The following is a 1,153,433-nucleotide window of genomic DNA, read 5'->3' as shown; positions in this document are numbered from 1 at the left end:
TTTCAGCTTGAGAAAGATAGCCCACCCTGTTCTAGTTCCAATGTTTAACTATACAATGCCCCAAGGACATTTGCTCCAGATAATCTCTAAGCTTCCTTAAGGCATAAACTATTGCCTGATTTCCTCATTCTGTACTTCCCCATTCCGTGCATGTTTTGTCCTCCACCCTTTGCCTTGGGAATTGTGTCCTCCAACCTTTGTCTTGTGATTTTTCCCCTTTAAATACCCCTGATTTCAGTTTCACGGGGTCCCACAGTCCTCTACCCATGTGCGGTGTACGGTTGTGGACCCCAGAGCTCTGGAATAAAAGAAATCCTCATGTTATTGCATCAAGACCATTTCTCGCAAGTGGTATGGGTGTCACCTTCTGAGGCGTGGGGTGCTGGGGCACCCTCGGTTTTTGGGGGTCTTACAATATCTGCCTCTGACACTGAGATTTTCATTTAGTCACTGATATGTTTTGGGGGCAATATTGTTTAAATTTGTCTATCTGTCTATCTATCTATCTATCTATCTATCTATCTATCTATCTATCTATCTATCATCTATCTATCTATTATCTGTCTATCTATCTAGATCTTTCTATGTATCTATGTATCTATCTATGTATCTATGTATCTATGTATTTTATCTATGCATCTATGTATCTATGTATCTATGTATTTATGTATCTATGTATCTATGTATCTATATATGTTTGTATGTATGTATGTATGTATGTATGTATGTATGTATGTATGTATCTATCTATCTATCTATCTATCTATCTATCATCTATCCAGGTGTTTGCAGCTGTAGGTCAGATGACATCTTGAGGAGTCAGTTTTGTCCTCCCACCATGTGGTTCCCAGTGATGAAACTCAGGTCATCAAGATTTGCAGCAGGTGTTTTACTCACTCAGTGAATCTCACCTCACTGGCCATATTTACCTTTGAAAACTCATTTTTCATCCTATGTAGTCACTGGCTGAAAGTGAAGGTTATTATAAATGATAATTAATTAAAAATGTAGAGAAAAAGAGAATTGATCAGTGTAACTCAGACATGGTGAGGTATGCCTGTAATACTGGTTGGTACTCGAGAAGCTGAGCGGGGAGTGTTGACCATAAGGTGAGCTTAGGCTGCAGAGTGAACCTCTGCCTCACAAAATCAAAAGTTAGGGATGAAGCATTAGGTTTATTCTTCAGCACTGAAAAAAAAAGCAACATAGCTAAGCTTCAATACTTAGACACATACATGTATGCATATATTCATATGTGTGAATGTGTGTATGAGAGAAAGAGAGAAAAAGGTGGTATTGTTGCTAAATGTATAATTCAGTGAGTTGGCTAAATTTCATCAATATCAAAGAAAGGATGAGGAGGTGGCTATGCCAAACCCATAGAGTTGATATGACTATTTTGGATTTTTTAGTAGTTATATAAAATCAACATTCAAGTCATTGGTTTAGAAAATAGCAAATTAAAATAATAGTGGTGCATTTGCTTCTGGCAGCTATGAGCTTCCCAGCCATGGGTGACTGGACAGATATCTAGTGCCAGGCATGTGTTTTCCCCTATAGAATGGGTTTTTAATCCAGTTAAAGAGTGGATGGGTATGCCAACATAGCACCTTTGTGCTGTTGCTACTTACACTCATGCTGTCCTGGTTTTTCTGTGACTCCAAATAACCTAATAACTAACTGTTGACTTCACACAATGGTGTTTTAAAAATCTTACTTATGAGCATTAACCCTGATCCCCATGGCAAAGCCCTTTCTTCTCTAGCTCCCCATCCTTTACAGGGGCATTTTATTTATAGAGGAGAGGATAGAATCGTTGAAGTGGCATTCTTTCTCTATAAGACTTGTTCTGTGTTTTTCCTTCTACACTATCTCAGGCAAGTGAGGCTAGCAAGTCCCATCAACCACTGTCTTGTAGGTCTTGGAATCATGGATGAAGAGCTTACAGGAGACAATCAATATTCTAGATTTCTCCCCCTCTCCTGTCATTGTCACAGCTAGAGACAATATCTACCTCTCTCCACAAGTATTTTTGAACAATCTTTGCAGAAATTTTACTTCTGGTTGTTTCAATACTTGATTTGGGTAAGCAAAATCCCACTGCTACTGAGATTGTCACATGAACTTGGAGCAGTGTTAAAACAGGTGTCAGATAGACCTCTCAGCAAATGCTGGTTTGGCTGGGATGCGGGCAAGTGGCTGGACTAGCATAGATTGTCATGGATCAGCAAGGATCATGGGCTGGCAAAGGACATGGAAATGGAGTAGGGATGATGAAGCCATCAGGCTACAAAGGAAGTACTAAGGACGCTCAGGCTGCACAGAGAAGCCCTCTGAGCTATTCTTGGCTGAATTTCATCGATACCAGAGAAAGGATGAGGGGGTGGCTTGTACCACACCCACATGGTTGCTGTGGCTTTTTAGTATCTGTATTTTCTTACATAAATCTATATTTGAGTTATGACTTTAGAACATGCTAAATTAAAGGCTCCCTTGAGAATATAGTTCTAAGGAGACAGTTGAGGAATCTTGATGTTTTATAGTCACAACATTGGTTGCTAGAGTGGGCAGAGAAAGGACTCATCTGCCTTGCAGAAGAATAATGATGCTTCATTCCTTTGAATGCTATGTGCTTGCTCCAACATCCATTACTCCACCAAAGCACTTATCACTATGGTTACCTCAGTACCATCTGATAGACCCTTGAAGATTACTCAATGTTTGAAATCCTCTTTTTCCGAACAAGCAGTCTCCATTTTCGTCCATAGCTCTTAGTATCATTGTCCTTGGATGGATATCCTTGAAGCACTCTCTTTCTTTATCTTCTGTGGCCATCTTATCTTTGGACTCTCTGCCCTCTACTGTGGCAGGGGATCATCTTCCTCTACTGAGCAGTTAAACATTAGGATGATTAAAAATAGGCATCATTTTCTGCAGCTGGTATTTGTTGACTGTCATAAAGTAAGTTTGTGAGTCTGTGGTATTTAAAGAGTCAGACAACTTTTAAAGAAATCTCTGAGACCTCAGATAAAGTGGAACATTTGTACCAAAGGTCAAAGTGCTCAGTAGCTGCCAGGATGCACTCCTGAGACTAAAACTCCTGTTGACCACCACTTGCTTGATCTTGGCAAAAGGGATTCCGACATCTGTGTGGAAACAGACCATAGCACTGAAAGCAGACGTAATTCAGCTACACCAGAGATTGATGAAAAAATGCAGAGGGGTCCTGCTATACCACTCCTGGGCATATACCCAGAGGATTCCCCACCATGTAATAAGAATACATGCTCTACTATGTTCATAGCAACCCTATTTATAATTGCCAGATGCTGGAAAGAAGCCAGGTATCCCTCAACAGAAGAGTGGATGCAAAAAATGTGCTATATCTACACAATGGAGTACTATTCAGCCATTAGAAACAATGAATTCATGAAATTCTTAGGCAGATGGATGGAGCTAGAGAACATTATACTAAGTGAGGTAACCCAGACTCAAAAGGTGAATCATGGTATGCACTCACTAATAAGTGGATATTAACCTAGAAAACTGGAATATCCAAAACATAATCCACACATCAAATGAGGTACAAGAAGAAAGGAGGAGTGGCCCCCTGTTCTGGAAAGACTCAGTGAAGCAGTATTCGGCAAAACCAGAACAGGGAGGAGGGAAGGGGTGGGTGGGAGGACAGGGGGAGAGAAGGGGGCTTGCGGGACTTTCGGGGAGTGGGGGGCTAGAAAAGGGGAAATCATTTGAAATGTAAATAAAAAATATATCTAATAAAAAAAGATACATTTCCTATAAAAAATGCAGAGGGGGTTAGCTGCATAGAGATCATTCAGAAAGGGAGACTTTAAGAGAAAGCCCACCACTTATTCTTGCTAATTGTCCCATTATTAACCTTCCAGTGACCTCACTAGATTGCCACTGTAATATCCCAGTTAGTTCTTGGAAAAATTTCAACATGAATATGCAGTTTTAATTTTTTTGATAAGCAACTTTATTTCTTTTTCAAAAATTTTAACATAGCCACCCCTTCCTTGACTCCTCCCATTATCATCCTCTCTACCATCCCATCCCTTCTCGTGCAAATTTGAGACTAATTCCTTTTTTTTTTCTTCTTTTCTCATCAAATCCAGACAGCATTGCCCAGTTATTCTTTGAAAAGTGGTCTGCCCTGGTTGTCACCAACCTACCAGGGGTCACATGGTTAAAGAGAACTGCCTCTGCCTTTGCCCCTCCTGGCAAGCATAGCTCCTTAGCTTAATGTTTTAAAAACTAGGCTGAAGGACCAAGCAGGAAATGGGTTGCTCACAATTTCAAGCTCCTCATCATACATGTTTATGATGGTAAATAAAAGTTGCCTTCATTACTTGTTGTAGAATATAAACAAGTGTCAGCCATCTTAGCAAAGAGGTATCATTTGATTTAATTGCAAATTAAAACCATAAACCACCTTAAACATGGATCTGCAGCTATATCAAATCACTATAATAATTGCAGGAAGGCAACTGAGAGGTGAGGGAAATTTCCAAACGTTGCATATCAACAGAAGGCAGCCCCTAAGAGAGGTGGTAAGCTTACTAAATGGCAGACGATTATGGTAAATTGCACTACTGACTAGCTCTTTCTTTGAGGATGGATCAGATAGGCCGAGTTCTTCATTGTCAGTAGCAACACAAAGAATGGCCTCTGTCCCTGCAAGGAGGTTAGTCATTCTGTATGTGGATTGGACAAGTTCTTGAATTTTCATAATCAGAAGAAAGAGAATGCTCCTAGGCCTACTTGTAATGCCTGATGGGTACTCTTGGGATCCAGCAAGTCTTAACAGCCATGACATAATTGTGGCAGCTAAATTATGTCAGTGGAATTGATCTGATTGACAGACTCTGAGTCAAGTGTGTTTTGCTGAGTCATTGAGAAGATGCTGGCCTTTTATTTAGCCCTGGTGCACAGAGCAGGCATTGGTGGGTTCTGTTGATATGACTTTTAATGTGGCCCTTACTTTTATTTCAGGATGGCCTTAGGGGAAAGGAGAAGAGCAATCCGCATAATTCCTGCTGTCATGGGATTTGACAGGCACAAGGGATATCTTTGGTCCCAGACAGTTTGCCTCTATCATCCACAGAAGTCCTGACATAATTTCCTATAGACATGTACTCCTTTGAGTGTCTGAAGCTATGGTTAAAATGCGATTGCCTTTGGGGAGAAAGAACAGATTAAGCAATTAAGAGCTATTAATACTGCAAGGTCAAGTTGGCTCAGGAAGAATCCCCCTTTGTGCCCCTTTGAAATAATACCTGATAGTGAGTCTTGATTAGTTTATCAAATTAGCCAGCTCCCTGGAGTGGAGGGCATTCCCTGGGTAGGCTTGGATGAGCAAAGGAAGAGAACAGTCTTGGAGTCTCTGTGGGGCTGGCTCCTATTTTCCTCCTTTCCTAGCTTTATTTGTAGAGAGAGGGCAAGGCTTCTCTGCTTGGTGCTCCGGTGTATGTTTGGAACCTTAGCCTGCTCCCCGAGGATACTTGTGCTATGTGGCTTCGGTGTGAGAGGCTCCTGTCTGATCCTCCTGTCTCTGTCTCTCTTCCCCTTCTAGAATACTGACTGCACCACTGCACCACTGAGCCCCTTTCAGTGTTCTAGCTGTGGTGGTGGTGGGTTTGTCTACCTACAATTTTTTTTGTTTATTTACAAACTTATGATTAGCATTAGAAGACGAGTTTCATTTTGACGTTTTCACACATGCATGTGCTTTCCTCATATTTCTGTCTTGTGATTTGAATGTGAATGTCTCCCATAGGCATAAGTGTTTGAACACTTAGTCTTCAGTTGGTGGTACTGTTTGGGGAGGTTTAAGAGGCATGGCCCCACTGAAGAAAATACATTACTGGAGGCAGGCTTTGAATATATATATGTACATATATATTCATATATATGTGTGTGTGTATGCACATGTATTATATCTAATATATATTTCAAATCAAGATTTGGATATGAGAGAATATGTGATAATTGCCTTTCTGAAATCTGGCTCATTTTGCTTAGCGTGATCTCAGTTCTATCCACATTCCTAAAAATGATATGATTTTGTATAAAACTATACTATGCATAAATGCTGCGTTTTCTTTTTCCATTCATCTATTGATGGACCCATAGACTGATTCTTTTATTTTGGCTGTTGTGAATAATGAAGTAAACATGGATGTTCACCTCTGTGCTGTTCTGACTTAGGTTCCCCTTGGTATGTATGTACCCAGGAATCACATATCTGGATCATACGCTGATTCTGTTTTTCGAAGGCCGTCTATACTGACTTCCACCACTAATTTACATTCTTACTACAGTGCATAAGAATTCCTTTCCCCAGCACCTTTGCAAGCATTTTGTTGTTGCTGTTTTTCATTATTTTGATGATAGCTAGACTGACTGGGGGGAGATGGAGTTTCATTTTGATTTGCATTTCAGATGTTTAACATTTATTGACAGTTAATGGATATTAATATTTTTCTTTCAAAAATTTATTTGTTCATTTATTGATGACATAGATGATTTGAGTGTTTTGTTTGTTTTTTTTTACTTTGAATTCTTTCTATATTATCAATGTTCCTTCAGGAAGGTCAAATCTAGCTTCTTTTATTCTCAGGTATGTTTAACATCTGATTCTGAATGGAAAGTACCTGATAGTATATATTCAAGTTTCTTAGCCAGCTTCCCTGACCCCACAAGACAAGACATCTCCTTGGTGCTCTCCATGAGTTTTGATGACAACTGCCTAGTCACCAATCTCTGAAACATGTTACTATCCCTTTAATGTATTTATTATTCATTGAGTAATTTGTGCATGGAGCTCATAATTCAGTAGGCACAGAATGTATGCAGTGAAAACTGTGTCTCTTTTAGTCTTTTCTACTCTACACATCTGATTTCTTTTGTTTTAAAGCAAGTGCTACTATTAATTTAAATATGTATTTCTAGAAATATTACATGCATGTATGTGCACTCAGGTAAACATATGTCTACATCTAATTGCTGTCTCTCTTCCTCCCATGATGGTGTATACAACCTGTCCCTCCTGTCTTCATAGGTGTGAAGCTCCTTAATATCCTTCTTTCCTACTAGAGTGGAGTATTTGTTACACTTGATGCCCACACCGATGTCCCTATCAACCCAGGTCTATACATTATACCAGGTTTTACTCTTGATGTTGTACATTCTTTGGGCTTCAACAAATGAACAAAGACATGAATCTCCTATTGAAGTTAGTTTAGAGTAGTTTCATTGTCCTACAGAGCCTTGGCTTTGATTCATCCTTCCCCCTCATACTTGTATTGTAGTGAGCATTTTATATCATTAGAGGCCTAGCTCATCGTTTTTAATGACAACATTGTATTTCTTTATACAAATGTGCCATTAAATTATGACTGTTTCTAATTTGTTCCTTTGCTAAACAATGCTGTAGTGCATGTCTTTTCCATGTACATAGCTCAGATGTTCAGGATAAATAACCAGAGGCCAACTTCCTGTCCAAAGAGCATAGACACTGTAACTTTTAATTGAACTATTTCCAACTGTCTTCCAAATGACACTATTTGTGGTGTGTGTGTGTGTGTGTGTATGTGTGTTGAAACTTGCTTTGTTTTCAATATCTGAGCGTATTATCTTAGTTAGAAACAGCAGATGAAAATGCAATTAGCAAAATGAGTATGGGAGACTGGATATGTAGCACTCATTTAGCAGAGTGCCTCCCTAGCATGCAGAGAGTCCTCTCTTTATGCCCAGTACTGTATATAGTGGGCAGAATGGCCCATGACTAATCCTAGCACCCAGGAGAGGTAGAAGTTCAAAAATTCAAGGTCTTCTTAAATTACAAAGTGAATCTGAGCCCAGTTTAAGCTACACGGGACCTTGTCTAAAAATAGGGAAAAAATCATACTGGAGTTGATAGGTCCTAAATCTAACATGGTTGATTTTCTCATAAAATGGGGGTTAGGAGGGTGATGCAGACAAGAATGACACACCGAAGGAAATCAGATGGAGACAAAGGTGGAAGTTGGAGTTTTTCCTTCACATGCCAAGTATCATCTGGAAGGAGCATGGCAAGATCCTCCTGCAAAGATTTCTTGACTGCTAGCCTCCAGAACTGAAGGTTTCCCTTCCAAGTCATCCCATTTGCGACAGAATATTATTCAGTTATAATAGCCCCTGCCAATGAATACAGCAAAGCAGAAATGCAATCCGAGTTAGCCTGTACTACAACCCTGACAAGTTCAACGTTTACACAATTGCAGCTACCCACAAAGCACCAGTGGATGAAGAGACTAGGACTTTCCTTATAGCTGTGGCCTCTGGTAGGCAGTGGCCCAGATGTGGGTGCAGTGTTTAGAAGCTGAGTGCCAGGTGTGGGCAACTATTAGGTAGTCACTCAGTTACCATGGTGGGTGTATTTCTTAAACACTGGAATTGTTCCAGATTCCCAACTGTCAGGACTTCTCCCTCTGCAAGCAAACCCACCTGCTGTGTGGTGGTGTGAGGATTATTAAGCCTAAGCTAGGCTTTGCTAATGTAATGAGAGGAAAAAATGTGTCCTAATTCCCATCCATGTCTAGTCTATCCATGAAGGGTAGGCTGTGCCCTTAGAAAATTAGCTTCTCACCTTAAGAAATGCTCAACATCATTAGTCATTAGGGAAATGCAAATCAAAACAACCCTGAGATTTCACCTCACACCAGTCAGAATGGCTAAGGTTAAAAACTCAGGAGACAGCAGGTGTTGGTGAGGATGTGGAGAAAGAGGAACACTCGTCCACTGCTGGTGGGATTATAAGATGGTACAACCACTATGGAAATCAGTCTGGCGGTTCTTCAGAAAACTGGACATGATACTTCAAGAGGACCCTCTATACCTCTCCTGGGCATATACCGAGAGGATTCCCCAGCATGTAATAAGGACACAAGCTCTATTATGTTCATAGCAGCCTTATTTATAATGGCCAGAAGCTGGAAAGAACCCAGATGTCCCTCAATGGAGGAATGGATACAGAAAATGTGGTATATTTACACAATGGAATACTACAGCAAACAGGTAGCCAGCATCAAACTAAATGGAGAGAAACTTGAAGCAATCCCACTAAAATCAGGGACTAGACAGGGCTGCCCCCTCTCTCCTTATCTTTTCAATATTGTACTTGAGGTACTAGCTCGGGCAATTCGACAGCATAAGGAGGTCAAAGGGATACAAATTGGAAAGGAAGAAGTCAAACTATCATTATTTGCAGATGACATGATAGTCTACCTAAGTGACCCAAAAAACTCCACTAGAGAACTCCTACAGCTGATAAACAACTTCAGCAAAGTGGTAGGTTATAAAATCAACACAAGCAAATCAGTGGCCTTCCTATACTCAAAGGATAAGCAGGCTGAGAAAGAAATTAGGGAAATGACCCCCTTCACAATAGCCACAAACAGAATAAAGTATCTTGGGGTGACTCTTACCAAACATGCGAAAGATCTGTATGACAAGAACTTCAAGACTCTGAAGAAGGAAATGGAAGAAGACCTCAAAAAATGGGAAAACCTCCCATGCTCATGGATCGGTAGAATCAATATGGTTAAAATGGCCATTTTGCCAAAAGCAATATACAGATTCAATGTAATACCCATCAAAATCCCAACTCAATTCTTCACAGAGTTAGAAAGTGCAATTAACAAATTCATCTGGAATAACAAAAAACCCAGGATAGCTAAAACTATTCTCAGCAACAAAAGAAATTCTGGGGGAATCAGTATCCCTGACCTCAAGCAATACTACAGAGCAATAGTGTTAAAAACTGCATGGTATTGGTACAGTGACAGGCAGGCAGATCAATGGAACAGGATTGAAGATCCAGAAATGAACCCACACACCTATGGCCACTTGATCCTCGACAAAGAGGCTGAAAACATCCAATGGAAAAAGCCTTTTCAACAAATGGTGCTGGTTCAACTGGAGGTCAGCATGCAGAAGAATGCGAATTGATCCATCCTTGTCTCCTTGTACTAAGCTCAAATCCAAATGGATCAAGGACCTCCACATAAAGCCAGACACTCTGAAGCTAATAGAAAAGAAACTGGGGAAGACCCTTGAGGACATTGGTACAGGGAGAAAATTTCTGAACAGAACACCAATAGTGTATGCTCTAAGATCAAGAATTGACAAATGGGACCTCATAAAATTACAAAGTTTCTGTACAGCAAAGGACTCCATCAAAAGGACAAATCGGCAACCAACAAATTGGGAAAAGATCTTCACCAATCCTACATCAGATAGAGGGCTAATATCCAACATATATAAAGAACTCAAGAAGTTAGACTCCAGAAAACCAAACAACCCTATTAAAAAATGGGGTACAGAGTTAAACAAAGAATTCTCACCTGAAGAACTTCGGATGGCTGAGAAGCATCTTAAAAAATGCTCAACTTCATTAGTCATTAGGGAAATGCAAATCAAAACAACCCTGAGATTTCACCTTACACCAGTCAGAATGGCTAAGATTAAAAATTCAGGAGACAGCAGGTGTTGGAGAGGGTGTGGAGAAAAAGGAACACTCCTCCACTGCTGGTGGGGTTGCAAATTGGTACAACCACTCTGGAAATCAGTCTGGCGGTTCCTCCGAAAACTGGGCACCTCACTTCCAGAAGATCCTGCTATACCACTCCTGGGCATATACCCAGAGGATTCCCCACCATGTAATAAGGATACATGCTCTACTATGTTCATAGCAGCCCTATTTATAATTGCCAGATGCTGGAAAGAACCCAGGTATCCCTCAACAGAAGAGTGGATGCAAAAAATGTGGTATATCTACACAATGGAGTACTATTCAGCCATTAGAAACAATGAATTCATGAAATTCTTAGGCAAATGGATGGAGCTAGAGAACATCATACTAAGTGAGGTAACCCAGACTCAAAAGGTGAATCATGGTATGCACTCACTAATAAGTGGATATTAACCTAGAAAACTGGAATACCCAAAACATAATCCACACATCAAATGAGGTACAAGAAGAAAGGAGGAGTGGCCCCTGGTTCTGGAAAGACTCAGTGAAGCAGTATTCGGCAAAACCAGAACGGGGAAGTGGGAAGGGGTGGGTGGGAGGACAGGGGGAGAGAAGGGGGCTTATGGGACTTTCGGGAAGTGGGGGGCTAGAAAAGGGGAAATCATTTGAAATGTAAATAAAAACATATCGAATTAAAAAAATAAAAAAAAACAAAAACAAAAAAACAAAAACCAAAAAACAATGAATTCATGAAATTTTTAGGCAAATGGTTGGAACTGGAAAATAACATCCTAAGTGAGGTAACCCAATCACAAAAGAATACACATGGAATGCAATCTCTGATAAGTAGATATTAATTAGCCCAGAAGCTCTGAATACCAAAGGCACAATTAGCATAACAAATGACTCCCATGAAGAAGTAAGGAGAGGGCCCTGATCCTGGAAAGGCTTGATCTAGCATTGTAGAGGAGTACCAGGACAGAGAAAAAGGAGGGAGGTGATTGGAGAATGGGTGGAGAGAAGAAGGCTTATGGGACATATGGGGAGGGGGGAACTGGGAAAGAGGAAATCATTTGGAATGTAAACAAAGAATATAGAAAATAAAAAAAAAAGAAAAAAGAAAAAACAAAAAAAAAAAGAAAAAGAAAAAAAAAAGAAAAAAAAGAAAATTAACTTCTGGCATGGCAAGGCTGTTTGGTTACTGTTTACAGGGTTCCTCACAGGAGGAAAAAAACCTGTACAGGTTTCCTGTTTCTATGGCAACTTGGAAGATGTGCCTTGACTTCTGGAAACCTTATCTGGGTTGCAGGAACCAGCAGAAGGCCTTTCCTGAGTGTGGACAAGGTTGCAGCTCAGGAGGGTGTGGGAGGAGGAAGGATAGGGCAGACAGGCCAGCCAAAGAAACTGGCTTCCTGGGCGCTGGCTCTTAGTATGAGCTGACATTGATTTTATGAACAAGTCAGAGCACTTAGTGTTTGAAGGCAGAAAAGTCGTGATTCTCAAAGGGAAGCCCTTAACCTGGATAGCATCAAGTAGTGTTTATAAGGCAGTTCCCTCAAGGCCAAGAAGAAAATCATGGAACTTTGAATTCAATTTGTGTCTTATCTCTTTAAAATACTTGTTTTTGTATGTGCTTCATGAAATTTATAATATATTAATGTACTTAAACATGTAGAAAAGAAGTACGTGCATGTACTTAACATATTAGAGGGTGCATTGTGATTTGGAACATGAAAAAACGCCTATCTGAAAGATGGAGACCTTGGTCTGGCAGATCTCGCCATCAGTTTATAGCCTGGTACTTGGGGCTCTTCCCCGTTAGCTCCATCTCTCCTCTACATGTTTCCCATCCATGGTACTCCAGGCTTTGCCTTCAATTCATGCTCTGCTCTTTAGCCCTGAGTGTTGCACATACACATGCACAATAAGGAGCTGGGCTCTGGAATCAAAGTTTACAAGGATGATTCCCACATCTTCCAGTTTTCAGCTGTGAGAGTTGCAGAGCATTATTGACTAATGGTCACATGCACAAGCTTCAGGGTTTTGTTGTTTTGTTTTGTTTTGTTTTTTGCTACATACAATGGAAATATCAGCCTCTTCCTGATAATGTTGCTAGGTGGCTTAAATTACATCCATGTGAAATGCTCAGGGTAAGTGATAGTCATTTTATTATCATAATAATCATTTTCCTGGTTATTTAGTGCTGCCAGCTTTTCATGTTCTTCCATGACCAACTCAGATTCTCTTCAGACTTGGATCTCTGAAGGAAACAATATATTTATAGTTAATTCAACACTTAACTGTATATTTCTTTATGTTCTGATTCTGATTTGTGATGTTTGCATTATTAACTTATAGGTTAAGCCTCAATTGTTAGTTACACTAGGTTTGGGTACTGCTTGGTTCATATTGTTGTTCCTCCTGTGGGACTGCAAACCCCTTCAGCTCCTTTGGTCCTTTATATAGCTCCTCCACTGGAGACCCTTCAAACAGGTACATATTATTTCTAATTTATGATTGGTGATAATGTTCAGTTCTAGGAGGTTGAGGTAATTCTCCTCTAGCTGCCCACGATCACTGTCGACCTTCATGGATCCCATTTCTTATTGCATGGTACCTCCCTTCCATGTCCTTCTTTTCTGCATCTATAATGTTCTGAGGGCTCTCATTGTTACACCTATAGAATATTCCCCAAATGCTTCTATTCTAGTAAAATGGGTCATGGTGCTTTGCTAGTTTACATTATTTTGTTAAGACTATTAATTTAGAAAATAGTGTATACTTCAAAATTGTCTTTTTTTTTTAAATCAACGAACTCCCATGGGTATTTGGTTTCCCGTTCCAAGAAGGACCAAAGAATCCACACTTTGTTCGTCCTTCTTCTTGAGCTTCATTTGGTCTGTGAATTGTATCTTGGGTATTCCAAGCTTCTGGGCTAATATCCACTTATCAGTGAGTGCATACTATCTGTGTTCTTTTGTGATTGTGTTACCTCATTTAAGATGATATTTTCTAGTTCCATCCATTTGCATGAGAATTTCATGAATCCATTATTTTTAATAGTTGAGTAGTACTCCATTGTGTAAATGTACCACATTTTATGTATCCATTCCTTTGTTGAAGAACATCTTGGTTCTTTCCAGATTCTGGCTATTATAAATATGGCTGCTATGAACATAGTGGAGCATGTGTCCTTATTTCACATTGGAGAATTTCTGGGTATATGCTATGGAGTGGTATAGCTGGGTCCTCAGGTAGTACTATGTCCAATTTTCTGAGGAAGCACCAAACTGATTTCCAGAGTGGTTGTACCAGCTTGCAATCCCCCCAACAATGGAGGAACGTTCTTCTTTCTCCACATCCTTGCCAGCATTTGCTGTCATCTGAGTTTTTGATCTTAGTCATTCTGACTGATGTTAGGTGGAATCTCAGAGTTGTTTTGATGTGCATTTCCCTGATGGTTAAGAATGTTGAAAATTTCTTTAGGTGCTTCTCAGCCATTCTCTGCTACATAAGCTGCTAGAACCATGGGTCCCTCCATGTGTACTCTTAGGTTGGTGGTTTAGTCCCTGGGAGCTCTGGGGGTACTAGTTGGTTCATATTGTTATTCTTCCTATGGGGATGCAAGCTCCTTCAGCTCCTTGGGTCCTTTCTCAATCACGAAAGAATACATACGGTATGCACTCACTAATAAGTGGATATTAGCCTAGAAGCTTGGAATACCCAAGATATAATTCACAGACCAATTGAAGCCCAAGAAGAAGGAAGACCAAAGTATGGATACTTTGGTCCTTCTTAGAAAGGGGGAACAAAATACCCTTAGGAGGATATACAGAGACAAAGTTTTGAGCAGAGACTGAAGGAAAGGCCATCCAGAGGCTGCCCTACTGAGGATCCATCCTATATACAATTACCAAACCCAGACACTATTGTGGATGTTAACAAATGCTTGCTGACAGGAGCCTGATATAGCTGTCTCCTGAGAGGCTTAGCCAGTGCCTGATAAATACTGAGGTGGATGCTCACAGTCAACCATTGGACTGAGCACAGGATCCCTAATGGAGGAGCTAGATAAAGGACTGACTGAGATGAAGGGGTTTGTAGCCACATAGTAGGAAGAACAATATGAACCACCCAGTACCCCCAAAGCTCCCAGGGACTAAACCACCAACCAAAGAGTACACATGGAAGGATCCATGGTTCCAGCTGCATATGTAGCAGAGGATGGCCTTGTTGGACATCAATGGGAGGGGAGACCCTTGGTCCTGTGAAGTCTCCAGGCCATAGTGTAGGGAATGACTGGACAGGGAAGAGGGAGTGGGTGGGTTGGTGAACAGGGGTAGAGGGAAGAGGAGGGGATAGGGGGTTTTTGGAGAGGAAACCAGGAAAGGGGATAACATCTGAAATGTAAATAAAGAAAATGTTGGCCATTTACACCAGGGAGCCGGGAGACTCCACAACCTTCTGTTCACAGCCTGCAGTGAGGGAGTGATCTCCCAGCAGGCTTTCACTTTTGAGCATAGAGGTGAGATCTCCACCTTCTCTCTGGAGGGGACCAGCTAGGAGCACACAGGACCTAAGGAAGGAAGTCTTCCTACCCACTGCCATTTGCACTGGGGAGAAACTCCACTGTCTTCTGTGCATAGCCTGCCAGGAGAGAGATTTCCTAGCAGTGCTTTCACTTTTGAGCTCAGAGGAGTAAGGACACAGGCTTACAGGCCCACAGGAGGAACAAACTCCAGTCAGAGACAACAAAACCAACTAGTACCAGATGGCTAAAGGCAAGCACAAGAACCCTACCAACAGAAACCAAGGCCACATGGCAACATCAGAACACAGTTCTCCCACCACAGCAAGTCCTGGATACCCCAACACACCTGAAAAGCAAGAGTTGTATTTAAAATTGATCTCATGATGCTGATAGAGGGCTTCAAAAAGACTTAAATAACTCCCTTAAAGAAATACAGGAGAACATTGGTCAACAGGGAAAAGCCCTTAAAGAAGAAACACAAAAATCCCTTAAAGAATTGCAGGAAAACACAATCAAGTGAAGGAACTGAATAAAACCATCCAGGATCTAAAAGTGGAAGTGGAAACAATAACGAAATCACAAAGTGATACAACTCTGGAGATTGAAAACCTTGGAAAGAATCCAGGAGTCATAGTCTCAGGTGCTCAAGATACCATAGAAAACATTGACTCAACAGTCAAAGAAAATGTAAAGTGTATAAAGCTGGTAACTCAAAACATCCAGGAACTCCAGGACCCAATGAGAAGACCAAACCTAAGGATTATAGGTATAGACGAGAGCAAGGATTTACATCTTAAGGGCCCAGTAAATATCTTCAACAAAATTGTAGAAGAAAACTTCCCTAACCTAGAGAAAGAGATGCCCATGAACATACACAAAACCTTCAGAACTCCAAACATTCTGAACCAGAACAGAAAATCCTCCCAGCACATAGCAATCAAAACACCAAATTCATTAAACAAAGAAAGAATATTAAAAGCAGTAAGGGAAAAAGGGCAAGTAACTTATAAAGGCAGACCTATCAGAATCACACCAGACTTCTCACCAGAGACGATGAAACCTAGAAGATACTGGGCAGACCTCATACAGACTCTAAGAGAACACAAATGCCCGTCCAGGCTACTATACCCAGCAAAACTCTCCATCATCATAGACGAAGAAACCAAGATATTTGCACAATATCTGTCCACAAATCCAGCCCTACAAAGGATAATTAATGGATAATGCCAACACAATGAAGGAAACTACACCTTAGAAAAAGGAAGAAAGTAATCTTCTTCCAACAAACCCAAAAGAAGATACTCACACAAACATAAAAATAACATCAAAAATAACAGGAAGCAACAATCACTATTCTCTAATATCTATTAATAACAAAGGTGTCAACTCCCTAATAAAAAGACATAGACTAATGAAATATTTCTCATGTAAATCTTCAATTTTATCAGAAAATGTTTGCAATTCCCTTTTTAATTAATTTAGTAATTTCTTTTATGTCTACTAGTTTATCTGCAGTATTTTTCACGATAATCTTCAATTTTAATGTCCTTCTATATACTTCCTCTATTTTATCAGAAATGTTTCCAATGTAAATCTTTGATTTTAATCACAAATGTTTCTAATTCTACCTCCAATTAATTTAGGAGTTTCTACATCAACCATTTTTACATAAAATTTTCCATGAAATAGTCAATCTTAACATGTTTGTCTATTTCTTGAATTTTACCAGAAGTGTTTTCCATGTAAATCTTCAGTGTTATCTGAAAATGTTTATAATTCCACCTTTAATCAACTTAGAATTATCTTTATGCCTATCATTTTATCTATATAATTTCCATGATAATCTTTAATTTTAACATGTTTTTCTATATATTTCTATAATTTTATCAGAAATATTTTCCATGTAAATCTTCAAGTTTATCAGAAAATGTTTATAATTCTACTTTTAATCAACTTAGGAATACTTTTATGCCTACAATTATTATATCTATATAAAATTTTCCATGATAATCTTCAATTCTAACATATTTTTCTACAATTTTATCAGAAATATTTTCCATGTAAATCTTCAATTCTATCATAAAATGTTTCTATCCTATATTTCAATTAATTTATCAATGTTTTACATTTCTATCACTTTACTCCTTAATTTTCCATGAAAATTGTCAATTATCTGAAATATTTTCCATGTAAATTTTTAATTTTATCATAAAGTGTTTTTACTTCCCTTTACTTCACTTTTCAATAAATAAAAAAATTAATTAGAAATATAGAAATTAAGGGCAGTGAGTATTGAAAGACTGGACACCTTCACCCACAACAGTTACAGTCCAGCATGTAGCACAGGATCCCATTTACATAGAGGACATCTCCACACTCACATGCATGCCCTTGGAAGGGTGTATGCAGCAGAGGGAGAGTTACAAAACATGGGATTTCAAATACATTTTGTTTTCTGTCCTCACTTTTTCTGTATTAAATATAATTATTTTTTAAAAAGAAAAAAAGAAAATGTCTAAGAGAAAAAGAAAACTGTTAAGATATGTGAAAATGAGATATATTTGTGATAATGATAAAATAAATATGGTTAGTCACATTAAATGAAAAGCTATGATAGGATAATCACAATAAGGAGTCACAAATCATTTTGATATTATTTCAGAAATTAAATTAAAATTATAAAATATTCTGAAGTTCCTCACAAAGCAATTGACTTGTTGGGGATGTATGTTATGGGAGATGTGGATATTTTAAGTGTTATAATTAAAATATAACTGCTCAATTAAAAAAATAAACAAACTGTGTTTTCCATTCATTTAATGCTATGTCTTTAGGCCCTATGTATGCTTCTAAAAGTATAGCTATTGGATGTTTCTAAGGGTCATGGGTAGGTTTGTTTGCTTGTTTATTTTTTTCTAAATATGAAGTCACTATAGTTTATGCATTGAATCCCTTGTTGATGCGCAACAATTTTCTTCTCATTCTTTGCTTCCCCTGTGCTGTGATGCTTTTTTTTTCTTTTATGGACAAAGATGTATGTGATTATTAAGGATAAAACCTATCTCTTGAGAATTTCATTATACTGCACTACCTAAACTACATATAAATGCACCTTTAAAAGATGGTTGTTTCTCATGGTTACCAAAACCATGTGCACTTGACTTGTAGGGGTGATTGACTCTTACCAAGACCATGAACCAACCCTTCGGTGAGGGTTAATCTTTGTTGTCAATTTGGCAACCTCAGCCGAGGAATTGCTTCCATCAGACTGGTCTTTGGTCATGTCTGCAGAAAGTTTTCTTGATTGCTGATTGATGAGTGCTATAGGCAGTGGCATCACTTGGCAGGGGATGTGGACTCTGTAAGAAAGGCAATAGAGCAAGCAAGGGGAAGCAATCCAGTAAGCATCATTCTTTCACTTCTTCTGCTTAAAGCTCCTGCTTTGAGTTCATATGTTGCTTTTTTGAACTGACCTGGAAATGTAAGCTGAAATAAAGCCTCTGTCTCATGTTGTTCTTGGTCCTGGTGTTCATCACAAAAGCAGAAATCAAACTAGGACACCATTGATAGAACTTTTATTTTTATGAGTCAGGTTTTTTTTCACTAGACATTTAAAATATCTCAACTATTTTTCTGATTGTGACCTTTTTTTCAAGTATCACAATGTTTATTGATAGATACAAGTATATAAAATCAGGGCACGAACATGACTTGATAAATTAAGTAGTCTTAATTTCAATAGTATAATAGGAGGGGCCAATTCAAATTCTCATCATTTGCTTCACACCCACAAAAACCACTTCACGGGTATTAATGATATGACTGTGACTTTTTTTTAAAGAAAAATAAGGTATATTCTGATTACAGATCTTATTTTTCACCGAAGGAAGTTTAATTACAGAATGAGTTTAAAACTTTCCCAATATCATGATCATAAAATTTGAAATGATATATTTGGGAATATTTTAAGTCACTTATCAAGTTGTTCACTGAACTGAGAAGTATCTAAATATCTAGAAAAAATTTAGAATTTTAGTTTCTGAGTGGGATGAGTTATCTAAGTTTGTGAATGCCTTGACTAGTTAGTTCCTTTGTAGCAAAAGTCATACCAACCATAGATACAAGAGGTACAGCTTAATAATAATGTCTTGTTCTCTTGGTATGGACCCAGCATTCCCTTAGCCCTTTAATTTCTGTCTCTCCAGACTTACCAACAGATTATAAGACATGGAAGAAATTATTTTAGGTCCTTAAGACAAGGTAGAAGAAGTGGAAACTTCAAAGAAAATGTTAAATATAAATGAAAAAAAATCTAGGCACAAAACTTCCAGGAAATCTGGTAAACTATGAAAAGATTAAATCTATCAATATTAAGTTTAAAGAGAAAAGAAACAAGTCAAAGGCACAAAAATATTTTGAATAAAGTTGTAGAAAAGTAAAAATTCTTAATCTAAAGAAAGCGGTACCCATCATGATACAAGAAGCATAAATACCAAATAGACTTTACCAGAAAAGATACTCTCTATGATACACAATAATTGAAACACTAAATTAAAACAAAGAAAAGATACTAAATGGAGAAAAGCCCAATTACATATAAAGACAGGAATAATTACTATTATACTTGATTTCTTAATGGATAGCCTAAAGGTCAGAAGGGCCTGGATAGATGTCTTACAAACTACGGACTACTACATCCAGAAAAACTACCAAGCACAATCAGTAGGGAAAAAAACCTAAATAATGAAACCAAATTTAACCAGTATCTATCTACAAATCAAGCTCTACAGAAGTTAATTAGAAAGAAAACTTGAGTCTGAAGACGTAAACCGCATCCCAGAAAGCATAAGGAATAAACAATTCCAGAATAATAAATTAAAAGAGAAGGAAAAAAACCCATGTTATAACAATAAAATAGCATAAATCAATAAAACTACATATTGACCACTCCTAATATTAATGTCCTAACAAAAAGATACAGACTAACAGATGGAATCAGAAAACATGCTCTATTTTTCTGTTGCATCCAAGAAATATTATTTATCACCAAGACTAGGCATCACTTTATGATAAAATGGTGAAAAAACCTATTCCAAGCAATTGAACCTGAAAATCAAGGAGATATAACCATGTGAGTAATAAATACACTTTAACCCCAAACTAATCAGAAGATATACGGAAGGGCACTACACACTTAGCATAGGAGAAATCCACCAAGAGGATCTAATTCTAAACATTATTAACTACACGCAACAGCGCCCAAATTTGTAAAAGAAACACTGAAGCACCCAAAGGCACATATTGACTCTCATACACTTATAGTGGGAGACTTTAATACCATGCTCTCACCAATAGACAGGGCATCCAGAAAAAAAAAAAACTAACAGAGAAATATGGAAGGTAAATAATGCCATAAATCAAATGTGCTAGCAGATATTTATAGAACATTCCACCAAAACACTAAAGATGTACTGTTTTTCTCAGCAGCTCATGAACTTTCTCTAAGATTGACTACATGCTTAGACACAAAGGAAAACTCAACAGGAGTAAGACAGACACCCTTACCTTCTATCTAAACCACCCTGGGTTAAAGCTGAATATCAGGAACAAAAGAAGCAACAGAAAGCGTACAAACTCATAGAATCAGAACAACTCACTACTAAATGAAAAATGGGTCAAGACGGTAATCAAGAGAAAAAATAAGAAATTATAATGATTGAATGGAATTATAAAAAATGAATGAAAATGAAGATAGAACACATCCAAACTTAATGACAGTTCTAAGAAGTCACAGTTATTACTTCTAAGTGAAACATCAAAAAAAAACAAAACAAAACAAAACAAAAAAAACCAAAAAACCCAGAAAAACCAAAAAAAAAAAAAACCAAAAAAAACCAAAAAAAAACCAAAAACAAAAACCCAAACCTGAAGAGATCTCATATTACTAATGTAGTGTCACACCTGAAAGCTCTAGAACAACAAGAAATAATATCCCAAAGGCACAGATGGGAAGAAAACAATCAAACTCAGGGATGAAATTAATGAAATAGGAACAACAACCACAAAAGAGAGAACGAATTAATGTAACTAATAATTGATTCTTGGAGAAAATCAACAAGATTGATAAACCTTTAATCAAATTAATTAAAAGATGGAGAAACTAGCAAAATTAGAGATGCAAATTAGGATATTACAACAGACAGACCCTGAGAAAATTCAGAGTCATAAGAACATACTTTAAAATTCTGTATTTTATCAAACTAGATAGCTTGAAAGAAATGGATAAATTCCTTGACACATATGACTTATCAAAGTGAAATCAAGATCAAATAGTCAATTTTAAACAGATCTGTATTCCCCTTGTGAAATAGAAGCAGTAATTAAAAGTATCTCAGCATAAAAGCCCAGGCCAGATGGATTCAGTCAGACCTTCAAATAGGAGTTAATGTCAACACTTTTTAAAATTATTCCATAAAAATAGGAACCGAAAAGGAACACTTCCTAATTATTTTTATAAATCTAGTGTCACCATGACACAGAAACAACACAAAGACCCAACACAAAAGAAAATTGTAGACCAATTTTCCTTATGCACATAGATGGAAAAATTCTCAACAAAATACCTGTAAACCAAATTCAAAAAGACATCAAAAGGATTACCCATAATGATTAAGTTGAATTCATCCTAGAAATTCAGGGATCGTTTAACACACACAAATTTGTAAACATAATCTACCACAGAAGCAGACTGAAAGACAAAACTACATGATCATCTCACTGGATGAAGAAAAGGCCTTTAGAAAATCCAGCATCCTTTCTTGAAAAAATTTTGGAGAGGCCAGGGTTACAAGAGATGTTCCTAAACAAGATAAATCAATGTAAAGTAACCTCACAGACAACATAAACCTAAATGGAGAGAAACTCAAAGCCTTTCCATGAAAATCAGGAGCAAGACAAAAAATGTCCACACTTTCCATACTTAATGCAGTACGTGAAGTCTTAGCTAGAACACTAAGACAACCAAAGAAGTCAAATGTATACAAATAAGAAAGGTAGAAGTTAAAGTATGTTTGTTTGCAGATGATATCATTTTATACATAAAAGACCTTAGAGTTTCCCCTAAGAAACTTCTACAGCTGACAATCACTTGCAGAGAAATAGGATACATATTTAACACTCAAAAATCAGTAGATTTCCTATGAACAGTTGAAAAACGGACTGAGAAAGATATCAGGGAAATAGTACTTTTTAACCATAGCCTCAAAAAAGTAAAAATATCTTGGGATTACTTTAACCAAATGAGAAAACAAGATATTCCATGATAAAACCAAATTTACACAATATCTTTCCACAAACCCAGCCCTACAAAGGATAATAGGTGGAAAACACCAATACAAGGACAGAAACTGCACCCTGGAAAAAGCAAGATAGTAAACTTCTTTCATCAAGCCCAGAAGAAGATAACCATACAAATAAAAAATAACATCAAAAATAACAGGAAGTAATAATCACTACTCCTTAATATCTCTTAACTTCAATGGACTCAATTCCCCAATAAAAAGACATAGACTAACAGACTGGATACATAAACAGGATCCTACATTTTGCTGCATACAGGAAACACACCTCAGTGTCAAAGACAAACACTACCTTAGAGTAAAAGGCTGGAAGACAATTTTACAAGCCAATGGTCTCAGGAAACTGAGCCAGAGTAGCCATTCTAATATGAGATAAAATTGACTTTCACCCTAAAGTCATCAAAAGAGACATGGAAGGACACTTCTTATTGGTCAAAGGAAAAATCCACCAAGAAGAACTCTCCATTCTGAACATCTATGCTCCAAATGCAAGGGCACCCTCATTTGTAAAAGAAACTTTACTAAAGCTCAAAGCACACATTGCACCTAACACAATAATTGTGGGTGACTTCAACACTCCACTCTCCTCAATGGACAGATCAAGAAAACAGAAACTAAACAGGGACACAGTGAAACTAATGGAAGCATTGGACCAATTGGATTTAACAGATACATTAATAGAATATTTAATAGAACATTTTATCCTAAAGCAAAGAATATACCTTTTTCTCAGCACCTCATGGTACCTTCTCCAAAATCGACCATATAATTGGTTACAAGACAGACCTCAACAAATATGAGAAGATCGAACGAATCCCATGCCTCCTATCAGATCACTATGGAATAAGAGTGGTCTTCAGTAGTAACAAAAACAACAGAAAGCCCACATACACATGGAGGCTGAACAACACTCTACTCAATGATACCTTGGCCAAAGAAGAAATAAAGAAAGAAATCAAAGACTTTAGAATTTAATGAAAATGAAGGCACAACAGACACAAATCTATGGAACACAATGAAAACAGTGCTAAGAGGAAAACTCATAGCCCTGAGTGCCTCCAAAAAGAAAATGGAGAGAGCATACACTAGCAGCTTAACAGCACAACTGAAAGCCCTGGAACAAAAAGAAGCTAATTCACCCAGGAGGAGAAGAAGACAGGAAATCATCAAACTCAGGCCTGAAATCAATCAAGTAGAAACAAAAAGAACCATACAAAGAATCAATAAAACCAGGAGCTGTTTTTTTGAAAAAAATCAAGATAGATAAACCCATAGCCAGACTAACCAGGCACAGAGACAGTATCCAAATTAACAAAACCTTTAAGATGTTAAAGAAATATGTTGAAGAAAACACCAGAAGATGGGGAAAAATCCCACGCTCATGGGTCATTAAGATTAATATTATGAAATGGCCATCCTACCAAAAGCAATCTATAAATTTGATGCAATCCCCATCAAAACTCTAAGTTGCATACCTTGAAATGATAGTTTTTAGCTTTAGTAAAGACACAACAAACTCAGGAGAGCTACAAAACAATCCTAAATAATAAAAGAACTGCTAGATGTCTTACTATCCCACATTTTAGGTTGTATTACAGACCTATAGTAATAAAAAGGATGGTGTTGGTATAAAAACAGACATGTTGGTCAATGGAATTGAATCTAAGTCATAAGTCCATACATCTATGGACATCTGATTTTTACAAAGAAGCAAAAAAAATACACACTGGAGAAAATATATTATCTTCAACAAATGGTGCTGGTTAAACTAGATAGTTATATGTAGAAGAATCCAAGGAGTTCCATATTATCACCCTTCACAAAACTCAACATCAAATGGATCAAGAACCTTGACATAAAACCAAATATCATGAATCTGATCAGAGAGGAAGTGGGAAATAGACTTGAACTCATTAGCAAAAGAAAAAACTTTCTGAATAAAACACTAAAAGCACTAAGGCCAACAATTAGTAAATGCACCACAATGCTGGCCTTACAGTGTTTCATACTTTAGAAAATTTACATTAATCTGTATTTATAATTGTGTTATTTTATTTTATTTTGTTATTAACGCAGGATCGCCTATAGCCCAGGATGGTTTTAAACATCCAATATAGTAAAAGATAACTCCCAACTTCTGATCCATCTGCTTCTAGGAGCTGAGGGGTTTTGTGGTATTGGAGATCAAACCCAGAGCTTCATTCACATCAAAGAATAAGTCTACAAAATGAACTCCATATCAAGTCCGTACTGTGATTTTTCAAGGAGTATTTTCTTGACCTGAGCCCTCTCTTCCCCAATTGTCTGGGACTGGTGTTTTTCTTCTTTTCCTCAACTATATTATTCTAGGTTACATCATTTGAAAATAAAAAATTCTTCCCACATTTAATTAACTGGAAATGTTTCGTATTGGCATGACATTATCCACGCATAGCTGGGGATCATCTAAAATTCTTTCCTTTCAGGCCTTCAGGGCTACTGTGCTGAATAGTTTTATGTCAACTTGACACAAGCTAAAGTCATCTTAGAGGAGGGAACCTTAATTAAGAAAATGCCTCCATAAAATTGGGCTCTTGGCGAGCAGAAGGGCATTTTCTTAATTAGTGATTGATGAGGGAGGACACAGCCCACTGTGAGGATACCACCCTGGACTGGTGGTTCTGGCTTCTATAAGAAAGCAGGTTGATCAATATGGGGCAGAGAGAGTGAGTCAGTGAGCAGCACTCCTCTATGGCCTCTGTGTCAACTCCTGTTTCCAGGTTTCTGCCCTGCTTGAGTTCCTGGTCTGACTTCTTTCAATGATGGACTATGATGTTGAAGTGTATGTCAAATAAAGCTTTTCCTCCCAAACTGCTTTTGCTCTTGGTATTTCATCCCAGCAAGAGAAACCTAAGTCAGCTACACAGACATTTCCCAAACGAATGATAGTGTTGCCATAATAATTGGTTCTTGATAATATCTATTTATGGATTGTTTTTAAGGGAGGAAAGTTTTATTTTTGGCACTCAGTGCATCATGGCGTGATGACATGGTAATGGGGATGTCTAGTAGATGTGCCCACAGGAACTTGCTCATATCTAAGTAGACCAGAACAGCTCTTAATGAATTTTCTTTCTGACACAAGATATCTCATGACGTGGGTTGGCTACTGTCTTCTCCATCTGGTCTGGACTGAGAACTGGTTGAATAGGGTGGTGGTTCTCCTACGTGGGAGGGAAGAAAGTCTGATATCTGGATCATTGCATATTTAATTGCAGCACAGATCAACAAAAGTTGGAATCATTCTTTTTTGTTTTTTTTTTATATTTTTATTTTCTATATTCTTTGTTTACATTCCAAATGATTTCCCCTTTCCCAGATCCCCCTCCCCATATGTCCCATAAACATTCTTCTCTCCACCCATTCTCCAATCACCTCTCTCCTTTTTCTCTCTCCTGATACTCCCCTTCAACGCTAGATCAATCCTTTCCAGGATCAGGACTCTCTCCATACTTCTTCATGGGAGTCATTTGTTATGCTATTTGTGCCTTGGTTATTCAGAGCTTCTGGGCTAATTAATATCCACTTATCAGAGATTGCATTCCATGTGTATTCTTTTGTAATTGGGTTACCTCACTTAGGATGATATTTTCCAGATCAAACCATTTGCCTAAAAATTTTGTGAATTCATTGTTTCTGATTGCTGAGTAGTATTCCATTGTGTAAATAGACCACATTTTCTGTATCCATTCCTCCTTTGAGGGACATCTGGGTTCTTTCCAGCTTCTGGCTATTATAAATAAGGCTGCTATGAACATAATGGAGCATGTGTCTTTATTGCATGCTGGAGAATCCTTTGGGTATACGCCCAGGAGAGGTATAGCAGGGTCCTCTGGAAGTGTCATGTCCAGTTTTCTGAGGAACCACCAGACTGATTTCCAAAGTGGTTGTACCATCATACAGCCCCACCAGCAGTGGAGGAGTGTTCCTCTTTCTCCACATCCTTGCCAACACCTGCTATCTCCTGAGTTTTTAATCTTAGCCATTCTGACTGGTGTAAGGTGAAATCTCAGGGTTGTTTTGATTTGCATTTCCCTAATGACTAATGATATTGAGCACTTCTTAAGGTGCCTTGCGGCTATCTGAATTTCTTCAGGTGAAAATTCTTTGTTTAGATCTGTACCCCATTTTTTAATAGGGTTATTTGGTTCCCTGGGGTCTAACTTCTTGAGTTCTTTGTATATATTGGATATTAGTCTTCTATCAGATGTAGGGTTGGTGAATATCCTTTCCCAATTTGTTGGTTGCCGTTTTGTCCTTTTAACAGTGTCCTTTGCCTTACAGAAACTTTGTAATTTTATGAGGTTCCATTTGTCAATTCTTGATCTTAGAGCATAAGCTATTGGTGTTCTGTTCAGGAACTTTTCCCCTGTGCCCATGTCCTCAAGGGTTTTCCCCAGTTTCTTTTCTATTAGTTTCAGTGTGTCTGGTTTTATGTGGAGGTCCTTGATTCACTTGGAGTGGAGTTTAGTACATGGGTACAGAGCTAAACAAAGAATTTTCACATGAAGAACTTCGGAGAGCTGAGAAACACCTTAAGAAATATTCAACATTATTAATCATTAGGGAAATGCAAGTCAAAACAACCCTGAGATTTCACCTCACACCAGTCAGAATGGCTAAGGTCAAAAACTCAGGAGACAGCAGGTGTTGGCGAGGATGTGGAGAAAGAGGAACACTCCTCCACTGCTGGTGGGATTGCAAGATGGTACAACCACTTTGGAAATCAGTATGGTGGTTCCTCAGAAAACTGGGCATGTCACTTCCTGAGGATCCTGCTATACCACTCCTGGGCATATATCCAGAGGATTCTTCAGTGTGTAATAAGGACACATGCTCCACTATGTTCATAGCAGCCCTATTTGTAGTAGCCAGAAGCTGGAAAGAACCTAGGTGTCCTTCAACGGAGGAATGGATACAAAAAATGTGGTATATTTACACAATGGAGTACTATTCAGCCATTAGAAACAATGAATTCATGAAATTCTTAGACAAATGGATGGAGCTGGAGAACATCATAATAAATGAGGTAACCCAGTCTCAAAAGATCAATCATGGTATGCACTCGCTGATAAGTGGATATTAGCCTAGAAACTTTGAATACCTAGGACATAATCCACAAATTAAATGATGTCCAAAAAGAATGGAGGAGTGGTCCCTGGTTTTGGAAAGACTCAGTGCAAGAGTATAGGGGAATTCCAGAACAGGGAAATGGGAAGGGGTGGATGGAAGAACAGGGGGACGGAAGAGGGCTTATGGGACTTGCGGGGAGTGGGGACCCAGAAAAGGGGAAATTATTTGAAATGTATATAAAAATATATCAATAAAAAAAATCTACAGCAGAAAAAAAAAAGAATGGATCAATTCGCATTCTTCTGCTTGCTGACCTCCAATTGAACCAACACCATTTGTTGAAAAGGCTGTCTTTTTCCCACTGGATGTTTTCAGCTCCTTTGTCGAAGATCAAGTGACCATAGGTGTGTGGATTCATTTCTGGGTCTTCAATTCTATTCCATTGGTCCACTTGTCTGTCACTGTGCCAATACCATGCAGTTTTTTAACACTATTGCTCTGTAGTATTGCTTGAAGTCAGGGATACTGATTCCCCCACAATTTCTTTTGTTGTTGAGAATAGTTTTAGCTATCCTGGGTTTTTGTTATTCTAGATGAATTTGAGAATTGCTTTTTCTAACTCTGAAGAACTGAGTTGGGATTTTGATAGGGATTGCGTTGAATCTGTAGATTGCTTTTGGCAAGATGGTCATTTTAACTATATTAATCCTGCCAATCCACGAGCATGGCAGATTTTTCCATTTTCTGAGGTCTTCTTCGATTTCCTTCTTCAGAGACCTGAAGTTCTTGTCATATAGATCTTTCACTTGTTTGGTTAGAGTCACACCAAGATACTTTATATTGTTTGTGGCTATTGTGAAGGGTGTCATTTTCCTAACTTCTTTCTCAGCCTGCTTATCCTTTTGAGTATAGGAAGGCAACTGATTTGCTTGTGTTGATTTTATAACCAGCCACTTTGCTGAAGTTATCAGCTGTAGGAGTTCTCTGGTGGAGGTTTTTGGGTCACTTAAGTAGACTATCTTGTCATCTGCAAATAGTGATAATTTGACTTCTTCCTTTCCAGTTTGTATCCCCTTGACCTCCTTATGTTGTCTAATTGCTCTAGCTAGAACTTCAAGTACTATATTGAAAAGATATGGAGAGAGAGGACAGCCTTGTCTAGTCTCTGATTTTAGTGGGATTGCTTCAAGTTTCTCTCCATTTAGTTTGGTGTTGGCTACCGGTTTGCTGTATATTGCTTTAACAATGTTTAGGTATGGGCCTTGAATTCCTGTTCTTTCCAAGACTTTTAGCATGAAAGGATGCTGGATTTTGTCAAATGCTTTTTCTGCATCTAATGAGATGATCATATGGTTTTTTTCTTTGATTTTGTTTATGTAGTGGATATCATTTTTTTATTTTATTTTATTTTTTATTTGATATATTTTTTATTTACATTTCAAATGATTTCCCCTTTTCTAACCTCCCACTCCCCGAAAGTCCCGAAAGCCCCCTTCTCTCCCCCTGTCCTCCCACCCACCCCTTCCCACCTCCCCATTCTGGTTTTGCCGAATACTGCTTCACTGAGTCTTTCCAGAACAGGGGGCCACTCTTCCTTTCTTGTACCTCATTTGATGTGTGGATTATGTTTTGGGTATTCCAGTTTTCTAGGTTAATATCCACTTATTAGTGAGTGCATACCATGATTCACCTTTTGAGTCAGGGTTACCTCACTTAGTATGATGTTCTCTAGCTCCATCCATTTGCCTAAGAATTTCATGAATTCATTGTTTCTAATGGCTGAATAGTACTCCATTGTGTAGATATACCACATTTTTTGCATCCACTCTTCTGTTGAGGGATACCTGGGTTCTTTCCAGCATCTGGCAATTATAAATAGGGCTGCTATGAACATAGTAGAGCATGTATCCTTATTACATGGTGGGGAATCCTCTGGGTATATGCCCAGGAGTGGTATAGCAGGATCTTCTGGAAGTGAGGTGCCCAGTTTTCGAAGGAACCGCCAGACTGATTTCCAGAGTGGTTGTATATAGTGGATATCATTGATGGATTTCCTTATATTGAACCATCCCTGCATCCCTGGGATGAAGCCTACTTGATCATGGTAGATGAATGTTTTGATGTGTTCTTGGATTCGGTTGGCAAGAATTATATTAAGTATTTTTGCATCAATATTCATAAGAGAAATTGGCCTGAAGTTCTCTTTCTTTGTTGGATCTTTGTGTGGTTTTGGTATCAGCGTAATTGTGGCTTCATAGAACGAGTTGGGTAGAGTTCCTTCTGTTTCTATTTTGTGGAATAGTTTGAAGAGTATTGGTGTTAGGTCTTCTATGAAGGTCTGATAGAATTCTGCACTGAAGCCATCTGGTCCTGTGCTTTTTTTGGTTTGGAGACTTTCTATGACCAGAAGCCTCAGGACTGGAACCTAAGCTCTGTGCTGCCAGAGGAAGCTGTTCACTCCCAGTCTGCTTCCGGGTGCACACCAGGTCTCTTGCACTTCCTGGAGACCTAGTGCAGGTGGCTCAGGCTTTTCAGATCCTGAAGCAGAGACCTGAAGGCTCCCGCCTGGGGCCTACTGGACTCACCAGAGCACACTGACTCCTCCCAGCCGGCCTCCTGGGTGCTCCTCTGGCCTCTTGCAGGGCCTGGAGATGTGGTGTTGTAGCTCAGGCTGTTCTGGATCCCGAAGCGGAGATCTGAAGGCTCCCGCTAGAGGCCTCAGGACTGGAACCTAAGCTCTGTGGGGCTGGACCCACCGGAGCAAGCTGTGTCCTCCCAGCCTGCCTCAGGGTACACCGGAATCATTCTTTATTTTGGGCTTTTTACTTAGAAATTATTACATTGGTTTCCAAATTTCATTCTTACAAGCATCTCTTCTTTCCCCCTCCTCCCAAATATCTGCTTCATTGTCTCTTCCTTTTGAGAAAATTGACTTTGAATTCACAGTTGTCAGGTTAATGTGTGGTTTTCTAAGTAAAAGTTAAAGGTGCCAAGTGTGTTCTTTCTTCAGATTTCTATATTTCATTTACTAAATGTCGATTTCTTTACTTTAGTGGGAAAAGTTGAAGTTTACTTTTGTGGGAACTTCAGAAGTGAGCAAGATATGCCCTTTTCCATATACCCAGAGGATTCCCCAGCATGTAATAAGGATACATGCTCCACTATGTTCATAGCAGCACTATTTATAATAGCCAGAAGCTGGAAAGAACCCATATGTCCCTCAACAGAGGAATGGATACAGAAAATGTGTTATACATACACAATGGAGTACTATTCAGCCATTAGAAACAATGAATTCATGAAATTCTTAGACAAATGGATGGAACTGGAGAACATCACCCTAAGTGAGGTAACCCAGTCTCAAAAGAACACTCATGGTATGCACTCACTGATAAATGGATATTAGCCTAGAAGCTTGGAATACCCAAGACATAATTCACATATCAAATAATGCCCAAGAAGAAGGAAGGAGTGGCCCCTGGTCCTGAAAAGGCTCAGTGCAGCAGTGTAGGAGAGTACCAGAACAGAGAAGTAGGAGGGGGTTGATAGGAGAATGAGCGGAGGGAAGAGGGCTTAGGGAACTTATGGGGAGGGGGGAACCGGGAAAGGGAAAATCACTTGAAGTGTAAATAAATAATATATCGAATAAAAAAAAAGATATTCCCTTTCCCCCCAATATACTCACTACTAGAGGAAGAGAAGAAATATACAGAAGAAATATACAGAAAGATAGGAGTGCTGCTGACTCTGTGGTGCACAAAGACGTGGCTAAAGAGGCTGGAGTCAGGCGCATCCTTTCCACCTGGGCAGAATCAGGCACTGTGTCTCCAAATACTGATACATGCCGTTACATCAGAGACAGGGCTCTCACCTTTGGATAAGGTATTCCTTTATTCATCGTAATAGGCCAACAAGGTAGGTTCCGAAAAAAAGGCATAGAGATTAAATAATTTGTCCAAGGACATAGACCTTGTAAGGGGTCTAGGGCTTGTGAGAATCTTTGCTAGGGTCAGACTACATTTTTCTTTTCTTTTCTTTTTTAATTTTAATGTTTTTAATTTAATTTAAAATTTTAATTTTTCTTTTTATTTTGTTTTTTACATTTAGTTTGTATGTGTGCATGCGTGTGTGTGTGTGTGTGTGTGTGTGTGTGTGTGTGTGTATGTACATGCCTGCCATAGTGTGTATATCAGAGGACAGCTTGTGGGAGTCAGTTCTCTCCTTCCATCCTGTTAGTCCCAGGGACTGAACTCAGGCTGCTGTAGTTGGTGGCAGGTTTTTTTTAATTATATTTTTTATTTTTTATATTCTATGTTTACATTCCAAATGATTTTTCCTTTCCCAGTTCCCTCCTCCCCATATGTTCCCTAAGCCCTCTTCCCTCTGTCCATTCTCCTATCGACCCCCTCCTACTTCTTTGTCCTGGTATTCCCCTACAATGCTAGAACAAGTATTTTCAGGACCAGGGACCTCTCTTTCCTCCTCTTGGGAGTCATTTGATATATGAATTGTGTCTTGAGTATTCAGAGTTTCTGAGCTAATTTCTACTTATCAGTGACTGTATTCCATGTTTGTTCTTTTGTGATTGGGTTACCTCACTTAGGATGATATTTTCCAGATCCAACCATTGGTGGCAGGGGTTTTTATCCATTGAGTCATTTGTTACCACATTCTTAAAAAAACCCAAACCCTCCTAATAATATTCTTTCCCACTCGAAATAGAGCAAAAAGTCCTTTCTCTGCCCTGTTATATCTTCGCCCCTTCCTTACTCTAAAGCCTCACTTGCAGCAGGTCCTTCTAAACCTGTTTGCTCCAGCTTCCTCTTGCTCTCCCAGCTGCTCACATTCACCAGGCCTGTCTGTGTCTTGAGCCATTGCATTGGCTGGCTTCTTATGTGACTCACCTTAAATCTCCCTTTCAGAGAGGTCACCATGGGTCATCTGAGTCACACTGTTTTTTTTTTTTCTATATTCTTTGTTTACATTCCAAATGCTTTCCCCTTTCCCAGTTCCCCCCTCCCCATCAGTCTCATAAGCCCACTTCCCTCCACCCATTTCCCAATCACCCCCTCCCATTTCTCTGTCCTGGTACTCCCCTACAATGTTGAATCAAGTCTTTTCAGAAGCAGGGCCCTCTCCTTCCTTCTTCTTGGGAATCATTTGATATGCTAATTGTGTTTTGAGAATTCAGAGCTTCTGGGCTAATTAATATCCACTTATCAGTGATTGCATTCCATGCGTATTCTTTTGTGATTGGGTTACCTCACTTAGGATGATATTTTCCAGTTCCAACCATTCGCCTAAAAATTTCATGAATTCATTGTTTTTAATTGCTGAGTAGTATTCCATTGTGTAAATATACCACATTTTCTGTATCCATTCCTCCATTGAGGGACATCTGGATTCTTTCCAGCTTCTGGCTATTATAAATAAGGCTGCTATGAACATAGTGGAGCATATGTCCTTATTGCATGCCGGGGAATCCTCTGGGTATATGCCCAGGAGTGGAATAGCAGGGTCCTCCGGAAGTGTCATGTCCAGTTTTCTGAGGAACCACCAGACTGATTTCCAAAGTTGTTATACCATCTTGCAATCCCACCAGCAGTGGAGGAGTGTTCCTCTTTCACCACATCCTCGCCAACACCTGCTGTCTCCAGAGTTTTTAACCTTAGCCATTCTGACTGGTGTGAGGTAAAATCTCAGGGTTGTTTTGACTTGTATTTCCCTAATGATTAATGATGTTGAACATTTCTTAAAGTGCTTCTTAGCCATCCGAATTTCTTCAGGTGAAAATTCTTTGTTTAGCTCTGTACCCCATTTTTTAATAGGGTTATTTGGTTCCCTGGGGTCTAACTTCTTGAGTTCTTTGTATATATTGGATATTAGCTCTCTGTCAGATTTAGGGTTGGTGAAGATCCTTTCCCAATTTGTTGGTTGCCGTTTTGTCCTTTTGAAAGTGTCCTTTGCCTTACAGAAACTTTGTAATTTTATGAGGTCCCATTTGTCAGTTCTTGATCTTATAGCATAAGCTATTGGTGTTTTGTTTAGGAACTTTCCCACTGTGCCCATGTCTTCAAGGGTCTTCCCCAGTTTTCTTTCTATTAGTTTCAATGTGTCAGGTTTTATGTGGAGGTCCTTGATCCACTTGGAGTTGAGCTTAGTACTAGGAGATAAGAATGGATCAATTCGAATTCTTCTGCATGCGACCTCCACTTGAACCTGCACCATTTGTTGAAAAGGCTGTTTTTTTCCCACTGGATGTTTTCAGCTCCTTTGTCAGCTCCCAGAGATCTTAAACTCGGGATATCTCAGTACCTGATGATGCCCGTCTGCTCGTCAGGGAGCAAAGATGGCAGCCAGCTGAGTCACACTGTTATGTAGGCTGTGTTTTCCTTTTGTTCCTGCAGGTCTCATCTCCAGATGCTTGTGTTATGTCCTGGTGGGTTGAGTGTCCAGGGAACAGCATGGCCTGTCTCACAAACTGTACTTAGAACAGTTCTGGTTCATTGCCCTTCATGATGGAAGTCTATTGAGTGAAGGAACAGGTACCACTTATTAGAACTGGCTGTGGAGAGCATTTTTAATGGAAAAGCAGAAGTAGCAGGGAGAGGTATGCTTTTGGACAGGAGGCCATCTCTACTTCTTTTGAGTTTTAACCTCAAGTATCAGTCAGAAAGCTTGACCTTGATTTTCAGAAGAGTAATTTTGGCAATGGTATTATTCCTTCAAGAGTGTAAAGAAAGCTTTTGATTGGGGGTAATTTTACTAGTGTTTCACATATATCCTGTGAATCTCAGTAGAAAGGACTCTTGCTTTCTCAGACATTTTAAAGAGATTTTGCATAATTCTTGAAATAATCTTTGTGCATGCATGTGCATGTGCACAAGTGTGTGTATGTGTATGCATGTGCATGTGTACATGTGTGTGTATGTATGTGTGTATGCATTTGTATGTGGTCACACACACATGTGCATGTGAGCATTTGGTTTATATGCACATGTATGTACAAAGGCCAGATGAGTGCATTGGGTATCATTCCAATGTTCTCCACTTTGTTTCTTTAAGGCGCCCCCCCCCCCATCAATGAACTCAGCCCCTGCATTTCTCTAGTGTAGCATCCAGCAAGCTCAGTGATTCTCTTGTTTCTAACCTTCTTCAGGTTAGGGTTACAGAAAAAGGAAAGAAAAAAGAAAAAAAGAAAAAAAAATGAAGTGGAGCACCATGGTACACACTTTTAATTCTAGCACTCTGGAAGAAGAGGCAGGCAGATTCTCCTATGGACACATCTATGAAGCCCTTCTTCTTTCCTTCCTTCCTCCCTCCCTCCCCATCTCTTTCTTTTCTTTCCTTTTCTTTTTATTTCTAATTGGTGGAACCTATTATATTGCCCAGGTTTTGTGCACCAACTTAACACAAGCTAGAGTTATCAGAGAGGAAGGAGCCTCAGTTGAGAAATGCCTCCAAGAGATCCAGCTGTAAGGCATTTTTTTCTCAGTTGGTGATCAATGGGAGGTGGGGAGGGCCTGGGCTATTGTGGGTGGTGCCTGGATTCTATAAGTAAGCAGGCTGAGCAAGCCTTAGGAAACAGACCTGTAAGCAGCACCCCTCCATGTCCTATGCATCAGTTCCTGCCTTGACTTCCTCCAATGATAAGAGTATGATTTGGAAATATAGGCAGAATAAATCCTTTCCTCTCCAGCTTGCTTTTTGGTCATGGTGTTTCTATTGCAGCAATAGAAACTCTAACTAAGACACCTATTGTGAGTGGTGCACCCCTGGATAGGCGGGCCGGGTTGTTTAAGGAAGGTAGCTGATCAAGCCAGTAAGCAGTGCTTCTCTGTGGTCGCTGCTTTAATTCCTACCTCTTGATTTCTGCCTTGGTTTCCCTTGAGATTGACTATAATCTGTAAGCCAAATAAACCCTTCCCTCCTCAAGTTGCTTTTAATCATAGTGTTTATCACAGCAACAGAAAGCAAATAAGAAGAGCCCTTAACCTCTGAATTATCTCTCCAGGCCTATCATGTACATTTTTCTCCCTTTCTCTTGATGGAGGAGGCAGGACAAGGCGAAGGGCCAAGAGTGATGAGTATTACATTGCTAATCATTGTGCTAGTCAGAAGTGGAGTGTGCAAAACCAGGCTGCAGAGTGTGCCAGAGTTTGATTTCATCCCTCCAATGAGGGAGGGGAGACCCAGGGTATGATGGATGAAAAGAAGAAATGGGGAGTCAGGACTGGCTATAAAAAATGTATTCATTACTTTTCTCTTTGCTATGACCAAATACCTGACAATTAACTCACGGGAAGATAAGATAGTTTGGTTCACAATGTAACTGTACACAGTCTGTGATGATGGAGAAGGGAAAGTAACAGGGGTGGCTCATAGTGTTAGCAGTGAAAGCTTGCACAAATCTGGGCATATCAGGAAGCAGAGAAGTTGAATGCTGGCAACCATCTAGTTTTCCTGTTTTCTCCCCTTTTATTCAGTTTGGGCTCTTAGTATGTGAGAAGTACCATCCACGTCGGGTGGCTTTTCCCTTCTCAGTAATTCTCTCTGGTGACACCCTCAGACAAGTGTGTCTCCTAGATGATTTCCAAATCTAGTGATGTTGACAGTGAAGATTAATTATCACAAGAAGAGAGCAGGCTCAAGGACTGGAAAGTAGAGATGTGGTGTTGACTCTGGGGTACAGGTCAATTATGTTATCACCTCATTTCCCTCAAAAGGTAGAGGGGGCTTCCTAAGGACTGCTGCAGATGTTACCACTACAGAGTCTCTCCTTTGTGCAAGATTTCTACTGTGGCAAAACTATGGCTGTCTTGCCTTGGAATGATCTTCGACTTCCCATGATATGTATTTGGAAAGACCTAGCTCTCTTGGCCCCAAAGAAAATTTCTCAGAATTTTGATGTTTTATTTGAAAACAATGTAAGCTTTGAATATGCATGTTTTAATATTAAACACTGCCTTAAGTAGTTACCAGGTAAAATGCAATTTTAAAAGAAATCTTATATTCAAATGGACTATTCCAGAAAATGTGTTTGATAAAGCCCTACGGCTTTCTACAGCTCTATGCTCCTCTGGAAAGAGTTGAGTTGAGACAGCAAGAAGATCTCTGGCTAGTACTTGGCTCTGGAGAATTCTGTACTGGCAGGTTGTGATTTGAATGTGCTCCCAAAGATGCAGGTTCTGGAAGCCTAATCCTCATATGCAATTTTTGTGTGGATGTACATGCATGTGGTATATGGGTATATGCTGATGCATACACATATGCATGTGAGTACATTAACATCTCTATATGAATGTGAATGGAAACCAGAGGTAGATATCACGTTTCTTCCTTGGTTGCTCTCCTTACTTTTTGAGATAAGATATCTCAGTCTACCAGGAGCACACCAATTTGTCTAGACTGGAGGGATGGTGAGCTCTGGGGATGTACCTCCCTAGTGCTGGGATTATAGACATGATCCACAGTGCCTATCTTTTACATGGGTGCTAGGGACCCTAACTCTCATCTTCATGCTTGTGTGGCAAGCACTTTCCCCACTGCACCATTTCCCAGCATCCTATGTGCAGTTTTTGAATGAAAATTATAAGTATGTGCAAATTTGATGAAGGCATAGCGTCTTGATGGTGGTGTTCACAACCTCACTAAAAGAGGACAGCACATTGCACACTTGCTCTGCCACACCAGGTGATTCCTTTTATTATGTCAGGGTTTTACACAAGCGCCCCACCTCACAATGGTGTCATGCTGGCTTTCCAGCCTGCAAAATCATAAGCTAAACACACCCCTCTCTGTTATAAAACTCAGTGTGTGCTATTCCACTGACCAGACAGAACAGCCCCTAGAGGTATTAGCCTCTATTCTGTGAGTGGAGAGCTGTGAAAGGGTCATGGGAGGTATATTGAAGCAGGTTGACTCTCATCAGCATCTTTGTTTATGAGTCTAGATGGGGTGGCAGATGCCTCACATTAGCATTATTTAGACATTAAGAGATTCTAATTGGAGACTAACATGTGTCCTCATCACAGTTGACCTTATTTATGGAGTGGTTGACATCTGAATGTCAAATTTGCATCAGTGAATTCTCTTCTCTAATAACCACTTTAATATGTAAATAACAGATTTGCAGCGGGGAAAGATATACATGATGTGATGATGATTGCCTGGAAGATATGACTTTCTTCCGTACACAGAGATGAGAGAGCTGGCAGGTTCCTCTAATTAGGAGATACTGGCTAAAAGATTGAGCTGGAAAGAAAGGACACATTTCCCCTCAGATCAGCAGACAGGTACAGCGTTCTTGCTTTGTTAACATGCTTGGCTCAGTAAGAGAGGAGATCCTGAAATTTAATACAGATGGGCTCGTCCCTAGAAAACTTGAAGCTGTGGAAAAATGGGATGTGATAGGTTTGTAAATCACCATACATCATAGCACTGTGTGAGGATGTCTTAATGGGAGATATCATGAACACTGTTTTGTGGATGTCTTATTTGGGAAGATTTTGTACAGAACAAGGATGTGAATATCTCCAAATTTCAGTCAATGCCATGACTAGCCTGTAATGAACAGGCTGCACTGTCTCCTACCATGAGAATTCTTGGGTAGGACATCTAGCCTAACCACAGTAGCTTACAGGAATCCAAACTCCTTCTATCATGCCTATATTACCACCCTTAGTGCTGTATGTGTTGCCTTATGAGTTTTCAGGGTCTGTTTCACTTTCAGGTCTCAGATAAATATTTTATGCCAGAAGAGGAAGAAGAAAGGGTAATGGGAGGGCAGAAGGCTTTCTCTTCAAGTGGTTGATCATATCCCATTGGCTATAAGAATGTCATAGACAAGGCTAAGGTGGAAAGTACCCAGTGGGGAGAGGATTATACACAGGAGTTGGGCATATGAGGCTATGATACCACACAGGGTATTTTGAAAGGTATGAATGAGTATGCCTTAGTCAATTTAGGCAGTTATAACAGATTGTCACAGATTAAGTGGCTTAAATAAGATAAATTCATTCCTAATCGTTCTGTAGGTTGGGGATCCAGAATCATGGCTTGTCCACTGAAGGCTCTCTCATCTTCTGTTTTCTCATCATTGTGCCCTTACAGGGGGAGGAAGGACACATACAGACACACACAGACACAGACACACACATACACACACACACACACACACTCATACACACACCCTCTCTGGTGTCTTTTTATAGAAGAGCATTAATCGATGACCAGGGCTTCACCTTCATGACCTAATCAATTCCCCAAGGCTCATCTTCTGATCCCATCACACTGGGGACTGGGTTTGAACACTCTGGCATAAATGTGTATATATGAGAGATGAACATGGGGAAGGTAGAACAATTGAGAAAATGGGAGAATCAGAGATGGAATGGATGTTAGAGCCAAAGCCAGATGACTTTGTAGTGCAGTTTGGGAAATCAAAGAAATAGATGCCGGACACAGCAGGACTACACACTACTGCTTTTACCCAGAAGTGGGAAAGGCTATAGCACTGGATCTAAGGGCTATTCTTTCCTAGACACTTTGGGGATTCAAGAACCTTCCAATCTGGGGGATCAACTTATGTCATTTAACCTGTGCATGGAATCCGGGTTCCCATGGAATTGTCAACTTGACAAGGGATAATGGTATTAATGAATTTCCTCTTAAACATATATATATGTATATGTATATGTATATGTATATGTATATGTATATGTATATGTATATGTATATGTATAATCTGGAGAAGTAAAACAGAACCAAACAAGCAGTATTAAGTTAATGTCACATCGTTAATACTGTTAATTAGGGCAAGCTGACTGCTTTCATCTTCATATGTGTGTTCAGAAATGGTCTGGAGTGCCTGCTGCAGCACAGCACTTGGCTTCATGATAAATGTGAGAGGCGGAGCATCTGACTTCTAAAGGTTGTCATTGTTATAGTGAAGATGCGACAGGATTAGTAATCATGTCAGTCAGCTCAAGGTGATGTCCTTAAATTAATAGTTCAGAAAGGATATGAATTCATAGGAGTTCAGAAAAATTGCTTAGTCATGTCAGTTGAAGTAGTTGAGAAAAAGACCCCAGGGAACAGATGGTGCTTAATTTGAGGATCTAGAAACAGAAGTCGAATTTGGATGCAAAATGGGAAGAGTGGGAAGTCCATTGTAGGTCAGGAAAAACACAGGGGAAGGAGGTGATGAGGGTCAAGGCCATAACCTGCATAGAAAAGGGGAGGATCAGGTCCAGGGATTGCTGGGGATGTGTTTGATGCGTCAAGACTCAGGATATCTAGAACCAGAGGGTAGAGTCTGCAAGTGAATTACCCAGAGATTAAGTCCTGGTTCACTAGCAAGCAATCAGGCATATTCCCTTGAGAAAGAAGCTCAACTTGTCTGAGGCTCACAAGTAGCTTCCAATAACATTCATGATGGAGGTGGGATGGAAGTAGTGATATGGATAAGGTTAGAGATGGAGGAGGGATGGAGGTGTGGTGTGGTACACTATAGCAGCATCTTAAAACAAAAGTTTCATTTTGGGATCCAGGAAATAATTATGTGAACCTGGACAAATGACCTAGCATGTCTGAATCTTCAAAAAAGGATATTGATAGTCTGCTGCTACACGTGACAAAATTTTTACCTACAAGTCTAAAAGAGGATTTGAAATTCTTAAGACTGACAGAAATTTATTCTGGAGCTTAGATTTAGCAGTTTGAGATAAGATTCTTGTATGCTTAGAATTTTTTTTTTTTTTGGTTTTTTGGATTTGGCTTTTTGGAGACAGGGTTTCTCTGTATAGCCCTGGCTGTCTTGGAACTCACTCTGTAGACCAGGCTGGCCTCAAACTCAGAAATCTGCTTGCCTCTGCCTCCCAGAGTGCTGGGATTACAGCATGTGCCACCACAACCCGGCTAAAAGCCTATTTTTTTTAATTCAATATATTTTTATTTACATTTCAAATGATTTCCCCTTTTCTAGACACCCAGTCCTCAAAAGTCCCAAAGCCTATTTTTAATAAGGGTTCTCAAATGCTTCTACCCTACTTCTATCCCACCATCCAAAGATAGGGGAGAAAAGATGGTAAATAGGATAAGGGGATGTGGACTTGTTTAAAGTAGGTCTTTAGGGCAGTTCCAGTCTCCATTTGTCAGGATACCAGTAGTCCAGTTCGAAAGTGTGGTGTTTGAATATGCTTGGCTGATGGGAAGTGGTACTATTAGGAGGTGTAGCCTTGTTGAAGTAGGTGTAACCTTGTTGGGAGAAGCTCATTACTGTGGGGGCTGGCTTTGAGGTTCTATATCTGAGTTCCACTATGCATAAGAACTCCTCCTGGCTTCCTGTGGAAGACAATCTCCTTCTGGATGCCTTTGGATAAGATGTTGAACTCTTGGCTTCTCCAGCACCATATCTGAATGCATGCTTCCATGCTTTCTGCCATGATGATAATGGACTAAACCTCTAAAACTGTATGCTTGCACTAATTTAATGCTTGTCTTTGTAAGAGTTGTTTTTGTCATGTGTCTCTTCACAGGAGTAGAAACCCTAACTAAGACAGTGTTTAATTGGCCAAGAATGAGTGAGGGAAGTCATGTTCTAGTACTCCCTCTTAGAAGGGAGATATGGCTCTGAAGAAAGGATAGGTGTTCAAAGATGTCAAGTGCTAAGAACTTGACACATTTCTGTGTAATGTGGTGTAAGAGGTTCTTGGATGATATAACATATGCCAAGCACTGAGCAGATGCTGTTATCAATATTAATAAGTAAAGTGGACATGCCAAGAAGGAACATGGTAGTGTGAGTACGAAGTCAGAGGCTGACAGTTGACACAGGAGCCTCTTTCAGAGAGGAAGCTACACAGCCATGAATCTCTCTTAGCAACAACTATGAACACTGACTCAACAGCTTGTAGAACCTGGGTTTGTCTTAGGCATATCATATTTAGAGATGTTAATTTATTATTATTAAATTATTGTTACTAGTAAATATAAACATTAAATGACAATGTAATATGCACCCACTTGGATCTATACATACTAAGGATTGCACCTATAGGAAAGAATCACAGAAGCTCTTTGAGCTCAGATAGCTTGGTGGATAGAAACTCAGAACCTGGAAACTCTAGGATAGAGTCAGGTGATTGAAGGTTATGTTTCACTGTTGCCAAGAAAGGCTTCAGAGACATTCTGGAGCTGGACAGGACTGGTTCTGGGCTATTCAAATCCCCAGACCTCTGTGCCAGTGTGCTGGGAAATAGGTTCATATTTGTAGCATCTATAAAGTTCTGTGGTGTAAACTTTACTACCATGTCTTCTAACAAGCTCCAAATATGATGTGATGTCAACCACTCCGGATAATGGAGAATTGGGATAATCCCAGGATGCTCCTGTAAGCAGTCTACAGTTGCTCTAGCACATTGCTTTCTGGAACTGATTTATCATGGCCTCTAGAAATTTTCACTGAAAAATAAAAAAAACTACTCCCCAGTGCAAAAGGCTTGCCAGAAAGCATTGCTATAAAAAATGAACAAATAAAAGAAAACTAAAACTCAACAGAATAAATCATAACATTTTTGTATTTTCTGTTTATAATAACTATTTTATCTTTCTTGATTTGTATCATAGAAGATGTCTAACATTCAACCATCTCGACCTATTAAAAAAGCAATTTTCAATATGATTCAACATTACACAATTCACATTATATATGAAGTTTTATGGTCTACTATGCATATATTGCAAAGTCATAAACATTTCCCATGCTATTAAATTTCTTTTGAAGGTATGGTTTTTAATGGCTGTCTTCTAGTAAGTTGGGTGCGCGGCTATAATTCACTTAGCCAATTCTTTGTAGGATATTTGAATTTCTTTCCCATCTCTCCATTTATTCTTTTGATTTCTATCTTTTTTCCTATTATAAATAAGGCTGAAGTAAACATTTTTGTGATATTAATAATTTTGTGTTTATTTCTGATTATTTTCTTAGGCCACAGACTTAGAAGATGAATTATACAGATTCGGATAGCCAAAGAATTTCAACAATTTAAAAAGTCTTGATGTATTATTGCCAACATGCTCTCCCCAAACTGTATTAATTTACCTTCTAAATAGCAATTTATGAAAGTGAAGATTTCTTGTAAAGCTGTCACCTTTAAATATTGCCTTTTGTTTTATTTATTTATTTTTGTTGTTTTTCTCCCCTAATACATTGGCAAAAAGCGGTCACCTTGGATTGAGTTGGTTTTGTAATGGAAAGAGTACAAAGTGAACATAGAGACAGACAGGGGGAAGGGGACCGACTCCGAATCCTTCTTATGACCCAGTAGTTCAGCTTCCATGCTTATTTCCAATAGATAGAACCAATACAAGCCCATGGCCTATAGCCACTTAGTGCCATCCCTCTGTCTGTAGCCTCTCATTTACCCACCTACCTTCTGTGACCTTTTATGCCAGCAGTAAGTCAATGGGTGTCCCTAATAGGTGAGTAAGCCTGTGGCCAGATGGCTGCACAATTTCGATTTTTGACATGATTGAGCTGAATTACTATCATTTGGGCTAGGTGACTCAGCTATGCAATCATAACACATTGTTGGGAGCAGGCAGAACTGGTGTGGGTGGCTTGTCAAGCCTTGGGCACAGGGCCCTGTTATGTTGCTGCAGCTTGCTCATTTCAATTTATTTCTAGCTTCAATATATGACTTCCAGCACTGCCAAACCTGGCTTTTAATTTCCACCTGTGTGTTGGGGGAGTGGGAGAGGGAGGGAAGGCAGGCAGAACAAGAGGAACAGGACAGCAATGCCATTATGGGTTGGCAGGAACAGAGTGAGACTATGATTGAGGGTGGAGGGAGGAATGTGTGACGAGTTGAAAATGCCTCCAGTTGGGTTCCAATTGTCAAAGGCCCAAACTCCAATGTGGGGGAGAATGGTGTTGTCTTTGTTCTAGAACCGATGAAGAGTGCCAATAGCTGATTGTGCATTCAAGCCAAAATTGGGTAGGACTGTCGGCTGTTAGAGAAGAAAATAGTCATTCCAACCAGATTTCTCAACCCAGAGTGGTTCATGGACCAGGAGAGCAATGCTTCTCTCTTGGTCATGGTCACAGTAGCTTATCATCTCTTCCTTCCTCCTCTGCAGTCTCCTCTAGGAATGGCGAGTGCTTGCTGTTTCGTGTCATGCTGTAGACCGGTACTGCCTTTGGAGACTATCCTTTTGTCAAGTGTGCACAAGCTGGCAGAGTTTATCATATCTGGTGGCACCAGAGGCTATAGATAGTAAATGTCCCTATAACCTTAGCATGGCAGCTACCCTTTCTCTTCTTTTATTCTAAGTTATTTATTCACTTTATGTCCCCATCGCAGCTTCTCCTCCCTTCTTTCCTTCCAGTCTCTCCTTCTCATGAACATCAACCAGCCCAGACATATCAAGTCACAGCAAAACTAAGTGCATCCTCTTCCACTGAGGCTAAGACAAGGCAGCTCAGTCAGGAGAAAGGGATTCAATGGCAGGCACGATAGCCTCTATTCTTGTTTTAGGAGTTCCACAGGAAGACCCAGCTGCACAGCTGTTACATATGTGCCGAGAGCCTAGGTCTATTTCATTCATGCTCTATGACTGGCAGTTCCGTCTGCCACAAGCCCAACAGGCACAGGTTAGTTGATTCTTTAGGTTTTCTTGTGGTGTCCCTAGCCCCCTGGATCACTCAACCTTTCCTCCTCTTCTTCCACAGGATTCTTCAAGCTCCACTCAATGTTTGGCTGTGGGTCTCTTTATCAGCTTCCAACAGGTACTGGGTAAAGTCCTTCTGTTGACTTATGCTAGGCGTTTGTTTTAAGTGCAGCAGAATATCACCAATAGTGTCAGGGGTGGGCTCCCTCTCATGGCATGGGTCTCAAGCTGGGTCAGTCATCGATTGGCCTTTCCCTCAAATTATGCTCCACCCTCCACCCCACATATCTTGTAGGAAGAACAAATTGTTGGTCAAATGTTTTGTGGCTGGCTTGGTGTTCCAATCTCTCCATTTGGAAATTTTGCCTAGTTACAGGGGATGCCTGGTTCAGGCTCCATATCCTCCATTGCTAAGAATTTTAGCTAGGGTTATCCTCATAGATTCCTGCCAGTTTCCATTGTCCTAGGTTTCTAGCTTATCCCAGAGATGCCCCCAAGTCCCTGAATCCATTTGTCTTTCCCAGTACTCCCTCCCTCCTCCTTCCCCCATCTCACCCATCTTGTTCTTATCCCCACCCCCTCCCTCATGTGGTAGTTTTCTTATGTAGCCTCTATGAGAACTAATATGCTTCTTTCTCACCAGAAAGAACTGATAAATAAATGAGGTGGCAGATAAGTTAGATACCTTGACTTGATTATCAGACAACTGTGTATGTTGAAATAGCACATGTATATAATTATTACACATAAGCTATATGAATTTTAAAAAGAAAGCAAATAAAAATATTTTCATTTTGGAAATTAGACTATGGTATGTGTAACACAAAATTTACCAATGTAACTAGTTTTTTTTGTAGGTGGGTTTGTTTATGTTTTTATGTGTGCATATGTATTTACGTGTGTATGTATGTGTGTGTATATGCCAGAGGACCACCTCAGATGTAATTTTTCTGATTCACCCACTTTGTATTTTTTAGACATGTATCACATTGGCTTAGGACTTGCAAAATGAGCTATGCTTTCTAGCCAGTGAGTCTCAGGGATCTGTTCATTTCCACCACCCCAGGGCTGAGCCAGGATTACAAGCACGCCCCACTGCTCTCATCTTCTCCGCCCCCCTTTTTTGGTTCTGGTGGATCAAATTCAGGTCCTCATGTTTATGTGGCAAACTCTATACTGACTGAACTATTAGATCAGTCCCAGGATAACCATGTTAAAGCACATATCGCTATAGCATTAGATAATTCATGTTGTAGTCAATCATCACCAACATCCACCTATAAAGCTTTCTCATTTTTTTGTTTTTGTTTTTGTTTTGAGAGGGTTTCTCTGTGTAGCCCTGGTTGTCCTGTAACTCACTCTGTAGGCCAGGCTGGCTTCAAAGAACTCAGAAATCCGCCTGCCTCTGCCTCCCAAGTGCTGGGATTAAAGGCGTGCGCCACCACTGCCTGGCCCTTGTTTTATTTTTTTTTAAATTAGATATTTTCTTTATTTACATTTCAAATGTTATTCCCTTTCCTGGTTTCCCCTCTGAAAACCCCCATACTCTCCCCCTCCCCCTGCTCACCAACCCACCCACTCCTTCTTCCTTGTCCTGGCATTCCCCTATACTGAGCCATCAAGCCTTCTCAGGACCAAGGGCTTCTCTTCCCTTTGATGTCCAAAAAAGTCATCCTTTGCTACATATACAGCTGGAGCCATGGGTCCCTCCATGTGAACTTGTAACCTCTAATCTAATTTTTGTCTGTATTAATTTCCCCATTTTAGGTACTTCATGTACATGAACTTATCATATATGTGGTAGTTTCTGACTGCTTTATTCCACTTAGCCTAATGTCCATGTTATAGCATGGCTGAGTAGTGCTCCATGGTGTATACATATCATATTCAATCACGTGTATACATACATGTGATTTCTGTTAATCCTAACATGCACTGATAGATACTCAATTGTTTTCATACTTGGACTGCTGGTAATAATGCTGGCATGAACACGGATATTCCGATACTTCATATTACCATTTTCATCTCTCAGACCACAAACATGACAGAAGCAACTTCAGAGAGGTTTGGCTCACAGGTCAAGGGGGACACAGTTTGTGGTGATAGAAAAAAAGGAGAGCTGGGATTGGCTTGGCCTGGAGAAATGAAACATTTTCTTATCTTCATGGGTCAAGAAATGGAGAAAGTTGGGACAGAGGTTGAGCTGAGCTATAAACTCCAAGACTCGACGTTTACAGAGTTGATTCCTTTACTTAGGCCACATCTTCTCCAGGTTCTATACAGTGCCACCAGCCGGGGACCAAGTATTCAGAAGCCGTAACATATCTTCTTCCAATTGTTTTGAATAGTTCCACAAGGATAGAAATACAGTGTTTAGAGATGTATATTTTAAAAGTGAGTGTTTCAGTGGGAGTATTCTGTATGGTACTGTCATTGTAATGGAGAGTAAATGTAATCAAACTTTTGTCAAAACCCATTGAAATATGGCATGAGTAGTGAAACTAGATGTAAACCACAGACCTTAGGCAAGCATTGCATCTTAAAATTCATTCGTCAGCTGTAACGATGTGTCACAGCCATTGAGACATTAATAACAGAGGAGGGAAATGCATACTTCAGGCTCAACTTTTCTATAAACCAAAAACTGTTATAAAATAATAAAAACATGGGGGGGGGATGGCTCAGTCGGTGCTTCCTACATAAGCACAAAAACCTGAGGTTTGATCCTCAGCACCTATGCAGAATCCACATGTAATGGTGCACATCTGTAATCACAGTTCTGTGGAGGCAGAGACCATCTGATCCCTAGGGCTCACAGCAGCCTCACTGAGTCGGCAAGCTCCAGGTTCAGTGAGAGACCTTGTCTCAGAGAATGAGGTGGGGAGTGAGTGTAGAAGAAACCCAGCTTCAGTTGCTGACCTCTACAGGCATGGGCACATGTGTACATGCATAACTGCACATACATGTACACATATGAACACACATGCACTAGGACAAGCAGAGCATTATAGTAGACTTATGCAATATAAAAGTTTAGGAGGCCAAGACAGGAGGATTGTTATGATTTTAAGATCACCCATGGCTACTAGTGAATCCAAGGGGGCTATAGAGTGAGACCCTACCTCTCCCTATCATAAAAAGGAGAAGAAGGATGAGGAGAAGGAGAAGGAGAAAGAAAGAAAGATACAAACAAAGTTAAAAAGAAGTTTTAATGTGATATAGAAAAGATCAGTCCTTCAAGGAGACATCCCCAGAGTCACTCTCAGCCATTCACCATTCCTTCGCCTTGACAATCAGTAGACGGCATAGGTTGGGCAAGGCAGGGTTAATATTCATTTGTTATGCTTGTACCCTGTATCCTGTGAGGGGTGAGAATTCCTTCCCAGTGGGCTACTCCAGCACACTGCATTCTTGTCACTCAGACTGTCTCCTAACCTCACTTCAAGTGATTCAAATGCTATCCTTTCCATTAAACAGGCATTTGCAGACCCAGGGCTGAGCCCCTTCTCTATCAGCCGAGTCTCTCCTCTGCCAGATGCTCACATCTACTCTATTTCTAGCTCTGCTCATGATCATCGTCCCCACCCGGTCTTCCCAGCTGCCATTTTATTTTAAATATGGGCGAGCCGATATCCAAGGTTAATTTCAAAGCCAATCAGCATGGCACATGAGACACACATCTGTGAAAACACGCAGCTTAGGAAAGTTAAATAAAGCTTAGAGAAGGACTTTCTAATATCAGATTTAGAAGCAATGCATTTAGAAAGAGACAGATAATGAAGCAAAGCAGGACAAAAAAGAAATAAAGGAAAAAAGAAAAGTCTTGAATCGTCTGTTCCTCGTTTTTTTTTTTTATGCGTAAGACATATTACTGGAAGTGGAAGGAAACTCTAAAATAATGAAGATGTGGTCCTTACCAGAAAGATACTGGAGTCTATTTTAGTGATAAGAGTGAGTGCGCATACACACACACACACACACACACACACACACACACACACACACAAATAGCACACACCAAATAGCCAACATTTTAGACATTTCATTGAGCCTTTTCTCGTGTGCTGGATTTTATAACAGATTTTTTTCTTCAACCTCAGCACAGGGCCTTGTTCAGGGAGCAGCAATGGTTTATCAGATGGATGTAACTCAGGAATCAGCAGATGAGAAAGATGAACATGTGAGGTGTTGTGTAAGATGTGATGAAATAAAGGGCAAACCTCAATAAAGTAACATTTAAGGCCCCCTTTGCAGCAGAGCTGGATGGTACCATGTCCATCTCAAGGTGATGCTCAGGAATATAGACTTTGGCTACCTTTGCCTTTTGTCTCAGGACATTTGAAACAGCTAGAATTACGGAACGATTACAGTGTGCCAGAAAGCTCTTGACTCCTACAGAAAGCCTCTGCATATTGTGAACATTTTTACTAAGTATATTATTTATCTTCTATTATGTAACTTTGGTCCTTATTTAAATAGATTAAATGATACACAAAAACTTCCGTTTCCTCATCTTCCTTAGAGCATTTATTGGGAGCTGTCTGGCCCATGTCTTCCACACTGTAATTCTTCAGAAGCAACTGTCCAATGACAGTTGTTTTCATTTTTGACACAATCCGCATTAGAATTCATCAGTAACACAGAGCATCTATGTGCTCTCTGAGTGTGCTGTTCCCTAAAACTTTTGTGTTTTCTTCATCCCCAAAGCTCCCTGAGTCTTTTTGTTCAAAGGTTTTATGCAGCACTTTTTAGGTGGTGATCTCAGGACTTTGTACATGCTAAACAAGCCCACTACTGCTGAGCTCTACTGCCAGCAGTGCTTGAGTTTTACAGAACTTGTTTTCCATTAATTAATTTATTCATTTTACACCCTGATCACTGCCCCTCCTTCCTCCTTGTTCCTCCTCCCATAATCCCTCCCCCATCCTCCCGCCCCCTTTTCCTCTGATAGGTCAGAGGCCCCTCCTGGGTATTCCCCCACCCTGGTGCATTCTCTTCCACTGAGGCCAGACAAGGAACCCAGTTAGGGTAATGAGATCTACAGGCAGGCAACAACTTTAGTTGTTGGGGTACCTGTGTACTTGCATGAAGTCCAAGCTACAAGTCTACAACATATTTGCAGGGGTTTCTGTCTAGCCCATGTATGCTCTTTGGGTGGTGACTTAGTCTCTGAGAGGCCCTAAGCTAGGTCCAGGTTAATTGACTCTGTTGGTCTTCTTGTAGAGTTCCTTTCCCCTCTGCATCCCTCAGTCCTTCCGGCAACTCTTCCATAAACTCCATGAGAGCTCTTTCCAGTGTTTGGCTGTGGGTCTCTATATCTGTTTCAGTCAGTTGCTGGGTAGAACCTCTCAGAGGACAGTTTTACTAGACTCTTGTCTGCAAGCATAACAGAGTATCAATTGTGTCAGACATTGGTGCTTGCCCCTGGGATGGGTCTCAAGTTGGACTTGTTATTGATTGGCCATTCCCTCAGTCTCTGCTCTATCTTTGTCCCTGAATTTCTTATAGACAGAATAAATTTTGGGTCAAAAGTTTTGTGGATGGATTGGTGTCCCTTTTCTGTCACAAAAGAACACACATGTATGCACTGACTGATAAGTGGATATTAGCCCAGAAGCTCGGAATATCCAAGACACAATTCACATATCAAATGATGCCCAAGAAGAAGAAAGGAGAGGCCCCTGGTCCTGGAAAGACTCAATGCAGCATTGTAGGGGAATACCAGGACAGGGAAGCGGGAGGGGGTTGATTGGGGAGCAGGGGGAGGGAAGAGGGCTTAAGGGACTTTTGGGGAGGGGGGAATCAGGAAAGGGGGAATCATTTAGAATGTAAATAAAGAATATATCTAATTAAAAAATAAAAGCAGTAAGGGAAAGGGGGCAAGTAACGTATAAAGGCAGACCTATCAGAATTACACCAGACTTCTCACCAGAGACGATGAAAGCTAGAAGATCCTGGGCAGATCACATGCAGACCCTAAGAGAACACAAATGCCACCCCAGACTACTATACCCAGCAAAACTCTCAATCACCATAGATGGAAAAACCAAGATATTCTGTGATAAAACCAACTTTACACAGTATCTTCCCACAAATTCAGCCCTACAAAGATAATAGATGGAAAATGCCAACACAAGGAGGGAAACTGCACCCTAGAAAAAGCAAGGAAGTAATCTTCTTCCAACAAACCCAAAAGAAATTAACCACACAAACATAAAAATAACACCAAAAATAACAGGAAGCAACAATCACTATTCCTTAATGTCTCTTAACATTAATGTATTCAGTTCCCCAATAAAAAGACATAGACTAACAGAAATATTTTTCATGTAAACCTTCAATTTTATAAAAAATGTCTGTAATTGCTTTTCCAATTAATTTAGTAATGTTTTTATGTCTACCATTTTATCTGTATTATTTTCCATGATAATCTTCAATTTTAACTTGTTTTTCTATATATTTCTTCGATTTTATCAGAAATACTTTCCACATAAATCTTTATAATTTTATCAGAAAATGTTTATAATTCCACTTTCAATTGACTTAGAAATATTTTATGCCTACCATTTTATCTGTATAATTTTCCATGAAATAGTCAATTTTAACTTGTTTTTCTACATATTTCTTGCATTTTATGAGAAATATTTTTCATGTAAATCTTCAATTTTATCAGAAAAAGTTTATAATTCCACTTTCCATCAACTTAGAAATATTTTTATGCCTATTGTTTTATTTGTATAAATTTCCATGATAATCTTCAATTTTAACATGTTATTCTATATTTTTCTACAATTTTATTAGAAATAATTTCCAGGTAAATCTTCAATTCTATCATAAAATGTTTCTACATCATTTTTCTATTAATTTAGCAATGCCCTTTATGTCTACCATTTTGCTCTTTAATTTTCTATGAAAATTGTCAATTTTAACATGTTTTTCTTTATAGTTTTTCAATTTTGTCAAAATATTTTCTACGTAAATCTTCAATTTTATCATAAAATATTTTTACTTCCTTTTTCAATAAAAACATTACTAAATTAATTGAAAAAGTAATTATAAACATTTTCTGATAACATTGAAGATTTGCATGAAAAATATTTCTGTTAGTCTATGTCTTTTTATTGGGGAATTGAATCCATTAATGTTAAGAGATATTAAGGAATAGTGATTGCTACTTCCTGTTATTTTTATGTTTGTGTGGTTAATTTCTTTTGGGTTTGTTGGAAGAAGATTCCTTTCTTGCTTTTTCTAGGGTGTAGTTTCCCTTCTTGTGTTGGCGTTTTCCATCTATTATCTTTGTAGGGCTGGATTTGTGGGAAGAGATACTATGTAAATTTGGTTTTATCACAGAATATCTTGGTTTCTCCATCTATGGTGATTGAGATTTTTGCTGCATATAGTAGTCTGGGGTGGCATTTGTGTTCTCTTAGGGTCTGTATGTGATCTTCCCAGGATCTTCTAGCTTTCATTGTCTCTGGTGAGAAGTCTGGTGTAATTCTGATAGGTCTGCCTTTATAAGTTACTTGCCTTTTCCCCCTTACTGCTTTTAATATTCTTTCTTTGTTTAGTGCATTTGCTGTTCTGATTATTATGTGCTGGGAAGGCTTTCTGTTCTGGTCAGAGTTCTGCAGGCTTCATTTATGTTCATGGGCATCTCTTTCTTTAGGTTAGGGAAGTTTTCTTCTATAATTTTGTTGAAGATTTTTATTGGCCCTGTAAGTTATAAATTTTCACTCTTTTCTATACCTATAATCCTTAGGTTTGGTCTTCTCATTGTGTCCTGGATTTTCTTGATGTTTTGGGTTATAAGCTTTTTGCATTTTGCATTTTCTTTGACTGTAGAGTCAATGTTTTCTATGGTATCTTCAGCACCTGAGATTCTTTCTTCTCTTTTATTCTGTTATTGATGCTTACATCTACAACTCCTGATTTCTTCCCAAGGTTTTTCTATCTCCAGAGTTGTCTCCCTTTGTGATTTTTTTTTTATTGTTTCTACTTCCACTTGTAGATCCTGATGGTTTTGTTCAGTTCCTTCACTTGATTGTTTGTGTTTTCCTGTAATTCTTTAAGGGGTTTTTGTGTTTCTTCTTTAAGGTCTTCTACTTGTTGACCCATGTTCTCCTGTATTTCTTTAAGGAAATGATTTATGTCCTTCTTGAAGTACTCTATCAGCATTATGAGATGTGATTTTAAATCAAACGCTTGCTTTTCCAGTGTGTTGGGGTATCTGAGACTTGCTGTTGTGGGAGACCTGGGTTCTGATGTTGCCAAGTAGCCTTTGTTTCTGTTGGTAGGGTTCTTACACTTGCCTTTCACCATCTGGTTATCTCTGATGTTAGTTGGTCTTCCTATCTCTGACTGAAGTTTGTCCCTTCTGTGGGCCTGTAAGCCAAGTCTGTACTCCTAGGAGACCAACTCTTTTCTGGCAGGGTCCGTGCACTGAAGGGGATGCTTCTGCCTGCCTCCATGGTGCAAAGGACAGCTGGAAGACCTCTGTCCCAGCTGCTCCACTAATCGTCAGCCCTGTGCACTCCCAGTCAGCTGGTCCCCTCCAGAGAGAGAGTGGAGCTCTCACCTCTGTGCTCAGAAGTGAAAGTGCTGCTGGGGGATCACTCTCTTCTGGCTGGCAGTGCACAGAAGGCTGTCAAGCTGCCTGGCTTCCGGGTGCAAATGGTGGCTGGAAGACCTCTGTCCTGTACAACAATTTTTAATTGGGTTATTTGGGTTGTTGGTATCTAACTTCTTGAGTTCTTTATATATTTTGGATTTTAGCCCTTTGTTGGATATAGGGTTGGTGAGGCTACGTTCCCACTCTGTAGGCTGTTGTTTTGTCTTATTGACACTGTCCTTTGCCTTATAGAAACTTTTCAGTTTATGTGGTTTCATTTATCAATTGGTGACTTTAGAGCCTGAGCCACTGGTGTTCTGCTCAGGAAGTTGTCTTCTATACCAATGCATGCAAGGCTATTGAAAAGAAAATAATAAGAAACCTTCCTCCCTCCCTCCTTCCCTCCTTCCCTCCCTCCCTCCCTCCCCTCCCTCCCTCCCTTCCTATTGTGAAAATCAGTATTTTGAGAGTTTGGTATGTGTTTTGATCATATTCATACTCCTCCCCCAATTCCAATTCTTTCTTTCTTTTTTTCTATTTTTTTTATTGAGTATCTTCTTCATTTACATTGCCAATGGTAAAACCTTTCCCAATTCCCCCCTCCCAAAAGCCCCCTCCCCAACAATTCCCTACTCCTCCTCCCATCCCCTGCCTCCATGTATATGCCCCTCTACCCGACACAGTCCCACCTCCCCACATCGTCCCCCCATCTGTTTCCCTTTGTTGTGGCCTCTATTGAGCCTTTACCTGACCAAAGACCACTCCTCCTACTGATGCCCAAAAAGGCACTCCTCTGCCACATTTTGGCTGAAACCATGTATACCCCTTGGTTGATGGTTCAGTCCCTGGTAGACTTGGGGTGTCATTGTTCTTCCCATGGGGCTATATACTCCTTCAGCTCCCCCAGACCACCCTCCAGATCCTCCGTTGGGGACCCCAAGCTCAGTCCAATTGTTGGTTGCTAGTTTCTGCCTCTGAACTTATAAGGCTCTTGCAGGGCCCCTCTGGAGACAGCCATGGCATGCTCCTTTTGGTACACACTTCTCATCGCAGTGTTGGGGGTTTGCTGACTATTTATAGGATGAATCCCCAGGTAGGGCACTCACTGGGTGGCCTTTACTTCAGACTCTGCTCCATACATTGCCTCCTTTGCTGCTCCTGTGAGCATTTTGTTCCCTTTCTCAGAGGAACCATAGCACCCTCACTTAAGTTCTCATTCTTCTTGTGCTTCCTGTGCTGGGTGAATTGTAACTTTTTATTTTGAGCTTTTGAACTAGCATCCACTTATTAATGACTGCATATCATGTGCATTCTTTTGTGACTGGGTTACCTTGCTCAGGATGATACTTTCCAGTTCCATCCATTTGCCAAAGAATTTCATGAATTCATAGTTTTTAATTGCTGAATAGAACTCCATTGTGTATATATACCACAGTTTCTGTATCCATTCCTCTGTTGAGGGACATCTGGGTTCTTTCCAGCTTCTGGCTATTATAAATAAGGCAGCTATGAACATAGTGGAGCATGTGTCCTTATTACATGTAGGAGCACCTTCTGGGTATATGCCCAGGAGTGGTATAGCTGGGTCCACAGGTAGTACTATGTCTAATTTTCTGAGGAATTGCCAAACTGATTTCCAGAGTGGTTTTACCACTTACAATTCAACCAACAATGGAGAAGTGTTCCTCTTTCCCCACATCCTCTCCAGCATCTGCTGTCCCCCGAGGTTTTCATCTTAGTCATTCTGACTGGTGTAAGGTGGAATCTCAGTGTTGTTTTGATTTGCATTTCCCTGATAACTAAGGATGCTGAACATTTCTTTAGGTGCTTTAGAGCCATTTGAGTTTCCTCAGTTGAGAATTCCCTATTTAGCTCTGTACCCCATTTTGTAATAGGGTTATTTAATTCTCTGGAGACTAACTTCTTGAGTTCTTTGTGTACGTTGGATATTAACCCTCTATCGGATGTAGGGTTAGTAAAGATCTTTTCCCAGCTTGTTGGTTGCTGTTTTGCCCTATCGACTATGTCCTTTGCCTTACAGAAGCTTTGCAGTTTTATGAGGTCCCATTTGTCATTCTTGTTCTTAGAGAATAAGCCATTGGTGTTCTGTTCAGAAACTTTTCCCCTGTGCCCATGTGTTCAAGGTTTGTCCCCACTTTCTCCTCTATAAGCTTCAGTGTGTCTGATTTTATGTGTAGATCTTTGATCCACTTGGACTTGAGCTTTGTACAAGGAGATAAGAATGGGTCGATTTGCATTTTTCTGCATGCAGACCTCCAGTTTATCCAGCACCATTTGTTAAAAATGCTGTCTTTTTTCCACTGGATTTTTTTAGCTCCTTTGTCAAATATCAAATGACCGTACGTGTGTGGGTTTTTTTCTGGGTCTTCAATTCTATTCCATTGATCTTCCTGCCTGTATGCATACCAGTACCAAATAGTTTTTATCACTATTGCTCAGTAGTAGAGCTTGAGGTCAGGGATGGTGATTCCCCCAGAATATCTTTTGTTGTGGAGAATAGTTTTTGATATCGTGGGTTTTTTGTTATTCCAGATGAATTTGAGAATTGCTCTTTCTAGATCTATGAAGAATTGATTTGGAATTTTGATGGGGATTGCATTGAATATATAGATTGCTTTCAGCAAGATGGCCATTTTTACTATATTGATCCTGCCAATCCATGAACACAGGAGATCTTTCCATATTTTTGAGACTTTCTTCTATTTCTTTCTTCAGAGGCTTAAAGTTCTTATATATAGACCCTTCACTTGCTTTGTCAGGGTCACACCTAGGTATGAAATATTATTTGGGACTATTGTAAAGGGTATCATTTCCCTAATTTCTTTCTCTCTTGTTTATCCTTTGAGTGGAGGAAGGCTACTGATTTGCTTGAGTTAATTTTATATTCAGCCACTTTGCTGAAGTTGTTTATCAGCTTTAGGAGTTCTTTGGTGGAAGTCTTGGGGTTGCTTAAGTATACTATCATATCATCTGCAAATAGTGATAGTTTGACTTCTTCCTTTCCAATTTGTATTCCTTTGACCTCTTTTTGCTGCCTGATTGCTATGGCTAGGACTTCATGTACTATATTGAATAGATAGGGAGAGAGTGGGCAGCCTTGTCTGGTCCCTGATTTTAGTGAGATTGCCTCAAATTTCTTTCCATTTAGTTTGATGTTGGTTACCGGTTTGCAGTATATTGCTTTCACTCAATTCTTTCTTTATTCACTCCTCCTTCTTTACCTATTGTCTTAGAGTTTCCATTGCTGTTAAGAGATGCCATGACCAAGACAAGTCTTACAGAGAACAACATTTAATTGGGGCTGGCTTACCAGGTTCTGAGGTTCAGTTCATTAGCATCATGGCAGAAAGCATCTAGGCAGACATGACACTGAAGGAGCTGAAAGTTCTACATCTTGTTCAGAAGGCAGACAGGAGAAGGCTGGCCTTCAGGCAGCTAGAAGAAGGGTCTTAAAGTCCACTTCCTGTGCTCAGTTCAATGATTGGCTGGGAGTTTCCCCAATAGCGGAGCTAAAATAAGGAGGTGAAGGGGTTTGCAGCACCATAGGAGAAAAAACAATATAAGCCATCCACTACCCCCAGAGCTCTCAGGGACTAAACCATCAAGCAAAGAGTACACATGGAGGGATCCATGGATCCAGATGCATATGCAACAGAGGGTGGCCTTGTTGGAAATCAAAAGGAGGGGAGGCCCTTGGTCCTGAGAAGGCTAGATGCCCCAGTATAGGAGAATACTAGGACAGGGAAGCAGGAGTGTGTGGATTGGTGAGCAGGGGTATGGGGTATGGTTTAGAGGATTTGGGGGGGGGGGATCCAGGAAAGGGGACACCATTTGAAATGTAAATAAAAAATATATCAAATAAAAAGGGTGAAAAAAAGCCCACACCCACAGTGACACACTTCCTCCAACAAAGCCACACCTTCCAACAGTACCATTCCCCATGGACCAAATATATTCAAACCACACCTACCCAACTTTGGTATTTTTTAAAAATCCTTCATGACCTATTTATTCTGTCCAAATAATCTTGGGAATGTGGTCTTGTACCACAGAGTGATCAACTTACCAGAGACTATATTCTTAGAGAAATTTGTTTCTTCCTTTCACAGCAGGCAAATAATTGTCAATTTTCCCACAGCTTGGGGGTAGACTTGTATGTACAATTTTTTTTCTCTATGCTTGTAGTTGGTCTGGCATGGCCTTACATAGGTTTTGGGCATGCTGTTGTGATTGCTATGAATTCATATGTATAACTGTCTTGCTCTTTGTCTAGAAGATAATTTTTCCTGGTAGTTAGCTACCACTTCAGGATCGCAATCTCTTCTTTGGGGCTGAACATTCCCTAGTCTCTTGTTCTCTGCACCTTGTCCAGTTGTGTATCTCTGTGATAGCCATCATTTACAGCAAATAGAAGCAGAGAGGTAGGAGAGGCATTAATTGATAAAGTAGTAAGTCAATAAAAGTTGTTTCAATACTATTATGATGGTTGGTTTTTGTCAGTTTGACACATATAGATCTAGACATATCTGGGAAGAGGGAATCTTAGTTGAAGAAATGCCTCCATAAGATTGGATTGTGGGCAAGTATGTGGGGTGTTAGTTTGATTAATGATTGGGAGGGTCCAGCTCACTGTGCTTGATGCCATCCATGGGTAGGTGGTCCTGGGTAGTCTAATAAAACAAGATGAGGAAGTTATGAAGAGGAAGTCAGTAAGCAGCGTATCTCAATGGCCTCTGCTGCATTTTTGGCATCCAGGTACCTGCCCTGACTTCTCTCAGTGATGGGCTATGATATATAAGTATAAGCTGAAAAGAAGTTTCTTCTGTACAAGTTAATTTTGGTTATGGTATTTTATCACTGCAATAGGAACCCTCATGTGTGTGTGTGTGTGTGTGTGTGTGTGTGTGTGTGTGTGTGTGTATTTTTAACAAAAAAGCACTAGTAAGCCATTCCCTTGGGCTTATGACCCATCTAGTCATAGGTTCTTAGCCCATCTAAGTCAGGTATGGTGTCAGGTATGGTTTTATCCTGTGGAGAGACACTTAAATTCAATCATAAAGTAGTTGGTTACTCATTACATTTGTGCCACTATTACACCAGTGAGCATTCCAGGCCAGTCATTAGTATAGATCGCAAGGTTTGTAATTGGATAAGGTAATTATTTTTCTACTATGGTAATATGCCTAGCAACTTCTAGCATTATTAAAGCTATCCAGTAGAGATGAAGCTTGCAAGTCTGTACTTTTTCATGTTTTATATGAAGAAGCATGTGCTATCTTCAATAAAAGGTTCTATCAAGTTCTAGAGGGTAACCAAGAGCAACAGCAATAGCTTGTAATGTCTGGGGGGATCAGTCACTGGGACTTCACTGCCTGCAACTCCAAAAGAAGTAGCTCATACTCGGCAGTTAACTTCTGGTATCTAGTAAGAATATTGTTGCCCTCTTATAGGGCAACTCTCTCTCTCTCTCTCTCTCTCTCTCTCTCTCTCTCTCTCTCTCTCTCTCTCTCTCTCTCTCTCTCTGGGTATATACTTTTGGATACTTCTGCTGTATTGGTATATCTAATTTCCAGCCAACTTCTTCTTCCAGGGGCCAGGGCTAAAAGTTCTAATTCTCTAATACTTGATCTATCTGGTGACCATCCCCATTCTGAAGTTATCTAGGGGTCAAGTCTGAGTTAGTTGTGATCTAAATGAATTAACCATAAATCACAAGACACCTTTATAAATCAGGACTTGCAAGGGTTTGATTCACTTTATACCTGAGAGACAGAGGGCAAATAATTTCCTATTATATTGCAGTTTATTTTCACAAGGAGCTTGAGGAACTTGGAGCTCATGTAGTTGAAGTACCCTGTAGCACTTCTATCTAGAGACTAACTACTTTTGTATCATTTCGTCCTGTTTCTCAGCTCCAGCCTCCTTTGTGTTGCCTGAATACTTTGGCAATTTCTCTACAAAAGAGCAAAAACTGATTACTTTTAGCTATATATGGTGAATGTGTTCTATGGTGGATAGATTATTTTTTATCAATGGTTTATTAAAAAAAAAATCTGAAAATTTTTCTTTTGTTTGGGGTAGACAACCTGTTTATCCCTGATCTATTCACATAGCCATAGGATGGAACTTTCTGTTTGGCTACATTTAAATCATGCACTAATCCTTGGATTACAAACCAGGAACACCCAATGGGGGATGTGAGAAAGTCCTCAAAGGAGAATGAAATTTTCTCTAGAAGGAGGAGAAATGGTTGCTGTCAGTAATTATTTTCTTATTTGTAAGATGGAGATGACTGTGTCTCTTCTAGTCCTACCAGTTTTCTTCAGCTCATCATCCTCCACGGTAAGGACATTTAGCCATTGTTGATGGTCTGAGCTACAAGTCTTTGTTAAACTATATGTGATAGAACCAGCAGCAATGGGCCATAAAACTAGACTTTCATGATGTCCTTGTTTTTAAATGAGGGAGATGGGGGAAGAACTCTCCAAGGGGGAACTGTGGGGGGCAACATTTGGAACATAAATAAATATTATAACAACAATAACAACAATAATAAATAATTCCTTAAAAAGCAAATGAACAAAAAGCCAACCCTTTCCCAAGACTTTTACAATTTCCTGTTGGAAGATAACCCCATTCTTTCCTAGGTTTATGCTTATGTTGCCATTCTGGATATACCCGGGGACTTTCCAAAGTACAATACTCCAATCCGGCCCATGTCATCTCAATACTTTGTGTTTTTCATTTGAGCCCACATTTCATTTGAAAATGTCAAAACACTGCCCACACATGGCTAGATCCCAGTGAGAAGACAGAGTCATTTTATGAGACCTGCCAAATGGGTTCAGTGCTTATCTGGTAGTGAATCACAAAAGCTTTTTAGGACAGATGGTGTAATCATATCCAAGAATCAAATGCCCTTTCAAGAGTGATGCTAATTGGATCACGTGGTATCAGAGTTTCACATCTGTCACATGGCAGATACTGAGTTTCCCTCAACTGTAGTTTGTTTCCATTTCCAGGAGTGGTTAGAACTGAGTTTAGTGTGTTCAGTAAATACTTGCATGGTGCTAAGTGTGTGGATTCATTCCTTTGCTCAGCCAGCACATATGTTCTTAGTTCCTTCCACATGCAGATACTGTTCTGCATGTTTTCACTTCCATGAAACTTTCCTTCTAGTTGGAAAAAGGTGTCCAAAAATATAAGTGAGTCAAAAAAATAAGTGATAAATAAATAATACATAATAAAGATAATAGAGTCAAACAGTAGGTGAGGGGTAGAGGAAGAATCCAGTGTGATATAGGGGATATTTCTACTTGAAATTGATTGAGGACAGGAAGAGCCATGGGAACACAATAGTATCTGAAAGAGAAACAGCCTTAAATGCATGTGGCCTTAGTACATCTAAAGATCAACAGATCATCTTAACTATCACCTCCTGAGTGAGGGTCAAGGTAGATCAGAAACAAATCTTAGATATAGGCAGGGACCATGGCCAAGAAACTGGATCTTAGTTTAGTAAAAATGTAATGTCAGCAACTATTCCTTAGAGTAATTGATTAAATCTTCTCTAGATAGTATGGGATATGCTCTTTGGATAATGTCTAAAGGCTCAGTGTGTTAAAGGCTTGGCACTATTTGGAGGTGGTGGAATCTTGAAGAGGCAGAGTTTGGTGGGAAGGCTATCTCAGGTATTTAGGGCATACCATAGAAGGTGACATTGGGAGTTTAGCTTCTTCTGATACCCACCTACTTTGCTTGTCCATGCAGCAAGCAGGATGGTTCACTCCAAGCTTTTGCTATGGAATGGACATTGTGTCACCACATGCCGAGGCAATAGGGCCATAGACAGGAACATTGGAAACCATGGGTCAAAATAGCTCCTTCCTGCTTCCAAGTTAATTTAGCACAGATATTTGCTCTATCAGTTGAAAACTAAAACTAATACAGATTTTATAATTATCATCTCTATTTTATAGCACAGGAGCCTGAGGCACAGGGTGCTTGAGACTAGAAGTCAGGGATGTCCCCAGGACTTGGTTCTAGAGTTTGGCTTTTCAGGTACTGTGGATAAAATGTAATTCCTTGAGTATTTTAACACTGGGCTAAGATGATCTGCCTTCTATTTTACTAAGGTACCTGTAAGATACCTGTAAGGTATCTGACTGGAAGATAGGAGAGCTAGAGTAGAATCAAGTGACTGCCGCAGTCCAGGTGAGAGCACACATTGGACCTGGTGTGGATGCAAGTATAAGATCTGGGGAACAGAAGGACTTGGGGCATTTCTGTGGTGTCACCAGTCTGATCATGTTGACATTTTGGTGAAACCAGAAGAAATCAAGTATAAGGTAGATTTGAGCAGATTTGGGTATCTCCTGCTGTCACAGAGTTCAAACAGAGCAGACAAATGCATACTTTATTTATTTGCATGTTTGCATACGGTTATGAGTATGGTGTGTGTATGTGTGTGTGTTTGTGTGTACATGTGTATGTGTGTGCATATATGTGCATGTATGTTGGGTTCAGGTGAATTTTAGGTGTCATTCATCAGCCATTGTCCATCTTATTTTTATAGACAGGTTCTTTTATTGAGATTGGGGTCCACTGATTAGGCTGGCATCTCTGACTAGTGAATTCCAGGGAACTGTCTGTTTCTATCTCCACACTGCTGGGATTACATATTACATACTTAGGCTTTTTTTCTACATGTGTTCTGTGGCGATCAAACTCAGTTCCCAATGCTTGTAAGGCAAGGAAGCATTTTATAAATTGAGATATCAACTCACCCCCTCATTCTTTGTTCATTCTGCTGATGTACTTGGTTTATTCATTCACATCATAGTCATAAGAATGGCTTTATGCGTGGAGAGAAGGCTATATCCTTACCAAGGTTGGCTTGGTATAGAGATGCATTTGTTTCATTTGCTCTTCTGCTCCTTGGATCCTGAACCACCCAAATGTATAGGAAGTTAGATTGTATTTCCTTTCTCTAAGACCCAATGACCCATTGTAATTCCCTGGGGCTTTCTGGAGTCCTTGTTGAGAGAAGCTTCTTTCTCTAGCAGTCACACAAATATCTTGGTTTCTAAATTATTGGCCTCTTTGTGTCTCTTCAGCTCTCTTTAGAGAATATCTGTCTGTCTACCAAAGTGCTGCCCCTCCATTTGTCTACCACCATCTTCACCCTTTAGATTTCATCTTAGCACCTAAGTCCTCTGAAAAACCCTCCATGTCTTTCCCTAGGGGATCAGCCCACTCATTCTGTGCCATACTTGCACTTGGCTTGCATTTCACTACATGGTAGCAATTACTTTCATTCTGACAGTCTTTTAGATCACAGACTTCTCAGGAGAAGAACATGTATGTGACTATATGAACACATGGCTACATTTGAGAATTGGTATCTGTGCATGTGATTGTGTTTATGTTCACATGAAAGTATTTGTGTGTTCATAGTGTACACATTGATGTGTCTGTGTATATATTTGGCACTCCATAGTTATGAATTCTGCATCTGTAGAATCAATAAATTATAGACCGAAAGTCTTATGGTTCTCTCACACATTATAGTATGACTGCAGTTTCCCATCCATGTCCTCCATGCCCTCCCCCCCAGCATTTTCCCCAATGTACCTCCCCTCTTCCTCAGTCCCATCCATCTTCTCCCCTCAGAGAAGATCAGACTGCCAGGGACATTAACCAAACACAGCATAACAAGATGCAACAAGACTAGGCACACACCATTACATCAAGATTGGACAAGGCAACCCAATAGAAGGTAAAGGTTCCCATAAGCAGGCAAAAGAGTCGGGGGAAGACCCTGCTCCCACTGTTAGGATTTCTACAAGAGCACCAAACTACTCTGCCATAACAGATATGCAGAGAACCTAGATCAGAACCCTCTAGAGTCCCTCATCTCTGAGACCCCACTTGGCCCACAATCAGTTGATTCTGTGGGCTATATTTCCTGGTGTGTCCCTGACCCCTCTGGTTCTTCCAATGTTTCTTCCCTTTCATCTATGGAACTCTGGGACATCTACCTAATGTTTGGCTGGGATACTGTGCATCTATCCCTACAGTTGCTAGATGGAGTCTCTCTGGTCTCTTTGATGATGATTTTGCTAGGCTCCAATCTAAGCATACTCTGATGTTAGGATAAATTGTAGGTTTAGGGTGATAGGATGGAACATTTTTTTTCTGGGATATGCTTGAAGCGATAAAGCTGGCTCTTGAGGTATAGCAATTCCCCACACCACCATATTGATTTCCAAAATGTCTGTAGCCCATGAGCAGTAGAGGAGTGTTTCCCTTGCTCCACATTCTCTCTAGTATAAGCTGCTACTTGAGTGTGAGATGGAATCTCAACGTTGTTTTGATTTGCATTTTCCTGATGGCTAAGAATGTTGAACATTTTTTTCTGGGCCATTTGAGAATTGTTTGTCTCTGAATCCTATTTTAAAATGGATTATTTAGTTTGTTGATGTCTAGTTTCTTGAGTTCTTTAAATATTTGGAAAAATTTCCCTTCTGTCAGATGTGGAGTTGATGAGGAGCTTTTCCCATTCTGTGGGCTGCCATTTTGTCTGATTCATGGTGCCCTCTACCTTACAGAAGCTTTTTAGTTTCATGAGGTTACATGTATTAATTGTTGATCTCAGTTCATTGCTATTGGAGTTCTGTTCAGGGAGTTCTCTTCTTTGTCTGTTTTGTACCAAATACTATGTGGCATTTGTTACTACAGCTCTGGAGTACAGCTAGGGATAAGGGATGGTGATACCTCCAAAAGTTCTTTTATTGTATAGGATTGTTTTATCTATCCTAGGTTTTTTTTTTTTTATATGAAATTGAGAATTGCTCTTTCCATGTCTGTAAAAAATTATGTTAGAATTTTGATAGGGATTGCATTGAATCTGAAGTTTGCTTTTGGTAAGATGGCCAGTTTTACTAGGTTAATCCCACTGATCCTTGAGCATGGTAGATCTTTCCATTTTCTGATATTTTCTTCAATTCCTTTCTTTACAGACTTGAATTTTTTATAATATAGGTCTTTCACTAGCTTGGTTAGAGTTACACCAACATATTATATATATTTTTTGGCTATTGAGAAGAGTGTTGTTTCCTTGATTTCTTTCTCAGCCTATTTGCCATTTGTATAAAGAAGGGATATCCACCTCCCTCTATCTGTGATACGAATTACTTGTATCCAGTAATTTGGCTGAAAGAATTTATCAGTAGTAGGAATAGTCCTGGTAGATTTTTTGGGCTCGGGGCTGGCTTTAAAGCTTCTAAGGAGTCTCCTTCTCCATCTACCTCACCATCACAGTAGTGCCAGGGTTTCAGATGTATGCTACTATGTTTTACACAATGCAAACCCTATGTTCTACAAGGGTTGTGAGGACTTGAACTCAGATTATTATGCTGACCCACGAGGCATCTCCTTAGTTCCACTCCATTCCCCTTTTCCTACAACACTGTGTTTCACTACTCTCATGGGTGTCGACAAATAGCAATACTTGGATTTCTTCCTTTCTAATTTTTATACCCCTTATCTCCTTTGTCTTTCTTGTTGCTATAGATAGAACTTCATGTACTATATTGAATAGATATGGATAGAAATGGCAGCTTTGTCTTGTTCCTGATTTTAGTTGAATTGCTTTGAGTTTCTTGACATTTAATTTGCTGATCTATAGACTTACAGTAAATTGCCTTTATTATGTTTAGGTGTGTCCCTTGAATCTTTGATCTCTGCAAGATTTTTATCATGAAAAAGCATTGGATTTTGTCAAAGGCTTTTTCTGATTTTGACAAAAATGATAATGTGGATTTTGTCTTTTAGTTTGTTTATGCAGTTGATTGATAGATTTTCATAAGTTGAACCATCCCTGCATCTCTGGAATGAAGCTTATTGATCATAGTGGATGATATTTTTGATATATTCTTGATTCAGTTTACAAGTATTTTATTGAGTATTTTTGTGTCAGTCTTCACGAGGGAAATTGATCTGTAATTCTCTTTGTTGAATCTGTGTGGTTTGGGTGTCAGGGTGACTGTGGTCTCATAAAATGAATTTGGTAATGTTCATTCTGTTTCTATTCTGTGGAATAATTTGAGAAACATTGATATTATGTCTTCTTTGAAAAATCTGGTTAAACTCTGTGCTAAAACTGTGTCTATTGATAAAATTGCCCATTTCTTTTACATTTTCCAATTTTGTGTAGTATAAGTTTTTGAAATATGATTATTTGAATTTCTTTAGTGTCTTTTCCTATCTTTCCCTTCCTTTTCATTCTCATTCCTTTCCTTTCCTTTCCTTTCCTTTCCTTTCCTTTCTTTCTGATTTTGGTACTTTGGACATTTGCTATCTGTCTTGTAGTTAGTTTATTTAAAGGTTTTTTTATCGTGTTGATTTTCTCAAAGAACGCAGTGTTTCATCAGTTCTTTGTATTATTCTATTTTATTGATTTCAGCTCTGATTTTTATTATTTCCTGCCATTCATTCCTCTTAAATGACTTTGCTTCTTTTTGTTCTAGAGCTTTCAGTTCTGCTGTTGACAGTAAGAGATCTCACTAATTTCTTTATGAGGGCACATAGTGCTATGAAATCTTCCTTTTGTTTCACTTTCATTGTGTCCCACAAGTTTGGGTGTGTTGTGAATTCTTTGAATTCTAGGAAGTTCTTAATTTATTTCTCCCTTAACCTTCCTTATTTTGTCCTTGAGTAGAGAGTTGTTCAGTTTCCATGAGTTTTTACGCTTTCTGTTCAAGTCCAGCTTTAAGTCATGGTAGTCTGACAGGATATAGGGGGTTATTTCAATTTTCTTGTATCTGTTGAGGCTTGCTTTGTGAGTATGTGGTCAATTTTTGATGAGGTTCCATGAGATATTCATGGAATATCCCATATTTCTATAACTGAAAATCTTAAGAAAGGGTCTGTCTATCTATATTGTACTATCAGTTATTTTAGAGTTCTTTCTTTGTTATTATTCCATGGATAATATTCTATAGCTACTGTTTGCATAGCATTTACATAGCAATTACAATACTTGGAATTATGAATGATCTAGAGATTGCTTGAAAGTATATGAGAGGGAGCTATGGAGGCTCTAGGCATGTAATCATTTTATGTAAGCTTGAGTATTGGTGGGAATCTGGGAACAATACTCTGTGGATACTGAGAGATCATATTTCATCTCAATATCCATAGTGTCTCGTAGAATACCTGTTATACAGGAGGAATGACTACAGAAAGAGCTTTTGGCTTTTTAATAAAATGTCTTGGAAGAGCAGTGAAGGAATGGAAGGAGAAAGATGGAGAGAGGTCTGCCACTGGGGCTCAGATGTCTTCCTGTGGCCTTTGTTCTCTCAAGTGTGTGGAAAATCAAGCTGAAGACATTAAGCCTGATGACTCCGGCTCTACCTAAGGGTGAAAATTCCAGAGCCTGCTGGCTAGTCAACTCATTCTGGCTTTCCTTCCACAGGAACTCAGGGTGAACAGGATTTTCCATAGAAATCATTATTCATTTCTCTTCCATTATTTTTACTCCCCTGGCAAATTTACCTTCATACAATAATTACCTTCTTCAGATTTCCCTAAAATGTCATTGAGTTTGATAGCTCCTTGGATTGAATTTGTATTTCTTCTTATGGGCATCACCAAGCTCTTTCACATGGGCAAACTCAGGGACTGTGACAACATTTACCTTCCATTATGAGTGGTAAGAGTAAAGGGTAGGAAAAAAGAAAACTTGGGGAAATATTGAAGCACTGAAAGAGGGACATTAACTATGCATTTTTCTTTCCAAACACTTTTCTGCTTTTAGCCTTGGTTCATTTGTTCATTCACTTGTCCTTCATTGTCTCCCTAGAGATTTATCATGCACTGCTGATAGGAGAAAAGATCAGAGATTCAGAATTCAGTCTTTTCTAGGGGGTTGTGCTAGCAAGTTCACAACTTCATGTCCTCAAATGTCAGGCTTCCTTGCACACCTTGGTAGAACATCTAAGGTTACTTCTAAGACTTGTCTGGAAATTTACCCAGGAAGAGGGGGCCATGACCCTCATGTAGAAAAGATGGGGTGTAAAGATGCCCACCAGATGAGTTGGAGAACTCAGAGCCCAGCTTCACAGAGGTAATTTGAAAGAGGCAACAATATTTGCACTAAAATAAAAAATATTTAAATTTATGCTTATAATTGTTTTTGCCTCCCTCTGAATCCATGTACATCTTGTGTGCCTGGTGATTGTGGAGTTCAGAAAAGGGTGTTGGCTCCCTTAGAGCTGGAACTGAACCTGGGACTCTTAACTACTGAGCCATTTCTCCAAACCCTGCTTTATGACATTATTTTGGTATCACAACAGGTGGTAGCATTTGTGTCAAAGAATACAGAGAAGAGAATACAAAGGGGTTTTAGTGATTATCCAGAGGACTCCAATTAGGACTTTCTGGGTCTACTTGATGGGTGCGATTAAAAATACATCTTTTAGAATCATTTACAGTAGGACTTATTTCTGTATCACATGAGCTAGGTAGCATGATGTGCTGGAGATGAACTCAATGTGGTCTCAGTTCTCCAGCTCCAGTTATGTAATTACACAGAGAGTCTAGAGGAGGAGAGAGAGCAAGAAAGATGGAAGAACAATGTTGAATGTTGTATTTAAGTAACCACCTAGCCACACAGGGGAATTTTCAAAAACACTCCATAACTAGCTTAGAGCTCCAATCCTCTTCTCTAGGTCGATAGCTGCATGCTGCTCTAGAAGTTTTTGTGATTGCCTTTGCATCTGCTGTGATGTTACTGGCAATTGACTAAAGGAGTTCTTGAGAAAAGGGTAAAGTGGGTATTTCTTTAACATTCCAAAGTAGACTAGTGAGAGAATGCTGTGGGTTTTCCTTCTACTGTATTGACAATTGATCTGTGGTTATGGACTTCTAACAATGGGACCAGACAGGCAAGGCTCTCAGTTAGAGAAGCTAATAAGGCAGGTTTTTGAAGGCAAATATCACATTAGAACAACTGTATATACCCCTTGAAATCTGAGCTACTTTCAAGAAGAGGTAGAAAATACTCAAAAATACCACGGGTTGGGGAATAGAGCTCAGACTTCATGCTCCTACCCCATCTTAAGGTGAGTGTGCACCCAAGTGGCCTTTCAAGGCTGACAAGAGCTGAATGAGGATGTTTGGGATGCATAAAAGGGCCTGTCCTGCTGATCCAAAGCTACAGGATGACATGGGGCAACAGCAGGATAACCAAGAAGAGGCCTTGTAAAGATCCAATATTGATTGCGCCACAGAAACCAGAGATCTTGAACCAGACCAATGACTCATTGCAATGAACATTTGCAAGTGAAGATGTGTGGACAGAGGGATGTACTGTGGGCCACACTGTAACATACTGCAGCTTCCACTACCAAATGTTTTGCTATGCTTTGTGTGTGTGTGTGTTTATGTTTTATTGGGGGGGGGGTTGCAAGAGTGAAGGGCAGATATGAGGAAACAGAGCAATGAGTACATGATGTGACACTCACAAAGAATCAATAAAAAGTTAAAAAAAATCCTAACCATTGGTAAGAAAGCTGTCTCAGTGAGTAAGGGCCATCGTAGCCAAGTCTGATGACCTGAATTTGGTCCCTACACACAACAGAAGGAGAGAAGCAGCTTTTCCAAGTTGTCCTTGAACCTCTACATGTGTGCTATAACATATATACATGTGTGTATGTATGCATGTATGTGTGTATGTGTGTATGTGTGAATGTGTGTATGTGTGTGTATGTATGTATGTATGTATGTGAGTGTGTGATACAAATGATTAAAAGTTTCTCAAGGTATCTATTATTATGTTCTCTGGCTTACTAATAAAATCCAAGTGTAATAGAACATGCCTGTAGTTGTAGAATTTGTGAGATGGAATCTTTGGGATCAGGAGTTCAGGACTGTATCTAGTGAAAGGACAACCGTGTGGATGAGAGCCTTTCTTTAAAAAAGAACTAATGAAAAGCTGGGGGGAAATGTGTATGATTGCACTTATATAAAACTCTAGAAAATGTAAAATCTAGCGATCAAAGCCATTAATAATTGAGAGGAGTCAAGAAGGCATGCACAGGGACAAAGGAAACAATGGCGCTGAAGGGTATGCTCTTCAGCTGCGGTGATGAGGTCATGAAAAATAGTAAAATGGCAATGTTTAGCAAACTGCGTACTTTAAATATGTTCAGTTTCTTATGTGTCTATAAATTTGACTTTTAAAAACACAGTACATTTGATTCTATAACCAGAGAGCCCTCCAATAAAAATATTTCATCAAATAAAATTAATCATTTCAACACTAGAAAAAAATGCCTTGGGTTAAAAATATAGGGGAGAGGAGGGGTGGGAGCTGGGGGATAGAGCATTGACTAATGTTTGGAATCTGGAAGTTAGGTGCTCTTATTACTGGCTGTAAAGGCAATTTACTCCCATCCCTGATCCCTAGAGAATCTATCGTACTGTGAGTGGCCTTTTAAGGTCCCAGGTGGCTCCGACTTCTCATGAAATAATGAGGTAATTTAATATCTATATGATATTGACCTCCTGGAGTTTCATTTTGTTGCCACCAGAAGAGCGGACCGAGATTTAGATGGCACCACAGCCACTGAACTGGATGAACACAATACAAAAGGCAGGCTTTCTTCTTGCTTCACAAAACTGGAGTGAGTAGCCTACTTTCCTCGCATATCTGGATGAGGCTCAGGGGACAAGCCTGGCAATGCAGAGCAGCAGCAGAGAGTTCACACAGCACTTCCACCCCCATACCCACAAGGCTTCTCCTTGGCTGGCTCGCTTTGCACCACAGAGTGCAGAGTAGCACGGTCCTAACTTTCGTTGTCTGATGTGAAAAAGAAAAAAAAAAAAACGATCAAATGAGACTATAAAGGAGCCATTTATCAAAATCCTCAGTGAACTGTGCCACAGAGCATTTGTTCTTATTAAGCATTGAAATGTCAGAAACTAGAGATTGTCACTGTATCAGCCCCCGACACCCAGCCGCAACATGATGGAAATACAGTTCAGTTTCCTTTATGGGAAGCGCTCTCTGCTTAGTAGTGTGGAGTGCATGTCAAGCCTACTCTCTGGGTTAAGGCACTCTCTTCTTGGTGGCAGATTTCACACTGGCGCTTTAGGGAGCTGGAGACTGGGGCTTTAATTCCACAAGAATAGTGTTGCTTCTCTAAAATGCGCCTCTGGTAAGTCTCCATGAAAAAGCAGAGTTAGATGTAGGGTTCTAGCTGTGATGCTTTATGGAATGTCAAGTTACGTTTCAAAGAATAGACTTCTAAGAAAGTAGATTGCACTCTGCTCTAATGTGAATGTGTCTCAATTAGTTGAATGCCTAAAGACTAAAACTGAGAACGTGCCTGTAAGAGTGAATATTTAGACTGGACCATGGAGAATAGCCTGAGTTTTGAGACTCCTTGTTGGACTTCAAACACAAGGCTGAAACATCAACTTCCACCCAAATTTCTGGGCAGCCCCTGCAGAGTTTGTATCACTGGCCCCCGCAGTCATATGAGTCAAATTCTTTCAAATAAATAGGTCTGTTCTCCATCTCATTTGTTCATCTCTGTCTTTTCCTATGTGTCTACATCCATTTGTTCTTTGGTTTTATTCCTCTGCAAAGACCTAATATGCTTTCCCTTTCCCCGTCCTTCTTTGGCATCTTTTTGTTGTTGTTGTTGTTGTTGAGAGGTTTTCTGCCTATAAAGTGGGGATAGAATAATATCCTTACTAAATCCATTAAGGGCTTGATAATATGGGAGCTGGGGAGATGGCTCAGTGGACAAGAGCATTTGGTACTCTTAGAGGATGCCAGTTCCGTTCCAAGTACCTACATGGTGATTCATAACCATCTCTAACTTCAGGGACTCTGGCACTCTCTCTGACATCTGCAGGCATCAGATATGCACATATGTGCACACAGGCAAATATTCATATAAACAAACAAACAAACCAAAAGAATAGTTTGACATTATGCTTCTATCATTTTCTGAGTTAAGTCTTTTGCCAGACTGCATCAGGAGCCAGTTCTGCAACCATCCAGCAGTATTAGTGCCTGGGCACCAGCTGAGATACTGACTGAGCATACTCATGACATTTAAAGACAATGAGCATGTTCTTTAGAGCAATCTTTTAAATATATGCCTGATAAGTCTCAAATTTAAAAAAATTAAGCATCATAAGCTTTGGAAATGCATTCAGCTCCCTTAGAATCTAAACAGTACAATGACCATGACCTGGCATTGCCCATGTTCCACTCCAGTCCTTAAACATTGAATCTTCACACCTTTCTACTTTGCCGATGAGTGAAATCCACCACTCATTCTCCACCACAACTTAACAACCTCCTATTAAACCTTCAAGATCCAGTAGAAAGGCACTACTTTCCCAAATCTCTAGGGCACTATATGTAGTCCATATGTTTAATTATTTTTCTCTTTCCCTCCTTTCTTTCCTTTTCTTTTTTCTTGTTCTAGGGATGAAATATGGAATCCAAGGTCTTGTGCATGCTAGAACAACTATATCACTGAGCTACAGCAATAGCCTTCTCTCTAATATTGCTTTTATATTGATAACCACATCAAACTACCACCTAGCCACACCTCTCTGGATGCAAGCTCTTCAAAGTTGGGATCACATTTTTGTTTTTAGTATAATGCCTGACATAAAAAGCTCAGTGCATTTTTTTTCTGAATTTAAATTACTGAACAAGCTCCTCTTATACTGATTCCATGCTCACTAAACAACCTTTTGATAATTTGAATTCCCCAGGAGCTGCCACTGATGTAGTGAATGCGTGTTCTATCAGACAGATGTGAATGTCTGGGCCACATGGCAGTACATTTATTTCTAGCCGTAAATTAATAAATCGGAGTCCTGGTTTACACACACAGAGTTTGTGGAATAAATGACTTGCCTATGGTCATAGCTCAATTATCCAAATACATGTGATCCTCCTAGCCTATTATTTGAAGACAGTTTTTTATTTATTACCTCGAATTTGTTTTCCACATTGGCCCTGCTAAGTCTTTCCCTCCCATTGTGGATAATTGAAAGTTGGCATCAAGTGTGTCTCCATCAAAAAGGCAGTACTGTGGTGTGGAGCATAGGTACTGTGTTGTTCATGTCTTTAATGGTTTGGCCACATATCTAGAGCAGAGGCCAGTATGCTGCAAACTTTCCACTTCTGATATACCACAACTTGTTGTAAACAGATCTAGTTCAGGACAGTGCTTTGTAAGTTCTGTCTGAAAGCCATGGGACCTGGTTTCTTGGCTGCAAGATAGGGATGGAGAAAATGATGCTAGCTTGTAAGGAGCTCTGTTGTAATCAGATAGAGGAGGAACACAACAAATTCCCAACAATAGGAGCAGAGGCATAGCTTCTGGCTTCTCCAACTGGCTCATAGTGGGGCAGAAACTAAAGCAGAGGCCACGGAGGAGTGTTGCTTAGGGGATTGCCCTCTGGCTTGCTCAGTTTACTTACCTACTTTCTTAAGGACAGCATTTACTTGGGGTGGGTGTATAGGTTCAGAGGTTTAGTCCATTATTTTCAAGGTGGTAGCATGAAAGCATCTAGGCAGGCATGATTCAGGCAGAGTTGAGATATCTAGATCTTCATCTGAAGGCTACCAGTGGAAAACTGACTTCCAAGCACCTAGGGTGAAGATCTTAAAGGCCATGCCCACAGTGACACACCTACTCCAACAAGGCCACACCTCCAAATAGTGCTACTCCTTGGGGTGAGCATATTAAAACCATGACATCCCACTCCCTGGACCCCATAGTCTTGTTCAAACACATGCACATATGGGGTCCATACATAGCCATAGCATAATCAAAAAATACATTTAGTCCAACTTCCCAAGTCCCTATATTCTACAGCAGTCTCCCAGGGATGCAGGGTTGTTTCAATATACCGAAATCCATCAATGTAATCCACTACATAAACAAACTCAAAGAAAAAAACCACATGGTCATTTCATTGGATGCTGAAAAAGCATTTGACAAAATTCAGCATCCTTTCATGCTTAAAGTCTTGGAAAGAACAGGAATTCAAGGCCCATACCTAAACATAGTAAAAGCAATATACAGCAAACCGGTAGCCAACATCAAACTAAATGGAGAGAAACTTGAAGCAATCCCACTAAAATCAGGGACTAAACAGGGCTTCCCCCTTTCTCCTTAACTTTTCAATATTGTACTTGAGGTACTAGCTCGGGCAATTAGACAACATAAGGAGGTCGAAGGGATACAAATTGGAAAGGAAGAAGTCAAACTATCATTATTTGCAGACGCCATGATAGTCTACCTAAGTGACCCCAAAAACTCCACTAGAGAGCTCCTACAGCTGATAAACAACTTCAGCAAAGTGGCAGGTTATAAAATCAACTCAAGCAAATCAGTGGCCTTCCTATACTCAAAGGATAAGCAGACTGAGAAAGAAATTAGGGAAATGACACCCTTCACAATAGCCACAAACAGTATAAAGTACCTTGGGGTGACTCTTACCGAACATGTGAAAGATCTATATGACAAGAACTTCAAGACTCTGAAGAAGGAAATAGAGGAAGACCTCAAAAAAAATGGAAAAACCTCCCATGCTCATGGATCGGCAGGATTAATATAGTTAAAATGGCCATTTTGCCAAAAGCAATATACAGATTCAACGCAATACCCATCAAAATCCCAACTCAATTCTTTTTTTTTTCCAGTGGAATGATAAATTTTATTTTAAATTTTTTCTTATTCCTAGAAAGAGAATCAAGAATCTCTGTTAGTGTAATTTGCATTGTAGTTGGTAATGCTTTTTTTTTGTTTTTTGTTTTTTTTGTTTTTTTTTAACTTTTTTTTTTATTCGATATAATTTATTTACATTTCAAATGATTTCCCCTTTTCTAGCCCCCCCACTCCCCGATAGTCCCGTAAGCCGCCTTCTCTTCCCCTGTCCTCCCTCCCACCCCTTCCCACTTCCCCGTTCTGGTTTTGCTGAATACTGTTTCACTGAGTCTTTCCAGAACCAGGGGCCACTCCTCCTTTCTTCTTGTATCTCATTTGATGTGTGGATTATGTTTTGGGTATTCCAGTTTTCTAGGTTAATAACCACTTATTAGTGAGTGCATACCATGATTCACCTTTTGAGTCTGGGTTACCTCACTTAGTATGATGTTCTCTAGCTCCATCCATTTGCCTAAGAATTTCATGAATTCATTGTTTCTAATGGCTGAATAGTACTCCATTGTGTAGATATACCACATTTTTTGCATCCACTCTTCTGGTGAGGGATACCTGGGTTCTTTCCAGCATCTGGCAATTATAAATAGGGCTGCTATGAACATAGTAGAGCATGTATCCTTATTACATGGTGGGGAATCCTCTGGATATATGCCCAGGAGTGGTATAGCAGGATCTTCTGGAAGTGAGGTGCCCAGTTTTCGGAGGAACCACCAGACTGATTTCCAGAGTGGTTGTACCAATTTGCAACCCCACCAGCAATGGAGGAGTGTTCCTCTTTCTCCACACCCTCTCCAACACCTGCTGTCTCCTGAATTTTTAATCTTAGCCATTCTGACTGGTGTAAGATGAAATCTTAGGGTTGTTTTGATTTGCATTTCCCTAATGACTAATGAAGTTGAGCATTTTTTAAGATGCTTCTCTGCCATCCGAAGTTCTTCAGGTGAGAATTCTTTGTTTAACTCTGTACCCCATTTTTTAATAGGGTTGTTCGGTTTTCTGGAGACTAACTTCTTGAGTTTTTTATATATATTGGATATTAGCCCTCTATCTGATGTAGGATTGGTGAAGATCTTTTCCCAATTTGTTGGTTGCCGATCTGTCCTCTTGATGGTGTCCTTTGCCTTACAGAAACTCTGTAACCTTGTGAGGTCCCATTTGTCAATTCTTGCTCTTAGAGCATACGCTATTGGTGTTCTGTTCAGAAACTTTCTCCCTGTACCGATGTCCTCAAGGGTCTTCCCCAGTTTATTTTCTATTAGCTTCAGAGTATCTGGCTTTATGTGGAGGTCCTTGATCCATTTGGATTTGATCTTAGTACAAGGAGACAAGGATGGATCAATTCACATTCTTCTGCATGCTGACCTCCAGTTGAACCAGCACCATTTGTTGAAAAGGCTATCTTTTTTCCATTGGATGTTTTCAGCCTCTTTGTTGAGGATCAAGTGGCCATAGGTGTGTGGGTTCATTTCTGGATCTTCAATCCTGTTCCATTGATCCTCCTGCCTGTCACTGTACCAATACCATGCAGTTTTTAACACTATTGCTCTGTAGTATTGCTTGAGGTCAGGGATACTGATTCCCCCAGATTTTCTTTTGTTGCTGAGAATAGTTTTAGCTATCCTGGGTTTTTTGTTGTTCCAGATGAATTTGATAATTGCTCTTTCTAACTCTGTGAAGAATTGAGTTGGGATTTTGATGGGTATTGCATTGAATCTGTATAGTGCTTTAGGCAAAATGGCCATTTTAACTATATTGATTCTACCGATCCATGAGCATGGGAGGTTTTCCCATTTTTTGAGGTCTTCTTCCATTTCCTTCTTCAGAGTCTTGAAGTTCTTGTCATACAGATCTTTCACATGTTTGGTAAGAGTCACCCCAAGATACTTTATACTGTTTGTGGCTATTGTGAAGGGGGTCATTTCCCTAATTTCTTTCTCAGCCTGCTTATCCTTTGAGTATAGGAAGGCCACTGATTTGTTTGAGTTGATTTTATAACCTGCCACTTTGCTGAAGTTGTTTATCAGCTGTAGGAGCTCTCTAGTGGAGTTCTTTGGGTCACTTAGGTAGACGATCATGTCGTCTGCAAATAATGATAGTTTGACTTCTTCCTTTCCAATTTGTATCCCTTTGACCTCCTTATGTTGTCGAATTGCCCGAGCTAGTACCTCAAGTACAATATTGAAAAGATAAGGAGAAAGGGGGCAGCCTTGTCTGGTCCCTGATTTCAGTGGGATTGCTTCAAGTTTCTCTCCATTTAGTTTGATGCTGGCTACCGGTTTGCTGTATATTGCTTTTACTATGTTTAGGTATGGGCCTTGAATTCCTGTCCTCTCCAAGACTTTAAGCATGAAGGGATGCTGAATTTTGTCAAATGCTTTTTCAGCATCCAATGAAATGACCATGTGGTTTTGTTCTTTGAGTTTGTTTATGTAGTGGATTGTATTGATGGATTTCCGTATATTGAACCAACCCTGCATTCCCGGGATAAAGCCTACTTAATCATGGTGGATGATCGTTTTGATGTGTTCTTGGATTCGGTTGGCAAGAATTTTATTGAGTATTTTTGCATCGATGTTCATAAGGGAAATTGGTCTGAAGTTCTCTTTCTTTGTTGGATCTTTGTGTGGCTTTGGTATCAGCGTAATTGTGGCTTCGTAGAAGGAATTGGGTAGTGTTCCTTCTGTTTCTATTTTGTGGAATAGTTTGAAGAGTATTGGTGTTAACTCTTCTTTGAAGGTCTGGTAGAATTCTGCACTGAAGCCATCTGGTCCTGTGCTTTTTTTGGTTGGAAGACTTTCTATGACTCCTTCTATTTCTTTAGGCATTATGGGACTGTTTAGATGGTCTAGTTGGTCCTGATTTAATTTTGGTATTTGGTATCTGTCAAGGAAATTGTCCATTTCCTCCAGATTCTCCAGTTGTGTTGAGTTCAGGCTCTTGTAGTAGGATCTGATGATTTTTTGGATTTCCTCAGTTTCTGTTGTTATATCTCCCTTTTCATTTCTAAGTTTGTTAATTTGGATACTTTCTCTGTGTCCTTTGGTCAGTCTGGCTAAGGGTTTATCTATCTTGTTGATTTTCTCAAAGAACCAGCTCCTGGTTTTGTTGATTTTTTGTATGGTTCTCTTTGTTTCTACTTGATTGATTTCAGCCCTGAGTTTGATGATTTCCTGCCTTCTACTCCTCCTGGGCGAAATAGCTTCTTTTTGTTCTAGGGCTTTCAGGTGTGTCATTAAGCTGGTAATGTATGCTCTCTCCATTTTCTTTTTGGAGGCACTCAGGGCTATGAGTTTTCCTCTTAGCACTGCTTTCATTGTGTCCCATAGACTTGGGTATGTTGTGTTTTCATTTTCATTATGTTCTAAAAAGTCTTTAATTTCTTTCTTTATTTCTTCCTTGACCAAGGTATCACTGAGTAGAGTATTGTTCAGTTTCCACGTGTATGTGGGTTTTGTGTTGTTTCTGTTGCTATTGAAGACCACTTTTACTCCATAGTGATCAGATAGGAGGCATGGGATTAGTTCTATCTTCTTATATTTGTTGAGGTCTGTCTTGTGACCAATTATATGGTCGATTTTGGAGAAGGTACCATGAGGTGCTGAGAAAAAGGTATATTCTTTTGTTTTAGGATAGAATGTTCTATATATATCTGTTAAATCTAATTGGTCCAAAGCTTCAATTAGTTTCATTGTGTCCCTGTTTAGTTTCTGTTTTCCTGATCGGTCCATTGAGGAAAGTGCATGTTGAAGTCACCCACAATTATTGTGTTAGGTGCAATGTATGCTTTTAGTTTTAAGAAAGTTTCTTTTACGAAAGAGGGTGCCCTTGCATTTGGGGCATAGATGTTCAGGATTGACAGTTCTTCTTTTTGTATTTTTCCTTTGACCAGCAAGAAGTGTCCCTCAGGGTCCCTTTTGATGACTTTGGGTTGAAAGTCAATTTTATCTGATATTAAAATGGCTACTCCAGCTTGTTTCCTGAGACCATTTGCTTGTAAAATTGTCTTCCAGCCTTTTACTCTAAGGTAGTGTTTGTCTTTGGCCCTGAGGTGTGTTTCCTGTAAGCAGCAAAATGTAGGGTCCTGTTTACGTATCCAGTCAGTTAGTCTGTGTCTTTTTATTGGGGCATTAAGTCCATTGATGTTAAGAGATATTAAGGAATAGTGATTGTTACTTCCTATCATTTTTGCCGTTATTTTTTAAATTTGAATGCTTATCTTCTTTTGGGTTTGATGAAAGGTTACTATCTTGCTTTTTCCAGGGTGAAGTTTCCCTCCTTGTATTGGTGTTGTCCTCCTATTATCCTTTTCAGGGCCGGGTTTGTGGATAGATATTGGGTAAACTTGGTTTTGTCATGAAATATCTTAGTTTCTCCATCTATGGTGATTGAGAGTTTTGCTGGATATAGTAGTTTTGGTTGGCATTTGTGTTCTCTTAGAGTCTGCATGAGATCTGCCCAGGACCTTCTAGCCTTCATAGTCTCAGGTGAAAATCTGCTGTGATTCTGATAGGTCTTCCTTTATATGTTACTTGGCCTTTTTCTCTTACTGCCTTTAGTATTCTTTCTTTGTTTAGAACATTTGGTGTTTTGATTATTATGTGACAGGAAGTATTTCTGTTCTGGTCCAGTCTGTTTGGAGTTCTGTAGGCTTCTTGTATATTCATGGGCATCTCTCTCTTTAGGTTAGGGAAGTTTTCTTCCATAATTTTATTGAAGATATTTGCTGGCCCTTTAAGTTGTAAATCTTCACTCTCATCTATGCCTATAATCCTTAGGTTTGGTCTTCTCATTGTGTCCTGGATTTCCTGGATATTTTGGGTTACAAGCTTTTTGCATTTTGCATTTTCTTTAACTGTTGAGTCCATGGTTTCTATGGAATATTCAGCATCTGAGATTCTTTCTTCTATCTCTTGTATTCTGTTGTTGATATTTGCATCTCTGTCCCCTGATTTCTTCCCCAGGCTTTCTATCTCCAAAGTTGTCTCCCTTTGAGTTTTCTTAGTTGTTTCTACTTCTGATTTTAGATCCTGGATGGTTTTGCTTAGCTCCTTCACTTGCATGTTTGTGTTTTCCTGTAATTCTTTAAGAGATTTTTGTGTTTCCTCTTTCATGAGCTCAGCCTGTTGACCAAAGTTCTCCTGTATTTCTTTAAGAGATTTTTGTGTTTCCTCTTTCATGACCTCAGCCTGTTGACCAAAGTTCTCCTGTATTTTTTAAGTGTTTTTTGCATTTCCTCCTTGTTGGCTTTTGTATTCTCCTGGATTTCTTTCAACGATTTTTGTGTTTCCCTTGCAAGGGCTTCTAACTTTTGATCCATTTTCTCCTGAATTTCTTTAAGTATGTCCTTCATGTGTTCCTGTACCAGCATCATGACCAGTGATTTTAAATCCAAATCTTGTTTTACTGGTGTGATGGGGTATCCAGGACATGTTGGTAGAGGAGAATTGGGTTCAGATGTTGCCATATTGCCTTGATTTCTGTTAGTGATGTTCCTGCGTTTGCCTTTTGCCATCTAGTTCTCACTGATGTTAGTTTGTCTTGTCAGTGCTGGACTCACCAGTGTAATCTGCCCCTTCCCAGTTGGCCTCTGGTGCACAGCTTACCTCCTGCACTGCTTGTAGACAGGGTGCTGCTGCCCAGGCTGTTCAGATCCCAAAGCAGGCACCCGAAGGCTCCCGCTGGGGCCCGCTGGATTCACTGGAGCACACTGACTTCTCCCAGCTGGCCTCCCGGAAGCCCAGCTAGCCACTTGCAGGACTTGGAGATGTGGTGCTGCCGCCCAGGCTGATCTGGATCCGGAAGTGGAGGGAGTAGAGCTGAGGGCTTCAGCCTGAGGCCTTGCCCCAGATTGTGTCTGTGGAGCAGATGTGATCTTCCCTGTGTTCCGCTCACTCCGCTGGGCAGCCGATCCGCCAACCGGGCTATTGCACACAAGGTTATCCTGGCCGCCCAGTCCCTGAGTCCAGGCAAAAGCCTGGGAGGCCAAGGTCCGAGCAAAGTTCCCCTAGGGCTATGACTGTTAATTGGGTCTGCCAGGTGACTAGGATGGCGGGCGTGCGCGCCCGTGCTCCCTGAAAGCGCTGGGAGAGTCTGCTGTGCTAACAATCCCCTGGGCGGACTGACTCACAGATGGCCCACCAAGCCGCCCAGTCCTTGGGGTCAGTCTTGTGCCTTTTGGAGCCTAGACCCTCGCTTTGTTAGCCTCAGGCTATGCCTGTTACAGGTCTGCCTGCCAGAGCTCTCTGTTGTCCTGCAGGCAAAATGGCGGCGGCGCACGCGCAGGCCTGGGCAAAAAAACCCCTGGCTGGATTGGCACCCCGATGGCCCCCGACAAGCCCAGGGCCTGGGTGCAGGCCAACGCCCGTCGGGCTCAGACCACCGCAGTGTTGGCCTCGGATTATGTTTGTGTACCTCAGTCTGTCCGATCCCCGGAGTCCAGAACCAAGATGGATGCACCTCTCCTGACTGGTGGGAGGCCGAGTTCTGAAGTGGCCTCCGTGCAGGAAAGGCGCAGCACAACTGCAGCTGCTTGCCACCCGGCTGGTCAGCGAAGGTCAGTGGTCGTGGGCGCAGGGCCTAACTGGTCCCTGTGTCGCCCTGGCTCCACTGCTGATGGCCCTTCAGCTGGACCAGCTACTGCTGCACTGCTGCTGCCGCCGCCACCACCACCCGGTAATCAACTCAATTCTTCATAGAGTTAGAAAGAGCAATTCTCAAATTCATCTGGAATAACAAAAAACCCAGGATAGCTAAAACTATTCTCAACAACAAAAGAAATTCTGGGGGAATCAGTATCCCTGACCTCAAGCAATATTACCAAGCAATAGTGTTAAAAACTGCATGGTATTGGTACAGTGACAGACAGGCAGATCAATGGAACAGGATTGAAGATCCAGAAATGAACCCACACACCTATGGCCACTTGATCCTGGAGAAAGGGGCTGAAAACATCCAATGGAAAAAAGATAGCCTTTTCAACAAATGGTGCTGGTTCAACTGGAGGTCAGCATGCAGAAGAATGCAAATTTATCCATCCTTGTCTCCTTGTACTAAGCTCAAATCCAAATGGATCAAGGACCTCCACATAAAGCCAGACACTCTGAAACTAATAGAAAAGAAACTGGGGAAGACCCTTAAGGTCATCGGTACAGGGAGAAAGTTCCTGAACAGAACACCAATAGCGTACGCTCTAAGATCAAGAATTGACAAATGGGACCTCATAAAATTACAAAGTTTCTGTAAGGCACAGGATACCATCAAAAGGATGAATTGGCAACCAACAAATTGGGAAAAGATCTTCACCAACCCTACATCAGATAGAGGGCTAATATCCAATATATACAATGAACTCAAGAAGTTAGACCCCAGAAAACCAAATAACCCTATTAAAAATGGGGTACAGAGTTAAAGAATTCTCACCTGAAGAACTTCGGATGGTGGAGAAGCATCTTAAAAATTGCTCAACTTCATTAGTCATCAGGGAAATGCAAATCAAAACAACCCTGAGATTTCACCTTACACCAGTCAGAATGGCTAAGATTAAAACTCCGAAGACCGCAGATGTTGGTGAGGATGTGGAGAAAGAGGAACACTCCTCCACTGCTGGTGGGGTTGCAAATTAGTACAACCACTCTGGAAATCAGTCTGGCAGTCCTTCAGAAAACTGGGCATGTCACTTCCAAAAGATCCTGCTATACCACTCCTGGGCATATACCCAGAGGATTCCCCAGCATGTAATAAGGATACATGTTCCACTATGTTCATAGCAGCCCTATTTATAATAGCCAAAAGCTGGAAAGAACACAGGTATCCCTCAACAGAAGAATGGATGCAAAAAATGTGGTATATCTATACAATGGAATACTATTCAGCCATTAGAAACAATGAATTCATGAAATTCTTAGGGAAATGGATGGAGCTGGAGAACATCATACTAAGTGAGGTAACCCAGTCTCAAAAGATCACTCAGGGTATGCACTCACTAATAAGTGGCTATTAGCTTGGAAAACTGGAATACCCAAAACATAATCCACACTTCAAATGAGGTACAAGAAGAACGGAGGAGTGGCCCCTAGTTCTGGAAAGACCCAGTGTAGCAGTATAAGACAAAACCAGAACAGGGAAGTGGGAAGGGATGGGTGGGAGAACAGAGGGAGGGAAGGGGGGCTTATGTGACTTTTTGGGAGTGGGGAATCAGAAAAGGGGAAATCATTTGAAATGTAAATAAAAAATATATCGAATAAAATTAAAAAAAAAGAAAGTCCAAAGTTCAAAGTCTCTTCTGAAATTTATCTAATCACTTGACTGTAATCACTAAAGCAAGACAGGAGGAAACCAGCTGGACAAAGTCCAAACTCTGCATTTCCATGTTTGATGTCAAAGCACTCTTCAGATCTCCAACTCTTCTTTCATCTTTTTTGACTGCAATGAACATCTTTCTCCTGGGCTGGTTCCACTCCCCATAAGCAGCTTTCCTCATCTCGAACATCTTGAGGTCTCCAAGGCAGCTTCAATGTTACAGCTTCTTGTTCCAATATCTGGGATCCATACATGATCTTCTGGGCTCCTCATAAGGGCTGGCATCACTTCTTCAGCTCTGCCCTCTGTAGCACTCTAAGCTCAGGTTGATCTAGTCCACTGTCACTGCTGTTCTTGGTGACCATCTCATGCTACTGGCATCTACAATGCACTGGAGGCTTCTACTGCAACTAGGCTGCACCAATAGTGTTTCATAGGCTTTCTTCATGGTGCCAAGCCTCAAATCCTTTGCATGGCACCTTCAGTCCTGGGCCATCAACTGCAACTGAGGCTGTGCCTTCACCCTCAGCTTACTTTCTAATATCATTCAGGATCACCTGCTCAGCTATGACACCACCCACAGTGGGCTGGACTCTCCTACGCCAATCAATGTAGAAAAGGCCCCAGTCTGATAGAGGTATTGTCTTTGTATTTTTCGTTGTGAGCCTGACCATTCATAGCTGAGCCATGTCTGCATCCCTAGAGATATTTTCTCAGTTGAACTTTCCTTGTTGAAGGGAGAACTATAGCACACCATGGGGGATAGCATCTGGAGGCAAGCACTATGATAGGCCATTTTACAAAAACAAGATCTTCCCTACTATGGCCTACTGTGCCACTGTCCTTTCTCTATTCTCCAGTTTTGATATTTGTTGATTTGTTCCGATATAAACTTTGTGGCACACAACAGGAAACTCTGTGCAGTCACCATTTATTTCACATAAGAGTTAGAGCTCATCATTTTGCTGTTTTCTAGCTGTGTGTGTGTGTGTGTGTGTGTGTGTGTGTGTGTGTGTGAGAGAGAGAGAGAGAGAGAGAGAGAGAGAGAGAGAAGAGAGAAGAGAGAAAGAACCAGAAGGTGTTGGTTACAATATAGTAGGTAGATGGCATTGCCTGTTTAAGAGAACAGAAGGAACATAGAAGGGATGGGTATAGCATGAGCTGTAGATCATTGCTCTGTAGGAATTCAGGTGCTAAATATTGGCTTCAGGATGAGTCTAACTTGGACCCAAGAAAATGCTTAAGGGAGACCCTATCTCATTTCACTCATTTCACTGCTGTTTGATCAGGCTTGCTGTCAAAAGTAGGTCCTTGGGAAATACCTCTGGTTACTTCCTGTCATGCTCCCTGTTCCCTGATCAGCCATGAAGTGAATGAATAGCTCTCTGCCACCACACACTTCTGCTGTCATGATGTGTCTGAGTGCATGGAGCTAAGTGATCATGACCTAAACCCTGGAAGTCACAGCTTTCTTCTTGATCCTTGGTAGGAGAGTTGAGACACATAAAGAAAACCATAAATCCTTTTTGCCTTGTTTCTGTCAAATACTTGGCCTCAGTGAAGAGACAACTCATTGACATAGGTTCTTAGGGTTAACTGCTCTCTTCTGTTTTTGCCAAGGGTGGAGTTAGTCAGAGTCCATAGTTAGATTATGGTCAAATCTCTCTACCCAGCATGTGCCAGCATAACCATGTAAGGAAAGAATTATATTCAGCACCGATCTTTAAAGAGGGCAATCATATGTCCACAGAGCTGAAAAGTGGCAGTGGTTTATCTGAGGACAGCAGTTCCTTACCCCAGCACCTGTTAGCTGAGGCCTCCAGGCGATACTTTTCTGGTGTAAATGAAAGTTAATGGGAATGTTTATCATGGAAACATGGTGAAGCCATGCGACATATGTTCACAGACCCAGCCTAGGATGTGGACCACAGTAGGGCTTGGGAAGAGCCTGTTGGACAAAGAAAGAAAAGAAGGCAAGAACTCAGGCAGAATGTTTCTGTCGTCAATTGATGTCCTCCCAGCTATGAGGAGGACATCAGACATTTCATTTTCAAAATAAGTTCCTGCTTGAGTGTTCAAGCTGGAATTAGATGAGATTAAAGAGCATTCATCTGAGCCATGGATCGTATAATTTAATTGGTCTGGGAAGAAACTTGGCAATGGTGTTTTCTAAAACATTCCCCTGGTGACCCTTATATGCTGTCATGGCTCAGAATCATCTGTATGCATTCTAGATTGGACTTTCTCCGTTTACAGGTGAGGAGACTGAGACCCGGAGACAGACTATAGCATGGAAGCTTTGCCATGAAATCAGAGGCAATAAAGAAAACCCAAAGCATGTCTGGTCTCTCTAGAAGATCTTCCACACCCCGTCCCTCACTTTTCTTCCCTCCACACAAGTGGGGGAGCAATGAGACTGAACGTGTGTCCTTTGCCATGACCATGCACCCCTACTTCACTTTCTATCTTTCTTTTTTGGGCCCTTTACAACTCTGTGGCCATCCCCTGCTCACTTCCCCCACTCCAAGTGACTTGGGTTCAATTTTTGTTTTAACTGATAAAATGTCCCCTCTGGAATGTCACACCTATTTTCTTATTCTTTCTCCTGGAAGCAAATGGAAGAGATTTATAGCTCCTTGTAAAATCCCAGCCTTGTTTAGAAATTGCTTGTGATTGATTAAGTAATAAAAATGCTTTTAAGACAGGGAGGTAAATCTCCCTGCTAATTGCTCTGTGCTTTACATTAGAACCTTGTTATACCGCCTGATCTTCTCCAGGGCTGGACATCTTTGTAATTTCCATCACCCCGGAAAGTCACATTGGAATCATTGTCTGCAGCTTTCTTCCAGGACTGAGACTGTTAAAAGATGCAGAGAGATAGTTAATGGGACAATAAACAGAACCAGCAAGGCATTTGAAACAGGATGGCAAATCCTATCTCCTTTCTGAGTGAGAGTTCTGGCGCTCATCTGGATATGTGGATAGGAGCCAAATTCTGGTGGAAGGGTGGTCCAGATGAGATATAGAGGGAGTTTCTCAGCATTCAGTGACTCCATCCCTCTTTCTAGCACATTGGTCTGGGTACTCTAAAAGATGATGGATTATAAATTGGACTCACAGATATTTCGAGCTAGAAGGACATAGGATGTGTATCTCAATAGGAAGGGTATATTTACTCATAGGAGTGTCAGAAAAACTGGTGGGCAGAACGTAGAATGTGTCTGGTATTTAATCTAGTAGCCTGGGTTAGCTACATGGTTGACCGTTTGGCTATGACGATATGAAATAATAAAGCATATATCAAATTCAGTTTCAGTATCCATCAATAGTTACTGTACTTGGATACAACCCTTTTGAATTTCTAAACCTTTTTAGGCCTAGAAGTCAGTGGCATGCAGTAGTTAAACACTGTCCTTATGTTCCCAATAGAGCTTGGCCCTGATAGATAGGGAAATTTTTAATCAGTCTGTGAGGCCAGGGAAATGTCCCATAGACAAAGAGAAAAGGCAGGACACAGGCCTGAGAGGCACTTCTGGTGCTAGGGATGAACAATGCAAGAACTTCATAGCTCAGGAGACATTCAGGGTCTCATAATGAGTCTCTTCCTCTTGTATGGAAACTATTGAGGTGTATTTGCCTTGAAGGAAAGCTGATTATCCAGAATACTCTGCCTGGTATTAATGTTAGTGATAGAAAAGTAACATTAAAAGGATATCAGAATAAACAAGAATTTATAATCAGTGTTCAGATGATCTCAGGAAATTCTTCCATGTTCCTACATTATGGATAGTTGTAAACCTTTTCCTGATATGGGTCTACTTTGTCATAAAATTGTAAGGGATTCATTTATAATTGATGATGATTCTATAAAAAAAATCTGAACAGCATTAAAAACATTAGGATGGTGGTAGGAGAGTAAACTCTGATAAAGGATGGTCCTAATGGAGAAAAGAGTGTTTAGACTTGGACTTGAAGGGAAATGGCTCTTCAGGAGGAGAATGCGGAGGAAGATTTCAGGAGAAAAATCTCATTGAACAAGTTTAGAGTTCTGGAAAAGTGTGTTGTTCCTTTAGACCAGTGGAGAGAAGGGCTAAAGCAGAGGCCATAGAGTTGAAAGTGCCTGAGCAGGGGAGTTTGGATCCTATTAGTTGTGTGTTTGGATGCAAACTATGGAATTTGTGCTTTAGCCTCAAGTCAGTCCTCAGATACTAACTCCCTTCTGTGTCCATCGTATCAGGATTCTCTGGAGAATGTTCATAACCATCTCAGAGGAGGACAGCAGGGCATAGATTTAATAAAGTTGTCATGGTAGCAAAGCAGCTTGGTGGTCAGTAAAAGAGGAGGAATAAGTGTGATCAGGCAGGGGAATCCCAGCCTCAAGCAGAGGCTTTTTCCTACCACACCCAGAACTTCCCTAGACTTTTGGTCATTCAGAGTTTTGGGGCCAGTTTCTGTGGCTAGGCATTCTATGTTCATTAGTTAACATGGGGATGGTTTGCTTTCCTGTGAAGGCTTTTGGATTTTGATTATGGTCAACTGGGAACTTTTAAGCTTGTCTTAACAAGTTAAGACCCGCTGTCCTGCACAGGGAAAGTGTCAGGGCATTGTCGCTGGTATAAAGATTTCATTAAGTTCTTAACATAACATTATTTTTACATTACAAATAATTCCATCTCACAGTGTTTCAGAGACACTTCCTTTATTTTTGCTTTCTATTGCTATAATAAACACCATGACAAACAAAAACAAAACCACAAAAACCAGCAAAAAAAAAACCAAAAAAAACCCAAAAAAACAAAAAAACAAAACAAACAAACAAAAAAAAAAAAAAACAGGGGCAAGGGCTGTCTTTGGGTTATAGGATACCGTCTATCCTCAAGGCAGGAAACCCAAGGTAGAAACTAGAGCAAAGACCATGTATGGAAGCTGATACTACCTTGTGCCACCTGGCTTACTCATCTACTGCCCGCACATGGCTCTGGGCCCTAATCGATCAGCAATCAAGTAAAAGCCCACAGACATACTCACAGAGCAGTCTGATGGAGAAAGTTCCTCTATGAGGTTTCCCCTTCCCAGGTGACTCTAGCTTGTATCAAGCTGACAAAAACTGACCCAAACAGTACCCAAAATTTAAATAATAGAGAAAAGTTTTTCACTTGGGAGAAGAGATTCCGTCCTTAGCATTCTGAGAAACCACCGCTCTTCCATTGCTCAATGTGATAAAAAGACAACATTGAGAAGGCTTCTTCAGTACAGGCTTCATTTAGGTCATCTCATGGAGAAACCACAAAGATTTAAGTCTTGGGGTGAGAGCATAAGACCCCCATTTCAGTGGCAGTTGGTATAAGGCAGGAGCTCTGCCACTTTTTGCTAGCCCATTATCTTGTCTTAGTTTTCTTTAGTCTTAGCGAATGTCAGTTCTTTCTGGAGAGTCAATCAGATGTAACTATGTCCTGAAGAAGGTAAAAATTAACAGAACATCCCTGGCCTCCACAACCTGGCCTACCTGGTCTCTATTGCCAAGAAACTCCAGTAAGAAAATAAGGAAGCAATGGATTAAGTATGGAGCAAGAACCAGGCTGTATGCTAAATGTTGGGATTATTGTCTGGATTTTCTTAGTTAATCCTCCCAATAGCTTTATAGACTGGGTACTATAATATCTCCAATTTGCTGGTGAAAAAAAATGAAGGTTTTAGAGAAAGGGGATAAATATGTTCCATAGTGGTTGATGGATGACTCATGGTTCAAACCCAAGCTGTTTAGTTTCAGGCTCCTGAGAGTGGGGCAATTTTTAACAATTATGAGGTTTGGTACTGCCATAGCCCATTGCAAGCTGGCCTTGGTCCCTTGGGGGTTTTTAATCCATTGGGTAAGGGGTTGTAAATTATCATCTAAATCTAAATAAATACAGAATAGGTGCATCCAAGCGTTCTGAGTTGATGCAAAGGATGTTGGGAGTGTACCATAACCTATAGAGGGATGATTTGGGCAGGGATTTTCATCATCTTCTGTTCATATGATTTGAAACATGGGACTTCCTATCAAGTTATTTCTAGACACTGTGTATTCTAACCATATGTACCCACCAAAGGCATTCATTTCATAGACTTGGAAGAAGTAGGAAATGCTTGATTTCTCCTGAGGTGGGCAAAATGCAGATTGATACAGATGGATGAGTGGAGCTGGAGTCAACAAAGCCTGGTTTTATCAAGGTTGTGGTTATCTGAAAAGAGGCTACTGTCATTCTTAATGCCAAAGAGAGTCACTACTCACACAGACGTAAAATAGTAACTGCCACTACTGTCATCGTAGCAAAGAACTCATTAAGAAGGAACTTTCACTTGTTGGCCTGAGTGGTCTTGCTTCTTTCTCTACCGTCTCCTGAGGCAATTAGTTGAGAGTAGTCAGTGTTAGGCTGGAACCCCTGCTCATCCCATGCATGAGCTGGGAAACCCTATCAGTCCTTCTTCTCCCACCACACCCCCGACCCGCCCACACAGAGAAAACTCCCCCATGTGCTTGGAGAAAACTCCAGGCTAACATGTCATCACTCCCCATCTCTCTGTTTCTGACAGCCTTCCCAAATGTGCTCGGTCAGGCACTCAGTTTTTAACAAGTATGGACACCATCCCAGCATCTTGCTGGCAGATCAGCACTCCTCTCCTAAACTCTATAAAACTCCTTTGCTATAACCTGGATGTGTGACGTCACTGACCTCCACCTGTGGGATCCGTGAACCCTCCCAAGAGCTGCCTCCTAATAAACCTGCCTTTATCTACTTTTTGATCTGCTCTCATCTGGCCTATATCTACATCATGGAGGGGGAGAAAATGCTTGTCAGTCAGCATGGTATAAATGAATAGCAGAGATTTACAACCTCAAAGGTCTTCTAGGTGCTCCGTGCATAAAAGACTTTCACAAAGTGGCACAAGCGTTTAGCATACTCTAATGCCCCAAGACCTATGGGTAGAGAGCCTCATAATTCATTCCAAATTATGCCCTTTGTTATCAAATTGTTTACAAGGGGCAGATGCATTTCTCAAGAGCATTAACTTGTAAGAGTTTAAAATAAGTGATATTAATCTTACAATAAAGGAAAGTGTATAAGAGATACTGTATTATTCCTCATTTCTGAAGTATAGAAATATATTTACCATATTTAGAATAATTTATAGCAAATATGTTTAACATTTCCATTGGAAAACATGGCCCTGTTGAAGGTGCTTAAGAAAGAAGCAAAATGTTTGACTTGTGAATTCTTGTTCAACAACCAAGTGTTGTGATTAGTGCTCATTGCTTGAATGATTTTGATGTCCTTGAGAATAAGGAATGGAGCCTTCTTTGCCTTTGCACCCCTAGCATTGAGGAAGCAAGTGCCACACACCTACTCAAGTGAATGGATGGGAGTGAAGGAAAGAAGAGACCAGCACAAGCAAGAATGGAATGGGGGTTGGGACTTGAAAGCTTGAAGCTGGAAAATAGCTAATCCAGGGAAAGAGGAGAGGAATTCAAACATAAGGTCAGAAAGATGAACTGGCATAGTACAATCGGTATATGCAGTTATTCCTAAGTTCTTGAAGGGGCCAATGGTCTATAGTAATGTAGTTGAATATAATTTTTTGCAAAGATGAAAATAGTCTATTTTTTTCCCACTGTCTAATACATGGTGCGGGCATGTGTGTTTTTGATACCGTAGGTTGCCTGTAGACATGTGTGTCTCTTGATAGAGTAGATATCAGACATGTGTCTTTGATACAGTAGACCAAGACTTGTATGTCTCTTGAGCATTTTAAACATAGATATCTTACATGAGAAACAGAATTTTTAACTATATATTTTTAAATTAAATTTAAATAGCCTCATATGCCTGTGGCTTCTCTCTGTGTCTCTGTCTCTGTCTCTCTCTTTACTTCTCCCTCCCTCTCTCCCTCCCTCTCCCTCCCTCTCTGTCCCCTTCTCCCTTTCTCTCTCTCTCCCTCTCTGTACCCCTCTACCTCTCTCTCCCTCTTTCTCCACCCTCTCTACCTTTCCCTTTCTCTCCCTTTCTGTATCCCTCTCTTTCCCTTTCTCTCCCTCTTTCCTTCTCTATCTTTTCCACCTTCTCTCTCCCCCCCTCTCTCAAAAACAATAACGATAAAACTTGGTATTCTTATGTAGTTCAGGCTAGTTTCAAATTCAAGCCCCTTCAGCTTCTTGAGTAAAGACATGAATTAAAGAACATGGACCAATGTTTAGGTCTTTCAGGAAAGGTTTTGTGTGTCCAGGAAAAGGGCGGGGAAGAGATTGGAAGCAAGAGTATCTGATATGCCAAATGGTGGCTATGAAGATCATCTGTAAGAGAGTCAGTCCCAGGTGAAAGCTGTTCATGGGGATGAGAAGTGAAGTACAAATATAATTCAGTATCTAATAGACTGCCTCTCATGCTCATGACATATTAGCTGACACAGAGCTGAAGTCATTTATTCATTAGTCTTTATGGTCAAAACTGAAGTAAAACATCACAAATTCTATTTATTTCCTTGGCATTCACTCTGTTCCAGGTGAACTCGATCTGTCTTTCCTTCCGATCACTCATGCGAGAGGTGTGTGGGTGAGCGCTGCCACTGGGGAAGCATAATCCAGGCCAGCCAAAGTGTGCTTGGTTTTCTATATCACTTACAGCGAACAAACCCAGCTTTGCTCTTGGGCTTTATGGGGGAGATTTTTCTGGCATAGTGTACTTAGAATAAAAGTGCCCCCTTTAATAAAAGTCAATGACAACTTAAAAATATACAATAAATGTTGCAGCATTCATAAAACATGCTATGCATTAGATCCAGCTTTATTATGTAATGCACACTATTTACAACTTGCATTTCAGGCACGATCATGCTTCCAATGATGAGTGAAATGGCCTAAAACAGCTGTCAGATGGTGTGAAGTGAATATAGACACGGGGTAAATGAAACACAAATGAACCCTGAGAGCTCCTTCTCAGCACTGAGACCATTCCTGTGTGGTTGAGGATGGGTGGATTGCCTGCAGCCATGTGTACTATATCATCCCTCCTCTCCCTTTCTCCACCACCCCATCTTTCTTCCTTTCTTCTTACCATGGGTACATAAAGATGCAAAAGAAAGTGACAGCATCTCTGGCTCCCTAGGTGCTTACAGAATCATTATGGAGATTAAAGCTCAGTGGTATATATGATATGGCTCTTCATTGGTCCCCTGATGTTTAAAGGATAAGTATTTTTGGTCCACTGCATGTGCTATTTTTCTCTACCTGAATTGCCCTTCCTGTCCTTCACCATGTAGAGAACTCCTATTCATCATTCAGAGACCAAATCGGATGCCATCTCCTCTTTGAACGCTGCTTTGAGCACTAGGCAGAGCCCATGAATACATTTTTTAAAATTCTCATTCTATTTTTCCGTTCTCCATTTATAGTCATCATGACACATACTCTGCACTGACATTCCTTGTCTGCAAGAGAGTCTGGGAAACAAAGTTTACTCTGCTGTGCTCAGAGGGAAAAAGTTTAGTGCTCATATATCCAGCTTGGAGAGCTTGGCAGGACCTCAGATTCTTGTCCATACATTCTCTTATGATGCCAGAACACAGCAGCTTTCTTATGTCAAACAACTTTTTGCTCTGTTCAGAGTAGCTTCCTTGACTTATCTTAAGTGAAACATACTATTCTTCTCCCAACCAGTTACATATCACTCACTGTTTTATTGTAGCACCCTCTGTCAATGTAGCCATATTGGCACTTTCACTAGGTGGTAACTTATATCGGGACACAGCCTTTCCTTTTCATCAGCACGTGGTACCTACCTATGTTCTATACATACTTCTTAAGGGAATGAGTCAAAGATAGAGGTAAAATGTTGGTCCCTTGATAATGTGGCCTTTCTTGAGCAAACCAGTGGCCTAGTTGCATCCTGAACTTCACCTCCTCGGACTATACTGCTCAGGTTCTAGGAGACAGCCTAAGAACACCATCCTCTCTGAATCAGTGAATCCTATATTAGTTATCATTTTTTCCTCATTAGTGTGATCAGATACCTGATATGAAGTAATTTAGCAGAGAAAAATTATTTTATTTTTGCTTATAGAGCCTACCATAACAGGAAAGGCATGGCCATAGGAGAGTGAAGGGACTGGTCACATAGTGTTTGCAGTCAGGAAGGAGAGTAGAAGAAGTGGGGATGAATTAATTAAACCTTAAGGTCACCCATTACCCTCAGTGATGCTCCATCTTCTAAAGGTTTGACAACCTTCAAAATTAGCACTATTATATGATGACCAAGTACTCAGAAATATGGGCCTTCTGGGGTAGGGTGGGTGTGGGAGGTATTTTACATTCAAACCACCACACAGCTCAGAAAGAATTCTTCCATCTTTTTTTTTAAATGACTTTTAAGGAACAATCAGTGTGGGGTGGAACAGTTTAGATGTCTGAGAATTAAGCTAGTCTGTATAGAAGAATGACTTGTCAAGTTCTTTAAGACTTCCTTTAATAATCTCTTCCTCTGGATGGCCAAGCTGAGAAGACTATGGAGTCCTGTTATTTCCTAGTATATGTTGTGGGAAATTACTTAACTTCATCAGGTTCAGCTACATTAATATAGTTGTAATAATAGAAAAGGTGTGCTGACTTGGATGAGAATATGAACTATAGGCTCAGATGTTTGAGTACCTGGTCCTCAGTTGGTTATTTAGGAGGTGTGGCCTGACTAGAGGAAGTATAAATTTAGGGAATGGGTGTAGTAAGAATTCTGGAGTTTCATTTTCTTTAAAAAACAGAAATATTATAAGAGTATATTTTCATTTTAATCCCAGCTGTGAAGATGTGGGATTGCTTGTCCAAAGCGGCTGACTTATGATTTGTCCCATGCTCTAGCAGAGGGGTCGTTTTGCCAGCTGTGGATAGTTTCTGTGATTGTGTGATGCTTGGAATTGTGGGAACTTTTCAGAGGGTTTATAAAATGCTATGGATGTTTTTGGTTATTCAGGGGACTTGGATGCAGTTTATTAGTAGTTGTGCTCAAGAAAGAAACTAGAAGAAATAAATTAGATTCAAGGATCTCTATCGTATCGCTCCCTTCTATTCTTCTATGAAACCAGGGAGGTAAAGTTTGGGGGCAAAAAGAACCCACACAATAGCACAATTCAGCTACAGGTGGAGTTTTACATTTTAAATCTATGTGATATTCTCAGTCTCCTATTTCTTCTTTTCATTTGTAGTGCAAGATGATCCCCCAGCTTCTGCTCTTCCTGCTCTGCCTGCTGGTGTGCTGCTTGCTGCCTGCTGCCTCTGCTCTGCCACCATGGACTTTAATCCTCTGGAACTATAAACCTAAAGAAATCCAATCTTCTATAAGATGCTTTGGTCATGGTGTTTTATCACATCAATAGAAAAGTAACTAATACAGATGGTATTAAATATCTTAAGCAACAAGACACATGGCACTCAGTAATACATTTTCTCTTCCACCTTCTCTCTCTCTCTCTCTTCCCCCTTCCCCTTCTTATTTTCTTATATTTAGGCTTTCACATAGATATATGAACAATTGCTTTTATTTGCTTTGATTCTCACATTTACCAACATATACAAACATTTTCTACTTACAGGGCTCATAGTATGATCCCAACTGTGCTATTTCCTTTCTTGACTTCCACTGTAGAATAATTTACTGAAAGACTATATGATAGCAAACTTCTAGTAAATGTAGTTAATAGGTTAATAGGTTTCAGGGGACCTAACTTGGCCCATATTTAGAATACAATAATGAATTGTGCTTTAATTGTTTTTTTATCATTTAAGAGCCATATGAATATAATTTCCTCAAATTCTCAGTGGGGCCTGTGGTTGAAGTAATCATTCTTTGCTTCAGCAAAACTTTGCTCCAGATTGAACATGGAAAGCACTTCTAGGATAAAGCAAATGAAGTTTTTTCCTCACAAATGAAGGTGAAATGGGGCTGCGAATATTGTTCAGTTAATACAGTGATTTATTATCTTGCAAGAAACCCTAGGTTTACCCCCATGCTCCATAAAACTGGGGCTCATGGTACACACCTGTAATCCCAGCACTTGAGAGGTAAAGGAAAGAGAATCAGAATTCTCAAGGCCATCCTTGGCTGCACAATGTGTTCAAGGCTGCACTGAGCTACTTGAGACCTTATCTTGGTGGAGTTGGGTGGGAAGGTGAGGTGCTTTCTACTTGTCTACTACAGTGTTGAATCTATTTTATGAAAGAATTCACTCGACTGATTGAATAGTTGACCAAATTTGCTCCTGGTCCAGGTGGCTCTTTAAAAAAATTTATACATTAAGTGTATAATACTCTAAGCTTTGTTAGGATGCTGTTGTGCATAGATCAGGTACTTTGATTGTATTAACCACCTCCAATTATCAACACTTATACCCCCTGTCACAAATGCCTTTTTCAATACTGTATTGACTGCAAGATCAAAAAATATTTTAAAAATCCATTTCACTTGGTTCTTATGAATAATAAGATGGAAATATACAGCTCTGGGGGAGGGGAGGATATGTACATGAAAGATCTGATGTAAAGTTCCATTGAGTGAGTAAAAAGGCCATAAGCGTTAAGTATCAGTTCTTGCCTGAACATCTCAGGAGCCTGGCTGGTATTACTTTTCAATCTTTATGTCCCATGGATCATTATCTACTAGGTTCTTGATTGATATTTGTTGAAATAAAGTTTAAAAATTCCCATGGCTTATTGACGTGGGTATGACTTGGGTGATATGGTTTCTCTATGCTTCACTGTGGTTTATGTTCCCATCTCTCCTTTGTCTTGAGCTCATTATGTTTAGATTTGTTTGTTTGCGAGAGACAGAGAGGGAGAGATGGAAAGAACGGGAAGGTTCTTGTCTGCTTTATAGGCATTTTTTTTAAGTGCTGCTTTTATTATTTTCATTTACAGATGCAAATAATTAAGCAATTAGGAAACAGTTCTGAGATCATATGGTTGTGAGCCAGCGTTTTAACTGTGATTTCTTTTTACAGCTTTAAAAATGAACCCTTGACTCTATAACACATCAAGGTAGGGATGGCAGGAAGTGAGAGATAAGCAATGAGAGATAAGTGGGGTACCTCCTACACTGATCGTGTGGTTAGCTGGCCTGAAGATGTTTGGAAACCCCTTAGGGGCTGTCTTAAAATAGACTCTTATCTTTTCACTAGTTGCCATCTTTTGTCAGAGGATGACGCATGTGTAAGTTATTTTAGAGATATCTAGGTGGACTTTAGTTCTTCAAATCTCCTAAGAAACTTTGATAACAAAGACTTTTATAACAGCTGGTAGAGCTGGGTCTGGGGATCTGCTGCTCATAGAAACCCAGGTCTTAGGGCTCCAGTGCACTTTTTGCACAGAGGCGAATACAACTCCATTTGATAAATGGGGTGAGAGACTTAAATTTCTCTCTTCTGAGATGACTGTTCAAGGGTGGTGATGATGATGAATGAAAGATGAGCCCCAGTTGCTTGCAGCTTTCCCTTTGCTGCTTTACTTAGGTGATTTGAGTGTGCTCTTTTGTCTTTGTGGGTTCCTTCTAACCATCTAGGCCAATGGTTGTGTTGGCTCAGATCCCAGGAGCACCATAACCTGCATGGACTTTCCATCCTCACATCTCTGTCCTTTCTTTTTTCATTCTTTCCTTCCTTGTTAGAGCCTCATGTGTCCAGGCTGCCTCTGCCTCACTGCTGCTGGGACTGTGTGTGAGAAAAACACTACTGCAATCAATTTTTATTTCCCCATAATTCTCTTGGAGGCCTCTGGTAACATTAGGCTGTATTGTGCACAGTCTCTGCCTTTAGATCTGGAATTAAGTCATCTTAGAAGAGGCAGTGTGGCTCTCAGAGGAGTGCAAGGACTTTGGCATCTGATACTTCTGAGTCTGAGTGCAATCTAGATCATGCTTTACAATGACCTGAAATGTATGAGCCTGGATTCCTCACCTAGGAAACAGGAGAATGAAATGCTATATAGCAAATGGCATTCTCAGAATACCTCTGGGTAGAGCCCATCACTACATGGTAGGTTTTGGGCAAATATGACCATTTTTGAAAGGCTAGACTCTTAAGCACTGAGGTCTAATGCACCTTTTTAAAATTCCAAATCTTTTTCTGAGAAGAAAGAAAACTAGAATGATGTTTTAGCTGTGCCTTAACATTTTCCCATTTATAGTTTAGAGAGGAGAGTTATCTTTTAAGGCCACTGTGAAGATGAAACGAAATCCTGAATGAGGGGTTAGCAGAACACTTGTTCTAGAAGAGGCAGCCAGGAAATGCTGATTCATCATATTATCAATCACTGTCATTATTTCTATTATAAGTATTGGTGAGGTCATGTAACCTCCAACAATGATGCGGTGTCACACTGCCCAGACTCCTATTCAGGAAGGATGAGCTCAGTCCCCAGCTGCCAGGAATATCAGCTACCATGGCTCATAGCTGAGTCCTGTGGCTCAGATGCCCAAGGTTATACTTTTTGCACAGAGAGCTGAGTATAGTGACTTGTCCATAGGTGCACATAAGAGGCTGGCTTTCCTGCTGTGACTGAGGCAATTTTCTAGGTCTTCCTAGCTCCAGGGCTTTCTGTGCTCAGGCGTAGTCCTTCCTTGCAACTGCAGCAACTCAACAGTTGTGGCTCAATGCTGTGCCCTTCTAGATCCTTCATGGCTTCCAGATACTGTTCATGGTGCCCTCTAACAATCTTGACCAAATCTGATAACCTTAGGCTCCTTAAACCAGAAAACACAGTGCTTATCCCACTCCATATTTAAATGGTCATCGCAGTAGAGGAACAAACCCTTAGTTCTAATTAGATAGATAACTCTCAATTAATACCTCACCTCTTAAAAAGAAAACCCGCTTATCAATTGTAAAGTTGTTTCGAATGATATCCAGCATTTATAGCTCTTTATTTGCTACACACAGTCTTTCTTTCCATATATCTTTAATTTACTGATTGAGCCCTGCAGAAACTTGCTGAAGCAAGCCATATCAATATCTCAGTGTCACAGAACAACTTCAGGAAAAACAAACAAATTCAGTAACTTGATTGAGATTAATTTAAGGAATTGCCATTAGAGGTTCGTGAGCCAAACTGGCCTGATTGATTTTTTTTTGCTATTATGTGTTTAAAAAATTGAATTGAAATAATTTAATATGTTTGCATTGCTATAACATGTTTCTTGAGATTGAATCATTTACAAACAACAGAAATTTGATTCTTATAGTTTTGGAGGCTGCAGATCCAAAGGTCAAGGTGCCCACACCTGTGAGCCCTTCCTGTTTTGTCATCATAAGGCAGAGTTACAAGCAAGCTAGCTAGACCTAGTTATTCAAACTCAGGTCTTCATGCTTGGTCAGCAAGTAATCTTATCTACCAAGGCATCTCCTCAGACTCTTCTTATCATTGTGACAGATGATTTAAAACAGTCATATGTCCTGCCTAGTCTTGGGATTCTAACTGAATTCAGATCCTTATATTTATAGAGAGTAGAAACAAAATAAAACCTTATTCTATCCCATGAATCCTCACTTTGGGGCTTCTAGGTACTTTAGTATACCAAGCCATTTGAGTCTTCTCATATATGACCAATTTCTTAGTCACCATAGAAAAGTACAAAACCATATCTTTGTGTGACAACCTCTTAAAAATTTGTTTTAATTAAAATTTTTATTTTTAAATATGTGTATATGTGTGTGGTAGCTTGACTGAGAATGGCCCCTATAGGCCCATATATTTGAATGCTTAGTCCCCAGATGATAGAACTGTACAGGAAAAAATTAGAGGTGTGACCTTGTTGGAAGAGGTGTATCACTGGGCATGGGCTTTGAGGTTTTGAAAGCCCATAGCATTATCAGTTAGCTTTCTGTTTCAGTGTGTGGAACAAGATGTAATCTCTCAGCTACTACTCCAGCACCATGCTTGCCTGCCAGCTGCTATTCTGCCCACCATGGCAATCATGGACTCTAATTCTGTGGAACCATGGGACCCAATAAATTCTTTTATAAGTTACCTTAGGATACATGCTCTACTATGTTCATAGCAGCCCTATTTATAATTGCCAGATGCTGGAAAGAACCCAGGTATCCCTCAACAGAAGAGTGGATGTAAAAAATGTGGTATATCTACACAATGGAGTACTATTCAGCCATTAGAAACAATGAATTCATGAAATTCCTAGGCAAATGGATGGAGCTAGAGAACATCATACTAAGTGAGGTAACCCAGACTCAAAAGGTGAATCATGGTATGCACTCATTAATAAGTGGTTATTAACCTAGAAAACTGGAATACCCAAAACATAATCCACACATCAAATGAGGTACAAGAAGAAAGGAGGAGTGGCCCCTGGTTCTGGAAAGACTCAGTGAAACAGTATTCGGCAAAACCAGAACGGGGAAGTGGGAAGGAGTGGGTGGGAGGACAGGGGAAGAGAAGGGGACTTACAGGACTTTCGGGGAGTGGGGGGGCTAGAAAAGGGGAAATCATTTGAAATGTAAATAAATTATATCGAATAAAAAAAATAAAATAAAAAAAAATTATGTTACCTTAGTCATGTTATCTCTTCACAGCAATAGAAAAGTAACTAAGGTAACTTGTATGTCTGAGTGTGGGCTTATGCCTGTGCATGTAGTGACAGGAGGCTAGAAAGGAGTGTCAGATATTCTGCTTCTGCAGTTACATGCTCTTTGGGAGCCACTGAGCATAGGCACTGGGAGTTGACTTAGAGTCCTCTGTAGGAGGAGCAAAAATTCTTACCTGCTGTGCTATCTCTTCAGCCCTGACAACCTTTTACTATCCCTTTCTAATTAAAAAATTAGGTCTTTAAAAATTATATGTATATGTGCAGTTTCATTGCATATGTGTCTGAGTACCATGTATGTACATTAACTTTAGAGGCCAGAAAAGAGTAGTCATATTCTCTGGAACTGGAATTACAGGTGGTTGTTAGCCACCATGTGAGTGCTAAGAAACCAAACTGCTGTCCTCTGAAGAGCAGTCAGTATGCCTAACTACTGAGCCATCTCTCTGGGCCAGATCCTACAAATCCTATGTCTTGATTCATATTTCTTATGTTAAACCCTCTGCTTCATCTATCTATCTATCTATCTATCTATCTATCTATCTATCTATCTATCATCTATCTCTCTGTCTATTATGGGCTACAGTAGTGTACCTGCAAAATACATTGATTCCACTTTCTCAGATTGACTCTAGTAAGGACACTCTTTTATTCTTCCCACTGGTTGGCATAGAAGTTGTTATGTAGACCAGGATGGCCTCAAACTTACAAACATCAGCCTGCTTCTGCCTCTAAGAGCTGGTGTTCAAGTTGTCCACTACTCTAGACTGGTAATGACATTCTTAATAACAGCCCTAGAACTTGGCAGAGTTTGAGACAGTCCAAATATGTTTGGATTTGTGCAGAGGAGCTCAGCCAGAGCCCGGTGACCTCTAAATCACAATACAGGTTTTCTTTCAGGTCATATAACTTCATAGATTTTTAAAAAGTGTTTAAGTATTCCACTCCACCAGGAGAAATGAGACTTTTTTTTTTTAATATCTCACTTGAAGTTTATGTGTTCAAATATGGTTTGGTTATGAGTTAACAATACAAGAACAATCAATACCAGACTCTGAAAAGCAGAACTCACATCATGTCTATAAAAGTGAAATTAGTATCATAAAAACAATTATAGATTCCAATTTTTCTTTTCTCTTTTTTGGGGGGAAAGGGGGATGCTTTGGCAAGCAATTGGCTACCTCTATATTTCTAAATTAGAATTTGAATATTTTCAAAAAATCCATGTGACTTTTTAGAGATATATGTACAAAATTCTACTGCTTTTTTGAGGAGGGGTGGCAATGGTGGTCCAGAAGCACTATTTTAATTGACTCCATTTGCAATAAGATAATACTAGGATCTAAGATGTGTGCAGCGCTAGCTACTGTGTAAAGCACATCACAGATATTTTGTTAGTCTTTCCTCATATCTTTGGGGAGAAAGGCAGAGCGTTAGATGAGTTTCCCTGGGGAGTCATGAGCAAATATCTGTTTACCCCAGGTAGGGTATGGATGACAGACCAGAGAAACAATTTTATAAAAGTCCAACTGGGCCAAACAATTTTATTGGGGTTGCTTAAAATAATAACATGAAGTACTCTAAGACAGCTGTACCATTGTAAAGTCTACCCTAGAATGACCCCAAAAATCTACAGTCACAGAGCTGTTGGCAAAACTCAACAGTCCAGAGAATCCTTTCCAGGTATCTTGGCTAGTTGGCCAGTCTCTTCTTCCATCAGGTGCTTACTGCTTTCATAATCTTTCTGTGGGAACCTCACTTGTGAATTTTGTTAGTTTCAGAAATTTCCTGAGACTTGTGAGTTGTTTATTTTCTAAGTCATGTGTGCTTTAGTCCCCTCCCTTCCTGGAGGGATGTTTCAATATGATGGAACTTTCTATAGACCAGATGGTCATCAAGTAGCTTATACAGGGCCACACAGCTTAGTGTGTGGTTTGCATGTGTTTGTGTGTGTACATGTGTGGTTGCTGATATGCATTTGCCTAACATATATGTGAAAGTTAGAGGGTAGTCTCCAGTATCAACAACCAAGACATCTTTCACTCACCCCCCACCCCCCATTATAAGGTCCTTTATTGGCTTGGAACTTTGCTCCATATACCAGACTAGAAGGCCCATGTGCTTTTCAGGAGTCCTCCCATCCCTGCCTTACTTTTCAAAGTTCTGAGATAAGTACATGTTGCTATGCCTTTTTTTTTTGTGGGTCTTAGGGATTCAAACACAAGTCTTCACATTTGTAGGGTATATAACCAACCAAAGGAGTCATCTTCTCATCACACAACCCTTATGAGGGAATGAGTATGGGAGCCCTGGAAATTATAGTAAATGGCTGGTGAAATTTTCATTTCCTCTGCCTATTGGCTGATGCCCTCACGAAGCTCTTCTAATTCCAGCAAGGAACATGGAGAGATGTTTTAGGATGCTGCAAATGTACTCTTTCATTGGAAGAGCCTTGGGGAGAGACCTGCCTCAGAAATCTAATGCTGTCACCTTTACCACACCCTTATGCTTCTCACCCAAGTCCTGTTGTGGGTCCCAAAGAATTACAAAGCCCTGTGTATCTAAATCTTAGGTATTTTACTATTAAATATATAAAAATATTGAAAACGAAGCAGGAGAGGGAGGCAAACTGAGGAAACTATGTGCAACCAATGTTACAAAGATTATTTTGTTGTTTTATTTAAAAAATCACTTAAAGGCCCAAATTCAATCAACCTAGACAATTACCCTATCTTTCACAAATGCCCATGTCTGTATCATTGGGTTTGAAATATTCTGAGTATATTGCCTAAAGAAGAAAATGCCTGATTTTGAAAGCTTCCATACATGTTGTGGTGAACTTAGTCAAGCGCAGTGTAATTGTTTGTGAAGTCTATTTAAAAAGTAAAATCCCCCCAGTTGTTTCAAGGGGGCTTGTCAACTATATATTCTTGCAGTGCCATGGTGAGCTATGCCTTTCACTGCTCTGTCATCCTAATGCAGACCACTTTTGCAGGTGTCTTTTCCATAGTGCTGTTAGGGTCAAAGTCTCCATAGAACCTCCTTGGTCTCTGGTGTATTGACCTAGGATTCAGTTACTATCCAGAGTGGTTAGAGAGCTGTCTATTGGTTACTTCCCTTGTAAAGTCTGAGTAGGGGGAGGTATGATTGCCATCCGTGGGCCAGAACAACTCTGAACTTCATTGCAATCTTCTTCCTTGTAGGGACTGGTGTTCCTTGCAGGAAAGCAGAACATGTCCTTGTCCCCCAAGGAGATTTGGAATTAGAGGTGGTGGAGAGAAATGGAAGCGTGTTCCCAAAATACTGATTGGGTCTCATTATGACTCTGCAGGAAAAGCATGACATCCTGTTTCTCTACCGAGATGCTGATTTCTCCCTTGACATCCGCTGCTGATTTCTATAGTGAAAATAATTGAGAACAAATAGCCTATGGATCTCCTTCCAGCAGTGTGGATATGAGGAAAGTGCTTGATTGCCTACCCTCAAATTGGTGCAGGGAGCATGCACTTGGATTCTGGATCTTAGTTATTTTGACTTTAATTCTACTTCCTTCTTAAGCATTGTGGGAAAGGTGACCTCTCTATGCATGAGTCCATGAAATCAATGTGAGAATTAATAACAAGAGTATGAATTCCCAAAAAAATCTCTCAATAGGCTAGGTGTGGTGAGCACACAATTGTAATCCCAGTGTTTGAGAAGCTGAGGCAGAAGGTTTGAGGAATTGGAGGGCTATCTGAGCTGCATAGCAAGTAAACAGGTTAGCCTGAGCTACGTAGTAAGACTTTGTCACAAAAGCAAAGTAAAGCAAAAACAAAGCAAAGCAAAGCAAACCAATCCAAACAAAACTGCAAACAAAAATGTAAATTATCCAGAAACACAGAATTTAGACTCTGTCCTTGACAGTTACTAATTTTCTATTCTTAAACATTATTTCTGTAATATAGTAATAATAATGTCTTTTTCATAGGGTCTGATAAAGATAACTATGACTGTTCTTGGAATAGTGTGTATATATCAGATAAGACAGAACACATTCAGGGTAGTATTGTTAGAGAACTAACATCAGTACTGGTCATTAATATCATTGTAGTTTTTCTCCTTTGTATCTTTAAAGTCTAAAAGCATGTTAGTGGCACCCAGCATTGATATCAAGAGGTGACTACAAGAGCCAGGAGCATAATAAGAGGAGATTGTCCTTAGCCCAAGCCAATTCAAAGAGCGGTTACAGGCCAGGAGTGAGAAATGGGGACACTTTCAGAAGAGGAGGGCATTCGCTGTGGAGATCCAGCCATCTATGCTGGATGCTGTTCCCTGGATGAGTGAAAATGAGTTGTCACAGGTGCCACTTGACCTGAGTGTCTTATTATGGCTTCCACCATCAAATTTTATCGTGGAATGAGGACATGGTATTGATTAGGTAATGTCCATTAACTCCCACAGGTTACAGCTGTGACCAGTTTTAAGTCAACTTGATACAAGATAGAGTTAACCGAAAGGAGGGGGGATCCTCAATTAGGAAAATACCTCTGTAATATTGGGCTGTAGGAAATTTTCTTAATTAGTGATTGATGGGGGAGGACCCAGTCCATTGTTAATGGTACCATCCCTGGGATGGTGGTCCTGGGTTCTATAAGAAAGTAGGCTGAACAAGCCGCGGGGAGCATGTCAGAAAGCAGCACCCCTTCATGATTTCTATATCAGCTTCTGCCTCCAGGTCCTGCCCTGTTTGGGTGTTTGCTCTGACATCTTCCAATCATGCAGTGATATCTGGAAATTTAAGATGGAAGAAGCCCTTTCCTCCCCAAGTTGCTTTGGTCATGGAGTTTCATCATAGCAATAGGAACCCTAACTTGGGCAGTGATAAAACTGTTCTTTGTCAAAGTTCAATGAGGCTCCAAAGTTCTCTTTTGTGTGCTTAGTTCATTTTTAGTGAGAATCTTATTTAGAGAGTGTCCTGCAATTACTCCATCTTGGATGCCTAGTTAACCTGGTTAAATTCTTCACTCTAACTTTTCTAGAATGCTCTTCACATGGGCTACCAAGATTCCTACTAGCCTTGATGGTTCCTCTGAGTAGTTTCTCATCCACTGGCCTCCACTTTGCTTATTGGAACACATTTCCTGCATGTCCTGGGTTTAGGGGTGAGCCCAATCTGTTTTCCCTGCTGCAAAGCTCTAATCACAATGTGTCTTAGAGCTCTACTGCTGTGAAGAGATGTCATGACTAAATCAACTCTTATTAAGGAACGCTTTTAATTAAGGGGCCTTGCTTATAGCTTCAGAGGCTTAGTCCATGATCATTGTGATGGGGAACATGGTGGCATTCAGGAGGGCAAGCTTTTGTAACAGTAGCTGAAAGCTATATGCTGATCCATAGACAACTAGCAGAGAGACATTGGGCCTGGCTTGGGCTTTTGAAACTTCAAAGCCCACCTCCAATAACACAGCTCCTACAACAAGGCCACACCTCCTCCAACAAAGTCCCACTCCACCAACAAGAACACATCTCCTCTAACAAGGCCACACCTCCTATTCTCTCCAAGTAGCTCACCCAGTGGAGACTAAGCATACAAACCAGTGCCTATGGGGGCCATTCTCATTCAAACCACCACAAAGTGGTTCTGCTTAAATAAATATTTAGCTCCCTGTTGTAACTGTCTTGGCATGGGTAAAGATACTCTGAGGAGAGACACTTGTATCCTCCTTTTGTCTTTAAGACTATTGAGAAACTGGGGAAGACGCTTGAGGACATGGGCACAGGGGAAAAGTTCCTGAATAGAACACCAATAGCTTATGCTCTAAGATCAAGAATTGACAAATGGGCCCTCATAAAACTACAAAGTTTCTGTAAGGCAAAGGACACTGTCAAAAGGACAAAACGTCAACTAACAGATTGAGAAAGGATCTTCACCAACCCTAAATCCGACAGAGGGCTAATATCTAATATATACAAAGAACTCAAGAAGGTAGAACCCAGAGAACCAAATAACCCCATTAAAAAGTGGGGTACAGAGCTAAACATAGAATTTTCACATGAAGAACTTCGGAGGGCTGAGAAACACCTTAAGAAATGTTCAACATCATTAATCATTAGGGAAATGCAAATCAAAACAACCCTGAGATTTCACCTCACACCAGTCAGAATGGCTAAGGTCAAAAAATCAGTAGACAGCAGGTGTCGGAGAGGATGTGGAGAAAGAGGAACACTCCTCCACTGCTGGTGGGATTGCAAGATGGTGCAACCACTTTGGAAATCAGGCTGGTGGTTCCTCAGAAAATCTGGGCATGACACTTCTGAAGGACCCTGCTATACCACTCCTGGGCATATACCCAGAGGATTCCCCGGCATGCAATAAGGACACATTCTCCACTACATTCATAGCAGCCCTATTTGTAGTAGCCAGAAGCTGGAAAGAACCCAGGTGTCCCTCAACAGAGGAATGGATACAGAAAATGTGGTATATTTACACAATGGAGTACCATTCATCCATTAGAAACAATGAATTAATGAAATTCTTAGACAAATGGATGGAGCTTGAGAATATCATACTAAGTGAGGTAACCCAGTCTCAAAAGATTAATCATGGTATGCACTCACTGATAAGTAGATATTAGCCTAGAAACTTTGAATACCCAAGACATAATCCATATATTAAATGATTTCCAAGAAGAATGGAGGAGTGGCCCCTGGTTCTGGAAAGACTCAGTGCAAGAGTATAGGGGAATTCCAGAACAAGGAAGTAGGAAGGAGTAGATGGGGGAACATGGGGAAGGAAGAGGGCTTATGGGACTTTCGGGGAGTGGGGAGCCAGAAAAGGGGAAATCATTTGAAATGCAAATAAAGAATATATCGAGTAAAAAAAAAAAGACTATTGAAACAATGGTTCCCTAAGAAACTGGAATTTCCTCAGGCATCTCATGCTGGAAGAAGGAAGGGGCTAAAGCCTAGTATCAGCTGAAGGAGAAATTAGTCTCCCAGGAAGAGATTTCACACAGTTCTGACTTGTCAGATCACTCTGCAGGAGAGATTGGTGAACAGACATTGATGGGCTGGTGATGGGCAGGACCACATCTTGATCAGGACTGCTTAGTTATGCATACCTCTTATCTTCTATCTGACTCTAACACTCACTCAAGAGCCGCTAAGATAGACTTGAAGGTCATTGGATCTCCTTGTTTCTCTATCCTGTGTGGCTATTCCACACAAATCTCCTCTCTTTGCTTTTCACTGTGACTTTTCTCTAATTAGCTTATTGACCAAGCTAGCTTGTTAGGGCTGTCAGGGCTCCGGCTCTGACCCCTTCCCCCCAGGTTATATTGATGGTCAGTCTTGGGCAGGAATGCTGTTGAGTTAGTGAAAATCTCTCTGGCTATTTCCACTAAGTGATTTTCTATCTACTAACTTCACCATGCTCCTTGTGTGTAAATTCCTACTTCCTCATGCTTGTATTGGCGTCTACCTACACCGATCACAGTGTACCCAAGTAAAGTGTTCATTATTGTGTTTTTTAGCTCATTGGTAGAGTATTTGCCTAGCATATGTAGGACCTGCATCCTAGAACTGTGATTAATATATCCTGGGCTCCCTCTCAGGTAGTGGTTGGTACAAAGATGCCTTTTTTGGGTCTGGTGTGTGTGTGTGTGTGTGTGTGTGTGTGCATGCTTACAAATTTGGATACACTGGCTTATCTCATGTTTATAATATGCCATTGTCTATCTTTGCAAGAGGAATAGATTAATAATCTGCATAAGGCATTTAATTAAAACCATGTCATCACTCCATTAATATTCTCTGTCTGGCACAGAAGTGATGTGCCAGTGGGGCCATGCTTGCCTGCAGTTGCAGGTGCAGAAGGAGGGTGATATGGAAAGAGGGTGTTGCAGGCAAGCAGAGAGTCTTGAGAGCATCACTGGAGAGCATCACCTTCCAGCTCTTGTGTCCCTGCTGTGTTCAGTCCCCAGGCAGGAAGGTATATATATATATATATCCTGCAGCAAAGAAAGCACCCAAAGGTGTGGCTGCTTCCCAAGGCCTCCAGCCCCCCTGGGGATAGCTCTTCTTTTTAGAGATCAAGAGAGAATGTGGTGCTCAAAGCATGACAGTCCCCAGCCTACATTTCCTTTCAAGTGTAAGCACAGATAGCAGAAGGGCACACAGAGAGACCTAGAAGAAGGGCCATGAATTATTCATCTCTCACTCTGGGCTCCAGGCTCACCATGCCTCCTCCTTCCCATCCCAAAGGCAGCCAATGAGAAAAGACCCTTCTTCACCGGGTGAATTACTGCTCATGAATGGCTAGAGGATCCATTTCAAAGCTGCACTTAGAATTAGCCTATTAAAAACAGCAGCCCGATTTGTTTCAGGAGCTGCAGTGGAAATGAATGAGGGCTCTCCCCTCTCCTCTGGCTATTAAAAAAGCTTTGCTTCTCACACAGCAGCTATTTTAATTAAATCAATAATTATGTTTTATTGAATTGAATGCTCTTCAGAAAAAAAAATCAGCACAGAGCCTTTCGAAAACTTAATTTAGGCCAACAGTGGGTGTGGGGAGGAAGGGAAACCCAGAGGGAGATGGGGAGGCAAAGCAGAATGATGTGACTATTTAATAACACCAGTTATAATGTCTGCGGCTTCATCACCGCAGAGTGAAGCTGCATTTGGAATCCAGTGTCAGTTTCCTGGAAAGCACGGAGAGTTTGGTTTTTGTGCAGTGGTTGGAAGACACTGTTCAGACTCAACCTTTTCACTTGTGAGTTTCTACCCACTGTGCCATAGTGGGTTTTTTTTTTTTTTTGCCTCAAAGCAACTGTCAGACATGTCTGTACATTGTTCCTTGCTGGCTGCCTGTGTACAGTGTCTTCAGTTGTTCCCTGGTTGAAGAATAACGGGCATAGCCTTTTCCTTCTATTTTTGTAAATCGTATGCATGTGCTGGGATTATGGCCGTGACCTTGCCACTGGGGTTCTGGCTCTGTCCTGTGCTCCTGTTCTACTTCAGACTTTCAGATTCAAGCAGAATAGATACACATAAAGGGAACAAAAGCCAAAAACAAACAAACAAACAAACAAACAAACAAACAAACAACAAACAAAACAAGAAAGACGAGAATGATCGTTGATGTAACCACATAGTTGTTTCATGGTAGGACATCCTACAACTGCTCAAACAGGAGATCATTCCAAGCAAGCTGGGACCCACATGGCTGGTCTGAATGACTGCTGAATGCCTGTTATTCGATTTTAATCCCATTTGCTTGGTATTATCCATGCAAATCTGTTTGTTTGCGGCATGCATCGGATGCCATATCTACCCTTCAAACCACAGGAGGGCAGGAAAGGGGAATAAAGCCCTAGAGTAAAGCTGTTGGAGAAACACAGACCTGTTCCCAAACTCTGTTCCCATAGGAAGAATGCTTCCCCTATGAAGGGGGTGGGGGAAGATTTTCCTCACAAGAATTGTTATCCAGTCCGATGTGGTGTTGGATGTCTGTATTGCTGTCTCACTGGAGGCTGAAGCAGGGGACTGCCATGAATTTGATCTACCCTGAGACACATAGTGATGAACAGACCAACCAGCAATAAATAAGACCCCGCTGAATCAAGAACAACAAACACAAAACTTCAGACCTCAAGTCAAACCAGACAAAACCAAAAACTGCCCCCAAACAAAACAAAACTTCTATCATAATCACAATCTAGGCACAACAGCATCCAAATCCTGGGGGTGCACCTCTGTGTTGGAGGGCTCTCTTCTCTGGGCGCTTTTGCTTTGGAATAAATGTCCTCCCAATCTTCTCTTTTGTCTTCTCTTCCTCTATTCCCCCTTGATGGTAACAAGAACCTGGGAACAGTGGGCAGATGTCTCAATTTGGTCTCTCAATTTTTGAGACCTCCTCCACCTTTGCCACTGGCAACAAGATGAATCCAGCTGCTCTCCTCCCTCATCTCTGAAATGACTGCTCATTGCTTCAGGAGCAGAGGCTCGCGGAATCTTAAACATCATAGCAGAGTGGGCAGGTGGGGTGGAGCCAGGGGCAAACTAGGAAGAAAAGGCTTTAATCTAAAAGGCATGGCTGAAGGCCAAGGCCATCGACTGTTGTCACACAGAAAGAGAACACCATGATGCCAACACCTATTTTCTTTTTCAGGAAAACCCAGAATCCCTTGCTTCCTGCAAGTATTGGGATGTAAAATACTGAGTACTCTGTAGATGAAGTAATCTGTTTCAAATATTTACTCTTTCTCCTTACTGTGCCCTATGTTCTGTAGGGTTTATATTACCCAGCCCATTGGCGTGGCCACACATGCCATGCTCTGGTCAGTGAAGCGCCAATAGCATTGATGTGCCCTGTTTCCCTCTGCTGCAAATATGTATTAAAAGGAAAGAGTTTCTCTTCTTCATCTTTGGGAATAAAATGCTCAGAGGGCTGACAAATGTACTGCTGTCAAAACTATAAATCTTTAAAAAAAAAAAAAAACTATCAGGAACAAAGATACAGTTGGTTTTCACAGGGACAAAGAGGTCCCACCCATGGAAGACCTTGAGAAAGAATCTCATGAAAAAGAATGAAAAGGAGCTGGTTAGTGCTGTGATGGGAATGGAGAGTTTATTGGGAGCTTTGCCATCGTATGGGATTTGGACAAAGCATGGTGGACAGCAGTGAATATTGGTGTGCAGGTATCTCTATAGTAAGCTGACTTCAGTTTTCGGGGAATAAGTCCAGATGCTGAGGATATGGTAGATTTCTCTTAACTTCTTTGTGAATATCCACACTGCTTTAGCTGGGCTAATTTGCATTCCCACCAGCAGTGTCTAAGGGTTTATTTTTTTTCTCCTATAGCCTTTCCATTGTTTTTATGGTTTTTTTATTTTTATTTATTTATTTATTTATTTATTTTTGATGATAGCCATTCTGCCTGGGGTAAAGTGGAATCTCAACGTGGTGGTTTTGATTTGTAAAGATATTGAACATTTTTTCAATTTTTTATAGACCAACTGTACTCCTTTGAAAACAGTGTGTTCAGCTCATTTACCCATTTATTGATTGGATTATTTACTTTTTTATTGTATCAGGTTTTGAGTTTTTTAAAATATTGTCTGGAAATTAATACCCTGTTGGATTGATCGTTGGTATGTTTCTTCCCCCAATGTGTGGGCTCTGTCTTCGCTCAGTTGATGATTTTGTTCGCTGAGCAGATTCTTTTTAATTTAGGGCAATCCTTTTGGGCTTTTGATTCTAGTCTGTCTCCTTCCTGGCTGGAAGTTTTCCTGTAGGGCGGGTTTATGGCAGCTAAATTCATACTCACTGGTGCTAAGGGGCAGCCTTTTTCAAGGAGGAAAATCCCAGGGATGATTCAACAGTAACTGAAATATTGGGAGATACTTCTCAAGTTTGGAAGACAGTTCTGCCTGTGGCTGTATTCTTCTCAACCGCTGCTAGTTTAAAAGGATCTCCATACCATGCTGAAGGCTCCTGATACCTTAGGATGTACATTTCAATCGCTGCTTGCTCCCTCTGCCGTCATCTTAGAATAGACTGTGGAGCAAAGTTGGGCTCAACTCACACTGGATGTGAGCGAGCAAGAAGATCACAAGCGGTGTTGTGTGATTCCACTGAGGTGTAACTCAGCTTAAGTGGACTGGCATCCACCAGTTTAAAACCGGAGTTTGAAATGTGGTGGAAACTAAAACTCATGAGCTATCAATTGTCTACCTATACGTATTACAGGATAAGTCTAACTGTCAAGTTCCCTCTTGGGTACTAAGGCTCAACCATACTGGCTATATACTCCTTGTAGTCCCTCCACACAATAGACATTTTTGGATGTCTGTCTATATTTTTGCCTCTGTCTGGATTGCACTAGACAGGTGTTTGAAAGCAAACTAATACACTTCTGTGGGTAAAGCTGTTGCCCATCTAAAAGCCGATTATATCTTCAAAGTTGCCTTTTCTTTGTTTATTTCAGGCAATGTCTTTGAGAGAAATTTACAAAGAACTTGTCAAAATCTTCTAGTCACTCTGATTCATCCCTTTTAGATGAGCTAAAGTACGTGCTGCTTATTAAAATTCTAAATCCAACCCAGGTGTTCCTCTCTGCCATTCTTTGTAGCATTTGGCTGTGACCTCAAACTAAGCATGCGCAGGAGTATGCTCATTGGCACATATGCAGATGAGTCTTCCTTGCATGATTATTTCCCTGGTTAAGCCTTTAGTTTCTTAGTGGGAAGGACTACAGCTTTGAATACTGATCTTGAGTGCTCTCCTTACTAACTGTAAATAATAAGAGTTTCTGCTTCTTCACTCTTCTTTTTGCCTTTGTACTCACCAGGAGATGTACTCATTGTGTTTGGTTGTACTTTCCTCTTGGGCTAACTCCTTTGTCATGTTAGCCCATTATATAACCTATCCTCTCTGAATCAAAGTTTCTGTCCTCTGTCCTTCCCACTGGCAAGGAGAATTTTCAGTACACTTTATTGGGATTTTGTCATTGCATTATCTTTCCCTACTAGAACTATGTCTTCCTGAGCAACAGTTCAGAGTTTATATTACTGATTGTAGGTACTCAACAGTGTTAAGTGAATGAATGAAAACTTTCTCAAGAAGCAGAGAATGGATCAGTGTGGTGGTTTTGAATAATATTGTCTCCCATTGGCTGGTATATTTAAATATGTGACCCCCATGATTAGGACATGGCTCACTGAAGGTGTGTCTCTGGGGCTTTGAGGTTTCCAAAGACTCTGAGCTTTCTGCCTCTTGCTTGCTGACGAAGATGTGAGCTCTTAGCAATTCCTCTTACCATGTCTTTGCGCTACCATAATGGAATCCAAAAGCCCAGTTATATGATTTCTTTTATAAGTTGCCTTGGTCATAGGTTTTTTTTGAAGGGGGGGTGTTCTAAACATAATTGTATGTTTTGTGATTGTGGAGAAGATATTGGAAGGTCAAAAGCAAAAATATCTTGAGCTATTTTTTAGTCCATTTTCAATAGCCACTTACTATCTATCTACCTCTCTATCTGACTTGACATCTTTTAACTTTTATAAAGTCTTCCTAAGCTTGACATATTTAGCTACCATCAATGCTAAAGCTAAGATTTTGACAAGGGTAATACCTAAATCCTATAGATTTTCACACACTGCTCTATCCTTCTGTCAGATTATCCTCCTGAATTTTAGAAGCACATACATTCATGACTAGTTTTCCTCTGTGACTGTAAATTTTATATAAACTTTTTATGATTAAACATGTCATTCATGGTAACTTGAATATGTGTCCCCACGGCATGGAAGCCCATCTATGATTCAGGATAAATTATTTCATCATTTTGTTAAATCAGAGTTGATATTTAAATCCAACATAGGTAGGTAGGTAAGCATATACATATATATATACATATATATTCCTGAATAAGGAAGTTGACACAACATGCTCAAAAGAAACTTCAGATGTTCTTAGATACCTCAAGAATATAACTTTATGCCAACTTCAGACACATTTGAGTAGGATGAACCATTAAATTGAGTTGTTGACTGTAAATAGGGACACAGGTAGTACTTGGACTTAAGTGGATTGATATGATAGAGTCTTGTGACTCTGGAAGTTCACACAATGATTTTTCAAAGGTAAAGATAGATTAAAATTATGTGTACATATGTGTCTCTGCACAGGTATGTGCATTTGAGCTCCTAGAATTGACAAAGCAGTACTGGGTCTCCTGGAGGATAGTTCTGATTACTTGTGAGCTGTTCCACAGAGGTTTTAGAAATAAGACTTGGGTCTTTTGTAAGAGCAACACATGCTCTTAACTAACCACTAAACCATCATCTCTCCAGCCTTGCACAAGATTTTTTTTTTTTTTTTTTTTGGAGGGGTGTTCGGAGAAATATCCCAATCCCATGAAAATGCATTACTTTTCAGAAGAGAAATAAAAGTAATTAATAGCCAACGAGGCAGAAGTAAAAATAATTTAGAATGAGGAAGCAGATATGCTCCCAAGAACAATTTAAACCACTTCTCTAATTTGGTGTCTGTCTTTGGCTTTCAATCTGAATTCTTAAGTAGCCTTGCAAGACTTGGCACATGAGAGCAGTATGTGTTCTGATAAAGGTTTCTTTTGCTAACACGTTTAGTAGTCCTGGTGGGGGAGGACCAGATGTGCATAGAATCTTGGGCTCTGTTGGAAGAACAGGGGAAAAGAAAGAAATACATGACTCTCTTGAAGTTTAAGCACTAGGAGATTCCTACTGCTCTGAGAGTATCTCTGAGAGGAATTATTGGGGAAATGAGACTCCAGAGAGCCCAGAATACAATGTCTTATCAGGGATAAGTATCTCAGTAATTTGTGATCACCAGAAGGGTGTATTACTGAGACTTAAACCTCCTTTGCCCTTTACAACCCTGATAGATTATGTTTTGAATCTAATTGGTGAGCATATATTTTTAAAAATAACCTGAAAATCTGTAACCATAGACTGAAAAGTCTGGGACTACCACAGAATCTCTGTTCTCTCTCTTTTTTATGATATAAAATATGATATTTCTGTGTGTATATAGATGTGTATATTTGTAGGTGCATATACCAGTGTGTGTATGCAGAGACCAGAAGGGGGCAATGCTCTCTTCTATTACCCTGCCTCTTCCTTTGAGCCAGGGTCTCTCCCTGAATATGAGGCTAATGTTTTCTCAACTAGAGTGGAACTTAGCAGGCTACAATGATATTCCTGCCTCTGTTCTGCTTGGAACTGGATTCACAGTTATGTGCTAGACTGTGGGTATTGGTGTCTGAAATGTGTTTCTCATGATTTATAGCAAGTACTCTTTAATCACTGAAGCATCTCTTGAATGAATTGACTAACCTTAATATTACTGTGACAATGGCTAAGATCCCATACAGAATCAATTTTCAGTGTAGATCTTATCAAAAGTCATAGGGGGAAAATCACTAACCAAACAGGTACATATAGTGCAGTAGTGATAGATGTAATAGTGGCTACTTCTTTGGGAAGTGTCCATTGCAAAGTTACTTCCCCTGCCCTTGTCAGGAATCCCAGTTCATAAAGAAAAACATATGTCATGGGTCCATTTTTTTTAAAGATTTATAGAATACCTGGTTATTCTAATAGGCTCAGAATGTGTAAGCTCCTCCTTATTCTTCAATTCTATCCATATACTAACAAAGTATGTAAATACTTCAAAGAGGTTTAGCTTGCAGCAATGTCATACTTTGTTTAAAGCAGCAGCTCAATCTGATGATCTCAATCATCAAGGGGGTTGCTACCCCCTTGGGTTGAAAGTCCCTTTCAAATGGGTCACATATCAGATGTTAGGCATTTCATATATTTACATTACAGTTCATAGCAGTATCAAAATTACAGTTTTGAAGTAGCAACAAAAATAATTATATGGTCACTATATAACTGGGGAGTCACTATAACATGAAGAACTATAATGCAGCATTAGAAGGTTGAGAACCATTGTCTTAAAGAATGGCTGGAAATAGCCCATGGAGGTCAAAATCAATTGTATTGTTTAGGAGGAGCAGAGGAACAGCTCTATGAGCACGACAGCCAGCATGTAGTCCTCCTGACTATAGTCTTCCTTACATTGCTTTTTCTACCAAAACCTTTTGTGAATCTGAATCTTAGTTCCCTAGGATTTTTAAAAACTATTTGTGGAGTGGAACAATAGCTCTCTCTCTTTCTCTCATTTTCCCCAGGACATAGCATTTGAAGAAGCTAGTCTTACTTCCCACTGAGACAGGAATCTTAAGGTTGGGGCCCACGGTGAGTCATTGGCTAGTCATGTAACACACATGACTGATCCCTAGACTGGATTAATAACTAATGGTCACTGTCTGAGTTAGGGTTTTACTGCTGTGAACAGACACCATGACCGAGGTCACTCTTTTTTCTTTTTTTTTTTTTATTGTTTTTTTTTTATTCGATATACTTTTTATTTACATTTCAAATGATTTCCCCTTTTCTGGCCCCCCACTCCCCAAAAGTCACAAAAGCCCCTTCCCTCCCCCTGTTCTCCCACCCACCCCTTCCCACTTCCCTGTTCTGGTTTTGCCTTATACTGCTATACTGAGTCTTTCCAGAACCAGGGGCCACTCCTCCGTTCTTCTTGTACCTCATTTGATGTGTGGATTATGCTTTGGGTATTCCAGTTTTCCAGGCTAATATCCACTTATTAGTGAGTGCATACCATGATTGATCTTTTGAGACTGGGTTACTTCACTTAGTATGATGTTCTCCATCCATTTGCCTAAGAATTTCATGAATTCATTGTTTCTAATGGCTGAATAGTACTCCATTGTATAGATATACCACATTTTTTGCATTCTTTCTTCTGTTGAGGGATACCTGGGTTCTTTCCAGCTTCTGGCTATTATAAATAGAGCTGCTATGAACATAGTGGAGCATATATCCTTATTACATGCTGGGGAATCCTCTGGGTATATGCCCAGGAGTGGTATAGCAGGATCTTTTGGAAGTGACGTGCCTAGTTTTCTGAGGAACTACCAGACTGATTTCCAGAATGGTTGTACCAATTTGCACCCCCACCAGCAGTGGAGGAGTGTTCCTCTTTCTCCATATCCTTGCCAACACTTGCTGTCTCCTGAGTTTTTAAACTTAGTCATTCTGACTGGTGTAAGGTGAAATCTCAGGGTTGTTTTGATTTGCATTTCCCTGATGACTAATGAAGTTGAGCATTTTTTTAAGATGTTTCTCCACCATCCAAAGTTCTTTAGATGAGAATTCTTTGTTTAACTCTGTACCCCATTTTTAATAGAGTTATTTGGTTTTCTGGGGGGGGGAGTCTAACTTCTTGAGTTCCTTGTATATATTGGATATTAGCCCTCTATCTGATGTAGGGTTGGTGAAGATCTTTTCCCAATTTGTTGGTTGCCGATTTGTCCTTTTGATGGTGTCCATTGCTTTACAGAAACTTTGTAATTTTATGAGGTCCCATTTGTCAATTCTTGATCTTAGAGCATATGCTATTAGTGTTCTGTTCAGGAACTTTCTCCCTGTACCAAGGTCACTCTTATAAGGACAACATTTAATTGGGGCCGGCTTATAGGTTCAGTCCATTATCATCAAGGTGGGAACATGGCAGCATCCTGGCAGGCATGGTGTAGGAGGAGCTGAGAGTTCTACATCTTCATCTGAAGGCTGCTAGCAGAAAACTCAATCCCAGACAGCTAGGAGGGTCTTAAAGCCCACACCCACAGTGCCATGCCTACTCCAAAAAGGCCACACCTATTTGAACAGGGCTACACCTTCTAATAGTGCTACTCCCTGGGCTGAGTATATACAAACCATCACAATCACCTCTGTAGGTTTATAATTTTCAAAAACCTACTTTAATTAGGGTTCTTTAATGCTTCAACCTCCTTTCTAAAATGACCATTCCTGATGAAGAGTATCTTCCTCCCAGTCAAATGTCTTTATGTTTAAGGTATTCTATATGAAATCCCACCATGATTTTAAAAACCACAATTCTTATTTCTCTTTAACAGCTTAGAAAGTAGATTTGCTGAAAGTTAATCAACTAGTACAAGTTCATGGCAATCATAAAGTTTTGTACTAGCATGCAAAGCTATTAAGACTGGAGTTAAAGATTATATGAAGCATTCATCAAGAGAGTAGAAGGAGGCAGCATTCAGTCCTGGAGGCTGAAAGGGGTTAGGCAGGCTGCATTAGGCATGAAATAACTCGATCCAACAAACAAACCTGTACTGACCATCTACTCTGTTTACTAATATAATAATTGCTTGAATTCAAGAGACTCAGGTCAAGCCTTCCCCTTCCCCAAGGAGCCTTTGGTGTGGAATGATTCCTTGCCTTCCACCTCATCTTCTTGTTCAGAGTGAGACTGACAGGAGACTTTCTTTTTAACAGAAACAGCTTTGAAAAAAAAAAGAGCAGTCTTTGTGGAAGCCTAATGTTTAGGAAAACAAATGAAACCATTGATGTTGATAAGCACCTGCATGAAAGGCAGGAAGCAGCTGACAGGACCAACCCAGGAGCCCCTGAGAAGAGGTGGGCACTCTCTGCAAAGGATGCTTAAAAGCTTGAGTCATTAAGGTGTTTTCAAACTATGACCACTGGTGAGAGCTCTCCTGCAGTTTAGACACTTTCCTTGATGCTAAGTGGGTTCTTAGGCAAATTACTTTGTTTTGCCCACTCTACAGAGCACTATGTATGCATGGGTGGGTGAGAGAGGGCAAGGAAAGAATGAACACACAGGTGTTTATTCTGGACAGCTGGACAGCGTTCTGTCATTTGGAGAAGCAAGAGGTCAGTTTCATAGAGTAACGCCTCACTGGGGAAGGAGTTTTCATATACGGAGCAGGGAAGAGCGAACTTTTTCCGTGAGAGATTGGAAAGCGAATGTTTTAGTTTATGGCCTGGCTAGTTTTATGACAACTAGACACAAACTATAGTGATTGGAGAGAGAAGGAAGCCTTGACTGAGGAAATACCTCCATAAGATCAGGCTTTGGGCTAGCCAGTAGAACAATTTCTTAATTAGTAATTGATGGGGGAAGGTAAAACCCATTATGCATAGTGCCATTCCTACCTGGACTAGTGGTCCTGGGTTCTATAAGAAGTCAGGCTGAGTAGGACATGGGGAACAAGGTAGTAAACAGCACTCCCCCAGGGCCTCTGCATCAGCTCCTGCCTCCAGGCTTCTGCCATGTTTAAGTTCCTGTCCTGACTTCTTTCAATAAAGGACTGCAATGTGGAAATGTAAGACCAATAACCTCCTCCATCCCCTATTTGCTTTTTGGTTCTGGTGTTTTGTCATGGCAATAGAAACCCTAACTAGAACAGGCTATAAATACATATCATTAGAGGGTTGTTTTTCACTAAATGGGAGAGGAGTAGAGCCAGGAATCAGTCACCAATTGTTACTGGTTTAACTAATCATGGTTAGATAATTAAATTTCCACACAAACTTTTGGAAAAAATTCAGAGGGTTTCCAGGTGAGTGTGTTGGATGGGGAGGTATACCCAGAGAGGACACAGAAGGTCCGTGCTCCCCTTTCCCACCCCACTCCTCTCTCCTCTGCCTTATGCAGGTTTTCTTGGTTTTTCTCTATATGTATACTTTGAAATAAACCGTGCACCTATATAAAATTTTTCCTGAGTTCTGGAAATCAGTTTTGTGAATGAATTATCAAACCTGTGGAGGGACCATAAAGGTCCCTGAGCAGAAGTGTATAGGTGACCTGGACATCCCCACTGTCATTGAAACTCTAGAGCTGGACCTGCTATTCATTTGGTGTTTCTGAATGTTAGGCCACTCTCATTGAGTAGCTTTGCCGTCACAGTGGGAGGCTGCCATGTTCCCTGTGGAGGGAACATGGAAGGTGAGAATTACTGAGATGCCTTTTCCTGCCTAAGTCTAGAGACTGCATGTCACTTGTCACTTCAACTTGATCACAATTAGCCCCGCTGCTTTGCCTCATGGCAAGGACTACATGATATGAGCACTGTGCACTGAGGAACAGACGTGTGAACCTATTAATGACTCTTGCCTTTGACTTCTTCCTGCCCAGGCTACGCTGCCATGGCTACAAGACAAAGAACAGCTCCAAATGTGCAGCAAGCTTTAGGAGTAGGGACTGATAGGCATCAGTGATAGGAGTTTACACAAAATAAAAACCTTGGGCACTTCCCTGAGACTCCAAGTTCACATGGGTCCTGCTGTATAACAGAATCCTTTAATTCTCGATCCCACTGATGAATCTCCAACAGTTTTTCCTGGTCATTTCCCATCATCTGCCTTAGTCAAGTTTATAATACACATGTCTCCTTGTCCTATTGCAGTGAAAAAGCTCACTATGTGGGGATCAGCCCAAAGAGTAATTCTGATCTCATTTGTGTCCCTCTGAGTCACCAAAGGACAGTCAACCACATAGTCTATAGCAATTCCTGGGGTAGTGTTCCATTGTTCCTCTTCTTTGAGATGCTAGAAATCACAGGAGGCATGCAGTGCTCACACGGAAGGATTCTCCATCTACTTTCTTGTCTCCATTGTTGGAGCTTTGGACCACCTCCCTCTTCCGGTCCATTTGTTAAGTACCAGTGTGTGGGACACAATTCCAGGCTTCATGTGCTCCCACTCTATCCGATTCTAAGATGATCTTCTACCTTTGCTTTTTTTTTTTTTGAAAAAGAGATAAATCTTTGTGTGTCTGCCTGTGTGCTCTATGTTTATGTGTGTGTTCACATGTATGTATGCAACATGGTATGCATGCAGAGGTCAAGGAACCATCTCAGGTGCTAGTTCTCTCTTCTGCCTTGTGTGATTTAGCTGCCTTATTTATTGCAGCTAATGACCTTGTTTGTGGCTTGCTCCTCAGTAAAAGGTAGAGGAAACCAAGCTGGTGTGCATGTGCAAAGGTGTCAAGTGCCTGTGGGTAGCAATTTACTTGAGAGTGCATGCATAGCAAATCAGGGCTTGGATTGACTCACTCTTACTGGTCCCCAACCTGTCTTCAACTTGAATTTGGAATTCTGCAAGCCATCACCTAGAATGTGGACTCAGGCCTTGGCTTACTACCCAGATTACCTACCCACAGAGGCTGTAACCACATTCTCAAGAGGTTACCACTATGGAAAAGGATCCTAGAGACATGTGCCACAGGTGTGGGGGGCATGGCATCGTTAGGTACATTAGAAGAAGGTTGGGTTGAGTGAAACAGTGATCATTCTGTAGCATCCCCTGGAACAGGTAATAGAGGAGAAATGCCAAGTGTCGATATGGAAAACAATGTTCACTCCTGTTGGGCATGGGACTGAGAGGTAGGGAATTACCAGCGTGTGTCACACACCTATACACACACACACACACACACACACACACACACCAAACCCCAGCACACACATGCACTCATATATGCATTATCACATATACTCACAAAACAAGTTTCAACATTTGCCTGACAGCTCATGTCATTTTCTTTTACAGTATCTTGGAGATTAGTTCCTACTTTTGAAAAATGCTGACCTGGTAAATATTAAGCAACCACAAAATAATTGTTTAAAAAAAATATCCGATTCTATTACAGCAGGCTTTAGAAAAAATGTTTTCTCTCTTCTATTGATTTATTTTCTTTTTTCTTTTTGCTTTTTTGTTTCATTTTCTTATCACTGTGTCCAAATGTCCAACAAGATTCAACTTAAGGAGGAAGGGTTTATGTGACTTCTAATTTGAAGAAATTTCGTCCATTATGGCAAGGAACACATGGTCATACTGAATCTCATCAGAAAACAAGGAGCTGATGGGTTGTGAGCCAGCTTGTAAAGTTTGAAAGCCCAGTCACAGTGAGCCACTTTCTGTAGCAAAGCTTACCTTCCAAAGGTTCTACAGCTTCCCCAAAGAGCATTACCAGCTTGGAGTCAAGTGTTCAAACATAGAAGCCTATGGTGATTATTCACATTCAGACCACAGTATCCTAAAAGTAATTAATAACCTTTGCATAGGAGCTTATACCAAGCTTTCCCCAGTCATTAGGCAATTAAATGTTAAATGTTCACGTGGAAAAAATTTGTTTTTGAATTGTTATTATATTTTCCTGGTTAAAAAAAAATTAAAAAGGCGTTGGAAAGATAGCTCAATTAGTAAAATGCTTACCTTGCAAGTGTGAGGGACTAAGTTTGATTCACAGAACTCATGTAAAAAAAAATCTAAGTGTGCTAATGGAACTTTATAATCCCAGCACCATGGAGGTGGAGACAGGGTAATGCTTGGGACTGCTGGCCAGCCAGCCTAGTTGAATCAGCAAGTTCCAGGTGTGTGAGACTGGAAGTGTTTCGTAGAACAAGCAGCACAATGCCTAAGGAATGCCAACACATATAACCACACACACACACACACACACACAAACACACAGAGAGAGAGAGAGCGAGTGAGCATATACATATGCATACACTTAAAGAAAAAATATGTGCATATTGAGTAAAATGTTTCTCTCATCTCCTTATTTGTCCTGCATATATTCAGATCTCATTGTCTTCCAGGTTCTCCTGCAGCTACTGTTAGAATACTCAGTTTCCATATAGACCTTATTTACATATTTGCAAGAAATTCAACATATCCTCTCAACCTCTAATTGCTTTTAACAGAAAAGAAATGTCTTACAGTGTTTTTTTTTTTTTAAATGAGCTTGATTGAGGTATAATTTACACAAAATAAAGTATGCCCTTTACTGGAGTGCAACTCAGTGAATTTTTAACAGGTAATCATGGCCACACCCATTAAGCAGTCCCTTGCTCGAACTGTGGATAAACTTCCCTCTCCACTCCCAGCATCTGGGGACTGTTGGTTTGTTTCTCAGTTCTGCCTTTTCTGCATTGGCATACACACTGAACACATACTAAGTCATCTATTTGGCCTTGCTGCTTTGACTTGCCATAGTGCTTCTACGATGTGTATACGGAGTTTATTTATTTTTCTTGCTTTACGTTTTGCTTCTTTGGGGGAAAAGCCTTTTCTTCTACCTACTTAAGTCCATGTGGTCAAGGATATGTGCATCAATCGACAAACAGATTAACAGAAGAAAAAATTTACTCTATTTGCACGAGAGAACCCTTTATAAGAAATGGCTCTATCAGTAGTGGCACATAAGTCTTAGTATTGGCTTAATAAGGTGGGGGAGTAGGACTTTTAAGTTAGGAGATGGAATGTTCTAATTAGGTTTGTTTATCTAATTCCTTAAAGTACCCTAATGGCAAAAGGCAGTTTTCTTCCTTAAAGCTTCTGCTGTAACAAAACACTATGGGTAATATATCCTATAGATAACAGACATTTATTTCTCAAAAATTTAGGGCCTGGAGAGCCCAAGATCAAGGCATTGGAAGGTTTGATAGTTGATTGAGGGTCACTTATGGTCTTGTACCATCTTCCTGTGTTGTTATGTGGCAGGAGGAGAGAGAAATTCCCTAGACTTCTTGTAAAATGGCTGAGACCCGGGGAGAAAGCACTCTGTCGGTAAAGTGCTTGCCCTGTGAGGCCAGAGGCCAGAGTTCAATCCATGTTAGAGGTTGGACATGGTGGCACTTGCTTATAACCCCAATGGTAGGAAGACAAAAATAGGCAGATCATTGGCTCTGCTTATTGTAGGTAAATAGGCAGCTCCCTGACTAGTCAGTTTGGCCTACTTGGTGAAGTCTGGGTCAGAGAGACGCCTTGTCCCAGATACACAAGGTGGACAGTGTTCCCAAGGGAAATAACAACCTAGTTGAACATCATGTACACAGTCAGCCTCCCACACCCATGAACTTACATATACATAAACATACCTGCATGCACATACATGAGAACTAAACTACAAGGTATCTATACTTGTGACCTAATCACTCTCAATGGGCCTACCATCTAACAATATTGACTTGGAGGTGAAGATTTCAATATATGATTTTTTTTTGGGGGGGGGAAGAAACTGATTTTAGTATCTTTAAAGAAAGATTTATTTATTTAATGTATATGAGTACACTGTAGCTGTCTTCAGATACATCAGAAGAGAGCATTAGATTCCTTTATAGATGGACCCATCATGTGGTTGCTGGGGATTGAACTCAGGATCAGTCAGTTCTCTTAATTGCTGAGTCATCTCTTCAGCCCCTGATTCTAGCACCTTAGTACTTCAGGATATAACAGTATGTGGAGATAGGACCTTTCCAGATGTAATTTTCATAACAATATATGGGTGGGTCTTATCTCATATGACTGGTGCCCTTTTAAAAAGAGAGTAAGATTCAGATAGCCTGGGCAGCTGCATATTCTGTGAGGATACCTGGAGAAGCTGGCCATTTTGTAGACGGGGAGAAAAGCAGTAGAACTGACTGAACCTGCTGACACCCTGCTCTTGGACTTTTAGCCTCTGTAAATGAAGAAATGAATGTCTGCAGGCTAAGCCACCCACTCTCGCGGCACTTGCTGATGCTTAAATGCAAGTGAATATGTATAGTGAATAGCATCTCACTTTCCCCCCATTTTAAGCAATGTATTTTGAAGATGATTTCAAAGTATATAAAATCCTTCCATGTATTTTTTGAACTATGAAGAATTCTGAATTTAATTCTTTTTTTTTCTTTTATTAAATACAATCTTCATTACATTTCAAGTGGTAAAACCTTTCCCAGTTTTCCCCCTCCCCCAAAACCTCCAACCCCTCCTTCCACACCCTGCCTCCAAGTATATGCCCCTCCACCCGACCCATTCCCACCTCCCCCACCCCTTTGATTAGAGATGTCCCTTTGTTGGGGCATTTCTAGAGCTTTCACCTGACCAAGGACCATTCCTCCCACTGAGGCCCAACAAGGCATTCCTCTGCCACATTTTTGGCTGGAACCATGTGTACCCCTTGGCTGATGGTTTAGTCCCTGGGAGTCCTGAGGCATCTGGGACTGAAATCATTGTTCTTCCCATGGGACTGAAAACCCCTTCAGCTCCTCCAGACCACCCTCCAATTCCTCCATTGGGAACCCCACGCCCAGACCAATGGTTGGCTGCTAGCATCTGCTTCTGTATGTGTAAGGCTCTGGCAGGGCCCCTTCAGAGACAATCATGACATGCTCCTTTTGGTATGGACGTCTTGTTGTCCATAAAGTAATCATAATTATACCCAGAGTAAAGCTGAATGACTCACTAAAGTAAGTGGCTTCTCCCATCTACTCAGTAGAAAAAAAAATTGCTCCCAAGTCTGTTCAAGTCTGCATTAGGCACTGGTCTTGTTGCTGTGACAAAAAGATAACAAAAACCAACATCAGAAATGAGTTTGTTTGGGTTCCCAGCTTGAGTGGGTAGTCCATCGTTGCCAGGAAAGCCTGGTGACAGAAAAGTGAGGTCAATGATTACATCATTCCCGGATGCAGGGATGAACGCTGGTACCCAGCTCGGTGGCTCCTTTTTGCTTAGTCCAGGACCATCCAAAGACATGGTTTGGTTAAGGTTTAACAGGGATGCTTGACTTACCATGAGGGGTAAGTTCATGGAACAGCAGAAGGCAATAAGGCTCTTTAGGTTCTTCATTGCTCTCCTGATGGAGTCAATGGCAGTTTAAACAAAGGTGGTGGTAGTGGGTGGGAAGGAAAAAAATTGGGCTTGTGTCTTTTGAGATGCAGAAGAAGGATTTGTGAGTGGATTTGAACTACTTGTGAGTGAGAGAGAATGACCAGTGTATCCCAGTAACTGCGTGAATGGAATTTCCTGGGATGGCAATGACTGTGGGGAGATGCAGTTTCTGGTTGAGAACTGAGCATTTTACTTTGTTCAGGGAAGGCTGGAGCTGCCAACCTGACATCTCAGCGGAATGATGACAAAGCAATTGATCCGTGGGATTAATGAGGATAGAGTATCCTTGTTCTAGTCTCAGGCCTTACATGTGACTCTGAAAGCCTGCCTAAAACCCAGTGGTGACATCTTCCTCACAGTAAGTCAGTCTTGCTTCCTAAGGGTCTTCTCCATTCTCGGCTCTGGCTAACCCTGGCTCCTGGCTAACCTGGTTGACTTCTTTGCAGGAACAGCTTCCTCTTCCTGCCTCCTTTCCCCTAAGGCATTCAGAAAAGCAAATCCTTTCCTCCTTTGCAAGTATTGCAACATTACAGTCTGGACATTTAAAAAAAATCACAGTTGTATTCAAAATCACTATTTTGCTAATTTCCATTCCTCTTTCCAATCTCTTCTCTTCCTTTTCCTCTTGTTATCCTCAAACTGAATGCATACCTGATTCATGCTGTTTATTCGCTGTTTCTTTTGCCACAATAACAACTCTAAGAAGGCAGAGAACTTTGTCCACATAGTTCATGGCTTTATCACCAGGGCTTGTCATATATTAACTCCACAATAAATGTTTGTTGAGTGAGAGAGTACGTGGAACTCTTCCTGTAGTTGGTGCTTGTGAGATACTTCAGTGTTTTCATGGCAAATTCCTATTAACTCAAGTTAAAGGAGTAGATTTCCATTGCTTACTTGGGACTAGGTCATGCTCCAGATATCTTCTCTTTCTTTTGGGTACCCATGATACCTGGGATCCTGGCATCCTTTGCATCAGTGTCATTTTGTCCTGTGTCTGCTTCCCCAACAAGGCTGGAAACAACAAGGCTGAGTAGAATTTATTTACATGCCTACCACAGTGCATAAGTCATTAACATGAACAGCAGTCATTTGCAGAATGAAATGATTTTAAGCTAAATTAATTTCCCTCTCATTATAAAGGTGAGACAAATTGTAAGAGCAAAACTCACTTGTGTCTTAGGAAAGCTTTGCGTTGCAGAAATCTAATTTACTCTTAAAGGCAATTGCCTCAGAGGATAAGTGTTTAGCTATATGTGACATAGTTAACTAAAATTTGGCCAAAGGAGGGGAGCAAGCTTTTGCTTGTATATGTTAGGAACAACTTGAAAGACTTTAAGTATAAGATCTCATTGAATTTTTATACCAACCTTTAAGTGTGGACATAACCATGTCCATTCTGCACACAAGGAAACCAAGTGTCACGGAGGGAACAAAGAAATACAACTTAAGATTATAAGGCTAGTGGAGGCAAAGCCAGGTTAGAGTTAAGCAGCCTGCCTCCATGATATGCCTTCTAGGTGAACAGAAGCATAACCTTAAACAGCCCCCAAGGAATCAGAATAACGGTAAGATGAGCAGGGAACAAGAATGGGAAGAGTCTCTATTCTTTGCATTGTTTTCTTTACATAAAGCTCAAAAAATCAGATTATTGTAAGCACAGCTTGTCACCTGAAGTGGGAATGCACAAGCAGCTTGGGCTATGGTTCACAGCTGATGCCTGAACTAGTTAGACACAGGTTCAGTCACTTCTTATAGGTTGGTTCTGGGCCTAATCTGCTACTCTGTCACCTGCCACGATCCCTGGGTGGCAACTGGCTCATTCCTTCTTAGTCCTTTGTTTTCACATCCAGAGCATGGCCTGAGCGGCGTGGACAATAGGATATGCTCAGTCTTTGTGGGGTCCAGTCTGGCACCTCTCTTGGCTGGATTCTGAAATGGCTAGCTTGACTCGTCTGCTAGCCATCCAGGGAGTGATCACATTCCGATCAAGGTGGGTCTTCCTTGAACATGAGCAGCATATGCGTTCTCAGATTTTGTCAAGATAGCCTCTGTTTCCTCATGCTTTTGTTGCTCTTCAGAGGAGAAACAAAAAGCATTAACTTTGGTTCATGCCCTTAAGCAGTTATATATTTATTAGAGAAATGATTTTGTCTATAGGAAGCAGTGACAGGAAAGGTAACTATGTGTAATGAACAACCAAATTACACAGTAGTGTTGTGAAGAATGGGAGGTCAGAAACTGTATAAATCAGTGCCTCAAAGAAAAGCACCAAATGTCACAGTGAGGGGATACAAATGCCACCCTAGTTAAGAGAACGGAAGCCACAGTAGAGATGCTAAGGATAGAAGATGGCAATGGGAAGTTACAGGAGAAAAGGATACCGAGAGGAATGGAGCAACAGTGACAAAGACAATGAGAAAACAGACAAACTCCACCCAGGAGGACATGAGCCAAACAACCTAGTCTGCACCAAGCTCAGCGGCTGCAAGTTAATTCTACTTGGAGCTCAAGTACTGTCATTAACTAAATGAGTACCTGATCTCCTCAGAGGGACTTCTTAAGCCATTTCAAAAATGCTGACAGAGAGCAGTTCTCAGAAGAGGATGGAGAGACGCCCATGGACAAGAAAGTTACTGAGGTGTGAAGACTCATGCATCAGAGACATCTGATGAATGATTTTTTTTTTCAAGCAAAGCAATGCAAAGTCCTGTTACTGGCCTCAAGGACTCCTTGTTATTGATGGGTCTACAGAACTTTCTGGAGTGTTCCTGCTGCCTCCAGGCGTAGACCAGTCTCAGGGAACACACGGAGCCTCATGGCGTCTGTATTTTCTAGTTCCATGTATGAACTTGTAGTTGCTCTGAAAGATAGACAGTGGTAACTTTCTTTCCAAAACATTTTTGCACATTTTGTTAAGGAATTGATTTCGTAGGGTAATGTCATACTTGGTTACAGCTATTGGGAGAGAGTGAGGATAATGCTGGAAGTTGGGAGAAATGAATTCTTGGTTTTCCCATGCACCAGCCAGGTGACCGGAAGCAAGTGGCTTAATCTCTCTGGGCCTCAAACAGTTCAGGTAAGATAATTGCTAATGTCCATTTTGATCCAAATGTTTTATGAGCCTAAGAAGACATCTTGTAAGAGAAAACACTACAATGTATAAGAGGTTAGAATTTCCAGCTCCAAATCCTAACAGTTGTGCAGCTCTGGAAAAGTTATTTAGTGGCCCTGAGCCACACTGTTTGCCTTATTTTCCCTTTTGTCTCTGGTGACCAAAAACCCAACTGACCATGCAAAGCAAGTCTCTTCTTTTTCCCTCTTCTTCTATCTAATGCCAAATCCTAAGCATCTCTGGAAGTCCAGGTCCAGAGGAAGGCGCTGGACCACTGGTGAAAGTGGTTTATCAGGGACATGCTTGGTCCCAGACTTCTCTAGGATGCTCTCTCTCTCTCTCTCTCTCTCTCTCTCTCTGTGTGTGTGTGTGTGTGTGCAAGAGAGACAGACAGACAGAAGACATACATCCAGACATTACGTACATACATACAGACATTACGTACATACAGACAGAAGACAGACAGACAGGCAGATAGATAGATAGATAGATAGATAGATAGATAGATAGATAGATAGATAGATGGGACAGACTTAGAAACACTACTTACTTCCTTTGAGACAAGGTCTCTCACTAGCCCAGAGCTCACCAGCTAGGCCAGGCTGACTGTCCAGAAAACCCAATGATGCCTCTGTCTCTGGCCTCTGTGCTAGGATTATGAGCATAAGCCACACACCTGGCCTTTTCACATGGATGCTTGGGATCAAATACAGGTCCTTTTGCTTGCACAGCCAGCACTTTACCCCCCCCCCCCCCATCCCCCCAGTACTCCTCTTAGCTCCAAGATTAATACCCTTAATACCCAACTAACTTGTGTGTGTTCCCCAAGGGCTTTGGCGGCTACAGTATCTTAACTACTTTTCCAGCCTGGTAAATCTGGGAACTATACAGCTAAAGCAGACACAGCACCCATGGAACTCTATCTCACTTGGAAAGTACCCATTGTTCCCAGAAGGGTAATTCACAGTGCTCCCCTCTGGACTTCACAGCTCTGTCTCTGTCTCTGTCTGACCCAGCCTACCAGGTATAGCCTTGACCTCTTGGAAAGGTGAACTGATGGATGTTTGTCCCTACCAGAAGTTGACAGGCATCACAGCAAACTTGTAACCCTACCCGAGCTGAGCCACAGAACCGGAGCCACAGGCTGAGCTAGCCGTTTCACTCGGGTCTGACATCTGAGCCACTGGCAGTCGCTAGCTCACCTCTGAGGGACAGTGACCTATGGAGCTACCTGGACTAAGCCTGGGAGTCTTTGCTTTTCTCTGGAGGCAGCCTGGACCATCAACCCTTCCTCAGGTCAACTGCTGGGAGCTGTTCCTTTCCCTCGCTTTAACTTCATCCATAATGATTTATGCTAGGGTCATCAGGCCTTATTTTCAGAGAGAAGGATTAAGTATAAGGGTTACAGATTTTGTTTCCTTTCTAAATTAATACTTTACGATCTTCATTGATGCAAAAGGGTTGAATGATGCGGTGTGAAGCAATCATGTCAATGAAACCACTGATCGGCGTTCAGGTGTTTTAATCATTTCTTGTCTGCATATGTGGGCATTGCAAGTAGTGCCCTCTGAGGCATGTGAGTGTATGCATGATTGTTTGCTCAGTTTAGAGGTCAGAGTCGAGTGTATTCTTTTATTGCTTTCTGGCTTCTGTTTTGTGACAAGATCTTTTGATGAAATTGGAGTGCACTTATTTTGCTAGACTGACAGATCAGCAAACCCCAGGAATCCTCCTGTCTCTTCCTCCCCAGATCTAGGATTATAGGTCCTTGCCGTTGAGCCTGCCTTTTATGTGGCTGCTGGGAATCAAACTTGGCTCCTCATGCTTTTATAGTGAGCACGTCACTGACCTCACGGTCTCTTTAGCTCTGTTTGTTGTCTTAAACTGGAAAATAACTTTTATCTAGGATGAAGGAGTTTTTTGTCTTCTCCTTTTTCTGACCTTCCTTCTCTTCTTTCTCCTCCTTTCCCCCTTCCTTCTTCCTCGTGATCCATGCTTTACCTCTAGGATGGAGTGCACGTGGCTTGCTTGAATTTAGATGTGAAGGTTCTTTTCCTCTCTTATTGCAGAGCAGAAAGAAGCAGGGAGGAGGAGAAGAGGCCAGCCCAGCAGACAGCCCCTGGAGCTGGAAATCTCTGAACCAGCAGCAAAGTCCCCATTTTGGCATGGAAGCCACTGGCTGTAAGGGCCTCATTTGAGTGTGGAGATTTTCACCATGAGGACAGTTGCTTTTTTCCCAGGGCAATGATTCTTGTTTTCTTGTGGAAACTCATGCTGCCAAAAATTGATAGTTTCTCACAGCTTGCCTGACAGGTACAATTGTCGCCTGGAACAGAATAAAGAGACAATGCAAAGTAGCTCCTCTAAGCTGCCTTTAATTGGCTCTTCAAGTCACTTTTCTGAGATGGATTAATCACACTGAGACACAGTATGTCAGCACAGCTCATAAAACCTGCTTTCTCCCAATCATTTTCCAGGGCCCAGAGATATGTGGTGTCAAGTTGGTCCTTATGTAAAGACCTGTTGTAAGATTTTACAGAGACTAGCCAGTCTGATGGGCCACATCCACCCAGGTCTTGGCACACTAAGTCCAGTGGACAGGAGTGAATCTCAGAGGCAGGTCTAAGTGCACATGAAATTCTTCCCACTTGTGAAAAGAAGGCAGAGCCCCTCCCTTTTCCCAATCCACCATTCGGTTGGCAGGAGGTTGTATTATCCAAACTCTTGCCTGGAGCTCTGCAGAGATTCCTATTAAAATTCTATTTCCTATTTAAGGACACTTCTGTGTGAGTATTGATCACTGGACCAGGGCCATTTCAGTGCTGAAGAGACTTCCAAGTGCAGCCGGCTGTCCTTCCCCAAAGTGAATACTCGCATTTGAAGAAAGTCTTTGGCTGCGGCAGTTTTAATTTTGGGTGTAAAGCTCAGTTACTTGGAAGGAGCAAAACCACGGAGGCTCGGCATCCATGAAGAATTTAAGGCCAAAATCAAATCAAATCAAATCAAATGTGCACAAGTTAATCTTAAACACTTGATGGTATGCAGATTTGCATCCCTGTTCATGTAAATCACTATAATGAGAATTGGTTTCAAACAGCCAGATGAGAGCATCGCTTCTCCATTTACTTCCTAGTCTGAGGGTGTGTGTGTGTGTGTGTGTGTGTGTGAGAGAGAGAGAGAGAGAAAGAGAGAGAGAGAGAGACGGAGGGAGGGAGGTACTTGGATGACTTTCCTAGGCCTTCTTCAGGGTGGCTGGGTGGCTATTGGGTGGGGAATGATGAGGGAGGGGGCATCTAGGCTGGCCGGTCTGCTCATGGCTGAGGCTTCTCCTATACGGCTTCAGTTTAATCCTTCTCTGGCTGAGACATCATGGCAAGAACTTGTTGTCTGGAGGCAGGCTGAGGCCCCATGTTGGAGGGTGGCAGCTCTTTGCTGGCTGTCATTTGCCGGTCACCTCTATCTTCTTGATGAATGGATCTTTTCAACGTGGCTGTTTCCTTTTAGACAGCGAGGACAGTCTCTACGGTGACGCTCACAATAGGGTAGAGTCTAATACAATGTAGTGTAGTCACTCATGGACATGTTTTGTTAGCTAGAGGCAGGTCCTTCCCACACTCAAGAAGTCATACAGAGTCATGCATAGATGTGAAGACTGGGAAGTGAAGATGCAGAGCAGGAAGCTATTTATCATTCTCTCTCTGTCTCTGTTTCTGTCTCTGTCTCTCTGTCTTTCTGTCTCTCTGTCTCTCTGTCTCTGTCTGTCTGTCTCTCTCTCTGTGTGTGTGTATGGAAGTTAGAGATCAAACTTGGGTTGTGTTCTTCAGCTGTTGTCCATTTCCTTGCTGTGACAAAGTTTATGACTAGATTCTGGGGCTCACTGAGCAGGTTAAGATGGTTGCCCAGTGAGCTCTTTGGCTCTGCCTGTCTCTGCCTCCCCAGTGCTGGGATTACACATATACACATACATGCTACCATGCTGAGTGCATTCAATAGTCAAACTCAGGTCATCCTGCAAGTCCTTTTCTACCTTCTCTGTCTCCCAACCCTATCACACCATTTCATTTGCACCAAAGTGTCCGGAAAGGGTTAAGCAATGCCAGCTCTCATGTCACTTAGATAGCATACCCTAAGGTTATGGAACACTGGCCTTTTTTTTTTTTTTAACCTTTTGACTATCCCCACTTGTTTTCAGCTAATTTGTACCCTTCTAACTGAAGTGGCGACTTTTGTTAAGCTCTGTTGATTGAAGACAGAAGATTTTAATTTTAAATGCTCCTCCGATGTTATTCTTAATCAAATTTAGTTGTCTGGATGGGTTATCACTGCTCAGGGTTCATACTGGATCACCTTGTGTTTGTTGAGAAAGGACTGGGGCTGGGGTAGAGAGCAGAAGAAATCCCACTTGAATTATGTGTGTGGCACAGACTAAGCAGGGGCTGAAAAATTCTATTTCTTAACTATTGGTCTTGGACAAAATCAGGTTATTTGCTAGTGTGGGGGTCTTGATTCTGAACTACTGTAAAGACGGACAACTCTGTGTTAGCTGTCATACTGTCGAAAGGAAATCCAGAACAGCAGATATGGCCTTCAAGTCATCATGGGCTTCCGAAGACAGCTCTATCAGTTAATCAGTTAATAAATTAGAGCAGGGGAATTGTAAATGTGGGGACTGAAATTTTCATCTTGACTATTAGATGCCAGTCTGATGCTTGAGGATGGTAACTACTAATTTGTCTGTGCTTGGCCTGGGGATACACATTTTTAATGCACTGCCCATTCACATCTGTACAACCCCCCCCTTTTTTTTTCTGTGCTTACTTTAGCACAGAGAAACCAAGGCATAGAGAATGTATATAACTTGTTAAGTTAAGCAACTAGAATTGGAAGTACCTGGAAGTGAACTGAGGTTGCGATCCTAGAGATCTTATTTGTGGCTGTTGGGCTGCAGACCCACTCATACTTCCTGCTATAGAACAGTGATTAATACATGTATGTGGGGTAAGTGACAGAATGGGGCCTGCCACAAGGCAAAGTGTGGCCTCAGCCTCATAGCTCTTTCCCACTGAATCCATACCCCTGTCCAGGCTGGTGTTAGGTTCCTGTTATTCCGGCTAGCAATCCCTCAGCCTTTCCCGAGGAAGAAGGAAACATCTGAACGGATGACCCTGATGGCTGATATCTCTATTTCTCCTCCATTGCACTCTGGGAATGCTGGCCTGAGAAGCCCTTGTTTCCAACGTGTTTGTGATCTGATACCTCATCTTGGGGGCTCAAAAGCTGTGAGCCCCTGGGCTGGCTAAGCTGCAAGATCTGATGCGCATTCCACAGCTGTCAGCGCTGTAGGCCTGGCTCCTGACTAGACTGGCGTGGAGGGAGGTTTTTCTTGGCTTTCCTTGAAGATGTCTGTCAGGTGTCCATGAAGTCCTGAGTAGATGCTGAGTAGAGCTGGCCTTCTGCCTCATAGGGCCAAGGGTATGGTAACCTTTGAGCTGCCTCTTGCTGACAAGGCTGTGAACATTGGCATATATACTACCCAGCCCAGAGGAGGGACTTTGGATTTTTCATTGGTGGCCACTGGAACCCAATATATGTGACACATTACACATTATGAATGCAGAAGGCTCCAATGGCAGTTAAAAGACTTAGGGTCTAGTGATAAAGTACTCACACTGGCTAAGTATTATAACACATAATTACTATTTTGTTATTTGTATGTGCTCTGGGGACATGTGAAAAGGAACAGTCACTTCTTCCATTTAATACAGCAATAATAGGGTAAGATGCCAAAGAAAGAAGGCATGGCTTAGTGAGGGATAAAAATCATTTCACCTCCTGCATGGTAGCATCATAAAGTCGTCTAAAAATAGCAGTGGGCATGCACTAGGTGTTCAGTGATATGGTTGTGGTGGAGATGGCAATGTTTGCCTCTGCTCCCTTGCTGTTAAATTCCGAGTTTGTTTTCTTCCCAAAGGGCAAAGTCCTCCGTGTCCGTCCTCTCTTAACCCCTTCAGGTGAGTTCCCCTTCAGCTCCTCACAGTGGCCTCCAGACACATAAGACCACCCTGGAAAGGCTGAGCGTGTTTGCCTTGTATGCAATCTGCAACTACGCACATGCCTGTTGTGGGCACAGGAGGTCATCCCAGAGATGTTCTGAAGTGACCAGAGTGTCAGTGATGTGCCTCTCCATGTTGGGCAGGAAAAGGGATGTTGTGTCACTTCCTCCACACAATACCCTTTGCATCCTGAGGAGTCCTGGATAAAACTGTTCAGAAAATTTCTATTCACTCATCACCTTCCATGAATGAATCCCTTCCATGTGTGGAACTGAGTCTGTTCCAGTGTTCTGCATTTGTGCATTCAACTGAACACAGTTTGAAAACCTTTCAAAAATTATATATATATATTGAGCATGTATAGCCTCTCCATTTCATCACCCTCTAAACAATACACAGTAACTATTTTTATTGTGTTAGCAGATATAAGTAATCTAGATCTGATTTAAAGTCTATGTGAAGATGTGCACAGGGCACACCGCACACCATGTCAGTTCCGAAGGTCTTGAGAATCATTGGCTTGGAATCTGAACAGTGTCTTGGAAAATTTCTGTCTATAATTTGTAATCCTCTCATCAGTAATTTGAGATGGGTTTTATTGACTCCATAGCAGTAGCAATAACATTAGCAACACCCACATTTGTCAAGCACTGTGCTGAGAACATTGTGGGTGTTTCTTCCCAGAGTACTCTCAGACCATTGTGAGCTAGGCACTATTACCTTCCCATTTAAAAGATGAGAAAATTGGGTCACAGAACACTTGAGATGTTTCTTAAAGTTATACAGCTAGTGAACAAGGGAACAGGGTTTGAACACAGACATTCTGTACTTAGAGAAGAAAGACTAGCCCAGTGGGAACTCCATCTTCATCCTCTCCTTCCACAAAAGAGACTTGCATCCATGAGCACTGAAGTCACCATTGAATTGTCTCTATTTCTGGCTTCAGTGTCGGCATCTTCTCCTGTGACCCATGCTGTGTGATAATCCCAGGAAAGCAAACCACGTTTGCCATCTGAGAATTCAAATCCACTGAGAATTTTCTGCCCGAGGCTTCTACACATTGAGCCTTTCTGTTCAATAAAAAACTGGAAAGGATTTTGGGAAGCTGTCTACCTCAGAGGGCTTTTACAAAGACTAAATGAGATAGTGCACAGATAACACTCTTGCAAAGAGATTGCCTTTTAACTGTCTGCTCCACTCATAGCAGGATTGGGATCTTGAGTGGTCTCTTTCCCCAAACTCATGTGTTGTAGGTTTGATCCCTAAAGTAGCCATGTTCATAGGTGAGGCCTTTGAGAGGTGATTATTTCTTGAGGATTCTGCCATCAAGAATGTATTAGTCCCACTATGGAGTCAGCTTTTGGGGCTACTGGAAGGTGGTGGAAGGAAATATCAGGAGGTGGAGCATAGTTATGAGTAGGTCACTGATGTCATTGTGCTTTATCTTCATTAAATTCTTTTTACTTTCTGTGTATGGATATTTTGTCTGAATGTACATTTCTGTGCTACATGCATGCAGTGCCCAAGGAGGACAGAGAATTCCAGATTCTAGGGCGACTGGGGTTTCAGATAGTTTCACTCCTCCATGTGGGTGCTGTTGATCAAACCTTGGTCCTATGGAAGTGTGTTCTTAAACATTAAACCATCTTTCCAGGTCTGATTGACAATCCTTAAGAAGACATATTTTATTTCTAACCTTCTCCTTCTCCCTACCTCCTCTTTGGCTTCCATGAGGAATACAGCTTTGTTTAACTATCTACTTGCTGCCACAACATGATGTTCTACTTTGCCTCAGGCTCTTCATGGTAGGGTCAAGAAATCACACTAAAACATACCTTTCTTCTTTATAAAGTTGAGCATCTCAGGGATTTTGTTACAGTGATACAAAGCTGAATAATACTGCTGCCTCACAACCCGGAACTTCACACATAAAGAAAAGGCAGAGGAAGGCTTTTGAGGGGCAAGATGACCTTTGATACATATTTCAAGGAATCCTTATAATAACTGGTGAAAGTCAGGGAGCATGTGTATATCAATATACATACAAGATGAATCTGAGCAAGAGAGATGTTGGGTACTATTTGAGTGAGGTTTAGTCTTGCTTTTTTAAACTATAGATAAAATTGTGTATGTTAAGTACCGTGGAACTCAGAGTAACATGAGATTTTCAAAAATTCAGCTGTTAACCACCTTCCCTGTTTTGATTTGTTTTGTTTTTCTGTGAACGAGTATCATGTATACCATTGTTCACTTAATATTCTCTTACCCATTGACTCCTTTCTAATCCTTCACTATTACATTTACTTTCTCTCTCTCTCTCTCTCTCTCTCTCTCTCTCCTCTGTGTGTTTGTGCATACATGTGCAAGCAGGCACACCTGCACTCATATGTGTGTATATGTTTGATCAGAGAACAATTTGCAGGGTTCTGTTCTCTCTTTACCACATGGGGGCAGGCACACATGCACTCATATGTGTGTATATGTTTGATCAGAGAACAATTTGCAGGGTTCTGTTCTCTCTTTACCACATGGGTCTTAAGGATCAAATTCAGGTTGTAAGGCTTGGTGACAAGTGTCTCTACCCATTTGGCCATTTCACCAGTCCTCATTCTAATCTTTAACATTTAACATAGGAATTAATATCTCAGAAAATATGTTTGCTGTGGAAATTATAGATAGATTAAAATAAAACCTACCCAAATTTCAAGAATTCATTGAAGTTACACTGAAATTTTCTCTATGGGAGGTTGTTTTGAGAGAACATAAAAAATGGAGACCACATTCCATTTGTCATGCCTTGACTGTGTGGCCACGTCATTAAACTGAACTTGGGGCTTTGGTCACTCTGTCTTGGAATGATCCTTACTACATTTGCAACAGATATTTTCCAGGCCATGCTAGGCATTATTGTTGCTGGGAAATAGTTGTCTGATGAATGTGTGGGAAGGATCAACACACTTCTTCCCTTGTGTCTCTGGCTTTACCCACTGGCCTTGCTTCTAGCAATTAGGATGCACCTCTCTTCTTTGCTTTATTTTTATGGGTACTGATGTTTTTCAATTGAGAACAGCGATTCTCAACCTGTAGTTCATGACCCCTTTGGTCATGAAAAGGCAACTTTTCACAACAGTTATCTAAGACCATGGGAAACAGATAATTCACACTACAATTTGTAACAGTTGCAAAATTACAGTTACCAAGTGGTAATGAAAATAATTTTATTGGTGTGGATTACCATAGAATGGGAAACTTTGTTAAAGGGTTGCAACATTAAGAACCCTGAGAACCACTAAAATAGAAGCTGGGCACGTTTGAGGAGTCTGGGACTCTCCTTTGTCGTAGGATAGTCTTTTTGCTGCTGTCCTGAACTCTGACACACCTCCTCAGTGCTGGGTACTACACCGGTCCTCTCCAGATGAGATCTCCATTCAACTTCTTTTCTTCTTGGTAACGGATACATTTATCCCCTTTTCAAATGTGATGATTTTGGATTGGAGTAACACATTGGAAATATAGGGCCGTGCTGACAACCCAGTCTCACCTCTGGCTAACCCCCAAGACTTTACCACATTCCATACCAGTTCACTGAGTTGTCCAACTTTAGTTTTACACCACTGGTGTTGAGGACCCAGGGGAGGAGCTGCCACCTGACTCTGTTCTGTTTCATCTTGTAGGACCTGCTTCATCACTCAAAGCTGCTGACATCTCTTTGGAGCCCAACTGTATCATCTGATGTATTTCTACCTTTCTCAACTGGTGTCATCAGAAAACTGATAAGCATATAACATTTATTTTCATGAAAGTCATTGATAAAAATGATGAATGGAGAAACCATGGGATTCTGATGATATTAGGAAACACACTCTACCCCAGTGAAATTTATTAGTTACCACATTTGAGCATTAGCCTGCTGCCAGCTATTGAACAACACAGGCCTATACTTAATTCTCCATTTTATTAACAAGATACAAGAATCTAAAGCTTGATATTGTGGGACAGGAAAGTATGTGTTCAGTAAGGGATTTATTTTGTTCAAATAAAGTTTTGAACCTGTTTCCAGTTCCTAGGAGATAAGCTCTGATCTCTGGGAATGTTCTGTCTATAAGAAGGTCTGTTTACCTGGGATCCTGTGCCAGGCCAGACTGTTTATGCAAACAGTAGAATTTATGCTAGGGGCTTAGCCTGGAAAGTATCAACCATTTTGGAATTGTTAGAGGCTAAGTGTCTTAGTTAGTGTTTCTATTGTTGCAAAGAGACACTATGACTGTGGCAACTCTGATAAAAGAAAGCATTTAATTGAGGCTGGCTTACAGTTTCAGAGGTTTAGTCCATTCTTGTTATAGTGGGAAGCAGGACAGTGTGCAGGCAGACATGGTGCTAGAGAAGGAGCTGAGAGTTCTACACCTGGATCAGCAGGTATTAAGAAGTAAATGGGACACACTTCCTCCAACAAGGCCACACCTCCTAATAGTGCCACACTTTGTGATCCTATGGGACTCATCTGTCAGTTAGGGTAGTCCTTTTGCTGCTATCCTGAACCCTAACACACCTCCTCTGTGCTGGGTACCACACTGCCAACCCACCACCCCACACACTATAATCAATGCCAAGGAAAACCCTAGCCCCTGAATCTTGGGCAAGCTTTCCTGGTGAGCTAGACTCTCTCTCTCTCTCTCTCTCTCTCTCTCTCTCTCTCTCTCTCTCTCTCTCTCTCTCTCTCTCTCTCTCTCTCTCTCTCTCTTCTCTCTCTCTCTCTCTCTCTGTGTGTGTGTGTGTGTTTGTGTTGCACACATTGCTGTGGGAGATATGTTGACTGCATGCCTCCACCAATAGACACTAATCTTCTGTCTGTCTTTCTTTACTTCCTTAAGAATGCAGGCAAGCAGGCACCCTCCTCAGAGGCCCAGGGGAAGTGAGGTCCTTCTCTTCCCAGCTGCCCCATGTGTTTTACTGGCACCCATTTCATTCTGCTTCTGGGTAAGATGCCATGTCCAGGAGGATTCCAAGCTCTAGTTTAGTTCCTGCCCTTAGGAAAATCCATAGTCAGACGCAGTAGAGCATCCTACCCCACTATTAGGCATTTACACTTTAACCTAAATGGATGCCTCCCATCTTAAAAAATACACTAAAAATGCTCCCTTCCCTTCCCTCCTTTCCCCTTCCCTCCTTTCTCCTCTCCCTGTCTCCCCTCTTCTCCCTTCTCTTCTGCTTCCCTTTCCTTCCCTTTTCTTCTTGTCATGGAAACTTCTTAGAAGCAAGACCTACAAGAATTCACCCTTGAATTTAGACTTTGGCCACGCCTGACCTCTGACTCAGAGCTGACACTCAGGCCAAGTACAGTCTCCAAACTTAAACTCTTCTTCCTCAGTTGGGCTACAGGTCACTCTGGCAGCCACAAGCTAGGTGTCTGGGATGCTCTGGAGAGCTTCCAGCTCTGTGGGAAGTGTCACCTGGAAGGTGGGTCTTTCTGCTGTTATTCCCCACTTGCCTCCTTCCCTCTCTTCACAGCAATGTCTTTTTGGTCTCTGTTGCTGTGAAGAAGGGCTTGCTGCAGGAATTCAAATTAGTGTTCAGTTTCCTGCAAGCTTGGCTGTTTGTGGTCAGATGTGAGCTCCTGAACTCTATGCTCCTAACCTTTCTTCCTTCCCTGATCCCTCTTTCCATGACTTCCTCTTCTGTAGAACAAAGATAGTTATAATAAAACTTACCTCTCTACCACCACAGTGAAAATGATAGGGTTATATAAAGGACTTGTTTTATAAAAACTGTTCAGGGCAGTTATTTTTCTTCTCTGCTAGAGCTTCTATCCCTAAGCCTGGGACCTTAGAGAGCCCTGGGCTCCTGTGCCCTGAACAGCCACAGTTGTGCAAGCACTCTTGGGTCTCCTGTTACAACCAGGAGTCGGCAACAGACCAAAATAAGTGTATTCGTGGGGGGGGTGGGGACAGGCGGGGGAACCTCTGCAGGGAGTCTGACCAGGTCAGCTGGGAATGCTTGTCAACCATCCAGGGTGACTTTTCCTCTAGGCTCCTGTATGGGTCTGGAGGTTGGTGAGTGACTCATGAGGGTGCCCTCCCTATCCCTACATCCAAATGCTCAGCCCTTCCCAGAGCCAGGGCTCACCTAATCCCCACAGTGGGAGTCAGGGGGTATCCACGCCTGTGCTGAAGGCTAAGGTTGCACAGTGGTAACTTCACACTCTGCAGCATGTGTAGCTGAGGCCTCTGCAGAGCAGTCTCCTGCAAGGCAGGCAGCGAGGAGGAGGTCATCTTGGCAGGCATCGTCTCTCTTCTTCAGAGATCCAGCCTCAGGCAGTGGTGCCCCAGGACCTGAGCAGAGATGGCTGAACAAGAAGGCAGTGGCCTGCAGATGTTGCTGCACACGCTTCAGGTAGGAAATGCACAAGCCAGTGGGCTTTGCTTTTGCCCAGCTGGCCTGTGATGCTGAGTGAACACTCAGTCCTCTCTGACAGCCAGTAGCCTGGTTTGCTAAGCAAGCAGTAGCACAGGCCCCAGCTCTCACCTTGCAGCTGCCCTAAGTGATGCTCTGGTGTTTAAATATTAAACATGACAATGCTGATGATTGTTCTGCTTAAATTATTGAACCTGGTGGGATCAAAGGCTCTGGCTAAAAGATACAGATTTTCCTGATATGGGAAACGAGAGAGAGAGAGAGAGAGAGAGAGAGAGAGAGAGAGAGAGAGAGAGAGAGAGAGAGAGAGCTGTCCGGCAGATGAAGGATGTGTAGTAAAGCTATTGAACGAGGCTAAAAACCTTGATAGGGGCTTGGAGAACTGTGGAGGAGGAATGGGTAGCTAGGGAAAGAACTTCTCTTGCTAAATGGTTCCTTCAATAAGCTTCCAAATTGCATTCTGCATCAGACAGGCCCAGGATGCTAACTGTGTATTTTCTCAGGTTAGATGTGGCCAGAAGTCATTGGAACCAATCAGGGGCTGGAGCCTCAGAATTGGCTTTCTCCCTGGCGATGTTATTCACTGGTAATTTTGAGAAGCCTTTTTCTGGGGCAGTGTTTTGCAAAAGTGTTTGTACTGTGGAGTCACCTAGAGAATGATGGAAATACTGAAGTCTGGGATACCAGTCCCAAAGAAGACCTGAGTTCTCTTTTGGGGGGTTGAGGGGAGAAATCCTCATTGAAAGTTTGGAAACTCCTGGTTCTTAATACACAGCTAAAATTGCAACTGCTTGAGAAGATACTAACGTTTGGTGGGATTCAGAGGATGTTAGTGCTCAAGGAAGTTTGAGGGGTTTTCTCACCTGGGAGGCTTGGACCTGGATGTTATGAACAGAAGTCACAAGGCAACAGCCTTCTGGGGCAGGGGCAATGGGGACTAGATTTTTGTCAGCATTCTGTGTTTGCTCCTTTCTTCCTACTGTGAAATGTTTGCTTATTGTTCCTACAACCTGAAGGGAATCTGCATTCCTAAAATGTTTAAGAAACCCGTTTTTCAGGTATTCAGAAGAGAATAAGTCCTAGCAGTGAATGGAGTAAGTTTTCAATATCACACAGCTATTGAAAAGGAGAACCTGGGTCAGCACTCAAGAACTTCAAATTCACTTGTGTGAATATGTTTATGTCCCCCCATATGTTTGCATGTGCATAAGTCCATGGGTGCATGTATATGTGGATATCAGAGGACAAGCTTGGCTATTTATCATTCTTCCCCTTGATCTTCCGAGGTGGGGTCTCTCACAAAACCTAGAGCTTGCTAATTCAGCAAGGCTGGTTGGCTACAAATCCAACAACCTGCCTGCCCCCATCTCCCAGTGTTGGGGTTACAAGCACATGATACCATGCCTAGCTTTTGTGTACGGATTCTGGCAATCACACTCAGGCCCTTATGCTTATAAAGGTAAGTACTTTACTGACCAGGCCATCTCTCAAGACCCAAGGTCCAGTTATTTAGTTTCATTTGTCTCATTGTATGTGATGTGTGCAAGACAAGGACATATCTGGGTCAGGGGTGTGGAGCAAACCTCAAAACAAGCTGGTGAAGTATATCTAAAAGCATTTGTGTGGCTAGATGCTTTGTTAGTCAGTTACCACAACTTAACATTTTGTTGTAATTTCTGAAGTCATATAGAATTCTTGATTAGCTTCTGTTCACCGAGGTGAAAGACTTGGCTGATTAGAATTTTCTTGCTCTAGCTGTTTGAGATAGAAAGATGCTGGTGGATTGGTATCAAGAGCTCAGTGGAAATGAATGTCCTGCAGTTGGCTGGAAGTCACTGCAGGTTCAGCTTAATCTTCTGTCTTCCTACTAGAGGGGACTTATAATTGATATTTAGAATGAGCACTCTAGGGCACTGCAAGATTCTCAATTATCAAAGAAAGATTTAATTATTTTCACTAGGCCCTACTTAGTTTCCAATTAACTAGAACATTAAAATAACACCGGTGTGTTTTGTGCTGGTTAGTTTGGTTGTAGTGTACTTGACTTGAGCCAGTTTGACCCCTACTGAGTGCTTCTAGGACCCCTGTGTCTATACCTGTTGTAAAGTTAGAACTATAAAATTCTTTTAAATGGTGAACCCAGAGAGAGCCTGTAGTCATTATGAATGATGGATTTCAGGTACTGTCCCAATACCTGTTCCCTGTTGGCTTAATCTAAAGCAGTGGTCTTCAACCTTCCTAATACTATGACACTTTAATATAGGGTCCTCATTTTGTGGTGACCCCCAACCATAAAGTCACATCTTTGCTACTTCATAACTAATTTTATTACTGTTATGAATTGTAATACGAATAATCAATATGTAGGATGTCTGATGTGTGATTCCCCAAAGAAGATACAATCCACAGGTGAGAATCACTGAACGAGAGGCTCCGAAAGACTTCTGAAAGGAGTTAAGGCAAAATACTCCTAATTAGGAATTTCCAAGATTTTGGCAATTTAAACCAACCCTTTCTCACTATGTGCAAACATGGCAGAAAAAAGGCTTTCCAAATCTCTAGAGAAGATGAACAGAAGGTGAACTTAGATTTTGAGTTTTAATAGTGCCTCAGAACCTAACTCGGGGAAACCCAAAGAGAACAGGGCGAGAAAGAGCACAGCCATTGAGGCAGATGTCCCTGTTACACCCTCATAATCCTAGAAGCCTCCTTCCTTGAGAACATCTCCACTTTGGAATCACAACATAAGCCTGTGCAAATGAGGAGGGGACTATTGTTGTTTTTTTCTTTCCTTTAGTTGCAACCCATCTTGATTTCTGTCCAGAGTACAAGAATCCATTTTCTACTGCGATATTTTCCAAATATCCATCAAGCTTTTATGGCTTGAGTTTTGGGTAAAAAATTAGATAGACTGATGGGAATATTCAGGGTGAAAGAGAGTCATCTACAGCTCGGGTCACAGAGGCAGAGAAGACTGTGGTCCAGCCCCAGCTCTAGCGTTTACTGGCTCTTTATTCTTATGTAAGTTCCTTGACCTCCCTGACCTTCCCTCGATGGATCTATGCAGGCGAAGCACTAAAAAATGACTTCTAAGCATTTAGTGTGAGGCTTAAAAGAACATCTCATATATTTCTATCATATTTTAGAAAGCACCTGTAAAGCACACATGTTGTCCAATGACTGTGGTTTTGATGATTTCCCTAGAGGAATACACAATTCTGAGATGCTGAGAACACTTCTCTATACCCTTCATAAACCTGCCCTTTCCTGGGTTGACTCCAATATACTTAAAGAGAAAAGGCAGGTGTCTCATTCTGAGCTGCTCTTGTCTCCTCCTGTGGTTTGAGTTAATGGGGAAGATGGGGAGCTGCCAGGGTCACAGGATATGGACTCTGTGCCAGCCCTGATGTCACAAGCCCTCATGTAGCAGTGTCCCATGGAATGCCAGTTAAGAACCTTATTGGATCATGAAAAATGTATAATGATTCGGTCAGCTTTGGCACACTCCGTGCTGTGACGTGGGCACGTGCTTGCTATTTGCATTCATGCTTTATTATTTTATGATATAGCTGTTCAATCTGGATCCCAGGTCTGCAGCTCTGCCAAAATGTGTATAGCTGACTGCTTTCTCAAATGAGGTTCCAAGAACATCCTTTGTTATGGACTGTGAATAAAGTAGGTTTCAGGATGTGGGGTTTACTGTCTTGAGTAAACATTGACTTTTGCGAGTAGGAAACCTGGACTGGGAGATCCAGTTTAGCTTTTTCTTTGAACTTGATCCTCCAAGGATTATTTTCAAGGTAACAGGTGACTCAGTGCCTTGGCTGTAATGAGGGGGGGGGGTGGAAAAATGATTAGTGATTTGTCTCATTCACAGATTTTAGTCATTTTTCCTTCCACATGCGCTTGATAATTTCCCTTATAGACTTTTCCATGGAGGATGAGGAACTATCCATATCTATGGGACCAGGTTGGGACAAAAACAGAGTTTTCTCCTTCCAAGAAACAGAAAGACTTGGACAGATCTAGCCAAGCATTTCCTACTTGGATAGAGAACACTGTGAATCAACTTCCCAGAACTTGCTAAGATTGTTTTCTTTGGTTGTTTGAGGGAGCTGAGTATGTTGGAGACTTTTACCTCAATTATGACATAAACATGGACGTAGAATGAACTGTCTTAATTTTGATCACCAGTAAAGAAAAGAGAAAAAAAAATCACCCTAATCTCATGCACAATGGAAAGAAGGTAAAAACATCAGGATGTAAGCTCTGTCAACCCCTAACGGACAACCATACCAGTCAAACTGGATCTCAAAGGGAATGGTGGCTGCATACAGGTGTAACATCTTGGAAGTAGAACAAAACCTTCACTTGGTGTTTTTCTCTAAGACACTACTGGTTTTGTAGATTATCCTAAAGTCTTTTGAGGTCAGAGAAAATGGGCATGTGTTCTTTTGGGCATGATGGGTACCTTCATCACTTCATATCACTCTGCCACCTGTGAAGGAGGTGTGTCTGTCTGCCTTTGAGGTAAGACCATCACTGCCCAAATGAAAGTTGAAGCTACCCAAGGCTCAGTAACATAAATTTTGTAACTACTACGAAAGAGGATGTGAAGCAGATCTTGTCACTACAGAGTTTGTCTGAGTCTATTTTGAGTGATGTTGGAGAGACCTACTTATTCGTTGCTTTGAGGGAATTACTTTGGCCTGATGAAATTGAAGGTTGAAGGAATGTGAGTTTCTCATAAGAGAGGGAGGTTTACTAAACATCTTAACAGCATGGTGGAAAAATAGCTTCTGATAAAGGAGGGTAGTGCTTTTGATATGGGCCAGTTACATATTTTCAATACTGTCTACCTGCCACTCATTGTCCATCTCCTCCCACCCCCTAATTTGTCTATCACCTTATCTGTGATATAAGAGATTCAGAGGATCATTGCGTGGGTGGTATGTGTGTGAGAGTCAGAGAGAGAAAGAGAGAAGAGAGAAGAGAGAGGAGAGAGAGAGAGAGAGAGAGAGAGAGAGAGAGAGAGACAGAGAGAGAGGGAGAGAGAGACCTTTTGTTTTAACACCCTGTGTCTCTGGATAAGCAACTGCGGCTCATTTGCTGAAATTTCTTCATCTTCAAAATGAGATTTACAATACCTACTAATAGGCTGCCCATAAATTAAGGAAAAATGTATGCAAAGGCATAAACACAGTGGCCTCTGTTCAGTAGCGGCAATCATACTTAAAAGCAGTTCCTGTCTTCACGAAAATCTGATTCAGATGAGAAAGTAGGAAGACATATTTGAAAAATAAATTCACATGGGATGACAGTTGTAGTAAAACTGAACACAGTTTTATTGTGAGGAAAATTGAAGACAATTCCATGGAATTTGGAATGGAAACAACTCCTGGGTATGCCTTAGAAGGTGACCCCAGTTTCATCTGTGCTGACTGGAATAAGCAGATAACATGAGATCATCCATACCCAGCAAAAATATACAGGGGATTTGGTATGATATTCAATTTGATTATAATAAAATACATAATGGAAAAGAGAGATGGAGACAGGTTTGCTTAGATTATGAAGGGTCTTGAGTTATAAACTTCAGGCCTGAAGCACTCAAGGAAATTCCTGTTAATTCCTGAATGTGGCTACAACCAAGGTGACATCTATAGAGCTGTTTGACCTTGGTTTGATGCAACACTGTTTCGTGTTGTTGTCAAATTGGATATCCTTGCCCTACTTTTCTCTACCATTTAAATTTATTTATTATTTTTAATATTTATTTATGTGGTATATGTAAGTGTTCATGTGGGTGTGTGACCATGTGCTATGAATGTAGGATGTGTTCAAGGATGGATGTGTTTATGTATGGAGGACAGAGACTTATGTCCAGTTTGTTACAGTGTGTGTGTGTGTGTGTGTGTGTGTGTGTGTGAGAGAGAGAGAGAGAGAGAGAGAATAAGAGAGAGTAAGAGAGAAAGAGAGAGAGTGAATAAGAGAGAAAGAGAGAGTAAGAGAGTGAATAAGAGAGAGAGTGTAAGAGAGAAAGAGAGAGAGTGAATAAGAGAGAGAGTAAGAGAGAGAGTAAGAGAGAGAGTGAATAAGAAAGAGAGAGTAAGAGAGAGAGAGAGAGAGAGAGAGAGAGAGAGAGAGAGAGAGAGAGAGAGAGAAGATGACTTGCGTTTGCATAGACACAAGGTAGCTTACCAGTGACTAGGCATGAGGGAAAATGATCACCCTCTGTTCTTGAACTAACTTGTGTCCCCAGTCCCATTCTTAGATCTTCTCTGATTGGCCACAGACTGGAACTCTTCTTCACTTTCCCTCATCTCGTATCTCACCTATTTTTGAGCCTCTTCCCAATTCTAAGCCCACTTTACCGGGAAGCGATAGATTAAGTCTAAGTGTAGGCTTGATTACATTGAGGGAGGAGAATGTTGTAACTACATGGTGTATTTATTTTATAGGTAGTATTTAAATGTTCTGGCATCAATGCAGCTCTGAGTGCATGGCTAGATTAAAGTAGCCAGAGCTAACTCAAGAAGTCCTATGCACACTTTAGAACCAGGGATAGGTAACATTTTCACCTTAGAGCCCTGTTTCTGGTTCTTCCATGACCCTGATTATCTACCTCCAGCAAAGGGTAAAATATGGAGGCTAACATGGCTTTGAGGTATAATTGGAAATTGGTGAGAGGCTGAGGCAAATGGCCAACAAAGAATCCCATGCCTACGGCAGAGATTACAAACTGGCAGCATTTTCTCTACAATTTACAGTTTCTAAAGCTGGAGTTGGTCTTAAGAGAGCCAATCACAGTTTCTGTCTGAACCCTGGCTTAGGGCTCTCTAGAGGAAATGTTGGTTACTTGTTGCTGTATGTATAATCATTGGACAGACAGCAATGAATCAAACAGACTGGGCGCCTCTTCATATTTCAGAAATAGGTGAATGGAAATGCATCCTCCTGGGTGTGACCTTCATATCCTTCTGCCAGACCTGGACTGAAGGAAGTAGAGGCTTTATTGGATCTGTGCCTTTATGCTGCATGGTTTCTTCAAAAGAGATCTGCAGACTGGTTCCTCATCAGTAGAAAGCAGGTATAAGACAAGTGAGGCAAGAACAGTTATGCCAGTCATGAAGGAGGGACAACAGGGATGAATGGAACAGAGGAATGGCCCAGAGTCTTTCCTGAGTGCATTCCATCCCCCTCCTTTCTCCTTTTTTTCTTTTTGTTTTTGTTTCATGTGTTTTTATTTAAAAAAATTTAACTAGACAAGACACCATGACACACACTTGTGATCCTAGCACTCAGAAGCCTGAGGCAGGAGGATTACAAATGAGGTCTGATGGGGTTATATAAAGAGATTTGTGTAGGCTTAGATTCATTTAAAACCTACTTTTAGTAAGAGTTCTTAAATGTTTTAACCTCCCCTTGCACCAGAAGTAGTGGAAGGGAAAGGTTAATAGAGAAAAGGAAGTTGTGGACCTGTTTAGACATATTTCTTTGGATTAAATCTAATCTGTATTGTTAGGATATCAATAGTTTAGGTCACATGAATTAGCAGTGGCAGCTTGATCCACTTGCAAACACCATTTACAAATCAGCAGTGGTAGGTCTGTGTAGAAGAAACCGCAAGGCTTTGCCAATTGGCCCTAGACGGAGGAAGTGGTAAGAAGGCACCAGAACATCATTAGAAATTTTTGGAGTGTTTTTCTTTATGAAATCACAACAAACGATGACCAGCAAAGAATGATAAGGCATACCAATACCACCCAGAGTCATCAGTGAAGACCAGCATCAGCAAAGCCCAACGATGATCAATAAACAATGGCAAGGTGTACCAATATCATCCATTGTTGTCTACTATCTATTGGGATTTATTTATATCCTTTTTAAACATCACATGTTCTTTCAAGCTTCTGCTCTAGCAAAACGTCACATGCCCTCATTTCAGGCTGCCTACAGAAAACCACCACATGTCTGCTTTTAGCAAAACATCCTCCCACATGTCTGCTTTAGCAAAAACATCCTCTCATAAGATGGTTTCCAGAAAAAACATCACGTGACACAATTGAGTCTCCAAAAATAAATAAATAAATAAAACCCCAAATTTCGACTTCGATTTTTGTCTCATTAATTAAAAACTGAAATGAAATACACATAACACATAATGTATCATCTAGGCCAGTTTTAAGTATTCAGTTCATTAGGACGTGTACAGGCTCACCCACGCAATCTCCAAGTCACTTCACCTACAACAGCCTCTCATGCTTTCCCACTGGACCCCGGAGACCTTGATTCTACTTCTCTCTTATAATACTGACTATTTTAGGAATCTTGTGTGAGCAGAATCATACATTTGCCAGTTTGAGATTGGTTTAATATACAATGTGTTAACTATTAATAATTGACATTTATTGGCAATAATTGGCAGAAATTATTCTAAAGGAATATTTCTAAACAGGCCCACATATTCCTTTGCTCCATTAACCTTTCCTTTATTTAATATTATTTCCTTGGTGTAATATTCTTAAGGCTCATTCTTTTTGTTTAAGTGAATAAATGTATTTTATTATTTATTGAGAATTTCATACATGCATAGAATACATTTTGCTCAAATACATTACTCATTCCTTCCCCTCCATTCTTCCCCTATCCTACCCACCACCTTCCTCCAACTCTGGGTTCACTTAATGTTGTCTGCATAACAGCTTCTGTGGAAAATCTAATACTACTATTACTCTGCTAAATGGACATGGTAATAAACTGCTTCCTAAGTTCTTATCTTTGTATCCATGAATCATAGGTTGCATAAATAACTACCATTTTCCCCCTTCTGTAGGCTGTTTCTTCAGTCAGTCAACAGGTTTTTTTTTCAGTACAGAAATGTTTTAGTATCTTTTGTCATACAGGTGGTTGGTCTTGGAAGACTGGTATCCTATTTAAAACATCTTTACCTGAGCCTATAAAAAATAATTAATAAAAATTTAATTATTGAAAAAAACTAAAAAAAATCAATTTCAAAGAACGCAAACTCTAAAATTGTAATAAAAGCCGAGTTGTACACAAACAAGCCAATTAAACTATTATAAACACACATAGAGTAACACTTTTGTAGTGAGCACCTAGATGAAGCAACAGTGAATTCCCAGTATCCCAGGGGGACCTTGTCATGCCAACCGTACCCCAGATTCACCTCTATTCTGATTCCTAACAGCACAGATTACTTCTGAAGATTTTACATTTCATATGAGTAGGACCCTACAGCAAATCTTCCCTTGTGTCTGACTCTGTTTACTTAATGCTGTAAGATCCCTCCAAGTTTTACGTATAGCTGAAGATGCTGATTCTCTTGTCCAATAGAATATCATTGTGTGATTATAGTATGATTTATTTTTACATATTATGGTTGATGAAAGTTATGGTAATCCTCAGTTTGGGGCCAGAACTAAATAATGCTTTTATGAACATTCTAGTAAAGGCTTGGTGAGCATATGCGTACATGTCTGTTGGATATATGCTCATTACTGAAGCAGTGTTTTTAGGGTATCCATATGTTTAGCTTTCGTAGATAACAGTGATTAATTTTCAAAATGGGTTTCTAGAGGAAAAACACTTATTATTTACATAGATACCACTACTTTGAGAAAGCTTTGGCTAATGCCTACTTTTGCTGGAAATTGTTTCATATGTCTGTCATCTGAAAGTGATTTAAGATACTTTTTCTTGAACTCTGTAGGAGTCTTTGTTTTCTTTTCTCCCTCCCTCCCTCCCTCCGTCCCCCCTCCCTCCCTCCCTTCTTCCTTTCCTCCCTTCCTCTCATTCCTTCCCTCCTTTCCTCCCTCCTTCCCTCCCTCCTTCCCTCCCTCCTTCCCCCTCCTTCCCTTCCTCCTTCCTTCCCTCCTTTCCTCCCTCCTTCCTCCCTTTCCCCCTCCTTCCCTCCCTTCTTCCCTCCCTCCTTCCTCTCTTTCCCCTCCTTCCCTCCTTCCTCCCTCCCTCCTTCCCTCCCTCCTTCCCCCTCCTTCCCTTCCTCCTTCCTTCCCTCCTTTCCTCCCTCCTTCCTCCCTTTCCCCCTCCTTCCCTCCCTTCTTCCCTCCCTCCTTCCTCTCTTTCCCCTCCTTCCCTCCTTCCTCCCTCCCTCCTTCCCTCCCTTCTTCCCTCCTTCCCACCATCCCTCCTTCCCTCCCTTCTTCCCTCCTTCCCTCCCTCACTCCCTCCTTCCCTCCCTCTCCCTCCCTCTTTCCCTCCCCCCTCCCTCCCTCCCTCCTTTCTTCCTTCCTTCCTTCCTCCCTCCCTCTTTCCCTCCCTCCCTCCCTCCCTCCTTCCTTCTTTTCTTCCTTCCTTCTTTCTTTCTGCATGCACTGGCACATCTGTCTTTCACTGGGTGCTGAGGATCTGAACTCAGATTTTACACTTAGATGGCAAGCACTTAACTGACTCAACCACAACCTGAACGCTTTCATCCTTTCATAGTAATAATTAAAGAGCAACTCGCCTCGATTTAACAGTTTTTATGAGTCAGAAGCTGTGCAAAGTAATTAGTGGGTGTTGTCTCATTTAGTCTTTGGAGCAAGTCTTTGAGGAAGGGAACATTACTTTTCTCTCTTTAAAAGCCTAAAATGGAAGACTGGATTGATTAACAAATTTCCTACCATCTCAAAGCTAGCACATGCCATTGCTGGAATTTGAGTGAAGGGAAAGTTATTCCAGCAGAGGCACCATTGCCATGTGTACTAAATCTTTTAAGGAAAAGGTGAATGTTTACAAATGCTCCAAATAGAGACTTCTTTGTGTAGATCGCCCAAGGGGGTGATATATATTCCTGCTTCCAAATCTGAGAAGAGTGTTAGTTGTGCATATGACTTGAATCACTGGTATAAAAGGAAGAGAAAAGGTGCCCAAAGTTGGACTCTTCAAACTATGTCACAGGATGGGTATAAAACATCTCCCACAGTCCTTGATCTTCATCTAGTGGCCCTATTTTAGAAGGTTCTAGAAATGTATGGATTTTGATAGTTGTGCCTGGTTCCTGGTGTGTTCCTTATGTCTATCATGAGGTCATAAAATTCTTCTATCACACACTTCTGCCATCACAATGTTCTACCCAACTGTATGGGACCAAGCAACCATAGTTGGAATCTCCTGGAACTGCAAGCACAAGCAAACATTTCCTTCCATGAGCTCTTTTACACTAGCCATTCTGTCACAATAATGAGAATTTTGACTAGCATTATCTATGTGGGGTGACAATACAAGTCTTAGATCTCCTTTTCTCTAGCATCAATGTGCTAGAGCACCCCCTTCTAATGCTCTAAGTCGTTCCCTAGACTTAGAATGTCATTCTTACGAAGTCTGGTCACTATATGCTGTAGATGATCATAGTAAACTATGACTCTGTATCAGTAAAAACAGATATTGAGGTTGGATTTGGTTCATGGTTTGCAGTTTGCTGATTCTGGCCTGCAGTTGTAGGCCAGGAACAAAGGTGGCAGCTGAGATTGCAGATAGTGAAACAGGGAGCTGTGAGTCACTTGCTGCTGCAACTGCCTGGTGGGACCTGTGGGGAGTGTATACCCTCTTCACTCTCAGCCTGCCCCTCTTACAAAATGACAAACAACACTACAACCCTTCAGGTGTGGGTGGTCCTGGGGGATTCTTACAGAACCTGAAATGTACAGCTTAGAGAGTATCTTCAGAGGCTGCTGCTGTCCTCCTGTTCTGGGTATTGGTAGAAACAGCACATGGACTTCTTAGATCTCTGAGATGTGCTTCCAGCATCATGGGTGAGTGTGGTGGGTGCTGTAGTGTAGATGGTATCTACATTCCCCATCCTGACCTACATGAGGTCTACATTCAAACCAGAACTTCCCAAATTGAGTTCTGAGGAACATTTGTGTTTACTAAATGGCAATATTGACTTAATAAAGGAATGAAAGGATGTATGGATTTGAACTGTTAGTACAAGCTCATTTCTTTTTTGTTTTATTTTTATTTTATTTTATTTTTTATTTTCTATATGCTTTGTTTGCATTCCAAATGCTTTCCCCTTTCCTGGTCCCCCTCCCCCCCCATATGTCCCATAAACCCTCTTCTCTCCACCCATTCCCCAATCACCCCTCTCCCATTTCTCTGTCCTGGTACTCCCAGGACAAGCCTTTCCAGGACTAGGGCCCTCTCCTTCCTTCTTCTTGGGAATCATTTGATATGCTAATTGTGTACAAGTACATTTCTTAGATAGCATTACTAAAGACCTTTTAAATGTATTTTCAGTTCAAATGTATTTTTCCCTAAGTAAGCGTTTCTGAGAGCATCATTCATTGGCTTCCCTGTCACTGTATGTCTCCCTTCTCATTCACCAAAAATTTTCTGACATTTTCTTTGGTGTCCTCTCTCTTCTTCCACCAGGATTAGGATCTTTTCTGTTGTGTTTAATCTTAATACCACTATTACAAAAATATTATCTGGTAACACAGTGGATATTCAGGGAATGTGTGCTGATGGATTCATAAGCTATGCATGGTATATTGACAAATTTACAATTTATAGCATCTCTATGCTATAAATATGGCATATGTGGTCATCTTGCAACTGGATTACTAAAGACCTTTTAAATGTATTTTCAGTTTAAAGGTAAAGTTTGAGGGGCAAAAATCTTACAGTTTTTAAAAGGAATACATGAATACATTTGGAAACCAATAATTTTAGACCAATTTGTATTTCATCTCTGCTGTTTTTTGGGGTTGACTTTCTTTGGTGTGGGAACTGATCTTAGAATGTTGAAAGGATTCTGATGGAAGTGGATTGTAAATCAAATCTATTGGAAGCCTGGTGCAATTTCTTTGCTTTGAGAAATTTCAAACAGTTTCAACAGCAGGAAAACCATAAGGTTCAGAGTTGGAGTTGATAAAGATGCTTCTTGAGGCTCAGGAGGCTCGGGAAGCCATAGAGATCCCACAACCCTGGCCAAGGTTTCAGATAAAAAGCAGGTCATGTTTCAGAGTCAGGCTATCTGATGAAGTTCTTCCCAGAGGACTTGGAGGAGAGCAGCATTGTCAATAAAGGGTCAGTAACGAATTCTTGCTCACCATTCCCTACCCCCACCTCAAGCAATGTGTGTCAACATCTTTGATTTTCCAGTCCCTTCAAATTGCATAAGCCCAGTGTCTTACACTCCCTATCCTGGAGCAACTTTATCCTAGTCCATTAAAGACACCATCAAGTCCAAGCATCTCCTAGGACGATGTAGATATCTTTTACCCTTCATAATGATTACATAGAAACTATAAGCAAATTTTATTTTATCCTTGATATATCATTATTGAATCATAAAAATTATATACTATATGTCCTGAAGGAAAATAAAAATGTTCCAAATGCCAGCTAAGACTTCGGAGAGAAGAGGCTAAGATGATAATATTTGGAGGAAGATAGCTATTAAAATTCAGGATGTGTTTTATTCTTTTACTGTGAGCCTCTTACATTTGCTGAGCACTTACGAAGTGTTAAGAAATAGTATAAGCATCCTCTGTATTCCTGCCTGTGTGGTCGCTGCTCTGAGGCCCATTTAACAGGTGAGAAACACAGACCTCTTGATTAAGGTCACAAGGTCCATTAAGGTGGCAAAGTGAATATCTGAACTCTGCTGGATTCTGACTCCACATTTTACTGCTTTCTACTCATTGGGCTATATCATCTCCTTCCCAGTTACCCATTTCTTCTCTAGTATAAATATAAAAGCAATATGAGTGCACTATTCTAAAAATTTCATCAATATGTAATTAAAATTAAAAGAAATAAAAATCTCCCATAACAAATCCTATTCTCTAAAACAATCACATAAATGTCTACTTAATATTTTTAGATGTTTGCACATATATTTCTACAATTATGCATTTAAATTTCTATCTTTTTTACACATCATTTTCAATACATCAATATAATTGAACACTTTTCAATCTAGAGCTATAGACAGTTCATTATTTTATGTTACAGTATATATATATATATATATTTTAATATACATGATATGCAATAATTTAAATAAATACAAGGTTTTTTTAGTACTTCATTTAAGTCTGACTTTATGGTCATTATTTTTGATGATAGATGCTATATTTAAGCAGCTATATTTATTAAACATTTCTTTTAAGTATTATTTTTGACTGTAAGACTTTCTCTCTATATTCTAACTCTTGTGCTATTGATACTTGAAATTTTAAATTTTATACTGCATCACTCCTCTCTTGCCTTGTTGTTCTCATGGAGCTTTATGCCGCATTATACTTTATTTGTGCCAGCAGTGATGAATTTTTGCACTTGGTATTTCTTTTACTGGAAGACTTGTCCCTAGATCACCCACTAGAGCTCTGCTCATTAGCATATGGAAGATCTCCGTTTTATCTAAAATGAGCACATGCAGGTTTCCTGGCTGAGTTCAGGTTGATTTTGGACACTGTCATTATCTTTCTGTTTGACCTGAATTTCTGGATCAGTTCTCTCCATGAACTGATAACTTCCAGACTTCAGTGCTAGAGTTGTCCAGCAATGACGGTAGAGTGATACCTACTTCCTCTATAGTTTAAAAAATTCTCCTTTTAATTCTTTCATATATTGAGTGGTTCACTTGGCCAGATAGTAGTAGACCAGATACTAGGTAGTGTATGACAAGGCTCTCAGAATGTTACCAGCCATACACAAATAGGATGCAACTACCTCATGTAAGAAGGAAAGAGCTCAGGAATATGGCAGTCACTCCCAGTGCCTTTGATTCACAGGCCACTGTACACAGTTTGACTCAGCTGAAAACATAGTGACACTGTTATTCCTGGGGAGGGGAAGAGCTGAGATCCCAAGAGCTGCACATTGTTACACCCATGGACCTATGCCAGTTGATATAGATCTTTTAATCTTTTGACTCTTCCCCCTGGGGTGCAATATTACAAATATTCTTTGAAAGGTAAAGACACTTTTTTTCAGTTATAAGCACACACACACACAATGTGAAAAACTTGATTGCTTTCTCCAAGTCTATCTATAGCTTTTTCTAATGGAGGTTTTTAAGGATAGAGATACTCTAATCAAATAACAGCTAGCTTAACTTTTGATACAATCATGGTAAATCTCTCATGCTTCTAGACTTGACACAATATTCCTTTGAACAGATTTTCTCTATTCTTGAGAATTCCATACATGTCTATGATGAAATATGATCATATCTACGTTCCAACACCCCACCTCCTCCAGGAATATCTTCCTTCAAACTTCTTGTCTTCTTTGCTTCTTTTGACATTTGTGTAGTCCAGTTAGTCATGCCCATATATACATGGGAATGAGGCCATCCACTGAGCATAGGAAATTTACCAGTGGCCACACTCCCATAAAAACAATATTTCTCTCTTCCTCAGCAACTATTAACTACCAGTAGCTCCTCAGCAAAAAAATGAGACAGGCATAGGAATTATCAGCCCTATCTGTGTTAGAGTTTTGGCTAGCTTAGTCTAGTGTTGGTAACCCAGCTTCTTTGAGTTCATGATTGTCATAGTTATGCCATGTCCAGAAACCAGCATTTAACAGCTCTCCTCCCATTTACTGTCTCTGATGATCTAATATTTTTATGTCTGCATCCTAATTTAGACTTGAACATCTTTCATATCTATCTATATGAAAATCAAACCTTTGATTTTTCTTATTTGTGGATCCTAGATTTTAAATGGATACACAAAAGTCACACATGTATACAACATAAAAATAGAAATAAAAATTGTACAGGAAAATGTAGGAGAGCAACATTAGTGGGCAGGAGAAGGAGGTGGAGAAGGAAGAATGAAAGCGCTCAGTGTGTTTTACTTATTTGTACGAAAATGTCCTTGTGAAACCAAGTCCTATGCACAATCAGTATAAACCAATAAAAATAAAAAGTAAACATAAAATAAATTTAGTTGAAGTGTCACTTAAAAAAAGCCCAGCGTTTTCCAGTTACTCAGCTATACAATATTTCCTGTTCTTCAAACAGCACGCAGGCATTTGCACCTGGACTCACCTGTGCTTTTCTTGGTGAAAAGTACAGTCATTCCTGATTGACTCAAACCTCCTTCCAGAAGAATCTCAAAATACAAATGACATTGTCTTTGCCTTTTCAGAGACGTAGAACCAGATTTACCTTTGAAATTGTAAGGAAACCATCAGATCTCCTCTTCCCTAAGCACATATGTCACAGCATTGAGGCCTCACAAGGTTTATAGTTTGATGAAGAATCGTTGCCTTGAGACTGCTTGTGATGATACAGGACTATATAGCTACTAAGCATTATGAATGAAGAAGGAATAGCAAGCTCAGGTTCTTTTTGATGACGAGGACCTTAATCAGAATTCAACCTTGTGTGAACCTCTGCTTCTGAGTAATGGTACATAGGTAATTCAGTTCAACTTTTGTGCAGGAGATAAGTTTGAAATATGGTTGAATGTAAGAACCCTTTCTGAAAAGCATCAGTGTTCTAATGAGATAATGATCATACAGTAGACTGAGGTCAGGAGATAGGAGGGACCCAGAGGAAAGAGCAAAATCCTGGTATTTGTGTCTTTGTCACTGGCTGTTTGGGGCAGCTATGACAGAATATCAAGGTTTGGGTGTTTTATAATGAACAAAAATTGATGGGTTTCAGTACTGGAAGGTGGACAGTACAAGACTGAGGGACCAGTACCTGGTATGAGTTTTTTTTGCTATTTCATAACATGGCAGAAGGCATCATTTGGTAAGGATGGAAAGAAAAGGGGAGAAAGGGTGGAAAAAGGGAAGGGAGAAAGGGAAAGTAGAGAGGAGACAGGGAAGGGAGAAATGGAGAGAGAGTGAGACAGAGAGGGGGAGAGGGGGGAAAGGGAGAGGAAGAGGGAAAGAGGGAGAGGGAGAGGGAAAGAGGGAGAGGGAGAGGGAGAGGGAAAGAGGGAGAGGAAAAGAGGGAGAGGGAGAGGGAGAGGGAAAGAGGGAAAGAGGGAGAGGGAGAGGGAGATGTATCCAGACCATATCAACTATGGAGAAGTTTACAGTTGGGAGAGGTTAGCTGGAAAGGGTGATAAGACATACTTTGGCTTTGTACAATCTATGAAAATAGGGATGGAATGCAGGTTTGCTAAGTGTGGGACACTGTTCCCTACACCAGGCTGAAGCTGACACTCTCTTCTAGATGTTAAGTGAATTGTACACAAACTATATTCTTCACAAAGAGCCATTCTTAAACTCACCTGAGTGGTCTAGATATCTTTTTCCTCATTAAATCTTTTGTTCACTTTACATCCTGAACACTGTCCCCCTCCTGTTGCCTACCTCATACAGACCGACCCCTCCCCTTCTCCTCTGAGAGCTCAGAGGCCTGCCCTGAGTATCCACCCCTTTCCCCCAGGACATTAGTCATTGTAGGGCTCAGCAAATCTACCATTGATGCCAGACAGGGCAACCTAGTTAGGGGAATAGGATCCACAGGCAGGCAACAGATTCAGGGACAACCCCCGGCCAGTTGTTGGAGGACCCACAGGAAGAACGAGCAGCACATCTCTTACATATGTGTGTGTATGTGTGTGTGGGGAACCAAGTTCAGCCTGTGTATGTTCTTTGTCTAATGGTTCAGTCTCTGAGAAACCCCAATGGTCCAGGTTAGTTGACTCTTGGTCTTCCTGTAGAGTTCCTATCCTCTTTAGGGACCTTAACCCTTCCCCTAACTCTTAAATAAGAGTCCTCAAGCACCATCCAATGTTTGACTGTGGGTCTCTGCATCTGTCTGAATCAGCTGCTGGGTGGAGTGTCTCAGAAGAAAGCCACTCTAGACTTCTATCTGAAAGCATAACAGAGTATTATTAATAGTGTCAGGGATTGGTGCTTGCCCATAGGATGGGCCTCAAGTTGGGCCTGTTATTAGTTAGCCATTTCCTCAGTTTCTACTCTATCTTTGTCCCTGCATTTCTTGTAGGCAGGAAAAATTCCAGGTCAAAAGTTTTGTGGGTTGATTGGTATTCTTATTCTTCCTCTGTGGTTCTTGCTTGAGTATAGGAAGTGGCCTCTTCAGGTTCTATATCCTCACTGCTATCTCCAGAAAATTGGTCTCAACTTCCCAAGTCTCTATTACTAGCAATTTATTTATTTATTTATTTATTTATTTATTTATTTATTTATTTATCTTTAAATTTCTTTTTACTTATTCACTTTACATCCTGCTCACTGCCCCACTCCCAGTCACCCCTTCCCACAAACCGTCCCCCTCCCCGCTCCATTTCTCCTTTGATTAGGTGGGGTCTTCCTGAGTATCCTCTCACCCTGGTTCTTTAAGGCTAGGTACTTCCTCTCCCACTCAGACCAGACAAGGCTGGCCGTCTAGAAGAACATATCTTATAGACAGGTAACAGCTTTCAGAATAACCCCTGTTCCAGTTGTTCAGGACCCACATGAAAACCAAGGTGCACTTCTGCTACATATGTGCAAGGAGGCTTAGCTCCAGCCTGTGTATGTTCTTTGGCTGGTGATTCAAAATCTGAGAGCCCCAAGGGGCCAGGATAGTGGTTCCTGTGGAGTTCATATTCCCTTTGGGGCCTGAAATCCTTTCTTCTAATCCTTGTAGAATATAAAGGTATTTGCCCACTTGGATGTTCTTTGAATGCTATTGTTTAGAAATACTTTTTGTAGGCTGCATTATGTAGGGATGGCTATTGGTAATGAACTCAATTCTTGATCCATTCCCTCTTTCCAGGAATTAGAAGATGGGAATGAAAATGTCAACCCTTTAATCCTGCCTTAGCCTTGTTGGCAACCAGCACCCATTTTGAATCTATTTGTGGAATTCTAATTGCCAGTCATCCCATAGATATATATTGAAACACTCACTCTGAATATCCCAAGGGTTTAAGAAGCTCTCATGTCAAGAACCAAGGAAGAAAATCAAACATAATAAAAGGTTCTCCCATTGCTTTGATCTCTCAGGAAGGTCTTAGGCTCTGTGTACCAAGATCTTGGATGATAAGCAAGTACACCAATTGTATTATAATATCATATGACATTGGAGACAAGATAAAGAAGGAGACATTATCAAGAGCTATCAGTCACTGTCTTCCCTCTGATGGAAGACCTTGAAAGCCCACTAGAGCATATACTTCATGTTGGCTGATAAGTATGGACATTGTGACCTCACTTTAAGTCCTGGATTTTCTACAAACTGGCATTGAATAAAGCATTGGTCATGATTTATCTACAAAGTAAAGGATGAAATTTTTTTTTTCCTAAATATTGGTCATTTGCATGCTATGATCACAGTTTTTCAAGTTTAAGCTGTACTATGCTATTGTTTATTTATCATCTTTCTAGTAAGTTTATAATTATAACTTATTTAAGGTGAAACTATATACAGCCATAAGCACTGCAGTAGCACCTCACACAAATAGGAAGTAGTCACAAAAATAAATGCAATACAAACAACATAATGTTATTAAAGTCCAACTGAATAGTGTTTCTCTGGAGTTTGAGCATTGGGTTTGCTATTTGTTTTCTAAAGAGATCAGCCAATATTAGAGAGGTATGAAAATGTACTAATAACCTGGACTTGAGTGATATTTCCCCAAAGAAGAATAAACACTTTACTGAGAATAAACATTTTTCTCCATGTGATTCCATGATATTTAATGTGATGTCTCCAGTGGCATCTAAATTCAAGTCAGATACTCTCTGTAGGAGGTTTGTGACCTTTCAAGAACATACTGGATTAGAAAGTCTATAGGGTAAAATTATATTATTCCATGATTCTCTCCTTGTGAGAGAGGAGTATTGGGGAGTAGGAGTCATATTATTTTTGAGTTCATACATCTATTAGATTGAATACTTATTGGTCAGCAGCTTGAAGAATTAAAGTGATTGGATAGAGCTCCATATCTGAAATGTAGCCATGACAACCAGCTGGGAGCAGTCAGCACTTTAATTCTCCCAATATTCCTGGAAGAAGGAGACCTTCATAGCAGACACTTCTGGTCCTTGAGATCTGTGCTGTGGCCCTGTACTTTGTCTGGCTTTCTCTCCACTGATTTGAACTAGTATGTTCTGATTTCCCTCATGGCAAGACTATCAGTTTGTATCTGTTAAACTCACTTTCCATGATGACCAGAGGCTAGCCAATACTAAGTTTTCCTTTCCTAATATCTTACTGGAAGATATAAGATCCTGAAATGAGCTATTCAGAACTGCTGGCTGGCTTCCAGAATTCTGTCACTTCTGCGTAGGTGGGTCACAACCAGGAGTAGAGCTCTTTTGTTTGCCATTACACTTCTTTTAATATTAAAAATCAAAGCTAACATTATATAAAATGATGCTTTGAAATATGAGAATATTGTGGGATGCTTAAATCTAGCTAATTAACAGATGAGTCACCTCATTTTTTTTTGCGACAAGAACACAGAAGATCCGCTCTCCACATTTTTCAAGAATATACTTTGTTATTATTATAAATAGACACTTGCTGCACAGTAGATCTTTGGATATGTATTGCTCTTAATTGTAATTATGTATTCTCTGGCCAGCTTCTCCCCTTCCTCCATTTTTGCCAGTCTTTGACAGCCATCATTATCCTCAATGCTTCTATGAGATCTACTCTTTAAAATTTTTATCTATCTAGTATTTATTTACTTATTTATTTTCTATAATCCCATGCATGAGTAAGAGGAAAATTTGGTTTTTCTCTTTTACCCTGTGGGTTGCGAGCAGTAACTACATTCTAGGTCCTTTGTAGCTTTTCATGGGGGCAGGGCTGACAGTCTTTATATTCATCTTAGATATCTCCATTCACCAATTTTAAGGCTCCTTTTAGATTGAATCACCTTGTTGTGTTTTCTTCCAGAACAATCCGATTTCAGCTCTTTTAGGATGCTTTGCATCTTTTCAATGTGTGTCAGCTTTGAGACCAATTCAACCAAGTCTGAGCAAGGGAGTTGGTATTATATGTTTAGTTTTTCTTGGTGTGCCTTAGAGGCACATGGGCTATCTGCAATTACACGAGCGTTTATAGAATGACCTTCTATCTCATCAAGCCTCAATTGGGAACCACTTTTGTCCCTGTATCCAAATGTCCTACTTCCTACATTATTATTCAGTTCTCTGTGGCACAGGGACAGATGTTATGTGAACAATAATGTGCAAATAAATGTGTTAGGCCTGATGTGTGCTTAGCTCTTCTGGTTCATTATAATCTGTTGTTCTATTGTATTTATCAAGAGCTTGGAAGAGAATAGGGTAGTTCAACCACTAATGCATGTGTTGCTTACAGTATAAGTGCTGAGTCTTTGTTAAGAATTGATAATCGATCCATGAAATTGTTTAAGGAAAGCTAAATTCTTCATTATCTGGAGTATAAACACATTTTCATGTCCCAGGTACCTATGGTCAATTCAGTGTTCATGTATGGTTTGCAGACAGTCCATGGAAAATAAAAGACACAATGTAGAAGATCTTTGAAGCAAGTCTAAGTCATAGTAAGAGACAGGAATCCTCCATGGAGTTTTGAGATAACACATGATATTTTCTCTTGATTCCAGTGGTTGTCAGCCAGGGGCATTTTTTTCCCCATGAGGACATCTGAGATGTCTAGAGATAATTCAGGTAATATAGTTGTGGAAGCTACTGGCCAAACATTCCTTTGCTTATCACTATAGTGATGCTAGAAGGGCTATGGTGCACAGTTTTCTCCCCAGCAATGAGCTCTCTATTACAAAGTTTCAAAAGTACCCAGACTGAGAAGCCTGGTGCTCTTGCATTTGTCCCTGAAAATCCATGTGCTAGAAGTTTGTTCCCTGAAATGATAGTGTTGAATGGTGGTAGGACCTTTAAAAGGTGGGACCAGGTGGAAAAAGGATGGATCATGACCACACCCACCCACACTGACACCATGCCATTTTATTTCTAGAATTGTGAATCAAATAAGCATTTCTCTTTATATAGCCTTGGGTATTTCGTAAAGATACCACAAGATGGATTAAGACATGTGTTCTGTTCAATCAACCTTTTACTTACTTTATTAACCTAGGCTAAAAATTCAATATGAGACTATGTGATAGCAGAGTGTAATTTGTCTGTCCAAACAATGCTTTTAGAGAGAGGGACGGAGGGAGGAGGAGAGGGAGAGGGAGGGAGGGAGGGAGAAAGGGAGGGAGGAAGACTATTTGCTAATTCTTGTTGCTGCTCAGGGAAGGATCAGACTAGTGGCTCTCTGGACAGCATTTTCTCCCCAGAGCCTCCTCCTCCCCCTCCTCCCTCTCCCCATCCTTGTCCTTACTTCCTGCTGGTGGTGTGCTGTTGAGTCCTGAGAGCCAACTGGCAGTGATCAATGCAATTTGCTTTGATGCATTCCTGAGGCTAGAGGAATTTTGAACTCTGTGAGTGACACATGCCCTGAGGCAAGGGATATTATAATTCACAAAGGGGAGAAGGAAACCAATTAGAGTTGATTAAAAACCAAACACATGGTGGGATGCATTTAGGCCCCAAATCATAGGCACACTAAGATCCAGGCATGCTAAAAATAAAGATGGATATGACTCCCTGTGGTTTATAAGTACACAGGAGAACACAGGGCAAGGTGAAATAGGAGATTTTTTTCTTTTACAAACTCTGCTCCTCTGTGATTTCTATCCTGCTCTTGTTTTCCCCCCTCTGTAACATAGTTGAAGACAGTGGAGCTTAATTTTGATCTGTAGTGGCTAGACATTGCTTTAGCCCCAGAGAAAGCTCAATTCCAATCCTAGCTGTACCACACACAAGCTATGTGCTCTTAGTTATGCTCCTAGCTTCTTTCAATTTCAGGATCTTCATATGACAAAAAAGGGGTGGGGGAATGATACCTACCTATTGTAGAGGCAGGAGGTATGATTCTGAATATGTTAGTGTAGTCACAGAACATTAGATGTTTGGTGGATACTCACTGGCCCTATTCTCTGTAGCTGAGGCACAAACTCTCATGGGACTTAGTTACTTTTCTAATCCTGTAAAAGGACACCATGACCAAGACAATTGATAAAAGAAAGCATTTCACTTGGGAATCATGGTTTCTGATGGTGAGAGTCCATGGCCATTATGGTAGGAAGCAGGGCAGCAGGCTGGCTGTCATGGCACTGGAACATCTGATTTAAAAGCACTAGGCAGAGCCAGAGGGTGAGAAGAGGCGGGAGGGAGAGAGACAGAGACAGAGACAGAGAGATGGAGGGAGACAGAAAGACAGACACAGAAAGCAAGAGAGAGAGAGACAGAGACAAAGACACAGACAGAGAGGGACATATAGAGAAACAGAGAGAAATGAAGGGAGACAGCGAGACAGAGAGACAAACATCCCCCCACAGAGACAGAGAGAGAGACAGACAGAGAGACAGAGAGCTGGGGATGGTGTGAAATTTTGGAACCTCAAATCCCAACCCAAGGGAAGCTTCCTCCAAGGAGAAAATGTCTTTTACTATTTCTCAAACAGTTCTACCAACTGGGATTCAAACATACACATAAGTGAGCCCCACGAGGCTCATTTTCATTCAATCCATCACACCATCCTACCAAAATAGGGAGATTCTTAGAAGCACTCTTTCCCAAACATTTAGGATGATCACCAGAATGCAAGGCATACTCTAGAATTCCACAGCATGGGCAGGAGGATGAACCATTCACGATTTCACTACACACATTCAACAGTATCATCCCCCTCCTTCAAGATACAGGGAAGTGATGGAGAGGAAGGAAGGAGAGGAACAAACACTGGTTCCAAGTCTTCTTGAGAAACAGGGGTCTCTAGGATCAGATCAATGTTTTTGTGCCTTTCCACACTCTCCTTCTCTTTCCTTGCTTCCGAAAGCCTTGTGTTCAAATGGGCTCTAATCCCACCATCTCATAGAATGGTACCTCACTTTCTATAACTCAATTTTCCAGGAGGATCAGCTCTCTTGAAACAGAATTGAGAACCAAGAAAATGACCAAGTGGTGGACGGAACTGATGGTGTGATGAAAATCTTCATCAGTGTGAGGACAGGACTATGTGCTACCACCCCATAAGCTGCGCCATCCTTATTGCAAGGCAGTTAAGCAAGCTCTGGGGACTAGTTTGCAAGCTAGTTACCTCACCAAGACCGGCTGATTATAGCAGAAGGCATTACAGATAACACCTTTTGCAAAAATAGAGGTTCTGAAGGGAGACTGAAGTTTATACCATGGAACAATAATACATTGGAGTCCATTGTAATTTTCACAATAGTAATAATTCATTATTACCAAGAATGATGAGACACTTTTGAGTTTCTTCTGTTTAAATGGATGAAGAATTTCTAACACACACACACACACACACACACACACACACACACACAGAAAGAGAGAGAGAGAGAGAGAGAGAGAGAGAGGGAGGGAGAGAGATGTGATAACCAAGTCGTCATATATTCTCATCTTTGAGGAATGACTTATTGCTCCAGGGTATAGGAGATTAGAATAGATCCTATAAATACTCCCTGCCATCTTAAGATATGGATATATCTTTAATATATGAAATTAGGGGCTCTGAAACTCATGATTAATTTGCTTTATGAGGAACCATTTCTGGGCTTCAGTTTATCTTCTGGCACAGAAATTCATGGGAGTTAAAAAAAAGATGGTTGCAAACTGATTTGAGATCCTTCCACAGCAAGGAGTAGGGCACATTGTAGTGAGACGTCTATAGAGGAGATTCTCCTTTTGCATGGATATATGTGTGTTATGTGTGCATGTGCACATGCATGTTCACATATGTATGTACATGTGTGTGTGTGTAGAGGCCAGTGGCTGACAGTGGATGTCTTTCTTAGCCACTCCTCATCCTGTACATTGAGGCAGAACCCTCATTTGAACCCTCAGTTAGCTAGCCAGTTTGCTCTGGGTGTCCTTTAGAATCCCATAGAAGGATAGTATGGGCTTTGGGGAATTCCAAAAGGATGCCTGTCACGTGCTGAGATTACAGGTGGGATGCTATGCCCATCTAATATTTAGGTGGGTGCTGGGGATCTAAACTTAGGTCTTTACACTTGCATGGCAAACACACTACCTACTGAGGCACCTCTCAAACCCTCTTATTTCTTTTGAGTAAAGACCTTTTAGTTGTAAAATGGGCATTTGTTCCCCGAGAGAAGAAAATAAAACGAGAAGGGAGAGTTTATATGTTGCAGCCCCTGGGTTTACTTAGTATGTACACAGAAAATATTATAAAAATGATAATCAGATTTTGTAGAGATTGAAGCTTATACAACTTTGGATCCTTCTTTAAGGAAAGGGATACAAAACAAATATACAATTAGGCATGAATAAGGATGTTTATCTAGACTATGAAGCCTTTAGAAAGTAATGGTTTCTTAAAAGCTGATAAATGCCACAAGCTTCACAAAATCAGAAAAATAACATTTTTAAATTGACTTCTTGGCATTTCCTTATAATGCCTTTTCATATCTTCTTTTTTTGGCTGAATATACTTTGATTGCCTTATTCATGTGACATTTTATAATACCATTTTCTATAGAGAATATAAAGAGAATTCAAACCTCTTCCCCAGTATGGCTGATCAAAATTTATTTATTTATTTTTTTACTATTGATAATTAAAGACAAATTTCTTTTGGGCTCACAACTTGTTTTCAGGCAGTATCAGGTAAACATCTAGGATCATTCTCAAATTTGAGGAAAAAAGACCTTAGGTTTCTTTCAAAGAACTTTGAAGAATATTACTTTTTTATTGCTGTAACCAAATCTTTGACAAGAAGCATCTTAAAGAAGACAGGTTTATTTGGTTCACAGTTAGAGGAGGATGTGGCCTGCTATGGAGGGGGTAAGTATGGACCATGAAGCCTCTGCTCACATTGTGCATTCAGGGAGCAGAGAGCAGGCAAGAAGTTCTGACAAGTTATAAAACCCCAACCCTGTCCTGAGTGACCTCCTAGTATGGTTCTACTTCCAAAAGTTTCACAACTTGCAATTCTGCCCCACCGGCTGAGGACACATGAGTCTGTCTAGGGTGCATTTCATATTGAAGCCACAATCATACCTCTTAGCTCCTGTCTCTTTTCACTGAATGTCTCATTTCTTCTCTTCTACTAACATTCCACGCTGGGCACTGTAGACAACATGTTCATCAGATACGGCATACACACTGAATCTGGTGGTTCTGCAAAGCAGATATGTTCCTGGAAGCCACAGTTATAAGGGACTTAATTGTATCAAAAGCTCGTGCAATAAATAAAATAAATAAATCCAGTTATACGCAGGGCTAAATAGATCCTCAATACAAGGTGAATGTCACTTAAAGATGGATTTAACTTGTGCTTAAAATACCTTCTTGTAAGTTACATTAAAAAAAAAAAAGCTGTTTAAGATTCATGAGAAATCTACTTCCCTCTGATGATGACAAAGAACCCCAAGATGAGAATTTGGAAATGCTGCCCACATTTGTCTTGGTAACCCAAAGTTAGTAATTTCATCTTTATGGAGCTAGATTTCTTTTTTCTTTTCTTTTCTTTTTAGTGGATATTTTCTTTATTTACATTTCAAATGTTATGCCCTTTCCCCTTTCCCCATCCCAGTAATCCCCTATCCCATCCCCTCCCCCTGCTTCAATGAGGGTAATCCCCTACCCACCCACTTAATCCTGCCTCCTGCCCTCAAATTTCCCTACACTGGGGAATTGACCTTCTCAGGACCAAGGGCCTCTCCTGCCATTGATGCCCAACAAGGACATCCTCTGCTACATATGTGGCTGGAGACATGGGTTTAATCCCTGTGAGCTATGGGGGGGGGGGTCTGGTTGGTTGATATTATTGTTCTTATGGGGTTGCAAACCCCTTCAGCTCCTTCAGTCCTTTCTCTTAACTCCTCCACTGGGGACCCTGTGCTCAGTCCAATGGTTCTTCTCCTGAGCAAGTCCAGCAGGGTCAGTGTGGATGGGGAAGAGAGAGAAGACATGATTACTGTATTTAGGACTACCTTCCTGTCTTTCACCTCTAGCAGAGACTCCCTTAGTAAACTAATCCCAGGGCTTCCCAACAGAACCAAGATGTGTAACTAAATCAAATCATATACCTACAATTACACATCACAGCTCCTCCCTGCCAAGTAGGGAGATGAGGAGTGTGAGCTGAACCGCTGGGAAAACATATTCAGGCATTTCTTTTTTGAAAACCATCAGCCCCTTGAAGGCATCAGGGCTTAGGCAAATCCTGCACTTGATTATAGCCAAAAGGCAGAGAATCAATCAGACAAATTGTGGATTGGTCCACGGTTGCTCTAGTTTTTGTTTAGGGGAGGGGAGTTTATTGCCTTTTCCATTCATCCCTTGGTGTTTAATTCTCTTCTTTTGATGGGTAGTGAAAGTGCTAATATGTATTTGAGTGCTGTGCGTATATGAATACAATTGTACCAACATATATAACCAAGAACAACTTTATCTTCTCAGGACAGTCTTCAGAGAAGAAAGTCTTCTTTTGAATACCTGAATCTATTTTAGAACTTGAGTGTCAAGGAAGTGGTGAGATTATTTATTTATTTACTTACTTACTTATTTGCCTTTCCAAGCTTAGCGGTTAAGCATGAAGATTCATGGCTGTTCTTGGCCTGCTAATGACAGCCTTTTATGTGGGCGAGTGAGAGATATTCAAGGCAGAAGTGACATGTAAGTTACATTTGGAAGACCTAGTTGAGGTTTGCTGTGGGATCAGATGTGGTGAGGTACATGCGTAAGAGCAAAATCACATAGTAGGTTGTCTCTATCAAACTGCATGCCAACAGAAACTGCTTCCTGTCAAAGAGGATCATGTGATGATGGGTATTCACCATGCCCAGGTTCTGTTCTTTATATATATATATATACACACACACACACACACACACACACACACACACACACGCACACACACATATATTTAAACAAACACACAAATACCAAGACACGTTATAAATATCTTTTATATACCTAATAACATAAAATGAATATTCACATTAATAAAAATGTCTTACAACATCATTATCTTTGATGATTGAGCATCATTCTATTGTACTCTAGCAATTTATTTAATGTTAGACATTTAGAGTGCTTTCAATTTCTTGGGATTAGCAACAGAGACGAAGTGATGAAGACCCTTGCAAACAGATATTTGTCTCCATCTCTTGGAAATAATTGCCGTGGAACTGTTGGGTCAGAGGCTCTGTACATTTTAAAGGCTTTTGATTAAGTATTTCTTAATTGCCTATCTAAAAAAGTTGCAGCAATTTATGCTGTCTTCAGCATTGTAGGAGAGTGCCTGGTTCCTCACCCTCACCATGGGCTGAATTTTATCATGCTTTTAAATCTTTGCCCATCTGAGAGGGGGAAAGATAGCAATTCGTTGTAATTTGCATTTCTTTGATTACTAATGTGATTGAACATTTTTATGAGCATGTTATCACTTGCATTCTGTTTTTGTAAATTGCCTGTTTTATTTCTTCTGGACAACGGAATCTTTTACCTTGGAGATTTTTCTCTGAAGACATCAGGATCAGATTGAAAAACAAAAATCTTGAATTTTAGAAACATGGGTAAATGAAAGACATGGTCTGAAAGGAAGAAATCCACTTCCTGTTATCGAGTGCTGAGTCACTGAGCAATCGGGTCAGGGGCAGATTTGGGGACGTTTACTCTGTTCCTAAATCAGACCCCAGAATGCCTTTCAGGATCCTCTAATTCTGTTTATGGCCCTCAGGACTTACTTCTACTATTTTTAGGGAGCTTGCCAACAGCTGCCTCTTTGTCCAGAGCATTTGAGGGCCTGCATTTCTGCATCTTGTTCTAGGTTTTAATCTCCTGAGAGGCAAAGACAGTTCCTTCTTTATCCTTGAAAGCTGCCTGTGATGGCTGCTCAGTAACTTGAGTGAAAGGTTGTTTCATTTCCTCATTAACATTGTTTTCTTACTTTTTATCAGACTTGCTGGGTAGTTTTAGATAAATGACCAGACTTGTGTTTCCTTCTCATTCTCCAAGCTCCAAAGGAAAAAAAAATCAGATATTTGTTTATAAGGTGTGCAATGTTAAATAAGTAGTATTTGAAGATATTGAGAATTATTCCAGAGCCAAACAACAAACAACAGCAGCAGCAACAAAAGAAAAACAGCTAAGAACATCCTACACACAACTCATTAACCTCATCTGAAATAAAACGTGGGCTACCATTGACATTTCAAGGGCCAGGTCTCCTAATACCCCATCCTTAACAAATTGTAATTATTTACATACTTGGCTGCAATGGGAATCCAATAACTACTTCTAGCCTTGTTCAACAATCCAATTAAGGAACTCTTTATACATAACATGTATGCCATGTTTCCCTCTGAAATACTAAGATGATGTTATGTTTTGAACCTACAACTGGTTATTGGGTTGTAATTCTGTCTTTAGCCTTAGACTCTCTGGGGGAAGTGCCTGTGCACTCTGCTTTGTCAAAGCTCCAGAAGAATGAACTAGAAAGCCTCATTTTCATGCAACTTGTGGGCCGTGGTCTTAATTTAGTCAAGTTTCTTTCAGTGTACCTGCCTGCAGGAGATGTTTTCTGTGGCGCCTCACATTTGTGAAAAGCAGTAGGAACTTAGTTCACTATGACCCAAATGATGACTCAACTCCAACATGTTTGGACATCTTATTTCATGTGGATATTTCATTCAAAGAACTTCATCTCTGAAGCAGAGACAGACATGGACAGATCTTTTTGCTGATGTTACCATCAGCCTCTTGCATCTCAAGATTGCTGGAGCTCTAGCCCTTGTTTTGCTGGCTTGGGGATTCTGTATACTGCTACAACGCAGTCAGCAAAGCAACTGTGTGCTTGCTGAGCTTGGTGCACATTGCAGTTCACACCAAGCTTAGTCACTTCTGAATATTTCAAGTGTGTGATGACTGGTGTTTAGTCACCTGTGCATAGCCATGCTGAAGAAGCTTGAACGAGTCTGTTCAAGTGAATTCCTTTGGAACCTAGTTCTGCCAGAAGCCCAGTTCTGAGTGAACTAAGCTCTGGGTCTCCTCAGGAATGACTGTATTGGATTTGGGTCTTTTCTGGGGTGTCTTTATTGAGCTCCGTGTTATACTTTAAGGTAAAGAAGCAGGGAAATTGTGACTGTATCAGAGCAACTTCACCACTGAACAATAGATAAACACCTGCCTAGCATATCAGATAAGGAAGACTCCAGGCTATATCTTAACTGCTTAAAGAAAAAAAAAAAAGAGAGGGAGAAGAAAAAGCTACTGCTAGTGCACAATGACACAGTATGACACAGTGAGAATCCTAAAAATATCCTTCTTGGGGAATGTTTATGCTGTTCTCTAGGTGGTGTTGTGACATCCATCATACTGCTAATCCCATGATCCAGGTGAGCACTGTGAAGTCACAGTGGTGGATTGAAACTGCAAAGATATAATTTTAACAGTGGCATTTTCTTCATTCTTGTCTAGACCTGTCTGTAAAGTGCAGGACCACTAGGTTGTGCTAGAGTATAAACCCAGTATGCATGCTTTCCTGCTAAATCTTCTCATTGTTGACTGTTTCTTTTATTCTTTCATATTTTTAAGAAACTAGATTTTTCTATTCTCTGTGGCTTGGAAGAACATACCAAACACCCCTGTGTTTTCTGATGTGAAGGACATTTGAGTGATACAGTTTGATTTTGGAAAAAGTCAGGGGAAGTGATATATTGAGAATTATTTACAGGTCTGCTAAGATAGACAGTACCTAGTCATCTCCCATACCTGGTGTCCTGGTGTGAGAATCAGACCATGGCTTTGCTTCAGTGGGCCCATTCTATGCCTAACTTACAGGATCTGGAAAGCTAGAAGCTGTATCTTGGGTTCTTCTGTGTTCCTCTCCCCTCTCCTCCTCTCCTGTCACTTATCCTCTCCTCCTCTCCCTTCTCTCTTTCCTCTCTCTTCCCTTTTTCTCCCTTGTACTTTTCTCTTCCCCACCCTTCTCACCACTCCTTCTCCTCTTCCTTTTCTCCCGCTGCCCACTTTTCTTCTCTTCTTTTCTCCCTTCCTAAAGCGTCATTCTCTATCTCATAGGCCTCTGATAGTTTGGTGTCTTCACTTGAATATTTGATAGGTATAACAATTATGCTGAAAACTAACTACTCCCCAAATTTTATTTTTATTGAAAACACTTTTTTATACAACACATGGTATCTCTTCCTTCATCTCTTCCCTGATCTTTGCCATCTCCTTAACCACACAACCTCATGGCTTCCTTTTCCCTCTCTTAGAAAACAAGCAGGTGAATAAAAAAACATAAACTAGAATTTTTTAAAAAAAAGTACAGGAATCTTTCTGTCTCTCTCTCTGTCTCTGTCTTTTTCTCTCTGTCTCTCTGTCTCTCTGTCTCTCTCTGTCTCTGTCTCTGTCTCTCTCTCAAACACACACACCCCACACAAAGTCAGAAATAGTAAAACACAAGCAAAAGATGAGGAAGGTAAAAAGATGCTCAAACTGAGACAAAATATTTTCAAAAAATACAGTTGAGTTCATTTTGTTCTGGCCATCCACCGCTGGACATGGGGGCCTGCTCTTAAGCACAACTCATTGAGATTGCACTGGAGAAAACGAATCTTGCCTCTGCAAGCCGTTGCCAATGAAGGGCAGCTTATTGATTTGGGATGAAGGTTTGTGCTCAATTCCTCCTCTCAGCAATGGGGCCCTAACTGGCTCGAATCTGTGCAAACCCTGTGCATGCTGCCACAGTATCTGTGAGTTCAGACATGCAGCAGGCTTCTTGTGTTTGAAAGACACTGGTTCCTTGGTGCTATTATCCCCATTGGCTCTTAAATCTTTCCTAAGGCACAGATTTTATACCTAGTATCCTTATCTCTTCTCAATACATAGAATGAGCATGTACAAGTTGCACATGCCAGCTATCTAAGACATTTTTAATCATTTTTTCTTAACCAATCATGACATCCTGTAGACCCTGACATCAAATATCCCAGATATACCCACTTTTCCATAGTCACTACAATTCTACTTCAAGCTCCGGTCATCTCTTGCTTAGAGAGACCTTGAAATATGTTCTTCCCATGGAAATCAAGTCAACATTTAAGTCAGATCATGTTTCCTTCTTACCTAAAATCCTAAGAGTGTTGAGGCTGGGTTTGAAGGTTAGTTCTGTCTAGTGCCAAAACCCACATTCATCTTTTCCAATTACTTGTTGGCGTGGTGTTTATCAACTTACCCTGGTTATAGGTAGTTAGTCCATTGGGAAAGCATGACTTCTGAATGTGGCCTTCGTAGTGGGTCTGGACAATTACATTTGAATAATTAGCCTAAAGAAGATCCACTTGGGTGCCTGGTCATAATCTAACCTTCTGATGGCCTGATTCAATGAGAGAAGTCTGAGGAAGAGTGAATCCACTCTTCATGAGCTGGGGCTTGCATTTGAGTAACAATCCCACACTTCAAGTTCTTAGGCCTTCAGATACAACAGGGAGTTAGAACCTCTTTTGCTCTACTTCATAGGCCTTTATACTTGGATGGGATTAGACTAGTGAAGTTATTAGCTATCCAGCTCAAAGAAATCATGAGACTTCCCAGATTCCATAGCCTTATAGCAAATTTCTATAGTAAATCTTTTCATCTCTCTCTTTCCTTTTCTATGGACTTCTCCTTTGCCCTCTTTCTATCTTACTGGTTCCTTGCTTCTACTTCTCTGGAATATAGTTGACAGCTAGTCATTTTTCTTCATTTGGCCTCAAGAATGCCTTCTTATAGGTTTCTGAGTTACTTGGGCCATTTGCTTAATGATTTATTAATTGTCATCATCATAGTCTTGCTGAAGATTTCCTCTTGTAACTGTATTGATTAGAATTAGTGGTGGCTGTGGATAATGGAGACTGAAATGTCATTGCTTTCTGTTTCCCACATATGGAAATACATAGGTAAACCATCCCAGGGACCTATGCTCCTTGTTCCAGCTCCTCTTCATACGAAATGTTGTCCTATATTGTGGTCTACTCAAAGTCCATTCTGCATACCAATGTGGCTCTTAGAATTTCCTACTAAAGTTGATCTTTCACTGTGGAAGGAGAGAAATAATCTTTTGCTCACACAGTAGCTGTTTTTGCTCCCTCTTGCTTTCCTCCTGCACGAAGTTCCAATTTATCTGACAAAGGAGTCTGGGTATGGAAGGGATAAAGTCCACAATGTGAGGACTGTTTATGTTTTACAGATGGGCTAACCTATGCTTGGAATGTTTTACTGCATGTCAAATTATGTAAAATGTGCACAGTCAACACTTTTCGTGGCCCACAGGAGGTCATCAAAATTTACATAATTTGAATGAGAACTTTTCTTTCTGACCGTCACATGGGATACCTTTGTTTTTTTCCTTTATCGAGCTTTTGGTGGAAAAGACAAATTTAATGCAGTTAGGGATGACAGGAGGATGTCACAGGGCTTTTAAGAGCCAAACACAAGATTTAAATCTCTCTAAAATCTCTCCTACATACAGGGGGTTGAATGATTGGGGGGATTTGTAGTTTAGAGAGTTGATATGCATCTCCGTGGGTGAGCTTCTGGTATAAGAAGTAGACTTTTCCTGAAACACTCTGTGGCTCTTAATTTGGCATCATCTTCTCAGACTGTGAAATCTATGTTTGTTGCAATGTTTGTGCTTGCCTACTTCTCTGAGTTGGGTGTCATGCTGACATTTTCTCCCCCTCCTACGGAGTGTCAGTACATTCTTCTCAAGAAGTCTCCTGAACACACTTTCTCACAGGTGGGTCCTACCTCTCCCTGAGTGAGTTTGGTTGCAGTTTTGAGCTTGTTGTTTGGTTTCTGTTGAAATTCTGTCCTTAGAGATACCAGGCTGAGGCTGGCAGGGGACACATGTACCAAAGTATAGAGTCCCAACCAGCAGGTTGGATTTCAAAACACAGAAATAATATTCGAGGCATAACTTTCCTGTTTATGCTCACAAAGGCTGTCTCTGCAAGAATGCGACAGTTCTCTGTACACTGTTGGCCCTCGGCAAATCAGCACCAGTGACAACATTATAATTATGCTTCAAAAACAAAGGCAGCCAGAAGTTGCATCTTAAGTATTCGTTATTTGGTTGTTCTAGGAGCATGTGTATATGCTTAGCAGAAATAGCTTAAACACACACTCCTTAGAAACCTAGCACTTGGGGTTTAGTTTACTGTCATGTCCATCTTAGATAATAACATGTTTCTAGAGGGAAAACATTCAAGCATTTTAGGAGGTATGGGGCAGAAAACACTAATTCTCTGCTTGGTTTCTGTTCACAATAAAGTTAAACAAATTTAGGTGAAAGCCTTTGTTAAGGAATGTCAATGAGGTAGGGTGGGGACAAGAATTTAATCTTACACTAGTTACTGTGGTCATCTCAATTTCTTATGTATTCAGTATTAATCAACTATATTAAAAAGGGGGGTCTTTTAGTATATAGGCATGATAATGATTACCATTTATTCAAGGATGTTACCAGGAACTTTGTAGTCATGATGGTTTCTACAAGGAGATTTGAGATTGTGGGATGGGGTCATGTAATACTCTGTGTGTGAGGGTGTACATAAATGGCAGTTAGGTGGAACAAGTGAGATTCATACCTGTATGTTCTGGAGTCCTTGCACCTCCCCTCCCCAAAGCTGTCCTGTCATCTTTAGCTTGATTGCAAACAAACAAACAAACAAAAAATGCCACCTCTGGAGTCCAGTCATGCTAATTGAAACCACACTTTTGGATTAGGAAAAAAGTCAGAGAAGATGCACCTAACCATCCAAAGACTTGAGGCCCTAGGGAGTAGGAAGGTCTGGTGGGGTCAGGGGCATGAGATGTGGAACAGTCAGAGGGTGGGCTGGGAGGGAAATATAAAGTCTAGAGTGTAAAAAAAAGATTAAAGAATAAGTTTAAGATTAAAATAAAAATTAAACTTTAACAATTGTTTGAAAAACAGAAAAAATTTAGCATAGCTCTAGTTTGTATGTGAAAGAGAATTAATTGTAGAGATATGAATGTTTCAGACCATCAGAGTCTAAAGTGGCCCTGTATCTCCTATTTTAAGCCAGTGGACTCATATACACTTGTTTATTAATATATACTTAATTTTGGTTGCTCCTTCTTACTCCTCCCTCCTTATCTCCTTGCCCTGCATCCTTATTCTTCTAGCCCTAGTACTACCATTTCTACTTTTATGTCACATGTGCCCATTAATCCCTCCATTAAAGCTTCCTTCTCTTAATGGGCTTCTGTCTACATTTTGGCCCCTACTCACAAGTAGCTCTGTGATATTATTCAATTTTTATGTTCCTATTTATTCAGTCATTAATCTTTCTATTCATTCAAAACCAATGATCTTTTAACTGACTGAGCATAGGACATCAGGTCAGAAGTACAGCAGCCTTGCCATTGCTTACAGGATAAAGGGTTAAGTTTCCCATCTGCTTGTCTCTTCTTAGGTCATCTTTTGCTTTTTCTGGCATGTACTTGAGGTTACTGGACAACTCTCAAAGTCTTTTCACTTTCGTTACTTGATGACCAACTATCTCTTAGTTGTAAGGCAAATGTCCACCATCCTCTCCCAGACGTATTTTCTGTAATTCCCTCACTGATCCCAGACCTAAACTAAGAGAATCCTTTCTGATGTCCACAGAGTAGTCAGCAAGTCCATCTTCAGAATGGCTATTAAGCTGTCATTTGTGTGATAATGAGAAAAAGGTGTCCTTTTCTGGAAACATGCTGTCAAACGTTGAAAATTTGGTGGAAACATGTAAACCCTTGCTGGTTTTGATGACTGACATTCCTCTTAGATCTAGTGCTATTGAATAGAGAAAAAGCTAACTCACTGGCTTCAGAGTCCAGAAACTATCTCCCTTCTTGCTTAGTCTAATTACATGACTGTTACTGTATTCTAAGTTCAAATTAGTCTCACTGATGGTATATAAATAGCACCTAGCAAATTTCTTGTATATTATACAATAGATGTATGCTGATTTGATGCAAAAATGTTTACAACTAGTATAAGAATATTATTGCTGTAGGTTTCTCTTTAATAAGCATATCTCTAGATCAAGGATATTATAAACTTTTGGCTTCATGTATCTTGTGCGAACTACTCCCCCTCAGCTTTGATTTTCATTTGCTTCTTTCGTTTTCATCTTTTAAATATTTATTTATTTAATTAATTGTGTGTGTGTGTGTGTGTGTGTGTGTAGTGTGTGTATGTGTGCTTTTGTGAGTTTGTGTATACCACTATTTTCAGGAACCCCTGGAGCCCAGAGACCATTGGGTCTCTCTGGAATTGGAGTTATAGGTGGTTGTGCGTCACTTGATGTGATTGTTTTGCATAAATAGTAAGTGTTTCTAGGCTCTGAAGCCATTTCTCCAGATCACTTTTCTCGGCTTCTATTACAAGCAAGGTCTATGGTCATTTTAGATAATTCTAAATTTGAATAAGCAAAAATTATTTGTGATCCTACTACTTAGAATCATTAATGTATATTTTCCTAGGTATTTTTCCATGCAAGAACACATTGATGTAGACTAGTTTTTAAAACAAAGTTATCATTATCCTCTCATAAAGAATAGGCTAATGTGTAAATCTATAAACCATAAATAGCCAAGACTCAGGGGGAACTTCTTTAAAATTAGTTTAAAACAGGTTGCAAGCTACTTTAGAAAGTGCCCAAATTTCTACTCCTGAAAGTATAAGAACAAGAAGAGGAAGAAGAAGAGGAGGAGAAGGAGGAGGAGGAGGAGGAGGAAGAGGAGGAAAAGGAGGAGGACAAGGACGAGGATGAGGATGAAGAGGAGGACGAGGAGGACAAGAACGAGGAGGAGGTGAAGGAGGAGGAGGAGGAAGAAGAGGAAGAGGAAGTCAAATATGGTGAGCGGTACATGTTTGCAATTCCGACACTTGGAAGAGCAAAGTAGGAAGATCATGAGTTCTAGGCCAGCTTGGATTATATCCTGAATAGACAAAGAAAACAACGAACTCAAACAAACATTTCCCCCAAATTAAAAAAAAAAACAAAACAAAAAACGTATTTTTATACCATTAGGGTTATCTGTGAAATAGACTATAAAAATAATGTCTGAGATTCTTCTCTACCTGGAGAGGTCTGAAGGACACTGAGGATCACCCATGTTTTTAGAAGTGTCATCTGTGTCAAAAGCCAGAGACATATACACTCTGCAGCCCTGTCTCAGGCAGCATAAAGCGTAAAGGCAGCTCTCTGAGATTAGTCTTCTAACAGTCTCTTAGGTTTACTTACATTTTTTAGGATGACAGACGATTTTTCCTACCACAATGTGCTACAGTCCAACAATGCCTAGTGTAGTCATTGTGCAATTAGCATTAAATTAGTTATAGGATAAAATGAAACAAATTTGGCTTTTGAAAATGAGGACTTTCATAAAAGGCCAAACTTGAGTGAAAGAAAGCCAGAGAACATTTCAACTCAAAAGGCAATTTGCTTTGCAAAAGGAAGTCAAGAAAATTACAGCCCATCATACCTAATTAGTGCACACATTTGCGTTTAAATGTATGCTCTTCCTCTAAGGAACCTTCTCCAAGTTCCTTCCCCGTCACCTCTCAGCAGTCAGAAGTCACTGTTGATGCTGATGGTGAAAGAGGCATCAGAGCAACATGATATTGGCCATTTCCTGACAGGGTTGTGAGAGGTATTGACAGATTGAGCATTACAGAAAGTCCTGTTCAAGCAGAGTTAACAGATACCTGATTATGAAGGATTATATGGAAATTCCCAGGAAAACTCAACACACTAAACAAATTTCTCCCTTACACTTCAAGGATTTATTAAAGACTTTACCTAGATGTTTGTGTAATCTCTGTATAATGGAGCTGAATTCTACCCTATATTTCCAATAGTAGGCTAGTTTTAATGAGCCTATGGTTAAAATGGCTATAAGGGGGAAAAAAGAATAATTTCATAGTAGGGAAACATAACTAACTTTACTCGAATGATTAACTGAGTTATGACATCATCCTCCATGTCACCTGGCTACCATGTGGTCCTTCGCATGGGATGGGTGGAAATTCTCACCACTGAAGACCAGTTTCCCAGTGTGGTAATAGGAAAAGAGTCAGAAAAATCCAGATTGAGGACCATTCTATAGGTATCTTTGGCTTATCTCAATATTGCAAAGGTCATGAAAAGAAAGAAGTGACTGATAATTCCACACCAGAGGTATCTGAGAAGACTTGGCCTTTAAATGAGATGCAGTTGCTTGGATGGGACAGTGGAACAGCAAGAACAAGGCTGGAAATGCTCATGAATTCAGGGAAGTCTTGAGTTCACTTAACAACATGAGTATTAATTTGTTTTTCTTCCTCTTCCAACTTATCCCTCTGGTGCTGAGGATCAAATACAGAATCTCATGTATACATTAGGCTGTGATTCATCATTGGCCTATCGACTCTGCTTTTTTCATTTTGGCAAATATAACATGCCATTAGATATGCTTAACAAGGAAGAATTGGGGGCCTTCTGTACTGTTGTTGAAACTTTCTATCAACCTAAGTCATTCAAAAATATTAAAATTCTGGATTTTTGTTTACTTTACAAGAAGCTCTCAATATATCTCTTATTTATTTATTTGTAATGGATATTTTATTTTTTTATATTTCAAGTGTTATCCCCTTTCCCAGTTTCCCCTGTGGAAGCCCCTATCCCATTTCCCTCCCTCTGCTTCTATGAGGGTGCTCACCCACCTGTCCACCTACTCTCCCCCACCCCCTGACATTCCCCTTCACTAGGGCAATGAAGCTTCATGGGATCAAGGGCTTCTCCTCTCATTGATGCCTAGAAAGGCCATCCTCTGCTACATATGTGGCTGGAGCCATGTGTTGCTCTATGTGTACTCTTTGGTTTGCGGTTTAATCTCTAGGAGCTCTGGGAGTTCTGGTTGGTTGATATTGTTGTTCTTCCTATGGGTTTGCAAACTCCTTCAACTCCCACAGTCCTTTCTCTAGCTCCTCCATTGGGGACCCCATACTCAGTCCAATGGTTGGCTGAGAGCATCTGCCTCTGTATTTGTCAGGCTCTGGCAGAACCTTCCAGGAGACAGTTAAATCAGGTTCCTGTCAGCAAGAACTTCTTGGTGTCTGCAATAGTGTCTGGGTTTGGTGTCTGTCTACAGGATGGATCCCTAGATGGTACAGTCTCTAGATGGCCTTTCCTTCTGTTTCTGCTCCACACTCCATACTTCCTCCTGTGAGTATTTTGTTTCCCTTTCTAAGAAGGACTGAAGCATCTACACTTTGGTCTTCCTTCTTGTGCTTCATGTGGTCTATGAATTGTATCTTGGGTATTTCTGAGCTTTTGGGCTAATATCCATTTATCAGTGAGTGTATACCATGCGTGTTCTTTTGTGACTGGGTTATGTCATTCAGGACGATACTTTCTAGTTCCATCCATTTCTAATTCAGCCTTTTCCTCTTTCATTTTTAACCCCATGTTGTCCTTGAGCTTCATACATCACCAAGGTTGACATTGAACTTCTGACTTCCTGTCTTTATCCTGTAGAGTGCTGTGATTATAGGCATGTACCACTGCAATGGTGTAAGTGGTGGTGGAACTTAAACCCAGGGCCTCGTGCATGCCAGGCAAGCATTCCATCAACCGAAATACATCCCTATCTTACTCCCATTTTCTTCACAGACTTAGCCATGACTCTTATATTGACCTATATGGTTTCATAGAAATTGATGTGTTCTTCACTGAGTGTCTATGATTCTAATGTTATGGCTCAGATACAAAGTTTCAGAATGTTATTTCCTAAGAGGAAATGGTTTTGACGGTAATTCATCATTAAATTTTTGACAATTGACTATGGAGAATGAAAATTAGAAGAGGGTCAAAATGTCTAACCTATGTTTAATTATGAGCAAAGTAACTTACAAGAGTTCGTAATGGCAAGTCAGCATTATTATGATTACAAATGGTCACAAAACAGAAGAGTGTTAAAACAGAAGATTTGATTTTATGAAGGAATGAATAAAAAGGGACTTTAGAAGAAGTATTTTTACTAAACATTCCTCAAAGTGAGGCAGTGTCTTTGTAGTGTCTCTGGGAGACTGAAAGCTGTCTGCTCTTGCTTATGCAGCTGACTCTCTTTGCCTTGCTGGGAGAAGGGAACTGTAGTTTTCAATCCTGGTTGATCTGTGCTCATTTTGCACAGTTGACTCCCTAAAAACTTTAAGACAAGGAATGTGCAGCTTTGGTTGTCTAGGCCTGGGTTACCTTACTTGTTGTAGTACAGTGATTCTTAACCTCCCTAAGGCTGAGACCTTTTAATACAGTTCCTCATGTTGTGGAGACCTGGAACAACAAAATTATTTTTCATTGCTACTTCATAACTATAATTTTCATAATGTTGTGAATTATAATGTAAGCATCTGTGTTTTTTGGTGGGTTTAGTCCCTGAATGGTCATGCATTAGCCCCTCCCATACACTGACTTCAGTTTAGACATGAGCGTGATAACTCGTCAGAATTTTGAGTCTGTGGGGGTTTGTTTTGAATCAGTGTTGAGAATCCTCACACTGATTATGTCCCTGATGTCACCTTCTACTCTGGTTCAATATATTAAAGAATATCCAATAGTCTCAAGTAAATAATTGATTGAATGGGTCGATAAAAAGAGGTAAATGGGCATTTTGTGATTGTCATGACTCCATAATGGATGTAGTGGCTTTCTAATCTCTTCCTTCTTTTGGATAGGCAAAAAAAGATGCTGCTGATTCCTAGGTGCTCCCAACCCAGCTGTGCTTTCACATTTATTGAAAGGATAGGGAGAAACAATTTCTGTTCATGAGACTTGTTCAGTAATTCAACACAAAAGAGAAATGAATGCAAAACAGGCAGGAGAAGTGAAACAAATTTGTCTTCCGTAAGCGAGACTACTGAGCCTGGCGCCTATGGAGGGTCTTCCTGGTTTTTGGAGTTTAGCTCTGAAAACTAGATGGAAGAATTTCCTGGTGTCTTCAATGACATTTGTGATCTTAGAGACCTGTACTTATGTTTCTAGATTATCAAAAATGTGACTTTATTCACTGATTGTCATATAGGCACACCATTTTCCCCAGTGTCTTGTGGCAATTTTTGACTTTGAAGTCTTGGTCCAGAGTGAAAGTATAATGCTATCTCCACCTTTTTTCTTTTTCTTTTCTTTTTCTTAGATATTTTCTTTATTTACATGTTAAATGTTATCCCCTTTCCTGGTTTCCCCTCCATACTGCCCCTAACCCCTCCTCCCTCTGCTCACCAATCCACATACTTATGCTTCCCTGTCCTGCCATTCCCCTGTACTGGGGCATCGAGCCTTCTCAGGACCAAGGGCCTCTCCTCCCTTTGATGTCCAACAAAACCTCCACCTTTTGATGCTCTTCTCTCTATCATAATTCTTATTGATTTTAACCATGCATTCTTATTAGTTTTATAGCCCCTAGGGTTGACAGTGATTTTGGGGGAGTACTCAGGTTTTCTTGGGTGTGCTCTATAAAGTAGGCAAAATACTATACTACTCGGGAAACTGTAAGTGGGATATGTATTCAGCATTATCATATGAAAAGCATTTGTTCTTGTCTGAGCCATCATGAAGCACTTCCTAGATGCATGAGACCTTGGGTGATATTATCAACCATCAAGCAGTATTCCTGGCGTAGTTCTAATGTGGAATCTGTGGTTTCTAGTAGCTCTAGGGTGGGATGTTTACACTTTCAAAGAGATATCTAGCATATTTATAGATTGATGGCAAGATCTATGTGACCTTTTAATAAAGGGATGAGACTTCTCTGGAAGAATAAATTTTTTAACCATACTTACCTTACATAGTCATGATTAACACTGGCCATCTTATTCAGCAAAGGAACCCACAGATGAAATATATGTTAAGTACTTTAGTCTTGGGATGATCTGAAAATGAAATGTTTGGGCATTTGCAAAGAAATGTGTTGCTTAATTTATTTCCCAAACTGCTTTCTATTTAGCTGCTTAATTGTAGTTATGCTTATCATAACAAATCTTATAATAAACTCTCGCATTTGTATTTGACAACATAGCCATCGTGGATATTCTAGTTAAGGATGGATTTACTTTAAAGATGCTTCCACATTGTTTGGGTGGAAATCACAGTTGAGGTTCTTCAGAGGCACTTGGAATGAGCCAGTTATTTCCAGGAGCTCATGATGTGGTTTAAAATATTTCCAAGATGAACATCCTCAAATGAGGCGGTTAAGCTATCCATGCAGGTTGTGTAATATCTTTCTTAAGGAAACTTCAGACATCATCTGTTTTTATGCCAGTACCGTGTTGTTTTTATTACTATAGCTTTGTAGTATAACTTGAATTTGTGGTGATGATACTTCCAGCAGTATTGCTTGGGGTTTGTTTTGGCTATCTTGACTCTTTTGTGTAAACCACAAAACATTTATTCTTTTCATTTGTGTCATTATCTTCATTAACTACATTGACAGGGACATCATATTATACAGCTATTTTTGGTTTGTTTGTTTGTTTTGGAAAAGCATTATCATAGTGTTTTCCAGCTGGAGTTAAGTTGCGCTTTGCAGTACTTATGTATGCTTTGCAGTCATAGATGGGGCTGGAAATGGGAGATGGCGTTACCTCCTGGAGTAGAAGCCAGGGACATTGTTAAATATCTTATCTTCCACTCTTCCACTCCAACGTATTCTCATTTGCTTCAAATATAAACATTAGATTATGAAATCCTGTATTAGTGCAAGCTAATTGGTTGAAATTGTATTTTAAAGGATAATCAGCAGAGTAGGTATTTTTAAGAGAATGTGTGCAGTTTAAAGAGAAAGAGATAAATAAAAAATTATGAATGTTGGTGAGGATGTGGAGAAAGAGGAACACTCCTTCACTGTTGGTGGGGCTTTAAGATGGTACAACCACTTTGGAAATCAGTCTGGATGTTCCTCAGAAAACTGGACATGACACTTCCGGAGGACTCTGCTATACCTCTCCTGGGCATATACCAAAAGGATTCCCCGGCATGCAATAAAAACACATGCTCCATTATGTTCATAGCAGCCTTATTTATAATAGCCAGAAGCTGGAAAGAACCTAGATGTCCCTCAAAGGAGGAATGGATAAAGAAAATGTGGTCTATTTACACAATGGAATACTACTCAGCAAATAGAAAGAATGAATTCACAAAATTTTTAGGCAAATGGTTTGATCTGGAAAATATCATCCTAAGTGAGGTAACCCAATCACAAAAGAGTACACATGGAATGCAATCTCTGATAAGTGGATATTAATTAGCTCAGAAGCTCTGAATACCCAAGGCACAAATTGCATAACAAGTAACTCCCATGAAGAAGTATGGAGAGGGTCCTGATCCTGGAAAGGATTGATCTAGCATTGGAGGGGAATGTAAGGACAGAGAAAAAGGAGGGAGGTGATTGGAGAATGGATAGAGAGAAGGTTTATGGGACATATGGGGAGGGGGGATCTGGGAAACGGGAAATCATTTGGAATGTAAACAAAGAATATAGAAAATAAAAATATTAAAAAAATTCAAAAATATATGAAGCTTGAAGGGGAATGCTAGCCTATTTTAATGGACCAGAGCCAGCAGACCAACAAACATGGACTGAAGAAAAAAAATTATCCCGTCTCAGGAATATGACAATTGTTCAGCTATGCCTTTGACATGTCTTAATATTGTCTTAAATTAATTAAGGCCACAGGAGATTGTGATGGGGAGAGGTCAGGAGCCATTATATTGAGGTTGGAAATGGTCTCCTTCTAATGAGGCCTCTGTCTCTAAAAGCTGTGTGGGGAAGTGCTTTAACAGTGCTTTACACCCTCCCTGAGCATATCCTCTCCTCTGAGGTCCTTGGCACACTTTTAGCAGATGGACACAGTGCTACTTTCTTTCTGACTTCTTATTTTCAGTGTGTGGGACTAAAATGCAACTGATGGTCCCCAATGCCAAAGCAACAGGAAGTGTGCCTTTTAGCATGAAGACCTTAGCACAGTCTGACATCATAGAATGGTCCTGGCTTGTCAGTGGCTTCTGAAACTGGAAGGGTCCAACTGTGTTCTCTTTCATTATAGCAAAAGTGATGGAAGAGGGCAGGATGTGGGGTCCAGAGATGGTGCATGATTAATCTGAAGTCATAATGGAAAAATCAGGGTCAGGAGTAGGTTTACCTTCTCCAATTCTGATGTGTTTCAGTATACTAACATAGTAGCACTTTAAAAAAAGAACTGAATAGGGCTGGAGAGATGGCTCAGTGGTTAAGAGCACTGACTGCTCTACCAGAGGTCCTGAGTTCAATTCCCAGTAACCACATGGTGGCTCACAACCATCTGTGATGGGATCTGATGCCCTGTTCTGGTGTCGCTAAAGAGTGTGACAGTGTACTCATATACATAAAATAATAAATAAAAAGGAAATCAATGATTCAGAGCAAAGCTCAGTAAAATCTGTGTTTGATTTTCAGTTTAAATACCAATCTAGCTGGTTCTGCCTTGCTTTCTCCGCAGCCCCTCTGTTATGTTTGTGTGTGTCTCTCTCTCTGCACATGAGACTATGGTATGGGTGTGTGTGTGTGTGTGTGTGTGTATGTTAATGCTTGTGCCTCTATGACAGGATCTCTCTCTGAACCTGTTGCTTAACTGGAGGTTACCAAGTGTTAGCAATCCTATTTTCCTTATCTCCCACAAGCTTGAGATTACAGGCATGTCTGAGATCACACATGGCCTCTTATATAGGTGCTGGGATCTAAACTCATGTCCACTTGCATTTGCCCTCTGACCATCTACAGAATTCATCTATAGAAAATGCCTATTTTGGAACTCTAAATTGTATATGTCTCTGAAAATAGCTCCTGATATTGGGGTTTAAGGATGACCATTCTCTATAAGTTTATATAAAATTCATGTTGGTTCAATATCCATGGAAGAACAGGTATCTCTGTCTACTACTACTACTAAGTGTATGCTTGTATTGGTTATTTTCTTGTTGCTGTGACAAAGTGCCTGAGGGTTGGTGAGCAGGGGATGAATTAGAAACCCTGGGTTCTGTGAAGGCTCAATGCCTTAGTATAAGGGAATGCCAAGGTGGGGAAGTAGGGAGTGGGTGGACAGGTGAATGAACACCCTTATAGAAGCAGGGGGAGGGAGGATGGGATAGAGGGTTTCCAGAGGGGAAACCAGGAAAGGGGATAACATTTGAAATATAAATAAAGTATCTAATAAAAAGAACTTGGAGGAAAAAAAGAATGGGGGCATCTTCTTAATGCCTTTGTTATGAAGGTTCCTGAGATGTGATTGATACAATGGCTTTTTAGGAAAGTGGTTGAGTGTCCTGTCTTGGATGTTTTTAGTATGTGTTTTATAGGTAGTGGAGCCAGGAGGAATCAAAGCAAAAAAATGGCAGCTTCTGGCTGAAGCAAGGTGATGCTGACTCCCTTCCTCATGTTGGTGTTGAAGCCTGGGCTGCAGGCACCGGGAGACATTATTTACTTGCTGTGTTTAGAATCTGTCTAAAAGAGCTGGAAATTGTTTGACACTATTTTTCAGTCATCTTGAATTGTAACCTGCACACTTCGTGCTATAATTTGTCAACTGTGTCTTGAAGAGACACCACTGCTTGCCTAGAATAGAGACAGAGCTGGCATTCCGGTGAATGCCATTTAAAAGAAATCAGAGAACCTTTCAGGGATATGATGCTGTTGATTACTGCCATGATTAGCATTGGGGCTGGGAGACTTCACCCTCCACCAAGTGGCAACAAGTGTGCTGGGCATTGTTGACAAAACTCAGGATTCCTGATTGCTTTTGCCAGAGGAGGTAACCCCACTCTCTCCAGATGCACATTTATTTCCCCTCCACTCTCCTTATGAGCATTTTGCTAAGTAGGGAACATCATGACCCAGATGGAAAACTGACTCAGGAGCCTGTATCCCCAATGACCTTCCAACCTATTTTTAGATCATTCACCTTCTCTCCCCTGTGTCTGCCCACGCACGTGTGCATTGACTCATGATTTTTTGAGTATTTATTGTAACCAGATTCTTTTCCATCTGATATGCTGTATCTAACCCTGTAACACCAACAGGCTAGGAAAAATTGTTAGGGAAATACTGTGAATATGGAATTGCATTTTACAGAGGTAACAGAAACTGGGCTAAAGTGAACCTGCACCGTAAGGACATCTTTGGTCTGGGGAGAGGGGCGCTGTAACTCAGTGGTAGAAAACTCTTCTACCAGGTTCAAGCTGCATACTGGGTATAGTGAGGTAACAAAGCACCTGCTGCAACCTACATTCAGGAAAATTGTAGGATGGAAGAAAAGAGGGCAGCAAGGCCATGGCGGATTTCAATTTGTGTTTCTAAGTTGTCCTGCACAATCCCATGGTATCCATTTCATTCCGCCTCTCTCTAACCCATCTTGTTTCACTTCAGACCACCCTGCCCATTTTTGTATCTTCTCATTTCATCCAGTTCCATACCTTCTATCTGATCCCATTCCATAGCTTTCCAAATGCTTCTCTGTACAAGACCCCATTATAAGTCCTATGGATGCCAAAAGGAATGATTCAGAATTTTTAGTCTAGAGTTGTTCACCACCCAGATGAAGTGTGGATGATTGAAAGCGTCTGAAAATGTTCCACTCTCTTGCTTGAAGAGTCAACCAGAACCTTCCATTTAAATAAGGGACCACATCCTAGCCCAATTAATTGATAGAATGTAGTGAATTTGAGACATTTGGTTGCTGAGACGATGCCAAAAGAAACCTTGGGACTTCAAGCTAGTTCTCCTTCAAGGCTATCCCTGGGGGGAAATCAGATGCCATGTCAGACATTCAAGATACTTAAGATTCTGATGCTAAAAAGAACATCTACAGTCGATAGTCCCATGTGAGTCCAGATCTCCAGATTACTTCACCACATTTGACCAGCATATCTGTTGACCTCTTCCTAAACCCACTTACCATCAAACAGAGCAGAAGAAACTGCCAACAAAGTCCTGTCCCAGTTTCAAGCCCCAAATCTAAAGATCTGGTAAAAGACCATTGTCTGAAGCCATTGAGCTTCAGAGTAGTTTATTATGCCAGCATATGTAACTAGAGAGGAGATAAAAAGATAACTGTTTAACTAAGCATTCTAAGGAAGGGTAGCTATAAAATACTGTTGAGAAAACAAACACACAGAAATGTTTGTTTCCTCTGAGGCCAAGCATTGCACCAATTAGGTGGGTACCAATTGTACTATAATCCTTGTCAATAGTGTCTGCTGAATTCCTTGACTTGTACAGTACCCAGTGTGTTCAGATTTTTGACAATTGTGGATAATGAGTGCTGAGAAGGCAAGATAGCAGAGGGAACTATACAGAAGGGGGCCTAGAGCTGGAAACTGAAATATGATTGGAAGAGGGAGGATAAATGATGCCAACCAACAGCATCAGAATCTACAAAGCCCTGAAGGCACAAGTACTCACTGTGCTCTTGGGCACAATCACTGGTTCTGTGTCATTGATGTGTTCTGACTCAGTCAGGGTCATAGAAAAGACTGAAATGTTCTTTCATGGCAGGAATGTGAAGGATCTTATTTTCATACCATGATTCTGAGGCAGGAAGAAGAAGGTAAGAGAGAGATATAGAGAATTTGAAGGCAAAGAGGTGACAAATTTAAAACAGGCTATGAGAAAATTGCAATTCAAATCTGCAGTCTCTGAAAGACACTGTGTGTTCTTCTAACTGTTTGTCTCTCCCTGAAAGCTTGGCAGATCCATTTTTTATTGGAAAGTCTCAACAGACAGGGGATTACTCAGTGATTCATTTAAAAGGAATCATTAAAGGAAAATCAGGGCACATCACATCCTGCCTTCTTTAATTGCTCATTTATTATTACTGTGGGTGAGATAACGGCTTTGTGCTATTCTTCTAAATAGTGTAAAATATTTATTGGTAAATATAGCAATGCATAAATTAATGTCAGTTGAGGGTTTGTGGGGGCATTTTTCCCTCCACTGATAGCCATAATTTTTACTTAAAGAAAAACAACATGATGTATTCTGGTTGAGCATTGAGTGAGAGAGTTGTGAACTCAATATCTGTAGGAAGGAATTGTCTTCATTGTTTCTTTGTCAAAGTGGGAGTCTCTGGGTGGACCTATAGCATGTCTGTAAAATCAATTTCTTTTCTATTAAGAACACAGTGCTTGGGAAGGAGGCATATAGAGGTGTAAACTTTTTTCTTTAGGGGTCACAGCTGAATTCAGAAGCAAACCCTCCAACTTTAAGAGACTTTTATAAGTGAGGGTATTTGTTATATTTCTTATCTCAAAGTCCACAGGTAAGTGGTTCTGTAGAGTTGATTTGCTGGCTTAACAATGTCACCTAGGATTCAAGATAATGTCTTCATACAGCAACATCCAAAAATAGGAAGTTTATTTTTTTTTGTCCTGCAGAAAATCATTTTTAGAATCTTCTAGCAGACTTCTACTCAGATTTTCTTTTCCCCCAACCCAGGATTGATATACATTTCTAAACTAATCATGCTAACTTCAAAAAGGCTTGGAAGGTTGGCCAAAGTTCCATCTCTGTGCTGGAGAAGAGGGTATAAGTATCCTTCATTAGTACTAGATTGTTCTTTGAAGCAATTAAAAATAGTTATTTGTGCATTTTTATGTGTATAGTGTTTTATCTGCATAGATGTAGTTCATGACATTCTTGCAGTGCCCATGGAGATCAGAAAAGAGTATTAGATTCCCTGGGACTGGAATTATAAATGATTGTGAACCATTATGTGAGTACTAGGAATCAAACCTGGGTCCTCTGACAAGAATAGTACTTTTAACTACCATGACACCTCTGTAGTCCCGTGAATAGTGTTTTCATTAAGGGATCTATAGAGGGATGGCTCATTTGTGTATAGCCTGCATTGTTGGCCATGCCAAAGTAACTTGGGTCTGGTGATTTAATATATAACATATGGCCAGCTAGTTATATCCTAGCTGGAAAATGCAGTAGGAGCATGTGAGACAAGGATAGTCTCAGGGAGTATTCATGGGCCCTGTAAGAGAGCAGGCAATTCTTTATGGGGAGAAATTAATTTAATAAAATGTTAAAAACAATAAAACAGGTTGCTTATTACAGTTCAGGAGGGGGAATAGAGAGGCAAGATGTTTGCTCACAAGGTATTTAAAATTCCCTGTACCATCTGTTCCATTCAATTGGTCACACAGAATGTAGATTCACATGTCAATGTCACCATGTTGCCATGCTTCCCTCTGGGAACAAGAGCTTACAGCATGGCAATGGTACATTGTCACCTTTTCATTTGGTTTCTGTGACTTTTCATTCATGGACATGACTGGGTTAAATGTCCCTTCCCTTGAGTCTTCCAGCACCAGGGTTTACCTTTACCACAGCCTGTAGCACTCCCAGGTCTGACTGTCTGCCAGCTGTTGTCTCAGCCAGGCCCAGAGTCTGTGATGGCAGATTGCATTTCGATCAATAAGTATCCTTACTTCCTAGTTGGTGACTAGAACATAGATGACAACCCATGAATGTCTGCAGGATGAATGTATGAATACTTGAATGGAAGGAAATGAAAGTGGGACCCTTTATTTCCCCTCTGTCAGCTTCTATCTTATTAGTTTTTCTTTTTCTTTGTCCTCACCTCCTCCTTTCCTCTTTTATTTTCCCTTTCCTCCCAATCAAGTCATGAGTCTGGCATTTTAAGTTATACAGCATTTGCACAGTCTCTCTTCATGGAAAACTTGAGGTTGATTCACAATTTTCAATATTAAACATAGAAAGAATCCCATGCACACCTTTTATTCTACTGCAAACAATCTTTTGGTCTAGTTTGCAAAGGTATGAAGTTCTTCAACTCCCCTAAATGATAGACTTATGTCAGAAAAGATCATTGCTTTTGTTTCCAGCTTTGAGGAGAGGAAGGTGCTGACAGTGTGTATATATATAACTGGCAGTTGTTAGAGGGTGATATGGACTTGAGATTTGGGTGCAATCCATTTAATTAATATGATGAGAGCCATGTTTTTATAGGTCAAAGCTCCAAGAAAAAATATCAGAGTATACCTAGTGTATTTTTCTGATGGGTATGTGTGTTAAGTACTGCAAGGTTCCAGAGGCTTTATCTATCTGGAAGATAAAGGAGTTACTATAATTCCATTGTGATATTTTGTCCATCCTTGTTTTGGGGGTATTAGTTTTGATTTGTAAAAATATAGCATTAAGATAGCTACCTAAAGATTCTTAATATTCTCTGGAATTTTCTTTTTTTCTTTTTTTAATATTTTTATTTTATATATTCTTTGTTTACATTTCAAATGATTTCCCCTTTCCCGGATCCCCCCTCCCCATATGTCCCATAAACCTTCTTTTCTCTGTCCATTCTCCAATCACCTCCCTCCTTTTTCTCTGTCCTTATATTCCCTTCCAATGCTAGATCAATCCTTTCCAGGATCAGGACCCTCTCCATACTTCTTCATGAGAGTCATTTGTTATGCAATTTGTGCCTTGGGTATTCAGAGCTTCTGGGCTAATTAATATCCACTTATCAGAGATTGCATTCCATGTGTATTCTTTTGTGATTGGGTTACCTCACTTAGGATGATATTTTCCAGATCAAACCATTTGCCTAAAAATTTTGTGAATTCATTGTTTCTAATTGCTGAGTAGTATTCCATTGTGTAAATATACCACATTTTCTGTATCCATACCTCCTTTGAGGGGCATCTGGGTTCTTTCCAGCTTCTGGCTATTATATATAAGGCTGCTATGAACATAATGGAGCATGTGTCTTTATTGCATGCCGGGGAATCCTTTGGGTATATGCCCAGGAGAGGTATAGCAGGGTCCTCTGGAAGTCTCATGTCCAGTTTTCTGAGGAACCTTCAGACTGATTTCCACAGTGGTTGTACCATCTTGCAGCCCCACCAGCAGTGGAGGAATGTTCCTCTTTCTCTCTGGAATTTTCTGCTGAAGAAAAATATTCTTGTTATATGTTCTGAAATATGACTTTCAGGAAGGTATTGGGTGGTAGTGGACTTGGTGGACCCCCTGCAGTTCTTTTGGATCCCACTAAAACTATTTATTTCTCTTTTTTCTCGGGAGCAGCCCTCTGATGGGTGCTGATTTTAAAGATTTTAATACCTAGTGAAGGAGAGATAAGAAGGAAGATTAGACATCCGTGGCAGAGTGAGTGCTTTGTCAAGAGCTGAGCTGAGTGATAGAGAGGTAGAAGGCATTCCAGACATGGTTTGTGTGAGGGGTGAAGATATCATAGGGCCAAGCATGCACTAGAAGGATGAATCAATCAGCACTGACCAGCCTAAAATGCAGGCAAAGAGCTGCCAAAGAGGGAACAGTGTGGTCAGATTTGCAGACCAAGCCATAACATTTCTTGGGGAGGAATCTACAACTGAGTGGTTCCATACCATGGAAATACCTATTTTGCATAGTAGTACTGAAATTAATAATGAAGTTGGAGATATCAGGAGAAGAAGATCTTGAAGATTTTTGGTTTCCTGCATTTGTCCAATGTACAATGGAGAGTTCTTGAGGTCATCGAAGTGGAGAAGGAGCACAAGTCTTACTTATGGGAGTGTTAAGACTCATAAATGATGCACTTATCCAAATAATGATAAAAATGACCTCTTCTTAATGTTACAGTGCAAAGGCATAAGCTTGACTTTTGGGAACCTGGAGTGTGTTGCATTTCTGGAATTATGATATAGGTTACCTCAGGGAATTCTGTATGTCTTCCCAACTTCTGAATGAAGACTTCTCTTCTGAAGAAGAAGCAAAAATGTTTATACTTAGAAGGATTTCTAAAAATCATTCTCACAATCTGATCTAATTTTTTTTTAGAAAATTAAAGCTTATCCTTGTTTGCCCAGGCAATATTTGCATCAGAACATTTTGATGACTTCTGTTTTTGTTTTTTGTTTGTTTATTTGTTTGCTAAATAACTCAAGGCTACTTAAATATATGATGTCTGTGACTGAAGCTCACTAAGCTCCTTTAGTTTGTTGTCTCTAGGTCAATCAGTGCTTGTGTTTGTGTGTACCTTAATAATATTATTAGACTGGTCCCCAAAGAGAGGTCTCTAGTGCTTTAGAGATACCACATCTGAAACTCCTATCTCAATGAGTTCATTCATTGCTACTTAAGGAGAACTCCTCTGTCCACTCTTTCACCTTATGGACTTGATTTCAGCACAGCAAAGCTTAACTCTGCCAGTTCTTTGCATCTCTAACCAGGCTGCTTCTAACCTGTTGCATGTGTTGTCAAGATACCTACCTGTCTGTTATCATTGCAGAACTCCTCTGATAAAGCGTCCATCCTGGCCATCCTCCAAGTCCTCGGCGATCTTCTTTCTGTTGGTGAGTAGGCTATGCTCACACCAAATCATATTGTAGATTGAAAACAGTGCTGGCTATTTTGTAGCTTAACTTTCCTATGTGGGAGAGAACCACCAGCCAATGCTTTCCCCTTGATGTGATTTGATAAAGCTTATGTAGACTGGAATAATTGTACTTGGGCTCTTCAGCCTTCTCACCTACCTTACAGTGCCCAAACTTTGGAGGCATTGAGATGCTGGGTGGTTATGATATGGTTTTTCATTTGTAAGGCCAAATGTCTTCATCTGGGACAGCTGCTCCACAGCAACCATATCTCTTTCTCCCTAGACTCCTTTCCTCTGTGTCTCACAGGAGGAGATAGGTAGTGGAGCTTTCTTACATATATCTTGTGAAGATGGAACTATGGGGTGGGTGAACTTCAAAGGTTGTCAGGTCCTTTACTTTTTCAGAAATGGGATGTCAGGATTGAGTAGCTATGTGCCACCTGAGTTAACCTGATTAAAAAATATTAGCACAAACAGACAAAATTAAGGATGTGTGACACCAGAGATAAATTTTCAAGGCTCTCACTACACTGTGGACTTTAAAAAAAAAGAATCAACTTTCATGTCTTCCTGTGGAAGGGCCACTTCTATGTAAAAGAATTAAAAAAAAAAAAACAAAAAACCGAGTTTCCTTTTTGTAGATCATCACTTGTCTTTTGAGATGAAACTATCTTCAGGAGGTAGGTAGAAATGAAGCCTTGGAATTTCTTTTCTATATGGATGATATTTTTTGTTTGTTGTTGAAACAGAGTATCTCTGTGTGGCCCTGGCTGTCCTAGAACTCACTCTGCAGGCTGTGAATATTTTTATTTTAAAGTCAAGGTCTCACTCTATAATCCAGGATGCCTGGAACCAACAATCCTTCTGCTTAAACTTTCTATGTGCTGAGACTATAAGTGTGCACCACTACTCCTGGATATATGTGCCCCCCCATCCTATTTCCCATCTCTATTTTATTCTTCCTCCTTTATCTTATCTTTATTTTTCTTCCCTCATTTATTTTATTCTCTTTTTTTATGGGCAGGCAATCTTTTTAGTAGGATGGAAAACTCAGAATTTCTCTGTTGATATTTTTATGCCTGTTGGTTCCCTTGGTTAGGTCATACAGGGCCTTCTTCATGCTAATATGTAATCACTGCTTTTGGGCTGTCCCTGAGGACAGAGAGGTCTTACTCAAGTCTATGCCTTGGTAGAAAAACAAATACTTCACTCTTGCTCAGGCCTCTGACCAAGAGTCTTCGGATGCTGTGTCTGGGCATCTTGTTTCTTAGGAGGTCCCTTCAGGGGTTTCTCTATTTCCCTTCTATTAATTGCTAAAGAACAAAATTAGAAAATCATTACAACCCCAATAAAATGACTCTAGATCAGATAGTAACCTTTTCCTGCTACCAACGACTCATGTTTATTACAGAAGAATATATATTTAGTATATAATGATGTGTCAATTTATATACATCTACATACTGTGTACACAAAATGAAAGACTTAATGGGTCCCCAGAACTTGTAGTATCATTCAATTTACCATAGCTTCAGGAAGTGAATATATTAAAATTCCTAAATATCTTTCAGTTACCATATTGCACATTCTTCTTCCATCAGATGGCAGCACAACTCGAAGACAGGTCATGTCTTTCTGTGGTGAAATGAATGGACTTGTTCATTGTCTCTAGCTGTTAAGCCTGAGGTTTCTTCTGGGGAGGAGGGTTACCATTCGTGTCTCATGTTTTCTCTGGTTTCCTCCCAGGCACAGACAAGAGGATTTATTATATGATCAGCAAAGGTGGCAGCGAAGCCCTTCTGCAGACTCTGGTAGACACAGCAAGGTCAGCTTCTCCTGACTGGGACATCCTCCTGCCTCTCTTCAGGCTGCTGGCTAAAGTTGGCTTAAGAGGTACCTACACTTCAAAACCTACTGGAGTTGTCCCCTGAGAACAGTTGAGGTAGCCCTTGTGCAGAGGCAGACGGGGGGTGTCTTAGGCGCCCTGGTGATAACAGGCCCAGCCTTATAGGAGAGGTAATTTTCCTTTATTGTTATTTTAAGGCCCAGAGTATTACATATTTTTGAGACTGGCTTAAAGCCATGCTGTACAGTGTGGCCTCAGATTTACTGCAGTTCTTTTGCCTCAGCTTCCTGTATACTGGAATTAGAGGTATGCACCATAATATTTGGCAAGTTAAATAAAAAGAAAACCCCTCTAGATTTCAGAAATACAAGATGTGGTGCTGAGGAATGAATGAATGACACAGAGAAGTTGTAGTCACACCTGGTATGGGCTGCAAAAGTATGGATCATAAATCAGAAAAGAGGGGAGTGACTCCAGCACATTTTAAATCCTTATGCAGAATGAGACCATTTTATGAAATGGATCTCATATGAAAGTACATTTTCTGTATTAACTTTTCTCTCTTGCTTTGGAGGCAGAGTCTCATATAGCCTAAGCTAGCCTGGAACTCACTATGTAGGAAAGGATGATCTTGAACTCCAGAGTGCGATTATGGGTAATACACCATCATGCCTGACCATACTTGTGCATTCAATTTTTAGATCTATCATAGCAAATTGTCACAGACTGTTTGCCATAAATATAGTCTCTGATAGTTCTGGATTCCGTAAGTCACAAATCAAGTCCTGGCAGTGTAGGTTCCTTTGGAAAGTCCCAAGGGAGAGTCCATCTTTTGCTACTGTCCTGGTGTTCCAGAACTCTCTCTCTCTCTCTCTCTCTCTCTCTCTCATCTCTCTCTCTCTCTCTCTCTCATTTATGGACTGATTTCTTTTCTCTGTGTTTACAGAGTTCTCTATGTGTTCACTTCTTTCTCTCTCTCTCATTTTTGGACTGATTTATTTTCTCTGTGTTTATATAGTGTTCTCTATGTGTATACCACCATGTGAAGACATGGTGGTATCAGTTATTAGGTTTAGGACCCAGTATGTCCTGTCTGATCCCATTCAATGTACAAAACCTTCGTTTTAAATAAGATGGCATCTTGGATATCTAGTTGGAAATGGATTTTTGGGGCAATACTGTTAATTCAAACCACTGTGATAAGTCACCTAGGAAGAAATAGAACTTCTGCCTATTTTTCTTCACTCCTGGAGGATACTGCCTTTTTAGGCCTCTGGAACTTCCTGGAGGAGGGTTGAATAATCTAAACATTCAGAGTTTATGCACACTTTGAAAAAAATTTCTTTAACATTTACGCTTCAACTGTGTATTGAACATCACGGCACATATCATGCCACAGTGGAAAAGCTCAGGGCCCTTCGATATTCTCTGTTAGGAGCTGAAGCCATATGCTCCAGCACTCAATGTTTAGATCTCTACTTCAGCTCATAGGCATTCTACAGATGGAATGGCATTAGCTAGACCCTGTGAAATATGTCCCAACATAGCTAACATTTCATTTAGTGATCCTTCAGCCAGGGTAACTGCATGAGTGTTCTCTGCAGTGCAAACATCTCTGTGACCAAGACAGTTGAGGAGTTTACTCACACAGAGCTCCTGTTCCAAGTGGGGCAGGTTAGCTGGTCAGCAAATAACTAACGGGATGGTAGCAGACTATGATGAGTGCCGCAAGGAGGAGAAAGAGCGATGCTACCCTAAGGTGGCACAGTCTGGGAGAGGTGACATTTGAGCTGAAACTTGAAGAAGAGGGGAAGTCAGCAAAGCTGAGTGGACTGAGTGAACTCTAAGAAAAGATAGTAGAGACCTGATATATCCCCCAGTCATACAGTACAGGCTAGTTTGAAGGCTGTCCCTGACACTGACTAGCTGTGTGACCCTGGTCAAATTACTTAAGGTTTATGAACTATGGTGCCCTTATGTCTAACATGGAAGTACAGAATTTAATTCTAGAGTTTCTAGGAAGAATAAAGTAAGTATTAGGTCACATCTATCTCTGCACTGTCTCTGATCCACCAACTCCTGAATAATAACACGGAGACTTATTTATTATAGCTTAGGCCTTAGCTGGCTGCCTCCCAGCTGGCTCTCTAACATGAATTAGGCTGAATATTCTATTCCACATCTGCCATGTGGCCCATTACCTTTCAGTCAGACAGTCCCAGCATCTGTCTTCATGGTGAATCTCAGGCCCCTGAATTCTTCCCACAGTTCCTATCTCTGCCTGGAAGTCTTGACTTTCCTCTCCTGCCTAGCTATTGGCTGTCAGACCCTTATTAAACCAAGCAAAAGGTGATGGAGATGTATGTTTATAATACACTAAGGCAGGTGATGATCCATAAAAATAACAATACCAAAATCCAGACGGTACTCAGCTCTCTGCCAGTACAGAAATCAACATTTGAATAATACAACGACAACCTTCACATGAAGCACAAAAATATACCAGCATACATCCTTAGCATATGGATCCAGGGATCTGACAGTCAAGTGTTAAGTGATATACAAGGGCAGTGGTTTTGACATTACTATTTTTTGTGTATGTGTGTTATATGTATGTATCCATGCATTCACATGTATGTATGCACATGTAGAAGGCAGAGGGTGATGTTGGGTATCTTTCTCAATTTCTTGCTGCCTTAATTTTTGAGACCAGGTTTCTCATTGAACCCAGAGCTCACTGTGTTAGATTTCTTTGTCAATGAGCCCCTGGGGGATCCTCTTCCTATTACCTGGATCAGTGCTGGCCTTACAGGTATATGTATAACCACACACTGCTATTCTCATTGCTTAGGGGATCGGAACTAAGTTCCTCATGTTTATACAGCAAGAATTCTTACCTACTGAGTCATCTTCCCAGCTTCAATCTTTTTATTTTTTACAGCAAATCTTATTGTGTATACTTGGGATTTTTAACTTGACATTATGAGATAGAAGTATCAGTATTATTATCACAGCTAAACGGATGAACATATCTACCGACTCATATAGGGTTACTTTATTTTGGTGACAGGAACAGCTAAAGTCTACATATTTAGATTGGTACAATTGTGAGAACTCTATCTTCATGTTGAGTACAAGAGCTGTAGATTCGTCTCTCCTGCTTATTTACAGTTTTGTATCTTTTAACCCTTCCTTCTTCCCTGCTTGGCCCTCAAAATCAGCAGAAAGCACTGTTTCCTTCTCTACCACTATGAACTTGTTCCCTCATGCTAGTGAGGATGGCTTATCAACAAGACAAGGGAGACCAAGTGCCAGGGAGGTGTGAAGAAAGGGAACCTTTGCAGACTTTGTAGTACTGAAGATCAGCATGGCTGTTATTGAAGTGGCATAGAGAATTGAAAAAAAATAAAAGAGCTACCACATGGGCATGCTGATATACACCTGGAGTCCTGACACTTGAAAGGTGAAGATGGGGGTGGGGATGGTGGTGGAAAGAAATTCAGAATGAGTTCCAGGCCATACTGGGCCACAGGAGACCATGCTCAAAACAAACAAACAAACAAACCATGAAATTACCATATTACTCAGCAATTTCTATAATCTCTGATTTGAACATATACCCTAGGAAAGGAAAGAACTATCTTATAAAGATATCTGCCTTCCCATGTTCCTTGAAGAACTAGCCACAAGAGCCATGATATGGAAATGGTGTCTAGGGACCAATAAAGTGTGATATACACATGCAATGCAGTATTATTTAGTCTCATGGGTTATACCCAGAGGCTATTATGCTACACAAAATAATAAAACAAATATAGAATATATTTCTATGAATCTTATAATAATCATGAAGATTTGGACATCACACTTAGGGAAGGACACAAATTAATGCAACTAGACATAGTCACCTGATAGTGGGATCAACGGGCATAAATGAGAAGTGTTTTCCTCTTGTTTTCAGTGCTTATTTTGTAACTATTGAGATGAAGATGATGGACGGAGGGCGGGGTGTTGTTCCCTAGCGCAGTGCTGTGAGAGGTATCAGTAGGAACTATGCTGACTCCAGGGTGTGAAGCCGACCAGTCTGACTTTTCATCCCTGCCGAACCTGCTCAAACCACAGCCATGTCCAGGGATGAGATAATTTTTGATCCTACTATGAGCAAAAAGAAAAAGAAGAAGAAGCATTTTATATTAGATGAAGAAGGTGATGCCCAGACAGAAGAAAGCCAGTCCTCAGAGACAAAAGAAGTGGAGCCAGAACCAACTGAAGAGAAAGATGTGGAAGCTGATGAAGAAGACAGTAGGAAAAAAGATGCTTCTAATGACTTAGATGACTTGAATTTCTTTAATCAAAAGAAAAAGAAGAAAAAGACAAAAAAGATATTTGATATTGATGAAGTTGAAGAAGTTATGAAGGATGTTAAGATTGACAGTGATGCTCAGGAGCCAGCTGAGCTAGAAGATGACCTTGATACTATGTTTGGCAATAATAATAATAAGAATATTAAATTCCCAGAAGATGAGATACTAGAAAAAGATGAAGCTTTAGAAGATGAAGACACCAAAAAAGATGATGGTATTTCATTCAGTAACCAAACTGGGCCTGCTTGGGCAGGCTCAGAAAGAGAATACACATATGAGGAGTTGCTGAACCGAGTGTTCAACATCATGAGAGAAAAGAACCCAGATATAGTTGCTGGAGAGAAGAGGAAATTTGTTAGGAAACCTCCACAGGTCATCCGAGTAGGAACCAAGAAAACTTCTTTTGTCAATTTTACAGATATCTGTAAACTATTACATCGTCAACCCAAACATCTCCTTGCATTTTTATTGGCAGAATTGGGTACAAGTAGTTCTATAGATGGTAATGACCAACTTGTAATCAAAGGAAGATTCCAAGAAACAGAAAATGTCTTGAGAAGATATATCAAGGAATATGTCACTTGTCACACATGCCGGTCACCGGACACAATCTTACAGAAGGACACCTGACTCTATTTCTTACAGTGTGAAACCTGTCATTCTCGATGTTCTGTTGCCAGGATCAAAACTGGCTTCCAGGCTGTCACAGGCAAGCGAGCACAGCTCCGTGCCAAAGCTAACTAATTTGCTAATCACCATTGATTTTTCCAAAATGTGTTGGAGATTTGGCTGAACAGGTTACCATCAGAGTGGATGTACCATTGAGTTAAAAACAAGATAGAAAAACTGCCAAGTTCTTTGGCAAGTGATTGATTGTTCTGAAATCCTTGCAAGATACTGATATTCAAGCTGTTGACATAGTCATTGCCTACTTTAACAACTGTCAGAAGCGTGGTGGGGTAAGGAGTTGCTTTTTAAAATTGTTCATAAACTTTTGTAAAATGCAAGATAAATTAAAGTTATTATAACAGTAAAAAAAAGAGATGAAGATGATGAACGGCTTACTCACAACACAAGACGTCATGTTATTAGAACATCATACCTTTTAACTTTAATTTTCTTTTCTTAAAAGCTTTTCGCTTTTTGTTATGAAAATTCTTTGTTAAATGGAAATATTACCATCATCTACCTTAGCTTTGATCTAACATCTCCAAAAGTTCTACACTATCGTTTGCATATTCAAAACAATATCCAATCAAAAGAACAAGATACATGATTGACATGCATCCCAGCACTGCTCGGGAAGCAGTGGTGGAGGCAGGTGAATCTTGGTGAGTTCTAGGTTAGTCTAGTCTCCATGGTGAGTTCCAAGACAGTTGTGGATGTGTAGAAAAAAATCCATTTCAAAAACCAAAGCAAAGCAAAGCAAAGCAAAGCAAGCAAGCCAACCTACCCAAAAAACAAACAGCAAAAGGATCCAATCAAAGTTCATGCACTGCATTCAATGTATTTCTTCTAATTTTTTGATCCATTCCAGATTTGTCTTAAAGACATTGATATATATGCAGATGATTAGGAGTGTTGGTAGATTTAAAGTCTTGCAGTCTTAGAACCCATAGCTTTCATGTAAATAAATAATCCAGACTCCACTCTTCTGATGTATTTGGCTCCAACGAGGGCATATTTAGAGTACTTTTAATTAGGCTAAAAAGTGTCTTTGGCTATAATTATCCTCTGTCATTTTTCCTTCTCTCCTGAAACCTTCAGAATGAATGTGAGACATATTAAGAGAAATGAATTTGTGTTCCTAGATAAGAAGTTTGGACAGAAGGCACTAGACTTAGAAGCACTTGATGTGACCTTGATTCTGGCCAGGAAAAACCTGTCTCATAGCCAGAACCTCCTGCATTGTCTCTGGGTATTGCGTGTCTTCGCCTCCAGTGGTAAGTTGGGCTGGGAAATGAGGAAACCATGTGGTCGTGTGGGGGAGAGCGGATTTGGGTGAGGATGCATGTGGTCCCATTCAGACACATGAAGGAACCTGACAATCCAGAGGATGTGGAGGGCAGACATTCATTTATTGATTTGGTCAGGTACAGCTTTAGAGGTAGTACCTAAGTATTGTCTTTGGATTTTCCTCTGAGTTGTGTATACAACATTCCATGTTTTTCTATGAGTAATACCAGGTACAGAAATCCTGTGGCAGGAGAAAAGCAGATTTTCCTTAGGTCTTGACATAGTCATAACAGTATATGTTACATCTGTTAAAGACAACGACATTGTGATGGCTGGAGAGAGAACTCATCGTAAGGTGTTTGACTTGCCTGAGAACCCACTAGTATCAAAATACTAGCTTGGTGATATGGAATTGTAATGCCAGGGTTGGGGACGCAGAGACAGGAGGATGCCTGGAACTTGCTAGCCAGCTGGTGTAGCCTAATTGGTGAGATCTAGGCCAATGAGAAATCCTGTGTCAAAGGAAGTAGACACTATTCTTGTGGATGAAACATGACCTCCTCAGACAGGTGCATGTGAACTCTCTCTCTCTCTCTCTCTCTCTCTCTCTCTCTCTCTCTCACACACACACACACACACACATTAGCCAGGAAAGGGAAAATCATTTTTAAATTTAAATAAAAAATATATCGAATAGAAAAAAACAAAACTGGAAAAACAAACAAACAAAGAATAGTTCTTATTAATTCCATGAAGCTACTCACAGATATAACAAAATCCTTACTGATTTTTTTCTAACCTTGTGCTTTTTCCTAGCAGACCTTCTCTCTGGGTGATCACATCTGAACCTGTCAGAGGATAGTTACTAAGGATCTACTTACCTCAGCTGTTTTTAATTATCACAACTATGTATTTAGATCTACATTTTTATATCTCAGAAAAGAAAAAGCCAGCTGCTTCGAAGAGTGAAGTAATTTCTTAAGTTTATACAGATAAAGTCCTGAAGGCTGGCTTTAGAATTCCAAAATTCATGTTAATTCTACTCCATGTGGAGGCACTTTTCATTAATAGATTAGATTCTATACCTCCTATCTCACATGTAATGAGCACAGACTTTCATTTCTCCTTTCTAAGCTCCCTTCCTGGGGAATAAAAGTGACAATTATTTAGATGTAATATACTCTGTAGGGGAAAGACTGTGGGCTTAGTGCCAGGGAGCCCTCAGTTTGACTCTAATGCTATTTCTCATGAGTTGTGGAACGTGGGCACTTGGCCTGGTTAACCTCATGTTTTTTCCCCTTTATAAAATTACAGCAGCAATAATTATTACTATTAATCTGCTAGGTTTTTGTCTTATTAAAACAACAGAAATTAATTTTCTTACAGTACTAAGGGCTGGAGGTCTGAGACCAAGACTTTGGCAGATTTTGCTTTCTTCTATAGCCTGTCTCCTTGGACAAAAGAAGATTCTGTCATCTTCCCATGTCCCTGTCTGGTTTTCCCATGGGCTTGTGCATCTTTGGTCTCTTTCCATGTTTAAATATTCTCAATGACAGACACAAAACAGGTTAGATTATATCCCTTCTCCAGTGGTGTCTTTTTAACTTAATTATGCCTTTAGGTCATAGGGATTATAGCTTTCAAATGGATTTGGGGGAATGCATTCACTCCTCTGCCAATCTCATAGACCTGTTAGATGGGACAAACAAGATCATGTTCATAGGTAATGCCATGATATTGTAGCTGCCTTATCCTACCCCAATCTTTGTCTAATATTTTGCAATCGCATCAAAAGTACACGTGTAAGTGTAGTGACTAGGTAACCCCTCCAGGTATCCTAAGAACTACTGAAATATTCCATTTTTACTATTTTTATCCTTACTTAAAATACAGGGTCTCATGAAGCACAGACTGGCCTCAAACTTACCATGTAGCCAAAGATCACCTTAAATTACTTATCCTTCTGTCTCCACCTCACAACTGCTGAGATTACAGTCATGGGCCACTATACCTGGCTCAGTATCTCAATTTTCACTGTTGCAATCTCTTGATAAAGATGGGATCTACATAAAGAGACAGTTTTCCTCCACAATAATAATATCAATTATTGGCTTTTTGTTCACAATGTCTCCTCTCTCTTACACACACACACACACACACACACACACACACACACACACACACACGAGAGAGAGAGAGAGAGAGAGAGAGAGAGAGAGAGAACTAAGAATATCAAAGAGCATTTGAAAATATGTGAATGAATCTGTACAAATCCATCTCTAGAACAATAAGGAGAAACTGTAACATTTTATGAATGACAACTGTTATCAATGAGTAGCTTAAAAGCATAACAGCCTATTTGCAGTGTGCCAGCTGCACAGGGCTTAACGTATCTTTTGGTTTCCTAAAGGCTTTGCTTTCTTTAATATGTGCATATATAATGATAATGAATGTAGAGCAATATAACATCAGCTTAGCCCTGACAAAGCCAGCAATTTGTCTGTGAGTGTGAGAATGTTACCAGTTGGCTCATATGCTAGCCTACATTTATTACATCAACTAGTTGTTTCATCAAGTCATGGTACCTCTCTGCATTGCATTTACCCATGAAAGGCTGTCGGAGTTCAAGAAGCCTGTGGGATCTGTTTCTTTGGTGAATTGTGATCCACTCTTCACTGTTTCAGCAAGTTTTCTGAACAGCTATTTTCATCTGATTAGTTGGACGTATCCATAATGGGTTTATGATAGCCAATGAGCTTGTTGGCAGTACCACGATGGCCACCTTGGGCAACCATCTGTTAAAGGTGAGCCCAGTGAGGTTTCTTTTTGTATCCACTCTGATTTCAAGTCCAGTCTTCCATGTTAGAATCAGAGGTATTAAGACTGCACTTTCACTAATTCCACTTAATGTGGTAACTCTAATTGAATCGCCTGCCAATTTTTTTTATTCTAGTGTTATTTTCCATGTTAGAAGTAAAGACTATATTAATCCTGCCAATCCATGAGCATGGAAGATTTTTCCATTTTCTGAGGTCTTCTTCAATTTCCTTCTTCAGAGACCTGAAGTTCTTGTCATACAGATCTTTCACTTGTTTGGTTAGAGTCACACCAAGATACTTTATATTGTTTGTGGCTATTGTGAAGGGTGTCAGTTCCCTAATTTGAGGTTTCACCTCACACTAGTCAGAATGGCTAAGATTAAAAACTCAGGAGACAGCAGGTGTTGGCGAGGATGTGGAGAAAGAGGAACACTCCTCCACTGTTGGTGGGATTGCAAGATGATGCAACTACTCTGGAAATCAGTCTGGTGGTTCCTCAGAAAACAGGGCATGACACTTTGGAGGACCCTGTTATACCACTTCTGGGCATATACCCAGAGAATTCCCAGACATGCAATAAGTACACATGCTCCACTATGTTCATAGTAGCCTTATTTATAATAGCCAGAAGCTGGAAAGAACCCAGATGTCCCTCAATGGAAGAATATATACAGAAAATGTGGTATATTTACACAATAGAATACTACTCAGCAATTAAACACAATGAATTAATGAAATTCTTAGGCAAATGGTTAGAACTGAAAAATATTATCCTAAGTGAGGTAACCCAATCACAGAAAACACATGGAATGCAATCACTGATAAGTGGATTTTATCCCAGAAGCTCTGAATAACCAAGATACAATTAACATATCAACTGATTCCCAAGAAGAAGGAAGGAGAGGACCCTGGTCCTGGAAAGGCTTGATGCAGCAATGCAGGAGATTACTGGGACAGAGAAGTGGGAGGGGTTTGATCTGGGAACGGGCAGAGGGAAGAGGGCTTATGGGACTTATAGGGAGGGTAGAACCGGGTAGAACCGGGAAAGGGAACATCATTTAGAATGTGACAAAGAATGTAGAAAATTAAAAAAAAGAAGTAAAGACTAAATTAATATCTGTGAGAGTGGAAAGACTGGTGGGCACAATTGAGCTGTCAAATCCAACCAGTTAATATGGGTGGTGATGGTTTGTATTCTCCTTAACAGGGGAGTAGGTATAGAGGATTCTCCCAAAACATGTACTCCTTGTAACAGACAAGACTTTGTTCTCAGTCTCCACCTGGTAGACAGTACTGTGGATTTACTACCTTCAGTTTGCATTCCTCTTCTGAGGCCTGAACTAAGTCAGTCTAAGACACATTGCATCTTTAAAATGCCCTGTTTCCACTTATTTTCCTGCAATAAATGTGGCCCCAAAATACCAGCCAGTTTTATGTCTTCCTTCCCAGAAGAACAAGGACCATGGAGGAAAGAGAGAAGTTACCTTATCAGAGAATCTTTTTTCTCTCTCTACCTCCTTGTCCCCTCCTATGGTTCTGTAGCCCATGGATTCCTGTCCTTTTCAGGGTCATCTGTGCTCTTCCCAAATTCAACTGAGCTGAGAAGGGTATGGATCATATTGAAAAGTGGCTGGGGTATCCTTGGAGATGGCAATGACATCTGGAGGATTTTATTTATCAAGTGTTCTCTTGACTTTCTAGCATTCAGATCTCTGATCATGTTTTAATACACTCTCCCCAAACTGGGTGAAAAGGGAAACATTCCCAGGCTAGTTTATCTTGGAACACAAGACTCATTCTTCTACTGGTATTCTGATTGCAGTACAGACAACTCACTGTCTCAGTCTTAGGGGAGTTAAGTGTTAAAACTGAAGAGAGGTTAAAACTGAGGGAGAAAGAGCTACCCCACTCACTAGGCTATTAAGAGAGGATTTTAATCTCTTTGTTGTTTCAATTTTTATTGTTGTGCGTTGACCCCCTTAAAATTGTCAATGATTAAATCCAAGTTGTATTGCTACATCTTCTTGTGATGATTGCTACTCACTACTGTGCATTTTGTCTTTAGTAACCACAGGAGCCATGCTGGGAATTAATGGAGCGATGGAACTGCTCTTCAAGGTCATTTCTCCTTACACCCGAAAGCACACCCGGACAATCAGGTACAGAGCACATTCATGGTGCCCTGGGCTCTGTGTGATGGATAAAAGATGAAGGTAGTTGCCCTTTGATCTTCTTGACACTTCCTGTCCAATCTGTTGATGCCTTCTTCCTTATAGATGTATAGTGGCTTTATCCCATGCCAAACTGCATCTCTATCCAACCGCAAGTTTCTCATTTCCTCTCATCCTCATGATAATCCCAAATGAGCATATAGCTCTCAAGCTAAAATGCAGAGAGCTTTATCTAAGGTTACAATGCTGTGGGACGGCAGAGGTGAGGTTTAAATCCTTATCTTTCCGACGTCATGTTTTTGTTGTTGTTGTTGATTTTGGTCTGGTGCTTTCAGATAAATCCTTTTATACCTGCAGTGATAAATGAGCATAACCCTCAAAAGACAGCCCAGGAGTGACACGGTCTCAAAAAAATCAGCCAGTTAAACTCCTCAGATGAGTCCTGAGCCTTCTAATAGTTCATCATGGTTGTGTGCTGGTCTTGTTCCATGGTTTTATGGCTGGAGAATGAAACCCGTCCCATTCTCTCGGCCTCTGCATCCCAGAGTGGAGTGAATCACTAAGTTAAAAAGGGAGATGGTTTCACATAAAGGCTTTAGAGATATTCGGAACCATTAAGATCCATCATTTATGGGAGTGACTCAGCGAGGACCTTGAGAGAATATTAGAAGAAATTCAGCCAATTTCTAAGATATATGGGGTCATTTGGCAAGTAGCATTTCCATGCCCAGCCATGATATTTTCTGCATCCTAGCATCAATCTCAGGCTCGTGTTTCACCTGATTATTTTTCTCCTGGGTCACCACAGTTATGCCACCACCATCCATTCTCACCTACAGCTCTCTACCCCAGCATTTCCTAAAATGAAATACATTGCATAGCAGCCAAAAAAAAAAATGGCCTCATCAGATGAATTGAGAAGTTCTGGGCTAAACTAAGTAAGATAGGTTTCTTTATGCTAAGACTTCAGAGAGCCTTTTGTAAAACTTATACTTATACATACTTGGCCTAAGACAGCTTTGTAGTGTGCTCCATTGTAAGACAGATCTGGCCAGGAAACTCCACTTTTTACATAGCACCTTTTAAAGGGGGCTACAACAGTATGCGTTTCATTTTGGAAATTTCTCCTCTCAAGTGGAAACTTATTGCAAAGTTGTAGTTATCCCAACTCTACCAGGGGGTCCTCATGTAACAGATGAAACATTTCAGAGTCAAAAAACAGGGGTGAGAGCAACTCGTAGTTTTGCTTTACTTTGTCCTTAAATGTCCACTTCGTCAGATGACAAAAATTCTCACCGGGAATCAAAATCAGTTAATGATCCTTTAGCTCATGGTGCTTTCCAGTCTACTGTGGCCCTCTTCTGGGAATACATTCTAGATTGAAAGAAGCTGTGGGTGGCAGTGAGGAACACTGATGGAAAACACAGCTTGTCCTTGATCATCCGTGCCCATTGGGATGTTCAAGACTTGGGTGTGTCACCAATGTTGTCACTGTGCACTGCTTTGGCTTCCTGAGATCTTCAGTCTCAACATGTCTTTTGGCCTGAGCTTGACTAATGCCTGAGCTTTATCCATCCAATTCATAACAGTATTTCTAATATGCTGTCTCTATAGCATGCAGTTGTCTGTTTTTTTCTCATTCATTATGTGAAAATCAATGTAGTGTTCATTGGGCTCTTGCACATTTTGAGTCTCCCTTCTTTGCCATGGGTACCATGCTTTTTTGAATGGTTTCCTAAGAAGTCCTTATCAGTTAACCTTGATTATCAAGGTACTGGGTCCTATTGTTTTCCCATCCTGATGGCTTCAGTTGTCTCTGTTATGAATGCCAAGATTGGGAGAACAAAGCAATACAAATAGCACATGTAGGACAGTAACTAGCAATTAAAGCATCCAAGTTCCCTTCTCAGGGATACCTCTTGTTGCTGTCTGTATTGCTTTCCTTTGCTGCCATAAAATATCAAGTTCAGGTACAAATCTGATCAAGGTGCCACAGAACAATGGGCAAATATCAGAAATGAACAGGGGTGGGACAGAAAAATTGCCAGGAATCCCAGGAGTATTTTCTTAAGCACCATACCCACCATTTCTTCATGTCTGGTCTGCCTTAGAAATATTCTGCCAGACATTGCTCCTTCATAAGCAAAATGCCAAACAAAAAAACCAAATGTTCATGGAGGAGAGGCCTCTTCACAAGCCTTTACAACATAGCTGGCATTGCCATGGTGTTGATTAGGTACCTAGCACCACACTTGGCTCCTAGCATGCGTTCTCTCTTTTGAGCCTCTTTTCTTCTTTGAGGCAGGTGCTATTACTGTGCCTAAATTTACAGGAGAAAAAAAATTGAAATTGAAAGAAGTTAAGTAACCTGCTAGGGATTTAGGTGAAAGAGGCAGGATTTAAGCCTGCCTGATCCCTGAGCCCCAGCATTGAAAACACCATTGGAGTATTTTGCAGTCTATTTCCAGTGTTATATTTCTAAAACCACCACATGTAATACAAAGACAATCACAAGTAGATAAAGTTTGCTTAAATTTCTTTTATCATCTAAACGGTTCATAGCCATGAAACAATTTGCTTAATGATAGGGAATCTTTCTCCTCAACTGAATGGCCATTTCCTCTCAAAGGCTAAATAGCTATTCTCCCTGGCTTTTGAATTCTTTCCCAAAGTTTCTTTGTTTTCTGACCCCTTTCTCTTTACAACTAGATAAGGAATGTAGGCATCCAAATTGGAAGATGCCCCGCAGCAGCTCTAACTGATTCCTTGGTGAGGCTCTATACCTTTCTTAACTCTCTCTGGCATTTCTCAAAGTGTGAATCTCAAGCCTTAACTTATAGACTTGTTGTAGGTCTCAGAAATAATGGCTAGAAAAGACTGAGATTTGACATGCTAGGATATGTCACTCACCAGTAAGAGAAATAGAGCTGGGCAATAGGCTGCCTGCCTACAGCTAGACAGCTCCTGGAATCTCCATTCCCCAAATCTTGACTAAGACCAACCCAAAGAAACTGTGCTTAATTGCATGTACTTACATGCCAGATTTATGTGGCATATAAACCCACATGTGGGTTCTTCCATGGGAAGATATGATAACCTGCCTGTAGGACTGAATATTGTCCTCCAAGGCCTTGCAAACTGTGGGGGAATTATTGCAGGGTGCCTTTTTTTGAGAGCTGGTGCCCAGTGTGGTGCCACTATGACTCCTTCCTCTTGTGAGGATTAAACCTGCTCTACTTCTCCCATGTGCACCTAAAATAGACATGCAGCTGTTCTCCGATCTCCAGCAGTACTCAGGGGAAGATTTATGGCTGTAGCTCCAACCTTAGTAGGGAAAGAAAGGGCCTGTATAGACATATCCCAAGCCTCCAGTGGCCTCATGCCAGCCACCATGCCTTGGAAGGCAGCTGCTCTAGACTTCCTTCATTTGCTAGACGGCCAACATATTGTTATTCTTCACCAATGCGCGGGTCTCTTGGCTTGTGCCTTCTTACTTCCTTTTGCTCCCCACATCTGCCATTTTGGTCTGAACAGTCATGGGCCGACTTAGAAAGCCATTCCCATCCTCTAAGTGGTCTTCCCAGCCTTCAAGGCTCCAAGAATGTGCTTCGGTTTATCTCCCACTCTTCAGTGCTTTATCTCTCCAGCTGTCTCTAAGTGTGGCTTGCTCCAGGAATGGTGCTGCTATTCTATCAGAGGGGAAAACAGCTACTTAATCTCCATGTCGGAGTGTGGGGGAGAGGGAGTCCTTGTCATTAGTGCTGCTCTGGATTCTTTTTCATCCTTCCCTTCAACACACTTTGTTCTTAACTTTGTACACTGTTGCCCCAGGGTCTTCTCTCCCCTCTAAACTTTGCTTATCAAGGTAGAAACTGAGCCATGTTTACCTTGTCTCCCTCTCCCCAACAGGGTCTAGCTCTGTGTATAGTCTATGGTCATTCTCAATTAAATTAAAAAAGAAATGTATTTTAAAAGATTTATATGTAATCATTCTTACTTGTAAGGTACTGGGTGATAATTTGATGCAAGTATATAATATGTAATGGGTAAATTAGGGTGGTTAGTGTTTCCACTGACTAATGTATGAAACACTTCACAAATTTTGCTTCATGTGTTATTTTGAGCAGAGACTAATTATCTGTGTAACACCTCAATGTTAGTATGTATAATGTCATAACATGCACCAAAAGAAATACTTTAAGTAAAAAATATTGGTGATTTCTGAATGTATCGATAAGTACAATGCAGCATCTACCAAGTGAGTCACTTCACGGTGGTTGCCATCTTTGTCCTTGATCCTACCCTGGGTCCCACACAGAGTCCATGTGTAGGTGTCTAAATATACCTGAAAATTCATGTGGCTCCTCTACCAAGAACTGTGTGGAATGAGGGACTAATCTGGAGAGAAGTCAGCCAAGAGAAGAGAAACTGGAACATTGAGGAGAGGGCCCTGATCCTAGAAAGGCTTGATCCAGCATTGTAGGGGAGTACCAGGACAGAGAAAAAGGAGGGAGGTGATTGGAGAATGGGTGGAGAAAAGAGGACTTATGGGACATATGGGGAGGTGGGGACTGGGAAAGGGGAAAGCATTTGGAATGTAAATAAAGAATTTAGAAAAAAAAGGAGAAAGATTTTGATCACTACAGGAAAGGGAAGTGATAGAGCCCTATGTGTTATTTAGAGTTGTTTCAGGATCTGACAGGTTGGCTGAAGGAAAGGCTCTAATGTTGAAGGATTTTTCAGAAGGTAGGAGCAGCACTTGTCTGAAAACTTTGCTTCTCTTTGAAGTAGGTAGCTAGTGTTGGTCTGTTAACAGATTCAGGAGGAGGTTTAGAATCTGTGGGGGTGGTCTAGAAAAATCAGGAGATCAAAATGACCCTAGGTCAGAGAGTTTGGCCCTTTGCTACCAGTTTGTTCATCCACACAGTTTTCCTGGATCAGTCCAAACTTACTAAGTATGACAATTTCCTGAGGCAAAAGTGATCATGTGCAGATTCTTGACTGGTCTTGTGACTTAGAAGAGCTTATGTTGTTCAATGTCTCAACACTCTCTACCTCAAATTTCCCTCTTCTTCCTTTACTTATAGGACTTCAGGTTTTTAATAGTGATGATATCCATTTCCACTGGATGTTCCCATGACATTTCCCACAGCATCTACATCCTCTCTGATCCTGCTGGATCCTTAGAGCATAATATTTAACCAGTGGTTGAAGCTAGATTATCAGATAGGAAAGTATACAGTAGCTCTCAAGATTTTAAACTCTGCTAGCTTGCCATGCCTCACAGAGTACCAATTGCCAAAGCTAATTGCATTTTTTTAAACAGTAGCTACTTCTTCAACCCCATTGTGTTCTCTAATCATTGGACTGCATGTTGGGAAAGAAGATTCAAAATTAACCATGGGCTAAGATTGTCTCTGAAGCTTTCCTAAGAATTGGGAAGTTGAGAATTGTATTCACGATCATACTGGCTCCATCTTTATACAAGAGGTCTTCAATATCATCACACCTTCTATCTCAGACTTTCAGCAGATCTATTATGTTAAGATTTATCTTTTAAGATCAGGGGTCTTTGGGCCATCTTGGCACAATTGTGATAATATGTGCTCTAGAGGTCCTGGGATTAAGTACCTTGGCAACAGAAGGCGGTGTTGTGTTTGGGTCTTAAACAAGCCACATAAGCAAATTCTTCAGTTTAGTGTCCTGTTGGCTGTCCTAGTTGCTCCCTGTACTTAGAATAGTGTTAGTGATCTTCTCCCTTTTGAGCTCTTGTCTGCCAGGGCTCTTTGGCATTTGAGCTTCGCCTGAGTGCAGGATTACTGGGCATTGCTTCATTGGCAGCTATTTATGGCGATTTCATCTTCAGTTTATGAGCTAGAAAAATGTCCTGTGCTTCTTTTTATCCAGAACCAGCGTCTTTCCAGAGTCAAGCCTTGTGAGCTTTCTCTAGCCAGCATACCATCCCATTTTACTTGAGCATAGTAGCTGATAAATGAATGGAAATTCAGCCAAAGCTAATGGTATCCTTGTTATCATGAGCAACGTAGGTGACACGGCTTTGTCACTGAGAGAGTGGGGGGTTCAAGTTACAGGGAACAGAATTTTCTGTTTCTTGAAATAGATATCATAATTCTCCTGGGTGTTCTTTGCTTCTATTCTCATTAAAAAACATTATAACTTTCCATTCAATGTAAGTAGCATCTGAGTTTTTCAGGCATGGGCTCATAATGTGATTCAGAAGCTCTGTGTTTCAGCGTACTTGGACTCAAATATTTTGGAACGGGAACAAAAAAATTCCAACCCAACTTCACAAGTGATGATGTTGGGATGTGCACCATGGGCTCAACTTACTGACAAAGTGATTATGGCCTCTGCAACCTGACTCCAAGCCTGCAGTTGATAGTGGAATGAATAGTTTCCTACACGAATTAAACCCTGGCAATGAGGCATATGGTTGAAATCCCTTTCATCTTCTTAAGAAGCCACTGACCTCGCTCTGTTAGGGATAGTCATAGATATTCAAGTCACAGGATTGAAAGTTGGACGCTTCCAAGGAACTTTCCTTCTCATTCACCTCTTTCATCTAAGGTGAGGTCAGTGAAACCCAGAGAAGCTCATCAAACTCCTGATGAATTTCAAGGCATATTCCATCACTGAAGGATGTCCTACTGAATAATACAAAACAGATGTGCTTTAAGACTTTTATGTGACATTTGGTACATTTGTCTTGGTAGCAGGCAGTGAAGATTTACAAACAACAGAAGATGGATTTTTGTCCTCAAGCGTCTGAATCTGTGCGGAAAAACTATAATGCAGCATGTGAGACAGTGATTCAGTGATCCATACAGAACAGAGCCCATATCCTGGGTCCTGTGTATGCTAGAGGGACTTGGCTTGCTCTATCTGTGTCTTGTAACTAGCTTTCAATTTCCATTGGTATCTGTTAAATGTGTATACTGTTTTATCTCTACATAGTTACTTGTCCCTGTTTCCATCTTGATAGGAGGAAGACTCTTGGCTTGCAAAGTGGATGGGTTTTTCTATCCCCTGAAGATGTTCTTACATGATTTTGTCAGTCAGAACATCTGCTTGAGTCTTCCTTGAAATCAGCAGAGCATCCGTTTGGGGCCTAGAAAGGCTTAGTGTAGTGGCATTGTGAGCTTGAGGCTCTAGGCTTTTCCTTTTCCTCCATCTGAGGAGCTCTCTGATCTTTGGTCACCCAAATGAGGTAGTCTAGATAGCGTGGAAAGGGGTGGCTCTGGAGACTTACGGATGACTGAAGTATGCAGAGATTCTAAGAGCATTCTTTGACTTGTGAACAATGATCGACAAGTAGATGATTTCCACTGTTATGTGGCATTTATTCCCCAGGATGACATGATGAGTCAGAATTGGTTTGATATACTGATAATAGAAACAGGACACACATCCTGGATCCTGTGTATACTAGAGGGACTTGACATGTTCTATATGTTTCTTGTAACTATCCTCCTATTTCCATATGTATCTGCTAAAAGTTATACTGTTCAAACTCTACATAGTTACATGCCCCAGTTTCCATCTTAATAGGAGGCAGCCTCTGCTTGCTATAAGTCTTTGAGCCCAGTGCTATATTCTATATGTAAATTTTTTACATAAGTTTGTATCTTTCTACAGATCACAGATTCTTTACAAAATTACTTGTGAATATAAGGGGAGAGCATTTGGAGAACTGGAGAAAAAGAGAGAGAGAGGGAGGGAGGGAGAGAAGGAGAGAGAGAAAGAGAGAAAGAGAGAGAGAGAGAGGGAGGGAGAGAGGGAGAGAGAGGGAGAGAGGAGAGAGAGAGGAGAGAGAGAGAGAGAGAGAGAGAGAGAGAGAGAGAGAGAGAGAGAGAGAGAGAGAGAGAGAGAGATATCCTCTTAGCAGGAAACACTCTCGTGTCTGCCAGTCTTTGTTCAGAGGGAGCCATGGCCACAGTCTACAGGGAATGATTCCACAGTTACATACCACAGTCATAAAATCATAAAGCAAATTGGAGAAGTTCTCTTCTTGTGAAGTTGAGAGCGTTATGATATGGTATCTTGAAGATAAGTACATTTAACATATAAAAGCCACCTAGTCAGGCGGAAAGGAAAAAGCCCAGAAGAGGGCAATGTGCATAGCTATTGAATGCTAATTGTTTGAAGAGTTCAGGCAGAGGTTTCTGGATGAGGGCAGTTTGGAGGCTTTCTGATTAGTTCAATTACAGTGCTATTTTGTTGTTGGATCTTGGTGTGATCATCAGCTATATTCAACAGAGCTGATAAGAGAAATAGAGAACAATAGATGGCTATTTAAAAGAAGTGAATTATTATAGATTAAGTTTGAATTTCGTTCAGAGAGTACATCACAGGTATTCAGTAAATGCCAGTAAATTTAATGAACGTTGATGCTTCCGTTTACCTGAGGTTCATCCTTTCAACCATTAATTGATTCACTCAATCGTATTTGAAGATTTTATTTTTAGCAGATATGTGTGGGATTTGAGATGAAAAGAAATGGCTCTTGCCCTCAAGGAGCTTGCAGATGATCCATACTACATCAGCATTTTAATGAGGGAGACAAATGCCAAAATGATGGAGAATTCATGAAGGCAGTCTTAGTGTACCCAGAAACTGGCAGAGAAGAATTTCCAAGGAAAGAAGCTTTGGGTATGGAGTATGGAAGGTAGTTTCCAGATGCTAAAGTTATACTAAATAGGCTCTTCTAGGCAGAGGCAGAAGAGAAAGTAAAAAAACAAAAGTGCACACATTTATGTATAGATGTGAAGGGGCACATGTGTGTTCACATACACACACACATACAATTTAATGCATAGTTGTTTATAATGAATGCATGAGTATGAAGCAGGAAGCTCACGTAAGTTGATCTAAAAAACTAGTGTCTTAGTAGAACATAATAAAATGTATAATTCACAAGAAAAGGAGAAAATGGATAAATCATATGACTTCAACTCTTTAGTAATCTATTCATATAATTAGATGAAGACCAATATTGTATAAATCAGAGCAGAAAAGATTTTGAAATATGATAAAATTTATTATTGGTGAGGATTCACTTTTACACTGGTGTGAATGTAGACTAATAACACATTCATGATAACAATTGGCGATGTCTTCCAAGGGTAGAAGAAAGTTCCCATTACTCAACTCACATTTTTCACTTCTCAAAATCTGTCTTAAATAATTACTATGAAAGCTGGATGAAGACTCATGCTTACAAACATCAGTAACAGTGTTATTTATAATCAGAAATGATATAAACAGAAAAATTCAATAACAGAATTCTTGGTGGATGTGATATGTTTATATATTATGGTGTTATGTAGCAAAACACAAAAACAGACTCTCAAAAGAGATTTGTCTTGAAAACTTGCTTTCAATACAAGTATGGAATAGAAAAATGTTAGTTTCAACCTTTATGTAAATATATGAACAAAATGACCTGGGTAAAGACAGGAAAATTAGGGTTAGAATTTCTTTCCACAATAAATAAAAATATAAAGCAATGCATTTAAACATATAAACATCTGGCAGTAATGGGTAGTGAATCCTGAAAAATGAGTTCCTGTATTGCCCCTGATGACTGAATTTCCAAGAGACATTGGTAGGGGTGGACCCAAGTGTAGCCCAAAAGAAGCCTAGAGTTAAGGAGATAGAGGCAAGAAGCCAGTATGAAGCTTGGAGTATCTCAGGTGCCTAGAACTTAAAGGACAGACTACTGGAGCTAAGAGAACTGAGGAGAGAGGACAAGGAGAGAGGGATGAATGTGAGAAAGGGAGGGAGAATATGAGTAAGAAAATGAATGAATCTTCTCCCAGTTCATACTTGATGTAACTGAGTAATAGAATTTGTGCACAAGACCCCTGCAGAAACCTCTAAAATTAGGACTAGTCTCAGTTCATCTAGCATTGTGCTGACTCTGATAGCAGACTTGGGGAGACAAAAACAAAATAACAAAACCCAACCAATATTTCTTATGAATAGATGCAATATTCCCTAACTTAAGTTTAGCATGTTGTTGAAAAGAAAATCAAGAAAAGGCTATTACCATTCCATTGTGGACATCCAGAATGGCTTCATTTCCTACCTGTTGTCATTAGAACAGCGTTCAATCAGGATCTGCACGTGTCTCTGTAATGTACATAGCTAATCTCATAGCAAAGCTGTGAGATCAGTAGACAAAAATAAACCATACCTCTAAATGGTTCAAATACTTCTACTGGGAAGTAAAACAAAATTAAATGCAAATAAGGAAAATGCATTTTCATTAATTGTTTTACTTATCTGTAATACATTATGATCATGACCACCTCCTATCATCCTCTCTCATTTCTTTTCCACTCCAGTTTATCCCTCCTTCCTCTCCTCTTCTCCATCCTTCTTTCTTTGTATTATTTTAAGCAAGCAGCTACCGCTATAGCATGTCCATGAATGTCATGGCCATGTCAGATCCAGAAAATAGCATTTCACAGTACTTCTCCACATTCTGTGGCTCTTACAGTCTTTGTGACTCCATGATGTGCCCCAGGTCTTGTGGAGGGTATTATAGTTATCCTAGTTAGAACTGATGACCCAAAAGTCAGTTATTACCAGAACTTTGACCAGTTATGAGTCACATTAACCATCACCTGGTATAATGAGAGGCTTCTCTCATCAAGGTTGAAAGCAGCATGAATTTATGGGATTACATGTAGATGTTTAGAGTGCAGTTTGATGCCATGACAGTAATATGAAAACATCAGTAATAAATTACCTTCTAGGGCCAGTGACCTCCCCAGGCATAATATTTTATTATTAATTATTTATTATTATTACTGACTTTATTATTATTTTTGATGATATTGGTTAATATGATACTTCATTTCATTTCAGTTTTATTCTTTATTTTTGAGATTGTAATGCAATTACAACAATTTCCCCTTCTCTTTCCTCCCTACAAACCCTTTCATGTACCTTTCTTAGCTCTCATTCAACTTAATGAATGCAACTATTTTTTCACTAATTGCTATTGCATGGATATACATATATATATATATATATGTATATATATATATATGTTGTATATATATATATAAAACAACATATATATATACTTGTACATATAAACATAACCTGATCAGTTCATATAATGTTACTTGGATGGGTATTTTCAGGACTGACCATTTGATACTAGACAACTAATTGGTGTGCTCTTCCCCAGGGAAGATCACCTCTTCTACTCCCATCTTGGCTTAGTTGCCTATAGTTCTTTGTGTAGGGTTGAGGTCTTATGGCAGCAGGTTGGGGGGTCTGTTTTCCCCATCTAGTTTGCCATGTCCACTGGTATCATCCTTGTTCAGCTCGCATTTGGGCAGTCATAATCTTTTGAGTAGATTTATAGTATCAAGCTTATATTCCCTCCTGTGAACATGCCTTAGATGCAGTCAGGAAATGATTGGTTACCAGTCATGTCATGATTACATTTGTGGACACACCCTGTGTGCATATTTGTAGGGTGACATACTGGTTTTATAGCTGTCTAAGGCCACTGATAAATTTTCTCTTTGATCTTTTAGCACCATGTATGAGGGCCCCCAGGGAAGAAGATTGTATCTCAGCCCATCTTAACTTTTCTGTATCCAAAGTCTGTGGGGGTGCTTTTAGCAATAGGGATTCACTAACTTGTTCTGGTCAGCAACCAAGAGCAATGGTGATATTCTCTATTGTTTGTGGAGTGTCTGGGGGGGCAGGTTTCATGTCTCTCAAGGCATAGGAAGCTTTCCTACAGCCAGCACCTGGATTTCTGTTTCAAGGTTATGGCTTCTCAAAGCAGCATTGTCTACTGCTACAGAGTAACTCCATTTGCAATTCTTTCTAAAAAGTATTATTATAATATATATCCAGTTAGCTTATAAAGGAGTAGGTTTCTACATGGCATAGTTATAAATCACAAGTAGGAGTTTTTTTTTTTTTGAGGGGGGAGTTGTTTGGGGGAAGTTGATTTTGGAATAATGCCTTTATTTAGCATAGTTATTTGAGCATTACAGATATTTTTGCATTAAATTTAATTTTTAAAATGTATTCTTCTCTCATACAAAACATCCTGACCACAGTTTCCCCTCCCTCCACTCTCCCCACAACCCCATCTAAGTCCTTACTTAGTATATAACTTCTCCTTTCATATCATTTGAGCCTCACTTTCTCCCAAAAACCTTCCCTGCATATACAATGGCCCCTTTGATATTTTCAGGCCCTTAGAGCCACCCCTCCCAACTAAAGGAAAGACATCTAAATATTCACCTATGAATGAGAATTAATCAATTCTCATTCAATTAATGCAATTAATGGAATTACATTGTGTATATGTACTGCATTTCCATTCATTAACAAATGATGGACAGCTAGCCTTCACACACCTATTGTGAACAGAGCGTGATGAACATTGGTGTGCAGGTATTTTTTGTGGTAGGGTATTCTTTGCATAGATGCCCAGGAGTATTATTTCTGAGTCATACAACACTTGTGCTTTTAGCTTTCTGAGAACCTTCCACATTGATTTCCACAGTGGCTGCAACAGTTTATACCTCCTCCACAGTGAATGAGGCTTTGTTTTTCTTTGCCCACATTCTCACCAGCACTTGTTGTCCTGTTTGGTGGGGTTTCTTTTTATTTGTTTGTTTGTTTGTTTTTGTTTGTTTTTGTTTTCCATTCTAATTCTAGTGAGAAGAAACTTCAGAGAAGTTTTAAATTGCATTTCCAGGATGGCTAATTATATTGAACATTATGAAAATGTTTATTAGACACTTGTATTTATTCTTTTAGGAATACCATCTTCAGAAGTGCGCTGAAATTTTTATAGGAATAGTGATAAATCTGAAGATTGCTTTTGATTTTCAGTTGCATTAAATGATTCAATGTTTAGGGATAAACCTGAGAATAGATGAGAAAGATATATATACTGCAAAGTTCACAACCCCACAGAGACAAAATAAACAGCATCCAAGCAAATAGAACTAACTAGGCTCAGAAGACCTGAGAGTTAAAAATGTCGATTTTCCTTCAGTTGAGCTATAGAGCCAATACAATCCTAGTACGAGTTATCACACTCTTTTTTTTTAAAATTATAAACTAACAAATTGATCAAAAATTTCACTTGGGAATGCAGAGGGTCTAGTATAACCTAGTAAGATTTTGAAACAGAAGTGCAAAGTTGGAAGAGAAAGAGCACTTTATTTCAAGTGTTGTAATAAAACGTCAGTAATCAGGACTGTGGTAGTGATGCCAAAGTTGGCAGTTAAGAGAACAGAACAGGCAGGTCAGAAATCAACCTACACATATTTGGACATTGGATTTTTTTTTTTTGTTCCATAGGTAAATTACATGGAGAAAAAAAACACTGCTTAACAAATGGTGCTTGGAAAATAAGAAATTCATGTGAAGAAGACAAATTTCAGCTTATATTTCATACCTAAAAGGGCTTATCACAAAATTACTACTACTACTACTACTGCTGCTGCTGCTGCTACTACTACTACTACTACTACTACTACTACTACTACTACTACTAGATGTAACTATCTAACTAATATCTATAAGATGTATACAAGAAAAGAGATGTAAGTTTTTGTGATTGTTGGCTAGGTAAAAATTATTTAGCTAAATTAGATTCATCAGTATTGAAAACCCATGAATCTCAAAGGCTTTAGTAAGATCACAGTAGTATATGGCACAGGATGAGAGTTATTTGCCATGAATGTATCATATAAAAATGTCTTATCTTGTCTATACAGTGTTTAAAATTAAAAATAAAATGAAATACTCAACTGAAAATGGACATAAGATTTGAACATATATTACAAAAAGATACACATAAAACATGCATATAAGCATGCTCAGCATATGTTTCATCAGGAAAATACATATTATAGCACAATATGACAACAAATAGAGAACCTTTAAAATTATTATGATTAAAAGATTAGTAAGTGATGACGCCCATGAAACACCTAAATGACCAGCATCCTATAATAACCCTAATGGTGTAGTAGTGGCACACATACTTTAGTGGTAACCAAAAGCTCTCTAATTACACAAAAGACCCACCAAATAAGAGGGAAATTATTCCTAATACAGGAAACCTACCTAACTACTCAGTGCTAGTGAAGTCATAATGGAGGAGAATCTACATCCACTACATTAATAAACCATATTACCCCCTAAAAACAGACTATAAACAGTTGTTTTCATATACCCAGATAAGTGTAGTCTTTACCCCTCATCAAGGAAACTTGTCTTGGAATGAATGGTGATCATTACAGAAAATCACAACCAATCAAAATGCAGAGTTGTGGAGCCCAGTGTCAATGGTACATCTGTAAAACATTACCACAACTCAGGCTCTGGAACATTGTGGAACAGGGTGAAGAAAATTTGTAAGAGGCAGGGGATTTAGGGATTTGTTGCGAGATTGTGTCTCCTAGTCTTATCAGAAGCTACACCTATAACATCTCACCAACATAATGGCACAGGCTTGAGCTGAAGAAAGATGACGCCATAGGGCATGCCAACCCGGAGAAGGGAAAAGCCAATAAGTTCTCAACCCTACACAAAGAACTATTGGCAACAGAAAAAAGCTGGGAGTAGAAACACACTAACTGGTTGCCCAGTGCCAAACAGTCAGCCCTGAAAACAAGCATACAAGTAACACAATACAGACTGAGCAGGTTATATTTATTAACACACACACACACACACACACACACACACACACACACACACACATAAATGCAAGAAAAAAAGTGGCCAAGAATTTGAAGGAGAGGGGAAGAGGTATATGGGTAGGTTTGGAGGGAGAAAAGGAAAGGGAAGAATGTTGTAATTAAATTATAATATCAAAAAATACAAAGAACAGTATTAGAGGAGTTAGCTAAGCTGGAGAAAAACCAGAGCTCTCCTTCTCTGCTAGTGAGAACACAGAAAATGAAACCATTGTGGAAGGTGCTTTATTATAATTAAAGATGATACCTACTATGTGATCTAGGCTTTCCTTTTCTGTAGCTATGCGGTAGAAATGAGGACACATATCCTTATACAGATGTAGCTCCAGTGTTCATAGTAACTCTATAGTGCAAAATAGGAGACAACCCTAACATCTTTACTGGCTGATCCACAGATAAACTTTAATGTTTTCATACAATGAGAGATTGATCAGCAGCAAAATAAAAGAAATTATTGGTATAGACATAACTAAACCTCAAAATAACTGTGCTGAAGTCTGTGTTTATTGCTGTACTTCTTACAACAGCCAGAAAGTGGAACCAGCCTGCTGCTCATCAAAAAGTGAATGGATTGAAAAAGCATAGTATGTGTACTGAAAGGATTTTATGTATTAGAAAAAAACCTGACATCACGACATTTACAGGAAGATGGTTGCAACTGGAAATCATTATGTTAAGTGAAGTAAGACAGACTCAGAAAAATACCATATGTTTTCTCTTATATCAGGAAGCAACATTAAAAATTATATAAGTATATATATAATATATGTATATGTATAAATAAAGTTACATATATTTGGGTGATTTGTATGTGTGTGTATGAGTAGGTCATGGCACTAGCAGAGTTCATGTGAGGAAAGACAGAGATCTAAAGGGGTATAGGAAGAATAAATGTGATAAAAGAGCAGAAAGGGAGACTGGCTGGGGAAAGGAGGGGCTGATGGGGGGAGGAGCTTACGGAAACAACATCATAACCCAAATGTATGAAGACGCCATAGATATGAATGGAAAGCCCGTTAGTTTGTGTGTTAACCTAAAAATCAATAATAAAAATGGCACTGAGAGAGACAATCCAGACAAAAATGTATGCTGTGTGTTTCTATGCTTGCTAAATTTTAGAATAAGCTATGGTGAGAGAAAGCAGATGGGGCTCTGTCTGGAGATGGAGAGTCAGGTCAGCATGAAGGCCGGCTGAAAATCATGACGGAACCTGAGGAGGACATATTTGTGGATTGTCCCTCATGTTACTTTTGGTCAAGGCTTTATGCATTGTCAAATCTTATCAAATTTTACATAAATGTGTCCAAAGAATTGTAAGTCAATTATATCTTAATATATCACATATAAAATCTACATGGAAGACCTGGACAATTCAAAGAAGGATGGCAGCATTTCTGGGTCATGGGATTCTAAGTTATTAACATTTTCTGTAATTATTAGGCATTGCTTTTGTAATTACAAAAATTTAAGCTAAGTGGGAGTTATTGAGTACTATCTATTCTAAAATATATTTTAGTACAATGTCTGGCTTGTCTGGAAACTAACTGCACCACCGTCAATAATTAAGGCATACCTTTTATTCATTCAAAGAGGACTTGAAAAGAAGTTTTGACAGGTAAGCCTAACTTTAGCACTCAATATTAGGGATAAGGAATGGAGGATGGAACACAGAAATGTTTCCTAGGCAGAGAAACAAGCATTAGAATATGTGTAGCAACATTTGGGTGAAGCGAAGAAATGGTTGGTTATTCCCAGCAACACTAGAGATAGGTAGAGACAGAAGATAGGCAGGTATTGCACAGTATATGGTCTTTTCTCGATATAGTGCCATTATTTTCTTCCTTCTCTTCTCTTCTTCCCCTTCTCTTCCTCTCCTTTCCCTAGAAAGCTTTTGTCACTTAAAAAAAATCTATTTTTATTGCATTCTAGGTAAATTCTCTATTTTTGTTTCAATTTAAATAATTCAATTTCTGCTGAATCCTGCCTGCTGTTGGTAACTGCCAAGTTTCATATCTATTACTATGCATTTCATATATTTTCCATTTTTTATGGTCTTAGATTTACAGCCTTGTGTCAACTTGCTCTTGTGTCTTAGACACAAACGTCCTCTAGAATATTCCCCAGAGTGAAAAATCAGATATTTGCTCCTTTTTTCTCATTACATTTGTTGTGCTTCAGATTTATCCTTTGACTATTCAGAAAACTGACTCCTTCTATCTTGGAATTGAAGAGTAGTTTTCTCTCTTCTGTTATCTTTAAAGAGTCATGCATATTAGTTTAAAATCAATCTGGTATTAGTTTATTATCATAAGGCAATCCTACTGGTTGCCACTTAAATATATTATAGCAGGAACTCCAGAGTCAGATTGATGGAATCAAGATAGAAACAGAAATAATTGCTATTTGAGCACTTTACTTTGGGGTCTTGGAGAAGGAGCACAGAGAGGGTTTGCAGTGGTGGCATTGTAGTCATGGCTTTTCTCATGGCTGTGACCTTGCTTGATAAGGAAAGAAGGGTTTGCATCAAATTCTCAGTTTGTCGGCATAGTCCTGAGAGGCAGGAACTTGAGGGAACTTGTCACATTTCTTTTGCAATCTTTGTGCATGACAAGGAACTAACCTGGAGGATCTCTCGAGTGCAGAGTGGGAGGTACTCCAACCTAATTCTTAATTAGGATGGAGCTCACAATTCGGATGTTTCTCACGTTTTCATATGAGTTCTCATTCTTTTGGGGGTAGAGGGATTTTTCAAATGTTCACCAGTCCCTCCATCATATATCTGGCTATCAGAGACTCCTAAATGTTCTGCTTCAGGATGTTGTATGTCTGTTTCTCCGTCCTGCTAACAGTTTTGCAATGTGAATTTTCTTTCATGCAGTTGGGGGAGTGGAATTTACTCGATTTAATAATCTCACTTGATAAGATGGTGGATCAGAATCAGGTGATGTCCTGTAACTGTGCAAGTAGTGGGAGAAGCTGCTGTTCTCCCACACACGCGGCTGTAGTGTGATGGCTTTTCTCTCTGTACGATTTTCAAACAGAAATGATTAAATGGCTAGAATACATTAATAAAACATGTGCAGTGGACAGTTTTACTATAGCATAAGGGCTCTAAAGAGGAAAGAAGCAGCTTCCGTCTTCGGCTTCCGGGAGGTTGAAATAATTTGTCTTTGAAAATGTCCACCCTAATCATAGTAATCATCATCACACAAAATATAATCCCATCTTATGTTGCTTGATTCAGGCCAAATGAGTTCCCCCAAAAGGATTTTCAGAGTTAATATCAAGGTCCCCCCAATTATGGGATGCTGTTACGGGGTTATATAATAGAGTTGCAAGATTAAAATATAAAAGAGAAAGAGATAAAGCAGAAAATAATCAGGCAATAGCAATGGAAGAAGGCAATATTTCTGAAACACAACCAATGGTCGGTCTGTCATTGAAGCAAAGACTCATGAATGGAGGTTCCAGATGGCACAAACCCATGAATCCTGAGCATGTGTGACCCAGTGACATCTATTGGTAGCTGTTGGTATTACGAATCCATTTTGTCATGGTCACAAACTGGTCTTATTTGGATATAAACCTGTCATTTCAAAGCAATTCGAAGAAAGTAGCTCTTAAAAATTCAGTTCGATATTATTTCCTCCCTCTTGTTTGAAGGACTCAAATATTGACTTCTTCAATTTTATTTCTGATTAGGATACATGCTCACTCCAAAGTAGCATTTATTATTATGATTCTTTCTGCTCATAGCAGCTGGTGAAGGCTGAAGTGAGTTCCTTAAACAATTAGTCACTGGGTCAATAATTATCCTTCTTTTAAAAGCATGAATAGAAGAGCATATTCTGGAAGGTAACTGTTAAAAAGACTTTAATTCTCAATGGTGTTTTGTACACATTCTTATCTTGTCATTATTATTATTATTATTATTATTATTCCTTGAAGTTTCAAAGCGAAAACAACTCTAACACAGTTCTAAAATAATTTATTTCTTAGAAAGCGAATTCCAAAATATAAATATATTTCCGACCAAGAAAATTATTAACATATATTTAATTTGTCTGTTGAGAATTTAATAGATGTATATAAGATATTTTGATCATATCTACTCCCTCTGCATTTTCATTCCCTTTAGACTCCTACCCAACATGTCCCTTTTCTTATTTCATGGCCTATTCTTTGTCTTTCCTCTTTGAAATCAAACCACTGTGGCCACTTAGTGCTGTCCAAATGTTACCAAGTCATCTACTGGAGTATGGCAACTTATCAGGGATCACACCCTTGAATTAAACAGACTCTCCCTTACCCAGAAACCTTCAATTGTCAAACCTTCAATAGCTACTTGGAAAGGGTTGAGGAGTGGGGACTTGTGAGCTATCTGCCATCTTTGCTGGACTTTTGACTGTGTTGAACTTCTACAGGTCTTGGGCAGGTAACCACAGCTGTTGGGGGTCCCCTGAGGACAGTGCTGTCCTGTCCAGAGGAAACTGTTTCACAACAGTCCTCCCCAGCTCCTAGTTCTTTCTCCACATCTTCTAGGATGGTCCTCAAACCTTGGGTGAATGTGTGTGTGTGTGTGTGTGTGTGTGTGTGTTTGTGTGTGTGTGTGCATGCACATGCATGGATGTGTATGTGTAAGTGTAATACTGAAATAGGGAAATTATCTTTTAGTGAATTTCCAGAAAGTGGTATGTCAAAGCAAGCACTAATTTATGAGTGTCGCAGCCTTGTAGAATTAGACTTGCTCAGATCTATGATGGCTGCGACATGGCCCTGTACCATGATAGAATGGAAAAGTCATTCATCCCACTGTATATCTTTGAACCTTGTTTTCTCCTTAGTTAAAAGGAAAATGGGGCAATTAATAAACAATACAGATTTATCCTTTTGTTTTGTGAACCCTAGGCTTTCAGTTGTTGGGATATTGACATAAAACACAACTCTCATCTCAAAGGAGATAAGAGATAGTTTATTCTCCAGCTGAGTAGTAGTGACGTTGCCTTGGGAACATAGATTCAGGCTATCACAAATTCCATGTTCTAACATGGAAACAGTTCAGGAAAGTTTTATACTAACATAAAAAAGTCCTAAAACAGGAGAAACATTAGTCGGACTTGTTAAATTATGCTGGGAAGTCACTGCTATAAGCTTCAGATGCTAGTGGATCAACAACGCTCTTTGCCTGTTGGTTGGTTGAAGCTAGTGGTCTGCTAAGTTAATTTATCCCGAAAGTTTTAGCTGTTAGTCACAAGGATATTAGATGAGGCAGAGAGGTGGGCAAGGAATATTGTTAAGGAGGCTAACAAGAACACAAGATCCATTGTAATTAAGCTCTGGATCTGGGACATTCCAGCCCTCTATGAACAACAGGATGGCCATCGATTAATCACCCTTGCAGGTGGCTTGGTAACCAGAGCTGTTCTTCCCAGGGATTTGGTTCACAGCCTTAAGTTACAGAGCACACCTGTCACAAGTCTGTCAAAACGTTTCTTGCATGTTGTTGCTGTTTTTTTTTTCTTCAGGAGGTGATTTGTCTTGAACCCCCCAGGCCATTATATATAATGGTCTCTAATAAATGAGTTTCATAGAGGATTGTCATTATCATAGATTTTTAAAGCATTAACAAAAATGAAACATCAATTGTGCACCCAAGGCATGAGAGAAGTTTTCAAATGGCTATTTTAATTTTTACGCTACTGCTGTGAATGTGGCATTTGTGTTGCCAACTTAAAAACATGGAAACCGAATCTGAAAGTCAGAAGATCCAATCCTAAATCCTACACTATTTTTCCTTCTGATACAATATACCATCTTTTCAGTTTTTGCACTCCAAGGCTGTGTTACGCCCATCTAAGGTTTGGATCACTCACCTGCTGTTAATGCCAATTTATATGAAATCAAGCAACTTCCTCTTTGCTTTTAAGCAAAAACATCCAAACTGTGCAGTGAAACTCACACTCTGATGAAAACCAACACCACACCTTCAAATCAGATGACAAGATCTAACATGGGATCAGCAAATAGGAAAGATGTGGGGGAAAGAAAGGCATTGCTCCGTGTGGTCAATGTCTCATTTCTTTGCAAGATTTTCTTCTTAAAGTGGAAGGTCCTTGTTTATTATTATTTTTTTAAATGAATCCTTACACAAGACTTCAAAAGAATACAGATAAGCAGCTTTCCTCCTACATTAGGAAATAGGAGTTGTTTAGAAATTGAAATGGCAAGATGGGCCTTGCCTCCTTCACTCAATCTGGACCCTGCAGTACTGTAACTTGGAAGCAGTAATTGAAAACTCAAGAGTGTGTTTACCCTACTCCTGAAATGTTCCTACCCCATCACTCTGTCTGTGACTCTAGGACTTCAAAAATATGTCTTGAAAAGGTCTCAAAAGTTGTTCTGTAGAATTTCCAAGCCTATATGCAGACTGCATATAATAAGAATCCTAGACTGTACCATCTCCCTATGTCTGCAAGCATTCAGGGCTTGGAATTAAAGGTCAGTCTATTCTAGAAGACTTAAGGCACGTCTTGTAGTTACAGTACTGCAGGGTCCAGATTGAGTGAAGGAGGCAAGGCCCATCTTGCCATTTCAATTTCTAAACAACTCCTATTTCCTAATGTAGGAGGAAAGCTGCTAAAATGAAGGGGGGTAGAGGACAGATGGACATGAAATAGCTTATAAAAATTGTTAATATTAAATTTTAAAAATCACGCAGAGCAAAAGAGAAAACAGATATATAACTGGGTTAAAAGCTGTTTACTCCTCTTATGTGTAGGAGGAATCTATAATTACATTGTAAAATTTTGTTACATGTTTTATATTTTCTTTGAACATATATAATGGATATCTCCTATAATTTTGTCTCCATAGCTAACTTCTTCAAATAGTTCCTTGTAATGCTTGGAATTATTTTATATATTCACTAGATTGTGTGTATTTATAATATGCATTCTAACTTTTATTATTTTACAAAATGGCACTGTCCTAAAGCTATTTGCTTTCTATTGCATTTTTAATTTAAAGATACATTTTGAATACTTTATTAGTTAGGCCATAAACATATCTTATATCTTTTTTTTTGCATTTGAGGTAAAAGTCACCTAACAGAAGATTATCAAATTTTTAAAATTAAGATTTATATTTTTATGTGCATCAGTATTTTGCCTCCGTGTTTGTATGAGTTCCATATGCTTGCCTGGTACCGAGAAGGTCAAAAGAGGGTTTCTTGGGACAGGAGTTACTGATGGCTGTGGATCATCGTGTGGGCGATGGAGTCAAACCGGGCTCTTCTACAAGAGTAGTACCTGCTCTCAACTACTGAGCCATTTCTCTAGTACCCAAGATTAACCACTTTGAAGTTTGCAGCTCAGTTGCATTTTGTACATTCTTAATGCTGTGCCATGACCAACTCAATCTGGCTATATAAGATGTTTCATTACCCTCTCTAAGAAAAAAAGGTACATCCATTAAGCAGTGACCCTTACTCCCGCCTCTCCTCCCACCTTTTCTGGCCCTCCACAATTACTAATTTATTTTCTGTCTCTCTCCATTTATTTATTCTAGATGTTTCATATCGATGCCCAACTTATGGCCTTTCCTGTCTTGCCTTTTGTTTCATGCAACATACTGTTTGTTTTCAAGGACTATTGCTATTGTATCAGGCACCAGTACCCCGTTTCTTTGACAACTTAATCCTATTCCTTTGAACAGATATAACCCATTTTGTGAATCCATTAATGATGAGTTGATGAGCATTTTTTATACCTTTTGCCTGCTGTGGTTGGAGATGCTAAGAACATATGTGTGCATGTATTTGAGTACCTGAATTTAATACTGCTGGTATTATAGCTAAGAGTACAATGGCTAATTTATACAAAATGAACTTTTTTGAGGATGTACTGGATCCTTTCCTACAGCATTTGTGCCATTTTATATTCCCAAGATTAAGGAGTGAAGATTCCCAGTTTCCAACCTCTGTGCCAGCCGGTTATTCTCCCTTTTATTTTTATTTTATTCACATTGGGCTTCAGTGAAGTGGTGTCTCCTTTAATACACCTTTCCATGAAGACTAGTGCTGGCAAATGTCTTTTTTATTGCTCTCTGGCTGTTGTAGTTTGCTTTCCTGTTGCTGTGGTAAAATACTCTGAGAAAAAGCAACGTGGGGAGAAAAGGACACTTTTGGCTTATAGGTACACCACTGAGGAAAGCCAGGGCAAGAATGCCAGGCAGGAGCTTGAAGCAAATCGTAGAAGAATATTTACTGGCTGGCTCCCAGGCTTACATTCAATTGGTTTTCTTAGAAAGGTAAGGCTCTATGTAGAGGTCCTTGATCCATTTGGAGTTGAGCTTAGTACAAGGAGACAAGGATGGATAAATTCCCATTCTTCTGCATGCTGACCTCCAGTTGAACCAGCACCATTTGTTGAAAAGGCTATCTTTTTTCCACTGGATGCTTTCAGCCCCTTTGTCGAGGATCAAGTGACCATAGGTGTGTGGGTTCATTTCTGGATCTTCAATCCTGTTCCATTGATCCTCCTGCCTGTCACTGTGCCAATACCATGCAGTTTTTAACACCATTGCTCTATAGTATTGCTTGAGGTCAGGGATACTGATTTCCTCAGAATTTCTTTTGTTGTTGAGAATAGTTTTAGCTATCCTGGGTTTTTTGTTATTCCAGATGATTTTGAGAATTGCTCTTTCTAACTGTATGAAGAACTGAGTTGGGATTTTGATGGGTATTGCATTGAATCTGTAAAAGCCAGAAACTCTGAAGCTAATAGAAAAGAAACTGGGGAAGACCCTTGATGACATCGGTACAGGGGGAAAGTTCCTGAACAGAACACCAATAACGCATGCTTTAAGATCAAGAATTGACAAATGGGACCTCATTAAATTACAAAGTTTCTGTAAGGCAAAGGACACCGTCAAAAGGACAAATCGGCAACCAATAAATTGGGAAAAGATCTACACCAACCCTACATCAGATAGAGGGCAAATATTCAATATATACAAAGAACTCAAGAAGTTAGACCCCAGAAAACCAAATAACCCTATTAAAAAATGGGGTACAGAGCTAAACAAAGAATTTTCACCTGAAGAACTTCACATGGTTGAGAAGCATCTTAAAAAATGCTCAACTTCATTAGTCATTAGGGAAATGCAAAACAACCCTGAGATTTCACTTTATACCAGTCAGAATGGCTAAGATTAAAAATTCAGGAGACAGCAGGTGTGGAGAAAGAGGAACACTCCCCCCACTGCTGGTGGGGTTGCAAACTGGTACAACCACTCTGGAAATCATTCTGGCAGTTCCTCAGAAAACTGGGCATGTCACTTCGGGAGGATCCTGCTATACCACTCCTGGGCATATTCCCAGAGGATTCCCCAGCATGTAATAAGGATACATGCTCCACTATGTTCATAGCAGCCCTATTTATAATAGCCTGAAGCTGGAAAGAACCCAAGTATCCCTCAACAGAAGAATGGATGCAAAAAATGTGGTGTATATACACAATGGAGTACTATTCAGCCATTAGAAACAATGAATTCATGAAATTCTTAGACAAATGGATGGAGTTGGAGAACATCATACTAAGTGAGGTAACACAGTCTCAAAAGATCAATCATGCACTCACTAATAAGTGGAAATTAGCCTAGAAAATTGGAATACCCAAGACATAATCCACACATCAAATGACATACAAGAAGAACGAAGGAGTGGCCCCTGGTTCTGGAAAGACTCAGTGTAGCAGTATAGGGCAAAACCAGAACAGGGAAGTGGGAAGGGGTGGGTGGGAGAACAGGGGGAGGGACGGGGGCTTATGGGACTTTTGGGGAGTGGGGGGGCCTGAAAAGGGGAAATAATTTGAAATGTAAATAAAAAATATATCGAATTAAAAAAAGAGAAAAAAAAAAAAGAAAGGTAAGGCTCTTTGCAGGTGGTTTAGTCTCTGCGAGTCCCCAGGTGCCCAGGTTACTTGGCTCTGTAGGCATTCTTGTCCTTAATCCTTCCAGCTCTCTCAATCCCAGTCCCTACTCTTCCACAAGTCTCCCTGAGCACCTGATGTTTGGTTGTAGGTCTCTGCATCTGTTTTCATCTGTTTCTTGATGACGCCTTTCAGGGGACAGTTATGCTAGCAATTAGAGCAGGTGAGGGGGACTGTCTCTGACTCTGTTGTCTGCCTTTGGACCCCTTTCCCCCTGCTGGGCTACCTTGCCTGTCTTTAGAGGGAGAGGATGCACTTAGTCCTACTACAACTTGATGTACCATGGGGAGGGGCGTGGCTCCTCTTCTCTGAGGAAAAGAGAATGGTGATATGGGTGTAAGGGTGGGAAGGGTGGGTGGGAAGAAGAGGGAAGGGGCTGCGATCTGGTTGTCAAGTGAATGAATAAATTAATCAATGAGGAAAGAAAAAAAGAAATGTAAGGCTCACCTGCCTAGGAATGGTACTGACTGCTCCCTGTGAGCTAGTCCCTGCTATATTAATTATCAGTCAAGAAAATGCTTCACAGTCTACAGGCTAATCTGATGGAAGGAAATTCAGACTGTAAGCAGTGTGAAGTTGCCAACCAAGGTTGGCTGTCACGCTAGCTCTTTGTGTATCTTCTTTACACAAATGCCAAATCAATGGCTTTACTCTGTATTTTAATGAGTTTTCTTGTTGATCTTGACAAAGTCCTCAAATGTTTACACAATATTAAATGGGTAGGCACCACCTTATTTCTGTGTGAAAATCAAGGCACAGCGTTCTTAGAAAAAGAGGATAACTGCTGGGTACAGCAAACAACAAATATTCACAAATTTAGGCAAATCCACAAAGCAATTATTTTCTGATGAGCCCCAGGACAAGTTTCTCTTGACCTTGTAGAGAAGGAATTCTATACTCCAAGCTCTGAGTTTTATTCAGAACTTTGCTTCCCCCATATACAATGTCATTGTACATAGCTACTGGAGGGAAGTCTCTCCCAAACCCTCTGTTTGTGAACTGCTGGAGCTGATGATTTCTGTCGTGGTCCAAGCTCTATAGGAGGCATGATCAGTAAAGCTCATGTGAATAGTATATTTTGTTGCCCCTATAATTTGAACTTCAACATTAAATTTATTTATTTATTTTTCATATATTTGATCACATTCTTTTTCTCCCCTCACCTACTCCCAGATCTTTTCCATTCCCTCTATCTACCCCAACCTCATGTTTTTTCTTGTTGTCTCCCCTACTTCCTCTCAAAATAATAATAAAACAAAAAGCAAAGATCAAAACAAACAAAAGCCAATATGTTTTAAGATATAGTGTGACCAATCATTTCCGCCAGACAGTAATGATTCCACTGAAAATCTTGTGGTATAGAAAAACCCCTCAAAAAGAAATTAAAAAAATCTTTGTATCTCATTATGGGGGTAGGAAGTTTGGAGAAATGCAAAAGCCATTTGGACACTTCTAAAATAATGGATGGATACAATGTTGCAGATATGTCAATAGGTAGGTAGATAATTAGATTCTGTTACATTGCTATCATTTAGGCTGATGTTGGCCACGTGATTTGCAGCCTACAGAGATGGACTCTCCATTACTCTGAGTAATGCCATTTAAATGTACAATTTAAGTATATAGTACCTGGGAATGCTTGAAACTCTGTCTTTAAAGGGGGATATTGTGACCAGGTTTTTAAAGAGTCCAGTTAATAAAAATGATAGCCATTGCAGAGGAAGGCTATATACTGTATAATTTTCATGACAGATGGAATGATGCTCACACCCAGATTGAAGAGATACAACAAGAAAAGCCAAACATATTGTATAAGATGTCAAAAATAATTTGAGATTGGGAAGGCTCGAGACAGCATGTGGAGGGAAATGTGAAGACAGAATCGCAAAATCTTGGCACAAGATGAGCAAAAATTTCTCCAATTTAACTCTTTCATTTTTAAAAAATCTTTTTGACAATGGAAGTCTCAGCTGAAAGTATTAAACACACAATTTACATATTTGTCCTACTCTTTTATTGAATGTTCTAGGAAACAGGGGGATGTTATATTTCTTATCCTATGGGTTCCAATTAAATTACCCACCCAAGAATTGAAAAAACAAAGAAGAATGAGAAGACAGGGCAATTGGTATGCTGGTTTCGCACCATGTGGAGATGTTCTGTTGGTCCTTACTAATGATCATGAACTCTACAGGACTGAGTCATGTGTTAGCCCTAACTTTTGGACAAGAATAATGGAGCTTCAAATGACTTTCTTGTTTACTTGGGAGATGTTAATGAAGATACAAAAGATTGCTGGTGATCCCATCCAAATGTTCATTAGATTTTCCTCACCCATGTGCATGTTCCTAGAACATTTAACTAGAGTCAATTATAACAATTCTAACCGCTTGATGAAACTTTTACTAAAGAAAATGCAAAACTTTACCTGCTAAAGGACTCACACAGCATCAGTGTTGTTTCTTCAAAGATGTGTGGCTTGTTGCCCTGCTGTATTGATATTTCCTAATACAGTAACTTACTTATAGTTCTCCTTACAGCATATAGGCATTATTAATAACATGCTTGAGTTTGTATTAATGGAAGAGTATACACTTTTGGACTCTAGCCTATAAGATTATAGAATGTTAGAGTTGCTGCAGCCTACAGAAAACATGACATGGACCTGCAGTAGCATACCTTCAAAGTGTGAGTTACTAGAATATCCTCCAATTTGTAAACACACTGAGGATCAAAATGAGGAAAGAGTTTGCTGTAAAGCAGAGATTTATATGCTCTGCCTTCAGACATGGTCCACGATCTCTGAGAAATTAAGGGGTTGTATTTCAGTTGCTTTAGGTTTTGACACCTAAGTATAACAAAACAACAATTATACAACAAGAAAAGAACTATAACAGTAGCTGGGCAGTGGTGGTGCACACCTTTAATCCCAGCACTCTGGGAGGCAGAGGCAGGTGAATTTCTGAGTTCTAGGCCAGCCTGGTCTACAGAGTGAGTTCCAGGACAGTCAGGGCTACACAGAGAAACCGTGTCTCGAAACAAAACAAAACAAAACAAAACAAAACAAAACAAAACAAAACAAAACAAAACAAAAGAACCATAACAGTAATAACAACAACAACCACAACAATACCTCTCAAATAATGGATACAGAGCTGCTTCAGAATTTAAAAATAAAGTGTCAATAGAAGAAGGCTGCTAATTAAAGTTTTCTCAATTTCTCCATCAAAATTGTTATGTGTCTGGATTCGATTCTGATTTTAGAAGTTCAAATTAAGTTTGTGCTTCAAAAGCATTTTCCCTGAGTGAAGTTTGACTTTGGAACATTCAAATCATAGCTATTTTAGACATGTAGAACATAAAATGATAAAAATGCAAAATGCCCAATGAACAGACTTCTCACAAGTCTAACTAGCCTGTGGGTACAAGGTAGACAGTCTTTTTTTTTTTTTTTTTTTTTTTTTTTTTTAGTGAAAATGAATTTGTCTGTCAAAAAACCTACTTTTTTGAGTAGCTACCATGTTAAAAGCTCCTTGATTAAATGCTTTGGTTACTAGAACCTGCTTGACCTTGACATCCCCAGGTCTGTGAAACAACAAAAGCCAGCACAGTGAAGGAAGCATGGGAGGATGGGAGCAAAGCTGCAAGACAACAGGAGCTTCGCCATGTCAGTTTGGTCCCAGTGCACTAGAAAGCAAGGCTGTTCTCATGCTGACAGACAATGCACAGAATCATCACTTGGGAAGTGAATGGAAAGGTCAGACAGTCTGACTGTACAGGAGATGGGAACTCTGTTACATATAGTTAATAATGTGTTTAGCGTTGTCATATTGATGCTCTTAGTTTAGAAATTCCTCTTCTACATTTCCTACGAACACATATTAACATAGCCCGAGGCATATACAGCATACCTACACTGTCCAAAAGAGAGTTGTAAGACCTTAAAGGAAGTGACTCTATCAGAGAGGGGAAAGAAATAAAAAATACGATTGTAATTTCTCTTTACACATGTGTTTTGGCCCACTATTAATTTCTACTAGTCATTTATTTTAGCCTTATTTTAAAAATAAATATCACATATGTAACAGAAAATAAATAACAAAGGATAACATGCTTCTAAATAAATATTTTTAAATATAAAGTAATAACATTTTTATATTATTATTTTTACTCATCTGGTATTTCTATTTAGGAAAATGTATCAGAAAATGTATCATTCTTTCTCTTCCTATGAGCTCATAGAGCAGAAGGATGTGTGTACCTCCACGGTATATCTGAGGGGAAATGAACCAGGAATCAGATGATGGGAAGATGAACTAATACGTACTTGAACAAAGTTCATGTACTGTGATTAAAATAGACAGTATGAACTGTCCTTATCAGTATAGGAAGTATCAATATGCACATGCCAGCCTTCTAAACACATAAGCAAGGAGGGATCCAAAAGGCAGATGGATAATCTAAATGAGGAAACTATTACTCTCGAGACAAATGATTGTTTCTTACAACTGCTTCACAGCATAGGATAATTTAAGATCATGAATTCAGTGACTCAAGAGCACAAAGACAGATGAGCTGAGAGAGATGACGGAGGAAGGAGAAGTGAGAACACAAATTCTGTTTTTAAACGCAATTAATAGGATGGAGACAGAACAGACACAGAGGGAAAACTAATTCATGACTAAGAGACTTGTAATGATCGAATACAAACAGTAATAAAGATTAACATAATTAGAATGTCAACATTCATATGGAAGCCAGAGATTATAGTATCTAAGAATAACTTGTCTTTCTTCAATACAAACTGAAGGAAATACAACAGTAATAAAGGAAACAAGATCCTACTACAGTGGTCTGAAATCCTGGGCCAGGCATCATGGACTAGAAACATGGCCAATGAGCCATCCATTGAGATCTTCCTATTCTCTTCCTCCAACATCCTTGACGTATTGGAATTGTGCCTTCCTCTGTTGATGGGAACATGGACAAAATTGCTTTCCACTAGTGTAATTTTATCTTTCTGGGAAGGAAGCAATAAGTGCCCCAGAGAGCCTTGCATTTTTCACTGGTCAGAGATGTGTCACGTGGCCACACTTAGATTCATGGAGTCAAGACTGGTGTTGTAGAGTTATATCCTGGGCAAAAGCAAGACAATAGGTTATGTATTGATATGGAGAGCCCAATGCAGTATCATCTACCAGAACAAAATTCCATAGGAGTTGTCTAATGCCAATAAGTAGTAGTATCAGTATATCATTTATAAAATAAAGATAAATACTAAGAGATATATTTAAAGCATGTGCAACAAAAGTGTGTGTGTGTAAATATGGGCATAGGCATGATGCATGTGTGGAGGTCAAAGGCACCTCCCACCTTTCTTTGATAGAAGATTTATTATTGGCCTGGAACTTCAATGTGTAGGAGAGGACGTCTGGGCTGTGTGCTTCCATAGAGTTCCCTGTCTCTGATTCCATCATGATGCACAAGAATTACAGATGTCTGCTACTGGGTCCAGCTTTATATACTGGCTTTGGGAAACTGCATTCAAGACCTCACGACTGCAAGCTGAGTACTTTACCAATTGTGTCATGTCCCTAGCCAGCAAGTGTGATTTAAATACAGAGAAAAGTGAGGTAGTATTTTGTGGTTTCCTACATCAATCTGGATTTTATTTGAATCAAGAATCGCACAGTTGTAGTTTTATCTTTATAAATTGCAAACATTATTAGACATGTAGGAAAAAGAGAAAAAAGTAAAGATTGTTAGCTGACTTCTGTGTTCAACTCTTTGCACCTCAACCTAATAAAAAGCAACTATTAACTGGGACAAAAGCTATGGGTTGCTAGGTCATTAGTCCTAGGAGAGGCACCAATCCTACATGGGCTTATTAATAAACTGCCCTTAGATTTCATCTTTCTACCTACAGATAAGGGTATCTATTGAGCCTCATTAGAGAACTTCCTTTTGTCATAGCTAGTGATTAGTAAAGAGACACACAATGGGTCAATGTGCAGAAAGCAAGAATATAGAGTACTCAGCTCTCAATGAGTCATCTATACCACATTCTCCACCATCATGGCTAGTTCTGGGAGAGTCATGGAATGATTCTATACACTAAAATAGCTTTTGCTCGACATGACAGGGCCTTTACATACACAAACTCACACTAGCTGTGACTTCATGCACAAGAGTCACACATATCAAGCCAGTCAAATCCCAGCATGGAGGGGAGGGGTTTATGACTTCTCACCTCTCTCTGTAGAGTTAAGGCAACTGATGGCTGCTAGGGCGATGAAGATCAGCGCTCTGCAGGAACTTGGCCTCTGATAGGCCAATTCGCTCCAGAAGGTGGTTCTGCATCTATGCACATATTGGCAACACTACGTGGGCTCAGGGACTTTTAAAAATAGACTGCATGAAGCTGGGAGGGGGAAAGTGAGGGGTGATCAGAGAGGAACTGGGGGGAGATGGTGAAGGGATTTGATGAAAAACAGATTATATGTATGTATAAAATTCTCAAACAACAAAAACAAAATTAAAAAGAGTAAAATAAGATGACCCCCTCCAAACTTCCAAGTTTACAAAGGTTGAAAAGAGGGAAAAGTGCTCTTTTGCTAAGTAAAAATCTAACTGAATCTAACTTTTAAGAGTTTATTATATGTGCTTAAAATTCCAAATAATTGCTGGAAAATAATTTTTCAAAACCTCGACTTTCAATACTGTAGAGTGGGATAAAGAAAACTAAGGTAAAGAGAGTGAAAGGGGAGAGTAGGAAGAATGCCTCAGCAGTGAAAATCACAAAGGATGCCGGACATCCAGGCACACCCCCGCAATCATGGACCGTCTGAGCTCAGCATTTGTGTCTGACTCTGGCTTCCACAGGCTGGCCGTGAACATTCAATAGAGACATTTCATTAAATAAGGGCAAGGAGACAGGCAGACGAATGAAGACAACAGTAGCAGTAATGGCAGCAGCAATCACATAAAAGGAACTGGAAGTGATATTACAGCAGAGAAAACAGCAGGCAACAGAAGCTGTAATGAGGACAAGAAACAGTACAGTGAAAGCAAAACAAAATGCAACAAATAAGTGTAATGTTATTAAAATGCCAAGATCTCCAAAGACAGCAGCATTGCTTGTCATGCCAAGTGACTGGACATACCAGGGGCGGGGTGGGGGGGGGGGCTACAATTGTCCTCTGCATCTCTCTTCCAATGCAGCAGATCAGAGAGAGACAAAGCTTTACAAAGACACAGAGATGTAAAGAATGCAACAAATAATCCTAGAATAAAATGCAGACACGTTTTTGTTCAAGAAACAGAAATGATGTATTATTTTACAGGGATTTTGAGGAATCATATACACTAATTTGCCACTACCGGGAAACTCCTTGCCTGTATTTACAATTGGATATAGGGGGGAGTTGAGAATTTAAAAAGGATACAACAAGTTTTCATGGTAATATGTCATAAAATAATTTAATCTGGGTAGCTTTAAGATATTTGATTAGCTTATACACAATCAGGCTTAACTGTGGATGTTTTAAAGCAAAATTGTTGCTCATTTCCCACTATTTCCTCCATCCACCCCTCAGTCTTGTGGGCTCTCTCCACCCCAATTTCGACTTTTCTACATTTATGTGGTCCTTTGGCATCTCCCCCACTTTCCCAATCCCTAATTACCTCTTGTGGTCTTCTGTCTGGTTTCACAGTCTATTCCTACTCTCCATAATCCTTATTTACATAGATACAAATATTTAAACTATTTTGTTATCATATATTAATAATATATAATAATTTGCTTCATTGTGATATTTTTGAACATGTACATAGTGAATTTGTTCATATTCACCCCTTTATTGTCTCTAATGTGCATGCATGTTTAGAAATACCCACTTACATACTTTATGTAAGATTTGGGCCATTCTGATGAGTTGCAGCATTAGTTTTGGGCAGAATGTAGTGAAGCAGATTTGTTCACATATCACAGTTGTCAATGCAGATTAAAAACCATAAAGGGGCTTAATTCTTTCCACCTAGAAATTTCATGTTGAAAAGTCTTTTAAATGATCTGATATTTATGAACACGGCAATCTTCAACAATCTTTTTAACAGTAAAAGAAAAGTGATATATTTAAAACAGAAACACAGAACACTGATGAAGTTAATAATAGTATGTTCATAATATCTCAAGTATTAGACAGTCACAAAGTAATCATATTTAGGACAATATTTTTAATGTATAGAATAATCCTCAGACAGTCAATAAGGTGGAAAATGCAGATAAAGTTTCAAGAACACCCTATACAGTGTGATCAATTAGTATTCACGTACCTATATCTGTGCACATCATCTAGTTTAGACCTCTCTCAATTATACATCTATTGCATTCATCTATTTTAAACTGCCCTCATCTATTCTAAAGTCAGACTTTAACTTTACTATTTTTTCACATTTTTTTTAAGTTCAACATATTTTCAATCTTTAATCTAATACAAACGCTTTTAGAAAGCTACATGATGAAAAATAGTATCTCGATCCAATACTTACCCTGGTCACGCCAACCACTGTGGTGTGTGTGGAAGGGACCTTGGGACCTTTCTCCCCAGAAGGGATGCTTCCCTGGCTCTTTAGAGATGTCACTGAGAGCAGCAGATTTGTCCCTTGTGATTGCCCAGATTCCTCCAGCATTCTTTGCCAAGACAGGAAATGGAAGGATAGGATGCCAAGGATAGGATGTGGCAGAGTGTGAACACAAAAATAGAGGCCAAAGAACATGCTTATAGAAATGGGGAACTGTGGTCTGCCAGGTCGAGAATTTGTCATTTTGCAAGAGATCAGAAGGATGCACAAGAGCCTGGCCGACATTTCCCCAAATGAGCAGAAGTCACCTGTGGGTGCCCAACAGCTCCGTTACACCCTTTCTTATCTGCCTCCTGCTGCCCATTTGAGAACACTCTTTCTCTTCATTCTGAGTGAGTTCTGCTTTTTCTCAAACTTAGGGTGACTGAAGCCTACTCGGAGATACAGAGTGGGGGGCAGGCTTTATGGGTCTCTCCTTCAGGAATCTGAGGTATCCTGGCATGGAGAAATGATTAGACATTTGAATAAGAAATCCTGTTTCTTGACACAGTAGAGGACACCAAGATACAGACTGTAGAACCCGAGTATCTCAGATTTCCCTAGCATGCCAGTTTTAGCCACACTCCAAAGGAGGTTCAAAATCCCTTTAGTTTTGGAGTATTTTCTAAGCTTATTTTAACCAAGTTCCTATTGGAAATACAAAGGATGCTTGTATTAAACAGTCTTACTGATTACAAGTGATTTTTTTTTCTGGCCAGCCCAGTGTGCCAAGGAGAAGGAATCAGAAGGAGAAGCTGGAGTCAGACTCCATGCTCTTTATCTGGGAATGAGACTGCCAGGCATGCGTAGAAGCCTTTGAGCCACACATCCTCCTGTGAGAATCTGGCCCCGGTCTGGCCCTTGACTTCCACATTTCTTATTTCTTCCTTTCACTCCCACTCACATCCTTTTTGGATAAGGCGTTTTCATCTTATCCTGCTCTGGGCTTTGCTCACAAGTGCAAACCAGAAGTACGTCTGCATTTTCTCAACAAGCGCATTGTTTGGCTGGGTATCTTCACAATTAGATTTTCCAAAATTCTCTCTCCTCATATATATCAATTACTTCACTCCCTTAATCATCTTCCTCAGCATTCTCCATGATCCTAGTCATTTGTCAAGCTGTCTGGGTCTTGCTAAGTAGTGGTGATACATACGGATGAAGTTCCCTGTCTACTTGACTCTAGCTGGGAATCTTTGCTCCTCTGGTTCTCCCTCTGCTTCCGGATTGCTTTCTCGGATCACAACATCACCTTCAGTGTCTGATTCTGAAAATCATTCTGTTTGATGTGCTTTTGGATTTCTTTGATGATGGTGCCTTTCAAAGCAGGGGAACTCAGGAAATTGATGCAGCTCTGTCTGTGTCCTTGTACCAGGACAGGTAACTTCCTGGTTCACAAGCCAGTTTAACAACTAGTTAGCCTGTAACCTTAGCAGTGCCCCACAAAGATGCTTAATCATGGAATGGATTCCTGATTCCATGGTAAGAGATAAGACAGGAAATGGATGTGCCAGCATCCAGAGACACAACAGGCAGCTCTCTATTCTAACGGGAATGTCACAGCCTGAAAATTTACACTGTGGTGATTAAATCATGGTCCAAAACCCATCAAACTCGACACAAAAGGAATAAGCTACCAAGGCCTTAAGTAAAAGACATCTATAAGGAAAGACACATATTTCTACAATTTGTCATTTATCTCTTTCTGTAGAACTTGATTCAAATATACTGTCTTTGACACAGTCTTGTCTTCTTGTAGACATTATTTTACGATGAGCATAAATTTTTTTCTTTTATTATAGTTGCTCAGACTGAGTGATTTACTTCTTCAATTGATCTATGACGGGTTTTTAAATGCCTCATTCACTCATATATTCATTCTTCCATCATGCATTTATTGACAGCTCACTGTAGGGAGGTTATTACATGGACACGAGGGATGGAATGCTGTGAGGTAGTCTGTTCTCAAGGACTTTCTTTATTAAGAGAAAAGGCAGATGTCAATCAAGCACCCCATAGATTCCTATAGAAGCACCGTGACCATTGGTGCCCCATGAAAATTGCGTTCGCGAGGGTCATGTAGGTAGGGTAGTTTGTAGTTCTGTTTGATTAAATGTACTGGTGTTTCTTTGAGACCAAAGGAGACACACATACACAGGGGTGCCTTTGTAGCTGCTATGAAAGTGAGGTCATTTGGAAGTGTCTCTTGTTCAGAGGTGGGTGTGGCAATTTTATTTGCACAGAATATGTTTGTTTTAATGTTGTTTAGATCACCAGATTTAAGACCATATTGGTTGGCTTAGTAATATTTTAAAGCAACACACAAAGTACTATCTTAAAAGCAAAAATATTTATTTAGTTCTTAGCTCAGAAGTTCAGTGGTATGTTGTGTGTGTCTGTGCATGTGGAAGTCAGAGGCCAATCTTGGGGGTGTTTTTCACAGACCAAAACTATCGCATTTTTTTAGTGGGGTATCTTACTGGTCTGAAACTCTCCTGAAACTGGACGAGCTAGCCTACCAGGCCCAGAGATCTACCTGTCTCTATCTCACTGCTAGGATTTCAAGCATGCCATGTCATACCTGGCTTTTATATGTGTGTTCTGGGATCAAGCTCAGGTTCTTGTGACAAGCATTTCACAGCCTGAGATATCTCCCTAGGACCTAACTAAAATTTTTTTAAGCATTAACATTTTATTGTCTGTTATGCAAGCTACATTCTTTCTCTCAATGAGGTGTTAAATCCTACCTTACTCCTTGTGCACAGACACACTGCCTGTATGGAATATTTCTCCAGTCATTTCTATGTGGAAATGTTACCAGAACCAGTACTTATCTGAATTAAAAAAATCTGGGACTTTTGTTTTCCAGAATACTTCTTGGAACTGCTAATCAAGAAGGGTGGGCCCTATGCTATGTAAATCAGTCTGGTGGTTCCTCAGAAAACTGGGCACGTCACTCCCGGAAGATCTGGCTATACCACTCCTGGGCATATACCCAGAGGACTCCCCAGCATGTAATAAGGATACATGCTCCACTATGTTCATAGAAGCCCTATTTATAATAGCCAGAAGCTGGAAAGAACCCAGGTATTCCTCAACAGAAGAATGGATGCAAAAAATGTGGTATATCTACACAATGGCGTACTATTCAGGCATTAGAAACAATGAATTCATGAAATTCTTAGGCAAATGGATGGAGCTGGAGAACATCATACTAAGTGAGGTAACCCAGTCTCAAAAGATCAATCATGGTATGCACTCAGTAATAAGTGGATATTAACCTAGAAAACTGGAATACCCAAAACATAATCCACACATCAAATGAGGTACAAGAAGAACGGAGGAGTGGTCCCTGGTTCTGGAAAGACTCAGGGTAGCAGTATAGGGCAAAAAACAGAACAGGGAAGTGGGAAGGGGTGGATGGGAGAACATGGGGAGGGAAGGGGGCTTATGTGACTTTCGGGGAGTTGGGGGGGCAGAAAAGGGGAAATTATTTTGAAATGTAAATAAAAAATATATCGAATAAAAAAAAACATGGAAAAAAGACACAGAAAAAAATTTGTCCTAAAAAACAATTTCCTATTTCAAAGTTCCCCTGACAATTGACTTCTTGGCCATAGCAAGACACATCTGGATGACATTTCCCAAAGGGCATGGTCAGATCAGGTCCTTGCTAATAACTACATGCTTCACCAGTATTGTTTTGCTTCTCTGCGTCTAAACTCCCGAGGTCTCATTCTGAGGGGACCACGCTCTGTGATGTCATGAATGACACTCTACTGTTATGGAAATTATGACATTACTCAACAGCTGACTTGCTTCAGTTTGAATTGATTCTCTTTTTAGCTACATGCATGCTTTGAATAGAGTGAATCTGACTAATGAATTTGTAGGCAGAATTTTGGCAGCATGAAAGACTCTCTGGCCTCCCTAGAAAAGTTTTCAAAATTTGCCTAGTGTTTACAAGGAAAACTGTGTCTCGTAATTTACACCATTTGAATCTAATTTTATTTATCAACAAACATTCTACATATGTACAAAATCCAGTTCTTGTAAAGCCATTTAATCTTTAAACCCATTTAATCCTATCAGTGGGGTTGTTAAAATAAACATGGATGATTCTAACATGCCTGGGAGTTTACACACTGTCCCTTTTGCAAGAGCCAAGATATTGCTGTGTTTATCCTAGACAAGGCCTGGCCTTCATTTGAGGATTGTATTGATCTCCAAAGCAAAGATAACTCCACATGCCCAAATCCCACATGAATGTTAACTGTCACTCACGTATCTCAATTTGTTGATCCAGATGTTTGCAGGTCCCCAGATCTGTCACTTCAATATTTAAAAGAATGAAAAGAATTAACTATTTTACTTCTTCATTTTAATGCCTTGCGTTGGCTTGGATGTATTTTAGGAGGGTATACATATACAGAGAGTCAAAGAAAAGACACCAGCATCATTAAATTGATGGATCCGACACTTAACAATTTTAATGAACTTTCTGTTCTGTTTTAAAAAATTATAAGAAAAAATTTTCTCAAGCGCACTAAATTTTTAGCACCTAATTTATCTCATCTATGGCTCATATATGCGGAGTTTACAAATTATTAGATTTTAGACACTAAGCCTGAGACACTTTCCACGTTTCATTATTTAAAGGTGTTCATGTTATAGCATTTTTAAAACTTATTTTATTGTTTTTTGACTAATAGCCACCAAGTTTTTCACTTGTTCCTATAATGGAGTTGCTTCAAGAACAAAATGGAGTCATTAAATTAAAAATCTTATTTAAATTTTTACCCAAACATCTTTATGCAGTAAAAACATGTGATAATGATATAATAAATATAACTATACTAATACATACTGTGTTTGTCAAAGCTGATATTCAATAATGCAACACGCATGAATACTTATATTGAAATACTTCCTATATTAGCACTATTATACTCTATCTATTGGGTTAAGGTAATTTTAATAATTCATAATAATAGTTTAGAGTTTCTATGTCTAGGATACTAGGCTTGTCTAGGGATCTTTCAAAACCTGGGGAAGATATTGAAGTTATTTGTAATGCACATCATGACAGATTTCAAATACTCCCTCTTCTCCCTCAGCTACTTACAGAGTAAGAAGTTCTTATGTTCACATATCCAGAAAAATGACCTGAGTTTATATGCTAATGGAGATGTTATTTGAGTACTATCAAGAAGACGAGAAGGTCTTTTAACCTAGATGTCACTATCAAGCACAACCCTAGATGATACTGTTTGAGCCATGTTGAGAACCTAAGTCAATCTTTCAACTGGTAAAAATCACAATTGGGTGGTGCCTTGATCATTTAGTTCTATAGTATAAGATACTTCGATAGCATGCATAAGGTCAGAAGTGTTAGATGCTCCTTATTTTTTGAGAGTCTTTAGGACAATTTATACAACATAAGTGGAGGCTGGACATGTAGAGTATGATTCAACCACATTGCCTGAGAAAGACAGTCCCATAAAACCTAAGCCCTGCCTTAAGTGGAGGAAAGACTCTGTCATGTGACTTTATTTTCTAGCCTCTTCCATTTTCATAGTTTTTTTCTTCTTGTAACCAATTATTTTAAGGATGTAATTGAATCATAGAAATATCTTTGTCTGGGAAACAGAACATTCAGATTGAGAATCAGAAAAAGCATACTGGATGAGTCAACTGTGCTCCCTGTGCTGCTTCTTTCTTCATCATCAGATAGTATAATCTCAGATCTGCTGCAAAAAGAATTATTTAAAAGGAGGCTGGTAAACATGTGTTACATTGGGAGTTCTTTGTGAATTCTAATGACTGCCAGTCTATGGTAAAAACAGCACAGACCCATTATGCTGAAGGTTATATGTTGTAATTTTTAAAATGACAAAATTAAATGTTCCTACTTCCTACTCCATTTCTGGGAATGCAAGTAGAAAAAAGCCAGCCCATCATATTGGAAATTTTATCTTCATCTGGCACACCTGAAAGTTGTGAAAATTTCAACTCAGATAAGATTTATAGAGATGCCATGAGGAATCTTCATGTTGAATTGGGGAAAGGTGATCCAACTGTATCTCTGTCCTGGACCAACTTAAGCCTGCATACAGGGTTTAGGAAAAGTGCACTTAATGATCAATCACCATGAAACTGATTAAAAGGATGCTGAGAAAAATAAAAAATGTAGGAAATCATACTTGGATTAGAACATATTTTTGGGTCAAACATTCTCAGGATTGTGAAGGTCCCAACTGGTTTTGACAAAATTTAAAGACTTTTATGATTGTACTTTCAAAACAGTCACAATGTGCTCTCCCAAAGGTACATACACACACTTACCTTTTGACATATAACTTACAACTTACAGTTTAGAATATTTTCACAAGATTGACAATTAAAGTAATTATTCCTGAAACAGGCAACCTATGTACATTTTCTATTAACAGTAGAGCAGTGTGTCTCTCAAGTAGAATAAACTGTTATTTCAGGTGAAGGTGGGTGGTCATAGAAGACAAAAATTCTATAACGTTGACATTTGCACATTTTTTACCTTCTTTGTAGCCCTCCCCCACAACCTTTTTTGCAATTAGCTTCCTCTCCTCTGTTATATATGTCAACAAATCTCATATAATATTTTTATTTTCAAAAATCTTGTTGAGCTAATGATTATTCTTCTTACCAGGCACAATTTCCCTCTTGCTGAGTGGGTCTTAAGTCCAGTTAGAGAGTCATTGGCTACTGCCAAGGTATGTGCCACTACTGCACCCTTAGGGTTATTATTCCATGTTGGTCATTATTGTGGTTTATAGACATGGCTGGGTAAGACTTCTGGTTGCTTTTCTTCTTTGGAAACTTGATTGGCGCCTTCTAGTATCATGAAAGCTAGTCCTTGGGGAAGAGGTATTTCAGTTCATCTCAGGGCGCTCTGGGCCCTGTGAGGGTGAATGTTGCTTTTAGCAATAGGGACTTTTTTCTTATTTACTTATTCAATCTCTTTTTTATTTACATTTCAAATGATTTCCCCTTTTCTTGCTCCCTACTCCCTGAAAGTCCCATAAGCCCTCTTCCATCCCCATATTCCCCCATCCACCCATTCCCACTTCCCTGTTCTGGCATTCCCCAAGACATAATCCACATATTAAATGATGTCCAAGAAGAATGGAGGAGTGGCCCCTGGTTCTGGAAAGACTCAGTGCAGCAGTATAGAGCAATAGGAACTTACCTTCGACCTCTCAGGGATAACCATGGTACTGGAGAGGAATCTGAGAATTCTACATCTGGATTGGCAGGCAGCAGGAAAAGAAAGAGATATTGGGCCTGGCTTGAGCATTTAAAAACTCAAAGCCCATCCCCTGTGACACACTCCTACAACAAGGCCACACCTACTCCAACCAAGTCACACCTCAATAATTCTATATCCTATGAGTAGTATAACGGCCATTTTCTTTCCAAACACCACCACAATAAGGTGATGTGAAGCTCCATACTGAGGTTCCTTTGAGTTAGAAAAAGATTATTGTATGTTGTTCAATTACTTATTGATTAACCAAAGCATTTATTGAAGAATGTCCATGTAGTACATGTTATGATAACTGCTTACCTGGAAAAGATTGTAATACAGCTGCTGTCCTCAGAGAACTCACAGACCAGTGTGGAGAATGATACACAAATACATAATCCTCATGTTACCAAAATAAGGGAAGTTGGAAAGTGGATGAGAACTCAGCAGCATGTGGCAAAGGCTTACGTGCAGGCCTGTAGAAGCTGGAGTTTGATCTGGATGTTGTAAGGTATGTAGATGAGGAAAGAGGATTTTGGTGGTTAGATAGAAAGATGAAAATGAGGACCACTTCCCTGGGCCCTGCAGGACTTCTTGTTCAAACCTGTGAGGCAGTGCAAAGGCCATGGTGTGTGCAGAGAATCTACCGTTCTCTGAAGGACTATGGCCACAGTTATACTTTCTTAGTAATAAACCCCATGTTTTAAACAAGTAAGGTTGATATTTTCCCCCTAAAGTTTCTCCTGTTACCTGGTTTATGGAAACGTTGATTCCCAAAAGGGAAAGAATAGTCACAGAACATAGAGGTGGAGGTTTCTCTTGCTTGATTCGAATAGACATTATTAAAAGGCAAAGGGGGGCGGCGGCGGCGGCGGCAGCGGCAGCGGCAGCAGTGGCTGCTCCAGCTGAAGGGCCATCAGCAGTGGAACCAAGGCGTCACAGGGACCAGTTAGGCCCTGCGCCCACGACCACTGACCTTCGCTGACCAGCCGGGCAGCAAGCAGCTGCAGTTGTGCGGTGCCTTTCCTGCACGGAGGCCACTTCAGAACTCGGCCTCCCACCAGTCAGGAGAGGAGCATCCATCTTGGATCCGTACTCCAGGAATCGGACAGACTGAGGTACACAAACATAATCCGAGGCCAACACCGCGGTGGTCTGAGCCCGACGGGCGTTGGCCTGCACCCAGGCCCTGGGCGGGTCGGGGGGCCATCGGGGTGCCAACCCAACCAGGAGGTTTTTTGCCCAGGCCTGCAAGCGCGCCGCCGCCATTTTGCCTGCAGGACGACAGAGAGCTCAGGCGGGCAGACCTGTAACAGGCATAGCCTAAGGCTAACAAAGCGGGGGTCCAGGCCCCAAAAGGCACAGGACTGACCCCAAGAACTGGGCGGCTTGGTGGGCCATCTGTGAGTCAACCCGCCCAGGTGATTGTTAGCAAAGCAGACTCTCCCGGCGCTTTCAGGGAGCGCGGGCGCGCACGCCCGCCATCCTAGTCACCTGGCAAACCCAATTATCAGTCATAGCCCCAGGGGAACTTTGCTCGGACCTTGGCCTCCCAGGCTTTTGCCTGGACTCAGGGACTGGGCGGCCAGGCTAACCTTGTGTGCGACAGCCCGGTTGGCAGATCGGCTGCCCAGCTGAGTGAGCAGAACACAGGGGAGGTCACAGTAGCATACACGGTCGGCACTCCCTGGGAGTGCACACGGGCTCCATCTGCTCCACAGACACAATCTGGGGCAAGGCCTCAGGCAGAAGCCCCTAGCTCTACTCTCTCCGCTTCCGGATCCAGATCAGTCTGGGCAGCAGCATTACATCTCCAAGTCCTGCAAGTGGCTAGCTGGGCTTCCGGGCGGCCAGCTGGGAGAAGTCAGTGTGCTCCAGTGAATCCAGCGGGCCCCAGCGGGAGCCTTCGGGTGCCTGCTTTGGGATCGGAACAGCCTGGGCAGCAGCACACTGTCTACAAGCAGTGCAGGAGGTAAGCTGTGCACCAGAGGCCAACTGGGAAGGGGCAGCTTGCACTGGTGAGTCCAGCACTGACAAGATAAACTAACACCAGTGAGATCTAGATGGCAAAAGGCAAACGCAGGAACGTCACTAACAGAAATCAAGGCAATATGGCAACATCTGAACCCAATTCTCCTCTACCAACATGTCCTGGATACCCCATCACACCAGTAAAACAAGATTTGGATTTAAAATCACTGGTCATGATGCTGGTACAGGAACACATGAAGGTCATACATAAAGAAATTCAGGAGAAAATGGATCAAAAGTTAGAAGCCCTTGCAAGGGAAACACAAAAATCATTGAAAGAAATCCAGGAGAATACAAAAGCCAACAAGGAGGAAATGCAAAAAACACTTAAAGAAATACAGGAGAACTTTGCTCAACAGGCTGAGGTCATGAAAGACGAAACACAAAAATCTCTTAAAGAAATACAGGAGAACTTTGGTCAACAGGCTGAGCTCATGAAAGAGGAAACACAAAAATCTCTTAAAGAATTACAGGAAAACACAAACATGCAAGTGAAGGAGCTAAGCAAAACCATCCAGGATCTAAAATCAGAAGTAGAAACAACTAAGAAAACTCAAAGGGAGACAACTTTGGAGATAGAAAGCCTTGGGAAGAAATCAGGGGACAGAGATACAAATATCAACAACAGAATACAAGAGATAGAAGAAAGAATCTCAGATGCTGAAGATTCCATAGAAACCATGGACTCAACAGTTAAAGAAAATGCAAAATGCAAAAAGCTTGTAACCCAAAATATCCAGGAAATCCAGGACACAATGAGAAGACCAAACCTAAGGATTATAGGCATAGATGAAAGTGAAGATTTACAACTTAAAGGGCCAGCAAATATCTTCAATAAAATTATGGAAGAAAACTTCCCTAACCTAAAGAGAGAGATGCCCATGAATATACAAGAAGCCTACAGAACTCCAAACAGACTGGACCAGAACAGAAATACTTCCCGTCACATAATAATCAAAACACCAAATGTTCTAAACAAAGAAAGAATACTAAAGGCAGTAAGAGAAAAAGGCCAAGTAACATATAAAGGAAGACCTATCAGAATCACAGCAGACTTTTCACCTGAGACTATGAAGGCTAGAAGGTCCTGGGCAGATCTCATGCAGACTCTAAGAGAACACAAATGCCAACCAAAACTACTATATCCAGCAAAACTCTCAATCACCATAGATGGAGAAACTAAGATATTTCATGACAAAACCAAGTTTACCCAATATCTATCCACAAACCCGGCCCTAAAAAGGATAATAGGAGGACAACACCAATACAAGGAGGGAAACTTCACCCTGGAAAAAGCAAGATAGTAACCTTTCATCAAACCCAAAAGAAGTTAAGCATTCAAATTTAAAAAATAACGTCAAAAATGATAGGAAGTAACAATCACTATTCCTTAATATCTCTTAACATCAATGGACTCAATGCCCCAATAAAAAGACACAGACTAACTGAATGGATACGTAAACAGGACCCTACATTTTGCTGCTTACAGGAAACACACCTCAGGGTCAAAGACAAACACTACCTTAGAGTAAAAGGCTGGAAGACAATTTTACAAGCAAATGGTCTCAGGAAACAAGCTGGAGTAGCCATTTTAATATCAGATAAAATTGACTTTCAACCCAAAGTCATCAAAAGAGACCCTGAGGGACACTTCTTGCTGGTCAAAGGAAAAATACAAAAAGAAGAACTGTCAATCCTGAACATCTATGCCCCAAATGCAAGGGCACCCTCTTTCGTAAAAGAAACTTTATTAAAACTCAAAGCACACATTGCACCTAACACAATAATTGTGGGTGACTTCAACACTGCACTTTCCTCAATGGACCGATCAGGAAAACAGAAACTAAACAGGGACACAATGAAACTAATTGAAGCTTTGGACCAATTAGATTTAACAGATATATATAGAACATTCTATCCTAAAACAAAAGAATATACCTTTTTCTCAGCACCTCATGGTACCTTCTCCAAAATCGACCATATAATTGGTCACAAGACAGACCTCAACAAATATAAGAAGATAGAACTAATCCCATGCCTCCTATCTGATCACTATGGAGTAAAAGTGGTCTTCAATAGCAACAGAAACAACAGAAAGCCCACATACACGTGGAAACTGAACAATACTCTACTCAATGATACCTTGGTCAAGGAAGAAATAAAGAAAGAAATTAAAGACTTTTTAGAACACAATGAAAATGAAAACACAACATACCCAAATCTATGGGACACAATGAAAGCAGTGCTAAGAGGAAAACTCATAGCCCTGAGTGCCTCCAAAAAGAAAATGGAGAGAGCATACATTACCAGCTTAATGACACACCTGAAAGCCCTGGAACAAAAAGAAGCTATTTCGCCCAGGAGGAGTAGAAGGCAGGAAATCATCAAACTCAGGGCCGAAATCAATCAAGTAGAAACAAAGAGAACCATACAAAAAATCAACAATACCAGGAGCTGGTTCTTTGAGAAAATCAACAAGATAGATAAACCCTTAGCCAGAATGACCAAAGGGCACAGAGAAAGTATCCAAATTAACAAACTTAGAAATGAAAAGGGAGATATAACAACGGAAACTGAGGAAATCCAAAAAATCATCAGATCCTACTACAAGAGCCTATACTCAACACAACTGGAGAATCTGGAGGAAATGGACAATTTCCTTGACAGATACCAAATACCAAAATTAAATCAGGACCAACTAGACCATCTAAACAGTCCCATAATGCCTAAAGAAATAGAAGGAGTCATAGAAAGTCTTCCAACCAAAAAAAGCACAGGACCAGATGGCTTCAGTGCAGAATTCTACCAGACCTTCAAAGAAGAGTTAACACCAATACTCTTCAAACTATTCCACAAAATAGAAACAGAAGGAACACTACCCAATTCCTTCTACGAAGCCACAATTACGCTGATACCAAAGCCACACAAAGATCCAACAAAGAAAGAGAACTTCAGACCAATTTCCCTTATGAACATCGATGCAAAAATACTCAATAAAATTCTTGCCAACCGAATCCAAGAACACATCAAAACGATCATCCACCATGATCAAGTAGGCTTTATCCCGGGAATGCAGGGTTGGTTCAATATACGGAAATCCATCAATACAATCCACTACATAAACAAACTCAAAGAACAAAACCACATGGTCATTTCATTGGATGCTGAAAAAGCATTTGACAAAATTCAGCATCCCTTCATGCTTAAAGTCTTGGAGAGAACAGGAATTCAAGGCCCATACCTAAACATAGTAAAAGCAATATACAGCAAACCGGTAGCCAGCATCAAACTAAATGGAGAGAAACTTGAAGCAATCCCACTGAAATCAGGGACCAGACAAGGCTGCCCCCTTTCTCCTTATCTTTTCAATATTGTACTTGAGGTACTAGCTCGGGCAATTCGACAACATAAGGAGGTCAAAGGGATACAAATTGGAAAGGAAGAAGTCAAACTATCATTATTTGCAGACGACATGATCGTCTACCTAAGTGACCCAAAGAACTCCACTAGAGAGCTCCTACAGCTGATAAACAACTTCAGCAAAGTGGCAGGTTATAAAGTCAACTCAAGCAAATCAGTGGCCTTCCTATACTCAAAGGATAAGCAGGCTGAGAAAGAAATTAGGGAAATGACCCCCTTCACAATAGCCACAAACAGTATAAAGTATCTTGGGGTGACTCTTACCAAACATGTGAAAGATCTGTATGACAAGAACTTCAAGACTCTGAAGAAGGAAATGGAAGAAGACCTCAAAAAATGGGAAAACCTCCCATGCTCATGGATCGGTAGAATCAATATAGTTAAAATGGCCATTTTGCCTAAAGCACTATACAGATTCAATGCAATACCCATCAAAATCCCAACTCAATTCTTCACAGAGTTAGAAAGAGCAATTATCAAATTCATCTGGAACAACAAAAAACCCAGGATAGCTAAAACTATTCTCAGCAACAAAAGGAAATCTGGGGGAATCAGTATCCCTGACCTCAAGCAATACTACAGAGCAATAGTGTTAAAAACTGCATGGTATTGGTACAGTGACAGGCAGGAGGATCAATGGAACAGGATTGAAGATCCAGAAATGAACCCACACACCTATGGCCACTTGATCCTCGACAAAGAGGCTGAAAACATCCAATGGAAAAAAGATAGCCTTTTCAACAAATGGTGCTGGTTCAACTGGAGGTCAGCATGCAGAAGAATGCGAATTGATCCATCCTTGTCTCCTTGTACTAAGCTCAAATCCAAATGGATCAAGGACCTCCACATAAAGCCAGACACTCTGAAGCTAATAGAAAAGAAATTGGGGAAGACCCTTGAGGACATCGGTACAGGGAGAAAGTTTCTGAACAGAACACCAATAGCGTATGCTCTAAGAGCAAGAATTGACAAATGGGACCTCATAAAATTACAAAGTTTCTGTAAGGCAAAGGACACCATCAAGAGGACAAATCGGCAACCAACAAATTGGGAAAAGATCTTCACCAATCCTACATCAGATAGAGGGCTAATATCCAATATATATAAAGAACTCAAGAAGTTAGACTCCAGAAAACCAAACAACCCTATTAAAAAATGGGGTACAGAGTTAAACAAAGAATTCTCACCTGAAGAACTTCGGATGGCGGAGAAGCATCTTAAAAAATGCTCAACTTCATTAGTCATTAGGGAAATGCAAATCAAAACAACCCTAAGATTTCATCTTACACCAGTCAGAATGGCTAAGATTAAAAATTCAGGAGACAGCAGGTGTTGGAGAGGGTGTGGAGAAAGAGGAACACTCCTCCACTGCTGGTGGGATTGCAAATTGGTACAACCACTCTGGAAATCAGTCTGGCGGTTCCTCCGAAAACTGGGCACCTTACTTCCAGAAGATCCTGCTATACCACTCCTGGGCATATACCCAGAAGACTCCCCACCATGTAATAAGGATACATGTTCTACTATGTTCATAGCAGCCCTATTTGTAATTGCCAGATGCTGGAAAGAACTCAGGTATCCCTCAACAGAAGAGTGGATGCAAAAAATGTGGTATATCTACACAATGGAGTACTATTCAGCCATTAGAAACAATGAATTCATGAAATTCTTAGGCAAATGGATGGAGCTAGAGAATATCATACTAAGTGAGGTAACCCAGACTCAAAAGGTGAATCATGGTATGCACTCACTAATAAGTGGATATTAACCTAGAAAGCTGGAATACCCAAAACATAATCCACACATCAAATGAGGTACAAGAAGAAAGGAGGAGTGACCCCTGGTTCTGGAAAGACTCAGTGAAACAGTATTCGGCAAAACCAGAACGGGGAAGTGGGAAGGGGTGGGTGGGAGGACAGGGGAAGAGAAGGGGGCTTGCGGGACTTTCGGGGAGTGGGGTGGCTAGAAGAGGGGAAATCATTTGAAATGTAAATAAATTATATCGAATAATAAAAAAAAATGTTAAAAAAAAAAAAAGGCAAAGGGAAGTTCCTTCAGAACTAACTCTGAGCTTTATATTCCTGTAAGAGTGGTTAGTATAATACTGATTCTACCATAGTCATTTAGCAACCCGCTGTAAAAGTTTATTTTGCATTTATATGCTTACTTATAGACTTTGCACATTATACATATATATAGACATATTATGTATAGGATTAAAGTTGCACATTAATATATAACTTTCTTTATGAACAATTTAAGGTAATTGAAGTTTTTTACCTTAAGTGCTAAATTGGAGTCACCTTTCCAAGTAGAAAAAGACTCTTCTGTATTGGGGAGCCCGTGGCAAATCCCAGCCTATTCATTTCTTCTTACTTATTAGATTTTTACTTCTGGTGCTGGGAATTCTCACAAACCTTTGGCATCCACTACACTGCTGCTGCCTGCAGACTTGGAAGAAGTTTTAAACCATCTCTCCTTTGCAGAGCCTCTGCATATGACAGACCTGGTATGGTGGGGCTCATTCGCCGTAGAGCTGCATCCCAGATCTCTGTATCAGACAGTAGCCATCCTCTGTCTGTTTCCCTGGTGTCTGTTACGAACCAAATCAGCCAGGGTTTTACAATTTATAATGATTGATGATGATTCCTACAAGTAGCCTTTGACAGCACCTGGATAGAGTTGGGTATATGAGTGTGTTTCTTCTTCTTTTCCATTCCACAGAGAAATGGAAAAGCTCCATGCTGGGCACAGGCTTTGATTTAGCCTTGATACCATATGCTCATGGTTTTTCTTTTCTCCCACCATTCAGGATCCATCTCAATTTTCAAGTCTGGGTTCTTCTTTTTCCTGAAATTGACAATCAGTTGAAGCCAGCTGTTGCACATTTTTCTTGGTCACCTGGCTTGTGTGTGTGTGTGTGTGTGTGTGTGTTTGTGTGTCTGTCGGTTTGTCTGCATGTCTGTCTGTTTATGTGCCTGTGTGTGCACTTATGGATAGTATGTTTTTCTAGTCTTCTATTTCCTCTCAAGCGAGGCAGGGGGCTAAAGGGGTGGGAATTCACCAGATGGCATTCTGGGTGTCTGTACTCATGGCAATGTGTTTAATTCCTGTAAAGGACCTCCTGTTTTATCCAACTGTTATTTAACTTATTTCTATTTTCACTTTATCCTTAGTTATAATACCCTTGCTTCTGTCTGCTGGTTTAGCTTGGGTTTCTGTTTGTTTTGCAGGTTATCCTTTCATGTTGACACAGGCTTCTTCCTGATGTTTATGAGATTACTGTTTTACCCTTCTATTCTATTTGAGTCACTTTCTCATGAAACTGCCCTAGTGCCCCTCTTCAAACTTCCAGATCACTCTTGCCCCTTTCTTACCTTTATTTTTTACATTTATTTATTTTTATGTTTATGAGTATTTTGATCGAGTGTATGTATGTATGTATGTATGCATGTGCACCATGTGTGTGCCTGGTGCCTTCAGTGATCAGAAGAGGTGTCAGATCCCTTGGAACTGGAATTATGGATGGTTGTAAGACACTCTGGGTGTGGGAAGAACATCTGAGTCCTCTGCAAGAGCAGCAAGTGCTCTTAACTGATGAGTCCTTAACTCCCCAGCTTTTGTCTTACTTTTAAAAAATACCATTCATAACATTCGAGAGTCTGAAGTTCGTTCACTTTACAAAAACACTACTGTTTATTATTTCTTTAACCATATTCTCCAAGACTATAAACTCTTTGAATACAGTAATTGTTTTGTCAATTTGTTACTGTATGTAGTTGATGCTCAGTAAACACTTATGAAAACAAATGGCATATTCAAGACCTGCCCCAATGACATTCTGTCTTTATCTCCATGACTACCACTGAATATCTAAATCTTAAGTGTCAACATGTAGTGTGATTGTTCCATACAGAGCTGAGTCAATCAGCAAACTTAGCTGAACGTGTTTGTTTTGTAGTTATGTGTTGACCCCAGGATCTTGCTTCTGTTTTCTGACTATAAACTGTATCCCATACCTTAAAGATAAAGAAGTTACACTGAATAATATTTTGAACACCTAGAAGTATGTTGGAAGTATAAGAAAAATTGATAACTAGCTTTACAGTGAGGGAGAAGGAGGCTTGAACCTCAGTGTGCTGCCTGTTAACTAGCTGCTGGGCCTTGGGTGGCCTGTTTATCCTACACTGAATAATTTCATTATCTGTCATTCCCATGAAGTTCCAAAGCAATGTACACTGATAAATATAGGGCTTGTAGCATTTGACACTTATAGAGGCACCCTAAATAGTGGTGACAATTACTAAGAAGACTTTCCCAATGGTTCTTAAAATTTATTTCAACCTGAAGAAGTGACTTGTATTGTTACAACGCTGTGGCTTTTTTGTAAATGCTTGGCAAGAAGATACTTACACATTTGACAACAGTTTAGCCTTAGCCTTTGCTGAAGAGAGTTGGAGCATCCCCGGTGTCTCAAATCATGACTGGAGTGCCCTGCTTTGAAGAATGGGTGGAACAAAAGTTGTTCCTCTTTGTTTTGGGGTGTCACTATAGTTCTTCGGATCAATTTGTTCATTGGAAAAAAGTTTCCCAATGACCCATTCATTGATAGGAACACAAAGAAAGTTAGATGGAAGATGTTTCTTTCAGTTCTACTTTCCATTTCGTAGGACAGAGCACTCAGCACCCAAACCATATGACATGGTGATAAGGAATGGCCAAATTAAGGGTGGGACAAACTTAAGGGAAAAATGTTTTCCCTGTCCCTTCATAGAATCAGAGGGTCTGCCAGAATGGTAGCTTCTAGATGTCCACATACAGGGGAGGGAGCATAATATTCCCAAAGCCACAAAGTGTTGCTCCAGTTCATTTGCTATGGGCTTGGTTTCTTCAGGTAACTGAGCTTTCTTACTTGTTTAAGCCTGTAGCCGCCAGCAGCCACATGTAAACCGGTTTACCTGTTGAGAGAATTTTGGGGTTATAGGGAAGAGGGGCGAAAAGGAAGTGCGGCTAAGACAATGTTCACTGATCAAAGCCGTAAACTTTAATGGCGCCAGACCTTTTAACAGTTTGGGCAAACCCTTCCCCCCAGACTCTAGGCTGAGTTCCCGTGGAAGTTGTCTAGCTTCTCTTGGAGGTCCTCGTCTTGACTGCTCCGGCAACTGGGTGGGCCACCTGCTTAATTCAGGAATTCCTAGACCTGGAGGAACAATGAACTTAACCTTTACTTCGAGCGCTCCACCCTGGGTGGAGAAGGATCCTGGCTAACTGGGAGAAGTTAACCTTGACCAAAGTCAAACTCTGACCAAGTGCAAGACTGCCCCAATATGGCTCTGTACATGTCCTCCCTTTTTTTATTAATTAGAACACGAGGAGGTAGAAAACAAGTGGATAAATATCCTTCATAAGAAGGCGGGCCTTAACCAGGAGGGGAAGCATTGACCGTAATTCCTCTTAAATATTGTATAACGTCTTTTTCAGAGGAGGGGTAATAGGCTCTCTTATTATTTTAAGGACAGCCTCTCGACGTTAACCCCTATGCAATTAGGTGTACTTCTTGGGGACTCAGAAGCAGAAATTCACCTCCCCATGTAGTGCTTTGCCTCGCACGTCTCGCTGGTACCCATGCTTGTTCATAAACAAACACACATAGATCTGAGTTCTATGTGGCTCCCTCTTTGGAGATCCACTTGTGTAAGTTTTGAAGCCAGGGGGGTCTGCAAGTGTCTTTAACAGACATGCAATCTCTCCATCTAGGTGAGCCTGGGTGGAGACAGCCAGTCTGCTTAACAGACAAGGTCAAGAGTTAAAGGTGGAATAGGATTAACTTGTCCCAGAAGTATCCAATTCAGTTGTAAATTAACAACTTTAAGGACCCAAAGCTTGGCCTCTGAGGTGGGAGAGGTAGCCTTGTGTATCAAGAGATATGCTGTTACTTCTCAGGAAAAGTGGAGACTATATGTCAAATTAACACAGCTGGCTGAAGATTGTTAGCCATCTTCAAAATTGGAATCTTTAATAATGGAATTATTTCTAGACCAGTCTATGGTTGAGTCAGCTGAACACAATAAGGAGAAGAGTCATTTTAACTCTTCTTTAGATTAATTTTTCCTAAGCTAGCTTAACAGTCTCTATGTTTTGTCCCACAAAGTCTAAAAGCTTGAAGCTAGGCAATTTATCTAACCTGGGACATTTGACAATTGAGGTAAGTCAAGAACATATACCCAATATAGCTCTTATGTTACCATGGTCTGGGCATTCAGCAAGCACAGTCAGCATATCTTCTGTAGCATTCTGTGGAAAAAACAGAGGACATGCCTTCTCCCCCAATATTAAATCAGGATCATGGCATATGTTAGTAAGTGAATTCCTTCATTTCACCTAGACATCAATATGCCTAATTACAAGATGTCATATACATTTAGCAAGGAGTTTCTTGGCATCTAAATTTTAAAATTTTCTTAAAAACATGTAAGCATAATTTAAATTATATGTACAGGGACACGATTTCCCCTCTCTTCTCTCTACCAAGAAGATATTGTTTTATTAATTTAAGTTGGAACACAAAGTATAACCCATAACATAGGCAATAACTATGTAATTATATAAAATAAACATAGCATTTTTAGTTGTTTTTTCTGTTAGAGCAGTTGTAACTAGACAGTCTAAAAATGAATCATTAGTCACATGTACATATTTTTTAATCTTCTAAATTAGAAATGAGTATCATTTATCTGTAATAACTAAGTCCTCTAGGATTAACACCATTACGTGGTAGAGGTAGAAATTGAGGACATAAAGAACAAATCTTTACACTTTGATGTGCACAAAATATAAAATTATTTTAAATACCTAAAGGACAGTCATTTAGAGAACATATCCTTTGTTCTTAGAATTTTGAATCACATTTGCATAAACTGTAGAAATTAAGAATTAGCAGTATTAAAAATGGACCAATTTTAAGCAATTATAAACCATGAGCTATATATATATCTACTATTATTAAAAGCTTGACTTTTAACATCTTAAAAATAGCTGCTATAGCACCCAATTTAGGTATCTGTGTTGAAGCAGGGAGAAACTTAAAGGAATAAACATGTGATCTGATAGTACAAATTATCTTTTGGATAACAATTATTAATTTTGTCTAAAAATGTTTGTCATGTAATAGATCAACCATTAATAATAAATTTGATTGTTGCTTGAAGCAAGGAACAAATGTTTCCTACCTTGAAAACAGAGGTTTAAGACCTTCTGTGGCAAGCTTAAAATGAGGTAAATAAGATAAAGCCAATTAATATATCCTATCAACTTTTGAAAGCCATTTACCTAAAAATTCTAAAAGTCTATAGGAGCAAGGACCTGTAACAAACATTCTATGAACATTATACACTGAAAATTTTAAGATCTTAACTTCTAGTATTGAAACAGAGACAAAACACATTTTTTTTTTATCCGCCCTAGGATCCACCTTTAGTCCTTGGCAAGGACTAGATCTGAGCCTTTTAACTAAGACCAGACCCAAACCTGCTAGGACGTTTTCAGGATTAAACAAAAGAAACCTGTAATTCCATGGTCAAAGGAACCTACTTGATATCAAATACATTTCCACAGAGATCTCCTTTTTAATCTTGGAGGGTTAAATTTTGCTCTTACCATTGTAGCCTATAAACTTGTGGAAAAGTGGCAATGGGCCTCTAAAACCCATAGCTGCATCACTCTCAAAATTATCATAATTACAAAATGTTAACAATTATGAGGCTGCAAACTGAAAACTGTAGCCAATGACACACTGATTTTTATTGTAACTCAATGTTTTCTTGTAATATTAGAGCACAATTGTAATTTTGGAAGCAAATCCCAATTTTAAACAATCTATTTTCTTTAAAATCAATGGCAAACACATATTTACAGCACAAGGTTTGTCTGTCAGTTCTTATGTTCAAGTGTATAACAGTGTAACTTATTAAAGAGACAATATTTTAAATCTTAATCTTCATTAAGTCCAATCTCCAGGCCAAGATTCACATGAAACACCATGCCAATTTAGGAGCGTCTCAAAGGCCTGTATTTCCTGGATTGCGTCATGCCACGTGTTGTTCAAAATGGCGACTACCCTAAACTACCAGCCTTAACCTAACTTTTGTTAATAACATTATACCTTTTAAATCATGTCCAGTGACTTAAGCCAATACTCTATAGTCAAGACATGTAAAATATACCTTTAAATCCAATTATAAACAAGAGCAAAGCATGAGTGGCGTTAGGCCACATGTAGTTAGTTAAGATAGCTCTAACACTGAATCACCAGTTTTAAACTAACCTTTTCTTAATAACACTATACCTATTACATAATACCCAGTTAATTTATAACTCTTAAGTCAAGAAATGTAAAGCCTTATACCATTAAAACCAATTAGAAACAAGTATAAAGCGACTACATGAATTTCACAAGCCAAACCAAAGTCTTTAAATCAATCTCCACACAAACTGTGGCTGGCTCAAGAGGTTGCCAGCAGATGAAATCCTTACCAATTTTTCTTTTTAACATGAAACAGTCATTCACACAAAGACACAGAGAGGACATAAACATACACATAGACAGTCGGTGCACCGGGACAAACACGGAAAGATACACAGAAAGTTAAGCGTGCTTGTTAAGCAATTGTATCTATTTTTCTCTTTAAACAGCTCTTAGAAGCTGTGGAGATATGCCTATTTTTAAAAACCCCTTTCTTTTCGCCGAAATCAGCTCTTACGAGCTTTGGGCAAATGCCTACCAAATTCCTTCCCCATATTTCCCTATCTTTTCAACCCAAGCAGCCACTGTGCCGGATCCACACAGTTTGCTTGAAAAACCGTATCCTTCCTACACTCACAACAATAGACACGAATTCACTAGCGCTAGTTTTGACCTCTATGTTGCTTACCTTGTGGATACTACTTCTTACCACCTTTTCTGCGAAGCTTCGCTGGATAGGGCTACCTCAGGAAATTCTCTCGTACCAGGTCTTCCCACGTTCAGGTGCCAATTATGTAGCCGCCAGCAGCCACATGTAAACCGGGTTACCTGTTGAGAGAATTTTGGGGTTATAGGGAAGAGGGGCGAAAAGGAAGTGCGGCTAAGACAATGTTCACTGATCAAAGCCGTAAACTTTAATGGCGCCAGACCTTTTAACAGTTTGGGCAAACCCTTCCCCCCAGACTCTAGGCTGAGTTCCGGTGGAAGTTGTCTAGCTTCTCTTGGAGGTCCTCGTCTTGACTGCTCCGGCAGCTGGGTGGGTCACCTGCTTAATTCAGGAATTCCTAGACCTAGAAGAACAATGAACTTAACCTTTACTTCGAGCGCTCCACCCTGGGTGGAGAAGGATCCTGGCTAACTGGGAGAAGTTAACCTTGACCAAAGTCAAACTCTGACCAAGTGCAAGACTGCCCCAATATGGCTCTGTACATAAGCCCCCATGCCTTATATTTGACTTCTGCTGCTTTTGAAGCAGGGCCTCACTATGTCACTTAGTCTACCCTAGAGCTCGTGGTCATCCTATCTCAGCCTCTCAAGTGTGGTCATTTCAAGGCTCTGCTATCACACCCAACTGAGTGCTGCTTTTCGTTGGCATAGGCATTGGCTGACTAAAGTAGTAGTCTCATTTCTGCTGAGCAGAATTGTTTTTCATGTTGTCCTGAAACAGGTTAGAAGAGTCTTGCTTAGACAGTAGACCACTACTGCACACTTGCAAGTGACTAGACCCCAAACAAAGAGCTTCTTGGTCACATTCCAGGAGCCTCTAGAATAGTATTTTCTGTTACTCATTAGTTCATTCTAGATATTTTTTCTTATTTAAATCTTACATTGGCATAAAACCACAAAGAACATCTTTACTACTGGTTTTTTTAAAGGCAAAGCACTTGTAACACAATCCTTATAAACACACACACACACACACACACACACACACACACACACACACACACACACACACACATAAACCAACAGGTATTGAGATAAAAGTTTCTTGGATCACTAATATATTACATTCTGCTCCAATATATTTTATTACAAATCTAGTAAAGTTAAAAACCTATAACACTGATTTTTAAAACCTATCACATGTCACAGATTAAAGTTTGAAAAAGCTCCGGACCTAGGCAATTTAGGAATTTTTATTTTCGAAGCCAAATATGCTCCCCTGTTCCCTGCCAAGTACCCACTGCCATTCTTGACAGCACATTCTCTCTTCTCTCTAGTAGTCTCCTTTCTTTGGTGACCATGACGTGTATGTGTGTGTGTGTGTGTGTGTGAATCCTTTGCTTTGTTTTTGTTGACTTTTCTTGAAGGTACTATCTGTTCCTATGGTTACAAACTATTGTTGCTATTATAGAAATTACTAAACAAATATTTCCATGTTTGAGTGCCCTCCAACATTGTAGGTGGATGCCTGAAGCAGTATTCTGACCAGTTTCAGGCAGTTTTCACATAGTTTCTCTTAAATTCAGCATGTCCTAAATGAAAGCCATTATTTTCTGTAAAGATATAGCTTCCCTTCTTAGTCAGTTAGTGGCTTTCTTGTGCTTAGATTTATCTAGCCTAAGTGTTTCAGGTTGTCACCCAGTTCCTCTCTTTTTTTTTCTTTTCTACTCTATAACTACATTTTCTGAATAATAATGACCATCTCAATTTTCCATCACTGACATGATACACAAGAATTAAAAACAACTGAGTGATGTCTCGTTGTGTAAAAACTTGAATTTGAATTCTTTAGACCACCAGACTTTGGCCTTAACTATGGTCTCTATCATCTCCCTTAGTGTGCTCTTCATCATAAATGTTCATTCCCAAATTACGCTCTTCAGAGTCACTGGTAAGTCCTGGTAACTCAGGACTCAGCTTCAATTTGGCTGTAACCTTGACCATGTCATATAATATTACAATTAGGATCATAATTTTATCTTTTTTTAAAAATTTTTTTATTTGTTGAAAAGGGAAGTAAAGGGAAGTAAAAACACTTTATGACAAAATTAAAGATTTACATGGAAAATATTTCAGATAAACACGTTAAAACTGACAATTTTCCTGGAAAATTAAAGGGTAAAGTGGAAGACATGTAAAACATTGCTAAATTACTTGAAATATGGGAGAGAAACATTTTATGATAGAATTGAAGATTTATGTGGAAAATATTTCTCATAAAATTGTAGAAAAACATGTTAGAATCGAAGAATATCATGGAAATTTTTATATAGATATAATAATGGTAGGCATAAAAGTATTCCTAAGTTGATTGAAAGTGGAATTATAAAAATTTTCTGATAAACTTGAAGATTTACATGGAAAATATTTCTGATAAAATTGAAGAAATATATAGAAAAACAGGTTAAAATTAAAGATTATCATGGAAATTATATAGGTACAATGGTAGGCATAAAGATAATTCTTAGGTGATTGAAGGTGGAATTATAAACATTTTCAGATAACATTTAAGATTTACATGGAAAATATTTCCAGTAAAATTCAAGAAATAAATAGACAAACAGGTTAAAATTGACTATTTCATGGAAAATTTTACATAAAAAATGTAGATATAAAAACTCTTTCTAAATTAATTGAAGGTAGAATTAGAAACATTTGTGATAAAATCAAAGATTTACATTGAAAACATTTCTGATAAAATAGAGGAAATATATAGAAAGACATTAAAATTTCAGATTATCATAAAAAATAATGCAGATAAAATGGTAGACATAAAAACATTACTAAATTAATTAAAAGGGGAATTACAAACATTTTCTGATAAAATTGAAGTTTTACATGAGAAATATTTCTGTTAATCTATGTCTTTTTATTGGGGAGTTGAGTCCATTGTTGTTAAGAGATATTAGGGAATAGTGATTGTTACTTACTGTTATTTTTGATGTTATTTTTATGTTTGTGTGATTATCTTCTTTTGGGTTTGTTGGAAGAAGATTACTTTCTTGCTTTTTCTAGGGTGTAGTTTCCCTTCTTGTGTTGGCATTTTCCATCAATTATCCTTTGTAGGGCAGTATTTGTGGACAGATATTGTGTAAATTTGGTTTTATCATGGAAGATCTTGTTTTCTCCACCTATAATGATTGAGAGTTTTGCTGGATATAGTACCCTGGGCTGGCATTTGTGCTCTCTTAGGGTCTGTATGAGGTCTTCCCAGGATCTTCTAGCTTTTCATGGTCTCTTGTGAGAAGTCTGGTATTATGCTGATAGGTCTGCTTTATAAATTACTTGCCCTTTTTCCCTTACTGCTTTTAACATTCTTTTTTTGTTTAGTGAATTTGGTATTTTGATTATTATGTGCCGGGAGAAGTTTCTGTTCTGGTCCAGTCTGTTTGGAGTTCTGAAGGATTCTTGTATGTTTATGAGCATCTTTTTCTCTAGGTTAAGGAAGTTTTCTTCTATAATTTTGTTGAAGATATTTACTGAGCATTTAAGATGTGAATCCTTGCTCTCCTCTATACCTATAATCCTTAGGTTTGGTCTTTTCATTGTGTCCTGGAATTCCTGGATGTTTTGGGTTACCAGCTTTATGCATTTTGCATTTTCTTTGACTATTGAGTCAATGTTTTCAATGGTATCTTCAGCACATGAGGTTCTTTTTTCTTCTATTTTTTATTAAATTTATTCGATATATTTTTATTTACATTTCAAATGATTTCCCCTTTTCTGGCTCCCCACTCCCTGAAAGTCCCATAAGCCCTCTTCCCTCCCCATATTTCCCCATCCATCCCTTCCCACTTCCCTTTTCTGGTATTCCCCTATACTGCTGCACTGAGTCTTTCCAGAACCAGGGGCCACTCCTCCTTTGCTCTTGGACATCATTTAATATGTGGATTATGTCTTGGGTATTCTAGTTTCTAGGTTAATATCCACTTATCAGTGAGTGCATACCATGATTGATCTTTTGAGACTGGGTTGCCTCACTTAGTATGATATTCTCCAGCTCCATCCATTTGTCCAAGAATTTCATTAATTCATTGTTTCTAATGGCTGAATAGTACTCCATTGTGTAAATATGCCACATTTTTTTTGTATCCATTCCTCTGTTGAGGGACACCTGGGTTCTTTCCAGCTTCTGGCTATTACAAATAGGGCTGCTATGAACATAGTGGAGCATGTGTCCTTATTGCATGCCGGGGAATCCTCTGGGTATATGCCCAGGAGTAGTATAGCAGAGTCCTCTGGAAGTGTCATGGCCAGATTCCTGAGGAACCGCCAGACTAATTTCCAAAGTGGTTGTACCATCTTGCAATCCCACCAGCAGTGGAGGAGTATTCCTTTTTCTCCACATCCTCGCCAACACCTGCTGTCTCCTGAGTTTTTAACCTTAGCCATTCTGACTGGTGTGAGGTGAAATTTCAGGGTTGTTTTGATTTACATTTCCCTAATGACTAATGATGTTGAACATTTCTTTTTTTTAATATTTTTTATTTTCTATATTCTTTGTTTTTTCTTGATATATTTTTTATTTACATTTCAAATGATTTCCCCTTATCTGGGTCCCCACTCCCCGCAAGTCCAATAAGCCCTCTTCCCTCCCCCCCCTCCCCCACCCCCCGTTCCTCCATCTACCCCTTCCCACTTCCCTGTTCTGGAATTCCCTGACACTCTTGCACTGAGTCTTTCCAGCACCAGGGGCCACTCCATTCTTTTTGGACATCATTTAATTTGTGGTTTATGTCTTGGGTATTCAAAGTTTCTAGGCTAATATCCGCTTATCAGTGAGTGCATACCATGATTGATCTTTTGAGACTGGGTTACCTCACTTAGTATGATGTTCTTCAGCTCCATCCATTTGTCTAAGAATTTCATGAATTCATTGTTTCTAATGGCTGAATAGTACTCCATTGTGTATATATACCACATTTTTTTGTATCCATTCCTCCGTTGAAGGACACCTAGATTCTTTCCAGCTTCTGGCTACTACAAAAAGGGTGCTATGAACATAGTGGAGCATGTGTCCTTACTGCATGCTGAAGAATCCTCTGGATATATGCCCAGGAGTGGTATAACAGGGTCCTCAGAAAATGTCATGCCGAGTTTCCTGAGGAACCGCCAGACTGATTTCCAAAGTGGTTGCACCATCTTGCAATCCCACCAGCAGTGGAGGAGTGTTCCTCTTTCTCCACATCCTTGCCAACACCTGCTGTCTCCTGAGTTTTCGACCTTAGTCGTTCTGACTGGTGTGAGGTGAAATCTCAGGGTTGTTTTGATTTGCATTTCCCTAATGATTAATGATATTGAACATTTCTTAAGGTGTTTCTCAGCTCTCTGAAGTTCTTCATGTGAAAATTCTTTGTTTAGCTCCGTACCCCACTTTTTAATGGGGTTATTTGGTTCTCTGGGTTCTACTTTCTTGAGTTCTTTGTATATATTAGATATTAGCCCTCTGTCGGATTTAGGGTTGGTGAAGATCCTTTCCCAATCTGTTGGTTGCTGCTTTGTCCTTTTGACAGTGTCCTTTGCCTTACAGAAACTTTGTAGTTTTATGAGGTCCCATTTGTCAATTCTTGATCTTAGCGCATAAGCTATTGGTGTTCTATTCAGGAACTTTTACCCTGTGCCCATGTCCTCCAGGGTCTTCCCCAGTTTCTTTTCAATTAGTTTCAGTGTGTCAGGTTTTATGTGGAGGTTCTTGATCCGTTTGGAGTTGGGCTTGGTACAAGAATATTAGAATGGATCGATGCACATTCTTCTGCATGCTGACCTCCAATTGAACCAGCACCATTTGTTGAAAAGACTATCTTTTTTCCACTGGATGCTTTCAGCTCCTTTGTCGAAATTCAAGTGACCATAGGTGTGTTGTTTCATTTCTGGGTCTTCAATCCAATTACATTGATCCGCTTGCCTGATATTGTACCAATGCCATGCCATTTTTTATCACTATTGCTCTGTAGTGAAGTTTAAAGTCTGGGATAATGAATCCCCCTGAAGTTCTTTTACTGTTGAGAATAGTTTTAGCTATCCTGGGCTTTTTGTTATTCCAGATGAATTTGAGAATTGCTCTTTCTAGCTCTATGAAGAACTGGGTTGGGATTTTGATGGGGATTGCATTGAATCTGTAGATTGCCTTTGGCAAGATGGCCATTTTAACTATATTAAACCTGCCAATCCACGCACATAGAAGATTTTTCCATTTTCTGAGATCTTCTTCAATATCCTTCTTCAGAGATCTGAAGTTCTTGTCATATAGGTCTTTCACTTGTTTAGTTAGAGTCACCCCAAGATACTTTATGCTGTTTGTAGCTATTGTGAAGGGAGTCATTTCCCTAATTTCTTTCTCAGTCTGCTTATCCTTTGAATATATAAAGGCTACTGATTTGCTTGCATTGATTTTGTAACCAGCCACTTTGCTGAAGTTGTTTATCAGCTGTAGGAGTTCTCTGGTAGAGTTTTTTGGGTCACTTTAGTATACTATAATATCATCTGCAAATAGTGATAGTTTGACTTCTTCCTTTCCAATTTGTATCCCTTTGACCTCCTTATGTTGTCTAATTGTTCTAGCTAGGACTTCAAGAACTATATTGAAAAAATATGGAGAGAGGGGGCAGCCTTGTCTAGTCCCTGATTTTAGTGGGATTGCTTCAAGTTTCTCTCCATTTAGTTTGATGTTGGCTACCGATTTGCTGTATATTGCTTTTACTATGTTTAGATATGGGCCTTGAATTCCTGTCCTTTCCAAGACTTTTAGCATGAAAGGATGCTGAATTTTGTCAAATGCTTTTTCAGCATCTAATGAAATGATCATGTGGTTTTGTTTTCTTTGAGTTTATTTATGTAGTGGATTGCATTGAAGGACCTGACAACTTTTGAAGTTCACCCACCCCGTAGTTCCATCTTAATAAGATATATGTAAGAAAGCTCCACTACCTATCTCCTCCTTTGAGATACAGAGGAAAGGAGTCTAGGGAGAAAGAGATATGGTTGCTGAGGAGCAGCTGTCCCATTTGAAGACATTTGGCCTTACAAATGAAGCCCATACCATAACCACCCAACATCTTAATGCCTTCAAAGTTTGGGCACTGTAAGGTAGGTGAGAAGGCTGAAGAGCCCAAGTACAATTATTCCAGTCTACACAAGCTTTATCAAATCACATCAAGGGGAAAGCATTGGCTGGTGGTTCTCTCCCAACTAGGAAAGATAAACTACAAAAGTACTCAGCTATGGAGGTCAGCATGCAGAAGAATGCAAATTGATCCATTCTTATCTCCATGTACTAAACTTCATTCCAAGTGGATCAAGGATGTCCATGTAAAACCAGACACACTGAAACTAATAGAAGAGAAACTGGGGAAGACTCTAGAGGACATGGGCACGGGGAAAACGTTCCTGAACAGATCACCAATAGCTTATGCTCTAAGATCAAGAATTGACAAATGGGACCTCATAAAATTACAAAGTTTCTGTAAGGCAAAGGGCACTGTTAAAAGAACAAAATGGCAACCATCAAATTAGGAAAGGATATTCACCAACCCTACATCTGATAGTGGGCTAATATCCAATATATACAAGGAACTCAAGAAGTTAGACGCCAGGGAACCAAATAACCCTATTAAAAAATGGGGCACAGAACTAAACAAAGAATTTTCACCTGAAGAAATTCGGATGGCCGAGAGGCACCTTAAGAAGTGCTCAACATCATTAGTCATTAGGGAAATACAAATCAAAACAACCCTGATATTGCACCTTAAGTCAGAATGGGTAAGGTCAAAACTCAGGAGACAGCAGGTGTTGGCAAAGATGTGAAGAAAGAGGAACACTCCTCCACTGTTGGTGGGGCTGTAAGATGGTACAGCCACTTTGGAAATCAGTCTGATGATTCCTCAGAAAACTGGACATGACACTTCGGGAGGACCCCGCTATACCTCTCCTAGGCATATACCCAAAGGATTCCCCGGCATGCAATAAAGACACATGCTCCATTATATTCATAGCAACCTTATTTATAATAGCCAGAAGCTGGAAAGAACCCAGATGCCCCTCAAAGGAGGAATGGATACAGAAAATGTGTTATATTTACACAATGGAATACTACTCAGCAACTAGAAACAATGAATTCACAAAATTTTTAGGCAAATGGTTTGACCTGGAAAATATCATCCTAAGTGAGGTAACCCAGTCACAAAAGAATACACATGGAATGCAATCTCTGAGAAGTGGTTATTAATTAGCCCAGAAGCCCTGAATACCCAAGGCACAAATCACATAACAAATGACTCCCATGAAGAAGTATGGAGAAGGTCCTGATCCTGGAAATGATTGATCAAGCATTGGAGGGGAATATAAGGACAGAGAAAAAAAGGAAGGAGGTGATTGGAGAATGGATGGAGAGAAGAAGGTTTATGGGACACATGGGGAGGGGGGGATCCGGGAAAGGGGAAATCATTTGGAATGTAAACAAAGAATATAGAAAATAAAAATATATATAAAAAAGAAAATGCAAATTAACTTAAATGGATCTTTGTTTTTGTCATTTTTAAAAATAAATCAAAACTTAAGAATAGTTGATTTAGAAATTGTTAAGAAAACCAGGACTGTCTTAATTATTTATGATATAGCAAATTTATGAAAGCAAAAAGATATCCTAAAAAGTCAGTGTTATTATATCATGGCTTAAAAGAACGTACCCCCTTTAAATATACATTCTACTTCTCATATATACATTATTATATATACATACTACACATATACTCGGCATATTGTCTCATATTTTTATGACTGCATTTTCAACTTTATATGTGACAAATAATAATTATATATGTATATATATGCATAAATATGCACAGAAAAAATGGGGGTACAGATCTAAACAAAAAATTTTCACATGAAGAAATTCGGATGGCAGAGAAGCACCTTAAGAAATGCTCAATATCATTAGTCATTAGGGAAATGCAAATCAAAACAACCCTGAGATTTCACCTTACACCGGTCAGAATGGCTAAGGTTAAAAACTCAGGAGACAGCAGGTGTTGGTGAGGATGTGGAGAAAGAGGAACACTCCTCCACTGCTGGTGGGATTGTAAGATGGTACAACTACTCTGGAAATCAGTCTGGTGGTTCCTAAGATAACTGGACATGATACATCCGGAGGACCCTGCTATACCTCTCCTGGGCATATACCCAGAGGATTCCCCAGCATGCAATAAGGACACATGCTCCACTATGTTCATAGCAGCCTTATTATAATAGTCAGAAGCTGTAAAGAATCCAGATATCCCTCAATGGAGGAATGGATACAGAAAATGTTGTATATATACACAATGGAGTACTATTCAGCAAGTAAAAACAATAAATTCATGAATTTTTTAGGCAAATGGTTGGAACTGGAAAATATCATCCTAAGTGAGGTAATGCAATCACAAAAGAATACACATGGAATGCAATCATTGGTAAGTGGATATTAATTACCCCTGAAGCTCTGAATAATGAAGACACAATTAGCATATCAAATGATTCTCATGAAGAAGGAAGAAGAGGGCCCTAATCCTGGACAGACTTGATCCAGCATTGTAGGGGAGTACCAGGACAGAGAAAAGGGAGGGGGAAAGATAGGAGAATGGATGGAGAGAAGAGGACTTATGGGACATGTGGAGGGGGGACTGGGAAAGGGGAAATCTTTTGGATTGTAAACAAAGAATATAGAAAAAAACTAAAAAAAAAAAAAAAAAAGAAGAAGAAAATTGGAGAGAGCATACACTAGAAGCTTAATGGCACAACTGAAAGCCCTGGAACAAAAAGAAGCTAATTCACCCTCGAGGAGAAGACAGGAAATCATTAAACTCAGGACTGAAATCAACCAAGTAGTAACTCAGAGAACCATACAAAGAATCAACAAAACCAGGAGCTGGTTCTTTGAAAAACTAAAAAAGATAGATAAACCCTTAGCCAGATTAACCCAAGGGCACAGAGACAGAATCCAAATTAACAAAATTAGAAATGGAAAGGGAGATATAACAACAGAAACTGAGGAAATTCAAAAAATTATCAGATCCTACTACAAAAGCCTGTACTCAACACAACTGGAGAATCTGGAGGAAATGGACAATTTCCTTGACAGATATCAAATACCCAAATCAAATCAGTATCAAATAGATCATCTAAACAGTCCCATAACCCATAAAGAAATAGAAGGGGTCATAGAAAGCCTTCCAACCAAAAAAAGCAGAGGACCAGATGGTTTTAGTGCAGAATTTTATCAGACCTTCAAAGAAGACTTAACACCAATTCCCTTCAAACTATTCCACCAAATAGAAACAGAACGAACACTACCCAACTTGTTCTATGAAGCCACAATTATGCTGATACCAAAACCACACAAAGATCCAACAAAGAAAGAGAATTTCAGGCCAATATCCCTTATGAATATCGATGCAAAAATACTCAATAAAATCCTTGCCCACCGAATCCATGAACACATCAAAATGATCATCCACCACGATCAAGTAGGCTTCATTCCAGGGATGCAGGGTTGGTTCAATATACAGAAATCCATCAATGCTATCCACTACATAAACACACTCAAAGAAGAAAACCACATGATCATTTCATTAGATGCTGAAAAAGCATTTGACAAAATTCAGCATCCTTTCATGCTAAAAGTTTTGGAAAGAACAGGAATTCAAGGCCCATATCTAAACATAGTAAAAGCAATATACAGCAAACTGGTAGCCAACATCAAACTAAATGGAGAGAAACTTGAAGCAATCCCACTAAAATCAGGAACTAGACAAGGCTGCCCCCTCTCGCCATATCTTTTCAATATAGTTCTTGAAGTATTAGCTAGAGCAATTAGACAACTTAAGGAGGTCAAAGGGATACAAATTGGAAAGGAAGAAGTCAAACTATCACTATTTGCAGATGATATTATAGTATACTAAAGTGACCCAAAAAACTCTACCAGAGAACTCCTACAGCTGATAAACAACTTTAGCAAAGTGGCTGGTTACAAAATCAACTCAAGCAAATCAGTAGCCTTTCTATACTCAAAGGATAAGCAGACTGAGAAAGAAATTAGGGAAATGACCCCCTTCACAATAGCCACAAACAGCATAAAGTATCTTGGGGTGACTCTAACCAAACAAGTGAAAGACCTATATGACAAGAACTTCAGATCTCTGAAGAAGGAGATCAAAAGAAGGCCTCAGAAAGTGGAAAAATCTTCTATGTGCATGGATTGGCAGGATTAATATAGTTAAAATGGCCATCTTGCCAAAAGTAATATACAGATTCAATGCAATCCCTATCAAAATCCCAACTCAATTCTTCATAGACTTAGAAAGAGCAATTCTCAAATTCATCTGGAATAACAAAAAAATCCCGGATAGCTAAAACTATTCTCAACAGTAAGAGTTTCTTTCTTCTATCTCATGTTTTCTGTTGTAGATGCTTGCATCTATGAGTCCTGTATTCTTTCCAAGGTTTTCTATCTCCAGAGATGTCTCACTTTGTGATTTCTTTATTGTTTCTACTTCCACTTTCAGATCCTGGATGGTTTTGTTGAGTTCCTTAACTTGATTGCTTGTGTTTTTCTGTAATTATTTAAGGGATTTTTGTGTTTCTTTTGTAAGGGCTTCTGTCTGTTTACCCCTGATCTCCTGTATTTCTTTAAGGGATTTTTGTGTTTCCTCTTTCAGGGCTTTTACCTGTTGACCGATGTTCTCCTGTATTTCTTTAAGGGAGTTGTTTAAGTCTTTCTTGAAGCCCTCTATCAGCATCATGAGATAGAATTTTAAATCCAACTCTTGCTTTTCCCATGTGTTGGGGTATCTGGGACTTGCTGTGATGGGAGTACTGTGTTCTCATATTGCCATTTGGTCTGGGTTTCTGTCGGTAGGGTTCTTGTGCTTGCCTTTTGCCATCTGGTGCTAGTTGGTATTCTTGTCTTTGGCAGGAATTTATTTCTTCTGTGGGCCTGTAAGCCTGTGTCCTTACTCCTCTGACCTCAAAAGTGAAAGCACTGCTGGGAGATCTCTCTCTCTCCTGGTAGACTATGCACAGAAAACTGTGGTGTTTCCCTGCTCCCTGTTGCAAATGGCAGCAGGAAGACTTCTGTCCTAGCTGCTCCACTGATCTTACGCCCTGTGTGCTCCTAGCTGGGACCCCTCCAGAGATAAGGTGGAAATCTCACCTCTGCACTCCATATTTATTCTTATATCATCATGCTATTCAGTATAATCTAGAGATTATAGCTCTTAACAAACGCTAGGCTGCTGGTAAAGACTCACATTCTGAGCAGCAAGATTCTAAGTTTTCTTTAGCGCATCCTTTCTCCTCACCACTACTCTGTTCTCTGAACCTATTATCTTGTTTCTTGTCCCATGGTGAAAGTGTTCTTTAGATCAGTCAAACCAGGCCACTTGTCTCTGTAGTGACAACAGGGCTAGTGATCTAGAATAGGTTAAGCACCTACTTTGAGTATTCCTTATTTTTGCTGTTTTTCGCACTTTTTCTAACTTTTTTGGCTTTGCTGCATTGCTATGTAATATTCTTTACTGTGTTATGCAACAAGAAGGCATAACCTAATAACAGGAACATGTTAGGTCCAATGCTTTAAGATTTACTAGACTTCAAAAAATGAGCTAAATAAACCTGTGTTCTTTTTAAATTACTCAGTCTTAGGTATTTGTCTTAGTAATAGGAAGTAAATTAAAATCCCTACAGAGGGAAACACTGGCTTAGAAAGAACTGCAACATGGAAGAATGCTGTTTGTTCTTTTTGAGAACATATTAAATATGATTCTAGTAACTTAGGCTTAAGGCAAGCACTGATGTGTTCTCACCACCTCTGAAGCCTAGGGAAATAGGCCAGAGGGCCTAGATTGTCCCTTCTAGGCTACACACACATGTGAGTAGACATGTGCCCCGAACCAGGAGTCCTTTTTTCCTAATGTCATACAGATTTTCTCATCAGACAATTCCTTAACTCAGAGTACTCTTTGCAGTATGCTGCCTGATATTGAGACAGAGCCAGCATCATGAAGAAGACAAATGAATGTGAAAAAGTAAGAGTAGATAAAACAGAAACAAAGTATTTTAGATGTAATTCCTAGCCTCCAGAATTCCTATGATGGCAAAACCCACAGTGCAGAATGAACAGCAGAGATAATCACTCATGTCAGGGAAACCAGCACTGGAAAGTCTCAAGTAAGTGGGTCTAGATTCCACTGAGAGACTCCCCACTAGTCACTCATAGCCATTCTTTTCTCCTTCTAATTAAAGAATTTTGGCTTCTGCAACCCTACTCTTCTAACTCCATAGAGATTGACACAATCCAGATGCCACAGTATATAGGACCCATGGTGTGATGGGACAAAAAAGAATCAGAACTTATGGAAGTAGCCCAGCATCTAGAGGAAAGAGCCTAATGGATTAGGAGAGAAGGAAAGTGTGGAGTTAGAAGACAGAAAAGGTTTTCAAATGGTCCAGCAAGGCTCCTACCCCCTGAACCACCAGCCCAGTATATAGGGATCACATTGATGCATCCTCTAAACCCATTAGTAATGCGCCCCAGTGTGCATGTGAGGATTTGTTAGAATAGGATTCTAACTCATTAGTTGAGGAGTAGCCTGGAGATTTTACATTTCTCTTTGGGTGTCAGTAAATGTGAGGTTTCAGGTAGAGTAGCAAGGCTAATAAAACCACAAGTGGCTTCGTGGCGCCCTATTCTCATTGTTTCATGTAATTTCAATCACATCCCCCAAAGCCTCACATTGAAATACTATGGGCATATGAATGAAGTCCCCAATAAATAAGCTCTGGAGGATACATTTAAAGGATAACACTGGGGCTTTGTGTTTTGTCAGATATCAGGAACAAATTGAAGGGTCATTAAAAACTGGAACAAGAGATGTTTTTTATTCTCCTCTACTTCATTTTGCAGCCAAAGTTGTGAAATTCTTCTGTGGGAGAAAGCAATGTGCTTGGAGAAAAGTCTCCATCCTAAGGAAACAGCTTCTCCTCCCAGTGTACTTGTTCTCCAGTGTGTCTGAGGCCGGAGTGGGTCGGGAAGTTGGCACTAAACTGCTGTGTTCCCTGTGCATTCTCACCCGTCCCTCCCAGTTATCTTTCAGAGTTGCCACATGTTTTCCAGTACAAATCAAGAAACTTAACACTGGCTTGTAAGGGCAGCACCTAAAAAGAAAAAAAAGAAATGGTGTGCAAAGAAGTTGGTGGAAGGTGGGAAGTGATGGGGGAAGGGAGGGTATTTTCAGCAGCAGAGGGGACCTCCGAGACCCATTTGGAAGACAGACACCTCAGTTAATGTGATTTCTACAGTTATGCTTCTTTAATGGTCAAAGGAGATCAATAGAATGCCTTCTATGCATGGTTAGTAATGAATCTGATAGGTGGCAGCAATGAACAAGCTACCTATGGGATCCACGGGCTAACAAAAAAAGACCATTGAACATTGACTCTTCCTTTTTTTTTGTTTTTCTCCCAGGGCAGCCACTGAAGTTCTGGCAGCATTGCTGAAATCCAGTAAGCATCTCTTTAAAAGAGGGGGTTATCTCTTCCCGTTCTTAATTTTATAATAGGTACTCTTTTGTTCTCATGGCTCCATTCTGACCTATGAAGAAATAAAGAAACATGACTCAAGTCTGTGTGCAAAAGAGAATTTGGTGACTGTAGGAAGGAGAGTGAATATATCTCCATATGGACACTTATAATCTGTGATCATTAGTGTTGATTGTCGAGTGGACCGACTCCAGAGTCACCTGAGAGAATGGTCTATTGGCATGCATATGAGGGATTATCATGATTGGGTTCACTCAAGTGGGAAGATCTGGCCAAAGTGGGTGCCACCATTACTGGTAGGGTCCATAGTTTGTTGTTCTCTGCTTCATGGCTGTGTATGTAATCGGGCCTGCTACTTCAAGCTCCTGGTGCCTTAATTTCTCTGCCATGATGAACTATATCTTCAAAGAATGAGCCAAGATAAACATTTTCTCCCTTGGGTTGATTTTTGTCAGAGTATTTTATCACAGTAACAAAAGTAGATAAGACAAAGACAACTGTCCCGACAAGGAAAGTGAGTGGTCTATTGCAGACCCAGGGACTCTTCAATTCTTTTGGACAGAGGAAACAGTCATTAAGCATTACTAGAATAAATCCCAGCCCATGGGACTGTCCAGTGAAACAAAAGTTTAGTATGAGTGGGTAGGAAGATGATGATACTTGCATTTGGTGTTTAACTTAGCTCATGGCTCTCTCTATATGCTTGGGCAGGCAGGGTGTTGGGAATTACTTGGACAATGTAGAGGTTGCCAAGTTTTTTTTTTTTTTTTTATTAAAAAGTTATTTCTTTTCTCAACAATGTGAGTGATTACAAAAGAATAGCTTGGAGGTTCTAAATTATTGTGAGGATTGTTTTTTTTTTTTTTTTTTTTTTTTGCCTCGTGGCCTTAGCCTAATTACATTGGGAGTCGATTTCATGTGTGCAATATAATAGACAGCACGATGCACTTGGGAGTGAAGTCTTGCCTTAATGTTTTTATTCTTCCCCTCCTTACTGCTTCATCTGTTTTAATTTGATACCTTGGAAACCACCTTTTTCAATGGTGATATTTGTTTCTCTATAGGGAGCCTGGGGCCTGTGTGTAATAGGTGAACTTTAATAAAACTTATAAATAAATAAATAAAAATAAGAAACTCTTTCTCCACCACCCATACATCTCTGTCAACCAGAAGCTTGAAGAAAAAGTCAAAGTACATGATGTTTCCTTTTATAGACTGGAGAGGAAAATGAATCTTGAATTCATTTCATTGGTTGGGACCTCATACAGTGTGGAAGTCTGTCCACAAACACAGCTTTCAAACATGGGTCAGGTGGAAGGCATGGGATCAGACTAGGAAGGGAAGAGAGGGAGTCTATGGATTACTTAACATGGAAAGATGTTACTTATGTTTTCTGGGGGAGGAGCTGCTGATTCTTCAGAATCAACTAATGATAGGTTTAAGCTCTCGATTCTTATTGCCACAGATAGTGTCTTTCTCCATTCAAATGCTTGGCATTGGATGAAGGGCAAGGAATAAGAAGGAAATGAGCTTTGCTCACAGGGACACTTAGTGAGTGCGGTGCCTTGGCACAGGAGTTTTCTCTTGAGTCCTCCCAGCCCAGTTCTGGCAATAGAAAACATCACTCTTCCTGGGAAGGGAACCTTGAGGGCTAAGAAGGACCATCTTACCTCCAACACACACACACACACACACACACATTTATCCCTTAAAGTTGAGGTTAAGTAACCTCTCATAAAATGTATCTATGTTGTGAAAAATCTGAAAGTAGTCTCATATTCCTTAAATTTAGTGACAAGGATCATGGGATCTTGCTCTGGAAGACCAGTAGTATAGAAAGCCAGTAGGGTGTGCAAATCTGAGCAGACTCAGTCACACACTGTTTGGCTGGGTGTTCCACACATTGACCATGCTTAATAAGCTGAGCCTGTAGTGGTAGAGGGCTCAGCTCTGAGTTTTCTAACTTATATTCTTTTAGGGCAGTGGTTCTCAACCTTCTTAAGGCTTAACCCTTTTATACAGTTCCCATGTTGTGGTGACCTTCAGCTATAAAATTATTTTTGTTGCTACCTCATGACTGTCATTTTGTTACTGTTATTAATTGTAATATAAATATGTGATATATAGGGTATCTGCTATGCTGCGACCCCTGTGAAAGTGTTGGTTGCCCCCCACCCCCACCGCTGCTGAAAGGGGTCTTGGCACATAGGTTGTGGAAGCACTGTTTTAGAGGCTGACTTTTGACTCTCCTCTGTAGAATATTCTTTGGATCATTTGGTTAGGTGCTCCTGCTTTCTGTTTCCACAGGCTTTCCTACCTCAGTGCCTTGATGTCACTGAACTGAAGGTTCTTTTTCTTCTTCGTCTTGTCTTTATCTTTCAGTTGGAGCTTTTAAGGGACAGGGCTTATCTCTATTGATCCGTATGTTTCTTGTATCAGCACAACAAGGCTGAAAGCACATATTTGTTGATTACAATTAAATGATTGATTTGTGATATTTACCCACACGAAATAGCAAGATTGCTTCCTACAACCTAAATCTAACAATACATGCTTGGAACCAATGGTCTTAACATTTGTAGTTCTAATCTCTATTTACTTTACTAATAGGCTGCTAGGGAACTGAACGCCTGCTGTCTTCTACATATAAAGCAGACTTTACCATCCCATTAGGAAGATATATGGGGTTATCTGCTAATTCTGCTGAGCTGTCCATATGGGTCTTTGCCTGGGTCTTTGGTTATTTATATCACAAAACAGTTGGATCAGAGGTTCTCTAATAATCTTTCTCTGACTAAATACAAGACCTTCATTTATATCAGAGTATCTCATCCTTGGCACCATTGACATTTTGAATAGGGTAATTCTTTCTTGCTGGGATCTTTTCTGTGTGTTGTGGAATATTTAGTGACACCCCAGATCTCTATGTACTAGCATTTGGCATTGTGTTTAGATGTAACAACCCACCCCACCCTATGGAATTAAAGCTGCTTCCTTTTTAGAACTGCCAAAAACTATTTGGGCACACACATGGGCTAAAATCCACCCAAAGTTTTAAAATTTCCTTCCCAAGATACCTTTTTAGGTATTTTCATGTTTCATGATTGATCTACGATTTCCCAGAATCAAGAATCACTTATATGCATCTGTAAGCAGGAAGAACACAGGAAGGAGACCAGTATTATAAACACCCACAAATTACTTAGAGGGACCCTGCTGGGGCAGGGAGGTTCTATTACAGGAGACAACTCTAACACATAGGTAGAAGGGTTCTGAGGTCATCCGTGAGCTCAGTACAGAAGAAGGCTTCATTTAGATGGCTGAGTTAGACCATGGGCTTGAAGAGCAATCACAGCCTACCAGACAGCTGCCACTGTTGTTCCGCAGGCCTAACTAAAGTATACATGGCATGGAGTATCTGGACATATATGACACCAATCCACCTAGGCTGGAGTGTTTCGGAAATTTCTAGTCATTTTATAATGTCTAAAGTTACATGTAGCTAAACTTTAACATAGAATGCCTTTTGACTTGAAGAAGAGTTTTGAATCCATCAGTTGAACTTAAATGCAGGATGTTAGATTATGTCTAAAATTCAAAACCGCGTGCGGCCCAGCTCTCCTGGAATGTTTATGCAGACTTCTATCTATAAAAGGCATGCTTCCTTTAGGTGGCAGCTATTCTGGCTTGATGTTTACTTGTCGGCGAGTATAAAAGTTGGCAGCTCTAGCAGATCTCAGTAACCACATCACAAACAGAGGACATTGCCCTGTCTAAATAAAACTAGAACAAAATATTTACTGGTTGAGGTTAGTCACTCAGTGAGCCCGTCAGGATGAGGGCGGGCTTGGGGATCTGAGGTCACTAAGATCCTATTTATTTGTGGTTGTCTGGAGTCGATCTCCACTAGTGGCAGAAAAACCCAGACTCAGGTCTTGGAGGAGTGGGACCTGCCCACGGCAGCAGCACAGGGAAAGGAAAGAACTGGGGAATCACATTTCGGGGAGTTTATTATTTTCTTTGGCTCTCGCTCCTTTATCAAACAGGAGTAATGTAGCTGGAACAGGAGATGGGGGCGGTAAGAAGAGAGGGGAGGCAAAGGCATCTCAAATCTCCATTTCTTCTTTTTTTTTCAGTCATTCATTTAATTATTTATTCAGCAGACTGTTCTAGATAGCACATGCTAGGCTAGTTGTTTAGCCACCCCCATACCTGTTTCAGTTCTTTTTTATTATATATTGTCTTTACATTTCAAATGTTATCCCCTTTCCTGGATTCCCCTCCAAAAACATCCTATCCCATCCTCCCCCTCCCCCTGCTCACCAACCCACCCACTCCCGCTTCCCTGTTCTGGCATTCCCCTCTACTGGGCCTTCTCAGGACCAAAGCCCTCTCCTCCCTTTAATGTTCAACAAGGCCATCCTCTGCTACATATGCAGTTGGAGCCATGAGTCCCTCTGTATGTGCTCTTTGGTTGGTGGTTTAGTCCCTGGGAGCTCTGCGGGGTCCTGGTTGGTTGATATTGTTTCAGCTCCTCCAGACCTTTCTCTAGCTCCTCCATTAGGGACTCCGTGCTCAGTCCAATGGTTGGCTGAGAGCATCCACCTCTGTATTTGTCAGGTACTGGCAGAGTCTTTTGGGAGATAGCTACATTTCTGATCAGGCAGATTTTGCACAAAAATATGAGGCCTCAGGTCCAATTGTCTCAGCCATGGGATACTACAAAGAATAAAGTCATTGTGCATCCCAGTGTCCCTCTGCTTCTGTCTTTTAGATTGGGATAGCCTGCACTAAATTACACATCGTCCCTCAAATCAGTTCATTCCTCTCTCTGCCCATGCATGCACACTCTCCACTAAATGTTCTGTACTGAGAGCTTGCCTTTTTGTGTTTTGTTCTATCCAAAAGCACTTATCTTCTTAGCTTCTTATTATCAAAATTTAATACTGCTTTGATTAAGAAATCACATTACTTCAATTGCTTGTGTTGTTTTTCTCTAACAAGCCAAAGTAACTCTCCTCCCTCTCTCTCCTCTCTCTCCTCCCTCCTTTCTCTCCTCTCACTCTCTCTCTCTCTCAGTTTGCTTTCTGTCCTTCTCTCTCACTTTCATACTCCTCTCCTGTTCTCATTGTGCCCACCATCTCTCCCTCTTTCCTTTTCTTTCTTAACCTCCTTTCCATAAGCATTACCCATAAATGTACTTATGAGAAATTGTGACCATGGAAGCAGCCTTTGAATGAGGTACAGCAATGGGATTATAGTTGATTTGTGCTGGCCCTAGGGATGAATCTTCCAATAATGGCCTGGCATTAACCTTGCTGCCCAGATTTAAAGGTCATAATCTTGCAACAAGGAAACACCTTTTGGTTCAGGCTCTAAATCCTACTGAGGGAAGAGGAGTCTACTTCATACTTCTTTTCTATTTGAGGAATAGCATTGGGTGACTCAGGAAATGTGCAGACGTTACGGACTGGGAGGAAGCCGAGAGAAGTCAGCAGAGCAAGAGACACAGAGAAGACAAAATGGGGTAGACAAGAGGGCTAATGGAAAGTTTGGCAGGCAGGCGAGACTTCTCACAGCCCCTCCTAGTTAATGTTCTGTCTGTCTGCTTCCCAGGAACAGCCCGCAGCAGTGTTACTGCAGAGAACAGGAAGGAAGGACAAACCCAGTCCACATAGAGCAGCCTGATGTGGATAAGCAGCCTCATGCTTGGAGCAAACATCTGCAGTTGTCTAATGGTTGGCAGTGTAGATGCTGGAGCACATGGTGGCCAGATGATCACTCTGCTTTGAGATGCCAAAGATGGGCCAATTTCAAGATTCGCTGAAAATGCTAGGAGCGCTGGCTTCCATCCTCAGAATGGATGTGTGTGTGTTGGAAGACGGTTGCTATTGTGGCCACTTTGCTCTGATGGCCATATACAAGTACCAGCAGATTAGTACAACCTTCTTTGGGCTCATGTGCATGTTTCTATAGAGCCCGTGACCTCCCCTCCAGGAGAAATGGCCTGACTTGACAAGTCTGGTACTCTAGGGTTCTCTGATGCAATGTTTCCCGCCTCAGTTTCCCAATGAAATTAAAGAAGGGTCAGACTGTCAGGACTGAAAGACCTTCAGTTTTCCTTGTATTTCTTCATTCTCTCTCTCTGTGCATGTGTGCATGAGTGAGTGTGTGTGTGCGTGTGCGTGCGTGTGTGTGTGTGTGTGTGTGTGTGTGTGTGTGTGTGTGTGTGTACATATAGGTGCACATGTGTGAGTTCAACTTGTATGGAGGCTAGGGATCAACTTCAGAAGTTGTTTTTCCGCTGTGATCTATCTTGTTTTTGAAAGAGTCACTCACTCAACCTGGAGCTAACAGGCAGGCTAGAGAGCTGGCCAGTGAACCCCAGAGATCTGTTCATCTCACCCTTCCCCATATTGGGATTACAAGCATGTTCATGGTCATACCTGATGTCTTTGTGTGGATTCTGGGATTTGAATTGGATTTGTGTCTTCGTGCCCACGCAAAACCAACCACTGGCCTATCTTCCCATCCAAATTATTATTTATTTTTGATAATTTATTGTAGTGTTTATATTTATCATGTACAATATGATGTGGAATGTGGCACACCCTGAAATGGCTACGTCTTTTCAATTTTCTTTATTTTTTAAACTTAGTCTTACTCCTGTAGACTAGGCTGGTCTACCACTTACTGTATCTGGACTGGACTTGAACTCTGGATCCTCAGACCCCAGCCTCTTGAGTGTTGAAATAGGAGGGATGGGCCATCAGGCTTTGTCAAACATGTGCCTTTCATTTGCTGAGCAGAGAGCATAGCCTTATCCACTTAGTTCCCCCGGATGCCCAGAAAGGTAATCAAGGGATATTGTCAGGAGCACATGCGCCCAGAACGCCCTGGACACTACTGACCTTACTTGTCCCTCTCATTCCCAGAGGAGAAAACCGAGGAGAAGGTAGAAGAGGTGAAGCTGAGGGCTCTGACAGCGGCTCCTCTCAGCACACGCGCCTCCATTAGGGCACGTCTGAGCACCCGCCACTGTCACCCTGACCCAGCATAAGGTTCCTTGCTAACAATCTTTTACAGTGCAGAGTGGTTCTCAGCCTTCCTAATGCTGTGACCCTTTAATACAGTGCCTCATGTTGTGGTGACCTTCTCCCAACCATAAAATTACACCGTTGCTACTTCATAACTGCAATTTTGCTACCATTATGAATAATGTACACACCTGTTAAGCAGGGTATCTGATATGCATCCCCTATCCCCCAAAGGGGGACACAACCTATGGGTTGAGAATCACTGCATTACACAGAACGGAAGCAGCCCTGGTGTAATGTGTACACAAATACGTGTGACTGTTTTATTTCTTGCACACCCACACAGGGGTTGGTCATCTTACTGCAGCCTCATACCTCATCTCAGGCCTCATTAGAGGCTCTCCTAATCATTTAATGTTGGGTAAGGACGGAGTCCAGTTTCCTAGAATCTTTTTCCACCGTGCCTTAGCTATTGTGGTATGTTCACAAACCGGCTATCACTTTTTTCTAGTATGATTTTTGGAGAAGCGTACGATATGCATTTCACTGATGAGCCAAGCATCTCCTTCAAATAATATTGATTTTTCTTTGTATTTGTCACACTGCTGCAGTTGGCTTCATTTGAAGGCAGCATGGCAAGCTACATCCATCACCATCCTGGTTTAAAATGACAACGCCTATATCCACTATTTATTGAGTTCTTAGTATGTCAGACACTCTGTATGTTTAGCCCGAAAAGGAGATTTCGCAATCCCCATCTCATAAGTGGGGTAACTGAAGTCTGGAAGGCTTAAATAATTTATTCAATCAGCAGGCTTCAGGGTTTACCTGGCAGTCTCTTCCTCCCAGTGAGCTAAGCCCTATGCTTCACCAGGAAGAGATTAAAGAGGCCAGGTTTACTTAACCCAAAGAAGGAACGACCAAATGTTGAGAGGAATCTAAGTAAATATTGTCTAAGTATCAGGAGGATTATTTTGGAAGACCATGTGTTACTTAAGTCAGAAGCATTACACAGTCCACTCCACATAACGTTTGAATGGGACCCGGTGAGAGATGCGGGAACTCCAGCGTGTGGGTGAGGAGCCTGTGTCTGTTGCTTCGAGGGTGAGCATCAGGCAAGGCTGATGAATGCAGGCATGAGATCCCGGAGCGAGCAGGAACTGCACGGATTACAGGCTCCTATTACGTCATGCCACATTCAATTTGGCATATTCCTCTTTACTTTCTTGGCTCCGAGTCCAGTCTTGTCTGCCAAATACTTACGTATTTTGCATAAGTACATAAGTGATTTTAAAAAGTTTAAGTTAAAAGCTTGCAACTGTACCGGTTGTCTCTTTTCCTTCCATTGCTCACGGCGACTCCCTCAGTCTGACACTGGGCTGAGTTGCAGACAGTTGCTCCCGTAGTTCCTCTTCCTGCCATGTGGTGGTGCTGTTCTTTTAGTTATCTCGACAGTGGCTAGTCCAATATTTATTTTCGGTGAGTAATTTGTTTATCAGGAGGTTATTTTAATCTAATTTTGGCCATATTTGCTAGCGCACACTATCTGTGCTTCCCAGCGTTAGCAGCTTGCATGTCTTGAAGGAAATTAGCTGAAGATGGTCTCAGAGGCATTTGCGCAGCCGTTATTTAAGGGAGGTGGGAGGAGGCAGGGTGAGTACAGCCTGGGGTTAGAAGAGCCGATGGAATTTGTTGCCTTCCAAGTGGTGTTAGCATGACTGGGCGGGATTTACCAAGGGCGGGGTCATCCGAGTAGCTTTTCACAGGCTGTCTCTGCTTGACAGCAGCGACTCTTGTCCTTAGGGTTGCTAGTCTCCCAGAACCTTGTGACAACTTATAAAGGTCCTAGATTGGTTTGGAAGGACAAGAGTCTTCTAGTTCTGTACCCTCTGTCAGAGGCCCTTCTCCCAACTTGATGGCATCTTTAATTAACTGCTGCTGCAAGCTGTCTGTAAGCTGGGGCGTGGGGGGAGGCTGGAAAGAGAGCGACTCTATACCAGAACAACCACAGCAGCACCCACAGCGTGACTGTGGTGATTAATAACTGGCCGGACACTCTGCTCACATTTCATTGAACTCTGTCCTCATTTACATAATAATCATAGTACTTACTATACCTGCTTTATGCTCCAAGAAGATGAAGTTAGCAGAAAATAAAGACTTACTGAGATCCCACAAATAGCACAAGGAATGCTAAACTTTACCTCGGTTGTGACTGCTTCCAAAGCATCAAATTTTCCTATTTCTGTCAACCTTCAGTAGGTGCTAGGATCCCTGGACTATGTGTTGAGCCACAGATTGACTAAGCAATCTTAAACTTGGCCTTTGACATTGCACTTGAGTTCAGGTTGGCTTTCTGTAAGTGGAGGGTTAGAGGCAGGGCCTGATGCTTCTTTGCAACAGAATCTTACATTTTAATGAGGCACATGCGGCAGGCACAATGGACGCCAGTTAATAGCAGCTCATCTTTCCCCTTGCTTCTGACTCCTGATAGACACCAAGAAGCTTCCAGGGACGGTCCTGAGCGTCTGGAAGAAATCAGCACTGAAAACTTCCGAGTGAATGTCTGCATGGGGTGTTTGGGAGTTTGACCTGTTGTTTGGGATTATAGCTTTCATCTTTTACCACCTCTGTCTCCAGGGCTTTCTTTCTATTCTAAACATTTGCCTGCAAGTTTGGGTCAAAGTCCTCCTTCGAAAAGACTGTAAAAGTGTTCAAGTTTCCAAGTCCTGATGAAGATAGCACATGTGTGATATAATTGCATAACTCAGTCATCATAACAGCAAGAGACAGAGGAGGGGTTGTGGGGGGAGAACAGTGTTTATGTAATGGTCACGATGTCTGATCTCATGGTACTGTGGGGTCAGCTACAGAGACATAGGTATTGAGGCAGGCTGGTCTGTGCCCTCTAGAAATAACTGGCAACAGAGAAGCAGGTGTTGAACCAGGAGCTGGAGCAGAACTCTGGATCTTAGTAAATGCTGGTGAAAGTCAATGCTAGTTTATTATTAGAGGCTGAAGGAGTTGATGCCATCTAGGGACAGGGCTTGTTCAAATTTAAATCAAGCTTGTTTAAATTTAAATTTGTCTCCCAAGATCTGTCCATTGCATTAGATCAACTCCTGGTTGTTTTTAGTGCCTAATTCCCCACCCCAGAACCCTCTTCTGTGAAATGACTTGAGAAAATAGTTGAAAATAGTTGAGAGTTTGTGGACCACACTCTTTCTATTATAACTATTTCCCTTTGCCCTGAGAGGGCAGAAGCAGCTATAGGCAACACATAAAGGAATAGCTATGGCTATGTTCCCATAAAACTTTATAAAAATAGGCTGTGCGCAGTGTGCTGACCCCTGCTTTGGACTGAGTGAGCCTCTGCCCTGGGGACTGTATTCCATTAATTCTTATTTCTTAAGCCATTAACTCTAATGTATTTTATACAGCAGGCACTCAGAGCAAGTTATTTGAGTAAGCAAAGGAATGGATAAACAGATGCGTGCAAATCCGGTCCCCCTTGGTGCATTATACACAACACGCACTTACTTTCTTTTCATTTTGGGCACTTGGGGGTTAACACCCAGGGTTGTGGAGTTGTAAACCCTTTATGTTTTAGAACTTGTATCATTCTGGCATAATTGATGGCCGCCTGTCAGTTGACAAAGATAAAGTATCACGAAGATTTAAAGGGATAGGCATAAAGATAAACACTCCCCGGCTCCAGAGGCACATGGCTGCTTCCTCATCCCATCCAGAATTGACTGTACAATCATTTATTTATGTCAAGATGCACATCAGCTGGTTCACAGAGATCTTAGAACTAGCAGGTTACGAAGCAACTTTCATATATTATCTCACTTAATGCCCACAATAATCCTATAAGACAGGTAAATATTTAACAATTCCACAGCAGTGACTTTCGATGCGATTGATTTGCCCCCGGAGGAACATCTATTGAGGCTAAGGACAACATGACTGTCACATCTGTGGGAGGACTACTCCTGGAAGCCATGGAATCCAGACCAATCTGCTGTTAACATCCTACAGTGCTCAGGATGACCTCCCACAATAAGTAATATCCAGCCCCAGAGGTTGAGAAAATCTTGCTCTCTGGAGACTCATAGCTGTGTAATAGACATTGGATGTGTTAGGAATAAAATACACCCATTAATTTCATTCCAGAAGGCTTCAGATCTATGTTTTCAAAAGCAAATGATTTGGAATGACATCCGGGCAGAGATGGGTATATGAATGGGTAACAGTGAAGGTTAGAGAAGCCACTCAACTTTGGACCTCTGCTGCACCCTGAGTCCTTTCCACATTTCCTGGAGTCATTATTGTCTATTTCTGGTATGTGAAAATGTATGTGTGTGTGTGTGTGTGGGGGGGGGTTGTGAGGTTTCCATGTTGTGCTTGTGCAGGATGAGAGAAAGTCGACACAGGGGTCATGGAGGAGGTCATGGTCATTATAGTCCAGGTGATAGAAGGGGGGTGGTATTGATCGTGTTTGGAGCTGGGTTCAAAGGAATATGCAGAAGGCTCAGGGACTTAGGAGTTCACAGAGAAGTGCACTGGAGAACAGGGTGGAAGGCAGCATGTTGATGCCTCTGTTCTTGTGTCGTCTTCACCTACTGAGTCTGGAGGCACTGTGAAATATGAGCTGAATTACACATCTGTAAAGCCATACAATTTGCTCCGTTGCAGTGCACAGTGCTCAACTGCATTGTGGCCAGAGTAGGAGATGCTACATCACGCAGGTGCCTCATGTATCAGCGGTCCAAGAGGGCAGGTGGGGGAAGCTTCTAGTTTCTTCCTTCCAAGTGTAGATCCTGCCTTCCTCAGGTGTCATCCTCTGAGGTGCTTACAGTGGAAACAGCCAAGTGAAATGAGGGGCGGGGTCTCAGCAGGGGTAACAAGGGCAACAGTTATCCTTGGGCTTTGTGAGTGTTTTCTCACCCCCTGAGAGGATAGGCTCAGTGGGAAACTCTGTATGCATGGGACCGTCCCTTGCATACAAGGCAAAGCTGCTCATTCCTTGGGTTTTTTGTTTTTAATTATTATTATTATTATTATTATTATTATTTTTATTTTTCAGAGATGTCGTAGAAAAATAATGATGAAAGAGGGTAAGGAAACCCTTGTTTGATAGGAACCTTCATGTTTGCACACCTCCCTGCAATGGATCTCAGAGAGAGAGAGAGAGAGAGAGAGAGAGAGAGAGAGAGAGAGAGAGAGGGAGAGGGAGAGGGAGAGGGAGAGGGAGAGGGAGAGGGAGAGGGAGAGGGAGAGGGAGGGGGAGAGAGAGGGAGAGGGAGAGAGAGGGAGAGGGAGAGAGGTTGAGGATTCAGAGACCAGAGACACGGAGAGACACAGACACATAGAAACAGACAGTCAGAGGGAGAGACAGACAGAAATGCACACATGCACACACACACACACACAGAGAAACAGAAAGAGACAAAGAGAGACAGAAAAAAATTCAAAGAGAAACACACACAAAGAGACAGACAGAGAGACATAGACACAGAGACAGACACATACATACATAGGCACAGAGAGGTAGAAACAGAGATTGAGACACAGAGAGACAGACAGAGACACAGAGACACAGGTGTACATACATACACACACACACACACACACAGAAATAGAGAGACAGAGGGATACAAAGACATACACACAGTTTCAGATACACTGACACACAGAGAGACAGAGATAGGGAGACAGAGACAGACAGACAGACTGACAGACAGACAGACAAAGGGGGGCAGACACATAAGACCCTCACCGACTTTTTCATGCATTTCTTATAACTTCTCCCCTCACTTTCCCTCCTGGCCTTTGCTCTTCCACTTTTTCTTATTTTCACTCACCAAGTTTTGGCAGTTTCCATTTGCTGCACTCTCTAGATTTCAGGAATCTTCTAGTTGCAGGTTCTGCCTCATAACTCCTTCCTACCACGTGGGTCTCAGCCCTGGTGTTCCATCTGCAAAGTCTTCCTTGACCACACAGTCTACCATATCCACCTCACCCAGTCACCAGAGAGTCACTCTTCTATTCCCCTTGCCACTACACGAAGTTCCATGTGTTTTGGCACCCGCATTCCTCCACTGCCTCACACGCGCACGCCCCATGAGGCCTGGGACTTCAGCTTCTTTGCTGCTGTGCCCCTGGTGATAGCAATAGTGCCTGGAATATATTGGCATATCACTGACCAACCAATGTTTGTCTAGTGGAGTAATAGAGCACCCTAGGTGCATAAGTATGATTTTAGTTGGTAATTCATTACCTAAAGCAGCAGCAAGATTTGGTTTGGAGGGAACGGTCTCTGTTTATGTGTATATGCACAGTGAACCATCCAGGTTGCTGCTCATTGCTGAGAATTAACTGATTTTAGATATTTTTAAAGCATCGATATAACAATATGATCGTATTTCTTGCACTGACAGAGAGGTGCGCCAATATTCACATACTACCAAGAATGAAATAAATGCCACCGGTGGCCAAAGATGCACTCTCACTGGTAACATCTTACCTTTTGAAAAAACTTTGAAAATATGGTTTAGAACTAATAAAAGCATAAACTAGGCCTGGTGAGCCTGCCAGCCCAACTATTCAGGAAGCTACTTGAAGAATGTAAATTATCATAGCTCAGAAATTAGTGAGACCCTGACTCCTAGATAGATAGAAAAATAGATAGATAGATAGATAGATAGATAGATAGATAGATAGATAATTTCATAAAGTGATAAACACAGCTCACTGGTACAACTTGGGTCTGTCTTATATCCAAACCACTGAACCCCACACAAAGAAGAAAAAAGTAAATTATGGTATGAGACTATTGATTTGCTTAAATATGTGATGCAGAATTTTGAATCAGAGGATCCCTGTCCTAATGGGATTTCTGACATGGACTGTGGCATAGCTACTAATCTTCCTGTGTCAGGTAGTTGAGCACAGAGCACAGGAGAAATGGTAGAACCTCTTTTTATGCAGGAAGAGGAAGATACAGATCCCAAGACTCCACTGAGAGGGGGAAGGGCCCCTCTGGTTTGGAAGTATGTCATGGGAAGATAGTTTCTAAGTGTAGTTTAAAAGAGAAACATCTAGATTCAAAATCATTTGGAAAAACCATGAGTGGCCTCCTCTCCAAGCCACTATTCCTGGAACTAAGAGCAAGTGCCTTTATTTCTTATAAAAGCAGGTGATGGGAAAACACAATTTACTTGAAACTAACACTCGTCTTATAGTTAAGTTTTGAAATGTATCTACATCACTGAAGGAAGCACGTGTAACTGTACACCTCTCCTCAAAATCAATGCACTCACATTATCTTCTGAATCTGACTTCAGGATTGGCCTTGCTTAGCTTCTGGGTACCGGAAAGCCACCCAGACATTGTCTTGAGTGACCTAAATAGTTATTGGCTCCCTATTTGTGCCCATAAATAGAATTTGCTTCTCACTAGGAGGTCTTAGGGATCTGGGAAGAATCAGGGCAAATGGAAGATGTGGGAAGGAACCCTTTTCCTCTAGGACCCTTATGCTTTATCTCTAGCCTTCCAGGAACATTTTGCAAGAAGCTATTTGTATTGGTAAGAGTTAAATGTCATGCTGGATACAAAACTGGAGGCTAACTGGGGCATCCAGGGTTTGGGAACAATTTAATATGTCGGCTCTTTGGTCAGATGGGGGATTCCATTAGAACCCTAGAGATACCGTTTATAAGCTTGGTGGACTTAAATAAGCCTTTCAGCAAGTCTCTGACTCTGCATCTTCATTTGTAAAGCTAGAAATATAATGCTTGCTCTACAGCACTTCCATAAGACGAATGAGATGATCTGTGTGAAATGATTAGCCGACTCTGAGCTCATAGGAAACAACAAATAAATAGTTCCCCTTGTACCTGGTAGTAGAGTGGGAAAACAGGCAGCTCACTGTTTTATAATGTGATTTGGAAGCCACAGGAAAGGCTATTTTGTCCAGAAATACTTTCTAAATTGGCTCACTGAGAGGATCACCATAAGCAATCTATTGCGAAGGTGTACATAGTACGTGTTATAGGTGGGGGCAGCCTTAGCTTGAGCCTCCTAACGCTGCAGATGGACAGTTCCAGGTGAGATATTGCAGGGATTGAGTGCTGTGGGTCACAGTGCATGTTTTAGTGTGAAGTCTTGATTAGGAATGAGGAAATTTTGTGATATAATTGTTCCTGGTTGGTAGACAGTGCGGAGAAAGCTTGTGAGAAGATCTCAGATGGTACAGGGAAATTTTGGGGCCTTGCTAAGTGATTGTGCACTCTTTGTTTTCTTTCCTGAGAAGGAAGAGCTTACACGTGCTCAGAAAATGGACTTTCAGGAAGTTTCTGAACAAAGCATAGAGCTCTTTGATCTTTAAAGGCAAGAATTTCTCAAGGTAGCGAGTTAAAGAATGCAATATAGCTGAGCATCATTTCTCTCCCTAGAAGGGTTACAAGGGCTCAAATCCTCGCATGTATTCTTTTTTTTTTTTTAAATTTTTTTATTTATTGAAAAGGCAAGTAAAGGGAAGTAAGAACACTTTATAATAAAATTAAAGATTTATATGGAAAATATTTCAGACAAACACGTTAAAATTGACAATTTTCATGGAAAATTAAGGAGCAAAGTGGTAGACATGTAAATATTTGCTAAATTATTTGAAATATGGGATAGAAACACTTTATGATAGAATTGAAGATTTACATGAAAACTATTTCTGATAAAATTGTAGAAAAATGTAGAAAAATGTCTGCATTATTGTTCATGATAATCTTCAATTTTTATATGTCTTTCTATATACTTACTCTATTTTATCAGAAATGTTTTCAATGTAAATCTTTGATTTTATCACAAATGTTTCTAATTCCACCTTCAATTAATTTAGAAGAGTTTCATATCTACAATTTTTTATGTAAAATTTTCCATGAGATAGTCAATTTTAACATGTTTGTCTATTTATTTCTTGAATTTTACCAGAAATATTTTCCATGTAAATCTTCAAGTTTATCAGAAAATGTTTATAATTTCACCTTCAATCACCTACGAATTATCTTTATACCTACCATTATTATATCTATATAAAATTTTCCATGATAACCTTGTATGTATTCTTATATACACATATCTTATTACACCCAAGAGTGGCTTATGGTTTGACTGTGAAATATCCTCATGAAATTGAAGATTGGAACCCTTGTACCCAGCTGGTAGTACTGTGTTCAAGTGGGAAATTTTAGGAGGGAGGCCTAGCTTGATGAAGTAGTTAATGGGATCGTGTCCTTGGTAGTTATCGTGCCCTGGCCCTTGCTGAATCCCTCTGCTTGCCGTATTTTATGGTGAGCTGACTTGCACTGCCACGTAGTCCCTGTGGTGATTATTGGTTTTGCTTTGGTACTACTCCTGCTGTCTTCGTCCCACTTCTTTCTGGAATGGAACTTTAAACAATGTGTCAGTGTGTTTTTGGAAATTGTAACTAGTTCTTGGTCTTATATAGGGACTCACATCTATGGATTTGCCTTGATTCACATGGGCTGCTCCTGGCTTAGCAGCAGAGGCAGGGTAGGGGGGGGACACATTTAAACTACATTTAAATTATAGTACTGAATAATGTAATGACATAATGTAGTGTATGTGATGATGTAATTACATAGCTAGTAAATGGTAGAGCCAGCGTTTACCCTCAAAAGCTATGTAACGCTCATGCTTCTGTTCTTGAATGGAGTTTTCAAAAGAAACAAGTCATAGTGGAACATTTGACTCTCTGTGCATAAGAACAGAGAGGTTGTTAGAATCATAAACAGTGCCGACTGTGTTGAGGATTGTAATCTCAGTCAGCAGGCCTTGAGCGGTCCGTGCATCTGTGGCATTGGATGGCTTACTTTCTGATATTATCTCAATTAATTCTCTCACACTAAGAGGAAAGACGCTATTGTTTGTTTTGTCTTTAAGATAAAAAGACTAGACAGTGGAGATGTGAAATAACATGCTCACTTGTGTACAGCAAGACTGTGGTGGAGCCCAGCCTTTTTCAGGCCTTCGGGTAGACAGTTGTCAGAATGTAGAGGTTCTCCCCAGGGGTCAGGACTGGCAAAGCAAGGACATGAGTACACATGGATAGCAACGATGAGTTCAGAGCCTTACACTGATCCGTGTGCCTTATTCCAGGATGTAGCTGTTAGCGTCTCATGTGGTCCTCTGCTGCAGAGTCCTACATTTCCTTTGATGAAGAACCTTACTCTACCTTTAAAGAAATGAGATAATCCTAAAATAAGGGATTAAAGAACAGCAATGAAAGACAACTTCCTTTTTCCTTTGCCAAGTAAGAGGGCAGAGTAGCTGGATGCTTGTAGATGTACTAATCTGAGACCCGAAACATTTCTCACAAACAGCTGCCATGAGGCTCCAGATTCTCCAGGAGAAAGTCAATCCTTTGAGGCTTATAGGTCTCTGGGCTTTTCTGTTTAGAAGACAAATATCTTTGTAAGGATGGTTCTGCTCACCAATGCCTTCAGGGGCTAGGGAGATAATTCACTTTTAAAGGAGATGGGTTAAGACAAAAGGTGAGGTGGTTGCTATGGTAACCTGCAGGCCTGCTTGCCCTGTGATTAAACATTGACAACATGGCATACACCAAAAGTCTACAGGCTACTTGACTGTAGCTCCGATCACAGGATTATCCTTCCCTTCTACTCTTAATTATTTAAATGTATTGTAACGTACTTGGAGTAGAAATGTTAGAAGAATCTGAACAGACAATCAGGACCACCAATTACCCCTCTTTGTAGTTAACAGCTATCATTGATACCTTAGCATAATTCCTTCTGGTTTATTTATTTTTCTTACCTGGGTGTCAAAAGTACACCAATTGGTGTCTCTACCAAAGTAAAATTTTTAACTTCAATTAAGATACTTTGAGTAAAAATAAGAATTCCTGTAAACCATGTTTCAGATTGAGAATCAGTTAAAAGTGAGGCCCTGAGAGGGTATCACCCAGAGAGATGAGTAGATTATAGAGAGGGAAACGGGAGTGAGGATACTAATGAAGGAATTCTCTGCTGTTCAAGGATTCCACAATGGAAAATGGGCCAAAGATCTTTAGCGATGGCTGGAGTGGCCAACAAAACAATGGATACCCAGGAGAGGAGGCAGGGTGTTCAAGTCCCCAGGACTTTTCACACTATTTCCATATTCCCGTCTATTTACCTTGCCTCATTTTTTCCTAGGAAATGAAAATGTGTGTGTGCACATGCACACACACACACACACACACACACACACACACACAGGAATTGACTTTTCTAAAAACAATTTTAGGAAGAAACCATTTATATAGTCAGTCTACAGAAGAGCTGGTCTGCTTGGAGAAGGTTGGAAAGCTTAGAGTCCCTCAGACTCTGAGCTCACGCAGAGCTATATCAGAAAACTCACATTTTCTTCTGAATATTTTCTATGCCGAGAAGTGGTGTTTTTCTCTCAGATCTCCCAGGAACTCTTCTGAGCCGCTGATCTCAGCGACCCTCATTTCATTCTTTGGCTCTTCTCCACTTTTGCTCTTCCAAAGTTTGATGAATCTCCACTTGTCAGCTGGTAGATGCGTATTGACTTTTACAAAACTTCCCAAACTATTCTCAGAGAAAGATTGACTGATGTAGGGTCAGTAAAGAAGGGAGCTTAGCTTCTTCAGGTGTTAGTAAACATGGCAGCTTGTTGGGGATTAACAGGAAAACCATGAATAAAATCATTGCTATTTGATAAGGGATTTTTCTTTTAGACAATTAAAGATTTTTTTCTCCATTGCCCACTTTTCACCCAAAGAGAATAATGAATGAAGGTCATTTGGATAATGTATTATTGGTCGCATTGCCTTAGAATAGATAAAAAAGAAATATCATCCACTCTCCACTGAGAACAGGGCCCCAGTGTCCCATATTTGCCATTCTGACACTTTGCATCAAGAAATACTGTCCTTTAATGCCTCCTGGTTAGTCCCCAATTTTCTTTTAAACATTGGATATAAGATAGGCTGGAACCCTTTTTCAGGCAGCTAAGTACTCTAGCCAAGACCAGTCAAGGCAAGACATATTTTTGTTACAAAGGAATAATCCGTTAAAGGATGCTTTGAAAGAGCTTTAAGCCTTTCACAAACATATCACTGGGCATAAGTCTCATCACTCTCAGTTCAGGGTCATGGCTGCCCTGAATGTTGTAAAAGGAAAAGCCAAAATAAAATCAACTTTGCACATGGGTCAAAATTCTCAGGGGTGTTGAGTGAAGTTCTGCGATTTAAAATGTTATAAATAAGCAAAATAAAAGGTCTGTTAATATTATGAGGTAAACCTCAGTGGAATACAACATTAAATTACCATGCTGTTTTTTTTAACACTTGTATGCACTTACAAGGTCTTGTGGAAAAATAATACTTGAAACTGTAATTCTGCTCTTCTGACTACAGCTCAGGGAGTTCCTTCACACACATTTGGCTAGAAGCACATATTGTCTCATAAACCAGCATGGGTAGATCTTATAATGGAGTCATGGAGCCTCAAGAGAAGGGCAAGATTTGAACATCTGTGGTGGAGTCACAGAGTCAGCCATCTAGAGCCCCACAGTATGCCTCACTTGTTGAAGCTGGAAGACCACAGCCCTCTAGTTGGGTTGACATGTCCACACTCATTCACTCATCCATTAGTGCAGGGAAGTTAATTTGACAGAGGTATCTTGGAGCTATCATTGGCTTTGTGTTTCTTCAGAGACAATTGGCAAGATATCTTAATAAACAGATCCATACAATAGTCTTAGTGGATGTAACCAGGAAAACAGACAGAGAAATCATGGTATGGAAGAGTGGAAGGCAGCACTCTTAAATCTCTCTTAGCTATAGGGATAGCTGATTTAGTAATCCTTCATGGTAAACTGTTTACCTGGGCCTGAACATAAGCAGTATATCTTGCTTTCTTCCCTCAGTCCACATTGGTGTTTAATAGTCTTTTTTTGGAGTGTTTAATAGTCTTTTTGAGAAGATTTCCCTTCTTTTACTGAGCCCTACATTCTGCTATAATTTCTTTGTAGTTTGGTCTCAAGAGGAGCCATAAGCTCAGACAGCCATTCCTGAGAACAGTGTTGACCAGGTTGAAGTTTGGCTTGCTGTGCCCAACAAGAGGATAAAACAGAACCTAACACAAGTTGTTACCAAAGTGGTTATTGGTTTCAGACACAGAGAAAAGAGGGATGAACCATTTGTCCTGAGAAGGAATCTGGTTGTGTCTGGGAGTTCAGTGTATGATGGGAAGAGAGGATGTGTAGGGACCAACCTTCACTTAAGGTTGTGGTCCATTTAAGGACTTGCTCACAGAGGTGGTTGCCTCTCTCCTTCAGTGGATAATGGCATAAGGGGGACTTGCTTGTATGACTTTGATGCAGTGCATTTGATTTGGCTGACTGTAGAATGAAGTACTACTTTAGGGTTCATGAGTTGAGGATACATCATGTTGTAAGCATGCCTGGAGAGGAGACGGTTTCACTAGACCAGGGGAAGCAAATGTTGATGTGGTAACCATATAAACATGTGACCCAGTGGTTGTTCATTAAGTGGCTTCTCTACTGTGGGAAAGCACATAACATGTCTCTAACACATAACAACCTTGGAAGCATGGTATCTTACTTGATCCTTTTCTCTACCAAAACTTGTAGAGACACAGAGAAGAATAGAAATATGATAAAGATGTCCCCTCCTTTCTTTCTTCCTTCGATTATTCTTGTCTTTCCTCTTTTTCTTTCTGTCCTTCCCTCATCTGTTTCTCTTCCCAACCCAATACTATTTTCTTTTTTCTTTCTGAGAATAACTTACAGACACATTTTCCAATAGTGAATTTATTAAAAAGTAGGAAATTTTTCTTATATAACCTCTATTTAACAAAATCTAAAAATAAACTGTTGTGTAACTTTTCCCAGGGAGTTACAAACAAATGCCTGTTCTTCTCAGATAGGGAATGACAGACCAAAGAACTGATTCTATAGAAAGTCTATCTTGGGGAGCCAATTAATTTTGGGACGTGACTTACAGGAGCTTGAATAATGGGTTACTTGAAAGAACAAAAGAAAGTCAGGTGGCTACATCACTCAAACACTGCATCCCTGCATGGGTCATGACTCACAGACCTGCGTGGCTGACACTCCCTTCTCAGCTTTCGAGGAGGTGCTCTACTAAACGGTCTTTGGTCCACAATTATTGACTGTTTACCTAACTTTGGAGATGGGTATCTTGTCAATATTGTGAGCTTTGTGAATTTCCTGGCCCTTGAGAAAAAGTGTTCTCTGAACCTTGGAGAAGGTGATGTGGATGTCTGCTTATTTTCTCCCATTTATGGAAGCATTGAGCTACTATGTCATAGTAACAGTCACTTATTCTCAGCAGCATAACAGGTTATGAGTCTCTGAAGTAAGCACTGCCTGTTGCTAAGAAAGGGGACACTTCTCTCCATAACCGAGGCTGACAGCAGAGATGATCTATAGGTATTTGGAAGGCAATTTGAAAGCTGGCTTCCTGGGTCTGACAGGCTCCAGGCCAGCACACTTTGCTTCTCTCTCAGCCACACCTAGCTGCTGAAAGGATCTATCATAGGGAAACCACTCCCCCATGTATACCTCCTCAAAAGGTGAAATATGTGGCATGTGCCTCATGAACATGACTTACATGCCAGGTTGAAGCATGAAAATTTGTCAGAGTTGCTCCAACCTTAAATTGTGCCTTACTGTGGGGCTCTGCAGAACCACTAAAGCTCCAAACTAGTCTTGAAGTCCCTGCTGAATCAACTTCTTTTTTAACTCTTTAGTGAACACAAAGTTGTCTCGTCCAGTGAAATGGGTATCGGCTAGAACCCGTCACCTAATTCCTTTAGTAATACCTGTCCATCCTCTTTCTAGTCTTGGTATTCCTGAGGACTTCACTCAGTAATCGTCAAGTATCCTGACTGGTGTGTATGAGCCTGTCCATGAGGGACCCTTGTATCACCATATATAAAGTCCTTGTCTCTAGGAGAGATGGGCAGTTACATTGATCAGTTACTCCACTTAGTAGTCATACTAATCTATCTGCATCCATGTCTCTCAGCTTCACAAGCATGGCTGTGAGGGACTAGTCCATTGCTTGCTTAAAATTATTTCCGAATCCCAGCAGTTCAGAGAGAGAATGCTTCCTGATTATGGAAGCTTCCATTATTAAAGCCCCCATCTGCATGTATAGTCAAGGATTCTGTTTTCTCTCTATCAAGGGTTGGGCTGAAATAGTATCCTCTATCTCTTTGACCTCACTCTTTCTTCTTGATGTTTGATTCTTCCCATGGATTCTATGTTTGGGGATACCAGGATGAGCTCATTTAGCAAGATCTAATGTGTGCTTCTCTCCCTTGTATCCCGTCAGCCATAATAAATGACAAGCAAATACCCCAATCTCATCTTAGCCTTTTCCACTCTTCATGCTAGTGCTAGGGGAAGCTCTACGTGTCTTTCTCCCATTGTAAGTCCATTTCAGGAGTGAAGGTCACACTGAAGGCAGAAAGTTCATCCACAGATGCTACCACAGCCCTCCCTGGAGCTCTTTCAGTATTGAAGTATCATCTTTGCTCTAGCAGTCATCTGGGTACATCTTCAAACCCATGCCTGACTCAAGATGAAGCATCTTGTATCACCTGGAGAAAGACAACTACCCTATGATTTCCTCCAAGGGCTCTCACCCCTCAGATGACTTAGCATCAGTTACATGTTTTATCAATCCACAGCAGGGACCACAACAGCAACCACACTATTAGCAAGGAGCCACACTACATGGGGGAAAGTAGCTGCACTACATTGGGACTGTCCCCAAGGCTGCCCCACTGTCAGATATATCAGACTCCTCCGTTGCGTGTCTTAATGCCAATAGCACGATCCATTCAACAGCTTCTTTCAGTATTATCTATGGCTCTGTCAAGCCGTCTTTGGGTGCCAATTGTGTTATGTGACTTTCCCTGTGGAGACATGAATAAACATATATTCATCACAGAAAAGGGTACTGATGACAGACCAAAGAAAAGATTCTATTTAAGTGTAGCTTAGTGATACAACGGAGGTTATTGTGTTTCCTTTGGAGGAGCATGGTGAAAGGTTAGTTATCGGGATATGGGTGACTCAGACAGCTGCATCAAGTGGTATGAGCAATGACTCATGAAAATTACAGCCCTTCCCTTCAGAACGTGCAGGCAGCAGCTCCCACAGAATCTCCTCTGTCACCACAGTTACTGTTTTGTAGCCTCAGGAAAGGGTCTTGTGAATCTTGTGAGTTTCAGGAACTTAGAGTTTTGTGGGCCTCCCTCCAGGAGGGAGAGGGAGTGTTTCAGTTAGAAAGATAGAGCTATATAGCATAAACACTGACACAGCCTTATGAAGTGAGCTAGACCTTACCCAAATTTTAACTCTTGCTTCTCTGATGCTTTTTCTAGCAAAGGGAGAAAATGGCCTATTATTTGAATTATAATTACATATTGTTCTTAGGTGTCATGCCTTCTTAGTCTTTTTCTATCACCATTACATGTCTTTTGTTTTCTCTTTTTATGATCTTGACATTTGTGAACAATATCGGTCACATGTCTTGTAGCATTTACCTCATGAGTTTGCTGACTTTCCTAATGCTTAGATTAAGGTCATGTGTCCTTACAGGAGACTACAGAAATGACGCTGTGTCCTTCTCAGTACATCATATAAGGGGGCTTATTACAACCCCATATCTTATTACCACACATGTTGATTTTGGTCATTTGATATAAATAACACCTGCCAGTTTTCTATGCTGAAAATTTATTATTGTCATTGTAAGTATTACATGGGAGACACAGTGTGGCATTCTCCTGCAACTGTTTTCTGAGAACCTGTGATTGACATGACCTTTTCCCTTTGTCTCCAGAGTCTAACAGCCGCCGGGCAGTGAACAGAGGCTATGTCAGCAGCCTGCTCAGGCTGCATCAGGACTGGCACAGCCGCGACGTGACCAACACCTATGTGATGATCCGCCACAGGCTTCTGCTCTGCCTCAGGCACATTGTCATCCTCCGGTCCGGCAGGGAGGCCTTCTTGGCAGCCCAAGGCATGGAGACTCTTTTCTGCATTGCACAGGTAGCCAGCATGGGGATTGACACAGCAGGTGGATGACTTCTGGGTGATCCTCCAAGGCTTGGAAACTGTCCTGAACAGAGCAGGGGAAACAGAAAAACAACTTCAACATGGTTCTTGTTTCAATATGACAGGTGTTCTGGATTCAAATCCTCATTCCTTTACTCATTCTTATTCTCATTCAATCAGTGTGTGTTCATTCATTCATTCATTCATTCATTCATTCATTATGTGTTTATTGACTGCACATTACTAGAAATGACAAAGAGCATAGTGATTGGGGATGGGCTCCAGAAGAACAGATCCTAGCCTAAAGCTGTGAAACTTTTAAACCATCATCTTATGTTGCAAACCATCAACTTGATTTTTAAAAAAGAAACATATGGCCCAGTATAAGCATATGCACATGCCTTTAAACATAGCACTCAGGAGGCAGAGGCAGGCAGGTCTCTGAGTTTGAGGCCAGCTTAATCTACAGAGTAAGTTCCAGGATAGCCAAAGCTACACTGAGAAACCTTGTTTTAAACAACACCAACAACAAAAGAAATAAAAGGAACATACACATACACACTAAAAAGAAGTAGAATATGAGAACTCGGCCTCCCACCAGTCAGGAGAGGAGGATCCATCTTGGTTCCGTACTCCAGGAATCGGACAGACTGAGGTACACAAACATAATCCGAGGCCAACACCGCGGTGGTCTGAGCCCGCGGTGGTCTGAGCCCGACGGGCGTTGGCCTGCACCCAGGCCCTGGGCGGGTCGGGGGGCCATCGGGGTGCCAACCCAACCAGGAGGTTTTTTGCCCAGGCCTGCGAGCGCGCCGCCGCCATTTTGCCTGCAGGACGACAGAGAGCTCAGGCGGGCAGACCTGTAACAGGCATAGCCTAAGGCTAACAAAGCGGGGGTCCAGGCCCCAAAAGGCACAGGACTGACCCCAAGAACTGGGCGGCTTGGTGGGCCATCTGTGAGTCAACCCGCCCAGGTGATTGTTAGCAAAGCAGACTCTCCCGGCGCTTTCAGGGAGCGCGGGCGCACACGCCCGCCATCCTAGTCACCTGGCAAACCCAATTAACAGTCAAAGCCGTAGGGGAACTTTGCTCGGACCTTGGCCTCCCAGGCTTTTGCCTGGACTCAGGGACTGGGCGGCCAGGCTAACCTTGTGTGCGACAGCCCGGTTGGCAGATCGGCTGCCCAGCGGAGTGAGCGGAACACAGGGGAGGTCACAGTAGCATACACCGTCGGCACTCCCTGGGAGTGCACACGGCCTCCATCTGCTCCACAGACACAATCTGGGGCAAGGCTTCAGGCAGAAGCCCTTAGCTCTACTCTCTCCGCTTCCGGATCCAGATCAGTCTGGGCGGCAGCATTACATCTCCAAGTCCTGCAAGTGGCTAGCTGGGCTTCCGGGTGGCCAGCTGGGAGAAGTCAGTGTGCTCCAGCGAATCCAGCGGGCCCCAGCGGGAGCCTTCGGGTGCCTGCTTTGGGATCTGAACAGCCTGGGCAGCAGCACACTGTCTACAAGCAGTGCAGGAGGTAAGCTGTGCACCAGAGGCAAACTGGGAAGGGGCAGCTTGCACTGGTGAGTCCAGCACTGACAAGATAAACTAACACCAGTGAGATCTAGATGGCAAAAGGCAAACGCAGGAACGTCACTAACAGAAATCAAGGCAATATGGCAACATCTGAACCCAATTCTCCTCTACCAACATGTCCTGGATACCCCATCACACCAGTAAAACAAGATTTGGATTTAAAATCACTGGTCATGATGCTGGTACAGGAACACATGAAGGTCATACATAAAGAAATTCAGGAGACAATGGATCAAAAGTTAGAAGCCCTTGCAAGGGAAACACAAAAATCATTGAAAGAAATCCAGGAGAATACAAAAGCCAACAAGGAGGAAATGCAAAAAACACTTAAAGAAATACGGGAGAACTTTGCTCAACAGGCTGAGGTCATGAAAGACGAAACACAAAAATCTCTTAAAGAAATACAGGAGAACTTTGGTCAACAGGCTGAGCTCATGAAAGAGGAAACACAAAAATCTCTTAAAGAAGTACAGGAAAACACAAACATGCAAGTGAAGGAGCTAAGCAAAACCATCCAGGATCTAAAATCAGAAGTAGAAACAACTAAGAAAACTCAAAAGGAGACAACTTTGGAGATAGAAAGCCTTGGGAAGAAATCAGGGGACAGAGATACAAATATCAACAACAGAATACAAGAGATAGAAGAAACAATCTCAGATGCTGAAGATTCCATAGAAACCATGGACTCAACAGTTAAAGAAAATGCAAAATGCAAAAAGCTTGTAACCCAAAATATCCAGGAAATCCAGGACACAATGAGAAGACCAAACCTAAGGATTATAGGCATAGATGAGAGTGAAGATTTACAACTTAAAGGGCCAGCAAATATCTTCAATAAAATTATGGAAGAAAACTTCCCTAACCTAAAGAGAGAGATGCCCATGAATATACAAGAAGCCTACAGAACTCCAAACAGACTGGACCAGAACAGAAATACTTCCCGTCACATAATAATCAAAACACCAAATGTTCTAAACAAAGAAAGAATACTAAAGGCAGTAAGAGAAAAAGGCCAAGTAACATATAAAGGAAGACCTATCAGAATCACAGCAGACTTTTCACCTGAGACTATGAAGGCTAGAAGGTCCTGGGCAGATCTCATGCAGACTCTAAGAGAACACAAATGCCAACCAAAACTACTATATCCAGCAAAACTCTCAATCACCATAGATGGAGAAACTAAGATATTTCATGACAAAACCAAGTTTACCCAATATCTATCCACAAACCCGGCCCTAAAAAGGATAATAGGAGGACAACACCAATACAAGGAGGGAAACTTCACCCTAGAAAAAGCAAGATAGTAACCTTTCATCAAACCCAAAAGAAGTTAAGCATTCAAATTTAAAAAATAACGTCAAAAATGATAGGAAGTAACAATCACTATTCCTTAATATCTCTTAACATCAATGGACTTAATGCCCCAATAAAAAGACACAGACTAACTGAATGGATACGTAAACAGGACCCTACATTTTGCTGCTTACAGGAAACACACCTCAGGGTCAAAGACAAACACTACCTTAGAGTAAAAGGCTGGAAGACAATTTTACAAGCAAATGGTCTCAGGAAACAAGCTGGAGTAGCCATTTTAATATCAGATAAAATTGACTTTCAACCCAAAGTCATCAAAAGAGACCCTGAGGGACACTTCTTGCTGGTCAAAGGAAAAATACAAAAAGAAGAACTGACAATCCTGAACATCTATGCCCCAAATGTAAGGGCACCCTCTTTTGTAAAAGAAACTTTATTAAAACTAAAAGCACACATTGCACCTAACACAATAATTGTGGGTGACTTCAACACTGCACTTTCCTCAATGGACCGATCAGGAAAACAGAAACTAAACAGGGACACAATGAAACTAATTGAAGCTTTGGACCAATTAGATTTAACAGATATATATAGAACATTCTATCCTAAAACAAAAGAATATACCTTTTTCTCAGCACCTCATGGTACCTTCTCCAAAATCGACCATATAATTGGTCACAAGACAGACCTCAACAAATATAAGAAGATCGAACTAATCCCATGCCTCCTATCTGATCACTATGGAGTAAAAGTGGTCTTCAATAGCAACAGAAACAACAGAAAGCCCACATACACGTGGAAACTGAACAATACTCTACTCAATGATACCTTGGTCAAGGAAGAAATAAAGAAAGAAATTAAAGACTTTTTAGAACACAATGAAAATGAAAACACAACATACCCAAATCTATGGGACACAATGAAAGCAGTGCTAAGAGGAAAACTCATAGCCCTGAGTGCCTCCAAAAAGAAAATGGAGAGAGCATACACTACCAGCTTAATGACACACCTGAAAGCCCTGGAACAAAAAGAAGCTATTTCGCCCAGGAGGAGTAGAAGGCAGGAAATCATCAAACTCAGGGCCGAAATCAATCAAGTAGAAACAAAGAGAACCATACAAAAAATCAACAAAACCAGGAGCTGGTTCTTTGAGAAAATCAACAAGATAGATAAACCCTTAGCCAGAATGACCAAAGGGCACAGAGAAAGTATCCAAATTAACAAACTTAGAAATGAAAAGGGAGATATAACAACGGAAACTGAGGAAATCCAAAAAATCATCAGATCCTACTACAAGAGCCTATACTCAACACAACTGGAGAATCTGGAGGAAATGGACAATTTCCTTGACAGATACCAAATACCAAAATTACAGCAGGACCAACTAGACCATCTAAACAGTCCCATAATGCCTAAAGAAATAGAAGGAGTCATAGAAAGTCTTCCAACCAAAAAAAGCACAGGACCAGATGGCTTCAGTGCAGAATTCTACCAGACCTTCAAAGAAGAGTTAACACCAATACTCTTCAAACTATTCCACAAAATAGAAACAGAAGGAACACTACCCAATTCCTTCTACGAAGCCACAATTACGCTGATACCAAAGCCACACAAAGATCCAACAAAGAAAGAGAACTTCAGACCAATTTCCCTTATGAACATCGATGCAAAAATACTCAATAAAATTCTTGCCAACCGAATCCAAGAACACATCAAAACGATCATCCACCATGATCAAGTAGGCTTTATCCCAGGAATGCAGGGTTGGTTCAATATACGGAAATCCATCAATACAATCCACTACATAAACAAACTCAAAGAACAAAACCACATGGTCATTTCATTGGATGCTGAAAAAGCATTTGACAAAATTCAGCATCCCTTCATGCTTAAAGTCTTGGAGAGAACAGGAATTCAAGGCCCATACCTAAACATAGTAAAAGCAATATACAGCAAACCGGTAGCCAGCATCAAACTAAATGGAGAGAAACTTGAAGCAATCCCACTGAAATCAGGGACCAGACAAGGCTGCCCCCTTTCTCCTTATCTTTTCAATATTGTACTTGAGGTACTAGCTCGGGCAATTCGACAACATAAGGAGGTCAAAGGGATACAAATTGGAAAGGAAGAAGTCAAACTATCATTATTTGCAGACGACATGATCGTCTACCTAAGTGACCCAAAGAACTCCACTAGAGAGCTCCTACAGCTGATAAACAACTTCAGCAAAGTGGCAGGTTATAAAGTCAACTCAAGCAAATCAGTGGCCTTCCTATACTCAAAGGATAAGCAGGCTGAGAAAGAAATTAGGGAAATGACCCCCTTCACAATAGCCACAAACAGTATAAAGTATCTTGGGGTGACTCTTACCAAACATGTGAAAGATCTGTATGACAAGAACTTCAAGACTCTGAAGAAGGAAATGGAAGAAGACCTCAAAAAATGGGAAAACCTCCCATGCTCATGGATCGGCAGAATCAATATAGTTAAAATGGCCATTTTGCCTAAAGCACTATACAGATTCAATGCAATACCCATCAAAATCCCAACTCAATTCTTCACAGAGCTAGAAAGAGCAATTATCAAATTCATCTGGAACAACAAAAAACCCAGGATAGCTAAAACTATTCTCAGCAACAAAAGGAAATCTGGGGGAATCAGTATCCCTGACCTCAAGCAATACTACAGAGCAATAGTGTTAAAAACTGCATGGTATTGGTACAGTGACAGACAGGAGGATCAATGGAACAGGATTGAAGATCCAGAAATGAACCCACACACCTATGGCCACTTGATCCTCGACAAAGAGGCTGAAAACATCCAATGGAAAAAAGATAGCCTTTTCAACAAATGGTGCTGGTTCAACTGGAGGTCAGCATGCAGAAGAATGCGAATTGATCCATCCTTGTCTCCTTGTACTAAGCTCAAATCCAAATGGATCAAGGACCTCCACATAAAGCCAGACACTCTGAAGCTAATAGAAAAAAAACTGGGGAAGACCCTTGAGGACATCGGTACAGGGAGAAAGTTTCTGAACAGAACACCAATAGCGTATGCTCTAAGAGCAAGAATTGACAAATGGGACCTCATAAAATTACAAAGTTTCTGTAAGGCAAAGGACACCATCAAGAGGACAAATCGGCAACCAACAAATTGGGAAAAGATCTTCACCAATCCTACATCAGATAGAGGGCTAATATCCAATATATATAAAGAACTCAAGAAGTTAGACTCCAGAAAACCAAACAACCCTATTAAAAAATGGGGTACAGAGTTAAACAAAGAATTCTCACCTGAAGAACTTCGGATGGCGGAGAAGCATCTTAAAAAATGCTCAACTTCATTAGTCATTAGGGAAATGCAAATCAAAACAACCCTAAGATTTCATCTTACACCAGTCAGAATGGCTAAGATTAAAAATTCAGGAGACAGCAGGTGTTGGAGAGGGTGTGGAGAAAGAGGAACACTCCTCCACTGCTGGTGGGGTTGCAAATTGGTACAACCACTCTGGAAATCAGTCTGGCGGTTCCTCCGAAAACTGGGCACCTTACTTCCAGAAGATCCTGCTATACCACTCCTGGGCATATACCCAGAAGACTCCCCACCATGTAATAAGGATACATGTTCTACTATGTTCATAGCAGCCCTATTTGTAATTGCCAGATGCTGGAAAGAACCCAGGTATCCCTCAACAGAAGAGTGGATGCAAAAAATGTGGTATATCTACACAATGGAGTACTATTCAGCCATTAGAAACAATGAATTCATGAAATTCTTAGGCAAATGGATGGAGCTAGAGAATATCATACTAAGTGAGGTAACCCAGACTCAAAAGGTGAATCATGGTATGCACTCACTAATAAGTGGATATTAACCTAGAAAACTGGAATACCCAAAACATAATCCACACATCAAATGAGGTACAAGAAGAAAGGAGGAGTGGCCCCTGGTTCTGGAAAGACTCAGTGAAACAGTATTCAGCAAAACCAGAACGGGGAAGTGGGAAGGGGTGGGTGGGAGGACAGGGGAAGAGAAGGGGGCTTGCGGGACTTTCGGGGAGTGGGGGGGCTAGAAAAGGGGAAATCATTTGAAATGTAAATAAATTATATCGAATAATAAAAAAAAAAAAAGAAGTAGAATATAAATAGAAACAGTTAGCTTTTTTTTAAAGTTCACGTGATTCATATGTTCAGGCAAATACATATCGTATTTTAATAATTTCTTTATCTTTTGAGTGTGAGTTGTCATTGGACTAAATATTACTTGGAATCTGTGAGGAACATGGCAAATTAGACTTCTGATCCTATGGGACACACATCCTAGAAGAAGGCAGGTATTAAATAAATGAACCATTTAATGAGAAGATTTTTTTAGGTGATCTGTGAGACCAACAAAAGAAGAGTGACGCCTATAGGTGAAGGGAGAAGAAAATCTTTAAAGCCATTAAATCCTCTCTAAGAGGGTGATGCCCAAATGTAACTTATTAGACAGCTCATCATACCATGTTTAGGGGTGTGTGTGTGGAAATTTCCCAGGCAAAGGGAATAGTGACTCCCTTGTCTGTCACTTATCTGCACCAAGTGGGGTGTGTGAGGTTATCTGGGTTACCAATCAAGTAACACACTCCTCAGCTACACTTGACTGGGGCTGATTTAAATACCATCCTTCTGGTATTTAAATATCTGGTGTTAGTATCTTAGATACCCATGATCTGCTCATGTTCATATGCCTCATGTTCCCCAATACCCACCGAAATGCCAGTCTGGTGCCCATTGCTCCTCTCTGGAAACCTTCCAAATTTACTCTACGCAAGTACATGCAGAGGCAATGAAGCGGCCGATGAGAGTGCTGTCTCCCCTCATCGCGTCACTAGACATTTCCTATTCTTTTTAAAAATAGCGTTCTCTTCTAAACACTAACATGATCCTGTGCTGCAAACCAATATCTAATTTTCTGTCTGCTTTCACCTCTGGGGTTTTCTCTGTCATTACTGAGTTCAGAGCTTCTCAGTCATGAAATAGCTGCATTTTGCATTCTGCCTTTTCGGGATCAAGCAGTGCTTTCAATATCTTCCTTGTGCTCTGTAGGCCCACAGTCCCGCAAGTCTCTAATCTCACTCAGTCCTTGTGAAATTCCCCCCTTGGTAGCTGGTACCAGGCACCCCCATTCTGGGTGACATGCTAGCCCAGTCCATCCTGTATATTATTGCCTGTTTTTCCATTCTGTACTAAAAATATCTAAAAGGTCAGTAGAGGGAAAAGATAGTGATTTTTACAGTTGTATATTGCAGAGAGGGACACAGTGAAAAAAATATCACAGCAAATGAAGCCCAAGTATATCAGGGGCTGCAAGTACCTATGCAGAACTTTAGAAGCAGTTCCTTGACTGCCCAGTAATGTCTTTAGTCCCTCCATAAAGCAAACCACCAGGTGCTGTTGTAAAAGGGAGTTAAATGCTAGTAGAGGCAGAACCTACATTTTATAAAGAGGTTTATCCAGCCCATGTTGTAACGTCTTATTGGTATTATATGAAAAAGTAGCCAGAGATGGGTTATGAAACAATGCTGCATAAATTGGTCATGATGTGCTAAGCCTGTCACATGTAAACATGTGCATATTACATGTGTGGAAACTCCCATGAGTTGGCCTCCACCCATGTACTGATGCCCCACTTAGCTTTCAGACTTTAAAATAATATGTTCTCCTACAGGAACTTTTATCAGCTTCACCTTTTAACCTAATGATATCTTCTGGTATTGCCCTCTTGCTTACTGCCTGGCCCATGATTAAGGGACATGGTACATGTGAATCTAGGAATTTGTATTTCCTTGGCATTAATTATCCATTTTTAATTCACAATCATTTCCCTCTATTTAGAAGCTACCCCATATGGCATTATTTTTAATGCCCTGGTCTCCACCTGTCCTTGATACCCTCTGTGTAGTGTGCTTATTGCATGAGCCACACCACACTGTTTAGATGCACGAGGTTGCTTCTCTCTCATCTCTTCTGTCTACTCTGTCTCACCTGGACCATCTCACAGAAAGCAAAAAAGCCGTGGCCATCAATCATCATCAGTGGCTGTGCCAATGGCCATTACAGGTAGAGCTGTGATCTCAAATGTTGGCAATTTGGACATTCTTGCTTAGGACTTAGCTCTGTCTTTCCTAAGGCTATAGCTCAGAACGTCATCTCCAATCTGCATCTATTTACCTTTCTTCTTTCTCTTCCACACTTCATTTTCTCCTTTTCAATACTAATAACTTTACAACAAATACTTGGGGCCATTTGACCAGGCTAAAGGGATGAAATATCTTCAAATAATTCATTTTCTACTGGGAGTGCTTCCTGCTGTGGCCTCAGAGACACTTGATTGGTACCATTTGAGCACACTAAAGATAAAGTGGCATTTTTGATTGCATTAAGACATTTCTGTTTTGAAAGTTGCCTCACTTATACTTTACTGTCTGTCTTTTGTGTTTACAGGACTGGCTGGGGGATTGAATGCAGGCCTTGCACATTCTAGGCAAGGGCTCTAACCCTGCGCAGTATCCAGAGACCTCATTGCTAATTCTTGTGCATGCTTGTGTGGCACATGTGGGTAGATGTATATGTGTGCATGTGTGCTTGCATGTGTATGTGTGTAGAAGCCAGAGCTTGATGTGTAGTGTCTTACTCACTTCCTTTCCACATTATTTTTGGAGAAGGGATCTCTCACTTAACCTGGAGTCCACCAATTTGGTTATGCTGGCTGGCCAGCAAGGTCTCTGGGTCCTTCTAACTCTGTTTTTCCATATCATATATATACTGCTTTGTGCTTTCCTGGAGTACCAATGTTACAGCCTTATGCTTCCATTGCTAACACTTCACCCGTGGAAGCATTTCCCCAGCTACATTTTTATTGATATTTTTCTCTCCTTACTTCCATGAGCCATCTGTAGTGTGAGTGTCGAGGTACCGCAGTAGGACAGCACCAGAACACAGGCCTTAAGGAGGATGCTCCCCAGCTAATTATTATGGCTGCTTGGTCTAGTTTCTGTACCCTTTAAGATTCTCAGACTGGAGGCTAATCCTGAACACATTTCTACACAAAGTTCAGTGCACAACACCTTTTCTAAGCTACTGGGGAAAACAGTGTTTTGGCTAGAGCTACATCGACTCTGTCTCAATTGGTAAACTTGTTTGTACATTTTCACAGTGTCTGTAAAGGCAGGTAATGTCATGTTCCATTGCCATCAAAATGTTATGTCTGCAAATCCAAGGTTCCTTTGCTTTGGGTTAAGTATCAAGCAGGATCTGCACAGTGGGCTTTGAGACAAACAAGTTGGCTAATATAGGCATATGGAACTTGCTTAATTTATCCTTTTTCCTTTATGTCTTTCTGTTCAGATAATAACCCAAAGAGAAAAGCAAGACTTCCATTAATTAACCCACTCATTCCCTAACTGAGGCAATAATTCCCAGGGACTCAGGAGTGCCTGAAGGATTAGGTCACTCCTCTTACCTCAGACATTCTGGATAAGGACTTGTCTCAGGTGAGACCTCCCTTGAAATAAGTTCAAGTCTGCTTTCAGACTAAATTCATCACAAGACCAACCCGAGCAGCAAAATAGAAATAAAAAGGCACATTATGACTAGACAACATTCTCCCTTAGAATGCTCCAACTACTAAACATCATGCAGTAAGGCTGTTTACTGGCCACTTAGGCTGTATGCATTTTATTATCTGAAATGATGTCCCAGCATGGGAGCTGCACATGGGGTCTATTATAATATTCTTTCTGCTCAGACCTGCCTGGAGAACAAGAACATGGAACTTGTGATTTCTGCTGTGATTCAGCTCCTGCGGCAGTGTTACCCTGCGAGTCAGCTTCCCCTGGTCTCAGCCAGCAGTGCCTACACCTTCCCAGCCCCTGGGAGCACCAGCTCAGAGCTTCCACACCATCTACCTGAAGGTAAAGTAGTAGGTAGCTCAGCTTTAAGATGAGTGTTTGCATTTTACAGCATGTCAAAGAGATGGGGATTAAAGCAGAAGCAGTCATTGTACGGGTCCACCGGTGATCTTTTGATAAGCTCATTAGGGACGTGTATGAAAGAGTAGATTTCTCATAAACAGGGGGAATAAGCATCAAGCTCTCTCACGCTGTCCCTAATTATTAGCTGTTGCCACGTTGCTTGGTGGCTACCGAATGCCTGCACCGTCATCTCATCTAATTAAGAAAAATAATCTTTCCGCCAATTTTGTGACCCAAACTCTTTGCTGTATTGTCTATTGGTGGAATTAACTCATTGTTTGGAAAAAACTAAAACTTTCACCGTGTAAAACCCTGTGATACACATTTTAGAATATCTGAAAGTGTCATGATGCAACCTCCAGGAAGACCTTAAAGTCAAAGATTCTAGTGTTTTGTTTTGTTTTTGTTTGTTTGTTTTGTTTTTAATCTCATCTTCCTTCAGGGAGCAGATTTTCCACAGTTGGAATTTTATCACATGGCATCTGATCCTTTCTGAAGTTATTGGGTAACTCTCAAATAAGCTCCTCCATTTTAAAACTAGGGTCCTGATCAAGGCACTATCTAAATTACAGTGAATTTAGAGTACATGTGCTCTGTAAACTTTGACAGTGTCAGTTCCACCAATACTTTGATGCAAGTGGGAGTGGAACTCTACTGTCATTCGTGTGTTATTTCTCTCCAGATTCATCATGCAGCAGCAGTTTAGGCATCTTGGCATCTTCCTCCGACACGCTCATGTGCACATCATGTACACAAATCACTGGGCACCTGAGTGTGCTGGGGTACAGTGCTCTTGCTTAGTCACAGATCCTCCATTTACAAGAAATGTAAGCCATAGTGCAGTATAGAATAAATACCAGACAATAAGGACCCCCATTCTCTTGCCTTGTTTTTCCAATCCAGAAGATTTTGACGATGATGGTGATGAAGAAATGGATAAAGACTCAGATGTGGAAGCGGTTAAAGAAGTAGGTAAACCTGCCCTTGGTTGCAATAATATTCATACTGACACTCTGCAGAAGAAAGGACGACTTCCTTATGTTTACTGAACTTACTCCAGTGTTGTCACCACAATGATAGTGATGTCTGGAAAGTACAGATACTGTTGTTAATTTTCCAGATGTCATTTTCATCTTGATCTGTCTAGTACATGATCTCTTTGTAAAGTCAAGTCTATTGATTATGATTCAAATATTCTATCAGGATGAACCTGACAGACTCGTGTTTAGGGTTGGTGTATTTAATACGTGCATAGAAAGATGTTTTAGGGAACGTTTTGCTAGACCTCGCCTGTCTTCATAAATTGATTTTCTTATTCCCTGCCCATTCTGCATGGGAATGTAGCCCTGTGCATCCCCACTCAAATCTGTGTGAATCAGTTTTCAAGGATTTGCAAAGTGTGCACCTCTGCCCCCCATAGTACTGATGTTCCTGTTTCTTATCTCACAATGATCCATGAAAGAAAGGCCAGCAAGCTTTTCTGTTTTAAATCAAAGTTCAAATCGTAATTATCTCACACTCTGAGCCACGTATTCTTTGTTTTAATGACTCAATTTACCATTATAACTAAAATCCCGTGATCCATAAAACATGAATGAGTTGATATGGCTCTTTGTTGAACTGAAGAACATAGCTTATTGACTGCCTTTTTTTGTAATAGGTGTTTTTTTAATTATTTAATTTATTTTTTTACACTCCATATTTTATCTACCTTTTCCCACCCTGTCCACCCTCCGACTCTTCCACATCCCTTACCGCCTCTCTAACACCCTGTCTCTGCCTGGATGTCCCCACCCACCACCCCATCTGACCTCTAAACTCTCTGGGGCCTTCAGTCTCTTGAGGGTTAGTTGCATCATCTCTGAAGGAACACAGATCCAGCAGTTCTCTACTGTATGTGTGTTGGGGGCCTCATATCAGCTGGTGTATGCTGCCTGTTTGGTGGTCCAGTGTTTGAGGGATCTCATGGGTCCAGATTAATTGAGACTGCTGGTCCTCATACAGGGTCGCCCTTCTCCTGAGCTTCTTTCAGCCTTCTCTAATTTAACAACAGGGGTTAGCTGCTTCTGTCCATTGTTTGGGTGCAAATATCTGTATCTGACTCTTTCAGCTGCTTGTTGGGTCTTCCAGAGTGTGGTCATACTAGGTCCCTTTTGCATTGTTTTAATAATGACTGGATATTTCTTTTTCAAATGAGGTTTCTTGTATATTATGGGATGCTTAGCAACATCCTTGATTTCTACTCACTATCCACCCACAGCATTCATTATTTCATCCCTCATACATGAACCAAAAATACCTCCAGGAACTGCCAAATCATTCTTAATTGACAACTATTTTCCTGGAAAAATGATAGTCAGTTTATAAGTTATAATTCTGTCTCCATTTCTCCTGCCATATGCAGTTCTGGATAAGTTTCTCCTTTTATAGTCCCTTATTTTTGTCATCTGTAGCATAAGTTCTGAGCTACAGTCCTAGAGGTGAATTTCAAATTTAAAAATGATTCTGTGCCAGCACAATGACTCAGCAGGTAAAGGCAATTGCTGCAAAGTTTAATGATCTGAGTTCAAGCCCCAGAACCCACACAGTAGAGAGAACACCTTTGCCAAGTTGTACTCTGACCTCTGTGCACACAGACACAGAGATACACAGATAGTCACACACACACACACACACACACACACACTACACACACACAGCACACATATACATATATACATACCACATACATGTAACTTAAAATATTATACACCATATATATATATATATATAAAATATATATAATATATAAAAGAAATAAGTCCCCCCTCTTCTTCTCTCCTTCTCCCCTTCCCTTTCCTTCTTTCTCTGTCCTTTTCCCTATTCCCTTCCTTTCTTTTCTGGAAAGGAAAAGGTTCTGGTGTTTTCACTCTGAGCAGATTCTCACCTTGCTGATGACAGTGCCAGATATCTAAGGACTATCTCTCAGCCCCATCTTTGAGCTTAGACTGCTATTGACAGTCCGATGTTCCCAGGGTTTTGTTGATAAATAGAATCATTTCTGAAGTCATCAGTAGCAAATTGGTTCTTTGCTCTGGCTTGGCCACGCAGGCCTATAGAGTACGTGCAGAATCATTTGAATAATACTGGGCTGCTGCAGTCATTCATCAATGCCACCTTCCACTCCCCTCTTGCTCGCACTTTGATAACTGGATGTCTGATGCACTGTCAGTTGTTTCTTGTATCTGATGCAGGGGGACACAGCATATGACAGTGCTTGACTCCACACAGCTAGCTAGAATGCTAGGGAGCACTGATCATTTCTCTGATTCCATTCTGGGGAGGATTGTAGGCTGGGGGGGGGGCTGTAGAAACTAAACAAATATAAAAATCCAGCCGGGAAAGAAGCGAAAGATAAATTAGCGAGGGCTGAGAAACTATTTATCAAAGCCTATGGCCGAGGAGATGGTGAGACCTGGGTATGAATCTGACCCACAGGGTAATGAGGTAGCATAAGAATGAGGCTTGACTCTGGGGAACAGCACGCATCGGAGAGCTGCCCATCCAGCAAGCAGCTTTTCCTTGGTAAACACTGTAGCATTTGCTGCCCATGATGTGGATGAGGAACTGGGCCTGTCTCTTTTCTACTCACTGGGCTGACCCAGGCCTTTAGCATGTAGCATTCTCATTTGAAAATTACAGATAGATGTGACCTACATCTGAGTAAATATGTTCAAAGAAACTCTTGTGAGAAGAAAGTCTGAGGAGTTGAATGTTGTGATTTGATTGGAAACTGTCAGAGTCGACATAGGAAAAGAGGAAAGGCGAAGGAAGAGAGGATGTTGGCTGTGTTTTCTTCACGCATGCACTGGATTGGAGCAAACTGTGGGGAGAGGAGCACGCATAGAGTACATTTGCATTCTCCCCCGACCCCCACAACCTCTTCCTTTTTAAATTTCTTTTCTTCCTTTCTGGTGCTTTTTTGTTGTTGTTGTTATGACCCATGTACATCAGGCTCAGTTCAAACAGGACATTGATTTTTGTTTTCAGTGTCAACATAAATTAAAAAGCAAATTAGCACTCTATGATTTAAACAAGCAGGTGCAAATTAGGTCCAGTTTAAGGAGGAAGGGTCAGACACTATACCACTCCTGGGCATATACCCAGAGGATTCCCCAGCATGTAATAAGGACACATGTTCCACTATGTTCATAGCAGTCCTATTTATAATAGCCAGAAGCTGGAAAGAACCCAGATGTCCCTCAACAGAGGAATGGATACAGAAAATGTGGCATACATACACAATGGAGTACTATTCAGCCATTAGAAACAATTCATGAAATTCTTAGACAAATGGATGGAACTGGAGAACATCATTCTAAGTGAGGTAACACAGTCTCAAAAGAACACTCATGGTATGCACTCACTGATAAACAGATATTAGCCTAGAAGCTTGGAATACCCAAGACACAATTCACATATCGAATTATGCCCAAGAAGAAAGAAGGAGTGGCCCCTGGTCCTGGAAAGGCTCAGTGCAGCAGTTTAGGGGAATACCAGGACAGGTAAGTGGGAAGGGGCGGATTGGGGAACAGAGGGAGGGAAGAGGGCTTATGGGACTTTTGGGGAGGGGGGATCCAGGAAAGGGAAAATCACTTGAAATTATATTAATAAAGAATATATCGAAAAACTTACAATGTAAAAAAACCACCACTTATTAGGTCTTTGTTGAATGAATACTTGAAATAGTATGAAGTTTTAAAGTATATCAGAAGAACTTTGATGGCACACATCATTTTCTTTTCAGTTTCCAACCTCTCACAACTACTCCATCTCAAATCATCAAGTAAATCAACTTTCCTCCACATAGACCTGCAATCTGGGGTATGCTAAATTAAAGAAAGGCAGAAAGCTACAACAACAGAAGCTTTGGAAAGCAGTGGTTAGTGAGAATGTGTTTTGTTCCATACCACGGACACACCAATGTAATGAATTGGTGTTTTGTAATATTTCTGGATTTTAACCAAAAGGAATAGAATTCGTTCAAGGCACTAATATGTAAAACAAAATTCATGCAACTTGCTTAAACAAACAATCTAAAATGTGAGCACTTTTTAATTAATACGTGGGATTTAAGATAAGGTGATTTGTATTTTTGTTTTTTAAAAGGAGGAAGGGTCAGAACACATTATCTAGATGAAGGGGCTATCAGTACCCTAGGTAATATGAGGATGCAGTAGCAGGTCCATCCCTAGATGAGCATAGTCATATAAGATGTGATGAAGGTGCCGGGAGATACAAAGACCAAGCCACAGGGTCTTTGTATGTTTGTGTTGTGTGTTTGCATGCATGTGTTTAAGTGGTTTATGCATACACACACACATGCATGCAAGTGTGAGGTTGCATGTGCCTTTGGAGACTAGCGGAGAATCTTGGGTGCACTGATTCTTTGCCATATTCCATTCAGGCATTGTTTCATACTGTCTGGAGCTGAGATGGCAGACAGCAAGCCCCAGGGATTCTTCTGTCTCTGCCCCCTACAGCATTGGGTTACAGGCACATGTGACCCTGTCCAGCCTTTTACATGGGTGTTAAGACCTGAACCCAGGTCCTCATACTTACATAGTGTTATGAGTCTCTGAGTCATACTTTCAGCCTCAGATTCATGTCTTTTTAGGACAGAAATAGTTTTCCCACATCAATCCAACTTTGCTGTTATATAAAGAAATCAGTCGCTGATCACATGTAGACAAACTAGACAACCGTGACCTAATAAAGTCTTATTTACAAAGAAAAGCAGTGGACCACAGTTTGCTAACACCTACTGTATAGCTGCATGGGTCAATGACAACATGTGGAATAAATGATGCTGCCACCTATGGGCTACATGACACTCTACACTCAAGAAACAGCTGTATTCATTGGTAGGGACAGTCTTCCCAATGGCTAGCTGTCTTAGTCAGGGTTTCTATTCCTGCACAACATCATGACCAAGAAGCAAGTTGGGGAGGAAAGGGTTTATTCAGCTTACACTTCTGCATTGCTGTTCATCACAAAAGGAAGTCAGGACTGGAACTCAAGCAGGTCAGGAAGCAGGAGCTGATGCAGAGACCATGGAGAGATGTTTTTTACTGGCTTGCTTCCCCTGACTTGCTCAGCCTGCTCTCTTATAGAACCCAAGAATACCAGCCCAGGGATGGCACCACCCACAAGGGGCCCTTCCCACTTGATCACTAATTGAGAAAATGCCTCACAGTTGGATCTTATGGAGGCACTTCCCCAACTGAAACTCCTTTCTCTGTGATAACTCCAGCCTATGTCAAGTTGACACACAAAACCAGCCAGTACAATTGACCCCTTGTCAACTTGACACACAAACACTATTGACAAATGGGACCTCATAAAATTACAAAGTTTCTGTAAGGCAAGGGACACCATCAAAAGGGCAAATCGACAACCAACAAATTGGGAAAAGATCTTCACCAACCCTACATCAGATAGAGGGCTAATATCCAAGATATATAAAGAACTCAAGAAGTTAGACTCCAGAAAACCAAATAACCCTATTAAAAAATGGAGTACAGAGTTAAACAAAGAATTCTCACCTGAAGAACATCGGATGGCAGAGAAGCATCTTAAAAAATGCTCAACTTCATTAGTCACTAGGGAAATGCAAATCAAAATAACCCTGAGATTTCACCTTACACCAGTCAGAATGGCTAAGATTAAAAATTCAGGAGACAGCAGATGTTGGCAAGGATGTGTAGAAAGAGGAACACTCCTCCACTGCTGGTGGGGCTGCAAATTGGTACAACCACTCTGGAAATCAGTCTGGCGGTTCCTCCGAAAACTGGGCACCTTACTTCCATAAGATCCTGCTATACCACTCCTGGGCATATACCCAGAAGATTCCCCAGCATGTAATAAGGATACATGTTCCACTATGTTCATAGCAGCCCTATTTATAATTGCCAGAAGCTGGAAAGAACCCAGGTATCCCTCAACAGAAGAGTGGATGCAAAAAATGTGGTATATCTACACAATGGAGTACTATTCAGCCATTAGAAACAATGAATTCATGAAATTCTTAGGCAAATGGATGGAGCATGGAGAACATCATACTAAGTGAGGTAACCCAGACTCAAAAGATGAATCATGGTATGCACTCACTAATAAGTGGATGTTAACTTAGAAAACTGGAATACCAAAAACATAATCCACACATCAAATGAGGTACAAGAAGAGTGGAGGAGTGGCCCCTTGTTCTGGAAAGACTCAGTGAAGCAGTATAGGGCAAAACCAGAACAGGGAAATGGGAAGGGTTGGATGAGAAAACGGGGAGGGAAGGGGGCTGATGGGACTTTCGGGGAGTGGGGTTCTAGAAAAGGGGAAATCATTTGAAATGTAAATAAAAAAATAAATAAATAAAATAAGAATAAAAATTCGAATAAAAAAAGAAAAAGAAAAAAAAGCCTCAACCCTTACTTTCTTATTCATCACCAAGATCTAAATTACTTTAGAAAGTCCCACAGTCTTTATACATTAAAAGTTGAATCACTTTAAAATGTCCAATATCTTTAAAATTCAAAGTCTTTTAAAAATTCAAAGTCTCTCAACTGTGGGCTCCACTAAAATACTTTCTTCCTTCAAGAGGGAAACACATCAGGGCACAGTCACAACCAAAAGCAAAACTCAAACTCCAATGGTTCAATGTTTGGGATCCAACTCACGATCTTCTGGGTTCCTCCAAGGGCTTGGGTCACTTCTCCAGCTCTGCCCTTTGTAGCACACAGCTTGTCTTCTAGGCTCCAGTTGCCTGTACTCCACTGCTGCTGCTGTTCTTGGTGGTCATCGCATGGTACTGGCATCTCCAAAACCCTGCTATCTTTCACTGTAATTAGGCTTCACCAATAGCCTCTCATAGGCTCTCTTCATGGTGACAAGCCTCTGCTCCTATGCATGACCCCTTCAAGTCCTGGGCCATTAATTGCAGCTGAGGCTGCACCTTCACCAATGGCCTTCTGTGGCTTCTCACTGTGACAAGAGCCTCAGCAGCTCTTCATGACCCCTTCATGCCTTCAAAACCAGAACCATCTGGGTGACTCTTACACAGTACTAAGTCCAGCCACAGCACAAAATACAACTGTGGCTATCTCTGGAACACAGCTTCTGTGCTCTCAGAAAACACTTCTCAGAAGATTTCACCGCAGTGATGCTGGTCTCTTCTTAATCACCGCTAATTTCTTAGCTCCAGCTAACCAGCATCAATAGTCCCAGTAAAGGTTTGCTTTAGTAGTTCTTGTATCTTGTTAATCACAGCTGATTCTTCAGCCCCAACTAACCAAAATCACAGAATCTTCACAATCAAAACCTGGCCCCTTTAAGAGTCTTTAATCTTCCCTCGGAAATTTCACAAGCCAGGCCTCCATCTTTTGCACTGTTCTTAACATTGTCTTCCAAGCGCCTACAGAACTTTCCACCGAGCTCTTAATATTATAATGGCTTTTCTAGCTCCAAAGTCCTTCCACAGTCCTCCCCAAAACATGGTCAGGTTGTCACAGGAATACCCCACTATGCTGGTACCAATTTATCTTACTCAGGGTTTCTATTCCTGCACAAACATCATGACCAAGAAGCAAATTGGGGAGGAAAGGGTCTATTGAGCTTACACTTCCACGTTGCAGTTCATCATTAAAGGAAGTTAGGACTGGAACTCAAGCAGGTCAGGAAGCAGGAGCTGATGCAGAGGCCATGGAGAGATGTTTCTTGCTTCCCCTGGCTTGCTCAGCCTGCTCTCTTATAGAACCCAAGAATACCAGCCCAGGGATGGTACCACTCACAAGGGGCCCTTCCCTCTTGATCACTAATTGAGAAAATGCCTTACAGCTGGATTTCATGGAGGCACTTCCCCAACTGAAACTCCTTTCTTTGTGATAACTCCAGCCTGTGTCAAGTTGACACACAAAACCAGCCAGTACACTAGCCATGTTGTGTTCTTGATGGAACCATCTTGGGCCATGGCTCAGGGTGGGGAGACTTACAGAAAAAGCCTGTAGTGACAAGAGTAGTGGGTAGGAAGGCTTGCCCGAATGATGCCTGAATGTATCATGAAACCAAACTCAGAGGATTCACTTTTCTTTTTTTTTTCCTTTTTTTTATTCGATATAATTTATTTACATTTCAAATGATTTCCCCTTTTCTAGCCCCCCCCCCAGTCCCCGAAAGTCCCGTAAGCCCCCTTCTCTTCCCCTGTCCTCCCTCCCACCCCTTCCCAGTTCCCCGTTCTGGCTTTGCCGAATACTGTTTCACTGAGTCTTTCCAGAACCAGGGACCACTCCTGCTTTCTTCTTGTATCTCATTTGATGTGTGGATTATGTTTTGGGTATTCCAGTTTTCTAGGTTAATAACCACTTATTAGTGAGTGCATACCATGATTCACCTTTTGAGTCTGGGTTACCTCACTTAGTATGATATTCTCTAGCTCCATCCATTTGCCTAAGAATTTCATGAATTCATTGTTTCTAATGGCTGAATAGTACTCCATTGTGTAGATATACCACATTTTTTTGCATCCACTCTTCTGTTGAGGGATACCTGGGTTCTTTCCAGCATCTGGCAATTATAAATAGGGCTGCTATGAACATAGTAGAGCATGTATCCTTATTACATGGTGGGGAATCCTCTGGGTATATGCCCAGGAGTGGTATAGCAGGATCTTCTGGAAGTGAGGTGCCCAGTTTTCAGAGGAACCGCCAGACTGCTTTCCAGAGTGGTTGTACCAATTTGCAACCCCACCAGCAGTGGAGGAGTGTTCCTCTTTCTCCGCACCCTCTCCAACACCCGCTGTCTCCTGAATTTTTAATCTTAGCCATTCTGACTGGTGTAAGATGAAATCTTAGGGTTGTTTTGATTTGCATTTCCCTAATGACTAATGAAGTTGAGCATTTTTTAAGATGCTTCTCCGCCATCCGAAGTTCTTCAGGTGAGAATTCTTTGTTTAACTCTGTACCCCATTTTTTAATAGGGTTGTTCGGTTTTCTGGAGTCTAACTTCTTGAGTTCTTTATATATATTGGATATTAGCCCTCTATCTGATGTAGGATTGGTGAAGATCTTTTCCCAATTTGTTGGTTGCCGATCTGTCCTCTTGATGGTATCCTTTGCCTTACAGAAACTCTGTAACCTTATGAGGTCCCATTTGTCAATTCTTGCTCTTAGAGCATACGCTATTGGTGTTCTGTTCAGAAACTTTCTCCCTGTACCGATGTCCTCAAGGGTCTTCCCCAGTTTCTTTTCTATTAGCTTCAGAGTGTCTGGCTTTATGTGGAGGTCCTTGATCCATGTGGATTTGAGCTTAGTACAAGGAGACAAGGATGGATCAATTCGCATTCTTCTGCATACTGACCTCCAGTTGAACCAGCACCATTTGTTGAAAAGGCTATCTTTTTTCCATTGGATGTTTTCAGCCTCTTTGTCGAGGATCAAGTGGCCATAGGTGTGTGGGTTCATTTCTGGATCTTCAATCCTGTTCCATTGATCCTCCTGCCTGTCACTGTACCAATACCATGCAGTTTTTAACACTATTGCTCTGTAGTATTGCTTGAGGTTAGGGATACTGATTCCCCCAGATTTTCTTTTGTTGCTGAGAATAGTTTTAGCTATCCTGGGTTTTTTGTTGTTCCAGATGAATTTGATAATTGCTCTTTCTAACTCTGTGAAGAATTGAGTTGTGATTTTGATGGGTATTGCATTGAATCTGTATATTGCTTTTGGCAAAATGGCCATTTTAACTATATTGATTCTACCGATCCATGAGCATGGGAGGTTTTCCCATTTTTTGAGGTCTTCTTCCATTTCCATCTTCAGAGTCTTGAAGTTCTTGTCATACAGATCTTTCACATGTTTGGTAAGAGTCACCCCAAGATACTTTATACTGTTTGTGGCTATTGTGAAGGGGGTCATTTCCCTAATTTCTTTCTCAGCCTGCTTATCCTTTGAGTATAGGAAGGCCACTGATTTGCTTGAGTTGATTTTATAACCTGCCACTTTGCTGAAGTTATCAGCTGTAGGAGCTCTCTAGTGGAGTTTTTTGGGTCACTTAGGTAGACTATCATGTCGTCTGCAAATAATGATAGTTTGACTTCTTCCTTTCCAATTTGTATCCCTTTGACCTCCTTATGTTGTCGAATTGCCCGAGCTAGTACCTCAAATACAATATTGAAAAGATAAGGAGAAAGGGGGGCAGCCTTGTCTGGTCCCTGATTTCAGTGGGATTGCTTCAAGTTTCTCTCCATTTAGTTTGATGCTGGCTACCGGTTTGCTGTATATTGCTTTTACTATGTTTAGGTATGGGCCTTGAATTCCTGTTCTCTCCAAGACTTTAAGCATGAAAGGATGCTGAATTTTGTCAAATGCTTTTTCAGCATCCAATGAAATGACCATGTGGTTTTTTTCTTTGAGTTTGTTTATGTAGTGGATTGCATTGATGGATTTCTGTATATTGAACCAACCCTGCATTCCTGGGATAAAGCCTACTTGATCATGGTGGATGATCGTTTTGATGTGTTCTTGGATTCAGTTGGCAAGAATTTTATTGAGTATTTTTGCATCGATGTTCATAAGGGAAATTGGTCTGAAGTTCTCTTTCTTTGTTGGATCTTTGTGTGGCTTTGGTATCAGCGTAATTGTGGCTTCGTAGAAGGAATTGGGTAGTGTTCCTTCTGTTTCTATTTTGTGGAATAGTTTGAAGAGTATTGGTGTTAACTCTTCTTTGAAGGTCTGGTAGAATTCTGCACTGAAACCATCTGGTCCTGTGCTTTTTTTGGTTGGAAGACTTTCTATGACTCCTTCTATTTCTTTAGGCATTATGGGACTGTTCAGATGGTCTAGTTGGTCCTGATTTAATTTTGGTATTTGGTATCTGTCAAGGAAATTGTCCATTTCCTCCAGATTCTCCAGTTGTGTTGAGTACAGGCTCTTGTAGTAGGATCTGATCATTTTTTGGATTTCCTCAGTTTCCGTTGTTATATCTCCCTTTTCATTTCTAAGTTTGTTAATTTGGATACTTTCTCTGTGCCCTTTGGTCAGTCTGGCTAAGGGTTTATCTATCTTGTTGATTTTCTCAAAGAACCAGCTCCTGGTTTTGTTGATTTTTTGTATGGTTCTCTTTGTTTCTACTTGATTGATTTCGGCCCTGAGTTTGATGATTTCCTGCCTTCTACTCCTCCTGGGTGAAATAGCTTCTTTTTGTTCTAGGGCTTTCAGGTGTGTCATTAAGCTGGTAATGTATGCTCTCTCCATTTTCTTTTTGGAGGCACTCAGGGCTATGAGTTTTCCTCTTAGCACTGCTTTCATTGTGTCCCATAGATTTGGGTATGTTGTGTTTTCATTTTCATTGTGTTCTAAAAAGTCTTTAATTTCTTTCTTTATTTCTTCCTTGACCAAGGTATCATTAAGTAGAGTATTGTTCAATTTCCATGTGTATGTGGGTTTTCTGTTGTTTCTGTTGCTATTGAAGACCACTTTTACTCCATAGTGATCAGATAGGAGGCATGGGATTAGATCTATCTTCTTATATTTGTTGAGGTCTGTCTTGTGACCAATTATATGGTCGATTTTGGAGAAGGTACCATGAGGTGCTGAAAAAAAGGTATATTCTTTTGTTTTAGGATAGAATGTTCTATATATATCAGTTAAATCTAATTGGTCCAAAGCTTCAATTAGTTTCATTGTGTCCTTGTTTAGTTTCTGTTTTCCTGATCGGTCCATTGAGGAAAGTGCAGTGTTGAAGTCACCCACAATTATTGTGTTAGTTGCAATGTGTGCTTTGAGTTTTAATAAAGTTTCTTTTATGAAAGAGGGTGCCCTTGCATTTGGAGCATAGATGTTCAGGATTGAGAGTTCTTCTTGTTGTATTTTTCCTTTGACCAGCAAGAAGTGTCCCTCAGAGTCTCTTTTGATGACTTTGGGTTGAAAGTCAATTTTATCTGATATTAAAATGGCTACTCCAGCTTGTTTCCTGAGACCATTTGCTTGTAAAATTGTCTTCCAGCCTTTTACTCTAAGGTAGTGTTTGTCTTTGACCCTGAGGTGTGTTTCCTGTAAGCAGCAAAATGTAGGGTCCTGTTTACGTATCCATTCAGTTAGTCTGTGTCTTTTTATTGGGGCATTGAGTCCATTGATGTTAAGAGATATTAAGGAATAGTGATTGTTACTTCCTATCATTTTTGATGTTATTTTTTAAATTTGATTGCTTAACTTCTTTTGGGTTTGATGAAAGGTTACTATCTTGCTTTTTCCAGGGTGAAGTTTCCCTCCTTGTATTGGTGTTGTCCTCCTATTATCCTTTTTAGGGCTGGGTTTGTGGATAGATATTGGGTAAACTTGGTTTTGTCATGAAATATCTTATTTTCTCCATCTATGGTGATTGAGAGTTTTGCTGGATATAGTAGTTTTGGTTGGCATTTGTGTTCTCTTAGAGTCTGCATGAGATCTGCCCAGGACCTTCTAGCCTTCATAGTCTCAGGTGAAAAGTCTGCTGTGATTCTGATAGGTCTTCTTTTATATGTTACTTGGCCTTTTTCTCTTACTGCCTTTAATATTCTTTCTTTGTTTAGAACATTTGGTGTTTTGATTATTATGTGACGGGAAGTATTTCTGTTCTGGTCCAGTCTGTTTGGAGTTCCGTAGGCTTCTTGTATATTCATGGGCATCTCTCTCTTTAGGTTAGGGAAGTTTTCTTCCATAATTTTATTGAAGATATTTGCTGGCCCTTTAAGTTGTAAATCTTCACTCTCATCTATGCCTATAATCCTTAGGTTTGGTCTTCTCATTGTGTCCTGGATTTCCTGGATATTTTGGGTTACAAGCTTTTTGCATTTTGCATTTTCTTTAACTGTTGAGTCCATGGTTTCTATGGAATCTTCAGCATCTGAGATTCTTCTATCTCTTGTATTCTGTTGTTGATATTTGCATCTCTGTCCCCTGATTTCTTCCCAAGGCTTTCTATCTCCAAAGTTGTCTCCTTTTGAGTTTTCTTAGTTGTTTCTACTTCTGATTTTAGATCCTGGATGGTTTTGCTTAGCTCCTTCACTTGCTTGTTTGTGCTTTCCTGTAATTCTTTAAGAGATTTTTGTGTTTTTTCTTTCATGACCTCAGCCTGTTGACCAAAGTTCTTCTGTATTTCTTTAAGAGATTTTTGTGTTTCGTCTTTCATGACCTCAGCCTGTTGACCAAAGTTCTCCTGTATTTCTTTAAGTGTTTTTTGCATTTCCTCCTTGTTGGCTTTTGTATTCTCCTGGATTTCTTTCAATGATTTTTGTGTTTCCCTTGCAAGGGCTTCTAACTTTTGATCCATTTTCTCCTGAATTTCTTTAAGTATGTCCTTCATGTGTTCCTGTACCAGCATCATGACCAGTGATTTTAAATCCAAATCTTGTTTTACTGGTGTGATGGGGTATCCAGGACATGCTGGTAGAGGAGAATTGGGTTCAGATGTTGCCATATTGCCTTGATTTCTGTTAGTGACGTTCCTGTGTTTGCCTTTTGCCATCTAGCTCTCACTGGTGTTACTTGATCTTGTCAGTGCTGGACTCACCAGTGCAAGCTGCCCCTTCCCCGTTGGCCTCTGGTGCACAGCTTACACCCTGCACTGCCTGTAGACAGGGTGCTGCTGTCCAGGCTGTTCAGATCCCGAAGCAGGCACCTGAAGGCTCCCGCTGGGGCCGGCAGGATTTATCGGAGCACACCGACTTCTCCCAGCTGGCCGCCCGGAAGCCCCCGCTAGCCTCTTGAGGGACCTGGAGATGTGGTGCGGCTGCCCGGGCTGATCTGAAGCGGAGAGAGTTGAGTTGAGGGCTTCTGCCTGAGGCCTTGCCCCAGATTGTGTCTGTGGACCAGATGGAACCCGTGTGCACCCCCAGGGAGCGCCGAACGTGTATGCTGCTGTGACCTCCCCTGTGTTCCGCTCACTCCGCTGGGCAGCCGATTTCCCCAACCATGCTGGCACACACTAGGTTAGCCTTGTCGCCCAGGCCCTGAGTCCAGGCAAAAGCCTGGGAGGCCAAGGTCTGAGCAAAGTTCCCCTAGGGCTGTGACCTGGATGGCCGGCGTTCGCGTCCGCGCTCCCTGAAAGCACTGGGAGAGTCTGTTGTGCTAACAACCTCCTGGGCGGGTTGACACACAGATGGCCCACCAAGCCGCCCAGTTCTTGGGGTCAGTCCTGTGCCTTTTGGGGCCTAGACCCCCGTTTTGTTAGCCTCAGGCTACGCTTGTTAGCCGTCTCTGCCCTCCCGAGCACTCTGGGTCCTGTAGGCAAAATGGCGGCGCGTGCGCCAGCCTGGGCAAAAAAAACCTCCTGGCTGGGTTGGCACCCCGATGGCCACCTGAACAGCCCAGGGCCTGGGTGCAGGCCAACGCCCATCAGGCTCAGACCCCTGCGGTGTTGGGCCTAGGATTATGTTTGTGTACCTCAGTCTGTCCGATCTCTAGAGTCAGAAATCTAGATGGAGGTGAGTCTCTCCTGACTGGCGGGAAGCCGAGTTCTGAAGTGGCTTCCGTGCAGCGAAAGGCTCCTCAGAACCGCAGCTGCTTGCTGCCCGGCTGGTCAGCGAAGGTCAGTGGTCGTGGGCGCAGGGCCTAACTGGACCCTGTGTCGCCTTGGTTCCACCGCTGATGGCCCTTCAGCTGGACCAGCCACTGCTGCCGCCCCCTCACTTTTCTTTTGATCTGAGTTTGTAGGAAAATTATGTAAGATGGATGCAGTGTCATACTTTGTTCTTTTCCACTGATTCAGAAATATAAGCATTTGTTTCCAATAATTCCTTGAGTTAGGCCTTTTCCTTATCTCTCCAAATGTGTTTTAGAGCTTCTGGTAGGTTCCTGCTCCTTATTTTCGTAAGGAAATTTGATGTATCCAGAGTGTGGAAAGAGAGTTTGGACAGTATCATCCCGAGTATAGTGTATCTGGAAGACTCCATCACCCTTGGAAAATACAAATGTTTTCAGAGTGGAACAAGCCTCATCTTGAAGCTATCACAGGATGCTGATCTAGAAAAAAAGTGTGATTACTGATATGATTTGCTCCATGAAGAGAAACATAGGAGCGTTTGTGAACTTTTAACTCCACATAGAGACATAGGCACAGCAGAAAAGACTGTTCCTAGAAACTGCACACATCTGCCACACTCCTCTGCTATCTTGTCTCCCATTTCATGATCTTTCCTCTTCTGCTCCATGCCCCTGGCATCTTCTTTCTGTAAGCAAATTCAAGCAGGTTCTTTTGCAAGAATCATTTTCTTAATATGCTGCCCACTGTGTCTTCTATATCTCCTTACATCACAGTAACTTCCTTTGTGTGCCTTCTCAGGTGACTCAGTCCCAACAACCTCCCACACTCCATCCAGTCTTAATGTCATCTGACAGCACTTCCTGGACATTTACCACTGCTAGAAATAACTGTGTTCCATACACTTCATTTCTGTCTCAGTTCTCCTACTAGAAGACCATGGACCTGTGTTGCAACATCAATAAATCTTTGAGTATCTGCAAAAGCATTGAACATGCTCATTAAATGTTTGTGTAGGTGAATCATCCAGACAGCAAAGGTAGCCAGGCAAAAGGGATGATAACAGCAATGATGTTATTTATGAACAAGACAAAGAATTTTTCTTATACCATGTTTTATTACTTACATAGTTTATTGCATATTTATTTCTGATGAGGGTTAATGAACATTGACATTCTGACATTCATTATTTAATAAAATCTTTATATACTTTTCCTTTAAATTAAGAAATGTAACCTAGTATATTAAGATCCTTTCTAGCTAGACTAGCATTATAATCTAAAGATAAGGAACTAATGACCTCACCTGATAAAGAAGCAGATATGTGCCTTGTCTCGACACCCTCAGGGTGGATTTCTTGATTGTGATCTGTTCTGTTCCTTCTTCTGTTATAGGATGATGACTTGGAAACTGATATGAGCAAACTTAGTTCTAAGCCTGGTCTTGACTTTCCTGAGGAGGAACTTGCACAGTATGGTGCGATGTGTCCTGAGCTCTCCTGTAACTTTGAGGTAAGCACAGGTTGTAATCTACTTCTTGGAAACACATAGTATGGTCTTTGTAGAACCTGGGAAGCCAAACAGAGGTGTCCAGATGAATAACATTGTTCATCACCACCATTGTTCCAAGTTCTTTCTGAGAGAAAAACAGAAGAGAAAAGGGTAGGCAGACCAGAATGCTCTCAAGGACCATAAGGTCTGATACTCTACACCAAGGATAGAATCAGAACGAAATTACACATTACTAACTACGGCCTGCTGGGTGGGCCATAGTTCTGACTCCACATGGAGAAGCAAATGAAAATTCTGGATGATTTGGTGATCTTTTGCCAAATTGGGAAGGTCATCATGATAGAAGGATTGTTAAAGGTCATCATCCAGAATCCAGGTTTCGGCATTAGTAAAGGCAAATGAATGCCTTCGGTCTGGATGCTAACCCAGGATGCTGCTGGTGCTAATATTGAGACTCAGACCTGCCCTTTGATCTCTATTATTCTCTTATTGCTTTTTAACAAATTATGAGCCCAGCCATATCAAAGGACATAGAGAGGCACATGTAGAGAGGAGTTGCTATATCCTATTTAATTCTAGAAGGCCGAAAAGGATCAGTGGTCAAAATTTCAGAGAAGAAGATTTCAGTTCAGTGTATATACTAAGAAAAAAAATGTCTTCAAATCAAAGGCACTGCCTGGGGCACAGTAAAAGCCTTTTCTTTGCATCTCACTGAGGTCCCTATAAATGAAGTTGTTCAGTCAGACTGTAATTGGATGGGGGTTAGGGAGTGGAGGTTGCAAAAATTTTACTCACTGTGTAGAATTATTCTAGACTCATCCAAAGCCTATTCTGAGAGTGCCTTTTGTGGGATTCTGGCATTTGTGTAGTCTTAAGGTTTAATTTATTTCCATTGGCTGACTCTTTGAAAAAGCTCCTAAATCACAAGGGTCACACTTAGCTTTGGTTCCAGTCAACTGGTATAGAAAGAGGATTTTATTCTCTCTTGGAAGGAAATATTAATATGTACATTTTTCTACTTTGAATTTGAAGGAACTAGAACCCAAATATGGAGACGATTTGAGCATCAAAGACACCCTGCATGCCAATCACCACCACATTCCAAGTGTTACCTCTCTAAGACAACACTGTTTCAACAGGGAGCACAGCTCCCGGCAACAAGAAAGGGAAGGCACGGTCCACATCTCCATTCTGAACATGGTGAAGACAGGGAAGTCTCAAGTACAGTCATCCTCAAAACAAAGATCTGCAACAAATGTGAACCAAAGGATACAACAAAATGGTTTGGAGACTGATTCTTCTGGGCATGATACCTCTGACATTCAGGCTTCCTTAGAACAGGCTGCTTGGGATATAGAAGCAATTTCTTGCCCAAGGATAACTTCCTCATTTCCCAACTCTACTAAGCCAGAAGAAAGCAACGAAGCAGCAGAGAGGCTTCTGCACACATATGCCAAGCACATACCTTTCCATGATCCTCATCTTTATATAGCCAAAGCTATGTGCACAAGATCTGCTGTGGGATTCAAGACGATGGCATTTCCTGATCTCTGGGGGCACTGTCCACGCCCCACTGCTCAACCAATGCTGGATCGCAAACTGGGGGTACAGAGGTGAGGGGTTTACTGACGTGGAAATTGTAAATTGTTCTCTTCTAAATACTTCTATAGTTGGAGTGGTTTATACAGATAATCTACTGTTTGTAGGAAAATGAGAACTAGCCTAGAGTAATTTAAATACCTTTGGAGTCATATAATCTTGTCTCTACTTTGGAGATTTTATAATGAGATAGTGGTAGGCATGTCATTCTGGGCAAAGGATTCCTTGGATGATTCTAATAAAAACCCTGGAATCATATTCATGGCAAACTATCACAACAGGGGGCACCATCTAGTGTCTATACATTCTGGAACCTTTCCTAAAAGAAATATTTTCAGAAAAAATAATAAGGTGATTATATGAGATCTCTTTCAAATTGGTGTTTTGTTTCTAGTTGATAATGAAAAGTAGCATGCTTTTATTTCATAGCCCTAGCTAGTATTTGGAGAGTGATTTTGCTATATCCCCAAGGACGGAATGGAAAAACATCTCACATATTCTCTAGGGCAGAAATCCTAAGTGATGTATTATTCCCATATTTTATGAAAAACTGCATTGTCCTTGGATCAGCATAGTGAGATTAAAAAGAAATCTGTTAAAAGGTATTTCTCCTGAGGATGGGGATTGCTATATATATATCTTATAGTATCGGCCAGTAGAGTCAAATATGCAGACCAGAATGTTTCTTTATTTTAAACTTCATGTCTTCCGCAAATTATTCTTTGATAGTAGGTCCCAAGAACTGTTCCTACTTTGGATTCTTGTATGATCTCATGACATGACTGCTATGCTATCATATGTCCAACCTCATGGGTGGTCTGTCCCTGTTTTACTTTCATATACCACCTCTCAAGCTTAAAGTCCACCTCACCATCACCATTCTCTTACCTGATGTCAACAAAATTCATTGGAAATGCAGAGATGATAAATCCCTCGCATGTTTTCTTCCTGTCTCTTATTTAAATCTCACAGACACTTTTCTCCTCACTTAGACAGAAGACTGACCTCAGCTTTCGACATCAGGCAGAATCCAAGGAATACAAATACACAGAATAAATACATAGTAGAAAGCCTTTCTGGAGACATCCAAGCTACAAAGCTGCAAATAGTCAATAGTGGTAATTTCTACCCCAAAGCTCTCTCGGTGCATAAGAAATTTATTTTATTTATACAGACAGAAAAGCCATAGTACCCTAGCTCAAGATATTTTGATAACTGTCTTTGATATGACTACTTTAAAGAAAACCTATCACTTCCCCTTCTGTTTTATGCTCATGTTTTTTTTTTTTATGCTTTAATAAAGAGGAGAAAGAAGAAGGGCAGTACTGCTTGTACCCTTTGAATCTAAGATGTAGGCACTGTTAAGTGCCTATCTTCTGTGTTTCGCTAATAATTTCTGAGCTTAGGTAAAGTGAAGACACCAAAACTTATATTGTTTCCAATTTTCTTTACAAGGATCAAGATACTTGAGGATGTCCGGAGGCTCCTCCAGCCAAGTGATGTTATAAACAAAGTTGTCTTCAGTTTAGACGAGCCTGGGTAGGTGGCCTTGAACATCCATGGAATGGGAAGTAAGGATGATTTTGTTAGTTATGTTGATGTTCCCTGTTGATGATGAGTGTTCCCTATTAGGAATCTACTTCTGCTTCTAAAACCAGCACGATGACTATTCTGTTTCAAATACTATAAGAGATATCTCACCCTTAAGGAATGTAAATCTGTGTCCAAGTACAGAAATATGAAATGTTCATACATTCCCTCTTTTCTTATAGACTTTTGCAGGATAGCATTTCCAATTGCTTAAGGTTCTACTCCGAGTTTGAATCAGGAAATCTTCGTAAAGCCATCCAAGTGCGTGAGTAAGTAAGAACAGCTACGAATGTGGCTCCTGGCAGTATAGAAGAGCAGGTGCTAGCCATTTCTTGCCATTGCCTGTTCACTGACCTCATATTGGTAGCTCACAACCAAAACCAGTCATTTAAAGAGTATCTTTACCAAGAAAATTGGCAAAAAATACCTACCAATAAGTTTCCCTCTCTGAGTCATTTGTCAAAAGACAATGAGGGAACCTGTTGGTTGATGCCCTAGTAAGGTGAACTGTTCACTACATCCATAAATATACATTATTTCTATTTTCCTTACTTCCATAGTTCAGTTAAGAGACTTCTCTTAGTGCATATGTATGCTTCTATTATTCCAAGGCTAGACCTGTGGACATAGAAGAGTACATGACATTTCCTATTTCTTCTCCTCCCTATAACTATTTTTGCCACAGGACTGTATTTTAGGAGGCAACAATTTTGCATCTCCATCTTTCATTCCAGGGACCATCTATGTATCCCTGGCAAAAGCTACCAATGAGCTTTCATTACTAGAAAATGATTTCACCGGCAAGGACAGACTAGGGATGCATAAAACCAAAATGAAAGAGATGATCCCTTTCCAGTTGCAGCAACAGAATAATATTTCATAGTCTCTCGATGTAACACAATTTTACCACAGAGGAGAGGATTAGACTTACTAGTTACATAATTCTTCTACAACCGGCTTCTGACAAATCATGGGGTCAGTAACCGTTAATGGTATAGTAGCCACACATGTTGGAATGAAACAACCAGGGCTACCTCCACCTCCTTCTAGGTGGCCTAGGCGTGGCCTACCTTGCTTCATGCATTTCTTGTTTCACCTGCAAAATGAAGATAGCAGTAACACCTACTTTGTCAGACTTCATTCATATTCATAAAACTCTTTGAGTAGTGCCCAGCACATGGTAAACACTAGTGGCCACGATTTTATCTAGGGACACATGCTTACCATGACAAGCTTAGAACTTAGTGTAGCTCTGATTGACAATGCTATTTTTGAAGATAATTTTTTTGAGGGAAGGGTTATATATGATCTTTTTATTTTGGTTTTATTTTTTTGTACATGAACTACTTCAACAAAGCCTGACACATAATACAGAGAAAAGTTGAGCTACATGGACTAAAGAAAGAAAGGACATGTCACAGTTCTTTCCAGTCTACTTCTCCACTATCAGCTCAACTTCTGCTTTGACCTATGGCTTCTGTTTGTTTTTTCTTTCTTTTCTCATAGCAACAATGAAGATTGTTAGAAAAAATCATGTAGATTTAAATATGTGAGAATACATCTATGTCTGTCTATGTATGTATGTATATATGTATGTATGTATCTATCTATCTATCTATCTATCTATCTATCTATCTATCTATCTATCTATCTATCTATCTATCTAACTATCTATATCTATAGAGAGAACCCAAATGAGAAATTAGGGTTCTAACCAAAGGGAATCACACACTGTTTACATAATTTCTTATTTCTAAAGTCAAATTCAAAGGATCTAGGAAATAAGAATTCCTGAAGACTTTACTAGGTGTTTTTAGTCCAGAATCTGTCTAGGTTACTGCCATGCCTAAGTTTCTTTATCTATAGCTTTACCTTTGATCAAAGACCAGAATCATAAATGAATCAGCTGTAGTCAGAGCAGAATAAATAGGAAGAAAATAAACATCCTAATAAGACTTTTAATGACCACATTTTTGAGCAAGTACTGTGGGCACGGTGGACGATATAGACCATAGAATTGCTTATAGGCCTGATTTGCCCACCCAGTGGAGTGTGCTTCATTGCATGGTAAGCTCATTAGCATATTCTTGCCAGCAACAGGGTGAGAGGCAAGATTCTGTCAGTTAGCTCTGCCCTATTCTTAAATCTTGAATCAAGTTCTATCCTTTCATAATTATCCCTAAGCAATGTTGTGCTGGCTTGGTTTTTTGCCAACTTGATACAATCTGGAGTTATCTGAAAGGCAGAAATCTCAGTTGAGAGAATTCCTCCATAAATTCTGGCTGTAGGACATTTTCTTAATTAGTGATTGGCAAGGGAGGGTACAGCCACTGTTGGTGGTGCCATCCCTGGGCAGGCAGTCCTGGGTTCTATAAAAAGCCATGCTGAGAAAGTTAGGATAAACAATTCAGTAAGCAGCACCCCTCCATGCCCCCTACATCAGCTTCTGCCTCCATATTTTACATTGTTGAGTTCTGGTCCTGACTTCCTTTAATGATGGACTACAATGTAAAAATGTAAGACAAAAAGCCCTTTCTTCCTGAACTTGTATTGGTCATGGTGTTTCACCACACAATAGAAATCTGAAGTAAGACATGTCTTTTATCTGGGTCAGGAATTGGAGTGTGTACATGAAGTGACAAAAATATCACTTTGGAAGAGGGACTCCACCCATTATCTCATTTCTGACTCTGCAGGTTTGAGTATGACTTGTTGGTCAATGCTGATGTGAATAGCTCCCAGCACCAGCAGTGGTTCTACTTCAAGGTGAGCGGCATGAGGGCCGCTGTCCCTTATCGGTTCAACCTCATCAATTGTGAGAAACCCAACAGCCAGTTCAACTATGGTATGAGCTCTTTGGGATCAGGGGATTTCTGTCTGTATCATGAATGGGTCACTTCCTGGTTGTATTATTATCATAAGTCTCCTTGAAGTCCCAGAAGGTTGAGAATGGCCTAATGTGCTTGGTTTGCCAGTCTGGCAAGACAATGGCCAATTGAAGGCATAGTGCAAATATGGAAGGGTGGTGAGGGATTCTTACTCTGTCACAGAATGTGAAGTACGCACACAATATTGTGGTACATTCTGAGGTATAAGACACATTGAACTTTGGAGTCTGGAAGGTGACTGTTTCTGCTTTCCACCTTCTGAATATTACAAGAGTAAACAAAGATAGTGGCCTGTTTGCCATAAGACAGGAGAGCTGCAAAATCTACCTGAGCACTCCTTTGTGTACTCAGAAAACTCTGGAAAACGCTTAAATCACCACAATCTAGTTGGGATAGCTCATGTGCTAATGTATTTGGTGGTTGTGAATGAAGAATGACTATGGGCGCTACTTTTATTTCAAACTACTTCCGGCCTTGCCTCTATTCCATACTGCCTAGAACAGACACTCGTTCCCATAGAGAGACAAAATGTGAGCCTTAATTCTTTTACAAATCTTTTAATTCCTTTTACAAAAATGAGGGTTCAAGTGCATGCTGTGTTCTCTGTGGAGATTTTGTGGGAGAATGGATGTTGTTCTCCTAATTCAAGAGCCATTTTCCTTGTGTTACTTGACCTAGCATCTTCCTTTGTAAAATCAGCATACCTTTAATGTCTTCAGTGCTTCTCTTTAGTCAAACCTCCTTTTGCCTCCTCGTCATAAGGACATCGATGGTTGCATTCAAGACCCACAGGTGGATAATCACCCTGGCTTGATATCTAAGTTTAATTACATTTGCAAAGTCTCTCAAAGTTTTTTAGTGAAGATTCTCAGCATAGCCTTGAGGGATCAAGAATTGGGTATCTTTAGGGGTCACCATCCAGCCTACCTCTGTATTCTTCACTTGGCTCTGTTTTAATTTCTTGTGGATTAAGCGTCACTTTCATTTCACAGGGATGCAGCCAACCCTGTACTCTGTGAAAGAGGCTCTTCTCGGCCGACCTGCCTGGATACGGACAGGTTCTGAAATTTGTTACTACAAGTATGTCATATTGCACTTGGCTTTGTTTGATTTGTGTGGAAATTTATCCTTAATTTTAAATTTTCTGCTGTTATTCTTATAAATATGCACAACCTGTTTGTCTGCTACCCTTGCTGTCAATGCTTGTCTTGAGACAGTTTAGGTTAAATGGAATTCTCATTAGTCCTCTGAATATTATTGGAAGTATTGAAATATGATTGGTTTCTCTTAACACACTACTGTGAAAACTGGGGAACATTTTTTTTTTGCCAGGTTTTAAAAGTTGTAGAGGCTGAAGTTGTTGTTAGTTCTTCAAATCTTAATTTTTCATCTGGACCCAGTGAACAGGAAGTCTAAGGTTCTGTGTCCTGCCCCTGTGCATACAGGCTTCCCTTTTCAAAGGCTCAGAGGCATGACTGTGTGACAAATGTACTATGGAAACCTTCTTTCATAGCAAGATAGTTTTGTATACAAAACAGAGGGAAGGATTGAATTATTCATATTTATTCCTCAATAGACAGTTTTATTAATTTACACTGAAAAACTTAAAATTCCTATATTTTTAATGAAATAAATGGGCTTATTTACACACACATCCATATCTATCTTATATGGAAAATAAAATTCAAATACATAAACGAGTGCTAAGGCATGGTAGGACGGGCAGATTTTGCATGATACCTTGCTCATTCACTGCTAGATCTTAAAAAAATCAACAGGCTCCTACTTTTTTTCTTTGCTAAAGACTCACCTTTCTAAGATTATAACATGTCTCTAACATACTACTAGCAGATAATCTAGAATTTGGGATGATTATCACAGACTCAGAGAAGGAAGGTATACACTAATGTCTTTCTGCCTTGAGGCTCTGGGGATGGTATTGACAGGTTGGTCAGGGGCCCTGTTTGGATAAAAGCAGAAATCACCATAGAGTAAGAGCAGCTCAGAAAGCACAGAGGGGAGCTGATTAACACTGTGCAGTAAGGCAGGCGGCAGCTTCAGTCCTTGATGCATCAAGATTAAATCCAAGTAGCATTTTCATATATTCTTTAGAAGAATAACAAAACCTTACAGCATTGTTGGATTTCCATTCATCTAAGTGGCAATTACTTCCTGGCCCACTTACCTTAGGACTCCTGGGACTCTCTTTCTGGTACATCAAGATGTAGGCTAAACATCACCTCAGGGTTGTAGAGTTCACAATTGCAGGAGACAAATACTAAATCTAATTTTTATTGTACCAGGAATACCTTTTAATTTCCTTTGAAAACAGGGTCAATAGATGTACAAGACTTAATGGAAAGCTTGCTTGGGTCTGGGACATGAGGTTTGCACAAACATAAGGTCTTGTGTTATCAAATCAGTGAAGTTGAGATCACCAGTGGGCTGTTCTTTTTTGGAACTGGGGAGTAAGAGTGAAGTTCAAGGGGGTGTAGGTATCTCCTCAGAGGAGAAAGATGAAGACACACATCCAAACTCACTGCCCTGGCCTGAGGAAAGCCACTATTAATAGCTTTTAGATTCATTAATACGACAATTGTTATGTGAATTAATGAGTAACAGAGGGGTAACACTCAAACCATGCATGTATAATGTAATTCATTTTCATATTCCAGCCGTGAATATAACAGAGATGAATGGATAAGGCTGCTACATTGTGATGCAGTTTGTTTTACAATTATTCACATTGTGTTAACACATTACCAATAATATAATGTAACAACAGGGCAGATATGTGTAATCTCTCTTCACCCACAGATTACAAGACCTCTTTCTATTATGGAATACTTTACTGTACCATATCTTTTACCCCGTTTCCCATCACAATCTGTGAATATTGATATAGATCCTCTGATATAGAGGATTTCTTCATTCCATCTCTCTCCATTATTCTCCAATAATGTTCCACTATTCTCTTTGGAGTGGTAGTCAGGGGGAGCCTCACCTCCTTGTTTCCTACTCTTCTCTATGCTAGTATAAACTCAGATGTTCTGTTATCCTTGTGGTATTGTCAGGATACTCAATGTAAGGAGAAATAAGAATGTGGTATCTGGGTAGTTAATACAAACGTGAAAGAAAAGAACTCCTGGAAGGAATGGGGCCTCATATACTTCTGGGTCCTTAAATACTTTGCCAGAAGTTGATAGAAAAAACAGAGGGAGGAGCAAGTCATTCCTGCCCCCAGACCCCTGTAAACCCTTGCTGAAGTTCTGATGGTGAGCTCCATGTTAGGAAACAGCTGATATAGAGTACAGTGTGATTTTTATAATCTCTCCCTGGAATAAAAGAGAGAAGAGGGTTTGATTTCCCTGACCTCAAATCATGCTTGTTTTGCATGATTGTTATTCATGATATACGGTTGACATATACTGCAGAAACCAGTCGGTCAATCCCCACCTTAAACGTTAGGTATTTTAATATCTTCATTACCTAGATAAATAATATGTTCACGAAGAAGTCTTTAATACTGTCTCTGTGTGCACAATCCTGTCCTTTCCCCCGCTTATATACTATTCTTTCTATTCTGGAGACTGAAGAACAAAACGGGTGAACTCATTTTTGTGTGCCCATCATAAAGTAAGCAAGGACACATTGGCTCGTTTCACTTACTTTCCTGTGGCCTCCCGCCTCTCCTTTGCCTCTTCACACCTTTCCCAGTGCTCTCCCAGCTCTGGTCTAAAGCAATCTCTGTGTTGAAGGGCAGCGGGAGGGAAGCTGCAGGTGCTGAGTGGCCATGTAATACACTGCAGCTGCTCTCTTCTGACATTTATCTCCGCTCATGAGAGGAGATGGAACAGCTCAGTCATGAAGATGAATGCCCTACAAGAGCGCTGCCATCATCCATCCTTCCAAGGAATCTCAGGGGAGAGATTTGGTGCTCTATAGAATATTAGGGATGCTGCAGGCACGGGGAAGCCCGGCAGGTCGGCTGCTGGGCCTTATTAGATTCCATTAAGTAAAATGATGTATCCTTGTTAAAGAGCCATCGTCAGTGTGAGATTACCTAATACACACGTGGCTTTAGTGTTGGCTAATGTCATACACACAGAGAACAGCAGTAATGACACGCAACTTCCTGGACTATTTCTGAGCACAAGTAGAGATGGATGTAATTTGTAACTGCCTTGTGTACTTGGCTTCCTGCTTCAATGAAGGCTTTATGGTTACAAAAGCCTGAATCCCTCTGAAGATGAATGGTCCAGGAAGGGTAAGCTTTTAACTCTAGAACAGCTGGGTCTGTGTAGCTCAGGTCATCTTTGTCCCAAGATGACCCGTCTAGGATTTCCAGCTGATCTAAGATCACATTTGTTGGCCAGGCTTCTTCTTTTTCCACCCAGAAGAGATGTTTCAAAGAGAAAATTGTTCTTGTGAGTAAATTTCCACTGTCTCTGCACCACCAAGACATCTGACAAATTACTCCAACTTTTCTCAATCCGTGTTTCTTTGTCTCTAAAATAAGAATAAAAGTGGCATCTATCCCCACAGAGCAGCTCTGAAGATTAAAGGACGTGCGATAAAGCACGCAGTAAGACAGACTTCGAATGCTGTAGGTATTCAATTCATGTTAGTGCTTTTTAGTAATAATTACTAGAACCATGCTAAATAAGCAGTATTGGTAGTGGTCATAGTATATAGCTCACCTTTTCTAGTAGTTCTCATCTGGACTGTTTGATATTCCTTCTTTGTTTTAGACTCTAAGTTTGTAGCAGTCCTGGTGTATACTTGGATTCTTACTTGGTGAACTGAACAAAATTTCTCTTGTCACTATGTACATTTCTAAGAGGGAAGTGATACAATGTTAACAATCTTAGTTTCAGAGCTAAATCCACATTGAGTACTGCTTGTGTGGAATGGTTCAAGACACTTCACAATAGTGAGCCCCAATGTTTCCACCTATAGAGTGTATACAAGATATTCTCCCTGGAAAGGTAATATTAAGATTGTCACAAAATAGGTGAAGCATCTTCATTACTGCTCAGGGAATCTTAGCTCCATTTATTCTGTAAACTCCAACTGAACAGTTGCCAGCATCCAGGCACACAAATGCCAAGCACAGAGACACACAAAGGAGCATACTTGCTCCTTTTGATAGGTATTAGCAGTGAGGAAGACACAAGTGTCAAAGAGCTGTGTGTGATATTGTCCAACATGTCTTGGAAGGGCAAACATTTAAGCTGAGAGAAGAGAACCAGGTAACTGAAGATGATGACAAAGATTTTCTATGTCCCTGTAACAGGAAGGAAGCATCTAATGTAGGAGGAATGAGTGTTACTGCCCTAAAGATGTCCTTCAGCATGTTCACAGTGCAACTGAGAAAACAAACACAACTAATTAAATGATTGTATTCTGCCTTGAACAAATCAAATCAGAAATCCATATTTCAATTTAGAGACTTACTAGAAATTTGTCAAAGGCCTCTGTAAATCATTGTCTGTGGGCATTGCCACCTCCTCTATTTATATTAGTATATATATATTATACTATATTAGTGTATTTACCAGAAAAATATCCAGTGATGAAGTCTGACATTTATTTTAGAGTCCTCTAGAAATTTATACCCATCACTAGAGGTTGCAACACAACTTTCTCCAGCTGAATTTCACTCTACAAGCTAATGTTTAGTTTCCAATGTTCTTAACTCCTAGTAGGACACAACCATCTTGGGAAAGGCCAGCTTGCAGGGAGGGATCTGACACCTTCAGGCTATGAGGTATATTATGAGAGATGTGTATTTTTTTTTTTTGTGTGTGTGTGTGTGTGTTTACATACATACATGTGTGAGAAAATTTCATGCATAATCAAAACTACTATTTGGATACATTCTCCTCTATCACAGGGACCATGGAATCTTAAAATTATGGGTCCATGCTATTTCTCTTACCATTTCCCTAGAACTGGTCTTTTCTTGGAGCCCAGGGTGGTTTAAGTGGGGAAGAACATAAGAATAGATGTCATTACCCCCCTCTTTCTAGCTTTCTGTAGCAGAGTAGAGCAAGGCCGAGTTTGTGATGGGTAAGCACCCTTGTTATAGGACTTCAGTTTACAGTGGGAAACCTAAAGAGTACCAATATTTAATGATACATGCAACTATTACTCTCCAGGATTCATGGGAAGACCTATAAAAAGCAAGGCCATTACCAAATAAGACCACTACAACTGGCTCTTATTTCAAGTCAAGATGCTGACTCTGTCTCCACTGTTCATAGGATCTGGTGGCAGCACACATTTGATGATGTTTCTACTTGTCTTCATATTCATGAATGTGTGTGCATGTGTGTATTTACATGTGTGTTGATAATAGATTGCACACTCTTTCATACTATAATACAGTGTCCCTGGCTCATTTCCCTTGGTTAGGAGCTATAACTGACCAGTACTTATTTGCTATTCAGCAAGGTAAAAAGAAAATGCACACTTTCATTGGAACCTTTTCAAGTGCAATCAGAAAGCAAATAAAGACAGAACACATGTGCCTCCCATGCCTTCTGTGTGGCCATCTGCTCTTAGCATACTTTCTAATAACAAGAGTCTTAGCTTTCGGAGATTCTTTAAAACTTTGGGGAAATCTTAAAAAAATAGATACAGCTAGATATGAAGATGCAAATAACAGCATGGGAGAAGATATTCTTTTGAAGCTATTTCTATAAGCACATGGGAAATAGATTCTATTAGTATGATTCAAAAGTTGTGTGGGACAGTTGCTTTGGCCCAGGGCTGCTATGGGGTTGGTCTCTCCCCCCCCCCCAAAAAAAAAAAGTGAATGGGTCCAGGTTGCTATGTGAACAGAAGCTGAAGCAAGCAAAGTGAATTGGGTGGTAGTAGTTGGAATTACTGACAACCTCTCATACACCTACCCCTAGTTTTATAAACATTGAAACATTACAAGAAGCAAGGGAATTATGATGCCATGCTATTAGTTCCTTTCTCACACAACTGCCTTTTTTGGTTAGTGGTGGTAAGGGGAGCAAGAAGGAAGCTAACATAAGAAAAGAATATCTATTTTTATGTTTTACAAGAATATTTAAATAATAATCTATTTCTTCTTTCTCTTTTCCTTCTCCCTTACCCAAATCTCCAAACCTCACAATGAGCCAGCAAGCTAATGTCATGCCAAAGGTAGAATTACCTCTGGTGTTATGTGCATTTTACATTATCATGCAGACTGGATGATAACATTTCTCAGGAAAGCCTGTACAGCTGTTTCAACATCAACAGGCAAAATGAGAGTGTAACTGGCAGTGTATATGGAAAACATTGCATGGAATGTACTTCTGGGTACAATCTACTTTGATACCATTTTCTGAAGTATCAGAATTGGTTCTTCATCTTTGACAAAGGAAAATGTGTACTCTCAAGCTTTAGCAAGCAAAGTCACCTCTGGGATGACAAAGTCATTCCTTTGGAAAGAAGTTATTGCTCAGTGAAAGAACAGTCATTTCAGCTAGAGAAATCTAGGTTCAAATCCTGTATCCAGCATTTCCTTGCTTTATGGTAACTATTCCTTATAAGCTTCCATGTTTTTTTTCATTCACAGGATGAGTTATTACAGCAGTGACAAAAGAGGACATATGTGAATCTTGAGATGGAACTCAGTGCTTAGAAGCGATAGCAAATAAATCCATTTGTCGGAAGCGAAGGGTGTGAGCTGCATGCTGATATCCATAGATTAGTGCTGTATTATACCTTCATCAGTGAATCTTCTTATAGCAGGAGGCAGTTAATACAGAGACTCATAAGTAATCAAAGTGCCAAGACTAAATTGTGGTGTGTTCGGTTCTGAATGAGCTATTAATATCACCACCTCCAAAACATAGGAAACAACAGAGAAGAGGGGTCAGGAAGAACATCAGAGGTAAAGCATGGGTGATGTGCAGCAAAAATACAGTTTCTGGAATTAACATATCAAAATACAACAAAATGGAAGGGATCAGCTGCACTTTCTATGGTTGTGCTGAGTGATAAGGATAGGGGAACACAATTTGGATGTATGTCTGCAATAGGACAGTATGAAACAGAATCAGCTTTATATCATCCTCTTTCCCAGTGCAATGGTAGGGAGTGCTCATCTGTGGTGGCAGTTACAGCAAGGGAAGTCACAAAATGTATACCACAAACAGGATCTCCCTGGGTCAAGCTTATATGTGGCTGGCAATGAATTCAATTGTGCTTCTTCACTTTCTAAGTCTTACCCACAAAAGTGTTTTGGATCACTGAGCTATGGTTCTTTTGCCAATATGTAGCACAGGAGGGTTCTGACCTTTAGAACTCTGGGGCCTCCCACTTCCACTGCAGCCTCCCCCTTCCTCAACTTCATTCATTCTCATCCTGTCTTTTTCTTTTCTTTATAGAAATCACTACCGTCAGAATGCAGCTCCCATGGATGGAGCATCCGGGAAGCGCTACTACACCCTCACCTTTGCTGTTACCTTCCCACACAATGAGGATGCTTGCTATCTGGCCTATCACTATCCCTACACCTACTCCACCCTCATGGTAATGTCCTACAGCATTGCTATCCTAGCAAGAGAGCAAGGGTGAGAGGTTTTTCTGGGAACATTACAGAGATTCCAGAATAAGGGGTGAGCAGGGAGCAGGGAGAGCACTGTCCTAAGACAGTGAGGTGTGTTGTTATTGACTTGGCTGGTGTTCTAGGTCCTTCTCTGATTGGAGCACATGGATGGGTCATGGCAAGTGTCCTAAAGACCCAAGTTGTCTACTGGTTGAGAGTGGGAGCTGGAATTATGTCTTGTGGCCTCTGTTTTTAGTAAGTCCACAAGTAAACGATGAAGTTGTTAGATAGGCGATGAATTAGGGTCAACCCCTGAAAGTAGGCAGCGATGCAGAAAAGGATTACTTAGTAGAAGAGAGAAGTAGAAGGCAGGAGAGAGATTTGGAGTCTGTGGGTCTGAGGAAGTCTATGAGTGAGCATTCAGGTCAGCTTCTCCAGTGGATTCCATGTCTGTGTTTGATCATAGTATCAAACAGTAGAAGAAGAAAACAATGAATCCAGTGGCCATTGTTATTTATGTAGAACTTGCAGCATAAGCAGCAAGATTCACAGTTATTCCTGTGTTTGAAGTCTCTGCATAATTAATGATGGGATAACTTTGAGGAAACTTATGCCTAGACCATACAGTTTCCTATCATTTCCAAAAGTTAGCAAACCATCCCTTTCCTCTATTTTGTGACTATCCTGTAGAATAATGAGCTACAAAATCTTCTACAAAATGTTTTTATCCTCTGTGTTAATACAAAATGTTACTGCCATATTCATAATATTATGTATATGCTTGCAATATAGCATTTAGCTTGAAGGTTGAACATTTTAATTTTAAGACTGTGATAAAGAATAGGACAAGATAACAACTGTTCAAAGGGAATGCTTTGGTATAAATAAAAATCTCTTGGAGCAGGCACACTTAAACCACTTGGCTAAGCCCTTTATGAAAGTGCAGCTGTCTTTTTTTCCATATGTTGTCTTGCCTACAGAGATATTTTTACTGTTTTCCAGATTGCAGAAGAAACACAACTAGTATTATTTGTGTATCACCCTGAGAGAACACATGAAGTTAATCTAAGGCATGCACATCTCACAATATGCTAAAACAAGCTATGCCTGTTGTAAGACATACTTGCTGCCGTTGGGGACATACAACAGGCAGGATTCATGAATGTCTTGCACTGTACTTATGACCTTGACAGTGAAGCACTGTGTGTGGAATGTCTATTGGGAAAGGAGGTGCACTTTCGCATACATGTTGTCTCTTTTGCATTGGAGAAAGAAACATAGGACACCCACATATACACATTTGTTAGACTACCTTGGACCCTGAGGAGATTCTTGGTAGAGGTGAATATAAGGAATTCAAAGGAGTCCAGGAGCTTGTCTGATTCACCTATAACATTTATAGATGCATGAACCGAGACAGAAATCCCATATCTGGCTAGTGGCAAAGTGTGGAACAGAGCTCTGGTCTTTCATGTTAATCCCTGTGGCCTTTCTATTCTACTGTAGAAGTATAGAATGTGTTCAGTGGAATTTTATGCTCTGGGATCAGCTTTGTATTCTTGCTTGCTATTACATGCTGTAGGTACTAAAAATTCAGCTTGATAAATTTTATAAGTATGTGTAGTCACTGGGTTTGTGAGGAGATAGATATATAGATAGCAGAGTTTAAATCACCAACTCAAGGATTTTATCTGAAGGCCTTAGTACTGTGGATGTGGTTCAGCTGAATACTAACAGGTTTTATCAAACACGGTACAGCTCTGATCTCAGGAGAGTTTGATAGACTCTTGGTGTCTACAAGCTGATTCAAAGACAGGAATCAGGCTTCCATCTTGCTCTGGGGCTCCAGGCTGCCTCCTTCCTAGAGGCTTGTCTGAGCAGAGTGCAGGATCTAATGCTTATGAGTTACAAACACCTGAAGAGTGATGGGGACCTAGGGAAAAGAATTTCATTTTCGAGGGTGACAAAAACACCAGCAATGAAGACCCTTATTAGGGGGAAGAGATAGAGCTGACTTGCGAGGTGAGATAAGATTGCTAACTCAAGTTTGATGTTTGCTTGTTTTCCTACTGACTGTAGGCACTTGAAAAGAATTAATAAGAAAAGTCACAGGAGAGGTGTGTGAGGCTTCTTCCTCTTAAATGAGCAGAATGAGTGTATAGAAGATAATCTATTATCTGGAAAGTGACAGTGATACTCTCAATTTCAGGCATCACATTTCCAATGACTGATGGCCTTTGTCCTCTCTGGGTTAGGAGTGTAATTGACTCTGGCTTCACTTGTTAAACCCTTCCTCCCACTTGGACAGAAGGAGTTGCTTCTGGGACACACACTGGTAATTTTTATTTTTAGAAGTGTCCTAAAACAGTTCTTTTCTAACTGATCAATGACAAACCAATGTGAATGATGTCCCCAGAGTAGAATTAACTACATGTGACTTGAGGTTTATGTTGAGGGGTGAAAAATAAATTTTCATATGGGATCCACAATTTGTAAATCTCTTACAATAAGAAAATGTTTAAGCCATTCAAACATGTTTTTATAGCAGAGGATTGTATGCTGGCTATCTTTGCTGTGAATATAATTTTGAAAATTTAAGAACATTATTATTTTCTTATAAGAGAATTAGTATTTGGTCCTTTCAAATTGTTATCTTCCAGAAATTCCAAGGGTTCAGAATTGCTGGCAATTCTGTTGGGTAATTACCCAAATTACAGCATTAAAATAAAGCTTAGACAAAGAAATAGAATATCATAATTCTGAAGCAAACCAAGGGGTTTAGGTTTCAATCAGCCATATCAAGATAGAAGTAACTGAAAAGACTGCTTGGCTGATAAATTCCTGAGATGCTGCTATGGAAGGCTTAGAATTTCACTGAGAACTTCTACCTCCACAAGACAGCAAGAGATAAGGAAGGAGGTCATAAGTGGGATTCCTATGTTGGGAGAACTTAATAAAGTTTGTGTGTAGTAGATCCATGGGGCAGAGATTTTTGTTCTGATATTTATACTTAGTGGAGAAAATGTTCCTACCATCTTCAGAGATGAGAAACAGAGTGGGAAAAGGAAAAGGAGGTGGAGGAACACAGGAGGGAGAAAAGAGAAGAATTCTGTATGAATGATGTCTTCCACTTTACAAAGGGTTCAGAATAGGTGGAGAGTTTCTGAGACATGACAAGGGAAATGTCTACCATCCATGTGGTAGATCAAAGATGCAACCAGTGAGCTATAAATCAGTGTTGTCACATAATCAATAGACAGAGACCCAGCCTTGTATGGTCCAAAACAAAATACCCATGATGATGCAGGGTCTTGATATGAAGGAGGTAAACATAAAGGATCCAAGATATGTTTGAAGGGCAAGCTTTAGCCAAGCGAGCTGGAAAATTCCAGATGTCTGGAGCTGTTGTGGTAGAACTGTGCCCTCCCAGTGGGGCATTAATTTAGATGGTTATGAAACATAGTTGCTGTGGCGACTGTGGAATACCTTGGCTAAAGAGTCAAAGCAAGAAAATATGCAGAACACCATGGGGACATTGGGTCTATGGTATACTAGTAGGAAGGCTGTTAATTACCTAATGAAAGAGGGAGAACAACCTTAGCGCTTTCCTGAGCCTTGTCTTCACTGCAGCACCCACTTGCTACATGTGGTCTTGGGGGTGCTAGTGTATAAGAAGTAGAAGGCTGACTGAGACTGGGGACACTTCAGTGGCATCACTTCATTGAGTCACCAATATACCTGTTAGTAGCCCCAATAAACTCATTAGTTCACCAAGCTGGCCTTGAGCAAGAATCGCTTCTTTGCTCTGTCAGTGCCTTCTATTCTTCTGGGGAGTAGATGTGTCTTGTGATATCTTCCCAGGAAAGCTCACACCATGAGAGTCACAATGTAAGAACAAATTTTGGAAGTCAGATAACAATGATGAGTCTAGGCCTTTGTTTCCTTAGCTTGTAGCTATGTGCAAAGCTTTACACTTCTCCCCTTACTTTTTATACCTGTAAAATGGAAGCAAAATGTCATTGCTCTATAGGCTGATATAAATATAAAAAAATTAAGAGATGAAAGTTTAAAAGTGCCTACCTTGGGCTGGAGAGATGGCTCAGCGATTAGGAATACTAACTACTCTTCCAGAGGTGCTGAGTTCAATTCCCAGAAACCACATAGTGGCTCACAACTGCCTATAATGGGATCCGATGCCCTCTCCTGGTGTGTCTGAAGACAGGTACAGCATACTTAAATGCATAAATTAAATAAATAAATCTTAAAAAAAAGTATCTACCTCAGTAATCAACTCTAGTTGGTAGCCATTAGAGCATGGGTGGTGTTTCTAGGATAATCCTTTTCTTTGCTAGAGTCATAGCTGTCCATTCCACAATCTATACTAGTGTGGAAAGTATTTAAAGATTAAAGAGAAGAGTACAAGGAAATAAATACAAGACTTGTCATAGTGGTTACTTTTATTTTTTAACCTTTTAATGGATAAAAGACATCAAAATGTTCTTCTCTTTATACATGGCAAATATTCCTCTTGTTCTTAAAGTAAGTTCCCGGAGGAAGGGTGAGGGTACCTCTCATTGGTAGGGTGTTTCCCAGGTGTTTACAAGGCACTTGGAGCATAAAAGGAAGAGAACACAGGTAAGTTCCTTTAAGTTAGGGTGGTTGGTGTTATCAGACAGGGGGCGCTCGGATAAAGCTTGACTGGAACTTCCAGTGTGCTCTCTAGCTTCTGTTTTTACTTACGGGTGTTATTTGTTCTTGTGATAAGACACTCTGATTATCTGCTGAGTGTATGGAAGTGTCAAGGGAATAAGCAGAGCAAAAATAAAATAGGCCTTGTGCTTGGGGGTGGGCTCCCCCCCCCAAATTAGGGCACCAGAAAGTGCAGTTCTAAGAGAATCACAACAAGAAAAGATGATTTTGTGAAACTTGGTGCTTTGTAAGTGGCCATCAGCAGAGTAACCTGCTGAGGTCAGGGAATGGCTTTTGTGGAAGTATTAAGAAAGCCCAAGACTCTGTGAAGAAGCTTTGAATGTGGCCCCAGGCTAAGGTTATCAGCTTGATCTTCCTGCAGACAGGGCTTTCTCTTTAAGAAGTCAACCCCTCTGGGTGTTGCAGCAATCTCTTTGAACTCAGTGCCACTTTCACAAAGAAACCCACCCCTGTGACTTCCACAGAGCGGTAATTAGCTTCACTTGGCACTTATATTCACAGGCCCTGCTTCTCCCATCAAGGATCCCAACAATATCCAATTAAGAGAGCCTTTCTGGACCTGAGGTGGGAACATTCAGCTGGAGATCAAGACAAAGCCATTTGAGCAAAAGGAAATCTGGCAGAAGCTTTTTATTGGTTGACTGCTAGCCACTGCCTGTGTGACTAGAGCCAAAATACTCCCCTTGGAGTTGGAGGTGTTAGATATTTGGTACACAATAGATGATAATTCCAAGGGGACATGTATTTCTTTAAGAGGTGAATGGGGGCTACGGGAAAACAATCAGTTTATGGGAACGAACTTAAGTTATGCACACTAGGTATTGAAGAGTGGTAATGCCAGTGATAATTACACATGTAATACAAATGGACAGAACTCAAGCACGTCGTGCCTGCATTTGCTGTCTGGAAGCAGGTTGAGGCACACTGTGAAGGACAATTTCTCTGGCGTGGTGACATTTTTGTCAGCGTTGACTTTCTCACAAGCAACTCCATAGACAAATGAAAAGCTGAGTCTGCTTCCATATCTGAGTTCTAAAACCCAGATTTGATTATTAATGTCTTCATTATTATTATGATACTCGGTAGTGCCAAATATCAAAGTCAGGTTCTCAGACAGACTTGCCAAGTTGGTGTCCTACCACTGAACTGCACTGCCATCCTATCCTGTCATTTATGTTTTGTTGTTTGGTATCAGGGACTAAACACAAAATGATAATCACAGCTTTTCCTTGACAGGCTGTCAATCATCCCAGTCCATCCTAGTGAGGACCCCTGTAGCCATAATGAAATGAGAGACAGATGGAAGAGAGAATCTGACTCACAGAACAATTTGGCACAATAACATTTCCCAAAGTATATTCTGTAACACTCTAATTGCCTAAATCTTTAAATTTCAATTTATTTATTTATTTATTTATTTATTTATTTATTTATTTATTTATTGTGGTGTGTGTGTGTGTGTGTGTGTGTGTGTGTGTGTGGTGTGTCTGTGTCTGTGTGTGTATATGTGTGTGTGTGGTGTGTCTGTGTGTGTGTATGTGTGTGTGTGTGGTATGTCTGTGTCTGTGTGTATATACATGTACTCCCATGGATCACTGTGCACATGTGGAAATCATAGGACAGTTTGGAAGACTTGGTTTTTCCATACTATCAGGTGGGTCTTTGGGATTGAATACAAGTCTTCAGGCTTGGCAGCAAACATCCTTATCCACTGAGTCATTTTGCAAGTCCTCCTGTAACTTTTATGGACAAAAAAGAGAGAATCTACTGGCCATTTAGATTCATGAGACACGGAATGCCAGTCTTCAGTCGCAGCAATTATGGTGCATGTGTCGTGTCCATAGTAAAGGAGCTGAGAAAGCCTATGTCATGAAGTTACTTTCATATTATTTAATTCACCAGAGTTAAAAACTTTCCAGTGTTTTGGCTAAGAATGGCTCACCTCCTCCAGCTCCTTAGATAATCCAGCATTTGTTAACATCCCACTGCAGGCACTTTAGGGAAGGCTGCAGGGTAGGGAACTCAAGTTCCTTGAGTTTGCAAATGCTAAGCAAACACCCAAATATTAATCTGCACCCCCACAGCTAACTCTTACAACAGGGCTTGAACTAGTAACCTAAGATTGATTTTTTTTTCTTTTGGAATATAAATGACTTCTTTGGGGAAAAGGTTTTTCTATTTTTTCAAAACGATTGTTTTGTTTTTGCTATTTTAAAATCATTTTTTTTTTTTACCTCCAATTTTTTTTTAATAATGATCAGAAAATGTGGTTTATATAATTTTCTTTTTTGTTGAATTTTAATAACCTCATATATGACTAATTATTATTCTGATCTCACGGATGTTTGACAATAATTAAATGCTAAGACATGCTAAGACAACTCTGTAAACGGCAACAAGGTGCGGCGGCTCTGTTTGGCTGCTCTCGCCACACCTGTTTACCCGCGTCTGTGCTGCCATTTTACCATTTCCCTCTCCCGGTGTCGTTTTTCTGCTTCTGCTGTTATATATTTCAAAGCCATGTTATTTGATTCTTAAGATTTATGAGTTTTATATGTTTGTTGCGAATAGTGCCCTTTATCAAAATAAGATTTTAAAATCCCATTTAATGCACTTGATCTGGAATATGACTTTGCCATATATTACTGTTGCCTTGCCGGCTTTAATTTATGTTTACGTTTCCTTTTAGATTCAATATTTCTCCCTTAAAATGTTAGCGTACAGGCAAGCAAAATAAAGAGATAATTTAGGAGTGTTTCTCAGACTCACTGGGCTGCTCTCAAAAGTACCTCTTATATACAACATGCATTAGAATGTTTAAAACAGAAATCTGAATGTTCTGTCATTTAATAAGACTGATTAACCTGTTTACACTTACAACATATTTGGTTATAGCTGTCATTTGAGTAAATGTTCTTTTCTGTGTTTCACTCCACTCATTGCTTTGTTTTCCTGTGCAACAGGGACCATATTTTCGTTGAGTTGTTTTCCCCACTCCTGAGTGTTTGCATACTACTAGTGGTTCATTTTTGTTTCTTAAATACAACAGAGTTGAAATTAATATTGCGTAACTAACAATAACAGGCAGCATTTAGTGTTTCTACATGACACATAAAAACTGGCATATTTGCATGTGTGTCTGTATAGGTGTAGATGCACACGAGTGAAGTTATTCATAGAGTGGGGAGTGTTAGACCTGTGAATCATTTGACATGGGAGCTAAGCTGGAACTTGGGTTCTCTGAAAGACCTGCACACCCTCTTAACCATGAAGCCATCTCGCCAGACCTCGTTTTTATTTTTCATTTAATTTTAGGTAACTAATCTTTGATGCTCAGCTCGAGGGGCATTGTCCAGGGCATTGCACATCATAGGCGAATGCTCTACAAAAGTGCTGCTACCTATGTAGGCAAAAATATAAAAAATTTAAATAATATTAAAACCCCCCCTCATTCAACTCTGTACCCAGCCAGATCCTGCACACCCACCCATCTCCAAGGTCTAGCCCAATAACTGTAATCCTCACACCACATCAAGGAAAATTCTCTTTCCATAGACAGAGACCATTAAAGAAAACCACAACCAACCAAAGCACAGAGTCATGGAACCAAGTCCTAAATGATATATATATAATACATTTCCCATACCTAAGGCTTGAAGATCATTGAGGGGTGAGGTCAAGGAATTTTTTGTAAGATAATATCTCCTAATAATCTCAGAAACTATACCTTTCCTTTTTTTTCTTTTTTCCTTGTTTTTATTTATTAGTTATTTTCTTTTCCTTTTTCTTTTTGTAAGTTTTTATATAATATTTTTTCTACATTCTTTGTTTACATTCCAAATGATTTCCCCTTTCCCGGTTCCCCCCTCCCCATAAGTCCCATAAACCCTCTTCCCTCCACCCATTCCCCAGTCAACCCCTCCCACTTCTCTGTGCTGGCAATCCCCTACATTGCTGCATTAAGCCTTTCCAGGACCATGGCCCTCTCCTTCCTTCTTCTTGGGAATCATTTGATATGATAACTGTGTCTTGAGTATTCAGAGCTTCTGGGTTAATATCCACTTATCAGTGATTGCATTCCATGTGTGTTCTTTTGTGATTGGGTTACCATACTTAGAATGATATTTTTCAGTTCCAACCATTTGCCTAAGAATTTCATGAGGTCATTGTTTTTAATTGCTGAGTAGTATTCTATTGTGTAAATATACCATATTTATGTATCCATTCCTCCATTGAGGGACATCTGGGTTCTTTCCAGCTTCTGGCTATTATAAGTAAGGCTCCTATGAACATAGTGGAGCATGTTTCCTTATTGCATGCCAGGGAATTCTCTGGGTATATGCCCAGAAGTGGTATAACAGGGTCCTCTGGAAGTGTCATGCCCAGTTTTCTGAGGAACTGCCAGACTGATTTCCAGAGTGGATGTACCAGCTTGCAATCCCACCAGCAATGGAGGAGTGTTCCTCTTTCTCCACATCCTCGCTAACACCTGTTGTCTCCTGAGTTTTTTTTTTTTTTTTTGTTTTTGTTTTGCTTTTTTTAAATTTTTTTTATTCGATATAATTTATTTACATTTCAAATGTTTTCCCCTTTTCTAGCCCCCCCACTCCCAGAAAGTCCCATAAGCCCCCTTCTCTTCCCCTGTCCTCCCACCCACCCCTTCCCACTTCCCCATTCTGGTTTTGCCGAAAACTGTTTCACTGAGTCTTTCCAGAACCAGGGGCCACTCCTCCTTTCTTCTTGTACCTCAGTTGATGTGTGGATTATGTTTTGGGTATTCCAGTTTTCTAGGTTAATAACCACTTATTAGTGAGTGCATACCATGATTCAACTTTTGAGTCTGGGTTACCTCACTTAGTATGATGTTCTCTAGCTCCATCCATTTGCCTAAGAATTTCATGAATTCATTGTTTCTAATGGTTGAATAGTTCTCCATTGTGTAGATATACCACATTTTTTGCATCCACTATTCTGTTGAGGGATACCTGGGTTCTTTCCAGCATCTGGCAATTATAAATAGGGCTGCTATGAACATAGTAGAGCGTGTATCCTTATTACATGGTGGGGAATCCTCTGGGTATATGCCCAGGAGTGGTATAGCAGGATCTTCTGGAAGTGAGGTGCCCAGTTTTCGGAGGAACCGCCAGACTGATTTCCAGAGTGGTTGTACCAATTTGCAACCCCACCAGCAGTGGAGGAGTGTTCCTCTTTCTCCACACCCTCTCCAACACCTGCTGTCTCCTGAATTTTTAATCTTAGCCATTCTCACTGGTGTAAGGTGAAATCTCAGGGTTGTTTGATTTGCATTTCCCTAATGACTAATGAAGTTGAGCATTTTTTAAGATGCTTCTCCGCCATCCGAAGTTCTTCAGGTGAGAATTCTTTGTTTAACTCTGTACCCTATTTTTTAATAGGGTTGTTCTGTTTTCTGGAGTCTAACTTCTTGAGTTCTTTATATATATTGGATATTAGCCCTCTATCTGATGTAGGATTGGTGAAGATCTTTTCCCAATTTGTTGGTTGCCGATCTGTCCTCTTGATGGTGTCCTTTGCCTTACAGAAACTCTGTAACCTTATGAGGTCCCATTTGTCAATTCTTGCTCTTAGAGCATACGCTATTGGTGTTCTGTTCAGAAACTTTCTCCCTGTACCGATGTCCTCAAGGGTCTTCCCCAGTTTCTTTTCTATTAGCTTCAGAATGTCTGGGTTTATGTGGAGGTCCTTGATCCATTTGGATTTGAGCTTAGTACAAGGAGACAAGGATGGATCAATTCGTATTCTTCTGCATGCTGACCTCCAGTTGAACCAGCACCATTTGTTGAAAAGGCTATCTTTTTTCCATTGGATATTTTCAGCCTCTTTGTCGAGGATCAAGTGGCCATAGGTGTGTGGGTTCATTTCTGGATCTTAAATCCTGTTCCATTGATCCTCCTGCCTGTCACTGTACCAATACCATGCCGTTTTTAACACTATTGCTCTGTAGTATTGCTTGAGGTCAGGGATACTGATTCCCCCAGACTTTCTTTTGTTTCTGAGAATAGTTTTAGCTATCCTGGGTTTTTTGTTGTTCCAGATGAATTTGATAATTGCTCTTTCTAACTCTGTGAAGAATTGAGTTGGGATTTTGATGGGTATTGTATTGAATCTGTATATTGCTTTTGGCAAAATGGCCATTTTAACTATATTGATTCTACCGATCCATGAGCATGGGAGGTTTTCCCATTTTTTGAGGTCTTCTTCCATTTCCTTCTTCAGAGTCTTGATGTTCTTGTCATACAGATTTTTCACATGTTTGGTAAGAGTCACCCCAAGATACTTTATACTGTTTGTGGCTATTGTGAAGGGGGTCATTTCCCTAATTTCTTTCCCAGCCTGCTTATCCTTTGAGTATAGGAAGGGCACTGATTTGCTTGAGTTGACTTTATAACCTGCCACTTTGCTGAAGTTGTTTATCAGCTGTAGGAGCTCTCTAGTGGAGTTTTTTGGGTCACTTAGGTAGACTATCATGTTGTCTGCAAATAATGATAGTTTGACTTCTTCCTTTCCAATTTGTATCCCTTTGACCTCCTTATGTTGTCGAATTGCCCGAGCTAGTACCTCAAGTACAATATTGAAAAGATAAGGAGAAAGGGGGCAGCCTTGTCTGGTCCCTGATTTCAGTGGGATTGCTTCAAGTTTCTCTCCATTTAGTTTGATGCTGGCTACCGGTTTGCTGTATATTGCTTTTACTATGTTTAGGTATGGGCCTTGAATTCCTGTTCTCTCCAAGACTTTAAGCATGAAAGGATGCTGTATTTTGTCAAATGCTTTTTCAGCATCCAATGAAATGACCATGTGGTTTTTTTCTTTGAGTTTGTTTATGTAGTGGATTGTATTGATGGATTTCCGTATATTGAACCAAACCTGCATTCCCGGGATAAAGCCTACTTGATCATGGTGGATGATCGTTTTGATGTGTTCTTGGATTCGGTTGGCAAGAATTTTATTGAGTATTTTTGCATCGATGTTCATAAGGGAAATTGGTCTGAAGTTCTCTTTCTTTGTTGGATCTTTGTGTGGCTTTGGTATCAGCGTAATTGTGGCTTCGTAGAAGGAATTGGGTAGTGTTCCTTCTGTTTCTATTTTGTGGAATAGTTTAAGAGTATTGGTGTTAACTCTTCTTTGAAGGTCTGGTAGAATTCTGCACTGAAACCATCTGGTCCTGTGCTTTTTTTGGTTGGAAGACTTTCTATGACTCCTTCTATTTCTTTAGGCTTTATGGGACTGTTCAGATGGTCTAGTTGGTCCTGATTTAATTTTGGTATTTGGTATCTGTCAAGGAAATTGTCCATTTCCTCCAGATTCTCCAGTTGTGTTGAGTACAGGCTCTTGTAGTAGGATCTGATGATTTTTTGGATTTCCTCAGTTTCCGTTGTTATATCTCCCTTTTCATTTCTAAGTTTGTTAATTTGGATACTTTCTCTGTGCCCTTTGGTCAGTCTGGCTAAGGGTTTATCTATCTTGTTGATTTTCTCAAAGAACCAGCTCCTGGTTTTGTTGATTTTTTGTATGGTTCTCTTTGTTTCTACTTGATTCAGCCCTGAGTTTGATGATTTCCTGCCTTCTACTCCTCCTGGGTGAAATAGCTTCTTTTTGTTCTAGGGCTTTCAGGTGTGTCATTAAGCTGGTAATGTATGCTCTCTCCATTTTCTTTTTGGAGGCACTCAGGGCAATGAGTTTTCCTCTTAGCACTGCTTTCATTGTGTCCCATAGATTTGGGTATGTTGTGTTTTCATTTTCATTGTGTTCTAAAAAGTCTTTAATTTCTTTCTTTATTTCTTCCTTGACCAAGGTATCATTGAGTAGAGTATTGTTCAGTTTCCACATGTATGTGGGTTTTCTGTTGTTTCTGTTGCTATTGAAGACCACTTTTACTCCATAGTGATCAGATAGGAGGCATGGGATTAGTTTGATCTTCTTATATTTGTTGAGGTCTGTCTTGTGACCAATTATATGGTCGATTTTGGAGAAGGTACCATGAGGTGCTGAGAAAAAGGTATATTCTTTCGTTTTAGGATAGAATGTTCTATATATATATATATGTTAAATCTAATTGGTCCAAAGCTTCAATTCGTTTCATTGTGCCCCTGTTTAGTTTCTGTTTTCCTGATCGGTCCATTGAGGAAAGTGCAGTGTTGAAGTCACCCACAATTATTGTGTTAGGTGCAATGTGTGCTTTGAGTTTTAATAAAGTTTCTTTTACAAAAGAGGGTGCCCTTGCATTTGGAGCATAGATGTTCAGGATTGTGAGTTCTTCTTGTTTTATTTTTCCTTTGACCAGCAAGAAGTGTCCCTCAGGGTCTCTTTTGATGCCTTTGGGTTGAAAGTCAATTTTATCTGATATTAAAATGGCTACTCCAGCTTGTTTCCTGAGACCATTTGCTTGTGAAATTGTCTTCCAGCCTTTTACTCTAAGGTAGTGTTTGTCTTTGACCCTGAGGTGTGTTTCCTGTAAGCAGCAAAATGTAGGGTCCTGTTTACGTATCCAGTCCTTTAGTCTGTGTCTTTTTATTGGGGCATTAAGTCCATTGATGTTAAGAGATATTAAGGAATAGTGATTGTTACTTCCTATCATTTTTGACGTTATTTTTTAAATTTGATTGCTTAACTTCTTTTGGGTTTGATGAAAGGTTACTATCTTGCTTTTTCCAGGGTGAAGTTTCCCTCCTTGTATTGGTGTTGTCCTCCTATTATCCTTTTTAGGACTGGGTTTGTGGATAAATATTTGGTAAACTTGGTTTTGTCATGAAATATCTTAGTTTCTCCATCTATGCTGATTGAGAGTTTTGCTGGATATAGTAGTTTTGGTTGGCATTTGTGTTCTCTTAGAGTCTGCATGAGATCTGCCCAGGACCTTCTAGCCTTCATAGTCTCAGGTGAAAAGTCTACTGTGATTCTGATAGGTCTTCCTTTATATGTTACTTGGCCTTTTTCTCTTACTGCCTTTAATATTCTTTCTTTGTTTAGAACATTTGGTGTTTTGATTATTATGTGACGGGAAGTATTTCTGTTCTGGTCCAGTCCATTATTTGTTTGTTTGTTTTCTGTTGTATTCATTTTCCATTTCTGCCGTAGCAAATTATCAAAAACATAGTGGTTTAAATGAGTTTTAAAGACGAAAAATCAAAACAACCCTGAGATTTCACCTCATACCAGTCAGAATGCTTAAGATTAAAAACTCAGGAATCAGCAGGTGTTGGCAAGTATGTGGAGAAAGAGGAACACTCCTCCACTGCTGGTGGGATTGCAAGATTGTACAACCACTCTGGAAATTAGTCTGGCAGTTCCTCAGAAATCTGGGCATGACACTTCCGGAGGACCCTGTTATACCTCTCCTGGGTATATACCTAGAGGATTCCCCGGCATGCAATAAGGACACATGCTCCACTATGTTCATAGCAGCCTTATTTATAATAGCCAGAAGCTGGAAAGAACCCAGATGTCCCTCAATGGAGGAATGGATACATAAATATGGTATATTTACACAATGGAATACTACTCAGTAATTAAAAACAATGACTTCATGAAATTCTTAGGCAAATGGTTGGAACTGGAAAATAACATCCTACGTGAGGTAACCCAATCAAAAAAGAACACTCATGGAATGCAGTCACTGATAAGTGGTTATTAGTCCAGAAGCTCTGAATACTCAAGACGCAATTATCATATCAAATGATTCCCAAGAAGAAGGAAGGAGAGGGCCCTGGTCCTGGAAAGGCTTGATGCAGCAATGTTGGGGATTATCAGGACAGAGAAATGGAAGGTTGTTGACTGGGGAATGGGTGGAGGGAAGAGGGCTTATGGGACTTATGGGAAGGGGACAACCGGTAAAGGGGAAATCATTTGAAATGTAAACAAAGAATATAGAAAATAAAAAAATAAAGAAAAAATATTTTCAGTAAATAATTTACATAAAAAAAGAAAACCCTCAAATGAGAAGCTTGGCGAGGATCTCTTTGGCCAAAGGCCAAAGTGTTGGAATGTGCTCCTTCTGAAGCCTAAGGGGGTTCATTTCTTGGCCTCTTTAGCTTCTAGAAGCTTCTTGAACTCTTCTGTTGATTGTGCCACCCTTTATCCTCCATGCCAGGTTAGCAGGCTGAGTTCTCTATGGTTCTCAGCAACTAGGAAAATGTCTTTGCTTTTAACCACTTATAATTCCATGGAATCCAACTGGATAAGGCAGAATAAACTCCTTGTCTCCTGGAAATTATCATCTTAAAGTCTCTGTGCCCATTTAAAGTAAGTGCATATGTTTATAGACACATGTTTGGGGCACATAATTCTGCCTATGTATAAAATATTTTCTCTATACTCCACACTACCATAATATATTCACAAATATCTTCTCATGATTAGTTTTGTGTGTGTGTGTGTGTGTGTGATCTTAAGCTGGATAATATTTATCCACCAGTACTCTGTGCTGCAGAGGGGCTGGCTATGCCCTCTCTGGTTCTTGAAGTCATTGTAACCAGATGGGGTTCACAGGGCATCTCTAGCACTTTTCTAGTCTCCCCCTTGTTATGATTAGTGAAAATATTACCAGAGGTCTCAAAGGTTGTTAACTAGATGTTCTTGTTTCAATGGCTTTTCTATAGTTTGGGTAATTCTGTGTTTTCATCTAGTGTTTAAATCTGGAAGCATAGTAGGAAAAGCCAGTTGTTACTGGTCAGTTTTCTGTTAACTTAGGATCCCATGGATAAACTCTTCTTTATTTTCCTTCAGGACTTTCCATTGATGCCTTGATCTGCTTTACCCTATTCTTCTGGTGCTCTTAGTCTCCAAGGCTCTGGGTATAGACTGCCATCATGGTTACTGCACTATGGTGATAGGAAGAATATTTTACGTCATTGCCTTCTTATAGTGCAACGTGCAAACACATCTCTGATGTAGGTGTGTGCAAAAGCGATGCTGTCTGTCCCACTAAACCTCTTCTAAGCACAGTCTTTCATTACTCAATTCTCTGTACACACCAGGCAGGTTCTAAAAGCACTTCTATTAATTATGAAATTTAGTGAATGAAAGGTATTTCCTGTTTGAGCTATTAGATAAATATTAACTGTATGTATGTTTATTTTGTTTCTGTTCTAGACTCATCTTGAAATTCTAGAAAGAAGCATCGACCACAGGGAAGTCTACTTCCGACATGATGTTCTCTGCCAAACGTTGGGAGGGAATCCATGTCCTCTGGTGACAGTCACTGCCTTTCCTGAATCTAACAGCACTGAGCATCTGGAGCAGTTCCGTGAGTAAAATGATGACACTTTTCTTGCAAATCTGGCTGAGAGGCCCCTCTGCAGTCTTGGGAATGCACCTTCCCTTTTAGAACAGAAGGTCTATAATTGAGTGGGGACTTGTATTTCTGGATAGAAATATATCACTGAATCTTCTTGATATGACATGAAGAGCAAATGTTAATATCATTCTATTGTTAAAGAATGGGGAAAATGAATTGCTAACTGTTATGTAGAGGAAATGACCTGCTAGGATACAGAGCTGACCATCAGTGGTGATGACTTCCTTCCTCGTTAAAAACAGACCCAGGCCTCTGAATCACATTTTCTAGCTCTTAGCCAGGCTCTTCCCACTCCATCCTTACTGTTCTGTTTCTCTCAGCCAGTATGGCAAGGAAGAAAACAGAGTCTTTGAGCCCTGCCTTATAAACCCTCTTGGTCACTAAAGTACTTTCATCTGAAAATCTGAGGATGTAACAGTATATAGGCAGTATTTCTAACATCAAAACAAAGTGAAATGGAGAGTACAGATAAGCACACAGGCATCGAGACAGGAGTATGCATATGCAGTCATACAGATACACGGGTGCACACAGACACCCCAATACACCTCCCCGATGTACCTTTTTCCTACAAGAGTCCTGAGTGTATGTTTGACTGACTTGTTACCAATGAGCTTCAGTCCTCTGTGAGGCAAGACAACAAAAGTGAATGAGGAAACAAAAAGAAATTTGGAAGATGAAAGAAAAGACTGGAGAATAAAAGCCGAACTAATTTATACCCAGAAAATACCATTTTTACCTGATGAAGTGCTAATGGTGTTCAGGTGACTCTTTGGTAGATACAAAATGTAATTTCTCACACCCTATCAACATTTGACAATGGATGCTTAACAGCCTGGCTAATCAACAACTGATTATCCCATCTGCATTGACAAGGCCCTAAAATGCCTTAATGAATAGAAAGGGGTTTTAAAAAAGTCTCTTATGTGTTTTATGCATTTAAGAGCAATTTCTCGGCAGCAATAGGGACCTCTACTTGGCGGATGAGCAGAGCCTGGGAGTTGAAGGTAGTAATCCAAAGCAATCTTCAGTGAATAATTATTTTAGAAAGTCAATACATAGAATTCTGTTTTCCAACTTGTGTTTCTAAAGAAGAGAACACAAAAGATACATAAGAATATATATTTATTTTAACTAATCATAAAAATACCAAGCAGAAATCAGCCCCCAATGATTCATAGTTGATCTCCCCCCCCCCACCTTTTTCTGTTTTCAACTGAATTGTTTCTTGGAGTTTGGGTTTTAGGGAATTCTATTTCTCTGGTAAAATAAGAATAAAATTTTCATGCTATTTATGTAGCTCCTTAAACTCTGTATTTTCACATGCCTTCCTGCTTAGAAGAATCTTGGGTTCATATGATATCTATCTTGCACCTTCACCATCTTGGAATTCTTAAATAGTTTCTACCAGGTATTTGTAACAACACAGAAGGAAACGAAAGTCTTTGACTAAGTAAGTGAAGTTAGGCACAGAAAGACAAATAAACTCATTTATATGTGAAAACTAAAATTGTAATTTCCAGAGTTAGATGCTCTGCTGGTAACTTATCTTTTTCCATTACTTATTTATTCACTTTACTTCTTGATTGAAGCCCTCCTCTCTCCTCCCAGTCTCACTGTTATAAATTCTGACCTGCATTATCCCCTATCCTTGTCTGGGGCGGAGAGAAACTCCTATACAGTCCCAGGATATCATGTTGTAGCAAGAATAAGTACATTGAAGCCAAACCATGCAGTTTATCTAGGAGAAGAGGACCCAATGGCAGGCAACAGAGTAAGAGAAGCATCTACTCCAATTTTTAGGGGACCCCCATGAAGACTAAGCTGCACATCTGTGTAGGGGCCTAGGTGCAGCCCCCGAATGTTCTTTGATTGGTGATTCAGTCTCTGTGAGCTCCCATGTGCCCAGGTTAGTTGACTCTGAAGGTCTTTTTTGTGGCTTGACTCCTCTTGCTTGATTAATAGTATCCCCCACTCTTCCTCTAACAACTTGAGCTCTGCCTGATGTTTGGCTGTGAGTCTTTGCATCAGTTTGCATCTGCTGCTGGATGAAGTTATGCTAGGCTCCTGTCTGCAAGCATAGGAGAGTATCATTAGTGGTGTCAGGGGTTGGATCTCTCACAGCGGATGGGTCTCAAGTTAGGCCAGCCATTAGTTGGCATTCCCTGAGCCTCTGCTCCATTTTTATCCCTGCGTGCCTTGCAGGGAGAACACATTTTGAGTGAAAGTTTTTGTGGGTGGATCAATGTCCCCATTCCTCCACTGAAGACCTACTTGGCTACAGGAGTTGGCTACTTCAGTCTCCATATCCTCAGCAGCTAGGAGTTTCAGATAGGGTCACCCCCATAGATTCCCAGGAGCTTCCACAGTCTCAGGTCCTTGGCTAATCCCAGAGATGCCCCCTCCACACCATTTCTGTTCTCATTTCCAACCCTCCTTTGCCTGCCAATTCGATCCCAGTTCCCCTCCTCAGCCCTTCCCCACCCAATTCTCTCCCTTCACCCATCTCCAATATCTATTTTATTTCTCACTGTGAGTGAGATTCTCACATCATCCCTTACTTTGGGTCTGTGGATTATAGCATGGTTATCCTGTACTATATGGCTGATGCCCACTTATAAGTGAGTACATACCATGCGTGTCTTTCTGAGTCTGGTTACCTCATTCAGGATGATATTTTCTAGTTCCATCCATATGCCTGCAAATTTCATGATGTCTTTATTTTTAATAGCTGAATAGTATTCCATTGTGTAGATGTATCACATTTTGTTAATTCATTCTTCAATTGAGGGGCATCTAGATTATTTTCAGTTTTTGGCTATTATAAATAAAGCTGCTATGAATAGTTGAGCTAGCATCTTTATGGAATGGTAGAGCACCTTTTGGGTATAGGCCCGGTCTTGGGATAGAACAGTTTCCAATTTTCAGAGAAACTGCCGAATTGATTTACAAAGTGGTTGTCCACATTTAAACTCCCACCAGCAATGAGGGAGTATCCCCTTTTTACATTCACATCTTATCTATTCTGGCAGGTGTAAGATAGAATGTCATGGTACATTTTCTCCTTTGCTTTTTTTTTTTTTTAATTTATTTTTTTTTTGCATTTCTCTGATGACTAAGCGCAATGATTTCTTTAAGTGCTTCTCAGCCACTAGAGATACTTTGTTGAAAGTTCTCTGTTCAGCTCTGCACCCCATTTTCAATTGGATTGTTTGGTTTATTGGTGATTAATTTCTTGAGTTCGTTACATATTTTGGACCTTAGTTCTGTGTCAGATGTAGAGTTGCTGAAGACCTGGGCCCATTTTGTCCTATTGGTGGTGTCTTTAGCCTTGTAAAATCTTTTTAGTTTCATGAGATCCCATTTATTAACTGTTGATCTTAGTGACTGAGTAATTGGTGTTCTGTTCAGGAATTGAACAGTAATGCAAAAATACTCAATAAAATATTCAGAAACTGGATCCAAGGGCACATCAAAAACATGGTCACTTAAGCTTCATCCCAGGGATGGAGGGGTGGTTCAGTATGTGAAAATACATTAATGTAATCCACCATATTAACAAACTGAAAGAAAAAAAAACACATGATCATCTCATTAGATGATAAAAAAAGCCTTTGACAAAATTCAACATCCTTTCAGGTTAAAAATCTAGGAGAGATCTGGCATACAAGGCCTATACCTAAATGTAATAAAAACAAAAGAAAGCAAGCCAATAGCTAACATTAAATTAAGTGGAAAGTTAAGACAATTCCACTAAAATCAGGGACATTCTCTTTGTATTTATTCAACATAATATTTGAAGTTCTAGCTAGATCAATAAGACAACTAAAGGAGCTCAAGAGGATGCAATTTGGAAAGGAAGAAGTCAAAGTTTTTCTATTTTCAGATGATACTATATTATACATAAGTTGCCTCAAATAGTCTACCAGAGAACTCCTACTGCTGCTAAACACCTTCAGCAATGTGGCAGGATACAAAACTAACTTGAAGAAATCAGTAGCTCTTCTTTACACAAACAATAGAAAGGTTGAGAAAGAAATTGAAGAAATAATTTCTTTACAATATCCAGATATTTCTGGATATTTCTTGATTTAACTCTAACCAAGGAAATGAAAGACATGTGTGACAAGAACTCCAATTCTCTAAAGAAAGAAATTGAGGAATATATTAGAAAATGAAATGATCACCCATGCTCAGGGATTGGTAGGATTAACATAGTAAAAATGGCCATCTTACCCAAAGGAATCTACAAATTCAATGCAATTCCTATTACAATTCCAACACAATTCTTCTGAAAGAACAATTCTGAACTTCATATGAAAAAAACAAAAACCCACTATAGCTAAAACAATTCTGAACAATAAAAAACTTCTAGGGGAATGACAATCCCTGACCTCAAGCCATACAATAAAACAATAGCAATGAAAACTTCGAGAGGCCTTCTGGTTTCTGTCTCAGGATTGGGACTGTCTTCTGCCACAGCCTGCCATCTCCAAGTGGCGCAGAAAACTAGCTATCCACCCAGGAGTGCAGAGGGGTCTGCCTGCACAGTTAGAACCACCCTTCCCAGAGGATCACACCCAGAACCTTCTGGTGGGAACCTTATGGCAGAAACCCTCTGGTTTCTTTCTCCAGCATGGGACCACCCTCTGCCACTGTGTAGCATATCCAATTGACACATGGAGATAGCTAACCACTCAGGACTGCAGAGGGACTGAGCAGCACAGGTAGGACCATCCCTGCTGCTCAGAGGAAACAGCTGGAAACCCTGAGGACACAAGAGCCTAGGAACTGTCTGGGACAGGAGTCTTCCGATTACTGCCTGCACCCAAAGTTGATTGGGGCCACAGAGCTACATACACAAATACAACCACAAGAGAGTGGGTCTTGTAGGAATACCTACATACCAGTATAAACAGAGAGAATGGGTCTCCGGGGAGCACAGATAAGCCAAAGTCAGAGACAGCAACACTGGCTAACACCAGAGATAACCAGATGGCAAAAGGCAAATGCAAGAACATCACCAACAGAAACCAAGCCAACATGGCACCATCTGAACCAAGTTCAAAACAGCAAGTCCTGGATACCCTAACACACCAGAAAAGCAAGACCTGGATTTAAATTACATCTCATGATGGTGATAGAGGATTTCAAGAAGGACATAAATAACTCCCTTAAAGAAGAACAGAAGAACATGAGTTAACAGGTAGCAGCCATTAAAAAGGAAATATAAAAATCACTTGAAGAAAGATGGGAGAACATGGATCAACAGATAGAAGCCCATAAAGAAGAAACACAAAAACCACTTAAAGAAATACAGGAGAACCTGGGTCAACAGACAAAAATTCTGAAAGAGGAAACTCAAAAATCCCTTAAAATATTACAGGAAAACACAAACAAACAAGCAAAGGAACTGAGCAAAACAATCCAGGATCTAAAATTGGAAGGAAGTAGAAACAACTAAGAAATCACAAAGGGAGACAACTTTGGAGGTAGAAAATCTTGGGAAGAAATCAGGAGTCATAGATGCAAACATCAACAACAGAATATAAGAGATAGAAGAAAATCTCAGGTGCTGAAGATACCATAGAAAACATTGATTCAACAGTCAAACAAAATGCAAAATGCAAAAAGCTTGTAACTCAAAACATCCAGGAAATCCATGACATAATAAGAAGACCAAATCTAAGGATTATAGGCATAGAAGAGAGTGAAGATTGACAACTTAAAGGGCCAGTAAATATCTTCAACAAAATTATAGAAGAAAACTTCACTAATCTAAAGAGAGAGATGCCCATAAACATACAAGAAAACTACAGAACTCCAAACAGACTGGACTAGAACAGAAATACTTCCTGTCACATAATGATCAAAACACCAAATATACTAAACAAGAAAAGAATATTAAAAGCAGTAAGAGAAAAAGGCCAAGTAACATATAAAGGAAGAAGACCTAGCAAAATTATACCAGACTTCTCACCAGAGACCATGAAAACTAGAAGATCCTGGGCAGATCTCATATAGACTCTAAGAGAACACAAATGCCAGCCCAGACTACTATACCCAGCAAAACTCTTAATCACCATAGATGGAGAAACCAAGATATTCCATGATTAAACCAAATTTACACAGTATCTTTCCACAAACCCAGCCCTACAAAGGATAATACATGGAAAACACCAATACAAGGAGGGAAACTACACCCTGGAAAAAGCAAGATAGTAAACTTATTTCATCAAGCCTAAAAGAAGATAACCACTCAAATATAAAAATACATAAGAATGTCAGAAAGATACAATCACTATTCCTTAATATCTCTTAACATCAATGGACTCAATTCCCCAGTAAAAAGACATAGACTAACAGAGTGGATATGTAAACAAAACCAATATTTTGCTGTATACAGGAAACATACCTCAGTGTCAAAGACAAACACTACCTCAGAGTAAAAGGCTGGAAAACAATTTTCCAAGCAAAGGATCCCAGAAAACAAGTTGGAGTAGCCATTCTAATATTGGATAAAATTGGCTTTCAACCTAAAGTCATCAAAAAAGACACAGAAGGACACTTCATACTCATCAAAGGAAAAATCCACCAAAAAGAACTCTCAATTCTGAACATCTATGCTCCAAATGCAAGGGCGCCCTCTTTTGTAAAAGAAACTTTACTAAAGCCCAAAGTACATATTGTAGCTCACACAATAATTGTTGGTGACTTCAAACTCCACTCTTTTCAATGGACAGATCAGGGAAACACAAACTAAACAGAGCCACAGTGAAACTGATTAAAGTTTTGGACCAAATGGATTTAACAGATATACATAGAACAATTCATTCCAAATGAAAAGAATATACCTTCTTCTTAGCACATCATGGTACCTTCTCCAAAATCTACCATAGAATTGGTCACAAAACAGACCTCAACAGATATAAGAAGAATGAAACAATCCCTTGCCTCCTATCATATCACTATGGAATAAAGGTGCTCTTCAATAGCAACAAAAACAACAGAGAGCCCACATACACATGGAAACTGAACAATGCTCTACTCAATGATACCTTGATCAAGGAAGAAATAAGGAAAGAAATCAAAGACTTTTTAGAATTTAATGAAAATTAAGGCACAACATACCCAAACTTATAGGAAAACTCATAGCACTGAGGGCCTCCAAAAAGATACTGGAGGGAGCATACACTAGCATCTTAACAGGACACCTGAAAGCTCTGGAACAGAAAGAAGCTAATACACCTAAGAGGAGTAGAAGGCAGGAAATTATCAAACTCAGGACTGAAATCAACCAAGTAGAAACAAAAAGAACCATACAAAGAATCATCAAAACCAGGAGCTAGTTCTTTGAGAAAATCAACAAGATAGATAAACTCTTAGTCAAACTAACCAGAGGCAGTATCCAAATTAACAAAATCAGGAATGAAAATGAGATATAACAACAGAAATTGAGTAAATTAAAAAAATCATCAGATCCTACTACAAAAGCCTATACTCATCACAGCTGGAAAATCTGGATGAAATGGACAATTTCCTAGACATATACCAAATAGCAAAATTAGATCAGGATCAGACAGACCATCTAAAAAGTCCCAGAACACCTAAAGAAATAGAAGTGGTCATTGAAAGTCTCCCAACCAAAAAAAGTATAGTACCAGATTGTTTTAGTGCAAAATTCTATCAGACCTTCAAAGAAGACCTAACACCAATACTCTTCAAACTATTCCACAATATAGGAACAGAAGGAACACCATCCAACTGGTTCTATGAAGCCACAATCATGCTGATACCAAAACCAAACAAAGATCCAACAAACTTCAGACCAATTTCCCTTATGAATATCAATGCAAAAATACTCAATAAAATTCTTGCCAACCAAATCCAAGAACACATCAAAACGATCATTCACCATAATCAAGTTGGCTTCATCCCAGGGATGCAGGGATGGTTCAATATAGGGAAATACATCAATGTAATCCACTACATAAACAAACTCAAAGAAAAAAAAAACCCATGGTCATTTCATTGGATGCTGAAAAAGCATTTGACAAAATTCAGCATCTTTTCATGCTAAAAGTCTTGCAAAGATCAGGAATTCAAGGCCCATATCTAAACATAGTAAAAGCAGTATACAGCAGACCCGTAGCCAACATCAAGTTAAATGGAGAGAAACTTGAAGCAATCCCACAAAAATTAGGGACTAAACAAGGCTGCCCTCTCTCTCCGTATCTATTCATTATAGTATTTGATGTTCTAGCTAGAGCAATTAGACAACAAAAGGAGGTCAAAGAGATACAAATTGGAAAGGAATGGCACTATTTGCAGATGATATGTTCATATACTTAAGTGACCCCATAAAAACTCCACCAGAGAACTCCTACAGCTGATCAACAACTTCAGCAAAATGGCCGGATATAAAATTAACTCAAACAAATCAGTAGCCTTCCTATACTCAAAGGATAAACTGGCTCAGAAAGAAATTAGGGAAACATCCTTCACAATAGTCACAAAAAAGATAAAATATCTTGGGGTGACTCTAACCAAACAAGTGAAAGATCTATATGACAAGAACTTCAAGTCTCTGAAGAAATAAATTGAAGAAGACCTCAGAAAATGGAAAGATCTCCCATGCTCATGGAATGGCAGGATCAATATACTAAAAATGGCAGTCTTGCCAAAAGCAATATACAAATTCAATGCGATCCCCATCAAAATCCCAACTCAATTATTCATAGAGTTAGAAAGAGCATTACACAAATTCGTCTGGAATAACAAAACCCCAAGATAGCTAAAACTATTCTCAACAGTAAAAGAACTGGGGGGCGGGGGGGGGGTTGGGAGGGGGAACAGTATTCCAGACCTCAAGAAGTACTACGGAGAAATAATGTTAAAAACTGAATAGTGTTGGTACAGTCACAGGCAGGTAGTTCAATGGAATAGAATTGAAGACCCAGAAGTGAACCCACACATCTATGGTCACTTGATCTTTGACAAAGGAGCTAAATCCATCCAGTGGAAAAAAGATAGCCTTTACAACAAATGGTGCTGGCTAAACTTGTAGCTGGCATGCAGAAGAATGGAAATCGATACATTCTAATCTTCTTGTACTAAGCTCAATCCAAGTGGATCAAGTACCTCCACATAAAACCAGACACACTGGAAAATATAGGGGCGGCGGCGGCGGCGGCGGTAGCAGTGGCTGCTCCAGCTGAAGGGCCATCAGCGGTGGAACCAAGGCGACACAGGGTCCAGTTAGGCCCTGCGCCCACGACCACTGACCTTCGCTGACCAGCCGGGCGGCAAGCAACTGCGGTTCTGCGGAGCCTTTCGCTGCACGGAAGCCACTTCAGAACTCGGCTGCCCGCCAGTCAGGAGAGACTCACCGCCATCTTGATCCCGGGCTCCAGAGATCCGTCAGACTGAGGTACACAAACATAATCCTAGGCCCAACACCGCAGGGGTCGGAGCCAGACGGGCGTTGGCCTGCACCCAGGCCCTGGGCTGTTTGAGTGGCCATCGGGGCGCCAACCCAGCCAGGAGTTTTTTTTTTTTTTGCCCCGGCCGGTGCACGCGCCGCCATTTTGCCTACAGGAGCCAGAGTGCTCGGGAGGGCAGAGACTGCTAACAAGCGTAGCCTGAGGCTAACAAAACGGGGGTCTAGGCCCCAAAAGGCACAGGACTGACCCCAAGAACTGGGCGGCTTGGTGGGCCATCTGTGTGTCAACCAGCCCAGGAGGTTATTAGCACAACAGACTCTCCCGGTGCTTTCGCGGAGCGCGGACGCGCACGCCCACCATCCGGGTCACCTGGCGGACCCAAATAACAGACATAGCCCTAGGGGAACTTTGCTCGGACCTTGGCCTCCCAGGCGTTTGCCTGGACTCAGGGCCCAGGCGACAAGGCTAACCTAGTGTGCGCCAGCCCGGTTGGGGAAATCGGCTGCCCAGCGGAGTGAGCGGAGCACAGGGGAGGTCACAGCAACATTCACCTTCGGAGCTCCCTGGGGGTGCACACGGGTTCCACCTGGTCCACAGACACAATCTGGGGCAAGGCCTCAGGCAGAAGCCCCCAGCTCAACTCTCTCCGCTTCAGATCAGCCTGGGTGGCCGCCACATCTCCAGGTCCCTCAAGAGGCTAGTGGGGGCTTCCGGGCGGCCAGCTGGGAGAAGTCGGTGTGCTCCAATAAATCCTGCGGGCCCCAGCGGGAGCCTTCGGGTGCCTGCTTCGGGATCTGAACAGCCTGGACAACAGCACCCTGTCTATAGGCAGTGCAGAGTGTAAGCTGTGCACCAGAGGCCAACGGGGAAAGGGCAGCTTGCACTGGTGAGTCCAGCACTGACAAGACCAAGTAACACCAGTGAGAGCTAGATGGCAAAAGGCAAACGCAGAAACGTCACTAACAGAAATCAAGGCAATATGGCAACATCTGAACCAAATTCTCCTCTACCAGCAAGTCCTGGATACCCCATCACACCAGTAAAACAAGATTTGGATTTAAAATCACTGGTCATGATGCTGGTACAGGAACACATGAAGGGCATTGAGGAGAAAATGGATCAAAAGTTAGAAGCCCTTGCAAGGGAAACACAAAAATCATTGAAAGAAATCCAGGAGAATACAAAAGCCAACAAGGAGGAAATGCAAAAAACACTTAAAGAAATACAGGAGAACTTTGCTCAACAGGCTGAGGTCATGAAAGACGAAACACAAAAATCTCTTAAAGAAATACAGGAGAACTTTGGTCAACAGGCTGAGCTCATGAAAGAGGAAACACAAAAATCTCTTAAAGAATTACAGGAAAACACAAACATGCAAGGGAAGGAGCTAAGCAAAACCATCCAGGATCTAAAATCAGAAGTAGAAACAACTAAGAAAACTCAAAGGGAGACAACTTTGGAGATAGAAAGCCTTGGGAAGAAATCAGGGGACAGAGATGCAAATATCAACAACAGAATACAAGAGATAGAAGAAAGAATCTCAGATGCTGAAGATTCCATAGAAACCATGGACTCAACAGTTAAAGAAAATGCAAAGTGCAAAAAGCTTGTAACCCAAAATATCCAGGAAATCCAGGACACAATGAGAAGACCAAACCTAAGGATTATAGGCATAGATGAGAGTGAAGATTTACAACTTAAAGGGCCAGCAAATATCTTCAATAAAATTATGGAAGAAAACTTCCCTAACCTAAAGAGAGAGATGCCCATGAATATACAAGAAGCCTACAGAACTCCAAACAGACTGGACCAGAACAGAAATACTTCCCGTCACATAATAATCAAAACACCAAATGTTCTAAACAAAGAAAGAATACTAAAGGCAGTAAGAGAAAAAGGCCAAGTAACATATAAAGGAAGACCTATCAGAATCACAGCAGACTTTTCACCTGAGACTATGAAGGCTAGAAGGTCCTGGGCAGATCTCATGCAGACTCTAAGGGAACACAAATGCCAACCAAAACTACTATATCCAGCAAAACTCTCAATCACCATAGATGGAGAAACTAAGATATTTCACGACAAAACCAAGTTCACCCAATATCTATCCACAAACCCAGCCCTAAAAAGGATAATAGGAGGACAACACCAATACAAGGAGGGAAACTCCACCCTGAAAAAAGCAAGATAGTAACCTTTCATCAAACCCAAACGAAGTTAAGCAATCAAATTTAAAAAATAACGTCAAAAATGATAGGAAGTAACAATCACTATTCCTTAATATCTCTTAACATCAATGGACTCAATGCCCCAATAAAAAGACACAGACTAACTGACTGGATACGTAAACAGGACCCTACATTTTGCTGCTTACAGGAAACACACCTCAGGGTCAAAGACAAACACTACCTTAGAGTAAAAGGCTGGAAGACAATTTTACAAGCAAATGGTCTCAGGAAACAAGCTGGAGTAGCCATTTTAATATCAGATAAAATTGACTTTCAACCCAAAGTCATCAAAAGAGACTCTGAGGGACACTTCTTGCTGGTCAAAGGAAAAATACAACAAGAAGAACTCTCAATCCTGAACATCTATGCTCCAAATGCAAGGGCACCCTCTTTCATAAAAGAAACTCTATTAAAACTCAAAGCACACATTACACCTAACACAATAATTGTGGGTGACTTCAACACTGCACTTTCCTCAATGGACCGATCAGGAAAACAGAAACTAAACAAGGACACAATGAAACTAATTGAAGCTTTGGACCAATTAGACTTAACTGATATATATAGAACATTCTATCCTAAAACAAAAGAATATACCTTTTTTTCAGCACCTCATGGTACCTTCTCCAAAATCGACCATATAATTGGTCACAAGACAGACCTCAACAAATATAAAAAGATAGAACTAATCCCATGCCTCCTATCTGATCACTATGGAATAAAAGTGGTCTTCAATAGCAACAGAAACAACAGAAAACCCACATACACGTGGAAATTGAACAATACTCTACTCAATGACACCTTGGTCAAGGAAGAAATAAAGAAAGAAATTAAAGACTTTTTAGAACACAATGAAAATGAAAACACAACATACCCAAATCTATGGGACACAATGAAAGCAGTGCTAAGAGGAAAACTCATAGCCCTGAGTGCCTCCAAAAAGAAAATGGAGAGAGCATACATTACCAACTTAATGACACACCTGAAAGCCCTAGACCAAAAAGAAGCTATTTCACCCAGGAGGAGTAGAAGGCAGGAAATCATCAAACTCAGGGCCGAAATCAATCAAGTAGAAACAAAGAGAACCATACAAAAAATCAACAAAACTAGGAGCTGGTTCTTTGAGAAAATCAACAAGATAGATAAACCCTTAGCCAGACTGACCAAAGGGCGCAGAGAAAGTATCCAAATTAACAAACTTAGAAATGAAAAGGGAGACATAACAACGGAAACTGAGGAAATCCAAAAAATCATCAGATCCTACTACAAGAGCCTGTACTCAACACAACTGGAGAATCTGGAGGAAATGGACAATTTCCTTGACAGATACCAAATACCAAAATTAAATCAGGACCAACTAGACCATCTAAACAGTCCCATAAAGCCTAAAGAAATAGAAGGAGTCATAGAAAGTCTTCCAACCAAAAAAAGCACAGGACCAGATGGTTTCAGTGCAGAATTCTACCAGACCTTCAAAGAAGAGTTAACACCAATACTCTTCAAACTATTCCACAAAATAGAAACAGAAGGAACACTACCCAATTCCTTCTACGAAGCCACAATTACGCTGATACCAAAGCCACACAAAGATCCAACAAAGAAAGAGAACTTCAGACCAATTTCCCTTATGAACATCGATGCAAAAATACTCAACAAAATTCTTGCCAACCGAATCCAAGAACACATCAAAACAATCATCCACCATGATCAAGTAGGCTTTATCCCGGGAATGCAGGGTTGGTTCAATATACGGAAATCCATCAATACAATCCACTACATAAACAAACTCAAAGAACAAAACCACATGGTCATTTCATTGGATGCTGAAAAAGCATTTGACAAAATTCAGCATCCTTTCATGCTTAAAGTCTTGGAGCGAACAGGAATTCAAGGCCCATACCTAAACATAGTAAAAGCAATATACAGCAAACCGGTAGCCAGCATCAAACTAAACGGAGAGAAACTTGAAGCAATCCCACTGAAATCAGGGACCAGACAAGGCTGCCCCCTTTCTCCTTATCTTTTCAATATTGTACTTGAGGTACTAGCTCGGGCAATTCGACAGCATAAGGAGGTCAAAGGGATACAAATTGGAAAGGAGGAAGTCAAACTATCATTATTTGCAGACGACATGATCGTCTACCTAAGTGACCCAAAGAACTCCACTAGAGAGCTCCTACAGCTGATAAACAACTTCAGCAAAGTGGCAGGTTACAAAATCAACTCAAGCAAATCAGTGGCCTTCCTATACTCAAAGGATAAACAGGCTGAGAAAGAAATTAGGGAAATGACCCCCTTCACAATAGCCACAAACAGTATAAAGTATCTTGGGGTGACTCTTACCAAACATGCGAAAGATCTGTATGGCAAGAACTTCAAGACTCTGAAGAAGGAAATGGAAGAAGACCTCAAAAAATGGGAAAACCTCCCATGCTCATGGATCGGTAGAATCAATATAGTTAAAATGGCCATTTTGCCTAAAGCACTATACAGATTCAATGCAATACCCATCAAAATCCCAACTCAATTCTTCACAGAGTTAGAAAGAGCAATTATCAAATTCATCTGGAACAACAAAAAACCCAGGATAGCTAAAACTATTCTCAGCAACAAAAGAAAATCTGGGGGAATCAGTATCCCTGACCTCAAGCAATACTACAGAGCAATAGTGTTAAAAACTGCATGGTATTGGTACAGTGACAGGCAGGAGGATCAATGGAACAGGATTGAAGATCCAGAAATGAACCCACACACCTATGGCCACTTGATCCTCGACAAAGAGGCTGAAAACATCCAATGGAAAAAAGATAGCCTTTTCAACAAATGGTGCTGGTTCAACTGGAGGTCAGCATGCAGAAGAATGCGAATTGATCCATCCTTGTCTCCTTGTACTAAGCTCAAATCCAAATGGATCAAGGACCTCCACATAAAGCCAGACACTCTGAAGCTAATAGAAAAGAAACTGGGGAAGACCCTTGAGGACATCGGTACAGGGAGAAAGTTTCTGAACAGAACACCAATAGCGTATGCTCTAAGAGCAAGAATTGACAAATGGGACCTCATAAGGTTACAGAGTTTCTGTAAGGCAAAGGACACCATCAAGAGGACAGATCGGCAACCAACAAATTGGGAAAAGATCTTCACCAATCCTACATCAGATAGAGGGCTAATATCCAATATATATAAAGAACTCAAGAAGTTAGACTCCAGAAAACCGAACAACCCTATTAAAAAATGGGGTACAGAGTTAAACAAAGAATTCTCACCTGAAGAACTTCGGATGGCGGAGAAGCATCTTAAAAAATGCTCCACTTCATTAGTCATTAGGGAAATGCAAATCAAAACAACCCTAAGATTTCATCTTACACCAGTCAGAATGGCTAAGATTAAAAATTCAGGAGACAGCAGGTGTTGGAGAGGGTGCGGAGAAAGAGGAACACTCCTCCACTGCTGGTGGGGTTGCAAATTGGTACAACCACTCTGGAAAGCAGTCTGGCGGTTCCTCCGAAAACTGGGCACCTCACTTCCAGAAGATCCTGCTATACCACTCCTGGGCATATACCCAGAGGATTCCCCACCATGTAATAAGGATACATGCTCTACTATGTTCATAGCAGCCCTATTTATAATTGCCAGATGCTGGAAAGAACCCAGGTATCCCTCAACAGAAGAGTGGATACAAAAAATGTGGTATATCTACACAATGGAGTACTATTCAGCCATTAGAAACAATGAATTCATGAAATTCTTAGGCAAATGGATGGAGCTAGAGAACATCATACTAAGTGAGGTAACCCAGACTCAAAAGGTGAATCATGGTATGCACTCACTAATAAGTGGTTATTAACCTAGAAAACTGGAATACCCAAAACATAATCCACACATCAAATGAGATACAAGAAGAAAGCAGGAGTGGTCCCTGGTTCTGGAAAGACTCAGTGAAACAGTATTTGGCAAAACCAGAACGGGGAATTGGGAAGGGGTGGGAGGGAGGACAGGGGAAGAGAAGGGGGCTTACGGGACTTTCGGGGAGTGGGGAGGGGGGCTAGAAAAGGGGAAATCATTTGAAATGTAAATAAATTATATCAAATAAAAAAAAATAAAACACAAAAAAAAAAAAAAAAAAAAAAAACCAGACACACTGAAACTAATAGAAAAGAAACTGGGAAGAGCCTTGAACACATGGGCACAGGGGAAAATTTCCTGAGCAGAAGACCAATAGTCTATGACATAAGATCAAGAATTGATAGATCGGACCTCATAAAATTACAAAGTGTCTGTAAGGCAAAGAACACTGTCAAGAGGGAAAAAATGGCAACCAACAAATTGGGAAAAGATCTTCACCAACCCTACTTCTGACAGAGGGCTAATATCCAATATATACAATGAACTCAAGAAGTTATACTCCAGAAAACCAAATAACCCTGTTAAAAATGGGGTACAGAGCTAAACAAAGAATTTTCACCTAAGGAATATCAAATGGCTGAAAAGCACCTAAAAGAATGTTCAACATACTTAGTCATCAGGGAATTGAAAATCAAAACAGCCCTGAGACTTCACCTCAAACTGTTCAGAATGGCTAAGTTAAAAAACTCAGGAGACAGCAGGTGCTGGAGAGGTTGTGGAGAAAAAGGAACACTCCTCCACTGCTGGTGGGATTGCAAGCTGGTACAACCACTCTGGAAATCAGTCTGGCAGTTCCTCAGAAAACTTGGCATAATATTACTAGAGGACCCTGCTATACCACTCCAGGGCATATATCTAGAGGACTCTCCCACATGTAATTACCAAGGACTGACCCAGCCCGGGGAGTCACGATCGAGGGAAAATCCAGGGCTTTGGTATTCAGGAAGGCACAGGTATGGCGAGTTAATGACAGGCAGACACACCAGAGAGTGGTTTGAATCTGCTGCAACTTTACTTTTTAGTCAGGCATATTTATAATATATTAAGGAACAGATCGAGGTTGGCACACCTCCAGAAACACTCAAACAATTGCTAAACAAGGTACATTTCCATCTTAATTAGAACAGCAAGTAGACATGAGATGATGCCCACAGGAACTCTTACTCTGTGAACCGTGATCAAAAGCAAACTATGATCATGAACCTCAGACATACAGTGTTCGATTCTAACTTGTGGTTACGTATTAAAGTTGTGTTAATAATCAACAGGAGAACTTGGGTCTTCAGACCAATTTGTATGCTTAAAGCCTTCTTCTATCATTAAAAGTCAAAATGCTTTAAAAATGAACATATACATTTCAAGAGCCTTCTCTACTGCCTTGGACAGCAAACACCATGGTGGTCTAGCTCAAGCTAATCTATGTCCATAATCTCAAGAAAATTATAGGACCTTCTAATCTTCTATGTTTTTTAGCCATCCATTACCTTCTTATCATAAGTACCTGTATAAAGCAATAGCTCATCAGTAGTCCTATACTTTTTTATATTGTTTTCTTCCTGTTACAAACTATTCATCATTACCTTTGCTAAGGCTAATGATAAAGATGGACCCCGTTGAAAAGCATTCCAAGACTTTCTTTCACTAAGGTTCAACATGAGTTCATTGAGTTTAGGACTGGAAGCAGTAGGCATAATCGTCATATCCTCCTTTTCCTTCCACTGGAATATCAAGTTCTCTTTTATCAATTAACCAGCTTGTAGGCTGGGATTGTGCTGTATACAGAATTAAGAATGGGAAGAAGAAAGACACAGTGCAGAACCCATAACCCAGGAAGCGCATCCTTAGAGAACATCAAGGCCCTTTCTAAGGCCAGAGATGGGCACACTGCCAGGAACCTCCAGGGAGCCTAGCCCCGAGGGGCATTGTTCTCCTGTCTGCCTTAATGTCATACTGTCATGTCACACAGATGACACTGGAGTTGGTGTGGCATGTAATAAAGACACATGCTCTACTATGTTCATAATAGCCCTATTTATAATAGCCAGGAGCTCTAAAGACCCCAGATGTCCCTCAATGGAGGAATGGGTATAGAAAATGTGGTATATATACACAATGCAGTACTATTCAGCCATTAAAAGCAATGAATTCATGAAACTCTTAGATAAATGGATGGAACTGGAAAGTATCATCCTGAGCAAGGTAACCCAATCATAAGAGAACACTCATGGTATGCACTTACTGATAAGTGGATATTAGCCCAGAACCTTGGAATACCTAAGACACAATTCACATATCAAATGATGCCCATGAAGGAGGAAGAACAAAGTATGGATACTCTAGTCCTTCTTAGAAGGAGGAGCAAAATACCCACAGAAGGAGATACAGAGACAAAAGGTGGAACAGAGTTTGAGGGAAAGACCATCCAGAGACTACCCCACCCAGGCATCCATCCTATATACAGTTACAAAATCCAGACACTATTGTGGATGTCCACAAGTGCTGGCTGACCAGAGCTGGATATTGCTGTCACCTGGGAGGCTCTGCTAGTGCATGACAAATCCAGAGGGGGGTCACTCTCAGCCAGCCATTTAACTGAGCACAGGGTCCCCAATGGGGAAGCTAGAGAAAGGAACCAAGGAACTGAAGAGGTTTGTAGTATCACAGGAGGAACAACAATATGAGTCACCCAGTACTCTCAGAGCTCTGAGGGACAAAAGCATCAACCAAAGAGTACACATGAAGTTACCCATGGCTCCAGACACATCAGCAGCAGAGGATGGTCTTATTAGATACCAAAGGGAGGAGAGGCCCTTGTTCTTGGAAAGACTTGATGCCATAGTGTAGAGGAATACCAGGACAGGGAAGAGGGGGAGGAGTGATTGGGGAAGGGGAGATGGCTTATGGGATTTTCAGGGGAGGGGGAACCAGGAAAAGGGACAACATTTGAAATGTAAATAAAGAATCTATCTAAAAAAAAGGAAAGAAAACTTCATAAATTTGGCATGAATACAGACAAGTTGATCAACAGAATAGAATCAAAGACCCAGAAGCAAACCATCACACCTATGGACATTTGATTTTTGACAAATAAACCAAAATATACAATAGAAAATGAAAGCATCTTCAACAAATGTTGCTGGTAAAAGAATGCAAATAAGCCCTTATCTATTACCCTACACAAACTCCAGTCCAAAGTGGGTTAAAGATCTCAATATAAAATCAGGCCCACTAAATGTAATAGAAGAGAAAATGGAGAACTTCCTTGAACACAGTCAAACCGACCCAAACTGTAGTCATATGACAAGTGGGCATCTCAGTTGCCTTCATCCAATTGACCTGTGGACTATGGGGACACTTTTTTAAATTTATAATTGATGTGGAAGGGTCCATTTCACTGTAGATTATGTCAAGATTGTCCTGTGTTTTATAAGAAAGTAAGTTGAGCAAGTCATTGAGAACATCCAAGCAAGAAGTGTTCTCCTGTGATTTCTGCTTAGTTCCTGTCGCTGGTTCCTGTACTGTTTGAGTTCCTGTTCTACTTTCCCTAGTGATGATCTGTGACATGGAACAGTAAACCACCATTAAACCTTTCTCCTCTGATTAGTTTTGGTTAGTGTTTGTGAGAGCAATAGAGAATCAAACTAACACAGGCTAAAGTGGTATTTTCCAGATATTGGAAAGATCAATGGGGGAAGAAATGAGAGAGGAGATGGACAATAGTTACGGCAAGACTGTTGGATAGGTAGAAAACTAGCAATGCTTCATGATGCAGAAAAATAATTATAACTGGTAGTAATTAAGTATAAGAGTTGAAAGTAGCCAGTACAGTATATTTTTTGAAGCTGCTAAATATTTGAAGTGATTTATATATCAAAAACTTTGATCAGATCATTGCTCAGTTTAAACATACAAAACCCTCGTACTACCTCATAAATATGTACATGTTGTGTATCTATTAAAAAATTTCAAAAGTAAAAATTAATGGCCTCAAGAAAGAATAAACAAATACAGAAATTTTGACAGGGGGACCTTCATTTACATTTTGCAATGGGTTTGGAAATTGTATATTTGATTCTGAGTGGTTCAAGGTTAATTAAAACATAGGCTTAGCTGATACTTTTGAATATTATCATCTTATTTCTCCAGATCATGCAAGAAAAGTCACAGCCTGTTTTGCTTATTACTCACTGAACATACTTACACACACACACACACATACACACACACATACACACCCCACACACACATACACGCACATATACATGCACACACCATACCTCACTTTAACTGTGTAGATTCTGTGGCTATCTTAGTTTGGATTTCTATTTCTGTGATAAAACACCACAAACCAAAGCAATTTGGGGAAGAATAAAGGCTTGATTTATTTCAGCTTCCAGTTTCACATCATGGCCCGTTACCGAGGGAAACCAGAGCAACAACTCAGGGCAGGAATCTGGATGTGAAGCCTTGGAGGCTTGTTGCTTAGTGGCTTGCTCCTATGGCTTGCTCATTCTACTCTCTTATAAACTCAAGACCACCAGGCCAGGGTTGAATCACCCCTTTGTGGACTGAGCCCTTCCACATTCATCATTAATCAAAATAACACCTTACAGACGTGCCTATGAGCCAATCTTATGGAGACAAATTCTTAATTGTGGATCTCCTCAGCTGTTCCTGTGGCTTGTGTCAAGTTGATATAAAATGAACCAGCAGAGTAAATGACTGTTACCTTGCATTATAGGGATTAATATCAATAAACCCCATTTTACAGGAATGTCAAATGGGACTCATGACCAATGGTGGTGCCAGATTTCCAACCTTGTTATTTTTGCTCCAGAGTCTATGAGCAAAGCAAATGTGTTGAGTCCATCTTTATGCTTCACATCTGTATCCTGGCTTCACTCTGGGTAGGACCTTCCTCTATTCCCTTTTGTATTTTGTCTGTAATTTAATAGGAAGTGGTGTAGTTCTGGCAACTCACATTAAATAATCCCCAGATATACGACTCTCTAGCTGCTTATGATGAGCTTTATTTAGTTCTCTCTTCCTAATGGTAAATGTAAATGTTCTAGGTAAAGGAGCAGAAAGGCCCAGAGAATATTCTTTTGACTTAAGATCTTTCCTTAGATCCTTTACATTGCACCATAGAACTCAGGTTATGGGGTTTAGACTTAAATGTGTGTGTGTGTGGGGGGGCATATACTCTGAACAGTCATATAATAAAACTTTTTTGTTATATTTTACTTCTTTAAAAGCTTATGTGTGTATACTATATATCCTGATCATATCCACCTTCCACCCCCTTTCAACTTCTCCTGGGATCTCCCCAACACATCTCCCTGCTAACTTCATTATTATTTTTAGCATCATCATTATATTTAACCTACTGAATTCAATTAGTGCTTCCCATATGCACATGGCTGTAAGCATGTTTTGCAGTGCATAAATGCCATCTCTGGGTCTGTAAAATAACAACAACCCAAGACAATATAAACACCATCTACTCCAAAGTGCAATTAACCATGCCTGTAATTCAGAAGTAAAACCACTTAAGTTCCGCTGAACCATAGAATGTGATATATTGATTTAGAACACAGTAAATGAGCCAGAGGCTCAGGGTTCTTTGCCTTCAGGCCTCCCTCCAGGTGAGCTTAAATTGTCTTGCTTGTTTCTTTCCCCAGGAGAGACTGTGTCAGCCTCAGTCAGGTGTGTGCTGTTTAACTTTGATATAGCCTGTTTCTGGTTCAAGGGCCACCACTCAACTTTCATAAGGGAGGATTTGTGCGCTGAAGGGTTTTCCCCACCGTGTAACATTATCACTTGAGTTTTACTTTAGAATTTAAAAACCCAAGAAATAGGAGCATGGCTGTGGTGCCCAAGGAAGATTTCTTTCTTCAAGGCTGGTTCCCTTGGGCCATTTGTTCTAAAGGCCTAGAATTGGAAATATTTTAAGGACAATTTATTGATTACCTTTACTTCTTGCTTGGGTGTAGACTCCCAAGAGTCTCCCAGAAGAATTTATTTGGTTTGATTTATTTTTCAAAACTATTTTCATCTTAAAAAAATATTATTTTCCTGGAGTGGTTTTGCTTTACTTTATTGATGAATGTACTTTCAGTTCAGTTATTACCAGATCTACTAGCTCTACATTTCATCTCTGCTTGGAGACTTGAGGATGATGTTCTCTAAAATGTTCCTAAGAGAAGACTCAAGGCTTCGTACCAGAGACTTACACCCTCAGAAGCAAAATACTGGCAGATCCTCAAGAATTTCATTCATATCTGCACTTTTCTGTAGTATAATGGCTAGGAAGACTGGGAAAGTGCTAATCAAGTCATTATGGAGGAGCTAAGTTCAGAAGAAATTAGGGATGTGTAAGGAATACTTCTGGAGTAAACTTTGACTGATGTCTTGCTTGTCATTAATCATGAATGAGTCTGCCAATATGTGTTTTTGTTTTTAGTTAAGACCTGCTTTATACCCTGCCAAATTCCTCTGCTTTCATACATCATTGACTGTTCTAGCCTGAAGGAAATGGCCTTAGTCAAACATAGATATTGAATCCCATAAACTTGCCATGTAAGGATTTGTGGTCATTGTTTATCTTCCTAGAATTGGTCATGCTTTGAGCTGCTTGCCTTTAAAAGACACTGAGAAAATACACTTGTATGGTATTGCCTATAGCCCTCCCATCTCTGTCTCTTGCATATTCTTTCTGCCTTTTCTATAATCATCCTCATTCCCCAGTCATGGTTCCCATGTTGACTGACTGACTGACTCACTCCAGCAAAGATGAAAGGAGCCCTCTAGAAGACAATGAAGAGCTCAGTTTAGAATCAAGGTTCAATGCAATACCCATCAAAATCCCAACTAAATTCTTCATAGATTAAAAACTCAGGAGACAGCAGGTGTTGGCGAGGATGTGGAGAAAGAGGATATTTATTTCCCTACATCAGATAGAGGGCTAATAACCAATATATACAAAGAACTCAAGAAGTTAGACCCCAGAAAACCAAATAACCCTATTAAAAATAGGGTACAGACTTAAAGAATTTTCACCTGAAGAACTTCGGATGGTGGAGAAGCATCTTAAAAAATGCTCAACAACTTTAGTCATTAGGGAAATGCATATCAAAACAACCCTGAGATTTCACCTTATACCAGTCAGAATGGCTAAGATTAAAAATTCAGGAGACAGCAGGTGTTGGTGAGGATGTGGAGAAAGAGGAACACTCCTCCACTGCTGGTGGGGTTGCAAATTGATACAACCACTCTGGAGATCAGTCTGGCGGTTCCTCCGAAAACTGGGCACCTCACTTCCAGAAGATCCTGCTATACCACTCCTGGGCATATACCCAGAGGATTCCCCACCATGTAATAAGGATACATGCTCCACTATGTTCGTAGCAGCCCTATTTATAATTGCCAGAAGCTGGAAAGAACCCAGGTATCCCTCAACAGAAGAATGGATGCAAAAAATGTGGTGTATATACACAATGGAGTACTATTCAGCCATTAGAAACAATGAATTCATGAAATTCTTAGGCAAATGGATGGATCTGGAGAACATCAGTGTAGCAGTATAAGGCAAAACCAGAACAGGGAAGTGGGAAGGGGTGTGTGGGAGAACAGGGGTAGGGAAGGGGGCTTATGTGACTTTCAGGGAGTGGAGGGCCAGAAAAGGGGAAATCATTTGAAATATAAATAAAAAAATGTATCGAATAAAAAAAAGAATCAAGGTTCAAGAGGGATGTGTGAGGCCCTGGAGAGTTAGGGGATCTAGGTGCTCCCTGACTGACAAAGTGTGGGTTCTCTCAGGAGCTTGGGATATTGGTTTATCTTAGGTTCCTCCAAACTGATAAAGTCTGTGCTACCTAAGGAGTGCAAGGCATGTAAGACATGCACAGCAGACAGGGAAGAATGAGGAGTGAATAGAATGTAATAGGATGAAACAGATGCTCCAGCAGGATAGAACAGAAGACAGCTAGCTCATGAGCGGCTTACAGATAGTTTTGGTTAGCAAGAGCAATCCAGAAAACTCTCTTGCTTTCTGAGGCTACAGCCCATTGGTTAATGCTTTTTTAGCACAATTACACCCAGTCTAATCAAGGTTATTTTAGTTTTTTAATTTAATTAATTAATTTTTTACACTTCATATGTTATTCTACACCCACCCCTGTCCAGTCCACCCTCCAACTGTTCCACATCCCATACCTCCTCCTCACCCTCTGTCTTCATGTGTATGCCCCCATCCCCCACTCAAGCTGACCTCTAAACTCCCTGGGGCCTCCAGGCCTTTGAAGGTTAGATGCATCATCTCTGAGTGAACACAGACCCAGAAGTCTTCTACTGTATGTGTGTTGGTGGTCTCATATCAGCTGGTATATGCTGTCTGTTTGGTGGTCCAGTGTTTGAGAGATCTCATGGGTTCAGTTTAATTGAGACTGCTAGTCCTCCTTCAGGATTTCCCTTCTCCTCAGCCTCTTCTATCCTTTTCTAATTCAACAACAGGGGCCAGCTGATTCTGTCCATTGGTTGGACACAAACATCTGCATCTGACTCTTTCAGCTACCTGATGGGTCTTCCGGAGTGCAGCCATGCTAGGTCCCTCCAAGAACACATCAAAACCATCATTCACCAGGATCAAGTAGGCTTCATTCCAGGGATGCAAGGTTGGTTTAATAAAAGAAAATTTATTAACATGATCCATTGTGTAAACAAACACAAAGAAAATCACATGATCATCTCCTTAGATGCAGAAAAAGCATTTGACAAAATATAACACCCCTTCATGTTAAAAGTATTGAGGAGATCAGGAATTAAAAGCCCATACCTATACACGTTACTAGCAATATACAGCAAACCAACAGCCAATATCTAATTAAATGGAGACATACTTAAAGCAATTCCAATGAATTTGGGGACAAGACAAGGATGACCACTTTCCCCATATCTATTTAACACAGTACTTGAAGTGCTAGCTAGAAAAATAAGACAACAAAAAGAGATCAAGGAAATCCAAATTGGTAAAGAAGAAATAAGGGTATCACTATTTGCACATGATATGATAGAATATATGTGAGCCCAAAAATTCTACCAGAGAATGTCTCCAGCTGATAAACAACTTCAACAAAGAAGCTGGGTATAAAATTAACTCAAATAAATCAGTAACCTTCCTTTATACAAACCATAAACAGGCTGAGAAAGAAATTAGGGAAACAACTCCTTTCACAATAGCCAGAAATAATATAAAATATCTTGGGGTAACTCTAACTAAACAAGTGAAAGACCTGTATGACAATAGCTTCATGAGCTTTCTCTCAAGAAAGAAATCAAAGATCTCAGAAAATGGAGAGCTCTCCCATATTCATTTATTGGCAGAATTAACATAGTAAAAATGGCCATCCTACCAAAGGCAATCTATAGATTCCATGCAATCCCCATCAAAATCCCAACATACCAACATGGAAAGAACAATTCTCAAATTCATCTGGAAAGGCAAAAAACCCAGAATAGCAAAAGCAATTCTTAACAATAAAAGAACTTGAGGGGGAATCACCATCCCTGACTTCAAGCTTTAGTACAGATCAATAGTGATACAAACTTCATGGTATTGGTACAAAGACAGACACGTTGATCAATGGGATAGAATTGAAGACCAAGAAATAAGACCACACACTTATGGACACTTGATCTTTGACAAAGAAGCAAAAAAAATATACAGTGGAAAAAAAGCATCTTCAATAAATGATGCTGGTATAATTGGCTATCTTATGTAGAAAAATGAAAATAGACCTATATTTGTCACCTTGCACAATGCTCGAGTCCAAGTGGATCAAACTCCTCAACGAAAAACCTGATACACTGAATCTATTAGAAGAGAAAGTGGGAAAGAGCCCTGAACTCATTGGCACAGGGAGAAATTCCCTAAATAGAACTCCAGTAGCTCCTGCTCTAAGATCAAGAACTGAGAAATGGGACCTCATGAAACGGGAAAGCTTCTGTAAGTCAAAGGACATAGTCAATAAGACAAATAGGCAACCTATGGATTGCGGGGGAAAAAAAAAACTTCACTGACCCAACATCCAATAGAGGGCTAATATTCAAAATATATAAAGAACTCAAGAAACAAATCAACCCAATCAAATTATGGTGTATAGAACTAAACTGAGATTGCACAACTGAGGAATCTTGAATGGCTGAGAAGCACCAAAAGAAATGTTCCAATTCCTTAGTGATCAGGATAACGCAAATCAAAATGACCCTGAGATTCCACCTTACACCAATCAGAATGGCTAAGATCAAAACCTCAGGTTACAACCTGTGTTGGAGAGGATGTGGAGAAAGAGGAACACTCCTCCATTGCTGGTAGGACTGCAAACTGGTTCAACCACTCTGGAAATCAGCCTGGAGGTTCCTCAGAAAATAGATATTTCCTTAATTGAAAATAATTAAGGATAACCTTAATTATTAAACTTTTTAATGCGTATGTTAGTAAGCATTCTGTCCTTTGAACAGAAAAGGTTTTATCTTTAGTCTGTACTTGTCAGAAGTTGATATGTGTGTTTGTGTTTATCTGTCTGTCAGCATTCTTGGATATGAACTGAGAGAAGGTGCTGAAGTTTAGCCTAAAGTGAGAGCACTTTAAAGTAAAGAAAGTCTCATGTGGTCATTATTCACACAGACTTTAGTGGAAGTGGAGAGGAGTCTTGGGTCTCATTACTTATCCAAACCTGGCGAGGAGAGCAGTTCTGTATTTTTCTTGACTCAGCCATTTCTCCAATCATTCCTGTTTTTTATCTTTTTTTTTAACATATAATATGCTGGCTATGTGAGCATATTACTCTTCTTCCTGCACCTCCTCCTCCCCACACTTCTAAGAATTGAGCTTATGGCCTTACCATGGTAGACAAACCCTCTACTGCTGTATTGCCAAGTGATTCCCCAAATAATTTCCACTTTAAAACATAAATATAACATTTTAAATTCATTCTTTAAAAATTTTAGACATGTACAGAATCTGTTTTGATCATGTCTACTCCTCTCTCTCTCTCTCTCTCTCTCCCTCTCTCTGAACTCAAGTACAACTCCATCCCCCACATTCCTTTCTCTACTTCATATTCAGCTTCTTACAAAAAAGGAGTTAAATTAGTTCTACTCATACCTATATCTTATTTGCATAGCTATATAGCGCCAACTATTGCTGCAAACACTTCTGAAGAAAATAGACTCTCCCCCAGTAGCTATAAATATTAGTGATGTTCCCTGAGGGGTGTGTGTGTGTGTGTGTGTGTGTGTGTGTGTGTGTGAGAGAGAGAGAGAGAGAGAGAGAGAGAGAGAGAGAACCCTATTTATAGATGGAAACTCCATAGACAATCTCTGTACTTTGACCAGTTTTGAGGCTCTGTATGAACCACTATCCACTGTGAAAATATTTTCTGAGGAGGATGAAAAGCATCACCAATCTATGGGCATATGAAGTATTTAAAAGGCAATTGGATGTTGTGTCTATTTAGCAAAATAATATTAGTAGGCTCTTTCTTAGGACCCATGACTTCCCCAGCTACATACATGGTCATGGTCAGACTTGTAGAACAAGGTATGGGTTTCTTCTTGTGTAATAAGCTCTAAATCCAATCAGAAAGCAGCTGGTTACTCTTAAAACATCAAAACATCTATCTTACCCATAGGCATATTTTGTCAAGTCAATCATTTTAGATCACAGGGTTCATGGTTTATAATTGTGTTGATGGTTTTTCTCCTGAATCAAGCTACACAGAACCTTCCAGCATGATGAAATCTAGCCAGCAGAAAGGAAGCTTCCCTTTCAGTGTCAACATGATTTCTCCATGCCCTGTGATCAAAGTATGTAGCATATTCAACAGTAGTTTTACTATCAAATTCCAGAGGCAACCAAGAGCAGTGCCAATAGCCTGCATTGTTTTAGGGGTTTCTCAGATTTCCCTTACCAATAGCTCACAGGAAGATATATCATGTCTGATAGTGAGCTTTGTACTTAGCACCTATGGCTACGAGGACTGGCAGGAGACATATCTCACCTCACACCCTATTTTGTTAGGGTAACTCCATTTAAACATACATTTTCTCTCATATGGGAGATCATAAAATACTTATAAAAGATCGTGTTTCCATATGAATTCTTCAAGTATTCTTAATGTTAGTATCTCTCCTCCTACCTTCTCCTCTAACCTATCTTCCTATCCACTTTACCACCTAACACTTCTGAGGCATTATTCCCCTTTTTCCATTCAAACAAAAGGGTATCACACCTTCACCCTGAAGATCTTATTTGGCTTCCTAATGACCCTTTCTAGTTTTCTGAATTTTACAACTACAGCATGTTAAGCATACAATTTTATAGATTTGAAGCTAGGATCCACATTTGTGAGATAAATGAGGCAATTGTCTCTCTGAGCTTGGGGTCTCTCACCCAGTAGCATTTTCTAGTTATTTTTTTTATTCGATATAATTTATTTACATTTCAAATGATTTCCCCTTTTCTAGCCTCCCCACTCCCCGAAAGTCCTGTAAGCCCCCTTCTCTTCCCCTGTCCTCCCTCCCACCTCTTCCCACTTCCCCGTTCTTGTTTTGCCGAATACTGTTTCACTGAGTCTTTCCAGAACCAGGGGCCACTCCTCCTTTCTTCTTGTATCTCATTTGATGTGTGGATTATGTTTTGGGTATTCCAGTTTTCTAGGTTAATAACCACTTATTAGTGAGTGCATACCATGATTCACCTTTTGAGTCTGGGTTACCTCACTTAGTATGATGTTCTCTAGCTCCATCCATTTGCCTAAGAATTTCATGAATTCATTGTTTCTAATGGCTGAATAGTACTCCATTGTGTAGATATACCACATTTTTTGCATCCACTCTTCTGTTGAGGGATACCTGGGTTCTTTCCAGCATCTGGCAATTATAAATAGGGCTGCTATGAACATAGTAGAGCATGTATCCTTATTACATGGTGGGGAATCCTCTGGATATATGCCCAGGAGTGGTATAGCAGGATCTTCTGGAAGTGAGGTGCCCAGTTTTCGGAGGAACCGCCAGACTGATTTCCAGAGTGGTTGTACCAATTTGCAACCCCACCAGCAGTGGAGGAGTGTTCCTCTTTCTCCACACCCTCTCCAACATCTGCTGTCTCCTGAATTTTTAATCTTAGCTATTCTGACTGGTGTAAGATGAAATCTTAGGGTTGTTTTGATTTGCATTTCCCTAATGACTAATGAAGTTGAGCATTTTTTAAGATGCTTCTCCGCCACCCGAAGTTCTTCAGGTGAGAATTCTTTGTTTAACTCTGTACCCCATTTTTTAATAGGGTTGTTCGGTTTTCTGGAGTCTAACTTCTTGAGTTCTTTATATATATTGGATATTAGCCCTCTATCTGATGTAGGATTGGTGAAGATCTTTTCCCAATTTGTTGGTTGCTGATCTGTCCTCTTGATGGTGTCCTTTGCCTTACAGAAACTCTGTAACCTTATGAGGTCCCATTTGTCAATTCTTGCTCTTAGAGCATATGCTATTGGTGTTCTGTTCAGAAACTTTCTCCCTGTACCGATGTCCTCAAGGGTCTTCCCCAGTTTCTTTTCTATTAGCTTCAGAGTGTCTGGCTTTATGTGGAGGTCCTTGATCCATTTGGATTTGAGCTTAGTACAAGGAGACAAGGGTGGCACATGGAAGCTGAACAAAATTCTACTCAATGATAACTTGGTCAAGGAAGAAATAAAGAAAAAAAGCAAAGACATTTTAGAATTTAATGAAAATGAAAATAAATTTGGGTACAACATACCCAAATTTATGGGACACAATGAAAACAGTGCTAAGAGGAAAATTAATAGCATTGAGTGCCTCTAAAGAAACTGAAGAGAACATACACTAGCAGCTTAATGGCACACCTGAAAGCCCTGGAACACCAAGAAGCTAATTCACCCAGGAGGAGTAGAAGACAGCAAATCATCAAACTCAGGGCTGAAATCAATCAAGTAGAAACTAAGAGAACCATACAAAGAATCAACAAAACCAGGAGCTGGTTCTTTGAGAAAATCAACAAGATAGACAAACCCTTAGGCAGACTAACCAGAGGGCACAGAGACAGTATCCAAATTAACAAAATAAAAATGAAAAGGGAGATATAACAACAGAAATTGCGTAAATTCAAAAAAATCATCAGATCCTACTACAAAAGCCTATATTCAACACAAATGGAAAATCTGGATGAAATGGGCAATTTCCTAGACAGATTCCAAATACCAAAGTTAATTCAGGATCAGATAAATCATCTAAACAGTCCCATAACCCTAAAAAATTAGAAGTGATCATTGAAAATCTCCCAATTAAAAAAAAAAAAAAGCACAGAACCAGACGGTTTTAATGCAGAATTCTATCAGACCTTCAAAGAAGACCTAACACCAATACTCTTCAAACTATTCCACAAAATAGAAACAGAAGGAACACTACTCAACTCACTTTATGAAGCGACAATTATACTGATACCAAAACCACAAAAAGATCCAACAAAGAAAAAGAACTTCAGACCAATTTCCCTTACAAGTATCAAGGCAAAAATACTCAATAAAATTCTTGCCAACCGAATCCAAGAACACATCAAAATGATCATTCACCACAGTCAAGTAGGCTTCATCCTAGGGATGCAGGGATGGTTCAATATATGGAAATCCATCAATGTAATCTACTATATAAACTAACTCAAAGGAAAAAAAACACATGGTTATCCATTTTCCTTAAGAATTTTAAGCTAATTGAAGCTTTGGACCAATTAGATTTAACATATATATATATATATATATATATATATATATATATATATATATATATATATATATAACATTCTATCCTAAAGCAAAAGAATATGCCTTTTTCTCAGCACCTCATGGTACCTTCTCTAAAATTGACCATATAATTGGTCACAAGACAGACCTCAACAAATATAAGAAGATCGAACTAATCCCATGCCTCGTATCAAATCACTATGGAGTAAAAGTTGTCTTCAATAGCAACAAAAACAACAGAAAACCCACATACACGTGGAAATTGAACAGTATTCTACTCAATGATATCTTGGTCAAGGAAGAAATAAAGAAAGAAATTAAAGACTTTTTAGAACTTAATGAAAATGAAGACACAGCATACCCAAATCTATGGGACACAATGAAAGCAGTGCTAAGAGGAAAACTCATAGCCCTGAGTGCCTCCAAAACGAAAATGGAGAGAGCATATACTAACAGCTTAATGACAGACCTGAAAGCCCTGGAACAAAAAGAAGCTATTTCACCCAGGAGGAGTAGAAGGCAGGAAATCATCAAACTCAGGGCCTAAATCAATCAAGTAGAAACAAAGAGAACCATACAAAGAATCAACAAAACCAGGAGCTGGTTCTTTGAGAAAATCAACAAGATAGATAAACCCTTAGCCAGACTAACCAAAGGACACAGAGACAGTATCCAGATTAACAAACTTAGAAATGAAAAGGGAGATATAACAACAGAAACTGACGAAATTCAAAAAATCATTAGATCCTACTACAAAAGCCTATACTCAATGCAACTGGAGAATCTGGAGGAAATGGACAGTTTTCTAGACAGATATCCGACACCAAAACTAAATCAGGATCAAATAGATCATCTAAACAGTCCCATAACACCCGAAGAAATAAAAAGGGTCATAGAAAGTCTCCCAACCAAAAAAAGTATGGGACCAGATGGCTTCAGTGCAGAAGACCTTCATAGAAGACCTAACACCAGTACTCTTCAAACTAGTCCACAAAATAGAAACAGAAGGAATTCAACCCAACTCATTCTATGAAGCCACAATTACGCTGATACTAAAACCACACAAAGATCCAACAAAGAAAGAGAACTTCAGGCCAATTTCTCTTATAAATATTGATACAAAAATACTTAATAAAATTCTTGCCAACCGAATCCAATAACACATAAAAACAATCATACACCATGATCAAGTAGGCTTCATCCCAGGGATGCAGGGATGGTTCAATATAAGGAAATCCATCAATGCTATCCACTACATAAAAAAAACTCAAAGAAAAAAATCATATGATCATCTCATTAGATGCAGAAAAAGCATTTGACAAAATTCAGCATCCTTTCATGTTAAAAGTCTTGGAAAGAACAGGAATTCAAGGCCCATACCTAAATATCATTAAAGCAATATACAGCAAACCAGTAGCCAACATCAAACTAAATAGAGAGAAACTTGAAGCAATCCCACTAAAATCAGGGACTAGAAAAGGCTGTCTTCTGTCTCCATATCTTTTCTATATAGTACTTGAAGTTCTAGCTAGAGCAATTAGACAACATAAGGAGGTCAAGGGGATACAAATTGGAAAGGAAGAAGTCAAATTATCACTATTTGCAGATGACATGATAGTCTACTTAAGTGACCCGAAAACCTCCACCAGAGAACTCCTATAGCTGATAAACAACTTCAGCAAAGTGGCCGGTTATAAAACTAACTCAAGCAAATCAGTTGCCTTCCTATACTCAAAGGATAAGCAGGCTGAGAAAGAAGTTAGGGAACACCCTTCACAATAGCCACAAACAATATAAAGTATCTTGGTGTGACTCTAACCAAACAAGTGAAAGATCTCTATGACAAGAACTTCAGGTTTCTGAAGAAGGAAATTGAAGAAGACCTCAGAAAATGGAAAAATCTGCCATGCTCGTGGATCAGCAGGATTAATATAGTTAAAATGGCCATCTTGCAAAAGCAATGTACAGATTCAATGCAATCCCCATCAAAATCCCAACTCAGTTCTTCACAGAGTTAGAAAAGGCAATTCTCAGATTCATCTGGAATAACAAAAATCCCAGGATAGCTAAAACTATTCTCAACAACAAAAGAAATTCTGGGGGAATCAGTATCCCTGACTTCAAGCAATACTACAGAGCAATAGTATTAAAAACTGCATGGTATTGGCACAGTGACAGACAAGTGGACCAATGGAATAGAATTGAAGATCCAGAAATGAACCCACACACCTATGGTCACTTGATCTTCGACAAAGGAGCCAAAAACATCCAGTGGAAAAAAGATAGCCTTTTCAACAAACGGTGCTGGATCAATTGGAGGTCAGCATGCAGAAGAATGGGAATTGATCCATTCTTATCTCCATGTACTAAACTTCACTCCAAGTGGATCAAGGACCTCCATGTAAAACCAGACACACTGAAACTAATAGAAAAGAAACTGGGGAAGACCCTAGAGGACGTGGCCATGGGGTGGGGTGGGGAAGTTCCTGAACAGATCACCAATAGCTTATGCTCTAAGATCAAGAATTGGCAAATGGGACCTCATAAAATTGCAAAGTTTCTATAAGGCAAAGGACACTGTTAAAAGGACAAAACGGCAACCATCAAATTGGGAAAGGATATTCACCAACCATACATCTGATAGAGGGCTAATATCCAATATATACAAAGAACTCAAGAAGTTAGACCCCAGGGAACCAAATAACGCTATTAAAAAATGGGGTACAGATCTTAACAAAGAATTTTCACCTGAAGAAATTCCGATGGCCGAGAGGCACCTTAAGAAGTGCTCAACATCATTAGTCATTAGGGAAATGCAAATCAAAATAACCCTGAGATTTCACCTTACACCAGTCAGAATGGCTAAGGTCAAAAACTCAGGAAACAGCATGTGTTGGCGAGGATGTGGAGAGAGAGGAACACTCCTCCACTGCTGGTGGGGCTGTAAGATGGTCACTTTGGAAATCAGTCTCACTGTTCCTCAGAGAACTGGACATGACACTTCCGGAGGACCCAGCTATGCCTCTCCTGGGCATATACCCAAAGGATTCTCCGGCATGCAATAAAGACACATGCTCCATTATATTCATAGCAGCCTTATTTATAATAGCCAGAAGTTGGAAAGAACCCAGATGCCCCTCAAAGGTGGAATGGCTACCGAAAATGTGTTATATTTACACAATGGAATACTACTCAGCAATTAGAAACAATGAATTCACAAAATTTTTAGGCAAATGGTTTGATCTGGAAAATATCATCCTATGTGAGGTAACCCAGTCACAAAAGAATGGAATGCAATCTATGATAAGTGGATATTAATTAGCCCAGAAGCCCTGACTACTCAAGGCACAAATCGCATAACAAATGACTCCCATGAAGAAGTATGGAGAAGGTCCTTATCCTGGAAAGGATTGATCTAGCATTTGAGGGGAATATAAGGACAGAGGGAAAAAAAGGAGGGAGGTGATTGAAGAATGGATGGAGAGAAGAAAGTTTATGGGACATATGGGGAGGGGGATCCGGGAAAGGGGAAATCATTTGGAATGTAAACAAAGAATATAGAAAATAAAAATATATATAAAAAAGAATTTTCTTTTTAGTTTTTATTTCAGGTATATGGGTGTTGTATAAGTTAGGGTTCTCTAGAGAAACAGAACTGACTGAATGAATACATGTTGATATATACATCACAAAAGAATGGAATGCAATCTCTGATAAGTGGATATTAATTAGCCCAGAAGCCCTGACTACCCAAGGCACAAATCGCATAACAAATGACTCCCATGAAGAAGTATGGAGAAGGTCCTCATCCTGGAAAGGATTGATCTAGCATTTGAGGGTAATATAAGGGAATATACACACAATATACACATACCACACATAATATATGCCTAATATACATATAATATATATATACATACATATACACATACATATACATATACACATACACTTACACATATTCATGTACATATTATATATATATATATATATATATATATTTATGACTATGAATTAAAGTATTAGAGTGACTGAGGGGCTGCAGTTTGACTATTCCAACAAAGGCTGTCTCCAAACAGAAAGTCTAAGAATGCAGTAGTTGTTTCTGAAGCTGGGTGTATCAGCTTGTCTTTAATATAAACCAGAATCTTAAAGAAGTAGGCTCTATTGCCAGTGAAGAAATGAACTTACCAGCCAAAGTGAAGGCCAGCAGGTAAAGAGCAAGAACCTTCTTTTTCCATACCTTGTATATAGGCTACCACCAGAAGATATAGTTCAGATATAAGGTAGATTTTTTTCCACCTCAAAAGACTGGATTTGGGATGGGACTTTCTACCTGAAATGATTCATTCATGAAACATTCTTCACAGGTGTAACCCAGATATTTGGTGTTTAGTTAATTTCAGACATGGTCAAGCTGACAACTAAAAATAACTATCATATGTGTTTTTTCTGCATGTATGGGTGTGCACCATGTACATGACTGGTGTTTGCAAAGCCCAGAGGATGAATCAGAGCACCTGGAACTGGAGATAGAGATGATTATGAACCACCATGTGAGTGCTAGGCATGGAACTCAGGCCTGTCTTTAGGAGCTGCTAGAGCTCTTAATTAGCTAGTCATTTCTTTAGTTCCAATAAAATTCTATTGCACGTATGTATCAAATTATCAGTATACAGTCATTAGTTGATGGAAATGAAGACTGATTTCATTTACTAAATACTATGACTAGAACTGCAGTGCACACAATGTGCAAACAATTGTATCGTAGAATAAAAAGACTTTGAAGATGTGACATAGAGTCATACATTTTCTATTACATAGAGTCATACATTTACTATATACTCAATAAAATTCTTGCCAACCGAATCCAAGAACACATCAAAATGATCATTCACCACGGTCAAGTAGGCCCCATCCTAGGGATGCAGGAATGGTTCAATATATGGAAATCCATCAATGTAATCTACTACATAAACTAACTCAAAGGAGTTTACTTTACTTTTACTTTAGCCTTCTGAGGAATGTAAAGTAAAATACATTTACGTTAGCCTTCTGAGGAAACTCTACACTGAGTGCCACAGTGGATACTTTCTCTTCTTCCCACATTTTTGTCAGTATTGGTTGTCATCTTTTCTTAACCTTAGCCATTCTGACTGGGGTAGCATAAAAAATTTGAAGTATTTTAAATTCACCTTTACTTGTGGGCTAAGGTTGTTGAACACTTAAAAATATATTTCTTAGCCACTTGTATTTCATTCTTTCAGAACTGCCTTTCCCTTCCATAATCCACTTGTTATTTTTTATTTTATTAGATATTTGCTTTATTTATATTTCAAAGGGTATCCCCTTTCTTCATTACCCCTCTGAAAACACCCTATCCCATCACCCCTCCCCCTGCTTACAAACACACCCCCTCCCACTTTCCTGACCTGGCATTCCCCTACACTGGGGTATCTAGCCTTCACAGGACCGATTGCCTCTCCTCTCATTGATGTCTGAAAAGGCCATCCTCTGATACATATGTAGCTAGAGCCATGGGTCCCTCCATGTATACTCTTTGGTTAGTAGTTTAGTACCTGGGAGCTCTGGGGGTACTGGTTGGTACATATTATTGTTCCTCCTATGGGACTGCAAACCTCTTCAGCTCCTTGCATCCTTTTTCTAGCTGCTCCATTGGGGACCCTATGCTCAGTCTATTGGTTGGCTGTGAGCCATGAGTATTTTGATCTACCTTCTATGAAGGATCAATGTGTCCACACTTTGGTCTTCCTTCTTCTTGAGCTTCATGTGGTCTGTGAATTGTATCTTGGGTATTCCAAGCTTTTGGGCTAATATTCATTTATCAGCGAGTGCATACCATGAGCTATGCTACAGAGCAATAGTGATGAAACCTGCATGGCATTGGTGCAATGACAGGCAGGTAGATAAATGTAATATAATTGAAGACCCAGAAATGAATCCACACACCTATGGTCACTTGATCTTTGACAAAGGAGATAAAACCATCCAGTGGAAAAAAGACAGCATTTTCAACAAATGCTGCTGGTTCAACTGGCAGTCAACATGTAGAAAGATGCGAATTGATCCATTCTTATCTCCTTGTACAAAGCTCAAGTCCAAGTGGACTAAGAACATCCACATAAAACCAGATACACTGACTCTAATAGAAGCAAAAGTGGGGAAGAACCTGGAGCACATGGGCACAGGGGAAAATTTCCTGAACAGAATACCAATGGTTTATGCTATAAGATCAAGTATTAACAAATGGGACCTCATAAAATTGCAGAGATTTTGTAAGGCAAAGGACACTGTCAATAGGACAAAATGGCAACCAACAGATTGGGAAAAGATCTTTACCTATGCTTTCTGTTAGAAATTTCAGGAGTTTTTCATTAATTTGTAATTGTTTTTTGTACAGAGTGAAAGATAAGAGTCAATATTTATTCTTCTACATGTGGAAATGCAGTTTTCCCAGCATCATTTCTTAAAAATTATCTTTTCTCCAATGAGTACCTTAGGCTTCATTTGTCCCCATGGAGGTTCTAGAGAAAGGGCCCAGGGAACTGAAGGAGCTTGCAGCCCCATAGGAGGAACAACAATATCAACCAACCAACCCCCCCTTCCCCCAGAGCTCTCAGGGACTAAACCACCAACCAAAGAGTACACATGGAGGGACCCATGGATCCAGATGCATACAAGGCAGAGGTTGACCTTGTTGGACATCAAAGTAAGGAGAGACCCTTTGTCCTGAGAAGGCTTAATGCCCCAGTATAGAGGAATGCCAGGACAGGGAAGCAAGAATGGGTGGGTTGGTGAGCATGAGTGGTGGGGGATGTGATAGGGTGTTTTCAGAGGGCAAACTAGGAATGGGGATAACATTTGAAATAGAAATAAAGAAAACACCTAATAAAAAATTCAAACCAAAAACAAAACAAAAAAAATCTAAGCAAAACAAAACAAAATAACCAGGCAAGGGTTGGTATATGAGCTTGTGCCTAGGTTCATAATCATACTCATCAATACATGTGTCTTTTGTTGTTCCAGTGTAAGACCCCAAAAACCGAGGATGCCCCAGCACCCCACACCCCGGAAGGCGACACCCAAATCACTCGCGAGAAACGGTCTCGATGCAATGGCATGAGGATTTCTTTATTTCCAGAATTCTGGGTTCCATAGCCATGCTTAGGGGTAATGGCGTAAGTTTACAGAAGCAAGATAAGCTTAGCCCATTTCCAGTTACCCTACAGGGCCAGGATCACCTATTCAAGGCCTTTCTGCTAGGTCTAAACAAAGGGTGGGCTCTGGAATGTGACCTTTTACCTAGTTTCTAACAAAGCAAGATAGCATTTTATTTTTATTTTATTTTTTTATTTTTTTTAATTTTTTTATTCGATATAATTTATTTACATTTCAAATGATTTCCCCTTTTCTAGCCCCCCCCCACTCCCCGAAAGTCCCGCAAGCCCCCTTCTCTTCCCCTGTCCTCCCACCCACCCCTTCCCACTTCCCCGTTCTGGTTTTGCTGAATACTGTTTCACTGAGTCTTTCCAGAACCAGGGGCCACTCCTCCTTTCTTCTTGTACCTCATTTGATGTGTGGATTATGTTTTGGGTATTCCAGTTTTCTAGGTTAATATCCACTTATTAGTGAGTGCATACCATGATTCACCTTTTGAGTCTGGGTTACCTCACTGAGTATGATATTCTCTAGCTCCATCCATTTGCCTAAGAATTTCATGATTTTAAACTACTGACTTCTTGGGGTCATTAGAATTAGGCTGTGTTATTTTTTTATCCTTTCACCAGTACCATACTGTTTTTATTGCTATGCCTTTGTAGTATTGCTTGAAATCATGAATGGTAATACCTCGAGGAATATTTTCATTGTTTTGGATTGTCTTGTCTATACATCCTCAGTCCAAGCTTGGTTGCTAGTTTCTGCTTCTGAATTCGTAAGACTCTGGCAGGGCCCCTCTGGAGACAGCCTGGCATGCTCCTCTTGGTACATGCTTCTTATCATAGTATCGGGGTTTGCTGACTATTTATAGGATGAATCCCCAAGTAGGGCACTCACTGAGTGGCCTTTACTTCAGACTCTGCTCCACACATTGCCTCCCTTGTTGCTCCTGTGAGCATTTTGTTCCGTTTCTCAGAGGAACCATAGCTCCCTCACTTAAGTCATTCGTCTGTAGTTTCCTGTGCTGGGTGAATGGCAACTTGTTTATTTTGAGCTTTTGAACTAGCATCCACTTATTAGTGAGTACATACCATGTGCTTTCTTTGGTGATTGGGATACCTCACTCAGGATGACATTTTCTTTTCTTTTTTTTTTTAAATTTTAAATTGGTTTATTCTATGTGCTATGCTAACTTTTTTTAAAAATATTTTTATTTTTTATATTCTTTGTTTACATTCCAAATGATTTCCCCTTTCCCGGATCCCCCCTCCCCATAGGTCCCATAAACCTTCTTCTCTCCATCCATTCTCCAATCACCTCCCTCCTTTTTCTCTGTCCTTATATTCCCTTCCAATGCTAGATCGATCCTTTCCAGGATCAGGACCCTCTCCATACTTCTTCATGGGAGTCATTTGTTATGCAATTTGTGCCTTGGTTATTCAGGGCTTCTGGGCTAATTAATATCCATTTATGAGAGATTGCATTCCATGTGTATTCTTTTGTGATTGGGTTACCTCACTTAGGATGATATTTTCCAGATCAAACCATTTGCCTAAAAATTTTGTGAATTCATTGTTTCTAATTGCTGAATATTATTCCATTGTGTAAATATACCACATTTTCTGAATCCATTCCTCCTTTGAGGGGCATCTGGGTTCTTTCCAGCTTCTGGCTATTATAAATAAGGCAGCTATGAACATAAGGGAGCATGTGTCTTTATTGCATGCCGGGGAATCCTTTGGGTATATGCCCAGGAGAGGTATAGCAGGGTCCTCTGGAAGTCTCATGTCCAGTTTTCTGAGGAACCTCCAGACTGATTTCCACAGTGGTTGTACCATCTTACAGCCCCACCAGCAGCTGAGGAGTGTTCCTCTTTCCCCACATCCTCTCCAGTATCTGCTGTCCCCTGAGTTTTTGAACTTAGCCATTCTGACTGGTGTGAGGTGAAATCTTAGGGTTGTTTTGATTTGCATTTCCCTAATGGCTAATGATGTTGAGCATTTCTTAAGGTGCTTCTGGGCCATCCAAATTTCATCAGGTGAAAATTCTTTGTTTAGGGTCTGTACCCCATTTTTTAATAGGGTTATTTGGTTCCCTGGGGTCTAACTTCTTGAGTTCTTTGTATATATTGGATATTAGCCCTCTATCGGACGTAGGGTTAGTAAAGATCTTTTCCCAATTTGTTGGTTGCCGTTTTGTCCTATTGACTATATCCTTTGCCTTAGAGAAGCTTTGTAGTTTTATGAGGTCCCATTTTTCGATTCTTGTTCTTAGAGCATAAGCCATTGGTATTCTGTTCAGAAACTTTTTCCCTGTGCCCATGTGTTCAAGGTTTGTCCCCACCTTCTCCTCTATAAGCTTCAGAGTGTCTGATTTTATGTGTAAATCTTTGATCCACTTGGAGTTGATCTTTGTACAAGGAGATAAGAATGGATTGATTTGCATTTTTCTGCATGCAGACCTCCAGTTGATCCAGCACCATTTGTTAAAAATGCTGTCTTTTTTCCACTGGATTTTTTTTAGCTCCTTTGTCAAATATCAAGTGACTGTTCATGTGTGGGTTTTTCTCCGGGTGTTCAATTCTATTCCATTGATCTTCCTGCCTGTCTGCATACCGATACCAAACAGTTTTTATCACTATTGCTTTAGGTCAGGGATGGTGATTCCCCTAGAATATCTTTTGTTGTGGAGAATAGTTTTTGCTATCCTGGGTTTTTTTTTTTTTTTTTTTGTTATTCCAGATGAATTTGAAAATTGCTCTTTCTAGATCTATGAAGAATTGATTTGGGATTTTGATGGGCATTTCATTGAAGCTGTAGATTGTTTTCGGCAAGATGGCCATTTTTACTATATTGATCCTGCCAATTCATGAACATGGGAGATCTTTCCATCTTCTGAGACTTTCTTCAATTTCTTTCTTCAGAGGCTTAAAGGTCATGTCATATAGACCCTTCACTTGCTTTGTTAGGGTCATGCCTAGGTATGAAATATTATTTGGGACTATTGTAAAGGGTGTCATTTCTCTAATTTCTTTCTCATCTTGTTTATCATTTGAGTAGAGGAAGGCTACTAATTTGCTTGAGTTAATTTTTTATCCAGCCACTTTGCTGAAGTTGTTTATCAGCTTTAGGAGTTCCTTGGTCGAAGTCTTGGGGTTGCTTAAGTATACTATCATATCATCTGCAAATAGTGATAGTTTGACTTCTTCCTTTCCAATTTGTATTCCTTTTACCTCTTTTTGCTGACTGATTGCTCTGGCTAGGACTTGAGTACTATATTGAATAGATAGGGAGAAAGTGGGCAGCCTTGTCTGATTGTAGTGGAATTGCCTCAAGTTTCTCTCTATTTAGTTTGATGTTGGCTACCGGTTTGCAGTATATTACTTTCACTATGTTTAGGTATGGGCCTTGGACTCCCCATCTCTCCAAGACTTTTATCATGAAGGGATGCTGGATTTTGTCAAAAACCTTTTCAGCATCTAATGAAATGACCATGTGGTTTTTTTCCTTTAGTTTATGTAGTGTATTACATTGACAGATTTTCTTATGTTGAACCATCACTGCATCCCTGGGATGAAGCCTACCTGATCGTGGTGAATTATAGTTCAGATGCATTCTTGGATTCAGTTGGCCAGGATTTTGTTCAGTATTTTTGCATCAATGTTCATGAGGGAGATTGGTCTGAAGTTCTCCTTCCTTGTTTGGTCTTTGTTTGGTTTAGGTATAAGTGTGATTGTGGCTTCATAGAATGAGTTGGGTAGTGTTCCTTGAGTTTCTATTTCATGGAAAAGTTTGAAGAGTATCGGTATTAACTCTTCTTTGAAGATCTGATAGAATTTCGCGCTAAACCCATATGGTCCTGGGCTTTTTTCTGAAGGGAGACTATTAATGACTGCTTCTATTTCCTCATGGCTTATGGGACTATTTAGATGGTTTATCTGATCCTGTTTTAACATTGGCACCTGGTATGTATCTAGAAAGTTGTCCATTTCATCCAGGTTTTCCAACTTTGTTGAGTATAAACTCTTGTATTAAGATCTGATGATTTTTTGAATTTCCACAGTTTCTGTTGTCATGTCTTCCTTTTCATTTCTGATTTTATTAATTTGGATACTGTCTCTGTGTCCCCTGGTTAGTCTGGCTAAGGGTTTATCTATCTTGTTGATTTTTTCAAAGAACCAGCTCCTTGTTTTGTTGATTCTTTGTATAGCTCTTTTTGTTTCTGCTTGGTTGATTTTGGATCTAAGTTTTATTATTTCCTGCCATCTACTCCTCTTGGAGTTATTGGCTTCCTTTTGTTCTAGGGCCTTCAAGTGTACTGTCAAGCTGTTGGTGTAAGCTCTTTCCATTCTCTTTTTTGAGGCACACAGAGCTTTGCGTTTTCCTCTTAGCACTGCTTTCATTGTGTCCCATAAATTTTGGTATGATGTGTCTTCATTTTCATTGAATTCTAAAAAGTCTTTAATTTCTTTATTTCTTCCTTGACCAAGCTATCATTGAGAGCATTGTTCAAAGTCCATGTGTATGTGTGTTTTCCATTGCTTTTGTTTGAGCTTAAGACCAGCCTTAGGTCGTGGTGATCTGATAAGATACATGGGATAATTTTAATATTTTTATATCTGTTGAGGCCTGTTTTGTGACCAGTTATATGGTCAGTTTTGTAGAAGGTACTATGAGGTGCTGAGAAGAAGGTATATTCTCTTGCTTTAGGGCGGAATGTTCTATAAATATCTGTTAGATCCAGTTGGCCCATAACTTCAGTTAGTTTCACTGTATCTCTGTTTAGTTTCTTGTTCCATGACTTGTCCATTTTTGACTGTGGGGTATTGAAGTCTCACACTATTATTGTGTGGGGTGCAATGTGTGCTTTGAGCTTTAGTAAAGTTTCTTTGATGAATGTGGGTGCCCTTACGTTAGGAGTATAGATGTTCAGAATTGAGAGTTCCTCTTGGCAGACTTTTCCTTTGAGCAGTATGAAGTGTTCCCCTTTATCTTTTTTGACAACTTTTGGTTGAACGTTGATTTTATCTGATATAAGAATGTCTACTCCAGCTTGTTTCTTGGGACCATTTGCTTGGAAAATTGTTTTCCATCCTTTGACTCTTAAATAGTGCCTGTCTTTGTCACTGAGGTGGGTTTCTTGTATGCGGCAAAACGTTGGGTCCTGTTTACGTATCCAGTCCATTATTCTATGTCTCTTTATAGGGGAGTTGAGACCATTGATACTAAGAGATATTAAGGAAAAGTGATTGTTGCTTACTGTTATCTTCTTTGTTGAAGTTGACATTCTGGTTGTGTAGCTATCTTCTATTGGGTTTGATGAAAGATTACCTTATTGATTTTTCTACAATGTGGTTTGCTGTCTTGTGTTGGTATTTTCCACCCATTATCCTTTTCAGAGCTGGATTTGTGGAAAGATACTGTGTAAATTTGCTTTTGTCATGGAATGTCTTATTTTCACCATCTATGGTAACTGAAAGTTTTGCTGGGTATAGTAGTCTGGGATGACATTTATGTTCTCTTAGGATCTGTATGATATCTGCCCAGGTTCTTCTGGCTTTCATAGTCTCTGGTGAGAAGTCTGGTGTAATTCTGATAGGTCTGCCTTTATATGTTACTTGACCTTTTTCTCTGACTGCTTTCAATATTCTTTCTTTGTTTAGAGCATTTGGTGTTTTGATTATTATGTGATGGGAGGAGTTTCTGCTCTGGTCCAATCTGTTTGGAGTTCTGTATGTTCATGGGCATCTCTTTCTTTAGGTTAGGGAAGTTTTCTTCAATAATTTTGTTGAAGATATTTATTGGGCTTTAAAGATGTAAATCACTTTCTTCTATTCCTATAATCCTTAGGTTTGGTCTTCTCATTGTGTCCTGGAGCTCTTGATGTTTTGGGTTACAAGCTTTTTGCATTTTGTATTTTCTTTGACTGTTGAGCCAATGATTTCTATAGAATCTTCAGCATCCAAAATTCTTTCTTCTATCTCTTGTATTCTGTTGTTGATGCCAGCATCTATGACTCCTGAATTCTTCCCAAGGTTTTCTATTTTCAAAGATGTCTCACTTTGTGATGTCTTTGTTGATTCTATTTCCAGATTTAGATCCTGGATATTTTTGTTCAGCTCCTTCACTTGTTTGTTTGTTTTCCCTGAAATTCTTTAAGGAATTTTTGTGTTACCTCTTTAAGGACTTCTACCTGTTGATCCATGTTCTTCTGTGTTTCTTTTAGGAATTTTTGTGATTCCTCTTTATGGGTTTCTGCATGTTGACCCATGTTCTCCTGTAATTCCTTATGGGATTTTTGTATTGCCTCTTTAAAGGCTTCAACCTGTTGACCCGTATTCTCCCATATTTAAGAGCTTTTTGTGTTTCCTCTTTAAGGCCTTCTACCTTTTAATCAATATTCTATTGGCTTTCTTTAAGGGATTTTTGTGCTTCTACCTGTTGACCCATGTTCTCTTGTATTTCTTTAAAGGACTTATTCATGTCCTTCTTGAAGTCCTCCATCTGCGATATGAGATGTGATTTCAAATCTGGTTTCTGCTTTTCTGATGTTTTGGGGTATACAGAATTTGCTGTTGTGGGAGAGCCAGGTTCCCACAACATGTTGCCTTGTTGCCTTGGTTTCTGGTGGTAATGATCTTAGGTTTGCCTTTGGCCATCTTGTTATTTCTGGTGTTAGCTAGTCTTGCTGACACTATCTTCTCTGTCCTGTGGGTCTGTGTTTCTGTGCTCCTAGGATTCTCTTTCTTTCTAATGCCCCTGCTCCTGTCGGTTCTCTAGACGGCCTCAGGAAGTGGTATCCTCTTTACCAGGTGTGGCACAGGTCTCCCACTAATACCCTGCTCCTGTCAGTTCTCTGGAGAGCCTTAGGAAGTGGTGTCCTCTCTATACCAGGTGTGGCACAGGTCTCCCACTCCTGACAGCGACAGCAAGGGGCAGCAACAGGGGAGGAGGGAGGGGTAGCAGGGGCAGAAGGGGATAGGCAAACTAATACTCTGCTCCTATCGCTTCTCTAGAGGGCCTCAGCAAGCAGTGTCCTCTCCATGCCAGACATGGTGCAGAGCTCCCACATCCGATGGCAAGGGGCAGCGATGGGGGAGGAGGGAGGGATAGAACTGTACCCCACATTTTAATGGGGTTATTTGGTTCTCTTGGTTCTACCTTCTTGAGTTCTTTGTATATATTAGATATTAGCCCTCTGTCAGATTTAGGATTGGTGAAGACCCTTTCCCAATCTGTTGGTTGACATTTTGTCCTTTTAACAGTGTCCTTTGCCTTACAGAATCTTTGTAGTTTTATGAGGTCCTATTTGTCTATTCTTGATCTTAGACCATAAGCTATTGGTGTTCTATTCAGGAACTTTCCCCCTCTGCCCATATCCTCAAGGGTCTTCCCAGTTTCTTTTCAATTAGTTTCAGTGTGTCAGGTTTTATGTGGAGGTCCTTGATCCATTTGGTGTTGAGATTAGTACAAGGAGATAAGAATGGATCTATTCACATTTTTCTGCATGCTGATGTACAATTGAACCAGCACCATTTGTTGAAAAGGCTATCTTTTTTTCCACTAGATGCTTTCAGATCCTTTGTCGAAAATCAAGTGAACATAGGTGTGTGGGTTCATTTCTGGGTCTTCAATCCTATTCCATTGATTTGCTTGCCTGACATTGTACCAATACCATGCAGTTTTTATCATTATTGTTCTGTAGTAAAGTTTGAGGTCTGGGATACTGAATGCCCCAGAAGTTCTTTTACTGTTGAGAATAGTTTTAGCTATCCTGGGTTTTTTGTTATTCCAGATGAAATTGAGATTTGCTCTTTCTAGCTCTATGAAGAACTGGGTTGGGATTTTGATGGGGATTGCACTGAATCTGTAGATTGCCTTTGGCAAGATGGCCATTTTAACTATATTAATCCTGCCAATCCATAAGCATGGAAGATTTTTCCATATTCTGAGAATTTCTTCGATTTCCTTCTTCAGAGATCTGAAGTTCTTGTAATATAGGTCTTTCACTTGTTTGATTAGAGTGACACCAAGATACTTTATGCTGTTTGTGGCTATTGTGAAGGGTGTCATTTCCCTAATTTCTTTCTCAGTCTGCTTATCCTTTGAGTATATGAAGCCTACTGATTTGCTAGAGTTGATTTTGTAGCCAGCCACTTTGCTGAAGTTGTTTATCAGCTGTAGGAGTTCTCTAGTAGAGTTTTTTTGGGTCACTTAAGTATACTATCATATCATCTGCAAATAGTGATAGTTTGATTCTTCCTTTCCAATTTTTATTCCTTTGACCTCCTTATATTGTCTAATTGCTCTAGCTAGGACTTCAAGAACTATATTGAAAAGATATGGAGAGAAGAGACAGCCTTGTCTAGTCCCTGATTTTAGTGGGATTGCTTCAAGTTTCTCTCCATTTAGTTTGATGTTGGCTACCAGTTTGCTGTATATTGCTTTTACTATGTTTAGATATGGGCCTTGAATTCCTGTCCTTTCCAAGACTTTTAGCATGAAAGGATGCTGAATTTTGTCAAATGCTTTTTCAGCATCTAATGAGATGATCATATGGTTTTTTTCTTTGGGATCGTTTATGTAGTGGATAGTATTGATGGATTTCAATATATTGAACCATCCCTGCATCCCTGGATGAAGCCTACTTGATCATGGTGGATGATCATTTTGATGTGTTCTTGGATTCAGTGGGCAAGAATTTTATTTAGTATTTTTGCATCGATATTCATAATGGAAATTGGCCTGAAATTTTCTTTCTTAGTTGGATCTTTGTGTGGTTTTGCTATCAGTGTAATTGTGGCTTCGTAGAAGGAGTTGGGCAGTGTTCCTTCTGTTTCTATTTGGTGGAATAGTTTGAAGAGTATTGGTGTTAAGTCTTCTTTGAAAGCCTGATCGAATTCTGCACTGAAACCATCTGGTCCTGTGCTGTTTTTGGTCAGAAGGCTATCTATGACCCCTTCTATTTCTTTAGGGGTTATGGGTCTGTTTAGATGATCTATTTGATCCTAATTTAATTTTGGTATTTGGTATCTGTCTAAGAAATTGTCCATTTCCTCCTGATTCTCAGGTTGTGTTGAGTATAGGCTTTTGTATTAGGATCTGATGATTTCTTGAATTTCCTCAATTTCTGTTGTAATATTCATTTCCAATTTCATTTCTAATTTTGTTAATTTGGATACTGTCTCTGTGCCCTTTGGTTAGTCTGGCTAAGGATTTATTTATCATGTTGATTTTTTTCAAAGAACCAGCTCCTGGTTTTGATTCTTTGTATGGTTCTCTTAGTTTCTACTTGATTGATTTCAGCTCTGAGTTTGATGATTTCCTGACTTCTACTCTTCCTGGGTGAATTAGCTTCTTTTTGTTCCAGGGCTTTCAGTTGTTCCATTAAGCTTCTAGAGTATGCTCTCTCCAATTTCTTTTTGGAGGCACTCAAAGCTATGAGTTTTCCTCTTAGCACTGCTTTCATTGTGTCCCATAGATTTGGGTATGATGTGCCTTCATTTTCATTAAATTCTAAAAAATCTTTGATTTCTTACTTTATTTCTTCCTTGACCAAGGTATCATTAAGTAGAGTATTGTTCAGTTTCCATGTGTATGTGGGCTTTCTGTTGTTTTTGTTGCTATTGATACCACTTTTACTGCATAGTGATCTGATAGGAGGCATGGGATTACTTCAGTCTTCTTATATTTGTTGAGGTCTGTCTTGTGACCAACTATATGATCGATTTTGGAGAAGGTACCGTGAAATGCTGAGAAAAATGTATATTCTTTTGCTTTGGGATGAAAAGTTATATATATATATATATATATATATATATATATATATATATATATATATATATATATACACACACACATATGTGTGTGTGTGTGTGTGTGTTAGATCCAACTGGTCCAAAGCTTCAATTAGTTTCACTGTCTCCCTGTTTAGTTTCTGTTTTTCTGATTGGTCCATTGATGAGAGTGGAGTGTTGAAGTCACCCACAATTATTGTGTTAGGTGCAATGTGTACTTTGAGTTTTAGTAAAGTTTCTTTTATGAATGAGGGTGCCCTTCTATTTGGAGCATAGATGTTCATGATTGAGAGTTCTTCTTGTTGGATTTTCCTTTGACCAGCAAGAAGTATCCTTCTATGTCTCTTTTGACAACATTAGGTTGAAAGTCAATTTTATCTGATACTAGAATGGCAACTCCGGCATGTTTCCTGAGACCATTTGCTTGTAGAATTGTCTTCCAGCCTTTTATTCTAAGGTAGTGTTTGTCTTTGACACTGAGATGTGTTTCCTGTATTCAGCAAAATGTAGGGTCCTGTTTACGTAACCAGTCTGTTAGTCTATGTCTTTTTATTGGGGAACTGAGTCCATTGATGTTAAGAGATATTAAGGAGTAGTGGTTATTGCTTCCTATCATTTTTTATGTTAATTTTATACTTGTGTGGTTATCTCCTTTTGGGTTTGATGAAACAAGTTTAATATCCTGCTTTTTCCAGAGTATAGTTGCCCTCGTTGTAATGGTGTTTTCCCCCTATTATCCTTTGTAGGGCTGGGTTTGTGGAAAGATACTGTGTAAATTTGGTTTTTTCATGGAATATCTTGGTTTCTCCATCTATAGTGATTCAAAGTTTCGCTGGGTATAGTAGTCTTGGCTGGAATTTGTGTTCTCTTAGAGTCTGCATGAGCTCTGCCCAGGATCTTCTAGTTTTCATGGTCTCTGGTGAGAAGTCTGGTGTAATTCTGATAGGTCTTCCTTTATATGTTACTTGCCCTTGTTCTCTTACTGCCCTAAGTATTCTCTCTTTGTTTAGTACATTTGGGGTTTTGATTATTATGTGACGGGATGTAGTTCTGTTCTGGTCCAGTCTATTTGGAGTTCTGTAGGCCCATTGTATATTCATGGGTATCCCTCTCTTTAGGTTAGGGAAGATTTCTTCCATAATTTTGTTGAAGATATTTGCTGGCCCTTTCAGTTGTAAATCTTCACTCTCATTAATGTCTATAATCCTTAGATTTGGCTTTCTCATTGTGTCCTCGATTTCCTGGATGTTTTGGGTTACAAGCTTTTTGCATTTTGCATTTTCTTTGACTGTTGAGTCCAGGGTTTCTATGGTATCTTAGGCATCTGAGATTCTTTCTTCTATCTCTTGTATTCTGTTGTTGATATTTGCATCTATGGCCCCTGATTTCTTCCCAAGGTTTTCTATCTCCAAACTTGTTTCCCTTTGTGCTTTCTTAGTTGTTTCTACTTCTGTTTTTAGATCCTGGAAGTTTTTGCTCAGTTCCTTCACTTGCTTCTTTGTGTTTTCCTGTAATTCTTTGAGAGCTTTTTGTGTTTCCTCTTTCATGACTTCTGCCTGTTGATCCAAGTTCTCCTATATTTCTTTAAATGATTTTTGCATTTCCTCCTTATTGTCTACTAACTTCTGACCCATATTCTCCTGAATTTCTTTAAGCGATTTTTATGTTTCCCTTGTAAGGCCTTTTAGCTTTTGATCATTTTTCTCCTGGATTTCTTTAAGAGATTTATTTATGTCCTTCATGTGTTCCTCTAACAGCATCCTCACCAGTGATTTTAAATCCAACTCTTGTTTTTCTGGTGTGTTGGGGTATCCAGGACTTGTTTTTGTTGGAGAATTGGGTTCAGATACTGCCATAATGCCTTGGTTTCTGTTATTAACGTTCCTATGTTTGCCTTTGTTATGTAGTTCTTACTTGTGTTAGGTGGTCTTATTGTCACTGACTGGTGCTTCTACCTACTGGCTGGTGTGGACCTTTAAGGCTATTTCTGCAATACTGGATGAGTGGGTTTCCTCTGGCACAGATTGCTGATATGCTGCCTTCATCTTTTGTGCATTTGGAGCCCTGCTCAGTCTTGCCTCAAGCAATGTTATACTTGGGTTATCAAGGTGAACCCGGTGTTCCTGGACTGCTCTGTCATGGAGCAAAGATGGTGGCGGGCAGGGGGTGGGGTGTCACTCCCTCTGTTGATTCTCATGTAGGACACAGGCCTCACTACTGGCTGGCAGATGCACTGCCTATGTGCTCAGGTCCTGGTCGCAGGCAGACCCCTGGTGGTTTGCACCCCCAGAGATTTTAAGCTTGGGGTAATACAGTACCTAGTTATGCTTTTCTGCCCTGGCAGGCAGCGAATATGGCCATGGGGAGTCTCTCCTTCTGCTGCTCTCCACACAGGTCCACGTGTGCTCTATTTTAAAGAAAGGTCCATGGGTTCTCTGAAAGATATGTCCTCTTTGGTGTTTACATGCTATATTTTCTAGATGTCTGTTGATGTCACTTAACTTATATATTTATTCATTTTTTTTGTCACTCAGTCCAGTGGTGAGAATCAGGTATTAAATTTGTTTACTCTGTCTGTGATGGGAATTATTTTGTAGTTTTAAATCTAGAAATATTTGCTTTATGAAATTGAATGAGCCCATGCTTTGTGTGTGTGTTTGTGTGTGTGTATCTGTGATTTCTTCATTTAGAAGCCTCCATTATTAATGTGAAATGATCCTCTATCTTTTTTGATTAGAATTAGTCTGAAGTCTATTTTATCATGTATTAAAGTAGCAATGCCTACTTTTTTCTTGGTACCATTTGCTTACAGTGTTCTATCGATCCTTTTCCCTAAGATTAAGTTTATCTTTGATGGTGAGGCATCAAAAAGGATTCTTTTTCTTCATTCTGAAGTTAAAAAAAAAGAGTTGAGACATTAATATTCAGAGTTATTATGAAAGGTGCACATCATCATTGGTTTCTGTCAACTGGGCACAAGCTGGAGTCTCTTGGATAAAAGGAACCTCAATTAGACAATGCCTCCATTAGACATTGGGAACTCTATTTGGCATTTTCTTGCTTAATGATTGGTGTGGGAGGGTCCAGGCAACTGTTGGTGGTGCCACTCCTGTACAGGTGCTCCTGAGTTCTAAAAGAAAGCTGAAGCAAACCAGTGAGCACTGGGATGGGTCTCAAGTTGTTCTCGTTATTGGGTAGCCGGTCTCACAGTCTCTGCTTCCCACCTCCCTGTCCCGGCATTCTTGTCAACAGTACAAATTTTGGGTCAAAAGTTCCATGGGTGAGTTGGTGTTGTCTGTATCACTTTTAAGCCATTGTCTTAGATTCATTTTCTCTCTCTCAGTCTTTTGAATGTGTTCATATTTCTTTTGAAGTCTAAATTATTCTGTCTAGTATAATTTTCAGGAGCGATTGATTGTCGTAAGCTCTTTTAGATTTCATAGAATGTTTCTCTTTCAACTTCAGTCCTGACAGCTTTGTTGGGTATGCCAGATGGGTTTGGTAATTGTGATCTTTATTAATTTGAAATACATAATTTCAAACTGTTGCTTTTAAATTTTTGATTAAATCTCAAGGTTGCCATTTTGTCCTGTTGATAATGTCCTCTGCCTTACAGAAGCTTTGCAATTTTATGAGGTCCCATTTGTCAATTCTTGATCTTAGAGCATAAGCTATTGGTGTTCTACTCAGGAACTTTCCCCCGTGCCCATGTGCTCCAGGTTCTTCCCCACTTTCTCTTCTATTAGACTCAGTGTATCTGGTTTTATGTGGAGGTCCTTTGCTCACTTGGACTTGAGCTTTGTACAGGGAGATAAGAATGGATCAATTTGCATCCTACATGTTGACTGCCAGTTGAACCAGCACCATTTGTGGAAAATGCTGTTTTTTTCCACCACTGGATTGTTTTAGCTCCTTTGTCAAAGATCAAGTGACCATAGGTGTGTGGATTCATTTCTGGGTCTTTAATTCTATTCCATTTATCTACCTGCCTGTCTCTGTACCAATACCATACAGTTTTTATCACTATTGCTCTGTAATAGAGCTTGAGGTCAGGGATGGTGATTGTGCCAGAAGTTCTTTTATTGTTGAGAATAGTTTTTGCTATCCTGGGTTTTTTGTTATTCCAGATAAATTTGGAAATTGCTCTTTCTATCTCTATGAAGAATTGAGTTGAAAGTCTGATGGGGATTGCATTGAATCTGTAGATTGCTTTAGGTAAGATGGCCATTTTTACTATATTAACCCCGCCTATCCATGAACATGGGAGATCTTTCCATCTTCTGAGATCTTCTTCAATTTCTATCTTCAGAGACTTGAAGTTCTTGTCATACAGATCTTTCCCTTCCTTGGTTAAGGTCACACCAAGGTATTTTATATTGCTTGTGGCTATTGTGAAGGTGTCATTTCCCTAATTTCTTTCCCAGCCTCCTTATCCTTTGAGTATAGGAAGGCTACTGATTTGCTTGAGTTAATTTTTATATCTAGCCACTTTGACAAAGGTGTTTATCAGGTTTAAAAACTCTCTGGTGGAATTTTTGGGGTCACTTAAGTATACTATCATATCATTTGCAAATAGTGATACTTTGACTTCTTTTCCAATTTGAATCCCTTTGACCTCCTTTTGTTGTCTAATTGCTCTGGCTAGGACATTGAGAACTATACTGAACAGGTTGGGAGAGAGTGGACAGCCTTGTCTAGTCCCTGATTTCAGTGGGATTGCTTCAAGTTTCTCTCCATTTAGTTTGATGTTGGCTACTGGTTTGCTGTATATCAGAAACCTACTGATTGGGAAAAGATCTTTACCAATCCTACATCCAATAGAGGGCTAATATCCAATATATACAAAGAACTCAAAATTTAGACTCCAGAGTACCAAATAACCCTATTAAAAATGGGGTACAGAACTAAACAAAGGATTCTCAACTGAGGAATACCAGATGACTGAGAAACACCTAAAGAAATGTTCAACATCCTTAATCATCAGGGAAATGCAAATCAAAACAACCCTGAGATTCCACCTCACACCAGTCAGAATGGCCAGGAGTATTATGTGACAGGAGGTATTTCTGCTCAGGTCCAGTCTTTTTGGAGTTCTGTAGGCTTCTTGTATATTCATGGGCATCTCTCTCTTTAAGTTAGGGAAGTTTTCTTCCATAATTTTGTTCAAGATATTTGATGGCCCTTTCAGTTGTAAATCTTCACTCTCATCTATACCTATAATCCTTAGGTTTGGTCTTCTCATTGTGTCCTGGATTTCCTGGATGTTCTGGGATACAAGCTTTTTGCATTTTGCATTTTCTTTGACTGTTGAGTTAATGGTTTCTATGGTATCTTTAGCATCTGAGACTCTTTCTTCCATCTCTTGTATTCTGTTGTTGATATTTGCATCTATGGCCCCTGATTTCTTCCCAAGGTTTTCTATCTCCAAAGTTGTCTCCCTTTGTGATTTTTTAGTTGTTTCTATTTCTGTTTTTAGATCCAGGATGGTTTTTCTCAGTTCTTTTATTTGCTTCTTTGTGTTTTCCTTTAATTCTTTAAGAAATGTTTGTGTTTCCTCTTTCATGACATCTGCCATTTGACTCACTTTCTTTAAGTTTATTTATTTATTTATTTATTTATTTATTTATTTATTTATTTATTTATTTGTGTTTCTTCTTTATTGGCTTTTAACTCTTAAGCCTTATTCTCCTGAATTTCTTTAAGTGATTTTTGTGTTTCCATTATATGGGTTTCTAGCTTATTCATGTTCCCCTGTATTTCTTTAAGAGATTCATTTATGTCCTTTTTGTGTTCTTCTAGCAGCATCATGACCAGTGATTTTAAATCCAAATCTTGTTTTTCTGGAGTGTTGGTGTATCCAGGACTTGCTGGTGTTGGAGAGTTTGGTTCAGATGCTGCCATATTGCCTAGATTTCTGTTAGTAGCGTTTCTATGTTTGCCCTTTGCCATCTTAGCTCTGAAGTTTGTTGGTCTTATCTCTGGCTGATGTTTGAGCCTCCTGTGAGGCTGTAGGGCTATTTCTACAACACTGAATGGCTGGGTTTCCCCTGTTGCAGATTGCTGATGTGCTGTCCTCCTCTTGATGTGCCCTTGGAGCCCTAGTGTGCCTTGCCCCAGATTGTCTCTGTGAACCAGGTGTTGCCTGTTTGCTCCTTCAGGGAGTGCTAATGGTGTATGCTGTGGGGACCTTTGCTGCAGGGGACCTTTTCTGCAAGGATCAGCAGAGTGCTCATCACTCTTATAGGCAGCCGCTCCCCCATCCGGGATGGTGCACACAAGGCTAGCCTAGCTGCTTAGGCCCTGCATCTAGGCAAAAGTCTGGCAGGCTTAGGCCCAAACGATGTTCACCTCGGGCTATGACTGTTAACTGGTTCTGTCAGGCAGCCAAGATGGTGGTGGGTGTGCATATGCTCCCTGAAAAGAGAGTCTGCCAGACTAGCAACCTCCTGGCTGGGTTGGCACACAGATGGCCCACCGGACAGCCCAAGGCCTGGGTGCAATCCAACGCCTGTCGGGCTTAGACCCCCGCTATGTTAGCCTTGGGCTATGACTCTTAGCTGGATTTGCCTGCTAGAACTCTCTGGCATCCCCTAGCCATAAAGGCGGTGTGTGCACAGTGGGACAGACTGCTGGGCAAATAACCTCCTGGCCAGGTTGGCACACCAATGCCCCCCCCCCCAACAGCCCAGGGCCTAGGTGCAGACCAAAGCCTGTCGGGCTTAGACTCCCGTGATGTTGGCCTCGGGCTAAGTCTGCATACCTTGGGCTGTCAGTTCTCTCTGGTGAGAGCCAAGATGGTAGAGAATCTCTCGTAACTGACTGGCGGGAGGCAAAGTTCTGATGTGGCTTCTGTGCGGTGAAAGGTGCTGTAAATCCGCCGCAGCTTGCAGCCCGACTGGCCAGCGATGGTCAGTGGTGTAGTGGGTTCAGGGCCTGCCAGAACCCTGTTGCCTTGGTTCCACTGCTGATGGTCCTTCAGCTAGATGAGCTGCTGCTGCCGCTGCTGCCACTGCTGCCCGCAATTTTCTTTTTAATTTAATTTTTTTTCTTATTCACTTTACATCCTGCTCACTGTCCCCGCTCCCAGTCACCCCTACCCTGGAATGCCAGAATGGCCAGGATTAAAAGCTAAGGAGATATGGATGTGGAGAAAGATGAACACTCCTCCATTGCTGGAGGGATTGCAAGCTGATAACATCACTCTGGAAATCAGTTTGTTAGTTCCTTAGAAAATTGGACATAGCACTACCTGATGACCCAGCTATACCACTCCTGAGCATATATCCAGAAGATGCTCCAACGTGTAATAAGGACACATGCTCCGCTATGTTCACAGCAGCCTTATTTATAATAGCCAGAAGCTGGAAAGAACCCAGATGTCCCTCAACAGAGGAATGGATATAGGAAATGTGGTATATTTACACAATGGAGTACTACTCAGCTATTAAAAATAATGAATTCATGGAATTCTTAGGCAAATGGATAGCACTAGAAACTATCATCCTGAGTGAGGTAACCCAGTCACAAAAGAACACATATGGTATGCATTCAATGATAAGTGAATATTAACCCAAAAGCTTGTAATTCCCATGATACAACTCACAGATCACATGAAGCTCAAGATGAAAGAAGACCAAAGTGTGGATACTTTGATCCTTATTGGAAAGTGGATCAAAACACCCATGGCTCACAGCCAACCAGTTGAATGAGAATAGGGTTCCTAATGGAGCAGGTTGAGAGAGGACCCAAGGAGCTGAAGAGGTTTGTAACTCTACAGGAGGAACAATATTATGTACCAACCAGTGCCTCCAAAGCTCCCAGGGACTAAAGCAGAGCCAAAGAGTACATGTGGAAGGTCCCACAGCTCCAGCTGCATATGTAGCAGGAGGTGACCTTTTCAGACATCAAGGAGAGGCGAGTCCATTGGTATTGTGAAGGCTCAATTCCCCAGAATGGGTGAATGCAAGCCAGGAAATTAGGGGGGTGGGGTGACCGGGGGAGGTAGGATGGGATAGGGGGTTTTCAGTGGGGTAATGTGGAAATGTAGATAAAGAATAATGTAATAAAAAAGAAAAATTTTGATTAAAAATCAGCAATTATTTTGATTGGCTTACTTGTGTATGTGATTTGACCTTTCTCTTTTGCAGCTTTCAATATGCAGGCTTCTTTTTGGTCTGCATATTCTGTGTTTTAACTATAATAAGTAAATTTTTTACCTATGGTTTTGCTAATATATTTTCCATGCTTATTGAATTGAATGATTCTCTTTTTCATATATCTATGTTTCCCCCAAACTATTGTATTACATGTTACATAAAGTCTGTTATACATGCAGCAAGCTCTCCAATAAGATTTTTATCTGACTTGTCATTCGTTTTTCACTAATTTGGTTAGGTTTTTCTCCAGTATTTCTTCTTTATTGGATTTCATTTCATATGATGAGTTGATTTCTCTTTTTCCATTAATTTCTTTGTGTTTGGTTTTTGGAAAATGTTCCTTGCACTTCGAGTTATTTGACTGTATTTATTATAGTCACTTATTTGAGTTCTGCATCTGCAATTTTATGTAAGACATTTTCATCAGTGACTTTTGCTATGGGATCCATAATTTTTGGAGGTAATACTTTGTCCTGGTTTTTATATTTTGTGTGTGTGTGTGTTGTGAGACTGTTTGTGTGTGTTTCCTGGGAACTGCTCATCTGGGTTAAATCATTGGTTAAGATTGTTATCATTTGGGGTTTGTTTATTCTTTCTTTATTTGTTCATTTATTTATTTATTGAGATAGAGTCTCACTATGTAGCCTTGGCTGTCCAAGAACTCACTGGATACACTAGACATACCCCAATTTCACAGAGATCTTCCCTTCTCTTCCTCTTCTGTGCTAGAACTAAAGGCACGTGCCGATACTATGCCTGGCTGTGTTGCTTCAGATCTATTTGAAGTTACCCAACTTTACTCAGTGGAGGTATTCATGAAAGCCCAGATTGTAGTACAGTTGTGTTTTCCTCTATTATAGGTGTTCCAGGGGTCAGGTTGAATTTCCACTACTCCTGGGGGTTGAGTGTTATCTGTAAAAGAAGGTACTATCCAGCAGTTAACCCACTCTTATAACAGGATAGCAGGTAACTACAGAGTAGACATTTGGTTTAGGGAGTAAAGGGACCCAATAGTACTATGTATGCCAATACTTTAGTTAGTGTGGCATGAATGGAAAGGAAAAGACATAAGCAGCCACGAGGTTACCAGTGTTGAGTATTAGATTATTCGATGGGAAGTTGTGGAAAGGTGCATACACAGGAGTGAGATTAATAGAAGCAAAGGAAAAAAATATGGTGAAGACTGTGGGTGTTTGGCTAATAATATACCATAAAGGGAGGTGGTAAAGCCATATACTGTGTATCATTAATCAGGCCAGCATATCATAAATCATAAATCTGGCCTTTGGGAAGTATAACAATAAGAGGCATGCATATGGGAAAAGAAAAAAAGGAAAAAACAAACAAAAAAAGAGGGGAGGGCAGAAAGACCCACAGACACAAGTAAATGGTAAGAGATGAGAATTCTGGGAGGTAAAGTGAACCTGCTACATTGACCTAGGGTGTTCTATGGGTGAGGAACCCTTGCATTTGGAAGGACAGCAGAGAGGAGAAATGAGATACTTGAGTCGTTGACTTAGGTGTGGATTTCATTTCCTTGGTGGGTTTGTTGTATCTTCCTGGTCCTGGTCTGGGCTATCCTGGATACTGATTTTGACCGGTGCTTCTCTCTTTCTTCACTTTTATGTGGAGGTGTTTTTTGGGGGGTGTGGGTGGTGGTGAGTCACTTACTTCTGTTCTGTGAGCTGAGGACAGACAACGCAAGTTTCTTCCAGCTGTGGTTGAGTTAATACTGTACGGCTGCTAGCAAGAGCAGAGTGTGGTACTCACAGCATTGTTTAGAGGTTTTGCTTAGATCCTACAGTTTTACTGGTTTCTGTTGGGTGCTAAGTCCTCACCAGTAGAGCTTGCATCGATTTCCTCCTATTACTTCAGATTCTGATGGATTTTGTAGTTATGTCAGCAGCTGCCTCGAATATAATTTCAAGCAAGAAATCCAGTCTGATGATAAAGAAAGTTGGTGGGTCTGATGGTAGAGGAAGTTTACTTAGCCATTGACCTGATCTGTTTCTCTGTCTCTGATCATTCGCTTATTCCAACACAGCTCTAGGCCATCACATTGCTCTGATGTCTACCTTGTTGATTTTCTAAATTGAAAAATTTTTCATACACTATATTCTGATCATGGTGTCCCCTCACCAAACTCCTTCCAGATCCTCCTCACCTACCTGCCCACCAAACTCTATGCCTTCTTTCTCTTTGGAAAAATTACCCAAAAGACCAGCAAACCAAACTTATTGAAAAATAAGTAACAAAGAGGAAACATAGGAAACACACACACACACACACACACACACACACACACACACACGCACACACACACACCAGTTGTTGGGTTGTCATTTTTTTTAAAGAAACCAGTAATACCTCTGATAAATGCTCTTGCTAAGCTGTTTAGGCGAACCTTCAACATCTGACCTGCCTAATCCAGCCCACTGTAGAGTTTAGAGGCCGCATGGCTCTAAGAGATAATGATTCTTACTTAACACCATTGCCTCCCCCATACTTCTTGCCTTCATCTCCATTTTTCAGATAGCAGCTAAGGAAAGCTCATAACCAGCCTTTGGCCAGGAGAATGGGAGGCAGTCACTTGAGGAGACTCTAGGCCACCAATCCGTATTCTTTTTTTTTTTTTAATTTTTTTTTATTCGATATAATTTATTTACATTTCAAATGATTTCCCCTTTCTAGCCCCCCACTCCCCGAAAGTCCCGTAAGCCCCCTTCTCTTCCCCTGTCCTCCCACCCACCCCCTTCCCACGTTCCCATTCTGGTTTTGCCGAATACTGCTTCACCGAGTCTTTCCAGAACCAGGGGCCACTCCTACTTTCTTCTTGTACCTCATTTGATGTGTGGATTATGTTTTGGGTATTCCAGTTTTCTAGGTTAATATCCACTTATTAGTGAGTGCATACCATGATTCACCTTTTGAGTCTGGGTTACTCACTTAGTATGATGTTCTCTAGCTCCATCCATTTGCCTAAGAATTTCATGAATTCATTGTTTCTAATGGCTGAATAGTACTCCATTGTGTAGATATACCACATTTTTTGCATCCACTCTTCTGTTGAAGGATACCTGGGTTCTTTCCAGCATCTGGCAATTATAAATAGGGCTGCTATGAACATAGTAGAGCATGTATCCTTATTACATGGTGGGGAATCCTCTGGGTATATGCCCAGGAGTGGTATAGCAGGATCTTCTGGAAGTGAGGTGCCCAGTTTTTGGAGGAACCGCCAGACTGATTTCCAGAGTGGTTGTAACAATTTGCAACCCCACCAGCAGTGGAGGAGTGTTCCTCTTTCTTCACACCCTCTCCAACACCTGCTGTCTCCTGAATTTTTAATCTTAGCCATTCTGACTGGTGTAAGATGAAATCTCAGGGTTGTTTTGATTTGCATTTCCCTAATGACTAATGAAGTTGAGCATTTTTTAAGATGCTTCTCTGCCATCCGAAGTTCTTCAGGTGAGAATTCTTTGTTTAACTCTGTACCCCATTTTTTAATAGGGTTGTTCGGTTTTCTGGAGTCTAACTTCTTGAGTTCTTTATATATATTGGATATTAGCCCTCTATCTGATGTAGGATTGGTGAAGATCTTTTCCCAATTTGTTGGTTGCCGATTTGTCCTCTTGATGGTGTCCTTTGCCTTACAGAAACTTTGCTGCTTCAGGAGAAATTTCCTCAGAGGTGTGCACAATCAAAACATACACTACTTATTAAAGACAGACAAGATTTTGTTAACCATCTGCTTTCTCTACATTCCTTCCATAATATATTCTGAAGGATCCATTTCTGCATGGGGAAAATTGACCTGTTTTTAATCCCATAGATTTACATTCAGCAATGGGTGTTTCTTATTTCTCAGAAACTTTTGACCAAATTGGACATATATATTCATACAAACATATATAAATATATATGGGCACACATACATGTGTGTGTCCTTATAACATTCTCTTGACTGTAAGAGAATTAGGAGAGGGAATCACTACTCTACAGACCTTTTCTGGGCAGTGCATCTTATCCTCTCATTAGCAAGTCCTATTCTCTTTAAGAGTCAGTATTGCCTCAGTGGATGATGAGAAGCCAAGAAACAGCAGAGGTGCATGAGGGGGTGGATATGCTATTTTTGCAACTGAGGCACTGCCGCTCTGCACTTATTATAGCTAAAAGAGCAGGGCATAACCTTTATATGTCTCAGGAGCTGAGATAATCTCACTCTACTGCCTGGGTCTCCCACAGTTAGCATGCAGTTCTTTCCAGGGAGCCAAGGTGGAGGAGCTGAGGAGGCTGCACTCGGAGTTGTTAAAGAATACCTTTCCCTTTTTTCTTTTTCTTAAAATTGTTCTTACAAAAGCAATGTTCTATTCAGCCTGCCATTATGCTAAAAGCTTTTCCTCAGAAGACAATAGCTGTTCTCAGAAAAAAAAAAAGATTTACATGAGGTCCCAAGGGTGTAATGAGCTACCACAAGGCACCTGCCTTGGGTTGGGAGTTGTCACTTGTAAGTGGTTTTAAATTAGAACCGAGTGGAAAAATACACGGTTACAGACTTCCCCTTTTGGCTCCTTTGCAAATCATTTTCCATCCTCTCTGGCCTTTGTCTGTTTGTGAGATGCATGATCTGGTATGGAGGACAGAGCTTTCTCTTAGGGAGAGCTAAGAGTGACAACAGAGGCAATGTAAAACAGAAACTCAAGTCATCTGAAAAGCCTCTCAATCTTGGAAATTTCCGCATGGCTTTATTTTGCAACCTCCCAAGGGCATGTGCAAGCAAGCCATACATACTATGGAGCTGTTGGATTTTTAGAGAGTGGAAATGGTCTACTTTGGGTGGCTTAGCTAAGTAGAGGCAGTGCTAGACCTCAGACCTTTGGCCTCCTACTAAACCTGCTGCTTTTATCCTTTATAGGGTGTGCAGTCTCTGACAAAGCTTTGAGTGACATAGAATAATTGTAAGCACATACTGTTAAGTCTCTTTGAACATCTTAAATAAAAAGAGTTAGAATTAGAGACCCTGGAGTGTATGCTTTTTTTGCCTTGGGGTTTTTATTATTCCAAACAAACAGAGCACAGAGTTGTGGTAGGCATCAGGAATACAAAAACAATATTATTCCACATTTTGCCATTAATGTGCTCATAATCTGTTGGAGTGTGTGTGTGTGTGTGTGTGTGTGTAAAAGTTATGTTAACAGGTCATTGCCATATAACAGTGTCTTATGCCACTGTTATGTTGTTGTGAAGCGACCCCATGACCAAGAACATTCATAATAGAAATCATTAGTTGTGGCCTTGCTTATGATTTCAAAGGTTAGTCCATTACCATCCTGGTTGGGAACATGCAGCATGCAAACAGATACTGGAGCAGTAGCTGAGAGCTGTATCCTAAACCATAGGCTGAGAAGGAGAGACTAGGTATGGAATGGACATTTTGAAACCTCAAAGCTCACTCCTAGAGATACACTTCTTCCAACAAGGCCATATCTACTCTAACAAAGTCACATTTTCTAATACTTCTAGTCCTTCACAAATAGTGCCCCAGCCTAACAACTAATGAGCCTGAGGATCATTTCTATTCAAAGCACCACTCTAAGGTACCCTGAAGCAGACAAGCAAACAAAGCAAGCAAAGTGGAGGCAAAGAGAAGAGGACTTATCATAGGTAGACTTATACACACAAGGTACCCCGTATAAACCCCACATGCATGGTACTCTCACATTGATAAAACTTCAGAGAAATTGTAGTTGGAAGCCCAAAATGTATCAAAGCGCTGTCTCACTTTTCTTTGACACTATATAAAAGAGTCTGCAAAACACACCCAAAACACCTTCAGCTTTTTTTTCCCCTCATGCATCTCGTGGTGCTTGATCTGCACACATAAAAATGGGGAGTTATATAACATATTGCTCTCTTACCACAAACTCCTCACACTCTGTGTCATTGAGGCCAGTTGAGTAGGTCTTTGTCACATCTGGTTTTGATCAGGTCATGTCAATGGAAGGAAGACTAAAAGTTCCTCCTCATCTCAAACTGGTTGGAGAAGGTGGGACAGATTATAAGACCTGTAAGTAAGTAAATTGGTATATATTATAGCATATATATACTTTATTCTTAGAAGGGTTTATGCATGGGCATGAAATAGAGTGCTAGGCTCCTTTTGAATTCTATTTTGAGGTATGACCTCACTGAGTTGTTCAGGTTAGCTATAAGTATATAATCTCTGACTCGCACTCCTGAATAGCTGCGTTTACAAGCCTATAACAAGACTGCCTTATTCTTACAAAATATTGTTTGGTAATCATAGTTGCCTTTTAAATTAAGAAATAAATCACTCTTATGCCATTATTAGGCACAATAGAAGAAAGGTTCATTGAAATTGACACTTGGCCTGCTTTTACACTCAAAAGGGTTATGTGTCTCTATGTATGTGTGTGTGTGTGTGTGTGTGTGCAATTTTGTGAGATAGAAAAACATCATACACAGGAACAGAAACCACTAGGTATGATTCTGTGAAAGTCAGGTCAAAATAGCATGGGGGGAGACTTTCAAAGATAAGGTGGTAAAAGTAGTTTGGGTTAAATGGTAAATGATCTCCAATTTTGTATCAGGGAGATTCTTTTAAAGACAGCAATGACTTATTTGGATATTAAAAGCAGGGCAGTAAGATCAGATTCATCTCTGAGTGAAGTCTTGAGACAATGATGTGGGAAAAGTTTTGAACTGATCAAGATAATGATGATGATACAGAGCTCATATCTATGCATAAATATGCATTTAGATCCATGATTCAGACTCACCAGGGCACAAAGCTGGCCTTTGCCATCTATCAGAGCTATGACCCCGTGGTACAGAAGTCTATTTTTCACCACCAGCATGACTGTAATTACCTAAATAAAAGAAATGTCGTAAGAACAGGGCTATTGGTGGAAGATGTGGAGAGAGTTACTTGATTTTCACTTGACTTTTATTCACGCTCCTCCCATTCCCGGGCGTTTATCATTCTTCCCCAGCTATTTGCAGTCTCCCAGGATTCAAGAGTGTCTAGGATGTGGAAAAATAACTCAACTTGGAAAGACACAATGCTTTTATGCAGTTTTTGTGAGTTGTTGTCTGTACTGGAGTAGGTTCTTTGGTAATGCAGTTTCTTGAGCCATTCATTCGCCTATAAACTACTCTAATATATGCATTGGTTCACTAAACTGGACTGAAGTAGAACCATTTCTTTGACCTGTCATTCATCCCTGCCTGGGGTAAGCAAATATTTGTTCACTTCTTCCTAGAAAATATAAATATGAAGTCTTGGATAGATACTTTGGTCTCTCCATCTGTATGGAATACTAATACTAATACTAATACTAATACTAATACTAATACTAATACTAATACTAATAGTACCTATTTCAATGTGTAAATAGTAAAAGCTTAGAACTATGCCTAGCACATAGTGAATGCTCAAGAAATATTCCAGTTGTTGTTCCTCTATACGAGGAAGGGATTCTAAATAAAGGTATGTCTCAGCAAATGGGAGAGAGTAAAGTATGTTTTTTGAAACTTTTAGCAAGCTCTGCATAGATGCCTTAACAAAAGTGGTCTACGAAATGAGTGATAAATGTTTGATGTAGAGCTCTTTCCAGCACTCATTTTTCTAATTTTTAAAATGAAAGCTGAATGGTTACTGAAGAAGTCCCCATTGGTGGTTGCCTTTAGCATTCAAAATTCACAGTTTAGGATGCATGACAATGAAAGAGAGATTTTGACAATGATTGAAAATAGGACTGAAAGTCAAGGATTGATGTCTTGGTAGTCTAATGCTAACAAAACTACTATATATTTTTATTATATATATGCTTATTACATGTGTATACACACACACACACACACACACACACACACACACACACACACGATATAATAAAGATACCCAAATCCCAGGGAACTTTGACAAAGAGAAGAGGAAAGACTATAAGAGCTAGAGGATCAAGGAGTTTTCTGTGAGACTCTGCTGCCTCATAATCTCAGAAGCAATATCCATACAGTCACACAAACATGCCTGCCTAAGTATGAACTGAACAAGGATGAAAATAGACACACCAAAGTGGACAGCAAAAATCTTAGAAGGCCTCAGCCCTGCACAACTTCAGGCAGCTAAAGAATGCTGCGAGAGAGAGAGAGAGAGAGAGAGAGAGAGAGAGAGAGAGAGAGAGAGAGAGAGAGAGACTTTCCCCAGGGAAGAACAAAAAATTTAGTTGTTCAATACTGAGAAGTAAGCTCTGAAAACATACAGAGAAGTGGCATTATACAGAATGAGCACTTTGTATTTAGGAAAATATATATATATACATGTGTATGCATATATATATGTATATATGTATATATGTGCATATGCATGTAACAAAGATAAAAGAGGCCATGGATTTGAAAGCAAGCAAGGAAGGTATATGGCAGAGTTTGAGGGAAGGAAGAGAAACTGGGAGATGATTTAATTATATTATGATCTCCAAATGAAAGAAAGCAAAAGAAAGGTGGTGGGAGAGAAGGATGAGTTCAGTACTGAAAACATTCACTTTCAGAAAACTCAAAATTACCTGAGAACCCAGTAGAAGTGTAATTTTAAAGCCAATATGTGCTGAAATATAATCCAATTCAGATGGAAATAAAGCAAATTTTGTATTACTTGAATAATTTGCCCAATTAGCAAGGAGACCAATGCTGTCTAGATGTGGTTATTGTACCGGAAACATAAAGGATTTTTTTTATCAGAATCAAATTGCAGAACAATCTAGTCTATAAATTGGCTCACTTGATATAATGATTTACATATTTTGAGGTAATGAACTGTTTACAAAGCATTAATGTATGACTAATTTTTCCATGCAACAGCCCTCTGTGGTAAGGATACAAAAAGTAACTATGTTTATTATCTCCAGTTTCGGATGATGACATTGATATTCTGAAAAAGGGACAAAGCAATATAAGCAGATCTTGAGTTTTAATGAAAACATTCTGAACTCTAAACCCATGGTCGTGGTCGTTTTCCTATTTTGCACTTTTCAGCTGTGGAATAATGTAGATCCTTAGGATCAGGACACAGGGCTGGGTGTGGTGACACATGGGTGTGGTCACACAGGGCTGGATGTGGTGACACAGGATCATAGTCCAGCAGGTGGGAAAGGCAGGGAAGTTTCTCTAAGTTTTAGGTAGCATGCTCCACACTGAGAGTTCTAGGCCAGTCTGTGCTGCATAATAAGACCAGTCTCCAAAGAAAGAAAATAAAGGATATGTTTCTCTGTATGTGAGAATAACATCCTACCAGCTACATTTTCTGAGCTTCTCTGACATATTGGATTCTCATGTTAAAAGTAACCACCATCCTAATTTTAGTGAAAACTAAATTTTAATTCTCCCATAAGATTTCTTTTCTTACCTTGTTGGATGACTTTGCCAATGATGTACAATCGCTGGAGCATCTTTTATTTCTGAAACCCAGGAACCTAAATGTTTCTCCCAGCCTCTGAATTCACTGTTCCCTCTGAGTCCAATCTTTGCATGGCTGCTTTCCTCTTGTTATCTATTAGTAACTTTGGTCCACAATGTCTTCCTGGGTCACCACACGTAATGTTGTTTCCTCCCTGGTAATGTTTTTATCTCATGACCTTGTCACAGTTTCCTCATAACCCCAACAAGGGCTCCTGGAAAGCACAGCCTGTCTGCTATAGCTGTCATCATTATATCTTTAGAAACTAGCATCAGCCTTGCACAGAGTGCTTATTGAACAAAGCCATGAAATTCATGTATCTGTTCTTGTTTCTACTCACCAACAGCACCTTTGACCTCTTCTCTGCTCTTGAAGAGTTGTCTCTTTCCTTGAGCTTTTTATGGTTCTCCAAGGATAGCTTCAAATGATCTCAGAGAGCAGTTAGCAGCTGAAGTCATCACCGTGAACAACTTCATTCTTCTCTTGGACATCTTGTAGTTATCTCCTTTTGTTTTCAGCTCTGCTGCTATGTGCAGCTGTGAAGAGGACTTTGCTGCTATGGTTACTGAGTCTTTACAAAGTCACCAAACTCCAAATAGTGGAGAGGGGAGTAATACTTTTCAAAACTATGCCACACATCAACAGCATCTGGTATCTGTTATTATCCAAGTTTCTGGGACAAATGACTCCTTTGACACAGACTGGGTGCAGACCAGTGGGCAACCCAAGTCTCTACAATCTAGAGAATTGTATCTTTGAGAGTTTCTATAGCAGAGACATTAAACCTAACCCAAATGTCTCATATATTTTTTCATGTATCTAACAACAGGTACCTTGGGTGGTGGGTCATTACCAGCCATCCAGGTCCCATACTAAACTTAGGATACTAGTTTATACTAATCAGAGGGCATCCTGATGGATGTGTTTCATAGAAGAGTCATGTTATGACCATGTGATAGCCACTACAATTATCATTAAAATATATTGTTTTTATAAGACTACTGATTATGGGTGTTCTATTGAAAAACATAGTCATGGTACTCCAAATCAGCTAGCTATAGATTGAATGTAGTGAGTCCATCTGAGTTAGAAACAAGCACAAAAAGAAAAGTCTTAATTTAGTAGGTAGTTGGTCCTTCTCAACAAAGAGTTCTAAGAAGGACCTGATGATGCAATAGTTTTTAAAATAAGGATAGTAGGCAAATGGGTAATAGTAGGCAAACAAAATTTTTCTTTTATTTAGGAGTATTTCTATGTTTATATTTGATGTGTAAAATTAAAAAAGAAACTTTTAACATATCCTCATTTAAGGAAATGACTAAATTAGAGTAAATGTAAAAATGATTAGAGGAAAGAACTCTTTTATACTTCAGGAAATTTTTAATAATAATTTCATGTTGATGTGTTGATATACATGTGCAAAACCAAGACACACTCACATCCAAACACATGAACTCATATAGTCATACTCGAAACACCAGAATGCCTTGTTGATAATTCCTTCCCTTGAAAGGTCAAATCACTGTGTATTGACATCAGTGAATCCACACTGCCAGTTTATATTCTATTGATTATTTCTTTGATGGCCTTATCTACCTAACATTCAGCAGTAGTCCACATTTTCATTTTTACTAGAGCTTTTAAAATCACAAGCCATGGCCCCAAAGCAAGAAGAAGAAGAAATAATAATAATAATAATAATAATAAGATAAGAAGAAGAAGGAGGAGAAGGAGGAGGAAGGGGAGGAGGAGTAGAATGAGGAGAAGAAGGAGAAGGAGGAGAAGGAGAAGGAGAAGGAGAAGGAGAAAGAGAAGGAGAAGGAGAAGGAAGAGGAGGAGAAGAAGAAGAAGAAGAAGAAGAAGAAGAAGAAGAAGAAGAAGAAGAAGAAGAAGAAGAAGAAGAAGAAGAAGGAGAAAAAGAAGAAGAAAAGAAGAAGAAGAAGAAGAAGAAGAAGAAGAAGAAGAAGAAGAAGAAGAAGAAGAAGAAGAAGAAGAAGAAGGAGAAAAAGAAGAAGAAAAGAAGAAGAAGAAGAAGAAGAAGAAGAAGAAGAAGAAGAAGAAGAAGAAGAAGAAGAAGAAGAAGAAGAAGTTGTTTTAGTGTTGCTTTAAGTTTCCTTCCTTTGTACATGACTTAGAGAAGGACCATGATTTAAACTGTTTATTCTGGTTTTCCCTTTCCAGTTCTCTTCCTGGAATGCACATGGAGAGACCTGACTCCAAGTTTTCCTCTTATTTCCATATGTACCCTGTGGCATGCATGTGTACCTGATACACATACAAAATAAATAAGTCTAAAAGAATAAAAAATATTTGTCTGATTTGTTTACTAATTGACCAGGTGATTCATTTTCTTCTGATTGATTTATTGGGAGCTTTTGATTTATTAGATGTATTCTCTGTACTGTGGTTTGTATAGGACTGTCCCCTTAAGACCATATTATAGATATCAAATATGGTGGCAGTATTTGAGGTAGTTTGATTAATGTCTAGAGGTAACTCCTAGCTGCAGAAAGTTATGTCACTAGGGTTGGGTTGTTGGGAGCACCGTGTTCTGGATTTGTTTCTATCTCTGCCTCCTGGTCACTGTGTTTTGAAACAGAAGGGTGCTGCTTCTGATACATTTGAAACTGTGACCTAAAACAATTCTTCCCCTTAGACATTCTCAAGTACTTGTGCATGAAGACACAAAAGCACCTAATATAATTTGATCAGTACTCATTAATTTTGATTTTGCAAATATTTATTGAGTGTCAATCATTATTCTGAGCATGGGACAAATTTTCTTGTCTGTCAGTTCCATTTAAGTTTCTCAGTCTTTCTTGCTTAATTTTGATGGAGTGTAACATAGCAAAGAACATATTTTCCTTTCCATTGTGAAAGCAGTGTGCTGGAAGACAAGTTCCTACTTTGAAGATGACAGAAGTGAGAGCTAATGAGTTATATATAGCCACTTAGTTATTAAATGTAGAACCAGAAATCAGAATTAGTCCTTCCCTAATGAGACTAAGATTGTTTGTAATACAATGCCTATAAAATAATCCATATAACATATAGATACAGATTAAGGAACAAGAATTAAATGTTTATTCATGAATTATATTCTTATATTCTTAAAATATAAGAAATATATTTTAACACCATATGGATATGTTTCCTCCCATATTTTCCAATATTACTGTGATGTCAAATGGACATATGCCTTAAAGATTATTTTTAGTTATGTGTATGTAATTATATATAATTTTAAAATATTTTTTATTATTGAACCAGCTTGACATATTTAAGTCTGAGTTAATTCGTTGCTCTGCAATTCTACATATTTATGTCAGTTTGCCATCCTGTAGTTTATGAGAGGAAACCTTGATCCCCAATATGATTGTCTTTAAATGATAGCAGTATTAAGGTTTAGTGATTCTAAAGGGACAGCACTTGTTAGAATTAATGTTCATGAATGAAGAGACACTAGAGAGCTCATTTTCCTTCCAAGGACCTCCTGAGTATACAGATGGAAGATGTATTCTTAGAAGCAAAGAAGAGAGCTTTCACCAGAACCCGGCCAAACTAGCAGCCTGGATATGGGAAGCTGGCTTCCAGAACAATGGATGCACATTACTGGTTAAGCCACCCATTCTGTGCTATTTCTTCTGAGTTGTAAAGTTTTAAAGGTTATTTTTCAGCCCTTAATCACTTTATCACATGTGGTAGGATATAAAGGTTTATTTCCACACAGCTTCATGTGATGTCCAATTTTTTCAAAATCACTAGTTGAAGAGACACATTCCCATCCGTGTATGTTTTTCCAGGTTTGTCGAAATGTACTGACCCTAAATTCACAGATTTAATCCTTTCCTTGGTTTTACTGTCACATGAAGTGTGCGTTTCTTCCCCACAGTGACATGATACAGCTTTGTAGCATTTTGGGGAGATCATGTATCTCCAGAGATGCCTGTTAAGATCTGCTGGACTAGTCCAGACACTTTGTGTTTAGTATGAATGTTAGGGTTACTTTTTGTTCTTTTATTTTATATTTAATTTGTAATTGGAGAAGGGTTTATCTAGCCTATAGTTTTTTGGATAGTGTGAGCATCTTTTAATCACTAAACAAGGTATACCTTTTCAGTTATACCTATTTTGTTTTTTTTTCTTTTCTTTTTTTTATTCGATATAATTTGTTTACATTTCAAATGATTTCCCCTTTTCTAGCCCCCCCACTCCCCAAAAGTCCCGCAAGCCCCCTTCTCTTCCCCTGTCCTCCCACCCACCCCTTCCCACTTCCCCATTCTGGTTTTGCTGAATACTGTTTCACTGAGTCTTTCCAGAACCAGGGACCACTCCTCCTTTCTTCTTGTACCTCATTTGATGTGTGGATTATGTTTTGGGTATTCCAGTTTTCTAGGTTAATATCCACTTATTAGTGAGTGCATACCATGATTCACCTTTTGAGTCTGGGTTACCTCACTTAGTATGATATTCTCTAGCTCCATCCATTTGCCTAAGAATTTCATGAATTCATTGTTTCTAATGGCTGAATAGTACTCCATTGTGTATATATACCACATTTTTTGCATCCACTCTTCTATTGAGGGATACCTGGGTTCTTTCCAGCATCTGGCAATTATAAATAGGGCTGCTATGAACATAGTAGAACATGTATCCTTATTACATGGTGGGGAGTCTTCTGGGTATATGCCCAGGAGTGGTATAGCAGGATCTTCTGGAAGTGAGGTGCCCAGTTTTCGGAGGAACCGCTAGACTGATTTCCAGAGTGGTTGTACCAATTTGCAACCCCACCAGCAGTGGAGGAGTGTTCCTCTTTCTCCACACCCTCTCCAACACCTGCTATCTCCTGAATTTTTAATCTTAGCCATTCTGACTGGTGTAAGATGAAATCTTAGGGTTGTTTTGATTTGCATTTCCCTAATGACTAATGAAGTTGAACATTTTTTAAGATGCTTCTCCGCCATCTGAAGTTCTTCAGGTGTGAATTCTTTGTTTAACTCTGTACCCCATTTTTTAATAGGGTTGTTTGGTTTTCTGGAGTCTAACTTCTTGAGTTCTTTATATATATTGGATATTAGCCCTCTATCTGATGTAGGATTGGTGAAGATCTTTTCCCAATTTGTTGGTTGCCGATTTGTCCTCTTGATGGTGTCCTTTGCCTTACAGAAACTTTGTAATTTTATGAGGTCCCATTTGTCAATTCTTGATCTTAGAGCATACGCTATTGGTGTTCTGTTCAGAAACTTTCTCCCTGTACCGATGTCCTCAAGGGTCTTCCCCAGTTTCTTTTCTATTAGCTTCAGAGTGTCTGGCTTTATGTGGAGGTCCTTGATCCATTTGGAGTTGAGCTTAGTACAAGGAGACAAGGATGGATCAATTCGCATTCTTCTGCATGCTGACCACCAGTTGAACCAGCACCATTTGTTGAAAAGGCTATCTTTTTTCCATTGGATGTTTTCAGCCTCTTTGTTGAGGATCAAGTGGCCATAGGAGTGTGGGTTCATTTCTGGATCTTCAATCCTGTTCCATTGATCCTCCTGCCTGTCACTGTACCAATACCATGCAGTTTTTAACACTATTGCTCTGTAGTATTGCTTGAGGTCAGGGATACTGATTCCCCCAGATTTTCTTTTGTTGCTGAGAATAGTTTTAGCTATCCTGGGTTTTTTGTTGTTCCAGATGAATTTGATAATTGCTCTTTCTAACTCTGTGAAGAATTGAGTTGGGATTTTGATGGGTATTGCATTGAATCTGTATGGTGCTTTAGGCAAAATGGCCATTTTAACTATATTGATTCTACCGATCCATGAGCATGGGAGGTTTTCCCATTTTTTGAGGTCTTCTTCCATTTCCTTCTTCAGAGTCTTGAAGTTCTTGTCATACAGATCTTTCACATGTTTGGTAAGAGTCACCCCAAGATACTTTATACTGTTTGTGGCTATTGTGAAGGGGGTCATTTCCCTAATTTCTTTCTCAGCCTGCTTATCCTTTGAGTATAGGAAGGCCACTGATTTGCTTGAGTTGATTTTATAACCTGCCACATTGCTGAAGTTGTTTATCAGCTGTAGGAGCTCTCTAGTGGAGTTCTTTGGGTCACTTAGGTAGACTATCATGTCATCTGCAAATAATGATAGTTTGACTTCTTCCTTTCCAATTTGTATCCCTTTGACCTCCTTATGTTGTCGAATTGCCCGAGCTAGTACCTCAAGTACAATTTGAAAAGATAAGGAGAAAGGGGGCAGCCTTGTCTGGTCCCTGATTTCAGTGGGATTGCTTCAAGTTTCTCTCCATTTAGTTTGATGCTGGCTACCGGTTTGCTGTATATTGCTTTTACTATGTTTAGGTATGGGCCTTGAATTCCTGTTCTCTCCAAGACTTTAAGCATGAAGGGATGGTGAATTTTGTCAAATGCTTTTTCAGCATCCAATGAAATGACCATGTGGTTTTGTTCTTTGAGTTTGTTTATGTAGTGGATTGTATTGATGGATTTCCGTATATTGAACCAACCCTGCATTCCCTGGATAAAGCCTACTTGATCATGGTGGATGATCGTTTTGATGTGTTCTTGGATTCGGTTGGCAAGAATTTTATTGAGTATTTTTGCATCGATGTTCATAAGGGAAATTGGTCTGAAGTTCTCTTTCTTTGTTGGATCTTTTTGTGGCTTTGGTATCAGCGTGATTGTGGCTTCATAGAAGGAATTGTGTAGTGTTCCTTCTGTTTCTATTTTGTGGAATAGTTTGAAGAGTATTGGTGTTAACTCTTCTTTGAAGGTCTGGTAGAATTCTGCACTGAAGCCATCTGGTCCTGTGCTTTTTTTGGTTGGAAGACTTTCTATGACTCCTTCTATTTCTTTAGGCATTATGGGACTGTTTAGATGGTCTAGTTGGTCCTGATTTAATTTTGGTATTGGGTATCTGTCAAGGAAATTGTCCATTTCTTCCAGATTCTCCAGTTGTGTTGAGTACAGGCTCTTGTAGTAGGATCTGATGATTTTTTGGATTTCCCCAGTTTCCGTTGTTATATCTCCCTTTTCATTTCTAAGTTTGTTAATTTGGATACTTTCTCTGTGCCCTTTGGTCAGTCTGGCTAAGGGTTTATCTATCTTGTTGATTTTCTCAAAGAACCAGCTCCTGGTTTTGTTGATTTTTTGTATGGTTCTCTTTGTTTCTACTTGATTGATTTCGGCCCTGAGTTTGATGATTTCCTGCCTTCTACTCCTCCTGGGTGAAATAGCTTCTTTTTGTTCTAGGGCTTTCAGGTGTGTCATTAAGCTGGTAATGTATGCTCTCTCCATTTTCTTTTTGAAGGCACTCAGGGCTATGAGTTTTCCTCTTAGCACTGCTTTCATTGTGTCCCATAGATTTGGGTATGTTGTGTTTTCATTTTCATTGTGTTCTAAAAAGTCTTTAATTTCTTTCTTTATTTCTTCCTTGACCAAGGTATCATTGAGTAGAGTATTGTTCAGTTTCCATGTGTATGTGGGTTTTCTGTTGTTTCTGTTGCTATTGAAGACCACTTTTACTCCATAGTGATCAGATAGGAGGAATGGGATTAGTTCTATCTTCTTATATTTGTTGAGGTCTGTCTTGTGACCAATTATATAGTCGATTTTGGAGAAGGTACCATGAGGTGCTGAGAAAAAGTTATATTCTTTTGTTTTAGGATAGAATGTTCTATATATATCTGTTAAATCTAATTGGTCCAAAGCTTCAATTAGTTTCATTGTGTCCCTGTATAGTTTCTGTTTTCCTGATCGGTCCATTGAGGAAAGTGCAGTGTTGAAGTCACCCACAATTATTGTGTTAGGTGCAATGTGTGCTTTTAGTTTTAATAAAGTTTCTTTTACGAAAGAGGGTGCCCTTGCATTTGGGGCATAGATGTTCAGGATTGACAGTTCTTCTTTTTGTATTTTTCCTTTGACCAGCAAGAAGTGTCCCTCAGGGTCTCTTTTGATGACTTTGGGTTGAAAGTCAATTTTATCTGATATTAAAATGGCTACTCCAGCTTGTTTCCTGAGACCATTTGCTTGTAAAATTGTCTTCCAGCCTTTTACTCTAAGGTAGTGTTTGTCTTTGACCCTGAGGTGTGTTTCCTGTAAGCAGCAAAATGTACGGTCCTGTTTATGTATCCATTCAGTTAGTCTGTGTCTTTTTATTGGGGCATTAAGTCCATTGATGTTAAGAGATATTAAGGAATAGTGATTGTTACTTCCTATCATTTTTGACGTTATTTTTAAAATTTGAATGCTTAACTTCTTTTGGGTTTGATGAAAGGTTACTATCTTGCATTTTCCAGGGTGAAGTTTCCCTCCTTGTATTGGTGTTGTCCTCCTATTATCCTTTTTAGGGCTGGGTTTGTGGATAGATATTGGGTAAACTTGGTTTTGTCATGAAATATCTTAGTTTCTCCATCTATGGTGATTGAGAGTTTTGCTGGATATAGTAGTTTTGGTTGGCATTTGTGTTCTCTTAGAGTCTGCATGAGATCTGCCCAGGACCTTCTAGCCTTCATAGTCTCAGGTGAAAAGTCTGCTGTGATTCTGATAGGTCTTCCTTTATATGTTACTTGGCCTTTTTCTCTTACTGCCTTTAGTATTCTTTCTTTGTTTAGAACATTTGGTGTTTTGATTATTATGTGACGGGAAGTATTTCTGTTCTGGTCCAGTCTGTTTGGAGTTCTGTAGGCTTCTTGTATATTCATGGGCATCTCTCTCTTTAGGTTAGGGAAGTTTTCTTCCATAATTTTATTGAAGATATTTGCTGGCCCTTTAAGTTGTAAATCTTCACTCTCATCTATGCCTATAATCCTTAGGTTTGGTCTTCTCATTGTGTCCTGGATTCCCTGGATATTTTGGGTTACAAGCTTTTTGCATTTTGCATTTTCTTTAACTGTTGAGTCCATGGTTTCTATGGAATCTTCAACATCTGAGATTCTTTCTTCTATCTCTTGTATTCTGTTGTTGATATTTGCATCTCTGTCCCCTGATTTCTTCCCAAGGCTTTCTATCTCCAAAGTTGTCTCCCTTTGAGTTTTCTTAGTTGTTTCTACTTCTGATTTTAGATCCTGGGTGGTTTTGCTTAGCTCCTTCACTTGCATGTTTGTGTTTTCCTGTAATTCTTTAAGAGATTTTTGTGTTTCCTCTTTCATGACCTCAGCCTGTTGACCAAAGTTCTCCTGTATTTCTTTAAGAGATTTTTGTGTTTCGTCTTTCATGACCTCATCCTGTTGACCAAAGTTCTCCTGTATTTCTTTAAGTGTTTTTTGCATTTCCTTCTTTTTGGCTTTTGTATTCTCCTGGATTTCTTTCAATGATTTTTGTGTTTCCCTTGCAAGGCCTTCTAACTTTTGATCCATTTTCTCCTGAATTTCTTTAAGTATGTCCTTCATGTGTTCCTGTACCAGCATCATGACCAGTGATTTTAAATCCAAATCTTGTTTTACTGGTGTGCTGGGGTATCCAGGACATGTTGGTAGAGGAGAATTGGGTTCAGATGTTGCCATATTGCCTTGATTTCTGTTAGTGACGTTCCTGCGTTTGCCTTTTGCCATCTAGTTCTCATTGGTGTTAGTCTTGTCAGTGCTGGACTCACCTGTGCAAGCTGCCCCTTCCCAGTTGGCCTCTGGTGCACAGCTTACCTCCTGCACTGCTTGTAGACAGGGTGCTGCTGCCCAGGCTGTTCAGATCCCAAAGCAGGCACCCGAAGGCTCCCGCTGGGGCTCGCTGGATTCACTGGAGCACACTGACTTCTCCCAGCTGGCCGCCCGGAAGCCCAGCTAGCCACTTGCAGGACTTGGAGATGTGGTGCTGCCGCCCAGGCTGATCTCAGTCTGTCCGATCCCTGGAGTAAGGAACCAAGATGGATGCACCTCTTCTGACTGGTGGGAGGCCGAGTTCTGAAGTGGCTTCCGTGCAGGAAAGGTGCAGCACAACTGCAGCTGCTTGCCGCCCGGCTGGTCAGCGAAGGTCAGTGGTCGTGGGCGCAGGGCCTAACTGTTCCCTGTGTCGCCTTGGTTCCACTGCTGATGGCCCTTCAGCTGGAACAGCCACTGCTGCACTGCCGCCGCTGCCGCTGCCGGAAGTCCGAGATCATATTCTTATCCCCTATTTTGTTTTTTACAATACTTTATTTGTGTCAGAATTTCCACAGTTTACTTCCTTAAATAAATGCATCCCAAATTATTTTAGTTATATTTTCATGATATCATGAAAATAATAATTTTTCAGATGCTGTGATTACATAACCTAACACATGACCTTTGGGGAGAGAAAGTTTGTTTTGGTTCATACTTCAAGCAAGACAAAAAATTCTTCATGCCAAAACCTTGAGGAATAGAGAAATGATAATATTATCTTCCTTTCTAGTTCTAATCATGTTATTTATTAACATGGCATGTTACATTTATTTATATTTACATATAGTATTTATATCAAATTCTACTTAGTCACAGCATGTAAGCCCTTTAATGTGGCATTTAAGTAGGTCTGCTAGGATTTTCTTTAAAATTTTTTAGTTGTGATCATTAGGAAAATTGATCTGGTTTTGTTTTCTCATAGTATCATTAGCTGGCTTTGATGTGGTGCTAATTCTGTCCTTGTAAGCAAGTGTGCAGGTGCTTCCTCACTCTTAATTCTGTGGGAGAATTTAAGAAGGATTAATTGGTTCTGTAGTTGTTTAGCAGAATTCACTGGTAAAGTCATCAGAGGCTAGCATCTTTTTCTTCAGATGTGCAGTGTCTCCTATTCTTAGGAATTTATCTGTTTAAACAATTAAATGATTTTGTGCCATATAGCATATGGTATGCATGCAAGTGCATTTACTCCCCCTCCCTGGTCACACAGACTCTGATGTGATCTAGAGACAAGATTTCTGATGGAGTCCTGGTGTCTGCAGATATGAGGAGTTAGAGTGTGAGGCTTCTGGGGACAAGCCTGAAATTAGAGTCTTATAGGAGAGGCCTAGACCATGGGTAGTCTGTGACTGGACTGGACTGTGAGGCTGGGAGGTTTGGTCTGGAGTCTGGGCCCAAAATATCATTAATATTTACTTTTCCTAGTCATCCAATAGTGTTTTCATTTTGAACCTTACAGACCTTTGATTTTTGAAAGCCATACATGGATCATGAATTCAAATGTATGTTAGTTCTTTCATTATTTTTCATGGTTTTTCAGGGCCAAATTAAAATAAAAGGTCATTTTCTCTCTTCTTGTTTTGTGAATTTGAGACTGACACAAAGCCCTATGTGGTTTCAGCATCATGCCGGGGCCTCCTATGTGTAGCGCCATCCTTCTCTCCTGCCGTCTTGTGTCTATTGAAGTTCTCTAAGCAAAGGCTCAAGGTTCTTAAGGTTTGTTGAAACTCTCAGGACAAAAACATACTTTCATGCCTATCTATCAAGATAGATTTTTTTTGTTTTTGTTTTGTTTTTGCTTTTTGTAGTTGCTATTGTTTTGTTTTTTACCATTTACAGGATTTTTCACCCAGAGAAATGCAACAGTGTATGAAATGAGTTTCTGTAAAACATCTTATATTAGCTGTCTTGTTGTACTTGAGGTATTGCTCAGACTAGTTTGTCTATCTTTTACAAAAATATTAGAATACCTTTTCTTGTATTTATTTGATCTCTCCACTGCTTATGCTACTTCTTTCTATTAAAATAGAAAATAAAAATCTATCTTACAATTTTATTATGATGGGTCTGAGGAGATAGCTTAGCTAATAGATTCCGTGAAAGCATGAGGACCTGAGTTAGATTGGCAACATCCATGTAAAATACTAGATGTGGTGCTATGCACATATTACCCCAGCTGTGGATGGGTAAGGACAGTCAGGTCGCTGAAGCTTACTGGTCAAATAGCCTAGGTAAATCTGCAGGATACATGCTCTAGTGAGAAACCCTGTGTCACCCCAAAATAAGTTGTATGGTTTCCAAGAAATTATAGTTCAAGTTGGTATGTTACACACAGACACACACAGACACACAGACACATACACACGCATATGTGAATCTTCACCTGCACATACATATACACTTACATATACATAGTCATTCATAGTACACAGAAACTGCATATACATTTAGCACACATATGAAAACTCCACTACCACACACATAAATTTTACTGTGATAATATACTGGCTGGTTTTGTCTGTCAAGTTGACACAAGCTGGAGTTATCACAGAGAAAGGAGCTTCAGGCAGGGAAGTATGTCCATGAGATCCAGCTGTGGGGCATTTTCTCAGTTAGTGATCAAGCGGGGAGGGCCCATTTTGCATGGTGCCATCTCTGGGCTGGTAGTCTTGGGTTCTATAAAAAAGTAAGTTGAGCAAGCCAGGGAAAGCAAGCCAATAAGTAACATCCCTCCATGGCCTCTGCATCAGCTCCTGCTTCCTGACCTGCTTGAGTCCCAGTCCTGACTCCTTTGGTGATGAACAGCTGTGTGGAAATGTAAGCAGAATAAACCCTTTCCTCCCCAACTTGCTTCTTGGTCATGATGTTTGTGCAGGAATAGAAACCCTGACTAAGACAGTTATTATGATTTTCAAATTTTGTAATTTGAAATAGTATGACTTTTATATTTGTAAATAATATTATCTTTACTTAAAAATATTATTTATCTTATGATTCTGGGGTATTTTTTTCCAAATATGGTAAGAATTTTAGTGAAGAGATACTTTGGTAGTTTTAAATTAAAAATTACAAGGACCCAGTTTTCTACAGGTCTTTCTATTTCCTTTGCAATGAGGAGCATGAAAAGAGCCAATTTTGTCTTTAAGATGACTGATTTACCTAGAAATATCCTGCTTGTCGGAGGCTAGTAGTAACCTTTATCTAATACCAACACCAGAAACCACCAGTAGATGAGTTACTTAACCCACTCCAGTTGCTCTGCTCTATGGGGTTCACTTGAGATGCCTTCGGTGTGAAGGTGCTTGCCTTCTTGAATCTAGTAAAGATTCTCTTAGTTCAAAGGTGAGCTTTCTAAGTTCTAACTGGTGACTAGGTGTTGAGAGTAATTGGAAAAACGAATGAGTCTCAGCTTAGTAGAATCTCAGCTTAGTATGGTCTGTTATCCGTGCTTTTCAAAAATCAAGACAGAATGATACAACAGAGCCTAGAGACAGAATCTGTAATGAATGTTCATGGTCAACAGGGCTCACTCTCTGCCCTGAGAAGTGAATGGTGAGTGGCTAAGAACAGGAGAAACTTCTCCCTTCAAAACAAAGCCCGTGCATACAGTACTTATAGAACCTGGGTTACTGAATGCTGACATAGAATATTATCACTTTTCTCTTCTTGAAAAGTTGAATTTGTTAGAGTAGATATGAATGACACAGCAAATTCAGTTTGTTTGGGGTGATTTTTCTGAAGTCATTGTTGAAGAAAAGCTGTAATTTGATGAGGCAGTCTTTTGTAAACAGGAGTCTCCAGAGACTACAGCTGAGATCTCACCTCACTGATTCTCACTGTAAGAGATTTAAAAGAACCACAGGTTAAGAGCTGAGTCACTGGGCACATTACTGCCCCAAATATGATAATTAAAATGTATGTCCAGAGCTACCTTGGTAATGATTGAGTGATCGCCTTCTCGCCTCAAGCTGCCTTGCACATGTGTTCTGTTCCTGGCACCAGATGATTACTTCCAGAGTTCACAGGCAACAGCTCAGAGGGAGAAAGAGTTGTCCCAGTGTCTGTGAGCACTTCCCCTGCAGCTGGCTTTCTGTGGTTCATTGGGCATCCAGGTGGCAGCTGTGGAGTTTGACATCCCAGAGTTTTATAGAGCAAGGGCAACCTCAACGTGTAGTGATGCGTTTCCCATTTAGAAGTGGCTATTCAGGAAACTGACAGGGTAAAGCCCTAATTAGAAAGACCAGCAGGTCTCCCTTTACCCTAGGATGCTTTGACAGAGCTGTCACTGTCTTCCCCCAGGCAGGATCATCAGGCCGGAACATTGAGTGAAAAAACCCATTTTGTTCAATGTTCAACATAAATAACTCTTATCATTAGCACCGCGACAAGTGAAAGGAAGACCGGCAATGCCAAAAGATAGGGATTTATGCATCCTTGAGAATGATGAGCAGTGCTGAGGTTTCAGCAGCTGGAGAATCAGCCTTAGCCTCTGAGGATGCTGCTTGCTTCTGGAAACTGAAAATAAAATCGGTATGAGTTTCCAGTTTCCAGTGACTGATGCCTCAATGGATCCTCTGGGAATGTTTTAAACTTAAAAAGAAATGGGGGTAGGTGGCACCTGATTAAAATCTTAAGTCAATTCAGTGTTTGTTATTGTTGTTGTTGTTGTTTGGCATGTGTGTGTGTGTGCATGCGCGCGTGAGTGCGTGTGTTTTGTTTTTGAGGATTCTTCACTTCTTTGAGGTTTGAAACATCTGTCTTAAATCGGAGGGTTGCAAATGACTATCTATCTTAACAATATAAGGTAGCCTTGCTTATTAACATTCTGAACTCTTTGGAGAAAACAAAGAATTCTTGCACTGCAAACTGAACTCTCTTTGTATACACACACACACACACACACACACACACACACACACACACACACAGAGCATTTATTCCCTGTGACGGGAAATGTCACCAGATGGCACGGCAGTTTCTTCAGTTGTTACGAAGGGCAAGAATCTTTATCTTAATTTCTTTTCAATCAATAATAATTCTGTATTCACAAGGAAGGGGGAAGCAGAAAATAAACGGCCCTCCTTTGAAGGCAGCTGTGATGTAATGATTTGGTGGGCAACTTACATAGTTTAATTAAGCACTGATTAAATCAATGTGTATCCAACAGTTCAGGCTGGCAATCAGCTTAATCTCATTAAATGTTGTTCTGGCCCCAATAATTGATTAATAATACATTATCATTTATGAATTATTGACTTCGAGTTATTATAATTGTGTCTGCTTTCCTCATTGCACCTGCTGCCACATGTTAATTACAAAATCCTTAAGCATTTTTCTTTGGGTAACTTTACAGATAAAGGTGATGGGGTTTTTAATGAAATGAGATTATCTTCATTTCAGAGCTGGTTGGAATGAGCAAGGCTTTCTCAACCAGCCATTGTTCATGGAAAGGGTGCCGACTTTTCAAAGGGAGTTTCAAAGAATGGAAAGGCACAGGGTTGGAGTTAGATAGTGAGTGCTACAAGTAAAGTGACTTTTGCTGGAGTCTTAGCTCTCCAGCCTTTGATGGCCAAAGAATTCTGACTTTTCAAAGCTCTCAAGTAAGTCTGTGCTATAACCTGAGGGAATAGGGTCTTACCTGGGATAGATTTTCCTGTCTTGTCTAGGGGAAGAGATTGTTTCTCAGAGAAGAAAACAGAGCTTATATCTTGGGGGAAACAGCTTCCCATAGCTCTATCCTTAAGAAAATGTGTTAGTCAATTATCTACAGACATTTTTATTTCAGTGGAAAGTACAATAAAAAAAAAAGCACTATTCCAAGAAAGACATATTTTGTAATACCTACCTAAACCAGGTACTGATCTTAAGTCACCATTCTTGACATGGTACTGATGGTGATTCTGTCTTTAATGTTTAGAAATCCCATGGGTATCTCAGAATTTCAGGAGAGAAGTGATTTAGGGTAGGGAAGAGAATTGGTGATATTCAGGGAAATTCCCTTCAGAGGGGTGTTTGGTCTAAGAAGGTGGGACATTTCATCTAAGGCAGTTTAGATACTCTATTTGATAGTTTTCCTTCAGTACCATTATTTTACTTTATATTATTATAATTATTATATTATATGGTAAGTAAATTCTGAATTAAAATCCCCAATCTGACTTGTAGGTCTAGTAGAAAAGACAAAGCAAGAAAGGTCTGGGAAAGAGTGCATACTGAGAAGCTATTGGCAACTGAAAGCTGCTAAGAGAGGGAGAATCAATTTTCTCTGAAAATGTAGCCTCTGATGAGTCAGCCATGCTCCAGTGGAAGACAAGAATGTATGGACAAAATAAATTAGACATGAGGAGTATGTAACAGCAAGGAAAGCATGATGTGGGTAGCCTTTTGGTAGAGTAGTTAGAATTTATAAGCAGGGTACTATTGCAATGAACAGTCCATGCACTGGACCAGTGTATACTTTCTCTTGAAAGATGTGGACCTGGAAAAAGTGACATTGAAAAACTATGCTCATAGATGATTGTTGGCTCAGATTACTGGGTCTTCTTGTAGTTATGGTACCTATCGCAAGTTGTTTGTGTGATGACTTCCTTCTTTACACCCCTTTGGCCAACAGGGGCATTAAAACAAATGGCCAAACAAAACAAAAAGTGATGCTTTAGCCTGTGATTGAACACTTGTTCTAGGCCAGGTGTGTACATAAATGGGATGTCTAGTGTGACTTTACTTGGAAAGTAAATTAATTTGGATGAGAGATGCTTCACATACTGGCTTAACTTTTTAACTCATCAAACTGTCTTCTTTTTTTTTTCCTGCTCAGATGAGTAGATGATGGTATCTTCTAAGAATTTAAGTTGGCATTTTGTTGGTTACAACAAGGTGGGAGCATCATTTCAACCCTTGCTTTGGCTCATGGAATGTGTTCTTTTATCAAGTGTCTTTAGTCTTCTTTATCTATTATCCTTAGGTTTGGTCTTCTCATTGTGTCCTAGATTTCCTGGATGTTTTGGGTTAGGTGCTTTTTGCATTTTGCATTTTCTTTGACTGTGGTGTCCATGTTTTCTATGGTATCTTACTGCACCTGAGATTCTCTCTTCTGTCTCTTGTATTCTGTTGGTGATGCTCACATCCATGACTCCTGACATCTTTCCTAGGTTTTCTATCTCCAGTGTTGTCTCCCTTTGTGATTTCTTTATTGTTTCTATTTCCATTTTTAGATCCTGGATGGTTTTGTTAAGTTTCTTCACCTGTTTAGTTGTGTTTTCCTGTAATTCTTTAAGGGATTTTTTTTTTTGTGTGTGTGTGTGTGTGTTTCGTCTTTATGAGCTTCTACCTGTTTACCTGTGTTCTCTTGTATTTCTTTGAGGGAGTTGTTTATGTCCTTCTTAAAGTCCTCTATCATCATCATAAAATGTGATTTTAAATCAGAGTCTTGCTTTGCTGGTGTGTTGGGTTAACCAGGACTCACTGTGGTGGGACAACTGGGTTCTGATGATGCCAAGTAGCCTTGGTTTCTGTTGCTTGTATTCTTGTGCTTGCCTTTCACCATCTGGTTATCTCTGGGGTTAGCTGGTCTTGCTGTCTGTGACTGTGGTTTGTCTTTACTGCAAGCTTGTCTGTCAGTGCTCCTGGGAGATCAGTTCTTTCCTGGAGGAATTTAGGTATGGAGAGCTGTGGTACAGGGTCAACTCAGGGGTACAGAGAGACAGCAGAGGGATCCTGTCCCCAGATGATCCTTGGTTCCTGTGTCCTGTGTCCTCTGAGCAGGTCCCTCTTGGACCAGGAATTTGAAGAGAAGTGGTGGTCTTACTTGTGCACGCAGGTATGTAGGCATTCCTGGGAGATCAGCTCTCTCCTGGCAGTATTTGTGTATGTACCTCTGTGGCCCAGCATCAGCTCTGGAGGCAGATGGAAATCAGAAGACTCCTGTCCCAGGCCACCACTGGGTTCCTGTGTCCTGAGGTTCCTGTGAGGGTTCTGGGTAGGTTCCTCTGAGTAGCAGTAGTGGTCTTACCTGCAATCCTAGGCCTGTATGCACTCCCCGGAAGCGCTCTCTCCTGGTGCTATTTGGATATGGAGCCCTTTGGCAGAGGATGGTCTCCAGCTGCAGACAGAAACCTGAAGGCTCCATTCACAGGCTGCCCCTGGGTTCCTAGGTCCTGAGGGTTCTGAATGGGTTCTTCTGAGCCAAGTGTCTTTAGTCTTGATTTGTCCTTTCCTGATAATATCTACAGAACTTTCCCCCTCACTATGTAGTACCAGCTGTGATGTAGTTCACAGTATTAAAGGCGTGCAGGCTGTGCTTGGTATCTTAGTTCATTATTTTGTGTGCTATTTCTCCACCCATATCATGCAAGGTTTATTTCTATCACATTTGAGTAGATTCTGATAATGGATGGGGAAATCTTGTGCTTTGATTTGCTTTAGGGACATTTTAATGATTAATGAACTTTTTTTTAACTTCTAAAAAATTTTCATATCAGCTTGTCTTGTTGCAGAACATAAATACAAAACTCCTACTGGGGTTTTTATTTGGATTTCATTAAAATTATATATCTGCCTGGAAAAACTTCCAGTTTTGTGATATTGAATGTTCCTTTCTTAGAAGGTCCCATAAACTTATATTTCTCCAGTTAGCTAAAGCTCCCCAATAGTTTTTAATAAGATTTCACAGTTTTGGAATAAATAGCTTACTTATACATTATGATTTTATTCTGATAATTTATATACTTATGGGTTGTTATAAATGATATATGCTTTAAATTCCTTGTAAAATGATTCTTATTGGCACAGACATATTTCTAGTACTTTAGTCTTAGAAATCCAAGTATACTATCATTAAAAATTTAAGTAGTGCTTTTTTGTATATTATTTAGGCTCCCTAGATAGATAATCATATCATCCACTGATGACAACTTTCTCCTCTTGGTTTATGTGTTATATTCTTCACTTTCTCTAGTTTTAATGCACCCAGAACAGTTTTTAAAAGTAGGAACAATGGCAGCAGTTATTCTTCTGTCTCAAACTCTAAAATATTTTCCAAACTTCCATCATTAACTTTGAAATTTATTGAAGTGTGACACAATTCCCTAAACTCCCACACATGCCCATGTGAGCGAGCACACATATGTGCGCCCGCGCGTACACACACACACACACACACACACACATTTGTGAGTTAATTTGTGAGATAAGAAGGTACCATTCTATTCACCATTTGCTAAAATACTTTTTGAAACATGAATTGATATTGAATTTTATTCACTGTTTCTTCCCACATCTATTATGATTATCAGATATTTTTCTCCTATAATACGTTATTGAGATATATCACATTAATTGATTTTTTGATATTAAGCTAAACTCACACTGCTGGAATAAACCCATCTGTCATTATATATCAGCTTCGGAATTTAGTGCTTTGTCAAAGTTGGAGGTGGACGATTTGCATGTGTGTATTGATGATTAAAAGAATCATGTAAGTTTTCCTTTTGCTGCCTTTGTCTGCTTTGGGTATCATGGTTGCTCATTAAAATCAGGTAGAGAAATTTCTCCCCTTATGTAGAAATCTCTGTAACCTGAGGCACAACTTAGAGTTATGATTCTCTGGGTCTGGTGGTTTTATGTGAGAAATTTTAACCTGTTCACTTAATTGCTTCATGATTAATATTTTCTCCTGTTAATTTCTGAGACACAATTGACAGGTAGTCTTATATGTGAGTATGTTAGGGTGTACATTTGTGTTAAGGTGCACAAGCATTGTGTATATGTATGGGTCAGAGGTAAACTGTTGTTTTGCAAGTGCTATCATTCCATTTCATATAATCCCCTTATCCTTTTTGTCTCTGTTTCCTTCCTTCCTTCCTTCCTTCCTTCCTTCCTTCCTTCCTTCCTTCCTTCCTTCCTTCCTTCCTTCCTTCTTCCTTCTTCACTTATTTCTTTTCAATTTTTTTGGGGTATGTGGAGATAGAGCCCCTCACTGGACAGGAGCTTCTTAAGTAGAGCATGATTGTCTTGAAAGCCCTCTGTGTTCAGTCTGTCTCTGCCTTAGAGAACCTGGGATAGCAAACTGTCAGATCATGAAAGGCAGTCTGGTTGAGCTAAGGTTGGAAACCCTGGTGACTCTGAGGGACAGTAGACATTTTTGTCTGATTCCCAGACACTAGACTCCTGACATGAGACCACAGCCCTCCATAGATTTGTGGCCATCAGTCACATAAGGGCAACACCCCAAACCCCTCCACAGGTAGAGGATGTGACCGCAGGTCATGTAGCCTCAAGACAGATCTCCATTTTCATGAGGTACCTACATGCCTGGAGGCTTAGCTAATAAACTCTTCTTTTCAGACACTCCTCCCTGCAAAAGGTATTTAACTTCAGGTCCACCTTAAGAAGTGGGGTAGGGTTTTTACTCATCCACTTTCCACCCTGACAATAAATGTCTTAAAACCATGGACTGTCTCATTTATTGAGGCTTCACCATGGAGAGCAATGGAACAGGCCTTTGTCTAAAGAGCTGGCCACCTATTCTCCTGCAGAAGGCCTCTCAGCACTCCCAGCCATGGACTCTACCAAGCCAAGCCACCTGCCGAACAAACCAAGTATTCTCTCCTCCTGGCAGGATCCAGCTCCCTCCCTTTTCCCTTTGGCCTTGGGCTAGATCCAGCCAGAGGGCTCCCGCTTCATCCTCAGCTCATCTGCAGCTCCCAGTGGCACCTGGGTGCCCAAGATCCTGAGAATCAGATGGCCCTGGCCTCCCTGTAGGCCTGGGGACCCTGGAGTCAGTTCTGGCTGTCCCTGGGACCTGAGACTGTGCCTCCCTACCCCTGGAGCAGTGTCCAGTAGCTTCCCATAGCCTGACACCCACCCCGTGCCTAAGTGGAGTAAGTGTAGTCAAAACTCCCCCCTCCCTGAGAGGCTCTAGCCCTGTGGCAGAATGGACACAGGACTCCATAACCCTACAGCAAGCATGCAGCACCACCTCTGGATTTTTAAATATGGATTATGAGGTCCTCATAATATTTTTAAGATCATAGCTAATAGAATGTTAAGCTGCATTGGTTTTGTTAACTTGAATTAAAAAAAAAAAAACCATGTCCTCATCATTGCATGGGAAACATTTACCAACTGAGCTCTATCCCCTTACTTTTTTCTTTAATCTTTACTGACATTTTATTCTTTTCTGATACAAATATTAAAAAATCTAATTTCTTCCTGTTTTAAATTTTTAATTATTATTTTATATGTATAGGTTTTTGTATGCATATATGTGTAGAACTTTTGTGCCTGCTGCTCTTGATATTACAAATGGTTGTGAGCAGCCATGTGGGTACAGGGAATTGCACTCAGGTCCTCTAGAAGAGCATTCAGTGCTGTTAACCACTGAGCCATCTCCCCAGCCCCTCATTTTCCTTTACATACTTCTTCAGGTTTATATATTTTGAATTTTTATGCTTCATTGTTATTTTAAGTCAAGTCTTTTTATCTAACATCCATTACCCTTCATTTTAACTTTATGAATTGATATAAATTTAGGGGGATTTTCTAGATTTTAAAAAAGTTAAGTCATCTATTTGATTATAAATTGCTTTTATTATGAAAAGAATATGAAAGGTATTTTACTCATACTTTGAAAATTATTGAGGCTATTAATAGACTTATGTATAAATATTTTCTTACATATCTTATATATGCATAAAGGAATGTATTTTTGACCACTCATTCTGATATCTTGTATGTTTGCTTTAAAGCAAACATGCCAGTCTTTGTTGTTCAACTCTCCTATATTTTCATCTATTTCTCTTCTCTTGATCACCAAATCTTACATTATATAAGAAAATTAAGTTTAGTGCTTCATTATCATGGTGATTTTTTTCTATTCAGCTAATAATTTATATTTATCTATATTGAAATACTTGATAATTATATATAAATGTAGAAGAAATATCTCATTAATCAACTGAGATATTGGTAATTACACAGTGATCTTTATCTAGAGTCCCATAGCATCACTTTGGTTGATATTAATATTTGTGGTTTAACAATTTGGGGGACAAGTATTTATATGGTATAGTTATATCGTATAATGTTTACCTTTGGCAATTTATTGTCATCTTGCGTGTCATTTACCTAGGGTGCCTAGAGGGATACCCTGTAACTTCATGCAAGTTTCCTACTGAATTTCTTCTACTTATCTCCTGGCAACATGCTTAATATGGGCCAATTTTGGATTAAATTATTAGTTTAATGATTTCCAAACTACATCAATGGTCTAAATCTCAATTAAAAATTTGCTGGAGAATGTAGATGTAGCTTTTCCAAGGCAGCACCTGAGTCACATCAACGTAATTTTCTTACTATTCTCTTTGTGAAGCAGTTTTGGTTTGGGTTTACTTTACAGAATAAGTGTAGCTTCTTTAGAGCATTGATATTTACAATAGTTTCCTCTTAGAATCTGCACTTTGGCCTGACTTCATGCATTTTTTTAATATCTCCTGTGACCTTTACTATTGTCAAAATAAAACTTGAGTTGTCTGTGGGTTGCAGGAGACTACAAGGAGGGCTAAAGGTGACTTCATTACTCTATCTCTCTTGGTTGTTTGTTGTCACTTTGTTTTAGAATACAGCACTGTTCCCTTTTGTGGTCTACATGATGACACTGCACTTCATTAATCATGCCTGGTGCTCTTTTATTTCCTTTTGAGGTTTTAGTGTTGGTCTCTCCTTTGTTTCATTTCCAGGAAAAGGAGAGTATTTTTGAAAAGTATTTTTCCTGACTTATTTTCAGAGTGGCTCTAGAAATCAGAAAAGTGATATAAAAAAGTATAAAATAAAAGAGTAGTTGGATTTTTACATGGTCATGTAAACAACTGGAAAACATTAGAAATGCATGTAAAATCTGTCATGTGTATGCTATGCCTAAAACATATCACATCCCACCACACTTGGTTGGTCTACAGTAGCTTTGTGAACTTCCCTATAGTTACATGAAGGAACTCTGTGCTCTAACTCCAGCCACTGTCAGAAGAAATGCTCACTTGACCAACAGATGATGCAAAGTATAATCTAGTGTTACAGATGCAAATCTATTTTTGAAAATCAGTGCCCATTACAAAAATTCCACTTGGACATTTGTTCCTAGTGTGTTCAAGTCTTTGGGTTTATCTGTGACACACTCCAGATTCAAGCATAGAGTTGAAACTCCAAAAGGCCAATTCCTATGATTCTACTTTGCTTGGAAGTCTTTATGTTCAACACTATAATTGTGATATCTGAAGCTATTTCTTTTACTGTATTAAGGTCATGGATTTTGGTGTTCAGTCTTTCATAGTATTTCACAATTTTAATAGACTTAGCATGGGTATACCATTCACTACATTTATTATTTTCTATGTATAGGGTGATATGACTTGCATTTTGGAAATAGTTTAAGTTGCCAGATATTAAACTCTATGCTGCACTATTGGGTTTTCCAGTCAGCCATGGTGAAGTGTATAGAGGAGATTGTCAGGTGATTTCTACAGTATGGTGTATCTTAGCCTATAAAAATAAAATTTAAAATAATTTGCATGTCTCATTTGGTTAGTTATTTAACAATTCAAATGTAATTTAATTTTGTATTATGCACTGGGTTAGTTAGTAAGGTGGTTAATGTTTTTCTGAAGAGGAAGAACATAAATATGTTTATAAATGGCAAATGTGTTATGAAAATTTACACAAATTCAAGACACAGTGTAAAGATGGAACTTACAAAGTAAACTTGGAAGTGAAAGAATTCAAATAAGACTGAAAAGAGTGAATATTAGTAATAAGATATGGAAGCCTTTCAGGTGCTTCTAAACATTGTAGAGTGCATACAGGCCCAACTTTTGGTTGAGAGGTCACAGTATTCAAAGGCCATTTATTTAATTCATATATATTATTTGCTTCATTAACTCAATTTATACTGCACCAATTAGGTACCTGGGAATTCATCAGGGATGTATCTGGCTTTATTTTAAACAGTTTTGCATACTTTCATGCTAACGATAACTTATTCAATAAACCAGAAAAACAATCACATGAAATGTCATAATATCCACAAAGAAACCAAACAGGTTGTATTGATAAAGAGTAAGAAGGAATGTGTTTAGATCAATCATTTAGACAAGGCTTTCCTCATTGAACAGATACATTTTAAGCCTGTGTCTTAAGAGCAGGATCTTACCATTTGATAAAGGGATTGAAGGAGATTGTGGAGAAAAGAATGAGAGAATTTATGGCGGAAGGAATAGTATGTGTGGCCACATAGCTTGAACAGACTTAGTGTGTTCCATAGTGACTGTGGAAAATAACATGGGCAAGCCCTGAGGCTCATGCAGTCTGAAGGCACTGTAGCCAGAATCAATAGTAGTTTCAGTTTTAAATTGTAGATGGTGGGCAATCTCTAAAGTTTTTTTCATTCTATGTGTATGAACGTTTGTCTGATATATATATATATATATATATATATATATATATACATATACGTATATATATATATATATATTATATATAATATATATATATATACACCACCTCTGTGTCTGCTATTGGCACAGATGAATGCAAGACATCATGTCCCCTAAAATGGAGCTACAGATAATTGAGAACAGTGCTGTGTACCCTGGGAACTGAACCTGGCTCCTCTATGAGAGTAGCAAGTGTTGTTAATTGCTGAGCCATCCTCTAGCCAAAATTTTTAAAAATGCTTTTTAAAAGTGTTACTAATGATTAGGAGTTTGGAGGGGGAGAGATTCCTGAAGAAGCACTCCAGGGATTGGAGCACTTCACACATAATCATGTGGATCTGAGTTTGAATCCCTACATCCACATACAAAGCCAGATAAGGCTATACATGTTTCTTTGTAAAGTATTGCACACCAGAGTATGGAGAAAGGAGAACATATGGGGCTTTCTGGCTCCCAGCCAACATCTATGATCAGGAAGAGACACTGTCTCAAGAGGATAAGGCAGAAAGTGATAGAGATACCGAGATATTCTCCTCTGGCACATCTGTGCACATCTGTGCACATCTGTACACATCTGTACACATCTGTACACATCTGTGTATATAAATATATATGTATATATATATATAAAATTTAAAAAGATACATATACATTCATGGTAGAGTAGGGAGGGGGAAGGAAAGAAGGAAGGAGAGAGAACAGAAAGAGAGAGACAAAGATGGAGTTAGAGACAGAGAAATAAATAAAGAATATATCTAATAATAAATACAAATACATACACACACACAAAGAAAGAGACAACGAGTCAAAGAGAGACAGCTATAGACAAAGTTACAGAGACAGAAACAGAGACAGAGACAGGGACAGAGACAGGCACAGGCACAGGTACAGGCACAGGCACAGGCAGAATGAATTAGGAGTTTAGAAATCTTATACTTTTGTCAGTGAGTAATAAGGATTAGAAGGCTTGGAGAAAAGGGAGCAAGGAAGGAAGATCACAGCGTTGCCACAAGGATAGAGAGAAATATGAGACAAGTGTTTGTGCAAGAGACAAGAAGAAAAACAGGGCATCTATGGATGACAGGTAGACTGTGGACTGTTTTTCTAAACCTCGGAATTCAGCAGGAGGGGAGAGTTTTACAGAGAGAGGATAAGTTACTGCTCAACATATAGTCTTTAAGTTCATGAGAATATGAGAGACAAGCACGGTGTGTAGACATTAGAAATTCAGTTCTATCTGGGGCTGATCGAACAGTCAGGACTTGAGTAAGAGATGAATGCATCTTGGAAAATAGCAGTTTTGCAATTTGCTAACCTACACGGTGGGAATCAGGTTTCACACCGGGGAGTCCTCATCTCTGCTGCCAGCCTGGCAGTGCTGTGACTGAGCTAGCCACCAAGCATCTGCACAGACATCTCCCAGCCAGTCAACTTGATGAGCATGGAATAGCTAATGCTCCTTTCCTTAGTGCCTCTTGGTTAATTCTCATCAGGCATAGCAATGTCCAACACTAGGCTGTAGTGAAAATACTAGCTGTTATTTGCTAACAGGTTGCATAGATCTCAGAGGCAGGGTGTGTGTGTATGCTTACAGTGGGAGTGCAGCTGATGTACTGCTGTATCTAGTTTGGTAGCTTTTTGTTCCTTCGTGGGAAATACCCTACATATTTTCTCTATTAGCAAGTCCTAGGCTTACAGTGACTGAGGAAGTGGGTGCAGGTGAGGCTGTACTTTTAATTTGGATTAGGACAACATGGTTCAGGGTTTTTTTTTTTTTTTTTTTTTTTTTTTTTTTTTTTTTTTTTTTTGATGGTGAGCATCAAAAATTCCACCATTCTCCTGAGAAGATGTATTTGCTTTTTTTTTTCTTGACAGCCACTGTGACTGGAGTGAATTGAATCTCAAGGCAGGCTTAATTTGCATTTTTCTTTGGGCCAGGTATGCTGATTTTTTTTCCTCAAACACTTATTGATCATCTGTATTTGTTCTTTTGAGAAATGCCTTTGAGGAAAGTGCTGTTGGGAATGCAGACTGGTTCAGCCGCTATGGAAACCGGTGTAGAGGTTTCTCCAAAACAAAAAGTAGAACAATAATGTGGTCCAGTTCTAAGTACTCCTGGATGTATACCAGAGGAATCTAAGCCAGCACACCATAGCACCATAGAGATAATTGCTGCTCTATTTACAATAGCTGGGAAATATATACATACATACATACACACACACATATGTATATATATATATATAATATGCACACATACTCATCTACACACACACACACACACATATATATATGTGTTTATATATATATATATATATATATATATATAAACACATATATATACTTTACTCAGCTATAATTTTCAGGAAAAGTATATACATACATATGATCATATGTATGCACATGTTTGCATATACCTGTGTGTGTATATATGATTATAAAAACATAACAGAAAAATTCATCAGGCAAAAGAGGGCCTGTGAGATTCTGTAATTATGAGTGGATCAGTAGTTTATTTTAGGTAGGAGATTATGGAAAAATAGACAAGATTGATCAAAACTAATGATAAAGTATCCTCGAGAAGTTAGAATATAATCAGGGTAGATTAATCACAAACAAGTGGGAGTAAACCTGTGGGTCTGGGTAGATAGCTCAGTGAATAACGTATTTTCTGTTTCAACATAAAAATCCAGGTTTATTGGCACATATTTGTAAGGCCAGCATTAGGAAGCAGAGAAGGCCAGGCCTGCTGGCCAGCTGGTGTTGTTGAAATGGCAAACTCCAGGGAGAGGAAGGCCACGCTGTATGTCCTGGATATTTTGTGAGAGGTGTTACTGGGGCATCAGAAAGTGAGGAAAAGAGGGGAATAGTCAAAGTAAGAACACTCCTTAAATGACAATGAAAAGCTGTCCAGGACAGGTGCCACAGAGTGAGCAAAGGGCTTGCTCGGCTTGGCTGGGAGAGCTGAGATCCCAGTGCTCAATGCTGACTGTACATACAGATCAGGACATTGAAAGAGGAGGGAGGGAAAAGGAAGAATCAGGCACAAACTTTAGACGTGGAGCCAATTGAGCTCTTGCCTGATGAGCTTCTGAGAGTTCAGGCTCTGCAGAACAGTTTTTCTCCTGTGGTGGGAGAGCTACCATTTTTGACCTTCACTTAGGACACTGAAGGTTACAGCACTTCTGACTCATTGTCACAAGGTAATGCTCATTCTTTGGATGGAGAGTTTCTGGTCTGAATGTAAATGCCACCAGAACATGGAGGTTTGAGTTTGTTCATTCATTTAGGGAGGGATGGGAGCTGCCTCAGAGGGAATCAATCTTAAGCATATGTCCCCAGAAGTGTTTGTTTACTTAGCATTTGCTTATGTTTGTTTACTTAGCATTTGCTTATGTTTTCCTTGCAGTGTCAGCTGCTTTTCTATACATAAGCCGTTGTGAGCATATGGCAATTTGAGGTGTGTCACAGAAAATTCAGCTGAGTTTGTTAATTGCCAAAAGAGACAGGTATAAAACTCAGACAGAAGCCAGAATGTATCTACAAATGAACCCGAGGCAGGTGTGACTTGCCGAATTACTTAGCGATGAGGAAAAAAAAAAACAACAAAAAGACAGCCATTCTAATTTATTTATATGCCACTCTTAGTATATAAAGAGTCTCAGAGACTATCAAGTAGGATGTCTTGTGTGTTGCCCTGAGGCCTCTAGGCTGTCTGCTTTATTTATTTCACAATATTAAAATATTTTTCATCCTTTGAGAATTGAGCATGTTGTATTTAAACCATGTTTGCCCTTTTTCCCCCACCCTCCCCTTGTATCACTCGCTCTATCCTCTCTCTGTTGAAGGTCCCCTCATTGTGGATCCTAACTCAGTTCCCTGAATTCTGTGGGTAATCAGATAAGACAGATAAAGGTTCAAAGCTAATATCCATAAATGAGAGAACATGTGTAATGCTTGTCATTTTGGGTCTCCGTTACCTTACTCCAAGTGATTGTTTGCAGTTCTTTCCAATTTCTTATGAATTTCATAATTTTATTTTTTTCTTAACCACTGTATTAATCTGGTAATAAATAAAATATTTCTATTCTATGAATGCAACATTAAATAGAATGTTATTTTTCTATTGTGTAAATGTATTGTATCTTTATATGTACATCTGTTGATGGGTATCTAGGTTCTTTTTTTTTTTGGCTCTTGTGAATAGAGAATCAATGGACCCAGATGAGCAAGTGTCTCTGTAGTTGGATGTCAAGTCTTTTGGGTACATTACGCAGACTGGTTTGGTTGGATCATGTAGTTGATAATTCTTGCTTAACAAATACATTTCTACCATGTAAAAGAAACTCCACACTGATTTCCATAGTGGTCGAACCAGTTTGCATTCCCACTAGCAGTGAATAAATATTCCTTTTCCTAACGTGTACATTAGCATTTGTCATTATTTTTTGAATCTTAGTCATTCTTAATAGGGTAAAATGAAATTCTAAATTAGTTTATTTGAATTTTCCCCATGGCTAATGATGCTTAACATTTTAAATGATATTTCTAGTCATCTGTATTTCATCTTTTCAAAACTCTAGTTCTGTGTCTTGTTTTTAAAATTGGGTTGCTTGTTTTCTTGATGTTATCATTTTTTGAGTTGTTTGTATATTCTAGGTACTAACCCTTTGTCAGATATACAGCTAGTAAATATTTTTTTCCTCATTCTGTAGGCTGCCTCTTCCCTTGGATGGTGGTGTCTTCATCCGTACAGAATCCTTTTAGTTTCATGTATTCCTATCTGCAAGTTGTTGGTCTTTATATCTGTGCTGTGATGATCCTGTCCAGAAAGCTCTTTCCTGTTCTCTCTCATAAGTTCACCTGTACTCTATACTTTTTACTTTTTTAGGTTTAAGATATTGGTTAGTATGTTAAGGCCTTTGACCCATACAGAGTTGAATTCTGCTCAAGATGAGAGACACAAGTCCAGTTCCACTCTTCTGCATGTAGCTATCCAGTTTGATTAAAGTCATTTGTTGTTGTTAGTGTTTTTCTTTTTCTTTTTTGTTCTTTTAAAGATTTATTTTAAATTGGATCTAAATTATTTGAGTACCAAATGTAATGTATAAAAATAATGCAAAGTATTTTAATTATATTTCTTAGGGAACATTGAGCAAAATCTTAGGTTCATGTCCAATATAGATGTAACTTGATTCTAATATATTTTTATCTTCTGTTGATTGAATTCATAGATGTACAGTCTGTGGCTATAGCCAACTTAGTATTATTAGGACTCTTTGGAAATTACACAAAGTCACCCAAGTAATTTAGCTGGAATATGAAAAGAATCTGTTAATGTTTTTGACATAGCAAAATCAGGGTCACATTCACATCTGAGATCAAAGTACTTCTACTCAGTACCTGAAGGTAATTCAAGAGGGTGATGCTCAGAAGGAAGGAGGAAGCTGGTGTACAGTCTGAAGTAAATACTATGTCAGTCTTAACATTCCAAGATGACACCACAGCAAATTTTATTTTGGAAGCATGCATTTTAATAAAATTATGTATAATGATTTACTAAAAAAAAAGATTTATTTATTATATGTAAGTACACTGTAGCTGCCTTCAGACACACCAGAAGAGGGCATTTAAGATCTCATTATGGATAGTTGTGAGCCACCATGTAGTTGCTGGGAATTGAACTCAGGGCCTTCAGAACAGTAGTCAGTGCTCTTAACCCCTGAGCCATCTCACATAACGTTTATTGTTGGACATTTGTAAAAGGACAGGTGTCTGGAAAAAATAACAACAACAACAATGAAAACAAAAACAATAGGTATCTAAACCAAAGCAAACCAAACCAAACCAAACCAAACACCCAAAACAGGTATCTATTATAAGCCCAGTTCCTGACTTCTGTTTCATTGGTTGACAACTCTAGTTTTATAGAAGGACCATGATGTTTTTATTACCATGACTCTGAATTATAATTTGAAATTTGGTATAGTGATAATTTTAGCAGTTTTAATTTTAATTCAGGAATTTGTGGATTATCCTAAATCATTTGTGTTTCTAGACAAGATCTGTGATCATGCTTTCAGTGTCTGAAGAAGAATTTTGGTTGGGATGGCACTGAATCTATAGACTGATTTTTGGTGTCATATTAATCCTACCAACCCATGACTGTCTTCTCATAGCTTTTAAGTTTCCTTTTTCAGTGCCTTAGAGATTTTATTGTACAAGTTTCTCACTTTCTTGGCTAGATTTCTTTTAAGAAGGTAATACTCTGAAGCTATTGTGAATGGTTTTCATTTCTGTGATTTTTTATTGGATATTTTATTTATTTACATTTCAAATATTATCCTCTTTGCAGAGTATGTGAGTACATACCATGTGTGTTCTTTTGTGCTTGTGTTACCTCACTAAGGATGATATTTTCTAATCTATCCATTTGCCTAAGATTTTATGAATTCATCATTTTTAATAGCTGAATAGTAAGTACTCCATTGTATAAAGGTGCCACATTTTCTGTATCCATTGCTCTCTTTAAGGACATCTGGGTTCTTTCCAGCTTCTGGCTATTATAAGTAATGCTGCTATGAACATAGTGGTGCATGTTTCATTCTTACATGTTGGAACATCTTCTGGGTATATGCCCAGGCATGGTATAGCTGTATCCTCAGGTAATACTGAGGTGATTTCCCTCAGAAATTCTTTTATTATTGAGAATAGTATTTGCTATCCTGGGTTTTTTGTTATTCCAAATGAATTTGAAAATTTTTCTTTCTACGTTTATGAAGAATTGAGATGGAATTTTGATGGGGATTGCACTGAATCTATATTGCTTTTGGCAAGATGGCCATCTTTACTATATTAATCCTGGCAATCCATGAGCATGGGAAATCTTTCCATCTTCTGAGGTCTTCTTCAATTTTTGAGAGACTTGAAGTTCTTGTCTTACAGATCTTTCACTTGCTTGGTCAGAGTCCTGTCTCATGCTTTTCCTTAAAGATCTGTACTCCAACTTAACAGTTTATTGCACTTGAGAAAACTGATCCTAAGCCCTGTACCACTTTATTGTTTTTCTTCTTCTTGGTGGAGCTCAAGAATTTCCTTTGATTTTTTTTTTCTGTTCTACAGTTGTAGCCCAGAGTGCCCAAGTGAGAAACATTCTTATCTTCAATTTAGGCATCCGCATTTTCAGCAATGTGGGAAATTCTCAGCCTTGGTTTTAAAGCCATCACCTCTACTTCATGTTCTACACTTTCTGAAACTAAGACCTATTTTTTCTAGGCTGTCTTTCTTTTGGTGCTAAATCCTATGTAATGTGTTCTTGTGTGCCTTTTCCCCCCTAAGTGATTCAACTGTCTAAGTGAATGATGAATTTGCCTATTACACTTTTATTTGCTGTAGCTATTTTGTTTTTGTTCTTCGGTGATATATTGACTTTATTTTTCAAACTACCTGTTGGACTTTACAGATCTTTATTCTACGTTTATACTCTTTCTTTTCTTTCTACAATTGCCATTTTCAATATGAATAATTGGAAGAATCTCTCAAATTAATATATCACATCATTTTTAGAGTCCAACATCCTTGATTTTGTGACTTGTGGTATTCCATCAGCATGTATTATTCCCTTGGGTTCAGAATACATGTCTATTATCTGTTTTTCTTCAACAGTTGAATCCTAGAGCTCCTTCCTTGAGAAGGTTGCTACAGAGTCATTGGGCAGTGTCGTAGGGGCAAAAAAAATTTCCCCAACTTGTGCTCTCTTTCCAATTTGTGTCCTAGACATGAGAATCTTTCTTTTCTAAGCTAGTTCAAGTTCTTCCTACTTTGGGTTATAATGATGAAAGCATTCTTACCAGCCTCACGTTGTGTTTTTCTGCCAGCTGCTGTCCTCATCTTTGAGCAGAAGAACATACTGCTAATCTCCACAGATTCTCACATATAACCTGGGTCTGTTTTCTTGTATATATATTTCCCTCAAGTATACTGTTCAGACTGGCATTTGATTTTGTTTTGTTTCCTATTCTGAGACAAAGCATCTTACTTTTCTTTTCTTTTTTTTTAATTTTTTTATTCGATATAATTTATTTACATTTCAAATGATTTCCCCTTTTCTAGCCCCCCACTCCCCAAAAGTCCCGAAAGCCCCCTTCTCTTCCCCTGTCCTCCCACCCACCCCTTCCCACTTCCCCGTTCTGGTTTTGTCGAATACTGCTTCACTGAGTCTTTCCAGAACCAGGGGCCACTCCTCCTTTCTTCTTGTATCTCATTTGATGTGTGGATTATGTTTTGGGTATTCCAGTTTTCTAGGTTAATATCCACTTATTAGTGAGTGCATACCATGATTCACCTTTTGAGTCTGGGTTACCTCACTTAGTATGATGTTCTCTAGCTCCATCCATTTGCCTAAGAATTTCATGAATTCATTGTTTCTAATGGCTGAATAGTACTCCATTGTGTAGATATACCACATTTTTTGCATCCACTCTTCTGTTGAGGGATACCTGGGTTCTTTCCAGCATCTGGCAATTATAAATAGGGCTGCTATGAACATAGTAGAGCATGTATCCTTATTACATGGTGGGGAATCCTCTGGGTATATGCCCAGGAGTGGTATAGCAGGATCTTCTGGAAGTGAGGTGCCCAGTTTTCGGAGGAACCGCCAGACTGCTTTCCAGAGTGGTTGTACCAATTTGCAACCCGCACAGGTGGTAGTACGCGCGCCGGCCCGGGAGGAAAAAAACCTCCTGGCCGGGTTTGCACCCCGGTGCCCCCCCCCCCCCCCCCGATCAGCCCAGGGCCTGGGTGCAGGCCAACGCCCGTCGGGCTTAGACCCCCGCGATGTTGGTCTCGGGTTATATTTGCGTACCTCAGTCTGATTTCTCTGGCGACCGAGAACCAATATGGAGCCCTCGTAACTGAGTGGCGGGAGGCAGAGTTCTGATGTGGCTTCTGTGTGGTGAAAGGCACCGTAAATCCGCCGCTGCTTGCAGCCTGGCTGGCCAGCGATGGCCAGTGGTCATGGGCGCCGGGTCTGCCTGGACCCTGTCCGCTTGGTTCTACTGCTGATGGCCCTTCCTCTGGACCAGCTGCTGCTGCTGCTGCTGCTGCTGCTGCTGCTGCCCCGTCTCCGCCCGCATCTTACTTTTCTTATGAAATTACTTTTCTTTTTGAATAATGACTTTTCAAAAATGTATTTTAAAATGTTACTCTTAACAGAAACTTTGCAAAACTGGTTCAGATAATTGTTACACATTTCCCACCTAGAGTCTCCATTTACCATATCTATCTGTCTGTCTCTCTATCTGTCTTTGTCTCTTTGTATGTCTATCACCGTGCCTTTTTCTATCTGTCTGTCATCCCTGTAGGTAGGTAGATAGATAGATAGATAGATAGATAGATAGATAGATAGATAGATAGACAGATAAGGAGAGATCCCTGTCTCTCTACCTCTTTCATTATTAAGTTGCCATATCTTGTTCTATAGTTTTTCTCTTATAGAAAAGCCACAAAAAACATTAACTTGAATGTTTAGGAGCCAGAAACTTTATGCATGGAGTAGAAAATGAGAATTAGGGTCTTTGTTCAATGCTTTAAGATTTTTGATTTATTTGGCATTCCATATAAAAGAAAATTGTTGAAGAGATTGGTAAGACTTAAAGAAATCAAGCTCACACCATGAGGGCATCCACATATCTAAGGACTAAGATACTAAATGGCATACATTCCTTTAAAACATACAGCCTGAGGGAAAGGAGGTCCAGTGACTATCCCAAACTGGGATTCAGCTCAAGGGGAAGCTCCAAGGCCTGACACTGTCACTGATTTTATGATATGCTTACAGACAGGAGCCTAGTATAGCTGCCCTCCAAGGGGCCCAATAAGCAGCCAAAGAGTCAGATGCAGATATTTACACCTAACCAGTGGACAAATGCCAGGGGTGTTTGGGGTTGAATTAGGGAAAATCTAGAAGAAACTGAGAAGAGCAGCCCCATAGGGAGACCAGCAGTCTCTACTAACCTGGACCCCTGAGATCTCTGAGTCACTGAGCCATCAAACAGGCATCATACATGAGCTTGACTGAGGCACATATACAGCAGAGGACTTCCTGTTCTGGCCTCAGTGAGAGAAGATGCACCTAACCCTCAAGAGACTTGGGGCCCCCAGGAGTAGAGAAGTCTAGTGGGGTGGGGACCTCCTTATGGAGATGGAGTTGGGGTAGAGGAATGGGATAAAGGACAGTCAGAGAGCAGACCAGAAAGTGGGGGGGGGGATAACAACTTGACTGTAGAAACAGATTAAACAATAACACACACACACACACACACACACACACACACACACACACACACACCATGACTTGCTTGAAGACTGAATTTTCAGAATCTTTTCTTGAATCTTCTAACACCAACTCCTTAAAGTGGGGACCCTATACCTATACCAATAATTCGAAACACCCCTAAGACATACCTGAGGACTATGTGTTCCATGATTGCCCTCTGCCCCCCTTCAAGAAAGACTTTAATCTCACAACCGTTAACTAAAGTTTACTCTCTACCCCTCCACATTCAGTTAGACCCTAGACATGTGCTGCCAACTCTTCCTTTGCTTATGACACACTCTTGCACTCCCACATGTAAGGACCCTAGATTCTTGCCACCTACCATCACAACTAGTTTGGGACTGCATGTCACATGCTAGCCTTTCTCTAATGCTCTCTCCAGGCATGGTTTTGTGCTTTCAACCCCACCACCCATCAGCTCTGCCTAAGGACAACATGTACTATAACCACCTTATGGCCCTCTCTCTCCAGATAGTGATCTCAGACTCATGCTTCCAACTCCACCCAATACCACAGGCTTTCTGAGGACTATGTGACCCTCACTCTATGCTTCTCTTCCCAGGTAGCGATCCCAGATCCTTACCACTACTCCATTCACCCTTCAGCTTAAGGACAGGTACTGAATATATCCTCCAGACTCCTGATGATTGGAAATTTCTAACCCCACAGAAAGTCTGCTTCTGGGTTTAGAAACTTTAACAACATACGCTGAGCTGGGACTACTTCTGTTATTCCATTAAAACATCAACAGTGACACCAAGACTGAATTGGAATATGATTATATAAAGGTTCAAATACCCATTCACCAAAGAGAGGCGAAGCTTTCCATATCAAGGAACCTCTACTAAACACCAAACTCCAGATGCCTAGGTCACATTGCAAAAGCACAAACATGAAGACAATTGATTTCTGTAAAAAACCAATACTCCCAGGTAATATTCATGTAGCAAAGCAACTTAACATACATATTTCAAACTGCTATTTCAATTGCTATTGACTCCACCATGAAATTCCTGTAGCTGATATCTGTATTCACAATATTTCAGGGTAAAAAATTAATACACAAAAGCCATTAACTTTCCTATATACAAATAACAAACATACTTAAAAAGTAAAAGATAAGCAAAGAAATACATAATATATGTCAAAGGAAAAATCTACCAAGATGAACTCTCAATTCTGAATATACATGTTCCAAATGCAAGGGGAACCACGTTTATAAAAGAAACTTTATTAAAGCTCAAAGCACACATTATACCCCACACAATAATAGTTCAATACCCCACTCTTAGCAATTGACAGATCATGGAAACAAAAATTAAACAGAGACACAATAAAACTAACAGAAGTTATGAAAAATGATTTAGCATATATATATATATATAAAATTTCATCCTTCTTCTCAGGACCTCGTGGTACCTTCTCCAAAACTGACCGTATCATATTGATCAAGGTCACAATGGCTCTAGCTGCATATATAACAGAGGATGACCTTGTTGGATATTCAATGGGCGTAGATGCCTTTGGTCCTATGAAGGCTTGATGCCCCAATGTAAGGGAATGCCAGAGCAGGGAGGTGGAAGTGGGTGAGTGGGTTTGTGAGTATTTTCATAGAATCAGGGGGAGGGAGGATAGGATATGGGGTTTCCAGAGGGAAGACCTGGAAAGGAGTTAATATTTGAAATGTAAATAAATAAAAAATTCAATAAAACATAAAATAATAAAAAAGAACACCTACAAGGGAGCTATATGTGTTACTTGTGAGATCATAGCTCTTTGGTTAAGTAGGTTTTATTGTTGTCTGCTCTTTATTACTAACTGTGGGAAGCATATGGAGTCATCTAGCTTTTAAATCATCTAACATCCAGTGCATGGGAGGTTTTCTGTTTTCCCCACTTCAAGAATCAAACCCCAAATCCCCATATATGATAAATGTGTGCCCTATCACAATGTCACAAGTCTAGTCTCTTGCATTTTAACAAACTCACACCATCATCTCTCACAGGAATTACTATTGTCTATCACAGCAGCTCCACGCTTTGGTTAGAGGGTTCTTGCTGCAGCCTTCCCTCAGAGTTATGTTTTGCTCTATGTGGTTGGATTCCATTTCTAAAAGTCATGTGTGTACTTCTATTTTGAGTTGCTAATCATTGCTCCCTGTAACTTGCAAGAGAAGTCCCTGAGGTTTTGCTGATTCAAGTAGAACAGAGCATAAACTTATTATGGGGCATAAAGCATGAGACAATCCAACTGAAACAAGTTCAGAAAATAAATTTAATTTAGTGCTAAATGAATAATCTTCCCCACTTCTTGGGCAAATGGAAACAAGACACTTGTCTGGAATAAGAACTGCAGCATAAGAGTTGGCAAGTGATTGTGCTTTTATTGTCCAATGTTCTCACTTCAGAATGGACAGGAGAAGGGTTCTAGTTAGTGCAGGATTTCAGAGTTGGCTGGACAGTCTCCAAGTCTCATCCATGATTTATAACAATGGGAGAGCAGATAAGGCTCCGACCATTATTGTGACCGTTGATGATGCCTCAAAACCTACTCACTTCACTCTCTTGGGGCAGTATTGGTGGTGTTTTCTTGACTGTGGGAGTGAGTGTCATGCTGATCAATGCTCTTAAGGCAGAGTCAAATCAAACAGGTCAGACATAAGTTCCTATTTTGACAAATGATCATTGAAAACCCATAACTATGAACAAATTACCCTTCCATTTGCTTTTCTACTTATAAATACTCTTAGCACACCAGATAACTTGCTTAAGTGAATTAAGTAACACACTAGATTGTTTTCTTAGGGTTAAGGAGTTACCACTCAACCCTGGGAATGAGGACAAAAGTTAACACTGTCTGAAAGTGTGAAGTGTTAGGTAAATACTCAAAATGGCTAATTTAGAGATCTTTGGAGCTTTTGATTCCCAGTGGTTCTCTGATCCTGTGATGACTAATCTTGGTTGTTATTGTGCCTGACTGAGAATTATTTGGAAGACCAGAAGTATCTCCTGCATGTGTCCATGGAGGAAGTATGGATAATACCAAATTGAGGGCTTGTAGCTCTGAGGGGGAAAGGAGTAGTTCATCTGGCTTAGCCAGTTTCCCTGCTTTGTTTTTGTGCTGTTTTGCTTGTCACATCATGCTATCCATGACATGATGGAAGGAACCCCTAAGACTCTGAGAAAAGAGAATCATTCGCTTCCAATTCACTTTTATTTTTAAATGTCAAGCATTGTGTCTCAATGGTTCAAATCAAGCCAACACAGTTCCTTTTTGTATGTTCACCATTATAAGTTATACTAGACATTTTGCAATCCAAGTTATGGCCCAGCTCTTGTGTCTTATTTTGTTCACGTGTCTGGACTATTGACTCATGCATTTCAGAATCCGTGGCTACCATGTATCATCTGCAGGTGTGCGTGAAATTGGTTAAGGAAAAAAACTCATGGAAGAAAGGAAGAAAGAACTGAAGTAGAAAGACTTGCATATGGTACTATTTTAAACTCATTCGGTGACTTGATGAACAATTTTCAAGTGCCTTGTCTATGCAGACATTCTGCTAAATAGTGAAAGTAATGCAGTGATGTGTTTTGTCCACTTAGGGTTTGCACTCTACTGAAAGGTGTAAACAGAAGGCACATGCGTAGATTAACCATTATAAGATTTTTAAGGGAAACAGATTGGGGAAAATAAAGTACAGATTAAAAGGTAGGAGAAACCTCTGCCAGGATCAGAACTTAAAAGAAGCTTGCAGGGCCCTAATAGAAGTGGAAACTGCAGTGGGATATCTGAAATAGTACTGAGATGGGAGCATGCTTGACAGGTCCAAATCACAAAGAACCAGAAGAGACAGACAAGGCTGGGCAAGTGGTGGGTACCCGTTCCTGTAGGAAGTAAGCCTCTGTTAGTGTGATGGCTTTCCCTTGGGGGACTAGGCACAAATGATGGGTTGAAGAAAAGCAGTATATTTGTTTCAAACATTGAAAGGCTCTTTTTGGTCTCTGAGGGGACTGTGCCAGGATACAGATGAAGGGGCGGTTCTCTTACTCATCTTTACCCAGACATGAAATGGCAGTGATATTGAATGCGACAGTGTAGGAGAGAGGAAGAAGAATGAGAGGAAGGATGTTGAACAGTATAACAATGAACAATAAGGAGTGTCCATGGGTATTGTTCATAAACAATATGGATAAGTTGCTCTGACCGGTATTAGGAGACCCGTACTCATACTGTTCTTGGCCAATCAAACAAGCCAGAGTTCTGAGCATCAGTTTGGATGCTAAGAGGAGATAAACATGTCCTGATCCTAATCTTATGAGGAAAGTGTTTATTCTTTATCTTAGTTTTTGTTGTTGTTGTTGTTGTTGTTTCCTCCACAATTTAAACAATCCCAATTTGAAAGTATTAAGAGAGAAAGATGGGTTGGACATGTTATCACACATGTCTTTGGTCTCAGCACTTAGCAGTCATAGGCAGGAAGAATTCTGTAAGTTTGAAGATAACCTGGTCAACAAAGTGAGTACCAGACCAGCCAGGACTATACAATGAGATACTGCTTCAGCAAACATACAAGATGGAGTCATCTATATGATACAATTTAAGAGTTCCGTCATGAAAGAAATTCTGTGTCCTTACGAAAGAATTTTCCAGAAAACTTTTTATATCTTCTGAGCCACTGCTTTCTGTCTTGTGAGGATGAAGTGCTCCTTCCTGCCGGAGACATTCCAAAAGAGAGAAGTGCTAGCTAGATATGGAAACCTGCCTGAGCCTTGATCATAGACATCCTGACTTCCAGAATGATGAAATAATATATTTTTGTCCTTTGCACATTTGCAAAATTTAGTTTCCAATCTTTGGTATCTGGTAAAATAGTACAGAGAGAAAGACAATTACACATGATCACAGCTATTGGTCTGTAGACAATTTTTATTGAGTGGAGATTGTAGTCTTTCATTTCTCTTTGCCTAGGAGTTATTTTCATGTCTGGATACTGGATTCCAATGAGTGCCTTTGGCATGATCATGTGATTTTTCTTCTTGAACCCATTGGTATGGGTATGGGTATTGGGATAAGGTTGTGTGAAGGGAAAACTGGGAAGGGGGATAACATTTGAAATGTCAATAAACAAAATAACCAATAAAAAAGAAAAAAATGGCAAAAAAGAAAATTTACATATGATGATTCTTGCATATGGTATATTTCTTTGGATTTATCTTACTTGGAGTTGGCTGTTTATGACTACACTGATTGATTCTTTGCTCTTTGTAGAAGATTCTTAGGTTGATGATTGTTTTCTTTTAGCACTTGAAAAGTACTGCCAGCCTTTGTGATTTTGAAGAGATTTGCTTTCATTCAAGCAACTGTCCTATAAGTGAGGTATAGCTTATGTCTAGATTCTTTCTGGAGTTATGTTTCTTCTGTTTTTGAAAGTTTGCCAAGAAGTGTTTGGTGACAAGAGCATGGTATAGCTGTCCCCTGCCTGAGCCTTACCAATACAGATGCAGCCAAACACCAGACTGAGCGCAGGGACCCTAATGGTGAAGTTAGGGCAAGGACCGAAGGAGCTGAAGGGGTTTGCAACCCCATGGGAAGAACAATATCAACCAACCAGTCCCCCCAAAGCTCCCAAAAGCACCCCCAGCTCCCATCAACCAGAGTACCCATGGGGGACCCCATGGCTTCAGATGGCTATGATGCAGAGGATTGATGTGGGCTAAACGTGGAGGTCCTGTATCTGGCCCAGAGCTTGGGCCACTGGGCAAGGCAGATGTTGGGAGTTGGACTGCTAGTGTCTCCACAGAACTGCAGGGTGGACGATGTCAGGCTGTGAGAAGCAGCAGGATCCTGCTCCTGGGGGCGGGGAAGGTCAGTCCGTGGGGTTCCTGGGGAACTGGCAGATCCGAGCTCATGGGTTCTCAGGCAACAGGTTCTCACTCTTGGACACTACAGATGCCCCTGGATGTCGAGGAAGAGGTGAGAGAAGGAGTGTGGACCCACAGGCAGGCCTGACCCGGGGCTGAAGGGAAAAGGGCGTCAGGGGGAGATCACCAGCTAGGTTCCACAGGGATGACAGTCTTCTGGCTTGCTCAGTAGATGGCTTGCGTTGATGGCGGCCATGGTTGGGAATGCTGGGAGGCCAAAGCAGATTAGATGCTTGGCTCTTTGGAGGAAGACCTGTTCCATTGTTCCAGCATGGCGAGTCCAAAAGAGAAGAGGCAGTCCATGGTTTTAGAGTTTATTGTAGAGAAGAAGAGAGAGAGAGAGGGAACAAGAGAATAAGGGAGGGGAAAGAGTACAAAAACAAGAAAGAGAAAGAGAGAGAACAAGAGAGAGTAGAGGGGGCAAGCAGCCCCTTTTATAATGGGCTGGGCCTACCTGGCTGTTGCCAGGTAACTGTGGGTAAGACTATACCTGAATGTTACCAGGTGATTGTGGGGGTGGAGTCCAGAGAACACCAGGGCCTTGGGGCGTTGCCCTAAGTGACTGATGGACACAGAATTATGGAGAGCTGAGGGCTCTCACATCAGGAACCTAGTGTCTTGGAGCATAGCCAACGGGTCCGTCACTTGCAGAATTATCTGTGGGGTCTCCGGAGGTTAAGCCTAGCTCAACCAGAGCACGGACTGCCTTTCACGGTCCCACAGATTGCTTTATTGGGCATCACTGGGGGAGGGGTGCTTGGTCCTATGGAATGCTAGGGTGTTGAGCTGGGCAGGGGATCCCACTCATAGGGGCATGGGGAGGGGATAAGGTTTTGTGAAGGGAAAACTGGGAAGGGGGATAACATTTGAAATGTCAATAAACAAAATAACCAATACAAAAGAAAAAATGGCAAAAAAAGAAAGTTTGCATATGATGGTTCTTGCATATGGTATATTTCTTTGGATTTATCTTACTTGGAGTTGGCTAAGTGTAATTTTATTAGTTTGGTAGGGAATTATGGCTCATTCTCTCAATAAAATAACCCGAGTTCTCTGAATGGGATAGAGGATACCAGTTCCAGCTGATCTACTTTGGGAGCCTATTCATATGTCTGGGTTTGTGTGGACAGAGGCAAGATCAAGACTCAGGCCTTAGTCTTCAGGGAACAGTTATAGTGAGTTCATGGCATAAGTGGTAGTTAATTGAGTGGTGCTTCCTGTGTGTGTCTGTGACATTGCTGATTTGTAGAAGGATAAAGACCTATTCTAAGAGAGAAATTGAGCTTGCTTGGCTTGCTGAATCTATAGGTTGGTTTCTGGGGCTGCAGATTTGAAAAGGTCAAAGTGATTATCTCTTACAGTATCTTTTCAACTCTGCAATTTCCCCTCTGATTGTGTGGCTGTAATTACAAGATTGGTAGATTCTTAATTTATATGTCATAGTTCTTTGATAATCTGAAATTATTCTTAGGCTATTTATTTGTGGTTCAGACTTAGTAAGGCCCATTTTTCTACTAACCTAACAGAATATGTCCTCTCTTTTCCATAGTGATATTTAGCAAATATATTAACAGTTTTTTTCTTAATAATTTATTTTCAGTTCTAAACTTCTTTTCATTCTTTTTATATTTTTGAGGTAGGGTTTCATATAGCCTGGAGTGTCTTTGAACTTGATATATAGATCATGATGGACTTTAATTTATCTTCCAATTTTTACCACCAAAATGCTAGGATCATCAGAGAACATCCCACATCTGTTTCTCACTTCTACCATTTCTATGTGGCCAGCCTTTATGTCTTCCATTTTGTTTATTACTGATTTCTATTTGCTTTGAGGTGTGCATTTTCCAGCACAGTTCTCAGGATGGACCTGGCTGGAATAGTGAGAGAAAGGAAAAAAGACCAACACACTGACACAAAGAAAAGCTAGGATCAGGTGGACTGAGATTTCTGACAAAGAAATGGTCACACTCTAGAAGTTTTGGTGTTTTTTTTTTTTTTTTTTTTTTGTATGTAGTTGGACAGACAGGTTAGGTACTTTCACAAACCTGAACAAGGCAAAGGAATTATTACAAACAGAACAAAAGTAGGGCTATTACATACAGCAGAACACGGAGGCAGGTTTAGCTAAATTTATGAGAGCCATCTCTGGTGGGAACATTTTTCAGGTCACACATATCTGTGGGGGTGGGGGCGTGGGGGAGAGGAGAAAGCAATGGTGGAAATATTCTGTATGCACTATCAACATTTTGCCCAGAGTTTAGAAGTAGGTTTTGCCATCTCTCTGGGTTTCACCCTGTAGGAGAGGATATTTTGTTATTTTTCCAAGGGTCCAAGATGGCCATGCCACATCAAACAATACACATCACTCACTCATCACTTCACTCACTCAGGGCTGCTTGTGCTCCACATAGACGTATGCTCATAACTGCCTACTAAAATTTTTAAAAGCTTTGTATTAGATGATTCTGGCATCTCTCTGTCTTCTCACTATTCACTTTTATTGAGTTCCCCTTTTCTGGATTATCTTTCAGGGTGTGTGTGTGTGGTGTTTCTGTTTATGTGTAAGTAAAAAAAACTGATATATGACAGAAATTGATATATGTGTCTGTACATGTTTAATGATTGATGTTGTATTGAAATCTAGACATTTCCAGCTCTGCCACGTTACTGTGCATTTTACTTAAGCCTTCGGTTTTAGCTGGTGTTTGAAAACAGTCTTGGAAATTCATGTCCACTTGGGACCTTACAATATAATTAATAAAATGAATCTCTGTAGCTATCATTAAGGACTCTATGATGAAATCGCTTGGATTTGGAGTACACTCTATATCCAGTGACTGATATCTCTTCACATAGAAGATATGCTGTGAAGGGATACATGGGAGAGCAAAGGCCAAGGTAATGTGGAGGGTGGTGTAAGAAATGAGCTGTGATGTCATTAGCTCAGTAATACGTAGAGGCACAGGACCATGGAAAGAAGCAGAAATGATGTTTATTCTGGGGATCTCGCGTGAACACAGTTCTTGAATCAGAGTTTCGGCTTAACACTCATTGAATAACTATATGATGATTTAAGTAACGACATGAGTATAGCAACTTGTTTTAGGTGCCCTAGAAAACAAAGTAGCTTCTTCCAACACTGTTCTGGCAAGGAGAGGAGAGGATGGATGGAAGTTTGGTCTACATGTCATCTTGATCTCATAAGGGAGCAGGAGCAGAGCATTCTGATTAGAGTGAGATCTTCCTGCACATGGAGCTTGCATTAACTCCACTGACTAGGAGGTAGCCTCTTGTGACCTCAGGGTCTGGGCTGGCCTCATTACTATTAAGAAGTGGTGGAAGTTCTAATGTAAGAAAATAGTGTTAATACCGCATCAATGGCCCCATTACTGCTGTGGTGGAAAGTCGGAGTCCAGAATTCTCCCATGCAGTCATTGACACTGTAGCCTCCCTACGTGGCCTACTCTGAATGGCTCACTTTGTTGGCATGGAGACCCATCAGGATATCTCACTGATGTATCAAACAGACTGTTTGAGACTGAAGAAGTCCACACAACTTAATAGTTATCGGTATTGGTAATGCTGGACTCAAGTGTTATTTCATTAGTTTTCTGTCATACTAGGCTGCTTTTTCCATGAACCTTTTAATAGAAAGAGCCAGGCAGTTTTTGTTGAAACCTTTTATGTATTTAATTTTCATTGTTAATCATTGTTATTTCTTAGGCAATTGACTTTTAGCTTCACATTTGGAAAACACGATTGAAAACAATACCCAAGGAACCAATCCCTATGTCATGATGCAGGTATGGAGAGCCACAGCTGGCTCACCTCCATCTGCTCAGTGTGAACTTCTGTTTTGATTATATTTGAGAGTCAGATTAAAATTGTGCTGAGTGGGCATATTAACCTGTTTATTTATATAAGTAGAAGTGTCTGGGTACTTTGGAAAGAATTTCCACATCTTTATTCTTGGAGGGTTGTTGAAATTATTATTGTATAACTTTTCCTTATCATTCTCTAGCTTCACAGACATGGAGGCAATCCTGTCAGGCTCCAGTTCTCATTTTGAATAATAGACCAATTGGGTCCTGTAACTCAGAAGAATCAGGAGCCTTAATGCAATGATGGTCAGAAATGGCGTGAGTCCTTCCCTCTTGCTTGCGAATCATGGCTTTAAGGAGGAAGAGATCTCATTAACAGTATTTTAAAAAGTTTTCTCTTTAGAATTTTTTTACCATAGAATTTCTCAGGCTAGGTCTTTCAGGATGAATGAGTTATTATTTAACTTAGGTGAGTGTTTTAACAAACAGGGGTATTGAAATGAGTAATTACATATTGGAATACTGGTTTGAAAAGGGCAGTGGGTGACTGACTCTCCTACTCCTCCTTGCTTTCTCAGGCTAATGAAGGCTACTGACCTCACACTGTAGCCATGACCTCCCACTCTCTCTCTATCCACAGCTGTTTTCTCTAACACCCTTTCTCTCCCACCACTCCTCTTCCTGGCCAGTACTCCTCTGTTGTGCACCTGACAACTGTCTAAGCACTTCAAGAGACAGACCTTCATGAAATGGCTGGCTTCCTTTCTCTGCACACCATATGTAGTTGTGGGTGAGCTTAGTTGTGTTTCTGAACTCATATTTGTGTGTTGGTGCAGCTTTTCTATAAAATAATACCATATTCAGTGTGATACTTAGGCTAGTGCTTCCTGTTTTGCTACATGTTAAGATAACAAAAAATTACAGGTCAAATAATTGACTGTGAAATTAATTTAAGAGCAGCTGAAGAGATAGTAATAAGGTTGGTCAGTTATGCATTTATTCTTTGAGGCTAACTAACTCTGCCCTTGTGTCTATCCATTCATCTAAGAAATACAGATAGGATGCATGGGTATCAGAGGTGCTTTATAAACACTGTAGAAGTTTAAGAGATGGATATAAGACAGATTGGCCAAAAGGTTGACATTTGAATTTCAGAGAGATCTGATTTTATGTCTTTGTGGCTAACTTGTTGACTTCCCTGAGCTAAGTTGTCCTCATCTTCATGTCAAACATGTAAATTTGCACATTTGGGGCAATCATTAACACATCACATTTTCTGGTTTAAAGACATATGTAGAATGGAATGTAACAAAGACTAAATCTAGAATTATCGGAACACTTTGTAATCTACTGTGAGTGGAGCATCTATGAATTTAAAGGTGAGAGCTTATTTCAAGTTGATAGTAAGTATAAACTTAAATTTAATCATCTTGATGGATTCCCATCAGGCTCTTGGCACATAGATATATAGTTTTTATTGAATTAGAATAGATTGAGAGGTCAAGAATTTAAGTGTCTAATTATTATTTTTTGTATATTAGAGATTTTCATATTACCCGCTTCATACATTATATTGACTCCATAGCTCTTGAAAGGCAGTTTATAATTCAGGAGATTCTTAGTCTTTGTGGTCTCTATCAATGCTCTCCTTTGCTAGAATGGTTTTGATGGGATTTGAAGACAAGAAAATGGAAGACAATAAAAACCCGATTAAAGGAACAGAGTGAGATTGTCATACTTTTCTCCCAGTATTGTCTTTGGCTGCTTCCTTCCTCAGAAGGTCATAACTTTTGGTAAGATCCTCTTCACATACCACAGCTTCTGGAAACCCACTCATGGCTTCCTGATGCCCCCCATGTTTTTAATGCTAAGAATGATGGCAGTTAGTCCAAGTATCCTACATCAAACCTTCCTTATTTTCCTCAAGTTTTTTTCTTTTCTTGGTGGTGGTGGGGGTGGTTCTTGCCAACACTCTGAGCCCTGATCTCCTTAAAAATGATTCTTTGTCCATCTTCTCAGAGGGTAAATGGCTCCCTGTGGAATGGCCCAACACACACCTGACATAACGCATGTGCTTAGAAAAGCATAGAATAAAAGCTACTTGGATTTTCCAGAAAGAACAGAAGATTAGAATAAGAGGGGGAAGGCCTGGAAATTATCTTCTCAAATGAACTCACAAGGGAAATCCTTGTGCCTGCAGGTTCTTAAGTTTCTCCTCTCAGAGAAATCCATCTCTTTCTCTAGACTGTGACCAGCAGTCCCTGCAGTTGCTGCTGCTGGTTGCAGGGCTTTTAATCACCTGTGTGAGCAGTTGATGGGGCTATGAAATATGGCCCCTGAAGGCCTCTGAACTGCCTTTCCTTTCCTCAAATGGTGAATAATCATTGAGCTGCTCCACAGTTTCTGATATGAAGTTCAAATCAAGCCATGAAAAAAACCCATATTTCACAAGGTAGCATATTTTTGGTTCCTGGCAGTAAATTTTCTTCACTCTCACTGTGCTATGGGACACATTTGGAAAGGTCAGTTTGGCACTGTGTAAATTAACCAGAGGGCCATTGGAGCTGTATACAATCTATTGAAAATGTGTATTGATGGGCATCACATGGGGGCAGAGACATGGCCATTGGGCCACTGGAGAAAATAGCAGAATTATACCATGGGCCTTTGAGTAATTGTTATTGTCGCACTGAGTGATCATTGCGATGGTTATGAGCAGATGATGGCAGCAACTCTCTCATTCCCAAAGATTCCTGTTGTAGGTGAGTATTGAAGTTTTCTACCAAGGAGGCTGCTGAGAGTTTGGAATCTGCTAGTTCTATCCCTGCAAGTATGAACAATACTGGCGTGTTGCTCAAGCCCACACAGAGAATCTGCATTGTCGTTGACCTCAGTGGATCTCCCTGGAGTTGTGCAGTGTGCAGGCTGCGTAGCCATGGAAAGGGGCTTTGGGTTCCCAACTGGATGTCTGGTAGGAGATACCATAGTTCAGATATCAGGACTAGGGCTCTGAGAGCTAATGAGCTTGAGTTGACTCACAGGTTTTTTGCTTGTCAGTTCTATGACATAGGACATAGATTTTTTTTTATTATTTGGGCTTTCTTAGGATCTGTCCTAAAAGATAGTGTTTGAATCCAACTGAATGAGAGATAGGACCACATGAAATTAACAATGCTTCTGCAGAGAAGATGAATCAATGACAAGAGTAGAGTTTTGTACTCAAATGTGTACATGTTGACCATGGATCATATAGGGATTAGTGTCCAGAAAACAAAAGGATAGGCTAACATTAAACACTATCCCTCCTAAATAACCCAGACAAGAAACTGGGCTAGTAAACTGAACAGTTGGTTCTCCAAAAAGGAAATACAAATGGCCAATATATATGTGAAAGTAGGTTTTACATCCTTATACACTGGAGAAATGTAAATTAAAGCTGTCTTCAGAATACCCCTTCTTTCCCAGGTTGTGTTCTATGTTCTGGCAAGCAGAAGTGAACAAAGAAGGCAAAAGTTTCTCTCAGGCCCTTTACACAGTCTTTACTTGTCTATTTGAATATCAGATAGACTGTAGTCTCTTTTGCTTTTCTATTGTGTGATTAAATACCACAACCAAATGGTGTTTAAGGAAGGACAGGTTGATTTTGGCCCACAGTTTGAGAGTATAGACCATCATGGTGGAGAAGTCATGGCTGCACGAGTTTGAAGCAGCTATATACATTTTCATAGACACATGAGTGTACACACACACACACACACACACACAATTAGGAAGCACAGAGCCATTAGGAAAGAAGAATGGAAGAAGATGAGCTGAATGGGGATATTTATGGGTGGTTGTTATGGGGAGGAAGCTGAGAATTAATAGCAGAAAGCTTTGACTGGCTCTTCTTGAATATGTCTGTTGTTCTACTGCTGCCAAGCCACCCCATGGTTGTGGATGCCTTCTGCAGTCTGACTTCAACATTTGACCAATCAGCAGTTATTATGTACCTTAGTGTGCTTCGGGTATTGTGCAAGGTCCAAGGAATGTAATGGTGTACACAGTTCAGGAATGAGTTTAAAAGCTAGGAAACGTGAACATAATTATTAAAACAGAGCAATCACTCAAAGAAGCACAGAAAGCTGTGGTACTTGCCTTAACAGGGGGAAAGCAGTTAAGTCAAAGTTCTCTGGCAGTGTCATTTAGGCTGAAAATTGAAGGATGACCAGGAGGTATCCAGAAAGGCCAGTGTGAATCGTGATGGCTGAATCTTTTCTAAATTATTCAAGTGCGGGACCATCTATGAAGGCAGGCTTTCCATTTAAAGGCCTGGCATAAGACTGGATGGGTGATTGGTCCATCAGTGTTGGCTAAATGTCAGAAAGCATAGTGGACTGATTTTCCATCTTCAAAGAATAAATATAATTCTATATTGGGGAAAAAATACACTGGGCAATGCCCTGGATCAGGTAGTGGGCAATTTAGCAGATTGAGGAAAGCAATTTCTTCATCACCTAGACTCCTTTGACCTCTTCTCGCTGTTTTTGGCTTCTGTAATTTCTCTCTTCAACCATTTCTTTCTCTTCTCTGGCTAGGAATAACTCCTTTTAAAAAAGTACTTAATTTAAGCAAGAGGTTATCTCATTTGGTGTGGCCCAGGAATGTGGCTAATCTGGTGCCACTGTTATACATATAAATGAAGGAATTGGGAACTACCAAAATTGGTCATGTTTAAGTTCATTATACTTTAACAGCTCACCAGAAGGAGCTTTGTCAAACAATACTTCTATTGGAAGATTCAAAAACCAGTACTTGTGACGTGCTATACAGCAAGACTGCCTTTCGGTTCCAATGCCTGCTGCTTTGAGCTGATCTATCATAGGCTAAGTCGTAGGCAGTGAAAAATGACCTAATTTGGTGCCTCGTTTACACAATATAGATCCTGGTGGAGCTTTGAGGGCTTTATTAATAATAGCATCTGATGGCTTATTGGACGTGTGGTACCCAATTACTGGATTTGACAGTACAAGGTATATATTAATGACTTATTAGGACTGACCATGCTGGTAATTGGTCACTAATGAGGCAGACTTGCTTGCAACTAGGCAAAGTAAGATTTTGAAACTTTTAGCAAGCTCTGCATAGATGCCTTAACAGAAGTGGTCTACCACATGAGTGATAAATGTTTGATGAAGAGCTCTTTCCAGCACTCATTTTGCTAATTTTTCAAATGAAAGCTGGATGGTTACTGAAGAAGTCCCCATTGGTGGTTGCCTTTAGTATTCAAAATTCTCAATTGCAGGCTTTGGCATCAATAATTGCAATTTTCTGAGTGTTTTCTTACACTTGTGACAATATAACCACATCTTGGGGACTAAAGATGTTTTCCTTGGATGGGTTAATCCCTGTCAAGCTCCTTTAGGTTGAGAGGGAGACAAAGCATATTTTATGCAAGTTTTTCAAATACCACACAAAATGAACTAATTGTAACCATAACTGCTTAATGATGCAAATATATTTTCCTCCCTTTGGATCTTGCTTTAAATAAACATGTGTTTTCCTAAAGCTTTTGCATATATGTTTTCAATTTTAAAATCTGTTGAAAAACTATAATTTTCCATCTGACCTTTTTGCTCATTGTATCAATGAATTTTACCTAACTGAATCGAATGCCACAACTGACAAGCATTCCTTCTGAACATGAGCATCATATTCCCAAGAAGGCATTTTCTCAGTAACACTTAGCAAAATGATATCTATCAAACCACTGGCGCAGTTAGAATTTAATTTGCTCTATCAGCTGCCATTGTCATGCTACTTAACCTTAAAAAAAGTAATTTTCCTCAAGGGTTCATAATTCCTTCTACATTTCTTTTTTCCCCCTCACTGAATGAATTTAATAAACTCTTAAGAAATAAAGGACTGGGTAAGAGCCATTCTTCACAAGATGACAAGAAAGAGGACAGTCTGTTTCACCTCCATCTTCCCCAGCTTGCCCTATCTTTCACCCATCAGTTGGATGCTGACATCTTCCATTGACATCTTCCTGCTTGTACAATGATGACATCATGGCGCTCTTCTGGTGCTATGATATTCTCTAAATAACGAAGAGGGGAGGCCCTGGCATGTGAGGGGAAAACTGAAGGAATGTGGAAAAAAGGAAGGCTGAAGGGCAAGCAAATCAAAGAAAAAATGGAAAAGAGTTATTGGGAGAATGGTTCTATCAGTGAAGTGCTTGCCCTGCAAACATGATGGCCTGAGTCTGACACTCAGAAGCCAAGTAAAAATACAGTGGCAAACACTTGCAATTCTGGCACAGAGGAGTCAGAGGCAGGACATACTGTGTGCTCGCTGGCCAGCCATCTGCAGCCTACTGAGAGACCCTTTCTTGAAAGAGGTGAATAGTATTTTTGAGACTTGAGGTTGTCCTTTGTGTTCCTTCTCATGCACATGTATATATGTACACATGAACAGAAACACATACATAAACACAAAACTATATGTAGGAAATAAGTATGAGAGAGGAAAAGGATGAAGAAGGGAAAGGAATGGTGAAAATCAGACAAAACTGTACCTTTCTTTTACCTCAAATCTGTGCTACTGGGTCTTTGATGGATATGTAGTAATGCTAACATTTCCCATTTTTAGTTTCTGTGGAACAGTGGTTCTCAGTCATAGGTGATTTTTTTCTCCATGGAAGGATGATTGGCATGTCTGAAGGCAGTTTTGATTATCATTGGTGGTGGTGGAATGATGTAATGGATGATGTAATATTTGGGTTGAGCAGTGTCCATCAAATTTTATGTGGGTGAATCCTTAGATAATTGGGCACTGAGTTGTTTATACTGTTGGAATTTGGTGTTATTTGGTTCAGGTTGTGACTGTGTCCTGATTCTTCTCACTTGAAGAAGGTATTATTTAATTTAATTTAATTTTGAAAGGCTGGAAGACATTGAACTTTTAAAAAAGATTTTTGAATTTTTGAGAGATTGGATAGGTTAAAGAGACTGAAATTTTTAATGTGTTTGAATTTGTAAAGACTTTGAGACTTTTAAAGTTATTTCTTTCTCTAATGTGAGTCCTTGGGATGAATAAGAAGGGAAAGGTGTGGGGTAATAGTGACATGTAAGTGTGTCAAGTTGACAAGGGTTGGTTAATCTGGCCAATTTTATGTCAACTTGACTCAGAAAATAGAATTATCTAATAAGAGGGAATCTTAATTGAGAAAATGCCTCTATAAGATCAAGCTACAGGGAATTCTCTTAATTAGTTATTGATTGGGAGGTTTTAGCCCATTGTGGGTGGTTCCACACCTGGGCATTTGGTTCTGGATCCTATAAGAAATCAGGATGAGAAAGCTATGGGAAGCACCCAATAAGCAGCACCCTTCCATGTCATCTGTAGATCCTGTTTCCAGGTTTCTATCTTGTTTGAGCTTCTGTCCTGACTTTCTTCCATGATGAATAGTGATATAGAAATGTAAGTTGAATCAATTCTTTCATTACAATATTTTGTTTTGTTTTTTGTTTGTTTGTTTGTTTTTTGGTATAATGCTTCATTGCAGCAATAGAAACCCTACCTAAGACATTTTCCAAAGAATGTGATCATGCTTTGGAAAAAGTCCTTGTAGACATATTCAAGATAAGATGAAGATGGGACCTAATCCACTGACTGACATTATAAGAAGAGAAAAACTGGGCACAACAAACATATAGACAGAGGAAAGATGGTTACACAGAATTTGAGGGCAGAATTTGGGCAGAATTTGAGGTTGTGTTGCTCAGATACAAGCAGTCTCCTTGCATAGAGATGCTAGCCAATGAAAGTTAGCATCTAGACAAGGGGCTTAAAGGGCCTTCAGTAGGACAAAAGCCCTCATACCCCTTGGTTTTGGACTTGTCTCAAAATCAGTGAGAAATGTATTTCTGTTATCTTATGCTACTCAACTTGTGTAGAAATAAGTTTGTTGAAAATGTTACATTAGGTATGCTATTTAGCATCTTATGAGGCATAAGACAGCTACTACCAACAAAGAACTATGTAGCCCAATATTGACCATGATGATAGTAAGGTGCCCATCCTTGGTGATAGTTCTTGTTTAAGACTCATATGTATTATGAAACACTTTCTGTGCTTGCAAGCTCTTGTCTGATTCTCACATATTAACTTTCAAGGCTTTTGTTTATTGATACATCAGTTAACTTATGGACTTCCAGGAGGTGCTTTTTGTTTTGAGTCCTTTAAAATCAAACAGCACAATGAACTGGAAACTTGATATACAGTTTGGAATATGTGAAGTATTGCTGTTAGTAAACAATTCAATTATAGTGTTCTGAGCTCCCTCATGTTGATACTACAAAGTATAAAGTCTAGAGGTGCTGTTTCTCAAGTTGTGTATCCTGAAATTTGAGAAGTCTTTGAGAAAGTAAAGCCAAGACTTTGAAGGATTGGGATGTGGAGGTGTATCAGAGTTCTCCAGAGAAATAGAAATTATTAAACGTGCACACCCACCTGAACTCACATGGCCTACTGAAAAGATTTCTGGACCGAAGGACTGTTTTTATCTCTTTGAACAATATCCATCTTTCCAGTTGTACTGGCTAGTTTTATATTAACTTGCCATAAGCTACAGTTATTAGAAAGAAGGGAACCTTGATTGAGAAAATGCAGCCATCAGATCAGGCTCTTGGAAAGCTTGTATTTACTTAAGTTCGTATTGACAGAGGAAGGTCCACTCCATTTTGGGTGGTGCCACCTCAGAGCCAGTGGCCCTGGATTCTATAAGAAAACAGTCTGGGCAAGCCATAAGAAGCAAGACAATAAGCAGCACACCTCCACATCCCTGCATCAGCTTCCAGGTTTCTGCTGTCTTTGAGTTCCTTTGGTGCTGAATAGTTATATGAAAGTGTAACATAAATCAACTCATTTCTCCATAACTTTATTTTGGTCATGGTGTTTCATCACATTAATGGAAACTCTAAGACACTACTGAAACTCAGTGCTGTCTTCTGTTGAATAAGAATGTGTATTAGAGTTCCGTAGAATAACAGAACTGATAAAATGAATACAGAGACATACAGGCAGGCACACACACACACACACACACACACACACACACACACACACACGACTTAATTAGAGTGGCTTACAATGTATGGTCCATTTTGGCTGTCTACCAACAAAGTCCAAAAATCCAGTAGTTGCTCAGTCTACAAGGCTAGATGTCTCAGATTGTCAATATATGTTGGAATTCCAAAGAAGTATACTCTAATGTTATGGAAGAACAAACTTGACAGAAAACGTGAGGGCAAGTAGACAAAGAGCAAAAGCTGCCTTCTTCCATGACCTACATATAGACTGCCATTATAAGGTGTTTCCCAGTTTAAGGGTAGATCTTCCCATCTAAAAAGATCCAAATTAAAGGTGGCTCATTCCACTCCAAATTATGTAAATGGGAAAAATTTCTCACAGGTGTACCCAGCCTCTTGGGTGCTTAGTTTTAGTTAATTCCTGATGTAGTCCAGTTGACAAGCAAGTATAGTAATAACAGCATGTAATGCTTCCTGGATAGAATTGTTATGAGGATCAAGTAGGTGAAGAGTCTGACAAAGGCACTAATGTAGAAGCTTGATAATTTGGTCCTATCAAACCTGGCATAAGTAGCTTGTCCTGTTTCAAGTAGGTGATATTTGCTGTACCACACATCTGGGCAAATTTTTACAACTAACATTAGTAAGTTATGCTAACCAACTGCTTGGATGTTGACAAGCAGCTGCATTATTTAAATAAAAATTCAGAGAGGACATCTATGGCAATAGAGGAGGGAAGGTGATAGGTAAAGTCTTGGTAATCTCACATGATACTAATCTTTCGTCATTTTCAGAAGCATGACTAGCAGAGATAGAAGACAATGTCAAACATTTGGGAAAAGATACTTGGATAATATGTGGCCATGCTAAAGAGGCTCCTCAACCCTCTTGTTCAGTGCCTATCAAAAATTTCTACTTTTGCAGGTTCTCAGTGAGACTAGGCATACTCTAGTGGGCTAGAAATATATGCTGATTCATGGAGGAATTCCCAGAACACTTCAAAGGCAAAGCCAATTAAACAGGAAGTGCATTTTAGTAACGGCCAAGTGAATAATCTGTATTGGGCAAAGAAGACCAGCTTTGTACTTCTCTTGTACAAGTTAAGTGTGTCTTCTAAAAATTACTTCTGACCTTCTATGGAGGAAATTAATATTGAAGATAAGGGTTTCTCTATTATTGGTGTCACTGATGGGTGACTCTTAGTACACATAGCATAATGCTGTAGACTTGTTTCCTGAAGCTTGGGTTTTATCTATCAGGTGACGTAAGTCCATAAATCTATTAAGCAGCCATTGGAGCACTCAATACACTATGAAGACTTGGTGAAAGGTGGGTTCACCTTGTTGCTGCTTACCTCTGAGTAGTTTTTGAAGTGTTTTTCTTTTGCAAAATTGGAATGAAAGCAAATATTAGAAATTAGCTAACTTCTACCTTCCTCAGATTAATAGTGTTAATCTAGATAATAGTGTCTCCCTCAAAATATTTCACAATTTGAGTATTTCTGTAAATTCATATCAAAAATAATTACATAGAAATATTAGACATGAAATTCTATGTACAAATGACTCTGGTATCATTTTCTGTATTTTTCCTCCTTTTTCTGTCTTGTTTTTGAGCTGAAACTATTTATATATGGATGGTGACATCAGAAGTATTTCCCTTCCACTTCCTCAGACTCCTTCCATCTTTCAATCCATTTCTCCCTCTTTCCCTCCCCATATCTTTCTCTACCTCTCTATTTTCCCTTGCTTTTACCTGTTATTCTAGGTTTTTTTTAATTTGATATATTTTTTATTTACATTTCAAATGATTTCCCCTTTTCTAGCCCCCCACTCCCCGAAAGTCCCATCAGCCCGCTTTTCTCCCCCTGTCCTCCCACCCACCCCTTCCCACCTCCCCGTTCTGGTTTTGCCGAATACTGCTTCACTGAGTTTTTCCAGAACAAGGGGCCACTCTTCCATTCTTCTTATACCTCATTTGATGTGTGGATTATGTTTTGGGTATTCCAGTTTTCCAGGCTAATATCCACTTATTAGTGAGTGCATACTATGATTGATCTTTTAAGACTGGGTTACCTCACTTAGCATGATGCTCTCTACCTCCATCCATTTGCCTAAGAATTTCATGAATTCATTGTATCTAATGGCTGAATAATACTCCATTGTGTAGTTATACCACATTTTTTGCATCCACTCTTCTGTTGAAGGATACCTGGGTTCTTTCCAGCGTCTGGCAATTATAAATAGGGCTGCTATGAACATAGTAGAGCATGTATCCTTATTACATGCTGGGGAATCCTCTGGGTATATGCCCAGGAGTGGTATAGCAGGATCTTCTGGAAGTGAGGTACCCAGTTTTCTGAGGAACCACCAGACTGATTTCCAGAGTGGTTGTACCAATTTGCAACCCCACCAGCAGTGGAGGAGTGTTCCTCTTTCTCCACATCCTCGCTAACATCTGCTGTCTCCTGAGTTTTTAATCTTAGCCATTCTGACTGGTATAAGGTGAAATCTCAGGGTTGTTTTGATTTGCATTTCCCTAATGACTAATGAAGTTAAGCATTTTTTAAGATGCTTCTCCGCCATCCGAAGTTCTTTAGGTGAGAATTCTTTGTTTAACTCTGTACCCCCATTTTTTAATAGGGTTGTTTGGTTTTCTGGAGTCTAACTTCTTGAGTTCTTTATATATATTGGATATTAGCCCTCTATCGGATGTAGGGTTGGTGAAGATCTTTTCCCAATTTGTTGGTTGCCGATTCATCCTTTTGATGGTGTCCTTTGCCTTACAGAAACTTTGTAATTTTATGAGGTCCCATTTGTCAATTCTTGATCTTAGCGCATATGCTATTGGTGTTCTGTTCAGAAACTTTCTCCCTGTACTGATGTCCTCAAGGGTCTTCCCCAGTTTCTTTTCTATTAGCTTCAGAGTGTCTGGCTTTATGTGGAGGTCCTTGATCCATTTGGATTTGAGCTTAGTACAAGGAGACAAGGATGGATCAATTCACATTCTTCTGCATGCTGACCTCCAGTTGAACCAGCACCATTTGTTGAAAAGGCTATCTTTTTTCCATTGGATGTTTTCAGCCCCTTTGTCGAGAATCAAGTGGCCATAGGTGTGTGGGTTCATTCTAGTTTTAAGAAAACATATAGAAGGAGTACTTCATGACTTAGAGACTTCTTCAGCTCCCTCAGCTCTTTCCAGTGGAGAACCTGCCCACCTCCTAGAGCACTGGCTCTCAACTGTCCCAATGTTGTGACACTTTAACACAGTTCCCCACTCTGTGGTAACCCCTAACATAAAATTATTTTTGTTGCTACGTCATAATTATAATTCTGTTATTATGAATTGTCATATAAATATATGTAATTTAAAATGATCTTATGTGACTCCTATGAAAGGGTCATTGACCCCCCCCCCCCAAGATGGTGAGACCTACAGGTTGACATCTACTATCCTAAACAATATTCTAGCCACTGGGAGCTGGCCAGTCATTTGTTCTGAAAAGACCCAGTCTCCTCTCATAGGCTATTTCTAAGTAGCTATGATAAAAAGAAGCAGGGCTAGGATTTCTGGATCTTCAAGTCATTCTGAGCTTGAATTTTCCTATCAGGAAGATTTAGGTTTTCATATTGTAAGCCGCCAAAGCCTCTAAAATATTGAGGAAGGCTTAATACTACATGAAGGAATCCTGACCAATTGAAATAAGAGGTGGGAGTAAGATACTTCAAAATATTCCCCATCTCTCCTTTTTGGTGCGTATGTGGAGATAAGATTGACATTTATACTTTGTAAGTGGACAACCCATTTACATAGTTCTGTCCATTTGTAGAAGGCTTTTAATCCATGTGAAAATGTAATATTGCCACTGCTTTATATCTTTTCTTGCCTCCTTTTGTTTTTTTTCTTTCTTTGTGGTTCCATGTTTTGCAGCTTTCAAAGTATTAGCACATTAACATCATCACAATGATCTATTTTCTAGAGTTCTAAGCTAAGATTACCACGTTTTCCTTCAGAATTTCCTTTAAAAATATTTTTATTAACTACATGAGAATTTTATACAACGTGTTTTCATCATATTCACCTCAAATCCTCCCATATCTACTGTTATGTCGCTAAAGTCCACAACTCCATAATCCCTCCTTTTTAATTTGATAACCCTTAAGCTCCAGTTTGTCCTCTCACATACTTCTAGGTATCTGTCCATTTATTAGCGTGTTCTCAACCTACCAGGAATCAAGTCATTAAAGAAAAGACTCTCCTCCCTAAAACATCAGTTCTCTATAGCTCCTCACTTATGATAGGAACTCTTTTAGATCCCTCCCAGCTCCACAGTGGCATGTTCTCAGACTTCATTTTATTCAGGTTTTGTGCAGTTGTGATCTCACAGCTGCTGTGAGTTCATGGGTCCATTAATGCTTCCAGGCACAGAAGACACTGCTCTGCTCTACTCTGCAAATAGCTCTGGCTTTCACAGTCTTTGTTCCTCATTTTCCTTGATGGATCCTGTGCCTCAGTGAGGAGATGTGATATAGATGTCCCAAATGTTATGCGGTAAGTGACTCTTTTCTAGTTGAATTGAAGACCTACTCTAAAGGAGGAAAGACATGACCAGGAATGGTTAATACTGTATGGGATGTACCCTGATCAACTGAAATAATAGGCAAGTATAAGATATTTCAAAAATGTTTCCCATCCCTCCTTTGTGATATGTGGAGAGATGGTTAACATTTGACTTGTATCTAGAAAAACCACTTATAGAGACCTGCTCATTTGTGGAAGCCTTCCTAATCTCACATGGTTGGGGATTTTAGAAGTCTCAGGGGTGAACCTATTATAGCAAATATATAGTGCTTTTTTGTAATATAGCACATAATAACAAACTATTAGTATGGTAAGTAGACAAAATATCAAATGGCTCTATATCTATATCTATCTATCTATCTATCTATCTATCTATCTATCTATCTATCTATCTCTATCTTGATCTCTATCTCTATCTCTATCTATCTCTATCTCTATCTATCTATCTCTATCTCTATCTCTATCTCTATCTCTATCTCTATCTCTATCTCTATCTCTATCTCTATCTATATCCATCCATTCATCCATCCATAGGTTAGTCCAACTCTCATCATATTTCAGATCCCACCAGAGAAGTTTAATTGTGCAATAGATAATGGTTAATGCAGAAACCCATAGCTGGTCAAAGTACAGAAAATAAATGGCCTTGGAGTATTAATATCAGCTCATATTTTAGAAAGTTGCCTGGCAGTAATAAGAGGATCATTCTTTGGTCCACGGTCTATCATTACTGAAGAAAAATAGTTTGTTTTAATACAAGGATATTAGAAGCAGAAAGGATGATGTCTGGTTGCAAGGTCCTTCTTCGCTTACAGGCCTCTGGAGTTGACCCCCAGCAGTTGAGAAAACAAAAAGACCTAGAAGAAAGACACTAAAGACTTATCTCTTGGTCAATATATCATTCTTTGATGAAGAAAATGCAGGTTGAGAGAAACTCAGTGAAAAATAGCTAACCAAAACTTCAGATGTGATTTCCAATTATGTGGGTGCTTGTTTGTTTGCTGTATTCATTTTTACAACACTATGTTATCTATTTTACCTTTTCTACTATGCTTTACAAAAAAGCTGGATAGGAGAATTTAGTTGATTTGGCAATAGCTTACCTGAAAATATACCAGATCTGCCAGAAAAAGAGTAAGGCAGAATTTAATAAGACTGTATAATTAAATTGGCCAGTGTTAGGACAGCCTTGCAGCATCGGTCTACTTTTATGTTCATAAACAAGGACCATCAATACAAAGCAATGTTCTGAACTGTGAGTACATCATTTATTGGCAGCCACTGAGGTCAGTACTAGGTCAAGCTACATTTACTAATGAAAGGGAGAGACAGGACTATGGAGAACATTAATGAAACCCATCCAGATTCCCAAATTGGAAAGACCTACCTTCCCAAGAGAATGAAACAAATAACATTCTTATTTCTTCACACTTAGAAAGGTTTACCAAAATAATTTGCAGAGTATGTGATTTCATGATAAAATCATTTGGTATATAAAATGAATAATGTATGTGACAGAAAAATTCAGACATTGAAGATGCTTATCTGGAATCTATGAAACTATTCATATGGATGAAAGTCATTGGATGAAATTTTGAACAAGAGAGTGAAATAAATAAACAGCCACAGAGAAAAAAATTGATAAGAGGAAATACCCAAAAACTACATTAAATCTAGACTTTTAGGGCAGCATGGAATTAAAGTCAGAAACAAGGGTCTAGATAACCCAACCAACATTTGAGAGATTATAGCCTTATGAGAACCAAAACATAAAGTTGTATCTGATTAGGAGAAAGGATAGAACCCTGGTGGTTGTGATAGTGAACCTGACAAAATCTGGTTGACATAGCTGTCTTTTTCACTATGCCCCAAGACAGAGTATTCAGATATGGTACAAAACAGCATTTTAGTTACAGGAAGTATAGCACGGAACAATATTTTAATTCCAAGGAGTGTAGCACACTCAAGAGACACACAGTTTGTGCTTAACTTCTCCATAGGTTATGCAGTATGATGAAGCCATTAAACAGCATGAATATTATTGTTACCATCTGCTTAAGCAGAGGGTATGCCCAGACCTGGCAAGTGAAAAAAATAGATTCTGCATTTTTCTTCCAGACATTGCTTTGTGAGGAACACCCTTGTGGAAGTTAAAATAAAATTGCTCCCAGTTGTGGCTTAGACCGATGTGGGTAAGAAGAGATCTAGTTTATATATATATATATATATATATATATATATATATATATATATATATCAAGGAAAATGTAAGGGGAGCCTGGTGGTGGGCCAATACAGTGATACGATTTACAATATGGTGATCCTAAGCATTAGATGGTTCATGGGTGGATGCTAGATAGTAGATAGGATTTGAAGGAAAGTTTAACTACTTGAATAAGAGCAGGCGAACATGATTCACTAATGTTGGGTAGATTTTAGTATAGGTGTATGCCTTTGATGCTATTTGAAATGGTTTAGGGATTGAATGAGGCTCAGATAGGAGAGATTAATGGGAAGCCCTAAATCAGGGAAAGTGGAGTCACAGACATGCAAACGATGATAGCAAAGAGTGATATCATATGGTATACATGCCTGTGTATAGTCAGCAAATATACTCCAATTAAAGTTTAGTATCCAAATATCTAGGTGAATAATTGCATTGTTGAGGTCAGATCTTCAAAGATGGCCTTGTTCTAATCCCCTGGTCTTGGAACTGAGTTATTTTATATAGCAAAGGAAACAATGGACCTTAAAATAGCGAGGTTACACTGGATTACCAGAGTGGTCCCAATTTAATTACATAAGTCCTTCAAAACAGCTTTTAGAGTCTAAATCACATGTGCTAGAAAAGGACACAGACATAAAGCAGCAAACAGAGAGAGTGGAAGTATGAAAGGAAGTTTACCTGCAGTTTCTGCCTTGAGGTTGGAGGAAGAACCCTGGGAAAGGCTCTAAGTAAGGGAATCATTATTCCTGAACTAGTGAGGGAGTCACTTCTGCCCATAACCTGAATAAGATTAAAAGGAGTTTCCTCATTAGAACCTACAAAGGAAATCCTTAAATAGCTGACATTGAAAAAGTGATATTTTGAGGGGCGGCGGCGGCGGCGGCGGCGGCGGCGGCGGCGGCGGCGGCGGCGGCGGCAGCAGCAGCAGCAGTGGCTGCTCCAGCTGAAGGGCCATCAGCAGTGGAACCAAGGCGTCACAGGGACCAGTTAGGCCCTGCGCCCACGACCACTGACCTTCGCTGACCAGCCGGACAGCAAGCAGCTGCAGTTGTGCGGTGCCTTTCCTGCACGGAGGCCACTTCAGAACTCGGCCTCCCACCAGTAAGGAGAGGAGCATCCATCTTGGTTCCGTACTCCAGGAATCGGACAGACTGAGGTACACAAACATAATCCGAGGCCAACACCGCGGTGGTCTGAGCCCGTCGGGCGTTGGCCTGCACCCAGGCCCTGGGCGGGTCGGGGGGCCATCGGGGTGCCAACCCAACCAGGAGGTTTTTTGCCCAGGCCTGCGAGCGCGCCGCCGCCATTTTGCCTGCAGGACGACAGAGAGCTCAGGCGGGCAGACCTGTAACAGGCATAGCCTAAGGCTAACAAAGCGGGGGTCCAGGCCCCAAAAGGCACAGGACTGACCCCAAGAACTGGGCGGCTTGGTGGGCCATCTGTGAGTCAACCCGCCCAGGTGATTGTTAGCAAAGCAGACTCTCCCGGCGCTTTCAGGGAGCGCGGGCGCACACGCCCGCCATCCTAGTCACCTGGCAAACCCAATTAACAGTCAAAGCCGTAGGGGAACTTTGCTCGGACCTTGGCCTCCCAGGCTTTTGCCTGGACTCAGGGACTGGGCGGCCAGGCTAACCTTGTGTGCGACAGCCCGGTTGGCAGATCGGCTGCCCAGCGGAGTGAGCGGAACACAGGGGAGGTCACAGTAGCATACACCGTCGGCACTCCCTGGGAGTGCACACGGCCTCCATCTGCTCCACAGACACAATCTGGGGCAAGGCTTCAGGCAGAAGCCCTTAGCTCTACTCTCTCCGCTTCCGGATCCAGATCAGTCTGGGCGGCAGCATTACATCTCCAAGTCCTGCAAGTGGCTAGCTGGGCTTCCGGGTGGCCAGCTGGGAGAAGTCAGTGTGCTCCAGCGAATCCAGCGGGCCCCAGCGGGAGCCTTCGGGTGCCTGCTTTGGGATCTGAACAGCCTGGGCAGCAGCACACTGTCTACAAGCAGTGCAGGAGGTAAGCTGTGCACCAGAGGCAAACTGGGAAGGGGCAGCTTGCACTGGTGAGTCCAGCACTGACAAGATAAACTAACACCAGTGAGATCTAGATGGCAAAAGGCAAACGCAGGAACGTCACTAACAGAAATCAAGGCAATATGGCAACATCTGAACCCAATTCTCCTCTACCAACATGTCCTGGATACCCCATCACACCAGTAAAACAAGATTTGGATTTAAAATCACTGGTCATGATGCTGGTACAGGAACACATGAAGGTCATACATAAAGAAATTCAGGAGACAATGGATCAAAAGTTAGAAGCCCTTGCAAGGGAAACACAAAAATCATTGAAAGAAATCCAGGAGAATACAAAAGCCAACAAGGAGGAAATGCAAAAAACACTTAAAGAAATACGGGAGAACTTTGCTCAACAGGCTGAGGTCATGAAAGACGAAACACAAAAATCTCTTAAAGAAATACAGGAGAACTTTGGTCAACAGGCTGAGCTCATGAAAGAGGAAACACAAAAATCTCTTAAAGAAGTACAGGAAAACACAAACATGCAAGTGAAGGAGCTAAGCAAAACCATCCAGGATCTAAAATCAGAAGTAGAAACAACTAAGAAAACTCAAAAGGAGACAACTTTGGAGATAGAAAGCCTTGGGAAGAAATCAGGGGACAGAGATACAAATATCAACAACAGAATACAAGAGATAGAAGAAACAATCTCAGATGCTGAAGATTCCATAGAAACCATGGACTCAACAGTTAAAGAAAATGCAAAATGCAAAAAGCTTGTAACCCAAAATATCCAGGAAATCCAGGACACAATGAGAAGACCAAACCTAAGGATTATAGGCATAGATGAGAGTGAAGATTTACAACTTAAAGGGCCAGCAAATATCTTCAATAAAATTATGGAAGAAAACTTCCCTAACCTAAAGAGAGAGATGCCCATGAATATACAAGAAGCCTACAGAACTCCAAACAGACTGGACCAGAACAGAAATACTTCCCGTCACATAATAATCAAAACACCAAATGTTCTAAACAAAGAAAGAATACTAAAGGCAGTAAGAGAAAAAGGCCAAGTAACATATAAAGGAAGACCTATCAGAATCACAGCAGACTTTTCACCTGAGACTATGAAGGCTAGAAGGTCCTGGGCAGATCTCATGCAGACTCTAAGAGAACACAAATGCCAACCAAAACTACTATATCCAGCAAAACTCTCAATCACCATAGATGGAGAAACTAAGATATTTCATGACAAAACCAAGTTTACCCAATATCTATCCACAAACCCGGCCCTAAAAAGGATAATAGGAGGACAACACCAATACAAGGAGGGAAACTTCACCCTGGAAAAAGCAAGATAGTAACCTTTCATCAAACCCAAAAGAAATTAAGCATTCAAATTTAAAAAATAACGTCAAAAATGATAGGAAGTAACAATCACTATTCCTTAATATCTCTTAACATCAATGGACTTAATGCCCCAATAAAAAGACACAGACTAACTGAATGGATACGTAAACAGGACCCTACATTTTGCTGCTTACAGGAAACACACCTCAGGGTCAAAGACAAACACTACCTTAGAGTAAAAGGCTGGAAGACAATTTTACAAGCAAATGGTCTCAGGAAACAAGCTGGAGTAGCCATTTTAATATCAGATAAAATTGACTTTCAACCCAAAGTCATCAAAAGAGACCCTGAGGGACACTTCTTGCTGGTCAAAGGAAAAATACAAAAAGAAGAACTGACAATCCTGAACATCTATGCCCCAAATGCAAGGGCACCCTCTTTTGTAAAAGAAACTTTATTAAAACTAAAAGCACACATTGCACCTAACACAATAATTGTGGGTGACTTCAACACTGCACTTTCCTCAATGGACCGATCAGGAAAACAGAAACTAAACAGGGACACAATGAAACTAATTGAAGCTTTGGACCAATTAGATTTAACAGATATATATAGAACATTCTATCCTAAAACAAAAGAATATACCTTTTTCTCAGCACCTCATGGTACCTTCTCCAAAATCGACCATATAATTGGTCACAAGACAGACCTCAACAAATATAAGAAGATCGAACTAATCCCATGCCTCCTATCTGATCACTATGGAGTAAAAGTGGTCTTCAATAGCAACAGAAACAACAGAAAGCCCACATACACGTGGAAACTGAACAATACTCTACTCAATGATACCTTGGTCAAGGAAGAAATAAAGAAAGAAATTAAAGACTTTCTAGAACACAATGAAAATGAAAACACAACATACCCAAATCTATGGGACACAATGAAAGCAGTGCTAAGAGGAAAACTCATAGCCCTGAGTGCCTCCAAAAAGAAAATGGAGAGAGCATACATTACCAGCTTAATGACACACCTGAAAGCCCTGGAACAAAAAGAAGCTATTTCGCCCAGGAGGAGTAGAAGGCAGGAAATCATCAAACTCAGGGCCGAAATCAATCAAGTAGAAACAAAGAGAACCATACAAAAAATCAACAATACCAGGAGCTGGTTCTTTGAGAAAATCAACAAGATAGATAAACCCTTAGCCAGAATGACCAAAGGGCACAGAGAAAGTATCCAAATTAACAAACTTAGAAATGAAAAGGGAGATATAACAACGGAAACTGAGGAAATCCAAAAAATCATCAGATCCTATTACAAGAGCCTATACTCAACACAACTGGAAAATCTGGAGGAAATGGACAATTTCCTTGACAGATACCAAATACCAAAATTAAATCAGGACCAACTAGACCATCTAAACAGTCCCATAATGCCTAAAGAAATAGAAGGAGTCATAGAAAGTCTTCCAACCAAAAAAAGCACAGGACCAGATGGCTTCAGTGCAGAATTCTACCAGACCTTCAAAGAAGAGTTAACACCAATACTCTTCAAACTATTCCACAAAATAGAAACAGAAGGAACACTACCCAATTCCTTCTACGAAGCCACAATTACGCTGATACCAAAGCCACACAAAGATCCAACAAAGAAAGAGAACTTCAGACCAATTTCCCTTATGAACATTGATGCAAAAATACTCAATAAAATTCTTGCCAACCGAATCCAAGAACACATCAAAACGATCATCCACCATGATCAAGTAGGCTTTATCCCGGGAATGCAGGGTTGGTTCAATATACGGAAATCCATCAATACAATCCACTACATAAACAAACTCAAAGAACAAAACCACATGGTCATTTCATTGGATGCTGAAAAAGCATTTGACAAAATTCAGCATCCCTTCATGCTTAAAGTCTTGGAGAGAACAGGAATTCAAGGCCCATACCTAAACATAGTAAAAGCAATATACAGCAAACCGGTAGCCAGCATCAAACTAAATGGAGAGAAACTTGAAGCAATCCCACTGAAATCAGGGACCAGACAAGGCTGCCCCCTTTCTCCTTATCTTTTCAATATTGTACTTGAGGTACTAGCTCGGGCAATTCGACAACATAAGGAGGTCAAAGGGATACAAATTGGAAAGGAAGAAGTCAAACTATCATTATTTGCAGACGACATGATCGTCTACCTAAGTGACCCAAAGAACTCCACTAGAGAGCTCCTACAGCTGATAAACAACTTCAGCAAAGTGGCAGGTTATAAAGTCAACTCAAGCAAATCAGTGGCCTTCCTATACTCAAAGGATAAGCAGGCTGAGAAAGAAATTAGGGAAATGACCCCCTTCACAATAGCCACAAACAGTATAAAGTATCTTTTGGTGACTCTTACCAAACATGTGAAAGATCTGTATGACAAGAACTTCAAGACTCTGAAGAAGGAAATGGAAGAAGACCTCAAAAAATGGGAAAACCTCCCATGCTCATGGATTGGCAGAATCAATATAGTTAAAATGGCCATTTTGCCTAAAGCACTATACAGATTCAATGCAATACCCATCAAAATCCCAACTCAATTCTTCACAGAGTTAGAAAGAGCAATTATCAAATTCATCTGGAACAACAAAAAACCCAGGATAGCTAAAACTATTCTCAGCAACAAAAGGAAATCTGGGGGAATCAGTATCCCTGACCTCAAGCAATACTACAGAGCAATAGTGTTAAAAACTGCATGGTATTGGTACAGTGACAGGCAGGAGGATCAATGGAACAGGATTGAAGATCCAGAAATGAACCCACACACCTATGGCCACTTGATCCTCGACAAAGAGGCTGAAAACATCCAATGGAAAAAAGATAGCCTTTTCAACAAATGGTGCTGGTTCAACTGGAGGTCAGCATGCAGAAGAATGCGAATTGATCCATCCTTGTCTCCTTGTACTAAGCTCAAATCCAAATGGATCAAGGACCTCCACATAAAGCCAGACACTCTGAAGCTAATAGAAAAAAAACTGGGGAAGACCCTTGAGGACATCGGTACAGGGAGAAAGTTTCTGAACAGAACACCAATAGCGTATGCTCTAAGAGCAAGAATTGACAAATGGGACCTCATAAAATTACAAAGTTTCTATAAGGCAAAGGACACCATCAAGAGGACAAATCGGCAACCAACAAATTGGGAAAAGATCTTCACCAATCCTACATCAGATAGAGGGCTAATATCCAATATATATAAAGAACTCAAGAAGTTAGACTCCAGAAAACCAAACAATCCTATTAAAAAATGGGGTACAGAGTTAAACAAAGAATTCTCACCTGAAGAACTTCGGATGGCGGAGAAGCATCTTAAAAAATGCTCAACTTCATTAGTCATTAGGGAAATGCAAATCAAAACAACCCTAAGATTTCATCTTACACCAGTCAGAATGGCTAAGATTAAAAATTCAGGAGACAGCAGGTGTTGGAGAGGGTGTGGAGAAAGAGGAACACTCCTCCACTGCTGGTGGGGTTGCAAATTGGTACAACCACTCTGGAAATCAGTCTGGCGGTTCCTCCGAAAACTGGGCACCTTACTTCCAGAAGATCCTGCTATACCACTCCTGGGCATATACCCAGAAGACTCCCCACCATGTAATAAGGATACATGTTCTACTATGTTCATAGCAGCCCTATTTGTAATTGCCAGATGCTGGAAAGAACCCAGGTATCCCTCAACAGAAGAGTGGATGCAAAAAATGTGGTATATCTACACAATGGAGTACTATTCAGCCATTAGAAACAATGAATTCATGAAATTCTTAGGCAAATGGATGGAGCTAGAGAATATCATACTAAGTGAGGTAACCCAGACTCAAAAGGTGAATCATGGTATGCACTCACTAATAAGTGGATATTAACCTAGAAAACTGGAATACCCAAAACATAATCCACACATCAAATGAGGTACAAGAAGAAAGGAGGAGTGGCCCCTGGTTCTGGAAAGACTCAGTGAAACAGTATTCAGCAAAACCAGAACGGGGAGGTGGGAAGGGGTGGGTGGGAGGACAGGGGAAGAGAAGGGGGCTTGCGGGACTTTCGGGGAGTGGGGGGGGCTAGAAAAGGGGAAATCATTTGAAATGTAAATAAATTATATCGAATAATAAAAAAAAAAGGAAAAAAAAAAAAAAAGAAAAAGTGATATTTTACCTAATCTCATTGTTTGACTTCTAAGCTACAGATTATGAAATAAATGGATGTTGATTTCAGCTTCCAAGCTTGTGCTAATCTAATTGACCATGACAGCAATAGAGAATGAATAGACTGATATATTAATTTGGTGCAGATATCTGGATATTTAAAACTAGGTATATATGCAAACATTTCAGGAAGAGCTTAATGCATTATCATATAAAGAAAAGAGAAACATCATCATCCAAGTGGGTGTAACATCTTGGTTGACTACTCTGACACTCATCCCCAAATGCTGGTCCAGCAACATGATGTATTTTGAGCATAATTTACCATCTTTAGTGGTAAATTGGAGGTTCATGGCACATGTGATGTTTCCACAGTATTTGCTTTTGAAAGCAAATACTTCAGCTCAACTTCAGTTTTTTTCCACATGGTTTTAAGTGTAGAAACCTCATACTCAATACACACACACACACACACACACACACACACACACACACAAGCATACACACACATATATATACATACACACACAAACATATACACACATATATATATACATACACACATATGTATATATGTATATGTATATATGTATACATATATACATATTGTATATATGTAATTAATTTTATATAATTAAAATTTTATATAATTTTATATAATTATGTATACGTGTATACATATTATATATGTGTATACATATGTGTGTATGTATATATAATTATATAAAATTATTTAAAAAATATAATATATGTATAATATATAACATATATAATGTATGTTGATGAATCATATGTTTACATGTAAATATATAATTATCATTTCAAAGCATGCTTTAGTGTGTTTAGAATACAAATAGAAATTGTTCTGCTGAGGTGGAGACTAGCAGTTGAAGGACATGAGGGTGGGTTCCTCATCAACATTGAACCTGCACTTTCCCCAGAGTGACATCTCTTGTAGGTCTTGTTTATTGGTCCTCTACTACTTTGAAAGCTCACTCCTGAGTTTACCCAGAATAATGGCTTCTATTTTCATGCCCCAAACATTTTAGTCATAAGCTGTTAATGAAGTGCTCTTAGGAGCAGTCACTGTCTGCCTGTTTCTTTTTCAGCACTAGCTTGGATTGAACAGCACCCTTGGCAGCCAAGCTGAATGTGGGCACTTCATATGCAGTCAACAGAACTGTATTCTGTATTTTAAATCAAAGCATAGATACAGAAAATGCTAATGTATGGTAAACAAGAGCTAGATTGATGGACGGCACAGCAGCAGAGGGATAGACTGTAGCTCAGAAGGGGGATGGAATGGAAATGAGAAATACAGAGACTGGTGAGAATAAAAGCACCAAAGTAGGACTTTCGAAGTTCAGCCAGAAAGGGGATTGGTAGAAAGAATAACATGGATTATTCTACATGGATTCATGTCTAGGAGGACTGTGGAAGAATAAGCCAGTGAATGAAAAGCTTTCCTGTATGGCTAATTAATATTCAAACATTGACTTTACACCTTGAGAAACAGCATAGTATATCTATGTTCTACTTTTGAAAAGGCAAGCTTGTTTATCTTGGGCTGGAATCCAGATGAATATCTTAAGGTGGGTCAGAGAGGTTCAAATCAGATACTGTGTCCCATGAATATGACGATCCACAAGGATTTCACCCTGAGAGTTAGACCAGAGCCTGCAAGAAGGAGACTGATAATTCTCACAAGCAAGATTTTGAGTCACAGTAGAAGTTAAGGTCAACTTTTCACAAGGCAGAGGAAGCTGAGTTCCTTTTGGTGAGGTCCTGGGCATTTTTATCTATTGGACTTCTGTGGAACATGATGGGGCTATGCTTTTGTCATATTCCCACTTGGGACTTGCTTCAGCTGAATCCTGCAATGGTCCCATGCTTGTCCAATGCCACATAGTCATGAACTCCTATCCTCTTTGCTCTTTCTACTCTTCATTTAGTCCTGAAGATTTTTTTGTCTATTTATTTTCATTTTTATGTGTGTATACATGGATGTAGAAGGTAGAGTTCATATTGGTATTCTAGTCTGACTTCTGTTTGTTGTGATAATGAATAACCATGATCAAAAGCAAACTGAGAAGGAATGGGTTTATCTGTCTTGCCCTTGCAGGTGTGTACTTAGGTAAGTCAGAACAGAAATCATGAAGGAATGTTACCTAATAGTTTGTTCACAGGCTCACATTCAGATGCCTTTCTTCTTCCTCCTCCACCCAATCCTTCTTCTTTAATCATAGCTATAATTTTATTTTCTTGTTAATTTTAGTTTTTTTATTCACTATACATCCAACCACAGTCCCCTTCCTTCTCACTTCCCAGTCCCACCTTAACAAATACCTCTCCCAGTTGTGCTCATTCCTTCTCAGAGAAGAGGCACCCTCTTGGATACCACCCTGCCCTGGGCCATTTAGTTCCAGCAAATCTAGACACATCCTCTTCCACTGAGGCCCATCCAGGCAGTCCAAGAAGGAAGGGGATCTAATGACAGGAAACAGAGACTGAGACCACCCTTGCTCTACTTGTTAAGGGAACCACACGTACACCAAGCTTCTCATTTGCAATAGCTGTGTAGGGAGTCTAGGTCCAACTCCTGCATGTTTCTTTGTTAGTGTCCCAGGCTCTGTGAATCACCCACATTCCCAGGTTAGTTGTCTCTGTTGTCCTTAACCTCTTTGCCTTGCTCAATTCTATCAGCTACTACTCTTACACAGTCCAGGTTTATTTGCCAAGTAATGATGCTGCTGAGCCCTCCACCACTTAGCAATCAAGAAAAGGACCCCACCACATACATAGATACAGACCAATCTATTGGAGGAAATTCCTCGATTGTAGCTACCATTTAGCAAATGTGTCAAGTTGACAACCAAGATTAGCCACCTCTACTTTCCACTTTAGGTTTTGGGACAAGGTCTTGCACTGATCTTGGAAGTTACTGATTTGGCTTGATTGATCAGACAGCAAGCTTTCTGGTTCCTCTGCCTTTCCAGCACTAGAGCGATACGAATGTGCCACAGTGCCTAGGTCTTATTTATTTATTTATTTATTTATTTATTTATTTGGGTTTTTTGAGACAGGGTTTTTCTGTATAGCCCTGGCTATCCTGAAACTCACTCTGTAGACCAGGCTGGCCTCAAACTCAGAAATCTGCCTGCCTCTGCCTCCCACGTGCTGGGATTAAATGCGTGCTCCACCACTGCCCGGCAATGACTAGGTTTAAAAACAGGCTTATGGGGTTTGAACACAGGCTCTTAAAGTTGCTTAGCAGGGATTTTAACCCACTGAGCCATTTTTCCAATCCCCTTTGAAGCCCATTCTCTCAGTGTCTTTCTTTCTTTTTGATATTATAATATAATCACATTCTTTCATTTCCATTTCTTCCCTTCAAGCCTTCCTATAAATTCCCTTGCTATTCTTCAAATTCAAGGTCTTTTTTGTATTAATTGTTGCACATAGAAATGGGTGCATAGATATATACACACACATATTCACATAAGTATATAAATATGCATCTATTTATAAACAATATAATATTAATTATAAACATATATACATATATGTAAGTATATAAATATACATATATATTTATAAACACAAAACTACAACCAGCCCAGTCTGAATAATGCTACTTGTATGTATGTATGTTTTTAGGAATGATTCTTGGATACTGGATAACCAAATGAGAGGCTCTTCCTTAAGGAAGACTGTCAGCATATTCCTTAGTTGCTTGTAGTTGTTGTTGAGGTGGGTGGAGAGAAGGGGTGGGAAAGAGCATGGAAAGCATTTCAAATGCCTAGGAGAGAGAGGATTTAAGGATGTGGGGAAAATGTTTGTTAGAACTAAGGAACAAGTTGGGATGTCATTTATCTTCAGGTTTATGCTGATTGTCAAGAAGGATTTGCCTAAATCCCTTTGGTCCAGAGGATAGATGTGGAAAACTAAGGTATAGTGGTTATCGAATACGCACTTTTGATTTGAACAGTCCGAACTAGAATTAGCTAATTTATGTGATAATGAATTCTATGTCTTCTGAGTTAATTAAGTCAAGGCTGAACGAACATTTACCATGGATGCTGTACAGAGGGTAATAGAACTGGTAGGAGTGTGGAATGGGCTTGCACTCATAGCCCACACCTTGCAATTCATTACACCCCCCAAACTGAAAAAACTACCCTGTCCCAACTTTTTTATATTGGACTTCTAAGTTATTGTTTATTTCTGCTCTCTCTCAGAGTGCTGCCTGTCCCCTACCCCAAATGTTAAAGTAGAGTTTTGCTTAACAAAATGCAACTCACCCAACGGTGCTCAGCCTGCTTTCCATGTCCTTTTATGCATTTACCAGCTTATCTCCTTATAATTTACCTTTTTGGTAGCTTCTCCAGGGGTTGTATCTTTGCCCCAACATAGCTTATGTTTCTTTACAATAAAACTGACATTTTGTTTCCTGCCTACGCCATGTATTCTTATTTGGAATCTATTCATTAAGTTATAAATTATTTATCCCTAGTATTTCTCCGTTCCCATTTCATTCTTTAAACTCTTAACACACATCCACTACTAGGTTCCTTAAAGTACATTTAAAGCAAAATTATATGCAATATATTTAAGATGTAAACCATAATCTTTTAATATATGGCTACATTGTGAAACATGATTATTGTGGTCAATTTAGTTAACATCCCCACCAACTCAAATAGCAGTTTCTTTTATGAGAATATTTAAAATGGCCCCTTTTTGAAAACGTCAAGTATATAGTACAGAAGTACTGGCTAGTCTCTATTCTGTGCCATAGATATTCAGAACTTAATCCCTTCATTTCAACCATCTTTTGTATCCTCTCACCAAATTTTTCACTATACTCATGACAACTACCATCATCCTTATTATGTGATTAAAATTTTAAATATGGAAGATTCCACATATAATTAAAGCCAGACAGTGTTGTTTGTTCGTGTTTTATGTCATTGGGGATATCTTCCCCTTCTATCTATAACATCATGCGTGAAAGAATTTTTTTTGCAGTTTAAGGTTGAATAATAGTCTATACATCTATATGTTTTTTCATCCATTTTCATCAATAGATACTGGGATTGTTTCAATATCTTTGATTTTATAAATTACCTTACGTAACATGAGAGTATAGATGAGATACAGATTTCACTTCATATTCTCAGAAGTGGGGTCAACACACGCAGTTAGTTTTATTTTTCAATGTGTTGAGGAACATTATACTGTTTTTCACAATGGCCATACCAGTTTGCTCTTTTACTAACTGGGTGCAGGTATTTCCTTTTTATTTTTATCCTTGCTAATGCTTATTGTTATTGACTTTGTGAATATCCATTTTAACAGTTATAAGATTATATTTCACTATGGCTTTAATGTTAATTTCTCAGATAATTATCAAAACTGACTTCATTTCATATGCCTGGTTACAATTTTTATACATTCTTTCAAAAAAATACCTGTTTAGGCCCTTAGCTATTTTTTGTTATACTTTAAAATTTTTCTATTCATTTTTTTTGCTCTTTGTGTGTATATTTTGAATGTTAGCCACTTATTTTTTTGATTTTTTTAAAATTTTATTCGATATATTTTTTATTTACATTTCAAATGATTTCCCCTTTTCTGGTTGCCCACTCCCCGAAAGTCATATAAGCCCCCTTCCCTCCCTCTGTTCTCCCACCCATCCCTTCCCACTTCCCTGTTCTGGTTTTGCCCTACACTGCTACACTGGATCTTTCTAGAACTAGGGGCCACTCCTCCGTTCTTCTTGTATTTCATTTGAAGTGTGGATTATGTTTTGCATATTCCAGTTTTCCAAGCTAATGTCCACTTATTAGTGAGTGCATACCATGACTGATCTTTTGAGACTGGGTGACCTCACTTAGTATGATGTTCCCTAGCTCCATCCATTTGCCTAAGAATTTCATGAATTCATTGTTTCTTATGGCTGAATAGTACTCCATTGTGTAGATATACCACATTTTTTGCATCCATTCTTCTGTTGAGGGATACCTGTGTTCTTTCCAGCTTCTGGCTATAATAAATAGGGCTTCTATGAACATAGTGGAACATGTATCCTTATTACGTGCTGGGGAATCCTCTGGGTATATGCCCAGGAGTGGTATAGCAGGATCTTTCGGAAGTGACATGCCCAGTTTTCTGAGGGACTGCCAGACTGATTTCCAGAGTGGTTGTACTAATTTGCAACCCCACCAGCAGTGGAGGAGTGTTCCTCTTTCTCCACATCCTCGCCAACACCTGCTGTCTCCTGAGTTTTTAATCTTAGCCATTCTGACTGGTGTAAGGTGAAATTTCAGGGTTGTTTTGATTTGCATTTCCCTGATGACTAGTGAAGTTGAGCATTTTTTAAGATGTTTCTCCGCCATCCAGAGTTCTTCAGGTGAGAATTCTTTGTTTAACTCTGTACCCCATTTTTAAATAGGGTTATTTGGTTTTCTGGGGTCTAACTTCTTGAGTTCTTTGTATATATTAGATATTAGCCCTCTATCTGATGTAGGGTTGGTGAAGATCTTTTCCCAATTTGTTGGTTGCCGATTTGTCCTTTTGATGGTGTCCTTTGCTTTACAGAAACTTTGTAATTTTATGAGGTCCCATTTGTCAATTCTTGATCTTAGAGCATAAGCTATTGGTGTTCTGTTCAGGAACTTTCCCCCTGTACCAATGTCCTCAAGGGTCTTCCCCTGTTTCTTTTCTATTAGCTTCAGAGTGTCTGGCTTTATATGGAGGGCCTTGATCCATTTGGAGTTGAGCTTAGTATGAGGAGACAAGGATGGATCAATTTGCATTCTTCTGCATGAATATTAGCCACTTATATAACATGCAGTTTATAAGTATTCCTTCCTGTTCTATAGTTTAAACTTTTATTTTATTTTTTCTTTTCTTACACAGAAATGTTTAGTTTGAAGTAATCTATTTGTGTTTTAGATTTAGAGCTCTATTTAGAGATTAAAATATACATTGTTCTCATGAAGTCAGCATCAAGAAGATATTTTCCTTTTCATAATTTTAAACCTTTAGTGGATGTGTATGTTCCTCCCCTATATACTACAAGAAAGGATCTAATTTCATCTTGCATGTAGATAACTATTAGCATTGTTAATTTTTTATTCAATATATTCTTTATTTACATTTCAAATGATTTCCCCTTTTCTAGTTCCCCACTCCCCAAAAGTCCCATAAGCCCTCTTTCCTTCCCCTGTTCCCCCATCTACCCCTTCCCACTTCCCTGTTCGGGTATTTCCCTATACTGCTGCACTGAGTCTTTCCAGAACCAGGGGCCACTTCTCCATTCTTCTTGGACATCATTTGATATGTGGATTATGTCTTGGGTATTCAAAGTTTCTAGGCTAATATCCACTTATCAGTGAGTGCATACCATGATTAATCTTTTGAGACTGGGTTACCTCACTTAGTATGTTCTCCAGCTCCATCCATTTCTCTAAGAATTTCATGAATTCATTGTTTCTAATGGTTGAATAGTACTCCATTGTGTAAATATACTACATTTTTTGTATCCATTCCTCTGTTGAGGGACACCTGGGTTCTTTCCAGCTTCTGGCTACTACAAATAGGGCTGCTATGAACATAGTGGAGCATGTGCCTTTATTGCATGCCGGAGAATCCTCTGGGTATATGCCCTTGAGTGGTATATCAGGGTCCTCCGGAAGTGTCATGCCCAGATTTCTGAGGAACCGCCAGACTGATTTCCAAAGTGGTTGCACCATCTTGCAATCCCACCAGAAGTGGAGGAGTGTTCCTCTTTCTCCACATCCTCACCAACACCTGCTATCTCCTGATTTTTTGACCTTAGCCATTCTGACTGGTGTGAGGTGAAATCTCAGGGTTGTTTTGATTTGCATTTCCCTAATGATTAATGATGTTGAACATTTCTTTATGCTGAACATACTTTATGCTGTTTGTGGCTATTGTGAAGGATGTTATTTCCTTAATTTCTTTCTCAATCTGCTTATCCTTTGAGTATAGAAAGTCTACTGATTTGCTTGAGTTGATTTTGTAGCCACCCACTTTGCTGAAGTTGTTGATCAGCTGTAGGAGTCTCTGGTAGAGTTTTTTGGGGGTCACTTAAGTATACTATCATATCATCTGCAAATAGTGATAGTTTGATTCTTCCTTTCCAATTTGTATCCCTTTGACCTCCTTATGTTTAGATGGTCTATTTGATCCTGATTAAATTTTGGTATTTGGTATCTGTCTAAGAAATTGTTCATTTCCTCCAAATTCTCCAGTTGTGTTGAGTACAGGCTTTTGTAGTAGCATCTGATGATTTTCTGAATTTCCTTAGTTTCTGTTGTAATATCTCCCTTTCCATTTCTAATTTTGTTAATTTGGATACTGTCTCTGTGACCTTTGGTTAGTTTGGCTAAGGGTTTATCTATCTTGTTGATTTTTTCAAAGAACCAGCTCCTGTTTTTGTTGATTCTTTATATGGCTCTCTTAGTTTCTACTTGATTGATTTCAGCCCTGAGTTTGATCATTTCCTGACTTCTTCTCCTGGGTGAATTAGCTTCTTTTTGTTCCAGTGCTTTCAGTTGTTCCGTTAATCTTCTAGTGTATGCTCTCTCCAATTACTTTTTGGAGGCACTGAAAGCTATGAGTTTTCATCTTAGCAGTACTTTCATTGTGTCCCATAGATTTGGGTATGTTGTGTCTTCATTTTCATTAAATTCTAAAAAAATCTTTGATTTCTTTCTTTATTTCTTCCTTGACCAAGGTATCATTGAGTAGAGTATTGTTCAGTTTCCATGTGTATGTGGGCTTTCTGTTGTTTTTGTTGTTATTAAAGACCACTTTTACTCCATAGTGATCTGATAGAAGGCATGGAATTATTTCAATCTTCTTATATTTGTTGAGGTCTGTCTTGTGACCAACTATATGATCAATTTTGCAGAAGGTACCATGAGGTGCTGAGAAAAAGGTATATTCTTTTGCTTTGGGATGAAAAGTTCTATATATTTCTGTTAAATACAATTGGTCCAAAGCTCCAATTAGTTTCACTGTCTCTCTGTTTAGTTTCTGTTTTCCTGATCGGTCCATTGATGGGAGTGGAGTGTTGAAGTCACCCACAATTATTGTTTTAGGTGCAATGTGTGCTTTGAGCTTTAGTAAAGTTTCTTTTATGAATGAGGGTGCCCTTGTATTTGGAGCATAGATGTTCAGGATTGATAGTTCTTCTTGTTGGATTTTTCCTTTGACCAGCAAGAAGTGTCCTTCCATGTCTCTTTTGATGACATTAGGTTGGAAGTCAATTTCATCTGAAATTAGAATGACAACTCCGGCTTGTTTCCTGAGACCATTTGTTTATAGAATTGCCTTCCAGCCTTTTACTCTAAGGTAGTTTTTGTCTTTGACACTGAGGTGTGTTTCTTGTATGCAGCAAGATGTAGGGTCCTGTTTACATAACCAGTCTGTTTGTCTATGTCTTTTTATTGGGGAATTGTGTCCATTGATGTTAAGAAATATTAAGGAGTAGTGGTTATTGCTTCCTATCATTTTTGATGTTAATTTTATACTTATGTGGTTATCTTCTTTTGGGTTTGATGAAAGAAGTTTAATATCCTGCTTTTTCCAGGGTATAATTTATCTTGTTGTAATGGTGTTTTCCCCCTATTATCCTTTATAGGGCTGGGTTTGTGGAAAGATATTGTGTAAATTTGGTTTTGTCATGGAATATCTTGGTTTCTCCATCTATAGTGATTGTGAGTTTCTCTGGGTATAGTAGTCTTGGTTGGCATTTGTGTTCTCTTAGAGTCTGCATGAGCTCCACCCAGAATCTTCTAGCTTTCATGGTCTCTGGTGAGGAGTCTGGTGTAATTCTGATAGGTCTTCCTTTATATGGTACTTGCCCTTTTTCTCTTACTGTCCTAAGTATTCTTTCTTTTTAGTACATTTGGGGTTTTGATTATTATGTGACGAGAGGTATTTCTGTTCTTGTCCAGTCTGTTTGGAGTTCTGTAGGCTTATTGTATATTCATGGGCATCTCTCTCTTTAGGTTAGGGAAGTTTTCTTCCATGATTTTCTTGAAGATATTTGCTTGCCCTTTAAGTTGTAAATCTTTACTATTATCAATGCCTATAATCCTTAGGTTTGGCTTTCTCATTGTGTCCTGGATTTCCTGGATGTTTTGGGTTACAAGCTTTTTGCATTTTGCATTTTCTTTAACTGTTGAGTCCATGGTTTCTATGGTATCTTCAGCATCGGAGATTCTTTCTTCTATCTATTGTATTCTGTTGTTGATATTTGCATCTATGGCCCCAGATTTCTTCCCAAGGTTTTCTATCTCCAAAGCTGTCTCCCTTCGTGCTTTCTTAGTTGTTTCTACTTCTGTTTTTAGATCCTGGAAGATTTTGCTCAGTTCCTTCACTTCCTTGTTTGTGTTTTCCTGTAATTCTTTGAGAGATTTTTGTGTTTCCTCTTTCATGACTTCTGCCTGTTGATCAAAGTTCTCCTGTATTTCTTTAAGTGATTTTTGCATTCCTCCTTATTGGCTACTAACTTCTGACCTATATTCTTCTGAATTTCTTTGGTTTTTGTGTTTCCCTTGTAAGGGCTTCTAGCTTTTGATCATTTTTCTCCTGAATTTCTTTATGAAATTTATTTATGTCCTTCATGTGTTCTTGTAACAGCATCAAGACCAGTGATTTTACATCCAAATCTTGTTTTTCTGGTGTGTTGGGGTATCCAGGACTTGCTGTTGTTGGAGAGTTGGGTTCAGATGCTGCCATAATGCCTTGGTTTCTGTTAGTTACATTCCTACATTTGCCTTTAGCCATCTAGTTCTCACTGGTGTTAGATGGTCTTATTGTCACAGGCTTATGCTTCAACCTACTGTGGACCTTTAAGGCTATTTCCACGACATTGGATGACTGGGTTTCCTCTGGCACAGATTGCTGATATGCTTGCTGCCTTCATCTTTTTTGTCTTTGAACCCTGCTCAGTCTTGCCTCAAGCAATGATATACTTGGGTTGTTAAGGTGAACCAGGTGTTCCAGGACTGCTCTGTCATGGAGCGAAGATGGTGGCGGGGGTGGGGGGGTGTCATTCCCTCTGTTGATTCTCATGTAGGACACAGGCCCCATGACAGACCGGCTGGCAGATGAACCACCTATGTGTTCAGGTCCTGGGTGCAGGCGGACCCCTGGAGGTTTGCACCCCCAGAGATCTTAAGCTTGGGGTAATACAGTACCTAGTGATGTTTTTGTGCGCCAGTAGGCGGCAAATATGGCTGCAGGGAGTCTCTCCCTCTGCTGTTCTCCAAGCAGGACACAGGCCGCATGACCAATGGGCTGGCAGACAAACCACCTATGTGGCACCTATGTGCTCAGGTCCTGGGCACAGGCAGATCGTGGCGGTTTGCACCCCAAGAGATCTTAAACTCGGGATAATACAGTACCTAGTGATGCTTTTCTGCGAAGATCGGCATTGTTAATTTAAGGCATATTTTTTTCTCTGTGTTATGGACACATTTGTTACATTACTCTATGGGGCTTGCATGGTTTTGTTAGCAACATCTCTATTCTCTTCCATTGCTCTGTAGGATTCTGCTTTTTCAAATGCAGTTATAGTTTTACAATGGATGCAGGTTCTGTTTGGGCTGCTGTATATTTCATAACAGATTGTGAATTCTTAGTGTGAAGGCTCTAACATTGTGCTTCATAAGATCACCTCATCTGTTTGGGACACTTGTGGTTCCATAGTATTTGAGGAGCCTCTTTTCTCTGATTATGCAAAGTACCTTTGGGAATTTTTATGGCAAATGAGATGTTTTTGGTCTCTTTTAGGAATTTGATCACTTTTTGGTATCAGGATGGTAACTCATAGGTTAACTTTGAATGTATATCTATGTCTAATTTTTAGAAGAATTGAATAAAGGTAGTTTCAATTATTTTTATACATATTGGCAGAATTGAGTCTTAAGTCTCTCTTCTCTTGGGCTTCACTTTGGTGGAGAGTTTTGACTCATTTATTCAATTTCCTTGTTTTATATGGGTCTGTTCTATATTTCTATTTATTCCTCCTTCTCTTTCTGCTTCTCCTTGTGACTCTTTGCTCTGTTTTTGACACAGGCTTTTATTTAGCCCATGCTAGCTTTCAAAATACTTTCTGTCACATTCACCATCTGTGTCCTAGGATTACAGGTCTATAGCACCATGGCCAACCTTCTGTTTCCTCTTGATTTTATTTTCCTAGGTTGCATATTGCTAATACCTTATCCTTTTCTTCTAGATTATCCAATGTTTTGGCAATTAATAGTCAAAGTGTTGCTTTTAATAGACTAAGTGACTTTCAAGATATTTATTACAGTATGCTATGATTTGTCATCTTATTTACTTTAGTTTTTGATTTTCCTAATACAAGAGTTAATGGTTTGTCAATTTTGTTTATGTTTTAGAATAATCCAGCTTTTATCTTTATTGATTTTTTTCAGCTCTCTGTTTTATTTCTGGCCTAATCTTCATTATAACTTTATCTGATAACATTGGGTTTGGTCTCATCTTTTGTGTAGTTCCTTGAGTTATAAAGTTAAATTATTTATTTGGAATATTTCTTCTTTTATAATGGGCATGCTTATTTTTATAAAGTTTCATTTTGATGTTGATGCCTGGATCCCATTAAGTTCTATTATGTCATGTTTTCATCTTAATTTGTCTCGGGATATTTTAAATTTTGATTCTTTGAACCTCTCTGATCTAGTGATTGTTCTGGAGTTGTTATCTTTCAATATTCAGCTGGCCTCTGGGCCACATGAGATTGCACTGTATGAGTCTACTTAGATATAGATATTTTTTCTTATTTTTAAAAATATGGAAAAACCTCAGATAAACCACATAGGCCAGATATATTGAAAATATGAGCAAAATATGATGCCATGAATGTTTACAACACACATAGGAAATGGTCCACTTTACAATTTACAACAGTAAAATATGTACAAATATATAAGGAAAAGCTAAAATTCTGTATCCACAAAGCTATTCACAGTCAAAAGGATGCACATGAATGTAAAGATTCACAACTGCATAAAATAAATGCCAGTGTATGCTGGTTACTGTAAGAGTTTTATATTCCCCTATGTGGCTATTGAGACAATCTTAAGGGCTGTCAATATCTGCTTAAGGTGCCAGGTGGGTCTCATCATTTCCATATGGACAGTTTGTCTCTACAGTAAACTGTGCATTCAAGTGAAAAGTAGTCTCAATTCTTGCATATTTTTCATCATATATAATTAATCGAATTATAATTCACCATATATAAGGTATTGAATAATGTGGTAATTGACCGTGTTAACACTGCCTATCAACAACATGCTATTCATTTGGTTCAGCTTGGGTAGAGCATGTATATTTTATGCAGTTGTGAATCTTTACATTCATGCATATCTTTTTTGACTGTAAATAGGTTTGTGAATGCAGAACTTTAGCTTTCTTATATATTTGCAATTTTATTGTGGTAAATTGTAAAGTGGATCATCACCTACATGTATACACACATACATACACATGTATATATACACACACATGTACACATATGCTCACATATATGTATATATGTAACCATATATACATTCATACATACAAACAGATGTGTGTGTGTATGCGTGTGTGTGTGTGTGTGTGTGTATGTGTGTGTGTGTGTGTGCAAGTGCCTGTGTATAGGATCTATCACTGGCCTGAAACATGACAATTAGGCTAGGCTGCCTGGGCATTGACTTTAAGGATCACCTGTCTATTATCTTTATATTATCTAGTCTAGTGTTATCTATATTATCTTATCTAGTGCTGGTGTTACAATATGTATTCCACAAAACCTAGTCTTTTTATTTAAAAGAGTCTAAAATGTTTCTACAATTCTATTTTGCCAAATAAGCATCCTCTATATCATCAGAATGAAAAACAAAACAGGACTTTCCTGGATTTAGCTCCATAGTAGGATGCTTGTGTAGCATGCATAAGGCCTTGGGTTCAACCCCAAGTACTGCTAGATAAATGAACAAATAAACAGATAAGTGCTGCAAAGTCCTGGACGTCTGATTACACCGACTCAGTATTTCTAATTTCCTCATTGTTGAGTATTAACTCATCTGCAGCTTTTCTGTTTTCTTACTGTTCTTTTCGTCTACTTCTTTTCAATGAAAAGGTAGCTGACATGACCTTGTACTTGTGACTTCAATAATGCTCTGAAGTAGGCACTATAATTATAATTTCATAATTGCCAAAGATACTGAGTTTATAAATATTTGAGCCTACATGGATTGGCCACAGGATTTGTAGCCATTTTGATGTTCTGTTGCTCACTGCCTTCTTGTACACATATTGCTTTAATCTGGAACATTAATGCTCCCCTTCCTGCCTCTGCTTAGAGCATTGTCCTTCAGATTTTGTATGTGAAAATATCTTTTCTCCCCATTTGAAACCTCATACTGCTTACATTGTACTTTTATAGAGAACTTACTTTAAATATATGATAGCAGGCTAAGTAGATGTCTAAGAAAGTAAAATTACATGCCTATAAACTTGATAATCCTAAAACTATATGCAACAAGGAGAGAAATGACTCCCACCAGCTGGCCTTTAATTTCTGCATGCATGTGGAGTACTGTGGTGTGTTGTATAGGAATGGTCCTATACACTCATGTGTTTGAATGCTTGGCCCATAGTGGGTAGCACTGTTGAGAGGTGTGGCCTTGCTGGAGTGGGTGTGACCTTGTGGGAGAAAATATATCATGTAGAGATTGTCTTTGAGGTCTCCTATGCTCAAGTGACTCTGAGTATGGCACGGCACACAGTCTTCTTTTGCTGCCTCTGGATCAAGGTATAGAACTCTCAGTTCCTTCTCTAGCACCACGTGGGTCTGCAGGCTACCATGCTTCCTTCCATGATGATAATGAACTAAACCTCTGAAACTTAATTCCAGCCTCAAATTAAATTTTTTCTTCTATAAGAGCTGCTGTAGACATGTCTCTTCAAAGCAATAAAACTTTAACTAAGGCAAGTACTGTGCAACACCCATAGACAAAAATGCACACACACACACACACACACATACACACACACACACACAGATGCTAACTAAATAAATGCAAAGTATTTTATAGTAGAATACATTCATAATTCTCCTCTTGGAAGTTATTTGTTTGTTAGTTTGGTTTGGCTTTTCAATACATGGTTTCTCTGTGTAGCCCTGGTTGTCCCAGAACTCACTCTGCAGACCAGGCTGACATGTATCTGACTCAGAGATCTGCCAGACTCCACCTGCTGAGTGAGTGCTGGGTTTAAAGGCATACACCACAACCACCTGGCCCACACGGTGTTTATCATCTTTTTAAAGACAGGGACTATATGCCACCACTTATTCTTTGTGTTATTGAGAAGAGTGACTGACTAGTCAATACACTGATCTTCACTTACATTGAATAATTTGTTAGCACATTAACTAGATATCAGATCTTGCTTTAAGCTAGTACAGGGCAGCTTTCTTGCTTTTGTGTTTGTTTCTGTAATGGCAGTGTTTAGACAACCTAAAGGAGTCTTATTCATTTATGTCACTGATATATGTGTCATTGACTTAATTTCATTTTCAATGCTGACCTGGTAGATGAGGGTAGAAACATCTCTATTTTTTAAGAGATAGTTTGATAACCAAAACAAGAGCTACTCTGGTTTTCATAGAGTTGGGAAAATTAAGATGTTTGATTCATTATCATTCATAGCACAAGTTTGATTTCTTATATTAGGCAGCTTCCATTCAGTTATTTAAGACAATTTATGATCGTCTGAATGTTTTTGATAAAAATGTTGGTTTTGTGTGATTTGAAAAATCTTTTTCTGGTTCTAAAACATGATGTGGAGAAAACTGACAATGAAGACGGGATGTGCACTTTGCTTTTCATTGCTGCTCTCTGTATTTCGTGCCTAAGATGAAAGGACGTGGTTGTCCTAGCAACTGCCTGCAACAGTGGTGTGATACTGACTGGGTAGCCTCACTGAAGAGTGTAGCTGATAGGATCTTCACCACTTATTTGGAACTCTTGGTTATATCTCCTTTCTACACCCATTTTTGTCTTTGAAACTTCATATTTCTGGTCTTTTCTTTATCCCCCTTTCTTACTTTCTTACTTTCTGCCCTTTGATTTTTCTCTCAATCATATCCACTATTTGCCATTTCTCTTTTCTAAGAGCCTGTAAGTTTGTTTGGTGTGAGATGAATAATTTTTTTTTATATATTTTGCAACAGAACATTTCTGAAAGTAAAGGAGTGATAAATATCAAATCAAGTGGAGGCTAGAAATTTAATTTCCCCTATCAGAGCCAATCTGTGCTTCATTTTATCCTGACAAAAATTGATATTTTATCCTTGTCATAATGGAGGACTCTGATTGCAGTGCCCTTTCATAATTCCTCAAAAAAAATATCGTTTTCTTTTCCTCCCGAGAACTTGAATCAAAGCAAAGTCGATTCTGTGCACATTGTAAAGGAAGGCACCTGATATTCCTGAAGCGCTTTGTGTCTCCAGCCCTGGCAGAATTTCCATAAAGTCACTGAGGTTCTTGATTTAATATGCTACATTCAGGATTTATCTCTAGCTGTCTTCCAGAAATTTATGTAGCATAGGCAGTGACACAGCTCCCCCTCCCTGAACTTTCTTCATTCAGCCACATTTCTTAAATTAAGGAAGACTTGAAGCTGAGATGATGTCTGAAAACTGGCCTTTTAAGCAAACTGACTAAAATTTGATTAAGGCTAGAGAGAGAAAAAGGCATTACAGATTCAACAAATAAGGGGTGTGTTGTCAGTCAGGCAGTTTCAAAGGATTAATTCACTTACAAAGCATAAGAGTCTCATGATGTCAATCCTTTTATTTAATTCTTTCTTACAGCTCAGGAAACTGAGGCGTAAGGAGGCTCATTAACCTTACTTAAGTTATTTACCACGACTGACTTTAGAATCTAAACATAGGGCAGCCCATTAGGGTCTGATTTACTGGGACATTTGCAAAGTGAGTGTGTATCTACTTACCATCATCCATCTGTAACAGAGCAGAAAATATATGGGCTCCTGTAAATCTGGATTTCAGAAGAAAGGGAATCTTTAGGTGTGCTTTTATTGAAGGGTTGAATAACTTCATCAAAGTTGAGTGATTTACCAAGTCTCTTGGCCATTCTTTATTCTTAGTGGGTTTTGTTTTGGTATGGCATTTCTAGATAATCAACTTTTCTCATTCTAATAGATATAAGTTTGATTTTACTGATGAGGAATTGCTTTGGTAAGAGGGAACATGTTTACCAGTAGGCTGAGGCAGGTCTCAGAACTGCCTCATGGTAGAGTGAAATAGAGACGTCATCATTCTAATATCACTGTGGATGGAGAGTCCTCATACTTTTTGACTAGGGTATATGGTGATGAAGGAAAACAGATATGGATTACTTAAGCAGAGGGAGAAAAAAAACACAAAGAGAGCAACCAAGAAAAGTCCAGTTTCAAAATGAGTCTCTAAATAAAAGTACCATAGTATGTGAAAAGGTAAATAGGAAAAGTCAATAAGAAGACTATGCAGGTTTCAGAAATATGAGATTTCATAGGCAGATTTAAAGTTGCTACACTGAGATTCCTCAGCATGGTAAAGAAAGGAATAATTCCAATTATAAACATATGAAAGAAGAAAAGGCGCGAGATTAGGCGACTTATTAGAAGTAAGAAATATTGCAAATAAAAACATATGTAGCATATTTCTTTAAAGAATATTAGTAATAGTAAATAAAGTCCTCCTTTTGTTTAGGTGAACAGAATCTTTGGCCTGGTTGAAGACCTAACATTGCCATTGAGACAGGTCAACTGCTTAGCTGAGAGAGCATCTTTAGGAAGATTGACTCACCATGAACCTAAAGAGATAGTTGGAATAATTAGTTTTTTGATAAAATTTATATATCCCTCCATCTCTCTATTCCTATCTATCACCTATCTGTCTGTCTGTCTGTCTGTCTGTCTGTCTGTCTGTCTATGTTTAGAGAGATTGTATTGTCATACACATAAAATATATGTATATGTGTATGTGTATATGATGTATGTGTATATGATGTATGTGTATGTGTGTGTATATGATGTATATGTATGTGTATATGATGTATATGTATATGTGTATATGATGTATGTGTGTATATGATGTATGTGTATGTGTGTGTATATGATGTATATGTATGTGTATATGATGTATATGTATGTGTGTATATGATGTATGTGTGTATATGATGTATCTGTATGTGTATATGATGTATCTGTATGGTATATGATGTATGTGTATGTGTATATGATGTATGTGTATGTGTATATGATGTATGTGTATGTGTGTATGATGTATGTGTATGTGTATATGATGTATCTGTATGTGTATATGATGTATCTGTATATATATATATATATATGTATCTATATCTATATCTATATCTATATCTATATCTATATCTATATATATATATATATATATATATATATATATGTTTTCAGGATGACCATTTGGTATTAGATCAATTTGTGTGTTCTTCCTTGGGGGAAGAGTATTTCTTCCGATCTTAGCATTCTCTAGTTTTCTATAGTTTTTTGTCTAGAGTTGAGGCTTCATAAGCTTTCACTATTTTATGTTTGCATGTCTTTTGTGTCATCCTTGTTTAGGTCATGTTTATACAACCATGTTGGTAATACTTCATGGGTGTAGTTGTAGTTACTGATATTTGGTAGGAGACATAATTTTACAGCAAACTACCTCTTCCTCTGACTCTTAAACCATTTCGGACCTCTCTTCATCAATGATTGCTAAGTCTTATGTGCAGACGTATTTTGGAGGTGTTTCCTAGGGACTGGGCTTTATAACTCTGTATTTTGATCAACTGTGGCTTTCTGTAATGGGTTCCGTCTGTTTCTGCAATGTTGTTCCATCAAGGAAAGAGAAGTTTCCTTGATGAGGCATGAAAATTATGCTTACCTGTAGGTAGAAAGAAAATGTTTAAAATGTAGTTAGGGATTATTCTGGTTTGGTAATGTGGTGGTTGTAGATGCTCCTCCAAGATCCATGACGTTCTATCCCTAGGGTGTTGGCTGCTTTCAGTATCAGGCATACACATTTGATACCAGCCCTTTGGAAGCAGTGGCAGGTCTATCTCTATGAGCTTGAAACCAGTCTAGTCTATATAGTAAATTCAAAACCAACCATGGCTATGTAGTAAGACCCTGTCTCAATAGCAACAATAACAGCAACAGCAGCAGCAGAAGCAATAACCAGCAAAATAATGAAGTCTTTTATAGGACGCAACCATGGTGATTTATAAGTTGGCCTGCTTTTCTGCATTATTTCAAAAAGTGTAATTTCTCATGTCTTATTCTCATCTCTTTTCTAAGCCACCATACTTCCCTTACACTTTGTTTCACCTTCTCAACATTTTAAGTTTCATTTCTCTTTTTCTAAAGTTTTCTCCCCACCATGTAGCTGCTCATCTATCATGTGGCTGATCACTGTGCTGGCTTATATGACATGTTTTCTGTTCTGTCCTCCATTATTTTCCAGCCGACAGCGTGTCTGCTCTGTGGTTATATATTATAGTTATATAAACTCTAATAAAATATTTATCAAACTTAAAAAAATAAACACAATCATTTCAATCCTAAATTTCGAAGAAAGGAGAATTAATGAATTTAAAGACACCCACATCCAACCATTTGCCTAAGAATTTCATGAATTTGTTGTTTTTAATTGCTGAGTAGTATTCCATTGTGTAAATACACCACATTTTCTGTAAAAATATTATCCTAAGTGAGGTAACCCAATCACAAAAGAACACACATAAAATGCAATCACTGATAAGTGGATATTAGCCCAGAAACTCTGAATACCCAAGACACAATTCACATATCAAATGATTCCCAAGAAGAAGAAAGGAGAGGGCCCTGGCCCTGGAAAGGCTTGATGCAGCATTGTAGGGGAGTACCAGGACAGAGAAATAGGAGGGGGTTGATTGGAGAATGGGCAGAGGGAAGAGGGCTTATGGGACTTATGGGGAGGGGGGAACCGGGAAAGGGAAAATCATTTGGAATGTAAACAAAGAATATAGAAAAATAAAAATAAAAAAACAAACAAACAAAGAAGATTAAAAAAAGACACCCACATGAGAAACAAGGAGGCATGGTAAGGAAAAAAGATGTGTTTTCTGAAGGAATAGAGAAAGGAAAAATATATTGAGGTTCTGATAACATTTTCTGATAACTGGAGGGATTGGTGAACTAATAGTAGACAATACAGTCACTGAGAATTTTGCAGAATGTAAACAAGACCAGCATATTTCAGGGTGCATTCCAGGTACCAAATAAGAGAAAAAGTTTCTCTAAACACTGAGTTGAAGCAGAACAGAAGACAAAGAAATATCTAGAATCTACTCAAGGAAAAAGGCAGACAATTAGGCTGAAAATAAATGGTTCCCGGCAAGGTGTGACATCTGTAAGAGTACAGAGAGCCAACCCTTTAACATGTTTGCAGATGTGCTTCAGTGAGGAGGGAGCCCCCCCCCCAAAGGTGTGAATAATGAGCAAGAAATAAGCGATAATGGGGATATGCAAAACCAATGCTAAGATCCTAAGACTTTATTTATTAAATAAATGTAATTTTGCATGATTAAATAAATTCTGGATCATCTAGTAGTATCTAGAAGAACTGTATTTAACAACTTTAGATGTATTCAGATTCCCGTCACATTTGGGGAAGAGAAAGCACTGTGCAAGATTTTAAATTTTGCTTGGAGGACTTATTCTACTTATTATAATTATGATAATAACTAAAATACAGACATAGAAATCTGTAATTTTTAACTTAATAGGGAAAGAAAAGGGACAGATTATATCAACCTCTGTCAGTTTAAACATAGGTCAGAAAGGAGGAGTAAAAGAGCAAAGAAAATCAAAGTTAATAAATACAAAATATGTTGGTTGAAGCCAGTAGTAATGTCAATAGTAGTAATAAAAATAGTGGTAATTTCAATAAGTATCACTGGGCAAAAGTCAACTATTTTTGAGTGAAATTATAAGATTGATGATAAACTTTGCCATGCTTATGGGAGATAACGACTCTAAGAAAAAGTTCCCAGATATAAAGCAAAAGCAAGCTTTTGAAGAAATAACTCAAATAAAATTAAGGGAGGCATACCCACTAGAATAAAGCAGTCTACAACGTGGCAACAAGTAAAGTCACATGTATTACTATACCTATGTGGAAGAAGGGATCAAACATAATTACTCTATACACACAGAACTACAGAGTGAGTGATTTACATAAATGTATCTTGCTGGAACTTAGAGAATTGTACAACCACAAAAGATGCTTGCACAGTCTTACCATAGTTTAGGTCACAAAGGAAGCCTCCTCCGGCAATTTCAAGGAATCAATAACAGGTTTTATGAGCAGAAGGCAATTTAGTTTCATATCAATCATAAAAGTATCTGGAAACTTAATTCTTCATTAAAAACTCACCTTGGAATCTCAAAATGTCTCCAAGTAAAGGACAATGAAAACACTATACATCAAAACATATGGAGTGCAGCTAAATTGGTTAATTAGAGCAATTTTCTACACATTAAGCTGGTATTGGACATCCTGAGTGATTCCGTGTGTGATTTGGGGTGGATTTTTACTGCTGCAGCTACCTTGTAGGCATCAGGAAGGCTAGTCTTTTTATTAGGTCCTTTTCTCAGGTCCACCAGTATTCCTGTTCTTCAGTGATAGGGTAAGGGACAAGCATCTCAGCCTGACCTATTCCATTCTGTTTCCTCCCCACCTCTCTGCTCCCATTACTGATTCCTCTACCTCAGTTTGAGTTCTCTGTGATGCTAATAAATCTCTCTCTCTTTTTTTTTTCTCCTTGCTAATGTACTTAGGAAAAAAAGATCTTTAAATCACCTGCACATTGTTAGGGACTGGTATGGTAGCCAGTACAGTACAGTACAGTACAGTACAGTATAGTACAGTAAGGGTTTCCAGATATGAATTGAGCACTAAAATGATCCGAGTATACCTAAGCCTATTCCTCTTCAGGTGGAGTCTTTTGGGTCTATGAGATTAGAATGCAGAGCAGAGATCAAGCTACAGAGATGACCAAGAGAACCACAAATATTAAAATGAAGAAGTAGAGACTGTGGAAGGCAGGTAGACATTGGCTAATATGAGCAAATAAAGCCCCAGTTCAAGGCTAGAATCGGAGTGTGATGCATAGAGTCAGGAGGGCATGTGAGGGAGGGCTAATGAGGATCATCAGAAGGAACATGGGGGATAGGGATCACACAGGAAAGATTTAATGTGTAGTTACTATCCCACGTGGGGCTGTGTAGGGTCGTGTATGGTGAGGGCATTGAATACAGCTCTTCTATTCTTCTTAAGGCCCCAGATATGAAGAGTTTTTGGCAGAGTCTTATTTGGATGTGGTAGAGGTGCTATGTGATAATGTGCTGGAAAGAAGAAAGTATGCAGTCTCCTTTTTATAGTAGTTGGAGTGTGTGACCCAGAAGTGCCACTTCTATCTATGGGAAGGTTCAAAGCACCCTTCAGACATGACTTATTGTCCCATGCCCCGTCTCCTCATCCCCTTTTTCATCATTTCCCAGAAAAGTTCAGTGAAAATATATATGCAGTTGCTGGGAATTTCTCCTAAGTGGACCTTTTCTTCTGTGCAAAATGGGCAGTGAGGCTGGGCAGTGTTGGATGATGGGGTAGGTTTTCACTTCCAGTCACTTGCCTGGATAGGACATAAGTGAGTTACAACAGATGCTGGCAATGTCCTTCCAGACTCTGGCTTGAGAATGCTCAGCTCAGTTAAGGCTAGCATCATTTGAATGCTTTGCGTGCTGACCTCAAGCACAAGATCAGATACATATTATTCCATTTCCTTTTTCCCCCCTTCCTCGTCTCTGCTTCTTTCAATCAAACCTTTATTTCCTGTATTCTTCAATGAGTTCTGCCTCCTGTTCTGTATTTTTGCTTGATTTTCTTTTGCTTCATTAATCCTCATCATTTCTCCATTTCCCATCCTCCTTTTCTCTTCACCCTCATGTGTGCATATGCACAGACACACAGACACATAGACACACAGACACAAATACACAATTATACAAACAGAGTTACCCAGAGGCAGAGAGGGGAGAGAGAGAGAAAGAGAGAGAGAGAGAGAGAGAGAGAGAGAGAGAGAGAGAGAGAGAGAGAGACAGACAGACAGACAGACAGACAGACAGAGGCAGAGAGACAGAGAGACAGAGAAAGGCAGAGAGACAGAGAAAGGCAGAGAGACAGAGAGACAGAGAGAGACAGAGAGAGTGCAATGCAAATGGCAAATGTATGCTTATGTATCTATTCAAGTTTAGAATTCAGACTTTTTGACACTTCTAATTGTAAAATTTCTTTCGTGTCATGTGGTGGGACCAATATCTCTGAAATTATCTCCAATAGTGAGGCTCTGAGTCCCACCCCAGGCTGCCTGGCTCGATTCTAATTGCTGCAAAGTTTTCTCTGGAGAAATCTAAAAGGCAAGAATGAGAGACCAGCAGGCTCTGAGCAGCAGTGTAGTTGTGGGGAAGAGCTCTCTCTTGCCTATGCTGCCTTCTTCACTGACTGGGTGATGCAGCTGCTTTTGGGTGATAAGATTGGGATTTGGGGCTCAGAAGAGTTAATTTTGGTTAAAGCACTGGGTAGAACTGATCCAGCCTTATAAGGTCTCCTTTCCTTCTATTTTTCCCTTTCTTTTTTTTTTTCCAAATTCACTCTCTCTGGTATGTAATTAAATGGTCAAAGCATTCAGAAGTTTTGGAACTGGCCTCACATCACTTTTAAATTGTGTGCAGCCTAATGGGCCATTACCTTTGTAAATATACCTTATGGACACTCACATAATTAACTCATTGTGGTTTAATCAACACATCCTTAGGAAAAGTTGGGTGATATTCTGTTTGAAATTCTCCAGGCTGAATTTTTATGTGTAATTTGCTTTACGAGTGCATGCCTCTTATAATGTGATTAATTACTTCTCCCAAAGAGGCCTTGGCACCCTTCCAACATTTAGAAGCTCTATTCCCTTGGGTAAAGAAGTAACCTTGATACATCGGGGCAGGAGCTGGGACAAAACAGAAATGGTCCAGAGTGGAGAGGGGGCAGGGCTGGAATAGATTTTCCATAAAGACCCAGGACTAGTGATTTGAGTGGAACTGGGGTAAGAAATGCTGGGAAGTACAGCATGCCAGAGACCAATCTCTCATCTCAGCAGACCCAAGAAGGGAAGCAGGAGAGGTCAAGTGAATGGGGATTCAGAGAGAACAGACATCACAATGAAAATATATGCCAGAAGAATATCTTCCTTCCAAAATAAAAAGCAGAGATTCAAGTATATTTGGGGTATAACAAACTCTGAACTAAGCAAACACAACAGGAAAACCTTCAGCCAAGTCACAGCCTATAGGAATAAACAGAGGCAGACTCTTGAAGTAGGTTCTGGATTCATTTGGGTCTAGTTTCCGGTTTGTTTTAAAAACGTGTATGCACTTAATTTTTCACATTTATATTTTTCTGTGTGTATGTGTGGGTGTACACATGCCATAGTGCCCTTGTAGGGGGTCAAAGGACAACTTGTGGGTCCCAGAGTTTGGATTCAGGTCATCAGGCTTGACAGTAAGCATCTGTATCTGCTAAGCCATCTCTCCATCAGAGTTCAAGTTCTTGTGCTGTTTGTAAGGAGTTTCCATGAGCACAGTTAATACCTATCAGCCTTTTAAGCCATTGCTTAAAGTAGAGCAATAATTCTCTTGGTTATGGTGGGGATTAAGTGAGACCATGTGTATAAATCGCTTAGTACAGGGTTTGCTGTTTAGTAGCTGCTAATGACTGATAATTAACTTACATATGGCCTAGGTAAGGCCTATAACACAGGCTGTAGGTCCAGAAATGACTCTCAGGAGATGCCCACACTCTCCTTCCCTGGCCTGGAATGACTTCAGAGTTAGGCAGGAGTGACAATCCAGAGTGCTAATTTACCAAGATTTAGGCCTCAGTAGTTATCAGAAGCAATGGCAGAAGCATAAGTCAACTTTCTTCTAATCCACATGCTCCTCCAGTGAACTGTCCAACATGTAGTGATGTCTGTTGATATTTTGAGTGAAATAAGACTTGTATTACGGTGAGTTATCACCTGTTGAATTATTACAGACTATATAAAGCTAAATATAATTTTGTGTTTCACAGACACACTTTCATGGATGCCCTACAGACCCATCTGTTTGGCTTTAATGATTCTGTTTATATAAATATCATAAAAGTAATACAACTTGGAAGGATATGCAGACAGTCAGGCACACCTTCTCCGGGGCATTCAGGGTGCTGATGGGTTGTTTTGATCTATCCATTTTACCATCATAGGCCTTCTGGCAGTGACGACAGTGACTGGAGTTATACAATAATTTGTGTCTTACACCTCTGGCCTTATGCTTCTCTCTAGCCAAAGAATATCATAGGACTGTCAACCCTTTCGTGTCAGTATATTGCCAGTTATGTGTATGCCTGTCACAGTACCACCTCTCCACAAATGTGGCAGATAGAATATAATAAAGGGTGCAGTAGTTCCTGCCTTTGCAGAGGTTCTACCTTTAGTGGACCTTTGCCATATGACTTTAAACCAGAGACATAATGAATCTCAGTTTTCAGATCCTTGAAATGGGTCTTTGCCATGAACTGTTCTGAAACTAGAAAAGTGCTTAGTAAGTATGCCCATGAAATCAGTGCTCTTGAATTTGTTGTTTGTTACAAAAGCTGCTGATTCTTGGCTTTATTCATAGAACCTGCCATAATCTCTCCATATTCAGTGACATGGGACTCAACCCTGTCCTCCTCCTAGTTTTCCAACTCCAGGGAGTCCCTGTTGCCTATGTGATTTTGAATATGAGCATGGACCTGCCTCACTAATTATTGAATTGAGATCATTTGTAAAATTAGATACATTCTCATGAACTCCCTGCTCCTGTGTCATGTCAATGTTTTCTATACAACTGCTGTTCCATAAATAGTGTCTCATGCAAGGATAGTGCTTATTTTGTGCTGATCATAGATCTGAGCATGGTGGTGTCACTATAAGCAGAGGAGCCAGGCTCTTGTAGAAACTTGGGCTGACCCAGATTTCTTTTCTGTTTTCCCTTTACTGTATAGAATACTTAGTGGCAGGTAGGGGGTGAAAGGATCAGTTACAGAGACCACAAGTGGAAGAGAAGAAGACAAATTAATACAGTCAGTGAGGAGATGTATCCATTTGGTTTCTGGCCAAGGTCAAAGCAAGGTATGTGTTGAGAACAGACAAGCAGAGTCATAGGAGTCACTTGGTTTCTTAGAGTTGGCCAAATCTAAGGGCCACACTGCTGCAAAGGAGGTATGTGAGAATATCCAAACAGGATTTTTCTAGAGAGAGGTGAAGTTTTAGCTGAGGATATGGTGTGCATGTTAAACCTGGGTATTAAGTTAAAGGTTCAGTGAACAAAGAACAAGAACATCAGAATCTTGTCACAAGGTTGTCACAGTCACAAAGGTTTGCAAGGATTTAGCATAGTGATGGAGCACTTGCCTAAAATAAGGAAGGCTTGTCTGCTAGGTAAGAAATGGATGAGTGTTAGGAAAATGTCATCATCCGGGGGAGTTAGTCAAATTCTAAACTCTAGAAGAGCAAACCCAATATGAATTTCCTTCTGATAACAGCTGTAAGCTTTGGGGCATTCCCAAACCATCCAAGATCTGGGAACGTTCTTGAGGTTATTGTACTAAAAAATATTATAAATGTATGGAAAATACAAATTGCCATCAGACAAAGGAAGGGACTGTTAGCACAATACATTAGGGATCAAAATATAGGCAAATTTTGCTTTCATTCTACTGAACTCTGGGTGGCGCTACCTCTCATTTCTACCATGACCTGTCACAAAGTTCTGCTACCCAGGAACATTCTTCCAGGCCTCTGGAGCCAGAGGTTTTATTGGGGGCTCAACTCTTTATGGACTATAAGACAGGCCATTAATCTCCAACAATTGCAGACTCTTGACCTGTGATTTTAATCTTTATTTCTTTTTTTAATTTACATTGCAAATGATTTCTGCTTTTCTGGGTCCCCACTCCCCGCAAGTCACATAAGCCCTCTTCCCTCCCCCTATTTTTCCATCCACCCCTTCCCACTTCCCTGTTCTGGAATTCCCCTATACTCTTGCACTGAGTCTTTCCAGAACCAGGGGCCAATCCTCCATTCTTTTTGGACATCATTTAATTTGTGGATTATGTCCTGGGTATTCAAAGTTTCTAGGCTATTATCCACTTATCAGTGAGTGCATACTATGATTGATCTTTTGAGACTGGGTTACCTCACTTAGTATGATGTTCTCCAGCTTCATCCATTTGTCTAAGAATTTCATGAATTCATTGTTTCTAATGGCTGAATAGTACTCCATTGTGTAAATATACCACATTTTTTGTATCCATTCCTCTGTTGAAGGACACCTAGGTTCTTTCCAGCTTCTGGCTACTACAAATAGGGCTGCTATGAACATAGCATGTGTCCTTATTGCATGCTGAAGAATCCTCTGGATATATGCTCAGTAGTGGTATAACAGGGTCCTCAGGAAGTGACATGCACAGTTTTCTGAGGAACCGCCAGACTGATTTCCAAAATGGTTGCACCATCTTGCAATCCCACCAGCAGTGGAGGAGTGTTCCTCTTTCTCCACATCCTTGCCAACACTTGCTGTCTCCTGAGTTTTTGACCTTAGCCATTCTGACTGGTGTGAGGTGAAATCTCAGGGTTGTTTTGATTTGCATTTCCCTAATAATTAATGATGTTGAACATTTCTTAAGGTGTTTCTCAGCTCTCTGAAGTTCTTCATGTGAAAATTCTTTGTTTAGCTCCGTACCCCACTTTTTAATGGGGTTATTTGGTTCTCTGAGTTCTACTTTCTTGAGTTCTTTGTATATATTAGATATTAGCCCTCTGTTGGATTTACGGTTGGTGAAGATCCTTTCCCAGTCTGTTGGTTGACGTTTTGTCCTTTTGACGGTGTCCTTTGCCTTACAGAAACTTTGTAGTTTTATGAGGTCCCATTTGTCAATTCTTGATCTTAGAGCATAAGCTATTGGTGTTCTATTCAGGAACTTTTCCCCTGTGCCCATGTCCTCCAGGGTCTTCCCCAGTTTCTTTTTGGTTAGTTTCAGTGTGTCAGGTTTTATGTGGAGGTCCTTGATCCATTTGGAGTTGAGCTTGGTACAAGGAGATAAGAATGGATCGATGCGCATTCTTCTGCATGCTGACCTCCAATTGAACAAGCACCATTTGTTGAAAAGACTATCTTCTTTCCACTGGGTGCTTTTAGCTCCTTTGTCGAAGACCAAGTGACCATAAGTGTGTTGGTTCATTTCTGGGTCTTCAATCCTATTCCATTGATCCGCTTGCCTGATATTGTACCAGTACCATGCAGTTTTTATCACTATTGCTCTGTAGTAGAGTTTAAAGTCTGGGATATTGAATCCCCCTGAAGTTCTTTTACTGTTGAGAATAGTTTTAGCTATCCTGGGTTTTTTGTTATTCCAGATGAATTTGAGAATTGCTCTTTCTAACTCTATGAAGAACTGGGTTGGGATTTTTATGGGAATAGCATTGAATCTGTAGATTGCCTTTGGCAAGATGGCCATTTAAACTATATTAATCCTGCCAATCCATGAACATGGAAGGTTTTTCCATTTTCTGAGATCTTCGATTTCCTTCTTCAGAGATCTGAAGTTCTTGTCATATAGGTCTTTTACTTGTTTGGTTAGAGTCACCCCAAGATACTTTATGCTGTTTGTAGCTATTGTGAAGGGGGTCATTTCCCTAATTTCTTTCTCAGTCTGCTTATCCTTTGAATATATAAAGGCTAGTGATTTGCTTGCATTGATTTTGTAGCCAGCCACTTTGCTGAAGTTGTTTATCAGCTATAGGAGTTCTCTAGTAGAGTTTTTAGGGTCACTTAAGTATAAGATCATATCATCTGCAAATAGTGATAGTTTGACTTCTTCCTTTCCAATTTGTATCCCTTTGACCTCCTTATGTTGTCTAATTGCTCTAGCTAGGACTTCAAGAACTATATTGAAAAGATATGGAGAGAGGGGGCAGCCTTGTCTAGTCCCTGATTTTAGTGGGATTGTTTCAAGTTTCTCTCCATTTAGTTTGATGTTGGCTACCGGTTTGCTGTATATTGCTTTTACTATGTTTAGATATGGGCCTTGAATTCCTGTCCTTTCCAAGACTTTTAGCATGAAAGGATGCTGAATTTTGTCAAATGCTTTTTCAGCATCTAATGAAATGATCATGTGGTTTTTTTCTTTGAGTTTGTTTATGTAGTGGATAGCATTTATGGATTTCCTTATATTGAACCATCCCTGCATCCCTGGGATGAAGCCTACTTGATCATGGTGGATGATCGTTTTGATGTGTTCTTGGATTCAGTGGGCAAGAATTTTATTGAGTGTTTTTGCAACGATATTCATAAGGGAAATTGGCCTGAAATTCTCTTTCTTAGTTGGATCTTTGTGTGGTTTTGGTATCAGTGTAATGGTGGCTTCGAAGAAGGAGTTGGGTAGTGTTCCTTCTCTTTCTATTTGGTGGAAGTGTTTGAAGAGTATTGGTGTTAAGTCTTCTTTGAAGGTCTGATAGAATTCTGCACTGAAACCATCTGGTCCTGTGCTTTTTTTGGTTGGAAGCCTATCTATGACCCCTTCTATTTCTTTAGGGGTTATGGGTCTATTTAGATGGTCTATTAGATCCTGGTTTAATTTTGGTAATTGGTATCTGTCTAAGAAAATGTCTATTTTCTCCAGATTCTCCAGTTGTGTTGAGTACAGGTTTTTGTAGTAGGATCTGATGATTTTTGAATTTCCTCGGTTTTTGTTGTAATATCTCCGTTTTCATTTCTAATTTTGTTAATTTGGATACTTTCCCTGTGCCCTTTGGTTAGTCTGGCTAAGGGTTTATCTATCTTGTTGATTTTTTCAAAGAACCAGCTTTTGGTCTTGTTGATTCTTTGTATGGTTCTCTTGGTTTCTACTTGATTGATTTCAGCCCTGAGTTTGATGATTTCCTGTCTTCTCCTCCTGGGTGAATTAGCTTCTTCTCGTTCCAGGGTTTTCAGTTGTTCTGTTAATCTTCTAGTGTAAGCTCTCTCGAATTTCTATTTGGAGGCACTCAAAGCTATGAGTTTTCCTCTTAGCACTGTTTTCATTGTGTCCCATAGATTTGGGTATGTTGTGTCTTCATTTTCATTAAATTCTAAAAAATCTTTGATTTCTTTCTTTATTTCTTCCTTGATCAAGGTATCATTGAGTAGAGTATTGTTCAGTTTCCATGTGTATGTGGGATTTCTGTTGTTTTTACTGTTACTAAAGACCACTTTTACTCCATAGTGATCTGATAGGAGGCATGGGATCATTTCAATCTTCTTATATTTGTTGAGGTCTGTCTTGTGACCAACTATATGATCAATTTTGCAGAAGGTACCATGAGGTGCTGAGAAAAATGTATATTCTTTTGCTTTGGGATAAAATGTTCTATATATATCTGTTAACTCCAATTGGTTCAAAGCTTCAATTAGTTTCATTGTCTCCCTGTTTAGTTTCTGTTTTCCTGATCGGTCCATTGGTGAAAGTGGAGTGTTGAAGTCACCCACAATTATTGTGTTAGGTGCAATGTGTAATTTGAGCTTTAGTAAAGTTTCTTTTATGAATGATGGTGCCCTTGTATTTGGGGCATAGATTTTCAGGATTGAGAGTTCTTCTTGTTGGATTTTTCCTTTGACCAGCAAGTAGTGACCTTCCATGTCTATTTGGTGACATTAAGTTGAAGTCAATTTTATCTGAAATTAGAATGGCAATGCCGGATTGTTTCCTGGGACCATTTGCTTGTAGAATTGTCTTCCAGCCTTTTACTCTAAGGTAGTTTTTGTCTTTGACATTGAGGTGTGTTTCCTGTATGCAGCAAAATGTAGGGTCCTGTTTACGTAACCAGTCTGTTAGTCTATGCCTTTTTCTTGGGGAATTGAGTCCATTGATGTTAAGAGGTCTCAAGGAGTAGTGGCTATTGCTTCCTAACATTTTTGATTTTAATCTTATACATGTGTGGTTATCCTCTTTGGGTTTGATGAAAGAAGCTTAATGTCCTGCTCTTTCCAGGGTATAGTTTCCCTCATTGTAATGGTGCTTTCCCCCTATTATCCTTTGTAGGGCTGGGTTTGTCGAAAGATATTGTGTAAATTTGGTTTTGTCATGGAATATCTTGGTTTCTCCATCTATAGTAATTGAGAGTTTCGCTGGGTATAGTAGTTTTGGCTGGCATTTGTGTTCCCTCTGCATGAGTTCTGCCCGGGATCTTCTATCTTTCATGGTCTCTGGTGGGAAATCTGGTGTAATTCTGATAGGTCTTCCTTTATATGTTACTTGCCCTTTTTCTCTTACTGACCTAAGTATTCTTTCTTTGTTTAGTACATTTGGGGTTTTGATTATTATGTGACGGGAGGTATTTCTGTTCTGGTCCAGTCAGTTTGTAGTTCTGTAGGCTTCTTGTATATTCATGGGCATCTCTCTCTTTAGGTTAGGGACGTTTTCTTCCATAATTTTGTTGAAGATATTTGCTGGCCCTTTAAGTTGTAAATCTTCACTCTCATCAATACCTATAATCCTTAGATTTGGCTTTCTCATTGTGTCCTGGATTTCCTGGATATTTTGGGTTACGAGCTTTTTGCATTTTGCATTTTCTTTAACTGTTGGGTCCATGGTTTCTATGGTATCTTCGGCATCTGAGATTCTTTCTTCTATCTCTTGTATTCTGTTGTTGATATTTGCATCTATGGTCCCTGATTTCTTCCCAAGGTTTTCTATGTCCAAAGTTGTCTCCCTTTGTGCTTTCTTAGTTGTTTCTACTTCTGTTTTTAGATCCTGGAAATTTTTGCTCAGTTCTGTCATTTGCTTGTTTGTGTTTTCCTCTAATTCTTTAAGCGATTTTTGTGTTTACTCTTTCATGACTTCTGCCTGTTGATCAAGGTTCTCCTGTATTTCTTTAAGTGATTTTTGTGTTTCCTCCTTATTGGCTTTTGTATTCTCCTGAATTTCTTTCAATGATTTTTGTGTTTCCCTTGTAAGGGCTTCTAATTTTTGATCCATTTTCTCCTGAATTTCTTTAAGTATGTCCTTCATGTGTTCCTGTCCTAGCATCATGACCAGTGATTTTTAAATCCAAATCTTGTTTTTCTGGTGTGTTGGGTTATCCAGGACTTGCTAATGTTGGAGAATTGGGTTCAGATGCTGCCATAATGCCTTGGTTTCTGTTAGTAACGTTCCTACGTTTACCTTTAGCCATCTGGTTCTTCCAGGGGTTAGATGGTCTTATTGTCACTGGCTGGTGCTTCAACCTACTGTGGATCTTTAAGATTATCTCTGCACCACCGGATGACTGGGTTTCTTCTGGCACAGATTACTGATGCTGGCTTCCTCTTTTGTGCCTTTGGAGCCCTTCTCAGTCTTGCCTCAAGCAATGCTATACTTAGGTTGTCAAGGTCAACCAGGTGTTCTCTGTCTGCTCTATTATGGAGGGAAGAAGTTGTGGTGGGGGGTCACTCCCTCTGTTGATTCTCACATAGGACACAGGTCCTGCGATGGACTGGCTTGCAGATGAACCGCCTATGTGCTCAGTTCCTGAGTGCAGGCAGACCCCTGGCAGTTTGCACCACCAGAAATCTAAAGCTCAGGGTGTTACAGTACCTAGTGATCCTTTTGTGTCCCTGCAGGCAGAGAGTATGGCCACAGGGCTTCTCTTCTTCCACAGCTCCCTGGGCAGGATATGGGCCCTGAGCCCAGTGGGCTGGCAGACAAAAACCGCCTATGTGCTCAGTTCCTGAGTGCAAGCAGACCCCTGGCGGTTTGCACCACCAGAAATCTAAAGCTCAGGGTGTTACAGTACCTAGTGAACCTTTTGTGTCCCTGCAGACAGCAAATATGGCTGCGGGGCTTAATCTTCATTTCTTACAGAAATAGGAATAGATAGATCCCAGCCCCCCAATTTTTTCTTTTCTTTTCTTTTTTTTATTTACATTTCAAATGATTTCCCCTTTTCTGGACCCCCCACTCCCCGAAAGTCCCATCAGTCCCCTTCCCTCCCCCTGTTTTCCCACCCAACCCTTCCCACTTCCCTGTTCTGATTTTGCTCTATACTGCTTCACTGAGTCTTTTCAGAACAAGGCCAGCCCCAAAATTTATCTTGTTTGTTTTTGAGAGAAGATTTCATGGTGTAGTTTAGGTTTGCCTTGAGCTGCATCCTCCAGATTCAGTCTCCTACGTGTTGAGATTAGGTTTCTGAAGCATACTCAGCCATCCTAGCCACCTGTATTTATTTTTAATTTTTTTGACTTTTGACTTTTATTTTTATTTTTTATTCGATATATTTTTTTATTTATATTTCAAATGACTTTCCCTTTCCTGGCTTCCCACTCCCTGAAAGTCCCGTAAGCCCTCTTCCCTCCCCCTGTTCCCCCATCCACCCCTTCCTAATTCCCTGTTCTGGTATTGCCCTACACTTCTGCACTGAACTTTTCCAGAACCAGGGGCCATTCCTCCATTCTTCTTGGACATCATTTGATATGTGGATTATGTCTTGGGTATTCCAAGTTTCTAGCCATCTGTCTTAAATGATGGTGTCAGATGTAAGCCCTCTTTTAAATATAATACAGGCGGGCAGTATATTCTAGGAGCCCAGGGATCAGCTGTAAGTATTCCAGTGCAAGAACCAGCCTTCTCTTGGCTACTTTGTTGTTGTGAACAAAAATCTTGCAGAAAGCAACTTAAAGGAGAAATGTTTACTTTGACTTAGAATCTGAGGAAATGGAGTCCATCGCAGTGGAAGTTGCATTAGCAAGATTGTACCATAGCTGGTCATATTGCATCCACAGTAAAGAAACAGAAACCAATGATGCTTTGTAGTTTTCAAAACTTGATCTCAACCATTTATTCAGGTGGATTTGATCACATATGGACTAAAGTCAGAAAAGAGGGAATTTAAAAACCACAATCAAATGTACTAATTTGCAACTAAATACATACAGCCACATAGGACCATGCCTGTACCAGAAACCATGTTGCTTCCCATGAAGGAAAGCTTGGGGCCCACTCCACAGCACGAAGCAAATGGAATGGTAAAGATATGATAATTATCATGGTCCAGAGGACTTCCTTTTCCATTGTAAATACCCTTTTCCATTGTAAATACACCTTGGGTTAAAGTAACTATACTAGACTCCCAAAATGAAAGAACGATTTCTCCTGGTCCATACTGACAAATGTCAATTTGTGACTGCAAGTGTGCATGTCACACAGAACAGGTTTGGAAGTTGGAAGATACCCTTAGATGTCAAATTCTGCCTCCCACCTCATTTGAGTCAGGGTCTTGGGCTGTTCTCTGCTGCATGAACCAGAGTAGCAAACCTGCAAGCTTCCAGGGATTCTCCTCTTCCAGCCTCCCATCTTGCCACAGGGGCCCTGAGATTACAGACACATGCTAATAAGTCTTGGAGATGTACACTTACATGCTTTTGGCTCCATGGCAACACTTTTTCCATCAAGCCATTTCTTCAACCCCAGTTTTATGATTTACTTTTAGATCTCCATGGTTTCTCTTGTTACATTTCTTTGCATTACAAATTACAAGTATATTTTATGTATGTGGCACCAGAGTGCAACTTGTTCTGGCATGTTAGCCATGCTATTAAACCAATTCTAAATCACCATGAAGAATGGGTCAGCACTGCCCCATACAATAGGAGCTGCTATGTCCTATGCTTCCTGTTACAAGGGTCTTGATGTCCCCTTTTCTCTTATACTACAGATTCTAGAACATGGCGATTTGAAGGCCAAGTTTGGGTCCCCATCTCCATCCTTCATGCTGGCAGTCTGGTTTGTGTGTTGCCTGGAGGAAAATCTTAAAGTTACTTACTATAACCCTATTGCAGCCTTCTTTTCTTTCCAGTTGAAGAACAGTGATCACAGAACAAAGTAAAAATGATAGTGAAAAAGAAATAAATGGTAATTTCTGAGCAAGGAGTTTAAGTCTGATGTCCTGTGCAGGCTTGACCAACCTGGTTTCTCACTCCAGCTCCTGTGTACTGTGGGTTTCAGCACAGCTTGTGGACCTATGTATAATACAATACACAACCCCTGTATAACCAAGAAGGACAAATTCCAGAGTTTAAAATACAGTGTCATCATTTTTTTGAGCTGGAGTCACCTTTATATGCTGTCGGTCTCACTCAGGGAAACTTTAAAATAATATCATATTTCACAGAACCCTATTAAACTGTCAAATAAATTCCTCTTATTTCCTTTTCCCGTCCATACTTATTACCACTGAAGACATTCTGTGTCACTGGAGATTCTTTGCCTTCCCGTCAGCCTTCTCCTCTTTTCCAGTTCTTTTGGAGTTCTGTTCTCAGCAACTAGTCTCCTGAAAGCCTTCCCAGAGGGAGATGCCACCATCCCGCCAAACCTGGTGCTTCGCACAGAACAGAGCCACTGAGCTTGCAACTGAGCTGTGCTGCAAATCTGCAGGCTTTGCAGGGGACTCACAAATCTTCATCATTGACTGAGCACTTGCTGTATGTGTAGTTTAGGCCAAGCCCTTTACGTTACCTCCTGTAATTCTCTCAACCGTGTAATGAGGTCAGATCATTTTTGTTATTAGCCCCATTTTTGGAACAGAGGAAATTGAGGCTTGTGGAGCCTGAGGGATTTCCTACACATAAACCTTCCAGGACACTCCTCAATAAACCACATTGGTGGCTACATTGTTCAATATAGTTTATGACACTCAAAGCTCTTTCCTTAACCATTAAATACACAGACTCATCTGCATGGAGCAGAATATAATAGAATAATATTATTGCATCAGCAAATTGGGGAACAATTAATATATTCCTGTATTTCTTTCCTTTTATGATTATGTTAAGGATGTGGATGTGTTTGTGTCTGCCTGGGAGTATATACCCATGAATTCACTTACACATAAATGAAGTTTTCTGGGAAGACCAAAAGAGGTTGTCAGATTCCCTGGAGCTGGAGTTATAGGCAGCTGTGTACAGTACAAGAGTTTTGGAAACTGAACTCAAGTCCTTTGCAAGACCAGTATATGCTTTTAACCATTTTGCAATGTCTCCAGCCTTGTATGGGTTTATACTTTAGATAAAACTTACAAAGTCAAATTTCACTTTAATTTTGCAAATTAAGTTTAATCTTACAAATTAAAAATGACTACACCAATCATTCATTTGCTTTATTATGGTCACAGTAATAATATAATTCTTCTATTACATTATGCTAGTAATTAATTGTATTTACTGAGTATCACCACATTTTTGTAAATAGCCTTGCATGCACTATTATATCCAATTTTAACAATTATTTAATGATATAGGCAGCATTACTTTCCTTAGTATTACAAATAAATCATTGAAGCTCATTGTATAGTATTACTGTGTTATCCATGGGAGATTTAAGTTAAAACCCTATTGATGATCCAAACCAAGGATAGCTTCAAGCCTAGTGTCATAATTTCTTATACATGCATACCTGTGATAATGTTAATTTTTACAAATTGAGGTACAATAGGAGAGTAGAAGCAATAAAAAAACATAAAACACAATAACAAAAGGTATGAGTGTGGATTTTACTTTCCAAAGAGTCAAGACTAATGATACTTTCTAGCTCTGGTCACTGAAACCCTGAAAAACAAAACAGTAGTTAGTGGCAGATGATGATTCTTTAGCCACCAGCCATGAGAGTGCACACAGCCAAGACTCTGACCTCCCCATGAAGCTGCTTACCTCACTGATGCAGGATTCCGTCATCAGAGGATGATTTGCTTATTTAGTGTGAATGAGTAAGGACGGGTGCATTTGCCTGTGCATTTGTGCATTGAGTCAGACATTGACCTTGAGGGTTTCCTGTTAACACATTCTTTGCTGAGACTGGGTCTCTCACTGAACCTGGAAGTCACTGTTTCAACTTGATTTATTGGCCAGTGAGACCCTGGATCTACTTGTCTCTGTAACCTAGCACTGTGATTACAGGTATGAACTGCCATGTCTGATGCGTTTTGTGGGTGTTGAGCATTCCAACTTACCTTCTTATGCCTACCCAGCTAGTGCTTTTACTTCGCCATCCCCACTATGTCTTTCTGTTCCCTGGAACACAATGCCCTTGTTCTACTTTCCAGATCTTTCCACTCCATTCTAATGCTTTGCAGACAAGCAGTCTAGTCACACCCATGCAGCTGTGTTTCTCATGGGCAAGCATCACTTTTCACCAAGATTCATAGCAGAGTGCTTCAAAATTGAGAGTTCTTGAAGTGTATTTAAATGATGACTTGGTTTATAAAATATCCATTTACATGTTGTCTGTAATACCTACCTCTGGCACCATCCTCTGGCACAGCTTGGGGAGCTGTCTTAAACCAAGGTGCTAGTGGGGTGTCACCTAGTTTGTATTACACAGATTACGTAGGACCTTTGAATTCATATTGCTCAGGAAAACCTGGTGACCATAGCTGTCCACATGGTGGGATCATTTTGGTTTGCTGTGTAATCCTCTGCCTGTCCTTTGTACACATTTGTCTGTGTCTTTCAAATCTCTTTGTGATTTATCTGTCCTTACATCATAAAAATAAAGCATTTCACAAACCTCTGAATTTGCAAGGCTTGCCATGCACACCAGGATTTACAGATCCACTTCTGCTGGGCTCCAACTGAGAGATTGTTCCTTACTGGCTGTTCATCCCCCTAGGAATCCACTGTGGCACTGTGAGTCCGAAGGGCTTGACTGAACAATGGGTTCTTCTATGGTGCCTGTTTAGGCACTTGCCTGATTCTCAGACACCATGATACCTCTTTTAGGTAGTTTGTTCTTCTAATGCACAACGTTTATTAAGCATGTGTGTGTTCCTTTGGTTGTCTTGCTGGTTTGTAATTGTTAGAGGAACAAAACTTGATTAAATCTATGTAGTTGGGGGGTAATTTTACAAGCCTTTTAGGTATGAGGTAAGGTAAGCATTGGAAGCACTCTTATTAAACACAATCAAATGTCTCTCACAGTCCATGCTGAACATGTTTTGATGGTTGAGTCACAGCTGATCTTGTGTTTGCTGTTGATTAATTGGCTTCAGGTGAAGCTTTATGGGTGGCTGTCACTCATCGGCTCTTATTATAACTAGGAATTCTTCTGCAACAGAAAAAGCTTACCTAGAAATTACCTCTCAAAAGCAATGGATTTTTATGAATACTGAATTTAACAATTAATGAAGTTTACATAATATTCTATTTTTGGACAATTAAATATTTTTCCATTGAAATGGTTTCCTTTCATGTTTTTGAGCCAATGCAGTTTTTCATGTCTTGTGGTTTTTTTCTTTCTTTCTGAGTTTGTATACCATGGTGTTGTCTCCAGGTGCTGTGAGTAGTAAAAAGAACCTTCATATCTTGAGGTTTATCTTGCTAGAGATGGATTAAAAAAAAAATCAAGAATTGGAACCTAGAGCAACCTAGAAAAATTTGGTCAGTGGCAGAAACACATTCCAGGTAAAATAGGAGCAAGGATTTAGAAGCACTTCACTTAGACACAGCCTCGAGATGGATGGAGACTGAGGTGAAGTCCAATGGAGCCAGGAGCCAGGAACAGCAGTAACAACAACAACAACAACAACAACAACAGGTAGAATAGTCATTCCAGTGGAAGAAAAGCGTATACAAAGACATGAAACTGGAATAGTATCTAATGAACCAGAAAAATCACAAGGTATACTGTAATTATAATTTCCCCTTAACCATGTTCAAAGATGTTTTCCTATGGTTCAATACTTTTAATAAAGTTAATGTACAGCTAGGCATGGTAAGAGATTGACAACAATAATACATAACAGAAGAGCCAGAAAATATGCAGAGTGAGAGACTGGAACATTTAATCCTAAGTGGGATGTCTCTATCAAATCCTTCTCTTTTGGGCTCAGGAAGCCCTATGGAAGAAGAAACAGAAAGATGATAATAGCTAGAGGGGATAGAGGACAGACAACAAGAATATAAGGCCTTTAAATACAGCATGAATGATGCACATATAACTCACAGAGACTATGGCAGTAAGTACAAGGCCTGCATGGGTCTGCAGCACATGGGGTCTAGAGTCAAACGGAGAAGGGGATACATGCTCCCATTCCTAACCAAGAAGCTATCTCCAATTTATAGCCAATTGCAAATGAAAATTAGTTTTCTCTAAGGGCATCTCACTGGGGAAATAGACCACTCTTAAGGATGGGCTCAGGCCCAGTAGTAGATGGCCAACAAAAAGTGAACTCAGTGGTCTCTCTCTCTATCTCTCTCTCTCTCTCTCTCTCTCTCTCTCTCTCTCTCTGTGTGTGTGTGTGTGTGTGTGTGTGTGTGTGCATCTCTGTATCTATATGTGTTACTTGTGCTTTTTAGGCATTTTTTGTGCTTTTTTTAATTCATGATTTGTTTATTTTTGTTTTGTTTTATTTTATTATCATTACTTAGATTAATGAGTGTTTTCTAAGGAAATACAGAAAAAGAATGGATCCAGATGGAAGGGGAGGTGGGGAGGAATTGGGAGGATTAGGCGGAAGGGAAATTATTATCAGAAAAGATTGTGTGAAAAATGTCTGTTTATAATAAAAAATATACTGTAGTACAGGTTATTTATTTATTTATTTTTTATTTCATTGGTCCTTTTATTTACTTACATGTCAAATGTTATCTCCTTCTAGTTGAACCCCCCTATCCCCTTCCCAGTCCCCTCTGCTTCTATGAGGGTTCTCCCCCATCCACCTATCCCCTCTCTCCTCAGCACTGTAGCATTCTCCTGTTGAGTCATTGAGCCTCCACAGGACCAAGGGGCTCTCCTCCCATTGATGCCAGATAAGGTAATCCCCTGTTACATATGCTGCTGGATCCATGTGTCCCTCAATGTATACTCTTTTGTTGGTGGTTTAGTCCCTGAGGGCTTTGGGAGGTCTGTTTGGTTGATATTGTTGTTCTTCCTATGGTGTTGCAAACCCCTTCAGCTCCTTTAGTCCTTCTCCTAACTCCTCCATTGGGGTCCCCATGCTTAATCCGACATTTAAATGCATACATAGGCATCTGTTTTGGTCAGGCTTTGGCACAGTCTCTCAGGGAACAGCTATCTATACCAGGCTCCAGTCAGCAAGCACTTCTTGGCATCAGCCATAGGGTCTGGATTTGGTATCTTCAGATGGAATTGAAGAGGTCAGCTCACTAAAGAAAATTTTCACCAACCTCAGAATAGCCTAGACCCATTCCTTTTCAGAAGAAAGAGGTCAATGGAGCACATAGGCGCCCCTCCACTCCTTGAAGAGAGAGGTCACGGAGCATGTAGCCGCCCTCCCTTCTGGAAGGGTGAGACAGAAAAGGAGGATCCTTGTTTGGGAGCAGACTGAGGTTTTGTAGTTCTCAATTTCTCAAGTTCAGGCGTCAGTGTGCCACTAATATTCTCCACCAGGCACTCAGATGAGACCTACTCTTCATATACATTGCTCTTTCCACACATTCAGATTTCCCCATCTGCCTGGGGCTCTTTTTTGTTGCTCAGTCAGCTGTGAGTATACCTAATTCAGAGGGTGAATACATTTAAATGGTTTAAACATAAAAGGTAGGTTGCCAAGCAACTGTGAACCCAATATACCCTTGTCAGGTTATCCAAGTGAAGAATGGGCAGGCCACCACTACCACTGGAGTGATTTTGATTGCAGGAATAGCAATAATAATGACCCTCATCTCTCTTTTCTTCTTTATCTCTTGCTCCTTCCCTCCCTCACTCCCTCTCTCCCTCCCTCTGTTCCTCCCTCTCTCCTTCCATATATTACAGTAAGTCAGCAGCGGCTCAGCCTTAATTTTTAAGAGCAATTGGCTCTGAACAACACCTGTAGTAGTTGTTGTGGGTTTTTGTTTTGTTTTCTTTTATTTGTTTTGTTTTTTTAGTACGGTAACCAAGTAACCAAGTGATTTTTCTTAATCCCTACTTTTCCCATTCCTTAAGGACCTCTAGATTTGTCCCCTTGCAGTTAATTCACACTGTGCTCAGCTTCATAAGAATGAGAGTTCCCACATCCTAAGGCAAGTAACACAACCATAGGAATTCCTTGGCACATTCTCAGGTTGAAATTGTTCAGTTGTGTGTCTGGCAGTGACACATGTATTGGCTCTTCAGGTTCTTAGATTTACTTTTCCTACCTTATTGGTCTTTATGACTCAGGGCCATAAATAATCCATGATGCTGGTGCTCTCACTTGGTACTTTTTCTTCCACGTCTGTGTCAGTCTTACATAGCTGGACCTGGATAGTGCATCATACTGGGCTGAAGAGAACTGATTTTCAGTGTATGCAGCATTTCACCCAAGTATGGAGGCAATATCCAGTAATCCCAGCACTTGGAACAAAAATGTGGCAGGAAGAGGATGATCAAGGTATCTGGGGCTCTATCATGATTCTTGTGAACACCTAATTTTTTTTCTTGTTACAATGCTTTTTCCAAGAGAAGAGAAGACTGCAAAATTGTATTTGACCTGGGAACAGAATTGGTTGCTAGGCCTGATTCCAAAGTTTTCTGAGTGAAGTGAGTAAATGTGTCTCTGTTCAAGCTTCTCATCTTTCTTTTCTTTCTGGCTTTCTTTCTTTTCTTTCTGGCTTTCTTTCTTTTCTTTCTGGCTTTCTTTCTTTCTTTCTTTCTTTCTTTCTTTCTTTCTTTCTTTCTTTCTTTCTTTCTTTCTTTCTTTCTTTCTTTCTTTCTTTCTTTCTTTCTTTGGCTTTTCAAGACAGGGTTTCTCTGTATAGCCCTGGCTGTCCTCGAAATCACTCTATAGATTAGGCTGGCCTCAAACTCAGAAATCTGCTTGCCTCTGCCCCTCAAGGGCTGGGATTAAAGACTTGCACCACCACTGCCCGGCCTGCTTCTTCTCATCTTTCAATACCTTATTATATACCAATGATGTGCACAAACACAAGAGTGTAGCAGAGAGGAAGATCTTAGGAAAGTCATTAGCAAGCAAAGTTCTGTCTTACTTTGGTTGTTTCTAGCATTTTCTGTGACATATATATTATCTTCACAGTATGCACAGGCCCTGGATAGAGACTACCAGAACTGTGGCCATGGCTTTATAAAATATTCCTTTAGTGACAGCCTTTAGTAACTTGGCTTCATGCTCAGTAGTCTGCTGATGCTGGGTGGGGGGGGGCGCATCCCCAGAAGCCCTAGAAGCTTTCAGGCATCCATTCATGTATTCCTCCTGGCAGTTGTAATTCTACCAGGAAGACATAAGAGCAGAAGAAATGGCTGCATGGATTACAAGAGAGGCTGTAAGTCTGAGTCACACTTGCAAGCATTTGTGACTGAGATCAGCTGACACACTGGTGCAGGCGGGTGCATAGCATCTGTCTGCAATTTTCCTGGAATGATTTCACACTTCTCCCCAGTGACTGTTGTTTCTCTGTGTAGCAAATTTCTCAAACCCAATCCAAATATGATATTATTACGCTGTACATATTATGTATCATTATAGCACAGATGTATTATTTTTTATTTTCAACATATTATAACAATCTCCAGAAGAGTCTGTAGAGTTTGATGCAGATGAGGAAATGCAGATGAATTTACTCATATTTATGCAGAGTCTAAAACTGTTATCTCAGCCTCTATTACACCACTTCCTCTTGGTTATCTGAAAATTGCCCAGGAATAGATTTGCTGATTTTCTTTTCATTTATACCCATTATGTGAACCCACTTTCTCATAGTTCAGGCAGAAGGCTACAAAATAAGAAGGTGAAATTACCCTTCACAAAGAAATGTAAGTTTATAATATTTTGAAATTGGATTACTTCATGAGAAATAAGGCAGCGAGACAGAATGCTTTGTGGAAAACCTTTATTCTCTTATTCATTTCCTCTGGGTCTTGACTATATCCCATTAGAGTATAATAAACTTACTATTAAGTGTGGTGAAACGAATCAGCGAGACACACCTGATAGAGAGTTTAGGGTCCTACTATTCACTATAGTAAACTATGAGGCATGTGAAGCTATTGAACAATTAAAACTGTGTAGTTCAAACTGAATTGTGCTCTAACTAAAAATTACTTGAGGCCTCTCATTTCGAAGTCTCATAACATTAAAAAAACTCTTATGTTTTATATTTATATTATGTCATTTTATATTAAAATAAAAATGTTGATTAAAATTAATCCCACTATTTATAATGTTTATATTTATTTTTTATAAAAATACACAGTGGGAATCCAATGTATAGAGAGCTTTGAACCTCAGAATTGTGATTTCTTATCAACTGCTTTCATTTTTTCTTTGTGTAGGGCTTGGATGATATGTTGTCTTGAGTTCAACCCCAGAGATATGGAACAGAATTCATATTTTAACACATTTAACTGCTAATTGAGAAAAATATGCCCAGTTAGTCATTTTAATCTCATATTGGAAAATAGAAGGGTCTTTGGTGAGAGGGACTCTGTGTAATAGTCATCTGTAAGCGTGGGGGGTGGTATCATTATTGGCAGACAGAAGATTCTGTGCATGGAATTAATAAGGGCCTGTTTATCCCCCACTGATACATCATGGTGGGCGGTCTCTCAGTGCTCACATGAAGAGTCTGGTGGATTAAAACATCTAAAGGAAATAAAGACATACATCTCCCATGGCATTCTTTTCATATTTGAATCATAGAGCACTGAGCATCTTTCCGTTTGAGGATGGTCTCCTTATCTAGACTTTAAAGACATTACTTTTGCATTGACAGGGAAAATTATGTCCATGAATCAGCTCAAGAGTACAAATAAGATCATGGTGTATGTACAGAGTACCACCACCATGCACTCCATTATGATCCCACAAAAGTTTATTTTGTTTCTGGAGCTGGTGATTTTCCTCAATCCAGGGAAGCACAAGATTGTATGTACATCCCTCAAACCTCCCTCTTTGCTGAAGTGATGAACCAACTTCCGGTTGTTTTCCATGTCCTACTTCTGCTTTGTTTCCCCTTCTAACACTTATGTAATACTACTTCTGCCTACCTACCAGAGGGTAAACTTGTTTGGTACTTTGACAAGTTTCCCCTTAACACTTATTCTTCTAACTCAAGTTCCTGTATTGAAAGAACTTAGTGTACAGCCTTTAAATTAATGAGTGAATCAATACATGAATGAAAAATAGGGTTATCATGTGGAATAATTGGACTGAAGGAATTAATTATGACAGCTTATTACAGTGACACATTCCCATATTTTCAGCAACCCCAACAGTACTGATATGCTGAGATGTGGGGACAAAGGTAAGATAGAGGAAGCAGATAGCGGGAAGGACCAAAAGTCAAAGTGAATTGAAAAGTTACATTTTAGTGAGCTGTGTACAAATTCACAGATCAGGTGCTGCTCATTCTACTGGAAGAGTGAAGGGGTGCTTCAGAATGAAGGGCGGTATAAATCTGTCAGGCAAAGAAGGGCAGAGAGAAGAAAATGGGCATGGTGTGTCTGGGAAACAGTAAATAGCAAACTGGAAAATATGTAGCGTAATACTGATAGGAAATATTAGATATTTCAATAAAAATACTTCCAAGAGTGTAGATTCTGTCTGTCTTTCTGTTCTCTCTCTCTCTCTCTCTCTCTCTCTCTCCCTCTCTCTCTCTCTCTCCTCTCTCCTCTCTCCTCTCTCTCTCTCTCTCTCACATATGTTCAAATATGTGTATGCTGGTATGCAGACTTATATGTAGATGAACATATAGAGGTCCAAGGGTGTCAAATATTTTCCTCTATTGCTGCCCACCTTAGCTTTTGGAGACAAAGTTTCTCTCTGAATCTGAGGCTCAGTGGTTCTCTGCGGGTAAATGACCAGGAATCTCCATGGATTTTCCTGCCTCCATGTCATAAATACTAGGATTATCAGAGCATGACATCTTGTCCAGCTTTTCTTTCATGGAATCTGAACTCCAGAGCTCATGCTTTCAAAGCAAGCACTTTTATCAACTGAGGTGTTTTCTCAGCCCTGGGTGTGTGGATAGTACGACATTTTGTTATATAGAAGATAATGCTATTGGATATGGCAGTCTATGATATGTCCATTTTTTGTTGTCTCTGTCTCTGTCTCTGTCTCTTTCACTCACTCACTCACTCACTCACTCACTCACTCACTCACTCACTCACTCTGTCTATCTATCTATCTATCTATCTATCTATCTATCTATCATCTAGCCATTCATCTATCTATCTCAAACTTTCTCCTTTTCTATCTTAAGATCTAGAATCTTATATTGGGGTGGTGGGCGGATGGACCTCATGGTGAGGTCATGACCTGAGGAAGGGGGATTAGATATCTGAGAGAAGATTAAGGTGAAGACAGTAGATTCTTTAAGAGCTGAGCATTCATGAGAAATATACTGTAACTTTTCCTCTCTTCTGTGTCTGCTACTCATTATCTGTGAAAAAAATTAAAAAGTTTAAGAAAAAGCCTTAAGGGATGCCAGTAAAACAACTTAATCTTCAGGTCAGTTTCACTCCTTATCTGCTACAAAAAGCCCATGCTTATCCTTTGCTTGGGGGCCTCTCCCCAGTTATCCGCAAGGATCCAAGATGTGGCAAACTGGCTCTAAGAACCACCTTTCCCTAACTTTACCTGTGAACTTTACCTCCATCTTTGTTAAAACTGAGGGAAATTTCAGAGGGGAATTCAATGTTCACCAAACTAGTATCCTGTATGGGCAGTACGCTAGAGGCAAAAAAGCACACATCACTGCTGACGAAAAGGATGTGGTCTGGAGGAGCTTGTTATCAATATCAAGGGGGTAGAGATAAAGATGTGTCGTTTAATGTATTTTCTGCTTTTCTTCTTGTACCCGACCTTGGACAGCTTCCTTCCATATTAGTATTTGTATTGACATACTAGGAAAGATGAATGAAAGATGAAAGGACAAGTAATTTTGTTCCCTCTGTGTATTTGCTGTTGAAAGAAATCAGAAGGATGCAATAGACCTAGTATGAAATGAAACTACTGACTAAAATATTTAGGTCATGTCTATAAATGTTATAGTCACCATTGATTACCATGAACCTCAGTGCTATGAAAACCCAAGAGAGTTTGCTTTATAAATCTAGAATTAAAATTTCAACAGATTTTTAATTTTACCAAATCTATTCCATCAGAAAGAGGCAAAACAAGACCCCAAATGTGTCTCCTTATCTATAATTTATATGGTTCTTGTTTCTACCTTAGTGTATGATACTTTGTTTTGATAGGATCGCTTTCAGCTTTCCTTTTGGATCTACACACAGAGAATTATACATGATAAATTAGAAGAACATTGCAATGTGATTCAGAACACAAAAGTTGTTCTCTTCCTTGCTGCTCTCTCTACCCTGGGTAACAGGCAGAGAATGAGAATGTCCATCTTCCTTCCTTTAAGTCCCCTGGAAGCACTAAGGAATGAATGATGTTGAAGAAAATGTCTTCTCAGTGGCAAGGTGCCATTGGCTGTCTTCGATGGACATTGATTCACATGTTTCAACAGTTCCTGGTGGAAGTACTCATTAATCAGACAGATATCCACCAAATCCTCCACAATAATGCAAGCCTTTTCTATTTTACAGTATTGAAGAAAATCAAAGAAATTAGAAATACACAAAAAGAAAGCCTTTATAACGTATTTGTCAGTATTATATCTCTGGAAGTTATAGGAGAATCAACAAAAAAGACTTAAGCATATATAAGACAGTTCAAGATTTTTTAATTATGATGGACTCTTTTTATATCCTACTCTTGGAAAATGTATACATAAAGCCATACAACAGAAGACAAAACTCCCATTCCTATCTTAGATAAAAAGAGACACAATTCTAGTTACTTCTGAAAGGACTATTAAAGACAATTAAGTTTTCATAATACCCCAGGGAAAAGAACTTGAAAATGGGAAACAGAACTTAGTAGGCATAATAGCATTCTATGTCCAACATAAGTATTTCTTAAAACTGAGAATAAATGAGCCTGTTTTTGAATTAAATGTTTGAGTACTCATGGTTAGTTGACCTTTGCTAGAAGAAATTCTAAGGGGTGACTTTCAGGCAGATGGGAAATAATGAAACCCACTTGAAGTTTGTTAATACAATACCAAGTTAAAACTAATTTAAAGGATAAATATGTGATTGAATCTAAACAACTAAACTAAAGCAGATTTGTAATACAATAAATATATCTCATGAATTTTAATACATTGTAGGAATGAAACAGACTATTTCAATAAAAAGGGTGCATCTTATAATTGTTAAGGTGAATAATTGGAGAATAATAAAAAAGATCTGTAACCACTAAGCTAATCAAGGAAGCAAAGGAACCATGAGAGAAAATATCTGGACAATTAATCCAGATTCAAGTACTAGAGGGATGGAAATCATTAATGTAAAGAACTGAGAAGTCAGGTCAAATGTAAAGTGAACTTATAACAGATAGCATTAAATCTGCATCTGTCATCCATCACAGTAAGTGTAAATGGAGTAAATGCTACAGTTGAGATAAAACAGAAGGTTGTGAAGAGGCATAAAATACAGGATTCAGTTTTGTGCTGCTCTGAGAGAAAAATGCGGATTGGAGAGTGAGAGGAAGTTCAAAGTTAGATTTAAAAAGGTACGTATTGTGAACTTCATATAAATTAATTATTAAACTCATCATATATTATTACAGCCCTGGGTGAATGACTTCATTACTGAATTTCCCTGTACATTTAAGGAAAAACTCAAGTACAGCATTTATAAATCTTACACAAAAAATGAAGAGGGAGTGCTTTCCAGTTTATCATACCTTGGTGGCTAGATTTTATTAGGATATTGCAAAAAAGAAAAGTTATTGGCTGATTTTCTCATGAGACACTGATGCAAAAATCCTAAAGAAACAAGTGATTCCAGAATTGCATTAAAAGATAATACTTCATAATCCAGTTGATTTTATTCCAGGAGAACACTGTTGACATAACTTTAAAAAGAAGGTCAATGTTGAAAAATGATGTCTGAGATTTGTTTAAAACAATGTTGTCAGATGTGATGAGCAGGCTGAAACAGAATGGTTATGCCTTGGTCATCATATCCAAAGGATGAATATATTTTTATATGTGCAGTTTATGAAAAATAATTGAAGATGAAGCAACTGTTCTCTTTCACTACATTAAGAATGAGAAAAATCTTCTGTTTATTTAAACAGATGGTGACCGTTTCACTTGAAATAATTGGTATAATTTAACTGTAAGATTCTTACAAAGGGAATGAAATAATCTTTGAGGTCAGATGTTTATCTACCATGCAAGAGACCCTGTATTTAATCCCTAGAACCTCAAAAGTATTCCTTTGAGAAGCAGCATCAGAAAAAAAGTGCTCTTACATGGGTAACAATTGCTTTCTACAGACCTAGTGGTGAAATGTTTACAGTTTTCCTTCAAAAGTAGTAACAAGAAAAAAATTCCCATTGCTAAGTCTGTTTAGAAGTTTGCTGCAGACTCAAACTTGTGGAGTGAGCTAGAGTTCTCCCCCACCCCACTGTTTTTATGTTTTATAACAGATAATCCATTTTGTGGGAAAGTAAGGTCATCTGGTCAAAATGCAGGGAATAAGTATTTGTGGAGTTCTTAACCACAAATGCTACATCTATACCATATTACCTCCTCCAAGACTCAGGGACCATCATGGAAAAGGTGATAGGGAAATTGTGAGAACCATAGTTCTGAAAAAAAGGGAACAAAACGGTATCATCTGGTATTCTAATAAGAGCACTGAACTCATAGCAGCTATGGTTATTGGCATAAAACCTGAAGAGGATCACTCAACATTCTGCCAAGGAAGTGGCAGTACTGGCAAGAGCCTCTGCCCCAACCTGAGAAGCTATTGACAGATGATGGCATCTATCTGGTGAAGTGAGAGTTGCTTTTCTTTAAGATGTGTTCCTGGCAGGTAGACTGCATTCCGGTAAATAGTTCCACATCTAGGAGTATATGAGCAGTCCAAATCGACTGAATGGATTACAAACAAAACACAACACAACAACAAGAACAATAACAACAATAACAATACACGAAATTGGGAGGAAGAAGGGTGATGGATATGGTTCTGGAAGGACTTGGGTGTAAATATGATCAAAATATATTGTATACACATATGAAATTCTCAAAGAATTCGTAATATTCTAAAACAGTTTGGGGAGGTGATTTTTCCACAGGGTGAGTGAGGGAGTGGGCATGATAATGATGGTTTCCACCAGATCCAGTGCAATTTATAGCACTATGTACACATGCAGAAATCTCACTGAAGTATAAAACTGAAATTGATAAAAATATATTTCATGCACACTATACTTTAGTGATGTCAATTTTTAAGATTGGAAGAGCATATGTATGGAAAGCTACAATTCCAAATACTCTCTTTGCTTAGTGTATTAGTCAACCTTCCATTACTGTGACAATATATCTGGTATGATCAACTATAAAGAGAAGAGGTTTGTTTTAACATGATTTCAGAGCTTACAGTCTATGATTACTTCCTTTGGGGACTATAGGGGCACTATTTTGATAGCTAAAACTAGACTAGCTGCTCTAATTATTGAATATGAGATGAAGAGAAAGAGAGAGTGGTGGATTTCCAACATCTCCTTTGAAGTCATGTCCATAAGTGACTAACTTTCTCTTAGTCTCATCTCCTGGTGATTCCTGCACCTTTTAAAATTATTATAGGCTAGAGAACAAGTCTCCAATACATGGCTTTGAGAGGAAAGTTGTAATTTAAACAATAGCCTCAGAATTTTCTTTCCATATGTATTGTGTTTGTGTTTGTGTATGTGTGTACACACGCACATATGCACGTGAATGTGTATACATACATATGCACAATTTAAGAGGACATAACACAATTTCTGGTGTCCTCTTGATTCCTATCTTGTTTGAGACAGAGTCTCTGTTCCTCCACTGTATACTGCAAGCTTGCTTCAGCACGAGGTTTACAGTCTTCTGCCTTCGTCTCACTGTAGATATACTGGAATTACAGATGTGTGCTCCCATGTCCATCTTTACACATATTCTGAGGACCTAAACTCAGTTTCTTACACTCAGGTATCAGTAGCTGTACCCACTGAACCGGAGCTTCAACTCCTTTTACTTCTTTGTGTTTTTCCTCACCTGATGGCCCATGGTCGATCTGTTTCCATATACCATCTTCTAGGCTTTCTAGATTTCCTATTAATGGATACCATCCTGAAATCACAGTCTGCCTTTCTATTACTATTTTGTCTTTTAACCTCAGTAATTTCAGCTACCCTGGGCAGTCTATCTGGCTATACCTCTGCATCCTGATTTTACATTGTCCTTTATAGCTCACAAGGTATTTTTATAGACTCCTGCACACACTACACATTTGTGGAAGCAGGTGCAATCTAGTTTGTAGTTTCTTTCCCACATTTTCTTTCTGTGAAGCTAATGATTCAACATCATATAATCACCCATCTTTAGGGATAAGCTAAAGAAGACATAGAAATTACCCAGATGACCTTCCCTGACAGGTGCATTCCTATGTATAGATATCTTTAAATAGATCTTAGAACTACAAACAGACTGGTATTGCTCTGGTGCAATAGTCTTTTCTATTTATTTTTTCATTTTCTAAATCTTGTCCTAGATACTTTCTTAGATCAACAGTCTTAAGATGCTTGTATTTTTTTTGTCTTTAGTCTCATGCATTTTACTTATTTTGTGTTTGTTTTCCCTTATCATTTTCCTTTAAATTTTTGAGATTATACTACTTTCTATGGCCAAACAGTATTCTTTTTACATATTAATTCCTTAAACTCATGTCCTGGGGTTGCTATTTATACCGCTCTCAGTTACTAGATCTTTTATGAGTAATATAATAATGTGAATTCCTCTTTAAGGATGTCTTGAGAAATTTCTCTGGTCATATTGAGCAGTAACTATCTGTGTTGGCTCTTTCTTACTACACGATTATTAATTTCTCTTGAAAGAAAAATCTGTTACATTTCTCTTGTAATCTGTACTACCCTGCAGAGTGCCAGTAGGAACAGAGTAGATTTTATTGAAAAAAGAAGGTAGAAGGTAGAAATGACCAGATGTTCATATAATTGGGTGCACATGTATAATTTAGTATGTGCCTTTAGTTTCCCCTCAACTTCTGATAAGTTAAAGGGCTAATATTTCTTGGACATTGTTTAAGTTCATACTGTGTCTTATGTTTATTTTACAGATCTCACTATCACTAATACAAACTCAGAATTTAATTTTCATTTAAAATATGGCCAAATTATTGATACACCATAAGTTGCAATGTTCCTTTGAATTTATTTCCAGAAATTCAGAGGGAAAAAATAAATATAAGTATCTGATGTGTTTTGCCCAGCAGAAATGGTTTACTATGGCCCCAAACCATCGATTATATGGGAAAATCTCATAGGATGTGTTTTGCATGCTCTTTTACAGCTGTTACCTATTATGAGTTCTCAGGAGTGCCATTTGCTGCTACAACTCACTGGTCCCATAAGCTGAAGTCACCAGTATGACTGTGGAACTGTTTTAAATCACAGAGGGGAAAAGAGCAAAACCAATGTGAATGGCTGAAATACTGCTTACATCTTCATTAGATCCCAAGGTTGTCCCTGTTTACACGCTAAAGATGTTAGAACAGCCTGCTAAATCTTGTGAAGTCTTACAGCATAATAGCTTATCTACCCAACTCTTCCAAGGAAGATACAAACACATTGCTGAAGCCTCTCTTTAAGAACTTCAGGTTGGCCTATTGACTCACACATTACACTGTAGTGCATATAAAAGTAATGGAGTCATCTGGCCCAGACAATGAGAGTATTCTGTTGGTATCAGAAATCTGCAAGACAGTAGCGATTTTTCATTTTTTCTTATGGGGCAAGGATCACTTGCAACTGTTATCTAATGTCAGTGAACATAATCTAAGAGGCACAAAGAGTAATATGCAATTACGAAACTGAAAATATGCTTCTGATTGTGTGCATATCCATCAAGCCTCTTTATTTCTCTGAAAGCTTTTTATTGGAAGCAACACAGCTTGATTTGGAAGGAACAAAAGTAGCTGAACAAATGAAATAGCGAGAAAGCTGACCTCTAGCTGATTTCAATTGTGCTGTTAGTGAACTGTGCATAGTTTCCACCTAACATACTTGTTCCTAACTTTTAGTTAGTGAATGATTAGCCATACATGAAAATCTAATGCAATAGAGACCCAGTCTTTACTTTCTGTCTAATTTCATGTTGTAACATAAATGCTAAAAGCATTGTAGGGCCTTTGAGAGGGGCCCTGCTCTTAGCAATAGAATTAGCCCTAATGAAAAGGATACTGAAATTTGTTCTTTGTCCTCTCTGTCATGTGAGGACATGGCCTTCTAGAAAACAGGAAGCAGACTGTCAACAGACACCAAATATTGTCACTTTGACTATAGATTTCATCCTGAAGGCTGTCGAAGTATAACAGGAGTTAGGTCTCAACTGTTGTATGTTAAGGATCTAGCCCATGGTATCCTGGATAGTATCCTTGGACAAACCAAAAAATTTCCAGTGTTCATTTCACCCCAAAACTAACACAATCCTTTTCAAATACAAATATAATGAAACAATTTTTGATCCCTGGAAATTGTCTAAGCTATTCTTAGGCCATTATCCCAGACAGTATATCATGCAAATGCAATATATGTATGTATGTACATATATATAATGAAATTCTTTTATTGAACAGATCCTGTCACACCTTTCTTCTGATGTTTAACCATCGTAAAGTTATTTTTATGCCCCTCTTCTTTTCTCTTCTTTGTTATTTTCTTTCCTCTTCTAGATAGTATCTCAGAGTAGTCCAGATTGCCCTCAAACTCTCTATATAGCTAGGGACACATTTATTTTCTAATTCTTCAATTTCCAACTCCCAGAATTATATGGTGCTAGGGATAGAATCCAGGATTTCATTCATACTGGGCAAGGACTCTACCAACTAAGTCTCATCTTCAACCTAGGCCTTTTTTTTCTTAAAGTAGTAATTCGTAACTGCTCTTTTCTGCTAAGTACATCAAATATCCTTTTCATTTTCAACAACCTCTTTCTGTTCCATTGCAGAATGCACATCAGAATGAATGCCAATAAAAATATTATTTTATACTTGCTCTTATATTCACTTGGTTAATATTTATTGTTGCTGCCAGCGGCCACATACGAACTGGAATACCTGGAAGAGAATTCTGAGGTTAAAGGGAAGGGGGCGAAAGAGAAATGAGTCAAGAGGACAGTTGCCCATAGAGACCGACTTTACTATCATTTAGCCAATATTTATAATCTTTGGAAAAACCACCCTGCCCCCCAAATGGCCGTGAGTTCATTGGATCTTCTTCTCGTCGGGTTGTCTGCTTTCAGTCACGCAGTTTTCTGCTGGTCTCCCGGGTGGAGCTGCGCTGAGGCAGCCTTGGTAGTTAAGGTGAAAGCTGCTGTATTGTTCTCTATGGAACTAGGGCCAGAGATAACGCCAGGGGAAGAAGGGTGGAGGGTGGAGGCCAGGAATGCAGCAGCTTGAATAGGCCAATAGGCCGGAGATAATGCCAGGGGAAGGGTGGGGGTTGCCAGCCAGGAGGGTCACAGCTAAATGCTGTGGGGGGAAGGGACAATTTATTATACTTGATCTTATTTTCACATGGTTGAATTTAGTAGTATGTAATGGAAATCTTATTGGACTACCATGGGAAAATAGTAAGTTGTTTTTCTCACATACCCAGACATATTACAGAAGCCAATGAGGGTACATGTAGTTACTTAAAGAGTTTACCAAGAATATGGATTCTTTCTATTTGGCATTATATTTATTGTGTATCTTCAATACTCAAGATGACTTTCTCACTTGAAGATACTACATCTATGAGCAAGATGAGAAGAAAAAGCACAAGACACAAGTTTTAAAAGCAGTAGTTATTTGCAAGGTAAAATTGTCCCTTTCATCAGATCTTCAATAAGACCCTTTTGCTACTATTTTATATCATGAGCAACATTTATTTTTCATAGCCATGCCAACTTTCAAGTGTATTGATAAAGCTGAATATTTTATTTGGGGAAATACCTGTTCTTGTCCCAGAGTAGGTCTTTGGTAGCTAGAAGGAGAGACAGGATAACATACAGGCAACAGCGGTTTGTGGCATGCATAATATCATAAACAAACAATTCACCTTTCATTAGTTGCTGGTAAAGTTACAGAGTACTCTGTTACTGTGCATGGCCTACCAGTGACATTCTAACATTATTGCTAGGAATATTTGACCTACAGGAAAAATCCAGTTCCTGCCCCTACTCTGACAAATACAAGCATGTGGCAGTAGTTTTTAAGTTCATGCTTCACTATATATGTCTCTCTGCTTCAGGCACTATAGCATCTCTTCATTTTATAGTACACTGATCTCCTAGTCCCTATCCGCCGCCTCCTCCTCCTCCTGTTCTTCATCATCTTCTTCCTCATTTTCTTTTTACTCTTGACGATCCTTTAACCTTTCTTGTCTGATAAAACATTGGTTATACTTCAAGATAGTCCAAACAGCATCAAATCCTGGAAATATCCTTCTCTCTCAGATCTATTTTTAGTGCTCTGTGCACACCTCCATTAGGTGTCTTGTTGTATGCTTGAGTATGTGTCACTACTGACAAATGCTATGGCCTCTTCTAGAACAAGGTCTTTAATTTATTTGACTTTTACAACCCAATGTCTGTTGCAGTTCCTGGAATAGGTTCAAGACACTTGATTAAGGAAATGAATAGCTGAAAATTACCACTAATGTATAGATGACCTACAAAGAATTGAAGCAAACTGCTCTTACTCTAGTTGGAAAAGGCGCCATGATCTATGTGCCTTCTGTCTAGACTTTAGTGGATCAATGACTGGTGGTAGAAATATGAAAGAGAAAAAGTGGATCTTTTTGTTCTTAATTGGTAATATTAACATAAATCAGTAATATAAATTCTCATTTGTATATTTTGTTGTTTGTTCTTCAGACCTGTGATCAATAGTTACTCAGTTTTATATTTTTATGTATGCATGTATGTAATGAGAGATAAAGTTAGTTTTCTTATAAAAATCCTTACCATTTAAAAGTAGAAAGACCTCATTTAGTTTGGACTAATTCAAACTGATTATAAAGAAATTATTTCTTTATTAACCTTTAGGCTGCTTAGCAGCTAAGTTTATTTATGATCAGTAAACACTACTTGTTATTAGAGCAAGATTACGAACAGTTAATCAGGAGAGGGTGCAAAATAAAAAGGGAACCAGAAAAAAAGTCCATCCACTGATTTGGCCATGGGTTTCCAGTTGACAAAAGTGAATTATTGATATGATGCCTTCTTTCCTTCTTCTCCCAGGATATGGAGAATAGACAACAGTAGTTACTCACAGCTCCATCTTCAGGCTGGGGATAGAATGCAGCAGTACAACACTTGCCTAGCATGTGTAGGCTATCAGGAGCAATCTCTAAATCACCAAAAAAGAGAGACCAATAAACACATCAACCACCTTTCTGTATGAGCCCAGGACTGGTCAAGAATATATCTGAAACTAGGGTGCTTCTGCTGCCTCCTGTGAATAAAAGGTAGAATAGTGTGCTTCTCTGTATATCACGGATGCAGCCTCCATGAGATCTATATAGCCACTTTCTGTGCTTCAGTATTCCCTTTACCCCCTTTACAAAGTGAAGTCATCTTAAGAGTGTTGGCTCTGGCTGCATAGGTAGCAGAGGACAGCCTTGTCAAGCATCAATGGGAAGAAAGGTCCCATTGGTCCTATGAAGGTTTGTTAGATGCCCCAGTGTAGGGGAATGGAGGGCTGGGAGGTGGGAGTGGGTTGGTGAGTGGAGGAACATTCACATAGAAGCAGGGGAAGGGGGGATTAGAGAGGGGAATTCCGGAAGAGGGGGAAGCTCCGGGTAAGGAGATAACACTTGAAATGTAAATAAAACAAAACAAAACAAAACAAAATAAAATAAAATAAAATAAAATAAAATAAAATAAAATAAAATAAAATAAAGAGTGTGTCTGTAGGTCTGCAGGTGAGGATCACTTCCTTTGAAAGATCAGATTTGGTGTCTTTCAATAATTCACTAATAACCTCTTTGCTTGCTTTCTGTCTCTGCTAGGAAATGGAAGGGCTCATCCTTCCCCCTCCCCCCCCATAGACTACAATTGAATAAGGTGTCAGATAACATGGCTGAATAGCAGGAATTATATGTGACACATTCTATTTACAACTTTTTGTTTCTCTAACCATATAAATATCCTCACTTTACAGATGAGGAAACAGGCACCACAAGACCTAGTCATTTGCTGGTCATTCAGTCAGAGCTTGTAAATGATGAAGAGTCAGTCTGAGATCTTTGATATCTAGCATCTTGCTAATGGACTGTGGAGAGTTAATTGGCTGAAAATCTACTTTGTGGCTTTTTATCATACCACAAAGTACTTTGCTTTGATAACAGCCTAGAGCCTTGGTGCCCTCAGTCTCTAGAGTCTCAAAGCTTCTGTAGGGTGATGGAAAATGGATAAATGTAGATGATATATATTAGAAACAACCTACTTAGGACTTCAGGTATAATTCCTTTCCCCCAGGAGACTCTGTTGATGGAAATGGAAAACATATCTAGGTTTAATTTCTTGTGCCCCGTTTCTTACAGGCTGTCGTCCATATCAGGTGATCACAGCCCGAGTTCACCCAGGAGAAAGCAATGCCAGCTGGGTGATGAAGGGAACCTTGGAGTTCCTAGTCAGCAGTGACCCTGTGGCAAAGCTGCTGAGGGAAAACTTCGTGTTCAAGATCATCCCTATGCTCAACCCGGATGGTGTCATCAACGGCAAGTATGTCACCTGTCTGGCACAATGGATCCACTATGGCTTTTGTGTCACTCTAGTTAACATCCACTGCCATCTCATTGAAGGGGCATAAGTATAGAGGCTTTGGTACACTATAGGAATCTCTCTTGGGCTCCTTCCATCTGAAACAATTAACATTCAAATTTGTATATGTCTCATGGTATTTCTTTAAATAGGAATAGGAGAGAACACAAATATTTAGCACCAGAGACTCATACAACTAGCCTAGTCCAGTGCTTCATTCATAACGGAGGGGATGGGTATCAGGGTACCAAAAGCTCCCCAGTTCATTTGGTGAACCAGTGGCATTTCAGGGTTAAAAGTTAATTTCAGAGTTTGGTTCATGCATCTTCATGGTGGCTACCAACACTTCTGCATTAGTATTACTTGTAGCTGCAAAGAAGTATTTGTTTAGTTATATATTACTGGTTTCTGGATATAATTAAAATAAGAGTTTCATGTCAGTGGAATAGAATTTTGCTTGGAAAAGAGAAGTGTGGGATCCTCATTTTCAAAATGCATATCTTTAGGATATATCAGGGAATAAAACTCTGAGGACTGTCAGAAAGGCTCAGAGTCTGAGCTCAGGCCCAGATGAGGGCCTCAAAGTCACATGACTAGGGAGTAGCAGGACTAACATTTACAGATACCCATTTAGCCTTTTTTAGTAAAAGATGACTCTTTGTCCTATAAGAATGAAGATTTTGTCCCATAGATAAACAAAATGAAATATGAACTGAAAATACTGTGAGGAAGAAATTACATCAAAGACTAAAATGAAAATGATATTTAAAATACGATTAGCATAGAAGCAAACATTAAATTTAGAGAATATTTGATGTGTGGATTATGTTTGGGGTATTCCAATTTTCTAGGCTGATATCCACTTATTCATGAGTGCATACCATGATTGATCTTTTGAGACTGTGTTACCTCACTTAGTATGATGTTCTCCAGTTCCATCTATTTGTCTAAGAATTTCACGAATTCATTGTTTCTAATGGCTGAATAGTACTCCATTGTGTATATATACCACATTTTTTTTGTATCCATTCCTCCGTTGAGGGATACCTGGGTTCTTTCCAGGTTCTGGCTATTATAAATAGGGCTGCTATGAACATAGTGGAGCATGTATCCTTATTACATGTTGGGGAATCCTCTGGGTATATGAACAGGAGTGGTATAGCAGGATCCTCTGGAAGTGATGTGCCCAGTTTTCTGAGGAGCCACCAGACTGATTTCCAGAGTGGTTGTACCAATTTGCAACCCCACCAGCAGTGGAGGAGTGTTCCTCTTTCTCCACATCCTCGTCAACACCTGCTGTCTCCTGAGTTTTTAAATCTTAACCATTCTGACTGGTGTGAATGGAGGAGTGGCCCCTGGTTGTGGAAAGACTCAGTGTAGCAGTATAGGGCAATACCAGAACAGGGAAGTGGGAAGGGGTGGATGGTGGAACAGGGGGAGGGAAGAGGGCTTATGGGACTTTCGGGGAGTGGGAAGCTAGAAAAGGGGAAATCATTTGAAATGTAAATAAAAATATATCGAATAAAGAAAAGAAGGGCTCATAGAGACTAAAAAAATTTCGAGAATATAGAAAATAAGGTGAGAATAAAGTGTTGAAAATGAATAAATAAAAAGGGTCATAAAGAAACACAAAACTTTTAAATGATCAAGTGACTTAAATAAAAAGAGAGAAAAGTTAATTCTTTCAAGAAAGGAAATGAAATATTAAGCAACTGCAACACACTTCTTTTTGATTACTATAAAGATAGATTAAATTTAAAGTGTTAATAATATTATGACTACATAGAATATATGATATATGTATTATATATCACATAGAACATACATTTTATATATAAGTTATATATAATATATATGATCATATGATATTTAATACAAAATAAAATTTTATAATATAAAAGAACTAAGACAAATTCAAAGCATGTAATATGTCAAAGCATGTCAATATGAATCAATTGAGGCTATAGACTATAAAAGTAATAGATACAGAAAGGAAAGAATGAATGAAAGAGTAAATGAAGAAAAGAAATCAAAAGAAAAAGTGTACCAATCTGTATTTAATACATTAAATATTAATAAGAACTGTGTAATTTCAATCTTCACAGATGTAATTTATTTATTTGCTTATTTTTTCTGGATTACTAATTGATTTATTCATTCACTGATTTCTTATTTTCTTGGTAGAGATTATTTGATGAGGACATTTCAGTGCTGACTCATTGAGGATCAGGAGGCCAGGTTCTTCACTGAAGAGCATCAATCTTCTCCCACAGTAATGAAGCCTCTAAGATCTTACAGTGGATCAGGCTCTGGAGTGGTGTCATTTAAGGCTGCCCAGAGTTCACCTGACTGCTGTCATATGCTCCTCTAAGCTCATAGTGATCTCTGGCTGCTCCCTTCTTGAGCAGCTAAGAATTTTACTAGCAGTCTTTTTCAGCCACCATGGATGCTAAGGAAGGTATCTTGAAGGACATGACCCCATTTGGTTATTTTATTATCCAATTTGGTTAACGTCTTTCTTTCCATGGAGCTATCTGGGGTCAGAAAGAAATTAGAAAGAGTATCAGACTAGGCATGTTGACTGAATAGGACCTCTTGGTGTTCCCTGATCAACTCAGTTTTCCCCTTTGGTAGAAGATGATAATGTACTCCTGATAGATATTTCTGGAAAAAAAGTTTCACATACCCAAAGCTCAGGGATCTAATGTTCAAGCTCAGAGATTAAGTGTTGAAGCTCCTTCTAGTTCACATACTCAGACCTCCAGATTAGGGCTTGCTCCAGGTCTTTGATCAAAGTTAATGGAGTTTCAGTCACTGAGGAGCCTGTTGGCTGGTGTGCATATTATTTCCAGCTCACAGCTGGTTACTTTGTTTCCCAAATGGCAGGGCAGCTTCTTCCTAGTGACAATGGCATTCATCATCATTACTATTATTTATTATGACTCTGATTGCTCTTTTATTTATACAACATCTTTCATCATAGAGCCTGAGGCACTTTGTAGATCACTTGGACTGAACAAACAAGTATGTTTGAAAAGGAATGGGAAATCATAACATTTTCCACAGATAGAATAATCAGCATCCATAGAATAATATTATGAAAAGGACTCCATGCTGCTATGAACGTATGGCATTTCACAATATAAAGCTTAAAACTATAGGTCCTGAGCCCATTTCAGAATGGACTTAAAATGCGCTTCATCTAGGTTTCACTTGAGGTACTTTTGTAGTTGATATCCCATTGTCTTATCATGCCTATATCAATGTGTATAATTAGGTTGGTGTTTACTCTTATTGTGGTTTAGTCTTTGCTCTCTGAGCTTCAACTATTGTAGTCAGTTTTCCATGTGTAGATCAAATTCTTCCTGTACTAATTTTGATTTGCCGTGAGAAATATTTTCCAAGCTTGATGCTGTTCACCTCACCTTAGTATATGGCTATCATTCCCGATGTTCCGAATGTCACTTAGTTTCTCTGGACATAATGCTATTAACAGACATCTTAAGTGCCAGAAGTGCTCTGTGTATGTTTGACTAAAAAGGAGGTAATCTTTGCATCTTATTAGTGACTCCAAATATCACCATGTTAATTAGAGCTAGACTACAATTTGTAAACTTAATGCAATTGCTTATATACATAGACCAGGTATTTGAACACATACATGTCTGTGTACACATATGGAGAACAAAGCATAGTTTTAATATTGTTCCTTAGATGGTGTCTATGGTAGATAATTTTGCTTATCAATTTAACTACACCTAGGACCAACTAACACCTAAGCTTCTGGGCATATCTGTGAGGGATTTTCTTGATTAGATCATTTGAGGTTAGAAGGCCCCTCACTCCCAAACAAGGTCATGCTTTCTGGTGGCATCCTACATAAAAGAACAAGGAAGAAGGAAACATTTTGGGTTTTGCCTGCTTATCCTCACTCTAACTGACAAATTTATCTGTCTTGTTGCTAAGACATTCACTTACTTGTATTAGAATCTACTTTCCAGCTGCTTTCCATGAATTCCTGGGATTCCAGCATCAGATCGGAACTGCTGAGGTACTTTTTCTTGTTGACTGAACCAATACTGGATTTCTAGCTTATTATTTGGGATAAAGCCATTCTTGGACTTTTTATTCCACAGCCTGTCAGTTATTTTACTAAGTAACTCTTTGATATATATGAAATATAAAATATATGAATATAATTATACATTTCATATCCTATATATGTATATATGTTTCTCTCTCTCTCTCTCTCTCTCTCTCTCTCTCTCTCTCACACACACACACACACACACACACACACACACATTTCTTCAGGGCATTTTTTTCCTTTAGAGAACCTTGACTAATACACTATTCAACTGTATTTCAATGACCTGGTACATACCAGGTAAACTGGTTGATCAGAGAACCCCAGTGATCTACCTGTTTTTCTTCTCTAGTTCTGGAATTACCAGTGCTAGCTTAGTACCCAGTTTTTTGTTTGTTTGTTTGTTTTTTGTTTCTAATATTGGTTCTGGGGACAGAATTTACCTTCCAGTGGTCAGAAGGCAAGTGCTTTACTGACCAAGGTATTTTCTCAAGCCCATAACAAACTTTTAATTTAAAACTCATCAGGGACCTCCATGGATCTTGCAAACATGTGTCATAATAGAGCCATTTCCTGTTTTTGACATTGGTGATGGAACCTCTGAGGATGACTAGGAGATTTTGATAATAGTGGTCGGAGAGACACAGCCAGAATTTCTAGCAAGAAAAATATAGTGAGTCTTGCCAAGCTAAGGATCCCTTAGCAATGCAAGTCTGAACAGGGAAACAAATACAGTGATATATCTGTTATGATTAATTCCAAAAGAAACAATTTTCCATCTCCTGGCTGGGCTATGTATTGAATCAGGCTGAGTTCTCAGGAAGGCAGGAGCAATGCGTTCTGAGACTCATAATTCTTCTCAATATGGGATAGAAGAGAATGAGAATCAGCAAACCAGGTTGAATTAAGAGGGGTGGTAGATAGGTTAAAGTGGGAATGGAAGAGAAAGCAGATGGCTTTCAAGCTGCTAAACAGGTATAGATACTGCATAAATGGGGAGAGAGAGAATGGGGGAAGAAGGCAAGCATCATTCTCATTCGTTAAATTTTGGGTGTTGATGGTAGGTAGCATCAGCATAATTCTTACAAAGCCAAAACAGAGCCTAGTGTTTTGTTCACAGGAGACTAAGAATAATGACCCTAGGAGTATGTCCAACTTTATAAACATGATTATCTTCTTCCAAATGCATTGTGGATCAGACATAAGCAACAATATGCACAGGACCTAGTACAAGCAAACATAGCAAGGTTTAAAAAGTAACAGCATAATGTATAAGAGGAAACATTTCAAACTATTAAACAAAACACATAAAAAATCTCAACAACCATAACAATCTTGGTATCATTTCAAGTGTGGGCCAATAGTCTGCTGCAGGCTGTGGAGGCTTTAACTTCCTACAAGAAGATCACTTTTACACTTGACCTAAAAAACCATTCAGTACTTTTTATGGGCCAAGAAAGCACCTAATTATTTTACTTTTATTGTCTTATTTCATTGTCACTATGGCCCATGTTATGATTGATTGGTCTGGACCAATGGTACACGTCTGACTGACCAGTAACAGTCAACAAATGATTAAAAACAGAAGGAACAGGTGTTCCTTGTAAGGATGGAGAGAGAAAAAGGCAGAGGTTGATGTGCCAGAACCTACAGTCTTGAATGGCTGCTCCAAATGCTACGGCTTGACAGCTGAGTCGGGGCTGCCATAGTTAGCTGCCGATGTCATTTTGACATAACCCATAGTCACTTGGGAAGAGGGAATCACAGGGTAGGAATTGTCTAGATTAGATTGACATGGGCCATGTCTATAAGGCATTCTCTTAATTTTAAATTGATCTGGGGAGGTGTCAACTCACCAAGGACAGGGTCATGCCTGAGTTGTGAGCTTGGAAAATCTAAGAAAGGTAGTTGAACTACCCAGATTGAGACAGCAAGCTTCTTTCCTTCAAGGTCTCTGCTTTACTTTGTGCCTCCTGGTTCCTACTTGATTTCATGTCCTGACTTCCTTCCATCAGTGGTGCACTGGCAAGGAAGTTTAAGCCAAATAAACTCTTCTTTCCACACGATGATTTGAGTCATGATATTGATCACAGTAAAAGAAAGAAAACTAGGGCAGAGACTGACCTGGCTGGGGTTTGAGTGGACAACAGGGCACAGGCTCGGGCACAAAGGAGTCTGGAGTGTTCTGAATCCAAATACAAAATACCATTTAGTCCTTCTTGCTGCTGGTTTCTTGGCAGACGTGTAGCAGTTGTACCTAGGAGGACTTTGGAAAAGTATTACTTGTCTGCATCTGCTCTAGTCATGTTCATTAGCAATGGGTAGCAGTAACTGGGCCTTTCTTTCTCCAGTGACTTTTTATGGATAGTGTCTCTGTGGAAGCCAACCAGAGAGGGGTTCTAAGCACTGCTTGACTAGTTGCTTTTGATAACAAGCAATAGAATGTCCTTATATCAAGTACCTGATGTGCAATACCATTTGGCTTGTTTTGTTTTGTTTTTATTTCTTTGAAATAGAATTTTTGTCTTGAAACTCATGAAGCAATCCAGGCTGGCATCAAAGTCAGCAGTTCTCCTCTCTCTGCCTTCTAAGTGTTGAGACTGTATGGATGAACCACCCATGTTCCACTTAAATGTATGTGTCTTAGTACCACATAGATGTAATTTCTTTGTTTAAGAAAAATGTTCACTATTTCCAGTGGGGTAACAGATACATATCCTTTGATTAAGTATCACTGCTGCTCTCATAGAGGATCTGGGTTCAGTTTCCAGTACATACATGGCTGCTCACAACTTTCTCATAATAGTTCTAGGGGATCAGGTCCTCTCTTCTGGCCTCTATGGGCACCAGACACACATCTAGAGCACATACTTAGATGCAGACAAAACACTCACACATGTATAATAAAAATAAACTTAGAAAATGTATACTCTGTAGAAAGTTCAGTATTGTAGAAATGGGGACAAGGAGGTACTGTGGAGAAATGTGAGGATGGATGGGAAAAAGAGGAAGAATCAACCAAAATAAACTGTCCATGGAATGTCCATTTAGAAATATATAACACTTCACTGTAATTTAATTTAAAAAACCCACCAAATTTTTTAAAAAATGTAAATTTAAAAGCATTCAAATTTAGGAGTATTTTGCTGTATAGTTTAAAAGTGTATTAGTTACTTAAAATCTTGTAGCAGAGATTCTTTCAGAATTCCATAGAAAACACAGGTGGAAAAAAGATACCTTAGTTAATAAACTGACATCTAGGTTTATCATTTATGTTTTTTCAAATATAATCAAATGACCATTTCTAATGAGACTTTCCACACATCATATATTCTGTGATCTAACTTAAAGACTAACACAACCTTCCAGGGAAAATAATGCAGTCATTATTTTTAAAATAGCAGTCTCAGAGCATTGACAGTCAACAGTTATTAAACCATTTTCCATTGTAAACAACTTACAGATGGGTAGTATTGTTCTGCTCCTAATGAGTTTATTTGGCCATTTCATGAAGATAAATTTTCAAGTGCAGATAGTCGAATCAAATATTATGTAAATTGTGTATTTGATGCCTATTTATCTGAGCTCCTTCTATAATAAAAATTCTCAGCTTATGTCCACACTAAAAATGGACAGTGCTGCTGGATGCTCACACCATTGTAAATACGACACATTATAACATTGTATGGTAGGATACATATCACTTGAGCCTTTTATAGTTGCGACTTCTAATTAGTAAAATTCCCAGAAAGCTGGGAATCTCCCTCATTTATTCATAATTTCAAGATTAACAAGAACTGAGCAAAAGTGACATTCTCCAGGACAATACCTTCTAAGCTTTGGAGTTAGTAATTAGATTAAGGTCTGGCTGGCTACAAAGCTTGTGTTTAGCGTCTAAGTTATATAGCCTCACCACATCATAGCCTCTAGTCCACCCTTCTGGTGACATCTGAAGGTTTCTAGCTAGAAAATGAGAAGTGGAAGGTGTTTAATATGTGTTGGTTGATTCTACCCTTGGCTGCACCTGATTATTTTGTTGTTTCGTAAAATGTGGCCCACATGTGAAGCGTTAGCAGAGAAAGTGGCCTTAAAGACTTTGATTAGAAATGAATATATATTCATTTGGATATATACCCATTCAAATATTAGTATGGGTGTTATACTGGTATATGGGACAGTAGTGCTTTAAATTAAAAAAGGAAATTTCTTTCTAAGCCTTTTGGGATCCACATTCAGTTGATTCTGTGGTCATGATAATTACTTAGTGCTTTTGTTTCCTCCTGCTTTTGCTCATCATTTATGTTCTTCAAAGAATTACCAAGGGCATGCAGGGATCCTGGTTTTATTTCTGGATGATTTCAAGCAAGCTAAGGCTTAATAAGCTTGGCATGTATGGTTTCCTCTAAGCTCAGGGGATTTATACTTTTAAGACCTTCAGAACATGGGAGGGAGGAAGTCCTTTTCCCATAGGTTTCCTGGTCTATGCTTGACTTCTGAAGCACGTGTTGCCTGTATGACTGCAGATGTTGAGTTCTGTGGTATTCCCCAACAAAGCAAAGGCAGAAGACCAGGTTTCTCTTCCTGGGGATGGGGAAGGACAAGAAAGAGCAAGGGAAGATCAAACCTGCCAGCACACGGATGTGTGTTACTGCCTCTGTTTTTTCATTTGTTTGTTTGTTTGGGTTCTTTGTTGTTATTCCAATGTCTATCTTTTTGCTTCAAAACAAATTTTCTGTCTCTCTATTCCTCCCTCTCTCCTCCCTTGCTTTTAACCCACCACCCAAAAGATGCCTTTCTGGAGACTTAGAAGAACACAAACTGCAGAACTGATAAGGGAACACTCTATGTGTTCTTTAGACTTTGGAAAGATGATCACTTGAGTCCCTGTTTTCATGTAGAAATGTGGCTGGTGGTGTTGATAACATAGTAGCAGTACTTTCTCTTGAAGGTTCAGTTCCAAAGTTCTTCCTTCAGAGTCAGTCCATGAAAATGGAAACCCGATTTGACATTTGTCTGCAGAACTTTGGTCCCTGGTGCTCTGCAAGGTTAAGCTATGCAAGTTTAACCTGCACCAATCATTGGTTCCTTCTACACAGTACTTCTTCAGTCTTCCACAGAGCTGAAAAGGGGGCTGCAGGTTCAATCATCTTCCCTGTTCCCTCCTGCTCTTCCTCTTCCCATTCTCCTTCTATGCCTCTATGCCCTCTCCTATCCCTTTCTTTCTTCCTTTATCCCTTTCTTTAGTGCTGGGAATCAAACCAAGGCTCTGCATGAACCAGGTAGACACTCTATCACTCAACTAAAGACTCAGCCCTGTGATTACATAGGCTTTTGTTTGCTTGTTTCAAGACAGATTCTTAATGTGAAGCTCTTGCTGTCTATAGCTTAGCCTAGAATTCACAGACATCTACCCGCATCTGCCTCCCCAGTGCTGGGATTAATGCTGTGTACCACTATTCCCAGCTGCTCACATAGCTTTTATTTGCTTTGATTCTATTCTTTTGTATTATTTGTAGCATCTCAGAGTTAACAGTGGATGAACTTTTTTTTTAAACTTTATTCATTTTAAAGAAACATTTCAGGTGTTTAGACACAGAACAGAGCTTGAGTATCTGGATGAAATTTTAGTCTAGATTCCGGTTCTACCCTGTTTGTGTACCTCTGTGTTTGTGGGCTCTGAGAGGAGGGTAGTGGAGAATATCTTAACTCCTTTTTGATTTGTCATGCTAATGTTCAACACTGCGGAAAATTTGTTACTTTGATCTAGTCAGAGGAACTATAATTTTCTCCATCTACTTCCCAGCCTCAGTGCAAGGGATAGAAGCCTCTCCTGGTCCATTCTATATTCTAATATATTTTTTTAGCCCAGTGAGACAAGTAAAAGGAATAGTTGGATCTCATAGTTTTCCCCCCTACAACTTCATAAAATGAAAGGCACAAATTTAAATTTAAAAATAAAAGATACCAAAAAGACTTTTTTTTTTTCTGGTTTAAATTCTTTCTTTACGAATGCCTGTCAGTAATTCTCAACTCCTGGTCTAGAGGGAAATTGCAGGGCTTTCCTGTCACCTTTCCTGACAGGTGGAAGGAGACAGGGAAGCCCATAAAGAATGTGGTGTTTGCTGTGACTGCCAATCCTTTTCTGTTCATAAACTGCAGGCACAGTGTGAGCTCAGAACAATGGAGTCCTGGTTCAGAGGAAAATCGACACACTCAATCTTGCTGATGAACTTGTTCATGGAGATCAGAAATGATTTGCTCTGGGAACTCTCAAGGTCCTGCTGTTAAGTCATTAGCATAACACACAATGCTAGATCACTTTGGGCTAGGAGTTTTGGGAGAGCATTATCAAGGGCTTCCACCATTGCCTGCACACGGAGACAGGATCAGGTACTTAAGGACTCCATTTTCCTTTCACAGACATTTCAAATTTGAAAAAATATTGCTATTTATTATTCCCAAATTTAGGGTTATTAATTATATCAGCATAAACCTAATTTATGCCGTCATAAACAGCGATAATAAATGCTGCCAACTGCTAATACCCAGCTCTTGCCAACTGTGCCTGTAGTTGATGGGTTTCCCCACCCTACTTCCCAGAAGTATTAAATTAAAAATGAGCCAATGTTGCAGAATCATTGATCAAGTAGGGACTGAGGCTCTTGGGAAAATGTGTTTGTTTTGTTAAATGTTTTGATCCTTCATTGGCTGAACAAGTTTTCACAGTTGACTGCATTCCAGTGTCACTTCCTTCTTGCCTCCCCCTCTAGCCCTTTTAGAGAGGAAAGAAATGGGAGCAGGGATAGCAGGGTGGAAGGAGGCTCAGGACATCATTCTTCTTTCTCAATATGCCCTTTAGGCATGTATCATCAAGGCATGCCCAACTCCTAACATGTCCTTTCAACATATCCTTAGGAATCTTTATAAAAATAGTCTTAGGTACTATATAGTTGTATTATATAAAACCACCATTTCACTTACCACGTATCTAGTGAAATATAAGGCCTCCCTAACATACAAACAATTCTGTAACTAGAAGTAGGAATCACAGACCTCACAACTCTGCCAAAACAGAGGATGCTTTTAAAAAAAAATGTTATTGAATCTCAAATCTCATTGGGAGGACATCTGCTTTGTGAGGGAGGGAGGAGTCCATTCTGTTATCAGAGCTATCAGAGCTCCTGTAAGATCAAGTTGCCTTTCTTAAGGGGAACACTTTTTTTTTTATCATCCTTTGTCCTGGTTCCTGTTTTATCTCTTTGTGGTGGTTGCAGGGGTAATACAGTGTATAATCCCAACCAGATAATCAAAAGATCCTGCCTGAGGTCAAACTTGACTTCCTTTCTGCAGGGTGGCTTTGGACCAGTTACTTAACCTCTCTACTCCTATTCCTTCAGCATATTACAAGGTCACAAGCCCTACCCACTGTGCCTCACCTGCTTAGTGTCATGATCAAATATCTCAGGACTTTGAAACTACACTGTGCAAAGTAAGAGAGGTTTCATTCACTGCTGTGATGGCTGGATTTCAGTGGTGACCAGCAAAGCTTTTCTCTGTGGCTTGGGCAGCCTGGTTTAATCATCCTTATCTTGTTTTTCATTCCTTAGTTTCTCAAAGAGACCTAGATGGGTCATACTAGTATGACAGACAGAAATCACAGAAAGAAGAGATGAGATTGAAATCATGAAAGGCTCCTTTTGATATATCCAGATATATCAATATATCAATATATATATATATATGGTATATTAGGAAGTTGCTATAGAGCTGATTAAATTTGAGTGAAAATATAGTGGTATCGACAGCTTGAATTTTAGGAATTTAAACTAATAAGCTTTTTCTCTTCTTTATGCTTGGTTGTTGAATGGCTTAGCTGACCCATCAGAATAGACTCAAAACCTGACTTCCTGCCCTAAGAAGTCAGCCTATCATTAGGTACCTCCATGAAGACATCTGTAAGAGTTTTCAGGTATTTGTAATGACCCAGGTCTTGGGTCCATAGAATTTCTTTTCTCCAGCCTGAAGTGCTATATGCCCCAAACTCAGGATCAGAAGAGGCTCAGGTTTCCAGAAAAGTTCTCATTAAGAACCACAGCAAACTTCTGATTTTAGGGTTGGTAATGGAAAAATCCCTTTAGAGCCTCACTACTGTATAGTTCCTGGTCTTTTCCCCCAGTGCTCAGAAATCCAGAGGAAAGCCCGAGAGAGCATGTAAACTTTGGCCATGAAGATCCAACCTTCTCACCCTACCTTCCAAGTTGCCTTTGCTCGTTATTTATCTCTTCGAGCTACCTAGACCTTCTGAATTATTAGGATTATTCCTTCATTGCCCTGCTCTCTTTTTGCAAATATGATTCCATACATCTTCACTTTCCAACAAACACTTGCTTCGCTATTTACAGCTTCTCCCGCTCTCTACCCTTCCCCCTGGTCCAATAACAGCCAGGGAGATAAATAAGATACATAACTCTTCTTGGCTATTATTTTTTTTGTTACTCTGCACAGTAACATATATAATAACAAGGAAACAAATCTTATTACTAAAGTAATTACAATAAATAAAAAATAACCAAGAGGGGAGCTTCAGGAGGGTGGGCATGTCAGGGGAGTGATTGCAGCAGGATTAAAAAAATTTAATTTACTAGCACTAGTCACTGCTGCTGTGTTGATATCCCGCTTAGGAGATGCTGTCTAATTAGAGTGGTTATTATTGTGCTTTGAAGACACTCACCCTTAGTTGACTTATGCCTTGGGTCTTTAAAGAGGAAATTGGCCCAAAAAAATCCCTGGAGAAATCTCCCTGTCAACAGCTCTGTGTTTGCAACAGGAGCATTTAGCATGTTCAGCTGGATCATCAACAGAGCTTGAAAACTGCCAGGAAAGGCTAGCTATCTGGTCTTCTCTCTGCAGACAAATTTCTCTTTAATTAAGGTATACTCATGTGTCTTTACCCACCAACTGAGTATCCCTGATTGTGGGTGATGTTTCGTCCCTTAGTGATACAGGTTAGTGCCAAACAATCACAGTGAAAATGCAAGTGAGCAATCTAATTTTACCTCAGTGCAATTTAAGTCCATTTGTTCTTATATCATTAGCAGCGGAAATGAAGAACAGTTATTTTTCTTCACCAATTATGACTATAATCCCATGTCTGGTAGTCATCTTCCTAAGTGTTTTTGGTATTTCAGCCATTTTTCTTTCCTTGTGATTGTAAGTTATTTAAGGTCTAATTTGGGCCTAATATACAATATTTCAATTGTAGTCTAACCTCACTCTTTTTTTTTAAATTTTTTTATTCGATATAATTTATTTACATTTCAAATGATTTCCCCTTTTCTAGCCCCCCCACTCCCCGAAAGTCCTGTAAGTCCCCTTCTCTTCCCCTGTCCTCCCACCCACCCCTTCCCACTTCCCCATTCTGGTTTTGCCGAATACTGTTTCACTGAGTCTTTCCAGAACCAGGGGCCACTCCTCCTTTTTTCTTGTACCTCATTTGATGTGTGGATTATGTTTTGGGCATTCCAGTTTTCTAGGTTAATAACCACTTATTAGTGAGTGCATACCATGATTCCCCTTTTGAGTCTGGGTTACCTCACTTAGTATGATGTTCTCTAGCTCCATCCATTTGCCTAAGAATTTCATGAATTCATTGTTTCTAATGGCTGAATAGTACTCCATTGTGTAGATATACTACATTTTTTGCATCCACTCTTCTTTTGAGGGATACCTGGGTTCTTTCCAGCATCTGGCAATTATAAATAGGGCTTCTATGAACATGGTAGAGCATGTATCCTTATTACATGGTGGGGAATCCTCTGGGTATATGCCCAGGAGTGGTATAGCAGGATCTTCTGGAAGTGAGGTGCCCAGTTTTCGGAGGAACCGTCAGACTGATTTCCAGAGTGGTTGTACCAATTTGCAACCCCACCAGCAGTGGAGGAGTGTTCCTCTTTCTCCACACCCTCTCCAACACCTGCTATCTCCTGAATTTTTAATCTTAGCCATTCTGACTGGTGTAAGATGAAATCTTAGGGTTGTTTTGATTTGCATTTCCCTAATGACTAATGAAGTTGAGCATTTTTTAAGATGCTTCTCCGCCATCCAAAGTTCTTCAGGTGAGAATTCTTTGTTTAACTCTGTACCCCATTTTTTAATAGGGTTGTTCGGTTTTCTGGAGTCTAACTTCTTGAGTTCTTTATATATATTGGATATTAGCCCTCTATCTGATGTAGGATTGGTGAAGATCTTTTCCCAATTTGTTGGTTGCCGATTTGTCCTCTTGATGGTGTCCTTTGCCTTACAGAAACTTTGTAATTTTATGAGGTCCCATTTGTCAATTCTTTATCTTAGAGCATACGCTATTGGTGTTCTGTTCAGAAACTTTCTCCCTGTGCCGATGTCAAAGACAAACACTACCTTATAGTAAAAGGCTGGAAGACAATCTTACAAGCAAATGGTCTCAGGAAACAAGCTGGAGTAGCCATTTTAATATCAGATAAAATTGACTTTCAACCCAAAGTCATCAAAAGAGACTCTGATGGACACTTCTTGCTGGTCAAAGGAAAAATACGACAAGAAGAACTCTCAATCCTGAACATCTATGCTCCAAATGCAAGGGCACCCTCTTTCGTAAAAGAAACTTTATTAAAACTCAAAGCACACATTGCACCTAACACAATAATTGTGGGTGACTTCAACACTGCACTTTCCTCAATGGACTGATCAGGAAAACAGAAACTAAACAGGGACACAATGAAACTAATTGAAGCTTTGGACCAATGAGATTTAACAGATATATATAGAACATTCTATCCTAAAACAAAAGAATATACCTTTTTCTCAGTACCTCATGGTACCTTCTCCAAAATCGACCATATAATTGGTCACAAGACAGACCTCAACAAATATAAGAAGATCGAACTAATCCCATGCCTACTATCTGATCACTATGGAGTAAAAGTGGTCTTCAATAGCAACAGAAACAACAGAAAACCCACATACACGTGGAAACTGAACAATACTCTACTCAATGATACCTTGGTCAAGGAAGAAATAAAGAAAGAAATTAAAGACTTTTTAGAACACAATGAAAATGAAAACACAACATACCCAAATCCATGGGACACAATGAAAGCAGTGCTAAGAGGAAAACTCATAGCCCTGAGTGCCTCCAAAAAGAAAATGGAGAGAGCATACATTACCAGCTTAATGACACACCTGAAAGCCCTAGAACAAAAAGAAGCTATTTCACCCAGGAGGAGTAGAAGGCAGGAAATCATCAAACTCAGGGCCAAAATCAATCAAGTAGAAACAAAGAGAACCATACAAAAAATCAACAAAACCAGGAGCTGGTTCTTTGAGAAAATCAACAAGATAGATAAACCCTTAGCCAGACTGACCAAAGGGCACAGAGAAAGTATCCAAATTAACAAACTTAGAAATGAAAAGGGAGATATAACAACAGAAACTGAGGAAATCCAAAAAATCATCAGATCCTATTACAAGAGCCTGTACTCAACACAATTGGAGAATCTGGAGGAAATGGACAATTTCCTTGACAGATACCAAATACCAAAATTAAATCAGGACCAACTAGACCATCTAAACAGTCCCATAATGCCTAAAGAAATAGAAGGAGTCATAGAAAGTCTTCCAACCAAAAAAAGCACAGGACCAGATGGTTTCAGTGCAGAATTCTACCAGACCTTCAAAGAAGAGTTAACACCAATACTCTTCAAACTATTCTACAAAATAGAAACAGAAGGAACACTACCCAATTCCTTCTACGAAGCCACAGTTACACTGATACCAAAGCCACACAAAGATCCAACAAAGAAAGAGAACTTCAGACCAATTTCCCTTATGAACATCGATGCAAAAATACTCAATAAAATTCTTGCCAACCGAATCCAAGAACACATCAAAACGATCATCCACCATGATCAAGTAGGCTTTATCCCGGGAATGCAGGGTCGGTTCAATATACGGAAATCCATCAATACAATCCACTAACCTCACTCTTTAGTTCCTTAAACCTTTTAAAGTTATTTTGGAGTGTGCATGACAGATAAACCACCAGACAATATTTTTTTTCTGTGACTCTTAGCATCATTCTTTAACAATGCCATGTCAAATGCACCTGTTAATTCATTACATGCCCTCGTTCTCCTACATTCTATAGAATAATCTCCATATTTAAAATCTGGGAAAATATAGAGTATAGACAGATAGTATGTAATAACTTCTCACTAGCCACTGACATCATTCCCATCTTTATTACAACTATACTGTCAGATAATAACTAAGTAAAGTGTTTTATGAAAAATTTATGTTTCAAATGTTGTTCCCCTTCTTGGTTTCCCCTCTGCAACCCCCTATCCCAGCTCCCCTTCCTCTGCCTCTATGAGGGTGGTCCCCTACTCACCCCCACCCACTTCTGCTTCACTGCCCTAGCATCCACCTCCAATGGGGCATTGAGCCTCCTCACCCATTGATGCCAGATAAGGCAATCCTCTACTATATATGCAGCTGGAGCCATGGGGCCTTCCATGGGTATTCTACTGATATAGAGAAAAACAAATCAATGGAATAGAACTGAAGACCCAGAAATCAACCCACACACCTATTGTCAGCTGATCTTTGACAAAGAAACCAAAATCTATCCAATGGAAAAAAGACAGCATATAAGGTTTGGGTTCAACTGAGTAAAGTCTTAAACTGTGTTCTACTTTCCTTCCTCCCTCCCTTCCTCCCTCCCTCCTTCCCTTTGTCCCTCCCTCCCTCCCTCCCGTCCTCCCTTCCTCCCTTCCTCTATTCTTCCTTCCCTTCCTCCCTCCTTCCTTTCCTTCCTTCTTTTCCTCCCTTTTCTTTCATTACCACCTTTTTCTTATTCTGTCACTTCCTTTTTTCTCATCTCTCCTTCTCTCTCTCCCACCTCTTTCCTCCTCTTTCATTCTCTCCACCTCTTTCCCTCCCTCTCTCCAACTTACCTTCTTTCTTTCCTTCTCTCTCTGTCTTTCTTTCTTCCTTCCTTCCTGCCTGCCTGCCTGCCTGTCTGTCTGTCTATCTGTGTCTAGGTAACTTAAACCTGCCTACTTACCATACTACATTATTTTAGAACCAGAGGCTATAGAATTCAGTAACATTAATGCTGAAAGGCATTTCAATATATCAGCAAGTCCAGCCCCATTTTTTATTCGTAAGAGAAAAAAAGTGTATGCTGTGAATGGCACTAGAGTTTTAAATCTCTAAAATGTCAGAGCTGAATTTAGTATCCAGGACTATAAACTTACCCGGTGAATGACACTACCTTCCTTCCTTCCTTCCTTCCTTCCTTCCTTCCTTCCTTCCTTCCTTCCTTCCTTCCTTCCTTCCTTCCTTCCTTGACAATATATTCTTCCATATAAAGGTGAATATTTTACATCCCTTATACATACTCATGCATGTGGTTGTGATATTTGGGCCCACAAAACAAAATATTCATTAAAAAGGAATACAAAGAACTCTGTGTTGAAATGGATGAAATGTTAAAAATCTGTTAGCTCAGATGTTAGCAGGAGCTGTAAATGAGAAGGCCTTCAAGAGTGACAGTGTCTCAAGCCCAGCATTTCCAGACTGGTTCTAAGGGACAGACTTGTGTGATCAGGCATTTCAGTTTAAATGTTGCTGTTGTAAGTTTAGAAAAGTTTGGGTCAACAGATTTTTATTTAAAATTATAAAACTTATCACTGCCATTGAAATATTACAATGAGCACTTTCTAGAAATTGGAAAGAATGTCCATTTCCTAAAGTTACTTAATAAGGCTCAGAATTGCAGACACACACTGAAGAGTTTTAGAGTTGCCTCTACTTGGGTAGTATTTCTCTATAAATTTAACTGAGATCCAGACACAGGATGAAGCCTTTATATGAAGAAGTTTGAAGCACAGTGGCTAAGAGCATTCATTTTGGAGGAAGAGAGCCTGTGTGTTCCACTTACTACTTCTGTAGCTTTGGATGAGAAGCTTTTCCTGATTTGGATAATTTGGAAAACAGACCAGTGATGGCTGGCTATGGAAAATTTATTTCTAGTGTCCTGGGAAATAACACTTGTGAGTAATTGAAGGAAGTAAGTATAGGATTGCATTGTGATGGAACCACTATTACAGAGTCTTTGGAAGGTCAAGAGGACATCTGAAAATGGCATGTCTTAACCAAGGTTCCTGAAAGATAGAATAGCAACAAGAGATGTGTATAAGCCTGGCCAAGGAAGATCCGTTGGTTCTTGGCATGTCCCTGTGTAGCTATATAGTAAGCTCTTTAGTTCTAATGTGTACTCCAAGGGATAGAGCACATCACCCATGCTTTAATATTCTTTTCTGTACAGTGTAGATGATTAGGATATTGTCTTTATATCTTCACTGTAAGTTAATGTGCCTATATTTAATAGTTGTCTATGATTACTAAAGTAGCTAAGATAAAAATGTACAAATTTTGTCTTAGTTTCACATTGGCAAGGTTCTTCATTTCTTTTTCTTAGGCTTAGCTCTAGAGGCTCCTGGCCTATTTTCCGTTATACAGTTTCCTTCGCAATGCAGACTACCATGACAAGAACAGTCCTTTCATTCAGCAGACGCCCTGGTTGACAACTCATCTGTGTGCGAAACAAAGAAGAGCCACTCCAGGCAAATGTGCAAGCTGAACAGAGCTTGTAGAGATTGACAAGTTCCCCAGGGGTTCATTGTGATTTTGACATGATATAAAGTAAAGCGATAGGCCATGTTAATCTGATATCAGGTGATTCACTGTCAGCAGAACTGAGATCAATACCTCCCCTTAAGTGCAGTGTTAAGGGAAAATGCCCAAACCTTTGGCTGTATTTGTCCAATGTCAAGACAAAAAAAAAATACATTTGTGAGTCCTGATGAGGCTGTGCCTCTTTCCAGAAATGCACTGCATGCATCAGTGCACGTTGTTTGTGGTGGTAGCTCTGGAAACTCAGACCTCAAGACACTTCTATAGCAATCAAAGCCCTGGAAGTCCATCTGATCTCATGTGGAAGAAGATTTTTAAAAAATATAATCCAATATCTAGCTATTAATCTGGCCATCTTGACACTGAATTATTGGGTGCTCTCATTTAGAGGAACTAGCTACTAAGAGACTAAGTAATAATGCATATAATCTAACGAAAATTAGGGAAATAACTTACTCTCCTCTGGCAAGTCATGTAAAGCATTAAATAGCATCGAATAGACAATACATCCAGAACAGTAGTCCAAAACCTTTGGTTTAACTCAGAGTTTCATCATAGAGAAAAAGGAAAAAGTTTAGATTTTGTGCTATTTTTAAAAGATTACCTAGTTTCCTAGAATAGATGAAATGAGATCAAGTCAAAAGAGAATCGACTCCTCCATTGTACTGATACTTCCACAAATGACATTTCTCTCTGACAAAAATTGGATCTCTATCATCCCAAAGAGAATGGCAGTGTGAATTATAGATGAATACAGTTCTGTAACAACATCATATAAATGTGGACTCTGAAGAAAATTAGCATCTCATCCAACTTCACATTCTGTGCTTGAATTCCTTCAAAGCATTCATGCCATTTAACCACACAGCCTACATTGCACTCTGCCTTAATTTCTTTTTATAGAGACATAATCCATTATTGATAGACTTATTCAAAAGCCGTAATGTGAACTACAATAAAACATATATCTCTAATATTCATCAATACTATGATAAATACATAGAAAATTCCTGTTTGGATCATTTTAATGATATAAATTTATATTAATTTATTGATGGATTGATGAATTAAATTTTGGAGTGGAGGACTAAATTAGGCACTCTACTTCTGAGTTAAATTCCTAACCCCTAAATAATACATTTTAATTAAAATAGAAACATTAGTTTCCCCTTTTCTTTCTTCCCTTCAGACCCTCTTAGGTATCTTCACTCTAAGCCCTCCCATACTACTTCCTTCTCAAATTCATAGCCTCCATATATATATATATATGTGTGTGTGTGTGTGTGTGTGTGTGTGTGTGTGTATGTGCAAGTGTGCACAAATATATAAATTCAAACTTCTGAACTTCTGAGTCTGTTTCTGTTTTTTTGTTATTTGTATCTTTATGGTTTCAAGGCTGACCATTTTGCATTGGGTTATCAATGAAGGGGCTCATCCCTGGGTGAGAGTTCCAGGGGATCCTGAGAAGGGAGCTATATTTCTTTATGCTCTCTGCCTTGTTATACATTTTAAAATTCTTCCACTGTCATGAGTATCATTTGAATCTCACATAATCTCACTCATTGTCCAGTACATATTTATGGAACATCTCTTAACTGAGAGATGTTAGTAAGCTTGTTGATGAATTTGTGAATATAATTATCATATTATAGAAGTAAAAAGACATTAATACACAGTGCAGCCTACTATTAGTCCTATTCTGATGGCTGTTAAGTATAGTATTTTTTCCATAATGGGATGTATTATATAGTCTTTAGGTTCAGCATGTCTCTTTGGCATCCATATTGAGATCTGAAGTGAGGGTTAGCCAGCAACTAACTCCCCCCCCCTCTCTGTGTGTGTGTGTGTGTACTCAGGTAATGATAGGAAAGTATGAGAGCGAACTGCAAGTTAAATGATCATATTCAGGAGTTTTGGGAAATATGGGGTTTTAATGTGGTGAAATTTCCAGAATCTCAGGTAATGACACCATAATTTTCCTGAAAACACAATTATTTCTCAAGCCTGAAACATGGTTTTTTAGTCAATTTTTATGACTTAATGTTGCTAACTCATGTATCAGTTATTGTTAAATAAAGCTGCAAGTCCTTTTTATCATTAATTGCCATTCGCTCAGCTGCTTCCTCCTCTACCACTGTGTACTTAGTTGTTCTGGAAGTATCAAACATTTAAAGTTATAGTTACCCAAATTTCATTCAGTTAGATTTCATTCTTAGGAGACCACTTTGGATCTTGAACCTGACACCCACTTCATTTGACTATCTCCTAATTTACATGGAACTTTCAACACTGACATGAATTTCCTTTATCCTTTTTAATTATGGCAATGATGCATTTGCTGAACTTGAGTAAGCCAAGGACAATATGCTAGAAGGCATATTACCAAAGACAGATCTATTTAGTTACAAACACTCAACCGCACTCTAATCTATTTTAAGGCTGCTGTTGAGCCCCTCCTTCTTTATACAACTTTCAAGGATATCTTGAGAGACTTGCAAATTCCTTGTTGAAGGCCTTGGAAGCCCCATCTTCTTATCTAATAACCTGTCGTGCTGTGAAATGAAGTTGGACTGACACAGTTGGAATGATTTACTAATTTGCTTTTTGTGGTGGTTGTTGCTTTCTATGAGTTCTGCTTTCTTTTCTATGTGGCTCTGATCTTTCATGCTTATGTCTCCCAGGACTTTGTTGAAGATCAGTGTCTGCAAATCAGTATTTTCATTTTCAGTATTCTCTTCCTCCTCCTCCTCCTCCTCCTCCTCCTCTCCTCCTCCTCCTCCTCCTCCTCCTCCTCCTCTCCTCCTCCTCCTCTCCTCCTCCTCCTCCTCTCTTCTTCTTCCTTCTTCTTCCTTCTTCTTCTTCTTCTTCTTCTTCTTCTTCTTCTTCTTCTTCTTCTTCTTCTTCTTCTTCTTCTTCTTCTTCTTCTTCTTCTTCTTCTTTTTCTTCTTCTTCATGGGGGATATTTGCCTCTCTCAAAATGTGAGAATTGTGCATAGATGGACATTTCTTAAGCTAAAGGCACGTTCAGGGTAAAGTCTTTGAAAAGTCAAGAGCACACCCCAAACTTCTGACCCAGGGGGATTTAAGTCTCTCCTACAACTAAAATGTGCGGCTCTTCATCTTTTTAATTCTTATTCATTATGTTGATCAGGAAAGATTAGTCTAGAAGGAATGAGAGCTGCATCTCCCAATTTTAGTTCACTTGACCGAGACACTAGGTAAATGTCAAATCAGTGTAGTGTAGGTTCTTTAACCTAGCAAATTCCTCCTGGCATTAATTCAAATTCTTTTCTATTAACTTCATGTTTTGGTATACCAACAGAAATCCCTCTTGAATATGAGTAAATCATAGATTATAAAGATCACCTGAGCATGAGAATGGGATACACTGTGTATAAAATTTAAGATGGAAATATTGACATGAAATGATAAGCTTAAAACAAAGTTTTGGGCTATTACTATAACCTAGGAAGCAATGTCAGGTAAGTGATCCCTGTACACTGTGGCATTTAAGTAGAAGTGTTTTCAAACCAGTTTAGAAGGTAGTTATTTACAACATTTATTTTCAAATGTGGTAAATCACCAGAATGACTTGAGGGGTTTTCTAAAATTAGAATCCATAGCTCCTCACTGCAGTTTCTGATTTTTTTTTCATTTGGGAGTGATTTACTGATTTTTGATTCTAGGAGAATCTGATTTTATAAAATTATTATGAGAATTTTATACAAAGTATTTTGAACACATTCACTTTCACCTCAGCTAATTCCCAGACCCACTCCTTATCTCACTTAGCCAACTCCGGTCCATCCCCATCTTGACCAGTTTGTGTTCCTTAACTACTCTTAGGCATGTGGCCTGGCCTAGAGGTTGTGTTTGATCATTAATAAGATAAAACATATTTCCTGAATTAGGGTATTTCTATATCATTTGCCTATGGTATACCGTGCTTCCATCCTACTGTTTGTCACATTATCATACAAAGATAAATTGTAAGCATAGGCAAAAACATGTGAATGCATGGTATGTTTGTGTGTGTGTGTGTGTGTGTGTGTATGTGTATGTGTGCCTGTGTGTTGGAAGTTTGCTAGCGAAAACATAAAAATGACACATGTTCAAAGAATTCATCAAAACAGAGAGACATCATTTACTCCATCCTCTGAGAAGCAGCACACATTATTTTCTAAGCATGCAAATGGAGTAGACATGAAATTAAGACATATGTCTGGACTTTGGGACATTAGTAGCAAAGAAGGTATAATAGAAAAGTGGCAAAAGAAAAATCAAAGGCGGTATAGGAATAGCATGAGCTTTTATCTTGTATTTAGAAAGTACATATTACATATTTATAGGCAGAAAAGCTGAAATTTCTGTGAAGTCAAAGTAAAATCCCTCAAAAAAATACCACGTTTGTCAGAGTGGGATCCATCAACAGGAGATAACAGAAAAATATAGTGGTCACTTGAAGATCAACTTTACCCAAGAAGAGGATTAATGTACCATTGTAAATATGATAGAAGGCCATCCTAATATAAAGATTATGATTTTGCCATCTGCTTAGATGAACCTTAATGAAATCTCTGTATAGGTACACAGTATGAGTTCATTCATATATGTATAATATTGAGCCCCCATTGGTCCAATATATAACATTCTTCTAGGTAAAATCAGCCTGAACTATATGGGATCTGCTAACAAAAGAGAATAAACATGATGGTTGGAGTACCAGAGGGACTGGATTGTGCTACTGTCAAAGTTAATTGAAGAAGCTCTGAAAATAAAATATAATGTGGAAATCTCACTTCAGGTGAAATATGCTGTATTCTTCAATAAAGGCCCCTCATGAGACAACAAGCTATTTACTTAGTCTTCTTTGTTCTGTACAGTATTTATTTTATTTAGATAGGGTCAAATGGATGATCAGTTAAGGACATAAGTTTACTAATCTACTACTCTCACTGAGGATATTTTAACACATTACTAAGAATGGAGGATAATTTTATATCAACTTGACACAATCTAGAGTTATCTGGGAGGAAGGAACCTCAGGTGTGGAAATGTCCCTACTAGATTGGTCTGTGGGATATTTTCTTGATTAATAATTGATATGGGTAAAACCAGCCCATTGTGGGGTAATGCGACTTCTGTGCTGGTGGTTTTTATTACTTTAAGACTGCAAACTAGGTAAGCTGTGAGGAGAATGCCAGTAAGCTGCACTCCTCCAAGGCTTCTGCATCAGTTCCTACTTCTAGATTGCTGAGTTGAGTTTCATGGATAACGGACTATCATATATAAGATGAGATAAGCCTTTTCTCTTCAAGTTAGTTTTGGCCATGGTGCTTTAGTACAGCAGTAGAAAACCCTAACTATGGCACTAGGGACAGACAATGAATACAGATACATTTTTATGTGCACATGGTGAAAATATGCATAGTTCATAAAACACTATTGTAAAAGCTCCATTTTAGTAGGGCAAAGGCAAGTGTGCTGGATCTTCCTGTAATATCCATAACAAAGAATCAGAAATGGCATGAGGGTGAATATTTTTTTCTTTCATAAGCACATCCTAAACATACTGGGTGTCATTAATTAGGCCATATTTCTATGAGTTTGAAACTAGGACACCTCCAGAATCCTAAGTGACATTTACAGGTTTATGATGACATTCAGAACCTCACATTGTTTTATTTTTCTTTCTGCTTTAATAATAAGACCTATATTTTACAACCAAAGGTGTTTTGTAAATTCAAAAGTTGTTCATAAAATATTTGTTGATATTTAGGAAGAGTGACCACGTAACGGTTTTGCCTATTCATACCAATTTTCACAAGAAATGCCCTCTTATTTATGGTGTGTGTATGTATGTATGTGTGTGTGTGTGTGTGTGTGAGAGAGAGAGAGAGAGAGAGAGAGAGATTGTGCAAACATAGAAGAGAAATAGAGAGATATACAGAAGAAAAGACCAGGGCTCTAATGACCAGCTCTAAATTCCCCTAGGTACTTTGGAATTTTCTTCCCTTCCTTTTTCTATATATACTGGATTTTCCTAGTGTGATTATTCAGTATTCTAACCTTTAGTTATTGAAATTCTCAATAATGTATTATTACTACTTACATGGCTAATAGGGTCACTTCATATTAGACTAACTGGCATCAATGGTTCCCAAGCTTGATTACATTTAGTATTTCATAGTTATATTATCTCCGGGAGTTTAGACACATACTCCTCAAACTTTCTCATAGTTTAAACACAATAATGGAGGTAGGCAAGGCACATGGACACCCTCTCATCTCTCTTTCTTATTTCTATACTCTTAGAAATAACTCAGAATGAGATGAATCTTAATTAATCATTTATATGTCTTTATCCTTCACTTCTGCAAATGACATTCAGAGAAAGAATGATGTCTGTATTCTATATACTTACTTCTTGGGTTAGTATTGCTTTCATTTCCATTGATTAAAAATACTAATTAAATGGAAGGAATCTCATAAAGCTAAGCAAAGGTGAAGGAAGAAATTTAAATATATTAAAATGAAGCTTTGGACATTTGAAATGCTAATCAAAGTTAACTTTGGGTAAAAAGCCTGGAAAATAAGGAATAGGGGACAGGGAAAGGAGTGGCATTTTAACGAGTCAGCTCTATGACCTTTGCATTACAGCCCAATAGGCTGGGCAAACATGAGAGGAAAATCCAGAAGATAAGACTAGGGCTCTAACAAACCAGGTTTATAATTTCCCTTAGATACTCTGGAATTTTCTTCCCTTCTTTTTTCTATACATACTGTTTTTTCTGTGTGTCCTATTTAGAAATAATCTACTGTATCGTCTACAGGAAAACATCAAGCAGAAACTTTTTGTGCTTTTAGTGTGTGCTGTGTGTGTGTGTGTGTGTGTGTGTGTGTATGTGTGTGTGTGTGTGTGTGTGTGTGTGTGTGTGTGTGTGTGAGTTTGTGTGAGTTTGTATGAGTTCTCCATTTCCCAGGCAAAGGAGAAAGCTACAATAGTAGCTTTACAAAGAAACTTATAACTAGTATTAAGGACTCATATTTTAATAAGTGAATATTTTTATTCACAAAAATGAATGGACGAAGTAGACAGGGTCTGTAGGAAGGTAATGAACATGTTTGTTTTATTCTTACCATCCTATAGCTAGTTATGTGTAAACTTAGTTTTTCTGAAAGTAAAAGGTTACAGGAGACCTTTGCTGAACCAGAGATTGAATTTGTCCATTGAAGACTTCTCATCTCTCACAGAAGGAATTACTAGTTCCTCTTCCAGGAGTTTCTGACACTATGATGCTATGAACAAGTTGATATTGAGAACTGAATAGATACAGGAGGAAAAAAGTGATGACTGACTTCACAGAGACTTCTAGAAGCTTGCAGAAAATCCCATTTTATGCCAGTGCTTCCCTTACAAAGACACCTAAAAGGGTACTGATTCCACAGACCACTGAAAACCTGGGATCTATGGAAGAGCACTATTCTCTGTTTTAAGAAATTCCTGTAATGGACAGAGGGCCCTACACCTTGCCTGGGCAACACAGTAGTGTTGGACCTGATAGCAATAGCATGAGTGAGACAGTCCCAAGGGTGTGAGAGCAGAAGAGCTGTCTCAGCTCCTCACAGGCTGCATCACTTGGGAGAATAGGCCATGTAACCCAATAAAAAGCACAGTGGAGCTGACTCTGGGGTTGAGGGTATAGATGAGTCAGTTCTGAGTCATGAGAGCAGGAGAGTAGACCCTGCCCCCTGCTGATTCCCTGCTGATTGCAGCATTGAGTGGCCTAACTAGAAGAGCTGGAGATCTCATCTTGATAGTGTGGAGTAGGAAGAGCCATTGGGCTGACCCCAGGCTCAGATTTGGGTCTTTGAGTGGGCCCAAGTGAAAATTTATACCTTCTGTGAACTGTTGGGGCATGTGAAAGGGCAATTCCTGCTAATCCAAACCTGAAGGATCTCCATGACACAAGACAGCAACAGGATAACCTGGAGGAGTTCTAGGGAGGAGCCACAGTTGATAATGTTACAGAAGCCAGAGATCTCAAACCAGACCAATGACTCATTGCAATGAACATTGCCAAGTGAAGATGTGTGGACAGAGGGACAGAGGGATAGGGAGATACACTGTGACATACTGCAGCTTCCACAATGAGATGTTTTCTATACTTTGATTTGTTTTGTTTATTTAGTTGTGTGATTTTATTTTGGGGTAGGTTGCAAGGATGGAGGATGGATATGCGTGGGGACAGGGAGATGAATGGGACTGGGGTTCATTATGTGAAACTCAGAAAGAATCAATAAAAATGTACAAAAGAAAAGAAATTCTCATCATGTAGTTAGTGGTAGGAAATTACGTATGCCACATCTCTCAAGTACTAGTCTGAATCACGTTAAGTACTAGAGACTTGACTCTGCTTTTATTTGGGACTAACCACTGTGTCTTGTCTACCACACATGGGAATGATAACAAATGATCCTCTAAAAGTCCAACACGGGACATACATGTATGATGAATGGAAAGGAATAGGAAGACTGTAATTTTTCTTTGAAAGTAAAAGTTTTTTTGAAAAAAGCACTTTGAGTATAATAGATTGTCAACTGTGTTATCAAACTTGAAATTATAGCTGGGCCCAGCTGACTCACAGTATAAATTTGACAGATAGGGCAACTGCCAAGTATTGTGCAAATGCTGCTTGGGTTCAAGTTTCAATTCATCTCTGAGGAATCCACATGGAAGACCTCCTCTCCCAGCTACTTGCAACCTTATAATTTCAGACTGTTTTCACCATGTGGCTGAATACAACCGTCAACTATGTCTACGTTTTTCATCTTACTTCCTCCAGGACATGTTGCTTGTGAAACCACACATCTTTCTTGTCATTGCCTTTGAGCTCTGGGGCTTACAGTGTCATGATAGACAAACACACAAATAAAACGGGAACCTAAAGGAAATCCATGGTTACAGCAAACAGCAGCAATATATTGACTTTGATGGATATTATTTTGGCCCACGCAGGCCAAAAGGTTCAGTTCAGGCTTCAGTGCCATGGGTTGGAGCTGTTCTTCTGGGAGATTAGTAAAATGGAATGAAGGCTATTTTGATTCTAGGAATTTCCATATTCTTGTTTGAGTTAGCCAATTTTGAACTGCTAAGACAATGCAAATCAAAACAGGGTATCGATGGTACCATATACTTTTAAAATGTCAATCATTATTTTAATTTTAGTTGTGATATGTAGGGTAACATGGTTTTCTCAGAACTGAGATAGAATTCAGTGAGTATGGTACACACACGCACATATATGCACACACACACATACACACACACATACACACACACACACACTTTACAAAGAATAAACATGATAGGTCTTAGCCAAGAGGAGTCATGCATGTGCTTTTGAGTCCTCAAAAGCACACAATAAGCATTAACAGACTCAGGATCCTTAACCAATACACTTGGGGTATTGCTTTATTAGAAGTATCAACAAATTGTATGAGAACAAAGAAAGAAAGAGACATACAGGAAATTAATTTTGTTCCAGAAAGATAATAGCATTATCACTATTTGAAGGTGGTAGTTGGAGTTTGGAATAGGTCTTCAAAAGAATAAGGGCTTCATGAGCCTTAAGCAGAAGTAAGATTGTATTACAGTTCAACTTTATCATATATACTTTTTATTTTTTTTTTTTTGGTTTTTTGAGCCAGGGTTTCTCTGTATAGCTCTGGATGGAACTCACTCTGTAGACCAGGCTGGCCTCTAACTCAGAAATCCACCTGCCTCTGCCTCCCAAGTGCTGGGATTAAAGGCGTGCACCACCACCGCCTGGCTTCATATATACTTTTTATAGTTCCTGGGTGTGCTAACTTACTGTCTAACAGGAAAGCAATTAATTTTATAATGTTAATTCCATATGATTCTTGAGACATCCCTCTAGAAGATATTAACCCTATTACATAGGTAAGAAAATGGGAATCAGAGACAGTAAATGACTTATTCATGTTCTCAACAGCTACCAAGTGGTAGAGATGAGAGTTGAACAAGGTTTGTCTTGCTCCAAAGTCCCAGTGTTTTAATGGGCACATCAACACTGGCTTTATCAATTAGCTAGCGCAATAAGTGTTCTCAACGATGAACCTTGCTTTCCAGAACTTAACCTAATATTACAAGAGAAGAGAAAGTACTAGAGCTTTTTTTCTTGATATCCAGGGGCTGCTTAAGTGATCGTGAATGAGTTTATCAACTTGAATAGCTATCATCTATAAGATGAACACAGTCACCTCTCTAGTATGAGATATTTAGCAGAATGGAAGCACATGGTTTGCTTTGATGAAGGACTTAGCACAATTCATGGCTTACATAGTGCTCCCTCTGAGAGTGTTGTTACTAGATTAATTCCCAATTACCATTAGAGACCTTCAAATGGTTCCAACCTTTGCATAAGAGCATCTACCACCTTTGCTTCTTGACTCTACAGTGAAAAGCAAAATAATTATATGTAAAATATTTCCATAACTCAGATTGCCCTTCATACTAATTAGTCTTAGTTAATAAGATTTTGTTGAGCTTTATTACGAATTCTGAGTGCTTAAGCAGTGTCTGAAAAGCCACTGGACTCTACCTGCATTTCAATATGCTAAGACTGACTTAATAGTCTGTATCAACATTGTGACTGGACTGCAACCATTATGTTAGAATAGTACAGAAATGTTGGTGTTGTCATCCTCTTTGCCTTTCCTAACCCTACCTTACATGTTCTCTCTCAGTGGAGACTCTGTGTTGCACTGGTGTTGAGCAGGCAGGTTTAATCAAGTGGCCATATGTGCCATCTCCCACTAGAAGTGTGGGCATCATGTGGCCCTTGGGTATAGTCCAGCAACCATGATAATTTTGAAACTCTGAAACCCAGGTATTCATACCTTACCCTATCCTGCAGGTCTTCCTCCAGTGTAGGGATGCCAGTAGTTCCCAGTATTCCATGATATTAGAGGCAGGATTTATCTTTGTGTCTTATGAGTCTGTCTGTCGAGAATTTGGTTTTGTCCAGCTTGATCTACTATATTAATTCCTACAATAGCTACATATACATGGACCTGCCAGGTAAGAATATTGATACATGTTTATTAACTGAAGTCAAAACATTATTCAGGTTACTTTAGCTTCTATTTAACTCTTAACCAGTTAATTCATCTCAGTATACCATTTACAGTACTACATTTCCTTAAGTTATGTCCTCTTAGTCTCATTGAGGGCTATGGTACTTTCTTGGACTTCCTTGGTTTTGATGAGCCTGATAGTTTTGCAGAATCCTGGTCATGTATTTTGCAGAATGTCCCTTAATTGGGATTTGTCTGTTCTTTTATTCTCGATTGGCTAGGCTACTGTGCTTAGGAAAGAGGAGGGCAGGTGTCCACACATTTCACTGTATTTTGTTGAGGAAAAGACACATATATCACAAGGCATCAATTTTTTTTAAAGATTTATTTATTATTATTTGTAAGTATACTGCAGCTGTCTTCAGACACACCAGTAGAGGGTGTTAGATCTCATTACAGATGGTTGTGAGCCACCATATGGTTGCTGGGAACTGAACTCAGGGCCTTTGGAAGAGCAGTCAGTGATCTTCCCTGCTGAGCCATCTCTCCAGCCCACAAGGCATCAATTTTGATGCTGATCTTACTGGGTTGTGTTTGTCACATTATCCACCAAGAAGTTACTATGCTTTACAGCCCATATTGTTTTATACCATACTCTTTCTGAACAGTCCTTTTAACTTAAATTGTATCAGGTCAATGCCAAGGATAGCAGAGATCAAGAGGTGCTCAGATATAAACCTAAAGGCAGATAAGGAGACCTACAGCCTAAAGCTGTTCTGCTTTGGGCTAAATTAATTTCCTGGGCTCAGTGGTATAAAAATTGAAAGAATATTCTTCACTTTGAGATCAAAGAGGAATGGCTTTAGCTGGGTGACTGTAAGACAGTGTGTCTGCATAGAAAGGGGCCATATTGGTTGGAGTAACTCCTATCCCCATGCTTTTACAGGGGGCAATATTTAAATATAGTCTGGTTTGATTATAAATCAGAACCAGCATTCTTGTTTAAAGTCGCCAAGGCCCAGCCTCAGCTTGAAGAGGGGATCTGAGTGAAGGGGAGTCTGGAAGCATCAAAAACAAATGATCAGAATCATACAGTGGGTCCAAGCTGGTGGCCTATATTCTGCTCAAGATACTTTTTCAGAATGTTCTCTCTCTGTCCCATTTTCTCTGGAGATCTCCAGCCAGCTCTCTTTCTCTTTTCTGCTTGGTAGAGTCCTCCAAGTACTTCTCTCTTGTTATTCTAAAAAATTCCCTGGATGGCTCATCTCTTGCAGATCATAAGTCCAATCTTTTATTATATATATCAATCCAGTCATTTACTCCAGGTTCCCCTTTGATTATGAATCAGTGCCTTATGACACCAGCCCATTGATTCTTGGGAGATAGCAAGCACATATTTTTTTTTTAACATTGGAAAAGAATTTAGAGATCTGCTTGCCTTTGTTGGGTCTCCAACATGAAATTACCATTTCTACCATGCCTGGGCCTGGGCCTAAATTACTTCTGTCCTAGGCTGATCTTGAACTCAGAAATCTGTCTTCCTTTGCAAGCAAAAAAACAAAAACAAAAACAAACTAAAAAACACTCAGCTGAGTGGGATCTCCTGTGATTCCCCATTCCCTAAATCCCTTTATCTCCTTCTTAGTATCATTCTGACAAGTTGGCTCACAGTACAGCTCCTTTCTTCCCTTTAGATTCATAAAGCCCCTTACATAATTTATATTGTACCTTATATTTTGCATAGTTGAGAAATTATTTGTTTTTGAGCTCATGTTATCACAGTTCTTTTCCACAGTCTTAAGGGCTGTCTTGAAAGTTCCCAGCATTAATTATTTTTCTAAGACACTGACCACAATCTTGGCCTCCGGGACTCATGCTGTCTCTGATTATCATGGATTTATTAACATTAATAGGGAGGACATTCCTTGAAGGAGGAATATAAAATATATACAGTATTATACAACCAAGCCTTATACCCATAGTAGCCATTGATATTTGTGGAGTCCCATGCCCTGTTGGTCCTGTTGCAGAGATGGGAACCATGTCATTCCACCCCTACCAAGACCATGCTGGACAGGTGAACTGTATTAGTGACTCAGTGTGCATTAGCCAATGACTTCTGACATAGGGAGAATGGAAAATTTGAAAGTCAGTAAAATTGGAGAAGTGACCAAGCTGCCTCTGAGATTCAAAGGATTCTCAGTGCATTCCCTTAGAGAAGATAAAGTTTTTTTCCTTCTTCTGTTGGCACTGTTGACCATTTGTTTAATAGATGTGTACAGGTCCTGGGAACAGTAGGAGGATGGTATTATTCTAAATGAGCAAATTGAGCTATTTGTAGAAGGAAACTGTAAAAGTTTCTGTCCTAGACTGTTCTCTGAAGTTAAGTTGGCATTTAGAACGTGAAAAACAGGGAGTGAATGTCAGGAAGGAATGCATCACTATGCAGAATGCAGTCACTGCTCCAAAATCCACCTCCAGATGCACAAATAGACAACTTTGAGTGTGATCTATGGCCTTTAGAATGAGGCCTACTTTGCTGTAACACCTATGGGGATGAATTTGCTGAAAACTCTGGCATTTAGAGTACGCTAGCTAGTCCTCTCTTGAAGGGCACTTCCATAACATGACCTACTACTATAAATGTCTACTCAGTTTCAGACCTTCAGCCTTTCTCTATGAGACTTGAGGAGATCCATCAATGTGTTCCCTAATCCAATCTGGAAATCAATATTGAGGGAATGAGCAGGAGCTGGGGATAAACTTCTTGGATAGTTCTTCCTCCCCTCTGCTAACTAGAACTGTCTTTGTTTCTGTGGACCTTTCTCTTGAGACACAACAACTTACACAAACAGGAATTTTGGTGACAAAATATATAAGGTGTTCTCACTGTCTTTTACTTTCCAAAGTAGAGCAGCTGTGAGGGATTCTCCTTTATCCATGGAGGGACCCATGGCCATGGCCACATATGTGGCAGAGGATGGCCTTGTTGGACATCAGTGAGAGGAGCAGCCCTTGGGCCTAAGGGGCTTCGATGCCTTGGTGTAGCGGAATGCTAGGGTGGAAAGGTGGGTGGGGGAGTACACTCTGAGAGGCAGAGGGAGGGGATGAGATAGAGGGTTTCCAGAGGGGAGACCTAGAAAGGGGATAACATTTGAAATGTAAATAAAGAAAATATCCAATAAAAGAAAAAAGAAAAAAGAAAAGAAAAGCAACAACAACAAACTACAGACTTCTTAAGACCTGCCTACACAACCAATCATTTAAATTGTGACTAAAATACTGGAAGGCTCACTTTCCTAATTATTTAAACTTTTTAAAATGGTGTATAGGCATCTCAATTGCTCAAATTAACCTTTATGATGACTACACTAACTGTCTGGGTTAAGCTCTGTGTCGAAACCAGTTTCCCTCATAAGCAGACTTTTAAAGTCTCATTTACCCTGACCTTTATTCTAACCACCCCTTTATCGGACAACATATGTCTACAAAGTGAAAAAGGTCTGCTTGCTTTATACCAAATTCAATAATATCTGACCTTGCTCTTCAGCAGTAGAGTATATTGTTTGGATCATGAAACTGATGAGCTGAGAACAAGAGACACTGTGAGAGAAATGACTGAATTGAAGGAGAGCAAAGGGAAAGCCGCATAGCACAGTTTGCTTACATTTAAATTAACTGATGCAAATTTATTTACTTATTATATTTATGGGATGCACCCATTGGTTAATAACCCCGGGATACATTTTAAGAGGATCATAAAAAGAGATACTCCTTGTCATTATGGCTAATTAACATTCAAATTGACTGACTAACTAACATTTAAGTGCTAAGAATAAAATCGGTCATGGGCCAGTCAACATTTTCATCAAAAGTCCTTAAATAGAATCCATTAGATGGTCCTCTTTTCTCTACTTTTCTACCTGGTACCAAAATATCTCACACTAGAGAACGCTGAAATTGTTCAGGGGAACTGTACAGTTACCACTGAGGCAATTAATATCCAGTGTGTTTCTGGCTTCATGCAAGTTGGTATGGGAAGCTTGATTAAATGGATGTGACTTCTTCCTGGAAGAGGTTTATAGTCCAACTGTAATTGATGGAGAAGAAACAAACACGACATGTTCAGGGTTTGCATGCCCTGTTGTTTTGGATTTGTTTATTTCACATACTCACGACAGTTACTGAAGCTTATCAATTAAGGTCCAGTAGAAACTTTTCCCAATTAAATATATATACTGAAAGGTCTTTTCTTGTTGTAAATCCACTCAAAGAAAAAAAATATGTGTAGAAAAGGAAACAATGCTGATGGAAGAGTCAGCTGGGTTTTTTTGTTCCTTTGGGATTTTTTGTTGTTGTTGTTATTGTTGCTTTTCCAAATTTCTGGGAGAGGAGGAATTCCAAGGGAAGGGAAGTTACCTTTCTAGTCACTTACTTATAGGTTACTTATAGTCACTTTCTAGTCATTTACTTATAGGTTTATAAGTAAATCTCTCTGGGAACCCATGACACCTACTTTAAAAAGACATATCATATTAACATTTATCTATCTCCTATTGAAGTTCCCAATGTTTTTTCACTTTTCGGACCTGAGTTGAAGCTATGCTGGAAGCAGCGTGGTATGAGTAAGACCAGGCAGAGGTTAGAGCAGCTCTGAACCAGCAAAGTGCCTACCAAGTGTTGTGAGGAAGGTTTCGGTCTTGATAATTGAAGACAAGGCTGATATCACCAGGTAACAGTTAATATTTTTATGTCAAACAAACATTTGGCAAATTCTCATGGAAAGAGTTCCTTAATTTTAATCTGTGAAGTGTGAACTGTTTTAGAAGATTCAGTTCCTTTGGAATCTGAAATTTAAACTGAACAGCAGACTTATGAGTAAGTTGATGACTTCAGTTAGAATCCAGAGAATCTAAAGTTGGTTTTTAAGCAGTCACTGTCTTACAATATAAACATGAAGATCACCAATGGGCTTTGCAATCAACATTCTGACATTTCCTTCCTAGGAATGAGCTTTCCCAAGTTGGTCAATCTCTGTAGGCTCAGTTTCCTAACTATTATCTTTGAGAAGATAATAAAACTTATTAACTAAGTATTAAAGGCAAGTAAGGTGCTTAACACTGCACTAGCAAGAAGCTGATACTCAGTCTTAGTTTTTGTTTTTATAGTAGTTATCAACGTCATAATAATACAATGACAATGATCAACAACTCTTTTGGCTTTCTAATTTAGTTAAGGGTTATTCTCTTGGAAGATCATCATTTAAAGAAAACATTTCACCTCATTTTTCTTTTAGTGAAATATATTTTCAGGTAAGTGCAGTTGGATTTTTTAAACTATCCCTTTAAGCATGTATATATTTTTTTATTGAACCTTTGATTCTAAGCCTTTTTTGTGCATATGGATAACTGATTGTCATATCCATTTCTATGATGGTAGAGAGTTCATATGGAAGAGCCAAGAGTTTCCAAAGGAGTAAGCTGTGTTCAAGTTTCATCTTCTCAGACTATGTGTTACTGAAAGGATCCATATGGACTAGAGCACAGCAAGGAAGGCTATAGCATATGAAATACCAAGATATGAAAAATAGCTGAAATAAATAAATAAATATATATAGATAGCCTCAAAGTTAAAGGAAAACAAAGTTTTCCTATAAAATAGTTTAAGTCTAGCTGGTAAATATGTTGGAGCAATATCTTGTTGTGAAGGATGCCCTTTTCTAGAATTAGCCTTATATATAAAACAGTTTAGGAACAATGAAATGCTAGCAATTTCTATCCATTTAGTGGACATTTAATGAGTTCTCACTAAGAGCAAAGCACTGCGCTCAGTATCAATGTCAAGTGTGACAAAGCCCAGAACATGACCTTGACTGTGGTGGCTGTTATTCTAAGTTAATGAGAAGAATTACATTAGTCATAATTAATATTAGTTGACAGCCATGATCTCCAAATTATTACTTTACAAATAAGCAGAGTAGCAGCTTTTTATAAGGTGCAGGTACCCAAAGTTAATTAATTTAATGGACCAGTTAAGGTAAGACTAGGAAAAAAATGTATGAATATTTTTTCCACAGAACCTAAGGATCTGCTTGTCTTTTTTGGAAAATAGCTTCAGGGGAATTAAGAACAAATGATCACCAAGTTAGAACATCTCCTAATATTTTTCAACACTCTGCAACTCATCAAAATAAAACAAACTGGCCCTGCCAAATCCTGTAAAAGCATCGTTATGCAAGGAGGTCTGATTAAGGTTTTATTTTGCATGAAATGATGCCAAATTTCTCAGGGTTTTTCCATTAAAAACAGTCTTTCAGCTAGTTACTATCGCCAGAGAGGGTGACTCTGTACTGATTAATTTTATAATTTTATAAATTATTTCCATTTGAGGATGCTGAGTATGTGTATTAAGGTATCCACTAGGGAGGATAATGAAAAACATTGCTAATAAATCCCGGTGTCATGCATTGGATAGCATTTTAAGTGTCTTGATTCTCTGAACAGCACTCCCCTTGCAGTCATGACTTCGGGTTTTGCACATATATTAGCCTGGGACCTTAGTTAGAGTTACTATTGCTGTGTTGAAATACCATGACCAAAATGACTTAGGGAGGAAAGGGTTTATTTGGCTTATACTTCCACGTCATAGGTCATCCATCAAAGGAAGTCAGGACAGGGACTCAAACAGGGCAGGAATCTGGAAGTAGGAGCTGATGCAGAGGCCATGGAGAGGTGCTGTTTACTGGTTTGATTTTTATGGCTTATTCAGCCTGATTTCTTATAGAACCCAAGACCACCAGCCCAAGCATGGCACCATCCATAATGAGCTGGACCCTCCTCCATCAATCATTAATTAAGAAAATGTCCTACAGGCTTGCCTATAGTTTGATCTTATAGAGGCATTTTCTCAATTGAGGCTCCTTACTCTCTGATGACTCTGTTTTGTGTCAACTTGACATAAGAGTAGCAAGTATATCCAGTCATCTGTCACTTCCTCTCTACATTAGCAGAAATGAAGGATCTATGTCAGAAAGAGTGGGCACAGCTTCTTGTTCAGACTTTCACTATATTATCAACATGAGGTATTTACTGGTTGCCATATCTTCAAAGACCAGGTTCAAGTACCGGACCTCTTCCTATTCCTTTGTGAGTTTTTTTCTGCATCTACAAATTCTTATGTTATTCCCCCAACTCAGATGACTCCAGTAGAGAATTCAATCACAAGCTTAACTTATCCTGATGTTGTTTAGTGAGTACTGTGAGTTCTGGTTCTACAAGTGCATCAGTAACTACAACTCACAATGAGTAAATGCTTGAGAGCAAAGGTTGGGGTTTGATGATAAAATGATGTAAATCCCACTCTTATGATCTCCTAGCTAGGCACAGTGCACCATACCCAAGTGGAGCAGGGAGATATCTTAACCACCCAGGAGTGTGGAGAGGCCTCACTGCACAGGTAGAACTACCCCCTCCGCTCAGAGGATCACACCGGGAACCCTCTGGCAGAAGCCATCCAGTTTCTGTCTCCAGCTTGGGACCACCCTCTGCCGTATCCAAGTGGCACATGGAGGTAACTAACTACTCAGGAGTGCAGAGAGGCCAGACAGGACAACTAGGACTCTGCTGCTCAGAGGAAACAGCCAGAAACCCTGAGGACACAAGGGCCTAGGAGCAGCCTGGGACAGGAGTCTTCTGAATTCTGCTTGCACCCAGAGTTGATCAGGGCCACAGAGATACATACCCAAATACAACCACAAGAGAGCAGATCTCACAGGAGTAACTACATACCTGTGTACACTGAGAGAACAGGTCTCCCAGGAGCACAGATAAAGAGGCTTCCATGACAGATAAACCACAGTCAGAGACAGAAACACCAGCTAACACCAGAGATAACCAGAAGGCAAAAGGCAAATGCAAGGACATTACCAACAAGACCAAGGAAATGTGGTACCATCTGAATCAAGTTCTCCCACAACAGCAAGTCCTGAATACCCCAACATACCAGAAAAACAAGATCTGGATTTAAAATCACAGCTCATGATGCTGATAGAGGATTTCAAGAAGAACATAATTAACTCCCTTAAAGAAGTACAGGAGAATATGAATCAACAGGTAGAAGCCCTTAAAGAGGAAACACAAAAATCACTTAAAGAAATACAGAAGAACATGGATCAACAGGCAGAAGCCCTTAAAGAGGAAACACAAAAATCCCTCAAAGAATTACAGGAAAACACAAACAAACAAGTGAAGACACTGAACAAAACCATCCAAAAATGGACCTAAAAACGGAAGTAGAAACAACTAAGAAGTCACAAAGGGAGACAACTCTAGAGATAGAAAACCTTGAAAAGAAATCAGGAGTTATAGATACAAACATCAACAACAGAATACAAGAGATAGAAGAAAGAATCTCAGGTGGTAAAGATACCATAGAAAGCATTGATTCAACAGTTAAAGAAAATGCAAAATGCAAAATGCAAAATGCAAAAAGCTTGTAACCCAAAACATCCAGGAAATCCAGGACACAATGAGAAGACCAAACCTAAGGATTATAGATACAGAAGAGAGTGAGGATTTACAACTTAAAGGGCCAGCAAGTATCATCAACAAAATTGTAGAAGAAAACTTCCCCAACCTAAAGAAAGAGATGCCCATGAATATATAAGAAGCCTATTGAACTCTAATCGGACTGGACCAGAATGGAAAGTCCCAACATATAATAATCAAAACCCCAAATGCAATAAACAAAGAAAAAATATTAAAAGCAGTAAGGGAGAAAGATCAAGTAACATATAAAGGCAGAGGTATCAGAATTACACCAGACTTCTCACTGGAAACTATGAAGGTTAGCAGATCCTGGGTAGATTTTATACAGACCCTAAGAAAACATAAATGTGAGCACATATTACTATATCCAGCAAAATTTCAATTACAATAGATGGAAAAAATAAGACATTCTATGACAAAACCAAATTTACACAATATCTTTCCAGAAATCCAGCCCTACAAAGGATAATAGATTGAAAATGCAAACATAAAAATAACATCAAAAATAACAGGAAGCAACAATCACTATTCCTTAACATCTCTTAACATCAATGGATTCAATTCTCCCAAGAAATAGACATAGACTAACAGTCTGGATACATAAACAGGACCCAGAATTTTGAGGAAATGCACCTCAGTGTCAAAGACAGCCACTACCTCAGAGTAAAAGGCTGGAAAACAATTTTGCAAGCAAATGTTTCCAGGAAACAACCTGGAGTAACAATTCTAATATTGGATAAAATTGACTTTCAACCAAAAGTCATCAAAAAAGACACAGAAGGAAGTCTCATCAAAATCTACCAAGAAGAATTCTCAATTTTGAACAACTATGCACCAAATGCAAGGGTACCCTTATTCGAAAAAGACATTTTACTAAAACTTAAAACACACATTGCACCTCACACAATAATTGTGGCTTCAACACCCCACTCTCCTCAATGGACAGATCAGGGAAAGACAAACTAAACAGAGACACATTGAAACTAACTGAAGTTTTGGACCAAAAGGATTTAACAGATATCTATAGAACATTTCATCCTAAATCAAAAGAGTATACTTTCTTCTCAGCACCTCATGGTACCTTCTCCAAAACTGACCATATAATTGGTCACAAAACAGACCTCAACAGATATAAGAAGATTGAACTAGTCCTATGCCTCCTATCAGATCACATTGGAGTATAGGTGGTCTTCAATAGCAACACAACAGAAAGCCCACATACATATGGAAGCTGAACAATGCTCTACTTAATGATACCTTGGTCAAGGAAGAAATAAAGAAATCAAAGACTTTTTAGAATTTAATGAAAATGAAGGCACAACATACCCAAATCTATGGGACACAATGAGAACAGTGGTAAGAGGAAAACTCAGCTCTGAGGGCCTCCAAAAAGAAGCTGGAGAGAGCACACACTAGCAGCTTAACAGCAAACCTGAAAGCTCTAGAATAGAATGAAGCTAATACACCCAAGAGGAATAGAGGGCAATAAATCATCAAACTCAGGTTTGAAATCAACTAAGTAGAAACAAAAAGAACTATACAAAGAATCAACAAAACCAGGAGCTGGTTCTCCAAGAAAATCAACACGATAGATAAATCTTTAGCCAGACTAACCAGAGGGCAGAGACAGTATCCAAATTATCAAAATCAGAAATTAAATGGGAGATATAACAATAGAAACTGAGGAAATTCAAAAAATCATCAGATCCTACTACAATAGCCATATTCAACACAACTGGAAAATCTGGATGAATTGGACAATTTCTTAGACATATACCAAATACCAAAGTTAAATCAGGATGAGATAGACCGTCCAAACAATCCCATAACCCCTAAAGAAATAAAAGCAGTCATTGAAATTCTCCCAGCCAAAAAAAGCACAGGACCAGATGGTTTTAGTGTAGAATTCTATCAGACCTTCAAAAAAAGACCTAACATCAATTCTCTTCAGACTATTTCACAAAATAGAAACAGAACTAGTTCTATGAATTTACAATGGTGCTGATACCAAAACCACACAAAGATCCAACAAAGGAAGAGAACTTCAGACCAATTCCCCTTATGAATATGGATGCAAAAACACTCAATAAAATTCTTGCCAACTGAATGCAAGAACACATAAAAATGACCATTCACCATAATCAAGTAGGCTTCATCCTAGGGATGCAGGGATGGTTCAACATAGGGAAATCCATCAATGTAGTCTAGTACATAAACAAACTCAAAGAAAGAAACCACATGGTAATTTAATTAGATTCTGAAAAGGCATTTGACAAAATTCACCATCCTTTCATGTTAAAAGTCTTGGAAAGATCATGAATTCAAGGTCCATACCTAAACATAGTAAAAGCAATATACTGTAAACCAGATGCCAACATCAAGTTAAATGGAGAGAAACTTGAAGCAATCCCACTAAAATCAGGGACTAGACAAGCTGTCCTCTCTCTATATATCTATTTAATATAGTACTTGAAATTCTAGATAGAGTAATTGGACAACAAAAGGAGGTCAAAGGGATACAAATTGGAAAGGAAGAAATCAAATTATTACTATTTGCAGATGATATGATAGTATACTTAAGCTACCCAAAAAACTCCACCAGAGAACTCCTACAGCTATAAACACCTTCAGCAAAGTGGCCGGATATAAAATTAACTCAAACAAATCAGTAGCCTTTCTATAATTAAAGAATAAACAGGCTGAGAAAGAAATTAGGGCAATGACACCCTTCACAATAGTCACAAACAATATAAAGTATCTTGGTGTGACTCTAATCAAACAAGTGAAAGATCTGGATGAGAAGAAGAAAGAAATCAAAGAAGACCTCAGAAATATCTCCTATGCTCCTGGATTTTCATCATTAATATAGTAAAAATGACCACCTTGCTAAAAGCAGTATACAGATTCAATGCAATCCCCATCAAAATCCCAACTCAATTCTTCATAGAGTAGGAGCAATCCTCAAATTAATCTGGAATAAATCCAGAATAGCCAATTCTATTCTCAATAGTAAAAGAAATTCTGGGGGAATCAGTATCCAGGACCTCAAGAAGTACTACAGAGCAATAGTGTTAAAAACTGCATGGTATTGGTACAGTGACAGGCAGGTAGATCAATGGAATAGAGTTGAAGACCCAGAAATGAATCCTCACACCTATAGTCACTTTATCTTTGACAAAGTAGATAAAACCATCCAGTGGAAAAAAAGATAGTCTTTTCAACAAATGGTACTGGTTCAGTTGGCAGCTAGCATGCAGAAGAATGCAAATCAATCCATTCTTATCTCCTTGTACAAAGTTGAAGTCCAAGTGGATTAAGAACCTCCACATAAAAGCAGACACACTGAAACTAGACAAAAATTCCTGAACAGAACACCAATAGCTTATGCTCTAAGATCAAGAATTGATAAATGGGATATCATAAAATTACACTTTCTGTAAAGCAAAGGACACTGTCAGTTGGACAAAAGGGCACCCAAAAAATTGTGAAAAGATCTTTACCAACCCTATATCCAACAGAGGGCTAATATCCAATATATACAAAGAACTCAAGAAGTTAAACTCCAGAGAGCCAAATAACCCTATTAAAAATGGGGTACAGAGCTAAACAAAGAATTTTCACCTGAGGATTATGGAATGGCTGAGAAGCACCTAAAGAAATGCTCAACATTATTAGTCATCAAGGAAATGCAAATCAAAATAACCCTGAGATTTCACCTCACACCACTTAGAATGACAAATATCAAAACTCAGGAAACAGCAGGTGCAGGCATGGATGTGGACAAAGAGGAACACTCCTCTACTGCAGGTGGGATTGCAAGCTGGTACAACCACTCTGAAAATCAGTTTGGTGTTTCTTCAGAAAACTTGGCATACTACTGGAAGACCCTGTTATACCACTCCTGTACATATACCCAGAGGATTCTCCAGTATGTAACAAGGACACATGCTCCGCTTTTTCATAGCAGCCCTATTTATAATTGCCAGAAGCTGCGAAGAATCCAGATGCTCCTCAGCAGAGGAATGGATACAGAAAATGTGGTATATTTACACAATGGGATACTATTCAGCTATTAAAAACAATGAATTCATGGAATTCTTAGGCAAATGGGTGGAGCTGGAAGATATCATCCTGAGTGAGGTAATCCAATGACAAAAGAACACACATGGTATGCACTCACTGATAAGTGGATATTAGTCCAGAAGTGGAATACCCAAGATAAAATTCACATATCAAGTGATGCACAGGAAGAGAGAAGAAAAAAGTGTGGATGCTCTGGTCCTTCTTAGAAGCGGGAACAAAATACCCACCAAAGGAGATGTGAAGGCCAAGTGTGGAGCAGTCTGAGGGAAAGATCATACAGAGAGTGCCCTCCTAGGGATCCATCCCATATACAGTTACAAAACCAAGACACTATTATCTATGCCCACAAATACTTGCTGACTTGAGCCGGATATAGCTGTCACCTGGGAGGCTCTGCTAGTGCACGACAGATACAGAGGGGGACGCTCTCAGCTGGCCATTGAACTGAGCACAGTCTGGCAATGGAGGAGCTGGGGAGGAGACCCAGGGAGCTGAGAGGATTTGCAGAACCATGGGAGGAACAACAATATGAGCCACCCTGTACTCCCAGAGCTTCCAGGGACAAAACCATCAAGCCAAGAGCACACATGGAGTTACCCATAACTCCAGAAGCATAGGCAGCAGAGGATAGCCTTGTTGGACATCAAAGGGAGGAGAGGCCCTTGGTCCTCGAAAGGCTGGATACCACATTGTGAGGGAATATCAGGACAGGGAAGCGGGAGAGGGTTGATTGGGGAACAGGGGGATGGGAGATGGTTTATGGGATTTGTGGGGGGTGGGAAGAAACCTGGAAAGGGGACGACATTTGAAATGTAATATATATATGTGTGTGTGTGTGTGTGCGTGTGTACGTATATAAAATTAAAAATTAAAAAAGAACTTCCTAATCGCACTTATAACTTATTAAAGAAAAAAGAAAGAATTGTTTTTGCATATTGTTGTTCCTCCTGAGGGGCTGGGTACCCCTTCAGCTCCTTGAGTCCTTTCTCTGGCTCCTCCACTGGGGACCCTGTGTTCAATCCATTAGTTGGCTGTGAGTGTCAACTTCTGTATTTGTCAGGTACTGGCAGTATGTTAGATGGATACACAGGTGGTGCAGTCTCTGGATGGCCTTTTCTTCAGTCTCTGCTCCACACTCTTTCTCTTAACCTCCTCCCATGCGTGTTTCAATCCCCCTTCTAAGAAGGACTGAAGTATCTATGCTTTGTTCTTCCTTATTGAGCTTCATGTGGTCTGTGAATCCAGTATCCCCAGAGTTTCCAGGGACTAAACCAGCAGCCAAAGAGTACATATGGAGGGACCCATGGCTCCAGCTACATGTGAGGCAGAGGTTGGCCTTTTCAGATATCAGTGAATGGAGAGGCCCTTGGTACTGTGAAGGCTCAATGCCCCAGTGTAGGGGAATGCCAGGATAGGAAAGTGGGAGTGGGTGTGTTAGTGAGCAGGGGGAGGGGATAGGGGTTTTTGGATGGGAAATGGGGAAAGGGGATAACATTTGAAATGTAAATAAAGGAAATATCTAATAAAAAACCAAAAACAAGAAAAAAAGTTCTCCCAGCTCTTCATACACTTCCAATCCGACCTTCTCTTCCTATTATGAGAGAGTATTCAGAGTGAGAATTAAAGGTAGAGTGGGGTTGAGCCATCTGAAATCAAATATAGCATCTCCCCACATGTCTTTGAACCAAAGGTATAATTCAAGCTTCAAGATTTGTTTTCTTTCTTTCTTCTTTTTTCTCCTTAAAAATGGGACATAAAACGTATAGGTTCTGGAGAAAAAGTAATGTTGGTAAACTGTTTTGGGTAGAATCTGGCACAAAATACTCAACACATTTAACTTCTTACTGTCCCTTACTTACGGTCACCGATGCCCTGAACAGATTGCAGCAATCCTGGGCTTCACTTCTTTTTCCTTTGTCTTACACCATTCACCTTACCAAGAATGAGCTTCCCATTTATTGCTCATTAAAATACCCAATTCTATTTGAATTTCAGGTCAACAACAGAAGTGTGTGTATGTGTGTGTGTGTGTGTGTGTGTGTGTGTGTGTGTGTGTGTGTGTGTGGATATCAAGGCTGAGGACCACATGAAATATCTTCACTAATTGCTTTCTACCTTATATACTGAGGCAGGGTCTTTTAATGGAACCTAGGGCTTGCTCTTTCTACAAATCGCCTAAACAGTTTACTCCAGGGGTGCTGTCTCTCCTTTCTGGGTACCTGCCCAACTTTTAAATTGGGTCTGTGGATATAAACTCTCATCTTTGGACTTGTGTTGTGTATATTTTATTCAATGGGTCCTCTCCTCAACTCCAAAGATGACTTTTAAGCACAGATATATCCTATGCAGTATTCAGTGGGATATTGTGCAGTCTTCCTTGTACAAATACACCTGCCAGTGGTAGAATGGGTGGGCAAGCTGACAGAAGTGCCTGTAGGGTGGCAGGGGCTTATCCTTAGCTCTAAATTTCTATGTTATTATGAAATTCATGTGTTTTTTATTCTCCAATATAGTTTGGATTTTTTAAAGTATGTGTTATTTACTAATATTTAAATGCTGGGAATAATTCAGTATTTGAAAACTCAGTCACAGTCACATTTATGACTGTCTTAGGGTTTCTATTCCTGTACAAACATCATGTCCAATAAGCAAGTTGGGGAGGAAAGGATTTATTCAGTTTACAGTTACAAATTGCTGTTTATCACCAAAGGAAGTCAGGACTGGAACTCAAGCAGGTCAGGAAGTAGGAGCTGACACAGAGGCCATGGGGGGATGTTTCTTACTGGCTTGCTTCCCCTGGCTTGCTCAGCCTGCTCTCTTATAGAACCCAAGACTACCAGTCCAGGGATGGTACTACCCACAAGGGGCCCTCCCCCCTTGATCACTAGTTGAGAAAGTGCCCCACAGCTGGATCTCATGGAGGCACTTCCCCAACTGTAGCTCCTTTCTCTGTGATAACTCCAATCTGTGTCAATTTGACACACACAAACCAGCCAGTACAATGACTCATGTGTTTTATCAGACTATGTTAGGGATGATGTCATCCTAAGCTCAATAGATGGTTCCATTCTTACAAACAAACAAACAAACAAACAAAAAAACCAACAAAAAACAAAAAAAAAACCCCAATGATTATATAAACTAGATAACAACTGTTTCCAAGTAAACCATAAACCATACATATAGTAGTAACAATGCTCATTTATGAATTTTCAAGATTTAGTATTTATCATGCTGTGACTTGAAAGAGTAAATGAATAGATAAATACAAAGGTGAATAAATAAACATGGTAGGACTCATTTAAGGTTTTGAACGGGTAAAAAAAGGGAACAAGAAAAGAAAAATGCTAAACAAATCAAAGTAATCTGTAGCTTTTCCTATCCTGCCAGGCAGTGACCTCATACCAGCTTCAAATCCTTCATGCTTCTCCATCACATCCATTCTCTTCAGGATCCACAGGATGGGGGAACTGCAATAACTGCTTCTCTTCATGTCTCATTAGCTCAAGAAGCCAAGAACAGAATAGGTATATAGACAGAAACATGCTTGGATTGTGTAGGGAGTATTCTGAGTCAGGGCACACAGGTCCCTGAAGGGGCTTCAGTAGTGCCTTAGCCCACTTTGTCTCTGGAGTTTCTGCAGTAAATCTTCCCATGGATAGAAATTAATTTTAACATCCTCAATATTAATAACAGCATTAAGAACTAGTATAATAAAAGTTTATTGACTAATTTCCCACCATAACTTGCTTGTGATTCCAGTGCAGCCATATTATACTTTTATGAGATGGAGATACTATGTTCATAGGCTGCATAATAATGATAGTAAAAAAGCAAATGATACTTTGAAAATCATTCATTGGGATCTAAGACTTTGGGGGTTAGAAAATTTAATGCTGTTTCCATAGAAGACATATTGAATAATTTTAAAAAATAATAAGGGAGACTTGCCAACTGGAAAAAAAGCTAAAATGTATATAATGTATCCATGAGTGGTTCATGTGTTATATGCTCAGATAGATATCTTTGTGAAAAGAAGAGCCTGTTGTCCAGGGTTATATTAAGAATCTGAGTGTCCTACTTCCGCCCGATAAATAGTAATTATAGTTATAATCATAAAATGAATGAGAATTAACCCTTGCCTTATTCCAGGTACCATGCTAAGTACAGACTTGATTTTCCCTATTTCTCATAACCAACCTATAAAGTTACTTTTCTTATGTAAAGAAATAGGTAAATATATCCTTAAGTCACATAGCTAGAGAAGGATATCACTGATGATGTAGCTTAGGGTGGAGAGGTGACATAACTTACAACCAAAGCCATGCTGTGGATGAGATAGGGAAGGGAACCAGAAACCAGCAATAAGATTTCAAAAGTTTATCATAAGTTAGAATTGAAAGAAAAAGGTATAATCAGAGTGATATGATGTTTAGCAGGGCATCAGATGCTAAATCTTAAGTGGAATTCATATCAGAAACAGGGTTGAGGTTAAAACATGATCAGGGAATGCTAAGATTAAACATAGTGACAGTGATTGGCTATGAGGACAGAGTCATAAGTTAGAATAGGGTCAGGATGGATGGGGGTAAGATTCATGGCAATGATGTCAGAGATAAAGTTGACAGACACTCGTAGCGGATGTCCATCGACTATAATAATTCAGGAAAGGTACTCTGCTAGATCTAGTAGATGAAGACTTGATAGCAGAGAAGTGATATGGAGAGGCTATTCGGCAGTTTCTGTGTCTTGTCTGTGTCTAGATGAAGGACCTTCAAGAGTTCTCACCATTCATATTGCAAAGGTGGCTGTCTTTAATGATTGTCATTGATCTTTCATACCAGTGAAGTGCACACCTTTTTTTTTTCTTTTATATTGACCTAATCTCTTACTTTTGGAACTGTTCAACATCACATATCACAGATAGGAAAAACAAAACAAAGCAAAACATTTCTCTCTTTTTCCTTCTCAAACAATTTCTAAGACTATTGTATAAGGAAGGCCCCTTATAGAAGATTGTTGGGGATATGTTAGGTCTCAGTCATGTCCTTCCTATTTATTTCTTTTTTGTTCACTGCACAAAGGTCTTTTGGCTCCCAGATCCCCAGGGAAACCTGAATGTTCAACATGCAGGGGCTTCTTCACAATGGAGGAGATAAAATACCTGCTTTGTCACCCAGAAAGCTGGGAATGGATATTGCCAATGAGCTGGTGACATCCTTGCTATCTATGGAGGCAGACCTCACCTACCTTTTTCTATAAACGTTAACCTCACTCATATCTCCCAGAATGGTTATCTCAGACTCTTTTCCCTAGATCTTTATCTTTAGCTCCCAGTCAATAGAATCAATCCTTAGGAAAAATGTCACACAGATTTTATGGTCTGCTGCTCTCCATGTTATCTCCATCAGAAACCACACTAGAGTCTAAGTCTTTTAGCTATAGAACCCTCCCTCATAGTCACATGTACTTTGCAAACAAGTTTCTATGTTGTCATGCCTTAACCATTATTTAACACCTGAAATTGGAATGACTGTTGCCTGGAAACCTGGAATGGGAATGACTGTTACCTAGAATTTTGCTCCAAATTGTACTGTGTTTTAAATATGCTGACAGTGACCTGCTTGGCATTAGATTTCATAAGGTTTGATCCAAGTAGACACAGTCAATCTGAGCCAAGTTTTCATTCTTCCTTCTTCAAGGTCTGTGTCCCTGTCTGACACTCACAGGTCCCCTTTCCCTCAGCATATTGCTTCTACTGGAATTTTAAATATTATTTTTATATGCATGTGTGCATTTAGGTTTGTGTACCTGACATGGATCTTCTACAAGAATAGGAGAATGTTTTTCACTGTCATCCCTCTAGCTCCCTAATTATATTTGACAAGCAAATTTCTTTGAAAAACCATGGGATACACTGTTAGAGTTGTTGTACCAATAATCTATACCTACTCTTAGAGAGAGCTCTACAGGACCCATGATAGTAGACCTTTCCAAGCCCCCATAATCATCTCCACATGGGTTAAATGACTCAATGATAGTGTTCATACCAGCGCAAAAGGATACTCTATCACTTGCTGGAGGAATTGTGAGTTTCCATTGCAAGAATCCCTCCATGCATACCAGTTATCCAATAAAGGTTTCAATTAACTGGAGTAATGAGAATGATAGAATTGGTGGAGGAAGAGAAGCTAGAGTCCTCTGTCTTTACCAATCACAGTGAAAGAACAAATCCAGAAGAGATAGAAGAAGCCGTGTACCCAGAGTTCAGCAGGGACCCTAGATACTGGAATGAGACCAGGCTTAGAAGAGAGAACAATCAGGGCAGCTTAAATGAAGTTCAGAGAAGCTCCAGAGAACTTCAAGAGTACCAAAATCAACCAACCAACCAAACCAACCAAAACAAACCAAAACAAACCAAACTAAAATACAAAAAGCAAACAACAACAAAAAACCACTAGTTTTAGAGGGGCCAATCTGTAACATTTATACCATTGGGAGGCAGGCACTTCTAGGACCAGAGAAAGGAAGAAAGAGCTAAGACTGAGTAAAATCTTTTTTAAAAGTTTGATTGTGTAGTTCCAGGAGGTTGTTCCTGTTTTCCTTGAATATTAGTAATACAGAGTATAGGCGCATAACCAGAAATAGAGAAGAAATGACTGTGGTTTCACATCTACTGGAGCTGGGTAAAAGCAGAGAGAAACACATTTGTCCCCCATTTCTACATGTGCCAGAGCATCATCTAATTGAATGACTATGAGCTTCAGAATGTAATAGGGCCTGCTAAGCTCTGAGTTATCGCTCATAGTTTATCCTGCCTAATAGATTCCACTTCCTCCCTTATAAATGAACATATTCATGTCTACATTACAGTGGTGTTCAAAGATTGAGAATGTGAATCACAGAATTTGAATCAAGGCATATTTTGATATTGTATTTAATAATGGAAGCAATCATAGAAAATTATTTGAGTTCTTCCATTGCTGATAAATCATTATTCCCCTATATTCAACACACCATTTCAGCTCTAGAAAATAAACCAGGGTAAATGAGATGTGAGAGAGAAAAATATTAACAGTGGGATAGTCAATGTTGAAAAGCAGGAGAAATATCAAGCCATGCTGGTGATTACAGGAAGGTCAAGAATGACAGGACCAAAGTTGCTGGCTATCTTCATCTTGATCTAAACTCTCAATGAGGAATCTCTATGTCTATGTCTATGTCTATGTCTATGTCTATGTCTATGTCTATGTCTATGTCTATGTCTATGTCTATGGCTATGGCTATGGCTGTGGCTATGGCTATGGCTGTGTCTATCTCTATCTCTATCTCTTTTCTATCTATCTATCTATCTATCTATCTATCTATCTATCTATCTATCTATCTACCTATTTACCTATCATCTAATATGTTATAGGTCCAGGTAGAAATTCAGATTTTCTTTTCCATATTAAAGTATGTAAGAAAAAACAATATGAAAGAGCTGCTGGTCAGGATCTGTGCCAAGAAGAGGTGGCTTCAAAGGAAGCTATTAAGGCCAGTGTTGTCCATTGTTCTTGCCAACCTGTCTACATCCCCTTTATTAATCTTTGTACCTCATTCCAGAAGCTGTGCTGACTTGAAGCCAGAAACCTTGGTTCAGTTTTGAACACTTCTCTTAGCTGGCAGAAGTCAGGGAAAATTCACAGGTCCTATTAGTACTCAGTGGTCTTGGCTGTGACTAGCTGCACCCATGGGCTAGAAATCACAAACATTTGACTTGTTTCTATAACTGTGTTTCTAGGATAATGAGATATAAGAGAAAATATCTTGAAACTTGTTTGGGTTGGCCAAAGTAAAAGCATCCATTAATGAAGGTTTGGTTAGGAAATTTCATTCTGCCTCATGCAGTAAAATCTAAGCTCTTCTGGGAAAAAGCCTAGTTGGTTTCATGTCAATTCAGACTTATAGGACTCTGCCATTGAATATTCCTCATTACCCAACATGGCAGATATTGTAATCCACAGGAAAAAATAGCTTATGTTCTAAGATCAAAAATTGACAAATGGGACCTCATAAAATTACAAAGTTTCTGTAAGGCATAAGATGCTATCAATCAGACAAAATGGCAACCAACAAATAGGGAAAAGATCTTCACCAACCCTACATCTGACAGAGGGCTAATATCCAATACATACAAAGAACTCAAGAAGTTAGACTGCAGAGAGCCAAATAACCATATTAAAAAATGGGGTACAGAGCTAAACAAAAATTTTTCACCTAAAGAATTTCAAATGGCTGAGAAGCACCCTAAGAAATGTTGAACATCATTAGTCATTAGGGAAATGCAAATCTAAACAATCCTGAGATTTCACCTCACATCAGTCAGAATGGCTAAGATTAAAAACTCAGGAGACAGCAGGTGCAGGCATGGAGAAAGAGGAACACTCCTCCACTGCTGGTGGGATTGCAACCACTCTGGAAATCAGTCTGGTGGTTCCTCAGAAAAGTGGACATGACACTTCTGGAGGACCCTGTAATACCACTCCTGGTCATATACCCAGAGGATTCTCCAGCATGCAACAAGGACACATACTCCACTATATTCATAGCAGCCTTATTTATAATAGCCAGAAGCTGGAAAGAATACAGATGTCCCTCAATGGAGGAAAGGATACAGAAAATATGGTATATTTACACAATGGAATACTGCTCAGCAATTAAAAACAATGAATTCATGAAATTCTTAGGCAAATGGTTGGAACTGGAAAATATTCTAAGTGAGGTAACCCAATCACAAAAGAACACACATGGTATACAGTCACTGATAAGTGGATATTAGCCCAGAACCTCTGAATACACAAAACACAATTCACATATCAAATGATTCCCAAGAAGGAAGGAAGGAGAGGGTGCTGGTCCTGGAAAGGTTTGATGCAGCAATGTAGGGGAGTACCAGGACAGAGAATTGGGAGGGGGTTGATTGGGGAACCGGAGGAGGGAAGAGGGCTTATGGGACTTATGGGGAGGGGGAACTGGGAAAGGGGAAATCATTTGGAATGTAAACAAAGAATATAGAGAAAGAAGAAGCAGGCACAGGCCAGGGTCTACAGTAATAGGGCGCAACCTGTATTTCCTGCCCCCTACTTCTTGCTGTATCTTTCACCATGAAACAGAAGTCTGTGATTGATGCTTGTTCTTCCACTTAACCTCACATGAATCCTTTCAAACATTTCTCAACAACAGGATCCAGTTTAAGTAAATAAATACACTGGAAAGGAGGGAGGAAGGGAGAGAGAGACAGAGACAGAGAGAGAGAGAGAGAGAGAGAGAGAGAGAGAGAGAAACACTTACTTTGTATCCTGAGTCTTTCCATTTGTGACTTAAGAATGCATCACATTGTTTTAAACCGTATTTTTCTTACCTTTTACATGTTTTTATTGGATATTTTCTTTACTTACATTTCAAATGCTATCCCCTTTCTCGATTTCTGCTTCTCCCAGAAACCCCCTATGCCATGCACCATGCCCCTGCTTCTATGAGTGTGTTCATCCATCCACCCCACTCCCACCTCCCTGCCCTCAATTCCCCTACTCTGGGACACCCATCAAGCCTTCATAGGACCAAGGACCTCTCCTTTCGTTGATGCCCGACAAGGTAATCCTCTTCTACATATGTAGCTGGAGCTATGTGTACTCCTTGGTTGATGACTTAGCCCTTGGGAGCTCTGCGGGGGTCCGGTGGGTCGATATTATTGTTCTTCCTATGAGGTTTCAAACCCCTTCAGTCTTTTCTCTAATTCCTCCATTGGGGGCCCCATGCTCAGTCCAGTGGTTGGCTGTGAGCATCCGCCTCTGTATTTGCAAGGCTCTGGCAGGGCCTCTCAGTAGATAGCCATATCAGGCTTCTTTCAGCAAGCATTTATTGGTATCCACAATAGTGTTGTGGTTTGGTGACTGTATAATGGATGAATCCCCAGGTGGGACAGTCTCTGAATGACCTATCCTTCAGTCTCTGCTCTACACTTTATCTCCATATTTACTCCTGTGAGCATTTTGTTCCCTTTTGATACAGTAGGGTTATTTAAAAGCCAACAATGACATACAGGAAAGGACCTGTCAGTAGTATGTTTTGTAATAAATGCCACAGTATGTCAACAAGTGTTTGTCATTCATCATGCTGGCTTTCTTAAAATACTTCAAAGTCTGGGTAGGGGCAGAAAGAGGGTAAGAAATAGGGGGAAAGGAAGAAAATAGGAAGAGGAAAAACAGTGACAGAGGGGGACTGAAAGTTTGGTAGATTCAACACAAGTGAGGCCACACACAGATTGTAGAAGTTAGCAAAAGTACCTGCCAATCTTAGGGAAAAAAAAACTGATACAGGGACAAGCCAAAGTGAATCCCTAGCAACTTGCCACTCTGCTGTACCTTTTGTACTCCTTTTCCTTTATTTTCAAAAATTTAATCAGTTGAGCATATTAAACCACCGCGTAAGTGAATGAGGATTTGAGTAGGAAGGAGTTGCTTTCTTCCTTTCATTCTTTAGGTACAGGGAAGGCTTTCTCCGGGGGCAGCCAAACTCAATCAAGCTTCCTGCTACTTCTTTGGCATGGTAAACTCTGTTAGACTTGACCCAGTGAATTAATCACTGAAGCCCCTGTCTGAAAGTGAGTTGAGTATCAGGAGGGAGCTTTCAGCTTGGATTTCTTAGTGTCTCATTCTCCTAACATTCCTATCATAGTTAATGCAAATACATGTCCTCCCAATCCAGGTGCAAAGTTTCTGATTACTTTGGCATCAGAGAAAACTTCCTTTTGCATTGCATTTTCATTTGTGATGTGTGTATAACTCTTTGAGCATAGGGCTGGGTACCCAGGAGGATGTGTAGATCCCTATTCCCCTCAAAGATTCAATTGTTCCTCATGCCATCTAAGAGAATAACTTTGTATTAGTGAGCCTAGAAGATCAAAACCAGATGTCTTTGGATCTTAGAAGCTTTTGTTTTAGATGAACCTGGCAGTAGGAATGCTTATTGAAAATAATTTTACTTTTGTATCTACAGAATTACCTTTCTTGGTGCTCCTATTCTAGGAATTATTTTATCATCTTACTATATATCTGGATTGTTTTTCCTGTATTACATAAGTGGAAAAAGCAAAACACAGAAATGAGAGATCCTTTTTATTCTCCAACTGGCATTAGCTGATAGTTTTTCTAAAATATAGATCCAGGGTTCTGATTAAAAAGTTTTGAGATGAGATTACCGTATTAGTCAGGGTTCTCTAGAGTCACAGAACATATGGGCAGTCTCTATATAATTAGGGAATTTGTTGATGACTTACAGTTGGTAGCCCAACTCCCTAACAATGGTCAGCAGCAGCTATGGATGGAAATCCAAGGATCTAGCAGTTGCTCAGTCCCTCGAGACAAACAGGCAAGGAAGAGTGAGTCTTCCTTCTTCCAATGTCTTTATGCAAGTCTCCAGCAGAGGGTGTTGCCCAGATTAAAGGCGTGTGCTACTGTGCCTTTAATCCCAGATGCTCTTGAACTCCGAGATCTCCTGGTCTTAATCTTCTGGAATTCATAGCCACTATGCTTCAAGATCTCCATGCCAAGATCCATGTCAGAAACTTGTATCTCTGAGCCACCAGAATAGGATCATAGGTGAGCCTTTCAATTCTCGATTGTAGTTCATTCCAGATATAGTCAAGTTGACAACCAGGAATAGAAACTACAGTTACAAATTTGATTTTAAGGAAGGCTATATGATCTAATGAGTGTGATGTCAGTATTGTGAATAGATTGCTAGCAGCCTCTACAATAATGTTCTCTTTCTGTTGCCATTAGTCCCTAGGCATTCTTACGTCCCTCTTCCCCAATGCAATGGTGGTCCACCCCTCTCATTGATTCATCAGAGGAGAGTGAATCCTAAAACCAAGAACTATTTCAAAAAACTCCTTCTCTTTGAAGACTGTGGATGTGAACTTTGGGTTTCAGTAGGCATTACATTTCCTACTCCCAGCTAAAGTTTTAGGCTGTGGTAGCTACTGAGTGCAGCCTAAGAGTGATGCTGACTGTGTAGATAGTTGAATAGAGAGACAAATGAAACTAGATCCTTGATGAATCAGTTGTGCTTTCGACTAGGCTTTGCTGACTTGATATCTATGTCTGTCTATATTAGAAACTCCCAGAGCTTGAAGTTCAAAGAGACAAAATTAGGAATCCATGTTTTAAACACCCTTTAAAATAGACAGAGAACATGAGGTACTACCAGTTCTTATTCAATGCCTGATAAGCACTGTCTTTGGCCCAGCATAGATACCAGGAATTGAGAAGCCCAGTTTCTACATGTACTTATTAAATTGTTTTGGTTGGGCTCTCTAATGTACCGTAAAGCATGTATCTTGAAGACCTGGTCCTAATGCAGTTATGTTCAGGGTGGGAGGTGATGGGATCCTGAGGTTCTAAACTCACCAGTGAGTTGATTTCTTAATAGATTTACAACTTAATGGGCTGTTGAGAAGCAGTAGATTTTTGGGTGGGAGCATCTCATTGGAGGAGGCCAGTCACTGGGGATATGCTCTTTCAGGGTGTATTGCACTCATAACCCTTTTGCTCTGTCTGCTTCCTAATCACCATGTCATGCAGTGAGCAACACTGTGCTACCAAATGTTCCCTGACATGATATTTCAAGTTACCAAAGGCCCAGGCACAAAGACCCAAGTGACCACAGACTCAACACAATTCAACAGGAAAATATTCAAAGTAGACATGGGTACCCTCTCTATGCAAAATAAAGGAAGAAGATGACTTTCACTATGAGCCAGAGAGACCCAGATGCAGAGATGAGATAGCACTTGGATATGTTTCATGGATTCTCTCTCTCTCTCTTTTTTTTTTTTTTTTTTTGGTTTTTTGGATTTGTTTTTTTTCGAGACAGGGTTTCTCTGTGTAGCCCTGGCAGTCCTAGAACTCACTCTGTAGACCAGGCTGGCCTCGAACTCAGAAATCTGCCTGCCTCTGCCTCCCAGAGTGCTGGGATTACAGGCGTGCACCACCACTGCCCGGCTGCTTCATGGATTCTAAGAATCAGTTAGCCACCATATTTACCACATCAGATTCCTTGTATCCTTCCCTGAATATTTTACTATTTGAATATTTCTACCTAAATCAGTGGCTCAAAGAATTGAATCTTAACTCTAAAGATGGCTTCGTCACATTGGTACAATAGGGGAGCCCTTCTGCTGCCTGAATAATTTCATCTGTATGCATCAAATGTACCCACTAGAAATATTAAAAGTTATCTGAGTGTAATCCTGGTATATGGAAGATTGTAATTTCTAGACTCAAATATCATTCTTAGAGTTCTCTCTGTTCCTCATCATACGCATATCCTGTATGACAGTAATTTAGAAAAATTCAATGACTGATTTCTAGTCTGGCCAAATGGGCACACTATTATCCATCTGCACATTTCTAATTAATTAATTAATTAATTTACACATATTTTATTCCCACTTACCCCCATTTACCCGTTGACTGTTCCACATCCCATAACTCTTCCCCACACCCAGGCTCCACGTGGCTGTCCCCACCCCCCTCCCCACTTGACCTCTAAAATCCCTGGGGTCTCCAGTCTCTAGAAGGTTATGTGCATCATCTCTGACTGAACACAGACCCAGAAGTCCTCTACTGTATGTGTTTTGGGAGGCCTCATATCAGCTTGTGTATGCTGCTTGTTTGGTGGCCCAGTGTTTGAGAGATCTCGGGCAGATTAATTGAGACTGCTGGTCCTCCTACAGGATTGCCCTTCTCCTCAGCTTCTTTCAGCCTTCCCGAATTCAACAACGGGTGTCAGCTGCTTCTGTCCATTGGTTTGGTGCAAATATCTACACCTGACTCTTTCAGCTGCTTGATGGGACTTCCAGAGCACAGTCATGCTATGTCCCTTTTTGTGAAAGCCCCATTGTGTCAGTAATAGTGCCAGGCCTTGGGACCTTCCTTTGAGCTGGATCCCACTTTAGGTCTGTGGCATGTATTCACTAATAAGGGGGTGTTAGCCAAAAAAAAAGCACAGAGTACCCAAGATACAGTCCATAGAACTCAAAGAGGTCAGCAAGCTGAGGTCCCAAGTGAGGACACCTCAGTCCCACTTGAGAGGGAAAACATAGCATCTGCACATTTTATATAGAATGTTTTGTCTATACTGTCTCTTTCCAAGACTGGCTACTATTCTCTACATTTTTGTCTTAGGGACACTTTCCTTGGCCTCTCAATTGATGTGAAGAATCCTTCTTTTGTAATGCCATAATGCACAGTACATCCCTTATGACACTGATTAAAGTATGCATTTGAGTCTGCCTATCTCAGTAATATCCAAACTCTTTCACGATAGACTCAGGTTCTTAGATTTTTTTATTTTGTATATTTCACACACATTTAACCAGTGTGGGAGTCAGGCATGGCTAGCACCTTCTTATTTCTACCTTGTCACACTAAGGGACAAAGAGTTAGACCCCCTGATAGACAGATGGGGAGGGAGGTTCATGACCCTTCAATAAAGTTGGCAAACTTTTAAAATGGTTGGCTTTTTCTTCACCACTTTGAAGTGAAACAAGAGCATGGTAACTTAAAACAAAGGCCTTGGTGGCTTTTTCTTCTGCCAGTAGCCATACACCTTATGGACTGGTCCATTAAGTCCCAGGCTATATCCGTACACAACATGAGTGGGCCAACCAACCACTCCATCTTTCTTCAAACTGATTATCCCTAAGTCAGTGGAGGAAACTCTTCAGAGACTAAGAGCCCAACCTTCAGTGAGAGGGGGAAAATTTGGGCTTCCAAAGCCCCTGCTCTGTTTTGGAGAAATGTGCTTCCTCATCCACAATAAATCTTCAACTGCTGATTCGATCTGATCCTATTTATGTTGTTCAAGATTTTTCAGCTGCTACCTGTTGGGCTGGAGATTTTTCCTGCCTTTTTATTCTTTAATTGGCAGAGAAAACAAACCTGATAAAGACCCCTAGACAGTAGCAACACCCTATCTACTGCCTCAAGGAACGTCTGTTACATTGAGGCACTCAATTAGCAAATCTTTCAGCGGTTCCCCTTCAACCTCTGTATGTTTCCACATTCTTAGTAAAGAAGAAAATGTCTATAAGGTGTGAGAATTCTGCCCTCATGCCACTCTTCCTGACCTGTCCATGCTGACCCTGCCTTCTTGTCACACTTTTCCTGTCACATGTTCACTCCCCTTCCAGTGGCCACTTTCTCTGCTCTGAATGTTCTTCTGATATCTACATTCTTTACTGTTCTTGAGCATACCTGCTCATTTTCACCTATTAGACAGGCATTTTTATGATCATTCTATATAATAGCTTCCATGCATAATCATTTCATAACTGTTAGCCTTCCTACTCATTTTCTCATACTCAGCCCTACGTGAAATAGGGTGTATTCAGTAGTATGTGCATCGTGTCTTCCGTCTTGCTATGATAGTTCTTTGAGGGTAGGGACTTTGTTATGCTGTTCTATATCTAGCAACGAGGACCCTGTCTAGAATAGAGTAGGCACTCAATAACGATTTTTTTATATAATCAATATGTGCCAAAGAAATGAAAACAGAAAGGGAACCCAAGCATGCAAAAGTGACTGTGTTTTTTTGATATTGTTAACTAAAGGTAGCTTTTCCCCAAAGTCTCATTCCTCTCCTCACATAAATAGACATTTAAATTAAATATAGATGCATGTTTCTGAATCTTCAGATCCAATATAGGTACAAATGGCATTAATAATAAAAAATAGATGTCATGTCTGGCACTGTTTTGTGGAGAAGATTGGGAGAGATGAGAAGAAGATGCTGAAAATATCCCCCTCTAGCCATCCCATGCTCCTCTTAATATTTCGCTATCTTGATAGAGGCATTTTATTCCTGGAAGCACCCTGACATTTACTCAGGATTGCCTGAATTTACTACTGCAGTTGCCAGAGAAAAATCCTTAGGTTGTTGAGGTTTCTCTTCCATAGAAATCTGGTCAATTTATTTTATTAGCATCTTCTCCAGTGCCTGAACATAAAATAGCTGATTTTAGTGTTTAGATGCTTTGAGGGTGAGCTAACAAAAAGACCTTGGAAGCTATGGAGAGCCTGGGGTGGCTCAGCAACATACAGTGGCTATAGCAACAACATTAACACAAAAGCAGACTAACTCATTGGGGAAAAATGTTCTGTCTCATATTTTTCAATTGTCTTATTGGTTTTGTGATTACCAATTAATTAAAACAATTTTGTGATTGCCATGGAAGATTTGTTTCCATTCTTCTCCTTCTTGGTAGTTGGTAGTTATGATTTTCCTTTCTTAGGATAGAGTGTATTTTTCTTAGTTTATATTTTCTTGATTGTCTGGCCTGTCTTCCCATCATCCTTTTCTTTAGTTAATATTAAAAGCCTTTGGTGACTTATTACCCACTTCTCCCTCTCTTTATCCCTTCTTTACTCCTCAATCCCATTCTTTCTTCAGTTTCTAGAGTGTCTTACATGACCCAGCATAGTCTCAACTCACTCCATAGCCTAGGATGACGCTGAACTTTTTTTTTTATTTGATATATTTTTATTTACATTCAAATGATTTCCTCCTTCTGGCCCCCCACTCCCCAAAAGTCACATAAGCCTCCGTCCCTCCCCCTGTTCTCCTACCCACCCCTTCCCACTTCCCTGTTCTGGTTTTGCCTTATATTGCTACAGTGAGTCTTTCCAGAACCAGGGGCCACTCCTCCGTTCTTCTTGTACCTCATTTGATGTGTGGATTATGTTTTGGGTATTCCAGTTTTCCAGGCTAATATCCACTTATTAGTGAGTGCATACCATGATTGATCTTTTGAGATTGGGTTACCTCACTTAGTATGATGTTCTCCAGCTCCATCCATTTGCCTAAGAATTTCATGATTTCATTGTTTCTAATGGCTGAATAGTACTCCATTGTGTATATATACCACAGTTTTTGCATCCGTTCTTCTGTTGAGGGATACCTGGGTTCTTTACAGCTTCTGGCTATTATAAATAGGGCTGCTATGAACATAGTGGAGCATATATCCTTATTACATGGTGGGGAATCCTCTGGGCATATGCCCAGGAGTGGTATAGCAGGATCTTTCGGAAGTGAGGTGCCCAGTTTTCTGAGGAACCGCCAGACTGATTTCCAGAGTGGTTTGTGACCTCCCAAGTGCTCTGATTACAGGCATGCACCATCAAATCTGGTTTCATGCAGCACTGGACATAGAATTAGGGGATTTTTTTAAACTAGAGAAATACTCTATAAAAGAAGATGAATTTCAAGACCCTCTTTCCCTTTATGGAAAAGAATCTGAGTCTGTAGAGAAGTCTTAAGGAAATGCCCTACCAGGCACCCACTGGCCAGTGCCTGCTTTGAGTCCTGCATATGGATCTTTTCCACATGGTGAACTTCAGTTTGGCCACTAATCAATCTTCCAGTTGATAATGAACACAATTGGCCCTTTCTTTGCTCATTGCAGGGATGTGATAAGGTCCAGTCTCTTCAGATATTAGTTTTGAAGTATCTAAGGTCTAAACTGCAGTGATTATATGAATCCATAATCCTATTCATAGCTATTTCCTGAAACAGTAAACTACTGTTTCCATAACAGGTCTTTATGTAATCCTAAACTGTAAAACTCTCAAATATTTATTGATAACTTAATACATGAGCTGATTGTGGTGTAGCCATGCAATAGAAGAATATTGAGAGCAAAACAAACATATGCAGGTCTTTTACATCCTCTGTCCAAAAAGAAATTCTACCTTTTTAGAACTCTATTGAGAGCTTAACCATCGGGAGCATTTGAGAAACCTTTATTACATTTCCAAGAACAAGCTCTGGATTCCAGCCCTAGTTCTTCATCAGTCTTCCTGAGAAATCTCAAGGATGTCCAAGGCAATGAAAATGTGGACGTGTATGAATTACAGGGCCTGCCTGACATTTCAGTTCTTTGCACAGTTCCAGGTTTGTAAGAGACACATCATAAATATTTTTTTGAATAACAGGATATACTTTATACCAGTATGATAAATGCATAATAATTTTATCATCATTTTATTGATAAGGGGGTTGAGCTCAGAGAGGTTAAGTGACTTTTTTTTTCAAAATCTCTGCACTAATAATTGACAGAGCTAGGTTTTAAGTCCAGGTCATTGGCATTAGTTTGTCTATTAAATTAAATTTTGATTTAATATAAATTATTCAGTTTCCCAGTTGGCTTCTATTGTTAGATAAAGCTATTTTTCTCATATCTAAATCATATTCTAGGACCCAAAATAACTTAGAACATATGAGTAGCTATTATAAACTCTAAACTTTTGCAGAAATATAGAAAATAGTGATATAGCTTAGTGTACAGCCTGAAATTATTTACTGTCTTAATAGAAGTTAGCGTTTGTGCTTTTGTGTGAGTGTGTGACCTTCTGAGGATTAATCCCATGCCTTGTGCATGCTAAGCTAAGCAAATGCTCTACTACTGAACTACATTACCAGTGTAATCCTGCCACACACTAAGTTATGATATACTTACATGTGACTCTTAAGTCTCATGTAAATATTGTAGTAGATGTCATCATTATCATCACTATCACTAATACCATCATCATGACCTAATTCTTTATTATCTGTGTCTTACAGATAAAAGAAAATGAAGTTCATGTAGGTTTTCCCAGAGTCATAGGAATAGGCCAGGATTTCAGATCTCTCAAAGTCATTACCATGCATTTTGTAATCTGTCCATCCATTCTCCTCCAGAACTGGCATTTTGCCTTACAACACAGGCAGCAGATAATATTGATTTAAGAGATGTTCTTTACCTCTATATAACTCATGTGGTTGGAACATACAGATTAATAGAATGAAAAAGATGCATACTTTTTTGTGCATGTAGAATAAAACTTCAACCTATCTTTTATTTAAAATAGAAATTATTTTTCTAGATTAAAAGAGTAGAAATTATGGTATACAAAATGCCCCAGTGGATTAAGGAGCTTGCAGCCAAGCTTGCAGACTTGAGTTTCATCTTTGGGAACAACACAATAGAAGAAAAAAATATCTGATTTTTAGTAAGGTGTCATCTGGCCATGACATGCACAGATCCAAAATAATAAGCAAGCAAATATAATTTAAAACTTAGATGAACAAGGAAAGAATAACAGACAAAAAGAAACAAAGCAACTGTATGTTTTAAATTTGTTTTTGTAAACCCAAGTTAGGCAAATTTAACATTAGGAATTCATATCACATTTATCCAGTTAAGAAACACATAAGGTTAATATCTTCAGAAAGCCTGCTCATCGATTTCTTCCATGTTATTTTGTGATTCCTCTTCAATTGAAAACTTTTTGGCCAAGTTAAGCATGGTATCATCAAAATTTTGTCTTGACTCAATTAGTATTTAAAGAGCCCAGCCAGTCATTAAAGCCTTCCCCAAGGATTATGTGATGTCTGTTCAGTTGGGATGGAAGTATCCAGAGCAGTTAAAAAGAATCTCTGATCAATGTGACATGAAGTCAGGGGAGACTTTAAAGAGATAGTAGTTTATTCTTCAAGTTGGCATGCATCCCTGGGAGCCAGATCTCACATTTGGGCCAAGATGCTCAGATTATACTAAGTTTAGAAGACTGCAGGTTGATTAAAAGGATTCAATGAGGAAACTAATTAAGCATGCCTCTGGAGCAAATAAAATGTACTTCACGGTGGCTTGACATTTCACTTCAGGGAGAGAATTGTTGCATATCTATTATATACATGTGTTTTTATATACATCAGTTTTTAGCAGATTGATTTTCTAAAGTAGAGAAAAAAAATCTATAATTTCTTCCTGTTTAGATTGTAGAGTCTACCATTTTGCTGACTCAGGTGGTATGGCTAACATTAAAATGTCACACAAAGACTTGTTGTGCTTTGTAAATGGACAGATTTTTTTTTTATATATTCATTACAATGTGCTTTGTCATTGGGAAACAAAGTGGGCAAGAGTCCTTCCATTACAGTACCTAGCCAAACCACTTCATTTTTCTTATTTCCTAGAATGCTTTGCAACAGGCTGGAAGGAAAATACATTCTACTTCTCCATATTATTTTTAAATTTATGTATATTTGTTCCATTATAAAGGCAAATTCTTCCTTTAAATCTATAATTCAGGACAATCATTTTGCCTATCACGTATGCAACAAACTTTCTATTTATAACTGAGTCGCTATATTGTGAATCTGAAATGTCTCCCAAACACTCATATATGAGGTATCTATTTTACAATATTCCCGATTTATATTTCTTTTAATAACTGTATGTGATAAGTGTTATGATTTTATCTTGTAATAGCCTATAATGTTAATATTATTGATGATAACATCTTTAAAATGTGGTACCTATCATCTGGCAATAGGGAGTATAACTTTAAAGAGGATTTTGGGACTCTGACCATGTCTTCCTCCTCCTCCTCCTCCTCCTCCTCTTCCTCCTCTTCCTCCTCCTCCTCCTCCTCCTCCTCCTCCTCCTCCTCCTTCTCCTCCTCCTCCTCCTCTGTTTTCTCTTCCTGATCCTGAGATGAGCATTTTTTTTCTGCTGTGGCTTACTTATTGTTTATCCTATTTCACCAGTGGCCCAAAGCATTGTTGCATGTGATCATGGACTAGAGCAGCCAAAATTGTGAATTATTTTGACTATCTCCTGGACAACAGTTGACACTAAATTTCTTTAAGTTCTTAAAAGGACTTAAAAGTCTATAAGAGGAAGGTCAACTTGACAGGTTTCTCCAGACTCCCTACCTATGAATTTACAGAGATAATTCTAGTGCTGAAATCTGCCTTTGTCTCCAGAGAGGTCAGGGAGTTTGGCAATACTCAGCATTAGAGTTCAAGTTGTCTTAATTCATTCAAGAGAATCCTAGAGTGGGGAAAGTGTAACTAGAGAAAACCATCCCCTCTGCTTCAAAATTCAACTTTTGTTGAAAGATTTAGTGAAAAATAATCTAGAAATCAAACAAGATTAAAAGTATTCCAGGGAACGTGTCCAGGATCTGTCTTCCTAATAGTCACATTGGGCAGGATGATATGGACTTAGTGGCTTAGTGTATGTCAAAAGATTATATAAATTATCTCTTTTGAGAAAGTTGGAAATAAGGGCTCACATTCTACAAGAAGGAGGAAAAGCAATGTCAGAAGCATATGCCGTAATCACTGATTGCTATTTCCTGGGAGATTTCTCTTATGCTGAGGGAAGCAGGTTCTTCCATGTTCCCTTTATTTACCTCTTACAACTTCTACTGCTTTCAACACCAGAGGCAGTAAAGTGTCAAGGTTTCAGTGATAACCAAAGTGAAGGCAGTGAGTGTAGAACAGAGAGAAAATATCTCCTTGCTTTTCTGGTTGGAAGGCAGTAGTCTGCCCCTCCATTTAAAAAGAATATTTGTCTCAGTGTTATGCTGGTAGAACCTCTCAGAGGACAGCTATGCCAGGCTCCTGTCTGTAAGCACAACATGGTATCAGTAATAGTGTCACAGTTTTGGAGCATGTGCATGGGGTGGATCTCAAGTTGCACTGGTCACTGGGTGGCCTTTCTTTCAGTCTCTGCTCTAGTTTTGTCCCTGTGTTTCCTTTAGACAGGAACAATTCTGGACTAAAAAGTTTGAAGATTGATGGATGGCCCCTTGCCCTCAACTGGGCACCATGTCTATCTGCTGGTGTCTTCAGGTTCCATCCCCAAACTGTTGGGATGGAACATTTCAGTTAATGTCATCCTTATTGACTCCTGGTAGCCTCTCACATCCCAGGTCTTTCAGATTTACTAGAGGATCCCCTTGTCCACTCCCACCCCCATTGGCTGCATATTTCAATTCATTCTCCTGATCCTCTGGGCTTCTCCTTTTATCTCCCTGATACCTGATCCTGTCCCTCTTATTCCCCCTTCCACACAGATGCCTCCCTCATTCTGCCTCCCATGATTATACTTATAGCCAACCATTGGACTGAAGTAGGGGACACCCATCGAAGAATTAGGGGAAGGACTGAAGGAGCTGAGGGGGATTGCAACCCCATAGGAAGAACAAATTGTCAACTAACCTAGACCCCTCAGAGGTCCCAGGTTCTGAGCCAGGAACCAAGGAACATACATGGGCTGCTTCATGGCTCTGGGCACATGTGTAGCATAGGACTGCCTTGTTTGGCTTCAGTGAGAGATGATTGCCCAGCCATGCTGTGTGGAGGCATCTTTTCATGTTGTCAGAACTGCTAGGAGTTCATATGTGCAATTATCCTGTTATATTCAAGACATGTATGTTCTTCTAGTAATCTCTCACCTACGACTCTTAAATTTTTCTGCTGTCTTTCTGTGATGGTCTCTGAGCCTTGGAAGGAATGATATAATATGACAGTTCATCTAGCATTAAGGACTGCCCAATATCTTATTCTTTGTAATTAGCCAATTTTGGGTTAGTTGTTATCTACTACAAGAAGAGTCTCTGATGAGGATTATAATATACACTTATCTATTGATATAGCAAAAAATCAATATGATTGTTTTAATACTGTCTCCATTTAGCAGAATAATAGTTGTAAGTTTCCCCCCTACATACTATGACCTGTCAAGTCCTGATAATGATGGCAGGTATGAGTTCCATTGTGTGGAATGGGCTTTAAATCTGATTTAAAAGAAATAAACAGTTGGTTAATCTTACAACATTTGTTTTTGAAATGCTGAGGATGGAACTTCAGGCTCAGGACATGCTTGGCATGTGCTCTAGCACTATGAAGCTATGACCTTCCACCCCAGTTCTTTGTTGTTGCTGGTTTTTTTCCCTAATGCTCTTCAACATAAAGCTTACCTTTATTGAGAAAATAAATGCTGATTAACAGCTTAATAGTTACTGCTGTAAAACTATGTTTTCAATTTCTTTGCCAAATTTTTAAAATCTTAAAACAAGATTTGGTTATGGAAAGCCCAGACTGGCATTGAACTTGCTATCCTTCTGTCTCTGTCCTCCATATACAAGGATTACAAACATTTACTACCATACCCAGCTTACTTTATGAAAATTAAACCTTCAAGAAATAGACTAAAACAAAGAATGACCATTAATCTCATTAAGACATTATATTGTATTATTTACCATATTGTACATTTACTTGGTATTATGGCTCATTGCCATGATTTACATTTGTATACCAAATATTGAAATATCTACCATGTATTCACTTGCTAATTTTGATTACTTTCAGTAATTATATGTGAGCTATATTCTTATAGCTTTCCCTTTTTAAAAATTTTTTTATTATGTATACAGTCTGCTTTTATGTATGCCTGTAGGCCAGAGGATGGCACCAGATCTCATTATAGATCGTTATGAGCCACCATGTGGTTCCTGGGAATTGAACTCAGGGCCTCTGGAAGAGTAGTCACTGCTCTTATCCTCTGAGCCATCTCTCCAGCCCTCTTATAGCTTTCTTAAAAGATGGAAATCAGGAGGCAGAGAGAAAGGTTATATATCAGGGCACACTATTCCTAACTGCTTATTAGAAGTTGATTTTCCTCGGCTTTAGTCCATGGATTGAGTTTTAAGTCTCTACCACGCTGTCATATGTAGTTAGATATGAAGAGGGAAATGAGGTTGTTAAGAAAATAAGAGAGATGGAAAATTGCAGTCAATTTTCAGTGCAGACAAGTAGACATATGCAGGTCCCATTGAGGCTTGCTCAGTCAAAGTTTTTATGAATTAATTATACAGTACATGATTACTTAATCACTAACTTATAAATGTACTCACCTTTTGACTTTAACACTTAGTAAAGTCACATACATAGTATCAGATGAACTATCAGTCAAGTAGGCTTGATTACAAATAACAACTTGATTCCAGAAAACTGAAATACCTCACTTTCCTCTGGCCTGTTCTCACCTGGGTTAGCAGGTTGCTTCTGATCTTGTGACCTGTGCACTTGCAGTAATCATATAAGTATACCAGGCACCTGTGAGTAATATCAGCTTCAGTGACAATGGTGTTATCATTTTGATTTTAACTTCTATTTCAATTTCATGTTTATAGAGCTTGGGGCCAATTTTGTAAGATGAATGTGTATTGCACTTCAGAGTTTCTGGGTTTTCTTTCATTTCCATTTGACCTGGGCCATACAGTCATATACTTATAAAGTCAGTGACAAATAGCTCTTTGTTGTTCTCATACTACAGAGTGTCACTTCCTGTAGTTTCATCTGCTTAGAAAAATGTAACAGGGGGCTCTCTATTTTAATATGTCTATATGAAACTCTTAATATTACATTTCCAATTCTTATTCTATGTTTGGGTGAAGAGATTTGAGGATAAAAACTAGATAGTGTATGAAATGTGGCTCCTGATTTGTGCCCTGCTCATGCTATCATCTCATTTATCTCATTGCAAAGCAATGCTTATGATGGATTTAGATACAGAGCTACAATGCCTGGCAATTTGTTCTGTGATATAAGACACCAGAGAATTTCAAAGTGAAAGAAGGTTGGATCAGGCAAACACTTCCTTCTTCTGAAATAGGTAGAAGAAAATGTTTGCAAGTGAAGTCTTTTGTGAGAGTTCCTAGCCAGATAGATTCAGAACTAGACAATTGATTACTTGGTATACACCTTGACTTGGTATCCCAGTTTTAGAAGCCAGCTATAGCTGCTTAAATGCTAATGGATGAAGTTATGACTCTAAAGATAAAGGGAGTCTAAGAGAGAAAAAAACACGTGCTTGCTTTCATGAGTCCAGAAGGCTGCATGCAAGTTTCCAAAGGAAAGAAGCAAATAACTGTCTTACCGTGCTATGGAGCCTGTGAACCACAACAATGGCCAGTACAAAGTGATAACCTAAAGGATACAGTAGTGGCACATATACCTTATTAGTAACCAAATGATCTCTAACTGGATGAACCTAGGCCCCTTACAGATATGTAACAGGTGAGTAACTTGTTCTTAATGTGGATCCCCTAACAATTGGAGCCGAGGTTGTCTCTGACTCTGAGGTATGCACTGGACTTCTTTTCCATAGCTAGGGTGTCTTGTCTGGCCTCAGTGAGACACGATGCACTTAGACCTGCTATGACTTGATGTGCCAGAATGGGTGGTTACCCATGGGGGGGGGGTTCTCTTCTCTAAGGAGAAGGGTAGGGGGACATAGGGAAAGGAGGTATAAAGATGGCATGGGGAAGAGGAAGAGGTCGGCTATCAGTCTATAGAGTGAATAAATAAATTAATGGAGAAAAATAGGGAAATTATTCCTAGTAGTGGAAAGCTAGTGAACTAACCAAGGCTTATAGAATCATAGATCTTTGAGGAGAACTTATGACTACTTTGCTAAGAAACATAATCCTTAACTATATTCTAAATGTTTGTCCCTTTACCCACAGAATAATGTAGTACTCACACCTCACAAAGAAATATCTCTTTATAACAGACATCTCTACAGAAAATAAGAGCCAATCAAAATGTTGAGTTGTATAGTCCCAATCCTAATGGATATATCTACAAAACAACTCATGAACCTAAGATGCAGGGGCCACTGTGGAAGTGGGAACAGAAAGGGTATAAGAACCAGAGGGATTTGCTGTGATATCTTGTCTCCTAGGACTGTCAGAAGCTATAACCACAATATTTTATTAACAAGACTGCCTAAACAGGAGCTGAACAATTACAAAACAAATAGTCATACCAAGGTGGGTGGGGAAAAGCCCAAGAGGCCTCAATCTTACACAGAGAATTTCAGGCATTTTGAGAGTAGGAGAAATATTCTTCCTCAGACCAGAGCACACCAATTGCGTTTTCATTGCAGTGGTCATCACTGAAAACATGCATACAAGTAACATTATACAGACCAAGCAGGCGGTATTTAGAATATATATTTAACATGTATATAACAGCAATTGATGAAAAATGAAGACCATGACTTTGAAACAGAGCAAAGAAAGGTATTTGGAAAGGTTTGGAGGGAGAAAAGAGAAGGGATCAATGATGTAATTTTACATTGTAATATCAAAAACTAAAAGAATGTTTAAAAAATTAAAGAGAGAACTGGGAGATGGCTCACAGTGCAAAAGCACTTGCTACCACATCTGATGGTCTGAATTTGATCTCTAAGACCTGAACGGTATTAAGAGAGAACCAAATCCGCTGATTTGTCCTCTGACTTCCACACTCTGTCAGTCCTCTAACCTCTGCTATAAGGTGATGACATGTATCTATTCTGCCCTTCATGTGAGCATCACATGCACATGTGCTGCACATGTGAGCAGACAGACAAATACACACAAACACACACGCAAGCACACACACACAGACACAAACACACACAAGTGTATACACACACACACACACACACACAAACGCACACCCCAAAACATAAGATAATTGTAAGAAATTAATAAAATAACTAGAAAAAAATGAACAGGTATTTGGTACCTGTTTCTTAGTACCCCTCTTGTGTCTGGGGTTGAGAAGCCAGAATGATATTCAGAATTAACATATCAAATAAATACCTGAAGATATCTTTGCATTAGGGAAACTTGGGATGTTAAGCAGCAGGAGTAAAATCACCTTTGTTTATCTCTAATTGATAGGATCCCATAGCCCTGATTTTACATGGCTTCCATTTGGCCTTGTGATGCTTCTACTGGACTTCCACATCACTGGTCTCTCGGGTCATAAACATATCTTATTTTCTCCTATTGAACAATAGTTTTATCATTTAACCCCTAAGAGAAAAGTAGAAGTTTAATGCCTGAGCAAGACCACTCCAGTGGCCAAATTAAATGACAATATGATGTTATGTTCTGGCTGTTTATTGTTGGATGTATGCTTAGCAATTATCAAGTAACAAACCTTGGCTGAGCCCTCTATGGAATTAACCTGGTTTTACTCATGTTCTTAGTCTGAAGTATGACACTGACATGAGTACTTTAAAGGCATTAGGTCCCTCTAACATCATCCTGAGCACCAGAATCGCAACTTAGTCCTGCAACCATGGACCAGTCAATTGGAGGGAAGGTGAAATTGAGTTTAGAACCTCTGTTTTGATGGTAGAAACTGCCAAGCCATTTTTAAAGTACTCATACAGCCCAGCCTTTTACTTGCCCTGACAATCTATTCCTGGAAGGGAGAATTTGCAATGAAGCCCTTTTATGCTTGGTCACATTCTTCCCTAAATTCTATCTGAGAGGAACATGCTGCAATGTCTCATATTTATTTAGCACTTGACTCCTGGGAGCACATACATTCTGCAGATATGTTTTAAGATATCATTACTTCTCACAGGGTCCTTTATTATTTAACATTTCACAGAAGTACTACACCAATACCTAATTGCTGAAAACCATATTTTAAAATTACATATATGCCATATGACTTTCTGCTTTAATATATTTATACCATAAACATTCATGCATATACATATATAGGTATATATAAAACACATAAAATACCTACAAGGTACATAAAGAGCAAAGTCCTCACATGTACCTGTATTTATTAACATTTTTTCAGTACCTTCTTTTACTCTTCAGTGCATCATTTTTCTTCCCCTTTGCAAAAAATATTCATCTCTTTTTATGGCAGAAATTCCCACAGCTATACTTTTCATTGGCTTATTTATTTCTCACACACCTGTGTTGCCAGTTACTCCATAGTGATCAAACTACTACTAGGTGCTGAGTCTCTTGCATGACAGCCACACAAACCCTCCTCACTTGACAGAGGCCATGTGTGGTCTTCCCTTTCCTTAGGCAGTTACAAACCCCTTCTAGCTTGGGCAGTTGAATGATAAAATAAAATGAGATAAAATAAAATAATATAATAAAAATAGGGGTTCAGCCTGCATATACTCCAAAAGATTGTGTCATTTGTGTGTTTCAAAAATGCACAATGATATTAGATAGATCAGGATTCAAATTCTACAATTATCTAAGTACGTGACTTTTCTGAACCTCTGGTGATAAGGTGTGAGAAGGTTTTGAGAGAACCTTGTATTGCATGGGCAGTAGTGTTTGGTGTGATGGAGAAATGAATGGATGTCAGCTCTCTAAGTAGCAGCAGTGCTCAGGCTTAAGGAGAAATCTCAAGTCCCAGTGTCAGCTGCAGTGCCTTCATGTTCTTTTCTGTCTCCAACAAGAGACTTTAATACTTGTTTCTTTACTTCATCATTCTGCTAATTTATACACCATTACAAATGCTCCTTTACTGCATTAACCAGCATTTCTACACCATTTATACTTTATGCCCCTGAAGATAAGGATGTAAATTTGAGTCCTCGTGGAAAATTTACTTCCTGCGGGGTACTCAGGTATTTCATACTGAGATCTTGGACAAATATTGCATGTCAGTTTTTCCACCTGTCCCAGAGAAGAAAGAGACTCAGCACCTTAGTAACTTTTCACTCATGGCTCCTAAGCTAGATCTTTAGTCACACGTGGTGAGTTCTGACTTTCAGAATGAAACTCTTTCAACTCTGAAAAATCCTGAAATTCTCAGCATGCTGAAGCTGCTAACAAATCTCCTTGAGGATCAAGTGGCACCTCTATTAGCACTAGTTTGTAGACCCTACAGTCATAATCTACACTGAGAGTGTGTGGCTTCCTCCTTTTGCTTCTGGATCATGTACAGGGTATATCCATTTTTTTCCCAGAAAGGAACCTGGACACACCTGTGTATACTCAACACTTGTTATTGTCTCTCTTTTTTCCAAGTAATAACCCTTTTCTTAGGTTTGTCAGAGTCTTAAGTGTTCTCATTATGAGCCCTTGGTGAGTTTTCAAAATGGCACTTCCATTCTGAGCCGTCCTGATGTTGGATAAGCAATCACTAATAATACCCCATGTACTTGCTTCTTTCAATTGCAATCATATTTATGGCTTTTATTTTGAGCCACTAGCATTTCTTCGCTAATAATCAAGTGGTCACAGTATATAAAGGCTGTTTTGTTGTAATAACTGTGAGGGGGTGTGAAGGAATTAGGAAAGATTGGTTATCAATATTCAAAATGAATAGAAACAGATATTTGTCTCCTTTCCTCAAATCTATTTTTTGCTACATGAACTAGGGAAGACAGAATTGTGATTGATTTTTTTCTTTAATGGCATATAATTGACAAAGGTCTATGCATTTATTGTATACAATGTGATTGATGTCTTAATGTCTGTATTCACTGTGTACTAATCAGCCCAATCAAACTAATTAATGTATCCAAAAGCTATGGTTATCTTTTTTTCTGATGAGGACCTTCAAGACCCACCCTATATAGAACTTTCAAGGATACAATGTATTTCTATAACTACAATCACCTCTGCTGATACAGCTCCCATTGTATACAGTACTTCTGGTAGGACATATATACATTACATCAGGAAGTATTGTTCATTTGTGTATCACTCATTTTTATTTCACTTGCTCTCCAGTTTATTTATGTTGTCTGAAATGACAGGATTATCTTCTTTACCAAGGGTGAATTATGTCACATTGTATATATGCATTGCAGTTTCTTTAGTATTCCTTACATGTCTTGGCATGGATATTGTGAAAAGTTCTTTCAGATAAATTGATTTCATATATATATGATTATATAATATATATAATATATCATATAATATATAATTGATTTCATATATATATGACATTATTTCATATATATATGATTATTAGCATATAGTTATCATATTTTAGTGATTTTGAAGAGCCTCCATTTTTTATTAGTAACTGTTCCAATTAATGTCAAATGCAGCAGTGTATAATGGCTTCCTATTTTCTACCACATCTCCAAAACCAATTATCTTTTGTCTATTTGATAATAGCCAGTCTACTAGGGGTGAGGTGTTATTTCACTGTAGTTTTAATTTGAAATTTTCAGGTGATTAGTAATGTTGAATACCTTTTTAAAATATGTATTTGGACTATTTTCATGTTCTTTTTTGGTTACTATCTATTTATATTACTGACTTATTAAAAAGTCTTGTCACTTTTGCTTTGATATTGATTTTCTTGAATTTCTTAAAATATCTTATATTAATATGTTACTAGAAGTATAGTCTATAAATATGTTCTTATATTGGATGTTTCCCCCTTTGTTAAATATTCCTTTATATTGTAGAAGCTTTTTAGAAGATTTTTAGTCTGTCTGTTTTTGCTCTCAATTTGTTTCAGAGTCAAAACCTCATAAACCATTGTTCAAATTGATTGCAGGAAGCCTTTTTTATATGTACACTTTTAACAGTTTCTGTTCTTGATTTTAATCCTTTATCCTTTTTGTGTTAATTTATTGTGTATGATCATAGACAAAGGTCCTGTTCTTGTCCACTGTAAATGGATAGCTAGTTTGGCAAACACTTCATTGATGGAGCTGTCCTATCCCCATTGAATGCTTTTGATATTAATATTGAAAATCAAGCAAGCAAGAGGTTCTGTACAGAGCCAAACTCCAGTAACAGCATCATTTTGGAATTATTGTCACAGATTGGGAATAAATATACTTGTTGTTTACGTCACCAAGCGTCTGGCACACAATTCCAGCAGCCTTAGAAAACCTTATAAGTCACTAAAAGATTTGTATCAGGAAGACAAAGTACAAAGCTGCCGAACTTTGCTGATTACAATACCTAAGGTTTAAAACCTCTGCGCTCTTATGGTCTTAAGGTAGATTGTCCTCTTCAATACGTGTGACTGGCTTGTCTTGATAGCTTCATTTATTGATTAATTTATTCAAAAAGTATACAGTGATTTCTTTCTGTGCTCTAACTACTGTGGGAGAAAAACGTCTTCCCTAAAATTAAACAATTGTTTTAAGTGGAGCATTTCCTAACATTAAACAATTTTACAGCTAATTAAGAGAGCCATTATTACTGTGATTTGTTAAATTTTATTTTATCTGATATAAACATTCTAATTGGAAAAAATGCTAATTGAGGACATTTAGGAAATATAGATTGGCAAAAATAATAAAAGAAAAATAATTCACTATTCTGACACCAAGATTTAATCACAGTTAATATTTTAATGGATTTCTTTCCACCCATTTTATAAATAGCTGTGTTTATAAAAAGGTGAATAATGTATAATCTTGAACATTTTATTGTTCACATATCATACAAAGTACCATTACAATTACTTTACCAGTCCTTTTTAATGAACACTAGTCTGACTTCATAACATTTAGTTTTCAGCCAATTTTCTTATTAATACGAAGATGTTCTTCTTGATATTCTGAGCACCATATCAGAGCATGAAAAAAATCAAAGGCAGACAAGTCTGAATGTAATGAGGCCTGTGGCCATCACAGAAATCTTTACAATAGGAATGAGATAAGCCAGATAACAAGTTCTAGTTAGGTAGGAAGATATCTATCTATCTATCTATCTATCTATCTATCTATCTATCTATCTATCATCTATCTATCTATCTATTTATCTATCTATTTATCTATCTATCCATCATCTATCTATCTATCCATCATCTATCTATCTATCTTTCTATCCATCATCTATCTATCTATCTATCTATCTAGCCATTATCTATCTATGCATCATCTATCTATCTATCTATCTATCTATCTATCTATCCTTCATCTATCTATCCATCATCTATCTATCTATCTATCTATCCATCATCTATCTATCTATCTATCTATCTATCTATCTATCTATCTATCATATAGTTATCTATTTTCTATCATCCATCAGTATATCATACATCTTTAATTTATTAGCTTTGATTTTTAATAAAATTGAAGTTAAAAATATATGCAGCAGATATAAGGAAAACGAAGTGCCTACAGATTATTTCTTTGATTTGAGCAGTGTTAAAGTTTAAGTTTCTAAACTTCCAGCATTTTGTAAGTGTATATTACTTGTCTGGTATTTTTGAAATATCATGTGGTATAGCTTATTTAATTTGTATTTTCCGTTCATGCCAAAACTATTCTTATGAGTCATCATTTTTAATGTGTGGTAAAAATTTTGTCACAGAAATAAAAAATGATGTATTTGGTCATATGAATTTTCCAAATTGTGGTGTTCACATTTATGACATGGCCATGTTGTGCTTTGGGTCTTAGTGGATAATGGTACTTTACTCTGGAAAATGAACACTACTGTGGTCAATATGTTTGCCCATCATATGGTTATATACCTCAGCATCCTTTCTTATATGGGAATTCTGAGTTAAGCCTTTGGTTAGTTTCTTTTCTTAATGCTGGGGTGTTCTTGCCCTGGGTGAGTGTTCTCCATTTCATCAGGATTAGCATATGTTGTTAGACTTTAGGTAAGGAATCATACTACAATTGTGGTAAACACTAAATGAGATTTTAGCTGATCTTGGCACTGAAATGAGAAAAACAGGGTAACTGATATAGAGAATAGAAGAGATATGAAGGTTTACTTCAATAAGTACCTTTTTGATTTGAAATATATCTAATGATATATATTATATACTTTAAATATATACAATGAAATTTATTTAAAAAAAAGAAAGAGTGTATATTACTAGCATCCAAAATGCTTTACCTTTTGAGCCCCTGAGCCCCTGGATTCTGGTTGGCTTTATCATGCTAATAAAGATTTATGGTGAAAAATCTTAAGAGAACTTGTGCCAGAAATGATTCAATTCTACTATAATTTGGAAGAACTTATTAAACACTATGAATGTAGCCCCTCTGGTACTATGTAAGGAGACACATGATGATACTTTTAAAAAGTACATCATAGCAGGGAGAGAGAAAACAAATGCATACACATGAATAAACTCACATAAGAGAGGGAATAGCCTGGGATAACCTCTCTTATAGATTAAAGGAGAGAGAAGGTTAAGCCAGTATTTGTATTGAAAGATACAACTTAGAGAGAAGCTTGAAAGGTTACGTGGAATTTTAATAGCTGGAGGTCAGAAGGCCAAGGGAATAACATGGGGGGAAAGGGAATAAGATCAGAAAGGCTCCATATTTTATGTTAAATGTAGGCAGTATAGTCCGGTTGATACCTAGGGTGGATGTGCATGTCTTTGTCCATCCTTCTAAAGAGCTTTGAAGCTTGTTCTAATGCAAAGTGCTACAAGGGCATCCCTGCCTTAGTTTTCTGCTTTCTGTTTAATGCTGTTGACTATTTTTCACTGGTTGGAATTTTCAGTCAATAAAGGGGGTCCATGATGAAAGAGGAAGAATAAAAAAGGCATAAAACAAGGAGTAAAATAATACCCATGAGACTGAACTTATACAAAGGGACGGATAGAGGATTAGAAAGAAATAGTCAAAAATTATCATTCTGACTTGGTCCTTTGACACCTTTAGATGACTTCTTTGTGGATTTCACAAAGTGGAAACCTCCATTCATCAAATACTTGATTGTTGTTATTTTTATTTTTATGATGATGATGATGATGATGATGATGATGATAATTACTCTTTTTCCTCCTCCTCCTCCTATATACTTTCTTGACTTTTTATTTGATGTCTAACCATTCCCTAGCTTCCATTGAAGATGTAGTTAGGTGACTTAGATGAGAGTATACTATGAGTCAGGAATATAGTGAGGTCACATGTCTTGCTCCAAGCCACATAATTTTTAGTTATCTATCTGGTGATAAAATTTACATTAAGACAATCCCAAATTTGTGTTCTCCCTCCTCCTTATTCTGAATCTCTAGACCACCTGTATTCAAGCAGAAAGCCTAGTTTTCATAGCAACTTTTTCTTCTGAGTCTTAAAGCATATTTGATTTGGGTTGACATGTGCAATAAATGGCTAGGAGAATTGCATGGCTTGTACCTTATATTTGCGTGTTCTACAAACCTCTTGTCTTAAAGCAAGATAGAATGCCAGGGGTCATCTGGTTCATTGGTCATTATAGTTGAAATTCCCATTTGGCATGTCTGAATAATGGTCTTTGCTGTAAAACTTTACTGAATGATACATTTTATACAGCTGAGATGTAGATTCAAGAGAGAAAGTCATCTTTGCTTCTAGACATGTTCAATACTGATGGGAAAAAAAAGCAATACATAGGTGCATGTAGAGGCAAATACACCCCGTGCTGTGTTGTTTGTAGCCTTGGCCATTCTTTTTAGTCTAGCATCTCTCATGCTAAGGAGAGAGAATTGATACATTCTGACCCATCACTACATTGAGTTAACCTACTTTGGCAATCTATTTATAATCCTTTTCAGCTCCTTAGAGGAAAGAGGCAATATGAATATAAAATAATAACAGGGCTAACCTTCAAGCATTTTCTGAATGCCCAGGTGTAGTATGAGGCTTAATGAATTTGTGTTAGTGAAATATTCTGAGACCCCAGCTGAAGGGAGCTAGAGAGTGCAAATGGTTATTAATTATGATTATTATTGACTCCTACTCCGAGTCACAAAGACTGATGTCTCCTGCCATGCATTACCCCCAGGAGGATACCTGCAGGTGTTAGTCCAGTGTGCAATAAATATCCAATCCCTCAGAAGGATTAACTCTATTTTATTTTTAAAAAAATTAATACCATTCCATAATCTATTCAGAATGAACTCCCTTTTCCTTCTCCTATTTTACATGGTAACTTTTGATCTTTAAAATTAAAAAATAAAACTGCACTAAAACCCTTCTTAAACTCTGTCTTTAAATGTTGGAAAGCAATGCAAAGAAACCTTGCTTGGCTTTATGTCGCCATGTAAAACAAGCAGAGGGAAGACAGGAGAGTGTTTCTACTCCCCATTGTTGTCCGTGGCATACTTTACCTGTTTTGGGTCTGTGGGCATGGATTTACCTATGACCTATAACAGCCACAGTAGCTCTAAAGATTCAGGAAAAAATTCATGAGCTGGGCATAGTGGAGTAGTCCAGTCATTATAGTTCTTGGGGGATGGAAACAGAGAGATTTTTGTGAGTTTAAAGCCAGCCTGGACTACATAGTAAGAGGTCTCAAAAATTAACAGAAAAGCAAATTAGGAGCTGAATAAATAGCTCAGCTGGAAAGGATTTTATCTGCAAGCATGATAACCTACATGTAAATGTGCACATACATGCATGTGAGCCCACAGGAGAACACACACATGCATACAGAGATCCCTTCTGCCAACAAGGTAAGTTAAAGTTTCGTTGACCATTTTATTGTACATAGTTTCAACTGTTTCAACAAAAGCCTCATCAGAAGCCACAGTACATTCTCTCTGTTTTGGGCTTGTACTTGCCCCAAGGAAGGAAGGGCAAAGAGTTGATGACTGTTTAATTCTGCCCAATCACTGCCTGTTGTCACTGGCTGAGGAACACAATGGGAAGAGCTGGGCAGATGGAATGGTTCAAGTGCATCCCAACAGTGATTACAGAAAAGTTTCACTGGCTTCTGAGATATAAACATGCAGCAGTTAAAATAAACAAACTTCTACATCCCTGCAATTACTGTTCACTGATGCAGATGCAGCTTGAATGAATCCCAGCTCATGCCGGATGCTGTTATGATTTGAAGAAGTGGAGAGTCTTGCTATGTTATTCAGAGAGGGAGCCGTCGGTATTCCAAGGAATGTTCTTGGGACAACATCCTCCTGGTTTTTCATTCTAACTTTAAAGAGCATTTCCAGTCAGGTTAATGAGGACCTGCTGATCCAACGCGCTAGCATAAGTTTGTTTACATCATTCTCCTGAAGTGTCTCTGTGAAGAGCATTTTTTCATCTGCTAGCCAACCAACCGCAGCCTGCAAGAACAACATCTGGCTTTAGCAGCTGCCACAAGAGGAAGAACACTTTCTGTCCCCTGCAGCAAGTAGCAAGTGTGTGTAATTGAGAACCTGTGATTGTAAGAACATGTAGACTTTTACAGAAACTGCGAGCAGAAACTGAGAAGAGAGGAGGAAGCCATCAGCGTTTGTGGGATTTGTGAGAGAGTTTGAGAGATAAAAAAAGGCATGTATGGTGTCGGGGGCAAGAAGGAAGAAGTATCAAATCATCTTCATCTGCATATCTGCAGAGACGGTTATTGTGACTTGTGTCTGCAAGGTCATGTGCCACTTGTTAATTAGATAAAAGCAAGCAAATAAATCTTCTCGATTTCCCACCCCATTAGGTAATTGGGATGAATTGGAAACATGGCTGTGGCTATTTAGCTTAGCTTTCCTGGTCCCTCCAGCATTCCTAAGGAAGGTGTTGACTTGAGGCAGGAGCCGGTTTGCTTAGCTGACTGGTTTTGATGCTAGTTTCCAGCACGGACACTGATTCATCTTTGCACACTAGAATGAGATCTCCTCGATTAGGTGTCTTGAAGAGTAGCTTGTTACCAACATATGCCATGACTGGTCAGGAATGTCTGGTAATCCTGACAAGTTTATTCTCTTCCAAATCTGCAGCTCAACCACAGTGGATTCTAGAGAGTTACTCTTGAGGACCCTTTAAAGTAATCTGTGAGGTCAGATAAGAGTCACCTGAAATTATCGAACATGTTTGAAGAAGCTCCCTAGATTCCTCTAATCCTAGTGAACTTTACTCAGAAGAGCTGTATTTGTGAGTTCACAACTGTTAATGGCATAACAAACCGTTGAGCCAATGACTTTCAACCTCAGTTTTCTTGGAGAGTTCCTTAAGGAGATGAAAGGAGAATATTTGAGGCCAGGTGTGGTGTAGCAGGTTGGTGTAGCTGGTGTTGTGTAGCAGGTGTGGTGTAGCTGGTGTGGTGTAGCAGGTGTGGTGTAGCTGGTGTGGTGTAGCAGGTGTGGTGTAGCAGGTGTGGTGTAGCTGGTGTGGTGTAGCAGGTGTGGTGTAGCAGGTGTGGTGTAGCTGGTGTGGTGTAGCAGGTGTGGTGTAGCAGGTTTGGTGTAGCTGGTGTGGTGTAGCAGGTGTGGTGTAGCAGGTGTGGTGTAGCTGGCAGAGGACTATTAAGTATCCCCACCAACATTCTGAGCATGGCACATGCTCATATATTGATGAGCTTATCTAATTCTTCACTGAACTGTTGACAGGCTGTTTCACCTCAGCTCAAGAAAACAATAGCCTTCTAGAAAATTGTGAGTGCATGTTAGTGCTTTGTGATAGGTTGTTTATAGTGCAGTAATTAGAATCTATTCACCCAACAGCTGTTTATGAAATGCTGACACTGCTGTGAAGTAAACCCATGATAGTAGAGAAGACAGATAAATTCTAGCAGGAAAAAGGCCACATTCTGTTGGAGAATATTTTCTCTTTTAGAAAAGTATTATGATTCATGCAAGAAATAATGAGTCCTAGCTACATGGTCAATGGTCTTAAGGGAGAAACAAAAAGCTTTGGGCATAATGAAAGTTCTTGGACTCGGGTGGAGAGAGACAATTGCTTAGAAGGGTAAATTAATCTATAAGGCACTAATGATAACAGCCTAGTTAATTGGTCAGGTTGGTTTGCAGATGAGATACTATTTAGACACTTTAGCCTGAACCTTTATCACCAAGCATAGACAATCTTATGACTTGCCTAAAGTGAAGCATTCTCACCTTGGGTGAAGCACATTGGTCTTGGTTGAAAGTAATTTCTAGAGAAATTAAGTATTGTTGGGCTGCGCATTTGCCTCACCACTGGGGTGCTGGAGGACTAGAGGCAAGTCACTCAGGGGAGGCAAAACATAGTCTGTGATTTCGGGTCTCAGCTTGTGTTTGTCTGGGTGAGAAACAGTGAGATCTGGTATAGATGCTGTGATGTGAAATCTCCTGTGCCCCACAGAGGCCACTGGGAAACAAGGGGAGATGAGAAGGGGGAGGGGAACACAGGTCCCTAATTCCCCTAAATTTCTGGCAGGTGCAATCTGGTTTGGTTACAATGAGTGCTGAGAGTAGAGAGGGGCTGAAAGCGAGAAGGCCTTCTCAGGAAAATTTAGGACAAAGGCCTTCCCCACAAGTGATTCTTGATGATTTCTTGAGATGGTTCTTGATTATCCAAACTGCTTTATTTTATGGCAGATGTAAATGTATACACCTTACTTACAGTGAACCAGGGATTAAATACCTTTTATAGGGAGGAATGCCCAAGAAGGGAAACTCATTGACTAAACACTCAGAACTTATCTAGATTCCACATGAGCATGGAGAACTCCGGGTTTTTATGTTACCTTGACTGATTGTCATGGTCCTCTCAGTAGGGTGTCATGGTTACATGTTCCAGGGCAGGTAGAGCTTGGCAGGGAGCTGGTTCCATGCCTCCCATTTTCAATTCTGAGATTTTCTGGAGTTTTGAACCTGCTTCAACAGCTCTGTCTTGTAGCATGGTCCACTTGTCCCACAAAGCTGTTGGGGATATGGGGATTTTTGTACCGAAAGAGAACCTGGGTGGTGCAGGGCAGCATTCAGGATGATTGGAGAAAGAAAAATAGCAAGCCCTTACATTTGAGTGGAGATGACCTGAAGAAGCTTATGAGTCACAGAAGTGTGAGTATGGTTTTATCTTAAGGGCAATCAGAAGACACCAGAAGGGTATATTTTGTGTTAGGAATAGTTGGCTTTATAAGGGTTGTATCTGTTAACATTACATAGTTAATATATCATAGAAGAAATACTAACTTTCATGTTTATTTGGTTTAACATTTAAAATACTCCCAGTAGAAGATGCTGCAAATTCACTTAGTAAATCTTATGATAATAAAAGGGTTGCAACATTCTCAGTTTTTTTGTCTTTATTCTATCCCTGTGTTGTGTGTGTGTGTGTGTTTCTGTGTTTCTGTGTGTGTGTGTGTGTGTGTGTGCTTGTGACTAACTTTGAGCATATTCCCGGAAATCATACTTCTAATCTGCAAGTGCTAGAGAAGTTGCTTTTATGATAATAAGTTAGCAGAAACACAAGAGGACAGAGTTCCAGGGGAGAAAAAAAAATGACATCTTGTTTCAAGAAACATTCAGTTGTACATCTGGATTCCAAAAAGTATCTGCATTGACTAGTTTCCTTAGGTGAAACCACCTTTTGAAGTTTGGATTGATTTTCTGTTGGTTTGGGAAAGAGTTTCAGAGGAGGGAAAGTTTTAACTGGAAGCGGGGAAATCTCGACTGTGGCAAGGTGAAAGGTGTCTTCAGCATGGAGTGAAAGCAATAAAAAAGCACAGGGTCCTTCCTACTTAACCCCAACAAAGGCATCACCCTGCCTTGGTTTAACTTCTTACTTTATGTCCTTAGTACTCTGGAAAGCTTCTTGAAGGGATTCTTGGATTCTTATCTATCCAAGCCAAAGTAAGACTGACTTTGAATGAATGGATCTGCATCTTAGAGTGAAATTAAATACATTTCAATAATATTCAGGTTTGGAAAACTGGGACTTATGAGCCAAATCTTCCTCACTGCATGCATTTTCGTGTGTCTCGTGTGCTCAGAATAGTTTTTGCATTGCATATGGTTTAAAAAAAATTCAGGAAAAGATTGTGCAATTACATGAAGATGGTGTGAACTACAAATTGCAGTGTTTATAAATATGGTGTTGTTGGAATATAACTCCACACATCTGTTGTCATGTTTTCAACATGTGCTTTAACACTGTGGCAAGTTCAGCACTTGCTGTATAGAATATACAGTGTTTAAAGCTCTCTGTCCTTTGGAAAAAACTGTGGTGTGTATGTGTGTGTGTGTGTGTGTGTGTGCGCGCGCGCAAGTTTTATGTATAAACAGTAAACAAAGATTTAAGTTGAAGTGCTCCTGTATCAGCTATCCATGTCTTTTCCTTATCTAGATGTGGCTTCCATCCTCTCTCCACATGGAGCCTGAAGATCTTTACTGATTTGTGAAAATGCAGATATGAATTGAGTAGGGCTGGCTTGAGGCATACCAGTGTGCACTATGACTAATTCCTGTTGATTGCCTAATGTTGCTGCCCCACAAGCCCAGTCTGAGCATTAATGGCTTGGCAGGTGAGCTAGTAATCTTCAAGCATCACTTCAGTGGTTGATGCTGCTTTGGCCCCTTTTGTTTTATACCTGTACTTGGTGCCCAGGTCTGCAGCTCAGCATATATAGGCACTGGAATTACAACCTCCAGTTTACCTCGGTTTAACACTAGGTTTTGGTATAAACTCTACCATGTCACAAAAGGGTCAGTTGAACAGTTGGGGAAATGTAGAAAGTTAAGTTCTAGCCTCATCTTCAAGTTGTGTGGGTTAAATGTCAAAAATCCATTTATGTTGCTAACAGCAATGCCCAGCATGTAAGAAGTATTTAATTATTGACCACTGTTGTGTATTTGGACATTTAGTCTAGGAAGGAGGAATGCTTTGTGCTCTCCAGCCTGTATGTGCTCAGCATATCTGATATTTAGATCTAAAACTTCCAGATTATTTCTGGAGTAATTTGTTTCTTTCTAATGCCTTGCTAAAAGGGGCTTCTAATTTTGTGTTCTATCCAAGAATTTAACTTCCATATCAGCTCAAAACTGTCAGGGTTTGTCACTAGGCAGCACTATAGCCAGAGTTGGAGATGCTGCTCTTTAGTGCCTGATGTATATTTTCACATAGAACTATACAGCTTATTAATCTTGGTGTCATTTCTCACCACTATGTATAATAATATCTACACAAGAAGCCCAGACTGTTTGTATATGATTACTATATATGATTGTCATAGTCCTTAGTTTTGGATCATGGACCTATTAGAGAATCTATTGACATCATTGGTCTTTCACATGGAAATGAACATACATGGAATTTCTGTATGAAAGTCTTTTGGAGGCATTAACCATCACTGATTGTGAGACTCAAGTTAGGGTACCTTGGTTTCTTGAGTTAGGATTCCTCTCTCTCTCTCTCTCTCTCTCTCTCTCTCTCTCTCTCTCTCTCTCTCTCTCTCCTCTGTGACTGAGTTTTTCTTTATCTACACTGCATACCTACATATGATTTCATCTCCACCCAGTTGTCATCCATCCACTCCTAGCTTAAAATATCTCATACTCAATGTTTTTTCCTCCTGACAGAAAAGGGCCTTTGATAAGAGAAACTTTTGATGACACCTGGCATTAAATATCATGTCTTCCTTCTTTCTACATAGATGGAGTGCTGTGTTGTTGTTTTTTTTTATATAAAAAAGTGTTTCTTGAGGACTTATGTGTTTCTTGTCCTCAGTGTGCCATTGCTATGTAGGGTTCTTAGAAAGGAATTGGATTAAAAGGATCTGATTCTAACAATGGATGAATCCATTGTTGGATACATAACTCTATGAGTTATTTTAAAATGTCTGATCTCGGGATGTGAGTTGTTAGGGCTAATACATTTGGGAGTCATATTTCTCTCTGTTCTCCTTCCACACTCTGAGTGGCCATAGTCTGAAATGGTAAGCTTAAATGTATCCTTACTCCTTTTAACTTGTTTATCTCAGGCCATTTGTCATGGCAATGAAAACCTGACTAAGACAAGTAGTAATAATGTCTTTCCCAATAGAATTGTAAGAACAGAGTTTCCTGTTGAGGAACCATTGGTCAGCTTCTGATAACTCTAAACTTTAACTGTCAGAGCAGATTTCCCCATTTTGGAGAGATTCCAAAATCTTTCCCTCTGGAAAGCCCTCTGTTCCTCAAAGCCCTGTTTCATCTTTTCTACTTTTATTGTGTTGTGGACAACTCTCTTTTCTTTGCTAATTATTCTCTTGTTCCACTCCTATCACAGAGCAAATTTTTCATAAAAGAAGGCTGTGGGACAACTATATTTGTACTTGTGGGACCTTCTATAGGTCCTTGTTCCTAACAAATATTTGTTAAAAACAAAACAGCATTTGCAAAAGGCCTTGTGAACCTTCTTCACTCTTAAACAAGTTCCATTTATGAGATATTATCACTTTGTATCCAAGAATCAAGTCTGAAAATTTCAGAAACACTTTTAGTACTTTTATCCCTGCATTTCATCTTTTATCATGCCTCAGCAGTTTCCCCTTTCTAACATCTCTTCTTTCATTGACATACATTTGGTTTAAATTTCTATTACAGTTTTCTTGGTTTATAATACTACTCCACTGGCCAACTTACTTTGCCTCTGTTTTAAATCATTTGTGTTTCCAGAAGAGTTATTTTCTTAGATTCTATGCAGATGTGGAAGCCTTTCTCCCTTATTCAATGTTCATCAACTCATACATTGAATATGAATGTTCTTGAGCTGAACTCAGACCCACTGAGACAAATGAGGCTAATTGACAAAGCTCCTGGATTTTATCTGGAATTTTGGAGACATGTGGATAAAAACTAATGTTTATCACATTTTTACTCATCCCTCTTACACTAATTCGTTGTCCTTCCAACGTGTGCTATTGGAGAGATTGAGGAAGCCTAGAATAGCTGACCCTCCTTAGCAATTGTAAGAATTATGATGTCAGTGGTCTCTAGTTTTCTTCCATCATGAATTAAGTAGGTTTCTCTGCCACATTCTTCCATCTCTGATGTTCTGCCTCACCACCGACCCAGAAACAACAGAGCTAAATGGCCACAGACTGAACCATAAGCTCAAGTTTCGTCCTTTGGTTTCCTCAGATGTTTGACCCAATGTTGAAACAAATTCATAAATGGAGCAAGGGACAAAGACAATGAAGTCTGCAGGTAATAAAGAGCTTGGATATTATCTTCTAATTTATCCATCGTTTAGAACCTTTCCTAACTTCTCTCATCCAACCCACACCTTACTGGGGTGAAAGTCACTCTTTTTGGAGTGCACTTTGCTGTCCACACCATTTAAGTTGCTGTACATTTTGCTGTGACAATGAGCATACTTCCTGGAGGGATAGCAAGCTCTGCAAAACCTCTGTAAATGACTCAGGCTGTTTCTCAGAGCAGCATGTAACAACTGTATGCTATACCAGTATATGACAAATATCGTAGTTTATCTGAGAAATAACTTGAAGATGGCAAATAACTATGAGATTATATTTCAAATGATACCCTTCTTCCCAGTTTCCCCTCCACAAACCAACCATCCCATCACCCTTCTCCCCCATCCCCCTTTGCCACTATAAGGGTGCTCTTCTATCCACTCACCCACTCTCACCTCCCCGCTTTAGTATTGCCCCCTACGCTGGTGCATCAAGCCTCCAAAGGACTCCAAGAGTCTCCCCTCCCTACGAGCATACCTCTTTTCTAAGGCAGATATTTTATTTTATTATTTATTTTTTGACATCACTATATATTGGGTAATATGATTAACTCTCACTGTCTTGGGGAGGTTATTTTATTATCCACTTCAATTCCTGTAACAAAATCTGTGGATACTTAAGTGCCTTGTATAAAATTATACATTTACATATAATCTAACATAACCTAACATAAACTTTAAATCATGTCTTGATTACCACCAATAGCTATTGTAGTGTGTTATACTGTATTGTGTAGATAATGATAGCAATAAAATGTATGTTCAGTATACATGCATCCATAAGCTTATCATGGAACAGAAGTATGTTTATTGATGCTCAAGAGATGGGTAGTGGGGGAGCCTGAGGATCTGTGAACTGATGGGAGGTTGCACATTACTATTTGTGTCCACTGAGCAGCATGATTGGCACACAGGAGATTGAGTTTTGCTTTGTGGAATTTTCTGAAATGTTTTATTGAATATTTTGGGTCCAGATGCTGACCCCATGAGTAAAAAGGGTGAGTATAGATGGTACATTCAATCTCTGTATGCCTTTTGGAATCCAAATATTTTTGTTCCTTCTCATGTATTTCTTCTATGGACAGTTGGATTCCAGCCAGGCCTGTGTGTATGTGGGATGCTTCCTTCTGTGCACTCCTTTACAATTACATCTCTTTGTGGATTCCCAATCATTTTTTGACGATATCTTACTCTGATTGCTAGTTTGATGTCAACTTGACACAAGCCAGAGTAATCTTGGAAGAGGGAACTACAATGGACAAAACTCCTTCATCAGATTGGCCTGTGGGCAAGTTTATAATTCATTTCCTTGATTGAAATCATTACAATGATTGGTTGATATGGTAGGGCCCAGATCACCTGGGGCAGTGCATCACCTGGGCTGGTGGTCCTGGGTGCTCGAAGGAAGTCAGTTGAGCAGGCCATGAGGAATGAACCAGTAAGCCGAGTTCCTCCATGGCCTCTGCCTTGACTCCCACATCCAGCTTCCTGCCCTGCCCTCCCTTAGTAAGTGATTGTTTATGGAACTGTAACCTGAAAAAATTCCTTTTCTTTCCAAGTTCCTTTTGGCCATGGCCTTTATCACAGAAATAGAAGAGTGCCTATGGCACTTAGGTAATACCTTGTCTCTCCTTGGATTGTTGAGCTTGCCTTCCACCCGCCCAGTCTCCACATTTTCCTCATAATACAGCCTGCAGAATATTTACCTTTATTTCCTCTCATCACATAGGAACAAATAGTATTGAAATCTGTAGCTGCGTCTATATTTTACGTGCTCTTATAAGTTCTTGACCCCTCCAACTGTTTCTGATGGTCAATCTTTCCAGACCATGTTAAAACTCTTCCAGAGTTCCTATGTGATCAGAAATGAAAAAGACAGGAAAGTTATGGCCCAGGGGGATGTCCACAGGTCCATTTACCCAGACAACTTGGAATCTTAACTGTCATTGTTGTAATAATGCTTGATAGTGCACCTTGCTTCTTCCTAGGGCACCTGCTCTCCAGCCCCATCGAAGGAGTATTTGAACAATGAACTCATACTTTGTCTAAGAACTTCAAACTGTATGTTTGGTGTTAAGTCTAAACTGGGAGCCTGTGAAAGAGAGGAAAATTAGAAGCCTGCCTAAGAGAATGCCAGTTTGGGCCTGAGTTACCAATGTGATAACATTGGTTTTCTCTTTTTCCTGTAACAGGCTGCTCAGCAAGTGTTTGTGCCCCTTCCCAGTTCCAGTCATTTGCTTTTATTCTAAATGAAAGTGTTTTACCTGCCCACAGCCAGAAGAAAGAGCATTAGCCATCAGTAATTCACCCTCCACTTCTTTACCCAGTCCCCAAATTGATTTCCGGTCATATTGGCCCACAGTTTTAGTTGTGGCAGTTCAGCCAAACAACAGCTGGGAGTTAACATCATCCCAGCTGCAGCCTGCTAGAGTAAACATTTGAGCTCCTAGATGTATAAAAATGATGAAATGACGAGACATATAGGTTTCTAATTGCAGCCAGGATTCTGCAGCTGGGAAGTCACCCGAAGATATATATTCTGTGTTGCAATTGAGCAATCATGCACTTCACCCCTACTCAAAAGCACTTCCCTTCCTTCCCACCCCGAAGACTGCTGCCAGATCGTGCGGTCCAGTTCCAGCTTCCCAAAACTAGGTTTGCTTCTCATTAGAAGCTGACCCAGCTCCAGTTCTGTAAATCCAGCCAAGGTCTGAGCTAGGGAGACAGATCAGCTGAAGTTTGACGAGGACATGATTATAAGGTAATGCCTGGAAATCAAACTCAGATGCAGACCTAGGAAAAGATCTATGGGGTCACAAAGGCTGCCTTAACCTAGCACCACTTGCTACACCATGTGCTTGACTCAGAGCAGGGCTGTGTTTCCCCACTTGAGGTTTCTGATGTGTTGTCTGTCCCCTAATTCCCTCCCTTCCTTGTGCCTTTTTCTCTGGTTCATGCACATATACCTTCTTCTCTTCGAACAGTTTCTACAACTCACCACAGCTTGCTGGTAGACCTCTTGGATTGATATGGAGGCTGTTTTATCTTAGCTAAATCCCTCCTTTTTTTCCCCTCCTAAGTCTTAAGAGAGCTCTCTACTCACTCTGCAGCAGAAACTGTCCTTACATCAACCATCCATCCTTGGTCTCTGTCATATGTTCTCTGAGAATTTCGTTTTAATAGTAGAAAAAGAAAATAACTGAGTCTTTGTTGTGTACTTCCTTCTGGTATCTGACATACAAGATGGTTGTGGGTTTACACATTGAAGCAATCATTTCTGTGAGCTTTCATTCCCTGTGGTGCTGTTATTTTTCCCTTTAGACTAACTACTCTGAAAAGTAGAGGGGCTATAGGAGCTGAAGGAGAGGGTGTGTGATAGAGGACTGTCAACAGAGATGACCTGACATGTCATCTGCTGCAGAGGTTGGTCCATGGCACTTCTTCACTTTTTAGTACCAGGGATAATGCTCATTACTAGGGACTCGCTGTTTGTCTCTGCATGTCCAGGGTCTCACACAGTGCCTGTAGCTAGACCAACTGTTTAAAAATTCTTAGGCAATGGACTGTGCTAAATGTATGTGCTCAAGTCCAATCTGGTCAGATCTACTCCAACTGTAATATGTCATAGAGTTTCCCAACATATTTCTACATACAGCATTTCACTGAGTATGCCTATTAGTGAGCTGCCTTTTTTGTGTGTGTGGCCTGCTTTCTTCAAAAATGAGCCACCTGACAACATAAATATAACAAAATTGATTAATAGTTTTCATGAGAAGGAGAAATGGCATATTGCTGGGATATATGGCCTCCTATGTAAATTATTGGGGTTTAGCTCAGAACCCATGATGGAAGTCTAACCCATGGTGTCCTATTCTGATAGAGATCAGCAGAACATGACCAGGCTCATTCATTCTTCCAGCTGCTTTCTCACTGCCCCAGAAGAGGTAAGTGACTGTGGGACACACTCAGGTCTTGTAAATCACATGTTCACTATCCCTCCAAAGCAGTAGTTCTCAACCTGTGGGTCACCAGCCCTTTTGGGGTTGAATGACCCTTTCCCAGAAGCTGTGTATCATAGATCCTGCACATTACATATTTGCATTGTGACTCATAACAGCAAACGTACAGTTATGAATTTTATGGTTGCAGGTTATGAAAGCATGAGGAACTATTTTAAAGGGTTGCGGCATTAGGAAGGTTGAGAGCCATTGCCCTATAAACAAGGAGTTTGCTGGCCTTGGGTCAGGTTATTAAGAATTGTGCATTAAGCAGTGGACAGATGAATTTTCTAAGAATGTTAATGAAGCCTGTCTTCTATTAGAGCCCTTCTTGGCAGTGTTTCTGATTGGCTGTTTAAATAATATTTACTTAAGAAAAAAATCAGAGAATGAAAGTGGAGAAGTAAACATAAAATCCCTGTCTGGAAGAACAGAAGAGCAGGGGAAGGCTTCAGTACTTAGATGTCTGTCTTGTGCTTTCTTGGAACACACCTCACAGGGGCTTCTGACATGCTTTCTTCCACTAGGCAGCATCTGTGGCATGCACAGAGTCCCCAGCTCTCCTCTTCCCCCTCATAGTTTCTGTTATCATTGCACTTGAGAAGTCACTCCAGACACAGTACAATAATAAGCTTGTAATTGGGAAGGAAGGATGGTGCTTGCTCCAGCTCCTTCACAAAGCCCTGAATAGGTACACGCGGCCTTATTCTGAGAATTTCATGTTTCCCACAGAGGATCCATGAGCACACTTTATGTATGCGCTCTTCACACCTGTGAGCACGTTACCAATTTCCTCAGATGTGTCTACTTGTAACTCTGCTCAGCCACACCAAAGGATTTAAGAGTTGTACTGTTTTTTAACCAGACTCTGAAAGATTTTCTCATGAATAGGATCAGGAAGTTGTAAGATTACTTTTAAGTTATGGGAAATTTTGGGGTTTCTTGCATTTGGGTGATTTATTTTTACTGTGATTAATTAAGGTATATTTTTTAGGAGCAGATAATTTTAAAGTATCTGGATGGCATCAGAACAAGCCCAATTTGAGGATTTGCAATTTGTCTTGGCAGCTGCCATTTAGCCTTGATTTTTATTCCTGTTTAATATAGGAAAAACTAGTTGTACACTGATTAAGTGACTTTCTGACTTAAGAAATTTCATGCAAGTAAGGATTATATTGAGAAGTATTCTCTTTCCAAACCATGCCTACTCACATAAATAAAATACATGCCTATTCACAGCATAGACTACAGAATAAAAGAACCCAGATTTCAGCTTTACTACTTCTAGATTCAGGTATGTGGTTCATTTGTTCTGTGACTCCTTGAAGTGTCAGTCTTTCCTGTGACATCTACAAGATGAGAAGTTATCCATTATCATAAACTCATTCTGCTCCATTGGTATGAACAAGATGTTACCAAATATTTACTCTTTTGAGACTCTTTGCCTCCTGCTCTGTTACTCAGATTCTTCTTCACTGATAATAGTGTATTAGATAGTCAGATACATGCAAGGATGATCTCAGCATAATTTAATATGAATATGAAATAAGATCTGGGTTTACAGGGAAACAAGGAGATATTTTACTGATACTGAGTGTACCAGAAACCATCTGCCTAAGCACGATACCCAGCCTGTGCTTTAGGACCTGTGTCAATAAAATACAGTGAAGAGAAGTATGCTTTAGATGGTCATCATTGCTAGGTGAAAGCAAATGGTGCAGTGTGAAACTATCTAGTACATGTGGACAATTAGATGATGTTTGTTACTATAGATAAGCCACAGCAGACTATGTGGCTGAAGGGATATAGAGGGTCCAGGTTTTACAAAGCTACTTTATCCAGAGAGGCTATAGGGCACTAATTCAAGAAGGGCAGGTTTCATTATCACTCAATAACTCTTCCACCTTCTTAAGAAAAAGAGGATATCAGTAATGAAAAGGTAGAGAGAAGTATGGTTATAAGAAACAAACACACAAATAGTTAGTTAAAGAGATTAATTAGATATACTAGGTGAAAAAGAATTGTGACAACTAAACAATTAATGTAGGTAAAGGTATTCTATAAATTATAAACAACATACCCAAATAGAGATGAAACAAAGTCAAATAGCTAGATAGGCAAATAAATGATAAAAGGTAGATAGATAGAGAGAAGGTAGGTAGAAAATCACAGAACTGTTATCCCGTTTCTTTTTGGAGGCTCTTTCAGTGATTAGCTTATCTAAATAAAGGCAGGAATTATGGAAAGAACAACACTTGGAGGTGGGAGAGCTTGAGGAATGGGAATGGAGAGATATTTAGAAGACTCTTGGGAGATACACTAGAGAATTAAATGGTAATGAGACAGAAAAGACTGACCTGGCCTCAAGAATGTCAAGGCATCATGAAGTCAGCACAGAGAAAGGCTATCTTTCGTCAGGTGTGATCTCCAAATCCCCCAACAGCCATATAGTGTCTTAAGCCTTCGTTATTCACTTTTGGGGTGATAAGCCTTCCTAACCTATCTCAGATTTTATGAAGCTTCAATTCTCACTATATTCTGAGTCTTTAGGCATTCATCTGAAATACTATGGGAATTTGTGTATTTTCCAATGTTAGAAACTGCTCTTTTCATTTATTGATGAGAAATACAGGGAAATACTTGTGATCATTATATACTCCACTTAAGAGTTCACATTCTTCACTTATAGATAGCCTTAACAACAACTCCAGAAGAACTTCCTTTAAATTTTCCCAAAATGAAATCCTGGCTGTTTCCCCCTCATTGGTACTTGGTTCATCGTTCAATGCCTTAATAAAAAATTAAAGAACAGAATCAAAATGCTCAAACTTAAATTTGTTCCCAACAGAGAAAATGCTTACTTTTATACCATGTATTGAGTTGCTATAGAAATATGTAAGGCACTACCATGTCACAAGCAGTATAAAGAGTTTCCCCCAGAGAGACTCAGTCCTCTGATCATAACAGCATTAAATTAGAAATCAAGGAATTTCTCGAAGTTTGTAAGAACAGTGATTTGAACAATAATAACCTCCTATCACCACCTTCTGGCTTCTAGAACAGAGTATCAAATTTTAAACTGAAGGAACAATGTTAGAAATCATGAAATGTATATGTAGGGAAATAAGACATCTATGCTTACTAAATTTCAGTTATTTGATTGTCTCTCTCCTTTACACACACACACACACACACACACACACACTCTCTCTCTCTCTCTCTCTCTCATCAGTAGACTTTTCTCTCATAATTTAAGAATATATTTGTCAAAGATTTTGTATCACACATCAATAACAGCGTATAGCAATTTTTTTTTGGTTTTTTGGATTTTGGTTTTTCGAGACTGGGTTTCTCTGTATTGCCCTGGCTGTCCTGGAACTCACTCTGTAGACCAGGCTGGCCTCGGAACTCAGAAATCCGCCTACCTCTGCCTCTCAGAGTGCTGGGATTACAGGCATGTGCCACCACCACCTGGCTTCAGCAATGTCTTTTAATAGATTTGTTTTATATTTATTTTGAGCACTGCTTTGATAGTATTAATTCGATCCATTTTTCTGTGTGCTGTATGTCTGATTTCAGTTTTCCTTTTTGTTCTATCTTTGCTCCTTCCCTGTATTTCTTCATCTCTTTCCCCTTATGCCATCTCTTTAATCTCTGGCCTTTGTTTCCTTTCTCTTCTTCCTTCTTCCAATTCTGCCCTGTAAGAGGCATAGAATCTAAGTGTACATGAGTGTTGCACAAGCACTCTATCACTGATCTAAATCCCTCACTTTCTTTTTTAATTTTGTTTTTCTTACTTCCATTAGATCCAAAAAAATTTTGTATTTTTTTCACCAGTGTAGAAGTAACTACTTATATTGTATTATTTTTCATTTTCTTGGGGAGAGGGGATTTGGGAAAGGGGAAATCATTTGGAATGTAAACAAAGAATATAGAAAATAAAAATATTAAAATGAAAAAAAAAAGATGTTGAAGATATAAAAGTTTCCCAGGACAGAAGTTATACAACAGATATTATCCTAAAATTGACATTCTTGTAAGTTATATAAGAAATTAAGCATTTCTAATCTGTCAGAAGTAGCATATTAATAAATTAATATTAATATATATCTACAACTTTATTGAGGCATTATTGATATACAACATGATGTTTTGATATAAAAATATTGTGAAAATGTACTCTTATTAATTTTTCATTATAGTTTTTAATTAATTTTTTATTATCTGAGTATCTTTATACCTTCTTAAATGAAGTAACAATATCAACAAAACAAATCTAAGAATCATGCACACTGTTTTGTATCTTTTTTGATACTACTTTTAATTTTGTGACTAATTTTAAGAAAGTGCTTCTGCATAACTTTACATTTTGCATCCCACATCTTTTCTCCCTGATTCTTTTTTTTGCCTTTTTTTTTATTGTTATTTTTTTATTCGATATAATTTATTTACATTTCAAATGATTTCCCCTTTTCTAGCCCCCCCCACTCCCCGAAAGTCCCGTAAGCCCCCTTCTCTTCCCCTGTCCTCCCTCCCACCCCTTCCCAGTTCCCCGTTCTGGTTTTGCCAAATACTGTTTCACTGAGTCTTTCCAGAACCAGGGACCACTCCTGCTTTCTTCTTGTATCTCATTTGATGTGTGGATTATGTTTTGAGTATTCCAGTTTTCTAGGTTAATAACCACTTATTAGTGAGTGCATACCATGATTCACCTTTTGAGTCTGGGTTACTTCACTTAGTATGATGTTCTCTAGCTCCATCCATTTGCCTAAGAATTTCATGAATTCGTTGTTTCTAATGGCTGAATAGTACTCCATTGTGTAGATATACCATATTTTTTGCATCCACTCTTCTGTTGAGGGATACCTGGGTTCTTTCCAGCATCTGGCAATTATAAATAGGGCTGCTATGAACATAGTAGAGCATGTATCCTTATTACATGGTGGGGAATCCTCTGGGTATATGCCCAGGAGTGGTATAGCAGGATCTTCTGGAAGTGAGGTGCCCAGTTTTCGGAGGAACCGCCAGACTGATTTCCAGAGTGGTTGTACCAATTTGCAACCCCACCAGCAGTGGAGGAGTGTTCCTCTTTCTCCGCACCCTCTCCAACACCTGCTGTCTCCTGAATTTTTAATCTTAGCCATTCTGGCTGGTGTAAGATGAAATCTTAGGGTTGTTTTGATTTGCATTTCCCTTATGACTAATGAAGTTGAGCATTTTTTAAGATGCTTCTCCGCCATCCAAAGTTCTTCAGGTGAGAATTCTTTGTTTAACTCTGTACCCCATTTTTTAATAGGGTTGTTCGGTTTTCTGGAGTCTAACTTCTTGAGTTCTTTATATATATTGGATATTAGCCCTCTATCTGATGTAGGATTGGTGAAGATCTTTTCCCAATTTGTTGGTTGCCGATCTGTCCTCTTGATGGTGTCCTTTGCCTTACAGAAACTCTGTAACCTTATGAGGTCCCATTTGTCAATTCTTGCTCTTAGAGCATATGCTATTGGTGTTCTGTTCAGAAACTTTCTCCCTGTACAGATGTCCTCAAGGGTCTTCCCCAGTTTCTTTTCTATTAGCTTCAGAGTGTCTGGCTTTATGTGGAGGTCCTTGATCCATTTGGATTTGAGCTTAGTACAAGGAGACAAGGATGGGTCAATTCGCATTCTTCTGCATGCTGACCTCCAGTTGAACCAGCACCATTTGTTGAAAAGGCTATCTTTTTTCCATTGGATGTTTTCAGCCTCTTTGTCGAGGATCAAGTGGCCATAGGTGTGTGGGTTCATTTCTGGATCTTCAATCCTGTTCCATTGATCCTCCTGCCTGTACCAATACCATGCAGTTTTTAACACTATTGCTCTGTAGTATTGCTTGAGGTCAGGGATACTGATTCCCCCAGATTTTCTTTTGTTGCTGAGAATAGTTTTAGCTATCCTTTCTCCCTGATTCTTGCTATAGAATACCCTCTGTATTTCTCTTCATTTATGAAAAGTACAATATAACTTTGTTTTATATCTGAAAACACTTCAATTCCCTCTTCAGTAGAATGCTCTATCATCTGCACACAGCACTCTAATTTAACCTTTGCTGCCCCTCAGTTCTCTGAAAAGTTTCTCTGTTGCCTTCTCTTCTTTGCTCTTGGTGATGTTAAATATTACTCCTCTGTGATTCCCTTTAAAGTAAATGTATCTTTGCAATTTGGTAATTTTCAGGACTATTTTATTTTCACTGTAATAAGTTCTTCTGCTTTGGGGATGGTGCCGCATACTTTCTCTGGCCAAGACTGGTGCTCTTATGTGGAGTATGAGAAAGTGTGGCTCAGTGCCCTAATGGAGAAGAAAATCTGAGGGTCTGACTGTTTCTAGGCAGACTTTCAGCCAGTCCACATTTACTGTGAAATTTTCTGCACATCTCAAACTCAGAGATTTCCATCAAATATCCAACCTTTCTGCATGTAAAAGGCCTTATTTTCTTTGTGCACAAGCGTTTGAGGCACCCTTGCGGTACTGAAACATGGGCTTTCTGCTCTCAGTATCTCAACATTAAGATACTTCTTGTCCTCTGCCTTTTCATGTTCTGACTCCTTTTTCTCAAAGACTTATAATATTTTTACAATCCTTTTGCAATAATTTTAGAAGAGAGGGATCCTTGGAGGTACAATGGGTGACTACATACTTTAAATCTATGTTTAAACAAAACTCCTTTCTATTAAGATTTTGCAGACTGTGGGAATTCTATTAAGAGACGACAGAGTCCTTCATTTCATAATTAAAAATATCCCAGAGAGACATATCACAGTAATTTACAATTATAAATGGCTGTTATGCTTTCCTCTCTGTAATTGACCCTTGATTCAGAATTAATTGCTTCCCTATCCCTGTTTTATCTCCTTCCCATATTTATACACTGTGGTTGTCAGGCCTACTTCAAATTAGTTGGGTCTACATCCTAGGCACTTTGGAATTTGAATATATAGTACCTGTCTAACTGTCTAATACAAAAGGCTTGTGTCATAAGGGCTTCCTAAGCAAAACTGAGTAATTAGAATGAGAGGTTCCACAGAAATCTCAGCTTGAGAAAATGAGAAATTTGAAACAGATGAATGATGGAAATGTTACCCAGCTTCCCCTAGACTTTTGTCACAGGAGTGGCTGTAATGTTGGGCTCAGGACCTGGTTGTGAGATATATGTTTATTCTTTCAAAGAATGTATGATTCAGTAGGGATGACCATTATCAGTTAAATAATTGTAAAAGTTTTGGTTTTGAAAAATCTAATCCTACACCCTGAAAAGTGCATTTTCAAATATTAAATAGACATGCATAAAACACATGCCATTTTGTGAAGTACTAAACTGACCTCTTCATCTACATATTATTCTACTGCTAAGCAACACAACCAACCACAAGACAATTAACACATTTATTAATTCAGAATAGAGATAGAAAAGGACATAGGTCTGTATGCTTTTGCCATCAAGATTGAATGTTCTATGAGCTAGATAACATGTGCACACAGACAGACTGTCCTACCTCTTCACCCTGGTTCACCATTCATGTCAAAACCTCACTTATGCTTTGAAATTATGCTTTCTAAACATTTAAATAGAGTGAGTAAAGAGACTGTTCATTATAGATAGAAAGTAAGAAACATTACAGGCATCCCAGACATCCTATTCCTATACAGAAAGGTGACAAGAGATATCAGTGAAGTGATTAGTGATTGCTTTTGTCAAGAGCAGACAGACTTGCTGCTGATTCAGAGAATAGTGTAATCTCTTCTCAGAGATGCAGGAAGCTGAAGGATTTTGTGTGGGCTATGATAGGAAGACAGAAAAAGTGTGGCCTTAGGATAGGTTAAATTTGTGAGTCTTTAATGTAAAAAGGGTAAAATAAATTTAGACAACTGAATTCAAGCACAGACATGCCTTAAAAGTTAAGGGAGCTCTCCCAGAGCAACAATCTGATGTACAGGGAGGATTACCACCAGGTAATCACCTAGCAGCAACTTTAAAGAGTGCTGACTCAAGCAGAGAAACCAGGCTATGTATTGAACTGAAATTATTTATTGTGGCTTGTCAAATACAGAAGGCAACCTACATTAATTGGTGTTACAGTTTAGATCCAGACTAGTCCCATAGAATGAGAGTATAGGTATGGATTTTTGCTAGTACAAGGTGAGATTTTTTTTAAGTGCATTAAAGGGAGCTAAAATTGTAGATAAATCATTCAGCTATCTGAAACTGTACATAAAGGTCCAGTAAAAGTAGTGACCCTGTGAACAGTCATCAAACACAATGTTTAAGTCAGCAGCAGGAACAATCCATACATATCTATGTACATACGGTAGATTCTCCAAGATTCACTAAGGTCATACTTATTAACTTTTTAGTTACTTAGTGAATGTTTTGGTTACTGAAAGAGCATGGCAATGTCCAATCTGATCTATATTTTGTTATTATTTTAGTTATGAGTTAAGTGATACCTTGCTATGTCTGTGGTAGCAATGTATCAGTATTCAGTAGACAGAAGAGGCTGCCTTTCTCCTATAGACAGGAAGAAGCTGAGGAGTCCCTGACACAGGTAATGGCTCAGTCCTAATATGTGCAAGGATAAGGATCCAAGTTGACATTCCCAGCATTCACATAAAGAGACAGATGTGAAGATGTGCACCTATAGTCATAACACTGAGGAAATGGAGACAGATGGATCCCTGGAGGTCACTGGCCAGCTAGTCTTGCCAAATTGGAAGTTGTAGGTTTAACAGACACTGTATCTAAAGGTAAGATGGAGAATCAATGAAGAAAACACCTGATACTGAGCTCTGACCTCTACCCACACCTGCACCCAAAATAAAAGAACCTGTAAAGTGTGCAGAAAGATAATAGTACATACATTATGGGGCCAGCTGATTGAGCATTGCAGATTACATTTTGGTGCATATAAATGCTTAAAAGAGACTCTGTCCTTACTGGCTGGTTTTCTGAATTGTATCTGGTTATAGAGAACTCACTAATACTTTTTTTAACATTATTTTTTGTTTGTTTGTTTGTTTTTTATTTATTCTATATATTTTTATTTACATTTCAAATGATTTCCCACTTTCCGGCTCCCCACTCCCTGAAAGTCCCATAAGCCCTCTTCCCTCCCCTTATTCCCCCATCCAACCCTTCCCACTTCCCTGTTCTGGTATTCCCCTATACTGCTTCACTGAGTCTTTCCAGAATCAGGGACTACTCCTCTGTTCCTCTTGGACATCAATCAATTAATATGTGGATTATGTCTTGGGCATTCCACATTTCTAGGTTAATATCCACTTATCAGTGAGTGCATACCATGATTGATCTTTTTGAGACTGGGTTGCCTCACTTAGTATGATGTTCTCCAGATCCATCCATTTGTCTAAGAATTTCATGAATTCATTGTTTCTGATGGCAGAATAGTACTCCATTGTGTAAATATACCACACTTTTTGTATCCATTCCTCCGTTGAGGGACACCTGGGTTCTTTCCAGCTTCTGGCTATTACAAACAGTGATGCTATGAACATAGTGGAGCATGCGTCTTTATTGCATGCTGGGGAATCCTCTGGGTATATGCCCAGGAGTGGTATAGCAGGGTCCTCCGGAAGTGTTATGCCCAGATTTCTGAGGAACCGCCAGACTGATTTCCAGAGTGGTTGTACCATCTTGCAATCCCACCAGCAGTGGAGGAGTGTTCCTCTTTCTCCACATCCTCACCAGCACCTGCTGTCTCCTGAGTTTTTAACCTTAGCCATTCTGACTGGTGTGAGGTGAAATCTCAGGGTTGTTTTGATTTGCATTTCCCTAATGACTAATGATGTTGTACATTCTTAAGGTGCTTCTCAGCTAACTGACGTTCTTCATGGGAAAATTCTATGGTCACTAATACTTTGTGATTGACTGATGAACAAAGGATGGGGAAGATAAGAACAGGTCATCCCACATTCTAGTCCACATGTTTGTTTAAAAAGTAAAACCTTAGCCATTAAGAAGATCATTAACAGAGTATCTGAAATATATCTATTTTTCATTAGTTTTTACATTTGAACCAAATAAGCATACAAATTGTGTAATTTTATATCTAGCTGCTTCGATGTGAAACGAAATGCTTCTTAATAGATCCACAAAGTAGAAAAATCACCCCTCTTCTGTAATTCTAGTGCCTTTACAGCACCCCCAAAAAAGTTATTAGCAATTATAGACCATTTTCCTATTTCCTTACCCCATGATAATCTTACTTTACTCTGTGTCAGCATAGATTTTCTTATTCTCAACATTTCCTATAAATGATATTACAAAATGTAGGCCCCTTTATGTCTGTCTTCATCTATGTAGCACATATTTAAGGTACACATTCAAAATATTATTCAATGTGTCAATATCTCATTTCTTCTCGTGGCTCTGTGATATTCTATTGTATGAGAATGGTGTGTTTGCTCATATGCCCATTTGTTGATATATATTGGTTTGTGTTTACTATTTGGCTGATATAACTAATACATTGATGTTGATATTATTTTTTCTCTTCCTTTTTTTATCTTCTCATCCTTTTAAATTCCTTTTTTGCTTTCCTTGAATTTAACTTCCACAAGATTTCTAGTTTCTTAAAGTAAAAGATTGGGTTTATCGACTGATCCATTTTCTTCACTTCTAATGTAGACCTTTGCATATATGGGCTTTCCTGTGAGTACTGCTTTTATACCAGTCTAAAAGTTTTAATTCGCTTCTATTATTGTCATTCATCTCAAAGTATTTTCTTATCTTCCTTGTTTTTCATTTTCCTTTGAATCTATTTGTTATTTAGGATCATGTTGTTTAATGCCTGTGTTGGTGGATTTTCTCAATTTCCCTCAGATGATTTGTTATTTTATTTACTTTCTGTCAATTAAATACTTTGTAGGATTAAACATGTAACATGTGTCTATGTCTGAATTACAGCCCCTCACATGATCTGTCTTGGGTCATGTCTTACTTCATGTGAACTCAGGACAAACCTGTCATTGGAGCAAATGTTCTCTAGATAACTGTGGCTAAGTGGTCCATAGCATTGCATCAGCTTTGTCTGGTTCAGGTTTTTTCCACTTGCTCTGTCCCTCATTGAATATGGGAAAGTTTTTAGTGTTTAATGAATCATCTGTTTTTTCATTCATTTTTGTTTGATTTTTAGCTTTTTCCATATTAGGGTATTTTGTTATGTGTGAATATGCATGTTTAAAGGTGGTATAACATCTCAAAAATTAATCACTGATATTGCTGTATTGTCCATGTTTTTTTTTTTTTTTTTTTTTTGTGATCCCCTGTTGTTTCCATTTAAGGCTTCTTCTGGCAGTATCCCAGCCATCCTGTCTCTTGTCATCCTTGTATCTTCAAGGGTCTTTGACTCGTACTTCATGGATTTTGTTTCCTTTAAATTCCCAGTATTTATGTCATACCCAGGTTACAATCCAAAGACTTAAAATTTTCTCTTTCCTTCTAATTTTAACCTTTATATCGAATAGTTTACTAATTTACATGTGGAGTGATTATGATAAGGAAGTATTTACTATGTCATTTTGCTATCTATCCTGCATTCCTCTTACTAGTGTTTATTATGTTTTCCTTAGACTGTTTGACAGTTAGTTAGTTTGCAGTGCTGGAAAATAAGCCCAGGGTCCTTTATATGCTAGACAAGAACTTCATTCCTGAGATCTTTCCCCACCTTTCCCCACCACTTTTGTACTTTCTGAGTTAATAAATAATCTGTTTTGTCACTGTAAATTTTTTTCTTTCTTTAATTTTTCAAGTCATTTTCTCTCTATACTAAGAACTACAACAAATGTATAAAAATCTAAATCAGGCTGATATAATATTATTACAATTATGTATCCATATAATAATTTTGTTAATGTAGATGCTGGGTATTAACTAGTGTTCTTTTATTTAAATCTAGAGCCTTTTGCTTACATGTGCCTTACAGAAAACTGGTTAGTTAAAATATACTGTTCCAGGGCCTGAATGGGTATGTAGTACATTCTCTGTGTATATGTTGTGGCTGTTAGCTTGGTGTTTTGGTGGGAGCCCTAACTTTGAGAACTAATAATGTTTCTTTGACTTTTTTTGACAAACTGTTAGTACTGTTTTTCCTCCTGTTGAATTGCCTTGTCTAGCCTTGGTGTGAGGGCTCTTGCTTTTCTTGTTGCATTTTGTTTAGTCATGTTTGGTTGTTGTCTTTCAGAGACCTTCTCTTTTCTGAAGGAAGATGAAGGGGAGTGGATTCAGACAGAGGGGATCTGATGGAAGCTTCGGAGAGCTGGGAAGATCGGGGAGGTGTGGGGAGAGCTGGGAGAGCGGGTGGGATAGAGGCAGGGGGAAACTGTGCTTGGCACGTACTTTATGAGAGAAGAATCTATTTTCAATAAAAAATAGAAGAAAAAGCTCAGTATTCACTTATGGTTTGGTATATTTATAGTGTGTATATCCACATACACAGTCATAGGTATGTTTATGTGTGTTTAAACATTTAAATATCTGTTTATTTCCCTACCCAATGTATTTTATTATGATTTTCTATTATTTAGTGTTGTTGTTTTAATAAATGATTAGACAGATTTTCTTAGCTGCTTTGGACTATTAAGTCTCACAGCCTTTAGAAGGACACTAAGCATGTTTTGGATTATGTCTTCAGTATTAATCTGGAGGCTTTATAACTTTGCATTGACTTCCTGTTTGTGTAGGGTCACAAGCTGGTCACAGGTGAGGACTTTGGGTCCTTTCATGTCTTCCCTAAGTGTGCACAAAACTCTTATTTTGCACTTCTATTGCAAGCAATAGACTAAAATGTTTGCATATTCTGTACATATTTCCTTCCTTAAGGAAAGGAAAGGAGTTTTTAGCTTTATGCTGTGCCCACTGCTTGCCTGACTATTAACATTGCCTCAGACTGCCATGATGTATGACGACCGCAGAAGTGCCCCTGGGGAACCAAATGTGTCTTTCCATTCAGCAATTGAGTCAGGGCAATGGAGGTCAGCACTGCCAATTCCCTTTGCCTGTGACCAGTGCTCACAGCCATCCTGTGACTTCTCAACACAGCAGTCTTAACTGTAGAGACTTGACACAACTTTCAAGACACAGCTAATTGGATTGCACTTGCCATCTGCCACATTGTATCTAATGGAGCCCCTGAAAATGTAAATTAAGAACAGATGACAGAGTGAAAGAACAAAATAGCCCCTTCTTTATAATTGTGAGCTCCCAATCTGGAGTCCAAGAGAGAGAGGGAGGGGGGAGTAGTAGTGGAGAGGACTACTCTTAAAAAGATGGACATTGAATAAATCAATGCTTGCAACTTATTTTATAAGGTTTTGTTAGAACACATTGCATGAAAACAGAAGGAAGACTACTGGGGTGAAGATGAGAAGGAACAATAGGGGACCGGGCCGGAGAGCATGGGAGGAGGGGGATAAGCAAGAACACATCATGCATGAAATTGCCACACTGAAACTCACTGCTCTGTGTCCTAACTTCAAAAATTAATACATAAAATGTTAACTTGGAATCCTTCTCACTTTAGAATGAGAAGGATGAGGAAAACAAAGAGCAGGCATTATCTTCAGATAATTTTACTTATGGAATATTATTTTGACAATCGTTCTTTCTCATAAAGAGATGTAAAATTCATCTTAATTGGGTATATGAAAGTGTATGTTTCAGCTTAAAATAGTCAGTGAGTCTATGTATATTGAACTAACCTTGCTCTTCTGGGATGAAGCCTACTTCATCATGGTGAATTATGGGTTTGATGTGTTCTTGGATTTGATTTTCAAGAATTTTATTGAGTAGTTTTGTATCAATATTTATAAGTGAAGTTGGTCTTATTGTTGGGTTCTTGTGTGGTTTAGGTATCAGAGTAATTGTGGCTTCATGGATTGAATTAGGTAGTGTTCCTTCTGTTTCTATTTTATGGAATAGTTTCAGTAGTATTGGTCCTAGCTCTTCTTTGAAGATCTGGTAGAATTTCCTCTGGCCCTGGACTTTTTTTTTGGGGGGGGGAGGTTAATAACTTCTATTTCTTTAGGAGATATTGGCCTGTTTAGATAGGTTACCTGCTTTTGACTTTACTTTGGTACACAGTATCTGTTTGAAAATTCATTTCATCTAGATTTTCCAGTTTTGTTGAATATATAGGCTTTTGTAGTAGGAACTGATGATTTTTTTCAATTTCCTCCATTTCTGTTGCTATTTTTCCCTTTTCATTTCTGATTTTGTTGATTTGGATACTGTGTCTGTACCCTTTAGTTAGTTTGGCTAGGGGTTTGTCTATCTTGTTGATTTTCTCAAAGAACAAGCTTTTGGTTTTGCTGATTCTTTGTATCTTTCTCTTTGATTCTATTTGGTTGATTTTGGCCAAGTTTGACTATTTTTTGCCCTCTACTCCTCTTGTGTGTGTTTGCTTCTTTTTGTTCTAGGGATTTCAGGTGTGCCATTAAGTTGTTAGTGTAGGATCTCACCAGTTTCTTTATTATTATTATTATTATTTATTTTCTTTATTTACATTTCAAATGTTATCCCCTTTCTGGTTTCCCTACTAAAACACCCTATCCTATCCCTTCTCCTTCCCCCTCTTGCCAACTCTCCCACTTCCACTTCACTGTCCTGGCATTCCCCTATACTGTGGCATCAAGCTTTCTCAGGGCCAAGAGCCTCTCCTCCCTTTGATGTCCAACAAGTCAATCCTCTGTTACATATGCAGCTGGGGCCATGGGTCCCTCCATGCTGACTCTTTGGTTTGTAGTTTAGTCCCTAGGAGCTCTTGGGGTACTGGTTTGTGCACAATGTTGTTACTCCTATGGTGCTAACAGGTCCTTGGGCTCCTTGGGTCCTTTCTCTACCTCCTCCATTGAGGACATTATGCTCAGTCCAGTGGTTGGCTGGGAGCACCCAACTCTGTATTTGTTAGGTACTGGCACAGCCTCTCAGGAGACAGGTAAATCAGGCTCCTGTCAGCAAGCTCTTGCTAGCATCTACATTAGTGTCTGGGTTTGGTGAATATATGGAGTGGATCCCCAGGTGAGGCAGTCTCTGGGTGGCCTTTCCTTCAGTCTCTGCCCCACACTTTGTCTATGTATCTCCTCCCATGGCTGTTTTGTTCCCCCTTCTAAGAAGGACTAAAGTATCCATACTTTGGTCTTCCTCCTTCTTGAGCTTCAATTGGTCTGTGAATTGTATCTTGGGTATTCCAAGCTTCTGGGCTAATATCCACTTATCAGTGAGTACATACTGTGTATTCTCTTTTGTGATTGGGTTACCTCACTCAAGATGATATTTTCTAGTTCCATCCATTTGCTTAAGAATTTCATGAATTCACTGTTTTTAATATCTGAGTAGTATTGCATTGTGTAAATATACCACATTTTCTGTATCCATTTCTCTATTGTGGGACATCTGGCTTCTTTCCAGCTTCTGGTTATTATAAATAAGGCTGCTATGAACATAATAGAGCATGTTTCCTTATTACATGTTGAAGAATCTTCTGGGTATATGCCCAGGGGTGGTATAGCTGGGTCCTCTGGTAGTACTGTGTCCAATTTTCCGAGGAACTGCCAAACTGATTTCCAGAATGGTTGTACCAGCTTGCAATCCCATAAGCAGTGGAGGAGGAGGGTTCCTCTTTCTCCACATCCTCACCAGCACCTGCTGTTACCTGAGTTTTTGATCTAAGCCATTCTGAGTAATGTGAGGTGAAAACTCAGGGTTGTTTTTATTTGAGTTTCCTTGATGACTAAGGATGTTGAACATTTCTTTATGTGTTTCTCAGCTATTTGGTATTCCTCATTTGAGAATTCTTTGTTTAGCTCCATACCCTATTTTTTAATAGGGCTATTTGGTTCTCTGGAGTCTACCTTCTTGAGTTCATTGTATGTATCCCATTGATATTAGCCCTCTGTCAGATGTAGGGTTGGTAAATATCACTTCCCAATTAGTTGGTTGCCATTTTGTCCTGTTGACAGTGTCCTTTGCCTTATAGAAAATTTGTAATCTTATCAAGTCCCATTTGTCAATTCTTGACCTTAGAGCATAAGCTACTGGTATTCTGTTCAGGAAATTTTCCCCTGTGCTCATGTGCTCAAGGCTCTTCCCTACTTTCTTTTCTATTCGTTTCAGTGAGTTTGGTTTTATTTGGAAGTCCTTGTTCAGCTTGGACTTGAGCGTTGTACAAAGGGATAAGAATGGATCAATTTGCAATCTGCATACTATCTGTCAGTGGAACCAGTACCATTTGTCTCTCCAGTTTCTTTAGGAGGGCACTTAGTGCTATGGATTTTCTTTTTAGCAGTGCTTTCATTGTGTCCCCAAATTTGGTTATCTTCTGTCCTCATTTTCATTGAATTTTAGAAAGTCTTTAATTTCTTTCTATATTTCTTCTCTGACTAAGTTATTGCTGAATAGAGAGTTGACTTTCCATGGGTATGTGGATTTTCTGTTGTTTTTGTTATTGAAGTCTATGCTTAGTCCATGGTGATATAATAGGATACATGGGATTATTTCAATCTTCTTGTATTGTTTGAAGCTTGATTTGTCAAAGATGATTATTTTGCTGGTTCATGAGAGGAAAGAAGCTCTCATCCCACATATTGCTAAGAGGACTCCCTGGATTAAAAAGATGAAGCCAAAAATGCTTTTGAATTTGCTCCTTGGATCTTAGCAGAAATAAACTAAAGCACTTCTCAGAGATCAGAGATCAAAACATTCATTCATTCTTTTTGGTATAATCCTCACTACGTGCAATGAGGTATTTTGCATGCTAAGAACACAGTTGCTAAACCAGGGATTTTTTTTTAATATATATTTTTTATTCAATATATTTTTATTTACATTTCAAATGATTTCCCCTTTTCTAGCCCCCCACTCCCCGAAAGTCCCATAAGCCCCCTTTTTCTCCCCCTGTACTCCCACCCACCCCTTGCCACTTCCCCGTTCTGGTTTTGCCAAATACTGCTTCACTGAGTCTTTCCAGAACAAGGGGGCCACTCCTCCTTTCTTCTTGTACCTCATTTGATGTGTGGATTATGTTTTGGGTATTCCAGTTTTCTAGGTTAATATCCACTTATTAGTGAGTGTATACCATGATTCACCTTTTGAGTCTGGGTTACCTCACTTAGTATGATGTTCTCTAGCTCCATCCATTTGCCTAAGAATTTCATGAATTCATTGTTTCTAATGGCTGAATAGTACTCCATTGTGTAGATATACCACATTTTTTTGCATCCACTCTTCTGTTGAGGGATACCTGGGTTCTTTCCAGCATCTTGCAATTATAAATAGGGCTGCTATGAACATAGTAGAGCATGTATCCTTATTACATGGTGGGGAATCCTCTGGGTATATGCCCAGGAGTGGTATAGCAGAATCTGCTGGAAGTGAGGTGCCCAGTTTTCTGAGGAACCGCCAGACTGATTTCCAGAGTGGTTGTACCAATTTGCAACGCCACCAGCAGTGAAGGAGTGTTCCTCTTTCTCCACATCCTCTCCAACACCAAACCAGGGATTGTTAAACCCAAGCTCACATAGTAGAAGTGATAAGAGAAAATGAACTTTGTCTAAGTCAGATATATAGCATAGTGCAGTTACTATTAAATGCAATGAATAAAATAATAATAAAATGAGTGAATGCCTCAGAAGAGACAATTGGGAGCCAGAGAAAGACCTTTTCAGATAAACTAGTGTTTAGTTAAAAACTCATGGAATAACCATATCTGTGTCCAGAGAGAAATCGCAATCAGTAGCTGGAAGAGGGAGTTTGCTTCCAATGCAAAGCCCTGGTGTGGGGCGATTGAGGCAGATAGAAAAACAATAGAGGTTAATATCCACTTATTAGTGAGTGCATACCATGATTCATCTTTTGAGTCTCTGGAATACCCAAAACATAATCCACACATCAAATGAGGTACAAGAAGAACGGAGGAGTGGCCCCTTGTTCTGGAAAGACTTGGTGAAGCAGTATAGAACAAAATCAGAACAGGGAAGTGGGAAGGGTTGGGTGGGAAAACAGGGGGAGGGAAGGGGACTGATGGGACTTTCGGGCAGTGGGGGTCCAGAAAAGGGGAAATCATTTGAAATGTAAATAAATGTATCAATAAATTAAAAAAAAGAAAAACAATAGAGGTGCTCATTCTGAGAGGTGTTAAGACCTTTTAGAATGAATCCTAATCAGATAATGCTGTGACAAATCAATTCTGATAAAAATAATGAAAGGGTCTCTTGCTGTGATGCACAGACTAGATTACAGTGATGGTTACAGGCTGGTAGAGATGACCAGCAGTTTTGCCATGGTCCAGACAGGAGATTATGGAGTCCTAGGCAGAATACTAGTGATGAAGAAAATAGACTGTCATTGTTTTTTATGTGTATTTTGAAGCAGAACCTATGACTTCCCTAAGGGGTAGTTATAGATGTATAAAATAAAGTGCATTGGATATGGAAATAAGGTATTGGACTCAAAGAAATGTGTGAAGGAATGTGTCTCTTTCAAAGGCTAAGCACAGTAGAGTTGCTACATTCCTATCTTAGTTTACAAACTCAAAATGATAATTTTAGTTTTAATTTCTTGGATGTAAGATTTAGTTGCATAGGTTCAAGTCAACACAAAGGTTTTCCTCTAGAAAAATGACATTGAACACACACACACAGACACACACACACAGAGACACACATGTGAATAAACAATAATGAGGAAGAATGTTTCACTAGGAGGGTCAGATTGTGCTTTAGGGGGAAAATCCTGATTTCTCCAGACCATCTATTTCCATTTGAACAGTTATCTAAAGCTGAACTGCAGTTCCTTCAGACATGAAATGAAGAGCATCTTCGGGGTTAAATAATCAATTTAGGGTGTTTTGTTCTCCTTAAGATTTCTTAAGATTAACTGAAAATTTCAGGAAAGGCTGCTACTAATGGTCTAATTGGTCTCTAGGCTTTTATATAACAAGTAGGTATTGGGATTTGTTCAGAGTAGAGCCTACTAAGTATTGAAACAATACAGCATTATGCACAAGCAGAGCATAATTTAAATCTAAAGTTTTGTTAAGTGAATATTCAGGACATTATTTGCTGGTGATACAAATGTGAATTTTAAAGAAACGAATTGGTTTTAAAATGAGATCTCATGGTACTTCTTCAAGTGCCTTTTGTAGGTCATGTTATTGAACTTCTATGAAGTAAACAAAATCCTGAGGATTATCACCAAGCAGAGACTGGATGAGAACACAGCTAAATCATTTGGCTAAATCTTTTTATCAAGCTGTAAAACTTAGCTCATATATACAGATCATTGCTGACAGCATACATGTAAGCTTCCCACCTTTTCATTTTCTCAAGGAAAACAGAGCTTAGAAAAAATTAATATGGGATTACATTGTCAGAGCAAGACTCATGAAAGGATCTGCACTTTAGGAATTTCCTGAAAGGAAGCTAAAAAGCAAGGGATGATTAAGACTTAGTCTCATCAGCAACAGAGAAGTTTTGAGGAATTAGGGTAGCATATAGCATTCTGGTACCATGGCAGGGTAGGTGGAACTGAGAGTATCTAAGAAAGCAAACTGAGCACGTTGTGAGGAATAAGCTAGGGAGGAACATTGCTTCATCGTCTTTGTTCAGTGTTTCCCAGCGTGCCCCACCTTGAGTTCCTGCCCTGACTTCACACCGGATTGTCAGCTGTAAGGTGAAGTAAATGCTTTCCTCCCCAAGTTGCTCTTGGTCATGGTGTTTTATCACAGCAATAGATAGCAAACCCCAGACAGCAGTTATATGAGATTGAAGTGGAACTGATGAGGTGCAATCAGAACACGGAAGAGCTTAGGCTCAGCAGTTATGAATACTGGCTGCCCTTTCAGGGGACTAAGTTTGACAATCACCTCATGGACCTGACATCCTCTTCTGGCCTTTGATGGCTTAACATGAATGTGGAGTACAGACAATAGTGCAGGCAAAAAACATATACACATACAATTTTTTAAAAAAAGAAGGAAAAGAAAGCACTTTATATATCCTGTATTGCCTGATGGAAAGCCATAGGAAGACTTTAAATATTATGGGTTTAGCATTATGTCATACTGAAGGGAAAACATGAAATTCATGGAATGAAAAACCAGAATGGAGCCCATTGATGCAACTGACAAATCATGGACTGTTTTTGCCTGTATGAATTTGTGTTTTAATAGATACCAAATTATAATTTACCTTCCTCGACTCTCTCTCTCTCTCTCTCTCTCTCTCTCTCTCTCTCTCTCTCTCTCTCTCTCTCTCTCAATGTTTTTACCTACTATTAAGAATTCTTTCATGAAGGAGCAAAAACAGCAAGATAAACCAGTTGTGTTTTATGTCTTGTCATTTTATTTTGGTTCTTTGTACATCAAAAGCACAAACAAATACCACCCCATATGTTCTATAATACCTAAATCTTTGATATAAAAGTTGCTATTTCCCTGAGAGTAGGGACCATGGGAAGGGCTCCATGGAACACAAACTGGGAGGGGCCAGGTAGACAAAAAGGAAGGAGTGATGCAATTCTCTTTAAAAGCCTAAAAGCTCAATAAACAACTAATATTCTGCTGAAACTGCTAACTGTGAGCCAAGCAAAGCAGAGGAACTTGCCTGGGATTGTATGGCCACAACTGACAGCCCCGGCTCCCGCTGTCTTTGTCTGTTCCCTTGGCACACTGAAAGTGCTGCCATAGTCTTCTTTGGATGCTCTGCAGCACTTCAAGGAGCTTCTGAGGTGAGGAGCAGCTTTTCTCGTTCTATTGCACCTGTCATTACTAGCAAGCAATATTGTAATCAGGGGACAGGGCTGGAAGTTCTAGTGAATGAGAACCCCCAAATAGTACAAACGACTTGTCTGTATCTATGTTTCTAGGCCTAACAAACTCAAAAGAGGCTCCACACAGCAGGGCTAATCACAATGGCATCATCTGGAGAAAGAGGACCATCTTTCCTTCCTATCTCTGTAGGGAAAGGGAGGAGAAGCTATTCTCAAGACATGTTCGGGCTTGATGACATCACTGGGGAAATGCAACGGTTGACTTTTTTTTTTCTGGTACATAAAGGGACATTGCCTTAATATAAAAAAAGGCCTTTAAAGCTCAGAAAGATAGAATAAGAGTTATCTTTTTAATTTTTTATTATTTGACAGTTTCATATACATGTCTTGAATTTTGTATTCTCACCCCCATTTGCCCTGTCTTACATACCTTTCCTCATGCTGAAACCATTCTTCTCTCTAGATCAAGATTTCTGTCTAGATCTACTACCCATTCTCTCTCTCTCTCTCTCTCTCTCTCTCTCTCTCTCTGTGTGTGTGTGTGTGTGTGTGTGTCTGTGTGTGTCTTTCTGTCTGTGTGTGTCTCTATGTGTGTGTTTAATTAAAGTTGACTGTATGAGTATTAGTAGGAGTTTCTTTACTAGAACTTGAACAACTTACAGTGGCTACACCACTGAAGAAAACAACAGTACTTCTAGCCACCATTAACTGTCAATAGTCCTTAAGAAGGGCTGAATCCTCAATTTTATACATACGGTTTGGTGTTAAATGCAGTTACAGTGCATTTAAGAGAGCCTTGCCATGCGTAGAAGACACTGAGTTCAAGCTTTCCTCATAAACATTTGCCTTTCACAACCAGTTCTTCTTTAACATTCCCTGGGCCTTGTGTTTAGAGGGCCTGGTGGGTACTATGGATATATAGTGACTTTTCCTGTGTAATTTGACCAGTTGTGATTCTTTGCGTTAACCCATACAAAAAGAAGATTTTCTAATGGAAGTTGAGAGGTGCCCGGGGCTATGAGTGTACTGGTGTGTATCTAGAAGGTATTTGAGACCACGTCCATTCAGCAAGACAATAATAGATGGAACAAGAGTTAGGAATTCTTTTAGGAAAAGAAATATGACACCTTATGTTTCACTAGAGAACTCTTTTTTTATTCGATATATTTTTATATAAATTTCAAATGATTTCCCCTTTTCTAGACCCCCACTCCCCAAAAGTCCCATCAGCCTCCTTCCCTCCCCCTGTTTTCCCACCCACCCCTTCCCACTTCCCTCTTCTAGTTTTGCCCTATACTGCTTCACTGAGTCTTTCCAGAACAAGTGGCCACTCCATCCTTCCTGTACCTCATTTGATGTGTGGATTATGTTTTATGTATTCCAGTTTTCTAGGTTAACATCCACTTATTAGTGAGTGCATACCATGATTCATCTTTTGAGTCTGGGTTACCTCACTTAGTATGATGTTCTCCAGCTCCATCCATTTGCCTAAGAATTTCATGAATTCATTGTTTCTAATGGCTGAATAGTACTCCATTGTGTAGATATACCACATTTTTTGCATCCACTCTTCTGCTGAGGGATACCTGGGTTCTTTCCAGCTTCTGGCAATTATAAATAGGGCTGCTATGAACATAGTAGAACATGTATCCTTATTACATGCTGGGGAATCCTCTGGGTATATGCCCAGGAGTGTTATAGCAGGATCTTCTGGAAGTGAGGTGCCCAGTTTTCTGAGGCACCGCCAGACTAATTTCCAGAGTGGTTGTACCAATTTGCAACCCCACCAGCAGTGGAGGAGTGTTCCTCTGTCTCCACATCCTTGCCAACATCTGCTGTCTCCTGAATTTTTAATCTTAGCCATTCTGACTGGTGTAAGGTGAAATCTCAGGGTTGTTTTCATTTGCATTTCCCTAATGACTAATGAAGTTGAGCATTTTTTAAGATGCTTCCCCGCCATCCGAAGTTTTTCAGGTGAAAATTCTTTGTTTAACTCTGTACCCCATTTTTTAATAGGGTTATTTGGTTTTCTGGAGTCTAACTTCTTGAGTTCTTTATATATATTGGATATTAGCCCTCTATCTGATGTAGGATTGGTGAAGATCTTTTCCCAATTTGTTGTTGCCGATTTGCCCTTTTGATGGTATCATTTGTCTTACAGAAACTTTGTAATTTTATGAGGTCCCATTGTCAATTCTTGATCTTAGAGCACAAGCTATTGGTGTTCTGTTCAGGAACTTTCCCCCTGTACCAATGTCCTCAAGGGTCTTCCCCAGTTTCTTTTCTATTAGCTTCAGAGTGTCTGGCTTTATGTGGAGGTCCTTGATCCATTTGGAGTTGAGCTTAGTACAAGGAAACAAGGATGGATCAATTCGCATTCTTCTGCATGCTGACCTCCAGTTGAACGAGCAACATTTGTTGAAAAGGCTATCTTTTTTCCATTGGACATTTTCCGTCCCTATGACGAGGATCAAGTAGCCATAGGTGTGTGGGTTCATTTCTGGATCTTCAATCCTGTTCCATTGATACGCCTGCCTGTCACTCTACCAATACCATGAAGTTTTTAACACTATTGCTCTGTAGTATTGCTTGAGGTCAGGGATACTGATACCCCCAGAATTTCTTTTATTGTTGAGAATAGTTTTAGCTATCCTGTTTTTTTTTTTTTTTTTTTTTTTTTTTTTTTTTTTTTTGTTATTCCAGATGAATTTGAGAATTGCTCTTTCTAACTCTGTGAAGAATTGAGTTGGGATTTTAATGGGTATTGCGTTGAATCTGTATATTGCTTTTGGAAAAATGGCCATTTTAACTATATTAATCCTGCCAATCCATGAACATGGGAGGTTTTTCCATTTTTTGAGGTCTTCTTCCATTTCCTTCTTCAGAGTCTTGAAGTTCTTGTCATACAGATCTTTCACCTGTTTGGTAAGAGTCACCCCAAGGTACTTTATACTGTTTGTGGCTATTGTGAAGGTGGTCATTTCCCTAACTTCTTTCTCAGCCTGCTTATTCTTTGAGTATAAGAAGGCCACTGATTTGCTTGAGTTGATTTTATAACCTGCCACTTTGATGAAGTTGTTTATCAGCTGTAGGAGTTCCCTAGTGGAGTTTTTTGGGTCACTTAGGTAGACTATCATATCATCTGCAAATAATGATAGTTTGACTTCTTCCTTTCCAATTTGTATCCCTTTCACCTCATTATGTTGTCTAATTGCCCAAGCTAGTACCTCAAGTACAATATTGAGAAGATAAGGAGAAAGGGGGCATCCCTGTCTAGTCCCTGATTTTAGTGAGATTGCTTCAAGTTTCTCTCCATTTAATTTGATGCTGGCTACCGGTTTGCTTTATATTGCTTTTACTATGTTTAGGTATGGGCCTTGAATTCCTGTTTTTTCCAAGACTTTAAGCATGAAAGGATGCTGAATTTTGTCAAATGCTTTTTCAGCATCCAATGAAATGACCATGTGGTTTTTTTCTTTGAGTTTGTTTATGTAGTGTATTGCATTGATGTATTTCGGTATATTGAACCAACCCTGCATCCCTGGGATAAAGCCTACTTGATCATGGTGGATGATTGTTTTGATATGTTCTTGGATTCGGTTGGCAAGAATTTTATTGAGTATTTTTGCATCGATGTTCATAAGGGAAATTGGTCTGAAATTCTCTTTCTTTGTTGGATCTTTGTGTGGTTTTGGTATCAGCATAATTGTGGCTTCGTAGAAGGAATTGGGTAGTGTTCCTTCTGTTTCTCTTTTGTGGAATAGTTTAAAGAGTATTGGTGTTAGGTCTTCTTTGAAGGTCTGATAGAATTCTGCACTGAAACCATCTGGTCCTGTGCTTTTTTTGGTTGGAAGACTTTCTATGACCCCTTCTATTTCTTTAGGGGTTATGGGACTCTTTAGATGATCTATTTGGTCCTGATTTAATTTTGGTATTTGGTATCTGTCAAGGAAATTGTCCATTTCCTCCAGATTCTCCAGTTGTGTTGAGTACAGTCTCTTGTAGTAGGATCTTATGATTTTTTTGATTTCCTCAGTTTCTGTTGTTATATCCCCCTTTTCATTTCTAATTTTGTTAATTTGGATACTTTCTCTGTGCCCTTTGGTCAGTCTGGCTAAGGGTTTATCTATCTTGTTGATTTTCTCAAAGAACCATCTCCTGGATTCGTTGATTCTTTGTATGGTTCTCTTTGTTTCCACTTGATTGATTTCAGCCCTGAGTTTGATGATTTTCTGTCTTCTACTCCTCCTGGGGGAATTGGCTTCTTTTTGTTCCAGGGCTTTCAGGTGTGTCGTTAAGCTGCTAGTGTATGCTCTCTCCATTTTCTTTTTGGAGGTACTCGGGGCTATGAGTTTTCCTCTTAGCACTGCTTTTGTTGTGTTCCAAAGATTTGGGTATGTTTCATTAAGCTCTAAAAAGTCTCTGATTTCTTTCTTTATTTCTTCTTTGGCCAAGGTGTCATTGAGTAGAGTATTGTTCAGCCTCCATGTGTATGTGGGCTTTCTGTTGTTTTTGTTACTGTTGAAAACCACTCTTACACCATAGTGATCTGATAGGAGGCATGGGATTAGTTCAATCTTCTTGTATTTGTTGAGGTCTGTCTTGTGACCAATTATATGGTCGATTTTGGAGAAGGTACCATGAGGTGCTGAGAAAAAGGTATATTCTTTTGCCTTAGGGTGAAATGTTCTATAAATATCAGTCAAATCCAATTGGTCCAAAGCTTCAATCACAAACCCAGCTCTGCAAAGAATAATAGGAGGAAAACTCCAATACAAGGAGGGAAACTGCACCCCGGAAAAGGCAAGATAGTAAACTTCCTTCTTCAAACCCAAAAGAAGATAACCACTCAAATATAAAAATAACATCAAAAATTACAGGAAGTAATAATCACTATTCCTTAATATCTCTTAACATCAATGGACTCAATTCCCCAATAAAAAGACATAGACTAACAGACTGGATAAGGAAACAGGACCCTACATTTTGCTGTATACAGGAAACACACCTAAATTTCAAAGACAAAGACTACCTTAGAGTAAAAGGCTGGAAGACAATTTTACAAGCCAATGGTCTTGGGAAACGAGCTGGAGTAGCCATTCTTATATCAGATAAAATTGACTTTCAATCTAAAGTCATCAAAAGAGACACTGAGGGACACTTCTTGCTGGTCAAAGGAAAAATCCACCAAGAAGAACTTTCAATTCTGAACATCTATGCGCCAAATGCAAGGGCACCCTCATTCGTAAAAGAAACTTTACTAAAGCTCAAAGCATACATTTCACCTAACATAATAATTGTGGGTGACTTCAACACTCCACTCTCCTCAATAGACCGATCAGGAAAACAGAAACTAAACAGGGACACAGAACTCTTGTTTTCTAATTTCTTGGGAGGTATCAGCTGTAAATTTCTGTGACTTTGCTTTATTGATATGTAAATTAGACTCTTTTATGACTTTATATATTTATTTTACCTAGAAATAAACCCACACACCTATGGACACTAGATTTCTGATAAATAAACCAAAACAATTACAGTGGAAAGAAGAAAGCATCTTCAACAAATGGTGCTGGTCTAACTGGTGGTCTGTCTGTAGAAGAATGCAAATGGATCCATATTTATCTCCTGTACAAAACTTAAGTTCATGTAAATTAAGGACTTCGACATAAAACCAGACACACTGAAGCTAGTAGAAGAAAAAGTGGTAAATAGCCTCAGATGCACTGGCAGAGGAGAAAATGGTTAATGCTCTAAGATCAACAATTGACAAATGGGATGTCATGAAACTAAAAAACTTCTGTAAGGCAAAGGATTCTGTCAAAAGGACAAAACAGCGCCTACAGATTTGGGAAAAATTCTTCACTAACTCTACAACTGATAGAGGGCTCATATCCAAAATATATAAAGAACTCAAGAAGTGAGACACCAAGAAACCAAAAAACCCAATTTAAAAATGGGATACAGAGCTAAACAGAAAATTCTCAACAGAGGAACCTCGAATATGTGAAAAACTCATAAAGAAATGTTCAACATCCTTAGTCATCATGGAAATACAAATCAAAAAAACCCTGATATTCTACTTTACACCAATCAGAATGACTAAGATCAAATCCTAAGGTGACAGATAGCCCATGCTGGCAAGCATGTAGATAAAGAAGAATATTTAGCTAAGTTTTTTTTTCTGTAAATATATCCATCAAAGAAAATATGACAATTTTTACTCCAAAGTCAACCATAGTAGTACAGAGCATTGTGGACACAGAGATGATCTAAGGTCATTAATATTCCATGATTAAAACTTTTGCTTTGACAGTAGAAAAAAAAACAAAATAAAAGACTACAATTTTAGTTTTAGGGATTAACTATCCATAAAAAAACCTTCCTAACAGCAGGACAACAGGGAGTTAGTTGACTTTCCTTTATTCTTTAGATAAAGTTGAATTAGTTGCTGCCACGTGATGATTACTACACTGTCCTGTGGATGAAACATGAGCAGAGCAGATACCTGTGTGAGCTGACTGCTACACTTATTGATAATGGCCCCAAGCATGCAAAGTTTTGGAGCACCTGTATGCCATGTTTGAGGCGGAGATTCTATTGAGTACTATCTGATGCATGGTAGGTGCATTAGTCAGACAATCAATGTGTGATAAATTAATGAATTCTATATTTTTGGATACTTTGTATTTTGAACATCACATTATGCCTGACACTGACTTGTGAAACATCAATACTGTTTATTTTGCTTTTAAGGGAACTGGAGACAAAAGGGAAGCATTATGGAACAGTCCTATCATCCCAGAACTTGGGAGGCAAAGGCAAGTGGATTGGTATAATTTTGAGGGAAGCTGGGGCAACATAGCACAAAACTATCTCAGGAAAACCAAAGTCCAAACAATAAAACATTCCCTTCAGAAAAAAAAAAAAAAAACCTCAATATGAACTTGTCAAAATATCTCTAGGACTTTCAGTAAAGGTATGAGTCATAACATTGTACTCACAGGCCATTATTTGTGTGTGTATGTGAGGGGTTGCTTATATGCATATATGCATATATGTGTTTGATCATGTTCACTCTGTGTATACATGTACATCCTAGAAGTTGAAGCCAGGTGTCTTCTGCTGATCCTATGCTCTGATGAATATCTGAATGAATGTGGAGTTTGTAGTTCCAGTTAGAATGGCTGACCAATAGGAGCCCAGGAACCATGTGTCCCCGTGCCTTCCGGCACCACAGAAGTTCAGGAAGTTCACCCCTGTTCCTGGATTTTATGCGAGTGCGGCCGAACCAAACTCAGATCCTCACGTTCATGCAGCAAATGTAATGTGTTGTCTCTGGAAACTAATTTCCAGACTCCAGGATCATATATTTTAAAAATATTGAGCAGCCCAATCCCTACTTCAATCAAAAACCAACTCCCCAAGTTTAACACATAAATTGAATGGCAGAAGCTGGGATGAACTGGTGAGTATGGATTCTAGAGGCAAAGACCCTTCATATCTGTTCCTTTCCTTCCCATATTTCACACCTTAAAGGCACTAGATTCATTATACATGTAAGTTGTTTGGGACTTCTGAACATCTTGCATGGTGCATAGTTCATTCAAATTCAAAAGCTAACCTGGCTGTGTGACATTAGGCCAGTTTCTAAACTATTCCAAACCTGTAGTGTAGTAATTATGGCTTTGTTTATGGGCTACTGTGAAGATTGTGCAACTAGTAAGACAGAGAGAAATAAGAACTTAGTAATTGTTGTTTGTGAAGGCGATGCTGCTCCTTCTGCTGCTGCTGCTACTGCTAAGGAACAAAAATGTTTGATAAGTGGTCTGAACCAATTTTCTTCGATGTATTCTATATCACAATCATGAGATATTGAGCGTGACGTGGTTTAGCTTTTATGGTGTACAAAGTATTTATTTTGGTTTTCAGTAGGTTGTGACTTATTGATCATGTGACATTTTAAATATTTCAATGTTTGATTAATTTTTGTCATAATATGGTTATGTGAAAACTTTTTGGGGCAAGTACTCACTTAGGCTCTGGGGCCTTAAAGATGAGCAAGTGACCATGTTTTTTTCATTAAAATGGTGAATTTTTGATATAGGAAAAACTTACAGTAGGAAATATGTTCTAAAGCTGAGGTATTTTTTTCTTATAAAGGACAATGTTTAATTGGAGCTGGCTTACAGGTTCAGAGGTTCTGTCAATTATTAGCAAGAAAAGAGGACTGGGTGGCACTGGTGTGAAAATGATCTGCCAATACCAGATGCAGACGACCAAGTTGAACTCTGTAGACAGACTACCCAGACTTGTTGCTTAGCAGCTTCTCAGCTAAGGTCTAATCTGCGCAGAGCAGCAAAACCTGAGTGAGAATGACGGACAGAGCATGGCTGCTAAAGCTGAGGCTTCAGATGGCACAACTTAGAACAGCACAGCTGGTCCTCACCCAAACTACTGGGTCTTTCTTTCTTTCTTCCTTCCTTCCTTCCTTCCTTCCTTCCTTCCTTCCTTCCTTCCTTCCTTCCTTCCTTCCTTCCTTCCTTCCTTCCTTCCTTCCTTCCTTTCTTTCTTTCTTTCTTTCTTTCTTTCTTTCTTTTCTTTTCTTTCTTTCTTTCTTTCTTTCTTTCTTTCTTTCTTTCTTTCTTTCTTTCTTTCTTTCTTTCTTTCTTTCTTTCTGTTTCTCTTTCTGTCTTTCTTCACATTTTTTATTGAATATATTCTTCATTTCCATTTCAAAAGTTATACCCTTTCTTGGTCCCCCCCAGAAGACCCCCAACCCCTCTTCCCACCCCCTGCCTCCAAGAAGATGGCCCTCCACCCAACCTACTCACACCTACCCCCCCTCAATTTCCCCACGCTGGGGCATCTATTGAGCCTTCACAGGATCAAGGACCTCTCCTCCCACTGATGCCCGACAAGGCATTCCTCTGCCACACTTTTGGCTGGAACCACATGTACCCCTTGATTGATGGCTTAGTCCCTCAGAGCCCTGGAGCCTCTGGTTGGCTGACATCATCGTTCTTCCCATGGGGCTGCAAACCCCTTCAGCTCCTCCAGCTCCTCCAGCTCCTCCAACTCCTTTATTGGGAACCCCACGCTCAGTCCAATGGTTGGCTGCTAGCATCGGCCTCTGTATCTGTAAGGCTCTGTCAGGACCCCTCCAGAGATAGCCATAACAGGCTCCTTTCTGCACGAACTTCTTGTTATCCATAATAGTGTCTGGGTTTGGTGACTGTTTATAGGATGAATTCCCATGTAGGGCAGGTATTCTTTAGTTTTATGAAACTTGAATGTCCACGCATTCTGCCTGTCTGAGAATTTTTTCAAGTATGCGTCTAAGATTAGGTGCATAGAAAATATAATTTTCTGAGTTCTTACGTTTGTTGACATCTTTTTAATCAGAAGGCCAGTTTCAGTCAGGATAAATGTGTCTTAAAATCTATTTATTTAGATACCAAATTCAATATTTTACATATCTGTAATTCTATCTTTAGACAGAGATATTTTCTTCCTTCTAAGTCTTACTGCCTACATTGTTACCATCCATTTTTTTCTTTAAAAATCTAATAAGATTAGTAGATTATCACATTGCTCAGACTAGTTTAGTCAGATAGACAATACATTATGCAAATGCATAGTTTAGATTTTTCTTTGTTTAATACATCTTTTTGTAATATAGGTTTCAGGGTTTGTTCTGATCATTCGCTCCCTGTGCCCTGGATCACCTGCTGCCAGACCCTACCTGCCCTTGGGGGTTGGAGGTGAGGTAGCATGGAATCAATGGCTTCCAATAGCAGGTGAGAAACACTGCAGCAAGCTCATCTGAACACTGTTTCAAGCTTCTTTAATACCCTTGCCCCATTGGTCCTAAGAAAGCATCTCTTCTAGACAACAGTTCCCAATTGGCTGGTGTTGTCTGCATCAACAATCCTTGGTCTCTCAGGCAGTCCTCAGTTAGGTCCTCCTGCAGGAGGTGCCTTTGCAACTGCATCCTCAGTGTTCATGCAGAAGTGGCCTCACTGTTCCTCCTGCAATCCTTGCCACTGATTTTTCGTTTCAGAAATTTGGGCGTTTGATACTCTTTGCTGATCTTTTATATTTATCATTTTGTCTTGAATATTTATTATCTCTTCTTTTCCATAGAGTAAAGAAGATGTCATTTGTTTAACATTTTTTCTCTCAAGCCTTTGCTTATCTCATGTGTCCTATTTAAACCAAGTTTCATTACTAAAATGAAGTTTTCTTTTTCTAACCATTTACTGTCCTATCATCTCATGCTCATTTTTAAAAATTTAACTTGGGTTTTTAAAAATCATGCAATATCTTACTTTTAAACATTATAAAACAGCTTTTAAAACTCAAACAAACTTTTAAATAATTTATAACATTCATAAAAGTTCCTGTCTTGGTCCTGGAGAAATACTCAGTGCCTATGAACAGGTGTTGCTCTTCCAGAGAACCTGCATACAGCTCTAGCACCCAAGTTGCATGGCTCCTAACTACCTATAGCTCAGCTCCATTGAATCTGACATCCTCTTCTGACATTCGTAGAACCTGAACTCAAATTGTATATATACACATAAATATAAAAATGTAAAAACCTAGTTGAAATTGTTATAAAATGTATTACTTATCTTCTATCTAGTTTCTTTAAATGACATCTTTCTTATCCATATAACGATAAAACAATAAAACTAATATTAATGTACTGGCATTAATTGCATATACCTTTCATATTTCCATGGTTGTCCTAATTATATTTCACTATCATATTTGTTCAGTTTCTCTCAATCTAGAATGTCCTTTAGCCTACCCCCTTCCCTTCCCTCCCTTCTCCTCCCTTTCCCCTCCTATCCTATTCCTTCCTCTTCCCTTTCCTTCCTTTCAGTTTTTCACTTCTTGATCTATGTATCTGAAGGATACTAATCAGTTATTATAAGACTATGACTCACTTTGTGGTTGTCTGATGCTCTGCTTTTGTGCGGAAACATCGCCTAGAAAGGTAAAGCACATTTCTCAGAATATTGTTTCTTGGGAAATGTGATATGGTCATATCCTGTCATGTGATCATGGTAACTTTGTTCTCAGTAGTAAGTAGTATCCACATGTGTCCTCCACCATGAAGTTATGATTCCTCTCTGTAGAATTAGGTATAGTATTTGGCGATACTCTTAGCCAATTTGAATATTATGTAACTCACATACTTTCGTTCACTGATATTTACATCTATTGGTGAGTTCTGTATGAAGTTATGGTTACTGTGGTGTTTACCAAATGAGACCTTTGGGGTTTTCCCATAACCTTTGCATTTGCTAACTGAAATTCTACCAAAATTGGAACTATTGTTCTTTCCTTATTAATTTATGGCAGTATAAACTTAAATGTATTTTCTATTTTCTAGGGAATATAATACTTAACCATTTTAATTTATTTTACCAAAAAGTATTACTGTGTGTGGCCATTGTAATTCTAAGGACTTGGTATTTTTGGCATTTCAAATTTATTTAAAAAAAGAAAGAGGGTACGCCTAATTTTACAGAACCACTATTTCTTTTAATTTATTGATATATTTATTTACATTTCAAATGATTTCCCCTTTTCTGGACCCCCACTCCCCAAAAGTCCCATCAGTCCCCTTCCCTTCCCCTGTTTTCTCACTCAACCCTTCCCACTTCCCTGTACTGATTTTGCTCTATACTGCTTGACTGCGTCTTTCCAGAACAAGGGGCCACTCCTCCGTTCTTCGTGTACCTCATTTGATGTGTGGATTATGGTTTGGGTATTCCAGTTTTCTAGGTTAATATCCACTTATTAGTGAGTGCATACCATGATTCATCTTTTGAGTCTGGGTTACCTCACTTAGTATGATATTCTCCAGCTCCATCCATTTGCCTAAGAATTTCATGAATTCATTGTCTCTAATGGATGAATAGTATTCCATTGTGTATATATGCCACATTTTTTGCATCCACTCTTCTGTTGAGGGATACCTGGGTTCTTTCCAACTTCTGGCAATTATAAATAGGGCTGCTATGAATATAGTGGAACATGTTTGCTTATTACATGCTGGGGAATCTTTTGGGTATATGCCCGGGAGTGGTATAGCAGGATCTTCTGGCAGTGAGGTGCCCAGTTTTCTGAGGAACCGCCAGACTGATTTCCAGAGTGGTTGTACCAATTTGCAACCCCACCAGCAGTGGAGGAGTGTTCCTCTTTCTCCACATCCTCGCCAACATCTGCTGTCTCCTGAATTTTTAATCTTAACCATTCTGACTGGTGTAAGGTGAAATCTCAGGGTTGTTTTGATTTGCATTTCCCTAATGACTAATGAAATTGAGTATTTTTTTAAGATGTTTCAACACTGTCCAAAGTTCTTCAGGTGAGAATTCTTTGTTTAACTCTGTACCCCATTTTTTAATAGGGTTGTTTGGTTTTCTGGAGTCTAACTTCTTGAGTTCTTTATATATATTGGATATTAGCCCTCGAGAACTCCTACAGCTGATAAACAACTTCAGCAAAGTGGCAGGTTATAAAATCAACTCAAGCAAATCAGTGGCCTTCCTATACTCAAAGGATAAGCATGCTGAGAAAGAAATTAGGGAAATGACCCCCTTCACAATAGCCACAAACAGTATAAAATACCTTGGGGTGACTCTTACCAAAAATGTGAAAGATCTGTATGACAAGAACTTCAAGACTCTGAAGAAGGAAATGGAAGAAGACCTCAAAAAATGGGAAAACCTCCCATGATCATGGATCGGCAGGATCAATATAATTAAAATGGCCATTTTGCCAAAAGCAATATACAGATTCAATGCAATACCCATCAACATCCCAACTCAATTTTTCACAGAGTTAGAAAGAGCAATTATCAAATTAATCTGGAATAACAAAAAAATCCAGGAGAGCTAAAACTATTCTCAGCAACAAAAGAAAGTCTGGGGGAATCAGTATCCCTGACCTCAAGCAATACTACAGAGCAATAGTGTAAAAACTGCATGGTATTGGTACAGTGACAGGCAGGAGGATCAATGGAACAGGATTGAAGATCCAGAAATTAACCCACACACCTATGGCCACTTGATCCTCGACAAAGAGGCTGAAAACATCCAATGTAAAAAAGATAGCCTTTTCAACAAATGGTGCTGGTTCAACTGGAGGGCAGCATGCAGAAGAATGCGAATTGATCCATCCTTGTCTCCTTGTACTAAGCTCAAATCCAAATGGATCAAGGACCTCCACATAAAACCAGACACTCTGAAGCTAATAGAAAAGAAACTGGGGAAGACCCTTGAGGACATCAGTACAGGGAGAAAGTTTCTGAACAGAACACCAATAGCGTATGCTCTAAGATCAAGAATTGACAAATGGGACCTCTTAAAATTACAAAGTTTCTGTAAGGCAAAGAACACCATCAAAAGGACAAATTGGCAACCAACAAATTGGGAAAAGATCTTCAGAACCACTATTTTAGACTGATATTTTTCATTGTTCTTCCATGTGAAACCAGAATTTTCTTTAAGTCCTTATTTTCCTTTTTAGGTAATAATGTTCCAAAATAGATTTCAGTGCATTGGGTATAAAGAAACCTTTGTTTTTGTTTTTGTTTGTTTGTTTGTTTGTTTGTTTTGAGACAGAGTTTCTCTGTGTAGCCCTGGCTGTCCTGGAACTCACTCTGTAGATCTGGCCTCGAACTCAGAAATCCACCTGCCTCTGCCTCCCAAGTGTTGGGATTAAAGGCATGCACCACCATTGCCCGATACTTTGTTTTGATGGTTAGCAGTATGTATAACTAGAAAATAAATGTGTGAACACCTGTACATACACACATACACACACACATACCCCAATACCCACATATAACTAATTATTTGCCTCTCTGTGTATGCCAAACTGTAAGTTCCCACCAACAACCAAGTCCAATACACCACAGAGCCCACACTGTGCTAGTAATTCTTAAGAACCCTGATAGTTACCATTCCTGAATTTTTATTTTCTCATCCCTAAAAGATACATCATTTTGACTCAGAGCCTTTAGTTCAGAATTACCTACTGCTGTTTACAGAAGAGATGCTGTTATTTTTATCTTCTAAGATTTTATTTTAAATATATATCATATACACAAATGTGTATATATTTGCAGATAATGTATATCTGGAAAATTCTGTAAATCAATGATCAGCACAAATAACAAAGTGAATAGATGTACATTAGCATAAAATACTGGAACAGGAAACACTAAACAACTGTAACACTACTGTGACTCAGAGCTCTTTTCTTCTTCTCAGTTCCTCAGTGTTGTTTATGTGTCACATGATTAAATTGCTCTTTGGTGTTCATACCATATTTGGGTTCCCTCCATGGAAAGCTCATGTACAGCGTTCCTGATCCTGAGACTCTGAGAAGCAACCTGGGATCTGACGTCGCACACCGAGCTGTGATTTGATTTGAGAACCATCACTTACCCTGATCCTTTCACTCCTGCTTCTGTGTACTCAAGCTTTATTTTTATCTTCTATTTCTGAGCAACATAGATCATAACTTGTATTAATTTCGGATTTATCATTCTTATATCTGTGCATAAATCAATGCATGTATATCTTATTTTTCCTAAATTCTTGGGTTTGAAATCTTATTCCAGTTTTATCACATATTCTAACATTTACAGGGCTCAATAAAATATTTAAAATTTCTAAGTTCAATAATTTACCCTTGTCTGGTAAATAATGTTAAGTGTAAAATGCAAGCTAGTTGTCACCTGTAATGGCACTTGGATGGCCACAGCATTGGTCAGGGGTCCTAAGAAATCACTGTTCTGTGGCAAGGGTGTTTGGCAAATTCTTCACAATCCCTTGTTCATCTCAAGAAATGTAAATGTTTAGCAATGTATGCCTTGGGGTCAGTAGTTTCAGTAAAAAAAAAAAAAAGGTGTCTATTTGTGCATGGTATCAAAGACTATGAGAAAATGAGAACAGCCTGATCACATGTCCTTGATGAACATGAGTGATGTTGTAGACTCCTCCCCACTGGCATACAAACTGTTTTAAAGGAAGGAAGGAAGGAAGGAAGGAAGGAAGGAAGGAAGGAAGGAAGGAAGGAAGGAAGGAAGCAAGGAAGCAAGGAAGCAAGGAAGCAAGGAAGCAAGGAAGCAAGGAAGGAAGGAAGGGAATAAAAGTTGAATTTGATGAAAATTGATTCTACCTTATATAGTTTGAATTGTTCTGTAGGAAGTTTGTTTTTTACAAAATCCATTTTGTATAGTAAGAAAAATGCATTTACATTTTATTCTGTATTGGTTTCAAATAAAAAACATGTCAGACACTAACATGACAGTAGGAAGCAGGGTACACTGGTGTGTATTATAGCAGGGGACTGGTTGCTTTGCAGACTTCTTGAGCTGCCTCTGCTCCAGGTGAGAGATTCTAAATATCATCTGTTAGACTTCTCTTCAACGTGGGGGCAATGCTGCCCTTTCTAAAGGACATGGCTCCACTTTTAAAGGTTAATTTTCTTGCTTTCCTCCTGCACTGTGTGAAGGATCACATCTTTCACTTCATCATGCCGAGATTCCATAGGACCCTTACTCACATGTAGGTTTAGGAGTAGGAGGCAAGGGTAGTGCAGGTGCTGCTGGTGGGTGGAGATACTGTGGGAGGAAAAGAAAGGATGAAGAATAACCTATTAATACTTAGATTGACTTATGTTAAAGTTTCAACTTTGAGTATTTCTCTTCATATATGTGTGCATTCATGTATGTATAGGAATATGTCTGTGTATTTGCATGTGTTTGTGTCTGTGTCTGTGCGTGTATATGGATCCTATAAGAAAACCTCACTTGTCATCCATAGGAATACTGCTGCCTTCTTTAGGACAAAGTCTCTTGTTGGCCTGGTCCTCACCAATTAGGCTAGACTGCCCAGTTAGCAAGCTTCAAGATCCTTCTGTGTCTACCTCCCTAGTGTTTAGATTGCAGGAATGTGCCAGCATGCCCAACAATTTATGTAGTTTCTGGGGACCAAACTTAAGTCATAATGCTTACAAGAACAGTGCTTTACTGACTGAGAGATTCCTACAGCATCTGGATTTTTTTTTTTAATAAAGACGAAGTAAAAAGCAGTTGCTGGTTAATCTAGGAATGTTCAGTATTTGGTTAGTAGGATTTATGTAGCTAATGAAAGGTATAAGTACAGTTCTAAACATATTTTAAAAAACAGAACTATAAGAACTTCCTGTGATTTTTGTCTAACTCAGTTGAACAGATTTTAAGCATGGACATTTTAGATGGCATTATGCTACAGTGATCAAAAGGTTGGACACCCATATTGGCTTTCTCATTCTTGGGCTGTGATTTGATCAAGCTCTTATTTCTGAGTCTCTGGAGGTACTGAATAGCAATGTTCATGGTTTCTTCTGCTCTCCATTTTTAACTGTAAGCATTCTGAGTTTAAAAAAAAAAAAGATCCCCTGAGCATAATACAATGCCCCTGAAAACCCTGATTGTCTTAAGCTTTCAAACTACCTTGAAATTAATTTGAATTTTTTTGGCCTTTTATTTCTCTTTTTTTCACTTGAGAAATGCTCATTTGGAAAACTTTCACAGCACCTGGACAGTGTACCTCATCCTGGGCTACCAAATTCTAGAGGTTTCACTGCATCTCTGAGTGTTTGAATATAGTTTCTTTCTATACCCACACTTTGTCCCAGTGTGAGATGCACTTAGACTGATGAAAGTGCTTTCTGCATCCAAACACACTGCTGTTCCTAAGACTCCAGAGCTTGATGTGCTGGGCTCTCTTGCTATCAATCCTGCCATCATCTGTTCTGTCTGCTGGATACCTTCTCTCCATTGTTCAGACATAGACGGATGAGAGATTTTTAAATCATCTTTTTGTCTGATTCCAGTTTTGTAAATTCTCTTATAGGAAGACACACAATCTCTCCCTTTCTTTTCTGATTAATGGCCCATTCTTTGCTTCAAGAATCCTGGTGGTTCATATTCTTCTTTCTGAAGGGATTGTTTATAATACGTGTCTCCCAGTGTCTTGGTGATCTCTGTGATTGGCTGAGAAACATGATCTATAGTTGGTGGTAAGAGTATAATTTTGAGAAGTTGGGTCTGGTAGTACATACCTGAACTTGCAGCACTCAAGAGATGGAGGGAGCAGGGCTCTGAATTGGAGGGCTACATTGTTAAGCCTACCCAAAGATGGGAGAGACTAGACAAAGAAAAGAATGAATGCCATTAATTGGATGAATGTTCTCTTTCTCCTTGTTTTTCTTTTTATTATTATTTTTGGACACCAGGTTTCATGATGTAGCCAGGCCACTTTGTCTATAATTATATAGCTGAGGTTAACCTTATTTTTCTGACCCTCCTACCTTCATCTCCCATGCTCTAATATCACAATAATATGCTACCACAAAGGGCTAGTTTTTCTTTGCTTTTAAAAAGGAAACATATCACGAAAATTTCAATATTTCTGTAATTTTCAATTTTCAATATTGAAATTTAAACAGTTAAATTTTAAATTTAATATTTCTATCATTCTAGATTCTATCTCATTCCCCCCTCAAGAAATCTTGACTTATTTATTATCCTCTCTACTTTCAAATTATAATCTAAACAAAAAGAACATCAACAGAATCCCTGTGTGTCATTCTTCAAGGATGATGATTATTTGGATATAGATTGTAAATATCTGACAGAGTCAGTGGGTCATGACTATATGAAATACTTACTGTAAGAATGGACTATGACAGTGCCTGCTCCACCTAAAAACCCTCATCTATTGGGGTTCAGGATGTAGTTTAGTTGGTATAGAGCTAGGTGACTTACATGAAGCCTTTCATTTGATCACACACAGTTCATAAACAATTTGACTGTGATGAAGCATTTCTGAAATCTTAGCATTCAGGAAGTAGAAGTAGGATATTGATTATTCAAAGCCATCACTGACTGTGGCGAGTTCAGGGCCACTGTGACTTACCTGAGTCTTTGCCTCAAAAATAAATGCACAGAAACATTCAAAGCTAGCAAAAGATAATGAGCTCTCATTTTGGCCAGGCATTTTAGGACCGTGATTCTTGTTATATTACAGATCTAGAATGAAAGATAAAGGGGTTTGCATTTTAGGAGTTTCCTGGGATACAAGTATTTCAGGGTAACATTGAAATATCTGGATATTTGGGTATTCTAAACTACCACATTTTCTGTACATAAACTTTATTATAAATGAAAATATTTAAACTTAAGCTAAAAATCATGGAAACGTAGGCTGGGGATATAATATGAATGCTTACCTAGAATGCCTGAAGCCCAATTCCCTGATTTTGATCCCCAGAGTGTCATAAACTAGAATAGTAACACATGTATTCAGGGGGCAAGGCCTTGAGAGTCAGAGGTTCAAAGTCTTCCTTGGCTGCCTAGTAAGTATGAGGCTACTATGAATACATGAGACTTTGTCAGAGAGAGAGAAAGAAAGCGAAAGAGAGTGAGAGACAAAGACAAAGAGACCCAGAAATAGACAGAGATAGATAAAGATAAAGATATGGAGAGACAAAGAGAGAGTCAGAGATACAGAAACAGAGACAAGGCAATCAGAGAGACCCAGAGAAACAGGGAGCGACACATAGAAAGATATAGATAGAGAGACAGAGGGACACAGGACACATAAAAGCATAAATAGAGAAACAGACAGAGAGACAGACAGACAGGGAGAGAGAGAGAGACAGAGATCCAAGAAGAGAAAGTAAGAAAGAGAGAGGCATTGATAAAAACTGTGGAGAACCAGTTATATCATATTACCTATGCTAACAGGGAGGTATGTGATTTTTTTTTCTATGTAAGTTGGCCATTTCAGTGTGGAAGAATAGTTCTGATCACTCCTTGCTCTTCCTGTAAGTAAAGCAAGACTTCAAACTCTATTTGAGGGATGACCCTTATCAGAAATTCCAGGCTCTGAATGTCTTGCCAGCCCACCATCACTGTCCATCTGCTAATTCTCTGCACATTGAAGCAGCAGCTGTCATTGCAGAAAGGCTACAGTAGATAAGAAGACAGGGCACATTTTCATCTTCGTATGCTTAAAACAAATCCCTTCGAAGAGCGCCAGCAGCTCCTATGACTACTGGGATCTCAGGTATCATTAACATAAAATGCCAAGCGGATTTGCAGATTGGGAGCAAATGGATTTGCTTTTAAAAAAAAAAAAAGCTCTCAAGGCAGGTGTCGTACACATTGTGGTTGTCAGTAGTTTCGAGCTGTAGGAAATACCAAAGCTGTAGGCACACACAGAGACATCTCCAAATCACAGTCACACATGCAGGCCTGAATACAAATGCAAGCATGCGTGTTCTCAAATCTGCACAGCCGAGCTCTGTTGCTGGGATGCTTCAATTTCTTTATCCCAGAAAAAGAGTCAGTAAACAAAACTTTCCCTAGAATAGCAGCTCCCTAACATCTATATGATTGTCACTGTCTCAACTCTCTACACATGCAAATCATGGACAATCCCATTTCCTCTCCTTCCTTAGTGCTGGCTAGTAGCCTAAAGAGTAATCAGTAATTCCCTTTGTAATTTTTTTATTTTGATTAATTCTTTTCCATTCCATTCCACTGCTTCTACCATGAAGTGTGCTTAAATCAAATAAACTTCAAAGCAGATCACAGCCCCTTCTGTGTGGTCTCAGGTGAAGGTTCTTCTCTTTTTGATTCACCCTGCGTATTGAATCCTGACTGTTATTCATAGGCAGTATAGTTTGCATGAGGCAAGGAAACGGTGAACATGGTCACCACTGAGCTGTGCATCTCTGACCACTGGGGACAGGGATGGACATAGAGCACAAATGGGTATGGATACAACTGTGAGTATAGTCACACAGGAAAAAGTAAATGGATATAGGTCTATGCATCTCAAATTCCATGAAAACTCTCATGATAAATATCATTTCATTTGCTCTTCAAAACAATCCAGAGTAGGGCAGGGTTGGCATTGCATGATGATGATGATGCCCATGATGATGATAACCTTGGGAATCAGGGTAAACATATTTACTCTTCCCATGTGAGAATACTGGTTATAAATTAGCTCCCCAAATCCCCAAATCCCATATGCAGTGATGGATCCAGGAGCTAGAGCTATGTCTGCTTAATCAAAACTTGTGTGTTTCCAATACCGTGATGTTTTATTTTCTTTATTTTTAAGAATTATGGTACAGAATTGTTTCTGCCATGTGGTAATCTATGGACCTTTATATTTAAATGTTGCCCCTGAACTTGGTCTCCATGGAGCTGAGGGAAAGAAGAGGGAGAGGGAATGGCAGAACTGTTGGCTGCTGGATATATAACAATACATGCAATTTTTTGTTTACATAAACAGGAATGCCTTGAAAGAACCTCAGTTCATTTCATCACAGTTAGTGTTACAGAAAGAATAAAGTCTGCACTGTTGATGAGAATCCAGGTCAAGGCAAGAAAACTCACAAAGCAGTTAAAATATTCTCAGACTTTTGGATACCTTGATTTGAGAATAAAAACCTAATAGAAATGAAGCAAATATGCCATATAACAAGTCTGTCATGCTTTTCTTTTCCACTGTTATTGGCATTAAGTCTCTCTCTCTCTCTCTCTCTCTCTCTCTCTCTCTCTCTCTCTCTCTCTCTCTCTCTCTCTCTCTCCACACACAAACACACACACATACCATACATATATACTGGCTATAATACGTTGCTATGTAAGGATTGATAACCTTGAACTTCTGATCTTCCTGCTTCTCCCTCCTGAGGGTTAAGATTACAGGCATGCCCTAGCATAACTGTCTTATGTTGTGCTGCAGATTGAACCTAGGATTTCTTGCATTGTTAGACAAGCACTGTTACCAAATTAGCTACATCCCTGGCTCCTTAAGTAAAATATTTTATGGCAAAATTAGGATAAATGAATTATTGAATAGTTTCCATTTCTAGTGATTTCTAAGAGAGAGCTTATAAACAACTGGGAACTAATGCTAAAAGATGACTTAAGAACATGGAAATTTAAATATTGTAAAATAGATCTTGAGCCATTTTATCCCCAAGAGTAATTGTAAATAGGTCAGTAGTTTTAGAGGGAAGGTGTGTTTGCTTCTATAATTAAATGTCAAGGCAAGAAGTTGGTCTCTATTGTTTACTTAATACCAATTATGGTAATTTTTATCTCTTTTTGAGAACTTATACAGGGGTTCACTACCCCATTTCTTCCCATATACCCTTTAAAATTCATAGTATTTAAATTGTCTTTGTTTTACACACACACACACACACACACACACACACACACACACACCCTACTAAGTCCATTTAGTGTTGTTGCATATATGAATTAGTGTTTAGGGCTGACAAATTTCCACTTGGGATTCGTTGAATCATCAGGGGCCTTGTCCTTGGAGAGAACTGATGAACTGAGTCTCTCTCTCTCTCCTTACTCAATAATTAACCACAGCCCTTTGTCTAGGGATGGAGTCTTGTGAAGTTGCATCACCATCAAGGTTATATTTGAGTCATTATACAGTCTTATATTGTTAGCTGATATAGTTCCTTTTAAAATTTTAATGGTACTAATGATTATTCTTGCTCCAGTGGAGCAAACTCCCATTTTTTCCAGTCTATAAAGGAGGACAAAATAAATAAAAATAATATTAGTGCACAATTTTCCAAAATAGTTCTATAAGGACTCTTACAACCACAAACTGGACTAGAATTTCTTAGCTTTTGAATTCATGAAATTTTGGGGACAGGGCTGACCTGCTGAAAGTTTAATGGATAGGAATGGGTGGATATGGGAAGTGTGGTCAAACATATAACAGGCACACCTGTTCAGAAGAAACTAAGCGCTTTCATTGTGGTGGAAATTGGAAGGGTATTAATGGGAGGGGGTTTAATGGTGGTGGTTCTGGTGATGGGAATGTTGTGTTCGTCCTTTCAATCTGTGGCATCTTGCTGGTTCACCATCTAGGATAAATGCTATCATACCCAACATAGCCATCATACCCAGGAACATATCCTATGGATGGATTGCTTCTGAAAAACCCTTCAGTTGTCTTGGGATTATAGGATAATTCTCCCTGGAAGCTTTGCCTCTTGTTAAGGAGTTAAAATATTCTTTGAACCTAACATGTTAGCTTTGACTATGAGTATCTCCAGGGAACATATAATCTTGAGCCTGGTTCTGGTAGTTTTCAAGGATTTCCCAAGAAGGGATATGTGGGCTAGAGACAAAGAGTCCTAGGTGTAAATCTTCAGTTATATATCTTGGGTCACTTGTTTTTTTTCACTGAAGTGTAATAATAATATTGAGTTTTATAATGCTATTGGGTCATCCAGAAATATTGTATTTCACTACACAATACTATTGTGTGTGCTATCTTGAGCTCAAATTAGTTATTTGTAGAACTAAAGGACCTGGAGAGTTATACATTAACTTTTTTCTTAGTTTTTTGGTTTTTGTTTTTTAATGGTACATACAGTGAGGAAACCAAGTTTCCCAAATTTTGTCTTAAAACACTATTAACCCTATATTAAGTCAAATTAAGTTTCTAGTTCCCACAGCTGCAGATAACTAGGCCACTCCAGACTCTTCCAGTACAGATCTGCAGCTTCCTGGACATCTGGAGCTGGTGGCAGAAGTCAGAGTGAAGTTGGATTCATTAGTTTAATTGTTTGTCAGCTTGGGTTTTATTTTATGAAGCTATTTCTTGCCTAAATGTGTTTCTTTGCTTATTGTTCCTTCCTGCAGTCACAGATGCTCACTGAGAGGTGAAGATCTCAACAGACAGTGGCTCTTTCCCCAAGCTCATCTCCAACCAACCATCTACCATGCCAAAGGTCTCCTCCACTATCTAAGCAGTACTGGCCGGGGGCCTGTGGTGAGTCACTTCCTTCATTTTATATTGCAATGAGGTTCCTCTTACTCTCCAGGAGACAGCTCATCAGCTGTCAAGGCAAGAAAAGTAGATAAAGGGGACAAACATATGTGCAAAACTTTAATGTCTGGTTTATTATGATAGTTATTTCAAACAAGCACAAGCTAGATGGCTTAAAGCTTCAGAACTCCTCACATCACATTTCTAGAGGCTGGGAGTCTAAAAGAGTTAGAAAGCCTTTGATGCTAGTGGCTTTAGAGATATCAACCCCCTTTCTTGCAATGGTTTGTGACAATACTCAGCTGTCATTGGGTTATGGTAGCCCATTTCATCCATCACTTACGTCTTCACAAGAGCATCTGAGCTTGGTGCCTGATGGTCCAGACTTCCGTCTTCTAAGGGAATTCATCATTGGATTAAGACAGTCATTCAGTTTGACCTTAGCATTCCTCCACTTGTTAAGATGCACATCTTAGACAAGGTCATAGTCCCAGGCTCCAGGATTAGAGTTGCAAAATATATTTTGTGAAGACACAATTCATCTCGGGAAAGGTTCAGAACAATAGTTCAATGCTCACTGGTAAAAACTGGAGATTTTCTAGTTTTATTCTTATATTATTAAACTAGAAAAAATTCTCATATGTTTTTCAGGACAATTCTAGCACTGTTCTAGGTAGTTTCATATGTCCTAAGTACTATGAAAATGATGTCAGACAATCTGAAACCAGAAGCCTTAGTTTCTGATAAGAAAGAAAAAATGGCAATAGAGTGGTCTATGGGAATGCTCATGTGTTTTCTACCAACTGTGACCAGATGCATTCATAGAAGAGTGAGGACAAATGTCCACATGTAGAGCTTAACGAAAAGTGAAGGAATGTCAGAATGAGCAGGTCTGTCAGAACCTACTTTCTAAAGCTTCTACTCTGTGATGAAAAGAATGGCATGCTTAATGAATCCTGGCAAGGCCTGTGAGGCTTGCACTCCAATTTCAAGAGATGAACACTGAAAGAGCTTTCCCCAGGGCCAATCAAATGTATACATTAGAAGAGAGATTCAGTTCTGCTGTGTTTTTGATGCTGAGGTATAGCCTCCCTTTGTGACTTAATCTTTGACTATATTCAGGTTACCCACCTCTAGGTTCAAAGATACTTCAGGACTCATGGAACTCAAAATAGATGCTAACTTGTATTTATAGTATACTGCAGTAAGAAAAAGCATTAAAATTAACATCTGTAAAAGGGAAAATTATGATGTCCTCTTAGAATAGAGCCCAATTCTCTGGCAACAGTGTTACTACCAATCAACTTCATTCACCTGAACTTAGTGTAAGGGTGTTTTTTTTTTAATTTGTTATTTTAATTGTATTTGTCCATGTAGTATAGTGTGGGATTCAATATATGCATGTGATAAATAATGGTCAAATGAAAGCACATAACATTTCTATCTCCTTAAAAATTAAAGAAAATATGTGGTCATAGAAAGAAAAATACTCCAAGTTCCCACTTACTGTAGATGTTTAAAATGTTAATTCCAGTACAGAGTATTTATCTGTTCCTCAACACAGTGGGCTGACAGCAAATTCGCAACAACTTAAATAGTTTAGAGTTTCAGAGGGTCTGGAACAATGTAATGATGAAGGTATACATATGTTGGTCACCCTCATTACATATGTTGCATTGAAATATCACAGAATACCTATCGGTGGGTTCCGAAAAGAATTAGGGGTGGGGTCTACCATGTAGTCATAAAGTGCTTCCCATGGCTAAACCTTTACTCCATGTCCATCTTCTTTCAGAAGTCAAACTCATACATCCTGGTTCAAGACTTGCACCAAAACTTACACTACTACCATTGACCACCTGACTCTCTACAAATCCCCAGCTAATGAAAGTCACTCTTGCCCAGCATATTATTTCAAGGGTTTAAAGGTTTATCTCCCAAAGCCCATAAATAGACAAACTTTCATCTAAACCTGCAAAACTCGACTGCCTTGATTGGCTGCATCAACTCTTTGGCACACAGAACAACAGTATGTGTTCATGCCCCCAAGAATATAAATTGAAACTTGGTACAAATGTTCACTAATGTACTGTAGTGGATCCCTGCATCTCAAGGAAGCAGTGTAATCTCTGCTGGTGACTGTCTTCATTGAGCTCTACATATCAAGGCTCCAGTCTCATGGTTGAAAGCTGAAGAAAGGCTGTTTCTCTATGCGGGAAGCTTTAGCCTCCAGGAGAAAAGAGTGATTTGGAAGGGAAGAACCCCATATCTGATACACATTTAAACACACACACATGTTAAGTCCTCAACAAAACAGGATTTCTTTCTGCTCTGACAATCTCTAATTGAAGAGCAGAGCATTTATTTTAAAGAGTGACAGGTGAAAGGCTTGTTTTAAAGTATAAATAAACATTAATTAGCTATAAACATGACAGCCGCAGACTTGTTTCCTGCTGGGACCATCTGAGAGGTGGGTGAGAAACAGCTGAGTACTAAATGCTATTCCCAGTGTTACAGAGCTCTCTAACAGGCAGGATGCCACCTCTTAGGTACCTGTAGGGCTACATTTAACCCGCCACCTGCCAGCAGCTGCATCACTGCCATTCAATTGTGCTGGTCTTCTCCTGACAGAGAAGAATCCCTCTCTGTCCACGTGGATTTTTAAATTCTTTTGCTGGAGATTAATGTTGACTTTGCCCAATATCTGGGTCTTATGAAAATGTTTATGAAAGCATTGGAAAAATACTCTGTGGAGGCTGGGAAGATGCACATGTCACTGATGCTTCTCAGCTATCTGACTCTCAGGTTACTTGATACCAGTTGCAAGAACCAACGAGACGGAAATTGTTGCCTTAATTATTCTGAGGATTGCCAAAGAACAGGCAATGTGCCTCTGTTCTCCATTTCCTACAGGTATCCACCCTCTCATGAATCTTGTTAGCATCTTTCTTTTGTACATTAATTTATTCTGGGCAATTGGAAAGATTGAAGTAGGTAGGGATGAAAAGCCTATATAAATATTTTATTTAATTTTTAGTTTTTAAAACTATTTTAGAATTCACGATTAATATTGTGTATTTTGAAGAAATCAGCCCCATTCCATCTTCACTTATACCACCCACCACTCTGCCCTTCCAATGTCATGTGCTTTAAAAATAATTTAATGGAGAGAAGGGGGCTTGCGGGACTTTCGGGGAGTGGGGGATTAGAAAAGGGGAAATCATTTGAAATGTAAATAAAAAATATATCGAATAAAAAACATGCAAAAAAATAATAATTTAATGCCCACAAAATCCATTTATTGATAACTACATGTGCCTAGGTATCTGGGACATGCATCTCAGGTCTTTCATCCCTAAAGATGATTCCCCCTTAACCAGCAGCTATCAGTTTCTAATAGGTCCTTAGATAGAATGAGACTATATGAACCCTTCCCCTATCCATATTTTTCCCAGAGATCCCTTAGCTTTGAGAGAAGAGGATATCATATAGATGTTCCATTTAGAACTTGATGTTCCACAGTCTTATTTTCTACACATCAGATGGCTGTAGACCTCTGTATTAATTAGCACCTCATTTAAAAAGAGGGCTGACAGATCATTTATATAGGGGCATAAAGATAAGGACTCAGGGTGTGACTTCTTACTATGCCCATTTAGCAGAATAAAAGATTGCTGGCTGCTTTAAGATCACTCTTAAGTAGGACTAAGATAGGAGGGAAGTAGTTCTCAGAAGAAACAACACTGACCTGATGGAGTAAAAATGGTAGCAGAGGGGTGTGTGTGCGAGATTTGATTGGGATGACTGGGATACAGAGGGAATTAAGTGGGAATTCTGGAAGGACTAGCTATTGATACCACTTCAGCTGTGTTTGAGGGATAAACTGGTCAGCAGGTGAGAGACTCCTGGGGTCTTCTGGACCTTCTTGTCATTCTTTCCCATTTTATTGAACCCAGAATGGCTGTTCTTATTCAGATGCTGAACTCAGGCTAATGTCCGCTAAGCAGTTCTTTAGTTGAAGTTCCCTCTTCCTAAGTGACACTTCATTGTCTCAGACTGACAATAAAAACTAACCAGGACAGTAATCAAAATGACCCCTCTCCCAAAGAAGAAAATCCAACTAACTACTGCTATACGAATCAAGTTTAAAACATTATTCTAACTAAAAGGGTGTGGGCATGAAGGGAGACATACCGAATGCTTGTATTTCAATAATAAAGGAAGGTGAATATTAAAGCAGTGATTAACTCTGAGGAAGGAGACTGAATCTTTGGATTTTGGAAAGACCTTGTAGTAGTGAAAATATTCTATATCATGATTAAACAGACAATTATACCAAACTTATTGAACTATATATCCAATATTCATACTTTATAGTAAGGTGAAATATTTGCCTAACTACTGAAAATTTAAAAACATAAGAAGTAAGAATACAGAACTTTAACATGAAGCTAGAGAAAAATGGGGTGCATAAAATAGGTCTGGTCAGCCCAGAAGGATTCAAGTTAAATAGGGAAATACAGTTTTGACAAAGCCTAAAGAAGATAGTGAAGATGTTGTTATGAAGACTCAGACAGAGAGAACGCATGCCAGCAGAGAAACCCAATGAAGCAGACAAGTTCAAGAATCCTGGTAAGAGGCACTGACTTGCTTCCTGTTTGGGAAGATCTGCATGGGAGCCAGGAGACCCTTGACCCAGGGGATAGTCCAGCAGAGCATCACCAGAGGAAGAAAGCTCTTAGCCTACAACCAGGTCACGAAAAAACAGACAAACCATCTCTGATGAGCTGCCATGTTGCAGCCAGCCTGGTCCTTGGGCTGCTGCCAAGAACAGGGGCTTGAGGGTTAGGAGAGGTATCGATTCTCATTCTCATGGCTCTTGCTATGTGAGTGCATGTTGATAAAGGGATTTCAGGGCTCTTTGAAGAGCTCATTGATTTCCATTTACAGCTCACACAAACTGGGCTGCTTTCTGCTAGAGGACAGCACAAATGTGTGTGTGTGTGTGTGTGTGTGTGTGTGTGTATGCACACATGTATGTGTTCTTTCTCTAGAGTCCAAGGGAATATAATTTTTGTCTATGTAACTGATTTTCATAGTTATATTCGATCCCCCATTATATCTGTTTGATAAAACGGCATAGAAAAGGAAGGGGGGAAGATCACAGGCGCCTAAGACCCATTTACACTGAGCTCTGACAGTACTGTTTTATCATTGGTACTGTATTTCTCAGAAATGGCACTAAAAACTGATGCTTTTTTACTTTTGTCTGTTACTTATTAAGGAACTAAATCTTTATCTTTCTACTACTTGCATTTGAATATACGATGGGGGACAAGCTACCTCCAGTCATTACTACTGTAACTGGTAGAGGAGAATATAATGTCAATAAAGGTGCTGAAAGAAAAAAGTTATTTCAATTCTGTTTCCTTTTATTTAGAATGACTAAAAAAACACATTTTTTTTGAAAAAAAAATCTGTGTTTGAATATGCCTTCTCCTGGCACAGAAAACTTATATATAAATGAGTTGCCAAAGTATCTTAGATTGATTACATTGATTACATTGAAAACCCAGGGCTACTTTTTATGTCTCTCCTGTTGGTGTCTTCCATGTACTTCTTAAGTTCCATGGAAATGGAGGGGCATTAAGGTTCCTATGTATGTGACAGATGGGCCAGCTGGATTTACAAAACAGATCTGAACATTTTGTACTTTTGTGTGAGATGGGATGAGGGGAAAATAGAAAGAAGTTCCTGAACCAGTGTTTACCTTGAGATATCTTGAACACTTTTGCTGTGAGCTGGTAGAAACATAGGGGGCTTAAGGAAGGGGGTTGAGGCAGGGGATTGAGGCAGGGGAGAAGAATGGCAAGAACTGGGGAAGACAGGACAGTTGAATGGGTTTTGCTTGGCATTGTTCTCTGGGGGTGGGGACAAAAGTCAGTGCAGAGGCTTCAGATGACATTGGGTAGATGGTTTAAGTGTGTCAGGGGTTCGAGGGACAGCTTTATTTTCTTCAGTTTCCCAAAAGATTGTCCAAAGACAGTTTATCTAGTGAGTGGATAAAGGTGATGGTAATCATTGACAGGTTTTTGATCTTAAAGTTAAGCTTGCACAGATCAAAGTACAGTCAGCCTCTGGAGTCAAGATCACCACCGATTCTCAAGTGAATGAGTCAAGGCTAGGGTGAACCCTCCTGTACTCAAAGCATAGCCACATGATGGGCCAGCATTCATAACTCCCCTGCGCTAAAAGCTTACCCAGACAACTTGGAAACCTGTTCTAGGTCAAAAGGACTAGTTGAGTCTTGCCTTCTCTGAGACCAAGAAGATTTGCTAATGTTGCTTCTCTGGCTGGCAGATTATATAGATAAATAGAATAGCAAGGCCTCTCTGTGACTGGAAGGGCTGAGTTTAAAGGTGGCACAGGAGCTACTGATACACTCCCTTCTACATGTATAAATGGAGGAGTGGAATCGTTTCAGCCCTGAAGCACCTGACTGCTCCCTGCAGAACTCTGCCTTGTGTCAAGCTTGCCACTCGGGGACAGCCAACCTGTGACAGAGTAGGAAACAGTTAATGCAAGACCCTGGAAATACTTTCTGGGTTTGCCAATTAACAATCATTATATTGTTCCTTTTAATGGTAGAGCCACCTGTTTTTAAATGTTTGATTGTATAAAACTTTTAGAGCCAGAGTGATCAGAGTTTGAGATGCATCATTTCTCTTTTTCTCTGGACATCCAAGGGCAAGATGTTTACTCTCCCGTAACATTGGCAGAAGTGAAATGGCAGCATCTTCCTTGGGAGACATTTATACTAATTGTGGATGAGTATAAGATCTTAGCATGGTAATTGGCCCATTTCAGACATTCTAATAGATATAAAGCACTGAAATTATTGAGTTAGTGGTAGGCATTCAATACAAAAGAAAGCCAAATATTGAACTGTATATTTTGGGTTACTTTATATGAGATTTTTCAATGTAATTGAAAAGAAAAACCTTTATGTTGCCTGTGGCTAATCTCACCCATCATTGGATGCCATGTGCAAGTTAGATAACATGTTACCTATGGAGAAAGTGCGGTTCAACATTGTTACCCACGAATTGTGCATCCACAGGCTCTAGCAAGTACAGATTGAAATATTTAGAAAAAAATAGCTGTGCTGAACATTGCAAGTTTTATCTGCCATTATCCCTCCAAAACTGAATAGCAATATGTACATTGTTGTAACTATATAGCATCTATGATATGTTAGATATTTTAGGCAGTATAAAGATCATGCAAAGTGTTTGGAAGCTTTATATAACTTATATGCAAACATAATGTTGTTGTTTGCATAAGGAATTCAATTATTTATGGATTTTTGGTGTCTGTGAGGGCTCCTGAAACAGATGCTTTATAGATACTTGGAGAAGACTATATAGGAGCAAGGACTGTATCTGGGATATGAAGTTTGTAAAAAAAAAAAAGGGGGGGGCTTTTGAAAGGTAATTGCATATGTCACTAATATCATTTCCCCTATGGAGATATTTACTATTCTCAGAAACGTGGGCTGAAGGCTGCCTGCCCAATACTGTGTACAAGTGGAATCTCTAGGGCTTTGTGAGCCTTGGTTGGTTTAATTGGAAGTGTTGCTCTTTGGGGATTCCATCACATTCTCCAGAACTTGCCTTCTCCCAGATCCAGCCTTGCTTTCATTTTCCTGTGGCAATTGTATAAATAATGCAGAGGTCTCACTGCAGAGAAGGAGCAATGAGACCCAGATGTCAAGTTCGGAAAACACAGCAGCTCAAAGCTGGCAAAGCAGAGCAGTAAACACAATCAGACCTGGGTGAGCCAAGGGAAGCTGGGGAAATGCTAAGGGAAGTGTTTGAACAGGGCTAACCTCATGAAGATGGAGGCCCAATTAGCTTGCAGAGAAACCAGACTTGGAGCAAGAGAGGAAGAAAGATGGGAAGGGGTGTGCAGAGCATAGCAGCGCAAGCCTGAATGAGGAATGGCAGAACCCACATCGTCATGAACTATATTAACCTTGCAATTAAGCTCAGACAAAATTCCTTGGGAGAGGCCCTGAGGAAAGGGATAGGGAGTAGAGCACAATCCAAAGTGCATCATTTACCTTGGATGGAGAAGAAATTAAGACCCTGCGAGGTGAATCAGTTTAGCCAAAAGTCAGAAGTCAAAACAAAGCACTTTAGCCCAAGCAAAACTATACACTGTATGGAGGCTTTAAATGCTTTTTTTTCTTTTCTTTTCATTTGTTTTTGTTTTGGAGAATAGTATGCTATTGGCTATTAATTTAAACCTCAATGTATGTATAATTACTAACTTCATTCTCACAACGTCTTTAAACTCACTCTCCAAGACCTGTGATTTTTTCCTCCTTACCAACATTCCCTTTGGTGTTATTTTAAAAGTAAATTTTAATTTGCATGTGCGTGTATATGTATGTGTGCATGAACATGTATATGTGTGAGCATATATGTGTGTATGTGTGTATGGGCGTATGGGCATATGCTATGGTGTAGAGGTTAGCAACTTCTGAAGTCTGTTCTTTCCTCCTATCATAAGTTCCAGGCGTAGAACTCAGGTCCTTGGGATTGCATTTCCTGTGCTTTACTCCCTTAGTATTGTACCAGCCTAAACTTCCTTTCTCTAGATATTCTTCTCTGTTGATTTCAGCTATGCCCTCATTGTGACTCTTGTTTGATATCTATTCTGAGATCCAGTCTTAAGCTCTTAACCTTTGTATGTGATCCTGGTTTTTCTCCTGGCTCAAATGCTTTAAAGCCTCCTTCACCATCTCCAGGAAACCATCCTGATCCCATAGAATGGCTCATAAATGCATTAATAACTAGCCTATTGCCCATGTTTCTAGCTTCCTAAAATCTAGCCTTTATTCACATTCTGTTTAATCTGAATTATAGCAATTCCGCAAAGGCATCACTTATTCTTTTTACTTGGTAAGATTCATCTGATGTTGTAGCACATCCCTGTGGCTTTCAAGACCACCATATTGCATTCCTCCGGAGGTGCCACTACTTGGAAGACATGTAAAACATTCCTCTCTAGAAGTTGGAAATATGGTTTTAGTTTTATTTCCAGAGAGTTAAGTTTGTCCTTCCACTAGCTTTCTTCTCTGGATACCATGTTTGTTAACTTTTGGAATCATCCCTACAAAATAGCTTCTGGATGGATCAACATAGAAAGGAAGAAACTGGGTTTGTGTATTAAGGCAAATTTTGACTCACATATTTTCTCACATACCCAATAATTGATACTTGAGCAAGTTATTTATTTGAAATTGAGTGTTCTTATTTAAAATGGGGACTAAGATGCCTATGTCATCATGGGATACTCACTGTTATAATCATCATGAAATACTCATTGTTATAAATTCATAATAACATTTACAATTTTTTGGCACATGATTATACAATTAAATGTTCTATAACATCCATTTTGTATAATTTCTTACCATGCCAGCTGGTGCCTCATAAGTATTGGATAACTATTAACTATTTATTATTGTTGCTGTGGAGGGCAACACTGAGTTATGCTAAAATTTCAATTTTTCCTGCCACATAGCAGGTAAGCATACTTTTTTATCAAATACATTGATGAGTGAGATAAGGTTGCTCATTGATCTATGAGTGTTGTGGTTTCCAAACTGGGCACAGTCACTACTATTATGGCAAATAATTTTACCGGAAGATAACAGAAAGTATCAATTTTTCAAGTTGGAAAGAAAAAGCTTTCTTCAACTGAAATAAGTTGATAATTTGCTTTGTAATTGCCCCCTGCAATTTGAAAGAGCACATGTTTCTTATAATTAACAGTCATTTATTTTTAGGGATGTCATTTGAGCAGTGAGCAGAACCATGTCTCTATTTCCTTCTGAATCCTCGGAGGCCATGGGAATCCTAGGGCTTAGCAGTGTTCATTCCCACAGGTGAATAGGTCTATAATTTGTCATTTACCTCAGCTTTCAGAGCCTGTAAGGATCAGGAGGGAAAAAAATAACAGCTTTTATCTCTATCTGAATCCAGCATTTAAGGAGCTCCTGTCACTGAGCAGCCTTCTGGCTTGATTGAGAAATCTGTTGCTAAGACACAGACTTCATTTGTTTGCACACTTTCCATAAGAATGGTGCATGTTTATTCACACAGACAAACGAAGATGTAAGAGATAAAGGTTGGTGGAAAGTTCACGATAGTAGATGATCAGACCTTAAACAGTTATTTTGTTGGCTCTTTTAGAAAAGAGGTTTTTCCAGACTTTGATCTTGGGACCAAGACCATCAGTCTTACATGGGAGCTTGTTAAAAAGACAAATTTCTCAGCCTCACTCAGACTTACTTGAATCTCAGAATTGCTGGAACAGGGCTCCAATGTCTGCTTTGTCAAGTCCTCCATGCTTTTCTGATGCATTTCAATATGTGAGACCCATTGTCCTGTAACATAGACTATCATCATCTCTATCTCATCCATCAATGGGATGTAAAAAGCAAGACATAACCTCAGTCAGGGTGGATGGTTTGAAAGAAGGTGCTCATTTTTAAGGCTCCTCACAACTCCTCCATGTACCCCCTAATCTGATAACTCAGATGAAATATGAACATAATATGAGAAAATAAGTGCACACCATGCCCAAGAAGGAAACAGTTTACAAACCAAAGGAATCATAAAGGTTTGCTAACAAAATTCTATGAAACCCAGGAAATACATGCAGGAATTTCTCTACATTACTTACGAGGTCAGACCATACTGTTAGATGAAAGTCCATGATCCAGAGCTCTTTCATTAGTTTGAATAACAGGTTATGAATTCACAAGCTTAACTCAGTGGTTCTCAGTCTTCCTAATGCTACAACCCTTTAATAGAGTTCCTCATGTTATGATGACCCCCAACCCCAACCATAAAATCATTTTGTTGCTACTTCATAACTGTAAGTTTATGATTGTGAATTGTTATGTAAATATCTGATATGTGACCTGTGTGCAGTTGGGACTGACAGATTGAGAACCACTGGCTTAATGAAGTGTTTGGTTGACACATTTGGTCAGTACTCACTCTTATTTAGTTAGGGTGTGATGCTTGAGCTTCCTCAGCACAGGGAGAGGTGAAAGCTTGGGAGATAGAACCTGGACTGCATTTATCTCATGACACCTAAGCCTACCACGTGGCTATAATAGGAGACATTTACTAAAGTACTAGCAATGCACCAGTGAAGGGGACATCTTTATCCTTGAAGAAACTCAGAAGCCATTCCTCAATAAAGTCTATGTCTGGCTTGTAGTAGATGCCACTATTGATGTAGGTCTTTGGTTTGGATAGGATATGGAATTCGAAAGTAGATAGGTAAAGGAATGGCCTTAACCATCAAATGCAACAGGGTGTGGAAGCCATTAAACATTGTTTACTGAGTATTTCCCACATCTAAATAAATGTAGATCCTCCACATGTCCTTTGCCTAGGGTTTGTATCCTATGCACATTTTACAGCTTTACTTTCCTTTTCTGAATAGGGTCTTATACAATTGCCAAGTTTGGCCTCAAACTCTTTATACGGCTCATAAATAGCCCTGAACTAATGATTCTTTTGGCTCTACCTACCAAATGCTATGATTATAGGTGTGTGTGACCACACGTAGCCTCACCTTGGCTTTTTATGACAATGTAGTTAAACTTGCCTGCTTATCTAATCTGGCTTTGTCTTTTAGTAAACGTTTAGTGATTCACATTATGTGTGTGTTGGAACTGAAATTTACCATTATGCTTAATATTTTATATTTGTTTCATGTATTCATATAGATTTCAATCCTGTCTACTATAGCAAGGATTTTTGAGAGAACAATATATATGTTTGATTTTTATTTATGTACCTTGAAATAACTCAGCATTCACCCCATTCTTCATAACTCCCATATTGATGAATCAAAGTATACCTTCTGTTAACATGTGAACTCATATATACTCTACCACCCTTAAAAAAGCATACTGGTAATTTATTTTTCTCATATTTTATGATGTCGTGTTACCATATTTACTTTCACATATTCTGCAGCCATTCTCCACATTATTACTCTGTGTATTAGAATGTCTTTGTTTGTTTGTTTGTTTGTTTGTTTTTGGACTTTGGTTTTTTCGAGACAGGGTTTCTCTGTATAGGCCTGGCTGTCCTGGAACTCACTCTGTAGACCAGGCTGGCCTCGAACTCAGAAATCCTCCTGCCTCTGCCTCCCAGAGTGCTGGAATTAAAGGCGTGAGCCACCACCACCCGGCTAGAATGTCATTTACATGTTATAAGAATTAAAATAGCGAAAAATTTTCTTTACCATTACGTTTTTTTTTGTTTGTTTGTTTGTTTGTTTTTTCTGGTGCTTTTCCAGTATATAACTGCTAGAGACTGCAATTTGGGAGACCACAATCATTTTTGGCTCAAAGTACTTCTGCGTCAGGAAAGGGATGGGTACTTGGACTCTTGGTGGCCACATTTTTATATTCTCTAATGACCTTTTTCTGTGTGGCCAGCAAAGCTAATGGGAAAATAAATACCTCTTATAGAAGAGTGAAGAAGTGTAGGGAGAAATAATTAGAACACAATACTAGGTATTAACAAATTTAAAACCTTGGAACTCTCCTGGTAGAGAGCTATATTGCATCTAATCTGCCACTTGGCTAGACCTGCAGGGTGTAGTCTCCCCAGTAGTACTTCTGGGTTGTTATGGAAAAGTACCTACTATGTGTATTGTATTCTTCTGTTTCTATCTGAGTGCCTTATGGGAATCTTATATCTGCATTCAACCAAGGGAGTATCTCCTTTATTTTCTTCCTCTTTTTTTTCAGGCTGGGGGAGAGAAGATTTATATGGAATCTAGAAATTATAATGCATTCTATACTGGAAAACTGCCACTCCTATAGGGTAGAATTCTTGATGCATCTTCCTTTAAGAAGGAGCTTTGTATACTTTGCTTGTCGTATGGTGGAAAGCTATTTATTTTGACTCAAATAACAGATTATTGTAACACTTAACTCTTTTTAGATAACAAATGACCCCCAGGTTTCGCATCTTAAACACTAGCTATGCTTTAAAGTTAATGATTTTGGGTAAGACTCATCCATGTCAACTGGATGATTCCTCTGGTCTGATGACTGTGGTCAGTAAAGAAACATATTCAACCCCTTGACAGCAATAGAACACAGGAATTGTAAAAGTCCTCGTATGTAACTTTTTAGGAGAATTTGGCGTTATCTTTTGGATTTCACATTTTTTTCTTATTATTAACATACTATTTTCAGGATTTTCTGTCACTGACAGCTTTCTTTAGACTTGCCAAGAAAATATATAAAAAGAATGTATTTTTCCTCTATACCAATGAGGCTGGCCATGTGACTTTCTTTAATCAATATGAGCAGATAGATATTTGCTTTGTTTTCAGAAAAGTTTCAGCAGATACACTCAGAGTCTACCCTGAGTATTGCTTTTCCATTTGATACAACTAGCATGTACTAAATTAGGGCTTCTCCCTCATCTGAAATTCTAGAGTGAAGTTAAATAGTGTAGTCTCATCTGTAGCATGAAGTGAACAAATAAACTGAGTTTTGAAAACCATTGATATTTAAGGGGTCATCATTTTTCACGTCAGTATTTGGAGAAGAATCCCAATTCTTCTTTATATATTTAATATAATCCCTTAAAATGGCTCTTTTATGTTTACTTTTCAATTGTCAAATTTTCATGTATATTTTTATAGCTGCCATTTTTTTTCTGTTTTCTTCCTTGGCTATGATTATATGTCCTCCCAATCATATGGAATTTTTTTTCAGAAGACCTAATTGCGACATGCATTTCTTCACATTCTGTTTCCCTCTAAGAGCTCTGCAATCTACCTTTTTCTCTGAGAGCTTTTATAATGCATCTGTTCCAGAGTCACCATGGTTCCCACGTGGCTGAGTATACAGCATCATTCTGACAACTTTGACATTTCAAACATGTAAGGGACCAGTGCACTAGCCTGGATTTATTTTCTCTTTCTGTTGCTGATTGTAGGTCTTCTGTGATTTCCATGGTCACTCCCAAAAGAAGAATGTATTCCTTTATGGTTGCAGCATGAAAGAAACTTTGTGGCAAGCAGGCTGCACTGTGGGTGAATCTGCCCTCTTGGAGGATGTCAGCTACAGGGTAAGTCATTCTATGGTATAGTATGATATATTATGATCACAACAGTACTGTGAGTGCACATTACCACTTATCTTTGTTTGTAGACAGGAGCTTTATCACTGACCTATATATTTAGTTTCTAGTCATCTCTTTTTTTCCTTAAAATAACCATCTGATTTTATCCATATTGTTATAATAGACGAAAAATAGATGTATCTGTATCCTGTCAACAATTGTGTTGAATAACACCACACTATCTGGTAATGATATTTCTTGTCTTCTCTATGGCACAGGAAATTGGTGACAAGAAGCCTTATTTTAATGTCTGGCTTTATAATTATTAACTGTGTGACTTATCTTTCTGCCACCTCTAAAATAAAAACAGAATAAATATTGTTTCTTTTACAAAGATTATGGGACTATCCCGAATACAAAAGAAACCAGAATATTGCTAAGGCTATTGTTTGCTTTCTACACACTGATGGTAAGGATTGACTGCTGAAGACAACACCTAAACAACTCATTGAACATGAAGACTTTGACACGAGTCCTACATAGAACCTTTACTTCTACAGACTAAAGGTTCATGGTACTAGAAGTTCCTCAGAATTCTACCAAAAGATAAATCAAACACCAACCTAGATAAAAATACTTCAGTCTCAATGGTAACTTGCCTAATACAGTAGTATAAAAGTTGTGGGAGTAATCATTCACTATCTATTTGGAATTAAGGCCATTCCATGAAATTGAACTCATGGCCAACACTTCTCAGGTGCCCAAGAACCTGTAGCTATATACACCTTGGACCTATGGGAAACCAAATACTACTGTTCTCCTCAAGGGACATAATGATAAAATGACTCCTAGAGACATTCTATTATATTCATAGATTAATGTCTAACTCATCCACCATTACAAACCTTCCTTTTGTAGTATATGGGAACAAATACAGAGTCATACCATTGGACAATGTGAAGAGAGTTAGAGACTCTGAAACACTCAGTCCTAAATGAGATTTCCCCAATAAATTATCTACTCAGGGCTCAGAGAACTCTGTGGAAGAGGAAATGGAAAGATGGTAAAGAGCCAGTGGGTATGGAAGACACCATGGAAACAAGGGATTCTAGAGGAAAGAGGATGGATGCTATCTATATTAACTTATAAAACAAAAGTATTTTAATACTTTTAAATACTTATAAAGACTGTAGTATCACGCAAAAGACCTGAAGAAATCTAAACCAATTGGGAGTGTCAGTACTGAGAAGGGAACCTGATACAAGTTCCCATGCCTAACCCAAAGCTATCTCAAATGATAATTACTTACAAAGGGAAAATTACTTTTCTCCAACAGAATCTCACTAGGTATACAAACAATACTTAAGGGCAAGCATCATGTCAAGCAGTAGATGGCTAAACATAAAATGAAACCAATGATATTTTGGGAGGATTTTTGCTGTATAATGGTTTGTGATTTTTTTAAACTTTACAGGTCTTTTACTGATATAGTATGGTTTCCAATTTCTTTTTATGAGTTTCTGTATATAAGAATGTGTGTGTCTTTGTGTCTCTTTGTGGGATTTTTCATCCTTTTTGTGATTTTTCTTTCTGTTTTTATTTTTTTGGTTTATCTTTTTCCTGTTCTGGTTTTGTTTTGTTTTACTTTATTTTATTACTTTTGATGTTTGTTTGCTTCCTTTCCTAATGAGAATGAGAAAGGATGTAGATTTGGTTGGGTGAAGAGTTGGGGAGGATGCAGAAGGAGATGAGGCAGAGAAAATAATAATAATAACATAGTGTATGAAAAACAAAAGTATTTTAAATTTTAAAAAGGCCAGGATAAGAACACACACATACTTTTTCTCTTACACATACAAGCACATACTCAGAGATACATAGAAACAGAGAAGTGGGATGGGAAAAATATGTCACAAGATCTAGATATAAGAACAATAAAAAGACTAATATATGGCCTGTATATAATCTAGTGTTATAGAAATATATATATATATATATATATATATATATATATATATATATATATATATGTACAGAGGAAACCTCAGAGCTCATTGAATAGGAAAAACTCCAAAAGACTTGAAAATTGACCACAACTTGTCCCTCCAAACTTACCTATAAGCCAATAAAAATAAAGGGAAGCTGTATAGGCTCAAGATGTTGGAGGGCAATATTTTTCCATATTATTAGCTAGTCACCATGTTGAGCAGACTCAGACAAATAACAAATTTAAATATATATTTTAAAAACTCATACTGTGGCACATATCACAATAAGATAAGGAGATTCTTTAGATTAATCTAGGGAAGTAGTAAAATTCTAAAAAGATATTTAGAAAACATAGCATGTGGGAAAGCTACAAACACCATAAATTTTATGATATTCAGTTTTCTTCTAAAAGCTATAAACATTATAAAAATGATGAAAATGAGCCTAATTCATATGAGCCTTATTTAGGACACATTGTAAGACAATTACAATTGACTCTGAGAATACCACAGTTTAAGTATTTTCAAGAGTTTCACACTCTCTTCTGGGTACCAAAGCAGAGATGGCATGTCACAAAATTTCTTATTTGCTAGTATACTCTCTTTTTGTTAATGTTTTTTCAACCTCCTCATTGAGGCAGGGCCCTATTGGGTCTATTGATGGTATATTAATAATAAACCTTTCATTCATAGAAAAAAGAAAGAAAATATAAATTACCAGTCAGGAATGAAAGAGTAAGCTTCTCGGCAGAACCTAAAAATTATAACTGTATTTTTTTGTGTGGTTCTTGTTGTTGTTGTTGTTGTTGTTGTTGTTGTTGTTGATAATGACAAGTCAAATGGATAAAATATTTGCAGGATATAAACTATGAAATTTGACTCAAAGAGACAGAGAATTAAGTGTATTTCAAGAAAATAAATTGAATTGCAAATATAAGCATCCAATAAATAAATACCTACAGCCTAATAAATGTTGGTAAATTTGAGCTGACTTTCAAGACGTAAATAATATTTAGTATGAAAAGGAATTACTGAGAAAATAGAAGAGGAATATTTGCTAACACTTTATGAAGCCTGAATTGCCTTAGTAGTAAAGCCATGAAAAAACCATCATAAGGAAAGATATTGACAGCCCAATGATTCTTGGAAATGTCTGCAAAAGCTATTTTTCCAAAATATGTCAACCCAAAAGCATGTTAAAAATTCTCATTGTAGCAAGTTGGGGCTTTAGCTCATGAATGCAAATCAAATATTTAGAAATAAATAATTTCATATTTCTTTCAGTTAACCAATTGACAGATTCCATCATCTCAACAAAAACCCTCATTTAAAATTAAACCTTGAAAAGGGAAAATTTTTAACCTAAAATCAGGTAGCTAAAGTACCCTAAGATGGGCATCAGTAGGATGGCTCAGCTGGACAGGAAAGTGTTTCTAAGTGGGAAGACTTGAGACCTTCATGGTAGAAAGAACAAACTATGGCAGTCTGTCTCTTACTTCCCTGGGTACTACAACACCCTTTTCCTGCACAAATGTAAAAGAAGTTTTAAGTATGATCTGTGGTATCATATTCAATGGTAAATGTGTGAATATTTCACCCCCCCCAAAGTAGGAACAAAACAGGATTGTTTGCTCTTGCTACTTCTGTTCAAGACCTCATTAGATATTCTAACAATCACAACATAAGCAAATTATTAAAGAGGACCATTTAGAACAGAAATGAAACTTTTATGAACTGATAGAATGATACTTTTATGTATTAAAATCCTACAGAATCCTCAAACCTAAACTATTGAAAATAGCATACATCTTTAGCAATGGAGCAAGATATGCGATTAATATCAAATTAGGTGTGTAAGCGCTATATGAGTCAAAAATAGTCCTGAAATAAATTCCATTTGCAATAATAATCAAACCAACATGATTTGTAGCAGATTTAATAGAGAAAAATCAATGTATTAAACCTGCTAAAACAGTGATAGAAATTGAAGGAGTCCCAAATACATTGAAGTTACAAATTATGTTATAAATACAAATTAATGTATTGAAAGATCCAATATTTTTGAAATGGAATTTTCTCTACACTTTCTATAGATTCAACACAATTTCTATCAAAATCTCAGCAGGCTTTTGTATTGATATTGACAAGCCAATATTAAACACAAGAGAGCCAGAATAGTTGAAGCAATTTCAAAAGAGAAAAACCTTAGTAGATTATTTATATGATTTAAAAATTTAAGAGAAACCTGCAGAGCTCAAGAAAATGTCCCCTTGCCATGCTGATCAAAGCTTTCTACTTATGGCTGCCTTTGACCTAAGAAACTTGTGCATAGCATAGAGTACACTGGATTATAAAGTGCTTATGAAAACTTAATTATAAATTTTATAAAGTTATTTATTTTGAAACAACTCATTGGTATATACATTATTTTTGATTAATTAAAGGTAATTATAAAAATTCACACTTATGAGATAGAGATGCTTAAACTTTTCTAGTTTTATTTTTTCATTTTTGTTTTTATAATCACATAATTTCTTTCCTCTTTCCCATGGCTTTCTATACACCTCTCTTTGTCTTCTTAGAAGTTAATGACTGCCTTTTTCGTTAACTGTTGTTGCATACATATATGCATGTTTATATATACATATATTCCTAAATATATCCTGTTTAGTCTGTGTGTTTTAAATGTGGACATTTGTTATTTGATAACCAATTGTCTGGGGAAGATGTTTTTTCATTCTTAGAATTCCTTAGTTTTCTGTTGTTATTTGCCAAGATTTGAGGCCTTGGCCTTTTTTGCCCATTCACTTTGGTATTTTGATGTCATTCTTGCTCAGTACATGTTTAGCAGCCATATTGGTGAGTCTTTACAGGTGAGTTTCTGACATTACTAGGAGACAAGGTCTTGTAGCTAGGTACCTAATGCTTTGGCTAGTGCAATCTTTCTAATCCATCTTCTGCAATGTTTCCTGAGGCTCAGGAGCATGGTTACTTATGGTTGTATCTATTGGGACTTCACAATATACAGATGTATCTAAAGGCTTCACAACTTCATTTTGTTTGGATATAGTTTTCTGTCATGGTCTCTATCTTTTGCAAAGAAAATTTTCATTGATAAGGGGTGAGTACTATATGAATATAAGAATGAATATTTTGATTGCAGTTGAGTATAGAGTGATTTATTTAAAGTGATGCTTGTAGGTTTCTCATCCAAGGTTTATAATTTCATTAACTTTGGGTAGTTGGTTAGGTTCCAGGTATCCAGTATAATTTCCCTCCTATTGAGCAGGTCTTAAGTCCAATTACGGAACTGCTGGTTACTGCCAACATATGAGTGCCTTGCAGTTTTAGAGCAATCATACCCTTAGGGTAGGCTCAAGGGATCAGAGATGGGTAGGACTAATTTATGCTTCTTTCTTTGGAAGCCTGCATGGCACTTTCTGGTTTCAGGAAAGTTAGTCTTCAGGAGGAGATATTCAGGTCAATTTCAGCTCAGGGATCTGTGAACCCTGAGTCTGAAGTGTATATTGTTTTCAGTAATAAGGACTTACTTTCTCATTCTGAGGGGCAAGAAAGGGCAACAGCAACAGACTATAATGTTTTAGGATTCTCTTGGTAACTGTGACCAACAACTCAAAAGAGGGCTTCGCATGCCTGATGTTAGGATTTTTGTTAGATGTTGTCTGGGGCTTTGGGGAAGTATTGTTAGTCCAGATGAGAAAAATCTGTTTAAAATGTAGAGATACAGACTTATGAGTATTGTGGGTTTTGTTGTTGGTTTTAGATAGATAGCTAATAATATAATTCCTTAAGAATTTTTCAGACATCCTGACTGTTGTTTCATCTTGTCTCTGTTGGGTATCTTCTTCCTCCTCTCTAATTAGAGTTCCTGTTTCCCATTTCTCTGATCAGATTGCTTATACTCTGCTACTTCCATCACTACCCTGGCAATGGTCCCTTTTGACTTCTCTGGTTTCTCAATTACTCCAGGATATATATTTACATCTCAGGATTTGAACCTAGGAGCCACTGATGATAAAGAATATGCAAAGTTTGCCTATTGGTGTCCAGGTTACCTTACTCAACATTATCTTTCTGGTTTCATCTTTTAATCTGCAAAGTTTAAAATTACATTTTTCTTTACAGCTGAATAGCATTTCATAGTGTATGTGAACCACATTTTCATCATCCTGTCATCAGTTACACAATATTTAGGTGGTTTCCATTTTCTATCTATTCTCGGTATAAAAGCAATGAGCATGGCTGAGCAAATCTATGTGGAATAAGATGTTTATTCCTTTGGGTATATACTAAGGAGTGGTATAGCTGGAACATAGGGTAGATTAATTTTAAGATTTTGAGCATTCTCCACACTGATTTCCATAGTGGTCTTGTCTCTTTGCAATCCCATCAACACTGAAAGAGGTGTCTTTTTCTCCACATCCCTTTCGAATTTTGTTCTAGGTTGTTTTGCTGACTTTTGCCCATCTGGCTGAAATAGGATGAAAGCTTAATGTTTGTTTTCTTTAATTACCCAGAATGAGAATTTTTTTTTGAGATATTTCTTTAGCAGTATTTTTTTTTTATTTGAGAAATTGCTATTCAGATTCCAGGCCCATATTTTTGAACTAGCCATTATTTTCATTCTTTGTGTTTTGAGTTCGTTGTGTGGTATGGATATTAATACTCTGTCACAGTTAAAACTGTCAAAGAGTTATTGTCTATTCTGTGGTCTTCCTCTTTACCTAGGTGTTACTATCGTGCCATAGAAGCAGTTTTAGTTCTTATGAAATCCCAATTCTTAGTTGCTGGTCTCAATTTTGTGTCAAACATGGTCCTACTCAGAAAATACTTTGCTGTACATCTATCATATAAGGCACTGCTTAGGATTCTCTTCTAGAAATTTCAGTGTTTCAAGTTTTACATTTAGGCCTTTGATCCACTTGGAGTGAATGGTTGTGCAAGGTGATGGGTATGGGTCTCATTTTAACCTGCCTGTCGATATCTCGATTTCCTAGCCCCATTTATTGAAGACGATTTCTCCCCACTTCTTGTTTAGAATTCTTTGTGAATTATTAGGTGTCTCAATTTATGTGTACTCATGTTTGGGCCTTTCATTTTGTTCCATTGGCCTACATGTGAGATTTTGTGACACTACCATATTTTTTTATTATTATTGCCCTATCACATATCTTAATATCTGGAATGACAATACCTTCAGCATCCCACATTATTCTTTGTTTAGGGCATCCTGGGTCTTTGTAGTTCCATATGAATATTAGGGCTGTATTTTATATGTCTATGAAAAATGTTCTGGATTTTCCAAATTTGGGGGTTGTATCTTCCTTTTTTTTTTTTTCTTTTTGCTGTATATGCACTTAGAACTCTAAGATTCCCACATTTGGTTGTTCCCAATATGTTCCAGAAGTTTTGTTGTGTTATGCTTTCATTTTTCATTTAGTTCCAAGAATTTTTTAATTCTTTCTTGATTTCTTCTTTGATCAGTTATTTAGTAATGAGTTATTTAATCTTCATGAGTTTGCATTTTTTCTATCTATTGTAAGTTTTATTACATGGTTGTCTAACAGGACACAGGAAGTTATCTCATTCTTTTTGAATCCATAAATATCTGTCACATATACCAAGATATGGTCTACTTTAGAAAATCCTTGATGCATCAGGGGTAGAGAGTCTGTATTCTGAATATATCTGTCGGACTCATTTGATGTATGTTATCAATTAATTCTGATGTTTCTTTTTATTTACTTGTGTAATGGTCTGTCTATTAGAGAAAGTGGGATCCTTAAATCACCTATTACTAATGGATTGATATTAATTGATGTCTTTAAATCTATAGAATATCTTAAAAGAATATACAGCACAGTTTGGTAAATACATGTTTAGTATTGCAATGTCTTCTTAGTTAACTGTTCATTTGGTTATAATGAATAACTTGTCTTCATCCTTCAGATTAATTTTACATTGAAGTACATTGTGTCAGGTATTGGGATAATGATGCCTTCTTGCTTCCTCATCTTACTTGACTGTATTTATTTTGTCCTTCCTTTTACACTAAGGTTCTGCCTAATGTGTTTTCATGTAAATTATGGATTTTGTTTCTTGCTTCATTCAGTCATCTTGTTTTTTGATAAGAGAATTGAGGCCACTGATATTTATATGTATTATTAAAATATGAGTTTAAAGCTTCTTCTATCCATCCATTCTCCAATCACCTCCCTCCTTTTTTTCTCTGTCCTTATATTCCCCTCCAATGCTAGATCAATCCTTTTCAGGATCAGGACCTTCTCCATACTTCTTCATGAGAGTCATTTGTTATGCGATTTGTGCCTTGGATATTCAGGGCTTCTGGGCTAATTAATATTCACTTATCAGAGATTGCATTCCATGTGTATTCTTTTGTGACTGGGTTACCTCACTTAGGATGATATTTTCCAGATCAAACCATGTGCCTAAAAATTTTGTGAATTCTTTGTTTCTAATTGCTGAGTAGTATTCCATTGTGTAAATATACCACATTTTCTGTATCCATTCCTCCTTTGAGGGGCATCTGGGTTCTTTCCAGCTTCTGGCTATTATAAATAAGGCTGCTATGAATATTATGGGACATATGGGGAAGGGAGATCCGGGAAAGGGGAAATCATTTGGAATGTAAACAAAGAATATAGAAAATAAATAATATATATATATATATATATATATATATATATATATATATATATATATATAAGATAGCACTCCCCACCCCAACTTCAAAGCCTAGCACTTCCCTGGGCTTCAAGGACTAGCACCTGGTCTTCAAGGACTAGCACACCATCCCCTCTCAAAGTAACTGTTTGCCCAAGATAACCTATAACCTTCTGCTGAGCCATAAATTGCTGCTGATCTCCCCATTCCTTATGGCATAGATCATTGCCTGAGCATCCCCTCCCCTTTTTCTTTATAGTCTTCTTTAAAAACACCCAGCTGCAGCTGCACTGGGTGGAACACCTGTGTCCCTGTGCAGGACATGAAAGGGGCCCCAGTGCACAGGAGAATTAAACCTCATGTGTTTGCATCAAAAAATAAAAATAAAAATAAAAAAAAATAAAATATGAGTTTAAATTGTTTTCACTGTGCAGCTGATTTTTACTGTTATTATTTGTTTTCTCAATGATACTTTATGTTTTACTAATGATGGCTTTATGTTTCTTTCTATGGTCTCTTTATCATGCTAATTCTTCTTTTAAGCCCAAAATAGTGCCTCTATTTTCTTCATTTTTTGTTGGTCTGGTAGAATTTTTTTCTATCATTTTATTTGTTTACATTTCAAATGATATCCCACTTCCCATTTATCCCTCCATAAACCCCTCAGCCCATCCTCCTGTCTTCCACCCCCTTTGCCTCTATGAGGGTGTTCCTCCATCCATTAATCCACTCCCAACTCACTGCTTCTCATCCTTCTACACTGGGGCATTGAGCCTGCATAGGACCAAGGGCTTCCCCCTATTGATGTCAGATAAGGCCATCCTCTGCTACATATGTATCTGGATCTATGGCTCCCTCCACGTACAATCTTCGGTTGGTGGTTTAGACCCTGGGAGCCTGGATGATACAGTTAGTTAATATTGTTCTTCCTATGGGGTTGCAATCCCCTTTGGCTCCTTCAGTCCTTTCCCTAGCGCTACCATTGGGTTCCCCTGGCTTAGTCCAAGGTTTGACTGTGAGTATCTGCATCCGTTTTGCCCTATTGACAATGTCCTTCGCCTTAGAGAAGCTTTTCAATTTTATGAGGTCCCATTTGTTGATTGTTGATCTAAAACCAGGAGCCATTAGTATTTTGTACAGGAAATTTTCTCCTGTGCCCATGTATTTGAGGTTCTTTCCCACTTTCTATTCTAATAGAGTCAGCATATCTGGTTTTATGTGAAGGTCCTTGATCCATGTGGACTAGATCTTTGTATGAGGAGATAAGAATGGATCAGTTTGTATTCTTCTATGCACTCAACACCAGTCAGTTGTGTTTCTTTAAAATTGTTTATACTCAGGGCCGAAATCAACCAAGTAGAAAGAAAGAGAACCATACAAAAAATCAACAAAACCAGGAGCTGGTACTTTGAGAAAATCAACAAGATAGATAAACCCTTAGCCAGACTGACCAAAGGGCACAGAGAAAGTATCCAAATTAACAAACTTAGAAATGAAAAGGGAGATATAACAACGGAAACTGAGGAAATCCAAAAAATCATCAGATCCTACTACAAGAGCCTGCACTCAACACAACTGGAGAATCTGGAGGAAATGGACAATTTCCTTGACAGATACCAAATACCAAAATTAAAACAGGACCAACTAGACCATCTAAACAGTCCCATAATGTCTAAAGAAATAGAAGGAGTCATAGAAAGTCTTCCAACCAAAAAAAGCACAGGACCAGATGGTTTCAGTGCAGAATTCTATCAGACCTTCAAAGAAGAGTTAACACCAATACTCTTCAAACTGTTCCACAAAATAGAAACAGAAGGAACACTACCCAATTCCTTCTATGAAGCCACAATTACGCTGATACCAAAGCCACACAAAGATCCAACAAAGAAAGAGAACTTCAGACCAATTTCCCTTATGAACATCGATGCAAAAATACTCAATAAAATTCTTGCCAACCGAATCCAAGAACACATCAAAACGATCATCCACCATGATCAAGTAGGCTTTATCCCGGGAATGCAGGGTTGGTTCAATATACGGAAATCCATCAATGCAATCCACTACATAAACAAACTCAAAGAACAAAACCACATGGTCATTTCATTGGATGCTGAAAAAGCATTTGACAAAATTCAGCATCCTTTCATGCTTAAAGTCTTGGAGAGAACAGGAATTCAAGGCCCATACCTAAACATAGTAAAAGCAATATACAGCAAACCGGTAGCCAGCAACAAACTAAATGGAGAGAAACTTGAAGCAATCCCACTGAAATCAGGGACCAGACAAGGCTGCCCCCTTTCTCCTTATCTTTTCAATATTGTACTTGAGGTACTAGCTCGGGCAATTCGACAACATAAGGAGGTCAAAGGGATACAAATTGGAAAGGAAGAAGTCAAACTTTCATTATTTGCAGACGACATAATAGTCTACCTAAGTGACTGAAAACATCCTATGGAAAAAAGATAGCCTTTTCAACAAATGGTGCTGGTTCAACTGGAGGGCAGCATGCAGAAGAATGCGAATTGATCCATCCTTGTCTCCTTGTACTAAGCTCAAATCCAAATGGATCAAGGACCTCCACATAAAGCCAGACACTCTGAAGCTAATAGAAAAGAAACTGGGGAAGACCCTTGAGGACATCGGTACAGGGAGAAAGTTTCTGAACAGAACACCAATAGCATATGCTCTAAGATCAAGAATTGACAAATGGGACCTCATAAAATTACAAAGTTTCTGTAAGGCAAAGGACACCATCAAGAGGACAAATCGGCAACCAACAAATTGGGAAAAGATCTTCACCAATCCTACATCAGATAGAGGGCTAATATCCAATATATATAAAGAACTCAAGAAGTTAGACTCCAGAAAACCGAACAACTCTATTAAAAAATGGGGTACAGAGTTAAACAAAGAATTCACACCTGAAGAACTTTGGATGGCGGAGAAGCATCTTAAAAAATGCTCAACTTCATTAATCATTAGGGAAATGCAAATCAAAACAACCCTGAGATTTCATCTTACACCAGTCAGAATGGCTAAGATTAAAAATTCAGGAGTCAGCAGGTGTTGGAGAGGGTGTGGAGAAAGAGGAACACTCCTCCACTGCTGGTGGGGCTGCAAATTGGTACAACCACTCTGGAAATCAGTCTGGCGGTTCCTCCGAAAACTGGGCACCTCACTTCCAGAAGATCCTGCTATACCACTCCTGGGTATATACCCAGAGGATTCCCCACCATGTAATAAGGATACATGCTCTACTATGTTCATAGCAGCCCTATTTATAATTGCCAGATGCTGGAAAGAACCCAGGTATCCCTCAACAGAAGAGTGGATGCAAAAAATGTGGTATATCTACACAATGGAGTACTATTCAGCCATTAGAAACAATGAATTCATGAAATTCTTAGGCAAATGGATGGAGCTAGAGAATATCATACTAAGTGAGGTAACCCAGACTCAAAAGGTGAATCATGGTATGCACTCACTAATAAGTGGTTATTAACCTAGAAAACTGGAATACCCAAAACATAATCCACACATCAAATGAGGTACAAGGAGAAAGGAGGACTGGCCCCTGGTTCTGGAGAGACTCAGTGAAACAGTATTCGGCAAAACCAGAACAGGGAAGTGGGAAGGGGTGGGTGGGAGGACAGGGAAAGAGAAGGGGACTTAAGGGACTTTCAGGGAGTGGGGGGCTAGAAAAGGGGAAATCATTTGAAATGTAAATAAATTATATCGAATAAAAAAATTAAAAAAAAATTGTTTATATTCCTTGTTATTTGCTTATTTGACCTAGCTCCTATATTTTTTCTTTGAGTCCCAGTATTCTATCTTCTGCTTGATTCACTCTACTTGTAAGGCTTTCCTTTGAGATTGCTCATTGAGTTATTGGGGTTCTTTTCAACTTCATCTTCACTTAAGCTGGAATCCTCTTCCATGTTTTTCTTAACTTCTTACTGAATTTCTTTCACAAGTCCTGGATTGTCTTCATCATAACTATCAGTCCTATGTTTGTGTTTTCTCAGGCATTTATTCTTTTAAAATTCTTCTTATCTTTAATTTTATTAGGTTGTCTCTTTGTGTCTTCCTTAAATTTCTTGAATTTTTTAAACAAATTTAGGACTGTTCCTTTAAATTCTGTGTGTTCTGTACTTCATCAAAGCAATCTCCATCGACAAATATTTTACAGGACAGGTAGTTTCAGGGGCAAAGATACTGACTGGAATTTTCATATTTGTACTACTTTGAATGAAAATGACCCCATAGGCTTATAGTCATGAGGGAGTGGGACATTATATATATAGCGTTTATGTGCCAAAGAATAACTATTGATTTGTAATTAAACCATTCTTTTCCCATAAGTCTAGAAAGTTTGTATATACAGAAATAACAGTGTAATTCATAATATGTATTAGCTTCAAATCTGAGCTAATGTGTTTGTTAGTATTATGTGCATACATAGCGTTGTGTGTTCAGAACCAAGGCTCTAGTGAAGTTGCTTGATTCTGTACAGATGAGACTGCCAGAAAAAGTCTTAGATTCTTTGTATATTTGATTTTCAATCATATTTTGGTCATTTCATGCTAAGAAACATTTTGATGTTGCCAGTTTTGTACCCTTACACTCATATGTGCCTGTGATATGTATATCAGCTGGAATAGGAATAACAAAAATACTTTTACAACTATTTCTTTTCAGAAGATGCCAAGACAGTATAGTTGGGGAAACAAATAGCCTACCCAGTAAATAACATGGGAAAGATTGATTTACTACATGGAAAAAGAAGAATTTAAACCTTTAATGCACAACTTATTTAACATTTAATTTATATTAGGTCATAGGATTAAATATAAGAATCCATTATAAACACTTTAAGTATATACTCTACTAGAAAATTTTTGTAAATTTTGGTCAATCTTAACCTACCTTGATAGCATCCTTACTATCAGGACCATAAATTGTAGCTAAATTGTACTTTAACAATTTTAAAGTGTTTTATTTTCTCTTCAAAAATATTATGTAGAGAATAGAAAGATATGCCTTCGACTGGAAAGTATTTTGGCATAATCCATGTGTCAAAGAAATTTTAGCTAGAATACATGCTTGAATTATAAAAGAAAAGAGAAAAAAAACAACCTATGGCTTTAAATGGAGGAAACCTGATTAAATGTTTCACCAAAACCAAGGAATGGTCATATGGCCAAGATGAATTCTATGAATTACACATATTCATTAGATAATTTAAAACGTAAAATTTTAGTAAGATAACAGTACACAATCAGTAGGCTGACCTTGGTATAAGAGACTGTGATTATTATCTATTGCCAAAATATTTAGAAATGAGAAACATCATATTCATTGATGCTAAAAAGTATATGCTGGAAAACATTGTCAGGTTCTTAACAATTAAAAACAAATCAACAGAAATTAATAAACATTGCTCTTTAATAATTCTTAATATTGATGGTCTCAACTTCCCCCCAAAATACCAAGCTGACTAACAGATTGGATGAAAAAACATGATTCGACTTTTCGCTGCATCCAAGAATCACACCACACCATCAAGGATAGATACTGCCTCAGGGTAAAAGGATAGAAAAAGGTATTCCTAGCAAATGGAGTCAGGAATCATGAAGGTGTATCTATTTTAACATTTTACAACATAGATTTAAAAACAGAACTAACCAAAAGAGATAAGGAAGAACATTATATGCTCATTTAAGGAAAATGCCACATGAGGATATTAAAATACCACATGAGGATATTAACATCTATGTACTGAAAACAAAAACAGATAAATTCATATAAGACACACTAGTAAATCTCAAATCATTTATTGACCCTCACACAAGGATGGCATACCCTGATCCTGTCAAAAGACAATTTATTCAGGCAAAAAACAACAATAACAACAACAATAACAAACAAAACAAAAAGAAAACCAAAAAGACCAAACGGAAATATTAAATAACATCATAAATTAAATGGACTTAGAAGACATCTTCAGAAAATTCTATCCAAACATTAAGAAACAAACTTTCATTTCAGCAACTCATGAAACTTTCTCCAAAATTATCCATGTGTCAAGATACAAAGTAAGTCTAAAACAGAAAGAAGAAAATTGAAAAAATACCCTGAATACTATCTGACCACAGTGGGTGAAATCCAGATATCACCAATAATAGAAATGGCAGGAAATAAACAAACTCATATTTTAATCATTATTCCAACTATTCCATGCTATGTTTCTGTCTAAGAGAAACAAAAATTTATAGTTCCAGTAAACACTTGCACATGAATGTTTGTAACAAGTACTATGCATAATAATAAACCGGAAGTCTTTATGTGTGTTGAGGAAATACTACATGGATAAAATGTAGTATATTCTTACAATGACTGCTAATCTGGCTTGAAAAACACTGAACTATTGACATAAGCAACAGAAGTGGACTTTAAAAATAATCAACTCAATAAAAGAAGTCAGAAAAATAGTATGATTAATTTATGTAAAATGTCTGAAAATAATAAAACTGTTGAAAAAGTGTCTCAGAGGTTGCCCAAGGCAGGGTGTGTGTACAAATGAGCAGGAAGAAGAAAATGGTTAAAGCCATGAGCTCTAAAGCTTAATAGTGGCAATTATTGCAAACTATATACATTCACTAAAATGCTTTAGGCTGTTATGCATACTTTCTTGAAGCTGATGTAAATTTTCAAACCCACATTTATTGATTATGCACCAGCTGCTAAGCAGAGTGCTGGGTATTTGTGTAACACTGATGAATGTGGATTGGCTTTCTTCTTTTAACAAATTATAGGTAGACAGGCAGATGATCAAAAATTTTAAATAAAAAGTAAGTATAAGAATAGAAGAACTAATTGTGAGGTAATCTGAACAGGACTGACCACTTCTCTTTGGGTACAGCATTGATTAGTTTATCCTGAGTGGTTCCTGTAGACATTATTATTTTTTTTATTTTTTAATGATGTATTTATTATTATGTGTAAGTACACTGTAGTTGTCTTCAGACACACCTGAAGATGATGTCAGATTTCATTACGGATGGTTGTGAGCCACTATGTGGTTGCTGGGGTTTGAACTCAGGACCTTTGGAAGAGCAGTCAGTGCTCTTATCCCCTGAGGCATCTCTCCAGTCCTAGACATTTTTTCATGAGGTATAAATCTGATGACATGTGGACCTTACATGTTAAAAAAAATTGCTTCTTATGAGAAAACTTTTAGTTCAAATGTTATTTCTAGAAAATTTAGAAGGAGAAGCCATAAATTCTGTAATAATTAAAAACTGAGTCTCAAGGAACCTGCATGTCCAGCTGAATGATCGAACACTGTGTTGAGATGAACTGGACGTAGGCTTTGCGCATCACTGCTAAGCATGTTTTGTGTACCACTGCTAAGCATGCAATCCCTTTTTGTGACATTTTCGATCATTGATTCTCTTCGTAGATTTCTACTTCTCAGTAATTAATACATATAAGAATAATCTGTACTTCTCCCATAGTGCCAATACCAAGCACCAAAGTAATTCTCTACAAGCACTAATATATTAATACAATTGATATTTACAGCTATACTTTGTGCTACACCAGTATGCATCATTAGAGGTTGCATCAAAATATTTGTTAGTGAATAAGTTATTTATGGTAACATCTAGTTTCACATACAGGGAAAAGAAATACAGAAATTCATTGCATTGTTACAGGTTGTATAATAAGAGCTAGGATTTGGAATGCAGGGCTTAAAATTCTGACCCCAAGACTCTTTTTTGAAAGAGAATTCTGCGTTGTAGAGAAACTAAACAATAAGTCAAATGACTCTATAGCTTATAATTCAAGAGATGTTTAAAGCAAGAATAAATCTCATTTGGAGCCTGAAAAGCATGGATTGTCTTAGTTAAAGAAAGGACATGCATCATGTTAAGAGAGGTTTTAAATATTTATTAATCTTGGAAAGCTGGGGCTAGGCAATGTTATTTCTCTCTTTCAAACTTCATTAGCATCAAATTATATTTTGAACTGTGCAACAGTAATCATAAATACCCATGGTTCTACTTGTCCTACTACTACATTCTTGCTACATGATTGACCCCAAAGGGAAGTACATTTGGGCTTTGCAAAGCTGACCACAGTGCTCTACCCTAGAAATGAGCTCTGACACACATTCTACCTATAGATTTCTGACCATATCTTTGAGGGTTTCATTCTTTAAATTTTTAAACTGTGGTTGGTTTGGAAAGAGTAATCAGATTGTCATGAGGTAGACCCAAAAGGACATGCATGGTATATACTTACTAATAAGTGGATATTAGCCAAAAAGTACGAAACACCTTGGATATAATATATGGACTGTAAGAAGTATAACAATCAGAAATTCCCAAGTGAGGATGCTTCCATCCCACTAAGAAATGAGAAGGAAATAATCAATAATCTCGGGAGGCAGAGAGATGGGGAGACCTGGGTGGGAGATAGGAGAAGGAAGAGAAAGGGGGGACAGGATTAGATATGGGGAGAGAGGACAGGAAAGAAACCCAGAGGGACAAGAGAATGAATAAGTCTTGGGGAGTGGGAGTTGGGGGGGAACCTTTTGAAAGTATTAAAGACACAGGAGGTGAGACTTTCAGGACTCATTGGAGGTGATCTTAGCAAAAATGCCCAACATTGGGTAAAGGGAACTCAGGGTCCAACTCCAATCAGTAGACAGGGCCTCAAGTGGAGAGACAAGGCTACTAACCTACAGTCAAAACTCTTGATCCAGAATTGTTTCTGTTTAAAAGAACTGAAGGGACTAAAATGGAGAAGAGACTGATGGAAAGGAGGTCTAATGACCAGCCCAGCTTGGGATCATGGTGTGGTGGGGGAGCAACAAGACCTGATATTACTATGCTATGAGGTGCTTACAGATGAGAGTCTGGAATGGCTGTCCTCAGAGAGGCACTACTAGCAGCTGCCTGAGACAGAAACAAATACTTACACCAACCATTGGACTGAAGTTGGGGAACCGTATAGTCAAATTAGGGGAAGAATTGAAGAAGATAAAAAAGAGAATGACATCATAGGTTGACTGACAGTCTCAACTCACCCAGACCGCAGGGAGCTCTCTGAGACTGAGCCACCAACCAGGCACATACACTGCCTGGTCTGCAGCCCAGGAACATATGCAGCAGAGGTCCACCTGGTCTGGACTCAGTGGGAGAAGGTGGACTTAATCCTTGAGAGATTTGAGGTCCCAGGGAAGGGGGAGGCCAGGTGGGGTGTGGAGGCAAGGGGGAGGAGGGACTGAGGGGGACAATGACTGGAATGTAAATAAATATCTACAGCATAATTACAAAAAAATTTTAATCAGAAATCAAATGAAGTAAATTATATCTTTGGTTTCCGAACTATGTCTTAAAACAAAAATAACTGAATCCAAATCAATGTGCCCTCCTAAGTTGAGGCTGTACTTGACTCTACTCTTTTGTCCAGGGATGATTCCATATCTATGAAAAGATAGAAGACAAATTCTCAGGGTAATCCTGGACTAGTTTCTACATTCTCTCATGTCTAGGTTGAACTCATAAGGGACTTCTTACTCTTATACTTAGTAGAGGATAAGCTAAGACTCAGGGAGGTAGAAAAGCTCACAGAAGTCACAAAGCAACTACCTACTCAAACTAGGCTTTTCCGTGTACGTGTCTCTCAACTACATCCTGCCCGCTTTTCAGTCACGGGCTGTGATGCCTCATTCTTAGTATTCAAGCAGTTTCTGAGGTTAGAATTCACAGTCTTTGTTCTTAAACCTACTATCAGAAAATAAGGAAACCCAGAGAAGGATGTTGTTCACAACAGATACCTAATGCTCAAACATAACATTTGAAATATATGGGTTTTTTATGCACATGTGTGGTCTATACATACATCTATACAAATATTGAGTCTTATTTAAATCTCCTTATATTTTGGTGGGATGATAATGGTCCACTTGAGATTTTGAACCAACTTTTTTCTTTCCCACTAACAAAATAAACAACTCCCAGTTTAGAACAGTCATTCTTGCCTTTTCTCCCAGATATAGATGTATGTGTGTATGATAAAAAAGAGAAATGAAGAGATGGAATGAAAATTTTCTATAAATGACGCAGTTTTAAGACAAATTTTTAATGAATGGATAAGCTGCAGCTATGGAAAGTAAGTGGGATGGTCCCTTATTTCACCTCAGTCCCCAGGCTTCAGTGAAGAGATCATAGCTTGTTAAAGTCCCCAAGAAAGATGAAGTTAATTTGAAATTTTGATCATCTCTACAGAGGTATATTAGGTAGTAAAACTGTCTTCACTTAGTGTCAGATCCAGGAACCACAGATTCAGGAAGCTCAGAGAATGTTGCACAGAAGAAATACATAAATGTGACTACAAATACCAATGTTAAATTATTGAAAATTAAAAATAAAGAAGGAGTGCTGTCAAAAGCAACCAGAAGAGAGGAAGCGGGATCTACATTACTCTTGTCTCTCACACACAAATATATATATATATATATATATATATATGTATGTATATATCAGAAATCTTTCAAACAAAAAGGATGGGAGAATAAAATATTTAAAGTGTTCATCTCCAAAGCACACTAGACTAGATTTCTTTCCCTCATAAAGTTGTTTTAAAAATAAAGGCAAAATACAGACATGCTTCCATAAACATATTGAAGAAATTTGTACTGGTTCCAAAGAGTGTTAAAAAGAGGTTTGGAAAGAGGGGAAATGATATAGGGCATATACTGGATGTATATGAAGACAGAAAGGGCACCAAGAATGGACAAATGATGGTGAAACAGTCTTTTATTTAACTCTTTATTAATTTAACAGATTGGCAAGTATGAAAAGATAATAATAGTAGGACTGTAGATGGTAATCTGAGCACATGCTTACATATATGTAAAAAAGTGACATGCGTGACACAATGGGGGAGAAAGAAGAGTGATTGGAAGCTCTGATACTACTTTTGAACTATCAGCCTACTTCGCACTAGTATGTTTGTATGAGTAGCAAGTGTGTGTGGCACATTCAGAGGCAGTCCAAAGAGCCAGTGATAAAGATCCACTATAGTAAGAAAGGGGAGAAAAAAATGATATAAAATATATGCTGTAATCCGCTGACACTAATCAAAACAAAACAATAGTTAATAACAATTTCAGGAAAATTATCATTACTAAACAACAGCAATACATTAGCAATAAAGGAATAATAATTTCTAAAAGCAAGTAACAGGTCATAACATGTATGTGCTTAATCACATAAGGCACATATGGGGAATGAGGCCAAGTGCATAAGACTTGAAAAGATGCATCTGCTGTTACATCTGCAGGTTGCACAACTCTATAAGTGGGCAGATGTTGCAGGAAAAAAATAGGAACTATAAACCAACAGATGCAACTTATTTTTATAGAGGACTTTACCAGAAAACCCAGAATAGACATAGTTTTTAAGTCCACATGAAACATTCACCAACACAGACTACTTTGCATGCTAGAACACACATTTTTAGACTACTTATTAAGAGGAAATTCATGACAGGCATTGTAAACTTAGCAAACTACCCACGGCTGGAAAAGCTATGGAACGTAGAGAAGAATGTACTGCCATTTTCCTAAGCTAAAATAAATCTGTAGATGCTTTCTAAATACTTATCTTTATACTCACAGATGAATGTATCTCTCACCATTTATCAAAGAAGCTTCTCTTTCCAGTATAGAGTCCATTATAGAAAGTAACAGCTTGTCGCAGTGTGGAGATAAACTGGCTTTGGAGTGCCTGTCTCCAGGTAATGCAATCACAACACAAACACTACACTTAAAGCTCATATAACATCAGGGTAGAGGAGGTGAAAATATTGTAAGGGAAAGACCACTAGGATATTGGCTACAAGATAAAAACTTTATGAAAAAAGAAAAATTATCATGTTGAGTAGATGGTAGGGAAGAGGTGACAGGCCTAAAAGGACATGAGGGTAGAGTATGAATGTGATCGAGATACATTTTGTGAAGAGTTCTTGAGATAACTTACTGGTTAAGAATACTGGCTGCTCCTCTCGAGGATCTGGGTTAGATCCCCAACACCCAGGTTATGGTTTATAAGTCTCTGTAACTTCAGTCACAGAGGATCCATCTTTCTCATCATGAAGGAATTGTTTGTATGTGGTATGTGGACATACATGTAACAAAATATGAATATATACAAAATAATACAAAATTTAAAAGATACATATTATGAATCAGCAAATGAATAAAAATATTATATTAAAAAGAGATATCACAATATGTGTTCCTAGACATAATAAAATTAGTCTATCAACGTGAATATAAGTATAAAATTTCAAACACAGGTAGAATAATAACAAGATTTTATATAGCAAGTATGAGAGGAGAAATTCCAAGAGACTTTAAAAATATTTGAACTAAATGAAAATAAAATTTATAAAAGTTTGTAGCATGGTAAAATCTATGCATAGATGAATCTGTATTGCACTGGATGCACATATAATTGAAAGAAAAAAGTCCTGAAATAAAACATCTAACCATACATCTGAGGAAACTAGTAAAATGGTAAATTAAGTCCAAAGAAAACACAGAGTAGGTAACACAGATAAGAGAAGATAAATCATATTGTATACATTTAACATATGATTTTGGCTTGTATAAAATATTAGAAAAAAATTATAAAAACTGAAAACATAAAATCAAAAGATGAAGTCAAACCAAAAGATGTATCTAGGAAACATCAACAAGAGTGTCAAATTTGTGTTGAGGCCAAGTAGAAAGCAAACCAGAGGACAAATTACAAATATCAGAAGTGGAAGACTGAACATAGTTAGAAGTCCTATATGCATAAAATGGAGAATGGAATACTGAAAATATTTTTATCCATAAATTTGATCGTTCAGATGAAATAAATCAGTTTCTTGCAAAACACAAACTACCAATGTTCACCAAATCCAAATAAATACTCTAAACAGGCCTACATATGAATAATGTTTAAGTGATAATAAATAATTCATAATCTACTTAAATAAATAGACTTAGATCCAGTGGAGTTTTGTAGTAAATTTTACAATATATTTTATGCTGAAATTTTTCCAGTTTCTATAATTGCTTTCTGAAAATCAAAACTGAGAAAATACTTCTGAATTAATTCTATAAGGCCAGGCAAAGATATAAGAAGAAAGAAACAATAAATTATTAATTCTCAGAGACAAAAATACAAAATTCCCAAAGAAAATGATAGAAAATCAAGTATAACTATATATATAATTTTGCATCATGACAAGTAAGGTTTTTCTTGATCATAGCTAGCTCATAATTAGAAAATTAATTTGTATAAATCATCATATCAAAAGACTAAGAGGGAAAATCACAAGAGAATATAATATATTCAGATAAAATATTTGACAAGATTCAATATCCTTTTCTTCATACCAAGAGTCCCTGCTCTCAACTTGACAAAGAATATTTTACAAAATCTGCATAGCTAACATGCATCTTTCATGCTCTGTAACAGAAAGTTTCTCACTAAATCAAGAAAAAGAAGCCCTATAAGGAAGTCCTCTCTTATTGCTTCATTTCAGCACCATGCTGAAAATTTTATTGATGTTACAAGATGAGGGATGCAAATAAAATCATGGTGGCTGAGTAAGTGTTGGTAGAAAGGTTACAACATAAAAGGTTGATGTCTAAAATTCTACTGCTTTACTATGAGTTAGCATTCAACAAATGGATTTGAGATTTAAATTCCCAATAGTAGATAAAGCAGTATGTGTCTGCAATCCATATTCTCAGGAGGCTAGTATAGGAGAGATGTTGTGAGCTCAAGACCATTGTGGTCTATATAGGGAGTTCTAGACCAGCTGAGTATACAGTGAGATTCTTTCTCAACACACACACACACACACACACACACACACACACACACACACACAAACACACAGAGCACTCTAGTAACATATCATTAACACATCCAATAAAATACTCAGGTGTGAATCTAACAAAGCAACATTTATAGCTCTATAGAAAGAGAAATATGATGAACAAAATCAATGAAAACTTAGAAAGTAGAAAAATATTCACATTTATGGACTGAAAAACATAATATTGTCAAGATTTCAGTTCTCTCCATCTTTAAACACACATTTAATGCATTTCCAATTAAAGTATCTGGAAATTATCTTGTAAACATCAGAGTAGAGAGGCAGATACTCCAGAGCAGCCTAGCAGTACAAAGGAGTAAGTCAGCTGGAATTCTGTCACTGCCTCACTTCAAGCTTACCACAGATAGAATATAAGACAGGATGTTAATGATGAAAATTAGATAAGTATATCATAGGAGGAGTTTAAATTATCAAGAAACAGACTGTTATAAATATGGTAACTCACTCCTTTGCAGACAAGTAAAGATAATATGGCAAAGATAGTTTTTTTCAAAAATGGATCTAGAAAAGAGTAGAGATCTGAAGGCAAAAGCAAAATAATCTAGGCATAAATGTATACCTTCCACAGAATTAACTCAAAATAGATAAATAATTGTCTTAGTTGATGTTCAATGCATGTGAAGAGAAACAATAACCAAAGAAATTCTTAGAAGAAATTATTTAATTGGGGGGATTGCTTACACCTTCAGAGGATGGATCGTGATCATCACAGTAGAAACTGTGGCAGTAATCAAGCACAGGAGTGAAGCAGTAGCTGAAACCTTTAGGTGTGATCCCTAGGCAGCAACAGGGAGAGAGATAGAGGAGGGAGAGGGGTAGGGAGAGGGAAGTGAGAATTAGAGAGGGAGGAAGAGGGGAAGAAAATTGGTCTGGTAGGCTTTTGACATCTCACAGCCCATCTCCAGTGACACACTTTCTCCAACAGGGCACACAAACTACAACAAGGCCATACTCCCTAATCTTTCTCAAACATTGCCTTTGCCTGATAATGAAGCATTTAAGTATGTGAGCCTATGGGACCATTCTCATTTAAACAATCATACAGACAAATGTGTAAAAGGAAAGAGCATAACACATTTCTAGACAATAACAGCAGGAGACTCTGTCTATGATGATGGCAGTGGATCTGACAATGGACTTTGGCATTGTGTCTCTTCCTGCTACCACAGCTCTTTACATATCACATTAGCAGCATGATCCTTAAGAGGAATAATCAGTAAGTTGAGATTCAGAAAAGTATCCTGTGCTCTGAGAAAAAATACTGTTAAGAAGATAAAAATAGAAGAAAACAGTAAAAAAAAATTATTGCAAAATACATATGGCAAAGCATTATCGATTATCATGGAGGAGAATAGAGCTTATGTAAGATATCAAGAGGTATAAAAAAGAAAAGCCCTTATAAACTTAAGAAAAGGGAGGTGTGAGTCCAGATTAAAAATCAGAGAAATTAAAATACTTAATAAACATGATACACAAGTGACCAAAACACACAAGAAACAACAATCTCTGTTATATATCTCAGGAAACCAAAGACTAAAAATGTGATAGCCTTACCTCCTGTTAGGGCAGCCGAATTCTGGGATGCTGCCACCAAGTTTTGACAAAGACTTGGAGCCACAGAAATCTTCATTCCCTATTGGTAGAAATTCTTAATAGTAGAACCACTTTGGAATAGGACTGTTGGCTTCTTCAATATATTCTAGTTATTTGAGTCCAGTACTGCTGACTTGGGTATTGACCTAAAGAAACTGAGACCTTAGAACTCCACAAAAGCCTCTACATGGGTATTTATGTGAGCGTTATTAATAATATGTAAATTTGAACAATCAAAAGATTAATAATAAAATACTATCGAATAAGAGGGTGAAATAGTAGATTATGAATAGAATGACATGAAGTTACCATAAGTGGGTGCTATTAAGTTCAAAAATCAATCTGGAAAATTAGCCTGGTCACAACCACTACCATTCTGGATAAGACAGAACTTTGAAGACAGTCAAATATCAGTTGTTGTCAAGAATTTAGGAGAAAAGGAAGGTAATGGGTAGAGCAACAGCATTTGTTATACAGGGAAACTCTATGCTGATACTTTAGCACTAATAACTGGCATGGAATCTACTTGCTAAACCTTTTCAATGTATGTAATAGTGAATCCTAATATCAACTCTGCCTGTTGAAAATGATCTTTCAATATGAGTTCATCAATCAAAACAAATAGACCATTTTTAAAGGCAGATGTTATGCAAGGGTGTGGAGGTGTGTGGAATCTCTCTGCATCATTTTCTTGGTTTTTGCCATGAAACTAAATGTGTTCCTTTTTACAAAAAATGAAGTCATTTTACTTATAAAGATATACATAAATAAATAGCTCTATAATACAATGAGTTATTGTTTAAATAGGAGTGAACATTTTGTAACAAAGTAAAGAACTACTAATTAAAATGATTTCAAAGTATTCCCTATCATTTTTTGTAGTAACTCTTGTGATTATAAAAAGATAAAGAGTTATTCAGATATGTTCTATGGGGGTGTGGTGAAGTGTGGGGGAAGGAAGTACCTCAGCAGGCCTGTGCCAAGGTATCCCTTCCCCCTGAGGGACCAGCCACAACACAGTATAGTGTAGAATATAGTTTATTTAGGCCATGGGGAGGGGAATTGGGAAAGTAGTAGAGGCAGAGAAAGACAAAGAGAAGGAGAGAGTCTAGAAGTAGAGGCCAGTCATGACCACGTGTGTGGGGGTGGGGAGAGAATGGGGAGAGAGGGGAAGAAGGGGAGCAAAAGGGAAGAGAGGGAGCCAAAAGTAAGAGAGGGATGAGGGGTCAGCAGCCCCTTTTATATTGGGCCAGGTCTACCTGGCTTTGCCAGGTAACTGGGGAGGGGCATACCTGACTTTGCTGGGTAACTATGGGGTGGAGCTTAGTCAGAATCCTAACATTAACAGTATGTCCATGGATTCTTAATTGGTCTTATAACTCTCTATTAGTACTACCACTCTATTAGTAGCTTCTATTTATTTCAGCAACTAATATCATAAAGTGTTGTCTGTGAGCATCATTTCTCAGTGCATAGGGATTTTCCTGTAAGACCCATTGCTGCCATCATGAAACTTCCACAATAAAGAGGAAATATAAACCAAATAACTCACGCACGTGTTAATTAAAAATTTTAATTATTATTTTTATGAAAAGTCTGAAGAAACAGGGTGAAAGCTCACCTGGAGAGACACATCCGAGTGTGGATGTGAACGAACCACTTAGGGACAATTGCTGAAACTCAAATAAGAATGACCTCTAGGCCTGAAAGCTATGTGAGAACTCAGAGATCATAAGTCAAACAATTAATTATGGTAATACACTTATAAAACACATGCTTTTAGCGATAATCATATGATTAAATTACATTACATGGAAGAACTAGAGAGAGGAGGATTGGCTAAATGGTATAGAAGTGAACCAAACTGCCTGTCTACCAGAAAAACTTAGGATTCTTCCTTATAATTTGACTAAAAGCCTGATTTTTTCTATTTGTTGTATAGTCTACATGATTTTATATCATATCTACTTTGTGCGTATTCTGTTAGTACTGAAGTGAATAAATGATACTTTGAGTGCCGCTAAAGGCTGGGACAGTCAATGTTTAGTGTTTCTCTCAATCCAATCCAGAGTGTTTTGTCAACTCCAGGACAACATTCTCTTGGAGGTAGATTTGTTGGCTAGGAACCCCATTCAGGCAATTGGAGTAGTAGGAGATAATACATGCCTTCTAACTGGAGAATAAAAAGCCACAAATAAAACATCTTTAGCTCCCCAAAAGTGGGACCTATGAATCCTGAGAGGATGGAGTTTTAGAACTTTCATAATTGATCCAGCTTCAGATTTATGGCAGAGGACACGATGAGAGTTCACTTGGGCAATTACAAACTCACAGGAAATGAGAGAACTTGAGATATGCACCTGCTTACCACCATCAGCGGCCGGCTCTTCCACAGTCCTCCGTGGAGCTGGACAGAGTAGAAATTGCAGGTCTCTGCCATGTATAGTTCCCAATTGACACAACTCAGCAATCCCTGAAAGTGAAACAGAAAAGGAGAGACCAAATTCTGTGTTGGAGTGGACCAGGTTGACTTTTCACTCCCATTCTGACCATCTCAAGGTTGTAGGTCTTAAATTATTTATTGTTATGTTTTCCAAGTTTTACTGTTTTGATCTACAAAATCATAAAAATATGTTCATATCCATTTATTTGAATTAGAGATTCAGAATAACATAAACATATTGTTTGATACATGGTGATATTTAATAAATGTTACGAAGCAAATTTTTTTTAATGATGACTATTCCTAATCACCCATATTTTATCATGATTTGATTTTATTCATTTCATTTTAGACACTTCCCAAAATCCTGGACAAGCTAGCTCCAGCATTCACCATGCACAGCTGCAGCTTTCTAGTGGAAAAATCACGAGCTTCTACTGCCCGAGTAGTGGTATGGAGAGAGATGGGGGTTTCCAGAAGCTACACCATGGAGAGCAGCTACTGTGGCTGCAACCAGGGCCCCTATCAGGTATGTGAGCTGGCAAGGCCCATACTTACTGCTCAGCAGAGGAATGTAAAAATGGAGAACAATCAGAGACTTATCTTTCTCTCTTGATCAAAAAGCTCCAAGCTGAGTCTTGCCTCACTCCTTTGCTGTGAAAAACTGGTTCGATGATTATTCTTTCCTGCAGCAGCATGTCTGTTGATCCTGGAAATAATCTGTGCATGCTTTCCAATGTAGTGCTTCAATCAACCATTCTCACTGGCAAGCAGCAGGGAGCCTTTCTCTGATGTGAAGTACCAGTTCTGCCTGTAACACACATGGAAATCTGTTATCTTTTTCAGTAACCAAGCTGTTCCCATTTATATTATAGAGAAGAGGGGTCTATAGGTATGATCAAACCATCTCGGCATCATGCAACTTCTGTGCCAAGGTAAACCAGCAGCTGCCCACTGTCACCAGAGCACAATGAAGTGTGTGCATACTGTGAGTCCACCAGAATGGGTGCGTTTTGGACATGTGTGCTAGTAGTGTTGAGGGAAAGCACTCCTGTATAAATCATGTCCCTTCTACGGCTATATTAACTGCATGAGCATCTGGAGAGCTGCTACAGCACGCCTCTCTGGCTGCTTTTCCCACTCTCCCATAGAGAAGAGTAAATAAGAGACACTGTGACACCGCCAGAGTAATAGACTCTTTTAAATTTCTTAGGCAAGTTGACAGACTATTCCTTGGTGACTTCTATTCAACCCCTAATTTACCTGGTTCTCGTGGGCCCTAAAGCTCATTGGATATTGGCTTTAGATGCCTGGAACAGCTAGAAAACACTTGGCACCTGTCATGAATTTGCTGAAATCTGTTCACTATCACGGGGATTTTAGGGACTAGCATGTGATGAGCTATCTGTCTCCTCACTTGGTCAAAGAGATTTTTGACACACAGCTATTGAACCATTCATTTTGTCTCACTACTTCTATCTGTTAATTAATCTACACAGTTGCTTCAAAGAATTACTTTGTTACTGGTTTAACGTTATTAGACTAAATTAATTCAATTTGCTTATGTTAATAGAGATACAAAGCAGAAAGACTTGGGAACTCTTCATAGGCATCAAAGGACTTTGCTCTTCTACTTATCCAAATGTTGGAAGCTCTGTATCTCACATCCCTATACACTTGCCCAATCAAATGAAGATATTAATGAGTATTCCTCTCCTTATGACACGTGTTCTGTAAATGCATGAATGACTGGAGATTATTTTATAAGGAATTTGTTCAGTTTGCTGACAGTCAAAGACCTATGGAACCAAGAGAAATAAGCCTGGAATATTATGATCATGTGGTCTTTTAATATAGAATTTACCTCTTTGCTATATATCTTTTAATGTAAAGGGGCCTGTCATTCAAAGACAACTCATGCTACTTTTTGCACATTTACTTGCTTGTTGACTGTGATTAACTTAGCCTCTCAAGGAACTAATTCATCCTAACATCATCTAGTCACATAAATATTAATGCCACCCACAGTGAAACAAATGAACACTCAAAGGCTTTTCTGGATGTTTGTAGAAGAGAATGGCTCCCAGGTCAAGTCCTTTCTAGATCTCCATTGTCTATATAATATATACTAGCAATGATAAAGGATGAAGGATAGTCAACCAACCAGGTGGCTTTCAGGCGCAGACCCAACATTTATCCTGTGAAAATTTCCATACTGTCTTTGTATGAGCTCTCTTAAAGGAAGAATGGAGAGAGAACTGGCTACAGAAAGCCCTCACTGGGCCAGACCTGGTTTTGCTTCCCCAGTCCCATGCTTTATATGAAACACCTCTGTGAATGGACTGACTTTTTCCTTTCCTTTGTTTTCCTCTCCTGACAAACACCACAGAGTCACTGAGCAGAATTACAGACTGTGAGTAGGATTGGCTGAGTAATTTTACATATGAGAGGATCTACCTAGTGGGAAAGAAGCCAGGCCAGAGTTGGGTGTTTGGATAAATTTTGTTTGAGGCATATCATAAAATCTATGAGCTATAATGTAGTATAGAAATTTCCACCCTAAAAATATTGCAAATGATTATTTTTTTTACATTGGGAAGCTTAGTCCCAGTTGATTCTTGAGATTATTATTCTAAGGTCATCTTTCCATTTTTTGTTTAGAATTACCATTTATCCAAAAGATTGAGGGTACTTAAATACACCCATGAGAGGCATTCCTTCCTTCCTTCATAAGAATATAAATATTTTTGCAGTTTCTCTGGTTAGCGTGGCTTTAAAGCAGTTCCAATCATTTCTCCCCCAGCACACTAAGTACCTGATTTGTTAGTAGTGAAGTGAAATAGCATTTCTTACAGTGACATTTTTGCTGGAGCTATATTAAAGAACATTAGCCATTACATTCAGATAATTATTATTTATGTGATATTTTTCTCTTCTATTTTCCAGTCTTATAGTTGCATAGTTTTAAAGAAATCTCCTGCTTGTATCTATTTGGGATACTGTCTCTGCTCTATTTGTATGGCTAGATTCATAATTATTGTTTAACCTGGAAGTCCAACCCATTGAGAGAATTACATTACCTTTTGTGGACTAGCTTAAAGCTTTTGAGGCTTCTGAGAGGTAAAAGTAAAGTGGAATGATACAACCTTCGAGAACTCATGCTTTTAGAGATGTCTAAATGGTAGGGATGTATGCTTTATATTAAATATTTATGATGGGGGGTGTCTCACACATCATGTGCTTTGTACATACAAAGTCATGCATTTGAGTGTCATAGATTGCTAATTGCTATGGAGGTTGACATGAGTACTCCCACTAAGGCAGGTCACAGAAATGCTTCTTGGCCATATCACAGACATGTGAAACATGGTCTTCCCCAGATGAAGAGTAGAAGATGGGTGACTCAGCTGAATTCAAAGAGTGACTAGTTGGTGTTTAATCTCCTTCTCATGAGTTAGCTGCTTTATGTTGTAGACCCTCCAGGTATGTGAGTGATCCATCCTTTCCAGAATCCTCTGAGGTATGCCCCATGGCCCTGAATTATTCAAGTCATAGTAATGCCCATAATTCATATATTGCATGGCTTTTGCTTGGAAAACATGAACAAGGCCTCTTCATTTATATATGCACTAACAACAGACCAAGAAGATAATTTGACTCAAGTTTAGCATAGTGAATCAAAGAGTTTATTACTTGCTTACTTGCAGTAGCATATGTGAGATATGACTTAGAAGAGCATATATGGTCCCAAACATTTGTACCACTATCATGGATGTGTAACAACCTCACAGCCATTGCACAGATTGAGTCTTCTTTCAGTAGATCTTCCTTCCTCCCACTTTCACAAAGGATTACTAATGGACCTGATCTTGGGAGGGTCTTGTGTGGTCCATCACAACTGCTCTAATTAAGACGGTCATAGGTCAAAGAACAGCAATCTACAATACTATCTAAGGGCTTTTTTTTTTCATAAGATTCATCTGTTATTCTTATGCTAAGAACTTTTACAATCTCTTGAACATTTTAAAAACTCAACCCTTAGTCTAGTATTGACTCAATATTCAAATGTATGAAGAATGAATAAATAAGTGAATAAAATGAGCCAAAAATTTCTATATGTGCAAGTAACTAACAAAAGCAAACTCATTGTGGTCCAAATGTGATCAGAAGCCACTGTAAATATGAAGATTTTTTTGAGAACTGTGGGAGGATGCTCAAGTGGAAAGAATGTGGGTGGGAGAGGGAAAGTCAGAGCAACCAGAGCTGAGACCTCACAGACCTGTCAGGGTGTAAATGATTTGAGAGCACCTAATGGATTCTTTCCCAGAATAAGGCAATGTGATCCAGGTGCAGAAACTCTCATGGCTACATTCTCATAACAGATGATGATTAGGCAGATAGGATTCCATTTTTTTTGTACTAGGTAGATACTACAGTCCATGTTCTAGGTCCAATTATAGGCTCAGTCCCTCATTTCCCCTACACGCTTTACCCGTGTCTGTCTCCATGAATTGGCTTTACTCAAAAGGAGATTTCAGCTGTTTTCCCCAAACTCCTGGCTCTTCTAGAGTAGGTATATTCAGTAGGAAGTGTAGTACTGGGACAAAGGCCTAGCCTTTTGGCCTTTCATAGGACAACTATAAAAGGCCTGTTGAGAGCTCAAGCTCTCTGATGATCATCTCAGTTGCATTTTCAGTGGAAGCCAACTTTTCTCCTGTCCAACTCTATTTTTTCATTGTAGATCAGTATTTTGGGGAGCACTCTACATCTTTCTATGAGAGACTCTGAGACTCAGAAGATCCTTCCTGGGGCAAACAATTATAACAGTGTTTTAAAAAGACTTAGATTAGGAAACATCAATATTAGAACCAAACATTTAAATATTGAGGATGTCTTAAGAGGGTTGAATTTCCTATGGAAATTTGATTATCCTCATGTAGCATACAAGGCTCCTATGATCCTTCATTCATACTCTACTGGCTTTAGTTGTTTAGGACATGAAGCCCTCTATTTGGCCTCACTACTTCTCCTGAGTTTTAAGGTATAATTTTTTTTTTTACAGTACTGTGTAATATAGGCTAGGTAGTCAGGCTGTGTGATGTTGCCTTTCCAACAATGGGGATATGGAGAAAGGTTGACCATAGTTTCATAGCTTCCATGCCAGGAGTTTGGGGAAAGCAGCTGAAATCTTCCTCTGAGTAGAGCCATACATGGAGACAGACACAGGGGAAATTATGTAGGGAAAATGAGTGACTGAAGCTATAATGAGACCTAAAACCTGGACTATAGCATCAACCTAGTACAAAAATGGAAGCCTATCTGAAGTAGTGAACACAAGGCCTGCGTGAGCTATCCCTTACTCCAAAATGTCAGGAGCTTGGGTTGCAGCTCAGTAGAAGAGCACTTGTTCAAGGCTGTGGGTTCAATCCCAAGTATTTGAAAAGAAATGCAGATTGGGCCTATTATTGAAATTGTGTGTGGTTATCATAACAAATGACTATAGACTTAGTGGCCAGTACTCTTTTATGGTTATGGAGGCCAGAAGCTATTATTCTAGAAAGTTCTCTTCTTTTATCAGGCAGGACCTTGCTAATGGTCAAATCACTTCTTTTATGGACCATTCTCTCCTTCCTTCTACAATCCTATCTAGACAGATCTCTCCTTTTCTCCTTCCCCTCTCTCTTCCTCTAATCTTCATAGAGAGGAGGAAGGGATCACAAATGAAGTATCAGATTTCTATCAGCAGCAAAATGGATGTGGAAAGTATTAAATAAACAGTCAGTTGAATGCCATGTGTCATGGCTTGTTACGTAGTTTGCTATATTCATCTCACTTCCTGAGCACCTTCCTCCTGTCTCACCAGACCTGTTACACTCAGATAACTCCTTAGATTTATGCAAAGTTAGCAATGCTTCTTGAAGGATTGCTTTTCAAAAGCATCTTAAGGAATGCTTCTCAGAAGCATCTTAAGTTGCAGACTTGGCTTTTACCAAGGCATACACACACACACACACACACACACACACACACACACACACACACACAGAGGAAGAAAGACTACAAATACAGAGTTCCAGAGAGGTCTCACAGTGAAGAACAGGAGACATTGCTGACCTCTAGACTCTTAGTAGTAAATATTGCACTCCTCAGATTTCTGACTGTAGGGAGATATGGGCTGTCGAGACTGAATGAATCACTGTGTGTGTGTGTGTGTGTGTGATATAAAAAGGAGTTATGCCTATAATTCAAGCACGCAGAAAACTGAAGCAGAAGAATTGTGAATTCAAGACCAACTTGTCCCAGAAATGCCTACAACCTGATAAGACTAAAGAAGCTACAGTTTACAGAACACTCACCTTAATTTCACAATAAAAGATCACTCCACTTTTAAACTCCAAACAAGCTTTTGGTTTGCATTGATAAAAAATTATTAATGACATTTTTACCTTTGTATCTTAGAGATTGTGACAGTTTTTAACCATGATATTATGTTTTAGATATTGTCTCCTCCTTCTCCTCTTCCTCCTCCTTGGCCTCTTCCTCTTCTTTTTGTTGTTTGTTTGGTAGTTTGGTTTTGGGCTTGGATTTTTGACCCAGGCCCTCAGTTATATAGCCTTGGAACTCACTGTAGATGAGGCTGGCCTTGAACTCAGAGACATCTGCCTGTCTCTGCCTAACAAGTGCTGAAATTTAAGGCATGAGCCACGACTGCCCAGCTAGACCTTCTTAATCAAACATTTAGTATTGTTTAGGGATGAAGACTCTAAATTGTAAAAACTGTAATGAGTTGCCAGAGTTGAAAAAAACAAATGTTTTTGACTCATGTGTCAACTATTCTCTCTCTTTCCCTCTCCCACCACTCTCCTAGTGTGTGTGTGTTCATAAATTTACTTATTATAGGAAAAGTATATGCATTTATCATCTTTCCTTTAGCATCTACTATTTAGTCTATTAAACTTACTGCATTGCATAGTCTCACTATATTATAGACATTGCATATCTGAAGTCCTGAAAAACAAGGGGGAAAGAGAAGAATCTGAGCTCCTTTTTCTAGGGGATCAGCGGGAACAAGGGAGGAATGGCTGCAATGTGAGGACAACTTAAATGTCTACAAAGATGGCCGAATTAAAAATAAGCAAAGAAACATATTCTAATTGTGACCACAACTTGGAAATATATTTATATTTGTATTCTCAAGGCACTTCTATAGACTTCTATACCATGAGTACCTTTAGGCCTTTGATTGGCAATGAAGGTCGGTTTTACTTTCAATAAGTGAAACAGGAAAATTAAAGACCCCTCAATACACCTCAAAGGTGTGTTAAAAATCACCTGGAGGCTTCCAGAAATTTTTTGAGTAAAGTCATGGTTTAAGAATTCATTCTCTCTTTCTTCTTTCTTTCTTTCTTTGTTTCACTTTGAGTTCTGCTTTGTTGTTTTGACAAGGTCTTGCTGTTGTAGTCCACAGTTCTCCGGAGACTCACTGTATCCTCTAGAGTGGCCTAAAACTAACTCAGTGATCCTCCACCTTAGTCTTTCAAGTGATGGGATGCCTGGTGTAAACTGTGCTATCTCACTTGATTGTTCAGAGCCTGGTAACCCAGGATGGTGGCCCAGTAGAGACTGAGGCAGGATATCCAGGTGAGTATAGCAGGCAATATGGTTTTAAAACTATTTTTCTCACTCTAGAAGCTTTTTCAGGCTATCAAAAAATTTCTAATTCCACACATTAGAAACAGCTTATTCCACAGACTCTCAAATTCTCCTGTTCCCCCACGCCTTTATTTTTTTAGCAGTCTTCTGTACATTTAGATGGTTAGCTTAGTTCTTTTATAAGCTATATATTTAAAAACATTCAGTATCCCAGGGAAATTGAGGATGATTTTGTTTGTTTCTCCTAGTTTTGGGGCCAAGCTCAAATAGGGAGACTTTAAAAACTTTTCTTAGGTAAATTCACAAGAGCCTAGAAAAAAAAGTGCAGTTATGTAAGGGAACTAGTAACTCTATGCTCACGTATTAGGAGAAGACTTCACAGCTTTAAAATTATTCATGAGAGAGTGTATGATCACCTGCAAAAGATTGCAAGAATCTGGGATCTCTAGAGGGCCCTTCAGTGCTTCTTAGTTTTTAATCAGCATTCGAAGAGCTTTGCTTGCCTTTCTATTAAAATAAACAAACAAAACAACAACAACAACAAAAACTACCAGTCTGTAAATCACTGTGTATTTCTACCTCTGCATCAATTAGCAGAACAATGATGCATCTCATTAAGTATGTATTGGCTTAACTTCAATCTAACTCTTCTGTGATTATACAGAACACTAATCTCCCAGAGCACTTGTCCACAGGTGGACAGGTGGTGCTTTACCTGGGACATCTGCAGTACCTAACATTTGTTAGAAAAGCAAGCACCCAGGTCCAGCCTGCTGAGGGAGCTCCCTGGATGACTGCTCCCATTTGAGGGACTCAGAATAGGTTGACAAGGGTCAGAAATGAATTGAGGGAGTTGAGAGCACTACCCTTTCTTCTTAGGCCAAGAAGATTGATTGTTACATTTATTTTTGAGCTAGCACATAGTGTCATACATGAATATGATTTACAAGCTGAAATATGTAACATTTGGTTGCTCTAAGCTAACATTTTAATGTTATATGAGCTTTTCTGTTTTCACCCATGTTCTGGAACAGCCTTCTCCTCCCTGGGGCTTAGGAAAGAGTACTGTTTTCCAAGTGCTCTTTTTTTTTTTTTTTTTTTTTTTACTTTTTGCCATTGGAATGCCGTCTTAGTCCTTTGCAGATACACAGATGAAATCCAGATGCTAATCCATCATTTTGGGAGAAGACTGTTTGGACTGTTTATGTCAGTACTTTCTTTCCTTATTAACTATGATTCCAAGCTTGTGGTTCTCTCATTTAACACGTCATTGTATTGTTTATTTATGGGGCTGGTGATCAAACCCAGGGCCTTGCACATGCTGTACAAATGCTCTCACCAGTGAGCTACAGCCTCTGCCCCTTTGACCTCTTGCTATATGATCTCAAAGCACTTTGTGAGCAGTTTATTAGCTCACTGCAGGCTTGATGATACAGTGAAATACTGCCCTCGTTCTGGACCCCTAAGCTCCATAATGTCTGTCAGCAGTTAGATAGAATATTAAAAGGAATTAAATAAAAATCAAGAGGCAGTGATGCTAATAAGGCTGCCAGCAGGGGCCTTTCCTGGGATTACTAACACCCTGGTGGCCTTGAATTTTAAAGCCTGTTGTAGAAAATGATTCCCTGTATCAAAAATAAGGAGGGAATCTGACACTTGGAATAATCCAATAAGCCTTAAATGACCTCTGGTTCTTTAAAAATAATTTAGCTTCAAAGACCAAAAAGAAGAAAAGGTGGTTTATCTCGGTAAATCTTATTCTCCACATGTGATCAATGTAAATGCAATAAGCCAGATACCCTTATGGAGCAGACATCTAAAACCAAAGGAAGCAGACTTAAGCCAGGGTTTTATTCACTTGTAGCATTGGGACACAGGATTTGTCTCACCTGGGATGCTTGACTTTGGTTCCTGGTGCGTGACTGAGTCTTTGGAGTAGCATCAGCATGCTAATAGTCCCATAACGGCATAGTCCAGGATAGGAAGTGCTCCCCACAGGGGCAAAGATAACAAGAAAAAGACGCCCCTGCCCCCTCCACAGGAGCTGCTTTACTATGTGAAGGAGGGCAAAGTTCCAGACCTCTAGCTAATTCCTTGCCATTTTCTGCTGTGTCTTCCTTCCAGAAGAGTGACTTAAAGAGTTCTTTTTTTAAAAAAATAGCTAAGCATTAATTCTCTTAATAATATCTGTTTCTAGATTTCAAACAAATAGAGAGTATTTTAGAATACTTTGAACTCTTAAATTAGAAGATAGGTCTGGGATGCTTTTATTTAAAGTCATAATTCTCTCACTAGTCAACATACGCTTATTACCTACTTTATTTAAATGTCACTGATGACTGTGCAAATATATAGAACACTAAGAATACCTCATGAAGGCCAGACATGCGGCTATGGCATCTTCAATTTCCATTTGTTTTTTCATACGTCATTCAGGGAATATTAAAAAATCAAAACAAAACAAAAAACCCACAATATGTTAAGTGCCAAGAATATGACAGAGAGTAGAACTGACAGCTTTCTGCTCCCCGAGAGCATGTTTTCCAGCTAGAGAGGCAAATAATCAAATAAGCAGCAGCAGCAGCAGCAGCAGAGAGCAGTAGGGAAGGATCTGGGTGCTATGAGAGAGTGGATGGAGATGATGATTTGGGTCTTCAGTAAATGTTGGTTCCGTTGTTGAATATGAATTATCCACAACGCATTTTTGGGTGTGTGCACAACTGAAAAAAAAAAAAAAACCCAACAACAACATCTGGGAAAACAGAAGGCGATCATTTACAAGTAGGACAGGGTGAGGAAGTTCTTAATTTCTCTTTCATCCTCATTTCCTCTCATCCTTCTGTCTCATTTCACATTTCTAAATCTCAGCATGGGATTTGGTACCCAGCTTTCGCATCCTGCTGTATCTTAGCACACTGGAGTACTCAGGCTCGTCATCCTGAAGCTGGCACCAGGGAACCCTCTTTAGGACCACTCCACAAATCCTCAGAGGGCATTGCTATGAAGTCCAGTGTCACATCTGCCTCCCTGGAGGTAAGGAGAGCCAGAAAGATCAAAAGGACTAGAGAGTGTTCTTAGACCAATGAAGCAGACTTGTATTTAAAGACGGACTTTTGTTCTGAATGACAGCCTGGCCACATCAATTTTTATTTTTCTGAAAATACATTTTCTTTCCAAAGTGATCTGTAACTTACACGTTCGTAAACTTGTTTCAAATCAGTCAGAAACTTACTACAGACTGGACATGAGGGAGAAGTAGCAATGAGCAAAAAGGAGGGAACCAGGAAACTGAAAGTGATACAAAGAGAGCATTGTTGTACTGATTAGAGCCAGCAAGGGTCTTGATCCTTTACAGGGTATTTCTGGGTGGCAGTTGTACTGGGGGATGTGAAGAACAGAGCACTTACCTGTGTGTCCTACCTGCTGTCACTATGTATCTTCTCATTGGTCAGAGTGTCCCCAGAGAGTTAAAAGGCAGTTCTCAGTTGCATCTGAATCTGGCTCCTTGTCACAGCTAGAATGCTCTGACTGGCCAGAAAATAAGGACATGAGGCTGGCTGGCCTGACTAGATCATGGCAGCAAGCATGAAGAATTTCCCAGGCTCGTGAACTGGAGAACCAGGTGACAGATTTCCAGTTCCCAACCAGAGCTGCTGATAAAACTTACCACCAGAGATTCTGGAACTGATGACCTTGAGAGAACCAAAAAGCATACCCCAAACACGCTGGTTGGAAATGCCAAGAAAATATGAATATTTCATACATCCTACAAAGCATAGGCGTGATTTTTGACCTTGCGCTTACACTTGCCAGAATTTAATTTTAGTAATGCACTAAGATGTGTGTATAGCGATGTCACTACTTATTAATGGTAAAAACATGAACATAAATGCAATTCTCATCAGCAGAGGACCAGTGAAATAAACAAATATCAATATGAATAATGGGTGGCACATAGAGTAAAAGAAAAGAGGTAATTAATAGTCTCTGGACGTTTTGTATGTGGGCACATTTGGTCCATCAGTTTTTGACAGTGTGCACTTTACACCCTCGTCACATGTTAACTGTCACCTCACTGCCATCATGTTACACCCAGACCACTGAGTGATGATCAAGACAGGAAAAGGCTTGCCTATTTCCAGACTGCTGGCAGTGGTTATCCACTCCAGCATGGACTGGTGACATTTTCAGATGCTATGAGTCTAGTGCAAGTAGTTTTCCTGTCTCATGGCAAGACTCCGTCTTAAGAAATACAATGAAATGGAATCCTGGGCAAGTTCTCAAAAGAGAAATGTAATATGTATAAATAGAAAGCCTTGTATTTGCTTAAAACAAAAAGAAGTCACTCAACTGTAAGACAACTTATAAAAATATCTAATGTTTTGTTCTTGGTTTTAATGTAATATAATTTAAATGTGAACTATGACTGTTAAAATATGAATGTGATATTAGATTACATTTCAATGATCATAATACTTTTAAAGAAGAATGGTATTTCTCCCCTTTTCTAACCTGATCTAATTGCATTGTGGGAAAAAAGTGTTTCATTTAATAATATGATTTCATTTTTAGATATTTGTGGAAGAATTGTGACAGAAGTAAGCAATGCTCAAAGAAAAGAGCTTTATAACTTATTTTAAAGGGGTGGAGTTTAACTCAAACATAATAGGAAACGAATGGTATGATTTAAGAAGATGAGTAATGGTATTAATGTGACTTTTAATAACTCTTCAGTAGGTGGACAAGCAAAGGGTCTGTAACTAGCCAGAAAACTACCACAGAAGCCATATCAGGGGAGAGCAGATAGCATGAGACTAAGCAAAGAGATATTCAGGAGGTGTATACAATCTGTCAGACATGAATACAAGGGAATTGATGTGGTAAGGGGTCATGGGAATTCTACAGTGACTCTTATGTTCCTGGCCTGGGTTGGCTATCATAAATCTAAGAAGGCATGATTGTGTGTGTACGTATGTGTGTGTATGTATGTGTGTATGTGTGTGTATGTGTACGTGTGTGTGTGTGTGTGTGTGTGTGTGTGTGTGTGTGTGTGCAGTCTTATACATTAGGAGGTGAGGTATTGGTGGGGAACCTATCACCACCCATATATTTAGAAAGAAACAAAAGAAGAAACACTTGGCTTATAAGCTTCATAGACTGCTACAATCTGGAGCCTGCAATCAAACTATTAGTTGAAGAGGCTGGAAAACTGTGGACTTAAGGTAGAAAAACTTTGTAACACACCCTCATCACTTCTTCTTCTTCTTCTTCTTCTTCTTCTTCTTCTTCTTCTTCTTCTTCTTCTTCTTCTTCTTCTTCTTCTTCTTCTTCTTCTTCTTCTTCTTCTTCTTCTTCTTCTTCTCTCCTTCCTTCCTTCCTTTCTTTTTTTTCCTTTTTTTAAAGATATTGTCTTTATGTACATATTTCCTCATTTCCCCTCAGAAAACCCACTATCTCATCTCCCCTCCCCCTGCTCACCAACCTACTCATGCCCACTACCCTGTCCTGGCATTCCCCTACACTGGGGCACCAAGCCTTCACAGGACTTCTCCTCTTATTTATGTCCAAGAAGGCCATCCTTTGATACAAATGCAGTTGGAGCCATGGCTTCCTCCATGTGTACTCTTCAGTTGGTGGTTTAGTCCCTGGGAGCTCTGGGAGTACTGGTTGGTTCATATTGTTGTTGCTCCTATGGGGCTGCATATCCCTTCAGCTCCTTGGGTCCTTTCTCTACGTCTTCCATTGGGGACCCTGTGCTCAGTCCAGTGGTTGGCTGAGAACATCCCTCTCTGTATTTGTCAGACACTGGCAGAGCTCTCAGGAGACAGCTGTATCAGGCTCTTGTCAGTAAGCACTTCCTGGCATCCACAATAGTGTCTGGGTTTGGTGACTATATGGGATGGATCCCCAGGTGGGGTAGTTTCTGGATGGTATTTCCTTCAGTTTCGGCTCCACACTTTGTCTCTATATCTCCTCCCATGAATATTTTGTTCCCCTTCTAAGAAGTCCTTCAAATCAACTGAATTTATATCTGTTGCAACCTAATTTAACTCTAATGCTTATTTTTCTGTGCAATGAAAAGTTCTTATATATTTTCTTGTTATCACTAGCTTTCTATAAATGTAAATCTATAATTTTGTTTTTATTTTGACTGAGGAAAAGAAATGTAGGTCAAAGTTAATTGCATGTGTGTTTCTATGTAAACATATATCTAGTATAGCTGTGTTGCAGAAATATCAAAGAAAAATAAGAATGCAGTGTGGTCCATAAATATAATATGTGTATCTATTTCTGATATTTAGCCATTTTGATAGTTCTTTAAATTCGGATTTATGTGCTCTAGTAGACTTGTGACCGGTGTGCACATATTTTGTGAATAATTAAATTTTAATTGCAAATAGATTCTTCTCTAATATAATATACCCCAACCACAGTTTCCCTTGTCTCCATTCCTCCAAGCTCTTTGCCCTCACCACACTTCATTCACTCAGCTGCCTCCATCTCCATTCAGAACACAGAGGCTTCCAAGAGAAAACAGCTGATCTTGACAAAACAAAACACAACAAAAGAAGTTAAAGACCCCATGATGAAGCTGAACAAGTCAACCCAACAGGAGGAAAAGAGTTCTAGGAACAGAAAAATGAGACAGAGAAACACACCTGCTTCCATTGTTAGGAGTCCCACAAAACACCAAGATAACAGCCACAACATATAAACAGAGGACCTGGTACACACCCATGCAGGCCCTGTGCTTCCGGTTTCAGTCTCTGTGAGCATGTATTACTCTGCTGAGTTGATTCAGTGGGGCATGTTCTCCAGGGGTCCTCCATCCCCTCTGACTCCTACAATCTTTCCATCCCTTCTTCTTCAAGATTCTCTGAGCTCTAAGGGAAGGATTCCAGTTGAGACCTTCAATTTGAACTCTTTCTCTTACATAATGTCTGGCTGTGGGTCTCTGCATCTACTCCCATTTGCTGCCAGAGGAAGACTTTCTGATGATAGCTAGAAAAGGCACCCATCTACCAGTATATCAAAATATCATTAGGAATCATTCACTGTATGTTAATTTATTTTATTTGCTAGATCTCTTTGGTTCCACCCTAGGTCTTTGTGCTATTTGGTCTCTGCTTCTTGGTCATCCAGACAGTATTAGACATGGGCTCTCTCTTTTGGTGTGGGCCTCAATTTAAACCAGACATTGGCTGGCCACTCTTATAAGTTCTGTGTCATCGCCTCAGTATTTTTGTGGGTAGGGAATATAGTTTGTAGTCAACAAAAGGTCCTGGGGCTGGGCCGGTATAACCTATTCTCTTTCTGGAGCCTATAGAATACCTTGTTGCATCAAAGGGACTAGAACATAGGGGTGAAGGCTCCATACAAGCACAGGCTTGGCCTCCCTAAGTTCAATGAGCTATGTTATGTTGTCATCTGAAATGGTGCCCTGCTGTTGCTTTGTGGAGAGCAACTCTCTTCTCCACCATCATCCTGTGTTCTTTGGAGATCTACACAGAACACTCTTGGCCAACAATTCAATTGAACACAGCCCAGTCCCACCACTAGTAGTCTTGCCTGGCTACAAGTGATGGCTAGTTCAGACTCTTTTTCCTCTATTACTAGATTTCCTCACTTGTATCACATTCATACTTTCCTGGAAGTTTCTTTAGAGTTAGTTTCTTCATCATCGCCAAATCTTACCCCCCTTTCAGCCATCTTTCTCTGCACTTTCTTTACACGCACCCCCATTCCCTAGCTTCACTATCCCCTGTCTACCTCCATTTCAAACATCTACATTTTAACTGATGTATGATAAATCTGATGATACTGTTCAGTGGTAGAGCATGTGTCTAAGATGTTAAAGAACATAGGTTCAATTCTCAGTATTAAAAAAAGAAGAAATGAAAAAATCCACATATTTTTGAAGATTTCATTGCTCACATGATTGTTTTATTGCAATATTGAATTGATTGTTATGGAATTTACTTAAAATATTTATATTTTTATTTTTGTATATAAAAATTGCTAGTTCCCCTGTTCATATCAAGGAGATCTTTGAGTATATTATTTGCCCCACTCATTATCAATATTTTTTTTCAATTAGTGAGATTTCCAAAACTACAATCGTTAGGTTAAAATAATGGGGAGAACTGCAGAACTTGAGTTTAGATGATGCCATTCATCCTGTAAGATCTGACTTGGTCGTCACTTCTGGCTCATGGCCAATGTGAAAAGTTGCCTTTCCACAAGGCTGTTTTACATTCCCCACTTAGAGTAGCAATTTAACCTGTGTAACCAGGTAGACGATGGGAGGTAGATACAAATGGAATGGTTACTTTTACTTTAAATATGTTTTTCAAGTTCTCTCATCTCTGAATGGCTCCTTCTCCAACCCTTCTAAGACTAGCTAAAGGCAAGATATAGTTCTACTTCCCCCTTTAAGTTTTGTTACCTTGCTATACATAAAAAAGAATCCATGAGTTGGTTTGTCTATATGTTAGCTCTTCTGATTTAGTGTCCAGAAAGAGGCCATTGCAACAACAGATTGACTTCCAAATTGCATCATCATTTTAACAGTCATTTGAAACCTCATTTACCACTGACAGCCCTTGCCAGTTACCATAACAAATCAATTTGTATATCCTAACACTCCTCAGGCACTCTTCAGTCACTCATGAACAGGTTGACTACATTTGTCCTGATCAGCCACTACATATAACTAAGCCATTGAGTTTTTCTCTCTTGCAAATCTCCCTGAGGTAGCTACTTCCTCACTGAATCAACAGACAAATTAAAACCATTTATATATCTCAGTCATCAAACATTACAGAGCTTACTAATGAGGGTGGAAGCAAACATTCTTTCTCTATTCATCCAGTGCAGAGTGATATTTTTGTTTGGACTATGACGTTCTTACTGAGTGATTGGTGTATATACGGTGGGATAAGACATGGAAAGAATTGCTGAGCAAAGTGAACTTTCTAGCTTGGATTTTCTTACTCTCTATTCTGATGATACTTTTTACTGTATATTTCTTTACTGAGAGTGTGTCCCAAGTGGTGAGCAGAATTAATGGATTAGACTCCTACTTCTCAGGCAAAAAACATTCCTATCTGAGATACAATTTCTGGTTAGATTAAATCAAAAAGAAGAACAAATAATAAATCCCTTATTTGTTTGTTTATTTAATTATTTTTTAGTCTGAACTATGTTCTTTCTCACCTAACCTATAATTCCAAGTTATCCAAGCAGAATAACTCCAAAGGAGAATAAGCAGGTATTCATAACTGTGAATGTGGCAAGAGGGTATGAGGTTTGTCAACCTTTCTGTCACTGTAAAATTCTGCTGGAACAATTTGAGAGAAGCAAGGATTTATATTAACTCATGGTATCAGAGGATTTAGTCCACGATGAGAAGGAGAGGAGATTGAACTAAAGGTGTTCTCATAACTATCCAAGAAATTCAGGGATTCAGGGCTGGCTTTTCTTTTCTCCTTTTTTATTGCATCTGGTTCTCCAGCCAATAGGATGCAGCTCTCCCTCCTCTTACATTCAGGATTACCCTTCCCCTTTCATTGCTCCTTCCTGGAAAAACCTTCACAGACACATGCAGACGAGTGCTTTATAAATCATCTAGGAATGACCCAACCCAACCAAATCAATAAGATTAACAATTATAGCCATGCTAACTAAAGAAAGCCCATGTTGACCAAAAAAGAGAAAACTTTCTATGGGACTTCCCCGGTAGCAGTGGCTGGCCTGGGAAAAGTAGATCCAAGAACTTTAGACTATCTTATTGCCATTGTCTCTTTTCTTGTCCCTGGCTTTAAACCTAGCCTTTAAAGTGATCTTTTCTTTTGATATAGTGTTCTTGTATTTATTGTAAAGTGTTAAAATACTGAAATATATGTATGTACATATATGGGCATAAGCATATTATATACATACATATATATGTATATATGTCTGTGTATTGTATGTGTATGTTTGTATGTTTACAAATGTATGCAATACACATATGCACTGATACAGTGAGTATAACCTTCTGTGATTTGAATTATGAACTTATTTTGAGGAAAAAAAACAGTTTCTAATTAGTTGCCCAATTAGCTATATTTACACGTAAGAATAAAGTTTATGGGCAGAATTTAAAAATTCTGCATTAAAAATTTACCAAGACTATAAAATAATGTTTAAAGTAAGAATTTAGGATTGGTGAGATGGCTTGGCCAATTTTGTCACTTGTCCAAAAGCCTGAAGACCAGAGTTTAATTCTTGAGACTCACAGGAGATAGATAATTGATTCCTGGAAGTTGTTCTCTGACTTTGACTCCACACCTGCACTGTGACATGTGTACATATATAGCACATAGACACACAGACACACACATACACACAAACACACAACATTACATAAATAAATAAAATAAAATAAGATGTAAGGTGAAATCTAAGCGAGCCTGGCTTGGCAGCATTGCTGACCAGGAGTTCAATCTGTTCAGTGTTAAAGAATCCAGAAGCTGAGTTTTGCTGCTCTCATTACTCGATGGTGATATCAAAGGCTCTCTGACACAGTTGGTGTCCCTAACTGAGGAGATTCTGCCAATGGGAATCCTATAGATTCAAACAATGGGCCTTGCTTCACCCCATCCCTCCATCAGAAGAAAACTGACAGCTGCAGCCATTGAACACAGGCCTGCTTGCTGTGCCTGCCTACTAGAAACTACTGCAGGGAGTGCTTCTATCTGTCAGATTTGCTTTTCAACATTAATAAGATTGAAGCACACAAGCACATATGACGTATTTGCCTGGGGTCAGACAACACTGGAAACTTAACCAGATCAAATCGTACCTCAGGTGCCTATGTCAGGCCCTCTGTGAGGGAGCCCAGCAGGCTGCTCCCCATATTGAGCTTTTTTCCTAGGCCCTCCTGTGTGTACACTAGTGAAGCTTGCCTTCAGTTCTTTCTAGCACAAATGAAGCCAGACTGTGTGAGGTGTAAAAATTGAACCAAGACCCATCGTTTTTCACAGCATCATGTTCCCAGAGGAAACTGAAGCAGATGTCTTTTGTTTTTAAAGAAACCTTTGGTAATTCTTTGTAAATAAATTTATTAATATGAGAACACTGAGAATATACTGATTAGGAAATGATGTGAGAAAACATCAAACATGGCTCCTGGTCCTGAAGCATGCTGTGGATGTGTCCCCACTAGAAACATTCTCCCATGTTTTCCCTCCCATATAAACTCAAAATCTTCAACTATAAGCCAAAATAAGCCTTCTCTCCATTAAAAAATGAAATCAAATTTCCCTACTCATACATATATGCCTTTATAATTTTCACCTACTGTCTTTTTTATGGAAACACATATACTTATTTATAGATGAATATGCAAACATCATGTATACCAATGGTTAAAGACACTGTTTTTTTTTTTTTAATATGAGTATCTTATAATTGTTATCCTCATCATCCTGGGGTGATTGCTTCAGAAGCCACAGAATGGTTTTATGAGTTCTTGTGTGGATGAGAGCTTTATTTCCATGGTCTACAACCATGTTTTTTGTTGGTATATTCAGTCTCTTAGACTTGTTGCTTCTATTTTACTTTTTTGCTTGTAATAGAGTGAACAAGTTCATAACAGTCTTGAATTCTCCCTGTCTAAGACTGATAATCATAAGACAGCATATGATAATATTGTGACCTTCCTGTCATTATGTGATCATACATGATATTAACAAAATTGCTGTGTAGAAATGCATATAGAGAGTTTTGAAACCTTTCTGGAAATTATTGTGATAATACTTTTAGATTATGTGAACCCAGGGCTGTGGAAGTTAATCAAAAGCATATTCCCAGTAGCCACATTAAAAAAGAAAGTCACAGAGACAGGGGTATCCCTAGTATCCCTGGAACCTTTTTGGTGCACTAGACTTGCTGAATTGGTGAGCTTTCTGGTAGAGAGAATCTATGCCTCAAACAAAGAAGGTGTGAAGGCCAGTGAGGTAGACCACAAGGTCAATGCACTTATGGTTTAAACCTGGCAGCCTGAGTCTGATTGCTGGAACTTTAATGAAGGCAGAAAATGATTACTGTGCTTCAAAGTTCTCCTTCTACCATCTGCATGCCCACTGTGGAACATGTCCCTACATACATTTATTATTCACACATACACAATTGTAATAATTTTCAAATAATTAGAAACTAAAGGTGTAGAGCATTAGTGGACAACACTTGAACTGATGTCTGATTACTACATTCACACATATACATGTAAACACATACATGAACACATACATATATGTACACTGAATGTACTCACACACACATACACAGAGAGAGAGAAAGAGACACAAAGAGAGAGAGAGAGAGAGAGAGAGAGAGAGAGAGAGAAATCAGTACCGAGATTAAATTCTAGAGCCTATGGAGGTGAACTTTAGGTATCTAAGTAGTTTATTAATACAAAGTATACCCTGAATATCTCAGCTCTTTGATCCAATTAAACATAGTTTTAGTGATGACACAGGTTCCATGACAACTAGCCCAAAACAAATACAGAGTGATGCATTTGTTCATCACTACTGACATCGACAAGAAAAAAACAATATAGTTCAGGTTTAGTTATCAATCAATTTTTATTATTATGCTCATTTCCTACAACTTTGTAAGCTCCTCTGATTGTTATAAAAGTAGTTCAGCTTAAAAGATGGTCCAACTTAACACTTAAATCAAGGATACTATATTGTAGTGACTTATTACAGATAAATTAGTGCACTTGCCATATAGAAATTCAGTTTTGTGTTTATAATTGAAAAGAAGGTAAAAACTAGATTCAGTATTAAATTGTCAATCTAAAGATGCATTTTATATTATCAAGATTTCTGAAATCACAGCAGCCTGCCTCTGTAAAGAAACAGACTTCTAACCTGAATGCTTTCCTATGTTAACTATTGTCCCAATGAGTTTGGGATGCTGAGATTGTTTGAGCTTTGAGTGAGAGATTGACATAGATTATGTGTAAAGTGGTTTTGCTTTTGTTGTTGTATTTTGCTTTTTGTCAAAACATGATAGGAGTCTGCAACTCAGAATGGTTGATGAGAGATGTTGATTAATGACTGTTTTAAGAAAGAGAGAGAATGTTTCATCTTAGGATAATCCTTTAGAGGGAAGAGAGAGTGGTTTTATGCTGCGATGGTTTTCTTTTACCCAGGATGCACTTGCTTAGCTTTAGAGTCAAAGACACAAAGCAAAATTTACTACACTGAGGGCCTTTCATCTGTCACAGAGAATTTCTGTAGAAATTTTATATCATTTCTATGAGGACCATGTGACTCCTATAACTGAAGATCTTTCCACTTGTGTTTTAGTTGCCATGAAAGCTCAAGAGTCAGTTTCCAACAAACATATTTGCTGTGTCAATTCATGTTGTGTCTACTTTTAAGTTGTTCCTTTTTATTCTTAGTCTTTTATTAGAAATGGCCGAGTAGCTGGCCCAATTTTTATATTTTAATTTGACTTGTATTGTACATTTCCTGAAGTAGCTCAAATACTCAGGAAAATGTGATATGACTGATAAACAGATTGATCAAAACCATATATAATGACTTAGCAAGTTAATATTTTCTTGGTAGCTGCCTATAAGTAGTGCTAGCCTCATGTTCCATGATGAGTAAGTGAGCTTCAATCCTCATCTCATATATAAGCACCTCCTTCCTAGCTGAGTTTCTGTTTTAATAATCATCAGCCCCATTCCTGAGTCCTTGCCTTCAAACTCATACCTAAGAAGCAGCGCTTCCCAATAAAAGTGAGAATAACCCTTTTACAGTACATAAACATACTATGGTGAAAGTGAAAGTTATTAAAATAAAACAATCATACAATGATGCATTGCATAGACTTTATTTAGGTGGAAATATATTAGACACCAAACTTATGGGACATTGATTTGCTATTTTTTTATTTTAACTTTGAGTTGCTATTATAATGGTAAGGACATGATTGCTTCTTTCTATTGATTACTGACTTGAGCAGCATAGAGTATGTATTGAGCCCTACTCAACACAGGAGAAGGATCTAAATACATGGATTCAAAGCATGAAATTGGCAAATAATTTTAAGGCACATTTCATCCCACTTCTGGAACTAAATTGTAGCCTGGAAAAGTTTTACATCTAAATCGAAGTGATGATTTCTTTCAAATATTAGAATTTAATTTGTCAACTGTGCCTACACTGAACCTTGAATGTATGTGTAGCTTTTAGTAATACAAATATACAAAGGCAGGTGGTATAGGTTCTCTGAGCCAAAATACCATTCACTGTCCTGAAAGATTCTAAAGACCTTCTCCAAGCCTGTGTGTGCTGGGGCTTTCTGCTAACATCCTTGAAGACCATTCATCCTTGAAGATATCTCTGCATATATGTCATAGACTATATTTAGGGGAAAGTCATCCTCTGGAAATATCAGTGTGGATTTAGACGGTCACTCCAACAGTCTTCCCCTTGTAATACTGCTGAAGCTAGATAGACTATAACAGAGAGATGAAACTTGAGAATGGTTCTCAGTGGAAGAAAGGTGACTCAAAATGGAGCACTGGGATTTTTTTGGTTTTAAAGATTCATTTATTTTATTATATGTAAGTACACTGTAGTTGTCTTCATACACCCTAGAAGAGGCCATCAGATCTCATTACGGATGGTTGTGAGCCATCATGTGGTTGCTGGGATTTAAACTCTCAACCTTCGAAAGAGCAGTCAGTGCTCTTAACTGCTGAGCCATTTCTCCAGCCCAGAACCCTGTTTTATTTATCCTTTCTATCAGGACCCTCCTCAACAAGCTCCAGAATTACTTTCACAGCTAAGAATTTTTATAATCCGAATATGAACAAGAAAGAAATTGAAATGACTTGTGTATTCAGTGGCACAGACCGAAGAAGCTTTCTATCGTAAACCTGATGGATGCTATCAGATTAGATGGGCAAAGCTGATGATAATTTAATCAAGAAGAGGAGGGTCTCTGCAGCAGCATTCCATGTCAGCTTTCATGCCCCTCCAAGAGCCCATGGCATGCTTGAAACCATTTGTAGTCTTTGCAGACTTCTCCCTTTGTGAAGCTTTCCTGGATATGAAAATATCCCAGGATTGGTGGTAACCAAAACCACTCTGTCCCATCTGTCTGCTTAGACTGACCTCCAGCCAGTCCCTGTGCAGCTAGCAGCCTGGCAGCAGGGGCCCTTGTCAAAGAAGATGGTGGAGACGCACAAGAGGAGTCTGCTGGCTGCAAGTCAGTTCATTATGGAGGTGGGGTCACATAGATTTGATGCAGATGAGCAGGTTCTTTAACAGAGAACTCAGCTGCTGGCTATTAAATCCTGAAGCCTGCAATTGTGAAAGCAAACCACATTATACATTATTCAGGTTTTTTTTTTTTTTTTGGTCTTGTTTTTCAGGTATTTCCCTTCCCTGTTATGCATTGCTTATGCTAATAATACATCTAATTTGCATTTCTTGGAAAAGCCTTAACTCAGAATTGAAGGCTAGAAAACATTAGCACATCATAAAAAAATGGAGTTGTAAAGTTAAGCATCAGTAATGCTTCCGTTGGGCAGAAGTAGGTTAATTAATTCAGTGAATGAGCAACCACATGCCTTTTTTTCTGAAAAGACAAGCAAGGTGTTGTTAGTCTGTGGAAAGATAGACAAGTTTCTTTCCCAACTAATTAAGACCTAAGAGGAAGGTGTCAGTGATGTGTTATGGGAACAAAAGGAAAGAGACACATTTTACCTGTTATTTCAAGCAGTCATCAGTAAAGATGTAGCCATTGGCTGGTAGTTTTAATTTTCCAAGTGTCTACTATATTCACTGTGTCATTGGATTTTGAGGCAGTTAATGATATTGATGGTCTCTATCACCCAGATTAAAAAAATAGCAGGGTAAATATTGTCCTGGAAGTCATGTAGATGGCTAATAAAAAAGATCTAGGCCGGAGTCCAGGCCTTTTGGCTAAGCGACACACTCCTACTACCAGGCTATGCTGTCATTCAGAGCTCTCAAAAGATCTCCATTCAGCTCAGGCCACCAGATGCTAACAATGCATTTTGTGTGTGTGTGTGTGTGTGTTTGTGTGTGTGTGTGTTTGTGTGTGTCTGTGTGTGTGTGTCTGTGTGTGTGTTTGTGTGTGTGTGTCTGTGTGTGTGTGTGTATGTGTGTGTGCTGTTGCATGTGTGTGTGTGTGTGTGTGTGTGTGTGCTGTGCTGTGCATGTGTTTGTGTATGTTTGTGTGTGCATAGGTGGAATCTAGTGGCCAGAGAATAGATTTTTGTGTAAGATGTTGTCCTCCATTGCTTTGGTCTCATTTTTTGAAAGCAGATCTCTAACTAAGTCTGGAGTTCACCAATTTGGTAAGGCTAGTGAGCCAGAGACCAATTTCCCAGGCCTAAGATCATAGGTGTGTACCACCAAACTGACTTTTTATGTAGGTGCTCAATAGGAATTATCCATGCTCAATAGGAATTTTACTGTCTTAACCACCTTTCTAAACTTAGCTATATCTTGATTTCTCTCTCCTTCCTTTTTTCCCCTTCCTATTTCCCCTTACCTCCTCTCCTCTTCTTTCTCTCTCTCATTCTGTCCCTCCTTTGTTTTCTGTTGTCATTCATAACACTGTGACATCAATTGCCCAGTAGTTGGAGGAGTCCTAATCTTTAGTTATTAAATGTAACTGTGCCATTTCAAGCTGAATTTATCACACATGGCATAGTCAGAGGAGATGGTATAACAAATTCCTCCATTATGGAATTCTTCTGAGATTAAACTTGATCACTATGTGAAGAGCTCCACATGACCCCTAGTGCACTGTGATTCATCAGTTTCTGATAAGCACTAGCATCTATCTATCTATCTATCTATCTATCTGTCTGTCTGTCTGTCTGTCTGTCTGTCTATCTATCTACCTATCTATCTGTCTATGAAACAATGGCTTCTGTTGTGTTGTTGATTTGCTCAATAAGTAATGGTGAGGTAAGAACTTTAATAACAACAATGGTCAATTCTCATTTCAAAATAGAGTTCTAGAATATACAACTCTGATTTAATATAAACATAGATATTCTATCATCAGCTGGTTAGAGAGACTTCTGGGCAAGTGCCAGTTGATTCTAGTACCTTTCTTTTATAAGAAAATGTTTTCAGTGGGTAGAAAAAAATCTCTAGCCTAAAACCTCATCCCTGAAAATACCCCCTCTAGGTATGAGTGCACTAGTTGCTTATATGTTTGTGGAATTATAGTTGACATTTACTGGAGTGGATGGCCTCTGTTTTATCAACATGGTGGGAAGTTATTTTAAAATCAGGAGAAATGTCTTAGAGAATTCTGAGCTTACATGCATTTGGAGACAAAAGAAGTCAGGGCCTGAGGTTAGGAAGCCTTTAGTCATTGCTTTTGTCTCTTGGAGTCACCATAAGATGTGTGTGGCTCAGTGGGATTCTACAATCGCTGCTCCTCCAGCAATGATCCGAGAGTGATGCTTTCCCAGTAGTGACACATCTTAAATCACCGTCTCACCTTAGCTGCTGACATGCTGTTGGGTGTGGAGCTGTACTGGAGATGAACCTCCACGCCAGTGGTGCCGTTGCAGCTTACTTCTGGAGGCAATGATAGAGTGAAGGTGATTAAGTCAGCATACATTTGGGATGTCTGGAACTTTCTCACATCACTTAAATAGAGGAGATCGTTCCTGGTTCTTCTCAGAACTGGAAGATCTCTTACCCTTCATTTTACTCTTCCCTGCTAGCCATTTCTCCATTCTTCTTTGTGGGCTTTCCTGACTTGTTTCCTTCAAATACAGCTTTCCTGCATCTCAGCAGAGCCTGTTCTCTGATGAATATTTGAACATCTAATTTTTCTATGTGATATTGTAACTTAGGAAATAGTTATGACTGAGGACATGAATATAGAGCCCATTTAGGATCTCTCTTAACATCACTGTTTTATTCCTGTCTCCAACATCTGGACCCTTGGCTATGAGTTTGGCCTAATACTGCAGTCATGTCTGCTTCCTGTCTCCCTAGCCCTCTGCTTTTCAATCTATCCACTTCACTTCCAAGGTGGGCAGTCTGCCTAAGAATGGGAAAAAGCTGGCACATTACCTAACAGAAAAAGAATCATTTTCAGACAGAAGTGGGAGAGCCCGACCCCTTCCTTCTCTTCCCACTCTGTCCATCTGGAAGAGAAGAGAAACAGAGAAATTTGGAAGTTGCCAAAGTTTAATTACTTCTACTGAAAGTGCCAAAATATGGGAAAGCTTATCCTGCTGTGGAAGGAGCCCAGAGGGCCCTGCAGACATTCTCAGAAGTCTGTTTGCCATTTGTTTTTTTGTCTTTTCTTCTTTAGCCCCTGAGTAGCAAATTTCCACTTTTCCTTTCCAAGAAGAACAAGGACAGATTGTCCTTTGGTGGCATCAAAAGGATGTCTCAGAGGCTTCCACTGGGCTCAGAGCTGTTGTGTCACTTAAATATTTCTGTGCGAAGACACAGAACCACATAACCTGAAACACAAGAGAAAGCATTTGCTGACATGATCAGGTCCTCAGGTCAGCCATCAGCACACACAAATTACAATTAAAATTAGCCTACTGCTAACCAACTCATGACAAGTCATACCACAACACGTTTTATATATATAGTACATGAGTTTCCTTTTTACTGCATAGGGGAAGCAAATACTCAAGAAAGAATAACAGAAACAAATATAAAAAATTAATATGAAATTATATGCAATATCCTCATTAAAAAAGTTATCACCCAACATTATATATTTGTCGGGCTACAAATATTTCTGTGACTTATCAGAATTATTTCTCCTGATAATCCTGAGGAGAAATGCTAGTATACCCACTTAGAAAATTCAGAGAAAGCTACATTTTTTTTTATCAAAGTTGTGAAACTTAAGGTTTCTATTCCATATCTCTAAGACCAGCCAATGCTATTTCCTTCACATTCATTTCCCAATAGTGACTGAGGCAGCTTCCAGCTTGCTGTGGATAGCCCTGGGCGTGTATTTTGATGCTAATTCCACGCCTCAGAGGGCTGCAGATGAGGAGTTGTCTTGTGAACCTTCTCCCCACCTTAACTTTTCAAAAAAAGGCTTGAGCCAATGATTGGGCAGGAGGAAGTGGGAGGAGCTGAGTTTGTGGGAGGAGTGATGGGGGATAAACAGGAGAGGGAGGAGCTATGGGAGAGGCAGCGGAGAGAGAAGCTGGGGGCCTGGAGAAACCGCAAGTTATATGGGATAATATAGATGGGAAATGGGGTAGTGTAGTGGGAGATCTGCCCACTCTAGGCTTGTAGCTTGTTTTGTTAACAGATTGAGTTGAGCTTTCTTTTATGGGGGAATTGTTTTGGAAACAAAGTAGCAACACAGCTCACCTATACCTTAGTTACCTGCTTTTTCTGTTTATTTCTTGTCCATATCAGACATCTTCAATTCCAAAAGGATGGGAAGGATAATTCAGTATTTCAGTAATAAGTTGATTCATAGATGGTTGAAGTCAACCATTAAAAAATTTTGTAGAAATAATTACGAATTGAAATTATTGCTATTTTCTAAATTTTTCACACTAGGACTTAAAATGGGTAACATAGAATAATATTATTTTAAGAATGAATTGCTTATTTAAGAGTTAAGCACCTAAAAAAATAAAGTAAAAGTATTTTCAGCCTTTATCACTAACCTCCTTAAGTCATGAAGGAAATCCTGAAGTATAGGTTTTCTATCCTGTTGATAGCTCCTTAGAGAGGGGAGTCATATATCTCTCTTAAGTCTTCTGTGAAGCCAGCATGTATTGCTTTTATTTTTAATTATTTATTTTTTAATTCTGATGTCTCTTGCTGCACAAGTCTTTGAAGAAGCTGAACAATCATCCTGTGATAAAGGGATCATTAAGTGTAGACTCCCCATTGTAAGAGGTTGGAAGATGATGAGGGTAGGTTTTGGATTGGCAACTGACTGGACTCTGTTTCAAGCTCCCCTTTGCTTTTCTAATCTTTGATTTATAATCCCTATTCTTAATATTCCCTTACAGGTTAGGGCATTATTTCACTAGTTCAATATTGGTCTCCAGTTGAAGCTGGGCATTAATTCTGCAGAATATAGCAAATGTGAATATCTTTACATATATATATATATGTAGATAGATATAGATAAATTATATATATATATGTATATATATATATATATATATATATATTACTGAACCAGTATATATATATGTATATATATAGTACTGAACCAGGCACAGATGTATATGTGTGACAAAGGTGCGCATGTGTGTGTGTGTGTGTGTGTGTATGTGTGTGTCTGTGTGTGCGCATGTGTGCATGCCTGTGTGTGTAACTCTTATAATTATGTGTTTGGGGGCTGTACAATAATTTGAATCATGAAGAAAAATAAAGGAGAGTATCTTTGTTATAATGCCTTCTTTCTTTTCACTTTTTTCATTTCTTTATTTTTTCCCTTTTATCAACCAGATTTTTCCCACATAAAATATTTCTGACTATGTTTACCCTTCTCAGTTCCTTCCCACATCCCTTCCCATCCAGATCTGCTTTCTTTTTATCTCTCATTAGAAAACAAGCATGATTCTAAGGGTTAATAATACAATATAATAATGTAAAACAAAACTTAAATATTGGAGTTGGACAACACAAACAGAAGGAAATGAGTCCAATATGTTCAGTGCCTTGCTCAGCCATGATCAGACCCTTCTTTCTGCAGCAGATGGGAATAAATGTAGAGACTCACATACAGACATTATACAGAGAATGCAAGGCACCTGGTCCTAAATGGGATGTCTCCATCAAAGCTCTCTCCTCGGGGCTCAGTGGATCCCACTGACGAGAAGCATGAGGAGTGTAAGAAGTAGAGGGGATGAGGACACCATGAGACAAGCTTCTCTAGATCAACATAATCAAAGCTCATATGAACTCACAGAGGCTGAAGCAGCAAGCACAGGGTCTGCAAAGGTCTGCAGTAGGGCCTCTGCTGATATAGCATGTCTTCATGTTTAATGTTTTTATGAGATTATTGAGTATAAGATAATGTCTTCTAATTCCTAAGTCAATCAATCAATCAATCAATCAATCAATCAAATCAATCATATCTTTAAGCTCTGACGTCTAAATGACATATTGAGAGGAGTAGCAACATTCCTTCTTAGCATCCACTCAAAACCAAAGGAATGTAATAAATTTGAACATGAATCTTAATTACTATAATTCTCCCGTGCATTAACTCATGTGAAGCATTCAGTAAGCATAGAGAAATGACAAAGATATTTGTCTAAATAACCTTTGGGCCAGGTGTATGGCAAATTTGCTTATTAATGATCTCCAATGACCTGGATACCTGAAAACTGTTGAATGCCTCACTGTTCAATAGTGATTCTAGGCCATATGTAAGAGTCTAGAACCCAAGAGCAAGCCCAGAAGCAGTGTATCTGCTTCAAGCTCCTGCAGAGAGTTCTTGCTCTGACTGTCCTCTGAATAGACTATAAACTGAGAGATGAAATAAACCCTTTCTTCCATAACTTACTTCTGGTTGTTGTGTTTATCATAGCAAAGGAGAGGAAAGTAAGACAGTGACTTTGTCAATTTGACTAAAAATTCCTATTGACATATGATGTTGAACATCTTCTTACAGGCTTACCTCTACCTATGAAACTTCTTTGGGAGGGGTTGCTTAGGATCGTTGCCTTTTAAAAAACTAGCTTGTTATTGTTGAGTTTCAGAATATGCTTGGCTTTTTGATATCTGAAACTTTAAGGGAAATGCTCTAAAAAGAAATAATTATTATATAAGTTTTATATTTCAGAAACAGAAGTAATAAAACTGAGACAGGTCAGGTGTATATTGCCTGAGGCTTAGAAAAAGAATGCAACTGAGAATCACCTTTAAAACTAAGTCCAAAATTCTACGCCATATACCTGTGTTTCCAATAGTGTTTTTAATTACTCTAAAATCCATAACAACACAGCAATCACACAATGCATTTATTTAAAATAATGATCAGTGTATTCTTGCTAGTGTATAGACACAGTTAGGGTTTATGGGAGTTTTAGTCCTTTAATTACTGGAGAAATACCCGAAATGCCATTTTGGTTCCAAACTGTAATCATCTCTAACATGTAAAGAAAAAAACCATATGGTCAGAGTCAGGCTGGGACCAGATCCCAAGTAGAGTAGAAAGTCTGGTGTTTGTCTTTTCCCCCTAATTTACTCCTGTCTAAAATTTTTAAACCATGGAGTTAAAGAGCAAAGAAGTTTTTGCTTGACACAACTTTGATATCTGGTTCTCTTGATTAGACTCTATTATCTCGAATTATGCTCTGACTGTATAATTTGCAGCTCCTCACTAAGAAGTTAAAATGCTTACATCTCTAGAAGTGCAAGGGCTAGTTAAGAAACACCCACACAGTGGGGCTTCCTCCTGACCCCATATTAGGTATAAACCACATCAAAGCACCCACTTGAACAGAGAGAACCTTTATTACCTAGGGAATAAAAGTAAAGGTGGCATTTTTCTGACTCAGGCAGAAAAACAGCAGCAAATGAACTAGGAGATGTAATTTTTAAGAAGAGAAAAGGGAAGGTCTGTCTTAGAATGGGCTAGGACAAATGTAGTATCCATAGATTGGGCAGGTTAATTAGGTGAACCAAAGGAGGCTTTTCATTGCTGGCCTTTGGTAGTCAGCCTCAGAAATAAGTCTGGCTTAAAGGGTCAAAATAATGGCATAGACCTTGGTGACTAGCATCAGGGAGGTAATCTATGGTTTATAGCTGGGAAGAGGGAAGGGCAAGGACTGCCAGCACCATATTTGCCAAACCAGGGCCTGCTAGGGCCCTTCAGAGAGTAGAATAATAAAGTGGGACTTCCGTTGTCCCACCTGAGGGACCACCAAGTAACCCAATGCTGAGTTATAGGAAGAGATCTCGTAGCCATTCATATTGAATGATGTTGGTAGAGGAAAGGGTAGTTGCTTTCAACTTTAGTCTCCCGTTGAGTTCTAGAAGATGTCAAGTGAGATTTTACTGCTCAAAGGAATCAGATTTTGAACGCAAAAGATTCCCATTTTTAAATGTTGACACTCAATTCATATCTTTAGAGAAATCCAGTAAGCTTTGCAAAATCTCTCTGTGATGAGATCTGGTTTTCCACAGGTGATATTCACTCCAGGTGGCTTCGCTTTGCCAACTGTTTCTTTATGAGAAATTGCACTTTGACAAGCCCAAAATGGCCACATAGATGATGATATAGGAAGCACATTTATTTTACTTTTGTAGGTATATAATTTTATTCCCAACGATGTTCAAGCTAACACATCCTGACTGGTTTGTGTAAGGATGTAACATTTTATTTACATTCTCTTACCTGATTCATCACTGACACTTACATAGAAAGATGAATTCTTTTTTTTCAGGTTCATACCTGCTTCTATATCTATCAAACTTTGTCTTATATAATCCTATATGTGTTGTCTTTAACCAGACCAAGGTTAACCCATCAGTGTCTGTACCCTTAAAGAAAACTGACTGTCCTTCTCCTATAAGCTATCACTTTTCAATAGCTTCTTAGTTCGGGATATGAACTTGTGCCCACCTCCCTGCTCCTTGATGTGGTTTTGTACAATGTATTTTGACAGTTGTCCACCCTTGCAGCTCCTCTCAGAACTAGTTTTCTACCATCATGCACCAAAATTCAAGTTTTCCTCCTCTTCCTCTTCTTGCCCCTTCTCCTTCTCCCTTTCTTTTTCCCACTTCTTCTCTCATTGAGCCCAATTTGCATTGCCAAAATACTTTTGTGAGTGGAGCCTGTCCTGGTGTATTAAAAGCCAAAGCATGAAAAAAAAATCAGAAAACTAAAACAATAAAAAAATTTCTACCTCTCCTGGAAGCCATCAACTACATCACATAGGGATAGGTGGGATTTTGTGTCTGTCTGCCCCTTTAATAGATGCTGAGATTTTGTGTGTCTTGAGTTTTTATATGCTATCACAATTCCTATGCATTCATATGTGAAATTGCTCTGTTCTGTCTGGAAAACACTTTTTCCTTGAAGTTATTCACCTCTGATTCTTACAGTCTATCTTCCCATCCTTTACTGAAATGATCCCTGAGCCATGATGGGAGCAGTGTGATATGCATATAACATTTTTGAACGACACTCTATACTCTCTTAGCTTCAGAATTTTTACCAGTTGAGACTTTTTGTGTTAATTGTTCTCTACAGCATGAAGAAACCTCTTTGAAGATGATACACTGATGTATTAATCTATATGTATTGTAATAAGTCATTAGGAGTCAATTTAATACTACACCCACTTAGTAGAATAATAGTATTTGAAAGATTCTTCAAAGAGTTGCCATCTCTTATTCTCCCCTGCCCATGTTTGTGTGTGCCCACATGCGTGTGTGTGTGTGTGTGTGTGTGTGTGTGTGTACATTTTTATGCATTGCTAGGGATTGAACCTACAGTCTCCCTTCCACCATTCAAGGCAAGCACTCTACCTTTGAAATATGTCCTAAGCCTTTGTGTTGTTGTTAATTATTCATTTTGAGATTGTCATGCTAAGTTACCTAGTCTGGTCTTGAATTGACTCTGTGACCCAGGAACTTACGATTCTACCCTTTTAGCCTCCCAAGTAGCCTGCATCATAGACAACGGCCAGCTATGTTTCTATATTTATAAGTGTGAAAGACTGATGACTCTGGCCATCTTGTAGCCCAGTCATAGATCTGAAGCTATGTCAAAAAGGCAGAAATCAAAGGGTATCGGGGGATATACTCAATGTATTCTACACACATAGAAATTTCCTTATGCATTCCAGTACCATGTACAATGAAGAAGTATCAATGGTGACTAAAAGTAAAATAAACAAAATCACAATAGAGAAGAAACGCAGACCAGAAAATTTAAATGTCCATACTCTGGAATGTTTCTTGGGTCTGGCCATCTAAAAAGCACTCCTGTGTACAGTGATGTGAGCTTCTTGGGCCCTTGAGTGCTTCATTACTGCTATGTATACACATTTGCAAGAGGGAATGCAGAAACCTTTTTTTTAGGGTAGGTATCTAAAGCCTTAGAAGTTAATTTGTGCTCACACTACTTAATCCCTTATCCATTCATCTGTGGTTTAATTTTCTCTAGTTTCTATAACTTTCAGTCTATGGCTGTCTTAAGGTATTAATCTTCATTCTAAATATTTCACAAGAGACCACATTCGTGTATATTGTATTATACTGTTATAGTTCTTGCTAGTTATTGTTCTTAACGTGCCTAACATGTGAATTAAATTTTATTATAGATATTTTTATTTAAGAAAAACAGTATATGTGGACTTGGGGATTTATCCATAGTCTCTTATAATGGCTGGGGATTAGGAAGGACATTTGGACTCGTAACTATCTCAATGAACTAATAAAAGAGTTTAATGTAGGATATATTATATTTTCTCTTCCAAATATTCATTCCCATAACACTTCCCTTTTAAATAAAGAAAATCCATTAATTCTAACAAATGTCTCAGCATAGTAAATAGGGAGCACAAGGGGAGAATTTTTACCATTGTAGTCATGTAAATAACAAATGTTCTCTCAGAATGACACACTAGTGGGAGTGTGTAAACAAGTCTAAAGGAAGATCTTGCAGGAAAACAAAAACAAAAACAAAATGAAACAAAACAAAAAATGTGAAGCAAAATAACACTCCCAGCAAGGGAGTCAAGTTCATGACAACTTGTTGAGTTTTTTTTTTTTATAACTATTTTGTAAATGCCAACAATATGCCTGAGTTATATAGTCTGTAAAATAAAGTCTACCCTAGGTTTTCAAGCTTTTATTATATATTCTTTATATTATTATTATTTTCTTTGAGACATGAACTCATCATGAGCCCAGGGAAGCCTTGAACTCACAAGGATCTACTCATATATTTGTAAATTTGAAGGTGTATGCTCCTTAGAAGTTAGCAAACAATCCCAGTATTGGTCATACATATAACATGAATCATGGCAGTATCCAAGTGGCTTTTGAAGAGTCTTTAATACAGAGATATGGAATGTTCCCTCTGTATATCATATTCATTGGGAAGCCATCCAATTTTTCTAAGATGTGGAATCTAAGCCAGAGTGAAAAGGGAGTCACAAGTAGGTGAATACCTTGCAAAGGACAAAATGTTGAGTTCAGATACAGCAAGATACCCCAGTGAAGTGTAAGGAGGCTGTGGAAATCCTTGCTGGCCTGTTGCAGCCCTTCCTGCCATTGTATTTTATCCATCCCTGGTAATCTAATCAGGAAGACAATTTACTTTCATGTGGGACTTTTATTATCATTATATTTTATTAATGCTTGATATTCAGTAAGCACCAGTAGCCAGAGACTTAGTTCTTCTCTGGAGAGCAAGCCCATTTTTAAGATATTTTGGAAACAGTAGCTACAAAGGCAACCATTTACTGTAAACTTGGGGTGAGTCAAAAGAAGGGCAAGACTGCCAAGAAAGTTAATTGGTCTTGTGCTGCATGCATAAGGCAGTGGTGTTTAAACTGAGGGACAAGCTGGGAGGGCTGCGCTATGCATAGGTCAGGACACACCTGCAGAATTGCCCTGTGGTCTGTGCGTTGTTCTATAAGTGACTTCAAGAAATAACTTCCAAGTGTCTAGTCCACCTTAAACTCTACACTTTGTTGTATGTAGATGTGATAGAAATGGAGAACAATCAAAATAAACTGGAAGTAAGTTCCCCATACTGTTCACTACTTGTTGAAAAGTTGTGTGACTGAGAGGAAGCCTGAGGCTCTGAGAACTGTGTCTTTGACAGGCAGCAGAATGAGTCACTCACAGGAGTCTTTGAATATGCAAATATAAGATATTGAAAGACAGTGGTGCTTCTCCAATCACACCCCTTTGACACAGGGTTATTTTGAACTAAATACATTTTAAAAGGCTAACAGGTACAGCAAGGACAATCTGGCCTTCCTGGTATACTTCCTGGAAGCAGGAGGTTACATTCATAAGGAGATGTCTTCCTTGTACCAGGAAGGAAATGGAGTTAGTGTTATCAAGGATAGCAAGCTAAGATAGGGAGGAATCTGTATAAACAGACCTCGTTAAAAGAATTTTTTTCTCTCCTTCCCCTCTCTATGTAGTGTGTGGTTACCTTTCCACATTGCTTTTCTTTGTTCAACCTGATTTTAAAACATTTAGAATTTGTTACCATTAGTTTGGATTTCCTTTCTTAATGAGAGCTCCTGTGTGACATAAAACTTGTATTAAACAAATTTGTATGCTTTTCTTCTGCAAATCTACCTTATGTCAGATGAGTTTGCATGCACAGTTACAAGACATTAAAATACAGAGGTAAAAATATATCACCTCTGTCATCTATATTGAGATCATGAGAGAAGGGGTTGAAATAGTTTTGGCCTGAACCATACTCTCTGTCTCAATATTCCTAACTAGGGGAACTAGGTATCTGACTTCAAAGCATTTCTTCCTCTTCCTTTCTTTACTTTATGGGTCTTTACTCCTCTTAGTAATACGTAGCTGGCAACATGCCATTTGTTTTCTGACTGTCTGCTCAAGTGGCCAGGGACTTGCCTGCGGCAGTTACTGATGTATTTACTCCTGTGGTAATATTTGACATGTCGTGTTTCCTCTGTATTGGAAAACAAAAAAGAATGACAAAGGGAAATGGGAAGAAACTTTGCTCTTCTTGAAACAGGAGACTAGAAATAGTGTGGCTGGTGATAGGCAAAGAACACAATGAGATGAATCTCTGCTGCCTCTGTCTGTCTACCTATCTCTCTCTGGAAAGGAAAGAAGCATTGTGTGCCCCATGCGGGGGCTCTTATCAAGATGGGCATCAGGGATCAATCTCAATATAAACAGTAACATAAGAGACAGAATCAAGAGGGGGAGGGCATCTGTGAGACTCAAAGCCAAGTATTGTGCCCTGGTCAATGCTGTAGGATTCCATCAACTTGGAGGTGACTGAAACTGCATTATTCAAGGCATGCTGATGTCTAGACAGCAAGTTCTGGTGCAAAGAAAATAACTATAACGGGCAGGTGACTCTAAGCCATTTAGATCAATGATCAGTGTGGGAAGATAGGAACATTGAAGACAGACAGAGAAAGCTCAGTGTTTAGTAATTCAGAGCTGCCATGTATGAGAGAGGTTATTGGGGAAGAAACTGAGCAATATACAACAGGAAACTACCAGGATCAAGATATCAGATCAGGAGTACTTCATAAGAGAACACAGTTATCATGGAGGTGTGGTATTTTGTGGGAGCCAGTTTCCTAATGAGAGATGGGAATATATTCTCCCTTTAGGCTAGTATGCAGAGGAGGGCCTTCAGAATAGCAGAATCTTCCACACTTGAAAACAAGTTAGTCTACCCAGACCTAATGGACTAAAATACATAAAGTTTTGCAACTGACTTGTATGCACATCCATAAGTTTGAGAAGCCCCAAGTGCAGTGGCAACACTGTGGATTCAGTATTAAAGGAAACATATGCAATTAGTGGATAGCTGGTTTTCTTTCCATCTAAACAGGAAAGAGAGAATGTCACTACATGATCTGGGTGAAAGAGGGAGAATCCTAGCCCTTTCTGAATGCTTGTTTAACCAAAAACAACTTCAGAGCAGAAGAATATAGAACACAGAACTAGTTATCTGATTCTAGGTAGAAGATTCTAATTTATTTTAATCTTAATTAAACATCTGTTGTATTCTTTAAGACATGAGGAATAAAACAAAGTTGTCATACTCTACCCCTAATAGATAATATCACATTGCTCCTGGAATATGCCTCTGTCATTGCTGGACACAGTAGCAGTTTCTCATTGTCACTCCTGCTCAACCATAATGCTTTCTTAATCTTTGGTGATACCTACAGTATCATGTTACATTATTCTTCTTATTCCATCCAGAGAACATGAAACCTTCGAACAGCAAATGAAAATCATCTCTTATTTGACATGTTAAACATTTACATCACAAGACTTTGTGTTTTCTAATACAAAGAACTTTGTGCAAGGTTTGTCATACACTGCTGATAAACAGTAATTAGAGAAGGACACCAACATCTAGTGTTCATTGATTTGTGTGGTATAAATATTTCTTTTGTGATTACTTTCAATCTGCCATTGTGATTTCATTGAATGTGGCATTAAACACCAGTATGCACAGGCTTGTGGGAGTTGATCTGAATGTGCTTCATCACACAATAGCTCTTCAGCACCCAGAACAGGCCTGAAACATAGATGCTCAAATAGTATGTGTTCATTTAATGACACCATGTAGTAAAGAAATAGGATTCTCTCAGAATCCTTTCCTAAAACCAAGAGAAAATGTTAACCTTGTGGGCAAACAGCAGAGGGTATTATACCTTCCAAGGCCCACTGGAAGTTGTTCTCTGTAGGTGGCAGACCTGCTAAGTATGGATTTGACTAGGAGTTAAAGGTGATTTCTAAAGAAGATGTGAAGTTGTTTCAGTGAATAAACTGGAGTTGCACAAGCTTATGCATGGCAATTTGGCTAACATAATAAGGATATGAACAGTAAGGATTTCTGGAGAGGTTTAGCCTAAGACCAACTTGTTTGACATAGAATATAAAATATCACAATGAAGTGAGTGGGGACACAATGAATTCTAAAGGAAATGTAAAAACAAGAATAACATTGCATTTTGAAAGAATCCTTCAAGTGGGGGTGGGGGATGGGAAATTAGAAATACAGTGGAGGCTTCATAAAATGAAAAAAAATAAAAGAAAGACTATGGACCAACAATAAGTCTAGGAAAGATGTGGTAAGTGATTGATAAGATTTGAACACCAGGGGAGGAGCAACAAGAACACATTAGAAGGCTATCAGGAGCAGATGCAGATTGTGTTTAATTCAGTAGGAAGAATGGAGAGAGAATGGAAGAAAACTTCGATCATTACATAATCGAAGTTTATCTGGAGTAATTTTATGGCTATTACAGCTTTATCTAAAATTATCAGATATACATTGCATGATAAAATGTAGATGCAATCGAGAGTGCTGCTAACGATAAGTCAAATGTGAGAAGACCAATTACTGTCCAAGTGGAGATGACACAATTCTGAAGTCAATGACACTGTCGAAATCATATCTAGACCTAACAAGGTAATAGGGATCTCTGAAGATGGGGGTGCCTGAAGAACTAGAATTGGAGCTAAAACTTTGAGTGGCACATAAGGAAAAAAGATCTGTGCATAGGACCTTTTTTCTAATTCTAGCTATTCAGCAGACAGAGGTAGGAAGTTCACAAGTTCAAAGCCTGCTTTGAAATCTTAGTGAAACCCTATCTCAAGAACAAAACTGAGTACTGGGAATATGTATCACAATAGTAGAGTATTTCCCTAGCTTATAAATCAAGATACTGAGATAAAACTCTAATTTTGAGTTGCCAAAGCAGCAAAGGAATATATTTACTTCTCAACAACATAGAAAGTCATTCTAGAAAGGAGTGGTCATTCAGAAAGAGAGATGTGTGCAATATGCAAAATCAGTGAGGTAAAATCTGGGAGACTTCCATACGAAGAGGGACTAAACAAAGGCAGAGGCATCAAAATGAAGAAAACAAAAATGTTTTTGGACTTCTGAGGGTAGAAACAGCCAAGGGAATGTTTGTAGTGGTAGAGGTTGAAAGATTAATCTGATTACAATATCAATACCCTCAATAAAAGAAAATGAAGGTTGAATGCTGGTATTTCTTGGAACAGGTGAATACTAAAAAAAATTAATGTTGTAAAATTCCTGTCCAGAGGAAGGAGAGATGGCTCAGTGGATGAGGGCCCCTGTTGCTCTTGCAGAGAGCCTACGTTCAATTCCCAGGACACATATGGTGGCTCACGCGTTTTGATATGTGAGTTGTGTCTTGGGTATTCAGAGCTTCTGGGCTAATATCCACTTATCATTGACTGCATTCCATGTGTGTTCTTTTGTGAATGTGTTACCACAGAGTTGTCTCACTTTAGATGATACTCTTCCTCTCTACCCCTCAATTGCTTTTTTTTTTTTTCAAATTATGCTTCAGCTAAAATATTCAACTCTAAGACTAAAAACATGTTTGCTATTTTTCCTCCTGTACCTTCTCCTGTGAGCTTGCTTGCAGGAAAGGGCTTGCGTTGTAACACTCCTCATTGGTGAACAGTAGAAGCCCCTCTCCACAATAAGGGGTCTCTCTCCTTCAATCTTCACTAAGCTGAGAGATTCTCAGTGCCTATGGCCTTGGTAAAGTAGGCGTGTTCACACCTAACCTTTGATCTCTGATTTGTACTTGCATTTTATAAATGTGGTGCCTTGCTTCCATGCACTTTATTGACCTTTTGACAGGAACTTGGGCTCACGTCATTGGCCAGAACTGATGTTTCCTGCAGTCTGACAACTGTGTGGATTTCAAAGGCAATCGTCAACAGTACTATTCACCTGACGTCTCAGCACTGCTGTTTTCTTTTGCTTTCAAAAGTAGACACACAAGGTTTTTTGTTGTTGTTGTTGTTGTTATTGTTTTTTAAAGCCCACACACTACAGTTGGTAGGATGTCTATGTTTAAAATGTGAAACTCTTTAGTGGAATTGAGCATATAAATTTTCCTCTATGCTAATCAATTGCAGGTCTGAAGATATTCTATTATAGCAGCTCCAGTATTTAGCTGAATTGATTAGACTACGATATTATCAATATTGTAGCCACAATTTATATATTAGGAGAGACTATGACAATGCTTTTATGGATTGAAGATGGTTAATTTTTTGTACATATGTATGTGGAAAGAGAGGGTTTTTTTTTTTTTTCAAAATGCAAGTGCTTGGCAGCAGAACTTCCAGAGACTCCTGTGAGTCAAATGTTTTAAATATTTGATTTAATTTCCATATTTCTGTGAGGTGGAATTGATTGACCAGGGCTTATCACTACATTATGCGTTCACCTAAAACTTATCATCTCCCCTTGCATATTTTAGGAACTGAGGTCCTGGTAGAACATTTAATCATGAGCAACAAATGGAGCTGCCTTCTCAATGCATGTTGTTCAGGATGTCATTGAAGAGAATTTAGGTTCCAAAAGAAAAAGTGAAAGATGTGTTTTCCTACTCTTGCCTTTGAAATCCTGTGCTTTTAGTAAAGAGCTTCAAAATTATCTGTGTCCCCCCCCCCACACACACACACACTTTTCAATGTATTTGGTTGGGTTAATGTTTGCTATATTTATAATGCAAGCAAGTTTATTAAAATACTGTAGAAGATGGAATTAAAACATCTTCCTTCACATTTGGTTCTAGGACCATTGTCATGCACCCTCGTGGGACTCACTTGGGGTTTTCAGTTTAATTAAGTATGTATTTGTGGGCTCCAGTCTTAGAGACACAGAGTAGAAATCCTTAGGAGGGAGCTAGTGACTTTGAATGACAGATAGCCAGCATCATCAAGAGTCTGGTGTTTCATTGGCCATTAACCAAATGAAAGTTAATATTGTAATAAGAGCACAACAATAAATCTCAGATAACCTGAAATTCTACAGCCACTAAACCAGAAACTACGGTACAAACACAGCACACAGGGCTTATTATTGGATATTGGGCTTCGATCCTTCCACCAGCTTTGAGGATATGGAACATCTCTAGAGTCACTGGGTTTTCAGGCACCGAACAGGAGAGTTCATTCTAAGATCCCTTTCACTTCCACAGTAGGATGATACTGCAATCTGGCTTTCTCTTTGCCAGTCCCGCTGATGCTCAGCCCTCAGCTTGGGCTTAAAGTCCAGCTTCCAGAATTGTCAGCAGTGCCACTCAGCTCCTTAAGAATTAAATTTTGTGACTTTCAATGCCATAAAATGTCATAGGTCCTTCTATAATTAGAGCCCTTAGGCATCTGGGGCCCTGGAAGCACTGATCTATGTTGAGCCTTTTCATTCATTCTTTATATTATTAAAGCTGGTGTGTGTTACATATCCCCTGCGATTGAGGCATTCCACTAGGCTCAAATGTACTTTAATATCATTGTTAGGTCAAACATGTTATAGGTACTCAATAAATAATTTTAATAGATATAATACCTATTTCCTGAAAGCTGACAACATCTTTAAATTTATCAGAAACCCAACTGCAGTTTGTGTGTGGTCTTATAGTAAAGATGACCTACTAACAAAGGGTCTCTTAATACCCACTTCCTACTTTCTAATGTTTCCTGTTATTCACACTTCTCTCCCTTTCTCTTAATATTCTAAAACTCAATGAAAAGTTCAGTAGAAAATGATAAAGTTCAGATTTCATTAGCTTTTGATATTACTGTTCCTTGGGGAGAACAGAAAAAAAATTAACATTTTTGGTGACCTTTTTAGTTAATTCACGGCTGAGAGAAAATCACCTTTAGTGTCTTTTCCATTTATGGATAATTAGGCTTACCAGTCAGCATAGACCTATGGGGTAGGCTATGCTTTGAGGGTGAAGAAAGGTGGACTATGAGAGTCATCTCACCTTTTTACCTCAGATTACCAGACCCTGGGATAAGGCAATGATGTGATCAGTAATTAAGTGTCATCTTAAGCTGTGATAACCACTAGCAGGAGTTGCTACCTAGGGTTGGGTGAACTTCATGGCATCTTAAGCATCAGGAAACCCTCTTGGGAAGAGAAACATTCATACTAAGCTCTCCGTGGTATAGGACTTGGCTCTGGAGGCTATTTTCATGAGAAGTTAAAAATCATGTAAAAGAACAGAAGATTAAGTCCATCTAGAGTAAATGGGCACACTTGATTTCTGCAAGGCTTTACTTCTAGATATTTTTATGTAGTTGAATCTTCTCAATTAAAATCCGGTCTTTCTCCTGTTCAAGGGTTTTCCAGACAGGCTGATATTAGTCACATAATGATTCTTCCAGACAAGCTGGGTCGTCAGGACTGACCTCAGAAAGTTCTTTATTAGAACAGTGTGGTCTCCAGTAATATCACTTCATTGTGAGTTTTCTACATGGAAAGGGTAAACCAAATTGTTGGTGTCAGATACAATTCCCATAAAGAGAAGATGAAAAGAAAGATCTATGAGGTCACATCCAGCCAGTCTCTGGAGGACTGGGGCAAGAGGATTCCGGGATGTATCTATTTTCTAACACTCTATCCAGCTCAGACACTCATGTTTACATTTATATAGCACCTTTCCTCAAAGGAAATGACTTCACTCAGGGAACAGTGAGAGGTCATTTTCCATCTGAGTTACACAGAGAAGCAATAAACTTCACCCTGTCAGGAAGTTTGCACTGAGAGTCTGTGAGTACTCTTTTGTGGCTCACACCCCATCACTCCAACTCACCCACCTGCCTGTGTGAGATGTTCTAAGCTATTCTACACCTGCTGTTCAGGCCCTCTGTCCTCTCTTCCCAGGCAGCTCCCATGGCTTTCCCAGTGACCTTAATTATCACCTCGTCAAGTATACGCATTTAGTGCATTTAATATGTCCCCAGAAATCAATCCACCCTCTCCATGCACTCATTTCATTTAACCCTTCCATCAATCCCCTGTCTCATTGTAGTATATGTTCACATTCTGGTTTGAAGTGACTTACAAATAATCTGTCCTCTTATTAGAGCCTCGTAAAAGGGGACTTTGCAACCTGCTGGCTGTGTGATCTTTCCACCCCTGAAAGGGAGCTTCAAAATGGTATTAGCTCCCTTTTCTTGTTGGAGCATTGCAAGACTGGTCTGGTCTAAATCCGACTTACTGCCTCTAATGTGCTTTGAATATTTCCCATCAAAGGGAGCAGCTACTCTCTCCCTCAAGTTCTCTCTCTCTCTCTCTCTCTCTCTCTCTCTCTCTCTCTCTCTCTCTCTCTCTCTCTCTCTCTCTCTTCCTCCCTCTCTCTTTAGTGGTATTTGCAACCCTTTTTACTTGGAATCACCTGAACATTTCATTAGAGTGTGGTCTTCCTTGCACCAGGGTCCTGAATACAGATGAAAATTCAACTAAAGATAACAATCTCATTTGCGAATTTCTCTTATATATGGGCTTCTGCTGTTTCAATGTGTCTATGTAGTTATGATATATTGATAGTTATGATATGTAGATTAAGGATGTCCTCCATGCTGTCGTGCTCTGGACAATAAACTGCTACGCTGGAATAATTCCAGGTGATTTGGAGCTAATGGATTAAGGTTCAAATCCTTGCTTAGTATTTACCAGTTTATGATGTTATAGTTATCAAGTATGGGAGCTGCAGCAATTGATCACAATGTAGCTTATAACAAAAGACACATATTCTCTATCAGATCCAGTGGCCAGAAACTTTCCCTGCTTATTTTCTGACCATTTAACTTCTAGTGGTTACCAGCTGTGCTTGTTAGTTTTAATTCCCACCTTTCTAAAACTTAGAATCACCCAATAAGTGAGTCTTAAGAAGGATTTAACAGATAGGGAATGTTTGGCCCATTTGGCATGTCTAGGGTGGGTGAGGGATTGTCTTGAATGTAAGTTGAAGGTATAAGACTCCTTGAATGTAGATAGTACTATTTAACAGACTGGATCCTGCGCTGTATACAAGTAGAAAATGCTGCTGAAGGTAAACAGCAAAAGAGGCAACCAATGGTTGTCTTTGTTTCTCTCTGCTCTTGACTGTGGATGTGATATGACTAGCTGTTTGGACTCCTGCTTTGGCCTCATCTCAATGGAATATAATCTACCAATATTTCCTCTCCAATGTTGCTTTTTAAAAAAATCACAGAAAGAACTAGGGAACTGAACACCATCAATCTGAGGCAGTTGCTGGTCATAGATTCACCATCTCAGCTTCTGTCTCCATGTCCTCAGGGCAGATTTTTCAGTCTCCCATTTGTCTTATTTTCTAATAAAAACACCCTTTATGGGTTTGAGACCTACTTATGTCTAGTAGAATATCATTTTGAGGTGCTCGCTCATTATACCTGGAGAAGCTTGATTTCTTAACAATGTTATGTTCATGGGTACCAGTGGGTTGGAGACCATCTTGGTTTAGCTCATTACTACTTTAGTCTAGGTAAGTAAGTGATTGAGGATGATGCCTGATGTTGGCCTCTGGCAGCATACATGTGCAAACATACAAGCATGCCCCTAACTCCACATACATGTGCACATATACCTACTGCCACACACTAACATACATGCTAAGTGACATTATACTTTTATAAGAAGCCATTTTAAAAAACTTTATATTTTGTTAAATGTATTTGCTTAAACTGAGGAAAAAATTGTTCATCTGTGATCTTACTATCTTTTGAAGAGGAAATCCTGGGGATCAAACCCAGAGCCTAACACAGGATAAATAAGTGCTCTACTATTGAACTACATCTTTCATATATTTTAAAAGTTTATTCTCCTATAACTAAATTTAGATTTGCTTTGTGGGACTTTTTTTTTAGGAAAAAATATAGTTGGGGTTCTTTCCTAAGTGGGTGATGGGGATATTTCATTGTGCTCTCTGCAACTGCTGTGGTAATTCATTTGTTTGTTTGTTTGTTTTCTCTTGGGAATGTTTGAAGACATAAAACTTTCCAAAGAAAACCACAGAGATTAGGAAGGACAGAGCGAAGGCAAGGTGAATTCAGTCATAGAGAGTCAAAGAAACCATGGTAACAGGTATGAACAGTACTGCCTAATTGTTCTATAAAGACTTTTATACAAAGTTCTCTTGTCTAAATCTTTCTAAGCCAAGTAGAAAGGCAAGACTTTTAGATCCCTCTCTTGACAACTCAAAGTTAAGAGCAGGTTAAATCTAAAGCCTTATGCTAAATAGTGAAGATTGGTTGACCAAATATAAAAAAAAAATGCCCTGTATTACCTTTGGTCAGGGCACTGGGCCTGAAACACAGTCAGTATTCAGTAACATTTATTGAACTCCTGCAGTATTCATTGCCACCGATGAATTGGGTGTGGACCCATGGAGAGGAGAAAATGGCCTCTGCCATGTGACATATTGACTCTGAATTATTTCTTTTATTTCTTCAGGTTTCTTTGATCTTTCTTGGGTCTGTTCTGAATGAATCAAGGCCAGTTCATCTAATTAAGGAATGAAAGTAGGGTTAAATGGTAGAAAAGCAGTGATAAAGACTTCATGCCAGAGGTTGGGACTTACCCCCAATCTACACACACATACACACACACACACACACACACACACACACACACACACACACACAGAAAGCATGCACCTACACCATGTACTCTTTGTTTTATTGAGGGACCCTGCTATGATGAATCTACCTGGCCATATGATGTCATAAGTCTCCAGGGAGTTGAACACATTTGGGAGTCAAGATCTCAAAGGTTAGACAGTAGCTACAATTAGGAAGGAAGCACCTTTGTATACATATAGCAGAGTTTGTCAGCTCCTACTCAACCCTGCTACAGTAGAAATCTGCTGAGAGCCATTGCTGCTTCGTTTGAAAGAAAAGCCTCCAATATTGCTCCCCCAGCCTTGGGTATTCACTCAGAACAGGAGGAAAGCAAGATTGTAGCTGCTCTTCATGTAAGGTGAGGGACTTGGGACATCTCATGCCTTTCAGGACTGGGTCCCTGTTTCTTCCTGGAGGTAGATTCAGAGAGTTTGTGTAGAGAAAGAGCAGGAAGAACCTTGGGGTTGATGCTCCTTGGCAGCTCTGTCCACAGCATAGGGTCTCATTTCCTTCATCTGTAAACCTAAAACTTCTTGGGAATAGACGTGACTCAGCTGTGAAGAGCAACCGTTCTTGCAGAGCACTCAGGTTCTGCTTTCAACAGTCAGCTAGTGGGGTGGCTCATAACTGCTTGTACTTCTAGCTCCAAGGTATGTATGTATGCCTTATTCCAGACTTCATGGATACCTGTCCTGACTTGTGTACACACATAAGCACACACACACACACACACACACACACACACACACACACACACACACAAACGTGCTATATTTATTTATTTTTCTTTCTTTTTTATTCTTTTTTATTTTTTACTGGATATTTTCTTTATTTACATTTCAGATGTTGTCCTCTTTCCCAGTTTCCCCTGCACCCCAGAAAGCCCCTATCCCTTCTCCCCTCCCCCTGATTTTATGAGGGTGTTCGTCCACCCACCCACCAACTCACTCTACTACCTCCCTGCCCTTGAATTCATTGAGCCTTCACAAGACCAAGGGCCTGTTCTCCCACTGATTCCTGACAAGGCCATGCTATGGTACATATGCGACTGGAACCATGGGTTCCTTTGTGTGTATTCTTTGGTTGGTGGTTTAGTCCCTGGGAGCTCTGGGAAATCTGGTTGGTTGATATTATTGTTTTTCCTATGGGGTTGAAAACCCCTCCAGCTCCTTCAGTCCTTTCTCTAACTCCACCCTTGGGGATCTGTGCTCAAGCCAATGGTTGGCTGAGAATATCCAACTCTGTATTTGTCAGGCACAGGCAGAACCTTTCAGGAGACAGCTATATCAGGCTCCTGTCAGCATGCACTTCTTGCCATCCACAATAGTGTCTGGGTTTGGTGACTGTATATGGGATGGATCTCCAGGTGGGGCAGTCTCTGGATGACCTTTCCTTCAGTCTTTGCTCCACTCTTTGTCTCCATATTTGTTCCTGTGAGTATTTTGTTTCCCTTATTAAACATCACCAACAGAATACAAGAGATAGAAGAGAGAATCTCAGGTGCAGAAGATACCATAGAAAACATAGATACAATAGTCAAAGAAAACACAAAATGTAAAAAGCTACTAACACAAAACTTCCAGGAAATCCAGGACACAATGAGAAGACCAAACCTATGGATAATGTGTATAGAAGAAAGTGAAGATTCCCAACTTAAAGGGCCAGTAAATATTTTCAGCAAAATTATAGAAGAAAACTTCTATAATAATAACCTAAAGAAAGAGATACTCATGAACATACAAGAAGTGTACAGATCTCCAAATAAACTGGACCAGAAAAGAAATTCCTCTTGTCACATAATAATAAAAACACCAAATGCACAAAACAAAGAAAGAATATTAAAAGAAGTAAGGGGGAAAATGTTGAGTAACATATAAAGGCAGACCTATCAGAATTACACCAAACTTCTTACCAGACCAGACTTCTAAAAGCCAGAAGATCCTGGGTAGAGGTCATACAGACCCTAAGAGAGTACAAATACCAGCCCACGTTACTATACCAGTAAAACTCTCAATTACCATGGATTGAGAAACCAAGATATTCCATTACTAAACCAAATTTCCACAAAACCAGCCCTACAAAGGATAATAGATGAAAAACAACACAAGGTGAGAAACTACACAAAAAAAACCAAGAAAGAAATATTCTTTCAATAAACCCAAAAAATGATAGCCACAAAGCATAGTTCCACCTTCAACAACAAAAATAACAGGAAGCAAAAATCACTATTCCTTTATATCTCTTTTTTTCTTTAACATTTTCTTTTTTAAATTAGTTATTTTCTTTATTTACATTTCAAATGTTATCCCCTTTCCTCATTTCCCCTATGAAAACCACCTATCCCATTGCCCCTCCCCTACTCAATAACCCACCCACTCCCTCTTCCCTGTCCTGACATTCCCAGGACAACAATGAGCCTTAAAAGGATTAAGGGCCTCTCCTCTCATTGATGTCTGACAAGGCCATCCTCTGCTACACATGCTGCTGGAGCCATTGGGTCCCTTCATGTGTACTCTTTGGTTGATGATTAAGTCCCTAGGAGCTCTGGGGGTACTGGTTGGTTCATATTGTTGTTCCTCCTATGGGGCTGCAAACCCCTTCAGCTCCTTGGGTCATTTCTTTAGCTCCTCCATTTAGGGACCCTGTGCTCAGTTCAGTGGTTGACTGAGAGTGTTCCCCTCTGTATTTGTCAGGCACTGGCAGAGCCTCTCAGGAGACAGCTGGTTATATCAGGGTCCCATCAACAAGCACTTTCCTGGATCCACAATAGAGTCCAGGTTTGGTGACTGTATATGGGATGTATCCCCAGGTGGGGCATTTTCTGGATGGTCTTTCCTTTAGTCTCTGCTCCACAAATTGTCTCTTTATTTCCTTCCATGGGTGCTTTGTTCCCCCTTCTAAGAAGGACCAAATTACCCACACTTTGGTCTACCTTCTTCTTGAGTTTCATATGGTCTGTGAATTGTATCTTGGGTATTCGGAGCTTCTAGATTAATACCCACTTATCAGTAAGTGCATACTGTGTGTGTTGTTTTGTGATTGGGTTACTTCACTGAGGATATTTTCTAGCCCATCCATTTGCCTAAAAATTTCATGAATTCATTGTTTTTAATAGCTGAGTAGTACTCCGTTGTGTAATTGTATCACATTTTCTGAATCATTTCCCCTCTTAACATCAATGGACTCAATTCCCCGATATTCATTTTTCAAATTTGATCCTGTGATTTTGAAATAAAAAGGAAGATCTGCCACATATTAATTTGTTGAACCTTCCAGTCTTCTTGCCTTATTTGGTTCTGAAATCAGCTAATGAGGTACGATAATTTGGTCCCCATTAAAAGGAGCTGAGGCCCTCATGAGGCTAGCAAGAGGTGAAGAAAACACAACACAGAAATCCATATTCACCCAGATCAGCTCAGTTTGACCATGACAACCAGGATATTACATAACCAGACTTCTAATTACTCCTGAGAACAAATTTAAAAGAAGGTGAGCTGAAGGCACAGAGGGTAGGTCCAAAGCAATCTTGGAAAGGGTGGATTCTCAGTCTTTGGAATGGAAACTGAGAAGGATATTTGTAACAAAAAACTGGCATCAAGAACAGTAGGTAAAGTTCACAGAAGAAGGAAAACAAACTTCAATTATATCCAACCAATGTTTATTGAGTTTCTCTCCTAAGAAACTTACTCATTAAGGCAGAAAAGACATATAGCCCTTGAGGCAAGATGTAACTAAGTCAATCCAATATTCAAACATGAGTAAGAGCAACAGAAGGCCAGGAGGGACATGCAAAGGTTTGTAGAAATTCAATGAAGGAGCCATATCCCCTGGCAGCATTAGGATAGCACTGCTGCGCTGGTGCTTTCAGCTGGGTAGTAACACCCAGGATGAGATAACCGGGGAGATGCAAGCATGACAGTCACTGTCAGAAAAGAGAGCAGAATCTGGGAAATGAAGGAATGAATGTTATTACAATTCATGGAGCATAATAGCACAATAGGAAAGAACTCACAATCATTTTGAAGAAAATAATAACAACTAATAGATTAAGATTCTTAGCAATATATCTTTGTCCAGCACTTTGGTAAAAGGTGATTGGTTTATGTAATATGATGAGAAATCAGAGTATGTAAATCGAGAGTGGATATAGGTGAAGAGAGACAAACAGGCCAGATAGATAGGGAGATAAAATTTGAATCAATCTGGAGATAACAGGAATGAAATTAAGATGCTTACAACATGGATTCTAATTAAAAAAACACACTGGAGTTTTAGGGAAGGGCAACATTATGCCTGGGACTTTGAATACTATTGGGAAAAGGAAGATATCATGATTGATATTAGAAAAAAATGAGAAGCACTGGCAAGATTGGAGAAAACGTAATTAAGGAGAATAGGTGTGTTTAGCAAAAACAATCTATAAAAATGAAGCAGTGGGAAGACAGAACTGATAGTGAGAAAGCAAGGCAAGAATCCACTTCTGAGATGAAGGCAGATTGCATTACATGGGTAATGTCACAAAGGAGGAGGGTTGCTGAAGGAAGCAAGACCATTACTTTCAGTCCAGGGTTTAAGGGGGCACCAGCGCAGGAATTTTGGCAGTGTTTATAAGGATACGGTTGCAGAGCACTTCATTTCCTCTGCACATCAGAAGCTCTGCTTGAGCTTTTATAGTCACAGCATCCTACAACTTCGCTGTACAAATCATCTGATGCATTCTATTGGTATTGCTGAATGGAGAAATGCATGCATGTATGCACATGCACATACATGCATGCACACAGACTCCTACATACAATGCTGCTTAAGAAAGTTGGAGGTTTATTTTTACAGTATCACTAAAGCAAAAGTGCCGAGGTCCATCTCAATCCAGGGCAGCCTCAGAATCATCTGTAGGATTATCGTAAACCCCATTCCCAGAGATCCTAAATGCGTCTGAGGTGAAGGCCCTGCCAACTGAATTTTTACCTTGACACACTACCTTAGATGCTGTTGCTTGTTGAGAATTGTCAAGCGAGTGAAAAGGCTTCTGAATACTCAGTTTGAAATCAGGTGTAGAATCCCAAGAGTTTCTTTTCTTTTCTGTCAGAACACTGCTTTGGTTCTGTGCTGATTTTCTCACAAGCAATATGTTTTCTTGCCAACAATATAGGACTCTTAGATGTGCTAACCCAGATCCTTAAACATGCCTGTTGATTTCAAATATTTTCTCATTAAATATTTATTTATTTATTTTTCAATCTGTCAACTTCATGGACGTATAATTGACAAAGTTATACATATACAAGGTGACAGTTTGATGTTTTGATGCATATATTCATTGTGAACTGATGACCCAAATCTAGAAAATTCATACCTCTGGAACTTCTCACATAGTAATGTTTATCTTGTTTTTACCCATGTAATACAATAGTTCATATCTATTATAATTTCTTAGTAAATTCAAGTACAAAGGGTATTAACTGTCATCATTATGATGTGTGCTACATTGCCAAGATATATTGTAGATTCATTTTGCAGAAAATGCACATTTCCTCATTTGACCAAGGTGAGTTTCTGTGAGTTTCATTTTCTTTTTTTTTTAAATTGCAAATAGATTCTTTTCTCATACAATTCATTGCAACAATAGTTTCTCTTCCCTTGACTTCTCCCAGATCCCCACACTTCTCCTCTCTCCCCAATCCCAGAAAAGAATTGGTCTCCAGGAGATAATAGGAAGCATGACAAAACAAGATATAATAAGACAAGGCAAAAAGCCCTCATATTGAGGCTGGACCAAGCAACCCAATAGGAGGAAAAGAGTTCCTAAAGCATGTAAACAATCAGAGACACACCTACTCCTACTGTTAGGAGTCCCACAGAAACAGCAAACTGATAGCTATCACATATGCATAGATGACCTAATTCAGACCCTTGCACGCCTTGTGTTTGCTGCTTCAATCTCTGTGAACCCATATGTAACCAACTTAGTCGATTCAATGGGCCATGCTCTCCTGGTGTCCTCTATTCCTTCTGACTCCTCCAGCCTTCCTTCTTCCTCTTTCTTAGGGTTCGCCAAAGTCTGAGGGGAAGGACCTTACAAAGACCTCTTATTTATACCCTATGTGTAATGTCTGGCTGTAGCTTTCTGCATCCATTCCTAGCTGCTGCTGCTACTGCCGCTTTGATGACAACTGGACAAGGAATATAGTAGAATATAATATTATTATTAGTAGTAGTATTAGTATTAGTGTTAGTAGTGGTAGTAGTAGTAGTAGTAGTAGTAGTATTTGGCTAGATCTGTTTGATTTTTCTCCAGGTTTCTGGGCTATCCAGTCACTAGTTCTTAGTCATTTAGGTAGTGTAGGGCATGGGATTTCTTTCATAGAGTGGCTACTAGTTAAAGCAGACATGGTTGGTTACTCTCAAGTTCTGAGCCACCAATGCCACAGAACATCTTGTAAGCAGGAGAGATGGTAGGTCAGAGGTTTTGTGGCTGGGTTGGTGATACGATTTCTCTTTCAGTGGCCTGCACTTTTTTCTGCACCAAAGAGACTAGAAAGTAGTGGTAGAAGCCCTATGCATGTATCAGATTAGATTCTCTGTTCAGTGAGCTAGGTGGATGTTGTCCTCAGCAATAGGGCCTTGCTAAGAGTTTTCAGAGAGCAACCATCTGTCCCAGCATCAGCATCAGTTTTTGGGTGGGTCTCCAGATGATTCCCATGGGCAACAACCCAGTCCCACACTGGGAGACTTACCTACCTATAAGATATGGTTCCTTTTTAGTTTTTCATAGTCAAAAACATTTTAAAATCAGACAGAAATTGTTGGAGATTCAAAGGTAACAAAAAGGAGTAAACTGTATTTGTTTCGTTTACTCATGAAATGGAAAAGTATGTATATGTTTAGGTACAACAATTTGCTTAAAATAAACTGATCCTTGTGGACAAACAGTAGATTTCTCAGCTACTTTGAATTTTATGATTATATGCACATCTGCCAGTCAATCTTTATGGATAGGACTTTTCAAACTAAAGGGGAGCCGTATCCTTTTGCTCATACAATGTTAACCATAGCCCCCAACCTCCCAGGTTGAATAAAATAAAGCACCCTTTGAATCACACACACATGCATAATTTGATTCCAATAAAAATGGAGATGAGCTACAGCTAGATAACCATCAGCTCAGTCCAAGGTACAAAGGTTTACTTCTTTTTCTTTGCATTTACTCATTTTTATAGTAGTGACTTCCCAGCTCATTTCAGAATAAATCCATGTGGCATTGAAACAAATGCCAAAGAAACAGGGGAAAAAAACCCTTCCTCAGAATTTCTTGTCCATATTTATAGTGAGTTGACAGATATTGCATTTCCTTCAGATCAAGCACTAATCAATTCATAGCTAAGAGGAAAAGAAAAAAAGAGAGAATGAAGAAAACAGATGAAGAGGAACAGTTTGCATGGAGCTTCTGGTCATTTTCCTTCTGTTGTAATTCTCATTAGGAAACCTAATTAGCATTACATTAATAAATATAGAAATTGGTGATGCAAGAAGCAAAGAAGTCGCTGTCACATTTGCAAATGTGTTGCTGCCATTTGCTTCTTAAAGCCAGCATCTTGGATTCTCAATTTGGCATTTAAAAGAGGGCAGCAAGGTTTTTCCCACCATGTTTCTGATTCTCCTATTTGCCCAGAACACAAATAACAGGGTGAAAGGAGGTGGTGGGCTTGTGACTGGCCTTGTTTGAATCCCCCAAACACCCCATAAGCAGCTCCTTTGCAACTCAGTCTCATTCTCCTCTTGGCTGTTGATAAAACTGATTTTTGGTTCTGACAGAATCCCTGCTCCCTGATAGATTTTGGGAAACTCAGCTAGGCTTTGCCATTGACAATGGAATGGGCCAGGGTGTTAGTGTAAAGAACAAAGGGTTCCCTGGATTGTGTCTGTTGTCTAGATAAAGGAAATTGGGGTGATAGTGCTAATGTGGAGGGTTGCTGGGCCAAATTTTTTTTTCTTTTTTTTTTTTTATTATTATTCGATATAATTTATTTACATTTCAAATGATTTCCCCTTTTCTAGCCCCCCCCACTCCCCGAAAGTCCCGCAAGCCCCCTTCTCTTCCCCTGTCCTCCCACCCACCCCTTCCCACTTCCCCGTTCTGGTTTTGTTGAATACTGTTTCACTGAGTCTTTCCAGAACCAGGGGCCACTCCTCCTTTCTTCTTGTACCTCATTTGATGTGTGGATTATGTTTTGGGTATTCCAGTTTTCTAGGTTAATATCCACTTATTAGTGAGTGCATACCATGATTCACCTTTTGAGTCTGGGTTACCTCACTTAGTATGATATTCTCTAGCTCCATCCATTTGCCTAAGAATTTCATGAATTCATTGTTTCTAATGGCTGAATAGTACTCCATTGTGTAGATATACCACATTTTTTGCATCCACTCTTCTGTTGAGGGATACCTGGGTTCTTTCCAGCATCTGGCAATTACAAATAGGGCTGCTATGAACATAGTAGAACATGTATCCTTATTACATGGTTGGGAGTCTTCTGGGTATATGCCCAGGAGTGGTATAGCAGGATCTTCTGGAAGTAAGGTGCCCAGTTTTCGGAGGAACCGCCAGACTGATTTCCAGAGTGGTTGTACCAATTTGCAACCCCACCAGCAGTGGAGGAGTGTTCCTCTTTCTCCACACCCTCTCCAACACCTGCTGTCTCCTGAATTTTTAATCTTAGCCATTCTGACTGGTGTAAGATGAAATCTTAGGGTTGTTTTGATTTGCATTTCCCTAATGACTAATGAAGTTGAGCATTTTTTAAGATGCTTCTCCGCCATCCGAAGTTCTTCAGGTGAGAATTCTTTGTTTAACTCTGTACCCCATTTTTTAATAGGGTTGTTTGGTTTTCTGGAGTCTAACTTCTTGAGTTCTTTATAGATATTGGATATTAGCCCTCTATCTGATGTAGGATTGGTGAAGATCTTTTCCCAATTTGTTGGTTGCCGATTTGTCCTCTTGATGGTGTCCTTTGCCTTACAGAAACTTTGTAATTTTATGAGGTCCCATTTGTCAATTCTTGCTCTTAGAGCATATGCTATTGGTGTTCTGTTCAGAAACTTTCTCCCTGTACCGATGTCCTCAATGGTCTTCCCCAGTTTTTTTTCTATTAGCTTCAGAGTGTCTGGCTTTATGTGGAGGTCCTTGATCCATTTGGATTTGAGCTTAGTACAAGGAGACAAGGATGGATCAATTCGCATTCTTCTGCATGCTGACCTCCAGTTGAACCAGCACCATTTGTTGAAAAGGCTATCTTTTTTCCATTGGATGTTTTCAGCCTCTTTGTCGAGGATCAAGTGGCCATAGGTGTGTGGGTTCATTTCTGGATCTTCAATCCTGTTCCATTGATCCTCCTGCCTGTCACTGTACCAATACCATGCAGTTTTTAACACTATTGCTCTGTAGTATTGCTTGAGGTCAGGGATACTGATTCCCCCAGATTTCCTTTTGTTGCTGAGAATAGTTTTAGCTATCCTGGGTTTTTTGTTGTTCCAGATGAATTTGATAATTGCTCTTTCTAACTCTGTGAAGAATTGAGTTGGGATTTTGATGGGTATTGCATTGAATCTGTATAGTGCTTTAGGCAAAATGGCCATTTTAACTATATTGATTCTGCCGATCCATGAGCATGGGAGGTTTTCCCATTTTTTGAGGTCTTCTTCCATTTCCTTCTTCAGAGTCTTGAAGTTCTTGTCATACAGATCTTTCACATGTTTGGTAAGAGTCACCCCAAGATACTTTATACTGTTTGTGGCTATTGTGAAGGGGGTCATTTCCCTAATTTCTTTCTCAGCCTGCTTATCCTTTGAGTATAGGAAGGCCACTGATTTGCTTGAGTTGACTTTATAACCGGCCACTTTGCTGAAGTTGTTTATCAGCTGTAGGAGCTCTCTAGTGGAGTTCTTTGGGTCACTTAGGTAGACGATCATGTCATCTGCAAATAATGATAGTTTGACTTCTTCCTTTCCAATTTGTATCCCTTTGACCTCCTTATGTTGTCGAATTGCCCGAGCTAGTACCTCAAGTACAATATTGAAAAGATAAGGAGAAAGGGGGCAGCCTTGTCTGGTCCCTGATTTCAGTGGGATTGCTTCAAGTTTCTCTCCATTTAGTTTGATGCTGGCTACCGGTTTGCTGTATATTGCTTTTACTATGTTTAGGTATGGGCCTTGAATTCCTGTTCTCTCCAAGACTTTAAGCATGAAGGGATGCTGAATTTTGTCAAATGCTTTTTCAGCATCCAATGAAATGACCATGTGGTTTTGTTCTTTGAGTTTGTTTATGTAGTGGATTGTATTGATGGATTTCCGTATATTGAACCAACCCTGCATTCCCGGGATAAAGCCTACTTGATCATGGTGGATGATCGTTTTGATGTGTTCTTGGATTCGGTTGGCAAGAATTTTATTGAGTATTTTTGCATCGATGTTCATAAGGGAAATTGGTCTGAAGTTCTCTTTCTTTGTTGGATCTTTGTGTGGCTTTGGTATCAGCGTAATTGTGGCTTCGTAGAAGGAATTGGGTAGTGTTCCTTCTGTTTCTATTTTGTGGAATAGTTTGAAGAGTATTGGTGTTAACTCTTCTTTGAAGGTCTGGTAGAATTCTGCACTGAAGCCATCTGGTCCTGTGCTTTTTTTGGTTGGAAGACTTTCTATGACTCCTTCTATTTCTTTAGGCATTATGGGACTGTTTAGATGGTCTAGTTGGTCCTGATTTAATTTTGGTATTTGGTATCTGTCAAGGAAATTGTCCATTTCCTCCAGATTCTCCAGTTGTGTTGAGTACAGGCTCTTGTAGTAGGATCTGATGATTTTTTGGATTTCCTCAGTTTCCGTTGTTATATCTCCCTTTTCATTTCTAAGTTTGTTAATTTGGATACTTTCTCTGTGCCCTTTGGTCATTCTGGCTAAGGGTTTATCTATCTTGTTGATTTTCTCAAAGAACCAGCTCCTCGTATTGTTGATTTTTTGTATGGTTCTCTTTGTTTCTACTTGATTGATTTCGGCCTTGAGTTTGATGATTTCCTGCCTTCTACTCCTCCTGGGCGAAATAGCTTCTTTTTGTTCCAGGGCTTTCAGGTGTGTCATTAAGCTGGTAATGTATGCTCTCTCCATTTTCTTTTTGGAGGCACTCAGGGCTATGAGTTTTCCTCTTAGCACTGCTTTCATTGTGTCCCATAGATTTGGGTATGTTGTGTTTTCATTTTCATTGTGTTCTAAAAAGTCTTTAATTTCTTTCTTTATTTCTTCCTTGACCAAGGTATCATTGAGTAGAGTATTGTTCAGTTTCCACGTGTATGTGGGCTTTCTGTTGTTTCTGTTGCTATTGAAGACCACTTTTACTCCATAGTGATCAGATAGGAGGCATGGGATTAGTTCGATCTTCTTATATTTGTTGAGGTCTGTCTTGTGACCAATTATATGGTCGATTTTGGAGAAGGTACCATGAGGTGCTGAGAAAAAGGTATATTCTTTTGTTTTAGGATAGAATGTTCTATATATATCTGTTAAATCTAATTGGTCCAAAGCTTCAATTAGTTTCATTGTGTCCCTGTTTAGTTTCTGTTTTCCTGATCGGTCCATTGAGGAAAGTGCAGTGTTGAAGTCACCCACAATTATTGTGTTAGGTGCAATGTGTGCTTTTAGTTTTAATAAAGTTTCTTTTACAAAAGAGGGTGCCCTTGCATTTGGGGCATAGATGTTCAGGATTGACAGTTCTTCTTTTTGTATTTTTCCTTTGACCAGCAAGAAGTGTCCCTCAGGGTCTCTTTTGATGACTTTGGGTTGAAAGTCAATTTTATCTGATATTAAAATGGCTACTCCAGCTTGTTTCCTGAGACCATTTGCTTGTAATATTGTCTTCCAGCCTTTTACTCTAAGGTAGTGTTTGTCTTTGACCCTGAGGTGTGTTTCCTGTAAGCAGCAAAATGTAGGGTCCTGTTTACGTATCCATTCAGTTAGTCTGTGTCTTTTTATTGGGGCATTAAGTCCATTGATGTTAAGAGATATTAAGGAATAGTGATTGTTACTTCCTATCATTTTTGACGTTATTTTTTAAATTTGAATGCTTAACTTCTTTTGGGTTTGATGAAAGGTTACTATCTTGCTTTTTCCAGGGTGAAGTTTCCCTCCTTGTATTGGTGTTGTCCTCCTATTATCCTTTTTAGGGCTGGGTTTGTGGATAGATATTGGGTAAACTTGGTTTTGTCATGAAATATCTTAGTTTCTCCATCTATGGTGATTGAGAGTTTTGCTGGATATAGTAGTTTTGGTTGGCATTTGTGTTCTCTTAGAGTCTGCATGAGATCTGCCCAGGACCTTCTAGCCTTCATAGTCTCAGGTGAAAAGTCTGCTGTGATTCTGATAGGTCTTCCTTTATATGTTACTTGGCCTTTTTCTCTTACTGCCTTTAGTATTCTTTCTTTGTTTAGAACATTTGGTGTTTTGATTATTATGTGACGGGAAGTATTTCTGTTCTGGTCCAGTCTGTTTGGAGTTCTGTAGGCTTCTTGTATATTCATGGGCATCTCTCTCTTTAGGTTAGGGAAGTTTTCTTCCATAATTTTATTGAAGATATTTGCTGGCCCTTTAAGTTGTAAATCTTCACTCTCCTCTATGCCTATAATCCTTAGGTTTGGTCTTCTCATTGTGTCCTGGATTTCCTGGATATTTTGGGTTACAAGCTTTTTGCATTTTGCATTTTCTTTAACTGTTGAGTCCATGGTTTCTATGGCATCTTCAGCATCTGAGATTCTTTCTTCTATCTCTTGTATTCTGTTGTTGATATTTGTATCTCTGTCCCCTGATTTCTTCCCAAGGCTTTCTATCTCCAAAGTTGTCTCCCTTTGAGTTTTCTTAGTTGTTTCTACTTCTGATTTTAGATCCTGGATGGTTTTGCTTAGCTCCTTCACTTGCATGTTTGTGTTTTCCTGTAATTCTTTAAGAGATTTTTGTGTTTTCTCTTTCATGAGCTCAGCCTGTTGACCAAAGTTCTCCTGTATTTCTTTAAGAGATTTTTGTGTTTCGTCTTTCATGACCTCAGCCTGTTGAGCAAAGTTCTCCTGTATTTCTTTAAGTGTTTTTTGCATTTCCTCCTTGTTGGCTTTTGTATTCTCCTGGATTTCTTTCAATGATTTTTGTGTTTCCCTTGCAAGGGCTTCTAACTTTTGATCCATTGTCTCCTGAATTTCTTTATGTATGACCTTCATGTGTTCCTGTACCAGCATCATGACCAGTGATTTTAAATCCAAATCTTGTTTTACTGGTGTGATGGGGTATCCAGGACATGTTGGTAGAGGAGAATTGGGTTCAGATGTTGCCATATTGCCTTGATTTCTGTTAGTGACGTTCCTGCGTTTGCCTTTTGCCATCTAGATCTCACTGGTGTTAGTTTATCTTGTCAGTGCTGGACTCACCAGTGCAAGCTGCCCCTTCCCAGTTGGCCTCTGGTGCACAGCTTACCTCCTGCACTGCTTGTAGACAGTGTGCTGCTGCCCAGGCTGTTCAGATCCCAAAGCAGGCACCCGAAGGCTCCCTCTGGGGCCCGCTGGATTCACTGGAGCACACTGACTTCTCCCAGCTGGCCGCCCGGAAGCCCAGCTAGCCACTTGCAGGACTTGGAGATGTAATGCTGTCGCCCAGACTGATCTGGATCCGGAAGCGGAGAGAGTAGAGCTAAGGGCTTCTGCCTGAGGCCTTGCCCCAGATTGTGTCTGTGGAGCAGATGGAGCCCGTGTGCACTCCCAGGGAGTGCCGATGGTGTATGCTACTGTGACCTCCCCTGTGTTCCGCTCACTCCGCTGGGCAGCCGATCTGCCAACCGGGCTGTCGCACACAAGGTTAGCCTGGCCGCCCAGTCCCTGAGTCCAGGCAAAAGCCTGGGAGGCCAAGGTCTGAGCAAAGTTCTCCTACGGCTTTGACTGTTAATTGGGTTTGCCAGGTGACTAGGATGGCGGGCGTGCACGCCCGTGCTCCCTGAAAGTGCCGGGAGAGTCTGCTTTGCTAACAATCACCTGGGCGGGTTGACTCACAGATGGCCCACCAAGCCGCCCAGTTCTTGGGGTCAGTCCTGTGCCTTTTGGGGCCTGGACCCCCGCTTTGTTAGCCTTAGGCTATGCCTGTTACAGGTCTGCCCGCCTGAGCTCTCTGTCGCCCTGCAGGCAAAATGGCGGCGGCGCGCTCGCAGGCCTGGGCAAAAAACCTCCTGGTTGGGTTGGCACCCCGATGGCCCCCCGACCCGCCCAGGGCCTGGGTGCAGGCCAACGCCCGTCGGGCTCAGACCACCGCGGTGTTGGCCTCGGATTATGTTTGTGTACCTCAGTCTGTCCGATTCCTGGAGTACGGAACCAAGATGGATCCTCCTCTCCTGAGTGGTGGGAGGCCGAGTTCTGAAGTGGCCTCCATGCAGGAAAGGCGCCGCACAACTGCAGCTGCTTGCTGTCCGGCTGGTCAGCGAAGGTCAGTGGTCGTGGGCGCAGGGCCTAACTGGTCCCTGTGACGCCTTGGTTCCACTGCTGATGGCCTTTCAGCTGGAGCAGCCACTGCTGCCGCTGCTGCCGCCGCCGCCGCTGCCGCAGGAGAGAGTCATAATCTTGCAGATGCTGGGCCAAATTTTTAAAGAGATAATGTGCATAGGAAGAGGCAGGGAATTTTGCAACTCAGAAGACTGTTCTACAAGCTCCCACAAATACAGATACTGTGTGTTTGTGAACTTTATCTTGGTTAATTCTAGGTTAACCTTCTCTTTCCCTGACCAATAATGTGTTTCAGGTTTTCCACTACTGCATCCTTCATTTTCTGGAACAAAACCAAAGCAAGCTTTACTCAGATCAGGATGGCTATGGAGCTTTTATTCTAAGTTTGAAAAAAAAACCCTCATAAAATATGATCAGTAATTTTGGAATTATGTAAGGAAAACATCTTGATTCCCCATCATTTATGTAAAGATCATTGAGTCTTTGGTCTAGAGAGTGTCTTCTGGTGAAGCTAATGGAGTCCTCTTGACTGTTTATCTCACCCATGTTTAAGACTGGCATTCCTTGTCATACTCTAGAAGCAAGTAGGGGTGATGTAGACTGGGTATAGGAAAGAGACTATGCTCATACTCACTGAGCATACTTTGGGATAAATGTACTCAATACATTAGGTTTTAATCATTTTAAAGGCCCACAAGAGAGTCAGCACTATTTTATATCCACTATAAAGCAACTCAGATGAGTTGGGAAACAAATAAATGGACTTAATAGTTTGCATATATATGGTGTTTTGTCTTAACCATCCTTACCTATGGTTTGAATGGTGGCCTTCTGGAACATTTTATTTATTGTGCATTATTTCCCATGAGAAAGTGTGCTAGATTGAGTGCCAGAGTATTATAGAAAGAAAAGAACATGCCTTTGTGGGGGCAGGAACAACATTGAGATAGGGTATTTACTTGTTGCAAAGTTTGACATAAAACTTTGTCACAGTTTTTCTCTTCTGCATCCAGAGTGATGAGATTATAGGCCTGCAGGTACCTTCACTTCCTGGCCCAGAGCTAAGTTCTTAATGGACCATCTCCCAATTTTCTAAAAGTCCCCAGAAAGATGCAAAACAAGAAAGCTCAAAGGCCCAGTGACTTCTCTCTGGTCCTGGATTTCTTCTCTGCTGTACTGGTAATCCATCCACTGAGTTGAAAGTCTCTTTCAACCACGTCTGCTTCTACCCATCCATTGACAACTTTTACAAACAAGGAATTATTCCTTTACTCTCATTAGGTTTTTGACTTTCCTCTAATTTTAAATATAAATCAGGTCCATTGAAACTATGTAATCACTACACATAGTGAAATGGTTAATCACAATTATTACCTAAGGATTGTCTAAGGTTTTAGAATCACTTCTGGGTATGTCTATGAGTTTGTTTCCAGATATGTTTGCTACAAGGAAAGATCTATCATGAAGATAAGTGGCAATATCCCATGAGGTGAGGTTTTAGACACAAGTAAAAGGAAAAAAATGAACTGTGTATTCACCCCTCTATTTCCTTACTGCGGACATAACATGATTCACTGTCTCTCACTCCTATTACCACCATTTTTCCACCATGATGGACTGTACCCTCAAACTGTAAGTCATAATAAGTCAGTCTGACCATACTTTTGCCAACTTTCTTGTTCACAGCAGTAGGAAAGTGACTAATACATGGCAAAAGATGGATGTGATAAATACAGTACAAACCCTTCCAGTTGCTGACTCATTACAAGGCTTCAAATTTCCTTCTCTTTGACAGCAAGTATCCCATGATAGCCTTTGGGAGTTGTTGACTACCCATAAGGAAACCAAAACAATTGTGTTAACTGCCACTGCTCATAGAATGAATGCACAATATCAGATTCATCTTCTGTCAGCATCATAGTACTTTAAAGATAATTTGCATGAAGGTTCAGTGATGCTTCTGGCATGTTTTCTTAGTATAATTGTCCTTAAGGAGAGGTTTTTCTCTTCAAAGTAACCATTCTTGTCTTACTTGCATATTTCATTAATTACTTGGCAATCCCTTCCCACAAAAATATAAATGCAATATTTGAAGACAAAATATAGAGATAAACATTTTGAATAGTAGTATCAGGTTGACCTTTATATTCTCGATACTCGTGGTTAACATAAATCTATGTAATGTGTCATAGTAAAACTACCTCCCCTTGGAAAAAAAAAGCTATACACAAAAGGCAGTTTATCCAACTACCATTTAGTACTGACACAAAACTCTTGCTCTGAAAAAGCAAAGCTAGTTTATGTGAAGATAAATCGATGGAAGCTAGGTGAATCATTAGCCTTTATGGCTTCTACACACTCATTAATTACTGTCTATATCATTAAGGTAAGTCTTATTGGTTCTTCTGCATTTGATTGCACCATGAATTATTTTCTGATGGACTGTGGTTACATGCTCTCAAGTTAAAAGTACAAAAACATCTATGTCAAGGTGACCTTGCTTATGATATAATATAGACTCTGATTAGTGTTGTGGATAATTTTGATTTTTTATGCCCTACTTCTGTTGAATAATACTTAGAAAGTTTTATATACAGTGAACTTGAATAAATATACACCACTTGAGGAATACTGGAATCTGGAGTCTTCAGAAGAATTTTTATCTTAATTTCTTTCAGCTGTATCATTTCTAAGTGGTATGAGTTCACTCCTGAGGTATAAAAGAGACCATTTTCTATGACAATTTTAGAAATTTCATGTATTTGAAACATTTTTACTGGATGTCTCATATTATATCACCTTTGTTCTGCGTTACTTATAATTTCATAAATAACTAGGTGCACATAAAATGCAGGTTAACATCCAAACATAAGTGTCTGAATTGCAAACCTGTACTTCTTTGAGGAGCTGGGGAGATAATTTAGTTGGTTAGTGTTTAACTTACAAGCAGGAGGACCAGAATTCAATCCTCACAAGAGACATGAAAACAAATGATCCAAGCAACAACAACAAAACAACAACAAGATGTGGTAAGGCATGCTTACCATAGCACTGGGAAGCAGAAACAAATGGATCACTAACCAGTGTCGCCTACCTGAAAATTTCCATGTCACAGAGAGACCCTACTTTTAGGTAGGTAGATGCCAACTAAGGAAAAACAACGGAGGTTGTTCTCTGACCTCCACATATGGAAGTATACAAGGTGCTTGGTGCTGAGTCTGATGTGTTGACTATACACATCAAACCTGTCTGAGATATCATTTTGTGTCTGAAGAAGTAGCTGCATAGCCAATGAATGCTATGAATAACATGTGGGCTATCCATAAGGAAGATGTTATGAAAACCATTAAAATAGCCATGCTATGGCATGGATGATCTTGAAAGAATGCTAAGTGAAAGAAACAAGATGCCAAAGTCACATATTTTATTCAATTAAGTGACTCAAATTCCTGGAAATATCTAGACCAGGAAAAATTGTGTGATAAAAAATACCTCAGTGGTTGCCTAAAGCTGATGGGAACAAAAGTGAGAAGCAATCACTACTGTGGGAAATTTCTTCACAAAGTGATGAAAATGCTTAAAAATTAAAGAGGCATGGGGTTTGTACAATTCTGTGACTACACAAAAATTATGTGTATGTCATAAATGGGTGGATTGTACGGTATGTAAACTCTCTCTCTCAATAAAACCGTTATTTAAGAAATTAAGGGAACTGGCAAGATGGCTCAGGGAAGGAGCTTGCTTTTGAGCTTTATGCATTGAGTTCAGTCATTGGAACCTCTATGGTAGTAGAAAAGCAAATCTTGCAGGTTGTCTTCTGGCCTTAACATGTGTACTATGCCCCACATGCCCCAGCTAAGCCTATAGCATGCAGGAGAGAGTGGGATCAGGGATACAATAAACTTTCAAAATGAAAAAAGAAAAGAGTGTGAAATCCATTGTTGTAGGTGAATGTACACATTAGCTAAAGCCAATTCAACTGAGAGAGGCATGCCAATAAATGTGCTCAGTTCTGTTCCTTGCTTCTATTTTGAGTGGCACAGACTCCAGAGGATGGTTTTCTTTACATTGTTTTCCAAAACACAGATGTAACAAGAGATGGTGCTTTCCATTTGCATGCCCTCCTGGTATTCTCAAAGGCATGGAGTAAGTAAGTGTGGCTCACAAGACAAACATCACATTGTTCTATTAGAAGGAATTAAAAAAAACCATCCCATTGGGTTTGTAATACATTCTGTGGAAGGAACTGTAGAGATGAGAGAAGAAAGAATGAATGGTTTACATTTCCTTCTTAATCCTAATACACTCAGAAATTTCCCACAACTGCTTGCCCTAGTCTCTGAGTAGCAGGAAATATTACTTTGTTTTATTTTTACTTCTGCCTTAATTGTCAGAGAGACATTTGTACTGAATTGAGCTGTTATTCAAGTTGCTATGGAGGTAACCCCAGAAGATGGCATTGTGCGGCTAAACACTTAGAAGCTAAAGGAACAGACTCAGCTATGTTTGATGTTCATGCAGGAGGGATGACTTTAAGACCTTGAAGTATTTGGCAGTTGCCATGAAACTTATTCTAAAAGAAGTCTGTGTGCTGATGTTAGAAGTGAGGTCTGCCTTAGTGCAGATGTACCACCTAATGTGTTTTTTTAAATGAACATTTACTTAGAATGACAAAAGACATTACAAAGCATAACAAACCGCACAGAGAAAAATATTTTTGAATTGTAGTGTGGAATCTAAAAGTATGATCTCTTCAAACACAGAGTCCCATAATTTCTAGAATCTGGGTTAAATGGTGTGGGATGTGTCTGTAGTATAATACAATGCTTAACCCCGAATTTTGTATCATGTTATTGGATGAGTTAGTGAAGTCAGAATCACTAGCAGTGTTCTTTAGAAAACCTTTCCATGCTGAAGTGTTTGTTAACGAGACATTCAAGTCTCTGTAAATTGTATACATTGAGCACTTCAATACTTTTTTTTATATCACCTCCTGAAGTTTTGTTCTGGTGCCCATAGACAGATCTCAACATTTCCTGAGAGGAGATATATGTCAGAGGAGAGTGGAAAATAGCACTATCAAAGAAGCAAGATGGCAAGATCAGCTCACAGTTGTTGAAAAGCCTCTTTGAGCAGCACGTGGTACATAAGTGTGTATAATTTCTAAGCTTTTATTTGCCCACTAAAATAAATTTACTTTAAGCAAAAGGAAAAAAAGAGCTCACTTCTGAAGATTGTATTATTATATAATAATAAAAGCCTAGAGAAAGTGTGTTCCTAAGGGGTCCTAAAAATATCAGCCTCTTGAGTTTTATGTTAAATTCTTCTCCATTGACCCCCCATTTCCTCTACATCTCTATAAGAAGGCTGCTGTTGGAACCAAGGTAAGTGTAGACATTTACTAAAGGCATCAGCCCTATCCCTAGTATAAAAGAAATTTTGTGTGTTGTCAGGAACATTCATTCCAATTTAAAACACAGAGACCATCCAGATTGTGATTCAATATGAGAAAAGAATTCTTTAATTTATTAAGATTTCTTTCTTTTCCTTGAATGTTCTCTATTCTTTAGACATTCCCATAACTAAACAAAGAATGAAACCTTCCTTTCCCTTCATAAAATACACTTTTAAAACAAATTCGTAGTAATGTCTTCACCAACAGAATATTATTAGATTACTGAATCATTGTGAGTCAGAAGCCTTAAATTTTATCACACCGGCTTAGAGGAAATGTGTTCCATCACAAGTATAAATCTGCAAAGCAAGAAAGAATCACCTTCCTGAAATAACAGTGAACTGAAGCACTGTTCTGACCCTTCCTATCTATTCAATACTACTTGTTCATAATAATGATGTCCAAGATTCTTGCTGAACCAATGATAGATTTCAGATCATCAAAGGACTAAGAAGTTATAGACAGTATGGATTATATATAGAAGATACTGAGTGGCAGGTGACATAAAGCAACGTGGTACTGTAGAAAGAGGTAGTGTCCTCTGACTCTCAATTTGAAGAAAAAATGTACTGGTCCCTATGCTCAGTAGCAGAATTTTCCCCTAATTGGTTAAATAATAAAGACAAGAAGCCAATGACTGGGCAAGGAGGTGGCGGGGCTTCCAGGTTCAGGGAGGAAAAGGAATGCAGGAGAAAGGAAGCTCCTTCTCTGACAGAGAGGAAGGAGTTAAGTGGACAGGATGTGGGTGGGGCTGTTAGTTCTGGTGGTGGAATCCACCAGGATCCACTACTGGAAGATTTCTAACATAATAGTTGGTGAATTTAGGATGCTACATTCTGCTCCCAGCAATTGTGCTATCTGTTGATTCTAAACTAAGATTGTCTGGTGTTTTCCATTTCCCAGTGGACCCATCTGAGCTCCACAGTTCCGTTAACCATTAGCAGAGTATTGGGTAGGCAAAAGTGCACCTCCAACTAGCTGCCGAAATTTTGCAATGGTGAGCAAGTTTGGCAGTAAGCAGGGGATCAGGAGTGGGTGATCAATTTTGGAGCTCTGGAGAGACAGAGCCAGCTTTGGTGGGACAGGCTTTGGTGAATGGGAATTTTGAGGTATTGGGATATGTGCCATGATGGGAACTGACCGCAACAAGTTTCTTGAGGAAACAGCTTGATGGATAACTTAAGATTCACCATTGTATAGTTTATTTCTTGGGAGATGTGAATGAATATTCACTCCAGTTAGGGCACCAATGTCAGATCAAATGAATGATTTCACTCAAGTTCAGTTTGGTGAACCAGTGCATTTATTGGGATTACTTATAGGAACCTGTGTGACTCAAAGACAGATACATTGCCAAAAGTTCCATCTTAGCATGGGTGATGGATTAAACAAAGTTGCATGCTCAAAGGTCCCAACATGACTTACAGGTAGCTCCATAGAAAAGCCATCTTTCTCCAACAATTGTTTACTACCTTTGTAATGTTGGAGAGTGGCCTTATGATTCCTGTGATTTACAGATGTCTTGCACCTGTAATTTCATAAGCTCCCTGTGCTATTCTAGTTTCACTAGCTTTCTCAGTCTTAGAAAACTCTCTGCCCTCATCCAGGATGAGTTGAATAAACTTAGACTAAATAGCTACACAATACAAATGCATATTTGTAGTTATCAAGTATGTTATGAAAAAGCAGATTTTAGAAGTAAGGAGAGTGTCATGGTTCAGAATGGCGGTCATGGGTCTGGAGAGATGGCTGAGTGTCGAAATTGATTGCTATGCAAGAGTGAGAACCAAGAGTTTTTATCCTCTAAACCCACATAAAAGCTCAGCGGGTATGGCAAACTGCCCATAATCCCGTGCATGTGAGTCAGAGATAGGGGTTCCCCAGGGAAAAATGTCTAGCCAGACTAATCAGAATTGATGGTCTTCAGGCTCAATAAGAAAATTTTACTCAAAAAATAAAGTGGAAAGTAATTGAGAAAGACAGCTATCACTATTCTTTGGCCTTTATATGCATGCAAACACACACACACACACACATACACACACACATACACTCAGTTCCATGTAAACAAATACTTTGTGCCCAAAAACTTATGAATATGGATGCACATATACACAACACACATACATATGTATATATGCATCCTATAACTATAAAATACATATGCACACACTATATATACATATACATCATATACATACACATATACATATATATATAATATATACACATACACATATACATATACATAAGATTGGGATCAAATTAAGTATGAAATGATGCAATGATGTGGAAGAAAAGCTGAATTCTTTCTCTTCAAAATCTTCTCTTGAGTGTCCCCACTGAAATAAAGACATAAGATGTTTCAGCTGTTGGTGTACATTGTTTTTTATGATGGTCAGATGGGCATGCCTTTAAAATGTGCTTATGTGCATATTTAACTTTAATTGAACTTGATATGAAATCTGGGACTTTTTGATTATTTACAGTAGAAGTAATAAATTCCCTGGATTTCCATGATTTCCTAATTTCAGGAACATGAGTGCCATACTAAAGCTCAAATCATGGTGCTTCTCTGTCTTGTAGGCAAGCAGTTACAGCTGATGAGTAGTTGTGAAGGCTGAACTCTTGCTCTAGTTTGTCATGGACTTGGTGAATACCTACAGTAAATGCACATTTTCTTCTACCTCAGAGTTAGTTTTCTTCCAGCCCTGTACTGTGTATTTTGTATTTGTTTTTGTTTGTTTTGTTTTTGCCTGGAGCTTTAGTGTGTAAATAACTTAGTTGGAAAGACTTGCTTTAGGGAATAGAATAAGAGTGATCTGGAAAAGAAAAACATTGGAAAAAAGAATAAAGTGAAAGAATTGGTAATGTTTCATGACAATATAATCACCATGGCTGAGTGACAAGTCACAGGATCACAATTTCTATGGGTCATTCTGGCCAGGGCTTGTCCAGGTGTTTCTGGTGTCTTATAGTAGGTCATAAGGTGTATAGGCTTGCATGTTGTCATTTCAAGGCTCAATAAGATAAAGACCAACATCCAAGATCACTCTTATTGTTGACAGGACTTTTCCTCCCTGGAAGTTGGCTGGGAGATCACTTTTGTTTCCTGTGAGTCTCATGGCTCACTGGCACTGCAGTTTACTTTATCTCTCTAGAGAAGAGGGAAGGTGATAGGCACACTACAAGTTAAACAAAAGGCATAGATTTGTAACCGAGTCAGTGAATTGACACCTTGTTTCCTCTATATTTTCCATTGTCTAAAAGCTCCTCACTAGTTTTGATCTTAGTTAATATGACATGGGTATCATTGAGATTCCTCTTGGAATTTGACCTTCACAATGATCTAGTTACAAATTCGTTATAAAAAGTTGAGGCACAGTGAAAGAAAAACAGGTGATCTTTCAGCACTGTTTTTATTTTGTTGTTTCATTGTTGGTTTTTGGTTTTGCTTTGTTTTGCTTTTTTAGCAAATGCCTTCCATCATGTGTAGAAACAACTCTCAAATTCAAGTCAGATGAATGAGTTATTTGAAGAAATATTCTGATACCCATTGTGATGTTGACATAAGTTATCTACCACAGTTGCCCAAGTGTCAAAGAAGGTGAGCATCTTCTACACTACATCTGCTCAAGATTTCTCCTTTATCTGCCACCTTATTAGTCGACACATTATAGCATGGTTACTTTAAAATTTCTCTCTCCTTATCTACCCCAAGCAACTGCCCATAACTATTGTCATTTATTACTATCTTAGAAAACAGAAGAGGAAAGATATGGTTATAGAATTAAAATGCCCTACAAGTGTTGATCTTGTTTTGGTAGAAACGGCCTTAGAGGCTTACTGAGAAAGGAAAGCAAACTCTTGTAAGCTAATGGGGAAAGAAGAAAATCTATAAAGCCAAATATATTAATATTTTCAGTCTCCTCACACAATGCACATTATTTACAGGTTTAATCTTTCTAAACAGACTGTGAGGTTCTTGAAGGAATGTTCTTATCTTCTGCTTTCTTGTAACACCATGTGTTAGGTTGAGAGTGGAGGAGTGAATGGCATGTGTGCTGGGCTGTGACATTTTTTCCAGTGGACTGGTGTTATTGAAAGAAATAATATGCTTGGAAGCTCTACATGAATTGTAGCTTTCTGTATATGCCACAGTTATTATTGCTATGCTTACCCCATCAGCATCATCCTCTTGTACATCTCTTATGTTCCATTTGCAAAAATAGGCCTCTTCCTAGATAGATGTTCCAGGGTAGACCATTATGATTTGAGCTTAGCAACATCAAAAAATCCTTTCCAAAAATGCATTTATGCATCCACCTTCTGCCTTTTCGATCTAGGATTATAAGATTGGAACTGTCACCTGTAGTGGCATATAGGTTTCTAGATGTTATTTTTGTACTTATATACACAGTCAGGTTTGTATAAAATTGGGAAATAGAAGTGAGACTATAATGAGAATAAATCTCTGCTAGTACTGTATCATTTCTTTCCAGGACTAACACACACACACACACACACACACACACACACACACACTTTGTGTGTATTTTTTGTGTGTGTTTCTTGCAAACAGATCTTCTATCTTGCTTCAGCTGTAGTCTGTTGTAGCAACTTTATATCCTTCAAAACAGTAGAGAATACTAATTTATAATAAAACTCTAACATAAATAACTTGCAAACAAAATCCCACTTACACACATTAAAAAAATTAAGCAGACAAAAGGTGCACATATTTCTTTGGACACTTAGAAGAGTCCTTCGGCAGTAGTGGCACTCCACATTCTGTTTTATATTCTACTCTCAAATATATATATTTGTACACTCATTTGCCACCATAACTGAAAAATCCTGTGACAATTAAAACATGGAAACTGCTTAGCTTTACAGTCTCTTTCTGCCCCCTGTGACCTTTATCTGCATGTAGTCCTTGCCAGTCATCTATACTGAACCCCCCTTGTTCTGCTTCTTACACATTACACTGCACCACCAAGTACATTTGTCTATGTACACACGTTATAGCCAAGGACCTGTGGAGGAGGGAGAAAATGTATGACCTCTGAAACTGTGTGACTTCACCTAAAATTACACATTTTAAGTCTCATTTTTTCTACAGATTTTATGAGTTCATTTTTCGCTAGTACTGAAGGGCATCCCATTTTATACATGTACCAAATTTTCATAAACTATTCATTGATTGATGGAAACTTAGGTGTTTCCATTTCCTTGTTATAGCTTATAAACCAGCAATAAAAGTACATCATTTTATTGACAATGTTACACTTAAATATATGTAACAAAAAGATTATTTATTTATTTTACCCTTCTGTCCTACAATAAATTATTGGTGCAACTCCATAACAAGTCAGTGTCTACACATCTCGATACATTTTTGGAATTTAAACATTTGATTATAAGATTAGTGTTAGGATCATTTAAAATACTTAAATTATTTTGTTACTGAGATTGTAATATATTTTTTTCATTTTTTCTCCTTTCTTCCTCCATATACTCTCATAAATATCCACTTATTCTTTTAAGTTCATGGCCTCATTTTTGTTTATATAAACATATGTACACATGTACAAATATGTGTATATATACATGTATTTACATAAGTATTCATAAACATACAAATATAAATATATTTTCATTGATACATAAATGCAACCTTACAATGTTACTTGTATATATGTTTTCAGTGCTGACCATTTGGAATTGGATAAGTATTTAGTAGGCCTTTCTCTATGAAGTATGATTTCTCTAGTTCTCAGCATTCTTTGGTGGCTTGCGTTTGTTTATGTAGGGTAGTTTGTGTAGGATTAAGACCTTATGGGCTTTCCCATGTTTGTGTTAGCATATCTATTGGTGTTCAGGTCATGTTTAGGCAGACATGTTGGTCAAACTTCATGGGTTAGCTTATGTCGTTTCTAAGAGACACAACTTCACTGTAAATTTTCGGTACATCTCATTCTTATAATCTTTCTGAACTTTCTTCTGCTTTGATACATGAACCATAGGTACAGGAATTGCCCTTTTAAAGTATTGCACTAGCAAAGTATTTGTCCTGAAAATATCTGTGACTCTAAATTCCTTCATGATTTGATAGAAAATGATCCTTTTATTTTTCATTTTTATTTTTTAAGTAATAAGATTGGCATTTTATTTATTTGTTTAAAAATATTTGCATTTTCTTCTGTGAATGATTAATTCATGAATTTTGCCAACTTGGCACTCAGTGTTTCTTAATCTGTGAAGACTTTTAATTAAATGTTTTTAATCTTTTAACTTGAAATCTCTTGTTAGATATTATTTGCATTTAATGTTGTGTCTATGATGTTATTGATATCTAAGTACATTAATTTCTGGTGTAATATTTTACTGTATTCAACAATCATTATAAATTATGATCAACTATTTTTAAGCACATATAGATGTACAGAATATGTAAAACAAATAAATAGAGAACATCTAGAAAGCCTGTGTGCTGCTTAAAGACAGATAACAAAATGAATTCTGGTTCCTACCATTGGTTTAGGAAATGAGCCATGTCTAGTACTTCTCAGTCCTTGGGTATCTTTCCTTGGTATACAACCCACCACTAACCTTACAGTAAACAATGGGCCTGATTGTATGATATTAATTACCTAAGCTTACAGATGGTATGCATCCAATATCTAACGAATATATCATTTCTTTTTTTGTCATTGGATTCTACATAAAAGTGACTACTTTTCTATTATTCATTTCATCAAGCAACAAACCATAGTTCTGAATCACATTGGTGAACAATGGCACTCTATCTACTTCTTTGTTGTCATAATCTGAATATGCCACAATTTATTGTTTTCCTTTCTTACCACTTAGATGTGTGTGTGTGTGTGTGTGTGTGTGTGTGCGCATGCATATATGTGTGGTGTGCATGCATATATGTTTATACATATTTGGGCACACTTATGTAATTACATGTGCACATGTATGCTGCTAGTATATATGGAAGCTAGAAACTGACACTGAATATTATATTGGGTGCTCTGCATGTTATTTACTGAGGAAGGACCTCTTGATGAATCCATAGTGCACCGTTTCAGCTAACCTAGGTAGCCAGCTTGCTTTGAAAACATCCAGACTATACCTCCTGAGAACTGGTTTTGCAGCAGGACTGCCATACCCACCTTGCCTTTTTATGGGTAGTGGGGATTGGCATAGCCCTCAGTCTTACTCTGCATGTGTAATATGCACTGAGCCATCTTGCCTTCAATTGTTCTAATTCTTCTGCATTTTTTCTCTTTAAAGTCAGTTTTAGCTGATGAACCAAAGGTCTTAATTTTTCTATATGTTAATGTGTATAACACTTCCTCTATGCAGTATTTTTTGTATCTTTCTTTAATAGTCTTTCGTCTTCCCATCAAATCATTAACTCTCTTTCTGCCTCTTCTTAAACATTTCTCAATATAATTTTTCTTTAGGGTGTCACAAAAGGATCTGGCACTTTCTTTTTTTCACATGGATAAACACTGGCACCCAAATCTGCTATTTTCCCCCAGTGACCTGGATGTCTGATTGATTGCTAAGTATTATACTATATCCATATATAATATGTTATTTTTATGGTCATATTATATATTCACACACACAGCCTACTGTGTCCATTGTATCCATTTAGTTTTGCTTATATGTACATGTGTTTAGGACTGAGCATTTGGAGTTGGTTAACTTATCAATGGGGACTTCTTTCTCCCTAATAACATCCTTCTCAAAGAAGATCCTTATCTAGTGGTAGAGCTTTGTGAAATTTCTTCCACCTACATGGGCATGTTTACTTTTGTGGTCATCATTTAGGTTTTGTTTATGCAACCATATTGGTGAGATTTCATGGAAGTAGCATCCCTAGCATGCCTAGAGGATGCTGTGTTAAGGCTAGTTTCCTGGTCTTCTGGGTCTTTTAATTTTTCTAGCTCCCCTCTCACAATGCTTTCTGAAACTTAGATGTAACAGTTAAGTTACAGATGTACTGACTAGAATGGGCTCCTCATGACCATAAAAATAACATCAATTAATTTCCTGGATATATTACAGTCTTAGCAACTCATTTAGCACACCCAATGTTCTGGGATTAATGTCCAGCAGTGAAAAAAATGAGCTTTGATTTGAAATTACATATCTGTCAAATTCCTTAGTTATTTTAGTCAATAAAGCAGATATTATTATTATGTTTTTACTTCAGTTTTCAATAGTTGTTCTGTGCTGCTTCTTTCTTGCCTTGCAATATTCTAAGCCTTTTACAAATATTAATCACCCATTCATCTTAAAATCTTCACAAGTTTGGTTTGGTTTAAACTATCTTCTTAGTTTATACAAAAATTATCAAGTGTCAATATTAGCATTTAGGAGAATTGTTTTTGTGTCATTGCTTTTAAAAGACAGATTGAATATGAATATCTGTGTGTATACCTGTATGCATTCACCACATCCCTTTCTTCAAAGTCCACATTTTTCTATATCCTCTCTAAGTTATATGATTTAAGTGTTATTATAAAAGTCACTACCTCAATATTAAAATTTAAAGAGACCCACCATCTACTTCAGTTATTCTTACAAGAGTACTACATAACAAATCTCATATCACTTAACCAGTTAAAATAACAAATATCAATTTCTTAGCTCAGAGACAGGATAGCCAAATATATGTTAGATTAGGCTTGGAAGGTCTGCCTTAGACTATACATTGATCTTAATAGAGTTTTTATGTCTTTCCTTATGGGCCTTCAACCTTGGATATGTTCTCTTGGCAGTAGCAAACCATGAGAATCAACTCTTCGTACCACCCAAGAACTTCTCAAGACTCCACTTGCCTCATGCATAGTAAAATTCTGTTAGCATAAGCAAATATCAGTGCTCCATGTGACCAGAGTAGAAAAATGTATGCAAGCATGTGGTAGGAATATATAATCATGGAAAATGTGGTGCTATAAGCCATGAACTATAAATATGAAAGCAAGAGGTTGAAAGGCTGGCTTTCCTAAACATGTTCCTCGGTGTCTAATTTTACTGCTGTGGACCTAAGTCTTGCTTTATTCTTTAGGTCTAATATCTTAGTGGTGACAGTTCATGGCTTTGCAATTAGGTTTTGAATAACTGAGAGACTTTTCCTGTGAAGTTGATATTGTCTCTTAATGTTCTTCATTTTCATGTTGTTACTATTCATTTTTCTAGTTTACTGAAAAGGTTTAGTAAGCACACAATTTTTGCACTTTAGATTTACTAGTATGGTTCAAAATTTTGCTTTTTGCCATCACAAAGAGTGACATTCAGTGTTACTAAATGCAGTTGTCTTCACTCCTATAATAATTCACATTTCATGATAGTTGGTTATCTGAGTTTTACTTACCAATCATTAATGATTTCACATCTCCATTAGCAGCTCGATTTTTCCTCTCACTCCATTTGATGTTTAGAGATGTGCTACCTTTCTCGGAGGTGCTACTTCTGCCAGGCTCCAGGACGTTCGTGCTATTTATTTTTGATATTCCCAATAGGCTCTGAAGTAAATGTGTTTCTGTCGAGTATTCATCAGCATGGGAAAGGATGAGTGTGTTTTGGGTCTGAAGTTGGTTTCATTCACTGACCATGCAATACCAATGCTTTGGCCTCTTTTTGTGCCTCATTTCAGCTTTCATCAGAGTCCCTGGCACCACATCTCTATGTGCATTGTTCATATCAAAAGCTTGATATTTTATGAAATAGATATTAATTATATGAAATAATGGATTTCATTGTGACAGTCTCATTCATCTGTGCAGTGTATTTTGGTCATATTGACCCCCGCACTCTTTCTCAGACTCTTTCACACCTGCCAATAACAATCCTTTTCCAAGTAGTTCCCTCCTATTTTTGTGTCTTCTTGTTACTTAATAAGTGAATCCATGTTTTAATTTGGGTTCTATACAGGAGCATGGCCAATTTACTCATGACTATCCCACTAAGGAAAATTATTTTCCATTTTCTTCAACAAATATTAACTACCTACTGATGTCCAGTGGGTGTTGATTTTGAACAGCTTCTCATAAGACAGAGGTAGAAATCTTTGAGAAATCTATTGGTTGTGCTTCCTTGTGACTCCGTGTTTTGAACCAAGCCATAAGCACTCCTTCTACAGATTATTGCTGTGCCTATGGACAGGAAGCCCAATCTAATCACATTAACAAAAATCTGATTTTTGTTGTTCATTAGTTAGTACAATCAGAGCTCTGTTCTGGAAATCCTGGTAGGACTAGTTCCTAGAGCTATTAATAATGAGGTGGGATAGACAGAGGCTGAGGAATCAACGGCAAGAGTAACTAACAATCCTTAAACAGGTGCAATTATCTACCTTTAAAACCAAACACAAGTTCAGTGCTCTTTGAATATGTAATATTTTCATGATCATTTCTAATTTGGCTACTCTCTTTAGGTTTCATAGGTTTTGTTGAGACCATTTTATAATTTGTATCTATCCCAAGGGTATCATCTGTTTTATACTGATTTTAAAATATGTTAACTTGTATTTTGTGGAGTATTTAGTAATTTATAATCACAGTGTACTAAGTGTTCTATCATAATAATCATAAGATTGAGACCTTAATTTGAGCATTTATGTTAGGTACTGTAAAATAAATTTTACAGATTATATTTTCTCACTTTTCTTTTTTTAATTTTAATATTTTAACTTTTGATTAAAATATAATTACATCATTTCCTTCTTATATATTATTTTTAATATCCCTATGACCTTAATTTGATTAGTGGGTCATACCAAATATATGTGTCCTATATTTTTCTTTCTTTCTTAAGAATTTGTAATTAAATTTACTTTTACTTTTATGCTCATTCACAGTTTTTATTGATTAATTTAAAATTTCAAAATTAAATAAATTTTATTGTATTTCATCATATTTCCCATTTTCCCTGAGGTAGGTCTTGTTTTTTCTCTCTACATTCTAGAAATGAAAAACATATTATTTTGTAAAACATTTAAGAATTTACATCTATGTATATTTATATTTTCTATGTAGCTGTATACTATTCTCACTAATAGAATTCCTAAAGGATAAACTATTTTATTATGAATTTACTTCTGATTCAGTGGACTTTCAGATCAATAAAGTTGTTTCTGAGACTTCTACTCCAGTTGAATCACATACAAATAATATAGCGTATTCTTACTTGGAGGAATACTATAGATGTATGTACCAATAATAAAACAATTAAAAATTTAATTACTTAATTTATTTTATTCTTATGCTTGTATAACAGATTTTATAAATAATGTGTAATCACATCTTCAAATAATCTATAGATAGGCTAAATTATGTAATATTTGTATCTCACATTCATATTCTTCTATAGTCACTCCATATTGCCTGCCATCTTTGTATGTGTGTGTGTGTGTGTGTGTGTGTGTGTGTGTGTGCGAACTCGCGCGCATGTATAGACAAGCACATGTGTATACAGAGGCCAGAGGTTGACAGCAGGTGTCTTCTTCAATCACTTTCCACCTTATATTTTGAGAAAGGGTCTCTCTCTGAATCTTGATCTCATCAACTTAACTAGACTCGGTGGCCCACAACCCCAATGCTCTTCCTGTCTCTGCTTCCCCAACACTGAGGTTGTTACAGAATTTGCTGCAGTGCTCAGCCTTTTTCACATGGCTCCAGGAGAAACAAACTCAGGTCTTCATTATTTTATAGGAAGCAGTTTACCTGCTGAGCCATCTTCCCAGCCCTGCTAGCGTTCATTCTAAGAGCATAGGTAAGCTATGCTAACAGCTATGTCTGTTTTGAAATGAGTTGTATTTGGTATCTTTCATTCAACATTTTATTTGTGAGATTTGTTCTTGTGGGTTATATAAGACATTGTGTAAAACAACTGCCATTAATTCTTAAAATGTTAACACCATGAAAGACTGCAAAATTGTACAATCAAGAGACTAAAGAATTAGCCTGGATAAAAGGGGAACCTATGACAACCAAACAGCAGATTTAATTGGAAACATTTATATATCAATTGTGAATTTGCTTATATTTTCTTGTGGGCATTACATTTTGATGTATAGTACTGTGATGTTGCTGTGAAAAAATTTTTCTTTGTTCTTGGGACATGACATATTTAGGAGATAGATGCTACGGGATCTCTGCAGGACACTTCAAGATAATTCAGTGAGGTCCTATCAGAAAGCTCAGCTGCTAAAAGTGATTCCAGTTTGTCATACTGGAAGAGCTCATTTCTATTCCTAGTGTCCACATGGTGGAAGAAATAAAGTGATGCTCTGAGGTTATCATCTGTCATTCATGCATATGCTATGTAGCACATGAATACATATGCATGCACACATGCATGTATGCACACACATGTGTACACACACATGCACACACAACAATCAAAATGTATGTATAATATGTTTTAATATTTGAAAATTACATTTTATTCATTGTTGTATGACTGTGTAAAAAGTAAACAAAAAAAGAAACAGTACAAAGTGTTATAAATTAGTGGCGAATGTATTGGTATCTGTCAGGTTATTTCCTTAGGTTTTCTCTAGGGTTGAATTTTTCAATAACAAAAATTTAAACACCAAGAAACAGGTTTTCTGCTGTTATTTTATTCATCATGTGTGGGCACTGTAGCCTGGGACTTCAGTAAATTGTCTACAGTGTGACCTTGGTGCCTCTGTGGTTCAGGTCCTATGACCATCTCCTGCTCAGCTTCCAGGAAAGCTACAAGGACACACTTGACTGACAGTTGAGAAGGCAAAAGTCCCAAGACCTCTGAGAATTTGATAGTAGAAGGGTATTGAGCAATTGGCTAATCAGATACTATAATCTTAAAAATGTCAAGAGGGATCAAGCACTCGGTCAAGTTCACACAGTGCGTTAAGGATGTCAGAGCCTCTATGGCAATCTTGATTTTCTGAGTTTCAAATCAATATTGCTCTCACTGCATCATCAAAGATTTGAATGTCAGAGGAGAAGAGTTCTGGGCCTGGAACATTAGGATAACACAGTAATTTTTAAAACTAAGGAGAAACAAAAACAACTATCTGATTCTCAGATGCTTTTTGGGTTTATATTTGACTTTCAACCACATGTCAATAAGATATTTTCTGCTTGAGATGAGAGCATTTTCAAAAGTTCTGTTCAGTGTGTAGTGCTGTGCTCTCTTTTCTGGCTTGGCAGGGAATGGTATCTTGGCATGGAGCAGGATCTTTATTTCTCAGAATCTTTATTTCTGTCTTACATCAATGTTTGCTGATTCATTTATTTTCCCCCCTTATATAGTTTCAGTTCTGTATCAGGAGAGAAGGGAGTTATTGTGGTGTTGGACAGTTCTACATCAATAGTTCTGTAGAGTCATGTTGACTTACACAGCAGCAACAGAAACATTTCTAACAGAAGGATTTCTGGTGTCTGACATTACTAATTTCAGTTCAGTGACTATTTAACAGGCTTCCCGGAAATATGTATGTTGAGCCCTAGACTGTCCCCTTAACTTTATGGTATTTTCTAGTATTGTTATCTTCTTATTTTCTTATTATTTTAAGGCTTTCTTTCTGGGGTGGCATCGTTCTGTTTATATTTGTTCATTTCCCTTCCTGTCATTGAAGGAAAGGATGATTCTGACTAGTGTGGGATCAGGGTCTGGTCCCACAGAGCTTAGGTTCCAGTCCTGAGGCCTCTGGAGGGAGCCCTCAGATCTCTGCTTTGGGATCCAGAACAGCCTGGGTTACAACACCACATCTCCAGGCCCTGCAAGAGGCCAGAGGGGCACCCAAGAGGCTGGCTGGGAGGAGTCAGTGTGCTCTGGCAAGTCCAGCAGGCCCCAAGCAGGAGCCTTCAGGTCTCTACTTCAGGATCTGAACATCCTTGGCCATGGCACTCGATCTCCATGAAGTGCAAGAGGCCTGCTGTGCACCCTGAGGCAGGCTGGGGGGTGGGTCCGGCCCCACAGAGCTTAGGTTCCAGTCCTGAGGCCTCTGGCAGGAGCTTCAGGTCTCCTCTTTGAGATCCAGAACAGCTTGGGCTATAACACCACATCTCCAGGCCCTGCAAGAGATCAGCTGTGCACTCAGGAGATCATATTGGAGGAGTCAGTGTGCTCTGGTGCATCCAGCTCTGCAGAGCAGAAGATCCAGTCCTGAGGCCTCTGGCAGGAGCCTCCAGGTCTCTGCCTCTGGTTCTGGAACAGCCTGGGCCACAGAACCCTGTATCCAGGCAGTGCAGGAGGTCAGATGTGCACCTGAGGCCAGCTGGGAAGAGGCAGCTTGCACTGGTGATTCCAGCATTGACAACAAGACCAACTAACACCAGTGAGAACTAGATGGCAAAAGGCAAATGCAGGAACATCACTAACAGAAATCAAGGCAATATGGCAGCATCTAAACCCAATTCTCCATTAACAGCATGTCCTGGATACCCCATCACACCAGAAAAACAAGATTTGGATTTAAAATCACTGGTCATGATGCTGGTAGAGGAACACATGAAGGACATACTTAAAGAAATTCAGGAGAAAATAGATCAAAAGTTAGAAGCCCTTACAAGGGAAACGCAAAAATCATTGAAAGAAATTCAGGAGAATACAAAAGCCAATAAGGAGGAAATGCAAAATCACTTAAAGAAATACATGAGAACTTTGGTCAACAGGCTGAGGTCATGAAAGAGGAAACACAAAAATCTCTTAAAGAATTACAGGAAAGCACAAACAAGCAAGTGAAGGAGCTAAGCAAAACCATCCAGGATCTAAAATCAGAAGTAGAAACAACTAAGAAAACTCAAAGGGAGACAACTTTGGAGATAAAAAACCTTGGGAAGAAATCAGGGGACATAGATGCATATATCAACAACAGAATACAAGAGATAGAAGAAAGAATCTCAGATGCTGAAGATACCATAGAAACCATAGACTCAACAGTTAAAGAAAATGCAAAATGCAAAACCCAAAACATCCAGGAAATCCAGGACACAATGAGAAGACCAAACCTAAGGATTATAAGCATAGATGAGAGTGAAGATTACAACTTAAAGGGCCAGCAAATATCTTCAATAAAATTATGGAAGAAAACTTCCCTAACCTAAAGAGAGAGATGCCCATGAATATACAAGAAGCCTACAGAACTCCAAACAGACTGGGACAGAAATACCTCTCGCCACATAGTAATCAAAACCCCAAATGTACTAAACAAAGAAGGAATATTAAAGGAAGTAAGAGAAAAAAGCCAAGTAACATATAAAGGAAGACCTATCAGAATCACCCCAGACTTCTGACCTGAGACTATGAAAGCTAGAAGACCTGAGCAGATCTCTTGCAGACTCTAAGAGAACACAAATGCCAGCCAAAACTACTATACCCAGCAAAACTCTCAATCACCATAGATGGAGAAACTAAGATATTCCATGACAAAACCACATTTACCCAATATCTTTCCACAAACCCATCCCTACAAAGGATAATAGGAGGAAAACAGCAATACAAGGAGGGAAACTTCACCCTGGAAAAAGCAAGATAGTAACCTTCTTTCATCAAACCGAAAAGAAGATAACCAATGAAATATAAAAAATAATATCAAAAATGACAGGAAGTAATTTAATCACTATTCCTTAATATTTCTTAACATCAATGGGCTCAATGCTGCAATAAAAAGACATAGACTAACCGATTGGATACATAAACAGGACCCTTCATTTTGCTGCATACAGGAATCACACCTTAGTGTCAAAGACAAACACTACCTACTACAAAAGCCGATACTCAACACAACTGGAAAATCTGGAGGAAATGGACAGTTTCCTAGACAGATAACAGACACCAAAACTAAATCAGGATCAAATAGATCATCTAAACAGTACCATAACACCTGAAGAAATAAAAAGGGTCATAGAACGTCTCTCAACCAAAAAAAGCACAGCACCAGATGGCTTCAGTACAGAATTCTATCAGACCTTCATAGAAGACCTAACACCAATACTCTTCAAACTATTCCACAAAATAGAAACAGAAGGAACTCTGCCCAAATCCTTCTATGAAGCCACAATTACACTGATACCAAAACCACACAAAGATCCAACAAAGAAAGAGAACTTCAGGCCAATTTCCCTTATGAATATTGATGTAAAAATACTTAACAAAATTCTTGCCAACTGAATTCAAGAACACATCAAAATGATCATCCACCAGGATCAAGTAGGCTTCATCCCAGGGATGCAGGGATGGTTCAATATAAGGAAATCCATCAATGCAATCTACATAAACAAACTCAAAAAACAAAACAATATGATCATCTCATTAAATGCAGAAAAAGCATTTGACAAAATTCAGCATCCTTTCAGGCTAAAAGTCTTGGAAAGAACAGGAATTCAATGCCCATACCTAAACATCATTAAAGCAATATACAGCAATCCAGTAGACAACATCAAACTAAACAGAGAGAAACTTGAAGCAATCCCACTAAATCAGGGACTAGAAAAGGCTGTCCTCTCTCTCCATATCTTTTCAATATAGTACTTGAAATTCTAGCTAGAGCAATTAGACAACATAAGGAAGTCAAGGGGATAAAAATTGGAAAGGAAGAAGTCAAATTATCACTATTTGCAGATGACATGATAGTATACTTAAGTGACCCAAAAAACTCCACCAGAGAACTCCTATAGCTGATAAACAACTTCAGCAAAGTGGCTGGTTATAAAATCAACTCAAGCAAATAAGTTGCCTTCCTATACTCAAAGGAGTATAGAAAGAAGTTAGGGAAATGACACCCTTCACAATAGCCATATTGTGGCCACCTTTGAGGACATGGGCACAGAGGAAAAGTTCCTGAACAGAACACCAATAGCTTATGCTCTAAGATCAAGAATTGACAAATGGGACCTCATAAAATTTCAATGATTCTGTAAGGCAAAGGACACTCTTAAAAGGACAAAATGGCAACCAACAAATTGGGAAAGGATATTCACCAACCCTACATCTGATAGAGGGCTAATATCCAATATATACAAAGAACTCAATATAAAGAAACAATATAAAGTATCTTGACTCTAACCAAACAAGTGAAAGATCTCTACGACAAGAACTTCAGGTCTCTCAAGAAGGAAATTGAGGAAGACCTCAGAAAATGGAAAAAATTTGACATGCTTGTGGATTGGCAGGATTAATATAATTAAAATGGCCATCTTGCTAAAAGCAATCTATAGATTCAACACAGTCCCCATCAAAATCCTAACTCAGTTCTTCACAGAGTTAGAAAAAGCAATTCTCAAATTCATCTGGAATAACAAAAAAACCCAAGATATATAAAACTATTCTCAACAACAAAGAAATTCTCGGGGAATCAGTATCCCTGACTTCAAGCAATACTACAGAGCATGGTATTGGCACAGTGACAGACAAGTGGACCAATGGAATAGAATTGCAGACCCAGAAATGAATCCACACACCTATGGTCACTTGATCTTTGACAAAGGAGCTGAAAACATCCAGTGGATAAAAGATAGCCTTTTCAACCAATGGTGCTGGTTCAGCATGCAGAGGAATGTGAATTGATCCATTCTTATCTCCATGTACTAAACTCCACTCCAAGTGGATCAAGGACTTCCACGTAAAACCAGACACACTGAAACTAATAGAAAAGAAACTGGGGAAAACCTTTGAGGACATGGGCACAGAGGAAAAGTTCCTGAACAGAACACCAATAGCTTATGCTCTAAGATCAAGAATTGACAAATGGGACCTCATAAAATTTCAATGATTCTGTAAGGCAAAGGACACTGTTAAAAGGACAAAACGGCAACCAACAAATTGGGAAAGGATATTCACCAACCCTACATCTGATAGAGGGCTAATATCCAATATATACAAAGAACTCAAGAAGTTAGACCCCAGAAAACCAAATAACCCTATTAAAAATGGGGTACAGATCTAAACAAAGAATTTTCACTTGAAGAAATTCAGATGGCCAAGAGGCACCTTAAGAAGTGCTCAACATCATTAGACATTAGGGAAATGCAAATCAAAACAACCCTGAGATTTCACCTTACACCAGTCAGAATGGCTAAGGTCAAAGTGCTGGTGAGAATGTGGAGAAAGAGGAACACTCCTCCACTGCTGGTGGGGCTGTAAGATGGTACAACCACTTTGGAAATCAGTCTGGCAGTTCCTCAGAAAACTGGACATGACACTTCTGGAGGACCCTGCTATATCTCTCCTGGGCTTATACCCAAAGGATTCCCCGGCATGCAATAAAGACACATGCTCCATTATGTTCACAGCAGCCTTATTTATAATAGCCAGAAGCTGGAAAAAACCCAGATGTCCCTCAAAGGAGGAATGGATACAGAAAATGTGGTATATTTACACAATGGAATACTACTCAGCAATCAGAAACAATGAATTCACAAAATTTTTAGACAAATGGTTTGATCTGGAAAATATCATCCTAAGTGAGGTAACCCAATCACAAAAGAATACTCATGGAATGCAATCTCTGATAAGTGGATATTAATTAGCCCAGAAGCCCTGAATACCCAAGGCACAAATTGCATAACAAATGACTCCCATGAAGAAGTATGGAGAGGGTCCTGATCCTGGAAAGGATTGATCTAGCATGGGAAGGGAATATAAGGACAGAGAAAAGGAGGGAGGTGATTGGAGAAGGGATGGAGAGAAGGTTTATGGGACATATGGGGAGGGGGGATCGGGGAAAGGGGAAATAATTTGGAATGTAAACAAAGAATATAGAAAATAAAAATATATTTAAAAAAAGACTCTATCACCATTTGGCATTGTTATTTTGTGATGAAATAAGTATGGGAATTTCTTTCTTGGGATACCCTGTCTCATCTAGAGAAAGTTCATCTATAAAGCCCTTTATGATTCTGTATGAGGAGGTTGGTACTGGTAGACCAAGAACCATGATCTTACTTCGCCATTAGTCATACAATGTACAGAGCCATATTGGGGCAGTCATGCACATGGTTGGAGTTTGACATTAGTCAAGGACAATCCCTGACTTCAGGCAGGAATATGCTGTTAGGACATAATAGGGAAGTAGGTTAAAGCAGGAATTTTTATCCTTAGGTGGAGTGCTAAGAGTGTGCTTGACTATGGTCAAGGTTAACTTCTCCCAGATAGCCAGGATCCTGCTCCACCTAGGGCCGAGTGCTCTAAGTAAAGGTTAAGTTCATTGTTCCTCCAGGTCTAGGAATTCCTGAATTAAGCAGGTGACCCACCCAGCTGCCAGAGCAGTCAAGATGAGGACCTCCAAGAGAAGCTAGACAACTTCCACTGGAACTCAGCCCAGAGTCTGGGGAGAAGGGTTTGCCCAAACTGTTAAAATGTGTGGCACCATTAAAGTTTCTGGCTTTGATCAGTGAATATTGTCTTGGCCATTTTTCTTTTCGCCCCTTCCCTATCCATCCCTCAGCTTCTGTTCCAGAAACCTACTTTGTAATAGCTGCAGGCAGCTATGGAATCCAACAATATAAACTTAGTTATGTTGTTTCTTTATTTATGTATTCATATACTTATTTATTTATTTATTTCTAATTATAAGAAGTTTTAAGGTCTGAGAAGATGGCTCAATAGGTAAAGTGCTTGTTTTGCAAGCATGAGGACCCTAGTTTATTATCAAATTCATATTAAAAAACCTGTGTTGTGATCCTATCTCTGTGGACTTAGAGAAAGATAGATTTCAAAAGAGCATTGGCTACACAGCATATCTTTTACATCAACACACCAACACCTTCCAACAGACATACAAATATATATAGCACATGAGACAACGAAATTGGGATACAAAGGAAAAGGAAAGAAAACAAAGAAGGAAGGGGCAATGCTGGACTTTGTTACCATAGCTAAAACATCAGGTTATCCTGAAACTATTATCATGATCAGACATAACTTTATCAACATTTTATGCACAGTATAATTTAACAATTACTTGTATTTAGATAAATATGGAAAATAGAAATACTGAGCTAAGTAATATCAAGATTCCCTCTCAGGAACAAAGCCAGTTTAAAGATATGAGTCATGAAAGATTAGGGGATTCATGTTTTGTGAATACAAGGGTACAAGGTTTTAACAATTACTACTTTGTCAATAAATTGTAAAGTCAGTGAAATCCCCACCACAGATCTATCTGGGATTCATTCTAGGGTGATAATAGCATAGATATGACTAGCTGTAGACTGTAAAAGTTATATTCAAATTTAGAATCCAAAGGTCCAAGAAAGGAGTGAGCTAGGGAAAGAGGATTCTAGACAATGTGTTAGTATGTAATGGGCAAGCTATGATGCAATAAGGGCTGTTGTAGGATCCTTACTCTATATTTTACAAACATGTTAACTTTTTTTTTACTGTGGCTTGAATGCCATAGGATCACGGGTTTGAACACTTGGTTCTCAACTTGTGGTGCTACTTTATAAGGTTGTGAAACATATAGGAGGTAGAACTATCTAGAGGAAGTGGGACAACAAGTGTAGGGTCTGAGGTTTCATAGCCTGGCCCACAAACATTTCCTCTTGACTTCCTAACCATAGGTACAATGAGATCAGCTCCTTTCCCCCTACACCATCTTGGTGTCAGCCCCATGATAGACTCTATCATTTCAAACATTAAGTCCAAAGAACCTCTTCCCCCTTATATTCCTTCTTATCAGATATTTGGTCACAGCAACAAGAAAAGTAACTAATATAGTTATTAAATTTGGCTGTATTTCCTTTTATTCTCTTAGAAATAATTATTTGTTTGTTTATTTTAGTCATATGAAAAGAAATGAAAAATACAAAATGAAACATTGCCTCGTAGATGCGGAATTAAGCTATTGTAATAAGGGGTGTCTACAGATAAGCTGAGTTCCTAAGAGGCTACAGAAGAAGCCATTCTCCTTTATAGTCACTTTAACAAGAGGGTTTGTGTGTGTGTGTGTGTGTGTGTGTGTCAGACAGGCAGATTTCTTTAATTACATGAATGTATATAGCTTCTACTGTGATGGGTGGACTCTCAGATGAGGCATTCGCCACCCCCACCTTAAATTGATTGGTCCAAGTTGATCACATGGCCCTATAGAGAAGCTAGAAAATATGATATTTCTTTCAGATAGCCATACGTCAATAAAATTAGAAGACTGTATTCCACTGCTGCTAAAGGAAAGCAAAGTGAATATCTGCCCCCAAAAGAAACAAAAACAAAACAAGCAAATCAAACCAAACCAATAAACCCTAGCAGTTGTTCTCAAAAACTAATTGCTCTAAGAGAAGTTGATGTTTATATTCTGGCCAATCTAAAAACTAGAATAATTTTAAAGCCTAGTAAAAATGTTTTAATGAAAGAATATAATGCACAGAAAATGTTAATGTGCCCCCATTCCATTTATTCTATTCTTAAAAGGGAAGATGTGCAATAAATATGGTGCTAATTATGAATATACCTACTTTTCCTACTTGGTTTAAACTCTAAAGCCAGTTAACACAGATCACATATCTGCCTTTGCTCTCAGCTTTTATTTCTCTACCTCCCAGACAAGGCTGCTTCCAAACCATGGAATATCAATAGAACAAATCTATCTCACTACACATCCCCAGTCAAATCAGTGGATTCTTTCCTCTGCCCAAGAGCAACAGTGTTTCTCTTGCTCACTACTTTTAAGTCTTTCATCAGATCCATTTCATTTGTCTTTTCCTTTGTCTTGAAATTTCAACAGTGCTTCTCCTGCCTTCATTAACAAAACAAAAACGTATACATATATGCATTGTCTTAGTCAGGGTTTCTATTCCTGCACAAACATCATGACCAAGAAGCAAGTTAGGGAGGAAAGGGTTTATTGAGCTTACACTTCCACATTGCAGTTCATCACTAAAGGAAGTCAGGACTGGAACTCAAGCAGGTCAGGAAGCAGGAGCTGATGCAGAGCCATGGAGGGATGTTTCTTACTGGTTTGATTCCCCTGGCTTGCTCAGCCTGCTCTCTTATAGAACCCAAGAGCACCAGCCCAAAGGTGGTACCACCCACAAGGGGTCCTCCCCATTTTATCACTAATTGAGAAAATGCTTGACAGTTGGATCTCATGGAGGCACTTCCCCAACTGAAGCTCCTTTCTCTGTGATAACTCCAGGCTGTGTCAAGTTGACACACAAAACTAGCCAGTACATGCATGTAACAATAATAAATGCAAAAAGAGGCCATGAATTTGAAGGAGTCCATGGATGCCTATAAAAGGGTTTGGAGGGAAGACAAAAGGAGGCGGGGCAGTGGTGGCACAAGCCTTTAATCCCGGAACTTGGGAGGCAGAGGCAGGAGGATTTCAAAGTTCAAGGCCAGGCTGGTCTACAGAGTGAGTTCCAGGATAGCCATGGCTATACAGAGAAACTCTGTCTCAAAAAAACAAAAAAAAGGGGGGGGGTGAGGTTGGATAATGTAATCAAATTTAAAAATATAAAATAAGGGAGGGAGAGATGGCTCCATTCCTAAGAGCACACAACCACATGGTAGCTCGCAAACATCTGTAATGGGATCTGATGCCCTCTTCTGGTGCTTCTGAAGACAGTGACAGTATGCTCATATACATAAAACTAACACACACACACACACACACACACACACACACACACATATATATATAATAAAAGCGTGTAACTTATGAAATTAAGACAAGAAAATGGCATCTTTGAAAAGCTCTCATGAGCAAATCTCACCATCTTGTTCCATCTGTTCTTCTTTTAAAGATGAATGGATTTGAATCTCTTCTAGGCCAATTTCACGTTATATGTGTATATAAATTCTTTTCATGTATTTTTAATCATAGATATTTAACATGACAGAGGACGTAACTTTATGGTATAGAGTTTGCCTGGCATAGGCAAGGTCTTGTGGTCAAGTCCCAGCATTGTGTAGAAAAATGGAAAAATAAATTGGAGCTACTAAGATGGGTCAACAGGGAAAGGTACTTGTCATGGAAGTTCAAGTTTGATCCTTTAAACACACATAGTAGTGGAAATAATAAACTTCACAAATTGTTTATATTCTTTATCTCCCCTGTTCTTATATCCCTTCCTCCCCATAACAACCAACAATGTTATAAAATGATCAGTGAGCATGGAACCCCAAATACTGTTGAATAATGTCTCTAGCTTTTGATTATATCCATAGAAAAATGCAAGTCTTTATCTTGACCTAAAAGACTAGAGTATTTTTGGTCCCTGGCCACTATTTGGCCATTTTCTATTATTGTTATATGTTATTATGATATGTTATGATATTGAATATTCCTAAAGAATATCAGGCATGAATTTCCTCTATTAATGGTCCTTCCTCTCTCTGGAATATTCTTCCATAAGATACCATTCCTCTTATTCTTCCACATTCTAATTTTCACCAAGTATTGTCTCTTAAGTGACAGTGACAGTGGTGGTGTAGTCACACATCTAGCCATTCCAAGCCTGACAATTCTTTTTATGATACCTATGGCTATCCAACAATCAATATCTGTCATGAATTTACTATTCATTTACATATTGCAAGATGTAGATATTATACATTATAGGCTGATACATAAGGGGAAAGATGTTTGTTCATATGTTTTGTCCACCAATGGAGTCTAGTCCCTTAGAACAATAGTTAGCATACTATTAGGTGATAAGCATATACTTGGTTATTAAACTTACAGGACATATTCAATATTTTATATGACAGTTTTTATGTTTCAGACAGTTCTTTATTTTACAAGTTGTCTATAATACATCATTGTCTTATCTTTATGTGAAAAATAACATCAATATTAAGATTAATCTCTTCATTTTACCTTTAACTCAACTAAATATAAACTCTAATAATATACAAGTCAATTAATTTGTTCAGCTTTATATTCATTCTATAAAAGCCTTGGTTATCTGAATCAAGGACCTCTTATAGAATATGCCAGCACCATGTGTGCAAATATAAAGCCATGCCAATAGAATGCTCAGATGATTATTTAATATAACAACAAAATAATATACGATCAAACATTGATTTTTTTTTCAAACATTGATTTTTAAAACACATCTTTTGGAAAGTATTGTATATTTAAGTAATATATAATCACATAGCACCTATCAGATATAGATTGAGGAAGAAATCACATCTCAACACAATTGATTTTATTTCTGTACTTACACAGTTATGCTATTTTTGTTTATGAATATATGAACATACCTGCTGCAATACACAGAGCATTCTCCATAAAAAGTCTCCCTCTGATCCAAATGTCAGCAGCCCTGTCATAGAGGTCAAATAAGAATTTATATCTGATGCTGGAAAGAACCCAGGTATCCCTCAACAGAAGAGTGGATACAAAAAATGTGGTATATCTACACAATGGAGTACTATTCAGCCATTAGAAACAATGAATTCATGAAATTCTTAGGCAAATGGATGGAGCTAGAGAACATCATACTAAGTGAGGTAACCCAGACTCAAAAGGTGAATCATGGTATGCACTCACTAATAAGTGGTTACTAACCTAGAAAACTGGAATACCCAAAACATAATCCACACATCAAATGAGATACAAGAAGAAAGCAGGAGTGGTCCCTGGTTCTGGAAAGACTCAGTGAAACAGTATTTGGCAAAACCAGAACGGGGAACTGGGAAGGGGTGGGAGGGAGGACAGGGGAAGAGAAGGGGGCTTACGGGACTTTCGGGGAGTGGGGGGGGGCTAGAAAAGGGGAAATCATTTGAAATGTAAATAAATTATATCGAATAAAAAAAAAAGAATGAAAAAAAAGAATTTATATCTGAGATGCATATTCATGTTTATTTTATAGACAAACTAATTCACCCATTGGCCAGTTGGTATATTGTCAAGTAGATTATTTGTAATCCTTACATCACTTTCTCAACTCCAAATTAAATGACTAAAATATGCATAAATATCACAGGAGGTGCTAATGTGCAAACAAGGAATGGTTATATGGCTAGCTGTGTCTTCATCAGCTCTTTCCTTATCTCATTGATAACTTCCTCTTATACATACATTCTATGCTCTCTGGTATCTGATCATTTCCTATTTCCCTACCACTGTGAGTATAGGACACAGATAGATCACAAATTCTGTAATATCCCAAAGCCTCATCCTACTGTATGATTATCAAGACAAAGCCAAGATGGACTTTTTGTTTCCAGGAAAATAAATGTACTACCAACAATCCAATAAAACCTTTCCAGAAATAGAACATAAACTATCAAGATATGTGGTCACAATCTATAACTGCTTGCTTCTTTTGGTTCTGCAAACCCTGTTCTTGAGCTCTGAAAGCAAAAGCAATCAAAGCTAATAAAAATGCCAAGGTTTTATCCCTTTTGTTCCTGATGAGATTTTCCCCTACATGTTCTGTTTCCAGAGTGATCACAGGCTGTCTCTGCTCCCAGATGGGAGAGACTCAGGCCAGCATACCCAAGAACTAATTTCAAATATGTCTTTAGTGACAATGACTTTCCACTTTGGTGATGAAAGAAAACTAAGCCCTCATAAGTTGATCAGGATCTAGCCAGTGTCTTATACTCCCAGGAGCAGAACACAAAGCAAAGTTAAAGCCTGAAACTTGATTTCTTTCCAGCTGCATCTTCAGGTGGTCAACTTTATATGGGAGCTGCAATGGTCTGTGTTGTATGGTTAGAACTCACAAGTATGTATGATTTGTTTGATAAAATTAAAACAAAAACCTTATCCTAAAGTGGAGGACAGAGTAAATCACTGTTAGAATGTTAGTATCTTCACATGAAACATTTGCCCTTGGACAAAGGTTTTGGCTGATGTACATACATTGTTCATATACTAGATGCATGGGCATGCATGATCTGACATGGGCCTGAAGAGGACACTAGTTTCCCTGGAACTGGAATTATGCATGCTTGTGAGCTACCATGTGAGTACTGGGATCTGAGCCTTGGTTCTCTGCAAGAGCAATAATGGCTCTAAATCACTGATCCATCTCTCCAATACATCTTCATATACATTTAATAATCTCCTGATAACTTAATCCAAAATATAAATAAATTCTATGCAAATAGTTGGTATAGTACATTGTTTAGAAATAATGACAAAAATGTCTATACAGATGTAATTTCCTTGTTTCAATATTGTCAACAGCAGTCTGTGACTTGTAAAATCCAAAGATGTGGAAACTGTGAGCTATCTGTTTGTGGGCAGGATCTGGTGTGTAGTATCCAAGGCAGGACCTATTCTTTGACCATGGCTTTATGCACAATGTATATGTCTTATGACTAGTAATGCCTATTTAGCTTAGGACTTTAAAACATCCCTCAGTGTTCTCAAGCTTTCTTGTTTAGAATCTATATACATTTGTGCAGCAGAACAGATAGCCAGTACTAAATCTATGTAATAATATTTCCTTTGTTTTCACTGTCTTTGGCAGGAGAATTGGGTTTATTGAGCTTTTAGTACCTTTCTAGATAAGACTCTACAAATAACTGAGTCCTGTCTAGCCAGCCAGACATGGAGAAAGCAAAGATTAGACACAGTGTTTCTTTGGCTAAACATGTTGGTAACCATCCAAATCAAATGATGACTTTACAGAGCTCCAGACAGTAAGAGAGCTTCACACTGTAATCTCAACTCAGTAAGATCTTGTTCAGTTCTAACATGATGTCTCCACAATTTCCAATTTTCAAAGTAGTATTGTATAAAAAGCAGAGGATAACCATGTTAACCAAAGCCTTACACTCAATAGGCTGCCAGGAGAGTTTGTTATATTTGTTGGCATATTCACTTCAGATGCGTTCAGTGGGAAAGTTCAGGGACTGAACCCAATGTCTGGAAATAAGTTTTTCTCAGAGAAAGTGATTATGGAAGAGGTACAGGTGCACAGATAGCACAGGCCAATTTCCCTCCAATTCTATTTGAATTATGGATTTCTAATAACAATCTGCTTCCCAATTCTACTAACAATTCTACTAACATGTAGAGCACAACTGAGTGCACACTCAGAAGACTAAAACTGAACCAGCCAATTGTCGCTGTGTTCTGATGAACTACCACTGTGCACATTGGTTTTCCACTGGCATTAGAGAGAAGGTAAACAAGCATTATTATGTTTAAGTATCTGCAGAGTAAAATTCTGAAGTAGGCGATCATTAGTTTCCCATTACTTACCTTTCTTGTATTTTCTTCACTGTCTTCTTCCCCAAATTTGTTAATCAGCTCCATTTTTCATAACGGTGGGTATATCTACCCTCTAGGCGGCTTCTTCATTGTCAAGTCACTATGTATTAATAAGCACATACACCAACCAGAATATTTATAAGGCACTTGTTTTCTCACAGTCACCCAGTAAATACTGCAATTGTTGAGAAAATGGAAGTCTTTGCAATTTGTAAAACAAAGGATATAACTTGTTTAAATAGGTAGTTAGAGGTAGAGTTTAGGTAGTGATTGTAAGGAAATTCTGGTTGTGTTTTAAGAAAATTTTCACTGGAGAAATGACTTCCCACAGAGAGTAAATATAACTAGCAGAAATACTAATGGACAATTCAAATATTAAGCAAAGTAGTTTAGTCTCTTTGGTCCATCAGCCTCTTCATCTGTAAAAAAGAGATAAATATGCATCCTCATTTGAAGTTGCTATAAATAAGTGGAATGTGCAGTAGAACACTGTAAGACAGTTAATGATGGTGCCGGGCTCTTTCTCTTACCTTCCAAGTAATGGATCAAATCATGAAGTTCTTTGTTGTATGAATTTGGACATTTTGCCCTACTGGCTATTGGGTAATGGTAACTGTGATTTATAGGTGGGTTTTGTATTCTATATTAAATACTCATAAAATAGTTCTAGCATTTTACAACTGGCGAGAAACCATGCACAGTATTACATTTTACTCCAGTTACTTGAAATTTGTATGAATGCACATAGAGCTGGCATTTCAAGAAACCGTGTGCTAGCAATTTTATATTGTTAAAAGTGCAGAGGTATTGGTGTTCTGTTCAAGAATTTTCCCCCTGTACCGATGCCCTCAAGGGTCTTCGCCAGTTTCTTTTCTATTAGCTTCAGAGTGTCTGGCTTTATATGGAGGTCCTTGATCCATTTGGAGTTGAGTTTAGTATGAGTAGACAAGGATGGATCAATTCGCATTCTTCTGCATGCTGACCTCCAGTTGAACCAGCACCATTTGTTGAAAAGGCTATCTTTTTTCCATTGGATGTTTTCAGCTCCTTTGTCGAGGATCAAGTGGCCATAGGTGTGTGGGTTCATTTCTGGATCTTCAATCCTGTTCCATTGATGCGCCTGCCTGTCACTGTACCAATACTATGCAGTTTTTAACACTATTGCTTGGTAATATTGCTTGAGGTCAGGGATACTGATTTCCCCAGAATTTCTTTTGTTGTTGAGAATAGTTTTAGCTATCCTGGGTTTTTTGTTATTCCAGATGAATTTGAGGATTGCTATTTCTAACTCTGAAGAATTGAGTTGGGATTTTGATGGGTATTGCGTAGAATCTGTATATTGCTTTTGGCAAAATGGCCATTTTAACTATATTAATCCTGCCAATCCATGAGCATGGGAGGTTTTTCCATTTTTGAGGTCTTCCTATATTTCCTTCTTCAGAGTCTTGAAGTTCTTGTCATATAGATCTTTCACATGTTTGGTAAGAGTCACCCCAAGGTACTTTATACTGTTTGTGGCTATTGTGAAGGGGGTCATTTCCCTAATTTCTTTCTCATCCTGCTTATCCTTTGAGTATAGGAAGGCCACTGATTAGCTTGAGTTGATTTTATAACCTGCCACTGTGCTGAAGTTGTTTATCAGCTGAGGGAGTTCTCTAGTGGAGTTTTTTGGGTCACTTAGGTAGACTATCATGTCATCTGCAAATAATGATAGTTTGACTACTTCCTTTCCAATTTGCATCCCTTCGACCTCCTTATGTTGTCTAATTGCCCGAGCTAGTACCTCAAGTACAATATTGAAAAGATAAGGAGAAAGTGGGCAGCCCTGACGAGTCCCTGATTTTAGTGGGATTGCTTCAAGTTTCTCTCCATTTAGTTTGATGTTGGCTACCGGTTTGCTGTATATTGCTTTCACTATGTTTAGATATGGGCCTTGAATTCCTGTTCTTTCCAAGACTTTAAGCATGAAAGGATGCTGAATTTTGTCAAATGCTTTTTCAGAATCCAATGAAATGGCCATGTGGTTTTTTCTTTGAGTTTGTTTATATAGTGGATTGCATTGATGGATTTCCGTATATTGAACCATCCCTGCATCCCTGGGATAAAACCTACTTGATCGTGGTGGATGATCATTTTTATGTGTTCTTGGATTCGGTTGGCAAGAATTTTATGGAGTATTTTTGCATTGATGTTCATAAGGGAAATTGGTCTGAAGTTCTCTTTCTTTGTTGGATCTCTGTGTGGTTTTGGTATCAGCATAATTGTGGCTTCATAGAAGGAACTGGGTAGTGTTCCTTCTGTTTCTATTTTGTGGAATAGTTTGAAGAGTATTGGTGTTAGGTCTTCTTTGAAGGTCTGATAGAATTCTGCATTGAAGCCATCTGGTCCTGGGCTTTTTTTGATTGGAAGGCTTTCTATGAACCTTTCTATTTCTTTAGGGGTTATGGGACTGTTTAGATGATCTATTTGGTCCTGATTTAATTTTGGTATTTGGTATCTGTCTAGGAAATTGTCCATTTCCTCCAGATTTTCCAGTTGTGTTGAGTATCGGCTTTTGTAGTAGGATCTGATGATTTTTTTAATTTCCTCAGTTTCTGTTGTTATATCCCCCTTTTCATTTCTAATTTTGCTAATTTGGATACTTTCTCTCTGCCCTTTGGTCAGTCTGGCTAAGGGTCTATCTATCTTGTTGATTTTCTCAAAAAACCAGCTTCTGGATTCATTGATTCTTTGTATGGTTCTCTTTGTTTCCACTTGACTGATTTCAGCCCTGAGTTTGATGATTTCCTGTCTTCTACTCCTCTTGGGTGAATTGGCTTCTTTTTGTTCCAGGGCTTTCAGGTGTGTCCTTAGGCTGCTAAAGTATGCACTCCCCATTTTCTTTTTGGAGGCACTCAGGGCTATGAGTTTTCCTCTTAGCATTTCTTTCATTGTGTCCCAAAGATTTGGGTATGTTGTGCCTTCATTTTCATTAATTCTAAAAAGTCTGTGATTTCTTTCTGTATTTCTTCTTTGGCCAAGGTGTCATTGAGTAGATTATTGTTCAGCCTCCATGTGTATGTGGGCTTTCTGTCGTTTTTGTTGCCATTGAAGATCACTCTTAGTCCATAGTGATCTGATAGGAGGCATGGAATTAGTTTGATCTTTTTATATTTGTTGAGGACTGCCTTGTGACCAATTAATTATATGGTTGATTTTGGAGAAGGTACTATGAAGTGCTGAGAAAAAGGTATATTCTTTTGTTTTAGGGTGAATGCTCTATAAATATCAGTCAAATCCAATTGGTCCAAAGCTTCAATTAGTTTTATTGTGTCCCTGTTTAGTTTCTGTTTTCCTGATCGGTCCATTGAGGAGATTGGAGTGTTGAAGTCACCCACAATAATTGTGTTGGGTGAAATGTATGCTTTGAGCTTTAGTAAAGTTTCTTTTACGAATGAGGGTACCCTTGCATTTGGTGCATAGATGTTCAGAATTGAAAGTTCTTCTTGGTGTATTTTTCCTTTGACTAGCAAAAAGTGCCCTTCTGTATCTCTTTTGATGACTTTAGGTTGAAAATCAATTTTATCTGATATTAGAATGGCTACTCCGGCTCGTTTCCTGAGACCATTGCCTTGTAAAATTGTCTTCCAGCCTTTTACTCTAAGGTGGTTTTTGTCTTTGACAATGAGGTGTGTTTCCTGTATGCAGCAGCAAAGGACCCCATCAAAAGGACAAATAGGCAACCAACAAATTGGGAAAAGATCTTCACCAACCCTACATCAGATGGAGGGCTAATATCCAATATATACAAAGAACTCAAGAAGTTAGAGCCCAGAAAACCAAATAACCCTATTAAAAATGGGGTACAGAGTTAAACAAAGAATTCTCACCTGAAGAACTTCAGATGGTGGAGAAACATCTTAAAAAATGCTCAATTTCACTAGTCATCAGGGAAATGCAAACCAAAACAACCCTGAGATTTCACCTTACACCAGTCAGAATGGCTAAGATTAAAAACTCAGGAGACAGCAGATGTTGGCGAGGATGTGGAGAAAGAGGAATACTCCTCCACTGCTGGTGGGATTGCAAATTAGTACAACCACTCTGGAAATCAGTCTAGCAGTCCCTCAGAAAACTGGGCATGTCACTTCTGAAAGATCCTGCTATACCACTCCTGGGCATATACCCAGAGGATTCCCCAGCACGTAATAAGGATACATGTTCCACTATGTTCATAGCAGCCCTATTTATAATAGCCAGAAACTGGAAAGAACACAGGTATCCCTCAACAGAAGTATGGATGCAAAAAATGTGGTATATCTACACAATGGAGTACTATTCAGCCATTAGAAACAATGAATTCATAAAATTCTTAGGCAAATGGATGGAGCTGGAGAACATCATACTAAGTGAGGTAACCCAGTCTCAAAAGATCAATCATGGTATGCACTCACTAATAAGTGGATATTAGCTTGGAATACTGGAATATGCAAAACATAATCTACACTTCAAATGAAGTACAAGAAGAACAGAGGAGTGGCCCCTTGTTCTGGAAAGATCCAGTGCAGCAGTATAAGACAAAACCAGAACAGGGAAGTGGGAAGGGATGGGTGGGAGAACAGAGGGAAAGAAGTGGGCTTATGTGACTTTCGGGGAGTGGGGAACCAGAAAAGGGGAAATCATTTGAAATGTAAATAAAAATATATTGAATAAAATTTAAAACAAAACAAAACAAAAAAAAAGTGCAGAGGTATCATCTTGGGTCTCAGGGTAAGGTTTCACATTGTCTTTACAACGTCATCTTCATAAACTGTTGTATAGATAAAATGTAACTTGTGGTTTAGGTTATACACCACTCCTGATCTTCATTGAAGGGGACATAATGTGGTCTTCTATTTAGTAAGCATTTCATAGCGAGATTCTAAGTAAAGAAGGGGAACAAAATACTCAAGGGAGGGAATACAGAGATGAAGTTGGGAGCAGAGACTGAAGAAAAGGCTATCCAGAGACTGCGCTGCCTGGAGAGCCATCCCATATACAGACACCAAACCTAGACACTATGGCACATGCGAAGAAGTGCTTCTGGTAGGAACCTGATATAGCTGACTCCTGAGAGGCTCTGTCAGAGCCTGACAAATACAAAGGCAGATGCTCACAGCCAACCATTGGACTGAGGATCAGGTCCCCAATGGAGGAATTAGAGAAAGGACTGAAGAAGCTGAAGAGGTTTGCATCCCATTGGAAGAACAACAATATTGACCAACCAGAACCACCCAGAGCTTCTAGAGACTAAACCACCAACCAAAGAGTACACATGTAGGAACCCGTGGCTCTAGCTGCATATGTAGCAGAGTCAGACATCATTGGGAGAGGAGGCCCTTTGTCCTGTGAAGGCTTGATGCCCCAGTGTAGGGATTGCAAAAACAGAGAAGCAGAAGTGGGTGGGTGGTTGGGGGAGCACCCTCATAGAAGCTGGTGGAAGGAGGATGGGATAGGGATTTTCATGAGGGGAAACTTGGAATGGGGATAACATTTGAAATGTAAATAAATAAAATAGCCAATAAAAAAAAGAGAAAAAGAAACAACGAAGTATCTGGTAATGTAAGACTTAGTTCTGACATGCAGGCAGTTGGTTCCTATACCCTGGCTGCTTTCTTTCCTGGAAAAATCTGTTTTCCCAGCAGTATAGGTATTATACTATAGCTCTCATGCACAAGAATATTTTACTCCTCTCATTTTTATTATTTTGACTCCATTGTAGAAAGTAGAAATAGGAAATGGGGACATGAAAGTAAGTAGACCTTTGAATAATAAAATATAACTATGTATGCTTCTATTTCCCCCAATAATGTTAATGAATTAAATTTCATTGCTTTTCTCATTGGCTCTTTTTCCTCCTCAATTAGCATTGAAAGAGCATCCCTCTTTCCCCAGAGTCCTACTTGAAAGGCAGTTGAGGCATGTTGAGTTGGGACTATCCCACATTGACAGGGACAGCCCACAACTGCACACAAAATCTGAGTCTCAAAGAAACTGATACTGCTTTTATATGACAGATTTTGGGTTTCTTGTCTCTGTTCTTATAGGGAAATTATATTTTGTTTTGCCCTTGCTTTTAACTGATTTTAATTGTATTGATTCTTTAGTTCTTAGCATGATTTGTTGCAAGATCACCAGATTTCTTTGTTATAACTATTAATGCCTCCAAGATAATCTTCATTTCTGAATTTGACACCTTTCAATAATATCCTGACTATACACCATATCTCTTCAATAGTCCTCACATGGCCATAAGATTTTAGAATTTAGGAAAGAGAAGTCAACCTGCGATAAAGTCAACTTGCATAAGCACCAAAGGTCACATGACTCTAACGACCTATCCTGGGGAACAATGATTTCCTCTTGCCTCTTGTCATATGTTTTCCTTACTTTATGAAGGTTTCTGATAACTATTTTGAAAGATCCTTCTCTTATGACATTATCAGGAAATCAGACTGTCAATTTATTTATATCAAGCCTCAGAGCAAAATCACTGTGCTACTGAAATTCAGAAAATATTTCTCTCTCTCTCTCTCTCTCTCTCTCTCTCTCTCTCTCTCTCTCTCTCAACTTAATTTTCATCTCACCTCCTCATTTATACACTTGAGTCATTCCTAAAAGGTCTAAAGATTTTCACATTCTTGTTCAGTCCCTAAGAATTCTGAGATTGACAACTGCTTTCTATCTCCAAATCTACTAAATAGTTATGTAATAATAGCAATGCATTATTGGCAATGAAAAAGTTAATATTTTGACTTTGCTCCAAGCCATAGATTACTTACTTTTCTGATTCTGAGACAAAACATGAAAACCAAGACAACTCATAAGACAAAGTGTTTAACTGGACTTATATTTCACTTACATGGGTCTCCATGATGGTAGAGCAGCAAGAAGAGCTGAGCATTGACATGATTCACAAGTAGGAGGCAGAATTACACACTGTGCCTGGCATTAGTCTTGGAAACTCAAAGCCTATACCTGTAACATACCTTCTCCCACAATGCCAAACCCCCTAATATTTTTCTCTGAACAGTTCCACCAACTGGGGGCCAAATACTCAAATACATGAGCTTACAGTGGCCATCCTCTTGTCGTGATGCTAAAGGTTTTGGTGACAAGACCTAGACTTTTAGGAGCTCCTGGTGTAGGTTCATCTTCCTGCCCCAATTCAGGCTTTTCTTGCTCGAGTGCAGTATCAATTGGCCTTTCCCCAGAAACCTCACCATCTATCTGCTACTCTGTGTTGAACTTCGAAAGCCTTTGATTGACAGTGCGTCCCAGTTAGATCCTCAACAGGATCTAACCTGAACACTCTGCCTTATGTAAAACATGATATCTGAATGAGGCTGGAGGCAGGCAGGAAGAAGACAGGGCTGATTGGAAAGGGCTTCATTAAAAAATAAAACATTCCTCCCTGTTTGAAGTGAACAAAGTCTGCTAACAAGGATTCTGCTTACTGGGGTTTCCAGCTGTTCCCTCCTGAGTGCTTGGGTATCAAAGCTGTGTGGGCCGACAGTAGGACTGTTTGCTTGGCTGCCAGAGCAATTACAGCCTGGCAGTGCTCAGGTCTGTTACTGCTTTCATTACTATTATTACTTATCTGCTCATGGATTCTGAAGCCTGTCTACATAGACACAAACCCCAGGGATTCACCAAGCCACAGGCACAATGTTTGCCGTCGCTGCTCCGTGACTCTTGGATTGATATGAATTTAACGCGTTTCCTTTATGTGGTAAGCCAAACCAAAGAAATGTAGACTCACATTCACAGGAAAAAAATGTTTCCTGCAGAAAATGTCAGTCCTCTAGGAAGGCGTAGGATAAAGGAAAAACAGAATCTTCATTTTCATTTGAAAAGATGTACCACTGGTATTTTTGGATCAGGGTTTCCTTCTTGTATCTGCTTCCAGACACATAGTTGATGCAAAACTGTGCACAATATATATTCCATTAGTGCTTTGCTTAGAGTGAAAATGAATTAAATAAATAAATTAATTGAATAAATTTATGAAGACAAACACACTAATAAATTTCTCCTTCAGATAATCAAAATGCTTTGCATTCTTAGAATGTGCCTTTACCCATATTTTTGCAAATATTTATGTAAATGTGCTAGTCTCAGTCTCACTGAAAACAGCAACAACTTAGAAAGCTTAAAAAAAACATCTTTAATGTTAACTGTATTAATATTCAAATGTGGTCAATAAACTTTTCTTACTGATATTTCAGCTCAAATACTTAATCATTACTTCTTAATTTACTTATTGACTCAAATCTTTTAAAAAAGATTACACAGCCATCTTATTGCTTTTAAGCTGTCAGTGATGATTTTTCTCTACACTTGGTCCAGCCTTATTGACTGAACTGAATACAAAGTGGTCCTATTGCTTTTGTTCAGATATCATTATTTGGCTCTTAACAGGGAATTTTTGCCATACAACAATCTAGAGACCTCAGTGCTTGTGAGACCTTCTTCCTATTTGTTTCCCATTTCTCACATTCCATCCCTCTTTAATGTATTCTCTTTAGCAAAAAACCAGAAGGAAACCAATACATGTATTAGTGAGGGAGGGTGTAGGAGAAAAGCAATGCTCACAATTGGAGTCTCTATAGCACTGGGCAGGAGGCATAATTACAAGGGACTAGGGAAGTGTAAGAATGGATTGCCAAGCTGCTGTGGTCCTATACAAGCTTAGTTGTACTATATTTAAAACACTTTCGAAAGATAAGCATGCATCTAACCAGAAGATATCTGTAGCAACACGCTGCTGTCTGTGACTTAAGGTATCAGCCTAAGTCACAGAGGTTTTGTTTCCTGAAAAATGCAAGTGATTCCTCGTTTATTATTTATTATCATTTGAATATTAATACAGGAAGTTCTACATGTATGATTCTTGGGAACTGACAGGTTCCTTTTTATTCTTTTCAGTGATCTTTTAACTGACCATCTAGGACAAAAATCACACCATGAACCAGGTCCTACACTAGCTGTAGGAAGTGAAGGCAATCTTTGGGAGTATGGCTAATGTGCATGTCATCCCTGGAAACATGGCTTCTTTCAGCTTACGTCCTAGGACACAGTGAATTACACTGATGTGTATTAGATGCATGAGATGACCATACATGGTCATAACTATCTGCTAGTGATGATAATTTGGCCCAACTAAGTGGTCAAATATAAAAAAAATCTGTCTAATTCTTCATGTAACTTGAGATTTTGTATAAAAGAAGCCTGCATGGACATTTGCATGGTATTTGAGAATAATCAAGTGTCCACAGCCTTTTTTTTTTTTTTTTTTTTTTTTTACTGAAACCCAAATAAAACCTCTTGGGAGAGCAAACAAACAACAGCCAAGTACCCTGTGACCTATGCTTCTGAGAGAGGATACTAAAGTTTTACCAGGATATAGAGTTTTACAAGATCTCCTTCCTTCTTTGTTTACCATATTTGACTTGCTATGCTAGTTGTTCAGTTTTCCAACAAACACATCTCAGTAGTCAAATTGATCTTTGTTTTGGGATAATTTTTCTGTAGTTGAATCTTCATTTTCTTTTTTTCCAATAAGCTTATATTTTATGTACTGAATATATACCTTAGGAATGTTATTCTATCTTGCCCTAATCAATAATTTAGTTAGATATAATGATAAAACATCTAATTTCATTTGAATATCAGAGATACTTTATTGCATTGTTTTATCTATATTATATTGGCCAGAAAATAACTGGAGAAAAGGAAATAATATGCTCAGAAGAAAACACCCAAAACAAGCAGGAACCAGTAACATTCATTGATACACAGAAGTGCATAGACACATATTTGTTATCTGTGAAAACCTGCTGTGGCTCTTAGTTTGATATTTCATGTATCAGAAATCCCAGGGACCCTGGGCTCAGGAGCTGTTGCTGTGGGTGAAGTGTTTGGGTTGAAAGCATGAAGTCCCAGAATCTACATTAAAAATGAAACAAACAAGGGATCCTCATCACTAGGGAGCCAGGAGGGAGCAGGAATAAAGAGAGCCCCAGTGCTTATTGGCTAGCTAGTCATCATGGCCTAATTGGTAAGATCTAGGATCAGTGAAAAGGTCTTGTCTTAAAAAAATCAAATGCAGAGTAGTAGAGAAAGGCATTCAATATTGATTTCTGATCTGTGCATGTGTACATGAACATTTTTGCATGCACACACTTGCATACACACAAATATGCATGCATGCATGTACATACAAAGTCCTTGAATTAATTCATACCTAGACAGAGCATCTATTCTATACCTTAGGGCACGACATATGTTCTTTATATTTCATTGACACAGAAGCACTTTAGTAGTCAGAAATATTTCCCCATTTTAAAAAATGAGGGTACTGAATGTAAAGGCATTATGAATGTGAAGGTAGTTGTTTAGATAGGAGAGTGTGAGAGCTATGATTACAAACACCTAAGAGCTGACTATTCAACAAGCTATACTATTCAACATGAGGGCCTTCCTGGGGACTATATACTCATGTGCACTATTCCTCAAACTCTCTATTGACCCATTTCTTCCGAGGTGTTGACCCATGGGATGCCATGGTTCTATGAAAAGCCAGTATACACTATAAATTAATGCAACCATGATGCTTCCTTAATTTTAAAGTAAACTGAACTTAAGCCATGTGTGAGGGCTTAAAAAGGAGAGGATTGGGGGTCAAGGGAGTATGGCATGGCGGTGTTGGAAAAGGGGTACCTAGGCAGGCCCCTGTCCAGGCACTTCTTCCCCCTGAGGGACCACACACACACAGGCATGGTATAGAATAGAGTTTATTCAGAGTAGGGGATGGGAGTTAGTGGTAGAGAAAGGCAGAGAGAGAGGGAGAGGGAGAGAGAGAGAGAGAGAGAGAGAGAGAGAGAGAGAGAGAGAGAGAGAGAGAAGGGAAGTAGAGTGGAGGGTGGCCATGACCACGTGGAGAGGGAGCCCAAGGGGCAGAGAGGGGAGAGTATGTGGGAAAGCAGACAGCAAAAAGAGGGAGAGGAGGGGCAAGTAGCCACTCTTAGAGTGGGCCAGATCTCTGGGGCGGGGCATACCTAGCTATTGCCAGGTAGGTGTGGGGTGGAGTTTATACAGAACACCAACACACACCACTATTTGCTTAATTAAAAAAGAAAAAGAAAAAAGAAGTGGCGGTGAATATGGCGAAGCAGGAATAGGGTCGTTGTTGAGATCTGGCTGCTTCATGCTGACAATGGGCCACCGTGTCTCTGGGGAACCTAGAGAAAGGGGTATGGAGGGTGATTGTCCAGTCTCAGGAGGACTGACTCCTTCCTTGCTGTCCAGGGTTTGTAGAGCCATTTGAGGATAGGTCAGGAGAACAGGTCCAGTAGAAGCTGTCTGCGTCTGGAGAAGCTGAGGGGAGATTGGAGCATCTGAAGGTTGCTTCTCTGGAGCTGTCCTGGATACGGCAAGGGCCTGGACTTAACAAGATGTTGAAACACATTAGTATAGGTGGGAATAAGACTAAGTACATTTGGGAGAAAGGAAAATTTTCTTAAGATGTACAATTGAAACCCAGAGGAATCCCACCCTTTGGAAAGGTAGTAAAGTGGGAACTTGGGCAGATGTACTTATCTGAATGGAGCCTTCTTGGTCCATGAGCAATAGATCTGGGTAGGTTTTCTGTAACTAGCAAGTTTATTAAATAGATCACATGAGTTAAACAGTCTTTATGATGATCCTTTTTGGATCAGAAGGAATAGGATTGAAGGTTGGGTCGTATAGTGGAATATTTATTATTAGAGAAATCTATAGGAACACAGATGTTAGGACAGTGACGGAGCAAAGAGGAAATATGAAGCATTTAGTGTTAACATAATTTAGGTAAGGAGATAGCTGTCAATTTAGTCAGAAGTCGGAGGGATAAACAATAACTTAGCAGTTATATTATTAAAGAATGACAGATTCCAGTAGCCAGGAGTTCTTTGTGGTCTCTGGTCTCCACGGCGGCTTTGGCTGTCAGTCTGGCTTTCAAGCACAGAAGAGGCACTGCTTTTTCTCTATGGAATGGATACTCATGACATGAGAAATGGCTTACCTTTGTTTATCTAAGTCATTTGACTCAAGGTATCTGGTCTTGTCCACTGCTGTCTTCTTCCAAGCAGCATCCTGTGGCGGTGTCCATATCTTTCTTCTGGGACCTCCTGGGAGAAGCTGTCAGGCCTTTGGGAGTTCTGTCTGTCTTAAATCTAATAACAAACTTCTGACAAGATTGAGCGCAAGATAGGAGGGCAATAGTCAAGAGAGAATAGGAATGGGAATTTTAAGTAGCTTTGACAGGTTGTATAGGTAGAGGAAAGTATATTGCTTTGGTTAGTAAACATGCTAGGATCAGAGTAAGAAAGCTGGCAGCAATGGATTAAATAGTGGTGACAGAAAATGAGTTTGTCTAGGCAGATTTAGGCTCATTAACATCAACTTGAGCATGCAGGCTATAGAAACAAACAAGTTAAGGATGTAGAAGCATGGAATAGGTGAGATTTAGGTCCTTTATCATTTACCAGACTGTTAATTTTAAAAAATATACCGTCAAAGACAATTAGTTCCCACTGGGTGAGGGAATTCTATAGAATTCTAGCATCCTGTAAGTCTATTAGCAGTGTGTTACTGCCAAGGCTAGAAATTCAGGTTGTCCCAAGAAAATCTCAGTGGCAAATGGCTAAGGAAGAACCCAACCTGGTTCCAGGATTTCCGGCAGCAAGAGGAAGAGGGAGTGTGAGTTGCTTCCTAGTGTTTGGTGGGGGCACCCCAAGTAGGGCCTAAATGTCCTAAGCAGGAACGTTATCTGGAATGCCAGTCGCACGTGGGCTAGGCATGAGAGGAAACCCTTTGCTCCAAAGAGGTTGGCCAGACCTCATTTGAAAGCTAAGGGTTATTTATTACTATGGCTAATGTTTATTTAAATTTCTAATCTGGTAGGGAGAAGAACCTGACAGGCAGCACACCCACTGTGGGAGGCTGTACCACTGTTTTAGGTGAGGAAAAGTGGATGTTTGAGAAAAGCAAGCAGTGGTACAGCCACGCACATGTGGAATGTATGTGCGCCTGTGGGAATTGGCACCCAGGTCTGCACAACCAGCAGGAGAGGCAAAAAGCAAGCCGTGGTACAGCCACACATACATGGGAGGTATAGAATAGAGTTTATTCAGAGTGGGGAATAATAGTGGTAGAGAAAGGCAGTGAGAGAGAGAGAGAGAGAGAGAGAGAGAGAGAGAGAGAGAGAGAGAGAGAGAGAGTAGGGAAGTGGAGTGGAGGCCGGCCCTGACCACGTGGAGAGGGAACCCAAGGGGCAGAGAGGTAAGAGTATGTGGGAGAGCAGAGAGCAAAGAGGGAGAGCAGGGGCAAGTAGCCCCTCTTATAGTGGTCCAGATCTCTGGGGTGGGGCATACCTGGCTATTGCCAGGTAGGTGTGGGGTGGAGCTTAGATAGAACACCAACACCATGTGCTTAGTTACCAGCTTAGCTTCCCTTTTGGGTCAGGCTTCTTATTTCATCCAAGACACAAATTCATGAACATTTTATAGGCGAACATTAATATGCAGACCACATTCGGAACATTATTGCACTTGATTTTAATGGTGTTCTTACCCATAAAACCCCCAGCCAGCCAGCGTGACTGGCAAAGGCATCTTTAGTGGATCCCTTTAGTATCTCATATACAGCATATACATGGGCAAGTGGTAGCTGCAGCTTCATGTTCATGCTATTCTGTGCATACTAGAGAGCTAAATATTCTGGGGGATAATCTGCTCCATTGCCATGGCCAGTGAGGCTCTGGTTGATCACTGTCCTTTTTAGGCAAGTTTCTCTAAATGATGGCTATAACATATGGGATGTATGGGGAATGCAACATCTCTGCCTTCTCTTTCCAGTCTGCTGGGGGAGAAAGAAAATTGCATGTAAGATCCAACAGACTCCATACAGTCCCAGAGCTAGAGACAACTCTTTTGCAATCATGTAAATAAAATAGGACTGGCCAAGTTGTAGAAGATGAGTGCCTGCGTTGTGAGTGGCAATAGTGAAGTTAAAAAGCCAGTTAAATGCCTCTATGCCCAACTGGGATATGCATGTTCTTGTGCCATACTTGGGAAACATGTTGGTAGAGGTATTCAAAAAAAGCAAGAACTTTGGGAATACATAGCCTGTAATAAAGGAAGACTTCTAGATCTTCAAAAGCTTTTTGAGAAACAATTATATGAATCTTGACTTATTTATATATTGTACTGGCTTAGAACAAGGACTTGTTTCATCCACATGTTGGTCCTTATCTATGTATCTTTGCATATAGAACAGCCAGTTTATATATCTGTGGATCAGAGAAATAAGCTTGCTATAATTCTAGGCTATTTAAAGACACAGTATCGGCTTCATGATTTACCACTGCTTGTGGTTCTTAAAGACATGAAAGGCACCCACAGATAGCTTTGCTATCTGTTATGTGGCCATTCATAGTATAGGGACAATATCACCAATAAAAGACCCAGTAAGTCCAACACAGAAATAAGGACATATTTGAAATCCAGCTCACACTTTGTGCCCTGCTGGTCCAGTGAATCTAGGTTTGGATTTTCTTTTTTTCTTTTTTAGTTACTAGGGAAACAGTTGTCAGTAATGGAAGAGGAAACTTGGGTTGAAAGGATGGGCACTGGGCGGGGGTCACTTTGTATAGAAGAACCCATCAGATAGAGTCTGGCAGAGACACCAACACGTTCACGTTTTCTGATTGATTTGGTCCCCAGCATGAAAGCATTAGAGTCCATTTGATAGAGTCGATATGCGAGGAAGCCATGGAGCCTGTCCACCAGCCTCTCTCTCTCTCTCTCTCTCTCTCTCTCTCTCTCTCTCTCTCTCTCTCTCTCTCTCTCTCTCTCTCTCTCTCTCTCTCTCCTTGCTACCTATTAGAGATCTCAGCTCTGCATAGCTGGATTGGCTCAGTTCTAACCTCTCTGTTGGGTGTATGTCAAGGTGGGTTCTAGTTCACAAACTTAGTTCTAGTTCACAGCCTCCTCTGAAGTAATTCAAAACCATGTTGGTTCTGGAGAGGTGTCTCAGTAGTTAAGAGCCACTACTATACTTGCAGACAATCCAAATTAAGTGTCTGATATCCATACTGGGCAGTTGACAACCACATATAACTCCACAACTAAAAAGATTCAACATCTCTAGGCCCTATAGGCTTCTGAGCTCTCAGGCACATACTCACACACAGAAACATAGATTTACATGATTCAAATAATAAAAATAAATCTAACAAAATTCTTGAAGATAACCCCCTCTCTGATTCTACACTTGTATTTCATAAAGGTTCTGAGAATGTTTCTAGGAATAATTTAAAGGAAATAGATATCTCATAGCTATTATTAGATCTAAATTGCAAGATTCTTACATCATAAGGAAAATAGTAAAAGCCTAGAATGGGATTCTAAAGGTTATAGGGAAGGACACACAAAGAAAATGTATGCTTACAAAGCTGGATATGTCAGACCAATACCCACTAAAATCACCCAGAGATTCTATCTCACGCCAGTCAAAATTACAGATTCTGGTGAGGATGCAGGCAAAAGGGAACTTCTATACACTACTGGTGAGAATGTAATTTAATCAAGCTACTCTAGAAGGAAGTATGGAGATTTCTTTTTTCTAAAACTGGAAATAGCTACATCACATGGCCCAGGTGTGAATTTGTAGGTATTCAATAAAAAGAATTCAAGTCAACATGCCACAGATAAACCTAGCAAACTTTGCAGTGTTTGTGTGTGTGTGTGTGTGTGTGTGTGTGTGTGTGTATTTTTATGTGTGAGTAATTGGAATTTTATCTAAGCATACAAAGCAAAATTATGTAATTTTCAAGAAAATGAATGCACCAGGGGATTATCAATATAGATAGTTTCATCAAGACAAAATTGTGTTTCCTTTCATTTGGTCATTTGTTATATTTTATGTAAAGTCATATATGTATAAATGACATAAGTTTTAGTGAAACTGTCCCAAAGATGAAGGGCACTAATGAGAATGATTAAGAGGAGTGGAAGGGATGTATAGGAGAAAATATGGCTAAAGCACTTTATACACCTGCATGAAAATCTCTTTATAAAGCTTGGTGCTATGTAAAATGAATATACTTCAATAAAACTTTACACATTCCTTAGCACACTTGATCCCTCTAGTTTAGTACCTGTTAAATGTTTAAATTAAAACTATTGAATCTCAAAATTTGCAAAATAATTTTACATTTAATTTCATCCATAAATTTGAAATTTTCTTATATAAAACCATATCCAGATATGCTACTATTTTTTGAACTATGTGTATTGTTTGAAAAATGTTGAATGACATTGAGTTTTTGCATGACTCACTGTGTGCAGGTATCCAGTGCTGGACTGAATATCTCAGCATAGAGGTTACTTTAAGATTTTGTGAAATCCTGTCTTCTGGATATGACATTCCCGCTGTACACATGATCTCATAACATAGTGTATAACTAATTCATTTGTACAAGATTTGCTCAAGGTCAAGCTAGTTAAAACTCCAACAGCTATGAGAGAAGCACCTGAGACTCCATCCCAGCTGAGGAGCTGCTGCTGGTGGTTGGTAGTTACTGGGGGAGGAAGCCACTTTTCTTTGGAAACATGGTCTTTGGTAGTTTTCTCATGCTCCAAGGATTTGTTGGGAATAGCTAGGTATAAATAAATGAAAGAGTTAGTGGTCAGTGTAACTTTTTCATATGCATTTGAAATATATAAATATATGTATAAATTGCATATATGTAGTAGATACAATATACATAATATGTATGTATGAAAATTTAAAATAATGTATTCATGAGATAAAATCAAGAAGTAAACATAAGATGAACATCAGAGAAAATCTTACATCCACACTGGCATATTATTGGCTACATGACCATGAATGTATTTATTCATGGACTGTACTCTAAATAGGTGGTACCACAGACATAGCCATGATGTAGTCATCATTGTGACTGAGGAAGCCTATTATTTCCTTCAAATTCCTTTGTGGAGTTAGAATTCCGAAGACATTGGAGGATATATATCCAGCTAGTCCTTTGTGGACATAGTAATGTGTATTTCCATTGGTGGTGGCATCTAATGGTTCCTGGTTTTCAGCTCTTTATCAGCTGTGTTGTGACAAGACATTGCTCTTTAGTGTCTCAGGCCTTCACATTTCAAAGACTGAACTTTATGAGCAAAGTGGAAGGATTTTCATACTAAGGCTAACATTTTTCCTCAAGTGTCATGGCCAATTTCTTCTGCTTTTGCATCAGCACGCAGCTTACCCAGACCATGACGATCCTTTGCACTGTGCCAGCCATTTCTTGCTGTGTGTGTTCATCCCTTGCTCTACCTCTCATGTTTTGCATCACTCCTATCACATTCACTGACAAGCATACTTCCTGGATATTATGCTTTTAGCTCAAGACCATTGCAGTAAGGCCAGTATTGCAATTGCTGAGTCACAAAAACTTTTCAGTGTCCACTGAATGTATATACCTTCATTACAATGTTTTATTGCTAAAAGTTCTCATCATTATTTGTCCTGTAGGTTAAATGATATCAGTGGTCTTGTTAATGCATAGCTATCGCTACCCTTTAATTTGTATACATTCAAGTATATTGTTTGGAGAGTGTAATAGATAACAATATGGAAAAAATGAAACATGTTTATTTTAAAGCATATAATAGGATTTCCTATGTGTGAATGAAAACTTGTTATTTTTTTAGGCTGTTTATCAAAGGAACTGTGGGAGGAAGATGTTTGTCATGTGTTCATTTGAAGTAGAACTATTTTATCAACTCTGAAATACATCTATTGGCAGTTTGATTTCCTGTTCTTCTGTAGACCAGGATGAGGAGAATTGATGTTTTGTGGTTCTGTGTTGCTTTCCCAGAGTTCACTGTATTTGTTCATTTGTTTAAATATTCCTTGTTAGCTCTTGGTAAAGTGCAAAAATATATCACAAAACTCTTAGATGGTTATTACTAAGTCCATTTTCAGATATTTGTTAGCTAGATTGCTATTTTGACTAGACTTTTTATTACACTTAATAATTTATTTTGCTGTTTCGGGAAAGAAAATTGATTTTCATGTATTTAATTTGTAATCTTGTCTCCTTACTCAGTTCTTTATGTGTGTCTAATGCATTCAGTGTTCTTGTTGATTCCATTGGCTTATATTAGTATATGATCAGTCTTCAAACAATGATAATGGGATTCCTTCCTTTGTAATATATAAAGCTCGTTTTTCTTATTAGATTTTCTGGAACTTTCCATGCAATATTATTTAATAGTGATGAGAAAAGGCTATAAATTAGGTCATAGCTTTAATAAAGGCAATGTTACAGTTGTAGGATTTATATAGCACTTGCTATTATTGTTGATAACAATGAAGACTTTTGTTACTTCCTAACAATGCATAGGCTAAGTTCTACACCCACACATACATCCTCATACAATTTCTATCCCTCACTCCAGAAACAGAGAGACACACAGACAGAATATTGTCTCAGAGGCTCCATGATCTATAAGTCACTTCATTTTCACTGTACCTACAAGGAAAATGAAGCACTAAAATGTCATATTGATACCCTCAAATCACACAGATAGACATGGTAGTATTATGGATGAAGGTCTCCAGGTCCAGGTCATGGTGTCATGTACAGTGTCCTTCTGAGGTTAGCATATTGTAACTTCCTGAAGGAATGTGTGAATCTGTCCTGAGTTTCTTTCTTCTCTGCCTTTTAATCTCTTGTGTCAAAATCTCTTTTAGTGGCATTCCCAATGATACCACTACACTACTCTTAAAAACAAGCAAGCAAGCAAACAAACAATTTTCTAGGTCACATTGCATAATTTTGGTATATTCTAGTTCTAAATATAAGATTTCATTAATTTTAGATATAAAAATGAATATATGCCTGCCTCTATGACCTATCTAATGTCTACTCACCTACCTATCGTCTATCAATCTGTCTGTCTGACTGTTTAATCAGTCTATTACCTATGTACCTATCATCTATCTAGTATTATGTATCTTCAATCTATCTCTGTCTATCATCTCTATCATCTACCTATCAATAATCTATAATCTATTTATCTATCCATCATATATTTATATATAATATATACATTTATCTACACATCTATTTATATATCTATAATCTATTTGTCTGTCTATGTGTGTATGTATATATGTAAATGTATATGCATGTACATATATGTGTTTATGTACATGCATGCACATATATAATGGATATCATTATATATAATGATAAGAGGACATAGATTTGAGTAGAGAAAAGCATAGACATAGGAATTGTGATAGAGAGAAAGGTAGATATGATTAAGAATGAAATTCTCAAGAAAAGAGAAAAACAAAACAAAAATGGGATAACATCATTATTCCTTCATCTGTCATAAACAATTATTTTTACCCATTTTCTCTTGAAATATCGGATAAAATCATACAGTTCTTTCCTTTGTGACGGATCTTACATACTTCATAATTATGTTAACCCTTTCCATATCTGCTTTATCTTAGCAATTCCATTTTCCATCTTCATTCTGCATTCTTTCCTAATTTCCTGACATACCCTTTCCATGCTTTTTGTCTAGTCTACATGCAGTATACTCTTGCTTTTTTTCTGAGAATGTAAACAACACCTTGCACAGCTGCTGATCCAATTTTGTTAGTCAACCTATTTTTACAAAAAAATTCATATCAGATATTTTCTTTATTTACATTTCAAATATACCTCCTGAAGCCCCCTATCCCACCCCACTTCCCTTATCCACCCACCCAGTTGGGACTCCCTGTCCTCAAATTCCACTACACTGGGGCATTGAGATGTCACAAGACCTAGGGCCTCTCCTCCCTTTGATGCCCAACAAGGCCATTCTCTGCTACATATGTAGCTGGAGCCATAGGTCCCTTCATGTGTACTCTTTGGTTTGTGGTTTAGTCTAGTCCCTGGGAGCTCTGGGGTTCCTGGTGGGTTGATATTATTGTTCTTATTATGGTGTGGCAAACCCCTTCAGTTCCTTCAGTTCTTTCTCTAATTCCTCCCTTAAGGACCCTTCAGGGACCCCATGCTCAGGCCAATGTTTGGCTGTGAGGATCTGGCTCTGTATTTGTCAGGTTCTGACAGAGCCTCTCAGAAGACAGGAGAGAGCTATGTCAGGCTCCTGTCAGCATGTAGTTCTTGGCATCCACAATAGTGTCTGGGTTTTGTGACTGTATATGGATGGATCCCCATGTGGGGCAGTCTTTGAATGGTCTTTTCTTCAGTCTCTGATCCACACTTTGGATCTCTGTATTTGCTCTCTTGAGTATTTTGTTCCCCTTTCTAAGAAGGACCAGAGCACCCACACTTTGGTCTTCTTTCTTCTTGAGTTTCATGTGGTCTGTGAATTGTATCTTGGGTATTCTGTGCATTAATACAAAACATTTGTTTATTGTCTTAAAAGTAGTTTTTAAATTTAACTGCATTATTTCTTGCTAATAAATTATTTTTTCCTATGTATATATTTATAGGGCTACTCAATGGTACCCATCTTTTATAAAATGAGACTTTTCTAGAGCTCTTCAAAGGCCAACAACAATTCCTGTTCGGGGATTTGTGGCAAAAGTTGAAGACCATTCATAGTTTGAGGACTGATTGGAGAATAGCTATCATTACATGAAGCCAGGATCACACACTGATCACATTCATCAATAAAAATTAAAACTTTAATTTGTGAAGGAATATAATAGAGATATCCAATGAATTGGTGTAGAGAATCCAAGCTTTCATTTGTACTCACTCAATAGAACACTCTTTCAAGAAGGTTTGAATTCAAACTTTACATACAATATATAAAGTACTTTACTTAAAAAAGTGTGATCTACAGTAATGTCCTTTTGAACATACTCTTAGGTATAAATATATATGTCGAAAACACATGATTCTTTGACTAGAAAAGAAAGCATAAAAACATACCTGCTAAGGATCATTTCAAAGTTTAAAAGATATCAACTTAGAATTTCAAAAACTATAAAATAACTAGGCAAAAAATCCTACTTTATTACTATTTCAAAGCAAAATGGAACTAATAAATAAATCCCAGGCTTATTGTGTATGACAAAGTAAAGAAATATAAAAGAAAGTGTTAGAAGCAGTTTTTTTTAATTATTTTTATTTTTTTTCAGTCCAGTCATTACTCCGCCTCCAGATCCGCCCTCCAACAGTTCCTCATCCCATTCATCCTCCCATGTTAGAAATAGTTTGTAATGGAGAATGATTGACAAAAAAATTCGATATCCTCAGAGATTTAATAAGAAGGCTCAATGTGGTTGGAGAATAAAATCATGGAAATGGAATATTTTTACTAAAATGCATCCAGAATTCATCATAATGAGAGGAAGAAATGGAAATTTTATTTTTAAAGTTAAGTCACATGTAGAACAGAGAATTAAAATATCATAAACTTACTAGTCACTTAACTGATGGGATGTGGTTGCTATTCTACAGTCAAAAATTCCGAACCAGAATGGTTTCCTTCTAAAAGAACTGCAGGGACAAAAATAGAGTCCAGTAACCAGCCCAACTTGGGATCCATCTCAAAGGGAGGCTCCAAGGACTGACACTATTACTGATACAATGGTATGCTTACATACAGGAGCCTGGCATGGCTGTCCTCCGAGAGGCCCAACATGCACCTGAATGAGACAGACACATAGTTAATCCAATCATTGTGCTGAAGTTGGTGACCCATGTGGTTGAATTAGGGAAAAGATGGAAGAAGCTGAGGAGGAGGGTGACCCCATAGGAGGACAAGCAGTCTCAACTAACCTGGACTCCAGAGATGTCTCAGACACTAAGCCACCAAACAGGTAGTATACACAAGCTGGTTTGAGGTTCTCCATATAACAAGACTGCTTTGTCTGGCTTCAGTGGAAGAAGATGCACCTAACCCTTGAGAGACGAGGCACTAGTGGGAAGGCCTGGTCAGGGGAAACATTCTCTTGGTGGCAGGGCTGAGGAGGAATAGAACTAAAAACTGTGGGAGCAAGAATGGGAGGTAATTAATAATAATAATAATAATAATAATAATAAATTCCTTGTCAGAGAATCAGAGAATAGGGGAGAGGAAATGTTCAAAGGAAATGGATATTGGTTTTCTAGAATCATCGAAAGACCCTTTATTAATGATTTCCTGAAGAAAGAAATGAATATCTAAATTTTCTTAAGAATAGCTAGGATTAACAAATATTCCAGAAGCCTGAAGAAAATTTACTTTCCATTTATTGACAGACTTTGGCATTTTTAATAATTTTTCTTTGAAGTAAAGTTCTCTTCGAATTTTAGGAGGCAAAAATTTTCAAGATATCATTGTAGAATTCCCTTTCTTCTAAATATTGCATTTTACTGAAAGATTATAAGCAATAAAGCCTAGCTGTGTAGCCCAGGAATCTGGGTAACCACCTCTCATCACTGTTACCTCCTCAGGATAAATTGTATCATTGCATAATTTGTCTCTGACTTTATTTTATCAGTAAATCATGAGCATTTTCCATATTGCTAAATGGTTGTTATAATTATCAATTTGATGGCTCCATTACACCCTATCAGATTTCTTCCATTAAAGTTCCCTTAGTCATTCCTTCTTTATTAGACATTTAGGTTTTATTTCCCTCAAATTTTGATTATTATATATAACATTGGTGTAATTTACATTTTATGCATATAGCTTCACTTTTATTTTCAATCAGTTCATTAGAAGTAGTTCCCTGAAGTGACATTATCATGTCAAATGTTATTGAGTAATTTCCCTAAAGGTATGAATCAATTTACATTCCAACAGACATTTTGGTATCTAGGAGCTTTGGGTATAAAGGGAGGTCAGGCATATTACAAACTTGAATATATATGTGCCAATTTACTGGGTTTAAATGGTAGGTCTAGTTAAAATAGTGAAACTGAAATTCTCTTATATGTGTTTATCTTAGTAATTATTTTATTGTTTTATTTTAGCCTTTATGTTACTTAAATTTCTGTGGGTTTTTTTGAACTACTATTTCGGACTTATTCATTTATAACAGATTCTGTTTGGGGGCAGGAATTATTAATAGAAAACATTTGATTGTTTCTGCAAGGAGTTGTACTTTCTGCTATCATGAACAGCTACTTGTATATTTTAGCAATATTATACAAAAACATCAAAGTAGAGCACTTGGTTGTCTCACCCAACTTGATACTCTTCTCTCTTATTCTCCTCTTTTCCGAGGTTGAACAGGGTTCTATTAAAGACTGTTAAAACACACGGGGTAGCTTTAGGACACTGTTCTGGTGAGTGAAATGTAAGCACATTCATTCTGGTGATGTCTTCCCCTACTTATTTCCTCATTTGGATGGAATACTGAATGAAGCTACAGCAGCCATTTTCTAATGTAAGAGAACTAGAAGGGAGATGATTGATTTCTTCTCATGCTCACTACATTTATGCACTGTATTATGCACTATACAAAACAAAAGCAAAATGTTATTTACTGAAGGCAACATAGCTTGACTCTTTCTATGGGGCAGCTAATCAACTGCTAGGGAGAAAAGTTGATTTCTATTTTAGTGGATCTCATGTTTAAACTACTCAGCTATAACTTTATTTATATGGTCATTAATGTGAGACCACCCTCGTTTAGGTAATGTTTTATACATCGTGCCCATGAGTGTGACAATGGGAGAAATGAACTTGAAGGCATTCATGAATTCTCCACCCAGAGAAGTCAAAGTTCCCGTGATGAGTTCAGTGTGTGCCTAAGGAATACTCTGAAATGGCCTCTTCATATTCACTCTGGAAGAGGCCTTGTTTGTACATTTACTAGTCAGGGACAGTGTAGCATTGATGAGTGTGCATTCTGTGCCTGAGAAATAATGTTAAGTAAGAAAGAGATATTGCTCTGTCCTTCCCCTTGAAGATTTATTTCCACACAAGGACATGAATATGAGAAAGAGACCATTCATATAAACAAATATTTTTAATACTGTGTGTGATTGAAAATGAAAATAAAATAGGAAAGAAAAAAATCAATAGGAGAGAACAAAATGAAGCTGTAGACTAGCCCAAGTCTCCCAGTCAATAAAATGATCTGCGTTCTCTGAGTTTTCTGAACTAGTGTTTTTATGACACCAAGCGCTGCATGGAATAAGTGGGCCTACACCTGCACTAGAAGCTATTTTCATGTTATAAATGCTACCACTTCAGCTACAACCATATAGAAGCAGACCACCGTGAAAGAGTGGCCCCAGCCCATCAATACTGCACGTGCTAGTGGCTGTTCAGTTATAAGCCTAGCCAGCGCCTGGGATTTCCATGTGTAAGAGGTGTGCCCAGGACCAAAGGCTGGAGTTTTGCTTTTTCCTTCTAGGCAACCTTCCTAAGTAAGTCACAGACATGAGGAAGGTCACTGGTTGTATGTGACCTCTACTTCCTTTCCTCTGGAGCAGAGAAGTTATTCTCCAAGGGAGAAAAGAGTCTACGAACAGTCAGGCAAAGAGTCAGATATTAGAACTTTTGTGCATGGAAAGGGTCTCTGGGTTTTTCTCTCTTTAAAAAGTGGTCTTTTTCCCCCACTGTGGACTTGAGGAGGAAATAAAAGCAATTTGTTCAACATCTGTCTTCTCCTTGTATTGCTGCTGTTTACAGAGGAACTTGCTTCCTTTAGCTCTGATGTAATGTCTCCTTTCTTTAGGAAACAGGTGTCAAAACAAGCAGAAAATCCAATTTTCAAGCAGCTCAAATCAACTTGAGACTTTCTACACACTGGGGTGCTTTTACCTTGGAAGTCTCCCATGAGGCACAGTGCTTCCCAATATCAAGTTTTGGTTTTTGTTTTTTGTTTCCCTTGGCATGTTTAAAAGCAGTTCTTAAGAATTAGATCTGCCCTATCTTGGTCCTCTAGAATAACAGCACTGTTATTTGGATAGAAAATCATACATTTTAATTTTAATTGACATAGTAATTGTACCTATTTTGGGGAACTGTGCTGGGTGCATATAATGTCTAATGATTAAGCAGTGTGTACATGGGTATAATGTCTAATGATTAAGCAGAGTAATTATCATATCCATCACATCAAACGCATATCATTTTTCTTGTGTTGGTAAAATAAGATTCAAAATGTTTTATACATTTAGTTGTATTTAAATATATAATAAATTGTTTATTATTTTATAAGTATTTGTTGTAATTATAATGTACTATATTATAGTACATTGAATGAAATCAGTTATTTTATATAATTATTATATCCTAGTAAACAATGATATATGGTCAAAATATAATTTTATTAAAAACTCAATTATTGATTATTTTTATTTAGGTTTTATATATAGGTCCCAGGACTGTTCTGAATTCCATCTCATTAAACCTTGATTTTAGCAAAAGAGGAAGAGAATCTGGGTTAACTTCTTTTTATATTACAGGAAGTTTCAGACATTTCCTCATCAGGTGTAAAGTGATGGAATTTATAATGCTCTATGTGAGAGGAGGAATAATCCCATTTTATAGATGAGAAATTCAAGAGTAGTAAAGATTCAGCACTCCACATAACAGCATCAGAGTATAGTGGAACTGTGATTTAAGTCCAGTTCTAAAAAGTGCACGCTCTACCTTGTTGTGTAACTATTTGTATTTGCATATTGGATTTCATAGGCAATGGTGGAGAGGAAGTTCATTGCTGGTCTCTGTTACTTACCAGCAGTGAGACTGGAACTTGAATAAGTTCCTTGGTTTTATATGTCTGAATATTCTTCTCTGTGGATTAGAGAAAATAATTACCTCATAGGACTTAAGTAGGGAAATAGCTTCCTATGGTGTCTGTGAGTCTGTTAGATCCTCTGGACCCTTACTGTCATTGAGTAGGTGCCCTAAAGGTCTTATCAATTGCTATAAACTGCTTCTCTCTCTACCTCCTTCTTTTACTCCATCTCAGGTTTCACTACATAGTCTAAGCTAGTATAAAACTTATAATCCTCCTGACTCATCCTCCCAAGTGATAGATAATAAGTGTATTTTATTACACCTGGTTGGTATGCTCATCTCTACTTCATGAACTATAATATAGAATACTAGGCTTAGTTTTTCTTTTGTGTATTACCTTTGGACAGAGATAGTTTGAAGGGAGTGTGTAGTTTATTCTGCAGTTTCAGTATTTATATATGAAGGAAACCCTCTTTTTTGCCCTAGTTTCAATTAATACAAGTTGTATATCTCCTAACAAAATGACGATGGTGATGATAATGATGATGATGATGATGATGATGATGACGATGATGATGACGATGATGAAGATGACGATGATATCTTTGTTTCTACAATAAACTCCTTTTCAAAATACATGTGGAAGATTTGTGAATTTCATTGCAAAGGGATGCGGTAGAGTGAGTGGTCCTGTGCCACTCATGACCTTTACCTTCCCCTTGAGCTTGCTATTCTGTCAGGAAAGGCAGAAGTGCAGAATGTTCATGCAGCACAAGTTGAGAAAAGCCAACTTTAGAAAGTGACTGACAAACACTATAAATCCTCAATATCTGTGACACATAGACATCTAGAGTCTCTTCTCCTAATCTGAAAATGTCACTATTTGATTCCCACGGAGTCGTCACTATTGATTGCTTTCTTTAACTGGCAGGGTCTACAGTTTGGTACTGGAGAACTGGAAGAAATGGGAGCCATGTACTGCTTGGGTCTGCTCATCCTGGAACTCAAATCTGCAAGCTGCAGCCATAGGCTCTTGGCTCAGGCTTCAACTCTGCTGAATGCAGATGTTCTGGAATGCCACCTCCAGCGGTAAGATGCTTACCAGGGGATCAAGGATGCCTCTGGTGTATTTGGTACAAGTGTCCTGGTAAAGTGGATTGATAGGTCCTTGGTAGACTGAAAAGAAGGATGAGATACCAAATAAAGGTAGGTTCAACTGTCCTGTGAGGAAAGCCAGATTTTGAACTGCACAGATACAGAAAATGTGGGCAGGCTTTCTCCTTGTACACACACATAAATAATATTTTTTACATATTTATAAATATATAATTAATACTTAATGCTTATGATAATGAATCTGAAGCCTGGTATCACAGTCTTACCCAAGTATAGACTCTTTTTCTTGTGATGCATTCTTATGCATGTAATATTTTGAGCTACTGCTCGATGTAAAAATAGAGAAGTATCTCGCTGTTGATATCTTAATGCTTGGGACAAGTGTCTCTTTTTCAAAAAGTGTCCTTCTGGGTAGAAGATAATTTATTATTGGTCAAGAGAAATGAATTCACATGGCTGAAAATGGCTGGATATCTGAGACCAGAGCACCAGTAATGAGTCAAGGGGTAGATAACCATTATACAAGTAAGCTTTTGAGATGCACTTTCCTATAGACAAACACTTGGGGACCAGGAGTCATCACAGGGTCCAAAGAGGTCAAATCAAAGACTGCGCTTTGTGCAATGGGAACCAAGTAGGATTCCTTGTCTACTGATAAATGAGAAAGCATATAACCATGTGCTTTATCTCCAACAGCCAAGGAAAAAGTATTAATTCAGAGAAGACTTTAAGTTCCCGCTAATTTTCATCAGTTTTCTATGTGTCACAGAGATGTGCATCATGTGGCTGTTCACCAAATGGCCAGTCACGCCTAAGATCTGGCTGTGCACATGAATACGACTTTGGGAAGCATCCATTTCTCAGAGACTTAATTACCTAAATACAGTAATTAACTTGCTCAGCATAGAGTAATATAGAACCCAGACAACAGAAACTTAAGTTAATCCAGTGCCAGCCCCTGCCCAGGAGACACTGCCACCCTTTACCTTGGTTTTGGGCATCACCACTTCCATCTGAACCTTCTTCCTTCCATGGCTTTCAGCAACCAAATGCTTTGCATGTCTGACTTTCTATTAGTTTTCAAACTCTCCCTCTGACAGCCAGTGTGTTCACCTGCTTCAACTTATATTTCCAATTGTCTCCTCATCTTTTCCTTTGCTGAGTCATGTTGGGTGGGGACACAGATGAGCCTTCCTTACCTTTATCTCCCTTCTATCTTCAGCTGCTCATTGAGGGAAGATTGAGCAGAACTAGCATTGCTTGCTTTCCCTGAATTGATTGTGCCCGTCTGTTTGATCCATTGCAGTAAGGATTAGTTGCTTGTAAAGGAGAACAAGAAGCAATCCATCAAAGAAATGCCTTTTCTAATTCAGGTCAAAAGAATTCAGTGTCAGGCTTCAAATACAACTGGTGCCATGTGGCATCTCATACAAAGATCTCTCTCTCTCTCTCTCTCTCTCTCTCTCTCTCTCTCTCTCTCTCTCTCTCTCTCTCCACACACACACACACACACACACACACACACACACAAGCAGAATACCACTGACTATCAATTTTCAGCTTCCATTAGTCCAAGGATACTGAGGTTGGACATTGTCCTCTGACTTGTCTGTTTAGACTGACTCAGGAACCTAAGGACAGGCTGCCTGAAAAGAGGAAGTGATTAACATGCTTGTTTGGATTATATTTGAATTAAATTGTATATGTATGTTTGGTAGAAATTAACAATAAAGGAACTATCTCTTCCTGTTTTATTTTTAGCCACAGTAGTATCCATTCTATGAAACTACAGGTCTAAGCAGATTTTGGTTCTTGTTCAAAGGGCCTGGTGACTACTTGACATGGGGAACATCAGCCTGAAAGTTTATTGACACCCCTATATCCCAGAGAACAAATCCATACTCACTGACAAAAGGGAAACTAATAAAATAAAATCTTCTGGTTTGAAACCAGAGATAGGTGTTTGAGTGAACTTGATAAGTTTCTATCTGATGAATAGAGTTAAATCAAGAAATACCATAATAATCAGTTAGGTTTGATACACACTACTAAAAACAAAAGACACACACACACACACACAAACATGGAGTTCATTTTATGTTGGCCACCTACTACTAAGCTTCAGGCACGCCCTGCATTGTGGTTGATATATCCAGTGGCTCTCCATTGGAAAAACTTACTGTCCTCTTATGCCCAGTAGGAATCAACTGCAAATGGTTTCTTGTTTATGGGTGGGACTTTGTGTCTACTTCTATCTCTCAATGTTGGGATTCTGTCTTTTTTTTTTTTTGGCAACAAAACAAAGCAAAAAGGAAATAAACTAATCAAAATGAAATCTCAGAAATTTACCCAGTATAAAAACTTTATACTTGATGCAGATATTAAGCATAAAATTAACTCTTGTCAACAGCTCTTCATATATTTTCTTTTTATTATTATCTCATTTAAAATAATTTTATGTATGTATGTATGTATATGGTGTATGTGCACATGCATGTAGGCATGCAAACCCCTGTCTATGTGTGCAGAGACTAACGATTACCCCTGATGTTCATTAGTCCCTTGCTTGTCTCAGGGACTCTGAATCTACTTGTCTTGCAGTCAAAATGCTTCAGTGATGTTCCCATCTCTGTCTCCCAGTGTTCTGTCCACTGGGGATTTGAACTCAAGGACAAATGTTGGCACTGCAAATGCACTTAGGAACTAAGCCATATCCTCAGCCTCTCTTAGTATGTAGTAAAGATTTAAAGTATGTTTTAAGTCTGTGGCAAACTTCTCACACTCTGCCTCTTCTTGGGATCAAATAGTGTTTCTATTACCTTTTGCAAAGACTCTGTTGTCATATTCTAAAAGTGAAGAGGAGGAAGGTTGCTCTTTTTCATGTTTCTGCCTTAAGAAAGGCAAGCATACTCATAACATCTGAGCCTTCGGCTTCCTCAAAGGCATTAACCCCTAGAGACGACCTGCAGGGAAGAGAGTGTGTGGCTGAACATGGACACCGTGTTTCTGACAATAGGTTTCATGCCTCATTTGCAGTAAAAACAATTAGAGTGGCCACTGATCCACTGAGCAGCGGTCTTTCAGGAGTAGAGGAGAGGCGGAAACAGTGAAATAAAGTGCGGGTGTTCTTTGCTTCCTGTTTTCTTTTATGTCATTTTCCTCCCTGTTGCTCATTTAAAAAAAAAAGATGTCTGCTGATTCCTTATAGCATCTTTTGATCTTCTTTCTGTCTCTGTTCCTATCTTCTCCCTCTCAATCTTCTCCCTGGAAAAACCGTGTGCAGGGCAGGGATGGATGCTGAGTGGCTTCCTCTGGAGGTGCTGTTCATCTGCTGTGACATGTCTTTTGCAAAGTCATTTAACAGTTGTGCCGAGTCAGCTGCTGTTCATCTCGATTTGTGTCCCTCCGCTGTCTCTTGATCTTCTCAGCCGAGCGACCCTATCTCCATGTGTCCCTCCATTAATAACGGAGGAATGTTCTGCGCCTCAGCAGCCCCTGGGAAACCCATAGATTCTCCAAATCACAGATGGCCTCTTTAGTCTGAGTCTCTTCAGAGCTTACACAGAGAAAATTTGCTTAAAACTAAAACTCCAACTAAAACCAAAACTCTTGCCCACATTGTAGAAAAAAAAATACTACTGTTATTTTTGTGTTTGTGTCTTTTCAGGGTGGGATGGAAGTATTTCCGTGTATGCAGGTAGAGAACACATGACAATCCCGGATATCTTTTGTCTGGAATGACTCATATTATTTTGAAGTAGCACTTTCCTTGGCCTGGAACTCACCACATAGGCTAGACTGGCCAGCTAGCAGGCCCCAAGATTCCTGTCCCCAAACTACCCCATCCCCACCCCCACACCATGTTAGTACTATAAGTATTACTACCATGTTTGGCTTTTTTTAAATGTGAAATCTGTGGATTGAACTCGGGCTCTCTCGCTTGCAAGGAGAGCGTTTTTCAACTGAGCCATCATCTCCTTAGCCCCGGGAAAAGATTAATAATTAAAACAGCAATTGATTTTTATTGTAAAACTATAGTTTTATTGGGTAGACCGATGTCTCAGCACTTAAAAGTACTGCTTTTGCAGAGGACCCAGGATCATTTCCCAGAACCCACATGGTGATTTACCACTGCCTATAATCTAATTCCAAGGGAATTGAAGCCCCTTCTTGTCTTTGTGGGCTCCTGAATGCTTATGGCACACACAGGCACACACAGGAAAAAAAATTCTTTTATTTTTATTTTTTAATTTTTTACTGACTCTTTGTGAATGTCACACCATGTACCCAAGCCAACTCATCTTCCCATTACTCATATATATCCTCTTTCTGTCCTTTATGATAAAACAAAACAAACAAACAAAACCCCATCTCACTGTGGTGCCGCAGAGTGTCAAGTTATGTCACACAGTGATACACTTTTACCCGAATAGCTTTACTTGCAAATATTCACTGCAATGAGTTATTATTGGTCTGGTTCAAGGCCTCTGGCTCTGCTACACCATCAGTACTGTATTCTTACAGGACTCCTCTTAGGCATCCTATGTCATGGAGATCCTGTGGCCTTGGCTCTGCAGGACCCGCCGCTTTACATGATCTAGCACTTTATACATGGCCTAGGTGTTTTTTATTTTTAAAGAAGGAAAAAACTTTTATTCTATGAATCAGAATATATAATTCAGAAAACACAAGCAAAACCCCATGCCAGCCTTTAGTCATCAGATAACCCCTGCCAACCTTCACTATGAATATATTAAAAGACCATATCATTTTTTTCACATTTTCTACCATGATATACTTTCATCTTTGAGGCTTGGTGGTGCTGACATGTAACCTCAGCTACCTGTGAGGCTGAGACAGGATAATTGAAAGTCCAAACCTACCTGACCTACAGACAAAGTTAAAGGCCAGCATGAGCAACTTAGTAAGGCACTATCTCAAGCTAATATGATGAAAGAAAAAAGGGACTGTGGATATAGCTAAGCATTCACGTGTTGGCCTAGAATGTACAGGACCATAAGTTCTTTGCCCTATAAATAAGTATATAAGTAATCTACCTTCCTTAGTATCACCATGTTATATAATGTATTTACATGCATGGACCTGTATATTTTTTGTTGTATAGTCTGTTCCATTGGCCTTCAAAGGACACATGGCTTTTAGTCTCATAGCATTTCAATGTACACACATGATGCTGAAAGTACAGATCATTAGTATTTGCTAAGAAAGTGATCTGTGTGTTCCTATACTTCTCTTCACTAAGGAATTCTCTACTGAGTTTTACGTGTAAAGCTTGACTTCCTGGGAGTTTAAAATAAATATAATAAAAATAGTCGTTTTCAATATAATTTTATTGAACAGTTTATTGACTATCAAACCCATCACCAGATCTGATACCTGTGTCTACTCATCTGGGTCTTTGATGCTTTCTAGCAAATACATGGTGGCGTTTCTCAGTACTCTTTATGTGATTTTTTAAATAATGCATTATAAGCTTTTAACTTTCATATTTAAAAACATTATTACTGCTCAAAGAGCTGCCATTTCCTATTATCATTTTAGTTATGTAGGAAAAGACTGCATTATTTTTGTATTTATTTGCAGCTTCACTGAAGTCAATAATCATACTTAACTTTGCTTTATGAATTTTTAAGATAGACAATAGTATCATTTATAGACTTTTGACAGCTTTCCTTACATCATTTTCATTGTTTTTTATTTCTTTGCCTTTCTAAAAAATATAAGAGATTTTCTATTTATTTATAAAAATTATTAGTGTATGTGTGATGTGTATGTATGTTGTGAGTATGGGGGTCTATATGTGGAGGTCATAGAACAGCCAACTGCTGAGACAAGCTCTCTCTTGATTCTTGAACACTCCGCACTCCACGATGGTGCTTCCATTAGAACACAGGTGTTTCCTTGTCTCCAACTTTCATCTCTTATGTTATTATAGTAGCTTCGCAATTACAGATCTAAAAAACCATATCTGGTATTTGTGGATTCCAAAGATGAAACTGAGGTCAAAAAGCTTATGTGGCCAATACTTTCATCTACTCTGAGCCATCTTGCTGGTACTTTAATTGACTCTCAATTTTGACATAGAGCCTGTGTATTCCAGGCTCATTTTAAATGCACTGTGTAGCTGAGAGTGGCCTTGAATGCCTTATCTTTCTCAAATATGGGAACTATACATGCCCCCCCCATACCCAGTCCTTCTTATTGTATGATATGTATATCACTTTATAGACTTTTCTAAAGTCAAGGAGAATTTTATTAGCATTTCAAAGAAAAGACACTAAGTGACCTCTGAGTTAGGTTAACATGGGTGTCAGTCACATGTCAGCCAAGCAGCTACAATAGAAGGGAGGAGGGTTTTGAGCAAGAGTGAAGCCAGCTTGCTTGGGAAAGCAAGCCGAGGACAAGGCTAGGACAAAGTGGAAGCAATTTCCTCTTGATGTGGGAGAATTTGCCTCTGTTTGTAAGGATGTTAAGTCCATGCTTAGTTTTCTTTTCTTTTTTTTTTATCTTATAAACATAGGACTTTACATTTCTCCAGTTTCACCTGTTCTTTGAACATGCATACATTGTTCATTAAAAAAAAGTCTTTTTGTTTGAAACAAGAATTTATTTCTCCCCTGTTCTTCTTTCTTCCCTCCCTCCTTCCCCTCTTTTCTTTCCTTTTCCTCTTGTTTTATAAGTTAAGTCTTTTTAATTGATTTTGATTTTGAAACCTCAATCTTTGGGACATATCTCTGTTATGTGACAACAGTGAATCCTTTCCTGTCATTTAATTTTTATCCCCCCAAAGCATTGGATATCAGTTTTCTAAATTCTATATCCTATTGCTCTTTTTGTTATTTTTCTACTTTTTCTCAAATTTTCAAATTCCAGCAATCTAAAGCATGTTTTCTTGTATTCAGTGTCTGTATCTGGTGCTGTGCACACAGTGTGTTTAACGTCAGTCACCTCACATGTTACATTGCAGCTATTTCCTCATCTCTCAACAGTTTCCTTCCATTTTATTCAAATTTACAATATAACCAGCTTGCTTTACATTTGGATCTGTTTATCTTTTCATTGACTAGTACATGGATTCTGATTTTCCTGAATGTCCTTGACCCTTAACATTAGACTCCTAAGGCTTGCCGTTTGTCTATGGTTAGCCAATTCGCAGATGCCCTGTCACTCCATTACTGAAAAAAATATCGTTGCTTCTTACCATGTAGAATATTTCACTAGGTCTGGGTGGCTACCTTCCTTTCCTCACTGTCTCCCCATTTCTTTTCCAACAGTTTCTATTTGTTGTCCAATCAACAGAGCTCTGTCAAGCCTTACAAATGCTCAGTTGTCAAGAGCTTAAAATTCCATTTATCCTGTAGGAACATAGTGTGGTTAATTTCAAGTTCATTTGTTTTACTTTGATTGTGATATGAGAAAATAAAGTTGGAGTGATTATATTGGAGAGTTTCAGGAGAGAGAAAAGGGAGACAGCATTGAGGACTCATGGGCACAAAGATATCATATGTGGGCCAGAAAATAAAGGGGGGGGGGGAGGAAACCAGGAATATGGGAAAATGTTTCTTGAAATTACCATTAAATAATTATGTATTATTTAATGAAGAGAATGAAGGCTATGGTGTGAAATCTGTGGGTTTCAAATTAGCACTGTTTCCATCAATTCCAAAGTACCCAAATTGTGTGATAATTCTGTTGATACCTCTCCTTAACTGACTTCTCACACATCAATTCCTATGGTGTGTGATATCTCAGAATAGTCTTAGCTTCATTCTGTAGTTGTAGGCCAAGAAATGCTACATGGAAGGAAGAATTTGAGTGGAACTTGGCCTAGGAGTCATTGCCGATTTGGGGGATGAAAAGATGCCCTGAAACATTGAATGATTCCTTAATCTGTCAGGAAAATTAACTGATTAGTCAAGAGGAAGTGCCCGTCTTAGACTGAGAGAACTAGGGCTTCAACAAAAGTTCCTCTTACATCTGCAGCTAAAAAAGAGCAAAACAAGTTTTTATAAAATTTTATGCTGATTCTTCTATAATAAATAAATTAAAATAATGAAAACTGAATGTTAGCGTGTCTCTGAGCAAAGAGGTTTAATATCACACAGCTATCTGCAAATTGGTTTACTTTCCCCAGGAGAGTAATTTAGCAATTTGCAAGAAGGTCTATAAAAACCTCTCACTTGATATGACATTTCTAGCTTGCTGAATATCTCCCAAGAAAATAAACAAAACTGGAAACAATATTTTAGTATGTAGCTATTTATAGAAAGGATGGTGTATGGCCACATAATTTTAAACACCCCAAAAACCTACTAGTAGAAAAGAGAGGAGAGGAACATTATTGGTAATCTTTCTAGGATACTATAGAACAACAAAATAACGAGCATTTCAATGTATAGATCAAGCATTTCTGTGTCCTGGATTCTTAAGTATTTTATAAGGATCAATGTCATTTTGAGAAATGATCCTTTTATGGTATATATTATTACTAAAATTTGTTTGTACATTTTGTTTATTTATATGCATACTGTACATGTATATATGTGTGTGGTTTATGTGTATATGTTATTCATATGTGTATTGCATCATCTACATATGTGTAGTGGGGACTAAGTGGGTAGCAAAATGTATGTACATGGAGTCCTAGGTTGATAGTGGGAGTTTTCCTTTTCTCTATTTACTGAAGCTAAGTCTCTCAGTTAAGCCCAGAGCATGCACATAAAGCTAGTCAGGTCAGCTAACTTGCTCCAGAATAGGTCTATCTATTTCGTTGAGTATTAGAATTGCGCATACAAGCAGCATTGAAGCAGGTACCAGTGATTCAAACTCCAGTCTTCATGCCTGTAAATTGTCTTAAATTTTTTCAAATCCTAGTTTTAATATGGGTTTTTAAACACCTCCTTTCTAGCCCACCACCCACCAGATGTAGTGAAAAAGGGGTTATTAGGATACGAGGAAGCAGACCTGTTTAGAAATTGTACTTTGAAGTAAATCCAATCTGCCTTGTCAGGAAAGCAGTAGTTTAGACAACAGAAATCAACAGTGGCCGCTTGATCCATTCACAAACACTTCATAAATATACAAGGCAGTCCAGTTCAGTAGAGTCAGGATAACAAACTAGCAAAAACAGCCAGGCCTCTACTGGCAATTAGGCAATTTCCAATTAGCACGAGTTAGCAAGAGCAACCAAGACCAGCAGGGACACAAGGAGAAGTTCTTGGCAGTGCCTCTCATAACCAAGTAACAATCAGTGAAGATGAAGATGTGAGCCCAAGAATTGTTGCAAAGCTAACTATGCAGCTGTCCATGGGTCAGCATGTGAGTTTGTCTCAGCAGAACTCCACGTGAATCTGTATCAGCTGTATCATTCCACCAATTGGCCTGAGTCCCCTGAAGCAGTGAAAGGTCATCGGAATACCGCCGGAAGTTGTGTTGGTGTGTTTTATCTTTATGGAGTCAAAACAAACAGATCTCAGCTCTGCAATGTAAGCAAACCCATACACAAGTGTCATTAGCAAAGAATCCTTCATCATGTGTCCTTTCATATGCTTGTTTTAGCAAAACATCTTTTCACCTGTGTCTGCTTCAGCCAAGCATTCCTTCAAGTGTCTGCTTTAGCAAAATATCCTTTTACCCGAAAACAACATCTGACACAACTGACTTCCCAAAGAATTCATAAGTTTCCACTTCACTATAGCTTGGGATTTAACTGTTGAGTCATCTCCTAGGCTACTACCATTTATTTTTATAAATAAAGAAATAAAGTTTTATGGTAGTTTAGAAATACATCACATGTGAGAATCTTTGATAGATTATGCCATATTTTCAATCTATCTCCAACTCCCACATTCAGGTTCTTATTCTCTGTTATGTTCAGTCATTCAAAGTGTAAGTGGAACAATTAAAAAGCATGGTAATTAATGTTGCACACACATTTGTCGCTTTAGCACCCTGCACTGACAAGGTGAAGGAGATGTAAAATTTGTAATTTAGACTCATTCAGGTCTTAATTTTTCTTTTTGTGGTGCAATTCCCGAAAAATATGTGCTAGGCGTGTATCTATTAGCCTGTTCTTATAAATTTGAAAACCTAGAGACTGCATTTTGAACCAGAAATACATCTTGATCATTTTAATATCATACAAGAAATGGTGAGCGTATGTTGCCATAGGCTAAAGATTTCACTGCCTATGGAGTTAAAACTTTCAGAGAAAATGTTATGCATAAAAAAGAGTGAAGCATTTTTTATATTGAATTTGTAAAATGTTTCTTCCTAATTGTAACCAATAAAGCAAACCTAAAGGAATTCCATTTAAACAGGTCACTTGCATAACCCAAGGAATCTTTTTGAACCTCTGGATCTCTGGTATAACTAAGTGACTTTCTCACTGGCATCTCATTCTCTTGAGCCTCAGGCTCAGTCAAATGAATGGCTTACCTTTTGCCTATGAAATGATAAACACTTGAAAATAGAATAGGCTCCCAGTCCCTGGGGGAGAATTTCAATCAAGGAACCCACTATTCCTGCTCTGCATCAGTGCCTTCCTTTGCATTTTGTTGTTAATTTTTAAAAATGGAAGGACCAATCAAACTCTTGAAGTTTTTTTCAAACAAACAAACAAACAAACAAACAAACAAAAACCCAATTGGGTTTAATGTAAGGAAGCTCCAAATAGTCTTCGGCATATGATCTAACGTCAGAGGCTCTGCATATGAGCTAAAGACTAGTACTTTAGCATTAAGGTTCAAATTTTCATGGCCATTTCACTCATACAGATTAATTTACTAGATTTGGTAAAGGAACACAAACATACAAATGTTAAAGCAAAGGGTGGAGAGGCAGAGGAGAAGAGGAGGGAGGAAAGGAGGAGTGGGAAGCAAAAGAAGAGGGAGAGAAGGAAGGAAGGTAAACGCTACGATATAGAACAAAGTCAGGATGTAGAATCTCAGGATGGGAATAAAAATAATGATAGACAGTTGACAGGTTTTATTGGGAAGATCTTACATTTGGACAAGAGTGGTATGGACAAAAGAGGGTGGTTTATCAGTTTCTGTATATATGTGTGTCTTTTTTCTTAATATTATTTATTATTTATTAATTTTATTAAGTTAAGCCCATTTGGAGCTTCCCTTCCTTCTATCCTTACTTCCCTGTATACTGCTATTGCTTCTCTGAGAAAGGGGACCTCCAATGGATATCAACCTACCTTGTAGTAGGACTGGGCCAATCTTCTTATGAGACTAGTTAGCCCAGTTAGGGAAAAAAGGATTCAAAGACAGACAACAGAGTCTCTGCTCTAGTTGTTAGGGGCCGCATATGAAGACCAAGCTGCAAATCTGTTACATATGTGTAGAGGGCCTAGGTTTTTCCAATGCATGTTCTCTGGTTGGTGGTTAAGATTCTGTGAGCCTCCGTGGGCACAGATTTGTTGATTCTGTATGGGTTCCCTCTCATAAGGGGGAAAAACGAAACTCAGAAGTTAAATGTATCTCCACATCTTTTCACTGACTAGTTTTAAATCAACTCAACACAAGCTAGTCATTTGGGAAGAGAGAGCTTCAGTTGAGGAAATGCCACCATCAGATTGGCTTGTGAGTAAGCTTGGGGTGCATTTTCTTGATTGATGATTGATGTGAGAACATCCAGCTCACTGTAGGCAGTACCATAACTCGGCTGATGGGATTGGACACTATAAAAAACAATCACTACAAACTAGGGAGAGCAGCTCAGTATACAGCACTCTTCTATGGCTTCAGCTTCAGTTCTTACCTCTAAGTTCATGCCCTGCTTGAGTGCTTGCTCTGATTTTCCTAGATAAAATAAATATCTCCCTTTCCAAGTGGCTTGTGATTCATCACAACAACAGAAAAGTTTCCATCTATCTATGTACCTATCTATCTATGTCACATATTCATTTTCATGTATACATGCATGTATATGTCTGTGTATAATAGTAGTAGTAGCAGTAGTAGTAGTAGTACTTATGCTGATCACAACTTATGCAACAGTAGGGATGTGGCAGCCCATATACTTTTTTAGATTTCATAAATTTAAAGTTAAATACATTAGGGTAAAACAAGTGGCTCATAGGTAAAAGTGCTAGCCTCCAAGCTGATGATCTGAGTACAGATCATCATGTATAACAAACATGATAGAAATAGGAAAGCAACTCCTACAAGTTGCCTTTAAGCTCCACATATACAGCCCTGCCACACAAAATAAAGAAATTTAAATTAAACTCAATACCTTAAAATTCCTTTCAGCTCTGAAGTTTTATGCTTAGCCTTAAAGCTATGGACACTCACACGATCATCTCATTAGATTCTGAAAAAGTCTTTGACACCCCCCTCATGTTAAAAGTATTGGAGAGATCAGGAACTCAAGGTCCATACCTAAACATAATAAAATTATTATACAGCAAACTAATAGCCAACATCAAACTAATAGAGAGAAACTCAAAGGAATCCCATTAAAATCAGGGATTTTAATTCCATTAAAATCAGGGATTTTAATTCCATTAAAATCAGGAAAGGGCTGCCCACTCTCCCTCTATCTATTCAATATAATACTTGAAATTCTAGCAAGAGCAATTAGAAAACAAAGAGCTTTACTCATTTTTATATAACTGGGAAAGCAAGACAGAATTGTGAAAGTCACGCAAAGCTTATATTTGATGGAATCAAATATATGTATTGCCTTGATTCTAATAGGAAAGTAATAAAGGGGCTCATAATTAACAGTGCATAGATTAAAAAAGAAAGAAATAAGTTACAGAAACATGGAATGTAAAATAGAGGCAGTAGTACTAGATGACCTTGACTTACAGGAAATAATACGGTGTGAAAAAAATGTAGAACCAACCCAACATGAGAGGCAGAAAGGGAGTAAGATAAAAAGGCGTTTGGACCAGTGTTCCAGTGTCTTCACTAGCATGCCAGTACAGAGCCTGTTTTGTTCCTGGGATGTATATTTGTGGAGAAATGAATAATGATTTGACTACGACACTGATTTTTGACACTGAGACCAAAAGAGTGTACCAGTAATGGAAAGTAGTTTTTTTTTTTATCCTGTGAAATCTAATTATGGGCTTACAGAATGCATTTATGGAGACAGTCTAGCCCATTAAAAATGGGGATTACGTAGATATTTTGCAATACCTTAGTATTCAGTCTTATGGCTTTGATTCAGGAAAGCTGACTACTGTCCTCCATTTTGCCAGTGGTTACCAAAATAACTGCAATGAAGAGATGGAATAATGGTAACAGCAGTTAGACAAGTGATGCATATACAGTCGGTGTTCACTGCCTTAAACCAGCCCTTAGGAAGTCATTATTCTATTAGTATCAATTGTTCGTGTGTGGGGAGTAAAAGCTCACTAAGTATATCAAATGCTTGATAAAAATAAATAGCTATGAGACTTTTCATTATTTCAAACACAGCTCAGTGATTTCAAATTTTTCTTTCTTTCGTATAAAACATTGCAAATTATTCTATAATATAAACATAAAGCAAATAAAGCCTTAGGAAATTATCTCTATAAATCAATGTTCTTCCCCCAAATAACCAGCTCATTTACATTTAGTACAAAGTTCAAGTTCAGTACAGCACCCTCCTGGGCAGTGAATCATACTTTGAAAGTTTGTCTTTGTTATTGCTTTTGCTTATGTATTAATAACTTGGGAATATCCTAAATGAAGCTCTAATTTATCATTATCCTCTTAGAAAGGGGTGTAAAATTATCTTTTCATTTTGTATAGTATCAGCTATTGAAGGTTTACCTTAGAAAAGCATGGTACAGTGCATTAACCGAGCAAGTTGGCAAGACCTAATTAGTGATGCTCTGTAGAACTAGAGGTAACATGCACCCCAGACTTAGCCTTGGATTAACCAGTCATTCATTGCCCTTGTTGGATACAGACACTTGAGAATTGAGTTTTCTCATTAGATGAGCACAATTTAGTTAATTGCACTGATAATAATAGTTACAATGAGTAATATCTAGTGCTGGCTTCACATATACTAGAAAATACTTTCAATTAATATTCATTTAAACTTTAAAATTCCCCCAATATTCACTACAATATAAAGAATTGCCTCCATTATACATTAGTAAAATCAAGTTACAGGGGGGTTTAAATAAGTTGCCCAAGACCTCCAGCTCATAAGGGAAATTAGATTGTGGCAGGTGAAATGTGTAGGCAATGTGTTTAAATGCTATACAAGTTTGAACAATAGAAATAATTTTGGAAAAAGTCACCAATGTTTTATTTCCAATGAAATGTGTCAGCAATAGTTAGATTTCTGTTAGAAAGATAGATTTCTTTTTATAAATTCTAAATATTGATGTACTAATGAAAAGAAGGGCTTCTTAGGTCATAGAGAAACTTGTGGGAATAAATATAAGGACTTGATAAACAATCACCCATCTGTGTCAAAATGGCCCTCATTAAAAGCTAGTCCTGAAGTTATTGAGGGCTAAAATATCTCTAGGGTGCTTTATCTATGTCTTTGGGGGGCCCTGGGACCATCTGCCCTCACCTACCTTTGTCTGCAATAGTCTTGAGGGAGAAGATTCCAAAGTTGAAATGGAAAATGGAAGAACTTTAACACCTGCTGCATGTTCATCTGCCTGTAACAAAAGTTCAAATTTCTTCCTTCCAAACAGAAACTGTTCCAGAAAATTGGAGAACCAGACATGACTGGAGAGAAATGACAAAAGTCATATATGGTACATATTATGTAGTATTTTAGTATGAGTGATTTTGAAAAAATAAGGCTTGTAAGTACACAAGTAGATGACTATTGCTCTAGTAGAGAGGATTGCCTTACCTCAGGAAATTTTTTATTTCATAAAATATAAGGTAGCATGTGCAAGACTTTAGGTTTATCAATCTTCAGTAGTATGCATGCATGCATGTGCATGTAGACAGTCATGGAATTCAGTGATAGGGTCGGGGGGGGGGCAAGACAAAAACAAATCCAGGGAAGAAAGGAAGGAAGAAGAAATGAGAGAATTAAGGAGATTCTCTTATATATATATAAGATATATATTAATAATATATATATGATATATATATTAATAATATATAAGAAATAAGGAGCTAGGAAAGAAGGGGAAAGGCAGCTGACAGAAGATTGCTTCCAAGGATCAGGGTAAAATGAGAAACTGCGTATTTCGTTGATTAAACTCAGGTTTTTCAGAATGACTGAATTAAAATGGAATGCAAAACAATATGTGGATTTAGCTTTCTAGCTCTTTTACAAAGTTCTTGAGGAGACATTTGCAAATAGTTTGGGTAAATATTTTTACTATCCCACACTGTAAAAGAGTCTTTCAAAGGTAGGAGAATAAGTATCATGCAAAGATGAGTAAAGGCTAATACAGGTTAGCAAGGGAAGTTTGTTCAGTTCTTTGCAAAAGTGAGCAGGAGAGGCTACCAACCATCCTGCATGAAAGGAAACAAACAAATCGGTCTTTTCGTATATTCTAGTCAGGTGTGCTTATTGTAAATGGAAACGCACAGATGGCACAGATGTACTATTCAAAAGGAATGTTATAGCACATGCAACCGTGAACCATCTCATCACAGCAAACAAAACTGATCATTCCCAAAGATCTCCTTCAGTTCTTTTGTAATCCAGTCCCGACTCAACTCTGTATTCGCAAACAACCCCAGTTTGCTTTCCTTTCTTCAAATTCACTTTGCACTTTTACAATCTCATATGAATGAAGACACTGGGCAGGTTTTCCTTTAGCCTCACTTTGTAAAGTATAAGGATTTAGAGGTGTGCCAATGTCCCCATATAACTTTGAGTTTTACACGTTGCTTTTCAGTAAAGTGAAGAATGATAGATGAGTGTTTGCCTACACTTTTGTTGCTATTCTGTTTTGCTAACAGTCTAAGCTGAGCCAATCTGAGTTTAACTGTCATTTTCATTAGCTGTTCACCATACCTGATACACACTTCCTGTAAATGCTTGAAAGATTACATCCTATTTGATGTTCCAGCCTCATCTTAAATGTCATAAACTCAGCTTGATTTGGACCACTTCAGCAAAATGCTTTTATGACTACACTGTCTAAATTAGACCTCCTACTTGCTACTCCTATGGCAGCTCTAATTTCCCATTGTCTGTCTTCGCCAGATAGAATGTATAGTGTATCAGAGAGAGAACTTTAGCTGCCTTGTTCAGAACTGAATCCCTAGCACTCTTAGAACAATGCCTGATGCATATGAGATAGTCAATTAATAAATGAGCAAATAAATCCTTCAAAGCCTATAGTAACATGTTTATTGGAAAACACGTTACATTTATGGGCTGAAAAAATATAGTTCAGTGTAATTGTTATTAGCTGGAAGAATGCCTTTCAAAGTATGCTGATTAAGGAAAGTTTGTAACACTGGATGGGGAGTTACATTCACATATTTATCATAAGTCCTGTCTCATTCATTTATCTACATTATTTTTGCAAATGCTTAGCTCTATCTATTGAAGCAATGATAATTTTTTGTAATATAATACCACAACACATAATAATGATGAGATAATTGATATCATGTACAATAATTACAGATCAAAATGATAGCAAGAATACTGAACTTTTTTCTGAGTTCCTTTCTCTAAGGAACAAGAGCACACCTCCTCAGGACACAGCATTGTTTGTTATATACAGGGAGCTGAGTATAATTTCCAGAAACTGTATTTAAAATGTCATGAGTGGTAGCACATATACCCTTATAACCTTAGCACTGGAAAGATGAATACAGAAGATCCCTAGGCCTTCCTGGCTGGCCAGACAGCTTAACCTAATTGGTGACACACTTGTCTTGGTGACACACTTGTCTTGGTGACAGACTCTGTCTCCAAAAACAAAAAATGAAAACAGCAAAAATCAAAGCAACAAGTAACAAAAAAATATTAATCACAGCTGTGGAGAAACACCTAATTACATCACTTCTATGCCTTGGGATTGGGGAGAGGAAAGAAGAGAAGAGAGAAAAAAGGAGAGAATAATGCTAAAACATAATTGTTCATTTATAAACTACAAAACTAGACATAGGCTTGGTAGATTGCTTGGCTGGTGGTTAATAGGGAGCTATAGTGATTAATATTTGACTCCACCATTCTTTTCTGCAGAAGCTTATTTAACAAACAGCAATGCTTGGCACAAGAGGAGCATTACATACTGCATGCACACACAGAATAGGCCTGGATGAGTTGTGAGGTATGAACAAACACACAGTAATACAACATACCATTTACATTGAAATCATTTAGGGTGAGATTTAGCCAATTTTCAGTTTAAAACATGTCAAATCCTGAATTATTCATTTAATCACTTATTGATATACAACTTACCACAAAGGTATTTGAAGAAAGGCAAGGACTTAGAATTTATTTATAAACTGCTCTGAATTTTTCTTGTATCATTGGTGTAACTAAAAAGACTAGATTTCATATTAAGTGAGATAAGAGTACTAAAGTTAATGTGTAAGCTATCAGGTTAGTTAGAAGTTAGTCACCACACATGCAGGATTTTGTTCTCAATTTCCATTCAGTAGTTTGGTTTATGTGCTCTTTCTTGAGAGGGTGCTGTCCAGAATATGGGTGCTGAATTCTAGGGCTCTGGAAAGAAAATTTTCTCACAATCTCATTAGTACAAAGAAACTGAAGTCTATAAAGTAAGTGCACACAATTTAATTCTTTAGGGGTTGTATTTTATAAAACTTGTGTTATTGCTAAGAGAAAAGTTTTATCTAATGTTGCATCATTTACACAAATATTCATTTCAAATAGAGACACAGAATACAATAAGCCATACTAAGGAATAGGTTGCATAATTTTGGGGGATGATTTTCTCTATTAACAAAAAGTGAGATGAGGAAGAACAAGGACATATTTGTTACATGATGGAGAAACAAATCTGTTTCTAAATAATACCATTGTGTGCTGTATTCCTGAGGGTTACTGACAGCTCCTTATAAGGCAAATGACATTTTCAGCTCAACTTTGCAAGCAAAACACAATGCTAATTGCAAAATATTCCTTGGTCCCTTAGCAAACTGCAGGGGGCAAGAGTGAGCTTGTATAAGTACTAACATTTAGATTTCCCTGGGTGCTCTTCCTTGACATGTGCTTTTAAATCTTCCAACTTGTGGTTATTATTTTTCAGCACTGAATTAGTGAATGATTTTACAGAGCACCATTATGTAAAATAAAATGATACTTTGTTTCTCTGCATTGGCCAATTACTGGGTGGAGAAAATTGAACTCCTGAAAGACACATGTGTGCATAGTTTGGCAGATTACAGGAAAGTCTTGTAAAATGCTCCCAGATGTTTGATGTAAGGGAGGAAAAAGACAGCAGCAAGGAGCAAATGGAGGTGAATTTCACACAAAGTAAAATCCACTGATTCCAAACAAAAGACAAATATGATCATAGATGAGGAGTCCCTCTGGAAAGTCAACAATTGTAGAGTTTTACTGCATTAAGCTAATTCAATCTGTTTGTTTCTCCTTCCTGCTGTGGCTATGCTAGAATATATTAAGGCATATTATTCCTAATCATAACAAATTGACACTAACTATAAACCAACTCACTCTTTTTTTCAATATAAACAAACAAACAAACAAAAAGCAAAAAATGAGAGACATAGGCTCATGTGTGGACAAACCCAGATGGGCTTATTTTCATTGCAATGGCCTGACTCTATATCCCATCGGTTTTTAATAGTTTGTGATAACAATGCTGTTCTTGAATTATTTATACAGAGTAACCGTAGTCTCTTTCTGACCTTGGTAAACATAACCAGTACTTATTTTCCCCATGGCACAAAGCATCTTAACCATGAAAACAGAAATGTCAGGCAGGATGAGGTTTGTCCAATTGAGATTGCTGTTGATTTTACTGACGACTTAGCATCAGAGTAGGAAGGCTATTGCATTCTGTGCAGTGGGAGTAGAGCAAAGTTAGCCTCCATCTTCCATCTGTGGAAGACTCACTGTCCACCAGAAACTATTCCCTTAAGCACAGGAATATTACAGCAAACAATAGCTTCTCAGGGAGGAAGACTGGAGGCCCAATGAACCCCTCTGTTTGTTGTTGAGTACTCGGCACCAGATAATGCTATAGTTCTCCTGACCTGGAGCCCATGACCTAAGAAAAGACAGTCTGCTTAAAGCAGTCCTTGGGGTTGGTTACCTAGGATACAGAATATCTTAGTCAATGCTATCTAAAGCAGCACTTCTCAACCTATGGGTAGAGACCCTTTGTAGGCCACAAATTACATACACTGTATCTCAGATATTTACAGTATGATCCACAACTGTAGCAAATTATAGCTATGAAGTAGAATCAAAATAACATCTTGGTTGGGGGTCATCACAACATGAGGAACAAAATTAAATGATTGTAGCATTAGACAGATTGAGAACCACTGATCAAGAGGAACAGAACCAGTGGGAGAAATGCATTTATATTAAAATTATTAAATCAGTTTACATAAAAATAGTAGTAAGAGTTTTCTTGTATGTGATAGGCTGAGAACCAATTTGTTGCCCATTCCTTCAGGTTAGGTGCTTCAACAATTAGAGTAGTGGCTGTCTTAGGATAAAGAGGCAAAGATCTCAGCAGTTTCTCAGGCCATAGAGCTAGATATCTCAGTAGTTCAATCTGGTGATAAAAACTAGGGGGCTTGCCAGATTGCAGCTGGCCTTTAGTAACTGAAGCCTGAAAATGCTGGTTATGATATCACTGAAGGATCTAGAAGCAACAGCAGCACCTGGGTAATGAGGAAGCCTAATAAGCAAAGGGTGACTACTCCTTTTTCTGCCATGGCCTTTCTTGTATTGAAATACAATTTTTAATAAAGTATATTTTGACCATGTTTCCCCTCCCTCAATTCCTCCATACCTCTCTACTCACTCAACTCTATGTTCTCTCTCTCTTTCTCTCTCCCTCTCTCTCTTAAAAACAACCGACCCAAAAATCTGAGTAACACAGGCAAAAACCAAAACCCACACAAGTTTCATGTACAATACTACAACATTTGTAAGTTCATATATACAGCTGGTCAGTGTCCAAACAAGGTCTTCTTATAGTCATCATATATCTCTGACTCTATCCTCTCTCTGCCTTTTCTTCCATGGTAATCTCTGAGACCTGACAAAAAGGATGAAAGATATATATGTATCAGGGTCTGAGCATTTTATCCCATGACCCCTTGATTACTGTATTGTGTCAAGTTGTGATTTTCTATGATGTTCTCCATTTCCTTTATAAAGACTCTTCTTCTTTAATGAGGCTTGAGAGATATACATACTTTGTTTCACTTCTTAAACAACCACGTATAAATGTACACAGCACACTGTACTAAACCAGTGGTAACTAACACTGTAAAAATAATGTTTTTTTAAAAATAAGTCTCATTTAGTTGTCAAATCTAATTTCCTTTAATACATAACAGATTTTTTTCCTTTGAATCGTCCCTGATCCTTTACTAAAAGACTTTAGGCAAAAGCATCTCTTCATTTGGCCTTGAAGTTTTCACTCATGATCATTCAAGGAGTATGTACCTTAGCTAAGAGTGCTGTAGGAATGGCTCTTTTCTTTCTAGGTGCATTCTACTGGCTCCCACATGAGACATTTTTACCATTTTTATTGGTGATTTAACTTTGATCTCTCCTTTAATGTAGGGTGTGTAATTCTTGCCACCATGAAATTTCTGTTCCCTCTTTGAAATTCATATGAGTCCTATAGGATAACGCCTTGGTATTTTGACCATTTGTCTACCAGTTTCAGCATCTACTGAATTTTTCCTGAAACAGTTATTATAGTAAGTGCAAAGTGGTGACTTTTTTTTCCATCACATTCTTTTCACATTTGCTAATTTGTATTTTATTGTAAGAAAAGGGGATTATTGTCAGACATGGTGGCAGTACACATTTCTAGTCCTAGCAGTATGAGACAAAGGCAAGAGGAGGACGACAAAAATCTAAACTGGCCTTGTCTACCTACCCTGAGCCTTGCAATAAACACTGTCTCAAAAAACAAAAGGAGCCAAAATAAATTAAAAAAGAAAAAAGAGCCACTATGCTCTCTGTTGAACTATGCACATATTTAATTTCACATCTGTGCATTTCTGAATTTACATTTTCTTCAAAAATGAAGAAACTATTACTGTTATTAGCTTAATGCTCGAAGTGTCCTAAATATGGACCACAGACATTCCATCAAGTGAGGTCTGCATTCTTTGGTCATATCCTAATTATTCTTTGGGAAAGTTTTCATTGTTCTGGTACAGCAAGATGTTCTAGACTCATCTTATACTTTCTTAATCTATTCATGGACTCATTATATGCCCCTTGGCCCTGAATCCCTCATTCTTATTTTGGTGATGCTATTTGGAAACGAGAGCACAGGTGTCAGGAGTTCTTCCTTTTGTAGATTGGAGTAATATTATCATGCACTGTTTTTCAAGTAGTTAGTCATTACAAAATCTTTTAAACAGCAACACAGAACACTTTTGAAAATGTCCGTGTGACATTAGACATTCATGATTTTTAAGTTATTCCTTGAAACTGCTATTTTCAACAAGAGAAAACTTAGACTAGGAAGATAGAAAACCCCCAAAAGTGTGGGTGAGGGTTAGTGCTTCCTCCATTACATTCTGTGCCACAGGCATTCATAAATTTTGTTCAATTGTTTTTCGTTATTTCCAGGAAATTGACTACATGAAAACCCACCCATAAACAAGAAATTGTCTGTCCAAGTGAACAAAATAGTGCTTGAGTCCATGTTTATGTGTCCTCTACACACAATTCTAAAGACAGGCAGAGGCATCTGACTCAGGAAACAGTGCTATGAATGGAGTGTCCTTACCCTGACCCCATCATACCCCCCAAATAGGAGAAGGTAATGGAAAAGTCTGTTTCATTAGGTAGACTCAGGAATAGTCACCAAATGAATTCCTGGTGCATACTAACTCTACGACTTGCTCGTACAGTGTCAGCTTTACCTCATTTGCATTCTATTTCCCACAATGCTATTTAATTTTGTACATGTTTAGAAAAGTAAATTATGACATTCTGCTGGGAAGATTTCAGCCTATGTGCTCTTTAGAAAGTAAAGAAGCTCTGTAATTATCACCAAGATAGGGAAGAGAGGAGAGGTTTTTCCTCACTTGATACTTTTAGAGTTTGGTGGTAGTGGTACAGGTGTAGGTTGTTTTGGAAAGGAGATCTGGAAGGTGAAAACAAGATGAGTCTGGCTTTGTATGTAATTCTGGAAAAAGTCATCCACCTGTAGAAGAATTCACAGTGGTATACATGCATCATCAAATATTTGTGTAAGCTGTAGTTAGGCTTTTAACTAACAAGAGGCCTGAACTGAAGGTTTAGACTTTACTTCTTTGATGGTCTAAAGAAGATATAAATGGAGACCTGAGAAGAACCAGACAGAATGATAAAACCCAAGGCTCCTTCTTTCTCTCTTCCCTTCCTTCCTTCTTCCCTTCCTTCCTTCCTACCTTTCTTCCTTCTTTCCTTCCTTCTTACCTTCCTTCCTCCTTTCCTCCTTCCTTCCTTCCTCTTGCCCATCTCTTCCTTTTTTCTCCCATTCCCTTTCTTTTCCACACTTTCATAGAATTATATCATCCTTTCCTCTCATTCAGTGTTTATATTAAACAAACCCAAGCCTCAGACTACCTTGGAAAAAACATAAAAACTATGTTATATAAACTAAGGTTTTGGGTTAGATTTGAAGGCTTAAATCTACTAATAAAGCTTGTCAATATTATATAAAATGGGTGTAGTCCCAGAAAGGCCCCTCAGGGCATGCCAATTCTCTGTCACTCCAGAGACTTATGATTTCATTTCATCCAGTCCAGGAGAGTGGAACTTAGCACGTCCTTAACTTCTTTCTTTCAGCACGTGTCTGTTTAACTAGTTCCGCACATACAGTAGACATTCAGTAAATGAACAAATCAAATAGCACATTTACATATTTTTATGTATTATATATTACATGTCATTGTTTGCTCTTCCCTCTTCAAAATGATAGCTTCCCACACTCCCGCCTTCAATGACTACAGCTCACTCCTAATGGAGCGTCGGTCATATGGCAACTATTTTCAGCAAGGTATTACATGGATGCCATGCCCTTTCTGTAAGTTAAAGCTTCATTTCCATTTTCTCTTTGGCCTGGGTAGTCAAGTGCTTTCTCTGCCATTAGACCTCTTCTACCTCTGCTTTTCCTCCACACATTATTTTTCTTGTGTCCCTTCTGGCCTCCTTATGACACTGGAATATTCACCTTTTTTTTTTTTAGTTGGCTGTCTTCCTTGATTGCTTTTCCTAGTAGTGACTCAGTGACTCTATGATTTTCCTGTGTGAACACATCATCCTTCAAGACTTGGACTATTATTTTGGTATTTAAAAAATATCTTTGAAGAGATGATTGTAGGTAGAGAAGAAATGGAATCCTGGAGATTGAGCCCTAGCACACCTGAACTTCTAAAAGATTAGGGGATGAGAATAAGTTCCAAAGAAGCTTGAGAATGTGTGGCTGGAAAGACTGAAGGGACATCAAGATATATCTGTGTCCTTGAGACCCAATGGGGGGAAAACAAAACACTGAAGCTACTTGCATGTAGGTAGAAGGGTGACAGACAGTGAGTAAGAGCTCCCAACTGTGGATGTGGTATTCTACTGAGTTTATTCTCAGAGATGGTAATAGCATTTGTCTTTCATTTGTTATGTTTAAATGCATAACAATTCAAATAAGTGTTAAGTAAACCACATTTTCCCATGCCCCCTAGCTCCAATTGGTCCTGGATTGATTGTAGTGGTTTGACCCCTTATGCTAGATGACTCAATTCTAACTCTAGTTTTTCAAAAGGATATGACATGCTCTTAGATATGTTGCTCATCTGCTTGAGTTTCATTGCACATAAATTGAACATAATAGCATCTTCACCATGTTCTAGGAAATGCATACAAACATACACCAAGAGCGTTTTCCCAATGCCTGAACCCAACTCTCACTAATAAGCTGTTATCCTCCAACTTGTTATTCCCTTACCTGTTGAGTCAGCATATTAAGTAGTTCCAAATTCATGAAGCCTTTGTAAAAATCACATCACACTATCTACATAAAGTGCTCTGTGCCCAGTAAACGCTCTCTTTATGCTGGTTGAAATACTGTGAAGAATATCAGGATTCTGTACTGGAATTGAGTGAACCTTCCACTCAGTTTATCCTGCAGTGATAGTATTACAGAGCTATAAGCACTAGGCAGCCTCACATTACTTCATTCCCAGTCATATGTTGTGTGATTTATACTCAGAATGTGTCATTGCTTGATGACAGGAAACAGAGAAACACTGATATGCACATTTCCACCAGTTACTTAACATGCATTCATCTCATTAAAATTCTCACAGAGTGTATCAAGGTGTCGGCAGTGCTTTGAAATGCGGCGCTAAAGAGAGAGAATTCGGTGGCGAATACATTCCATTGAGTTTTCATTTTGAGAAAATAAGCATTTTCCTCAAAAGCAACTTAATGTTACTTGTAAAGACGTATTTGGAAATGGAATGCTGAGCCTATCACTCCTGCTCAGGTGTGTATATGACCCAAGTATACGGCACACCTGAGGAAATTTTCTTGATGGATGTCAACATTATATAGAATGAATGTATGTCAATAGAAATGCTTTAAAAGTAAGAAGAAATTTTAAGTATAAAATACAATCATTTCACATGACAGTCATATAAAGCAATATTTTATTTCATAATTTAACTTCAATATGAAGGCAGATATATATAATAAATTTCTCTACATGTGTTATGACAATTATTAAAGATAACAATCAATTAATTTCACAATATATCTTTTTCCCTCAATCCACCCTTCATTGTCATAATGTAAACTACAAAATATTTTAAACTCCAGTTCTTTTTGCAAAATTGTATATGACTATGAGTTTACACACACACATACACACACACACACACACACACACAAAATACTGATAAAAATCTCAATATTACCAAAACCTAAACAGGGAAAACTTAGTTCTTAGATTTGAGCTAGAGAAGATTCCACAAGCCAGTAAGTAATCTTAGCACTTGGCACACAGAAGCACGCATATTGCCCCAAGTAGAGGACAGCCTGAACCATATTTTAAATGAGACCTCTCTCAAACAAAACAGAGGAGCAAACTAGAGATTCTTAGATATGAACTATTAACTTGGGGAAACAGAATAGAAGTGTTTGGAGCTTCAGAGTTTCATTCAACAGTGGTCACTGCAGCTAACCCTGTCTTCCAGCCCTGAGTCACCTTCTAGAGATGCCTTATTTTGTAAACTTACAATAGTTGCTAGGACATGCTATTAGTCATAGTTTATTCTGCCATAAAGGATCCTTAAACTTTTACCTATGGTCCACACAGACAGTTAAAATGTTGGCCACTTGTACCCCTATTCCCCTACCAGCACAGAGTCTCCATTATGGGAAACATTCCACTGTTGGAAGCTTCTGGAGTTCATTATATTGTATACCTGGGGATTTCACAAGATGAGCATTTCCATTATCTACTTCAGTCCAAATCCAGGCAGTTGCATTAATTTGTTGTGGAGCATCAGAGAAACTACTTGAGTGTTTCAAACCCATATACCTGATGCATAGCTTACTTGCCCTTGGTCAGGAAAATGTAATAAGTAAAAAAATCTAGTCAATGTGAACAACTGAGTAGTTTAATGATAAAATCAAGAATTTGCATGCTTTTATGAGGACAACAACCATAAACCAAGGAATGGAGATCAGGAGTCCAGGCATGGGGAACACATCTGTTTATCTCTCTCTCTTTGCTAGGTCTGTGTCCATGAACTTCACACAAGAAGTACCCAACTCATGAGAATTCATTTTTATTCCTCAGTACCAAATTTCAAGTCATAGCAATGTACTGCCCTTAGATTTATGCATCACATCAAAGTGACAAAGATCCATGTAAGTGGTATACTACTTTTTTTTCCGCAGTTGTATCTTAGTGATGACTTTCACTGTGAGCTACGTAGACAGGTCACTGAGCACTGAACACATTACTGTCTTCTACTAATTCTCACAGAAGAAAAGAGGATATGCTTCTACAACAGACATTACTCTGCTCATCCTATTAAATCAACACTATAAAGAAGTAGCATTAAATAAAACATTTTGCCACTGCAGCCCCAGTAAGTTCTAAATATATCTCATAGTAAAAATAGATGTGGATGTTACCCGTCTTATTCCTATATTGCCTATATAATTTAGCAACCAGGCAAAGCCATACGGATAGAGTTCATAGAAACCTTACTCAAAAAGAGAAAAGCCTCAGAAGTTTAAGGCAAACATCTCCCAAACTTCCTTTATAAAATATTGAAGCAATATTGAATGAAGAGTATGTTAAATTTCTCCCATGACAAAACCTGTTATTTAAAAGACTATTGTCATCATCACATGCTCAGAGTTTTTCTTAAAGCAGAATCTGAAGCTCAGCTTTAAAAGCATGGAGTTAAGAAAGTAGCTCTGTTTTGATCCATTTTACAGGGCTAGACTTCATTTTATCGTGAACCATTCCTTGGGGATCTAAGCAAAGTGGCTGGTTGCTAGGAAGTCCAACAGAATACACAATTCTTCTAGTCAGTTAAGCTTAAAATGTAGACATTATTCTCATCGTATTCTCTTCCTTCATTTTCCTCTCTAATGTAGTTAGGAGCCACAACTTATCAGTTACCACTCTTAGGATTGTTTTCATGCTAGCACATTCATAACATAGGCAGTACTGCATGCTCTTGATCTTCATTGTTCATTATTTCATTCATCTATTGAAACTCTAATCCTCTGTGTAGCTGTATTTGGACACAGGGTCATAATAGAAGTAATTAATGTGAAATGGGGTCATAAAGGTAGGACCCTCATTTGATAGGATCAGTGATCTGGAATGAGAGACACTGGAGACTCCCCCCCCCCACACACACACACACATACTTCCATGCATAAACACCTCAAGGAAGGGCTGCGCAATGACCCTGTAAGAGAAATAAACCAGCTGTATCCTTACCAGGAAGTAGAACTGAGCCCTACCAGAATTGATCTTGGGCTTTTAGCCTCTAAGTCTCGAAAACCATGGGAAAATGTGTTTCTATTGGAAATATCTAGAGCTTGCTGGTCTATGATGTCAGTTATAGAAGCTTGAGCTTAGCTAAGTCCAACTAAATAATACAGAATCAATGGTATTAAATATTCATATAGACTCCAAGAAATCACACAGAAACTATATATACAACGTCTTATTACAGATACAGTCAGAACATTTAAAGAGGTTACTTCATCTAGACACGCAGAGCAAAGGACAGTAGGTATAGAGTTTGAGTCTCATTTCATTATGATTGTTGCTTCTGAGATTATCAGTCCAGGCCCTGCCTGCTGCTTGTTCAATGGTCCACTCTGTCCACATCACCTCCCTACAGCTCACCAACATTCTTTTATTGTTATACCCTAGACAAGTCCTAAAATTACCATTTTTATACTATACCTTTACTTCAAAATTTTTCCCAGTAATTCCCCAAATCCTTTACTTATATTTTAAAATGTGTTCAAAATAGCCCATGTAAATATAGAGTATTACTACTGTTTTAAGACTCAAATGTCAGATTTCCAATTCAACTAATTGTAAAACGGGTATAAAATATTCATTTAAACAAATTATTAGGTTTTTAGGCTAGCATACAAAGCAGAATGTTACATCTTGGAATTGTCATATGTGTGCCACTCCTTTATTACCATATTTATAGTTCTCCTCAGGAAACATTTATCTCTTCCCTTCTGTACTACACTGTCCTTAGTGCTACGACCATCTTCAGTGCCATAGGTTACAGAAGGCCCTTCATAGGCCTGCTTATGCTGATTTCCTGCTTAGAATTCTTTCTGATAATTTTCTTGTAGTCTATTTGTTTGGGCTTGAGTTCTGCATTAAGCCTCAGTTGTCTTGTAATTTAAGAACATTTTATAAAAATATATAAGATGTGAAAAAAGGAAGATAGTCTTTTCAACAAATGGTGCTGGTTCAATTGGAGGTCAGCATGCAGAAGAATGTGAATCGACCCATTCTTATCTTCTTGTACTAAGTTCAACTCCAAATGGATCAAGGACCTCCACATAAAAGCTGACACACTGAAACTAATAGAAAAGAAACTGGGGAAGACCCTTGAGGACATGGGCACAGGGAAAAAGTTCCTGAATAGAACACCAATAGCTTACACTCTAAGATCAAGAATTGACAAATGGGACCTCATAAAACTACAAAGTTTCTGTAAGGAAAAGGACACTGTCAAAAGGACAAAATGTCAACCAACAGATTGGGAAAAGACCTTCACCAACCCTAAATCCAACAAAGGGCTAATATCTAATATATGCAAAGAACTCAAGAAGGTAGAACCCAGAGAACCAAATAACCCCATTAAAAAATGGGGTACAGAACTAAACAAAGAATTTTTACATGAAGAACTTCAAAGAGCTGAGAAACACCTTAAGAAATGTTCAACATCATTAATCATTAGGGAAATGCAAATCAAAACAACCCTGAGATTTCACCTCACACCAGTCAGAATGGCTAAGGACAAAAACTCAGGAGACAGCAGGTGTTGGCGAGGATGTGGAGAAAGAGGAACACTCCTCCACTGCTGGTGGGATTGCAAGATGGTGCAACCACTTTGTAAATCAGTCTGGTGGTTCCTCAGAAAACTGGGCATGACACTTCCTGAGGACCTGGTTATACCACTCCTGGGCATATATCCAGAGGATTCTTCAGCATGCAATAAGGACACATGCTCCACTATGTTCATAGCAGCCCTATTTGTAGTAGCCAGAAGGTGGAAAGAACCCAGGTGTCCTTCAATGGAGGAATGGATACAAAAAATGTGGTATATTTACACAATGGAGTACTATTCAGCCATTAGAAACAATGAATTCATGAAATTCTTAGACAAATGGATGGAGCTGGAGAACATCATACTAAGTGAGGTAACCCAGTCTCAAAAGCTCAATCATGGTATGCACTCACTGATAAGTGCATATTAGCCTAGAAACTTTGAATACCCAAGACATAATCCACATATTAAATGATGTCCAAAAAGAATGGAGGAGTGGCCCCTGGTTCTGGAGAGACTCAGTGCAAGAGTATAGGGGAATTCCAGAACAGGGAAGCAGGAAGGGGTAGATGGAGGAACAGGGGGAGGGAAGAGGGCTTATGGGACTTGCAGGGAGTGGGGACCCAGAACAGGGGAAATCATTTGATATGTAAATTAAAAATATATCAATAAAAAAAGAAAGAAAAAAAAAGAAAAAAGGAAATGAAGTTCTTAGACATAGGTTCAAATCTCCACACCTTCATTAATCCTGCTAATCAAGAAGCAGTTATTAAACTTTTACTCATGTCCAGGGTTTGTAATATGAAGATGGGCTAAGAATATATTCTTTCTCCTAAGTGTATTTCCTAGCTAAGCCTACTGCTTCAAATATGCTCAATATATTAGGTAAGTATTTACTCAGTGCCTAAGAGTATCAATGCCATGTACTTAAAAATGAAAAAGAATATGCAACACATTTTCTCTTTGTCTTCCAATAACAACAGATCTTAAATAATGATTTAATACTTAGTGAAGAAGCCATATCTAATTCCTTTGCTCGTTAGTTATCTCAGGACAATTGTTTAAAACAGTTTCTAAAACATAGTTTCCTTATTTAAAACTCTTAGCATAGAATCTGGTTTATATATAAATTACTTTAGTCTCTGAAATTATATTTGTAACTATTCAAAAACATGGACAAAGAACCTTGTTATTTCTTCTCTATTGCTCTTCCAAAGGTCAAACCTGACCGAAGTTTTTCTTGTCTCAGAGTTGAAAATATATTTAAATGAATCTACCACACAATGGGCTTCCTACCTAGGCTTTGGATGAGGCAAAGAGTTATTGAACAAAGCAAAACAAAATGAACATAAAATCCAAAAAACCTACACACAGTCGATGTATGTGGTAAAGGTTTTAGTGAGAAATGTGGCATCTGGAACCAGCTTTCAGCAAAAACATCTCTATTTGTTGTACTTTAGGAAAAAATAGAAGACAAGCAATCATACAGATTCTTTATAATGATTTAGAAACAATATAATTAAGCAAAGTTCCAGGGATCAGTGGATTGCATTTTTGGCTTTTGTATATGATTAGAAATCTTAACAATACCTATTAACCAGTTTTTAAGTATCAAAACAAACATATCAGAAACTCCAACAGTAAATCTCATTATATCTTATATAAAGTATAATCGATCATCTGCGGACTCTGGCAGTCCTGTTATTTCTGATGACATTACAAACTCATACTTAAGGCTCTGCATAGCTTTACACCTGAGGTCTGCAGTTTAATTGCTGTGAGGTTGTTTAGATTGTGCAAGTAAGTCATGTCAAACACGTTTGAATACTTTAAAATATTAAATTGCCACTGGACTTGTTAAAATGAGAAATGAATAAATTCAGTGCCAATAGATATTTTTGAGGTCACCTGACAGCATTCCTTATCAGTGGTAAACATATGGATAAATGTCTCTTAGGTTTAGAAATAAATAATGAAGTTGTGATAGACAATGCACTCTGGAATGAAAAACATGTAGAGACACAAGAGTCTTTCTGAATGGTTGGAAAATCATAAAATTCTGGAGTGGGTGGTTTTTCAGGCAAGTGGACTTAGGGTCAAATACTAACACTCTGGTTACTGATTTGGTGAGGAGTCCCAACCTTACAAACCTCAACTCTGCCATCTGTGAAACGGGGACCATAATATTTCTCAGAGTTACTGAGAAGAGCAAAGTTGACTGTTTTAAAGACTATATGTCATACCCTGGCTTATAGCTGATATTAGCATGGCTCTTTTCCATTAGACTTTCATTCTCTTTCACAGAGGATGACACTCTATGGCCACATGGGACCCAGGAAACAGGAAAAAGGAATGCTTCCCTATCCACCTGAACTCAGGGTAATACCTAGGGATTCCTACAGCTCTGCTGTGCTCTCCTGTCCTAGATACTTTATCCATATATTAAGTGCCGCCTTTTCTGGATGCAGCTGTTTAATGAGCTCAAAACTAAACATTTCAGCTCAGTTCCTTGGGAACAAAACACCTGAGAACCTTTAAAATCTTTGTGACAATCCTAAGATAAAACAGCAGTAAAGACAATGAAAACCTTTCAGGAAACAGTTTCTGTAGTACTCCACTCTGAATACTGTGCTGTGGCAAGAAGCCTAATATACTAGCATGTTGCATTCATATCACCTGTCTCTCCTGCTCAAGTCTTCATAATGCCTTGGGCGATTTCCCCCATTGGCTTCACACCTGTGCTTACTAAGGCACTACTTCCTTTCCTAATCATGAAGCAGACTCTAAGAGAATAAAGATTTATTATTTTATCATTTTACTGCTGTAGTAGAAAAGGTGTTAGCCCTTATAATTTATAGTCAAGTTATAGTATCTAGCTTATTGCACATACCAAGTAAATAATTTTTGAGTAAACAAATGGTGAATGGCATTCAAACAGGACTTCACAAGCTACAGCCAGCCAGTGAAATCCAACCTGCCTACTATTTTGAGTAGCCTTCAATCACAACCATGGACATTTACTTATGCATTGCCTACCATTGATTACCTTACACAATGGCAGAGCATTAGGCCTTGTGACCCACAAAGTTTAAATATTTACTATCTGATCAAATCATCACCATCATGATAATAGCTTTTAAAATGTCTCTTTAAGTATCAGATACATGTCATGCTTTTAATGGCTTTCTTAACAGCCTTTCTAGGGTAGATCTTATTTCTGATATCTTTCAAATTAGGAAGATGACACCCAGAGACATGGCTTAATAAGATCTAAGATCAAACCCACCCTACCCACAACCTATCTGAATCCAGATCTTTTGATGTTTATACTAAAGTAAGTGGATAACATTTATACCAAGGTATTTAAAGTGAACATATAAAGTATTCCCAATGCTTTCCAATAGCAGTGTGTCTGTTCCCATATATATATATATATATATATATATATATATATATATATATATATAATGCTAGAAACAAAAAACAAAAATAAAATTGCCCTGGCCTGCTTCATATGTTTGGTTTCTGTGGATTGACATTGACTTGTATTTCTTTCTTCATGAGCTTATTTTTCAGTGGAAATGATTATAGGCATTGCAAGCTCTTTCTAAACATCTATCATTGGCATTAAAACAGAGAAACGGTTAAAAATGAAAACAGACTCATATAATAGGGAAAACTCTGGGAGATTATTCAATTGGGCTTCAAAGTAGAATATGAAATTTAATGTGGCTAATTGATGCACTTGGGTAGAAATAATGCCAGGCTAAGTACAGTTTAAATGGTGCTTAATTAGTTAATATGGCAGAGAAAAAAATCCTAGCTTGCTCCAGGAATGAAAATTTACATTTTAGGTGAGGTACAGCAGCCATGGGAAGAGCTGAGACACTGTCAGCCTGTGTTCAGAGACCATACAATTTGTCCCAGGATACATGCCTTTTGTAAAGCACCGATTATAACATGCCAAGACACCTGGTCCAATTCTGGACTCATTAAGCTACAAAAAGAGGGGAAGTATATTTCCAGGAAGTAGACATGTCTGCCAAAAGTGTGAAGATTGTTCAGTCAGTGCAGACAGCAGGAAGGTCTGGAGCTGCAGTGGAGTGTCCTGGCTGAGATCCTTACAGACTCCCTCAAATATGCCCTTCTCCTCTATGCTGCTGTCCTGAGTGGGAGTTCTGTTCTCCTCAGATGAGCCCAGTAGTATCTGCACAACAAGATTCTAACCGATATCCCATACTTATGAGACTGTAATGTAAATCACAGCCCAAGCTCCCATGAGATCAGAATGGGGATTTGTATCTCATTTACATTATTAGAACCCACACTACCCATTCTTCTGGAGAAATTCTTAATTCTACATTTTTACTTTCTCCTTTTCCTCCTCTGAAAGAAGAAAGGAAGCTAAGTATAGCTACATCATTAATTATGAAAGAGTCCGGGAAGGACAAAGATAGAAAAGTCAGGCTGCCTGTTTATAGAAGTCATTTTACTGGTGAAAGGACATTGGGGTGGGATAGAAAATAAACTTTTATGAAGGGGTCATATCACAAAGAATTGTAGAAGATTATCAATGGAGTCAAGTTAACTTCTAAAATGCAAAGATATTTAAATTGCCTTTAAACAATTATGGATATTTCAAACATAATAAACTTTTGGTCTAGACTGCATAGCACTTACATTTGTGGAGTTGGAATTATAATGTCAGAATAACTTTAGTGCTATAGTAGGACATTAGAATCCTTGGTGCTTGTAGAGTGCTAGAGAAGATTAAAGTATGCTCAGAATAAATGAAAGACAAGACAGAAAAAAACAGGGTTGTGCAAAGCAGAGAATGATCTGATGAAAGACAGAACTGTTCTCCAACACTCTTCAAAGGATTTCAGGTCAGCATAATAAATTAGGAAAGGGAGCCTAAAGCTTCTCCTCCAGGGCACATAACTCACCAGGAGATGACTCCTTCAGCCCTGATGTGAGAAAAATAGGCTTGGGGACTATGCCTGCCTGTCTTCCTTCCCTCACTCCCTCCCTCCTTTCCACCCTCCCTTCTTTCTATTTTCCCTCCCTTTCTTTCTCAATCCATTCTTCTCTCACTCCTTCCTTCTCTCTCTTCCTCTATTGCTTCCTTCCCTTCCATTTTCTTCCTCCCTCCCTCCTTCCTTCCTTTCCTTCCTCCTCCCCCCTTCCTCCCTCCCTCCCTTCCTTCATTGCTTTCTTCTTCTTTTCCTCCATCCTCCCTTTTTTCCATTTTCCCTTTCTTCCTGATTCTTTATTGTCCTCGGTCCTTTTCTTTCTACTTTGTGTGTGTGTGTCTGTTTATTGGATATTTTCTTTATTTCCATTTCAAATGTTATCCCCTTTCCCGGTCCCCCCCTCCCAGAAACTCCCTATTCTATCTTCTCTCCCCCTGCTTCTATGAGGGTCTTCCTCCATTCACCCCACTCCCACCTCCCCACCCTCAATTCCCCTACTGTGGTGACTCTATTAATCCTCTATAGGACCAAGGACCTCTCCTCCCATTGATGCCCGACAAGGCTGTCCTCTGCTACATATGCAGCTGGAGCCATGTGTACTTCTTGGTTATTGGCCTAGTCCCTGGGAGCTCTGGGGGAGTCTGGTTGGTTGGTATTTTTGTTCTTCCTTTGGGGTTGCAAACCCCTTCAGCTCCTTCAGTCCCTTCTCTAACTCTACTTTTTGTAATGACTGAAAGAAACACACTAGAATAAAATCATTCCTGAACAAGTTATAAAGTAGATACAGCCTTATGGGACATTCACTAAGTTTTTAGCATTGACCCACATTTAGCACACAGTTGTAGGTGCAAATTAAACAGTGTATAACATACAGTTTCCTAATATACAAAAAACTGGAACTCTGGGCAAGAAATGTGAATAAAAGTGTTGATGAATGAATGAATTGTTTTTCCCCATTTCCCATTTACTTATCTACTCTATCTGTCTGTCTATCTATCTATCTATCTATCTATCTATCTATCTATCTATCATCTATCTAATTTTTAAATCCCATTTGCAGAGGCTCTTTTCCTCCCAGTTCCCCCTCACACATCCCATTTCCTTCTCCCCTTCACCTTTGAGAAGGCAGAGGTCCCTCTTGGGGAAACAACCCACCCTGGCACCTCACATCACTGCAGGTCTAGGCATATCCTCTACAACTGAGGCCATACAAGATTGCCTAGCTAGGAGAGCAGGATCTACAGGCAGGTAACAGAGTGAAGGTAAGCTTCATCTCCAGTTGTTGGGAGAACCTGCATAAAGATCATGCTGGCCATTTGTTGCATATGTATGTGGAGGGCTAGGTCCAGCCCTTATATGTCCTTTGGTTTGTGGTTTAGTCTCTGGCAACCCCTAAGGGTCCAGGTTAGTTAACTCTAATGGTCTCCTTGTAGAGTCCCTATTCCCTCTGTGTTCCTCAATTCTTCCATCAACTCCCCCACAGGACTTTCTGAGCACCATCTAATGTTTGGCTGTGGGTCTCTGTATCTGTTTCAGTCAGCTTCTGGAACCTCTCAGAGGACAGTTATGTCTGCCTGTGAATCCAGGCTAACCAACATAAACATAGCCTGTGGCTCCAAGGTAGTCTTATTTTTATTCTATTCAACAGTGTTGATTACCAGCTTTGAGGACCAGGAGATACAAATATAATAGCTATGACTGATTTCTCTCAGAACATATGTTGAGGAGATAGGATGGTAGGATGGACATAAACACTGGATTAGCTGTTAGGTAACAGAATCAGACTGAAGAAATATAATTTATATGTGACTGAGTTTCAGAGGATTCTTAAGGCACACTTCATTGGATAAAGGGATTTCAGGTTTAGGTGATACTGGAATCAGAATTTGAATGTCAAGTGTAGATGGATTTTGGAGGCCTGGGTTGTAGGAAGGAGTAGTGTGAGTGGATGTCAGAGAAATGAATCACTGCGCAGTTTCAAAGGAGAATGCAGGTGATATGCCTGTGAATTGATGCAGTTTAAACTCAGGGAAATATTCCACCAAGTTGGCCTCATCAAAGCTGTCAGTGTGTTTACACAAACAGGGACTCAAAGAGAGAGAGCCACAAGGGACTGTTGGAGTCTGTAAGAAGCTATTACAATTCAAATGTTTCAACTGCACAGCCTGTAGACTCTGCATTTCAAGGATAACCATCCAGAGCCAGCAGGGTTAGGCCCTCCCAGCAAGGTTCTCCACCTCAAGTCAGGTTATGACCTTGTCAGAAGCCCTTTGGAAGACAGCTAGGCTTACAACAAGAGAGAAATCTCTTACTGACACCTCTGGACTGTACCATCTCCATCCATCAAATCATCAAGGATGCTGTCTGAGAAAAGCAGTTGAAATGTTTGAACGAGGGAGCTCTGCCCGGTATCCTTTCTCTTTTGGGGTTTGCTACTTTGAGGATTCTCAGCAGGCAGGCTCTCTTGAGTGTTTACAGTCTTGTGCTCCTAATCTGAGGCTTTTGGATTATTGGAATTTATGGTGACTCATGAAAACTTGAAAGCCATGATCCTCCCTCCACTTTTCACTGTCTCTCGACACTACCAGCACTTCAGCCACTCTAGACTTCGGGACTTAATCGGCTTTTTTACAAAAGGGAGATGGAGGAAATTGACCTGAGCCAGCAAGTCCACTGATTTGTCTGTAAATCCAAATGTTCAGAATGGAGTTCTCCTTCAAATCCTGAAGTCAGAGAATGGGGAAAATAGCCTAAATCCTGTGCAGTGAATTAGTGGCAGAGACCTATGCACCTGCCATTCTTGTGATTCACTCTTCCTGTAGTGGCAATTACCCTTATCTCACACACAATAGAGAAGCCACAAGGAAAACAGTCCCAGCAAACTACTCTTTGGCATTGCACTTGTGTCTGTCTCCCAGCTGTGATCTTGGTCTTCCCAGAGAAGAGTGTAAGCCATATTATTCCCTATAGAAAGGCAGTGATTTGTGGTTTATTATCATTAAACTGTTATCAGTTCCTTGGTAATTTACAGTTACTTTCCTTTTCTGTGTGTCTTCAGCAGACAGAATAGATCCTGGGTGATGTGGAGAGGATCATTAGGAATCAAAATGACCTGAATCCTATTCTTCAGAAATCTGGAGAATGGGAGATAGCTAAGTATTTCTTTTGTTTTCTTTTATAAAGCTGTTTATTTATTTATAAGAAATTAATAAAGCAAGAGAAGAAGGTAAAGCATAGGAAGAACTATACTGGATAAATTTTAAATGGTTACTTTTAAAGTAAAGAATAAAAATGTTTTTGCTATTGCATTCTATTTAGCTACCTATTTAGGAATGACATCATAGTTTTATAGCATCTACTAGTTCACATGTGCCTTATTTTTCCCCCCTTAGACTTATGCAATCTATTCTTAGAAAAATTGTCTCTAAAGATGATAAATATTTCTGATAATACATTGAGACTACATGAGTAGGATGTGAAATGTAAACTCCCACACCTTCAAGTTTATTCTAGAGCCTGCTATGGAATCCTGGTTCTGCTTTTTTATTACATGATTTGGGATGAGCTATTTTTTTTTTATCATTCTGTAGAATAGAGTGTTATATCTTTGGTTTTATTTTTTTATTTTGACTCTAGGGCAGAAATTATAACATAATCTAATTCAAGAAATGTTTTGTGAGTCAACACATTTTAAATGCTTTAGGCAATTCCTTGTCATACAATAAGTCTAAAATTATTAATGACTAACATTAAGACAAATCAGAAAGATATCCAAGATGACAAAATAGTTCAAAGGGAAAGATGAAAAAAATCTCAATAGAGAAGTTAGAAAGTCAATGCATGGTGGATTTGCAATGAATATGTGGAGTGACAAGAACCAAAGGGAAAATGGGGACTACTTCCCAGAGACAAAGGTAATTTTCTATTTTACCATCTAAATTCATGTAGATTCATATGCCTCTCTGCTAAGGAAAGCAATAGTGGACTAAAGAGCCCAATGTACAACTTAACAGGTTCTTCCTCTACCTCATGAACCCAGGGCAGAATCTACTTTTGAATGGATTTGAAGATAGAGCAAGGCAGCTTTGTAGGATCCTACATGACATGTAGATGCCGTAGTTCTGTGTATCATTGTGACTGCAAGGAGCACATGGAGTTCACTTGCTATCCATATACAGTGACTCATTTTGATATTCTCACTTTTCTTTCAGTTCTCTTTTTTTCCTTCAGACTTTGCTGAGAACATTCTCATTTTACTGAATGCTCAGTTGCTACATAGAACAGTAGTGTAAAATGATTGGGGACTTGGTGTACCAGGTCTGGTTTCTCTGCTTCATAGTGAGTCTTCTTACTCAACAGTACTGCCTGAGAGCAGAGTCAGCATAGCAATGAACTTTGATAGAAAATATTTAGAATATTCAAAACTCAAATCTTTATAAGAAAAGCAGAAAAATCTTAAACTAAGTGCAAATAAACAAAGCTACCAGGAACCCAACTGTGGAGTCAGGCTGTGGAGAGTTGGGCTGGAAGAGCAGGCTGTGATAACAAAGAGGCAAGCAGTGCAGCCTAGTTGTGGGATGGTCAGAAAAACCTTGGCCCAAAGCCAAGGCAAGGTGGAGGAAGAAGCTAATAATTGTTTCAGCTTGCTAGACATGTACAGACATATCAGGGCTTTAAAAAGCAGGCAAAGTTAATGGCCAGAGAAGGCAGATGGCATCCTCAACACAACAGCAGAAGGGAGAACCTAAGGGAATTTTTGCTTTTTATTTTTTATGTTTTGATAAATTGTATTTTGTATGTTTATCTTTTGAACAGGAGAAAAATAAGAAATTAAGACTTTTAGAAGAACAAAGGATAGTTGTTATTCCACCAATGATTAGTGTCCCTTCTTTACCACCTTAACCATTTAAAAAAAGTATTTCTAAGAAGAGCCACCCTCTCAGTTTCTAGTACCGATAAAAAGGCTATAGGTCATTCTGCCGAAGCTTTAGTGCAATACGTTATCCATACACTAGCACGCCTCATGTGAACAAGATATTTTCTTTCTTCCCAAAAAGGAACAAATTCAATACTGGTTACTCGCTGAGAAACGTTACACTGGTAATCAGTAAGTAATGGAACAAGGAGAAATTTGTAAACGTTTGATCAAGAGAAACTGGGCATCTGTAAGGGAGAAAATGAATTATGCCCAGTAAGGCAAAGGATGCTCCAGTGTTTAGAGCCTGTAGCCTCAAGCCTATCTTACTTTCAGTCTTATTTAAGGTTACTCTTGCTATGAAGGGACACCATGACGAAGGCAATTTATAACAGAAAGCTTTTATAAGTACTTGCTTACAGTTTCAGAGCGTAAGTCCATGGTCATCATGGCAGGAAGCAGGCAGGGCACTGGAGCAGTTGCTGAAAGCAATAAGCATCAGGAAGAGAAGGAATAAGACTGGGTCTGTCATGAGCCTTTGACTTCCCCATTCTAGTGAAACACTTCCTCTAATAAGGCCACATCCTTTAACAAGGCAGTACCTTCTCATCCTTCCTATGTAGTCCACGAACTAGGAACTAAACATTCAAATACATGAGCCAATCAATGCTATTCTCCTTCAAACCAACATACCCTCCAGCACTGTATAAGATCCAAGGTAATTATTATCAGTCTAAGTAGATATGCCTGCTAGAGATAACACAGAAAGAAATTTACCAGTCTTTGAAAAGAGTAAAGGATCCTGACATTGAGAATTAAAATTCTTCCTCAGAAATAAAGTATTTCAATTCTATCCCATGCACATGGAATATGAATAAGTTTTGCAACAAAATCATCCATTCTAAACATTTCCATTTAGTCAGTTGAAGCCATCTATTCATTGGCTTTCCTTTACTTTGTTCACTGGGTGTTTTTCCTCCATTTCTCCTTTTTCATGAACATTCCCTCTTATTTTCAATGATGACAGTTGAGCATGGAAAAGCTAAGAGTTTTGAAGATAGCAAAATTCTCTTTATCATGATAGGCTAGCTTCCTGATACTTTAGTGCATATGTGAGGTAACTGACTTAAAAAACAGCCTGGTCTACACAAGGAGTTCCAGGAAAGCCAGAGCTATATACTGAGAACTTCTGACTCTCTCTCTCTCTCTTTTCCCCCTTCCTTCCTCTCTTCCTTAATACATCTAAACAATCATCAGCCTCAAGGCCTGAACATTATCTTTTGTTTTTCTTGAAGAGGTAAAAATCTGTTCTTTGGCCTGGATGCCAGGCAAGTAAATCAAAGTGTGCTATGTGGAGAATCATCCACAATTTCTTCTTTTCCAGTCTGTGCCTATCTAGTTTTTCTGTATCCTTAAATATCTTTGATAACCTGTTCATTTTTATAATTTTATGTTTCAGTAGTATCAAACATTCATTGTCCTATAAATGATTGATTGACTGTATAGTTTTTATCAACTAAATTATATGCCCAACAATATGAGATGCTTCATTGCCCTGGCCAAAGAACTATTTATAATATATAGTTATTGAAGTAAAATGTGATCACATCCTCAGATCTTCCACTGCATTGCAAGGCATACAATATTTATTATGAGCAAAGTCATGGTGCAAACATTGCACATATTGGGCAAAGATGATGCAAAGGAATACGGGCATGGTTGAGTAAAGATTATACTATTGAAATATGGCAAATAAGATAAGTAAGAGGGAGTGGATACATGGAAAAAGTCACAGCAGAGAGAAAAGAAAGTCGTGGTGGGAAGAGAGGTGACTGCATTCATGGAAAAGAAGATTTTACAAATTTTGTAACCACCCAAGGTATCATTCTAGAAATCAAGTACTAGAAAGATAAAAGGTACTTGAAAATGAGAAGATAAAGTAAATTAAGGTCATAGGTGTGATTTTTTTGAGTGAATGGCTGAGATCAATGACAGTCTCCAGAGATAAACAAATAAGTAACTGAAGGGCAAAGAGATTGTGAGGGTCACTCATGGAAATATTGAAATTGACTTGAATCACTATGAGGTTTGGATTGATTTAGTAATAAGTTATTAAAAAAGAAGAAAAAATTCTCTGACATGTTTGGGTGACTACACAAGGAAAGATAACAAATGTTAAATTATTTAGGAACAGAAGTAAAAAAAGGGGGGGGGACTGAATGGAAGAAGAAACAGTGAGTTGGGTAAAATGCAAAGATAAGGAAAGCAATCCATTTGTTTCCAGAATAATTGGTATTTGGGGATGTGATAGGGAAATTGAGTACTACATAGCAGTAATAATAGGAGGGGGTTATTTTAAAGGCTCGTTAGAAAAGTAGAAAAGTCAAATATGGGTGAATACTGAGTAAATGGTGTATATTTTTTTTCTATTTCTTTGGAATTTCCACTCTATGGAGGAATAAAAGAGAACACATTGAGCCCTCTCACGGAGGGAATTCTAAAGCTTTTGAATGTTGTATATATCCAGATCACAATGCAACATGAAAAGTGTACAGATATATAGCTAGGGGTTGTGGGGGCAGAAAAGTGACCCAGTGACTTGTGCAGGCTAGTGGAGCCCTAGGTGACACAGAGAGCAAACCACTGACTCTTCCAGTGTAGCAGAGCTCTAGATTATGTGGAACGTTCCATAAACTTGGGAGTGGTTTAAAGGAAGTATATACATCTCAGAACATTAGGTCAACAGAGGAAAAAATAGGAACAATAACTTCTCAGTATGCTATAGGGCCTGGATAAAATCTGTTCCATCAGTACTGGGATTTTGGCTAGATTAATCTAGTTTAAGCCTTGTATATGCAACCACACATGCCACATGATTATTAAGATAAACATTTTGTGTTCAAGAGACATTTTGTGATACTCTTTTTCATCTTCTGGCTCTTATATTCTTTCCGATTCTTCTACAATGTTCTCTGAGCCTTGGTGGTAATTGAAATTAAGATGCCATTAAGAGATAAGCAGCAAGTCTCTTATTTTCACCTTTTGAACATATCTCTCTATTGACTCCCATCCTCTATTAAAAGACACTTCTCTGACCAAGTTAGGGAGAAGCACAAGTCTATAGTCATATATTCCCCACTGAAATAGTGGGGAGTTTTTCACAATGGTCATTTGGCCAAATAACAATAACAGGTTCTACTCTAAGACCTATGAAATCTCTAGTCATGTGAACTTAATGAGAAATTACGCTTACTAGGCATAAGGTTCCTTCCTGTGGAGCAAATCTCAAAATCTATTTTATCAGAATGAATTGAGTTACCCTATAACAGTCTTGCCACTATTTCAGTGTCAAGTATATCTCTCCTGGCAGGTAGATATTACAGCCTTCAGGGTCTGGTGCTGGCTAAGACTACTGATCTATTTTTCTTCCCTGGAAACCATAGAACCAATGACTCCATAAAAGCAAGCCAGAAAAGAAGTTTCCTGGGCCATTTGAGAATGACTTCTCTGTGTCTTGCAGCCAAAGTACATGGTGTCTTTCATGGGTAGTGATGGGTAATTACAACAGCTTGTGTTGTTTGAGAGATATTTGAGACCACTATGACCAATAAGTCATAGGTTATTTTTTTTTTCAGCTGTTTTGGTTTCTTCCTTTTTTTTTTGTCTTTTTTTTATTCGATATATTTTTTATTTACATTTCAAATGATTTCCCCTTTTCTAGCCCCCCACTCCCCGAAAGTCCCATAAGCCCCCTTCTCTCCCCCTGTCCTCCCACCCACCCCTTCCCACTTCCCCGTTCTGGTTTTGCCCTATACTTCTTCACTGAGTCTTTCTAGAACAAGGGGCCACTCCTCCTTTCTTCTTGTACCTCATTTGATGTATGGATTATTTTGGGGGTATTCCAGTTTTCTAGGTTAATATCCACTTATTAGTGAGTGCATACCATGAGTCACCTTTAGAGTCTGGGTTACCTCACTTAGTATGATGTTTTCTAGCTCTAGAAGTCATAGGTTATTATCCCATGCCTTGTTCTGCGATTTTCTTTTAATAATCCACAACTTCTGGGAGTGATATTGTCCACCCATGGAGGGTAATCCTGCTCAAACTATTTTCTTTTGAAGTTGTACTTTAAAATTAGCTCATCAAACAGTTGTTTCCATAACGCTTTTTCTTTTATATCATTAATCTGAGCTAGCCTACTCTACTAGCTAGCTGTGCATAGGACATTACTGTGCACTGTGCCTTGGAGAAGTTAGGGATTCCCTTGATGTGCTAAAGCTGTTTGGTATGTTGGCCTATTTTTGCTTTTGTTTAGTTGTTTTAGAGGTCATATCTAAAATATCAATGTGAGTATCCTACTGTTCCTCTTATGTTTTCTTCCAGTAGTTTTAGAGGTCAGAGTCTTACATTTAGGTCTTTGATCTATTTTGAATTGAATTTTGTGCAAAGAATCATTATGGAGATCAGTAAGATATACTCCCAAACACTAAGAAATACATGTATCACATGATTCAGCTATCCTACTGCTGGATATATAACCAGAGCTATGGAATTAGTGCACCAAAAAGAAATATGCATGGTCATGTTGAATACAGCCCTAGTTATAATAGCAAAGTAATGGAATCAACCTAGGTAACCATCTTATATACATTATGTAAAATACTTAAAGAAAGTTTTTCACACACACACACACACACACACACACAGAGTACTTAGCAATCTAGAATAATGAAATATTGTCATTGCCAGCAAAGTAGGTAGATCTAGAGGATATATCTTGTAAAATGAGTCACTTGTAGAGGAACAGTACTGTGTGTTTTCTCTCATTAGTGGAAGCAAAGAACAAGCCTGATGTTAATGTGAAATGATCATGAACAGAGTTAATAGAGAATGGGGTAATTGAGTTGAGCATGTAGAAAACAGGGGGTTGAGGATGGTCAGTGCATACTATTTACATACATACATGCACACACACATAATACGCACACCCATTATGTATGTGTATGTTAAAACATCATGATGAGCCCGTTAATATGTAAAACTAGTACATGTTGGTAAAAATAAAACTAAATAAAATACTTGAAAGAAATAATCCACTTAGAGAAAAGGACATTAACATAGAGAACATATTTTTCTTTCCTTCTGGATTGCTTTTAGTCAAAGAGAAAGAAAAATAATAAAACGGTGTCAGGGATGATGCTATGGTAATGATAATGACAGTGAGCCCCAAGGTGCAAACTGATGCGACCTTAGCCAGGAGGAAATGGGACCTCACCATTCAGATGTTCAACACATGCAAATGGAAGGTGTGAGACATTCTGCCATACTCAGGGACTTTCTACAGCACAAAGGTGACACTGAAATGAAGACTCCAGGTGCGTCTTATGACCCTCCGAAGACTGGATGTGTGAATTTAGAAGTGTCACTGGAGGTGTGAAGCAGTAACATGCATGGTTGGCAAAGAATAATTTTTCCACGGGAGGAGGCGCCTAGGGAAGCCAATGTCATTAAATTTTTATAATTTCTGTTTAGTACCCATGACTAGTAGTCCTGACAATAGTGCATCCATTAGTGAGAATGGCCTTTTATCTCTTAAAAGAAAGGTATGCAGCTAACAGTCTCCTGATCTTGATCTTGTTTTCATTTTCAAGGACAAAGAAAGCAATTGTTTTCAGATTCATTATCTCTCTAAACTGAAAGGTCCAGATCAGCCAAGGTGAGTGCAATTAAAAGTGGAAAACGGAAAACATAATCTGAGTAATAAACTTAACAATGTTTTCCACAGAGTGCATACTTTAGTGTGGATTTCCAATGTAAAGACATAGGATAAATCAATTTATGGACTCAGAGTCATTGACTGCCAAGCTGTACAGGGTTCGCATATAGAGTCTATCTCTCTGCTTTAATGCCGGAGGACTGAGGTGTGGAGTAAGTACCTTGTCGTTGAGTTTATTGAGTTACATCAAAGCAGATGAAGCTGAGTCAGAACACCAGGAAGCAGACGTTGTTCCTGCCCAGCACTGCTCTGCCCTAGGACAGTTTTGTTGTCTAACAACAACAAGTTTTAAATTTTGTTGTCTATAAGTCAAATCTAGGGAGATTTTGTTTGGTATTTAGTTTAAGCATAAACACGAACATATAGGCAAAATTGGAACGTGCCTTGCATTCCAAAGGCATTATATGAAGCCAAGTAGCTATTCTTCCTGTCTCTCAGAAACTTCTGTCGCTAGGTCCCACAGTCATCAAGGTGCAAAAGAAATATCTGTTTTAGAGATGTGATAAATGAGAAACAGAAAAACTAGGAGACTGCCCCACACCTGCATATAGAATGAAGTTCTTAGTCAAGCACTTTCCCTGCCAGTGCAGAATTTTTTTCCATTCTGTCATCCGAGAGCATTACCTACAAATGAATTAGAATTGGCAAATTGAGTTTTATCAGGTATTGAATTTCTAATAATATTCTACACTTTAGATTATATCTAACCCCATTCAAAAAGACTGAGAAATCAAATGACCCCTGATGTCAGCAATGGTATGAGGAAAGAACCTCATTTGTCACTAGTGGAGATGTAAACTTGTGCAGCCACCACAGAAAGTAATGTGGAGATTCCCTCAAAACTGAAACCGAAGAACCACTTATGCTCCTCTGGGCAATGGACTCGGAGTTAGCATAGCACTAGGGTATTTGCACATCTGTGTTTATTCCTATACCGAGCACAGTAGTGGGGGAATGTGATGCTCTGAGGACACCTAAGGTATGCCAGCCAATGAAATCAAGGCTGTTTGAAAATCACTTTGCTTCATTTTGCAACTTTTTTGCAGCCTCCAATGATACTTGTGGGAAAGTATATTTGCAGGCTTCTAGTGGTGAGGATGGGCGAATATACAGCAGAGCCCCGCTCATTCCAGCCATGTTCAAACCTGGTCATTCAGAGCTCCGGCACCACATAAACCCGAGGCCAAAGGGTAGTAACATCTACCTTTATTTCAACTTTTGATTTAATACTCAAGCATGTATTCAGAATTAGATGTTGAATTTTTATTTTAAAGATATTGCTTGTCCTGTGGTGAGGCTACAGGTCAATTGGCAGAGTGCTTTCCTGGTTTGCTACTAGGGATGCACATAGGACATAATCCCTTGTTGAAAACCTCACAGTTAACTAATTGTGCAATCACATTTTAAATGCAGGCAATGATAGCCATGTAGATGCATGCAAGTTTGCTTAACAAATCACAGATTGTGTGTGTGTGAGAGAGAGGGGGGGGAGGAAGAGAGAGAGAGGGAGAGAGAGAGGGAGAGAGAGAGAGGGACAGAGAGAGGGAGAGAGAGAGAGGGACAGAGAGGGAGAGAGAGGGAGAGAGATCTTCCATATTTATCATTGTTTTTAGAAAAATCGTAGTCTAATAATCTACCATCTATAATATTATCACAGAAATTCCTATGCAATGATGCTACAATTCTTTCTAAATATGCAGCAGTCATTGTTAGTCAACAGTTCTTTTTCTAGTCCTAGCTCTCAAGCCTGTGAATCCCAATATTATATGTATGTACTCCTAAATCTGGCAGATTTGGCTATGGTTCCTTGCTCTCAAAGCCATGATTGATGTAAAGTGTTACAGAGATTAGGAAAGGCAGTATGCTTGAAAATTAAGTCCTTGAATGTAGGGCATGGGGCATGGGGTTCATTTTTTAGAATTTTGGAGGCAGCAGAGTATTTAATGTACAGACTACATTTGGAGTGACTGGGCTTGATGGTTTGTCCCCAGGCTCTGCATGTATTAGCTGTGTGATACAAGCAAACCTACTGCTGCTTCTGCATCAGTTTCCTTCATCTTAAATAGGACAGTAATGTATATATTGATTTTATATCTATTTATATCTATTGATTTTATACTATGAAGAATGAATGTGTGTATATTTATATGTGTATATATGTATATGTCTGTACATGCATATGCATATGGCACATGAGATTTTTGTGAAAGAGAGATAGATGATCCTACAGAAATTGCTTCACAAATTATGGAACCCAGGAAGACCTAATATCTGTCATCTGTGGGATAGATTACTAGATGAAATTATATGACACTGTAGGTTGAGCTCAAAAGCCTGAGACCTATTGAGGATGCCATTGTGTGTGTGCATGCACATGTTCATGTGCGTGTGTATGTGTGTGTGTGTGTAGTATGTATGTGTGTAGTATGTGTGTGTAGTATGTGTGTATATGTGTGTGTATGTGTAGTGTGTGTATGTGTGTGTATAGTATGTGTGTGTGTGTTTGTATGTGTAATGTGTGTATGTGTGTGTAGTATGTGTGTGTGTGTAGTATGTGTGTGTATGTGTGTGTATGTGTAGTGTCTGTGTGTGTGTATGTGTGTGTGTGTGTGTCTGTGAATCTGGAGAAACAGGTGACAATGTCCCAACTCAGAGTGAGAGTGAATTCGTTCTCCCAGTGTCTTTTCTGTTTGTACTCTGAACAAGACTGTCAATTCCTACATACCATGACAATAAAGGCACACAGGCTATTGAGTCATTCAGGCTATTGGATCAGATGGTAACCTTTTACAGAAACACCATCATAGTCAACACCTAGAAAGAATGCTTTATCATCTGTCTGAACATCACTTAGCTCAATAAAGTTAATACATAAGCTGACCTTCATATATCAGAATATTCAACCACCACTTATGATGTCACCTGATATTTAGTAGCTAAAACATAAACATTGATTATGTTCTTTGAGTTCCAGGAATTTGGTCCACATGTTTCTTAGTGTAACTAACATGCATTGATTCTTTATTATATAAAAGTCTTGGCCCTAATGGTTTTATATGTGCTTACAGCAATATAATAGCCACCTGTCATAAAACAAGTTTATAAGTAAAGTGAGGATAGTAGGCTAAAGAAAGTAAACAGATCTTTCTAAGCATTTAACAACCAGTAGTTGGCTAGTATTGTGGCTTAAATGAGAACTATCTCTGAGGTATTTGAATGCTTGGTTTGGGCCCGAGTTGGTGGGACTGTTTAGGGTGGTGATCGGGATATAGTCTTGATTAAAAAATATGAGTGTGGAATAGTCTCACTCCTCTTCTAGTTTTGTTTCTCTGATTCATGTTTGCAGCTGAAGATGTGGTCTCTCAGCCTCCTGCTCTGGCCTCCTGGCACCATGTCTTCTCGTACCCCATTATCGATTCTCCCTCAGAGACTATAGCCCAAAGTAAACATCATTTTATTAAGTAGCAGCCACAGAAAAAATATGAAATATATCAGCTTAATACTTTTATCAGGTTGCATGGTTCTTTATCCTCTGTACCACAGATGGTAAAGAAAATGTTTTTCATAATCAAACATACCTAGAGCATTCTCCATTTGTAGCCTTACTGTTTCTTTCTTCTGTTGAGACTACGAAATTCTTTACCTCCTGTAAGCAATCTTACTACTTATCCTATATCTGGGATTTAGCCTGTAATCACTTATCATGTGGAGAATGATCCCTGTTGATTTGCAGGCAAGGAAAACTCCTTTAGCTGAAGTCAAACTTTGTGCTAGACCTAAGCACTTGACATATTTGTTTTCAAATGTTCATGTTGCACTGGGCTAAAGTATTTAACAGAAATTATTAAAGGAGGAAGCTTTAATTCTGGTTCATTGTTTTGAGAGAGGATTCTGTGAATTCTGAGCATTAATGCATTGAGGCTGGGACACTGTGGTAAGAAGATTGTTAAGCCAGCTTGTAGTTATTTTCCAGAACCAGGAAGTAGAGAGATTTCAAACTGTCAGAGGGTCTATATCAGTGGCCTACTTCCTTCTGTCACTTATTAAAGGTTCTCTGAACTCCATGAACAGTGACATCAGTGTACCAACTGTCCAGGCACATGATCCCGAAGGTACACTTTACATTCAAATCATAGTGTCACAGAAGCCACATCTGGTCCTTATGGGATCAGTCAGAATCTAGCCTCAGTTCCTCATGCTTGAGAGTATGTGCTATTATGTTTTGATTCATCTTCTCAGCCCTATATATGCTTTCCGTCTCCTTACTCATCTCTTTGTATCTCTTTTGAGGTCTTATACTGTCAAACAGAAGCATTTTTTTAATGTGTAAATGTGATTTAACATAATGTAAAGGTACCCTGTGTCACTGGAAGGATACTAGAATTCAATAAAGGAAAGTAATAGATGAAAGCATGCTTCATTTTGCTCTCAGTCATCACTGTTTACCCATTTTATTATACTGCAAATATCGCTTCATTTCATTGCATACTTGGAACAGCGGTTGGCATTGAGACCACAGAGATGGGATCACCATGAAATGCTAGTGACCTTGATGAGCTCAGGAGGAATAAGTATCAATTATTAATAGATAAAATGTGTTGTATGTTTACACTGTGTTAAATATTCTACTTAGGAAATATATGTATATTGGCCTCTATTTAATTCACACAGCTTTATCTGTGTTCTGTTATGAATTATTGTATAAAAGGTAAATCAAGGTTTAAAGATCTTATAGAAATAGCTCAAGGCTATTAAGATGGTAAGTGATATGGTTGCAGTTCAATGGCATGTTTATTTAGTAAACCTTCATGGTAATTGTACATTAGAGAGGATGAAGTTTGACTAATAATAGTGACCTAACTTCAAAACATTATAATGAATTTTAGACCTTAGAACATTTTTGTTTTGTCTTTTTAACAAAAAAATTATTTATTTTTTATTGGATATTTTCTTTATTTACATTTCAAATGTTATCTCTTTTCCTGGTTTCACCCAGGAAACCCCCTATCCCCTCCTCCTCCCCCTGCTTCTATGACGGGGGGTGCTTCTCCATCCACCCACCCACTCCTGCCTCCCGGTCCTGGTATTCCCCTACACTGGGGCATTGAGCCTTCACAGGAAAAATGGCCTCTTCTTCCATTGATGCTCAACAAGGCTATAGTCTGCTACATATGCAGCTAGAGGCATGAATCCCTCCATGTGTACATCTTAGTTGGTGGTTTAGTTCCTGGAAGCTCTGGGATATCTTGTTGGTTGATATTATTGTTCTTCGTATGGGGTTGCAAACCCCTTCAGCTCCTTCAGTCCTTTCTCTAACTACTTCCTTAGCGATCCCATTGGAGACCCCATGTTCATGTCAAAGGTTGGCTGTGAGCATCTGCCTCTGTTTTTGTCTGGCTCTGGCAGAGCCTCTCAGGAGACAACTATAACACGCTCTTGTCAGCAAGCACTTCTTGTCATCTACAACAGTGTCTGGGTTTGGTAACCCAGACATTGATGGATTCCCAGGTGGGGCAGTATCTGGATGGCCTATCCTTCAGTCTCTGCTCCACACTTTGTCTCCATATTTGCTCTCATACATATTTTCCCCCTTTTAAGAAAGACCAAAGTACCAACACTTTGGTCTTCCTTCTTCTTGGGCTTCACATGGTCTGTGAATTGTATCTTGGATATTCCAAGCTTTTGGACCAATATACACTTAACAGTGAGTGAACTCCAAGTGTGTTCTTTTATTATTGAGTTACTGAACTCAGGATGGTATTTTTCTAGTTCCATCTATTTGCCTAAGAATTTCATGAATTCATTGTTTTTAATAGACCAGTAGTATTCCATTGTGTAAATGTACTGCATTTTCTATATTCATACTTCTGTTGAAGGACATCTGGCTATTATAAATAAGGCTGCTATGAACATAATGGAGCATATGTATTTGTTATATGTTGAAGCATCTCCTGGGACTATGCCCAGGAGTGGTATAGCTGGGTCCTCAGGTAATACTATGTTCAATTTTCTGAGGAACAGCCAGACTGATTTTCAGAGTGGATGTACGAGCTTGCAATCCTACCAGCAATAGAGGAGTGTTCCTCTTTCTCCACATCCTCTTAAGCATCTTATGTCATCTGAGTTTTTGATCTTAGCCATTCTGACTGGCATGAGATGGAATCTCAGGGTTGTTTTGATTTGAATTTCCCTGATGACTAAGGATGGTCAACATTTCTTTATGGGCTTCTCAGCCATTCAATATTCCTCAGTTGAAAATTCTTTAAGTTCTGTAATATGATTATTTGAGTCTCTGGAGTCTAACTTCTTGAGTTCTTTGTATATATTTGATATTAACCCTCTATAGGATATAGTATTGATCAGGATCTTTTCCCAATCTGTTGCTTTCCATTTTGTCCTATTAACAGTGTCCTTTGCCTTACAGAAGCTTTGCAATTTTATAAGGTCCCATTTCTATTTTTGATCTTAGAGCATAAGCCACTGGTTCTGTTCAGGAAAATTTCCCCTCAGCCCATGTGCTTGAGGCTCTTCTTCGCTGCCTCTTCTACTAGCATTTTTATACCCTATACTCTCTTCATTCTTTAATACCATCTCTAAATCTTTAGCTCACGAATACAGTTTAGATTTGTTTTAGTCACTGTGAGAAAACATCAAGACAACAGCAGCATCAGAGAAAAGAGTAATATTAGTGATATTACAGCTTCAGGTTGCACTCCATTATTGTAGGAAGTTAAAGAAGGAATTTAAAGTAGCTGATCACATCCACAGTCAAGAGAATGAACTCATCCATACTATCTCATGCTCAGAACTCTCTCTACATATTCTAGTATTCCAAGTCCACTGGGTGGATGTTCCCACATCGATTAAGGCTCACACACTACATGCTCAAAGGCTAACCTGATCTAGACAGTTCCTCACAGAGACTCTCTTCTTCAGAGATTCTAGTCTCTGTCAAATTGAAAAATAAAACCATCATAAGAGCACGTTGAATTTGATATCATCGTATATAGTGTTTATTAATTAGCTATTTTGGGCAAAATGCAAAATTTCTGCAGACAAAAGTATAGCCTATAATTCTTGTCTTTGTATCTTCATACTAACAATATTTCTTGAGCATCTGGTTTTCCTGTGGCGCATTGAATGCTGGATATAGAAATCAATGTATTTGTGACCCAAGCTTTGTTCTCAAAGAGCTAATAGGGAGACACATACAGAGTACCTTGAAGTTATGTGAAGAATGGTGTTGGATAGGAGACAAGGAACTCTTGCAGGAGTGGATAAAGGAGCAGGAAGATGGTTGAGGCAGTAGTGAAAACTTTCACAGCAGAAGTGATGCTTGAGTTGGGCCTAAGTCGGTGAACAGGATTGAATAGATCAAAGGGAAAGCCAATGAAATTATGCCTAGGTAATTGGAAAATCACATTTGACATAAGAGCATAAGAATGGTGACTGATTTCCCATGACTTAAACACATTGATACTAGTTATCATATTTCTAAAAAGTAAAACTGCTACTTAAACTACCCTTTCTCAACCAAGAAACCGAGTTTGAGAGTTTTAAATGTTCATAACTTTGCTCATGAAGATAGGTGTGGGGTTCAGAGGCCAGGGTCTTTCCAATACAACCACTCTGTTCTAAAAGAACTCAACATGGAGAAATAGAGGTTTAGCGGGCATAACAAATCTGAGAAAAAAAAGGATTGAAAAAAGAATAATTCTGGGTAATTTGGATTGGTCTGCTGCCCTGCCAATTTTAAAATTCTACATGTTATAGTTGGCTCTTTCATTTAACTACCTGGGACATTTGGCTTTCCTTACACACACACACACTATTCTCCAGGATGTGCTGGTGACAGTAAAATACATCTCATATATTACAAAATGGATTTCTGATGTCAAATGAATTTGCAAAGCTTGATTTACTTAAGGAAAATAGGTTGTTAGCTAAAGTCTTCTGCAAAGTTGACTTCTGAAGTTCTTACAAGTAAAAGCTATGTGTGGACAGGTCACATGGGTAAGAATTCAATTTTCACGTTCAATTCTTTTTGCAGGAGTTGATGAGGATGAATATTTTTATGAGAAGTCAGAAATGTTGATTTAACAATGTGAAGCTCATAATTTATTGTCTGTCAAAGATCTGTGTTGAACTCCCAGTTCTGCCACTACCTTATTGTACCACATTCCATAAATCTGCTAATCACCTTTAGCATAAGAGACTGAGGTTGACACTTAGGAAGAATCATGAAATGGAAGCCACCATCATTATTATTCTTATCTTTATCACTTTCAAAATAGACGCTTGGGATTTGAGTAGATGGAGAGATAATTTTTATTCCTCAAACCCTTTATTCATCCAGTGTGGGCCAGCAGGGAGGACTGGGCTTTTCAAGGTTTATGGCAATACTGAATCTGTGAACAACCTTCAGTAGGGTGGTTCATGAATAATTGAGTACATATATGAAGGGAAAGCTTTATGGTTTTCTGATAGTGTGTATGTTCGCAGCTGGCTAGCTCTGATAGCACTCTTAAATAACCTCTTTCACCTTTAAAGCCTGAAATACCTGCTCCATGTTTACTGTTTCAGGATTTCTATGGCTATAAAAATAACCTAGCTTTAAAGAGGCAATACAGTCTTTAAAAAAAAAAAGAATAAAAAGTACTCAGCTTAGAGTTTCAGTCGTTTAGACAAAAGTGGCCAGCCAATGTGTTTCATTCACTAGAGTTCACTCTGCACTCTATTAATGAATAGCTCCATCATTTTTCTCTCTTTCATTATAAAGTCTAAAATACAGCATCCCAAGTATGGCTCATGTACATTGTGACTACCTCTCAGATGTGAGAACTCACGCTGGATGCTATTAGCAGGGTGACCACTAATTGTTCTCAGCTTCCACACATGTAGTGGTGAGAGGATGCTGTGTTTAGTCATATGAATTTTTCATTCCAAAGTTTCTATGATTATTGGCATAAGATTGTTGCTATCTAAATCTTACACGATAGGGTAGATGTCTGGCTGAAAGAATACAATTAAGAGATCTTCCACCAGTAGAATACATTCCAGTTGTTGCAAAAAATTATGTTAGGGAGATGGCTGTCTCACTGTGGACATAAGGCTGCGTAGAAAACAGCTGTCTGGTTTAGAGCTGTTTGGCAATTAAGGCACATGAATTAAAAGGAGTAGAGAGAGAGGCTGCCTCTATTCAGAAATGGTTGGAGAGTCTGAGCGGGTGAAGAAAATGGAAGTGCTTTAGGTAGGATTCTTTTGCCCTGTAAGGATGAGAAACTGACTTAAGTTATCTAAAATGAAACCCCAGGCTTTGTTGAATGGTGATTTACATATTGGAAATTAAATCAACCAGTATTTAGCTGAGTAGAAGTTAAGAACTGGAAAATGTCAGATCTCTGAAGCAGTACTTTTTGTAACCATTCCATAACACACAGCTGATGCCAGGTTATCATTAACATCTACTCAAACCTTTCCCTCTCATGGTACAGATGGAAGAGAGTCTTTTTATTCATTGTCTTGTGTAAGACCCCATGCAAAGTGAATCTTCATCCTCTGACTGGCAAGATTCCTCTATGTTTCTATTTGCCACTACAAAGCCTCCTGAGTTAGGGAGCAGGTTTACTTATCAGCTCTACTATTGGTAAGATCACCTATTATGGAGTCCATCTTACTTCAAGATCTGGAAGAAGGTCTCTATAATATCTGGGAAGACACTCCTCAAGAGAAGATACATCACCACTAACACAGAAGTCAAGAGCTGTGTGGAAAGAGGGAAGAAAGCATCTAGAATATGATGGGAATTGCTTAGGGAGGGTGAACAGTTATCTGAAGCAAAGATACAATGGAGGAGTTTGAACAGAGGAGTGTGAACTTTGAACTTTGAGCTTCAATGAACCTAAAAAGTGTTAGAAATAGACAAACCTGGAGACAATTCATGTTGATTGTGAACTTGAGCTGACATTACGATTCTGCATGTTGGCAGAGTTCCTTAAAGCCTGCCTTACCAGAAACTCAACTAACAATTAGAGTGGGACTTTATCCTATGTACTGGTTCACCTTCAAGATAATAATTGGGTTCTTTATTGAAATTTGAAACATCATTCCTTAGTGGAGAAGAGCCCAAGTTAAAACTTCAAACTGGCTTTAATGTGTGGGTTCAGATGCTTATTTAACCTTATCTTGCACTAGTAATACAGTCTCACAATGACAGGTAATGCTTACATGGAAGATTTATTTTAGGGTCAATGCCATACACATACGATATGCATATGAACCTGACACGGGGAAGATGTTTATACATGCAAGCACCATGTCTCCCCAAATCAAATATTTAGACTATGATTCTTCAAAGATCACCTTGTCCACTTGATAGATTTTATAATTATGGAGGACTATAAGCCATGTCAGGCTCAACATGATGAAAGAAAAACTCCACCCCTTCTCAGTATGGAGGAGTTCTTAGGGCCTAGAAATGATTTGAAGCCATCATTGATGCACCGAGCCTTGGGATATCACTGGGGACATGGACAAACTTTTGAATAGGGCTGAAGTAAAGAGAAGTGACTCACACTGTAAAGTGTTAGTTGTACCAGATCTACTTTGTGTCCCTTGAGGACTTCAATCCTCCAATTTTTATGAGTCTTTGAAAAAAGATATCAAATGCCCTGGTCTTTTCTGATACCTTGCCTTCTCAGGAAGGTTGATTGACAGTAGTTGAAAGATTTATTACTATCCTTTGTTTTTGTAAGGTCTCCTTCGAAAGAATTAACAATTGGAGTGACAAGACCCTCCTTGACTCATACTTTGGCAAAAAATGACAGAGGTCATGATTCTGGCTGTGTGAGTTTTCCTTATACACCAGTCATGATTTATTCTGTTTCTTTGTACCCATGGGCTTGAAGAATTAAGATATTGTATATTTGTACAATGAACAAAAGGAAGGATGTCTTCTGCTGATCTCTCCACTGGTCACCACCCCATCTGACTAATCCTCTCCCTGAAGGCCCTTGTCAGCTCTAGCTTTATGAGAGATTAGCTTGCTTTGTCACAGAGAGGTACCCGAACCCTACCAAGCCTGATATAAGCAGTGACATAGCAAAGAAACCCTTTTCCTCAGTGTCCTGTTACCTCTTTGATAAAATTACCAGGTTAACATGTCTTCTTATGGAGATCCAGTGGTCCCAACTATATCTCTGCCTTTATCTATTGTCTGGATTGTCCTTCCTCCATTTCTTGAGTACTGGGAATACAGGTATGCATCGTCTTAAAATCTTACCAGTGTCAAAAACTCACAGGTAGCTTTCTTCAGGAAATAATGTGGAAACAAAATGCAATATCAACATATGTTGACACATGTTATATAGATAATTTTCATAGATGCTATAGGGGTAAATATAACGATACAGCTTCTTTTATTTTTGTATTTCTAGTCTCAAGTTGAACATAGAATTAAACTTATTTATCATTATTTGGATGAATAGAGATATTTTGAAATTCTCCCAAAACCTTGGTTAATGCATAATATTCCTTAAAAATATTGTTAAGTTACTTATTAAATAGCTTCCTTGTTATAATTTATATATCATAAAATTTGTGTCGGTGTCTATCATTAGTGTTGCAATTACTCTTCTATTAAACATGTAGTAATGAAAGAGACTTCTGAATGAACCTGTCAGAGAACCTAACTCATTCTTAGAGGTTCTGGTAATCTGACCCCTGTCCACCTGGAGAAGCCTGGGCTGCTGGCAGGAGAGCTCCCCCTGGTGTCAGGTTATGAGATAAAGGAAAGGCTGTATTGGTGTATTTGGCTCTATTCCTGCAAAAGCACAGATTTCCCTTTTAAATTGTATCATTCCTTTTAAAAAACACAGATTTCCCTTTTAAATTGTATCATACCTTTTAAATTGTATCATCATCATCATCTTCTTCATCTTCTTCATCATCATCATCATCATCATCAATATCGAATTTTTAAGAGAGTCTCCTGGGCGGCCATATTTGCTGCCTGCCGGGAAAGAAAGGGTCACTAGGTATAATATCACCCTGAGCTTTAGATCTCTGGTGGTGCAAACTGTCAGGGGTCTGCCTGCACTCAGGAACTGAGCACATAGGCGGTTTGTCTGCAAGCCCGCCAGGAGTGGGGCCTGTGTCCTGCCCAGAGAGCAACAGAGGAAGAGATTCCCTGTGGCCATATTCATTCCCAGCTGGGACAGAAAAGCGTCACTAGGTACTGGATCACCCTGAGCTTTAGATCTCTGGGGATGCAAATCTCCAGGGGTCTGCCTGCACTCAGGAACTGAGCACATAGGCGGTTCATCTGCAAGCCAGTCCATCATGGGACCTGTGTCCTAGGTGAGAATCAACAGAGGGAGTGACCCCCACCACACCATCTTCGCTCCATAATACAGCAGACAGAGAACATCTGATTGACCTTGATAACCTAAGTATAACATTGCTTGAGGCAAGACTGAGCAGGGCTCCAAAGGCACAAAAGAGGAAGGCAGCATATCAGTAATCTATGCCAGAGGAAACCCAGTCACCCAGTGTTGCAGAAATAACCTTAAAGATCCACAGTAGGTTGAAGCACCAGCCAGTGACAATAAGACCATCTAACACCTGGGAGAACTAGATGGCTAAAGGAAAATGTAGGAACATTACTAACAGAAGCCAAGGCATTATGGCAGCATCTGAACCCAATTCTCCAACAATAGCAAGTCCTGGATACTCCAACACACCAGAAAAACAAGATTTGGATTTAAAATCACTGGTCATGATGCTGGTACAGGAACACATGAGGAACATACTTAAAGAAATTTAGGAGAAAATGGATCAAAAATTAGAAGCCCTTACAAGGGAAACACAAAAATCATTGAAAGAAATTCAGGAGAATATAAAAGCCAATAAGGAGGAAACGCAAAAATCACTTAAAGAAATACAGGAGAACTTTGATCAACAGGCAGAAGTCATGAAAGCGGAAACACAAAAATCTCTTAAAGAATTAGAGGAAAACACAAACAAGCAAATGACAGAACTGAGCAAAAACTTCCAGAATCTAAAAACAGAAGTAGAAACAACTAAGAAAGCACAAAGGGAGACAACTTTGGAGATAGTAAACCTTGGGAAGAAATCAGGGACCATAGACACAAATATCAACAACAGAATACAAGAGATAGAAGAATCTCAGATGCCGAAGATACCATAGAAACCATGAACTCAACAGTTAAAGAAAATGCAAACTGCAAAAAGCTTGTAACCCAAAACTTCCAGGAAATCCAGGACACAATGAGAAAGCCAAATCTAAGGATTATAGGCATTGATGAGAGTGAAGATTTACAACTTAAAGGGCCAGCAAATATCTTCAACAAAATTATGGAAGAAAACGTCCCTAACCTAAAGAGAGAGATGCCCATGAATATTCAAGAAGCCTACAGAATTCCAAACAGACTGGACCAGAACAGAAATAACTCCCGTCACATAATAATCAAACCCCCAAATGTACTAAACAAAGAAAGAATATTAAAGGCAGTAAGAGAAAAAGGGCAAGTAGCATATAAAGGAAGACCTATCAGAATCACACCAGACTTCTCACCAGAGACCATGTAAGCTAGAAGATCCTGGGCTGAGCTCATGCAGACTCTAAGAGAACACAAATGCCAGCCGAGACTACTATACCCAGCGAAACTCTCAATCACTATAGATGGAGAAACTAAGATATTCCATGACAAAACCAAATTTACACAGTATCTCTCCACAAACCCAGCCCTACAAAGGATAATAGGGGAAAAACACCATTACAACGAGGGAAACTATACCCTGGAAAAAGCAGGATATTAAGCCTCTTTCATCAAACTCAAAGAAGATAAACATACAAGTATAAAATTAAAATCAAAAATGATAGGAAGCAATAACCACTACTCCTTAATATCTCTTAACATCAATGGACTCAATTCCCCAATAAAAAGACATAGACTAACAGACTGGTTATGTAAACAGGACCCTACATTTTGATGCATACAGGAAACACCTCAGTGTCAAAGACAAAAACTACCTTAGAGTAAAAGACTGGAAGACAATTCTACAAGCAAATGGTCCCAGAAACAAGCCAGAGTTGCCATTTTAATATCAGATAAAATTGACTTTCAACCTAATGTCATCAAAAGAGACATGGAAGATCACTTCTTGCTAGTCAAAGGAAAAGCCCAAAAAGAAGAACTCTCAATCCTGAACATCTATGCCCTAAATACAAGGGCACCCTCTTTCATAAACTTTACTAAAGCTCAAAGCACACATTGCACCTAACACAATAATTGTGGGTGACTTCAACACTCCACTCTCACCAATGGACCGATCAGGAAAACAGAAACTAAACAGGGAGACAGTGAAACTAATTGAAGCTTTGAACCAATTGGATTTATCTATCTATATATATATATATATATATATATATATATATATATATATATATATATATATATATAAAACTTTTCATCCCAAAGCAAAAGAATATACCTTTTTCTCAGCACCTCATGGTACCTTCTCCAAAATCGATCATATAGTTGGTCACAAGACAGACCTCAACAAATATAAGAAGATTGAAATAATCCCATGCCTCCTATCAGATCACTATGGAGTAAAAGTGGTCTTTAATAACAATAAAAACAACAGAAAGTCCACATACACATGGAAACTGAACAATACTCTATTCAAGGATACCTTGGTCAAGGAAGAAATAAAGAAAGAAATCAAAGATTTCTTAGAATTTAATGAAAATGAAGGCACAACATACACAAATTTATGGGACACAATGAAAGCAGTGCTAAGAGGAAAACTCATAGCTTTGAGTGTCTCCAAAAAGAAATTCGAGAGAGCATACATTAGAAGACTAACGGAAGAACTGAAAGCCCTGGAACAAAAAGAAGCTAATTCACCCAGGAGGAGAAGAAGACAGGAAATCATCAAACTCAGGGCTGAAATCAATCACGTAGAAACCAAGAGAACCATACAAAAAAATCAACAAAACCAAAATCTGGTTCTTTGAAAAAATCAACCAGATAGATAAACCCTTAGCCAGACTAACCAAAGGGCACAGAGAAAGTATCCAAATTTAAAAAATTAGAAATGAAAATGGAGATATTACAACAGAAACTGAGGAAATTCAAAAAAATTATCAGATCCTACTACAAAAATCTGTACTCAACACAACTGGAGAATCTGGAGGAAATGGACATTTTCTTAGACAGATACCAATTACCAAAATTAAACCAGGATCAAATAGACCAACTAAACAGACCCATAACCCCTAAAGAAATAGAAGTGGTCATAGATAGGCTTCTGACCAAAAAAAAAGCACAGGACCAGATGGTTTCAGTGCAGAATTCTATCAGACCTTCAAAGAAGTCTTAACACCAATACTCTTCAAACTTTTCCACCAAATAGAAACAGAAGGAACACTACCCAACTCCTTCTTCGAAGTCACTGTTACGCTGATACCAAAACCACACCAAAATCCAACTAAGAAAGAGAATTTCAGGCCAATTTCCCTTATGAATATCGATGCAAAAATACTAAATAAAATTCTTTCCCACCGAATCCAAGAACACATCAAAACGATCATCCATCATGATCAAGTAGGCTTCATCCCAGGGATGCAGGGATGGTTCAATATAAGGAAATCCATAAATGCTATCCACCACATAAACAAACTCAAAGAAAAAAACCACATCATCATTTCATTAGATGCTGAAAAAGCATTTGACAAAATTCAGCATCCTTTCATGCTAAAAGTCTTGGAAAGGACAGGAATTGAAGGCCCATATCTAAACACAGTAAAAGCTATATACAGCAAACTGGTGGCCAACATCAAACTAAATGGAGAGAAACTTGAAGCAATCCCACTAAAATCAGGGACTAGACAAGGCTGCCCCCTCTCTCCATATCTTTTCAATATAGTTTTTGAAGTCCTAGCTAGAGTGATTAGACAAGATAAGGAGGTTAAAGGGATACAAATTGGAAAGGAAGAATTCAAACTATCAATATTTGCAGATGATATGATAGTATACTTAAGTGACCCTAAAAACTCTACTAGAGAACTCCTACAGCTGATAAACCACTTCAGCAAAGTGACTGGCTATAAAATAAATGCAAGCAAATCAGTAGCTTTTATATATTCAAAGGACAAGCAGACTGAGAAAGAAATTAGGGAAATGACTCCCTTCACAATAGCTACGAACAGCATAAAGTACCAAACAACTGAAAGACCTATATGACAAGAACTTCAGATCTCTGAAGAAGGAAATCGAAGAAGATCTCAGAAAACGTGGAAAAATCTTCCATGCTCGTGGATTGGCAGGATTAATATAGTAAAATAGCCATCTTGCCAAAGGCAATCTACAGATTCAATGCTATTCCCATAAAAATCCCAACCTAGTTCTTCATAGAGCTAGAAAGAGCAATTCTCAAATTCATCTGGAATAACAAAAAACCCAGGATAGCTAAAACTATTCTCAACAGTAAAAGAACTTCAGGGGGATTCAGTATCCCAGACTTTAAACTTTACTACAGAGCAATAGTGATAAAAACTGCATGGTATTGGTACAATGTCAAACAAGTGGATCAATGGAATAGGATTGAAGACCCAGAAATGAACCAACACACCTATGGTCACTTGATCTTCGACAAAGGAGCTGAAAGCATCCGGTGGAAAAAAGATAGTTTTTTCGACAAATGGTGCTGGTTCAATTGGAGGTCAGCATGCAGAAGAATGCGAATCTATCCATTCTTATCTCCTTGTACTAAGCTCAATTCCAAATGGATCAAGGACCTCCACATAAAACCTGACACACTGAAACTAATAGAAAAGAAACTGGGGAAAACCCTTGAGGACATGGGCACAGGGGAAAAGTTCCTGAATAGAACACCAATAGCTTTTGCTCTAAGATCAAGAATTGACAAATGGGACCTCATAAAACTACAGTTTCTGTAAGGCAAAGTACACTGTCAAAAGGACAAAACGTCAACCAACAGATTGGGAAAGGATCTTCACCAACCCTAAATCCGACAGAGGGCTAATATCTAATATATACAAAGAACTCAAGAAGGTAGAACTCAGAGAACCAAATAACCCCATTAAAAAGTGGGGTACAAAGCTAAACAAAGAATTTTTACATGAAGAACTTCAGAGGGCTGAGAAACACCTTAAGAAATGTTCAACATCATTAATCATTAGGGAAATGCAAATCAAAACAACCCTGAGATTTCACCTCACACCAGTCAGAATGGCTAAGGTCAAAAACTCAGGAGACAGCAGTTGTTGGTGAGGATGTGGAGAAAGAGGAACACTCCTCCACTGCTGGTGGGATTGCAAGATGGTGCAACCACTTTGTAAATCAGTCTGGCGCTTCCTCAGAAAACTGGGCATGACACTTCCTGAGGACACTGTTATACCAGTCCTGGGCATATACCCAGAGGATTCTTCAGCATGCAATAAGGACACATGCTCCACTATGTTCATAGCAGCCCTATTTGTAGTAGCCAGAAACTGGAAAGAACCCAGGTGTCCTTCAGCGGAGGAGTGGATACAAAAAATGTGGTATATATACACAATGGAGTACTATTCAGCCATTAGAAACAATGAATTCATGAAATTCTTAGACAAATGGATGGAGCTGGAGAACATCATACTAAGTGAGGTAACCCAGTCTCAAAAGATCAATCATGTTATGCACTCACTGATAAGTGGATATTAGCCTAGAAACTTGAATACCCAAGACATAATCCACATATTAAATGATGTCCAAAAAGAATGGAGAAGTGGCCCCTGGTTCTGGAAAGACTCAGTGCAAGAGTATAGGGGAATTCCAGAACAGTGAAGTGGCAAGAGGTAGATGGAGGAACAGGGGGAGGGAAGAGGGCTTATGTGACTTGCGGGGAGTGGGGACCCAGAAAAGGGGAAAACATTTGAAATATAAATAAAAAATATATCACTAAATTAAAAAAAAAAAAAGAGTCTCCTGTAATGCAGACTGACTTTGAACTCAATATGTCTCTGGGATTGACCTGAACTTCTTATTCTCCTGTGTCTATTTCTTGAGTATTGGGATTATAGGTATTTAGCATTATCTCTGAGTTCCTATGGGCTGATCCATGGATAGTGCATGGTAGACAAACAGTCTGTCACCCGAGTTCTGTCTCCAGTCCTGGAGAGTTCTTACCTTAACAATCCAATGCAGATCAGTGGCAGGAATATGTTTTTAAAGAATATTCTCAGGGTGTGTATCTAAAATGCCTTATTCAAGAAGGATAGTATCTTGGGGTGAGTCTTACCAAACATGTGAAAGATCTGTATAGCAAGAACTTCAAGACTCTGAAGAAGGAAATGGAAGAAGACCTCAAAAAATGGGAAAACCTCCCATGCTCATGGATCAGTAGAATCAATATAGTTAAAATGGCCATTTTGCCAAAAGCAATATACAGATTCAATGCAATACCCATCAAAATCCCAACTCAATTCTTCACAGAGTTAGAAAGAGCAATTATCAAATTCATCTGGAACAACAAAAAACCCAGGATAGCTAAAACTATTCTCAGCAACAAAAGAAAGTCTGGGGGAATCAGTATCCCTGACCTCAAGCAATACTACAGAGGAATAGTGTTAAAAACTGCATGGTATTGGTACAGTGACAGGCAGGAGGATCAATGGAACAGGATTGAAGATCCAGAAATGAACCCACACACCTATGGCCACTTGATCCTCCACAAAGAGGCTGAAAACATCCAATGGAAAAAAGATAGCCTTTTCAACAAATGCTGCTGGTTCAACTGGAGGTCAGCATGCAGAAGAATGCAAATTGATCCATCCTTGTCTCCTTGTACTAAGCTCAAATCCAAATGGATCAAGGACCTCCACATAAAGCCAGACACTCTGAAGCTAATAGAAAAGAAACTGGGGAAGACCCTTGAGGACATCGGTACAGGGAGAAAGTTTCTGAACAGAACACCAATAGCATATGCTCTAAGAGCAAGAATTGACAAATGGGACCTCATAAAATTACAAAGTGTCTGTAAGGCAAAGGACAGCATCAAGAGGACAAATCGGCAACCAACAAATTGGGAAAAGATCTTCACCAATCCTACATCAGATAGAGGGCTAATATCCAATATATATAAAGAACTCAAGAAGTTAGACTCCAGAAAACCAAACAACCCTATTAAAAAATGGGGTACAGAGTTAAACAAAGAATTCTCACCTGAAGAACTTCGGATGGCGGAGAAGCATCTTAAAAAATGCTCAACTTCATTAGTCATTAGGGAAATGCAAATCAAAACAACCCTAAGATTTCATCTTACACCAGTCAGAATGGCTAAGATTAAAAATTCAGGAGACAGCAGGTGTTGGAGAGGGTGTGGAGAAAGAGGAACACTCCTCCACTGCTGGTGGGGTTGCAAATTGGTACAACCACTCTGGAAAGCAGTCTGGCGGTTCCTCCGAAAACTGGGCACCTCACTTCCAGAAGATCCTGCTATACCACTCCTGGGCATATACCCAGAGGATTCCCCGCCATGTAATAAGGATACATGTTCTACTATGTTCATAGCAGCCCTATTTATAATTGCCAGATGCTGGAAAGAACCCAGGTATCCCTCAACAGAAGAGTGGATGCAAAAAATGTGGTACATATACACAATGGAGTACTATTCAGCCATTAGAAACAATGAATTCATGAAATTCTTAGGCAAATGGATGGAGCTAGAGAACATCATACTAAGTGAGGTAACCCAGACTCAAAAGGTGAATCATGGTATGCACTCACTAATAAATGGATATTATCCTAGAAAACTGGAATACCCAAAACATAACCCACACATCAAGTGAGGTATAAGAAGAAAGGAGGGGTGGCCCATTGTTCTGGAAAGACTCAGTGAAGCAGTATTCGGCAAAACCAGAACGGGGAAGTGGGAAGGGGTGGGTGGGAGGACAGCGGAAGAGAAAGGGGCTTATGGGACTTTTGGGGAGTGGGGGGCTAGAAAAGGGGAAATCATTTGAAATGTAAATAAAAAATTATATCGAATAAAAAAAAAAGAAGGATAGTTTAGTCTCAAGACATGTTAAAAGGCCTTTCATCGGGGACTCTGAAGTTAATGGTTCCTGAAGGATTCTGACACATTCTGGCTCACCTCGTAGCAATGTCAGAATGATTATGGTTTGGAAATCTAGACTGTGCTGATTAAACCAGCTCTAGATGGGGGTAATTTATGGGTCCTTTGTGTTTTTTGTTTATTGTTTTTTTTTTTTAGATTTTATTTTAATTCTCAACATTGACTGTATAATATTTAGTTACAGACATTGCTTTATTTTTGACAAATAGAAAGGGCAAGCTGATATGGATAAAATAGAATGTGTAACTTAAAAGGAAAAATAAATTCTATTTCTGTTAAAAATATTATAGAATTTCTCCAATTGCATACACACACACACACAAAAAAAAAACCCCACAAACACATATACACACACACAAACACAAAATCTCACCACCCTTCAGAATGCTATTCTTTTTGGAATTGGATGAAATGAGAGATCTAAGTCTCACCTAGAATATTTAAACCCTTTTCAATGTCTCATTGTCTCCTGCCACCTTAGCTAAAGCAGAACTTCCCATTGACAGGAAGAATTAGCTTTGAAAATAGAAGTTGAAATAGAAATGGAGGATGGTAGCGGATGAGTCCTCTATGCATATTTATCTGTTCAGCTAGCCTCTCTCATAATGCTTTCTTCCCAGGAATAAATTTTCCTTTATTGTTTGTCCAGGCCTCCCCCATTCTCACAGAACTCCTGTTGTGCCAAGAGAGATGTGAAAAAGGGCACAGTGATCTGCTATTGAAGTCAGAAGACATATCTCCCTCCCAGTGACCTTCCTAGATAATGAGCAGATATGGTTTTCTAATATAAAGGGAATAAATCAACAGGCCTTTCAGGAGTTGGGGCAATAACAGTTGAGTCCAAGACCATCAATTCTGAAAGCAAAGGACAGAGACATCCTTTCTCATAGAACAACATTAGACTAGGGCAATATGGGGGCAGGGATTCTACTTACAAGAGAAAGGAGTAAATGCACATCAGCCCTTACCCACTTCCCCATTCACCCCTTCCCACATTCAGCAACGCACTGTAAGAAGGTCAAGGTCAATTAAAAGAGAAAAGTCACACCTCCCTTAGTTGACTCTGGCTGAGTTAATTCATAGTTTAAAATGACGTGTTCATCTTTCTGTGTAAGACATTACAGGTTTTTGTTGTGGATTTGGTGCTAAGTAAAGGTGACAGGTTTTGCCACTCTGCACATGTCTGTTCATCCAGAGTGGTCTCAGTCTTTCTATGGAAGTCTTAGTATCTCTGAAAGATGCATTGGTGGAAAGTGTAAAGGACCACAAATCACTGAATTGCAACAAGCACAAGAAATATATGTGTACACATACATATTACTGATCTGGTCTGTGTATTAGGTGTATGTCATGACCATACATTAATGTTTAATTAGAAAAACAATAAAAATATTTCAGTAATAATAACTGACACCCCTCAAGCCCTTACTATGTGGTACATATTATGCTGTATCTTCCTAAATGCATTAACCTTTAAAGAGGAATTTTAGTATCTCTTTTTCTAAGATGAATATATTATTTGTAAGTGTATGTCACCTGCACCAGGTTATGTGGGTGCAGATCCACTTAACAGCAAAGTACAGTATATTTAGGGCTGTGTGGCCCCATGGTCCACTCATTAAAATAGCCCAATTCATGCTTTGTATGCTGCATGAAATGGTTCAGAACACCTACAAATGAGGGTGAATTGACAAGCTCTGCTCCATTTCTGGTTCTTATATAGGGAGGAACATTTGGATCACAACCACAGCCAGTAGATAGTAGAGAGTTCTCAGGGTTTTTAAAATACTAGGTGGTATTTTTCTAAGAGTCTGATTTCATAAATTTCCCTTATTACCCCACACAATTTATTTATATGACTACTGAAACTGAGGCAAAGTTACCACCTAGATCTGTGTCTGTTCAATCCTCTACTTCAGACATCAGTTTGTTGTTGTTTGTTTGTTTGTATTTTTGGTTTTTGTAAGAGTTGAATATTTAAAGTTGGTCCAGAATCCTATTCATACTAGAAAATATCTTCAAGAGTTTCTCTCTCTCTCTCTCTCTCTCTCTCTCTCTCTCTCTCTCTCTCTCTCTGTGTGTCTGTGTGTGTGTATGTGTGTGTGTGTGTGTGTATTTCCCTTCCTCTGTTCCTTCCTCCCTCTCCCTCCCTCTATCTTTCCCTTCTTCCCTCCTCATTCTGACAAGCACAGGACAGGATTCTATTTAGTCCTTTTTAATGTTTATCTCAGTAAAAAGCATCCTTGTGTCCCCTTTCTAGGCAATAGCAGCTTTCTAGAGACATCTGTATACCACCCCTACTACAGAAATGAAACTACATTTTTTCTGAACTCTTGAATAGTGTTTAAAATGGAACCTTGGAAGACATAGTTCTTCCTTTCTCCATAGGCCTACCTTTAGTCAAACGTTCGTAATTCCTCAAACATGGCCAAGAATCTTGTCTTTTAGTCATGGATTACTGTTCCCCCATCTCTAAGCCTTTGCACATCTGACTAACTCTTAGTTATTTTGACGTATCAGTTTACACATTACTTCTCTGTTTCACCCTCTATCCTTATTGTGTTCTTAGAGTTTACGTAAAAATCAGAATTCCCAAAATGTATACCTTAGCCTCTATACATTAACTGTCATTACTGAGGCAGGACCCTGTGCCTGGTTCTCATCATATGTCCCAAATTAATTAGGATAAAATGCAACACACAGCAGGCAATAAACAAATATTTAGAAAATGATGGGGAACATTGTGTTGTGACCCAATATTTTCTTCTTTCTAGTTTCTTTTATGTTAATCTTTTGACCTGGTATTAGTGACAAAATTACACATGCATAATGAAGCACTCACTTTTTTGACTTGTCAATTAATTGGCAAAACCACTTGCAATCTCACAACTACATAATTCTACAACTATATAATTCCACAACAGAACTATAAATTATAGAAATTTCTTAGTAAAAAAATTTACAAGAGACAGTGTCACATGGTGACCTCATGTTGTTCAATCATAGATCACTTTCTGATATTGTGCTATTGTGGAATAGATGAAATCACATAAAACTTGGTTTAATAACTTGGTGATTAAGATGCTCATTGGTGATAGGAAAACTAGAAAACATGAGGACACTCTCTGTTATTGTCTGATGCCCCTTTAAAGCTTCCCAAAGCTTCCCAAGTAAATCATCCAAACGCTAGTGGGTACATTTCTTTCCTTTCTGCCTTTGACTGAGACTTGTAACATTCTCGTGTGATTCTCTCTTAGAATACATATGCTCCTTACACTGGAGAGATAACTGCTTAAAAGTACTTGCTGCACTTTCACAGGACCCAAGTTTGGTAACCAATCCACAGTGACAAGTCTCACAATCACCTGTACCTCCATTGTCTAGAGATTCCAACCCTCTTTGGCCTCCATAAACAGCTGTCATGTTATAGTCATGGGCATATAGCCCCCTATTTATATATACACAATCAAAAGCAAAAACAATTATTCAAAAAAAGGATCTATGCTTCTATAAGAAAAATGTGGAAGTGTTTTCACATAAGAAACACCATTTGTGGAATGATTTATAAATTATTAAAAACATAATGAAAATCCTTCTTCCTGTTGTATATGGATATGCTACTGAATTGTGGTAGGTAAGGCAACATATTTGCAGTTTCATTATTTAAAACATGCTTAAAATATAATACATAGAATTATAACATGCATACATAGGAAGAAGAACAATATCAACTAACAAGACCCCCCAGAGTTCCCAGGGACTAAACCACCAACCAAAGGAAGGACCCATGGCTCCAGCTGTTTATGTAACAGAAGATGGCCTTGTCTGGCACCAATGGAAGGAGAGGCCCTTGGCCAAGTGAAGGCTCAATGCCCCATTCTAGGGGAATGCCAGGGTAGGGAGGTGAGAGAGGGTGGGTGGGTGGGTGGGGGAATACTGCCATAGAAGTCAGGGAGGCAGATGGGATAGGGGTTTCTGGAGGGAAAACTGGGAAAGGGGATAACTTTTGAAATGTAAGTAAATAAAATATCCAATAAAAATGCAAAATATATAAAGGTATAAATAACATGACTTCCAAGTTATTTTTTAAAGATAAGATTTTGGGTTACAAGCTTTTTGCATTTTGCATTTTCTTTGACTGTTGAGTCCATGGTTTCTATGGTATCTTCGGCATCTGACACATGCACCACTATATTCATAGCAGCCTTATTTATAATAGGCAGAAGCTGGAAAGAACCCAGATGTCCCTCAGTGGAGGAATGGATACAGAAAATGTGGTATATTTACACAATGGAATACTACACAGCAATTAAAAACAATGAATTCATGAAATTTTTAGGCAAATGGTTGGAAGTGGAAAATATCCTAAGTGAGGTAACCCAATCACAAGAGTATACATGGAATACAATCACTGATAAGTGGATATTAATTAGCCCAGAAGCTCCGAATAACCAAGGCACAATTAGCATAACAAATGACTCCCATGAAAAAGTAAGGAGAGGGCCCTGTTTCAGGGCCCTGGAGAACTAAGATCTAAAATTCTCCAAAGTTGGAGCATATTTAAGTATTAAGCTGATGCCACAGCAGAAATTTCATTTTTTTCTCCCAATTCCCTTTTTGTTTCTCTGTTTGTTTGTTTGATTGATTGGTTGGTTGTTTTTTGGCTTCAATTTTATTTTAATTGAAAATAGAAAATTTTCATAAAATATATCTGATCATACCTTTCCCTTGACTAATCTCCCATTAAAATTGTGTGATGATTCATAATTAAGATACAGATACATATAGCATATGAACTATGTATGAGCATGGGATATAAACATACATTACACATGAACTTTTAACATGTTTTGTTTAGACTTCGATCTCAGCCCAAAGATAAGTCACTATGCATACTTAAATATTTCAAACTGTAAAGAAATTGAAAATCCAAAGCACTTCAAGCTCCATGCATTTTGGATAAGGGACACATTACCTGCAATACAAACAGGAGTCATTCAGTAATACATATTTTTCATTGAGGAGTAGACCCTGCTAATTCATCTTTGATCAAACTCCAGAAACTACTTTGTTCTCTTTAATAGCCATGCACTATTCTACTTTATGGCTAGATTCCTGTCTATTTCAAGATCGTTCCGTTTATACACATTTGGGATGTTCTACAGCCCAAATGGTATTCATTGTTATTCTTTCTATTTATTTTTGCTTTAGAAAATGAAACTAGTGGTCAATTTATGTCATTCTGCTCCTAATATGACTGTCAATTAAGCAGCAGAATAGCTGGCAAGGTCCACATGTAGTTTGCATTTTGCTAGATTTTTCCAGATAACCAATTTTGTCACATTGTCAGAGTAGGAACCCTTCCATGCACCTTCCATAGCACTGTTGAATGTCCTTTTGCCTAGTGAGCAAAAAGCATTATTTCAAGTTTTTATTTAAATGTCTTTACCAGGGATAATGCACATATTTAGTTTGTCTATTTGGACTAACTCTCTTAAGGGAGAAGGCAGGAAGGATGGCAATTTAAGAGGAACTAGGTCATACTTTATTGGTTGACTATGCCCTCCTGTTGAATACGCACAGGATTATAGACATTGCTGAACAACTTTTTAGGGCAAAAAAAAAAGAGCACACATTGTAATGACAGGCATATCCTTAACATTTTACTGGTAATAACATTCCAGGTCAAACACAACAGACACACATCCGATGAAGTTGGTCTGTGATGGTCATTACGAGGAGGTACTTGACTACTGTGCTCCACTTTTTCTAACAAAATAATCTTCATTTTGTGCTGTTCTGCACTTACATGACTGTCCCAGTGGCCCATGTCAGTAGGACTATAATAATCATAGGCAGGTATTCTGGAATGTCCACTGATCTGGGTGAAAAAATTATCAGAATGAAAGCCACAGACTAAATGAAAGTCCCAAGTTATGAAGCCATTTCTTCATAAGGTCAGAGCTCAGACTCAACACAGTCTTTTTTTCAAATTGTGTGTGTGTGTGTGTGTGTGTGTCTGTGTGTGTGTGTGTACATGTGTGTGTATTTGAGAGAAAGAGAGAGAGAGACAGAGATACAGAGAGATAGAGACAGATATGTATACATCACCACTTTGTATGTTTAGCAGTCAAAGAATAACTTGTAGTAGTTGGTTCTGACCTTCCATTGGGAATTCTGGGAATTGAACTCAAGTCATCAGGCCCGCACAGAAACTATTTTTACCTCCTGAACCAGGTCCACCTTGCTCTTTGAAACTGAATCTTGTCTGAACTGAAGCTCCAAGTAGGCTAGGCTGACTGGCCAGTGGCTCCCAGGGATTCATTTACCTCCCTCTCCAGTGCTGTAATTAAAAGTGTGCACCTCTACTCCCAGAGCTTTCCATGGATTCTGAGGACTGAGTTTCGATCTCAGGTGTACCTAGTGAGCTTTTCTCACTGGTGTCCTTTCCACAGCCTTCCTTTGCACTTATGCCAGTTGTTTGTCTGTCCATCTTACCAGTCTCATGGAAAGCAGGAAGCAGATCATGCGGGCTTCTGGTATTCTGGGTGCTGATACATTTCTCGTCTTTAACCTCCTCGGTTCTCAGGATAAGGTCATTCATCTTTTATTTATTACAGTGAGAATCTTTAAGAACTTCCTCAGGTGATAAGTCTGATTCATGAAATGTGAACAAAGAGGCAGCACATTCTTCCCTTGCCATCTTGTCTTGGTGGGTACCATACACTGGGGGAAAAAAAAGAGAGTGCTGTAATTCACTCCTTTATTATTATTATTATTTTCTATATTCTTTGTTTACATTCCAAATGATTTTCCCTTTCCCAGTTCCTCCCTCCCCATAAGTCCCATAAGTCCTCTTCCCTCTGCCCGTTCCCCAATCAACTCCTTCCCACTTCCCTGTCCTGGCAATCCCCTACAATGGTACATCAAGCCTTTCCAGGACCAGGGCCCTCTCCTTCCTTCCTTCTTGGGAATGATCTGATGTGTGAGTTGTGTCTTGAATATTCTGAGATACTGGGCTAATATCAACTTATCAATGACTACATTCCATGTGGTTCTTTTGTGAATGAGTTACCTCACTTAGGATGATATTTTCCAGTTCCAATCACTTGCCTAAGATTTTCATGAATTCATTGTTTTTAATTGCTGAGTAGTATTCCATTGTGTAAATATACCACATTTTATGTATCCATTCCTCCATTGAGGGACATCTGGGTTCTTTCCAGCTTCTGGCTATTATAAATAAGGCAGCTATGAATATAGTGGAGCATGTGTCCTTATTGCATGCCAGGGAATCCTCTGGGTATATGCCCAGGAGTGATACAGCGGGGTCTTCTGGAAGCTTCATGCCCAACTTTCTGAGGAACCGCCAGACTGATTAGTTTCACTGTGTCCCTGTTTAGTTTCTGTTTTCCTGATCAATCCATTGAAGAGAGTGGAGTGTTGAAGTCACGCACAATTATTGTGTTAGGAGCAATGTGTGCTTTGAGCTTTAGTAAAGTTTCTTTTATGAACAAGGTTGCCCTTGCATTTGGAGCATAGATGTTCAGAATTGAGAGTTCTTGGTGGATTTTTCCTTTGACCAGCAAGAAGTGTCCTTCCGTGTCTCTTTTGATGACTTTAGGTTGAAAGCCAATTTTATTTGATATCAGAATGGCCACTCCAGCTTATTTCCTGGGACCATTTGGTTGTAAAATTGTCTTCCAGCCTTTTACTTTAAGGTAGTTTTTGTCTTTGACACTGAAGTGTGTTTCCTGTATGCAGCAAAATGTAAGGTCCTGTTTGCTTATGCAGTCTGTTAGTCTATGTCTTTTTATTGGGGACTTGAGTCCATTGATGTTAAGAGATATTAAGGAATAGTGATTATTACTTCCTGTCATTTTTATGTTATTTTTTATATTTGATTCATTATCTTCTTTTGGGTGTAATGAAACAAGTTTAGTATTTTGCTTTTTCCAGGGTATAGTTTCCCTTCTTGTATTAGTATTTTCCCCCTATGATCCTTTGTAAGGCTGGGTTTGTGGAAAGATATTGTGAAAATTTGGTTTTGTCATGGAATATCTTGATTTCTCCATCTATAGTGATTGAAAGGTTTGCTGGGTATAGTAGTCTTAGCTGGCATTTATGTTCCCTTAGAGTCTGCATGAGCTCTGCCCAGGATCTTCTAGCTTCATGGTCTCTAGTGAGAAGTCTGGTGTAATTCTGATAGGTCTTCCTTTATATGTTACTTGGCCTTTTCTCTTACTGCCTTTAATACTCTTTCTTTGCTTAGTACATTTGGGGTTTTGATTATTATGTGACGGGATATAGTTCTGTTCTGGTCCAGTCTGTTTGGAGTTCTGTAGGCTTCTTGTATATTCATGGGCATCTCTCTCTTTTGATTAGGGAAGTTTTCTTCCACAATTTTGTTGAAGATATTTGCTGGCCCTTTAAGTTGTAAATCTTCACTCTCATCTATACCTATAATCCTTAGGTTTGGTCTTCTCATTGTGTCCTGGATTTCCTGGATGTTTTGGGTTACAAGCTTTTTGCATTTTGCATTTTCTTTGACTGTTGAGTCAATGGTTTCTATGGTATCTTCAGCATCTGAGATTCTTTCTTCTATCTCTTGTATTCTGTTGTTGATATTTGCATCTATGGCCCCTGATTTCTTCCCAAGGTTTTCTATCTCCAAAGTTGTCTCCCTTTGTGATTTCTTAGTTGTTTCTACTTCTGTTTTTAGATCCTGGATGGTTTTGCTCAGTTCCTTCACTTGCTTGTTTGTGTTTTCCTGTAATTCTTTAAGAGATTTTTATGTTTCCTCTTTCATGACTTCTGCCTGTTGACCTAAGTTCTCCTGTATTTCTTTGAGTAATTTTTGCATATCTTCCTTATTGGCTTCTATATTTTGCCCATATTCTCCTTAATTTATTTAAATGACTTTTGTATTTCCCTTGTAAGGGCTTCTAATTTTTGATTAATTCTCTCCTGTATTTCTTTAAGAGATTTATTTATATCCTTCTTTTGTTCCTCTAACAGAATCATGACCAGTGATTTAAATCCAAATCTTGTTTTTGTGGTGTGTTGGGGTATCCAGGACTTGCTGCTGTTGGAGAATTGGGTTCAGATGCTGCCATATTGCCTTGATTTCTGTTAGTAACATTCCTATGTTTGCCTTTTGCCATCTGGTTATCCTTGGCGTTAGTTGGTCCTGTTGTCACTGGCTGGTGCTTGAACCTCCTATGAACCCATAAGGCTATTTTGACACCACTGGATGACTGGTTTTCTCCTGGCACAGATTGCTGATGTGTTGCCCACCTCTTTGGTGCTGTTGGAGCCCTGGTGTGTCCTGCCCCAAGCAATGTTTTACTTGAGTTGTCTCTGTGAACCTGGTGCTGCCTGTCTTCTCTGTTAACGAGCGAAGATGGTGGTGGGGAGCTCCTCCTAGCGCCGATTTGTTATTCACTCTTGTTCCCCTTAAATCTTTGCTCTTTTTCTAGAGCCAAGTGGCCATGCACAGAGCACCCTTAGAACATATACCGATTATCTGTTGACCCATCTTCTGACTGTTTATCAATTGTTATCTGATCATCTGAATATATGCAAATAGACAAAGATATGACTTTCATTAAAGTCTCCAAAGAACATATTTTCTGTACCAGTAAAACTAAAAGTTAAATTCTTTGTAGCTCACTCTTTTGTTATTTGTTATACATGAGAATGTAATTCATATTTATGTTATTTGTTTAACAGACACATTTTAAATAATAAGAAAACATGATTAGTATAAGAAAAGACTAATTAAATAAATTGAAAAGACTATCGCAGTATTCAAAAAATTAATTCAAAAATAAAATATTTTTAGATCTCTTTACTTCTATCCTTCTTATAGTTTCCCACTTAAATATTCATAAAATAGTATTCTACTTTCCCTTCCTAACAAATATCTTCTTTAATTTTATTTTCATTACTATATAAGGATATAAAAATAATAAGTGAGATGCTTTAATAGATGTATACATTGTATAATGCATATATCAGGGTAAATATGGCTGTCTCAACCATTCATCATCTTACAAAATAAAAGAAAACATTCAAAGCCCTTTCTCTTTGCTCATAGTAACATACAGAACACTGCAATTTACTGTAGTTCTGCTATTCTGCATATGGAAACATATTTCTCCTATCCAACTGTTGTTATCTTAGTAGAGTTACATTCAAGTTTTTAGGATCCATTCCTGCCTTTTCTTCCCAATAGAAACACATGGTTATGTAACCTCATTTTCATTAAGTACAGATTACTTAAAAGTGGATCAGAGATTTAAATACATTCAGAGAAATGCCTATTAATGCTGTATAGTTGTTATTTTATGTTTATTATTTTGTCATATTTTCTTTTCTGGCCTGGAGAGCCTGAGCTCCAGGGATTTTGTGCCATAGCTCCTATCATATCTGTCTGTGTTGGCCCAGTGTCTCGTATATTTTTAGGTATACAAGAATGGTCTGGAGAGAGATATAGGCTGCAGTTCTTATTGCATACAACAACTAGATCTAAGGAGAAAGATGTGGCAATATATATTGTGCTCCATGACAAAATACGTCCATATTAATCTGGGAGTGACAGGATACTGAATGGGAACTACCTCAAGCATATGTTTATCATGGGCTTAGATACAGTCTACTTGGAGTACCTTTACTTCTCAGGCACCATGTGCTTCCTACGTCTAAAACCAAGTAATATGAGAACAGGGACTAATGTCCTTCTACAACTCACTGGTGCCAAGAAATGAGTTATTAGGGAAATGCCATGAAAGCCTTGACAGCAACTCTGTGATATGACTGCCGTTGGCTCAATTCAACATCAAGGAAAACAGTACCATGGAAACAATCTAGAAGACTAAGTTCCATCAAAATAGTACTGTCTTCCATACAACACTGTAATGACTGATGCAAATCTTTGTTTACTACTATAAAAATTACTATCACATTGTGTGTTTATGCATTCTTAAGCACTATTAGTTTTTAAAGAATATCAACAGATTTAAGGGGGCTAGTACATACTCTGAGAAACATGCCCCTAATTAGTATCTCCATCTATGGAGATGCATACACTTAAGCAAGTCTACAAGATTATTGAAGACAGGCTTTGTAACATATATCTCTTTGAAAACCCTGAGTACCCAGTGTCTCAAGTGATAAGCAATATTGGTTGGCTAATCGTGCTATCACCATGTGGCTTCTGATGTCTGTTTTTTTCCTTTGCTCCACAGTTTTGCAAGACTGAAAAAAGATTATGTGATCAGGGTTGCTAGCTAGCTAAAGGCATGGCTTCCAATTCTGTGCCATCTGTTCTTTGGGTGAAAAGGCCCCTGACTCAATGGATCTCTGGCTGAGTTTTCTGCAGAGCTTGAATATGCATGTCGCTCCCAACTGTCCAAGTGTTCTGTGCATCTGAAAGTCACTGAACAGACATTGCTCAGTGGTATCTTTCACACTGATGATCAATTGTGGCAGAGTGGTTTTATTATTGCTGATAGCTCTAATACCTCTGCATAAAGTGCCTTCTTTGTCCCCATCCTTTTATCCTCTGTACTCCTGTCTCAGCGCTGCTGACCTTTCAGTTTGCATGCTTTGCCAACCTCAAGAGAAAAGCCAATCTGTCTTTCCTTTTACCTGGCATTTGTGTCTCATTTCCATCCTGACCCACTCTCATGTCTTATTGTATTCTTTTATGCCTTTTACAACACACACACACACACACACACACACACACAGACACACACACACAGTTGGATAAAATTTATTCACAAAATGATGAGCTGTTTTTATACTGGTCTCTGCTCCATGGAAAAGACAAAAATGCATCAGGAATTGAGGAGGACAGGTGATGCCAATGTAAATAAGGATGGGATAGGTAGCCTCATGCTTTTGGCTACCTCTATGGCTAATACAGAGAAGCCAGTCCATTCTACTCCTGTTCAGAAATAAACAGAAGCATGCACTCAACTGCATTAACCCAAAGTGTGGGAATTGTATCCTATGTTTCACCTTAAGTAAAAATACTATGTTTGAGTAGAAGTTTAAAAGCTAAAGGATCCTTAAAGGTCACTAAAGGGACAAGACTTCTCTCATGCTTAGGTTATAGTTAGCAAAAGCATTCAGAAAAAAAATGCACAATCTTTGGGAACATAGAATCATGTTGATGTTCTTTTCTAACAGGCTTTTTAACATGTTCCAGAGATGAGTCATCAACTCTTTTCAGTTGGCCTCAAAATCCCCTTCCTCATTGAATTATGCCTGGTGCATAATTCTGCATTGATGTGTTTCTTTGTGTTACTTCTAGTAACTTTTTCATGTTACTTTTAGTGTGGAATATTTGTCCTTCACTATCTGTTTCTTTGGATGTGTTAGTATATTCCCAATTTGGCAACTCTAGCTGTCATTCCTTCTTCCAACATCCTAATTGATCATGTACACACAGCTTTACACCTTTGTCACATGCTGCCAGACTTCTTATATCCTTTATACGATGAGCAGCTTAGAGGAAAAGCCCCTAACAGAACCCACAGCCATAGGTCTGATCGATGAGCTTGATTCTAGAAAGCTTGAACCAACAAGATAACATGTGTATCCTGATAAGGAAGAAGGCCTACAGGGACTGAGATTCTCCCATACCATATAACAGTGGACCCTATCCTGGGATATAGTACTCCCAGTTTTTGTCTAACTGCTGTTCCTCCAGGTGCCCCAAAAACTCTAGTGACTGCAGACCAGTAGCAGTTTTCCTGATAGCTGTAGGGCAAAAAGAAGTTAATACTGATATTTAATGCCAGGATCCATACATGACAAGCATTTTACAATGTAAGGAAAAGGGTTATGCTAGAAATACAACCTCACAAATTTCTTGTAGTACCCCATTAAAATGAAAAGAAGAGACAATAGGGTGACATAGCCATCTTCTCACACAATGCTCAGGCTCCAAGTGAATTTGTTTTGATGACCTCAAATCCCCTTTTGAGAGTCCATTTAATTATTCATGCATTGGTATTGCAGAGAAATTATATCTTGCAGGGTACTGGGCTGGGTTAATAAGTAGGATGAACACATCAATTATCAGATACAAACTTGGTGCTATTATTGTTACTGAAGAATAGCAAGGCTCCCTCCACATTCCCCCATTAAAAGCTGAGTGTGGTGGGTGGCCCGAGAATTAAAGGCTTCACGTGGGGAGAGAATTCAGAGATAACATGCTTGGATATGAACAATGATGACCTTCTATGATACAGAAGAGTGAACTGATGTGTTCTGGAAAAGTGCTTTCTTTTTAAAAAAAAATGATTTATTTATTTTTTTCCCTTTATAATCCCATACCAGCCTTTCTTCTCCTTCTAGTAACCCCTCATACAAGTACTCCCCAATTCTCCCTTCCCCTTCCCAAAAGAGGGGGTTTCAACCTCTGCCCTTCTAGGTTTCAACACTGCCCAACCTCCTAGCACATTAAAGTTAGTGTGGGACTAGGCACATCCTCTCCTAATGAGGCCAGACAAGACTGTCCATTTACAAACATGGGGTCCACAGACAGGTAGGCAGACACCAGGCTCAGGGACAGCCTCTGATCTAGTTGTTTGAGGGGTATATATGAAGACCAAGCTGTTCATATGTTGCATATGTGCAGGGGGTATAGGTCCAGTCTATGCTAGCTCTTTGTGTGTTGTTTCAGTTTCTGGGAGCCTCCAAGGGTTCCAGTTAGTTGACTCTGTTGGTCTTTCTTTGGAGTTCTTGACCACCTTGTGTTCCTCAATCTTTCTCCCAACTCTTCTGTAAGACTCCCTGATGTCCATCTAATGTTTCAATGTGAGTTTCTACATCTCTTTCCATTGACTCCTGGATAGAGCCTTTCAAAGAACAATTATTTTAGGTTCATGTCTCAAGCATTACAGTATCATTAGCGGTGTCAAGTGTTGATTCTTACCCATGGGATGGGTCTCAATTTGGGGCAGTCATTGGTTGGCTATTCCCCCAGTCTCTGCTCTATCTTTATCCATGAATATCTCATGGGAAGGACACATTTTGGGTCCCAGGCTTTGTAGGTGGGTTGCTGTTCTTGTCCATCCGGTGGGATCCTGCCTGACTAGAAGAAGAAGCTACTTCAGAATCCATATCTCCCACTGTTGGAATCTCAGCTATAGTTGCCCCCTTAGATGCTCTGTTTCCTCTCCATATCCCAGATCTATGAGCTACCTTCTCTCTCCTCTGCTTTCCATGCATAGTATCTTCCCCACCTCCATGCTCCCCTCATCATGCCCTCTTCCACCCAGTTCCTTTCTTTCATCAATCTCTAACCTCTATTTTGTTTTCCTTTCTGAGAAAGATTCAGATATCATCTCTTGTGCCCTCCTTGTTATTTGGGTTCTTTGGATCTGTTGATTATAGCACGGTTATTCTGTACTTTATGGCTAATATTCACTTATGAGCACATACCATAAATGCTCCTTTCTAATGCCATGTCTTTGGTTTCTTTCAATAGCATTTTGGGGAAGGATTTCTTAGTGCTGGTTTTCCACAGTAGATACCAAGTCTTAACAGAGTGAAGTGAGTTGTTGAATAATCCTGTCACTCCTGGGTGCCCAGAGAAAACAGGAATGGCAGGGAATGCATTGCATTTGACAATCTGCATGGTTTGCATCACCATGCTTGTCATCTCCTATGCTTTCCGAAGTTGTCTTGGCTGCATCTTCCCAGTCCTCATTCTTATCTGTTCCCCTCCCCAATTCTTTTCTCTGGCCTTTTGTGTCTCTTTAAGCTGATTTGCAGTTCGAAGTCATAAACCAAGAAACTCCCTCCATAGAGAGCCCTTTGTTCTTTTGCCATAGTGTAGCAGGTAACAAATGCAAATTTGAATGTCAGAGAGCACAATTTTCTCTCTGCCTGTAATCTTGAAATCTAAGACAAGAAATTCCAAGCACTTTATTTCAATTCATAGAACTTCCTGTAGTCCCATGTCTGGTGCAGGAGTTTAGAATTCTTTCTCTTTACCAGAAGTGCATGTTGGTGTGGTGCTGGTTGTGGGGCAATCTGTAAGACTAGCCACCATCAGGATGTCTGTGCTATTTGTGTATTTGCTTACAATTTTAACCCAAGCTGACACCCTTGTAGGGTTCTCTGATTAAAAACCCCAACACTCTGTTATAATGTGCAAAGCCCATCATTTCCCTGTATCCCCATCACTACTACAAATCTGCCTTTCATATATTACATCTCTTGGCCCTCTGGACTCCTTTCCTATCTCTTCTCATGTACTTGGCATGGTTTCTAGCTCACTTGGCAAGGTCTTTGCACAGATTCATTTTCTGGTATACTCTTCCTAACCCTGTAGCAAATATCCTCTGTATTAATCTGAAATTATTGTGGTGGATATTTTGCAGAGTCAGAATCTCTGTCTAAAGATGAGTTGAGACAAATATATCCACTCCCATACTGTATGTCATACCATACAAATAGATATTCATAATTTAATTACTGGTGTCTATATGGTTTAATGGATTATAAAGTTCACAATGACTGAATCCGAATCTGTTTTTGATTACTATCAAAGTCCCATAAAATGGCCTCTAGGATACTTCCTGGTTGGGTGCTAAAATTTTGAGTGTTTTAAGTTTTTTTGTTTTTTTGGGGGGGGTTGTTTTTTGGTTTTTTGGGTTTTTTTTTTTGTTTTGTTTTTTTGGTGACCAGTTGCTATTTGAAGTGTTGTGATCCAGTGGCAAGCACTCAGCCCTCTTAGAATTGAAACTGATATCACAGCAATTGAGAGAATGATCCTATTCTGTATATATTAAAACACTTTTTGTATATATAAGTGTGTATATCTTGAGATATGTGTGAAAATGTTTACACAGGCACACACGTGTGTGTAGGCCAAAGGATGGCCAAATTTCTTCAATAGATCTCTATATTACTTTTACAACTTATTTTCTTACAATTTCACACAACACACACACACACACACACAATGCAGTTTAAGCATGTATGCCTCTTAACACTCATATTTACTCTTAACCCACTCCCACTGAACCCCTTCTTCCATACCAACTAAAACAGATTTTTATAAATGAGTCTTTCAACCTACCTTCTAAATTTGGAACTCTGTTTGCGCTCATTTCAGTTCAGAACAGTAATTTAATCCGTTTCAAGATCTAGGTTGAGTTCAGAACTTGTAGATTAAGTGTAATTTACTTTTCCTATCAAAGATTCTTTTGGACCAAAGGAAGTGAATATGAGGACAATTGTCCATGGGATCGAATGCCATAGTGGTTTAAGTCTAATTCTAGCACTCAACTTCTCTAGTTACAATATTGCTCCCATTTGCAAATTATTTGCTTCCCAATGTTTTTAATTTGCATAATGGACATAATAATAGAAACTTCAAGTGAAGTTGATGAGAATTAAACACAAAAGTCTAGGAAAATATAAAATATCATCTTGAGTACCAAGTTAGTGTCCTGTGAGTATTAAGAGATTCTACAGCAAGGGGATGTGGTTCTGAAATGATTTCACAAGTAATAAACATTAACTCCCTTGCTTCAGCTTTTCCCTCCAAAGTACCCACTGTACTTTCTGTAACCTCTGTTGAGGTAGCCATTGTTAGTTCCAACTTGACACAATATAACAAATTACTGATAATGTGATGATCTGGATAAGAAATATTGAGAAATGTTAAAATCATCAACAGGAAGAAAGTACTACATGGTTACAGAGAGGAGGAAGTCACAATGATTCCACTTTCTTCTCATCCTCATCCTCATCTGATTCCTCCCTGCCTATGAGAAAAGCATTTATTAAACACACCTCCTTGTATCACAAGCTGCATTGCTTCACTATTCTTCTGTAAACCTTATAACCTCAGCTAATGTACCTGAAGGTGGATGAGATGGTCAGAGTTGGCCTTTGGAAATGAACTTGGCACTTATTTTTAGAAGAACTGAAATAGCAGCAAGGGGATTTCATTTATAGAAACCGTAAGAATGGTCTCCTATCTGGAAAGTGGTAATAGCTTCTAAGTAGTGACAATATTACCATTATGAATTTTATCCTGGGGAAGACTCCCCAAGTCCTCATTTGGTGTTGTAGTCTGCCTTTTTCTTTTTAGTGTTAAGCAAAGGAAGCCTCAGCGTTCTTGCCCTTTCATCATCTTTCCTTGTGCTGGAAGAAAATGAGAGGCAGAGGTGGGCTATGTCTCATGGTTAAATTGTTCCTGGCTAATAAAACTGCAGGAGCTGTACATTAGGGTGTCTTCCATAAATCAGCCTTGGGGAGAATTAGGTGCTGTGAGATGGAGGAATGATGGTTAATCATCACTTGTAGGAAATCATTAGCCGCACACCCTCATTCTGCTGCTTGCCCATTCGTCATTCCCCAAACTCGACTTTCCCCCTCGACCATTAACATTCCTCAATGACTTTCTAAATGCAGAGAAAAGCCACAGAATGGGTGAAGGATGGTGACGCATTATGGAAACACACAACTGAGAGATGTCTCTGCCTCTTGCCTTCTGTGCCTGTGCATGTAAATAGAGCAACATAAGAACAAGTTGATCAATGATCTAGCCAGCCAGCTGCTGCAATTTGAGCTAAAGGATTTCTAGCTTCCTGTTTGCCTACAAAAATAAATAACTTCTCTAGGTACCTTTCATTTTACTGTGTGCAGGGACACTCTTGTTCTTCTTCACATTCATAATTTCACAGGAGAAACTCGGCTTGGTTGGTGGTAGGTAACAGGAGACTGGCTTTGAGAAACAGATTTTATGAATTACCTTCCTTAATTCTTTCTAGAAAAAGGAAACAAAATGCTGTGAGAATGATTTCCTATGTTCATGCACTATCTGAGGTGTTTAGAAAGGAGGAAGAGGAACACATGCTGCTCAAACTGCTTCATTGTCCAAAGGCTAAACATCCTTCAGTGTTTGATAGGTAATAATGTATAGAACATAGCTCAGTGCAGCAATTTACAGGGGGGAAGGAGAGTCTAGCATTTTTTACTAGACACACAATGTACTTTTCAATGCTAATGCATACATGGAAAAAGTTTTCAGGGATCTTCCCTTCCTCCTCTTCCTCCTCTTCCTCCTCCTCTTCTTTGTCTTCCTTCTTCCTCTTCTCCTTTCCCTCCTCCTTCTTCTTCTTATGAAATTGCCTCAAATCTCTGCCTCAAGTGTTTCTTAATTACTTTTGGTCATGGATCATAGAAATTTCAGTTTCCATTTGCTTTTGTGTAGGTAGAAGTATGGTGGTCAGACAAGAAGTTCACTGAGAATGTACTTCATGTTAATCACAACAGTAAGAAGCATAGCCTGTATCACCACTCTGAAAAGAAAGGGCTATTATCCTGATTTACTATCACAAAACTTGAAGATCATGATAATGATTTCCTATGTTCAGGCAGCTTATATGAGTCAGATCAAAGTACTGTGGGACCTGGAAGTTGCATTTTGGAAAGCATCTTTAAAAAACAATTAGGAATATAATGGGAACTATGTTAGGTGCAGGTGAAGTTTTGTCAGCTTCCTGTTGGATTTGTTCCCCTCCAGCTGTCTGTGGAGAAGAATGAGCTGGACAGAGTCTCCTTGAACTATCAATATTACCTGGTTTGTATATACATGAAGGATATATACTTTCTCTATTCACATTCATTCATGAATTATAAGAGATTTAAGTGATTTTAATATTCCAATAGTCTTTGGAGTATGTGCCAAGAGGAGAATTAAGGACTAATCATGAGCTGCTTTGACATGTCAGGAATTTTTTCTTGGTCCTGTAAAACTGTAAGGGAAGAAGGCATAAGTGACAAACACCTCTGGATAAGTACCCAAGAAAGTCATGTCCACTAAGAAGAAGCAGTGACTAATTACAAATCTTCATAAGTCCAAAGATGTCTATGAACTGCCTATACCCGAATTAATGGCCTGATTCCTGCACACATTTTTGTCAGCACTAACTGAACACAGGGAATAGTAGTAATAGTAGTAGTAGTAGTAGTAGTAGTAGTAGTAATGCTAGTAATAGCAAATTAATATTAATAAGAAATAATGGTAGCATAGGTCATGAAGTCATGAGACAAATAAAGGAGACAGGTTAGGAATGAGTAAAGTGTGGCAAATTCTTAAGCAAATGGATGGAGCTGGAGAATATCATACTAAGTGAGGTAACCCAGACTTAAAAGATGAATCATGGTATGCACTCACTAATAAGTGGATATTAACCTAGAAAACTGGAATACCCAAAACATAATTCACACATCAAATGAGGTACAAGAAAAACGGAGGAGTGGCCCCTTGTTCTGAAAAGACTCAGTGAAGCAGTATACAGCAAAATCAGAACAGGGAAGTGGGAAGGGTTGGGTGGGAAAACAGGGGGAGGGAAGGGGACTGATGGGACTTTCAGAGAGTGGGGGTCCAGAAAAGGGGAAATCATTTGAAATGTAAATAAATATATCAATAAATTAAAAAAAAGAGAGAGTAAAGGGAGACAGATGTGTTAGTTAGAATGGATAGAGATAAAAGCAGGGAACAACTGATAGACACCACAGTATGAAAAGTAGGACTTAATATCTAAGAACATACAATCCAGCAATGCATCATAATGTGATGTCAAGGTCTGTAAAGAACTGTGTCGGAATTTGCATGGGAATGACATTAAATTTGGAGATTTGCATTTGGTAAGATGGCTAGTTTTTAATCCCTTAGTCTATGAGAATGGGAAATTTTACAATATTCTGTTATCTTCTTAAATTTATTTCTTTGGAGAGTGAAGTTCTTATCATACAGGTCTCTCACTTTCTTGGTTAGTGTTACACAAAGAAACTTTATATTATTTGTGGCCATGGTAAACAGTGTTATCCCCTAATTTCTTTCTCAGCCCATTTATTGTTTGAATAAATGAGGGCTACTGATTTTTTTTGTTGCTAATTTTATATCCTGCCACTTTGCTGTGTAGGAATTCTCTGGTAGAATTTTTGAGGTTGCTTATGTATATTATCATATCATATGTAAATAGTGATACTTTGACTTCATTTCTAATTTGTATTGTCTTGATCTCTTTAGTTTTTTTTTTTTAATTGCTCTAAGTAGAACTTCAAGTACTATGTTGAATAGATAGGAAGAGAGTGGGTATCCATGTCTTGAAGAAACCAGAAGTAAATTTCTTCTCAAGATTTTTAGATATTGGTAAGTAAAGGAAAGGACAAAACAAGTTGGTGCAAGTAAAGGAACTGAGTTATATGGGAAAATGGAGGGAAACACTGAAAAACTTAATACACATTACTGAGCTGTCTGGGTGGTGAGAAGGAGATTGGAAAGCAAGTTCCTCTTGTCACTGCTTGAGACAACTGCACCTTATAGAAAGGTGCTTGCTTCCAGAATTGAAGCAGGAATTGGAGTGGACAGGAGGTAGTGGCAGAGAGAAGCAAAATAGTACAGGTATCTTAGAAGATAACATTGCATATTATGAAAACCATATGTAGCAAATAGTTAAAACAATTTTAGGAGGGAAATATAGTGCTGGCAGATAGGAGAACCAGGAAGGAAGAAATGGGATATAGGTGTGAGTCTAAGTATTGAAATGAATGTATTTATACATATTAGCAGTAGTGCTGTGTCAATGTGTGTAGCTTTTATTTCTGTGTGTGCTTCTGTGTTTGTATGTATGTATGTATGTATGTACGCATCTATATATGTGTGTTTGTATGTGTGTATGTATATATATATATATATATATATATATATATATAGCATCTGAAACAAACATGTAGAATTTCAACACAAAACATTTTTTAGATTTACACATAAAAGATTTGTTACATATTCTTCATATTTTTTATTTTAAGTATTTTATGATAAAATATAAGCCAATACATTGATTATAGTCTTCAAAATATTGGTAGTAGTATTAGAGGTTTGATAATTCACTTTGCAGAGATTTCTCTTTAATAAACTAAGTTTCTGTAGTATTAAGGATTGGACACAGAGCCTAAAATAAGCTATAAAAGTACGTCAGCTGATCTAGATCACTAGTTTTACAATTTAAATTTTTTATGTTCACAATGCCTCAGTTTCTGAAGTTATTAGAACATAACCTTGCCAAGCTATTTCATTGCCTTGTAACTTTTAACATCTTGCAGATAAACATTAAAGTGACTTTTTAATGTTAATTTGGGTCATCATTGATTTGGGTGGGTATATTTTACACCCAAAACACTTGATTAACCTTCTTTCTAATGGACCCATTTTTTAGGCAATGACAAGAAATATTGATATCTACTAATAAGTTGTTTAAGAGTAATTTTTGGTTCCCTGGAAGAGGAATACTTCTTTAATTGCAGATGGTAATAAGGATAGTAGGCCTGTGTTCTTGGTATAAAATAGAGGGTTATAAAGATTTCTCTAACTGTAGGTATCTTGTGACTAGAATGACATTATATTCTATTGTCTAGCATGCTGAAGACACTATCATGGAAATGTTATGATTTTTCCTATTTAGAGATAGTACAGAGCTGAAAATGGGGAATCACGTGCTTGTTTGTTTCTAACAGTGAAGATTCCCTGAAGGTAGGTCCATTGCCTTGTTCTCCTGAAACAAATATAGTTTCCCACAAATGATCGCTATGGTTTTAATAAGTAGCATGTGCCATGACTGGAGATTTATGAAAGCCCTCCAATGAGGGCCCAGTGAGAAGGCAGAGGAGTTCAACAGGCATCCTTCATCTTTACTGGACAGTTCTGTCACTAGGGAAGCCACAGTGAGGGCAAAAGTTGGTGTCCGTACAGAACTTGCTGGATCAGACAGGGCGTACTGGGCAGGCCATCACCCATATGACAAATGAAGGACATAGAGGTCTGCAGTCTTCTTTTTCTTTTTTTTTTATTGAATATATTCTTCATTTACATTTCAAATGTTATACCCCTTCCCGGTTTCCCCCCTCCCCGAAAACCCCCAAGCAATCCCTCGACACCCTGCCTCCAAGAATATGCTCCTCCATCCAACACACTCCCATGACCCCCACTCTATTTCCCCACACTGGGGCCTCTATTGAGCCTTCACAGGACCGAGGATCTCTCCTCCCACTGATGCCGACAAGGCATTCTTCTGCCAATCTTTTGGCTAGAACTATGTGTACCACTTGGTTGATGGCTTAGTCCCTGGGAATCCTGGTGCATCTGGTTGGCTGACATTGTCATGCTTCTCATGGGTCTGCAACACCACTCCCCACAGCCCCTCCAGTCTGCCCTCCAACTCCTCTATTGTGAATGCCGCACTCAGTCCATTGGTTGGCTGCTAGTATTCGCCTCTGTATCTGTAAGACTCTAACAGGGCCCCTCCAAAAGACAACCATAACAGGCTCCTTTCGCTACGTACTTCTTGTCATCCATAGTAGTTTTGGGCTTTAGTGACTGTTTATAGGATGAATCGCCATGTTAGGACAGTCTCTGGGTAGCCTTTCATTCAGTTTCTGCTCCACCCTTTGTCTCCATAGTTTTTCCTATGAATATTTTGTTCCCTTTCTCTGAGGAACCAAAGTACCCTCATTTTGGTCTTCCTTCTTCTTGATCTTCCTGTGGTCTCTGAATTGTAGCTTGTTTATTTTGAGCTTTTGAGCTAATATTCACTTATCAGTGAGTGCATACCATGTGTGTTCTTTTGTGATTGGGTTACCTCATTCAGGATGACACTTTCTAGTTCCATCCATTTGCCTAAGAATTTCATGAATTCATTGTTTTTAATAGCTAAATAGTACTCCACTGTGTATATATACCACAATTATACTAGAAGCATTGTTTATAGATCACTGGTTAGGGATGAAGTTGAGCCTGATAGGCAGTCTCTTCTTATAACCATTGTGACACAATGTGAATTTGATGTATAACATGAATATAATTTTGTCAGAAAAGATAGAATTCCTCTTTTGCCAGGATAGATATTGTTTTATAGGATGATAAATCCAAAGATAAAATATTGATACTTGGGTAGTAATTTATAGCTTACACAAAAAAAGTTCCTGAAAGTATAGACGTTTGATAATGACACATTTTGTTTTTCCAATAGAGTTCTTTCTGACTTCTCACTAGGTTGTGTGGGCTTTGATAAAAATGTCCAGTCCTAGTGCATGTTACTTATTGAAAACACAGTGATCCATTATGCAAAAACCGAATTTCATGATGCACAAAATTGTATAATCCCCTAAGGGAAAAATAGATTTGAATGAAATTGGAGGAAAAATCAAGAGCTTTAAATTAGACTAAGAAAATGTACGTAGCAGAACAGCAAAATCTAGGAACATTCCTATTCATAGAAGTTCAGAGTTTTTTCACAGACTGCCCTGGCTGGGGACAGCAGCAAGTTGTGTGTATGACAGGCTGTGACTGTGCAATCAAGCTTTACTCTGATGAGCTCTTTCTCTGCAAATGAACTCTGTTGAAGAAGGTCCCTGTCTTACTTGCAAGTATCTCTGCCTGTTCTTGCTCAGTTCATGTTTTTCAAAGTTCAGCAAAGGAATGCAAAATGTAAAAAGGTTGAGTTCTGCAAAAATCTCACGTCTGAGCAGAAAGAAGTGTGTGTGGCTTCTCAGCTTGGGCAGTTTGTGCTCTCAGTGAGACTCAGTGGCGTGTTTCATGGCATGGCACCACCACAACAACAAAAACAAGAATAGCACAGGTCGTGATGCTGGCAACTCCAATTTTAAAATTGCCATTCTATTCCTGACCAACTGTGTGATCTTACGAACACCCTATACGCATGCTTTTATTTCCTCAACCATACAACAGATGTCAGTAAAGCCATGGGAGCTTCTGAGATCTGTAAGTCAAATGAGAAGACAACACACAGCCTTATCGTCCTGAAGATCTTGAATCATTTTTTTCCCCAGACAGTGTGAGATTCTCTGGCTATTTGCCCAGGACTTTTTATTATTTCCTGATACTAAACCTTGCTTTGGATAGAATGTCTTCTCTGTATTTGTGGTCAAAGTAGAGGGTTGGTGGTCCTGACAATAGCATATGTTATAAAGATTTTACAGGAAGAAGAATCCAAACAAGTGGGGTGGGGTGGGGTGGGGAGAGCCTCTTTCTCCTTAATTTGGTTATGCTTAACTTTGGAATAATGTTAGATAGAGGCATGCCAATCAGGGTTTTTTTATACACAAAGCCTCAGAATTCATGTGTTGTTGAGAGAGTTGATGGCCGAAGGGTAACTTTTAAGGATCTGGTTCCACCAGTTTCAGGATTCACATCTACACAATATTTCATTTAAAAAAAAATCCCACAGATTTTAAAATATGAGCTTTACTTACAGAGCTAAGCATGTCTTTAAAGGGTTGATCTTTAAACAATAGTTCACGGGAAGTAAGCATTAGACATAGCTGAGCACTACAGCATTAATTCTTAAACACAATTATTATTTAATACATTATAAATTTCCTACTTAAAATTTAATATAACCCTTTTTTCTAAGTTATTCTACATCCTCATATCACGGCTCTATTTCCTTCCTCTGTTCAGCCAGATTTTAAAAAGGAGATCTGCCATCACTTAGAGGTAGCCAGAGACTCACTCTCTCTCTCTCTCTCTCTCTCTCTCTCTCTCTCTCTCTCTCTCTCTCTCTCTCCATCCCTCCCTCCTTCGCTAGATCCCTCCCTTCCTCCTTCTCCCTACCCCCTCTCTGTTTATGCACACTCATGTGTTGAGATTCTTTACCCAAGATCTTTCCTTTTTTAAAAAAAGGCTCCAACATTTTTAATCACCATGAGTATTCACAATTTAACTAACTAAATACAAAAGGAACTTTTGCTCCCTTAATTTCCTGGTTTTTTCCTGTTCTCCCTTCTGTTAGCACAAAGAGAAATTTGACTCTAAACCCAAATACCGGAAGGATCTTCTCAGATTAGCAGTGTGTCTTTTTTTTGTTTGTATCCCTGACACATATTTAGAGACCAGCACCTAGATTATAATCAGAAAATATTTGACAAATGAATAGATGGATGACTGGATGAATAAGAGAATATCTGCATAGAAATATCAATCACTATGACTTGTTCCCTTATAATAGAAAAATTCATATATGGCTATCTATCTTTTCTTATGAATTTTTTATCTCTCATAAATGATGAGTCTGGAAAGAAATTAAAATGTTGAATGTAATAACATTATTATCAATAACTTTAATGTATGAATAACTTTAACAATATCCATTTTATAAACTTCACAGGGACACAGGGGTTGGACTTACAAAATCTTAAACTTATACAGATCAATAATATTATGAAAGCAGTAAACTAAAGGAATTAAAATCCAAGTAGCAACCTAAGCATTTTAGAAAAGGTAATGAACTAGATTTACAAATGTCAACACCAATGGACTTAATATGCAAGGCACAGGCATGGGAAGAAGTGTGAAGAATTGACAGGGAACATTTGGGGCTTTACTCCTGGCTCACAGAACTTTCTGGCCTTATGACCCTGGGCAAACTAGTCAATATTTCTATGTCTTATCTATAAGACTGTATAATAGCTTCAACATGTCTGACTGGGTTTGTGGGAAAGTTGACTCAACTCAAGTGAAGTGTAAGACCTGGCATGTAGCCCATATGTGGTGAGCATTGACTCAGTTGCTATTGCTGTTATCATGAGATATCACCATGAGCCTGTCTATTCAAAAGTTAAGTAAACAATTGCTTACTAGGCTAAGTTAGATATTGTTCCTTCATTTTTTCAATTTTATTTTGTCATTAGATATATTCTTTATTTATATTTCAAATGATTTCCCCTTTCCTGGTTCCCTCCCCCTGAAAATCCCATAAGCCATCTCCCCTCCCCCTGTTCCCCAATAAACCCCCTCTCCCTTCCCTGTCCTGGTATTCCCCTGCACTGCTGCATCAAGCCTTTCCAGGACCAGGGGCCTCTCCTCCCTTTATGTCCAACAAGGCAATCCTCTGCTGCCTATGTGTATGGAGACATGGGTAACATCATGAGTATTATCTGGCTTTGTCCCTGGGAGCTCTGGGAGTAGGGGTGGCTCATAGGTTCCTCCTACAGCAATGCAAACCCCATTCAGCTCATTAGGTCCTTTTTCTAGCTCCCCCCATTGTGAACCCTGTGCTCAATTCAATGTCTGGCTGAGAGTGTCCCCCCTCTGTATTTGTCATGCACTAGCAGAACCTCCCAGGTGACAGCTATATCCGGCTCCGGTAAGCAAGTATTTGTGTGCATTCATAATAGTGTCTGGGTTTTGTAACTGTATATAGGATGGATTCCTAGATGGGGTAGTATCTGGATGGTCTGTCCGTCAGACTCTGCACAACACTTTGTCTCTGGAAGAATAAAGTATGGATCCTCTGGTCCTTGGGAACAAGATGCCTTCCCTTCTTGAAGTAGCCTTGACTCATGCAATTCTTTACTTTAAAATAATCACAATGGTCAGATATGTCCACTTGAGTCCCACAGTCTGATTAGGTGCCACATATGTCAGAGACAGATGCCATTCTCACTGTTTGCATAGTATACTAGTGACATATAAGAGCCACAGAGATGCGAACAACTGCTAACAAAAGCAGGCCCCATGTGAACTAAAATGGTAAATTCTCTTTTCAAATATATCACTTTAAAAAATAACTTCTGGTGGGGTAACCAGGAATTGGGTTATCATTTGAGATGTAAATGAATGGAATGACTTTTTAAAAAGTTAAAAAAAAATAACTTCTACTGAATTTGATCTCTGAGTTTTTCATAGACATATAAGGTGCATTATGATTACTTTAACTCCCATCCTCTTTAACTTCCCCTTTTCCACCTTCATTATCCCCTTTGTCTACAATTTCATTTCTGATGTTAATGTCTTCTTTATTATTTAGACCCATTTAGTTCAACCAAGATTATCTGTGTGACTCTAGTCTATCAGGAGCCAGCTGCTGTTCTCAATGGGTCCATAACTGAAAACCATGGTAGCACCTCCTGCAGAATCCATTACTAGGCATTCAGCAGGAAGGTGTGGGACTCTAGTGGGACCCTCTCTGATTAACAGTTGACTGTTGACAGGCCCATGCTCTTGGTCGCATAAACAATATTAAAAAATAAATGCTAAAAGGGCCCTTAAGATTGCTTAGTCCATCCAGCCTTGAGTTACCTTCTTATTCTTAAAGCATACATTTCTCTACCATGGCCATTGTCTTCCAACTGCACTGGCCTTACTCCAAGTTCTTCAGACGCTTTAGATTTGTTCTTCTCTCTCTTTGAAATGCCCTTCTTTCTGGGCTGTCATGTTTTATCATTCAGTCAAGCACAACTCTCCCTTGTGCTGAGAGGCCATATTTTACCACCTATGTCTCAGCTAGCTCTTCTCTCAACATGAAGTCCTACTTTATATGTGACAGTCATATATTCGTCTACAAAATGTGCTACCATATTAAAAAAAAACAGCCTTTTAACAAATTGTGTTGCTTATTATCTACCTATCCTATAGACTATGAGACCATACTACTTAGTAGTTTATTGATGTGTCCTGGGTCCTTCGAGAATTTATAAAGTAAAATGGGCACTCATTGAAAAAAAACTGAGAAAAGACCGAAGAGAATGAAGGTATTAAGCATGATGGGATGCCAAATGCTAAGAGAGTACAAAATTTTTAAACTAAATTTTATTAACTCCTTGAGAATTCCACACAATATAATCAAACATGTTCAGCTCCTCAACACTTTCCCTTACCTCCTCTTAACCATCCCAGTTTGAGATTACTTTCTATTTTAACCTTGTCTCCCATCAAGTCTAGTTACTGTTGTTTAGCCATTTTTAGGATTGAGACATGCTCTAGTATGTGATAAACTTACCTGGAGTTGAATTATTAAAAACCCGACTCCCTCTCCCACAACCAGCAAATCCTAATATCTCACTAGATAGTTACCTGATTACTTGTCAACTTGCGGAGACTATGCTAGAATTTTTTTTCAGGTTGTAGCATGAGTATGAGATCTTTAATACCATTCAAGGTAAGATCTCTAAGGTGGACAGGTATGGTTTATTCCAGTCAAAAACAGCAGACAAAGCCATATCTTACATCATATAACAATGTCAGATTCCAGTTCCTGACTGATGAATCAATGTTGATTTTCCAGAAAATGAAAGAGGGCTTCTTCCCATACTACCCATAGGTCATAGAAGGGAAGAAGGAGACCCCTTTGCTTAACTTTTCTGGAATATCTTCTATAAATTTGCATAATTTTGCTCTGGATACCATTCCTCAAAGGACTGAGACCCTATACAGATATGAGATATGCATATAACCATCTGCTAACAAGTAGTTGTCATGCCATTAGTTAATCTTGAATTAACTATATGAATCTTACTTTTATATTCCACAGACAACACTGTACAAAAGCTCCAACAACTTCACATTGTCCAGTTTGATTGGTTTTTGGTCCAGACACCCAAAGAAGAGCATGTATATCATGTGTTCAAGTCTAAGAAGGAAACTTTTTCATTCACCATCCCCATTACACTTTTGACTTTGATGTAAACAATGGCCTTCCTTGAATTTGATAGCGGGACCTCATCTCAAATGGAGCCCTGATAACCCAGTGATAGAAACTTATACTATAAGGACTCTTTGCAATGGGGCTTCTTACATATTTTCTTTTTAAATGAAGCATTTCCAAAGTCACTCTGGGTATATATAACACAGGTATAAATATCAAACATTTACTAATAGTAAGTCATAAAGACATTGGTTTTAAAACATTTTCCATGGGTATAATTTTATCATTTATTCAAGATGAAAACATATTTATAAACTAATGAAGCACATGCAGGACATTGAACATCGTCAGCCCCTTTCAGAGTTGATTGATACTTCAGTCTGATAATCATCAATGCTGAGAACACTGCTTCACATAAAATTATAGTACAAAAATAACAGAATTATGTTTAGTGCTGTTTCAGAAAATTTTGGAATCTCTATCCTAATCCTAAGCCAAAATGCATTGAACAGTCTATTATGAAACTCAGTTAATCAATTTCAACAGCAAATTTTAAAATGAAAAACTCTTGAATACAATATAATCCAAGATAATAAATTGATATTTACATGGTGAGGAAATATTCAAAGGCTTTGGTTTCTGTAATTACCCCATTCTACTTCTCTAAAAGCAGAAATCTTTGCGTGTATATTAAAAGCACTTTAATGCAGAACACACTAAAGTCTCAAATCTAAGCTGAGATTTTCCAGACAACATTTGTTGGCAATGTATGGTGTACTCTCATGCACAGTACAATGTGTGCATGTTGTGTGTAAAGAAGCAATAATGTAATGAAGTTACCCAAAGTAGTGTAGGTGGAAAAAGCTGAAACCCCCCACGTTTATTTTACACTTATTTGAAATTACTTTTTGGTCATAGTGAGTTTAGACACATTTTTGGAGACTGGTGATGGGTTTTGTGGTCTCCATATTCAATAGCTTAATCCTGCATAAAGTTGCAACCCACAGACTAAGAATATGAGATTTGGAAAAATACATAGGATGAACACATTTCTCCCCTCTAAGCTCAACCCAAAATCTTCAGAAACACACACACACACATACACACACACACACACACACACACACACACACACACGCCAAGACACATGTCCACGCACACACACACACACACATACACACACACACATGCCCAGACACATGTCCACACACACACACACACACACACACACACACACACACAAATAGACACAACCAGACAGAACAAAAATCTAGGAAAGCTTCTAAGAAGAGGAGAATAAAAAGCTTAAAGTTGACTGAGTTCCTAGGGATATCTCAGAGAATCTCATGAACCATGAACAGTATGATGCATTCTTTAACACTAAACATCTATAACTGTAAACTTTTGAGACTGCACGTTGCCTCTGTACTCCATTGAAACAGCATTAATTATTTACCTTTTTTTCTCTTTTTAACCCAAGTTTCTTATTCCTTTTATATCTTATTCCTTTTCCTGTTCTTAGATTCGTGCTTACTTTATAAATGTAAAAAATAAGCATTGCTGACATACTTGTAGTTGATAATGCACTGCTACCCTTTAGGAGACAATTGGCAATGTCTGTTACAATGCTGATTGACATGCTTGTCCTGGGAATATGGAGGGATGGCCAGGTCTTTTATGGAACATCTCAATTACACTTTACACTTGGGTGGCTGAGTAAGGCTGACTGTGGGCATCAGTGAGGTGCCAATCCAGGCCTTGAAAAAGGAAGCCATCGAGTGCTCTTCAGTCACCCGTTTCTTCTGTATTCTGGAAACAAATATCCTAAATACAGAATTGGAAGAGGCTGGTCCTTGAACCATTCAATGAAAGCTATGAGCTGGACAGTGCTCAAACAAAAACCACATTTATATGGTATTCGGCCATTGGGTTTCAGGGTTTTTCTGTTCTGGAAGGACATGACTCCCTAAAAAGTCCAGACAGTATAGGCCATTTTAGCCATACTACATATAATCTCTTCAATCATCTTGCAAAAGACATGTCATTCCCATATCTTAAACATAAGAAAAGGGCGTTCAAAGTGACTAAAAAACATATGTTAGTAAGTAGAGAGAATCAAGCCTCAAATGCCTGCTTTTTCCAGTACAGTGAAAGGTATATACCTTACCCCCTATGGTGGTTATTTTTGAGTAATTTCAGGTGTTGGAATTGATGTTGAGATTCTCTGAGGAAATCTGCAAACTTTGTTATTTCTTCTGGTTTAGAGAGGTGGAGAAATAACATCTCCCTCCTATTTTGCACATCATTTAAGTATACTCATTTAGGATTCTTATTCCCTAAAATGTTTAGCCTAGTTTGTGAAGTAGCATAGTCAGTTGGTAAACAGAACCTGCATTTGTGTGTATTAGTTTTTATTTGGCAGACATTCATGAATGAGTAAAAAAACTTTCACAAACATGCTTATTCAGTCTCCCCCTTTTCTCTTTTTAGTAAACTGAGAATATACACCAAGCAAAGAACTGTCTTGCCTTTCCCAGCTGCTCAAAGCCATGTATAATTTTAATTCTGAGAGCTTATTGGTCCCTAAGGATGCTGGACATGATGTTACCAGTGGGCAGGCAGACAATAAGGAAGTTTGTGTTTATGTCTGGCAGACTTAAGCATCTGAGGACCTGAGGGGGGACATCTTGTGCCCCTTTGACAGAACACACAACAAAAAGAAGAGAAAGAACAGTGTAGCTTGATCTCAGTGTGCAGGACACAAAGGTTGAGGGGTGTTAAAGTGGGTTTGTTTACAAACTGTCCAGTATCATTTGTAGGAAACTAGATCTTTTAGATTCTTGATCCTAGAAATTAAATTGAATTAAGCACTCCCTACCATTTCCAGGGATGCTGACATGGGCCTCAACTGACCCATTACTGTTTTCTTTCTTTGTTTCCTACCAGTGTCCCAATACAGTTAGTATGATAGGAATAGACACATTGTCTAGTCATCAGCCAAGAAGCTATCTTTAGTATGGCTTATGAGCTGAAAGGACAGAGAAAAAGGAGGGAGGTGATTGGAGAAGGGATGGAGAGAAGAAGGTTTATGGGACATATGGGGAGGGGGGATCCGGGAAAGGGGAAATCATTTGGAATGTAAACAAAGAATATAGAAAATAAAAATATTAAAAAAAAAGAAAATCTGATTCCCAACATTCTAAATATAGTTGCTAGGTAAGTTTTGGCACAACACAGGTGCCCCTTTGATGCTGAAATATACAACATCATAGAACATAGCAGTTTAGAGTTAGAGCAGTATTAATTTATGATTATGTGCACCCACTACTCATAACAATTACCTAGGAAGCTAAAGCAGAAAGCCATATTCCTCACTTATTCTGGGTCACACGGAAGCCTGAGCAACTTGGTAAGCCTCTCTCTTGAAAATAAGAGGTTGGGAATATAGTTCACTCAGCACTATTTTTAAAAGCAACTAAAACTTGTCCTGGGAATATACTTCAACTTCTCAATAATACTGTAAATAAAGAAAGCTAATGTTTTGTAGTTTCAGGTTTGGGAGCCAGGGATTCTCTTATTGTCTGTGCTATCTAAGTTAGCTCAAATTTCAGTCCTATCACTTGAACCCACAATAGTACAAATATTCCATGTACTTCTAGGCCAGGTATGATGGTTACTATTGAATGAGAGTGTGGCAAGATCTAGTATAATTTAGGAGACATGCCTCTGGGCCCACCTGTGAGGGATTATTTAGAAAAGGTTAAGCTCTTGATGTGCCTGAAAGGTACTTCCTTGATTAAGTTAATTAGGATCAGAAAGATCCAGCCTAAGAAGTGATGGCCAGTGTTCCTGGTTTATGCACTATAATAAATACAAAGGAACAAACAAGCTGAGGCCAGGCATTCATTGCTCACTGCTTCCTGACTGTGCAAGCAGTGTGACCAACTTCTTCAAGTTCCTGCCACCATGACACCCTCACCAAGTTAGACTGTACCCCCAAACGTTAAGTTGAAAGAAACCTTTCTCAAAAGTTGCTCCTTGCAAAGAAAAATAAAAACAAGCTAGTAGAACAGGTTAAGAATTTGGGACTTTTTTTTCTAGGAATGATAAGACATTATTGAATGATTTGAGCAAGATGCAGACTTTTCAAATTTGTTATTAAACAAGATGCATGCAGGAAAATGTCTCACAGAGAACCAAAGATGATGTGAAAATCATCTTTCCCAGGTCCTTATGGTAATGTATGCTGCTCTAAGTATGGATATGGGAAAGACAACACAGATTAAGGACATACCTAGATTTAAAACTTATTAATGCATTGATGATACATATGTGGGAAAATGAGAAGGATGAAGTAATTTGGTAAGAATGCCTCTAAAATTTTATGCCTGGAAAGTGGGTTCTGAAGTCATTTAATGGAAAATGGAGGCATACATAAGAATTATAAATGCAGAGGAGTATCAGAGTAATGGATTTTTTTGTAACACACTTGACACATTTATATAGAAATTTTAATAAGTTAGAAAGTTGAATTTGTGTTTCAGAAGAGTTCTCTAGACTTGAAGCAAACACTTGCAAATAATTTTCGCATTGATAGTGGCTGTATGAGTTTTTCATGTGGAAACAAGTGTCTATTCACTCTAGTTAGAGCTCCATCAGTAGAACAACATAACAATTTCTTTCAAATTTACCTTTGTGGACCAGTGAGTCTAATCAGGGTTACTTAAAGGATAAAGTGTAAGACTTATTTATAGTAACATAGACAACTTTGCCAGAAACCATTAGCTATTTATATATTCTTGAGAAGGGGCTAGTGCTTTTAAGTCCTTTCCCAATCAAAGATGGAGGCTAATAGCCCCAATTTTGTATGAGTCTCATGTGAGTAGTGACAGACGCTGAAGATTTCAAAAGAATAATAGCTATGTCATGCCAAGAAGACTGTGTTATACAATAGTAGCAATTTAAGTTTTAGGGATCTGTGAGCTCATAGTATTACAATTGTAGAACAAGAGTAGACAACCTGGCCTAGGTGCGGGTGACTCCAATGCTCACTGGCAAATAAAAATGGAGGAAAATCCAGGGAGGTAGGATCAAAAAGATGTTGCAAGAAGCTCAGGCAGGAGAAAATATTTTGGGGACATTATGGTGAGAACTGATGATTTTTATAGTTGGGTGAATTTTCCTAGGAAGACTTAGGGACAGTCCTCTTTCTCCCAGATAAAATTGTCAAACAAAAAGAACAATTTCTCTGAATTTCTGCCTGGTAAGCAGATGAGTTTATTGGGGTAACTATAGGAGCCTGGGAGATTCTGGCAATTGTGTAAGCCCAACATGAAAGATTAAGCCTGAAATCTGCATCACTACAGTACCAGAGAGGCAATGAGTCAGTTTCGGCAACCTTCTGCCTTCTATGTCCACATGCATATGGAGCAGGATTATATGTAGCTGGCAGGATCAGAGGAGTGATTGAGTGTTTTGGAATTTCAGGTAAGATTCTGATGCCTGTCTTTCCTATAAAGGATGTTAATTGGCCTGCTCTTCTGAGGGTATTGTGTGGGTAATGACAGCTTCTCTGATGTCAAAATGGCAATGGATGTGCTACAACTTGAGTACAAAGCTATACTACATTTCTAACAGTTCAATAAATTGAGAACAGATTAGATCCAAGCTGAGCAACATGCACACAGTAGTGAACTTAGACCAGTTCAGTAGACTATCAGAGAAAAGGCCCAACGGAGTGGTTGAAGGGTGAATGAGGATGGAAGAAATAGAGATAAATGCTCATACATAGCTTCTGCAAGCCTGAGAGGCTTTCAATTGCAAAACTTAATCTAGAGCCAGAAACATACTTGATAGATGGTGGACTGGGCTTAGGAAAGCCACGATTTCTCAGAATCAAGAGCATGCTTACTGTCACTTAAACTTCATTGCCCACTCACCTGGATTTAGAATCTTCTAGACAACAAAACTGCATGAATGTTTGAGTGTTCCAGAGAGGTTTAAATTAAGAGAAAAGCTATTCTCAGAACATATTTCAGAATACTGGTGTCTCAGACTGAATAAAAAGGAAAAAATAAAAACCAAGCATGAACATCAGCATTCATCTTTCTCTGCTCTCGAAGTAGAGAGACAGTTGACTAGGCATCTCAGGCTCCCAACATCATGTCTTCTCTGCCATGGTACATAGGTTGTAGTTCTTCCTAATCTATGAGCCAGAAACAAACCCTTCTCCCTTAAGTTGCTTCTGTCATTTGTTTTCTCACAAGGATGTGATAGTTACTAATGCAACAGCTGTGCTCAGATTTTTTACCCAAGGCATTGTTCTTTTCAAACAATAGTTATTGAGCACATACTTTCATAGAAATTTATTCTAGGCTTCAAGGAACTAACTGATGATTTAAACTAGAGAATGAGTTGGGTAGAGATAGCTTAATTCAAAATGGATAATTAGAATCTGTATATGGAGGGAAGAGCTTTTACAGGAAACAATTTTCCTTCTGGGACAAAATTAAGTTGACCTAATTCGTTGAAGGATTTTAATTATTCTTTTTTTTTAAATGTAGATGTTCCATTCACAGATCCAGGGCATAAATAATGGATTTCAATACAACTTTAGACTGCACACACCCAATGGACTAGACATGGAGAAAACTTGAATTTGATTTCTCAAACTGCCACTAGTTGGCACTACATTCATTGATAAAGGGAGCACATCAGGTGTGGGTTGAGAAGAATCTCTTCTACATTGCTTATCTCCACAGGGTTTCAAATGAAGTATACCAGCTCCACAGGGAAGCCTCCAACAGATGGGAACCTATTTAACAAACCATGGAAAATGAATAAGCTGGCTCTGATAAGGGCAGCACTGCCACAGAAATCTATTCTCAGAGATGTGGGTGTTGGCGAGCCCCAGTGACCCACATTCAGAGATGTTTGCCTATTAATTAGGGCAGGTTGTTCTATCCCAGAAGACTTTGCCTAGCAACTGTAACCAAGAACATCTTCAACTTCAGACCTGGAAATAACTTGTCTGAGGAATCACAGTGGTGTGTATAGTAACCAGAGAAAACAAGGAATCTGAACTCAGGGCAGTTATGGGTATGCCAGTTTTGATCAAAGAAATCATAAAATTCTTAGAATATTATTAATACTGTGCAATCAAATAAATCAGAAAATTCTTAGAATATGAATACTATGAAATGTGGAACTTCTATTTCTTAAAAAATGACTCACTTAAAATCTTAGGGCTCTTTTTCATTTGGTATGTGGCTAACAATGACAGATGGCATCAAATAGGGAGTTTAGAGAATGTTATTGCAAAACAATTATAGCATAAGGAAAAAACAATGTTTTATTTCCTACATTCCTGCCTTTGTTTCATGCACTTGCAGATACATATTTAACTTTTGTTTTACATGCTAAGGGACATTATTTAACACAAATGTCTGCATTTAAGAGATGGCATTGAATTGGCATCAAGTTTGAGTCCATGGAGCACTGTGATTGAATATATGAAGCACGAGTTACAATTGAGATTTCCGGGTGAATTTAAATGCTTCTGGAGGAAAAACGTGATTAGATTCAGTATATTCCACAAACAAAACAGCCCACTCAAGTTTTACTAATCTATAAGTGCATCTCAGACTTATTTCCTCCAGTCTTGAAAGATGACATAGAAGTTCGAGTTTGTACTGTAATTTGAAAGTAACTGTTTGTATTTCATATCATAGGCAGCAGATCCACCAGTGCTAGATATCTTCTGAGTGGATGACTTAAGGCTTAATACAGGATAAGATTAAAACTTCTTTTAAATGCCACTTTACAGCCTTTTCTTAGACCTGAGCGCTTGCCATAGAAGATTCATTTTATATTTTAAACTCATATTATTAAACTTGTAGGCTGCGCCTGCACTTCTCACTAGAACTACATTAAACTTTAATTATCATATTTTAAAAAGAGAAAACAATGTAGCAGAAAATTATGTACTCATCAATATAGTATTAAATATAGTTAACATTAGGTTGTATTTGTTGTATTTGTCTCAGGTTTCTTTTTAGAGAAGTAAGATCCAATTAAATATCATCACTATCTTTTCCTCAAATTCAATATGTCTTTACTGGGCATGATGATATATACCTGTAATACCAAACAGTCAGGGGCAGAAGAATTGCTATAAGTTCAGAGGCACCCTTGCTCATGTAACAAGTTTCAAACTACCAGAGATATGTAATGAAACCCTGCTCTAGAAACACAAACAAAAATAACAACACAGAGAACTAACCAGTAATAGATCCAATTCATTATTGTGAGATAATACTTTCTTTCCATTCTTTGTCTTCTATAAAAGTCCCTCCCCCCCACCATCTTCTGAGAAGTCGAACTACGAATACCTATGCAGAGCTCTTTGACTTTCTGGAAGTGCGATGCAATTTTATCATCAAGTTTATTGTAACTTTTCTGATTGCTAATGGGTCTGAAATCTGCACTCATATTTTATTATCATTTGAATTTCTTCTGCTCTTAATTACTTATTAATACACCTAGGTCTATTTTTGAATTTGTTGTTTTTTTCTATAATTTTAATACCTTTTTGGTTTTTTATTGGATTTTTTAAATTTACATTTCAAATGTTATCCCCTTTCCAAGTTTCCCCTCTGGAAACCCTCTATCCCAACCCCCTTGCCCTGCTTCTATGAGGGTGCTCCTCTACCCACCCACTAAAGTATACTCATTTTGGTTGTTTTTTACATTTTTAAATTGCTTTTAAAGTCCATTTTTGTTGCTTACGTGTATATAGTTTTAGGGTTAGCAACTTTGTACTGGATAACTAATCATGGATTCATCTTTGAAAGAGACTAACTTTTCCTCTCTGCTTGTCATTTTTGTTTATGGGCAAGACACCATGAAAATTCTTTCCTTCTGAGTTAGCCGGTCAATTGATGTTTTAATTGTTCCATTCTTGTTCATAAAGACCATTCCAAGAGAGGCAGTTATACAGGAGACTTACATGTATTTTGGCTCATATAATTGTCTCTCTTTTCTTTGCCAGTGTTCCCTGATACCATAGAAGTAAAAACTATGTTGCAGGTGCATCTGCTGGCACTAGGCTTCCCACAATCTTTCAATTGTGTATATATGCATATGTCTGTCTGTCTGTCTGTATGTATGTATGTATATATATATTCAGAGAGAGAGAGAAAGAGAGAAAGAGAGAGAAAGAGAGAGAGAAAGAGAGAGAGAAAGAGAGAGAGAATAAAATACAATAAGATAAAACAAAAACTATCCACATTGATGTTGGACAAAGCAAACTATCAGAAGGAAAAGAGACCAAGAGAAGGCACTAGAAACACAGACCCTCTCAGGAATTCCATCAAAATATAAATATGAAAGTTATAATATATATGCAGAGGACCTTGTGCAGACCCATGTTAAGCTTTGCTTGCTGTTCATATCTGTGTGTTCTCATAAGCTTTGCTTGGTTGATTCAGAGGGCCTTGTTCTCTTGGTGTCCTCCCTCTTTTCTGGGTCTTATATTCTTTTCACCTGTTCACTGGCTTCTCTGAACTCTTTAAGGGAGCAATTTGACTAATATATCCCATTTAGAGTTATATGTTCCAAGGTCACTCTCTTCATGCAATGTCTGTGGGTCTCTGTATTTGTTCCCATCTGTTACAGGAGGAAGCTTCCCTGATGGTGGCTGAATAGGCACTGATCTACGTTTATGGCAGGCTATCATAGCAGTCATTTTGTTGTGCTTTGCTTGTTTTTTTTTTTTTTTGGTTTTTTTTGTTTTTTTTTTTTGTTTGTTTTGTGTTTGTTCATTTGTTTGGGTTTTTTATCTTTTTGACCAATAGTGTTTGGTTTTACTCTATGTCTCTGAGATATCTTGTCTCTGTTTGCCTGAATACATGTCATTGTACCTTGTAGATTGTTAGTAGCTGTGGATGTTAAATGAACACCACATCCATTAGAACTGAGCCCATTATATTGGTGTCTGGAATTGAACCTGGGTCCTTTGTAAGTCAGCAAGTGATCTAAACCACTGGATCATCTCTCTAGCCTTAAGCTTCTTTTTGAACAGGAAGACTAAGTCTTTGTCCCAGGTGGTGGTGTCTTTCCACTTCCCTGACACTATTTTCTTTATAGAAGACTTTTTATTTAAATTGACATATGTTTGAATATATATGTGAAATGTGTCTTGTGGAATTCGCAATTTCTTTTGTACTCATGGAAAACTCATTGCCTAACCAAACAAAAGCGAGTGTTTGCTTCTATGGAAAACATTAAAAGATATTTTTCTCACTGTTGCCTATGTTCTTTGTAATTTTTTCCTAAATATAGGAACAGAACAGTCTCAACAGAAGTCTCAAAATCTTTTAATGATACTTCTTTCTTGTTTAAGCTCAGATATATGTAAGCTCCCAGTATCCTTTAGTATTCTGTTTCATTTTCATTTACTTAATTTCTATTCTTATACATGTACCATGCAGATTAATGTATTCACATCTTAACATTTTATGTAATCTTTAAAGTTATTAATAGGACATATTTTGTGTTTTATAATTAAATATTACTAATATTAATCCATATTCTTCATGTTTCTCTCTCTTGTTCACACAGCATGCCAACTGCCTCTTCAAACTCTCCTTTCTTATTTTATCTTATCTTAGAAACTGACAGATACTGCAGCTTCTAGAGAATGTGTAGTATTTGCTCATTCAAATTAAGAATCATTATTTTGCAATTTTGACTATAATTGTATTAAATTTATATCTTGAGCTTTAGAGAATTGTCAACTCTATGACATTATAATTATCCTCCATGTAAATATACCTGGTTTTGTATCAAGATTTCTTTTTAATCTTAAATAAAATTTTACATCCTGGCCACAAACCTTCCATATACTGAAAAATCAATTAAAGCATGTTGGGCCTGAAAAATAATTTCCATTCACATTTGGCAGTAGTTAAGCTTCTTTGTCTCTGTTCTTAAAAGTTTTGCATTTAATATAAATACAGTTGTGTGAGCCTATGACAGTCCTGGGATTCATGGTAAAGATTCTACAACCAACACAGAAGAGAACTAAATGTAAATGTTACAGGAAAGATTGTGCATGTCTCAGAGGGAAAAGAGGCTGTTAAACACCTGATGGTCCCTTCCTAGGGAGTCTCTGAACACCATTATCAAACATTGATAGTTTTCCCTTAAAATGTTACAGATAATGGAGTCCCATACCTAGTGAGATTAACTTGTTTTCCTCAGTATGGGCTTTGTAAGTTTATCCACCGTGCTGCATAAAACCTCTGTGTTTTCATTGCTGAATGTTATTTAATATGATTGCATTGAGTAGACCCCAGACTTGATATTTTTGATTCTCACTTCCAGCGTACCTGTATGAAGAAGGAAAGTCATTGGGAAGTGATTACATCCCCAGAGTAAAGCCCATATGAAAGGGACCTTCATCTACCTTGATCTAAAGAAGTCAGAATTTGCAACCTCTGAATAGAGAATTGAGCCTTTGGCAGATAGTAACTCTTCTAGGCCTTGATTTTAGAACTTGCAGCATCCATAGCATAGATTCCTATTGCTTGTAAAATACTTTATTAATAGTGTTTTGTTATAGCAACCACAAATGAATGTATTTTATTACATTTTTTAAGTTTCCCTAATTTGTTGGCCCATTTCAGCAGGTATCTAGTGAACCATCAGGACTTACTTGTGTAATATCTTAACTGATAAATACTCAAATAAAATATCCTTTTCATAAAAGGGAATATTATTCAGAAATGAAAAGAAAGAGATGGTAGATCTCTGCTATAATTTGAAATGAACCTTGAAAACATTGTCTGTGCTAGAGGACACCAGTCCCAAGTGATGATGGTCTGCATAATTCCATCTACAGGAAATGGAATCTTAGAGCTTCATTCTCCCACCTTGTACATGTAAACCCATGTGTTTCCTTTAGTTATGTTAGTGTACATGCTGCTATAGGAGTCAGGAAACACTTGATCCCTGTTGTCATCCAATTGGCACAGAGTCATGAATGGAGAGTGATCCAGGTTCTCAGTTACATGTGCCATTTTTACCTAACTCAGGAGATCTCACATGTCGTAAACTGCTTCTAGAATCTACTCTGTTCTACACATCCATTTCTTTGTTGTCAGGATGCTGAAACTCTTTCTTCATGATTATACATTTGTAAAAGGTCTTGCTAGCTAATTATATCTATCTTTAAATTTATTCCTTCTTTATTATGTTTTCCTTTTAGAGACCATCTTATAAACAATCTTAATTTCTATTAAAAGAAGTATAATCAATGTGTGGGCTTCACCAATACTGCATTCTGAGAACATCTTAGGAATTAGTAAATAAGCTTGTCAATGTACAGGAGAATATGGCTTGAGAGAAAAGTATCCATTCCACAAACAAAATATCCTACTTAGTAAGGTCTTCTCAACTTCTCCTAATAATTTAAAAGTTTCACAATATTCTTTTTTTTAATTAGATATTTTCTTTATTTACATTTCAAATACTTCCCAGTTTCCAGGTCTCCTCTCTGAAAACCCCTATCCCCCCCTTCTCCCACCTCAATAAGGTGATCCTCCCACCCACCCACCCATTCCCATTTTCCTGCCCTGTCATTCCCCTACACTGGGGAATCAAACACACACAGGCCTAAGGGATGCTCCTCCCACTGATGTCCAACAAGGCCATCCTCTATAACCTAGTTGGCTAGAGTCATAGGTCCCTCCATGTGAACTCTGGTTAGTGGTCCAGTCTGCAGGAGCTCCTGGGGTCTGGCTGTTTGACACTGCTGCTCTTCCCATGGAGTGGCAACCCGCCCCCCCAGCTCCTTCAATCCCTTCTCCAACTTCTCCATCAGGGACCAAATACTCAGTCCAATGGTTGGCTGCGGGGATCGGTCTCTGTATTTGTCAGGCTCTGGGAAAGCCTCTCAGGAGACAGCCATATCTCCTTCCAGGAGCCTGTCAGCAGTGTCAGCAGGCACTTTCAGGATCCACAATAATGTCCAGGATAGGTGAATGTATATGGGATGGATTCCCAGGTGGGGCATTCTCTGGATGACCTTTCCTTCAATCTCTGATCCATAATTTGTCTCCATATTTTCTCCTGTAAGTATTTTGTTCCCCCTTCTAAGAAGCACTGAAGAATCCACACTTTGAACTTCCTTCTTCTTGGATTTCATATGGTCTGTGAATTCTATCTTGCGTATTCTGAACTTTTGGGCTAATATCCACTTATCAGTGAGTGCATACCATGTGTGTTCTTTTGTAATTACCTCACTCAGGATGATATTTTCAAGTTCCATCCATTTGCCTGTGAATTTCATGAAGTCATTGCTTTTAATAGCTGATTAGTACGCCATTGTGTGAATGTATCACATTTTCTGTATCCATTCCTCTGTTGAGGGATATTTGTTTTCTTTCCAGCTTCTGGCTATTATAAATAAGGCAGCCATGAACATAGAGAAGCATGTGTCCTTATTACATGTTGCGGAATCTTCTGGGTATATGCCTAGGAGTGGTATAGCTGGGTCATCAGGTAGTACTATGTCCAATTTTCTGAGGAATCACCAGACTGATTTCCAGAATGGTTCAGCTTGCAATGCCACCAACAAGGGAGGAATGTTTCTCTCTCTCCACATCCTCGCCATCATCTTCTGTCGCCTGAGATTTTGATCTTAGCCATTCTGACTGTATTTCTTTGATGACTAAAGATGTTGAATACATTTTTAGTGCTTCTCAGCCATTTGAGATTCCTTAGTTGAGAACTCTCTGTTTAGCTCTCTACCCCATTTTAATAGGGTTATTTGGTTCTCTGGAGTCTAACTTCTTGAGTTCATATTGGATATTAGCCTTCTATCAGATGTAGGATTGGTAAAGATCTTTTCCCAATCTGTTGGTTGGCATTTTGTCCTATTGACAGTGTTCTTACAGAAGATTTACAATTTTATGAGGTCCCAATTGTCGATTCTTGATCTCAGAGCATAAGCCAATGGTGTTCTGTTCAGGAACTTCCCCCTGTGTCTATGTGCTTGAGACCCACCTGCCCCCTCTATTAGTTTAAGAGTATATGGTTTTATGTGGAAGTCCTTGATCCACTTGGACTTGAGCTTTGTACAGGGAGATTAAAATGGAATAATTTACATTCTTCTACATATTGACTGCCAGTTGAATCAGCACCATTTATTGAAAATGTCTTTTATCCACTGGATGATTTTAGCTCCTTAGTCAAAGATCAAGTGACCATAGGTATGTGGGTTCATTTCTGGGTCTTCAATTCTATTCTATTAATCTACCTGCCTATCACTACTAATACCATGCAGTTTTATCACTATTGCTCGGTGGTACACCTTGAGGTCAGAGATGATGATTTCCCCAGAAGTTTTGTACTGTTGAGAATAGTTCTGGCTATCCCAGATGATTTTGTTATTCCAAATGAATTTGAGAATTGCTCTTTCTATGTCTATGAAAATTGAGTTGGAATTTTGCTAGAGATTGCATTGAATCTGTAGGTTACTTTTAAAAAGATGGCCATTTTTACTATATTAATCCTACCAATCCAGGAGCATGGGAGATCTTTCCATCCGCTGAGGTCTTCTTTGATTTCTTTCTTCAGAGACTTGAAGTTCTTGTCATACAGATCTTTCACTTGTTTGGTTAAAGTCACATCAAGATATTCTATATCGTTTGTGACTATTGTGAATGGTGTCATTTCCCTAATTTCTTTCTTAGGTTATTTATCCTTTGAGTATAGGAAGGCTACCAGTTTGTTTGAGTTAATTTTATATCCAGCCACTTTGTTGAAGTTGTTTATCAGGTTTAGGAGTTCTCTGGTGGAATTTTTGGGGTCACTTAAGTATACTATCCTATCATCTGAAAATAGTGATATTTTGACTTCTTCCTTTCCCATTTGTATCCTTTTGACCTCTTTTTGTTGTCTAAATGCTCTAGCTAGAACTTCAAGTACTATACTGAATAGATAGGGAGAGAGAGTACAGCCTTGTCTAGTCCCTGATTTTAGTGGAATTGCTTCAAGTTTCTCTCCATTTAGTTTGATGTTTGCTACTGGTTTCCCACATATTGCTTTTACTATGTTTACATATGGACTTGAATTCCTGATCTTTCCAAGACTTATAACATGAAGGATTGTTGAATTTTGTCACATGCTTTTTCAGCATCTAAAGAAATTGTCATGTGTTTTTTTTCCTTTGAGTTTGTTTATGTAGGGGATTAAATTAATGGATTTCTATATATTGAACCATCCCTGCATCTCTGGGATGAAGCCTGCTTGATCATGGTGAATGATCTTTTTGATGTGTTCTTGGATTCAGTTTGCAAGAATTTCAATGAGTATTTTAACATCAATATTCATATGGAAAATTCGTCTGATGCTTTCTGTGTTTGTTACATCTTTTTGTGTTTTGGTATCTGTAATTGTTGCTTCATAAAAGAATTGGGCAGTGTTCCTTCTGTTTCTATTGTGTGGAACAGTTTGAAGAGTATTGGTATTAGGTCTTTTTTGAAGGTCTCATAGAATTCTACATTAAAACTATCTGGTCCAGGGCTTTTTTTAGTTGGGAGACTTTTAATGACTGCTTCTAGTTCTTTATGGGTTATGGAACTGTTTAGATGATTTACCTGATCCTGATTTAAGTTTGTTATTTGGAATCTGTGTAGAAAATTGCCCACTCCATCCAGGATTTCCAGTTTTGTTGAATAAAGGATTTTGTAGTAGCATTTGATGATTTTTTTGGATTTCCTCAGTATCTGTTGTTAACAAAATCCTTTTCATTTTTGATTTTGTTAATTTGGATATGGCCTCTGTGCCTTCTAGTTTGTCTGGGTGTTTATCTATCTTGTTGATTTTCCCAAAGAACCAGCTCCTGGTTTTATTGATTTTATGGATAGTACTTTTTGTTTCTATTTTGTTTCTATTTGGTTGATTTTAGCCTTAAGTTTTGCCTTCTACTCCTCTTGGGTGTATTTGCTTCTTTTTGATCTAGAACTTGTAGGTGTGCTGTCAAGCTTCTAGTGTATGTTCTCTCCAGTTTCTTTTTGGAGGCAGTCAGAGCTATAAACTTTCCTCTTACCACTGCTTTTGTTGTGTCCCAGAAGTTTGGGTATATTGTGCCTTCATTTTTATTAAATTCTAAAAAGTCTTTAATTTCTTTCTTTATTTCTTCTGTGACCACATTATCATTGAGGAGAACCTTGTTCAGTTGCCATGTGTATGTGGGATTTCTGTTGTTTTTGTTGCTATTAAAGACCCATGATAGGTGCTCACAAAATAGTAATTATTAGTATGAGTATTCCTAGGACTTTTAGAAATATTTAAAAATACTATCACAATAGAAACACGATCTTTTCTCAGTATATATACACACATATCTATACAAAGTCCATATGAATATGTGGACAATGGGAACATCAGTTGTATCATAAGGTTTGAGGTGTGATTTATTACAAAATTAAATGGAACTGAATCACAGAATGACTTTCTAAGCAGTTCCAGGTCAAGATCCAGATTGATTCAGCATGAGGGTAGAAGGCTTGAAAGCTAACATGCACCCTTCCTGCCTTACCTAATATGGGACTTGTTCCAAGCTGATTATGTTTCCCCTATCATTATCTACTAGGAAGAACAAACAGAAAGCACTTTTATGCTCTGATATGTTGACATTGGCCCTATATTAGCTATTTACAGAATCATATTTGCTAATTTCTATTCTAATTTCTCCTGAACCTTTGATCTCCTCTCTCTGTCACATTTTAAAAGCTATCTATTTCTGAGAAGCCAAAGAAGATTATGAGCTTTATATATATAATATATCAAACCCCAAAGTTATCACCTCATAAATTCATTCAAATATAAGTTTTGATATAATTCAATTAAATAATCATTAACTTCTGCATTATACTTTGTGGATCTTTTATATAGAGATGAGGTTCAAGAGCCCTTGCCTAATTTTAAAACAATCATTATATTTTTTTAATTTGAATATTGTTTAGCAATAACCTTCATGTACCAAATAACAGGGCAAGCTTCTGTATGTGTTAGAGTCTTTTGACACTATGATAACTGACAGATATTGTCTTTCTTTTCCACATACATTTATTTCCCCCACAAAAAAGAGACAGGAGAATTCAGGTGTAAATTTGGTAAGATTTTACTGCTTCTTATTTTAGAAACATGTGTGTGAAATGCCACGTAACTGGTTCTGAAATTACAAGATCCAAAACTAATCCATTTCCCTTTTGATGGTGACATTTAAAATGCATTGATGATACTGAGTTGTGAATGAAGCCTTGGGATCATATTCCCAGTCATTGATCAGTATCACTATTAGGAGTTGAGACTGAAACATATGTTAATCAATCTAAGGCTGAGAAATATTTCCAAGTAGCCATGGAAAAGATAGAAGATATTTCATAATAGCTTAAAAAAACTCCAGTAGAATTTGCTTCATAGTTGTAGAACAAACATCTTGTAGGTCAGCATCAAAATATTTTCAGAGTCAGAAACAATGGAGATGTCTTTGCTAAAATTGATACATTCAAAGTCAGCTTTGGATGAAAAAAATTAGATTCAACAAGTAGTATCTAAAGTTGCTTTTCCTTGTTTGCTGGTTTTAAGTGATGTCTCATCTCTTCAATGATCTGTATAATTAGTTCAAAGGTAGGAAAAAAACAGCTGGATCCAGGGAAATCCATACCCATGAAATCACTTCATTTTTTTCCTAAATATCTTATACTTTCCAGTTGTTGCAGCAAGTTTTTTTTTGTTTGTTTGTTTTTTGCTGAATACTGTTGCTTTTTAAAAATTTTGCTTTATATCGCAATTGCAGCATCCCCTCTCTCCTCTGTTCCTAGTCTCACCCTCACACCACCTCCCCTAACATGTCTTTCCTTTTCTTCTCAGAGAAGTTGAGAATCCCTGCTCCTTGCCCTGGGTACCAACCCTCCTTGGCATATCAAGTCATAACAGGAATAAGGGTATCCTCTTCCACGGAAGCTAGGCAAGGCATACCAGCTAGGTGAAAAGGATTCAAAGTCAGGCAACAGAGTCTGAGACAGCTCCTGATCCAACTTTTAGGACACCCAGATGAAAACCAAGCTGCACATCTGCTACATATGTTCAGGGGCCTAGATCCCACTCACATATGCTCTTGAGTCGGTGGTTTAGGCTTTTTGAGCCCTAGTTGGCCTACATTAGTTGACTCTGTATATCTTCCGGTGTCCTTGATCCTTTCAGTTTGCTCAATCTTTATTACTACTCTCCCAAAATTCTCCCAAAACTGTGCCTAATATTTGACTGTGGATCTCTGCATCTGTTTCCATCACCTTCTGAATGAAGCCTCTCAGAACTCAGTCATGCTAGGCTTCTGTCTGCAAGCATAGCAGAGTACAATTAAGAATGTCAGGGTTGTTTTTAATAGCTGAGTAGTAGTCCATAGTGTAAATATACCACATTTTCTGTATCCATTCCTCTGTTGAGGGACATCTGGGTTCTTTCCAGCTTCTGGCTATTATAAATAGGGATGCTATGAACATAGTGGAGCATGTGTTCTTATTACATGCTGGGGAATCCTCTGGGTATATGCCTAGGAGTGGTATCACTATAGGAGTGGGGTTGTCCAGTAGTATCATGCCCAATTGTCTGAGGAACCATCATACTGATTTCCAGAGTGGTTGCTACTTGCAACCCCACCAGCAGTGGAGGAGTGTTCCTCCTTCTCCACATATTTACCAGTACCTGTTTTCTCCTGAGTTTTTGATCTTAGCCATTCTGACTGGTGTGAGGTGAAATCTCAGGGTTGTTTTGATTTGCATTTCCCTAATGATTAATGATGTTGAACATTTCTTTAGGTGTTTCTCAGCCATTTGATATTCCCCAAGGGAAAATTCTTTGTTTAGCTTTGTACCCCATTTTTTAATAAGTTTATTTGGCTCTCTGGAGTCTACCTTCTTGAGTTCTTTGTATATCTTGGATATGAATTCATGAAATTCTTAGGCAAGTGAGTGGAACTGGAGAATGTCATCCTGAGTGAGGCAACCCAAACTCAAAAGAACACTCATGGTATGCACTCACTGATAAGCTGATATTAGCCCAGAAGCTCGGAATACCCAAGAAACAATTCACATATCAAATGATGCCCAAGAAGAAGGAAGAAAAGGCTCCTGGTCCTGGAAAAGCTCAATGCAGCAGTGTAGGGGAATACCAAGATAGAAACGGGAAGGGGGTGATTGGGGAACAAGGGGAGGGAAGAGGGCTTATGGGACTTTCGGGAAGGGGGTGTCCATCGAAAGGGGATATCATTAGAAATGTAAATAAAACATATATTGAATAAAATATATGCAATGATCATTGGATATTATTAAAAAAAAGAGTGTCAGGGTTGGCACTCTCACATGGGGGGATGGGTCTTAAGTTGTGATAGTCATTGCTTGCCCATTCCCTCAATCTCTACTCCATCTTTTATCCCTGTACATGTTGTATATAGGAGAAATTTGGATCAAAGGTTTTGTGTACTCCTCCTGCCACTGGAAGGCCTGCCTTGCTATAGGAGATGGCTACTTCAGGCTGTTGTTTTAATGGTTCTCCCTTTAACACATCCTACTTGTTATTCTTTTCTTCTTATCAATCCATTTGGATGCAATTTCAGTTGCAAACCACAAATACTTACTCCAAGTTCTGGTTCTCTATTCTGTTTTCTATCTTGTTTTCATAAAGTCCGATTCTTGGTTAATGTGGGTCAGTTACTATAGAATAATTTCTGGAGCACTCAAAAAAGTAGTGGTAGAGGGAAAAAACTTTCTAATTATTACTTTTTATACATCAATATTTCAAAGAAGAAATAATATCTACTCTTTCATAACACAGAAATAGAAGGTCTGAACAAGAAGCAAGTAAGTCTCTGAGTAAGTATCTGTGTCAGTCTGGTTCTGCTGCCACGGAAGGTGATTTGCTTGCCATGTGCTTTCTTAGTTATCATTATCATCATCATCATCATCATCATCATCATCATCATCATCATCATTATTGTTGTTGTTATTGTTATTATTCCTATTATTTTTGTATGTATGTGTGTATATGTGTATGTTTGCATATGTATATGTTTGCATGTGTATATGTGTGTGAATGTATATATATATATATATATATATATATATATATGTGTGTGTGTGTGTGTGTGTGTGTGTGCCTGTGATTGAATAGTTGTGTACATATGTGGTTCAGCACGCATTTAGATCCCAGAGGACGGCTTTGAAGAATCTGTATGTTCCTTCTGTTTTCTCATGGGTTCTGGAGTCAGGTCATCAGACTTTCACTGAAATGATAACATGTTTAGCTACTGAGCCATCTTCCTGGCCTTACATCTATTATGCTTTAAATTATAATACAGGAGTTAATTGTGAATGTCTGTGTATATCTAGTCTGGTTGCTTAAAAATCAAAACGCCGGGTTGGTGAGAGGCTGTGTACACTAGAGTTAAGAAAGTGGAAATTGAGCTAGGCGGTGGTGGCGCACGCCTTTAATCCCAGCACTTGTGGGGCAGAGGCAGGTGGATTTCTGAGTTCGAGGCCAGCCTGGTTTATAGAGTGAGTTCCAGGACAGCCAGGGCTACTCAGAGAAACTCTGTCTCGAAAAACCAAAAATAAATAAATAAATAAATAAATAAAAATTAAAAAAAAAACAAAAAAACCAGAAAGTGGAATTTGAGATAGGAATATAGGAATTAAGTGAAAATGAGACCCTCCTCTAGTCTCTACTTGCTGCACAACTTTGCATAATCCCTTAACCTATGGATCCCGTTGCAGATGGGAATAAAAATAAAGATAATATTTACTGTAAAGAGGTATTATTAAATTTATTTGAAATAATGTATATGAAGTGTTTCAAACAGAGCTGATATGTTATAAGCTCCTAATGCCATCTCAATATTAGCAATGTTGGAGCAGAAAGATCTCTGTTCTGCTACAGGCAACCTGCTGCTGCAATTCAGAAAAAATATAGCCAGGGAGTTAATTTGCTGGTGGACTGAAGACAAGAGATGTGGTTATGCAAATTCCAGAAATAATAGCTAGCATTTATTTGAGCTTGCAAGAGTATATTCATTGCCTGTCTGGATTGCAGATTTTTCTGTGAGTGAAAATCCTTAAGTAACTACTTATAATGCCAAGATCAATGGTCTTTCCTTTGAGTTCTCACCTGCCTCAGAGTCTTGGAATATGCTTTATGGATGTTGGGTAGGTATTACTATTGACCTATATACTAGGCTTGTATTCAGACTATTTTAGTGCTTGATGGTACTTATTTTTATGTGTATTCCCATTTCATAAAAACACTAATCCAGGGGAAACTATAGTGCTTGGTCCTGATAATTTACCCTTGGAGTATGCTAGTGAACCTACACTGGAATACAGATCTTTTACAAAATAAAAGCTTTCAGTAGATCTAGCTCAAATTTGTCCAAGACATTGGGATATATCTAGTTCATAGAATGTTGACCAAATAAAGTTTGAAATAATTAAAATGGAGAAGTATATTTTTTATGCAAACCCAATATTATTCCCAACGAAATCTTGGTAAATTCTATGGTTACTAATTTTTCCTATCTGACTATGCCTTTCTTTCAGTATTATAAATATTAGTGACACTATCATCACATACTAGGAAGAAAACTACATGTCAGGCTTAGTGATATAATCCTGTAATCTCCAGACATAGGAAGCAGAGGCAAAAGAACTTCTCCAAGTTCAAGGCCATCCTGGTACATACTGAGTTCCAGTATAACACAGTAAGAGCACATCTTTAACTAAAATAATACAAAACAGTATCAACAATGTTATAATTATGATAATTTACCAACTGTGAGAATTACAGAAATCAGTAAAAAAAATGGCATTTCACATTCCAGAATACTTTGACTCAAGAGAACAGAATTTTAAGACACCGAGTGTTAAAATATACCAATGGAGCACAGAGGGTAGGAGCTCACATCTGGGTAGAGTACAATGACAGAGGCATAAAGCTAGGTCTGATACAGGTGCAGACTATGAAACTAGAGTGAATATTTATTTTAGTATACATTAGTGCTGGTGTGCAGAATGGAATAGAGAATTGAATGGAGAAGCTTATACAGGAACACTGCAGGGGAAATGGCTGTGAAAGGGTTTGGCTTCTCTTTATAAATTCCATGCTTTTCGGGTTCTTTTTTGAAGCATTTATCACTCATTCTCCTATGTTCTTACCATTTTATTAGAATGTGGTTAAGAAAATTGAGGAATGTTAGAATCTCAGCATTATTTAATAGAGCAAGGTTTATTATGAAATGGCCAGATATAAAGATGTATATAATATTTTAAATAAAATTTTAGGATATATAAGTGTATATATATATTTATAGTGTTTACAAATATATTTAATATTATATAACAGAGATGATTGAAATAAAAATAATATAAACAACTGCATACCTGTGTCACAATACAGCTTCTCTTTGCAACCTGAAGTTACCACTGCCAGAATTTATCTTTCATCATTCTGAGAACTGACCTGTACCTTTATTGCCTGTACTGTGATAGCCAGATCTCTATTAATATAGTAAATAGCTATAATCATTGCCTTATACAAGGAAAAGTTCTTCTGGCTCACTGTTTAGGCCTGTCATTCTTGGGCTTTTTTGTGGTGGTAGGAACAGGCAGCCCTTCACTGTGGAAACATGTGGTATCACATCACCCTTTGTCTCATAGCTGGAATTCAAAGAAAAAAGGGAGAGTACTAGTCAAGTTGAGGGTTCCATTTATTCACTTCATGGGCATACCCTACTGCCCAGGAGAATTCCCAGTACAGCTCTTCTGTTAAAGTTTCCACAAATTCCACAAATTCAGTCACTTTAGGGATCCATTCTTTAATGCACAAGAGGATAGGCATTTAAGATATGCATTATGTATCTATCTTAGTTAGACATGCCCTTTAATGTCTATGTTTCTTTGTGGGTATTTAACTTTTTTTTTTTAAATTCTATCCATAGATAAGATTACCCAGTAATTTTTATTCAGTGTATGCTTTCCTCCATATAGCTCTATTCTTTTGATTTATCAGTGTTGCCTCTGTAACTTAAACATCATGAAGAGTGCTACAGCCAACAGGGGCACAGATATCTCTACAGAGTTCTGATCTCATCTCTTCTGTGTGTATTCCCAGTGGATTGTATGATTAATTTGCATATTCACAACTACTATTCGGACAGCTTTGCAGAATTAAGCAATGAGCATTACATCATACCTCTAGGTTCAGATCTTAGTAAAATTGCATTCCAGATCCTGTCAACCCGAATTCCATGATGCATAATATTTCAGTAGCTTTCAACGAACACTCACCTTGAAGAGTGCTGTGTTTTGTTTTGAGGTTATAATATAGTTATGACATTTCTCTCTTCACCTTACTCACTCCAACCTACACATACCCCTCCCACTTGACTTTAAATTCATGATCTCTTCTTTTTATTAAATGTTATTGCACGCATATATGTACATATACACATATTCCAAAATATAAACAGTTCAATTTGTATAATGTTACATGTATGTTTTTTCCTATTGTTTGTCAAAAGGGTGGGTTTAAACACACAGCAGTTTTAACATTCTTCATAAGACTTGGATACATCCTATTGCTTTAGGAATATAGGAAATAATCTGTTGGCCAGATGAATGCTGATTATGGCTGGGACATAAAAATACCTTCCACTTCCCTGGGGGAATCACTGGGGAGTCTCAGTTCTATCTTCACAACTCTTCATTCTGTATAAATGATGGCAATCTTTTGAATCATTTCTGGTGTTGAAAATAGTCACTTGGATATGGGAGGTATCACACCTCTTAATCAGTAAGCAACACACCACCATCTCTGATTTTTTTTTTTGGCTTCCTTTCCTATCTGATATCTTAAAGTTTAGGCATTATTTAAAAATAAGAGTGTTTTGTTGTTCTACCTTTAGTACTAAGGACAGGCTTTCATTACTTACTTCTCATCCTGGGAATGGAGAGGCCTGCCGAGGAAGGTACATAGAGGTTCACTTGTCACTTGGCAAGCATTTTCAAATGCAAAAGTTCCCCAAAATCCTGACAGAGAAATCATGGTTTTTCTTCCAGAACAAAAATATTGTACAAATTATGCCATCAAGTATCCAAGGGTCACTGCCAACCTGAAGCAAAGAACTGGCATGCTGTGTTAATTTTAACAGATGAGAAGAAGCCAGGGGGCCATTTCTTTCTTCAAATACAGACACACAGAAACTAATGCACACAGCTGTACTTTAGTCTGCATTTGATCTTTTGCAGAACATGGTAGATATCCATGTAGGACTTGCAATGAGGACATTCTACTTTCAGAATACCTTCCTGTTCATCTTCTTTGCTAAATGCCCCTCCTGTCAGAAAGTTCCAGTATACCTCTAATTGAGCTCAACAACAACAAAAAAATTAAATGTGGTGTCATTAAAAGATGAGGAATATTGAACAGGATAATCATGGTCTCCTAGCCTCACTTCCCTATCAAAGATTATTGCTGTCATGACTGGTCTCCAAGTCTTTGTAAGACTTTAATAGTAAATAATGCATGTTTTAAACACCTTTATTGAGTCTAAGAATTAAAAATGAACTCCTGGAGTATTCTCCATAATCCTGATATATATTCAATGCATGATGCACACAGATATAAACAGAAGAGAACACAAACAAACATGTAAATATACCCATATGCACACAGATGCACAGCGATATATACCCACAGAGAAGCACACACACACAGACAACACATATAGATGCAGAGAGAGATGCACACATAAAGAGACATACATACACACACAGAAGCACAAATGGAGACATGCAAACACACACATAGACCTGGACATAGGCATATGCTCCCCCATCTCTATCATACTCCTTTTTGTCCTTCTACCAAAAAACTGAAATACAAAGACTACTGAACCTGACATAAAAATCATGTAAAGGAAATTGCTATAATGGTAGTCTAGAATACTGTTGAGAATAATGCCGTAAAGCCTGCACATGGCCAGTTGATTTTTGTCTGACAAACATGCTAACACTATGTAGTAGGAAACGAATAATGTCTGTAACAAATAACCACAGGAAAAACTGTCCATGCAACAAAATGGATTTTTAAGTTTATTTTTCTACATTTAAAACATTATATGACATTTATCATAAACTTACATGTAAAATTACAAAATTATTAAAACATGTATAACAATAAATACTACATTTAGCAATGTTTTCTAAAAGTGTGGTACAAAAGCATGAAAATAATTTAAACTCTTTAAAAATTAAAATATTAAAGGATATTATCAAAACAGTAAATAAAACAACATATAGACTATGAGAAAATATTTGCAAATCATATCACCATAATGGTTTAGTGTCTTCAGGGCTTAACAACTCAAAAGCAGAAAGACAAACAGTGTAATACTTTGAAGTAAATATATTATGATAGTTGCTCAAAACTAGGCTTATCATGTGATCAAGATATCTCACTTTAAGGTATAAGTTCCAAATAAATAAAATCAGCATATTACTTAAGATCAGCCTCTGTATCCAGAAGTGAAAGAATATATATAAAGACAAGTAGTGTATGTAAACAATTGATTATTATCAGACATAAAGAAGATTGAGATCTTGACATGGCATCAAGACTGATGGAAGTATAAGACACAATGTTTTATCTTATGTCTGGAAACTAAAACACCAAAATCAACCTGGATATGATTGCAGAACTATGACTAGTAAAGATAGGGAACAAAGTAAGTGATACAATTAGATTAGATAATGGACATCAAATGCTGACATCAGAAGTAAGTTCTGTTCTTTTTCAGCAGTATGATAAGTAGGTTCCTAGTAAGTTTTTGCATGTTTCAGGAATAGCTGGAAGACTCTGAGAATAGAGATTATAAAGGCAAGGAAATGCTAATTTCCTCAAATTGTGCAATATTGCTGTTTTCCATTTTCATGCATTAAAATAGCAACTTTGTCATATATAACAAATTAATACATTAATAAACATTTTAAAAAATAGGCCAAGAGCTGGGTGGCACATGCCTTTAATCCCAGCACTTGGGAGGCAGAGGCAGTCAGATTTCTGAGTTTGAGGCCAGTCTGGTCTACAAAGTGAGTTCCAGGACATCCAGGGCTACACAGAGGAACCCTGTCTTGAAAGAACAAAGCAAAACAAAACCAAAACCATAGGCCAAATATTTGAATAGATATCACATAAAACAACATATAAAGATTTAACAAATACATTTTCAAAATAGTTTCTACTTTGACAGATGCAAAGTAAATCTATCCTGGCCTCGAGATCCATATCTACTAAATGATAAACAAACAAACAAAACCTCCAAAACAACAACAACAAAAACTTATTGCTGGTAAAAATATGAAGAAATCAGAACTTTCCAAAAATTGTGGTGCTACATCTTAAAGAACTTTAGTGGTTAAATGGTAGTGGTTAAATAGTTAAATATAAAATTAGTATGTCACAGTAATTATTCTCCTAGGGATATACCCAAAAAAATTGAAAGCAGAAAAACATAACAAAACAAAAATTTGCACACACATAGTTATAGCAATACCATTTTCAGTAGCCAAATAACAGATACAACTCAAATTCCTACCAAGAGATAAATGGATAGAAAAAACAAATATGCAAACAAAAAGCCAAAAACTGAGTTATTGTACAGTGGAATATAATTTAGTTATATGACAAAATAAATTACTGATTCATACTACAGTATAGAACCTTAAAAACATTGAGAAGGGGGCCATGTCAGACAATACCTGGATGGCCAGGATCTGGAAGCTGGATGGCTTAGAAGAGAGTTAGGATAGAATCAAGTATGACTACAAACAGAAAACAGAAAAGACTAACAAAAGCAAAACAGAAACTCAATAAGATTGTTTATAATGATATTCTACTATACTCATAAACTGCACCCTAGCATAATCATCATCAGAAAGGTGGCTTCCTCCAGCAGCTGATGGGAACTGATTATGCAGAATCCCACAGTGAAACATGGAGTTCATAGAACTCTGCAGAAGAGGGTGAGGAAGAATTTTAAGAGCGGGAAGGTTCAAGGACAGGAGGATAACACACCCCATAGAATCAATAAGCAGAGCCTGTGGGATTCACAGATACTGAAGCCCCAATCACTGAGCCTGTATAGCTCTGTGTTAGGTCCTCTGCATACATGTTGTGGTTGTTCACCTTAGCTTTTTTTTTTTTTTTTTTGTTATATTCCCAACAGTGAAGGTGGGGATGTCTGCTTCTTTTGCCTGCTCTTGGGATCCTTTTCCTCTACCTTGATATGAGAACATTTGATATCACTGGGAGACCTTCTATTTTCTGAATGGAAATGGAGGAGCAGTAGATATGGATGGGGGAAATCGGGGAAGAATAGGAGAAGGGGAGAGAGTAAAGGCTACAGCAGGGATGTATTATTTGATGGAAGAAGAAAGAAAAACAAAGTGAAAGTGAAAGAAGCCAGTCCCAAAGGAACTTCCTTTTTATTGAATGGTTAACATGGGGAGATGAATAGTGATAGAAAGAATATTAATATGTGAGTTGTGTCTTGGGTATTCAGAACTTCTGGGCTAATATCCACTTATCAATGACTGCATTCCATGTGTGTTCTTTTGTGAATGAGTGACCTAAATTATTATGATATTTACCAATTCCAATCATTTGCCTAAGAATTTCATGAATTTATTGTTTTAAATTGCTGAGTAGTATTCCATTGTGTAAATATACCACATTTTCTGTATCCATTCCTCCATTGAGGGACATATGGGTTTTTTCTAGCTTTTGGCTTTTATAAATAAGGCTGCTATGAACATAGTGGAGCATGTGTCCTTATTGCATGCTGGGGAATCCTCTGGGCATATGCCCAGGAGTGGTATAGCAGGGTCCTCCGGAAGTGTCATGCCCAGTTTTCTGAGGAACTGCCAGACTGATTTCCAGAGTGGTTGTATCAGCTTGCAACCCCACCAGCAGTGGAGGAGTGTTCCTCTTTCTCCACATCCTGGCCAACAACTGCTGTTTCCTGAGTTTTTAACCTTAGCCATTCTTACTGGTGTGAAGTAAAATCCCAGGGTTGTTTTGATTTGCATTTCCCTAATGACTAAGAATATTGAACATTTCTTAAGGTGCTTCTCAGCCATCTGAAGTTCTTCAGGTAAAAATTCTTTGTTTAGCTCTATACCCCATTTTTTAATAGGGTTATTTGATTCTCTGGAGTCTAACTTCTTGAGTTCTTTGTGTATATTAGATATTAGTCCTCTGTTGGATATAGGGTTGATAAAGGTCTTTTCCCAATTTGTTGATTGCCATTTTGTCCTTTTGATGGTGTCCTTTGCTTTACCAAAACTTTGTAATTTTATGAGGTTCCATTTGTCAATTCTTGATCTTCGAGAATAAGCTATTGGTGATCTGTTCAGGAACTTTTCCCCTGTGCTCATGTCATCAAGGGTCTTCCCCAGTTTCTTTTCTATTAGTTTCAGTGTGTCTAGTTTTATGTGGAGGTCCTTGTTCCACTTGGAGTTGAACTTAGTACAAGGAGATCATTCCCAAGAAGGAGGGAGAGGGTCCTGGTCCTGGAAAGGCTTGATGCATCATGGTAGGGGATTGCCAGGACAGAGAAGTGGGAGGGAGTTGATTGGGGAAAGGGCAGAGATTGATTGGGAAACAAGTGGAGGGAAGAGGGCTTATAGGACTTATGGGGAGGGGGAAACTGGGAAAGGGAAAATCATTTGGAGTGTAAACAAATAATATAGAAAATAATAATAAAAAACAAAGAATATTAATGCTTTCCATGATTAGAAGAGAGCATGGGGAGTAGCTGTTGATAAGTACCAGTGAGAATGTTTTATAATTAGAAAGGGGCAGAAGATTGTATGATATTGTGACTAAAATAAGAGGCAAAGTCCTTTGAGGTCACCATCAGTTAACACAGAGGATTTCGTGTTAAGTCAATGTATTTTTAATAGGAAAGAATATCTGATAAAATTTTCTCCGTGTAGTGTTTGCCAAACTCTGTTCTTAGTAAATGTCTATAAAGTACACTTCTTAGATACTTATCTTGTGGCTTTCTATACAACAGAAACATTTGCTTATTTTGTTATTAGCTTATAGGTGAAGTGTTAGGAATTTATAATTGAACACAGACCTAAATGCAGATAATTAAGCAACTAGTTTTGAGTTTCTTTCCTTGTTATCCTCAATGATCTGTAGAAGAGATCTTAAGAACTATTTCACCATATCCCAGAGACTTCTTAGTTGGAGGGATAGTTTCTCTATCCTTTTCCAAAAAAGCATACATACAAACACACACACACACACACACACACACACACACACACACACACACACACCTAGTCTCTGTGGCCCTGAGGGCTCCAATGACCACTTCTGGTTCTCTGGTGTCAATCAGAACCCTTTAGTGGCCACATAATTGATTTCCATTGACTACCTACCTACCTAGATCCATGCATGGGGAAAGCAGAAATAAGACAAATCATTGGCTGAATGAGAGTTGACTGGCAGAACCCTACTGTGATATCTGACAGTCAACCATTATAAAGCTTTCTCGTCTGAACAGAGCCATTAAAATTGTGTACTGAATTCTGAGATGTTCACTCTTAAGAGAAAAAAATCCTAAACATATCTAGAGGCTCCAATTACTTGGATTGGATAGAACAACTACTGGATTGGTTATATGCATTTCAGCTACAGGATAATGTTTCAGAGCTCAGATTGTCTACTTACAGGGCCCTCTGTTCCCTTGCAGAAGCATGTGACTATAAGCAACTTGCTTACTTCTTACTCTTGTAAGAGATGAGCAGTGACTCACCAGAGACAGTTCCTGGGGTAAGAAAACAATATCTATCTATCTTATGCCCAGGACTACTGTGATTTGGTTTTTTGCACATGCAAAAGACCAGATTAAAATTAGATTTGTTTTATTTTACGTCTGAAAGTGTGCCTACATGTATATATGAGCATCTGACTGCAGTGCCTATGAAAATCAGAAAAAGTCATCAGAACCCCTGGAACTGAAGTTTCCTATGGGTGTGAGTAGCCATTGATGTAAGTTCTAAGAATTAATGCCAGGTTCTCTGAAATCAGCAAGGGCTCTTAGCATTTAGTGCTTCCTCTAGCCTGATTAATAACTATATTTTTGTGTTACCTAAATACCTATATTATTAATAGGGATGAAAGCTGTTACACAATCAATATTCAGAAGATAAGTGAATGCCCCAAACCATGGAAAGTGTTCTATTAGGAACCCATTTTCTCTTTCCAGTCATTATAATTTAAAATTTCACACCTGTGCCACTTCATGATAGGTTCACTGAAGAGACAAGTTGGTTGACTGTACATTTGTTCTCTTAGAAAAGTAAATGTCATTCAGCTTTGAACATAATACACTCTATTCTTCCATTTCTGACATAAAATATCATCCCTGGGCCCCCAAAGTACAAATGAGAATTCTGGAAACTAAAGTCCTTGACCTCAATTCTTCCTTTGCCATCAAACAAGTATGAGCAAGGATCAAGGTTAAAAATGGGATTGCCTTGTGTATATCACTGTCAAAAATGCTTCTGACCTAAAGCATCTCATGTAGGCTATAGCAAGAATCTCTAAGGACAGATTTTAATACGACTTAAGAGTTCTATAGTCATTCTGCTTCGTAGTCCTCAATAACTTACCTCATAAAATAAATGTGTGGATTTAGTACAATCATGGAGACCTGGCACAAGAGATATAGGTATGGTGCCACACACCTACCTATAACACCAACATTTTGGAAGCCAAGTCAGGAAGAACATGAGTTTGAGACACGTCAGAATGTATAGTAAGCCTGAGAACAGCATTGTTTCTATGCTGTTGTTTGACAGAAGAAACCTAAACGATGGCCTGGAGAGAAGGTTCAGCAGTTAAAGGCTGTGTTCACAACCAAAAAATATAAGAAACTTAAAAGGAGACACAAAATAAATTTTAAATGAAAAATAAACAAGGGGGTAGCTTAAGAGCAAATCTCAAACTTCTACCTGCTTTTATAAATAAAGTTTTATTGGAAAACTTTTATATTCACTTATTCACATGCTATTCAAAGTGACTTTTGCACTCTAAAAAAAGAGTTCTGTAGTTGAATCAGTGAATGTATGATCCATAAAAAGCAAAATATCTGTCATTGTCTCTTCCTACTGTCATTGTAATGACTGGCTCAGTTCATTATGATGTTCCTGAGATGTTGAGCAGTGTGGTAGAGAACATGGGCTGTGGATGCCAGCACCCTGAATTCACATTACAACAATTGTTTGGCTGTTCACTGTTAGGGAAGTTGCTCATTTACTCTGGTTTTATCATCTGTGAAGTGCGTATGAGAATTCCTCCCTTGAAGAATGGTTTGAAGTCTAAATGATAAGGCCCATGTAAGGCTCATAAGACAGTGTCAGGTACAAAAAGGTCTCAGTATATGCTGCATTTCTTATATGACCACTAGAGGTGTGCATCTCAACATTACAAATGCTTCACTTAAGCTGGGCATCTTAGCACATATACACGTTGTTCTCACTGTCCTTAAGCTTTTCCACAGTGGTGGGTTGCTGTTTACATACTAAAAATACATGCCCATAGTCTCCAAGAATTAACTGGAAAAAAAAAAGCAAAACAAAAGCAGCATTTCAAGAAGGAACACAACCCTTTCCTTTCCACCTCTTGTTCATCTTCCTCAGTGTTACATCTGCTATCCTACAGGTATCTCATCTGTCTTCTCTGATAAAAAAAAAATACCAGGCAATTTCTAATTGCTGATATCTGCCTCCTTATTGATCTCTCCATTTGGCTCAAAGATCTCAACTTGCTAAGTGATCCTTCCAGCTAATCACACTCGGGATGGACCAAGACAAAAGGAACCATTTAAACATCTCTATTCAAGAATAACCCAGCCTCTTCAGGGAAACCAATCATAGGAGGGTCATCTCTGGAGAGAAAAACCTTCAAGTTAGAGCTTCATGGTATATGTAAGCAGAGGAAGTTGTGGAGATGATTCACCAGCAGAAGAGAGAGGAAGAAAATTATGAACTTAGATGTAATAAGGGATAGTATGTGTAAAGAGTAAGAAGTGGTAGGCTAAGGTTTACACAGAGGTTTGACATGATACAAAACTACTCCTCTCTTCTCCGATCCCCTTTATCTCTTTTTGGTCTATCTTTGGGTTTGACTTTGTCATTGTCTATAAAATATTGGCATTGTATCAGTCAGAGTTTTAGTGTAAGCAGGAAAGAAATTAGCTATAATGTGTCTTAGAAGTTAAATAGCTAATGTCCAATGCTATTCAGCTATAGACAACATAACAATAAGAACTATCTAGTTGATCCTTAGCATCACTTTAACTGACCTCTTGAGGATGCTATTCTTGCTTCTTGGTGCCTATCTAAGGGAACAAAATCAAACTAGAGCTTATGGTATGGTTTCTACACAAACATTTAAATATTTCATATAACATTATCTTCTACTTTCAAAATCATAAAAGCCCGATTATATGTGGAACCCTAACTGCAAAATAATTTTGGAAACTCAGACTTGAGTTTTACAGCTGTTAGTTAGCTGAGGCACCTGTTATCTATAAGCAATGTTGACAACAGAGCTCAGTGCCCTAATACACAATGTTCACATTTCAAGAACAGTATAAATGTTGTGAGGCTGAAATACCACTGCTATTTTTCTAGGCCTGAGTATTCTCAATTACCAGGCATCTTTTAACCTTTGAATCTTAAGAATCCTGCTTTCCCATGTGACTGAGGTTGACCACCACCCTTTGGATAGGCCATTATTCTGTAGTTCAAATAAACTAGAACTTACAGACATTATGTATTCATTGATCATTCATGTGAGATGAATGGCATTTACCATATTAGAAAGTGAAGGGAAGGGATTTTTCATTAATCAATTAATTTACTCTTGTTATATCCCAATTTCAGTCCCTTCTCTCACCCTAGTCCCATCTTTACAAATCCCTCCCCACATTGCCTCCAACCCCATTCTCCTCTGAAAATGAGAAGATCTCCCCTGGGTTCCAGGCTACCCTGGCACAAGTCAATGCAGGGCTAGATGAATCCTCTCTCTCTTAGGCCAGAAAAAGCAGTACAGCTATGGGAATGGGATCCAGTGGCAGGCAACAGAGTCAGAGACAGCCCCTGGTCCAATTGTTAGGGGACCCACATGAAGACCAAGCTACATGTCTGCTACAAATATGTAGGGAGCCCCTGCCTGCTATTTGTTGGTAGTTCAGCCTCTTTGATCCTCCATGGGCTCAAAGACTCTGTAGGTCTTGTGGTATCCTTGCTCAGTTGTATCCACCACTTTTCCACAAGACTCACTGAGCTCAGCTTAATGTTTGGCTGTGAATCTCTGTATCTGTTTCCATAAGCTGTTGGATGAAACCTCTCAGGACACAGTTAAGCATAGCAGAATCTCATCAACACTGTAGGTGAGAGAGATAATGACTGAAGTGTCCACTCCCAGTAACCAGGTGGGATTTCAATGGAGGGAGGTGACATCAACCCACGCACAAAACCTTGAACCCAAAATTTTTCCTTCCTCCAAGATGCACAGGAATGAAGATGGAAGAGACATTGATATAATGGCTATCTAGTGACTGGCCCAACTTGAGACTCATCATATGTAAAAGTGTGTCAGATTTTATGTGGAGGACCTTGATCCATCTGGAGTTCAGCTTAGTACAAGGAGACTATGTTCATAGCAGCCCTATTTGTAGTAGCCAGAAGCTGGAAAGAACCTAGGTGTCCTTCAACGGAGGAATGGATACAAAAAATGTGGTATATTTACACAATGGAGTACTATTCAGCCATCAGAAACAATGAATTCATGAAATTCTTAGACAAATGGATGGAGCTGGAGAACATCATAATAAGGTAACCCAGTCTCAAAAGATCAATCATGGTATTCACTTACTGATAAGCGGATATTAGCCTAGAAACTTTGAATACCCAAGACATAATCCACAAATTAAATGATGTCCAAAAAGAATGGAGGAGTGGCCCCTGGTTCTGGAAAGACTCAGTGCAAGAGTATAAGGGAATTCCAGAACAGGGAAGTGGGAAGGGATAGATAGAGGAACCGGGGTAGGGAAGAGGGCTTATGGGACTTGCGGGGAGTAGGGACCCAGAAAAGGGGAAATCATTTGAAATGTAAATAAAAATATATCAATAAAAAATAAAATAAAAAAGTAATCAAAAATTTGAAACTAAGTTATTATATGACCCAGCTATACACCTCTTCAATACATACCAAAGTACTACAGGAATACTTCAACATACATGTTTGCCACAGCAATATTCACAATATTGAATAATTAGAACAAAACCTAGATGTTCATCTACCAATGAAGAAAAAAATTTTTTTTGTCCATATGTGGTCCATATACACACTGAAATTTTATGCAGCCATAAAGACAAATGCAACCATGGCATTTGTGGAAATGGATGCAACTGTAGATCTACATCTTAAGCAAAGATAAACTTAGAAAGAAAATGCCACTTGATTTGTATTTTCTTTGTACAAGGAAGCAGGATTTAAAAATTAATAAATGTTGGTGATTAGGTTAAAAATAACTAGCAAAGGGCTCACGAGAAGTGAGGAAAATATTTTAAGAGAAGTTGGGAGTAGGTTAGTTGAATATATGTGATATGGTATTAGTATAGGGTACTAGCCAGAAGTAGAAAGAGAACCAACTAGGAGGTGGAAATGGGTGTCAGGAAGAGGGGCAAATGAGAAAAATACCTCATGACACATATGTAAAAAAAAATTAAAAAAAATAAAGAGTAGTTGTTTGCTTACTCAAGAACACAAGAATAGTACTTTAGAAGTCACGTATAGAAAAGAGAACTATTGAGGACCATTTGTGGGAATATGTTATTAGATCTCCGTCAGTAAATCTATAATAGAAAACTCATGTAGACAAAAGTAATGATTTTGGCTCCTGGTGTCAAGGCATCTAGCGCGGGATCAGTAGAACCTGTTAGTTTTAGATCAGTGAAAGTCAGCATAGCATGGGAGCCCACCATAATGGAAGGGTAGAGGAAAACTTCTCATCTAATAGTAAAGGAATGAAATAGAGAAGGAACAGGGTTCTCAGCAACTCCATAAAAGATCATTCACTCAGTGAGCCAAAGTCTTTTCCAGGTCCTCCTCTTATATTTTCCACAACTTCCCAATACCACCAAGTTAAGGGAAAATAGTTTGGGATGATATCCTAAATATAGCTCTTGGAAATACAAAATGGTGAAGTCTTTATGGAAACCAGAATGAAAGCTTCTAGAAAAAAATTAAAAACACAATTACCATAAGACCCAGCAATCTCTTTTTCTAGGCATACACCCAAAGGAAATGAAATACTACCTTATAATGGTGTCTGAAAACACTTATTGTCTTAATACTCCCTCTCACTTATTTGCAGAGAAGCTCATCTATGAAAAAAATGGAATTAATGTAATTGAATTATCTAAATTACAGAAACCTTGCTCTAGGGTAGTCCTGCAGGCATTAGGCAGTTAAGGAAATAAAATAAGTAATTTAAACTTCACTTCTATTTGTTGTTGACTTTAGACTACATTCAAAAAATGAAGCTCCAACATCTTCATCATTCATCTGTGAGCCATTTTGAAATTCTTAGCTAAAATGTGCTAGGGGATTGCATATAAAACTAATCATTACCTTGTAATGAAATGGCTCTGCAAATTACTGCTTAATAATACTTGAAGTCATCAAAAAAGTTCAAAGATTAATTACCATGTAACTGGCAGTGTTTAGATCAGAAAATTAAGGTTCCAGTGAAGAACAGAAAATATCCATATAATTACCCAGGTATAAACTGTAGCTTAATGCATTGTGGAATCTGGGAATTTCAAAGTGGCACATTCCTTTTATAAACATCAATAATATTTCATTATACTAATTTCTGCCCATGGAATAGCCAATATCATGCTTGTTTACCATTCAGTATCTGATGACTACTTCCCCTATTTTAAATACCCATAAGATATGATTAGAATAATAACATCTGATAAGATTTATTTATTTTTTATTATGGATATTTGGCAAGTTAGTGGCACATCATATTTATGTATATTATTTTGGGATATTTTATGGGCATAGCTAGGAAAGCATACATTAAAACTCTACAAAATTTTAGGTAGCAAGGGAAAAGACTTTCATATTCATGAATATATGCAATGATAGGAATTTTGAATTTTGTCACACTAACTTTTTCATGTATAAACAAATAATGCATCTTAGAAAACAGGTGATTGGAAGGGCTCACTATTCTTTAATAGTTTATTTAGATGGATGGGAATACAGAATGTGAAACTTAAGAGACTATTCCTTTAAGAATATCCAGTGAGCTACACTTTTTCATGTAGCTATGAGTATACTTTCTTAAACTGCACAATTAGTTTACAAGTTTGCCGTAGTATGGTGGCCACTAATGTTTTTAGGGAATTTTTCAAAGTGAGACATAATTTAAGAATTGAATTTGGCAAGTTATGCCTGGTTCAAGCAAGAACCATATGCTAGCAACCAGGCACCACCTGGCAAGCTTCTTTCAGAGTAATTTTCACCTGCTGTCTATTCAATGTGAAAATATTTGCTCAACACATTCTTACCTGATTGAAAAAAGAAGGTCAGTAACAGAGAAGAAAGGAGTACTGGGATACCAGCAAATAAAGGAAAGCTTGGCTGTCTGGTACAACAGAGTCATTGCTTACTAGAAGCCATGTTTCACAGTTATGGTACAGTGGGTGATGTACTGAAGGGGAGACAACAAATGTCTCTTCAGGCATCCTTGCCTTCTCATTGCAATCTAGAACTTCTGTGCATCTTGCATCTTTAGGGACTGATATGACAAGGCCCTTCTTCCCATTCAGCCTCTCACAGCTTCAAATGCTGCTTCTTCTAAGGCAGCCATATTCATTCTCTCACAGTTTTTAAGTTTCTTTTCTAAATTCTACTTGTTAACAAAATGGCATGGAGATGAAAAAAGGGTGTGGGGTGCTGAAATGATCACATATTTTGTCTTAGCATAAGTTCATGTCAACTTCCTCTTGATTACATGCAAAAGCTTACAAAATGGTTCATAACTTCACTCATTCTTTATTCTTCCTGATACTGCTACTGTGTGGTTTTATTTTATTTTGGGGGCAGTGGAGGTTCCCTACTTTTTATTAGATATTTTCTTTATTTACATTACAAATGTTATCCCTTTTCCTGGTTGCCCCCACTACCCCTGCTTCTATGAGGGTGTTCTGCCACCCACCCGCCCATCCACTCCCACCTCCCCACTCTTGATTCCCCTACACTGGTGCATCTATCAAGCCTTCATAGGACTAAGGACCTTTCCACCCACTGGTGCTTGTCAAGGCCATCTTCTGCTACATATGCAGCTGGAGCCATGGGTACTCCTTGTTTGATGGCTTAGTCTCTGGGAGATCTAGTGGGGCAGCTTGGTTGATTTTGTTGTGCTTCCTATGGGGTTGCAAACCTCTTCACCTTCTTCAGTCCTTTCTTTAACTCCTCCATTGCGGATCCTGTGCTCAGTGCAATGGTTGCTGTGAGCATCTGCCTCTGTATTTGTAAGGCTCTCAGGAGACAGCCATATCAGGCTCTTTTCAGCAAACATTTCTTCTCATCCACAATAGTGTCGGGGTTTGGTGACTATATATGAGATGAATCCCCAGGTGGGACAGTCTCTGGATGGCCTTTCCTTCAGTCTCTGATCTATACTTTATCACCATATTTGCTGCTGTGAGTATTTTGTTCCTCTTCTCAGAAGAACCAAAGCACCCACACTTTGGTCTTCCTTCTTCTTGAGCTTCATGTGGTCTATGAATTGTACCTTGGGTATTCAGAGCTTTTGGGCTAATATCAACTTATCAGTAAGTACGTACCATGTGTTTTCTTTTGTGATTGGGTTACCACCCTCAGGATGATATTTTCCAGTTCCATCCATTTGCCTAAGAATTTCATGAATTCATTGTTTTTAATAGCTGAGTAGTACTCCATTGTATAAACATACATGTTCTGTATCCATGTATAAACTCATGTATAAAACATGTATAAACACATGTTCTGTATCCATTCCTCTGTTGAAGAACATCTGGGTCCTTTCCAACTTCTGGCTATTATAAATAAGACTGTTTTGAACACAGTAGAGCAAGCATCCTTATTACATGTTGGAACATCTTCTGGGTATGTGATTAATGGAATAGAATTGAATACCCAGAAATGAACCCACACACCTATGGTAACATAACATTTGACAAGGGAGCTAAAAGCATCCAGTAGAAAAAAAGCATTTTTAATAAATGGTGCTGCTTCAACTGGTGGTCAGCGTGTAGAAAAATACAAATTGACCCATTCTTATCTCCTTGTATGAAGCTCATGTCCAAGTGGATGAAGGACCTCTACATAAAACCAGTTATGAAACTGAAACATATAGAGGAGAAAGTGGAGGATATCTTCAAATACAAGAGCACAGGGGAAAATTTCCTGAACAGAACACCAATGGCTTGTGTTCTAAGATCAAGAATAGACAAATGGGACTTCATAAAATTGCAAAGCTTCTGTAAGGCAAAGAACACTGTCAATAAGTCAAAAAGGCATCCAATAGATATGGGGAAAGATATTTACCAATCCTATATCTGGTAGAGGTTTAATATTCAACATATACAAAGAATTCAAGAAATTAAACTCCAGAGAACCAAATAACCCTATTAAAAATGGGGTACAGAACTAAACACAGAATTCTCAAGGACATGTAGGAATACCAAATGGCTGAGAAGCACCTAAAGAAATGTTCAATATCCTTAATCATATCCAAATCAAAACAACCCTGAGATTCCATCTTATATCCATCAGCATGGCTAAAATAAAAAATGCAGGTGACAGCAGATGCTGGTGAAGATGAGGGGAAAGAAGAATGAACATTCCTCCATTGCTGGTGGGATTGCAAGCTGGTACAACCACTCTGGAAATCAGTTTGGGGTCTCTTCAAAAAATTGGACATAGTACTGTGTGGTTTTATGATGATCAATTTCTTGCTTACTTAATTTGTGTATACATCCTGGAGTTCATTCATGTATAGTTAGTTGTTCCTTTTATGTTCATGAGATGTTTTTTTCTTCTATGGATGATGATAATACACCCTAAAGACTTTACTTGAATTAAATTTATCTGTTTGTCTATATGTCTGTCTGTCTACATGTCTGTCTTTATCTATCTATTTATCTACCATCTACCTGTAATCTATCTAACATCTATCTATCTCTATCTGTCATTTAAGATCTTTGTATTAATTGTGTTAGTATGTAGACTTCTGATCTATTTATCTGACTGTGTATCTTCTGTCTACATGTCTGTCTTCCTATCTGCTATATGTCTATATCTATCAATTCTTTAACACCATATCTATTCATTTATCCAACATTTATGTTTATTGACCTATGTTGTTTTATAATTTATCTGCATCTGTCTTTGCATCTATTTTTCTGTCATCTTCCATCCAGCATCCATCCAGTTATTTATATGCTATAACCATTAATTAGGACATATTGTTGTTTTTATTACATATCCTATCTGGAGAGTCATAGAAATGTTTGAAGGTTCACGAGAGTTAATGGTAATGAAGTTGAAAATCCACTCAGTTTATAATAATGATTGAAAAACATCTATGCCATGCCAACAACTCAGGGACATTATTAAGCCTTGGAAGAATTAAACTTTATTCCTTTGGAGATCAAATTGCTAACTAGATGGTCAGAATAAATCCTTAAAAGGCCTTGGGTAGAGTCTAAACTTATGAGTTTCCTTTAAAGGTTTTAACAGGTAACCACTGGGCAACATTTACTTTTCAAGTTTTACTCATTAATATTCAAAATGTTACTCATATGTTTCTAGTCTCAAATGACCCTTTGGTGAGTTACCCAAATCTTTCAGTTTCCAATAAACAGATCCTACAGTATTCATGATGGCTGAATCTCAACTGTATCTCAATTTGTATCATAGAGAACTTGGTTGGCCTCAATAAATATTTAATGCTTAGTTACGTTCAGTAAATAAATGTTTAAGATTATAGACAGTCTAGTATTTAAAATAATTTTATCTTTCAAAATTTTGTAGATCAATTATAGGATATAAGACATTACAAATATTGGTTCTCACAAAGCAATGTTAACTATAGGTCAGATACCAAATGGATCATGAGAAAAGACTTTTTTTCAGAATTGAGTTATTTAAAATAAAAGAAAATATTAAGGGATAAATAAAAGCATCATAATTTCCACTGGGAGTCAATTTCCAGCTATCAACCTGAACAGAGTGAAAGAAATCTACATACATTAAACTGATACATTTTCTTACTTTACTTGCTTGAAAGAGCGTAAGGTGGCAGTACTACTGACTATTGTGAATCTGGGTTCATATAGATACCACTGGTTAAGGACAACATCATTACTGACTCTAGAACTCTCTTACCTGTCTTTGATTCACCATGTTTCCTCCTTAGCTCATTTTCTTTTTCCAATGGAGGAAGAAGAAACATAATAAAACCTCCAAAAATTCGGAATACCCAAGATACAATTCACAGACCACATGGAACTCAAGAAGAAGGAATTCCAAAGTGTGGAAACTTTGGTCCTTCTTAGAAGGGTTCCCCAATGGAGGAGTTAGGGAAAGGACCCGAGGAACTGAAGAGGTTTGCAGGCCCATAGGAGGAGCAATAATATGAACCAACCAGTACCCCCAGAGCTCCCAGGGGCTAAACCACCAACCAAAGAGGGACACATGGAGGAACCCATGGCTCCAGCTACATATATAGAAGAAGATTGACTTTTCAGACATCAATGGCAGGAGAGGCCAGCGGTCCTGAGAAGGATCAATGCCCCATTGTAAGAGAATGCCAGGTCAGGAAAGTGGGAGGGGGTTGGTAAGCAGGAGGAGGGGGATGGGATGGGGGCTGGAGGGGTAAGGAGGAAAGGGAATAACATTTGAAATGTAAATAAAGAAAATGAGAAGAAGGTTTATGGTACATATGGAGAGGAGGATCTGGGAAAGGGGAAATCATTTGGAATGTAAACAAAGAATATAGAAAATAAAAATATTTTTTAAAAAAGAAAATATCTAATAAATAAAAAGGAAAAAATAAGAAAAAAAAAAGGAAAAAGAAAGAAAATAAGGCAAATGCAAAATCAGTCAATCCAGCCTCAGGAAAATGCAAAACAGAAGGAAGCCAAGCCAATTGTGAATGCTCTGTGTGTGCCTGGATTGCAATTTAATGTGATCCTAAACTGAAAGACAAGCTGTGTCAATACTTTAGGCTCTGGCCCAAGGTACACCTCAAATGACATGAGCCATGCTTTTTTGTTCTCTTGCACGGAGATACCGAGGTCACTGATGCCATTAATAAACAGGATGTAGGGAGGGCTCAGGGGCAGAAGAAGGTGAGATGCAAGGAAGATCCTATTTTTATGTCTACAGTGAAGGAAAATCAAAGAAGAACTTAGTGTCTTAAGTACTATTGCAACTTTGGAACAATTATTTTCCAAGCTAGCACTACGCAAAGAAATGAGGCATTGTCAGCCAAAAATCATGGGCTGTTAGCCAAGAGCTTAGAAGGAAGGCAGGAGAATTTTAAGTTTGCCAGCAAGGGCAATGCTATTCTCAGAATCATCAAGGGAATAAGTCGGGTCACATGGGAATGACCAAGGGACTCCCTGTGCCAAGCTTCTAGTGCATATTAGGTAAAATGATTGTAAGAGACTTCAGTGGTCTTTTCTGCCCCAGTAGATAATTGGTGGGCTAGCAGAGCTGTCTAACCCATGGGCCAATGACAAATTATAACAATCCATTATTTTTACAAAAGGAGGGAGAAAAGGAGTCTCTTTTGTCCTCTTGCACAAAATGAATTTTGTGTCTATAAGGAGCATTGGACAAATAGACTCTAGAGGCCGAGGTTTTCTATTACCTCACACAATAGTGACTTAATGGAACAAAAGTAGTATGAAGTTTTCTTTATACATTCTTACAGCTTGCATCAGAAACCTTTGCAAGAATCTACCCTACTCTAGGGACTTTCTGTGACAAATCCTTCAGTCCCAAGGATATACCTCAACTGACCCTTTCTGTAATCTGCAGAAAAGAAGCTACTTAAACATGCATAGACATGTGCATAGAAAGAAGGTTGAGACTGTCTGAGAGAAGTCATAATGAGAAATAGCTTAGGATAATTCTTTTGATGTCATAAAGAGAGTTGGTATTAATACAGTCCCATAAGGTGGAACATTCTGATTGGTTTTCCTACAGTTCACTGAGAGGTTCACCCCACATATTTTACCTGAAAGATGTATGTATGCTCTTCTAAATAAAATGTTAAATTTGCTTTGAATACTGAGGAAAGTCGTTGACAAACTTTCAACAATCAGATCTAGCATACCATAGCTTGCATAACACATTTTCAGACCTGAAAATATAGTGATACCCGAAATACATCCTAATTAATTCATGGTAGTCCCCTAAAAAGCAAAATCCTTTATAATAGTCTATAAACCTGAGTCCTGGCTTATAACAGCTCAATGATCAGAAACTATTGCCAGGGTCTCTGTTGATCTCAGGGTACTCTCAAAGAGCCTTTCTCCTGTTTAGTGATGAATAGTCCATAAGAGTTGGTGTTTTCATACCTTGACTGACTGGAGACCTGCTGAGGATTATCAGTGAAGAAATGATGTACAAGAGGTCTCAGCAACATGAGGATTGCTAGAGGCAGCTACTCATCCATGAAAAGGCCTTAGTACAGTATTTTGTATTCCCTGACTCAGAAGATAAAAACATGTCATGATTTAAGCCAGTGAGGATGAACTAAATCTTAGACTAGTCTCCACGCCCTTCCACAACCACAGAGTAACCTTACAAGTTAATCACCTGTGTACCTAGACACACAAAGGTCTGAATAAAACAGAAAAAAACCAGAGGTTGAACCCCTTAACATTAACCAAGCTCTTGCGGTTCTCTAAAGTGTGGGTCCTACGCCTGAAATCTCAGGGACTAGATTCAGATTGGCTATTATACTGTGATCACTGAAAACATGTTCTCAGCCTTTCTCTAAAGCTTGCTAGTTATGTGAACTCAAGTAAAATGGTAATTAGCGATGAATCTTCCTACTCCAAGTGTACTGAATGTGAGTTCAGTTAGTTTTTATATATTATCACTTTTAGCAATTCTGTTCCATATGAAATCAGTGCAAAATGCCTCATTCTTATTTTACATTTTTTTACATTACAAATGAGCATTGTACTTGAGAATTTTGACTTATTACCTGTTCTATATTCACTCTGTTGCTGTAAGGAAGCACTCTAGCTGAAAGCAAATTAAGGGAGAGGAGAGTTTATTTCAGTTTACACTAAAAAATCAGCCTCTCATTGAAGAAAATGAAGACAAAGATACAAGTAAAGAACCTGAAGGCAGGAACCGTGATACAATACAAGATTCCAATATACTATTTGGAATCTTGCTCTATGATCTGGGTTGGCCGGGAGCTATCATTTCCCCATCCTCACACTATAACCTTACCACCAGTGCGGGGATTATAGGCACATACCACTATACTATCAACAGTGTTTTTTTTTGTTGTTGTTGTTGTTGTTTTGTTTTACAGTTATATTCTCCATTCTTATCTGGATAATTTTATCTTTGTTATTGTAAAACCTCTTTTATTTGTGTGCCTGAGTCCTGCATGCATGTGTATGGTGTTATACATATACATTTGGGTACATTTCCATGTAGGTAAATATGCCCATGTATGCACATTTGGAGATCAGAGTTAAACATTGGGTATCTCCATCAATTTCTCCCTGTTCTGGAGACAAGGTCTCTCACTGGACCTGGAAAGCATGAGTTTGGCTAGGCTATCTGGCCACTTGGTTCTTGAGATTATCCTGTCTCTTTTCGGTGAGAGGACAGGTGCGTACCACCATGGCCAGTTTGTCCATAGGATTTGGATAGCTGAGCTCAGGTCAGCATGCTGACATGGTCAACACTTTAGTCAATGATCCATAACTCTAGCCTGCTCTTCTTACTTCTTGACTTAAATTTTGCTCTCTGTCTTTGCCATCAATCATCACGGATGGATTTTCCCGTTGGTTAATTTATTCAATTATGTACTCAGAAATTATTCAATGGTTAGACATGAATGGCAGTGTAAGAAACTAATAAAGGATCAAAAATGGAATCTCAGGATTTCTTTTGTACAGGGGTGTTTTTTATATTTTTATTTTTTTAAATTTATTTAAAAGCATATGTGAATATATCTAACGAAAGAGAGATCTGAGGCATTATTGGCCTTGTTTCATACTCATACCTGCAAAGATTAGAGAAAATAATTTACTAGGTCAGTAGCTAAAAACTGGCAAACTCATGAGTTATCTAATATCTGTTCAACTAATGCACATGGGTTCATTCTACTCTGTATATATAGTGAAGCATCTGTGTATATAGTGAAGCATCTGTGGATCTTCAGATTTCTAATCTTTAGGATAATTACTTAAAAGTTTTGACCAATAAAATACAATATGGAGAGTTTTTCTTTGCTTGTGATCTCTAAAATTCATCTGCAACACATAAGCTTATCAGAGCCACTCCAGTACCTCAGCCTTTCCCTCTTGGTCACTCTTGTGAGCTTCCAATAATACTGTATGAATTTCTAAGATGTTTGCATTTCTTTAACTTAAATGAGCAGAGCCTAGTAGACTCAGGAATCACATCACTTGGTAGACCATACATTTTAATCTAATAGTGATATTCAGGCCACACAGAATAATTGAAGTGTTCTAAGAGGACAAAATAAACAGTGAATCTAGCTCTGGATTTCTTTGGTATGAATCTTGCATAGTGTTTGTCTGGGGAGAGTTCTATTGGATCATTAGCCTAGGAATATGTATTACCTCCATCAGAAAGTATTTGGGATGGAAACATATTTTAAATTCCATTAAGACACTACATTAATTTTTCCTTGACTTTGCTCCATCTTGAAGCACTGATTTTTATAGTTATTACAACAATATCTCAGATAAGTTCAAAAGTTGTTAAACATGGGTTGGGAGAGAGGGTAAAGAGAAGGAGAGGAGAACGGGGAAGGGAGAGAAGATGAGGAAGAGAAAAGGGAACTAGAAGGATGAGGGCTATAGACAAAGAAATAGAGAAAGAAACAGACAAACAGGCAGAGAGAGAGGGAGAAAGAGGGAGGGAGGGAGGGAGGGAGGGAGGGAGGGAGGGAGGGAGGGAGGGAGGGAGGGAGAGAGGGAGAGAGAGAGAGAGAGAGAGAGAGAGAGAGAGAGAGAGAGAGAGAGAGAGAGAGAGAGAGAGAGATATTACAGTAGACTACTCTGAGTGAGCCTGATTTCTGAAGCTAAGATTGGATCTGTTTATCCTGGGTAGTTTATTCATAATAATCCCTTTTGTCTGAGTAGAGATTTCTCTTATGCCCTCTATTACAATATGATCTGTGATTTTCTTGCCTCTTTCCACCACACACAGCCTTTAGGGAATGGCCCTTTGTTTTTCTGGGTCCAATGTCATGAATGATTTTCCTCCTATATTCCACTTCTTTCCTCCTTGTCTGCCTGATTCTTCTGTACTTCTAGTCTTAGGAGTGCAGCTTGATAGCCTAAACTCTATTAATCAGCACCATTGAAAGACTCCATTACCAAGAATATTTAAAATGTGACAGGATAATACACCAGGAAATATACTGTGGGGGAATATTACAGTCCTGGTAGGACTAAGTGACCTAAAGTCATCTCAGTCTTCTGTGTTTTTTTGATTAATTAACCTTATGTCTCAGGAGTCTTAGGTTCAGGATTCTTTCTGGACTGATGCTTGTAAGTGACCCACTCAGACAAGTATTTCCCATACTGACATTTTTCTTGCTTTAGCAGTATCTTTCTTCTTATAATGTACATTTTATCTATAAATATTGGTTTGTACAATAGGCAAGATTAAGCTACTAGCATGCGAGTTTCATCTTCCACAAGCTCTAGATCTTTGAGGGAAACTGATCTCCAGCAACACTGTTCACACATATCTATGACTCTGCACACATATCTATGACTATGATAGGGAGGATACAATCAATGCATTAGTCCAGTCTCAAGGGGGTGGTTTTTGCTTGTCAAGAAAATAGACAAAGGAAGATTGTTTATTGTAGGGGGAGAGGAGTGCAAATAACTGGATGTTTTCTATAACACTAGACCTGAAAAAAATCAATATATTTCAACTATTCAGATTGAGTAGAATTTTAGTAAACATGAACATCAAAACCAGTTGAATAAAGAACTGTCTTAGGACAGCAGATATAGCTCAGTGGGAAGATGTTCACATAATATCCAAAAACCACAGATTTGACATACTGGAATTTTGTCTTTATCCTATACATTGCAAGTTATTACTAGAACTATTTTGGCCAAGATGAGGTTTAAGATCTCTTTGGAGAAACCAAAATGGAAATTAGAATGGGATTAAAGATGGGGATAACAACAGGGAAGGCTGGAGAAGCTCACATGTGAGATGAACAAAGCAGAGAAATTCGAGCTTTAGATTCAACTGTGATCCCTCTGTAGATATCCTTTTCTCTCTTAGGCTTGTAAAAGGTTGAATGTGCTAAGATGAAGAATGAATACATCTCCCACATTTCAGAGCATATTTGCTATTGTTTTTGCATGAAGAACCTCCTAATTTTTTTCTGTGTTGTTTAATGAAAACTGAATTTTTAAAGTACATGGGTTTTCTACAACTAAATTGTCATAGGTATTCCTAGTGTCTTAGGATTTTGGAGGATCGGTTTCCAGTTCCATAGAAAATGGAAGTATCACTGAGAACACAATTATAAAAGAAATTTATAACTGTACAGGAAGTGACAAGCATTGTGAGTTTTTAAAAAAGCATAATAGTGATTGTGAACATTGAATTGGTAGTGTTTGTAGGAAGGGAATATGTCATGTTCAAGCCTAGAGATTATTCTATTTCAACCAGAAGTGATAATTCACATTAATCGACTTTATCTACATACAAGTCCAGTCCAAGGCTCAGCTGCTTTAACTCCAAAAAGCAGAGAAAAATGCCCGCCTGGCTCACCTCTCAGACTGAGCCATATATGAGAAAACTTTGTACATTTTCAATGAGTCCCAGGTTATATTGTGACATCTATGAGAAAGTTCATGATTAGAAATAGAGTTTGTACAAATGGTCTTAGTTCCTTTGAATCTCTGGAACCTAAGCCTAAACTGGCATGACAATTTGTCAACTTGATTTTTTAAGTATTTTTTTCTCATCTGCTTTATTCAATTTCCAAACAAATTGAGCCCGAATGCTATGTCACTTACAGCAAACTTAAACTTCTTTCTATATGACAACATAGTGTCTTCCTATTTCTGATTCCTCTATATGGGCTTAAGTTTACATTGAAGAAATATAAAGTTGATAATTTATCTTTTAAAAATGACTTAGAATCCCCAGTACTACTTAGGAATTGGAATCATCTAAGATGTTCCTTTTTTAAAATTGATAGCTCTTATTTCACCTTACACCAGTCAGAATGGCTAAGATTAAAAATTCAGGAGACAGCAGGTGTTGGAGAGGGTGTGGAGAAAGAGGAACACTCCTCCACTGCTGGTGGGGTTGCAAATTGGTACAACCACTCTGGAAATCAGTCTGGCGGTTCCTCCGAAAACTGGGCACCTCACTTCCAGAAGATCCTGCTATACCACTCCAGGGCATATACCCAGAGGATTCCCCACCATGTAATAAGGATACATGCTCCACTATGTTCATAGCAGCCCTATTTATAATTGCCAGATATTAGAAAGAACCCAGGTGACCCTCAACAGAAGAGTGGATGCAAAAAATGTGGTATATCTACACAATGGAGTACTATTCAGCCATTAGAAACAATGAATTCATGAAATTCTTAGGCAAATGGATGGAGCTAGAGAACATCATACTAAGTGAGGTAACCCAGACTCAAAAGGTGAATCATGGTATGCACTCACTAATAAGTGGATATTAACCTAGAAAACTGGAATACCCAAAACATAATCCACACATCAAATGAGGTACAAGAAGAAAGCAGGAGTGGCCCCTTGTTCTGGAAAGACTCAGTGAAACAGTATTCAACAAAACCAGAACGGGGAAGTGGGAAGGGATGGGTGGGAGGACAGGAGGAGAGAAGAGGGCTTACGGGACTTTTGGGGAGTGGGGGGCGGAAATCATTTGAAATGTAAATAAAAAATACATCGAATAAAAAAAAAAACAAAAAAAATTGATAGCTCTTCTTTTTTAACTTTTATTCTTCTCTTATACATTACATCCTGACCATAGTTTCCCCTTCCTTTCAGTCCTCCTCCAAGTCTACCTGATCAATTTGTCCTGTTTCCTTTTTAAACAAACAAGAACAGGATTCCCAAGGATATCCACGAAATACGACCTAACATATTATAGTAAGAGCAGACATAAACTCTCATATTGTGGATAAACACGGCAAACCAATAAGAGGAAGAGTGTCAGGAGCAGGCAAAAGAGTCAGAGACAGTCCCTGCTCCTACTGTTGAGAGTACCACAATCACAGCAACTGTAAGGTCTACAAAGGAGCTAGCTCAATCCAGGTATTCTTAAAGAAATGATTTACAGTAACTAACCACCCAGGATCTGTCACATGCTCCTGTATCAAAAAGTTCTTGCTTTTCCATAGATATTAGACTTCAGTACATAGCTAATAAGCAGACTCTCTCTCTCTCTCTCTCTCTCTCTCTCTCTCTCTCTCTCTCTCACACACACACACACACACACACACACACACATACAGAAAGATGATTTTCAGAAGTACTTTTGTCTAGCTATTGCTTCAAACAGTTTGCATGCTGTAAATCTTCCCCACAATGCATTGCACAGGCAAAGTTGTCTCCTCTTACCTTTCTGTCCTTAGTTTCAGCCTCATCCATACTGCTCCAAATGAAAAGCATCAGGCTCACCATTGTGTGGTCCTGGTTATAATGTCCTATATACATAATGAAAGTGAGTAAGCTTCATCACTGTCCAAAAGGCACTGTGAGTGTGCACCACAAAGGGAGAGATAAATCCAGGAGCTTGTGATATTTGAAAATGAAAAAAAAGTATGCAAAAGACTAAAAGTGTCTGGAAATATGGAGAAGTTTATTTATTGGAGGGAGGACTGAAATAAAAGGGTTTACAGAAGAGGCAACTGCTTGGCAGAATCTGAATACAAATTAAGACTGAGAATTGTCTACCATAAAATAAGTGAGTCAGACTGGTATACACAGAGAGCTTTAGTGCAATAAAGAAAGGAAAGAATGGTGGGTGTGTCTGTGTGTGTATGTCTACATGTGGGTGTATGTGTCTATTTGCATGTGTCTATATGTGTTTGTGTATGAGTGTCTATGTGTGTCTGGTGTGTGTGTGTGTGTGTGTGTTTGTGTTTGTCTTCAACTACCCTGGGGCACAGGGAACCTTCATGTTAATTATATTAATACTCATCAAAGATGAGATGGTAGACAAGCCCCAGTGGATTCAAAAAGCAAGGTTAAGGGGCTATAGGTACCTAGCATAGAGTTCTAGTGTGCTACTTTTACTAAAATACCATGGAACTCTGATCTTATTTTTCTTTACTAGTGATATTTTTAAAATACACACATATTAATATAAACCCAAGAAATCAGGACTTCCTAAGGTTTTGAAATCAATGCTAATCACACTTTCTTCCTATTTTCTTTTCTTTGACTCTCATGTTTTCTAGAACATTCTTTTCCTGTCTTCTAAGCGATAAATCTGGACATTCTTTTGGTATCTTTAGAAGTAGATAACACTGAAGGCTTTTATTTGATAGCCCCCTTTGCCCTTTCCATACCATTACACTCTCTTCTAGAGTTCTCATCATACTATCATTCCATGTGGGTGGCAGCATCATTATTATGAGGAATTGTGTTGATATTAATACCATCTCTCAGGAAGCTCTAGCACAAAAAAAAATGTTATCTAGAGGGAGAAACCACAATCAGATCTTTCCTGCTTTGCCCAATTTTGGAAATTCTCCTGGTCTACAAAGAGATGTGACCATTCCCAATCCAAATCCAGGGAGCCATGAATCTGCTATAAGGAATGGCAAAAGACATTTCCTCCTGTCCTGTCCAAGAATGGCTCCAGTTTCTCATTATTAGTAGATAGTGGAATGGTGCGTGTGTCTCTGTGTGAGTTGGAATGTCTCTGTATGTATCTGCATGCATAGAACCATGTGAAACAAAGTCCAGATTCTAACTGGGCCTGCCAACTAGTCTGGTAAGACTTGTCTAAATCCTAGTAAGCCTGGTGCTATGTTATGGCTAAGCTGACTACACAGGGACTGAAAATGTAGAGAACAGTCATGGTGAGCAGTGACTATCAGCAAATTTCAAATATGTACACATGTTCAATCCTAGGTGAACCCAGGACACAGACACACATTCTGACATCCAGAACAGATGTTACATTCCATATCCTAGCAGATCAAAGACCAACTAACAAAGGAACATGAAAAATAGAGAAGGAATCAGAACTCTAGTTCCATGGTGAGTCTGCTGTCACTGTTCATATCCAAAATTAAATAAGGCAAAGCTTGTGTTTCTCTCATCCCAGTGCTCAGCACTGGGGACACTCAGTTTTCCTACTGATAGCTTGTTTATTGATACAGATCAATATATTTGATAATACATTTAAGATTCTATTCTCCCTTCTATGAAATGGAAACAGACAGTGCTTGCCAGGTTCTTGTAGAGACACCCAATTTAACCATCCTGTTTCCATCAGAATTCTATTTAATGACTTAGTAGTAAATTACCTGCTGGTGTGGGTGGCTTTATTGTTCTTCCTTTATGTGTCCTTAAAATTATATAATTTATGTAGAATCCATTTATTATATGGAAATTGACTACCTTTGTATACCTGAAGTAAGAACTATGGGAAGAATAATACTATTTTGTGATTTAGCATCTAAGCCACCCATATGTGTAATATGTGTAAAAGTTATTGACTGATAAGCTATTCTATATTTTAGTATACCTAATGTAATGATCTAAGTACCTTTTACGGACACGTCATTGGGGCTGGGGAGATGCTTCAGCAGTTAAGAATGTGTACTACTCCTTTACAACACCCAAGCTTAGATGGCAGCGCTAGTGTGGGGTAGCTTCCAGCCATCTGTAACTCCAGCTCTAGGGAAACATAATACTTCCCAGGCATCAAGGCTGTTTTCTCTCATGAGCACACACTGACACAAATACACATAATAAAACAAATCTTTTAAAGTAAACATTTTATTTGGGCTCATTTGTATTAGTTATTTGAGAATTTTGTACAATGTCTTTTTATTCTATTAAGACCCTCCTCTAAATTCTCAACTTTGTCTTATATTCTTTTTCATTTTTTTAACCTGTCAAGTTTAATTGTGTTTCCCATATATCTTAGCTATTTAGCCTTCCACCAGGGTATGGTTAAGCTACCAGGGGGGCATATCCTTAAAGAAAACTAGCTGTCTATCTCCCAGCAGTTATTAATTGCCAAGAACATTTTATCAATTGAATCACCTTAGAGATAGATGTGTCTTTTAACCTTTTAGTTTTAAATTGGGTGTATTTGAAGTAAATGAAATTTTGAGTTTTAAGTGAATTGGGTGACTTCAGTGAACATGAATTTATTGGGTTCACTTCCTATTTCCAGCATAGTGTTAGTATCCCTTGCAAAACCTACTGAGACATCCCTCTACCACAGGGAATGGTGTAAATGAATTAAAGTGTTCCCGGTTAGAAAGCAAGGAAATTCATGAATTAGGTCTTGATCATCACATGGATGAAAACTTCAAATTATCAGGAGTTGGAGAAGCAGAAAAGATACTTGTTTGCACCCTTGAGAGTGCTTGATTAGAGTAATACACAAAGACAGGCACCTAGATGTGGGCAAGTGGAGTCCTTCAGGTTTTCTGAGGTTGCTGTGGACTAAAAAATGAGATAATGGTATCTCAACATTTGTGAAAGGCTTGGATGGAAAAGCGAAGCAGGATAGGAGAAAGTGAGTGCAGATGCTTTGGTTTATGTATTTGTTCTGTTGTTGCTTGTCATTTGCTTGCTTTTTCTTTTGAGGCAGGATCTTGGTATGTAACCTAGGCTGGCTTCAAAATTGTTGTATTTTAAGCCATCCAAAGCTTTTGATGGGTTTTCCTCCTCTGCCTCGCTAAAATGCCAGAATTAAAGATACATGCTATGGTTCCTGAATGGAGTTCCCGGTTTTGAAGCTAAAAGAATATTTGTAGCCATGGTGAATTTCACAAAAGATGCTTTACTGAGGGGAAAGTTAAATGAACAACTAAGTTTGTCACATGTGCTTTAGAGTTGTTGAACCTGCAGAGGTACCGCGAGCAGGGTACATGTGTTCAAGTGCTGGGGAGGAGGATCCTTTTCATCAGGGAGGTGGATATTGTGTGTCAGTTAAAGGCATGAAAAGAATCATTTCTTTCAGAAGGACTGAAGAGAAGACATTATAAAAGCCCAAAGACCAGAGAACACCCACCACCAGGACAGAGATGAAAAAGTATATGATTGTAAATAGAACGGAAAAGTCCTATTCACAATGGCAAAGGTTCGAAAGAGTCACCATCCACAGCCAGAAAGTTAAAAGCAAATGAAAGCCAAGGAGGCAGGGTGGCAAGCTGGGAGCTACAACAGAATCATCAGGAAGCCTGCTGGCTAGGAACGGTCCATGTTTGCACCTGACTATTTGCTTTTAGTCCGTCTGTTCTTTAATGCCATTGTGACTTCCAAAAAAGGCAGTTTAGTTGACAGATGACATGGCCACGATAGAAATGACAGGAGAATAGGTTAAAAGGACATGGACGCAGAGATGTAAGACATTCATCAGGAAGTCAGGCTGTGTGGAGAAATTGACAAGTGCAAATGGTGAAGGGGGTCATTGAAAAATCATTTCAGGATTAGAAAAAAATACTATGCTTAAAGGCAATTCAGCTGTGGGAAGAAGTCTGGGGACACTAACTTAAACCAAACCCTAGAATGGTAAAGAAGCAAAAGTGTCTTAGGAGATAGGAAAGAGTCAAAACAAGTAAACATTTCTCACTCTGAGACGCATGGCTGGAAGTAGGTGGATGGGTGTAAGTGTGTGCATGTCTTCTTCACTATCAGCTATCACTTCAGCTAACAGGAACCAGTTGATTTGTACATTTAGACATATATCATTAGGTTATTACACCTTCACAGTAACTATAAGGAAAACATCAGTATGGGCTGGAGAGATGGTTCAGCATTTTTTGAAACTGCTTCTTTTTCAGAAAATTTATCTTTAGTGCTCAGTACCTATGGTGAGCCATAGGCCCAGTTGCAGGGGAATCCAATTCCTTCTGGCCTCTGGAGAAAGCAGGTATGAATACGGTACATATGCATGAAAGCACTCATACATACACATGAAATAAAAATACATTGCCTTTATCTTAAACTGCGAATGAAGTCCCAAAGTAAATAATTAAGTGATTTATGTTGTCATTTCTAATCAGGGGTAAGCTAGTACCAAGATCTTAGATACAGCCATAAAAGACAAAGTACCACCCAAACTTTGTTCTCTGTGCTTACCCATTTTTACACACATAAAAGAAGATGATATTCAATTAAAAAATTTAAAAAAAAGAGATGGTTCAGCCATTAAGAGCACTGATGACTATTCTTCTGAAGGTCTTGAGTTCAAATCCCAGCAAACACATGGTGGCTCACAACCACCCATAATGAGATCTGACATGCGCTTTTGGAACATCTGAAGACAGCTACAGTATACTTACATAGAAACAATGAATTCATGAAATTCTTAGGCAAATGGATGGAGCTGGAAAACATCATACTAAGTGAGTTAACCCAGACTCAAAAGATGAATCATGGTATGCACTCACTTATAAGTGGATATTAACCTAGAAAACTGGAATACCCAAAACATAATCCACACATCAAATGAGGTACAAGAAGAACGGAGGAGTGGCCCCTTGTTCTGAAAAGACTCAGTGAAGCAGTATAGAGCAAAATCAGAACAGGGAAGTGGGAAGGGTTGGGTGGGAAAACAGGGGGAGGGAAGGGGACTGATGGGACTTTCAGGGAGTTGGGGTCCAGAAAAGGGGAAATCATTTGAAATGTAAATAAATATATCAATAAAGTAAAAAAAAATAAATAAATAAACAAATCTTAAAAAAATAAGTATCAAGGATGGATGGCCTCCAACTAAACTCTCATTCTCTCTGTCTCTCTCTGTCTCTGTCTCTCTGTCTCTGTCTCTGTCTCTCTCTCTCTCTCTCTCTCTCTCTCTCTCTCTCTCTCTCTCTCTCTCTCTCTCTGTGTGTGTGTGTGTATGTGTGCTATTTAAGATCAGGCTATGTTGGAGTAAAGTCAGTTCATGATATAACAAGTAGTATCTGTCCTCCCAATAGGAAAAAAGACACTGAGATGGGTACAAAGAAGGAGAAGAGCAAGAGATAATAGAAACAGACTGGTTTGATGCATCTATAGAGTATGCAATGGCAAGAATGCCATTAGTATACATTAGATCCTGGAAGAGTCAATGAGCAATTATACTAAAGGCTTGAGAAAAAGCAAGGTTCTCTTCATATTTGACTTCTGACTTTTGACCTACAGAACTGCAAGACAAAGCATTACCATTGAACTCAGTAGCCTTTCTTTTCACATTTTGTTGTGGAAGCTGTAACAATACTAATTGTGAGGGGATCTCTTGGTAGGCGTTAGATGAAAGCTGGAGAAGTATTGAAAAGAGGTGAAAAGTCAACATAGGTGGCAAGTGGTTGGCATTCACTGGGCAGGGAGCTGACAGCCCAGGAGTCATTTATATGGGGTCTTGACTATACATTGTGACTAGGCACACTAATTTTGGATTTAGACAGCTGTGGTTGAGTCATTATTCTGCCTGTGTTTGGACAGGAAGACATAGACAGTTATTTAAGGTTTTAAGGCTCTGTTTACTTATTTCCAAAAATTGGATGTAATAATTCCTACAGCATAGGACTATTACGAAGATTAAATAGCATGAGACATGCAAAGCATTCACCACAGTCTCCTTTTAGTACTCAATAAATTTAGGCGAGTTGGTAGTGCTTGTAATGGTTGCAGTTTTCTTTTATGCTCTTACCATTATATGCGCTTTTCTAAGAGTGTTTTTGTCTGGGACTACAGAAAATAGCTAAAGAAAATGATGAAGGCAAAACTAACACTGCAACCTTCTGTACAGTAAAGGTGCCATGACGATAGCTGTGTTAGTGCTCAAAGCAGAAGGGGTGATGGTAGCTGTAGAGAAAGAAGGAAGGAGAAATGTAGGAAGAAGAAGAAGAAGCACAGCATTACTGGGTGATCACTATGTCTCACACATGTCCAGTGTGTTTTTCATAAATTGGCATAATATAAGTGTAACAGAGACTATGTATGATGGTGAATTTAGAATCCAAGTCTTAAACTGAATATGTTTACTTGGGTAACCAAAGGATAATACTATAAAGTGGAAAATATGAAAGCAGTATAGAACATAGAGAGGGATAGAGTTTCAGATCACGGGTAGAAAAATTGATGGCTAAGATAACTCTTGGAAATACAGTAGATGCAACACCTTCTCTATAGAGCAGGACAATAAATCAAGTTGTTGCTCCTGTTGTTGTTGTTGTTGTTGTTGTTGTTGTTGTTACTGTTTTGTCATTTTGGATGTCTTTACATATGACCAAATGGTGCTAAAGGGCCCATGATATTTCAAAATTAATACCAAGGCTAAGAATCTTATGTAGCTAAGCTAATGCTATGTACATTTCATAATTCAACTTATTTAAGACATTAGTCCAGACAACTTTATTTTAGAGCATCATGATCATCTCTATGGACTTCATCTCTAACCACATTGATGAAAAGGTAGAAGAAGACGAATGGACTGTGCTAGTTTTGAGGATGCTACAGAGTGGAAACAGATAAAAATGTAGGAATTATGAAGGGCAGATTCTGGTAACAACAACTGTCACCTTGATGAAAGAAAATGATAGGCTCAGGGCAGTCAAATGCTGGCTTAAATCATGCTGTGGACCCTAGAGGGAATTTGGAACAGGTTTTAGTGAAACCTTATGTTCTGTAAATTTAAGTGTTACTGACTGAAAATCATATATAGAGCATATTATAAAGGTAAAAAGAGGTAAATATAGATATTCCCTTCAACTGGCTAATCTGAATAAGCATGACATTGATCGAAAAGAGAGGCCCATGAGACCTGGAATAGGCATGCCAAGATTGAGCATTCAAATTCCTTTCACTCACTTGGGCCTGCAAAAGAAACCCACCCACACTTACTTCAGGAAAAGCATCTGCCCTTGCTAAAAACATGAAATGTCTTTACTTGAAGAAGGGCCATGCAAAACTATAGTATACTCGCCAAGATTACCCCACTTTGTCTCCAGACTAAGAGTTAAGCCTTAGAAAAGATTATTTAAGGAAGCATAGTTTCCATAGTTTTCCAGAACAATTCAGCCTCTTTATAAAGATGTACTGTATCTAGACAGGAAACAAGAACTTTTTTTATTCTTTTTTTTTCGATATATTTTTTATTTACATTTCAAATGATTCCCCTTTTCTAGACCCCCACTCCCCAAAAGTCCCATCAGCCCCCTTCCCTCCCCCTGTTTTCCCACCCAACCCTTCCCACTTTCCTGTTCTGCTTTTACCCTATACTGCTTCACTGAGTCTTTCCAGAACAAGTGGCCACTCCTCCGTTCTTCTTGTACCTCATTTGGTGTGTGGATTATGTTTTTGGTATTCCAGTTTTCTAGGTTAATATCCACTTATTAGTGAGTGCATGCCATGATTCATCTTTTGAGTCTGGGTTAACTCACTTAGTATGATGTTCTCCAGCTCCATCCATTTGCCTAAGAATTTCATGAATTCATTGTTTCTAATGCCTGAATAGTACTCCATTGTGTATATATACCACATTTTTTGCATCCACTCTTCTGTTGAGGGATATCTGGGTTCTTTCCAGCATCTGGCAATTATAAATAGGGCTGCTATGAACATAGTAGAGCATGTATCCTTATTACATGGTGGGGAATCCTCTGGGTATATGCCCAGGAGTGTATAGCAGGATCTTCTGGAAGTGAGGTGCCCAGTTTTTGGAGGAACCACCAGACTGATTTCCAGAGTGGTTGTACCAATTTGCAACCCCACCAGCAGTGGAGGAGTGTTCCTCTTTCTCCACATCTTCGCCAATACCTGCTGTCTCCTGAGGTTTTAATCTTAGCCATTCTGACTGGTGTAAGGTGAAATCTCAGGGTTGTTTTGATTTGCATTTCCCTAATGACTAATGAAGTTGAGCATTTTTTAAGATGCTTTGTTTAACTCTATACTCCATTTTTTAATAGGGTTATTTGGTTTTCTGGAGTCTATCTTCTTGAGTTCTTTATATATATTGGATATTAGCCCTCTATCTGATGTAGGGTTGGTGAAGATCTTTTCCCAATTTGCTGGTTGCCAATTTGCCCTTTTGATGGTGTCCTTTGGCTTACAGAAACTTTGTAATTTTATGAGGTCCCATTTGTAAATTCTTGCTCTTAGAGCATAAGCTATTGGTGTTTTGTTCAGGAACTTTCCCCCTGTACCGATGTCCTCAAGGGTCTTCCCCAGATTCTTTTCTATTAGCTTCAGAGTGTCAGGCTTTATGTGGAGGTCCTTGATCCATTTGGATTTGAGCTTAGTACAAGGAGACAAGGATGGATCAATTCTCATTCTTCTGCATGCTGACTTCCAGTTGAACCAGCACCATTTGTTGAAAAGGCTATCTTTTTTCCATTGAATGTTTTCCACCCCTTTGTCGAGGATCAAGTGGCCATAGGTGTGTGGGTTCATTTCTGGATCTTCAATCCTGTTCCATTGATCTGCCTGCCTGTCACTGTACCAATACCATGCAGTTTTTTAACACTATTGCTCTGTAGTATTGCTTGAGGTCAGAGATACTGATACCCCCAGAATTTCTTTTATAGTTGAGAATAGTTTTAGCTATCCTGGGTTTTTTGTTATTCCAGATGAATTTGAGGATTGCTCTTTCTAACTCTGTGAAGAATTGAGTTGGGATTTTGATGGGTATTGTGTTGCATCTGTATATTGTTTTTGGCAAAATGGCCATTTTAACTATATTAATCCTGCCAATTCATGAGCATGGGAGGTTTTTCCATTTTTTGAGGTCTTCTTCCATTTCCTTCTTCATAGTCTTGAAGTTCTTGTCATACAGATCTTTCACCTGTTTGGTAAGAGTCACCCCAAGGTACTTTATACTGTTTGTGGCTATTGTGAAGGGGGTCATTTCCCTAATTTCTTTCTCAGCCTGCTTATCCTTTGAGTATAGGAAGGCTACTGATTTGCATGAGTTGATTTTATAACTTCCCACTTTGCTGAAGTTGTTTATCAGCTCTAGGAGTTCTCTAGTGGAGTTTTTTGGGTCAATTAGGTAGACTATCATATCATCTGCAAATAATAATAGTAGATGTTGGGATAGGGACATACACAGAATGCTAGACAACAAAGAAATGACATAATAATAGTCAACAAAAACTCTGATTAATGTTCTATCAAAGTCACAGTGTGATAATTTTTAAAGTCTGAAGGATGCACACATTAGTAGACAAGAGAAGAAAATCACATGATCAAATAGCTAACAAAATTCTTGTTGGAATTCAACACCTATTATGTACAATATACCATATATATTTATATTTAAAACATATATATATATATATAAATCCATATATACATATATATGTACATATATACATATACTAAGGAAATTAGAAATGAAGAAGACATACCTTAAAAAATAAAAGCATCTATAAAAAGCATATAGCTAGCTTCAAACTTAATGATGAATGTATAAATGCTTTTCCTTTAAGATTGGATCCAAGAAAATATGTTATATTTTACCAGTATGGTTTAATATAGATATACAGACTCTAACAAACAAAATAATATGAGAAAAAATAAAGTAAATAACAGAACAGAAGAAAAAGGCTGTCTTTTTGTTTGAATATGACATGATTATGTAAAAACTTCCATGAAATATATTCACTTTAACATCCTCAAACATAACCTTGGTAAAAAGAGGTCAGCTATAGGGTATAAAATCAACACACAGAAATTAATCACATTTCTTTACACTCAAAACAAATCTGCTGAATGTGACATATAAAATAATATCTATAATTGCTACAAAAATAAAACACCCACACAAATACAAAAATTGTAATTGAAAATAATAAAAATAAAAGATGTTAGAAGTTAAAGAAGTTCAAATTTTATGTGGAGAGGCAATATTCATAGACTTGGTGAACATTGCCCTTAAAATAACTTAAAGTTTTAATAGAATTCATCTCAAAATAAGGATTGTTCCTATAGATATACCTGAGTTTATGATAGAACTCATCAATATGGCAGTGTATTCATTCTATAGTAGCTAAAACAATTTTTACAAAAGAGTAAAATGTTATTCAAGATGAACTTGAGAATTGCTCTTTCTAACTCTATGAAGAATTGAGTTGGGATTTTGATGGGGATTGCACTGAATCTGTATATTGCTTTTGGCAAGATGGCCATTTTACTATATTAATCCACGAGCATGGAAAATCTTTCCATCTTCTGAGGACTTCTTCAATTTCTTTCTTCAGAGACTTAAAGTTCTTGTCATCCAGATCTTTCGCTTGTTTGGTTAGAGTCACACCAAGATACTTTATATTGTTTTTCACTATTTTGAAGGGTATTGTTTGAAGGGTTTGAAGTGTTTGAAGGATATCATTTTGAAGGGTGTCATTTCCCTAATTTCTTTCTCAGCATGTTTAGTTTTTGAGTAGATGGAGGGTACTGATTTGTTTTGGTTAATTTTATATCTGGCCACTTTGCTAAAGTTGATTATCAGCTTTAGGAGTTCTCTGGTGGAATTATTTGGGTCGCTTAAGTACAGTATCATATCATCTGCAAATAGTGATAATTTGACTTCTACCTTTCCATTTGTATCTCTTTGACCTCCTTTTGTTGTCTAATTGCTCTAGCTAGAACTTTAAGTACTATATTGAATAGATACCGAGAGAGAGGGCAGCCTTGTCTAGCCCCTGATTTTAGTGGGATTACTTCAAGTTTCTCTCTGTTTAGTTTGATGTTGGCTACTGATTTGCTGTATATTGCTTTTACTATGTTTATATCTGGGCCTTGAATTCCTGATCTTTCCAAATCTTTTAGCATGAAAGGGTGCTGAATTTTGTCAAATGCTTTTTCAGCATCTAATGAAATGACCATGTGGTTTTTTTTTCTTTGAGTTTGTTTATGTAGTGGCTTACATTATTCTCAACAGTAAAAGAACTTCCGGTGGAATCAGGATAACAGACCTCAAGCAGTACTTCAGAGCAATAGTGTTAAAACCTGCATGGTATTGGTACAGTGACAGGCAGGAAGATCAATAGAATAGAATTGAAGACACAGAAATGAATCCACACACCTATGGTAACTTGATCTTTGACAAAGGAGCTAAATCTATTCAGTGGATAAAAGATAGCCTTTTCAACAAATGGTGCTGCCTCAACGGGCAGCTAGCATGCAGAAGAATGCAAAGCGCTCCATTCTTATCTCCTTGTACTAAGCTCAAGTCTAAGTGGATTAAGTATGTCCACATAAAATCAGACACACTGAAACTAATAGAAAAGAAAGGGGGAACAGCCTTGAACACATGGGAACAGGGTAAAGTTTCCTGAACAGAACACCAATAGCCTATGCCCTACGATCAAGAATTGACACATGGGACCTCATAAAATTACAAAGATTCTGTAAGGCCAACAACACTGTCATTGGGACAAAACAGCATACAAAAAATTGGGAAAAGATCTTTACCAACCCTACATCCTACAGAGGGCTAATATCCAATATATACAAAGAACTCAAGAAGTTAGACCCCAGAGAACCAAATAACCCTATTAAAAATGGGGTACAGAGCTAAACAAAGAATTTTCACCTGAGGAATATCAAATGGCTGAGAAGTACCTAGAGACATGTTCAACACCCTTAGTCATCAGGGAAATGCAAATCAAAACAACCCTGAGATTTCACCTCACACTGGTCAGAATGGCTAAGATAAAAACCTTAGGGGACAGCAGGTGCTAGAGAGTTTGTGGATAAAGAGGAACACTCTTCCACTGCTGATAGGATTGTAAGCTGGTACAACCACTCTGGAAGTCAGTATGGTGGTTCCTCAGAAAACTGGGCATAATACTACTGGAGGTTCTCACTATACCACTCCTGGGCATATATCCAGAGGATTCTCCAGCATGTAATAAGGATACATGCTCCACTATGTTCATAGCAGCCCTATTTATAATAGCCAGAAGCTGGAAAGAAACCAGATGTCCCTCAGAGGAGGATTGGATACAGAAAATGTGATATATTTACATAATTGAGTACTATTCAGCCATTAAAAACAATGAATTAATGAAATTCTTAGACAAATGGATGGAACTGGAAAATATCATCCTGAGTGAGATAATGCAGTCACAAAGGAACACACATAGTATGCACTCATTGATAAGTGGACATTAGCCCAGAAACTTAGAATACCTAAGAAACAATTCACATATCAAAGGATGTCCAAGGAGTAAAAACAAAGTATAGATACTTGGGTCATTTGTAGAAAAGGGAACAAAATACCCATAGAAGTAGATATAGAGACAGAGGGTGGAGCAGAGTCTGAGGGAAAGACTACCCAGAGACAACACCACCAAGGAATCCATCCCATATACAGTTACCAAACCCAGACACTATTGTGGATGCCCACAAGTGTTGTCTGACTGGAGTTTGATATAGATATCACCTGGGAGGATCTGCTAGTGAATGACAAATATTGAGGGTGACACACTCAGCAAGCCATTGAACTGAGCACAGGGTCTCAAATGGGGGAGCTAGAGAAAGTAGCCAAAGAGCTGAAGGGGTTTGAAGCACCACAGGAGGAACAACAGTATGACTCACCCATTACTCCCAGAGCTCCCAGGGACAAAACCATCAACCAATGAGTACACTTGGAGTTACCCATGGCTCCAGACTCATAGACAGCAGAGGATGGTCTTGTTAGACACCAATGGAAGAGAGGCCATTGGTCCTGGAAAAGCTTGATGTTGTTGTATAGAGGAATACCAGGACAGGGAAGTGGGGGAGGATTTATTGGGGAAGGGGAGATGGCTTATGGGATTTTCACAGGAGGGGGGAACCAGGAAAGGGGACAACATTTGAAATGTAAATAAAGAATATATCTAATAAAATGTGTAAAATGAGAAAAAACATTCTGTCCAATATTTAGCTGGGGATTAGACTATGTACCTGACTATCTATCTATCTATCTATCTATCTATCTATCTATCTATCTATCTATCTATCTATCTATCTATCCCTCCTTTTCACTAATCAATCTCTCTCTCTCTCTCTCTCTCTCTCTCTCTCTCTCTCTCACACACACACACACACACACACACACACACACACACCACATAAACACATACTTGCACACCACAGAGCCATCTTTATAGCCTCAAATCTCATCTCTAAAAATGCCCCCAGGGATTTTGGGTTACTCTTTCCTAAGAGAATAAATGGTGCAGGAGGTCGCATCAGTTGGTTTGAGGATTTGAGAAATTTCGTGTCAGTTGTCCTCTGTAGACTGGGAATTCACAGTGAAAGGCATTAGTGTGAAAAGAAGCTCTTTAGTATAAAATAGTGGTGCTGAGATTTCAGACTGGCTGAGGTAGGTGGCAGTTCTTAATCACCAGAAGCAAGGAAGCTGTGTCTGATGTAAGTACTGTAATGAGTAGGAAGGCTGACAAGGCAATCTCCATGTCTTGATTGCCTCTATCACTCTATATAAATTTATGTGATGAAGGTGCCTTTGATTGAAAGTTAAGTCTGGCCCACCAGGAAGAAGAACCCTTCAATACCATCATAAGTTGACAAGGTGAAGATCTTGATTATTCCCAGAGGGATCTGTGCTAGAGTTATACATGAACTCTAGGAAACACTTTGAGTATTTGCAGACTCTTGGTGGATTTTCCCATATAACAATAGCCCAAGGATCCCACAATGTCCTCAGTCTCCACTGGAATAATTTGTATAGAAAATTCAGCTATTAAATAGACTTTGGCCCAAGATTATCTCACACAGGTCTCCAGGATAAGTAAAGCTAACATGCTCATCTGTTTGTGTCTTGAATGGTTAATTAGCATAGATGAAATGGCAGAAGGATTCTCTGAGATTGTCTTGCCTTCCCAGACAAGACACTAAATCAAAAGCAATAATAGGAACATTGAAGAAGTTTACCCTTGAAGACTTTAATTTTACAGAGGTAGTGGACTTCCTCCTATAGCCATTGAATATGTCTGGCCTTCAAAAGACAAACGGATGTGGTGGACCACAGACCCTGACATTAGAAAGTAAATTACCATAATGGAGCATTGGCCTACACTATCATGTTGATGACATTGCTGATACCAACAACTGATATAACATCTGGTATTTACTGTGAAGCTTTTAAAATATATGTATGGTTTATTGATTCATTTTGAGAAGCTTAGTAAGAATCTAAAACAAAGACGATAAAAGAAAAAACAGTAAGCCAAGGAACATGAAGCCACTAAGGACAAAAACTATAAAATCAATGAAATCATATAGATGTGAAATATAATTCACACACACACATATATATATATATATAATGTATATATTATATGTATTTGTATATATTGACTATATGTGATATTACTGTTCTCCATTGATGACATAGAGTTTTATTGAGAGAATGTTATAAATATGCAATGAAATATTATTGATTTCTGAATTGAATATTGTCAAAGATTATGAACCACTTTCAATAGACATTTAAGGGATGTCACATCAATGTTATTTGCAATGAAGCTTGGCTCTGCCACATGTGGGGACTCTAAGATCAAAAGTAAAATGTTGATTTTTATATGTTCGGCCATGAAGAGAAAAATGCAGCTGTTTCTTTTTTTTTCTATTGAATATTTTATTTATTAACATTTCAAATGATATCTATCCCCTTTCCTGGTTTCCCCTCTGAAAACACACTATCCCATCTCCTCTAACACTTCTCACCAACCCACCTACTTCTTCTTCCCTGTCCTGGTATTCCCCTATACTGGTGCATAGAGCCTTCTCCAGACAAAGGGTCTCTCTCCCTTTTGATGTCCAACAAGGCCATCCTTGGCTACATATGCACCTCCATGTGTCCTCTTCGGTTGGCAATTTACTCCCTGGGAGCTCCGGGGGTACTGGTTGGTTCATGTTGTTCCTCCTATGGTACTGTAAGCTCCATCAGCTCCTTGGGTCCTTTCTCTAGTTCCTCCATTGAGGATCTTGTGTTTAGTCCAACGGTTGGCTGAGAGCACTCACCTCTGTATTTGTCAGGTACTAACAGAGCTTTTCAGGAGACAGCTATATCAGGCTCCTGTCAGCAAACGCTTCTTGGCAACTTTTTCAAATACACTGAAAGAAGTGTGGACTGATAGGAGACTGTTTTGTCTTGAGAGCTTTAGGTTTCAAGCTGGGCGTTTATGGAGAAAATGCCATGGGTCATGTTGAGAATGCATCCAAAGATGCCCTTCCATTAATGGTACATGGCCTGGTAAATGTGATCATGTCAAATCTTTCTGTAGTAATGATAATAATGTGTTACCTTAAAAGTAAGCTATAGTAAGGATGGCAGTTCAGAGCACACACCTGAACTGTTCAGAAACTTCTACAGCAGACAACTACTTGTCTGTAAACAGTTGTTTTCATGTGACCCCCAAGTAGGCAGAGAGTACCCAGCGACATGTGACTGAAGCTGCCCATCTTGAACTGGAAACTGTCAGATCTACCATCTCATATAGTTTCTAGATCATAATTTATACTATTGTTCTAATGAGACATTTGAAGTTGGAGTTCATCTCATTTATAGTCCTAAAAACTGTGCTTCAGTTGTATTCATGCTTCACCCCTATTTATACCCGTGTCCATGTTAGGTGTTCTTCACCCAAAACTGAAAGGACATAGTGAGCTTTTGGACTTGGTTCTAGATGAGTGAGTACAACATCCAGTGCCAGTTCAAACTGCATGGCTTTTCTGATACTGCATTTCTGGGGTAGAAAGTGAAAAGAAAAAAAAAACAATCTCATTAGTGGGAAAGTCTGAGACTAATATGATTCAATCACTTGATGTGGAAGGAGAAATGGTCATACCTAGGCATGCATTGATTACTACTAGGTTCTGAAACATAGTTTAGCTTATTGGCTAGCATCCTGGGATAATAGTAATAATGTAATAATAATAATTCTTAAACATTAAAGGCAAGCAGATCTGAGGAACAGCTATTTTCATAGACCCAGGGGAATAGTCTCAGAGCATGTTAATCTTTCCTTGTTACTTTAATCCTTCCAAGAAGTGTGCACTCAGGAGATGTCAATAGCCAAGTGAACAGAATGATTCATGGTGACTAACAGGAAAGTTAGCCAGCAAATCCAGTTATGAGCAGCCAACTGTGCAGCCAACTGTCTTTGTGTGCACTCTAAGCCAGTTCATGGGGAACCAGCCCATGCCTGTGTCTCTGCCCATGTCAGTCCACGTTCCCCTTCCAGACAGCACTTTCCTAATTGTACTAAGGCAAAAGATGCTATTATAACTGTGTGACAGCCATTTCTGCAACATCCAGGAGGGTGCTCTTGGGGACACCTGTGGCACATGTATATCTTGGATGTTCTTGTTTCATTCCCTCTTTATAGAGTTTCCTAGGAAGGTGCAGATCTTCTGGCCACGATAACGATAACCCCACAATGGTGCTCCTGAGTTACAATCAAGCGTTGGCCCACTTTGAAAGACATCCTCATATTAGCTTTCTCCTGATGAATACTCCTTTTCCCTGCCTTTCTTGCTTCCTTGGGATTACACTTTCTTTGTTAATTAGTAGCTGCAGGCTCTTTGTTCTGGGTAATCCATGCTAAGACAGGTATATGCTATTTTTATCTCTTTTTTAAGGATGAGAAACAGAAGCAAAAAGGGAAGTAACAACTTGTTGAAGGTCACATCTAAGTCCTTCACACAGGACTGCTCTGCTACAAGCTAGCTCTTAATTAATGCATTTAACAGAGGACGGACGTGATTGAGTTGCTAACAACAGCTGGGGTAGTAAAAATCCATTCTGTAGAGTAAGCAGTTGTAGGTAGAGTAAGGTGGTTTGTAATGACATTCCTGAAGTATAAATGATCAAGTATTCAGACTATCGTATATCAGTGGGAGGAAAAGTTCTTTTCTTTCTTATGTCCCACAGGCAAGTGTAATGTACTGCACAGAAAAACTTTCTAACTAACAGGTAATGTGGATGTGGTAAGGACATCTTTTTTGCTGGTGGTGTTATTTGCTTATTTGTTTGTTTGTTTGCTTGCTTGCTTGCTTGCTGTTAAAGTTGAGGTGAGAGGAGATGCTGGAATAGAAGAAGAAAAATAAAGACATAACTACAGAGCAAAGGGAACTTTTCTGACATGATGGTAGGTGAAAAACTTAGTAGGATGTCAGTGGAAAGATATTGACTTATGGTGTGGATGAGGCTAGTGAGTCCTGGGAAAGGAGAATGCCTTGAATGGTAAGACCTTCCAAAAGTGGTTAGGGTACAAACAGAAGTTGGCACTGATCTCCCACACAGATTTCTCTGTCTTTGTTTCTGTCTTTCTGTCTTTCTATCTTTCTATCTGTCTGTCTCTATCTTTGTGTCTGTGTCTGTCTCTATGTCTGTCTCTGTGTCTGTCTCTGTCTGTCTCTGTCTCTGTCTCTGTCTCTGTCTCTGTCTCTCTCTCTCTCTCTCTCTCTCTCTCTGTATGTGTGTGTGTTTCTCTTTTGGTTTATGTCATGAAAAGACAATCTTTTATGCAGGTCTATATGCAGTATCTTTCCTATAACTAAAAGAAAAATAATTTCTTACTTCTAATCTTCAAAGATTAGAGTATGTTTGGTCCTACCCAGTATTATACTGCTTAAACCTGAGAAAGTTCACGCAGTAGACAGCCACCCATAACCCTTCTTCACACAAACAACATAAAAAGATGGCGCTAACTAAATAACACAGAAAACTAACTATCTTTTTATGCATCTTCCAATATTTCTGCTACCAGAAGCTGACACTGGTTAATAATTTTTTATGGACTTTTCTGAAAATCTTTGCATTTCCAAGAAAAATCCATTTTGTGTAAAATGAAACTTTCTGCCTTTTAAGGAACTGAGGAAGTTTCAGTATCTACTTAGTTCTCATTGTATGATGACTTCTTATTCCATTGATTAGCTTATAGTCTGAATGTGTATTTTATTTTTGATTAGTATGTATTTGTTGAACATTATCTTAGGTATGTTCTGCTGTGAACAGACACTACAGCTGAGGCAACTCTTGTAAGGACTACATTTAATTAGGACTGTCTTACAGATTCAGACGTTCAGTCCATTATCATCAATGCAGGAGCATAGCAGCATCCAGGAAGACATGGTGCAGGAGGAGGTGAGGGTTCTACATCTTCATTTGAAGACTGTAGCAGAGGTTCTTAAAGCCCGAACCCACGGTAACACCCCTACTCCAACAGGCCCACACCTACTCCAACAGGTTCACACCTTCTAATAGTGACACTTCCTGGGTTGAACATATACAAACCATCACAAACATGTTAATGGTATAAATTATAACACACGTGTTAAGTACATGTTCTGATAAAAAAACTTTTACCACATGCATTATGCAAGAACAAGAACAATCAACCACAATTCCAGTTCACTATGTTTATAGAAATGAAGTTCTGTAGGCACACAGTCCTACTTTTTACTTGTGTGCTATGGCCTTTTGTGTTTCAAAGGCAGAATTTAGATTGTTCAGGAGAGATAATGTTATATCTATAGCAAAGAACATCTGGCATGTTGTCTTTAGAAAATGTTTAATGACCTTGATACCAGGCAGTATGTGTTCAAAGACAGAAACTATAAGAAAATAGGTTGGAAAACACCAGAAGATAATCATAAACATTGACTAAAGTTTTCTTTGGAAACAATCCAGGAACTTTTATGATGTTCAAAATAGAAATCTATCTTTAAAATGCTCGTGGATGGAGGCATGAGAAAGAAGCCCTCTCTAGAGTGGTTAAGCCAGAAATGAGAATTTCCCTGACTATACATCAAGCTTTCCCTACAAACTGAGTCTGGATTCTTGCTCTGTAGGATACATAGTCTGTCATTTCATACCCAGTCTTTTGTCCCACCTAAGTTAGCATCTCCTCACTGGGATGTAAGTCACACAGCCATATGTGAGGTGAATGGTCCCCTCTATTGAATTACAATTACAGGTTTATAATCAGTTCACTATTCCACCTAGTTTTGATTTCCAACAATTACTCTGTAGAAACTAATTTAATTGGCTTTACCTCAAGGCAGAATCACGAGAGAATGTTGTCTTGCCATTTGGGGAATATATATTTTTTGGCTGATTGAACAATTCAATCCTCAAGACCCTATTCCACGATAAAAAGTGATTATTTTCATATTTGTTGAAATATCTTAAATTGCTTTTCTAGGCTAAATGCATATATAGTTCCTAACACTAGAATGAACCCCTGATGTACAATGTGAAGTTCTATGTAAAGAACACCTTATGCAGGAATCTGTAGAACACTGAAAAAGAAAACACTATCCTCTCTCATATATGTTTAGACCAATGTTTTAAACCCTGGAAGAGTTTTGCATTAAAATGCATTGTTTGAATTGCTTGGTCACTTGCTGCAGTTTTGGAGTATTGAAGAGAGTTAGCTTAGCAATGATGTTTGGTTATTTGTGTATGGATGGATTTCTCTAGCAATTCACAATGGTCTAATCTTAAAATGTCTAGGGTGACTACTTCCTGCACCAGCCTCTGTGACACTGACTTTTTTTTTTGCCTGCATTCTGTGAAAATAGTCTTGCATTAGTTATTATCAGGCAATCAATTACCCCATCAAACTGTCTGCCTTCTGCCTTCTGCCATAGGGACCCTCATTCTCTGAAGTTGATGTCTACATATTTCTTATTTGATCCATTGCATGTTAAATTTATTAGTCTGACTCCCAAAGCCCCTGAGTTTCTCATGGCTGTCTCTCAATGCTATTAATATAAAGCAAAGCTTTGAAAACTTGACATTGCCAATATTAGGGGACATATGATATCTTGTTGTGGGGAGCTGCATGGTAGGATGTAGGGTGTTTAGCACAGCCCTGGCCTTTGCTCTCACCATGTAAATAACAACCACCTCTATGACCCCATCACAGTTTTGACAACTAAAAAACATCTTTCCTGTCAGTGACAAATATTTCTGGGCATCCAAACTCCATTTTGTTAAAATGGCTAATATGAGGCATAGTTAAGCTAAAGGAATAGAAAATCATTCCTGATTCTTAATATTTAGGGCCTGAACCATCTACTTGAGCTAGATTTCAGTTTCAAGTCATTTAAAGAACTTAACATTCTTTCAGATTTATATCAAAGTCAAATGTTAGATTTCCTTCTGTGAGATAACTCCGTTTCAATGTTGGTATAGTTGAATCCAAAATAGTTCTCTATACTTTATCTATTGAAGGTTTGGGCCCAGGATGTGATGTTATTTGGAGTTGATGAAAAATATGAGAGTTAGGGTTTAGCAGTGTGGGGCAGGGGAGTTAGGTTATTTGAGGCATGTACTTAAATGGGATATTGAGACTCTGATCCCTACCTCTTTCTCTTTTTCTCTGCTTACTGGACACTATGATGGAAACAACCCCTTCTACCCTGATCTACATCTGAGGATATTTTGTCCCACCACAGGCCCAAAGCAATGAGTTCAGTGACAATGAATTGAAACCTCTTACAATAAACCTTTCTAATTTTATCATTTGATTACCTCAGGTATTGTGTCACAATGACACTCGGGTAACATGTTCTAGAAAAATTATAATGTCTTCCCATCTTATTGGGCATGAAGTTTACTGTAGCTGAGTAAAGCATTTTATCCAATTATAAACAGAGCCTTATCTTCATCTGGAAAAGAAAAAATATTTTAAAATGAAGGGTATGTTCAGCATCTGTCAACACCTGCGCTGTACTCCACTTCTGAAGCCCATATGGATTTCAACATTTGTGGGCTCCTGAAATCTTTGTGTTTGTCAACAGAGGCCTGAATACTCGACATATTGATACCATGATGTTGATAATCAAGAAGGCAAAAACCATAGAGGTTGTATATGAGTTCAGGATTTTTCTTCTTACCATGGTGCTAGTTAGGGAAGACTATACAGAAATAGACATAACATGAACCATCATTTGCTAAGTCAAATTGTTGTAATATTAGAAATTCTTTATGATTATCTTTTAATCTTTTAAAATTCTACCTCTGAATTCTAGCATTACATTCTAGGCTCTGGAATGGTCAAAGTTTTGGGAACATTTCTCTTATTCTTTGTAAGCTATGTGTTGGTAATTTTTGGAGACATTGGGTAGTTCTTCAAATCTCCTATAGGCTGATTCTTGGCAAATGGAAACACAACAGGGACAGATGCCACTGTGATCCTTACTGCTCTGCTATCTCTCCAAGAGTTACACATTTTCACTCAAGGCAGAGACTCTTGTCACCTCACAGGCCTCTCTTTTTTGCTGTTCCTCATCCTTAGTGGTGTGCTCATGTAAAAGCTCATCCATTCATTTGGGGTTTAGTGCATGGAAGGGATTTTTAGCCTAACAGAATTTGTTTTATAGAGTTTTAGACTACTTGAGGCAAGATGTTGTCAGAATACTGGCTACATGCTTCAAACAGCAAAGAGGCGAATACATTGCAAAATCCAAATGTGATACATACTAAAATAATAGACAAGAAAAAGAGGTCCATTCCTCCAAGACTTAATTAGTATAGTTCTTAAAGCCATAGCTAGAGCAGTGTGAAAGGAGATGGAAAATTAAGAAAAGAATTTAATAGAGTCTGTCCAGCTTCTGGATATTATAAACAGGGCTGCTATTAACAGGGTGGAACATAAGTCCTTATTACGTGCTGGGGAGTCCTCTGGGTATATGTCCAGGACTGGTATACTGGTCCTCTGGAAGTGTCATGCCCAGTTGCCTGAGGAACCCCCAGACTGATTTCAAGAATGGTTGTACCAGCGTGCAACCCCACTAGCAATGGAGGTGTGTTCCTCTTTCTCCACATCCTCACCAACACCTTCTGTCTCCTAGGTTTTTAATCTTAGCCATTCTGACTGGTGTGAGGTAAAATCTCAGTGTTGTTTTGATTTGCATTTCCCTAATGACTAATGATGTTGAACAGTTTTTAAGATGCTTCTCAGCCATCTGAAGTTGTTCAAGTGAATTTCTTTGTTTAGCTCTGTACCCCATTTTTAATAGGGTTATTTGGTTTTGTGATCTAACTTCTTGAGTTCTTTGTATATATTGGATATTAGCCCTCTGTCAGATGTAGGGTTGATGAAGATCTTTTTCCAATTTATATATACACAGTGGAGTACTGTTCAGCCACTAGAAACAATGAACTCATGAAATTCTTAGACAAATAGATGGAGCTGGAGAACATCATACTAAGTGAGGTAACCCAGTCTCAAAAGATCAATCACGGTATGAACTCACTGATAAGCAGATATTAGTCTAGAAACTTGGAATACCCAAGACATAATCCACATATCAAATGATGTCCAAGAAGAATGGAGGAGTGGCCCCTTGTTCTGAAAAGGCTCAGTGCAGCAGTGTAGGGCAATACTAGAACAGGGAAGTGGGAAGGGGTGGATGGGGGAAGAGGGGGAGAGAAGAGGGTTTATGGGATTTTCGGGGAGTGGGGAGCCAGTAAAGGGGAAATCATTTGAAATGTATATAAAAATATATTGAATAAAAAAACCATAAAAAGAATTTAATAGAGAAGAAAAAAGACAAAGTATCATTATTGGCAGGTAATATTACTCACTATTAGAACCTAAATATCTAACTAGAAAAGAAGTAAACAGAGAAAAATTAAGAGCATTCAAACATACCAAAAGAAGAATACCAAGAAAGATATCAGAAAAATAACTGCATATATAATAGACTTAAAATATCTAATGATATGATTATATGGTTTCTGTTCTTTTTTTTTGGAATTGAATTCATCACCATTTCTTTTTTTATTTTCTTTTTTATTTTCTATATTCTTTGTTTACATTCCAAATGATTTCCCCTTTCCCGGTTCCCCCCTCCCCATATGTCCCATAGGCCTTCTTCTCTCCACCCATGCTCTAATCACCTCCCTCCCTTTTCTCTGTCCAAGCACTCCCCTACAATGCTGGATCAAGCCTTTCCTGGATCAGGGCTCTCTCCTTACTTCTTCATGGGATTCATTTGTTATGCTAATTGTGTTTTGTGTATTCAGAGCTGCTGGGCTAATTAATATCCACATCTGTGATTGCATTCCATGTGTATTCTTTTGTGACTGGGTTACCTCACTTAGGATGATATTTTCCAGTTCCAACCATTTGCCTAAAAATTTCATGAATTCATTGTTTTTAATTGCTGAGTAGCATTCCATTGTGTAAATATATCACATTTTCTATATCCATTCCTCCATGGAGGGACATCTGGGTTCTTTCCAGCTTCTGGTTATTATAAATAAGGCTGCTATAAACATAATGGAGCATTATGCATGCCGGGGATTTCTCTGGGTATATGCCCAGGAGAGGTATGGCAGGGTCCTCCGGAAGTGTCATGTCCAGTTTTCTGAGGAACCGCCAGACTGATTTCCAGAGTGGTTGTCCCATCTTGCAATCCCACCAGCAATGGAGGAGTGTGTCTCTTTCTCCACATCCTTGCTAACACCTGCTGTCTCTTGAGTTTTTAACCTTAGCCATTCTGACTGGTATGAGGTGAAATCTCAGGGTTGTTTTGATTTGCATTTCCCTAATGACTAATGATGTTGAGCATTTCTTAAGGTGCTTCTTGGCCATCCGAATTTCTTCAGGTGAAAATTCTTTGTTTAGATCTGTACCCCATTTTTAATAGGGTTATTTGGTTCCCTGGGGTCTAACTTCTTGAGTTCTTTGATTATATTGGATATTAGCCCTCTTAAGTCTGCTCATGTGCTGGACTGCATTTATTGATTTATATATGTTGAACCATCCCTCTCTACCTAGGGTGAAGCTCATTTGTTTGTAATGGATACAATTTTATCTTAATTGTTCTTTATTGTAATCAGTATTTAGTGACTTCAATCCCCTTCTCTTTCTTTTTTTTTTTAATTTTTTTTATTCGATATAATTTATTTACATTTCAAATGATTTCCCCTTTTCTAGCCCCCCCCACTCCCCGAAAGTCCCGTAAGCCCCCTTCTCTTCCCCTGTCCTCCCTCCCACCCCTTCCCAGTTCCCCGTTCTGGTTTTGCCGAATACTGTTTCACTGAGTCTTTCCAGAACAAGGGGCCACTCCTCCTTTCTTCTTGTATCTCATTTGATGTGTGGATTATGTTTTCGGTATTCCAGTTTTCTAGGTTAATAACCACTTATTAGTGAGTGCATACCATGATTCACCTTTTGAGTCTGGGTTACCTCACTTAGTATGATGTTCTCTAGCTCTATCCATTTGCCTAAGAATTTCATGAATTCATTGTTTCTAATGGCTGAATAGTACTCCATTGTGTAGATATACCACATTTTTTGCATCCACTCTTCTGTTGAGGGATACCTGGGTTCTTTCCAGCATCTGGCAATTATAAATAGGGCTGCGATGAACATAGTAGAGCATGTATCCTTATTACATGGTGGGGAATCCTCTGGGTATATGCCCAGGAGTGGTATATCACTTCCCCTTCTCTTTCTTGACTTCCACTCCTCTCTCTATGTCCTCTCCCTTCAACTCCTCCCTGCCTTCCCTTGCTTCTTTTCAAATTCATGGCTTCTTTAGTTTGATTATTATTGTTCCATCATGCATGTGCATGCACTAATGTGTGCTCTCACCTTGTTTTTCCTCTCTCTTTCTCTCTGTCACATGTACACCCATACCTACATTCACAGGCATGCTCTTCCACCATACTGCTATTCCAGCAAATCCTCTGCCTTTCTTATGTAATGCTCTGTGAACTGCAGGAGAAGGAGTTATGTCATAGATGTATCTATTAGAGCTAAGTACCCCAAGATAAGTTGCTTTATGCATTTTTATTAGCTGTGTTTTTCTGTTCTGGTCTCCCTCTGTTGCAAGAGAAGCATCTTTGATGAAGGATGCCTGCTGCATTTATCTGTGAGTATAAGGATAAAATTTTAAATAGCAATTAAGTATTATATTGATTTAGGAAAGTGAAGACAGTAGGTTTCCTCCAAGATTCATGACCTGACTAGTCCCAGGTAATTTTCTAGGTTCTCAATATAACACTTATCTCCTATTGAGAGCTCCTCAATTCTTAATTGGATAGTTGTTGGCTATGGATACAGTATGAGTACTACTACTGAACCCTTAGTGATTTCTTGCCATGTTGGTTATTGTTGTGGTTGATAACCATCCTAACTTTGTATAACTATTGATAGGTCATTCTGCTGAAGACTTGTATAGCAACTTCTTATACATGAATACTACTCATCAGGAAGAAGATTTTCATACCAGATTCAGTTCAAGTCTCCTAATTCCTACATTCCCAATGCATGGTATCTTCAGCAATGGTAACTTACCTTGGTAGAGTAATTTCTATTTCATTAATTTGTGCCCTATTTTAATTATCCCTTCATATCTATTTGTTCTGGAAATTGTTTCTAGTGGTTTTCCCTGGCCATTCAGGCACATAATAAATTAATTTATTAACATCTAATCTCTATGTTTTGAGATGTAGTATGGTAAAATAAAACATAAACATTATATGAAAACAGATTTTTAACAAAATTAAACATGATTTCATTATAAAAACTCCTCGGGAATCTATAAACAGAGGGGGTATATCTCAACATATTAAGCCAATATGAAGAAATTCTGAAGTTAACTTTAGGTTAAATGAAGAAAATCTCAAAATATTCCCACAAAAAATCAGGGGGAAGACAAAGATGCGCACTCTCCTGACTTCTGTTTAACTCGGTACTTTAACTCTTTGTTAGAGCAATAAGACACGAGAAGGAGTTGAATACAGATACAAATAACAAAGCAGGAATCTGAAATACCCTTGCATGCAGATAGTATAATTCTATTCCTAGAACGATCCTAAAGACTCTAAATGGACTACCAAGCAGGCTGCATGCACCAGCTAACATGAAGCCCCCAATACAAATACAGTAGAAGACTGATGGTTCTGTGTTCATTCAAAGGTGATGCACCTAACCCTCAAGAGACTAGAGGCCCCAGGGAGTTTAGCGGTCAGGTGGGGTAATGGGTGGGGACATCCACATGGAGTCAGGGTATGGGGAGGAGGTATGGGATGTGAAACAATCAGAGAGTGGATGGGGGGATAAAATATGGAGTGTAAAAATATAAATTAATTTAAAAGAGTTCCTAAATACTTCATGAAAACTCAAGCAGCTGATCAAGACATTCAGCAAGGTATTAGGACACAGGATTACCACACAAATATCAATCATTTTCCTGTGCACAAATGACAAACTTACTGAGAAAGACATTGACGAAACAACTCCATTTGCAACAACTTCAAAATTATCAAATTACCTGGAATATCTGTAGATGATGAAGTGAATGACTTGTACAGTAAAACTTTAAGACACTGAATAATAGAGTTTGAAACAAACACCTGAAGATGGAAAAAATCTATGCTCATGCATTAATGGGATTAATATTGTTAAAAGAGACAGCCTATCAAAGCAGTTAATAGATTCATTGTAATTCTCATCACTATGCCATTTTTCCAAATCCTGAAAGAAAAATCTTAAATTTATATAAAGGCATAAAGAAGCAAACATAGAGAAAACCTTCAACAATAAAAAATGATGGAAGTACCCTCATCCCTGATTATAAGTTATGCTACAGAGACATAGGAATAAAACTGCACAGAACTGGAATAAAACTAGATATATTAAGTCATCCTTCTTATAGAATTAAAGACCTGCTTATAATTCCAGACATCTATGGTGATATAATTTTTAACAGAAGCGAAAAAATACACACTGAAGTTTAGAAAGCATCTTCAACAATTGCTGGTGGTCAAACTGGATAGCTGCATGTAGAAGAATAAATGTAGATTCATGTTTCTTAAACTGCACAAATCCATCTCTAAGTGTTCGAAAACCTCAACATAAAACCTAATATCTTGAATCTGATAAAGAACTATGCTTGATGTCATGGAACAGAGAAAAGTCACTTTGAGCAGGACCACAGTAGCATAGACATTAAGATAGGGAAATAGATGGAAATGAACAGAGAGACCCACAATTGCAGTTATTCCTAAATAAGATATCTTCATCAAGAGCACCTCCAGCACCATTCAATATGTAGGAAACTATGTGGAAAAGAAGTTGGGAAGATTGTAAGTGTCAGGGGTGCTGTATGACGCTGAGGAAACAGTGCCTTCCATAATACAAAAGGCTTTGCACACTGAGACAGCACGCACAAGTTTAAGGGGGACAAAATCCCAGCATTCATGAGTGATGTGAACACAAAGTCTTACCCTTAATCAAGAAGGTACTTGTAATTTCTGCCTCCTGGAAAATGGAAAGCTAGTTTGTTCCAAAGAAGTATTAATGGGTATTTTTAAGCCCGTCCCCCAAGTCTAAACCTCATGCTTAGAAGAACTTGGTAATCACAAAGCAGATTTCATGGTTGTCTGGATTACTTGTGTGTTTGATGTTACATTGATATTTTTTTCTTTCTTTGTTTATTTTCGTTGTTGTTTGCTTATATTCATTTTGGGATTTTTGACATATGTTTTTGAGAGGAGTAAGAGTGAAATTGAAATTCTTTGGGTAAAGAGATAGGAAGAATCTAGGAGGAGTAAGAAGAAACATGATAAAAAATATAATATATAAAAATTTTCAATTAAAACAAGATAAACTGAAGAAGGGGCTGCATGCAACTTCATAGAACTTCTGCACAGCAAAACACATTATCATTATGTCCCATACAGAATAGGAAATATCGTCATTAGCTATGTATCTGGTAGGGGGTCAGTGCCTAGAATATACAAGAAATTTATAAAAATATCACCAAGACAACAATCAAACTAAAATAATGGGGTGCAGAACTAAATAGGGTTTTCAAAGGATGAGTTAAAAATAGCTGAAAAACACTGTTTAAAAATGTTCCCTGTATCCTTGGCCATCAGCGAAATGCCAGTTAGACCAGCTCCATTTATTGAAGATGCTTTGTTTTTTTTCACTGTATATTTCTGGCTTCTTTGTCAAAGATCAAGTGTCCATAAGTGTGTGGTTTTATTGCTGGATCTTCAATTTTATTCCATTAATCAACCTGTCTCTCTCTGTACCAATACCATGCAGTCTTTATCACTATTGCTCTGAGCGATGGGTGCTTCCTCCAACAAAGCAATATTATGCAAAAACTCTACAGTACACCATTGAATTACTTTTGTTTTGGCTATTTACTTCTAGGCTTGAGTGTGCTTTATGACTCCATTGTAGAAAAGTAGTTTTTTCCTTTGCAACTGGAAGTCCTTTGCAAATAACTTCTTGTTTAGGAATGAGAGCTTGTGTGTACTTCTCTCAGCACTGGAATCCAGAGTGACTTAAATACAGAGCAACCCCTGTACACGCTGCCATAGTTTCTATGATTCATGAGTTGTCACTCCTGTTGTGTCTGGAAAACCTAGGTTTCTTAATTTTTCAGAGAAGTTTTAAATTAACAATAAAATGGAGAGGAATACTTATATAAATGGCCCTTATTCCTATAGCACCACACATGTTAACATCCTCTAAATTCTTAAATTTACTATAAGATGTGAATCTTACAATCATACATTATTATTTAAAACACCTACTTTAGTATACTTTATGATTTATTACTTATAGATAATTGTATGTTACATATATGGCTTGCAACCTCCATCATACAGCTATAGAATTACCTTACATGTTTTTATTTACCTATTTTTATTTTTATCTTTAAACTTTTTTACAATCCAGTCATTATTCCCCTCCCAGCATGCCCTCCCACAGTTCCTCATCCCATTCCTCCTCCTGCTTGTCTACAAGAGGATGGCCCCATCCCCCATCCCACCCTACCAAGCCTTCCTACTCCCTGGGGCCTTAAGTTTCTCAAGGGTTATATGTGTCTTCTCTCACTGAGACCAAAGCAGGCAGTCCTCTGCTGTATATGTGTTGGGGGCCACTTACCAGCTAGTGTAAGCTGCCTTGTTGGTGGCTCAGTGTTTGAGAGATCGCAGTGATCAATGTTAGTTGAGACTGCTGGTCTTCCTATGGGGTTGCCCTCCTATGGGGTTGCCCTCTTCCTCAACTTCTTAAAGACTTTCCCTAATTCAACCAGAGGGGTCCCAGACTCCAGTCCATTGTCTGGGTATAAGTATTTGTGTCTACCTATTTATCCTTCCCCTCAGCAAACCTCCCTGGTAAGATGGCAACCACTGAAGACTTTATCATTCCTACAGTGTTTAATTTACTAAATCTCATTTGTGTATTTTTTCCGACCTACATCTTATGCTTGGTGATACTCATATGAGTTTCCACCATGTACTGCTGTTCACTCATCTTTTTGCCACTCTTCTAGGTTTTATATCTATCACCTTATTAATACCTACAAAATAACTTTCAGTAATTTTGATTATACTGCCATTGAGCATACAAACCAAGGGGGAAAAAACCTGACATTTGCATAGTATTGAGTCTTCCTATCCCCGGATATGGAATGTCTTTCTGTTTGTGATGTTTGATGTCACTTAGCAATGTTTTTCTTATATTTATCTTGTAAGTAGTTTGATAGGTTTATACTTATGTTTTCATTTTTTCCTAACTGAATGGAGCTATGTTTTAAATTTCAGGTTCTAGTACACAGTGACTAGTTTTTATAAGATAATCTTGGATGTTTGACTTTGCTTTAGTCAGTTATTCACTTCAGTAGTTTATGCTTGTTCATTTTGACATTATACAAAGAGGATGGTATGGTCTATGGTAAAAAGACAGTTATCCTTTAACATTATACATTTATCAATGTATAATTATACAATTACAATTCATTTTAAATTTTATTGCATTTGCTAGAAGTTTCAGCACATTGCCAAGAGCAGTGGTTGTAGTCATCCATGAACATTACTGGAAAATAAATGTTTCTCACCATTGATAGGATTTTTTTGGATGGAGTTTCATATATATTTTGGACTTAGGAAATCATCCTCTATAAAAGTTTACTGAAATTCTTTTATTTTTAAAATTATGAATTTCTTTAAAAAATGTTCTTTGGGCCATTTTCAATATTTTTGCCTGATTTTTTTCTTATTAAAGTTTGCTTACATGAAGGGCGTCATTAACTGATTTTTCTAATGTTTAATCAGACTCACACCCTTAGGCCAAATCCCTTTGGTTGGATTATCATCATTTTGGTACACTGTGAGAGTTGACTTTATAATATGTTGCTGAAGTCATGGTCTTTATTTTACTTCTAATATCTTTGTCAGCTTTTGTTAGTGATGGAATGATGGCTTCATAAAATTATTAGAAAGATTATCTATCAGACTGTAAGAATTGATAAAATGTCCTTTATAATATATGCAGTGAGGCCATGTGTACATAGTCCTTCCAATTATTATGCATTTTTATCTTATTTTTTGATTAAACTTAATTCCACTTAGAGTGTCTACTACTACTTGTATAAGTTCACGTTGTTTGTTGTTGTCAAGGACTTTTTCCATTTAATCAAAGTCATCAAATTTGAATGCATGGAATTTTGCATAGTACTCCATTATTTTAATGTCTTTAAAATATGTAAATTTTCCTGTTTCACTTTAAAATGTATCACAGTTAATTAGTGTTTGTGCTTGTGTGTGTGTGTGAGTGTGTGCACATGCACATTTGTGTATGTAAATGAATGCTCTAACCTAACATCTAAGTCCTGAGGATTAAAAACAGGTCACAAGGCTCAACAGCAGTTTCCTTTACCAACTGAGTCATCGCAAGAGTTCTTATTTCATTTTTAAATCAATAACTTGTATTCTCTTATGGCTAAATGTGTATTGGTTCTGCTAATTTTTCCAAAGACCTAGTGTGAAGTTTCATCTTGACAGTTTACTTTGGGAGACCTGTAACACACAACTCTGGGATAAGATTAGCTATAACTCTTTGCCTTGAATTTGCATAGTTTCATTCCATAAGTGGAAGTCTAGGTGCAGCCAAAAGAGGCAAAGAAGAATTGCAGTTCGTGCATTCCAATTCTTTCACCTCCGTTCCCATCTCTCGCTATCTACCATTGTGTAAACTTCTCTTCACTTTAGTGCCCATTCTTCTGACGAATGAAAAACATGAGTCCTTACTTCAAGTCATATGCACTGGTTATTAGGTTGTTTGTTTATTTGTTTGCTTTGTTTTGTCAACTTGACACAAGTTACTGTTATCTGGAAAAGAACTTTGACTGAGAAAACACCATCAGATTGACCTGTAGGCAAGTCTATAGGTCCAGCCCTCTGTCACTGGGCAGGTTTTCTGGGTAAGCATGCTGAGTACAATAATGCAATAAACAGCATTCCTGAGTAGTCTCTACTTTCATTCCTGTCTTGAGGTCCTTGCCTTGAGTTTTTTCTTTGGCTTTCCTCAATGATGGACTGTGATAATGATGTGTAAGGCAAGTAAACCTTCTCCAACAAGTAGCTCTGGGTCATGATGTTTATCATAGCAATAGAAAGACAACAAATTATTTTGATCAAAACTATGTAACTGGCTAATAGAGAAAATTAATAACATACAATGGATGACATTACTGTGACTAAAGTTGATCAGGGATTTCCAATATCTTTGGAATTGTTCTGTAGGAAAAATTTAAAAAATGGAAATAAAGAAAAGAATGCTCCATAATTCTACAAGCAGTGCCTACTGGTGATTCTGATAGACATTAGGAAAGCCAGAATACCAGAAGGAATACAGGTAGTGATGTCTCTGCTCAAGAGATTTGTCATCAGAATGAGGACTTTGAGCATTTGGATTACATACCATTTCTTTTAATTCTGGTGAAGAACTTTTACAAATTGTATTCATGTTCTAAGTCTGTAGAAATTTAAATATAACTCATAAACTAATCTGGATAATGATTTCAATGCAACCAAGCATTCTGTCCCAAGAATAAACAACCCTTCTTCTCTGGATTTCTGTGGGTTTAGTTTGCTCTTTACAAATAAACTAGAAAGTGAAGCTTAGATGTTTCTTTTTACATTTCATATACATCATATTCTACGAATTTCATTCCAAGTACCAACTTTGTCACATCTTGCAAGGCTTGGCAAACTGTATTTTCTGCTTCTCCCACTCTCCTTCTCTTTCTTCTCCTTGTTCTCCTTCTCCTCCTCCTCTTTCTTCTTCCACTTCTTTCTCTTCTTCCACTTCTTCTCTTCCTCTTCTTTGTTCTTCTTCCTCTTCTTTGTTTGTTTCTTTGTTTCTTTGTTTGTTTGTTTGTTTCTTTCTTTCTTTCTTCTTCTTCATCATCATCATCTTCTTCTTCTTCTCCTTCTCCTTCCTTCCCCTTCCTTCTCCTCTTCCTTCTTCTTCCTCTTCCTCCTCTTCTTTCTCTTCCTCCTCCACCTTTTTTCTTCCTCTTTTCAGTCAAAATATTTTCTACTTTAAGATTACTATTTTGATTCCTGTTATTTAGAACCATATTGCTTAATATCTGTTCATTTAGACATCATCAAGTTATTTTTCTGTTTGTCATTCCTGATTTATTTCCCTTGCCCTGAAAGCGGCTATTGTCGAACATGTATATTTTCAGAATGTGTTAAAATCTGTTTTGTGACACAGAGTGTGGTCTATTTTTGTTGATTCCTTCTGTGACCTTGAGAAGCATCTACATTCTGTGCTTGATGAATGAAATTGTCTGTAAATGTGAACTCTAATTAATAACACCATTGAGTTCTTACCACTGTCTGCTCATTTGATCTCACTATTTCTGATAAAGAGGTGTTGAAGTTTCCAACCATGATAATGGATTCATTTATTTCTTGAAGCTAAATAATTTCTTACCTACAGAGTTTGACATTCTGCAAGGTGCAAGGAAAAGAATTGCTATGTATTCTCAAAGAATTGATCTCTTTATTACTTGGTAACATCTTTATGATTGAGATTTTGGCTCTGGCATTGCCTCTGTCTGAAATTAATAAGAAAAATGTTGCTTTCTTTTAAAAATCATGTTAGTATGGTCTATATGTCACTGTTGTTATTCATGTGCTTCTAAGGAAATACATGTTCTTGCCACATGTGGCTTAACCCTGTGATTGAACACCTTACTCTTATGATTCTTTTGTTTTGTTTTGTTTTGTTTTTCCATGTCCTAAAACATTATATTATTAGATTTTTTCTTTCTTTTAATTAGATATTTTCCTTATTTACATTTCAAATGTTTCCACCTTTCCAGGTCTTCCCTTCAGAAACCCTCTATACCATCCTCCCTCCCCCTGCCTCTCTGAGTATGCTACCCCACCCACCCATGCACTCCTCTCCTGGCATTCCCCTACACTAAGGCAAGTACCCTCAGGCCCAAGGGTCTCTCCTTCCACTGATGTCCAACAAGGCCATCCTCTGCCACATATGGGGCCAGAAACATGGCTCCCTCTATCTGTAATTTTTGGTTGGTTGTCCAGTCCCTGTGAGCTCTGGGTATCTTGCCATTTGACACTGTTGCTCCCTCCATGGGGCTGCAAACCCCCTAATCTCCTTCCATCCCTTCTCCAACTCCTCCATTGGGGACCCTGCTCTCAGTCCAATGGTTGGCTGCAAGCATCTGCCTCTGTGTTTGCCAGGCTGAGTCAGAGCCTCTCAGGAGACAGTCAAATCAGGCTCCCTTCAGCAAGAGCTTCATTTTAACCCTCAGAAGATACATTTTCAGATGCTCTGAATAAAGTTAGCTACTGCATGACACTTTTGACCATCTCATTCTTAGGCTCTGTTCTTCTGCTCTCCCAGGTTTCCGCTGCCAACTAGAATGGCACTGTATATTTTTTCTTTCTTTCTTTCTTTCTTTCTTTCTTTCTTTCTTTCTTTCTTTCTTTCTTTCTTTCTTTCTTTTTTTCTTTCTTTCTTTCTTTCTTTCTTTCTTTCTTTCTTTCTTTCTTTCTTCCCATGTTTTGAGGCAGTCTCATTTAAGAGACAAGAGTAGCCTTGAATTCTATCCTGCTTCAGTCCTGTCTTTGTTAGGGTTTCATTACTGTGAACACAATCATGGTCATGGCAATTCTTTTAAAGGAAAACATTTAATTGGGACTAGCTGGTAGTTTCAGAGGTGTCGTCCATGATTGTCATGGTGAGAAACATGGCAGCATTCAGGCAGGCATGGTGTTGGAGAAGAAGGTGAGAGTTCTACATCTTGATCTGTAGGTAGCAGAGGGGAGTTGTGTTTCACACTAGGCATAGCTTGAGTACAGGAATCCTCAAATCCTCCTCACAGTGAGACATTTCCTTTAACAAGGCCATCCTTGCTAACAATGCCATTCTTAGGCCAAGCATCATTGGGCCAAACATTCAAAATCATGAGTCTATGGAGACTTTACCTATTTAAACCACTACAAGCTTCTGATAGATGGAATTATAGGTGTTTGGGATAAGTTTTGCTTCTAAATACTATTTATTCTTTCACTAGCTTTTGGTCCGCTCAACAATATCTGCATTTTAACAGGTACAATTGCTTTATTAGCTTGAGAGTCAGTTACTGATATAGCTGTATTAGCATTTGGCATAGTTATTACTGGTCCATGTTTGCTATCCTTGCTACTAGTCCCTGCTTGAGTCTTCTATTATTTTTTCCTTTTGTAGTTTAAAATGCATACTTTATAAAATTCAGGTTTTTTTCTTGTCAATTTTACTTCCTTTTAAAATACCTGTCCTAGGTTTTCAATGTAAAATTATAATAAGCCCATATTCAGTATAAAGAACACTGTATTGTTTAATTTGTAATGACCAGTATCCAAATTCATTACAGGATTCCTAAAACTAATTTTATTTGAATATAAGTTATTATAGATATATGCTCATGTATCATATATACATGACAATACATAATAAATGACAGTATTGATCATTATTATATTGAAACATTGTTAGATAAGAATTTAAAATATTTTACTTGTCTTTTTATTCCTTTTTAATGCTCTTCTTTATATAAATATAGATGTCAACCTCACTTTTTCTTATTAGTTAGTTTTCCCTTATTTCTTATAAGGTGCCTTCCTAAGCATCACTTCTTCAATTTTTTGTTAGCTTGATAAAAATTCTACCTTTGTTCCTTCCTCTAGAACATACTTCTTTCTCTGCTTGGAAACATGCTTTTCTGAGATGTCATGAGTAATTCTTTTTTTTAAATTTTCTATATTCTTTGTTTACATTCCGAATGCTTTCCCCTTTCCTGGTTCCCCTCTCCCAATCAGTCTCATAAGCCCTCTTCCCTCCACCCAATCACTCCCTCCCATTTCCCTGTCCTGGGGAATGCTGGATCAACTCTTTTCAGAACCAGGCTGCTCTCTTTCCCTATTTGTGGGTATCATTTGATATGTTAATTGTGTCTTGAAAATTCAGAGCTTTGGGCTAATTAATATCCACTTATTATCAGTGATTACATTCCATGTGTATACTTTTGTGATTGGGTTACCTCACTTAGGATGATATTTTCCAGTTCCAATCATTTGCCTAAGATTTTCATGAATTCATTGTTTTTAATTGCTGAGTAGTATTCCATTGTGTTATATACCACATTTTCTGTATCCATTCCTCCATTGAGGGGCATCTGGATGCTTTCCAGCTTCTGGCTATTATAAATAAGGCTGCTATGAAGATAGTGGAGCATGTGTCCTTCTTGCATGCCGGGGAATCCTCTGGGTATATGCCCAGGAGAAGTATAGCAGGGTCCTCCGGAAGTGTCATGTCCAGTTTTCTGAGGAACTGCCAGACTGATTTCCAGAGTGGTTGTACCATCTTGCAATCCCAACAGCAGTGGAGAAGTGTTCCTCTTTCTCCACATCCTCGCCAACACCTGCTGTCTCCTGAGTTTTTAACCTTAGCCATTTTGACTGGTGTGAGGTGAAATCACAGGGTGGTTTTGATTTCCATTTCCCTAATGATTAATGATGTTGAACATTTCTTAAGGTGCTTCTCAGCCATCCAAAGTTCTTCTGGTGAAAATTCTTTGTTTAGCTCTGTACCCCATTTTTCTAATAGGGTTATTTCGTTCTCTGGGGTCTAACTTCTTGAGTTCTTTGTATATACTGGGTTTTTTCGTTATTCCAGATGAATTTGTGAATTGCTCTTTCTAGCTCTATGAAGAACTGAGTTGGGATTTTGATGGGGATTGTATTGAATCTGTAGATTGCTTTTGGCAAGATGGCCATTTTAACTATATTAATCCTGCCAATCCACGAGCATGGCAGATTTTTCCATTTTCTGAGGTCTCCTTTGATTTCCTTCTTTAGAGACCTAAAGTTATTGTCATATAGATCTTTCACTTGTTTGGTTAGAATCACAATACGATTCTTTATGTTGTTTGTGGCTATTGTGAAGGGTGTCATTTCCCTAATTTCTTTCTCAGTCTGCTTATCCTTTGAGTATAGGAAGGCTATTGATTTTGCTTGAGTTGATTTTGTAACCAGCCACTTTGCTGAAGTTGTTTACCAGCTGTAGGAGTTCTCTGGTGGAGTTTTTTTTTTGGGGGGGGGGTCACTTAAGTATACTATCATATCATCTGCAAATAGTGATAGTTTGACTTCTTCATTTCCAATTTGTATTCTTTTGACCTCCTTATGTTCTCTAATTGCTCTAGCTAGGACTTTAAGAACTATATTGAAAAAAATATGGGGAGAGGAGGCAGCCTTGTCTAGTCCCTGATTTTAGTAAGATTGCTTCAAATTTCTCTCCATTTAGTTTGATGTTGGCTACCGGTTTGCTGTATATTGCTTTTACTATGTTTAGGTATGGGCCTTGAATTCCTGTTCTTTCCAAGACTTTTAGCATGAAAGGATGCTGAATTTTGTCAAATGCTTTTTCAGCATCTAAGGCTGGAAGACAATTTTACAAGCAAATGGTCTCAGGAAACAAGCCCGAGTAGCCATTCTAATATCAGATAAAATTAGCTTTCAAACTAAAGTCATCAAAAGAGATAGACGGACTCTTCTTGCTGGTCAAAGGAAAAATCCACCAAGAAGAACTCTCAATTCTGAACATCTATGCTCCAAATGCAAGGGCACCCTCATTTGTAAAAGAAACTTTACTAGAGGTCAAAACACACATTGCACCTAACATAGTAATTGTGGGTGACTTCAACACCACACTCTCCTCAATGCACCATATCAGGAAAAGAGAAACTAAACAGGGACACAGTGAAACTAATTGAAGCTTTGGACCAATTGTATTTAACAGATATATGTAGAACATTTCATCCTAAAGCCAAAGAATATACCTTTTTCTCAGCACCTCATGGTACCTTCTCCAAAATCAATCATATAATTGGTCACAAGACAGACTTCAACAAATATAAGAAGATTGAACTAATCCCATGCCTCCTATCAGATTACGATGGAATAAAATTGTCTTCAATGGTAACAAAAACAACAGAAAGCCCACATACACATGGAAAGTGAGTAATACTCTACTCAATGATACCTTGGTCAAGGAAGAAATAAAGAAAGAAATCAAAGGCTTTTTAGAATTTAATGAAAATGAAGGCACAACATACCCAAATGTATGGGACACAATGAAAGCAGTGCTAAGAGGAAAACTCATAGCCCTGAGTGTCTCCAAAAAGAAAATGGAGATAGCATACACTAGAAGCTTAATGGCACAACTGAAAGCACTGGAACAAAAAGAAGCTAATTCATCCAGGAGGAGAAAAAGACAGGAAATCATCAAACTCAGGACTGAACTCAATCAAGTAGAAACAAAGAGAACCATATAAAGAATCAACAAAACCAGGAGCTGGCTCTTTGAAAAAATCAACAAGATAGATAAACCAGATAGACAGTCAGCCAGACTGACCAAAGGACACAGAGACAGTATCCAAATTAACGAAATTAGAAATGAAAAGGGAGATATAACAACAGAAACTGAGCAAATTTAAAAAAAAAAATCATCAGATCCTACTACATAAGCCTATACTCAACACAACTGGAGAATCTGGAAGAAATGGACAATTTCTTAGACAGATTCCAAATACTAAAATTAAATCAGGATCAAATAGATCATCTAAATGGTCCCATAACCCCTAAAGAAATGGAAGGGGTCATAGAAAGTCTTCCAACCAAAAAAAGCACAGGACCAGATGGTTTTAGTGTGGAATTTGATCAGACCTTCATAGAAGACTTAACACCAATACTCTTCAAACTATTCCACAAGATAGAAACAGAAGGAACAGTACCCAACTCCTTCTATGAAGCTGCAATTATGCTGATACCAAAACCACACAGAGATGCAACAAAGAAAGAAAACTTCAGGCCAATTTCCGTTATGAATATCGATGCAAAAATACTCAATAAAATTCTTGCCCACTGAATCCAAGAACATATCAAAACGACCATCCACCATGATCAAGTAGGCTTCATCCCAGGGATGCAGGGATGGTTCAATATATGGAAATCCATCAATGTAATCCACTACATAAACAAACTCAAAGCAAAAAATACTTGGTCATTTCAGTAATTCTTATTATCATTTCTCTATGGAGAAAGATTTCCCATTTTCCGGACACCTTTTTTTTTTCTAAATTTATGAGTTGTTAGGCTTGTGTATATTTTATTTTTAATCATATGATACTTAGCATCCTTTCAGTAATAATCTCTGAGCTTCCTAGCATATGATTCCATGGCTATTAATAAATTAGGGTAATTTTCCTACTTTACTGTTGATGAAACTTTTCATCTTTTCCTTTATTTACAGTCATTATTTTTCTCCATTGAACACGCATGTTATACTTTTGTTTCACTTCACAGTCTGTGAATACAAATTCATTTTCCTCTGACTTTTTCTCCCTTTGATTATCAGTTCAGCTGAAGTTTATTTGGTCTTTTGAGTTCCCCAATTGCCTCCTTGGTTGTTTCGCTTGTACACTGGTCTGAGGCACTCTGTCTTTGCTTCTAGCTCAGTTTGGATTTCCATCTGCTCTCATTGCCCACCTGTGTTGGTGGCTCTCTGTTCAATACATTAGAATCATAAATATTAACCACAATTGTTTGAAATCTGAGTCTGGCATCCTTGTAAGACTGATTGCATTGTTTGCATCTTTCCTCTTTCTTCTTTCTGTTGCTTACATTTTTGTGGACATTGGGTGCAAAACATGTAAGAGTAGTATTCCAACTATCTTGGAAATAGTTTCTGAGGAGTTTCCTGGTAGAGAATGTTTGAAGGATGGCATGCTCGATTCTTCTGATTGAAGCCTTTTAGAGTTCTGTATCTCTGAACTGTATACCTCTCTTTGTTCGTATGATTCTCTATCTTTAGATGAAAGTGATAGCTAGGGTAGTCTAGACATGAGTGTCTTCTCCTGTGCATTCTGAAATTTCTTGGAGTTGGTCATTTCTCATCTATCAGGCTACTTAGGCATTAATTAGAGACCATCAGATTGGACTATGATTGAAAAGTTTCCCTTGAGGGCAAGTCTTGTTTAGAAAAAAAATGTTCCAACATGTTTCAAAATAGTTCTCCTTCCTTAATTGCTACGAAACACCTAAACAAACAGGGAGCTCATCTTTATCATTCATACACACTCACACACACACACACACACACACACACACACCACACACACACTTGACTAAAAGTCTATTGTTTTCAAAAGTGTCTTGTTTAAAAAGTCCATCCATACTAATAAAAATGTTGTATGTAGAGACTATCGAGGCTTTACTTGGGAGGAACAGCAAGAGGAATGATGTTATTGATCTTGTCTTTGTTTTGGCTACATTCTGCTTTTCATGGGCTGATTCCCGTCATCAACATGTGGGTAAGCAATTGGCCAGTTGAGTAGACATGTTGCCATGATCCAAATAGTCATTTTGAGTTGACAGGCTGATTTCCAGAGGATTCTTGTTGGCCAAGAGGTGAGAGAGAATAGAAATTGAGAGGAAAGTCAGATCAGAGAATGTCAATACTATGATGAGTGGATAGCTTGCTGTACATGGACAAGATACTGAGTTCGTGGACACATGCTGGATGTAAGGGAGACTCTCAAAGAATACTTGAAGTGGCTGTGCTGTCAGGCTGAAAACCCTATTTGAGTGGATCTTTCAAATTTATTATTTTAAAATTTGATTTTAATCTATCTCTAAAATCTGGTCTTTCTCACACATATTTCAGGATTTCTGCTCTAGAGTTAAACAAATCTGGTTTCACCACCATCCTTGGGCTGAAGTTTTACTCCAGTTAGTAAACATCCTTCATGCCATCATGAGGACCTGATTTCTGTCCATCACCTATGTGAAATGTCATGTGTAAATAGCATGTCCCTTGTAATCCTAGTTCTGGGAAGGCACAGGCAGGAAGTCTACTGGGGCTGACTCCTGAGGCAGCATGTTCTAGTCAGTGTGCTCCAGGACCTAGTAGAGAACCTGTTTCAAAACACGAGGTAAGTGGTTCCCAGAAAACAATACTTGAAATTGACCTTTGGCCTCTACCTAACTCCCAGCCCCACCATCCACACCTATACATAAATAAAAACTAAAACAAGAAATAAATGGCAATCTTATTGTGTATGTGGCTCTGTTTGCTTCCTCTCTGGAGTAAAGCAAAACAGCCAAACATGCTTGATTCATATTAGTTGCTCAATAAAGGCAAGTAAGATTTGGCATTACCTGTGTATGGTGGTAGCTTAATAAGAAACAAAAGACATCATCTGAATGCCTACTTTGAAGAATCAGCTGTCTCTTTGGGTTTCATCGAGTATGTGTGAGAAGTGAGTGTTCACTCTTCAGTAAGGGCAGTAGAACCCTGTACTATCAATATTGAAAAAGCAAACAGCAGCTGTGGCTGTCTTGACTGTTTTAACTCCTAGGAAGGGGCATGTTTATATTAGAGTGGCGTACAGGCATTGCTGAAGAACTTTGCTCTGGACTCTGAACCCTTCAGACAGATCAATTTCACCCTAATGAATCAACCCCTGAATCCTACAGTCCGCAGATCTCTCTGCCTGAGCTCTGTGGTTAAGAGATGCCCCAGCCACAAATTGGGCTTTCTTTTTCATTTAAGTGAAACCAGAATATTTTCTTTTTCCAAATCAGAAACCAGCTGCCAGAAGAAATGGGTGTGAGAACATCCCACTAGGTCCACTGGAGGAAAAGGCAAGCTAATGGTTGAAAGGGGGGCACATTATGTAAGGAAACTTTCCTCTGTACAGCAGAAAGGTGAGGACTATAGGATTGCTTCATGCTAGTGAACTGAGTATTTGGCTTATTTGTAATTAGTACAGCATCCAAATGAATCCTAAATGTTTCCTTAATTCCTCGAATTACCCATGTACTCTCCAGAAGGATATATTCTTTCCTTGGCTCTGCCCTGATGTGGTCTGAAGAACAGAACTTATGAATTCATCTTCACTGTAATTCAGGCAGAGAATTCTTGGCAGCAGAAGGTTGTCTTTAGAGACCCTGCATCCTTCCCCTTTGCATCCCTAGTGAACTCCTTTAGACAATGAATCCAGTTTGGAAAGAGTTCTCCAGTCCTGTGGTCTGTATAACTGTATTCAGAACTGGGTTTGAGGTCCCTGCAGACAGGTCAGATGCCATATGTTATGGTAAAAGTAGAGAGTTTTTCAAGCATAGGGCAACAAATCTAGACTGTGTGCCTCTGACTCAAAGTTATCTATGAGTAAACAAGAATGGAATAGATTCCTAAGTGGACAACAGAAACAAAATGCAAGTTGTATGCCTCTGTGTTCCATGCAACTCAACGCTTGTGACAGAGTTCCAAAGTACAACACTAGATTAGGGGACCTTTGTTCAGTGTGGACACCTTGAGGGATGTACTTCAGGGTGTCTGACAGATGCCATTGCTGCTAGAGAAGTGCAGCTTCAGGGCAGCCACTGTGGGGACCCACTATTCTCCAGTCCCAAGCCCAAATGGAGAAGAGATGGGCCCCTTAAAGCAAGAAGTAATGCTGAGCATGAGATAAAGAAGGGTGGATGGATTTAAAGACAACTTCCATAGCACAGATTCTGGTGAACATGTAATATTGGGAAGTTCCCCAAATCAGAAATATAGTTGAATGTTTTACTTTCTGTATCCTAACTAAATCCTACGACTCTTTCCAAGCTCGAGAATCTTATATGTGAGTTATTTACAGCTTTCTATAAGTTTACACCCATGTAGATGCTCATGTGTTTTCAGAAAATATAGAGAGATGTGAAATTTTCACTCTAATCCAGTTTTAGAATGGTGGCCTTATCTCTGCTTGGCTAATTGTACTAGAATTTATTCTCTCACTGAACCCTAACAATGTAATAATTCTTATTCTTTTCAATCCATTTTATTTTTAAAAGTCTATGTAAGTAGTATCTTTTAATATACCATCTTTAGAACCTGATTTCTTTCTCATTACACAGTTTCAGGGTTTCTCCATCATGTTATATGTAACAGTATATGGTTCCTTTTATATATTTGAGTAGCATTCATTGGTAGGGATATACCATATTTGATTTATCCATTAATCAGTTGACAAATACTAGGATCCTTTTTGTTTTGGAGATACTATGCAAAATGTTCTATGTGTCATTAACAAATTGTTTTATGGATATGAGTTTCACTAAGATGTTACTTGCTAAACTGTATGTTGAGAATATTTGAATGCTTAGGTAGCTATTTGCTTTAGGGGCCTGCATATTTTATATTTCTATAAGTAATATATGAAGGATGCAGTTTCCATGCCTTCTTATAATTATTTGTCATCCCCACTATTTCGTTTTGTCTTAGTTTAGATTTCTTCATCTTTTGAGACATGGTCTTACTCTGTAGCCCAGGATGTTGTCGGATTTACAGTAGCATAGTGTCGGATTCTATGTAGCATAGAATGTACTTAGACTCACATAATTCTTCTGTCACCACCTCTGAAACACTAGGGTTTCACGGTCATTAAAAAACAGGTCAGTGAAACCATTTTGGCTTAGAATTTTCTTTATAGAAAATACATTTTTAGTTTTAATTATTTACATTAGAAGTAATAAAAATCTTAATTTTACTCTCTCTTGAGACAAATTAGACCAAGTGTGTACCTTTAGGGGTGTGCCTGTATTGACACCCTTAAATGTCTAATAATTTTTAAAATCATTTTTCTTCTTGGTTTTAATCATCTGTACTTAGTTCTCCCTTTGCCTTTCTGCTAAACAGGGTAATTGTTGCTGACGTTGTACTAAAGAATGAATGTTGATGTCTATGTGTTTTCTATTTTAATAACTCCCATCATATTGTTTATCATTGGTTTCCTTGAGCTTGATTACAGTCTGTTTGTGTTTATTATTCTGTGGCCTGATAATAGAGTTAAAGTCATGATATAGAACCTTCCTGCCTCTCCAAAGTATTCACTTCAACTTATAAATTGTGTCTAATCCTACCTTAGGCAGAGACTTTGCCTTGGATATATGGTATTTTCCTTTCTGAAGACTTCAATTATCCTGTTTCTTGTGATTTATTTGCCCAGTGTGTGTGTGTGTGTGTGTGTGTGATCTGCATGTGTGTGCATGTGAGCCTGTGTATGGACATGTGGAAGCCAGAGGTCACACTGGATGTCTTCCTCTATTTATGGAAGCCTGAAGCTTACTTACTGAATGGCCCTGCTGGTTTGTCAGCAAACTCCCAGAATCCTTTCTGTCTTCACTTTCATGTACTATGATTACAGATGTTTGTCACTGTGTCTGAACTTTTACATGAGGACTGGGAATCTGAACTCAGGTCCCTGTGCCTGCACAGCAAGCTGTTTATCCATTGACCAATCTCCTCAACCCTTGTTCTGTACTTTTAGGAAGAGTTTTTAAGTTGTGTGTTTCTTTTTTATTTCTTTTTTTAAATTCGATATTTTTTTATTTACATTTCAAATGATTTCCCCTTTTCTGGCCCCCCACTCCCCGAAAATCACATAAGCCCCCTTCCCTCCCCGTGTTCTCCCACCCACCCCTTCCCACTTCCCTGTTCTGGTTTTGCCTTATACTGATACACTGAGTCTTTGCAGAACCAGGGGCCACTCCTCCATTCTTCTTGTACCTCATTTGATATGTAGATTATGTTTTGGGTATTCCAGTTTTCCAGGCTAATAGTGAGTGCATACCATGATTGATCTTTTGAGATTGGGTTACCTCACTCAGCTCCATCCATTTGCCTAAGAATTTCATGAATTCATTGTTTCTAATGGTTGAATAGTACTCCATTGTGTATATATACCACATTTTTTGCATCCATTCTTCTGTTGAGGGATACCCGGGTTATTTCCAGCTTCTGGCTATTATAAACAGGGAGGCTATGAACATAGTGGAGCATATATCCTTATTACATGCTGGGGAATCCTCTGGGTATATACCCAGGAGTGGTATGGCAGGATCTTTCAGTAGGGAGGTGCCCAGTTTTCTGAGGAACCGCCCGACTGATTTCCAGAGTGGTTGTACCAATTTGCAACCCCACCAGCAGTGGAGGAGTGTTCCTCTTTTTCCACATCTTCGCCAACACCTGCTGTCTCCTGAGTTTTTAATCTTAGCCATTCTGACTGGTGTAAGGTGAAATCTCAGGGTTGTTTTGATTTGCATTTCCCTGATAACTAATGAAGTTGAGCATTTTTTAAGATGTTACTCCACCATCCGAAGTTCTTCAGATGAGAATTCTTTGTTTAACTCTGTACCCCATTTTTTAATAGGGTTGTTTGGTTTTCTGGGGTCTAACTTCTTGACTTCTTTGTATGTATTGGATATTAGCCCTCTATCTGATGTAGGGTTGGTGAAGATCTTTTCCCAATTTGTTGGTTGCCGATTTGTCCTTTTGATGGTGTCCTTTGCTTTACAGAAACTTTGTAATTTTATGAGGTCCCATTTGTGAATTCTTGATCTTAGAGCATAAGCTATTGGTGTTCTGTTCAGGAACTTTCCCCCTGTACCGATGTCCTCAAGGGTCTTCCCCAGTTTCTTTTCTATTAGTTTCAGAGTGTCTGGCTTTATGTGGAGGTCCTTGATCCATTTGGAGCTGAGCTTAATACAAGGAAACAAGGATGGATCAATTCGCATTCTTCTGCATGCTGACCTCCAGTTGAACCAGCACCATTTGTTGAAAAGGCTATCTTTTTTCCATTGGATGTTTTCAGCCCCTTTGTCGAGGATCAAGTGGCCATAGGTGTGTGGGTTCATTTCTGGATCTTCAATCTCGTTCCATTCATCTGCCTGCCTGTCACTGTACCAATACCATGCAGTTTTTAACGCTATTGCTCTGTAGTATTGCTTAAGGTCAGGGATACTGATTCCCCAAGAATTTCTTTTGTTGTTGAGAATAGTTTTAGCTATCCTGGGTTTGTTGTTATTCCAGATGAACTTGAGAATTGCTCTTTCTAACTCTATGAAGTTGTGATTTTGATGGGTATTGCATTGAATCTGTATATTGCTTTTAGCAAAATGGCCATTTTAACTATATTGATCCTGCCGATCCATGAGCATGGGAGGTTTTTCCATTTTTGAGGTCTTCTTCTATTTCCTTCTTCAGAATCTTGAAGTTCTTGTCATACAGGTCTTTCACATGTTTGGTAAGAGTCACCCCAAGTACTTTATACTGTTTGTGGCTATTATGAAGGGGGTCATTTCCCTAATTTCTTTCTCAGCCTGCTTATCCTTTGAGTATAGGAAGGCTACTTATTTGCTTGAGTTGATTTTATAACCTGCCACTTTGCTGAAGTTGTTTATCAGCTGTAGGAGTTCTCTAGTGTAGTTTTTTGGGTCACTTAGATAGACTATCATATCATCTGCAAATAATGATAGTTTCACTTCTTCCTTTCCAATTTGTATCCCTTTGACCTCCTTATGTTGTCTAATTGCCTGAGCTAGTACTTGTGTGCTTCTTAATGTATTACTATCTGGAGAATAAGGCTCCATTGTTTTCCTTTTTTTGTATCTGTGATTTCTGTTTTCTTAAGAGAATGGATTTTGCATGGTCTTGGTTCCTTTAAATTTTTGAATATCTTATTATGATTTTAGCATATGAGTTTTCATATAGCATGGTCCTGATTCTTGACATGAGCATCCATTTACAGCCTTACATTTAAGCAGAAGGTAATATGTATCTTAATTATAGCAGGTTGGCCTTCAGGATTTTTCTGATATACATCTTTTCATCTGTCCTGTTAAGTTCTAACACACACTCCTGAGAATGGAATACTGATATTTTCAAACCATTGACATGACTTTTTGTTTTCTCTTCACTTCTGTCATTTTTTGCCCCCTTGCTTTGGAGCCATATTACCAAGTGCATATGTCTTTGTAATTATCATCACATCCAGCTGTGTTGATCCTTTCTTTCTTACTTATGCATAGTGATTCTGATAATAAATCTTTCTTCAGTATATCAAGATGTTTCATATTAATATAATGGCTCCCATTCTCTTAGACTTATGCTTTCTTGATATGCATTTCCTTTTACTTTTATACTTAATATGGTCTCTTTTTAATGGTACATATTTTCTGTGTTTTTACTAAGATACACTAATTTGAATCTTAGAATCTGGAGTGCTCTCTGAACTGAGGTTTCAGTTAGTTTTTAATTTTTAGTCTCCAGTTTAATCTCCAGGACGTTTTGAACTTCCTTTTTTTCAGTAGGAACATAACACCCATTCACCTTTGATGAAACAATTATGCCTTGGAATTACCACTCCTACTTGCTCTTTGAGATTTGTTAGTTTCCTCCTTTTATTCCATTATTGGTCCTTTGCTTTCTTTAATTTGTGTTGAATGGAAATTTTAGTTGTGTAAATTTAATGCCTTTGTTGCTTATCTCATTGCTCTAAAATTTATTTCATGAGTGTTTTCTAAATAATGCAATGCACATTTTAACTCAGAGCAAGCTAATTTAGGTTGGACCCTGATGAAATATAAAAATTTGCTGTGACACAACATCAGTTCTTCCATTATTTGTGCTTATGGTTATTATATTTTATACTCTTGTATGTCAAAATAGGAATAGATAGTGCTTTAGCTTTTCTTTACTTCTAGCCTACATTTGGGAAAGAAAGCTAAGCTTGGGAAAGAAAGGAGAAAATATGACCATCCATGTATAATATGTTATATTTACATATATATTTAGGTGAGGTTATTTTGCTGTTCTTTGTCTTTTCATGTAGATTTGAATTAGCATCTGGTGTCATTTCCTTTCAACATAAATGAGTCTGGTTTTTCATGCACAGCATGTTAGCTGGAAAAGCACCATTTCCAGCTTCGATTGCCTGACATGTTTTTGTTTTGTCTTCAGTTTTTAAGGAGACTTTTGCTAGTAGTCTGATGAGCTTCATTTGTTTATTTTGCTTTCACTGACATGAGTGTGCCCCTCCCTGCCTTTTAGCCCCATTGTTGTTTCTGAGGGGACATCACCCATTGTCATTATTTTCTCTACACCCCAATATAAAAAGAAATTCTCTTTCTTGTCTTTGGTTACGAGCCACAATTGGTCAAAATGCAGACTGTAAGTGATGGAAGCCCCACCCCAGCTGATACATCTCCAAAACAAGCCATACACCAAAGGTCCAAAGGAAACTGCAGAAGAGCAGGTCAGAAGATTGTAAGAAACAACAGAAGACCAGGATGTTCTCATGACTTCTCAACACAATGTTTCCTCAGCAAGATCAGCATAATGACAATGCCAGTTGACATGCTACTATTAACAAGGGTAATTCCACATTGTTCTACCCCTAGAAAAAAAGCTGTGGGCAAGCAATGGCTGCCAAAAGAGGGAGTATCAATCTATAGCAGGGAGGAGCTTTTATGTACTTTGTATAATTTCAGGTGGTCACATGTGCATATGAATAGCTAAGTGGACTCAGTAGGTTATATGTATGTATATGCATAGACAGAGATAGGTGGGCAGATATGGAAATACATGTATACAGCAACAATAATAATTAAAAACAAGATCATGAATTTGTGTGGAGAGCACAAGAGGAGTTGAATGGGAGAGAGGGAGGGGTGGGAGTATTTTGAATGCAGTGCTTTGAGAAATCTATTTCTTATGAATTTTATCATTCATAAGAAATGAATTCTTATGATTCATTATGTGTAATTTCTTATGAATGTTTATCTTACTTGGACTTTGTTAAGTTTCATTAATTTGCAGATGAATACTTTTTTTTTACATTTGGGAAATTTAGGGTTATTATATTTTTATATTTCTCGATCCTCTCCCTGCTTTCACATCTTGAAAGTTCTGTGACATGTTTATAGATACCTTTGTGTTAAAGCTACTCATCAGATATTTTTCCTTGATGATCCTGTTGGACAAATTTGATTGTTCTGTCTTTAAATTTACTGAGTATTTTTGTTATTTTCTTTTGACATTCTAATACTCTAACTCAGTTTCCCTCAAGTAATTTTCATTGTGCGTTTCTCCCATAAAGTTTGTACATGACTGCTCTTGTACTTTCCATTTCTTGATTGAAATTCTCTACTTATTTATTCATTGTTATTCTTATATTATTTAAATATAGGGGCTTTGTCACTGTAATATCTTTCTGGTACTTTAAAGTCATTTAGGTAGAACATTCAGGTCTTCTCAAAGTCAGATTCATTTTCTCCTTTCTTTTTTTTTTAAATATATATATATATTTTATTTACATTTCAAATGATTTACCCATGTCTGCCCCCCCCCCACTTCCTGAAAGTCACATAAGCCACCTTCCATCCCCCTGTTTTCCCACCCACCCCTTCCCACTTCCCTGTTCTGGTTTTGCCTTATATTGCTACACTGAGTCTTTGCAGAAGCAGGGGCCACTCCTCTGTTCTTCTTGTACGTAATTTGATGTGTGGGTTATGTTTTGGGTATTCCAGTTTTCCAGGCTAATATCTACTTATTAGTGAGTGCATACCATGATTGATCTTTTGAGACTGGGTTACCTCACTTAGTATGATGTTCTCCAGTTTCATCCATTTGCCTAAGAATTTCATGAATTCATTGTTTCTAATGGCTGAATAGCACTCCATTGTGTATATATACCGCATTTTTTTGCATCCATTCTTCTGTTGAGGGATACCTGGGTTCTTTCTAGCTTCTGGCTATTATAAATAGGGCTGCTATGAACATAGTGGAGCATATATCCTTATTACATGCTGGGGAATCCTCTGGGTATATGCTCAGGAGTGGTATAGCAGGATCTTTCGGAAGTGACATGCCCAGTTTTCGGAGGAACCGCCAGACTGATTTCCAGAGTGGTTGTAACTTTCTTTCTTTCTTTCTTTCTTTCTTTCTTTCTTTCTTTCTTTCTTTCTTTCTTTCTTTCTTTCTTTCTTTCTTTCTCTCTCTCTCTCTCTCTCTCTCTCTTTCTTTCTTTCTTTCTTTCTTTCTTTCTTTCCTTCCTTCCTTCCTTCCTTCCTTCCTTCCTTCCTTCCTTCCTTCTTTCTTTCTTTCTTTCTTTCTTTCTTTCTTTCTTTCTTTCTTTCTTTCTTTCTTTCTTTCTTTCTTTCTTTCTTTCCTCTCTCTCCTTCCTTCCTTCCCTCTCTTTCCTTCCTTCCCTCTCCTTCCTTCCTTCCTTCCTTCCTTCCTTCCTTCCTTCCTTCCTTCCTTCCTTTCTTTCTTTCTTTCTTTCTTTCTTTCTTTCTTTCTTTCTTTCTTTCTTTCTTTCTTTCTTTCTTTCTTTCTTTCTCGATATTCCAGCCATTGCTCCCCCCTTATAGTGCCCCCCACCACAGTTCTTCACCCCATTCCTCTCCCCCCTTGACTTTGAGAAGGTGGTCCCCCCACCCCACAAGGCCTCCCTTCTCTGGAGCCTCAAGTTTCTCCAGGATTGTCACTGTCTATTTATACTTTTCAGTCCCTGTTTCACATTCATGTAGACTTGAAGCAGGCGACACCATATGCAGGTAAGAGGTTTTAGTTTACCTTGTGGGTGTGCACAACCTACCCACAATGTCATCTAGGCATCCTCAAGACACCTTATGGTTGTCATACATCTCAGACTCTCCTTTAAAATTTCTGACTATGCTGCATTTCTCTTTGGCTTTCTGAGTATTAATTCATTTGAGATGGTGACGGCTGGACCCGCTGACAATGCTGTTTAGTGTGAGATGCTTTTTTGTGCTTACTGCAAATCAGCCTTCTCCTTTGATGAAGTTTGTTTTTAACAAGACTGGCCCAGCTTGTTAGATTCCTCACGCCAGATGAATTGGGAGCAGAAAATGAAAGTAGTCAAATCCAAGGATGACACCAATTTGAGTTTTGGGTTTTTGTTTTTTTTTTTACCTGTTTATAATTTTTTGAGAATTTCTTATATGAGGAGTGTATTGATAGCATTTCCCCTTCCTGCTCTTTTTCCAATTTTTTCCAAATGCTCTGCCTTCCCTTACTCTTTCTCAACCTCCTATCTTCAATTTTATTGTCATGTATTCTCTAATTATTATTGTTATATACACATATACATATACATTTACACATTCAACTTATATAACCTGATGAGTACGATTAATGATGGTCATATTTGGGAATGTGTTTATGTTTGTGTGTGTGATTTGCATGTGTGAATGTATATGTGGTGTGTGTGCATGTGTATGTGTGTATGAATGTATGTGTGATCTGTGTATATATGTCTGTGTATGTATGTGTGCATGTGGTATGTGTGTATGTATCTATATGTGTGTGGTGGGTATGCAGTGTGTGTGTATATGTTTGTTTGTGCATGTGTGTGATCTGTGTATATTTGTCTGTGTATGTGTATATGCATGTGGTGTGTATGTGGTATATGTGTGATGTGTGTGTTTATGTGTGTATGTGTGCTTGTGTATGTGTGTGTGTGTCTGTGTGTGTGTGTGTGTGTGTGTGTGTGTATTTAGGACTTAGATCTTAACCCCTTAGAATAATAAAACTTATTGGGGGAATTTTCTTGAAGAAGACTCTTCCTCTAGGCAGCAGGAATTTTCTGTAGCTCTTTGTCTCCTGGTGAGACATTGAGAATGTTTTTCCATCAATGTTCTCTTGTCAATTGATGTTGAGTTTTCTTACCTGAAGTTCAGCATTTTTTATAAATACTATGTCATAATTTTTCAGATAGCTATTTGGTTATTTCCAAAGCCCCTTTTTTTAAATACCAATTTTTTCTAGCTGATTTTTGGAGAAAGCATATCTAAGCTACAAAATGACCATATTGGTTCAGTGATTATTTAGTTTTTTAGATAGTTCTACCTGATAAACTCATTATGCAGTCAAGACTGACTGTGAATTTGCAATCCTCCTGTTTTAGCCTTTCAGCTGTTCAAATTGCTTTAGTGTTTCCTGTCTTAATGGTCTTATAAAATAAATGCATGAAAGAGGCTATAAAAGGAGCTATCATACTTGACCCATGAAACAATAAAGTATGATGTCTCCCTTCATTCTTCGGGTGACAGGATAGCAGGTCACTTTTCAGGTTTGGTCAATGTATGTGTTATTAATACTACCACTTAGTACATAGTCTCCAGAAACAGAACCTAGCACTGCAACTATGACCTTCTTCCTTGAAGTAGTTATTTAAATTCCCTGTTAGATGAAAAATATATTAACCTAAGTTTAGTAGACAAAACTGAAAGCTCAACGGTTCAGTCAACATTACTTTAACTCTAGCAGAGGATCTATGGGAAAAGACACTACATTAGATTTCCATCAAAGGAATTTGTGGTCGCTTATAAATAAACACCTTTGTTCTTATTTTATGCATGTGGCAGTAGACCAATCTACAGGACAAATGGAGACTATGATGATACTAATAAAATTCAATATCCCTTGAGTACTTTTTGACTTCTAGATATTAATAAGGGCTTGGCAAATTCCTTTATGCCTTGAAATTCTGCTTGAAAAACCAGCTGGAGCAGGATACATGGTTAAACTCACAGTTATCATGTGAATGAGTCACATGGAATTCAGTGGGGGGGATGCTCTGAATGGAGACCTGTTGCTTATTGAATGTGCAGAAGAGCTCAATGTCTAGAGAGGGAATGACAATCTGAAAATATTTTTTCTTCACTGTTCTCAGTTGTAAAGTAGACTGAAATAAAAGATGACAATGACTAGTATAAAATTTCAAAAGAATCCAATGTATGAAATATTAGTGTTGCATGATTTTAGTTCACACAGATTTCTTTGCTTTGCCTCATCAAATTGCTGGTCTCTAGAAGGGTTCCTAAGAATGACTTTCTCTGAATGTTGCAGTAGCTAGGTTGCTGTGCACACTGGGAGTACATCCGGCATAATAACGAAATATTTCTACAGCTAGTATGGTTGCAAACAAATCATTGAAGGGCTATGGAATGTAAATCAGAATTGCCAGCAGGCACTGAATACAAGGACATTTGTTAAGCACAACAGGTTAGAAAAACAAGGTCATGGCCTCCAATAATTCTTCCCATTTGGACCAATATTATGCAAATTACAAGGAAATATCAGGGTAGCAGGTTCTAGAAGAATGAAATTGCTGAATGTGGATAGACTTTATTTCAGCTGAGAATAGAACTAAGTGTGAAATGGAAAAGAAAATGCAGTTCTGGGCAGTTTTATTCCCAAGCTTCATGATGCATGACACAGTGTCAGTTGGGGCTTCTTGTCTGGGACCAATGGTGGCTAGTCACATTTGCCTGAACCCAGACCCTCATTCTGATAGCACTGTTTGTACAGTATCCAGAGAGGAAAGCTTCTTCTGCTTCAGGAGCCTTGGACTTGTATCAGAATAGACCTTTTCTGTGTCAACAGTGTGCTTTGGTTTTAATGAAAAGTCACAGAAAAGGCTACTCCTCTTGATACTTGTGCAAATGAGAAAATAAAGAAGACTGTCATTCAGGCCAGGCCTCTCTCTCCAATCATGTTGACCCAGGAGACCTTAGTGTCAATACCTCATTTATCCTAGAGCATAGACACATCCATCCATGGCCTAATATTCAGTTGCCCTCAACTGGAAGGATAAGATAGCTTTGCTAAGCGTCCTTTAAGCATAAGCCACCTATTTAATATAGGCAGAGATGCACTGATAACTAAATTCAAAAGGACAATGATTTCTAAGGCTTAAGAAGCACCAAGATGTCACCATCTCTGCGGCCTCAGGCTATGAACATTACTTATTCATTCTTTCATCCATTATTTTATTAAACAGTGGCTGGACATGACCAGGATTAAATGTTGGAAGAATTACCAATATGCAGAGGGCATGTTCCTTGCTTTGTTTGATGTCCCAGATCTTATTTCTGTCACTTCTGTTCCCTCTCCTTGTTTCACTCATGTCCTACAGCGGTTGTCATATGTCATTTCTGTGAACAGAACTTAATTAAATTTTTACTAAGGATAAGAATCCAATTGCCCTAATACTGCAGGTATACCAAAAGCTGTGTAACCTCTGCCTGTATTGTGCAACCTTGCATTGGGGCACTCTTCATTCACAAGAGCTCCTTTCCTTCTGTCAACCTTCTATGGTATGTTCATTGTTTTTTATTATTACACAAAATTATAGATTATTAATTCAAGTAGCCTGAGCTGACATCACACTATATAGCCAAGAATAGCCCCAACGTCTTGCTGCTCCTGGCAGTACTGCTCAAGATCTGGGATGAAAAGTGTGCATCCTTGTACTTATTTTGATAATTTAAATTCTCTGTGACCTTTATCTGAATATAATACAGAAGTGGTAATTGCTCATGGGATATATGCTGTGTAAGGCTTATAGGAAATAAGAAAGCTGCTCAAGATAAAGCTGAATAGTATCTAACCATCAATCTTTCTTTGTATCATGTGGCTATTTTCAAAAGAAAGTAAGAAGTGAAAAGAATATGCAATTGGCCCAAAACAATGTTAATAATAGACACTTTATATCTTCTGTCAGCTAGATATTTGATGCAGAGGCCATGGATAGGTGTTGTTTATTGGCTTATTCCCCCTGGACTGTACATTCTGCATTCTCATAGAACCCAGGGCCACTATCCCAGGGAAGGTCCCACCTACAGTGAACTAGTCCCTTCCCCAATCAAACACTAATTAAGACCATGCTCTACAGGCTTGCGTATGGGATCAATCTAATGGAGACAGTTTAATTTTATTCAATATATTTTTTTATTTACATTTCAAATGATTTCACCTTTTCTGGTCCCCCACTCCCTGAAAGTCACATAAGCCCCCTTCCCTCCTCCTGTTCTCCCACCCACCCCTTCCCACTTCCCTGTTCTGGTTTTGCCTTATATTGCTACACTGAGTCTTTGCAGAACCAGGGGCCACTCCTCCGTTCTTCTTGTACCTCATTTGATGTGTGGATTATGTTTTGGGTATTCCAGTTTTCCAGGCTAATATCCACTTATTAGTGAGTGCATACCATGATTGGTCATTTGAGACTGGGTTACCTCACTTAGTATGATGTTCTCCAGCTCCATCCATTTGCCTAAGAATTTCATAAATTCATTGTTTCTAATGGCTGAATAGTACTCCATTGTGTACATATACCACATTTTTTACATCCATTCTTCTGTTGAGGGATACCTGGGTTATTTCCAGCTTCTGGCTGTTATAAATAGGGCTGCTATGAATATAGTGGAGCATATATCCTTATTACATGCTGGGAAATCCTCTGGGTATATACTCAGGAGTGGTATAGCAGGATCTTTCGGAAGGGAGGTGCCCAGTTTTCTGAGGAACCGCCAGAGTGATTTCCAGAGTGGTTGTACCAATTTGCAACCCCACCAGCAGTGGAGGAGTGTTCCTCTTTCTCCACATCTTCACCAACACCTGCTGTCTCCTGAGTTAATCTTAGCCATTCTGACTGGTGTAAGGTGAAATCTCAGAGTTGTTTTGATTTGCATTTCCCTGATGACTAATGAAGTTGAGCATTTTTTAAGATGTTTCTCAGCCATCCAAAGTTCTTCAAGTGAGAATTCTTTGTTTAACTCTGTACCCCAGTTTTTAATAGGGTTATTTGGTTTTCTGGGGTCTAACTTCTTGAGTTCTTTGTATATATTGGATATTAGCCCTCTATCTGATGTAGGGTTGGTGAAGATCTTTTCCCAATTTGTTGGTTGCCGGTTTGTCCTTTTGATGGGGAGACTTTTTCTTAATTGGGGCTCCCTACTCTCAGATGACTTCAGCTGACACATTGACATAAAACTAGCCCGGACAGTGAGCAATCTTCATCACAGTAATGGAAAGGCCAGCAGTTCTCATCTCTTATCACTTTCATGATAGTAGCACCTTTGTCTACTATTCTGGGAGTGAGGGACGAGGCAGAAAGTGGAGCACAGGATACAATGCTTTCACTGGAAAAAAAAAGAGTTCGGGCTCTGGGTTCTCTCTCTCCAGAGACCATCAATCCCCAGGATTTAGGATAGGTGCTGATCTTATCTCATACAGAATGCTGCAACTGCCCCACTCCATGCACCTAGATACTCAAGGGGGGACTGGGATAAAATATCTGATGAGAGATATAAAGGAGTCTGTAACCTGGTCAGTAATCAGCATCAGTGCTCTGAGAAATGGGTTTGGGGAAAGAAATGCTAAAGATACATATTAGAGATATATGGCAAATATGAATGAAAGTGTGTGTGTGTGTGTGTGTGTGTGTGTGTGTGTGATGTGCACACATATGCACATATGCTAAGGGAGGCTAGAATGTTGAGCAACTTCCTCAATTACCTTTCTGCCTTTCTTTTTAAGACAGGTTCTCTCACGGAACTGGGAGCTCACTGATTCGACTAAGCTGGTTAGCCAGGGAGCCCCAGGCACTCTTCCTTCTCTGGTGTTGAGATCACAAGCACATGCTACCATGATGTCTGACTCCTTACATGGATGCTTCAGGGAGGGGGGAGTGAAGAATTCAGATCCTCTGCTTCTATGGCAATTATTTTTACTAATTGAGTTGTCTCGCCTTCTCTCCAGTAAATGAAGCTTTCTATTTTCTCAGGATTTCCTGAAAACTCTTTGGAAAGAGCACTTTCTTTCTCATCACATATGCCAGAGTAAATTTTGCCTCATTCCTGGATTCCTCTGGTTTTGCCCTTGGCACTCTAGAGTGGTAACTAGCTTGAAAAATAACCAGGGGATTCAATAAGGAGCAGCATCAGGAAAGAAAGGCAACCTGAACTTGAAGATGACCAGAAAAGGATAGGGAGGGTCAGTGGTAGGCTCTGCCATATGCTTTGCTCATGATAGACTTGGAAGCCATTTTCAAAGGGTGGGAGCAGTGGCCAACAGAAATCTTCATTCTGTATACAAAGGGGCATGTTAGGAAGGGTGGACCTACAAGAATTAGTCATTCATGTGCCTGAAGCTCTAGTTAGGTTTTGGATTTTATTATTTATGTGTATTGGTATGCATGTGTATTTATGCATGATGTCATGTGTGTGAACACAAATACATGTAAGTACATATGCATATATCTGGTGTGAGGATATAAGTATATGGAAGTCAGAGGTTGACATCAGATGTCTTCCACTTTTGCTTCCAACTTTATTTATTGAGGTAGGTGCTCTTATTCAGCCCAGAGTTCATCTATTCTGATATTCTTGCTAGCAAGTCTGTCTTGACCATCTCCCCATCTCTGTCTCTCAAATTCTGGGTTCAGTGAACTTCTCCAGTCACAGAGCTGTTATAGGTATCCTCACACTTGATCAGCAAACACTTTGTCTATTGAAACATTTCTTCAGATTCTCTTTACTTATTATTGAGTTTGGAGAAGACAGCTGTATTTTTCTTGTTCACCGCAGTCATGCCAATGGACATTGTTAAATGGATGAAGAGATAGTTGAACATTGTCTGAGACTCTCCTTAAACACTGTGATATCTGGCATCACATAGACTTTCCAGTCTAACCCATCTCCTGCTTGCTGCATACCATGTAGATGTTATGTCTAGAGGAACTCTTATCTACTCTCCCAATGCCCCACTTTGAAAGGTAGATTGTTACTATGAGCATTATTCTTCCAACATTCCTATAGGTTTGAAAAATTTATCGGGTTTGCTTCATAGCAGCAGTCTGTGAAATGTTACCTAAGATCAACAATCTAATGTGATAATCACCACAGCCTGTGGCAAGTCCCTTTCCTTGAATCAGGAGAAAGGAAAAGTACAGGAGGCTATGGAATGGATCACCTAAGAAGCAGCTTGCTCTGATTTATTCAGAGCGATAGTGCTTAGCTTTAGCTCAGAAACACCTCAGGACTTCTTGGATATTCAAGGGTAACACCCTTGCTTGACCAATTAAATTAGAATCGATGGATCCAAGGAACCTCACTCTTGGACCTTTTTAAAGCTCCCCAGGTATATCATATAGTGGTCAGACTTGAAAGCTCATGAGCTAAGCTTCTTTAACTCTGCTCTAGTTAGGATCACATTAGCAAAAATTTAAAAATTTCAAAGCTTATGACACATCCCATATCAATTAAATTAAATCTCTGGAGTGGTACCAAGAGCTCTGCTTTCTTCCAACTCCCTTGATGAGACCAATGAACATCTAGGTTTGAAAATCTGGATGAAACTATGAAACTATGTATATCCTTGATATACTGAGCTACTCTTATTTGCTCATTGAATGCCAATTACTATTACTGATTTAGAGATTTGACCAAAACTAAATTGGTATTTAGCCCTCATATAAGATTATCTTTTGACATGGATAAACATTACCAGTTAAGCACTTAGAGAGAAGGTAATTAATTTATTTATTGTTTCACGATTCCCAGGTATCCAAAATTATGGAAATAAAATTAGCCACTATTACTTTAGCATTTAATCCTCATAGCAACCCTGAGAAGTGTTTAATGCTATCCTAAATTTAGAGACAAAGAACCTTATGCTTACAGAAACTAAAGGATGTGTCCAAGGTCATTCATGAGAGAGAAACTGAAAAGAGGACTTGGACTATTTTCTAATGAAATGGAGGCTCAGGCTCTGCTTAGAACACTTGACTTCCTTTTTATAATAAGAACTGCACTGAAAAATATTTTATATAGCATAAAGCTCACTTGTCTTAAGGGTACAGTGATTTGTAGGAAATTTACAAGTTAGTGTGAGCCATTGCTACAACTCCTTTTAAAAACATTTCCATCAGCCTTAAAGGATCCCTTGTGCCCATTTATTTGATTGGCTTAAAAGAATGGGGAAGGAGAAATATGGGAGCCTTGATTTTATTCCCAACCCTGTCATTTATACAGTTCTCTGACCTTGAAGAATACAGTAACCTCTCTGGGTCTCGGCTGTTTTTAATTAGTCACTCAGAGATAATAATTCCTGCTGGAGGAGAAAGGTCAGAGAAAGCACAGGGAGGTGCATTGTCATGACTTGCTCTGAGAGTGGAAAGTGCTGCATTTTTCAAACTATGGAGAATCATTTTCACCTTCCAAGTGATTTGGATCTGAAACTGAACTCAGGGAGTTATGGTCACACAGGCTTAGCTGTTTCCCCCTCTCCCTCACATTTCTCCATCTCTGTCTCTCTCACCTCATCGATGCATGTCCCGTGACATTTCTCCAACAGCCACCTCAGTGCGAGACATTGTGCAGGGTAGAACTCTTCTGACCACTGGAATGACAGTTGATATTCAGGACAGAATTGCTTAAAGCTATGCTTTGGTTCTTAGGGGTTTAGCTGTCCCTGGCAGACGCCTGAGGGACCCATATGCTCCTGTAATGACTAACTGTCAGGGAGATGTATGGTGTCCTTTCAGTGGGAGAACACAAACAGATGTGGTGCACCATGGTATTTCTGGCTCCTTAATTAGCACTGTGATGGGTGACAGGGAACTCAACCGGATACATTTGATCAGGGCCACAAAAGAGTCATGGCAAGGGAGCATCTTGTTTATCTAGCTCCAGAGTATACAGTGAACCCTGTTGAGCAGCAAATATATTCACAGTACTTCTATTTCAACTGCTTGAAGCTTTAATGGTTGGCTTGATTTGGTGTGTATGTATGTGTTCTATGTGTGAGTACATTTGTATAGAATAAAGATTGTCCTCCTCAGTGTCTTACTTCTTGACACATGTCTCATTCCGAGCCTAGAGAACTCCATTTTGGCTAAACTGGCTAGCCAGAAAGCCTCAGGCATTTACCTGTGCCTTGCTCTAAGCACCGTGACTAAAGAGGCTTGTTGGTGTATCCAACTGTTTCTATGGTTACTGGGGATCCAAACTTTAGTCCTTATGCCTGCGCAGCTAGTACTTTACTGACTGGGTTATGCTACCATCTCCCTTGAGACACTATTCTGTCTTTATGGAGCACAGACAAGGAATAGCCTAAGGCTATATCTTTTTTTTTCCTAACCACTTCCTCTAGCCAAGAGTATTGATGAGTCTTCATTAAAATATGAATAGTGCTTAAATCTTTGTATAATTTCTTACATCTCTCCCTTTTGCCATATTGAAGCATCTAGTTCTTAACTTTTAACTCCAAATGATCACTCTTTCCACTCAGTATCCTAACAGCATTCCGGTTTTTAGATAATTCCCATGTAATAAAGGGTCAAGGTATAAATGGCAAATTCAGTGCCTTAGTATGTCCTCTTCATATTATTACTGCCTTATGAAAAAGAGTGGATGCTCGGTGTGTGTTTCAACTTTATATGAAAAGTTTTTACAAGTATTTGGAAGAGAAATACTATGTATGGAACACTGAGGACTAGTCAACAGATCAGTGAAGTAAACCATAAAGGAGCTTACTTCCAAGCCAGGGAGGTGTAGAACACCACTAGTTGATGATTGTAGGGCATTTCTAAGAGTGACCTGATAATTCCATGGCCTAAATAACACTTGTGTAAGCCTTTTCCCAATGAGCTCTTCAAGGGGTTGGCAACCCACATATTGCTCTCTGTGACTCCAGATCTCCTTGTAGTTCACAGAGCTAGGCACCAGTGTGGGAGAAATGAGTCTCTTCCGACTGAGCATCTGGCAGATTTCACTGTCCCCAGTCACAATGAAAAGCTGGAACAGACAGCTGCATGGGGAAGGCAATGGCGATATAAATACATGTTTAATTGCACATCAATTACAATTACTTACTAGGCTGCATTTATTTAAATGCAGTGTAATTAGAGCAAAAACCTTGATTTAATCATAACCCTATCAAACACAGATCCCCTCATCTTCTCTGTTTGCTGGGTGCCTTCTGCTTCCCTCAGTGCTGATGCTAAGAGAAGAAGGGTGGAAGCAGAATTCATCTAGGCCACAGGCCTTCTCAGAGCATTCTCTCGTCACTCTGGACCTGTGCTCTGGAGCTGCGGAGCAGTTCATCCTGCCCTCTTCTCTAACAGCTCCTGATGAGAGGGACTGATTAGTTAGAGTGACTTATTAGAAATATAACTCATCCCTGATGGCAGGCTTCATAACCCAGGAGCCCAAGATTAGTAAGGACATTACATGGGTTCAGCCTCCACAGATAAATTACTCCTTGGAATGGTCCCTCTCCGAGGCCCCGTGGCTGATTTCTCATCACTGTTGATGGGGCCTGACTTGACATTTCTGCACAGAGGTGAGCAGCAGGCAGGCAGACTGTCTTTCACGGTCAGCTCCTGGCTGCCTCTTTGTTCATCTCCCACTTTCCTTCATCCTCTCTTGCCTTTCCCATCCCTGCCTCCCAAGGGGCTACAATGCCATCTCGATGTGTTTGAAACAAGAATGCCCTCTTTCTGTAACCACGAATAAGACCATTTCTCTGTTCAACTCCTAGCAATCCACATCACTCTGATTTGATTTATTGGTTTCTCCCCCACCCCCACCCACATACACAATGACATCCTCTACAACTACTTGGAAATAGAGGAGAGACAGACCTTGTGCCCATTGTGCAAAGTGGATAGATGAGGTCTATCCAAAAGAAACAGGAGCTGACTTTTGTCCATGTGAAACAATTGCCTAATTCGGGGACAGTCTCCTGGTTTACATAGGTACTCCTCACTCTTCTTGCCAAACAGAAAATGAACAAAATAATGCGCATTGAGTTTGATACTATAACAGGCATTGTTTATTCATTGTCCTTTACAAAAGAATATAAAGGAGTGACATTTAAATTATTTAGATTAGAAAAATGGATAGGTAAAGAAGTTAAATATGATGGCTTGGAATTGCAAACGGGGTCTATAGAATTCAACCTTAGAGCCACATACTACTACTATTACTACTTCTACTACTACTACTACTACTACTACTACTACTACTACAATAACAACACACACACACACACATACACAAACACACACAGACATGTGTATATGTCTATATACATAGCTATGTGTGTATATACTATATATGCTTCTCTTTATATATGTATGTATATGTATATATATATATATATGTGTGTGTGTGTGTGTGTGTGTGTGTGTCTAGATATTTGATATTCCTAGATAGATAAATATATAGATATATAGATTAATAGGTGGTCCCCATATATTATATTATATATCCATATATTATATGATATCTCTATAGACTGGACCTTATTACCCTCACTTTGAAAGTGAGGAATGAGCTTTTGAGGTGAAGCAAGCATGTGACAGAAATTTCATGCTTAGATGCAGAATCACATCAGCCGAATTTTATGGGAACACTCTAAGAACGCCAGTCATCATGGTTGAAACGCCATTCTTTATCATGCTTACATCTCTCTCCAGCTCTGGTGAATATTACAAACTGGCTACCTCTTCAACACACCCTCATTCCTCTATCCCTTGTGGCCTTCACAATGTCCTCCCTATTGTGCTCTCCTGGTTGATTTCTGTACTTGGTTGTCTTCCTGATTGCACTTCCTCTGTCCTCACTCATTCAGGGAGGTGAATTCAAAGAAGGCAAATTCCTTGTCACTATGACATAAAACCTCTAGCCCTCTGCCTTTCCCTTGCCCTTGTCTGTGATTCTCCTCCCTCTCCCTCTCTGGCAAATTTTCATGTGATATCTATACATCCTTGCTCTAGACTTTAACCTCCTTTTTATTGTCTTTCCCAAAATATATGCTATGTTCTGCATGTAACTTCCCCTTCTGGTTGGACAACTCTAAAAGTTTTCCTACTTTTCTTTGCCTACTCACCTCCCCCCTATCTTTAAATCTCAACTCTAAAAATGCCTCTTTCAGGGAGACCTTCTCAGACTCTTCCAGAGAAATCTGATCTCCTGTGATACACTTAGAGATCACACTTAGTACTCTTTATGTAACTATTTCACTCCACTCTGGCTCCCTGGTGGACTCTGAGATGGAGAGGCAAAAGCATCCCTGCCATCACTGAGAAAGAATTCAGTCAATAATGACTGACTTGATAAGTAAACACTCTCAAGTTACAAGTCCCTTCTCCATTTCCTGACATCTGTCTTCCTCTTTACAACTTCTTTACCATGTCCCGTACCTGAGTCTCTTCATTCTCATATGTTCTCTTGGCAGTGAAGAGTGAACTCTTGCCTTTTCTGGGAGACGTTGCCAGAGTCTTTCCTTCCAGAATAGTCTTTCCAGCTCCCCATTTCCATCTGTCCAGTTAATGCCTTTCAGTCTCTACATACAGTCTAGGGTCCTAGGATACCACTTTGACTGATGGTATATAAGCCCTTTTATTGTGTTTTACAATCTCCATAGCACAATCTCTATGTCATAGTCTCCCCACACAGTCTCCTAGGATTGAGAATTGATGTGCAGAAGAATATGAAGAGATAATAGGAAAACAGCATAAAAATGAGTAAATAATTGCTGGATATTGTATGCTAGAGTGAAGAAAATTATATAAAAATCAGGCTTATGAGAAATTCTCTTCTATTTGAGTCCAGTGAGGCTCTGTACAACATCTCAGAACACCAGCTCCAACCATCATTCCCAGACCATGTCAGTGCAGTATTAGCACTGGACAGAATAGGAAAGAATTCTAACATTAAGGAGTTGTCAGGTCACTGTGTTATAGTGTCTCTGTGTGTCAGTGTGTGTGAGAGAGAGCTGGTGTGTGAATGTGTGTGTGCTTGTGACTGCCTATGTATATGTACCTGTAGGTGTGTGGAAACAGCAGTAGATGAGAGGCCCTGCAATCTGTTGCCCCTTCTTTCCTTTCCTTCTTTCATTCATTTGTTCCTACCTTTATTCCAAAAACAATAACTAAGAACATATTTTGCTAATGACATGTGTTATATCACTTAGTATATGTCACATAACAGAATAATCATGCTACTTTTTAAGTGTCAATGTCTCAGGTAAAGATTACTGTTTACAGTTTCAGACTATGAAGTAATCAGAAGTAAAGTTGATAGCGGGTGAAAAGTGGTACTTGCCATTAAGAGATGGGAAATTTTAGTGGTATAGGGAGATTCTGAGTCTTTGGAGATAGAATGGTGTGTGTGTTTGTGTGTGGTGTGTGTGTGTGTGTGTGTGTGTGTGTGTGTGTGTATGTGTGCGTGTGCGTGTGTGTGTGTGTGTGTGTGTGTGTGTGTGCATTCCTATATGTAGTGAGGTATGCAGGAGAAGCTGAAAATACAATTATGTGAAGACAGCAAGCACATGAGCTCCCCTTACTAATACCCATTCTTTTTACAATTCTGACATCTTGTAAAAGTATCAGAACCTCAGAAGGGTTGAGCATCCTCCCTAAATTCACACAACTTCCATGTGTCACAGCCAAGATTCTAGACTAGGTAGAGCCACTTCCAAAACCCATTGCTCTTCTGCTGTCTCTTTAGTGAAAGCAGATGTGGAGGTGCATTGAAGAGAGATGAGCTATGGCTAGCATTGTGGCGAGGAAGTGTGGAAAGAGCAAGTAAGCGAATCCAGCTGTGATTGACTCACAGTGGATGCTTCCAGCCTTGGTGATTTGGAAGGCCACGAGTTGTGTTCAACATACCCCAGGCCATTCTGATCCCACTATGGATCCCACCATGAATAATAAAAGCTGTGCACATCTATGCAAGGAAAGTTCATGGACAGGCTTTGAGCACTGCGCCAGAGAGTAGGATAAAAACTCATCAGGATCTGGATAAATGTGCAAAGCGTATTGATTTTCACAGATGGTGTGAAGAAGGGCTTAAACCCCTTCCATTAAATGTATCTCCTTTAGGGGCCATTGTATTAGAAAGCAATGCTATCTGGAGTGTGGTCCTATAGGTTCAAATGTCACTTCCACCAAGGAGTTTTTGTTTCAAACAAGTCACATTTGCTATTGTCTTAGTCAGGGTTTCTATTCCTGCACAAACATCATGACCAAGAAGCAAGTTGGGGGAGGAAAGGGTTTATTCAACTTATAGTTCCAAATTGCTGTTTATCACCAAAGGAGGTCAGAACTGGAACTCAAGAAGGTCAGTAAGCAGGAGCTGATGTAGAGGCCATGAAGGGATGTTCCTTATTGGCTTGCTTCCCCTGGCTTGCTCAGCCTGCTCTCTTATAAAACCCAAGAATACCAGCCCAGAGATGGTACCACCCACAAGGGGCCCTCCCCCCTTGATCACTAATTGAGAAAGTGCCCCACAGCTGGTTCTCATGGAGGCACTTCCACAACTGAAGCTCCTTTCTCCATGATAATTCCAGCCTGTGTCAAGCTGACACACAAAACCAGCCCAGTATAGCTATCCAGACATATTCCAAAGCGTGTGGTTGCAGGGGCATAAGCTCTGCAGCAAGAGATGCAGATATCTGCAGCAGATTTGAGAAAATAAGTTAGAAACAAACCATGAAGGCACATGGCATTTAGGAGAAAGCATATGGAAACACAAGGCCTACAGACAAGAAAACATTTCTAGTCAGCCATAACTGCATTGCAAATTCCATTCCAGTGCTAATTTGTTGTCTGGTCTTGTGTAGTGAATGACCCTTTCTGACCTCAGTTTTACTATATATAAAGTGGGATGAATAAACCTGGGAACATAATCTAGAGTGAAAATAATTTGCATCTACTACTTTTACTGATCTGGTCTTATCCAAAGCTGTATGTTGTATTCTCTCTCTCCTTCTCCCTCCCTGTTCCCCATGTGTGTGTGTGTGTGTGTGTGTGTGTGTGTGTGTGTGTGTGTGTGTGTGTGTGTGCTTGTTTGTGGTCTTCAATGGTGACTTAGTGTCTTAGGGTCTGGATACTTTAAAGCCTTACAAACTACTCACTCGACAACAATGAGCATGGAACAGATTATTAAGCTCCTCTGAGCCTGTTTTGTAACTGTAAAGGAAAGATTTTGAAGCCTGCCTCTGTTCCATGCTTCTTGGACTCTAGGTGGTGATCATATTAGGTTTGAGAATAGAATCAGCAGAAGCTCCCAGTGCTCTGTCCTTCTCATTATTAATTGCCAAAGCTCCACCAGAAGAGACAGTATTCCTTCATTCCCTTTGTGTCACCAATATGGTTTTCCTCTATCCTGGTATATTTTTTATATTTCTATCAAGAACAGGCCCTCATTTAATTCTCATGATCTTTTGTATTATATCTACTGACTATATGAATCTTATTCTCCTGTTTATATGCATACAACTATGTGCACAGAATATATGAATATGTATATAATTATACATATAAATATATAATTTCCTCCCCTTTTTTCAACCAGATTAGAAGTGTAATAGCTAAATGCAGCTGTAAAGCACAGAAGCTGTTCATTAGCTTCCTGATTTATAAATGTTTTACAGTGACATCCAAGCATGATGGCATTACATGACTACAAATTAAGCTCTGGTTCAGGGACCCTCAGCAGGCATTGCTGTTTGACAACCAATTCTGAGTAACTTAATATTTGATAGCCTCCTCATTATAAATCTTTCTGTTCATATCCTCTCTCTTCTATTGCCCTCTTCTTCCTCCATCACTATCTATATCTCTGTCTCTTTATATATCTCTGTCTCTATCTCTGTATATAGATAATCGTCTGTTTGGATAAACACACTTCTGTGTTTCTAGAAGTGGTAGTGAGCAAGATTTCTCTCAGGAAAAATAAATGGGATATCTCTATTGTGTCTCTGGAGGTACACAGCTATAACACAGTGGATAGGTATGAAGAAGAAGCCATACATTTCTTCTTACCTCCCTTTGTAACTGCTTCTCTGATGGATAGACCATAAAATGGGAAATGTGGGTGTAGAAAGCCGTGTTCATCTTTTTCCTGCCTTTACAGATGGCAATGGAATTACAACAGATGGGCCTTATTACAATGGAGATTAATTTTTAGATTCATTTTTATTTACCTGCATGAATTTTGTCACTATGCACATGACTTCAGTTGACAGTGGATGTACTATCAAATTTTTGGATCTCTTGGAGCTGAAGTTAAAATTATTTGAGCCCACCAACATGGGTGTTGAGAACTGAACTCAGGTCTTCTAAAAGAACAGACATACTCTTTTTAATTACTATTAAATGTGTTTATTTACTTTACACCACAATATCATCTCCCTCATCCCAGTACCCCTCATGAAGATCCTCCCCGTTCCTCCCACTTCTCCTTTGAGAAAGGAATGCCCCCCTCTAGGTATCACCCCTCCTCACTACCACCATCACCCTGGGGCATCAAGTCATCAACAGATACACACTTAACCACTCAGATATTTCTCTGTTCACAAGATGGAGAAATTTTCATTGAAAGAATGGAAGAGCACCTATGAAATAATAACACATTCAATTAAGACATTAGCCATTTCTGAATTCCTCTGCTCCTAAATTCTAGGTAATTCTGGTGTCCATCATACATATGTGTTATTTCCTCAGTTTCACTCAAAAGTAAATACTGTGCACCAACCCAAGGTAGGAACATACTGTTTAATTGCCACTGGAATAAGAAAACTGAGCTAGTCTCCTGTTTCTGCTGTTACAGAGTTCAAGGTCTAGAAACAGATTGTAATATAATTAGTTATTAATTATTATAACCAATAATAATTAGTTTATAATTAGGCAAAGGTCTGTGTCAAAGACAGGTTCTCCTAATGTTCTTAGTTATGAAATATAATGTCCATCACATTCATACCAGAAATGAGGCATTGGGAGGTTTATAAACTATCTCAACAATATGGAAGCTTTGGAGCTAAAGTATCACTGCTCAAAACCTGATTTTAGTAGTGACTATCTACTAGTAGATAGTAGTAGTAGTAGTAGTAAGTTAAATGTGAGTTAAACTTTTCTATTTCTCGGTTTCTGCATTTATAAAGCTGAGCACCAATATGATCTGCTGTGTTTTAGAATTGGGCATGAGAATCAGATGACACAACTCTCATATCTTGCACTTGGTCTTATATGGTGACACAGATCAAATCCACTAAAATTGGTTATTTGTTAGTTTTGCTTTATTAGTGACCTTTATATGCCACACAAACCCCTGATTAAAGACTAAAATTGCCAGCTCCAAAGCATTTATACCCACTCATGGGTGAACTGTCAAGTTTATTTATAAGGATAAAATATTCATGTGGCCCTTGGATAATACAAAAAGATTAGTGTAACTTCAAAAATATGAGGAGCTCATGGCAATCAGGTCAAATCTTCAAATCTGGGCACTGAGGATATAGCAATTGAATCTATTCAATGCTTCTGAATATAATGAGGGCTGTAATCTTACTCCCTTTCCTTTCTATTAGTATAAGCTTACTCAGTTACCAAGGTCTGTAAGTAGATATTGAATATTTTGTTTATACACATCTATGGCATTTGGTTTACTCAATTTTTGAAAATGGATTAATAGTATACTTTCTGGTATGCTGTATTGCTCAATTATTCTCATTCTATGAATTTGGATCAATAGAGGTGTATGCTCCTCACACATGCTTAGGCTTATATAAGTTAAACAATACATGTCAATACAGAAATCAGAGTCTGTACATGTAGTAAGTAGTTCAAAATGCCCTTTAGGTAAACAGGTCCTTGACAACATGTATTGTATAGAAAAATAACATATTCAATCAACAGATAATAGAATTAAGGGAGCAACAAAGTTTAACACTGGATTACTAATCAGGTCTTGTACATGAAGTGTGTCAAAGAGTTTGTAGGACTGGTTGAAAATGGCATATACATAAAGCTGAATGCAAGGCATGAACTTGCAGGCCTTCATTTTAAAGTGAATGGTCTCTGTACTTTTGTGATCATAGTGTCAATGGACTATTATGATGATAGAGTGGTAGAAGAAGAAGGTAAAAGGTAGAATGGTTATTGTAAGGTTTGAGAAAGTGTTCTCAGCAAGATTGGGTCAGACATTGTACACAGAATGGTGCATAGTCACAGACGGATGAAGGAAGGGCAGTAGAAGGACCAATACATTATTTTCCCACATAGTGACCATGGGTAGAATGAGCAGTCAAGGAGTCCTTGAGACAGTCACTCACTGACCTTGAGAAGGAAGTGAATTACTTTTATCCACTAGTTAGAGCATTGAAAACAATTAGAGATAGAGTCCAGGGATATAAATAGAAGGTGAATGTATAGATATAGGCAGTGTGCAGTGATAGATAATGCCGAGGATAAATGCTGGAGCTGCAGAGACACATAGAGCCTCAGAATAAATTATTCCATAAATAAATATTGCTCATAGATATTTCATATGCTTTTCTGTTTATGAACATTTGACATTCACCCCTAAGGAATTGTGTATTTCCTCATCAAAAGGCGAAAGTGCTCATGAAACTGATGACTGCATGTCTGATTAAAGCTGTAAACATTCACGCAGTGTTAGCTGCTACAACTATGACTTGGGCTGGAGCGCTGAGCCCTTGGGGCCTAATACATATCTCATTTATGGCATGACTGGCAAGTCACAGCAATATCTGCTGAGGCGAGTTCCCTACTATTGCTTGTTAGTCATCTCAGTTTTCTTTGAAAAGTTCTCATTGTCTATTTCTGAGATAAGTGCAGAAGCCCTGTTCTTTCTGGCAGAGGGTTGTTGGTATAGGGATTGATAAGTGGCTTTGTCATCTGTAAGATAGAATTAGCCTTCCGAATGACCAACACTTCAAATTTAAACTCTGGAAAGTTTCATGGAATTGTGAGCGTGTCACAATCAATCACAATAGTAAGACCATGGTGGTAGCAGTATAATGGGATAAGGAGGAAAATGCATGGTCTTTCAAGTCCAATGGACCAGAGACTTACTGTAGGAACATAGAGCACACAATTGACTTTTCTTAGTCTGAAAAGATGAGATAATCAGATCTCTTTCTAAGATGTGGCCTGATATTAACTTTTCAATTAAAAATTATTTCTAAAACATATAAACTAAAAGTCTCATGCCTGGAATGTAGCAGAAGAGCCCTACCAATTCCCCTCCTACCCAGGCTTTGGAATGTACACTACACCTTGCTTTACTTAGGTGCTGCAAGTTTGTATGGTCGCAAGGCAAAGTGCTTGTGCAAGTGGTACTTTGCTACATATACTGTCATCATGACTTTTTATAGGAAAGTCCTGTGTTGCATACATCTAATAATACTTGAAAAATATTCTAAATTACATTATAAGAAAATAGCAAATGACAGATTTGTTTCTATTATTATTTTATAATAACTTGTTTTGTCTCAAGTGGAAAAAGCTTTGAGTTAGTTTTGGGTTTTGTCCCTACTTAAAATATGTGTTGAAGGTTTAATATACTGAGGGCTCAATATACTCAGGCAGCATTATAAATATACTTTTCACTTGTTTATATCGTACTGTCAAAAATCTTATGGATTAGTGTGTTTCTTATATTCCTCTTTTATAGATGAGAAAATGGATTTACAGAGTTCATATAGCTTGGTTATGATAATTGGTGATAGAACCAAGAGTAAATCCTACTCTGTCATACTCTAGAGTTGGCCATCATACTGTTATACTAAATAGCACCGATATCAAACTGATAGAAGCCTTCAGTCTCATTTTAACTCCAAAACCCGTGACTCATTTATTCATATTCCAGGATAAGAGCACATTAGAAAATCATCAGTCACCACCATATATTTAGTGGAGCACCGAACAATCAATGGTTCTAAGAGTCCACTGGGTACCCGATGGAAGAGCTATAGCGGACACTCAACAGCCAAGTCCAGATCTCACACCACTCTGCTATGGGCATGTGGGAAAATCCTATATGTGGCATCATGCATGCAGCCACACACTCCACCATCAGTCCACCATAGTGGCTGGGTATGAAGTTGCAAAAGCAGCCACCTCTCACCATGTTTTGATTGTTCACAGCTCCCATTAGCTAGTCTATCACTTGTCCATGTATTCTTTCTTTCTTTCTTCCTTCCTTCCTTCCTTCCTTCCTTCCTTCCTTCCTTTCTTTCTTTCTTTCTTTCTTTCTTTCTTTCTTTCTTTCTTTCTTTCTTTCTTTCTTTCTTTCTTTCTTTCTTTTTTTCTTTCTTTCTTCCTACCTCCATGATAGAAATAGTGCTCTCTTTGGATCAGGGCTTTGTTTATTCATTCCCTATAGAAGCCCCAGACAGTCTAACAGTGTAGCAGTACAGTGGGGATTACATAGATAGTTATGGAGTAAGCAGTGAGTGATGAGAACAATAGACCCTGACTTAGCAATTTGAATCATCTCCCTCACATATTGAAGCTGCTTACAGATATGCTATTTCACATGAGATATACCCACAAGCCCAAGAGATGGCTACACAACACTCTTCATTTCATGGAAGAGGAAACAGAAAAATCAAAGTGTTTATTTGAATCATCCATAGTCACGCAAGCAATATTCCACCCCTTGTAACTCAAAGTCCCATATTTTATATCAACACATTGCAAATGAAACTGTAATATACTTTTAGAGGTTCTCCATACCAAAACCAAATGTTTTAGGAAGCATAGGCCCACAGCATAGGAAATAAGAGCAAGAAGAATTAGTTTCTGCCTTCTTCCTCATTCCATGATGGTCTGAGGAAAACAAAGAAACAACAAAAACAAAGAAACCAACAAAAAACTGTTGAGTGTGAATGCTGGCGGTGTATCACAAGTTTACATGAGCTGTATTACATTTTAATGAGGCTAAATGACTAAGTGAATGCCATGTTCCCAGAACTACTTAGTTCCTTCCCAGAGCAGAATTTTAACTTATCCACTGAAACTTACCAGCAAGACACAACTCAGCAGCATTCATTCCTCCATCTCCTCTAGCCTCCCTTTCCTCTTTCCCTCTTCTAAGGGATCAGAGTCAGTGTTTAGCCTTCTCATGTTCAAACTCCAGCACGGTTTCTTGCTGTGCAGCTTTAGATTCAGTAAAACTCCCTGGGCTTCAGCCCTTTCCAGAGCGAAGTGAGATTCGGTGACTTAGCACATGTAAGATATATTTCTTATGCCCATGTGTCTGGTAGCTCCGCTGTTGTGATTAACACTTCAATTGCTGTTATTCCATGGAAGGCCTGAATGCTTTTGCCTCACTTAGCCATTATTCCATCCTCTAGGACACTGTGTGCTGGGGGTCATTACTATTTATTCAAACACGTTTTTGTATGTTCCCTTCTACATTCTCAATACATTATTCCCTTTCACTGGAACTCTGAATATGAAAACAAGACTATCCCTCTTTTCATAACTGGGCTATAACTCAAAATGAAAATTGCATTACAAAAATTTGTCTTGACAAGGAGTTGTCTTGACAAGGAAGGACAGCAGATATTTTATAGTGGTATTACTGATGACTGCATCCCACTTCCTAATATCCCTTTAGAGCCATGTCCCAGATGCCACCGACCTATTACTTAAGCAGTGTTTCTTACGTATCATTATGACAGTATTCATACTCTCAAAAATGGAGAACAAGATTCAGAGATAGGGGACCTGGGTTATCCCAGCTATTATTCATTTCTCACATGATTATATATATATATATGTGTGTGTGTGTGTGTGTGTATATACATATTTTTATTGACAATGATCATCATTCGATATATTATATATTATATATTTTATATATTATATTAAATTACTATCATAATATATATTTATTTAACATCACATATTGTATATCATATATATATAATGCCATACATATTACATTTGTATATAATGTGAATAATACGCTTATCACTAGTCTTAGAATATACACACTGGTGAATCAACAATAGAATGCTCTCTCAGAATAAGTACATAGATAGACAATTACACAACACAAAACATATATAATACACCTCTGCTTCTTTCACTATGGGACTACCCATTATAGACTGCAAATTGGAAATGATTTGCACAGTAGAAGTATGAGGCAGAAGTTAGGTGAGACCAAACCAAGATGCTATCTCATTAAATAAAATGTGCAAAAACAATGGGTGAGAGCGCATGATCTCTCTGGGGACACTGTGTATCAGTATGGCAGTGGTATGATCCTTTGGAGGAGAACATAATAAAAGGTGACATGGACCATACCATAAGACACAAGTACTGCACAATCTAAGGATCAAAGCTTAATTCTTTCATGGAGAGAGTGGGGAAATTCTGCTTCATCACAATTAGATACAGTGATAAAGTTCACTGATTTATACTCTTTCTTCCTTGTCCTGTGTCATGGCAGCCGCATCCTATTACATCCTTCAAGACCATGCTGAAAGTGTTGGCACTTTGATTTTCCTCTCTCCATGAACTGGCATTATGTTAACTCTACATTTTACAAATCAACTCCCTCACTAGGCAAGTGAGAGTAACCTTGGATGTCTAAGGTATAGATTTTAAGCCAATGGATAAGGGAATGAGTATCTCCAGTTTTATGAAGCAATAGTAGAAACAATGTTAAAAGCTAAAATCAAGTATAGGATTACACAAAATACCATTAATAGTATTTTCAGTAATTGTCTCTGCTGGTTTTGTGGAGCCCATTTTGTCTGTGTCAGACTTAAAATGGGACTGTCCCATGTATGTGATCCTGTGAGAGGAGCTAAAATTCAAAATATTATTTCTCTTGGATATGTGGATATTGTTTCCTTTGGTTGATTTTGTCTTTGACTCATGACATAAAAAAATTAAATTATGCCAAAAATTCCTAACACCATAAGTCCTATTCACATGTGTTTCTTCTTGTTATAATTACTTGCTTGTTGTCTTATTTTATTTTCCTTTCATTTGTATTTAATAAATGTCTCCACCTGGACTGTATTATTGTTATTCAAGAGAAATTACATGACAGAGGTTTTGCAATTTCAAATGGGTAAAGCTCTATCAATGTGCAGATACTTGTGTGTGGCCAAGAAGTCAGGTTGGAAGATGAATAAAGTTTAAAAATATCAGGTCAGGTTGGGGAGACACACAAATGCATGTGAGCGCACACACACAAACACACATACCACTTACATTATCTGAATAGGCATAAGTTGGTAATGATATTATTCAGTGGATCAGAAGAAAAGCTGCAAACAGTGTGGTTTACTGTGGTGTGGCACTAACTCTAAGGCACAACATCTTCACATATCTAATAAAACCAAAGTCAAATGTTGGAAGCATAGAAACCAATCTCAAAATGCAAAGAGAAATAATATAACAACTGGATAGGTAAAACTGTATGTTGTACATTTTTTGCAGAAGATAAAAAACATGGTGTGTGTGTGTGTGTGTGTGTGTGTGCCTTGGCTCACAGTTCAGCACATTCCAAATGCAAGAGCTGTAGATCACATAGCCTCAAGGACCCAGCAAAGGCATCCTTTTGAAAGAATTTGTAGAGCATTTTTATTCTTGCTGTCAACTGCCTTGGTGGCAAGGTGATAAATGCCGTTGAATTTGAGTTAAATAGACTAAATCTATGAAAGCATATTTGAAGGACTACTGAAGTCTGTAATAGTACACCAACTCTACACCAGAGAAATGACAGAGGTCTATCAAAGGAAACCAGCCGGGAGGCTAAAGAATGTGGGCACAGTTACCGAAAACGCCACCCACTATGTCTTCTCAACAGACCAAGTGATACCCCCCTTGAATGCAGGGTGTTGAGGCTTTAAAGTTCACTGGTCTCCAGGCTCCAGCCTCAGCTCAGGCCCACTCTCTGCCTTTCAACCTTGAACACTTTGAATTAGTAATGACAGGCATCTTTAGGATTCTATTTCTTTTCATAGAAATGAATCTACAGATGACTTAAGATGAGCTAATATTCAAGGAGAAGATACTAAGCTCAGCCCAAGAGCTGGGAGAAACACACTTCTGAGTATGTCAATTTAGGCCTTGTAGGTCTGATATGCAGTCAGAGCCTAGAATCCAGAAAACTTCAAGAAATTGAAATACAAATAGCAATAGAAATGGTAATAATAACAAAGATGGTTGTATACCAGGCCCTGTGATTAAGTGCTTCACACATTTTATCACAGTTAGAAAAGGTCTACACTCATCTTCAGAGTACCTTCTGTATTCTGCGACTATATAAAGTGGGTTCTCCACTTTCTCAGGGAGTTTATCAAAAGAAAAGCATAATTGGAGACTCAACAGGGCCAGGCTAATCATCTGGGCTTTTGTCCAATGGAACTGGAAAAGGGGCCACTCACATGTTTAGAATTCTTTTCTTTGAGACAGCTTCACCAAAGTAAAATTTCCTTCTTCCATCTACTACAGCAATCCACCCTGGCTCAGAGAATCCTCATCCAACATACAGATGACCTTGATGGAGAGACACAAAGTTTATTTTTAATAGTTAATAATAGGACCTTCCTGGTTAAATTGTCTACAGATAAGGAAAGGGGAAAAAACTAATGTATAGGCACCAATTTCCAGTTCTTTCTACAGACTAAATCATTTCTTATATTTTACTCTCAGTTTGCAAGAGACAATTTGAGGCTTATAGAATTCAAGTCCCACATTGAAGGCTGAATAACTAGTACAAGGTGCAAGCAGGACTTAGGTGCCTTTCAAATTAACTCTGCTTGCCTCAGAAGGAACATGCTAAAACATATCCATAATCTGCCAGTCTCACCTCAGTAAGAAAAAGAAAAAAATCTAGAGAGAGAAAGAACAGGAAAATCTAACGAAAGTTCTTTTCCTTTGACATTCAAGATTGTTAAGAAAACAGTGGTGGAAATTGGATGTGCTTACATGAGCAAAAAATATCCTGGGTATTTATTTCATACTCATCTCAAAGGATATACAGAGAGCAAGAGATGGGAGGACTATTTAATGAATAAATGAGTGGGAGAAACCATGAAGAAAAGATAGAGTGTAACTGGTTCTGATCCCTTTGGGGGAGAAACTAGCATGCTTGTAGTGTCTGCACTGCAGCAAATGCATCTGATACACAGATATTACTATTTCATCAAAATTGATATTGGATCTGATCTTTCCATTTTCCCAGTTGACTACAGAAACATCACTGGAAATTTCCAAACAAAGTTTTGCTTTTTTGTTTGTGTGTTTGTATGTATATAGCTAAAATATGGATTCCTTTACTATCATAGATTTGAAAAGAGAATTTGTAACCTGCTGGAACTCAGCAGCTAATTGACCAGGAATCATAATGTAGACCTTGTTCCCACTACCACTCTTAGTATATGAAAGGTTTCACTGTTAGGAAATTTCCATTAAATTAGACATTCCTAAGTGAGTTAAACCAAAATTTCAGTCAGAGAAACCAAGTTAGGAATGCTGTTGTAGTTCTTCTTTACCCCTCTTCTTTCCCTATCTTCTTTCTCCTCTCTCTGTCCTTTATTCTTCTTTTTCCCCCTCCTCTTTCTCCAACTCCTGTGTCTGTGGTATGGGAAAAGGAATGAAAACAGTATTCTCAGGTCCAAGGTCTTTAGCAAGACCTGTCTTTCAGCTAAAGGACACAGGACATCAAAGAGAATATCCATGCACCACCCCATTAAAGAAAGCAAGACTTTAACCTTGACCTGTCAATCTGACAACTGCTGAAATAGGAAGCCCAGATACATTATTCATCAAACAAGTTGAAGTGAACTTCTAAACTTTCCATAAGAAATGGTATTGCTGGTGATAAATCATTATTAGTGATATTGTTCAGGCTGTTGACTTGACAAATCAGCCTTTCTTCACTTCTGCCACCGTTCCGCAGGCTCTTGAGATAGAAGCTGCCTGACCTCCTCGGTGTCTACTTTTTCCTGAATCCCCTCCTTCTACTCACTCTCTCTACCACACATCTCTTAACTAAATTCACATATGTATAAATTGCTTCAATGCCTAAGAGTGAGGGCAACTTGTCTTCTTCCAATAGTTGATTCTTTGGTCTTTGTCTTTTTACTTTGGTATCACATCTGGACCACTGGGTATCCTTTATCCTTTGCCTTGATGCTTTTTAAGCTAACAACCTGATCTGAGCTCCTTCAATGCCCACTATGATCCAGACTCCTAAAAATCTTTCCAAAATTAACTTCAAACACCAGCCCCTCAAAAAAGGAAGACTGTTTTATCTTTCTACATTATTCCTAAGGAAAATATCTGGGTTGATTGATCTGAATATTGATGATATATATATAACTTTAAACTCTATTTATATGGAAATACTTTAGTAGACATTTTCACACCTGATGCTACTGACAGTCCCGTGATTGCCACATCCCTCTATTCTTCGTTTAGATGATAAAATGGGTTGTGATGCTAAGAAGTATTTCTCTAATTTATATTGATGAACAGAGACCTATCTAAAATACAAACAGCAAATTCCAAAGCTGTGGTGCAGTGAAGTGTATTACAGGCCTTCTGTCAAGTAGAGGTAACGATTGAATTGCTAGGATAAGCTAATCACTTATTTAATCACAATTAATGCTTATAAAGTTCCCCAAGCTCTTCATATATTGTTCTCCTTAATATATTTTTAGATCAAACAAGACAGTGGCCTTTCATTTCTTACTATGTAAAAATTAAGAATATTAAACTAATGTCCATATTTGACTAAAACCACTCTATTGAGAAAAGTTCAACTCCAGCCCATGTCTTGAATCCTAGATCATGTCCTCCACATTCATGAGTTTATACACAGCATGTGGTTGCTATGGGAATCATAAGCCTCTTTATCTTAATTGCAGACAAAACAGAAAAGTAGAGAGATGTACCCTTCATATCAGTTATCAATCAATAATTGTATGAGCAGCAAGCCTTGTTCGTTGAAATTTCACCACGAGAATTTTCAATAGGTCCACCTTGTTGTGCATTCAGAACAGATATGAAGACAATAATTTTCTAACATGAAAATTCTATAAAGCTTACCTTAGTCCCTCTGCCTATCACCAGCCTTCAGCCTCAGTGTCTGTGGAATGAAGCATTTCTAATTAGAGATGGATCTGGTGTTTGTCTTTGTGAATACATTCTTTAAGCTCCAATTTGCTGCCAAACCTTAGGTCTCCACAGGTGGGGACTGATGAAAAAAATGCATTTTGCATTGGTTTCTTTTCAAATGTAAAGTTTTCATCTCCACAGGAGCAATTAATTTTCCCTGTTTAAAGTGACAGAGAAAACCCTTATCTTTGCTTTTCATTCTAAGCACTCTGGGAATAGCAGTTTGAGACCAAAGGCATGTTGATCTTTCATGCTTCCCTACTGAGCCACATGAGTTGATTTCTGAATAAAATCCTCAGAATTCTATTAAGGAGTTAGAAATCTGCCTAGTTGCCACTGAGTACCACAAGATTATAAGAGATAATTCAATTTTGAAGAATCCACTTTTGAACAGCGTTTTCAAAGATATTTAAAATATCTCGAGGCCAAAAGGCTTAATAATGTCAAAATTCCCACCCTCTTAGGGGACAAATGTTTATGTCTCCTACCCCAAAATGTATGTGTTCGAATACTGATCTTCACCATGATGATATCTGGAAAGTGATTAAGTCTTGAGGGTACGATTATCTTGGAACATCTTAGTGCCTTTACAAAGCAGAGTACACAACTGTCCTTTGCTCTTCCCTTCCATAGGCACAAAAAGCTTCCATTTTGATCTCAGTCTTCCAAGTCACTAAGAACTATATATTCTTTACAAACTACCTAGTTTATGATATCTTGAATAGCACTTTGAATGGACTAATGATATATTTTCCATGAGGGCTAGTTTCTCTATCATGCTAAGAAATGAAAAATGTAACTATAAATACAAGTATTTTTATTATTGGATAATATGAGCAGATATGGAAGAAAAAGGAAGAAATGGAAAGCCTGGGTTTAAGCCTCAACTCTGTTGCTTATTCAGCCTCTGGATCACATGTCCTTAGAGTCTCAGTTTTCCAGTCTCTGCAGTGGATACTTTTCTTTATGCCATCTGACAGACACAAGATGAATCAGACTTTTAGACTCACACTTTGTTCATTTTGAAACTCCTTGACAGTTAGTTATCTGTATTGCTTCATTAAAATAAAATGGCATTGATAGAATCACAATTTTGCTAATATTTCCCAATCCATCTGAAAAGGCATGGTAATTGTCATAGAACTTAAATAAAAGGGGAAAATGTTAGAAACCTACAGTAGACAGGAAGTATTTTTAGAAAAACATGATATTATGTTTTCAACTTTAATCTCCTGATGAACTGTTGTGAAAATGTCTACCATAGGTTTATAATGTCACACACACACACACACACACACACACACACACACACACACACACACGCACGCACACACACACACACATGCACACACACAGAGAGACATGAGACAGTAACTGGTACCAATAAGAACTAAATCGTCATTAGCTCCTTCTAATACTCTAGTTGAAGGCTCACTTAGCCTGATTTGCTCTCAGTTTGAGTACAGGTTCTTGGCTGTTTGAAGGAAGGGGATTTCAGAGGCTATGCCTGGGTCCCTACTACAGAAGCTGGTAAACATAAGCTACCAGCTTAGGATCAAGTTACCTAAGGGCAGGGAAACAATTATATATGAAAAACAATCACAAAAATGAGGAGATTCTTTGTGTCCTCCTTGGCTTAGAGGAAAGCATTAGCATGGGTGTTTTTGAAAGCAACCCATATATTATACATTTATTAAGTGGCCAGTTTATATACAGGTGCATATGCATTTAGAGGCACAATTTGACGGCTAGATCTCCATGTTTACTTTTGGTTTACTTTCAGATATATTTGTCACATCATTATGTCATATAGGATTTTAGGATATGAAAATTGATCATTAACCAACAATTTAAAAATACCATTTTGGAGGGTCTGTCTTCTGTAAGTATAATAATCAGCTTTGTAACCTCTTCAGCACCTCTTAGGATAGCCCTTTGTGTAGAGTGGCAAGGTTCCTATTTGACAGTTCATAAAGCAAAGAGTTCAAGACTGTGGACTTAAAACACATGAAAAGTAACAAAAAAGACCAATATAAAAAAGCAAAGAAAGTGTGGCTTGGTCTTTTGTGGATATTGTGATATTGAGTACAAGAGAGCAAGTCTCATAATTTCTCTTCCCACGAAGTGCTAAGAATCTTTTAATAGTAATAAGAGGCTGAAATCCATCTTAGGCTTCCTTACACCCTGCCCAGGACAAGCACTTCATCAGGATCTGCCACTAGCACTATAAATAAATTCTGGGTCTTACAAATTTTGACAAGCCTATAGCTGATACCCAACATTGAATCGGGTATCTGATTGAAAAATGGGCCAGATTTCCTTAGGCAGAGAGAATGTTCTTACCATCGTCGTTAATCAGGGTTTTTAATTTTAATGTTGATGCAGAAGTCTTCAGTGAAATGAGCTGATATGTCAGTGGTCTGGATCAACACTGAACCCTATAGCATTCCCGGTAGTGTCTGCATTGCATCTGTTCATGTAAGTTTGTTTTATTAATGCTTGGTGGCCTGAAGCTACTGCCAAAGTTAAAGATGCTGTGTTAGCACAGAACTGACATATAGATTTGCTTTCTATAGAAAGTTAATGATTGCTTAGGATATTGAATCTTTGGCTTGACTCCAGCTTTTTGGTCTCCATGTTCAAAAGCTGGATCAAAAATCGAGATCAGAAGATAACTCCCAAGAAAGATGCTGTTAACATGTGAGGAGAGATCAGGGAAGGGTGGACTAGGGAGTCAAGGCTGAACTATAGCCTTACCTCCCCAGGAGATCTGACTTCCTCCTAAGTGAACAATCCTCTACCATCTGGACATGAAGTATTTAGTGAACAACAAAACAAAGTGGAACCTTGCTCCTGAAGCATCCTTACAGTAGCACCTCACAGGATATTTTAAACAAGCCATTTAGTTGGTTTTGTTTGCTGAAACATTCTGAATTTGGCATCAAGCATAAGAATGTACATCTACTCTAGTTTGATATAAGTCAGTATTTTTACTCAAGATAATTTTTTTACATTTATTTATTATCCATTAATTTGTGTATAGAGTTGTATGTATGCCATTGTGTGTGTGCATGCACGTGTGTGTGTGTGTGTGTGTGCACGTGCTTGCATGCATGCGTGACAGAGAGAGAGAGAGAGAGAGAGAGAGAGAGAGAGAGAGAGAACAACCTACTCAAAGAGAATCCTCCACTGTTAATGCTGGACAGAACCTGTTCTGGCCTTCAAAGTTGAGTCTTTAAATTAGCTTTCCAGGGAGTGGTCACATTAATTTCAGTAACTACCAAGAGGCTATGTAGGAATCAACTTGAGTGATAGCAACAGAGGAAGCAGGACTCTAGCATATGGGAAAGCAGAGACAGGTAGGAAGATTTTACTGCACTGACCTCCTCTATGAGTCATCTTAGGTTATCTGGACAAACAAGGAACTAGAGACTTAGGAAGTAAAGGTTGGAAGACAATGGTAGAGCCACACTAATGAGCTGCCCAAAATGGGGCCCAGAATAAAGATAATTGCCCAACTGTTCCAGATATAAGAAAAGCAGCCCCCATGCTCTTCCTGTGGGAGTGTCCCTTTCAGTCATGGTTGTCATTGATTCTGAATCAGGGAGAAGTTAAGTTTCTAGTTGCCCATCTGCATGTTGTACAGATGAGCATGTGTCTGGTTGCCTTATTTCTACAGTGTTGTTGGGAAACTTGAATAAGTGTACACACACTGATCATCTAGTTCTATACTTGGCAGAATAGTAAAGACAACACTAATACAGTCTTAATCCATATTATTATATTAACTACACATTCCTGAGCATGTTAAAGCATTCAAGAAGAAATTTCACCCACACATCTCACTTCCAGACTCAAGTAAGTCTTTTAAAGTCCATACATAATAGAATATATGAGTCTATTATCAGCTCCCAAATGTATTTCTGCTCAAATATGCCAAACTGCATAACCAAGGTCCTGCCTATCATCTTGTCTTCCACTGAAAAGGCAAATGAAGCTTACTTTCATCTTTTTATTCTGGCTACCACTTTATGGAAGACTCACTAAAAGCATCCAAGTAACAGTCCCCTACTTCAGTCTGGATGTGAAGAGGGTGGCAGGTGCTTATGTGTATCCATTTTTTAAAAGTATGTAGCACAGAGAGTACCTATACTTAATGGAATTAACTCTTACCAAATATGTTGCCCGCCCAGGTGCCATTGCTTAATATGAAAGAGGTTGTTCTGCTCAGGCAGAATCTAAATAGTGCTTTTCATAGAGATGGAGGGATAAAGTCACTTGACCTCTGAGTACAGAATTATTTGTGGAAAAATCCATAGAAACTGTCATGTCTACAGCCACCAATAGAGGGGCAGGTAGAAATTGACAAGGTGTGAGGTCTACTATTAAAGGGAAGATGCCCAGGTATCTTGAAAAGCATTTTTTAAGTTTTCATTCTCTTTGAGAAATCTCTAAACCTGGAAGGCAATTAGAATCCATCCCTACCCAGTAGTGTTAGTCATTGAAATACCCATATAAAAAGAATCTTGGATGCCATCAAATGTATCATATTTCTCTAGCTTCTTTTTTGGGTTGCCTAAATAGTACTTACTACAGAATACCACACACACCATTGGATGTGTTGTCTTTGTTAGCCTGCCCCTTTCGCCTTCACTTCCATTCTTATTCTCTAGGGAAATGGCTTAAAAAAGAAATTTTCATGTCTACATGTTGATGTGCAGATATGTATGTGTGCAAGCAAGTACACACACACATCTACACGTATCAAGTGAACATAGGGCTACCAACCTTGGTTTTATTTTGAGACATGGTCCCTAGTTGGCTGTTAACCCAGGATGGTGGTACTCCAAACCCCAGGAATTCATCTGCCTCTGCCTTCTCAGCACTGGCAAAATTTATTATTTTACCAGAGTGCTGAGGATCAAACTCAGGACCTTATACTTTCAAGGCAAGTGCTTTAGCGACTAGGCCTTCAGTGCCCCCAATACATAGACGCCTTAAAGAGCACATTTCTGAATCATGTAATGGAGTCATTTGCATTATGAACACTCTTACTTCTGTCCTTCTCTGTTTGATGTTTCAGATGAACAGAGAATATTAGAAAGGATAAACTTTCTCGCTGACCAGAAAATGTCCTCCTATGCAAGAAATGATTTCTACATGGAGGGTAGTAACTTGGAAACTTTGTACACTGACAGATCTTGCATTCTGAGAATCACTGAATAAATGAACATATGCATTTTTGACAAGGGGATTGCTCTGAGAAGGGCACAGCCAACATTTTCAAGGAGTCGGTGAATATTTCTTTCTGGCTTTTTCAGGACAAAAGCTCTATTTTGTTTTGTCTTGTTTGTTTGTTTGTTGTAAGCCTTCAACTAACTATGCCACCCATAGACCAAAGGAAGTCACAGATCATGCTTGAATAAATATAAAAAAAAATGTGTGCCAAAGGTCCTATAAAATTTCAATGCCCCAGTGTAGGGGAATGTGAGGTAGGAGTGGGTGGGTGGGTGGGTGGGTGGGTGAAAACCCTCATAGAAACAGGGGGAGGGAGAATGGACTAGGGGTTTGAGGTGGGAAAATCAGGAAAGTGGATAATATTTAAAATGTAAATAAATAAAATATCCTATTAAGAGAGAGAGAGAGAGAGAGAGAGAGAGAGAGAGAGAGAGAGAGAGAGAGAGAGAGAGAGAAGCAGCCAGTAGGCCTGATTCATTCTGTAGACCTGGGTTGCTTGCCACCTGCTGGAAGGGAAATCATTCTTTTCTCCTCAAGGGCAGCTGACCTTCCCAGCAGACCTCTGCTTCATTGGCCACTGCTGCTTGTCTTGGCACTTGGTTGCCCCTAGTTCCTGTATTGTTCTCTTTCTATTAATTTCTATGCTCTGTCATGTTCCTCATTTCCTTCTATCTGTATGTCTGTTCATTAAAACACCTGCTCCCCATTTTGCAAAATCACTAGCTACACTGCAAGTCAGTCTGCCATTAGGCTTCAAGGCTGGCTTTGGAGCCACTGTGAATGTGCTCCTCTGCTTCCTCTTTTGCCACAGGCACTAGGTAAATGTTACCTGGCAAGATCATGATCTTGGTATACCTTCTGCATTTGCTTGTGTCAGTGCTCCCTCAACCTCTATAGCAGGATTCAGTGTCATTGAGTTTAATGACACTGGCAGCCAGGGTCTTCCTTTTCACAGCAACACCAGCAGCACATGCGACAAGGAGGCTTGGAGATGTATAAAAGAGACACAAAGGAATGGAGAAACTTGTCAAATGCCCTAGAAAGTAGAAGGCATTTTGCAAGCTTTTTTATTTTTCTTTAATCAGCCAAGGCAATTCCCATTTATAACATGAAAGCAAGGGACATGTAGATGACTGAAGAGGAGCGAGTTAAAGCAACAAATAAATAAGACTAAAGAGGGTCAGGAGCGTCAGGGAAGCCAGAAAGCCTTTAAAAACCATCCCCTTTCACACACACACACAACGGTCACCATCATCTTCTTCCACTTCTTCCTCCTTCTCTTCTCTTTCTCATCCTCCTTCATTTCCTCCTCTTATTCCTTCTCCTCCTCTTCCTCCTCTTTCTTCTCCTACTGAGCCTAAAGCAAGCATCTTCTAAGAGGAAATCTTCACGCATTCTCAACCCATCCCTCCTGTTTCTCATTCTTACCTCTTCAAAGGTAAGGGCTCCATCCTCTTGTGTAACAAAATATCTCATTTTCAAATGAACTCACCCAAGTGGCCCAGTTGTCACTTACTGTCTGTATAGGGATGAGGCAAATGTTTGAATTCATAAAACCCTGGCACAGAAGCTTTTCTGATGGTTAAGGATCAAGGTAGATCAGTACAGAAGTCACTTTGTCACACTATATAGCCATTGTTTTAGGAAGACTTTAATACAGTAAATGTGCTGCTATAGAAGCCTAGCTCTGGAGAGGATGTCATCTGGGTCTTGGTCTGAGTTCAGTTTGTTTTGGTCCCTGGGAGGTAAACACCCCCACCTCCATAAGTTTAGCTTCTCCCAAACATGTGTTCTTGGGACACATCAGAGAAAGAGCTTGGATCAGGCCTGCTAGGGCCAGTCATGCAGCTGTTCTTTGACTGCTATGTGCTACTGGGTGTTTATCAGGGGTGGCCTTTGTCACAGTGCCAGGGCTCTGAGGGGGCAGTCACGTCATCTTTTTCACTAAGGAGGGAAGCCAGGTACCCATGAAGCCTTGCCATTTCAGCAAGTGAGGGGGTACTCAGGGTAACAGAGGCCGCCTGATTTCTTTCATCTGTCCTCAGTGGAGTGACAGGTCACAGAGCACCCTTTAGTGAGGAAACACTTCAGACAGGACATTGTACAGTGAAAGATTCAGTGGGCATTTTATTTTTCATTCTCCTTTTTTCAAGTAACAACTGATACAGAACCCCAGAGCCTGCTGAATTTCCTAAGTGAGTCTGGAAAATGGATCCCAAGATAATCTCAAAGATAAAGTAAGAAATCCACTCATTTACAGACTCATTGTCAAAGCTGAGGACCCTTCTGCTGGAATTTCCATTTATGTAAAGGGTTATTGTAGACTGTTTACATAATTATCAAAACAAATGGAGAAATGGAGCAAACCAACACTGTGAGCATGAAGGGAGGAATGGAGACATGAAGAAACAACAGTTTGTGCCAGAGGACCAAAATGGCCAGCAGAATGGAATGTTTTCTGAATTACAGCAGTAGTTTCAACGGTCTTGTGAGGAGAGCTTGGGAGGTCTTACTTGTCCATGTGTGATCATGTGTGTGACTATGAAAGTGTGCATGTGACATGTAGACATGATCTATGTACACATGTGAATACAGGTGAGTGTCTTATGTGTGAATGTCTATGTTTATATGTGCATAGGGTTTTGGTGGTGAGTGTGCATTTATGGTGATATTCATGTGTGAGCCTGTGCATGTGTATATGCACAGAGGCATAACTATGCATTTCTATACTGAACAAGTATACACCTATATATGTAGGCATTTGCATAAATGCAAGGGGGTGTGAGCATGCACAACTTCATGTATGGGCACATGTATGTATATGTACTTCTGTGTTTGTATTCCTGCACGTAAGAGATATGATTTGTGTGTGAATATAGGTATGCACATGCATACATCTGTGTATGTTTGAGTGTGGGTGTGATCATATATATATATATGCAAGATGAATATTATGTACATGCAGGTTCCTTTAAGTGTGTTTATATATACATTTTAATGTGCATAGGGAAGAAAAAGTACCTTCATGTGTATGATGTCCATATGTATCTGTATGTGATACATGTGAATGAATATATGAGAATATGTATATAGGAAGATTTGTTTGTGTGTGTGTATGTGTGTGTGTGAGTGTATATATATACACTCACACACACAAGGGTATGCATGTGAGTATGTATGTATGTGCATACTCAAAGGTGTATCAACACTCTCTAGGTCAGATTAAATTCCCTTACTTCTCTGCATGTTCTGTTTCTAATCCCTTATCCAAGCCCACATCATTTTCACTGTAACAGCCCACTGAACAGCCATTCCCATCACTTGGAGGGATGGAGTTGGAAGGAGGAAGTATGGTTTTCTTGTGATCCTGGATCTTGGGTGGTGCTGATTAAACATGCTCTCATGGAGGAACTGCACCTTGTACTGATGTGCAGGAGGGGATGGTCCATATGGAGGCAGGCAAATCTCCTCTTTCACTTCCCTCACCACAACTATTCAATGTTCCACGCTGAAACGTTGGGTGTCTGGCCTTTGTCACTTCTTTCTTTTTAATGTTTCTTTTTGAAACAGAAATGCATTTCTTGAATTAAAGAGGAATTACACACAAGATCTAAGCCCTAAGGAAACAGAAGAAAATATCTTCAAATTCCCTTACGTTATGAGAAACCTAACCTCCTAGAATGGTCTCAGGTTCTTTGGTGGAAATCTCAGTATCCTCCTGATGATTCTCATTTTCCTATCTCTCATATCCACTTAGTTCTCTGTTATTTCAGTTTGGAAGTAACTCAGAAACCTTCTCAACTTATTCCTTATGCACTAGGAAAGAGGCATACTTTCTTGCTTAGCACTGTAAGAAAGTTCTACCTTTCTACTTCATTTCTCTTATATTTCACTATATTGTGGATCTAGTCACCTTTCCATAGAAAGACCTAGTTATGAGGTAAAATGTAAGTAATTAATAACATCCAGCCCCTTCCTGGCTGTAAAGCTTGGCAGTATAGCTGATCCTATCCCCACAGTCTGATTTGGATCTCTGATGTATTCAATGACAGCAGTCTTGTGGAAAAATATGCTAGATTTCGCACACCTAAGAAGCAGAATGTGTTAACTGGATTTTCATCACCATCACAAAATGTTTCAGATAATCAAATTGAAAATAAAGAAGGTTTATTTTTGGCTCATGGGATTGAATTTTTCAGTTTGTGATTTATTTTATTTACTGGCTTTGGCAAGGCAGAACACCATGGATAGGCAGAGAAGCACAGAGAGAAAACAAAATGATAAAGATTTTAAAATCACTTCAAAGGGCTCCTTCCAAATAATCCAAGATCCTTTGAATAGATTCCATTTATCCAAACAATCCAAGATCCATTGAATATATTCAACCTATTAAATGTCTCACAGTCTCCCAATTATGCTACAGAGCAGAGGCCATGCCTTTTAACATACATACGATTTCTATGAAAATGTAACTAGATTTTTCTTATACTAATATGGATAAAATATGGATTAACCATATTCCTGAAATTGAGTGATGATTACCAGAGATGTGGATGCCGGAATGAATTCAGTCAAGTTGCTGATTTTTTTTTATTTTGTATGCTTCACTTCATTTTATGAGAAAATATTGGTATTGCACTAAGCTTTTAAATAACACATATAATTATATCCTCATTAATAGATGCCAAATATTATCATTTAATACATTGCTCCAATTAATTATGTTTTAAAATTGAACATCTAATTTCTAGCAAGTTATATTTAAATAATTACGTCTCATGCTAATGAAATAGAGTGTGCTTCAGCGTCTTCTTCATAAATGCAAACTAAAATGACCTATAAAACCAAACCTGGCTCCCTTCTTTGACTCATTGGGTTTCCTCCCTCTCTGGTACCTTCCCCCTTACTCTCTTGCCCCACCAGGACAATACAGGTCATGTTTTCCAGAACATGGAAAAGCCAATTTTCTGTGCATACTTTTCCTCCTTCCATAGTGCAAGGACTATACATATGTTATTCATTATCCCAAGAATCCTTTCCTTCACTTTTATGGTTAAAATTCACTTGCTTTTATGGGGAGGAAGCCTTTCTCAACTTTCTATTAAGCTCTAAAATGCAAAGCCCCATTACCTTCCTAGAATAGTCCCTGAAATACAAACCTGTCACCTGCCTCTGATTTTGTCTGCCCCCAACTCTGCTTCTGTATCTTTCTGGTGTCTTGAATATCTTGAGTGCCCTGCAGTGACAGATGACAGACACTTTTTGACCCTCTCTTTCTCTCTTTCGTTTTCTAAATTAATGGATAGAAAAATAAAGTAAGGAAAACTGCCCAAGGAGATCAATGTTTTTTAGAATGACTGTATAGAATAAGGAAACTACTAAGCCTGTGAATGTCAGTGTTGGGAGTTTATATAGTGTAGGCACACATGATATGAATAAGAACCAGAATATTTATATCTTCAAATCAAAAGTTAAAGACACCAAACAATGCCATTGAGTTAAATGAGGTAATTTATTTAAAGTATCTAGAAAATGCCTCTCAGCAGCTCTGAAATACAGTAGATGGGTTTTATTGTGCTTCTTATTGTTGCTGTTGCTATGTTGTTCAGTAATTAGGAAATGAGCAAAGCTAACTAATAGAACATATGCTACTAGATAATGCTAAGGCATCTCTTCAACAATACTATCTTCATTTGCATCGAAAAAGTCTTCAGATAAATTATGATGCATAACAATGTAATTACAGACAATGCATAAAACAACTTAATACATGATATACTTTGATATGGTTTTTATAATGGATTATCATACATTTGCATAGTGTTAGTAACTTACTTCTTCATAATTATAGATACTATATATTTTATTATGCTTTATTTAATATATTTTACTTTTGTAATAAATAGCCACTTCATCTAGTGAAATTTAGGTTTTTGATTCTTGGTTACTCTTATGTATGCTATTAGCTATTATTCACAGAGACTGTCATGCATTTTACTAGTATTTGGATATGCAAATGAAGCTCACATTTCTTTTTGCCCATACTGTTCATTGGCCCAGTTCAAGCTGTGCCATTTAACTGTCCTTGAAGGTCAACAGTCATGTTTATAGTAAAATTGATTCTCTCAGTTCATTTCCCATTAATTAAACTACCTTAGAATTGAATGTGAGCTAAACTAAAATTGGATTATGGAGGTTAAGAGAGACAACCTCAATGGGTTCAAATAACTTCCTCTGAGGGCATCTTGTAAAATGACTAGATTTGTGGCCATAAGATTATCCAATGTAGTTGTTGTTTCTAAACATCTTGCAGCCCTTAAAATGCCACATGTGATTACTTGGCTACTAAGCATAAAGTAGTGCCCCTCTCTACCTCACAGAATGTTTCCCAAGCAAGACAGCTTCATTATTATTTCATTCATGCAGTTATTTCTTGCAGAGGTGTTAATGGAGCCCAGATCATTGGCCTCTCAGCCTGACAATCATTCAAGTCCATTGTTAGGAAAATCATCCTGATAAAACAGAGAGCCTATAGGGAAACAGTAAGTGTGTCTAACTAAACTGGAGCAAGACATCCAGAAAATTGTGCATTTGCTTTAGAGTCAATACAGGTGCTGTCATAGCTGGCTCTATGCTCTGGATCCAGGAGCCAGACTGGTTTTAGTCCTACAACTGAGATCAAAATTCATTGCTCTGTAAACTCCTCTGAATCCCCTGGTGTTTGAGAAGGCGAGGAGATTTGATTTTTGTTCTTACAACAAAAAGGCCTGTGTAAAGAATTCTTTTAGTCTGCAACAATAGCTACACTAAATCCTTTTATCTGAAACCTGAGAGTCTGAGTGGAAACATAGAATTTGGAAGACAGTTCCCAACATAACAAAATAGTCTTTAAATGGCTCTGCTGATTTTTTTCATTTCTTTTTTTCATGTGGGTTCACAAACATCTACCCCATCCTGCAGATTTTGGACTTCTATCCATCTTTGCTGTCTCTATCATAACTGTAAACAGCTTAATGCAATTCGAGCTATACTGTTGTAGCTGTAAAGTAAGGAACAGAATAGAGCATAAAATAAAATAGTAAAACAGAACACAAATATGCGCCCATGGCAAGGGAAACAGACTCCTATGAAATTGCCAATTAACTTAGCCTTAGTAAATGATTTTGTAAAGAAATGTCCCTGACTAGCACTTGTTACTGTTGCAGTTTCAAAAATTAAGAAGTGAATTCTCAGAAGGATTCTTCCACCACTTTGAGTTCTGTGTGCTTGCCAAGTAGAAAACAACAGAGATATTTGGTTGCCCTAATATGTGGGCAGAGTGTGTTTTTAGTGAGTTTAAACATGCATTATTGTTTTGTTTGTATTTGTTATTCATTTTGAATATATGTACGTTTAAGATAAGGGATGAAAAAATCTATGATGGATACATATTAATGCAAAACATATCTCTGATCTCTAAGGGGAAGTGAAATTGAACAAATGTCCTAAATCAAATGAGCAATTATTTCTAGACCACAAGATCACAGGTACTTTTATGGAGGATATGACATTTGTGCTTGATCTTAAGACATAGGGGAGGTTTCAATTAGCCGTGTAGGTGAAGATTGCATCCCAGGAAGAATCCTTGAGTGCCAAGTTGGAGAATGAGTGAGGCCCAGAGGGTATTTGAGAGACAGACTTAACTTTAATGGAAGGATTAGTTTGGAGAGGATAGCGTAACAAACACAGGAGAAAGTAAATAGATATCAGATTGTAGAAACTCATTTGATTTTTGCTAGGTATATAACGACAAGTCACAAAAATAAAAGATTAAGAAGCAAAATACTACTAAGGTCAGTGATAGAGTAGGAGGCCAAAGTTTTTAGCATGCTCATATTTGCAGCTACTTTGACAGGACTTCCTTTCCTGTAGATGTTTAGGATAAGGATTGTAGCTTTTATTTATTTATTTTTATTCGATATATATTTTATTTACATTTCAAATGATTTCCCCTTTTCTAGCCCCCCACTCCCCGAAAGTCCTGTAAGCCCCCTTTTCTCCCACTGTCCTCCCACCCACCCCTTCCCACTTCCCCGTTCTGGTTTTGCCCTATACTTCTTCACTGAGTCTTTCTAGAACAAGGGGCCACTCCTCCTTTCTTCTTGTACCTCATTTGATATATGGATTATGTTTGGGGTATTCCAGTTTTCTAGGTTAATATCCACTTATTAGTGAGTGCATACCATGAGTCACCTTTTGCATCTGGGTTACCTCACTTAGTCTGATGTTTTCTAGCTCCATCCATTTGCCTAAGAATTTCATGAATTCATTGTTTCTAATGGCTGAATAGTACTCCATTGTGTAGATATACCACATTTTTTGCATCCACTCTTCTGTTGAGGGATACCTGGGTTCTTTCCAGCATCTGGCAATTATAAATAGGGCTGCTATGAACATAGTAGAGCATGTATCCTTATTACATGGTGGGGAATCCTCTGGGTATATGCCCAGGAGTGGTATAGCAGGATCTTCTGGAAGTGAGATGCCCAGTTTTCGGAGGAACCGCCAGACTGATTTCCAGAGTGGTTGTACCAATTTGCAACCCCACCAGCAGTGGAGGAGTGTTCCTCTTTCTCCTCATCCTCTCCAACACCTGCTGTCTCCTGAATTTTTAATCTTAGCCATTCTGACTGGTGTAAGGTGAAATCTCAGGGTTGTTTTGATTTGCATTTCCCTAATGACTAATGAAGTTGAGCATTTTTTAAGATGCTTCTCTGCCATCCGAAGTTCTTCAGGTGAGAATTCCGTTTAACTCTGTACCCCATTTTTTAATAGGGTTGTTTGGTTTTCTGGAGTCTAACTTCTTAAGTTCTTTATATATATTGGATATTAGCCCTCTATCTGATGTAGGATTGGTGAAGATCTTTTCCCAATTTGTTGGTTGCCGATTTGTCCTTTTGATGGTGTCCTTTGCCGTACAGAAACTTTGTAATTTTATGAGGTCCCATTTGTCAATTCTTGATCTTAGAGCATACGCTATTGGTGTTCTGTTCAGAAATTTTCTCCCTGTACCAATGTCCTCAAGGGTCTTCCCCAGTTTCTTTTCTATTAGCTTCAGAGTGTCTGGCTTTATGTGGAGGTCCTTGATCCATTTGGATTTGAGCTTTGTACAAGGCGATAAAAATGGATCAATTCGCATTCTTCTGCAGCTTAAAGTCGATGAATCCGCTTATGTTAGCATTCTGCTTGTAAGGTAAGTTATTTAAATAGCCATAATAAGTTAGAAACATGTAATGTTTTGCATCCACAACATTCTTTCTCTCCCATGCTCATCTGTCTGTGTGCATCATCATTGCATTGCTGTGAGAAGATACCTGAGATAATCATATTATAAAGAAGAAAGGTTTTTTTAATTAGATGTATTCTTTACTTATATTTCAAATGATTTCCCCTTTCCTGGTCCCCTGCCCCGAAAGTCCCATAAACCATCTCTCCTCTCCCTGTTCTCCAATCAACCCACTCCCTCTTCTGTGCCTTGGGTTTTGTTCAAGACTTTAGAAATTTTCATCACAGGTTACTAGACCCAATTGCTTTGGGTCTGTAGAAGGCAGTGTCATCCTGGTAACATGTGATGAAGACTCTCTCTCTCAGAAATCATAACTGCCAGTGGCTCCTTAGGGGGGAATGGAGTTTCAGCATCCCCTCCCCAGGACCATGGAATGTGACAGGCCTACTTTTGTGTAAGTTTTATTCAGGTAACCACAGTTGATGAGAATTCATAAATGCGATGACAATGGCATATCTAGAAGAAGGCATTTTATAGCACTCTCCCATCCTCTGGGGATTTGACTCTTTCTTTCCCTCTTCTTTCATGTTCCCTGAGCCTCAGAGGTAGTGATATAGGCTATATAGGTGATATAAATGTCATGGTTAGAGCTGAACCCTCAACAGCCACTGATTCTCAGAAAGCTTCCCATCATTTGAACCAATCATCTCAGTTTTAAAGATTTAAGTGCCTTCTTTAAAACATATATATCTCATTGCTTATGATACCTGACATGATCTTAAATATCATGCTTACCAGTGTTATTGTTCAGTTTGTGCCTGCTACTTGCCCCCCCCCCCCCCACATATTGGCTAAGTAGCTCCACAAGCTTTATTTTGCTGTGTTTGCATGTTCAGTTATTGGCTACTAATATATGCAGGCATTCTGAGTTTATTGAGGAGAAGGCATCTGTGAAAATGGGAATACCATCTGAATGAAAGGCATTCAAGTCCTTAGCCCAGACATAGTCCCTATGGCAATGAGTCCCCAGAATTCATTTACAATCACTGTTCCCTTTTCATTTCTTCATTGTTCCACAAACTGCACCAAAATATTTTTAGGCCGTAGATCATTCAGTTAAGGGTCCATATCTCTCAGGGTACAGTGAAGTTTCTGAAGCTTAAAAGTGCTTGCAAAGTTTTCCAATTGAGTTAGTATGAATCAAGAAAAGAATGAAAGAAAGAAATTAGATCACCCCCTGGGATCTCCTTGGATAAGGAGATCTCCACACACAGGCAGATTCATAACGATGTGGATAAATCCCAACACAATTTAGTTTGTCTTTCACTCACTCCAAACCCTCTGGGGGAGGATACAAGGAATGCAACAAAGAAGAGGTGGTTAGTGTTACAATTGTTCACTACTCCTGCAACCTCTGAGTGCCAAGGAGGAGAAATGGGGCACATCTTGGGGGAATATCAGGTCATCAGAAAGCTGGATCCAATTCACTTGCATGAACCCGAAAAAACAACTTAGGTTTCTGAGAACAGCAGTGGCAAGGGAATAACTGACCCTGTGTGGGTCAGCCTGGAGTGTCAGATTCAGTGAAGGATATCTCAGTGCCTGACTCCTACTGCTCCAGCTCAGCACCTCTCTGTCTGTATCAGAAATGAGCAGGTTAGCAGCCACCTGCTTCTAGGCTACCTTTTAACATTGTATTGAACTTCCTGGTAGAAACTAAATGTTCAGGACTGAAGCTCTTCTCCATACAACCTAAAAAAAAAAAGCCCTCAGAAACCCACATAAAATATACACTTAAAATTGATCATGCTCCTTTGTTTTAATAGTGACATCAATGCTGCAGTGCAAGCTATTCTCTTCAGGTTCTGTCAACCACGATTATATCTAACACTTAACACTCACTTCTGCTTCTTTGAGGAGAGAGAATGTCAACCACCTGATGCAATGTAGAATGTTCTGGGGTTGAAAGGTTGTTAGATGACTCCAAGTATAGTGTAAGAATTTTCTATGGAGCTTTCAATTAACCTTGTATATTTATTTTCAATTCTCTTACTTCCTTGTGTTTAAATGTGCCCATGGGGTCAGACTCATTTGAAATGATCAGTTACTTATATCAGTGTTTCCATTCCCAGGATTATTATTTCCAAGGCTTTTGTGAGTCATTTATGATTCAAAAGTCTTAACTAAAGCATAAAGGCATATCAAAGAAGAAATCTACAAAGTAGTTAAAGTATGAGCATTTTGATTGTGATTATTTATTTTTAACTCTTTGGAGGTAGGCTTATACATAGTCCCAATTGCTCTTGAACTCACTATGCAGCTTAGTAAGACCTTAAGCTCTTGGTCATCCTGCCTCAACTTTTCAAATGAGGGATTGTAGCCATCCATTGCCTAATCCAGCTGGGCAATTTGTAAGAAAAATGCAGAGCAGTGCTTAGATTCATTGGCTGAGAGCAATAGATGGTATTTATCTGTGGTACAAAATGAAAAATAAATATTTATAACACTAAGGGATCCATAGTAAGTAACCATAGCTTGGCATTTATAGGGTCTGCCAATAAAATTAGGAGTCAGAGAATAAATATACACAGTAATTATATTTTCACTCTTTCTGGAATTAGAGCCCATATCTAGTTTTTAAACTTGTATAATTTGTTTTCTTTACACTGATAAAATATATCTGACCATTCCTCTTACATAATCCACCCTGAAATGTTGTTTTGTTTATATCTCATGACCAAGTTTATTTCTTTGTAGTTTTAAAGTCTATTTAAAAGGAAAATTCTTCTAATATAAAACTAGAGAGGCAGGACCACTTAGAGTAGAAGGATATACTTCAAATTAAACACACATATAAGTATATTCAGCCAATGTATACTTCTTCCCACATGCTCTGATTTATTTTCAGACAAGAAAATGCTCCCTTATACATTGAATAGAGATAATGAATTTTTCAGGTCTGTGGTTCAACTGTATATATCTACAGCTTGAATGTCTCATGTCGTTTACTTCAGTCACTGCTGCAAGAAATGTATGAAGTGGCAACATATCTCAGATGCATTCAATGATGCCATAGTGTTTTAGCAACTACCCACAATTATCCAGAGATTGGACCTAAAAACGTTTCATAAGAAAACACAAGAACAGTACAAATCAAGCATTGGGAATAATTGTCTGTTCTCATAGTAACTGTAATAGTAAGAACGACAGCATCATTATTCATTTCTAAAGTGAGAAACTGGCTTTCCCCAAAAGCTCTATCTCTGCTTAAACAATACAAGGCCATCCAAATTGTGATTTAAACACCTAAAAGGGCATGGGCATTGGGTGTCTCCATGGATTAGCTAATATCTCTTGGCTCCTTATCTGCAGAGCATAGACATTCATGGACACTTGAGCCTAGATCTATTGTGACACCAAATTTAAGCAAGCAATAAAGCAAATGGATGTGGCTCAGCATAGAGGAATCAAATACATTAGATAAATCATTTAAATATTCTCTGCTGAAACTTCAATGTATTGTATGACATTCAAGTATGTCTTCTCAGCAGCCTTCTCCAGGGAGGGACATATCAACTAGTTATCAAAAACCCAAAAGTCAGCCCTAAAAACATGCATGAGAATAATATGTTTGAGACAATACAGATTATAATTAGGAATATTTATACATATACCTGTATATACATATATGTAACAAGGAAAAAGAGGCTATGGATTTGAAAGAAAGCAAGGAAGGGGATGAAGGAAGGTTAAGGAAGAAGGAGAAGAGAGAAATGACATAATTTCAAAAGTAAAATAATTTTTTTTTAAAACTTCCTCTCTACAGTTGCTAGTTATTGACCTGTGGACTACCATGTCCAGTGCATGAACCTTTTATGTATGTATCTTTTCTTTCAGGCCACGGAACTCTACCATTTTGAAAATAAAAATTGTTCATGCTGAGAAACAAGTTGAACACATCTCTTTAAACATCTTGTAAGCCCTCTGTCTCTGTCTCTCCTTTTCTCTGTCTCTGTTTGTCTCTTTCTCCATCTTTCTCTCTCTCACCTCCAGCCTTACTCTCATACTTTTCTCATTAACTTATCCACTTCTGTCTTCTATTTTGATGAGTACTTTGGGTCACACTTCCTATGACCTTCTGGGGAACAGTTGTGCAGTAAGAAGGATGACAATTATTTTCATGATATTCCATGTGAGAATGTCAGTTGGCACATACTAGATCTTTCCATCACATTGCCAAGTCCCTGGCTTCTATGTTGCCTGAGTGATAGTCTCATCATAGTTCTTCCTACAGCAAGGTAAAGTATACATAAATGTGCATTGATTGAATCACAGGCTATAGGAATACATGGCCCAATGTGATTGTCATACATCTTCTCAACTTGTCTAGCTTTAAGATATCTAAAAGAAATGATCTAAAATTCTAAGGTCTTTCCTTATTCTGGATTAGGAACAGGGGCATCTGTTCTCTGACATGTTTGCTAGCTAATATTTTAAGTGAATGAAGAAGGAACACAAGTGCCATGGAAGGTGGCTAGCTGTGCTTGCTCCTCCTTTTCTAAAAGCGCCTGAAGCCTCCTTCTGTGCACAGGAAGTACATCATTCACTTAGTTAACTTTAAAAAACAAAACAAGGACATGATAAATTATGCCCTTTCTCTAGGAAGTGTTGAATCAGTGGCACACTTGGTGATGGTGTGAAGAATCTGATAAACACAAAGCCCTGGGGAACCATGCTAATTGTTCGGGGTGATGATGGTAACATGCTCATGGTGGGAGACTGTCGAGTAAGCTGCTAGTGCCTCTTGGAGGAGGTACAAAAGCTCTTATGCTGAGAAGAAGAGAGGATAAACAAGAGGGATAGGATGATGCAGGCAAGCTGTCTAAAACCTCCCCTCACCTGAGAACTCGGCTCATAGGTGGGAATCAGAAATGCCCTTTGCTGTCCTACAGGCTGAGGGGCAGCCAGAGTTGCATTTCATTAGCAAGAAGCAATGGAGGTTCGACATTCTCAGAAGGGAGTTGGGTGATAGGCAGCTGGGGAGAGCATGTTGTATAAATACGAGTGTCTGGAATTTTAAAAGTGTTCCACTCTTGCCTCTCTGTAGGTGGTTGCCTCTCAAGGCCTGGCAGACACCCAAGGTTGAGCATTACCTTTGCATTTGAAGAGAAAATAAGTGCAAAAGGAATCCACAAAGCTGTGTTTTATGTAGCATCAACATGAAGGAATGCCACAGGCTGAGTTTGGTTCACCCTGTTAGCATGCAGAATTATTTTGCACTATAGAAAGCTGTCTTTTCCCCAACCAAGAAAACAAACAGAACAAAAAGCAGAACTAATTAAGATCGTCATATCTCAATAAATATGTAAATGAAAAATCCAAACAAAGAAATTCTATTTATCACATCATAAAGTTGCAAATTGCTGTACAGGCTGGCTTGGAGGAATTGCAAGTGATAGAGCGTTCTTAATGACTTTGCTTGGAGACTGTAAAGCCGTGTCCATAGGTTGATGTGTAAGGAGGAAGGTGATGTCCTTACTGGGATAAGATTATTTTTTTCTGCTTATTTTTCCAGTTGTAATGGAGAGGAAAGGAGAGAAAGAACAATAACTGTCTTAGTTACCTTTGAGTTGCTCTGATAAAATACCCTAATGCAAAACACTTATCAGAGCTAAAGTTTATGTTGGCTTACAGTTCCAGAGAACCCTACCCTATTCTATCTCAACAGGGAATGCAAGTCCACAGAAAGGAAATGTTTGGTGTCTGGTATTGGATGTTGGCTGATCATATTGCTTCCACACACAGGGCAGAGAGAGAGTAGCATGGCTATTAAAACTTCAGAATGTACTCCCACTGAACCACTTTTATAAGTAGCTATTCTCAACACGTTGGTCACATATCAGACACTCTGCATATCTTTTATTTACATTATGATTTATAACAGTTGCAAAACTGCAGTTATGAAGTACCAACAAAATTATTTTATGGTTCGTGGTCACTGCAACATGATGAACTGTATGTGTGAAAGGGTCACAGCATTCAGCAGGTTGAGGACCCCAGTCCTAAATGTTCATAGCCTTCCCAAACAGCACAATCAGCTCTAGACCATAGGTTTGCATGAGATAATGGGGACATTTTACATTCAAACAAGAATGGTAACTGACTGTGAGGTCTTGTTCTATGGCATTTGCCTCTGGATTTTCAATTTATGAAAGGAAATAAGATTGCCATTTTATAGATTAATCCAATGAGGCTCATGGAAGGTAAGTTCTTTTTCTACACTTTGTGCTTATAGCCAAAATGCAAACCCCATGTTGAGTGGCTGGTTCCAAGTTCCTGTCTTGTTATTAATTTATAGTGTTCTCCTGTGTCACAAGACTCCTCAGCACCACCCAAAGTAACTTTTGGGTGTGTGCCTAGAAGACATCAAAACAATCATTTGAAAAATGAAGACATGAAAGTCATTTGGAGATGTTGTCTCTATGTAGCATCCACGTCCAGGTGTTAAAATGCACTCTCTCAATGCATTTAGATTTCTGTATCATATTATTTCCTTTTATTTATTCTCAGGCATATTTAATCATTTCTCTTTGACTTTATAATCTTTGAAAAGGGGAAAGGAAAGAAAGAGAAAGGAGACAGAAGATAGCTAGCACTCAAATATTGTTGCAGATGCTGTCCCCCTGGTTCACCACATGCATTTTGTGCTAAAGGAGCAGAGTCCAAAGCTCCAAAAAGATAGAATACAGGATATACCCATGCCAATGCGGGTCACTTCATTTTAAATGCCTTTCTCTTCTTTTAGCCTTACAGACTTGCCTTTGGCAGTCTCTCTCTGGACATCAGGACTGTGTTTTGTATCTGGAATGTTAAACTAACATCCGGGGAGACCATATATATATAAAAGGATGGAGGATGATTTACAAGGAGCAAATAGTTAATGAGGTAGAGATAGTCAAATGCCAATTAGTACTCACTGCCCTGGCCCAGCACACAAGGACAGTGATGTTTACAACCTTGCAAGTAGCAGAGGATCAGCATTCTTAGAATCCCTTACTGCCACTAGCCATCAAACAAATTGATCAGTGATTTTTCAAAGATCAGTTAAACTAAATATTTGAGCCTGTGGGTAGCTGGAAGGAATGTCTTGCCAAGGTTCCCAAGAAGATATCAAAACAAGATGACCTGCAAATCTTGCTCTTCACATGAGAAAAACTAGGGATGTCAGAGATGGTGGTATTGTATTTTGGTAGATTCAAGTGATTTTGTTTATAGGAAATTTAAAAAAGTGAGTGGATTGGTATCAGGCTTTGAATAGCAACTCTGCACAATTGCTTGAGATTAATACTGGCTAGAGTCTTTCTTTCCTCTCTTTCTTTCCAGTCCCCTGTCTCTCCCTTCCATCCCATTCCTCCTCTCTTTATTTCATCTTCTTATCCTTTCTACATTTTCCTCCTTTTACCTCCAGACGAATACTCATCAAACTTTTCTGACTACATAGTTCCATTTCTGAAATCTGAATTTAATTATTTCTGGTGTCCCAGACTTTCTCAAGTTCTTCCTTGTGCCTATCTGCAACTCCATAGTAAAAGCAAAACAAACAAATAAATACAAATGAGCAAGTTTTGTATTTGGGGGATTGTAGCGTGTGTGAGTTTTATTGTGTAATCCAACTTGATTGTCACAAAGTACTTTGGTCAAAACTTACTGTCTGCCTTTCTGGACTTACATTAAAAGTTCGCTTTTCACTTTGAAAGCCATACGCTTATTTGTTTATGCAAACATCCTTACTGTTTTTAGCTGGCATGAACTTTTCACATACACCTCTCTCATATCCAGTCAGACTGATGGGCAGAAAGTGGGCTCAGAGTTGCATAGGTGAGTGGATTAGTAAATGTGGAAGACTGTCCTTTCCTCTGAATCAGGCTGTTTATATGCCTTCCATCAATGTGCCCTTTTGATGATCAGCTTTATGTTTTTATGTATATCATGTTTTCATTTATTTATCTTTGAATTATGTATTTTATTATCACTAACTTTCACTTTCATGTCTAAAATTTCCATACAATATTTAAATTCTAATTGTATTTACTTCACTTGCTTTTAAATTTTATTTATTTATTTTTATTACTTATCTTATTTATTTACATTTAAAGTATTGTTCCTGAAACCCCTACCATGGGAAATATTAAAAAGAGCAGTGAGTTCCAATGCTATGCTGGGCACCCGCGCCAGGCCACATGGCTCCAGCCGCGTATTCCCATCTCAGCAGACGCACTGGCCAGGGCTCCTGAGACGTCTCCACCCGACTCTCTCACAAATTTCCCTTGGTGGGTCATTGCCAAGTCATCCCCATGCAATGACTGCCCACCTTACAGTTAAATGTCACAATAACCCAGTAAAATCAAAACTCTTGAAGCTTATAATTAACCAGTCAGATTTATATAACAATACATTCTCAATTCACAATAATTTCAGAGCCAATTGATGATGATACAAACTTCCCACTTAGGTTAGACAAGTTACCCCAATTATTCTATCCCTGTATGAGATTATGTCTACCTATGGCTATTTAAAGCCACGTTGAATTTGAATCATCCTGTTTGTCCTCCATATTGCTCCCTTCTCCCTACCTGTCTCCTTCACCTCAGTCTCTTCCATCTCCCTTTTCTCTGTCCAATCACAGGTCTCCTGCTGCACTAATATTTAAATTAATTGGACAAGAAAAATTGTGCCAGATAGCTCCTCCCTTTTGACTCTAAGCGGATTCTCACCCACCCACCCACTTTTACCTAACTCCTCTAGCATTCCCCTTCTCTACAGGACCATGCTTCCACAGGATCAAGTACATCTCCTCCCCTTGAGGCCAGACAAGGCAGTTTTCTGATGCACATGTGACAGGAGCCCATATATGATCTTTGGTTGGTGACTTAATCCCTGGTATCTCTGAGGGATCCAGTTTTTTGATACTCTTGTTCTTCCTATAAGGCTGCAATCCCTTTCAGCTCCTTCAGTCCTTCCCTTAATTCTTCCAGAGCAGTGGGGACCCAGGCTCAGTTCAATAGTTGGCTGTACGTATCTGCAGCTGTCTCAGTCAGGTGCTGCTAGAGTGTTTCAGAAGACAGCCATTCCTATCGGCAAGCTCAATATGGCATCAGCAAAAGTGTCAGGGTTTGGTACCTGGGCATGGGATGGATACCAAGTTGGGGACATCTCTGGATGACCTTTCCTTAAGCCGGTGCTCCATTTTTTTCCTGTGTATTTTTAGACAGGAATAATTCTGGCTCAAAAATTTTAAGATGAGTGAGTGGCTCCATCCGTCAACTGGGGACCATGTCTATCTACTGGAGGTGGTCTCTTCAGGTTCAATTTCCCCATTGTTGAGCATTTCAGTTAATGTCATCCCTATGGGGTCCTGAGAGCCTCTTACAACCCTAGTTTCGCCCATCCCCAACCCCGAACTGCTACATATATTTATTCATTCTACTGGCCCTCTGGACTTATCTCCTGGCTCCTCCCATATCTGATCCCGCCCCATTTCTCCTCCCCTTCTCCTCTCCCCACCCAGGTCCCTTCCTCTATCTGCCTTCCATGATTATTTTGTTCCCTCTTCTAAGTGGGATTGATGCCTCCATACTTGGGCCTTGTTTCTTGTTAAGCTTCATATGGTTTGTGATTTGTATCAGGGGTATTTTGAACATTTTGGCTAATATCCCCTTATCATGTATGCCCTTTTGGGTCTAGGTTACCTCATTTAGGATATTTTCCAGTTACATCCATTTGTTTGAAAAATATATGATGCCCTCATTTTTAATCTTAAATAATATTCCATTGTGTAAATGAGCCACACACTCTGTGTCCATTCTTCAGTTGATTGACATCTGTTTTTTTTTTCCAGCTTCTGGCTATTATAAATAAGGCTGCTATGAACATAGTAGAGCACATATCTTTTTGATATGGGGGAATATCTTTTGGGTATATACCAAGAAGTGGTATACCTAGGAAGTAGTCACAACTACTTCCAATTTTCTGAGGAACTGCCAGATTGATTTTCAGAGTAGCTCTACCAGTTTATAACCCCAACAGCAATGGAGGAATGTCCTTCATTCTGCACATCCTTGCCAGCATTTACTGTTAACTGAGGTTTTGAACTCATTCTCATTGGTACAAGGTAGACTCTCAGGGTCATTTTGATTTGCATTTACCTGATGACTAAGGATGTTGAACATTTCTTTCAGTGCTTCTCAGCCACTCAAGACTCCACAGTTGAGAATTCTTTGTTTAGCTCAGAGCACCATTTTTAAGTTGGGTTGTTTGGTTTTCTGGAGTCTAATTTCTTGACTTCTTTGTATATTTTGGATATTAGCCCTTTATCAGATACAGGGTTAGTGAAGATCTTTTTCAAATCTGTAGGTTGCTGTTTTGTCTTTTTAATGGTGTCCTTTACCTTACAGAAGCTTTTCAGTTCATGAGGTTCCATTTGTCAATTGTTGATCCTAGAGCCTGAGCCATTAGTGATCAGTTCAAGAAATTGTCCCCTGTACCAAGGTATTTTAAGCTATTTCCAATTTTCTCTTTTATTATATTCTTGTTCTTTTGTCTTTCATTTTGCTATTGTGTTAATTCAATTTTTATTAATACTTTCAGGTTTTGTAAAATTTGTTTTGAAAATTAGTTCCTTATCCATATCATTTCAAATGTACTACCCTTCTATATCCCACCAAATTTTTGTCTTCCACACATATATGTTTTTAAAATTTGTGCCCTGATATAGTCTAGGATGAGTGACATCCATCTTGAGTATGGTTGGCCGGCTGGAGTCAATAATCTTAAAAATACTGACCTTTTGTCTCTCCTCAGCTGTCACTTGCTATTAGCTCCTCAGAGTATTATATATTAGATATATACATTAATATATATATATATATATATATATATATATATATACACATATATATATCACTGCATATGCAGTATATATACTCTAAATGGAATCAGACAGTTTTAAGGTTTATGGGGCTTCTATTAGACATCACAGACTAACAGATAAATAGCATAGCCCTGGGTCTGAAATGGGTTTGCTTTTCTTGATTTACCTTTTTCTTTGTTATCTTTTATTTCTTGATGAAGTGGTTGATTCCAGCATTCAGTGTAAATTTTACAAATCTGACTTCCTTGTCAATTAATAATATTTTAAACAATTTCTATATTAATTCTTGTTATTAATATATGGGTGTGTCTCATACTTTTTAATCATTTTCAGCTTCCCTTTTTGAAGTTATCCTTCTCATATTTTATCAGTATTTGACTAGACTCTGAGTGTATTATGCACAGATTATATGAAGGAGTGGTGGACAAGTACCAAGAATAAGAACTTGCTTGGAAATTTAAGGGTCCCAAATAGATTGTTTCTATATTTTATGGCTTAGTATTTCTCCCCATTTTGATCCATAGACAAATGGTATCGTCACTTCATTTCTTTATGTTAATAATAAATAGAATACACACACACACACACACACACACACACACACACACACACAAATTTTCGATCTTGATTTTCCTTCTATATTTGCTTCCCAAGAAGACATTCTTCCTGATTTACTTTTTTCTGAGGCAAAAATACTCTGGCTTTACATTTCTTCCATCCCATCATATACCCTGTGATTTAGCAGTAAATTTTAGCTTTATAAGTATGTGTATTACTCCTTCTAGTCCTTGCATATATATATACAAAGAGTCTAGAATTCCTAATAAAACCCCACTGATTTAGCCCAACAATATGCCACTGTTGCGTTTTGAATAGCAATGACCCCCACTGGATCATGTATTTGGATGCTTAGGGAGTGGCATTAGGAGTATGGCCTTGTTGGAGTAGGTGTGGCTTTGTTGGGTGAAGGGTCATGCTTCAAGCTATGACAATAACAGACTAAACCTTTCACATCAATGAAATGCTTTCCTCTTTAAGAGTTGTTGTGGTCGTTCACAGCAATGGAACATGAACTAAGACAGCACATTTTCATATACGTTAGTAGTCCTCATTGTTTGAAACTAAGGTAATTACTTAGTGTTTGCTAATGGCATTGAAATAGTTCATTTACTTTCTTTTTATTATTTCTTGGGAGTTTACATATGAAACAGAAGACATAATTTACCTCTACTAGGAGTTTTTGTCTCCACATTCGTTTTGAATGGGCTTCTTGGTATCTGAAACAGATTTCTCTGAATCACATTCTCATATCTGACCTCCTGGATCTATGTCAAACTCACAAATTCTTATGATTGTATACATTTTAACTAACTTTTCAAATATAATATTTTCCTCTTTTGTTATTTAACTTTTTACAGATTCTTTGTGAATTTCACATCATGTACCCCAATTCTACTCATCTCCCTGTCCCCTCATACCCATCCTCTGTCCCTACAACCTCCCCCTCAAAAATAAAAGAAATCTCATTGTGCAATCTGTAGTGTGTCAGTGTGACCCACAGTATGCCCTTTCTCCCACATGTCTTTGCTTGTAAATGCTTATTGTAATGAGTCATTGGTCTGATTCAAGGTCTCTAGTTTCTGCAAAACTATCAATCCTAGATCCTCACTGGGATTCCTCTTAGATATCCAGTTGTTGCTGTGTGTATTTGAGATCCTGCAACTTTCTATCTGTGTGTCCAGTCCCCTCCAATCTATAGCAGTTCATTAAAGGGATAGAGGTTGTAGTGGACTAAGTCAAAGCCATGGATCTGGGCCTGGGTGGTATCCATTCAGCCACACAACCATGGCCAGCTCTACAGCATTATCCTGGGTAGCTTATCCATTGTCACAGCAGGCAAGGATCAGAGCCAGTTCACCAGCTCTCATGCCCTCTGGACCAACTTACCTGCAACCAAGCCACCTGGGCAAGGTCTACTATGTTGCTCAGGTGAGGTGCAAAACCTACTCTCCCAAGGTCTGCAGCAGGTGATGGGCTGGGACAGCTCTCTAGCTTTCATGATCCTGATGTCCCCTCACCTGCTTGCTGTAGGTGCTGAGGGACAAGGTGGAGGTAAGGGCATGTCTCCCCAACCCATTCCATTGTATGGGCCAGTGCTACAGGGCCACAAAATCATCTATATATTGGTTGTGTTATGAATAAAATCTTTTCTCATAAAAATATCTTAGCCATTTCATGGTCAAATATCAATAGTATCCACCCACACTCACCCACACATGTTTAGTTATATAAGTCATCTTTTGTTGTTCTAAAATATTCTTTTAATTTAATTTTCTTGAAAAATGTGATCATGGCATTCAAAATAATAGTTATGATTCTTCTACATTTAAATATTCTGTTTTAAAACAATTATTAAATTTATTTGTTCTGTGTGTGAAGTTCACATGTGAACATCAAAGGATAGCCTGTGTGAGCCATTTCTCCCATACCTGTTCGTCCCAGGGATTTGGCTGGGGTTGTTCGACTGGCAGCAACAATTCTTTCCCTACTAAACTGTCTTAACATCCCCAACTACCCTGGTTTTATTTGACAATTTTGATTAAATTGAATACTCAGAGAAAAATTACTATTGTTGCTTTGACAAGTGACTCTTGAGGTTAAATTTAATTTGATTGCTGTGGTGTTTCATAATTATTCTATTACAAATGGTGGTGGCCATTGGTATTTTGATTGGATTAAATGTCCAGCTTAATTGTAGGAAATTGACAACTTTACTGATTGTCTCTTCGCCGTGATTGATGTTTCCCTCCATCTTTTTGTGGATCAGAATTTTATTCCTAGGAATTTTTTTCCTCTAGCAATGTAATATTTAATCAAGGTTGTCTTTAATCATTCTACCTTTACTTTACACAAAATCCTTCTCAAAGTATGTTTCTTCTTGTCACACCCCTACTGACAAACTTTCTCACATTTTAGTACTTTAAGCAATGATTCACATCCTGAAATATACTGCTCAGAGTGAGAGCATTTGGCAACATTGGATGCTATGTTGTAGGCAGCTAATGAGAGAAGACTAGCACCCTTCTTTGCAATCCTTACTTAGGTAAAGAATGACCTATTGCTCAGGGTAAAAAGCCTACATCACAGGAGCAGGATGTGAACTATTTTCTCTGTCATCAGTCATCTACTGGCCAATGGCAGGAAAAAATCTGCATAGATATAAACAAACAGACCTGCAGATTTTATATGATAGTCCAAATCTCTGGGCCTAAGAGAGAGAGAGAGAGAGAGAGAGAGAGAGAGAGAGAGAGAGAGAGAGAGAGAACATGAATGGATGCCATGACATGACATGAATGACATGAATGGATCAAGCCATCAAGTGCTTTATGAGTTGAACTTCATGGGTTAAATTGGATGGCTAGTGATAAGAGTCAGGGGACCGAGGAGAAGGACATGCAGGGTAGATAGCACCATGTTTTCTAAAGGCTGAGAGAGGTCTTTTCTGTCAGGATATGAAAGAATTAATTATGTATCACAATGTAATATGAGTGATGATAATATGTTCATTTTGATAGAATCTTAGTGTTAAAAGGCCAAGTTGGAAACTGATGTAACTATTATCTCTACCAAGAATGCATGGAAATACTGAAGGCTTTTTTCTTTTTTGCTTTAGTTTTATTCTAATTGTTTTGCATTCTTCTCTATTCCTTTAAAAAAAATTACATACACTTTGATGGTATTGTTGTACCTAACTCTTACCATATTACTTCATGGTAAATCCTGCTTTCAACCAGAATCTGTGTAAAAGTATATTACATTGCATAGGAACTAGGCACATACAGTTTTTTTTCTTGTCATTATTCTCTGTAAAACATACTGCAACAACCATTTACATGTCATTTACATGATATTAATTACAAGTAATTATGAGATATTTAATATATATGGAAATATATGCATAGGTTATATGCAAATCCCTTGCTTTTTTAATACATAAAAGCTTCAGGAAACACTAGTTACAGGGAAAATGCTTAAATATGATTTTTTCACCTTCAATATTAGGAAACTGTGTGAAAAATTTCAGGTAAGTTCTTTTGAGTTACTTGAACCCTTACTTAATGTTATGTGCAGTTTAGCAACGGATCAGTATTTAACTACTACCAATGATGATTTGTGCTACTATTATCAGTTATTTAAGTGTCTGAAAGTCGTACTGAAAGGCATAATTTCAACCAAAATTTGGCTCTTTCTGCTGAGTTGACTGACTGCAAGAAGCCATCCTACCATTTGGAAACAGTGTAAGAGCCTTCAGCAGTCGGTAGCACTTAGCCATCCTGAAATTACCAAAATTGGTTTGAAAATTTGCATACAGAACTGAGGTGTTTTTCAGCAGATGTTGAATATTTTCTGCCTTTTAGATTTTCTTTTGATTCTATTCCTGTGAAGGCTGAAAGAACCTAGAATATTTTCAAATGCATGAGTTACTGACAAATTCCAACATTTGTGAATAGCAAAATACATCTTACGTTTGGCTCACCTCCTTTACCCTGGACCATAGAAGATTATCAATGAATTTGTTAACTTTTAAGCTTGATACTGTCCAAAATATTCTGGATAAAAACCAAATAGGAGATGATAGAAATAAATGTAGTAGTACTATGTGCTGAGGGTGAGAGGAAGCCACTACCAAGGTGTCTGTTGTACTGATTGGTACAAACAATATGGAGACTATTGAGGTGCTAAGTTTGCTATGAAAGGATAACTGAAGTCAAGTGTGTTTTCTTCATCCTCACAAAATCCACCTGCAGCTGATACATTTTGAGGAAAAAATGAGGAAAGTTATGCCATATCTCACCCAAAGTCTTCACAACTTTTGATTTGTTTTGAGGACTTTTTTTTTTGAGAGAGATATCATCTTCTATAACATTTAGGACATTGAAAACACCTAGTGAACCATCCGACGCCAATGTAGGTGGTGTCATTATGAATGGTTTCGTCCCAGGGCTGATGGTTCTAGGTTGTATAGGAAAGCCGACTGAATAAGCCATGAAGACAGTCCAGTAGGCAGCATCCTTCCATGGCCTCTGTATCAGATACTGACTTCAGGATCCTGCCCACTGTGAGTTCCTTTCCTGACATTCTTCTTATTTTTTTATATATTTTTCTATGATATACTCTTTATTTACATTTCAAATGATTTCCTGGCTTTCTCCAATGATGGACTACAGTATAGACATATAAGTCATTTAAGCTCTTTCTTCCTCAAATTGATATTTGGCCCTAATAGTTTGTTGCAGCAATAGAAACCCTAACTGAGATAAATAAGAAAACAAATTCTTAAAACAAAACAAAACAAAACAAAACAAACCAAAAGGAAGGAAGGAAAGAAAGAAAGCCCCCTCCCCACCTCATCAGTTACAAAGAATTAAAGGAATTGTAGTATGGGAAATAAAGCAATGGCAACACTCAATAAAATTGCCAAAAGCAACTTGTATAAATATAACTACTTACTTAACTTGATGGATTGCCTGTGTATACACATTTTTCTTCATATAGAAAGTACTCCCAGTGTTTAAGAAATATTAAAAAAACATTTTCAAGAATGGCTGCATATTCCTACTAGCAATATTTCGGAAATCTAGTGATATCCTCTTTATTATTTCATATTATGGCTATTTTTAATTTTTTTAATAGTCTGAGTTTTCATTTTTAATTGTAATCTTTCTCTAATGATGGCTGTTGATGAATATCTTATGATATACATAGATATCTTCTTCATACTATCTACATATTTAATAATTACATTTTAGTATCATTTTGAGAGCACTTTACAAATTCTAAATATGACTTCTTTATCACATGTGTGTTTTGAAAATAATTTTTCAAAGTAATTAGACTGTCTTTTCCATCTTCTTAATAAACTCTTACACAATAAAGTTTTCTTTCTGATGAAGTCCAATCTATCAGTTATTTTTCGCTTAAAGATCATATTTTATGTCATTTCTAAGAATTCTTTGTCTAGACTTATTTCATTCACTGTTTTCTAGATGTTTATTCTCTGAAAACATTGTAGCTTTGGATTTTACATTTGAATCTAAAATCCATTCTGAATTAAATTTGTATAATATATAAAGTTTATGGAAGATTATATTTACATTTTGTTGTAAGGCATTCAGTTACTTCAAAACAGGCAATTTTCTTCTATTCACTAACTTTCATTTTTTTGTAAAATTGCAATCAATTGGCTTTATTCATATGCATATACATCTGTGTTTTCTGCCCTCTATTGGTCTTGTTGCCCGTCACTCTTTCAATCTTGAACTGTCTTGAACAGTCACTATGTATATCTTGGAATGGAATGGTAAGCTGGGGGTATAACTCGGAGTTGGTAGAGCACCTGAAGAAAATAAACAATGCCCCAAGTCTGCTATCTAACATCACAGAAACCTGGCATGATAGCTTATACCTGTGATTCTAGCACCCTGGAGGATAGGGTGGGGGACATATTGGAAGAATGTGAATTCGAGTCACCTTAACCACATACTGAATCCAGTGTTTTCCTTATATATGACTTCCTATCTTTAAACAGTGATTCAAAAAATGATCTAGTGGCCATTCCCACTTTGGTCTAGTTTTCAAAATCATTTTAGATATTTTGTGTTCATTTTTCTTTTCAATGTAAACCGTATAATAATCTCAGTTTTCAGTATTTACTACCCTGAGTTCTTGAAGCCATTTCTCCTTGTCCACTTGTTTAAATGTCTTTCCTTTCTGTGATCAGCTTCCGGTGCCTGTTTCTAGGGAATGTATCTCTGGCATGTGTCTGGTATCTGCTTTGTTAGATTAATACCCAAATGCTTCATTTTGTTCAGCCATGAATATATTATAACTATGATAGTGATTTGTTACTGTGTGGAAATGAAGTAAAATTTGCATGTCCAAAGTCTTCTTGCCTCATAGTTGGAGGAAGTTTAGGGACTTTGATTATTTTTGACACATTCCCAAAAGGACAGTATATTTTTTATGATTTACTTGTGCATATATTTTTCATTCTTCTCTTATATTCCTCACCAAGACTTCCAGTAGAATAGATGAAATGTTATGATTTTATTCTTCCAAATCTTAACAGAAACATCAGTTCATCATTTAGCCCCTATGCCCAGCATCAAGAGCTGGTTTTATAGGTACTCTTTGTTAGTATGAGGAACTCTTGGTATTTTCAATTGTGTCCCTATTTATAATTAATGAAGATAGGATTTTATCAATTGTTTTTTGAATAAATGTATATGATGTTTTGATTCTTGCACAGTATCCTATTAATTTGGTGGATTACAATTATTGATTTTTAAGCTTTAAACCAGACTTAACTCGCAAGATTTAACCTCATGTCTTCAGAGTTTATAATTTTCGTGTGTAATATTGAATACAACTTGCTAATTTTTTTAAAACAATAACATTTTTATTTAAGAGGAATAGTGTTTTTCAATTGTTGTTCTGTTTACAATGCCTAGTTTGGATATCATTGTAATACTAGATTTATAAAGTGAATAGAAAGTATTCCCTCTTATTTTCTGGAAGAAATTGTGACTATTTTTTAAACACTATTTATTAAACTATTATTTTTCTTTAGTCATTTTGCATACTTCTGTAGTGAAAATATCTGAGCCTAAACACTTCCTTATCAAGGAGTTTGACTCTAATTTTTTAATAGTTCTAGAGATAGTGTCATGATCCATTCCATGTAACCTACTGGGGATTTTCGTTTTGTTCTATTTTTATTTTGTTTTCTTTTTTGTTTTGTTTTTCTTTCATTGTTTGAGGGACTGATCTGTATTATTTCTTGAGTGCTAAGTTCATATGTGTACAGATGTTGTTGTTGTTATTGGTTGATTTTTTTAATTACTTTGAATTTTTTACAGTCCAGTTGTTGTCCCCTGTCAGCCCTCCCATAGTTCCTCATCCCAATTCTCTTCAACCCTGTCTCTAAGAGGATGCCCACCAAACCTATTTTTGTTTTTAAATTTCTTTATCATCCTGTAGATCCCTGAAAACCTGTAGTGTTGAAACATGGTTTATTTCTGATATTTTCTTCTTCATCAATATTTTATTATTTTTCTAAATAGCCATCTCTTTCTATTACTTTTGTATGTTCAGTTTTCTTGCCTTATATTAACTCTTGCCATTATTTTAATTATCTCTTCTATTTGATCTGCATCTCTCCTTTTCTTTTTGTTCAATCATGATCAAGGTGGTAAATTAAATCTTTGATATTAAACTTTCTATTGTATGCTTTATATGGGTTTTCTTCACTCTACATGCCAAACATGCCTAGAACTCATGGTAAGCCTCCTAGTTCAGACTCCTACCTACTGGGATTCAAAGTATGATGTACCACATTCTGCTAGATTTTAAACATTCACTGCTATATATTTTTTTCTTTGCATAACTTTATCTGTGTTTAACCAATTATCATTTATGCTTATTTTATGTGCTTTTTAAACATATGATTTTCTTGCAATTGAGAAATCCTCTTTGGTTTGTTTAGTCATCTAAATGCTGGTCAAATATGTTGACATGCTATTGCTTGTCTTTGAAATCTACAACAGGATCCTCAGGAAGTGACATGCCTAGTTTTCTGAGGAACCGCCAGACTGATTTACAAAGTGGTTGCACCATCTTGCAATCCCACCAGCAGTGGAGGAGTGTTCCTCTTTCTCCACATCCTCACCAACACCTGCTGTCTCCTGATTTTTTGACCTTAGCCATTCTGACTGGTGTGAGGTGAAATCTCAGGGTTGTTTTGATTTGCATTTTCCTAATGATTAATGATGTTGAACATTTCTTAAGGTGTTTCTCAGTTCTCCGAAGTTCTTCATGCGAAAATTCTTTGTTTAGCTCCATACCCCACTTTTTAATGGGGTTATTTGGATCTCTGGGTTCTACTTTCTTGAGTTCTTTGTATATATTAGATATTAGCCCTCTGTCGGATTTAGGGTTGGTGAAGATTCTTTCCCAGTCTGTTGGTTGACGTTTTGTCCTTTTGACGGTGTCCTTTGCTTTACAGAAACTTTGTAGTTTTATGAGGTCCCATATCCAGAGGATTCTTCAGCATGCAATAAGGACACATGCTCCACTATGTTCATAGCAGCCCTATTTGTAGTAGCCAGAAGCTGGAAAAAACCTAGATGTCCTTCAACGGAGGAATGGATACAAAAAATGTGGTATATTTATACAATGGAGTACTATTCAGCCATTAGAAACAATGAATTCATGAAATTCTTAGACAAATGGATGGAGCTGGAGAACATCATACTAAGTGAGGTAACCCAGTCTCAAAAGATCAATCATGGTATGCACTCACTGATAAGTGGATATTAGCCTAGAAACTTTGAATACCCAGGACATAATCCACAAATTAAATGATGTCCAAAAAGAATGGAGGAGTGGGCCCTGGTTCTGGAAAGACTCAGTGCAAGAGTATAGGGGAATTCCAGAACAGGGAAGTGGGAAGGGGTAGATGGAAGAATAGGGGGACGGAAGAGGGCTTATGGGACTTGCGGGGAGTGGGGACCCAGAAAAGGGGAAATCATTTGCAATGTAAATAAAAATAAATAAATTAATTAATTAATTAAAAAAAAGAACACTAACTGCTCTTTTAGAGGTCCTGAGTTCAATTCCCAGCAACCACCTGGTGGCTTATAACCATCAGTAATGGGATCCAATGCCCTCTTCTGGTGTGTCTCAAGACAGTGACAGGGTACTCACATACATAAAATAAAGCAAATAAATGAATGAGCAGATAAAAAAAAAGAAAGAAATCTATAACAAGCCATTATGGGCTATTGATAGATGAAAAATGGTTACTCTAGCAAAGTCAGACACACATATTTGTTTTTGTGTATATAAATAAAGCACCAAAAGTCAATTTTCGAAAGTTCATTGCACAATTTAACTTGTATCTGCTTTTTACATCATTAATAAACAGTGATCTAATAATTGTGTCATATATAATAGCCACAAAATTTTAAAAACCAGAAATTATGAAAAATCAATTAAGAAACTATATATAATTATTTGTAGTAAAGGTATTTCAAAGTATCTTTCACATACATGTCCAGTTTGGCAACCTTTTGTTTTGCTGAGTTCTCACACTCTCTAGATATTCTGTAGATATTCTATAGAATGAAAGAGATTTGAATTTGTCAAGGCATGAACATTCCAATTAAATAGCTAAGATCTGATTCAATACAAATTCAGTAACTATCAGAGATTAATATTTAGAGAAGAATTTTTCAGTAAAGGAAACTTTTTCAAAATGGTCTCTTTATACAAGTTAAGATGCATGTGTTAATAGAAACATGTTTCCTTTGCTTGGATGTTGAGAGCTTAGAAGATTATAAATATTAGGAGTTGGTTGAATGAGTAAAATATTGGAGAGACTTCAAGTCTGATGTATGTGAAGGATAATAACATGATCAATTCATCAACAAGACTGTGGTAGGAGGCTACAAGTTTGTGATTGTCTAGAGCAGACTCTTCCAGTGGGATTGGCTTTGTAGAGTAAACTGAACGTGTTTACTCCTGAAAATGAACCCTGTTTGAAAGTTCTTGCCACTAAACCTACTGATATTCATATTCCATTTAGGAGCAATGGAAAATTGCAGCAAGGTACTTAATTTGGAAATGACACACATTCTAGAGAGATTACTAGCAGCACCCATTTGTCTCCAATAATTACTGCAGTAACCCAGGCGGGGAGCAACATATTTAAATGTATACTTTTCTTCTATACTGTGTTTTAGTGTCTTCTTAACATCCATGGCAGAGAAATGGAATTGAAATTTGTTGATTAACATTCTTTCACAAGGCACGCTGCTAGACAACATCTTTGTGCTTCTTCACTAGAATTCACCTCATCAACTGAGTTCCCCTTATGAGATTAGGGTTCTCTCCAAAGTCCCATAGCCAGTATTTGAAATCAGGCTCTTGATGTTCGATTGCACTGTCACCATAGTACCCAGGAAGCCAGCAGGAGAGTTTCAGACACTCAAGATTCTTGCTGAGTAGAGTCTATCTACCGCTAGGTAGCTTTTGCTTTCCTTTATTCAATGACTTTATTACTGACAATTCAGTCTGTAAAATATAATGGCCATTTAATGCCATGGGACTGTGCAAACAAGGTTTGTATTTCTCTCCCCTCTTCTTCATTTGTGACTCATCAGACCTTCGGTTTATGGAACAGAGCATGCAAAGAACACAGGGGAGCGCCTGTCCATCAGTAAACAATTAAGAAGCTGGTCTGATTTACTTCCTGAGCTAACTTGTAACTGTGCCACTGATTACCCATTTCCATTGTTTATGGAGAAGCAGGTGGATGAACAGCACTACCTGATTTATGAAGTGCTTGCCTTCTATAAATCACAAAGTAGAAACCCAGCATGCTGCTAATCCTAATTGGTTAAGTCCTAAGTAGGGAGTGATTAGAAAGTCTTCAGGTATCTCATGCAAATAAGGGAGATATATGGCTCCTTGGGAGGAAATTCCCTCTGTTCACAATATGCAGTAAAGTCTTTGGTCCATTGCAGCTGCTCCCTCTTGTCTCTTGCTGCTCAGCTCCTGTTGATCCTTCAGTTGATGAATTAAAGAGAGAGGGATAATAATGGGGGAAGTGTAAGCACATAAGAAACAGAATGCTGTTTTCTTGCATGCTCATTTATTAATTTCAATCTGTATTAATTTCTGTTTCCAATAAACTATTCATCATGATGCAGGAGAGTTCTGTGAGAGCCATAGAGTGCATTGGTAGAATGAAGACTACTATGTCTAGGAGTCCTCTCTACCTTGATCCAAGCCTGGGAAAGTAGATAATAGCATTCCTAGACATTGGAACCACATGCAGCTTAACCTACCCTTGGTGTGCTACATATGCCAGGCTGTCTACATCTTTTAAATGTAAGCTTACCAATTGAAAAGAAGTGCAGATTTAGTCAGCACAGAAAGAACGGAGTCTAAGGATTTTGAATGGTGTCCTACTAACTCCCAAGAGAGGAATGGAGAACAAAACGGTTTGAATGTGAAAACCACTTAAGGGAGGAATGAATTTTGAACTCACAGCATGGAGAGAGGAGCTCATTATTCCCCAACCCTTGTTGAGAATCTCCTGGAAGTTGATGGCAGTTTTGAGAGGAAGAGTCAGCTTTCTTCAGGCATATGGCCTCTATTACATGTCCTACTGCTCAGTGGAGAGCCCCAAACCCGGCACATATAGGCAGCACTAATTGGTCTTAGTGGGTTGTTAAGAAAAAGAGAATAAGGAGTTAGGAGGTGGGTGTGGCATAATAGGGGTTCTTGGAGGAATTAAACCGGGTAGTGAGAATTTTTCAAAATATAAATTACAGCAAAACTCACAATGGGTTTTGGCTCCTTTCCTGTTACATATTGTAAGTCTCCTTCTGGCTAATTTATCTTTTTCTTCCTCCTTCTATTCTCTACCATCCCGTGTCTATTTCCCTTTCCCTATGTGTTTTTCCTTCCTCTCCTCCCTCATTCTTCTCTTTGCTGGGGGAGATAAACTACAGGTGCAGCAGCAGCAGCAGCAGCAGCAGCAGCAGCAGCAGCAGCAGCAGCAGAACCTCTGAGGTAGACGATGAGCCATCTTGCATGGAGGAGATTGACTACAGTGCAGACAGCAGCTCAGACTCAGAACAGAACTTCACTGAGCTGGACCGGCAGATCCAGGAATGTGCCTTTAACAATGATGAAGAAGAGGAAAAAGAGGAAGGGACAGGATGGAGAAGATTTGTCCCCTAGTCTTCATGTTCAGTGGCATCTCTGTGTCTCCTGCCATTGGACTAGTGGCTATCACATGGCTTTTTCTCTAGTAGACATACAGCGACTAAGCCAGTAGAAAAACTAATCTGTTTGTTGTTTTGGCTTTACTAGCCATAGACACAAGGTGTGTCATAATTATAAGATTTTTATGTACACAGCATGCTATCATTACACTTAAAATGAGACTTGGGTGGTCTTTTCAGGTTTGCAATGGGTTCTCTTCACACTGACCTCAGCTCTCCACCAGTCTTGGACCTGACACAGAAGGAGGCTATAAACAGAGAAGGGGGTTTTCTTGGATTCTCAGAAGGAGTTCTAAGCAGCTAAGTTGCTCTAAATATGAATGCTTTCTCAAGACTATAGCATTTGAGTTGCAGAATAGACACCAAGCCTGCTAAGATCCTGAAAGGCTTGGTATTTTTTAAAGTCCTCGGTAACCCAACATAAAACCTGTGAAGCCAAGTCACAGCAAGAATTGTCTTTGGTGTCCTATCGTTATACATTTTACAGAGGCTGGAGAGGCCAGAGGCTGGACCATCTTTGATGGTAAAGAACAAGATGACTGGTTTTCACAAATTTTAAACTTGTATGTCTTAAGCCATTTAAACAGACATTAGAGATACAAGATGTGCTGGGAAACCCATTCATTATAGAATCAGAGAGACAGATGTGGTTCATATCCTACATCTGGCAGTGGCTTATCCTGAAAAAGTAAGCAAGTAACTAAATCTCCATGAACTTCAGGGTTTTTGTATGTGCCTTGGGAATGGGCATATCTATATCACAAAGTTATGGTAAAGATGAAATGAGATCATATATGAAAGTGTGCAACTTGGCACCTGCTGCATGCTTATCCTAGCTCACAGCACATTTCCAAACCAGAACAGAGAGCTTTATGTGATTATTTGCACAGTTTTGAGCAAACCATCTCATGGGTCTGGAGTCACATGTTGGCAATGTATTCCATACTAAAAGAGATTCCTTTGTAGCAAAGGAAGACACAGAGAGGAACAGAGACTAAACATAGAGGAAAGTGGCAGAGGTCCTTTTAGAAAAGCGAGGGGCCTGGCTTTGAGACTGAACTGTAAGATGAACAAGACCAGTGAGAGAAAACCTGAGAAATCTTGGGCATGCAGATATACATGGGAGAGGGATATACATGGGATGTACAGTAAAAGTGACATTTACTATACATATGGTGTTCATGTTTAGTTAGGATTGGATCTGACTATAAGAGAGAGAAATTAAAAATAGTGGTAGATTTCAGAAATACTTTTTTTCATGTGGAATTCCATATGGGAAAAATATTATAGCTGCTTGATATCAGAGACCCAGTATCTGCTACTTCCTCAAATAAAAAATTGTATAAGGTGTGGGTTCTACTCCTAATCTAGGATGTACAGTAGCATCCGTCTTTGCATCTGCATCCCATACCTCAACAACAAACAAACAGATGGAAAGTGTTTTCTCTCCTTGAAAAGTTTCACATAGGATTTATGCTTAACCCAAGCCAGACTATGAGGGAATTTAAAAACTTTCTGAAATAGCCTGTGACATTCGAATATTAATACAAAAGAAACAGACAATATTTCATGTATGGTGATAACAGGCTAAGCTCTCTACCACCTGCAGATACTTTTTTAAACATTTAAATCATTATAGAGAAACTCTGTGAAAGGCACAGGGCAAGGCTCTGCCACATGTTAGCACCAAGATTTAGAGGAAAGGCACACCCATTACTGTTCTGAGAAATCAGAGCATTGGTAGTCTTTCCTTTTCACACCTCTTTTTCAAATTCTTGCTACATCTCAGAAAATCCATCCTTTCTATTAAGAAATTCAGTGTTCTGTAACATGCACGTAAAGTTGAGGAGAAAAAAAATCGAAAGACAATTCAAATTCCAGACCTATAGGCCCTTGTAACCTCTCCTGTGTTCATCATCCTACTTTCTCGCCCTCAAAAAGAAGATCAAAAAATTGCTTCTGGATTTTCATTGACTGGAGGAGTCAAAGACATAATCCTGTTGAAATATAAACCACCAAAAGGGCAGGGAAAAGAGTGACCCTTGCCAGGAGTTAGCACCCCAATCTTAATATTTCAGGGTTTAGTATCTAGTCGTTTAACTGAATGTTGAGTGAGCAGGACACAGTTAGCTTGTCTAGGGAGAATTTAGGAAAGGTCATGGGCATGGACTACTCACTGATCCATCTGTGCAGAGGAGGTACATGAAATACCGACTGTGTGCTCTGTACTCCACTGAGCTCTATGAGTGCCGATGAAAGTGACTATGTCTTCAAGTTCAAAATTCATCTGAGATGTGTCAGTAATAAACATTTTATTTTATTAGGATGGTATACACATTTTATTTTATGATGGCATTATGGGTCATGTTGAAATTATACAAAGGATAATATGAAAAATATTGACTGATATGGGTATTTATATTGGTAAAATTTTATCAAAAGAAGGTAATAACTACAGTTACTATTAAAAGGTACTCATGAGTTCTTGGGAATTAAAAAAGTGCTAAAAAATGGAAAGTATGTGTTCAAAGGCTCCAAGTAAGGCTATAGTTTAGAATAAAATGATCCAATTTAAAGACTATAATTTTAAATTAGGAAAGGATAAAAAATTTTATCTTTTAATAATATAAAATTTTTAAAAGAAGTGAATAGTCAGATTGGGTAATATATTGTCATGAGTTGATGAAAAGCTTAAATTTGTTTCTGAGGTAGAAGGGTGGGCATTTATATCAGAAATATGCCAATCATGTTTGTATCAGTGCTATAGCCCATATGTTCCTGGATACTTTGTTGGCACCGACTCCATGAAGGATGTTCACTGGCTTCAAGACTACCCCTGAGTCTGACAACAGGCTTGTAGCACAGAACATATGCAATGGGTTGAAAAGATGGGGATAGGGATGAATATTGGAAACCTATGACATAGTGAGTTGGAGAGAGTGTCTGTAAATGAGAGGAACAGCTTGAAAATAAAGGGTCACTCCTATGCATATAGACATAAACCCTCTCCACATACACACACACACACACACACACACACTCACACATGTATGTGTCTGTGTGTGTTCCATTTCTTGAGCCATCAAGTTCCCCGTTTCCTTCTTTGAGTGTGTAAATCCTTTCATGGGATTCTCATTCTCTAAAGACTCTTCCATGACCTGATATGGATTCTTGAGAGGTGGCACAATTATCAAAGGGCTTGCTACCCAAGCATAAAGATCTGAGGGAGGATCCTTAGCATCCAGGTGAAAAGCTGAGTGCTATGCTACACACATGTAAATACATTCTGGAGAGAAGCAGAGACTGGTTGATATCTCGAGCCTAATGAGAAGCTATCCTAGCCAATCAGTAGGCCCTGTGTATTGATCAGTGAAGGACGTTGTCTAATACAATAAAATGGAAAGCTATTGAAGAAGACCTGCACTCTGTGGACTTCTGGTCTTCCACATGCATTCCCACACATGCGCACATAACCACTGGAATAGTCACCCACATATTCATATATAACACCAAAAATAAAATAGAATACACTTCAAATTAACCTTTGGCTATGGACAATATCTTATAATCATCTTAAATCAAGTTATGATTTCTCTTCTATGTCCTTTTCTATACACCAATACACACACAATGCACACACACACACAAACACACACACAATATCAAGGTATGTTTTATGATATCTATATCTAGAGATAAATTATTTTTGACAATGTTATTTATGTGCCTTTTATACACACATCCCATGCTCCGCTGAGCAGAAGGCTCTAAAATGCATAGACTTTCTACTGTCCTGCATCTCTCTTTGTACCTGGCATGCTTCCTTACATGTTTCAGGATTTAAAACCCTGTTACTACATATTCCTGATTCAGTTTCTAACTGAGATATCAAACACCCTAATGGAATTCTGTATATTTTCTTTTCATCCTTTCATCTCCCATCTCAAATCATAATTTGTGTTATAGAAAGGGTTTCATTTAAAGGGCATCTCTCAAAAACATGGTCTGCCTGTAGGGTGGTGGTTATCTCAGCAACTAATCCTTATTCAGTCAGGCTAAAAATGAAATGGTGGCCTTGTTCTTTGTACATGATGCAAATGATCAGATAGCATGTTGAATATAAAGGGACAGCATTTCCCTGTCCCCAGTGACTGCAGCATCCATCCAAGTGCTACAGATGCTTCGCTCACTTTGGTGAGAACTAGCCACGAATGTGGTATCAACCTCGCTGCCTGGCCATCGGCGATCTGTTGATGGTAATTAACATCGCACAATAGGATCCATTGCCTCCTGTTTCCTCTGAGCTGCCAGATAAAGGATTCTGAGTCACAAAAACATTTGAAAACAGAGTAATCCCTGAGTTATGAGATTGTACTGAGGGCTGCTAGCACATGTAAGGAAACATTACACCCCAAAGGGAGGTGAAATCCTCCTGCCCAGCTTCCATTTGTCAGTCTGGAAAACTTAGCTGTGGAGTGGATTTCCTATTCCGAGAGGAGCCTGTTCCTACTGCCAAGAGCAGAGGCTTCCAGGAATGCCTGACATAAGTCATCCTTGTTAGGGACTCGGCACAGTGACCCACAGGGTTGATGTGAACATTTGGATTCACATTAGAGTGATGGATTTGCTTTGCCCTGCTGATACCTCTCACCCAGGGCCCACCAAAAGCTCCAGCCTTGGAAAGACACATAGCCAGTAGCTGGTACTCAGCATGAGAGCTTTTTGGGCAACAATAATTCATCAGGCCTGGAGCCTGCTGTTGTCTGCCTAACAGATGTCCCCTTTTGTTTGTGTTACAGTTGGGTTTTTTTTTTTTTTATGTCCAATGGATTCTTGATAGCAAAGTGTTGTTCAGGAAAATTGTGCACTGTAAAGTGAAATTTTGAGAAGAAATATATTTCAGTACTTAACTCTACACTGTTGTATGGAACTAGCAAATACAAGTTATGTTTACCTAACACAATGAATATGACATTAAATGTGAATTCCCTATATCACAGGAGAAATGGCAGGGGAGGGAAGAAGGAGGGAGGGAAGAAAACAGAGATAGAGACAGACAGATGCAGAATAACAGAATGAGGCAGAGAAGGGAGAGAAAAAGAAGGAGGAAGGAGACAGAAAAAGACAGAGAGAAAGACAGAGAAACAGAGAGGTAGACAGAGAGACGGAAAAATAGATGGAGAAGAGAGAGAAGGAGGAAGGAGAAAGAGAGAGAGGAAAGAGAAAAGAGAGAGAGAAAGAGAGAAGGGCATAGAAATGATGATTTGGAGCAACATAGAGATTGAAAATGGGGTTCCTTGAAGATCAGCACTTAACATAAGGCACTTTACAAGTGTGTGTATCTTTTGGACCTGCTTGGTCACAGAGCAAAATGAGTTCTGCTCTTGGAAGAGAGCACACACTGAATGAACGACCACACTCAAGACTCATGACAAATAATTGAGGCAAACTTACAATTTCTAGATCATAAGAAACTTTTAGTAATCTCTAGGGTTCTTAATAGATTAAAATGACTTTTATGGTTGCAGATAAGTATTAAGACTATCCCTGACCAGATGATAAACTCACAGCATGCTTCTTTGGAAGAATCTGGTTGAGGTTTTGAATGTGATCCTGGTCAAGGGACGCCCACTCTGGCTCCTTCCACATCACCAGAAAAGGTGGACACCGGTGGGAGCACAACAATGATTAAATATGGCTGATCCCTATATACAGCCAACCTGGACCCTGGTGTGTACCAGGGTCTAATACTAGCAGACTTCCTGTGATGGTCCAGAGAGGATATCAGGGACCAAAGCAGGTAAGGTTCTGCCTAAAACTATTCAGGAAGTGAAAAAATGGCCTTATACAGAGAGGATGACTCATGCTTCTCCTCAAAGATCCTTAAAATCTACCAAAGCCTAGGTGCATCTCCTTGTCTTCAGGAAAGTGTTTTCTTTACAGTGATTTTTCAAGACCAAATCAAAATATGAACTACTTGTTCCACATATCTTTGCAAACCATCTCAAGTTCAAATTCAGCCAAGACCTAAGTCTTGCTAATAATTATCTCCCCTCAATTAAATCTTTACATCCATTTCTTAAACAATATTGATCCTACTAATGGGAATGTCTATCTACCTGTCATGGCCTGGATTCAGAGCAGATGCTTAAGGGATGGATTAGGATGTACAGTCAAGTCTGTACTCAGCTTTCCTGTGAGTATGACCATAACATGCTCTCCTTGTGACATACGTAACTATTTCCTCCCTTTTGTCATCTCCCTTGACTTAATTTCCTTTCTAGCCCTGGTATCTGGACAACCAGGTGGTATTTAAAATGAGAAGTGCCTTCTGTTTCCCTCAGTGATCCCTTCTTTATCCTGTGCAAGGAAAATCTAGCACTGGGACCCCCTCCTGGTCCAGTCAGTTTGAAAGTTTCTGTTTTTTTTTTCTCTCTGAGCATAAACCCAAGCCCAATGTGCTTAAATGTACTTTCCTCCAGGAAGTCTCCTAGGGTTTCTAAATTCCCATAATGACCTGAAGAAATCTACATGGTGCTGCTGTGAGCTCTCCCATCCTCCCAGCAGACTCTAATTTCTGCAAAAAGAAAAATGATTTGTTAGCCAATTCTGTTCTTTGTTCATAGCACCTGTGGTGAACTTATGTGTTGGGCCTATTTTAAATATGTAGTGAATGATAGAGATCGTAATTTCCATTGCAAAAGCCTCCTGAAAACTGACCTCTTCCTGCTTGTTTCAGTAACCTACTAAACACCATAGGCAAGCTGTGAGAAAGTAGAACACACACCTGTTTGTTACTTAGAGCAGTAAAGAAGCCTCCAGAAAATAAAATAATAATAATATTAATAATAATAATAATAATAATAATAATATAATAAAAGCATCCATTTTCCTATTCTGTAATTTCTCAAAGCAGCCTTGTCTCTTTTCCTCTTCATGGCCTGTAGAGGTCAGAAAAGGGCCTTGCTTCCCAGTCCCTGGCTGTCCTCAGTCCCCATTAGAATTCGCCTGGGTATGTATAATTAAGCCAGCTGAGGCTCAGCACATAGGAACGGAAACGCATTGACTTTAATAAAACAGAGTGTAAAACAAGTTGAGATTGACTCTAGCCTTGTTTACTCTCGCATACTTGTAATACCGGTCGGTATATTCCCAGTCAAAGAGACCATCGTCCTGGGAACTGAAGCATGTCCTTTCATTGCTTCCGCAGCCGCAGCCTGTCCTAGCAGGCAAGCCGCTAGCTCAGTGCTCCTGACTCATTGGAAATAAAAATTAGAAAGAAAAAAAGAAAGTTCTGTTTCTTAAGGGAGAAGAGTCAATGGCAAGGAGAAAAGAATGTGGGCACGATGAACTGCATTCCCACAGATGTTCTTATCATTTTGTTTGATTTATTTATGTTTTTAATGAACACAGGGAAATTGGGAATCCAGAATAAAAAATGATAGCAAGACTCAAAATGGGGCAGGCATTTTGGGCGAAACTGAGTAAGTGAAGTTGTTGTTCTATGGGGAGTTTTGGAAGCCAAGATGTTATGATGTTGACGTTCCTTCATGGATGAATTCTCATTTCTCTGGGTCTCAATTTCCCCATCAAAAACAGAGGACGCGCGCGGATCAGATGAAAGCTAATGTCACTAACATTTCTACCATTCACAAGCATGGCATCAGGTGCCCTGCAGAGACCGCCACTCAGAGGCTGCAGGCTGGCTGGGCCCGTGAAGAGGCAGCGTGAGGCGGTGCACACTGGTTCTCTGTCTGGAGAGGATGGAGACCAGAGCTGGACAATGATCCTTTCAGAGCTGAGAGTGATGCTCTTGACACCTTGCCAATACCCCACAGAATAAGAGCTTCCGAAATCATGGCTAAAAATAAATAATGAAACCAAGTGACAACATAAACAGAAAGAACAGAGCACGGACTCGAGTCAGCAAACTTTTGAACAGGAAAGAGAAGAGTGAAATTCATTTTCATCTGCACTGAGTGGCTGGTTAGGTGGCTGGACCCTTGGAATTCAAAGCGTTGTTAGTAATGTGTTTGATGCCACCCTGGGGGAAGGAGGAGGAAGGCTGAGCAGAGGCGTGGCTGCTCTGTCTCTCTCTTTCTCTCTCTCTCTCTCTGGTCCATTTCCTTTTTGTGGCACAGTTGGCCCCTTCCTTCTAGCTGTCTCTTTGTTGGTTGTTCTAAGAGAAAGCTCTTACACAGTCCTTCCCCTGTCCCTGGCCGCATGCTGGGCCCAGGCCAGCTGCCCTCCTCGACCTTGTCTCTCAGCATTTGGGGCCCAGTTTCCTCTTTGCCTTTCTGCAGCACACACAGCATTTCAATCAAAAAACAACTTTCCGATCTGACTGGGGCAGGACAAGACATGTGCAAGAGGTTTAGACGAAGGGAGCTCATAACTGTTGGGCCCGTTTCATATTCAAACCAGTCTGCAATTTCATGTGGCATGCAAAGAGACAGGAGACACTTAACAACTACAGGGAAACTGGACCAATACTCTCTACAAGCCTTATTAAGTTCTTCCAGGTCTCAGTTTCCAAAGCTGTAGATTCGGACCTAGTGGAGGCTCCCCTCCCCTCCCCCACACCGTTGTATACATTTAGGTATATGCAAATGCAAGCATGATTAGGCCAAAGAAATCTTCTGTGAATCAGGCAATAACGTACATTAAACATTTGGAGGTGTACACCAGCAGAAAAGGAAAGGAAGAAAGAGAGCTCACGGCGTGGCTGGGGAATCAAGAGCCTCTGAGATATTCTAAAGCATGAAAATGCAAAGTCTAATATTTAATTCTAGATTGTGTCTTATTCGGGATGGGTGGGCCCAAGTCATCTATGTCCGGCCTCTGACCTCTTCAATTAGATTCCTCTAGCTACAAACAGCTCAGATCTAAAGATATCTGAAGTAGGTAAAAATATGAGATTGCTTATTTTAGAGGAAAACAGGTGAGACCTCCAAGGGATCCTAAGCAGGTAGAAGAAGTTTGAAAACTTTGTTTCTAAAACATTAGAGCTCAATTTTATAACACTTCAGAAATATGATGATAATGATAAAACATTGGCAGAAATTCTCACCATTAATCCATTTGTGGGTTAGGTCTTTACTCTCAGAGACTTGGAAGGAATTCACTCTTATTGTCCTATCTTAAGATGATGCACCAACAGTGGTACCATCCACCTCTGCAAGTTGAGTGGCTATATGTATGTATATTACTGCCTCCATTTTCCCCCATAGACCAATAATATTATAAAGAATGATGCCTAGGGGCAAAGAGCCCGTTTCTCCCTTTTATTTCCCAACCCCACCCCAGAGGCAAATTTGCTTTTCTGCTTTCTTCTTCAAATTAAGTTAGAAATGAATCTGTGATTTTCAGCATCTTATTTGTAAACTTTATCAAAATCAATCATTTTCCCATGTGCCCATCAATCATGCTTTTTTTTTCTTTTTTCTTTTCTTCTTTTTTTTTCTGGCCCTCTATTCCATATTTCTAAAGGAAAAGGCCCATTGACATTTTGATATAGTTCTTTTATGAGTTGATGGTGGTAGTAGGTGCTGTGAGTGGAAAATGTGAGAAACACTGTATAGTTTCCCCCAAACAGATGTTCAGAGCAGCACTCTAAAAGATGAACACTAATTTTAAACAGAGGTTAAGCAAATATCATAGAAGAAACGTTTCTAACAAAACCACGAATGGGTCGGGATAAGCATCATGTGCCCTAGGTGCCTGCTGTGGATTAGATCCCACTGTTAATGGCAGTGAGTGCTACAAATCATATCACCTGCTCTTATGGCGATGCGACTTCTTTGGAGTTCAAATTCTATCAGCTCTGGAAGAGGGCTGGGGCACGCCCATCCCCTCCAATGCTCAGATCTGTTTTGCAATGTGAAACATCAACTCATTTCAGACAATTTTCAGTTTATTTTACAAGGACAAGATTTTACATTTCTAATTCTTAAACAGTGACTGACTCTCAGCTTTACTTAGCTTCTACTTAAGAATCAGTGCTTGCATAAGCCAGCTCTTCAGCAAGTCCACTCCACTCGGCAAAGAGCAATTTGAGAAGGGAGCCGCGACCCAGCTTTCCCCTCCTCTGTTGTGATGGGTTTCCATGGAGCTTAGTGTACACCAGGGATGGTCCAGAAAGTTCATTTACCTGAGCTATGTTTCTTTTGTTCTCCTGAATATTCTTATTCTTGTTGAATTGTGGATTGCTGTTGTTAATGTCTTATCTGAAATGTCTGGAAGATTACAAACCAAAAATATCACAAAAGGTAAGGACAGACAAGGTTCAAACAGCAGATTGAATCCAATACTCAGATCCTTGGGAATTTTGATAATTATCTGCCTACCTTATTTTCTCTCTCTTTTCCAGAATGTTTTATGAATTCTTTGAAAATTCCATGTATTATAATTTGCATATACTCACACTTCTCCCAGCAATTCTAAACTGAGTTTTCTTCTCTTCCGCGACTGAGTCAGGTTTCTGTCGCCCAACTTAGTCTTTGGGGTGTGGCCTGCTCTAGTGTGTGGTTAACTTAACCACAGGGTCACATCTTTAAAGAGTTTTGACTCTGCTTTTCCTAGAAGATATCACATGTAAATAGCTCCTCAGCCCATGGTGGGAATTCATGCCCATTTTTCTCTCTCTGCACCAGGATGTTTTTCTGGTTTGAACTTGCATGGGTCTGGAACATGTCATCCTAACATCTGTAAGTGCTCTGCTGTGTCCATCAATCACTGTTTCCTTAATGTTAACCACCACCTTTGGCTCTTCAAATCCCATGTTTCCCCACTTCAGATAAGTGTTGGGAGAGCAGGTGTGGTATGAATGTCCATTTAGGGCTGAGCATTCCAGCCTCTTATCCTCTGCGCCTTGACTGGTTGAGAGTCTCTATATTGACATTTGCTACAGGAAGAAGATTCTCTGATGTGGGCTGTGAGGTGCTCTTATCTAGAAATAACATGGGTCTATTAAGCAAAATAACTTACTGACTCCATAAAGAATATCATTTGGAAGTGATAATAGCTCTTAAATGGAGTTCCTAGGCACATAGTAAGACATTTACTGATTTGTGTGGGAAAAAAAATCAAAGTTTGTTGTCTTCAGAATCTTCCCCTTTTGAAATTCCTGTAGAAAGGGTGTGGGACAAAATAGGATTGGAACTTTCTTTGGACCTTGGGAGTAAAGGGCTAATCCACGGGGTATATTAATATGAGCCTTAGTTTATGTTGCTGCAAACTAGATCAGGGTATTTAGAATATCACAAAGGGTAGGAGGAGTCCTACATTTCTGGATGAGGATATTCCTTGGCTTTTATTCTCCAAGTGTATCCTTCCTGTGATTACAAAGCCATTTACCTTGAGCTCTTACCAGGAGAACCAGGTATGAATCTGCTTCTAAGCTCAGCAGAGTTATTTGCTAAATTCTGCTCATTGCAGAGCTGAGACTAAATTCTTTATTTTGCCTTATTGGTTGGTTGTCTTCTGTATACTGCCAACAGCTGATACTGCCACCAGTCTTCTTCCTCAGTTTATGACATCCTAAAACCATCAACAGCCTATGTAACCTTAGTTCCTTAAGTTGAATGACCATTTGTGTGTGTGTGTGTGTGTGTGTGTTTTTATCTTAGAAAACCTCTGCTGGTATGTTTATCTAGATCCACTCTCTTTTCCCTTTTGTTTATAATATAGCACTGTATAAGAGTGGGGTCTTTTCATTGTCACAGGGTCCATCCATGTGTAGTACTTTAAGCGATAATAGGTTCATATATTTGAATTCCTGTTTGTCAATTAGTGGAATTCTTCTGGAAGGATTAGAAAGTGTGGCCTTGCTAAATAAAGTGTTTCATTGGGGGTGTACTTTGAGCTTTCAAAAGACTCATTAATACCTATGCATGCTCTCTATCTATCTATCTATCTATCTATCTATCTATCTCCTTTCCCCCTTTTCTCTGCTGCATGGTTGTGGATTAACAGGCTCTCAGCCTTTCGGTCACTACATCATTAAGGATTCTAACCTTTTGAATCAGTATGCAAAATTAAACACAGGCTGCCATGGTTATGGTGTTTCATTCCAGCAATACAAAGGCAACTCAAACAACTCAAAGGAAGGAGATTATATAAAGGCAAAGCTCACTGAGGTTTACTTTTATAATTTTGCTTACCATAGATAGTAGTAGTCTTAGAAGTTATTACATAATATTATGTTAGATTGAAACAATCTAAGTACTGTACTGCACAGCCACCATCTCTCTGGACTTTGACAATCCTGTGAGGAGAATACTGTTATTAGCTCTACTCTCCAGCACATTTACTTCTAAGGAAACCAAGGTACAGAGTTTTGATGCAATATACCCAGTTGGTCCATATTTAAGTTGGGATATAAACCTAGTCTGTACTGGGTTTCAGAAACAAAATGCCATGTATCTATTTAAACTAGATTCCATAAATCTTATCTAAATTTAACTCCCATCCATGCTGTGGTATGAGTATGACCATGATCAGAGAAAGATGCATAGACTTTGTGTAACCTCCATAATTCAGACTCCCTGCAGCTGTGTCTTTAAGCTAAAGCCCCCAGTGTGGTGTGCTTCCATCTCCATCTGCATCTCAAAGTTTTAAATAGTTATCTGGGATGCACAGCTTCTCTCATCTATCACTATGCAACTTAGTTTTTGAGACAGGGTCCTAGCTGAAACTCACTAACTGACTATATTGGCTGGCCAGAGAGCCTCCAAGATCCTCCTATCTCTGCTTCTCAATGCTGGGGCTGTAAGAGGTGTGTACCACCAGAGCCAACGTCCGATGTAAATGCAGTGGATCTGAAATCAAGTCCTTATGCTCACTCAGCAAGCACTGTATCTACTTTTTCCCCAGGCCAAGAATGCACATTCTCTAGTGTCCTCTCCTCAGGTTGTTTGCCCCTTCAGAAGCAGGGAATAATACGATAAAGTTTTAGAACATATTGCGAGGCCTTTAAGAATATTTTATTTTTAAATTATATATGGATGTATGTAATATGTACAGGTGTTTTCAAAATCCAGAAGAAAATGTCAGTCTCCTGAAGCTGAAGATGCAGGTTGTTGGAAGCCACCAGATGTGGGTGTTGAGTCCTCTTTTGAAAAAGAGCAAATGCTCTTAATCCACTGAACCATCTCTCCAGCCTACAAAATGCTAGTCAAATGCTCGTAGTTGCATGATAAGCTGACAGTAAATGGGTAGATGCTCGCATGGACTTACTTTAAAACATCTTATGCTCAGGAGAAACTGGGTTAATTTTATCATTTTCTAATTTATTTGCTGGATCACTTAATATTTATATATATAAGAAATGCAGATGTAGTCTCAAAGACAAACAAGTTTAGAATCAGAAACTAGGAATAATAATGGGCTAATAAACATGAGACTGGATTTATATCAGAAGCAGTGTTCAGTGGGGCCTGACAATTTTAAAACTATAAGAAGTTCACAGTGGAAATCACTGCAGAAAATAAAATGATATGAGCAAACCATAACAAAAAAGGTAACATCCAGGAAGCTAAAAGTCAAGTAAACTGAATGCATAGAACTGTCAACATTGAGTAATTATAGTCATAAATTTAAGTTCCATGCATTATACCACTAAGTGTCATGGAATATCAAGCATGATCAAGAAAAGGAATAGGAATCTATTTTTCATTCATTATCTAAAATATAATAGAAAGATTTTCATAATGAAAGCCATTTAAGTAGAAAAGAAGAAACTAGAAAAAGACCTCGAGGAAACAATGAAAAAGATTAAAAGGCAAATAGTCAAGCTCTGAATAAATAACTTAGACAAAAGCTAAGCCAGTGTGTATATGTGTGCATGTGTGTGTGTGGGGGGGTGGTAACCAGAAATATGAGCCATTTACTAAGCAGAGCTGCTATAGACAGCCTTAGTGACCAAGAGAAGTCTTTTCAATCTAAATAGGATAGTACATGATGAGAAAGAAACATAATGTGCAGATGGTTTCACCCAGAGCATCTTCACAAGGAGTCAAAGGTATAGGCAGAAGATGGATGCTGGTGGAAGGCAGTTGTCCTAGCTATACACTGGGAAGGTGACAATATCCTAACTGCACTTGCTCAACCTTTTGGTTTGTCTTACACTACATAACTTTCAAAGGATAATGAAGAAGTAGCAAGGGTAACTAGATCTGTTGAATTATGTGGGCTTAGTACAGATTAAAGTGAATTGCAAAGACAGTCTCCTTCAGTTGTCTGCATGATGCATTAACTTGACATTCAAAGATCACTCTCTACACTATAGCCTGCCCTGACTGTCTTTGTGTGCTTATCTGCAAATATTCAGGGATCAGGAGCAAGATTTCATCCAAATGGGCCTCTCTTCGATTTCCTGCATCTCTCTGGCAGGGTCTTACCTCCTTGCCCTTTTTGGCTGTTTCTCCTTCTCTTCAAAAACCAGTTCAAATCTTAAATTGCCCTCTAATCTAAATATGATTTGTAAATCCTCTCTATTCTTCCATCTATGACCTCTGATAGCATTTATTATGCAATTAACTATGTCCTTTCATGCTCCTCTAATTGGCCGTTTATCTCTTTCCCTGTGGTCTGATATTTCACATTTGTCTATCATACATTGGCAAGCATACTGCTAACCACTGAAAGGAAGACCATGGCATTCTATAATATTGTTCATTATTGTGTATTTCTTAATTTAACCTTTCTTACTGATATTACCTTACCAAATTCTCACTGTAAAATTCAGGTTAAGAATTATTGTCTTCATTATGCTTATGAGATAAAGAGAATTTGGAGATGTTAAAAGATAACCGTAAGTTGAATAGCAGATAAATGGAACAAAAAATATTTTAAGCCATGTGAATTGGGTTAAAAAGCCATGTGAATTAGAAAAATATTCTATATTTTCCCATAATTACACCCTTTTTTTGTATTATCTCTGTAGAGGATCAATCAAAATAAGAAACTTAATCTTTACAAACACAAGAGATTCTCCCTAGAATTATTAACTATCTTAATTTAATTTTTATATAAATTTTATGGCAGTATTTCAAAAGTTAATTAAAATGTAGGTGCATTGTCTAGTCAGATTTACTTATGTATTTACCTGCAAACACACACACACACACATGAGTGCACACACATGAATACAAATATACACAGAAAATAAAACATTCTCATCATGACATATTAATACAGCTTGGGGTTCTGCCTGAAAGGACACTGCTGTGCCAACAGCACAATGAATGATCTTCATTGCCAAGGACATGAAGAACCTTTAGTCCCATTCAAGGAGAAAAGTGTGTAATTGTAACAGGATGCTTCAGAGCTCAATTTTATTGCAAGCATGCCCAGAGCTTATTGATTAGGTTTATGGTTGGCATATTACTTTGAAATAAGGCCTTGTTAGTAGAAATATTAGCTCTGAAGAGACTCTCCTGTTGAAAAGCTCTGTGTCCATTCTTGTATTAATCATGATTCTGGAAAGTATAATGAATGGGAAGAGTGCTCAGCAGACATGTTGTTTGTTCTGTTTCCCAGGTCATTCTCTATTCAGGAGTGAGAAGCATGACAGCACTGAAACTTATGAATGCGTGAGAAGCTTAGCAATTGGAGAGAGCCCTATGGAGGGGATAGCACTTTCAGACTATTCACAGGTTACCTCAATAGCTATACATTTTAGCATAATATGTATTGTAATCTGGGTGCCTAATGAGAATCACAAACTTTTTCTATGTTGTGACCCCACACCCTTCTGCACTTTTCAAGTATGAAAATTAGTCGTGTGGCTTTTACAGCAAAGATGAGCCCCACTCTTGCATAGTAATCACAGTCTGTGATGAAATCTAATAAGATACATTTCTAGCAAGTTCCCAAGTAATATTGATGATGTTAGTCCAGGGTCTACCCTTGGAGAACTTACCTGGCATGGTATGATCATATAGGAATATCAGACTCCTTCAAGAAAATGAGTTATAACACCTTTGCACAGACAGCTTTTCCTTGCATGGGGCCTATGTATTTGTTTCTTCTTCTATTTTACTCTTCTCCCTTATAACTCAGAAAATGTAAAAAATCTCTCTGTATCACACAACACCCATGATCTATTATACTTTGAGCTATTGTAGGCTGAGTATCTGTCCATCAAATAGATGTCAACATTCTTCCAATCACAGTGGAACCTCTTACTTTTGTCTTAACAAGAAAGTTGGGAATCAGTGGCCCAGAGAGAGCAACTCAAGAAATGTAGGGGGAGAAAACACTAATATCTACCTCACCACCGCTGCTTTTCTTACATTTCTTTCAGGTTCCTGACCGACCAATTTCTCTCCTGTTACTATTTTGTTGCCCTATCTCTTCTCCTTCTCTTTGGAATTATGAAATTCTCTTTGCTGTTTCCTTTCCCTTAGATATGAAAAGGTACTGTGGATGAGTGTGCTCTGTATTGACACCTTCATTTCCCATGGCTTTACTTCCTCTTCTCTTACCTTTGGTTTCCCAAGTCCTTTCTGAACAATATGATTAGTTTTGATTCCTACTCTATTAACATATTCAAATTTAGAGTGATTTAGAACAAATAAGAAACTTCACTCTTACCATGTCCTTCTAAAGAAAGCTGGATAAAGTGACATACATATATATTCCTTCTTGGGGACAAATGGTCATGTCACTATGGTTTTTCTCAGTGATGAGGCTTGTGGATCTGATTATTGACACAAATGGATCCAAACTGCTGAAAAATATGTCTTAGGATGAATAGTTGTGGGAGCAGTTAACAGGACTATTGCATTATAGGCAGTGAACTTGTTCATCAATTTTATTTCCTTTGTTCATAAGAATTAGAAAAATATGAAAAACTGTCTTATAAGAGCAATAACAGCATGATACATGAAAGTGAAGTGTTGCTATCTTGGTAAATCACAAGTATAAAAGTCTTCATGCAACAAGGCAACTATCCTTGCTTCTATTTTCCAGAAGCATGTGTGTATATTATACTGAATGTTTGACAAGATAGAGAGAGGAGAAGGGAGGAAGGGATGGAAGGAGGGAGAGAGAGAGAGACAGAGAGACAGAGAGACAGAGATAGGGGGAGAGAGAGATTACTCCTATTCATTAACTCAATATCTACAGATTTCCCAGATAATATCTGAGCTGAACAGACTATTTTCTTAATGATAGTGTAGTAACTAGTTAAATAGTGCTTGTGTGGTATTGAAATAATGTAAGCAAACCAGCAATGATTTAAAGTATACAAGAGAGAGACAGAGAGACAGAGACAAAGAGAGAGAACAGATATACACACCATTCGATATAAGGGACTTGAACATCCACAACTCTTGTTCTATGAGAGGTATTTCTGGACCAGTCTACTTTAAATATAAAGTGATGTCCATGTGTCTATCTGTCAGCTTATTCATTCATACATATATGTATACATGTAGGTCATGCATTTAACTGTGCATGTTTTGCTCTATAAAACTGCATCAATCAATAAACATAGAGGTATGAAGCTAAACAAGGAAAACTTGTACATCGAGATCCCTGTAGGAGCCATTTAAACTATGGATAGCATGACATGATTTATTTAGATCAGGGAAACATTTTGTGACTTCTGAAGGCAATTGAGCCCGTGAAAGATGCTATGCAAATGGAAGCAATAAAAATACAGAGTCCCTATGTTAGCATAATCTATTTTAAACAGATAAAGGAGTTAGACCTGAACAAGAACATGAGCCAAGCAGGAGCAGAGGCAGAGCAGGAGTCATGGGAAGGCTGGGGCAGCCTAGCTTCTTGTTTGCCTGAGTCTGACAACAAACTCTTTTTCCTTTTTTCTTAGAGACCCAAAACTTCTTACTTGAGTTTGCTGGGCTAGGAGTGCATGGTAATTGTATGTGTGGCCAGGGGAGGATTGCTCCCTTTACCACTTTTATTCTTTCAGGTGCTACCGTGTCTTTGCAAAAGCAAAAATGAACAGGCATCTTAACAATGAACGTGCTCTCTTCTTTCTCTTGTCTTCCTCTACCCCCATGGACCACAGATCCTTTGTGCATTTTTACATAATGTAAATCTCTCATTAATTACATAGAACCTGCCTCCTTCCACTCCACAGTCTGACACCTCGAGCTGTATTCCTTTTTCTCTTATTTAAATGAATGAAAGCGAATATTTCTCATTGAATGATAAGGCTAGTAAAGCTCATCTTCACATTTTACCTGTTTCCATATATGAGTTGATCTGTCTTAATATAAGATCTGCAATTTATGATTTGTCTACAGTTTATCCTAGTGTTAGTCATATACTCCCCAACTCTTACCTTCTCTTATTTTGTATAAATTTCATTAGACTCATCAGGTCTTAAAATTCTCTCAAGAAACAAGTTGACTTATTATAAACAGAAATAGTAACCCAACCCAGTGTTTTTCAGTGGGGTGACACCAGAGGCTGAGGTACTTTTCCACTGCCCATCTTTTCAGTTGGATTCATGAAATTCATCAACCTTATTATCCAGGAAACAGCTCTATACTATATTTCCTTGGCCTCTGGTAAAAACTCAAAAATCTCTAGCTGTGTTTCAGTCTTGTGATGAATTACATTTTCCATATACAGAGATCATAGTTGGAGTTTCCCACCATTTTCCATTATTTTGACCTGCTTAGCTTAGGAGAAGCAACCAAAGAAGAAACATGACAGCACCAAGGAAAGGGTAGAGCCGACTAAAGAACTGTAAACATTGGGAAGAGTTCTATCCTGGTATATCTGAAACCTTAGCGCATAAACTAGGAATGGGAATACCTTTAATTTCAGTGCCCAGGAGGTAGAGGCAGGAACATGAAAAAAGTCATGGATATCCTCAGTGATATAGTGACTGTGAGGCCAACCTGGAATATATGAGATTCTATAAGATATATACAAAAACATGAGAAAATGTAAAGAGGGATAGAGCATGAGGTACCTTTCAAATAAACTGTGGAGTTCCCGAAATATCAGGACTTCTTGAAATTACGGATGAGTTTGTAGCTGGCAAACTCCCAATAATAGCCTTTATTGTGGTCATTGGCATTCATCCCTGGCTCCCTCTGAAGTGCCATATATCATATTCACAGATAAACCGGGCATGCTCCTTGGACCTTGTAAACCAGAGAGCATCTGTCTCTGGAGATCACATACCTGCCTTTTTTTTTTTCCCAATTGTATAACCACCCTTTAGCAGACTAATGCTTTAGTAAGCATAGGCATTTATTATATAGATCCCCTGAAGCTGTGAAGTCCATGCCCCTGTCCTTCCCTAGCCATTTCTCTTTTCTCCCATGCCTGCCTGCCCACGAATTCCGCAAATCTGGCAATTCCTTGTGCCCTGAGCCCTGAGTGCTAACAGTAAAAGCACAAATAAATTTCAAGTAAAAATGTAGTTGAGGGCTCACACTCATACCCAACCCCAGAGAGTAGAGCAAACGCTCCAAGAGAGGGAGGCTGAAGGTCTTAGTTCTTGTTCCAATTTAATCCTGACAGCAGTTGTAGGCAGGTCACTTCTCTCTGAAAGAACACTAGAGCAAAAAAGCAAGTCTAGTGTTACCTTGCACCTAGGGCAACTGTGAAGAGAGATGTGAGTGTCAATCTATTTCCCACTATTACATAGACAAAGGGTCAGCCTGAGAGCCAATGACAGGCAGAGGTCTAGTGGTGGCCAGTGAAGAAGAGATCCATTCTGTTTGGGGACATTGCTTTGAGTGACAGATTAAAAAAAAATACAGAGACCACTGGGAAGCTTAAATAGAAAGTAGTATGTTCAGTTTGACCTCTGAGCTTACTCAAAGTTCTCTCTGCTTGCACTTGACACATAACTTCCTTTAAATAAATAAACAATAATTTTCTGAGGATGGTGAAAAAAGAACATAAACAAAAACCCAAAGCTAAAAACAAAACACCACCACACATTTCTCTGCTATGTGCTAGCTATCTGTTCCACGATTCATGAATGAATGACATAAAATGATGATAAACAAAACACTCAGGACAATGTAGAAAGAATTTCCATAGGAAGTACATAAAATGTTAAATTTTCTCACTGAAAAACATTGAAGCTATAATGATCAGAAGTGTATATTTTTTACTATTCCATTAATATTCCACATGCTAATAAGACATTTGTAAATTTGATTTGTCCGGAAACTTCCAAGTGTGATTGTAGGGGGCTGGGGTGGAAACACTTTGAATTCTACTGGGAAACATTTTCCTGGAGTTATTTGCTTCTCATAACAAGCCAATATCATCATTTATAATCATAACCCCGAAGGCATCATGGCTGCCTAAATATATAAACAAAATGAAATGTACAATTTGCAAGATCTTAAGTTGAAGACATTAAAAAGCCAGAATGATTTAGGGGAAGAAAGACAGTAAACATAAAAAAGCAATGCCATCTAGACATGTTTATTAAATGCCTATTTGTGGTTCTGTTTGGTATTCTAAAGGACAAGACAAATGTAATTGCAGAACCATAGAACTATAAAGTTGAAAAGAACTAAAGCTGCATCTTAGCTAGCTCTCATTGTGTTGCTGATGGACAAGCTGTGGCTAAGGGAGGAGCAGTTCACTAGGCACAACTAGCAGGTCAGGGCTCACACCTAGGCACCCAAGATAGACCTCAACACTCTCAGTACTTCCCTTAAATACCTTTCTATATCAATTTCTCTAAACATGCCATGTAATATTTTATAATGCAGGAACTGCACAGGCTCAGTCAGTAAGGTGACTAAGAATATAAGTTCAATTCCTAGAAGTCACATTAAAAATTCCAGGTGTAGGGGCCAATGAATACAATCCTAGTTCTGGAGAAACTGAGATAGGCAGCTCTCTAAAGTTTGCTGGCCATATAGCCTGGCCTACATGACAACATTCAGGTGATATAGAGGGCATGTCTCAAAGAGAAGGTGCAAGGCATCCAAGAAACAACTGAGATTGCCTTCTGCCATGTACACACATATAGAGATGTGCATAGCACTTGTGCACATAGATAAACCCTCTAGGCACATACAGAGAGAGGAGAGGAAGAGGGTGCTAGAGTGGAAAGGAGGAGAAGAGAGGGAGAGAGGAGAGAAGAAGAAAGAAGAGAGAGGGGGAAAGAAGGGAGGTGAGCGTGGGGCAGAAAGCAAAGAGAGTTTTCTGTTCAGAATATTTCTCTGGTGTTACTTGTTTGATTAAAGCCAACAGTCCAGTTCTTTCACTTTCTAAGAGAGAATGGTGTGTTAATATGTTAGTAAAGAATTGTTCAGACAGTGCATAATACAAGGCTGGCTAAAATTCCTTGCAGTCCCTTCATGGCAATGTGGATTTTCCTGGAATTGGAGGCCAGGGAATGGTTAGGAAAAAGAATCGCCCAGAATAAATCAAGACATGAGGCTTAGGAGGCAAACAATGAGGTCACAGGCAGTCAGCCCCAGGAGGCAGGGAAGGAACTGTTCCTTGTGGTTCAGTCCTGAGTGTTGTATTTATTTTTCAAAATCACTTTATAGTGACATCAACTATGGTACTCTCCACATTCCACCAATGTTTTCTGCATAATAGCCCATTATGAAGGCATTGCTGAAGGCAGAAATTAACCTTTTAGAGAAATTTCTTTCCATTAAGGCTAGGTGCATGAATCCAGACTGATTTTCTTTCTGATGGGAAGATGTCTTAGCCAGCATTTAAATGCCTGTAAAAAAAAAGTGCCTGTGTAGGAGGACCTTCCCAGTGGAGACCAAATTGTTAGCCAGCTATGGTCTCCATGGTGATTTTTTTAAAGGCTAAGTTTGAATCAGTCTTCTAAATATTGAGGTATAATTTTTGAATGTACAATTGGATGAATTATAATAGAATTACCAACGATATAGCATTAGCTTTAATTCTTCCATTTACAATTTTACAGGAACTAGTCTGTAAATGACCTTCAAGCCGGCCTTGAAATGTGGTCTCAACAGTGTTCCCTCTTTGGTTATCATGTGTAATTTCTCTCTGTCACTTTTGGTGTGGCTGCTTTATTTGCACTGATCTTTGCTACACTTTCCTGAATCCTTTCTCAAGCCATCTCCCTAGTATCTTATGGAAGTCCTAATGATATGGGCTCAGATTCCTTGGACAATGGTGATTTGGTTTGCAGATAGATGTTGGATCAGGCTTCCAAGTTTGAGAAAAATTGTGGTCTTCCCTAAGTTCTTGGACTTTTCTTTTTTTCATTTTACCATTGAACAAATGAGATGTCCTCCCCTGTCTTTCATTATTTGGTTTGACTAGGAATGACACTTAGGAGAACAAAGTGAAGAAACCAACAGGCATCACTTCATGTTATATTACAGAGTCCAAAGATCGTCTGGAAGACACTGTGTCCATCCTTTCTTCCACCTTGTGCTTAAAATTCATAATTGTAATAAGCAGTTAGATGTAGATCCAACCTTGGGACAGGGAGAAGATACCTCCCTTCTCTGAGGAAACCTGTTCTGCAGGCTAAGAATGTCCAGAACCTGGTGTTTTCTAGGACATACTTGGCTTTCAACTGCTCCAACTACAAATATTTAAAACACTTTTCGCAGCAGAAGTGGCACAGCTCCCATGATATACAAGGATCACCCAAGTATGATCCTTGGTAGACCAAAGGTATGGCCTAAGAGGAAAGTGAAAGAGCCTGTTTTCTGGGCTTTTGTTTCTTTTTTTATTGTCATGTTTTATTGTTTTTTTTTCCATTTCTGTTTGCTTACTACTTTGACTGATTTTTTTTGTAAGAATTATTCCAAGGTGGCCTTAAATTTGCTAAGTCATGTAGTCTAACCTTGAGCTACTGATGTCCTCTTTCCACTTTCTAAACACTAAGAGCTGTGTGCTACTACTTCCTTTGCATGTGATCTTGGGGATGATAGTCAAGGATGTCTGCATGCTAGACATATGCTCTGCTAACTGACCTGCACCTTAAGGTTTAGTTTTTGATCAAATAATAAATTTCATTTTACTTACCATGCTTTGTTTATTTTCTGGTTTATTTCTTGAGACAAAGTTTCATATATCCTAGTCTGGACTTCAAATCATTTAGTTGAGGTTCTGACTTTGAATTGCTGACCCTCCACAACCACCTTCTATCTACTACAATTATGAGTGTGAGTTATTACATTCATACATAACATGTGTGTGTATATATGTGTGTATGTGCATTTGTGTTAATTACATATAAAGAGTATGTATATGTGATGGATGAGAAGTCAAATAGTTTCATAGATCAGACTGTACTCCTTGGAGTCAGTTAACACAAAGATTACAACAATACCTATCTTTCAGTATCCAATCTGGGACAAGCAGTATAATGTTGTCATTTATTCTTATTATGTGCTGTGCCTTGAATAGAGGTAAGGAAAACAGGAAGCTTTGTACCTCCATGGACAGCTAAAATGAGCCATACATATATTAATGAGTTCTTTCTAAAAGCTCTTTTTGGACAAATGGTGACTAGGAAAATAGAGAGTACATCAGCTATTCTGGAAAGTTCTCTTGAATAAATCACCTCACATTTCCCATGCTTGCAATGGGACATATTGATTGGGCAACACAGGACTTAAGTTATAAAATGACAGGTGGAGCATAAATAGCCACCAGAGCTTGGCCAACATTGGCTCATCCTATTTCACAATTTTCAGGCAGAACAAGATTTCTTTTTGTTATAGGTGTGAAAATAAATTCAGCTGGTTCCTCTCAAAACTCCTCTTCCTGCCTACTTTTCAGACTTGCAATCTGTCCTTCCAGGAGCCCTTCCTTGTATCTTTCATGACTCCAGGGATCTTTGAAAAGGGAGTTTTAAAATGTATATACTATCACCTCAGGAGTGCTGATTATACATGTGACACTAAGGCTGAGAGAAAGAAAGGTGGCTGAGGAAAGGCCAGAAGGCTAAGATCAAGTTCTGAGCCTGAAAGTATGCTAGCTGATGGGAGAAATTTCCACTTTGCCTGCACAGTGCTGATAGCTCCCCAAGGGCACACCGTCATGTGCCACTGCACTTTTGTTTTGTAATGTTATGCCTTCCCTCTTCCCTTAAAGACTGTAAGCAGCACCCCATATAACAGGTCAGCACAGAACTCTTTGGCTGGAACCTAAGTCTCTTGCTTCCCCTGCTCTGTCGTTGCTCCTTAAATGGAGAGTTTATAGAAACATAAAACCTCCCATGTTCATGTTTAGCTGGTGTCAAGTCTGACTTAAAATGAAGTCTTGTTCTTGTCACACTGTGGAATTGCAAAGAGATTCACATGGTTGCAAGAAAGCAGAGGACTAGAGGCACTGGTTTTGCGTGGGTTTCAAAGGGCAGTCATGATTAGAAATGTGACTGCAATGTGGCATTTCAATGTTCCATATATACTTTCCTTTGGTGACTTCCATGTCAAATTCAGTTACTTTACAAATATAAACAAAAGATTCCCAACCACTGCTCTGGGAAGTTCAACAAAAGTCTACAATAGAACAGCAATCAACCCCATCCTTTCTAGAGTCTGTAGAGCCCTGACCTCCCCCACCCCAGCCCTCAGCCAAGGAAAAGTGGGAATCAGCTATACAGGCAGACATGGGGAAGGATTAGACTGATGGGCAGGTTGTTCAGCTGACACTGTTTTCCTTGTGCCTGTGCCCAGGCTATTACTCTGTCATGGCACTTAATTTAGAGTGTCTGAGTCATGCCTATAGGAGACTAGCCTATCACCTAAAATTTGGAAAGTCAAGAAAGTAGTCATCAAATGACAAATAGAATAATGTGTGTGTGTGTGTGTGTGTGTGTGTGCATCAAACATACATATATATGTGAGACTAAGACAAAAATGGAATCACAGAGGAAAGCAGAAACAAAGAATCAGATATACACACAGATTATGGAAAAACAAACAGATCAGGGAATCAAAAATAAACTTCCCTGTTATGGATGGGCCTGGTCCTGTTCTTGTGAGCCAGTCACCTAATGGATAAAGGAGCCAATCACCGGGCAAGTAGGCAGGACTTCTGGGTCAGACCGAAGAAGAGAGAAAGCAGGAAAGAGTTACTGACTTTTGGAACAGGGACAGAAGAGGAGTAAGATGTAGCTGCTAGAGTTTCCTTGTGGATCCATCACCAGAGGGATCAGATTTTAATAAGGCTTACAAGATTAGGTTTTAATTGTTGTGCCCAGAGACTGAGTTACCATTGTTTCTGAACTAAGTTTGTGTTGTGTTTTCCTTCACACAGCAGCTCCTCTGAGTTTAAGAGAGAAAGGTATGACAGCCAAGTGTGGGTTTGCCTGAGGTGCTCCAAAAAAGTCATGGGGATGTGAAACATAAGTATGGCATCAGAACAACTCACCAGTGGGAACCTAGGAGCTGGGTGGAGAGATTGTGGAGTTCAGAGTCTGAATCTCCATGAGACAAAACAGGTCGGCCATTGCCTGCTAGTACATAGCCAGCCAGGCCACCAGGGCAGAGGCAAGGCAATGTGACAGCTCTTCCTTTTTAAATATTTTCCCCTACACCACCTTCTGTACCACATGTCAGGCATCGAACTGGGCTGTGGCAATGCCTGTAGTCTATGTCTAGTGGCATAATGGCTGAGAGCTTCTGATCCACCTGACATGATCTTGGTTTTAGCAGAGAAGCCAGGGTATGACTTTAGTCTAGTACTTTCCTAGCAACATAGAGGGGAGATGTTAGCAGGATTATTAAAATCTTTTATTAAAAAAAATCATTCTTTCAAGAGTCAGATCTTTATGCATAAGGATGGTGAATCTTGGTTGTCAGTTTGACTGGATCTGCATTTAAGCCTCTGGGCACATTTGTGAAGGATTTTCTTAATCAGTTTAGTCGATGTAGGAAGACCCATTCTAGATGTGGGTGGTACCACTGAGTATCCATGTCCAGATAAAAGAAAGTGAGAGAGAGAGAGAGAACAAAAAGATTTTACTTTAGCTTTGTTTGGTTTTGCATTGTTTGGTGACAGGCTCATCTACTCTGGTGGATTTTTGCTGCTGCTTCTGATGCTGCAGTCGCCATTCCTCGTTGACCTCAGCACTTGGATTCTTCAGCAGTTTGCCATGGACTGAAGACCATGGCTCCTCAGGAATCCTCTAGGCTTTTAGTGCCTGACTCAGACTGGAGAATCACCTAGATTCATGGACTGAGCCACTATTCAGGCCTCAGCCTCTCTAGTGTGAATACAGACATTACTGAACCATCCAAGATGTAATGTAAACTAAAGCACAATGCACACAAATCTGATTTCTAACCCCCAACTTTTCATGCTTCTATGGAAAGGTATGCATCAATGGATATTTGCTTATAAGGTAATGGGCAAAGGCAAAAGGCCTCCTTCCTATATTTGATCTTGACTGAAAAGTTAAAAAAAAATGATGCTTATACTTTCATGATTCAAGAGGATGTGGCTGCCAAGATCCTTTTCCTATTCCATGCTCATCTGTCTAATATGTAGATGTGATGATTGGAGTTGCTGTAACAACACTGTGACCAGGAAAGAAAAACCACAAGAATGACAGAAAGCTTGGGTCTGATATGTCTGAGCTACTGACATGACTATAGTAATTCCCAAAATTTGTTCTTGATATGGGAGTAAAGGAAAACCTTGTTTAAATATTTTTTAATATATTATGACAATTGACTAAAATCATTTTTCATTTTAAAAATACTTTTTAAATTAAAATAAAATTGAATTATTTTCTCTTCCTCTTGCTCCTCATTTCCTCCCAGAAGACCTCTTACCTTCTTTTCAGATTAATAACCTCCTTTCTTGATCTCTCTCACACACATACACACACACACACACACACACACACACACACAACACACGTGCTTCTGTGGGAAGATGTGTGTGTGTGCACACATGTATGTACAAATTCATAAATAGGACTGAGAAACTAAGGAAGACACTAGAAAATATAAGATGTTCATAGATCAGTACAATTAATATTATCAAAATACCATCCTCCAAATATCAATTTAAATACTTAATGCAATATGAATCAAAATACTGAGTATATTCTTTTTTGTAATTAGATATATTCTTTATTTACATTTCAAATGATTTACCTTTTCCTGGTTATCTCCCAGGAAAGTTCCATAAGCCATCTCCCCTCCCCCTGTTTCCCAATCAACCCTTCCCCCTTTCCTGTCCTGGTATTTCCCTACACTGCTGCATCAAGCCTTTCCAGGGACTCTCCTCCCTTTGATGTCCAACAAGGCCATCCTCTGCTGCCTATACATCTGGAGCCCTGGGTAACACCATGTCTACTACCTGGTTGATGTTTTTGTCCCTGGGAGCTCTGGGACTACTGGGTGGCTCATAGCCTTGTTCCTCCTATGGCACTGCAAACCCTTTAGGCTCCTTGGGCCCTTTCTCATTGGGTACCCTGTGCTCAGTTCAATGGCTACCTGACAGTGTCCTGCTCTGTATTTGTCATGCACTAGCAGAGCTGCCCAGGTGACAGCTATATCCCACTCCAGTCAGCAAGTATTTGTGGGCATTGAAGATAGTGTCTGGGTTTTGTAACTGTATATGGGATGGATCACTAGGTGGGGAATTCTCTGGATGGTCTTTCCCTCAGTCTCTGCTCTACACTTTGTCTCTGTATCTCCTTCTGTGGGTATTTGTTCCCCTTTCTAAGAAGGACCAGAATATTCATACTTTGTTCTTCCTTCTTCTTGGGCATAATTTTATATGTGAATTATGTCTTGGGTATTCCAAGCTTCTGGCCTAATATCCATTTATCAGTGAGTCTATACCATGTGTGTCCCTTTGTGATTGGGTTACCTCACTTAGGAAGATATTTTCCAATTCCACCCATTTGCCTAAGAATTTCATGAATTCATTGTTGTTAATAGCTGAGTAGTATTCCATTGTGTAAATATACCACTTTTTCTGTATCCATTCTTCCATTGAGTGACATCTGGGTTATTCGCAGCTTCTGGCTATTATAAATAAGGCTGCTATGAACATCGTGGAGCATGTGGCCTTATTACATGCTGGGAAATCCTCTGAGTATATGCCCAGGAGTGGTATTAATGGATCCTCCTGCAGTAACATGCCCTGTTTTCTGAGAAACCACCAGACTGATTTCCAGAGTGGTTGTACCAGCTTGCAGTACCACCAGCAGTGGAGGAGTGTACCCCTTTCTCCACATCCTCACCAATACTTGCTGTCTCCTGAGTTTTTGATCTTAGCCATTCTGACTGGTGTAAGGTGAAATCTCAGGGTTGTTTTGATTTGCATTTCCCTGATGACTAAGGATGTTGAACATTTCTTTAGGTGCTTCTCTATCATTCAATATTCCTCAGGTGAAAATTCTTTGTTTAACTCTGTACTCCAATTTTTAATAGGGTCATTTGGCTCTCTGGAGTCTAACTTCTTGTGTTATTTGTATATCTTGGATATTAGCCCTCTGTCGGATGTAGGGTTGATAAAGATCTTTTAGCAATTTGTTAGTTGACATTTTGTCCTATTGACAGTGTCCATTGCCCTACAGAAACTTTATAATTTTATGAGGTCTCTTTTGTCAATTCTTGACCTTTGAGCATAAGCAAATATTCATGAAAATTTCCCCTGTATTCCCCACTTTCTTTTCTATTAGTTTCAGTGTGTCTGGTTTTATGTGGAAGTCCTTCATCCACTTGGACTTGAGCTTTAGTACAAGGAAATAAGAATGGATGGATTAGTATTCTTCTGCATGGTAGCTGCCAGTTGAACCAGCACCATTTGCTTAAAAGGCTATCTTTTTTCCACTGGATGGTTTTAGCTCCTTTGTCATAGATCAAGTGACCATAGGTATGTGTGTTCATTTTTGGGTCTTCAATTATATTCCATTGATCTACCTGTCTGTCACTGAACCAATACTATACAGTTTAAGACTATTGCTCTGTAGTACTGCTTGAGGTTCAGGATACTGATTCCCCCTTACTGTTGAGAATAGTTTTAGCTATCCTGGGTTTTTTGTTATTCCAGATGAATTTGAGAATTGCTCTTTGTAACTCTCTAAAGAATTGAGTTGGGATTTTGATGGGGATTGCATTGAATCTGTAGATTGCTTTGGGCAAGGTGGCCATTTTTATGATATCAATCCTGCCAATCCACAAGTATGGAAAATATTTCCATCTTTTGAGGTCTTCTTCAATTTCTCTCATCACAGACTTGAATTTCTTGTCATACAGATGTTTCACTTCTTTGGTTAGAGTCACACCAAGATACTTTATATTGTTTGTGACTATTGTAAAGAGTGTCATTTCCCCAATTTCTTTCTCAGTCTGTTTATCCTTTGAGTATAGGAAGGTTACTGATATGTTTGAGTTAATTTTATATTCGGCCACTTTGCTGAAGTTGTTTATCAGCTGTAGGAATTCTCTGGTTGAGTTTTTGGGTCACTTAAGTATACTATCATATCATCTGCAAATAGTGATAATTTGACTTCTTCCTTTCCAGTTTATATCCCTTTGACCTCCTTTTGTTGTCTAATTGCTCTAGCTAGGACTTCAAGTACTATATCAAATAAATATTGAGAGAGAGGGTAGGTTTGTCTCATCCCTGATTTTAGTGAGATTGCTTCAAGTTTCTTTCCATTTAGTTTGATGTTGGCTACTGGTATGCTGTATATTGCTTTTACTATGTTTAGATATGGGCCTTGAATTCCTGTTCTTTCCAAGACTTTAAACATGAACGGATGATGAATTTTGTCAGATGTTTTTTCAGCATCTAATGAAATGACCATGTGTTTTATTTCTTTGAGTTTGTTTATGTTAAGGATTACATTGACAGATTCCTGTATATTGAACCATCCCTGCATCCCTGGGATGAAGCCTACATATTCGTGGTGAATGATCTTTTTGATGTATTCTTGGATTCGGTTGGCAAGAATTCTATTGATTATTTTTGCATTGATAATCATATGGGAAATTACTCTGAATTTATGTTTCTTTGTTGGATCTTTGTGTGGTTTTGGTATCAGTATAATTGTGGCTTCATTGAATGAGTTGCTTAGTGTTCCTTGTGGTTCTATTTTGTGAAATAGTTTGAAGAGTGTTGGTGTTAGGTCTTCTTTGAAGGTCTGATAGAATTCTGCACTAAAACCATCTATTCCTGTGCTTTTTTTGGGGGGGGGGGGAAACTGTCAATGGCTGCTTGTATTTCTTTAGGGGTTATGGGATCCTTTAGATTGTCTATCTTATCCTGGTTTAACTTTGGTATTTGGTATCTGTCTAGGAAATTGTCCATTTCATCCAGATTTTCTAGTTGTGTTGAATAAAGGCTTTTGTAGCAGAATGTAATGATTTTTTTTAATTCCCACAGTTTCTGTTATTATATCTCCCTTTTCATTTCTGATTTTGTTAATTTGGATACTGTCTCTGTGCCCTCTGGTTAATCTGGCTAAGGGTTTATCTATCTTGTTGATTTGCTCAAAGAACCATCTCCTGGTTTTGTTGATTTGTTGTATAGTTCTTTCTTTTTCTACTTAGTTGATTTCAGCCCTGTGTTTGATGATTTCCTGCCTTCTAATTCACTGGAGTATATTAGCTTCTTTCTGTTCTAAAGCTTTCAAGTGTACTGTTAAGCTGCTAGTGTATGCTCTCTCTAGTTTTTTTGGAGCCACTCAGAGCTATGAGTTTTCCTATTAGCACTGCTTTCTTTGTGTCCCATAAATCTGAGTTTGCGGTGCCCTTCATTTTCACTAAATTCTAAAGAGTCTTTGATTTCTTTCCTTATTTCTTCCTTGACTAAGATATCATTGAGTAGGGCACTGTTCAGCTTCCATGTGTATGTGGGATTTCTGGTTTTTTGTTTTGTTTTTTCTTTTTGTTGCTATTGAAGACCACCCTCACTCCATAGTGATCTGATAGGAGGCATGGGATTAGTCTGATCTTCTTATTTCTGTTGAGTTCTGTTTTGTGACCAATTATATGTTCAGTTTTGGATATAGTGCCATGAGGTCCTGAGAAGTAGTTATATTCTTTTGATTCCATAGACATCTATTAAATCTACTTGGCTCAAAACTTCTCTTAGTTTCACTGTGCCTCTGTTTAGTTTTTGTTTTCCTGATATGTCCATTGAGGAGAGTGGGGTGTTGAAGTCACCCATAATTATTGTGTGATGTGTAATGTGTGCTTTTTGAAGCTTTAGTAAAGTTTTATTCTCCTCCAAATGAGCCCTTGTATTTGGGGCATATATGTTCAGAATTGAGAGTTCTTCTTGGAAGATTTTTCCTTTGATGAGTATGAAGGGTCCTTCTGTGTCTTTTTTGATGACTTTTTGTTGAAAGTCTATATTATTGGATATTTGAATGGCTACTCCAGCTTGTTTCCTGGGACCATTTGCTTGTAAAATTGTTTTCCAGCCTTTTACTCTGAGGTAGTGTTTGTCTTTGACATTGAGATGCACTTCCTGTATGCAGCAAAATTTTGGGACTTGTTTATGTATCCAGTTTGTTAGTCTATGTCTTTTTATTGGTGAATTGAGTCCATTGATGTTAAGAGATAGTAAGGAATATTGATTGTTGCTTCCTGTTATTTTGATGTAACTTTTATATTTGTGTTTCCTTGGCACAGAGTGCTGTGGTGCTGCCCAGCCCTGGCAGACTGAGTCCCAAGTGACCTTACACTCCATTGTTCCCTGCATTCCTGGCTGTAACAGCCTGATCAGTAGCAGGAGTGAAGATGGTAGCCTCTCCTCTAACCGTGGTTCTCCCTGTAGAGCAGATGTCCCCTGGCAGGATAGGTGCATAGACAGCTATGGGTGCTGTCTAGCTCCTGGGTGAAGGTCGATCCCTGGCAGACTGAGTCCCAAGTGATCTTACACTCTGGAGTTCTCTATGTTCCCTGAGTATATTCTTAACTCATTAAAGAGATGGGATTGGAACAGCTCCAGCTTGATATATGGCACTCAGCGTTCATAACAATCAAGTCTTTCATTAAGAAGAAAATCAAGTCTGATCTACAACAATGACCTAAAGGACTGCATGATTATGAAACCATCAGACTAACAATACTGAATAGTTATAGTCATTTATTGGGCACACATGATATAAGGCTCACCACCTAGATATGGTTTTGCCTATATATTCAGTTATACAAAAAAAAAAACACAAAGAAGATGAATTGCATTCATCTCAGATAGCATTCAAGACACTTGCAAAGGAGCCTTGTAACTATTCATATCTAGAGGGATATCTGGGAACCACAAACTCTACTTTGTCAACTCCTTTTGTTTGGTAACTACCCTGATGTTCTCTGCTTCCATGAGTGAAACACATGAATACTTATCCAAGTGTACAAAAAATCACTCAACCCCTTTCATTTGTTCATACCAAGACAAAGAAATGACAGGAAACTAATACAAAACGCTATTAACACTACTGGGGATATGACTGTCAGAAATTAGTGCTTGTAAAGAATGCTGAAAGATATAAGTATAGCATATATAAAGAGAATCCTTACAGTTGTTCTAAACAGATCATCTAAACCAGAGCTTTTACTGTAGAACCCCCCCCCCAACCCTGAACTTTGGTCCAGCTTGAGAAGTAAACCTATTGTATGTCTCAATGAATTCAATGTATGTCACTATACTTTCTAGCAGGGATCCTAGAATGGAAATCTGCCATCTGAAATTTGCTAGAATGAAACCCTCTAGGAAAGCTACTAGGAAAAATACATCTTACAGATGACACTCTATACCAAAGATGTGCTAGACAGGACATCATGCTTGGTGCTGGGAAATGCAGGACAACATGTCCTGCAGAGGCCCAATACTGCTGGAACATGCACTGCAGACACATGTACAAGCAGTAGACCAGAGCAGGGCCACAGTCCTGTTCCTCCTGGAATATCCCTCAGTCTCTAATGCTGCATCTTACAGAAGGAGATACAAATAAAACTCAGTGGTTTACCCACAGAGCAGGTGAAAAAGAAATGGGTGATTGCAAGTGCACCTAGGCTGTCCAGTCTTCTCTGTTAGGACAGAAATGTTAATCTTAGTCAGAGTTGAGAACTAACATATTTAACTCCCTTCCTGGATATTCATGTGTGCCTGTGCATGCACACATGCATGTGCATTCATTCCCTAGCTCCCACCACACCAACAGTGCACAACAGTGATTCCATTCACTAACTGACTCTAAGACAGTTACTGTAGCAGATTTTCCCATTCATCTAAAAGAAGAAGAGTGAAATATTCCCTATCAGTCACTGGTCATAGCCATGGATTCTACAGGAAAGTTATGGCACTCTAACATAGGCAGATCAGAATATTCATGGAAAAGGCTCTGAATTCATCTCTTTACTAAAATTTCAGGCTAAAATTCTCACTTTACATGCACCAGATATTCTTGGTCATTCTTTGCATCAATATTGGGACCAAAGACAAACTGAAAATCAAGAGGAGCATTATCAATGGTATATGCTAGGAAGAGGAACATCAAGTCATCATTCCTTGACTAATATCCATCCTTTGTGTGCTGACAAATCATTATCTTTATATTTAAGTTCAGAAAAAAATAGGCAGGATCCCAGAGGTGGACATACTTAGACAGCCTTGATCAGGTTGTACCCTGGTTGGTTACCATCTCAGTTCAACCCGTACAATGTGGTCTCGAGAACCTGTGTTCCCAGTCATTGCCCAAAGGAAGGAATTTGGCTTCTCTAACATGATCATTCCTCCTTTATCCACACCTGGAGAGCAACGGGTCTTCTGTCCTGAGAGCTGACTCTTGTTTCTGAAATCACAGGTGACTGGATTTAAAACAAATTGCTAGAGACCTCAGGGGACCTTTAAGAGGTCTGGAGCAAGACACTTTATGTCTATCTTTTTGCCTATAGCCTTCATGGGCAAAGAGCTAGATTGAATGTTCACAGAAGTTTAGGCTGAGTGGTTAACATGACCATTCAGAGTTCAGCTACTGGCTGACTCTGAAGTCAAGGAGACCTACAAAGGAAATCAGAGATGCCTTCTTTCACCCTGCTTTAGTATCCTATCGGTCCACATGAATCATCGTTATGGTAGCAAGCTCAGTTTTAAGTGCCTGCTATAAGTTCTAGAAAGCACTTTTCCATGTTAATCTTGACGCTTCTAGTTGAGTAACCCTCTTAAATACTTAGATTCTGATTAATTTACTTTTCCTGCCACTTGCCAGTAAGCACACAGGAAGCCTTGAGAGGTTGTTAGGACTATTGCCCTCATAGCTCTTCCCCAGCTTAATTAAAACCACCTCCAATGTCAGCCTGCTCTTTGACCTAAATCACTTTTACCCATTTGGGCATTTGTCATTAAAAACCCATTTTATACTTCTTACTGTTTTGGCATTTCTAACAACTCTTCCAAACCTTCAATACTCAAAACTTCCACACTCAATATCTGTTTTATTATTATTTTCTTCTACATACAAGAACTACATACCCTTTAAGAAATATCTTTCCCATCTACCACTAGTCCCCTGTATCTCCTTATTAATACATTTTTTTAAAAAAATTCTCTTCCTCCTCTAAGCACAGTAACAGTTTGGGTTCCTTTCAGTGTTATGCTAACCGTATGTCCAACTGTTACATGCATTACATTTCTCTAATGTCAGTAACTACACTTTTAGAACCACTATGCATTTTAGACAGAATAATTAATCCTAACTGATGTAACATGCTGCTTCTAAAATCTCAATGACTTGGACATAATTTTCCATTTAATCCAGGTGTTTTCTGAAACTTTATAGCAGGAACTTAAAACTGCTTTGGATAAAATGAACTGGATCATACAGGCCCATAAGGAAACTAAAAACAGTGTGAAAGGCAAACATCTCGTTACAAAGTGGCTAGGACTTTCTTGTCTAAGAATTAATACATGGGACTTACACAGACTTCAATATAGCAAGGCAGAGAGAAGGACAATAATTCTCTTTAGAAGCCAAGTGTGCGCTTAAACTCAAGGTTAAAAACCATAGAGATGAAAAATATCACCACATGGAAAAGTTTAGGCTCACAAGATAATGAAGATAATTTCTATTGATTGTAGAATCCTCCAAATAATAACATACTTTTCCTACAAAGCACTTATCAAGAAGTCAAGGGGCCAAGATTAACTGCAAGAAAGCCTGGAAAATATAGGTAATCTAGAATATCATGTACAAACTCACATAGGTTTCTCAAGACCAAGTAAACACTATAATAAAACTCCAAAGAATGAGTAGAAGAAAGGCAGACACATTCTAGGATGAACATCACTGTGTAGAGGGAAATTATGTCTGACTTGAGAAACATATCAGGCTGAGTCAGGCAGTGAATCTGAAAAACCTGAGGATTGAATCCAGGGCCTTGCCCATGCTAGACAAGCTATATTCTAGACAGTTATGCTCCAAATTCTTAATAATTCTTGATTATGTGTAGATATAGTTTTTAACTAGACATGACTTAAAAGGATATTGATGTTATTTAAGATCTGTTATAAACCTGATATAAAATTAGACAAATTGAAAGTTACAGAACTTGTAATCTTCATAGAGAATGTAATCTCCATGTGTATATATGTAATCCAAATACTTGAATGCCTTTATTTTCAGAAATAAACATGTGTTTCACATTTATGAGAAAGAAAGTACAACTATTATCATTTTATAAGAGCTCATATTTTTTACATGAGCTCAAATTTTTATTACCTTTTACTTATTTGAGGAAATATTTTTCCAAACACAATAATTGTGAACCCTTAAAATAAGATGAAATCATAATGTTTTTCTAAACTGGATAATTTTTCAAGACCTAAACACAACAGGATGGCAGATCTAAACTGGTTCTTAGCGCAGAAAGGATAGTGCATGTTTCTCATAAGTGCTCATAGTGCTTGTGGACTCTGTTGGACAAGTGTTTAAAATATCACATTGAATAAACAAATACTAGCAATAAATAAATAGGTATCATCTTTTTGGATAAGCAGCTGATTAAAGGATGTTACCAATAAACAATTTGATTCCATGAAGGAGTTCCCTGTACATTAAAAGAAGAAAAATGACCAGCTTTGACATTCTTGCCATTTATTCTGCTGTGTGCTGAAAGAAAGTGGAAAATTTCAACATCACTTTTGATTTATTTACTTGATTACAGACTGATACATTATGGTGTATGTATATATAATTTGTTTATGCATATGTGTTTGTATACATGTATATTTTAAGATCTTAGGTACTTAGACATTCTGTTAACAAAATAATTAAGATTGAAAAAATTGTAAGTAAAAAATTTATTTCTAGTAGTTCTGGGTATTAATTAGCCCAGAAGCCCTGAATACCCAAGGCACAAATCACATAACAAATGACTCCCATGAAGAAGTATGGAGAGGGTCCTGATCCTGGAAAGGATTGATCTAGCATTGGAGAGGAATATAAGGACAGAGAAAAAAGAGGGAGGTGATTGGAGAATGGATGGAGAGAAGAAGGTTTATGGGACATATGGGGAGGGGGGGATCTGGGAAAGGGGAAATCATTTGGAATATAAACCAAGAATATAGAAAATAAAAATATTAAAAAAAAAAGAAATCCAAGATCAGTAGTACACTAACAGATGTGAAAAGGACTGGATTTGTCATCCATTGATGGCACTTGATTCTGTGCCTTCACAATGAGGTAAGATGCAGGACTAATTCCTTGGCTTGTTTCATATAGGAGCCAATCACACTCATGACAGGAGGCTTCATGGCTTCAACCATTTGACAAACACTTATTGTTGATGCTACCATGCTAGGTGTTAGGATACAGTGTCTGATCATTGGAGAAACCTAATAATTTATAAAGTGTCAATTATGCCCCCTACTCCAGTCTCCTCTTTGATCTTTCAACTGTATTCTCTAGTCTGATTAATTTTTCCCAGTCAGCATACAGAAAGCCTATTCTTGAAAATAGTTACTCTGGGACTCCTCAAGGATTGTACTAGAGGATTCAACTGGAGGTCAGATCAGACTTAAAGAATAAAAATTCTTCTAGAATGTGCAGCACCTTCCATTAAAGTGCTTTTGTGTGCCTTGCCTGGTTTGATATGCTCAGGCTAGAAAGTATGATTTTTTTCATTTTATACCTCCATATCAGAATTTTTAAAAGATTAACTTAATCATACCATGTCCAATAGGTATTTTGAAGTACACTTGGAATTACAGCTCATAGCTCCCAATACCAAGTCGAAATCTCTTTCAAAGGTAGCTCCCTTGTTTGCTACTTCTTTCACAAATTTTAGGATAAACAGTGCTAAGGAGATTCTACTAGTTGGGAGTAGTCTCTGCAAACTTATCTTTAAAGTCCACACATAATGTGTTTAGCACACTGGTTATTTCTTTATTTTCATCAAATTAAAGTTACACTGAAATTTGTTATACCTTGATACTTAACATTGTAATTTACCTTATCCAGATAGTGCCTCTGAACTCAGTGCAAAATAGTGGATGGACCCCCTTTTCTTAGTGGGGATTCCTCTTCTCTGTCTGGTCTACTGAACCTGAGCAATCTTCTACCTGAGGAATGTCACAGAAATCTTGGCTTGTCTACTTCCTCTTTCCCAATAAGGACTCACCCAGTAAGTACGTGGAATTCTTGGAAGGCCTCTCCACATAAATGAGGCATTCACAGGATTTTAAACTCCAGCCATACTGGGACATATCCAAGGGGGACAAGGAGGTAGGTGACTGCCAAGGAGTGTGGAGAGGCCACACAGCACAGGTAGCCTGCTGCTCAGAGGAAACAGCAAAAAACCCTGAGGCCACAGGAGCATAGGAGCAGCCTGGAACAGGAGTCTTCTGATTTCTGTCTCTGACTGTGCCTTATCTGTCCTGCAAGCCTCTGTATCTGTTCTCCTTAGTGACCTATTATCTCTGTGAACACAGGTTTGAAGGTACTCTTGGGAGACCAGCTTGTGGTATTTGTGTATGTAGCTCTGTGGCCGGTGAGCTGATGTGGAGAAAGAGGAACACTCCTCCACTGCTGGTGGGATTGCAAACTGGTACAACTACTCTGGAAATCATATTGGTGCTTCCTCAGAAATTTGGGCATAATACTACGAGAGGACTCTGCTATACCACTCGTGGGCATATACCCTGAGGATTCTCCAGCATGTAATAAGGATACATGCTCCACCATGTTCATAGCAGCCTTATTTACAATAGCCAGAAGCTGGAAAGAACCCAGATGTCCCTCAACAGAGGAATGGATACAGAAAATGTGGTACATTTCCACAATGGAATACCAATCAGTTTTTAAAAACAATGAATTCATGAAATTTTTCGGCAAACAGTTGGAACTGGAAAATCTCATCCTGAGTGAGGTAACCCAATCACAAAAGAACACACATAGTATGTACTCACTGGTAATTGGATATTAGTCCAGAAGCTCTAAATACCCAAAACACAATTCACCGATCAAATGAAGCTCAAGAAGAAGGAAGAACAAAGTATGTATACTCTGGTCCTAATAAGAAGGAGGAACAAAATACCCACAGGAGGAGATACAAAGTATAGAGCGGGCTGAGGGAAAAACTAACCAGAGACTGCTCTACCTAGTGATCCATCCCATATACAGTTTTAAAACTCAGACACTATTGTGGAGGCCAAAAGGGCTTGCTACCCAGAGACTGATATAGCTGTCACCTGGGAGTCTGTACTAGTACATGACAAAGACAGTGGGGGACACTCTCAGCCATCCATCAAAGTGCTCACAGGGTCCCTATTGGAGGAGCTAGAGAAATGACCCAAGGAGTTGAAGGGGTTTGTATCATCATAGGAGGAGCAACAATATGAGCCACCCAGTACTCCCAAAGCTCCCAGGGACTAAAACCATCAAACAAAGTGTACACATGAAGGGAGCCATGGCTCCAGATACATATGCAGCAGATGATGGCCTTGTTGGACATCAATAGGAGGAGAGGCCGTTGGTCCTGAGAATGCTAGATGCCACATAAGGGAATGCCAGGACAGGGAAGCTGGAGTGGGTTGATTGGTTAACAGGGGAAGGGGGGAAGGGTTAGGGGATTTTCAGGGGGCGGGGGAGACCAGGAAACCCCTTTATTACATTTGCAGTGTAAATAAAGAAAATATCTAATAACAAAGTAAATAAACTCGAACCAAAGATTTCATTCACCTTTTAAAACTCCTCCCCATTCTCTAAAGTTCATATATAGCCCTTGTTCACACATAATAAAATGTATGCATGCAAGCCTACTCTGATTAAAGGTATGACCACAAGCTAAGATTGTTTTAAGATAACTGTTTCATTAAAATCCTTAGAGAAGGCCTCCTCCAACCCCCTACCTCCCCGCACTTACTCCAAGCTGGACTCCATCCCTCTGAGTTATTCACTAGTCGTCATTCTTCTAGCCAGGTATACAACAACATCTGGTCACCAGGATGGAAAAAATGGAGAAGGAAGAACCACAGCTATACCCCAACATGCATACCACATAAATTATTGCAAATTCAAATGCCTTTCTCAGACTATTTTCCTGGGTGTTAATGAAGGAATACTTAGTATTTTCCTTTCTTCATTAGTGGAATTTATTCCAACACTAGTTTACATAGCTTACAGTTTTTATTGTCTATTCTTTCATAAAAGGAACAAGGCCAGAACTTTCCATTCATTTCTGAATAAGTTCACTATAATTATTTAAGGGCTTTGCGGAAGTGAATGAAGGTAGGAGGTGGGATGAAACATTAATTCAAGCTTCCCTGTTTCCTCTGTTTGCTACTCCAGAATCTGTGTAATGCTCCTTTGAAGCTTCTTCAGGGACAAAGCACTTCCTTGCCATAACTCCAGGCCAGCCAGAAATAATCAAATTAATCAGATGGAAAGCAAAGGATCAGCTACTTTGTTTACTCTAGAAATTAAAGTATAAATTTGAGATAGATGGTGTGAGATGATTTCCTATACTCCTGAATCAAAAGTTTCATTGATTCTGTATCTTAAGGTCCTTGTTATTGTTGAAATGATTTACTGAGATTTTTGTCCACCTTTGTTATTGAGTTGATTAAAGTAGACCAAAGTTTCTGGTTGGAAAAATATGAAGATAAGAATTAAAGATATATTTATATCGATGTGTATGTGGATACTTTGTATGTAGAAATATATATCAAAGTATTGCCAACAAAGGGGACAGGGGACTCAGCTCCCAAGGAAGGAGGCCATTGTAGAGAGGAACCCCCATATTCAGTAACTATCTCATTTTTTTGTGGTTTTTTGAGACAAGGTTTCTCTGTGTAGCCCTGGCTGTCCTGGAACTCAGAAATCTGCCTGCCTCTGCTTCTGGAGTGCAGGGATTAAAGGTGTGCACCACCACTGAACTTTTATCTTTGCAGTACCAAGCCAGATCCAAGGCTACCATTCAGAAACCGAAGGAATTGAAAAAAAAAAAAAACAATAAAGTTCAGAACCTATAGAGAAACAGTTGTTTTAGGCCATCAGTTAATAGGAAAGTAAGTTAGCCTAAGTATATGAATAATAAAGAATATTCTGCATGTAAAAGTACTGCGGAAGGAACTGGAGGGATTATTACATAATTACAAAAAGTGTTAACCCTCAAGTCAAGTGGAAACTTAAGGGTTCATTGGAAATCCAGTTGTGCTGGGGCAAACATATGAAGGAATGTTTTCCAGAAGTGTACACAGATGAAAGACTAAGGCAGAGTCATGAAGGAACAGTTAGCTGAAGTAGACACAGATGAAAGTATGTTCTGCTAAAACAAGCACATGAAAGGACACATGATAAAGGATTATTTGCTAACAAAACACATATATTGGTCTGACTTACATTGTGTAGTTGAGATGTACTTGTTGGGACTCCATAGAGAGAAACTGGCCAAAAAACTTCTCTAATTTCTTTGCTCTAATTTCTTGTTCCTTAGCTTTGGGCTGATTTGCAGAGTGGTGTCAGCTGAGACAGATGAATGTACAAAGGAAAGACACCTGATGAGGAATGGAGGCAGAGGACACATGATGTTTGGAAGGTATAAATAGAACTCAGAGGACAGTGATGGAGGCTAATGCAGGCTTATAGATCTAGCTGTGCAATACTTGTGGGTTTCGAGTCTTTGCTGATCTTTGCTCCCCTGAGGGAGGCATACCTGACAACTTCTCCTGGTGTCCCTCTGGTTCTTCCTGCTGACTCTTGCTGAAGCCAAGGCCTGGCTGTCTCTGCCAAGTCATGCCATCCCTGCTGGTTCATGTTTGCTATCCTGACTCAACCTAACTGGACTGATAGTTTATCCATGAAGTGTTTGCAAGTGGATCAAACTGCAGCTGTGAACTGAACCCTAATTTCCAGACCACACAGATGGGAGTTTCTCTGAGGAATCTTTCTAAACAGGTCTACTTCCCCCATATCCTTTCTTTCACACTACCTATGGTGGGTGGTGGGTTAAAAAGTAGGTTAAAGCATTTAAGTCCCACCATTAAAAGCAGGTTTTGAAAAAAAATTAAAGTTATACCCAAGTAACATGTAAAGATTTTGAAAGCATAATATATAATAAAGATTTTTAACCTACCACTATTTTTAAAAACTAGGATGATCAATAAGATAGTTCATAAATGCAATTGTAAGCATTCAACTATAGTAACTGACAGGATATCAACAGGGAGCTATCAAGAATACAGGGTTCTTTCCAGCTTCTGGCTATTAAAAATAAGGCTACTATGAGCATAGTAGAACATGTATCCTTATTACATGTTGGAGCATCTTCTGGGTATATGCCCAAGAGTGGTATAGCTGGGTCCTCAGGTAGTGCTATGTCTAGTTTTCTGAGGAATCTCCAAACTGATTTCCAGAGTGGTTTTACCAGCTTGCAATCCCACCAGCAATGGAGGAATGTTCCTCTTTCTACATATTTATAATAGTCAGAAGCTGGAAAGAATCCAGATGTCCCTCAACAGAGGAATTGATACAGAAAATGTGGTATATTTACACGATGGAGTACTACTCAGCTATTAAAAACAATGAATTCATGAAATTCTTAGGCAAATGGATGGAGCTACAAAATATCATCCTCAGTGAGGTAACCCAATCACAAAAGAATTGCACACATGGTATGCAATCGCTGATAAGTGGATATTAGCCCTGAAGCTACGAATACCCAAGATCCAACTCACAGCCTACATGAAGTCCAAGATGAAGGAAGACCAAAGTGTGGATACTTTTATCCTTATTGGAAAGTGGATTTGTTGGCTCAGAGCCAACAAATAGAATGAGAATAGGGTCCCTAATGGAGCATCTAGAGGACCCAAGAAGCTGAAGAGGTTTGCAGCTCCACAGGAGGAACAATAATATGTACCAACCACTACTCCCATAGCTCCCAAGAACTAAACCACCAACCGAAGAGTGTACAAGAAGGGTTCCATGGCTCTAGCTACATATGTAGCAAAAGATGACCATTTCAGACATTAATGAGAGGAGAGGCCATTGGTCTTGTGAAGACTCGCTTTCCGAGGATATCGGAATGCATGTTAGGAAATTGAGGGTGATGAGCAGGGGTAGGGGAGATGGGATAGAAGTTTTTTTGGTGGGGTAATGTGGAAAGGGGTCAACATTTGAAATGTAAGCAAAGCAAATATCTAATTAAAAAATAAATACATAAAAAACTAGAATACAAGGAATCCATGTCAGGTGTGCATATATGGCTTTTTTAAATTTACAGAATACTAGAATGGGCAGTGGTAGCCAAATAAATATTTTGATTAAACATGGAATTTTTAAAAAAACAGAATAATGAAATCAAATACTAGGTCTTAAGACCAGTTCTGTAAATTCTGAAAGGAAGATTATATTCCCTAAATATTGAATAACCAAGCTATACATCAGTAAGAAAGGGACAGGAAAAATTTTAACTAAGTTAAAATTATTAAGAATATAATAAAAGTATTCTTAATCAAATTATATTTTAAAAATTAATAAATATTTAAACATTAAACTTCTACATAGAGGAGAGTCAGTTCTGAAGTTGTTTTAATGAGTATGAATCTTAAAAAAGCTTTAAAAACCAATGACCCATGTATACATCTCAAGAAGAGAGGAAAAGAATATCCAATTAAACTCAAATTTTAAAATGTTTTATTAAATAAAAGTGTTAAAACAAAGAAATAGTAAGATAAAGATAGATTAATGAATTAGAAAGCAAATGTTTTTCAAAGAACATACACAACTTTACATCTGGATTTTTAGAAGACTAAATTTTAAAAAATTACTATTAGGAATATTACTAAAAGCATTACCAATATAACAAGAAAGATTTTTAAAAATAGAACACAACCCCAGCATGTACAAACAATATTTCACATTAAACTTGGCCACAATTGAGAAATTTCATTTATTAGAAGAAACCACTCAATTAAAAAAAGGAAAACCCAAGTTGGAAGGGATATTTGCAATAGAAACTGCAACAAAGGATTTGTGGAAGAATTACAAAAAGACGTCCAATAATTAGTAATCAGGATCCTAGCTAATCCAATTAAAGTTGGACAAAGGACTTGAAGAGGCAATTCACTAAAGAGGATATCAAAAGGCCTCACAAACAAATGAAAATATGCTCAGCACCATTACTCATCACGGACATGTAAGTAAAAACCATAGTGATTGCAATACATGCCCCAAGAAAATGAGAAGATTAAAATTATAAAAAGGTAGACTGTTAAGAGAGGTTGACAGAGGCTTCAAGTCTATAGAACACCCCCCCCACCACACACACACAAGGGGCCTTATAAGAGTCTATGCCTGGAAACCTAATTTTCAAGGTGATGCACCATCTCAGATACATGCCAGCGATGCGAGCACAGAAACCAATGTCAGTGAGCAGCTTCCCAGATTTCCCTCTCTTCCTTGCCTATCCCAGGGTGCCCTTGGGCCTGATATTAAATATGTGTGATGAGCAGAGCTAGCATATGTGCTAACTGGCACAGACCCTTTGGTATACGTCAATGTGGCCTATAAAAGATGTATGCTGCAGCTACAGCATAGCTCACTCTTGAAGGAGTTAAAATGCTTATTACTCACCAGGAGTTAAAAAGAGTCTTTAACTACAAATAACTGGGCTGGTCAGCTTCAAAGGTTGAATGACTATTTGATTCATAGTCTTAGAGGGTTTAGTCTAGTGTCATTTGTCCATGTCACTTTGGTCATGTGCTACACTGTATTATTGTGAGAGTACATGTTGGAAGAGACCAGTTCACCTCAGAATAGCCATGAAGAATGTTGAAAGAAAGATACAGACAGACAAACAGACATAGACAGAGAGGCAGCCCACACACACAGAGAAAGAGAGAGAGACAGTGACAGAGCTACACAGAGATAAAGAGACATACAGAGACAGAGACACAGAGAGACAGATTTTGACACATTGTGACCTGCAGTACAAGCAGAAGATAGGCCTGTGTCTTGATAGCCCCTTCATGATATGCCCAGGGACCTAAATCTGTCCCCTAGGATCTCTTAGAAGGCTCCTCCCAAGAGCAACATCAGCTGGTGACCAAAGAGGTGAGGGTGGCACTAAAAATTTAAACCATAGATGAACCCTTATCAGAAATCAAGATATGAAACAAAGAAGCTAAGAAATCACAAGAAAGTAAATAAATAAATGAAAAATGAGTAAATCCAAAGAAAATGGTGGAAGGACCTCATAAACACGAGAATGCTCAAGCCACTATACGGGAGACTCAAGATTTGGTGTATAAAGAAAGAAAAAGGGGGGAAACTTTATACAAGCATGATTAGGAGAGAGAAACAGTTAAACAAATGGTGAATAGAAATCAGATATAATGACAAAATTAACCGAGCTGTTTAATCTGCTGAGAAGGTACTATGAAATATACATGATTAAATACCTAGAATTGAGGAGATGAATTAATCGCTGAAAATACATTAGTAACCAGATTTTGACGAGGAAAAAATTTTAAATCAATGTAACTCTATTTCAGTATATTGAAATGATGGTCTAAGCCTTTCTCAGGATTTTAAAAAATACAATATTGAATTGAAAATGTCAAAAATATTAAAATTCAATAATATATATGCTATATTATGGGGGTCATGGAGGGAGCTGTACCTTCCCTTACTCAGACGGGAATAAGATAAAGAATAGTTCTAGAAAGCAAGCTAGCAATGTGGCAAAAAAAAAAAATCAAGTATGCACATGTACTATGGACTGTGTAGAGCTCTGTACATATACAACCTACCAAAATCCAACCCAACCAACATCATTTGTAGGGATAAAAGATTATAGGAAATTTATATATACATCCATCAGGAAAACAGATAATGAAAAAAATTCTATTTGTCAATAGTTTTCATAGAACAGAACATGTACTTACACACACACACACACAGAGAGAGAGAGAGAGAGAGAGAGAGAGAGAGAGAGAGGGAGAGAGAGAGAGAGAGAGAGAGAGAGAGAGAGAGAGAGGTGACAATAAAAATGACAAAAGGAAAAATAAATGGAAAAATCAAAATATTCATATAAACAGTTCATATAAGTTATTTTCATTTGAGTAATGTAAGCTGATCCTGTTCATAAAGAGTTAAACATTCATGTTTTTGGAACAATAAGATGACATTTCTCGATGAAGACAGGGGCACAATGTGAAAGACTTTTCAGAATTTTCATATATGATCCATTTCCCTGATAAATATGTGTACAAATCACAAGACAAATAAAAAACATGTCTCCATGAGAAGAATGAACACTGAGAGGAGGGAAGAGAGAATGGAGGAGGAGAGAGAAATCATTTTAAAGATTTTAAATGTTGTGAAGTCTATGATGTTAAAGCCTGTTGTTCATGCCAGTAGGCTACAAGTTCATCTGCAAGTTCATGTTGTAATTCTGAGTCTGGAGGACGAGACTGAGACAGGTTTGTCATGTGGAATCCAAGAAGCAAGATTCTTTGAGACACACGAGTTTCCACTCTTTAATAATATCATGCATGACAATGCTTTAATTTTAAATTCAATTAATTTTAATTGTTTATTATATCTAAACTATTTTGTAATTACAGCTAGGCAGGTATTTGACAAAATAGATGATTAAAATTGTTCAGCCTAATTGACACACAGAATTAGCCATGAACATAAAAGGTGAACTACTGTGTATTTTTATCAAAAGTAGTGAGTTCCATTTTCATCAAGTCATGCAATATCTCAGAAGTGCTATTACTGAAGAAACTGAAAAGACTAACATGCCATTTTTCTAACTTACACACATATAATGCATAATACTACTTAGATACACAAACATCTGCATATACAGAATGCATTGAAGTGATTTACATAGCCAAAACTAACTTGACCATCTAGGATAAAGCATGTGAAGGCGATACAGTAAGAGAAAGAAGAGGAGACATGAAACATAAGAGATGTTACACAAGGTGCAACATGGAGCACACTATTGATTTGGAAGTGAGGAGCATCACCTAATGAATTTTGTGTATATGGAATACAAAATCAAATGTATAGTACATTACTCGTACTAAGCCATAAAATCAAAAGCCACTCAAAACTTGTTAATATACCATGGAGCTTTGAACAAGAAGAAACTTCAATGGTCCACATATTTGAAAGCTTGTTCCAAAATTAGTGGAACAATTTTTGGAAAGAGATTGATGTGTGACTTTGTTGGAGGAGGTATGTCACTTGGAGGTGAGCTTGGAGGGTCAGAAGCCAGTTAAGACTCCTCTGTCTCTGTTTCTGTCTCTGTCTCTGTGTGTCTCTGTCTCCATCTCTGTATCTCTTTCTCTATGTCCTTTCTCTTTGTCTGTCTGTCTGCCCGTCTTTCTCTCTCTCTTTCTCATTTTCTCTCTCTCTGGTGTGTGTATGATTGTGTGTGTGTTTGTGTGTGTGTATGGATGTGTGTATGTCTGTGAGTTCTTCATGCTTGCTAATCAGATGTAAACTCTCAACTTCTCTAGTATCATGATTGCTTGCATGCTTCTATGCTCACTACTGCAGCGATTATGGATTCTAACCCTCCAAAACTGTAAGACCCTAGTGAATTTTTTTTTCTGCAAGTTGTGTTGGTCATGGTACTTTGTTACAGTAGTAGAAAAATAGCTAAGACATATACCTATAAAAAAGGTCAAGCCACCTCTTCCTCTGTCATCATTATGGGGTAGATAAACAATAGCTCAGAGAGAAGAAATTTAAATAGAATATAAGTGAGTGATAATATTCTAGAAAATTCTCATTATTCTGATATATGTTATCTATTAAGAAGAGACTAAGAGAATCTATAGAAAGTATTTAGAAAAAGAGGTAATTACACAATTCATCAAATTGATATGAAATTCATTATAAAATACTTATATATAAAATTGTTACATTCTTATATGGCAATAACAAACAATAATGCAGATATTTGAAAATATGAAAATATCCTATGAAACAATATAATCAAATGGACTAATCCTCCTGTAACATGTATCAGACATAACTTATCTTTAGGATTGAAAATATAAACTTTAGGGAATGGACCTTTACCAAACAACTGAGTAATCATTGACCTATATTATATTAAAAACTGAAAATCAATACAATGAACTCTTGATTCTTGTCACAATCAACCATTAAGTAAAAATTTTATTCCATGACAATTTTTAATAGTATGCTTCTGGAACTTAATAATTGATCATAAAATTCATACAAAGTATTAAAATACAGGCAAGTTCATCTTAATTCTGAGTGGCAAACTGAAATGTCCTATGTGTGAGGTATGGGAGGCTGTTATAATTACTAGTGCCTCTGGCCTCTCACTTCTACAGAGGTGAAGGCTGAAAAACCATATGTAAAATCACTCACCACTGAGAAACATTGTTTAGGTATTTGGTATTAATAGAAGTACAATTAAATATATTAAGTATAAGGTAACTCCAGAAAGGAAAACACAAGAAAAAGACACATTCATAGATCATGGGAATATATAAGTGTGCTAATATAAATATATGGGTAATATTCAATACAGAGACCTATACAATTACCTAATTATGTAAACATAATAAATGAAATAGATTTCTAAGCAACTCTTAAAAAATTATTTCCTCAGTGATTAAATCAGCATTGTGAATACCTTTTAGAAAAAAATAAGTAACACATTTTACCAACTTTTTCATATCTATGAATCTACCCTGGAAAATCTCCACAAATATGTTCAAAGAATCATTAAAGACAATATTCATTTGGCAGCATTTATAAGAGTAAAGGCATGCAAGCAGTTTTACTGTTTATTATTAAGGTGATTAACCTTCCTATTTTAATTCAGTGGAATACTCAGTGTTTCCTAAAGTGAATTAAGAAAGATCTGATTATGTCTATGAACATGAAGAACACAAGTGATAAGGCAGACATGGAGGAAAACAGTATTTAGTATGTTAAGATGCTCAAAACAGTAGTGCAAAGTGTTTATTTTTAAATACATAATAAATATCTAGCATGAGAAGAAATGAGAGGAAACTTTGACTGCTGTAGGAATGGGAAGGATGAAGAGATAATGCAGGAATTTAATTAAAATTGAACCCAAGCTTGGAATGAAGAACAGATTTTGGGGGCTGCAGATGGGGCTCAGTAGTAGAGCCCTTGGAAAGCAAGCCTGACAAACTGTTGGGATTCCTAGAACCCCATAAAAGCTGAGGGACTTGCTGGCAGAGGAGCCTGTGCTGTTCAGTATGCAGTGTCTCAGGCCTCTACAAAGACAAAGATTAAAATGAGGGATGTCATGCCATTGGAGGTAAAGACAGAAGTTCCTTTCCACAACCTAGCTTGCAGACTTGCCAAAAGGCTCGGCTCTGGGTTCACAAAGAGACCCTTTCTCTGGTGGAAGAGTCAGGGACATGCTAAGTAAAGCAGACATGAACTCTCTTCTGGGAACATATTGGGGGTTATTTAAGGCACAGGGAATGTGGAGAGGTTAATGGGAAGTAAATTGTGAGGTGCCAGATGAAAATAGCTTATGAGAGTCATGAGACCAATCTAGGAATGTATGTTCATTTCCTCCAAGAATAGAGTGGACAGCCATTCTAAGGCAATGTTCAGTGAGTGGTGTGGATAAAGTTGGGTATTAGGAATGTAAAACTGGAGTGAGGAGTAATTGGTGACTGGAAAAGGAGTTACTGAGTAAATTCAAAAAAAATTGACAAGATACAAACAAAGTCCAAAGCAACACAGGTATCCAACGTGCAGATGTTTGTTGACACAATATTATGTGCAGAGGAAAGCAACAAAATGGATAAATACACTGTTGAAACTCATAGCAGTACAGTCTTATATAGCCCTAGGAAAGTTTCTACAATACCATGGTCAATATATTAATGCCAGAGGCAGTAGAGCAGAAAGTCATTTGGCTATAAGCTGGGGAGTGGAAGTCACCTTGCCTGAGTGGTTTAGAGAAATAAACATTCTGTACATTAGATCCAAAGCCAAGAATCACTTGGTTGTGTTCAGTTACAGAAAATTATGGTAAAACAGTAGAAATAACAATTGAAACTAAGAGAATGAAGTTTGTTTCTCTTTATTCTGAGACCGTGTAGCTCTTTAGACTCCTCTCTCCCATCCCCAAGCAGGACTTTGTATGAGCATGTCAATACTGACCCTTTAAAAGAAAAACCCCCGCTACCACCACCACCACCACCATTACCGCCACCACCACAAACATCAACAACAACAACAACAAAAACAGCAACAACACTGTGATTCATAAATTTCCATTGTCAGCAGTTTTAGGGCTCCCATCGTAGACATTTTAAAAGCACCAACACAATGTTAAATCTCCAAATCTCCAAAGATGTATCAGTTCTGACAAGCTAATATGAGCTTGTTTTAGCACACTACTGCTCCAGAGACTCAACTCTCCTATCTGAAACATAGGAATCACACATTTGTGGTATACATGCCATGAAATATGTAAAATACTTAGTATAAAGTTCAGTGGCTTGATTGAGAAGATTTTGCATAGGCTTATGTATTTGAACACTTGATCCCCTGCTGTATGTCCTGCTTAGGAAAGTTATACAACTTTAAGGACATGGAGTATTGTTGGAGGGAGTGCAGCATTGGGGATGAACTTTGAGAATTTACTTCTAGAATTAGTGAATTCCCCTCACTTCTAGATTGCTTTTATCTGTTTTCTGATGTGCCAGTGAAATATGAATGACCAGCTTTCTGTCCCAGACACTTGGTGACATGACACCCTGCCTTGTGGACTTGCTGTCTTGTACCATAAGCCCAATGCTCTTCTATTATAAATAAAATGTATGATATCCCGTGTCAAGGTGAAAACCGATCAAGGAAGACACACAAAATCCAACCACGGGCTTCCATGGGCATTCACACCCAAACACATCTTCACATGTAAACATATATATATATATATAAATACTCATATCATGCACTCACAAAAGACTTCTTCTGTATATGGCAATTTTCATATTTTAAGATATTTGATTGTCTAGTGTAAAACGTTTCTCATTCCCTGTATGTTATTCTTGGAAATACAATAATAGTAAAAATGTATGGCATTGCTGGTTATGACTGCCCCAATTATTAGAAGCATCTTTGTAATGCTTAGTGATATAATTAAACCTAAAAACACAAAGAAAAGTTTTGAAGTCCTATAGTGTTTCAAAGAACACCTGTGGATGTTTCTCTCTGTGGTAGATGAAAGTTCTTTGGTTTTGCCAGCAGAAGTTACACATGACAAGGGAAACTAACCTACAATATGGATTTTGTCTTTCTCCTTGGAGAGAATCCCCACTCCTGAAAGAAAAATCATGTTCACTTTTTTATAACATTTAAATGAGAATGACAAAATTTAAATTTCATGTTTTGGATAACTGACACAGCCACCCAATTTTCCCTGATGATTAATGACTTCCTCTTTGCTTTTCTCTTCTTCACTCTTTTCTTTTTTGCCTCACCTCAACACATTCATCTCTGCTCTCATTTGCTTTAATTCCTTTTCATCAACCTTATCTTTTTCTTCCAAAGCCAAAATAACGATGCCCATTATTCTTATCTAAGTCTCTTCTTGCTTCCCTATCTCCAGAATGGATTCAGCTTAAGCAGCAGGATCATTGATCTTTGTTTACATGGCCACACTGGGTCTTGATTACTCTGATCATTTGTCTTGTCTGAGAAAGGGGTTTAGCTCTGTAACGTGTCATCATTAAAGATACACACGAACTCTTAACGTTTGAGTGAATGTGTAATGAATATATTTAATAAAATTTGAAAAATCAGCTGAAGTCACTTTAACTTTCTCTACTGAATTTTAAGGATAAGGGGTTATCAGAGGGGAAAATAGGTAAGGATATAATATTTGAAATGTAAATAAAGAAAATATCAAATAAAAAATAAAATTTGAAAAAAATGAAAATAAAATGAAACTATAGACTACTATATATGTTGCCTTCCACACAGTCTGTCTTATTAAATTCTTAGCTATTAAAAAGGTGGGGTTAAAGGATAGAACTTGGTGACTCATGCCTTCCTTGGGAAGGAACCATATCTTTATTTCATATATTTATTACTCTATTTTGCAACTTGCTTTTCTTTATATTATCTACCTGTTCAAATCTATACATTATAAATAACTCCATAGTATTTAGAAATATGAATCATTGAATGGGTGAAATAAAAGACCAAATCCATAACTTTCTCTTTATTTCCCGAGAACACAAGTTAAATTCTGGTTGAGATTTGTCACAAGAGTCAACCATTTTCAAATTGTCAGACGAGAACAACTGTCATTGTGTCTGTGGAATAAACAGAACACATATATGTTGTAAGAATAAAAGTCACAACTACCACAGAAAACTGTACAAAAGCATCATTAAACACCGAGTTGCTAAGATCCCTTAGGATTTAAAAGCATTTCCTACCAAGTCTGACAACCTGAGTTCCTATTCTAAGAACACATGGCTACAGGAAAAAAAAAATGTTCTCTTGTATGCAATTCCCCAATCTCTTCACGGGCACTATTGCCCACGCATACCCGAACTCTATCCCCCCTTCCACAAACTTCCAAAATGTAAACCCATCACAATAATGTATGTATATTTGAAAAAACAAAATGACATCCTCAGAGATAGCTGCACTCTCACATACCTTGCAACATGATCATACTGAGAGAAGAGGACAACATGTCTCTTATGGAATTAGAAAATAAAGAAAATGTGATACATATATATATATATATATATATATATATATATATATATATGCAATAGAGTATTATCTAATCACTGAAAAGAAGAAAAACTTTTGAGAGCATGGATGAACATAGAGAATTCCATGCTAACACATACACACACACACACACACACACAAATACAAATACCCACCCCTAATCTGTTGCTTCATGATTTTACTGATACAAGGAACCTGAAATATTAAACATATGGAAAGATAGAAGGGTAGCAAGCAGATGGAAATTGGAGGAAAAGTAAAAATGGAAGAAATGTAAACAACACATTCACTGTGAAAATAGTGATTTGTGTACATAAAATGCATACCACCTACATGTAACAGTGAAGTATTATACAGTGAAAGTTGGTGGAAATTACTAAATTCTCACTACCACACAGGATTCCATAAAGAGAAAGCATGGCAAAGATAATGGATTCCACACTGTAGTTGTACTATGGAACTCCTAAGTACTGGTCATTGTTATAGTGACCTTTCCTCATGGAGACTGAAATGGTCTTGATTCAGCTCCTTGAGAAGAGAGTTTGGCAGGGACCATGGGACAGCCATTGCTCTTCAGATGTATTCGAAGCCTGCTTTACAGTGTAATGTTTGAAAAGCTTGAAAAGATAAGGAGAAAGGGGCAGCCTTGTCTGGTCCCTGATTTCAGTGGGATTGCTTCAAGTTTCTCTCCATTTAGTTTGATGCTGGCTACCGGTTTGCTGTATATTGCTTTTACTATGTTTAGGTATGGGCCTTGAATTCCTGTTCTCTCCAAGACTTTAAGCATGAAAGGATGCTGAATTTTGTTAAATGCTTTTTCAGCATCCAATGAAATGACCATGTGGTTTTGTTCTTTGAGTTTGTTTATGTAGTGGATTGCATTGATGGATTTTCGTATATTGAACCAAGCCTGCATTCCCGGGATAAAGCCTACTTGATCATGGTGGATGATCATTTTGATGTGTTCTGGGATTCGGTTGGCAAGAATTTTATTGAGTATTTTTGCATCAATGTTCATAAGGGAAATTGGTCTGAAGTTCTCTTTCTTTGTTGGATCATTGTGTGGTTTTGGTATCAGTGTAATTGTGGCTTCACAGAAGGAATTGGGTAGTGTTCCTTCTGTTTCTATTTTGTGGAATAGTTTGAAGAGTATTGGTGTTAACTCTTCTTTGAAGGTCTGATAGAATTGTGCACTGAAACCATCTGGTCCTGTGCTTTTTTGGGTTGGAAGACTTTCTATGACTCCTTCTATTTCTTTAGGCATTATGGGACTGTTTAGATGGTCTAGTTGGTCCTGGTTTAATTTTGGTATTTGGTATCTGTCAAGGAAATTGTCCATTTCCTCCAGATTCTCCAGTTGTGTTGAGTACAGGCTCTTTTAGTAGGATCTGATGATTTTTTGGATTTCCTCAGTTTCCATTGTTATATCTCCCTTTTCATTTCTAAGTTTGTTAATTTGGATACTTTCTCTGTGCCCTTTGGTCAGTCTGGCTGTAATAAGGATACATGCTCTACTATGTTCATAGCAGCCCTATTTATAATTGCCAGATGCTGGAAAGAACCCAGGTGTCCCTCAACAGAAGAGTGGATGCAAAAAATGTGGTATATCTACACAATGGAGTACTATTCAGCCATTAGAAATTCAATGAATTCATGAAATTTTTCGGCAAATGGATGGAGCTAGAGAACATCATACTAAGTGAGGTAACCCAGACTCAAAAGGTGAATGGTGAATCATGGTATGCACTCACTAATAAGTGGATATTAACCTAGAAAACTGGAATACCCAAAACATAATCCACACATCAAATGAGGTACAAGAAGAAAGGAGGAGTGGCCCTTTGTTCTGGAAAGACTCAGTGAAGCAGTATTCGGCAAACCAGAACGGGGAAGTGGGAAGGGGTGGGTGGGAGGACAGGGGAAGAGAAAGGGGCTTATGGGACTTTTGGGGCGTGGGGGGCTAGAAAAGGGGAAATCATTTGAAATGTAAATAAAAAATTATATCGAATTTAAAAAAAAGAAAAAAAAAGAAAAGCTTGGATGTGTGAATAAATCATCAATTGCTTCATTTCTCCACATAAAACATTAAACAAATATCTTGAGATGTGTTAGCAAGACCTTATTTGTAGTCATATGATGTTACCATTTTCTATAACAAATCACAAATTCAATTTTCAAATTCAATTATCTTGGAAAAGCCAACCAACAATCTTAGAAGGGTTTGAAAAGCAAGGAAAGCTGCAGTCAGGCTAGCAAACTCATAGGAAGGCACAAGACTATTACCACAGTAAGCCTCAAGAAAATGTAAAATTCATAGTTTCTAGCCAGGGACTAGTAAGGAAGTGAAAGGTTTTAGTGGTGTTCATACATTCCAGGTGTTGTGTGTTCTCAGAAAAAACATTCCTATATGATATTCCAAAGCTGGAGATGGGACACAGTTGGTAGAATTTTTAACTAGCAGAAAGGACATTTTAAATTTGATTAATAGCACCACAAAACAGGTATAGTGCCTCTTACATGTAAACAAGAGTTAAGTCATGATGATCAAGCTTCTCCTCAAACCACCAAAGGAGCAAAAAATTTTCTATCCAAATGGTATTCAATAAAATAACAGGATATTATGATTATTTATAAGGTAAACATGTGTAGGACTCTAAATATTACCAAAGAAAATTCTCTTTACTTTGTTTTTCTAGTCTTCCCAATATTGATCCTATTTCAAAGTGTGTGGGGGCAAGGGAGAATAGTTGAGGGAATGTGATAATAGTTAATAAATGGAGAAGATATCAACAGAAACTCTATGCATGCAGGGAATTTTCATAACAAAACTAATTACCTTGTAAAATTAACAAGTTAACTAAAATTTCTTTTCTTAAAATTATTAAGAGTTTTCAGACCTTTGCAGGTATGTAGTGTTGTACTTCCTGTATCATATTTGCACTTAATATGCACTCTCATGCATGAACATGTAAATAAACATATTGTATTTATACCTGCTAATATGTGTCTGTGTGCATGACTGTGGACATGTGTATAGAGAACAAGGTTGAGACCAGGTTTCTTTCCTCACTCATTCTCTCCTTTTTGTGTGTGTGTGAGGAAGATGGCAATCGGGTCTCTTTTGGAATCTGATGCTCATTCATTTTCTAGGCTAACAGATCAGTAAGTTTTAGGGATCTGTCTTTCTCCTTTCCTCATAAATCTTGGGCTACAGTCATCAATCACCTTACCTTGCCTCAGGTCCTCGTGCCTTCTTGCCAGACACTTTACTGCCTGGATCATCTCCTCATCCTAAGAACATTTCATTTGCTGAGCTCACCCTGCAATAGAATAAATGAGGGAAAGTAGATTTTATATTATGGAGGACAGATCCCTGAACATAATACTTGCACCTCAATATATTTATTTGAAGAGATATGCTTCTGAAGTATGCGGATTTCATGCACTTCTAGATTCAGATTGAGAAATACAAAATAAAATGATTATAATTAAAGTTTAC

The 1,153,433-nt window shown here is 38.9% G+C and overlaps 2 protein-coding genes across 2 annotated transcripts; both read left to right on the top strand.

Moving 5' to 3' along the window:
- The first annotated feature begins 190,572 nt into the window (after nucleotides 1-190,572).
- Nucleotides 190,573-1,097,707, top strand: Agbl1 (AGBL carboxypeptidase 1). Its single transcript, XM_052186269.1, has 23 exons — nucleotides 190,573-190,608; nucleotides 191,531-191,621; nucleotides 193,391-193,537; nucleotides 199,666-199,797; nucleotides 204,695-204,788; nucleotides 274,390-274,427; nucleotides 298,452-298,660; nucleotides 309,353-309,518; nucleotides 310,482-310,546; nucleotides 326,516-326,632; nucleotides 327,665-328,245; nucleotides 329,687-329,770; nucleotides 330,004-330,090; nucleotides 332,518-332,666; nucleotides 333,702-333,789; nucleotides 341,118-341,262; nucleotides 357,116-357,269; nucleotides 546,856-547,036; nucleotides 679,779-679,908; nucleotides 693,960-694,091; nucleotides 721,138-721,314; nucleotides 839,547-839,704; nucleotides 1,097,494-1,097,707. Exons 1-23 carry the CDS (start codon nucleotides 190,573-190,575, stop codon nucleotides 1,097,705-1,097,707), a joined length of 3,375 nt encoding a protein of 1,124 aa, XP_052042229.1.
- LOC127667464 (eukaryotic translation initiation factor 2 subunit 2-like) lies at nucleotides 197,615-198,685 on the top strand. The gene has a single exon (XM_052160462.1). The coding sequence runs from the start codon at nucleotides 197,615-197,617 to the stop codon at nucleotides 198,482-198,484; it is 870 nt and encodes a 289-aa protein (XP_052016422.1). The 3' UTR covers nucleotides 198,485-198,685.
- Nucleotides 1,097,708-1,153,433: the final 55,726 nt, after the last annotated feature.

Source organism: Apodemus sylvaticus, chromosome 1 (genome assembly GCF_947179515.1).
Source record: "Apodemus sylvaticus chromosome 1, mApoSyl1.1, whole genome shotgun sequence".
NCBI lineage: Eukaryota > Metazoa > Chordata > Mammalia > Rodentia > Muridae > Apodemus > Apodemus sylvaticus.
This window is presented reverse-complemented; position numbering and strand designations above follow the sequence as displayed.

What these genes read in the sequence shown, in the direction of transcription:
- Agbl1 (XM_052186269.1), top strand. Translation starts at nt 190,573, where the DNA reads ATGCAGGCAAAGAGCTGCCAAAGAGGGAACAGTGTG. An exon ending in TCCACACCATCTACCTGAAG is followed by an intron (nt 309,519 to 310,481) that starts GTAAAGTAGTAG and finishes TTTCCAATCCAG; the next exon opens with AAGATTTTGACGATGATGGT. An exon ending in AAAGCCATCCAAGTGCGTGA is followed by an intron (nt 330,091 to 332,517) that starts GTAAGTAAGAAC and finishes CTGACTCTGCAG; the next exon opens with GTTTGAGTATGACTTGTTGG.
- LOC127667464 (XM_052160462.1), top strand. Translation starts at nt 197,615, where the DNA reads ATGTCCAGGGATGAGATAATTTTTGATCCTACTATGAGCAAAAAGAAA.